The following is a 1,153,433-nucleotide window of genomic DNA, read 5'->3' on the forward strand; positions in this document are numbered from 1 at the left end:
AAAAATCCCGTTCATTTCATGCCTTATTGCAATTCAAAAAAAAAATATTTTTTTTGTCAAGGATACATTGGTTTTTCAAAATACTAGAAAAATACGTATTTTTGTGAAAATTTTCATGTAACTTTAATTGCTATGGATAGCTGACATCATCCCGATCCCAAAACACTTTAATTTTTCATAATTTGGATGATTTTTCATCGGATTATAGCCAATGTATCCCATATATACAAAATCCCATAAGCTCTGTGCTTCAGTTATGCATGCCTAGGTTTTGCATCCCCCATATGCGGTGCTAAACTGAGGCACAAAAATTATAACTTTAAATCTAGCAAAAAAATATCATCAAAATTTAAATAAAAAAAAAATATTGACGATGTTTTCATGAACTTTACCTTAAAAAATATATTTAAAAATATTACCCAAAACTTTAGAGTTATAGAAAATTATTTTTCAGATAATTGAAGTTTTGAATAATTATTTCATGAATTGCCATATAAATTATTTGTTGTTTTTTCATCATTTTTTTTAAGTGAGAAATACTACTGTTACAGTTCTTGCTTTCTTAAATTTCAATTATCTTTTTATTAGCTTGTCATAGAAAAAAGGAAAGGTTCTTTTATGCTCTTATTATTTTCGTTTTGATTAATTTTGCTTAAAATTATTTTTTTATGATTTTATGCAACTTTTTTGCTTTTTGTCAAGAAAAAACACATTATGATATTTTCTTTATCAATAAAAACTTTTGCATTTCCATGACAAACATCAAATTCTACAATCAAAATAAAATCTTAGAAATCTCCCTTCCTGATTTCATTAAAACCACCCCCAAAAGACCCAACCTCAAGCCCATTAACACAAACCACCCACTTTCATTATTCTGCGAGCAGCAAAAGAAGGCAAAAATTCAATAAAGGACCCGAAATGAGGATCCATTACTGCTGATAATTATCGTTATCATCCTCCCGACGACGACGACGACATTCGGCCACAAAAACGACGCGGCCAGATTTGGCCTGCCCCTTAATGTGTCCTGCTTCCAGGCCTAATGACCAGGTCGAACTCCCTCATGATGATGGCGAAAATGATGGTCCCTCTCTGATTGTAAATAAAGTCAAACTTGTCGCTGTTGTCCTTAACTGTTTTTGGTTTTGACTCTTTAGGAAAGTTGGGTTAAGAAGAGGAAGAAAAATCGCGTTGAAACGATGAAATGTTGAATAGTTTAGAGAGAAAGAGGTGAGAGAGAGAGAGAGTAACAAAAGAATAGCAAAAATTGTGAGAGAAATTAAAGAAACCGAAGAGAGTATATTTTTTCACAAATAAAAAAAACTAAGAAGTAAAATAAAGAGAAGAGAATGAATGTGCCGAGAGAGAGACTTGACAGCAAGAAAGTTAGTTGAATAGCAAAACGGAAAAGTAAAAATCGCTAGAATTGTAATTGTAAATGTAAAAAGTAAACAAGTAAGAGAACGGTGAGAAGAGAACATAATTTTGGTTACGATAAAGTAAAGTGACACTTACACGTACGACACGGAGAGAAATAAAAACAGTAAAAACACTCGACACACACACACATTGATATTTGCTAGATGATATTGTTAGGATTTTTTATGAAAGGGTCTGGCGTGGCCCATTGTGATCGTCATTGTTCTCGGTGATGCAGTAAAAAATGTACTTAAAAAACACCTTAAAAAAGAATGAAGAAACGCGAAGCATTTTTTCGGTTCAGTTTTTTCTTACCGTGCAAGTTTGAGTTTGTAAACAAAAGGTTTGCTTTTTGTGTCAGTAGCCAAGAGTATATTGCAAACAAGTGCTGAACAAAAACAAAGGGGGAAAAAGGGAAGGAATGTTAGTGATCCTGACACACGTAACTAGAATCTCACTTAGTATATTGGAATAAGTTAGAAATGGGAGGGAGAGAGACGCAAAGCAATTTGTTGTTTGAGCAAACTACTATTGTAAAACTTGAAAATATATTTATAAATTTGTGTTGTAAAACTTAGTCGCAATCAAATCTCCATGTAGCTTTCGGTGATGGGTTTTCGAAAATGAAGAGCAAATATTTACACGACCGTCACGCCTAAACATAGGCAAAATTTCCGAATCTATTTTCAACAAAAATCAAATTTTCCCCCAAACTGAGGCAATTTAGGCGCAAACGGCAAACAAACTACCAATAAAATCAACCACGCTGCAAAAAATACCGCCAATTTAAAAAATGGGAGCTCCTCCACCACTTCACATAAACTTAATTTTAAAGTCAATATAATTTTAACAGCGCCTAAATCGCACCGGGTGACCACCGCGACGCGTGTAAATATTTGCAACTCATTTAGTTTTATTGGCGCGAGCGCGCACCATTTTCGGTTAGTATTATTAAAACACGCGTTAAAACCGCCTATTCTATCCCCCCACCTCTCTCTAAAGAAGAACACAGTTTTTGGGTTTTGATTTTCGCGTGGCAGTGAATAAAGAGACAGAGAGAGACAGAAAGAAAGAAAGTGACAGAAAGAGAGAGAGCACCTCCCCCCGCAGGAAGCTCATCCTTATATTATATATATTTAGCGAAAAATGACATTTGTACTTAAGTTGAGAAATAAAGAAAAAGTACTCTATTTAAGAAAAATGGACCCCTCGAGGCGTTATTGGGTAATTCAATTAGAACGAAAGAAAGTGTCCCTTGAAGTGGGGAGGGGGACGGGGGGAAACCGTTTGCGTAAAAGTTTATGGCTGATGGTCAGAGTGGCAGTCACGGTGTTGATTTGAAAGTTGTATCTTTTTGTTTATGGACCGTTATCTGGAGCGAAATGGGACAGAGAACAACAAAACATATAGAATTCCAAATTTGAAGCTTCTTTCCCTATTCAGAGGGTAGCCCTGTGTGTTCCAATTTACGGTAGCGGAAATTCTTGTATGTTTGGCAGGTTAAGCACTCGCTCCTAACTCCATCCAATTTGCTGATTTTCACTATTTAAAAAACTAATTTTGCAAAAATCTTGATAGAATCTTGCTTGCTCACTTCTTATTAAGCTATTTATCGCAGGATCTCAGTTGGCAACGCTTTTCATGAGCTGTAATTGACACATTCCGCCGTGACGTTGCAACGCTTTGACTTTTCTTTTTTCAGTATTTCGGCTGTAACTCAAAAATTACATAGAAAAGGTACATATGTTAGTACAGATTCGGAAAGTACATTAAATTTTTTATAAGAAACAATGTTGAAACATTATTTTAAGCGAATATTCTTTTTTTGAGAGGGGAATATGTATCGTGACGTTGCAACGCGTGACTTTTTCTCAATCCTGACCCAATTCATGTTTCGCCATTAACTCTGCTCTGTTAAACGGCAAATTTGGAGTTCTTCTTCCATTTTTAGTGTAAAATTGGCCAACAAATCGAATGCAATCATTAGTTTTTCGAAAAAATTAAACCTCGATTTTTGAAGACCGCTTACATTTCGTGACGTTGCAACGCTTTGTTTTTGAAAACAGGGTTTTTCGTTGCGTTGCAACGTCACGAAATTATAGTTTCAAAATAAATCATAGTTTTTGTTAGGCTGAACAACTGTAGGTTAAGATTTGATTATAAGACATTAATAGACAGTACAAGGACATGTGAATTGATTGGCCTGCCCATGTTAGACCCCCCCCCCCTCCCCTATTCTGCTTTCACAGTTGCAGTACGATTTACGAAGTTTTCCAAAGGGTTCTCAAAATATTTTTTTTGTATATTCCATTATAACGAAGGAAACCCCCCCCCCCTCTCCCATCCTCTATCCATGTAACGGGACGTCTATGCATTACGTAACGGCGTAATATCAAGGGGGAGGGAGGAGGGTTCGAGGATTTATACAAAAAAAGTGTATCGGAAATGTATTTCCAGGGGGTGGAGGGGGTCTAAAAATATAAATGTTTTGTTACGTAATGCAAGAGCGCTCCCTTAATATTTTAATGGTTTTGTTGACGCCGGGAACCGTGGTGTAGGGGTAAGCGTAATTGCCTCTCACCCAGTCGGCCTGGGTTCGATCCCAGACGGTCCCGGTGGCATTTTTCGAGACGAGATTTGTCTGATCACGCCTTCCGTCGGACGGGAAGTAAATGTTGGCCCCGGACTAACCAAAAGGTTAGGTCGTTAGCTCAGTCCAGGTGTAGGAGTCGTCTCCCTGGGTCCTGCCTCGGTGGAGTCGCTGGTAGGCAGTTGGACTAACAATCCAAAGGTCGTCAGTTCGAATCCCGGGGTGGATGGAAGCTAAGGTGTAAAAAGAGGTTTGAATTGCCTCAACAATCAAGCCTTCGGACACTTAGTTTCGAGTAGGAATCTCGCAATCGAGAACGCCAAGGCAATGCTGTAGAGCGAATAATTTGATTTTTTTTTTGACTTTTGTGCTTTTTAAATTAAATTTGAGAATATAATATAACTGTTTAACTGCACAACATAACATTTTTAATTGTGAACAACAAAACGTTGCATACAACTTATTTAAGTAAGGGTTCGTCCAACAACAGAGTTACAAAAGTTTGTGAAAAAAAACAATCGAATCACGTGATTTTTATTGTTTAATGAATTTCACTGTAATTTGACATACATAAGGGTGTGGGATAAAAAAAATCATTGCGTTGTATTAGAATGAACCCTCACGTAAATCAGTTTATCATAAAGGGGCCAACCAGTAACCACGTGATTACTTTTTTGAAAGTTTTAGAATTTTCCCCCCTTGTGAACATCGGTCTTTTTTGATTTGTTCAACAAGTTTAATAAAATACTTTTTTTCGAGTAAATGACGGAATTTGTGAATGACCCATGTACAATTCTTCTGTAAATATGCTCGGAAACATTATATAACAAATATATAATATTAGTACCCTTTTATCTTCAACAACCAACTACGCATACACCTTTTTTGCCATGTGACCAATATGATTTAAAATTTCGTGACGTTGCAACGCAAACTTAAACCTGTTGTAACTTTGGATCTAGACAACCAATTAAGTCGCTCTAGATTGCATTTGAAAGCTCTTTCCAAGTACAAAGAGCATCTGAAGTATCAAAATGATTGAATGTTTAGTTTTTTGTTGACATAATGACATGATGACCTTTTTCGTGACGTTGCAACGCAATAAAATGGTAAACTTACACTAGTTTGAAAAAATACTTAACTTAAGATAAACTGCAAACCCATGACATTTCCGTTTAGTACAACTAAAAACCTACAAAATGCAATCAAAAGAATATTTTTTGGATTTTATTTCGCTGAAAACCAGGAGTTTTTAGAAAAATGTTTTAAAACGATGATTTTATCACGAATTGATGCATAACCTAACCAACTTGTACAACATGATATTCAAATGATCAATTAATGAAAACCATGATTTTTGAAGCTTCAAGTAGTCTAGAATCGAGGAAAAATATCCAAATAGCTCATACACGCTTTTCAAAATTTCATCCTAAGGTGTACATTGCCTGAGAATGTGTCAATTGAATGTTAAAGTGTTGATATGGCCACTAGTGCAAACAGCTACCATGTGATTGTAAAATTTGCACCATAACAGTTTTTTTTTCTTATTTGGAGGTTCAGAATACAGCTGAATAGTATCCTGATCACCATGAATGATAATTCTATGGTTCAAAAAGTAATAAAAAGTCATTTTTATAGGCGATGCTAGTCCACGTGGTAGCTGTTTGACATGTGGCGTCGCGGTGTTCATCAAGCATTCATAGCATGCTAAGGAAAATTTGATGCTTTTCAGGGGAAACCCGTTGGTTCCGAAAACCCCGGATGTATTGCCGTTGAACTCGATGGGGGTTGAACGAATCGACCTGGTCTCTTAGGGAAAGTTGTTCCCCAGACGATTCCGCCCATTTCTGACCATCCTAGAAGTTTCTACATGTTTTCCCCAGGCCTGTAGGAGCGAATGAACGAAAATTAAAAAATCTCATAGTAATTTCCATGTAAACTTGAACCCGCTCGAGACAAGCCACTTTTCAACCAGATGAGCTGATATTTGGCCTGAGAGTGCATACACTAGGGGTATGCACTACAAGGGGAACCACACCAGAACTTGATCTGAGAACTTTTAGAAATCCCACCCTAATGACCACATTAGGTGTACGCTGGAATTAGATGCTGTTCCTCAACTGTTTATTGTTACTTTGACGAAATATTTAAACCATAGTGGCCAATTTTTGCCTATATAGACATGTTATCCTAGGCCTATATACGCCATTTTTGTGTCATATACACATCCTTGGAAAGAAAAAGCGGTTTTAAAAATAAAAATGTTGAAAAAGGGTTTTTTGTGGTTTTTGGCAATTTCTCTAGGACAAACTTGGTTTTTCAGTCTCGTAAATATGTTTTCCGGAAAGCTCGTCCAATTTCCCATAGGTTTGTCTTTGACAGCTTTTTGATTAATATCGTTTTTATATTTACGTAAGATAATTTACTATCCTAGTTTCTACCACACTGAAAAAAATATTCTATTTTCAGTTATTAGCAATGCAATTAAGCTTATATCTGTAACCCCTTACATCCAATTGAAATGCTGTCAAAGGCAAACTTATGGGAAATTGGACGAGCTTTCCGGTAAAAATATTTACGAGACTGAAAAAATAAATCTGTCATATAGAAATTGCCAAAAATCACCAAAAAACCCGTTTTTTCAACTTTTTTATTTTTAAAACCGCTGTATCTTCCCAAGGATTGGACATAGGACAATGATCAATATGGAGTCTTTTATGTAAAATTGTCTAAAAAATCGATTCCCACCACTGGTTTTTAAAAATTTTGACGTTTAGACCACTTTTCAAAAAAACAGTTATAGTAAATGATTTTTGTATTTTTTTTTAGGGGAGACATACCATCCTGCATTTTTCGTCAGTCTTTTGGTAACATTTTAGGCTATTTCCTCAAAAATTTTAAACGAAAAAAAATCATGACATCACCTTTAAATTTAAATTTTAGACTTAAAAATCAAAAAATCTCATAGATGTGGCGTGTATTTTTGTTTCAGTGTATTTTTTTTTCAGAAAGCCCGTCCAATTTCCTACAAGTTTGTCTTTGACCACTTTTTGATACGATGCAACGGCTTCGAGATACGAACGAAGTTGACTTTATAGCTGTCGGCCACCATTGCTAGTACCAACCACTAGTGTCTTTCTTTTAACTACAAGGACTTCGCCGCCCTGGGCTCCTAAGTGTTTGAGTACGGCACGGAGCGACGGCGCCGGATACCCATCTTTACACTTAGAATTTTGAGAGCGCCCGCCGCGGGATTCGAACCAGCAACCTCTGGATTGTGAGTCCAGTGCGCGGTCCGATTGATCCACACGGGCGGGACTCGAGGGACTTCGAGATACAGTAATTTTTAAATTGCAAAATACAAAAAATATTTAAATACCTTACGCCCTTCTCAAATGTTATTTTCGAGTACTATTGGCTCCATATACACAAAAATGGCTTATAAAGGCCTAGGATAACATGTCTACAAAGTTTCATTGAAATCGGAGAGGGTCGGGTACAAAAGTACCAGAAAAAATCCTGATTTGAGCTGAAATTGCTCTGTTGCCTTCTTCGTCATATTGAGGAAAGGCTATAAAACACTCAAAAAGAGGTAATATTCATTTTAAGAAAGGTATTGAAAATACAATTTCTATGCGTCCAAAATACAGTCCAGACTCGATTACACCGACCAACAACACTTTGAATTTTTCAAAAATATTTAAACAAGATCGAATGGGTTTTCTCCAAAGCTTGTAATAGAGAATTAGTACTGATCGCTACTCTCACATTAGGGTGTAATATGGTTGTATGGAAAAAAAATAAAGTTGTCCAAATTTAGTAGGCACAGCACTTTTTAAGTTCCTTCTGGGGTCCTAAACAACTCCTCAAAGTTTGGGACCGATTGGTATAGTCCACACTTTGCGCAAAGCGATTAAATTTTCCATATAAATTTGTATGGAGAAACCCATTTTTTTGGATTTTGATATTTATTAAATCCACGTTTCATGATATATCAAAACCTATATTCTGATGCTGTGGAATGTGCTCTATAACTTTCCCCAAGAGAGTATGGTGCTGGCTTGCCCCTGAAAAAAGATACAGCGTGTTCAAAACTCGTCTAAAACATGTTTTTTACTGGATGACGCTACTCGCACATATTGCATGCAAATTTTTGCTTGTATGCAACAGCGACGAACCGCCCTAATTCTCCATACAAATTTCGGAGAAAAAACACTCGACCCTGTCTAAATATTTTTGAAAAATTCAAAGGGCACGTGTTTCTGGGGTCCCAAAGTTCATGCTTCCCCTCGAGCTGGGCCTGCGCAGTCATTTTTGTAAATTTTTGCAAGTCAGTGTTATCCAAAGGCTTTGGCAAAATTTCACTTCGGATAATCGAATCACGACTTTTTTCGTTTTCTTATTTTGATTGTTGAGCTTAAGGATGACCCCTAAACTACTCTAAAGTGATTTTGAATTTTAAAATCCAAGGTGGCGATCGAAATGGTGGCAGTAAAATATTGAAAATATGCATTTTTAATTTAAATGGCAATCAAACATTCAAATTTCGCTAAATGGGGTCACAGAATTCGCAAATCGATGCTTTGGATAATTGAGTATGAACTGTATATAAAATCTGACAACCCTATCTAATGCTATTGCCGCTTAAGTGTTCGTTATACACATTCTTGAATCCAGATCTTTTTTATGGAAATGATGTCTGGATAAAAAAACAATTTTGGAAAAATAAATAACATGTATGGAAATTCAGTATCTATTGAAGAGTTAATATTACTGTTGAAGAAGTTTCATTAATATTTTTTTCTAAATCATTATAACTTGGCAGATAAAAAAATTATTATTTTTTAGGAGAAGAAATCAAGATAAAAAAGTATCTTAACAAATAATAACGTTTTTTTACAAATTATTATAGCTTCTGAACAATTATTGAAAATGTGCATGTTGTAAAAAATGACAATAAAAAGATTTTTTTATTGAAATTGTATCATGTTTTATCTATTCATGCTTTCCAATCAAAGGTTAGAATACAGGCACTTCAATAATATTTGTATGAAATATAATTAAATCCAATAGTATATTGCTATGATTAAAATTTAGAAATTCCTTACATTTAAACTTTCTACGAACTTTATATCAAACGGGATAGACATTGATAGAAACCTCCTAAAAACTAAACTCATTTCTGAGCTCGACTAATTGCTTATTACCGTTTTTAATTAATGTTAGAAACACGGAACACTTTTGTTTTTAAAGGCATATTCCTTAAAAATAGTAACAAAAACTCGAGTCTACCGGGATTTTTCATTGAACCATGAATTTCCTCTTTACAGAAAAAAATCAATTCTCGTAATCGTGAGTTAAGTTACGAATGTGAGAACCACGAGATTATTAGATAAGAATGTGAGAACCACGAAGGAATTTATTCATGAGTATGGTGCATTTGCACTATAAACGTAAATATATTCCTACGTGGTTCTCGCATTCGTGAAAACCGATATTACTCGTAAAAGCAAACTTGAAATTTTAAACTTTTTTAAAAGTTTAACCTTTGGAAAAAAAACAGATTTAGTTCACCAAATTTTGGTTTATTTGAACCGGCTCTGTGGCTTAATGGTTACGGATTCTGCCTCATAAGCAGAAGGTTCAGGGATCAAATCCCGGCCGGTACCTTTGAAATTTGGAATCAGGAATTTGAACTTTGAATATGAACAAAAACGAAAATGAATCAGGTGGGATTCGAACTCACACCTCTGGATTGGTGGTCTGGGACGCTAAGCAGTCGGCCATCAGAAGGTTTACACTCTAGCAGTGAATTGATCCGTAGTGTTGAAAGATGTTATCTTCTCATATTAAATACGCGCTGATCCCTGATTTGCCTGACGGGATTGGAAGTCTAAATATAGATCGAGTTTCCTTCAGATGCTTGCTTCTATGTTTAGGCGGGGCCGAACAATGCGACCTCGGAATTGGACCGCAAGGAGCTCTGTCATTCTGAAACTGGTCGTTGGAAGCAGCGCGAGGGCTATCACCACCTAATACCCGGGACTGAGATAAGTTGTATCAGCATTCGGCAAATACAAAGCCTGATACAAACTATTCTTTCCCATAATATCGCTACCGGTTAGCGGGTATTGGATTGGACCACACACACACACACACCAAATTTTGGTTTATTTGATTTTTTTAAGAATGCGTTAGATATCTTGGAAACTGGTGTTTCTCCGCCAACTCACACAGCAGTTGCCCCGACCCCTCTTCGATTTGCGTGAAACTTTGTCCTAAGGGGTAACTTTTGTCACTGATCACGAATCCGAGGTCCGTTTTTTGATATCTCGTATCGGAGGGGCGGTACGACCCCTTTCATTTTTGAACATGCGAAAAAGGAGGTGATTTTCAATAATTCGCAGCCTGAAACGGTGATGAGATAGAAAATTGGTGTCAAAGGGACTTTTATGTAAAATTAGACGCCCGATTTGATGGCGTACTCAGAATTCCGAATAAACGTATTTTTCATCGAAAAAAACACTAAAAAAGTTTTAATAATTCTCCCATTTTCCGTTACTCGACTGTAAAAATTTTTGGAACATGTCATTTTATGGGAAATTTAATGTACTTTTCGAATCTACATTGTCCCAGAAGGGTCATTTTTTCATTTAGAACAAAATTTTTCATTTTAAAATTTCGTGTTTTTTCTAACTTTGCAGGATTCTTTTTTAGAGTGTAACAATGTTGTACAAAGTTGTAGAGCAGACAATTACAAAAATTTTGATATATAGACATAAGGGGTTTGCTTATAAACAGTTATCGCGATTTTACGAAAAAAAAGTTTTGAAAAAGTTGGTCGGATTCGTGATCAGGGACAAAAGTTACCCCTTAGGACAAAGTTTCACGCAAATCGAAGAGGAGTCGGGGCAACTTTTCCCGATTTCGTGTGAGTTGGTAGAGAATTACCCATATCTCAGGACAGAAATCGAAATTTGGGGATCTGTGAAGGTCAAAAGGTCGACGTCGTCGTGCCATTTGGACGTTCAGAGAAAAACGCGTTTTTATGTTTGACCATTAATAAAAAAAAAGCAAGCAATGTAAACAATAACAAACCCGTTTTGCCCAAGTTATAATTAGAAATTTTTACGGTAGTCTAACTTGCACGTGCGTCAAACGCATTCTGTCCTGAAATCCCTTTGGCCAGTTGTCACATTTACATCAATTTTCAGGGGGTGACCAAAATGCACGGAGTTTTTTCGGATTTCGTGGAATATCTCAGGACTGAAATCGAATTTTGGGGATCTGTGAAGGTCAAAAGGTGAGGCATTGTGAGCTGCACAAAATGGAGTTCTTAACACAATTTGGCCCAAAAATAATGCAAGTGCGAAAAAAAAAAGCACGACAACGACGATATTAGGTTCAATACACTCATGCAATTCAGCACGGTTTTGGAAGCAAAAAGTCAAATGTGTGTCTCCACAGCATTATGTAAATGACAACAATTTGGTGGAGACGCCTTGTAACGTAGCATGGAATGTTAGTTATTGCCTGAGCTCTGAATTCCAATTCTTCAAAACTCTTGCTTGTTTGAAACAATAATTCTATTCACACAACCGGTTATCCCCATGATCAAAGCGATCCAACTAAAACTGCTATTCATTCTTAACGTCTACATACTGCAAGCGGAGAAGACACCCACAGCTCCTTAACTTATCAAGTGACTATCCCCGATATCACTCGAGGATGAATCGCTCCGTACACGGTAGAGCTCTCATTAGGATTCGCTCCGCAGAGCTACAGTAGAGTACTTCATTATGGCGTGCCTATTGTGCTTGAGCTGTATATTCTTCTGCACGACGACGACGTTTGATGTCGGTTGATGGATACAATCGCCAGCTTGAGTTGTTTTCCCGGAACTCTCAATAGAGGAACAGTGGAAACCATGCGTGTGATTCGTTTCTAGTCTCGTACTTTTCCCAAGACCATTCGACGAGCGGAGCTTTGTTACACTGCGTTGCAATTTTCTTTTACTTTGGTCACATTTTTACAAGGTTTTTTTTAGACTTGTATTTATTATTATAGTAAGTTCAAGAACCATTTTATGTTAATGATTTATTTTATCAAAGATCTTTAAAATGTTATGCAACACACTGTAACACCTCAGATCACAAGATGGGTAAAGTACCGTGTATGAATGCGTTACGTTCTCCCTGAAGGCACGAAAACCAACAATCAAGTGTTTCAACAATACCCAGAAGAGTACAACTTCAGCTTTCTTGCAGTTTTCTGCCTGTAATGCGTGGCTGTAGATTGCTGCACTGCATTCCGGTGCAGCCCCACGTAAACAAGTATCATGCTGTTTTCGAGTGATTCCAATCGGAGTCGGACACAAAAAGTGCACTTTGTAACGTGTGTGAAGATGATGATGATGTGAGGAAATCGGGGAGGATTCTGCGAAAAAGGATCATTAAGCAGTTTTGTGCAGTTTTCGAGCGTTGGCGTGTTGGTTGCGTAATTTTCCAGCGAAATCGAGGAAAACAACATTATCAGTTTGGTCTAGCAGATTTAATGGGAATTGTTATTAAAATATACCAGGAAATTCAATCATTACCTTAATTATGTGATGTTTGAGGAAAGTCAAAAGGTTTAACATAATTTACAAGATAAGTAATACCTTAATTAACTTCAGAAAAGTAATAAATTGGGTGCTGAAAAATTCAACTTTTAATACTGTTTTCGGGTTTTTTGCAATTATTTGCAAAAAATTCTGCACAAATCTACCTTTTTAGAGGGAAAAAGGCAAAAAAACAACCGAGGAAAAACTTCGTCCAAGTATTAACGGAAATTATCGCTCGCAATCATAATTAGATGGGACGCCTTCGCCATTTTCATCAATTTCCTTCAATTTTGCTGGGATGATTTTTTCTTCCTTTCCACAACTCGGCCTACTTTGGCGATGGAGGGATGTTCGCTTCCATTCCCCAGTAATTTAATCAGAACTTTCGTCCCCTTTTATCTTTCGCTTCTGTGCTATTAATTTTCTTTTGCCGAGGTTGGCATTTTTTCTCCCATTTTCAATTTTCTATTTTTTTTTCCATTTTTAGATTTAAGGTGGTTTGTTTGAGGCCTTCCACTTTTCAAGTTTTAAAATGTTCAGTCCTTCCTCAACTCTCGCACCATTTGCAGGATGATTTTTTAATCTCAATCGGTCGCGAATAATTCTCAACGCCGTTTTCGCGCGCGTTTTGGGACCGACCGAGATTATCGGTCTCATGTGGACCATTTACCTGGCACTCTTCGAGGTAGAACCGGCATCAGTCGCTATCAGAACCGTGCCACATTACCATAATCGTTACGTTCCGGGGGATAATTTTCACTTTGTGTCGTGCTTGGCTTTAGTTGTTTTTGTTTTCCTGCGGAATTTGGGCCTTGTTTGCGTTCGTTTTTAACTTGTTGGCCTTTTTTCTGCTGTTTACCTTTACGATGTTTGTTTGTGCGTTGGAATTGCTTTATTTTTAGTGTTGAAGGTGGGAGGCATCCTTTCCAATCCTGTGAAACGAACAATAAAGATTGAATGTGATGATTGTTGTGAATTGCAGATTGGCGATAAGGATGTTTTCTAAAAGAGCGATACAGTAACGCAAGTGTTTAACTTTTGTAGTTAATAACTTTTTTTGCAACTCCGTACATGTACATATTTTTCCTATCCCCCTGGGGTAACGAAACTGCCTACTTTTTTCATAAAATTATTTATATTAGGTCCTTTTCGGTGCTGGGACCTGGTTAAGACCGAGTCGACTTTTATAATTATGTACCTTTATCTTAAAGCTAAGATTAATTACAGAGGATCTTGTGTGTAAATGTTAGTGAGAGGGGAGCCGAAACTGTCTACTTCATAGCGGCCAAAATAACGGTTCCGATTAATTTATCATGCAATCTCATGTGAGTTGCGAAAAGTTCACTTTTCACAACGTTACAGCAACGCTATTCTAATGCAAAAAAGTAATAAACCAGCTGCGTGTAAAAGGCCTGGATGTAAAATAGTTTTTGCATTATTTTATGAAATTCCATGTAATATTACACCCTGAAATATGTAGCCCATCAGTATGGGAAACCTACTTGACCGAAATGTCAACCTTATATATGCGTGGTTTTGCATGTGATTTTACTACCTATCGGATTTTTTGTTGTGCATTTGACACACAAATGAGTAGGCTTTGCGAACTTTCACGCTTAAAAATTGCAATTTTCACGAGAATTCCAGGGATCGTGAAAAATTTGAAAATAAAAAACCAGAACAGAAAATTGTTGAAATTACTAATGAGGGTAATTCTCTACCAACTCACACGAAATCGGGAAAAGTTCGATTTGCGTGAAACTATGTCCTAAGGGGTAACTTTTGTCCCTGATCACGAATCCAAGGTCCGTTTTTTGATATCTCGTGACGGAGGGGCGGTACGACTCCTTCCATTTTTGAACATGCGAAAAAGGGGTGTTTTCAATCATTTGCAGCCTGAAACGGAGATGAGATAGAAATTTGTTGTAAAAGGGACTTTTATGTAAAATTAGACGCCCGATTTGATGGCGTACTCAGAATTCCGAATAAACGTATTTTTCATCGAAAAAAACACTAAAAAAGTTTTAAAAATTCTCCCATTTTCCGTTACTTGACTGTAAAAAAATTTGGTACATGTCATTTTAAGGGAAATTTAATGTTCTTTTCGAATCTACATTGACCCAGAAGGGTAATTTTTTCATTTAGAACAAATGTTTTCATTTTAAAATTTCGTGTTTTTTCTAACTTTGCAGGGTTGTTTTTTAGAGTGTAACAATGTTCTACAAAGTTGTAGAGCAGACAATTAAAAACAATTTGATATAGAAACATAATGGGTTTGCTTGAAACCATCACGAGTTATCGCAATTTTACGAAAAAAAACGTTTTGTTAAGTTAAGTTGGACGCCCGATTTGATGGTGTACTCAGAATTCCAAAAAAACGTATTTTCCATAAAAAATCAAAAATAGTTTAAAAATTTCTGGCATTTTTCGCCATTTTTAGCCATTTTTGGGAGTGACATTGGATCTGGGCAGTGAAATTGGATCTAAGTGATTTTTTTTCAGGTTCTTTTCAATTAAACTAAATTCTATTGAAAGGGTTGTGCAGGGGACATCTTAAGATAACTTAGCTAAAAAAAATCTCGTTCCTAGAACAAATCCTGTCATTTTGGCAGCAGTCCAAAGTCAAGGTACTTTTTGACCAGAAATGACCTCTCGAATTCGAAAAGTACACAGTTAAAAAAACTCGGTTAAATTAAATTTTTTATGATAGAAAAAAATGTTTAATTTTACCTCTGAAAATGTGAGATTTTACCACTTTTCTGGTGTAATGTCAATTTTTCAGTCTAAATCATTAAAGAGGTAACATTCAACCTTCCAAATTTACATTTTTTTACTGTAAAAAGTGCAACTTCAATCGTTGTATTGTTTTGATTCTGAAAATGTGAGATTTTACCACTTTTCTGGTGTAATGTCAATTTTTCAGTCTAAAACATTAAAGAGGTAACATTCAACCTTCCAAATTTAATTTTTTTACTGTAAAAAGTGTAACTTCAATCGTTGTGTTGTTTTGTTTCGTTGCCAACTCGTTTTACTTCTCGTGCTGGCCCGTTCGATAGCGGAGGAGGGCACGGGCAATCAGCGAGTTGCTATCCGAAGCTCGCGCCTCGTGGCGAAAACTCGAGAGAGAGGAATGCTTCTCGCGAGAGCGCGAGAATTCCAACAATGGCTATAATGAACTGTTTGATTGCAAATTTCATTTTATATCTCATTTTTTTCTATATTTTTGATACAGTTACTTTTGTTTTGAACTTCACAAGTAGTCAGCTTTCAAAATTATTATTTTGTCAACATTTTTCAATAAAATCCATGTAGTGTTACACTTAAAGGTAATATAAGAGTACCTGTTCTTTAACTGGGCTGAGAACTTAGCCCAGTCACCGAATGCTGATCACTAACTGAGCTGAACGAAAAATTACAAGGGGACCACCACGCATAATATTTTTCTTATGTTGTTGTTGTTGTTAATTTATTTATTTCTGGCAGCTTTAACCTTCTTGGTCATTCGCTGCCCTTTTTTTTTTTTTTTTTTCTTATGATGTATCAAAATTAAAGTTAGTGAAAATTATTTACGATGCTTACTTTTCGTATTTCTTGAATGGTGACTTGAATTTAAATGAAAGTTGGACTTGATATTTGCTACCATTAACCCCTTGGTCATTTCGGTTTGTTTTGCTTTCTGACGTTTGTCTACGGCCCAATCATCGAGCGCCCAGTCAAAAAGCAGCAAAGTTAAACAACGCCCAGTTACCGAACAAGTAGGGGAGAGTGGGGAGACTTGATCCCCGGGGAGACTTGATCCCAAGCCTGTATCTCGTCAGCATGTGGGTAAAACATTTAGCTTTGTTCTAGAAAGATGTGCGAAATTAACTAAAACTCACTGTAGAAAACAAAGAAAAAAATAAAAAATGTTTAGATTGAGTTACACACATTTTTCTAAAACGAGCTGCAAAAAACTTCCAAGAGATCTTTTTTCTTTGTTTTGATATGTATAGAAAACACTCAAAAATTATTCAAAAAAATATTTTTTATACATGAATTGTTTGATAAACTTATCAACTCCAAAACCCTTACGCATTTGATGTTAAATTTATCGTCATACTATTTTTACAATCAATTGTTTAAAAAAGTGCGTTTAGGGAGACTTGATCACTGCATTTTTACAGTCACTGGAATCAGCCTCAAGATTAATTAATTGGGCTGGGTTTTCATACATAGTTTCCTTTAGTATAGTTGTACATAACATAACTGCAGTTTGAATCTTTTTTCAAAAGTTTTGTAAACAAAAATTTCCAGCTTTTGTAAACATGCTTAATTTTGGTCTAAAAAATAATATTTTAAGTTTTTAAATATTTTACACACTAAACTTGTTATATTTTAAACACAAAAGTACAGGTTTTATGTGAAATTGCTGTAATGATAGAATATTAAAAGTTTGAATGAATAAGAAACATTTTGCTTAAGATTTCTTCAAAATGTTAAAAGGGGGATCAAGTTACCCCTAACATTTTTAAAATGCCGGTTTAAAATATTTTTTTAAAACGCTTGGCATGATTCGAAGAGTTCATCTGATGAAATACCCTTATAAGCCAAACATAGATGAATGTTTAAGCTCTCAATTCATGCAAAAAGTTTATAGTTTTGTGAGAAATTTACAGAGTTATGTGCGATACAAAAAAGGGGATCAAGTCTCCCCACTCTCCCCTACTGTGTAAAGTTTACATTAAAAAAATGGAGGTTAAAAATTGAAGAGTTGAATTTTCCTTATTTTCGATCAAAATTTTTCTCAAATTATGTGGCAAAATTATTTTGCAAAACATTATTACATTTTTTTGCTGTCAAAAATATGTCAACACTCCAAGAAGCAATATTACCATTACTGTTTCCAAGTTCAAGTAACGAATGCAAATTATTTTATTGCAACAAATTATTACGCCCAGTTTTGAGATTGTGCAAATGATGCTTTATTGAAACGCATATCATTAAAAAACGTATTGTTGGAAATTCACCTTTGAATTATTTGAAAACAGTCATCAATATTTAACGTTCACAAATCTCGCCTCTGAAGTTTTTTACAAAAAACATTATGAATAATGTCTATCTTATTTTAAAAAAAAATGGTTAAAATGTTCCCCCTCCCCCTGTCAATTGTTTAGCACTAACCACTGCGAGATTCAAACCCAGCACGCTTGAAGAGAACTGCGCCTTAGCCGGCTTGTCTATCAGACCGTTGAATTCACAGTATAAAAATGTGTAAATTTTGATGGTTGAATACACAGCTAAAAAAGTAGTAATCCAGCGGCGTGTTAAAGGCCTGGGTGTAAAATAAATATTGCATTATTTTATGCAATTTTATGTAATTTTACACCCTTAAATATGTAGCCCATCAGTATGGGAAACCTACTTGACCGAAAAGTCAAGCCCATATATGCGGTTATCCTTTCAGCTTTACATCGGTCCGATGGCCGAGTAGGCCAAGGCGCCAGTCCTTACTGTTGGTGCTGCGTCGGTTGCAACTTTTTTTTTGTGTTTACAAAAATTGTACATGCAGTGTGTAATATTAAGTGTTTATTTTGACGAAGGTGATGTGCATGCTTTTGCATGCGATTTTACCATTGGATTTTTTGCTGTGTACTACCCCCTTTTATGTTTTAATTTGACATCAATTTTGACAGAACAAGTTACGTTACACCAGAATAGTGGTAAAATTACACATTTTCAAAATTGTACATTTTTCAGACATGAAAGGTGTACACATTCCCAGATGTAATATTAACATGTTTCAATATGATGCTTGTATGTACTCTTGTACCTACTGTGTGACATTAAAAATTCTTGTTAAATTTATTTATTCAAGTTTACTCTTAGAATCGAACCGAACTCAGGTAAACATTTCAGAGAAATCGATGACAAAGTGGCATTTTTAAACAAGATGGTGACAAAGCACAAAATTTTGATTACAAGTGTAACAAAATAGCGAATTACTACAATACATTTGGAAAGCTTGGCAGATTTTGTGGCATGAGAGGATATAAGATGTGTAAGGTTACAACTTTTATGTGTAATTCCTCATGATATAAAATTACATCGAAAAAGTTAAAGTTCTACTGCCAAATTTGAAAAAGAATTCAAATTTAAACTAAGTTTTACAGCGTAGTGAATTGGATTAAATTTTTTTGAATTTTTGGTTGGTGATTTATTTAGTTTATCCCGTTGAAGCCGGATTTGTGTTGTAGACGGTTAAACGTATTTTTACAATCTTTTTTGTGAAACTTGGTATGTAAAAAAAAAAATGCAAGTAGGAACAATAAGGGCTTTGAACAATACAAAAGCAAAACAATAATCTTCTGAAAAAAAATATTCTTAAATAAACAATTTAAAAAACTTTAAGTATTTAAATTGAATCAGTAATATCTCCTCTACTTGGAACACGAAGAAAATTATGCATCAACTTGACTTTCATCAACTCCATCTGACAACCAACGACAAAACTTCCAGCGAAACTACATCCCAAACTAATTTACATTAAGGTGGACAGTGTACATTATACAATCAGTGCTCAACACACAAAACTATTTGTTCTCCACTTCCATTAAGCAAATATTTTTAAATCTCCGCCCCCATTTCTTTCCCCTCCCCCCACCCGTCACAACTCGTGAATCGCCCGAAGATTAACAACTGGGTAATTATAATGATAATAGCTGCCATTCAACTTTCGCATTAAAATGGCGCGAATTTTTCCTTCACCCCGCATCGCTTGGACCCTTCGTTTTTTTTTTTTTTTGCTCACGGGGACAGTTTTTGCTCCCTTATCCGGAAGGATTTAGCGAGTAAGCTCGAGGAAGGGGGTGAAATCGAATTAAAATCCACTTTTTTTAATTCGTTTGACGAGGAGCAAGAGAGAAAATGTAGAGGAAAAAAAAGTCGGGTAGAAATGTCCAGCACAACAAGAAGGAAGCACTTTTGAGCGAAAGTTTTTCCATCTTGTCAACAGATTTTAAAAAGTCCAGCCTTTCCAACTGATGGGGAGGGGTTTTTTTGCAATTAATTTTATTTTTATTCTGCCAGGATAAAAGTGCTAAGACCAACTTTTCAAAGTCATCCGTTATCTGTCTTTAGCATAATCTGTATTCATTTCAACATTTCTTTTGTATATTTTTTATTTAATCTTCTGAAACTGTTGCTTCATTGAAATGAAAACCTTGATCAATCATTATTGATCAAATACCTCCACACTTTAATGCATGTTAACACATCATCATCAGTATTCATCACTTCAACCCCTTCATCAATCCGTCAGTCCAGCTCAGGAAGAGTGTGTCCACCGGGAACTGGAGCTGCAGATTTTTCCGGTGTGGGATTTGACGCCTCCGAGCGGTCCTTTTCTGCATGATGCCACTGCTTGTTCGGAAAATGTGATGAAATTTTCCTCTTTTCCCCATCCGGCGGTGGACTTTCCGGCACCGTCGAGGGTGGTTAATTTGAATGATTTACCTGCAAATAGGAGTCAGTTTCCAAACTTCAAACGTACACTGGATTAATCACCTAAAGGTATTCTATTATCTAAGGAATACAATTTTTCCTCCAAATAACGGTGCAAAACGTCTAGGGAGGAGCAGCATGAAAACTTATATGAATGCGAATATGTAAAATTGAATAGCAAGCTTCCGTCTCACTAATATCCATTCGGAATGATGCTACTCGTTTTCACTCTCCATATTTTCCAGCATTTTCCAAGGCTCTGTGGGCTATGCATGTGTGTGTGCAGCAATTTTCCACACCCAAGGGAAATTTCTACCCATCAGGGATAGGTTTTTCAATAGAGCGAGCTCTCGCTAGATCTGCACTGCAACCATCCCAGGATCTTATAGTGCATCCCCCTACTTAGGCATGAATAGATATTCATTTACGTCCCTAATGCTGATGAACACTTGTAGTTTCCGACTTTTGCCTGAGAAACGGTAATGGTTCTGCCTACCCAGGCTTGCGACGCAGGCTGTGTGAATGGAGTTCCGATGGGGAGAAAGCTGATTCAAGTTAAAGAGATCACCTTAGGGATATTCTGTCGATTGAAGTACTACAAATTATTAGAAAGCAGTTTGCAAACATAGAAGATTTTAAATAGTTCTTAAAATTATTATAAAAACATTATTATTATACAAACAAAATGTGTTTTATTGAAAAAAAGTTACTCACATTTTTGATTTGCTAACCTCATGACTTTTCAAAGAAAAGTTATTGCTATCTTTTTATTTTTTTTAAATAGAAAAAAACTTAAAGCATCATCAAATTTAACCAGTTTTGCAGACATCTAACAAAAAAAATCATTTCGCAGAATAAAGAAAATCTCGAAATTGTTTTTTCTCCGTAAGGATGTTTCGAGTTTAAGATAAGCTAAAACACAGTAAAAACATAGTTTATTACGATAAGTCAACTTCTATAGTTGAACAGAGTGCAAAATTTTCAATCGCAATTTTAAAAATCTCGTTTAAACATTTTTCACGATATGATCACTTTTGATAGAATGCAGAATGAAATTTGACTTAAAAATCTTTTTAACTTTTTGAACGTGTTTTTGAATAAAAAAAAATCCAAAGATTTAAAAAAAACTTTTCTGCCCCTGTTTGCAAGAATGTCCCATTTAAGCAATGCTTTACGAAATCTGCCGATGTTACGTATTATTCATTTTTTATTTTGGTTTGGTACATAAACAATAAAAAATCTAACGATTTGGTGTCTTCGGGCAAAGTTTTTTTTTTTACAAAATAAAATTTAAAAAAATATTTTTATTTTTTTTTTGATTTTTTTGGGGACAAAACAGGTTTAGAGAAAATTGGGCAAAAAATATGCTCCAAGTTAAGAGTTTTTGCAAAAATAAAAATCCTACTTACATTTTTTGATTCATCATTTCTGAAAATATCTTTTTTGAATGGTTTTTTTAAATGAAATGTAATTTTTCAGTTCGGCAAAACGTTTCATTGACCAATCGTCTCTAGAGCTTTAAAGTTACTTAGCCAATATTTGATTTTTTTTTGTTGTGGGATTCTTAAGAAAATCAAATAATGTGAAAAATTACAGAACCTTATAGGGACCATCCATAAACCACGTAGACACTTGGGGGGGGGGGGCGATTGTCCACGATCCATACGAAAAAGTGTTTTTTGTTTGGACAATTTTCCACGAGGGGAGGGGGGGTAACTGTCCACGCACTGGACACAAGTTTCGGCCGTCCCGGATCACTGACGGCCTGTGTCCCCTAACAATTCACTTCCCAGAACCTTCCTTTTCCTTGCACGAAACATCCTCACTCCTGCTGCATGTTCCTTCCACTCCTTTTCCTTAAATCCACTCTCCTTGCATGCCTCCTTTCCGTACTAATCACTCCCGCGCGTACTAACTAGTATTTCGGACGTTAGTTTTAAGTAAAACTTCGCATTTTACTCTTGAGCGAACTGAACTCCGCGACGGTTCGTTGTAGACTTAAGTTTTATTCAATTATGCTTTGTGTTTACATCTGTTATGCTGCGCCGAGATGACAGATCTCGCGTAGCAGTGGTGCTGGTTTTGGGGTTTGTGTATGTCTGTACAATTTGTGTCGTTTTGTCTGTAGGTATTTACATGTTTGGTGTAGGGTTCACAAGTTGGTATGTTGTGTGTTTGCATGTAATTTGTGTGTGTTTTACAGGTGTGTTAGGTAACTAGGGTAAGTACACTTATTCTTGTCTAGGGTTAGTTGTTTGGGTTGCAAAACATCAAATTTCATTATAAAACAGTCACTTTAACAGTAACAGATTCCCAAAAAAGTGTCCACGTGGTTTATGGATGGTCCCATAATTTAATGCACAATTATGTATTCCTTGTGAATTACTTGATTGAAAAAAATGCAAAAACACATCAAATCAGTTTTTTTAAACATTTTCGAAAAAAATATTTTTAAAAAATACTCAAAAAGATCTCTGATGAAGTGTTATTTGTATGTTTCAAGAATAAGCTATATTGAAATTCAAACTCTTCAAATAATAGAGCGTTTGAAAACAACAATTGGGATTATAATTTAAAAATTGTGATCAAAACAGTGTCAGACAAGGATTTTTCACACTTTTTTGTTGTTGTTCAAAAGTAGGGAAGAGTGGGGAGACTTGATCCCCGGGGACACTTGATCCCAAGCCTGTATCTCGTCAGCATGTGGGTAAAATAATTAGCTTTGCTCTAGAACATTTTTATAAAAAGTGCTGCAAAAAACTTCCAAGAGATCTTTTTTCTTTGTTTTGATAACTATTGAAAACACTCAAAAATTATTCAAAAAAATATTTTTTTACATGAATTGTTTGATTAACAAATCAACTCCAAAACCCTTACGCATTTGACGTTAAATTTATTGTCATACTATTTTTACAATCAATTGTTTAAAAAAGTGCGTTTAGGGAGACTTTATCCCTGCATTTTTACAGTCACTCGAATCAGCCTCAAGATTAAATAATTGGGCTGGGGTTTCGTACATAGTTTCCTTTAGTATAGTTGTACATAACTTACTGCAGTTTGAACCTTTTTTCAAAAGTTTTGTAAACAAAAATTACCAGCTTTTGTAAACATGCTCAATTTTGGTCTAAAAAAGAAAATTTTAAGTTTTTTAAATATTTTGCATGCTAAACTTGTTATACTTTGAACACAAACGTACAGGTTTAATGTGAAATTGCTGTAACTTAAAGAAAATTAAAAATTTGGATGAATATGAAACATTTTGCTTAAGATTTCTTCAAAATGTAGAAAGGGGGATCAAATTACCCCCAACATTTATAAAATGCCGGTTTAAATGTTTTTTTTAAACGCTTGGTATAGTACGAAGAGTTTATCTGATGAAATACCCTTATCAGCCAAACATAGTTGAATGTCTAAGCTTTCAATTCATGCAAAAAGTTCATAGTTTTGTGAGAAATTGACAGAATTATGTGCGATACAAAAAAGGGGATCAGGTCTCCCCACTCTCCCCTACACATTGTGCTGAACCAACCACATTTTCGACCTTCCAAAGTTCAACTTTTTTACTGTGCATTGGTTTTCTATCGCATCCTCAGTCCAACCCAAGGCCCCAGGAGTGAATTCCACACCGGTTGAGAATCACTGCCAAATCAAAGAATTGTCTCCAAGCAACTTTGGTTCACACCAAAATGGTATAAAAAGGTTCAAAATTATTTAAGGGAACTATACCCTTTCTCAGCCTATTTCTATTATCGGCCTATCAGCACTTTGATCATGAATAAAGTGTTTTTGACTGTTCCAAGGTAATAAATAGCTCAAATAAAAGTGAACAAGCAACTCTCCATTGTTAATACATCTGCAAATTTTGATTTGATAGCGGAAAACGGCAAAAGTGATGAGAATCGGTCGAATGGCTCTGAGTGATTAAAATGGGTATATTTCCCCATCGAGAATGTTTCGACATAGTTGTAGGAACTACATAGATCACCAAAAATGTTATTGTAATAAAAATTATTGAAATATTGAAGTACAAATAAATGTTTAGGTTAAGATTAGTATGAAGGAGAACAAAGCAATTTATATTTACGGAATAAAATATTTATAAAAAAAAGTTTCTCTCTCTCTCTCTCTCATTCTCTTTCTCCTTGCAAAAAAAAATAATTGAGAAAAAACAGTTCTAAGTGTCAATAAGCTTTCATCATTCAAGTAACGGGGGTCGAACGCACTTTCTTGGTTGACAGGGTGACCCTCTTTACACATAGCTCACACATACTATCAAACGTTTGGTTTGATAGTAAGTGTGAGTCCAATGTAAAAAGTGACAGTTCATTTTTCAAAATTTTAGCACCACGCCATCAAGCTGTCTTGTCGTATGTCGCTCTTTTTACGTTCTTAGAAAAACGCATTTTAATGTTTAACATTAGACAGTCAAAAAATAAAGCACGTAATGTAAACAATAACAAACATTGGCTGCAAGAGTGACAAAACGGTCACTGACTAAAAGTTCCCTTTGGCCAGTTGTCGCAGTTGTATGGTGTGTCAAAATAGCCTCGATCTGATAAGAAATACTTACTTATGAAGAGTGACAACATTTCACGGGGTTATACGGTTTTGCTTCTTCTTCAAAGGTGAGGCTTGAAAAATGGGCCACAAAATGGTATTCAAATCACAACAAATTAACAAGATCACAACAAATTCAAAGTTTCATTTAAGTCCTGCAAAAGGTACCGTACCTCGATTCTCACGCTGATTACTTATGAATAAATTCAAATCGACTTCAACTCAAAATGCCACATCGGCCGTCTAAGTGCAAGGGATGGATATCGCGTGATGTTCCGCCCACTTCAATGAAAAAAGCCCCACCATTTCAAAAGGACCTGCGAATGTGACGCCACGTGCCATCAGGGTGTATCGCTCCCCCCGTTGAATGTTGATGTTCATGGCAATGTTTCTGATCCTTGTGGGAAGTGGGCTCATCGTTTCTACCACCGATAATGATGTTGATGATGATAATGTCGGGGCGGGGGTGGGCTGGGTTAGTACACACTTAGGCTCGCTGGCTGGCTACATATATTATGCATTATTATAGATATAGAAAACCGAGCCAGCGAAAGATCAAAGAGGCAAAATTGCCCCTCTTCGACGCGAATGGGCGAGGTTATAAATTATGAATGCGGGATGAAAAATACCAATATAAAAATGGTAATGTGACTTGGAAGGGAGAAATGAGTACTATGCGTTGGTTGAGAATAAGAATTTTTAGCTTTACTTGAAATATGTTGGCTTAAATGAAAATAATCGAAAAAAATCTAAAAAAAACACAAACGATGCAGGAACACAAAAAAACAGCACGCATGTATCATTACATATCAATCACATTTGGCCAGCTGGTAATCCCAAACCAGACCAGACAGCTGGAGGCAAATACCCATTCCAGCAGAAGCAGTAGAATCATTCGTTGTCAGACGGACATCAAAAACAAACATGTAAACAAACGAGCTCTCGATTTCCCCCAGCGGCTTTGTTTTCACTGACACCCAATTGATAACACAGGGCCGGTCCGATTTGACTTTGTAGGTACAAGATGATGCAAAAAAAAGAATCAGTTGGAAATTTGGTTTGTACTTTATCATTTAAAAAAATATTAGGGCAAACTTAACCTTATAACCAAATAAGTAAACAAAGAGTTCACAGCTATCTCTGTACCAATTTGAAAAAAAAATACCTTAACACTTTTTTGCCAACTCTGATCTTTGAGGAACCTTAAAAAAGTCAACCCGTTCACCAAGTCGCCAAGTCGTACCTACGTATTCGCAGACACGGTTTTTTTTTACTGTCAAGAACAAAGCAGCGCACAAAGATTCGCGAATGCTTCAACCTGTTTCCCACCGTCTTGAACGCACTGTTGATCAACAATGTAAGCAAATCCACGACGGGACCGGCTATAACAAATTAATAACAATAACAAAGCTGATAAGAAAGCCCCTTGATCCGGCAGCCAACAATCACCGTTTACCGGCGGTGGTGGTGGTGGACTCCGCCGGACTCCTTCGACCGCTGTCTAGCTGTCAAAGTTGCTGCCAGAGAGGAGGTTGTTCAGGAAGATTCCTTTTCTGCGTTGCTTGGTCTGGATTTATTGTGATTTGTATTGGGCACGCTAGACTTGATTCCTCCCTCAACAAACACACACACATGGAAGAGGGGCGTCATTGTTTTTGTTTTGTGTTTGGAATAAATTTGATTATTTCCTCGAAGGAAAACAAACCATTCAGAGTTTAATATAAATATAGCAAGTGATTGCCAGCTCAGCTGCTAGATCTTGTCTGGTAGCCGAGCTGAGAATCGTCGTTGGCTGTAATTATTATTACCAACTGGCTGGGTGATTATCATTGTACTTCTTGTTACTAATAGTAAATATAGAGTGTGTGGTAGCCAAATGGAATTGCTCACGACCAGATTACGGGGTTTTGATTACCACATCGTTCTCGTGAAGTGTGGCGAAAACTAGTCAAGTTGGGATTCTACCGGGCATTCTGACAAAAGGAATGCAGGTTAATTAGCTTCTATAGAAGCTAGAAATTAAAAAGATTATAGTTTCAGACACTTGTAAACAAGTCGTGAGAATGGAACCTACAATTGGTAACACTAATCATTCATAGTAATTTCCAAATACTTGCTGCCAATTCATGCAACATTTTTTAAATTATTCCTACGCCAAACCTAATGTCTATTTGTTTTTAAAATTACCACCAAATCGACGCCATCGTGCTATTTTGTTGTATGTCGCTTTTTGACGTTCCGAGAAAAATGCGTTTTAATGTTTGACCTTGAATAAACAATAACAAACACTTCTTGTTTTGTTGACCATTTTTTGCATTGTCCCGAAGTTAGAAAGAATTTGTTTGCCGGAGTCCCGAGTTATAATTGAAAATGTTTACGATAGTCGAGCTTATACTTCTGTCAAACGTGCCCTGACCTGAAATCCCTTTGGCCGATTGTCGCACTTATATCAATTTTCAGGCTGGGTCAAGATAGCACGACAAGATTTAAACTTCTTTTATATGAAATGTGACAACAATGCACGGAGTTTTTTCGATTGTTATTGAGTAACTCAGGATTAAAATCAAATTTTAGGGATCTGTGAAGGTAAAAAAACGAGGCATTTTGAGCTGCACAAAATTGCATTCTTAACTCAATTTGGCCCAAAATTCAAGTGTGACAAGTTAGCACGACAGTGACGAAATGTAAATCACGATAAAAATATATTTATTGAGATCACAATAATTCAAATAATATGTGGGTTGAAGCTCAAACTTGATAGCTGAGTTCATGATCGAATCATGAGCACAACAAGATTTTTTGCCGAAAATAGTGCATGGACCTTGTGTGACCTACCCCAGAACATGTTTCAAAAATAATAAGCTTGTTTCAAAACCTACCTAGTTTCGAGTAGGAATCTCGCAGTCGAGAACGCCAAGGCAATGCTGTAGAGCGAATAATTTGATTTTGACAAAACCTACCTGTTGGAACATATTCCAAAAATCAATTGAAATCCTATCAATGTCACCCCCGTTCTAGTTTTTTGATTTTTCTTTTAAAATAGTTCCCATCTCTGAAAAAAAAATTCGAATGGTTCAGAAAAATCCCAAAAAATCCCAGGTGATAATATTTCAAAAGAACGAAATTTGAAAAATTTCACCCTGTTGACATTTAAATCTTAATTTCATCATTTTTTTTTTAACCATCATGAAGATTTCATTTTTTTCCCGAAAAACAATATTTTTTTCCGAAAACAATCATTTATTTGGTTTAGGCAAATAGGCAAATTTTGCGCTTAAGTTTGGATGATAAAAAACACTAATACAGGAACTTAAATTTATGGAAAAAATTATACCTTTTAACGGTGCACATCAACCAGAGCTTTTGCACTGTCCACAAAGCAATTTACAACAAAGTTTGACTAATATTACAATCCGGTTGTTGCAGGATTGGGTCCGTAAGTTTGACAATTTTGGAATAAGAAGACAACAACTTCCTTCGTTGCTGTACACCCTTAAGAAAATATCGAACATTATGACAAATTTATCAACTCATTTTTAGATACAAAAACAAATTTGCAATCGAAAATTACTTTATTTTGTTTTGATAATATTTGCCGTTTAATATGCATTTGTACACATTAAAAAAATCTGTGTAAAATCGCATGCAAAAGCATGCACAACACCTTTGTGAGCAAATGCATGTAATATTGCATGAATAAACGTGTACACAAAAGCATGTACGGATGAAAAAAAAATGATTTTGCACACCCCAAAAATATCATCAATCTGATGAGAGTCATATCCAGCTTACCAAGTCTGTGCCCCAATACTCTTGGCTAAATAACAAAGTAGGTATTTGTTTTTACCGAAAAATGCTTATGTTTTGGCTATTTCAAAATATTTCAAAAAATAAAATACAAAGAAAAACAAAATAATTTGAAAGTAAAATAAGAAGGATTGGTTTCAATATTTCAGAAGTAAAAGGTTTGTAAAATACATCAATCATAACATCGTCAGCTGTGTGCTATCTTGTGACATAGACCATTTTGGTCGAAAATGAGTTAATCATGACGTTTTTCTATACTTAACAAACACTACAAGAAGCTTTAACCCGATTTTGGAAACTCGCTTCCGTTTCCCGGATATCGCAATAGTGTAATAGTGACATAGACCAATTTGTTATCAAAATGATCGTGCACACTTGTGACACGTCAAACATGTTGTTGGAAAATGTGGAATTTTTTTCTTGTTTTTCACAAATTTATGTTGATACACATTTTCTGAAGGCAATGCAATCTTTTGTTTTTGAAAATATACTGATTAAGTCGGTTAAACTATTGATTTAAGTCTGTTTTAGTTTGTATGGAAATTCTGTGCACACTTGTGACACGTATACTTTCGAAACACACTTGTGATACGTGCTTTTCGGATTTTTGATTACATAATTTACTGTATCTTTTAACTGGTGTAACCAAATTAGTTGAAACTTTGAGTGTTTGTTAAGCGACAGTATACGGACCGATTGCTTCAACAAAGTTTGGCTCTACCTTTAGTTGTCAAGATTAAGCTTATCTTACAGAAATGTGATTAAGAATAGAAGAAAGAAAAAAATTTAAAATACAAAAAAAAAGTTTGTAATATACAAAAAAGCTCAAATAAGTATTTAAGTAAATTAGCACATAGAGGGGATAAAAGTTGAGATACGTTCAAAATTGTCCAAAATCTGCATAACTCAATTAAATTAACATCCCACCTAACCTCCACGGTGCTCAAGCTTTAATGACTGCTCCCAACTCAACAGCAGCCGCAGCAGCCAACAATGGCCCCGTCATCTAACTATTTCGACCTAGAAATCTAGTTCTGACTGCAGTAAAGTAAGCCAAGAAGACAAACAGAGATTACGCAACCTGAAAATGTACAAGTGGGATAGATTTGATGTTGGTCATGGTTAAGGGACGGTCTGGCGCCTTCTTTCGCAATACTTTAACGTTTTACATCAGTTTTTATTTTTTGAAAATTTTGTCTATGAATGTTTAAACATCATTTCAAATCGTTCAACTCTTCCCGAGAGCATCTCGTTTCGCAGATCAACTAAACAGTTGCAAATTTTCGCAAACAGCTCGCAAAACTCGCAAAAGAGCTCGCAAGATTTAATTACAGACCGTTTCGCGCGCGCACGCGGTGAAACGCAAAAACAAAACCGTTCACACCCGCACCCAGAGAGCGAGAAGCCTTCGAAAGCTCGAAATGTGCAAATCATCGTGCTAAATAATGATTACCTGGCAGTGGGTAGAGTGCCGGTGCAAGTGCGCAAACTGCGACGGTAAAATTTGGGCAAATTTTCGAGGGTTTAATTTTAATTTTAAATTTAAGATTTACTGTTATTTTAAATTACTTTTTTTAATTTCTAGAATTTGACAACATCCCTTTTGAACAAACTTTGGAACATTTACCCTAAAACCTAGACACTAAAACAAAAAAAGAATCCGCAAAGTCTCACCCAGTGCAGCCGCGGTTTCCTTTTGTGTTATAAAAATAGAACTCTGGCCCCCATGAGCATAAATCGACGAGCATATCCAATTCGCGAACCCTACTTAGACCCCAAAAGGGGCTAAAAATAACCAACCACCGTACCCTCATACTTGTTTGTGTTGTGGAGGGTCGTGGCGAGTGTTGAGTTTTTTTTTTTTTTTTTTTTTTTTTGTGGCAACGCCAAAGATTAGCCGACCCGACCAACCGGCCGGTCAATTATGACGAAGCTGCAAAAAAGTGACAGGAAAAGACGTAAACTAAACTGTTGGCGCAAAGATTTGCAATAGACCGAGCGCGGTGAAGGCCTTTAAGACTGGCGTGAAGATCTGCCGAAACGGGGTGGACTTCAGGGGAAACCACCCTGGAGGAGTTTGGATATTGGATGAAATAGATGCAAAATTTGGCTGGTTAATTTTTTATTTATAAAAAAATACAAGAATATACATAAACGTTAACTTCAAAATATTCAAAAAGAAGATCATATAATAACATTAAATACTTCAGTATACGGAGATTTCATATCAACCCGAGCAGACGGAAATAACTTGGGAATATCATTTTGTGATATTTCAAAACTTGGGTCCATATACACAAAAATGGCTTATATAGGCCTAGTATAACATGTCTACAAAGTTTCATTGAAATCGGAGAGAGTCGGATACAAAAGTACCAGAAAAATTCCTGATTTGAGCTAAAATTGCTCTAGTACAAAACATGTTTTTTACAGAAGCCTTTACAAATGTTTGAAACCAACAATACTCTTTGTTTCAAAATGTTGATATTATGTTGTGATTTTTGTCAAGACTTTATTACAAATAAGTGAAAGCTAAATAAGCAATGTCAACAATCTCCCACAAAGTAACATTTTGATAGCCGACCAATTAAACCTGGCCCCCAAAAGCGGCCTTTTCCCACAGTGCCTCCCAGTCAATTGGCGCTCTGCAAAGTCTTCGCCATTTTTTTATGATCTCCACAAAGAGCAATTCGTCACAGCCTCCAGGTTTCCTCGTCTACCAGAACCGTTGACCTTTTGCGGGGTTTGACGTACGTACTACCGATGCCGCCGCCGCCAATGGGGCCAAAGTTGCCGCAAAATCGATGCCAAAAACCTCCATCAACCCCAAACGGAGTTGCCGCCACCGCTGATTGACTGTCGGAGATTGGGCGACTCTCTCAATTTCCGCGCCAATTAGTCTAAATTGGCCGGGGCCAAAAATAGAGTTTTGGCGAGTTTGGCGGGTGCAGACGAACCTATTAATGGGTTAAAACAAAGCTTGGATGCCGCAACATACTTTGAGTTCAAATCTCAGGTAATAATTTAAGAGGTATTATTTTTTAATTTTAATAATCAATTACATCTTGTCCTTAAAAAGTATGTTAATTTACATGTTTTATGTCTAGTTCACTTTTTCAAAATGAGCGAAATAAGCAACATTAAAAAATCATCTTACCCCATTTCCAGATGTTACTCTCCAAATCCGTGCAAATTTGTGTTGACCGTTGCAAAGAGCACCAATTTCGTTGCAACTCTGCATTGCAAATCGCTTTCGACTGCATCTGAGCGGCTTGATCCAGTTTGGTCTAATCGACGATGACTAACGAAACATAACCTAGAAACATGCTGCGCCAACCCCCACAAATCTATCCAAGATTTGAGTTTGAGTTTCTGGGATTTTCCCAAAACCAACGCGAACCGGATTCTTCCGAAAAGGGCCACACATGTGTCCGAGAGCCCTTGAACGACGCATAAACAGCCCAAAAAAGTACTCGCTCGAGGTTGGTCGAATTTCCGCTGCGTTGCACAGTTGGTTGGTGTGCGCCTCAGAGTTGGATGAGTCACACGCGTTTGGAACTGCACTGTGATGAAATTTGAGGGGGCCCAAATCGAACGCTGGCGCAGTGGATTTGTTTTCGGGGGAATTCCGGATTTTGGTTTTTCTAGGAAAGGGATTGGAAAAAGTGAGGAGGTGATGCAATCGATGTAAAATGGCACGAGTTTACAATGTAACATGTTGGAACGTGAAATCATCATGATTCATCTGATGAAATTTGTGTTGTGCCGTTTGCCGTATTTCATAATTTGTTACTTATTCACTTGCACACAAAAGCTCGGTTTCAAATTTTGAAAGAAAAAAATATCGTAAAATGGTCAAGACATAATAACAGTAATGCATGAATAATATAATTAACAAATAGACATTAGACTAGCAATAAACTACACAGTAAAAAATTGGATCAATTTGACAGATATCAAATTTGAAGGTTTAATATTACTTCTGTTATGATAATATCACCTTAATTTAAACTGAAAATGTAAAATCACAATAGAAATGAGATATAATCAAACTTTTTTTTTAAATTAAAGATGTACTCGTTCCCAGATGAAATATCACCTTGTTTTTTTTTTGTACTGTGCAGTACGGACATTATTTTTCAAAATCATCTGAAACGAACTTTTTTAATCTTGATAAATCCGATGCAAATATTTTTCAACGTTTTTGTCCATCGGCTCTGGCCGGAGTCGAAGGGGGCGGGCAAAAAATATAATTATTTAAATAACAAGCCATGGTTTCAAAATTTGAATGGAAAAAGTGTTTCAAAATGCATTTTACACTAGTTCAGATGTTTTGTCATCATTAGTTTTCAAAAAATGTAAGATTTGACGAAAACAAAAATTTTAGCGAAGAAAAACATTTTCCGATAATAAACATCGAAAATATTCATAAATTCAAAAGATTTTTAAATGAACCCAAACATGCTAACAATGATTATAAACGCAGGGGAATGCATTTTAACTTGAGCTGATTGCACTTAAATTTCCATTAAAATTTTGAAGTTTTTTGAAAAAAAAAATGTTTTTGCCCTCTAATTTTTCGGACCAACTTTGAAGGGGAGGGACAAAACTTTAAATGAAATTTGTACTAACCTAATCAAGAATAAACAAGATTTTTTTGAAAATTTTGAAGAAAAACTGTCTTCCTCACTCCTAATCAAAAATGGATGGCATTAAATATCTGAAAAATATATTTTCATATTAATGATAAAAACCAAGTGCGTCTGAGGCCAGCTTCGTTCAATTAAGATCCGGCTTCAAAAAAGTACAAAAATAGGTATCACTTAAGTGTTGAGACAGAGTTGCCAGATCTTCAAAATTTTAAACTCGATTGAAAGGTCTTTCGATCACCTATCTAGCGATGGGTCGGATGTTAGTTCCGGACACAGTTTTCATACAGATAAGTGAGATCCGGCCTTAAAAAAGCCATCATCCGATTCTCAAAGTTCACACTTTTTTATACATAACTTTTGAACACCTTATCTGATCTTCAAGAAATTTAAAAGGGCAGCATGGTTCACCAGACCGAATCGAAGAAAAGAATTTTGAGCACCAAGGCGAACGCAAACGCTGGTCGAAAATAGACATTGACATTTGCCATCCCTTTTTGGCAACACGATTTTTTCAAACATTTCTTATTGCTAAAAAAACAACTTCAATTTTTAAATTGTTCATTATTGTGTGAAGTATAAAATAGGGATTTGATCAACAATTTCAAAGCAATGAAATTGTTGAAGCATTGATTCATTAATCAGTGATTTTTTGAGTCCGATTTTGAAAGGTCGAAGTAGCCCGAAAAACTAAATTTCACAAAAGTATTTATTGATTGTCAATTAAATTTTGCATCTAACATTGATGTTTAGATACTTTTACGAGGCCTATCGGTTTAGCTGTTTGTCATCTAATTCAGCGGGGGACCGCCAGAGCTCTAAATCATATAAAAAATCGGAAATCATTGAGTTCAAAAATATGAAAAAAATATTGTGGGAATTTGGAAAGAGTTTTTTTTTTTTGCTAAAATTAAAAAATACAGAAATTGAAAGAACAAGCCATAATCTCAACATTTGAATGAAAAAAGTGTTTTAAAATCATTACTTTTCAAAAATGTAAGATTTGAGGGAAACAAAAATTATATCTAAAAAACTAACTTTTTGTTGTATTGTACATTGATTTTTTTTTAATTCAAAGGATGTTTGAGAGAACCCAAACATGTTAAAAATAATTCTAAACGCAGGAAAATGCATTTTAAATTGATTTCAGATGATTGCATTTGAATTTCCATTGAAATTTAAAAGCTTTTTGAAAAAATATGTTTTGTCCCCTGATTTTTTAGGCCGATTTCGAAGGGGGGAGACATAAACTTTTAAAAATATTTCTAGAGTTTGTTTTGAAAGGTCCTATAAACTATCCAGGTTTTTAAGCGAAGATGGCGTTCGAATGTTTAACGTCCGAAATGTCAAAATCGCGCAGTAGCACCACGTTTTGCTTAAAAAGCTGGATTGAGTTTCATATGTTTTTAGTACCTAATAAATAAAAGTCTAGATTTGTACAAGCCTAAAACAAAAAAAAAATATGTTGCAATTTTATAACACGCAGAAAAATAAGGCATATTTGAATCAACAACACGTTTTGTTGATTTGAAAATCATGATTTTTGTTGAATCAACGCTAAACGTCAAAGTAGCTTTTTCAAAACAACAAAAGACTTTTGTGCACGCAAATTCCAGATAACACAGATCTGTGTAAAAAAATTACACAGATTGTAGAACATGTTCTAGCTGTCAAAACTGTGTAGTTTTATAACACAGATCTGTGTAAAGGCTCTGTGTACAAGGCTTTTAGGCAGATTCTGTGTATTCCAGGTTTTGAGCGATCTGTGTCAAATTTTACACAGATCTGTGTTATTTGGATTTTCGGTGTGGAATTGAGAAAATCAAGATTTGTTCATACGCAATTTTGTTGTTGATTATACTCAACAAGAAATTTGTTGATTCAAACCTCGTACAGGCTGATTCTACAAAAAAAAAATTTTGCGTGAAGAAGTCTGTGTTTTGATTTTAGAGTGTACAATTTTATTTTCTCAAATGAGCAAACCCCAAAGCAAACTAACTGCAGAGAGCTTTATCCATTTTTTTTCTCCCAAATTGAGAGAAATGCAACGTACTCTCCAGCGCTCTCTGGGAACCCCTTCGAACATATTTATCTTACGCTCTCGCTCTCTCACTTAGTCTGTGATCATATGTTTGCAACAGTGCAAAGATCACAGGGCCAACATTAATAAATGTATGCTGCCCTTTGCATCTCACTCAAATGCAGCAGTGTAAACATTATGAAATAGGAAAGAGAAAAAGAGACAAAATACTGTCCAAGCAAAATATTATAAAACAAAAACAAAACATAAAGGCGAAAATAAACAATCTTCACGCACATGATCACACCATCCCGCACACAAACACATGGTTAGTTTGAGTGTGGTGATGTATTGGTGCCACAGTCAGTGGTCAGGAAAGGCCGATGAGCTAAAAATAAATCAAACACAAACGCACACACCGAGGAAGACGGTTTGACGATAGGCACATGACGCGTGCGCTGGAGAATGGTCGAGTTATCACGTATTTTAGTCACTTGTGCTAAGAAGCTTCGCACCCTCTGTACTTGGTGGTCGACGGTCGACGTTGATGCGCACACGATCGTCGTCTACAGAGCAGAGGGGTTTTTATTTCCACTTCCCAAACTCCGAGTCTGACCGCGATAAGCCGAGTACCACATGTAGGCGAACTGTTTTGGTTTGAAAATAGATTAATTGTATTTTTAATAAAAATGTATTTCATATTATTTCCCGGACTCTGGGCGCTGGGAACAATGAGTCTGGCCCCGGGGCACGTGATTTGTGCGTGCGAGCGCTGATAACGAAGGCGATGTTTACCACTTGCCGGATTCTGGATTTCCAGTTCATCAGTGGAGTAGGTAGCGACGTATGTTACGACATTCCTGAGCACATTAACAAGTGTGATTCAATGTCATCTTTGGTGGTGTGATCGAATCCAGCATAATCATCGTAACTGTGGGGTGTTACTGAGACGTAATCCGGCGTAGATTAAGTCGTAAGGGACGGACTATAAACGTTGACCAGTTCGACTAGCGTTGTAACTAAGTGTTTTTCCCTAATCAAAACCTATTTCGGCAATGACTAGGCAGAATCGACATTACCCATGCGAGACCAGATAATCAGGATTGTGGGGAAGTCACAAGTTCAACTGAAAATATCGCTTTCTTGAACTTCTTGAACATAATAAAATAATAAACACTATCAGAAATTACAGACCAACAGGAAATGCAGAGAAAAAACAGACTTGAAGACTTTTGTCAATTTTGTCATTTTTTTGCAATTAAGTCAATCTTGTATTTTTTTTTTTCAATTTTGTCAATTTTGTCAATTTTGTCAATTTTGTCAATTTTGTCAATTTTGTCAATTTTGTCAATATTGTCAATTTTGTCAATTTTGTCAATTTTGTCAATTTTGTCAATTTTGTCAATTTTGTCAATTTTGTCAATTTTGTCAATTTTGTCAATTTTGTCAATTTTGTCAATTTTGTCAATTTTGTCAATTTTGTCAATTTTGTCAATTTTGACAATTTTGTCAATTTTGTCAATTTTGTCAATTTTGTCAATTTTGTCCATTTTGTCAATTTTGTCAATTTTGTCAATTTTGTCAATTTTATCAATTTTGTCAATTTTGTCAATTTTGTCAATTTTGTCAATTTTGTCAATTTTGTCAATTTTGTCAATTTTGTCAATTTTGTCAATTTTGTCAATTTTGTCAATTTTGACAATTTTGACAATTTTGTAAATTTTGTCAATTTTGTCAATTTTGTCAATTTTGTCAATTTTGTCAATTTTGTCAATTTTGTCAATTTTGTCAATTTTGTCCATTTTGTCAATTTTGTCAATTTTGTCAATTTTGTCAATTTTGTTAATTTTGTTAATTTTGTCAATTTTGTCAATTGTGTCAATTTTGTCAATTTTGTCAATTTTGTCAATTTTGTCAATTTTGTCAATTTTGTCAATTTTGTCAATTTTGTCAATTTTGTCAATTTTGTCAATTTTGTCAATTTTGTCAATTTTGTCAATTTTGTCAATTCTTGAAACTCTTTTTTTTAATTAATCTTGTAGAGTAATATTTTTTTCAAAAAAATCCTTTTCAATCAGATTTTGTAAAAATATTGCAACGATATACCGTGGAGCTCAATTTCGTTCATAAAAAAATGCAAAATATGATTTAAGATTTATTTATTTTTGTGTGTGATTTTACCTATTTAACGGAATTATTTTTTTTTTGATTTTTTTGGAAATTTTGAATTTTCTCAAATTATATAGCAAAAATCAGATCGTTTTCACGTCACCAAATCATATCACTATTAAATTAAAATCAAAGTTTTTTTATGAATTGTGGTAGTCACGCCGTGAGACGTAAAGCTCAAACATATATTTGTAAGTAATTTTTGTAATGATTAAAAAGGAAATTCAATTTCAAGTAAAAATTAATCTCGTGCATGCTGCATTGAACAGCAAAAGGTCAGTTATTTCAATAAATTTCATTTAGTTTCAGTCCAGACTAGATTTTCCCAAGCCTCGATTATCCGAAGGATTCTTAGGAACTTACGAGTATTTTTGTTATATTTTCTCATTTTTTAGCTTTAATTTTCCAAATGCATTTTCCCAATTTTTCTTACAATTTTTGATCGCCATCTTGAATTTCAAATTTCCAAATAACTTTGGAGCATTGTTGTGAGTCATATTTGTGCTTAACGACCCAAAACAAGATAGTGAAAAAAATATTGTAACTGGATTATCCGAGGACTACCGATAATCAAGTCATGAACTCATTGAAAAAAATTTCCATTTCCGATACTTTGAACAATTTTCATGAGCTGAAATTTACAAGTTTCATTATGTTTGAGTAGGATTTTTTTTATTTTTTTGGATATTTTTCAATTCTATATTTTTATTGAAAGTTTTTTAGAGGTTTGGATACATGACAAATTATGTTGATGTTTATTCTTGTTTCGAACCAACATGTTGGAAAAATCTTCAAAATTACTGGAAATTTGAGTCTGATCTTTACAAAACATTCAGAAAAAAAAACAAAAAGTATTCTTTGAAATTTTAAATTCGATAGTGAGTTTTTATTAATTATTTATATGCTCCTTATTAAAAATCAATCTGGCAAAATTTTTGAAACGTATTTAGACAAGATTTTTCGTGTTTTTTTTTAAGATTAATTTTTTTATTTTTTTAGAGCTGAAGAATATCTAAAGAAATTTGTCTCCTTTGTCAGGACTTAGTGAAATTTTAGATTTTTTTGCGATTTTTTATTATTTTTCAGTGTAATGGTGATTTTTTGTACCTTATTGATTTTTGGGAATAGGAAACATGACAAATTATTTATATTTTTATTTTTGTCTGGAACAAACATTCAAGACAAATCGTCGAAATTACAGAACATTTTTGTGCAAGCTTGACAGTTTGTTCCTGAAATGACGTTTATAACAAAGCGGCTTCATTAAAATTTGGATATTTGACAGTTGGTTTTTAATGATTATTGACATAAATACCCCCCATACAAAAAAAATATTCTGGCACTTAGAAAATTTGCAAGATCCGTGTCATAACAAGTTTTTTAGTTCATTTTATTACATTTGTTTGACTTAGCGAAATTTTGGCTCTCGGTCCGTTGAATAGTCTTTTACACTTTTTTGTTGGACTTTTTGAAATTTGAGAATATTTATTTGATATTTTGTATTTTGACTTAAGACTTACGATTTTTTCGTGATTTTGAAAATTATTTGGACATTTTGGCACTTCATTTTTTTACAATTTTGGCCGATGCAAATATTTTTTGAAGTTTATGTCCCTCGACTCAGGTTTTTCAGACGAGTTTCAATCCCCTGACTCTAGCCAAAGTCGAGGAGGGGGGCAATAAAATAAAAAAATACAAGCCTGGTATTGACATGTTAATGGAAAAAAATGTTTTAAAATGCATTTTACACCTGCCCAGTTGTTTTGCAATTTTTAGTTTTCAAAATATCAAAGTATCAAAAAAAATTTTTTTTTTCGTCGAAAACAAACTTCTTGCGGTGCTGTACATTGGAATTCCACAAAAAAATTAAATATTTTTTATCGATCCTAGACATACAAAATATGATTTTAAACGCAGAAAAATGCATTTCAAACTGGTTTCAGTATGTTACCTCTATTTTCATGAAAATTTTGAAATCGTTGGAATTTTTTTTCTGCTCTCTGATTTTTCGGACCGATTTTGAAGGGGAGGGGGGGGGAGTTCGATCTTCGCATAATCGAACTTTAAGTAATCGAAACTACGGATAGTAGAGTATATCATTTAAATTACTGAACTATTGTTATTTGTTATCTTGATTCACAACATGATTTAAAAAGTCAGTTAAAAGTTTGAGTGGTTCTGCAAAGGAAGCTACAAACCTGTTTCGTGAATTACTCAACCGTACTGTACTGCCAGCGGTTTTTTTTTCTTCCTTTCTTTCTTTCTGGGGCTTACCAGGTTTACCACCAGCCACAGCTTATCGTCAACTCCTCCTCGCACTTTCTTCGTAACAACCACCAACCAACACACGCACACTTCTCCGTGTGTATGTTTGCATACGGGGACCCTTGGCCACTTCCTTCACCTCTCCGCGATCAGCAGAAAGAGAGCATAACAGTATTGGTTCGCTCTCTCGGTCGCGATCCGAGGATCGTCGGCGGCGGCGGGACTATAAAACGACTAGGTTTAAAGCGCTAACACTTTCCAGCCGATCGAGCAGTTGCAGTTGTGATGTTGACGAGGTAGGAGCACCCGAAGACAGCTTCCCCACCACCACCACTCTCTCTTTCTGTGGACGACCAGGTCCAGAAGTGCCAGTGTCGCGGAGTGTCAACGAGCCAACCTGACCCGACCAACGGACAACGACAACAACTCGCTGGTTTTTTTGTGGACTCAGTGTTGATCTTTTGCGGAAGATCGACAAACCTGGAGAAGAAGTAGTGTGAAAATCGAGTGTGATCGAGATAAGGAAGAAACGGTGGAAAAAAAATAGTGGATCGTCAAGGACGGAGCAGATCAAGTCAAGTGCATCGGGGAAAATAGTAGTTACAGTCAGTGTCCTTTACCGACGGGGGGAGTTAATCAGTACGTTCCGAGCTCTACAATCAAGTGTCGTCCCTGGGAAAGTCCAAGTGTGAAGCAAGCAAAACAACAAACCAAACTGTGATCATAACAAGTAATTAATCGCCGAGGCTGTGAGGCTGAACCCTGCTAAAGAAGAACCCCCCAAAGAAGCGTATCACCGCACTGTTAGTAGTTTCCAGTAGTGTCTATCAACCGCTGCAGGGGTCATTGCCGCCAGGCTGGTGTCGTTTTGAATGTGTACTTTGGAACTCTACTGGATCGATTTCATCTTTATCTTCAACAAAAATTGCTCCAAATTAATCGTCCCCGTGTACTACTGGATCATTCTGCTCTGCTGTAGACTGATCACCGAGAACGGCAAGCCTAAAGGTGAGTTATTCCCTCAAATGACCTGATGAAACCTTACCAAAATCTTGACAAACCAAAAGTCGACGCTCAAAAAAGTCGCCAAGTCAAGACGCGATCGCGGCAACATTGTAGACAAGAGCCCAATCCCCGGAGTCGTCCAGATCTTTCCAGACGACGCCCGAGATCACCTAAACGACCAACGTGGCGCGTCCACAGCCCGGCCAATAAAGTAAACGATTCGCTAATTCAAGCGCCAAATTGATGCGAATTAAGAGTAATATTCCCATTTCGTCTACCGGCCGCCGTCGGTCCGAGGTCAAGCAATTTGCACACGGGGTGCTTAACGTTTTGCGAAATAGACTCCCCGCCAATTTCTGCACTAGACCAGAGCACGATATCTCGCAACCGGTTCGGCCCAATCTCTGCTCTTGCGAGACACTTCCTCCTTCTCTCGCGCGCTCGCGGTTCGTGGAGATCCCAATTGACTTCAATAAATAAATTAACACACACGGGTGGCTCCAAAACGGCCAACCGGCCCGGCGACGAACCGATCGTCATGAGCCGGTTCAAACACGAAAAAGTCTCCGCTACTGTTGGCTGGAGGGGGCTTGGACCACCTGAGAATGATTCCCAGAACGTCATTCTTGATAACGAGATCATTGTTCATGAAATCATGAGCTAGTGTTCATGAGCATATTCACGGCTCAATTTCACACAAAATCTAACTCAACCCAACATTACAGTTCTCGTGACTGCTGCAAACGTGATCACGGACTGATGCGCGGAGTTCAAAGTTCATGAGAAATGCACAATTGCCGGAGAGACCAAACGGATCGCTCGTTACCGTAATTGGACACCTCACCCTACCACCCCTCAGCTTATTTGACACGAATTGAGGCACCTGATTCGATTGCATATTCTAATTCTGAACGGCGGGACCGCTCAGCGCAAAACAGATTTGATGGAGATAAATGACGGCTTAAATTGAGTGCTCCTCTAAGTCTATGTGGCTTAATCTTGGTCACTGCTGCTGATGATGATTGCTAACCCACTCCTGAAAGCAGTACACGAGAGGTAATTTATATTTATGACCCTCGGTCGGCGTGAGTTGGTGGACCCATCTCTGAAACCCGGCATAAGTTATGGGCGCGCGTTATGGAGATGCGGCCATTCCCGGTAGCAACGTCGGTGACATCGGGAACGGGATAATTAGGGTGTGTTTGGTGGACAGCACTTCCAAGAAGCCAGAGTGCAGACTAATGCCAATTAAGGGCGGCGGCGGTCTGATTCATGCCGGACTGAGTCAACTTCTGTCAATTCGTGCGGCAATCAACCCTCGTTACATAAGCCAACCGAACTTATCGAGGAACGGGGGTGCTAAAAATAGCATTGAATTGTGATGGAAACTTTTGGAATTCCGTACGGAATCAAGAACTTGCTGAAAACCGTAATCTACAATGGTCAACACTTGAAAGTTCCCGGTTTAAGCTTTTCAGTTTTGACTGTTTAGATTAGAAATAAATCAGTCAAGTCAGTTGGTATTCGAATGATCTATAACCCCATAAACATCGCTGATCTTATCATACAACTTCATCAGTCGCCAAGTCAGGTCGCGATCGCTGAACCACTATGAACAAAAATGTCTCAAAACTTGTCTACTACTCGGGAAGACAAAGATTCTTGAGAACTACTTATAAAACATTCGTGCGTAGTTAAACTCCTATGATCTTATCGTACAACAGTTGTTACTTATCAATCATCAGTCGCCAAGTTAAGTCGCGATCGCTGAACCAGCAAATGAATAAGAATGTCTTAATCCTTGTCTACTACTCGGAAAGACAGAGCTATTCAAGAGCTACAATGATACAAGCTATGATCTTATCGTATTGTTACTTATCAATCATCAGTCGCCAAGTTAAGTCGCGATCGCTGAACCACCAAATGAATAAAAATGTCTTAATCCTTGTCTACTACTCGGAAAGACAGAGCTATTCAAGAGCTACATGCAAAATATTTGCACGATCGTTAAACATCGATGATTTTATCATGCAACTTCATCAGTCGCCAAGTCAAGTCGCGATCGCTGGCCATTAGGAAGAAGAGAAGATCTTGTCACGCCTCGAGCCGAAACGACGTTGTAGGTGGTCCTCAAGTCAATGACTGCGCTTTTAATGTTGCTAATTTTACGACGCGATCCTTTTCCTCAACTCCGCACCAAAGGTACCGCGACCACAACAATAACAAAACGTGCGCAGCATTTGGGGCCACGTTGATCGATCGCTCATCAGTCTTCTGACGTCGACTACCCGAGGCGCATTGTAATGAACCCTGCCTGGATCTCTGCTCATTTCGCAAATATAATTTATTGTGCATTTTTTGCCGTCCTGTTCCGAAGTCTGTACGCCGCAGTGTTATTATACTGGCCGACGTGAAGTGTCTTAATGGGCGATGTTTTTACGACCGATTTGTAGGGTGTAACGGCGCGATTTGTCTTCGCGTCTGGACGGACGGATCCTTTATCGGTTGTTGTTGTGTCTGCGGCGTGGAATTTTGAGCGCAAACGTGATTCTTTTTACGAGCAGATTTTCGTTTGGAGCCGACGTTGTTTACAACCGCGCTGGGAAGAGTCGGCCGAGGTCAAGGATCTGCGCAGATTGCGATGTATCAAGTCCGCTGTGCATGATGGGTTCCCACGCGAGGAGCGAGATCTTCTGTGGAAAGACCTCGCCGCCCATAAAATGTTGAGGAAGTCAAGGACCACTCGATCGGGTAAACAAAACGAGCCCGCGCATTTCGCATTGTTATGCATGCCGCGCGCGACATACAACCCATAAAAACCCAACTCATGGTCTTCCGACAACCTGCGTTCCAGCGACAAGAGCTGGTACCTACGTCAAGGAGCGCTGATCACTCGCTCGACGCGTGATCACCAGCTCGTTCGCAGATCGCAGCAGGCCAAGAGAGTGCATCGTCGTCGTCTCGCTCTCTGTTTACGTTGTTTACGATCGATGTGCAACGCCGACGACGAACGGGCGAGCAAAACAAAATATCGGAAAGTGAAAAAAAATACGTTAAGGCAAAACGGAAAACAAACACAACGCTCGATCAAGACCCGTCATGTGCGTTTGGCTGCGTTGAACAGTTGACGGGTACAATGTTGCAGCAAGCTGTGCGCGCATACACCAGGAGGTAGCGCTCCAGCTGAGCGCCTACTACGATCATCTGGCAAAGTGGAATAGCTCAAACTAGTTTGGGCACTTATTTTTTTTTTGTCCGCTTCCAACCTTTCCCCGGAATCCCACGCCATCGATATCGCCGTTTTCCAGTCTCCACAGTCCCGCATTTGATGCATGTTTTGACATTTTGTTTTTATCTTGTGTTTCGTGTTTCCTGCGCCAGGTAAAAACAAAAGTGTGTACAGTCACGCAAATCACAAACTCGAAAGCAAGGAAACAGTAATGTACAAACATCAAGTCTCATGGAAACAATCCATCGCTGCATCTAAATAAACGAGACAGCAACTACAACAACAACCAAGCAACCCAAGGAGAAGCAGTCGAGCAAAATAAAGAAAACGGGGATAATGATCGGTGCCGTGTCGGTGTAGATGTACAATGACCTAGATTTTCCCCGTCTACTTGTTTTTATCTGGATATTCTTGAAGGGCTCTCCGTCGTCGTCGTCACCGCCTGCTGTGTGCTCGCCGCCTACCTTGACGACGTTCTCCAGCGCGCGCGTACTAGATTATGCCATTTTTCAAATGTCGTCGATCGTTAAAACGGAGCTTGTACTCGCTGCCCACGGCTGTGTATCTGTGGTGCGTTGATAAACGACTCTATTTCTGGTGTGTATGTCTCCAATGGCAAATAAAACGGCTCTCTTAATGGACCCGCAGATCGTTGGCGTCGGGCTATTTATAGCATGCGCAGCTGTGTGTGGGTCTTGATGTGGGAACGATAGCTAGACGACGACGATCTCCAGCTGTGGGATTTGTGGGTATTGAAAAACGAGATTGGACACTTTGGGTTCCTCCTCTCTGTGCGCTTTCGTTGTAGTTGTAGTGTTCTTGCGCGCACCGCTCTCTCAAGGCAGCAGCTGATCATATGGTCGTTAGCAGGCTTAGCCGCGCTTAAGTTTATGTTGACGGTCGTTTCGCAGGCCGTGTGGACTTTGGACGGGGTTTCTCAACACGTCGCTTGGGGTGTGCGTTCTTGGTGCGCTACGCGTACTGTAGCTTTTTGGGATTGAAATCCGAACAAAAAGATGTAGCTTCTGTGTACAGAAAGCTGTTTAATATGACAGTTGACAGTTGTCAGACTGATCAATTCACTAGCATTTACCTAAATTGAATAATTTTTTTTGAGCTCAAAATACGAACAAAAACTGTAACATTTCTGTCCATATTGCAATTTAATCTAACAGATGACAGTTGACAGATTGACAAAATGACAGTTGACAGATTGACAGATTGACAGATTAATTATTCTACTAGCATGTACTTACCCTAAAACTATCCGATATTTTGCATTCAAACAATTCAACAACACTTGAAATTACTTTCAATACCTCAATGTTGAAGTCCGTAATAGAAATCATATTCTTAATTCATCAACGCCTACTTATCCAATTCAATTGACTACTTTAAGTTTAAGTACTTAATTGTAATTTAAGTTTAATAATTTCTATTTTCTACCCTTTCCAGATGCGATCAGCTTCGGTTAGCCTGTCCTGTGCCACGCTGGTGGTGCTGCTTCTGTCCCTCCTGGGCGACGACGCCGATGCGTCGCCCCTGCCGAACGGTGCCGGAGCCTCCGACGGGTCGGATCTGCTGATCCACCACATGACCCGGTCCCGCTACTGCGGCCGCAAGCTGACCGAAACGTTGGCCATGCTGTGCCAGGGCCGCTACCCGATGATGAGCCACCATCGATCAGGTTAGTCCCCACAATCGTCCTGCCACTATCCCATACTAACGGTCCCAGTGCGCCACAATGTCATTCCAGAGTACCTGTCCGACCAGCCGCAACAGCCCGTGGAAGTCGAGGTGGCCACCCTGCCGGACAGCGGTGTCACGTCCCGTGGCTACCCGCACTCGCGGTCCGCCCACCGGAGGGTGCGCCGGGAAGGCATCTACGACGAGTGCTGCAAGAAGAGCTGTTCCTACACCCAACTTAAGAGCTACTGCGAGTGAGGTGGGGACCCCTTGAACCCTGTTTCTGGGGTTTTTATATGGTGGCAGGCTGCCTGGGTATCTCAGACGCCACCGAGCCACCCGGCGAGGACAGCAGATCTGCGTGTGTTCGATTTTATTACAACTATTTTCCCCGGTAGGGGAAAAGAACCTAGAATAAGGTAGCCCTAGATCTGTAGACAATTTTTAGACAATTTTTTCACGACTCGACGGTAGAATTCGATTTTGGAAAAGACACTCACACGAAACATTGTGAGGTCACCGCAAATCTAAATTTACAAATCAAAACAGTAAAAATATCTTTGCGGCGACTCCAACATGATCCGTGTAGAACTAGCAAACTGTCAAAATTCACTAGGCAAACATAAACAACAAATATGACTGAAGTATTTTAAAGCTCGAAACGATTAGGAACGCAACAAAAGAAATTTAATCTTAAGGATCACTATGCATTTCTGTGGTAGGAAGCAGGGAAGGAAGGCAAGCTTAATTCTTTTTTTTTACACACACACAAACACAAAACACTAGGAAAAATACTACTTTTTAAGAGTTCCTCCCTTGCTTCCTGGTTAAAAACAACCGATCGTATTTATTAGATTTCTTTTACTCTAGGTTAAGCGCAAACCACAAACACACACGCACACCCCCCTCTAAGTTAGCAAACCACTATACACACGCGTGTGCGAACAATTCTAATGCAAGTAACCTCTAGTATGTATTTCATGTATGTTAATCTAACGCGCTATTTATTGTTGCTTAAACGTTACTTCTTTTTTGTTTTCTAGCGAACAAATTTTGCACATCTCAAATCGAGACTCCCCCCTGTTGTACGCATTTCATTGCTTGTATGATACTTCTCGATCAGTACTCATCTATCCTTAATCCTGTTAGCCTCTGTAGGCGGAGCTTCGTCTATTCACACATGTATACTATCAGCTAGCTAGTAAGGAAACATCTTTTCCACATAATGTGATTGTAGCGTTCATGAATTAAAAAATTAAAGATTTGTGAAACTAACTAAACCAAGGGATCAACTCTATCCGAAATACCTTCTACTTAGAGTTTAATTTTGACAGGTGACAGTTTGATAGATTGACAGCTCTACTTACCCCCTTTATTCACCAACTCACTTCAGCATTTCCAAAAATTCCACCCGAACCACCCTAAACTCTGAAGTCCGCAATAGTAATCACCCCAGCGCTTCGACCCACTTGTTCGCAACCTTTGAACAAGATCTATTTTTAGCCTATCGTTCGTAACATTGTAGGAAAATTCCTCCACGTTCGTGCTCTGGCGCGATGCAACTGCAGCGTCGCCACGCTGTCCTGAAACTCAATTAAGATAGCGATCGCGGCCAAGAACCGCAACGATCTGGTTCGGTTCCCACCGTCCGTCAAAAAACCGATGGGGTCGACGAAGGGATCGTATGTGATGGATGTGAGACAGGGTGGAAGAACTTGTTTCTTTACTCTTAACTAAACTTTTTATTACCTTTTAATTTCAGTTGAAAACGTTTTGAAAAATCATTAATAGAACACTCTTAAACGTGTTTAAATTCAAAACTACTTTTGAGTAGCCACCATTTCCACTAAATTAGCACACATTGCAGCGTTGCAAGTCTTCCTTGTCGTGCTATCTTGTCGCATGTGCATTTTGGGCCAAATTGAGTTCAGAACGCCATTTTGTGCAGCTCACAATGCTTCATCTTTTGACCATTACAGATCCTCAAAATTCGATTTCAATCCGGAAATATTCAATTAAAACGTTTAGAAAAAAGAACTCCGTGCATTGCTGTCACTCTTTGCACGAAAGAAGTTTCAATCTTGTCGTGTTATCTTGGCACACCCTGAAAATTGCTTTAGGTGTGACAACTAGCGAAACGCGTTTGACACACGTACATGCCCGACTACTGTAAGCATTTATAATTATAACTCGGAACTCCAGCAACCAAATTCAACCAAAATTCGGGACAATTCGCACAATGGTCAACCAAACAAAAAGTGGTTGTTATTGTTTACATTGCGTGCTCAATTTTTTTTGTTTATTCAAAACGCGTTTTTCTCGGAACGTCAAGAAGCGACGTGCGACAAGATAGCACGACAGCGTCGAAGTGCAAGTGTCACACAGGGGGCCAGGCCCTGGGACGCGTGCACAGAATTCAAACCTACCGGCATGGACTTTGGACCGCAGGCGATCGTCGTCGCGTCGCGTTCCCGATGTTCCAATTAAGAAGACGTCTCTTTTTTTATCAACCGCCCGCCATCTTTGCACAAATGTCGGTCGTGCAGCATGGGCCATGCGTGCGGTTATGCGGAACTCGTCGGGCCGGCGACCTTGTTCTACTCTACAGCGGAATTCTCTCAGGAAGAACGATTGATTCGTGTGTAAATAATCTTTATTTACTTCTTTGCTAGTTACAGTAACAGTTATATAAAACATCTTCTTTTTTTGTCATAGATTTTTTGTTGTATGAATTGTACTAACAGTCAAATAGAGTTATTTTTTAGATTCCCGTGTGAGACAAGTTCCCCCCTCAAAAGTTTAAATCTCTGTGTAAACTTATGCGATTGTTCTACTACCATTACTACTACTACTATTACCCCTAAAGTTAGGCACTCCCGACTGCAGTCCTCAGACATCTACCCGTTTAAGCATTCACCGTCTTGCAGTACTTCATCAGCTGGTTTATGCTGCACGACCGCAAACAGCACTCGTCGACGATTCCACTGTGCACGCTCTTCCGGAAGCGGGCCGGAATCAGGTCGTTCCGGTTTGAGGCGGCCCGAAATCCGTAGTTCTGCGGGTACATCATCGTCATCCAGACGGGCATCTTGGTCTGCTGCTGGGACGAGGGGTCCATCATCGAGTCCACCGAGTTGGTCGCCGAGGAGTCCATCATCGAGGCCATCCAGTCGTCCACCGGGTAGTCCACCATCCGGTCAAAGTCGATCGCTGGAAGGGGAGGATTTTTTTGTATGAGGAATGCGCCCATCAGTAGGCAACCGTGCACTACTCACTTGACTTCTTGACGCCGAAATGTAGATCGGGGAACTCGTCGCACAGCATGGCCAGGGCGTTGACCAAGTGTCTTCCACAGAGGCGCTGCTCCGCAGCGTGTACCATGGCGGTGGCCGCGAGGATAGTCAGCGCCAGGGCGAGCATCGAAGATCTGCTGGAACTCATTGTTGGCTGAAAGGCGAAAAGTTCTTGAATGTTACTATTGGCTGTATAAGTATAACGAACATTTAGAAGTAAAACTCCAAAAAGGTCATCAAGTTAGGCTGAAATCGACTTTATTTGGCACTTTTTTTCAACCGGAAATCTCACACGGGAATCTGTAATCTCAGAAACTTATTCCAAAAGCCTTAATCGGCACAGTACTGCTTGAGCGTTTTCATGGTGCAACTCTTGCGGCAGCATTCGTCCACGATCTGGCGCCGAACGCGGCGATGGGCGCCACGTGCTTCGTTCGCGTGAACCTGATAGGATCGTGGGTAGAACGGGTGGAATGGTTGGGGCGGTTTTTCGGCGAACATTTCCGGCGATAGCTGCTCCAGCTCGTCCAGGTCCTGCTTGATTTCGGCGAGCAACTGCTCGCGGTAGGTGCTTTCGGCGGAGGTTTCCTCGTCGGAGGAGGTGGACGAGGGTTCTGGAGGGGTAGAAAGAGACGAATATAGAAAAACTCTAAGTTGATCGGAATAAATAAGATTAGTTGAAAAAGGTCAGTATTTTTATTGAAAAGGAAACATGTACAAATACCAAATTGTAACCGTTATACACTCAAACCCCTGTGGTTGGTTACTATTTCGTTTGACACTTTTTTAGTTTGTACCCCGTTGGTTGATCAAAGTCAAACTAATAAGTGACGAACTGTAACTTTTTACACGGTGCTCACGCACACTATCAAAACAAACATTTGGTAGTGTGTGTGAACTCCGTGTAACTTTTACTGTCAAACTAAAAAGTGTCAAACCATTTGGGTTTGAGTGTAATGAAATCATCCAAAATGTGGAAGATAGAATAATGAATGAAATTCACAAAATCATGAAAAGTTTCACGAAATCATAAATCCAGTTATTCATGAACTCATAAATTGGATAAATTCATGATTTCATGACTGATAAATGAAAGAAGTTTAGGTCTCAAAACATGCAATTGAAAATATTTTTAAGGTGTTAATTTAAAATTTTTGTTACACTAACAAGAAAAATTTAGAGTCTTTTAGCTCGAGGCTCTTCCAAGTTGGAAAAATACGACGAGTGCTGAAAAAATCGAGTTTGTCAGCAAGTTGCCTACAACATTCGATAAAAGTGCTAAAAAGTTGAATTTTTCAGCATCAATGCGTAAATTTAAAGTTTTACTATATATGTTTTGTTTATTTTTGTTTGTAACAGAATTAAAAACTGAAGATGAAAGACTTAACCTCGAAACTCACCCATCGACTTCTTCCTCCACGGCGAAGGATAGCTGGTGCACACCATGGCCAACGCATCGGTCAGCACCTTGCCGCAGTAGCGGCGCCGATCCCGCGTGACCCGCCGGAACGACTCCGTCGAGTTTCGCTCGACGCGGCTGGTGGCCTCGACGGTGCCAGTGCTGCCAGTGGTGGCGGCCATCAGCAGCAGCAGCAGCCCGCAGCACAGTATGAACACCACGCTAAAGGTGGGGGCCATCGCTAGAAGCCGTTACTGAAATGACACACAGAAAAGGGATGAATTTTTGGGGGCCCTTCGGGGGAGGTCTTTACCATGTTTTATTCTTTCGTTAAGGGGGTCCAACTCCAACTGTTTAGATCAGCGATGGGAACATTTTTTGTTTTATTTTTAGAAAGCGATTAGAAGTCTACACAGAGATATTACGCCTAAGAGTGGTACAAAAAGTTTGCTTCTGTGCCAAACTATTTACAGTACTGTTGCATTTCTTTGAACGTGCATGACTTGTGACAGCATTCATCGACGACCCCTCTAGGCCCTCTCCTGGTCCTCAACATCACGCCCTGCTGGCCTCGATCGATAAAAAATGGCCACCAATCGGCGAATCCCATATCGTTAGCTTCATCTTCACCTAAAAATTGCAAAATTTAGCAAATTCAGATCTCTAAATTCAAATTTTCTGGAAAGTTTACATGGTAGGTATTTTCTTAATTTAAAATTGCTCTTATTACTCAAAGTTTCATTAAGAACTCATGAAGGTCGATCAAATTTTAAAGTACAAAAATACAACCAAATAGTAAATTTCCTAGAAAATTGTTCAAAGCTCAATTTACCGCTTATATCAAAAGTTTCCACCGCATTTTGATGACCATGGTGACGTTTCCGAAGTTCCTGCTGATCCTGCTGAGGACCATAGAATCCGTTAGGGCAAGCCACCTCCAGCGTACTAGTCAACGATTTTCCACAGGCCTGAATCCGTTGAGCATCACTGCCCTCGCCCATCATCCCAACGACCACCAGCAGTGCTGCCAGAAGCACACGAAAATTCCCCATTACAGATTCACAACCTAAAACCAAATGTAAGCATATTTAACCAAATTCTTTGACTCACTGAACAAATCTTATCTCACTAAGCTGAGAATGTCTCTCAAGAATTCCAAACATTTCTACTTACAAAACTGATTTTTGTTCTAAAATTTGGACTCACTTCAAACTTGCACCAATTTAAGACTCACCAAAAAGAAAACAAAAAAGCTAAATTTAACACTTGAAAGCATTCTTGACTGCGTATCGATTGCCCGATTTAAAACAGAACTTCCCACCAAATCTCAGAATTACCTTTAGGTTGTCCTTGAATTTGTTCTTTTCCACGTGCAAAGAGACTAAACTTCACCAAACTTTAAGCCGAACAACACCGTGTGTAGTGATGACACCCCGAAGGAAAACTGTGCCTATCTCGGGGCAATCCTTTCGTTTTTATACAAAAATTTATTGCTCCTCGCGAGTAATTTACAGTCACCCACGGGGCAGACACCTACAATTTAGAGCGGTTCGCGGAAAGCGCCGTGTCCTGTTCCACCTGAATGGAGGTCTGGTAGGTGGTGTTGTACCTTAAGAATTTTCCACTCATTATCATCACGCGTGGAGATCTCCCGGATGGAAGCATGAATATTCATCGTGCGTCTTGGAGGGAAAACAGTGCAAGGATGAATCGCTGTCGGCTTCGATTAGCGACGCATGAACAGTGCAGTTTGGCCCGAATATGGGCTACCAAGTGAGATTTTGCGCCTAAAAATAGGCTTTCTTCTGTGGTGAACTAAGACAGAAGTATCATGCGTCTCCATCACTAAGCAGGATGTCGATACTTTGGTGGAGCCGCTGCATTTGATCAAAATTCAAATTTCTGAATGCACGAAACACTAAAACCGCATTTCTAGATCAACACTAGATAAGGGCGGATAAGAATTTTGACAGTTTTAACTGGTTTGCTAATTCTCAAGCTCTAAGTTTTTTTCGAAGTTTCAAACAATAGCTGACCTCCACACCTACTTTTCAACACTGCAGGTTGTTTTTGAATTGGCAAATAAGCTAAACCAGTCAAAATACATATGCGCCCTTTTTAAATGTTGCCCAAGGTTTGCGGTTTTTGTAGCTTCTCAGGAGTGGATCTTCACAAGTCAAATATGAACCAATTTGGCAAGCTTCCAACACTGCTCTCATCTTGACACTTGTCTTTAAAAATGGCTAAATGGTAATTTGATTGACTCGTTTGTGAATGAAAACTTTATGCTTCCCCTCGAGTTGAGTCTGGGCAGAAATTTCGGTAGTCGGTGTTTTCCAAGCAAGATTTTGAAAAATTTCTAATCCTTCCATTTAACTTCACTATTTCCAAAAATTGGATTGATACTTAAACTTAAAAACAATACTTTGGTATTTATTGCAATTTTCAACGAATATACAATGCTGAAAATTGTTGAAATATTTACTACGTTTAATATAAGAAATTGTTAAATATATAAAAGTTATAACACATTTTTTTTTTAAATCAACTTCGTTTTCATTTTTCATGAATTTAAAGTTTATCATTGATTTTTAATCTACAGTGGACACTCTCGTGTCGATATTGAAGGGACCGTCGAGAGCAGGAGTTTTCAAATTATAGAACGAAAAATCAAAGCATGCTTCTTGAAAGGCCTGAAAAATTTATTGACGGATGGAGCAATATCGATATACAGAGAGTCGACAATTATTTGCCTTTTTTAACTTTCTAAATATTTTGAATAGCCCACAGATCGGAAAAAATAAGTTCAAATCTGCAATGGTTTGCATCAAAATTCTTTTTGAAACTGTTACAGCTATATTTTATGTTTTATGTTTTATGTTTTACAACGTACACCCTTACCAAAAATCATGATTTTTTGAGTTCCAAATCCCACTTTTCATACGAATTTTTCAGTTCAACCCATATAACCATTTTTATGGTTGTAGTACCTGAACTCAAAAAATCGTATGAAAAGTGGGATTTGGAACTCAAAAATCATGATTTTTGGTAAGGGTGTATGGAAATTTTAGTGCGCGCCTTTGCCCCGCCAATTTCTTTTTGAGAAAACAGATTATAACAAACAAGAATAAAAGGATTTTACGACTAAATTTCAGAAACTCATTTATTTTGTTTGCGTTTTGACTGAAACAGCCGAAATAAATAATCTGTCAAAAACTAAACCATGTAAAGTAGGGTAGATGTCCCTATTTGGGCCTAATGTTATGTTTCAGCCCAAAAACTGAATCATTTTTGCCCTTATTTTCGGTCTATTGCTCTGAAGATGCTACCTTCAATGTACCTATTCAAATTACCCAAAATTAAATCTTGTGTAACATCGAATTAGAATATGTGCTTTATTTTAAAGAATAATTTAGTGGACCAAAACGTAAATCATTTTCCTGAATGTCATCACGAACGTACGACCAATATAAGGGAGCAATACGCAGGGATTCAAGTAAATTAAAATAATACAACCCAAGTTTACAATCCACACGTCAGACCACATAAATACTATAAACGATGCATCGTACCAGACACCTTCAAAGATGCAATTTACGTGGGTGCATTTCTCGCGTGGTATAAAAGCTACCATTTCCAGCTTGTAACGGCTCATTGATTCTTGGAAGCTAACAGAGTCAAGAGCGTGTACCAAAAAAAAATCCATGTGTTTCCCTTTTTAAGTAAACTGATTCCAAAGCTCCACAATGACTCCAAAGCGCGACCTCAGCTACGGATTTCTGTATCTGTCGACAACTGTTTTCCTGTTTTTGATAATTTCGGTTCCGGAACCTACGGATGCCAAGAGAATCTGTGGCCGCGAGCTGGTCACCACGCTGTCGATGCTGTGCGAAACTTACCCAACGCTTTCCGCAACGGTTTACAACAAACGAACTAAAGGTAATTTAAATTCGGCATGCATGTGCTGTTTGAGGTTATGTCGCACTAACACGTGTTTTCTGCTTTAGTGAATGACGTTGATTTTGGCGATTTCGATGCAACGATGTTCAAAACTTGGCCTTTTAAAACCAACTATGACCGCGTGGTTGACGAGGTGAAGAATTACAAATCGAACGAGATGTTTCCGGAGAACTATCCGAAAAAGAATTTCTTCCTGTTGAAGGGAACCGCAGACGGCGGCGAAGTTCCGGAAACGAAGGAAGCCCGCCTTCGAATGGTCAAACGTGGCATCGTTGAAGAATGTTGCCACAATGCCTGCTCGTTCGAACAGATGAGAGCATATTGCCTCAGTTAAACTGGGAGAAATGTTAGGAAGGAGAAGAAAAAACTTAAAAATGTGAAGAAAGTTCTGCCTTGAGTTCCAGTGTTTGTAACATTCTAAACTATTCCACGCGACGTGAAAACATTCAGAGTGCAAAGGGTACAAATTGTAAATGTGTCGATGTAGCAAAGAATATAAAAAATGCAAAAAAAAAATCAATCGTGAAATCTTTGATGACCTCTCCCCTATGCTTTCAGATTGCGATCAAAAATTTTGAACTAAAAATAAAATACAAAAATTCAGAAATACATAAGAACAAAAATACATAAATACAAAAAATACAAAAAAAAGAAGCGCCCGATTTTGTGTCTCCATACAATTTTGGCAGCTGTCCATACAAAATTGTCAAGTCGAGGAAAAATTATAACGGAGAAAACTAAAACAAAACTCAACGATTTGTAGGACTTCTAAAGTGCGATTTATTTCTCTATTTCTCACCTAGTAAGACCTCAACAAACCAGCTAAATAAAGTTCTTAAAAGTTACATTAGTTTCCCTTCGAAATGCCGCCTCACATCCCTTGACCCTTCTGCAAAGTCTGGGCAAATCGTGTCGCGATGAACAGCGAAGTGTCGATGAAGCGATTTACGCAATTGTTCAAACAGGTCTCCGTCCGGGAATCCAGCTTGTTGCTCGGCTTATCCATGCACTTTTCCCAGCAAATATCGTTGAATTCGTGAATCTTAAACAGAAAAAAGTTTTGATGTTGATTTAAGCGATCCTTCCAAAAAAAACACCAACCTGGGCACTCAGCTGAGCCTTCTGTTTTTCGGCCATCAGAAAGTCCTGCAGCTCGGGATCTACGTTCTTGCCGGCGGAAGCAGCGTCAAAGTCGGCCATCGTGCTAGAACGGGCGTGGATTTCGTTGTTCCGGTGGGTTAATTCTCGAAATTTGAAGCCGGTTCTGGGACACAGAGAATGATGCGTGATGCAATACGACGATGTTTCAGCAGATTGACAACAGCACGCGCGTGTGAAATGAGTTCTCCGTTGCGTAACTGAACTGTCAAACCAATGTTATCGTTTTGCTGTCGTGCTGGGGATTTGCACGCATAATTGATTTGAATTATATTTTCAGTATTGTTCGGGTTCGGTCAGCCCTCTGTCACGACGGCCATGTTTATGAAACCTAAATGTTCGACGCGAACATATGACAACAAAGAAGATGAAGAACGCATTTGCTGTCAAAATTTGAAAATAAACAAACCGCGTGGTAAACAAAGGTATAATTTCATAAGAGACTATGGATAAATGCCCCGCGAAGTAGCGATGAAGACGGTTTTGCAAGTTTAAAGTTAAGATTTATTCGGACCACTTCGCGATGAACTTCTTGTGAGTCCACAAAAGGTCGGATACTACACAAGCACGCGATTCCTTCGATTCCCTGTGCGAGTCGACAGCGGGAGTGGGCCAGTCCTCGGAGAAGGTTATCGAAGGATGCTCGGAAAGACCAGCTCCGCCACATCACCGGAATCACGGATGTTTCTGCACTTGGTCGGTTACTCCCTGCCGGAGATTGCAGCGAGTTGTTCGGAAGGATCAACAGCGGGACTTGGCCAGTCCCCGGTCCAGTACTACCCAGTAAATCTTACCGGTCAATCGACACACAAAAAGTGATGTTTCTTGAAGATTTGGTGTAAACAAACAGACAACACCAATACTGCTACACTCACAGAGCCCACGCAGTAGTATTAGTGAAGAGCCCACGATAAACAACGTGGGCTCTTCACTAATACTACTACGTGGGCTCTTCGAGGTTTTGGTGACTGTCAAACGTTCTAGCTATTTACAGTGGTGCCAGAGGGTTGGGTTCGGTAACATGGAAATCAGGGGGATGCCAAAAGGCAGCTAAATTTAGATTTCTGCCATCTAAAGCAAAAAACTAGATTTTGTCACTAGTGGATAATAGCGGATAATAGCCTAGATAATAGTAGTTTGAAAACGCCAAAACACGCGCCTCCCAAAAGGTTATTGTAGATTTTGAAGATTAAATTGTGTTCTCTAATTTTAACATGAATTTTTAAATTAACATTTTAAGTTTTTTTTAATTTAGAATATTTTATTTTAAATTAAGAATTTAAATTTTGAATTTTAATGTTGAATGTAAATTTAGAATTTAAATATTGAACATAAATTTTGAATTTAAATTTTGAATTTGAATTTTGAATTTAAATTTTGAATTTAAATTTTGAATTTAAATTTTGAATTTAAATTTTGAATTTAAATTTAGAATTTAAATTCGGAATTTAAATTTCGATCTCAAATTTAGAATTTAAATATTGAGTTTCAATTTTTAATTTAAATTTTGAATTCAAATTTCATACTTGAATTTTGATTTTAAATTTTGTATTTAAGTTTTGAATTTCGAATTTGGATTTGAAATTTAAATGTTGATTTAAATTTTTATTAAAATTATTATTAAAATTATTATTTAAATTTGCAATTAAATTTTGAATTTAAATTTTAATTTGAAGATTGAAAATTATTGTAGATTATTGTTATCGTAGATTTTAAAAATTAAATTGTGTTCTCTAATTTTAACATGAATTTTTGAATTTTAAATTAAGAATTTAAATTTTGATTTTGAATTGAAATGTTGAATTTAAATTTTGGATTTAAATTTTAGATTTAAATTTTGAATTTATAATTTGAATTTAAATTTTGAATTTAAATTTTGAATTATAATTTTGAATTGAAAATTTGAATTGAAATTTCGAATTCAAATGTTGAATTTCAATTTTGTATCTAAATTTGGATTTAAAATTTATGTTGTTATTTAAATATTTATGTTAATTTTTATTTAAATTTTTATTAAAATTTTAATTTAAATTTTAATTTAAATTTTTTATTTTTATTTTAATTTTGATTTTAAATTTTTATTTTAAGATTAAAAATTTAATCTCAATCTAATCTAATCTAATCTAATCTAACCTTATCGCAGCCAGTCTTTCGAGGGCATCCTGGAGAATGCCTTAGGTTGATTAACGTCTAGCCTCTTCTTGTCATTATTAACATTTTCAGTGCCCCATTGCATTAAATTGCATTGAAACATCATAAACGTTAAAGCGGCCAGGCCAACTGCGTAAAGTTTACCGCAAAGATGATTCGTTGAATTGGATTGAATTTGAGCATAAATGATCAAACAACAATACAGTTCTGAATCTACAGGGGAGGAAGAAACGTGGGGATCTCCCGCTCACGTTCCTGTTTGTTTAGGCAATGAATCGTTGGGAGCACCATGCTAAGAAGTTTTGGTGCTCCGGGACCCTCATGGATGGGACATCGTATTTCCACGAATGCCCTGGACACTAAATGCCGTGGTTATAGCGCCACAACTCGCTCATCAAAATTTAATCTCAATATAAAAAAAATCAAATTAAAACTCTAAATGAAAATTCTAAAAATATATTTTTAAATCATAGTTCAAAATTGAAGTTTAAAATTTCATTGAAAATTTAAAAAAGAAAATTAAAGTTCAAAATTTAATTTCAGTTAACTCCAGTTCAGGTTCAATTGGGTCCTAAAATGAAATTAAAATTTGTGGTATTATTGCTCATAACGATAAAGCTTATTTTTCTGAGTAAATTGACCCTTGGAACGACCGCAAAGGATTTAAAATGGATTTTTAATTGAATTAAAAAAAAATATTTTCACGGTCCTTCTTGACAGAAAATTAACATTGGACTTTAGTACCCAATTAAAATTTAAATAAAAAATTAAGGTACTATGTTCAAACTCAATATTCAAAACCAAAATTTAAAATATGAGTTCTAGGTTTCAATTTGAATTTGTGTTCTGAAATACGTTTTTAATTTAATTTCTAATTATATATTTAACAGTTAAATCAAACTAAAAATAAAAATTTAAATTGGTATTCAGAATTGAGATATAAATTCGAAATTTAAATTTTACAATCCAACAGTAAATTACAAAATGTAACGTCAACAACTAAAATATAATAACAAAATTCTTAGTTATGATCTCGGTTATGATTCAAATTTCAAGTACAGTTGATTATCTAGATTATCCGAAGGCCTCGGAAAAATTTCCCTTCGGATAATCGAATCAAGAAAAAAAAATATTATACTTATTTTTTATTGTCGAGTCTACCCCTGAACTACACTCAAGTGATTAATTTTTTTTGGAATCCAAGATGGCGGCGAAATTCTTCTTCTAATTTATACACTCATACCCGATGGTTTGACACCAACTGTTGTCAAACGAACAGTGTCACTTTTTAGTTTGCACCCCTTTTACACGGAGTTCACACACACTACCAAAAGATTGTTTTGATAGTGTGCGTGAGCGCCATGTAAAAAGTGACAGTTCGTCACTTTTTAGTTTGACTTTGACCAACCAACGGGGTACAAACTAAAAAAGTGTCAAACGATAAAGTGACCAATCACCGGGGGTTGAGTGTATTCAATTTGAAAAATATCATTAAAACATTAGAAAATGTGGAAAATTTTCAAAAGGAGCGTAAAAAAAATTGATTACATTTTTTTAGGCGCGTCTAAAAAATGTATAAATCGTAAATAAAAAGCTAACACCATGAACATCCCTAATGCAAAAACGATATAATTTTATCGTTTTATTTTCCTTCACGACAGCACGCTCGGCTGTGTTTACTAACACAAGTCCTCCGTCGCTCGGAACGATCGCGCAATCCACCCTTCGGCCTTTAAATCGCCCAGAAAATGCCCTCCAGCCTGTAAAACGACAGCAGCTGTCCTGTTCGCCGTTCAGTGTGTTAAGTGTATGTAAATGCAAGTGTCCTCAGGTGAAATGGCTACCCGCGAGAACCGCCTACGGAAGCAACCCTGCTCGCTGTACAATTCGTGAGTTTTTTTTTCTTCACTTTCCCTTTACCTGATTAATGGCTTACGTGACTTTTCTCCTCTTGCGTAGGTGCGTGCGCTTTGTCGCACGCAACTTGAAAAGGTACAAGCACGCAGAATTTCTGGACCGGATTCCGCCTATGATCAAAAACTCGATCATACTGAACGTGACCCGTGCCCAAAAGGGCTTTCACGACGACGAGCTACTCGGAATGTTGCTGAACCGACAGCTGACGCGGATCAACCTGTCCAGCTCGACCATTACGGACGAAACGTTGCTGGCACTGGCTGGCCAGTGTCCGAACCTGAAAAGTTTGATTCTTACCCAGGGCGAGTACCGATTTACCGGAACGGGCCTTGCGACGGTCGTCCAAAGCTTTCCTCTGCTGGAACAGCTATCCGTCAAGGAGTGTGACCTCGTGGACGATGCGTTCGTGGCCGACCTGGCGCACAACTGTCCCCAGCTGGATCTGCTAGATCTGGAATCTTGTGCGCACGTAACGGACGCGTCCGCCGAGGCGATCAAGCCGCTTCAGTTGACCAAGCTGAATCTGTCGCGGACAAAGATCTCGGACGAGTTTCTGAGCGCGATTGCCCACGAACGGTGCGGCGGAACGCTGGAGGATCTGAATGTGGGCTACTGTAAGATCTCCGGTGCGGGGCTGGGGAAGCTGCCCTGGGAGACTATCAAGTACATTGGCTTCGAGGGCTGCGAGGTGGATGGTGAGTAGAAGGATTATATATTCTAGAAAATAATTTTGATTACGGACACGCTCCTTAATTTATTTTAACTGCACGATTCCATTATTACCAAAGTACTTTGTCGTTATTGAAGATAATTCGATGAGAACTCATTTAATAAATCAATTTATAAGGAATTTATTCAACAAAACCTTCTTAGGCCGTATCAAAACTTGTAGAAGATGTTATTGGTCCAACAGTGTTAAGGAGGCATTAGACTATGCCAAACAAAAAACAAACTCGCAATCAAAGCAAAATATATGCAGGCTGACGTTTCTGCAAATAAATAAAGCTGTCAAAAGTGCGAGTTTGTTTGCTTGTCATAATCTGATACCTTCTTAAGTATTCACAAATTTGCACAGCTTTTTTGAAAATACCTTTAATTTTAATAATTTGAAATATGAGCATCAAACGACGCGAAGAAACGGTCAAGGAAAGGGTAAGGAAAAAAATCAAATATAAAAATATTCAAAGCGAAAATTTAAAAATTCAATATTTGGAATAATATGAAATTTAGAAATTGAAAGATACAACTCACATAAAATTCATAAATTCACAAATGTAACAACTTAAAAAATGCAAAATAAAAATAGAACTGCTGACTATCAAAACAACGTAATTGGGCCAATGTCGAAATGTGAACAAAGAATCCATCCTGCTAGTTCCTAATGTAAATATCAAAAACGAATCTCGAGGTTTCAGTACTTTAGAATTTAAAAATTGGGACCATTCACTGTTAATATTAGAACTTAGGAAGTTTAAGAATTTAAAAGATTGTTTAAAATTTTCGGAATATGAGGAATTTTAATTATAAAATCTTTAAGAATTTTATTTTTTTAAGAATTTTATGAATTGTATTAAATTTTTGATTTTTAAGAATTTTAAGAATATTATTTTTTTAACAATTTTAAATGTTTGAAGAATTTTCAAAATTTCAAGAATTTTAAGGAGTTTCAAAGTTTTAAGAATTTTAAGAATTTTAAAATTTTTAAGAATTTTTAAATTTTTAAAAAAATTTATATTTTTGAAAATTTTAAGAATTTTTAGAATTTTAAGAATTTCAAAACAAAAAATAAGAATTTTAAGAATTTTTAGAATTTTAAGAATTTTAGAAACTTTAAGGATTTTAAGAATTTTAAGTGTTTTAAGAGTTTTAAGAATTTTAAGAGTTTTAAGAATTTTAAGAATTTTAAGAATTTTAAGAATTTTAAGAATTTTAAGAATTTTAAAAAATTTAAGAATTTTAAGAATTTTAAGAATTTTAAGAATTTTAAGAATTTTAAGAATTTTATGAATTTTAAGAATTTTAAGAATTTTAAGAATTTTAAGGATTTTAAAAATTTTAAGAATTTTAAGAATTTTAAGAATTTTAAGAATTTTAAGAATTTTAAGAATTTTAAGAATTATAAGAATTTTAAGAATTTCAAGAATTTTAAAAATTTTAAGAATTTTAAGAATTTTAAGAATTTTAAGAATTTTAAGAATTTTAAGAATATTAAGGATTTTAAAATCATAAGCATTTTAAGAATTGTAAAAACTTTAAGAATTTTGAGAATTTTACGAATTTTGAGAATTTCAAGAATTTTAAGAGTTTTAAGAATTTTAAGAATATTAAGAATTTTAAAATCATATGCATTTTAAGAATTTTAAAAACTTGAAGAATTTTTAGAATTTTGCGAATTTTGAGAATTTTACAAATATGACGAATTTTAATTTTTTTTAAAAGAATTTTAAGAATTTTAAGAATTTTAAGAATTTTAAGAATTTTAAGAATTTTAAGAAATTTAAGAATTTTAAGAATTTTAATAATTTTAAAAATTTTAAAAATTGTAAGAATTTTAAAAAAAATTAATAATTTTATTCTTTAAAGAATTTTAAGAATTTTAAGAATTTAAAGAATTTAAAGAATATTAAGAATTTTAAGAATTTTAAGAAATTTAAAAATTTTAAGAATTTTAATAATTTTAAAAATTTTAAAAATTGTAAGAATTTTAAAAAAAAATTAATAATTTTATTCTTTAAAGAATTTTAAGAATTTTAAGAATTTAAAGAATTTTAAGAATTTAAAGAATTTTAAGAATTTTAAGAATTTTAAGAATTTTAAGAAATTTAAGAATTTTAAGAATTTTAAGAAATTTAAGAATTTTAAGAATTTTAATAATTTTAAAAATTAAAAAATTGTAAGAATTATAAAAAAATTAAGAATTTTAAGAATTTTATTCTTTAAAGAATTTTAAGAATTTTAAGATTTTTAAGAATTTAAAGAATATTAAGAATTTTAAAATCATAAGCTTTTTAAGAATTTTAAGAGTTTTAAGAATATTAAGAATTTTAAAATCATATGCATTTTAAGAATTTCAAAAACTTAAAGAATTTTTAGAATTTTACGAATTTTGAGAATTCTACAAATATGACGAATTTTAAATTTTTTTTAAGAATTTTAAGAATTTTAAGAATTTTAAGAAATTTAAAAATTTTAAGAATTTTAATAATTTTAAAAATTTTAAAAATTGTAAAAATTTAAAAAAAAATAAGAATTTTAAGAATTTTATTCTTTAAAGAATTTTAAGAATTTTAAGAATTTTAAGAATTTTAAGAATTTTAAGAATTTTAAGAATTTTAAGAATTTTAAGAATTTTAAGAATTTTAAGAATTTTAAGAATTTTAAGAATTTTAAGAATTTTAAGAATTTTAAGAATTTTAAGAATTTTAAGAATTTTAAGAATTTTAAGAATTTTAAGAATTTTAAGAATTTTAAGAATTTTAAGAATTTTAGAAATTTTAAGAATTTTAAGAATTTTAAGAATTTTAAAAATTTTAAGAATTTTAAGAATTTTAAGAATTTTAAGAATTTTAAGAATTTTAGGAATTTTAAGAATTTTAAGAATTTTAAGAATTTTAAGAATTTTAAGAAATTTAAGAATTTTAAGAAATTTAAGAATTTTAAGAATTTTAATAATTTTAAAAATTAAAAAATTGTAAGAATTTTAAAAATTTTATTCTTTAAAGAATTTTAAGAATATTAAGAATTTTAAAATCATAAGCTTTTTAAGAATTTTAAGAGTTTTAAGAATTTTAAGAATATTAAGAATTTTAAAATCATATGCATTTTAAGAATTTTAAAAACTTAAAGAATTTTTAGAATTTTACGAATTTTGAGAATTTTACAAATATGACAAATTTTAATTTTTTTTTAAGAATTTTAAATGTTTTAAGAATTTTAAGGATTGAAATGTTTAAACATTTTGAGAATTTTTAGGAGTTTTAGTATTTTTTAATCTCTGCATTGATTTTTTTTTTTCAAAAAGAGTATCGAAACGACTCAAAGTTTTGCATTAAATTAGAGTTTTTTTTGTTATATTAATCAAACAACACGTTTAAAAAAATCCCCTCCCATCGCAGATCTCGAGTTCATCGGCATGAACAAGAACCTCAAGTACATCCAGTGGACGATAGCCAACTGATGGATATTCCGCCACGCCCAGTGGTCCTGCAATATTTAACCAACGAGCGCGTGATTCTTATAATAGATGACAAGAGAGAGAGTTTAATTTTTAATATTTTTAACTAACCCATAACGAACAAACCCCATACTAACTTACCTATATTTATATGCTGATCGTCTGAGACGATCCGACCCTTTGTTTAACAACTCCAGTGTGTTCCCATACTAACAACGTCGTGTTTCTATTCGTTTGTGCGTTCGTTTTATAGAGTTACTACTGCTATTACTACCAGTGTGATATGTGACACATACAAATCCCAGTTTTGAATGCACTTCGGATTCCCGATTTTAGGAACCTTACACCAAAATACGAAAACTATTTGAAAAACATGAAAATCTCAAAGCAATTACTATATATTTATCCTTATCTAAATATATATTATATACAAAACTAAATACAACTCACAGTATTCGTACTACTCTCACTTTAAATTTAATGCACTCCAAGCTAATAATGTGGACAAGCGTAATGAAGAAAAATCAAATAGGCACTCAAAAAGCACATATTTTAGTACTATTTATCGAGACTACAACAATCTAAATTCAATCATCGAAAGCTAAATAAAATTCTGAATCGATTCGAAAAAAAAAATGCCTACGAAACAAAAGAAATATATTTTAACAGCACAAGAAAAAAAAACCATTGATAGTGAAAAATTTTCGAGGACCAATCACTCTATTCACTCTTCTTCCTAACTATCTTTCTCCCTTTCAAATTTCATGAAAAATACACCAAGAAATACGGCTTGAAAATGTTCAACTTTTAATATTTTTTTAAAATGTAAATCAGTAATAAAAGTTGACCACTTTTTTCGCCACCGTTTTCTATTACAAAAGTAACAAAGGAACCCCTATTCAAATCACAAGTTGCCCAATTTTTAAAGATTTTATCAAAAACACAACAGAAAAAAAAATTCTACCAAAACCGAAATATGATAAATGAAATTCCGCTCTAAATTCTTTGAAGTAAAAAAGCAAACTAGAGGAAATTTGATACATTTGATGACCATCTGTCAAACGAATTCTGGAAAAAGCCTTAGAATAAGGCGGCCAGGCCAACCGTGTAAAATTAACCGCAGCGATGATTCGTTGAACCACGATAAAAGTGCGTCAAATGTGGCAAATTTTCGTCAAAACGTTTTGTTTTTTTTTCAGTGTTTGAATTTTCAACAACTTCTATGTAATACAAAAAAAACTATATTCAAGGACCAGTGGCTCGCAAGCAAACTAACTCTAGAACAATAGCACGCGCGAATAGGCTAAACTAAATACAACTATATTAAAACTTTTAAAAACCCTAGGCGTTAGCAAGCAAGTAAAAGTGATAATCGCAAGCATTTAGTACGGAGCAACTATTTGATCAAATCAAAAATATATACTACAAATAAAATTATAATCTTACAAAGTTTGACCTAAATTTATAGAGTGTGTATCGTAACAAATCTAAACTGTTGGGAATTTAATTAACTTACTTTTCAAAAGCAATTAGAGCATAATTCAAACACTATATATGCTAACCAATCGTCACACAAACACACTAACGCCCTTCTCCTATTGTTGTGAATGTTAAAACTTCTAACGTGCTGTCTCTCTGTTAGTTTAACAAAGATTAACTTTACCTAATTGTAACTGTTCGAGAAAGACGGAAGGAAACAAATAACACATTGAAATTATAACACCACAAAAACGAAACAAAACTAAAAACTAAAACGGAATTTTAGCGCCAGTAGTTTTGAAGAGGATCAAAAAGTAGTGAAAATTTTAGACGCGATAATCAAATGGATTTATACAAACAAACAAAGCAGCTAGCCGCACGTTCGAGCCCACCAACAGAAAGGCCGAAACGCTAATTGACCACAATTTTAGATACACTGCTGTTATTAAATATATTGAACAACTAAAAAGGTAAATTATCTAAGCACTAGTCCAGCAATCGAGCAACAACCACTCAAAAAAAAAACACATTCACACTTAAAATCAGCTGATCGTACTATCTAGTTCCACAAAGCTAATGAACTTAGGGAAGCAATAACATACACGCATACTTATGGAATCAAATAACATTAATACTAAATTTAAATACTAATACTATCGTTAAGCTGTAACTAATCGAAAAAATTAAGAGGCTATGTTTGAATTATAAGCAACAACAACAAAAATCACTTTAATGCAATATATTTACACCCCTAATTAGGCACCGCGTGTCGTTTGATCACTTAAATGGAGCCTAACATTTCAAAAGGGCATAAAACTTTTGTAAACAATAGTGTATCCCTTTCACTCGAATGACAGTTTACATTAGGTGTGAAAGCGACACACTCTTGTCTAAAAAAGTTATGTGCCCTAATGAAATGGCAAGCACGAAATAACGTTTGCAATAAAAGCACGTTCGAACCACATTCTTTTTATTTTCATCACTCTCGAATTGCAAAAAAAAGAAAATAATCGAATTATAAATGTTTGCATTTTTTGACACATTCGCATCGATTTAGACGTACATTTTGAAAAACAATAACCGTGTAAAACAAGTTTACATCAAACAAATGTCACAAAAACCTCTTTTTGGAATTTTTAAATTATAATCCAAATTATCGCAAAAAACCAAAACACCACATATTTTTGCAAATGTCCGAGCAAACAGGAATTAATAAACATAATAAAACCCATTCTGTGTGTGTGTGACGTCAGATTATACAAGTTAAAGTAATGTGTGGTATTTGTTCAGTGTTTTGCATTGCCGCGGGATCAGAGTTGGAATTGTTCAACGTTGCGAACAAAAATAAAGAAACGATCCGCATAAACAACCCACAGATCTTGATTTCTGCCTTTTCCATACCTGGATTCGAACTGATGACCTTTAGATTGCGAAATCGACCTAAATTTTTTTTAAATGTTAATATTAACTGTTTTAAAGATTTTGGAACTCCCGGATTAAATTTTTGAAAAAGTTTGCTACAATTTGAATCAGTAACGGTGAATATTTCTTACTACCCTTGAAATTTTCAGTATGAATGTTCAACGTGAAAAAAAGTTACTTGTGCAATTTTCTGTCTTAAAAAAACAAATACGTATTTTAAATGTTTTAAAATCAAGCCCAACTTTTTTAGTGAAGTCAACCACGACCTTAGACATTTTCAAATGTATGTTTTGAAAATATATCAACCAGTAAGAAAAATAAAGCTAAGGCTATTGCATTTTTTCCTGGCTTTTGTCTCCTTCAAATATTAACCAAAAAAAATCTAGTAAAAAACCTTGTCATCTGAGCAATTTTCTCCAAATACCGGAAAAATGGTTTTTATTACTATTTTCTGATTTCACAAAATCTGTATTTATAAATTAAATTTTTTATGTAATTTTTTCGGAAAAAAAAACAAAAATCCTGTTGGGCTTGTTGTTATTTGTGAAATTTTCTGATTTAAAAAAAAATTGAGAATTTTAAAATCAATCGCAGCATTTAAATAGGGCTTTGTTGTAGAACTACTGCTGATTAATGAATTTATTGCCCTAGATATAAGAATTGTTGGACCGTTCTAGATAATTTAGATTAATTTATTAATCATGAATTGTTGCGTAAGTCGCGTAAAGATTTGAAAAACTGTACCGTCAACTGGGGCGAATTGGGACAGCAGTTTCAGCCATGTTGGAGTATAATATTTCGATTTTTTTTTTTTGGTTTAAAACCCCGTCTTGGGAACAATGAAGCTCCTTTTTCGAGTGGTATGAATATGAATGACAGTTCTCCCATAAGGAAAACATTGTAGAAAAAAAAAAACAAAAACTGCTCAAATGGTAGTGGTCCTTTAATATTTTTTTCTGACAGTTGACCGAGCTCGTCGAAAACGACGTAGGTCCGTCTAACTGTGACACCTGCTCTCGCTCATACACATCCGAACAAATGAGCGCAACGCAAAGTCACTCAAATGACTACTCTCACCACCTGTCTCATTCGCGCAGAGCGCGTTCACTTGACCCATGACAGCGGTCAAATGACTGTTGTCACCACACTTACCCACACAAGCAAGAAAAAGATAGGAAAAGAGAGAAAGAGAGGGAGCATGTGTCGTCGTGTCGCCCGGCGAACATTCAATAATCGTGCCGATGACTCTTTCAACTCTTTCAAATACCAGACTGAGTGAGAGACAACAACGCTTACCCCTACACCACCGGTCTAGACTTTTGAGATTTTACGATTTTTAAGTTTAAAAGTGAAATTTATATGTGAGACTTAATTTTTCACATCACGTTACTGAAAACAGGTTTTTTTTTCATTGTAGTTCACTGCCGTTCTACGCATAATTGTCCCATGTTCAAAAAAGTGCAACTGAGAAAAACGCGATTGAAGTTTTTCGACCGATTTCTGTGTTTCTACGCATAATTGTCCCGTGGGTTCCTATTCGCCCTATGTGTCCCTAATCACCCCAGTTAGCAGTTTATCACCTTTGTTAGTGATTCTCTTGCTTTACAAATGGTAAACAAGACATAAGGTTTAGTAAAACTAATGATTCCGTGTAAGAAAATACTTGGTGGGACAATTATGCGTAGAAGTTTAACGATGGGACAAACAGACTTGGTGTTGTTTTTAATGAGTTTCCGAACAAAGTACCAGATTTTATGTGTTTTTCTTAAAGTACACATCAAACTAAACTTAAAAATGTCATAAAGTCAAAATCGACCAAAACTGACATGGGATACTAAATTAGCCATAGTCATTCAACAAATTAGGCACAGTTTACAAATTTTGAAAAATATAAAATGGCTATCAAGATTCCTACAATATTAGTTATTAAAAATACGTAAATAACATGATTGAAATTCAAATTAATGTTTTTTTTATGAAAAAGAGTTTTTAAGGCAGAGAGTTTTTAATGGCTGCTGTCCATACCAAAATGGTATGTAAATATTCAAACAGCTGTAACTTTTGAGTGAATTTTCTGATCAATTCGGTGTCTTCGGCAAAGTTGTAGGTATTGTTGAGGACTTTTGAGTAAAAAATAGGTACACGGAAAAAATTTGCAAACTTTTTTTTTCACTGAAACTCAATTTCCCAAAATACGTATTTTTTGATTTTCTACATTTTTTGATATGTTTTAGGGGACAAAAATCCGCAACTTTTGAGCCATAGAGAAACATGGTCAAAAAATCTGCCGCCGAGTTAGGGGAACAGCATCTAATTCCAGCGTGCCTCTAATGTTGGCAGGTCGGAACTTTGACATTCAATTAAAGCTAATTTAAAGCGTTTTCAATTGAAATCGAGTGATAAATAGCTCAATAAGAAGTGAGCAAGCAAGTTTCTATCAAAAGTTTTGCAAAATTAGTTGTTTGAATAGTGAAAATCAGCATATTGGATGGAATTAGGAGCGAGTCTTAACCTGCCAAACATACGAGAATTTCCCCTATGTATTTTTGAAAAAATAGTGATTTTCGGAAAAAATCAAAGTTTCATGCAAAAACAAATTTGACATTATTTTTTAATGCAAAATTTAATTTGCAATCGAAAAATACTTTACAGATTTTTTTGATAAAGGGCTCCGTTTTCAAGATATAGCCACCGAAAGTTTGATTTTAGCGAAATATTTGCAGTTTTTCAATTTTAAAAAATAGTGACCATGTTTCTAAAAATATTTTTTTTGAAAAGTTCAGAAAATTTGCTATAAAATTGTCTAAGAGACATTGAAGATTGGACCTCGGGTTGCTGAGATAGAACCGCTTTAAGAAAAAGAAACACGAAAATTGAAGTTGTATTAATCTCATTAAAATAACCCACCATTTTCTAATGACCATAACTCAGCAACTAATGGTCCGATTTTCAATTTTAATACATGAAAAATCCGTGAAATTTTCCGATCTGAACTTCTCAAAAAAATATTTTTAGAAATGGTCACTAATGGTGCAAGCCAAGGGTGCATGATACTGATGATACTCGTCGGTTGACACACCTAGGCGAGGAACATCCCGGAAGGAGCCCAACTACATCCGTAGTGCTGTTTGGACAAAACAGCATGGCTCTGGTTCCTTGCAAGTGTCCTATTTTCTTACCTCCACGTTGGCTTGGTTTAGTCATCATGATGACAAGGTGTAACCTAGCTGGTGGCCTGTGGAAACGACTCGTAAACCTTTGACCAGCGAGGGTCAGAGTAGAGACGGCTAGAAGAAAGGGGCGCGTCAATGTGGGAAAAGGAAGTAATTTGTGATTGTAGACGGTATTGTTTTGATTCGCAGTATGTTGAGTCAACTGCTGTGGATGTACCTGAGCATCGTTTACTATCCTCCATTTGATTTCGATTATGCTTATTCGATTCTCTTATTTCTCAATGCTTTTCCACTCTATTTTACCAATTAATGCTGCTGTAACAAACTGTCTGCTTTCCCTTAATTTGGCTGCGATGTCAATTTTGTTTATCATGTGCCTTTTCTTTATTTATCTATTTGAATAATTTCTCATCTTCCCTGTAAATTGCCCTCAATACAATCTAAGCTTGTTTGTTACCTCTATTTATTAACTATTGTTAATTTCTTTATCTACTTCATAAATTACTATCTTTCCTTTACTATTGATTCTTTACTGTCCATTGTTTTGAATCTTCACCTTTTACTTAAGCAAGTGAGGTTCGAGCCCTTACTCAATTTGTGAAATGATTAAAGGATTAACACAAATATTTTTATTGTACTTTTGAAAAACTTTTCTAAAATGCTTAGGACCAAAATATTGTAACAAAACACCGCGACAAAAGAAATAGCAACAGATAAACACGACTTAACGATAGGTAAGATTTCAGGAGAAAACAATACACAGTAAATAACAACTAGTTTTTGAATTCAAACTAAAAATAAAACAGTTTTTGCTTTAAAGAAAGTTGTTAGGCACACTTTAAATGGTTAGGCGCTAAGCGATACTTACATCAAACCCTACGTAATGTACCACCCCCGGCCGAGTTAAAATGCGTAACCGGAAAAGAAGGTGTGCATGCCTGGCACGAACACTCAAAGCGTATTCTAGCGTGCTGCTCGTACTGACTCAGAGCAAGGGTGAGATGTAGGTGTAAGGGCAGTGCGTGTTCGTCGGGAACCTCGTGCATAAGATCGGTCAAGGCCCGTTCATACACTGAAAATTGCGAATTTAGAAATGGTCACTAATGGTCACTATTTTGAAAAATTGAAAAACTGCAAATATTTCGCTAAAATCTTGAAAACGAAGCCCTTTATCAAAAAATCTGTAAAGTACTTTTCGATTGCAAATTCAATTTTGCATTACAAAATAATGTCAAACTTGTTTTTGCATGAAACTTCAATTTTTTTCCAAAAATCACAATTTTTTCAAAAATTCATAACTCGGCCATTTTTTGTTTGACTATGTTTCTCTATGGCTCAAAAGTTGCGGATTTTTGTCCCCTAAAACATATCAAAAAATCTCGAAAATCAAAAAATACGTATTTTGGGAAATTGAGTTTTAGTGAAAAAAAGTTGTTAAAAAGTCTGCTATTTTTGTCGTGTTTCTATTTTTTCTCAAAAGTCCTCAATACAATACCTACAACTTTGCCGAAGACACCAAATTGATCAGAAAATTCACTCAAAATTACAGCTGTTTGAATATTTACATACCATTTTGGTATGGACAGCAGCCAAAATTGTATGGAGACTTGTATGGGTGAACCAATGACGCAAAATAGCTTATTTGGTCATAGGAAAGGCCCCCAAGTCAAATTAAAAAATACAAAAAATAAAAATGGTCGGAATTAGAGAGCCTTTATGGAGAGGCGAAATGTCACTCTCAGGGTTCCAATCGAGCAACAAGGTCATATAAGAACAAGGTCGGAATCAATTTAAAATCATTTTGACAAAAAAACGAGACTTATAACAATCAAAAGTATTGTAAAACTGTTGTTGATAATAATCTGATAGTTTTTGTTATGTTTGTGCTTGTTCGGTACAAGAAAAGTGCCAGCACCAAAGAAAAACTACAAGTTTTTCAACCTTAAATTTGAATGACTTTGAGTGTTTGAAATTTCTCCCAGAACATTTCATTTCCCTATGTAGGTCCCTAGTCGGAATCGGCCGGTTTCGTAGAGAGTTGCTCAATGAGAAAAAAAAAAAAAAAAACACCAAAAATATAAGCCTCGATGTACCGCGTGATGACGAACGACTCAAACTCTGCCGCGTAGAAGACACCATCCTACACGATTTTGAAGTGTGATATTTTTTCAGTGCAAACATAACAAAAAGACACAAAACGACTGGATACTTTTTTCTCCTCAACATTATTTAGATTTATTCCGCACGCACACACACGTGCACGTGGCATTTTGTTATACACTTTTTGAATGCATTGTTTTGTAGGATTTCGATTAACGATACTTTTTTGTTTATCTTTTCTTCTTATTAGCACTATGATTTAGCGATTACGATAAATGTTAATGTGAGTGGGTTTCTACTTGAAACGTTTCCGGTTTTTTTTTTTCTCGTCTTTGTTTTCAAACATTCCTTACATCCAGTGGAAGAAACTTTGAAAAAATTTTAATGCGTCATCATTGGTGCAGTGTGGATGCACCCGGTCCAAATGATTGATGATGAGAGAATAGATGTGGAACGTATAAAACTAGCACATGAAGATTATATTAAGGAAATATGTATTCATATTAGCAAATTAGGGAAATCAAAGCAGAAACAAAAAAAAGTGAAACAAATAAAATAAAAACGACAAAAATAATAGGCAAAAAGGAATGATAACAGTTTGGAACGTCGATCCGCAAAGTGTCGCAAAAGATTTATCTACCTTTAAACTAATACTAATTTAGTGATTCATAGGAGCAATTTTTAAATTGAAGACGACGCGCGCGAGCAGCTCTGCGCGTATTTTAGCCCAGTATTTAATCGACTTGCGGAGAATCTTCAAAAAAACAACAACACAAAAAGCAAAAGGAAAACCCACAACTACAACTCTACTACGACGGTGTGTAATCAATAAAGTTTTCAAGTAGACGAAAGCAAATTTTTGTCGAGTGTTTGTGTTTTACTTGTTCAATTCTCACTATAAATCTGTATTATTCTGTAATATATTATTTATAATTCATCATTTTTGCCTATAGTGTGTAGTGTGTTTTTGTCTTCATCTGCCTCATCTTTCTTACACGATTCCTCCTCACTTCCATAACACTGAGACGGAATTCGACCCCCATCTTCTTCTTCCCTTCCCACATTAAACCTTCTTGCTGGTCGCGAGCGGGTTCTGCTTCAGCTGCAGGATGATCGAGCGCATCCGCGAGATGTCCTTGCTCGACTTGTTCGTCTTGGGGTTAAAGTCGCACAGCTTGGCGATGCGCTCCCACTCCGTGCCCGGCTCGATCTCGTCCGTCTCCGCCACGAACTGCTTCTCGGCGTTTCTGTTTGTTGCAATTGGACGATTTGAAGGAGTAAAGAGTAAGATTAGCAAATATTTAAGATTTTTTTTCCCTCGTGGGAACTCGCTTCCAGTATTCAACAACACGTAGCAGCAACACATTCAGGGTGCAGAAATTTTGGGTTTTTTTTTTTTTGTTTTATCGAGGGGGCGGAAACAAGGCGGAGGGAGAATCTACTACAAACTACGGAAAGCATATTTACAGCAAGATAGAAAGAGGGAGAGAGAATAGAGGTTTACTTGTTTGTGTAACACAATGTTCAAAATGCAAATGTACAATATTTACAACATGATTGTTTAAATTTGTCGAAAAACCAATTTCACAATCACACTTTTTTTTTTTTTTTGATCTTGCAAATGTTCAACAAGTAAATTTGTACAACCAGATTTATACCATTTTCACCCAGAAATGAGCATGAGCATGAGCATGGTTGACTGCCAATAAGCCGCTACTCCGTTATTGACAGATCAGCTGAAGTTAAACAATGAATCAAAAATGATCAATGGGAGCCAACCATCCGTTCACTGTTAAACCTCTGAAGATCCCTACTTCATTAGTCAATACCGGCGCCCTCCCAAGAAGCCTGCAGTTCAACGATAGTTGAAGTTGCAGACTCATCAAGCACATAGTTTTTCGCTATATTCTTGTTGATACCGCTTGAGACCGTTGAATCCACAGTATCTCCTTCAAGCATCACGTGATTAATATTTTTTGGGTTAGTAGGATAAGGTATTGGCTTTTCGATGCCTCCCGAGCTACGACGCTATGGGGAGGACTTTCTGGTTAACACACAAAATCACTCACACACAGTTATTTTGCTCCACTATTAACTTGACGATCCAAATTGTCAGTGCGTCTTTCGATCATTATATAGAAATGGCTTATTCACCGCAAAAAAAAAATAAAACCTTATTCGAAAAATTTAAGCACGATCCACCCGACGCCGTGCCTTCCGATCAACGATGATATAGGAAGGGCTTTGAAAATCACAAAAAAAAAACACTTTCCACTCCGAATATTTTTTACGACCACGCGCTCCCTTTGTCAATTAGGGTATATGACCCTATTTTGGACCTAGTACCTATTTTGGATCTATTTTTATTAATCGATGTAGTTCAGGCTTTTAAAGTACGAATTCACTGAATCCAACCAACAGAAAGTGTAGGCAGGATCGTTTTGTATCTTACCTCTTCTAAAAATGTTAACATTTTTTATTATTTCCGCTTTTTCAGCCACTTTTTCCAACGCCATTCGAACTTCCTTTCATTTTCCTAGCACATCGATTAGGTCCAAAAATTCCAGCCTCGTTGCTTATCAGATTTGGCTCGCGACACCTTGATGATTTTTTCTGTTTTGCACTGACACCAAGCAATTTCGTCCGGTTTCCGAGCAATGTAACTGTTGTTTATTTAATTCTTTCTTGTTTTCCGTCACTAAACCATTGAAATGACTATTCTATTATCGAAAAAAAACTCATTTCAAAATATTTTTTCAAATCAGCCACGTTGGATCAGTTTTTGGACCTACTTTGCCGTCGGTTCAAGGCTATCACCAACACATGCATTACAAGGTGTTTCCAGTTATGTTTATCAATTTATTTCGATATTTCATTGAAATTGATTGAAATTTTTTAATTTAATATTTTGAATTGAATTTCTTTACTGTAATTATGTGAATGAAATCTAAGCTTTAAAATGATTAACAGAAACAATGAGAAATGCAAATTGATGCTAGAGATTTAGATGATTGTATAGTATCCCAAAATTTAAACTGATGTTGATTTATTTTTGTCTTAACATCATTATCACCAATTTAGCCGCATATATTTTTAATTTTTGCTTCAAAAAATGCAAACTGGCTACCCTGTTGAAATTGAAGGGGAAACGATTGAAAACCTAAAGGGTCTAGTTCATTAAATCGTCAGCTGTCACCGTGACAGGAGCTGTCAGCATCGCTTACGAGTGGTTTTTGAAAAAGTCGTATGAATTAAATTTAAAAAAAATCTTGAGTTAGTTTTTTAAAAGATCCTAAGCGCTAGTTGTAAACAAATCAATTTTTCGGTTAGTTCTCGATCAATTTACGAATTATAAATGAAAAATGCTTTGAATTATCATCTGCACGTCTTTAAATGCTCTTTACTGGAAAACAAACAAAATTTGGTTTGGTTCAGAAAAAAATCAAATAAGTGTCGGCGATCGTGATGGCTTTTACGACGTATTGCTAACTAATCAGAGAAATATACATATGGAAAATATATTTTTTGTAAGTTTTAACTGATTTTTGCATATTTATCTATATAGAGCAAGCCTTACCCGGCAAACTTCGTTCTGCCTTTTTTCGTTTGTTGACGTTTTTTTTATTTTTTGCCTATTCAGCTTCCTGTGATCAAAATATGATTTTACGTAACTTTCTCCATACAATTTGCTGATGCTCCGGATTCGGTTCCAGAGTGGCCAAAGTGTCAATTAGTTAGCGTAAGAACCTTCTTTAGGCTTACACGAACCCAACGCAACAAAAAGCACCTCGATCCGACGCTCCGTATTGAACTGATTTGCGTTCGAACAAAACCGTCGAAATTTTTTATTTGTATAGATTTTTTAAAATACAGGTATAACGTATTTTTTCACAATTGGCAGCGTTGGTTTATAATAAATTACACTTTTAAATTTTACCGTGTCAATCATGTTAGAAACACAATTAAACCAGCAAGAAAAATAAAAATCTTCGAAAAAAAAATTAGCATGAGAGGTTAATGCGATGTTAACATTATGAATTTTATGATTTGAGACATATAGCTGGGGTGACTTTGATAGGTTTGATATTTTTCCGCAAAATGAAGAGTACAAATTGAATACGTACGAAATGGTATGGAATCATACTGACCGTGGTAGAGAAGTGCTCAAAGTACCTCATGAAGAATTTTTCATGAAATTTTGAAAAGTTAAAAAAGTTAGTTAACTATAACTAAGAAAATGTTGATAAATAGCTTTTTTTTTCATCTTCTCAACGTGTCATGATTTTTTCAATGAACATGATTTTGAATCGTAAAACGGAATGCATTTTCGGATTCTTCGGACAATCTTCTACTAGGAAAGGTAAAATAAGTTGTATAAATATTATTAAATATTATTTGTTTTTGAAACATAATTTAAAAAAAATCTCATAATTTAAAGGCATTTCCAGTAAAACAAATTTCATATAAAATGTGAAAACTTTTGATTCGTTCTTTAAATTCAGTTATACATGTAATATAAATCCATAATTTAATAAACAAAACTAGTTTCAACGAATTTCAGGCAAAGTTCTGAATTTTTAACAAAATTACCTAAAATTTATATGTATTATGTTAAAAAGATTATAAACATAGTTAACTAAGTATTGACATAAATGATTTTCTTAAAAATTATATCAGCAACCTGAGTGATGGTAAGTTCGAAGTAAAAATAATGTTTGAAGACCTCAAATCTGCTTTTAACAAGACAAACTATGACTATCAAAGGCACCCTGGTATTGAAACAATGATTTTTTTTTCAAATATTACATTGTTTTTAAAGTGCAACATGTAGTTAAACTTTTTGTCAAGCAACTGTAAAGTTTGGCATGACAGATGAAAAAGTTTCACACCAAGTTACAAGCTATAATCTCCCTTTAAAATTTCTTGATTGTTTAATATTATTTGAACATAAGCTCTGCGTAAAATTTAGAACCTTTTTTTATTGTAACTTGTTATGTATCTGTGTCTTTCATTTAATTTTCAGATAAGGTGTTTTTATTGCGACTAATAACGGGTTGTCTTTTATGTTCTAATGCTTGAACAATTAGGTCGTAAGAATACGCAAATTGCAAATAGGACAGAGACCTGCTAAAGATGCATGAGTTTCCATTCAATATTATTAAAACACGTTTTCAAATTCAAATCCATTGTTTCATCATAATTATTTGATTTCTGAAATAAATATTTTCCAAATTATAATCGTGGATAGGCCCTTTGGTTTATCAAACCGAGTTTTTGTAAGTGTGCGTGTTGCCGCCGCACGCCGCAATTCGAGTTGTCCAAATTTCAACCAATCAGAGTGTGGGTCCAAAATAGGTTCAGCGATGTCTCCAAAATACATTCAATAAGTCCAAAAAGCATCCAAAAAATGTTTTACTTGAAATGCTTATTACAATGGAATGGCTGAATTATTTCAAATTTTCAATAGTACACTTTGTTAAGCATAAATTAAGGCACAAAACAAAGAAACGAGCCAAATTAGTTAGACCGTTCCTGAGAACTATGCGAAATATGTTGACGCTTTGCATAGTAGGTCCAAAATAGGGCCATATACCCTATGCACTAATCACCATTTTTACCGAGAAATGACTCGGTAAAAAGTCGTAAAATTTTCCGTGATTTTTTTTTAAATTCGGGTTCAATATTGTATGGGGAAATCAAGCTAAACAACCTTTGTAGATTATTGATTTTATGTTAGGCCGTTGCAAATATTTTTCAAAGTTTATGTTGACATTGATTTATATGCGTTGAAAACATTTAAATTTAATTATAAATTCTGAAAAGCAAATTTCATGCTACAATTTGTTGGAAATTCAATCAATCATATTTTTACCGTAGACCCTACCCTAGACAAATTTTGAGCCCCTAATATATTTACCTTATTGTTTGACATTTCAACAATTTTTTTTGCACACATTTATGTTAACAAATTATACCCAAAAGCATGCTTTAAAAACAAAATAATTTGAATTGTTTTGCAATAAAAATATAGGTTCATAAGTCAACGATGCAGTTTACTTCGCAATCAATAAAATCACCTAAACTTCCCAGCTCGAGATATTATTTTATATTCTTTTTCTCGAGCTTGAGAGTCTAAATTATAATAAAAAAAAAATCAAAAATATTTACAAAAAACAACCATTCGATGAAACAGTCTTAAAACGAAGAAGAAAAAAAAAGAATTCTCGCAGGAAACAAGACCAAATTACAAGTGCAACGATTACAATACAAAACTCTCGCTAACTGGAAGGCGGCGCACACGTTCGACCAACCGATCAAACAAAATACAAAAACAAAATGGGGCGTTATTTAGTGAGATGCATGGTTGTGTATGTGGGTGTTCCGTGTAATCTGCCCATGTCCAACAACGCATTCCAGAATCTATTGGTTGGTCGTTGTGTAAGAAGAGAGAGAGAGAGAGTGTGAGACAAATGCACTACTACTTACTTGGCCGATTCCCTGCAAGCGAGTGGGCGCGCGCGCGATTTGTCATGATCATTTTTTTATTTATTTTTTTTTAGGATTTTTTTATTGTTTGCAAAAAATGGGGATATTTTTTAGCGCAGCGCGAGAGACGATATAAAGATATAAAAAACGGTTAGATAAGAGAGAAGTGAGGAAAGAGAGGAGACGGTACACAGTTAGAAATTTTGAAAAATAAAGGAATAAAAAGAAATGATTTGTTCACAAACATCACACAACAAAGTTACAGCGATTGCGTTGCGTTTGTTGGTTAGCGATATTGGGTGAATGATGGCGATGGAATTTTAAGGAATAAATTAACAAAACTAAAATAGTACAGAAAGAACTGCATAAAATACAGATGGTTTTAAACTCAAAAGCACAATATTCCATTAAAAGAAGACCGTTTTGTATCACAAAAAAAATACAGAAGAGTAGACGTAAAAAATACATTCCAACTGTTGTGACAAGACTAAAAATATTCACGACTTGACAAAGTTAAAAGAACAACTTCGTTTGAATTTAATAATTTTATAAATTTCAATTATATAAAATTTCAAGAATTTTAAGATTTTTGTTTTAAATTTTATATTTTTTTTTTTTTCAAAAAATATTAGGATTTTACAACATTTTACAATTTTGAATTGAATAACAATTTTTTTAAGGAGTTCAAACATTAGAAATGTTCATGAATTATAAAAATCTTTATCTTATTTTAAGCCATTTTTTAATTTTGAGAATCTTAAGAATTTTTAGAAATTTTATAATTTTTAGAATTTTAAGAATTCTAGGAACTTAAAGAATTTTAATATTTTTAGGAATTTTAATAATTTAGAAAAGTTTAATAATTTTAATAAGAATTTTAGAAAGTTTAAGAAGTTTATGAATTTTAAGAATTTGAAGAATTTTAAAAATGTTAAGAATGTTAAGAATTTTATGAATTTGAAGAATTTCAAGAATTTTAAAAATTTTAATAGTTTTAAAATGATTAAGAATTTTTAGAATTTTAAGAATTTATTTTTTTTTTAGAATTTTATGACTTTAAAGAATTTTAGGAGTTTTAAGAGTTTTAAGAATTTTAAAAGTTTTAAGAGATTTAAGAATTTTAAGAGTTTTAAAAGTTTTCAGAATTTTAAGAATTGTAGAATTTTACTATTTTAAAATTTAAGAATTTTAGAATTTTAGAATTTTATAATTTTATAATTTTATAATTTTATAATTTTATAATTTTATAATTTTATAATTTTATAATTTTATAATTTTATAATTTTATAATTTTATAATTTTATAATTTTATAATTTAATAATTTAATAATTTAATAATTTAATAATTTTATAATTTTATAATTTTATAATTTTATAATTTTATAATTTTATAATTTTATAATTTTATAATTTTATAATTTTATAATTTTATAATTTTATAATTTTATAATTTTATAATTTTATAATTTTATAATTTTATAATTTTATAATTTTATAATTTTATAATTTTATAATTTTATAATTTTATAATTTTATAATTTTATAATTTTATAATTTTATAATTTTATAATTTTATAATTTTATAATTTTATAATTTTATAATTTTATAATTTTATAATTTTATAATTTTATAATTTTATAATTTTATAATTTTATAATTTTATAATTTTATAATTTTATAATTTTATAATTTTATAATTTTATAATTTTATAATTTTATAATTTTATAATTTTATAATTTTATAATTTTATAATTTTATAATTTTATAATTTTATAATTTTATAATTTTATAATTTTATAATTTTATAATTTTATAATTTTATAATTTTATAATTTTAGATTTTAGAATTTTAGAATTTTAGAGTTTAAGAATTTTAGAACTTTAGGTTTTTCGAATTTTAGAATTTTTAGAATTTTTAAATTTTAGAATTTTAAAATTTTAGAATTTTAGAATTTTAGAATTTTAGAATTTTAAAATTTTAGAATTTTAGAATTGCAGAATTTTAGAATTTTAGAATTCTGGAATTTTAGAATTTTCAGGTTTTTAGAATTTTAGAATTTCAGGTTTTTAGAATTTGAGAATTTTAGAACTTTAGAATTTTAGAACTTTAGAATTTTAGAATTTTAGAATTTTAGAATTTTAGAATTTTAGAATTTTAGAATTTTAGAATTTTAAAATTTTAGAATTTTAGAATTTTAGAATTTTAGAATTTTAGAATTTTAAAATTTAAGAATTTCAGGATTTTAGAATTTTAAAATTTCAGGATTTTAGAATTTCAGAATTTTAGAATTTTAGAATATTAGAATTTTAGAATTGCAGAATTTTAGAATTTTAGAATTTTAGAATATTAGAATTTTAGAATTTTAGAATTTTAGAATTTTAGAATTTTAGAATTTTAGAATTTTAGAATTTTAGAATTTTAGAATTTTAGAATTTTAGAATTTTAGAATTTTAGAATTTCAGGATTTTAGAATTTTAGAATTTTAGAATTTTAGAATTTTAGAATTTTAGAATTTTAGAATTTTAGAATTTTAGAATTTTAGAATTTTAGAATTGCAGAATTTTAGAATTTTAGAATTCTAGAATTTTAGAATTTTCAGGTTTTTAGAATTTTAGAATTTCAGGTTTTTAGAATTTGAAAATTTTAGAATTTTAGAATTTTAGAATTTTAGAATTTTAAAATTTAAGAATTTTCAGGTTTTTAGAATTTTAAAATTTCAGGATTTTAGAATTTTAGAATTTTAGAATTTTAAAATTTTAGGATTTTTTTAATTTCAGAATTTTAGAAATTAGGAAATTTAAGTTCAAGAATTTTTGTGTTGAAGAATATTAAAATCTGAGATTTTTGTTTTCAAATCTGTAAACTGTTGGAGTGTGTTTTTTCGTCCAAAAAACCCTTAAAAGTAGAACTTATCGCAGATCCCTCAAAATCATAGCAATACTCAAGAAAAGAGGGGAAAATGTGTCATGAGCCCTAAACATAAACCTCCCCAACCGTCAACACCCACCTGTTTGCGGACTTGGTCTTCGAGATGGCCTCCTCGTGGTGCTTGTACCAATCCTCCAGCTCCTTGCGGGCCTGCTCCCGCAGTTCCTCCCGCTTGCGTTCCTCCTCGCGGTCCTTCTCCTCGAGGCGCGTCTTCTGGTCCTCGCGCCACTTGCGGATCTTTTCCGGCTCCTCCGTCACTTGCTTGGGCACTGGAAGACGGGTTTCCGGAAGGTATTAGATTTTTTTTTAAAGGGAGATTTATGGTTTGCTTTTTTTGAGAAATAGAAGTTCAAACGGGGATTGATTTCAAAGTATTTGAAAGAGAGGGAAGAGATTCCGAATTGTAGTAGCGTGTTCTTTTTTTTCTTTAATTTGAAATGTCGACGAGATCCGGAAACGTGAAGATATTATAATTAGAGCAAAAGTGAAGAGATAAAACATAGTGCGAGTGTAGAGTTAAAATTAAGAAAGAAAAATAAAACAAAATGTCTTACCTGTGTACCCTGAAAAATCATCATTACCATCGTCTAAAGGAATGTGAAAAGAATCATGTTTATACAATTTGTCAGAAACAAAGTTTTGTTAAAACTAACGCGAAAAGAAAATGCTTAAAAATAATGGTGGAAACAAAAGAAAAAGGGGGGGGGGGGGGAACACTGGACAGAACAAAAAAACGGAAAACATTCGAAAGAGTAAACAAAAGTTAATCAAACTCATCAGTTTTGCACGAAACAGTACGATTGTCAATACAAACCTTCTGAGCATTGTCGAAGGAGAGCCGACAGTTTCGGGTAAGTTTTTATTTACAATACTACTGCTTTAATGGGGGATAACTTTTGACAGGAAAATGTTACGGCCATATCAATTGTTAGTGAAGCATTCGTTTGGAAATTATAAAGTAAGTTTGAATGAAAATCTATCGCTTAAACCAGAGATTCAATCACATCTTTCTCATCGTGCAAGCGATAAAGCTCGCAAGATCTAGTTTGGTGCCAACAAGGAAGAAAAAACGTTACTTAACCCACCTTAAGGTGGTTGGTGCCTTCCTCGCATTCATGTTGTATTTCAGGTGGTATTTACAAATTAATTTAAGAGTTTTTTTTTAATTTTTTTTTCTTTTTTTTAAATTATTGATTTTACTTGAACAGCAATTTTCAATTCTTTTTTTTACCAACTCTTCAAAATAAAGGTGAAAAGTCTCATGAGTTATATATTTCATTAAAAAGTTCGTGTAAATTTTTGTCGAGACAAAATGATGCAGCAACATAATTAATACAGATTTTTTCCAGAAGAGATGCAGACACTGCTTAAGCGATGTGGCAACCGGGCGATACGCATGCAAGGGGGTGTGGCTGCCAATCCCCCGCGTGGTCAAAAAGTCAAAAAAGCAAAAAGACCCGGCCTTTGAGGTTATGCAAAAATCACCCTTTTTTGTAGCTACAAAAAAACTTTTTCTTGGCATAACTTTAAAAGTACTTCACTAAACAGAATAAAATTTAATAGGGTCTTAGGGGACCCTAAAACTAACAGAATAAGGCGGATCCGGCCAAAATCGGTTCAGCCAGTTCTGAGATAATCGTGTGGAAAAAAAATCATGTCTACACACATCCCCACAGACATTTGTTCAGAATTTGATTCTGAGTCGATAGGTATACGTGAAGGTATACCTAGGAGTCGTATTTAAGAAGTTCATTTTTCGAGTGATTTTATAGCCTTGCCTCAGTGAGGTGAGGAAGGCAAAAATCGCTGGAGTCGTGCCGACCAAAACTTTTTTTTTGTTTTGTCGAAGTTTTCATTTTTAGAGATCGATTGAGTTCCTGGTTTAAACTTTGAGGTTAAGAACATGCTTGTCATGCACTACAACACTTAGTTTGCTCTACGCTAAGAATTTCAACAAATCAAAATTAGTGTAAATTAAACCAGAAATGTATTCTTAAAACGAGTTAAGAGAGAGTAGTTCTGCAAGTGTTAGCACGCACAGTAGGAGAGATGTTCGATTTCTTGTTATGATGATAACAAAACAGAGTGAGAGGGGGGGGGGGGGGGGTTCACCATTTATCCAAGTTAAATTTTTTAAGGGGAAAATTAAGTGACGGACGGTTTTGGAAATGGGAAACGAACTTTCTTGAGCAAGGGGAATGAATGGGTGGGGGTGGTTAAATTACCTTCGTTGTTACTAGGATAACCGTCCGCGTCCAGATCGGCCGGGGCACCAAAATCCGGCAGACCGCTGGCCCCACCGTTGGCGGCCGAGTCGGCGGCATTGATCATTTCAAAGCTGCCCGTCTCTTCGAACTCTAGTCCCCCTAGTGCATCTGTGTTGTTTGTTTTTTGTTTTTCAAGTTGGTAATTTTGTTCAAGCAAAACGTCGTCCAATTGTCGTCAATTGTTTGTTGTTGTTAGTATATGTTTTGTTGTTGAGTTGGCAAAACAAAATCAAACCAAATACGGTGTAGTACACAGAATTAAAAAAATGGAAAGAAGCAAAATAGTATTCGGTTAAACATCGGTTCGGTTCACCATGCTAGAGAAATAAAGGGGGCGGGGAGGGTAAGCTCGACACTGTTAGCGGGGAAATTGTTAGTTGAAAAAGAAAGAAAATATAAACTTGAACGTGTTCTAGGAAGAAACAACGCTTGCTACAGCTTGAAAATATATTTTGCCTAAGATTATAACTGTTTCAATATCAGTCAGATTTCTTCATGTTATTTTGCAAATCTTGAACAAGGAGCAAATATCTTTCGATAATTCTTCGTTCGTATTTTGAGAGTTTTCTGTTATCCTGAATCTAAACCGCGTTACTTTTGCTCAGATTTACCGAATGCGTACTGACGATGAAGATGGCCGACCGTCTAAACGTGCTCTTCCTCACAGTACCATCGTGGGTCACTTCAATTCCAATGGCCGTTGCCGTACGAACTCCTTGCAGCTACGTTCAAACTTGTTTATGTTGGTTATCGTCTTTGCATTCTCTTGAAGCTGGTTGTAAAGTTTAAATCCTTTGTAAAACAGCGAGTTCTGTGTGAATGCTTCTTTCCAGTCATGCAATCTGGGATCGTCAGCTTTTCTAGTTTCATACTCATCTGGTACTCTCGGCATTTTTGGAGGATTTGGTCCATCGTCGATTTCCCCTCCACGAAACCGGCTTGGTACGTACCAACGAAATCCTTTGCTCGCTCCGACAGAAGATTATCTGAGACAGCACTTTGTACGGTAGTTCTCACATTCCAAATTGTCCCCGTTCTTGTAGACCGGGCATATAACTCCTTCTTTCCACTCCTCCGGTAGCTGTTCTGAGTTCCAGACCTTGACTATTAGCCGGTGCAGATAGGTCGCCAGCTTGTCCGGGCCTATCCTTAGTATTCCGCCTCTGGGCCGTTCAGGCGCTCGTCCTTATTCCGACACATCTCGGCTCGCGGCATGAAGCCGTTCCGGGATTTGCTGAGCTTCTTGTAGAACTTGCGCGTTTCATTAGAGCGATACAGCTGTTCCATGTCCTGGCACTCCAATTCTTCCAGGCGGCGCTTCTTATCCCGGAAGAGATGGGTTAGCTGTCTTCGCAACTGTTTGTACGTCTCCTTGTTCCCCAGAGGAGCTTTAGCGAGCTCAGCCTCGTCAGGCAACGCAGCTTCGAGTTCCCGCACGTACTGGGTAGCGACCTCGTGTTCCTTGAGTCGCTCCAAGTTATACCGCTGCGGGTGACGGTACCGGATCTTGTTGACCTTGGATAGGCGTTGGCGAAGCTTTGCCACCACCAGGTAGTGGTCCGAGTCGATGTTCGTGCCACGTTAGGTTCTGACGTCGATTATGTCCGAAAAGTGCCGACCATCGATGACAACATGTTCGATTTGCGTTGCTTAGGTTGCTTCGATGAACTTGCTCTTTCTATTATTTGTGTTCCATATGTTAACTGTTTGTAACCCCTCAGCAAACGGAAGAAAGAGATGTAAACTACTCAAAATCAAGCTTTTATCTACAGACGGAACAGTGAGTTGTTTCATTAAGGAAGAAATTATGCTACAATTTACAAGAGAAAGGCTTTTGTGTGGGGGCGTTTCAAACTGATAACAAGCTACTGAAAGGAAAAGAATGACAACAAGAGCAGCGGAAGCTCATTACATTACTCGAAAGCACACTAAGCTCACAAAAAGAAAAGGAAAGAGACCAAAATTATGTTAATTGAATTAATCGATAAATTAAATCTCCAGAAAGTGGCCAGAAGGAAAACTAATGAAGCAATTCTTTAATAGAAAGAGGGCTATTAACAAAAGAAAACGGAAATGATAACGACATAAACCAGCTCTAAAGTATTTAGACAAAACAAGAGATTAAACCAACAATCATCGCGAATGACTGAAGTTTGAGCTTTTTTTTATCCTTCAATGAGTGGTGGTGGCGCTGCGGATGATGATTGTACCTGATCTTGCTTGAGTCACGTCATCGCTTGCTGCGTCTCCATTTCCTGCGACGACCGGGGGAATTTCGTCCTCCAACCCAGCGAGGGCGTTCTGCTCGCGGGCCAGAAACTCCGCCGCCGGGTCGACCTCGGTCTGCTCGAAGTTTCCGTCACCGAAGGCGTCCATTGCGGGTGCGATTTCTGGGTGAAAATTCACGAAAAAACGGGCGGAGCAGCGTTAACGCGAAGAAATTTTTTTCGGTTCCTTCCAACAGTGACAAATTACTTGCAAGTGACAGTTCTCTGCGAGTGGAGGAGGATGAGAGCTGTCAAAAAATGAAGAATGTTGCGCGACATTGGCGCGTCGTCTGCAAATTACGTGACGCAACGCGGAGAAATATCTCAGCAACCCTTGAATGTCCAAGCGCACTTTTTCCAGTTGACATCTCGCGCGCGTTGAAAACTAGAAAAAATGGCCTCCGAGCAACCGGAAGTGGACCCGCCAAGGCGAACCCGCAGCCAGACGGCATTCTTCCGGCGATATTTGACGCTATGCAAGGCGAAAAATGTCCAGCCGTTGGGCGAGCTGATCGGAACTTGTGGTGATGGTGCCGCGGCCGCGATGTGCCGCAAGCGGCCACGGGATGGCACCCGGAAGTTGTACCCGTCGATTGAGTTTTACGGCGATCGGTTCAAGGAGGCGGACTGGCAGCTGGTGATCGGAGCGCTGGCCGAGGACACCACGCTGCAGATGGTGGCCATTCGGCTGAGGAAGGTTTTTGATGGGCGTAAGACGGTTTACTCAAATTGAAATCACCACTTTTTAATATCGATATTTCAACAGTCCTCGAAAACAGCGATTTTCGTCCGGATGTCCCCCTTATTGAGCAACCCGTCATCCTGACCAAGCGATTGTTCTCACGACTCATCGATTCGTTGACCCAATTCCTGATCCTTAACCAAAAAGTTCGCATTTTGACGCTCGAGGCACTCCCAATTCAAGGACCGCACATGAGTTCGCTGGTTGAAGTAGGTTTCAAAACCACATCTTTTCCAGAACAATTGCATAACCCCAACTATCTACCCACAGGGCCTCCAGCAGAACCTCTCCATCACCGAGCTGAGCCTGGCGCGGTCCGCCATCAAGGACGACGGCTGCAAGGCGGTCTGCCGTGCGATCATGAACCTACCGAAGATCGTTACGCTCAACCTGACCGCGTGCCACCTATCAATGGCGGGCTGCTGTGCGGTGGCCGAGTTGGTGCGCTTTCAGAAAATCCAACGCTTTGCCGAAAGCTGGGAGTGTTCGCTGCGGTACCGGGAAATCGACACCGGTAAGATGCAGGGACTGCGGCACATTTTACTCAACGGAAATCCCGCCATAGGGGATGGCGGGCTGTGCGAGCTTACCGAGCAGCTCAAAGACGACGAGTGGATCCGACAGATACAGTTTCGCAACTGCGGGCTGACTGATGAGGGAGCGAAATTTCTAGTCGATTGCCTTAACATTAACAAAACTATCAAGGAATTTGATATTCGTGGCAATGCTGGGATTTCTGTGCAAATGTGCAATGAGATTCTTACGAAACTGGGCGTTGACGTCGATTCTTCCGACAGTAGTTTGTCGATGACAAACAGAAGGCCGAAAGGACCGCCGAGAATGAAGCCTTCCGAGCAGATTAGATGCTTGCAGCAACAGCTGTCAGCCGAGCAGTATCGTTGCGCACAGCTGCAGGTGCTCGTTGAACAGCTACGTTCGCACCAAAACGAATACATGGTGCAGATGAACAAGTTGAAGCAAGATTTCAACCGTATTTCGGATGAGTAAGTTAAAATAACAAATCTCCAAAACTAAAGACTCAAATATCTCCACTTAAAGGCGCGAAGACCTGCAGAGACGAGTACAGCGTTTGGAAAGCAGCAGACCAGCTACCAGAAAGCTGAAGCTTCGCAAGAGCAAAAGTGAAAGCAATCCTGCGCTGCTTTTCACCCGGAATGATCCAACCCACGCTACGAACAGCGCGATAAAATCGGAAATGACGCTCCGTTGGCTCCAGGATCGGCACACGGCAAGACCTGGAAGTGCCCAGACCGTGCGAAGATCGCACGTGCTCGAGCGTACGATTGGGGATGGCGTGCCGAACGTCCCCGCACTGCAAGATATCGCTGAGGTTGACGAAGAGGTTGTTGTGATGCAGAAAAATTACATCGAAGGAGGATTCGGAGATGTGGGAATGGAACAGGTCAAACCAGTTATTAAGGTGGGGCCAGTTGGTGGTGATATCGGTGACGGAATCGATGTGGTCGATTTCTTCAACGACATTGGCGATGCTGCCGATCAGTGGCAACACGAAGACGACGAGATGTCGACGGACGATGAGGAGGACGAATTTGGTGATTTGACTAATTCAATTTCTGGCGCGGATCTGTTGAATTTGATGGCCAAGAAAAAATCCGTAGAAGGTTTGAGTGACGCGCAGTCGTGCGTGCAGTCCTTATTTCGAAACGTTTACAAGGATGAAGAGTGAAATTAGTTTATTTTGATACAACAATATTCAAGTAAATTTTGCGTCAGGAAAATCGGTGTTTCGGAACCAAAATAAAATATCAATAAATCAAACAAACACTTCTATTTAGCATTTACCTGCACAACCAACGAACACTCGTCACACCCGATGTAGCAACTCTCGTCCGGCCCAAGTCCGTCCGGCAGCACGTACAACCCTCCGCAGCGACACGTGTGATAGTAGTAGTCTTCCTCTTCCTCATGCCGAAACTCGGCCCTAGTGAGCGTCTCGTTAACAAAGTATTCCTCGCGGCACGTGCTCTGCATCAGCTCGGCATCGTACACTCGTCGGGCCTGGTCATCCCGCAGGACTTTCCACGCTTCGTCGATCCGGATGAAGCTGTCGTTGGAGTTCGGTTCCTCTGGAGCTGGGTGCGATAACCGTTTGTCTGGGTGGAAGCGGAGGGCTAACGCTTGGTAAGCTCGGCGAATTTCGTCAAAAGACGCGTTCTGCGCTACGTTTAGAACCTGAAGGTGCGAATAATGCCAAAAAAATAAAAATTTAATAAGATGCATTTTTTCAAATTTACTGTCCCGCTAACCCTTTTAAAAAATAATTGGTCATTTTTCTACTATCTTTATTTTTAAGCTAAAACATAATTGGAATAAATAAAATTGAAATACTGAAAATCAAAAAACTTCGTAAACAAAAAAAAATTCTCAAATAAAAAAAAATTCTCAATTCTAAAATTTCTGATCCAAAAAATCTGAAACTGAAAATTTGGTAATTTTCTTTTTTATGAAAAATAGTACCCGATTTGAACGGAAGTTTGACAGTTTGTTCAATAAGAAATTGGCTGAACCCCGGCAGCAATTGGGTCCTAAAATGAAGCTTAGATTGCTGATATTATTGTTTACAGCGATAAAGCTTGTTTTTCTGAGTACAATGACCCTTTGTACGACCACAAAGAGTTAAAAAAGGATTTTTAAATCAATTTTGAAAAATTAACCTCGCGGTCCTTCTTGACAGAAAAGCTCCTACATGACAGCTCGTTCCAAGGAGACCATAGTTGATCCAACGAAAAAATGTTGCCTTGTCAATTTTTTTTTTGCATTAAAATGAAAAAAAGTGATCAGAAATGGTTTTTAATCGTGTTTTTTACCGTCGAACATAAAAATTGGCATAGGGCTTTAGTACCCAATTGGGTACTAAAGTCCTATGCCATTTTTTATGTAAAACAATTTCTGATCACTTTTTTTTATTTTAATGCAAAAAATAAATTGAAAAGACAACTTTTTTTCGATGGATCAACTATGGTTCCCTTAATGTTTGATCGCTGTCAAGTAGAACCTTTTCTGTCAAGAAGAGCCGTGAAGTAAATTTTTAAAAATTAAATTAAAAATCCATTTTAAATCCTTTGCGGTCGTACGAAGGGTCATTGTACTTACTCAGAAAAATAAGCTTTATCGTTGTGAACAATAATATCACAAATTTAAGCTTAATTTTAGGACCGAATTGACAAAATTTCTAAATCTAAAAATTAATATTGCAAACGCCGTTTTTCCTGCCTCTATCTTATATTACAGAATATTAGATAACTTTGGAGCAATTTCATAGGCATATTTTTATTTTAGGTCAGAGACCAAAATTTTGAGAAAAATAAAAATTTGATTAAAAATTTTTAATGCGGTATGGAAATTTCTTGATATTTTGTTTTTGGATTCCTATTTATTTTTGAAAATTTGATTTTAATATCTTAGAAATTATGAGTTTAGAATTTTATTAAATATTTAAGAATAAATGAATTCCATTTTTTTATTTGGTTTTTAAATTTAAGAATTTTAAAGTGTCTGATCCTTGATCTGTTCTAAAATATCAGGATTTTTTTTGAATTTTGGTTTTTTTATAATTAACGTTTAAGGCTGGTATAAATATTTTTAAAAGTTTTTGTCACCCCCCCTTTTCAAAATTGGCCCGAAAAATCAGGGGGCAAAAAAAATATTTTTACAATAAACTTCAAAATTTCAATGAAAATTCAAGTGCAACCAGCTGAAATCAAATTGAAATACATTCTCCTGCGTTTAAAATCATTTTTAGCATGTTTGGGTTTATTAAAAAATCTTAAGATTTTTTGAAAATTTTCGATGCAAAATCTTTTTTTTCGATACAATTTTTGTTTTTGTCAGATCTTAGATTTTTTGAAAACTAATGATTGCAAAACAACTGAACTAGTGTAAAATGCATTTTAAAACAATTTTTTCATTTAAATGTGAAGATTATGGCTTGTTATTTAAATTTTAATATTTTTTTTTATTTTTTTGCCCCCCCCCCCCTTGACCTCGGCCAGGGCCGAGGGACAAAAACTTTTTTAAATATTTGCATCGGCCTTATGACTTTTGAATTAAAACTACTGAATTTTAAAATTCTTGAATTTGGATTTTTTTTAATTAAAATTCTTTGTTTTTTTATTAAAAATTTTGGAGTTAAAAAAAACGTTACTTAATCCACCCTTAGGTGGTTGTTGCCTTCCTCACATTTAGAGGGTAATGCTATCCAAAAAAGATACAAAAGGCGGACCTTTCAACGTTCTATCAACTTGATTCATTTTTCATACCATCAGATTGGGTAATCATATCGTCAAAATTCAGGGCACTTATGCGCTTATAACTTTTGATAGGGTTGTCAGATTTGCAATCTACTAAACTCGTTGGAAAGGTCTTTTGATCACCTATCCATCGACAGATCGCATGATAGATCCGGATAACGTTTTCATCAAATTATCTGAGATCCGTCCTCTAAAAAGTGCATAAATAACACTTGTCAGATCTTCAATTTTTTGAACTCGTTGGAAAGGTCTTTCAAATACCTTTCTAAAAATGTATAACATGACGGCGTTTCTCACAAAAACCACCCTTTTTACAATCTTCCGGACTTTTGCTAGAATCGTTTTTTTTAGCATAACTTTTGAAGTACTTTACTAAATTTTATAATTTTCAATAGCGACTTATGGGACCCCAAGACGGATCGAATAAGACCAATACGGTCCAAATCGGTTCAGCCAGTGCCGAGATAATCCAGTGCAAATTTTTTATCAACATCCCACCACACACACAGACATTTGCTCAGAATTTGATTCTGAGTCGATAGGTATACATGAAGGTGGGTCTAGGAGGTCAAATTAAGTATTTCGTTTTACGAGTGATTTTATAGCCTTTCCCGAGGCCTTTCCTCAGTAAGGTGAGGAAGGCAAAAATTACGTCGAACATTTCCCACAGTGCTTACTCACCTCGTAGTGCGACATCTCTGTGACGTGACAAGACTGCGTTGCATCGCCTCCTCCTTCACGATGCGACATCACTTGCCGTGTGTTGCACCGTCGTTCTCCACGGATTGAAAATTCTTTTTGAAGATTTTTCTCGGACAAATTTCGCAATTTCAGGTAACTTTGGGTGTTGATAAATGTTTGATTTTGCCTCACTTGCGTAACTTTCGAGCAGCTTTAAACTAACACTGTTTAATCGTTGTAGATCGTTGCGATTTAGCGGCAATTTTCGCGTTTTTCTCCCCCGCACACATGGTTGTTCTATTTACGTTCGGTCGCGGCTTGTTTATCGCGCACCGCTTTGACAGCGAGAAATGTCATCGGTTCGATCTCTTCGATTTGCGACCAAAACAAAACTTTCCAGAAGAAAAAAAACCTCTTCAATTGCTGCTCAGCACCGTCGTCGTCGTCCTTCTCCGTGCGACCTTCACCGCCGCCGCGCCCAGTTTTGACTCATCGTTGTTTTCGTAACTCTTCCAAAATAGGTTCCAGGATGAGCTCGTCGTCGCCGGAGGGTCAGGACATGCTGGATGCGCTGGCCTACAACTGCACCAAGCTGTCGAACGAGTTGTGGGAGGCTTCCGGGCTCGGCGAGAAGCGCAAGCTGGTGACGGAATATCTGCGTACGGCGGACCGGGACGGGAAGAGCGTGCGGGACTTTAAGGAGGATTTGGACTGGTTTAACGTGACGGAGCCGCTTTCGTTTGAGGGCGCGTTGAAGGGGAAGATTGTGGTGCTGGATTTCTTCACGTATTGCTGCATCAACTGTATGCACATTTTGCCGGATTTGAAGCGGTTGGAGCATTTGTACTCGGTCGAGGATGGGCTGGTCGTTGTGGGAGTGCATAGCGCCAAGTTTGAGAATGAGAAAGATTCGGCGAACATCGCGGCGGCTGTTCAGCGGTACGAGATTAGCCATCCGGTGGTGAATGATAATGTGGCCTCGATGTGGCGCGCGCTGCGTGTCCAGTGTTGGCCAACGTTGATGATTTTGGGTCCGCGAGCGAATCCTCTGTTTGTGATTATGGGAGAAGGCCACTTTGACGACTTGAAGCTGTACGTTAGCACGGCGATGAAGTTCTACAAGGACAAGGGCGCGATTTTGAACCACTCGCTGCCGATGAACCTGGCCAGCAGCCAGGTCGAGACGAGTCACCTGCAGTTCCCGGGGAAGATTGCTTGCTCGTACCGGGAAGGGATTTCCGACGGGAACGACAATCCTCTGTACGCGATTTCCGACTCGGGAAACCATCGAATCCTGGTGGTCAACAGCGAAGGAACCGTTCTGCATCGCGTTGGCGGTAAAAAGTCTGGCTTCGTTGACGGTGACTTCCGAAAGGCTCGTTTCAATGCACCTCAGGGCTTGGCCTTCCAGAACGATGACGTCATCTTTGTCGCCGACAATGAGAATCACGCCATCCGGAGAATCGACCTGAAATCCAAACAAGTGACAACCGTCGCTGGGTCTGGTCAGCAGGGCTGCGACCGAATTGGCGGTAAAATTGGCCGCGATCAGATCATCTCCTCGCCGTGGGACGTGGCCGTGTATCGCACGCGCAATTTGGACATGTCCTTCCACTCGGATGAATCCAAGGTCCCACTGCGGGACGTCATCTTTATAGCTATGGCTGGCATTCACCAAATTTGGGCAATCTTCGAGGAGGAAACAATCTGGTGGAAGTTCAAAAAGTACCCCGCTGGAAGCTGCCTGGCGGTGGCCGGCAATGGGCGCGAAGAAAACAGGAACAACTCGTACCCGAACAATGCGGCGTTCGCCCAGCCTTCGGGACTGGCGCTGAATCGGGACGCTAAGGAGCTGTACTTGGCGGATAGTGAGAGCTCGTCAATCCGGAAGATGTCGCTGGCCGATGGGAAGGTGCTGGCGGTGGCCGGAGGAGACCGGAATCCACTGGTAAGGCTTGCCCCAAAATCATGTTCCTGAAATCGTTACATATTATTCTCTCCTCGCAGGACCTCTTCTCGTTCGGCGACATCGACGGCAAGCTGTACGCCGCCAAGCTCCAGCATCCACTCGGAGTGGCGTACAACGCGCGCGACAATTGCATCTACGTAGCGGACACGTACAACCACAAGATCAAAAAGATCAACGCCTCGACGAACGTGGCCACGACGTGCACCTTCACCGACGAGGCCGGTTCCATCAAGCAGTTCAGCGAACCCGCCGGCCTCTGCCTGGACCCGTCCGGCCGCTACCTCTACATCGCCGACACCAACAACCACCAAATCGCCGTCGCCGACCTCACCGACAGCACCATCCGCCCGCTGAAGGTGCGCTTCGGAACGCAGCAGTCCGAATCCGACCAGCCGGACAACCCCGGCGACACGTACACCTACGAAAACACCTTCAAAGTCCCGCCCGAGGGCGGTAAGGTCCTCCTCAAACTAGAATTCGGCTACCTCGAATCGAACGTCAAGCTGACCGAGGGCGCCCCCCAAAAGTGGTCCCTGGCGCTCCCGTCGGACAAGTGGCGCTGCGACACCATGGCCGGCACCATCAGCTCGCTGAACGACGGCCTCAACCTGACGGTGGGCGTCCCGAAAGGCGTCGAGGCGTCCCGGCCCGAGCAGGCCCAGGTCAACTTTAAGCTGAACCTGTGCGCCAACGAGGGCGTCTGCTTCCCGAAGGAGTTTGCCGTGGGGCTGAACTTTGCCCACGACGTGACCGGGACGGCCATCGTGAAGGGCAGCTTGATGGTGCAGATTGGCCGGAAGAGCGTGGTCGTTTCGAAGGAGTAGACCCAGTGTGCATTTGAGAATTATTTGACTCATTTTACATTGTTTTTTTTTCTTTTCTTTTTTTTCTCTATTGTTTGATTATGGAACACAATCAAAAATTTACAATTAACGTCTAAGTACCTTAACACAAACAACAAACTCACACCAGACACAAGCATCGTTAGTTGGATAGGACAGATTACACAGAGTTTAGCAGCTTATGCAGCTTTTTATACAAATTTACCAGTTATTTTTGATGATTATAACAACGAACGTAAATAAATAAATAAACTAATATATGTGAGCACAAGATAATTGTGTGTTTTCTTTTTGTGTTTCTGTTAAGGTTTCCTTGCATAAGCGCGGGACCAAAAAAAATTTTTTAATCGGAAGAATCGAAGCATGCCATGAAGGCGAAGAACTACTAACTACTTGTGAACAAGCGTTCATGAATTTGGGAACCACGAACAAAGTGTTCAAATTTTATGGTACGTTTTTCAAAATCACTTTGTTCGAGGTTCTCATTTTCTCATTTTTCTTCGTGAACGAATAAAGTAAGTGTCTTTTATTATAACCATCGCGATGCAATTACGCCAACCACATCTTAATCAGCTCGAACACTCGCTCCTTGGCGGCCCTCATCTCGGGCGAATCCGCGGCACTGATCGAGCTCAGGTCGGCACAGTGGGAAGCCACTAGGAGAAATCAAAAATTGAAATTTAAAACTCAAAACAAGAATTTTGAAATAACTTACGCGGAATAACGACCGCCGGAGAGTGCTCGTTCAAGTCCTCCTGCAGTCCCATCGGACGCCACGGGTCCAGCTGACCCTGGGTGAAGAACACGTTCGTCACCTCCGGGTTCATGTGGCCGTAGATCGTGTTGGTGCGGGCCACGTTGACGTGCAGCAGCCGCTCGGGGAACTTGTAATCGTACAGGTCGGCGCACATCCGGATGTACAGCTCAACGGGGAAGCCCGAGCCGAAGATCTGATTTTCCGACCCGGAAGTCTGGTACCAGCCGTACTCGGCGCAGGTCTGGTAGAACCAGGGTCGCATCGCTCCCGTGTTGGCACCGTGAGTCCAATCGGTGCTGCGGTAGTAGCTGATCATGCTGTCGTACGAGGCGTCGTAACATCTGGTGGAACCGGACGTGAACCAACCGGCTAGGGCTTCCATGTCGGTTGTGTAGTTGGGGTCGTTGATGACCTCGCAAACTCCTTCGATATCTCCGGGCCAGTGGTACTGGACGACCCCGGCGAAGTAATCCGAAATGGAGCTGAGGAAGTTTTGCTTGTCTAGCGTTTTTGTAAGATCCGTACTGGCGCACAGGTTGAACTCTTGTGCGACTTCGTCGTAGGCGCCCTGTTCCAGCAGAGCCTCGACTTGGGCGTACGCACGCTGGATACGATCCGCACAGGCGTCTCCTCCGACCAAGCGAATCGACTCGGACACGACCTCCTTGTACTCGGTAAAGTCCAGCTTGGCCAGCAGCGGCGCACTCGAGGCCCACGCTCCGTTGATCAGGTGAGGGTACTTCTGGCGGAACCAAGCGACCATGGTCGCGGAATAGGAACCGCCGGCCATGATGACCTTGGCGTTCTCCGCTCCGGGAATGGTCCGCCGCATTTCCTCTACAAAGTGAGCGAGATCAGCCAGGGCCTGGTCAACGTTCAGGAAGCGCATCTGATCGGTTCGGGTGTTCGCAGTGGGGCGACTCAGTCCGTAGTACCGATGCTCGGTGTAGAAGATGTACGCTCCCAACTCGCGTGCCATGTCGTGGAAGTGACCCCGCACGAGACTGCCCTCGTTGATGGTCCATTCGCCGCCAACGTAGATGAACAACGGTCCACCTGGGTTGTAGTACTCACCGTTGTCCATGTAGCGCTACCGGAGTGAACACGGAATCAGTGAGGTCTCAACAAACCCTCGAAGCTACTCACCATGCTCCACGTGGACGGGTTCTGCGGGTCAAAGTTGTCGACCTTCTGCATGATCCATTTGGTGAGGACAGGGGCGCGAGGTCCGCTATCCTTCTTGGACGGGTCACCACGGATCGGAGGTTCGCGGTGGAGCCGTTCAAAGGCGGCCGGACCGGAGCTGGTGGCCTCGAGGAAGGTCACGAGGCCGACGGCGAGTACTATTGAAAAGAGCAGTTTCATTGTCTCTGAACTTGGACTGGAGTCCGGTCTGGGCGTTCAAGAGGTGTTATTTAAAGGTTTCACGATAATCTTATCGGCGGGTTGAAATCCCCATTTGATTTTTAGAGGATTGTAAATCTTAACAGAAGCATTTGTAAGTACAGCGCTCGCGCTTTATCGGTGCCCGATAGTTGCAGGTGTGAAGTCAAGGTGGATTCAGAAGATTTTTTTTACAGTTAATATTTTAAAGATAGAATAAGACTAGTTTAGAATGAAACCTGAGCCTATAATCCATTTCAACGAATCATCGTTGCAGTTAACTTTACGCAGTAGGGCTGGCCAATGAAAAGAACAATGCTAAGAGATGAAAATCGCGAGATCAAAATCTTTTCTCGCATCTTCCTTCAAATTGTTAAAACGAGAACATTAGTATATCCCTTGTTCATCCCTTGAACTTCAAATGGGGATTCCAACCCGCGATAAGAAACTATCGCGAAACCCTTAAATAGCACCTCTTGACTAGCGCATCAAACCTTGCATAGTTTCTCCAACGTTCAGACAATGAAGCTGCTCTTTTTGCTAGCGGGTTTCGCATTGGTGGCCCTCCTTGAGGCCACCACCACCACTCCCGGTCTGGGCGTATGGGAACGTCTGCATCGCGAACCTCCGGTCCGGGGAGACCCGGCCAAAAGGGTCACGCGAGCCCAGGTTTCCACCAAGTGGATCAAGCAGAAGTTGGACCACTTCGATCCCCAGAACCCGTCCACGTGGAGTATGGTGAGTAATCGATCAATTGATTTGAACAAAACGATCATTCTAATTGGTATTCCTAGCGCTACATGGAAAACGGTGAACACTACGTTCCCGGATCACCACTGTTCATCTTCGTGGGCGGCGAATGGACCATCAGCGCCGGAAGCATCCAGCAGGGTCACTTTTACGACATGGCCGCAGAACATCGGGCGTACCTCTTCTACACCGAGCATCGGTACTACGGACAGAGTCGCCCCACTGTGAACACACGAACCGACCAGATGCGCTTCCTGAACGTTGATCAGGCCCTGGCGGATCTCGCCCACTTTGTAGAGGAGATGCGGCGAACTATTCCCGGAGCGGAGAACTCCAAGGTCATTATGGTGGGAGGTTCCTACTCGGCGACCATGGTCGTTTGGTTCCGTCAGAAGTACCCTCACCTGGTCAACGGAGTGTGGGCCTCGAGTGCGCCGCTGCTGGCCAAGCTGGACTTTACCGAGTACAAGGAGGTCGTGTCCGAGTCGATTCGCTTGGTCGGAGGAGACGCCTGTGCGGATCGCGTTCAGCGAGGTGTCGCTGAAGTTGAAGATTTGATCAAGCAGGGCAGTTACGACCAGGTCGCACAAGCGTTCAACCTGTGCGCCGATACTGATCTTTCGAATAAGCGGGACAGACAAGGCTTTCTCAGCTCCATTTCGGATACCTTTGCCGGAGTTGTCCAGTACCACTGGTCTGGAGACATCGAAGGGGTTTGTAAGGTCATCAATGACCCCAACTACAACACGGACATGGAAGCTCTAGCCGGTTGGTTCACCTACGGTTCCACCAGATGTCTCGATGCGTCGTACGAAAGCATGATCAGCTACTACCGAAACACCGATTGGACTCACGGTGCCAACACGGGATCGATGCGTCCATGGCTGTATCAAACCTGTGCCGAGTACGGTTGGTACCAGACTTCCGGGTCGGAAAATCAGATCTTCGGCTCGGGCTTCCCCGTTGATCTGTACATCCAGTGGTGCGCCGACCTGTACGACAACAAATTCCCAGAATCTTCGATGCACGCTAACGTGGCCCGCACCAACACGATCTACGGCCACATGAACCCGGAGGTGACGAACGTGTTGTTCACCCAGGGTCAGTTGGACCCGTGGCGTCCGATGGGAGTGCAGCAGGACTTGAACGAGCGCTCCCCAGCTGTTGTAATTCCGCGTAGGTCACTCCAAAACCATGAAATGTTTCAGATTGTAACTTCGATTTTTCGTGTCATTCTAGTGGCATCGCACGTTGCCGACCTGAACTCAATCAGCGACTGGGACTCTACCGAGATGAGGGCCGCCAAGGAGAAGATCAGCGAACTGGTCCGGCTGTGGTTGGCGTAATTCGGTCGCGTTTTAACTTTTTGTAAACATGTTAAAAAATATTAAATCCGTGGAGATTTTCCCTTATCCCCTTAAAAAAAAGTGGAGCATCAACACTTCCCGTCTTACAAGTCCTTTTCGTTGTCCCTGGTGCTCGGCGGAGATGGGAGTGGCCGGCAATGGACGGCTGTCGTGGTGGTGAAAATCTGGTTCAGGTGGAATTGTTTTGTTCAAAATTATAAATTTCTAGGGAACTTGGGATTAGACAATCATCACTTTACATGGTGAAATCCAGTCTGCAATCCGCTAAAATCACCATCTCCTAGCGAAGCGAAACATGTTTACAAATATTAAAACATTATTAAGTTGACTATATGTATAGAGTTATCTACGTGCGCATGTATTGCGTGTACGTACACGAAAAAGATTGAGGTTAAATTTTGTACCAGCCAGCAAAACAAATGGCGTGCTAGTGTGCGTTAGAGCGGGCTTAGATAACTCTATTGGCCTCAATTCCTTCCAAGAATTCAAAGCCACCAAATTAACCAAATTTAGGCAATCGCAGTAACCTTTGACAAGTTGACATTTCGCAATAAAATCAGCAATTTTTGACAGCCAACACTAAATTTCAAATGAAGTCTCAAAATCCTCAAATTTCCCGACGCCCTCGGGCCCAAATCCGGACCCCCATCCGACGTCAACGACGTCCCAACCGCCACGTCCGAACCGCAATCCCCCGTTCCAACCGTTCCCAAGCCCTTCCCCACCAAAACCCAACCATGCTGCGCACGGTCCGCCCCAACTCCAGACTCGTTCAAGTGGCCGCCCGCAGGGCCCATCGCTGTCCCATCCAGCAGTACCAGGACATCCCGGCGGACCGGCGCCGGCCGGTGCTGTGTGACGGCGAAAGTCTGGCGTACGACGAGGTCAGCGGGAGGTTCGACGCGGCTCGCGTGGAGGCCGGCGTGCGGTGGTTCGAGGCTGCTGGACACCGGGCTGCGGCGGTTGTTCCGCGGGATTTATGGGGGAAGGTGGAGAATTCTTATGGGTTGGAGAACCTGCAGAACGAGGGGAAACTGGTGGTGGTGGACTGTTCCGGTGGAAGCGCGGAGGAGAACGAGCAGCTGGAGCGGGAGTTGCTGGAGAAGGCGGTGGGTGAGGAAGCGGTGGTCATTTCGGAGCGAGAGTTTCGGCAGGTTTACTGGAACTATGCTAATGTGAGGCCGGTTGTGGAGGGTCGGGTGGTTGGGTTTTGCTTTTTCAAGGGGGCTATTTTCATCCCGGTTGATCCGTATGGGAGGAATCGTCCGTTCTTGAGTTCGATTCTTTCGAAGTAAGGGCATTCTTTCAAGAACAAATTTTTGGGGTTGATTTGTACAAGTTTAAAAATTATTTGTATTTTTTTCATTTGGGATTACATCAAACACACTCGGTAAGAAAAATGCTGGCGGTTTTTGTCCTTCACTTAAACTTAAACAATTGAAATAGGTAAATCTTTTATCAGTACAATTGTAACAAATTGTAAACCATAACTCTCTGCCCGTAACACTCGACAGAAAATGGCGCAAAAAAAGAATGTAGGAAAGAAACACTTACACACTTACCTTCACTCGTCGTCGTCCTCCTCGTCGGACGAACCACTACTGCCCGTTTCCGTACTGCCCTCTTCCTCCTCCTCTTCCGCTTCCCGTGCCGCCGCCGCCGCCTTCATCTTGTTCACCTTCTGGATGTACACCCGGATCTGGTCCTTGGGCATCGACTTGAGGAACAGCTCAAACTCCTCGATGTAGGCCTTCTGGGCAAGCGCCATCTGTTCCTTGATGTCGCGCTTCTTGGCCGCCGACAGGCTCGCAAACGACTCCTTGTGCTTGCCCACCTTTCCCTTGTACACCCGCTGCCGGTAGAACTCCTCGAGCACGCTGTGAAAAGGGATGATTTTCCCCCGGAAGGAGAGGGGGAAGGATCGCGATCAGTTTTCAGGCAAGAAACAACAAACTTGTGCAATAGGGGTCAACAAGGTAACTTTTTTTTTATTAAACTAGTAAATCAACGTCGCTGTTTGGCTTCGGCCAGTAAAACAAAAATTAACAAAAACTTGTAGTTCACTTAAAGTCGGTTGTTCAAATACGCGGGTGCAAATGTCGTGTCGTTCAGTGTCAGGAGGTGCAAAACGTTCACGTTGAGAAACGTTCCTCGAAAATTTGCTTGGAAAAGAGCGTCTTCTTCTTCTTCTTTGGGACTTTGGGCACCGTCCACGGTGGAGACGTCCTGAAAGTAGAAGGGAAGCAATCGAGAACAGGCTGATAGGGGCGGGATTTTTCGTTTTTTGAAGAGTCGGGTCATGAACAACAGGGTGGCACCGTTGAGAGCCGAGTTTAAGCGGGCCATAAAATGCCCAATGGCTTCGGAATCGGGCGCCAAGTTCTCTGCCATTCTGAAAGAAGTATTCAACCCAGTCGCCATATTGGATGCCATTTTGAATACAGTTGACTCTCTGGTTGTCAATATCCAAGGAACCGTCGAGGAAGAGAATCATCAGTTTACAAAACGATGCAAAATGATGACTCGATTGAAAATATTTTTTTCTTGGTTCTTGGGAGAGAATCATGGCAACGTCCAGCAAACAAAAACAAACTAATGTCAAACACCCTTCAAAGCTTCGTTTTGCAAAGAAAAATGTCTATGCAAGCCATGAGATAGTGACAATATTGACAACCGGAAGAGATTTTTAAAGCAAACAGAATCCAAGGGACCGTCGAGGAAGAGATCCTTCAAGCAAGAGAAAATATCGAGGAATAAAGCCAATCGAAGTATGCAGTTTGAAGGGACTGAAGAATTCATCGATAGATGGAGCAATATTGATATCGAGAAGATCGACAGCCAGCGATTCGACTGTATCTCGGATTTAGCTTAGATCCATACAAAACTGACCTGTAACACGATTTGCTTCTAGTCATGAAAAAAACAACTTTTTTTATGTACATAGAGTTATCTACGTGCGCATGTATTGCGTGTACGTACACGAAAAAGATTGAGGTTAAATTTTGTACCGTCCAGCAAAACAAATGGCGTGCTAGTGTGCGTGAGATCGGGCTTAGATAACTCTATAGAGCTATCTAAGGCCGATCTCACACACACTAGCAAACCATTTGTTTTGCTGGATGGTACAACATTTAACCTCAATCTTTTTCGTGTACGTACACGCAATACATGCGCACGTAGATAACTCTATAGTGCCTTGACTATAAGAATGACAATAAGACCATTACCATCATTTCTCGGGTTAGTTTGCAAGATTTTTTTCGTTCAAATTTTGTTGTAAAATGTTATAAAAAGACTCACAAAAAATGCAAGTATGGTATGTACCTCCTAAAATTAAATTCAATTCAATTAAAAGGTTTATTAGTAAATAATCAATTTACAATTACACAATTACATTTACAAATAAAGAAAAAAAAAAAACCTTTGAAAGTCTCTCCTAAAAAAAATTTAAAAATCATTTATGATGGTCATATTGGTCATTTCGGTCATTTTGTTCATTTTGGTCATTTTGGTCATTTTGATCATTTTGGTCATTTTGGTCATATTGGTCTTTTTGGTCATTTTGGTCAGTTTGGTCATTTTGGTCATTTTGGTCAATTTGGTCATTTTGATCATTTTGGTCATTTTGTCATTTTGGTCATTTTGGTCATTTTGGTAATATTGGTCATATTGGTCATTTTGGTCCTTTTGGTCATTATGGTCATTTTGGTCATTTTGGTCATATTGGTCATTATGGTCATGTTGGTCATTTTGGTCATTTTGGTCATATTGGTCTTTTTGGTCATTTTGGTCATTTTGGTCATTTTGGTCATTTTGGTCATTTTGGTCAATTTGGTCATTTTGATCATTTTGGTCATTTTGTCATTTTGGTCATTTTGGTCATTTTGGTAATATTGGTCATATTGGTCATTTTGGTCCTTTTGGTCATTATGGTCATTTTGGTCATTTTGGTCATATTGGTCATTATGGTCATGTTGGTCATTTTGGTCATTTTGGTCATATTGGTCTTTTTGGTCATTTTGGTCATTTTGGTCATTTTGGTCATTTTGGTCATTTTTGTCATTTTGGTCATTTTGGTCATTTTGGTCAGTTTGGTCATTTTGGTCATTTTGGTCAATTTGGTCATTTTGATCATTTTGGTCATTTTGTCATTTTGGTCATTTTGGTCATTTTGGTCATTTTGGTCAATTTGGTCATTTTGATCATTTTGGTCATTTTGTCATTTTGGTCATTTTGGTCATTTTGGTCATTTTGGTCATTTTGGTCATTTTGATCATTTTGGTCATTTTGTTCATTTTGGTCATTTTGTTCATTTTGTTCATTTTGTTCATTTTGATCATTTGGTCATTTGGTCATTTTGATCATTTTGGTCATTTTGATCTGTTTGATCATTTTGGTCATTTGGTCATTTTGGTCATTTTGGTCATTTTGGCCATATTGGTCATATTGGTCATTTTGGTCATTTTGATCATTTTGATCATTTTGGTCATTTTGGTCATTTTGGTCATTTTGGTCATTTTTTAAGTGCTCTAAACGACAATATTTTTAAAAACCGAAGACGGGAATCGATTCTTCAGACAATTTTACATAAAAGTCTCTATTGACCACTGTCCTAAGTCCAATCCTTGTGATGTTACAGCAGCTTTAAAAAAAAATGTTGAAAAAATTGCTTTTTTGATGGTTTTTGATAATTTCTATATGACAGACTTGATATTTCAGTTTCGTAAAAATTTAACCGCAAAGCTCGTCCAATTTCCCATGGGGGAGTTGGTATTTTTTTCGAAAAAAAGCTCAAATTTTGAACATTTGCAATTAAGGCTGGTACAATTATTTTTAAAAGTTTTTGTAACCCCCCCCCCCCCCCCCTTCAAAATTGGCCCGAAAAATCAGGGGGCAAACAAAATATTTTTACAATAAACTTCAAAATTACAATGAAAATTCAAGTGCAACGCGCTGAAATCAAATTAAAATACCAAATACTTTTTCTTAAGTGTGCCTATCAACTTTCATTAAAGCAAAAACTGTTTTATTTTTAGTTTGCATTCAAAAACTAATTGTTATTTACTGTGTATTGTTTTCTTCTGAAATCTTTCCTAGTGTTGAGTCGTGTTTATATGTTGCTATTTCTTTTGTCGCGGTGTTTTGTAACAATATATTGGTCCTAAGCATTATAGAAAAGTTTTTCAAAAGTACAATAGTAATATTTGTGTTAATCCTTTAATCATTCCATAAATTGAGTAAGGGCTCGAACCTCACTTGCTTAAGAAAAAGGTGAAGTTTCAAAACAATGGACCGTGAAAGAAATATACTATGTAAGGAATCAATCAATAGTAAAAGAAAGATAGTAAATTATGAAGTATGTAGATAAAGAAATTAACAATAGATAAGAATATGGTTGAATTAAGTTGATTTTAGAAAGATTTTAATAATGAGTTATCGTTCATTATCGGCGATAAGATTATTGCCAAAATTCAAAAAAAATAAATTTCATAAAATAAAAACAAGAACTTTCAATTTAATTCGTTCTAATAGAAAACAATCAATTCACAATTCCGTATTTCTTATAACCTAATAAAGTTTTGGAGTGCCTTTCAACTATAATTTGTACTATGGTTTATTTTGATGTAATTGGATATTCTAACAATGGATTTGCCAAGAGAAGGAAAAATTACCGCTAAGGAAAACGATAGAAATAGAAAAGCAAAAAAAAAAACTAGCCCAAGTTTTAAAAAAATTAAATCAAATTTACGAAAAAAAAAAACATTTTTTTCGATTGTTAGGTATATCTTGAAATTCTCAAATTCATATGTCCCTAAATTTCTAAATTCTGAAATTCTCATGTTCTCAAATTCTGGAGTACAGTCCAGACTCGGTTATCCGAAGGCCTCGGAAAAACTTCACTTCGGATAATGGAAACTTCTATGTTTTTTTTTTGTTCGTGATTCGATTATCCGAAGTCTCATACAAACCTTCGGATAATCGTGTCTGGACTGTTTATATTTGTTTAATTTAGAAATTTTTTTTTTATTAAATAAAAAAAATAAATTTTATTGGAGGTTTTTTAAATTTTCATCTCTTCAATTTTTAGTTTTAAAATTTTAGAATGCTTGAATTTTTGAATGTGAGAGTTTTCGATTTTTTGTATTTTAGTTTTTCTTTTATTACCTATTTTTAAAACTTCTGAAACTATCAAATTGTAATTTCTAAATTTTTCGAAGTTTTGAATTTTAAAATTGTTGAATTTTTAAATCCTTCTTTAATTTAATTTTTTTTGAATGTTGATATTATAAAGGTTTGAATTTTTGTAGTTTTGAACTTCTACATTTCTATTTTTAAAATAGTTGAAATCCCCTTTTTTATTATTTCAATAGGGGAAGTATATCCATTTCCGGTAACCTCTATGAATTAGACCTATCTTCAACAATTTTTCAGTTTTCCGCTGTTCAATGTTGAATTTCTAAATTTCAGTTATTTTTATAAGGCTGATACAAATTTTATTTTACGTCAAACGCCACTTTCCGTTTCTGCTTCTTTACACAGCTGAACGCTATGCCAACCACTCATTTTGTACCACAACTGGCGCCTACAAACTTTTTAAAGCTATCCCGGGAGTTGCCCTTTTAAAATATCACGTTGGAAAGACTCTCGCGGGCAAGACAGCAAGCAAGAGAGCAAATCTCTCTCCCTTTAACCTGAAAAGTAAACTGGGCGAAGCAGAGCTAACGACACATTGACTTTGAAGTGTCTTTGTTTTTGAAAAGTGGTGTGAATTTTAGGGAGTAACTTTTTTCAGGGCTTATTTTTTTTTAGTTTTAAAGTAGGGGAACTATACCCTTTCTCAGCCTATTTCTATTATCGGCCTATCAGCACTTTGATCATGAATTACAGCTTAAATAAAGTGTTTTTGACTGCTCCAAAGCAATACATAGCTCAAATGAAAGTGAGCAAGCAACTAATCATTTTTGATACATCTGAAAATTTTGGTTTAATAGCGGAAAACGGCAAAAGTGATGAGAATTGGTCGAACGGCTTAGTGTGATTAAAATGGGTATATTTCCCCTACTTGAAGAACGTATCGAAGATCAATCTCAAGCATATTTGAAGTTTTTTGTGTGAATGAATCGAAATAAAATTTGTCTACAAAATGCTCTTGTGTCCTTTCGATAATTAACCCGAGAATTTTGCGGTCGATCTCAAAAGTCATATTAAAGTCTGGATGTTCCTCTCGGGGAAATCTTTCCAACAGCTTCGCACAGCTGACTGTAAAATACCTCCCTCTCCTGAAAAAAAAACACAAGAATCTACTTACGTCGGCGGTCGCTCCGGCTCCGGCATCGGCACCTTCGGCTTGTCCTCCTCCTTTTTGGCCTTCTTCTTTGACTTTTTGCCGCTCTCGGCCACAGCTACCTCCTGCTGTTGCTCCTCTTCCTCGACCTGCGCCTCGGCCTCCTTGTGGCGCTTCCGTCCGTTCCTCTGGCTCGCACTCGAATCATCGCCGGAAGACGCCTCGAAGCGCTGCTCCAGCTGCTTCTTTGCTTTGGTTTTTGCTTTCGGCTCGGGGACGACCGGGGTTGAGGCGACGGCGGTCTTTGAGGGGGAGCCTCGTGGCGGGGGTTCCATGCGGGACCTTTTGGTGGGCGATGGCATTGGGGGTCGCGTGACGGGTTCGTCGTCTTCGTCTTCGCTTTCCTCGACCGGGGGAGGGACGACGGCGGGCTTCTTCTTGGAGGGGTTTTGTTTCTTTTTTATGGTTGTAGACTCTGCTACCGGTGGGTCTTCGTCCGTAGATCCGGGGTAGTGGTCATCTTCCTTGGTCTTCTTGGTTGGTAGGGTTTTGTCCTTCTTGCCAGCGCTGCCGCTGGAGATGCTCTTCAGATACTCGATTTCGACCTTTTGCTTAGCTTCCGGGAGTTCTTTGATGTAATTTTGGTACGCGAGGACGTAGTTGTCTTTGGCCGCCAGAAACGCCACCTTGAGGTCCAGCTTTTGCCGCTCTGACATCTGCTTGTACTCGTTGTCCAGCTTTTGTTTGCGCTCCTTCGGTGCCAGGTCGTCGTACTTGGACCGGTTCTGGCGCTGGAAGTAATCGTACGCGGTCCGCCCGATGAATGCTGGCTTTCCGCAGGAAATGGCAAACAGTTCCTGCTCCTTTTTGTTGAGCAGTTTTGTGTCCTCGGCCGATTCGAACGACTTCCGGATGAAGGGGAGCTTGTCTTTGACGGCCAGTTCTTCCCACTCCTGGCGGCACTGCTGCAACGTGATGGCCGGAACCTCCTCCAGGCGGGACTCGTAAAACAGGTTGAACGGCGTTCGATTGCGGCCCCGTTTGAGCTGGGCTTTGCTGGTACTTCCAGCGCCTTTAGGACGCCCGACACTGCGGCTGGTTTTCTTGGCCTTTGGCACCGGGACCATGTCCGGGTGGTCCTCGCTGGAAGGGAAGATTAAAAGTTAATCTCCAGTAAGCATTACAAGATAAACAAAGCAACTTACTAGTACTTGGCCAGCTTTTCTTGATACTCCGCCTTTAGCTGCGTCGCAGCATCTTCGTACTTCTTCTTCTTTTTGGCCGACAGTTCCTGGAACGCCTTCGAGCCTGTCCGGAACGCGTCCTTGACGTTGCTGCACTGCGGAATGTACTCCCGCATAAACACGGAATACGCAGTGAGCGGTGCCTTTGGCTTGTCCGCGCTGAGGACCTTGTCCACCACCTCCGGCACGTCGTTCAGCATTTCGCCGAGCGTCCGGTACGTGCGCACCTTGGCCACCAGCGAGAGCGCCACGCGGCGCACCTCCTCCGTGCTGTGCTGCCGGATCTGAATTTCCTCCCAGTTTATGTGCTGCAGCGTAGACTTGGCTTTTTTGGTGTCCTTCTTGGGAAGGACGCCCCGGAGCTTCTCGACCAGCAGGTCATAGTCCGCCTTGGTCCATGCCTCGACGGTGCCCTCATCCTTGGCCTCCGTAATATCTTCCTCTTCCTCCTCGGAATCGGACTGACCCTCGACATCGGAAACAACTAAACAAAAAACAAAAATCAACAAAAACCTTCCCCTCAAAAATCAACCCAACAACTTACCACCCTCAAACTTCTTGGACAGCCGGTTGTCGTCCCGCGGCTGGTACACGGACATGGACCGTTGGCGCATCTTGGCTCCGCGCGCTAGACTTTTTTTAGCCAAATCCCGCCGAAAAAATGGAGGCCGATTTTGAGGTTAGGCTCGAAAAATCTCCCGCCGCGAAAAAAAATCACAAAAATTACAAACACCTTTTTTGTAACGAATACACAAGAAGGCGAGCGCGCGAACGTGCCGGAAGTGGGGCGAGCGAGGACACGAAAAGGAATCTCTACCGGGAGTGAAAATGGTTCCGACTTTGCCGCTTTTCTTCTGATGGAATCTTTTGTTTGATTTGATGCTTCACGCGGAGGCAGCTTTATCGACGAAAGTATCGACAGCACGGTGAATGGGGGACGAGTAGTTTTGGGTAAAATTGTAATGGTAATAGAGTTATTTACGTGCGCATGTATTGCATTACGTACACGAAAAAGATTAAGGGTAAATTTTGTCCGGCCAGCAAAATCAAATGGTGCGCTAGTGTGTGTACGCGAAACGTCATAAAGCTCTATAGAGTTATCTACGTGCGCATGTATTGCGTGTACGTACACAAAAAAAAGTGAGGTTAAATTTTGTACCGTCCAGCAAAACAAATGGCGTGCTAGTGTGCGTGAGAGCGGGCTTAGATAACTCTATAGAGTTATAACTCGAATGTGCCGGGCACGTCCGGCGGCAAGTGCTCCCCGAGCAGTAGTAGTAGTTTTGTAGTACACGCAGAAAAATAAGGCCTGTTTGAATCAACAAAACATTTTGTTGTTTTGACTTGTCGATTTTTTGTTGGAAAAAATCTAAAAACCAACTGAAACAACTCAAAATTTAGAGTTGAATTTACTATGTGTATTTTGTTGAACTCTTTTGGAAATAACAACAAAATTATTGCGTTGATTCTACTATGAACGGCCTTAAATCAACTTTACTGTGTGTTTTGATTCAAATGAAATTAATTGCTATTTACACGTGCCCGCTATACGTCAAAATGTTTAGTTCGTGTTTTTTGTTAACAAAATTCCAAGTGTAAAGTTTTAAATCGGGGCGATTTCGTCGCCACCAGCTGGGCCACCTCTGCAGAGGAAGCTGCCAGAAGTTCTTCTGCCTTGCCTTCTGCGTATTATCAGAACCAACCAACCATCGATGGAACATGTTTGGTAAGCGCTTTTGCATTTTACTACAAATGCTTTTTTTCAATGATTTTTACGCCCTTTCAGACCTCTGCGAAAAAAAACGTAACCGTGATTCACCGGAACGCCAATGGCAACATGGCCAATTGAACGCGGCCGACAACTGAACAATCTCGTCGTTTCGGCGGCGGTGGCACCGACACCAGGTGCGGTTCAAGGACAGCTAAGCAAGGAGCAACAATGAGCAAATTGAAAAATGTTTTACCGGATAAAATAAAATAAAAGGCAAATAAATACTACTACTAAATACTGACTACATTTATTTCAATTCAACATTGTCAATTCAATTAAAAGACTAACCTTATTTTGAAAAAATAATCGGGTTTGTTTCAACAAAAAATCGACGTTGTTTCAACAAAAATCTGATTTGAACGTACTTTCTGTCAAATTTTGATCAACAAAAAACTGCGTAGATACAGCCAATTACCCCGATTTGAATCAACAAAATCTGAGGGTTGATTCAATGCAAAAAATTTGTTGATTATATTCAACAAAATATTTTGTTGAATCAAACCTCGTACAGGCTGATTCTACAAAACATTTTTCTGCGTGTACTGCTGCTGCTGCTTACGGAGCAAAACGACCGGATGCGTACGGTTACTTCTACTCTTGATTCTACTACTTCATATTCTTGCCATCGAACGATACCGGAAGTCATATCGACGAGGGGGAGAGTTGTCATACTCTGGCAACACTGTGCGCCGGGAGTGTCACCACCAGTTTGACACCACCTTGACGGTGCGCTCCGCGACCGAGTTGCCGCGCTGACAAACGTCATTCTCACAACAACCACAAGCAGAGCAACAACGTGGAATTTACTCTTTATACTTAAACCTAGTTTAATAAATGTATTAATAGTTAGTTGCTTGTTAATCTTTGCTGCCATCCGTCCCGCCTTGCCTCCGCCACCCTCGGATACAATACTTAAATTCTTAAATTCTTAAATTCTTAAATTCTTAAATTCTTAACTTCTTAAATTCTTAAATTCTTAAATTCTTAAATTCTTAAATTCTTAAATTCTTAAATTCTTAAATTCTTAAATTCTTAAATTCTTAAATTCTTAAATTCTTAAATTCTTAAATTCTTAAATTCTTAAATTCTTAAATTCTTAAATTCTTAAATTCTTAAATTCTTAAATTCTTAAATTCTTAAATTCTTAAATTCTTAAATTCTTAAATTCTTAAATTCTTAAATTCTTATATTCTTAAATTCTTAAATTCTTAAATTCTTAAATTCTAAAATTCTAAAATTCTAAAATTCTAAAATTCTTAAATTCTTAAATTCTTAAATTCTAAAATTCTAAAATTCTAAAATTCTAAAATTCTAAAATTCTAAAATTCTAAAATTCTAAAATTCTAAAATTCTAAAATTCTAAAATTCTAAAATTCTTAAATTCTTAAATTCTAAAATTCTTAAATTCTTAAATTCTTAAATTCTTAAATTCTTAAATTCTTAAATTCTTAAATTCTTAAATTCTTAAATTCTTAAATTCTTAAATTCTTAAATTAAATCTTAAATTCTTAAATTCTTAAATTCTTAAATTCTTAAATTCTTAAATTCTTAAATTCTTAAATTCTTAAATTCTTAAATTCTTAAATTCTTAAATTCTTAAATTCTTAAATTCTTAAATTTTAAATTCTTAAATTTTAAATTCTTAAATTCTTAAATTCTTAAATTCTTAAATTCTTAAATTCTTAAATTCTTAAATCTTAAATTCTTAAATTCTTAAATTCTTAAATTCTTAAATTCTTAAATTCTTAAATTCTTAAATTCTTAAATTCTTAAATTCTTAAATTCTTAAATTCTTAAATTCTTAAATTCTTAAATTCTTAAATTTTAAATTCTTAAATTCTTAAATTCTTAAATTCTTAAATTTAAATTCTTAAATTCTTAAATTCTTAAATTCTTAAATTCTTAAATTCTTAAATTCTTAAATTCTTAAATTCTTAAATTCTTAAATTCTTAAATTCTTAAATTCTTAAATTCTTAAATTCTTAAATTCTTAAATTCTTAAATTCTTAAATTCTTAAATTCTTAAATTTTAAATTCTTAAATTCTTAAATTTAAATTCTTAAATTCTTAAATTTTAAATTCTTAAATTCTTAAATTCTTAAATTCTTAAATTTAAATTCTTAAATTCTTAAATTCTTAAATTCTTAAATTCTTAAATTCTTAAATTTTAAATTCTTAAATCTTAAATTCTTAAATTCTTAATTCTTAAATTCTTAAATTTTAAATTTAAATTCTTAAATTTTAAATTCTTAAATTCTTAAATTTAAATTCTTAAATTCTTAAATTCTTAAATTCTTAAATTCTTAAATTCTTAAATTCTTAAATTCTTAAATTCTTAAATTCTTAAATTCTTAAATTCTTAAATTTTAAATTCTTAAATTCTTAAATTCTTAAATTCTTAAATTCTTAAATTCTTAAATTCTTAAATTCTTAAATTCTTAAATTCTTAAATTCTTAAATTCTTAAATTCTTAAATTCTTAAATTCTTAAATTCTTAAATTCTTAAATTCTTAAATTCTTAAATTCTTAAATTCTTAAATTCTTAAATTCTTAAATTCTTAAATTTAAATTCTTAAATTCTTAAATTCTTAAATTCTTAAATTCTTAAATTCTTAAATTCTTAAATTCTTAAATTCTTAAATTCTTAAATTCTTAAATTCTTAAATTCTTAAATTCTTAAATTCTTAAATTCTTAAATTCTTAAATTCTTAAATTCTTAAATTCTTAAATTCTTAAATTCTTAAATTCTTAAATTCTTAAATTCTTAAATTCTTAAATTCTTAAATTCTTAAATTCTTAAATTCTTAAATTCTTAAATTCTTAAATTCTTAAATTCTTAAATTCTTAAATTCTTAAATTCTTAAATTCTTAAATTCTTAAATTCTTAAATTCTTAAATTCTTAAATTTTAAATTCTTAAATTCTTAAATTCTTAAATTCTTAAATTCTTAAATTTAAATTCTTAAATTCTTAAATTCTTAAATTCTTAAATTCTTAAATTCTTAAATTCTTAAATTCTTAAATTCTTAAATTTAAATTCTTAAATTCTTAAATTCTTAAATTCTTAAATTCTTAAATTCTTAAATTCTTAAATTCTTAAATCTTAAATTTTAAATTTAAATTCTTAAATTCTTAAATTCTTAAATTCTTAAATTCTTAAATTCTTAAATTCTTAAATTCTTAAATTCTTAAATTCTTAAATTCTTAAATTCTTAAATTCTTAAATTCTTAAATTTTAAATTCTTAAATTCTTAAATTCTTAAATTTTAAATTCTTAAATTCTTAAATTCTTAAATTCTTAAATTCTTAAATTCTTAAATTCTTAAATTCTTAAATTCTTAAATTCTTAAATTTAAATTCTTAAATTCTTAAATTTTAAATTCTTAAATTCTTAAATTCTTAAATTTAAATTCTTAAATTCTTAAATTCTTAAATTTTAAATTCTTAAATTCTTAAATTCTTAAATTCTTAAATTCTTAAATTCTTAAATTCTTAAATTTTAAATTCTTAAATTCTTAAATTCTTAAATTCTTAAATTTTAAATTTTAAATTCTTAAATTCTTAAATTCTTAAATTCTTAAATTCTTAAATCTTAAATTCTTAAATTCTTAAATTCTTAAATTTTAAATTCTTAAATTCTTAAATTCTTAAATTTTAAATTCTTAAATTCTTAAATTCTTAAATTCTTAAATTCTTAAATTCTTAAATTTTAAATTTTAAATTCTTAAATTCTTAAATTCTTAAATTCTTAAATTCTTAAATTTAAATTCTTAAATTCTTAAATTCTTAAATTCTTAAATTCTTAAATTCTTAAATTCTTAAATTCTTAAATTCTTAAATTTAAATTTTAAATTCTTAAATTTTAAATTCTTAAATTTTAAATTCTTAAATTTTAAATTCTTAAATTCTTAAATTCTTAAATTCTTAAATTTTAAATTCTTAAATTCTTAAATTCTTAAATTCTTAAATTCTTAAATTCTTAAATTCTTAAATTCTTAAATTCTTAAATCTTAAATTCTTAAATTCTTAAATTCTTAAATTCTTAAATTCTTAAATTTTAAATTCTTAAATTCTTAAATTCTTAAATTCTTAAATTCTTAAATTCTTAAATTCTTAAATTTTAAATTCTTAAATTCTTAAATTCTTAAATTCTTAAATTCTTAAATTCTTAAATTTTAAATTCTTAAATTCTTAAATTCTTAAATTCTTAAATTTTAAATTCTTAAATTCTTAAATTCTTAAATTTAAATTCTTAAATTCTTAAATTCTTAAATTTTAAATTCTTAAATTCTTAAATTCTTAAATTCTTAAATTCTTAAATTCTTAAATTCTTAAATTCTTAAATTCTTAAATTTAAATTTTAAATTCTTAAATTCTTAAATTCTTAAATTCTTAAATTTTAAATTCTTAAATTCTTAAATTCTTAAATTCTTAAATTCTTAAATTCTTAAATTCTTAAATTCTTAAATTCTTAAATTCTTAAATTCTTAAATTCTTAAATTCTTAAATTTTAAATTTTAAATTCTTAAATTCTTAAATCTTAAATTCTTAAATTCTTAAATTCTTAAATTCTTAAATTTTAAATTCTTAAATTTTAAATTCTTAAATTCTTAAATTCTTAAATTCTTAAATTCTTAAATTTAAATTCTTAAATTTAAATTCTTAAATTCTTAAATTCTTAAATTTTAAATTCTTAAATTCTTAAATTCTTAAATTCTTAAATTCTTAAATTTTAAATTTAAATTCTTAAATTCTTAAATTCTTAAATTCTTAAATTCTTAAATTCTTAAATTCTTAAATTCTTAAATTCTTAAATTCTTAAATTTTAAATTCTTAAATTCTTAAATTCTTAAATTCTTAAATTCTTAAATTCTTAAATTCTTAAATTCTTAAATTCTTAAATTCTTAAATTCTTAAATTCTTAAATTCTTAAATTCTTAAATTCTTAAATTCTTAAATTCTTAAATTCTTAAATTCTTAAATTCTTAAATTCTTAAATTCTTAAATTCTTAAATTCTTAAATTCTTAAATTCTTAAATTCTTAAATTCTTAAATTCTTAAATTCTTAAATTCTTAAATTCTTAAATTCTTAAATTCTTAAATTCTTAAATTCTTAAATTTTAAATTCTTAAATTCTTAAATTTTAAATTCTTAAATTCTTAAATTAAATTCTTAAATTCTTAAATTCTTAAATTCTTAAATTCTTAAATTCTTAAATTCTTAAATTCTTAAATTCTTAAATTCTTAAATTCTTAAATTTTAAATTCTTAAATTCTTAAATTTAAATTCTTAAATTCTTAAATTCTTAAATTCTTAAATTCTTAAATTCTTAAATTCTTAAATTCTTAAATTCTTAAATTCTTAAATTCTTAAATTCTTAAATTCTTAAATTTTAAATTCTTAAATTCTTAAATTCTTAAATTCTTAAATTCTTAAATTCTTAAATTCTTAAATTCTTAAATTCTTAAATTCTTAAATTCTTAAATTCTTAAATTCTTAAATTCTTAAATTCTTAAATTCTTAAATTCTTAAATTCTTAAATTCTTAAATTCTTAAATTCTTAAATTCTTAAATTCTTAAATTCTTAAATTCTTAAATTCTTAAATTCTTAAATTCTTAAATTCTTAAATTTTAAATTCTTAAATTCTTAAATTCTTAAATTCTTAAATTCTTAAATTCTTAAATTCTTAAATTCTTAAATTCTTAAATTCTTAAATTCTTAAATTCTTAAATTCTTAAATTCTTAAATTCTTAAATTCTTAAATTCTTAAATTCTTAAATTCTTAAATTCTTAAATTCTTAAATTTTAAATTCTTAAATTCTTAAATTCTTAAATTCTTAAATTCTTAAATTCTTAAATTCTTAAATTTAAATTCTTAAATTTTAAATCTTAAATTCTTAAATTCTTAAATTCTTAAATTTTAAATTCTTAAATTCTTAAATTCTTAAATTCTTAAATTTTAAATTTTAAATTCTTAAATTTAAATTCTTAAATTCTTAAATTTAAATTCTTAAATTCTTAAATTCTTAAATTTTAAATTCTTAAATTCTTAAATTCTTAAATTCTTAAATTCTTAAATTCTTAAATTCTTAAATTCTTAAATTCTTAAATTCTTAAATTTAAATTCTTAAATTCTTAAATTCTTAAATTCTTAAATTCTTAAATTCTTAAATTCTTAAATTCTTAAATTCTTAAATTTTAAATTCTTAAATTCTTAAATTCTTAAATTCTTAAATTCTTAAATTCTTAAATTCTTAAATTCTTAAATTCTTAAATTTTAAATTCTTAAATTCTTAAATTCTTAAATTCTTAAATTCTTAAATTCTTAAATTCTTAAATTCTTAAATTCTTAAATTCTTAAATTCTTAAATTCTTAAATTCTTAAATTCTTAAATTCTTAAATTCTTAAATTCTTAAATTCTTAAATTCTTAAATTCTTAAATTCTTAAATTCTTAAATTCTTAAATTCTTAAATTCTTAAATTCTTAAATTCTTAAATTCTTAAATTCTTAAATTCTTAAATTCTTAAATTCTTAAATTCTTAAATTCTTAAATTCTTAAATTCTTAAATTCTTAAATTCTTAAATTCTTAAATTCTTAAATTCTTAAATTCTTAAATTCTCAAATTCTTAAGTTTTTAAATTCACAAATTCTTAAATTCATACATTTTTGAAAGCCTGATTTTGAATTCAATTTTTGATAAAAATGGTGTTTTTGAATATTAGAATTTCGGGTTTTCGTAAATTTATATTTTGGAATTTCTTAATTTCAGATTTTGTAGCATTTGTTATTTCGACATGTCATTTCTGAATAAATTAAATACTTTCATATTAAAATTATTATTCAATTCTGCATACTTTTTATTTAGAATTTCCAAATTATTTTTTTTTTACTATTGAGTTTTTCAGTCAGTTAATAGATATTTGTATGATAACTTTTAAGTTTGTTTTCACTCTGGTTTACTTCATTTCGATCCGTGTGGATCAATTGGACAGCACACTGGACTCACAATCCAGAGGTTGCTGGTTGGTACTAGAAATAGTGGCCGACAGCTATAAAGACAACTTCTGTTTTTACTCATTTCGACCAAAAAACTATATCTGTCCATTTAATTTCAAAATTCTGCATGAGATTCGGCGGGGATTTTCAATATTATTATATCGAATACAATATTATTAAAACGTTTGTGAGTTTCAGTCGCATACAAAAAGGAAAATTCTTGAAATATATTTGAATTTTGATACATAATTCAAAAATGTTTAAATTTTCTGTGATGATTTGCTTCTATCAAATATAGGTGGTTGATTATTTTTTATTTATAAAATACTAAAAAATGGTAAATATCACAATTTTTCAATTTAATAAAGTCGTTTTGAACCAAATTACTGATTTCTTCAATATCCATTCAAATTTGATAATCAAAATAAATTCAACTTCAACCAAACAGAGACAAATAATTCTAAAATTTCTGAAAACATTAGCCACCGGCAGCTCGGGGACTTCTCGAGCACCTATCTTGGCTACTCGACGGATCCCCGATGAACTTTTTCTTCGCTGAATGAACTCGAAGGCTAATTTAGCTTTAGCTTTGCTACCCGTGGTGCGAAAGTTGGGGTGCAAATGGGTGCAAACATGTCGGGAGCAAATCGGATGAACTCTTTTAAAAATTTGAAAATGATATTTTATTGATGTACGCAACCAATTTGGACATATAATGCAATTAGAAGCATGTTCTATCATGCTAGAATGTAGTTTTATTGATTTCGATCAACAAAACGGCTAGAATTTGAAAATAAATAAATTAGATCCCCGCGGTGGGCTTGATTCGGTAGCCAAATTAGCTCCCAGCGGTGCGAAAACGTGTATTAGCTACGGAGCAAAGCTAAAAATGGGGATCCAACCGATAGGTTTGCCACGCAATTAGATCTCTGCGGTGGAGATGCCCTAATGCATACAAATCGAAAAGAGGCGAAAAGTCTAACTTATTCTCATTTACTCGAAATATATTTTTGCTGCCTGGCCTAGAAAAAGTCTGGAACATGCAAAATATTCTAAATATATTGTAAACAGTGCACCAAATTCTCCACCCTTGCAAATATTATCTGCACACCAAATATTTGCACACTTTAACTCCTCCCCCTTCTCCCCCCCCGCTCTACTATAGTGGTGCTTGTCTCGACTGATGCTTTCGAACACTTTTAAAACAGTTTCAAACTAGGGAGTGTGTAGTATGAGGTGTGCACTTTTGTATAGAGCTTTCCACAAGTTGCACAATTGGGTACTAAAGCCCTATGTCATTTTTTATGTACAACGATAAAAAACACGATCAAAAACCATTTCTGATCACTTTTTTTCATTTTAATGCAAAAAAAAAATGACAAGACAACATTTTTTTGATGGATCAACTGTGGTCCCCTTGGAACGAGCTGTCAAGTAGGAACTTTTCTGTCAAGAAGGACCGCGAGGTTAATTTTCCAAAATTGATTTAAAAATCCATTTTAAACTCTATGTGGTCGTACAAAGGGTCATTGTACTCAGAAAAATAAGCTTTATCGCTGTAAACAATAATATCAGGAATCTAAGCTTCATTTTAGAACCCAATTGTCTAAAAATCGCTGCAATCTACAATAAAAAAGAATTTCGAAAGCTTTATAGAATCACTGACGAACTGACGTGCCACCCCATACATATTTTTGAGAAATTCTGTCCGCAAATTCGTCAGTTCGTCAGTGATGGAAAGGTTGAACAAACCTTGGAACCTTGCTTGGAACAAACATTAAGAAAAAACCCAAACTTACAAAAAAAAACTATAAAAAAATACTACAAAAATATTTGTTTGATATCTGTAACAAAATATGATCCAAATATTAAAAAAATACAAAAAATAAACTGAGCAAAAAATATTTGAAAATAAAGAAAAATAAAGAGATTCAAAACATAAATAAAATTTAAGAAAGAATAAACAGAAATGGAAAGAAGCGTTTGAAGTTTCTTCACGCGTTACTTATTTGTTTTAATAAAACATTAAATAATTTGTTAATTTGAAATTACAAACGCTTAAATATTTTTGTATTCAATGTGACAAAATTGATAATCCAGTGCTGATTTTCAACACTGCTCGTTGAATAAATTTTGGTATGAACAATCAAAATTGAGTACACTCAAACCCCGATGGTTTGACACCAACTGTTGTCAAACGAACGGGGTCACTTTTTAGTTTGACACCCCTTTTACACGGAGTTCACACATATTACCAAACGTTTGTTTTGATAGTGTGCGTAAGCGCCGTGTAAAAAGTGACAGTTCGTCACTTTTTAATTTGACTTTGACCAACCAACGGGGTACAAACTAAAAAAGTGTCAAACGAAAAAGTGACCAACCACCGGGGGTTTAGTGTATCTTACCTTACCGTTGATTTATTTCTTTTGCTTTGTCAACATTTAGCGTGTACTTATCGACAAATTTTGTTTTGCTTTTGTTTAATCGAGCTGCCAAAAAGCTCTGATTTGTTTGTGTACATTTGGCGCGCCGGTTCATTTCGTTGAAATTTCAAATTGTGAGATTTAAATTAATTTCTACTTTTTATTTCAAACAAGGGCTCGCGATGAAGTTCCGCGCCGTCATCACGGACAGTGTCCACATGCGGGAGCTGCTGAACGTCGTGACGATCTTTTCCCGCATCAACAAAAACCTTATCATCAACATCCAACCGGCGAAGGTCATAATCCAGATCGAAACGGAAGTCGAGGCGAGCCAGTGCCTGTGGTGCGAGATAGACGCTGGCGAGCAAGGCCAGGGTTACTTCTCCGAGTACGTGATGGACGGCGTGGACAAGGACAACCACAACCAGATTTATTTGGCAGTGGTCGCTGCGCACATGGTACGGGCCCTTTCGTATCTCCGGAACAACGCGGTAGATTATCTAAAGTTCAAGCTAGTCAAGCAGGATCGGCCCTGTTTGGCGGTGGAGTTTAGCGGAACGTCGCACAACGACAGCGACATAATGTGTCCAAAGTTGCAGCACGACATTCCGGTCACGATCGCTCCGCGGAGCGAGTGGCGGAACTTTGAGCTGCCGTTTGACACGGTGTACGATCTGACGATGCTGCTGCCGACGGTTAAGTCGCTGCGGGGATTGCTGGACAAGAAGAAGAATATTTCTCCGTCGGTTACGATTTATGCCACGCTTGCGGGGGAACTTTCGCTGGTGGTTGAGACGGACATTGTGACGGTGGCTAGTCACTATCGGGGGTTAAAGTGCAGCCGGGCGCGGCCACCGGACGAGGAGGATAGCGAGGCGGAACCGCTGACGGAGGCGGCCTGCAAGGTGGACGCCAAGAAACTGGCCACGTTGTTTGAGAGTGTCAACTTTTGCGACATGAAGATGATTGCGAACATTAAGAACGATCATTTGTTTAACGTTAAGTTTGAGATTAAGAACAACGTATTTATTAATTTCATTTTGCCGGCGGTTGATTTTGAATGAAGCTCAATAAAATGTGTAATATTTGCTTACCTGGAACTTTTCCCTTGGATTAAAATTTGATTTAATCATCAAAAAGTTACAAAAAATGATTGTTTTTCGCATGCCGCAACAGCCCCTCGTTTTTCTAGTTTTCCATCAAAACAGCACAGCCCTATCGAAAGCTCGCCTCTCTCAAAATCATATGAAATGCTCTCTCTCACAGATTAAATGTGTGTGCGTGCAAGAATCGCAATCCAGGGTTGCCAGTGTTTGTCAAAATGTATCTTGAAGATTTTTGATGAAAAATTACCTAATTTTAGAAGAAAAAAATGATTATTTCCATATTTTCGAATTGTTTTCGGTAAAAATAAATATTTTTGAAAATGTAAATGAGAAATTACATGTTTAATCTTTTTCTGTAGTTTTCAAAACGCGTAGTAACTTCTCACACTCTCTCTCTCGCTCCCTCTCACTCTCTCATCCGACACACGAAACGCTCCGTCGGTCGGGGTTCTCCGCTTGTCACAAGACTTGTCACCTTGCACTTGTGTTTTTTCCTCTCGAGGTTGCGTGTCGTGTCGCTTGATTCATCCCGAAGTCGGCCCTCCGGTAGAAGGGTCAGAAAAACAACACAGCGCGGAAGATCGCAAACCATTTTTCGGTCGGTGTCGCGCGAGTGCTGTCGATCCGATCGCAGTTGGTCAAAAAGGTTTTGAAGGTACCTTCCCCGCCGGAGAAGGAGGAGCAGGCCGCGAACCGGAAAAGTCGAAAAATTTCTGGTTCTTGAGGAGGTGAAGAGCTGAAGAGTGTGCGTGTGTGTCGTGAAGGGGGTGGGTGAGGGGGGGGGGGGAGAGAGGGGAAAAAGCTGTGCCACAGAAAACACACGCACACATAGAGCGGGCTCTTTCACGGAGAGAAAAGTTACCGCAGAAGGAAAACAAAGTTTTTTGTTGTTGTGTTTTTTGTTATGTGCTAGCACAAATTTTGACAGCTGGAAGAGTTTGATTATAAAAAACATGGTTTTGTACAAAATATAGCTTTTTTTGTTGTGAAATTTAGTTTTCAAAGCTATTTTTGTTACATTTTTGTATCATGCTGTGTTGTGTTGTTTTGACGTTTCCGCGATTAATGGCTGCACTGCTACCAGCTAGCAGAACTGTCAAAAGCCGTGTTTGACTGTCAAAAGTATTAAAATAGCTGGAAAGACGAAGTGATGTGCGATTAGTGAGTAGTTTGATTTTTGGCATCAATGTTGAGTCAATTTTAAATGTTATTCAAAGAATTTAATTTAATTTAATATTCCCTTGAAATTTAATTTTGATTAATTTAATAATCGGTCAGTTCAGTATTCACAAGTTCTACAAAAATATATGTGATTTTTTTTTGGCTTTACAATCTGAACGTTGTCTGAAAAAAACATCTTTCAAGACTCAAAATTTCTCGCGACATAAAGCCCATTTGAGCGGATAGTGGTACCGGATTGAGCCGGAAGTGGCGGCACCGGGTCACCGGGTGGAACAGGTGGCAACCGGATTCGATTCGGAACCGGAACCGTTATCATTAGGAGACAGCAGACATCGTCGTCGTCACAGCTGAGCAGTAGACTTGAGATAGAGTCGCGTGTGGTCAACTTTATCTGAGCAAATTAAAATTTTAAGGTAAGTTTATCAACTTTTCAATCGGAAGCACTTTTTCTCTCAATAGATAACAGTAAAAATGAGTTACAAGTGAAAAAAAATGTTAGGGATGATTTGAAAATTTCAGAAATATCTGTATTAATTATTTTTTTAGAGTGTAATTATTTTTTTTCTGAAAAACTCTAAGCAATACCTACCAATACCAATACCAGTGATGAAAATCCGACGCCAAATCGCTTTAAACTCTTCGGCAAAGTTATTCCCTGGAAAACAAATAATAAGCTCATGAAAGTTCAAAAAATCGTGAAGGAACTCAAAAACTACCATTTGTAAATCCCAGACATACAAGGTTGTTAAAGAAAACACAGTATTTTGTAAAAAAATACCAATAATTCCGATTTGAAAAATCCATCCCTTCGTTTTATCATTCAAATATGAACTCGACTCCGACTCCTTAGTCCTAGAAAGTACCCGACTCCACAGCCCCGCTGTTTACAAACATGGGTCGTCTACAAAAAGTTACAATTGTCACGCAAGAGGGAAAATAGGTTTTGCACATGCCTGTGATCGAAATAGTTTTTCATACAATTTTCAAAAAATAATGAATTCTATTTTGAAAATAACTTTTCTTGATGTTCTATAGTAACGAATCAGTTTACTTATCACAAATAACAGTGCTTAAAATGACAAATTTCAAAGCACTTTTAGACAGCGATGAAAGAATCGTCATCAAAAGAAAATCAAGAGAAAAAATCGGAAGGGAACATAACTCTTCTCTTTCGCGCACAAAAGATCGGTAGCAGGAAAACTTAAAAAAAAATCATCATCTGGATTATTCGGCGGAACATCGATTTCACTACTACACTTACAGGTGTAACGTCACACGTTGAAAAATGACCTGTCACTGTCACTTTCCGTATATACACGTATGTAAACAAAATGAAATAAATATCGAAAAGTGGCGCTTACAGTGATATTCACAAAAAATCTTATACTGATTGATTTTCTTGAAAAAAAAATTGGGAGCGATTTTTTTGCGTGTTTTGCCTTTCGTGGGTGAAGAATGTTCTCAAGCGGAATGTTATCCCATCGCTGCTTTAGGATAAGTAATACTTTTCGACAATGTTTTGGTTTTTGAGTTGGCCATATCGGGAAAGTAAAAAAAAACTAAAAGTTCGCAAAAAACATGAAAAATCGGGATTTTATTTTTTATTGTTGGTCAAAAAGTCGGAAAAAAATCTGTAGGGGGTAGGCGTGGCTGAATGGTAACGCTGTTCGCTTTGTAAGCGGAAGGTTCTGGGTTCGATTCTCATCTGCTCCTATCGAGAAATTATGGAAGGAAGGAATTCTGAACACTTGAATATGAACGAAAAATTCATTAGCTCGCGGCGGGGTTCGATCCCCCGTCCTTTGGGTCAGCATACAAAATTGCTAACCACCAGACCATCGAGTCTTAGTTGACTAGAAGGATTAAGAATGCTATGAGAATCCAAGAAACCTGCAATATTGAATGCAAAGTTGAATTTAAGGACACTTACTGGTTGCATAATTGTTAGGCGAATATTGAACTTCCAACACGACCAGAATAGGGGCATGGCGTCGCTATTTTCAGACCACGTTTTCCACTTTTTCTCCATCGAAACCGACTACCTTATCGACTTCATTTTGCTGGGCGAGATAGAACGCCGTCTATTTTTAGACGATGACTCAGCACTTTTCCACTCTTGCACTAAAAAAAAAAACAGATGGCAGCACGATGTAAAGCCATGTCCTTATTCACCACAAAAAGCTTGGTTAACCGAATTGGAAAGCTGCCAAAATGAATCCAAGAACATACCTGGAGTTTTTTTTTGAAAAGGTCCTATAAACCCAATTTTCATTTTTTGCTTTTTGGGTGTTTTTGAATACCCCTGACTCAAATTGGTTCTAAAAACACCCAAAAAGCAAAAAATGAAAATTTGGTTTATAGGACCTTTTCAAAAAAAAAAAAAAAACTCCAGATACGAAGAATTAAGGACTAAAAATAGATTTGACCGGTCGTATCACTTATCACGGTGAATCCTGGCTTCACACTCATCTTACTAACACCCTCAAAACTCACGTGATAGTTTGTCGAAGACGCAGCCGATTTAGCGGTCTTCATCACTCAAGTATCTTCCCCGTGTCTTACCACTGGTCGTGGCCGGCGCTGTGATTGACTAGCATGATAGGGACATTTGAAAGTTGTGAAGTGGTGATGATTGGTTCCTACTGTTCATCTGTGGTCCACGGAGCAATTCTTGGAGGTCCTGGTCAATGCTATGCTATGCTAAAAAGTCGGGAAAAAGTCTGGAATCCCAAGCATATTTGTTTAAAAATCATGTTCTATCTTTTGAATAATTTTGTTCAATTTTTAATTTTATTAAAATCAATTAATTTTTTTCATTTAACCTTCAGATTTATTTTTCAGTTTATAGTTTGAAGATTGAAATAAAGTTACTTAAATTTTTTATAGAAACATTTTTTTTCACGTTTGGCCCGCCATTCAAAAACTTTGGGCATCCCTGTTTAAACTCTTTTTGAGTTTGGGTTAAAACGTGTTGATAAAGGTTGATTTTCATGAATACACCAAATTAAAATGGAGAACTGATAAAAAAATTATGTGTGAACTCTTCGATTGTTTGTTTGTTTGTTTGTTTTTTTTTTTTTTTTTTTTTTTTTTTTTGTAGTAAAGCTGTCCTCAGGCGTTTCTTAAACACCTAAGAGGTACGTAACGCGAAAAATCGGACTTTTAGACCCCCTCCCCCTCCCCTCGTAACAAAATTACCATACAAATTTTAAAAATTTTGTATGGAGCGTAACACGGCCTCCAACTCCCCCTACTGCGTTACGTAATAACAGAACGCTCCCTAAAGAAAATGACATCCCTCTACGCCAGGCCCGTAGCCAGGGGGATGGGCTTCGGGCTGAAGCCCCCCCTGAACTTTTTGGAAGACATATGGCAGAGAGGAAAGAAGAAGAAAAGAAGGAGAAAATTTCTTCTTCCAGCCCCCCGTACCAAAACACGGCTTTTTCGTGGCGATCAGACCCGGCCATTTGAGGTTATGTTGAAAATCACCCTTTTTTGTAGTCGTCTAAATAGCCTTTCTGTCATAACTTTTAAACGACTAAATGAAACTGTACAATTGGGTCCTAAAATGAAGCTTAGATTGCTGATATTATTGTTTACAGCGATAAAACTTATTTTTCTGAGTACAATGACCCTTTGTACGACCACAAAGAGTTTAAAATGGATTTTTAAATCAATTTTGAAAAATTAATCTCGCGGTCCTTCTTGACAGAAAAGCTCCTACTTGACAGCTCGTTCCAAGGGGACTATAGTTAATCCATCGAAAAAATGTTGTCTTGTCAAAAAAAAATTTTGCATTAAAATGAAAAAAAGTGATCAGAAATGGTTTTTAATCGTGTTTTTTAACGTTGTACATAAAAATTGACATAGGGCTTTAGTACCCAATTTTCAATTCCAAGCTGTAGGACCTGAAAGTGAACCGAGTGGATCACATCGGTACAAACTCGGTCAACCAAAGCCGCATATTCACAATCAAGTGCATATTTTTGATCAATCCCTACACACGTACAGACATTTGTTCAGAATTTGATTCTGAGTCAATAAGTATAAATCTGGAGTTTTTTCTAAAAGGTCCTATAAACCAAATTTTCAGTTTTTTTTTTGATTTTTGGGGTTTTTTGAATACCCCTGACTCAAGGTGGTTTCAAAACACCCAAAAAGCAAAAACTTGAAATTTGGTTTATTGGACATTTTCAAAAAAAAAAAAAAAAAAACTCCAGAAATGAAGGTGGGTCTAGGAGGTCAAATTAAGAAGTTCATTTTCCAAGTGATTTTATAGCCTTTCCTAAGTAAGAAAGACAAAAATGACCAACTTGTCAAAGCCTCGTTTGATAAATTCACAGCTCGAGTTTTCATAAATTAAATAAAAATTTTGTGAAACGTAACAAGAATATCATAACTGAGCAACCTAGCTTTTGCGAGCTTTATGCTCGGCTAGAGTACGGTCAACCAAGCTAAGCTAAGTAACAAGAACATCATAACTGAGCAACTCTCTACGAAATCGGCCGATTTCGACCATTTTTATTTTTTGTATTTTTTTATTTGGCTCAAACTTTGTGGGGGCCTTCCCTATGACCAAATAAATTATTTTGTGTGATTGGTTCATCCATACAAGTCTCCATACAATTATGGCTGCTGTCTATACAAAAATGGTATGTAAATATTCAAACAGCTGTAACTTTTGAGTGAATTTTCTGATCAATTTGGTGTCTTCGGCAAAGTTGTAGGTATTGTTGAGGACTATTGAGAAAAAATAGGTACATGGAAAAAAAATTGCAGAATTTTAAATCAACATTTTTTTCACAAAAACTAAATTTCCCAAAATAAGTATTTTTTGATTTTCAAGATTTTTTTATGTGTTCTAGGGGACAAAACCCGTAACTTTTGAGCCATAGTGAAACATGGTCAAAAAATCTGCCGCCGAGTTATGAATTTAAAAAAATAGTGATTTTTGGAAAAAAAATCGAAATTTCATGCAAAAACAAATTTGACCTCAATTTTTTAATATAAAATTGAATTTCCAATCGAAAAGTACTTTACAGACTTTTTGATAAAGGGCTCTGTTTTTAAGATATCGCCACCGAAAGTTTGATTTTAGCGAAATATTTGCAGTTTTTCGATTTTTAAATATAGTGACCGTAAGTGACCATTTCTAAAAATGTTTTTTTAAAGTTCAGAAAATTTGCTATAAAATTGTCTAAGAGACATTGAAGATTGGATCTAGGGTTGCTGAGATAGAGCCGCTTTAAGAAAAAGAAACACGAAAATTGAAGTTTTCTTAATCTCACCAAAATAACCCACCATTTTCTAATGACGATATCTCAGCAACTAATGGTCCGATTATCATGAAACATTCGTGAAATTTTCCGATCTTTTCGAAAAAAATATTTTGAAATTTTTTAAATCAAGACTAACATTTTAAAAGGGCCAAACATTGAATATTACGCCCATTTAAAATGCTAGTCTTGATTTAAAACATTTCAAAATATTTTTTTTCGAAAAGATCGGAAAATTTCACGAATGTTTCATGATAATCGGACCATTAGTTGCTGAGATATCGTCATTAGAAAATGGTGGGTTATTTTGGTGAGATTAAGAAAACATCAATTTTCGTGTTTCTTTTTCTTAAAGCGGCTCTATTTTATAAAAAAAAAATTATAGCAAATTTTCTGAACTTCTCAAAAAAAATATTTTTAGAAACGGTCACTCATGTTCACTATTTTTTAAAATTGAAAAGCTGCAAATATTTCGCTAAAATCAAACTTTCGGTGGCTATATCTTGAAAACAGAGCCCTTTATCAAAAAATCTGTGAAGTACTTTTCGATTGCAAATTTAATTTTGCATTAAAAAATAATGTCAAACTTGTTTTTGCATAAAAGTTCGATTTTTTTTTCCAAAAATCACTATTTTTTTCAAAAATCCAGGTGGCAGATTTTTTGACCATGTTTCTCTATGGCTCAAAAGTTGCGGATTTTTGTCCCCTAAAACATATCAAAAAATCTTGAAAATCAAAAAATACATATTTTGGGAAATTGAGTTTTTGTAAAAAAAATGTTGATTTAAAAATCTGCAATTTTTTTCCGTGTACCTATTTTTTTCTCAAAAGTCCTCAACAATACCTACAACTTTGCCGAAGACACCAAATTGATCAGAAAATTCACTCAAAAGTTACAGCTGTTTGAATATTTACATACCATTTTTGTATGGACAGCTGTCAAATTTGTATGGAGACTTGTATGGGTGAACCAATCACACAAAATAGTTTATTTGGTCATAGGAAAGGCCCCCACAAAGTTTGAGCCAAATCAAAAAATACAAATAAAATCCATTTCCGGTTTTGGTAGAGAATTGCTCAACTAAAAAATCTATAGCGTTCAATACAAATTTACCTGACTTACTTCATCTAGTGAATTCAAAATGCTTAAAAATTAATTCCAGTTTTTCTACCAAAAACACAGTTACGGTTTAATTATTTTCGTTGATCCCAGCATTAAAAGCATCCTCTTGTCTACACTTCGTCAGTTTATAAACGTTGCACTGACATTGTTAGACGGAACGTCGCGGAACATGCAGCAGATATGGGATATGGGATACGTCAGCTCCCCGACTAAAAGCAACACATCAAAATTTACATTAGCGAACCTCAATCTCTCTCTCTCTCTCTCCCTTTGATGCACGTGTCAAACCCAGCACGCCTGTCTGTGCAGGCTGATGACGAGAGCTTTCGGGGGGTTTTCAAGTTTGCAGAAATTTTGATGAAGCCAACAACAACAGCAAAAAAAAAACATCATCACTATAACTTCAGTGTGGTACACGACACTTGAATCATTAAAGTTTGCTCTTAAAGTTCCGTTTTTTTCACTTCAGAAACGAGACAGCATCTGGATCTGGTGCTGGTGCACGCCCAATAAAGCGCCATAAAGTGTTTTGTCTCTGGTCAATGTTACTGAAGCGACGACCCCCTTAAGGATCAAAGTTTATGCGAATAACGCTAAAACTTTGACGCGAGACCCTCTCTGTGTATAATATATTGCGCCAACTTATTTGCCCGTAAAACTTTTCCAAATGACATTCCCACCTCTGGATGTTTGTTAAAGTTCTTAGGATATAAGGAATATTTGCGTATATTTATTGCTGTCCTGAAGTTCTGCTCCTGCTGCTAGTAGGAATGACGATTTCCAACTTTTTATCCGTCTGATTTCAACGGAAAGTGTACGGAGCATAACTTTTAATTGACTTCGCCTGTATTTTAAAACATTACAGTGAATTTGAAAAATGTCCAATAAAATATCCACAGTTATTAATGTCGAATTATTATTAATCTCTTGAAAAATGTTCCAGCTCTGGGACATTTTTTACGACGCAAAACTCAAAAGATTAGAGTCCGATAAGCCGCGAGAAAGAGGTATTATCGGTTTCGTTTCCGGCTCGTGTACATAATTCTTACATATACATAATTCTTACAAGACTCAAAAATCAAAGTTTTTAAAACAAGCCTTTTAACTTTTTTATTTTTGTTATCTAAAAATGTATCTTTTAAAGCTTGCAAAAGTCATTAGTTCAGTTACACATATTTAAAATATTTTAAATTTGGCTCATGTTATCCATGAAAATTGTCTTAAGGTGAAAACTTAAAAAATCACAGAAGAATATGACAAAATTAGAAAAAAAAATCAGTAACGTTTATCAAAAGAATTTCCTACGACCGCCAGAACAGAATTTTTATTCCCCTGTTTGATGACCGATGGGTGTGCAATTTAAACCATCCAACCATCAATCGTGTTGGGGAAACCTATAAACTCACACACACACACGAGTTGTTTTATCACTGGTCGGTTGCCCTTTTACGATAGCGAAATTGCTGTTTAGAAGGCTGCGGAACTAAGAGGGAGCTGAAATCAAGAACACACTCTAGTGCACTGGAGCGGGTTTCCCTGCAAGAGTTTTAATCATTTGAATGATTTTAAATATTTTGATATTTGACCCTTTATTTGCGCCGCTGCTAATTTTTATAAATCACACTAAAGTAGTGTTTTGTACTTTTCCAGTTCTTTCTGAGATCTACTTTTCATGATGGCTGTTATTTTTTTACATTTTGTTGGGATTTGATAACGGGTTTTAAGTGGACACCCTGCTCGAAGTTTAAAATGCTTGCTATCATTACACATTTCAGGGTGGCCACTCAAGTTGGGAAGTTGGGAAATCGGTAAAAAGTCTAGAATTCGCCAAATCCGAAAATAAAATCGGGAAATAGTCTTGAAGCAATTCCCTACGAAATCATTTTTTTTTTAATTTTTGTTTTTTTTTAGTTTTGTTTTTTTTAATCCGGCTGGAACTTTTTTGGTGGCCTTCGGTATGCCCAGAGAATCCATTTTGCATCCATACAATTTTCCATACAAATTTGATAGCTGTCCATACAAAAATGATATAGGAGAATTCAAAAATCTGTATCTTGAGGGAATATTTTGATCGACTTGGTGTCTACGGCAAAGTTGTAGGCATGGATAAGGACTACACTAAAAAAAATTATATACGGTTAAAAAAAATGTTGGTGATTTTTTATTTAACTTTTTGTCACTAAAACTTGATTTGCAAAAAAAACACTATTTTAATTTTTTTTATTTTTTGATGTGTTAATATTTAATATTACGCCCTTTTGAAATGTTAGTTTTGATTTAAAAAATTTGAAACTATTGTTTTCGAAAAGATCGGAAAATTTCACGAATGTTTCATATTTTAGCATTGTAAATCGGACCATTAGTTGCTGAGATATCGACGTTAGAAAATGGTGGGTCGTTTGGGTGAGACTTAGAAAACATCAATTTTCCTATTTTTAAACACTTGCATGGCAATATCTCAGCAACTAAGGGTCGTATCAACAAAGTTCAAAACCGCAAAATATAGAGAATTTTCTCAGCTTTTCAAAAATATTTCTTTCAAAAGTGGGCAAACGTGGGCAAATAATGAAAAACTGCGACTATTTTCAAAAAAGTTACTTAAAAATGGATTTAACTTGAAAACGGTGCACTTAATCAAAATTTCACTAAAGTACTTTTTGATTGCAAATTTGATTTTACATCGAAAAAGGAAGTTGACTAATTTTTGCGACCGATATTTAAATTTTTTTTAAAAATCAGTATTGATTAAAAAATTCATAACTCGGTCAAAGATTTTATGCACAACCTGAAAATTTATGAAAAGTTGGCATTTTGTCCTCTAAAACATATAAAAATAAATAAAAAAATTAAAAATAGTGTTTTTTTTTGCATATCTAGTTTAAGTGACAAAAAGTTAAATAAAAAATCACCAAAAATGTTTTTACCGTGTATCATTTTTTTCAGTGTAGTCCATATCCATACCTACAACTTTGCCGAAGACACCAAATCGATCAAAAAATTTCTTTCAAAAGATTCAAATTTTTGAACTTTCATACATCGTTTTTGTATGGACAGCTGCCAAATTTGTATGGAAAATTATATGGGCAAACTAATGATGCAAAATGGCTTCTTTGGGCATACCGAAGCCACCAAAAAGGGTTCATTCGGATTAAAAAAATACAAAAATTTAAATTTAAGAAAAAAGACCGATTTCGTAGAGAATTGCTCTTTGACTGAGTTATGAATGTTTGAATCAATACTGGCAGCTGGCCATACAAAAATGATGCATGAAAATTCAAAAATCTGTATCTTTTGAAGGAATTTTTTGATCGATTTGGTGTCTTCGGCAAAGTTGTAGGTATGGATATGGACTACACTAAAAAAAATGATACACGGTAAAAAAAATTGGTGATTTTTATTGAACCTTTCGTCACTAAAACTTGATTTGCAAAAAAAAAAAAATTTAATTTTTTTTTATTTTTTGATATGTTTTAGAGGACATCAAATGCCAACTTTTCAGAAATTTCCAGGTTGTGCAAAAAATCTTTAAGCGTGTTATGATTTTTTGAATCAATACTGATTTAAAAAAAAAAAAATCGAAAAATTGGTCGCAAAAAATTTTCAACTTCATTTTTCGATGTAAAATCAAATTTGCAATCAAAAACTACTTTAGTCAAATTTTGATAAAGTGCACCGTTTTCAAGTTAAATCCATTTTTAGGTGACTTTTTTGAAAATAGTCGCTGTTTTTCATTTTTTTTTTAAATTAGTGCACATGTTTGCCCACTTTTGAAAAAAATATTGAATAAAGTATGATGTTTCCTAAGTCTCACCCAAACAACACACCATTTTCTTATGTTGATATCTCAGCAACTAATGGTTCGATTTTTAATGTTGAAATATGAAACATTCGTGAAATTTTCCGATCTTTTCAAAAAAAAAAAAAAAAAAATAATTCTCTACCAACTCACACGAAATCGGGAAAAGTTGCCCCGACCCCTCTTCGATTTGCGTGAAACTTTGTCCTAAGGGGTAACTTTTGTCCCTGATCACGAAACCGAGGTCCGTTTTTTGATATCTCGTGACGGAGGGGCGGTACGACCCCTTCCATTTTTGAACATGCGAAAAAAGAGGTGTTTTTCAACAATTTGCAGCCTGAAACGGTGATGAGATAGAAATTTGGTGTCAAAGGGACTTTTATGTAAAATTAGACGCCCGATTTGATGGCGTACTCAGAATTCCGAATAAACGTCTTTTTCATCGAAAAAAACACTAAAAAAGTTTTGAAAATTCTCCCATTTTCCGTTACTCGACTGTAAAAAAATTTGGAACATGTCATTTTATGGGAAATTTAATGTACTTTTCGAATCTATATTGACCCAGAAGGGTCGTTTTTCATTTAGAACAAAATTTTTCATTTTAAAATTTCGTGTTTTTTCTAACATTGCAGGGTTATCTTTTAGAGTGTAACAATGTTCCACAAAGTTGTAGAGCAGACAATTACAAAAATTTCGATATATAGACATAAGGAGTTTGCTCATAAACATCACGAGTTATCGCGATATTACGAAAAAAAGTTTTGAAAAAGTTACTTTTTGCGTTTCTCTTTGTTTCGTCGTCCGTGTCTGTCGCGGGTGACCATGAATGGCCATGATCGATGACGACCAACTTTTTCAAAACTTTTTTTTCGTAAAATCGCGATAACTCGTGATGTTTATAAGCAAACCCCTTATGTCTGTATATCAAAATTTTTGTAATTGTCTGCTCTACAACTTTGTAGAACATTGTTACACTCTAAAATATAACCCTGCAAAGTTAGAAAAAACACGAAATTTTAAAATGAAAAATTTTGTTCTAAATGAAAAAATTACCCTTCTGGGACAATGTAGATTCGAAAAGTACATTAAATTTCCCATAAAATGACATGTTCCAAAAAATTTTACAGTCAAGTAACGGAAAATGGGAGAATTTTTAAAACTTTTTTAGTGTTTTTTTCGATGAAAAATACGTTTATTCGGAATTCTGAGTAAGCCATCAAATCGGGCGTCTAATTTTACACAAAAGTCCCTTTGACACCAAATTTCTATTTCATCACCGTTTCAGGCTGCAAATTGTTGAAAAACACCTCTTTTTTCGCATGTTCAAAAATGGAAGGGGTCGTACCGCCCCTCCGTCACGAGATATCAAAAAACGGACCTCGGTTTCGTGATCAGGGACAAAAGTTACCCCTTAGGACAAAGTTTCACGCAAATCGAAGAGGGGTCGGGGCAACTGCTGTGTGAGTTGGCGGAGAATTACCCATTTAAAAAAATTTAAACCAAGACTAAAATTAAAAAATATAAAAATTAAAATTACAAGCCATGGTCTCAACATTTGAATGAAAAAAGGGTTTTAAAATGCATTTTACACCTGCCCAGTTGTTTTGCAATCATTAGTGTTAAAAATATGCAAGTATTAAAGAGTTTTTTTTCGCAAAAAAAAAAACTTTTTGCGGTGTTGTACATGGGATTTTCACAAAAAAAAAAAAAATTATCGATCCCAGACATGCTAAATATGATTTTGAATGCAGGAAAAGGCATTTCTAATTGTTTTCAGTTGATTAGACTTTGAAAAATATTTGCAACGGCCTAATTGTTTGAATGTTATAGATTAAAAAAAAACCTGGGCCTTGTAAAGTCAAGGGGCATGATTTGATCCTAGTGCATTAGTTAAAATTTGGGTATACATTCTTTTTTATAAGCACTATGGACACCACTTTATGCTACAAGAACTCGCTTTGCCGCAGCCCCAGGGCTTAAGCGTTGACCGATAAGCTGTCTTCTTGAACTAAGTAGTTCTCCGATAGTGAAAATATCACAATTGCACAAGACACCGCTGCTTCTGTGACTTTTTCACTATCACAATGTGGGATTTAGGTGGGACTTCAGGATAGTACAATTGATTTGTTTCTTAGCATTAGCATTTAAAGTAAATCTGTAAGCTTTCCAAATCTATTTGATGATAAATTTAGTTGCAATTGTTAAGTTAGAGTAATGCTGTCAATAAACTTTGATTGATGTAGAATACTAGGCATTCTTTTATGTCAAATTGTCCATAGAGTCTCGATCAATCAATAATGTAATGATATCGGACAAAATTCGTTGATCTGTTGAACTAACGGTTTTCGGATTATGGTTGTATTGACCATTGTTGCGAATCGATGAACTACGGATCTTTTGACGTAAATGATCATTTCTTTTTCAAATCGCGATTTCTATCTATTTGTATATCAGTTCACAAATTTTTATTGTTTTTTGATAGAAGTAGTACTACAACAGTTAAAGGAACTTTTAGTTTTGAACATTAAGTTTAGAGGATTTTAAATTAAAATTTAGATTTTCAATTCAAAGTAGTTAGCAAATGAATATTTGGACTTAAATGAATAATTGAATAAGTTGGACTTATGAATAACACACAACTGTGCATTTATTCTAGAGTCAGATCCATACAGCGTCAGTGTTTATATGGTCGAAGTGTACTAATTCATTGGCAGATCTGATTCTAGTTGTAATGTACGACAAGACTACTGACGGACGTGACAGGACGAGGGCCCAGTTTAGAGGTTTCAACATCAACGATGTGCGGCTGGACCACCCTCCCAAAAAAAATGTTATAGATTAAAAAAAATCGATGGTTAATATTAATGAGGTTTGGAAAAGTCAGAAATTCAAAATTGAGATTTAGCCGGCCACCCAGCAAATAGCACTCCACGGTCAACAGAGTCCCACAAGGACTCTTGGAACGCAATCCACGGAGGAAATCAAACCGGCAACATTCCATCAACTCCGATATTTCCATTTCGATAGACAATTCGTCGTATTTTTTTTTAATGAACTTCTCGTCTAAACTGGGGGTAACTCTTCATTTTTATTTCTTCTCAAACTGGAATCCAGCCGATGACGGAACGACTCCCCCGGTTGCGATAAATCATCCAAATATCGGCGTACAAACATCCTTTTTTTTTCCCGTCCAATTCGTCAATCTTCTTCCGGTACACTACTTGAAATGGATCCTTTTTCCGCCCCATTCTTCCACCCACCGTTGACGTACACATTTGTCATCGTGTAATGGTGAAAAAAAAAAAAGAATCGACATCGTATGCGTGTGTACTGTACACTCAACTTTAGAATCCACGTCGCGTGTGCCTACATCTTGGCGTCGGTCCCAAGTAAAAGTGATATCTATCTGGTAGAGACACATGTCATTTTTGAGTCAGTGAGTGAGTCTGTGTGCGATAATGGATAGATCTTTTTTGGTGCGATATTTTTCTGCTTGTTATGGTGCGAAACTTTTTTTTTGTTGCTTAGACGAGTTTCACTTTGAGTCAGTCGATAAAAAGGCACTTGAAGGCGCTTTCCGAAAGTTATAATTCCATAAAGAAAACTTTGGCGAAGCACTTTCGGATAACATCCCCAAACAGACTCAACACTTTCGCTTGAAAGGTCGTTGAAGATCGGTTAGCAAAACTCACTAATTGCAGTGCGGTCTTGTTTGAAGAAGTGTTTTCGTTATATGCAACTTGTAGAAAACCATCCAACTCCGTGCGAATCTTACTTTGGGATAACGTAGAGAATTTCCCATACCCTCTTAAAAAAATGAAACAGTTATCCTTGCCTCTTGTGCGAGCAAAACTCAACATTTGGCCACTTCTAGATATGTAAGCAACTAAATTGATTCACATAACTACCCCCTCAAATCATTTCAGGAATGTCTACATTAAATTCCCCAAATTTGCATGCACTTTCGAGCTAAATGATTCACGGGCAAGAACGTCAGCCGTAGATTCCTCTCGGCGGTGGCGATTCAATTATCTCTCGTACACACGGGCCAGATTGCGTGGCCACCGTCCGTGTGGGCACGGCGCGGTCATGAATATTCAAAACGGTACCAACCCAGATCACACCGGCTGACTGACTGACCAGTTCGATTCTAGCTCTGCAGCCAGGTTCAAGGTGTACAACCGTGTCTCACGGGACCGCGCGGTATGACCTACAATACGAGGAATTCAGCGAGTGTGAGTAGTTGATGAAATCTAGACCGCAGCCGCCGGTCGCCGATTCGCGCCCAGATATGGCAGGAGGGGGAATATATAAGTAATGAGGCATCGGAAAACAAACATACTTTCGGTTTCGTTTGATTCCCCTCGCCGCGTTTGGAAGGTGGGGTTATCCCTCTACTGTCGACGAGACTCAAAGGCTTGTTCACGGATAGAAATCCGGTCCGCAATACCGAAACCAAATTGTGTTGAAATCGATAACATCGTTTGTTTTCGATTTCGTTTCAAATGTTTTCAAAAACGACAACATTTTCATCACTTTCGAAACATTTTGTTTTCGAAAGCGCCCCTCGCTTTCCTCAATTTTTTTCGATCGTAACAACTGTCAAACGCAACCAAAACCGCAACCGAATTCCCAACCTGCGACAGTTTGTTTATGTTTTGTTTTTTTCGAGTGTTGGCCAAAATGAGGTGCGCTTTGGAACCGGTGGTGAAGGTACCTGCACTGCCCGGGCAATGTCGGTGCCGAAGCTAGCGGCGGATTTCCGCGGAGCCCGGCCCCTAGTAAGCTCACTCTTAAGGCAAAGTGGACACGGACTGCGGAATCAAAAGAGGACGGATTCGGACCTCGCACCACGAGGAGCGTCCAATACCGTTAAATCGTGTTTCCAAAAAGTGTGGTAAGTTTGAAAGATTCTAGCTTCCTAAAATCCCACAATTTAATCATCCTTTTCCCTCAATAGACAGCGACGCTGCCTTTTTCCAGATGCCTTTGACCACGAATCTGACCATTGACCCTTCTCCTCTTCCTCTTCCTCCTCCTCCTCCTCCTCCTCCTCTTCCTCCTCCTCCTCCTCCTCCTCCTCCTCCTCCTCCTCCTCCTCCCTCCTCCTCCTCCTCCTCCCTCCTCCTCCTCCTCCTCCTCCTCCTCCTCCTCCTCCTCCTCCTCCCTCCTCCTCCTCCCTCCTCCTCCTCCTCCTCCCTCCTCCTCCTCCTCCTCCTCCTCCTCCTCCTCCTCCTCCTCCTCCTCCTCCTCCTCCTCCTCCTCCTCCTCCTCTAAATTCTAAAATTCTAAAATTTAAAATTCTAAAATTCTAAAATTCTAAAATTCTAAAATTTTTCTAAAATTCTAAAATTTAAAATTCTAAAATTCTAAAATTCTAAAATTCTAAAATTTAAAATTTAAAATTCTAAAATTTAAAATTCTAAAATTCTAAAATTTAAAATTTAAAATTCTAAAATTCTAAAATTCTAAAATTCTAAAATTTAAAATTCTAAAATTCTAAAATTTAAAATTTAAAATTTAAAATTTAAAATTCTAAAATTCTAAAATTCTAAAATTCTAAAATTCTAAAATTTAAAATTCTAAAATTCTAAAATTCTAAAATTTAAAATTCTAAAATTCTAAAATTTAAAATTCTAAAATTCTAAAATTCTAAAATTTAAAATTCTAAAATTTAAAATTCTAAAATTTTAAAATTTAAAATTTAAAATTTAAAATTTAAAATTCTAAAATTCTAAAATTCTAAAATTCTAAAATTCTAAAATTTAAAATTTAAAATTCTAAAATTCTAAAATTTAAAATTTAAAATTCTAAAATTCTAAAATTCTAAAATTTAAAATTCTAAAATTTAAAATTCTAAAATTTAAAATTCTAAAATTCTAAAATTCTAAAATTCTAAAATTTAAAATTTAAAATTTAAAATTTAAAATTCTAAAATTCTAAAATTTAAAATTTAAAATTCTAAAATTTAAAATTTAAAATTCTAAAATTCTAAAATTTAAAATTCTAAAATTTAAAATTTAAAATTCTTTCTAAAATTTAAAATTTAAAATTCTAAAATTCTAAAATTTAAAATTCTAAAATTTTAAAATTCTAAAATTCTAAAATTCTAAAATTCTAAAATTTAAAATTCTAAAATTTAAAATTTAAAATTTAAAATTCTAAAATTTAAAATTCTAAAATTCTAAAAAAAAAATTCTAAAATTCTAAAATTCTAAAATTTAAAATTTAAAATTAAAATTCTAAAATTCTAAAATTCTAAAATTTAAAATTTAAAATTCTAAAATTTAAAATTTTAAAATTCTAAAATTCTAAAATTCTAAAATTTAAAATTCTAAAATTTAAAATTCTAAAATTTAAAATTCTAAAATTTTAAAATTCTAAAATTCTAAAATTCTAAAATTTAAAATTCTAAAATTCAAAATTCTAAAATTCTAAAATTCTAAAATTCTAAAATTAAAATTCTAAAATTCTAAAATTCTAAAATTCTAAAATTCTAAAATTCTAAAATTCTAAAATTTAAAATTCTAAAATTTAAAATTCTAAAATTTAAAATTCTAAAATTCTAAAATTCTAAAATTCTAAAATTCTAAAATTCTAAAATTCTAAAATTCTAAAATTCTAAAATTCTAAAATTTAAAATTTAAAATTTAAAATTCTAAAATTTAAAATTCTAAAATTCTAAAATTCTAAAATTTAAAATTCTAAAATTTAAAATTCTAAAATTTAAAATTCTAAAATTTAAAATTTAAAATTCTAAAATTCTAAAATTTAAAATTCTAAAATTTAAAATTCTAAAATTCTAAAATTCTAAAATTCTAAAATTTAAAATTCTAAAATTCTAAAATTTAAAATTTAAAATTCTAAAATTTAAAATTCTAAAATTCTAAAATTCTAAAATTTAAAATTCTAAAATTTAAAATTCTAAAATTCTAAAATTTAAAATTTAAAATTTAAAATTCTAAAATTCTAAAATTCTAAAATTTAAAATTTAAAATTCTAAAATTCTAAAATTTAAAATTCTAAAATTTAAAATTCTAAAATTCTAAAATTCTAAAATTTAAAATTTAAAATTCTAAAATTCTAAAATTTAAAATTCTAAAATTCTAAAATTTAAAATTCTAAAATTTAAAATTTAAAATTTAAAATTTAAAATTTAAAATTCTAAAATTCTAAAATTCTAAAATTCTAAAATTCTAAAATTCTAAAATTCTAAAATTCTAAAATTCTAAAATTCTAAAATTCTAAAATTCTAAAATTCAAAAATTCCAAAATTCCAAAATTCCAAAATTCCAAAATACCAAAATACCAAAATACCAAAATTCCAAAATTCCAAAATTCTAAAATTCCAAAATTCCAAAATTCCAAAATTCAAAAATTACAAAATTCCAAAATTCCAAAATTTCCAAAAATTCCAAAATTCCAAAATTTTAAAATTCCAAAATTTCAAAATTTCAAAATTCCAAAATTCTAAAATTTTAAAAAATTTTCCTACATTTTTAAATTCCTAAATTCCTTAGTTCCTAAATTTCTGAAATTACTTAATTTCTAAATTCCTAAATTCTTAAATTCCCGAATTCCCAAATTTACAAATTCACTTATTCACCAATTCCCAAATTCTTAAATTCCTAAGTTCCCAAATTCAAAAAATTCCCAAATTCACACATTCCCAAATTCCGTAATTCTCAAATTCCAAAATTCCCAAAATTCCAAAATCCCAAATTCCCAAATTCTTAAAATCTCAAATTCCCAAAGGGACCATCCATAAACCACGTGGACACTTTTTTGGGAATCTCGAACCCCCCCCCCCCCTTCGTGGACAATTGTCCATACAAAAAAAATCTTTTTTGTATGGAGCGTGGACAATCGCCATACCCTCCCCCCCCCCCTAAAGTGTCCACGTGGTTTATGGATGGTCCCAAATTAACAAATTCTTAAATTCCCAAATTAACAAATTCACTTATTCCCAAATTCTTAAATTCCCAAATTCACAAATTCTTAAATTCCGTAATTCTCAAATTCCAAAATTCCCAAAATCCCAAATTTCCAAATTCTTAAATTCTCAAATTAACAAATTCTTCAATTTTCAAATTCCAAAATTACCAAATTCTTCAATTCCCAAATTAACAAATTCACTAATTCCCAAATTCTCCAATTTACAAATTCCCAAATTCTTAAATTCCTAAATTCCTAAATTCCTAAATTCCCAAATCCCCAAATTCCCAAATTCACAAATTCTTATATTCCCAATTTTCTAAATTCTTAAATTCTCAAATTCCTAAATTCCTAAATTCCTATATTCTTAAATTCCTAAATTCCTAAATTCCTTTATTCCTAAATTCCTTTATTCCTAAATTCCTTTGTTCATAAATTCCTAAATTCCCAAGTTCCTAAATTCCCAAATTCTCAAATTCCCAATTTCCAAAATTCCCAAATTCCCAAATTCTTAAATTCCCTAATTCCCAAATTCCTTAATTCCCAAATTCCTGAATTCCCAAATTCATAAATTCCCAAGTTCTCAAATTCCCCAATTCCCAAATTCCCTAATTCTTCAATTCCCAAATTCCCAAATTATTAAATTCTCAAATCCCTAAATTCCTTAATTCCTAAATTCCCAAATTCCTAAATTCTCAAATTTCTAGATTCCCAAATTTCCAAATTCCCAAAATCCCAAATTCACAAATTCTTACATTCCCAAATTTCTAAATTCCTAAATTCTCAAATTCCTAAATTCCTAAATTCCTAAATTCCTGAATTCCTAAATTCCTAAATTCCTGAATTCCTAAATTCCTAAATTCCTAAATTCCTAAATTCCTAAATTCCAAAATTCCCAAGTTCCTAAATTCCCAAATTCTCAAATTCCCAGTTTACAAAATTCCCAAATTCCCAAATTCTTAAATTCCCAAATTCCTAAATTCCCAAATTCCCAAATTCCCAAATTCCCAAATTCCCGAATTCCCAAATTCCTAAATTCCCAAATTCTCAAATTCCCCAATTCCCAAATTCCCTAATTCTTTAATTTCCAAATTCCCAAATTCTTAAATTCTCAAATCCCTAAATTCCTTAATTCCTAAATTCCCAAATTCCTAAATTCTCAAATTTCTAGATTCCCAAATTTCCAAATTCCCAAAATCCCAAATTCACAAATTCTTACATTCCCAAATTTCTAAATTCCTAAATTCTCAAATTCCTAAATTCCTAAATTCCTAAATTCCTAAATTCCAAAATTCCTCAATTCCTAAATTCCTAAATTCCTGAATTCCTAAATTCCTAAATTTCTAAATTCCTGAATTCCTAAATTCCTAAATTCCCAAGTTCCTAAATTCCCAAATTCTCAAATTCCCAATTTTCAAAATTCACAAATTCCCAAATTCTTAAATTCCCAAATTCCCAAATTCCTAAATTCTCAAATTCCCAAATTCCCTAATTCTTCAATTCCCAAATTCCCAAATCCCCTAATTCTTCAATTCCCAAATTCCTAAATTCTTAAATTTTCAATTCCCTAAATTCCTAAATTCCTAAATTCTCAAATTCCTTAATTCCCAAATCCCCAAATTCACAAATTCTTAAATTCCCAAATTTCCAAATCCCCTAATTCTTCAATTCCCAAATTCCCAAATTCCTAAATTCTTAAATTCTCAAATCCTCAAATTCCTTAATTCCTAAATTCCCAAATTCCTAAATTCCTAAATTCTCAAATTCCTAAATTCCCAAATATCCGAATTCCCAAAATCCCAAATTCCCCAATTCACAAATTCACAAATTCCCAAATTCCCAAAATCCCAAATTCCCATATTCCCAAATTCCCAAATTTCCATATTCCCAAATTCCCAAAATCCCAAATTCCCAAATTCCTAAATTCCTAAATTCCCAAATTCCTAAATTCCTAAATTTCTTGTATTCCCATTCCCAAATTCCCAAATTTCCATATTCCCAAATTCTCAAATTCCCAAAATGCCAAATTCCCAAATTCCTAAATTCCCATATTCCCAAATTCCTAAATTTCTTGTATTCCCATATTCCAAATACACACACACACACACACACACACACACACACACACACACACACACACACACACACACACACACACACACACACACACACACACACACACAAATAGTAGTTTTTTAATTAATGATGTATTTTTTGCCTCAATAAATAAAAAAACGAATCAACTTTTTTACTGAACCAAAAGAAATATCCAACGGTCAATTCAAAAACCAAATCCAACGGTCAATTCAAAAACCGAATAAATCGTTCGGGATGGCTGCGTGCTTTCTGTTTTGCCAGGCGTCACCAACCGTGACGACTCAAAATCAACAACATTGTTCTCGATTTTGATGCAAATGTTACCGGACGACTGGTCGACAACATTCTGAAACGAATTTCAGAACGAATCGAGAACAATGTTGTCGATTTCCCGGACAGGATTTCTATCCGTGTTCAATTCAACTTCTTCTTCATGTTTTTTAGTTCATCTGCTTGAAAACCTAACAAATAAACTAGATTGAACAATTGAACCTAGTCCATCAAGGGTTAAGAGGACGCCAAGCCCCAGATCGAACACACCTGTTTTACTATCAACCGTCGTTCGACGAACTTGGCCGGCGTTGACCAGCTTGCAGGACTCCAAAAATGGTAGCTTGCAGTATGCTTTGGAAGTCCCGCTGTTTTAGGACTACGTAGCACAATTTTTAATTATAACTACACACGAAACACGGCGGCGCGCAGAGAAATTAATTTACAGCGAAAATACACAAACATCGTTTCGCTCTTCTTAAATTTAAGGCCGAGTAAACTCACCGTTTGTGAGGTGTGGCGTACGTACGTACCGCCCGCGCCGTGTGTAACGTTTACATTGGGTGGTTCGGTAAATTTGAATAAATTTGACTTTTGTTTTCGCTGCTAACGAGAAAGAGCGTGCTCGTGCGCGAAGCGAACTCTTGAGACGACCGGCCAACGTGGCTATGGAATCGAGGTGAGTGCTGGGAAGCGTAAGCTAATGTAGGTCAGAGTTCTGGTTGAGATTGTGGAAATTTGCAAATTATGGTTAACGCAATTTAGACCATAAAATATTTCAAATATATTTTGGTATATATAAAGCGAAAAAAGATTATGAATCATGTTGCGTGTAAAATCCCTAGTTGTAAAATAATTTTATAAAAAAACTGTATGTAATATTACACTCAACAATATGTAGCCCATCAGAGATACCAACTTGACCGAAATGTTAAGCCGATATAGCCTAAAAAACAGCCCACAATTTTCTAATGACGATATCTCAGCAACTAATGGTCCGATTTTCAATGTTAATACATGAAACATTCTTGAAATTTTCCGATCTTTTCGAAAAAAATATTTTGAATTTTTTTAAATCAAGACTAACATTTTAAAAGGGCCAATCATTGAATATTACGCCCATTTAAAATGCTAGTCTTGATTTAAAAATTTTCAAAATATTTTTTTTTCGAAGAGATCGAAAAATTTCACGAATGTTTCATGTATTAACATTGAAAATCGGACCATTAGTTGCTGAGATATCGTCATTAGAAAATGGTGATTTTGAAAACTTCAATTTTCGTGTTTCTTTTTCTTAAAGCGGCTCTATCTCAGCAACCCGAGGTCCAATCTTCAATGTCTCTTAGACAATTTTATAGCAAATTTTCTGAACATTTCAAAAAACATATTTTTAGAAATGGTCACTCATGGTCACTATTTTTAAAAATTGAAAAACTGCAAATATTTCGCTAAAATCAAACTTTTGGTGGCTATATCTTGAAAACGGAGCCCTTTATCAAAAAATCTGTAAAGTAGTTTTCGATTGCAAATTCAATTTTGCATTAAAAAATAATGTCAAACTTTTTTTTGCATAAAACTTTGATTTTTTTTCCAAAAATCACTATTTTTCGAAAATTCATAACTCGGAGGCAGATTTTTTGACCATGTTTCTCTATGGCTCAAAGGTTGCGGATTTTTGTCCCCTTAAACATATCATAAAATCTCGAAAATCAAAAAATACGTATTTTGGGAAATTGAGTTTTAGTGAAAAAAAAGTTGATAAAAAATATTTTTTTCTCAAAAGTCCTCAACAATACCTACAACTTTGCCGAAGACACCAAATTGATCAGAAAATTCACTCAAAAGTTACGGCTCTTTGAATATTTATATACCATTTTTGTATGGACAGCAGCCAAAATTGTATGGAGACTATGGGTGAACAAATGACGCAAAATAGCTTGTTTGGTCATAGGGAAGGCTCCCACAAAGTTTGAGTCAAATAAAAAAAATACAAAAAAGAAAAATGGTCGAAATCGACCGATTTCGTAGAGAGTTGCTCTTTTAGTTATTCTTCGAACATTTTTTTGTTATTTTAACAACTAATCCGATCATCCCAATAACAGTTGGAGATATTCTTTCATAACAACATCAATTATTCCAAAGTTGTTTTGGCTTTCAACCAATATCAGACCAATAACAAAGGAGAATGGGCAAATTTGTATGGGAGCTGGTCCAAGGATGTACACGAACGGGACAAACTTCATTCGAAAGATCTCGCCAAGACAAGAAAAAAAAGTCTTCTGGACGAACTCTCTAAACCCCGGGGTTCAAAAGTTACAAGTTGTTGAAGTTTGAGTATTTTGGGTTAAAATGTACAAAAAATCGTATTTTTGCTATTTCTAAAATTACTCATAAAATCCTTATTTTATTATGGATTTCGATCATCTTGACTTCATTCGACGCGTATCAGCAAAAACTATAGGTTCTGATATGTTTTAGCATGATTAAAACATGGCTTCTCTTGTTTTTATACGTTTGAACCGTTAGTGTAAGAGGCTTATTATAGAAACAAGTCGAAACTTGAAGATATTGAAAATGGATTCTACCCAGACTGCTTCAGTTCGTATGGAAGGCTACAGTGCATTGTTGTAACAACTTATTGAGATGTTCTGGGTCGTCCAAGAACTCCTTGGAGTTAAGACCGGGGGGTCTACTGCCGTAACAAGCAAGAGGTCAGTGATTTTTTACCACTGATTATAACCGCATAGCTTCAGTGAGTATGGTAGACTACTTTGTTAATGTTTTGAAATGTCATGGGTCATCCTAGGACTCCCTGGAGTTTAGATCTGTAGGTCTACCACCGTAACAAGCAAGAGGTCAATGATTTTTTACCCCTGATCATAACAGCATAGCTTCAGTGAGTATAATAGACTACTTTATTAATGTTTTGAAATATCCTGGGTCATCCTTGGACTCACTGAAGTTGACCAAGATCAGTGCTTCAGTCAGTATGGTTGACTGCTTTTTTAATGTGTTAGGATGTCTTGGGTCATTTTAGGACACACTGGAGGACACACTGAACAGCAACAGATCTTAACTTCAGTGAGTCCTAGGATGACCCAGGACATTTCAAAACATTAATAAAGTAGTCTATTATACTCACTGAAGCTATGCGGTTATGATCAGTGGTAACAAATAACTGACCTCTTGCTTCCTACGGCGGTAGACCCACCGGTCTTAACTCCAAGGAGTTCTTGGATGACCCAAAACATCTCAATAAGTTGTTACAACAATGCACTGTAGCCTTCCATACGAACTGAAGCAGTCTGGGTAGGACACGTTTTTAAAATCTTCAAGTTTCGACTTGTTTCTATAATAAGCCTCTTGCACAAACTATAAAGACAAGAGAAGCCATGTTTTAATCATTCTAAAACATATCAGAACTTATAGTTATTGCTGATACGCGTCGAATGAAGTCAAGATGATCGAAATCCATAATAAAATAAGGATTTTATGAGTGATTTTAGAAATAGCAAAAATACGATTTTTTGTACATTTTAATCCAAAATACTCAAACTTCCACAACTTGTAACTTTTGAACCCCGGGGATTAGAGAGTTCGTCCAGAAGAGTTTTTTTCATGTCTCGGCGAGATTTTTCGAATAAAGTTTGTCCCGTTCGTGTACATCGTTGGACCAAATCTGCCCATTCTCCTTTTAGTATGATATCATAAAATGTTATTAAACCCTTTTGCAAAAATGGATTTTTCAAGACACTTTCTGTTATTTTAACAGTATTTGTGATTGAAATGGCATGAATTTTGTTATTACCGTCTGCCCGGGAATTTATCAAGATTTTTTTTATTTTATCAAGTTCAGTAAGTTTTGAGCAACTTCTAGTTTGAAAATATATCTCTCTTGTTTAATGTTTTTCTTCATTTTTATTAGAATTCATACCCTTACAAAATTAAACCAGCTTGTCCTACTAGAAAATCCATAATGTGTCAAATTCTTCTTTTCATTGCTTTAAAAATTGGCTACAGTCTATGATTTCCTAGAACTTCGGATAATCTGATCATGAAGAAAATAAAAATAGTTTGGTATTTTGTATTTTCTCGCTTTTTACACTAATTTCGAGTTCTACAATGACATTCCAGTCAAATGTGTGTGGTTAATTGTCTGTTATTTCAGCAATTCCCCACGAAAACAGCATGATTCGAAAAAATAAGATCTCCGATCGGGCTCTAAATTTTTCTGTGAGTTCCTTGGCCGAAATAATTAGACCCGTATTTTTTTTTGTTTGGCCATTAGGTTGACCTACGCCGTGTTAGGGTGGTCCGAAAAATGACTATTTTCGTCGATTTTCGCAAAAAGCACTTTTTTCAAAAAAATCATACCTCCGCGCCATTTCATCCGATTTTAGCTGTCTAAGGCGCAAAAAAAGGTGATTAGTTTGGCTATTTGAGCCTATGTCTGAAAATATGTTTATCAGAATTCTCGGAAAGAAAAAAAAAATGGTTCGATTTCCCATCTGCTGCAACCTTCCATCGGATGAGGAAGTAAAATGTCGGTCCCGGCCTTGGTTGTTAGGCCGTTAAGTCATTCCAGGTGTAGGAGTTGTCTCCATGCCATAAGTACAAACAGCACACCAAACCAAGCCTACTCCGGTGGAATCGCTGGCGGCGGTTGGACTCTAAATCCAAAGGTCGTCAGTTCAAACACTGGGGTGGAAGGTTCCTTGGAGTAAAAAGAGGTTTGGGTGTTCTCCCCATTCAAGCCTTCGGACTCCTAGGTTCGAGCAGAAACTTGCAATAGAGACCACAAAAGACCCGGGGGTCGTTAATGTGGATGGTTTGATTTTTTTTTTGATCAAAAATTGGTGAAGTAATGTTTTCAATACTTTGAGATACGATTTTTTGAAAATAAAAACTGGGGTTTTCGGCGTGCCACGCGCAAAAATGAGAAAATGACTAAAACGGGAAAAAATCGACTTTTTTCACTAAAACTGCGATAACTTCAAAATTTCAGCGATGACCTATACATATTAGGGTAATTGAAATACGCAACTTTTGGTACCCTAACCTGTATAAGTCATCGCTAAAATTTTGAAGTTATCGCAGTTTTAGTAAAAAAGTCGATTTTTTCCCGTTTTCGTAATTTTTCCATTTTTGCGCGAAAAATCCAGGATTTATTTTCAAAAAATCTTATCTCAGAGTATTGAAAACATAACTTCACCATTTTTTATATGTTTTTGATAATTTTCCGAGGAATCTGATAAAAATATTTTTAGCCATAGGTTCTTTGGTCCCGAGACCTTCAAAAGCTAGATTTTTGAACTCCTAACTATTTTTCCAAATACCCAAAATAATCACCTTTCTTTTGCGCCTAAGACAGCTAAAGGCTGGTATGCTGATCGGAAGGAAAGGGGTCAAGAAACAGCTTTACGAACAGCAGAACAAAGGAGAGGGAATGATTTCTTGGGGCTTTTCTTCACCCTGTTTGGCTTGCTTTCGCTGCCGCTGCTGCCCATTTGAATTTTTTCTTGACCGGTTCCTTCCGAAGTGCGTATACCGCCTAAAATCTGATGAAATTGCGCGGAGATATGATTTTTTGAAACTAACAAATTTTGTTCTAAATTTAATAATGACCCTTCTGGGTCAATGTTGATTCGAAAAGAACATTAAATTTCCCTTAAATTGTCATGTTCCAAATTTTTTTACAGTCAAGTAACCGAAAATGGGAGAGTTTTTAAAACTTTTTTAGTGTTTTTTTTCGATGAATAAAACGTTTTTCCGAAATTCTGAGTACGCCATCAAATCGGGCGTCTAATTTTACATAAAAGTCCCTTTGACACCAAATTTCTATCTCAACACCGTTTCAGTCTGCAAATTATTGAAAAACACCTCTTTTTTCGCATGTTCAAAAATGGAAGGGGTCGTACAGCCCCTCCGTCACGAGATATAAAAAAAACGGACCTCAGATACCGTGATCAGGGACAAAGTTACCCCTTAGGATAAAGTTTCAAGCAAATCGAAGAGGGGTCGGGGCAACTTTTCCCGATTTCGTGTGAGTTGGTAGAAACACGAAATTTTAAAATAAATAATCTTGTTTCGAAGGATAAAATCCAGAGCAACATTTGAAAGGGGCGGTACGACATTGCTCTTACGGCCTTTCATTACACGCGTTTAAATGGGACGAAAGGCCGTAAGAGCAATGTCGTACCGCCCCTTTCAAATGTTGCTCCAGAAATGACCCTTTTGGGTTGTTGCAGATTCGGAAAGTACACAGTAAAAAATAATGTAAATTTGGAAGCTGTAATTTTGGATGGTTGAATATTACCTCTTTTATGATGTAATTTTACCTCAATTTAAACCTCAATTTAGACCAGAAAAGCGGTAAAAATACACATTTTCAGATGTAAAATTACACCGTTTTTTCTGACATAAAAGTGTACCCCTTCCCAGATGAAATATTACCATGATTTTTTTTCTGAATACATTACATTAAATTTCCCATTAAATGACAAGTCCCAAAAAATTTACAGTCGAGTAAAAAAAGAAATGCCAGTATTTTTGAAACTATATTTTTTTTTCTATGAAAAATACGTTTAATTTTGTTTGAATGTGCCATTTAGCAGAAGCTTTCTCTCTTATGAACAATTTTAATAAAAGTCTATGCAATCATTCTTTGAAAGCAATTTCACATCAAATTTTATGCAATCCCCAGACAACACCTTCACGCTTTCCTCATTAAAATCTGTTAATTATTTTCCACTTTCTCTACCCTTCCCCCTAATGAGTACCGAGAAGCGAGACACACACTATTTTGGGGTTGACACTTTTCAGCACTTTGTTTTCATCCCCAGGACGCGAGTAGGAACCTACCTCTCCCCGAACGACATTTCCAAGACGTCGCGGGGGTAACTCTTTCATGTCATAAAACGGGCAAACATGTGGAAAAGCGCCCCGGCGACAGCTGAATCCTTTGAAGCGAACGGTGTTGTGGTGAGGAAAATCCGGGCAAAAATTGTGTCGCGTTTTTTTTTCTTCTCCATCAGGATCAAGAAAAGGAAAGATGGGAGACGCGCATGCCAAAGGAAATTATTTTTGGCTTTTTATGGCAGCGGGTGGCTGGTGGCAGACAGCGAAAAGCGTTTTAATAGGACTTTTTTAATGGTTTCTTCGTAACGATGGCGGAGAAATTTGGCGACACAAGGTTGCAGAACTAAGAGTTTTAGCTAGAGAGTTGTTGAGTATTATTTAATGTTTTTGAAGATTTTAAAGAAAACAACAAAAATGAATCTAAAATTTGCAACCTAATCAGCATCGTCGTCGTCATCATTAAGTCACTTTAGTTTTTAAACACAAAAACACACATACACACCTCTTCCATTTCCGTGCACGTGTCACGGCCACGATTTTGATAAATATTTCCGCCTGGTTTGACGCGCATTTTGCCGGGATTTTCGCCACCGTCATCGCGCGTTGACGTCTGTGTGCATAGTTTCCTTCCCCTGGGGCTGCAGCAGTAGTCGTCGGACACAGCCACAGAGTGGCTGGCTGGCTGCAGTCGGGCTTTGGTTCCTGGAAGGAAGCGGCGCGTACAGACACGGCAGGAGACTTCATGAATGTGTAATTAGACATCGGCCCGGCGGACTCGGTTGAGATTGGCGACGGTGACCCCGCACAACCCAGGTGACCGATGGACGGTGAAAGAAATTTGTTCTGTATTTATGTTTATTTTGTATTTTGACAATTTTGACAATGTTTACAATTTTGCTAATTTTGACAATTTTGACATTTTTGACAATTTTGACAATTTTGACAATTTTGACAATTTTGACAATTTTGACAATTTTGACAATTTTGACAATTTTGACAATTTTGACAATTTTGACAATTTTGACAATTTTGACAATTTTGGCAATTTTGACAATTTTGACAATTTAGACAATTTTGGCAATTTTGACAATTTTGACAATTTTGACAATTTTGACAATTTTGGCAATTTTGACAATTTTGACAATTTTGACAATTTTGACAATTTTGACAATTTTGACAATTTTGACAATTTTGACAATTTTGACAATTTTGACAATTTTGACAATTTTGACAATTTTGACAATTTTGACAATTTTGACAATTTTGACAATTTTGACAATTTTGACAATTTTGACAATTTTGACAATTTTGACAATTTTGACAATTTTGACAATTTTGACAATTTTGACAATTTTGACAATTTTGACAATTTTGACAATTTTGACAATTTTGACAATATTGACAATTTTGACAATGTTTACAATTTTGCTAATTTTGACAATTTTGACAATTTTGACAATTTTGACAATTTTGACATTTTTGACAATTAAACAAACATTAGGAGCAAAACTTGACCATCATAATTGTAGGAAAATAGGGTAGAAGACCATGAAATCGCCCACTTTATTTTATAGTAGGAAATAGCCGAATTAGCATAGCACAGCATAGCATTACGAAATGTTTATGAAAATCAAAAACTATTTTCTGTTTTTCGGTTCAAACTGTTTTGAAACGTTGACAAATTATTTGATTTTTATTGTCAAAAATCAATATTCAAAAATTATTATTTTTCGCAATTTTGGTGACATTAGGGCAATAAAAAAAACGGATTTTTTTAGGTGATAATTTTTTTTCTTAGAATTATTAACATCAATTCCTACGATTTTTAAAAATTTAAACAGCCTACGAGTCATGGGTTTTCTATGCAAATAGAACCTTTGGAAAATTCATTCTAGAAATATACAAAATCGACCAGGAAAAAAAACTTATTGCAATTCCGCTGTGAAACTGTCAACTTTTCCTGTCCTTCTGGAAAAACGAAACGGTCTACTTTTCCCTTCCAAAAATACCAGAATGGAAAATAAATGCCTTTCAATACCAATACTGAAAAGTTGAAAGTAGTTCTTGTATCGAAAAGTAAGTTTTTTATTTTGAACGGTAAATTTACTAAACACTTCAATGTTTGACATCAAATTTCATTCTAGAAACGTTTTTCGAAATTGCAAAAAATGTTGTAAGCAACTCGTTGCAAAACTTGATTTTTTCAGCACTCGTCGTTTTTATCGAACTCGGTAAACCTCGTTGGATAAATGGACGGTTCGTGCAGAAAAAAACAAGTTTTGTAACCGTTTTTTGAATATTTTTTAATGGACAGCTACAAACATTGTATGTAGTTTTGTGTTGACGAACTTATGATGCAATTCGGATTTTTAGATCAAATCAGTAGTACCTACTACCTATGTTTTAGCCAAATAAAAAAATCGAAGAAATTGCTTTCAAAATTAACTTTGTAAGTTTAATTTAATTTGAAATTATTTTTTTTTCATTTCCTTAATTTGAAATTAGATAACTGGAGATTGGAAAAATTTCAATATTTTTGGATGTTTTGGTTTTGGATTGAAAACTGACGGCTTCATCTACAACTAGCGCCTGCGACCTTTGAAAACCATCTGAGAAATGAAAATATTGAACTAAATACATTTACCGAACCTAATTTAAATCTGATGGCCGTCCTGGATGATAGGCAAGAAACCTGTAACTAATCTACATTGTTTTTTGTAATGACATATCGACGTTGTCGTGCTATCTTGTCGTAAGTTTATTTTGGACCAAATTGAGTTACCCTGAAAACTGCAGTAAGTGCGACAACTGACCAAAACGATTTCCGATCAGAACGCGTTTGACACACGTATATGCTTGACTGCCGTAAACATGTTCAATTATTACCCGGGACTTCGACAAACAAATTCAAAAAACTTCGGGACAATGCACAGAATGACCATCCGAACGTTTTTTTTTCAATTTATTATTTTGTTTATCTGCGCAAAAAATATCATTTTCAGAAACTAACAAACTTTTCATCCAAAAATACTAAAAATTTGGTTTCTTTGGGAAAGTTGTTCTAAATTTAATGAAGATCCTACATCTGAGAATTGATAAAGATTGGGCGACATTTGCAGCGATTAGAGGGAGAGGTTCCCGTGGTCAGAATGAGCTCAAGTTTGGAATTTAGCCTAGTGATGGGTCAATCTTTGATTTTAGGGGGTATCCCTGAATAAAAAACCCGGATTTGGATCACCCTAGTAAACATTTAGAAGCCTTAGAAAAATGCCTATACCAACAATCGATGAGTTTAATTTGGTCCTAACCAACAATATGTTTAGATTAAGTAAAGGATGGGTTAATTCAACAACGAAAAATAGTAAGCTATGCTAAAATGTAAGCCGGTTGAGTAAGTTTTCAGCAAACTCAGCAAATATTTCATCTAGGACGAAAATAAACCCATCAATTGTTGGATTTGCCTTTAGCAGGCCAATTTTTGTTTTGAAATTTTGTATGATCCTTTGAAGTTTCCGTAACAATATTTACAATTTGATAATTTCAATTTGTCGCCCTCACCCTACTCATTTTTCGTATTTAGGTAATTGAAAAAATAACCTTTGAGCAATTCTCTACGAAATCAGTATTATTTTTAATTTTAATTTTAGATTTTTTTTAATCCGGCTGAAACTTTTTCGGTGCCTTTGCTATGCCCAAAGAAGCCATTTTGCATAATTAGTTTGTCCATATAATTTTCCATACAAATTTGGCAGCTGTCCATACAAAAATGTGTTTGAAAATTCAAAAATCTGTATCTTTTGTAGGAATTTTTTGATTGATTTGGAATCTTCGGCAAAGTTGTGGGTCTTTTCGTAAACAATAATTTCATTTTTTTTTAAATCAAGACTAACATTTCAAAATGGCGTAATATTGAATGTTTGGCTTTTTGAAATGTTAGTCTTGATTTAAAAAATTGTAAATATTGTTTTCGAAAACATCGGAAAATTTCACGAATGTTTTATATTTTAAGATTGAAAATTGGACCATTAGTTGCTGAGATTATTTTTTAATCAATACTAATAAAAAATTATAACTTAGTCGAAGATTTTTTGCCCATTCTGGAAATTTCTGAAAAGTTGGTATTTTATGTCCGCTAAAACATATCAGAAAATGGAAAAAATAGTGTTTTTTTGCAAACCAAGTTTTAGTGACAAAAAATGAAATTAAAAATCACCAAAACGTTTTTTACCATGTATCATTTTTTCAGTGTAGTCCTTATCCATACCTACAACTTTGCCGAAGACACCAAATCGATCAGAAAATTCCTTCAAAAGATACAGATTTTTGAATTTTTATTTATCACAGCTGTCAAATTTGTATGGAAAATTATATGGACAAACTAATGATTAAAAATACAAAATAATCGATTGATCGAAATCACAGAGAATTACTCCTTTGGCAAGCATCCTTCATATTATTTACTTTATGATTATTACGCACTCAACCCCCTTCCTAACATCATCAAATCGCATCATAATAATCGTTTTTGGTCTGCCTGTATGTGAGCAGTTCTCTAGGATTTCGGTCATTCGATTTTTTTTGTATTTTTTAATCCGACTGAAACTTTTTTGGTGCCTTCGGTATGCCCAAAGAAGCCATTTTGCATCATTAGTTTGTCCATATAATTTTCCATACAAATTCGGCAGCTGTCCATACTAAAATGATGTATGAAAATTCAAAAATCTGTATCTTTTGAAGGAATTTTTTGATCGATTTGGTGTCTTCGGCAAAGTTGTAGGTATGGATACGGACTATACTGGAAAAAAATAATACACGGTAAAAAAATTTGGTGATTTTTTATTTAACTTTTTATCACTAATACTTGATTTGCAAAAAAAACACTATTTTTAATTTTTTTATTTTTGATATGTTTTAGAAGGCATAAAATGCCAACTTTTCAGAAATTTCAGGTTGTGCAAAAATCACTGACCGAGTTATGAATTTTTAATCAATACTGATTTTTCAAAAATCGAAATTTTGGTCGTAAAATTTTCAACTTCATTTTCGATGTAAAATCAAATTTGCAATCAAAAGTACTTTACTGAAATTTTGATAAAGTGCACCGTTTTCAAGTTATAGCCATATTTAAGTGACTTTTTGAAAATAGTCGCAGTTTTCATTTTTAAATTAGTGCACATGTTTGCCCAGTTTTGAAAAAATATTTTTGAAAAGCTGAGAAAATTCTCTATATTTTGCTTATTTGGACTTTGTTGATACGACCTTTAGTTGCTGAGATATTGCAATGCAAAGGTTTAAAAACAGGAAAATTGATGTTTTCTAAGTTTCACCCAAACAACCCACCATTTTCTATCGTCAATATCTCAGCAACTAATGGTCCGATTTTCAATGTTAATATATGAAACATTTGTGAAATTTTCCGATCTCTTCGAAAAAAATATTTTTGGAATTTTCAAATCAAGACTAACATTTCACAAAGGCCAAACATTCAATATTACGCCCTTTTAAAATGTTTGTCTTGATTTAAAAATTCCAAAAATATTTTTTTCGAAAAGATCGGAAAATTTCACAATTGTTTCATATATTAACATTGAAAATCGGACCATTAGTTGCTGAGATATTGACGATAGAAAATGGTGGGTTGTTTGGGTGAAACTTAGAAAACATCAATTTTCCTGTTTTTAAACCTTTGCATTGCAATATCTCAGCAACTAAAGGTCGTATCAACATAGTCCGAATAAGCAAAATATAGAGAATTTTCTCAGCTTTTCAAAAATATTTTTTCAAAACTGGGCAAACATGTGCACTAATTTAAAAATGAAAAACTGCGACTATTTTCAAAAAGTCACTTAAATATGGCTATAACTTGAAAACGGTGCACTTTATCAAAATTTTAGTAAAGTACTTTTGATTGCAAATTTGATTTTACATCGAAAAATGAAGTTGAAAAATTTTACGACCAAAATTTCGATTTTTTGAAAAAATCAGTATTGATTAAAAAATTCATAACTCGGTCAGTGATTTTTTGCACAACCTGGAAATTTCTGAAAAGTTGGCATTTTATGGCTTCTAAAACATATCAAAAAATAAAAAAAAATAAAAATAGTGTTTTTTTGTAAATCAAGTTTTAGTGATAAAAAGTTAAATAAAAAAATTACCAAATTTTTTTTTACCGTGTATTATTTTTTCCAGTGTAGTCCGTATCCATACCTACAACTTTGCCGAAGACACCAAATCGATCAAAAAATTCCTTCAAAAGATACAGATTTTTGAATTTTCATACATCATTTTTGTATGGACAGCTGCCGAATTTGTATGGAAAATTATATGGACAAACTAATGATGCAAAATGGCTTCTTTGGGCATACCGAAGGCACCAAAAAAGTTTCAGCCGGATTAAAAAATACAAAAATTAAAATTGAAGAAAAAAGACCGATTTCGTAGAGAATTGCTCATGTGTGTGTGTGTGTGTGTGTGTTGCTGGGGTTTCGAATGCTTTTGACGGTTGGTCTCCGATATGATGATGAATGGTGTTAACATCCAATTTTGTTCGTCGTCCTGGGAAACTCACCGACCCTTGGCTTGTGATTTTTGTTGATTTTTATTGTAAATTTTATGGTTGTTTTTGAATTTTATTTATAATTCAATTCAAATATAAATGCAATAGTTTTTTTGTTAAGTTTATTTTTTGATATTAAGTTCTTCAAGACTAAGGGTTACTAACTCAATTGAAGCATAGGATGAATTTATCCATTGGAATGTAGCGTCAATAAGGCCAACTGCTATTTTATTGGTTTTCACTATTACGAGTATTGTTTCAGTTTACACTATTTACTATTTTTGTAAAAGAACTTAGACAGTTTGATTTGCAAAATCTAAATAACTTCAAAATTTTTAAACACTTTTTAAAAACTGTTTTGTCCAAATTTTACGCTCCACCCCTTAAACCCTTGCGTCGCGACGCCACCTCCATCCACTGCAAGAATCGATCGGTTTTTGGCGCGCTCGAATCGACGTCGCGACGCCCAGTCGCGGTCGGTGCGTGCCAATTTCGACGCTGCAAGCTAGTCGGAGCAGAGTTCCGACGAAATCGAGCTAGACGGATGGTGGTTCTTTCTTTCGTTTTTTTTGTTTTGTGCGATTTTCAGCGCTTCAGCAAAAAAAAGTTCGAGTCTAGTTGGATCGACCAAAAGCAGTGTGGTCCACCACGTTTGACCTTTCTGGAATAAGCTTTCCGTGGAAAACGAGAAATGATTTAGTACGGGGTTACGTGTGATGTGGTGTGGTGGCTTTCTTGGAACTATTTCCATCGAAACCACAGCAAATATTGGCTCTATCGATGGGGAATTTTTTTTTTCGGAGGTCTTTGAACTTTGGCAGAGGGTGGTTTTTGGAGGCTTGGCAATTTTGTTGAACTTTATTGATGGAATCTTGTGGAATGATACAATTTTAAACCCCCTTCTTAAAGAATTTGAACACCGGACACCACTTCAGACGCAACCCCTTTGCTCGGTACTTGGTTTTTACACCTCACCGAACCCTTGGCACACCATCAATCCGGAAGCTCCAGGTCCGAGCCACTGGAGCTTCGGATGACTTCATCCTCTGGCCCTTTTTGCAAGACTTCGTCTCTGCTCATCTCATAAGTTATTTATAGAGAGAAGTTCCCCCCTTACCCTGATGTACCTGACGGTGCTCAAAAACAACAGTCAAACGCACCTTCCCTCCATCGGAAAGTTCGCACGTTGGGGCAAAGTGATTTGCAGGGGGATGCCAAGTCCAAGGTGTGTGTACCAGGGCTTCAAGCCAGAGATTCGATAAAACTTTGATGTTATAAAGGAGCAGAAAAAAGTTCTTTATCTGATTGAATGGGTACGGTTGGATATTGAGGGGGAGGTTGGGGGATCATCATTACCGTCTTACACCACTCTCAATTTGTAGTGCAATAAGTAAGGAAAAACGAGAAGATATTATTTATTTAATAAGAGCTGCACTAACGTCGCTTGCCTTTTCGAAAAAGATAAAATTTGAACTCATAAGGGAGAAAAAAACTGTTTCGAACAAGATTCTTTGAGCTTGTCGTAAACAGTGCCAAAAATAGGTACATTTCCCAGAAGCTCCACAGTGAAAGGATAACCGTTTCCCACCGAAAGGTATCGATTTTTGATTATGATCGTTCTGAAAAATCGTAATCGTCTCCGGAGGACCATCAGCGACAGTAGTGATAAAAGTTGGTTGTTCTCTCTTGGCTTTTGGAGCGAACACAATTTCAGTCGGACTCCATTGAGCTACACTACGGCTATCGAAGCTGATGAAATGGCTGCAGTTGCTAAAAATAATTCGAATATCGTTATCCGATTCCCGGGTCATCGCAGCTCCAGCAGTTTGCTGCACTAATTGAACTTTGTTGATTCGCGGATAATTGCTGTTGGACTCTGTTTGCAGGAAATTTAATCCTTCTGCAGTTGACATTCCAAAATTGTATTTAGTTTTACAAGTTTTACTCGATGACCGGTAGCGAAATTATGGAAAATAGTCCAAATCTATCATACCTTGACGAAACTGAAGCGTTCACTGACATCAACTTAAAACATGTCGAGTTGAGTAATTAAATTCATATTGACTTCTTTTACATACATACATACATACATGTATTCAAAATATTAATGATATTTCTTTTTTAATTTTATTTCCAGGTATGTTTGCAGTCTGTTCACAGTTGTTTCCGTAAGTAAAATACATTATTGTATGCCGTGTACAATACCTGTTCAGTTTCAAATATTGATATCATTCCGTAAATTGGAATAAATTCCAATGGATTCAACCTTCTGAATGAAATGTTCCCCCACACCGTGCCACAGTCCCATTGACATCAATTGGACCACACTTGATCGGAACTTTTCTGATTCAATTCCTCGGATTGCAACCATTATACCCATTCATCATCACCAAACGCGGCACCACCAGCCATAGAGTGCCATTCATGGGCATATCATATTATACATGTTCCCACGGAGTACGTCTTGATACGTCAACAGTTTCCATACGAGACGACATTCCGCTGCAGTCGGAGGAGAGTCGCAGTCTAGCCAGAACTCGATATCGAGATTCTAAACAACTGCAGAACTCCAGCGAGTTGATACTTTTCGATGACGTCAATGATAGAAACAAGACGAGTCTGTTTCTCCGCAGCACCAAGAGCAACTTGTATCGGTCGTTAGTCGATATATGTCGGTGTAGAACTTGTGTGCACTGTTCAAGAGAGTGCCTGCTTACCGGTTTCGGGACCCAGATGTGACGACGGAGCGCGGTGGTGGTGGCGGCGGCAACTTGGCAAAGACCAAAGGCGAACAATAATTTCAATTATCGAGCGGCGTTCCACACGTACAATATACGTATAAGTCGGTAATGCTGTGTGATCATTTACCGTTCTAAGGTGTGCTTAGGGGAAAGCAGCTTATGACTTGACATGTGCTGTTTGTTCTTTTTTTCTTGGTGTAGTTTTCGTATGACGTATAACTTTGTCTTGGGAAAATCGTGATATTTTATGCTTTTCCTTATTATTTTTCTCTGAATTGACCAAAATGGATGGAATAAAATAACCAAAGCAGGTTGAATCAGGTTAAAAAGGCATATTTTAAAGATGTAACAATACCAGCGAATGAAGACCAAAATTGAGACTCACTTATCAAGAGAGAGCTGCACTATAGTAACATTTTAAGATTTAAAAAAAAACGATTAAAGCATATTTAGGCTAAATCGAGTTTATCAGAACCTTGATAAAACTGTGCCAGATCATCATTATTCTAAAATCGTTTGAAAGGTCTTTTGATATCCTGTCCAACGATCCAACTGTGAGTGAGATCTGGTTTCAAAAAAGTACATTAAACTTGGGGCAGTGTTGCCAGATCTTCATTCCTTTGGACTCGTTTGCATTCCTTTGGACCTTGTAAACGAGTCCAAAGGATTGAAGATCTGGCAACACTGTCCCATGTTATGACAATTTAAGTTGTATGTATTTATTATGATTATATTTTATAAGATTTCTGGCCATTTACCTAACATCCGGATTGAGGATGAGTTAGAACAAAATGAGTTTTTATTTTTAATAAATACAAATATCGTTTGATTTATTAACTTATTATTAGGGTTAGTGAATTTTCACGATTTCGCGGACTGCGTGAAATTCGTGAAATTTGAAGGTTTCCGCGAAATCCCGTGAAATTTATCATTTTTTTTTCAAACAAATTCTTTAAAATAATAATATAATCAAAATTTCATTCATAAAAAAGTTAAATTTTATTAGTTTTCAATTGAAAAATGTGATATGAATCATTTAAAAAATGTTAGCAAAACCAACATTAACATGAAATTGACACAACATTTACTAAGAAGTGAATGCTGCGAAAACTGAAACAATGTTAACAAAAATCAGTCAAGGAAAAAAAATTCACGCATTTTTTACGATTAAACAAGTGAATTGTGATATTTTTTTAAAGATTACACAGTTTTTTTTCTTTAAATTTTATTGATTTTTTTTAGAAATCAATTGAAAGCAAACAATTTTTTTTTTAAGTAGCATTCAGTGAAAGAAGTCGTCTTTCCCTTTTCCTCCGGTCAATGAGTAAACGGAGGAGCAAAAAAAATAGATAGAAAAATTCTAATTCATCAGAGCAAAGAAACATATTAAGAAAATAGATTGCTCTTTATTTGATACTCTAAAAAATATTTCATAAATTTTACTAAGGAAACTAAATTAATTTAGCAATATTTTCATTAATTTTAAAAGATTATAAAAGATTCATGCTTGGTTATTCAACATTAAATTCATATTTATTAGTTAGTTATTTTTTCTATTCAGTTTTTTTTATCTTTAAAGTCACCTTTAAGAAAATTTCACCTGTTTAATTTTCACGATATTTAAATATTTGGGTGGATGGCTCCCGTGGAAATTAAAAAAAAAATGTTTGTTTTCTGTTCGGATTTTGAATAAAATTTTGAAGATTTCGTTACAGATTAAATTACTTTTGCCTATCGATTTTAAATTTAGTTTTTGAAAAGTGCGATGAAAACTCTAAAAATATGTTTTAAATTCCTAAAAGTTTTTTTTAGTGCCACGTTGAACGTTAAGAATTTTTATGTTTATTGAAAACGATGTATAATTAAGCAAAAAAGTAGTTTCTGTATGTTTAACATAAGATTTTGATAGTTATTTTAACATTTTTCACGTTCCGCGAAATTTCCGTGAAATTTGGTGTTTTAAAATGAAGGTCCCCGTGAAATTTGCAATTTTTTAGCGTGAAAAATCACTAAGCCTACTTATTATGGTTTTAATTTAGGTTTTACAATGATAGATTGAACTTCTGAGAGAGAGAAAAAAAATGCAGCAGATTAATTTAAATTCTCTACGGTTTCGCAAATTGACTTTTTTTTTTGTATTTTTGATTCAAATGAAAGATTATCCATGAATTCTCTACATCAAAAAGGCCATTTTGCATCAAATTTTCCATACGAGTCTCCATAAAATTTTACGGTTGGTTATACAAAATAGGCATGTAATTATTTAAAAGTTTGTCTCGATTTTTTTGATTGATTTGGTGTCTTCGGCAAAATTGTAGGTTATGTTAAAACTTTTTAGAAAAAAGGGATTCGGAAAAAAAGTTTCTGGATTTTTTGTTTGACTTTTTCTAACTAAAAGTTAGTATTTTTTAATTTTTAAATAAAGAAAAAAAAGTTTAGGTGACTAAAAATTGCAATTTGTCAAACAAAATTAAAAAAATAGTTACAAAATTAAATTTACGATTTTGTAAAGAAATGCACAGTTTTAAAGTTGTAGGCACCTTTACAAATATTTTTTATATTGAAAATTTATAAATGTCATTCGATTTTTTTTGTATTTTTTAATCCAGCTGAAACTTTTTTGGTGCCTTCGGTATGCCCAAAGAAGCCAATTTGCATCATTAGTTTGTCCATATAATTTTCCATACAAATTTGGCAGCTGTCCATACAAAAATGATATGTGAAAATTCAAAAATCTGTATCTTTTGAAGGAATTTTTTGATCGAGTTGGTGTCTTCGACAAAGTTGTAGGTATGGATATGGACTACACTGAAAAAAAATGATACACGGTAAAAAAATTTTGGTGATTTTTTATTTAACTTTTTGTCACTAAAACTTGATTTGCAAAAACACAATTTTTATTTTTCTTTATTTTTAATATGTTTTAGAGGACATAAAATGCCAACTTTTCAGAAATTTCCAGAATGGGCAAAAATCTTTGACCGAGTTATGATTTTTGAATTAATACTGATTTTTCAAAAATCGAAATATCGGTCGCAAAAATTTTTCAACTTCATTTTCGATGTAAAATCGAATTTGCAATCAAAAGTACTTTAGTGATTTTTTGATAAAGTGCACCGTTTTCAAGTTATAGCCATTTTTAGGTAACTTTTTTGAAAATTGTCGCAGTTTTTCATTTTTTAAAATTAGTGCCCATGTTTGCCCACCTTTGAAAAAAATATTTTTGAAAAGCTGAGAAAATTCTCTATATTTTGCTTTATTGAACTTTGTTGATGCGACCCATAGTTGCTGAGATATTGCTATGCAAAGGCTAAAAACAGGAAAATTGATGTTTTCTAAGTCTCACCCAAACAACCCACCATTTTCTAATGTCGATATCTCAGCAACTATAGGTCCGATTTACAATGTTAAAACATGAAACATTCGTAAAATTTTCCGATCTTTTCGAAAAAAATATTTTCAAAAATTTAAAATCAAGACTAACATTTTAAACGGGCCAAACATTCAATATTACGCCCATTTGAAATGTTAGTCTTGATTTTAAATTTTTGAAAATATTTTTTTTCGAAAATTTCACGAATGTTTCATGTTTTAACATTGTAAATCGGACTTATAGTTGCTGAGATATCGACATTAGAAAATGTAGGGTTGTTTGGGTGAGACTTAGAAAACATCAATTTTCCTGTTTTTTAGCCTTTGCAATATCTCAGCAACTATGGGTCGCATCAACAAAGTTCAATAAATCAAAATATAGAGAATTTTCTCAGCTTTTCAAAAATATTTTTTTCAAAGGTGGGCAAACATGGGCACTAATTATAAAAAATGAAAAACTGCGACAATTTTCAAAAAAGTTACCTAAAAATGGCTATAACTTGAAAACGGTGCACTTTATCAAAAATTCACTTTAGTACTTTTTGATTGTGTAGTGCGGTGCCTGTGTGGACGCTCAGTCCTGTTTTTTCGTGTTATTTTCCGTCTCTTTTGTGTCGCTGTTCGAGTGCATGGGGTGATTGGTCATTATAATTAAATAATGGCATCAGTGGTGCGGTGCCTGTGTGGACGCGCAGTCCTGTTTTTTCGTGCTATTTTCCGTCTCTTTTGTGTCGCTGTTCGAGTGCATGGGGTGATTGGTCATTATAATTAAATAATGGCATCAGTGGTGCGGTGCCTGTGTGGACGCTCAGTCCTGTTTTTTTTTTCGTGTTATTTTCCGTCTCTTTTGTGTCGCTGTTCGAGTGCATGGGGTGATTGTTGTTGTTAATTACTTTATTTCCGGCAGCTTTAACCTTTCGGTCATTCGCTGCCCATGGGGTGATTGGTCATTATAATTAAATAATGGCATCAGTGGTGCGGTGCCTGTGTGGACGCGCATTTCTGTTTTTTCGTGCTATTTTCCGTCTCTTTTGTGTCGCTGTTCGAGTGCATGGGGTGATTGGTCATTATAATTAAATAATGGCATCAGTAGTGCGGTGCCTGTGTGGACGCTCAGTCCTGTTTTTTTTCGTGTTATTTTCCGTCTCTTTTGTGTCGCTGTTCGAGTGCATGGGGTGATTGGTCATTATAATTAAATAATGGCATCAGTGGTGCGGTGCCTGTGTGGACGCGCAGTCCTGTTTTTTCGTGTTATTTTCCGTCTCTTTTGTGTCGCTATTTGTGTACTTGGGGTGATTGGATTTCTTCTTCTTCTTTTTTCATTTATTTTTTGTTCGCGCGTTCGTTGGCCGATGAATTTTATTTTTGTTCTCTTTTTATAGTTTTCGATAGAAACGATCCGATTTTTGTTTTTTGAGACAAGCAAGTCGTATTGCTGGATTAAGTCCTTTCCATATCATCGAGGATCGGAAGGCACGTCGACGGATATGTTTTAAGGCTTATGATATAAAATAATTTTAATGAATGAAGCCCTTCCTACATCACCGTTGATCGGAAGGCACGCCGACGGAGAATTTCTGGAGAATCGCGGTCGAATTAATACTATATTTAAATCTCTAGATAGGTATCTTTCCGCAGCCGGCTGCCTAAGATTTTTAAAATTTCAACCGATAAACAAATTGCTCATGGTCGCATCACCTACCACAGTGAATCCTGACCTCATACCCATCTTACTAACCCTCAAAACTCATGTGATACTTTGTCGGAGACGCAGTCGATTTGGCGGTCCCATCACTCAAGTATCGGCTAACATTCCCATCCACTTCCCCGTGTCTTACCACTGGTCGTGGCCGGCGTCGGTATTGATCAGCACGATAGGGACCTTTGAAAATTGCGAAGGGGTGATGATTGGTTCCTACTTTTCATCTGTGGTCCACGGAGCAATGTTTGGGGGTCCTGGTCAATAACGAAGTAGCAGCTACGGGTAGACACCAATGCTATGCTATGCTAATTCACTTTAGTACTTTTTGATTGCAAATTCGATTTTATATCGAAAACTGAAGTTGACATTTTTTGCGGCCAAAAAAATCAGTATTGATTCAAAAATTCATAACCCGGTCAAAGATTTTTTGCACAACCTGGAAATTTCTAAAAAGATGGCATTTTATGTTCTCTTAAACATATCAAAAAATAAAAAAATTAAAAAAGTGGGTTTTTTTTTGCAAATCAAGTTTTAGTAACAAAAAGTCAATTAAAAAATCACCAATTTTTTTACCGTGTATCATTTTTTTCAGTGTACCATATCCATACCTACAACTTTGCCGAAGACACCAAATCGATCAAAAAAATCCTTCAAAAGGTACAGATTTTTGAATTTTCACAGATCATTTTTGTATGGATAGCTGCCAAATTTGTATGGAAAATTATATGGACAAACTAATGATGCAAAATGGCTTCTTTGGGCATACCGAAGGCATCAAAAAAGTTTCAGTCGGATTAAAAAATACAAAAACGAACGACCGAACTCTGAGAGAAGTGTTCAGAAGTATTAAGGGGTTACATACATGTAGAAAATCACATAATTTCATATTACAAAATATTCACTAAATTTACTAAAAACATGATTTTCAATCACTCCTGAAAGTTTCACGAAGATATTTCATGACTGAACTGAGTATGAGACGATTTAAGTTCACAATATTGCCATGCGCAAAGCAAAACTTTGTGAACGTTTTTCTCTACACAAGGAGTTGATTTACGGGTGCCACGATATCTCGAGATGGGATGGACCGAATTGGCTGAAATTTGGGGTGAAGACTCCCAAGGCATATCCCGTGTGCATGACGAAGCCCGATTTTTTGCTTTAAAAAAAAAATACAAAAATCAAAAACTGTCGTTTTTTTATATGAAAAACAGAAAAATAATTTAATCTTTTTTTTTAAATTAAGTTTTTGAAAATCGGCCTTCGTTATGCACACAGGACCGGTTCAACGAGTCTCCACCAAAATTTTAAGCTGTGTGGAATACGTTTTTTTGAAACTGCTAACTTAAAATAGCTATATCTCGCCAATGGTACATTCAAATGTCTTCATATTTATTTAAGTTGATAGATGAAAATGTACATTTAAATGTTCTGCAGAAAGATTATAAAAAAAATTAAATGTGTGCTCACACCAACTTCCGACATTTTTTGACGATTTACATGTATGCAACCCCTTAAAGATTTATCTAGAAAAAAATGCTAGCAAAATGCTATCATTACTAAAATGTAGGAATAGGCAATAGAGAATTCAAGGCTACATTTTTTTTAGTATTTTGCAAGCAGTAATTAATATTGAAAAGATCTCCATGGTTTGAATATTAGATTTCTTTCTTAACCCTCTACAGCTCAATTTTTTTTTCGATTTTTTTTATTTTTCCGGTTTAGAGGCGTAGTTTAGGACACTACAAAAATTACTGCATGCTTCTTGTTACTTGAAATATATAGGAAATGTTACTAAAAAAACACTGCCAAACCTACCTCTAAAAATGACATTGGCAAAGTCACATACTACAAAAAAAAAAACTTCAATCCCAAAACTTTCCAAAATTTTAAGAGTTCTTCTTTCAAATGTTTTTTAAAGCTCATTGAAAAATTGATTTTTGGCGATTTTTTAAATCGAAGCCTGTCTAGAGGCGGGGTTGGGTTGTAGAAAGTTAAATACAAATCTGTACATCTACGCTTTCAAACTATGACCATTAAAAATTATGAAGCGCCAACTAAGACACAATTACTACACCGAATTACAACTGCGTGACGGTATCCCCTCCCTTTTCGAGCATCTGTTCCGTCCGGTTTATTTGAACTATGATCCGCAACAACGAAAAACTTAAACGGCTTCTTCAAGCAAACTACCCTTCTTCGCCATCTTTCGATACAGTTTACAGTAAGATATCAAAGTGCACGTCGGTACACGTGTTTGCTTAGTGTCGTCGTAAACCATTTCTCTCTCCGCGTAAAAGTTTCCCCGCGTGTGCGAGAATCGCGTTCCCAGGGCCCGTGAAAAGATTCTGTAACTGCGCTCGTAAAACGTCTGTAATGAAGGTCGCGTGTGATGACGACTTTTTTTTTACTGTGTGTTCTATTAAATCCCTCTACTACGCTGACTAACGATGCCGCTCGCGCGTAAATCTCTTCCCATAACTTTGGGTGTACTATGGCTGCGCTATAAAGAGAGCGTCACACAAACACAAAGAGCCATTTAAGCATGTTCCAGCATGCATCACACAAGCCACGATCCATAGCCATGAGTCACGAAGAAGAATCCGGCGAATGTGCTCCGAGTGAGTGTGTGTGTGTGTTGTGCCAACCCGCCATAGTGGGTAATTAACCTCCATGACATCATGGAGAGGAACCCCGTCGGAACAACACAGACATACAGATGTGGACACACTCAGCGGCTAATTCTCACGAACTCCCTCTTTGATGGTGATGGGTACGAAACACGACAAGAGGGAGGACCCCGCAGTCGTTCAAAGTGTCATTCTCGGCAGAATGGCCTACTCATCGTGGTGGTGAAACAAATTCATACAAAACATTCTCATACGACAGACGTGCAGACGAGACCGGTTCTATTCGGGGAATTAGCTACAATCCGGGAGTTGTTGACGAATGATAGATGGCGTAACGCTTGGTGACCTTCCGGGACGGGATTCCTCAAGTTGAGGACGAGATTTTCCGATACAGTCAGTCTGTATCAATCTAATCCTATGATCGGATGTTCCGGACTTTAAGTCCAATTTGATAATTATCCGGAAATCCGAAGTCACTCGCTTGAGCCGATTGCCAATTGCCCGACCTCCAAGTTGATTGATGCGCGACTCGTGGACTGAAACGCCTGTTGATGTCACCCCGGAGAACCCAACCCCGACGGTCAAGTGGTACCCGGTATCGTATTACCAACCTAGTGGAGACATGTCTGCTCTGCCAAAGTTCAGCAGAAAAAAAACAACCGCCCTGGAGGAACGAAGGGAGCTCGCGCGCGGTGTAAACAACATTTCACAGACAATAATGATACCTTTCCCCCTTCCTCCCTCAGGGCTCATCCACATTAGGGTGCCCAGAATATGGGACTTTTCCTCAAAACCTCGCTCCGCAAGCTGAATATTGATTTTTGGGCTATTTTAAGACTCTGGGTCAAATATGAGCAAAATCGGTCAACATTTAGCCATTGATACTCGAAGGTGAAGTTAGTATGGGAAAAATCGAAAAAATGTATGGAAAACCCATTTTTCTTACAGTTTGGTCTGCACGGTGCGCTACATCCATCCAAATATTCACAAACGTGGGATTCTTATTGAAAATTTCATGCTCTACAACTTTGTAGAACACACCAAAGCCGTAAAACTCGATCCTGAAAAGTTATAAGCGATTTAAAAATGTAATTTTTGTATGAAAAACAGTTTTTTCACCAACTTTAGGCTCGGGTATCAATGGGTTAATCTTAACCAATTTCGCTCAAAATTTGCACAGATGCTTAAAATAACCCAAAAACCCAATTTTTGCTTGTGGAGCAGGGGGTCATTTTTTCTGGGCACCCTAATCCACATACACCGGCCAATATGCAGAACTGGGCCACTGGTTGTTTATATTCGTTCCAATTTATTTCACGTGGCTTGGTCTGGAAGGTTGGGGGTTTGTGAAGGTAGCCGTGGGGAAGACCCTGTTGCGCGCTACTGATTCGCTTCTCAATTACACACCCGCGGCGAGAACCATGAATCGGTTAAAGAGAGGGGTAATGGGACCATTTTTGGCCATTTATGTTAGCAGTAGGATCAAGTATTTTTTTAAATTTTAGAATTTTAGAATTTTAGAATTTTAGAATTTTAGAATTTTACACCCAAACGAAAAATATATCTCAAAATCTGCAACAGTGAATTTGCTGCAGAAAATGTTATATTTTATTACATTTTTTGCAGTAAGCCCATAGATCATTTTTGCCCGCGTGTAAACACGTCAGCGATCTGCAGTTCTCACCAACACATAGAATGCTGGCGCGTCCCCGAGCAACAATCTAGAGAGAACATTATGTTCGCGCTCTGTCCCTCACCATTCATCAAGCGTCCATGGCGCGGTGGTAGCGTGTCGGATCAGCAACCTAGAAGTTGAAGGTTCAATCCTCGTTCTGTTAAGGTTTTTTTTTTCTGCAATACAATCAATCTGCCGTCGGTAATGTCGATAATTGTCGGTAACGGGCAAAAATGTCATACCCCTATATCGCAAAAAATGCATGAGGACAGTTTTCATGCAGATTCTGATATACTTTCATGCTGCCATGCATTAAAATCATGCGACCGCCGGTTGGGTGTAGAATTTTAGAATTTTAGAATTTTAGAATTTTAGAATTTTAGAATTTTAGAATTTTAGAATTTTAGAATTTTAGAATTTTAGAATTTTAGAATTTTAGAATTTTAAAATTTTAAAATTTTAAAATTTTAGAATTTTAGAATTTCAGAATTTTAGAATTTTAGAATTTTAGAATTTTAGAATTTTAGAATTTTAGAATTTTAGAATTTTAGAATTTTAGAATTTTAGAATTTTAGAATTTTAGAATTTTAGAATTTTAGAATTTTAGAATTTTAGAATTTTAAATTTTAGAATTTTAGAATTTTAGAATTTTAGAATTTTAGAATTTTAGAATTTTAGAATTTTAGAATTTTAGAATTTTAGAATTTTAGAATTTTAGAATTTTAGAATTTTAGAATTTTAGAATTTTAGAATTTTAGAATTTTAGAATTTTAGAATTTTAGAATTTTAGAATTTTAGAATTTTAGAATTTTAGAATTTTAGAATTTTAGAATTTTAGAATTTTAGAATTTTAGAATTTTAGAATTTTAGAATTTTAGAATTTTAGAATTTTAGAATTTTAGAATTTTAGAATTTTAGAATTTTAGAATTTTAGAATTTTAGAATTTTAGAATTTTAGAATTTTAGAATTTTAGAATTTTAGAATTTTAGAATTTTAGAATTTTAGAATTTTAGAATTTTAAATTTTAGAATTTTAGAATTTTAGAATTTTAGAATTTTAGAATTTTAGAATTTTAGAATTTTAGAATTTTAGAATTTTAGAATTTTAAATTTTAGAATTTTAGAATTTTAGAATTTTAGAATTTTAGAATTTTAGAATTTTAGAATTTTAGAATTTTAGAATTTTAGAATTTTAGAATTTTAGAATTTTAGAATTTTAGAATTTTAGAATTTTAGAATTTTAGAATTTTAGAATTTTAGAATTTTAAATTTTAGAATTTTAAATTTTAAATTTTAGAATTTTAGAATTTTAGAATTTTAGAATTTTAGAATTTTAGAATTTTAGAATTTTAGAATTTTAGAATTTTAGAATTTTAAATTTTAGAATTTTAGAATTTTAGAATTTTAAATTTTAGAATTTTAGAATTTTAGAATTTTAGAATTTTAGAATTTTAGAATTTTAGAATTTTAGAATTTTAGAATTTTAAATTTTAGAATTTTAGAATTTTAGAATTTTAGAATTTTAGAATTTTAGAATTTTAGAATTTTAGAATTTTAGAATTTTAGAATTTTAGAATTTTAGAATTTTAGAATTTTAGAATTTTAGAATTTTAGAATTTTAGAATTTTAGAATTTTAGAATTTTAGAATTTTAGAATTTTAGAATTTTAGAATTTTAGAATTTTAGAATTTTAGAATTTTAGAATTTTAGAATTTTAGAATTTTAGAATTTTAGAATTTTAGAATTTTAGAATTTTAGAATTTTAGAATTTTAGAATTTTAGAATTTTAGAATTTTAGAATTTTAGAATTTTAGAATTTTAGAATTTTAGAATTTTAGAATTTTAGAATTTTAGAATTTTAGAATTTTAGAATTTTAGAATTTTAGAATTTTAGAATTTTAGAATTTTAGAATTTTAGAATTTTAGAATTTTAGAATTTTAGAATTTTAGAATTTTAGAATTTTAGAATTTTAGAATTTTAGAATTGAAGAACTGCAGAACTGAAGAACTGCAGAACTGCAGAATTACAGAATTGCAGAATTGCAAAAGTCCAAAAGCGTGCCAATGCCACCTCCCGATAAGCTCCGGATATTTTTAGCAAACCCCCGTCCCGGGTGTGGCCAGACTGAAGTCATCCAACGCGGCGCGGGCTTGTGCGGTCGCGGATATATCATACTTTGCCCCTGATAAGCTATCAATATTCGGCCGTGGATAATGATAGTGTATGGCACACAGATAACCGCGGTGCTTTTTTCCTCTCTTTTTATTATTATTTGCGGGGTTGATAAAGCGGTTATACGGGGATTGATAGAGCGTGTTGTACCGAAATTATTTTCGTTGAACACGATAATTTTGGGTGACGCGATGAGTCAGCTAAATTTAAATGTTTTAGGGAATTTGCTGCCTTATCAAAACAGTTTTACATAACATAACATAACAGATTCGTCATGATGAATTTTAAGCTCAGTTTGCTTTATAATTGGAAATAGAACCAGTTATTCATTGCTGATTGCTCTAGTTTTAAGTGGATAAGGGAAAATCTCCACGGCGTCCCAAAATTAGTAGCAGCGTGTGTTGTGACCATGATGAAACGTTTGAACAGGTATTTGATGTTCGGTTTGAGGTACCACCTGGGCACCGGTCCGAAGATCCTGAATCTTGGGGATTTGTCCCTTCAGGATTCCTGGAACATTCGGACCCCCAGGTCGGTGTAACCTTGCCGAAATGATGTAAATCACAACACACACCATTCTGACTGTCACACACACACAAGGTCTACAATTGTGGGAAGGTCCCAAGGTTATCACTGATTCCAAAAATCCCGGCCCAGCACGCTGTGGTCAACTGCTGCTCGCCGGAGCTGATTGATGTGATTAAGATTGACGTTGATTCGCCAGCGCAGCAACGCGTGCTCTGTACCGTCCAGAGTCCGGAGCAAATTAATTTACGGTGCTGCGAATTGCGCGCCCACGAACGGGTTTCAGTTCGGGAAGGTCTCCATTTCACCGCGGATGGAATTCCTGGCGGCGGCAAGGTGGAGCAGGTAGCGTGGACTACCTGACTCAAATCAATAAAAGTGTTTCTAAAAATAACGAAATTAATTCGTTTCGAATCAAATCACGCAATAGCTTTGCATAATCCCGGTTCTGAGTCGTTCTCGCGAAGCGTGTGAAATGTGGGTGCGTTTTGTTTACCCGAAACGAATTGGATGCAGCTCGGCCGGATTGTTTTATTTTACTCCAAACCTTCCCCAGTTGGAGAATTGCTGATGGGAAGGGTGTTTGGGGACGATAAATCTTGTCTTGGCCTCTTGCGGCTTCCTTTCGTGAGTTGGATGCGTAACCGAAGCTGGCAAGTCGGTGAAGGAAAGGAAGTCCAGTTCCGGTGTTTTTGTGGTTGCAAGGTTTTCAGGGGAGATATTTGATACAATGAGGTGCAACGTTTGCAGGTTTTGAGGTTTATTTTTTGCAAGAGAAAACCAGGTTTTTTTCTGTTATTTTGTGACTTTAAATTGAAATTATTTAAAATGTCGATCCTAATCTAAAAGTAATACTCGTAAAGGTTCAAAAAGAGCATATCATTATTCAACCTGCAAACGCAATTAATTTCCTGTTATTTTTGTATCCAACAGAAATCACTTATTCTGTGAACAAGACTAAGGCTGAAGGTTGAACTATATATTAAGGAAATGCTAAACATAGGTAGAAACTTTCTTCTAACTGAGTTAATGGTTTCCCAAAAGGCTAATTCTTCTGTCTTAACCTGAAAATAGCTACTTAGCAACGTCGCACAAGAATTTTGGCAGAACTTGGATCTCTGCCTTCAGCAAACAGCCTCTTCTTCGAACAACGCAGAGGAGGTAGGACACGTTCCATTAAGGATAATTTTGCACTGTTGCGTGTTTCGAGCTTTTCTAATGGTACACGTGCCAGTTGACTAAAAGTTTCCGCGCTCGGAACATTCTGAATGCTATTTAACGATGAGAAGGTTACATTTTCAACCGAAGCATCATTCTAAAGCGGAAGAGAAAATTAAATTTCATTTTAGAAAGGGGCAAGGTCACCGCAAACTGCCACGTGGGAGTCGAGTGGAGGTCGGGGTGGTGGTCACCAATGATTGACTTGTATTTAATTAACAACGTGCTTTTTCCGAGCCAATCACGACGGATGCAGAGGTGAATTGTGACCCCCTCCCACCTCATCAAGCAGGACCTCATCAATCAATTTGAATCAGTTATTGGTGGGTGGGCACAAAATGTGGAGTGTATAAAAACAACTAGTTGAATGAGCAAGAACGAGTGCCATCGGATTAATGATGTAAATTGAAAGCTGTCCATTGTGAACCCCGGGAGGTAATGATTGGTAATAAACTCAATTTTCTATATTATGATTTTGAATGCGTAATTAGGTTTAGTATGGATTGAAGGCTGACTAATTTACATATTGAATAAAATTAGTACAATATCGTTGACAGATGAAACTGGATTGATTGATTTCATATCATGAAAGCGCGAATAGTGTGGCCTTGACGTAATAAAAATACAAAAATGCAAAAATACAAAAATACAAAAAACACAAAAAACACAAAAAAACACAAAAAAAAAACACAAAAAACACAAAAAAAAAACACTAAAAGCACAAAAAACACAAAGAACACAAAAACACACAAAAAACACAAAAAATATAAAATCACAAAAAAAAACACAAAAAAAAAACATTAAAAACCCAAAATCACAAAAAATACAAAAAATACAAAAACATAAAAACACAAAAACTCGAAAAAAACACTAAAAACTAAAAAAACACAGTATACAAAATACACAAAAACACAAAAAACACAAAAACACAAAAAAAAAAACACAAAAACAACAAAAAAACAACAAAAACACAAAAACACCTAAAAACACAAAAAAAAAACACAAAAAATATAAAAACACAAAACGCACAAAAAACACAAAAAACACAAAAACATCAAAAAACATAAAAAAAACCCAAAAACACAAAAAATACAAAAAACACAACAAAACATAAAAAAAAACATTATACATAAAATACACAAAATACACAAAAAACACAAAAAAAAAACACAAAAAAACACAAAAAAACAAAAAAACACTGAATACACAAACAACCCATAAACACACAAAAACACCAAAAAAAAAAACATAAAAATCCCAAAAACACAAAAAACACAAAAAAAAACTCAAAAAACACAAAAAACACAAAAAAAAACACAAAAAACACAAAAAACACAAAACCCGATTTAATCCCACCTGGGGTGAGATAGAGCCTTTCTTACAAAAGGAAGTTAACGGCAGTTGATTTTTTTTTTCAAAGAAATAGCAATATATAGAATGGTCCATTCATAATACAATTCGAAACTCAACCATATTTTTTCATATAACTGGAAAGCGCTGGTTTTTGCCCCATTTGCCATGGCCGGTTGTAAACTGTGCACACAAGCATTTTCGATTTTTTAAATCAGAACACATTGTTTTTGAGACAGAGAATTAGCTCACAATTTGCGATGTTCGTAATGTTTTCTGCATATCGCTAAATTGTTCGTATTCTCTGAGTGTTTTTTTGCACTTTTCAAAATATTAAAAATTAACGAGAAAACAAAATAATTCCGTCTTGCTCCAATGCGTTAAAGTGGTTACAAAATAACTGGCAGAAAGTGTTTCAACACCCGAGAATTTGCCGTGTTGTAAACAACGATGTAACGGTAAAGCCGCATAAATGTTCTTGAAAGTTTTGAAACGCCTACTGTAATTCACTAAACTGTCATTTAGGCGTTAGGCAAAATTGTGAGCTTTCAATAAGCAAGCATTTAGGCGTTTTTGGGATTGGGAAGCATACAACGACTGAGCGCTCGGTGGGACTTCACTACGACAAACGCAAACGTACCGAATAAACCACCTTGGCGCGCTGGTACGATGAACAAAAATACTAATACACAAAAAGGCTAGTACCGAAGCTAGAAAACCAAACCCGCGATGTGCGTTGTCACTGGCACATGGGAAGCTTGAACGCTTCCCAGAAATTCGTTCGCTCAGAGTTCGATCAGAGAATGAGCAAAACAAAAAGAAAGGCAAAAGAATGAGCATGAGGCTTCAGAACAGATAGCTGCTTGCGTCTAGTTTGCGTTAACTGAAGCTTAGCATAGAAAATAATGATAGGCGATGTGTGATGAACGAGCAATCGATAAAGCAACTTGCACTAAAAGGGGGTAATCTAGTATCAAAGCTCTATACGCGCCAGCATCACGCGCCAGCATTGCTCGCGTCTGCATGTGAAGCTCAACTTGACAACTTGTCGGCGAAGCGACGAAAATCGATCGTCCATAATTTTTTGCAGATTTTTCGAATGAATATTTCTCGAGAAATGATTTGGTAACGAAGCTTGATTTGGCGTCGGAGCCAAAAGCAAACACTATACCTTTCTTTAGTAAGAAAGGCAAAAATGGAAATTTTCTTAAATCTGAACGGTAAATCCAAATGAGGTCAAATTTGTTTCAGAACATCGAGTATGGTCTAGATTATGATGTGGAGAAAAAAAATTAGATAAAATGCCAAAGGAATAGTTTTGGCATTTGGTGAAAATTGGCTTTTACCTTTTTAGGGGTTTTTCCCCCTCACAGTGAATTAGTCCACAAGCTGTAAATCAAAAACCACATTACCGACATGGATGAAAATTTGGGAGGATGTAGGGCTGGAAAAATGCAATTTTTTGGACAAATAAACGATTTTAATACTTCAATTTTCGACCGAATTTTCATTTGAAAACCGCCTGATTTGGTGAAAACACACTCCGAGTCCCCATAAAAAATGGATAAATTCAAATTTGGTATGGAACTGGTTCAGGTTCAGCACATCCCCTTTCAAATGCGCCCAAGAGAGCTTAAATCCATAATGTGGGCTCTGAGAAACCCCTACCACAAAATTGAGCACTTTTTACCACACACGGACGTCACGCGTGCTCTACAGTAAATTAAGCGCCAAAATTCGGATATTGGAGGCAGACGAATTCTGTCACTGTCAATCGATCGGGCGTCGAAAATCGATCGTCCATGATTTTTTGCAGATTTTTCGAATGAATATTTCTCGAGAAATGATTTGGTAACGAAGCTTGATTTGGCGTCGGAGCCAAAAGCAAACACTATACCTTTCTTTAGTAAGAAAGGCAAAAACACAAAAAACACAAAAAACACAAAAAACACAAAAAACACAAAAAACACAAAAAACACAAAAAACACAAAAAACACAAAAACACAAAAACACAAAAACACAAAAACACAAAAACACAAAAACACAAAAACACAAAAACACAAAAACACAAAAACACAAAAACACAAAAACACAAAAACACAAAAACACAAAAACACAAAAAACACAAAAAACACAAAAAACACAAAAAAACACAAAAAAAAACTAAAAACACAAAAAACTTAAAAGACACAAAAAGCACAAAAACACAAAAAAAAACTAAAAAAAAAACACTAAATACACAAACAACCCAAGAAACACAAAAAAACACAAAAATCACAAAAAAAACAAAAAAGAAAAACGCAAAAAAAAACAATAATCACAAAAAATGCAAAAATACACACAAAAAAAAACAAAAACAAAAAAACACAGCATACACAGAATACACAAAATACACAAAAAAACACACAAAAAAACAAAAAAAAAAACACACAAAAAAACAAAAAAAAAACACAAAAAAAACACACACAAAAAACACAAAAAAATACAAAAAAAAAACAAAAAAAAAACACAAAAAACATAAAAATTACAACAAAAAAAACACAAAAAAAACAAAAAAAAAACGCAAAAAAAAAACAAAATACACAAACAACACACAAAAAACACAAAAAAACACACAAAATAACACAAAAAACACAAAGAACACCAAAAACATAAAAACCACAAAAAATAATCAAAAAGGATGAAAAACACAAAAAAATAAAAAAAAATTCAAAAATACAAATAAACACAAAAATTCATAAAACACAACAAAACACACAAACTACGACAATAAAACTAGAGAGCAATGACCTCTCAAACTTTGCTTCCTTCGGGATCGTTTGTTTTCTTCAGGGATCCCCGGACTGTCAGTTTTTTTCCGACCAGAAAGCTCACGCGGTCGGTGGCGCAGCAAATCCGGCCAGATAAAGTTGAGTTCTTCTGCTTTCCGCACGTCCCACGGTCAGTTCAGTTCCAGCAAAACTCATTGGCAGCTCTAGCTCTAGTATCTGTCTATATACCTATATGTCTAAAGTGTAGCTTTGGCAGCTTCCCGTCTCCGACTGTAATTTATCGTTTGCTCGTAAATTATGCCGGGCGCGCGCGTTGCTATATGCACTATCCTTTTGTTCGGCTTCTGGAACCAGTCGTCGTCGGTGCGGCACCCTGGCAACACTGTAATTCATCTGTCTCAAAAGCTGTGGAAGGATCCGGATCGCTGCATGCTTAAATTATTCAATTCACAGTTGGTCGAAGCGAGTTCTCCACTGTCAAGTTGCAAACCATTTAAAGCAGTGTAATCCGTGGAATTCGTACATCTACTTCTACGACGTTTAGCCGAATTGAATTTAAGTCAATTAGCTTACATTTTATTCTGGGTACGAAACGAGATGGATTCCCAGGAGCTAATGACTACGGAAAAAGACGATTCGTCATACTACATGTTTGCTTAGTTGCTAGAATCCGATATGGTTGTATCAACCGAATGACGAAGCTACTCCAGAGCTAGAATTCCGCTGCATCATTTTGCAGGGGGCAAGTGTCACAGCGAGTCGGTTGCTGCGATTGGCATGACTGGAATCTTTCGCGTTCCTAATGTAATTCGTCGGAATCCAGCAAACTGGTTCCGACAGATCCTCTTTACCACCGTCGGCCATCGAAACCCAATTAAATTCCTCGGTTGGAGCGTGTAATTAACCAAACGGTGCAGCAGCTACACACATCTGGGTTAATTATCGGGGCTTGCAAACGCCATTTTCGATTACCGCGAGAGTCCATATTGCAAACCCGAAAACTTTCCGCGCACGACTAATGCGAAATGTTCATTTATCGAGTGGAGGTGGTCCCGCGTGTGCGCTTTTCCACAGCCTGCGATAAATACACAATCAAAATGCACAATTTTAATCCCCATCGGGAAGCTGGCTGGCTGCAAGTGACATGCAGTGTAAATTTTGCGATGTTCAGAATGCGACCGGAAGTAGGGGAGGGGTGGGCTATTAATTATGCAGATCAGGCCAGGGTCCGGCCAGGTGGCCTAGTTCCATGTTCCGGTGCAGTTGATGATCTGCGGGATGTTCACGGGAAGCATTGGCAGGATAGGATTTATGCAGTTGCTGATTTCTGAACCGGTACATAATTCATTTGGGGCAGAAAGTAGATATTTGGTGGTTCTGATTTGCTTGTTTTGGGTGGAACAATCAACGCTGATTTGGAGAACATTAGACTTGTTGCACTTGATTGCGGAAATTTCATTGGAATTGATAAAAATTCAACTCAAACTAAAACAAACACAATGAAGTTTATTCTTTCATCTCTCACTAATGAAATTCCCTCACTGATGAAAAAGAAATGTTTTGAATGAAAGACAACTTTGCCAAACTCTCGAAAGAAAACATTGAAAACTATGTGCAACAGCACATGTTTAGTTTGGAATTAGTTTTGTTTTTAAATTTCGTGAGAAAGCGAAAATAATTAAAATGTGAGCAGTTCTCAGAATTATGATTGGGATTTAATGAAAAAGTTGGCAAGTTTTTTTAACAAAATTATTTCCAACTTGAGTATTTCCAGGAAAAAAATACGTTTTTAGATTCATAAAAAAACTGCACCGTTGCACATTAACCAGAGCTTTTTGCACCCGGATTTTTGTTGCACACATTTTTGTTTCTTCAAAACTACGATAACAATCGGTATAGTTTTTTTATTTATCCCCTAAAGTACTGAGAGTTGTTCACATACACATAAGTTTGACAATTTTGGAAAAGCAGACAACAACTTCCTTGGTTGCTGTGCATCCTGATCATAAACCGTTTTCTATTTGTTTGTAAGTACTACACAGTAAAAAAGTAATCTTTTATGTAAGCGAAAAAAAAATTGAAAATGTGTAATTATACCACTCTTCTCGTGTAATGTCACTTTGAGGTAAAATTTCATCATAAAAGAGGTAATATTTTACCTTCCAAAATTTATAATTTATAATATTTTTTTTACTGTGTATTTAGATTATTTTTTGAAATTTTCCTGCCTGAATTACTGTTTAAGGGGTTACATACATGTAAATCGGCAAAAATGTCAGAGGTTGGTTTGAGCACAAACTTAAACTTTTTTTTAAATCTGTTTTCAGGACATTAAAATATACATTTTCAACTATTTACAAAATAAATTTGAAGACATTTGGTTGTATCATTGCCGAGATACAGCTATATGAAGTTAGCATTTTCAAAAAGCTGGTGCCACGATATCTCAACACTGCTCTGACCAAATCGGCCCAAAATTTTGGTGAAGACTCGTTAAACCGGTCCTGTGTGCATGACGAAGGCCGATTTTCAAAAAGTTTATTTTGAAAAAAGATAAAAATATTTTTATGTTTTCCATATAAAAAATCGAAAGTTTTCGATTTTTGTATTTTTTTAAAATGCTAAATTTCAAAATCGGGCTTCGTCATGCACACGAGATATGTCTTGCGAGTCTGCACCCCAAATTTCAGCCAATTTGGTCCATCTCATCTCGAGATATCGTGGCACCCGTAAATCAACTCTGTGTTCAGAGAAAAACGCTCGCGAAATTTGACAGTTCGCTTTGCGCATGGCAAAATGTTCAGCTTAAATCGTATGTAACTTACTTAACCCTTTCGAGCCTGATGGGTCATATATGACCCAAATATCAAAATTTTCAAAACTAGCCTATAATTTTCGTATGGTCATAAGAATCATTTTCCCATCATTAACTAAAAAAATATTTTTTTGAAAATTCAGGCCTGAAAGGGTTAAATCATAAAATATCTTCATGAAACTTTCAGGAGTGATTGAAAATCATCTTTTAAGTTGGTTTAATAAATTTTCTGAAATATGAAATTTTGTGATTTTCTACATGTATGTAACCCCTTAAAAAAACTGTGGAAATAAATCGGGTCAGTCATTCAAACAAAGACAGTTCTGAGTAGCACTTACAATGTCACATTTTTTTGTGATTCTGAAATTTTTATTTTTTGTTTTGGATGAAACTTTGTATATTCATTCCCTATGTCAAAATAAGCAACATTGCATCATTAATTTTTCCGACAAGTCTCCATACAATTTTGAGGGCTGATCATACAAAATGGGTATATAAATTTGAGATATTCTGTATCTTGGGAAGGAATTTTCTGATCGATTTGATATCTTCCGCAAAGTTGTAGGTTATGATAAGGTCTTTTTCGGAAGAAATACGAACTAGCAATCGAATTGTACTTTACAATATTTTGATAAAATGTACCGTTATCAAGTTACACCTAAAAAAAATTTGAAAGAAAAGCTCATCAGAAAAAAAAATGTTGAAAGCCTGCAATTTTCTCTCTGTGTTTTGCAAATCGATTATGATTTATTAAAAAATATATATTTTGGAAAAAATAGAAATTTTAGTTTTTTTCAACTTCAGTTTTAAATGTTTTGTAAGTAAGTTTGAAGTGAAATTGAAAGTTTGGCCCTTTTTAAATGTGTACAATTTTTTTTCCAAAAAGTTAATAAGATTTCACAAATGTTTATTATTTTAACATTAAAAGTTGGGCATTGAATTTCTTGTTTCTTTTTATTTTATTTGATATTTTTCAGCAACGCGAGGTCCAATCTTCAATGTTTCTTAGGTAATTTAATTGAAAAATTTCTGAACTTTTCGAAAAAAATATTTTCAGAAATGTACAATCATGGACATTATCTCAAAAAATCGAAAAATGGGATTTTTTTTTTATTTAAATTAAGGCTGGTACAAATATTTTTAAAAGTTTTTGTCAACCCCTCCCCCTTCAAAATTGGCCCGAAAAATCAGGGGGCAAAAAATAAATATATTTACAATAAACTTCAAAATTTCAATGAAAATTCAAGTGCAACCAGCTGAAATCAAATTACATTCTCCTGCGTTTAAAATCATTTTTAGCATGTTTGGGTTTATTAAAAAATCTTAAGGTTTTTTGAAAATTTTCGATGCAAAATTTTTTTTTTCGATACAATTTTTGATTTTGTCAGATCTTAGATTTTTTGAAAACTAATGATTGCAAAACAACTGATCTAGTGTAAAATGCATCTTAAAACACTTTTTTCATTTAAATGTGAAGACTATGGCTTGTTATTTAAATTTTTATATTTTATTATTTCCCCCTTGAGGAACAAAAACTTTTTTAAATATTTGCATCGGCCTAAACTTGAAGTGACCATATCTTGAAAATGGTGCACTTTATTTAAAAAATCAGTAGGGTACTTTTTGATTAAAAATTTAATTTTACATTAAAAACATAAAAAAATTTATTTTTTATCTGAAATTTATATTTATTTCATAAAATCATAGGTCGGTGGCAATTTTTTTGTCCATACTTCTCTATGGCTCAAAAGTTGTGGTTTTTGTCCCCTAAAACAAATCAAAAAGTTTCAAAAATAAAAAAAATATTTTGGGAAATTGAATGTTTGTAAGAAAAGATAAATAAAAAATAGGCATTTCTTTCCGTGTGCTTATTTTTTCAGAATAGTTTCATCCTTCAAAAATAAGAGATTTTCGAATATTTACGCACTATTTTTGTAAGAACAGCTTCCAAAATTGTATTGAGACTTGTATGGGTGAACCAACGGCAGAAAATGGCTTCTTTGGTCGTAGGAAAGTTTGGTAAAAAAATAAAAAAATCGAAATTTTCTGATATTTTCTATCAAATTATTTAAAAAATATATATAATTATATCTAAATCATGAAATTATTGGAATTATCTTTTTTTAGACCTTTTAAATTGTTTGTATGAGTTTTATATGTTTTTTTTTGGATATAACTTCTACTTCTTAACCATCTATTTTCCTTTTTTCCAGGTACACATTGCATAACAAACTATCGTGCAGAACTATCATCACTACGCCCCAATCGCTTGACATTCCCAGGTAAAGCTTCGCTCAAAACACTACTGACTATTACGAAACCTGCGCTTCCTGCCTGCCCGTGGGCAGTTGGTCACATTTTTCCAGAGATATTACATCAACCATCGATTCCCACGTAAAGTTTCGCCTCCCTTCCCCGTGGGGGAATCTTCCAACCATAATTAACTCTAATAGCTCCAGCGCGAATCACAGCCTTTTCCGCGCGAATCGTGAACCCAGTTCACGAACGGCACTTTGGTTGGCTGACTTTTTCATTACGAACAGCGAGGACGCAGTTCACGTAATCGAATCCGGTGGAGGGAAGTATCCTTTTTGTGGAGTGCATCGACCGGTCGCCGTCGTGGGAGATAAAGAGGGAAATGGCCCTCGAATACTAAACAGCTGAAGGAGGCCTTCTGCAGACTGTTGTTGTTGGTGGTGGCGTAATCGGAAACGGTTCGCCAGGGAAATATCCCTTAAGTAATGCCCTCGGACCTCGGAAGAGCGGAGAAGGTCCCGCCGGAGGATAGTAGCAATGAATTGCTTTGAACTCCCTCAGGGTTGCTTAAGTGTTTGATAAAGAGAAAGCCTTCGTCACCGACTTTTATCATTATTTAAAAAAAAAATGTGACAAAATAGAGCGATTCCAGCTCAAATCAGAAATTTTTGCAGTACTCTTGTACCCGGCCCTCTCCGATTTCATAGAAACTTTGTAGACATGTTATCCTAGGCTTATATAAGCAATTTTTGTGTATATGGAGCCAATTGCACTCGAAAATGACATTTGAGAAGAGCGCAAGTGTTTTAATATTTTTGTATTTCGTGATTTAAAAATTACTAAGAATCTCAAAGCCAGCATCGTATCAAAAAGCGGCAAAAGACAAACTTGTTGGAAATTGCCAAACTTTTAAGAATTAAGATTCTGCAAAAAATACACTGAATAAAAAAAACACGTCATTTCTATGAGATTTTTCTTTTTTGAGGCTTTAAATTTTAAACTTTAAATTTTATACTGTCACGATTTTTTTCGCTCAAAGTTTTTGAGAAAATAGCCTGAAATGTTACAAAATGACTCACGAAAAATTACAAAACAACCTCTAAAAAAATACAAAAAAAAAATCATTCACTAAAACTGCTTTTCAAAAGCCGTCTAAACGTCAAAAAAGCGAAAAAAAGCTTAAAATCGATTGTATACTATAGAATAGATTGTATAACGCTTTTATGCTTTTTAACACTTTTCAAAAGTTATTAATATTTCTTTTTTTTGTGGCAATGTGAAGTTTAACATCAATTTCGAAAGCATACTTTCTATTCAGCCCGGACTCTGCGAGATCTGTATCTACAAAGTTGTCTTTTCGTCCGTTTTGCTCGTTTTATGCTATCCAATTGCTGGTGGTTTCCTTGGAATTCGGTACAAGGACCAATGCACCAAAGGCAGTGTTTCACTACCTTTATCTCTTTTACCTTGAATCTGCTTCAATATTTTACACAATTTATGATGGAATTAATATGGTTTCGTTGAGCTTGAGCTAAACACACTCGAAAAAATATACTTGTAGTAATTTTATAGCATCGAATAAACAATAGTTTTAATTCAACTTTTCAAGAACTCATCTTCTCTTCTTTTGTTCAATGTTTTCCCCCTCTATTCCTCTGCCCCTAAGCAGCAGCAGTGTAGAAATTATTAAAACAGTGAGTTTCCTAACGAGGTTTGTTGGCGGGCGTCCAAGCGGTGCTCATTTGTCTAGGAAAAATATTTATCTGCCACGCTCAGGTGAGACGAAGAAGGAGAAGCTGGGTGGGATGAGGCCGGACGTGGCACATGGAAATGAAAACTGTGTTAAAACTGAGTTTCCCTGGTTTTGCTGGTGGGCTGTGTTTTCCTTTTAACACACTGGCAACGGCTCAATGGTAGATTGGACCACGGGAATCTGGTGGAGGCTGGGGGCTTGCAATGTCGCTTGTTTCAATAGCATAATTTAACCCTTGGAGGACCATTGTAGATTTTGTTTTATGAATATGTATCTGTCTATTTTGAAATTTTTATAGCTGTTAGCGGATTGCATATTGGATTTTGCCAAGTAATATGATGATTTACAAAACAGGTTGCCTATGAATTGATAATTGGGTACAATACCTGGATCAAATCCTCACCTCACCAGGGACGAGAAAAGGGATTTTTAAGATCAACTCTTTTTTGGTGCCTTCGGCATGCCCAAAGAAGCCATTTTGTATCATTAGTTTGTCAATTTAATTTCTCATACAAATTGGGCAGCTGTCCATACAAAAATGCTGTATGAAAAATCAAAAATCTGTATCTTTTGAATGAATTTTTTGAATTTTTTTGCCAACTTTTCTGAAATTTCCAGGTTGTTAAAAATATCTTTGACCGAGTTTTAAATTTTTGAATCAATACTGTTTTTTTCAAAAAATCGAAATATCGGTCGCAAAAATTTTTCAACTTCATTTTTCGATGTAAAATCTAATTTGCAATCAAAAAGTACTTTAGTGAATTTTTGATGAAGTGCGCCGTTTTCAAGTTATAGCCATTTTTAGGTAACTTTTTTGAAAATAGTCGCAGTTTTTCATTTTTTAAAATTGGTGTCCATGTTTGCCCACCTTTAAAAAAAATTTTTTTGAATAGCTGAGAAAATATCTCAGCAACGAATGGTCCGATTTACAATGTTAAAATATGAAACAGTCGAGAAATTTTGCGATCTTTTCGAAAAAAATATTTTCAAAATTTTCAAATCAAGATTAACATTTAAAAAGAGCGTAATATTGAATGTTTAACCCTTTTTAAATGTTAGTCTTAATTTAAAATTTTTGTAAATATTGTTTTTGAAAGAATCACAACATTTCACGAATGTTTCATATTTTAACATTGTAAATCAGACCATTATTTGCTGAGATATTGACAATAGAAAGGGTGGGATTTTTGGGTGAGACTTAGATAATTTTCCTGTTTTTAAACCTTTGCATGGCAATATCTCAGCAACTTAGGGTCGTATCAACAAAGTTAAAAAAAAGCAAAATATAGAGATTTTTCTCAGCTTTTCAAAAATGGCTCTAACTTGAAAACGGAACACTCTATAAATATTTTACTGGAGTACTTTTTGAATTTGATTATACATCGAAAAATGAAGTTGGCAAATTTTTGGGACCAATATTTCGATTTTTAGAAAAAATGTCCCTTTAAACATATCAAAAAAGGGTTTTTTTTTGCAAATCAAGTTTTAGTGACAAAAAATTAAATTAAAAATCACCAAAATTTTGTTTACCTTGCATCATTTTTTTTCAGTGTAGTCCTTTTCCATACCTACAACATTGTTGAAGACACCAAATCGATTAAAAAATTCCATCAAATGATACAGATTTTTTTATTTTTATGCATAATTTTTGTATGGACAGCTGCCGAATTTGCATGAAAAATTATATAGACAAACTAATGATGCAAAACTATTTTTTAATAGTTTAATCAATACCAACAACTATGCCGAAGACACAAAATCGGTCAGAAAATGTCTTCCCAAGATAGATATTTTCGAATACATGTTTACATATTATTTTTGTATGGATACCTGGATACTACCAGTAAAATTAAAACAAAATTCTACCTTGTTTGCATGTAGATGGTTTGGGAGCAGAAAATGTAATAAAAGACGTGAATTGATTTACTTTAAAAAATCATAATTTGATTTCAATCAAACACAATCCCCTTCAGGGTTAGCCCGGTAGCCTGGCTCTAATGATTTTAGTAACTTTTGATGCCGGTAAAAAGTGGGTGAGGAGGGGAAAACTCGCCGTAAAAAACGCTGGTGGTTTTCCACTTTCTCTCTCGCGGGGATAATTTTCCTCTCTCACACCAACAACAACAACATAATGCACAAAACACATTTGCTCTCTCTCTTGAAAAGCCCGTCCTGTCCCTCGTTGTTGGGGGTGTGTGTCCAGTCTGGTGCTGTTTTGCGCTCTCGTTCACACTCTCTCTCACACTCACTCACTTTTTAGTAACATTTTCCTGTGCTGCGACAGTGCGGGCGGGTCGCCCCGTACCGTGGGGAGGGTGGAAAAGCTCCAAACGGAAGGCAACCTGCTGGCGCAATTTGGAATTCCTGTCACAGATAAAGTCAGTCGCGTGCTCGATACGGTCGCAAACAGGTGCCAGGATCAAGTCTTCTTTTTTTTTGGCTGGTCGGGTTGTGGTTGTATGTCGCGTCGAGTGTTTTTAAGGGTGGATGGGAGGGTTGATTGGGAACACGTGGAATTTACGTATGGAAGCTTAGTGTTTTAGTGCTGGCTAAGGGGATTGTGAAAATTTCAATCTGCTGCTACCACAGAGGCAGAGGCTTTGTGAATTTTGGGCATGCCGTAAACGCAAACAAGGATAAATGCTCATCAACGCTTCAACCACCCCTCCGGGTTGGAAAATGTTTGTGTGGCGTTTGGTGTGTGCTGCCTACATTTAGGAGTTGTTGTAGCGTTCCTCGAGTAGAGAGTGCCACTTCTCTGTTGTACATGGTAAGTGATTGTAATGCGAGGGTAATCGGACCTATTTTGAACAAATTCTGAACTGAACGTTTAAAATTCTTGAATCGGTCGAAAATCGGCGTCTCCACCCTTAAAAATTGTTCGGTTACTCTCTGGAAGCTAGAAAATGTTGTCATGTGCACTGGGGGAAAACTGTTTTCTTGCATCGTTGACACACATTACTACTCGGCAAATAGGTCAACAGAGCGCATCTATCCCCAAAGCAGAGGGGGTGGGGTTTGTGTGGAATTTACCCTCCAGAAATAATGGTTTTCCACTACGGACGATGAAAACAACTTTTTATTCCGGTTTATTCCAGTGATTTGGAATGAGCCTGGAGTGTGCCGGTTTTTTTTTCTACTTCTTTCAGATAAAATCTGTGCAATGATGCTGAATGGGGTTTATCCCGGAAGTTTACATTTCAGTTCATCCGATTTAAATGGAATGTTTGTGGGAATTTTGTGTTTCGAAGTCGAATTTTTTTTGCAATATGATAACTACAAATAAATTTCAAAAGGAAAGGTATGAAACCATACTGATTTTGACAAAGATGTGATCAGTGCCTCAAAAAGTTCTTATCTCAAATTTTTGATAATAAATAAAACGGAGAAGGCAATTCAATTCTTTTTTCAAGTTTTTTTTTCTCTCCCCTTCAATTTTTACCGAATAAACCAGGGGCCAAACAACTATTATTGTAAATATTTTTTAAAGAAAAATACATGAAAGATTTAGAATACCGTAAACCGGAGTGACATTGATTTTTTTTTCAATTTATTTTTGTTTGTCTTAAAATTACTCTTTTTTAAACTTGTAAACATGTTAACAAAGCTTATAAGCTTTTTAACGAAATCGAAATTTTGCTAAAAATTCGATTAGTGCGCTGACCACGGGGACGCGCTGTCTTGTTTTTGCATGCTTATTTTCATTTTTTTTTGTGTCGCTGTTTGTGTGCATGGGGTGATATGTCATTATAATTGAATAATGACATCATAAGTGCAGTGCTTCAGGGAACGCGTAGTCCTGTTTTTTCGCGATAATTTTCGTCGTAAATGATCGTAAAAAAATATTCCAACTGGCAGTTTTAGTATTAACTCATCAAACTATCGATCTCATGAAGAGTAAAGCGTCAATTGTTTACTATTTTTGAAATTTGCTCGCGTTATCTAAATTGTAAAAACAGTAAAAATATACTGATAAGTCCAGCCCATAGCACTACTGCTCGGCTGGCACGCGTTCGATAAAAAAAAACTTTTTAAATAATCAATTATCTATCTTTCCGCAGCCGGCTGCCTAAGATTTAAAATTTTCAACCGATAAACAAAATGCTCATGGTCACATCATTGCCACTCGTGAATCCTGACCTCATACCCATCTACTAACCCCCTCAAAACTCATGTGATACTTTGTCGGAGATGCAGTCGATTGGGCGGTCTGTATCACTCAAGTATCGGACTAACATTCCCATCCACTTCCCTGTGACCCTACCACTGGTCGTGGCCGGCGCCGGTATTGATCAGCAAGATAGGGGCCTTTGAGAAGTTGCGAAGCGAGGAAAGATAGCTCCCACTTATCTTCCACGGCTCGTGGATGTAACTTCTGGAGGTCCTGGTCAATAACGGAGTAGCAACTGCGGGTGGGCACCTATGCTTATGCTTAAATCGAAATTTTGCTAAAAATTCGTTAAAACTAGTTTTGTTTATAAAATTGAATTATATTACACTCTAAACTGAAATCGAAGCAAGAATAAAAAGTTTTCACATTTTGTATGACATTTGTTCTACTGAAAAGGCCTATAATTTTTTTTTTTTTTTTTTTTTTTTTTTTTTTTAAATTTCTTTTCCATGTACATTCATTCAGTTAAAATATTATTGAGTGTCCAATCACAAACGATGACTTTTCACCTCAATTTTAAATACTAGCAACTTTCATTTATTCATGAAATATTGTAGCTTTCGCTATTCAGTGATTTCAAATGTAGGAGGTCCTACATGTACAAAAGGGAAAAGGGATACCTTAAAACTAACTTATAAACTATATAAAGAGCGGATCAATGCAGCTGAAGACTGCAATGATTTTTGTCGAAATGCATCAATTATCTTATTGGACATAACATCCAAAGTGTCCACTTCGGCTAATTGATGAAGTTCACTGGTGCTGAACCAGGGAGGAAGTTTCAGAATCATTTTCAGAATTTTGTTCTGAATCCTCTGAAGTTTTTTCTTCCTGGTTAAGCAACAGCTTGTCCAGATCGGCACAGCATAAAGCATGGCAGGTCTGAAAATTTGTTTATAAATTAACAGTTTATTCTTGAGACAAAGTCTAGAATTCCTGTTTATAAGTGGATACAAACATTTAATATATTTGTTACATTTAACCTGGATACTTTCAATGTGATCCTTGTAAGTAAGGTTTTGTCAAAAGCAAGTCCAAGATATTTCACTTTATCCTCCCACTTTAAATTTACCTCATTCATCTTTATAATGTGATGACTTTTTGGTTTAAGAAAATCAGCCCTTGGTTTGTGAGGGAAAATAATAAGTTGAGTTTTGCAGCATTTGGAGTAATTTTCCATTCTTTCAAATAAGAATTGAAAATATCCAAGCTTTTTTGTAATCTTCTTGTGATGACACGAAGGCTTCTGCCTTTGGCGGAGATGCTTGTGTCATCAGCAAAAAGTGATTTCTGACATCCTGGGGGCAAATCAGGCAAGTCAGAAGTAAAAATATTGTATAAAATTGGACCCAAAATGCTTCCTTGAGGGACGCCAGCACGTACAGGTAGTTGATCAGATTTGCTATTCTGATAACATACCTGCAGAGTACGATCCGTCAAATAATTTTGAATAATTTTCACGATATAAATCGGAAAATTAAACCTTTTCAATTTCGCAATCAAACCTTTATGCCAAACACTGTCAAATGCTTTTTCTATGTCTAGAAGAGCAGCGCCAGTAGAATAGCCCTCAGATTTGTTGCTTCGAATTAAATTTGAAACTCTCAACAACTGATGAGTAGTTGAATGCCCAAGGCGAAATCCAAACTGCTCATCAGCGAAAATTGAATTTTCATTAATGTGCGTCATCATTCTATTAAGAATTATTCTTTCGAATAATTTACTAATAGATGAAAGCAAACTAATGGGCCGATAGCTTGAGGCTTCAGCAGGATTTTTATCCGGTTTCAAAATCGGAATTACTTTGGCATTTTTCCAACTACTGGGAAAATATGCCAAATCAAAACATTTGTTGAAAATTTTGACCAAGCAACTTAAAGTTGCTTCTGGTAATTTTTAATTAAAATGTAAAAATGCCATCCTCACCAGGGGCTTTCATATTTTTAAATTTTTTGATAATAGATTTTATTTCATTCAGATCCGTATTAAAAACTTCATCTGATGAAAATTCTTGTTCAACAATATTCTGAAATTCTATTGAAATTTGATTTTCAATAGGACTCAAAACATTCAAGTTGAAATTATGAGCACTCTCAAACTGCTGAGCAAGTTTTTGAGCTTTTTCCCCATTAGTTAATAGAATATTATCACCATCTTTTAAAGAAGGGATTGGTTTTGAGGTTTCTTAAGAACCTTTGAAAGTTTCCAAAAAGGTTTGGAATAAGGTTTAATTTGTTCGACATCTCTTGCGAATTTTTCATTTCGCAGGAGAGTGAATCTGTGGTCAATAACCTTTTGCAAATCTTTTTGAATTCGCTTCAGTGCAGGATCACGAGAACGTTGATACTGTCTTCGGCGAACATTTTTTAGACGAATCAAAAGTTGAAGATCGTCATCAATAATGAGAGAATCAAATTTGACTTGGACCTTAGGAATAGCAATATTCCTAGCATCCAAAATTGCATTAGTTAAAGATTCCAAGGCTGAATCAATATCAGCTTTGGTTTCTAAAACAAAATCATGATTCAAATTATTCTCTATATGATGCTGATACCTGTCCCAATTAGCTTTGTGGTAATTAAACACAGAACTATTGGGTCTGGTAACTGCTTCATGAGAAAGTGAAAAAGTTACTGGAAGGTGATCAGAATCAAAATCAGCATGAGTCACTAAAGGACCACAATACTGACTTTGATTTGTCAAAACCAAATCAATTGTTGATGGATTTCTAACAGAAGAAAAGCAAGTTGGCCCATTCGGGTATAAAACCGAATAAAGACCAGAAGTGCAATCTCTGAATAGAATTTTACCATTGGAATTTACTTTTGAATTATTCCAAGATTGGTGTTTGGCATTAAAATCACCGATGATCAAAAATCGAGATCTATGCCGAGTAAGTTTATTCAAATCCCCTTTGAAATAATTTTTATTTTCCCCAGTGCACTGGAAAGGCAAATATGCAGCTGCAATCATAATTTTCCCAAAAGAAGTTTCAAGTTCAATGCCCAAACTTTCAATAACTTTTAACTTAAAGTCACGTAAAGTGCTATAAGTCATACTACGGTGGATAACTATTGCAACTCCACCGCCATTTCGATTCATTCGGTTATTAGTTATAACTTTATAATCTGGATCACTTTTCAAATAAATGCCAGTTTTTAAAAATGTTTCGGTTATAACAGCAACATGCACGTTATGAACTCGTAAAAAGTTGAAAAATTCATTTTCTTTCGCTTTTAAAGAGCGAGCATTAAAATTCATAATATTGATGGAATTACTTAGATCCATGATTAAACTTCAGGGTAAGAACAACATCATTCGCAAATTTTAATCCAATCTGGATTGCTTCCATCATGGATGTAGCATTACTCATTGTTTGAATCAAACCAAACAGTGAGTTTTGCAAAAAGTCATTTTTCAAACGTAACATCGCCGAGATCAGAAGATCCCAAAGCGTTGCCAGCAGAAAAATTTTCAAATGAAATTTGAGGTACCTGCCCAATTTGAAAATTGGTAGAGGATTTAAAATTCGTGGATGAACCCGAAACGACGTTAGCATAAGAAATGCCATTGTTGTTACCTAACTTTTCCACGGTAGGGGTATTTCTAGAATTGTTCGAGTGAGACAGCACGAACGTTTGATTTAAAGATGCAGGTACAACCTGACTTTGAGAAAATTTCGGTTTGGATTTCGGCTGATGCTTAGCACGAGAATCCAAAACCTTTTTTCTGATGGGGCAATCCCAGAAATTTGATTTGTGATTTCCACCACAATTTGCACATTTAAATTGGGTGACTTCTTTCACGGGACAATTGTCCTTGTCGTGAGAAGAATCACCGCAAACCATGCATTTTGGAACCATGGCGCAATGATCAGTACCGTGACCGAATGCCTGGCAACGCCGGCACTGGGTCAGATTCTGGCCATTACCGCCATGTTTCTTAAAATGCTCCCACTTTACCCGTACATGGAACAAAAACTGAACTTTGTCCAAAAGTTTCAAATTGTTGATTTCATTTCTGTTGAAATGAATCAGATAAAATTGTGAAGTCAAACCAAAGCGAGAAATATTCCCGTTTGATTTTTTCTTCATTGGTATTACTTGGGATGGGGCAAAGCCAAGCAACACCTTAAGTTCGTTTTTGATCTCATCCACCGACAAGTCGTTGGAGAGACCTTTCAAGACCGCCTTGAATGGCCGAGCATTCTTGGTCTCATACGTGTAGAAATTGTGTTTGTGGTTTTTCAAATAACCAACAAAAGTTTGGTGATCTTGTAAAGATTCCGTCAACAAGCGACATTCTCCTCTTCGACCAAGCTGGAACGAAACTTTCAAATTGCAAGTTTCTTTGCAATTCTTCAGTTGCGTTCGAAAGCTGGCCAAATCGGAGACGGAAGTCACTACAATTGGCGGAGCCTTTACTCGTTTCTCGACGGCAGAAGGCTCAGTACGAGGAGAAGGTTCCTTGTCTTCAGTTTCGGATAAAACATCGAAACTGTTTGTCAATGGAATTGGAGGATTGACCTCACATTCAGAATCAGAATCAGACCTCAGAAGAGGCTGTTTTCTTTTTCTGTTTCCGTTAGCCGGTTTAGCGTTCAAACGCTTCACCGACGTAACGACCAAATCTTCAGAAGATTTGCGTTTACCTTTGTTTTGACGCATTTTGCAAGCAAAGTTCTCTTAAAAAGATGGCTTCGTTTGTAAAATACAACAAAATTTCAGGTGGTGTTAGTCTTGAAAAGACTGTTTAGAATTTTGGAAAATAACTCAGGTAGTCTTTAAAAAGACTGTGAATTTTGTTTTGAAATAACTCTGAGCATAGGTAGTAAAAAATACCGCAGCTCTAGTGTCCGTTCACCACGAAGGTTCGCAAGACACTGCCTATAAATTTTGAGATTTTTTTGTATTTTGTTTCAAAAACACATAATATCAATTATTTACAAACTTATTTTACCGTCTCCTAGTGGAAAATTGTCCAAAGAATCCGAAAAATCATGCCACTTCGAGAACATTATAATAATACTATTTATCAACATTTTCTTAGTTATAGTTAACTCACTTTTGAAACCGTTCAATATTTTATGAAAACTTCTTCTAAGAGTACTTTGAACACTTCTCTACCACGGTCAGTATGATTCCATACCATTCCGTACGTATTTAATTTGTACTCTTCATTTTGCGAAAAAATCTCAAACCTATCAAAGTCACCCCGTTTTATGGTACATTGTATAATTGCTTATTTTTGAATTTTTAATCAAACTAAGCTCTTTGAGGCATTTAAACATTTTTTCCTGTTTTTATTTTTTCCGCGTAAATTTAGGTAAAATAACAGAAAAAAATGAGACAATTTTTAAACATTTTTTTTCTTTTGACATAGTTTTTTTCTGCTGTGCTTTTAATTGCATTTTTGTGTTTTTTTGTATTTGTTTCCTAGGACTTATTTTTTGTTGAGGAATTCAATTCATTTTTGTTCATCTTTAAACATGATTTCCCTTGATAAGTATTTTTTCACTGCTTTTAATAATTTAGCTTTATGTTTCTCCAAACTCTTTTAAACAGTTTTTTTTTCAAATAAATAATTTATTCATTTTTCATGTTTTTTGTTTGTTCTCAGTCTCATTTAGGCTAGGCAAATTTTATTTAAAAAAAAATCCCTAAGCTCTGATCAAGGTCAAGTGGAAAATAAACTAAATTTGAAATTTTAAGTCCTATTTTAGACATTTTCAAACAATCAGTATCGCAAAATGCTTAATACATCATTGGAGTTATGGTTCTTTGAAATATCGATGAATTTATGAAAATATTCTTTTTCTCAAACTTTTATGTTTTTCCCCGATCTTGGGCGAAACAAAGTTAAATGTTCAAAAAGTCTTCATTTGATAAAAAAAAATGCGTAAATAAGTGTTATACAATTCGGGATAGTTTACAATCGATTTTACAAAAGTTTTCTTCAACGAATATTTGTAGAGCTAACATAAACTTTTTATAAATCTTGCAATGGCCTTATCCTTCGAGCCGCAATTAATAGCTATCAATTGTAATTAGATGACTGAATAAAAAAAAAACAGTTTGAGACTTTTTTGATTTTAAAGTTAATTGACTTTTAACAAAACGTAGGCCAAGTCACATAAGACAAGTTAAATTGACATATTTTACAAATACCAACCTTAAATTTACTTCTCAACTTGCTCGCTACCCGGTTTATTGAATAATTTATTCAAAACAGGGGAACGACAAGCGTATTTTGGCCGCGTCATTGCCTACCGTCAAGCTCCCGAAAAAAAAACTGTTTTCAATTTCTAGCGACACTTGTTTCAACATCCACCGTAGAGCTGCGGCCCTCCTCCCCGCAGGGGTAATTCAATAAATTCAGTCGCATCGAGGAGAGCTCCCCAGCCAGCGTGGGATACATATTTGATGAAATTGATTTGATTTCGTTTAGAAAATTGTTGGAGCTTTTTTTTGGGGCGTTGTTGTAAATATTTATTTTTACCATATTTGCTTGGTTTTTTGAGAACAAACTATGCAAACATTAAATGTGAAGTAGAACAGTAAAAACTTTGTGAAATGGTGACTCCGATGCCAACACATATGAAATTTAAATGCAATCATGCAATTTAAAATTCTTTGGTTTGACTTTTCGACGCTTCTATTGAAAGCTATTTTTTGTGAAAATTTTCCCCCCTAATCACAGTAATTTTCGTTTGCCACACAGCAGTTTCAAGGGAAAACCACATTTCCACTCGATTTCATCGCTTTGCTTTGGTTAAGCTGGTTTTCTCCGATTCCTGGAATTGGTATTTCTACTGTAATTGCCTGACTTCATTCCGCATGATTTACACGTTAAAAACAAAAGTTGAAACTCCCAGCTCCAGTTGAGTTCTTGTTTGTTTTGCAAAACATGAGGAAACCCGCTTCCTCAAGAGCGGTCCCACTTGGTCCGGGGCGCCGCAGGTTGTCACCGTGATGCTTCAAAAGAGTGCGCCCTCTATGAAATCGTGAAATTTCATCACGACCCGCCGCTCACACTCCAAGTTATTGTATGGGATGAAAAGTTTGTGCCTGCCTCAAGAGAGAGCGAGGATGTTCTTGGGTGCCCCAGACGTGATATCTACTGCACTGTTGCAAGAGTGGGGGAGATTGGGCTTATGACGCTTTTTGTTGGACTTAAGCACAGAATCAAATTTTTTGTTTGTATTTGTGTTGAGAGAAATTTGGAAAAATATTTGCATCTTCATAATTTAAAAAAAAGTTTAAGTTTTATTTTCAAGTGGAATTTGTCAATTCGTGAAATTAAGACGAGATGGTGAAAAGTTTATGGGCGATAAATAATTATTTTTTCCGTTTCATGAAAACTTTTCAAAAATCTTTGCATTACTCTACATAGTAGAATAATTATCTACATTTACATTTGTGTTGTTTAATTGAATGAGCACTAAAAAAAAGAAAAAAAAAATACCTAATTCCTCAATTCTAGGATAAAAATGGAAAGGAGCCAAAATTCCTAGAATTCAGGAATTTGGTACTTTTTTTTATTTAAGTGAAGCTCTGACCATACTTTTCCATACAATTATCCATATAATTTAAAAATTTTCGAAATTTTTTGATATGTGTAAGGGGACCAGAAACTGCATTTTTTTTTAACTTGAGTTTAGGATGATGTCCAAAGAGGCATCCATCAACCACGTGGACACTAGGGTGACAATAGAAAAAAATGACATCAGAGATACCTTCTGACTCGATTCCTTAGCAAAAAATAGCAACAGTGCCAATTTTGAGCCAAACCGTTTAAGTTTCATGGAAAAACGTCTTCTTTGAATCGCTAATAACTCTTCAGGGTTACCTAGGATCATTTTACGATTATCGACAATGTTTTTTTTTCAAAAAATTTAAAATGAGAATCTCACACTTGACAATCATTGCGCACAATTGTATAGTGAACTTTCCGCGAGGGGGGAGGGGTAGAGGTGTTTGAGTTTACTGAAAAAGTGTTCACGGGGTTCATGTATGGTCCCCAGTACCGGGGTTATGATTTTTAGATAAATAATGACTTTTCGAAAATATTATATTACATTTTTTTAACTTTGTATTTTTAATTCGTCCATGCAAGGTAGCATACAACTTTGGCAGCTGTCAATATAAAAATATATCTTTAGGAGTTTTCTGATCAATTTGGTACCTTTGGCGAAGCTGTAGGGATTGATGAGATCCTGTTAAAAACTAAAACAAAAACCGGCATTTCAAATTCTTTTTTTTTCGAAATATCACACATATTTTTTTACATTAAAGTCAATCAAAATGATTGAGTAAGATTTCTTTTTTCCAAAACAAAAAAAAAATGGAAAAAAAATCATAACCCTGCACAATTATTTTGTCCGTTCTTCTCCATGGTCAAAAGTCACGGGGTTTTCCCTTAAATACAGATTATGCAAAATTGATTTTACGTGAGTAACATAAATTAAAAAATCTTTTAAATAATGTTTTTATGTGTACCTTAACGTGTTCCTTTTTTTTAAAAGAATAATCCTCAGTACTTATCATTTTGCCGAGGACACCTAATCGATCAGAAAAATCCTCGAAAAGATACAGGTTTTTGAATATTTACGTACCGTAAAACGGGGTGACTTTGATAGGTTTTAGATTTTTTCGCAAAATGAAGAGTACAAAAAAATACTTACGGAATTGTACGGAATCATATTGATCGGAGTAGAGAAAGGTTCAAGCTACTTCTAGAAAAAGTTTTCATTAAATTTTGAAAGTTTAAAAAGTTAGTAAACTATAATTGAGAAAACGTTGATTAATCCAACAATAGTGCGAGTTGCTTTCCTGTTTTATGTTTCCTTTACAACCAACTCTATTTGCATCCATTGTGATAAATGCCTTATACACAGCTGAAAGGATCCTCCAAAACTCTGTACTGCACTCACAAAACTACTGTTAGTCGATAAACTAAAGAAATAAACTGAATTGAATTGAAAAACGTTGATTAAAAGCATTATTTTGATAATCTCAAAGTGTCATGATTTTCTCAATGAACATGATTTAAAATCGTAAAACGGAATGCATTTTCTGATTCTTCGGACAATTATTCATTAGGAGAGGGTAAACGAAGTCAGTAAATAATAAAAGTTGTGTGTTTTTGAAGCATAATTAAATAAAACTTCCAAATTTGAAGGCATTTTCAGTAGAACATATTTCATACAAAATGTGAAATTTTTTGATTCGTTCTTCGAATTTAGTTTAAAATGCAATATGAATCAATAATTTTATAAACAAAACTATTTTTAATAAATTTCAGGCAAAATTCTGACTTACTAACAATTATACCTAAAATTTATAAGTATTTTGTTTAAAAGCTTATAAACTTAGTAAACTAAATAAAAACATTGATTTTTTTTTGTTAAAAACTATATCAGGAACCTTTGGTACATTCGACGTTAAAATAAAATTTGAACACCTTTAACCTGATTTCAACAACAAAAACTATGTTTATCAAAGTCACCGCGGTATTTAAAATAAGAATTTTCAACGCAACTATTTTTTTGAACACTATTGAAAAAACTTTTTTTTTTCAAAAATAGTGCACGGACCTTGTGTGGCCTACCCTAGTACATGTTTTAAAAATAATAGTCTTGAGAAAACCCTTACCAGTTGGGAAATGTACCAAAAATAAATTAAAATACTACCAACATCTCCCCGGTTTACAGTACCATTGTTTTTGCAAATTTTTCAAATTTTGTATGACCATTTGAACAATATTCCTTCAATAAAAATCCAGAGGCTCAATACAAATCTCAAACTCAATAACTCCGGTAGCATTTTTACATCCCCCTAATCTCTAGTACATTTGTTGACTTTTTTGTCCTCCAAATTAAGGCCGTTGCAAATATTTTTCAAAGTTTATATCGTCCCCCTTCAAAATTGGTCCGAAAAATCAGGGAGCAAAAAAAAAAATCAAAAAACTTTCAATGGAGATAAATGCCTAATCCACTGAAAATAATCTAAAATGCATTGTTCTGCACTAATAATCATATTTAGCATGTTTGGGTTCGTTTAAAAATATTTTGAATTTTCATGAAATTTCAATGTACAACATTGAAAGACTTTTTTTTCGCAATTTTTTTTGGCAATATCAACAATTTTTGGAAACTTATGATTGCAAAACAAGTGGACAACAACAAACAAAAAAATACTCTTGTAGACTTATTTAAGACAAATTTCGGTTTTTACTAAATTTGTGAAATAAATTTGAATCTTGGCTTCTAAATTTTTTTTATTAACATTTTTTTTGTAATTTTTATTATTATTATTTTGAGATTCAAATTATTCACACGGAAGTATTGAAAATGTAAATTCTTCAAAATTGTATGAAGGTGTTCTATTTTTTCCAGTTCTCCCTTACGCTTTTTTCCAGTTCCCGCGTTGTTCCCTTTAACTTTGACGTCTTCTTCGTGAACCATTTCTCTCTTTAATTGCCACCCAGCCAGCCGACACGGTGTAACACGTCTTCCTCCATGTGTGCCGGCCGGCAAAGTTCTGCTCGTCCCTCAGTCAACCACGTTTCTCGGCGGGGCAGCACGGTGGTAAACAATTATCCTTGAAGTATGTTGCATGCACGTCTAGTCTAGCAGCACAACCTCTCCATCCACTGACTGCTGGGCTGGAGGGGGTTGTGAAAAATGGCACCCGCCCTGCTGTCCTAACCGAGCCCCGCTCGAGGAAGTGACGAAAATAGGCTCGGCCCGGATCACGCCCACTTCGCTGGCAACGACCGGGCAGACTCCGAGGCAGGAGAAGGTCACACCCCCGTGACCGGGTTCAGGAAGTGAGGGGGTTGTTTATGAGTTTTTGAATGAAGTTTACTCACAAGAGTTGAGGAAATTATTTATAATTATTTGAACAATTGTCGATTGAAATTGAACTAAACACGACAAAATCACTGTGAATTAAATAACCATGCGTCTCCATGAAAATATTCCACCCAAAACTAAACCAAACTCCACTTAACTCAGTTACAATATTTTCTGTTTGCTCAACTCACAACAAAGTTAATTGAAAAGACTTTCTCGGTTATAAAGCAAGGCACTACTAAACGAAGAAAACTAGAGAAAAAAATAAATATAAAGTGCCCTCAAATCCTTCTTCCAGCGGGGTCGGTGATGGAAACACTTCCAGCAAAAGGAAAGCTTTCTACCCACTCTCCCTTCCCGCCACACTCATCACACAAAGCTCCTTTCACCTGTTGGTTAGTTGGTGTGTATCTGGCTGTGCTGCAGTTGGGATTTCTTCAATCGAAAGGATTAAGGAAAGTTTTGCCCGGGCTTGACCGTGGTGGTGTACTCTTGACAGACGCTTAATTAAATTTCACCTCCCCTTCTTTTTCGCTTCCTCGTGTTTTTCTTCGAACCCAAATCTCCTCACCCCCCGAAAAGCTCAGAAGAATCAAGTAAGCTAAATTGAATATTCTTTTCTTGGATGCTGGAGTTTAAGTGCCGGCAGGGGGAGGGGATCAAATCAGTTTGCCGGGTGGGAAAATCATCTGTCCATTGATTAATTTTCCGGTCGGTGGAAAATTTCCCCCCCCCCCTCAACTTGCAGGGGGTCAGCACTGCAAGGAAGATCGTGCTGAACATATTTGAAATCGATTAACAATCTGTCCGATCTGATTTGAGAAAAGAATTGAAACAGCAGTCACTTGAAATGTTCGTTTGTATACACAAAAAATCGATTTGGTGTCTTCGGCAAAATTGCAGGTTATGTTAAGGACTTTTCGTTAAAATAGTACATGGAAAAACCCAATTTTGAAGTACTCTATTTTTCTAGTTACCAAGACAAGTATTTTTCTATTTTTCTATTTATTTATATGTTTTAGGGTACACCTAAAGTTAAAGAACGAGGGGATAGTCCTCACGAAAAGAAACGTGAGGAAAGTGCTATTTTGCGAGAGTATAGTCCTCTCGCGTGTTCATTCGTTCATTGGAACAGTTCATCCTATTGTGGCTTATATGGACAAATGACCGTCACTTAGTCACCGAACCATGGTGGCCCATACGGCAAAGGCACGGTTCAATATGTCAAAGATCTTGGGTTCGAGTCTCGGTACCGGTACTTTTTTTATGGATGAACTTATCTTCTCCGTCCGCACACAGTACCATTGTACTACCGAATCGTGCTCTTTATCCTCTCGTATGCCGATGTCCAGTTCTGGGTGTACTGAAAACACATCTTTAAAGTTTGAGTATTGGATGGTATCGGAGCTGTGATATATTTAAATAAAAAAGAAAATTTAAATAGATTTTTTGACGCAAAATTCAATTTGCTACTGAAAATGACATGATTTTTTTTATTGGTAGAGCAGTTCTCTACGAAATGTTTTTTTTTAATTTTATTTTTTGTTTTTTTTTTTTTAATCCGGCTGAAACTTTTTTGGTGCCTACGGTATACCCAAAGAAGCCATTTTGCATCATGAGTTTGTCCATATAAACATCCATACAAATTTGGCAGCTGCCCATACAAAAATGATATATGAAAATTAAAAAATCTGTATTTATCTTTTGAAGGAATTTTTTGATCGATTTGGTGTCTCGGCAAAGTTGTAGGTATGGATAAGGACTATACTGAAAAAAAATGATACACGGTGAAAAATTTTTTGGTGATTTTTTATTAAACTTTTGCCACCAGAACTTGATTGGCAAAAAACACTATTTTTATTTTTTTATATGTTTTAGGGGACATGAAATGCCAATTTTTCAGAAATTTCCAGGTTGTGCAAAAAAAAATTTTGACCGAGCTATGAAATTTTTGAATCAATATTGATTTTTTTTCAAAAAATCGAAATATTGGTCGCAAAAAATTTTCAACTTCATTTTTCGAGGTAAAATCGATATCTCAGCAACTAATGGTCCGATTTTCAATGTTAAAGTATGAAACAGTCGTGAAATTTTTCGATCTTTTCGAAAACAATATTTTCAAAATTTTCAAATCAAGGCTAACATTTCAAAAGGGCCAAACTTTCAATATTACGCCATTTTGAAATGTTGGTCTTGATTTAGAAAACATATATTTTCTTGCTTTTTAAGCCTTTGCATGGCAATATCTCAGCAACTATGAACATATCAACAAAGTTCCTAAAAGTAAAATATAGAGAATTTTCTCAGATTTTCAAAAAACTATTTCAAAGGTTGGCAAACATGTGCACTAATTAAAAAAAAAATGGAAAACTGCGACTATTTTCAAAAAAGTTACCTAAAAATGGCTATAACTTGCCCTTTTTGAAAATATCACTAAAGTACGTTTTGATTGCAAATTTGATTTTACATCGAAAAATGAAATGGAATAATTTGATGCTACCAATATTTTGATTTTTTTTTAAATCAGTATTAAAAAATGTATAACTCGGTCAAATATTTTTTGCACAACCTGGAAATTTCTGAAAAGTTGGCATTTTATGTCCCCTAAAACACTTCCAAAACAAAAAAAAAATTAAAAATAGTGTTTTTTTTTGCAAATCAAGTTTTAATGACAAAAAGTGAAATTAAAAATCACCAAATTTTTTTTACCGTGTATCATTTTGTTCAGTGTAGTCCTTAACCATACCTACGACTTTGCCGAAGACACCGAATCGATCAATCATCAAATCGATCAAAAAAGGTGTAATTTTACATCAAAACTTTTCGTTTTACACATAAATTTAAGTGAAATTACAAGATAAGAGGTAATATTTAAGCGACTGAAAACCCCTGTAATGGATAAAAAACGTAATATTCAACCATCAAATTTCACCCTGCCTAAATTAATTTTTTTTTACAGTTTAAAATTATTCCAGCCAACAGTTCTGTAAGTTTTTTTTTACTCTTATTATCGGCCTTCTGTTGAATCTTAAACTGGGTTTGTTTCAAAGTCTAAGTCTTTTTATGTTAGTTTTGAATGACTTGAGAAAAAAATTGTCTGGAATAATTACAAGTAATTATGTATTATTCCACCTTTACAAAAACGTTGAATTTCTTTATTTGATCAACATTTATTGAAAATTACATCGCATTCTAGACTCAATTGAGTAAAACATTTTTTTTGCTATGGTAAATTACATTAGATTTATTGAAAATTTACACGATTTCACTACATTTTGATTGGAAACGTTTACAATGAAGATTATCTACATTTTTTTCTTTGTAGAAATGCCATGAGTTTTTAGTTTAAAAACGTACATTTGCGGCATGTTTTATGCTTCAAAATAATAATAATTTAAAAATGGCATTGCTTTGATTGATTTCTGCCTTTTGTCTAAAACTGATTTGAAATGAAAATAATCCAATTTGACGGTGCCTACGAAGCTAACAGTGAAATCCATGAAAAAATAATAATTAAATTATGATGTTTTTTTAAGATTAAAGATTGGCGAATAGTTTATTTCATTTAAAGTGAATTGTTTACCAGTTAAATTATTTTTCTCTCCATTTTTCCATCCCATCACTTACCAGCTTGGCCTCTCTCCCGTGCCAAGTCAAGTGGAATAATCGATTGGCACCCCGGGAACACCAACTCCCTGCTCACACCCTCAAATCCGCCCTGACCATCTTTATCTCCAATCTTGTTTCGTGGGACTTCCCCCCTCCCCCCCACACCTTGGAGCCGGAAATTGAAAGAGCAAAACAGTGTTCGTCGCGGCAAATGTCAAACAGCAAACTTTGATGTCTTCATTGGAATATCTCCTAGCAGCAAGTAACTCGATGTGCATCAATATTTACCATCTTGAACAACAACCCCCCCCCGCCCTTAATGGTGGGAAATTGTTGGGTGGGGTGTGGAACAAGGTGTGAGGTGGTTTTTCGCGCGACTTGTTATCCTTGGTGGAAATCTTGTTCACAGTAGCGGAAAACAGCAACAGCCGCGCGGGCTTCGTAGAGTACGGTTGGTTTTTTCGCCGGTGTAATGTTTGGAAACCTTAAATCTTGGGATTCCCAGAAGATCGCTCAAGTCTTACCAAGTCAGTGTTTTAATGGGATTTTTTGTTCAACAGACCGGGATTTTCTCCGTGCGCAAGAGAATAATAAGCCGCAAAACTGCTTCAAATGGCGGGTCCCAGAGTGGTTTTGGTTGTTCAGAATAGAATCCGGGCAGGGAGGTATGAAGTTGATAGAATTCAGTTCTTGCCGGTTCTCATGAACCCGCGGGTGATGACGGTAAGAGGATTATGGAAAGTGGACTCGAGATGTAATTCAAGTTGCGCTCGATATCGGTTTAAATTAAGGCGAAGCAGTGCAGAAAAGGATTTCCCTGTTGTTCTGGTAGAAGATAATTTTCCCGGGAAGTTCTCAGTTGGTATGATGATGTGCCACAAGCAATTATAAGCCTGAGGAAATTCTATCAATCTGATTCGTAGAAATTGCCTCCACTTTCTCAAAGGATAATGATAGATCGAACGATTACTCAATCAACTCGAAGATTGGCCTCAATTAGCAGACAGGTCAATCGTAAAATTGGCAAAGCAAAAAAAAAAAAAAAACAGATTCGAACTCGATAATAACCATCATTAACTTCGTGCAAAGTTACACCGTAACGGGCGCTCCGTTGTAAACATTCCGCGTTGGATTTCTACGAAGAATCTTTCGATGGCCCTTTAATACGCAATTTATTGCGCCACTTTTCCACAAAGCCTGTAAGCCGTTAACTTTTGCGTCATTAATGTCAAATTAGCAGCGTGTAATTAATTTTGAATTCAAATGTGCGTTTGCCCGAAGAACAAACGCCTCGAAATTGAATTTCGGTAAGGTGCTGTTAGAATCATTAGCGAGTTTGGTCCTTGTCTTTGGCAGTTTTGGAGCTGCGGTAAAGTAGGCAATTAAACAAGAAGAAGGGGAGAGTGACTGATTCATGATCAGTGAACAACCTTTTTCCATCATAATTTTCAAAGCAGTTTAATTTATCTAGCTTTATCAGTATAAAGAAGAGTTAAATCACCAATTTTATTCTTTTTAAGAGTCAAAAGTCGAAGTCCTTGTCAAAATTTCACGCAGGATTATCGAATCTTAAAATTTCCTTTTTTTGATTGGGTTTTCAGATTTATTTTTTCAACTATGCGAATTTAAGATTTAAGATTTTAACTAGCATACCAGTCAAAAACAAACCCATTAATTAAGAATTTAAAAATTTGGTGTAAGATTTAAAAATTCAGTTCAGAATTTAATTTAAGGTTTTTATTTTTAAATGAATTTAATTTAGTTATTTCATTGAAGAATTTAATTTAAGAATTAAATTGAAGATTTTAATTGAAGAATTTATTTTAAGAATTAAATTGAAGATTTTAATTTAAAAATTTAATTTAGTTATTTAGTGTAAGAATTTAATTTAAGAATTCAATTTAAGAATTTAATTTAAGAATTTAATTTCAGTTTTTAATTAAAAAATAATAATTTGAGAATTTTATTTAAGAATTTTATTAAATAATTTAATTTAAGAGTTTAATTTAAGAATTTAAGTTAAGAATTTAGTTTAATAATTTATTTTAAGAATTTAATTTATGAATTTAATGTTAGAATTTATTTCAAGAATTTAATTTAAGAATTCATTTTTTGAATTTAATTCAAGAATTTAATTTAAGAATTTAATTTAAGAATCTGTTCAAAAATTTAATTGATGAATTTTATTTAGGAATTAAATTTAAAAATTTATTTAAAGAATTCAATTTAAAAATTTAATTTTAGAATTTTGTTTAAGAATTTAATAAGAAAGCCTGTGTCGATTTAAAATTCCAGATTTTTTTTGAATGAATTCATTAGATTTTTTGAAATTTTTATTTTATAATTTCTGAAATTTTAGAATTGAAATTTTATTTTAGTACACTTTCAGTATAAACCAGTGTTTTTTCTTGAAATTTTTAAATGTTTATTTTTTGTTGATATTTTTAAATTTTTTTTAAATTTTATCTCTTTGTTTATTTTTAATCTGTAATTTAATTGAAGAATTTATTTTAATAATTTAATTTAAGAATTTAATGAAAGAATTTAACTTAAGAATTTAATTTATAAATTTAATTTATAAATTTATTTTAAGAATTTAATTTAAGAATTTGATTTAAGAATTTAATTTAAGAACTTAATTTAAGAATTCAATTTAAGAATTTAATTTAAGAATTATTTAAGAATTTAAATTAAAAAAATATTTGAAAATTTAATTTGACAGTTTAATTTAAGAATTTTATTCATAAATTTGATTTAAGAATTTAATTTAGGAATTTATTTCAATAATTTAATTCAAGAATTTACCTAAAGAATTTAATTTTTGAATTTTATTTAAGAATTTAATTTAAAAATTTAATTTAAGAATTTAATTTATGAACTTAATTTAAGAATTCAATTTAAGAATTTAGTTAAAGTATTTATTAAAAAAATAATTTGAGAATTTTATTTAAGAATTTAATCTGAGAATTTTATTTAAGAATTTAATTATTGAATTTAATGTTAGAATTTATTTCAAGAATTTAATTTAAGAATTCATTTTTAAAATTTAATTTAAGAATTTAGTTTAAGAATTTGTTCAACAATTTAATTGATGAATTTTATTTAGGAATTAAATTTAAAAATTTATTTAAAGAATTTAATTTTAGAATTTTGTTTAAGAATTTAATAAGAAACCCTGTGTCGATTTAAAATTCCAGATTTTTTTTAATGAATTCATTAGATTTTTTGAAATTTTTATTTTATAATTTCTGAAATTTTAGAATTGAAATTTTATTTTAGTACATTTTCAGTATAAACCAGTGTTTTTTCTCGAAATTTTTAAATGTTTATTTTTTGTTGATATTCTTAATTTTTTTTTAAATTTTAGCTCTTTGTTTATTTTTAATCTGTAATTTAATTGAAGAATTTATTTTATGAATTTAATTCAGTAATTTAATTTAAGAATTTAAGTGTAAGAATTTAATTTAAGAATTTAATTTAAGAACTTAATTTAAGAATTCAATTTAAGAATTTAATTTAAGAATTAATTTAAGAATTTAATTTAAAAAATAATTTGAGAATTTAATTTGACAGTTTAATTTAACAATTTAATTCATAAATTTGATTTAAGAATTTAATTTAGGAATTTATTTTAATAATTTAATTTAAGAATTTAACTTGAGAATTTAACTTAAGAATTTTATTTTTGAATTTTATTTAAGAATCTAATCTAAGAATTTAATTAAAGAATTATATTTAAAAATTTAATTTAAGAATTTAATTAAACAAACTTAATTAAGGAATTCAATTTAAGAATTTAATTTATGAATTTAATTTAAGTATTTATTTTAAAAATATAATTTGAGAATTTTATTTAAGAATTTAATTTATGAATTTAATGTTAGAATTTATTTCAAGTCTTAATTTTAGAATAAATTTTTAGAAAAAAAAATTAATTTAAGAATTTAATTTAAGAATTTGTTCAAAAATTTAAATGATGAATTTTATTTAGGAATTTAATTAAAAAATTTAATTTAAGAATTTAATATTTAATTTAAAAAGTTACTTTTAGAATTTTGTTTAAGAATTTAATTAAGAAGCCTGTGTCGATTTAACATTCGAGATTTTTTTTGAATGAACTCATTAGATTTTTTTCAAATTTTTATTTTATAATTTCTGAAATATTAAATTTTAATTTTGTACATTTTCATTATAAAACATTGTTTTTTCTTGAAATTTTTAAATGTTTATTTTTTATTAATGTTCTTAATTTTTTTTCAAATTTTAACCCTTTATTTATTTTTAATCTGTTGCATTAAAAAAGTTAAATCTAAATTTTTTGTTACTTTTCTTGACCGCGTTCCTTTTGAGCAAGCTTTAAAATGGAACTTTTTTAATATTGTATTTTTTCGCATCCATCATTCAAAATTATGAAACATCAATCCTGTACTGCCCAAATTTTTATTTTTTCCGTGTTTAGGAAATCATTTCGAGCACAAAATCTACAATCTACAAAAAATAACTTTTCTGGTTTTATATTGTTTAATTTTTAGTATTATAATTTGCAATTTTTTTTTGTTTGTTTCTGATAGTATTTGGCTTACTCTATCACCTCCTATCGTCACCTTTTGCCTATCTAGTTTTTCATGTTTTTATTGTCACTTTTTAAATTTTTTGGTTGTTTTTCACATTTTGTACAATAGAATACGATTATCATTTAAATTGTAAAAAAAAAACAAGTTACTCTTCCAACCATAGAATTTTCTTTCCTTGATTTTTAAAAAGAATTTTAAGATCGATTTTGTGCGTCTTTTTTTACAGGTGCAATTTTTTATATTTTTTCTGTTTTCTTCTGATTTATAATTTGTAAAACTTTTTGTTTTATTTTACTAGTTATTTATGTGTATTTCATTACCTGGTTGGATGATTATCGACAATGCTAAGTTAATCAAGACAGAATTACTATCATCAGTGACGCATATCCTCTCAAAAATGATCCATTTCTCTTTGTTGCATAACCTTCGAAGAAATCCTTCCAAGTTCTTCCACCGTCAAACTGACGGAGGAAAAGAAATCCAAGAAGAATTAGATCTGCATCAAGTACCATCAAGTCCCCGCCGGGGAACACAGAATGCGAATCCATGCCAATAAAAAATTCATCCAACTCGAAAACCCAAGTGGGGGACCCTTTTTTCGCCCCTCATCCGATCATCATGGTACGTTCATCTAATAAAGCCAAAGACGGGCCTAATTAAACCAGCCCTTATCACCGAACTGAGCAAATGAAAATGGGATGGGATTTTTTTTATACTGACCAGACCATTATTATGGCGAGTTTGGATCCTTGTCCCGAAATTGCGTGTCCTAGACAAAGTTTGGTGGTTTCACTTCGTAAATCCCAAGCAAGTTTTGACAGTTAAACATGAGAGTCATTATTCGGACACAGGGGTCAGTTGACAGTTTCGGCGTTCGGCAGTACAAGCTACACCCAAGTGGTGTAAAATGCAATGAAATGGAACGCAATTTTCATTCCTTTTCATTAGGCTGATTAGGGCCTAATGAGTCTGTTTGGGATTCTCGTCGTCTGGATATCGTTATTGTGAACTAGGTCGGAGGGTTTGGTGCTTGAATAAGTTAGACTATTCTTTGAATGATCTCTGGGATATCAAATCAAGACCCAAATCAAGTGAAACACAGATTAAACTTATGCAAAAACATATTTTCTTTTGTCGACCACGTTTCTTCGTGTAATCCTGGCAGACACAGCACACGTGCCGTCGAGCTTTCTCAAATCACAAAAAAAAGCTTTTCACCCTCTTCAACCCGCCATGAGACATGTTTCCAGCGAAAGAAATGTGCGTGCGTGCGTACGCTCGTAAAAGTGTCTCGTTACTTTGAGAGAACGGAAAGAGGATCTTTGTTGGCGACCAACATAATCTGGTCTTAATTTCATTCTTGAGTTGATGTTTCTTTGTTGTTGTTGTTATGTTTCACGGCCATCTTGAAAGTCGTTGCAGTAAAAGTTGGAAACAGCTCATTGGTTATTGTTAGGTCCTGACGTCAATGACCTTTTACACGTTTTTGCGTAACTTTCCGACATGTGATGGTGGTAATGATGATGGGGTGTAATTATTGAATCCTTGGTAACAAGCTTGATGCTAGCGAAAGTGTGAAGGACTTTTGACGATATCTTGCACATTGAATTGGAATAGTGTGTAATTTGATGGCCTAAATTAATCACTTTTTCTTGTAATTTTCATTTTTTACCTTTTTAACTTCCAACAATAAATGTGAGAATCACTTATTTTCATTTTTTATTTCAACAGAACTAGCTTCACTTTCGTCCGATGCCTCCCGAGCTCCGATGATATAAGAAGGTCGTTTTGGTCAGAACAAAAACACCACAACCACTTATACCACTTATAATACTTCGGCGTGCCTTCCGACCATCAATGACAAAGGAAGGACTTCTTTTATCGCAAAAAGAAGCTCTTTACACTCTCGTTCGTAAACCACGCAAAAATAAAATTTTCTCTTATTTTTTTTTTATTTTGTTGCATACGATTACTTGTAGTGTACACCTTTTATCAAGTCAGGATTTAAATAAATCTTGAAGTTTATCCGCAGATAGTACAGTCATCCCACATATTCGGAACGGGTTCCAGATTGGCCAATGTTCAAAAAATCATAGCAAATCGATAATTAAACTTAATGATTCACTTTTACCTTCATTTGAAAGCTTTTCTTGCGATCTTTCGAATGCTGTATCGAACATCTGCAGATTTTAACTTTTACATGAAGTTTTTGAAGAATTACTTTGACCCTTGAAATCCACAAATTCGCAACACTTCTTTTTTACGAATGTAAACAAACTTTGGATCTCTCCAGGAGTACATATTTATTACCAAATAATGACTTCTCACACTGAAACCAATGCAACTCAAGCTTAGTGATGTTTTATACATAGTTTGATAACTTTTTTTGTGTGAAAATATCAGTTAAATTCAGGTGTTCCACAATAGTGGGAGGCACAATAACATCCCACAATTATGAAACAGGCCATTTGGAGGCAGTGTTTTGCTGCTCTGGACAAAATAGTCTTGGAATGAAGTTTTTTGTTCTAAAAGTACTACTTTTACTAGTGAAATAGCAAGATAATGTCCAAATGAAGGTTCTAAAAATAGTAAGGTCGACAGAAAAGCTACTTTTGGCATTCTATTGACAAATTATCATAAAAGTGTTCCGAATTTGTGGGTGTTCCGAATATGTGGGATGACTGTACTTGTAAGAATTCCGTTCAATAGAAAACTTAATACAGATTAAAGCCACAAAAAAAAAATAAAGGATTAAAGCCACAGCAAAGTTTAAATTTTCCCTCCACTCTTGAAGCTGCTCCCCGTTCCCAGCCGAGAGCAGCGTTGAAGCAAAACAGGAAAAGTCCAATTCCGTTCGCTGCGAAAACCGTTTCCCCCGGCAACTTCCGGCAAAACAGCGGAAACGCAGATAAAGTCCCACACAAACAACTTACGATTGAGGGTGGAAGTAGTAGCAAGAAAGTCCCTTCTGTGTAGTAAGTTTTTTCCTTATCCTTTTGAGATGCAGCTATGATTAAATCATGGCGATGCTGTGCAGAAGAAAAGGAAAACTAATCTCAGCAGGAACTTTAAAGGAGTTAAAAGTAGAGTAGACTGGGAAAAATTCTCCAGCTCCACGCACATTCCAGTGCAAATTTCGCCGGATTGAAAAAGGCTTTGGGCACATAAAATTGATTTATAAACATGAGCCGGCAATTCATAAGCCATTTCCCAGCGCAAAACGACGACGACGGCATCATGTTTCACCGCACTAATGGGAAACCAGATTGGCAACACTGCTGCTGCCGCCAACTGCTTGGTGGTATAAATCATCAAATTACGACCACATGTTTGCGTTGAATTTTGCGGCCTTGCGGGATCAGCAAATAGCTTGACAGCTTTTCGGCTTTCTTGGAAAATGGATTAAGGAAGCCTTTGCCCCGGAAGCTCTCCATCCCCCCTTTGGATGGAAATCAGCTCAACCTTCGACCCAGCACGGATCACTTTCCAATCCCAGCACACACGATGGATTAGGATTATCCAACTTCCGGGTGATTGATGAAGCACCGTGGGCAACGGTAATTTTGCACACCTGGACACAACTACTCGCACACATTACACAATTTCTGTTATTCACGCTGGGAAATCGATTTTCCGGTGTCCTGCGCCCGTTTCCGGGAAACCAGACTCTGCGGAGGATGGGACGACAGCGTCGTCGTCGGGTTGGAATCACACGAATCAATTTGCATTATTCAAATCCAATCTTGCTAGTCAGGGCGGAAGCTCACGGTCCTGCTGAATAGTGCGTTGGATTTAAACCGGGATCGAAGGTTTCTGGAATTGCTAGAGTAGATTGTGACATTGCCATGAAATTGAATTGTTGCACTATTGATTTTTTTTCGGACAGTTTTAAGCCGTCTGAAAGATTCTTGTATAAGCTTAAAGGCTGACGGAATATAGCAGCAAACTTAGAGTAAAACATCAGACTGAATTCGAAAAAAAATCGAATATCCTAAAATTCTAAAACCGTACAATTCCAAAATCTTCAAATTCTCCCAAAATGCTAAAATCCTGAAATTCAAAATCAAATATTATGTTTTAAAAATTCTAAAATGAAAAAAAAAATAACAAAAAAACACATTTCTTTCATTTTGATTTTTATCAAGATAAAAATTCTAAAATCATACAAATTTTAAAAACTAAAATTCTAAAATCCTTAAATTCGAAAATTCGAAAACCCTAAATACCGTCATCAGGGATGACATTGGGTCTGGGGGGTGAGATTGGGTCATACAAAAGGGCTGAAATTTGTATGACCCAATCTCACCCCTCAGACCCAATGTCACTCCTGATGACGGTATCTAAAATCCTGAATATCTAATATAGGATTTTAGATATTCAGGATCTTAAATCCTAAAATTCTAAAATCCCAAATATCTAAAATCCTTACATCCTTATATTCTAAAACCCTAAAATTCTACAATTTTAAAAGTCTTAAACTCCTAATTCTAAAATCCTAAAATCTTTAAATTTTTAAATTGTTAAGGCCGATGCAAATATTTAAAAAAGTTTTTGTCCCTCGGCCCTGGCCGAGGTCAAGGGGGGGGGCAAAAAAATAAAAAAATATAAAAATTTAAATAACAAGCCATAGTCTTCACATTTAAATGAAAAAAGTGTTTTAAAATGCATTTTACACTAGTTCAGTTGTTTTGCAATCATTAGTTTTCAAAAAATCTAAGATCTGACAAAAACAAAAAATGTATCGAAAAAAAAGATTTTGCATCGAAAGTTTTCAAAAAATCTTAAGATTTTTTAATACACCCAAACATGCTAAAAATGATTTTAAACGCAAAAGAATGTATTTTAATTTGATTTCAGTTGGTTGCACTTGAATTTTCATTAAAATTTTGAAGTTTATTGTAAAAATATTTTTTTTGCCCCCTGATTTTTCGGACCAATTTAGAAGGGGGTGACAAAACTTTTAAAAATATTTGTACCAGCCTAAGAAAAATTTAAAATCCTAGTATTCAAAATTTTAAAAAATCTAATATTATGTTTCAAAAGTTCTAAAATAATAAAAGTAAACAAAAACGCATTTCTTTCATTGTAATTTTCAAGGTAAACAAACCTTAAATTATATAAATCTTAAAAAATTTCTTAAAAAGATTTGATTTTTAAGTTTAAAAGTGAAATTTTAAGGTGATGTCACTATTTTTTTTCGTTTAATTTTTTTGAGGAAAAAGCCTAAAATGTTACAAAAAGACTCACAAAACGCAGGAAAGTATGTCTCTCTTAAAAAAATACAAAAATCATTTACTAAAACTGTTTTTTGGAAAAGTGGTCTAAACGTCAACATTATTGAAAACCAATAATGGGAATCGATTTCCCAGACAATTTTACATAAGAGTCTCCATATTGACCATTGTCCTATGTCCAATCCTTGTAAAGATACAGCGGTTTCAAAAATAAAAATGTTGAAAAAATAGGTGTTTTGGTGGTTTTTGGCAATTTCTATATAACAGACTTGATTTTTCAGTCTCGTAAATATTTTTACCGTAAAGCTCGTCCAATTTCCCTTTGACAGCTTTTGATTTATACCGTTTTTATATTTACGTATGCAAATTTACTGTCCAGGTTTCTGCCACACTGAAAAAAATATTCTATTTTCAGATATAAGCAATGTGATTAAGCTTATATCTGTAAGCCCATACATCCAATTGAAATGCTGTCAAAAGCAAACTTATGAGAAATTGGACGAGCGTTCCGGTAAAAATATTTACGAGACTGAATCAAGTCATTGCCAAAAACCACCAAAAAACCTATTTTTTCAACCTTTTTATTTTAAAACCGCTGTATCTTTACAAGGATTGGACATAGGACAATGGTCAATATGGAGACTCTTATGTAAAATTGTCTAGGAAATCGATTCCTATTATTGACGTTTAGGCCACTTTTCCAAAAAACGGTTTTAGTAAATCATTTTTGTATTTTTTAAAGAGATACATACTATCCTGCATTTTTCGTGAGTCTTTTGTAATATTTTAGGCTATTTCCTCAAAAAATTTGAACGAAAAAAAATCGTGACATCACCTAAAAATTTCACTTTTAAACTTAAAAATCAAAAAATCTCATGGAAGGGGCGTGTATTTTTATTTCAGTGTTTTTTTTTCAGAAAACCCGTCCAATTTCCTACAAGTTTGTCTTTGACCACTTTTTGATACGATGCAACGGCTTTGAGATACAGTAATTTTTGAATTACAAAACACAAAAATATTTAAATAACGTACGCCTTTCTCAAATGTTATTTTCGGGTACAATTGGCTCCAGATACACAAAAATGGCTTATATAGGCCTAGAATGACATGTCTACAAAGTTTCGTTGAAATCGGAGAGGGTCGGGTACAAAAGTACCAGCAAAATTCTCGATTTGAGCTGGAATTGCTCTATGTTGAAATTCTAAATCTTAAATATTTAAAAACAATTTTTGGTTCAATTTTATTATTATAAATATTTTAAGATTCAAAAATCGAATTATTAGAAATAAATTGACTACCACAATTTAAAATTTAAAATGAAATTAAAATCAAATGAAATAAGTAACCAAAAATTTCAAAAGTTAAAAGCTAAAAATATATCTTCAAATTAAAAAAAAAGGCCATCGCAAATATAATTTAAAGTTTTTGTCTCTACTCTCTGCAACCCATCCCCTTGAATATTTAAGAGGAAAAAATAATAGAATAAAATAATAGAATTGATAGAAATTAAATTTTTCATTGAAAAACTTGGAAAATCAATTGTAACCATCTTATAACGTTTATTTATTCATTTCAAACCAAATAAAATGTTTTATCTTTTAAACACATTTTGAATTATGGGACCACAGATCGTTATAGTTAAACTTTAGTGAAAACAAATATTTGAAAGAATTCTTTATGGATTATTTAACATTTTGGAATTTTTTGATAGAAGCACAACTGAAATGATATATAAAGAATTTCATGATACTTTTTGTTTCCAAATTTCGAAAATCATGATTGATTTTTTTTTATTATTTCTTTAACATACTTGAAGTATTTAAAATGACACGCAAAATGTAAATGTGCTGGAGGTAAATTTGTGATTTACAAAATTGTTGCCACGAAAAAAAAAATTCCGTCAAGAGCAGTTTTTCAGAATCTTAGTCGAAAATATCAATCTCCTCATACTTTAAACCACCTCACTCAACCTCCTGAGCTGCTCAAATGACACACATGGTGATGTCAAATTTTATCCTTGTAACAACTTTCGAAAGCTGAAAAAGATCAACGGAAACAGCGAAAAAAGTGGTGTATAAAGATCGCGAAAAGCTCCATCTTAACTTGGCCTCGCTAAAAATAAAGCTGTCTGCTCCAATTTCCAACCCTGTCACTTGTCACAGTCACATACATTGCTCTACAAAACACACACACATTCACAGAAAGAAGTCTTTTTGGTCGTCGTCGCCGCCGCCGTCGTGGCGAGAGGCAGCAAAGTTGAGCTGTCAAGCAATAACCCTTCAGTTATCATGTTATGAAACGTGCTGGAACTTTTTTTTTTAATTTTCATCAAAAGCTGACTTGATTTTTACAATCCATCGTCAATATTTCAATTGAACCCAATCTCGAATAAATTTCCAAGAACCAAGCTCATAACTTTGAAGCTTTTGGCCCAATTTGTACTCCCTTTCTTCAAGCCAGCATTATTTGGTCCTGGAATCCCTCAGGAGCGCGTTGGAGCACGTCTGCTCCAACTTAAGTAGGGGAGAATCTGGATCAACGACTCCACGGGGAGAGAGAGTCGGTAGGACAAGCATGCTCGGGAAAATATGGAACAAAGTTGTTACATCCAGCAAGTGACGATGTCGTAATAACATCCCAGAATCGCACATTTTAGCACGCGGGATGGCGGGAAAGTAGCACAAGGTTTTTTCTCACGCGCTGCTCTCAACGTGGAAGGAAAAGTGCATTTCCTTCCCAGAGACCAGGAATGCGCCAGCGAAAAAGCTCTGAAAAATTCCCCCTTCCCAAAAGCATTCTTGGGAAAAGTGTGTAAAAATGTGATGTTTTCTCCCCTCGGTGAGCGCGTCACGGGAAGCAGCAAAAATTGTTACTTTGCATTCCAAATATATTACACTGCGTTACAGAAGAGGTGAGAGAGAGACAGCGAAGGAGTCACTTGACAAACTTCGTCCCGTGAAAAAGTTATGAAGAGGGCAATTTGGATCGTCGTGTAATGGAATATGGTGTAAAGCTGGGGCACTTTGGCTTAAAAGTTTTGAGCTGTGTTGGATAAACTTTGTCACAATTTCAAGTGAATTGTAAACTGTTGAGTTTGCTTGATTTTTTCTCATTATCTCACTTTGTTAAATTTATGAAAGTGAATAGATTTCGTTTATGATTTACATTTGTTTTATTTTGTATTCAATTATTTGTATTTCATTACTTAACAAAAGTTTACAATAACTACTCTTTAAAATTGGCCCAAAATTTCAGTGGGGAGTTTTTTTTTCACATTTTTAAAGCACTTTCTTGCACTATTAATTAAAATTCCAATCAAAAATATTTTTTTCAGAAACCTGATTTATAATATTGTCTGCATTCGATTTCCTAAGGATTGTGTGCTTCTTCGGATACTCAAATCAAGAAAAGAATCGCTTATTTTTTTTATTTCCTTCTTTTTAACATCAAATTTAAGCTCTGCGACCCCATTTAAGTCGAATTTCAAATTTATTTTTTGAAATTTTTCAATTTGCATGTTTGCATTTTTGTTATACACTTTGTTCGTCAAATAAAAAATCTAAAATACTAAAAAGGGTATATTTTACACTTGAGTGGTGCAAAATCAAATTTGCAATCAAACATGATCAATTCGCTGAGATTTTGATCATTCGTTTTTTATATTTTTCAATCCGGCTGAAACTTTTTTGGTGCTTTCGGTATGCCCTAAGAAGCCATTTTGCATCATCAGTTTGTCCATATAATTTTCCATACAAATTTGGCAGCTGTCCATACAAAAATGATATGTGAAAATTCAAAAATCTGTATCTTTTGAAGGATTTTTTTGATCGATTTGGTGTCTTCGGCAAAGTTAGGTATGGATATGGACTACACTGGAAAAAAATGATACACGGTAAAACAATTTGGTGATTTTAAATTTCACTTTTTGTCACTAAAACTTGATTTTCAAAAAAAAACACTATTTTTATTTTTTTATTTTGTGATATGTTTTGGAGAACATCAAATGCCAACATTTCAGAAATTTCCAAAATTGTCAAAAAACTTTTGACCGAGTTATAATTTTTGAATCAATAAAGATTTTTTCAAAAAATCGAAATATTCATATTTCGATGTAAAATCAAATTTCCAATCAATAAGTATTTACCTAAGTGAAATTTTAATAAAGTGCACCGTTTTCAAGTTAAAGCCATTTTTAGGTATTTTTTTTGAAAATAGTCACAGTTTTTAATTTTTTTTTAATTCAGTGCACATGTTTGCCCACTTTTGAAAAAAATATTTTTGAGAAAATTCTCTATATTTTGCTTTTTTGAACTTTGTTAATACGACCCTTAGTTGCTGAGATATTGTCATGCAAAGGTTTAAAAACATGAAAATTAACGTTTTCCAAGTCTCACCCAAACAACCCACCATTTTCTAACGTCGATATCTCAGCAAATAAAGCTTCGATTTACAATGTTAAAATTTGAAACATTCGTGAAATTTTCCGATCTTTTCGATAACAATGTTTTCAAATTTTTTAAATCAAGACTCACTTTTCAAATGGGCCAAACATTCAATATTACGCCCGTGATGCAAATTGGCTTCTTTGGACATACTGAAGGCACCAAAAAAGTTTCAGCCGGATTAAAAAATACGAAAATTTAAATTGAAGAAAAAATACCGATTTCGTAGAGAATTGTTCAATTGTAGGATTTTATAATTTTAGGATTTTAGAATTTTAATCTAAAAATATTTATATTCATACAATTTAAAAAAAATGGATTTTCAATGTTTAAAGGTTTAAAATTTTAATATAATAAAATCAAGAATGTCGCTGTTAAGAATTTTCAAATTTATGAATTTTGGTCTTTAAGATTAATGCAATTTTAGAATAGTTAATTTTGTTAAAAATATACTCTTTTTGCTTGTTTAATTTGTATTCTTTTTGATTTTAGAATTTCAGATACAGTACAGTAGAGTAATTCTCAGTATTTTTATTCTCAAATTTTAGAATTTTAAAATTGTTGGATTTAAGAGTTGCTAAATTTATTAATATAATAATGTGAGAATTTTAGGATTTTATTATTTTAGGGTTTTTGGATTTAAGGATTTTAGAATCTTGGGAATTTAAGACTTTTAGGATTGTAGAATTTTATGATTTTAGGACATTAGAATTTTAGAATTTTAGGATTGTGGAATTTTTGGATTTTAGAATTTCAGGATAATAGAATATTAAGATTTTAGAATTGTAAATGCTTAGGATTATATAATTTTAGGATTTTAGAATTTCAGGATTTTTGAATTTAAGATTGTAGAATTTAAGGATTGTATAATTTTTTGATTGTAGAATTTTAGGGTTTCAGGATTCTAGAATTATAAGATTTTTGAACTTTAAATTTTTGGATTTTAAAATTAAGGATTGTATAATTTTAGGATTTCAAATATAAATAAAAAATTTGTTAACAATGTTTTATTTTGAGTATCAGAATTTTAAAACTTGCGGAATTAAAAATTTTAAAATTGAAGATATGAATGTCTCAATATTATAGAATTTCAGTGAAACCGTTTGACGGATTTTTTTATGTTTCTTATCACAAAACTTGACGGACATTTGTGTTTCGGCTATTTTGTATTTTTTGTAAAACAGCTTTTTTATCAATGTTTTGGAAAATGATCGATTTTTTTTTATGTTAAAATAAATTTGCGATCGTTTTTTTCTATTTTCATATGATGCATCATTTTTCAATTATATCTTTCATCTATTATTTTTTTAATTTTTTTTGTCAGGAATTTTAAGTTTTGTTAAATTTTCTCTCTATGGTGAATATTTTCAGAGTTATTCAATCAAGACTAACATTTCAAAAGAGCCAAACTAAATGTTTTAGGCCAGTTATGATAAAGTCTCCAAATTTTGCACTAGAGCATTTCTCTGAGACTTCGTTTTTTTGCTGCTTTTCTGATTTTAAGACCATTTAAATCATTAGTTCGTACATATAAATATTCCAGTTTTAGTAATAGTCCACACTTTTACCAAAAAAAAAAAAAATCAGTTTCTTAAGAACGGGGTTTCTGGTCGACATCAAGTCTTTGGAAATGTTGAAAAAAGAAATATAATGTTAACATTCTTCAGGAAATGAAATGGAAACCACATGTTTAGGTAAAAATACTCAAATGGAGGTAGTATTCTACCAAAAAATTTCAACCTTCCAAAATTCATTTTTTTTTTCTTTGGAATAATTAGAAAAAGTAAAAAAAACATTACAATCTAAATCAAAAGAACGAACAAAACTAATCTCATCTTTTGTGCAAAAACACAAGATCATCAAAATTAAATTGACCGTATTTGCTCCAAGGTTAAAGCTGAAGCAAAAGTTGTTAGAAATGTTTTCCTTGAGACACGAATGCCACTGCAGTGGTAAAATGTCTTTCATGAAACCGATAAGGCTGGTACACATTTTATTTAATAATCAGTTTTGAGTTTTTGATGAATTGTTCATATTTTTCATGGTATTATTATTTTTTAAATGTAGTTGCATGTAAAATCAATTGAACAAAAGATTCTTTAAATCTTCAGTCTTATTAAAAAAAAGACGACCATTGAACTCGTCCACCGTGTTTTCTTTCTTCTGACCGATGGCTCTGTGATTAATGAGCGATCCAACCTGCGGCCGCAACCATCTTCGGAACATCATCGGGCGCGCACGCCTAAAAGCTCGTTCCCTCCCCGCACTCTTATTGGGGGAAACCACCAATAACTCTGTTCGACGCGGGAGACGACTTACAGGCAGTTATAGGCCCGTTTACCGCACAAACAAACGATCATTAAAAATACATTAATTTTGCGCTAAAATTCAAGCCCGCTGCCAAACACGGCAGAAGACACCCACGAAGAGTTGACGCGGTGGAATATTTATTAATTGTAAATCACGGACTAATTTATTCAAAGAAAGAGTTTTTTGGCGTGGCCCCAATCGAGCCCCTTTCTTGGGGGTGGAAATTTATGATTAATTTATTGTCAGAACCTTACTCATTTCAAGCGAGTCCGTACCTGAAACTGTCAAACATTTCGCTAACAGATGTCATTTTTCTCCCATTTCTTACAGAATTCCGTGGAAGCTTCGACGTACCTGGCCAGGCAGCGGCTGCAAAGTTAATTACGCCAGCGATATTCGCGGAATTTCGCTGAGAAATTCCAACCCCGCTGGATCCAACCAGTCTGCGGCAGCTCAGCTGTGACGGAACGATGTTTGTGTTTTCTCGAATTATCCCGAAGAAAACAGCTGTAATCAGTGTGACGAGAATCGATAAGGATATATACAAAGTGGAGACAGACATTTCGAGGAACCGAGATTCGGAGGCCAAAAAGACGACGTCGACGACGACGGAGGGCATGAATTATTCAACGACATCAGCGAGTCATTTAGGGCACGTGTTTACGGAACGAAGAAAGGGGAGATGGTCGGCCTCTCCCCCACTCCTTAATGTGTTTATGGGAGGGCTGCTTGTAGTGCGCTAAAATTGTCGATTGGAGGGGCGTGGTTGTTGAAATTTGCCCATGAATGTTTTAAGCCTGTGACTACGCGGATTGACTTTGTGACGTTCGGGGACCCGCGGAAGGATAATGTTTGAGCTTATTTAAATTTGCATGAAAAACTTTCCGGTCACTCGAGTTAAGTGCGGCATTAACTAGGAGTTGTGGGGTGGGCGAATCTGTGGAAAGCAATGTTTTTCAAGTGTCTTATCGCGCTCGTTTTGGACGCAAACATTGATTGAGAAAGATACCGAGAAGAAATCAAAGCTTTTCCGATTAGGCACCAAATTCGACAGGTGGCGATGAAGCGTGGGAATGGAAGTTCGAAGGATTCGGTATCAATGACAACGTCAACGAACAAGGACGAAAACAAAATTTGTTTTAAAAGAGTGGTCAATCGATTTGATCATTCTTATCAATTTTTAAATGTTTAGATAATCACGTACCGTAATCTGGGGTGAATCGAGACTACAGTCTGAATAGGAACAGCAGTTTTTAGAGCACTTAAAGCTTTTAAATTTGGAAATGGATGTACACATTTTGTTGGCCTGAGTCTGTTCTAACCGAAACCAACCAGAAAAATCAAAATTTTGTGCTCCAACATGGTTGAAACTGCTGTCCCAATTCGCCCCATGTGTCCCGATTGACCTCAGTTTACGGTAATTTTATTTAAAAAACGAAAATATGTTTAAATATGGCAGATCGAAATTGAAACGAAATGAAATGAAATCACATGAAACTATATGAAAATTTCTTAATTTTCTGATGTTTTTCAGAGCCTGAGTAAAATTACGAGGTGGCGAGCCCTTTTCTTTTTAATATAACTTTATAATACCTAACCTCGCCTATAGACGAGCTTCGATAAAACGTTTAATAAAATTCCGCCATAGAGTTATCTACGTGCGCATGTATTGCGTGTACGTACACGAAGGATTTCTAGGTTAAAATTTGTACCCGCCAGCAAAAACAAATGGTAAGCTAGTGTGCGTGACATCGGGCTTAGAAAGCTCTATTATTGAATCTTTGCTTATGTAGAAAAGTTTGCGTTTGTTGGTTTTACTTGTTTCAGTGACTTTGACAACACAGAAAAAAAGTAGTAATTCAACTGCGTGTAAAATGCTTGATTGTAATATAAATGTTGCATTATTTAACAAATTTCATTTAATATTACACCCACAAATATGTAGCCCATCAATTAAGAAACTTATTGACCGAAATGTCAAGCTCATGATAGCCGAGCAGGCTAAGGCGCTTGTCCTCTTCGTGCGTGTTGGCTTTGAATCCCGTTGGTTGCAGTTTTTTGTGGTTAGAAAAATATGACATGCAGTGTGAAACATTCAATGCCTTTTCTCACAAAGGTGATGAGCTTGATTTTGCATCTGATTTTACATCGCATTTTTTTTTGCTGTGAATGTTTTGATTTTTTGTATTTATGCTAATTTATGGGCTTGTTTTCAACTAATGCCACTAAATTAAAAGTGACCATAAACCAAATTGGCAAAAGGTAATGATAGTAGGTTGTAGAGCAGATCTAATACGACCAATGAAAATCAAATTGAAAAAATGCACATGACAAAAAAAAGTAAGCTTGGAGGGTTAAATGATGACAATACCATAAATAAACGTTTTCATTAATAAATCTAGCACAATTTATTGTTAACAATTTATAATACATTGTATAACGTTTATTTTCGTATTTTCTATCAAATTTTGAATATTTGAAACACAGATCGGAAAAAAACACTTATTTTTATTTCGAAGAACATGTAAGCAAGCATGAAATTTGGCATCATGAAAGAAGGGCTATTTCGCTACATTAAACGACATAAAAAAATAAATAAAAAATATCGAAGTATTAGCGAAATATTTTTTTTTGAAAAAAAAAAAAACTTTTTGCGGAATTTCACAAAAAAAATAAAATATTGTTGATCGATCTCAAATATGCTAAATCTGTTTTTAAACGTAGTAAAATGCATTTCAATTTATTGTCAGTTCATTAGACTTCTTTTTCCATTAAAATTTTAAAGGTTTTTGAAAAAAATTGTCCCCTTATTTTTTGGACTGATATTGAAGGGGGAAAAGCCTCACCCACGAAATAAACTTCAAAAAATGTTTGCAACGGCCTTATTAGGTACTCAATAGGCTCCCAAAATTTTTGTTTCATTTTTTTTACCCATCTGATTCTTTGTAATAAGATAATCAGTAAAAAAATCATGATGGTATTGCATCTGGGAATGAGTACATCTTTTATGTTATGATAAAATGTTGGTCATTCTCATACAAATTAGGGCCATAACTTTTTTAGATAATAAAATGTTTTAGTCTCCTGAAAAAATGTTTTTCAAAAACAAACTTACACAGTAAAACAAACATGGAAATATTACAGCTGAGAATGGGCAGACCACAGTTACCACAAAAATTATCATTTCATCTCTACGAATGTGTAAATTTACTACATTTCCGTGGTTGTGCTGAAAAAGTGGAATCTTTACTAAGGTAAAATTACATCATATCAGAAATTAAAAAAATACCTTTTTAAGTAATTTCACCACAACATATCTCAGTTGTAAATTTCGGCTTGCTGTTGTAAATTCGCATAGAAATACAGATTTTTACCTGTTAAAATATTTTTCTTTTTGTATTCGTTAAATTTTAACTTTTTTACTGTCATACATGAAAAAATGTAAAGTGGAGTTACACTGACAAAATGTAAAATTTACATAATTTTCAGGGTAACGTAATTTTTTAAACTGGTGCAAAGATGTACTAATTTTCAAATGTTATAAAGTTTTTTTACTGTGTAAATTTATCAATTGATTTATTTACGTGCAAAGTATAATAAAATGTGTAGCTTCACCCTCAAAACTGGTTTTTATCATTTTTCAGGTGAAAATTTAATTAAAAAAAACCTTTGGAAAAAGATGAAAACTAATCTGCAGATTTATTTTTGTTAATGGTCCAATAAACAAAATGTAAATTAACTGACCACCCTAGCTTTCCTTCGTCTTCACCGTCCCAAATAACTCAAGTGTCAGCTGAGAAATTTGTGCGTAAACAACCTTAACCATCGAAATTACTTGCTGAAAATGAAAAAAAGTTTTGCTATTGCCTTAACCAAATGGCGTGACGTTGTTACGTAGTTCATCACAACATATTGCGATTATAAATGTATCATGAAAAAAAAATCTGTGATTGTGTGTTATTTGAGAACGGTTTCGGCGCAGCATTCGTGGATCGTGGAAAGATAAACAATTTGCCGCAAGCCGCGGGCACAGTGTTCGACGAAGAGTGTTTATCTTTTCGTATAAAGTTACACGTTTTTCGGCGGTGCAATGTGAGACTTGGGGGTAGTGAAAAACAACCGGTTGAAACCGGGATGGGAAACAACAGCGCATTTTTGGAAATTGGAGAACCGGTGAAAGTAAAAGTTTGTTTTTGATTCTTAATTATTTTTTCCAGCAGAGTGAATCACCATCGTCGCCAGCATGAATTGTGTATTAGGTCAAAGTTGTTCTAATATGTTTGAATGATACGTTTGGGAAGCGGAATTCCGGGCAAAGTGCAAGTGCTACCAAGGATTAATCAAAATCCCGAGTCAATTTAGATTAGTGTATATAGTGAAAAAAAGGAAAGTAACGTAGAAAAAGCTCCTGCACCAAGGGGAAAATCGAAAGTTATTGGCAGCGCTGAAGACATCAAGCACCGTGACCGAGCTGGATTTGGAAGGTGGCAGAACTAGTAGCGGTCGGTAGATAGAGCTAGTGTGAGTGTGTGTGTGTGCGAGCCAAACCATGAACCACCTGCCAGGATCGTCCCCGCGGTCACCGGCGCCCTCGCCGGATCCGGACGTGGACGATGGGAGCTCCAAAAAGCAGGCTACCAGGTGAGTGCTTTTTTCGAGCTCTTTAAGCTAAAAAGATTCGCATTTTCCACGAAGTCCACTCTGAGGAGAAAATGCTTTCATCAGATTCCCAAATCGAAGGAAGTTCAATCTAGTTGGGTTCTTCCGGAGCTCCATCTGGCCCCACAATCCTAAGTCAATATTGTTAAACCATTTTGCCACCGAAAAAAACCTTTTCGACGTCCTGCCGTATAAAAACGGCTTAATATACATATCGGCCGGCGGAGGACAGCTTGCGAGCTTTCATGGAAGCTCCCTACCCCAACTCTCCAAAAAAAAAAAAAAGAAAGCTTCGCAAATGATAGATGAGAAAGGATAAAAGCCGTGTTATCGGATGTTCGTGGGAATAAGCCATCAACGGGCTCTCAGACAACCGTCGACGGAATAAAAAAAAGTTGGGCAACTTGGGCCGGTGAAACTTTGGGCAGGATATTTTCCCCTCATGGAAACTGTGACTATATAGTGGCGAAGGTGTGTGTATGTGAGCGAAGTTAAGATATTGAACGAATCGGGTCTCCGTGCGTGACATATCAATGAAGCAGGGGTGGGATTTGCACGGTGGGGTTGAAAGCTAGTTGTATTTTCTTATGTTATTTTTTAGCTAAACAAAAGAGGAAAATTTTGCGCTACATTTTAAGATGGTGCTGGGTTTAAAAATTAATAAAATAAAAAAAATAGGTAGAAATATATAAAAAAAAACAGTCAAACAATTGTTTAAAAAATTATATTGAGATGTAACATTTAATTTAAAAATGACTTTACATATTTTTCGATTAAGTGAACAATTTACTTGTTATAAACATATCAAGGAAAACTATCACAAATGTTTAGAGAAAATTTCCCACAATTTTCAATTTTTCAATTTTGAAAGCGGATTGCGCTTTCCTAAGTTATAACCTATAAACAATTTTGTGAAATTGAGTTTTTTTTTCAGTGTTTCTCATATTATAAGCAAATTATAAGTTCTCTTTTTTAACTAGCGGTTTCTTGGAAATTGTTCAAAAGTGAAACCTTCGTGAAATTGTCTGCTTTTTTCAATATAAATAATTTTGATATTTTATAATCAATAATTACTTTTTGTCTTTTTGTGATATTTTGATCGAACTTATTTTTTTTAGAATTTATTTTTTTTCGAATGTCTTGTTTTTTTTTTTGTTTTATTTGTTCCGTGTGACTCTGTGTCTATTTTAGAATATTTGTTTTGGGTCGTCTTTGGTCGTTTTTTAGCTAATATCCCCTACTTTTTGTCTAAATTCATTTTGCTAAAGTTTTTGTCATGTCACAGATTATGTTTTTAAACAAATTTTTTGTGACTTAAAAAAATATTATTTTTTTATATATATATATAAAGTTAAACATGCTGAACAAATCGGAGAGTGACTAAAAGACGTTGCAAAATATACTTAAGATAATGGTTGCAAGATACCTGCACATCAAAATACTAAAAATGATGGAAGAAACAAGTGTTTTGCTCAATAAAAAACTTCTCCAAAAAATCAGATTGCCCTCCAAATTTGGATTGGACCAAAAAAAAAAATCATTAAAAAAACTTGTAAAAGTTTAAAAACAGCTTATTTAAACATTTTAAATCAAATAATTTAAGTTTTTGTCTCTTCCCTTTTCAAAATTTCATCAGGAAATCCGGGGTGAAATAATTTTTAGCTAAAATTGTTTTTTTTTATACACAAATACCTACTTGTAAAATCGATTGTAAACTATTCAAAATTGTGTGTATAATGCTTTGATAAGCACTTTCAAAAAAAAAAAACTTTTAAACAGGTATTTCAAAAAAAAAAAACAATATTGTGACCACAAACCAGTAAATAACTTAAAAGTTTTGGAAGCAAATATTTTTATGAATTCATTGATATTTTAGTTAATTTTTAATGGTAGCATGTAATGATGTTAAATTCGAACTATTTTTTAAACTGGAGCTGAGTGATACATACCTTAACTAAAATTTATATCAGTTTAAAGATTTTTTTTAAACCTCAACAAATCACTGCACACAAGATTAATATTTTTTTTAAATGCTGAATTCAATTTTCAAAAACAAAGAGAATTGTTAATCATTTTTAGTTTATTGGAATTTAAAAATAAAGTTTTAGTTTTAAGAAAACCTAAAAATATTAGGCTGGATTTGACTAGATTTTTAAATACTGACAATTGAAAAAATAACAGCTCAGCATTCGATTTTTTTGTATTTTTTTAATCCGACTGAAACTTTTTTGGTGCCTTCGGTATGCACAAAGAAGCCATTATGCATCACTAGTTTGTCCATATAATTTTCCATACAAATTTGGCAGCTGTCCATACAAAAATGTTGTATGAAAATTCAAAAATCTGTATCTTTTGAAGGAATTTTTTGATCGATTTGGTCTTTGGCACAGTTGTAGGTATAGGTACGGACTACACTGGAAAAACTATAAACGGTGAAAAAAAAATTGGTGATTTTTTATTTAACTTTTTGTCACTAAAACTTGATTTGCAAAAAAAACACAATTTTTATTTTTATTTTTTGGTATGTTTAAGTGCCAACTTTTCAGAAATTTCCGGGTTGTGCAAAAAAACTTTGACTGAGTTATGAATTTTTGAATCAATACTAATTTTTTGAAAAAATTGAAATATCGGTCGCAAACATTTTTCAACTTCATTTTTCGATGTAAAATAAACTTTTCAATCAAAAAGTATTGAAGTTAAATTTTGATAAAGTGCATCGTTTTCAAGTTAAATCCATTTTTAGGTGACTTATTTGAAAATAGTCGCAGTTTTTAATTTTTGAAAATTAGTGCACATATTTGCCCACTTTTGAAAAAAATATTTTTGAAAAGCTGATGTTTTATTAGTCTCACCCAAACAACCCACCATTTTATAACTTCGATATCTCAGCAACTAATGGTCCGATTTACAATGTTAAAATCTGAAACATTCGTGAAATTTTACGATCTTTTTGAAAAAAAATATTTTCCGAATTTTTAAACCAAGACTAACATTTAAAAGGGCCTAATATTGAAAGTCTTGATTTAAAAATTTGAAAATATTGTTTGCGAAAAGATAGGAAAATTTCACGAATGTTTCATATTTTAACATTGTAAATCGAACCATTAATTGCTGAGATATCGAAGTTAGAAAACGGTGGGTTGTTTGGATGAGAGTTATAAAACATCAAATTTCCTGTTTTTAAACCTTTGCATGGCAATATCTCAGCAACTAAGGATCGTATCAACAAAGTTCAAAAAAGCTAAATATAGAGAATTTTCTCAGCTTTTCAATTATTTTTTTTCAAAAGTGGGCAAACATGTGCACTAATTTAAAAAAAAAATGAAAAGCTTCGACTATTTTCAAATAAGTCACCTAAAAATGGATTTAACTTGAAATACTTTTTGATTGAAAATTTTATTTTACATCGAAAAATGAACCTGAAAAATTTTTGCGACCAATATTTAAATTTTTTTCAAAAAAATCAGAATTGATTCAAAAATTCATAACTCAGTCAAAGATTTTTTGCACAACCTGGAAATTTCTGAAAAGTTGATGTCCTTTAAAACATACAAAAAATAAAAAAAAATAGTGTTTTTTGCAAATTAATTTTAAGTGTCAAAAAGTTAAATAAAAAATCACAATTTTTTTTTACCGTGTATCATTTTTTCCAGTGTAGTCCGTATCTTTACCTACAACTTTGCCGAAGACTTCAAATCGATCAAAAAATTCCTTCAAAAGATACAGATTTTTAAATTTTCATACATCATTTTTGTATGGACAGCTGCCAAATTTGTATGAAAAATTATATGGACAAACTAATGATGCAAAATGGCTTATTTGGGCATACCGGAGGTAGGGGAACAGCATCTAATTCCAGCGTGCCTCTAATGTTGGCAGGTCAGAACTTTGACATTCAATTAAAGCTAATTAAAAGCGTTTTCAACTGAAATCGGGTGATAAATAGCTGAATAAGAAGTGAGCAAGAAGTTTCAATCATAAGTTTTGCAAAATTATTTGTTTAAATAGTGAAAATCAGCAAATTGGATGGAGTTAGGAGCGAGAGCTTAACCTGCCAAAGATACGAGAATTTCCCCTACCAAAAAAGTTTTAGCCGGATTGAAAAATACAAAAATTTAAATTGAAGAAAAAAGACCGATTTCGTAGAGAACTGCTCAGCTTATGAAAACCTTAGGTTTTCAATTTTAATTAATTTGTAAGGTTTATTAAATTTTATTATGAATAATTTACTTTTCAAAAGCTAACAGTTAGTCTGTCATAAATGTAACAAGTTTTTTCTAATGACGTACGTAACGTATTGTTCAATAAACCCCACCGTGCACCTCCCAAATACCAGAACCAAGACCAGTACCTTCCCCAAAAACAGCCCAAAACTATATATGTTTATGGTGATGTCGTATAATGGGTTCGCTACACTAGCATGAAATATTGGTTCGATGATGTTGGGCAATCCCCCTTTTCCCACCCACCCACCTCAATCAACGGCGAGGGTGCCAATGTTGGGCAATATATCACTCTGGGCTGTGGTGCTGCTACTTTATGATGCGCAGCCCGTCGCTGATATCGGCGCGATTTGGAAGTTTATGAGGGAAATTACGAGCTTCTACCAGTTCCTCCTGGGTAATAGATCACGATTTGAGCAACTGTTGGTTTGGCTGCGATTTATCGGCTTCGAGCAGTTCAATATGGAAATTCGGCTGAAAATGAATAAAACTCGATTTGTTTTTATTCCAAATCTCGCAGATGGTGCAAAGCTTTCGTTCTTAAAGCGAAGCTTTTTCAAGGGAGGTGGAAAGAGCAAAAAATTAGGGATCTCTTTTCATCGCTTTTTGGGATAAGTAAATTGGGTTCGTTTATGCTTCCGAAGTTTTTTTTTTTCGAGGGCAATGTGGGTTTTTCTTTGTTTTTGAAGCGTGCTACCAAAAGTGGATTTTTTCAATGCATGAAATTTAACTTTTTCCGGTTGGCCTGCGGCTGATCAACTTTGAAAAGCCATCTTATTTTATTTTCTGGAATCTTGTAAGAGATACACGTACAAAGTTTGTCGGATTGCTCGTCCTTTCAAGCATGGCTTGATCATAATAAATGCAAATAATTTAATAAACATTCAAACAGCAAGAGATTGACACACAAACTAACTTCTTCATTTATTGTTATCTCTCGATAACTTGTGCCAACATTGCTCCCCGAAGCAAAACTATCCCCATCTCCATGAACCACGACAGACGACACAGTTGCAATCCCCGGACATAAACGAGCTTCCTATCGCCCTCCATCGGGCAGTGAATCCTTACGACTTTAGTTGAGTTTAGTTGGTAGACCATGCAAGGCAAGTGTTAACCATACACTGACCAGACCCCATATATGTCCTCGCTGGCTTCACTGGAGCTAGTCAGAATGGAGTTGGCCAGATCCACTATCAAATCATTTGCATTGCGTTATCGAGCAGCCAAATGGACAATGACATTATGGTGACCAAGAGAAAGGAGGAGGACGACTCCTGCGAGGGTTTTGTGTCACATTGCTAGGGTGTCAACTACTGGGAAAAGAGTTTTGCAAAGAAAACATAATTTCAAATTTCAAGACAAATTTTCAAAATTATTAGGCAGAAAAAAATTACAACGTGTGTTTAACATTATTGCAGTTATGCTGTAAATATCAATGAATTTCCGAAAATTTTGAGCGTTTTTTAGATATCTGGTCATAAAATTAAAAATTTGAAAAATGGTTTAAAAGCTTTTATTTAATTTAAAAGTGCATAAATAAACGTAAAGTAATATATTCTAGTTTACAAACGATTTTGGATGTTTCTTCTAATGACAATTTCAATTTTGAAATTAAACTTACATTGGCCTTATTCAAATCGAACAAATATGAAGAATGTTGAATATGTTTAGTACAAATTTCGTTCATCTCTATTTCTGTTTTTGTCGATCGAGTAAATTCGGATTTTTTTTTCAAGTATCATATTTGTATCCATTTTGTGGGCAGAATACCAAAAAAATCAAAATTATAAAAATTAAAACTGTTTCAAATGAAAAAAATAAAAAAATAAATGATCGATACAAAATATATATTATTAGGTTAACAATTGAATGCATATTACTTTTAAAAGCTGTTTTGCTCCCTGATTTGCTTCTAATGGCTTTATTTTGGATTTAAAAAAACATTAAATAAACAACGTGAAAAAATAATTGTCAAAAAGACAGGATCTTTCAAAATGTTCAGCTAGTTTTTTGGTATTAAAACTATCCTTCTTATGAACCCAACTTATAACCTTAAATTTATTTTTTATTTATTTAAAAAACAAATTTTTCATGTTTTGAAATTCGAATTTGGGAACCATCTTCACATTGACCAAATTTAAAAAAATACTTGTCTAATTAGTTGCGCCAAGAATCATCGTGACCAATTCGGCTCCATTTTAGAATTACGAGTTTCAGCAAATTATCATAAACAAATGGTAAATGTTCAAAAATGGAAAGGGTCGTACCGCCCTTAATTCTCAAGATTTCGAAAAATGGACTTAGGTTCCGTGATCAGGATTCTTTGGAAATTAATTGATTATTGATTAACAAACTTTTTTTTGTTTTTCATTCTCTAAACATTACCAGTTCTTTGGAAAATTTAAAAGATGTTTTTATTAATTTCTGAAAGTTTTTGCATTATTTTCAAAGATATCAGTTTTTTTAAATAATTTTAATAATAAAAAATACTGCTGGTTTTTGTATTCTTTTCAAACTTGATCAGTTCTTTAAAAATGAATTGGTTAATAAAATATCTGTATTTTTAAGAGATCAGTTGTTTAGACAACTTATTTTCAAAATGATTTTATTTATTTCTGGCGGTTTTTGCCTTCTTCTTTGAAACATGACCGAACTGGTAAATTGGTTTCTCAACAAAACATAATTTCTGCAGTTTTCAAACATTACTAGTTCTTTGGCCTATTTAAAACGTGATTTAATTAATTACTGGGACTGCTTGCATTATTTGCAACATTACCAGTTCTTTGAAAATGAATTGCTTTCTTAAAAGAAACATATTTTTGGTAGTTTTTGCATTCTTTCAAAAATGCCCATTTTTTTGGACAATTAAAAACATGAATTTATTCATTTGTGGGAGTTTTTGCATTTTTTTATCATACCTATAGGTAATTCTTTGAAAATTTATAGGCTTTCAGAAAAAAATCTGTATAGTTATTTGGACGATCAATGAGACTATTAGTTACTAATTTCTGGGAGTTTTTGCATTCCTTTCAATATGACCAGTTCTTTGAAAATGAATAAGTTCAATCATTTCTGTACTTTTTGCATTCTTTTAAACATGCCAATTCTTAACAAAAAAGAATAGCTTAGATATTTCTATGAGCTATTTTCAAATAAATTGGTTTTCCAAAACTTTTTTCTGTCTTTTTTTTAAGTACAATAAGGACGAGGTGCAGCTTAAATATTTTGCAAACAAAAAGAGGTTTTGATGTTATACGCATCCAAAATAAATTCCAGCAGGTCCGATTTTCAATGTTAAAATATGAAACAATTCTGTTTTAAATCAAGACTAACATTTCAAAAGGGCCAAACGTTTAATATTACCCTTTTGAAATGTCAGTCTTAATTCAAAATATTCTAAATATTTTTTTAGAAAGGATCAGAAAATTTAAAGAATGTTTCATATTTTGACATTGAAAATCGGACCATTAGTTGCTGAGATATCGAGATTAGAAAATATTGGGTTGTTTGGGTGAGACTTAAAAAACATAAATTTTCCTGTTTTTAAATCTTTGCATGGCAATATCTTAATATCTTAGCGACTAAGGGTCATATCAACAAAGTTCAAAAAAGCAAAATATAGAGAATTTTCTCAGCTTTTTGAAAATATTTTTTTAAAGAGTGGGCAAACATGTGCACTAATTTTTAAAAATTAAAAACTTCGACGATTTTTAAAAAAGTCACCTAAAAATGGCTTTAACTTGAAAACGGTGCACCTTATCAAAATTTCACTAATGTACTTTTTGATTGCAAATTCGATTTTACATCGAAAAATTTAGTTGAAAATTTTTAGCGACCGGTAATTCGATTTTTTGGAAAATCAGTATTAAAAAAATCATAACTCTGTTGAAGATTTTTTGCCCATTCTGGAAATTTCTGAAAAGATGGCATTTGATGTTCCCTAAAACAAATCAGAAAATGAAACAAATTCAAAATAGTGTTTTTTTTGCGAATGAAGTTTTAGTGATAAATAGTGAAATTGAAAATCACCATTTTTTTTTACCGTGTAGTCCTTTCCATACCTACAACTTTACCGAAGACACCAAATCGATCAAAAATTCCTTCAAATGATACAGATTTTTGAATTTTCATACATCATTTTTATATGGACAGCTGCTAAATTTGTATGGAAAATTAAATGGACAAACTAATGATGTAAAATGGCATATTTGGGCATACCGAAGGCACCAAAAAAGTTTCAGCCGGAGAAAGAAAAAAAAAAGACCGATTTTGTAGAGTATTGCTCATATATAAAGAATTGTTAATTTCAAGGAAGAAGTTGAAAATATTAAAAAACTGCTTTATAATGAAAAATTATTAAATACTAGCAAGCTTAGCAAAATTGTTAAAATAAGAAAAGATAATTTTAATGACACATGATTTGACGTAGAAAACAGTGTTTTTGAAGTTGCGAATATGTTCAAGAAAATGAGACAAACATATTTGATTAAAATTAAATGTAGCCATCAGTCACCATGGGGAAATTTCATTCGTCCTTGCGCTTCTCAGATCCTAGTGAAGCTCCTCTACTAGAAAGCATTCAGCAGCAGCAGCAAGTAAGCAGACGACTCTAATTATCCCCTCAATTATACCAAATTGCTGCTGCTACTGCTTGTTATCCTTGGGACGACCGCAACACTCCTCGGGAGCCTTGTGACGTTACGTTACGACGGCGACAGTTTGCCCATGTCCGGGGACCTCGAAAATCCTCGCAGGCAAAACCACAACTGCTGCGGGAATGCGAATCTAATTACACTTGCTCAAATCTGCTGCCTGCTTTTTGTTGATCTAACTAATGAAGATTTTCGTGTCTGCACCTTTTTCCACAGGGTTTTCAAAAAGAGCTCCTCCAACGGCAAAATAACAGTCTACCTGGGCAAACGGGACTTCGTGGACCACATTTCGCATGTAGACCCCATAGGTAAGCTTCGGGAATCAATTTGTTTACAATTAGATTAATAACTGCATCGTTACAAACATGCCCCCAATGATTTACAGCTGTAATTAATCTTGTTTACTTTTACCTCGTTTCCCACGCCCTCCTCCTCCCCCTTCGTTTGAAACGTATTTTTAGACGGCGTCGTACTGATAGATCCCGACTACGTGAAGGATCGCAAGGTGTTTGGACACGTGCTGGCCGCGTTCCGATACGGGCGTGAAGATCTGGACGTGCTCGGGCTGACGTTCCGGAAAGACCTGTACCTCGCCTCCGAACAGGTAAGTCGCCGGAACTTTTAGCTCAACTTTAATCGCCAGTTTGAGAGAAAGTTCTTCGCCAGCTTGAAATGATTCCCGGCAAGTTTCAAGAACCACGTGAATGCCATCGTAAAAACGAACAATTCGCCACTCAGTCACACTAACATTGTGCACACATACAGTAAACCACACACTTGCATAGTCTGTCCTTATTTACGCTGACTGTTCCATATTTCGTCCAGGAAATTCCTCGTACTCTCTCGCTACTATGGTGTATTGTATTTCCCGGACCATATCCCTTTACGCGGGAATTTTCCCCTCTCCCTTCGCAAGCTTTTGCTAAGCTTGCCACTTTATGAGAAAACTATGATGAAAATTTATGTATTTACTTGCCACGTGGTAGGTGGGTGGCACTCAAAAATATTAAATTGAAAAATTGTAAATTTATGACAATTACAAAAATAAGAAGCTTCAAATTAAATGTCCCGCACCGCAACTTTACAAATTTAAAGTTGCACGAAATTTTCGACGAATTAATTTTTCATTGTGCCCACACTTGGATGTTGGATGCTCTCCACGCTGTGTTTTCCATTAAGTGATACAACAGCAGTTTCCCCCCGTAATTTTTCCATCCCTGTTTGCGAAATTCCGGAAGAGAGAAATGCGCTGTGGAGTGCTTTATTGCTGCTGCTTCCAGAGGGATGATGAAACTACTTGACGGGTGGAAGAGAGGGAGGGGAAAAAAGGGAAAAACCACAGGAAAATTATGGGACCACCCATGCAAAAGTGAGACTGAGGGCTTGCATACCCCGTCATCAGTTGATTGCAAATTGATATTATTTTTATGACGATGCAAGGGCTTGGGGAAGGAGGAGACGTTTCGATGGGGGAATTTTGCTCTTGAAGCTTTATTGTGTGCTGTAGTTTTAGTTTTGTGCATTGTGAAGCTTGTCGTGGATTTTAGAGAACGTTTGAATTCAGAACTATGTTAGTAAATTAAAAAGTGTTTAATTGAGTATAATACCAAATCCTTCAACCCACATCAATCATACAAACATATCTGGAAAACAAATAAAACTAAAGATTTCAAGTTTTATTTGTTTTGATTAAAAAATTCATGGAAATCATAAAAGAAATGCATAACAAAACTTGCAAAAATGACTGCCCAAAAACAACACTATATTGAGCACCATAAAAAATACAAATCATGGAATAAAAGCAAATTTTTAATCTTAATTTAAATTTTGTAATGGGTAATTCTCTACCAACTCACACGAAATCGGGAAAAGTTGCCCCGACCCCTCTTCGATTTGCGTGAAACTTTGTCCTAAGGGGTAACTTTTGTCCTTGATTACGAATCCGAGGTCCGTTTTTTGATATCTCGTGACGGAGGGGCGGTACGACCCCTTCCATTTTTGAACATGCGAAAAAAGAGGTGTTTTTCAATAATTTGCAGCCAGAAACGGTGATGAGATAGAAATTTGGTGTCAAAGGGACTTTTATGTAAAATTAGACGCCCGATTCCGAAAAAACGTATTTTTCATCGGAAAAAAACACTGAAAAAGTTTAAAAAAACTCTGCCATTTTCCGTTATTCGACTGTAAACAATTGTGGAACATCTCATTTTAAGGGAAATTTAATGTGCTTTTCAAATCTTTATTAACCCAGAAGAGTCATTTTTTCGTTTAGAACAAAAATTTTCATTTTAAAATTTCGTGTTATTTCTATTTTTGCAGAGTTATTTTTTAGAGTGTAACAATGTTCCACAAAGTTGTAGAGCAGACAATTACATCACGAGTTATCGCGATTTAACGAAAAAAAGTTTTGAAAATGTTGGTTGTCGTTGATCATGGCCGTTCAGACCCGGATGACGAAACTAAGAGAAACGCAAAAAGTAACTTTTTCAATACTTTTTTTTTCGTAAAATCGCGATATCTCGTGATGTTTATTAGAAAACCCCTTATGTCTATATATCAAATTTTTTGTAATTGTCTGCTCTTCAACTTTGTAGAACATTGTTACACTCTAAAAAATAACCCTGCAAAGTAAGAAAAAATATGAAATTTCAAAATGAAAAATTTTGTTCCAAATGAAAAAATGACCCTTCTGGGTCAATGTAGATTCGAAAAGTACATTGAAATTCGCATAAAATGACATGTTCCAAAAATTTTTACAGTCGAATAACGGAAAATGGAAGAATTTTTAAAAATTTTTTAGTGTTTTTTTTTTCGATGAAAAATACGTTTTTTCGGAATTCTGAGTACGCCATCATATCGGGCGTCTAATTTTACATAAAAGTCCCTTTGACACCAAATTTCTATCTCATCACCGTTTCAGGCTGCAAATTATTGAAAAACACCTATTTTTTCGCATGTTCAAAAATGGAAGGGGTCGTACCGCTCCTCCGTCACGAGATATCAAAAAATGGACCTCGGATTCATGATCAGGGACAAAATCGAAGAAGGGTCCGGGCAACTGCTGTGTGAGTTGGCGGAGAATTATTATTATATGATTGCATATAATATATATTTTATTTTTTAGACAGATTTGTTTGTTTGTTATAATTTTGAATGTTTATTTATGGTACTCAAATCAATTTAGCAAATTTCACCAGTGTACTCCTCTAAGGGCTCGTTCATGACGACGTAGCCTTTTTTAAGGAGGAGGTTTACTTGAACAATTTTACTGCAATTATGATCAAAAGTTTGGAAGAGTTTTATAGTTTGATTTGGTTCTTTTTAAGTACCTATAAGTTGTGATTTTCTGGATGATTTTTTTTTTAATTCAAGGAGCGTTTAATAAATACGTTAAAAACATTAAAATCAGGGCTGCGGAGTCGGGTCATATTGCAAGCGACTCTGACTCCGGCTTTCTGAGTTAAGCCGACTCCGACTCCGACTCCGGCTCTGGCTTTCCACAAATTGTTGACTCCGGCTCCGACTCCGACTCCAGCCTACCAACTCTAAAAAAATTTGATATTATTTTTTTTAAGTTTATAAGCTTGCTACACTAATTTTCAATTGTTTTTTTTCAGCAAGTTTTCATTTATTGAAAATTTCCGTAGTGCAGATTTCAGTAAATTTAGTCCTGCTTTTTAAATAAACAATTTTCAAAGTAACTCTTTTTTAAAGCTTTTTTGAACTCATTTGAGAAGACGTACATGGACATTGTGTGATCCAGCCCAGTACACACTTTAAACATACAAATTATGAGAAAATTCTAATATTTGAAAAATAAATTAAAATATATCAATTGAGGCATTTAAAAAAAATTAGACTTGTTCAACAATATTATTTAAGGATCAACACTCTAAGAGTTTTGTATAGAAATTGTAAACATTGGGGTAATCGACATATCTAATAAATTCAATGACTCGTATATGAGCAGTTCCTTCAGATTTCGGTCATTCGATTGTTTTTTGTATTTTTTAATCCGACTGAAACTTTTCTGGTGCTTTCGGTATGCCCAAAGAAGCCATTTTGCATCATTACTTTGTCAATATAATTTTCCATACAAATTTGGCAGCTGAATTTTTTGATCGATTTTGTGTCTTCGGCAAAGTTGTAGGTATGGATATGGACTACACTGAAAAAAATGGTACACGGTAAAAAAAATTCGGTGATTTTTTTATTTAACTTTTTATCACTAAAACATGATTTGCAAAAAAACACTATTTTTTTATATGTTTTAGAGGACATCAAATGCCAACTTTTCAGAAATTTCCAGGTTGTGCAAAAAATCTTTGAGCGAGTTATGAACTTTTGAATCAATACTGATTTTTTTTCAAAAAATCCGAAAATTTTTCGCAAACATTTTTCAACTTCATTTTTCGATGTAAAATCAAATTTGCAATCAAAAAGTACTTCAGTGAAATTTTGATAAAGTGCACCGTTTTCAAGTTAAAGTTTTTCGAAGTTTTTCATTTTTTTAAATTAGTGCACATGTTTGCCCACTTTTGAAAAAAATACTTTTGAAAAGCTGAGAAAATTCTCTATATTTTGCTTATTCGTACTTTGTTGATACGACCTTTAGTTGCTGAGATATTGCAGGACAAATTGATGTTTTCCAAGTCTCACCCAAACAGCCCATCATTTTTCAATGTCGATATCTCAGCAACTAATGAAATGATTCCCGGCAAGTTTCAATGTTAAAATATGAAATATTTGTGAAATTTTCCGATCTTTTCGAAAACAATATTCTCAAATCAAGACTAACATTTCAAAAGGGCCAAACATTCAATATTACGCCCTTTTAAAATGTTAGTCTTGATTTGAAATTTTTGTTTTTTGTGTTGAAAAGTGAAATAAAAATATTTTTTTTTTGCCGATATATGTCCTTAATACTCGTGATGCCAAATTGTTCAAACACTTCTCTCATGAGACAGATTTTAACTTTGACTGATAAAAAGTTAAATAAAATATTGAGATCTTTTTGTGTACAATGAGTAACATCTGGAAATAAAACCTCCTAAAATATCAAATCGAGCAGATTGATTTGTTTCGATTCCCATTTTCCATTCTCATTTAATGGATACTTATATGAAAAAGCGTGCTGGCTTCTTTAGGAGTACACTTAAAATTTAAAAAGCTTAAAATTAAGATCTAGACAACTAGTGAAATGTCATCGATTTTTAAAACTTTTTTTACTGTTCAATCTGCAATTTTAAAAAATTGCCTTTTTTGGATAATTTTCGACGGAATGTCAATCTCCGAAAATTTCACCGATACGTTTAAATGCATCGCTGAAAGATCCTTCTAAAAAAGAGATTCAGTTAGGACTCATCGAGAGCTAAATTCTAAAGCTACTCATTTTTGCGATGTAGAGGTAAAACAGAAACCGCTAACTGTTCTATTGTTTTCTTATTTTGGGCAATGTGCAAACAAGGAAAATAACAAAAAATATATATATATATCTAGAGTTTTTTTTAAGGTCCTCTAAGCTATTGTGTTTCATATGTATATAGGACCTTATAAAAAAAACTCTAGATATGAATTTTATTCATTGATGTGCTCATGAATGTTTTTGAGAGATATTTTTTGCGTTCAGCTGATCTTCGTCTTGCTTACGTTGGTGGGAAAAATCTCTCGCGAAGAACGATTATTCTAAAAAGCTACAAAATCATAAAAAAAACTGGAAATTCTTGTAGAACTTTCAAATACACATAATTTAATTAGACTCATAACAATTTTTTAACCAAGCTTAACAAAATCATCATTAAGATGACGAATTCAGCTGTATATTTTTCCACTTTCTCACCAGCACATAAATATCAGTATTCCAGCAGGTCACCGAAAGCAATAAATTCCAGTCTCCTTAATGGTTACTTTTTTTTCTACTGAAAGAAAACATTCCAGCTGCTGGCTTTTTTCCTCGAAAAAGGAAAAACATAGCTCATATATTCCAACGAGCATTGTCACGAAATTGTCTGTTTCTGGTGCTGTTCTTTCCGTTGCGGCTGACCAGTAGTCGTTCATTCTCGGCTGGTCCGGGGGAGGTAGTCATGGTCGACCCCCTGCTGTCGACAAGGAAAATTGCAATTTTCTCTGCTGTTGTGTTTGGCTTGGGGGGTTGGTACCATGGTTTCAGTATCCTTTCAGCGGGTGTTTAGTGGTCAGTGGTTTTCCGAACCAGAACTGTTTTGGGATGCATGTTGTGGAATGTTTGGTTGGGTTTGTGAAGAGCGTGATAGGATTTTTTCTGTTTTCTGTGTTTCATGAACTTTTTCAAGCATTCAATACATTAAATTTTATCAAAGAATAACATCATTAATGTTTGACAACCCCTGACTGCCCACCACAGAAAAACAGTGAACTCTTCTCAGCATGCACAAAACGTCGGAATGAATTCATGAAGCGGAGAACAAGTTTTGATGAGTTTTTTTTTTTTGGCTGCTACCATTTAGATCCTAAACCTCATGCGGTCTTCTAATAAATCTCTCTGCCTCGTCCCAACAGATCTTCCCCCCGCTGGAAACGGACCGACCCCTGACGCGCCTCCAGGAGCGGTTGATCCGCAAGCTCGGCCCCAATGCGTACCCCTTTTACTTCGAGGTGCCGCCGCACTGCCCGGCGTCGGTGTCGCTCCAGCCGGCCCCCGGGGACACCGGCAAACCGTGCGGCGTCGACTACGAGCTGAAGGCCTTCGTGGGGGAAACGCCCGAGGACAAGCCCCACAAGCGCAACTCGGTCCGGCTCGCCATCCGGAAGATCATGTACGCGCCCTCGAAGCTTGGCGAGCAGCCCTCGATCGAGGTCAGCAAGGAGTACATACTGAAACCAAATAAGATCCACCTGGAGGCCAGTTTGGACAAGGAGGTAAGAATGTTAATTTTAAAAGATACATAAAATATAATAATTTTATTGTGGATTTCCAGAAAATGAGCAATCCTCTGAGATTTCGGTCATTCGATTTTTTTTTTTTGTATTTTTTAATTCGGCTGAAACTTTTTTGGTGCATTTGGTATGCCCAAAGAAGCCATTTTGCATCATTAGTTTGTCCATATAATTTTCCATACAAATTTGGCAGCAGTCCATACAAAAATGATAAATGAATATGAAAAGTCTGTATCTGTATGAAGGAATTATTTGATCAATTTGGTGTCGTCGGCATTTGTAAGTTGTAGGTATGGATAAGGTCTACACTGAAAAAAATTTTACACGGTAAATTTTTTTTGGTGATTTTTAATTTTACTTTTTGTCACTAAAACTTGATTTGCAAAAAAAACACTATTTTTTCATTTTCTGATATGTTTTAGGGGACATTAAATGCCATAATTTTCAGAAATTTCCAGAACGGGCAAAAATCTTCGACCTAGTTATGATTTTTTGAATCAATACTGATTTTTTTCAAAAACCGAAATACTGGTCGCAAAAAAATTCAATTTAATTTTTCGATGTAAAATCAAATTTGCAATCAAAAAGTACTTCAGTGAAATTTTGATAAAGGGCAACGCTTTCAAGTTAAAGCCATTTTTAGGTGACTTTTCTGAAAATAGTCGCAGTTATTCATTTTTAAAAATTAGTGCCCATGTTTGCGCACTTTTGAAAAAAAATATTTTTGAAAATCTGAGAAAATTTTCTATATTTTGGTTTCTTGAACTTTTTTGATACGACCCTTAGTTGCTGAGATATTGCCATACAAATATTTAAAAACAGGACAATTGATGTTTTCTTAGTCTCACTCAAAGAACCCACCATTTTCTAATGTCGATATCTCAGCAACTAATGGTCCGGTTTTCAATGTTAAAATGTGAAACATTCGTGAAATTTTCCGATCTTTTCGACAACAATATTTAAAAAATTAAATCAAGACTAACATTTTTAAAAAGGCCAAACATTCAATTTATTATTTTTTGCGACCAGTATTTCGATTTTTTGAAAAAATCAGTATTGATTCAAAAATTCATAACTCGGTCAAAGATTTTTTGCCCATTCTGGAAATTTCTGAAAAGTTGTCATTTTATGTACCCTAAAACATATCAGAAAATGAAAAAATAGCGTTTTTTGCAAATCAAGTTTTAGTAACAAATAGTGAAATTATAAATCACCAAAAATTTTTTACCTTGTATCATTTTTTCAGTGTAGTTTTAATCCATACCTACAACTTTGCCGAAGACACCAAATCGATCAAAAAATTCCTTCAAAAGATACAGATTTTTGAATTTTCATACATCATTTTGTATGGATAGCTGCCAAATTTGTATGGAAAATTATATGGACAAACTAATGATGCAAAATGGCTTCTTTGGGCATACCAAAGGCACCAAAAAAGTTCCAGCCGAATTAAAAAATATAAAAATTATAATTAAAGAAAAAATACCGATTTCGTAGAGAATTGATCATATTTATTTGAAAATTTTAAAATGTAGAATTTGATTTTTAATTTACAAAAAATGGCAGATAATTTCCCAAGCGATTCAAGGGCCAAACGTTGAAAATTACGCCCATTTAAAATGCTAGTCTTGATTTAAAAATTTTCAAAATATTTTTTTCGAAAAGATCGGAAAATTTTACGAATATTTCATGTTTCATCATTGAAAATCGGACCATTAATTGCTGAGATATCGTCACTAGAAAATGGTGGGTTGTTTTGATGAGACTTAGAAAACTTCAATTTTCGTGCTTCTTATTCTTAAAGCGGCTCTATCTCAGCAACCCGAGGTCCAATCTTCAATGTCTCTTAGACAATTTTGTAGCAAATTTTCTGAACTTTTCAAAAAAAATATTTCTAGAAATGGTCACTCATGGTCCTATTTTTAAAAATTGAAAAACTTCAAATATTTCGCTAAAATCAAAATTTCGGTGGCTTTATCTTGAAAACGGAGCCCTTTATCAAAAAATCTGTAAAGTACTTTTCGATTGCAAATTCAATTTTGCATTAAAAAATAATGTCAAACTAGTTTTTGCATGAAACTTTGATTTTTTCCAAAAATCACTATTTTTTCAAAAATTCATAACTCGGCGGCAGATTTTTTGACCATGTTTCTCTATGGCTCAAAAGTTGCGGATTTTTGTCCCCTAAAACATATCAAAAAATCTCGAAAATCAAAAAATACGTATTTTGGGAAATTGAGTTTTAGTGAAAAAAAAGTTGATAAAAAAATCTGCATTTTTTTTTCCGTGTACCTATTTTGTTCTCAAAAGTCCTCAACAATACCTACAACTTTGCCGAAGACACCAAATTGATCAGAAAATTCACTCAAAAGTTACAGCTGTTTGAATATTTACATACCATTTTTGTATGGACAGCAGCCAAAATTGTATGGAGACTTGTATGGGTGAACCAATGACCAATGAAGGCCCCCACAAAGTTTGAGCCAAATAAAAAATTACAAATAAAATCCATTTCCGGTTTTGGTAGAGAATTGCTCAGTGATGAAAAATGGCTGTCTGGAATGAACATAGGGAATGCATGGACAAAGTTTCATCGAAATAAAGAAATGCAAAATTAATGAAAATCTTTAAAAAAAAATGCAATATGATTGAGATCTACTTATCACGTTAATTTTTTTTTCGTGGTTATCAATGTTATGATCTTTTAGACATTTTTTTAACTTTTATCCCTGATCACGAATCCATGTTAATTTTTTTTATATCTCGTGACGAAGGGGCGGTACGGCTCCTTCTATTTTTGAACATGCGAAAAAAATTGGAAATTTGATTTCAATGAGACATTTATATAAAATTGGATTCTCAATTTGTGATTTTTATTTTAATATTTTTGCAACTTTGCAGGGTTATTTCTTGAATGTAAATTCAAAATAAAAAAATGTAAAGCAGACAATTATAAAATTTTGAAGCAAAAAAGAAATTGTTTACTTTAAACCATCAAATTTACGAAAAAAAGTTTTGAAATATTTTTTTAAATACCGTCATTAGGGGTGACATTGAGTCTGGGGGTAGGAGGTAGGTAGGTAAGAGATAAACAAAAAAAATTGTTTCTCATAGAAATGACACTGTTTTCCCTATATAATGAAAAGGAATAATTTTACTCAAGAACGCCATTTATACTTGAAATAAATCTTTAGCTTTATAAACCCAACGCGTTTTTCCTTCAAAATAACCCGTTTCCACTTCAAAGCTTGCTATTCATTTTCTCTAATGATGTGTTTTTCCTTCCATTTTCCCCTTTCCTTTTTTTCTACTTGCAGCTTTACCACCACGGCGAGAGCCTCTCGGTGAATGTACATATAGCGAACAACTCGAGCAAAACGGTGAAGAAAATCAAAGTGTCCGTGCGGCAGTTCGCCGACATCTGCCTCTTCTCGACGGCGCAGTACAAGTGCACCGTGGCGGAGGTCGAGTCAGAGTAAGTACTCCTCTCTAAACCCAGCGATGGAGTCGTCGCGTTGCTTTTGAGCCGTTTAGGGGGGGGGGATGATCCTCCCCGGGTGGAACGGATAACGAACGTCACGGTCTTTTAATTGGCCCGGGGGGCGTTGGGGGGAAGATGCGATGCCCGCGTGCTACCGGGAATTACCGACCACGGCATCTCTACCAAGGGGTGGATTAAAGCTACACAAAAAAGCACTCAGATATTTGCAACTAACAAAAAAAAAAGCTTGGGAGGTTCAGGAAATTGGAACCGTCTCGCCTGGAGGAGTCTCATTCAGGTTCAAAAGGACTACCTTGCGGCGATTCTCTGTGAAATTTCTGTGAATTTGGAAGAGGGGAAGTGTTGATGCTGCACTTTTTTGATGGGATAAGGGAAATTCTCCATGGTATTCCCAAGTACACAGCAAAAATCCGATGGTAAAATCGCATGCAAAAGCATGCACATCATCTTCGTCAATATAAACACTTAACACACTGCATGTACAATTTTTGCAAACACAAAAAAAAAAGTTGCAACCGACGGGATTCAAACCCAGCACCAACAGTAAGGACTGGCGTCTTAACCCACTCGGCCATCAGACCGATGAAATGTTGTAAGGATAAACGCATATATGAGCTTGATATTTCGGACAAGTAGGTTTCCCATGCTGATGGGCTACATATTTCAGAGTGTAAAATTACATAAAATTACATAAAATAATGCAAAATTTATTTAACACCCAGGCATTTTACACGCAGCTACTACTTTATTAGCTGTGTAAGTTTCGCTTGTATAGTTGGGTGTTTTTTGGGAATGTGAATGGTCTAAGGAGCCACATTCGTGGAAACAGAGGAGTTGCGACCGGTTGAATTGTTGTACAAATTTTGGTGGGTTCATTTTCGCAGCGATTAATCCTGCTTACTCTAACCTGCCCATGATTGCAGCACTGGGCCAAAGCATCATCTTTGAAGAGTCCTACTCCCGGTCTTTTTAACAATCAACAGGCCTTGCAGCAGTCACGAGGCACGGGGTGACTGTTTTGCTTTTCCTTCGATGTTGCATAAGGAAAATCCAGCCTATCGAAAGGGGCGAAGTGGAGCAGTTCAAGCCCTCGTTAAAAATGGGAAGAAAAGCGAACTCAAGAGTTTTGTCTAGTCTGGTCGAGGTTCCACTTGTGGGGTAGAAAAGTGAGGGAGAGGAGGGCATGATTGACATTTACCGGGAAGTAATTGCAATTTACCTTCACACAATAGCTGAAATGCAGCAAATGGGGGGGAGGAAAACCGCAGCCAAAGGTTCAAGTTCAACGGTGCTCGGGGTGAATGAGTTGAAGCGCTTTTACTTAATTTCTACTTTGGAAGGGTTGAATAATTCATTGAATTTTAAACAATGTTCAATTGGAAAACTTTTTCTTATAGTGAAGATTGATGGCAAACGAAAAGGATCAGAGTTAATTGAAGCAATAAATCAATCTCCATCATTTCACCAGTGTGTTCGGGTTAAAATATTAGCAAACATAACAACCCTAATAAAAGTGAATTCACTTGAATCATTTTTCTTTCTGCCAGCAAAAAAAAAAAAATGCCCAAAAATTTACCAAAGAAACCCTCAGCTTAGGCGCATAATAATGTCATTTATTATCTCCCGGGGAAAACCCATCCGCCAAGTGCTCCACCAAAATTTCACTTAACTTTGGAACCCACCCACTCCGCTTGTATTCCCCAAAGTCTAGCGAAACGGTCCCACCAGCTGAGTCCCGCCGCCGCTGAGCCGCGTGGGAGTTTTGTCTAACGAAGAAAAACGGGAAGGAAAAAAAATGCAATTTATTTGGCTTGTAAGCTCATTGCGGTGTGTACGTCGATCATTTATGTACTGTCGGAGTCATTTTTCGTCCTGGTTTGGGGGATTTCTTTTTTCTCTTTTTTTTGTTGTTTTCTTTTTTTTTGTACTAGCGATGTTTCAACAAAGGACATCATTGGTGTTTTTAAAGAGATAGTAAGGTCAATATTTTGTTTATGCTTTGTAAACAACATAAATGTAAGATCTTCTACATTCGTAATATCCCGCAATTTGTCGCAAATAATCTTCCAGGAAAGCTCCTTTGAACGTCCTTGTTAAATTGTGAATGTGCAACATTCCATTCCGGTCCATAACTACACAGTAAAAATAATCTAAATTTATGTAGAGTTTTTAAATGTAGTTTCACCTCAATTAATGTGGAATGTGTGAAATTTCACGTAAAGGATGTAAATTTACACATTTTAGCAGTATTTTTTTTTACTTGCGCAAAATTTGCTAACCTTCCATGATTATTTTTACTGTGTAGCAGTACTGATATTTGAATGGGTTGTGTGTAGGCTTTTGCAGCTTTTCGACATTTTTGACAAGGTTGGTGTTCGGTGTTTTTCACTCTGTTCCGATTCGTTAATTTCTACGATCAACGAGGAAATATCAAAACGAGTGCGCAAGCAAACCAATCATTTGCCTGTGGTGGGTTGTGCCTTTTTCCCGGAAGAAACATCTGTGTAGATTTTAAGGAATTTTACAAAATAATATAGGCAATATGCAATTCGTGCCTTTAATGTCGACACGGAAAAAATGAATCACATGTAAACTTAGTTGTTGTAAACTTGAGATACGACGTAAACGGTTGAATCACACGTAAAATCATGTTTTAACGTCTAATTTGCTGCAAATTTACAACATATTGCATTTAAATTTATATGTTTTTTTTTTTTGCTATTTATATGCAATTTATAAGCGGATCATTCTGGGTTCGATTCCAATCTGCTCCAACCTTCTATCGGATGATGAAGTAAAACGTCGGTCCCGGCCTTGGTTGTTGTTAGGCCGTTAAGTCATTCCAGATGTAGGAGTCGTCTCCGTGCCATAAGTACAAACAACACACCAAACCAAGCCTACTCCGGTGGAATCGCTGGCGGCGGTTGGACTCGCAATCCAAAGGTCGTCAGTTCAAACACTGGGGTGGAAGGTTCCTTGGAGTATAAAGAGGTTTGGGTGCTCTCCCCATTCAAGCCTTCGGACTCCTTGGTTCGAGCAGAAACTTGCAATAGAGACCACGAGAGAACCGGGGGGTCGTTAATGTGGATGGTTTGATTTTTTTTTGATGCAATTTATATGACGTGCAAAAGTGTTACATCATAAATGATGTAACATTCGGAAATATTTGTTTGTGTGTACCCGGGCAGACGGTAATAACAAAATGCATGCCATTTCAATAACAAATATTGTTGAAATAACAAAAAGTGTTATGGAATCTTCTTGAAAAATCCATTTTTGCATAAGAGTTTAACAACAGTTTATGTTATCATAACAAAATTTGTTATAGGTCTGATATTGGTTGACAGCCTAAACAACTTTGGAATAACATTTTTTGTTATGGAAGAATACCTGCAACTGGGATGATTGGATTAGTTGTTAACAAAAAATAATAGCAGAGATTTGTTCGAAGAATAACTAAAAATGTTATAAGTCGCTTATTACAATAACAATCCAATAACAAAATAATCATAACGACGAATAACAAATCTAACAAGTATTTTCAAATATCAAAAAATGTTATTCCCACGTTTTTTCCGTCTGCTCGGGTACAGCTCATTGAAAGCATTTTGAACTGAAATCAATGTAAATAGGTCAATAGGAAATGAACTGGCAAGTTTCTATCAACAGTTTTACAAAATGAGGAAGTTGTTGTCTTCTCATTCTAAAATCGTCAAACTTTCGAACCCAATCCTGCAACAATCTAATTGTAAAAATGGACAAATTTTGTTGTAGATTGTTTTGTACACCCAACTGGCAGTCGCATGATTGTGATGCATGGCGGCATGAAAGTATATCAGAATCTGCATGAAATCTGTCCTCATGCATTTTTTGCGATATAGGAGTATGACATTTTTGCCCGGTACCGACAATTATCGACATTACCGACGGCTTTTTGGTTGTATTTCACAAAAAAAAAACAATTAGCAGAACGAGGATTGAACCACCAACTTCTTGGTTATTGATCCGACACGCTACCACCGCGCCATGGACGCTTGATGAAATGAGAGTGAAAGAGCACCAACATATTAATCTCTTTGGAGTGTTGCTCGGGGACGAGCCAGCATTATATGTGTTGGTGAGAACTGCAGATCGCTGAAATTTTTACACGCGGGCAAAAATGATCTACGGGCTTGCTGCAAAAAATGTTATAAAATATGACATTTTCTGCAGCAACTCCAATGTTGCAGATTTTGAGATATATTTTCCTTTTGGGTGTAGATAGTACTTTAACCCTTTCGAGCCTGATGGGTCATATATGACCCAAATATCAAAATTTCCAAAACTAGCCTATAATTTTCGTATGGTCGTAAGAATCATTTTCCCATCACAAACTAAACAAATATTTTTTTGAAAATTCAGGCCTGAAAGGGTTAAGGGACGAATAAAAAATCATATCGATAGCTCCCGTAGTTTTGAAAATACTAAAATATCTGAAACACAAATCTTGGTGCAAAAGCTCTAGTTGATGTGCACCGTTAATTAGTGAAGGTCAACAAATTGGATGGAGTTAGGAGCGAGTGCTTTGACATCCTGCCAAACATACGAGAATTTTCCTATGTTGAAATATATTTTGAAATGAGAAAAGAGCAAGTAGTCTGACATTGAAAGCCCAGGGGGATGTTTTCAATCGAATTCTGATGATATGTTATGCGATGCGTTTACTCGGATGACAGAATCCATTTGTCGGTCCTTCAATCATTTCGTCTTTCTCGATCAACTTGATGTTTCGAATCTTGGAGGGGAAACTCGACTTCAGCTGCAGAACAATGATAAAATAATGTTGTCCACCTTTGGCTTGCCTACAAAAAATTATATGTAAATATTCGATAATCTTTATTTTGAGAAGGAATTTTCGGAAACAAATAGTTACAGTCCAAAAAATCAAATTCACTATGCAAATTATTTTTTTTTACTAAACAATGAATTCCCAGCAATTTATTTTTCAAGCCAAATGAATTCAAAAAATTGATAACATTTCAAAAAGGCAAAATATGGAATGTTGTGCCCTTTTAAAATGTAAGTCTTGATTCCAAAATTTTCAAAATATTTTTTCGAAATAATCTGAAAATTTAAAAAAAATTAATGCATTAATTTTTCTTACATTAGAAAATAAGACACAAAAACAGCAACCGATGGTCCAATATTCAATGTTCTCAGACAAAATTTTAAGTCTGAACTATTCGAGAAAAAATGTTCAGAAATGGGCACTTTTAAAAAAATGGAAATACTGCTATATTATAGATAACACTACACTTTCATTGGCCTCAAAAGCGGTACACTTCATCAATTTTTTTTAAAATACTGCTGTTTTTTCTTCTATTTACCTACAATTTCTGAACATGTAGTCATTATCACAACTTTCAACTTTGCTAAAGACACCAACTCGATCAGAAAATTCATTTAAAAGATACAGATTTTTTAATATTTACCAATGAACCAATTACATTAAATGGCACCAAATAGTACACAGAAAGAAAATCATGGTAATATTACATCCGAGCCACGTAACCCAGTTTAAACGCTTCCGCCTCGTAAGCGATAGATCGGGGTTCAAATCCCGGCTCGGACCAACACAACTGGTGATCTTTTCCCTTCTGGATTCGATTGCTTACACAGAAAAAAAAATCATGGTAATATTACATCTGGGAAGGGATACATCTTTTATGTCAGAAAAAATGTGTAATTTTACCTCTGAAAATGTGTAATTTTTCTGGTTTCTGGGTTAATGTCACATTTTCAGTCCAAATTACATCAATTACATCATGATTGAAGTAATATTAAACCTACCAAAATTACACCTTCCAAATTTTCACAATTTTTTGCTGTGCAATAGAGAAGGCCTCCACAAAGTTTGAGCCAAATAAAACCAAATCAGAAAATAAAAATGCCTTTTGGCCATTTTAAATTAAATTAAATTGAATTTGCAAAAATATGTTTTTTTCTAATATTTCTGTTTTTTTACAGGCATAGGGAAAGTATGGTCAAAAATAAGGCGGATCTCAGAAAATAACAAAGTTTTATAGTAAAATCGAACAAACCATATCAATTTTCATCAAATCTTTCAACAATATATACTTAAGAGGCAGTATTTGTAAATATTGCTCGGTTTGTTCTAGAGGTCGTATCGAGGTGCTCCGATTTGGATGAAACTTTCAGCGTTTGTTTGTCTATACATGAGATGAACTCATGCTAAATATGAGCCCTCTACGACAAAGGGAAATGGGGTTAAACGGTCTTTGAAGTTTGAGGTCGAAAAAACATTAAAAATCTTAAAATTGCTCGCACAACTCCAATACTTCTAACATACGTGAAATTGTCCGAGGATTCCAAATATGACAAAATTGAGACCAATATGTGCCGCTATGACGGCCTACAGGGCAAAAACTAACGTTGTAAAATGTTTGCTATAGAAAAATCGAAAAACTATGAGAAAACTGCGATTGGCCAAGAAATTATTTCCGAAGGCTTATAGTCCATAAAATTACATATCTTTTGACCTATGGGAGTATGGGTGTTGGAGGCTGTTGGAAAAAGATATTAAGGTTTTAAAAAATATCAATTTTTAACAGTAATTTGCAAAAGCTATGAGAAAAAATCAAACCAATCCTGGATGTCTATGGCACATTTTGAAGTTCTTAAAAAGACCTTTCGAATGCATCTAAGTAGTGCGTCCATCCCGGGAATTCCCGGGACAAAATTCCCGGGATTTTTCCAAAACCGGGAATTCCCGAATCCCGGGATTTTTTGTATTTTGTCCCGGGAATTCCCGAAATCGGGAAAAATATAAAAAAAATCTCTGGAAATTTAGGTTTTGTTGTTGAAATAGATGAACAACGATAAAAAAATATATATTAAGCATATATCCTGGGTTTTTTTAAAGGTCCTACAAACTTTTACGTTTTCATATGTTTATAGGACCTATCCAAACAAGGTATCAGCATTAATTTGATTTATGAAGCAAACTTGTAAAACAAAATACCGATCCGTAAATTGCCTAGCGATCTAAATATTTTTTATCAAATTTAATATATTTTTGGAAAGACTAGTTATAATTATGATTTAAAATTTAATAAATAATATCATTTTAAATTATTTTTCATGAAGCATTTTTGGCAACTCAAGACAAATGTATCGAATTAAGACAGCTGTTTTAGTCATTGTTTTTGCATAATGTTTCAATTATTTTGATTGATTTTGGTTAAAACAGGAACAGAGCAAAACAATTAGTACACCGATCTCCAAATGAACTGCTCTAAAATCTCCTGTACCTAATTAGACTGTAGTCCCGATTTTCCCCTAGTTGGCGGTAATGACTTTAAGACAACTTGATTAATAGTTTTTATATACAACATGCATGTCTAAACTTATTCAAAATTTAACTGTTATAATTTTATTTGTTGTCTTTTTATTTGTTATTTTAGACATTTAAAAGAGGCTTTTCTAGTCATGACAAGTAAAAAATATATTTATAAGAGACTTATTAAATTTGAATCAGATTGGATAAGATACAAAATAACAAACCAAAGCTCAACAAAGAACAAAAATAATCTTTCAAGCTATCTAAAAACTGCTATCCTTTTTTAGGTTGAAGTGTAGATTACCACCAATGAATAGTATTGAGCTAATTCTATGAATTTAAGCTTGAAAAACATGCACATATAATGAAAACATAGATTTTAATACTGTTTTAAAAATTTCCCGGGATCCCGGGAATTCCCGGGATTTCGAAAATATTTTTCCCGTTTCCCGGGAAATTCAAAACCCGGGAAAATTGGACGCCCTACATCTAAGAGAGTGCGAGCAATTTTAAGATTTTTAATATTTTTTTGACCTCAAACTTCAAAGCCCGTTTTACCCCACTTCCCTTTGTCGTAGAGGGCACATATTTGGCATGAGTTCATCTCATGTATAGACAAACAAACGCTGAAAGTTTCATCCAAATCGGAGCACCTCGATACGACCTGTTACACATTGGTGAAAAACTCGCTCTTAAAAAAATATGTAAAATTGGAAGGTATATTTTTGAAAAGTTTAATATTACCTCTTTTATGATTTAATTTTACCTCCATTCAGACTGAAAAAATGACATTACACTAGAAAAATGTAAAATCACATATTTTTAGAGGTAGAATTACACTTTTATTTTTTTTACTGTGTTTGTGAAATGTATCGCTTAACGACAAAAAAAATTATTAAATTTATTAAATACCGAAAGTGGCTATCTTTGAGCTATATTGTAAGGCAAACGAATTGTACTTTAAATGAAAAATTAGTGCTGTTCGCTACTCCCACATATTGCATGCAATTTTTTTCTTGTATGCAACAGTGACGAACCACCCTTATTCTCCATACAAATTTTGGGTAAAAACCATTCAGCCCTGTCTAAATATTTTTGAAAAATACAAAGTACACGTTGTTCTGGGAACCCTAAACCCCTCGAGTTGAAACTGCGCAGTTATTTTTGTCATTTTTTGTAGGTCAGTGTTATGTCAGTGTAATTCATTCCATTTTCCCAAAAGTTTATTTAAAAAAAGAAAACGGTGTTAACATAAGCACCCTTCTTGCATCGCACAAATTTTACATTTCACCAAAGTTTTCGATGAACCCCCCATCCCTTCACCTCGTAGCCGTCACTCCAAGTAATTGCCATAACGCTATTTTCATTTCCCAAAATGGACACATTAAAAAAGGGTTATTAAATTAGTCCATTGCATGCAATTTTCCCCGTTCTTCTTTGGCAAAGAATCATCCTTCATTACCTTCTTCCCCAAGGTGCTGTTCGTGCATCGTGGATGACTCCTTCTCGGCCAGGAGTCGAAAATTAAATTTTCGCCTGCCAAAGTTCCAACCTTGCATTAAGAGAGGAGGGAAGTCTGTCTGCTGCTGACTTCGACAGTTTTTCAACAACCAACCGAACACCCGACTCGTTCCGATAAGACCACCATCTCATCCCCTCCAGACTAGAGATGGGCTTATTTGAGCGAACCGTTCTTATGAACCGGCTCAAGCTAAAGAACGAATGAGCGACCGCTCAGAAAAAATGAGCGGCGGTTCATTTTGTGATCCGGTTCTTTTCAAAGAACCGTCAAATCAAAGAGCGAGTCGAAGAACGAACCGAACGAGAGCGAATGAGCGAGAGCGAATGAACGGAAAGAACGAACGGAGCGCTTGATTAGCGTCGCTCGCGCTGTCGTCGACGTCGTCGAACGGCGTCGTTTTCGCTCACTCTTTCGTTATTTTGCTCTCGCTCATTCGCTCTCGTTCGGTTCGTTCTTCTACGCGCTGGTGGTGACGGCGCTGTTGAGAAAAGAGGGGAAACTAGGTTCTCACCGGTAAGAATTGTTCCAACATTATGGCGCACTTTATGCTTGTTGCTAGCCTGTGTCGGGGCGCCTGTGATTTTGAATCAGCTGACTGTCGCCAGATGTTGCATGATCTCATTATGTTAATATCGATAGATTTCTCAAATGTTATGTACATGTAGTTGTTACACGCATTCGAACATAGCTTGTATGCTAGTTTGCGGTTTTAATCCATGTATTGGACCGTTTGTGATTTAAAATGTAATTTACCACAGCACATCACACAAACTTGGTACTCTTTTGTGGTAATTGTTCAATAGTTTTCTTAAGGCATCTTAAGGTTCAGATCTTCTTTTTTGACGCTTGTTTTGATCAGTTGAATAAAAGTTATTCTTATTAAACAAAAAACTGCATTTCAAGACTATTTTATCAAGTGCAGCAAAACGCTACTTCAAATATGCCTGTTACGTTACTGAACACCAAATAAAATCTATTGTTTCACAAAATAATGGGAAGATAATTATCAACACGATAATTCATCTTACTTTTCATTACTTTTAACGATTGAAAGCAATTATTTGGTTGAAAATATTCTCTTCTGAAGAAAATTCAAGTTTGTTTACCTCTCTATGAAAAAAGTTTTCGATATTTGTGGATTTCAGAGATCAATGTTTTTCTCTTTTTCCATATAAAACGTTTATATTTGAAATGCTTTCCAAAAAAGGATAAAGCAAATCGCCGATTTTCTATGTTTTATGGACGATCTCCAATCTGTTCAGAATAATTACGGTGAAAACATATATTTTTGAATTATCAATCAACAAAAATCATACGAAGTGTGACACTCATGGACACTCCATTGGTCGTTTAAAAAATCTAAATATCTTGAGCAGATGCTTCAGTTCATTCCAGTCTAATTTCTGACTTTGAGCGGAATGAGCGGATGAGCCGTTCAAAAGAGCCGCTCATTTAAATGAGCGAACGAAAATGAGCGGCTCACAAAAATGAGCGGTTTTGCCCACCACTACTCCAGACACACACACACACAGGAAAACAAGTAACGAAATGTAACGAAAAAAAAAGTTTAGTGAAACAAAAAAAAAACCGTCAGACATCGCGCCGACCAGGTCGGATATCACGTGAAGCTTTTCCCTCTCGTGGCCGGGTGTTCCGGGAAGCACTCCTGGCTGGCTGGCACGGAGTTTTCCATCCAGTTGCATGTCGACAGGCAATAACTTTAGCCGGGCTCATATTTTCACGTTTCAGGAGAGCCCTTATCTACGAGAGGCGATCCCGGGTAGGGCTTGGTTTGATTAGAACACAGCTTGTTAATTTGACGAACTATTTTTCTGATCAGTTTAAAAATCTTCTTTTTGTGGAAACATAGAAAAGTTTTAAACAAATTAAAATTTATCACACCTAAGACGAACCAATCAAAATTTCTTCAAAAAATAACAAACTTTGTTCTAAAATGACATGGTAACTTTACTCGGGTACTGATTCCAGTATTTAGTAGGTGTGAGGGGAGTGTTTCGTGCTTTACACGGTCTGCTGCCACTGCACTACTAATTTGACTCTAATAGCGTTAATCACAGGTTCGTGACGTGGAATCGATTTTGACTGGAAAACTTACTTTCACGGCGGAGCGTTTTTTCGGTGTGATTTCAATAAGGTGGGATATCGTGTTGATATTTGGGGACTTTTTGGTTAGGATTTTTTTTAACTTTTGAGCTACATGGTATGGGGGCGTTCTGTTTTTCACCAAGTAATTTATTTACAAAGAAACGTGATTTTTGTAAATTCTCCCGAGAAAAAAAATTAAGAATTATTTTTAGATGTATTTGCTTTTGTAATTTAAAAACACTTTTGTGTGTGTCCATTTTTTCCATCTCTGAATATTTTCATTTTAGAACATTGTTGATCCGACCTCTGGCCTGGCAAAGAATAAAAATTACGAAAAATGAGTTCTAGTAAGTGCTACACTGCCCATAATTGAAGATTCGGCTATTATGCCAAATCCAGTATTCCGATCAAAACGCGTTTTTGTGTTTCTCACCAAATCTTCGCCACGGCAATTTGGCAATTTCAATGGGGCAGTCAGAACTAAACGATATTTAAATGAAATTGAAGTATCAGAAGATGCGTTGGAACAACCTCTACCTCCAGAAGCAAAAATCTCGATTTTGCCAAAAGTGGATAATAGCCGTTTTTTTAATGATGGGCAGTACACATTCAATCATTAATTTTCAATCGATGATACTTTAGAAACTAATTGTCCGATATTTATTGTTAAAAAGTGAAACTCATGTTAAATTTTCTAATTTTTTGAATTTTTTTAAATTGAATTATTTTTTAAAAAATAAATTTTTCATCTAAAAATGATTTTTGTAAGCTTTTTTGGGATTGTGAGTTAATTTCGATACTTTCCAAAATTCACTATTTAAAATTCATTTCTCGACAAAAAACTATATAATAAATTTAAAAAAGTTTTGTCAAAATCGAGCGTTTGTGATAAAAAGTTAATTAAAAATTGGGTAATGTTTTTTCCGTGAACATATTTTTTTCGAATATTTCTAATCATAATCTACAACTTTGCCGAAGACACCAAATCGATCAGAAAATCTTTTCTTTATAAAGAAACTAATTATGCAAAATGGCTTTCTTGAAATCGTCAAAAATGTCGACATTTAAACTTTTTTTTAAAATCTTTTTGCAGGACATTAAAATAAACATTTTCATCTATTAACAAAACAAATTTGAAGACATTTGGTTGATTTAGTTTATTTGAAGTCAGCAGTTTCAAAAAAACGGGTGCTACGATATCTCAACAATGCTTTGACCAAATCGGCTGAAAATTATAGTGAAGACTACTTAAACTAGTTCTGTGTGCATGACAGGCCGATTTTGAATAAGTTTCTGGTAAACAAAGATAAAAATATGTTTGTGTTTTTTATGTAAAGAATCGTCAGTTTTCGAATTTTGTATTTAAAAAAAAAACAAAATTTCAAAATCGGGCTTCGTCATTCACACGGGATATTTCTTCACTCCAAATTTCAGTCAATTTGGCCCAACCCATCTCGAGATATCGTGGCACCCGTAAATCAACTCGGTGTCTAGTTCACAAAGTTTTACAACTCGCTTTGCGCATGGCCAAATTGTGAACTTAAATCGTCTCTTACTCAGTTTAATCATGAATTATCTTCATGAAACTTTCAGGAGTGATTAAAGTCATATTTTTAGTGGAGTTAGTGAATTTTCTGTAGTATGTAATTTTGTGATTTTCTACATGTATGTAACCCCTTAAGTAATGGATAGACAAGGTTTCTTCTAAATGTTATTAATTAAAAACAGATTTTTTTATTTTTATTTTTGAAATTCCAGTCGACTGCTCATAACTTAAGAAGATTCTTCAAATGAGCTTTCAATGGTTATCGGTTTTTATTATTCGATAACAAAAATGATTCTCCTGTCTTTATCTTCCCGACGATGCTGATACTTCAAATTTCCATAAATAAATCTTTTTTTCACTATTTAACCCTTTCAGGCATGAACAATTTTTTTTTCTAAAGTAGCCTATAATTTTCGTATGGTCCTCGGGATCATTATCCCATCTTTAAATTAAAAAATATTGTTTTGAAAATTCAGGCCTGAAAGGGTTGAACAAACTGTCAAAAGTTTTGAAAAATAGATAAAAATAAACTTAAATTACACTTATAAATTTACACTTATCAATTTACATAATTTTTGAGGTAGAAAAATATGCTAATGGGTTTACGTGTAATATTATTATTTTTATTACTGTTCTCTTTGCTGTCCAAAATTTCTTTATTCAATCTTTTATAAATAACGTATGATGATTTTGTGTTCGGATTTTTTTTATATTTTTTTCGTTTAAAAGAATAACATGTTTTTTACACTTAAGAAAGTGTTAGAATTTGTTATTTAATTTATATTACCAAGTTTGTTGACAGAATGCTTTATCATGAGAAAGTATGATAAATAAAATAAAAAAAAAAACGCCTGCAGTATCCTGATAAAAGAAAATAATTAATTTCCAACCGGTAGTCTCGACTTTCCGGATATAAAACGGGAAACAAAAACTCCACAAAAAAGCGATCACATAAGTGAGCACAAAGTGTTTACCCAAGACCGTCAGTTTTCCTTTTGCAGGTATCTCCCGGGCAAAAAAATAAAATAAAGCCAACATTTCCGCCAGAAGTTGATGAAACATCAGCAGACTCCTCTAAAAGCTCAAAAGCAACGACGACGATGGAATGGTGCGCCACCTTCAGAAACCAGTCCATAACGCGCGTTTTAAATTCGATTAAGCCATCGTAAATTAAATCATTTCATAAATTGTGCTTTCTTTTCTCTCTCTCTCGTTTTTTCCCCCAAACCACAACAAATAACAACAACAACAACAACTGTGTCAACAACAACAACAGGGACGGATGTCAAGTGGCGCCCGGCTTTACACTGTCCAAAGTGTTTACGCTGACGCCGCTGCTGGCCAACAACAAGGACAAATGGGGCCTGGCACTGGACGGCCAGCTCAAGCACGAGGACACCAATCTGGCCTCCAGCACGTTGTGAGTATTTGCTTTTTGGCTTGTGTTTTTTTCTTTTCTCTTTTTTCTAATTGCTTCAAGCTTAATTTGCAGTTTACTTTAAAGGAATTGTCACCATTTGTGACAACTGCTGGTACGGTTACCCTACAATCAGGGAGTCACAATTGAAAAGAGCGTAATTTTTTGTTCTGTCGCAAATAATAATTAAAAAAAGTAAATAAACGAGTTACACCCTTTCAAAATGTGACGCCCCACCATTCAAAGCTGATGTTTTTTTTGCCTCTTTCTCTGCCCAGAAGGTGTTATTATCCTTTCTGCATAATTTTCCTCTTCCAGTTTCAAACTCAGAGTGTGTGCACAAAAGCGCTGCTCGCATTTCCTTCTGGCGCGCGCCCGGCAACTCTTTCGTTTCGCTAGGTGGGAAAAGTTATCCTACGGATGGTTATCCTAGGAATAATTTATAGCGCTATGGCGGCCATCTTTATGGCATGCGGGATAACTTGTCATGGTTATCCCAGGAACAATTTTTAAGAGAGATTCCAAAAAATAAAAAAAAAACGAACAATTAACATTACCTGGACATGTTTCTTGGCAAAACTTAATGCCCTACATTCCTGGAGTATGAAAATTTGGATGTGAATGAAAAAAAATCCAGAAATATTTGAACTTCAAATATTTTAATTCAAATATTCAATAAATTTGAAAATCCTTCTAGGATGGGACTCTGGGTCATTTCCTGGACATGTATTTAGGCAAAACTTGTTGCCCTACATTCCTTGAGCATAAAAATGCAACTTGGCATGAGGCCATGTGGAGGAAAAAAATTCCAGAAATATTTGAACTTCAAATATTTTAATTCAAATATTCAATAAATTTGAAAATTCTTCTAGGATGGGACTCTGGGTCATTTCCTGGACATGTATTTAGGCAAAACTTGTTGCCCTACATTCCTCGAGCATAAAAATGCAACTTGGCATGAGGCCATGTGGAGGAAAAAAATTCCAGAAATATTTAAACTTCAAATATTTTAATTCAAATATTCAATAAATTTGAAAATCCTTCTAGGATGGGACTCTGGGTCATTTCCTGGACATGTATTTAGGCAAAACTTGTTGCCCTACATTCCTTGAGCATAAAAATGCAACTTGGCATGAGGCCATGTGGAGGAAAAAAATTCCAGAAATATTTGAACTTCAAATATTTTAATTCAAATATTCAATAAATTTGAAAATTCTTCTAGGATGGGACTCTGGCACATTTCCTGGACATGTATTTAGGCAAAACTTGTTGCCCTACATTCCTTGAGCATAAAAATGCAACTTGGCATGAGGCCATGTGGAGGAAAATTCCAGAAATATTTGAACTTCAAATATTTTAATTCAAATATTCAATAAATTTGAAAATTCTTCTAGGATGGGACTCTGGGTCATTTCCTGGACATGTATTTAGGCAAAACTTGTTGCCCTACATTCCTTGAGCATAAAAATGCAACTTGGCATGAGGCCATGTGGAGGAAAAAAATTCCAGAAATATTTGAACTTCAAATATTTTAATTCAAATATTCAATAAATTTGAAAATTCTTCTAGGATGGGACTCTGGGTCATTTCCTGGACATGTATTTAGGCAAAACTTGTTGCCCTACATTCCTTGAGCATAAAATGCAACTTGGCATGAGGCCATGTGGAGGAAAAAAATTCCAGAAATATTTGAACTTCAAATATTTTAATTCAAATATTCAATAAATTTGAAAATCCTTCTAGGATGGGACTCTGGGTCATTTCCTGGACATGTATTTAGGCAAAACTTGTTGCCCTACATTCCTTGAGCATAAAAATGCAACTTGGCATGAGGCCATGTGGAGGAAAAAAATTCCAGAAATATTTGAACTTCAAATATTTTAATTCAAATATTCAATAAATTTGAAAATTCTTCTAGGATGGGACTCTGGGTCATTTCCTGGACATGTATTTAGGCAAAACTTGTTGCCCTACATTCCTCGAGCATAAAAATGCAACTTGGCATGAGGCCATGTGGAGGAAAAAAATTCCAGAAATATTTAAACTTCAAATATTTTAATTCAAATATTCAATAAATTTGAAAATCCTTCTAGGATGGGACTCTGGGTCATTTCCTGGACATGTATTTAGGCAAAACTTGTTGCCCTACATTCCTTGAGCATAAAAATGCAACTTGGCATGAGGCCATGTGGAGGAAAAAAATTCCAGAAATATTTGAACTTCAAATATTTTAATTCAAATATTCAATAAATTTGAAAATTCTTCTAGGATGGGACTCTGGCACATTTCCTGGACATGTATTTAGGCAAAACTTGTTGCCCTACATTCCTTGAGCATAAAAATGCAACTTGGCATGAGGCCATGTGGAGGAAAAAAATTCCAGAAATATTTGAACTTCAAATATTTTAATTCAAATATTCAATAAATTTGAAAATTCTTCTAGGATGGGACTCTGGGTCATTTCCTGGACATGTATTTAGGCAAAACTTGTTGCCCTACATTCCTTGAGCATAAAAATGCAACTTGGCATGAGGCCATGTGGAGGAAAAAAATTCCAGAAATATTTGAACTTCAAATATTTTAATTCAAATATTCAATAAATTTGAAAATTCTTCTAGGATGGGACTCTGGGTCATTTCCTGGACATGTATTTAGGCAAAACTTGTTGCCCTACATTCCTTGAGCATAAAAATGCAACTTGGCATGAGGCCATGTGGAGGAAAAAAATTCCAGAAATATTTGAACTTCAAATATTTTAATTCAAATATTCAATAAATTTGAAAATTCTTCTAGGATGGGACTCTGGGTCATTTCCTGGACATGTATTTAGGCAAAACTTGTTGCCCTACATTCCTTGAGCATAAAAATGCAACTTGGCATGAGGCCATGTGGAGGAAAAAAATTCCAGAAATATTTGAACTTCAAATATTTTAATTCAAATATTCAATAAATTTGAAAATTCTTCTAGGATGGGACTCTGGGTCATTTCCTGGACATGTATTTAGGCAAAACTTGTTGCCCTACATTCCTTGAGCATAAAAATGCAACTTGGCATGAGGCCATGTGGAGGAAAAAAATTCCAGAAATATTTGAACTTCAAATATTCAATAAATTTGAAAATTCTTCTAGGATGGGACTCTGGCACATTTCCTGGACATGTATTTAGGCAAAACTTGTTGCCCTACATTGAGCATAAAAATGCAACTTGGCATGAGGCCATGTGGAGGAAAATTCCAGAAATATTTGAACTTCAAATATTTTAATTCAAATATTCAATAAATTTGAAAATTCTTCTAGGATGGGACTCTGGCACATTTCCTGGACATGTATTTTGGTAAAACTTGTTCCTACATTACTTGGCATGAGGCCATGTGGAAAAATTCCAGAAATATTTGAACTTCAAATATTTTAATTCAAATATTCAATAAATTTGAAAATCCTTCTAGGATGGGACTCTGTCATTTCCTGGACATGTATTTGCAAAACTTGTTGCCCTACATTCCTTGAGCATAAAAATGCAACTTGGCATGAGGCCATGTGGAGGAAAATTCCAGAAATATTTGAACTTCAAATATTTTAATTCAAATATTCTGCTGAAAACTCTGGGCCATTTCCTGGACATGTATTTAGGCAAAACTTGTTGCCTACATTCCTCGAGCATGCAACTTGAGGCCATGTGGAGGAAATTCCAGAAATATTTGAACTTCAAATATTTTAATTCAAATATTCAATAAATTTGAAAATTCTTCTAGGATGGGACTCTGGCTCATTTCCTGGACATGTATTTAGGCAAAACTTGTTGCCCTACATTCCTTGAGCATAAAAATATAACTTGGCATGGCGCCATGTGGAGGAAAAAAATTCCAGATATATTTGAACTTCGAATATTTTAATTCAAATATTCAATAAATTTGAAAATATATAAAATATATCTGAAATTTTTTTCCTCCACATGGCCTCATACCAAGTTTTATTTTTATGCTCAAGGAATGTAGGGCAACAAGTTTTGCCTAAATACATGTCCAGGAAATGACCCAGAGTCCCATCCTAGAAGGATTTTTAAATTTATTGAATTTTTGAATTAAAATATTCGAAGTTCAAATATTTCTGGAATTTTTTTCCTCCACATGGCCTCATGCCAAGTTGCATTTTTATGCTCAAGGAATGTAGGGCAACAAGTTTTGCCTAAATACATGTCCAGGAAATGAGCCAGAGTCCCATCCTAGAAGGATTTTCAAATTTATTGAATATTTGAATTAAAATATTTGAAGTTCAAATATTTCTGGAATTTTTTTTCTCCACATGGCCTCATTCCAAGTTTTATGTTTATGCTCCAGGAATGTAGGGCAACAAGTTTTGCCTAAATACATGTCCAGGAAATGACCCAGAGTCCCATCCTAGAAGGATTTTTAAATTTATTGAATTTTTGAATTAAAATATTCGAAGTTCAAATATTTCTGGAATTTTTTTCCTCCACATGGCCTCATGCCAAGTTGCATTTTTATGCTCAAGGAATGTAGGGCAACAAGTTTTGCCTAAATACATGTCCAGGAAATGACCCAGAGTCCCATCCTAGAAGGATTTTCAAATTTATTGAATATTTGAATTAAAATATTTGAAGTTCAAATATTTCTGGAATTTTTTTCCTCCACATGGCCTCATGCCAAGTTGCATTTTTATGCTCAAGGAATGTAGGGCAACAAGTTTTGCCTAAATACATGTCCAGGAAATGAGCCAGAGTCCCATCCTAGAAGGATTTTCAAATTTATTGAATATTTGAATTAAAATATTTGAAGTTCAAATATTTCTGGAATTTTTTTCCTCCACATGGCCTCATGGGGTGGGTCTCGTGGCGCAGGGGTAGCGGCTTCGGCTGCCGATCCCGATGATGCTATGAGACGCGGGTTCGATTCTCGCCTTATCCACTGAGCTTCTATCGGATGGTGAAGTAAAACGTCGGTCCCGGTTTCTCCTGTCTCGTCAGAGGCGCTGGAGCAGAAATCCCACGTTAGAGGAAGGCCATGCCCCGGGGGGCGTAGTGCCAATAGTTTCGTTTTTCGTTTTTCGTTTCGGTCTCATGCCAAGTTGCATTTTTATGCTCAAGGAATGTAGGGTAACAAGTTTTGCCTAAATACATGTCCAGGAAATGACCCAGAGTCCCATCCTAGAAGGATTTTCAAATTTATTGAATATTTGAATTAAAATATTTGAAGTTCAAATATTTCTGGAATTTTTTTCCTCCACATGGCCTCATGCCAAGTTGCATTTTTATGCTCAAGGAATGTAGGGCAACAAGTTTTGCCTAAATACATGTCCAGGAAATGAGCCAGAGTCCCATCCTAGAAGGATTTTCAAATTTATTGAATATTTGAATTAAAATATTTGAAGTTCAAATATTTCTGAATTTTTTCCTCCACATGGCCTCATGCCAAGTTGCATTTTTATGCTCAAGGAATGTAGGGCAACAAGTTTTGCCTAAATACATGTCCAGGAAATGACCCAGAGTCCCATCCTAGAAGAATTTTCAAATTTATTGAATATTTGAATTAAAATATTTGAAGTTCAAATATTTCTGGAATTTTTTTCCTCCACATGGCCTCATGCCAAGTTGCATTTCTATGCTCAAGGAATGTAGGGCAACAAGTTTTACCTAAATACATGTCCAGGAAATGGCCCAGAGTCCCATCCTAGAAGGATTTTCAAATTTATTGAATATTTGAATTAAAATATTTGAAGTTCAAATATTTCTGGATTTTTTTTTCCTACACATGGCCTCATGCCAAGTTGCATTTTTATGCTCAAGGAATGTAGGGCAACAAGTTTTGCCTAAATACATGTCCAGGAAATGACCCAGAGTCCCATCCTAGAAGGATTTTCAAATTTATTGAATATTTGAATTAAAATATTTGAAGTTCAAATATTTCTGGATTTTTTTTTCATTCACATCCAAATTTTCATACTCCAGGAATGTAGGGCATTAAGTTTTGCCAAAAAACATGTCCAGGTGATGTTAATTGTTCGTTTTTTTTTGATTTTTTGGAATCTCTCTTAAAAATTGTTCCTGGGATAACCATGACAAGTTATCCCGCATGCCATAAAGATGGCCGCCATAGCGCTATAAATTATTCCTAGGATAACCATCCGTAGGATAACTTTTCCCACCTCGTTTCGCTCACTTTTATTTGAGTTTGTGTGTGTGTAAATTTCCCCCCAGTGGAACAGAAAGCAGAACCGCAGCAGCTTAAAAACGCTCTTCAATTTGAATTTTTACTGCTGCTACGGTACCGTCTGATCTCGGTTTAAGAGAGTTGTGGACTTTTTCAATGAAAAACTTTTTTTTTTCTACTCCAGCTTCAGTCGTAATTTTGAAAGTTTGCGTTCTAAATATTGTGTTATCTGCGCAACAGAGTTCTCGGAGTGCTTTCTCGTTGTTGTCGGTTGTGCTGTTATTGTTCGGTTGAGTAGGTTTTGTTCAAGTTTTTTTTTCAGAGCTTTTCATGCTTTCCGGAGTGGTGTTTAGTTTGAGTTTGATGGAAAGGGTGTGCCGAGTATTTTGCAGAATTTCGTTTGGCAGCAGTTTTGTGTGATGAAATGAACACCAGTAGGTGTTGATTCGATGAAAACATATCCCAAATATAATAAACATTTGTTGAAAGAGTAAACTGAATGGAAAATTAAATTTTCAGAAGAATCAGCATCAATTGAATGCAAGGAAATTAATTTCCATAAGGCGTCATCCATAAAGTATGTCACGCTCTACACAGAAAAAAAATGATGGTGACAGATATTGTGGCAAAAAAAAGGATTAATTTTACCCCAGAAAATGATGAATATTCATCAGTTTTTGATGAATATTCATCAGGTTTACATTTTTACACATTTTTTATGTAATATTACTCAAAAAAGAGGTAATATTCAACCTACCAAATTTTCAACATTCCAAAATTCAACTTTTTTTTCTGTGTAGGGGGGGGAGGTCTGAGAAAGTGTGACATTGCGTGTTATAATTACTTTATGGATGAAGCCTAAATGGTTCTCTTCGATTTCAACTTTTCTTTGTATTTTTTTAATTTTATTTTTTTATATGTTTTTGTGGACAAAAAAGGCCAGAGCCAGAGAAATCTTGTTTAGGAGCCTACATAGAAAAAAAAATGATGGTAATATTCATCAGGAAATCGACGTCGTCATGCTATCTTGTCGCACCCGCCATTTCGACGTTTCGAGAAAAACGCGTTTCAATGTTTGACCGTGAATAAAAAAAAAACGAAAGCACACAATGTAAACAATAACAAACACGTTTTGTTTGGCTGACCATTAAGTGCATTGTCCCGAAGTTTGGTTGAAGTTGGTTGCTGGAGTCCCGAGTTATAATTACAAATGTTTACGGTAGTCTAACTTGTACGTGCGGCAAACGCGTTCTGACCTGAAATCCCTTTGGCCAGTTGTCGCACTTACATCAATTTTCAGGGAGTGACAAGGTAGCAAGTGACAAAAATGCACGAAATTTCGGATTTCGTTGAATATCTCAGGATTGAAATCGAATTTTGGGGATCTGTGAGGGTCAAAAGGTCACGTACGACAAGTTAGATTTTGTGTCAAAAAATGTGTAATGTTTTCATTAGGTAGGTGCACATTGTAACGCATTTTTTCGGTGAAATTACTCAAAAATGAGGAAATATTCAATCAACAAAATTTTCAACCTTCCAAAATTCTACCTTTTTTTGCTGTTTATTATGTAAAAATATAGAAAACCTGGACAAATAAATTTTTAAAATCATTTTTTAACGCAAAACATAATTTGTTATCGAAAAGTACTCTACTCATTTTTATATATAAAATGCAATGTTTTTAAGTTAAAGCTCCTTGGGTATAATTTTCGACTTCTTTTGTTTTTTTTTTGCATTTTTAAAATGGGTGAAACTTTGCTCCAAGGTCAGAATCAGACAGTGAAAAAAATATATAATGAGCGACAGTAATTGGTTTGTTTTTCTTATTTTGGAAAAATCCCCACGTACAAGCAGTACACGAGACATAACAATCGTCCAAAATGTCATTCTTATCTTAAATTGGCTGAATTTTTCGAACAAAATACTTTCAAAAGCACACGATTGAGTTTTAGGGGTTGAAAATTCGAAAGACTGGTCAAAACTTGTTAAAATCAATAACGTCATGATTTGAATTCCCGGACGCTTCGAAACCCGGACACTTCATCTTGTTTTATCATTTTTTAGGATATAAGTTCGCATTATGAATGTCAAAACTGTTTTATTTGATGAATTCCAACATGAACTTTCATTTAAAGTTTGTTTGAACGCTGTAGTTAATGCCAAAACAATTTTATACAATAAAATTATAAGTTTACCAAAAATGCGAAACATTTCACTTGAAATATTTCATAGGCGTCCGAAGCACCGGGAAGGCAAAGCAGAAATTTATGGTTTCGATTTCCTTAAATTCAAGCAAATTTCTATATAAACTATCGATTGTTTTGATGTTAACAGCTTATTGGAGACCTAAAGAATGCCATTCACTAACATTTCAGTCCAAATTTGTGCGAATCATAAGTAAAATCGAGTGTCCGGAATTCAAAGCAAAAGTGTCCGGATTTCGAATCAGCTTTTATCAGTGTCCGGGATTCGAAGCACATCAAGTCATTTTAATTTTAAAATTCTGATAAAAAATTGTTATAAAAGACACATTTTGCATGCATTTTCTTGAAACTGACTGTTTATACTACATGCTGATGATATTTTTACATTTCCAACCTATTACATGATGTTTTGCCAGTTATAACAAAAATGATATGTTACTAAGTGTCCGGATTTCGAATCATGACGTTATTTAAAAAAAAACTTTTTTGTAAAATTCTGGTAACCTGTGAAAAATACTTACAAACACCTAATGTTTATATATCAAAATTTTTGTTTTTGTCTAATTTACAACGTTGTAGATCATTGTTACACTCTAAAAAATAACCCTGCTAAGTTACAAATAACACGAAATTTTAAAATGAAGTTATGTAACGGAAAATGGCAGCGATTTCAAAACTATATAGTTTTTTTTGATGAAAAAAATATTTTTTTTTCCGAATTTTTAGTATGCCATCAAATCGGGCGTTCAATTTTACACAAAAGTCCTTTTAACACCAAATTTCTATCTCTTCACGGTTTTGTGCAACAAATCACTGAGAAACGTGTCTTAGTAAAAATCCAGAAAAATTAGATGGGTCGTACGTTATTTCATAATTTTTAAATCAAACAAATCAAAATTTGATTTTGAATAGGTCTACAAATATGATGTTTTCCCAATTTCATAGATTAGATCAAGTTTTAAGATTTTATAAGAATTTTTATTTTTGCTAAAAGAAGAGTAAATTGTAGGAAATTTGTATTGAAAAAAATTGTTGTAAATTCCATTTTGATTTCATAAAAAAATTTTAATATTTTTTTGTCCAGTTTTTTTATATTTTCAAAAAATACGATTTTTATTATTACAAAATCATATCTCCTAAACCAGACTTTGCACCATCATGCACTTAAGCCCAGACGATGTCTTTTTTAGCGCTCTAAAACATATCAAAAATATTTCAAAATTTTAAAATATGTTTTAGAAATTTGATTTTTAGTGATAAAAAGTTAGATACAAAAATCTGAAATTGTTTTTCCATGATACTTATTTGTCTTTAGAAGAGTCCTAATCATAACCTACAATAGATCAAAAATCCCAAAAAAAGAATCACTCTGCTTTGGCATTTAATCAAAATTTAATGCTAACGCTGTATGGACAAACCTCAGTTCGTAGATCCGTAGAAATTAAAGCGTCCAATTTTCCGTCCCTGGAAAAAAATCCCGGGAATTCCCGGGATTTCCCGAAAAAAATATTTCCTGTTTCCCGGGAAATTTTTCAATTTCCCGGGAATTCCCGAAATTCAAGCAGAAGTACAACACATTTCAAACATTTTCCTTTCTTTTTTGTCCCAATTTTTGAAAATTCACAAAAATATAAAGAGAGAACCCTACTTGATTTTATTCATTTCAATCTACTGCTCATATTGAACTAATAAGAAAAAATCAGGTCCATTTCAGGTTTATTTCAGATAATATTTATCGTAAACCGTGATGACAATGAAGGATTTCATTCTTTTTTTATATTTTTTTCCAATTGGTACGGTTTGTCACAAGATTATTATTTTTAAAACATGTACTGTGGTAGGCTACAGAAGGTCCATGCACTATTGTTGGAAAAAAATGTTTTTCAACAGTATTTAAAAGTAGTGTTGTTGAAAATTTTATTTAGAATTCTGGGGTGACATTGATAGACAAAATATTTGTTGTTAAAATCAGATTAAAGGTGTTCAAATTTTATTTTTACGTCAAATTTACAATTACTAAGGTCGCTGATATGTTTTTAAGAAAAAAAAATCATGTGTAGATTCAGTCTATAAGTTTATAAGTTTTTTTTTTACAAAATACATATAAATTTATGGAGAAATTATTACATAGTCAAAATTGTGCCTTAAATTCATTAAAATTAGTTTTGTTGATAAGATTACGGTCTAGAACAAGTTATTTGCCATGAAAAACATAATTTCTGCATGATATTATTTTGTTTTACTTTATGAGTCAATATTATTCTTAAACATATTCCCTTGAAATGGTAACAGAGACAAATTCAAAAGCATTTTTATGGTTGAGAAGCATAGATTTTACTCACTGATTCAAAATTTAATTAAAAAAATAACACTTTTCAACAAAAAATTCAATTGATATTTTTTGATTTGGTACGATTTGAAAAACAGCATATAAAATTAGAAAATTTAAATATTTCTATAAAGTTGTATGTTTTTTAAAAGCGGTCAAGCCATTAATTGACCTCCACACTCATTTTGAACATTAAAGTTTATGTTCTATACAATTTTGTTGCAAGATATAAATCAGAAGCACGATCTGAATAATTTTCGATAAATTTAAAATTTCCCGGGAATTCCCGGGATTTCCCGGGAAATTTGTTGAATATTTCCCGTTTCCCGGGAATTGTGTAACCCCGGGAAATTGGACGCTCTAGTGGAAATCAATTCATTTCGTAGTTCGTTTTTATGAAAGAATCTCATGAAATTGTCCGGATTTCCTCTCTATTTTTAAATTCGTTAACATTTGTTCGCGTTACTCCGTTCTTATTTTTTTCCATGTAAATTCTACTTACAAGCCCATAAGATTCAATCAGTTAATTCTCGAGATTGTTTTTGTAAAATTATGATAAAAGAATAATCTGAGCAATTCTCTACGAAATCATTCTTTTTTTTTTATTTTAATTTTTGTATTTTTCAATTCGGCTGAAACTTTTGTGGTGCTTTCGGTATGCCCAAAGAAACCATTTTGCATCATTAGTTTGTCCATATAATTTTCCATACACATTTGGCAGCTGTCTATACACAAATGATGTATGAAAATTCAAAAATCTGTATCTTTTTAAGGAAATTTGATCGATTTGGTGTCTTCGGCAAAGTTGAACGTATGGATAAGGACTACACTGAAAAAAATTATACACGGTAAAAAATTTTGGTGATTTTTTATTTAACTGTTTGTCACTTAAACTTGACTTGCAAAAAATACAGTTTTTCATTTTTTTAAATTGGTGCACATGTTTGCCCACCTCTGAAAAAAATATTTTTGAATAACTGCAATTAAAACAAGACTAACATTTCAAAAGGGTCAAACATTCAATGTTACGCCCTTTTAAACTTTGGTCAGAGTCAAGGGACATTAACTTCAAAAAATATTTGCAGCGACCTTGTTGTAAATATTGAATTCAATTTGTGGTCTAAATTGTGTTTTAATCAATTTAAAAAATAAGTTAATTTTGGATATTTCGTTAATAAAAATTATGCTTTGGCAGAAGAAATGGCACAACATTTACGATAACTTAAACTTACGCTCAATCGCTACGACAAAAGCTATCCCAACAGCTTTGCCGACACAATTTGCCAAAGTATCATCATTTTCGCATCCAAGTTGATAGAAAAAACGCGACAAAGGGACGACCCACATTCTGCTGACCTGGCACGAACACCGCAAAGCCAATTCCAAACACACTCTTTTTCCGTTGTGCCTTCATCTTGGAAAAATCGAATTCAGAAAGGAAAAAAAAACAACCTCCGGAAGCAGCTACCCTTTTCCCGGTGGGCTGAATATAGGGTGCCATTCACATTTATTTGCGGGCCAAATTTTGACTTTGTCAACTTAAAAGCAACCTAATTAAGTCAGTCGTTGGCTAATTGTGTTTGCTTCGCAATCAAACGTTTTATTTTTGGTCCAAATTGGAACCACCCTAACTTGGGGGGGTGAAAATCCACATCACTAGCAGTGGGCAAATCAACACCACACGAACACACAAGAAAGCTTTCACTTATGGTGGTTGATTTGTTTTTTTTTTCTCCTGCCACCCTGCTCTCTTTTGCACAATTTGCACAAATGCAGTCCTGGTTTGAAGTGCTCTCCTTTTTCCGGCTCTGACCGGTTATCCACTTGGTATCGTGTGCTTTTGACGTTTGGTTTTTTTGTGTGCGATTTTCATGATGTGCAAGTTTGAACCCAATCGAAAAATGTTTTATAAGACTGAATTTTTGATATTTTCTGTCTGTTTGAAATGACAAAATACGCACACTTGAAAAATCAAGCTTCAACTTTGTACCCGTTGAAGATTGACAGTGATCGATAACCCTCTTGCACACTCCCATACAATGAAGAACACTTGAAAATATCGTTTTGATATGTAGAAACCAGACGAAAAAAAAACACATACACACCTCAGGCTGCGCGTTCGTATTGCGGGGAAATTCCATTTGTTGAATGCAGCTGAAGTTCTTCAACCATGTCAATGCAATTTCAATAATTCAAATAGGAAATAAATTCGTATCCGTTGGCATGCTGGGTTCGTTCAACCATTTTATTGAAATATCATGTCGAAAATTCGCATACTGGAAAACAATCTTATCTTCAAAAATATTATTTTTTTTCATCAAAATATTTTCATCTGGTAAGCCAAGGGGAAGCCAAAACGATTGAAGCGTATCGTACTATCACCGATGGCAACTATCGTGGAATAATTGGAATACGCAAATTAGCTTGAAATTGTGCTTTCTCGAAAAGTGGAACGAATGTCAAGCCAAGCAGTTTTTGCATTTTTATAGGAAAACGATACTTGACCGTAAGAAAAGGTGCCTTTTTATTTTATTCGTCTGGCATACAATCCTGAAATCGCATGCATTATTAAATCTAGCAAAAAAAAAAAAAGAGATTTTTAATTTTGTAATTTTTGTTTTAATCAAACATTGTCGATGCTTTTCTTTGTCAAAGGAAGCCATCAGTAGTTTTTCTCCCATACAAGGCTCCATAAAGTTTGGGGGCTTAACAATTTATTTTTTTTTTGTATTTTTTTAATTCAAGCTGGAACTTTTTTGGTGCTTTCGGTATGCCCATAGAAGCCATTTTGCATCATTAGTTTGTCCATATAATTTTCAACAAAGTTCAAAAAAGCTAAAAATACAGAATTTTCTCAACTTTTCAAAAATATTTTTTTAAAGGTAAGCACTTTATCAAAATTTCACTAAAGTACTTTTTGATTGCAAATTTGATTTTACATCGAAAAATGAAGTTGAAAAACTTTTGCGACCAATATTTCGATTTTTTGAAAAAAAAATCAGTATTGATTCAAAAATTCATAACTAGGTCAAAGATTTTTTGCACATTCTGGAAATTTCTGAAAAGTTGGTAATTGATGTTCTCTAAAACATATCGGATTTTTTTTTGCAAATCAAGTTTTAGTGACAAAAAGTGAAATTCAAAATTCACTGAATGGCAGACCTTCAAAGTTGAAAATGGAAAGAAAAAGCTTTTTTTTCCACAAAAAAATGATTAATTTTCATAGTTGTACTGTGTAGCTGTTTATGTATTTTGTCCTGCATCATTATATATAAAGGTTTAAAGTAAATTAGAAACTATAACATAGCATGAACCGCCATTCCGTGCATCAAATAGACAGAGCTAGAATATTAAAATTCACCACTTTAATGCATCTGGGCTCAAATATTTGAAAAAAAAATCGAAAATTAAACTTTTTTAAATAATATCAATTTTCATCAAAAAATATTTTTGGCCGCTCACTTCTACGGAAATACCCCATAGTGCACTGATGGCATTATAAAAGTTTCAGCTGGATTAAAAAAATACAAAAATAAAAAAAACGATTTCGTAGAGAATTGCTTAGTAGTTAACTTACTTCCACTAACAGTTTAATAACCGAAAATCGCATCTTTTGCGCTATGGTTTGTGATGGTGCAAAATCTGGTAATGGTAATGGAGTAATATTTTTTTAGATAAAGATTTTTGATAAAAAAAAATCGTCAAACTTATTTTTCAAAAAGATTTTTAGAAGCAAAATCATAATTACAATCGAAAATAACTTTACAAAATGTACTTATTTAAATAAAATGTTTTTTTTTAAATGTTCATATTTTTCCTATTTATAAAATTAAAAATGGGGTTTATTAAGTTGTTACCTAACAAACCCTAAATTTCTGCTCTTTTTGGTCACATATTTTCGAAATTTTAAATCATGATCAACAGTGTAAAATTAAGTCCATTCCAAAAGTTTCTCTTGATTCGAAAAGTTTGAAATTATTTGATTAAAATTATCATAAAATTTCACAGAAATTTTATTTTTTTGCATTAAAAATCGAATCAAAAACTGCCGAGATACCTTGAGTTGAAAAATGAGGGTTATTTATATGACGCTAAGATAACCTCATTTTTCACAACATTTTAACTTTGAGAGGCTGTATCACATCAACCAGCAGTTCGATCAAAAATGTCAATAAAAAATGAAAATTTAACAGCAAAAAGTGTTGTGGTGCATTTCCTTCATGAAATATTTTTGAATTGCAAAAATCTGAAAAAAATCAGATAAATACCTGATAATGAATATAACCTGAAATAAAAAACTTTATCCAAACAAATGTAAAGTTATTTTCGATTGCAATTTTGTTTTTGCATCTAAAAATCATGTTAGAAATTTTGCTTGACAACTTCTTTTTTTCTAAAAATCACCACTCAAAAAAATATTATATCGGTACCAGATTTTCTAAAAAATTGAAAACAATCGATTTTTCGAAATAAGACAGTTAGTGGAAGTAAGTTAACTAAAAAAGTTGGAAAAATATACAACTTTGTTGATGACCCCAAAACAAATCATCATATTTTCTGTTTCTGTTACTTGTTTACATAAACTTTCAACCGAATAAAAAAAAAAATAAAAATTTAACAATCGGTTAAATAAATAACGAAATTCTAGTCTTTTTATGTAGAAATTGTTGAAACGGTTCATAACTCAAACTGTTAATCAATTATCAAATATTCAACTATATGTGAAAAATGTTTTAATTGATTTCATTTGACTTTACAGTGAGTTGAATCGGTAAAAGGATGAAATTGAAACATGCAGGCTCAATGTGGTTAACAATCAATCTGTTCCTGGAAAAAACGCGTCCAATTAATTTGCACATTTTAATTGGAAACACACGTTCCATTCTGGTTGAATAAATATGAAAATTTAGAGAACATGATGATGATTCAACTGAGCAGTTCTCTCAGATTTCGGTCATTCGATTTTTTTTTGTATTTTTTAATCCGGCTGAAACTTTTTTGGTGCCTTCGGTATGCCCAATGAAGCCATTTTGCATCATTAGTTTGTTCATATAATTTTCCATACAAATTTGGCAGCTGTCCATACAAAAATGATTTATGAAAATTCAAAAATCTGTATCTTTTGAAAGAATTTTTTGATCGATTTGGTGTCTTCGGCAAAGTTGTAGGTATGGATAGGGACTACACTGAAAAAAAAATGATACACGGTAAAAAATTTTTGATGATTTTTTATTTAACTTTTTATCACTAAAACTTGATTTGCAAAAAAACACTATTTTTATTTTTTTTATTTTTTGATATGTTTCGCAGAAAGGACATAAAATGCAAACTTTTCAAAAATTTCCAGGTTGTGCAAAAAATCTTTGAGCGAGTTATGAATTTTTTAATCAATACTGATTTTTTCAAAAAAATCGAAAAATTGGTCGCAAAAATTTTTTAACTTCATTTTTTGATGTAAAATCAAATTTGCATTCAAAAAGTACTTTAGTCAAATTTTGACAAAGTGCACCGTTTTCAAGTTAAATCCATTTTTATGTGACTCTTTTGAAAATAGTCGCAGTTTTTAATTTTTTTAAATAAGTGCACATGTTTGCCCACTTTTGAAAAAAATATTTTTGAAAAGCTGAGAAAATTCTCTATATTTTGCTTTTTTGAAGTTTGTTGATACGACCCTTAGTTGCTGAGATATTGCCATGTAAATGTTTAAAGACAGGAAAGTTGATGTTTTCTAAGTCTCACCCAAAAAATCCATCATTTTCTAATGTCGATATCAGCTAATGGCCGATTTACCATGTTAAAATATGAAATATAGGGTAGAGTAGTCATCAATGAGACACGGGGAACAATGATAAAATGGCTCTCATAAGTCGTAGTTTCAACCAATCAGGCTCATATTTGGGGGAAAGGTGTGTCTACTGGATACACGTCTGCCATATAAGTGGCTTTGGTTATGAACGCTCTCTTGAAAAGTAATTCATAAATGTTTGATTCTGGGGTGTAAAAGTAAATCATGGACAAAAATACTTTTTCGCTTGTAGGCTGCCATTTACACCAAAACTAATATTTCTTCAAATGTCTTTCGACGTTCCATAGGGATTAAGTTGGGCTACAATGTCCTTTCATTAGATTTGCCCAAAATTTAGAATACAACCACAATCCAGGACTGTCTCATTGTTCCCCACTCATTTCAGCCCATGGGTAACAATGAGACACTTTGATTTTTCTTCAATAAACTTTTCAAAATCGATGGAAATCTTTCAAAACATGAATTAAAAGTGATTTTTGGCATATTTATAGAGTTTAAACTTCATTTAACCATAAATACAAAGTTATTTGGTATAAATATATGGATTTTACAAAATTTAAATACTTTTTAGTACAACTTTTGTTAAGTAAAGTTTCATGTTGGCAAAATTGCTCTAAAATGTTCAAGGCAAGTCACCTGCAAAGGAACAATATAAAAACATGATGTTTTACTAGAAAAATCTTGATTTTCGTAGTGTGTCTCATTGTTCCCCAGCTGTCTCATTGTTCCTGCCAAGTGCGTCTACAATGAGACAGTTGAATAACTCTGGCTGTAGATGTTGGATCGATCTCATATTTTGGTCAATGTTAGAACACATTAAAAGAAAGAAAATGTAACAAAAAGCTCATTAAAACATGCTGATGAAAAAATTAGAAAAATCGTTGAAAGTTGAAAACCAAAAGTGTCTCATTGATGACTACCCTACCCTATGTGAAATTTTCCGATCTTTTCGAAAAAAATATTTTCAAAATTTTTAAACCAAGACTTACATTTTAAATGGGCGTAATATTGAATGTTTGGCCCTTTTGAAATGTTAGTCTTGACTTGAAAATTTTGAAAATATTGTTTTCGAAAAGATCGGAAAATTTCCCGAATGTTTTATATTTTAATATTGAAAATCGGACCATTAGTTGCTGAGATATCGACATTAGAAAATGATGGATTTTTTGGGTGAGACTTAGAAAACATTAATTTTCCTGTTTTTAAACATTTGCATGGCAGTATCTCAGTAACTAAGGGTCGTATCAACAAACTTCAATAAAGCAAAATATAGAGAATTTTCTCAGCTATTCAAAAATATTTTTTTCAAAGGTGGGCAAATATGTGCACTCTTTTAAAAAAAATAAAAATTTCGACTATTTTCAAAAAAGTCACTTAAAAATGGATTTAATTTGAAAACGGTGCACTTTATCAAAATTTCACTAAAGTACTTTTTGATTGCAAATTTGATTTTACATCAAAAAATGGAGTTGAAAAATGTTTTCGACCAATTTATCGATTTTTTAAAAAAAATAGTATTGATTAAAAAATTCATAATTCGCTCAAAGATTTTTTGCACAACCTGGAAATTTCTGAAAAGTTGGCATTTTATGTCCTCTGAAACATATCAAAAAATAAAAAAAAAATCAAAAATAGTGTTTTTTTTTTTTGCAAATTAAGTTTTAGTGATAAAAAGTTAAATAAAAAATCACCAAAAAATTTTTTACCGTGTATCATTTTTTTTCCGGTGTAGTCCCTATCCATACCTACAACTTTGCCGAAGACACCAAATCGATCAAAAAATTTCTTCGAAAGATACAGATTTTTGAATTTTCATACATCATTTTTGTATGGACAGCTGCCAAATTTGTATGGAAAATTATATGGACAAACTTATGATGCAAAATTGCTTCATTGGGCATACCGAAGGCACCAAAAAGGTTTCAGCCGGATTAAATAATACAAAAATTAAAATTGAAGAAAAAAAGACCGATTTCGTAGAGAGTTGCTCAACTGTATCTGTAAGGAAATATCAATACAAGTTATTTCATGGGAAATAGAGTGAAGTTAGTAATAAATTCAGTTACTGAATTTACTGAAATTCTCCTGATCATTCCATTCATCAAATTTGGTACTTTTCTAAATTCTTTTTTTTTCTGCGGAAAACATATTTTTTGAACTGCTCCTTTGTCAAATCGCCCCCCTATAACTGTCACTCACCAAACCGTTTTTCTCAGAAGCGATAACCTGGTAAACTTTTCCAAAAATAAATGGTGTCTCTGAAATTCTGACAAGGTCCGCGAAATGTTCACCCCGCAGACCTCATTTCAATTCTTTTATTAATTTTCTTTTATCGGTCGCAGAAAAATAAAACCTAGAGCTTTTCACAGATTGACGCCTGCTGCTGCTTCTTCTTCTTCTTCTTCTTCTTCGTGTTTTCGTCGTGTGCTTGGTATTTTCTCTATCTCTCTGTTTTCTTTTTCTTTCCTCAAAATCAGGTCTCGCAACATGGTCGATGGAAAGTATAGGTACAACAAAATTACTACTGAAATTTTTAAATTTAATTTTTGCAAATGTTTCACCCCACCTTTCAATTCGGTTCACATCATTGCTCGTACCCTCGAAACACCTACCATCGCCATCTGTCATAAATTGTTTTTAAGCTTTTGTTGTTGTTGTTGTGGGTGTAAACACATTTCCCTCCGTGCAGTGTCCGGTGTTGCCAGTCGAGCAAATAAGCTTACAGCTTCCGCAACAAATCAAGCTCGCACCGACGTACTTTATCAACACAGTTCCGTTGTACTTAAGTCAACAATGCCCTCTTCTCTTCGGTGTTTGTATTTGCTTCCCATTGTTTCCCACTTGTAAACATTTGAACTTTTCGACACCTCCCGGCTTTATTTTTCTTTTGTGAGATATTTTCTTTCTCTCTTTCAGAGTTCAACATTTTATTGCATTGAATCGATCCGGATTTGACCTCAAAGTCCCCCCCCCCCTCTCCTCACCTGTCCACACGACTTTTGTTCAGTTCAATTATTTTTTCCTGTTTTTTTTTCTCGTTTGTGTTCTCTCCTTGGTGTGAAAAACTTAATTGCTTTTATGCGTAACGGAAGGCAATGTTATTGATGTATGTTCGCCAGAGTGTCAATAAAAAAAAGTATCAGAGAAAAATAAATACGAAACGAGTATGAATTTGTATGCTTTCCAATATGGACACGTTTGACGTTGTGTTTGTGTATATGTGGTGTCATTTATGTTGAATAAATGTGTATTTTTATTTATTTATCACTGACGTAAAATGTTTCCAACCTGGGTTATTTGGAATTGGGAAGCCAATGGAAATGTGCTCTTCGAATGTGTTCTTTTGACGTGTATATTTCAATAGTTTTAATATATAAACAAAATTTAAAAATCATCTAAAATTGCTTGATTTTTATATTTTTTTTCTTTCAAATCATGAAACCTTACCTTTAATTTCCCTACAATTTTATGATACCCCTCCGAGTGTCACATCACCAAAGGGAATTAAATCATCATATTCAAAATGATGCCATACTCTGGAGAGTGCACTTTTGCTGCCAGCAAACAGCGAGCTGGGGAAACCCTGAACCATTTTCCCGGGAACCCTCGTGTACGACAAACCGCACACACCCACGCAAGCACGTGTCCGGGATTATTGAATTTGAGCCACTCGGCGGATGTCGTCGATGACAACGACGGCAATCACAAACTGATGGATGGAGCTTTTCAGCGGAGATTGATTTTTTTTTTCACATTTTTGTCATTTATTGCAGGACTTTATTTTGTCGAAAATCATATTAGATGATTTTTTTTTGTAAACTGAGGGAATTTGCACGAATTTAAATAAAAATCAGATAACATTATATTTTTACCAAATGTTAGCATTTCATTTCAAATTGAAAATTGAAAGTTCAGTTTGCGCTGAAAGCTCACAGCTCGACTGGGAGATGGCAGGGAAAAGCCACAAGTTTAACCTAAATATTTTAGTAGCAGTTTATGAAGCTACCACAACCGGCAGATAGTAACCCGAAAACCACCAAACCTCGGCACAGCCACCAACCGCATCACCACGTGTAAAGTGGATTTCGAGGGTGGTGCTAGATTTTTTCCCAAAAAAATTTCAGATGTTATAAACGTGAAATTATAAGATTTGAGACAAAAAGTTAAAAGATATGAGATTGAAAGGACAAATGGTCAAAAGTGAGAAAATGAGAAAAAGTCTCAATTTATAATTTATTGTTTATTTTTTAACAAATTTTAAGTTTTTTTTTGTATCATTATAGTTTTTTTTATCATTTTAGTTTTTGCCTTCCTCCTGAGGTAGGGCTATAAAAACACTCGAAAAATAAACTTCGTTATTTGACCTCGTAGGCCCACCTTCACGTATACATATCGACTCGGAATAAAATTCTGAGCAAATGTTTGTGCGTGTGTCTGTAAGTCTGTGCTCCTAAAAAAATGCACTTGATTATCTCTGGACTGGCTGAACCGATTTGGTTCGTTCTGGTCTCAGTCGATCTGTCTTGAGGTCCCACAAGACCCTAGTTAATATTATGAAGTTTTGTCAAGTATTTCAAAAGTAATGCTTAAAAAATCGATTATAACAAAAGTACGGAAGATTGTAAAAAAGGCGTTGTGCTATAAATTTTTAGAGAGTTATTTAAAAGACCTTTCCTATCAAAAGTTATTAGCACTTAAGTGTCATTTATACACTTTTTTGAGGCCTTGCACTCACTTTATTAACATTAGGAAGGCACCAACCACCTTAAGATGAATTAAGTAACGTTTTTATGTATCATTTGTTTTTTTTTTTAATTCAAAAAGAGCATTTCTTACACAAGTTTTTGGAGATATATTTTTTTTAAATTTAGTAATATTAATGTTAGTCTACTAGTTCAAACATAAAAGGTTCTTAAAAGAGTTGTATGGAAAATGAGCATGAGCATGAGCATGAGAGACCACCCATGGTTGTCCTTCTCCGTTGCTGAACAGGACCGTAATATCCTATCAATACAACCGACCATACGCTTAAACGATCTAATGGTGTTTCCCTTATCAACAGCATGTATGAATGCGCTGAAAAGATAAAACATCAAGATCATTAAAACTAGATCTGGAGCAAATAGGTAACAGTCGTTGGCCACCAACGGCGCCCGCCATGTCAGTTTGTAGATCTCGGGGGATTGGGACGGGAATGTTAGTTAGCACAGGTTGCTACAAAGGGTGGGTTCTATACGATATCCACACCCCCACGTGTGCCGGAAAACTACTTCTACTTGGGATTTTGTTAGTGGGTAAGGGTAATGGCCAGGATTCAACATAGAGGATGATGATGCGACCCAATAATCAATAAATTTTGTTTAATGGTGTGATGTATTATGCATTCTCAAGGCAAACAGTCGGAGTATGCGGATGAGACTATTCCCGGTTATTTGATGTTGAGTTTAGCATAAATGATTCAATCTTAGACAGCCGGCTGTGGAAAGATCAAACCAAATAAAATGCGAAAACGCGAAACCGCCCGGACCGAAAAACACACACAATCGGAGGGACAACAAAGACGGAAACGGCATCGAAAATCCTGCGAGATGACCGCGACGCGCACCGTTCAAATTCTCCAGGGCAACTGTCAAACTTCACGAAATCGCCCGGACCGAAATACACGCACAATCGGAGGGACAAGAAAGACGGAAACGGCATCGAAAATCCTGCGAGATGACCGCGACGCGCACCGTTCAAATTCTCTTAAAGAGGGAAAATTTATTAATATAAACATCAAACCGAAAAACTATTTAATATGTTAGAAAGAGCTAATTTAGCCGACGGTAATGCAAAAAAACTCACGTCCCCGAGAGATATCGCGCTCCGCGGTGAAAATCATTCGAATATACGATAAAACGCGACTTTTCGTGGGGGTATTCCGTACCGTGATTTTTCGTGCGCTTCCTTAAAAATGCTGCAAAAAATGTTTTATCATATTCACACCTTAACAACATTTTTTTTATTCTCACACACATGCCATTTGATGAGCCGGATCAATAAATATATTCCTATCATAGAACATTCATGAAAATAAAATGTTAAGAATGTGCAATTGTTGTTCACAATTAATTACAATAAAATAATAAAAGAAAAATTCTTTTTGGGCAGAAAATCAAACTTTACGTCAAGAATTTTTTATATATTATGAATTATCGATAAATTTGAAAAATTTTAATGTTTGGCATCACTGCACGGAGAAAAAAGTGTTCCGAAAATCGTGAACAAGCGTTCATGAAAATGGGAACCACGAACAAAGTGTTCAAATTCCATGGTACGTTTTTCGAAAACGTACCATGAGATTTGAACACTTTGTTCGTGGTTCCCTATTTCATGAACGCTTGTTCAGGATTTTCGGAACTCTTTTTTCTCTGTGTGATCAGTTGATCCGGATCCGACACACACTCACACTCACACATAAAATATTCCTATTGGAATTTTCTCACCGGATTTAAGCACTTGATGATGATTCATCTCAGAAGATCGGCGTCACCCGAATACCAACACCTGGAGCCAGCTGCCAATCCTGCGTCCTAATGTTCGGCAACTGCAACACGAAGCTCGGCGCTCTTCCTCATACCGCCGCACAAAGAGGCCCCGTCTTACGTCTACCCCACGGATGGTTGGAGTCATCGACTGGCCAACACCATTACACTTACAATCTGTCTGTGCTTGTCTCTTAGCACGACTACACACACTCTCTCTTTTAGACAGGCAGAGACTGCACACAAACGCATATTCGCTCCTTCTGCTCTCCTCTTCAACAACACACACTCACACCTCTGTTCCAGAATGCCTTCCACCACGATTGGTTTCTTCTCTTTTCCTCCAATTACACGAATACCACTGAGAACCAACAGCACCAATACTATTTGGCTCACTTCCCCTCCTTTCACTGAATGAACTCGCGGTTTGGCCGAAAAAAACATGGCCGTCAAGCAAAAATTGCCTCTTCCACAAATTAAAACACAGAATTATCGGATAATATTCGCAAAATTCGCGAAAACTCCTTCACGACGGCACGAACCAATGATTCACGCAGCACTTAACAGAGTACCCGAAGTGGTACTTTGCGTTTTTCACGCGTAAAATCGATTTAAAAAACGAGCAAATAACAAACGTGACCGAGCCGCGCAACACTCTCCAAACTCTCTCAGTAATATTAATGTTAGTCTACTAGTTCAAACATAAACGGTTCTTAAAAGAGTTGTATGGAAAATGAGTATGAACTCAAACATGTTTTTACTAATTTTATATTCTAACAAAATAATGTATTATATTTCTGTAGTATATTTGGGATATTTTTATTCTTTCAATTATGAAAAAATTAAACAGCATTTTTTTATTTTGAATATACCTATATTGAAATTCTGTCATAAATATTTATTCTTGTTTCATCATTTTTGTAAGTTATTAATAGTCAGGACCCGGTGCCTGCGATTCCCGTTACAGTTTATATGGAATTCCAATAAGAATGTAACAGAAAAAACAGGCATCGGGTCCAGACTGTTAAGTTGTTTCAAAACTGAGCAGAACTGAAAAATAGTTGCATGATAAATAAGCTGAAATTGAAAATTTTTCAAAGATTTTAATGTTGTTTAAAAATAGTAGTTTATGCTACAAGTTGCAAAAAGAGGATTTTTTCAGCACGAGTCGTACATTCCAAAAAAAAAAAAAATGATAGTACGGCAGATTCAGTGTCGCAAAATATGTGTAACTTCACATACCCTTTTTTTATTTATTGATTTTGTTTCCAATAAGACTTAAAAAAGTCCACGAATTTACAGCAAAAATGTTTCAAAAGTAATGTAAAATTTTATTTCTTCAACAACAATTTTTTCCTATGTCCAGTTTCCTAGGATGGGATAAATCCCAAACCTTTCAAAAAAGATTAAAACATCTTTTTTTTAATAGTTAAATTCGATATTTAGACATCAAAAGCATAAAAGATACCTAAACTCATGTTAAAGAAAACTTGAGAAAGATCGTAGCAAGTTTTGGTGATATTTTCATATCAAGTTTTAACACTTAGTTAAAAAAAACTTGGATTTATCTAAATTTATATAAAAGCACCTTGTTTTATTATCATTGTCTGGAGCGTTTGGTACGGTATGTCCACGCATCCTTCCTCCCCTGTAGATTCTGTGAAATGTGATCCGTTCTCAGAATCCTCTCTGCGGTAAACACAACGCAGTAGGGCTGGCCGCTTTAATTTTTGTATTACATTTCCGGGTTTTCTCGGATGTACTGCAATTATTAATATTGACAAGAAAAGTGCTTGGGGCGTCATCTAATCACAAGACTTTCCAGCATGCTTTCATCGGACTGGCTGCGTTTGTGTTAGATTAGATTAGATCAGATTAGAAGCACCTTGTTTTATTATCATTGATTCCATGTTAAAAACACAATCATTGACCATCAATTTATCTTTACATACTTGAAATACAATCGTATCTCTCTCCAATTAAATTCAATCCAGGTTCATGTAATGACGAAAAACAATATTCATTCCCCCACCAAAACTCTCCCATAACCGTTTAGGGCTGCCAAGCACCACCCGAAATTGGCTTCATTAAATCATACTTCGTTTGTGTGACCTTTTTTCGCTTCCTCCACGTCCCTCCTGCTCCTCGCGTTTTTCACCGATTTCACTTTCCTCTTCTCCTTATGTGTGTCAGTCCCCCGATAACAGGTCGCGTTTTTCCTCCCACCCCCGCCCCAAAATGGCAAAATTAGAAATGACGCTAATTTGACTTTTATATTTTCTCTTTCTGTTTCTCTCTCTCTCTCTCGGCACCGATTTGCCTGCTACCTGTTCACCATCGTCATCAACCAGAATTGCCGATCCGTCCCAGCGGGAAAACCTCGGCATCATCGTGCAGTACAAAGTGAAGGTTAAGCTGTGCATTACACCACTCGGCGGGTAAGTGTGGAGCGACGTCGGCGACGACGACGACGAATTTGATTAGTTGAAGTGATTTGCTGAAGTTGTTTGGTTTTTGGTGGAGGCGCTTGGTGGTTTCGTGGGGCTGACGAAGTTTGATGAACTACCAGGCGTCTCCATCGAAATAATACTGAATACACCTGGTGTTTTTTTGTAGGCCGCGGGTAATCGGCTCCCCTCCCACTAACATTTACACACAAGAACCTCTGTAATTACCAGGGCTGCGGAGTCGGGTCAAATTTCAAACGACTCCGACTCCAGCTCCGACTCCGGCTTTCTGAGATTAGTAGACTCCGACTCCGACTCCGGCTCCGGCTTTCAGTTCCAACCGACTCCGACTCCAACTCCGACTCCGGCTTTCTGAGATTAGCCGACTCCGACTCCAGCTTTCAACAAATGGTTGGATCCGGCTCCGACTCCGATTCTACATATTTTTAAATGTTTTAAAAGTTAGTTAACTATTATTTTGAAAACATTGATAAATAGGATTATTTAAATAATCTCTGAGTGAAAAAAAAAAACGAAAAAGTTGTATACTTAATTGAAACAGATATAAAAATATATCTTTAGTTCTGAAGGCATTTTCAGAAAAATAGTTTTGTTAGTAAATGTGGGTTAATTTACTCAACCTGAAATTTGCATTAAATTTATTAAAAGTTAATAAATTAAAACATTGAATTGTAATTTTTTATGAATCATTAAAAGAAAGCTGGCCTTAATAATAGATTTAACTTATTCACTTTTAGGCTGACACTTATAAGAAGCACAGTTTGATATTCACTGTGCTTCTTATAAGTCACCTTTTTTTAAATAACAATTTTAAACGAAAATATGTTTAAAGCTCCATTGATTTTTTAAAGACGTACATGGACATCACGCCATGGCTGTTGGAGATTATTATTGCAAATCAATGTACCGAAAAAAATCTTCGTGGAAAGGACGCTTACCTTTTTACTTAGGATTTTTTTGATTTATTTTAATTTATAAATTTTCAAGATATTTAAAAGAAGGCGCGTGATACTTCTTGAATCTTTACCTTAAACGAAGCTTCAGGAATGATCGTGCGTCTCCATCGAAATATATGAACTTTAAATTAGAAGAAAAACAAAAATCCACAGGTCAAATATTTTCTAGGTCACGGATATTTCAAAAGGACCTTGCTAAGAAGAATTTGTTTAGGTACATTGAGTTGCAATGGTAATCAAAATAATATGGGAATACAAAGGAAAAATATGTATCGAAATCTGCAACAGTGGATTAGCTGCAGAAAATGTTACATTTTATAACATTTTATGCAGCAAGTCCGTAGATAATTTTTGCCCATGTGTAAAAATGTCAGGGATCTGCAGTTCTCACCAACACATATAATGCTGGCGCGTTCCCGAGCAACACTTCAGAGAAAAGAATATGTTGGTGATCTATCCCTCGCAATTCATTATTCGTCCATGGCGCGGTGGTAGCGTTTCAGATCAGCAATCAAGAAGTTGATGGTTCAATCCTCGTGCGGTTAAGATTTTTTTTTCACAATACCAGCAAACAGCAGTCGGTAATGTCGATAATTGTCGGTAACGGGCAAAAATGTCACACCTATGTAACGCAAAGAATGCATGAGAACAGTTTTCATGCAAAATCTGATATACTTTCATGTCGCCATGCATCACAATCATGCGACCGCCGGTTGGGTGTATCGGATAAATTTAAAAAAATGGAAGAAATGGCAACGCAGCGCAAGCGACTTGAAAAACAATTTAAAAATAAAAGAAGTTGCGTTAAGTAAGCTGTTTTATAGCAAATACTGAACAATACAAAACATATTTTTTGTTGAATTATAGTTAACTCCGACTCCGACTCCGGGTTATCAGAAATTTTTGGCTCCGACTCCGACTCCGACTCCAGCTCATAAAATTTAGCCGACTCCGGCTCCGACTCCGACTCCAGAGTTTTGATGACTCCGACTCCGACTCCAGCTCCCCAAAAAGACCCAACTCCACCGACTCCGGCTCCGACTCCGACTCCGACTCCACAGCACTGGTAATTACTATTACCTTTAAGTAAAATGTAATTGCAAAAGCCGACTCGGTCCTAACCAGGTCCCAGCACCGAAAAGGACCTAATAAAAATGATTTTATGAAAAAAAACACCTATTTTTTGGGTTTGTTGAAACACCAAAAGCAAAACAAATTAAATTTTGTTTGTTGGACCTTATATAAAAAAAAACGGTAGAAATTATCATTTGTGATTTTTTTCTTTGAAGGTATTTATTTAAATATTTTCAACGCAGTTTCAATCTGACTGATGCCTACCAATAAAAAATGAATTTTTCATCCTTCCAAAACATAACTGTTACTGTGTACACTGACACCCCGATGGTTTGATACCAATTTTTTAGTTTGACATCCTCTTTACACGGAGCTCACACACACTACCAAACGTTTGGTTTGACAGTAAGTGTGAGTGTCGTGTAAAAAGTGACAGTTCGTCACTCGGCGGGTAACTCTGTCCTATGAATTAAAATTCGAAATAAGTACACCATGTACTTCCGAGTGCTGCGTAAAATCAGACTTTTTCAGTAAAATCGCTGTATCTTGCCAATAGTTCATTTTAGTTTGAGGTCTACATTGATTATTATGTAAAGTTGTCCGGAGAACACGATGGTGATAAAATAAAACAAATAAAATTATAAGAAATTGGTCAAAACGGAATTTCAATACTCAAAACGGTAAAATATTTTATTAGTGGGCATTTAAGGGTTGACATTTTATTTTTGTCGAATACCTTGGACAATTTTCTATAAAATGCAACCTGTAGAAAGTCTTTTGCTTAAGTATTTGCAAAGTTATGATTAACATTCCAACGCCCAAGGCTCCAAAAAAGTTGGAACGGTAACTTCAACTCAATGGTTCTCGGGCATAACTCAACCAATCAAGATAATTCTTCTTTCCAGTGATTTGTTAGGATGTCTAGATGATTCTGAACTTTGCAAAACTTAATTTGATCAAATCTGTAATTTTTGCGATCAAAAACATTGTTCCAACCTTTTTTTTCGCGTGTAAAAAAAAAATCGCCTAAAATGCCGCGGAGGCAGTCGTTTAAAAAAGGTGGAACGATGTTTTCGGTCGCAGAAATTACAGATTTGTTCAAATCAAGTTCTGCAATATTGTAGGATCATCTAAACATTCTTACAAATCACTGGAAACAAGAATCGTCCCGATTGGGTGAGTAATGCCCGAGAACCAGCGAGTTGAAGTTACCGTTCCACCTTTTTTGGGAGGCTTGGACGTCCGTGTAAGTTGGACATGCGTTGGGCGTTCCAGTGTTAAAAGAAAAATAAGTTTTTTAGAAAATCGTCAAAAAAGTGGGCGGTGCCAAAAATAGAGGGATGGTCCAATCAGCACCAAACTTGGGATTTCTGTTAACTATCGATAGATGAACGTTCTCTCCAAGTTTGGTTCAAATCGGTAAAGGTTGAGTCCAGAAGTGTACTCAGTGGACCTGGAATGACCCATATATCAAAAAAGAATATCTTAAAATTGTGACTAATGACACAGATTTTAATTTTAAGTTTTAAAAATATGGTTCAAAATGTGTGTCTTCAAATAAAACATTTTTTTTATTGACAGTGACCTCGTCGCGGAGCTGCCGTTCATCCTGATGCACCCGAAGCCGGACGACGACGAGCCGGTGATAGGGGACCGATCGCCCGGCCGGACGACCAACAGTGCCGCCGTCGGTGGCGAGGGCAAGCAAAACGCGGGCGGTGCCGGCGGCGGTGACGGCCTGACCAAGAACAGCAACAACCACAGTGGCGGCCCCAGCGGCGGCACCAAAGAGGACGGACCGAACCTGATTCAGCTGGATGGGTGAGTTTTTTTTTTCGGGGGAATTAGTTTTTACTTCGTATGATCTTGAACTAATGTGAACTAAATGGAGCTCAACCGAGTTGAGCTGATTGGATTCCACCCCCGGGTGAAAGTCATTTTGCCTGATTGGCCGCGCAAATCACAATCTGTTCCGATTGTGACCCGATTCCCGGCGTGTCTCCGTCGCTCTCCAAACAAAGATGTTGAACGCGGTCGCTCCGTTTCAGAACTGCCGTTCACACACTCGATTGAGCAAATCCTTCCTTTCCATGACCTCAATCGCCGTCGAACGTAATCCTTTTTTCCGCTTTTCTTCCCCCCAACCAACCTTGTGGCCACCCAGTTCCAGGAGGGCAACGGCAACGGTGATCAACACGGAAACGACCAAATTGTAACACACTGACCTGACCTCGTTTTCCTGCGGGAAAACATCCGGCATCAGGGAGTTTTACCGTGCCAGGGATTGCGTATTGAAAGGGGCCACGCTACATGTTGCACCATTGCACCACCGTCAATAATCCGTATCAGCGCACACACGAACACCCAATTTCCACGTAAATCGTACCCAGCAGAAGAGAGTTGCGTTCGGTTGCGGTCTTGTCAGAATCTGTCACGGAGTTTGCGAGAGCGAGAGAGTGGTTGCTGCGCGTTTTCGGAACGAACATAACCTCAAACATGCAGTTCCGTACACAAACAACAGAACAACAAAGTTGGCGTTGCTGTTGTTTTGGCGGCCACAACAGGTTTCCCACCCCGTTTCTTCCGGGTCGTTGAGTCACTGAGTAGTGGGTGGGAGTTGGGTGGCGTTTGTTCAACACCTTTTGACGTGACACCGTGTGGAGTCAGATATTGCACCTAGTCATGCGCTTAGTCATTCGATGCAGTCAGAGTAGTTGGTAGGCTGCAGCACAAGAAAGGAATTGTGGTTTCACTTTTGCTCGCTGTTTAGGAGGGGGAGAGACGGGTTTAGAGCTTAGATTCGATAGACGTGTTAGTAGTTGCTGCTCAGTTGTCCTTGTTTGGAAAGTATTGGTCAATTCTCGGGAAGGATGTTATCGATTTCAGTGTAAAGTGTTGCAAGTAGATTGGTCGTTGTAGGATCTGTATCTGAGCGTTGTGTTGGTAGAGTAAAGTAATTCAAATCTTTAGAACATAAATATTTCAAAACTCCACAATCAATCCTTTTAAATAAAAAGCTGGATTTTGAAAACTATTTCATTGAAAAATTGAAAAATCACAAACACACTGACATGGTTGCCGAGATATCGTCAGTTGGAAAATACTTTTTGATATCAAATTTAATATTTAAAAATATATATTTTTTAAAGAATTTTTAATATTTTTTTTTAAATCTTTAATTGATGAAAATCATATCTCCGTGAATACTTTTCCGAAGCTCAAAATTTGCCTTTTGTCACTCAAAAACGGAAAATGGATTTTTTTTTTGTGGAAAAGTTAATCAAAAAATTTGTATTTTTTGAGAATAAACATTGATCTCTTATCATAACATGAAATTTTGCTGAAGACACCAAATTGATTTGGAAATTGGTCATACATTGGAAGCCCCTAAAAAAGTTTCTGTCATCTCAAAATGTACAGAATTGCTCCAGTATTTCGGATTTCTTGCTTTTTTATTTTTTTGTAATTTTTGAAGGAATTTTTGATCGATTTGGTGTTTTCAGCAAAGTTTTTGAGTATTCATGAGAACAATTCAGAAAAATACGTATATGCTAAACAAGTTGGTGAATTCGTATTTTTGAATTTTTGTATTTTTTTTTCATATGTTTCCCCTGGCAAAAACATCGATTTTAGTGCCGCCAAATTGTTTTGCCGGGGTGTACCCCATTTGGCATAATGGACATTTGGCATAACGGGTTTTCAAGATGGACGTTTGGCATAATGGACGTTTGGCATAATTGGTCCAAGACATCAGGGACGTTTGGCATAATGGACATTTGGCATAATGGACGTTTGGCATAATTCGTTCAAAACCCATCAAGGACGTTTGGCATAATTTTTGTTAGCTTTTTTTTGTTCTTATTTTTGTATTTATTTTTTGTAAAGAATAATAATTTATAGTTTTTTTTTCTTTTTTCTAAGCAGATAACTTTACTTTAAAAATGATTTTTGTTTTCAAGAAATCTAGTATCTTTGTCATTTTCTCCCAATAGATGTATTTTTTTTCCTTTTTTTTCTTAATAAATCTTTAAAATGCAATTTTTCATAAATATAAAATGCATTTTTTCATATATATATAATATTGAGATTTGTCTTCATTTGAAATATTTTGCAGCTAATTTTTGTATTCAATTATTCCTTCTTTTATTTTAAATTCAACCTAACAAAGTGATGTAAGTTTTGCCAGTCTTTGAAATTTAGCAATAAAAATTTATACTATTTACCCTTTCCCCTCCTTTTTCAAATTCAACCTAAAGAATGTATGTACATTTTGCTCTTATTTAACGAAATGCATTTAAATTTTTAAAGCAATTTGCTCTTCTTTTATTTTAAAGCTAAAATGAGGTAAAATCTCTCAAAAAATGTGCAGTTTGTTTTTTTTTCAAAATTTTGCAATCATTGTTTTTATGCATTTTTTTCTTCTTTAATATTCATCCTTAATAAGGGATGTACATTTTTTCTTTCTTTAAATATTTGACAAATGAGTTGTGAAATTTTCCCTTCTTTTATTTTAAATTCAACTTTTAGAAGGGAAAATCTCTAAAAACAATACTTTTCGAATATTTGACAATAAACTTCGATTATGAATTTTTTTATAAAATTTATATTTATTTATATAAAATTCAACTTATGGAAGGAAAAGTAAATTTAAAGATTCACATTTTGACACTCTTTAAATGTTTGACTATCGCAATATTTTTATGTTTTTCACCTACCTCTCTTAAAAATAACATTTAATCAGCATTTTTTTTAGGCAGTTGTCCCTTCTTTAAGATAAGTATTGAATAAATAAAAGAAGGGAAAATTCCATAAACAACTTTATTGCAAAAATTAAACCAACAGAGAAAAAATGTGCAGAAATTATATAAATGTTTAAAGATAACATCTATAAGAGAATTTCCCTTCTTCAAGTTAAATATAAAAAATTATGGGAAAATTGAATAAAAAAACTTAATTGCAAAATATTTAAAGAAAAGCAACATCGACATCCATTCACCCAAAATACAGGATCGAGAGTATAATTCCATCAAAATTTATAGAGAGCACAATGCTAAACTCGATAGAATAATGGTACCAACTCACACCTGCAAAACAATTAATTTAATTAATTAATTGAAACAGTAAATCTGCAACAAGAGTCATACATCGAAATCTGACTACTCTTGTGTCATCAAGCTGCTGTGGCCAAGGCAGTTTAGTCATTGAGTTAGTCTATTATTAGTCTCTGGTTCAGTTCCCGTAGAGAACACTTTTCGTTTTGAAGGATGAACTTTTTCTTGAAAATGGACTCGAGGGCATAATTCTCTCGGTCATGTAGAACTGTGTTCTCTGTGTCAGTGAATCTTTCCGCTAGTCTCGTGTCGGATGAGTGCTGTCCAGTTCTGGGGTTTCTTTAGATTAAATTCGAAAAAGAAGGGAAAAATGTGAATATATTTAGAAATTTCCTTCTTCAAGTAAAATTTTGATCAATAGAAGGGAAAATTGCATTATAAAAGCTCAATTGTCGAAGATTTGAAGAGGTTTTTCTCATCATGAATTTCATATAAAAGAAGGGAAAATTTCATTTGAAAAATTACTCCTAATTACATTGAAAAGGGGAAAAATCTTAAGCTAACAAGAGATATGTTAATTATTTAATAAAAATATCAAAATTTCATTGAAAAGATTTATTGTGAATTATTCAAAATGAAAAGAATTTACTATTAGGAAAAAATATAGAGATACCTAATTTTTTATAGAAAAAAATGATAATCTCTTTAAGTAATATAAAAAAGGTAAAAAATATACATTTTCATTCGTGAAAATGACAAATAATTAACTAAAAAAAAACAAGCTAGTAATAATCATGCGAAACGTCAATTATGCCAAACGTCCATTATGCCAAACGTCCTTGATGGTTTTTGAACGAATTATGCCAAACGTCCATTATGCCAAATGTCCATTATGCCAAACGTCCCTGATGTCTTGGACCAATTATGCCAAACGTCCATTATGCCAAACGTCCATCTTGAAAACCCGTTATGCCAAATGTCCATTATGCCAAATGGGGTACACCCGTTTTGCCGGTACAAAAATTCGCATCTTTTGTGCCATAAATAAGTACGAACAAAAAAATGGCTCACAACCCAAGCAACACACTTTGTCAGATAAACGTATTTCCTAACTGGTTGTATAACCGAACGGCCTCGTTACCACAACTTGTTCTACAACTCCTGTGCATTGGAAAAAGCGCACTTTTTTTTGTTGTATAACTTGCCAGAATAAGATGCAAGTTATCAGAGTAAGTTGTACAAATGTATCTGACAACACTGTGCTAGCTAACAAGAGATTCAACAAAAAAGGGGGCGTGGTTAACAGTCTAGACCCGAAGCTTGATTTTTCTGTTACAATCTTATTGGAATTCCATATAAACTGTAACGGGGATTGCAAGCACCGGGTCCTGACTATTAACGGCTGTGCTGTCAAATCAAAGCGCACACTGAAAAGGAAAGATAGATTGAAAACAGTTGTCTAACCGTTACCCAACTTACATGTAAACAAACAGTTCTTATCAGAATTTCAATCAACGACGAAGCCAATATGAATAGTATCTCTGACTATTTTGGTACGCTGGTTTCTGCCCGATTTATTTAGAAAAAAATTGAAATTGTATGAAAAAAAATAAAATAATATTTTCGCGCTCTCTAACTGTGATTCTTGTGAAACCCTCTTCATGGCGAACTTTTAGATTTTCATTTTTTGATGAACTTCGTCTTTCCCAAGATTCGATCCGATGACTTCGACGACTTGTTGTTATCTCCAGGCAGGTCCAGGCGCGCTTCCACATCTCTCCACGAGGCTTCATAGTAAACGAGCTGGCCTTAACGTCAATAAGAAGGCTGCTGTCAGCTTTGTTATACTGCAGTGAGCTATACAACTTAACTCCAGAAAGGCTGTCATTGGAAATAAAGTTATATAAGCTTGTTTCAAGTCAGTTTTTATAACTCCATTATGTAACTTTGTTATAACAAACCGTTTCAACTGTCATTTCGATTACCGTACCACGGAGTAACATTGAAAATTGGTGTGATTTTAATTTGTTGTTTTTTCTATCATGAATTCTGTTAGCTGATATTTTTTGTAGCTTTTACCCGCGATATTTTTATAAATAATCGGTCAACAATTAAAATTATTGCAATCTTCGATAAATAAACATTATTGAAACTCTAAATATCTCACGTACAAATTTACACCACCTAACAACACGCAATGTCAAGTTGAATATGTTTGTTGAATATCAGTTATATAACCTATTCTCCGATAACATTTGTGTAACAATGCGAGAAAACCTAAGGTTATTTATAGAATGGTTGGCCACGCCCATTTTTCAAAAGATGCCGTCACATGACAATGTTAGATAAGCAGTGAAACAAACAGTGCAATATTATTCTCATTCAACAAACTGTTTTCGAGAAAAACAATGCAGATGAGGGAACAGCATCATGGCATATCAGGATTTTGACGTTTAATTACAGCTCATAAAAAGCGTTTTCAACTGAAATCAAGTGATAAATACCTCAAACGGAAGTGAGCAAGCAAGTTTCTATCGAAAGTGTTCCAAAATAAGTTGTTTAAACAGTGTAAATCAGCATATTGAATGGAACCCTCCAAATAGGTGAGAATTTTTCCTATATTGTGTTTTGTTGGAAAAGAGTGAAGTTGACTGTGTTTTAACACTTTTGTGGCACAAAACACGATAGTTACATGAGTCAGTTATACAAGCAGTGAAACAAACTGTTATTTAAGTTATGTTCAGATTTTTTCTCGTATGTTTATCAAAAACAATTGTCTAACTATTATTCAACAGTCGACAAGTTATGAGTGCTACTTGGGAAGTTATGTTTTTTCAAGTGGCGGTGATTTTTTTTTGTAAAATTGAAAAATATTTGTTTGTGAGTTCTTGCTGTCTTTCAAACATTTAAAATTCCACGGGAATATGGTCTTCAAATGGTAAATCTGTTGGTTTTTCAGTTCTTAAAAACTATGCTTCCGATCGTGAGAAGTTTTTGAAAAAATATATATAATATATATATGTGTAAATTTCTGTGAGTTTTTGTATTCTTTCAAACATAAGCAGCAAAGTTGTTAATCGATAAAATTACCGTCGACAATATTATCGTCTAACGATAACGATAATATAAGAACCAAACGAAGCGATTTTTTTTGCATTTCACTTCATTAGAGTTTTTTTTTTTTGTAAAATGATAAATTTTGTAAAAATACTGTATTTTGTTCAAGAATACTTTCAAAATTTGTAGTTCGGGTATCAAACGAAGGGAATTTTTGTATGCTTTTTCACTTTACTAGAGTTTTTATCAAATACTAAAACTTAAAAAAAATACCGTATTTTTCAAAAATACTCAAATTTTTGAAATATGCAATTAAACAATGCGAAAATTTGCCTGCTTTATGCATACATTTAAATTTTGTATGCTTTATAAAAATAAACAATTTCAGTACTATCAAAAAATATGGTATCTTGTGAAAATTTGAAAATTTTAAACAAAATAATAAAGCATAAATGTATTCAAAATTAAGCTTCGTTTGATACCCATATTGTAAACTATTAAAATTTAAAATAAAAAAAAAACGTTTTTTTTGTGAAAATTTAAGTGTTAAAGATTCTTAAAATGTGAAAATGCATAACAAATTTTGCTTCGTTTGATACCCATCTTCATATTTTGAAAATTTGAGTATTTTCGAAAAAATAAGGTATTTTGGGAAAACTTTAGTATTTAAAAAAAAACTTTAAGAATGTGAAAAAGCATACTAAATTTCGTTTAGTTTGATCTCGATGAAAACGATAGAACTACCGTTATCGTTATCAAGTCCTGATAATTTTATCGTTTACAACTTTGATGAGCAGTTATTTTTGATAGTATAAAGAAATTAATATTTTTTTTTTTCGTTTAAACATCAGCTGTTCTTTGTTGATTTATGTAGAAAAAAAAATGTATTTTTTGTATGTATTATTTGCACTCGTCAAACAAAACTTGTATTTTTTGAGATTTTGGTTTTATTGTTTGGTTTTTAATAAATAATTTTGCAGGTTTTTGCAATCCTTAAAAAATATCAACTCTCAATTCAGTGTATATATATTTTTTGCATCTTAAAAAACTCTGAATTCTTAAATAAATGGTTTTTGTAAAGCTTAAAATATTTTTTAAATATTATTTTAAGACTTATTTTGTGAGGTTTCTTTTGTTTCCAAATGCAGATTTTGAAATAAAATATCAGGAAAGATATTTCTTTTTTTTATCTTTTGACGGCAATCCTTTTGCAAAACAAAAACATAAATCGGATATGTGAGTTTTTGCTTCTTCATAAATCTCTTAAAAATTTTTAAATAAATATTTTTCAAGTTTTTCAATCTTTGTACAAGATCATTTAACAAAAAAAAAAAAACATTGGGTCCTTTTTATTAGTTTTTGCTTTGTTTTATTTTTTAAGTTCAAACACAAATGTTCAATCTTTATGGTACGTTTTTTAAAAATGTGAGTGTTCAACGTGGTCTTCATTTTCATGAACGCTTGTTCACGATTTTGAGAACTAATTTTTCTCCGTGTTGTACAGTCAAATCAAACAAAACAAAGTAAATTGACCTAAAACGGAAACAGGGCATCTTGCTTTATATAAATATTAACTATGATGGACTGGCCTTTGGCCCATTTGCTTTTTTTAATTTGTATACATAATAAATGTTAATCTAAAAAGTACGTCAGTTTTTTTAAACAGCGTATTCACTCAATATTACTTTTCCGAAAGATCCATTTGAAAAATGCTCCAAAATCCTAAAACCGGGGAAAGGATTTTAGAAAAGATTTTTCCAAATATTTCTTTCAAATTCTAAACAATTAGCAGAGTATTTCGTGTTAATTTCTGTATAACAATCTTAAATAAATGTTGAACACCGTATCTGTGTCCGTCTAGTAGCTAGTATTCTTACATGTATTTTTCTGTGTTGTTCTTTCTCTTTCTCTCCCACATGTATACATACTTCCACCAATACACCCAAACAACAGCGACGAAAACTGTCCGGATGACGACATCATCTTCGAGGACTTTGCACGGTTACGCTTGAAAGGGGCCGAAACGGAAGCCTAATGCACGAAGAAGACGGCACCGCCGGCGGCGGGCCGTGCCTGTGTGGGAGAAAGAAAAAAAGCGCGTTAGTGTGGGTGTGTAGCAGCAGCAGTAGCGTAGTATTTGTACGTACTACCACGTATCACCACCACACCACCACAACCACAACCCTCCCAGTATCCAGTGTGGCATTTTTTTTTTTTTTTGGAGAGTGAGAGAGAAAAATTTCCCATCGTTTTGCCAAAAAGAGAAAGCGAAAGAGTTTAGAGCAAAAAACAATAACAAGACAAAGCCGCACACAGATGTAAAGTAGTGTGAGTGTGTAGAGAGCGCGCAACTAGGCACAAAGTATCATTCAATTACTACTACAGTGAAACCACGACCACAACCACCATCGCACAGTTTAGTGTATTACCAAACAGAATAAAATGAGAAAGCATGGTTCAAACACGAGTAGTTTTGTGTGTATTAGTGTGGGTGAGAACGGGTGAGCGTGATTAAGGTGAAACGGGAACGCCTGCGCGAGGACTTTTTTAACTTTACCAAAATGGAAACTTTAAAATGGCGGCCGGATTGTGGAAACTGGGAAAAGGCGCAAAGCTTTAGTATCTTAGCGTGAGCTATAAAATAGTTGATGACAGGAAAACGGGAGATCTTCGTAGGAAACCCACACACACACATAAAATTATTAGCAAACCCAAGATTGAAAGGAAGGCGCGTCGTCGTGTAAACAATACAATGTTTTTAAACGGAATTACACATTTAGGCAAACAAAAAAAAAACAAACAAAAATAATAATCAACGTGGAAGCATTTACGAAGCGTTCGTCTTCGCTCATGTAGTTAAAAAAAGTCGCCTCTGTCGCCTAGCAGGACAGACGACAGTATCTTTATATGATATATATTTTTGCTATTATACAACTATTAAATTTTCCTACGTTTCGGCGAGCGAAGTTTATTAACACACCTCCTTATTTATTAACGTTAATTTGTCTGTTTGCAACGCATTATAAATACCAACTGTTTCAGTTTAGCTTTTATTTATTTTTCCATACGTAAGCAAAGAAAGCAAGAGCAGATTTCTAATATATTACTCCTTTTAGGTTATGTATCGCTTTAGGTAAGAGCTCCAACCAGCTTTCTTTCAAATTAGTTTTAAACTTTACACACCCAAACAGAAACAGAAACAAAATCAATCAAACGAGCAAGCTCCGCGCTTGCCTTGCTACAGTATTTCTTGAAATAAAAATTCTAAATTTGCTGCTTCTGGCAAAGCATTCCATGAAAGCTTCTTTCCAAACACTCTGGTAGTGGTGTTGCTAGGCAACGGAATTCACACACACACACACTTACACACGCGTACACAGCGCCTAGAAACGTTTTAGTGAGCCACACAAACACTGACAAAAGCAAAAGGTTTAGTAGAATTTCGCACAATAAAAGGACTTCAATCTTTCGAAAATAAAAAAGGAGCGCATTTAAGTAGCTTTCGATGGGACTTTTTATGTTTTCAGCACCAAGCACAGATTGCTTCGATAATTTTTAAACGTGCACGCGCTTCAACTGAGTAACATTTTTAAGTGTGTGCTTCCGGTGGGGCATTTGAAGCGATTAGACAAATATTGGCGACGAGAAACCCTGTAATTTTGGGAGCGGGTTTTCGGATATTTACACTGAAATAAATCGATGTTTATTAAACCTGTTGGCTACTGATAAATGTTTACGCGCCACCTAAGTTTATCGTAAAGGCCCTCGTTACCTTTTACCGTGCAACATTTGAATGTCTAAATGTTACCGTTACGAGCGTAAATGCGAACTATTTTTGTACACTCTGCAAATAAACACTGATAAAAATTACATGTTGGAATTGTTACGATTGATGTAACATTTTTTTCAGTTTTTTGGTTTTATTTAAATTTGCACTTAAATGTGCGAAACAAAGCTTTTTTACGGAAACGTGTATTGAATTGTTCTCCTCCAACATAAACATTCGGCAAGTTGAAATTTGAAGGTCAAGTTCACATATTTGACGCAAATTTACATACATGAATGTGTAAAAACGAAATTACATGGAGATGCAAATTCCAGCTTCCGTATGTAATTTTACCGCGTTTCTGATGTAAAGTTACACGTTCGAGTAATAAAATATGTAAATTTACATCAAAAACTAGGTTACATTACATTAGCGAGGTTTTATATGTAATTTAATTGTTACACATTGATTTACGTGAAATTACATAAAAACAGGTCGACTTACACCTTCAAACTTTTAACTCGCCGTTTTCAACGTTTTTTTAACTGTCCAGAACAAAACCAAACACTGATAATAATAGAAACTCGTATGTCTTGCACTAGCAGCAGCGCACATTTTTTGTACGAAGGCGCATATTTTACACACACTGAAACACAACCACAAAAATTGCAACGCAGTCCATTGGGCAGAGCGCGAGAAAGCGAGCGTAATTGGGGACACACACACACTAGAGACAAAGTAAACAAAAGAAAATGTACACAATTAGAGCCATCGAATTTATTTGTAGAAACATTTGAAAAAACAAAAGAAGAGTAAACAAAACAGCACTAGTTAAAAAATGGAAATAGAGAAGAAATAACTTGAAAATTTTATCTGTCCTCTCCTTTATACAGAAAAAAAAACTAAAACTAATCACAAATAGTTTGAACACAATAAAAAAAAAAACAAAAAAGTCTTGCAAAGAATCATGTTAACATGTAAACAAAGTGTAGTTAAACTATTCAAAGTAAGTTGATCATCATACTCCTCCCACAACAGTCACAAAAAATCTGTACAGAACGAATAGAATGAAACAAACAGGAAGTAACAAAAATCACAAGATTCTTAAAAGTCACCTTCTCTAACACACAAACTAGCAACAAAGCCGAACCTTCAATGGAGATTTTACATGTTACATACACAGACACACGCAAACAGAGATAGGAAGGCGCCACGCTGAAGCGAAAAGAAACCCCCTCTTAATATATTTGATAAGCAAACAAAATCATACACACAAACACACACACTAGGTAAAATCTATCGTAATCGACAGACAAACACAAACAATATACACTCACACACCGTAGCGAAGTAAAACAAGTGGAAAAAGAAAGTCACAACAATAAAGCGGTTAAGCTAGGAAAGGAGAACAAAACAAAAACAGAAAAAAACACGAAACCGAAAACACACACACACATAGAGAAAGCATAAATGTATTAACTGACTGTAAGATGTATATTAGTTAAAGCAAAAAAACAAAAAAGAAACAAAACAAATAAAGGAAAGAAAGAAAAAGAAGATGATGCAGAAGATTTGGGGAGCTTTTTGTTCAGGTATTGAAGACTTTTCGAAAGGTGTAGGCTGCCGGAAGAGGAGTAGGGAAAAAAAGAGGAAGAGGTTGGACAATTATTTTGCAAAGTAGAATGGGGAATAGAAAGTGAATGCACAGAGTTTGAAAATTGGAAGAAGTGAAAGGTTGAGGAGAAGAAAAAAAAGAGAGAGGGAGGCAAACAACAATGAACATAAGTTATTGTACTATTATTATTAAGTAATTGCTATATGAAAATGATTTTTTATGATTATAATGATGAATGAAAACAATGGATATAGAAAACTGGAAAATGGAAACATGAAAAACAGAGGAGAGTAACAATTTAACAAAATATAATTTGGTGTAAAAAGTGTTTGTGTGCTCATTCCGTCTGAAACTATTCGAAATATCTACTTATTTTCACTTGTTTCATTTTATGTTCGTTACTTTTTGCTGTTTTGTTTTTATTCCTTTTATTTATGTTGATTAGGCTCATACAAATATTTCAAAAAGTTGTGTTCGCATCCCGGGGTGGATGGAAGCTACGGTATAAAAGAGGTTTGCAATTGCCTCAACAATCAAACCTTTGGACACCTTGTTTTGAATAGGAATCTTTCAATCTGATTTTTTGATTTGATTTTTTGATTGGATTATTGACAATAGGGGTATCAAAGGGTCGGGATTTTTCACACATTTCATAAGTAGTAATTCTTTTTGTTAAATACAAAAAAGTACAAAACTACGTATCTTCGATTTCAATGTGGATTTCAAATGGTCGTAAATTTTCCATACGTTTTGAAAGCTAATATAACACATTTTTTTAATTGGCAAAATTTTCACAAAACAACGTATTTTCGAAAAAAAATACTGAAAATTTAAGTTTTTACAATATTCACCAAAATTTATCAAAATATTCATATTCACCAAAATAACGAAATTTTTCACACCTTTCGTAAATATTTTTTTTTTATTTCTGATGCCCAAAATGTTAAAATATGGTTCTTTTATCAACATGTTTTAGTACTTTCAAAAAAGGATGTTTACTTCGAAATGTATTAAAAACTCCCTATTTTTTCAGTCCCATTTTGAAAAAAAAACAACAATTTGGAATATTTTATACAAAACTGAGAAGTTTTGTGAAAATTTTGAGTATTTCAACTCCTGAGCATTTGATACTCATCGAAAAACAATAAAATTTTGGTACTTTTTTGAAAATACGTTGATTGTGATTTTTTTTCTAAGTATTTTCAAAAAAGTATTATTACTTTCGATTTTTTTTGCCAAATTTCCGATCATTTGATACCCATTTATTACAAAACAAAAATTTGGAGTATTTTTTTGAAGTATACGTAGCTTTGTGAAAATTTAAAGTACCGTAATCTGGGGTGAATCGGGACTACAGTCTGAATAGGGACAGCAGTTTTTAGACCACTTAAAGCTTTTAAATTTGGAAATGGATGTACACATTTTGTTGGCCTGAGTCTGTTCTATCCGAAACCAACCAGAAAAATCAAAATATTGTGCTCCAACATGGTTAAAACTGCTGTCCCAATTCGCCCCATGTGTCCCGATTGACCCCAGTTTACGGTAGTTCCAAAAAAATTAAATGCATGAAAAATTCCCGTTTGTTAGATATTCATATTCCAAAACAAAAAATTTTAATATTTTTTGGAAGTAGGTTTGTGAAAATGTTGAGTATACTCAAAAAAAGCATTATTACTTTCGAAATGTATGATAAATTCATGATCATTTCATACCCATGCTGCAAAAAACTATAACTCGGAGTATTTGTTCGAAAAAAAAAATACATTCTAAAAATATGTACATAATAAAATAAAGTTCGGGTTGATGCATAAAAATGCTTTTTGAAGTTTTTTAATTCGGTTGCGTATTGTTGCTGTCAAAACTTTTCAAAAAATCAGTGAATTAATAAAAAAAAAATACAAAAATGATTTTCACGTCATTGCGATTCCATATTTGATTATAAATGCACAAATATGTGATACAATACACGTTGTACAATGATTTAAAATCATCAAGTGACACAATAAAAAGAAATTGATTCGAGTTTTGATTATAAGTTATAGACAAAACATATTTTAAAATTTTACATAAAAACAACAACGTTTCATGTCGTTTACACAGTAAAAAATAGCGTGAATTTGGAAGGTGTAATTTTGGAAGTTTAAATATTACCTCTTTAATGTTGTCATTTTACCTCAATTACACCGAAAAAGTGATACAATACACATTTTCAGAGATAAAATTACACAGCTTTTCTGACATAAAAGATATGCCCCTTCCCAGATGTAATATTATCATGTTTTTTTTAACTGTGTATGAGAACATGAGTATTTTTTTAAAATACGGTATTATTTGAAAAAATATTGCTTTTTAACTGTAGTGCTGGATTTTTTTTTTTACAAATTTGAGCAATGACAATAAGATAAGTATTCTAAACACGCTATCAATAAAAAAATATTTAAGGTAGTTGTTCAAAAATTTGCAAACAACACTTCTTTTGAGCATTTCTTGCTCTCCAAAAATAATTTGTTTATTTTGATGAAAGAGACCTTTCACGGTCTCGCCAGTATCAACATGTGGCTATGAGACTTTGAGAGCGGGAGCGTACCTTATCTGGTACGCGTTATCTATCGACGCACGCTGATAAGCATGAAGTAGTGGAAGATACCAACCTGTTCATGAATATCCACAGTCTTTCGTGATAGTCTTAACCTGTAGGATCGATTCAAGAAGTTTTTATTAAGAAAATTTAACAGTAAATATTTCTAATGATTTGGTAAAGATCTTGTCATTTGTTCGATTATTTCAACAGTATAATGTTTCTAAAGCTGAAAACGACAAAACGAATCTTTTAGTGATGAAATCAGCATGAATCACCTAGTTCACACCTTATCGAATACATGCAATATCTTATGCGACCCGTTTTATCAAGTGTGCCTTCCGTACATGATTTCTAATCGATGAATAAACAAGTGAATATCTTTACATAGTTTCGAGAAGTAACCCTAGCCTGAAGAACTCGAGCTCATTAGTGTACTAATTTATAAACCCTTCAGTAGCCGGACACACACGATGGGACTCCACCTTAAAAAGGCCATATCATGGGGCCTCGTACTGCTTCCGCTTCTCCTCGGTTAGCCACTTTTCCGTTTCAAGCATAGTCGCACCATGACTCGTCACAATTCCTTCCACAGTCGAAGCTTACAACATTCCACCGGAGTTGATTCACTGCTACCGCGGAAACATGACCCTTCCGTCGGTGGGCTTCAACCAGCAGCTCCTGCTGGAGCTGATCCGGAAGGTCGAACGACTCAACCCAACCACACTGGACATGCGGATGTTGAGCGTCGAGTTGATGCATCGGTAAATGAAACCACTTCTTAAATGAATTGCCTCAATAGCTATGATTCACCGTAGTCTCCGTATCGACGGCATCGAAAAGGCCCCGGGGCTGCAGGAAACCGAACTGCTGACTCCGTACAGCACCCGCGGAATCATGGTCCCCAAGTACAAGCTGCTGCTTCAGTTTGTGTCCAACATTCCCGGGTCGGTGGAGTTCGAGCGCTTTCTCAGTCCGCTGGAGATCTGCTTGCTGCACCGGCTGCTGAGCAGTTCCGTCGAGCCGTATCAGCGCGGTGACGAGCGGATCGTTTGTCCGGGAACGCTAGCGGAAGTCAGGAATCCGCAGGCGCCGTGGGTGACGAAGAACAAGTGAGTTGAGCGGGTTTGAGGTTAGATCTTTAAAGGCAGCATGGTTTTTCGGTAGGAGTCAACGTAACCAAACGAGCAGTACGACGTTCGACAGACCCATCTCGAGGTGTCCGTTGGAGCTTGGAACGTATCGCAGTGATCGGTATGGTTCCATTGCGCCAGGAGTCCTGGTGACCTCGATCGCTGCAGGTTTGCAGCCGCAGAACGTGCGGATCAGCGACTTTATCTCCGCGTACAAAAAGAAGAATCCGTACGAGAATCTGGAAACAATGGAGCGTGTTGATACCAAACGTCAGCTGGAGAAGCTGTTCAGCTCGATGGAAGCGATCGACAACACGTACGTTGCCGGGTTGGCGGGTGATCTTGCGGAAGTATGCCTGTATCAGGGTCCTTACTTGGGAACGGATCTACGCGTTGGACTAGCTGGGCAGTGGAATGATACGTTCTTCCCTAGAGCTCGTCACCTTGCGGCAGGTCACGAAGGACGCTGGGAGATGACGGATAGTGAGATCTTGTCCGGGATCGATGGATACTTTCTGGCGCAGAAGGTACCAGATTTTGTGAGTAAAGTTAGACGGTTGCGGCTTTCTCAGGTATTGGATATGTACTACAGCGGGCGAGGGATTCCCATTGTCGCAATTGAGAATGTACGGGATCGGAAGCTGCACAACAGTCCGCTGAAGGCAAAGAGTCCGAAGAATACGGAACTTCAGGAGGACTCGTTGAACGAGCTGTTTAATGCTGCGGGTAAGACGAATTTCCGAAAGATCTTCGGTGAAGAACGGGATCATGGTCCGGCGGTTGGGATTGCAGAGCAATCCATGCCGGAAGACGCCAATCGAGCTTGCTTTCGAAGTCGGATTCTGCAGTCGATTGACAAGGATCGATTGAAGCAGGAAACGTTCAATTTTGTGCAAGTTCTGCAGTACACGACCGGTAGCGTCGTGGTGGAGGACTCTCTGATGAGAAGGAACTGTGATGCGGCTGTTGATCGGTTCTTCAGCTACGCGACAACGTTGGTTGGTGCGCTGTCCGATTGTAGTACGATCGGTAATTCCGATACGAAACCGAACGTTGACTTGATACTGGTGATTGATGGTTCTAGGAGCGTGTACGAGAATCAGCGAATGATCTTGTAGGTATCAATGGTGTTGAAGATCGTCTTGTTTTCTGATAGTTTCATGGTTTTAGTCACGTCGCTGAATTGATTGACATTTCGATCTACGGATCGCACATTTCCGTTGTCAACGGACAAACGGGACAGATTATGGTCAACCGAACCAACAGCATTGCCAACGTCTTCGAGCAGCTAATGTATTACGAAGGATCATGTAAGAACCCGCGATCTCTGGATCCCTTTCCCCAGATACCAATTTGTCATTTTCATAGATCCCTCAACCCTATCGCTGTCCGCGAGCTTCAGCTCGATCGTCGCACACCTGTCCGCCCAGCTGGACCATGAGCGGTCGTACCGAACGGTGGGAGCCAGCTCCCCGGTGATCATGGTCATCTCGCAGAACCAACGCGTTGCGCAGAACGACTTTGAGAGTGCCCGCCGGATGCTGACGACTTCGTTCGAGCAGTTTCCGGATCTGTATTTTGTCTTTCTCACCAACGACGTCGCTACGTTTAGTCAGCTAACGGACTTTGTAGGTTTCTTACTAAAATTGCGGATTTGCAGGGTATCTAACTGATGATCATTCGCAGACTTCGGTGGACCACAGCCGCTTCCCGTTGGAGGAGCACTACAAAATCATAGAGTCCAGCTCGGTTGATCCGCAGCCGTTTACGGATCTGCTTTCATCCACGCTGAAAGCGATTCCCCAGCGGCTGGTGGCTCCGTTCTGTCGAAGTGCCGCCAATCGGGACACGTGGCGAAACGTCAACATCCGGGAGGACTACGAGCAGTACCTGAGTCCGAACGTGGAGTTGCGGTACCGGATCAATCATCGGTTCCTGTGGAACACCGGGGATGTGGGGATTCAGTTTCAGAACGCGAACTACGGAGAGTTTACGGTTTGTGGTACGATGAACCATCAGTTTACGGATTTGGCTTGTCACAAGACTAGCTCGGACGTTGATACCGTGTGGTTTAATTTTACCGGGTTGTGTTCTGGGGAGGCGGGATCCGAGTGTAGGTCGTTGTACTTCCTGGTGCAGATGGACGTGTCTAACATGAGGTGTTTGGAGGACGATTGTCGCTATCCGGATCAGGTGCGGATCAACATAAAGCATCAGGGATTGCGGTGTCCTACGGATAGGAATGGTGTTGGAAGGGTGGTGGTTGGTTGGTCTTTTTGGGTTGTTGTAGGATTTTTTGTTTTCAAGATTCTTGGAAATAATTAAAAGTATATTATAAGTTTAGGAAGTAGCTGTATCCTGACCTTTATTGGTATTTTAATGCATAAACAATCTCAAAGTATTGTTATTGTTGTTGTTCAATAGAAAAATATCACATCCAAAATTCTACATGCGCCCCTTTCAAATGTTGCTCAAGATTTTTCATGACGAAATCCAGTCTGCTCGAACAACCGTACCTAAACAAAGCGATTCTGGTAGCTCTGCTAGCACTTTTCGTGACTGGGTGTACTAGGCCACCTGGTGGCGAGTAGCCGCAACAATTTTCACAACTGTCTCGCCCCTCGATTCGCCCGCAAGTTCTGCCATCGATCGGTAAAGTAGGCTGGCCCGTATCAGCTGAGTTGTGCAAAACAAACAAAAACAAACGAGTTCCATCTCGCTCCCTCCCACGCAAAACACGCAATCTGTCAACGTTCCCAGAGTGCATCATCGCCTACTAGGCTGTGTTAAGCCGTGTGCAACTTCCAAACTGTTTTTGCGTTGTGTGTTAACGTTGTTCGAGGTTTTATCATTGCGGTTTATGCTTCCATTATCAATTCGTTTCTTCTGATAAGCCCATTCTCGGCTGTAGTGAAGAGTTGTTCGAGTAATTGAAGTGCTATTCCCAGTTTGACGTTCGATCGGTGCTAGTCGTGCCAAAAAGTGCGTAAGTGCAAGTGAATAATTGGTGGGTCAAGTAGGTCAGTGTCCTTGCAGAGAGAAGCTACTTCATCGGTGAGTCACTTAGGCTTATCTAAACTTAATTGAAACTCAAAACTTTTAAACAAAACTAAATTTATTCACTCGGAATCGCCGTGTGTATCCGCAACCCGTGCATATCCTTAATTTCACTCTTCAACGTTTCGGTGATCAGCCGGTGTTGCTTCACCGTGGTCAGCCCCTTGAACTCGGTGGTTTCAACGAAAATTTCGTACATCGATCCGCAGCCGCCGGAGATGTCACTGACCACGACGTTCTTCGCCTGTAACCAAGCCAGAGAACAACAATATTTCATAACTGGGTTAATCTGCTCGATTGTCTCTACCCATTATCAGCAAACAACACTGATAAGAGCGCGACCACTTGGGGTGAATTTTCGCCTTCGACATACCTGCGGGAATTTGCCCTGAAGTGTTTTCCTCAAGGATTCCTCGGAGTACTTTGCCGCTCCAGCGGAGCCCGACCAAACGCGGCTGAGAATCTGAAAGTTCAAGGTTGTTCAATTTTCAAGTTTTAAACAAGAGTAAACATAACCTCCCAGAAGGATCCATCTTTCGTAACCCTCGAAACTCACCGAAATGTATCGCTTGCCAGCGATTCGTATGAGATTTGAACTCATGTTGTGTGAAAATTTGAACCTCTCAACTTCCTAAGCTGCCTCCGACTGATCCTACCACTAGAACTTACAGACTAAAAACTGGTTCAGTAATTTTTTCTCGGTGAAAGGAACCAAATCGAAAAAATATTTCGGCACCAGTGATTTTGTGCTTCTCGACTCTCTTGGCTCTGCCGGATTTGTTATGAAATCAAGCATTGCCTGCTTTGCTTCGCTCATGGAAAATGTGTTCTCACGCGGAGACAGCAATTTGGGGCGAAAAGCTCACGAGTTTGATAAGCTCGTGGTGGATGGACAGTGGGTATATTTGCATTATACAGCAAGGTCCTGAAAATTAAAAGAAATATGCGAATTTATCTTACGTTTACGTTTATTGTATGTTAAAAACGTGTTTACCTACACAGAAAAAAAATGATGGTAATATTCATCAGGAAATGGTGACAGATTTTGTGGCAAAATAAATTATAAATTTTACCCCAGAAAATGATGAATTTTCATCAGTTTTTGATGAATATTCATCAGGTTCACATTTTTACACATTTTTTATGTAATATTACACAAATAAAGAGGTAATATTCAACCTACCAAATTTTCAACATTCCAAAATTCAACTTTTTTTTCTGTGTAATATAAGTATTCAATGATTCAAAAAAAATTTCTGATTTCCTTTCATTTTTCTTGTCAAAACATAAAAAAATACAAATCTTAATTAGAAGGTGACAAAATTTTTTATAAAAATTTAACTGTTTCACCGAAAAAAAAAAACATTTCATAAAAATATACACTAAATCTAGGTTCATGCAGAGCGGATTTGATAATTCGAATTTCGTTACTTTGAATGTCCGCTAATTCGAATGCCCGCTAATTCGAACGTATTCGAATTAAAAAGCACTCAACCGTCAAAACCAGTTGTCAAACTGATGTTGACGTTTCAACACCATTGTTCGACGATTTCCGAAAACGTGGTTTCAAGCTTTTGACAGCTGTCAGTCGTTTCAATAAGCGGATTGCAGGGTGGCCACTCAAGTCGGGAAATCGGGGAAGTCGGGAAAAAGTCGGGAATTCGCCAAAATCCGCAAAAAATCGGGAAAAAGTCGGGAATTTATGATTTTTTGTCAAAAAGTCGGGAAAAGTCGGGAATTCTGAGCATACTTGTTTGAAAATTAGTTTTTAACTCTTGAATAATTTTGTAATATTTTGTACAATTTTCAAATTGAATTCACTCATTTCTGCTCTAGTAACATACTTTAAATTTAAGGTTTTTTTCACTATTTCAATATATTTGAGTATGGAAAAGCTGTTTAAGACATTCAAAATCTTTATGAATATTGGAGTCTTTTTTATGAATCAAATGATTGCTATTAATTTTTGTTCATAAAACAAGAGGTAAAGTTAATGAAAAACTAATATCAAAATAGAGCCTAATGACCAGCTTAGAATAATGATTCTATTTCATTTTGTCACATAATTGAATATTTAAACTTGAGTTTGGCAATGTTTTTTTTTCTTGTAAATATTTGTAATTGTTGAAGTAAATTCATTAAGTAATTTTAAATATGTTTTTTTTTTCAAATATTGCACTTGAATTTTTTTTTTGTGAGTATGGGTAAATTACCTACCATAGATAATGCTTGATTTTCAATTTGCGGAAAACTTAAATATCGAATAAAATCCACAATTGAAAAACTTTTTTACGTTTTGAAAACATAAAGAAAATATTGAAATTGCAAAAAAAATAATCCAAGAAATTTTGAGTTATTGCTAAATTGTTTAAAAACTGTCTCTTCAAACATTTCGCTTAAAATAAGTGTGAAAACATAAAATCATATCAAACTGAATTTTCATTGAAAAAAAAAACAAAACAGTTAAATACTGCATACCATACCGATAAATTGACATTGATTAAAACAATCAATATCAAAAATTACAAAATTAAAAAGGGTCTTGGCAAAAACATTTTCTTTTATGAATACCTTGAATTTTTTCTAAATCCTTTTAATGTATAATAACAGCAATTATGTTTTAATCATTCTTTGATTTAAAATGATGATGAATTTAAACAAAATTATCAAAAACTATACGTTTGCCAATTTAAAAAATACCATGGAAGTTATAAGTATTGTTGAACTATTGATTATTTTTTCAATGACTAATTGTTTGTGTTTCTACTCTGAATCATAATAATGAAATTACATTTTTGAAGTATTCTTTATTTGTTGTTACCTGTTCTATACCTACATTTTTTTCGGTGGTTAATATTGACTTTTCTTATAGAAAGTTTTTTGTTTGAAATCATTCTTTAAATAAGAAATGCCTATTTTTTTAGCATTCTGGAAAAGTCTGGAAAAAAGTCGGGAAAAAGTCGGGAATTTGAAAATGCAATTAGAGTGGTCACCCTGGGATTGGGATTTGCTCATTCGAATGCAGTTCTATTCGAATTAGCGAATCCGCTCTGTATAGTTATCTTATTTTATTTGGTTTTATCATGGTTGTGAAATTTGTTTGATTCTAATAAGTTTCTCTTGTTAAGCAAAAATAGACTCCGCTTTCAAATTTTGTAAAATTATCCGCTTTTGTGAAGTTTTGAGAAATACTGTTATGCCTGTTTTTTGCTTCAGTTACAGCGACGATCTGCTGATTGTATAATTTCCCAATTGACTGGTTTAAATGCAGTTTCACTCGAATTAGCGAATCTGTTTTGAATTACGATAAGATATTTTTTTTTTATTTTAAAATTGGTCTCTAATTTCAAACTCTTTTATATTTTTTGCTTCAATTAAAACTTAAAAATACAATACAAACATTATAAATCCGACACACATCTCAATCTGGGTGCACATTGGACTTGTTGTGCTTGAAAGCTTTGTTTTTGCTTCTTGCGCTAGCGGTTTGCAGATGGAGTCTTGGTCCGGCAGTGGTGCCAGTTTGTTGTTGTAGCCTGTTTGTATTTAAAATCGCTTTGAAAAGTATAGCTGAAAAAATATTCCGTCAATTTCCAGAATAAAAACTACATAAATAAACAATTAGATAAAATAACAAGTTATGAAAATTAAAAAAAAAAGCTAAAATTAAGGCTTATTTTGCTTTTACTGCAATTTTCGTAAATACATTTTCAATTTGGAAAATCAAATAATTTAAAGCCTAAACTAATTTATTTTAAGTTTTGTCCCTTGTACCTAAGCGAGGCCACAAAGGGCTAAACAAATGTCTAGTTCGATTTCTAAAATTTTACAGCAAAAAGTATTACCAAATGCTTTGGGCATTATCACATTTATGCTTTTGTCTCAAATTTGATTGCGCAATTTTTCACAAGGGAGATTTCAATTGTTAGTTTTTAATTAATTTTTGATTCCTGACATTTTTGTGAAAAATTATCTAGGATAAAAAAGACAACAACTTCAAAATTTATGTATTAAATGGCTTAGATAAAATGATTTTTTTTACTACAGTTCAGACTCGTTTATCCGATGTTCTCGGACGAAAATCACTTCGGATATGCGATCCATTGTCTGATTTCGTTTGCGTTGAGCTCAAAAATGACAACAAAAATTCCATAAAGCGTTTTGAAAATTTGAAATCCAAGAAGGCGGCCAAAAGGAAGTCGACGAAATATTGAGAAAATTCAATACGGTCATATAGCAGACAATCAACCACTCAAATTTAATTAAATTGGACCGCAGAACTTGAATTTGATATCAAAAGTAAAAAAAAAAATATAGAAAATGTCCATAATTTGTTTATTCAATATTTCTAACAAACCTTCAGACAATCGAACTTCAGATATTCGAACCTTGGATAATCGAGTCTGGTCTATTTTTGAAATGATATTTTTTTTCATTAAAAATAAGTCATTATTTAATAATTGCATAAGCTTTTTCAAATGTTTTAAATTTAAAATTCTTCTAATACAATTCAACGAAACTTTCCATTACTGTTTGGAACAATGCAATGCATGAAAATTACACTTGTATGCAACACTAAACTCCCGTTACAAACTTGTGTGATCAATCAAACCAACCGATTCTGAAAGTCATCATCACATCTCCCAACCACCCAGTGCACCCCAAAATCCAGAATCTCGCGGCTCGTGACCACGAAGTGGCCTCATCAGCATCCATCTTAGTCTTAAACGACACACGCGTTGGCCCACCATCACCGCGATATCTTCGGGAACGGTCGTAAATTTCCCGCGCACTAAAAAAGCCCGACTGCACAGCACAAATTCCAAGAACTGACCGGAGAGTCGTCGATGATCATCAGCTTCGGTGGAGAGCAGGGGAAAAAAGCATTTATCTGTGATGGTCCAGAAGGTGCGACTTGGCGGCTTGAACGCGTCTGATGTTTATTCGAAACGATCGAGGACGTTTCGACCCTGAATTTGAACAGTTTGGTGAAAGGTTTCAAACCGCCGAATAGATAAGTTTTGATGGTTAAAGATCTGGCAACTCTGATCACGATTATGATTACTTTTGGGGGAAATTTCAGTTTAGTGTTTGGTACCTTTCTAAACAAGTCATATTGGTAAACAGTACAAAACTTTCAAACTTTCTGTAACTAGGTTGTTTTTCCTGCAAACTGCCGTGGCAATTTCTGCGCCAACATCGAGCGTTGCATATTTCATGTGTTTATGTACAACTCAAGCCGGTGTTGTTGTTATTGTTGTGTACGGCCACCACTGCTTCTTCTGTTTCTACTTCAAACCCAAGGTTTGTTTACTTCTTTTCCCCGAAGGCCCCTGCGCTTTGTTGTTGTTTTTCTCCGTCTGCGCTTTACATCCTCGTTCCAGTTTGGTTTGTTTTCCTTTTACCCTGCCTGTATCATCTGCCTCAAGACAAGACTTCACGTCTTGCTGGGGCTACGATGATCGTCATCATCACGATCATGCACTTCTTCGTGATGATCAGCGAATGGAAGGAATCATCCGAGTGCGAAAGATCGTCGACTTGTAACTCCCATGATCATGATGAACTTCCAGGTCTCTTCTCCTCGAGCATCGTGTTCCCTGGTCTTGTTTTGCTTGCCCAACCTCCTGCTACCTCTTGATACTTCTCGATCTACGGTTTCGGTCGGGCAGCCAAAGTTGAACATCTTCCCACAGGCAAGACTCGCCCGAGAACACGGCCATAAAAAGGTGCCTCCAGAACAATAACCCCCTTCTGTCTCTGACTAACGATATAATCAGGCAAAAACCGGGATTGACTCCGGAATGTGTTGGATTTTATTAGCACTTAAAGCGCCACACGGGAATGAACCGGTTTTGGGGGAGAGCGTGGTGTAAACATCCGTCACCGCGTCCCGTCGTCCGTGTGTTTGGGTGACAAACGAGGACGCCACGACGTGCGCAGTTTCGTGTGGTATTCAGCGCAAAGATCTTGCTCTGAAAAGTGTGGTGAGAGCTTGCGTGAGTTTACTGAAGCACTTTGAACGTTTGTCGTCTCGTGTTAACGCGTCAACCATGGCTAAGTGGGCTTCTTATAGTTTGAACGAGCGCGCGTGGTTAGTTAGCGGAGTGGAGTTAACTAGCGGCGGCTTGAAATGGGAATGCGATGTTACGCTAGTTGTGTCGGATGAAAGCATGGTGATCGAAAGCAGAACATCATTATACGAGGATCACCGGATGTATCTGATGATGATTTTATCTTAGGAATCTAAAGATCGAGAAGATTTTAAGTTTAGGTGTATTACAGCCTGTAATTTACAGGTTGTTGGTAGCTTTCTCAGTCAAGTAACTGAGTTCGGAGTCTTTGAGAAGAACTGTGTTTTTAATAACCTTTTCGATTTTTTGCCTTTAGCCTTTATTTAAGTCAATAGTCCAAAAAAAATTTCGTTTATTTTTTTCAAATTTTAATAACGCCATTCCTCAAATTTACGTTAAAAAAATCGTGATTTGATTATCTGAAGTGATTTTTTTGAGGCCTTCGGAAAATCGTGTCTGGACTGCAATAGGTTCCGTTTAAAAATGAGCGCTAATTAACGGTGCACATCAACCAGAGCTTTTGCACCAAGATTTTTGTTACAGATATTTTATTATCTTCAAAACAACGGGAACTATATACATGATTTTTAATTCATCCCCAAAATTACTGTCTTCTAAGCGATTCACAACAAAATTTGTCTATTTTTACATAAGATTGTTGCAGGATTGGGTTCATAAGTTTGTCCATTTTGGAATAAGAAGAAGACAACTTCCTTGGTTGCTGTGCACCCTTAAGTGACACCGATATATAGGGGATGGTGGGGCAAGACGACCATATGGGGCAAGAGGAACAAACGCTCGTAAGGTCGTAATTTTTACAATTTTGATTATTTCCAGTATGAGGAATTGTTGCTGGCAATGCAATTAGCTGATTCTACTACCACCCGACGACGACCTACCCAAACGACGTAAACGCCACGAGGAATAGGATTCAATTAAATTTTTCAAGACCTTTGTTTTCTTATAATATTTGGATAGTACAAAATAAGGCTTAGGGTTCGTTTTAAGGCTCATTTTATCAAAATGCAATTTTTCCTAGATCAGTAGTGTCCCTACCAATGACTTGCACGTATTATAAAGTATGATTTATGTTTTGGTTATTTTTGTAGAGAGCTTTTAAAAAATCTTGTTTAGGTGGGCAAGTGTACCATATGGATTTTTAGTATGGAAAAAATTACGAATTGCTGCAACAACATATTTTATTGTGAAATAAATACATGAAAGTACTTAAAAACTGATAAACAATTGTTTAAAAAAATGTCCATACTAAATGTAGTGATATTATGAAAATTTACTATATATCATCTAAGTAATATTTTTTTTTCGTAAAAACGATAATTTTTTTAGTAAAATATTATTATTTAATCTAAATATGGAAGAAACCTTACAAATACATTCTAATCTGATGTATCTAAGTGATAACAGTTCAATTGTTAGCAAATTAACATGTTTTTTCATGCATTGTTCTTCTTGCCCCAACGGGTTGTTCGTCTTGCCCCACTAGTTGAGTAGAACGTACTGAAAATCAAAAATTTTATTTTTTTTTTTTTACATTGAAAAACTGGATTTTTTAAAAACTTGTTCTAACAAAGTCTATGTCAAGATGATTATAATAAAATCCGACAGATTTTTTAACTTTTTAATGGGTTGTAACGAGCATTTCCTTAGCTTGTTACACTTGCCTCACTTTCCCCTACTATTTTTTCACAACAGTAGTCCGATCAACAAAGTCCAAAAAAGATTTTTTTTGTTTTTTTTTCATTACTCCTGTTTTCATAAAAATATATTAAACCAAAGTTTCGCCTGCGTGATCATTTTATAAGATCATGTTAAGTGGCCTTTGTGAACCTTTATATTTTTGATAGCGTTATGAGAGATGACATCGGGTTCGGGGATGAGATTGGGTGATACAAATTTCAGAATTTTTGTGTGACCCAATCTCACCCTCGAGACACAATGTCACCCCTGATGACGGTAATATTAAAAGTCGACACAAATATTTTTGGTGAAGATCCACCTTATTGAAAGTTTTTATCAAACATTTCTGAAAACTTAAAAACTTGATTAAAGTAGAAAACTTTAAAAATAGCAAAAACATAGGTATTCAAATTTTATTAAAATTGGAGGAATAATTGTTGAAAATATCAAAAAACTGCAAAATTTCAATGGAACTAGACGTGCAATCGATTGAAAACTATTTAAAATGCATTTTCCTGTGATGCTAATAATTTTTATCATAATTGAACTAGTTGAAAAATATTTTGAATTTTTGTTAAATTTCAATGTACAGTTACCTTTTTGCAAAAAAAAAAAAAAAATATATTTTTCCATCAACACTAGGTTTTTTCTGGACTTTAGATTGAAAATTAAGTGCACTGGTATTATGATTTTACAACCTTTTTTCATGGACATGCTGATATCGTGGCTATTTAATTTTTTAATTTAAAAATAAGCCATTTTGAGAATGTCATGTTTCGTTCTCTAATATTTTAATGATGAAATTGTAAAAAATACATGCAATTAAAAACAATCATCTAAATTTTCTATTGTTATAACGTAATTTATTCGTTTAAAATAAAAGCATTTATATTTTTTTCACATATAGCCCGCAAGCTCAAGTTAGCTTAAAATGTTGGCCGCTGTTCAAAAACTTTAAGCCCCCTGTATTAAATCGAAAAAAATCACGTTTTAAAATGTTTATTTGTATAAAAAATTGTTTATGCTTCCGATTGTAATCTCAAATTTGAATCTCAAACTTTATTTTAAAAAAAATCATTATTTTTAATATTCTCCAAAAAGTATTGTTTTAAAAAAAACAGAAGGTCATTGAAATTTGTTTTTGTTTCCTTTCTTTTCAAAACTTTTCTGGGGTGACAAATTATTTTTGCTAGTTTTTTTTTTATTGAAAAATCCATCAATTGCATTTTTTTTCAGAATACATTTCAAATTTCAAGCCCAACTTTCAATTTTTTTAGCAAAACCGTATCACAAAATGTTTTGTATACAGTTATACATCTACAAAAAAAATGGTAAAATATCAATGAATATATCAAAATATTTGTTTTCCTTAAGTTTTTTTTTATCGGAACAAGAAGATCTGTTTTTCCAAACTTCACAGTTTGTGAGAAACCTGAAAAGCCCAATTTGATAAAAAAAAGATACAAAAATAAACGTTGTACCGTAATCTGGGGTAAATCGGAACTACAGTCTGAATATAGGGACAGCAGTTTTAAGAGCACTTAAAGCTTTTAAATTTGGAAACGGCTGTACACATTTTGTTGGTCTGAATCTGTTCTAACCGAAATCAACCAGAAAAATCAAAATATTGTGCTGCATCATGGTTAAAAACTGCTGTCCCAATTCGCCTAATGTATCCCGATTGACCCTAGTTTACGGTACGATGAATTTTGAAAAGTTTACATCCAAGAGACCTTCCATAAACAACGTGGTCACCTTAGGGGGGGGGGGGAATTAATTAATAAATATAATAAAATAGATATAATTAAATATAATTTGCAATTGCCTTACGATTGCACAACAATTCGACTGGTGTCAAATGCATTTTAGTCACTTTTCTCATTCAAATGTTAACCCTTGGCTAGCTATTATTTTTTTAATTTTCTTTTTTTATTCGTACATTTATTTTTGCTTACACAGCAAAAAATTCGATGGTAAAGCCGCATGCAAAAGCATGCACATCACCGTCGTCATGAAATACACTTAATATTACACACTGCATGTACAATTTTTGCAAACACAAAAAAAGTAGCAACCGACGGGATTCAAACCCAGCACCAACAGTAAGGACTGGCGCCTTAGCCTGCTCGGCCATCAGACCGATGTAAAATCGAAAGGATTAACGCATATATCAGCTTGAAATTTCGGTCCTATAGGTTTCCCATATTGATGGGCTACATATTTCAGGGTGTAATATTACATAGAATTTCATTAAAATATTGCAAAATTTATTTTAAATCCAAGCCTTTTACACGCTGCTGGATAACTACTTTTTTGCTGCTAACTTCAAGTAAATTACAACGAATAAAAAATAATAAGACTCTTGAAAACTAAAGAGATTTTAAAATAGGAAATTAATCTTTGATTTTAAAATACCTTCCAGAAATCATTCAAATCTTAATTTGGGACCGATTTAAACCTGATTTAAGCCAAGTGTTCGGAATCCCCCCACACAGCTAAAAAAGTAGTAATCCAGCTGCCTGTAAAGGCCTCGGTGTAAAATAAATGTTGCATTATTTTATGCAATTTTATGTGATTTTACATCCTAAAATATGTAACCCATCAGTATGGGAAACCTACTTGACCGAAATGTCAAGGTCATATATGCTTTTATCCTCACAGCTTTACATCGGTCTGATGGCCGAGTGGGCTAAGGCGCCAGTCCTTATTGTTGGTGCTGGGTTTGAATCCCGTCGGTGGCAACTTTTTTTTGTGTTTGCAAAAATTGTACATGCAGTGTGTAACATTAAGTGTTTATTTTGACGAAGGTGATGTGCATACTTTTGCATGCGATTTTACCATCGGATTTTTTGCTGTGCAACAAAATCCTCTTTCTACAATACAGATCCACTTCCTCAAGCTTGATGATAGCTGGTTCACATTTTCACATACTAGAAACAAAAAAAAAACAATAAATTAGATCACCTACCGTCACAACTGCCTGCTGATGCCGGTGTTAACACCCATTCTTCACGTGGAACAGCACGCACCTGCTGCATGAGTTTCATCGTCTTCATCGAACAAAAAAACAGCAGCAGAAAAATACAGTCAAAACCTAACCATATGCTAATGTGCTTAAGCTAAAGCAATTTTCGGGAAACCGAAATTGAGGAGCTCCATATTTCACTTTAAGGTCGAACATGCTTCAAACAAATTGGTGCTTGTTTTTTTTTATTTAATGTGGTTTTCAATGTAGCAAAATAACGTACAACTGATTTTGGCGATCGAACATTTTAAAAAATTCTTTACTTTTGGAAACAAGTATTTTAAATAAATTAGAATTACAAAAAAGCTGATTTTTTAAAAATTTATTTGCTTTTTTTACCCCTAGTGTACACTTTGCTCATAAAAAGCGCTTGTTTTCACCTAATTGCCCCATAGCCGCACACAAAAAGCTGGCATAAACCGACTTGTACGCGCGGCATAAAGTCTCGGAATCCAATATGGATGGTTCCGGGAATTGAACAAGAAAAGAAAAACAGGTCCCCTTTCCCCCGTGAATTAGCAGCGCCAAGTGTGTTTATGCTAATGTTACACACGCGCGTGTACGGTTGTTTATGAAAGAGAGGTTGATTATATTGTAGAAGAATAAATTTGGGTTGAATAAAATTTTTGAATTTAAGAAAACGGAGAACGGATCACATTCCACAGAAGCTACAGGAGGAGGAAGGATGCGTGGACATACCGTACCAAACGCTTTTATTTTTATTTTATTTTTTGTATTATATTGCAATTCAAGCAAAGTATGCATTTAACATTTACAAAACAAAACTTATCTCCACGGCACATGCCCACATGTCTGCGTTGAAACCAGGCCACCATCGAGGAATCCTCTCATGTTTACATTCAGTCCCGCAAAACTGCAATCCGATATGCGGCGTTCCTCGTGGAGTCCTCGAGGCCGCCACGAGCCTTCCCATAAAGTAATAAAGTTTCTGCTAAACATTCAGCTTCTCCGTCGTTGTGGAGAAGACGCAAATTCCGGCGAGGCATGTGGCCACTGGCCACCACACACGCTAATCCCTGTGGTCGTAAACAAGAACCCCCTCCTTAGCTAAGGCATCGCTGCTTTCACCAACCTGCCAACTTCCTACTCTCAAGCCTCTCCTCTACACTATCTTCCTGTAACCTTGAATATTTCTAAGTTCAAAAACCCATTCATAAAACTATAAACAACATTTTTGAGATTGTATGTGTGTATATAATGCGCCGCAGTGTGTCAGTGTAAGTGCGCGAGAGGGGGGGGACCGGGGTTCATCGTCGTTTCCCGGGGAATACAAAAATCAACGTTTAGTGACTGGAAAAATGTACACAGAAAGAGGAGATTTCCGGGCAAGGGGGATGAGGAGACTGGTTTTTGGAAAGGGGTGGCGTGCGTGGCCACTTGAATGCTAGATTTCTGGGGTAGGCAGGAAAGGGTTGATGGAGGAAAGTGGGGAGGTGATAGCAAAGTGGAATGTATACAAACAACCGGGAAGGCAGGGTTGCCAAAATATTTAATCACAAATTTCTGAAATTTCCTGAAATATTTTTAAATTTTGCAGTATAATTTGCTGAATATTTTACTGAATTTATTTTTTATTTTTTACTCGGACTTGAGTTCTTTACAAGAAACCTTTTTTTTTTATTCGGCACCTCTGACCATCCGACTGAATCCATAGTAACGTTCCTCTAGCCAACGATCTTCGCTAATGGAACACACGAGCAAACAGCAACCCATAAAGAAGGGGAGCTCACTCCTCTTCTATAGAGAAGAAGAGGAATCATCCGCATCAAAACACATCACCCTGGTGGAGAGCTAGGCTGGTCAGATGATGTATAGAAAATGGAGAGAGAAGTATGTACAGCAACAAAACAAAAAAAAAACTCGTTTTATAAAAGAGTGCGTGCCTGGGTCTGGGTGTATACAAAACAAAATTCCTCCAATTTCCGCGCGCGCCTGGTCTATGCCGAGTTTGTTTTTGTACATAAACTTACCAACGAAACGGCTTGCTGGTTTTTTCCGTTGTTTACTGGACGATGGCGAGAAGTTTCAAGAAGAAACCTGCTCAATTTCGCATCTTCCCGGAGATCGTATATCAATCGGCTGAACCTTTTGGTAAAACTTATTAAAGTCTTATACTGCCCATGTTCGCATAAATGTCCCATATGCAAAAACAGCAAGCTGAGAATAACGCATTTGAAGTTTGTCCCACACCTAAGGTTACGTTTTAAGTTTTCACGAAAAAACTTGACTTCCTCCTGATTTCTAGAACAAAGTATTGGATGTTATAGGCTTTTCTGAAAGATCTCGCGATTCTGAACAAAACTGCATCACTAACTCAAAACCGATGAAAATGCATATAGGACATATATGCGATCAGGGGCAGTATATTTCCTTATACAGTGCTGATTCGAAAAATTTCACTGTGGTAATCGAATCAAGAAACAAATATGACCCCAACCAGACATGCATCGGCACTAAGAGCTCTTCTTAACGGCACTCAGCTTGTTCAACATGGCATTTTCGTTTAAAGTAATCCTATGCTTGTTGCTAGCCAAAAACCTCTTGTTTTTGGCATGAATAATGTGTAGAAAACATTGGTTCGTTCGGAAAAAAACAATTTAGCGATATTTTCATGGTAATGTTCTCTTTAGCTCTTTAAAATAACTTCTTAAAAGCTCTTTGAGTGCGCTTAAAGGTTCTTACGCTATATCTCACTTGGCTTTCAAAATCAATTCTCAGGGTCTTCGGGAGCCTTAAAGATTAGCGTAATTAGTGTACTCTAATCACTGGCACAACATGCTTGGCATCATCTACGCGAAATGCCAAACAAGTTCTTCTAAAAGAGGAGTTAGAGCGGATGCAAGTCTGACCCCAACACTACTCTTAAATTATCTAAAACTTTTAAAAATCCAATAATTGACATTAACAGTAATTGAATTGGATACATGGGCATACAGATACAAGCCTAAATACATTGCTCATAACTGAAAATAGTACATTTTTTTCAGTGTGGTGGAAACCTGGATAGTAAATCAACTTACGACAATATTACAACGAGTCAAATTAAAAAGCTGTCAAAGGCAAACTTATGGGAAATTGGACGAGTTTCCCGGTAACTACATTTTCGAGACTGAAAATTTAAGTCTGTCATATAGAAATTGCCAAAAACCACAAAAAAAACTATTTTTTCGACATCTTAATATTTAAGCCACTGCAGTGCACTGTATCTTCCCACGGATTGAACATAAGATAATGGTCAATATGGAGACTTATATGTAAAATTGTCTGGGGAATCGATTCCCACTGTCGGTTTTCAAAAATTTTATCGTTTAGATCACTTTTCAAAAAAACAGTTTTTGTAAATGATTTTTGTATTTTTTTAGGAGAACCAAACCATGCTGCATTTTTCGTGAGTCTTTTTGTATCATCTTAGGCTATTTCCTCAAAAATTTTGAACGAAAAGAGAATCGAGACATCACCTTTCAATTTAAATTTTAAGCTTAAAAATTAAAAAATCTCGTGAAAGAGGTATGTATTTTTCTTTCAGTGTATTTTTTTCAGAAAGCTCGTCCAATTTCCTACAAGTTTGTCTTTGATCACTTTTTGATACGATGAAACGGCTTCGAGATACAGTAATTTATAAATTATAAAATACAGAAATATTTAAATAACTAACGCCCTTCTCAAATTTCATAATCGAGTTCAGCTGGCTTCATATACCCAAAAATTGCTTATATAGGCCTAGAATAACATGTCTAAAAAGCTTCATTGAAATCGGAGAGGTTCAGGTGCAAAAGTACCAGAAAAATTGTCGATTTCAGCTGGAATTGCTCCAAATCGACTCAGAATCCAATTCTGAGCAAATGTCGGCGTGTGTGGTGGGATGTTGATCAAAATGATCTCGGCACTGGCTCAACCGATTTTGTCTTTTTTAATTTCATTCGATCCGCCTTGGGGTCCCATAAGTCGCTATTGAAAATTATAAAGTTTAGTTAAGTACTTCAAAAGTTATGCTAAAAAACGATTTTAACAAAAGTGCGGAAGATTGTAAAAAGGGTCCCGGATTGTTAAACATTTTTAGAAAGGTATTCATAAGAATTTTTGGAGCCCGGGTCTTAGATATTTTAATGAAAACGTTGTCCGAATATATCATGTGACTTCTCGTTGAATAGGTAATCAAAAGACCTTTCTAACGAGTTCAAAAAATTGAAGTTCTGACAACCCTACCATAAGTTGTAAGCAAATAATTACTCTGAATTATGATGATCTGACTACCCAATCTGATGGTTTGAATAATGAAATTGATTGAACTCTGAAAGGTCCGCTCTTTTGTGTCTATTTCGGAAAGCATTACCCGCTAAATGTGAGGAAGGCACCAACCACCTAAAGGTGAATTGAGTAACGTTTTTCCTTTTAAATTTTAAAAAATAAAGGGTTTGAAGTGGGAATGGGTTATGCAGATTTTGCAAATGTCTTTGATCTACACAGAAAAAAATAATGTAAATTTGGAAGCTGTAATTTTTGATGGTTGAATATTACCTCTTTTATGATGTAATTTTACCTCAATTTAGACTGAAAAAGTGACATTACACCAGAAAAGTGGTAAAATTACACATTTCCAGAGGTAAAATTACACCTTTTTCTGACATAAAAGATGTACCCCTTCCCAGATGTAATATTACCATGATTTTTTTTTCTGTGTAATCTCGAAATTTGAAATCATCTTTAACCTCGGAAATGTGTTTAATTAAGTATATTTTAATGCGTTTAAAGAATAATGTTTTTTTTTTCTATAAAATTGAGTTCGAACCGGAAAATTAACTGAATGTTCTTTGGATAATTTCGAATTATAGTTCGGACTCGACTCATTTTTTTATGTTGTCTTGTTTTTGTTTTTCCTCAAGCATGTTTTTTAGGTCCATGAGTATATTTTTTTTTCAAAAATATCTAGAAAATCCGATAAAGTAAAGTACAAAAAGCTGAAAGTGCACAAAAGGTAGAATGGACAAATCGTCGAAAGAACAAAATGTCAATTGCGAAAAAAGCAAAACAAAATTTCTAATTACCGTTTTTGTTAACTTTCTTACAAAGATTGATATAATTAGGAAATAGTTTTGCTCCTAAAATATTTTTGAAAAATATATTTTCTGGGGAACAGTCATTTTTTTCTGTGAGATTTTCAATTCTTTCAGAAATGAGTTTTTTTTAAAGTCTGACTTCTACAATATTCTGTATATTTTTCTATTCTTCAAAAGTAAATATGTTGTAATATGTTTGTTTTCCTTTAGCTGAAAAAAAAAACATATTTTCAATTGATTTTGTTAGTTATTTCATTTTTTCAAACATAAGCAGCTTAAAAAAAAGTTTTGTATTTGTTTTTCTCTAAACATAATATTCCTTTTTTTTGTAATAATGTTATAAGAAATTTCTAAATGAACAGATCGTAATTTTCCCACTCTTTCCATCAAAAGCAGCTTCAAAAAAGAGAAAAGTCTGGATTTCAAATATATTTCAAAGTTTTTCATCCTTGACGTACAAAGTAGTTGTTTGAAAAAACGAAATTCTAAAATATTTTATTTTTTATTGAATAAAGTTTGTGTCTTAAAAATCTAGGGATGATTTTTTTTTTCTCAAATAACTCATAAATTTAAATTAAAGCAGCAGTGAAATTAAGTGACATAAAGTTCAAACCTTTCAAAATACCTTTTCAAAGCTGTTTTCAATATTTTAACGGTCAGGTTCATTTGATTTTTTTTGTAGAGATACTTTTTATTCTTTCGACGTTTTGTGCATTCGACCTTTTGTTTACTTTCGATATTTTTTTTGCATTAGATCTTTTGTTCATTCGACTTTTTGTCTTTCGAACTTTTGTCAAACATTCCAATCATTAAAATAATATCTTATCTTCTTAACATAAACAGTAATTTAATTACTTTATTTTACACGAAATTTTACCACCAATGAAAAACCTTTCTTTGGAAAATCTCATTATTCACATGAAAATAACAATTGTTGATTGTTTTCATTGAAAATATAAATCAAATGAGTTGGCAAATAAACAAAATAGACGTTTTTATTTAATATTGTTTAAATGTATTTTTAATTTCATGCAATGATTCGTCTATGTACATGAATTTAGACACTTTAACTTTAGACTTATTTAATATTAAAAAGGAAAAAATATGTAAAATAATCCCATTTGGTTATTAAAAAGGAACCAAATATTTATTTTTTATTTTATAACGTTATCCGTTTCCGACATATTAATTATTTTTAGTATGTGTTACAAAATATTCAATATATTTTTCTAAGCAAATAATAATTCAATACGATATAAGAAATATGTAACTAAACTGTGTCAGCATTTGCTTCGTTAATTTTATTTGAGAGTTTATTTCGAAATCTTCAGAATTTGATGAATAATAAGTTTAAACGTTACAATAACATCTTCCTGAATTCTTTTTAATTTTCCGGTATTCAGCTAATTTTAAAATTGTCGAAAAAAAGTTTTGTGTGTTATTCAGCGGGCCTTCTTTCTGTTTTTTTAAGCTAATGATTTTAATATACAGATAATGTATTCTTCAAGCCAGTTTTGAGTTTTTGGACTGATTTATAAGAGCTAAAGAACCAAATGTAAACATTCAGTGTATCCAGCTCAGCTTAAAGGATGTTAGCATAACGTGAGCACGACACACACGACACAATGTTTACATTAAGTTTTAAGTTCAGCTAATTAAATTTTGACTTTTAACAGTCATATCGAGTTCTCCACAATCGACAAGCCTCCATCCACTTTATTTGCATTAGCCTAAAATATTCAAACATGCTACACAATCAACCTCATTATCTTCAGGCCCTCCTAGTATTTTGAATCTTACATCAACGTGGCTAATCACAACCCAAATCGCGCTTCCAAATCCTGCGACGCATATCTATTTCAACCTTGAGAAAGGGTAAACACACCCTAAAACGCGCCAAATTTACGACTTGAACCCGTTTCACCTTTTTTAGACAATCGCTCAATTCCAAAATAGAGCCCAAATCACGCTCCCCCCTCTCAAGTTTTGCGTAACTTTTAAGCTGTGCCATCGACCTCTTGGCCAAAAAGTTGAACAATTCTTTAACGCGCTCACGCGCGCAAGTGCTCCACGCTTTACTTTAGAACGTTTTTGAGGCACTGTGAAAAGTTTGACAGGTTTGTTTTGTGTTTGTTTTATCACCCTTGTTTTGTTTTGTTGTAATGCTTAATTACCTTTTTTATATACTCTAGTACTTTTATACAATTTTCTAAGTGCCTAAACTCTTTCCCTCTTTATCGGAAACTTCGTTGACCAGGCCAGAACTCCTAACCTTGAATTGGGTTGTTAAACCCTTTTGCCGAGTTCTTCTTTAACAAATTTTCGCACATCGCCGCCACGCCACTTTACCCGGCTCACACACTGGTGTCTGTGTGTCAGACTGTGTTGTGCTATGTTGTTATGTTATTTTATTGCTTGTTCTTGTTTGAGCCGGACCACTTCGATAGAACCCATAACCAGAAGAAGAAGGAGAACTGTGAAAAGTTTCCAGTGCCGGCATCGATCGGTTCGCAGACATGCAAAAAAAACAAAAAAGAAGTGGTTTAGAGCGTCTGTATGGGTCGCCGTTTCCTGCTTCTTGTGTACGAAAAAGTTTGCGTGTTTACTGGTTACTGACACGCGGTGGTTCAATCTTGAATGTGGAGGGAAAAAAAAGTTTAGAAAAAAAGTTGTCGACGACCAGACTTGAACTCGGGTCGGCGGTGTGACTGCTTGGAACGCTACGACAGTGCTGTGCTCGCTTCCCAGAGAAAAGCTTCTAAGAGGCGTGGACAATGACGTTTGAAGGTTAAGTTTAATCATTTTTTTTTTCAAAATATTTAAAATTTAGACATCGCTATCACACCACGTAGTACGTGCAGATCGAGCCCCCAACGAAGAGCAACCGGCAAAAAACCTGCGAGACGCTGATGTCTTGCAGATATATCCCAAGGCTCTTTGTTGGACGGGAGTCGAACAAAAAACCAGAAGACAGAAGGCCGCGTTTGGGCGCGCAACCGTGGCGTGTCGGCGAGGTTTTGCTGAGCAGGGAGATAGAGAGGATTTTCTGTAGCGTGGCGGTAGTTCGCCACGTACTCGCCTGACCTCCGCGCCGGTTCTTCTTCTTGGGAGAGCAAGTTGATGAATCTCCGGAACACGATGGTATCGGGAAGTTTGTTTTATTGGCTGGCAAGATTTATGGATGTTAGCTGGTTGTTCTGAGGGGGAAAACACGTTTGGTAAAATTAAAGGGAATATATCGCTATTTTTCAACAACTTTCTAAATCGAATTCAGCGTTGAAATTAGCACAAAATCTCATTATGATATTTTCATGAATTTCTCTGGCATCACTCAATTTTGACGTTCAATCTTCGAAAGCAAAACAAAATGTCTGTAAATTTATTTTTAAATAAAGCAACACAATAATAAAATCAAACAGACATATAAAAGTCAAAGATTCTTATCTGAAATCAAGTTCAAAAACACCATAAAATTTCATAACAAACAACAAAGAGACAACGCTCGGACAATCAAAACTCCGCGGAAGCCGGCCGGCTTTAGCGTGTTCCCCCCCTTTTTTAGAACCTTAGTCACGTTCTCATTGCCTTGTAGATTAAATTTTGCCAGTATATAATGATAGAGAAAAAAATTGAATGAAATTAACACACCAACCGCGTAGTCGTCGTCGTCGGTCAAAAATGTGAACCCACCCCGACGACGACACTGACACGATGTCTGTCCGGATTGGTCAGACACATAACGCGCTCGCTTAGTCACTCTAAGTTTGTCCATGGACTTAATGTACGCTGACTTGGTGTGTTGCTGGTTTGGAAAGGGACGGGGGAGCTGCTCGTCGACTAGTCTAGAACAATTATTGTGAATAATGGCTGAATGGTTGAAAAAGGGAGCGTAATGGTTGATGGTTTTTGTCATTTATCGTTGAAATGGTGTTTTTCTGTTAACATATTTTATGATGCAGTTGAAACCCCCATTTTTGCAATGTTTTTTTAAATATAAAAATGTCAACTGCTTTCAATTAATATTTTAGGGCTAGTGATTTTTCACGGCAAAAAAAAACGAGGTATGTCAAAACATGGCAATTTCACGGCGATTTCGCAGTTCTCTACAATCAACTGGAAATTAACGCAAAGGAGGAGTTAGTTAGTTAAGGAATAATTCAGTTCAGAAAAGTCACTGAAAGAGTTAGCTGTTGTTTTAGATACAAAATATAAGAATCATGACAAAAAACCAAGACAAAAAATATCAGCTCAATTTTGTGAAATTTTGTAGAATTTTCAAAAGCAATTTTTTTGATTCAGTTTACTTGTTTTTAGCGAGATTTTAGAATTATAATTTGTTTCGTTATCTTTAAAACAAAGCACATTCTAATAAACAACTTCAGTAAATGTAGAATCAGTAAAATAAAAGAAATTGTGTTTGCTTCCATGGTTTTTAGCAACAGAGAAATTGGAGTATTTAAAAAAGTTCAGGCAAAATTCTATTTATAACAGCTTTATCAAAATTTGTTATTCATAATATCATAAAATTTAAACAGATAGCAAAGTGCTTAAAGAATATTTTACAATATATATTGTATTTTAAACCATATTGAATGAAATGTCCAAAATATACATTGCTTTTATATAATTATTTCATTGTTATTTAATAAATTTAAAAAAATGCTCAAACTGTTCTATGCTTTGTTGCATTGAAGTATCAAATGACGTTCTTTCACATTATTGGTTTATGTTCGTGTATACCTAATAGAGACAAATTCTTCTTGTGTTATAGCATGCTTCAAACTACATATTGTTTAATCCATGGCATGTTAAATACAAAGCTTATTATGCAGGAGATTTTTAATCAATAATTTGCATTTTATTAAACATTTTAATAAACAATAACTCCAAAAATGAGTTGAAAAATGACTGTTAAAAATCTTGTGAATTGAATGAATGAAAAAACAGTGTTAAATACACAAATTTGAAAATAAAATATTTAGAATTTCGCAGGATTCAGCGGTATTTACAAAATTTCAATATTTTTAGAAATGGTCACTCATGGTCACTATTTTTAAAAATTGAAAAACTGCAAATATTTCGCTAAAATCAAACTTTTGGTGGCTATATCTTGAAAACGGAGCCCTTTATCAAAAAATCTGTAAAGTACTTTTCGATTGCTGATTCAATTTTGCATTAAAAAATAATGTCAAACTTGTTTTTGCATGAAACTTCGTTTTTTCCAAAAATCACTATTTTTTCAAAAAATCATAACTCGGCTGCTGTTTTTTTGACCATGTTCCTCTATGGCTCAAAAGTTGTGCATAGTGTTTGTCCCCTGAAACATATCAAAAAATCTCGAAGGGAGCGGCCGTGGCAGACTGGTTACGGTGTTCGCTTTGTAAGCGAATGATTCTGGGTTTGATTCCCATCTGCTCCCTACGAGAAAGTTAAGAACACATGAATTTGAAATGATGAATATGAACGAAAAATCAAAGTCACTCGAGGCGGGGTTCGATCCTCCGTCCTTTGGATTGGTGAGCAAAAATGCTAACCACTAGGCCATGACGACTTGGTGAACTTGGACTGGAATTAGGAATATTATTACAGAGAGCGAGTTGTGGCGCTATAACCACGGCAAATAGTGTCCAGGGCATTCGTAGAAATACAATGTCCCATCCCAGAGGGTCCCGGAGTACCAAATCTTCTTAGCATGTTGCTCCCAACGAATACAACCAAAATCTCGGAGCGTATGGTGGTGTGTCCCCACGCTTCTTCCTCCCCTGTCGATTCAGAATTGTGTTGTTGTTCGAACACTCAGTGCTCAAACTCAACCCAATTACGAGTCTTCTCTGCGATACGGCTTTACGCAGTAGGCCTGGCCGCTTTAACGCTTGTGATGTTTCAATGCATTTTCGATGCAATGGCGCACTACAAATGTTAATAAATGACAAGAAGAGTGCTAGGCGTCATCTAACCTAAGGCACTCTCCAGGATCCCTTCGAAAGATTGGCTGCGCTAGGGTCTTATTAGATATTAGATTAGATTAGAAACATATAAAAAAATCTCGATAATCAAAAAATACGTATTTTGGGAAATTGAGTTTTAGTGAAAAAAAAGTTGATTAAAAAATCTGCAATTTTTTTCCGTGTACCTATTTTTTTCTCAAAAGTCCTCAACAATACCTACAACTTTGCCGAAGACACCAAATTGATCAGAAAATTCACTCAAAAGTTACAGCTGTTTGAATATTTACATACCATTTTTGTATGGACAGCAGCCAAAATTGTATGGAGACTTGTATGGGTGAACCAATGACGCAAAATAGCTTTTTTGGGCATAGGGAAGGCCCCCACAAAGTTTGAGCCAAATCAAAAAATACAAAAAATAAAATTGATCGAAATCGACCGATTTCGTAGAGAGTTGCTCAACTATTTTCCAAAACTCATAGTGTTAAATGGTAGCTGGGGAGGTCAGCTATTGTTTCCCATTACGAGTTTTGAAAAAAAGTTACCTGAAGCTTGAAAAACAGCAAAATAGTTCAAAGTGTCAAAATGCTTTTCCGCCCTTTTCACATGTTGCTCCAGATTTCTTCACTTTTTACTATACGTTATTCTCGAACTACATAAGTATTTAATTTAAATGATCAAAGTTATAAAAAATGTGCTGTCTAAACCTACTCATTATATCAACTCCACATGGATCAAACCACGCTTCATGCAATCCAGACGCCTCTTCAAAAAGAAGGCTGACACATAAAAATCATTAACACAATCCAGACCTCGTTCCAGACTCCGTCGTCGATTCAAAATTCTGGGAAAATCTCATGCAATCCCACAGCGTACCTGAAACCAACCAGCAGATCCCACATTCCCAAACAGTAAACACACGCTGCTCTCGTTTCGGTTCGCTCAACCTGAAGAAAAAAGGTGAAAATGGTAGAAATTCCCAGTCTCCCAGCTTCCCAAAAAGAAGGAAGAGAAAAAAGTCGTAAAATATGTTACCTGCCGAATAAAATCTTTCCTTCGCTCGAAACGAGACGAAACTGTAAACAAAATTTACGCGGGAAAATACTAAAGTGACGCGCTCCTCACCCTTAACAAAAAAGTCATACGACGACGACAGCAGAAGTGGATGAAAACGGCAATGGAAAGACCCCAAGCCATGAAGAGGGAAGAAACGACGACCACGAAAACGCTCAATGAATAGTAGTAAGACGACGACGTGGCGGGAAAGAAGAACAAAAAAAAACAACACTCGGAAAGACTTGGTTGGTGGTGTTGGTGGCTCATTTGGGGCGCGTTCCGTTTCGAAGAACATGGCCAACGAAACAACCACAACATCGAGCCGTGTAGAGAAACTGTATGTAAAAACAAAACTGGAAGAAAAATAATAATAAAGCGCTGACGATGACGGTGATGACGATCGTCACTGGCTGGCACCATTAGTCGAAGCACGTAGAGAGTGCGGTGAAGATCGTGGTACTGATGATCATGATCATGACGATGAAATACCAGGTCGAGCACCCTTTCATCGCTGACGGCACGAAGATCTGGAGGCGTAGACGACTGATCCGCGGAGGAGGTAGTGGAGGTAGCGACCGACCACACACTCTTCGAAGGGGAACGATCTACCACCACCAGGAGGAGTAGGAAGATAAAGAAGTTTTGAAAGATCGCCGACAACTGCGCTTCTCCGCGCTCGTTTCTCCTTCTTCCAGCTGCCAGGTCACCTCGTTTCACCTGTTCTTCGTTCTGCGCCGGATGAGCATGATGATCGCTGGGAGAAGTGTTTCTTCAAGCTGGATCGTTACAGCTGCATTAGAAGCTGTGCGATTTGGATTTGAGCTCTAGATCGTAGCTAATAACTCTGTTAGATCAGCTCGATTGAGTAGAAATTCGAAATTATAACTATTGCAAAGAATCATTTCAAGAAATGTTAAAGTTTAAAAAATCATAGCATCTCTTCGTCATTACCATTTCCGTGTAAATCTTGAAGATTTACATATCTTGACATCGTGTAATATCAGAGCTGTAGAGCAAGTTCCAAATCCACTAAACCAAATCCTTCCAATCGAGCAAAGCGCAGTTCAATCGCATAACGCGTTCAAACACGTCGTATCTTGAGTCATGCCTTTCTTTCGAGGTTCGTCGAGCTCGTGGTCGTCGTCGGAATGGGAACAATCGTGACCGCGGATTTCTCAGAAGACCAACGACCAACTGCTGCTGCTGCAACAGCAACAAAAAAAAAACATGAGCAGAAAAGTCAGCCAAAGTGAACAAATAAAAGCCAACTCACCCCACAGTCGGCCAAAACATTCCTGAGCAATGAAATTCGTCCGGCCGCGGTCCACTCGTGTGTTGGTTGTTGGTAAACATTTCGTGGCCTGGCCGGGTTGGTCGGCTTGAGGGAAAGAAAGAATCGGCACGGAAAGGAGAAAACTACAGAAAACTACAGAAAACTACAGAAAACTACAGAAAACTACAGAAAACTACAGAAAACTACAGAAAACTACAGAAAACTACAGAAAACTACAGAAAACTACAGAAAACTACAGAAAACTACAGAAAAATAGAAAAATACAAAAATACAAAAATACAAAAATACAAAAATACAAAAATACAAAAATACAAAAATACAAAAATACAAAAATACAAAAATACAAAAATACAAAAATACAAAAATACAAAAATACAAAAATACAAAAATACAAAAATACAAAAATACAAAAATACAAAAATACAAAAATACAAAAATACAAAAATACAAAAATACAAAAATACATTTTAAAAGGGCCAAACATTGAATATTACGCCCATTTAAAATGCTAGTCTTGATTTAAAAATTTTCATAATATTTTTTTCGAAAAGATCGGAAAATTTCACGAATGTTTCAAATATTAACATTGAAAATCGGACCATTAGTTGTTGAGATATCGTCATTAGAAAATGGTGGGCTGTTTGGGTGAGACTTAGCAAACTTCAATTTTCGTGTTTCTTTTTCTTTAAGCCGCTGTATCTCAGCAACCAAAGGTCTAATCTTCAATGTCTCTTAGAACTTTTTTAGCAAATTTTCTGAACTTTTCAAAAAATATATTTTTAGAAATGGTCACTCATGTTCACTATTTTTAAAAATTGAAAAATATACTGCATATACTGCAAATATTTCGCTAAAATCAAACTTTCGGTGGCTTTATCTAGAAAACGGAGCCCTTTATCAAAAAATATGTAAAGTACTTTTCGATTGTAAATTCAATTTTGCATTAAAAAGTAATGTCAAACTTGTTTTTTGCATAAAACTTCGATTTTTTCCAAAAATCACTATTTTTTCAAAAATTCATAACTCGGCGGCAGATTTTTTGACCATGTTTCTCTATGCCTCAAAAGTTGCGGATTTTTGTTCCCTAAAACATATCAAAAAATCTCGAAAATCAAAAAATATGTATTTTGGGAAATTGAGTTTTAGTGAAAAAAAAGTTGATAAAAAATTCCTCAATTTTTTTTTTCCGTGTACCTATTTTTTTCTCAATAGTCCTCAATAATACCTACAACTTTGCCCAAGACACCAAATTGATCAGAAAATTCACTCAAAAGATACAGCTGTTTGAATATTTACATCCCATTTTTGTAAATTGTATGGAGACTTGTATGGGTGAACCAATGACACAAAATAGCATATTTGGTCATAGGGAAGACCCTCACAAAGTTTGAGTCAAATCAAAAAATACTAAAAATAAAAATGGTCGAAATCGGCCGATTTCGTAGAGAGTTGCTCATTTCCGGTTTTGGTAGAGAATTGCTCAAATACAACAATACAAAAATACAAAAATACGAAAAATACGAAAAATACGAAAAATACGAAAAATACGAAAAATATGAAAAATACGAAAAATACGAAAAATATCAAAAATACGAAAAATACCAAAAATACCAAAATACGAAAAAAAAACCAAAAATACGAAAAGTACGAAAAATACCGAAAATACCAAATTTAAAGTAATTTTTCAATTCTCATCAAGCTGATTGGAATTGGTAATTTTTCTCCTCTCAGTGTAACTTTTTGCTACCTTTTCGAACCAAGAAGATGGGAGGCTTTTTGAAATTCTGAAAACACACACACCGACTCCGTGGGGTGTGGTGACCTCAGAGTTGGTCAATTCGGAGGAAAAAAAATCATAAGAGAGCGCGGAAAAAAATTACCACACAGAATATCCAGGGTAACGACTTCTTGTTATGGTTTGCCCACACGTTTTTACGTCGTAGAGTCCGTGACGTTCCCGGTTTTCTTCGTTGAATGAACTCCTGGCGAATTTGGGCAATTTTTTTTCGCTGGATTTGAGTTGTGGCAAAGAACGTTGACCGTTCCCGACGAGTACCAGTTCTGGTTGCGCGGTTGTTTTTTGTTGTGGGAACGTTGATCGTGATGTTGATGGGGGATTGAGATGGCCACGTTTGGGGAATTTCGCATCGTTGTTTGCTTTGGTCTGCCGGGGTTCTTGACCGATGGGGGATAATTTAAAGCGCAATGTGTTGTGAAGAAGCAGCTATTAATCTTAACAGAGTTATCTAAATTGATCATCAATTGGTGGACGTGATGACCGGCTTCGACCCTTCGACATTATTCATTAGCCCACAATGTGTCCCAGTTATCAGCCGTTGATCCCTTCGCTCCCAAACTTGGCTCATTACGGACCATTTACAGCTGCTGAATTATGCATTCCAAAAGGTAGCCTCAAACATCTGCCTTGTGGGTCTTTTGGCTGGTCACAAAACCCCTTGATTAAAACTGCGTGCGTTTGTTTCCAATATTTTCTCCTCTTTCTCTCTGCCCTGGAGGCGAGCAGTGTTTTGGCCAGCCAGTCTGGCTCACTTCCGGGGGTCTTGAAGAATAAAATGAACAAAAAAGGTCGCCCAAAGACGTTGACGAAGGAAGGCAATGCGTTGCGCCTTAAACTTATAGCACACACATCAACGACTTCAAACTATACGAAAGAAACTGCGAAATTTGTCAAGACATCAGGCTGGTTTAAGGGTGTGGAAAAAAGAAGGGCAGGAAGTTTGTTCAAGACGACCAAACGAAGCTGTTTGGTAAACAGCTGTTCGGCCACGTTGTCCTTGTTTATGGGAAAATGTGTTTGGAAGATGGTGAGTTTGTGGAGCAAACAAAAAATCTTTTTTGAAGTCATCTTTAATTAATTCAAATAATTAAAAAGTTGCTTTAAAAATGTACAACCACAAATTGTACTTTTTAAATTTGTAAGCTACCTTTCGACAATCAATTTTGACGATGATGTGATTACGGTATGTCCACGTATCCTTCCTCCTCTGTAGATTCTGTGCATTTGGTATGCCTTCATCCAATCTATCACTAAAATTTTATTAAAGTGAGGTCGCAGAACTCGAATTTGATGTTAAAAACAAGAAAAAAATACAATCTAATGTTTAACGGAATTATATCCGTCCAAGTCTCCAACCCGCTTGAATTGGATCAATCGACGGAAACAGACTGTCGACGGATCTAACTGTCTAATCTAAGCGGCTTTCTTCGCGTGCTGACAAACGGTCTGAAGAACTAACGAACCGCAACTACAACCATCCGTCAGCCATCGCCACCAGCATCCAAAACAATCCCAGAAGAACAAAAAGCGGGGCGAAGGAGAAGAAAGAGTTGGTGGAGAAATTACGGCCGCCGCTCTTTGTTCTGCATCATTTCGGACAATAAACCGTTGGAATCATCCGCGGCCAAGCCCCGATCGACAGTGTTTTCATGATGACGATGACGCCGATGATGGTGTTTTTCATCTGAACGCGCGCTGAATGGTTGTTCATGAATTATGAATAACTGCGACGTTGTTTTTGTTTTCGTGCCGCGCCGGCCTGCTGGGAAGAGAAAAGTTTTCGAATGGGAAAATCGGAAAGTTTATCTAACCTAGAAAGCTTGAACTAGAAACAATCCAAATTAGTCGAAAGCATTGTTGGTATTGTCAGTTTGCTGACTTTGCTACTCAAATCAAATTTGAGTCAAAATGGCTGCGCCATAAATTCCAATCTTCCGATTGACGCAGCTTGTCACTAAAAAAGTCACGACTTGGTCGTTTTAACCCAAGCAAACTTGTTTTTGACGACTTCTTTTTCGGTTTTCGCGACTTTCTGCGTTAGAAATGTGATCTCTGTAGCAGTTTTCTACGACAATCGCAATATTGTTTATAAATCAATTCAATTTCATACCAACTAGTAGGCTACTTATTCTTGTTTTGATACTGATTCAACAATGCACACTCTGTTTACTACAAAAGAATGCAATCGTGTTCTGTATCTCTCCCCTCTGTCTCTCCCAGTCGTCGTAGTATTTACAACTGTCAGAAACACATTCCGCCATTTATTGCGCGTTTCGCGTGGCCAAAGTCTGTTCCGTCGTCGGAAGGCAATTGAGGTCTCCTTGGATGATGTTTTTTTTTTATTGCCACTGTCCGTGTCCCCGTGTTCGTCTTTCACTCGACACCACCTTCCCTCGTGTTTCTGTTTACAGTTTTATTTTTACTATTTTTTCCCGAACTGCCTGTCTCTCGTTTTTTGCTGCATCCGTTGAGATGTTTTGTTTTTCTTGCGGGTTCGCGATGCACTCGTTTGGCGTTCATTGACTGGACTTGAGTGGGCATATTGCTTTAAAAAATGCATTCAAACTGAAATTTTTAACTTCTTTTCTTCTTTTTTAAGGCTTATTGGTCACGAAACATAACATTTTAGAAGGGCGTAATATTGAATTAAAGTATCGTTTTCGAAAAGATCGAAAAATGTTACGAATGTTTCATATTTTAACATTTAGAATCGGAACATTAGTTGCTGAGATATCAACACTAGAAAATGGATGGTTGTTTTGGTGAGGCTTTGAAAACTTTAATTTCACTATATATTTTTCTTTCAGCAGCTGTATCTCAGCAAGTAGAGGTCCAATCTTCAATGTCTCTTAGTAAATTTTGTATAAAATTTTCTGAACTTTAAAAAAATAGAGATGGTCACTCATGGTCACATTTTAAAAAGTAAAAAAAACGGAATTTATCGGACAAAATTCAACTTTGAATTGCTGTATTCTGAAAACGGTGCACTTAATCAAAAAAAAAATGTTGAGTATTTTTCGATTGCAAATTCAATTTTACACAGAAAATAAAAAAAAATCGATTTTTTCAAAAAATAATTTTATTAAAAAAAATCATAACCCGGCAGCACAATTTTTTACCATAATTCTCTATGTATCAAAAGTTGCGGGTTTTGTCCCCTAAAACATATCAAAACATTTCGAAAATAAAAAAAAAAGTTTTTTGGGAAATTGAATTTCTGTGAAAAAAAGTAACTAAAAAATCGCATTTTTTCCGTGCACCTGCTTTTTCTGAATATTACTTAACAATACCTACAACTTTGCCGAATGTACCAAATTGATCAGGAAATTGATTCAAAAGTTACAGATTTTCGAATATTTACGTTCCATTTTTGTATGGACAGCTGCCAAAATTATATGGTGACTTGTATGGGTGAACCAATGACACAAAATGGCTTTTTTGGCCATAGGGAAGGCCCACACAAAGTTTGAGCCAAATAAAAAATACAAAATAAAAAATGGTCGAAACCGGACGATTTCGCAGAGAATTGCTCATTTGAGTTGGAAAAAAAATGAATAAATTGCCCAGCAAAAATAATTTTCAGCAAGCTCCGTTTTCAAAATTTCAATTTCGAAGAAAAATTTGAATACCAGCCTAATCATTTTTTTTCTTCCTTGTAAAATTTGCAACATGAAACATTTTTTTTCAAAGTTATTACGTTTTTTCCGATCCATGATCTCTATTTGTTATTTTTGAAAATGATTGTAATCGTCTAATTTAAAAATAATAACAAAATAATCATTTTAAACTAACCTTATTTAAATAGGTAACGACTCATTGCACATGTTTTTCTTAATGAATAGTTATGTTTTGGAGTTTTGTTAACTGTCCTCTGTTTCTGGGATATTTTAAAATAGGACAAAAAAAAACATTGAATAAAATTAGTTTTGACTTTTTTTTTTAAATAGTGCTATTTACTAAGCAGAATTATTTTAATACTTTTTTTCAATAGCAATAAATACAAATGAAAAACTAATGGCTGCGTCTTCGGACTCATAAGACAAAAAAAATCACATGAAGAAGATGCAAAAAGCTTTTAAATAAGATGTTTAGTAGTTATTAATTGGTGAAATAACTCAGTTAAACTGTGATTTTTGAAAATTACATTTAAATGGCATATTTAGTGGTGGTAGATCATCACATTTAACAAATACTTTTTTTTAATGCGCCAACCTAGCTATTGCGAGCTTTATGCTCGGCTAGAGTACGGTCAACCAAGCTAAGCTAAGCTAATATGATTTACATGCTTAGTTGAGGTCCATTCGGCTGAAATACATTAATTGCACGCTCCTATTGTATATGTTTCATTAAACGTTGTGACAGTTTTTCTATTGATTTAAATTGATATTTTTTTAAAAAAATGTTGAGGTCGAGTTAAGTGTAAGTTGTGTTGCATTCTGGTTTTGTTTTGTTTGATTTTGTTTAGTGCCGTGCTATAAAAAGTCTAGCCAATTCATAACACACTTGTACAATTCAGTTGTTTTTCAACTATCAATTTTCAAAAATTCAAAGATATAAGATAGAGAAACTATTTGCGAATTTGTAGCAATCTTCAAAATATTTTTAAACCCGCTCAATTGGGTCCTTAAGTTGAGTTTAGATTGGGTAATCGACTACACACAATGATTATATTTATTTTTCTGAGCACACTTACATTTAAAAATTAAATTTGTGGCCTAATTCATCGTAAAATGTTGTCTTGTCAATTTAAAAAAAATGCGTTAAAATGAAAAAAGGATAATAAATTATTGATTTTTCGTTCCGATGTTAAAAGAGGAGACGACATAACCTCAGAAAAATAGTTGCAACTATAATTTAAAATTTATTACAGTTTTCAGATTGAAAAAATCAGCAAATTACGCTTGATACTTCCGAAAATCCTTGTTTTTATTTTTTTTAGCTTTATTAATTAATTAACTTTTTTTTCGATATTTTTCATTTTTCGACGCTCAATGGCGCCTCATTCTCAGCGCATTTACTTACCGACTCGTGAGTAGCTTATTTTTCGTTATATTCACCACGAGGTTCTCGGCTCGTTTGGCGTTTTATTTGCGTCACGAAAATGCAATTTCTGCATTCGTTCTACAGCATTATTTTTTTTTGTACCCGTACTATAGCGAGAGAGAGAGGTTACGGTTAGTAAATAAACATCGCTTGGTGTGTTTATGGGTTGCACGCTATTTGAATATGTCTGTACGGAGTTTACGTGCATTCACGGCGACGAGGGCAAATGTGAGGTTTCGTGTCGGTGGCCGAGTTTTGTTTTTTTCTTTTTCTTTGCTTCTCTCGAGGGTTGTTTACAGTTGCAAAGTGCATTAAATGCACTACCGCCAGCGACGAGACTTTGCAACCATTTGCTGGTTGTTTGTAGGTTATGTTGATATACTTTTCGCAAACAATGGTCGTCGACGATGTTGCTTCTTCGCCGCGGAAGACATTCGTTTGGACTAGTCAAAACTCCAGCCAGAAGGGGTTTGCTGGTTGGTTGTGATGAGAGCAAGAAAGTGTTAAAATCCGACCAAATTAGCATGTTTGAAATGCATTGCATGGTCGTTTGCATTGCTGGATTGGATATTGAACGCCAGCTAGCTATTGTATTGTTTTAACGCTTTACTGGCTGCTGAATCCATTAGTCAATGTGTTTCAGTGTACACAAAATGTTCGGAAATTGTTTACGATTTCCAGTTTCCGTCTTGTTGGCTCTTTTGAAAGTGTTACTTGGAACACGTTAACCTCATTTGCAACTCTCAGAGATATTTCTAAACAAATAAGACTGTTGAAATTCTTTAAAAACCAGAACCAAGAAACAAGAAATTTGAAAATAGTTTTAAAACTAATGTGTAACTGTTACCATCGACTTTCTGTTTGTTGAATTTTCCTAATAGTTTCGTTTATTTATTTCCAGATCTGAAATTCCCCTTTTCCAGTTCTCTATGTAAGTATCAATATTTACATTCGCTAATTTATTTCTCCAGAAAACACTATTCGCCATCAGTCCAAACACGTGTTCAATATTTACAAACAACGTCAGCCGCGTCATCGTTTTTCCCCAGAACACCTGTGCGGTATTGGCTCCACGATTCCTATACATTAGTCAATATAGTGTCGAGTTCGACCACAACTGGTTTGCGAGATTTTTATTTAGTCTGCAAAATTTCCGCTCCCACGCCACGACCCAAACTTGTTTACGATTGTGACGGGTGAGTCAGCCGACTTGGATGACTGGCTGAAGTCATGTTTTTGTCACATGACAGTTGTGGACCGAAACAACGTAAAAACGCGCTTGAGATTTCACAATTGTTGATGATTTTACAAAATTTGATTAGTTTTTTTTTGCGTTTTTCAGTTTTAATTGTTGAATTTAATTTGGTTTGTGTAATTCTCCTTAAAATAAATATTATCATTTATTCAAAATTATTCAGCTATACACAAAAAAGCTTTTCTAGAAATCATTAATTTTGATTCATGAATAATTTGCATCGCGTTTTCGTGAAAAGATTTCATGAGCTGAATTGTTATGGTTTTTCTTGAATTTATGACGATTATTCATCAGTTTATGAATAAAATTCATGATTTTGTGAGGAAAATTCATGGTTTTATGATTTATGCATGAATATTCATGAAACATTCATGATTTCAATATTGAGATGCATGACTAAAAAATCATTCTTAAATTTAGAAAATTATATTGCCCGTTTCTCTCAAAAGAACATGCCGCGCGGCATTTCAGAATTTGCCGTAGACATTGTTGCCAGCGATTTTCTGCACTTTTGGTGCAATAAAAAGCATACCTGGCATCAATGCCAGGCGATTCGAAGAAGAAGATCAACAAAAACAAAATGAGCAGTATGCGATTTGACAGCGCGCATTTGCCGAAAGTGCGGCGCGTCGTTTCGAGGCTGATATGCCGCATGTCTTTTTCGGGAATACGCGCAATAAATGCTTTGATAAAGTAGAGTTCGGTTTGCGAAAATCAAAATATTTTTCAAGTGGTCTTTTTAAACCCTACAAACAACTACCCAAAAATAAACCTTACTCAAGGGTACAATCACCCAGTTTGAGTTTATGCCAAAAAAAGTGTGCTGCATGACTTGGCATTTCATTCACCGAGTCGTGGCCCCGCCGTGATGATTCCGCTGACTGACGATGACGGCCGCCACCGCCATGACAGTTGTGATGACGTGTTTGCATGAATGCAGTTTTATTTCGCTTGCAAGTAACGATGCCGACCAAAAAAAAAAACTCAGGAATTTACGAGAGCGCCGCAGTGTAAAGCGCGAAAACGAAGAAGAAGAAGAAAAAGCAAAAATAATGATGAAAAAATACTGTGAATCATGAAAATAACAACAAACACCGTTTGAAGTGTGTGCAACCTGCAAAAAAAGTGCACCCGCGAGAGTATATAACGAACTAAAAAAAGAAGAAGATATAAAAACAAACAACAACAAACGAATGGAACTGACTCAAAAGTGAGTGAAACAGAGAGAGATAGCGTGAGGTCTACCGTTTTTATGACGGCGCGCATTATTTTGGTTGTTGTTTGTTTTGCTATTGTTGACGGTTGATTTACTCATTCGTTTGCCATTGTGTGGCAGAAAGTGGAACAAGAGCAACGTAAGAAGAAGCGTTGCGGATGCACATCACAGTGAAGAGTTTCTCTCTTGATAATAGAAATCTTAACTATGTTTTAAAAATGACAACTTGTCATTTTTTCGAAGAAAAGTTAAAAAAAATAACAATAATGATGATTAGAGCAATAAAGATGATCGACAACATGAAAAAAATAAAACAATAAATTAAAACGCAAATAAGAACAAACATTCATTACACCTTTTAAAAAATTTACCACAACAAAAACATTCACAAACAAGTAAGGCAACAGAAACAAAAGGTGCATTCGTTTGCGCTGTAAAGTGGAACACACAAACGTGGAAGGTTTCTCTCTCTCTCTCTCTCTCTCGCTCGATCTAGTTTGTTATTCATTGATGAAGGGCGGTGCCTCCCACTGTGGTGGAGGAAACATTTTTTTCAGGGTGGGGAAGAGGGTGTTGTTGAATCCGGCGGTGTGCAGGGGTGCTCGACTCGTGAGCTCGCCAACTGTCTGGGTGGGATTGAGGAGATTGAGAACAAAGGCGAAGTCTGGGGAAGGTGAGGCTTGAGGGGAAGGTTGTTGTTTTGATTTTAGTGCACATGTGTCCCGGTGCTACACGCTCTCCAATCGGGGTTGATACGGCGTTACAATGTTGTTGTTTTGGTTTTTTTTTGCGTTTCACTATCGGTGGCGTTAGAGTTTGATGAATTTTGTTAAGGCCTTTGCAAATATTTTCAAATTTAATGGCGCCCAAAATTCAAAGTTGGTCCAAAAAATCAGAAAGTTTTTTTTAATTTAAAAACTTTCAATGAAAATAGAATCTTATCAACTAAAAACAATCTAAAAAGGATTTTCAGCATAAATAATCATATTTAGCATGTTTGAGCTTGTTTAACAATATTTTGATTTTTTATAAAATACAGCAACCCAATTTTTCCCCGCAAAAAAATGTTTCCTCAATATTCAATATTATGATATTTTGGGAACTTCTGATTGCAAAACAACTGAACACTTTTTTCAGTCAAATGTTAAAACTGTGGCTTGTAGTTTGATTTTTTTCCTTTTTTTAATTCAAAGTCGAGGGAACTTGAAAAAATATTTGTAACGGCCTTACTCTGAAAAAAATCGTATTAAAAATATACGAAATCAACCGATTGTATATATTTTACCTTTTTTTTTTTGGCTCCAACTATGTAGGGGCCTCCCCTATGACCAAAGAAGCCATTTTGTGTCATTTTGACAGCTGTCCACACAAAAATGTTTCGTAAATATTGAAATATCTGTGTCTTCTGGAGAATTATTCTGATCGATATGGTGTCTTCAGCAAAGTATGTACCGGCAAAGAAGGCACACGGAGAAAAATGCGGAATTTTTTGATATTTTTTTTTCGATTTTTTTCGACGAAATATATTTTGCATAATTCGGACACAAAAGTCGCCGTCTAGCCATTGCAAATTTGATTTCAAGCTTTCGTTAAAATTGGCTAAGACAAAAACTAGTTAAATGGTTTTAAAGATGTCGCGAACCTGAAGTTTTGTAAGACTTTCTTTGTAAACATCAAATATCAAGAAGTTAATTTTTGAACTTGATTTTTGCATTTTTTTTTATTGATTCTAAAATTAGCTGAAACCCTGAAACACGAAATTTTTGTTGCCACGTTCAAATTTTTTCATTTTTTTATAATTGGTTGGCGTTTCTGGAAAAATAGAAATTTACTCAATTTTTCGAAATCAGTAATTTAAATTTTTATGCGATTTCATGTCAAAAAAATTTCAAAAAAAAAATCTTACGTGACAACACGAATTTACTTGTGATTCAGACAATTATATTCAGTCCTGAGTTTCCATCAACCGATTTGACATATGATTCATAATTTCCGTGTCGAGTAAATTTACTCTTTTTTTTATTAAATAAATCTTTTAATGAAATCAAATCCAATAAGCTTATATGGTGATATATTTTTCTTCCAAATGTTTTGTTTTTTTTTTTGTTTGAGATTATTTCAAACATTTTTTTGTTTCTGATTGTTATCATTTTTTTTTGGGTTTTCAAATGGTCGTTTAAGCCACACGAGATCCAGCACCTGTTGTTGCTTATTTTTTCTTCAAAAAACTGAATATCTATTGTTTTTGAGTTCAGAATATTGAAAGATGAAAGATTTTTTTATTCGTTGTATGATCGAAAAACTTTTTTTTTTACAAATGGCGCTTAGGACCTATTGCAAACTATATCCATTTTACAGTATACAAAAAATTGGCATGCATCACACCATCCACCTCGAAAATTCGTGCCAAAATTAGGTCATCGCACGGCCATCTTCCCCCTTTTTTACATAGATGGCGTGACGCATGCAGTTTTACCCACATTACCAGTGCCAGTGTATGTAAAACATGTACTTAAAAAAAAGAAACATTTCCCCAAACCACCTTCGTCCAACTGTCGGTGGTGAACTGGTTAAAACCACCTTTTGTGTGTAAAGTACCTTTTACCTGGTGGCGGCGGCCCCAAATGAGGCTGTGTGTAGACATGCACACGACCCGCGCGGACTTTACCTTTCGTGTATAGTACACCCCACTAGCGCACACGGAGGTACATAAAAGAGTTTCACCTTTCGATTTGGCGCGACACGCGGCCAAAGGTGCAACCTGCGTTGGCAGCGGCCGCGCAAAAATGGAACGAAAACAAAACCGAACAAAAATAAACAACATTGCGGTTGGTGAGCGGCACACTGTAAAAAAATGTTAGGAAGTGGTGGGATTTGAACCTGCGTCTGCTGCGTGCGCGCACCGTCCGCGTACCTACTAGGCTACGGACGCTCTTCTGCCAAATTATTCTTTTCTCAATTTTTCAAAGGAAATATTTTTTTCAACATATTTTTCTACTGTGCAAAATTGAAACCAACCCGATATGGTGCGATTGTGACCAATAATGGGCATGACAGTTTTTTTTCCATGACAAAATCACAAAACATACACCGTAGGAGGGTGTGTGGGTAGTGCTGTGCAGGGGTACAACCCCCGTCTATGGGACCGACTGCAGCGGACCTTGTCCGCGTGTGTGTGTGTTTGTGTCACTTGATTATGCAACGTGGCGTGAGTGGCGAGTTTTTTCCCCTCTCGCGCCAAGTGGCGTGGACTTGCGGTACTTTGGTCGTCATCGTTGCAATTGACCGGCATTAAACGAATGAATGATTTGACACTTTGGGGGCTACAACGAAGTCGTCGCCGTGTACTACACCGTACTCGCAATTGGCCAGTCGGCCGGCGGATGTAGTGGATAAAACCGGATTAAGCCGAGTTGAGTACGGCTGGATGTCACGGGGCATGACATGAGTTGGAAGTGGCGGCGACGACGACGACGGTAGAACTTGGTGGGGTATTTCAAACCGGGGAATTACTGTGGGGAAGCCGTACCGCTAATCATCTAATTGAAACTTGAGAAATGTTGTAGGAATTTAGTCGATAATTGGAAGAATACTGAAGGAATGGGCTGATTTCATGGGCAATTTTCTCAAATATTTGTTTTCATTTCAATTGTTGATGTCACTTTTTTAACATACATACATTACTTAAGGGCGTATTACCAAAAATACGATTAAAACTGTTTTTTTAGTTTTGTTTCTTTATCAATTAAGAGAAATAAAATTAACACCTTAACTCACAAGCATCAAACAGTTCCAGTACTTGTTGAACTGCATTTGTACAAAAATTTACTTTTTGTTAATTCAAAAGGAAAACATTAGCTTACTAAATTAGATGTAAAAGGTTCAAATTGAAAATTACGAAAAAACAATGGAAATTAATCTCATTTATGATCCAAAGTATTTCGTTCCGAAACTCAATTATATATAAGTGCAACAATTGAATTTTTGAATTATCAATGTTAATTATTTGCACTATTTTGAACTGTAAGTACGAAAGCAACATTGTATAGGGGTTTTAAAACTTTGTTGAAGAAAGGTACAAAAATCATAACAAAATTTAAATTAAAAAAAACTCAAAACTTTTTCTAACTTAGGGACAATCTATAAACCACGTGGACACTTTTTTCGGAATCTGTTACCCCCCCTCCCTTAAGTGCCATACCCCCCCCCTTAAGTGTCCACGTGGTTTATGGATGGTCCCTTAACATAAATATAAATAAAAAAAATACAAACAAACAGAAAAAAATTAAGTTGAACTTTTCACACACAAAAAATTACTGTGAAAAATTACAATTTTTAAAGCAACAAAATTTTTTTTGGCAGCGTTGGGAATTTTTCGAAAAATCGTGATTTTTGAAAAAAAAAAGCGTTAAAAAACATGTATACATGTTTTGTATGTTTGGTTTTTCAATCAAAACAATTGGACCGTTGAAAATTTTGTTTTTGATTTTTCAATCAGATTTGAGTACTTTTGTAATATTTTAAAATGTCTGAAATATGCCTTAGCTATTTATGTTTTTAAAAATAGTTCTGCCTTTCTTACTTAAGAAAAGTATTTTTTGGCATTTGTTAACAGCTAAATGCCTTTCATATAATGTTCAAAACTTAGATTTTTTTTCACCTGCAAAAAGGTGACTTTCAATAGAATAAAGGTGGATTCAACATCAACACAAAATTATAGTTTATGCAACCAATTTAAAAGAGAAGATTTTTAAGTATAGGAAAAGCGTGATGAAGTGGGTGGAGAGGGGGGTAAATTTTGGCTGATTTTAGCGTGACGTACTTTATGGATGATGCCATACAACATTTTTTGTAATCCCAGAAAACACCCCAAATGTTCTTGTAATTTGTCAATAAACCGTTTAAATCATTTTTTTTTGAAAAATATAACATTTCGAAACATGTGCTGAAAAGTTCAGCTTTTCAGCATCCATTTCAGTGCTGAAAAGTAGGACTTATCAGCATTTATTTTGAAAAGTGTTACTATTGAGGTTTTGCAGCGCGCCTGTGTTTCAAATGTAGGTGGCGCCAAAATGAGGTTACTTGCCAAAAATCGTATTCCTTTCTGCTGGATTGAAGAACAAAATCGCTTATTTCTCATGATTCCCTGCATCAATCTTAATGAAACTGGTTGCAAAAGACGAGAAAATTTTTTTGCTTTAAAATAATGAACACCAATTTTTGGGCGTGCAAAAATTTGTGACCTTTTTCTTTAAAAATCATGTTTTGGAACACGAAAAAATGAGTTTCCCCGTATATATCAATGAAATAAACAGTTATATAGTTGTTAACAGATGTGTTAACGTATATTCAACAATTTTTATTAATTTTTGACAGATTTTCTCGCCAAATAGTCCAAATTACTATCTTTTCCTAAATTTACAGTTTTCTCATAGAAAAATCAAACAAATATTGGAAAGTCACACACCAAATTGTTGGAAATATTTTTTCTCATCCGAATCCGGCATAAGTTTTATAAAAATGTTAATTATGAAGGAAAAAACACATTTTTTTCAAAAAATCATAGGTTTACGCTATTTGTTCATAGGTGACGGCACGTGTCTTTTAGCTTTGCTGCAAATTCTCTATTCGATTCTGTTATTTTTGGTTCAGAAAAGTAGGCTTTTTCATTGTTACAAATGTGCTTTTTTAATCAAATAGAAAATAATACAGTCGAATCTCTGGCTGTCGATCTTTTCAATATCAATATTGCTCTAGCTGTCAATAAATTTGTCAGTCCCTTCAAGAAGCATGCTTTGATTTTTCTTTCGGTAATTTGATATGTACCTCCCGCTCTTGACGTCCCTTAAATATCGACAACGAGAGAGTCCACCGTACAAAAAAATCTAAGATTTGTGTAAATTCTAGGAAGAACTCTGTTTATTTTACATTTATTATTTATGATATTAAATTGATGATATGTAATTTCCTGCATTCCAGTAATAATTTATGTAATAATCTCGATACTGGGAAAAAACCGGGATATTGAAAATCTAAATCTTGTAGTCACCTTGGTAGAAGGCATGACAATGCTTGAACATTTCTGAAATAAGAAAATAAAAAAATGGCTTCAAATACATTTTAGTAAGGATCAATGGTTGCTGAGATTCAGCCTCTGAAGGAAATGAAATAGGAAAAGGATTTTCTCAAAATCACCAAAAAGTGTCAATTCGAGAATTTTTGAAAGCTAATTTGTGTACCTAAATGTAAAAAAAAGAAAGTAGCGTAAAAATGCCCGATCTTTTGAATAAAAATATTTTCAAAATTTTCGAATCAGCCTTTACATTTTCAAAGACCTTAAAATACTTATGTTTGACCACATCAAGTGTTAGACATGATTTATTTTTTTTAAATCTTTTTATTCGAAAAATCTAAAAAAAAATTACAATAATTACATTTTTGACATTGAAAATCGTTTGCTAAGTTTTCATTTTTTCGACATTTTTCAACGTGTTAAAAAAAACATGATTTTTTCGAAAAATCACTGCCAATTGCGGTGTAGGAATCGCTGTTTTACAAGTTTTAAACAAATTATTTGTTAACACTTATGGAAACTTGCTTATGCTCACCTTCTACTAAGTTAATTTTTACTCGATTTCAGTAGAAAAAGTCTTGTAGAAGCCCATAGTACTAGGGAATGTATGGTGCATGCTGGAATTAAATGTTTTAATTTCCACTATAACTTTTTCAAGAGCACAAAATCAAACAGAAATATTTTTTGACGAAAAATTGTTGCATTTTTGCTTGTGTGTGTTTATTGATTAAATCCTGCGCTTTGATTTATTTTTTACTCCAAGATTTATATTTATTTGGAGTTCAAATATTTCTTTCAAAAAACTGAAATGAAATTAATGTAGATGAATCTTCAAGGAATGTGCCCATCAACGCTTCTCAAATAGCGCATTGTTTTTAAGTGCACCACGACCTTACGACCCGTGAGTGAGTAAGCTGTTGTTTACCAACAAACCCACACCCATAACCATTCACCAACCATAGATCGTTTGCGGTTGTGCGCTATTTTTGCCCCACTCGTCGTGTTGCCCTTGGCGTGTCAAATTGACCCGCCAAAAAGTGGCAGCGTATTTTTTCCTCACCTTTCTCAGAGAGCTGGTTTACTCATGGCCGCATGGCGAACATGCAAAACCCGTTGATGAAGTCATGTTTTCGTACTCCATGTGCGAGAAACAGCAACACCCTCCCACCAAAAATTGTTTACTGCAACATTACAGTAATGATTTGATAGTTTGAATACTTTGAATCAGCATAAAAGAAGGTTTATTTTGATGTTTGTGCAAACTGTATCAAAATTGACAGCTCATCACAACTGTGACTATCAAACAAATGGGGCTCTACTGTAACTGCAACAGCTGCCGCCGCTGCAATGGCGGCAAAACAAACAATAAATTGCAGCATGTCGAATCGCAAGAAACCTCTCTCCTCTGACCGATGGAAATTGTTCGATTCTCGAGTGCGCGTGATTCTCGTGCGATTGACTCATTCACGATACTCGGCTCGAGGTTGACCCAAATAAACATTCGCGATCGCGCTTGAGGCAGGGCCTTTCGTGGGAACACTCGCGCCAATGACGCCACAGCGACTTTAAATACAAACGATCCGTTCCAAGTGTGGGGAGCTTTGTTGACACACACACACGTGCTCACAGATTGTTTGCCACTTTTGCGAATCGATCTGATGACGATGCTGGAAAAGGTCACTTTCTGCCCCAAGAGTTCTGTGAAAGTCACAAACAAACCGCAACCGTCCATCTTGAACCTAACCTCACTTGCGGTTGTCGGAGGTTATTGGTTGCTGTTTGCACAACAGACAGATCGACCGTCCGTGTATGTCGTTTGCGACACATTGTTCGTTAACGTGACCCAAGTCACAACGGAGACAGCATCCAGCAGAGTTCACGTTTTCTCAACATTTCTCCCTGGAGGCCGGCATCACGGCGGCCTCGTCGGTTCCGCAACACACACACTTCACCAAATGGCATTTGTTTGGCAAATAAAATTCCAGCTCCAATGTACAGTAAAACCCCGGTAAAACGACTGCTTTGACTTTTCTCAGCATCCTGTTAAACCAACAATGTTGTACTGTACAACATTTAAGGTGAAATTGGGTCGCGTTGGCAAACAGTTCTCTCCAGCTTAGCTCGTGACTATATATTAGTGTTTTTGGACCGGTCTAGATTGAGGCAGGCTGGCAAGCTGACGAGCTGGAATTTCAAACGTAAACATTCACTGACCGGGATGACCGGGACGACCTGTAAACTGTTCCGTCAGGCGATGATAGAAAAGTTAGAGATGAAGTCGAACGGAATAGAAACGAAACATAAACAACGCGATCAAAGGGTTTTGTATTTTGAAGCATTTTTTCCTCATGAATTCAATATTTTCTGAGATTTAGGTCACTCGATTTTTTTTTTAATTCGGCTAAAACTTTTTTGGAGCCTTCGGTATGCCCAAAGAAGCCATTTTGCATCAATAGTTTGTCCATATAATTTCCATACAAATTTGACAGCTGTCCAGTGTCCATACTAAAATGATATATGAAAATTCAAAAAATCTGTATCTTATGAAGATTTTTTTTATCGATTTGGTGTCTTCGGCATAGTTGTAGGTATGAATAAGGATTACACTGGAAAAAAATGATACATGCTAAAAAAATTGTGATTTTGTATTTCACTTTTTGTCACTAAAACATGGTTTGCAAAAAAAAACACTATTTTTATTTTTTGATTTATTTTAGGGGACTAATGGTTCAATTTTCAATGTTAAAATATAAAACATTCGTGAAATTTTTCGATCCTTCCGAAAACATTTTTTTATTTTTTTAAATCAAGACTAACATTTCAAAAGAGCCAAACCATCAATAATACGTCTTTTGAAATGTTAGTCTTGATTAAAAAAAAAGTATTGTTTTTTGATAAGATCGGAAAATTTCACGATTGTTTCATATTTTAAAATTGAAAATCGGACTATTAGTTGCTGAGATGTAGACATTAAAAAATAGTGGGTTGTCAATATTCCTCTTTGCATAGCAATATCTCAGCAACTAAGGGCGAATCAACAAAGTTCTAAAGAGCAAAATATAGAAAAACTGAAAAGTTTTTTGCAATTTTATTTTATTTTGGTGAAACTTTGGGTGTTTGGTTTCTACAAGTCTCAATATAATTTTGGCAACCATCCATTAATAAAAAGCTTTTAAATTATTCAAAAATTTGTATCTGATTTTCTTATAACGGTGTCTTGGTGTCTTTGGAAAAGTTGAAGATATCAGAAAAAAATAGATACTCTAAAAAAATGTCGTTCGTTTTTTCATTCGACTTTTCACCCAAAATATTGAATTGCGCAAAAGAATTATTTTTGAAAATTCTCTTTTTAGATGACGAAAATGGTATCTTTTGAGCAAACACTCAAATTGATCAAAGTTCATTTGTCATTGTTGCAAATTTTTGAAAAGTGATGATAATTTTTCAAGAAACTTTGAAAAAAGTCGAAATCAAAATTTTGGCTTCACTTTTAAGATGTAAAATTATAGTTGCCATTGCAAAATACTTTCAAGTTACTGTCCAAATAACATTATTTTTTATGGTTTTGAAAACATGTTGTATTCTTTACAAAGCTTAATCACTTCAGAAAAAAAAAATCAGAAAGCTCAGAAAATTTATTTTATTGACATTAACATTGAAGAATGGACCAATAATTGCTGAAATAATTGCTGAAAAATAGTTTTGAAATAATTGCTGAAAAACAGTTTTTGAGAAGTTCAGAAAATTTGCTATAAAATTGTCTAAGAGACATTGAAGATTGGACCTCGGGTTGCTGAGATAGAGCCGCTTTAAGAAAAAGAAACACGAATATTGAAGTTTTCTTAATCTCACCAAAATAACCCACCATTTTTTAATGACGATATCTCCGCAACTAATGGTCCGATTATCAATGTTAACTCATGAAACATTCGTGAAATTTTCCGATCTTCTCAAAAAAAAATTTTTTTATCAAACATTGAATAATACGCCCATTTAAAATGCTAGTCCTGATATAAAAAATTTCAAAATATTTTTTTCGAAGAGATCGGAAAATTTCACGAATTTTTCATGTACCGTCAGTGGGGGTGACATTGGGTCTGGGGGGTGAGATTGGGTCAAAGTGATTTTTTACGGATTTTACCATTTCTCAGATTCTTTTCAATGAAACTGAATTCTGTTAAAAGGGTTGTGTAGGGGACATCTTAAGATGACTTCGCTGAAAAAAATCTGGTTCCTAGACCATATCCTGTTATTTTGGCAGATGTCTAAAGTTGGGGTACGTTTTTGGCCAAAATGACCTCTCGAAAAATCATTTTTCTAATATTTTTGTTAGAATTGCTCGAAAACTACCCAAGTGTTTGAAAATCTCCACTTCAAACATTGTAGCGTGTCAATACGATTCCCTCGAACAAGAAACGCTGTTGGATGACTTGTTTTTACCATATCTTTGTATTTCAGCATCATTTTAGTTTCATTTGACCCAATGTCACCCCCTCTAAGGGGTGAGATTGGGTCAATTTTCAAACAATTGGCATTTAAGGTAGTGTTCATCAAAATCGACCATATTTTGGGAAAATGTTAGTAAACTATCTAAGAACAAATCTACGTTAAAAGATTTTCGATGTTATTTAAATTGTTTTTGTTATTAAGAAATTTCGAGAGGCGTTTCGTTTTTTGACCCATAGTCACCCCCACTGACGGTATTAAAATTGAAAATCTGACCATTTTTTGCTGAGATATGGTCATTAGAAAATGGTGGGTTGTTTTGGTGAGATTAAGAAAACTTTAATTTTCGTGTTTCTTTTTCTTAAAGCGGCTCTATCTCAGCAACCCGAGGTCCAATCTTCAATGTCTCTTAGACAATTTTATAGCAAATTTTCTGAACTTTTCAAAAAAAAATATTTTTAGAAATGGTCACTCAAGGTCACTATTTTTAAAAATTGAAAAACTGCAAATATTTCGCTAAAATCAAACTTTCGGTGGCTATTTCTTGAAAACGGAGCCTTTTATCAAAAAATCTGTCAGGTACTTTTCGATTGCAAATTCAATTTAGCATTAAAAAATAATGTCAAACTTGTTTTTGCATGAAACTTTGATTTTTTCCAAAAATCATTATTTTTCAAAAATTTATAACTCGGCGGCAGATTTTTTGACCATGTTTCACTATGGCTCAAAAGTTTCGGATTTTTGTCTCCTAAAACATATCAAAAAATCTCGAAAATCAAAAAATACGTATTTTGGGAAATTGAGTTTTAGTGAAAAAAGTTGATTTAAAAATGTGCAGATTTTTTTTTCCGTGTGCCTATTTTTTCTCAAAAGTCCTCAACAATACCTACAACTTTGCCGAAGACACCAAATTGATCAGAAAATTCACTCAAAAGTTACACGCAAATCGAATATTTGATTTGTGAATATTTTAGTTGTTTTTTTGTATGGACTTCTGTTCAAATTGTATGGAGAATTGCATGCTTGTTGTTTTCGATCAGTTTTAGTCAAACTAAATGGATGAAATGAAATTGCAGAGTGAATGGAAACCATTAAATTTACCCAAACTCTACAAATTCAGCAAAGCTACTACGTTGAAGGTTCCTTTGATGCGTTCAAATGAGCTCCATTTCATCTCGCCCCATTGATGGTTCGTTGTTCCTTTGGAAAGCTTATCTCCATGGCAACAGCATCCCAAATGTTGGAGCATTTTGTTTCGTTCATATTTTATGGTTTTGTGGGTTATCAACCCCCCGCCTCCGTAACCCAAGTTAAACCCTCGGTCCTATAGAAATGATATCAAATTCCGGCAGCATCAATCCCCTTCGGCCAGGGAAGAACCACATAAAGCCATTACATAAAAGAGCAACCCCGGCAAGGAAAACAAAAAATACCGGAGGATAGAATCATCCCCGGGAGCCCATTAAAGCATCCTAAATAAAACAACAACAACTTGGCCTAATTTCTACAAACAACCACACACACGCACACACCTTCCGGCAGAAAAATCATGGCCGTGGAAAAGCTCGTCGGCGGAAAAGCACAAGCTCGTGTTCGAGTGTTGCTTTTCGCTTCTTCTTTTTTTTTGTATTACGTGTACAAACACACGCGAAAACACGTCGAAAACACTCTCGACGCCCTGAAGGTCAAAAAGGATATCGAAAGGACTCCAACCGGGGGTTTTTTGTCTGTATTTGTGCGCCGTTTTGTTGGTGTCAGGGGGGTTTTCACGGGTTCCCCCCTTAAAATGCGTGACACGACGCGGGAGTGAGGTTATGTTTTCTGAATGATTAATTGCGCGTGTGGCAGGCGTGGAAGGATCGGTGAAAATCTGCTCTCTTTCGTTTTTCGAGGAAAATGGAAATGAATGGAAGACTTGTTGTGAAGTTGTCTCTCACTTGTATCTCGTCCGATATTGGGCGGCTCAGTTGGACTAAGATAAGGTGATTGATGACTTGTTTTCGATACAGTTTGAACCGTGACAATTTTCTTTGTCCAGAAATATAACATCACAACATTAGGATCATTTTCGGGAGAGTCTTTTCGGCAAAAAAGTACATTTGTTTAATTATAAAAAGTTAGTATAACACATTATGCAAGTATTTCCAAAAATCTCTAGATGATTTTTGGTTGCCAGATCAAATTTTTGGAATGATTTCTCAAATACGTTTCTGAATACGTATGATATTTTAAGTTTTGTTACAAAAACAAAATATAAACAAAACTGTTAGAAATCCGAATCGTTTCTTCTGTTATTATAAGATTTTGTTACAGTTATATTCAGTTAACCCTCCCAATTAAATGTTACGCAAATCTGCAAAGGTCAATTTCGCTTTCAATTCCATTTTGTCAAACTTTGTTGACATTTGAAAGTTGGCAACATTCGTCATCGCGCGCTGGTTCACTTTTTCGCGTGATTGCGCAGTTCTATTTTTTTCGCTGTCAGCAAGCTTCTTTCACTATAGTTCACTCTTCATTGTCTGCGATACTTTTACTATAAACACCACCTTTCTTCCACTTTCCAGGCCTTGCTGCGCAAGTAGAGGAAGTTTCAATAAAAAAAAGTGTTCCCTTTTCCGCGAGTCGTCTCGATTTTTTTTGTTGCTTTTTTGCGCACGACGAATAACAAAAAGAAAGGTCTTTGCGAAACTCAGTTTGGCAACACTGCTCTCCTTCGTTTCTCTTTACACCTTCCGGTGCGCGCCAAATTCAATTCATCTTCCAGCCCGAGGCAGAGAGTGTCATCGTCGTTTTCGTGGTTGTCTCTCGTGTTGCACTTAGCCTCAATTTAGTGGCTGTCTTTTTCACCAATTTTGCTGTTTTTTTTTGCTGGTTACACTTTACCGCGCGCGAAAGTGGCATTTTTTTAATTTCACTGCGGGTGGTTTCGGGCGTGAAGATGGTTGCAAATTTGGGTACTGGAGTTGCGCTACGTTTTTGCACAGTTTAGCGGGGTCTCGGCGCGAGGGAAAAGTTTGGAGAAATTTGCGAATTTAGGTTCGACTTGACGTCATACCGGAGAAGATGATGGGTTGATGAAAGTGACAGAAAGTAGGTAAAACTGGGTTTAGTAGCAGTGGAATGCAGTTTTTTTCTTGTTAAAATCACTGAAAACAGTTTTCAAATGTTTCTTTAATTGTAAAAATACTTTATGAGTAATTTGATAAATAAACTGGTTCATTACCTAAGCAATACCAGGACCTATATTAAAAAAAATATTTCTTATGGTATGTTTTTGTGATTAATTCCATATCGTCAAAATTTATCTTCCTTAACCTTAATTTCCTAACCGTCTATTTCTAATTTTTCCGAATCCTAATTTTAAAGGAGATTCGAGCAATATATGTTTTACGAAAACCACAATGGCTCTCGTTCCGTTGATCTTGTTTGGTTTTGAATATTTTTAATCGTTATTTATCTTTTTATGTTTGCATAATTTTTACAATTTTGATATTGTTAATTATAATCTATTCAATTCAATTCAATTCGATTTTATTGGTTAATAATCAAGATACATGAGTTATTTTGAAGTGCATACCAGAGTTTTGGAGTTCCTTTCAGCTGTGTGTTGTATCATAATCCATTTTGGATCAATTATTTCTTTAACTAAGGCTCTAGCAAGAGTAAGACTTTTGTTTTAAACTTACAGAAAATTATAATTTATCTTTTCATTTTTTTAATGTTTGGATTCTCCTCTTTTTTTCCTCTTTTTTTCCTTTTTCATGCTTCTTGTTTTTTTGTCGCCTTTTCTTTCTACTGCGGACAAAATTCTCTGTAACAAGCCTCTAATATTCCGAAACCCGATACTCTTCTTTTTCTTATTTTATTTTTTCTTATCTTATTTTTCAAATCTTATTTTTTTAATTTTGTCCAGCATTTCCTAAATTGAAAAAAACTTGTTAATTTTAAGATTTTTTGCAATTTTGGTGTTTTTAATCATAATTTATCTTTTTATGTTTTTAAAATGGATCGTCCTGCTTTTTACCTTTTTATTCTTCAGTCACCATTATAATCTTTTTGTTCTCTGATCTTTTTGTTAATTATAAATCGTTTTTAAATCTTATTCAAACTGCTTTCAGCATAAGATTTTCATTTTTTTTTTTTAATAGATTAACAATTTAATACCCTCTATACAATATTCATTAGGATGACAAGTAAAAATGAAAAATTTGAAAAATCTTAAGAGATACCCCCTGGTTCAACTCTTTAGGTAAAAATAAGTACCTGTGCAAATTTTGAGCCAAATCGGTTTAGGTTTAAGAGTTTTTTTTATCGTTGAAGTTTGCATGGGAAAAAATCGCAAAAATTTATGTAGAAAAGCAAAGAATTCAAAATTCCGCCAAAAGGAGGCGATTAACGTGTTGGATCATTTCCAAGTGTGAAATTCTCTAGTAAAATTGTATAACAAACAACTTTGTCGAAGACCGCAAAACGATCCGAGTTAACCAAGAAGAGTTATTAGCGATTTAAAGAAGACGTTTTTGAATTGAAAGAATTTTTTCACCAACTTTAACGATTTATGCCCTTAAATCTTAACCGATGTCGCTCAAAATTTTCACAGTAACTTATTTTTACCCAAGGATATGAATCAAGGGGTATCCCTGAGGTCATTTTTTGACACCCTAATATTAATGTTTTTTGGATACTATAGTCCGGCTGAAAATTAACAAAAAATGGTACAATCGATTGCAAACATTTCACATTACATTTAAAACTGTTTTCACTATGAAACAGTTAAATCATTTTCATTTTTGGAACCAAAGTTCCCAAAATGACTGAGAACTTAAGCAGAAATAATATTCATAAATTCATAAATATTTTGCATTTTTTGGTTGTTACGTTTTTAGCAATTTTTTAATGTTATTATACGTGAACTTAAAATGAAGAGCAATTCCATGTCAAATAGGGAATCGGTTGTACCCGACCCTCACCGATTTCAATGAAACTTTGTAGACATGTTATCCTACGCTTATATAAGCCATTTTTGTGTATATGGAGCCAGTTTCACTCAATAATGACATTTGAGAAGGGCGTAAGTGTTTTAAATATTTTTATATTTCGTAATTTAAATATTGCTGTATCTAGAAGCCTTTGCATCGTATCAAAATTTGGTCAAAGACAAACTTGTAGGAAATTTGACGGGCTTTCCAAAAAAATACACTGAAAGAAAAAAACATTCCACTTTCATAAGATTTTTTGATTTTTAGGTTTAAAAGTCAAATTTGAAGGCGAGCCCTCAATTTTTTTTCGTTCAAAATTTTTGTGAGAATAGCCTGAGATGTTTCAAAAAGACTCACGAAAAATGCAGGATGGAGCAACTCACCCAAAAAAAATAAAAAAAATCATTTACTGAAACTGTTTTTTTTTTTTTTTTCAAAAGTGCTCTAAACATCAAAATTTGCAAAAACCGAACAGGAGTGTCGATTTACCAGACAATTTCACATAAAAGTCTCCATATTGACCATTGTCCTAAGTCCAATCCTTGTGAAGTGACAGCGGTTTTAGAAATAAAAATGTTGAAAAAATAGTTTTTTTTTGTTTTTGGCAATTTCTATATGACAGACTTGATTTTTCAGTGTCGAGTGTCGAGTTTTCAAAGTTTTGTTTCGCTCCCACCTTTCTTTTTAAATCGACTTAAAAAATCGAGGACAGACAATACTTTTTTTTTACAAATTTTTAAATTTTTAATTGAAAATTATATTTTTTGATTTAATTTTGAAGATCATTTGAAAAAAATCTGAAATTATAAAATAACACATTAAACGATTTTATACTTTTCGTTGATAACGAGAGAATTATTCTCTCGGGACACTCATGTTGATAGCTTTTTCATCTTTATTTGAAATAATTACCTCTGGGTCCAAATCAAAAGATTTTTTTTCTTTTTAGGTGAAGTAAAATATGACCTTATCATATCACTTAACGCAAGTATATCCAGAAAAAATTTTTTCACCTAACAAAAATAATAATTTTTACCATGTATAGAACCTTACTTCATAAAACTGCCACACCTTGCACCCTTCGCCTCATTATTCCGTGGGAAATCGAAATCTGAGATCCTCCTGCCCGTTTTCTCCCACACGTCATGGCCGGTCGCGCTGGTCCTCCAATTAATGTGTGGGAACACCACCACCACACAGTTTCGCCATCCAGTCCAGCAACCGCAACCGAAGAATGTCCCACAACCTCGCGCTGACTGTCCTGATGAGAAGTATAGTGTTCACGACCGAGGGTTTGCTCGTACCTGTGTACGAAGCGAGGAAGGGAGGGAAAAAACTGGCCAAACCGGGAGTCGTTTTCCCGGTAAAGTGGTTTCCACACTGCAGCAAAGTTGGGTTGAAGAGTCTTTTCTACAGGTTTCGCTGAAGCAGATCGGCAAAGGCCATCGGCTGCAGCTTCGTGGCATGGCGGTTTTTTTTTTGCAAAAAGGTTTCTCTCCTTGGTGCAGTCGACTCTCTCGGGATCGAGTTGATGCTGTGAAAGAATCTTGAAAGTGGTTCTTCTTGAATGCCTTGTTTCGACGCAATGATGAATGCTTCGAGTTGACGAGGGGTACGAACGTGTTGCGAGCTTGTTTTAGGTCTGGTTGTGGGCTCGAAAAGTTGATGTAAAAACGGGTTGGGTATCTTTTCCAGCATTCCGACTTCCACTTTTGAAGATTTAGTGACTTCGACCCAAAGTCCGGCTTCAACTTCAATTCGAGATCTTCGAAATGACTCGACTTTACTGACAATGACTCCAACAAGGTTCAAAACCTCGAAAACGAAAACGAGCTTTTCAAAAATATCTGACTTCATCGACTCCAACTTTAACAACAGCTCCAATACAAATTTGTTGAAATTAGTCTACTCTGACTCTGACATTGATTCCGATTCCAATTTCAGATTCGAAAAATCTAGTACTCTGGTTTTGTATCTGACTCAGACTCAGACTCTGACAACAACTCTGACTCTGACTTTAACACCCACCAACTCCAACTGCAGATTCTGAAGACTCTGGCTCTGACTTTGACGCTGATTCTTGGCCCGACTCTGACAACAATTCTGACTCTGAACTCGGATTCTGAATCTGACTCTGATTCACACTTAGAATCTGAACTCAGACTCAGATTCTGACTCTGACCCTGACTCTGACCCTGATTCTGAGACTGACTTCGACTCTGGTTCTGACTCTGACTCTGACTTCGACTCTGTTTCTGACTCTATCTCTGAACCTGCATCTGGTTCCGACTCTGACTCGGATTCTGAATCTGACTCTGATTCACACTCAGAATTTTAACTCAGACTCAGAATCTGACTCTGATTCTGAGACTGACTTCGACTCTGGTTCTGACTCTGATTTTGACTCTGTTTCTGACTCTATCTCTAAATCTGCAAATCTGATTCTGACTCTATCTCTGAATCTGCAACTGGTTCCGACTCCGATTCCACATTCTGAAGATTTAGTGACTCTGGCTCTGACTCTGAATCTGACTCCAACTCTGACTCTGACTCTTATTCTGAATCTGTCTACAATTCTAAATCTGACTCACACTCAGACTTCGACAATGGATCTGACTCTGACTCTGAATCTGGCCTCAGATTCTGACTTCGACAATGGTTTTGACTCTGAATCAGAACTCAGACTATGACTCTGACTATAACTCTTACTCTGACTATGACTCTTACTCTGACTCTGTCTCTGTTTTTGACTCTGACTCTGACTCTTACTCTGAATTCGTTTCTGGTTCTGACGCTGACTCTGAATCTGACTCTGACTTCGATTCCAACTTCTGAAGATTTAGTGACTCTTGCTCTGGCTCTGACTCTGAATTTGACTCCGGCTCTGACATCAACTCTGACTCTGATTCCGACTTTGACTTTCTGAAGATGTAGCAACTTCGGCTTTCCAAACTTTTCGACTCTGACTCTGGCTCCAAAACCCTGTTATCGTGATTTCGTCAACCATGGTTCCATTGAAGACCAAGTACTGAGTTGAACTCGGTCAAAGTGCTGTCAGTAGAAAGTGCTACGTGACTCCATCAGTTACGCTCGCGGTCGAAAACAAACATGTGTAAAAAACTTTCAAATTACACCCTTATCCAGAGAACCACTACTTCTTTGTTTACGTTCGACGCTGATGGCGCTTCACCCTCTCTGTCTCACTCACTGTCCTTGTCTCCCGCGAAACCCAAATAACGTCCACGCCGCTGAGGGCCCGTCATATAATTTATCGACCTTTCTGTCTGTCCCGCGCGCGTAACCCTTTTGCGGAGGAGTCGTCGTCGTCGTCGTCGCTGGCAATGCTTCAAAATCTAATTTTCTACTCTCCAACTCGCACACCCCGACATGTGTGATGGTGGCGGCCATAATAGTACGCCACCACCATCATCATCGTCATCAAACCGTCATCGCGCGATCATCGGAGAATGGCCGCGTCAAAACAAAAACAACACATTAGTGTGTGGCGATGTGTTGGTGCGCGCGATCAAAGTTGGCCTCGGCGAAGCCGTGGGGAGCTGCTCTCCCCGCCGTGGCCTCCTTCGACCACCATTGAAGAGAACAGACCGACGAGACGGCCGGGCAAAATATGTCGGCCGAGGTGAATGAGTTTGCGCTCGGGTTTTTGTGGGGTTCGGGTTTTGAGAGCGGGAGAGGGATATTCAGAGGGAGATTGCGTGCGTGCGAGCGAGAAGAAAGAATAATATTTGTGTTTTTGTTGTGGCGCTTATACAATCGGGTGTGAGGAGCTTGGGGTTACCCGATCGTTGGCTGGGCGTTCGGTTCGTGATGTAACGGACTGGTGTCGGGTAGGTGGTCGGTTTTGGGACGAATCTGTCAAAGAGGTAGGCAATTTCGAATCATAATCTTTATGACACTACCGCAAGGGGTGGAAACTCAAGGTAAAGCCTACTTTGATCCACCATTTTGTTGCTCCGTTCAGCGTGCCCTTTACCCGATGCCTGTGAGAGCTAGCCCGGGCAGCCGTTCGGGCCGGGCTGCGTTCGGGTGCGCTAAAAACGTACGACCCGAGCCCGTCGACGCTCAGTCGGCTGTAGACGTTCGAGACAATAGCATCGGGTCGTCGCTGTTCGCTCTGTGCTCTCCCTGTACATAAAGCAAAGTAACTAGTGCGCAGAAGGCATACATAACATACAAAAAAAGTTCAACTGTACATAAAGCAAAGAGTTTCACACACATTCTACCTGCCGCCGTCTGCCGTTCGTGGAGAGCAAAACACAAACACACAAGTATATAAGCAGAAGCAGCAGCCGGAGCAGTGGATACAAGGCAAAGCAAAGGGGGAAATACAGAAAAAAAATAACAAGAGCGAACGGGTTTCGTTCAGAAGTGATATCGTAATCTGTGAAGTTATACTACTAAGTGGAGAATCAGAAGAGTTAGCCGATACCCTGCGTTTTGGCTACTTCATTGGGAGATTGTCGCCAAAAATCTACACAACCGAAGAAGCGTTAGCGCAACGCCTACTGCAGATCAGAAGCAAAGTGGTTGCAAGAAGTGTCGTCGCCCACGCCGAGGAGAGTCCTGCTCAAAACAAAACACACAACTTGGAGCAGACGCCCACGACGAAGTCGTGTGTAGGAGTTGCGAAAGCGAAGAGAAGCGTGAAGAGTTAGCGAGGCTAATCGATACGGAAGTTCACCTTTCACCAGCGACTGGTGGATCAATCCGGGGGAAGAAGAAGAAGCGAAGCAGCACCCGTTAGACCGTCGATCTCGCGCGAGTGTGATTGTGGTGAATCGTGCCGTAACGGTACACAGCGCAGCTTGAACCGCCGTTACGCGCAGAGTTTGGAAAGTTTCGGTTGAAGTGATTGTGGTTAGTTCCGGAAGCCCGAGTACGCGTCAACGTTGCAATAATTGAACACAACGAGCAGCTCGTACAACCTCCGGTGGTGGTTGCCGAAATTCGTGGTAGCAGCAGCGGAAGCAGAAGCCCAACGATGCCGAGCAAGCAGGCCAACGACGTGCTAGCGGTCGAAGAGCTGGTCCATGAAATCCGCGAAAACCTCCGCCTGAAAGCCAAACCCGCCCACCAGCCAACGCGAAGCTCGCGGCCCTCGCCGTACCACATACCGTGCCGGTCCTGGTCGGAACCGGCGGTATGCGGCGGCCAGGGCGAGAAGCGCTCCTTCCACAAGTCCTGCAAGAAGCAAGAGGAGGAAGCGATAGAGGACCCGTACGAGTTCCTGCAGACGCTGCTGAAGAACAACAACCTGGTGAAGGAGGCCGTGCGGAGGTTACAGCATGGGCTGTCGCCCAAGCAGCGGTACTTCTACGAGAGTGACGGCGAGGAGTCCCGGTCACCGATCGTGGTGATGTGTCAGCTAGAGTCCTAAGTTATCCTATACACAAATCTGTAATTTTATTCTTACCGATAAGTTAAACACTACTACTACTACCGTGTAGAGTTGAGAATGAATGCTAGCTGAGAGTGCGGTGCGTTGGATTCGGCAAAACGAAACTTCAGCCCCCGGGGGTGTGTGGAAATCGTACGGCACAGCCCTCTCAAGAAACGCTGAGCGTACGAGCGTGCAAACGTGGATGAGTTTTCTGTATAAAAAAGTAATTTATTTATTGTAGATCAACCAATTCAGAATCGCCGAAGAAATTTATTATAAAGGGAAGTTTAGCTTTTTTCGTTATCCTCGCGAGTGAAAGTGTCGATCAATGTGAGCAATTTTCCCCTCGAGAAACAAACCCCCCACCCATCACGTAGTCCGCGATTTATTTATAAAATCGTCCGATCCAAGGAGCCCGTGTTTAGGGGGGCCAACTCTACAAAATCGATAACGTCAGACACGCACACCACCACAGCGGGTGGTCCGGGGTGTTGTCCTGGGGTTTTTCATTCTTTCACCTCGCGGACTAGTATTGGTGCGCTAGTACAGCCGAACCCCATTCAAATATGTCTGCTGACCTTTGAGCGCGCGTACGCGCGACGAGACATGTCAGTGTGTGTGTGCGTTCGGGCGAAAAAAAGATGATGCAATACTAGAGCGTCCGGTAATCGCGAATTCTTGACACTAATTGGATAACGTGACCGCGATAACGATCGAGAAACAGAACGAGTTGAACTCGGCGTTATCGACGGGGGGAGTTCGAGATTTCTCGAAATTCGCTGACGCGATCCAAGTAGGCGCGTTTGCATGTGTTCGTGAGCAAAATAGTAGTACTCGCCGTCGTCGTCGTCGCCTGCTGCGAGTGTATTGCGCGCATTCACAAAACACAGAGTCGCGCTCAAAACATTCAAAATGGCCGCCGTTTATTTACGTTTATAAATACGAAATGAAAACATGTCGAGAGGAATCGCTGAAGAGGATGGGAAATTGCTCATCTGTGATCGTGTCGAGGCAAGAAAGTGTAAGGAAAAAAGCTAAACGGTTCGGGTTTGTTTTGCGAACGTTTTTCTTTTCAGTTGCAATTTTTATCACACAAACACACACAGTCGTAGAATGGCGCAAAGTAAAAGTCGTTGCGGCCCAGTTTAAATTTTTTTAACGAACGTTCTAGAAGAAGTTTTAAGCTTGGTTTGACGCCCCCTTTAGATTAAGGATAATACATTTTAGGAGTAGCATTTCGTTTCACCTCGTCGTAGATAAAGTTTGACGTTTGTCACTGGATTAAAAAAGCATCCATCATAAGGACTTCGAAATTGTTCGTTGCTTTCGTTTTTAATTTATTTATTCGAGCAGAATGTTATTCACTATATTTTAATGGTTAAAATACTACAAACAAAACAAACAAAAAACTACATAAATCGTACAGGAGGTAATACAAACCTGTGGCTGTGCTTTCTCCTTTTTCAAAAGACTGATAATAAGCTTATAGAGATGCCCTGTTTTCGTTTCGTTTTCGTCTGTTCCTTCGCGGCAAAACGATCTGTTTCAATTTGAAAAATATTGCGAGTTTCGAAAAAATCTTGCACTTTTATTCCAATTGGAACTGCGCCAAGCAGCGGACGAAAATATTTGAGTTAGGGACAGAAAAGGGAAAACAATCAAGCTTAAAACTTTGGCCAACCCCCAATCAGTTCGCAAAACATTCACCGAATGGAATTAACAACATCATTTCCCCACCCTTGAACAAAACTGAAAAAAAATCACACGCGAAAATAGACTACAAAACTCATCGAAATGTGTGCTTGTAAATTTTTGCACGAGTTGTTTAGATAGGCTTCTAATAGAATATTACAATTTCAAAATTTTCTCTACCGTGTATTGAAAGTTTTTACTCTAACTCTCACACAAACACACACACACACATACCTGTAAACACGTTTATAAACATATAGTTGTTTCTCTGTCCAAAGGCAAAAATTTCGAATTCCCCTTTTCGTCTCAAAACTAAACGAAGCAAAAAAAAATCAATAAACAAAAACGACACTCTACCCAATTAGACTGTTTAGGAATATGAAACAACCTTTAACAAGTATGTAAAAACTAGAAATCTGTAAATTAAACGTGTATCTCACTATTTTCCTGCTAAAAAATGTTAAACCCAACTAACTAAACTTTCTTTTCCTTCTGATTTATCGATCGTTTTATTTGATAGATTCAATTTAACACACAATTACATACATATATACCAAGTATACTGGCAATTTGTTTTGCGTTTTCTTCTGTTATTCTATTTTTAAACTTATTATTTTTCTCAAAAAGCCTTTGCTCAGTTTTTTCTTATCGTAGAGGAAATGAAGCACAGAGGAAAATTGCAAGCAAACATCCAACTGAGACACAACACATTACAATCCGTTTTAGGATTTTCCCCCCGAAGGTTAGAAAGTTTATTAAACCAAACACCCGATTTTTCCAAATTATTTCTGTCCACATTTCAACACACGCTTAACAAGAAAACCCTACAAAATGTGTTTTTTACGTTATTTTTTGGTCGATGTGTTCTTAAGCCGCTTAAGATTATTTGTATTTCTTTTCTGTTGAAAAGTAGCGCAGCGTAAAATACTCTTCGGAATTGTAGGGCAGCAAAAAATCCCACACGCACGAAATTATCGTTTTGCAAAAAAAAAACAAAATACACGCAAAAAGAAAATTAAACAAATCCAACACCACATTTCGTCTCCGGAGATCCATTCTCAACCCCCCGAGTCCCGCAAATAGAGTCCTAAAATATGCTAACGTACGCTTACTCCAATCATTTTGTCGATTGTGTGTTTTCCGTTTGTTTTTCTTTTTTTCCGTGTAGAGTTTTGCTTTTCCGTGGTAGCGAACGCGACAACACACAACTCGATTCAAGTATGAGAAAATCAGAAGAAGAATAAATCCTTTGAAAGAATGATTTAGAATAGATCTTTTAATCTCTGTGTGTAGTTGTAAACGAATTAATAACAGTGAAGGAGGAGGAAGAAGAAAAAAACGATGAAAAATCCCAAAAAGCCATTTATGCAGTTTTCAAACTTTAAAACAAAACAAATCTAGATGTGAAAGCATGCAAAACAAAACAACAGATTAAGAAAGGAGAGAAGGTGAAGAAAACAAGTTATAACACAACTCAAATTCCGTTCCGTCAAAAAAGCAAAACACACAAGATTTATCGTGTAAGATGTTCGCAGATAAACAGCAGAGAGAAAAAAACATCATAAACATTAAAACCCGTTATAAAGTAGAGCAAAAAACAGCAACAACAAAACAGTGTATAGTTCAACCGTTAGTCTCTTTCTACTCAAGAAAAAACAACAACAAGTAAGAAGATAAAAAGAAGCTAGATAACAGCTCCCGAATGGTGGTAAATAGTGGTAAACATGTAGGCTAGTTTGGTATTTATCGAAAGCAAAAGTAATAAAAAATATAGATAACTTTTGAAAAGTTATTCAAAACAATGCATTTAATTACCATCTTTGACAGCGCAGTAGGCATGGAAGTAAAACGAAAATGTCCATCAATGGAACGCAAAGACACTCTTACACACAAACACCCACACGCCACACATCCTTACACCAACACTGGAAAAAAAAATCACACAAACATTTATTTTTCGGGCAAAACGAGTATGAGCGGCTAGAACGGCGCTGAGCAAAACAAAAAGAAGAAAAAAAACTGTTTCTGTTTTTTAACAATTTTACAACAGCAACAATAACAATGTTCCTTGGTACCTAATTAATTAATATCATATAAAAGTAAACTTAACAACTATTGCAAAACAAATTTAAGATTATTAGTAACGAAATAAGCGCAGCAAAAAAAAACACAACAATTATGCGTGCATGTGTAAAAAAATCAACTTAAAATGCAAGTTACATTTAAAACATCCATTAGCAAAAACAGGGTAGTTCTGTGACAGACACACCTACACCGACACTGACATTTGAAACATTTGGGACGACACGGCGAACAGATCCGGCATCTGTTTGCAGTGAATTTCGCTCTGTTTTCTTTTGTAAATAGTCGCAGCTTTAAGGGACATGAAAAAAACAAACACAAATCAAACAAATATTAGGCAAATCAATTTCTGACTCCGATTCGGAAATTTAAAACTTAAAAAATAGACAAACAAAAACAATACTTCAAAAACACGAAAACAAGAAAAAACAACGGTTGCATTAACAACAAAAAAAGTAATGTAGAAGAAATTTGGTCGTGGCAAGACTCGAAAGGCTATTTTAGAAGGAAATGCAAAAGAATAATAACAATTAACGAGACATGTTTCGTTACAAACGTCACACTGGAGTGTAAACAAACACAATTTCGACATTATGAGAGAAAGTGTGTACGTGTTGTTTTCTACCCCCTCCTCATTTACCTATTAGGAATTGGATTTTGAGTGACTTTTATCCGAATATTTTGCAACTTTTGAACACACTGAACAAAAAACCCAACACAAAAAACACACACACATCCTCATCCAAACCCGAGTTGTGTAGGACGAATTGTAAAGTAGTTGAAAATGACCGATGGGCAAAAAAAGAAATAAAAAGAAAAAATCTGTAAAATCCAAAAAATAAACTGTAATAACATTTAAGGAACTCCCTGTTGTAAAGGAAATAAAATATGAAAAATGAAACAAACAAAAAAACACTGAAATAAAAATTAGTGCATAACTAATGATGAAAAATAAGCTCGCTCACGATGTGTCACTCTGTTGTTTATTGTTCCGAAATCCCCTCTGTCAAACTGTCTTCCCCGGTGCGTGCGTGTGGCAGCCATTTTGTTTGTGATTTATATGCTCCCCTATTCGTTTTTTGCTCCACTTACCCGTCTTAAGACTCGTGAAATTAATGCGTCAGATGATTTTGTTGGATCAACCCTCGTCGTCGCTTTTTCTTGGTTTTTTCCGTCTTGCCTTTCTCTCTCTGTGTTCCGTTGCCAAGGGGGTTTGTTTTTGTTGTTGTTTTGGTACGCACCGGACGGACGGATGCGATGGCCTACGTGCGATATGTTGTTGTTGTAGTTGTGTTTTCCAGTTTCCGTCGAGTCTAGCAAGGGGTGTAAAACGAGTTTTGCAAACGAAATGAGGTTTCTCGTATCATCGGCTTCGACGTGGTGTGGTTGTTGGCAACCTGTACTAGTTGAGCTGACGTAGATTGTTGAGGAAAGTTAAATAGTTTTGTAATTGGCTTGAATTGGAGCAAGTAGAGAAACTTTGAATTGTTTTATTGAAATTTTCATGTTGATTGATGATATTCTTTCATTTTATTGCTTAAAACAGATCATTATTTTTTTTGTTTTCATTTCTTTTTATTTAATTCGTTGTTTATGCATTACTTGTGTGAAATTAATATTGTAAGCTGAGATGTAGACTACCTTTCAACAGCAGATTAATTCAAAGTTGGGAACAGAGTTTGCAGGAAAAAAGAGTCCCTTGAAGGCACGAAAAACTATATCGGTTTTGATGTATGCGTACAATCTATACTCGATTATCCGAAGCGAAATTTTTCCAAGTCCTTCAGATAATGGAGTCCGGACTGTATTAAAGATCTCATGATCTAGTTTTGTTTTGTTTTTTCTTAAAGTGAGATAAACCTATGAACTTTGTTCATTTGGTTTTAGCTTTTTTTCTATTGTATATGTTTTTTTCTAATCGACATTATTGCTGGATATTTTTGATATCAAAATAGACAAAATGTGATGAAATCTGGAATTAATTTTTTTTTTAATTTCGTGCTTATTCAACGAAATAGTTTACGAAAGTTTGATTTTATTTGAAATTTGGTTATTTAGTTATAGCAAATGGTTAACTAAATTTAAGAAATTGCTAAAATTAAAAAATCAGCAATATTTATCCACATCAGTCAAATATTGAAAAAAGTATCAAATTTGATACTAAAAAATATGTTGATTTGTGTTTCACTTTGCATAAATTAATTAATAACAAGATTGTTCATCTATTTGCTAGAATTTTGCAAATTTTCTCAAGATTGTTTATTTTGTACCGTCAGTAAGGGTGACTATGGGTCAAAAAACGATAAACCTCTCGTAATTTCTTAGTAACAAAAACAATTTAAATAACATCGAAAATCTTTCAACGTAGATTTGTTCTTAGATAGTTTACTAACATTTTCCCAAAATATGGTGGATTTTGATGAACACTACCTTAAATGCCAATAGTTTGAAAATTGACCCAATCTCACCCCTTAGAAGGGGTGACATTGGGTCAAATGAAACTAAAATGATACTCAAATACGTCGATATGGTAAAAACAAGTCATCCAACAGTGTTTCTTGTTCTAGGGAATCGTATTGACATGCTACAATGTTTGAAGCGGAGATTTTCAAACATTTGGGCAGTTTTCGAGCAATTTCAACAAAAATATTGAAAAAGGATTTTTCGAGAGGTCATTTTTGGCCAAAAACGTACCTCAACTTTAGACAGCTGCTAAAATGACAGGATTTGTTCTAGGAACGATTTTTTCAGCGAAGTGATCTTAAGATGTCCCTTACACAACCCCTTTAACAGAATTCAGTTTCATTGAGAATAACCTGAAAAATGGTAAAATCCGTAAAAAATCACTTTGACCCAATCTCACCCCCCAGACCCAATGTCACCCCCACTGACGGTAGTGTATGTCATAAGAAGCCATTTTGCATCATCAGTTTTTTTTCCTCACCGTTTCATACAGTTTTGATGGCTGATAGATACACGGAAAGAAATGCCCGATCCCTCGAAATCCTTAAAGCCTTTTTCAGTTATAGATTTTTTATTTATTTTAAGGGACTCAAAAGGCATTTTTGGCTAGAAAGGTGCAAAATCTTGTATCAGAGTTAAACATTTTGTACAAAAATACCAAAATGAATATTTTTAGAGTGTATTTCAAAAAATATTAAGAAAACATTTAAAAAAAATTAAGAGAATTTTCATGAATTTTATATAATATTACACAAATTTTGAAAAATATTAGCGATTTTTAAAGAATTTTGAAAAAATGTATGGAATTTCATAGAATTTTGAAAAATTTATGAGATTTTTTCAAAATTTTAGAAAATTTTGAAAAAATAGAGAATTTTAAAATTTTGTAATATTATGTTGATTTTTTTTAATTAAACGAATATTCGAAATTATTGGAAATTTTCAGAGAATTTTTGGAAAATTTTAAAAAAAATTGGAGAATTTCCAATTTTTTTGAGTTTTTTGGTAAAGTTTCAGAAAATTTTCAAGACTTTGGAAAATTTAAGAGAACTTTTGAAAATTTTAGAGAATTTTTGAAAATTTTGATGAATTTAATAACATTTTGAAAAAATTAAGAGAATATATTTTTTTTTTTAATTTTAGATAATTTTGGAAAACTTGAAGGATTTTTGGTAATTTTTTGAATGTTTAAAACATTTCGGAATTTCGGAAAAAAAAAATTTGTTTTAATTTTTGAGAATTTTGGAAAATTTTAAAGAATTTAAAGAATTTAATAGAATTTTGAAGATTTTTATAGAATTTTGAAAAATTCAAGAAAATCATAAAAAATTCAATGATTTTTTTTTTAATTCTACGGAATTTAGAATATTTTAAAGATTTTTCAAAATTTTGGGAGAATTTTGAAGAATTGGACAATTTTAGATAATTTTGAAAAATTTTATAGATTTTTAGAGAAATTTGGAAAAAAAATTAGAGAATTTTAATGAATTTTAAAAATTTAATGGAATTTTATAAAATTTTGAAAAATTTATGAAATTTTTGAGAATTTTTATTTTTTTAAATTTTACAAAAAATTGAATATTAGCATTAGCATTAGCATTAGCATTTGGAGGACGTCCCACCACCGGAAGGCTCCACAACGCTTATCCCACTGTTTGGTGTGGTTGTGTTAGACTCATCCGGAACAATAATCCAACACGGGAGATACCATGTCTTCATCTTTTGATGAGTGTGTAATACAACCCAGGGCATAAGGGGGTCCTGGCCGGGTCCAAGCTATCCTCAGGGATGGGAAGGATCGTTAGTAAACACCTAACTAAAGTGCGCAAGGACCCCCTACGTCACCTTAGTGGTATAGATGTTTGTAGGGAGGTTTTGGACTCAATGTTAGTAGGAGAGGTAGAACCCTAGGATACACCTCGAAAGGCATTGCGGGTTGGTTGTAACAGTATTCCAAATTCCAATCTTTGCTCACCAAGTCGTCATGGCCTAGTGGTTAGCATTTTTGCTTACCAATCCAAAGGACGGGGGGATCGAACCCCGCCTCGGGTGACTTTGGTTTTTCGTTCATATTCATCATTTCAAATTTCTGTGTTCTTAACTTTCTCGTTGGGAGCAGATGGGAATTGAACCCAGAACCATTCGCTTACAAAGCAAACACCGTAACCAGTCAGCCACGGCCGCTCCAATTTTACAAAAATTTGAATATTTTAAAGAATTTTGGAAAATTTTGGGTAATTTCAAAGAATTTTTAAGTATTTTAAACAATTTTAGAGAATTTTGGAAAAAAATTAGAGAACTTTAAAGAATTTAAAAGAATTTCATAGAATTTTGGAAATGTTTAGAAAATTTCAGAGATTTTTTGAAAATTTAAGAGAATTTTATAAAACATTAGAGAGTTTTGAAATAAATAGAGAATTTTAGACAATTTTTCTAAATTTCAATTTTAAAAAATTAAGCGAGTATTTGAGATTTTTGGAAAATTTTAAAGAATTTCGCAGAATTTCTAACAATTGAGCGATGTTTGTAAAATTTCAGAAAATTTTCAAGATTTTTGGAAAATTTAAAAAAAAATGGAAAAATATGGAGTTTTGAAAAATTTAAGAGAATTTCCATGAATTTTATAGAATTTTAGAGACTTTTGAAAAATTCAAGAGAATTTAAGAGAATATCGGGTTTTTTTCTTGAATTTTAGAGAATTTTGGAAAACTTGAATGATTTTTGGATTTTTTTAGAATTTAAAGAAAAATTGGAAAATTTTAGATTTTTTGTTAGAATTTTAGAGAATTTTTGGAAATTTTAAAGAATCTTGAAGAATTTTATTGAATTTTGAATAACTTAAAAGAATTTTTCATAAAGAATTTTTTAGAATATTTTAAAATTTTACAGAATTGAAAATATTTTAATGATTTTTGAGATTTTTTTGAGATATTTAAAGAATTTTGGATAATTTTAGAGAATTTAAAAAAATTAAGTATTATTAATTACATTTTGATAGATTAGAGGAAAAAAAAAAGAAAAATAAGTCAAGAACAACACAAGGCATGAAATTTTTAAATTAATCAATTATGTGTGTGCAATATTTATTTTGCAATTTTTTAATCCTGAATTGAAAAAATCAGCTTTTATAAATAAAGTAAACTGCAGAAAACGCGATCGATTTGGCACTTTTTACGTTCATAAAGTTAGTAAAAACAGATCAAGATTATTTTGTATTTCTAATTTTTGTGTATTTCCTAAATTTTGCAAGATGTAAAAAAAATGAAAATCATATATATTGACCTAATAAATGCAAAAAATCGTTGATTTCACATTGTAACTTTAATTTGTAGAAATATCAGCTTTTAGAACTGGAATCCGATTTTCTCAGAACTTATAAAAATGCAAATTGCAATTACATATCAAATCAGTCCATCACACCACAAACGAACAAACAAAAAAACCTATTTCCAGCAAGGTTCCACTCTACAAAGCCAAACCTCCTCCAATCAAACCTTCATGATTCATTCACCAGCTCGAGCAGCAGCAGTCGGTTCAGTACCGTATCGTACACCCTTGGGCATTCGGGTGGTGATAACAAACCATCCACTTCTCTCTATATATGCTGAGCGAACCCATTTTCCCGTTCGATACTCAACGGTGAAAATCACACGCCGGATACGGACCGACCATGTACACACCATCTGTTGTGGCGTGCCATGCCCGGATGACGACGACCCACGGTCGGTTGGTGGCATTTTTCCCAATCGGCTGTTTGTTTTGGTTTAGTTCCCTCTTTCTATCTTGCTTTCGACGGATTTCCCTCGAACTATGTCGATCAGTTATGTTTCTGTTAGTTTGGTTCATTGTCTTGAATTGATTTGGAAAGGTTTTTAAATGAAAAAGAACTTTTTTTTATTGTTTCAAGCTTGGAAAAAACTTTTCAAGCTTTTAACAAATTTCAGATAATTGACCACAATTCTGATAGGTAGATACATCGCCCTACATCATCCAAATATGGTCCTATCCCTGGTTGGATTGACCAGTTGGTTTGGTACAGACCGTGCCGGATTTTCCCTCCGGTTTTTTGTTCCCACTCATCGACGACCAGCAGCCGGTTGTGGTCGAACTATGTTCCGATCTCGACAGCTCGACCTAAAAGCGACGATCTAAAAAGTGAGAAAAGCAGCATTTCACATATTTCTCAGCTCCGGATGTCAACGCGATGTTCATCGTTTCAAGCTTCAGTTTTGTTTCCAGCGACGGAAATAGGAGCATCTGTGCCTATTTTGGACCTAAACGTAGTTTCTTCGAATTTGAGAGCAAGCTCCAAGATTTCCTCGAACTTTTTTGTGCAATTTTGAATCTTAGAGTTTCCAAAATAACAAAGATGGGAACAACTTCCACCCCCTCCATCCGAGGTGGAAGGAAAAGCCAAACGCGCTAAATTGTGTTCGCTCGACAGGATGGAAAATTCGATTAGGGCCACGACACGACACTACAGGCTTTCTGTTGCTTTCCAGCGAGAAGAAGCGTCCGTTGTAAATAAGGCTCGACGTTTTCTTTATGTGTGAATTAGATACATATATTTCAGGGCGCTCCCGGAGATCTCCTATATCGGGACGGAACTGCGGTGAATGGGCGCGAAAAAGGGAAAAGAGCAGACGACCTTGAAAGAAATTTCGAAGCCGTTTTTGAGGGGTCTTTTGCTGAATTAGGGGATGAAATTCTTTTTCTTTTTTTTCGACGTGATTCAAAGAACTTTTGGGAGCGCTTTCTCATTGAAATGGAATAGCGTTGGCAGAAATTTATTTCAATTCAGGTAAAGCGATTGGGAAATGTAATGTTTGCTTGGGAGAATGAAAAGTTTCCTTCAGAGGATTCGCGAATCGACAGCAGCTTGATGAATAATATAATTTTTCCCTTTTTTGTGCGTTTTGCTTCTTGGAAGCCGTTTTGGATATGACAACAATAAATCAACAATTTAAGACAACAATTCTTTTTGATCATAAGCATATTTGCTCAAATTGTTTTAAATGTTCTTTGTCCTAAATAACTAAACAAGCCTTAGCATGTTTGTTTTGCAAGAATGATCAAAAAATACGGTACTTTTTCATAAGAAAACATTTTTACTCTCTACAGCTCATTTTAGTAACAGTGTTTTACTAATAATTTTCCAAAAATTTAAATTTATCGAAAAATTTTAAGTAATTTTACTATTTCTTCTTGGCATGTTTAATTACACCAATTAAAATTTCATCCGGCTCCCAATTCAGTAATACATGACAAGAAAAAAGCGAAAAATTATCTGGGCAGCAAGGTATGGATTTATGTGTTCCGAGTAACGTTTATTAGAGACAAATTGAAATATTGATATTTTTTTGAGTAGAACTAATTTTGACTAGTTTAACAAATTCATAAAAAAACGTAATATTGAATGTATGAAAAATTGTATGAACAAACTAATGATGCAAAATGGCTTTTGGGCATACCGAAGGCACCAAAAAGTTTCAGCCGGATTAAAAATACAAAAAAATGAATGAGCGAAATCTCAGAGAATTGCTCATAATTTTTCAGGATGTTTTACACAATACAACTAAAAATGAAAAGGATTCTGAGATATGATTTAAAAAAAATAAAAACCATGATATCAAGCTCAAAAAATAAATAAATAAAAATTTGCTCATTAAAAAATTGCCTTCTGTAAAAGACGCCGTAATTTTACGATAGTGTTTAATCTTCAACTCTTTTCCTCATTTAAAAAAAGGTTCTGCAAGGAAAAAAGGAAATTTAATTCTAGCGAAATCAATAATTGTTGAAAATTTAGCACAATTGCGAAATAAACTATCAAAAAACATAACTTTATCGAACTCAAAATAGTTGTTTATGCAACAAGTTGCGAAAACAAGATTTTTCAGCACGAGTCGTACATTTATCTAACGAATTTTACCGAGTTGGATAAATACGACGAGTGCTGAAAAAATCATGTTTTGCAGCGAGTTGTTCACAACTTTTTTTTTTTTGCAATTGCGACAAACGCTTTTTGAAAGGAATTTTATGTCAATCATTCATATGTTGAGTAAATTCACTGCTCAAAATAAAACAATATTGAAAAATGTTACTTTTCGATACAAGTGTTGAAAAGTTCAACTTTTCAACACCCATTTCAGTGCAGTAGGACTTTTCAGCACTGGTATTAAAAGGTATTGATTTTCAAATATGTTATTTTTAGTAGATAAAGGTAGGCCGTTTCGTTTCTCCAGAAGGACAGGAAAAGTTGACAATTTCACAGCGGAATTGCAAAAGTATTGAGCAATTCCAAGTCGAATAGGAGTCGGTTGTACCCGACCCTCTCTGATTTCAATGAAACTTTGTAGACATGTCTGGATTTTTTTTTTTTTTTTGAAAAGGTCCAATAAACCAAATTTTCCAGTTTTTGCTTTTGGTGTTTTTGAAACCGCCTTGAGTCAGGGATATTTAAGAACACCCAAAAGCAAAAACTGAAAATTTGGTTTATTGAACCTTTTCAAAAAAACTCCAGATGTTATCCTACGCTTATATAAGCCATTTTTATGTATATGGAGCCAGTTACACTCTAGAATGACATTTGAGAAAAGCGTAAGTGTTTTAAATATTTTTGTGTTTCGTAATTTAAATATTTCTGATCTTGAAGCCGTAGCATCGTATAAAAAAGTTATCTAAGACAAACTTGTAGGAAATTCAACGGGATTTCCGAAAAAAATACACTGAAAGAAAAAAACACGCCACTTTCATGAGATTTTTTGATGTTTAAGTTTAAAAGTCAAATTCGAAGGTGAGTCCACAATTTTTTTTTTTTGTTCAAAATTTGTGTGAAAATAACCTAAGATGTTTCAAAAAGACTCACGAAAAATGCAGGATGGAGCAACTCACCTAAAAAAATACAAAAATCATTAACTGAAACTGTTTTTTTTTCAATAGTGCTCTAAATATCAAAATTTTCAAAATCGAACACGAGAGTCGATTTCCCGGACCATTTTACTTAAAAGTCTTCATATTGACCTTAGTCCTAAGTCCAATCCTTGTGAAGTGACAGCTGTTTTGAAAATAAAAATGTTGAAAAAATAGGTTTTCCCGGGCAGACGGTAATAACAAAATTAATGCCATTTCAATAACAAATATTGTTAAAATAACAGAAAGTGTCATGGAATCTTCTTGAAAAATCCATTTTTGCATAAGGGTTTCATAACAGTTTATGTTATCATAACAAAATTTGTTATTGGTCTGATATTGGTTGAAAGCTAAAACAACTTTGAAATAACATTTTTTTGTTATGGAAGAATACCGGAAACTGTTATTGGGATGATCGGATTAGTTGTTAAAATAACAAAAAATAATAACAAAGATTTGTTCGAAAATAACTAAAAATTTTATTAGTCTGTTATTACAATAACAATCCAATAAAAAAAATCATAACGTCGAATAACAAATCTTGTTATAAATAACATAAAATGATATTGGCCTAGTACTTTTAAATATCAAAAAATGTTATTCTCAAGTTATTTCCGTCTGCTCGGGTTTTGATGGTTTTTGGCAATTTCTATATGACAGACTTGATTTTTCATCCTCGAAAATATTTTTACCGAAAAGCTCGTCCAATTTCCCATAAGTTTGTCTTTAACCACATTTCAATTGGATGTATGGGCTTACAGATATAAGCTAATTACATTGCTCATAACTGAAAAAATAATATTTTTTCAGTGTAGTATAGTAACAGTTCTAGTAAATGATTTTTGTTTTTTAGGTGAGTTGCTCCATCCTGCATTTTTCGTAAGTCTTTTTGTAACATCTTAGGCTATTTTCACAAAAATTTTGAACGAAAAAAAATCATGGGCTCACCTTCAAATTTGACTTTCAAACATAAAAATCTAAAAATCTCATGAAAGTGGCATGTTTTTTTCTTCAGTGTATTTTTTTTTTTGAAAGCCCCGTCAAATTTCCTACAAGTTTGTCTTAGGCGCCGATAAGGAAAATAAATGCGTCAGGAATGTGCCGAATGACACATTACCATTCATTTGTCCTTTTGGTCGACTCCTCACGATCAACGGGGGAATTGGGGGAGGGATGTGATGATTGGATACCCTATAGAGATGCCTTAGAACTAAGACGACCTCCAAGATATCCGGATTGGGAAGGGGAAAGGGATTGATGGGATACTTTACCGACGAATGAAGTAGTGGGCAAAGGCATGTATTTTGTCAATAAATCGTTCAAATAAAAAAAAACTGAAATGCATTACTTTTAGAAACAAATGCTGAAAAGTTCAACTTTTAAGCATTTGTTTTGAAAAGGGTTATTATTCGATTTTGTTATTTTTGGTAGGAAAAGTAAGAAGTTTCACGACGGAATTGCAACATTTTAGACCTTCCACTGTTTATCGCTCAAAAGTCCTTGTCTTTATCATTAATCCCTTCCAACAAATTCTCTTGCATTTGCACAAGCTTTTCCTTTTCATTCCACTTCAGCTGAACATAACCTCGGCATACATAAAACAGTGGTGTGTAAGGATAGGTGCGAGGAGGGGGAGATCACACAATTGGATACATCAATCACGATGAACACCAGGTGATGTTGCGTTGGTGTGTACGTACTTCTCGTGGCGTGGGTGGACCACACAGTCACACACCCATACTATTACGTACTGAGAATCCTTGCACAGCATCAGAAGAGATTGAAATAAGGGGGGAGGGAGGGTTGAACCACCCTCCTCCGCCTCCGCACAAACACTCTCAAACAAAGTGTGAAAGAGTCGCATAGTACATTCAGAATCCAGATCATCCGTGGAGCACAAGGCTGTGAAACTAAGGTTAGAGCAGCTTGCAAACAACAATGTCGAACCTAAACTTCCACAGTCTTTGATTGTGGGGGTGTGTAACTTTGTCTGTGTGCACGGAGTAATGCCAGGCCGCCACTCCAAATATGGAAACACGAGCCGGAGCTCGTATATTTTCAGAGCTCTCCCGGTTCGAGAAACTTCCATTCAGCTTTCGTTGTCCTTCTGGGCTGGGATTTGCAGAACGGGGGTGGTGGAGGTTGTTGAGTTACAAACGAGGGGAAGGAAACTGGAGCAAGCTCCACTTGCAGTCTCGTTGTCCCACGGCAGCAGCAGTGATGGAAGCTTGAGTAAACCACCCACGGTTGGAGAAACTGAACTTTGAACTTTTTTTTGCTGCAACTCGTTTGCTCTTGCTTTTTTCTCTGTTTTAACAATCCATAAAACATTTGCTGGGCCCGAGCGAAAGGGGAGCAGGTGAGTGGTAACACAGTTTGCTAAATTTGTGAAACATGCTTTGTTATTTGTTTTTCGATTCTTCGAAATGACTTCATTTTGCAATTGCTAAATTTGAAGATTTTTTTTTAATCTTTGTTAAAAATACATTTGTCAAATTTGTGTTTTTGGTTAGTGAAAACAATATTTTTAATAACAAATTTTGTTTTTGATGAAAAGTTAAATTCATGTAATAACATTTTTATGCTCTTAGTTGATATTATTTCTTGTATGTTACTATTGCACTATTGAGCATGTAAGTTAGTTTTATCAAACAATGTTCTTAAAACTTATCAAGTTTTTTTCTTAAGACACTTACTTAGCAGTTTAAGTAGATTTTCTACCGGCATAAATGCACTTCGCTACACTTTGCCCTGCTCCATCGTTCTTGCTGTCTAATGGTGCAAATAATACCGGAGAAAATCTGTCCTCTCTTAAGATGGGGGGAAAAGAGAAAAGCTATAGAACGCTACAAAATTAGTTTTCCTTGGCACGGAAGGCAGCCAGGTGATGTTTATCGACCTTTCCAGGCTGGCAGGTTGGCATTTACTTTTCTTGTGCTGCTGTACATTTTCCATTTTCCATTTTTTCCATAAACAAGCGGGTGGCAGGAGGGGGCAGTAACGGTAACAGCACTTACCAACAGGTACTTCATTAAATATTAATTTATGCGTTTTAATTTCCCTACTTTTTTATTGAACTTGAGGCCAAGAGGGGAGATATTGTGGTTATGTTGGTGGAAATCAGGGCTTCCAGGTGGTATGTTTGAGGGCAAAGTTTCCCCGCAGATCAATAACATTGTTGTGTTGCTTTAAAAAAAATCGTGTTATTTTGCGACAAAATCATTAAACTCAACAGTACAACTGCATCTAAAATTAGAGGAAGCTATGAGGACGGTCAAGTAACGAGCAAAACAAAACACAACAATACGGATGTCTGACAGTGTTGTTGTTGTTAAGGTTGGGTGCATATGAAATGAAAACGACTGACTTGAGCGTACGTGCGCCCGGGTTGTTTGAAGTGCTCTTCTTTGGCTTAAGGGGCAGCATCTCCCCCAGCACCCTCCACTCGTATGTCAATGAACATGAAACAAATGAGACTTCACCAACGGACGGATGTTTGCTCCATTGGAGAGATAATACGCAAAACTAGGACGCACCGTAAGGATGCTTGGAAGGAGATGACAGTGTTGCAGTTCTTGGAAGTTGTATTGTGCTGTTGAGAAGCTATTGTGGATCCTTTGTTTAGTTTGCATTGCCATGTACTAGAAGGTTATTTGTTGATCATTCTCAAAAAAGATAAATAGTAATGAATTACTCAACTCTATTTTGATTCTTGAAAGCTCAGTCTGGTATATTTTCCGAAATTTCATTGAACAGAACGTGATTTATGAATGTCCCACTTAAAGTTAATTAAATTCGATAATTTGATATTAATCCTATGGTATAGCTGCATATAAAATTGTGCGAAATGTTTTTAAAAAACTTAAGACCTTAAGAACAAAATTAAAATAAAGTTAAAAGAGAGAAATTTCTTTCAAAGTCAATCCACCAGCAAGGTACGAAAACAGTACAACATTTGAAAACTTTTATAAAAACCTAAATTAAAATATTGCTGATTTTTTCTTTTAAAATACTCCCAATAAATACTTTGAAAGTGAAAAAAGAAGCGCCAAAATAATACGTCAAATAATACGTCCTTGAACGTGCAAAAATCCGGAAACTACTGTTGTAATTTATAATTGAATTCAATAGAAGTTATATTTATAGCGCTCTATGATTACGTCCTAGAGCTTCGGTGTCTTAAGCAGAGTTTCTCACAAAAATCAGGCTACATTTTAGTACTTAAATGTAGTTACATTTTTTCAGATTTGGTGGTGCTGAAATCTAACTCTTTTCAATTAAACTAATCTACTAAGTTATAGTTGAATTTTAATTGATAAATTTTAATTTTTGAAAATAGAAGTTAAAGCCGGCGTGCACTTCATCAAAATATCAAATTTTCTTGTTAAGTTCAAATTTTATTTTACATTTAAAAAACAAGAAAAAAAACAATCTTTTGACATAATTTAAATTTTTACAAATCATAACTCGGTCAAAAATTGTTTGCTGAGCTATATTTTGAAGATGGAATATTTGTCTGATAAACATTTTAAAATAATCTGAATGTGTTTTTGATTAATTAACTTTTTTTGTGATAAAGTGCAAATAAAAAAATAATATCATTTGCTCTAGAATAGGTTGGGGCAAAATCTGGTACCGTAGATGTGTTTTTTTTTGGAAAAAAATGTCGAAAATATTGTCAAACCAAACATAAAAAATAATTTGGTAGATGCAAAATTTGATTTGCAAACGAAAATGACAAACAAAACAATTGTGGTTTGGTTGAGCGTTTTAGCACAATGCATTACTGTGAATATTAAGAGACGAGTTGTTCCTTTTAATGCCGCTATATATTTTTAATATCTTGACAGATACGTATTTCGTCTACTACTTGCAGACTTCATCAGTGTTTTGTTGTCGAGAACAGAACACTGATGAAGTCTGCAAGTAGTAGACGAAATACGTATCTGTCAAGATATTAAAATATATAGCGGAATTAAAAGGAACAACTCGTCTCTTTGTATTCACAACAAACAAAACAAGGTAAAATTTTTCGAAAAATGTTCAGTTTATGGTGGTTTGGAGATTTTTGAAAGGCTGAAAAAATGTCTTACTATATTCTCTGTTAGTCTATTTTAATCGCATGGTTGCTGAGATAAAGCTTCTTAAAATATAAATTCCACCAATGTTTCATGTCTTAAAATAAAAAAATGAATCTTTATCTGTATCTGGCTGATTTTCAGAAATATCAGCAGTACGATCAAAAAATCAAAAGAAATAAATGTAGAAAACTGTTTAGGCTTTTCGAAAATATATATTTTATTTGTATGTTTTTCTTTTCTGAAATACTTTTAAATTATAAAAAACTGAACCTTTTTTAAAATCACCTTAAAATGCTCACAACATGAAAACGATGTTCTTTATAAATAAAATGCGGCAAATGACATCGAAAATCTTTTATCGAAGAATTGTTCTTAGATAGTTTATTACCATTTTCCCAAAATATGGTGTAATTGGTGTAAAATATGGTGTAACTTGATGAACTCTACCCTAACTGCCAATCGTTTGATAATAGACCAAATGGGTCAAATGAAACTAAAATTAAGCTCAAATACAACGATATGGTATAACCAAGCCTTCCAACAGTGTTTTTTTTTTTTTTTGAGGGAATCGTATTGACATGTTGAAAATGTTTGAAAAGAGATTTTCTAACATTTAGGTGCTGTTCGAGTAATTCTAAAAAATATTAAAAATGATTTTTCGAGGGGATGTTTTTGGCCAATAACGTACCTCAAATTTAGACATTTGTTGCATGAACGAAATTTTTCAGCTAAGTTAAGATGTCCCCTACACAACCCTTTTACCAGAATTTAGTTTTATTGAGAAGAACTTGAGAAACTGTAAAATTTGTAAAAAAAAATCATTATGACTCAATCTCACCCCCTCCACACCCAACGTCACCCTAATTGAAGGTAAAAGTAATTTGCGATTGCAAATTGGATTTTGCATCTAAACACTTTTTTTAATTTTTTTTGAACAGGGGTAATTCTTCGTCAACTCACACAGCAAATGCCCCGACCCCTCTTCAATTTGCGTGAAACTTTGTCCTAAGGGGTAACTTTTGTTCCTGATCACGAATCCGAGGTCCGTTTTTTGATATCTCGTGACGGAGGGGTGGTACGACCCCTTACATTTTTGAAAATGCGAAAAAAGAGGGTTTTTTCAATAATTTGCAGCCTGAAACGGTGATGAGATAGACATTTGGTGTCAAAGGGACTTTTATGTAAAATTAGACGCCCGATTGGATGGCGTACTCAGAATTCCGAAAAAAAACGTATTTCTCATCGAAAAAAAACATTTAAAAAGTTTCAAAACTTCTGCCATTTTCCGTTATTTAACTGTAAAAAATTATGGAACATGTCATTTTAAGGGACATTTAATGTGCTTTTCAAATCATTATTGACACAGAAGGGTCATTTTTTCATTCAGAACAAAATTGTTCATTTTAAAATTTCGTGTTTTCTCTAACTTTGCAGGGTTATTTTTTAGAGTGTAACAATGTTCTACAAAGTTGTAGAGCAGACAATTACAAAAAAAATAATATATATTAGGGGTTTGCTTATAAACATCACGAGTTATCCCGATTTTACGAAAAAAAGTTTTGAAAAAGTTACTTTTTGCGTTTCTCTTTGTCGCGGGTGACCATGAACGGCCATGATCAACGACGACCAACATTTTCAAAACTTTTTTTTCGTAAAATCGCGATAACTCTTGATGTTTTAAAGCAAACCCCTTATGTCTATATATTAAATTTGTTGTAATTGTCTGCTCTACAACTTTGTACAACATTGTTACACCCTAAAAAATAACCCTGCAAAGTTAGAAAAAACACGATATTTTAAAATGAAAAAAAAAATTCTAAATGAAAAAAATACCCTTCTGGGTCAATGTAAATTCAAAAAGAACATTAAATTTCCCATAAAATGACATGTTCCAAAATTTTCTACAGTCAAGTAACGGAAAATGGAATAATTTTTAAAACTTTTTTAAGTGTTTCTTTCGATGAAAAATACGTTTTTCGGAATTCTGAGTACTTCATCAAATCGGGCGTCTAATTTTACATAAAAGTCCCTTAGACACCAAATTTCTATCTCATCACTGTTTCAGGCTGCAAATTATTGAAAAACACCTCTTTTTTCGCATGTTCAAAAATGGAAGGATTTGTACAGCCTTTCCGTCACGAGATATCATAAAACGGACCTCGGATTCGTGATTAGGGACCAAAGTTACCCCTTAGAACAAAGTTTCACGCAAATCGAAGAGGGGTCGGGGCAGCTGCTGTGTGAGTTGGCGGAGAATTACCCATGGACAAAGCTTCACTCAAAAAAAAAATTATATAAAATTGAATTTTATCGAAAAAAATGAAATTCTACAGAACTAGTCGTTACAAATTTCAAGGTTATAACTCTCATCCTAACATGGACGCCTTCATCGACCATATCACCTTGTAGAAATCTAATTGATACCCTAAAGGTATTCCAATTTCGCCCAACCCCGCATCCCAGAACCATACAAAACATGTCGAACATATAGATTGCTTGTTTATAAATTGAACGACTCCGCCGTAACTTTTCATCATTGAAGCCCCGGTTCCTGCCACGATATCCCGCCGGGGCTTCCAATAAAAATTCGCCAAAACACTGTTGCGGCATCACTTACCCAATCAATTTGTATATTGATATGAAATTAATCTTCCATAATATAAAAATAAACCCCTCGCCCCCGCCACCTGCCTAACCCACACCTTCTTCACGGAGTCCATTATCCGGGCCATGTTCCACGACGAAAACAACGCTCCCGCTCGTGTGTGTATGTGTGAAGTATATAAGCTCTTCCTGACCTCTTCTCCAGCCTCCAGCAGGGGGCAGAGGGTGGTGCTGGTGGAAAATCCCGATACAAACTTGGAGTCAACAGTCGGGTGTAAAAACAAACGAACCTCCTCGCCAAACAGTGTTCAGGGAGGGTAGTGTGAGGTCAAAACACGCCGAGAAGTTACTCACACAAACCGAAGAGAGTGAGCTTTTCACTAATACCAACGTACTTTACGGGGAAAACAGGACGAGACTCCTCGTAAAAGGAAACTTTATGTAACTTTGATTTTTTTTCAACATTATTTTACGATTTCAAATTCATTTTAAATGCCTAAATAGCACTTTTTGAAGAATTATAATTTTTTTTGTTGGTCAAAGTCACCCCACATCGCAACAACCCAACTGCAGAGACCGCTCTCGCTGTGCGCATGTGCCAACGTTGTTGCTGATTCTGCGGCATTGAGGACCCCCCGCCAGCCCACTTTTGGCCCCAAAGAGTGGCTGCCGCAGCCTCCGTGAAAATTGGGTGGCGTGGGTGTGGAAGATCAGAGGAACGTGGAAAAGGCGGCGGTGACGTGGCCAAAACAGAGCAACAGTATACTACACAACTTGAAAAAGAAAGAGCAGGAAGAGGAGGGATCTGCTGAGATTTGAAAGTTTTGCAGCAAAATGTATTTTAATGAGCTGGATGCGTTTGGGGGATGAATATTTAATTGAATGAGCGCGCTGTTGTGCTGCGGTGTTTTTCATTGATGAATCGCGCCGTGGGAGAGGGATGAGCGGTGATTATCGTTTATTGACGAAGTTTTTCGATTTTAAGCATCATTGGCGTTATTTTTGAAATTGTGCTGATTAAGACGTGATAGCAACATAATACTTTTTTTTGCTTATTAAAGTTTCATATAAAAGAGCTCTAAATGTTTTTAATAAAGCTTGTAACAAGTACCGCAAACCGGAGTGACTTTGATAGGATTTCTTATAATTTTTCAAATGATGTTCAACCGGTAAGACTTTATTCATGATTTATATTTTTAAAACATGTACTGGGATTGATTACACAATGCATTTTTTTTCAAAAAAGTTTTTTTTAATAATGCTACAAAAAACAGCTTCATTAATTTGTTTTATTTATAAAGCTTTGATAGTCACTGTGATTCTTACAAATTTCCACCTAAAAGTTAGGTAATTGAATTGATACTGCAAATTGATCCTTAGTGAAGTTTATTTTAATGTTTCGTTTGAAATATTGATAATATAATATTTGCTGAATCAAGTTTATTAACTTTGAAGAAAATTTATATGAATTAAAATAAATAAAAATTGAAAAAAAAAATAAATAAAAATCTTCAACCCTTCAATGTCATCCCGGTTTAAGGTCCTAAATCATCAAACAAAATAAACGCAAAAATACATTTGGAAAACAGGTCAATTCCAGCATTTTTTTATACATTTCATAATCAAATTTATTATTAACCACGGTTTAGCCATTTTAGATATTATAAAGTTTAAATCAGGTTATTATTTTTGTTCACATTTTTGGTTTAATTCATGAGACTATATTCGTTGTTCGTTTGTTGACTGTTAGCAAAATATAACAAATCTTGGTTTGCAATCAATCCTAGCAGGTTTGCAATACAACAAAATCACTTTTCGATCTACTTACGAATAAAAAAAAATCAAATATTGTTTTCAATTATCTACCTCGTTCAACATTTAAATTGAATTAAAAATAATAAAATTCTGTTTTTAAAAGAAAAATGCAAATTAGTAGGAACGGTTGAATGAATTTTTTAGTAGTTGTTTTTTAATAAACAATTACTGTTTTTTTAGTGCGATAAACTGATTTTGCCTGTTTTGCATTTTTTTTGTAAAACTTCCTTGGCCAATCTTTAAGGAATTTTGAAATAAAAAAACTATTAGCTGTGATACTTTTCCAAATTGAAAAAAAAAACAGTGTCGATTAACCTCGTACAGTCATCCCACATATTCGGAACAACCACAAATTCGGAACACTTTTGTAATAACTTGTCAATAGCATGCCAAATGCATCTTTTCTGGCGACCCTTCTATTTTTAGGACATTTATTTGGACATTCTCTTGCTATTTCACTAGTAAATGTAGTTCTTTTTGAACAAAAAACTACATTTCGAGACTATTTTATTCAGAGCAGCAAAACACTGCCTCCAAATTGCCTGTTCCATAATTGTGGGATGTTATTGTGCCTCCCACAATTGTGGAACACCTGAATTTAAGTGATATTTTCACAAAAAAAGTTATCAAACAATGTATAAAACATCGCTAAGCTTGAGTTTCATTGATTTCAGTGTGTGAAGTCATTATTTGGTAACAAATATGTACTCCTGGAAAGATCCAAAGTTTGTTTACATTCGTAAGAAAAAAGTGTTCCGAATTTGTGGATTTCAAGGTCAAAGTAATTCTTCAAAAACTTCATATAAAAGTTAAAATTTGCAGATGTTCGATACAGCATTCGAAAGATCGCAAGACAAGCTTTCAAATGAAGGTAAAAGCGAATCATTAAGTTCAATTATCGATTGCTATGATTTTTTGAACATTGGCCGATCTGGAAACCGTTCCGAATATGTGGGATGACTGTATCATCATAAACATCTCAGAAAAAATATAAAAAAATTCAAATCGCAATTTCATTTTTTAAATAAAAAAGAGTAAAAATCTGAATTTATGAAAATATTTTTTCTTCCTAATGTTTTATTTCTCAACGTTTCAATGTTTCAAATTCAAAATTTTCGGAGAGTCCAAACGTGAAGTATCAAAACATTTCTTTTAACTTTATGAAATCGATAAACAATGTAATAGTTTGTCAATGAAAAAATTTTTTTTTAAATGTTTTAATAAATTTTTTTTTGCCTTAATATTTCCGGAATTGGGAATAGCCCTAGTATTAAAAAAATACTTATCCAAAATTACTATTTTTTGTAATTTCAATTTCTTGTTTGACCATTTTTGAGCTATATTCTAGGCCGTTTTAAATATAATTAGAGTTATTTTTAAAGGTTCTATAAATTTTTGTGTTCAATATGTTTATAGGACTTTTTCAAAAACTTTAAATATGCCCTCGGCTCGTTAAGCCAAAGAAGTAATTTCAGTAATGATGTAAAGGCAAGAAATTACTTTTTAAATTGTTTTCAGATAATTGCACTTCAAGTTATGTAGAAATTTTTGAGTTTTTTAAACATTAGATTTCTTCGATTTTTTTGGGTAAATATTTTAGGGAGATGACATAAATTTGAAAATATTTGGTATGGCCTTAGCAAAAACAAGAAAAACTTCTGAAAAAATACATGTTTTGAAAATTTCAATAAATGTCAAAAATTCGAAAAGATTTGCAAATTACGCCCATTTTATTTGTTTTTTCAACATTAAAAATCATCTGATTCCTTTTCATTCCCAATTATAAATATTTCTTTTGCAAGTTAAAGACAATTTTCTGAACTTTTCGAAAAATGACTCGATAGCTGTGGATGTGTAGTATCTAAAAATTGCTGATTGTTAACAAAAGTCAAAGATCTATCTAGAAAATTGAAGAAAAAACGTAGTTTTCGATGTTGCATATAAAACATGATTTGGATAAATACGCAAGTACTGGAAAAATCAAGTTTATAAACGAGTTGCTTACAACGTTTCTGGTATTCCGAAAAATACCATTTGAATGGAATTCGAAGTCAAATGTCCATGTGTGAAATGAAATCACCGTTTTTTCGGTTTAAAAAAATAGTTTATTTACCCATTGTTCGTGTTACAAACTACCATAACCTGCACTTAACAAATGTATGCTCTCTTATTTTCTTTTTCAAAACAAATAATGACGGTTCTGATACTCTCAAATTGTAACTGATTGTTTTTACTTCAAGCCATAAAACTGCCTTTTCTGATACCGTTCAAATTAAAATAATATTGAACAGTAACAGCAATAAGTTCTGAGCTGAAAAGTTCAATTTTTCAGAACTTATTTCAGTGCGGAAAAGTGTAACTTTTTTGTGAATATTCGCTCAACAACTGTAAAAAGAATCCATTAAATTCAATCAAATTGACCAACACAAAACAATAATTGCACTAAAAATATTATCCTTCAAGATCACAGTTCGAAAGGTGAAAAGGCCGCACAATGTGTCCAGGAATTAATCCTTGCGGGAAATATGAGCAAACTGCAGCTCGCAACAAAGTCCGGAAAATGCTGCATTTTATGGTTCCACTTGATTACATCCCGTAAATCCCCGCGTTCGCCGTCCTGCAGATTCCATTTATAGCTGAGCACTTTAAACCAGCCAGGTCCAGGTATGTTCCGGGAATCCTTTTTTCAACCTGTGCCCCTCATTAGAATGGCGTGGATAAAGGGAAAAGTGGCAATGTTTACGGCCACGAAACTGAGAGTCAGCTTTTCACGCTGATGTTCTGTTTTAATGACGATATTAAAGAGTAGAAACACATCAGTTGAATGTGACATATTTTAACGCGATGATCACGCATCTGGATTTATGTGGAAATGGAAAATTAAGCTGCCACAAATAATGTTGGGGTTAATTTTAACGCGAATCAAGTTAAACATTTCAAAGTGTTTATTAAATAAAATTAAATTTTAAGTTTAAAGATCTTTTCAAAATCACAATTTTACTACCTACCTACAACATACAACTTTTATTACGTCAGCCATTTTCACCTGTTTGTCAAACATTAAAGCCCCAACCAGCAGTCCCAAATGAGAACGCGCGTAATCCGAGAAGCTTTCCAGACGACTCAGCATCGACCGCATTTCAGCTCTCTGTCCAAAACATGCCACCTGTCGACCACCGCCCGCCGGGGTGGAGGTGTTTTTGTTTTGATCCGTTTGGTTATTTATTTTTTTATTTGCCCCCCTCACCGCTCTCCCACTAGAATGTTTATTGACCTTCTGTGTAAATATTTTACAGCCAGTGAGTGCCGCGCGGTAACCATGCAAGCTCCGTAATTTTGCTAAACAGTTCTTGTTTAGGGGGAATTTTCAATACCCATTTGGGTTTTTTATGTTTCGTTTATTAGTTCTCTAAAAATAGTAAACTGATGGCATACCATTGGTTGATAGTTCGAATCATGCAGAGTTTCAATCGGTTCTTCACCTCTTGGAAGTCATTCTTTTTTGGTTTGACTGTTGAGGAAAGTTTGAAGTTGAATTTTGAACATAATTTGGCAAGTGTTTTCTGTTCTTTTAATTATTCATTCAAGCATCATTAAATATTAAATTTTGGCTTTTTTCTTTCTTTTGTCTTCAAATATGTTTTTCCTTAATAATGTATAAACTTAGCTGAATCAAGCTAAAATCATATACCCAATGTTTCACGTTAAATTGGCATTAATTAAGGATATATTTTTGGTTATACAGAAAGTTTCAAATTTAAATACAAAAATAAATGCAATAAAAAAGTTTTAATTTTCATAATGCTCAACATAACCTTTATTAGTGTTTTGTTTGAAAATATTAAAATATTCTTGAAATACCGTATTTTTTCAATTATGTATTTTTTAATAAAAAAAACGATATTTTTAAATTAAATGGTAAATTGTACAAATGATAGTTTTCTACTAAAAAAAAACTCTAATACAGTGAAAATAAACATAAAATTTAGCTTTCTTTGATACCCATATAACCAATTATAAAAATTTGAGTACATTAAAAAGACACGATATTTTGTAAAAAAAATGATATGATTTGATTTCTTAAAAAAAAACAGAATCTTAAAAATGTGGAAAAGCTTACAAAATTTCGCTTCGTGTGATACCCATATTGCAAATTATAAAAAATTGGTATTTTCGAAAAATACGGTATCTTGTGAAAATTTTAGTTTAATAAAGGTGGAAAATCATACCAAACTTCGCTTCGTTTGATACTCATATTGAAAATTTGAGTAATTTGAAAATGTATGGTATTTTGTAAAAAAAAACCTAAATTATTCTCAGTGTTTCTTAAACAGCACTCAATTCGGAAATGCCGATATATCAGAAATTAATGGTTCGATTTATAATTTAAAAAAAATAACATTCCGTAAAAGCTTTAGATATTCTCTAAAAAAAATAAAACTTAAAAAACTTGACTAATATTTGAAGAAGTCGAAAATTGCACTACAGTTAACAAAAACTTAAGCGAGAAAATTAAAATTGACTTTGCCAAAAAATCTTTTTTTTTTTTCAAAAATATCATTTTCTTTGAAAAATAATTAAGATTAAAAAAAAAGCCCATAAAGTCCAGACTCGATTATCCGGAGGCATAGGAAAAAATTCACTTCGAACCACGATGTTTTTCCGTTCTCTTATTTTTTATTGTAAAGATTAAGTATGGCCCATAAACTATTCTAAAATGATTTGGAGTTTTTGAATCCATGATGGCGACAAAAATGGCAGTGATAACGTATAAAAAATGCAATTTTTAATTTAAAAGGCAGCAAAAAACGTCAGGATTCGAAATCCGGACACTTAGTAGCATATAATTTTTGTTTTAGCTGGCAAAAAATCAATTAATAAGTTGGAAATTTATAAATATCATCGGGATGTTGTATGAACAGTCCATTTTAAGAAAATGTATGCAAAATATATCTTTTCTAACCATTTTTCATCAGAATTTTAAAATTAAAATGACTTATTTTTCACGAATCTCAGACACTGATACAAGCTGATTCGAAATCCAGACACTTTTGTTTTGAATTCCGGACACTGGTTTTTGCTTATGATTCGCACAAATTTGGACTGAAATTTTAGTGAATGGCATTCTTTAGGTCTTAAATAAGCTGTTAACATTAAAACATTCGATATTTTGCATAAAATTTTGCTAGAATTTAAAAAAATCAGAACCACAATTTTTTGCTTTGCCTTCCCGGTGCTTCGGACGCCTATGAAATATTTCAGTGAAATGATTCACTTTGCTGGTAAATTCATATTTTTATTTCATTTAATTATTTTGGCATTGAATACAGCGACCAAACAAATTTGAAATTAAATTTTATGCTAAAATTCAGCAAATAACACAGTTTTAACAGTTATTTTCCTATCTTATATCCAAATAATTGATAAAACAAGATGAGGTGTGGTGAGGTTTCGAAGCACCCAGGAATTCGAAGCATGACGTTATTCAAATTTAACTTAAATTGGGTCGTAGTACTCGAATTTAATGTTAAAAGCAAGGAAATGAAAAAAATGCGAAAAAAATGTTTTGTCATGATTTGATTATCCGAAGTCCCATACAAACCATCGGTTAATCGAACTTAGGTTAATAGAAACTTCGGATTATCGAGTCTGGACTGTGCTTCTCTATGACTCAATATTTAACTTTTTGGTTCTCTAAAACAAATAAAAAATCTTTAAAAAAACCGATAATTTTGATGTATTTTATTGTTCATAACAACTTAATAATTTATTTTTTTTTACCGTGTATGTTTTCTATGTACATAAATATATGATTAAAATATTGATACAAATTTATACATTAGCAATTGTTTCCATCTTCTTCTTTTTTCCGTGCGCAACTACCAGCAACGAATTGATCCCGTGAGGTCCTTTTTAGAATTTCAAATGTTTCAATTCCTTGCTCGCCGCGTAACCTCGAGCAGCGAACTCGAAATCAGTATCGAAAAAAACTGCCCTCATTCATAAATAATACGAGCAGAGAGAAGAGAAAAAACAAATATCGAGCCAAACTAAACAAGAGCAAACATTTGAATTTAGAAGACGAAAACATTAAATTTGCCATCGTCAGCGTCTGGTGTGCTTCCGATGTCAGCAATGTTATTGCTGGCTGGCTCAAGTTGCTTAAAATGTTGAAAACATCAACAAAAATAAACACTGGATAGTGTGCTTAAATGCTGATTGCTGCAAAGCTTGCAAAAATGTAAAACCAAACTGTCTCGATGAAATTTAAATCCAGCTGGTTTATTCTATCATCAAACTTTACTTAACAATTTCTAACAAGTCATGACAGAAGAACCGTTCTTCGGGGCTCTATCTGAACGTGTTATCACATGGCCAACCAAGCCAATCCGAGAAAAAAGAAGGCACGTTACGCCGTTGGTCATCCAACTGAATGATGATGAGAGTCTAACTTCTTCTCCTCTTCGAAAGGGGGGCTGATGTCTCTTCAACTGTATCGTAGATGAGGTCTTGTAGGATGACACTTTGAAGAGTTAGAACATGCCTCTCTAACCTTCTACTGTCAACTTCTTAATTTATCTTGCTAAGTTTTACATTGGAGAAGCTGACTAATTCTAGTTTTTTTGTGGGGTTAAAGTCCAAAGATTGTCACTAGAAGGTTTAATCGTGTACTACTCGTCGCAGTTCCACGAGCCAAGATATGAATGACTGCTCGCCTCTGAACGGCCGGATCCAGCGTGTTCTGATTAGGTTGGCACGTTGCTCCAGGTATTCTCCACTCACTGCTTCACTGCTGATTGTAGCAATAATGGGAGCAGCACCTAATTGCTCATTCGCCTCGACTTCCAACCATATCGTTTAGCAGAACCCACAAGAACCTGCCTTCTACTGCTTTTTCTACATGTATTGTGGAAGTCAATGGTCTCCGGAGGAAGTTCAAGCCAGGTATAATCATAATCGAGCCTTCTCCCCCCTTTGCTTCCATCAAACTACAGCCAATCTGAACTTATCGCCTCCATTAATTCTTAGTTACGATGGTTTATATAGAATCGTACGTGAAACTCGAGCGAAGAACTTGGAATGACTCACCGGAGCTCATCGACAGAGTGTGTTTGTATAGTAGAATCATACGCGAAAGAAAGTTAACCCAACCGGAAACGGATGCTAATTATGAAGACCATTGCACTCGCTGATGATGGTGCTTCTGGAAGAAGCTACCTTGCTTTGGTTGGCTCGTGCCGTATTTGTTAGAACTTCTCTGCTTCGCAAGGGGGAAGTCTCTGTTACAGATTACTGAAGGTCAATGGTCTTTTAAAACATTAGAGTCCAATTCACTTTAGTTATCTTTAACGTTTCGATCCGTTGTAACGCCTACTGCGCTGGATACTCAATTCGACTAAAATGACAAAATTTTCCAAATCGCCCAGATTCTGCGGCCGATAATTTTCACACCTTCCCTTCGCGCTTCAAAAAGAAGTCATCCTACAATGTTGTTGTTATTCTTCGCGCTATCTTATGTAAACAAACACCTCATCACATTATCTAGCGCGGGCACACGAGGTGTGACGATAAGCCCTCCTTCAAGCGCAGGCAGGTATTCATTTCTAAACGTTACGACAACAAACCTTCAAAACCCTCCAAAGCCTGCTGCTGCTGCTGCTATTGCAGAAGAATGACAATCTGACACATGTCGCACCGGCGTTGTTGTTGTTTACTCACCTCGATCCAGTTTGTGTTGATGTCGGATTGTAGGGCGCGCTACGGCAATTATCGTGTTTTGTATCTGTCAGTGGAAAGCTTATCTTGCAGCAGGGTATCAAATATCAAAGATAACTGGAACTATTAGGATGCTCGTGTGTGCGAGGTGGTGTTTGTTTACTACTCAAAAGACACAACAACACACACGCTGCAGACTGCAGAAGTAGGTGCTAATCGTAGACAACTGTAGACTTGAGGCGCCGCCGTAGTAGACTGAAATTAGGATCAAAGTGAGTTCCTCAAATCTTTGTGTCAAAGTGTCAAACGTCAAAAACAGCGTAAGATGTCAAATAATAACGATTTTGACTTTCTAGACCCAAACCAAAAACTTCTGACGTTCAATGCCATTCTCAAATCATGCCACAATTTGACAGTTGTTATGTCATCAATGCATCAGCTATAAGCAACTGAGAGAAGCATGTTCTATTCTCATCCCTGCGAAGGTGTCGACTTCTGACATTCGATGTCAGATAACTGTCAATCTAGTGAAATTTGATTTCTCTCGTTTGAGGGAACTCATGAAAACGTGAACAACATTTTTCATATCTCGTGATTATTATTCATGATGTCATGAACAAAAATCATGAATTCATGAAAAAAATCAATTGCCACATATATTTCAACGTGAAGTTTTTTTGACAAATTTTCCCAATACCTTTTCCGTGTTTCTTGAAAATACCTTAACAAATTCACAATCAATCACTAGCAATTTGAAATGAAAATTTGACCAATAAATTCGTTCCCGCCCCTGGAAATCTGCAACACAAATTAGGCTAAGCGTCCGCAAACAATACGCGGAGCTCTCAGCTGGAACTGCTCATGGCTATTTTCCACTCCGGCAGAGCAGCGCCGGAGGTCGGAATCAAGACGTCGGCGTTATTCCCGGCAGGAATGGTAAATATTTGGCTTACCTTGCAGCACACTCAACGTAACGCGGCGTGTGCGGCCTCGGCTCACGAAACGTAAACATCGACGACTTGGTACAGTCAAATCGCGCTCGTTTGACAGTGGTCGTTTATTTCGACGTTTTAAATTAACCGTGTCAAACTAACGACACTGCACTGTACTAAATGTGTTGCTTCTCTCAGCTCGATTTTGATATGATAAAACATGTACACAACAGTCGGGACTCACGTCAGCGAAATCTCGAGCAGATATTCTCGCGGCGGGATCGCGAGCTTTGCTGGATTTGCTGGGGCCGCCTGGCAAGTTTCTTGGAATTGAATAAACATTTTTCGGGCCGGGGACCTTGATGGGTAGAACCCAACAGAGAGGTAATTTATAAATATTTATCGCCAAACGTTCGGTCGTAATAAGAGGTATCGATTTAGGAAACAACCTACGCGGTTGAGCATTTAAGGACGCCGTTGTTGAAAAGTTCGTCTTGATTTTGGTTATGGAAGATCCGCTTTTTGAAGCTGGAAGTTACATAATTTAAATTAACAATAAGCATATTTTTGGCTGATATTTAAAAATACATATTTTTTTAACATTATTTAAATCATTTCTGCAACCCGTCCTGAAACTACATTTTTTTCCTGTCATTCTCGAACGACGATACGGCCTAGATTTCTCTACCAAAAATAACTGAATCGGATTGTTATACTTTTCGATTCTAAGGCTGCAAAGTTCTATTTTCGACCACTGAGATGGGTGCTGAAAAGTGGAACTTTTTTGCACTTGTATTGATTTTTTTATCAATATTGTTTTGATTTCAACGGTTTCCATTGAAAGTTTTTTTCTAAGTTGTGAAAAATGCTGTGTGGAACTCGTCTTGCGACGCGTAATTTAGAATACATTTTTCACAACAAATTTTACAAAATTCTATACAATTTCAAAATTACTAAGAACCGGCGCGAATTTTTGAAACGATTTACATAACGTTAGTGTTTTTGGTGTAAAATACAAAAAAAATCAAACAAATTTTTAACCCTTATTACCTTATTATTTTCCGGAAAGCAGTGAAAAGGTGTCATTTTCTATGGATTTTAAAACATGTTTCTTTTTTTTTTTGAGAACAAAATATTTCTTTTACCTGAACCCTATCTTTTAAACTTCCTCAAATCATCGAATTGTGCAATTTTGCTACTCACTGACGAAACATTTTGAATGAATGTTCTCAGTTTGTGGTATCAAAGCGATTTTTTCTAAATTTCAAAATACTTTTTAAACTTAATTCGCATAATGGATGCCAAATGGCGTAAAATGTCGAAAAAAATTTACAAGGTTGTTTATATTTTTTTTTGTTTTATTGGTGCCAAGTCAAGGATTTTATAAGAACGAAAATAAAATCTTAATTAATACTGAAATTAAAAATGATTTTTTGTTGAACATGCAAAAAAACGACGCAGGTTTTATTAGAATTTATGTTAAAATTTGAAAACTACACTTTTCTATAAAATTAGTTTTTTTAACTTGCAAACCAGCGTGACATTTTAACTGATTTTCACGAAAAAAAAATAGTTTTGAACACACAAAATTAAAAAAAAATACTGTCATGTTTAAAATTAAATTCTTATTTTCACAATTTGAACATTGGCGTCAAACGGCGTTTCAAATTTTTTTCAAAGTTTATGTCGCCCTCATCCCTTCAAAGTCGGTCTGAATAATCAGGGGGCCAAAAAATAATTTCGAAAAACTTCAAAATTTTAATGAAAATTATAGTTTAATCAAATGAAAATCAAAAAAGGCATTTTCCTGCGTTTATAATCATATTTAGCATGTTTGAACTCCTTTGAAAACATTTTAATTTTTCATGAAATATCAATGTACAGTTTTTTTTCGCAAACAAAAAAAATAATTCCGTCGATACCTCGATATTTTGAAAACTAATGATTGGAAAGCAACTGGGCGCGTGCAAAATGCATTTTAAAACACGTTTTTCATCAAAATGTTGAAACCTAGGCTTGTAATTTAAATTTTGGTCAGTGCCGAGGGACAAACATCAAATTGGAGTTCTGCGACCCAATTTTAGTCAAGTTTTTTTTTCTTTTTCTGGTTTTAAACATCAAAATCGAATTCAGCGACCCCATTTTAGTTAATTTTTAATACGATGATCGCCTATAAAATAATATAATGCATTTTTTACAATATTTCATCACCGCCATAATGGCCGCCATTTTGAATTTAAAAATTTTAATCATTTTTTAAGCTTGGCAATAAAAAATAAGAGAAAAAAAAATAGTACGAATATCAAAAGATTTTTCCAAGACCGGATAATCAAGTCTGGACTAAAACAAAAACTTTTTACTGTGTTCACAATTTTGTTTTCGAAAACATTAAAATTACCTTTTTTTAATTTTCAAATTTTCATTATTCTACTGATGGAATCAATCGAAATCAAGCTTTGATTTTAATTTATGTTTTCTAAAAGAATAATCAAACGAAGGCTTCTTTAGAATGGTTCTCAAAAACAATCATTTAAAGCCGAATTAGCTTCAAACAAAAAAAACTGCTTCGCAAACATACCCAGAACTACACCAGAAACCGCAAACGAACCAATTTTGCGCGAGGTCTTTAAATCGTGTGAAATAACAGTTCGGATTCAAAACAAAGAACTAAAAACAACGCAAAACAAAAGGAAGCAAACAGCGACTTGTTGCAAAATTTTCACCTTGGTCGGCAATTTCGGCTCGTCTGTGTGCCATTTTTTAACCTTCAGTCGGTCTCGGTGGTGTCGATTTTTTGTTTGTTTGTGATTTGATGTGCATAAATTTGTAACTTGCGATTTTTGGTTTAATTTAGGTTTTATTTTTTTTTTATTTCTAAAAACTTATTTAAAAATGTCATTTGTTTAATTTGTGTTCTAATTCTTATTGCAACTTTATTTTTTGAATTTCAATCAGAAAATTCACAAAATTGTTTCACTTTAGGTTTTTAATACATTTTAGACCGTGCCTTAAAATGGTTCCCTCATGATTAATTCAATGAGACAGTATTGGCGGCATTTTCCATATAAATAGCACCATTGCTACACGGTGGTGTCACGTTGCTGGTAATCTGAGGATCAGCAGTTTATGTTACATGAGTGTAAAGCAAAATTTTGCAAAGTGGTATTTAAATTTATGTGGTAGTGAAAAGTGATATTGAAAATGCACCAATATATCGATGACATTTATTTCTTGTTTTATCTATATCAAGACCGCGGTTATGAAACTTGTTAAGGCCTAAGGGAAGGCTTGAAGCTTATTCGGCAAAATAGATTTATCTTGAAAACAATTCATATTTTTCGAAAAACTGACCTGACACCTTGTATTCATCATTCATGAATATCTACTGTCAAATTGTGAGCTTGATTGGTTTATTCTAGCTTCAGATTTTATCCTTCTACTGAAACAGCTTAATACTCACTAAATTGTTTAAACTAATTAATTATTCGAAGTGACTTTCCTGTTTGAGTACAATTGATGTCTTCATTATTTATGCTCCAATTTTCCTAATTTATTATCCCAAGAAAAAAGACATCCACTTTCAACCGGCTGAATCCACTTCAAAACCACCCCCTCCTCCTCTTCACTTCTGTCACAAAACCGCGCGCCAATTCCTATTTTTACCTTCCCGTACAGTACAAAAAACCCGCCCAACACAATCCGATGCCGTCGCGCCGGCCGTTCCATTCCGGTCCACTACCTTTGAAAGGCGCGAGACACGGAGATTCGTCTGGGACATGTCTTTCTGTCTGTCTGACCATTAACCAACGTCAACCACCGCCCCTAACCTCAAAGTTCCACTTTTCCTAACCGAGGAGGAGGAAAAACTATTTTCAGCATACCTTTCGGTTTTTGTAGTCCCCGCAGTTGACAAACGTCGTCGAGAGTTGAACTCATTTCCCGCACTTTTCTCGACGAGTATGTCAGGCGACTTCAAGATTATCGGAGAAAAGGTTGACACCATTTTTGTTTTTGTTTTGCGAATGTTTTTTTTTACTTTCAGTATTGTCTTTTTTGAGATTTCTGAGATTTCATCTGTTTTGTATGAGAAAATGACGTCTAGAATACCGAAAAGCAGATGTTTCCAACCTTTTAAAATCTACCTACCTTGGCACGACTAAAACTCTTAGTTTTCCTTGAATAACCGTGTTTACAAGCCCACTGAACGGGTGCGTGGCCACACCGTCCTGGTTTCAAATCTAGCGAGAAATGGTCTTCGTCAAGACTTCGTCAAAGCGAATGTTTATTTTGGTTTGCGTCCGAAACCGCTCGCCGGTTGACGATTTGTTTTGATCTAGATTCTGCAATCCCCAGTCGAACTGACGAAATTTCCGAGCGGTCAGCCTCTCAAATCCGTTTGATTGATCGGAGCACTGACCACAGCTGGACATTGGACCACTATCAGTCGTCGTCGTCGTCGTTGATGACCAACAATACAATCAGTCCTGGATTTGGGAGCTCGAACAATGCGACAATTATCGATTTTGAGAGGTCCATTCCAGTTGCGACATTTCTCGAGGGTAGTTCAACTCTCCCAAAACCAGCTTGGTTAACTGTAAGATTCATTTGCCAAAATTCCGCTAATTTCTTGAGCAAAATGCGAAATACGCAAGCAACGCTAACGCGTATTAATTATCTTTCGAGCTTATCACCCCCTTGGCAACCGAACGCTGCTTTACCGACAATGACCTCAAACTTCTTGTTCCTTCCAGATCGCCACCAATCTAAAGTGATCACGTCAAGATGGCCTGCTACCAGATGGGACCCAACACGCACTCCATTCCGATGACGCTGTTCCGGGAGAATCGGGACCGCGTGATGGCGGAACTGCGCAAGGTTCCGGCCCTGGAGGGCAAGCAGGCGCTGGTGGTTCTGCAGGGGGGTGACAACATCAGCCTCTACGATACCGACGTTGATTACGTGTTTCGACAGGTAAGAACAATTCAACTTATAATGTTACCATTTAAGCAACGGTTATTCTACAGTAATGAATCTTATCAACATTCCCGGTCGCACAAAGTCAGTCACAACAATGTCGCGGTCGGAACTTTGCTTCGGTGATTTTGACGGATTATCAAAACGGTCATCATGTGATAGAGTGCACGTACAAAATAAAATAGGTACTAATAGTAATAGTAAACCCAACTAAGTAGCACTGTGGTCGTGAGTGTAACTATTATCAGTTTCCTCTCAGCCGTGTTAGCGACCATATCGCTGGAACTATAATTATCACCAGTCAGTTGGTGACGACGACACTTATACACACACTCACACACTCGTCAATGACTGTTATTGTTGATGGCTGCGGGTAGAGTGGCAGTTTTGTTTTGATTGCGACTGACCGTTCTCTCGCACACTCGCACGCTATGATGCCATATCATTTCACGGAAATGACTGGTGCAGTTGTACATAAAACGTTCAAGCTGGTGGTCGAGGGTCAGCATCACCACTTGGGCATTTTTCAGCGGAAAGTGACGGTGGAAAACCCGTTGACATCGCGTTGACATACTTCCCGTTAAATGTTGGTGGTATTTTGGTGGGCTAAAAATAAATCAGTTGATTTGATAAAAGTAATTGCTTGAACTTGCTTTTCAATAGAATTGTATTCTAGGAAACATTCTGTTTTTTTCTGAACAATCAAACCAAATGATAATCTAAAAAACCTACAGAAAATACAAACCTAAATCAATTTTCTTATTATTTTGCTAATCATTTTTCATAAATGATTTTTTTTTTCAACGAGTCCTTGAAAATAAAAAAACAACAGTCCAGACTCGATTATCCGAAGGCCTTGGCAAAATTTCACTTCGGATAATCGAATCACGATTTTTCTTTCTCTCTCTCTGTCCTATTTTTGATTGTTGAACTTTATTATGACCTCTTAACTACACTCAACCCCCGGTGGTTGGTCACTTTTTCGTTTGACACTTTTTAGTTTGTACCCCGTTGGTTGGTCAAAGTCAAACTAAAAAGTGACGAACTGTCACTTTTTACACGGCGCTCACGCACACTATCAAAACAAACGTTTAGTAGTGTGTGTGAACTCCGTGTAAGAAGGGTGTCAAACTAAAAAGTGACCCCGTTCGTTTGACAACAGTTGGTGTCAAACCAACGGGGTTTGAGTGTACTCTTAAGTGATTTAGAATTTTTGAATCTAAGATGGCGGTCAAAATGGTGGTGGTGGAATAATGAAAAAATGCATTTTTCAATTTAATACACACCCAACAAATCTTCGGATAATCGAACTTCGGATAATCGAGGCTTCGGATAATCGAGTCTGGACTAGTTTAGAAAACGCACTTGAGCAATTCTCTACAAAAACAGTCTTCTTTCTTCAATTTTAATTTTTGTATGTTTTAATCCGGCTGAAACATTTTTACACGGTAAAATAATTTTGGTGATTTTTTATTTAACTTTTTGTCACTAAAACTTGATTTGCAAAAAAAACACTAATTTTTATATATTTTAGAGGACATCAATTGCCAAATTTTCACAAATTTCCAGGTCGTTCTAAAAATTTTTGACCGAGTTATGAATTATTGAATCATTACTGATTTTTTCAAAAAATCGAAATATTGGTCGCAACATTTTTTCCACTTCATTTTTCGATGTAATATCAAATTTGCAATCAAAAAGTACTTTAGTGAAATTTTGATAAAGTGCACCGTTTTCAAGTGAAATACATTTTTAGGTGACTTTTTTTAAAATAGTCGCAGTTTTTCATTGTTTTACATTAGTGCACATGTTTGCCCACTTTTGAAAAAATATTTTTAAAAAGCTGAGAAAATTCTCTTTACCTTGCTTTTTTGAACTTTCGTATCAGCAACTATCAGCTTACTTGCCGAGATATTGCCATGAAAAGGTTTAAAAACATGAAAATTTATGTTTTCTAAGTCTTAACCAAACAACCCACCCTTTTCTAATGTCCGATATCTCAGCAACTAATGGTCCGATTTTCAATGTTTAAATATGAAACATTCGTGAAATTTTACGATCTTTTCGAAAAAAAAATTCAAAAATTTTAAACCAAGACTAACATTTTAAAAGGGCGTAATATTGAATGTTTGGCCCTTTGGAATGTTAGTCTTGATTTAATTTTTTTTTAAATACTACTTTGCCGAAAACACCAAATCGACCAAAAAATTCTCACTAAATCGGTCTCGAAGAAATTATGTAAATTTACAATATTCGAATGTTTTAAGTATTTTCTTGATTCAAAAATAGTTTGTTCAAGGATGTTCCAAAAAATAAAAGAATTTTCGAAGAATTAAAAAAATACCAAGAATATTGAAATATTGAAAATCTGCAAAAATCGAGGTTCTCGAAAAATGTAAAAAGTTTGTAATGTTAACTGTCTTTTTGAATTTAGTTTTTAGACAAGAACATATTAAAACTCCGTTATACCGAGATTTGTTTAAGAATTTCGATAAATTTGATTATGATCTGATGTAAAGTTAAATTTTAATTATTTTTATATGTGCTGAGAAATTTGCAATATTTTGATAAAAATTGCTTTCACACTAACCGAGTTTTATTGATAGAAAGAAATATTAATTTATGGATTAGACAACAAAACCTATTTAAAAAAAAAACTTAGATTATTATTATCATTTTTATTTTTTGTCTGAAAATGCAGTTTAAAAAAAACCAAAGAAACAATGAAAGATATTTTTTTAAATATATAATTTCAGACACTAACAAAAAAATAAACTGAAAAAAAGAACATAAAAACTACCTTATATAAAAAAGGTCCAATAAAACAAATTTGTTTGTTTTTTTTTTTTTTTTGAGTGTGCTTGAATACCCCTGACTCAAGGGGGTTTGAAAAAAACCTAAAAAGCGCAAAATCAATTTTTTATTGAACCTTTAAAAAAGGCAAGAAATATGCCGATCATTTAGAAAAATGTTATTTTGTAATTTTTAAATCCATTACTAACATTTAAAAAAATGTTTATTTTTTTATTATTTATAGCATTTTGAGAATCTTTTTTGTTTTAAATTATAAGTTGGTGACAACATTTTTAGAAGTATTTTTCAGCTTCCTAAAATATTTTTTGAATTACAGATTTTGAGAATTCCGTTTTTTGTGATAAAAGGTTGCAAAAGAGTGTGTCTACTTTAGTCGTAGGATTGGTAAATTTTCATGATTTTTCGAAACGCGTTAAATCCTTAAAATCTTGTTGTCTCCGTGAAATTCGTTCTTTTAGAAATACGAAAAAAAATTTAATCAAATGCACTCTATTCGTTACACTTTTTCGATTGCATTTTGTTTTTAGTAAAATTTTCGTGGAATTTGGAGTAACCTCATAAATGCTTTGCAAAAATTAAAGTGGCTTGCCTTAACCAAAGTGACAGATTCTGTGAACGGACCACGTTTCACAGAATCAGCAGTAGAGGAAGAATGCGTGGACATACCGTTCCAATCGCTCCGAATCAGTTAGGCGTGGTGTGTTAGTGTAAATTCGACAAATAATTACTGTAGGGGGAAGTGAAATTGGGATAATTTAGATTAAGGAATGGAAAAGTGAGAAAGGGAAAAGCATTATTTAATTTATAATATTGTAATATAAGGTGACATAATCATCTAGCAAACCATTAAACAGAAGAAATCTTCAAAAGACACAGCCGAATAATGTTCCGGTCGTTGGCTCCAGGGTTCTTGCATGAATTAATCATATGCACTTCAAACCATCAAAATCGCTAGATGACTTTTTTTCTATTCTAAGCTAAACATAAAAAAAATCTAATGAAACTGACCGATTACGAAAAGCATTGCTCCTATAAAAATATAAAAATGAACCAGCTGGAATTAAAAAAATATTAATAAAAAGTTTAATTTTTAACAAATGTTATTGATATAAAATTCTTTTTCCAAAAAAATAACACACAAAATTTATGTAAATCTACGATTTAAAAAGAATCAAGTTAAGCTCAACTGAAAATATATTCAGTTAAATTCATGACAAACATTTAGGAAGCTTCGACAAAAATTGTACAAATAAATACAACAGTTCAATAAAGAACCTGTTAATTGAACATTTCAAACGATTACTAAAATTTGCAAACGCTTCATTCCACCGTTCCAGGAGTCCTACTTCACGTACCTGTTCGGCGTCACCGAGCCGGGCTGCTACGGCACCGTGGACGTGACATCCGGCCGGGCCACCCTCTACGTGCCCCGTCTACCGGCGGAGTACGCCGTGTGGATGGGTCCGCTGCTCACGCCGGACGACTTCAAGACGAAGTACGAGGTCGACGCGGTGCACTACGCCGATGAGGTAAGTTCCGTTTTTCTTTCTTTTGCGATTTTTCGCGGATTTTTGCGAGAAAGTAGTAACGGTTTGATGTTTTGGCCCAAAATGTACCGTGTGTATCGTTAAAATGAAAAAAGCAAAACAGAAACAAACTGAAGAAGCAGAGCAAAAAACATCAAAAGTTGGAAAAGTTGCAAAAGTAAATAAACGGTATACGGGCGGCGCCAAACGTAAACACAGCAACGCGATGGTCGGACGAAAAAGCATCGTGTGTTTTCATATCAATCAGTGAAAGCGCAAAATGTTAGGTGAATTTTATTTCCTCTAAACTGAACACGGTGGAAAAAAGTTGAATGAGAGCGATGACTCTCAGTGATTGACTGCACAGAAAATATAAAATATCCCCTTTATTTTTTTTATGTCTTCGGTTCAAAATAAATTCCAAAACTTAATATTTTTACAAAAAACACTTGAAATATTTAATAAATGATTTGAATGTAGGATAATTGATTATTGTGTTATTTTTATGAACACCTATACCAAAATAGAAACTGTAATTTATATTTAATAAACAATGTCAATCAGAAAAATCGTGAAATAAATTTAAATTACATGGTGAAAACCCTTTATTTTTGCTTCACTCACTGATTGATATTTTTCGTTGTTTTTGATTGATTGTTTGATTTGAATTTTCGTTTCTTCTGAAAGTTTACAATACATTTAGAATTTTTTTTTGATAATTTTCTCTTTTTTCTTAATTTTAACATTTAAATTTAAAGGTGCAATCTCAACGACCTGTCAAAATTCACAGCACGGCACTGCAATTTTGGGGCCACGCCGCACGAAGATGTTTTCGATTCGCGTAATCCGCCAGACTCAACAACAGTAATTTGGTGAAAGATAGAGAGGATAAAAATAAAACAGTTAAAAACAAAAGATGCACCACACAAAGCACCTCAATCACGTACACCTCCGCGGCGCATCAGCTATGTATGTGGGGTAATCGCAACAACAACAACATCGAACGCGAATTACAAATAGAAAACAAAAGAAAGAAAACAACAGAAAGATGGAAGAAAAGAAGAGAGAAAAGTAAAAAGTGTGGCGCTCAATAAAAGCAGGTGAAAATGGTCGAACGGAACCGCGATGATTGGCCAAGAGCCCAAAATCGGAACAAAAACAACAACGACAGAAGAAGTAACCTGCGTGGGGCGTGCATAGATGTAAACAATAACAAATCTCCATTTCACCGTGGCAGTCACGCTCCGGTGGATTTGTTTGGCTATTTTTGTTACGAACTTTGGACGGTCGAGTCGGAACTGTTTTTCTTCACCGTCAATTTGATGTAATCGTTGACTTTTTCTTTATTGCAACGACGACGAAATTGGTAGCGGGTTCAGCGTGCGGTTTGTTATGGACTGTGATTGGACTTGGATGACCCCCGTGCGGACTTTCGTGTGGTACCGGTTGGTGAAACCGTTTTTCAGCGATTGTTTTTCGTTTCTTTTTAATAAAGTTGTTAATAGAAAAGGCGCTTGTTTACGACGTGATGGAAAGGCCGTTACACGTTGTGCAACTTAATCAAGGTGTAGGTGGTGTCGCTGAAAATGTCTAATTTGTTGATAACCTGTTTTGAAACACAGTTTCACAAGCCGTTACAATGTTGTTTTCTCCTTCTACCAATGCAACGCAAAAAAGCCGTTTTTTTTTGTAATACTTCTGTGTTTTATTATTTATCTTTAAATATTTTTTGGAACATAATATTTTTGGTAATCTTCAGAGCCGTACCTAGGGTCCACGGCGCCCTTGGCGAAGCATCAATTTGGCGCCCCTCCAAATTTTTCATCATTTTGATATGTTTACTTAAATTTTCAGCGATTGCTTCAAAGAGTTTTAATAATATAATGTTAATTGATTGAATAAATAAAACAGCTAAAAAATCCAACCACAATTTAATTCTTTGAAGAATATTCATATTAATGTTTACTTTTAAACCATTTCAATCGATTTATATCTTTCCAATATAGATAGTAGGGTGGGTACGTTTTTCAAAAAGTTCTCCGATCAAGTTTTAGTATGGTTCCCCTTGTAGGGCATGCCTATAGGAACTTTCATGTCAAATATCAGCTCATTTGGTTGTAAACTGGCTGCGCGCATCAGGGTTAAAGTTTACATGGAAATTACTATGGGAAATTGAAATTTTTTGTTCAAACGCTCCTACAGGTCTGGGAAAATCACGCGCCAACTTCTGGTATAGTCAGGCCTAAGGGGAATGGTCTGGAGAACACTTTTCCCGAAGAGAGCATATGGTTTCGTTGTCCCTAGACCTGGCGCATCGGTAAACAATCCGATGTCTCCGGAATCAACGAGTTTCCCTGAAAAAGCATCAAATTTTCCTTAGCATGCTATGAAAGTTCGATGCACACTACGACGCCATATGTCAGGTAGCTACCACGTGGGTTAGAAATTGCTGGAATATTCAATTCCAAATTTTCTTTTTACTAGAAAATGAACATTTCGAGCAATCCTGATATTATTTAGTTGAATTCAGAATCTTTGCATAGCAAATTTGTGTTTTATTGCTAATATTTCAACCACGTGGTAGCTGTCTGACATATGGCGTCGCGGTGTTCATCAAACTTTCATAGCATGCTAAGGAAAATTTGATGCTTTTTGGGGAAAACCGTTGATTCCGGAGACATCGGATTGTTTGCCGATGCGCCAGCTCTAGGTAAAACGAATCCATATGCTCTCTTCGGGAAAAGTGTTCTCCAGACCATTCCCATAGGCCTGACTATACCAGAAGTTGGCGCGTGATTTTCCCAGACCTGTAAGAGCGTTTGAACAAAAGTTCTAATTTCCCATAGTAATTCCATGTAAACTTTAACCCTGATGCGCGCAGCCAGTTTACAACCAAATGAGCTGATATTTGGCATGAAAGTCCCTATAGGCATGCCCTACAAGGGGAACCATACTAAAACTTGATCGGAGAACTTTTTGAAAAACGTACCCACCCTATAGATAGGTTGTAGCGAAAAGGTGCTTTAGGATTAATGTTGACTGAAAATAGCAGAGTGTTGTTTTATCGTTTTAAACAGAATTTGATCTGACCTAGCTTAAATTTCATTGTATCAGCATTTTCCTGCATTCCTGAAAAAATAGTTTAACTGATTAGAAAATGGACTCCTTTTCAAACTTGTTTTTGGATGGATTCCTTTTGAAACTATTTTTTTCAATTTATTTTGAAAACAATATTTCTGAAAATTCATAGCTTCAAACAAAGGCAATTAGATTTTACCTTTTTAACACATTGAAATTTTTGTGTTTATTTTTCGACATCTAACGAGCGGGAATTCCCGGAAAATCGACCATTTTTGGACCTCTCGATTCCCGGGAAATTTGGTCGAAGCAAAATTATATAAACAAATAAAAAAAAATATAAAAATTAGAAATTGTTCAGAACATTGCGTGTTCAGTGTAAGATGTTCAAGTTCGAATGAACCAATGCTTCTCTTATCTTCTAATTCAGAAAGTGTAAATTTTAACTTATTAAAAATTCCAATAACTTTAATTGAAAAACTTAAAATAATGTGGACCCCAAAATTAACCTTCAAGCATACTTAGCAGTTAGCCACAAGAAGAAATTCTAATTTTTTTATATTTTTGTTTATTATTTCTAAGAGTATAATTTTCATATCCATAGCAATAGCAATTCTTATAATCCATTTTTTTATTCTTATTATTTTAATTTCGCTGTATCCAGGTAATTTCCTTTTTTGATGTCATGGAGTAATTTTGTGTTTCGCTTAAACCTCAATATTAAATTATATCTTAGAAAAAAAAACTCTGGAAATCTTTGTAAAGTCCGCCAGATGTGAACATTCGGGTTTTCCAGATCACTATTTCTTCAATGCATGTTTCCAGTTTTAAAAAAGAAAAAAAAATATTAAAATTGTTGTTTTGAGTCGCTATTTATTATATTGTAAAAATCCCGATACTGGGAAATTATATATTAGCTATTTTGTTATTTCACAAAAATCTAATAACAAGTTCATACAACAAGTTGTATTGCAGATTCAGAAAAAAATCAAGAAGTAGATCATAGTTCCCAAAAATAATGAGGCTACTAATTAACGTTTCATTAAATATGCATGAATAAATCGTAACTGAATTCATTGAAAAGAAACACATTTATAACTTTTCATTATACATTACTGGCACTATTGGCATAGTTATAAACACTACCAGGTCCAGGAATTCCCTGAAATTTCCAAATTCAATTCTCGATTCCCGGAAATTGAAAATCTCGAGAATAGTCACCCTCTACACACAAAGCTTTTAGAACCGTTTGTGTAAATGTGAAAATTTAGGCGAAATTACAATGGATAGCCCAACACATGGAATCCATGAAATAAAAAAAATGTATGTGAAAGATAAGCAACTTTATCCATTCCATTAAAACATAACAAAACAAAAATTTTCAAGGAAAATGTTACTAATATTCTTCAAATTATTGACCCTAGAAGCAAAATTAAGTGGAACTTTGTGTTTTCACAAAAAATATTGCTGTTTTTGGAGTTGGAATTTTGCTTTGGTTTAAAATCTAATGGGTCCGCGATAATGGTGTTTCTGCAAATCAAAATTATACAAGAAATTGTAAAATATTTTACTTTTACGACTAAAAAGTTGGTGGGCATGCCAATCTATGCAACTTTGTCGAAGACACCCAAATTTTACTTTTTCACTCTTGCTACAAGCAAATGAATACAAGCAGCAGAATATAATATATTTAGAGCAATTTATGTGCTCTTAAAAAACCAACATTTTTATGTTGAAAAAAAAATATTTTGCTAGAAATTTAACAAAAGTCAAAGCATTTTTTGTGTTAGAAATATTCAATTTAAACACTTCAGTATTTCGAAAACGTAGCTCAATCTCAACGCAACGTTTGCATTTAAAACGATAAAATTATCTCAAATACCATTTTCTCTAAACTTGAAATATCTTATTCTTTTTATTTAAGATTTTCAATAGAAATGTGTAAATTTCAATTAAATAGCTGATAATATAAAAAAAATACTTCAAAACATAAAAAAGCTTGATGGTTCCTGATGCTGGAAAAATGGTGAAACTTAAATTGAATTTTATATACTGTAGTTGAAATATAAAATCTTTAGCTATTTCAAAGAATTGTTATAAAACCCTGAAATTTTTGCCACTTGAGCGCCCCCTTTGATAAATGAATTGAAAGAATTTAATTTTAAATTTAATTCTGGTACAATTATTGAAATAGTTGATTTTGGTGCCCCAAGTGTTATAAGTTATATTTGTAATATGAAAAAAAACGGAATCGACGTAACACCTTATAATGTGGCCCTCTTAAACCTTTCGGTTTCGTCAACGGATCCACAGGTGTGTATCGTTCTTTTTGCGACAAGACTCCGCCTCCCGGGTCTCCTAAGTGTGAAGGTATGGGCACGGGGAGAGGGCACCGAATACCTATATTTACACTTAGAATTTTTTGCGTCCGCCCCGGGATTCGAACCGGCGACCTCTGGATTGTGAGTCCAGTGCGCGGTCCGATTGATCCACACAGGCAGACAACATTTGTAATATTCCGACCAAGATTATCGAGTTATTTTGTAGTCCTACTTTGGCGCCCCTTTTGTTCTGAATACCTTTCTAAGATTTTATAATAACATGACAAATTTGTACAATCATCGTTTTCGGCGCCCCCCAAGGGCTGGCGCCCTTGGCGGTCGCCAACTGCGCCAACCCCTAGGTACGGCGCTGGTAATCTTCTTCTATATATATAAAAAATTTCGATGGTTTTGTTCGAACGCGAATCAGTTGAACACGGAACATCGGATCGAGGTGCTCTTTGTTGCGTTGGGTTCGTATAAGTCCAAGGAAGGTTCTTACGCTAACTAATTGACACTTTGGCCACTCTGGAATTGATTCTGGTGCATCAGCAAATTGTATGGAGAAAGTTACGTAAAATCAAATTTTGATCACAGGAGGCTGAATTAGCAAAAAGCTCAAAACGTCAAAATACAAAAAAGGAGACAAGACGAAGTTTGTCGGGTAAGGCTTGTTTCTATATACTGAGCAATTCCCTGATACTTCGATTAATTCTTTATTCGCTGGCTTTTTATTTGCCTTTATTTACATTAAAAAGCAATTTCAGCAAATCATCCATACAAGTTTCCATACAAATTTGAGGATCGGTCATAAAATAACCTGTATCTTGAGAAGCAATTTTCTGATCGATTATAAAGAAATTCCCCACGAAAACAACATGATTCGAAAAAAAGTTCTCCGATTTGACCAAAATAATTAGACCCGTATTTTTTTTGCCATTAGGGTGACCTACACCACGTTAGGGTGGTCCGAAAAATGCCATTTTCGTCGATTTTTGCAAAAGCACATTTTTCAAAAAATCATAAATCAGCCGATTTTAGCGCGTGACACGTCGAAACCCCCAGTTTTTATTTTCAAAAAATCATCTAGAAATATTGAAAACATAACTTCACCATTTTTTGATATGTTATGTAAAATTCCGAGGAATCAGGTAAAAATATTTTCAGACATAGGCTCTTAGGTCCCGAGACCTTCAAAACAGCATTTTAAGTTTTCATACGACCTTTTTAAAAGTTTTTATCTAGATTTTTGAAACTTCTTACTATTTTTCTCTAACTAATCACCTTTCTTTCGCGTCTAAGACAGCTAAAATCGGATGAAATGACGCGGAGATATGATTTTTTGAAAAAAGTGGTTTTTGAGATAAATGACGAAAATTGCCATTTTTGAACCACTCTAGCACGATGTAGGTCACCCTAATAGCCTAACAAAAAAATACGGGTCTAATTATTTTGGCCAAGCAATCCCCAGACAAATTTTAAGCTCGATCGGAGAACTTTTTTTCGAATCATGCTGTTTTCGTGTGGAATTGCTGTATATGTCTTCGCAAAGTAAGGTAAGGGAATTCAAGAAAAAATGGTTTACATTCTAAAAAAACCCACTATTTTTTTCGCTTTTTATCACAAAAAAACGGATTGCTCAAAAATACAATGAAAATATTGGATTTTTTTTATATATTTAGATTACTAACAATGAGCTATAGAACAAAGTGGTCAACATTTATTTTGCTCTAGATAGAACTTTTTTAAATGTTGATTTTTTTTTAATTTCAATATGATGGTCAAAAAATATTTTTGACTTCATTTTTTGATTTGAAATCGAATTTGCAATTTAAATTTGTCAAGCAGTTTTATGATAAAGTGCACCATTTACAAGTTATGTCCACCTAAAAGTGATTTTTTGTTGTTGTAAAAAGTCTTAAGCAACTTTATTTTGACCTTTTAAAAAGTTACTTTATTCAATAAATTTGAAAATATTTTATTCGGAAAAAATCAGAAAATAGTTGCCAACAGTCTCTGAGATATTGTTACCTAGCTCTCTTTTGCTAACAGCAACAATAAGTAACATGTTGAATATTTTTCAGGTTAATTTATTAGAAATATTTTCAAAGGCGATCAAGCATAATGGTAATGATTTCTACATGTGAGCAGTTCTCTAAAATGTCTCAAAAATATCTATTTTCAATTTCAGTATTTTTGATTATGATGAAACTTTGCTCTTCGATTCTTCAGCTCCAAATAAGCAATTTTGCTTTTTTTTTCTAGATAAAAGCCTCTAATTTGACATTTGTCCATTGAAAAGTGCTTTGCAAATATTCGAAAATCTGTAACTTAAAAAAAGGACTTTCTGATCAATTCGGTATCTTGAGCAAAGTTGAAAGTCATGATTAAAATTGTTCGAAATAATGGGTACACGGAAAAAAATTCCCATTTGAATAATTTACTTTGTATCACAAAAACTCGACTTTGACCAACCCTTTTGCCAGCTTTTGGGCTATAGATTATTGGAATTTATCAAAAATTCAAGCGAAAAATCCTCCAAAAATAATTTTTGGGTGTAAAATAAAATTCGAAATCGAAAAGTACTTTTGTAAAATTAAAAAAACAATTTTAAGGTTTAAATTGTAAAGAAAAAAAATGTGGGCCTTGGAAATTTTATTCCAGAAGAAATAGTGCCAAAAATGTATTTGAAAAGCAGAGGAAATAATCTTAAAGTTTCTTTTTTGGACACTGTCACCGGACTCTAGACAAATACTACTAAATCTGAGGTAATTTTTCAAAAGGACGTAACCTTGCTTCAAACGCCCAAGATCACGTCCTATTGTAAATTTACCTTGAAAATTCACTTGAAAAAGGCCTAAAGAGAATTTTTATCCTGCCAAGGTGTCTTCTCAGAGAATGTAGCTCCTGAAAAAATAAGTTCTCAATTGTCACGTTAATTATTAAATTTAATCAAAATTGAAAGTTAAAATAAAATAACATCTTCTGCAACCTTCCATCCAAAATTCAATCGTTTTGCGCGCATTAGGGACTGAATTGAGTGATCCCAAATTTTGAATTTACAAAAAAAAATCTGATTTTATGTGATAGTAATGTGAGTTTTCAATATTCTTTCAAATATTGCCTTTTTTGAAATTTTGCATTTATCAACCATTAGGAGTGAAACGAACCAGATTCAGATGTAATATAATTCCTCTAAATTGAAAATTTGATGAAAAGGCTTTCTCGGAAATTTCAGGCTGAAGTAGTATTTCTCGGAACAATAAGATTATTACAATACAAAAACAAGGATAAAAACAAATAAAGAAAAAATATTTGCAATATGGAAAAATTAATTGTGTTGTGCTAACCGCTTGCATGATATGATATTACTGCAATTTCAACTGGCAGAGAGACATTACTCCGAAAAGGTAGTAAATTTATGTATTTTTAGTGGTTAACAAAATTTAACATCTTTTTCTGACATAAAAGAGTAACTGTTCCCAGATGTCAGATAAAATTAAAGTTTGTACAAAAAAACGTTCTAAGCGATTTCGAATATTTTGGAAAACATGATTTATTCCATTTGTTCTATACAAGAGACGTTCAATTCTAAAAGTTACGCACCATTTCTCTGATGATGTCACCCTGATCGATTCGAAAGCTTTCCCCACTAATTACACCCCTAAACAAACAGGAAAGCAAACATGTCCTACCGAATTGTCATTGCCATAGAATCACGCACTCATACTCATACAAATACGAGCAAATACACCTTGAAACTGCCCGCCCAACTCGTTCTCCTAATATTCACAACTAATTAGGCCCTGGTGAAACCGATATCGTTAGTGGTTGTGGCAATTTCCTGGCGGCCTCTGCCTCAATGTACACACTCAAAATTATTATAACAACTCGACCCACAAAATCTACGCCATTACGTGTGCGTGTGTTTGTGCGTCTGTGTTTACATTTTGTATAAATATCCGATATGTTTTGTTTACCAAACACACCGAATTTGCTGCTGCCTCGACGATTGCGTCCTGATGCTAACAAAACCCCTTACCTTCCATGTATTATATGTATAATATCGCATTATTATGGATTCTAGTAGGAATGTGAACCTTTATCAAAGAAAACTTATCGAGCTAGATAAATACGATGGAGTGCTGCTAAAATCGAGCTTTGCAACTCATTTTTTACAACACTTGTAATTTTTGTGATGAAAATTACTGTAAAACATCCCTAACCACGCAGTCAGGTGAACCCATCTGTATGTTCTTGAGCAATATTTAGTTTGTACATTTCGTAACTTTCCAATACCTCCCCGGTAGTCCAGGTAGGTCAACGGGAAGGGGACGGCAAAGGGCCTGCAAGGGGGGGGGCGTATGTTTTGTGTAAACAGAGCTGAAGCCGCGTCGGAAAGGAATTAGGCCACATTGATACGAGGTGGCCGTCATCGCTCGCTGGAGGTGCGTTAAAAATAACCACACCAGGTAGTCCGGCTTGCGCGATTGCATAACACTAATATATGTAAGGTTTCCCACCTACAGCGGTGCATTAAAGAAACTTTTGGCGCCAAGGACTCTATTTTGGCACCACAAAATTCGTCAAAAGACGCGGACTGCTTTTCGCGCCAAATGTTTATTTCGCCAGGAATTGTCGGGGAAAATTGGCATTCCCAGACCCGGAGGTCACTGCCCAAAATAAATCCCAGTGTAATTCTGACGGGAGGTGGCGCTATACAGTCATCAATCCGCAACCCGTACTCACTGAGTTCGGTACAACAGATTTAAGTGTACACCGCATAAACAAACAGAAAATTTGTGGCGAGCGGGCACTGTGGCTGACGGTTGAGCAGAAATGTTGGCACTGACCACTGGGACTGAGTCGAAATTCCTGATCCGCTGCGGCAGGCAACTGCACTCTGCTGACGGATTGATGTTCGGTGCTATGGTTCTCGGGTACTGTTGCTAGTTGAATTTGCGTTTGACAAAGACATCGGGACAATACAATTCTCGGATTAGTTTTCAAAAAGCCGTAAGAGCCATTGGTAAACAAAGTCCTTTTTACATCGGTATTCGACCTACTTATGAAAAATTAATATCAAAAACGTTCGAGATTGTTCATCTACACGTCCTTCAAGTGCCCCAAACTAAAAATAAATGAAATTTTGTCTCATTTTCGCGAAAAACGAAAATTAGTGTAAGAGGTCACGGTGGCTTTTACGGCTTTTTGAAAACTCACCGAGAATTTAACTACGTTTATTCGAATATTTACGACCAGGCCATAACTAAATAAAAAATAATTTCATTTTACTCCACATCCATTCAAATTTGATTATTTTAATTATGTTATTATTTTATTTAATAATATTAAATAAGAAACTTGTTTGGCAAACTACAAAAATAAAAAAATATAGAGCAATTCTCTACGAAATCGGTCTTTTTTCTTCAATTTTAATTTTTGTATTTTTTAATCCGGCTGAAACTTTTTTGGTGCCTTCGGTATGCCCAAAGAAGCCATTTTGCATCATTAGTTTGTCCATATAATTTTCCATACAAATTCGGCAGCTGTCCATACAAAAATGATGTATGAAAATTCAAAAATCTGTATCTTTTGAAGGAATTTTTGATCGATTTGGTGTCTTCGGCAAAGTTGTAGGTATGGATACGGACTACACTGGAAAAATAATACACGGTAAAAAAATTTGGTGATTTTTTATTTAACTTTTATCACTAAAACTTGATTTACAAAAACACTATTTTTAATTTTTTTATTTTTGATATGTTTTAGAAGACATAAAATGCCAACTTTTCAGAAATTTCCAGGTTGTGCAAAAATCACTGACCGAGTTATGAATTTTTAATCAATACTGATTTTTCAAAAATCGAAATTTTGGTCGTAAAATTTTTCAACTTCATTTTTCGATGTAAAATCAAATTTGCAATCAAAAGTACTTTGCTGAAATTTTGATAAAGTGCACCGTTTTCAAGTTATAGCCATATTTAAGTGTCTTTTTGAAAATAGTCGCAGTTTTCATTTTTAAATTAGTGCACATGTTTGCCCAGTTTTGAAAAAATATTTTTGAAAAGCTGAGAAAATTCTCTATATTTTGCTTATTCGGACTATGTTGATACGACCTTTAGTTGCTGAGATATTGCAATGCAAAGGTTTAAAAACAGGAAAATTGATGTTTTCTAAGTTTCACCCAAACAACCCACCATTTTCTATCGTCAATATCTCAGCAACTAATGGTCCGATTTTCAATGTTAATATATGAAACAATTGTGAAATTTTCCGATCTTTTCGAAAAAATATTTTTGGAATTTTCAAATCAAGACAAACATTTTAAAAGGGCGTAATATTGAATGTTTGGCCTTTGTGAAATGTTAGTCTTGATTTGAAAATTCCAAAATATTTTTTCGAAGAGATCGGAAAATTTCACAAATGTTTCATATATTAACATTGAAAATCGGACCATTAGTTGCTGAGATATTGACGATAGAAAATGGTGGGTTGTTTGGGTGAAACTTAGAAAACATCAATTTTCCTGTTTTTAAACCTTTGCATTGCAATATCTCAGCAACTAAAGGTCGTATCAACAAAGTCCAAATAAGCAAAATATAGAGAATTTTCTCAGCTTTTCAAAAATATTTTTTCAAAACTGGGCAAACATGTGCACTAATTCAAAAATGAAAACTGCGACTATTTTCAAAAAGTCACTTAAATATGGCTATAACTTGAAAACGGTGCACTTTATCAAAATTTCAGTAAAGTACTTTTGATTGCAAATTTGATTTTACATCGAAAATGAAGTTGAAAAATTTTACGACCAAAATTTCGATTTTTGAAAAATCAGTATTGATTAAAAATTCATAACTCGGTCAGTGATTTTTGCACAACCTGAAATTTCTGAAAAGTTGGCATTTTATGCCTTCTAAAACATATCAAAAATAAAAAAATTAAAAATAGTGTTTTTTGTAAATCAAGTTTTAGTGATAAAAGTTAAATAAAAAATCACCAAATTTTTTTACCGTGTATTATTTTTTCCAGTGTAGTCCGTATCCATACCTACAACTTTGCCGAAGACACCAAATCGATCAAAAATTCCTTCAAAAGATACAGATTTTTGAATTTTCATACATCATTTTTGTATGGACAGCTGCCGAATTTGTATGGAAAATTATATGGACAAACTAATGATGCAAAATGGCTTCTTTGGGCATACCGAAGGCACCAAAAAAGTTTCAGTCGGATTAAAAAATACAAAAAAAATCGAATGACCGAAATCCTAGAGAACTGCTCTATACATATTTTACGTATTTTTCATAAGTGAAATTTGAGATTTTTTTTGCCTTTTGCTGAAATAATGCTTTTTTTGAAATTCGATTATCCAAACCGTTTTTTCCGAAGATTTCAGATAGTATATTCTGAACCTTATTTAGTTTTATATAATGAAGTATCGTTTGCTCCATACAAAAACAGAGAATGACAATAGTTTGAAAGCTAGCCTGGACTTTTTTTAAACTAACACTGGAAAACCCAACGCAGCTGTCTATTAAAACATATTTTGTAAATATACAAAAAGAAGCTGGAGGTTCTGTATTGCTTAGCTAATCAATACCGGTATGCTCTTTTGTACTAAGCTTGCTGGAATTCCAAAAAATATTTTGTGTTAGAGCACATGAAATTTGAAGAAGTTCTCCTGTAATAAAAATCTTTCGCTTGATCGTTTTAGCTTTAAAGCTTTTTAGGAAACACGTTATTCCTGACCCCGTTTTTTGCATCAATACAATTTGAGACACTCACTTATTATCGTTACGAAATTAAAAAAAAAAATCTTCTAATTTCATGGCCTACTGTGCTCTAACACAATAAATTGTAGAAAATGGATGGATTAGTAAAACATTTGCTAAGCGATACAGGACTTTCCAACTTAAAAACATGATATCTCAAGAAATACTTAGTGCTCGTCCAAAGGATTTAAAAATGCATTTTTTTTTAATTTATGCGCAAAATTGTCATATCTGGCAGCACTGTGCAGTGGTCCTGATCGCAAAATTAAGTGGAAATGGATTTTCCAAAAACTGGTGTAGTTTTGGAGCTTTGGTGTCTTCAAAAGAGTTGTTGCAAATGTGAAAAGGAAACTTTTGATTTGGTTGAAAATAAGGTTGGTTCACGATTAGGATGATTTTGAAAATCTAACTTTTCAGGTATATTTTTGGTTTTTTTTGTTTTCCAGAAAGTTGCTGGGCTTGCCAATTTAAGGAGCTTTGTCGAAGAAACCAATATTTTATCTCGCAATCAACGCCTTCTACGACCAAATTTAGAGAAAGCATCTGAGCAAACTTCAAAATTCAGTTTTATTTTAACATAGCAATTCATGGTTCAGTTTTTGAGAAAAGTGAGAGCCCTAAAAAACGAAATAACTTTTTTTACAGGTCAATTTGGACTTCAATTTGGTCAATAGTTACATGTAATTTAAAGGTTGTTTACCGGAATTTAAAAAAAAATATACTCTCTCGTTGTCAATATTGAAGGGACCGTCAAGAGCGGGAGTTATCAAGTAATAGAACGAAAAATAAAGGCAATATATTTGAAGGGACCGAAAAATTTATTGACAGTTGGAGCAATATTGATATCGAGAAGATCGACAGACAGAGAGTCCACTGTATTAACGAAGTGTTGATAAAATCTAATTTTTTACAGATTTTTGCATAAACTACTATTCTAAATAGCCGATAAACATTATTTTTCAAATGGCAAAGTTCGGTCCGAATTTTTCTTTTCAAGATTTTCGTTTATAATGTTCCAATCCTTCGAAAAAAAAATCAGGAGATTTTTTCGAAAAGATCTAATAAACTTTTTTTTTTTTTTTGCTTTTAGGGTGTTTTAATTAAAGCGACATCCAAAAAGCAAAAAAAAATTAAATTTTGTTTGCTGGATCTTTTGTTAAAAAAAGTCAAGATTTTCAAAATTTCCAAATGAAGCCTAATATTTCAAAATAGTCAAAATATACAATTTTGAAAAAATATTGCTCCGCTGCATTTTCATAACTTAAAAATTTGAAATAAATTTTATGCTTTTTCGTTCAATTCACTTTTAGGATTAAGAGCATAAAAAACAAATATTACAGTTTTAATGATAAACATCATTCAAATTATAAATAATTCATTAAATAATCAAAATATTCAAAAGTGCCTAATTTAAAATAAGTAGACTAAAATTTTGTCAACACTTTTTTTAAATTGCTTTCAACTCATTGCAAATTTCTCTTTAAATTTGTTTTGAAGGTTTTTTTAACCTTGATTTCGATTATTTTAAATCTAGGATTCGAAACTTCTCCATTTATCAATGACTCGATGATCTGGCCAACACCCCCCATTGTTGTTTGAAAATAGTTGATCCGTCGGACTCTGCACGACGGGCGGGCGTCCGTCCCCCGTCGGTAGCTCACCCTGCGTGACTTTTGTTTGCCAAATTCCCCAGCGATGCAGTAATTCTGCATGGACGTGCTGAGAGGATTTTTGCGATAACATTTGCTGAGGGGTTTTACAGTTGCAAGAAGAAATAAAGTTTTCGAATATTTGGTGAAGTTTACAAACATAAAAAAATTAGAAAACAATTTTGAACAAATATCAAGAGATAAACTAAAATTAAAAGAAAGGTTCGTGTGCCAATGCTGATTTGATAATTTTGCAAATTTTCGGATAGCTCAGTCATGTGCAGTGTTTTTACGGTGAATAATAACCCAGACTTAGATGATCAGTTTCTGTCTAAGCTAAACATAGAAAATTGAATGTTTAATCTCAATTAAAAATGCTCATAATTCCAAACCACTTCCTCAACTTTTCCCTTGACACCAAGATCAAGAATCTGCTTGCTGAAATTCTTCCACTCTCTTTCGCCACCGGCAGTGTTGTTAGACAACACACCCTGCGCGCGACTTTTACACAACTTGTCAAACCTTTCGGTTTCTGTTCCCATCCGGACAGACGTTGGCGTCAGGGCATCGCGCCACTATAGAACACTTGTCTTCCTTTCTGCTGGCGGTTTGCCGCTAGACAACCCCAAGTGTCCAAAAATAGCTGGCCAAAAATTCGTCTACTCTTCCTGAATTCCTCGTCACCACCGCCACTACCGCAATTTGTCACCGAATGGACAAGTTCTGAATGATTTTTTTTTATTCCGTACTAAACCAAATATTTTGGAATTTTCACATTTTTTGCAAAATTATTACAAATCTTCAAAAAACGTCCGCAGCTCAGCAGAAATTGGACGCTATCATTCAACCAGAAGAAAATTTGGCTTTCTGGCACGCGCGTGTCCGCCCACATTCGTTCAGTGTTTATACTTTGTCACTTGAAAGTCACGCAGCATATATTCTGGCATCATATACGAGAGGGCAGGAATTGGACATGGTTTCAGAATTTCTATATGAGAGCATCGACCCACACGTCTCAGACATTCAAATTCGGTAAATTTTAACTGTCTCCACATTTTGGAAAGAATTCGTTAAAGTTGTCCAAATTTATGGAATGATTCGTCTTTTGTTTCTAAAAATTAACAATTTCAACATGAAAACTTCCAAAAGTGACGTTTAGACAATTTAACTTAATCCCTTTTCGAATGACACTCTTCAAATTGTCCCCAATTGCCGCCGAAATGGATCCCGAAATCGTGCAACGTTCGACGACACTTTTGTCAGCCGCGAAATGGTGGTAGCGTGAGACTTGCGATTCGTTAATCGACCGGAATTTGAGTAATTTGAATGAATACCGCGAACGAGCGAGTTAAACGGCTTAAACGTGGCGTTTAAAATGGGGGGAAAATTTTTCTGTTTTTTTTTTTTTTTTGCTTGCAAATTGAGCTGCCCACAGTTTTTCGGTGGCGTTAAGTAGGACACATTTTGCGAATAGCGGAGAGTTTCATGTAATTTTGTAATTCAACGATTTTTTTTTAATTGCTTTCAGATTGATGTCAAGATTGGCGAAGAGAACCCTTCCGTGCTGTTGACCCTGGTAAGTGAATTGTACAATAATCACAAAAAAAAAAATCTAAATAATCAAGATACATTAAAATTGAATGACGCGCTTCGGTCCCGAGCAGGGATGGAATAATCGCAAAAAATATAATCACTTGCGAACTTTCTTCACCCGCAAAAGAGAGTGGAGGCAGATAACGCAAACGAAAATCGCTCCCGAACTTCTCCAAGAAAATCAATCCGCTGGTGATTTTTTGTGAATTTCCTTGTTAGCACCGCTTAAGGGGTTATATACATGTAAATCGGCAAACATGTCAAGGGTTGCACAGTGGGCGAAATGGTACCCAAAATCGGACTTAATTGAACGCGGCTGGTTCCCTGGTATGAAAAATAGTGTTTCTTATGTAAAAAAAATCCGGGGAATCGATTGGTGATGGTTTCATCCACCGCACGAAACGGCAAAGGGTCCATTTTGCCCCAATTCCCCATTTTTTAACATTTTTTCTTGAAAATCGGTCTGTATTTAGAGCGAAGGCTTTATGCGGCCATCCAAAATGCACTTAACTTATGTGAAAATGTCCCAGGAATCCAGTGAAAATAACCACTTGCACCGCAAATACCATCTAGGGTCCATTTAACCCCAATTCCGCTATAAAAGCATTTTTGGCCATTTTCAAATGTTAGGTCAGATTTTACAAATCTGAAAAAATTTTTATCGTAAAGATCAGACAATTTTACATAAGAATGACGATTTGCACTTGATTGTTTGACACATTTATGTTGATATAGAAATTAAACTAAATAAAAAGATTGAAGAATCAGTTTTGGGCCAATTTTCCCAAACGCAGAATAAACTGCATTTTACATAATTTTTATTTTTATCAACATAAATGTGTCAAACAATCAAGTGCAAATCGTCATTCTTATGTAAAATTGTCTGATCTTTACGATAAAATATTTTCAGATTTGTAAAATCTGATCTAACATTTGAAAATGGCCAAAAATGCTTTTATAGCGGAATTGGGGTTAAATGGACCCTAGATGGTATTTGCGGTGCAAGTGGTTATTTTTACTGGATTCCTGGGACATTTTCACATAAGTTAAGTGCATTTTGGAAGGCCGCATAAAGCCTCCGCTCTAAATACAGACCGATTTTCAAGAAAAAAATGTTAAAAAATGGGGAATTGGGGCAAAATGGACCCTTTGCCGTTTCGTGCGGTGGATGAAACCATCACCAATCGATTCCCCGGATTTTTTTACATAAGAAACACTATTTTTCATACCAGGGAACCAGCCGCGTTCAATTAAGTCCGATTTTGGGTACCATTTCGCCCACTGTGGGTTGGTATTGGCACACACGCAAACTTTTTTCAAATTTGTTTTCAGGACTTTAACATAAACATTTTTAACTATTATCAACATAAATTTGAAGACATTTGGTTGCATCATTGCCAAGATATAGCTATTTGAAGTTAGCAGTTTCAAAAAACGGGTGCCACGATATCTCAACACTGCTTCGACCAAATCGGCTCAAAATTTTTGTGAAGACTAATTAAACCGGTTCCGTGTGCATGACGAAGGTCGATTTTCAAAAAGTTTATTTTAAAAAAAGATAAAAATATTTTTGTGTTTTTCATTCGTGCACACAAGATATGTCTTGAGAGTCTTCACCCCAAATTTCAGCCAATTTGGTCCATCCAATCTCGAGATATCGTGGCACCCGTAAATCAACTCGGTGTTCCGAGAAAAACGTTCACAAAGTTTGACAGTCCGCTTTGCGCATGGCAGAACTTTAAACATAAATCGTCTTCTACTCACTTAAAACATTACATACCTTCATGAAACTTTCAGGAGTGATAGGAATTAATTTTTTTAAAGGATTTAATAAATAATCGGAAATATGAAAAATTTAGATTTTCTACATGTATGTTACCCCTTAATGTTATTTATTCCGTTTTGTTTACACACATTGCCCATCTACAAAAGTGACAGATCATTTTTCGACTTATGACTTTACACTTGCATGTGTAGTAGTGAAAAGATGTTTCGCCGACTAATCAAGATAATGATTTTCTTAGATTCCTCTTACCGATCTTTCGTGCACTTACTCCCTTCGGATTTTTTTTCTTGATGAACGTCCAAAGAGTTTCTTTTGATGTTGATTATTCCATCGCTGGTCCCGAGACAGAATTATTAGTTTTCATACGTCTTTTCCAAATATGGGGCTGGATTTTGAAGCTCCAAACTATGTTTCTCTTAAAGCGGAGTTTAAATATTTTTTAATATGTTTCAACGAAAATCTACAAAATTTTTAATTTCGGACCATTCTAACTGGGCGTAGGTCACCCTGATAGCCAACAAATTTTACGTTGAATTGTTGTTATCAATAATCAATAAATATCAATAAATAATATTGTTGAGTACTTTTTTCTAATAATCCTTTGGCCATAAGTTTCCTACCTTGATAAAACATTTTAAAAAGTGAGCGAGGTTTACAAAAAAAAAAACTTATTTTCTGAAGGTAAACAGATTTTATCCTGTTGATGAATCTGAGCCGAAAAAACTTTAAATATAAATTTTCACAGCATTCAAATGAAGTTATAATACATTTTTTTTAAAGGTCAAATAAACCAAATTTTAAGTTTTTGCTTTTTGGGTGTTTTTTAATAGCCCTGACTCAAGGCGGTTTCAAAACACAAAAAGCAGAGACTGGAAATTTGGTTTATTGAACCTTTGCAAAAAAAATCCAGATATTATTTCCATTTTGCAACCTTTTTTCAAAACTTTAATAACATTTTGAGGCAAATAACTGAGGTTGATATTGGCTAAACTTAAAAAAAACAGATGACATTTTTCCTTTCTGTTACCATAATTAAAACAAAATGAACTTCATAGCTTTTTTGGCCAAGAGTCAAGTTTTTTAGTAATATTCTAATTTTTCAGCAAAAAAAAAACATTAAAAATATACTTTTTAATAAAAAAAAGTCTGATTTTTTATGCACAAATGAAGCCTCTAAAATTTTCAGAAGGCATGTTTTATTCTGATGTGCGACGAAAGGTCGAAGGACATAAGGTCGAAAAACATAAGGTCGAAAGGACAAAAAGTGTAAAGTGGGCAAAAAGTCGAAAGGACAAAAGGTCGAAAGGCAAAAGGTCGAATGGACAAAGGGCCGAATGTGAAAAAAATGAACCAAAAAACAAAAATAATTTTATTTTATTTAAACATGTGCAGAAATAGTCGGACTACCAATTAATTTTTGAAAAAATGTATGTTTTACTCGGATTTGCGACAAAAGGTCGAAGAACATAAGGTCGAATGGACAAAAGGTTGAAAGTGAGCAAAAAGTCGAAATGACAAAAGGTCGAAAGGCATAAGGTAGAATGGACAAAAGCCCGAATGGACAAAAAGTCGAATGTGGAAAAAAATAACCAAAAAACAAAAAAAAATCTATTTGAATATGTGCAGAAATAGTCGGACTACCAATTAATTTTTGAAAAAGAAAAAACATTTTCTTTTTACAAATCCGTAATTTTTTTCTGTAAGTTTATCCAATGATCAGTTCGTTTAAATAAATAGAGAATCTTCCAAAAAAGTCTTTTTTTATATTTTTCCAATCCTTTTTTGTGATTATATTGTATCATCACATTCTTTCAAACTTGAGCAGTTCTTTGAAATAAAAATTTTCTGACGCCTAAAAACATTTTAAGAGATTTTTCATTCTTTTTAAACCAACTTTTCTCGATGGTTATTTGTTGATTTTAACCATTTTTTCAAACATGAGCTTTTCTTTCAAAAAATGTCCGACTTTGAATGAATTTTGTTTTTTTTTCTAATTTCAAACACAACTTATTCTTGATTATCGTAACATTTCGGTTCCAAAATTTCTAATGTTCTAGAAACGCTTCCCAGTCACGTCACCCCTCAACAAGTCCGGGGGGCCGCCATTACGCCCCGGCTAGACGGTGCGTAGACACACAGCCTTTGCCAAAAAATAAAACTTAGCACACTACAATAATAAATATTCGGGTGGCCTTGTTCCGTGAGCGACGTCGTTCAAGGTGTGCGTACACGGAGGGAAGTTTTGTTTATAAATTGGATATAATTAATTCGATTTTTAGTTTTAAAATATAATCAAAGTTTGAAAATCTGATGAAAATTTTATCATTTTTTTTCTGTCAGTATTTAAATTAAACAAAATTGCTCAAAACTAGTCAAACAAAAAAAATTATACAACATTTTTCTGAGTGTTCTTACGTTGAGTCAACATTCCGGTAAACCTCCGAAATTGCACCAAAAAACCGGCAACTACAAGATGTAGGTATGTCGATGGCAGTCAAACGCGTCGTCGACGGCAGCGGCAATAAAGTGGTTTGATCGATTTGTCTTTATTACTGAAATCGGAGTTCAGCTCCTCAGTTCGGAGGTAGAATTAAAATGGCTGGCAAACTGGCCACATAAAATTATGACCTTGCTTTTAAAGATTTAAGTTTTTATATAAGGTTTCTTAACACTTAAGAAATTTTAATTTTAAATATTTGCAACATTTGTTTGTTTTGTCACGATGACTTCCACGGAGCCTTTTATCAGCGATTACATTGAATTGTTCTCTCAACTTTGTAAACATCACATATTTTTGATAAGACCTTATCACTGCTTTAAATGGTCTTTTGCCCAAACTTGGCGTAGTATGATGACTAAGTGTCGTTTTATTGTGCCGTAATTTCCACTGAACTTGTTGTCAATGAATCGGTTTTGTTATTGTTTGAACAGTTGGCAAATCGACACCCGTAAATCAACTCGGTGTTCCGAGAAAAACGTTCACAAAGTTTGACAGTCCGCTTTGCGCATGGCAGAACTTTAAACATAAATCGTCTTCTACTCACTTAAAACATTACATACCTTCATGAAACTTTCAGGAGTGATAGGAATTAATTTTTTTAAAGGATTTAATAAATAATCGGAAATATGAAAAATTTAGATTTTCTACATGTATGTTACCCCTTAATGTTATTTATTCCGTTTTGTTTACACACATTGCCCATCTACAAAAGTGACAGATCATTTTTCGACTTATGACTTTACACTTGCATGTGTAGTAGTGAAAAAGATGTTTCGCCGACTAATCAAGATAATGATTTTCTTAGATTCCTCTTACCGATCTTTCGTGCACTTACTCCCTTCGGATTTTTTTTCTTGATGAACGTCCAAAGAGTTTCTTTTGATGTTGATTATTCCATCGCTGGTCCCGAGACAGAATTATTAGTTTTCATACGTCTTTTCCAAATATGGGGCTGGATTTTGAAGCTCCAAACTATGTTTCTCTTAAAGCGGAGTTTAAATATTTTTTAATATGTTTCAACGAAAATCTACAAAAATTTTTAATTTCGGACCATTCTAACTGGGCGTAGGTCACCCTGATAGCCAACAAATTTTACGTTGAATTGTTGTTATCAATAATCAATAAATATCAATAAATAATATTGTTGAGTACTTTTTTCTAATAATCCTTTGGCCATAAGTTTCCTACCTTGATAAAACATTTTAAAAAGTGAGCGAGGTTTACAAAAAAAAAAACTTATTTTCTGAAGGTAAACAGATTTTATCCTGTTGATGAATCTGAGCCGAAAAACTTTAAATATAAATTTTCACAGCATTCAAATGAAGTTATAATACATTTTTTTAAAGGTCAAATAAACCAAATTTTAAGTTTTTGCTTTTGGGTGTTTTTAATAGCCCTGACTCAAGGCGGTTTCAAAACACAAAAAGCAGAGACTGGAAATTTGGTTTATTGAACCTTGCAAAAAATCCAGATATTATTTCCATTTTGCAACCTTTTTCAAAACTTTAATAACATTTTGAGGCAAATAACTGAGGTTGATATTGGCTAAACTTAAAAAAACAGATGACATTTTTCCTTTCTGTTACCATAATTAAAACAAAATGAACTTCATAGCTTTTTGGCCAAGAGTCAAGTTTTTAGTAATATTCTAATTTTTCAGCAAAAAAACATTAAAAATATACTTTTTAATAAAAAAAAGTCTGATTTTTTATGCACAAATGAAGCCTCTAAAATTTTCAGAAGGCATGTTTTATTCTGATGTGCGACGAAAGGTCGAAGGACATAAGGTCGAAAAACATAAGGTCGAAAGGACAAAAAGTGTAAAGTGGGCAAAAAGTCGAAAGGACAAAAGGTCGAAAGGCAAAAGGTCGAATGGACAAAGGGCCGAATGTGAAAAAAATGAACCAAAAAACAAAAATAATTTTATTTTATTTAAACATGTGCAGAAATAGTCGGACTACCAATTAATTTTTGAAAAAATGTATGTTTTACTCGGATTTGCGACAAAAGGTCGAAGAACATAAGGTCGAATGGACAAAAGGTTGAAAGTGAGCAAAAAGTCGAAATGACAAAAGGTCGAAAGGCATAAGGTAGAATGGACAAAAGCCCGAATGGACAAAAAGTCGAATGTGGAAAAAAATAACCAAAAAACAAAAAAAAATCTATTTGAATATGTGCAGAAATAGTCGGACTACCAATTAATTTTTGAAAAAGAAAAAACATTTTCTTTTTACAAATCCGTAATTTTTTTCTGTAAGTTTATCCAATGATCAGTTCGTTTAAATAAATAGAGAATCTTCCAAAAAAGTCTTTTTTTATATTTTTCCAATCCTTTTTTGTGATTATATTGTATCATCACATTCTTTCAAACTTGAGCAGTTCTTTGAAATAAAAATTTTCTGACGCCTAAAAACATTTTAAGAGATTTTTCATTCTTTTTAAACCAACTTTTCTCGATGGTTATTTGTTGATTTTAACCATTTTTTCAAACATGAGCTTTTCTTTCAAAAAATGTCCGACTTTGAATGAATTTTGTTTTTTCTAATTTCAAACACAACTTATTCTTGATTATCGTAACATTTCGGTTCCAAAATTTCTAATGTTCTAGAAACGCTTCCCAGTCACGTCACCCTCAACAAGTCCGGGGCCGCCATTACGCCCCGGCTAGACGGTGCGTAGACACACAGCCTTTGCCAAAAAATAAAACTTAGCACACTACAATAATAAATATTCGGGTGGCCTTGTTCCGTGAGCGACGTCGTTCAAGGTGTGCGTACACGGAGGGAAGTTTTGTTTATAAATTGGATATAATTAATTCGATTTTTAGTTTTAAAATATAATCAAAGTTTGAAAATCTGATGAAAATTTTATCATTTTTTTTCTGTCAGTATTTAAATTAAACAAAATTGCTCAAAACTAGTCAAACAAAAAAAATTATACAACATTTTTCTGAGTGTTCTTACGTTGAGTCAACATTCCGGTAAACCTCCGAAATTGCACCAAAAAACCGGCAACTACAAGATGTAGGTATGTCGATGGCAGTCAAACGCGTCGTCGACGGCAGCGGCAATAAAGTGGTTTGATCGATTTGTCTTTATTACTGAAATCGGAGTTCAGCTCCTCAGTTCGGAGGTAGAATTAAAATGGCTGGCAAACTGGCCACATAAAATTATGACCTTGCTTTTAAAGATTTAAGTTTTTATATAAGGTTTCTTAACACTTAAGAAATTTTAATTTTAAATATTTGCAACATTTGTTTGTTTTGTCACGATGACTTCCACGGAGCCTTTTTATCAGCGATTACATTGAATTGTTCTCTCAACTTTGTAAACATCACATATTTTTGATAAGACCTTATCACTGCTTTAAATGGTCTTTTGCCCAAACTTGGCGTAGTATGATGACTAAGTGTCGTTTTATTGTGCCGTAATTTCCACTGAACTTGTTGTCAATGAATCGGTTTTGTTATTGTTTGAACAGTTGGCAAATCGACAACAATATTTATCTATATCGGCGCAACGTCGAAATTTCACATGACATTTGTAATCGCATTTCCTGCGAAATCTGAAATCAACAAAAAAGCGTTGCTCAGTCATCACTTTGACTGGTGGTCGAGGTTACAGTTCGGTAGCAGGTTCGAAAATTGCAAACCGGCATTTGGTCTTGAAAAATTGTTCCTAATTTCCTTGAATTTTGCGCACGACAGGTTGAGCGTGCGGTTTGGTTCCGAAAAAAAAAATCAGCACAGACAGAAGTGACCACCTTGGGCTCAATTCATTGCTTCCTGCCAATCACCAGCAGCCGTAGATCAGACCAGACCACAGACAACTGAATCGGTGATGGGGCGAGAAGCTGTCAACTTTGGAACTCTTAAATGGAGTAGATTTTTTTGTTGACATTTAAGGCTGGTACAAATATTTTTAAAAGTTTTTGTCACCCCCCTTTAAAATTGGCCCGAAAAATCAGGGGGCAAAAAAAATATTTTTACAATAAACTTCAAAATTTCAATGAAAATTCAAGTGCAACCAGCTGAAATCAAATTAAAATACATTCTCCTGCGTTTAAAATCATTTTTAGCATTTTTGGGTTTATTAAAAAATCTTAAGATTTTTTTGAAAATTTTCGATGCAATTTTTTTTTTCATTACAATTTTTGTTTTTGTCAGATCTTAGATTTTGAAAACTAATGATTGCAAAACAACTGAAATAGCGTAAAATGCTTTTAAAACACTTTTTTCATTTAAATGTGAAGACTATGGCTTGTTATTTAAATTTTTATATTTTTATTTTTGCCCCCTTGACCTCGGCCAGGGCCGAGGACAAAAACTTTTTAAATATTTGCATCGGCCTAATTGAATATTTATAATTGGTTTATTAATTTGTCAAATGATATGTTTAAAACACATGAAAATAATTTTTATATGTTAAGATAAAAATAAAACACAAAATCGGTATGCAAAAAATCAGAGATTTAAATTGAATAGAAATTCAACATTACGCCGTTTTGAAATGTTAGTCTTGATTTAAGAAAATAATATTGTTTTCGAAAATTTCACGATTTTTTTCACGTTTTAGCTTTGAAAATTTTCAACTTCATTTTTTGATGTAAAATCAAATTTAGTGAAATTTTGATTAAGTGCACCGTTTTCAAGTTAAGGCCAGTTTTTGGTAACTTTTTTGAAAATAGTCGCAGTTTTTCATTTTCAAAATTTAGTGCACATGTTAGCCTACCTTTGAAAAAAATATTTTTGAAAATCTGAGAAAAAAATATTATTTTCGAAGAGATCGGAAAATTTCACGAATGTTTCATATTTTTACATTGTAAATAGGACCATTATTTGCTGAGATATCGACGTCAGAAAACGGTGGGTTGTTTGGGTGTGACTTAGAAAACTTCAATTTTCCTTTTTCAAACACTTGCATGGCAATATCTCAGCAACTAAGGGTCGTATCAGCAAAGTTCAAAAGAAAAATATAGAGAATTTTCTCAGCTTTTCAAAATATTTTTTCAAAGGTGCGCAAACATGTGCACTAATTTAAAAAATTGAAAAACTGCGACTATTTTCAAAAAAGTTACCTAAAAATGGCCTTAACTTGAAAACGATGCGCTTTATCAAAATTTCACTGAAGTACTTTTTGATTGCAAATTTGATTTCACATCGAAAAATGAAGTTGAAAAATTTGTGCGACCAATATTTCGATTTTTTGAAAAAAAAACAGTATTGATTCAAAAATGCATAACTCGGTCAAAGATTTTTTGCACAACCTGGAAATTTCTGAAAAATTGGCATTTGATGTCCTCTAAAACATATCAAAAAATGAAAAAAAATAAAAAAAATATTCTTTTGAAAATCAAGTTTAAGTGACAAAAAATTAAATAAAAAAAATCACCAAAAATGTTTTACCGTGTATCATTTTTTTTTTCAGTGTAGTCCATATCCATACCTACAACTTTGTCCAAGACACCAAATCGATCAAAAAATTCCTTCAAAATATACAGATTTTTGAATTTTCAAACATCATTTTTGTATGGACAGCTGCCAAATTTGTATGGAAAATTATATGGAAAAACTAATGATGCAAAATGGCTTCTTTGGGCATACCGAAGGCACCAAAAAAATTTAAGTCGGATTAAAAAATAAAAAAAAAATCGATTTACTGAAATCTGAGAGAAATCGACCGATTTCGTAGAGAATTGCTCTTATAGAAATGTTTTTTCAGCCAAATCATTTTTAATGATCTGGTCATGTTAGAAAAGTGCTTAAGAACCAAAAAATAAGCTAATTATTTTCTAATAACTAGTCATGACGAAAAGAATGCCAAAACTCCCAGAAATTTCTAAAAATCCCTTCTTTTAAATTTTTTAGTGAACAGCATTTTAGCATTTTTTTTAACACACGCAAATTTTTTTTAATGATGTTAACTACAGTTCGATTCTCTACAATTTGTTTTCCATTCGTTGAAAATCCCGCACCCAAAACCCAAAATCTATTTTTGTTAATCCTTGATACAGTCAATCTTAAAAGTTATCCAAATTAACATAAAAACGGAAAAATTTAAGTTGGTAAAGTGATCCAAAATCGAAATCGTGAAAAAAGGTTAAACAAAAACTTTTAATAAGAGTGTAAAACCTTTTTTTTTTTTGATAGTCCTAATCTGTACCAACAAATTTGCAGAAGATGCCAAGTCAATCAGAAAATACTGAAAATACCGTCTTAAGTTATAGAAGTTCGACGAAATGTGGAAGGTGTAAAATTTATAGGTATCATATTACCACTTTTATGATGTAATGGTTAATTTTACTTCAGAACAAAACCATTAAGGAATTGACTGTTTAATTTGAAATGAGTACCAAAAAATCTAAATTTGAATAAATAGTTTGTATTCATTGCTATATTTTTCATGTTAACTTTAAAATTATTTGATAAATTTTGAGCTTGGAAATAGGTTTTCTTGCAAATTTCAGACAGTCAATGGCAAAATCAACATTGCTATTGTCGGTTACATTACACACAAACACTTTTGTACACAACACGAATTGTTAGGCTAGGCCGGTGCGCGCATATGTGTATATGACGGCCAAGATCGCAACGAAAAAAAAAACCGTTCGCAATGAGTACATAAACGCGAATTGCGAAAACAAAACAAAAACACAACGATAGAAAGAAGAAGCTTTGCAAAATATTTTCATTGCCTAAATTCGCGCTCAGCAGCGAAAAAAGCAACATTAACAAAAACAAGTAAAAGCAACCGCGAGTATGATGGGTGTATTGAAGAAGAAGTGTGGCAAAAAGAAAATGAAGTAACAAGAAAAAAGGCTGATGAAATAAGGTGGAAGTTTTTCGTGAAGGTGAGCAATTTCACAATGCGCAGCGCGCGATGTGTAGAAAATAAATAATCAAAATAGAAAGAGGAGCAAAATAGAAAACCAAAACAACGCACTTTTTCCCGCAACAGTTCGTGGGGGAGAGTGCGAGCTGCTTCGATCGAGTAACGGTCTTTGTGGGGGGCGCTAATTTTGGATCTTTTTTGGTGGAAAATTTTGAAGAGAAATTTTTTTCGATTACCTTGCTTTTATCGAGTTAATGAATGTAATCAGGCGTGTGAGCTTTCCCGTTTCGGTATAACCTTCAAAAAACGATCAAAATGGTTAAGTTATGAGAAAATTCATTTATTTATAAGATTTTGACAAAAAAAAAACTCCCAAGACGAGCTCCTTGACTTTGGAACGCAAAGCCAACCCCAGCAAACTGGTCGCGGCTGAAAATCAGGCCACGGCGAGGCCAAATTGGACAATAAAGTCAAGGGTTGCCTGGTTGGCGGTTTGTTATTGAAGGCGCAGCAGCTGCTGGTTGGAAACGGAGCGCGAGCGTGCTTAAAAACTTTAACGACATCCATCATAACAAACCAATTGGCATGTACACTTGGCACAAACGGAAAGAAGAAGAAAACAAGACTAAGTTGACGGCGCGAGAGGAACGAAATAAAACATAAACAAAAGCATAAACCTCTGTTTGAGCGGTTTTACTTTTATTTTAGAGGTTGAACATGAGATTTGTTTCGACTTTGTAACTGCATAAACCTACAATGAATTTGACTTTAAAAAATAGTAGACGATAAAATTATATGATGCGATTAGAGGGTGACGATTCTCGAGATTTTCAATTTCCCGGGAATCGAGAGTTGAATTTTGTAATTTCCCGGGAATTCCCGGGACCCGGGAGTTTTTTTAAACTATGCCAATAGTGCCAATCATTTATAAAGAAAAGTAATTAATGTGTTTCTTTTCAATGAATTTAGATACAATTAATTTATACTTTTTCAATAAAACGTTACTTACTAGCCTCGTTATTATCGGGAACTGTCTACCTTTAATTTTTTTCTGAATCTGCAAATACAAGATCGCTTCTTGATTTTTTTTGGACTCATAATTGTAGTTTAAAATGTTTACGAATCTTAATTCGTACTTAGTGATTTTTCAAAAGTTGCACAAACTTGTTAATAGATTTTTGTGATGTAAAAACAAGCTAATATATAATTTCCCAGTATCGGGATTTTTGCAATATGATAAATAACGACTCAAAACAACAATTTAAAATTATTTTTTTTCCTTTTTAATGTCAACTGTAAATATTAATTGACGAAATAGTTATTAGGAAAATCCATATGTTCAAATGTGGCGGATCTTATCTTTATAAAGATTGCCAGAGTTTTTTTATTAAAATGAGGTTGATGCGAAACACAAAACAACTTATTGACATCGAAAAAGAAAAAAACCTTACCATTACCAAAAACTAGATTCAGAGGATTGCTATGCTCGAGAGAGGATATGTAAATTATACTTATCTTGAAAAGGATTTTCCTCTTTGAAATAATAATTAGAAACAATAACTGCTAAGTATGCTTAAGTTAAAATTTAAACTTTCTGAATAAGAAGAATAGAGATGCATTGGTTTATTCAAACTTGAACACCGAATATTAAATTTAACATCCAATGACAAAAACAATTTCGAATTAGTTGATTAGCTTATTAGTTTATATAATTTTGCTTCGATATTCATAAGCTTAAAATTTCCCGGGAGTCTCGACCAAATTTCCCGGGAATCGAGAGGTCCAAAAATGGTCGATTTCCCGGGAAATTTTTCCCGGGAATTCCCGCTCGTCACCCTCTAGATGCGATTAAACTTAAAATCTTAAAATCATTTATTCTTAAAATCTTCAAATCATCAAATGCTTAAATCTTCAAATTTTCAAATTTTTAAATCCTCAAATCCTCAAATCTTGAAATCTTCAAATTTACAAATCCTCCAATCTTCAAATCTTCAAATCTTCAAATCTTCAAATCTTCAAATCTTCAAATCTTCAAATCTTCAAATCTTCAAATCTTCAAATCTTCAAATCTTCAAATCTTCAAATCTTCAAATCTTCAAATCTACAAATCTTCAAATCTTCAAATCTTCAAATCTTCAAATCTTCAAATCTTTAAATCTTCAAATCTTCAAATCTTCAAATCTTCAAATCTTCAAATCTTCAAATCTTCAAATCTTCAAACCTTCAAATATTCAAATCTTCAAATCTTCAAATCTTCAAATATTCAAATCTTCAAATCTTCAAATCTTCAAATCTTCAAATCTTTAAATCTTCAAATCTTCAAATCTTCAAATCTTCAAATCTTCAAATCTTCAAATCTTCAAATCTTCAAATCTTCAAATCTTCAAATCTTCAAATCTTCAAATCTTCAAATCTTCAAATCTTCAAATCTGCAAATCTTCCAATCTTCAAATCTTCAAATCATCAAATGCTTAAATCATCAAATGCTTAAATCTTCAAATCATCAAATGCTTAAATCTTCAAATTTTCAATTTTTTTATATCCTTAAATCTTCAAATCTTCAAATCTTCAAATCTTGAAATCTTCAAATTTTCAAATCCTCAAATCCTCAAATCTTCAAATCTTCAAATCTTCAAATCATCAAATCTTCAAATCTTCAAATCTTCAAATCTTCAAATCTTCAAATCTGCAAATCTTCCAATCTTCAAATCTTCAAATCTTCCAATCTTCAAATCTTCAAATCATCAAATGCTTAAATCTTCAAATCATCAAATGCTTAAATCTTCAAATTTTCAATTTTTTTTTTAAATCCTCAAATCTTCAAATCATCAAATGCTTAAATCTTTAAATATTCAAATCTTCAAATCATCAAATCTGCAAATCTTAAAATCTTCAGACCATAAACTCATAAAATATTTAAATCCTTAAATTTTCAAAATTTGAAATCTTCGAATCTGGAAATTTCCAAATCCTAAAATCTTCAAAGCTGTAAATTTGATAATGTCCACATCTCGTTATTTTAAAAAGTCAAATTTTCAAATCTTTTTATTTTTATAAATAGTCGAATCATTAAATCTTCAATCTCCATATTTTTCAATCTTCAAAATTTCAAATCATCAAATCTTTGAATTTTCAAATCTCCAAATATTTAAATCCTCAAATCATAAAATTTCCAAATCTCCTAATCATCAATTTTAAAAATTTTTTGAAAAATTTACCTTTCTTTTACTAAATTCAAAGTAAAACAACAACAATAAACATTTCTGGAAAATAGTTCATTCTAGGGAACGGTTTATTCTGGGGTATGAAATAGTAAAATTCTTTTCAAATCATAAAATTGTAATTGTCATTAAAAATGTTTTTTTTTTACATTTTGCAAAAAATTGTTAACAATGAATTTGTTGAAGTACTCATGATTTTAAAAAATACTCTCGGGAAAAGTTGGGATAGTGAAAGACACAACCTCAATAAAAATTTATGGCCCATTTTAAATTTAAAAAAAAAATAGGACCATGCCAAAATTATAGGCTAGTTAAGTAAATTTTGATTCTGGGGTCAATATGCCAATCAGGCCTGAAAGGAATAAAGGAATCAAAACACTTCCCTTATTTTTTAATGACAAAAATTACCAATTAATTGTTCGTTAAAAATATTGCAAAACAACAGTTTTGGTTCCAGTTTTATTTTGCAAATTGATTTTTTTTTGTAAAATTTTTGTAGTGACATTTTACATAATTTTACCTTTAAAAAAAACAGTTTGTCAGATTTCCAAATCTTTATATTGATAAACAATTAAAAGTTATTTTCATCATAATGTACCTAAAATTAAAAATAAAAGATTTGAAAATATTTTTTTTATTTCATTTATTATGAAAATTTTGATCATTTTTTTAAATTGGAACTAATGATCGTATATATTAATGAAATGTAGTTTATGATATTTTCTTCTCAAAACTGTCAATAAAGTGGTCATATTACACCGGACGCCAAAACTGTCATCTTCCGGTGTCTCTCGTATTTGCAGAATGAATGAACGAATGAAAAGAGGCGAACATTCTCGTCCAGATAGTGTCCAACATCACTTGCCTATCAATTACGTCAACGACATTCTTCCTCTCCCATTCTGGCGAGAGATTTGCGAAGTCGCGGGTACACGTTAACCCTGTATACAAAAACAAATCAAATTAAATTCTTCGAAATGCATTGGAGGAGAAATTTCAAGTTATAATAATTTCATTTTAAATTAATACAAAAAAATTAAAACATTAAAATTTAAAAAAAATGTTTTTTTAGACCCGATTGTCACATTATCTTTGAACAGTTGAATCCAGACAATAAAACATCTTTGTTATGTTTGAAGATTAAATTTTTGCTTAGCGAACCACAATTAGCCAAATTCGTCTAGTAATCCGGTCATAATATTCACCTTTTTTGACAGAAGTGGCGGTGTGGCTTTGCCGTGGGCAAATGGATGGATACACCGCTGATAATGTCAAAAATGGTAGACATTATGATCGGATTACTAGACGAATTCGAGTAAATAAAAAAAATCACGAACCATGACTTCTTGTTAAATTACCAAATGAATATTCTCAATACTCTTCCAACGCCATATTGATCGCGACTTTGGATTCCAACACAAGTATTTTTATGTTTTATGTATATTAAACAAAATTTTCAGTTTTTGCTTTTAGACATTTTTTTTAATACCGCTGACTCAAGGCGATTTTTTTGTTTATTGAACCTTTAAAAAAATCCAGATTTCAACATTTTCTAAACACTGGAAATAAAAGTAAAAATCTCAATTATAAATAAGCAGTAAAGGATTAAGATTAAAATTGAGACACTCAATAATAACAAACATCGCCGACCGATCGCTCGAGGCCTGTTTTCTTGACGTCAACGCGTTGCAATGCTTCGTTTCTTAATGGGTGCTGTTTATTATTATTGTTATTATAATTATTAGTACGATTATTACCTCGCAACGGAAGTGTACACCATGATGAGTCAAAAGGTGTGACTTGGCGACACGGCGAATGTCATTTGTAAGACGCTCCTCTTACGGTATCAAGGTGCTGTTGTCATTAAAAGTGATGATTAAATTAAACACAACAGTAGCACTGAGATCGGATGATGTTTGGGTGTTCCGGACTTCTAGACAAAATCTGATAAAAGCTAAATTTCATTTTGTGTATATTTAGCAATTTAAAATATTTCTCGCATCAGAATATCTCAATGCAGTGGAGGAGCATGGTATTTCACCATTTTTAACTACCTTGCGTCTCCCTTGAATCATTAAAATTATTAAAATTACTCCAGATGAGCATCACTTTCACCCAAAACAGCCCACATCTGTTTCCAACTTAGGCACTAGAAGGGACAACAGCAACTTCATCGTCAACCGCTCCCTGGGCGTGGTTTTACGGGGCCAACGGCACCCATAAAACATCAACAAACTGTGTCCCGGTCACGTTGCAACTATTCCGAATGGTCCCGGTCTTCGCCGCTCGGCACATAAAATACAATGTTGTTATTGGCTGTGACCGGCCACTTTTGTTGACATAATTTATCGTTACCTTCTCGCCGCGATAGCGCTCAACAACCATCAACAGCTTTGCGAAGGGTAAACATTCGAAGTGTTTCGAAAACGTTCGAACGTTGTTTGTGTGTATTTTTATTTTTGGATTTCATTTAAATATTACAAGTATAATTTTGTAATTTTTGTCCTTTATCACGAATGCGAGCTCCGTTCTTTGATATCTCGTGACGGAGGGGCGGTACATGAGCAATTCTCTACGAAATCGGTATTTGTTTAGAATTTTAATTTTTGTATTTTTTAATCCGACTGAAACTTTTTGGTGCCATTTGGCAGCTGTCCATACAAAAATGATGTATGAAAATTCAAAAATCTGTATCTTTTGAAGGAATTTTATGATCGATTTGGTGTCTTCGGCAAAGTTGTAGATATCAATATGAAAAAAAATGCTACACGGTAAAAAAAATTTGGTGATTTTTATTTACCTTTTGTCACTAAAACATGATTTGCAAAAACACTATTTTTATTTTTTTATTTTTGATATGTTTTAGAGGACATCAAATGCCAACTTTTCAGAAATTTCCAGAATGGGCAAAAAATCTTTGACCGAGTTATGATTTTTTGAATCAATACTGATTTTTTAAAAAAATCGAAATATCGGTCGCAAAAATTTTTAAACTTCATTTTTCGATGTAAAATCGAATTTGCAATCAAAAAGTACTTTAGTGAATTTTTGATAAAGTGCACCGTTTTCAAGTTATAGCCATTTTTAGGTAACTTTTTTGAAAATTGTCGCAGTTTTTCATTTTTTATAATTAGTGCCCATGTTTGCCCACCTTTGAAAAAAATATTTTTGAAAAGCTGAGAAAATTCTCTATATTTTGCTTTATTGAACTTTGTTGATGCGACCCATAGTTGCTGAGATATTGATATGCAAAGGCTAAAAAACAGGACAAAATACGGCGTTGGTTTGGTTACCTTTTTGCACACGGCCGGTAGACGAACTTCGCGGGGTTTTCGAGGCCGCACTCGAACTGCCACGGCCACGGCCGGCCTTTGGCAGGCTGCAGGAGCAAACTCGCGGCTAATCACGGTAAACTACGGCTAAAATAATCAAAAAAACGATGGAGCATTGAGCACTTAACTGCTGCTTGCTCTCGTGCGTACACGGAGGGTGTTTTACATATTAAAATTAAGTCCAAATAATGTTTTTTCAACTTTTTCAAAATCGTGATTTTTCGAAAAATTGGCAACACTGCCAAATGAATTTTGACCAACTAGCATGAAAGATGGTATTTTTTGTTATTTAAAACATCTGGTTTGCAACACTTTTTTTTGTGTGCGAAAAGTCGAATTTAATAAATATATAATTTTTTACGAGTATAACTGTTTTTTTCTGAGAAGAGCAAGATTTTTATACGAAATCGGTCGATTTCGACCATTTGAAACTTTTTGGGGCCTTCCTATGACCAAATAAGCTATTTTGCGTCATTGGTTCACCCAAAATAGTGACCATGAGTGACCATTTCTAAAAATATTTTTTTAAGTTCAGAAAATTTGCTATAAAATTGTCTAAGAGACATTGAAGATTGGACCTCGGGTTGCTGAAATAGAACCGCTTTAAGAAAAAGAAACAAAGAAATTGAAGTTTTCTAAATCTCTAAAAAACAACCCACCATTTTCTAATGACGATATCTCAGCAACTAATGGTCCGATTTTCAATGTTAAAACATGAAACATTCGTAAAATTTTCCGATCCTTTCAAAAATATATTTTGAAAATTTTTAAATCAAGACTGGCATTTTAAATGGGCGTAATATTCAATGTTTGGCCTCTGGCGTAGTTTTAGTAAAAAAAAGTTGCAATTTTTTTTCCGTGTAGCTTTTTTTCTCAATAGTCCTTAACAATACCTACAACTTTGCCGAAGACACCAATATGATCAGAAAATTCAGGCAAAAGTTACAGCTGTTTGAATATTTACATACCATTTTTGTATGGACAGCAGCCAAAATTGTATGGGTAAACCAATGACGCAAAATAGCTTATTTGGTCATAGGGAAGGTCCCCAAAAAGTTTGAGCCAAATCAAAAAATACAAATAAAATCAATTTCCGGTTTTGGTTGAGAATTGCTCAGAAGTCCTCTGGCTAAAAACTGTGCATTTGATTGCTTTTTGATTCTGAATATCTTTTAAGGTTTTTTATCTGTATTTTTAGTAAATTCTCGTTTTTTTTCAAAAGAAATCCATGGCTCATTGATTGTTTTGAAAAATTAAACTAGAATTATTCATTTAAACACCCGGCAGCTAAAAAACCGGGAAAAAACTTAAAACTTAACTTAACTTTTAGACTACTTTTCAAAACCACAAAAAAAAACATTTAAAACTTTAGTGAAAAATGTCAATAAAACGTTTGAAAGAGTCCAGAATCAAGCATAATATACGGAAGTGTCCGGATCGAGTTTTTATTCTTATCTTTAAAAAAAATATTTAAGCAAATAAATGTTAATGGTCCAATGTAGAAGTGTAGACAAAAAGTCATTCTAGTTGATTTTTACATCAGGAACGATTTTTTTTTTGGCCAAACCAAATCTATCCTGACTAAATCAATTGATGTTTACATAAAGAACGTATTTGGCCTAATTGTTTTTTTTTTTAATATTTTTGCTCTTTAAAATGTTTCTTTTTATCAATTTTATTCTTCTTTTTCTGTGAGTCTTGAAAATCATTTTTTTTTGCTTACTTTCTAGTTAATCTCTTGCAACAAAACGTAAATATTTACAATGTAACGCCCCGGTCGACCCAAAAAAACCGTGTCACGGTTGTCACTGGTTGACGCTCAGCCAACAGCTGTACTGAATTGGTGGCGTCGAGTAAATCCACTAATTTTAGCCACAAACATAAACCAACTAATTAGCGTGTGCTCATTCATTTGGAGGGAGGGAGAGCATTTTTCCCAGAATCAATGAACTGAATGGACCCCGTTTTTTGGCGTGGGTTTGACGGGGTTTTCCACCCACGCCGTCGTCACAGGAAATCTCTCCGTTTGGTCTGGTCAACAACAAAGTACGAAGTTCTGAGTTGGAAAACAAGGAAAGAATTTATTCATAATGGGGTTCGTTTTGATGTCGTCTTCTGGGAAGGATAAATTGGGATTAAACGTGATGAGAGATTTGGAGAGGCAATTAGTCTAAATTCTTTTAAGGAGAAAGATGTTGGTAATAAATACTGGTGGTTTTCTTAACAATTTAAGGAAGACTATGAAATAAACTATTGAGCAATGAATGTTTTATTAAATTTATGCAAAAAATCAATATAAAATTCCTGTCACTTTTGTCCAAGTTAAATTTTCATTTTTATTGCGTCTACGGCGCGGTAGCTTCTTTCAGCCAAAAATTCTCGAATACAAAATGATAACAAATCGTAAATCTACGCGGCAAACATTCCGTCTTTATTATTTCTTCACATCAACGAATTGTGGCGACAGGCGTGACAAAAAAAAATGAAGTAAATTTGCCAAAATTGATAGCACGGATGTGAGCCGTCACAAATTGCACGTTTTCAAGGCTATCAGACTCGACAATTTTTTTTGCGTCTTGGCACGAGTGGAAATTTTTCGACAGTTTTTTTTTAAACAATTTTTGTTTTTAATTTTTTTTTGTAAATCAATATAAACTCAAATTTTTAAAGCATATCTTGATTTTACTAATCACTAATCGATATTAAAAAAAATACAAATTAATCATCACAAAAACAATCAGTTCCAACCTTGAGCATTGCAGCTAATCAAACATCGCAGTGACGATAGCAAAATTTGTTTTTGTTTACCTTATTCGGTTTCTCTCAAGCAAAAACAACAATTTCGACAGATGATACAAAACAAAGATTAGAATTAAATCGGATGCGCGCGGGGTGTGGCACGTAGTCGCGCTTTGACGACTTCCTAATTTTAAACTTCTTTCGCCGGAGTAAACAAAATAAACAAATTTACGCTTTCTTTTTGCCTCCCAAGGACTCTGTCCGCAGAATGTTCAATCACCTTTCTAATCGACGACGTAATACGCCGGCTGCGACTAGGAAGAGGATGTGTGTTGGCAAAATATTTTGGTGTTTTATGTTTGATTTTTTGTGTCTGCGGTTTGGGAAGATTAGGGTAAAATAAGCACTTTGATGAATTCCATAAACAAAATGTTATGCAAAAAAAACATCCTAAAAATTCACGAACACAATTCAGAATTTTTCAACATTGATTTTGGGAAATATTATTTTGGTTAAGACTTGGATTTAAACATTTAAACTACCGCGTAGAAAAAAAAATAAATATTATTTTTAAACCCATTTCATAATTCTTTTTTAATTAGAGCTGAGTTTTATTTTATTTTTTTGTTTCATCTTATTTATTTATATAAAAAATTTAAACAAACGGAAAAACAATTATTTTTAACCTTTAAAAGAGTTTTGAGAAGGCTTGATAGCGTAAAAATGCGATTCATCTTGTAAAAAAAGTGTGTACACAGGAAAAGCATATAATTATTGAACTTAATATTCTTTTCATTTTAATATGTCATGCATTAAATTTAATGCAAAAAATTAAATATTTCTAGAGATTGTTTTTGTTTCCGCTTTGTATTATTCTTGTTTGTATATTTGTTAATAAGAACAACATTTAGCATCATAGTTTTTTTATATGCTGATACTCAAATAAATTTTAAATATTTATTTAAGATTCGAGACAATTTCTTTTTTTCTAAATGAACTACTGTTTTTCTAAAAATATAAAACTTTTCGTTGATAAGAAATTCATCTGTGTTTAATAAAATATAAATACTACTATCACACTAATTTGCAAAATATCCATCAATTTAAAAAAAAAACCGTAAGTTTCACTCCTTTTTCATTATGTGGTCTCAAAATTAAAAATAAGTAAAAATATAAAAAAAACTTTATATTAATTTAAAAAACGGATAAAAAACGTTTTGTGGTCTAAATTGTTTACATTAGATTTGACTAGTTTGTTTAATAAAACTTCAATTTTTTTTGGCAGTTATTATGTTTTTGCCTCCTGACTTTTTGTAGAAATTTTGAAGAGGGCAGGGAATGAAAATTTAAAAAAAAAGCATTTCAGTGTTTCTCAACCTTTTGCGTTCCATTTCCCACCTTGGCTGATTTTTAAGAATTTCATCCCCCCCCCCCCCCCTCCTCCTATTCGCACCTTTATTTTGAAGTTATTGGTTACAATGCCCAGATTTTATATGTTTACAGAAAGATGGCAATTTTCATAACGAATTAGAGTGTAAACTTCGAAATAAGCTAAAGTACAGACTTCGCAGGTTAGATTAAAAAAAACGCTGTGATATTAGATAAAGATATCTAAAGATTAGACCATTTTGAACACTTACATTTTTTTGGAATTTATTTAAATGAATTAAAAGTCACAGAAATTTTTATTTTTAATATTTTGTCTTAAACTGTTCATATTTGATTAAATAAATCTCACAAAAAATATCTCATGACAGTTTTATTTAATTCGTTTCTGTTTATTTTCACTAAACTGTTCATGTTTAATATGTAATTCAGTGTTCTGCTTATATTCTGATCCATTAAAAAATTGATATATGAAAAAAAGCTTTAAATGTAGAAGGACGAAAACTCAAGGTTGCAAAAATTTACAGCAATTTTTAATAAATAGTATTCCCAAAAAATTTAAAAAAAAATCGAAGACTATAAAATAATATTTGAAATCCAAACTTTTCCGAGCGAAACCAGCGTGTATGGCTAAAAAGCTCGTTTATAAAGACAACTAACTAAACTAAACCCAACTTTTTCTGGAGAACTGTCCAATTATTGCTCGTGTCCAAAAAAAATACAAATGGCTGAGAAATATTGTTTCAATAAACGTTAAACTTCACATAAATGTCAAACCTTAAAAAATAAATTTTTGGAAAAAAACTAATGTCGTCCTTACTTATCAAAGAAACTGAAAGTTGCATAGATTTGTCAACTAATAATTTATGTATTGAATCCTCATTCTCCCCCTAAAACGGCCAAATTCCCCCCAGGGGGGAATTCCTCACCGGTTGAGAAACACTGGTCTATAACATATCAAATTTGTGAATGATTTTTAGTTTTTTCCCTTTCTTACTAACCTTCGGGAAGTCGCGTGTTTTCGCCTTTCTTACAAGTGCCCTTACAAACTGTGTACAAAGTACACGTACGCAAACTCCGGTGGGCTAAAGAAAGTTATAGGTTTTACCTTATGGCTGGACATCATTTTCATCTTTTTTTTTTGTTACTAACATTTTATCCACATTTAAATACATTTTTATTAAAAATAATGCGAAACCAACATTTATTCCAATTATTGTCCCCTATCCCCTAAAAAAACGAAAAAAACAGGGGGCATATAAAATTATTGATAAAACTAATTCATCGAAAAACTCGTAAAATTGAACGAAAAAAATAAATCGATCGATTTTGATTTTTTCATAAATTTAGATTTTTAAGACCGGAAAAGACTTTAGGAGAAAAAAGTTTGTATGTGAATTCATTGAAATTTAATATTTTTTTTCAGAAACATACTTACTTACATCGACATTTTGAAATGATACAAGGCTTGAAATTTTATATGAAGTTTTTTATTATTATTTTTCACATTTTGAATAAATTTTTGATGAGCCAAAAAAATATCAACTTTATTTTTCAATTGATCGTTATCAAAATACAAATTTGAAATTATTTATTGCTATTACTTTTCCATACAAGTGATGAAAATTTAACTTTTTTTTTTCTTTGGTGCATCCATTTTTGGTGATGAAAAAAAAAATTAGATGTTGTTTTTTTTTATGTTTAAGAACAGAAAAGTGTCATTTTTTTTTTGCAGTATTCAAGATACAAAATGAACCCCCCTGCCACGAATTATTTATTTTAATATTAGTTCCATTAGATTAAGCTTAGAAAATGTTGTAGGATCTCGGTCAATTGAAATTTAAGCTTCAGTTATGTTGTTTTATTGAGAATTTAGAAATTAAATTTGGTAAAATATCTCCAAAACGAAGCTCATTCTAATAGCCATATTAATCGAAAGTAGATTCTGTTAAATAAGTATCATCAAATTTTATTATTTCAGCAATAGGTTAATTTGAGGATGATAGGCAAAACTTCATTAACAGCAGATTTTTTTTACATTTACATTGCAAAATATATAGTGAATTTGATTTCATTATATATTGTATTTTAAATCAATTTAAACAAACATAAATTTATAATCAATATATTCAAAAAAAATATCTTTTCTGGATTTTTTTTTAATAAATTTTGTAAAGATTTACAAATAAAAAAAAGTTTAACATTTTTTCGTTTTCTTTTATTCTAGTTTTGAATAATGCTCTATTACAATCTTTTTGGAATTTTGTGGAATATAGAAACTTTGCTGTAAATGTACAGCCATGTATCTGTATTTCTTAGAATATCACAATAAACAATATCTTTAGAAATAGTTCTTAGTCTGACATGCCATTTTTTTATTTGGAAGCTGCTTCCAAGATGCATTTTAAAAATCTTGTGAAGAATTGAAATTAAATTTTAATTATTAAATTAAATTGAAATATTCAATTAATTTTAACTTGTTTTTCTTCTATATGCATTATTGAAAATAATAATTTTATAGTGGAGGTGGAATATATTCGATCTTAAATATATGATACTTTATTTAAAATGCAAGATAAATTAATTTTAAAATGTTGTTAGGATTAAAATACACCCCAAAAAAGTCCATTTAATCCCATTACTCCCTCAGGAACCATCATGCGTTAAAATTCTTTCCGCAATCTCCAAGGTCGACACATCGCCAGCGAAAAAAAAGGTGCGGTAATTTAAAATATCTCGATTGAAACAAGAAAATAAAAAGAAGAAAAAATCCGCCAATTCACGCAATCACGAACATGGTGCTGATAGTGGTCCGATGCAGTGTCGAGTTTTATCAGCCTCGGTGTTTTGTTGTATTGTAATTTTCCGCGCGAAACGATCCGCAAACACGTGATGAAGCGTGGCCACCGTTATCGCTCTAGGAAATAGGGTGCGTTTTTGCTGGTGAGCAGTGACTTTTATCTTTGAGCATTTAAATGTTATTTTCATTTTTTGTTCTGTCGTTGTTGATGGTTTTTAATCAAACAGTACCTAATACATCTCAGATAAATTATCGTCAACGTCTATCAGCGTCTTAAATCAACTTCTGAAGGCTCAATCAAACAATGGCGATTAGTCCCTCAGCACCATTTATCGTCAAACATCTCAATCGACACCGCTGACAAGGCAACTGTTGGCGACCCAACATCAACATACAATGCTCGATTAGCTCAAATTACGCTGAATACACCTCATGATTGACGACTGTCGTCGTGTCGCAGTGACGTACGTCCTCCACGCCACTTTAGCCACTAGTCGTAGAGTCGAACTCGACGGCAACAAGGTGTGTCCATTGCATCATCACCAATCTGACCGCAGCCGGTGAGGTGTATATAAGGGTTCGTCACGTTACGAAACCACGATGAAAACGTAAACACAACGTTATCAAACAGTAAACAGAGTAAGCAGTGGCTCCATCTATCCCTTGGCGCTTGAAACCTACCACTAGCAACACTGCCACAGCTGTCAAACTTATCACCACTGCTGTTTCTTTCGAAAAATCAATCATGACCATTCGGAAACCTTAAAATGACCAAAATTTTACACGATTAGCCAACTTGATTTGATAAGGCGCGACGCCTTTGCGCCATATAAGTAATACACAAAACAAACACACGTGGTGCGGTGGTTGGCCATGGTTAAATGAAATATCAACATCAACTTTATTGCGTGACTTGCAGAAATGTTTCCAGGGTGGATTGACCGTATTGACGAAATGTTACTAGAAAACAAAAAAAATCATGCATCATCGTTCATAAATTAATGCGGCGTTTTCTTTTCAGTGCGGGCCCAACTCGGACAGTGGTCTTCAGGCGAAGCCGGCCAACTTTAAGGGAATTGAAAAGTAAGTTAAGCTTAATGAAGATATACTCTCAGCTTTGTAATTAGTTGTTTCATTCGGTGTTAACTGTCGTTACTTTTTTATAGATTCGTCGTCGATTCAGACATTCTTTTCCCAGTGATCGCTGAATGGTATGTATTTGTTTTACACAATATTTTACAAAGTGCTAATATGGGAATGATGACTGTGATCATTAGGGTGCCCAGAAAAAATTACCCCCTGCTCCACAAGCAGAAAACAGTTTTTCGGGTTATTTTGAGCGAAATTGGTTAAGAAGCCTTAAGTTGGTGAAAAAAAAAATGTTTTTCATACAAAAATTACTTTTTTAAATCGCTAATAACTTTTCAGGGTCAAGTTTTATAGCTTTGGTATGTTCTACACCCTTACCAAAAATCATGACTTTTTGAGTTCCAAATCCCACTTTTCACCTCCGTGTACGCACGAGTGCAAGCAGCAGTCAAGTGCTCAGTGCTCCATCGTTTTTTCGAAAATTTTCGCCGTAATTTACCGTGATTAGCCGCGAGTTTGCTCCAACAGCATGCCAAGGGCCGGCCGTGGCCGTGGCAGTTCGAGTGCGGCCTCGAAAAACCCGCGAAGTTCGTCTACCGGCCGTGTGCAAAAAGGTAAACAAACCAACGCCGCGTCGACCGCCATCGCGCCGGGGAGTGTGAGCGCCAAAGGATTCGACCCCAAGTTACTACACGCTAATTACCGCATCCAGGATCGCAGCCCTCTTAGGCTCCGTTCAGCTACTTCCGGCAATCCGTCGACCGATGGCGCTTCAACATCCGCCAACATTCCCACCAGTAACAAGTTCGCGAGGCTGAGTGACGAGGAAAGCAGCTACAACAACACCGACGGTAGCACTACCGACGACGACGACGACGATGGTCGTGCACGGAAAAAAGTGCCGACGCCAAAAAAGTAATTACTCCAAAGGAACGACGACCACCACCAATTTTTGTTTTGGACACGTTGGCGGACGATGTTGACGAGCAGCTGGAAGGCCTCGTGTACTGCCTCAAAATAGGTAAAGCGTCAGTGCAAGTGTTCACATTTGACCAAAAGAACTTCGACCTGGTTGTGGAGAAACTTAAGCGTAAAAACTTCAAATTCTACACATTTGACCCCGCGCAGAAGACCGCTGTAAAGATTGTCTTGCAGGGGTACCAAGACCGCCCGACCTCCGTCCTCAAGGAGCACCTCTCGGGTGCCGGAATAACGCCGCGAGACATAAAAGTCCTCTCGCGGAAGACAACAGTCACAGGTACACACACACTGTACCTGTTGTACTTCGACCGCGGCACCGTCAAGATTCAAGACCTGCGGCGGACTAAGGCGTTGGACGGTTTTTGGGTAAACTGGCGGTTTTACTCCAAAATCCGACGGACACAGCGCAATGTCACCGTTGCCAGAAATTCGGCCACGGCTCGCGGAACTGCAACCTCCAGCCCCGCTGCGTGAAGTGCGGTGAGTCACACCTCTCGGAGGTGTGCGCACTGCCACGAAAGGCGGACTTGGGGGAAAACGCAGAACAAACCAAGCCGCGCGTAAAGTGCGCGAACTGCGGCGGTAACCATACCGGTAATTACCGCGGATGCGTCGCGCGCAAGTCCTACCTCGAGGAGCAGGAAAAGAAGAAGAAGAAAGCAGCAGCGTCCCACCCTCTTCAACGAAGTACGAGTGCAGCCGTTCCTGCAGCTGGTCAGCGTACGGTTCCAGCGGACAACCCAGCGATCCCTCCTGGCTGGGGGCGATCGTTTGCCAGCGTGGTCGCGGCCGGTAGCGGCAATGCGGCCCAGCAAGAAGTCACCGGGGAAAATCTCTTTACCCTGCCGGAGTTCTTTGCTCTCGCGGGGGAGATGATGACGCGGTTTCGGAGCTGCCGTAACAAGGCGGAGCAATTTCTAGCCCTCGGGGAATTAATGATTAAGCACATCTATAAAGGATAAAAAACTGTGATCTAATTTTAAGCTTTCTCTATTTCTATCCCCTTTTCTTAGCAAGTTGAGTAAGTTTTTTTTTAATTTTTCTTACTCTTGGTAACACCTTTATTTACAAGCAATAACTGTTCCAAAATGGATTATGATGTAACACACAGCTGAAAGGAACTCCAAAACTCTGTTTTGTACCTCAAAAGAACTTATTGTATCTTGATTATTCACCAATAAAACCGAATTTGAATTTGAAAAATCCCACTTTTCCATAAAAATGGTTATATGGGTTGAACTGAAAAAATCGTATGAAAAGTGGGATTTGGAGCTCAAAAAGTCATGATTTTTGGTAAGGGTGTACAAAGTTGTAGAGCATTAAATTTCCAATAAGAATCTCACTTGATGGACTAAGCGCTTCGTGCAGACCAAACCGTATTAAAATTGGGTTTCCCATACATTTTTTCGATTTTTCCCATACAAACTTCACCTCCTATCAATTTTCGATTCATTCCGAAACCTCGACCGGAATAACAGGATCGTCATTTAAAAAAAAAATCAGAAAATTTTAGATTGAAAACTTCAAAAAACTACAAAATTTAAAAATACAATACATAATTCCAAAACTCAATAATTTAAAAATTAAAATTTCAAAATATTTTTTTTTTGAATTTAAATATTTTAATTCCATTTGAATTTAGAAATTTATTTTGTTAAATTTCCAAGTCACATTTTCTTACTTTCTTTTTTTTTTCAAATATTTTTAAAATCAAATTTTAAAAAAATCTAAAATTCAATAAGGCCGTAAGTTTTTTGTAAAACATAGTTAAGTTTTATTTATTTTTTCTGCGAAAAAAAAACATTTTGTTGTACTATCTATACATTGAAAAACTTTTTCAATCATGCTTAAAAAGGTTATCAACGCAGGAGAATGTTTTTTGTTTTCAGTTGATAACATTTTTTTCCATTGAAATTTTGAAGTTTTTTGAATAAAAAATATCATAGTTTTTCGGACTCATTGAAGGGGGGAAACATAAACTTCAAAATATATTTGCAATAGACTTAATCCAAAAATCTAAAATGCTGCAATTCTAAACTTTTACACTTCTAACATAAAAAAAATTCAAGAATTTTTTAATTCAAAAATTCTCAGCTTCAAAACAATGTAATGAATTAAAATTGAAAGATTCATTTTTTTATTTTGTTTATATTTTCGAAATATGGCCGTCGTTCCGAAAAATCAGGGGGCAATTTTTTTTGTTAAACAGCAAAGTTTTAAAGGAAATAGAAGTGTAACCAACTGAAAAAATTTAAATGCATTTTAAATCATATCTAGCATGTCTGGGATCGATCAAAACTATTTTAAACTTTTGTGGAATTCCGAGCAACCACCTCCCCCTACTTCAAAAATTCAGTAAACAAATAGAAATATGATAAAATTTTCGTTTAAAAGCTTGTTCAATTTACTTTAAACTTTTTGAAACACACTGTTTCATTGGTGTTTTTTTTTTGTTATCAAATAGGTGCCCTAGATTTTTTTGAATTTTGAGACCACGAATCAGAACAAAACAAACAACTCTAGGAAAAAGAATATTTTCATAAATTCATTGATATTTTGCAAATTTTCGGTAGAAGCATAAACAATAAAAGACCAGAGAGCAACTCTCTACGAAATCGGTCGATTTCGACCATTTTTATTTTTGTATTTTTTTATTTGACTCAAATTTTGTGGGGGCCTTTCCTATGACCAAGCTATTTTGTGTCATTGGTTCACCCATACAAGTCTCCATACAATTTTGGCAGCTGTCCAAACAAAAATGGTGCGTAAATATTTGAATATCTGTAACTTTTGAATGAATTTTCTGATCAAATTCTGATGATCGGCAAAGTTGTTGAGAAAAAAATAGGTACACCGGAAAAAAATTGCCGATTTTTTTATTAACATTTTTCACAAAAACTCAATTTCCCAAAATATGTATTTTTTGATTTTCGAGATTTTTTGATATGTTTTAGGGGACAAAAACCCGCAACTTATGAGCCATAGAGAAACATGGTCAAAAAGTTTGCCTCCGAGTTATGAATTTTTGAAAAAAAAAATAGTGATTTTTGGAAAAAATTGAAGTTTCATGCAAAAACAAGTTTGACATTACTTTTTAATGCAAAATTGAATTTGCAATCGAAAAGTACTTTACAGATATAGCCACCGAAAGTGTGATTTTAGCGAAATATTTGCAGTTTTTCAATTTTTAAAAATAGTGACCATGAGTGACCATTTCTAAAAATATTTTTTTTGAAAAGTTCAGAAAATTTGCTATAAAATTGTCTAAGAGACATTGAAGATTGGACCTCTGGTTGCTGAGATACAGCGGCTTAAACAAAAAGAAACACGAAAATTGAAGTTTTCTAAATCTCACCCAAACATCCCACTATTTTCTAATGTCGATATCTCAGCAACTATTGGTTCGATTTTCAATGTTCCAACATGAAACTTTCGTGAAATTTTGTGATATTTTCGAAAAAAAATGTTAAAAAAAATTAAATCAAGAGAACAACATTTAACATTTTAAATGAGCGTTATATTCAATGTTTGGCCCTTTTAAAATGTTTGTCATGATTTAAAAAAAAATCAAAATACTTTTTTCGAAAAGATCAGAAAATTTTACGAAAGTTTCATGTTTTAACATTGTAAATCGTACCAATAGTTGCTGAAATATCGACATTAGAAAATGGTGGGCTGTTTGGGTGAGACTTAGAAAACTTCAATTTTCGTGTTTCTTTTTGTTTAAGCCGCTGTATCTCAGCAACCAGAGGTCCAATCTTCAATGTCTCTTAGACAATTTTATAGCAAATTTTCTGAACTTTTCAAAAAAAATATTTTTGGAAATGGTCACTCATGGTCACTTTTTTTAAAAATCGAAAAACTGCAAATATTTCACTAAAATCAAACTTTCGGTGGCCATATCTTGAAAACAGAGACTTTTATCAAAAAATCTGTAAAGTACTTTTCGATTGGAAATTCAATTTTACATTTAAAAAATTACGTCAAATTTGTTTTTGCATTAAATTTCGATTTTTCCCAAAAATCACATTTTTTTCAAAAAATCATAACTCGGCGGCAGATTTTTTGACCATGTTTCTCTATGGCTCAAAAGTTGCGGATTTTTGTCCCCTAAAACATATCAAAAAACCTCAAAAATAAAAAAATACGTATTTTGGGAAATTGAGTTTTTTAGAAAAAAATGTTAATAAAAAAATCGGCAATTTTTTTCCGTGTACCTATTTTTTTCTAAATAGTCCTCAACAATACCTACAACTTTGCCCAAGACACCAAATTGATCAGAAAATTCATTCAAAAGTTACAGATATTCGAATATTTACGTACCATTTATGTATAGACAGCTGCCAAAATTGTATGGAGACTTGTATGGGTGAACCAATGACACAAAATAGCTTCTTTGGTCATAGGGAAGGCTCCCATAAAGTTTGAGCCAAATCAAAAAATACTAATAAAATCCATTTCCGGTTTTGGTAGAGAATTGCTCAAGAGATTTCGAAAGCAACAAACACAACAACATGTCGTCTAAACAAGCTTCTGATTTATTTCACAATAATGTCGTCAACCGTTTCCAACTCTTAAAAACTATTCATACGATATTCTAGTAAGTCCAGCCAATAACTTCTAACCAGTCAAAATTGTACGTGCACCTATCACAAAACACAACCCGCCGCAGCGCCTCTACTGCTCAGTCTGTGGCCCAGCTTCCTTCGTCGACGCCGCAGCCGCCGCTGCCGTACCTTTAGCCACCGGAAGCGCTTCCAGCGCCTGCTTCAACCGCTCCACCAGATACTTTCGCAACTCGGCCGGATGCACCTTCAGCTTGTACAGCACGTCAAACTTGAGCGTGACCACTTTGAGGCCAAGCCGGCGCAGATGGCGGATTCGCATGGCCTGCGGCCCAATCAGGTGTTCCCCGCTGGCGTTGTAATACTCGGGCAGGTGGATCAGGACGGCCACGTTGATGTTGCGCTCTTTGGCGGTGTTGAGCGAAAAGATGCTGCCCATTCCGGGCGGGTGAAAGATTACGTCCACGAGGTAGAGCTCGTTGACGGGGAGGTGCTGGAGGATGGCGAACTTGGTCATGTTGTTGGGGCCTCCGGCCAGTTCTTCCAGCTCGGGGATGATGTAGTTGACGATGCGTTTGATGCGACCGTCGTGAAAGACCGCCTTGGCGGAGTGATCTCGCGGGAGGAGGGGACCGTCATAGTCTGGACATTCCAGGGTGAGGCTGGTGTCGAACACCTTGAGCAGACTGCGTACTCGGTCGAGGCGTTCCGGGCGGGTTCGGGCGTGCAGCACGTCGAGGAAGTACGGGTTGAAGATCCGGTTGACGAAGGGCAGCGGGTAGCGTTCGAGGCAAACGTAGCAGAACATGATGTGGATGATGTCGTTCGGGTGGATTTTGGTAAAGTTGAGATCCAGATACATGTCCAACGTTTCGAAGAATTTGTTGCTGTTCAGCGGGTGAAAGTCGAGATAGCCGTACGGGCAGAGGAATGCCTTCAGGTAGCCCGGGTCCAGGTTTTGGTGGTTCGCGATGAAAAACTCGCTGCAGCCGTTCAGGATGTGAGAATTGCGCAGGCGGAAGGTCTGAAATTGAAGCGAACCAATTAGAACTTACTTCGTGTGGACTTAATAAACGTGACTCACCTGGCAGTGCTTCAAAATCGACACGATCAGGCTCTGCGACACCACCTTAATGCCTTTGGCCTTCACGTACCGCTCGATCGATCTTTCTATTTGGTTGTCGGAGAAACCCAAATTCGTGAACGATTCCAGCACCGCCTCCAGCTGAGCCTCGCTGACGGCGTGGATGTTGGTGTTCAACCAACGGGCAAGTGTTTGGGTAATTCTAAAGGGCGACATTTTACATGTCTCCAACGACTGCAACACATCAATCGTACAGCCCGTGGACATTTGCCACCAGACGGATGGAATTCGACGCTCCAGGATGTTCAGCACAGCCCGGCGACTGATCTTCAGATAGGGCAGGATCGAAAACACTAGATGGATGTTCTTATCGGTGATCTGCTTCTCCTGATCCGCGATTCCGCTCCAGAACTTCTCCACCATCTCAAACCGCCGGCACTGGGTCAAGCTTTCAATCGCTTCGCAGCACTGCTCCACGCTCAGCTTATTCTCCGAACACCGATAAACCAGCTCATTCCCCAGCATGTCAATCGTCTTCGCCAACTCCAAGTAGTTCCGCAATCCGTCCATCACATCCAGCACCGTTTCGTTCCGTCCTCTGTACACAATACAATTGATAATCTTCTCAAAACTCGGCTTATCCTCCCAGTTCTTCAACTCCAACAAACTCTCCAACTTCAAAATCCTTTCCAACGCCCGCACAGCCACATCCGGCGAAAACGACTCCTCCCCAATCCCGTCCGTCACCAGACAAACGCCCTGCACCGTGTGGCATGCCTCCAACGTCTTGACCATCTCATCCAACTCCGTATCCTTCTGCGCAGCAGCAGGTTGACAGTCAATGATCTTGTTCGAAATCAACGCCACAAACTCATCCTCCGCCACCTTCCTCACCACCACCGGAAGTTCCTGAATGTCGCAGCCCTGCTGAACCAGAATCGTCGTGTTGCGGACAAAGCTCTTGTTGTTGTTGCCGTTGCCATTGCTTCCACCTCCCGAAGACGATGACGAGGAGGAATCCGATGAAAACAAGCAAGCTCGTGCCAGGTTAGGCAAATAGTGCTGCAGCCCGGAACTGGTCCGGTACAGGCGCAGCGGACTCAGCATGCAGCGGGACATGTTGAGGTTGGTTGTCGAGATCACGATTTCACTTGAAGCACATTGTTATCACACACTTATTTCGCGATTAAATTGCGCGAACAAGCAGCAGCAGCTGTAGCAAAACCAGCTGATTTTCGTGGGGTGGTGCAATCGATTTTGCGAAACGGGTGAAAAGCAACAAAAACAAGAAACAAGAGAACTGTCATGATGAGGCAGCCAAACAAAACAGGGTGCTTCGTCAGGAGAAAACAAAATATGTTTGAGGTAGATAGAAAAAGGTGGGAATCGAAAAGTTTGTAAAGAAAATTTCTTTAGTTTAATTCTGGAGCAGCTTTTGAATGGGGTGGTCAATGTGTTTAAACAGGAATCAACGCGATCAAGAAAAGTTCTCGAATTTTTTTTGAAAAGGTCCAATAAACCAAATTTCCAGTTTTTGCTTTTTGGGTGTTTTTCAAACCGTCTTGAGTCAGGGGTATCAAAAAACACCCAAAAAGCAAAAACTGAAAATTTGGTTTATTGGACCTTTTCAAAAAAAACTCCAGAGTTGTCCCCTCCACCCCAGAAAATAGACAGTTGAGTTTGAGCGGGTGTGATCGAGGGTGTGATGGTGTGTGCGCTTGAGTATCTAGGGGAAAAAATAAAAAGATTAAAAAAAACCTTGCTTAATCCACCCTTAGGTGGTTGGCGCCTTCCTCACATTAAAAGGGTGCTATCCAAAATGCAAAAAGTGCATAAATAACACTTAAGTGCTTATAACTTTTGATAGGGTTGTCAGATCTTAAATATTTTGGACGCGTTAGAAAGGTCTTTTGAATACTCATCCTACGATAGGTCGCATGAGAGATCCGGACAATGTTTCCATCAAAATATCTGAGATCCGGCTTCCAAACAGTTCATAAATAACATTGAAGTGCTTATAACTTTTGATAGGGTTGTCAGATCTTCAATGTTTTAGCCGCGTTGGAAAGGTCTTTTGAATACCTATCCAATGATAGGTCGCATGAGAGATCCGGACAACGTTTTCATCAACATATCTGAGATCCGGCCTCCGAAAAGCGTATAATTTTTAATAGCGACTTATGGGACCCCAAGACGGATCGAATGACGTCAAAACGGACAAAATCGGTTCAGCCAATGTCGAGATAATCGAGTGACAATTTTTTGATCAACATCCCACCACACACACAGACATTTGTTCAGAATTTGATTCTGAGTCGATAGGTATACATGAAGGTGGGTCTAGGTTTATAGCCTTTCCTCAGTAAAATGAGGAAGGCAAAACTAGATAGAGTTCAAATTCAAAAATAAATAAATAAAGAATGCATATGCAAAAAATTTGAAGCAAAAAAAAATTCATTCAAAAATCAGCAATTCAAAGTGTTACAATTTTAAAATTTAAGAATTCAAAAACAAAAAACATTAGAATTGCAAATAATTTTAAAATTCTGAAATTCTTGAAATCCTTAATTTTGCAATTCCAAAAATTCTGATATTCTAAAATTATTAAATTATAAAATTTTGAAATTCCAGAAATATTTTTTTCTTAAATATAAAATTTTATATTTCTTTAATTCTTTAATTCTTTAATTCTTTAATTCTTTAATTATTTAATTATTTAATTCTTTAATTATTTATTTCTTTATTTCTTTAATTCTTTAATTCTTTAATTCTTTAATTCTTTAATTCTTTAATTCTTTAATTCTTTAATTCTTTAATTCTTTAATTCTTTAATTCTTTAATTCTTTGATTCTTTAATTCTTTAATTCTTTAATTCTTTAATTCTTTAATTCTTTAATTCTTTAATTCTTTAATTCTTTAATTCTTTAATTCTTTAATTCTTTAATTCTTTAATTCTTTAATTCTTTAATTCTTTAATTCTTTAATTCTTTAATTCTTTAATTCTTTAATTCTTTAATTCTTTAATTCTTTAATTCTTTGATTCTTTAATTCTTTAATTCTTTAATTCTTTAATTATTTAATTCTTTAATTCTTTAATTCTTTAATTCTTTAATTCTTTAATTCTTTAATTCTTTAATTCTTTAATTCTTTAATTCTTTAATTCTTTAATTCTTTAATTCTTTAATTATTTAATTCTTTAATTATTTATTTCTTTATTTCTTTAATTCTTTAATTCTTTAATTCTTTAATTCTTTAATTCTTTAATTCTTTAATTCTTTAATTCTTTAATTCTTTAATTCTTTAATTCTTTAATTCTTTAATTCTTTAATTCTTTAATTCTTTAATTCTTTGATTCTTTAATTCTTTAATTCTTTAATTCTTTAATTATTTAATTCTTTAATTCTTTAATTCTTTAATTCTTTAATTCTTTAATTCTTTAATTCTTTAATTCTTTAATTCTTTAATTCTTTAATTATTTAATTCTTTAATTATTTATTTCTTTATTTCTTTAATTCTTTAATTCTTTAATTCTTTAATTCTTTAATTCTTTAATTCTTTAATTCTTTAATTCTTTAATTCTTTAATTCTTTAATTCTTTAATTCTTTAATTCTTTAATTCTTTAATTTTTAATTCTTTAATTCTTTGATTCTTTAATTCTTTAATTCTTTAATTCTTTAATTCTTTAATTCTTTAATTCTTTAATTCTTTAATTCTTTAATTCTTTAATTCTTTAATTCTTTAATTCTTTAATTCTTTAATTCTTTAATTCTTTAATTCTTTAATTCTTTAATTCTTTAATTCTTTAATTCTTTAATTCTTTAATTCTTTAATTCTTTAATTCTTTAATTCTTTAATTCTTTAATTCTTTAATTCTTTAATTCTTTAATTCTTTAATTCTTTGATTCTTTAATTCTTTAATTCTTTAATTCTTAAATTATTTAATTCTTTAATTCTTTAATTCTTTAATTCTTTAATTCTTTAATTCTTTAATTCTTTAATTCTTTAATTCTTTAATTCTTTAATTCTTTAATTCTTTAATTCTTTAATTCTTTAATTCTTTAATTCTTTAATTCTTTAATTCTTTAATTCTTTAATTCTTTAATTCTTTAATTCTTTAATTCTTTAATTCTTTAATTCTTTAATTCTTTAATTCTTTAATTCTTTAATTCTTTAATTCTTTAATTCTTTAATTCTTTAATTCTTTAATTCTTTAATTCTTTAATTCTTTAATACTCAAATTTTAAAATTCCAAATTCTTTAATTCTTTAATTCTTTAATTCTTTAATTCTTTAATTCTTTAATTCTTTGATTCTTTAATTCTTTAATTCTTTAATTCTTTAATTCTTTAATTCTTTAATTCTTTAATTCTTTGATTCTTTAATTCTTTAATTCTTTAATTCTTTGATTCTTTAATTCTTTGATTCTTTAATTCTTTAATTCTTTAATTCTTTAATTCTTTAATACTCAAATTTTAAAATTCCAAATTCTTAGATTCTAAATTTTTTTAAATCCAAAATTCTAATTTTCTCATATTCCAAAATTCCTAAATTCCAATATTCTTACATTCTTGATTTTTTAAATTCCTGAATTTTTGAGTTATCAGCTTTTCTAATTCTCCATTTCTTAAATACCAAAATTTTTAAATTCTTAAAAATTCTTAAAGTCCACATTTTGAAAATTGTTGAATTCTTAGATACCAGAATTCCTTAATTCTTAAATTCTTGAATTTTCAAATTCTTTAATTCGTGAATTTTCTAATTCTTTATTTCTTAGATTATTGGATTCTTAATTCTGAATGTCTGAATTTTGAAAAAAAAAAAGTTTTCCGCCATTTTTGCCGCCTTAAGCATTTTAGCTTACAGAAATTTTGAAAAATAATTTTTAAATTTATAAAAAATATAAACGTTATTTTAATTGCAATTTTGGATTTTTAAATTTTTAAATTTAATTTTTTTTTATTTTGTTGTTTTTTTATTCTGAAATTTTTATTATTTTAACTTAAAATTTAGTTTAGTTTTTACTTCGAGATTTCTTAATCATTAGTTTCTATTTTTTGTAAAAATATTATTGATTTTCCCTCTGGTTTACTTCATTTTAGGAAAAAAAATCGTTCTTTCAGGCGTTTCAAAATTCTGCGTTTTGAGATTCGGCCGTTTGAATTTTCTGTCGCATTTAAGAATTCTGAAAACTGGTAAATTTAAAAACTTATAATATATTTTTTCATATAATTAAAAAAAATCAAATAATTATTTTAAAAAATAGAAAAAGAAATAATTTTGTTAACTGTTCCGATCCAATTCGAATTATAATTGGATTTTTTTGATTTTCAGACAAGATCAAATTTATTCACCACAATATAAAGTTATTGGAAAAAACATTCTTATCCTTATTCGATGAAATTACTAAAACATTTTTTTTTATTTTCAGCCGCGTCATCAAGTCCCCGGCGGAGATCGAGGTGCTGCGGTACGTGGCGCGCGTCTCGTCCGACGCCCACAAGCAGGTCATGAAGAAGATCCGCCCGGGCTGGCACGAGTACCAGGGCGAGTCGGAGTTCCTGCACCATTCGTACGCGGTGGGCGGCTGTCGGCACGTGTCGTACACTTGCATTTGCGGCGCCGGCTCGAACTCGGCCATTTTGCACTACGGCCACGCTGGTTCGCCAAACGACCGGCTGATCGAGGACGGCGACATGTGCCTGTTCGATATGGGCGCGAATTACGGCGGGTACACGTCGGACATTACGTGCAGCTTTCCGGTGAACGGGAAGTTTAGCGCCGATCAGAAGCTGATTTATGAGGCGGTGTTGGCTGCTCGGGATGCCGTTTGCGGAAGTGCCAAGGAGGGGGCTTGCTGGGTTGAAATGCATCGGTTGGCCAATCGGGTTATGTTGGAGGCTTTGAAGGCGGGAGGATTGCTGCAGGGAGAGGTCGAGGACATGATGGCCGCTGGGTTGAATGCTATCTTCCAGCCGCATGGATTGGGACACTTTTTGGGGCTGGACGTGCACGACGTGGGCGGTTATCTGGCACACTGCCCGGAACGTCCGGCGGAGCCGGGAGTGTGCCGTCTGCGGACGGCTCGTACCCTGAAGGCGGGGATGTATCTGACGATTGAGCCCGGTTGTTACTTTATTGCTCCGCTGCTGGAGAAGGCGTTTGCTGATGAAAATTTGGCCAAGTTTTTGGTGCGCGACCAGATTGAACGCTTCCGTAACTTTGGCGGGGTGCGCATCGAGGACGATGTGCTGATTACGAAGACGGGCATCGAGAACTTTACGCTGGTGCCGAGAACGTGAGTTGGGTTTGAGGCTGAAGAAAGATGTTGAGGAATAACTTTCTTTTCTTTTATTTGCAGCGTTGACGAGATCGAGGCCTGGATGGCACGTTAGAGAGAAGCGATATTTAGCAGAAGCTTCAATTTTGTTTACATCCATCGTTCAATATATGTATTTGTATTCCTTCTTGAATGAACCAATAAAAAATAATTTTATATAATCTTAGCAAACATTGCCGCATTTTTTAGGCAAAAGGGAGGTAACTGATTTCTCATTTTTAAATTTCCAACTTTTCCCAGTAGCTCCAGAACTTTAGATAACAAGTATTACTTACCAAAGGATTATTGCAAATCGCTTACAATTGTTTTTTTTTATGATCTGTTTTCTATGCATTTTTGAAAAATGGAGACTCGTTAAAAAATTATTAGTGTGCGAAAAATAATGAATCAGTTTTTTTTTTATAAAATGTAAAAGGTTGTTTGAGTGAAAAAATCAAATGATTTGAATTTGCTTATTTTAATACGATAACAAACGATACATAATTTTTAAATTTATGAATTGCCTCTTAATGCCGAATTTTAAACACAAAATCTTAGAATTATTAAAATGACGATTTTTTTTAACTCGAAGTATAATCCAAAGGGAAAAGCCCAAAAATAATCATTAAATCTGGGGGTTCCTTGGCCAAAATAATTAGACCCGTATTTTTTTGTTTGGTCATTAGGGTGACCTACATCTTGCTAGGTTGGTTCGAAAAATGGCAATTTTCGTCATTTTTCGCAAAAAACACTTTTGACATAGGACTATGTCTTTACTTACTATATTGGGGGGCCAGTTCAGAAATTCGATCCAAAGCGTCACTTTTAAGCGTTAAAAAAGGGGACATTTTGAACGCTTATATCTTTTTTCCCTGTGAATCAATCCAGATGGTTGGACCACCAATCGAAAGAGGAAGACTTCAGCTATTGTTTAACTACATAGATAGTCTGACTAAACATAGTTAAAGCACTTAAAACATGCAATCAAAATGAGTAATTTTTCAGTACAAATCGGACAAATGACCAATCAGAGCGAGCGTATGCATTCGAGACCGCGCCCCTTTTGTGCCGTTCTCCGGCTATGCCGCTATTTAAGCAGAAAATTTCGCAAAAGCAAGTCAGTTTGGAACGAGCACTCGAACTGTGCACGTCGGGCCGGCGCGGAGCAGCAGCAGCAGCGGCCAATAGAAGAAGAGGACCAGCAACCAGAAGGAAGAACCACCGGCAGCAGAAGGAGGAAATTCGAGCGAAGCGGACGGCGTGGAAGTCGCTATGATGCGGCGGTTCTCATGAAAAATGGCCAATTCGACAGTGGTGGCCAAAACCAGGAGTGGCTGGTGGCCTCAAAGAAGGTTCCCCCGGGGCCTGGGGGGACATTTACAGAAACATACGAGTTGTGGCAATATGGGTATCAAAATTCATGGTTTTTGATACTGAACATAATAATGGCCATTTTGACAGTAGTGGCCACAACCTGGAGTTGCCGGTGCCCTCAAAGAAGGTTCCCCCGGGGCCTGGGGGGACATTTACAGAAACATACGAGTTGTGGCAATATGGGTATCAAAATTCATGGTTTTTGATACTGAACATAATAATGGCCATTTTGACAGTAGTGGCCACAACCTGGAGTTGCCGGTGCCCTCAAAGAAGGTTCCCCCGGGGCCTGGGGGATATTTACAGAAACATACGAGTTGTGGCAATATGGGTATCAAAATTCATGGTTTTTGATACTGAACATAATAATGGCCATTTCGACAGTAGTGGCCACAACCTGGAGTGGCCGGTGCCCTCAAAGAAGGTTCCTCCGGGGCCTGGGGGGACATTTACAGAAACATACGAGTTGTGGCATTATGGGTATCAAAATTCATGGTTTTTGATACTGAGCATAATGGCCATTTCGACAGTAGTGGCCACAACCTGGAGTGGCCGGTGCCCTTAAAGCAGGTTCCCCCGGGGCCCGGAGGACTTTTTACAGAACCATACGAGTTGTGGCATATTGGTATCAAAATTCATGGTTTTTGATACTGTACATGAAAATTGACATTCCGACAGTAGTGGCCACAACCTTGAGTGACCGGTGATCTCAAAGCAGGTTTCCCGGGGCCCGGAGGGTCTTTAACAGAACCATACGAGTTGTGGTAATATGGATATCAAAATTCATGGTTTTGATACTGAACATGAAAATTGACATTTCGACCGTAGTGGCCACAACCTGGAGTTGCCGGGGCCCTCATAGAAGGTTCACCTTGGGAGAACATTTATGACAATTTTGCCGACAAATCTATGAAACAAAATAAAATAATCTTATTTCAGATTTCACTAGCAATCCAAAAACACATTCAAATTGTTTGGTCCTATGTCTTTCGGTTATGTCTCTGACATACCATCTTGAACTTTTTTTTTCAAAAAATCATACCTCCGCGCCATTTCATCCGATTTTAGCTGTCTTAGACGCAAAAGAAAGGTGATTAGTTTGGCTATTTGAAAAAAATAGCAAGAAGTTTCAAAAATGTAGCTTAAAATTTGAAAAAGTCGTATGAAAACTTAAAAATGGCGTTTTGACCGTGTCGTCGAAAAACTCACGTTTTTATATGTTTTGTGAAATTTTCCGAGGAATCCGATAAAAATATTTTCAGACGCGGTCAAAACGCCATTTTAAGTTTTCATACAACTTTTTCAAATGTTAAGCTAGATTTTTGAAACTTCTTACTATTTTTCTCAAATAGCCAAACTAATCACCTTTCTTTTGCGTCTAAGACAGCTAAATTCGGATGAAATGACGCGGAGATATGATTATTTGAAAAAAGTGGTTTTGCGAAAAATGAAGAAAATTGACATTTTTCGAACCACCCTAGCAAGATGTAGGTCACCCTAATGGCCAAACAAAAAAAAAATACGGGTCTAATTATTTTGGCCAAGGAACCCCCAGAAAAATTTTGAGTCCGATCGGAGAACTTTTTTTCGGTTTAGGCTCAACTGGAATTGCTGTATATGCTTATAGGGCCTTTTAAAAAACTCTAGAAATATTTATGCAAAAACAATAAAAAAAAATCAAATAACAAAACTAGATTTGATTAAAAAAACCAAAAAGTTAAAAAAAATTAAAATCAAGAAATTTGAAGAATTTAAGAATATCGACATTTAAAGTTTTAAGAATTTAAGGATTTAAAATTTTAAGAATTTGAAATATTAATAATTTCAGAAGTCAAGACGATTTTTTTTTAAATTTAATTTCAAAGTTGAGAAATAAAAAAAAGATACTAATATTAATCTTTTTTTTAATTTCTCTATTTTGAAGTTTAATTTGAATTTAAAATACAAGTACAAAAAATAATAATAAAAACCATGCAACAAAAATTTAAACTACATACTGGAACAGAACAGCTAAATTCTAATAAAAACTCAAAATGAAAATTTAAATTGGATTTCAAAATTGAGAAATTAAAAAAGATTAAATCTAAATTAAAATTCAAAAATTTCAACCTCAAAACTAAGAAATGAAAAAAAAAATAAGAATTCAAGAAGATTTTTTTTTATTTTAAAATGTGAAATTTAGAAATTTTAGAATAAAAATATGTAAAAAAATGAAAGGGCAAAATTTCTAAAAATAAAATTCGGAAATCTAAGAATCTAAAATTTTAAAAATTTAATATTCAAATTTAAGAATTAAAGATTTAATAATTTTTTAATTCTAGTTTTTCTGAATTTAAAGGATTATGAATTTAGAAATTATTTTTATTTTTACTTCAACTGTTTGTTTTTCGGATTATTTGTATTTTTAGTTTTTTGTTCAGCTTACAATTTTTAAATCTGTGTTTTTTTTTTAATTTTTATTTTTTTTCTCCCAAGAATCTCAGGCCACGCGCACCGTCCAACAAGCTTGTTACAACCCATTAAATGTAGTTGATACTTTTTAAGAGAATACCCTCAAAAATCCCGGATTTCCGATTTAAGTGGCCACCGCTGAAACAAGGACTTTCGGATGTGTGCGCAAAACATAAATCAACAGAAAGTTTCACTGTTAACAAATACCTTACTATTTTATTGTTTTCTATCATTCTTCAAAAAATGAATTTCATCTCTCGCGTCCATGCATTGTATGTGTGTGTGTGTTGGGCTTATCGTTTTATATGTAAGGATTTTTTTGTCGTTTCTTTTCGATTACTTTTCTTTTAGCACAATCTTGGTTTTGTTTTATTTATATTACTTAATTCTCGTGTTCACCCACTCACCGAAGATCAATCATCTCTCAAGGTAAGTTTGTGTTGTTTTGTTGGTTTTATAAAATATATCTGTATAAATCAATTCAATCAAAAATAATGTAAATTATGTTTTATTTTTTCGCAAGAATTTTACTTCTGCACTTGCTACTTTTTTTTTTTAAAGGAAATCACAACAACTATACGTCATTTTCTTACTCTTTCGTTTTTTTAAATATCTGCTCTTTTCGGCAATCTAACCGGAAACTCTGGATTTTATTTCATTTAGGAATTCTAGAAAAAGGGGGGAAAAGCCGCAGACTGAGGTACGTTGCACAAATTTTACAGCTCACCACACGACAGGGGGGAAAAAGAAGTACCAAAACACGTGAGATTTGTAAAAGTTATGAAATCGACATTTAAAAAGTAAACCGCGTGGAAATTAAATTTCCCTACTCATCGACACAGCTGACATGTAGCAGAACGGGTGGTGAAAACAGAACTTAAAATGTGCTTAGTGTTTTTTGTATGTAAATTTTTTTTCGCACGGAAAGTTGACTCTATTTTTTGCGTTAGCTAACGTGGGACAAAATCTGACGAACGAGCAACCAAAGAAACAACCAAACCTTTACACTTCTATTCATTATGTTTTATTCATAATCGCGTACATGTTCTGTAATTGATTTCTGCTTAACCGAGTTCACTAAACTGAAAAAGGAAAAGTAATAAAAGGCTTGGAAAACTACGTAACCTGTCTTAAAACTGTGCTTGCTCGCTAATCTTTCTCAAACTGGTAGTAAAATGTGTGGGTGTGTATGTGTGTTCCGCTTAAAACTGGTTAATGGTGAAATATTGTTTTGTTTTTCTTTACATGCGATCTCCAATGAACCGTTTCTGCATGAGTAGTTTCTGAAATAATCATTTTTAAATCTGCTTACGGGCTAGGTTTCTCTCTGCTTTTATGGGGTTTCGCATCTAGTGTTTTCTTCTTATTTTTCTTACTAAATTATATTAGTTATACACACGTACGTTGTTGCACTCAAGTAACAATCACTCGATCCCGATCGACAACTTAGTTTTTAATAATATATTTATATTAATATATATATATATATTGTGTGTTTTTAAATCCCTTAGTTCTACTGTTTTGCTAGAGTTTCTAAGCCTTAAACTAGAATCGCTTGTTTCAATCCTTAATTTTTTGCATTCTTTTTACACAATTCATTGTTTGTCGTCGTCATTGTTTACTTCCCGCCTTTTTATACACAACACCCTCATCTCCTTCTCAATGGGGCGAAACGATCATGGAGCCGCTGCTGGTTTTCGCCCGCTTGTTGGCCGCCGTGCCCGACGGAGACTTGTCGCTGAGCCGCTTTACAGCTGCCGATGGGGAGGAGCCACCGGTCGTGGCGCCCGTGCTGCCCGTGGCTGGGGCTGGGGTGCCCTTGGCCGATTGGGGATCTGCGAAATTGGAAATGGGAGGTGGAATTAAGTTGACGCATAAAAACTGAACTGAACTGAAAAAAACAAACTGAAATGTATTTTAAAACACTTTTTGTTCAGATTTTGAGACTTGGTATTTGTCGATAGAATATTGAGAAGGGCAGCGAATGATCAAGAAGGTTAAAAATTGCCAGAAATAAATGAATTAAAAACTTCAACAACATTGAGATCATTCGACTGTAATTTCTCGATCTACCATCGACAAATTCTCGAATATGGTTTCGAAGCTCGTTTTTAAAACTTAAAAAAATCCATGATTTTCAAAAAATGCATCATTTTCAAAAATTACAAAAAATATAACAAAATTGAAAAAAAAAAACAAAATCAGCATTGCCTTGGCGTTTTTACCACAATGTATTCCACAAATTTAAAGAATTCCAATTTATTTATAAATTAAAAAAAAGAAAATTATTTTTTTTAAACTGCATCTAAAAATAAATTTACTTTAAAGTTTATCTTTAAAAATACAAGAAACTTATTTTTTTAATTTAAAAATTTCAATTTCAAAAATTTGAAATATTTAAAATTCTCTGAACTTTAAAATTTTTTTACTACACTGCATTTTCACAATTTTTAAACATTTACAATTCTTTTATAAATTTAAAAAACCAATTTTATTCTTTTGAAACTGAATCTAAAAAAAATATGAAAATATTTTTTTCAACTTTAAAGAGTAGGAAAAATATAAGAAACTTATTTTTTATCTTAAAAATATCTAAGAAAATCTAAATAAAATTGAATAAAAAAAAGCTAGTAGCTCTAAAAAATCGAGAACAAAATAACAAAAATATTAAATTTAAAAAATCCAGACAATTAGAAAATACAAATTAATATATTCAACTAAGAAAAAATATGAAAAAAGGTTAAAATGGTTAAAGTACAAATAATTCCACTCTCCAACCCTCTTATAGTTTTGTTACAGCAATTTTTTTATTTTTGCAATTCCGTCGTGAAACTATTTACTTTTCCTGTCATTCTTGAACGACGAAATAGCCTACTTTTCTGTACCAGAAATAACAGAATCGAATAGCAAACGAAAACGAAGTTGACTTTATAGCTGTCGGCCACCATTGCTAGTACCAACCACTAGTGTCTTCCTTTTATCTACAAGGACTTCGCCGCCCTGGGCTCCTAAGTGTATGAAAGTATGGCACGGAGCGACGGCGCCGAATACCCATATATACACAAAGAATTTTAAAGCGCCCGCCGCGGGGTTCGAACCGGCGACCTCTGGATTGTGAGTCCAGTGCGCGGTCCGATTGATCCACACGGGCGGGACGAATCGAATCGAATAGCAACACTTTTCAAAATAAATGCTGAAAAGTTCTACTTTTAAGCACTGAAATGGGTGCTGAAAAGTTGAACTGTTCAGCACTTGTTTCGAAAAGTAACACTTTTCAACATTTTTTTGATTTAAACGATTTATTGACAAAAAAATGAAAATTTGACATAAAATTTCACTCAGCGTGTGTTTTTTGGAATTGCAAAAAATGTTGTATGGAACTCGTTGCAAAACTTGATTTTTTCAGCACTCTTCGTATTTTTCCAACTCGGTGAACCTCGTTGGATAAATGTACGACTCGTGCTGAAAAAATCCTCTTTTTGCAACTTGTTGCATAAACTACTATTTTAGTTTTATGTTTCTTCTGCTATTGTTTCTTAAACGCCCTCTTTCTTCTTATGTGTACATATTTGAAATAAAAAAAAAAACAAATTTTACAAAAAATGATATTAAAAAAAAAAATTTTTTTGGGAATTTTGATTTTTTTTCGAAATTTCAAAAATCTTCTTAATTTTTTTTTACATTTTGAAATTTTTAAAAAAATTGAACTTGAAATTCCTTTTAAATAGAAAATATTGAAAAATGGTTAAATTTTTGTAATGTAAAAAATAACAAAATTAAAAAAATCTAAACGAATTTCTTTTTAATTCCAAGCAATTTCAAACAATTTTGAACATTTAAAAAATTTCAAAATTTGAAATTTAAAAAAAAAAATTTAAATTTAAATTTTTTTAAAAATTTTAATTTTTTGAAAATTAAAAAAAAAATAAAAAAATTAATAATTTAAAAAATTTCAAAATTTTAAATTTTTAAAAAATTTCAAAAATTAAAAAAATATAGAAAATACAATCGTTATTTGTATTACCACTTTTTTTGAAAAAAAAAATATTAAAGTTTCCAATAATTTAAAAAAAAAAAATTTCAAATAATTTCCACAAATTTCATGTTGAAAAAATTTCAAACATTTCAAAAATTAAATAAAAGTCTTTAAAATCTTTAAAAAAATTTAATTCTTAAAATTTTTTGAAATTGCAAACATTTTTTAGAAATTTTTGAAATTAAAATTCCGTTTCAATAAAAAAAATATTCAAAAAATGGTATTACAAATTACGATCGTAATTGCTCGATCCACGATCGAGATTTCTCAACAATAAAATTACTACCGTAATTTGTCGATGGTAGATCGAGATTTTTCGATGGTAAGTCGCAATCTTACTATCAAGAAATCTCGATCGCGAGTCGAGAAATTACGACCGAAATATTACGATCGAGTTCAATAATCATCACGATTTTTTTTATCATAAATGCAATTTTAGGAGAATTTAAATTTTGAAATTCGAAATCGGACCTTAGTCATTTTGATTTCTTACCTTTTTTCTTTTGCATTTGATTGCTTTTTAACTAGAATAAAATTACAGACAAATACAAAATAAATAAATAAAATTAAATCGAATCGATCTGAAAAATTGCCAAATATCTATTTTTCAACCGGTATTTAATCTTCAAAGAGTATTGGAAAAAAGAACTCTTAAAATTTAAGAAAATTTTAGGGTTGGAAGTTTTACTTTCTAATGTGACTTTGCCAATGTTTTTAAAAATGATTTTTTTTTCAGGGGTCAACTTTGGCTATGTTTTTCACTAACATTTCCGATATTTTAAGTAAAAAGAAGTATGCAGTAGTTTTTGAAAGGTCCCAGACTATGCCTCTACGCATTTTTTTTTGCAATTTATACAATAATAGTGCCATTCTATAGAAAAAAAATATGTGAGAACAAGCAAAAAATTAAAAAGTGACTGTAAAAGCATGAACAAATAAGAAAGGCAAAATGTAATGATAGGAGGTGGTAGAATAGGCCAAATACATACTACCAAAAACAAACATAAACTAAACAAGATACATAAATGCAAATTAAAATACTTGAAATGAAACAAGAAAAACATAAAACAAGAAAAGTAATGTTTTTCGTAGAACAAAAGTTGCTCAAAATGACACGAGAAAAATTAAAATTCAGGAAAAAAAATTAGACAGCATTTGCTATAGGATTGAAAAGTTTTTTAAACTGTTAGCATTTCTAGGCATGAATCATTAAGAGCGAGTTTTTCACCAATGTGTAACAGGTCGTATCGAGGTGCTCCGATTTGGATGAAACTTTCAGCGTTTGTTTGTCTATACATGAGATGAACTCATGCCAAATATGAGCCCTCTACGACAAAGGGAAGTGGGGTAAAACGGGCTTTGAAGTTTGAGGTCGAAAAAACATTAAAAATCTTAAAATTGCTCGCATTTCCGTAAAACTTCTTCAATTCCAACTCTCTTAGATGCATTCGAAAGGTCTTTTGAAGCACTTCAAAAAGTGCCATAGACATCCAGGATCGGTTTGACTTTTTCTCATAGCTTTTGCAAATTACTGTTCAAAATAGATTTTTTTGAAACCTTAATATCTTTTTCCAACAGCCTCCAACACCCATACTCCCATAGGTCAAAAGATAGGTAATTTCATGCACTATAAGCCTACGGTAATAACTTTTTGGCCAATCGCATTTTTTCTCATAGTTTTTCAATTTTTCTAGAACAAACATTTCACAACGTTAGTTTTTGCCCTGTAGGCCGCCATAGCGGCACTTTTTGGTCTCAATTTTGTCATATTCGGAATCCTCGGACAATTTCACGTAAGTTAGAAGTATTGGAGTTGTAATTTAGATTTAAAAAATAATTAAATAAAATATTTTTGAAAAAAGAAATAGATCTTACTTATCCTATGATCAATACGTCAAATGCTGTATCAAGTAGGCGAAAACCTGTTTTACCCCTAATCCAACAAATTGTTAAAAAATATTTTAATTCATTCTAAATGGCAATTTTTCCAATCTAAATTACAACTCCAATACTTCTAACTTACGTGAAATTGTCCGAGGATTCCGAATATGACAAAATTGAGACCAAAAAGTGCCGCTATGGCGGCCTACAGGGCAAAAACTAACATTGTGAAATGTTTGTTCTAGAAAAATTGAAAAACTATGAGAAAAAATGCGATTGGCCAAAAAGTTATTACCGTAGGCTTATAGTGCATGAAATTACCTATCTTTTGACCTATGGGAGTATGGGTGTTGGAGGCTGTTGGAAAAAGATATCAAGGTTTTAAAAAAATCCATTTTTAACAGTAATTTGCAAAAGCTATGAGAAAAAGTCAAACCAATCCTGGATGTCTATGGCACATTTTGAAGTGCTTCAAAAGACCTTTCGAATGCACCTAAGAGAGTTGGAATTGATGAAATTTAACGGAAATGCGAGCAATTTTAAGATTTTTCATGTTTTTTCGACCTCAAACTTCGAAGCCCGTTTTACCTCACTTCCCTTTGTCGTAGAGGGCTCATATTTGGCATGAGTTCATCTCATGTATAGACAAACAAACGCTGAAAGTTTCAACCAAATCGGAGCACCTCGATACGACCTCTAGAACAAACCGAGCAATATTTACAAATACTGCCTCTTAATTGCTGATCCGTCGTGGAGCCGGCCATATGAATACCGGGATCAAATTTTCCATAGGAAAGAGACGCCGAATAAGATATTATGAGCAATTATATTGAATTTATAAATTAGGCCAATGCAAATATTTCCTACTTCAAGTTTTTAAATACATATTTTTTGTATCGTGTAATTATTTTTCTTATGGTAGTTTTTCGAGTTTCGGAAAGCTGGTTTCATGATTTTTTAGATAGGTTCGGGAAATTTGAGAGATGTTAGTTAACATTCTACATCAACACTAACAAAGTTGGACCAGTTCCGGAAAATTTCAGTTAAAAAAAGTTAGAGCTCAGTAGTCGTCACCTGTAGTCACCATAGGCGGGAGAAGGTTAATGTTCTAACATTGTCCCATTTGTTTTCAGTTGCGGGAAAAAAGTTTTAAAAACAGTTTATAAAATTTACATAGTTTTATTTGTCTTAATTAGTTTAAGTCCATAATTAATGTATCCACATTCACCCCAAAACAAACAGCAAAACAAAAAAAAAACAACTTCACCCACCTTGCAGCCACCTGACTTGCGTGGCCGGTCCGTAGCCCTTGTCGTTGCGCGCCGCGATGCGGAAGATGATGGCCGGCTTCGAGGTGTAGTCGACGTGGGCCGTCTGCAGCGACTGGTTCGGCACGGTGCACTGGTTGTTCGGTCCACAGTACACGCGCACAAACGCCAGCTGGGCCGCCGCCGACGCACTGCTCTTGTCCTTGGCGTTCTGCGACTTGACCGCCAGGTAAACGGAGTACTCCAGGATGTCGCCGGTGGTCGACGGGGGCGGTTCCCACGAGAGGTGCGCTCCTTCGGGAGATTTCGAGATTTTGATGGCGGACGGGGCGCCGGGGAAGCCGGGCAGACAGGTCTTGAACGGGGCCACGTCGCTCCACTCGCCCCGGCCGCAGCTGTTGATGGCGGCGACGCGGAACCGGTACGCGCAGCCTGGTTCCAGGTTCAGGCGCTTGAACTTGGTTATGTCGGGGAGGTTGTCGGCGGAGAGGGACTCGCCGTCGTACAGGCAGTTCCACTCGTCAAAGTCTAGGAAGTTGGACACGGTGTGCGAGAGGCCCTTGAAGATGCCGACCGTGGACCACTTGTCCTCGTCCTTGATCTTAACGAGCTTGATCTGTGGGGAGGGGAGATTTTCGATTAGTTTAGGTGGGGATTGCTGGGTCACTCGCTTCCGACTTACATCTTCCTTTTCTTCCTTGGCCTTTCCCCGCCCGACCTTGGCAACGGTGGTTACCTTGGCCTGTGTCGTGGTCGTTCCCTGAATCGTGGTGACGATCGTGGGTGCGACCGTCGGCGCGGCCACGTTTCCATTACTGTTGGCCAAGATATTCGCCGGTGGAACACCAACCGGAGACTGCAGCAGTGGCGAAGACAGCGTAAACTGCCTCGAGTTGGCGTCAAAGTACTTGACCGTGGTCGTAACGGGTTGTTGGCGCTGCTGGGGTGAAACGGCCGCCACCGGAATGGCCGCGCCGGATGGCGATGAAGATACGGTTGAGGTGGCGGAGAGCGAAGACGCGGTCGACGCCGTCGAAGTCATCAGATCTGACAGTACGGATGTTGCGGACGCCGCAGCTTCCGCCAGCGCGTCCAGATGGCTTCCGGTCGTGACGGAGGTGGTGCTGCTCGCCGCGGACGTGGTGCTTTCCGCTGGCGGCATCTGACTGATAAACTGGGGCATCGCGACATCGGCAGAAGATAGATCCGCCGAGGTCGTCTTGAACGTAATGGTCTGGCTATCATTCGACAGCAAACCCGCGTTCAGCTGACTGAAAAGGCAAGCAAAACCAAACGTTTAACTTCCCACAAAACCTCCTTAAAGCAAAACAGTGTCGAACCAACAAACTCACATAATATTGTCCGAACCGGACGCGGCCAACAGGTCGGCGTTCTGCAGCGACAGCAACTCGCCACTCTTAATCGTGGTCAAAATGTTCGCCGCTTCCGTCTCCGAAGCCGTCGGAGCACTGTTGACGCTGACCACCATGGGAGCTTGCGCTTGGGACGATGGTTCCGCCGCTGTCGCGCTGGTCATGACAGAATCGGCCTCGTCGGAAGTGAGCATTGCGGTGGCATCGGCCTCGGCGGCAGCAACTGCTGCACTTTCATCGGTGGAATCGATGCCGGTAGTTGTTGCTGCTCCGGTTGCTTCGGCCAGTTCGGCTTCCAGCTGGGCAGCTTCGGCGGCAGTGGCCTCAGCAATAGCACTGCTGTCCGGTTGGTCCTCGAGGGGCATCTGGGGATAAGGATGATTTGGGTATTTAGAAAAGTTCGCTTATTTGCAGCTTTTATTTAGAATTGGTTATTTTTTGAACATTTTTTTGGTTTATTTGTGTTAGTTTTTTTAGTTTTGCAGTTTTTGGCAGTTGCAAATATTATAGAAAGGTTATGTTTTGACCAATGCTTGAAAAATAATCTGTCTCTGAATGGGACTGTTCGACTTAAAAAAAAAACTATCTGACAGCGATCATTTCAGAGAAAGAAGTTTGATCGCTCTCAAACAGCGCCTATCCTGATCGTCATTGCCTGGCGACGGTCGTTGAATGTAAACACAAAGACGAAACGAACGAAAAATGAGCACCACTCAAGCAGCCGCCCGAACGAGACAACATGTTTGTCTCTTTCTCTCGTTTTCGTCTCTCTCTCTTTCTTGTGTTTGCTACGTAGTGACAGAAGTCATTTGAATGCGATCGTGGGTAGAGTTGATTGGAATTTCGGTAGAATGTCGTACGACCGTTCTCCGAGCGAATGTATTTCTAGAGGGTAGTAATTAACTGTGCCAGTGACATATTCGTTTGAGTTTGAAACGAACGAAAGCAGAATGTCAAAATCAAGTTGTCGTGAGTCGAAATTTCGTAACCACTGGTTTTGACAATAATCAAGGAACAATATAAGGTTTTAAAAAAAATATGGTATCGACCCTTTTTCTTAATTTTTGTGCTCTTTCATATTTTTATTTTAAATTTTTTTTTTGTATTTTTATAGTTTTTAATTTTCTGTTATCCATGTTTGATTTATTTTTTGTTATTTTTTCACTTTTTAGTTGCATTTTTAGTGTATTCGTTTTTTTTTCAAATGTGTTAACGATTTTTTTTATTTATTATTTAGTTTTTGAATTTGCAATTTATTATATTGTTGAGTTTTTGTGATTTAAATTTTTGTCTTTTAGTGTGTTTTTTCTAGTTATGATATATTACTGCGGGCGTTAATAATTAGAGTTCACGCGCGGTGATACGACCGCAAGATAATGGTCGCATGACAGCCGCATGACAATCGCAGAACAAATTTTTGGTTGTTATCAAAGGTTGCCTTGAGTTTTCAGCTGACTTTTCAGAAAATATTCAAAACAAACCAAGTTGACAGCCAAGTCAACGCAGAATTTCAGTTCAATTAGCTGATTTTTACACTGCGGAAGTTAGGCGGCAATAATCTCCTGTCACTCACAGCCAAGGAGAAACGTGATTTTATCTCGCAATAAGCAATAAAAAAAAAAAATAAAAAAAATTATAATTTAGTTTGCTATATTCTAAAGTGCTTACATTTTTATTTGCATGTTTTTTTCTATTCTTGTATTTTTTCTTTGATTTTTGTAAAAAAAATCTTTTGCGGAATAATTTTTATTGCATTATTCGATAATAAATAATTGATATTGAATTGATGTATATGATATTTTTATTAGTCAGTTAAACTAATTTATTTTCATTTTCTTGACATTTTTAATTTCATGGTTGTATTTTTTTTTGTGTATTTTATGATTTTGTTTTTTCGTTTTTTTATATTTTTTTTCTTTTTCACATTTTTTTTTAATTTTTACTATTGATGTATTTCTATATTCAGTTATTACTGTTTGAATTAAGGTTATGTTAAAATTGAAATCAATGCAAGATTTTTTTAATATTTAATAATAATGTTCTAATTTTTAATTGTTGATTGTTGGTATTTCTTGATTTTTTTATAGTTATTAAATTTTTAAATGATATTTGGTCAGTTGTTGAATTCTGGTTATTTTTTTTGTATTTTAGTAGTTCTGCATTTTTGTTTTCAATATTTCAATATTTTATATTTTTGTATTTTTCAAATTATGTGTTTTTTAATCTCGAATTTAGCTAAAATAAATGTAATTTAAATGTTTGACTTATGTACTTGTAGTTTGTATTTTTTTTTTGTATTTTGATACATGTAGTTGAATTTCATCAAAAAGTACCCGATTCTACAGAACTTTTTTATAAAGAGCATTCGTCCCGTTTCACCTTTAAGGCTATTATGCAGATCGGAAGGAAAGGGGTCAAGAAACAGCTTTACGAACAGCAGAACAAAGAAGAGGGAGTGATTTCTTGGGGCTTTTCTTCACCCTCTCTGACTTGCTTGCGCTGCCGCTGCTGCCCATTTGATTTTTCTTGACCGGTTTCTTCCGAAGTGCGTATACCGCTTTAATGTCTTGATTTATATTTTAAATATTTTTACAATTGGCCATTTTTGTACATTTTATTTCTGGAGTGTTTAGATAAAGTTCGATGAACCAATTGTTGAGTTTTCGTTTTTCGCTGATTTTAGTAAAGTAAAGATTATCCCAAACAATCAATTATTTATTAGCTGAATTAAGTTTCATTTGTGTCTTCCATTTCATTAGGGCACATACCTTTTGTAATAGGTAGTGTGTATCCTTCTCACACCTTATATAAACTGTCATATAAGTGAAAGGGTTACACTCTTGTTTTAAAAATTTATGTGCCCTTTTGAAATGTTAGGCTCCAATTGGGTCTTAAAATTAAGCTGAAATTTGTGATAAATAAATAAAATATAATAAAATAATATATAAACAATAATAAATACATCGTAAAAGCTTGTTTTCTGAGTGAAATGACCGCGATGGATTAAAAATTGACTTTAAAATAAATTTAAAAAAATTAACTTCGCAGTCATTCTTGACAGAACAGGCTCTACTTGACAGCTCGTTCCAAGGGGACCATAGTTGATCTATCTAATATTGTTATCAGAATCAGATATCAGAAATGGTTTTGAATCATGTTTTTTTACCGCTGTACATAAAAACTTACATAGGGCTTTAGGACCCTATTAAAAAATCACAAAAATGCGAAAATCAGGAAAAAAATGGGCATGAAAAAAAAATTAAACGAACATTAGTGAAAAAAAAATTGTAAAAAAAAACAAAAAAAGTAAAGTTCCCAGAAGTTTCCAGCACCAAATGTATGACTTACTTGAGAGATATTTTCAGAAGATGGGAATCCGAGTTTTGGAAATATCTTACTGAACTTGTTCAGGAAAACAGAAATGGGGATTTGATGGTGGAAGACGTTAGTGTATTTGGTGCCAACCATACAAGTTCGATCTGATGTGTTGACAAATTTCATTCTAATTTTACAATTGTCCTTTTTTCACAGTTGGTAATGAAAATATACAATAAAATACTGTATGATAAAGTAAAAATAAATAATAAAGTCACCTGCTGAAAACCATTCCAAATATGTTCTAATCTAATCTAAAAAACAAGAACGCTACAAATAAAAACAAAGTCAAAATCTAACTCACATTCTCTGGCGCATCTGCCGCGACCTCCCCCTTCTCCTGCTGATCCTGCTCCATCTCTTCGGGAACAGCCTCGGAAGCCACAAACGAACCCTCCTCCGCAGCCGGTTCCGCCATTTCTTCACCCCCTTCCATCGCCACCTGCTGCTGCTGCTGCTGCTGTAGCAACTCATCCTCTCCTGTCACGTCATTCGTCGGCTCTCCCTCCGCACCTTCCGCGACGTCATTCGTCGCCTCTCCCTCCGCACCTTCCGCGACTTCACCGGTCGCCTCTCCCTCACCCTCCGCCACGGCCAACAACTGCTGCAACTGATCCTGCTGCTCGTCAATTCCAGGTTCCGCATTCTCCGCGCCCACATCGGCATCCTCCATCGCTTGATCGCCACCGTCTCCCGCCACCTCTTGCTGCGGGTCCTGCTCCGCTGCGGCGAGCAGGTCACCTGCACCCGTGGCGTCCCCTTCCGGGTTTTGACTCTCGATCGCGGCCGCCCCTCCAAACAGTCCTAACCGGACGTAGCGGGGGGTGATCGGGGTTTGTTCTTCCCGCATTTCCGTGTCCTCGTCGTCGTCGGAGGAGGGGAAGTCGTGGCATCCGTCGAGTTGCTCGAACGTGGGCCAGGTTGGGGCGGATCTGCTGGGCGTCGTCGTGGCGGGGAGTTCTTCGATGCGAGCAGGTTCGAACATTTCGTCGTCTTCGTCCGGTTGGGGGAAGAGGTCGTAGCAGCCGTCCATCTGTTCGATCTGGTCGCCGTCGTTTTCGATGAGGCCGGCTTCGGCGGCGAGCGCAGCGAAGGCCGCGTCCGTTGAGACCTGTTCTTGCTGCTGTTGTTGTTGTTGTTGCTGCTGTTGCTGGGCGAGTTGAGCTTGCTGTTGTTGGAGTTGGATCTGCTGGTATTGCTGCTGGGTTACGATCCGGGTGGTGGTTTTGGATGGCAACATGACGATTTTTTGTTGGCCGGGGATGCCGCCACTGCCGGTTGCGCCGGATGAGGGGACGATGGTGACGGTTTTTTGGCCACCTCCGGCGGAGGGTGCGAGCTGAACGGTGACGGCTTTGCCACCGATCGTGAGGGCTTTTTGGGGCATGTTGATGATTTGGGTTCCGGCGATTTTTTGGCCACCGGCGCCTTGGAGGCCGCCCACGGGGACGGTGAAGGTGATGGGTTTGCCTCCCTGTACGGCACGGAGCTTGATGGCCTGTCCGCCGATGTTGGCGGTGGTTGTGCCGGCGGTGCCGGCCTGTAGTACGGTGGTTGCACCGCCGATTCCGGTCACAGTTCTGCTGGTTGAGATCGTGTTGATCATTTGAGAGGTCGACAGGCTGACAAAGTTGTTTGCGGATGAGGTTACGGTTCCGCTGACGGTTCGGATGCCTTGCGGCGTGGTGACCACGATGACCTGCTGGTTCGATCGGATCTGCTGGCCAGCCTTGTTTGTGATGACCAGCGTTGGCTTACCGGCCACGTTCGTTCCGACCTTGCCAACCTGCACAATGTTCGGGTTCTTCATTAGGATCTGCTTGCCACCGATCGTTCCGGTTGAGGACATCAGCTTGACAACGTTGCCTCCAATGACCGCCGTCTTCTGACCTCCAACCGTTGCTTGCTGAATCGTTCCGGCGCTCGCTCCCTGAAGGATATTGGAAGTCACAATCTGCTGCTGCGTCTGAAGACCACCCGCTCCCTTCTGAAGCATGTTGACCTTGGGCAACGTTTGCACGGTCATGCCTTGGCTCGTCTTGACCAGCGTTACAATCTGCGGCTGGTTCATCGCCGATCCCGTGCCCTGTCCACCAGCTCCGCCCACGATCGTCAACGGCTTCTGCAGAATGATCTGCTTGCCTCCGATCGTGGCCGTCGTGGTCGTCGATCCGGACGCACTGACAATGCGCTGCTGCTGCAGCTGAGCTCCGACAATGTTCTGACCGCCAGCCGCGCGCAGCACCGTTGCCGCTTGCTGGCCCGTAATCTGCTGAACGACGTTCCCTGCGCTACTAACGCTAACCATCGGTTGTTGCGTAGCAATCCTAACCGGTTGCCCCGTAGACGACAGCACACGAATCGGCGTTCCACCGGTCGTAATCTGCTGGGCGTTCGAAACCGACGTCCCACTCACAACCCGAATCGTCTGCGGCTGAGCCTGTTGAATGATCTGCGTCGGTTGTTGCTGCAAAATCGGCGAAGTCGGCGTCAATATCTGCTTCTGCACTTGCTGCTGCTGAAGCGGCTTGGCCTGGACCTTGGTCACGATGCGCTGCATCTGCTGAGGTTGCTGTTGCTGGTGTTGCGGCGAAGTCACGCTGTGCACCGGCGACGATGGCACCGCTGCCATCGGATTTGGACTCTGCAGCCCGGGAGGATTGTGCACCGGACTGCTGATCTGCTGAATGTTTGGACTCGCGACGGACATCAACGGCGACACAGCTTGAACCTGATGCGATGGGGACACCGCCATTGGCGACGCAGTCGCCCGACCCTGAAGAGTTTTGATAACTGCAAAAGAGAAAAAACACAAATTACCAACCAAACTCACCCCCAAAACCCAAACTCATCATACTAGGCTGCTGCAGCAGCGGCTCCCCGCTGGTCAACCCCGCCGCGATCCCCGCATTCGTCAGCGGTGACATGGAACCGGCGGCAGCCGCCGGCGACGACATGGTTGGAATGGGCGAACCCAACGTCGGCATAGGTGCTGGCGGGGCAATCGCCGGCGGAACCGGTGCCGGCGTGGGAGTTGGCGGCGCGGGCGTGACCGTCGGCGGAGGTTGCGGGATCTTCTGCACCTCCAGGATGTAGTACGCGGCCGATGGGACCGAGGGCCAGCACAGCTCGAGCGAGTGCGTGGAAGCGCGGACCAGCTGGACGCGGGATGCGGCGGCCGGGCGTTCCACCTCCAGGTACCAGAGGTCTTTGCAGCAAACCTGTGTAAAATTACAGCGGGGAGCGAAACACACGTTAGAATGGAAGCAGCTGGAGCGAGGGCTTGGGGGAAAAAGTGGGAGCAAAATAAACAAACTCAAGAGAAGAAACGTTGGCAGAAACTGCAAAAAGTTGGGCAAATTTGAAGGGACAACTGATAAGAAAAATAAAAATTAAAAGAAGAAACAAAAAAGAAAACATAAAAACAAACACGCATAAAATGAAAAAGAGCTCTCAACTAAATTAAGAATCAGTGTGAATTCTGAAGAAGTCGGAGAAGACTCCGGCCGGAAGCTCTCCGGATTGGTGGAACGAAGCAGACAATCAAAACCTAGTAGATTACAACAACAAGCAGAAGAATAAAGATTTTAGGGGGGTGCACTGTGGGAGAAATGTGAGAGTGGGACGAAATGTTGAATTTACACTGAAGTTTTTATGCAATTCTAATTTTTCTTTAGTATTATTTTGCAACTTAAAGTATTTTTAGATAAAATGAAATGAAAACAAATGTATGAAGCAAATTTCATTGATTATGGTCTTTTCGGTTATGTCATGACATACCTACTTTGACTTAATTTTTAATAGGAAGGAACCATAATATCTAGTTAATTTTTTTTTTAATTTTGGCAGGGACTGTTCATGGTTTACATGAACATTTAAAGAATCTCAAAATAAAAATTCAAATCCGCATGAATTTCCATAACTATCTTTTCAAAATTTAAGGTAAAAGTCACGTGAATTAAATAATCAGCAACTTTTAAAAATTTTGGAGTACCTACTTTTTAAGTTGTAATAAAAATTTTTGTCATCCGCTGATTTTTTTTTATGAATTTCCTCCCTCGTGTTCTTTTATTACGATTTTCGGAGAAAACAAAAGAGTCTTCGGCGAGTGTTCGTGAACAACAAAAAGAGAAGAAGTGACAGAAAGAGAATGCTCTTGCTGCCAAGCACGTGATAGAAGAAGAGAACTCACAAGCTATAGCGACGGTCGTTATATTTTCTGATATTTTAGTGCAAGAATCATCAAAAATGATAGTTTTTTCCATCACTTATTTAAGGAGGTATTAGACTATTACAAACAAACTCGCACTCGACTTTTTGACAGCTGTCAACAGATTAGTCTCAACCATTTTTAATCCAGATAACCGAATCATCGGATTGTCGAATCAGGATTTTTTTTTATGTCTTATTTTTGGTATTTGGGCTCTATTATAAGAACCTAAAGACCTTCTATCGGATGAGGAAGTAAAACGGAGAGGTAATTCACCACACATAACACAGGGTCGTTAAAGTGGATTGCTTTGCTTTTTTTTACCTCAATTATCCGAAAGTTTTTTTAGGAACATCGGGTAATCGAATTTTCATTATCTTAAGTTTTTATATAGGTTATTCTTATTTTTCTATGATATTGTATTGTATTTTTTACTAATATTTTTAGTTTAATTAAAATGAAAACCTTTAAATAGCCTTGAAATTTGTTTTCTGTTAAATTGGAATTTACTTAAAAATATAAAATTTGAATCCACTTAAGTGTTTTTTACCTTCAATTTACAAATTTCAACAAAAAAAATGCAAATTATAAAAAGGTTTTCAAAGAAAAAAATGTTTAGTATTATTTTTTTCCTTTTTTTCAATTTTTAAGTATCAAAAATTTTAATTGCTTTAACTTTTTTTTTGTTTTGATAGTGCCCGGTAAAACAAAATATCAGATCGACGACCCAAACATCACGACATAAACTTTGAAAAATATTTGCAACGGCCTAATTTTTAAAGTATAAATCTGGAGTTTTTTTATTGTTGAAAAGGTCCAATAAACCAAATTTTCAGTTTTTTGCTTTTTGGGTGTTTTTTAATATCTCTGACTCAAGGCGGTTTCAAAAACAACCAAAAAGCAAAAAACTGGAAATTTGGCTTATTGGACCTTTAAAAAAAAAAACTCCAGAAATACTCAAAAACGTTCTCAAAATACCGTATTTATTCGAAAGAACTAAAATTTTCATAACCTACAATATGGAAATCAAACGAAGCGAAATTATATATGCTTTTTCATATAATTAGAGTTTTTTTTTGAAAATATTAAAATTTTCACAAAATACTTTTTTTCGAAAAGATTCAAATTTTCAATAGCGAAGCGAAATTTATTGTGCATTTTCACATAATTAGAGTTTGTTTGGGAAAATACTATTTTTTTACAAAATACCGTAATTTTTCGAAAGTACTCAATTTTTTACGATTTGCAATGTAAAAAACACGAAGCAAAATTTGATACGCAATTTCAGTTAATGATTTTTGCTGTAGTTGAAGAACTAAATTTTTGATCGTTAGCGTTAGACGATAATGTTATCGACGATAATTTTATCGATGAACAACCTAGAAAATAATGCTCATTTTATGGGACTCCCTTGTTAGTCTCTTTGTGCAACATTTATACACAGTCAAATTAAAAATCCGCGTTAAAAAAATACAACAGCTGCGCAGTGTCCCTCCTAGCCAAGAAGAAAACCGAAAAAACAGCAACAACAAAACAACCAGACAAAAATAACAAACAATTCGCTCTCGCAGCAAAGTCATCGTTCGTTTCACACCGATAACTTAATTGTAGTAAAACAGAGCTCACCCTGACCTGGTTGTTCCAGGCCTTCCGGTAGCCGTCCCGTCCGGACCAGATGTACAGCCGGGTGTGAATTCCGACCGCGCAGTGGCCGGCCCGAGCCCGCGGCATGTTCTCCTCTTCCGTGTCCAGATCGAGCTCCTCCCAGGTCATGGTTTCTGTTGGAGAGACATCCGAAACGGTTAGTTAGGGAATGAATTTGGTTTTAGGAATTGTTGCCTCACCGAGATTCAGACAGGCCAGCGTGTTGGTGCACTTCCATTCCTTCTCATGCTTCTCCACCTTGACGACGTCCTCCATGACCAGCGGGACCCAGCCGCCAAACACGTACATCCGGTTGCCGATCAGCGTCGAGCTGTGCAGTGACCGGGGCAGCGGCAGCGGACCACTCGTGCGGGGTCTCGTCCACGACATCGTGTCCGTATCGAGCAGCCACAGGTCCCCTAACCGGCAGCCGGACATTCCGCCGTAGATTACGAGCCAGTACTTTTTGTTCTTCTTGTCGTACCAAGAGACGGCCGTGTGGGACTCGCGCGGCGGCGGACTCTCGCCGAACGTCGTCGGCATCTCCCACTGCAGCTGGTTGTTCTTGATCTCCAGGATGTACAGATCGTTCAGATACTTGGGTATGTTGTTCTTCGGGTCGTCACTCTCGTTGGCGAGTCCACCGAACAGGTAGATCCGGTCGCCGACGAGGGTGAAGCTGTGCCCGAGACGACGACACGGCGGCAGTCCCGACTCTGGCGGCTTCGGTCGCAGCTTCTTCCACTCCCACTTGGTTGCCTGCAGTTCGTACAGCTCGTTCGAGTACTTGCCGTACTCGACCATGCCGCCAAACACCAGAATGCGGGTGCCGTCCACGACGAACCCGTACGCGGCACAACCGGGCGGGACGTCGCCCTTGGTGGCCGGAACGTACCATTGGTTGGTAGCTGGAAATTAAGATGGACATTGATGAACTCTTCTGCCTTTGTAGGGGTAGCTGAGGTTTTGCTTGAAGAACGGGGTTCAGAAACGGTTTCGCTCTCGTTTAAGGTTTCAATGCATGGCACTCGAGGACCTCGTTAGACCTGTTGAGGTCTACGGCAGTCCGAATGTTAATAAAAGGCTGAGAAATTTCATCATTATCGCGAGATTTTGAATTCGTAAGATCTAACCGTAACTAAAGGTAACACTCTCTCGGCAGCTTTTCTCTAATTATCTTAACTTAAACAAAACACTAAAAAATATCTTTAAATACGCAAATAGTTTTAATAAGTCATCGTACTCAATACAGCATGAATAATTCAAAATTATGTAAATTAAGGCAAAACACTAAACTAAATCATTCTAATTAGATTCATGTTGAACGAATTGCGCAAGTCCATTCATGTGCGCTCAAGTTTTTCAACCAAGAAACACCTCTGCTTCGTTGATGTTGGACTCCATCGCTCTTGTTTTGCTCCTTCACTTTCGTGCCATCCGTCTCACCATTATTTGCATTGCCTATCTCGTTTGCACACACGCTCCATGTCGCTATTTCGCTTTCGTTCTTTTTGGATGTTTCCAGAACGTCTCTCTTGCTCGTTTCGAACACTGGCCTTCTGTCGTCTTACTCTAGCTCACAGTGAGCGATTTTCAAACAGGGTGGACAAAGTGGTTCTCATTTCCATTCACAGACGTAGTAGTCAAGTATCTCTTTTATCTGGATCAATTAAACAGCATTGCGTTTCCCAATCACAGACGTGATTGTCAAGTATCTCTCTCTGGATCAGTTGAACAGCATTGCGTTTCCCAATCACAGACGTAATTGTCAAGTATCTCTTTTTGGATCAGATGAACAGCATTGCGTTTCCCAATCACAGACGTGATTGTCAAGTATCTCTCTCTGGATCAGTTGAACAGCATTGCGTTTCCCAATCACAGACGTAATTGTCAAATATCTCTTTCTAAATCAGTTGAACAGCATTGCATTTTCCAATCACAGACGTAATTGTCAAGTATCTCTTTCTGGATCAGATGAACAGCATTGCGTTTCCCGATCACAGACGTGATTGTCAAGTATCTCTCTCTGGATCAGTTGAACAGCATTGCGTTTCCCAATCACAGACGTAATTGTCAAGTACCTCTTTCTGGATCAGATGAACAGCATTGCGTTTCCCAATCACAGACGTAATTGTCAAGTATCTCTTTCTGGATCAGATGAACAGCATTGCCTTTACCAATCACAGACGTGATTGTCAAGTATCTCTCTCTGGATCAGTTGAACAGCATTGCGTTTTCCAATCACAGACGTAATTGTCAAGTACCTCTTTCTGGATCAGATGAACAGCATTGCGTTTCCCAATCACAGACGTGATTGTCAAGTATCTCTCTCTGGATCAGTTGAAAAGCATTGCGTTTCCCAATCACAGACGTAATATTCAAGTATCTCTTTCTGGATCAGATGAACAGCATTGCGTTTCCCAATCACAGACGTGATTGTCAAGTATCTCTCTCTGGATCAGTTGAACAGCATTGCGTTTCCCAATCACAGACGTGATTGTCAAGTATCTCTTTCTGGATCAGATGAACAGCATTGCGTTTCCCAATCACAGACGTGATTGTCAAGTATCTCTCTCTGGATCAGTTGAAAAGCATTGCGTTTCCCAATCAAAGACGTAATTGTCAAGTATCTCTCTCTGGATCAGTTGAAAAGCATTGCGTTTCCCAATCACAGACGTAATTGTCAAGTATCTCTTTCTGGATCAGATGAACAGCATTGCGTTTCCCAATCACAGACGTGATTGTCAAGTATCTCTCTCTGGATCAGTTGAACAGCATTGCGTTTTCCAATCACAGACGTAATTGTCAAGTACCTCTTTCTGGATCAGATGAACAGCATTGCGTTTCCCAATCACAGACGTGATTGTCAAGTATCTCTCTCTGGATCAGTTGAAAAGCATTGCGTTTCCCAATCACAGACGTAATATTCAAGTATCTCTTTCTGGATCAGATGAACAGCATTGCGTTTCCCAATCACAGACGTGATTGTCAAGTATCTCTCTCTGGATCAGTTGAACAGCATTGCGTTTCCCAATCAAAGACGTGATTGTCAAGTATCTCTTTCTGGATCAGTTGAACAAGCATTGGATAAGGACAACTTGTCCTGTTGGTGGTCCAAATAAGAATGATTTATTTCTCTCCGACAGCTGCCTTTTATACTCAATCTCCTTCACTGCTGCGTTGAACTGATGAATACTCCTTCATTCCTGGTAATGATTGTAACTCACTCGACGATTCCACAGTTTTGACCATCACTTGTCTCCATCTCGTCCACCATGCTCGCCTAACTGGCTATCCGCGACGGCACGACCAACCCCTAGCAAGCCGTCTCTTTCGCACCACCGCCGTACTGCGCAGCCGCCGCGCCACCGTTTCGCGAAGCGGCGCACAACTGCCCGTCGCCTGGCTGTCACAGCAGAAGATGGGGCCAGCAGCGTACGAAAATCCAACATGGCGCCCATACTGGCCACCATGGGCGATGTTCCTTTCCTACTCTATGCCGCCACCGCCGAGAGAGAGTGTGTTACTTTCTTGTGTTGTGATTTTGTTAATGGCGTTCTGTTTGAAAACATTGGCCTTACCCGTGTTGTACACATGAAGCTCGTCGACGATTCCTTCGTTGCCCCCGCCAAAGACCACCATCAGCTCCTTGATGTTGACGGCCCGGTGGCCGTGGCGGGGCCTCGGCTGCGGTCCACTCGGGTTCGTGACCCGTTTCCACCGCAGGATGGCATTGTTCTTGGTGGCCTCCTTGTCGGTTCCGGTCGTTGCCGGAACCAGCAGGTCGGCCGACTCCGTGTTGGCCGTCATGCCACGGCTATTTCGCTACCCCTTTCCCTTCTAGTAGCAGCACTTTTCACCTCTTCACAGTGTGTTCGTCCTACCCCGGTCCCCCCTTATTCTTCACCGGCCTTCAAAATCTTACGCACTTTACAGCCTGGCACTACCGAGGACAGTTTTTCCATTGAAAAGCAATCGCAACACCTTCACTGTTCCGACAGTTTTCCGAAATCCTACGGGGCCCCAACCCAACCGCGGAAGTGTCCGCGCGTCAGCCCGTGTGGCGTTTTTTCACTGAATGACTTTGAAGCCGAAGCTAATGTTGTTTTTTTTTTCTCCTGCCACCGACAGTGCAAGTCTTCCCTCACTTTCTGACGCGCACTACCGACACACACCAATGTTTGTTGTTGTTTTCTTCTCTCGCGCGAACCTGCCGGGAAGAACGAAAGAGGAAAGAGAGGTAAGTTAGTGTAAGATTATGAAATAGATGTATACAAGGGAAGGAACATCGTGAAAAAGTTGAATGTATCGTTGAGACTAACTTAACAAATGTTAGACTTATTGGGAAATTAAAAGTAACAGAAATTCATCACATTACATTACATTAAACTAAAAATTTCTGTATAATTCATATTTTTAGACCTTCCTAATTGTTACTTGCAAATGTTTACAATATACGCTTTAAAGTATGGAGTGCCAAGCGAGATGGTAAATCAAACCAAACCTGAGCAGTCTGTCTCGTGCGTAACCGCGGAAAACGAGACCGCGCTATTATTCTGTCTCGTTCACGGAAAAGACGAGCACCACTTATGCAAAGTATGTTTTTCGATTTTTATCAATTAAATTAATGTTTTGACTTTTGGGCGATTGAAACAACATAAACTCACGCACACAAACCTATTTGTAGGTTTTTCGATTTTTATCAATGGTAGTTGGTCAAACTTTGGCAGCTAAATTGGAAAAAGTTAAGGTTCCAAAAAGGAGTGAGAAAGAAGGAATAATCGGTGAATTCACTTCATTCAATGCAAATTGTAGCAAAGGTGCGTTCAACGCTCTGAAAGGTCAACACGTAGAAGAAGCGTGCAGCGGTTTATGTTCAAAGTTAGGACATTGTATTAACATTAACTGAGTTGCAGTGGTAATGTAACAGACATGACCAAGATGACGAAGATCGATGAGATTTTATTAAAACGAGGCAAGCAAGGCGTATGGGAGCAGAGCTTCTTCGGTCAAATAAAATTTTGTTTTAAGTTGTCTGTACAGTCCAGGAATTTAACATTAGAAGAGATTCAGCACACTGCTTTTCAAACTTAGAAGTAATAATGGGCAACATGAACTGGGAATTTAAGGTGTTTCTATTCTACAGCGCGCAATTTAGATTGATGATCATTTAAATTTTTAGAATATCCTACCTAACTAAAGTGAAGCACATGATCCCACACACTCTCAATCATCCAAACACACTCACTCAAGGGTACACTCCGCGGATTGACCCGCGTTCCGAGACCAAAGCCCTATCTCGGTGCTTTAAGATCAGAGAAGCTAGCCTAGCGTCAACAGATTCGAGATTTGCAAGCCGGTGGAGGTTAGAGAAACTTGTGTCCAAGGGCTGGTTCAGGATCAGTCGTAGGAACTTGTTCTGGATCACCTGCAGCTTCTTCTGGTGGGTCATGGCACATCCATGCCAGACTGCAGCATCGGAGCCACTACCTTTTTGTGAATTGCCAACTTGTTCTTGAGCAATGCTTTCGACCGACGATTGATGATCGGGTACAGCTTTTTGAGCAACGTGATGCCCAGGGTGATCCTGTTCTCGATGTGATAGCGGTGCAAGAGCTAGAAGTCGAGTTGTAGATCGAGGTACCGCATGACCGTTGATCAATCCCCCTCCGAACCCAGGACCTGAAAATTCCACGTAGGGTTTCAGCCTCTCGGTGTCGCGATGTGGAAAGACGATGGCTTGGGGTTTCACCGCGTTCATACAGATCTTTAAAACAGCTATTTTGTGTAAACGTCCAGACCATTTTGGAGCTTGACGGCGAGATGTCAGATGTTTCGTCTATCCAGGTAGTCGGAGAGCATCTGCACTAGGTAGATGGGAACGTTGAAGTGCATCAGCTTGTGCAGCAGTCCGCCTTGAAAATGACCAGTTGGACACCGAAAAAGCGCTTCTCTAACACGGATGAGAACTTTAAGTACCTAGAATGAATACAATATTAAAGGAAATCTAGCGCCTACTAACCCCATCAGTGGATTTCCATGACCTTTTGATGAACTAAACTCAAGACTTTATTGTATATATCATAGGTACTTGCGATCTTGGTTTGCATTAGTGTGAGTTCACCATTTAAAATTTTATTACCAGGTATTTTTAATTGTTCAGGTTTTTTTGCTTTTTACGTGTTTTTGTATTCCCTTTGACTCAGAGCTGTTTTAAAAACAAATACATCCGAAATTTCTCAAAAGTTAAAACATATTTTTTTTCATTCCAATAAACCCACCTTGAGAGCAATAACAAAAAATACCATCACAGAAGCTCATTCAAATTTCTGGAGTTAAGGGAGGAAAAAAAGGTAAATAAATACACAATCAAGCTTGCTCTCTCATTCTTTCAATCCTTCCCTCTCTTTCAGCCACCCAACGCAATCTGTCACTTTCTAACCGAAGCCCATCTCTTTCACACCTAAGCGGTTTCATATACCAAACTCTCCTGTCACGCTATCTCACTCACACCCTCTTCGGACGCTCTCACTCACACCAGTACAATTTTCCTGCTCGCCTCTCGCTCTAACAGCCGCAATCAAACGCAAAATTTTCAAATTCCTCGGTCCGCTTTCGGACGGAGTTCTGCCTTTTTGAGGACCCCCACCGAAACAGCCCAAACATCCCAAAGAAGCGAAAAGAGCACAGAAAATCCCACAAATCTTGCACCTACCTCTTTCTCTCGCGCTCTCCTTCCTACGGGCCAAGCAAAAACCGACCGACCAAGCCAAGCCCCGTCGCCGCCGCACAGCAAATTTCACACACACAATTTCCCACAATCTGTCACTTTTCCAGCTTCCTGCTGTGTGCGTTTCACAATGGCCAGGCAAAACGCGATCTACGAACGCCCGCAAATTTCGAGAGCGAAAAAAAAAGTTCCGATTTTGACACAATCGCGAAAGCCGCGGCCGCTGGCTTCAGTTCGAGGCTCCTACGACTACAGAATGATGAAAACCGTAATGGCGGCCGAAAAATCTCTAGAAGCCGGCAGAGCTGCCAGAGAAGCGGGGCGAAATTTCGGGTGTCGCATCGGGCAACACCAGTCGGGAATGTCTGCAGACAATTTCATTTTAAATAAATATTGTCGTGTTGAAAGTCATTTCATTAAGTCTGTGATTGTTAAATATAAAAAAATGTTACAAATCACAAATTGGGTACTAAAGCCCTATGTATTTTTTTATGTACAACGGTAAAAAACACGATTAAAAACCATTTCTGATCACTTTTTTTCATTTTAACGCAAAAAATTTTTTGTCAAGACAACATTTTTTCGATGGATCAACTATGGTCCCCTTGGAAAGAGCTGTCAAGTAGGAGCTTTTCTGTCAAGAAGGACCGTGGGGTTAATTTTTCAAAATTGATTGAAAAATCCATTTTTAACTCTTTGTGGTCGTGCAATGGGTCATTGTACTCAGAAAAATAAGCTTTATCGCTGTAAACAATAATATCAGCAATCTAAGCTTCATTTTAGGACCCAATTGGGTACTAAAGTCCTATGTCAATTTTTATGTACAACGGTAAAAAACACGATTAAAAACCATTTCTAATCACTTTTTTTAATTTTAATGCAAAATTTTTTTTGACAAGACAACATTTTTTCGATGGGTCAACTATGGTCCCCTTGGAACGAGCTGTCAAGTAGGAGCTTTTCTGTCAAGAAGGACCGCGAGGTTAATTTTTCAAAATTGATTTAAAAATCCATTTTAAACTCTTTGTGCTCGTACAAAGGGTCATTGTACTCAGAAAAATAAGCTTTATCGCTGTAAACAATAATATCAGCCATCTTCATTGTTATCCGAGCATTCGTTGGTGAAGGTTGTCTGAATCAACATGACTCGTCGCGTCCCGGCGCAAAACGCCGGCAATATTGCCCTACCTGCGGCTCAAGCAGGCAAAAAAGTGGGAATTTCCAAAAGGAAGGTTGAGGCCTCAACTGATGGCCAAAAACCGGGAAATTCCAAAAGGAAGGTGCTTTTGGAAGTGACATCGAACAGCAAAAAGACGAAAAAGAGCGACGGTACTGTACCTATAGATGAGGAGGAGGAGAACTCTTCATCACACGAGGAGCAGCTATTGAAGAACAACAAGTTTGCTGGACTGCCTGACGAGGACCAGGTAGCGGAAGCAAAGGAGAATGAAGTGAAACAGCGAAAGGAGAAACTGCCTCCTTTTATGTGAGGCAATCAGCAGCAACGATCGACTTTCGTGCGGGGCTGGTTGAACTCATCAAGTCTGGGAAAGTCCAAGGCAACATTCGTCTGTGTCAGGACGGATTTAAGGTGCTGGTGCAATCCAGGCAGCACTATCAACTGGTCAAGGATTACTTGACCGAAAACGAGGCGGAGTACTTTACCCATGATGTCGCCATGGATAAGCCGTACAAAATCGTCGTCAGAGGTCTGTACGACATGCCAGTGGAGGAATTAGCTGCCGAGCTAAAAGTTTTGAAACTGGATGTGTTGGCCGTGCACAAAATGAGCCGACGCAACAAAGACATCAAGTACCGTGACCAGCTCTACCTGCTGCATTTGGCTAAGGGATCGACGACGCTTCCTGAGCTGAAGGCAATCCGAGCGGTTTTCAACATTATCGTGTCGTGGGAGCGATACCGACCAGTGCATCGTGACGTCACACAATGCTTCAACTGCCTGGGTTTCGGGCACGGAGGTAAGAACTGCCACCTAAAGCGTCGTTGCGCCAAATGTGGTACCGATGCGCACATCACATCCCAGTGCATCCAAGATTCGCTGGTGAAGTGCCTCAACTGCAACGGTGAGCACTCGTCAACCGACCGAAAGTGCCCCAAGAGAGCTGAGTTCGTGAAAATTCGGCAGCAAGCATCGACGAAGAATCAGCCTCAGCGTCGTAGAACTCCTCCAGCCCTGGTGGAGCAAAATTTTCCACCTCTTCAACCGCGACGCCAGGTCCCGAACTTGGCACCGTTGCCGTTGGATCCCAGGAAGAGAGCTGAGATGAATCATCCACGGCCGGGTTCCAGCCAGGAGCCGAGACCGCCACCACCGGGCTTCAGCCAGGAGCCAAGACCAACCCAAGAACCAGCAGTTGAGGAAAATGGTAATGATCTTTACACCTCAACCGAACTCCTCAATATTTTCAAACAGATGTCCGCTGCACTGCGTGGATGCAAAACCAAGACCCAGCAGATTGAAGTGCTGACCTCGTTCGTCATCCAGTATGGATCGTAGGTCCCTCAAGCTGCTGAATTGGAACGCTTGCTCCATTAGGAGGAAGAATTTAGAGCTGGTGGATTTTCTTCGCGAGAAGGAGATCGACGTAGCTGCCATCACGGAAACTCATCTGAAGCCCGGTGAAAAAGTTTATCTGCAAAACTACAAGATTGCGACGCAGCTCGACAGGACCACGTCTGGAGGAGGAGGTGTGTTTGTCGCTGTTCATCGTGATCTCAAGCCACGCCGGCTGCCACACTTCAAGCTGGACATCATCGAGGCCGTTGGGGTGGAAATTCCCACTTCGGTTGGCCCAGTACTCTTCATTGCTGCATACTGCCCACGTCAGGTGAATTCCAGAGATGGTTCAGCAGCAAAACTGAAGAGCGATATCCAGAAGCTGACACGGCGGAGCGCAAAGTACATCATCGCTGGTGACCTCAACGCGAAGCATGAAGTTTGGGGCAACAGCAGGAGGAATCGGAACGGAGTGATTCTGCACAACGATCTGCAAAACGGATACTACAACGTTGTGAGTCCGGATCGTCCAACGAGGGTGGCTCGGTCTGGGAATCACTCAATCATCGACTTCTTCATTACCAATATGGCTGAGAACGTGGCTCATCCTGAGGTGTTTGAAGAGTTGAGTTCTGATCACTATCCGGTGGTTGTGGAGGTTGGAGCTTCCGTTACTCCGCAGCGGCAACCAACCCGGAAAGATTACCACAACGTTGACTGGCAGCAGTTTCAGCAAGTGGTAGACAGCAACATCGACTATGATCAACACCCGGAAACTTCTGCTGATATTGATCGTTCGCTGGAGGTGATCCAGCAGGCTATCAACCAAGCAGAGGCTGCCAACGTTCGGGAGGTTCCTGTTAATTTTAAGGTAACTGATATTGACGTAGATACTAAACACTTGATTAGACTTAGGAATGTTTATAGGAGACAATATCAACGGACTGGGGACTATGACAAAAGATTTCAGTGAACAATTTGAACAAAATCATACAAGACCGACTTGACAATATCAGAAATCAAGAATTTTCAAAACATGTAAGCCAGCTTGGGAATTATTCAAAACCATTTTGGAAACTTTCAAAAGTTCTTAAAAACAAACCAAAGCCTATTCCTCCTCTTATTGTTGAGGATTCTCCTTTGATTACATCCGAGGAAAAGGCAAATGCACTTGGGCTTCATTTTGTTAGTTCACATAATCTTGGCGCTTCCATGACCAGCCGTAAAGAAACATCAGTTGCCAATAGTATTTCAACAATCAATGACTCTACCTTTGAATTTCCTGCAGATTCCCATGTTTCTGGTGAGGAAGTCAAAGTTGCAGTTAAACAAATGAAAAATATGAAAGCTCCAGGCTTTGATAACATTTTAATCTAGTGTTGAAAAAACAGAGTGATCAGTTCTTTCAACATCTAGCCAATATTTTCAATAAATGTTTGCAACTTGGTTACTTCCCCACCAATTGGAAACTGGGCAAAGTCATACCAATTTTGAAGCCTCAAAAAGATCCAACATCGCCAACAAGTTATCGTCCCATTAGTCTTTTAAGTAGTCTGTCCAAACTCTTTGAGAAGGTCATCTATTCAAGGCTTTTGGATTTTACCAACGATAATAATATAATTTTGAACGAGCAGTTTGGCTTCCGAAAGGGACATAATACTGCTCATCAGCTTACGAGAGTAACTAAAATCATCAAACAGAACAAGCTTGAGTCTAAATCAACTGCTATGGCTTTGTTGGATGTTGAGAAGGCTTTTGACAATGTTTGGCATGATGGTTTGATACATAAACTGTATTTATACGGTTTTCCAATGTATCTTATCAAAATTATCCAGCACTATCTTTCGGAGAGATCGTTCAGGGTTTTTCTGAATGGGATTGCTTCTGGATTATTCAACATTGATGCTGGGGTTCCCCAAGGAAGTATTCTTGGCCCACTTCTGTACAATATTTTTACATCTGATTTGCCTACTCTTCCTGGTAATGGTGTGTTGTCACTTTTTGCTGATGACACTGCCGTTATTTATAAGGGTAAAATAACCAGATATTTAGTTGGCCGTCTTCAGAAGGGTCTTGACGTTCTTTCCGAATACTTTGGCGACTGGAAAATTCGCATAAATGCAGCCAAAACTCAAACCATCATTTTTCCACTTTCCAAATCGGCCCGATTTGTCCCAAAGGATGATGTTTTGATTAAAATGAATGATGTTTCAATACCCTGGTCAAAGGAAGTTGTCTATTTAGGTCTCATACTTGACTCGAAACTATTGTTTCGGCAGCATGTAGATAAAATATTGAACAAGTGCAGCATTCTCATCAGGTGTTTGTATCCTTTAATTAACAGAAAATCAAAGCTATCTTTGAAAAATAAGCTAGCAGTTTACAAACAAATAATTTACCCCGTTATTGAGTATGCAGTACCTGTTTGGGAGTGTTGCGCTAGAACTCATAAATTGAAGCTCCAGCGTGTCCAAAACAAGGTACTCAAAATGGTTTTGAATGTTCCTGGCTGGACAAGATCAAGTGAGGTTCATGAATTAGCAGAAGTAAAAATGTTGGATCAGAAGATTCAAGAAAAATGTTTGAAATTCAGGGAAAAATGTGCTTTATCTGAATACCCCTTGATTCAAGGATTGGTTTAGTTTATTGTAAGTTTAAGTTAGTTTTAGGTTAGGTTATGTTTTCTTAACATTTTTTTTTCCTCATTGTACCTAGTGTTACAAAAATGATAAATCATATACTTTTAAAGTTAAGAAAATGAACAGTGTTTAAATCACGAAAAGCAAACTAAAGCTGAAGAGCTACAGCTGACCACTTATTATGTAAACTAAATGTAATTATTATAAGAAAGATTCAATAAAGTATATTTAATTCAAAAAAAAAAAAAAAAAAAAAAAAATATCAGCCATCTAAGCTTCATTTTAGGACCCAATTCTGTATGAAAATAGATAACTTAAACTTGTTACCTGTGTAAATTTTTCTTTACAACGGTAAAAAACACGATTAAAAATCCTTTGTGATCACTTTTTTTCATTTTAATCCATACAAATTACATATTTGAAAAGACAACGTTTTTCGATGGATCAACTATATGGTCCCCTTGGAACAAACTGTCAAGTAGGATATTTTCCGTCAAGAAGGGTCGCGAAGTTATTTTTTTAAAATTGATTTAAAAATCCAGAAATTCTGAATCCAGTACTCAAAAAAAAGCTTTATCGTTGTTAAAATTAACACCATAAATTAAAGCTTAATCTAGAGCTTAATTTAAGGACCCAATATTGGGCAATCAAGAGATCTTTCCAAAGAGCCCAAAAGATTTAAAATCTGACAATCCTATCAAAAATTATAAGTACTTTAGTGTTTTTAAAACACTTTTTTGAGGCTGGGCTCAGAAATTTTGGTAAAATTAAGTATTATTTATACATGTTTTTGAGGCTGTGTAGTGTATTCATTTTATGAATGTGAGAAAGGCACCAACCACCTATAAGTGGATTAAGTAACGTTTTAAAAATTGATTTAAAAATCCACTTTACATCCTTTGAGGTCGCACAAAGGGTCATTGTACTCAGAAAAATAAGCTTTATCACTGTAAACAATAATGCCATCAATTTAAGCTTAATTTTAGGACTCAATAGATCACTTCTATTATAATCTCTATTCTGATTCTATATTTTCAAAATTTTTCAATCGAGTATTTTTAAGGGGATACGGGAAGCTCCACCATATTGATTCTACGCCTCGAGTTTTCAAAAGCAGTTTTTAAGAAAATGTCGTAACGTAAAAGTGTTCTGTTTGTTGCAGACAATCTAATTTATTGACTACGAAAAAAATGCGTAAAATGTCATAATTGCTTTTAAATTATTACACTTATTATTACAGTTATGCTAACATCAAAAAATTTACTAAATATCGATAAATCCATGAAAAAAAATCTAATAAGCAGACGCGCAAAAACTGCAGCCCAAAATTCAAAATTTTTTAAAATTATTAAACAGTCTTTGTTTCATTAAGAATACATAAATAGGCATAATGCGATGTATTTTAAATGGGTTACGATCGATTTAAAAAGTGTTTTACAATGAAAATGTATTTTTTGAAAGTAATTATTGTGCTTGCCTTCTAATTTTTTATAGAAGTATGCGGAATTCAACAGTTCAATTTTGATAATTCGTTTTGTGATAGAATGGTGTAGATAAGGTACCTATGTGAAACATGAAAATTCTTCAAAAGTGTAGTGATCAGCAGCAGCGTGAGTAAAAAAAAATTGTAGTTTGCTGCAGAAATCCATGGTGAAAAAATAAATAAATTGGGTTTGAATTTAGTGTACGAAATAATGTACGAAAATATTGGTTTATAACAATTCTCAAATTGGATGCTAAATGAATACCACAAAAAAAATTGAAAAAATTCTGGAGTTTTTTTTTTTTTTTGAAATGGTCCAATAAACCAAATTTTCAGTTTTGCTTTTTACACGCAGAAAAATAAGGCATATTTGAATCAACAAAACGTTTTGTTGATTTGAAAATCATTTTTTTTGTTGAATCAACGCTAAACGTCAAAGCAGCTTTTTCAAAACAACAAAAGACTTTTGTGGAATCGAAAAAATCAAGATTTGTTTCAACGCCAAATCGGCGTTGATTATATTCAACAAAAATTTTGTTGATTCAAACCTCGTACAGGCTGATTCTACAAAACTTTTTTCTGCGTGTAGGTGTTTTTAATACCCCTGACTCAAGGCGGGTTCAAAAACACACAAAAAGCAAAAACTGGAAATTTTGAATATTGAACATTTTCAAAAAAAAAACTCCATAACGAGGGGATGACTGTATATGAACTTTAATCGAAGAGGGCATTACCAAAAAATATAATGGATCTTGCAAAAAAAATTCTGCACAGTATACCAATAAAATCTGCAAACATGTAGATAAGTTGGTGAGACTGGCAACCGGCGAGCGAAATTAGGATTGCCCGATCAATGCGAGAACGGGCGAGTTTTGTACACTCTGAATGAAAGTTTGGCAGGTTGATGGGTTAAATGAATCAAAATCAAGCCAAAACCAAAGACAATCGGACAGGGAACTCCATTAGCTTATCGCTGTTCACAATTTTAAATCAATCAATCAAACGCCAAAATTCAGCTGCTGTCATTCGAATTACAAAATTTAGATCAGGACAATCCACAAACCACGTGGACACATTTATGGAGATCTCGACCATCTCGAGCGTGCGACAATCGCCTAACCTCCCCCCCCCATTGGTTCACGTGGTTTATGGATAGTCCCATCAGATAATTCGAATGCAGATCCATTTCAATTAGGTTCAAAAACCTTGAAAGAAAATAAGCTTTTGGGTTATTTTTATTTATATTTTATTCAAGAAATCACGACAACCCACAAACATCTAAGAATTTTATGGATTTTTCAAACTCCTTCAAATACGACTTGCTGTATTGTTGTTCATTTCGGAACACAACAAATTGTTGTGTTCGTCTAGCAATTGCTCCACATCGTGTTGCAGAACTGAATAATCGCACTCCTAGAATTCATAAAGGTTAACTTTAAATACCCCAAACTAATAATTTACACACCTTCTGAAGTTGCTCCACAACATCCTGCATTGATTTATTTTCCTTGATCAAATCGACCAGCTTATCCTCCAGGTGCGAAATTTGCCGATACGTCTCATTGCTCTTCAAGTTGATCTTGATCTCTTGGTTGCGCTTCTTCGCCTCGTCGACCACGTTTTCCGTGACGCGCTTCTTGTCCTCCAGCTCCTGCAGCGTTCCCGTTAGTTCACTCATCTTGACGATCGCCTCCGATCTGGGTGCTTCCAAGTTGCTGAACTTCTGGATGTTTCCGAGGGCTTCCGTTTCCTCTTGACGCAACTCCGACAGCTGACCGATGGTTCGTTTCTCCAGTATTTGCAGCTGTTTGAGCTGGATGCCCAGCTTTTTGTACTCCTTGATGAGACCGGAGTGCGAATTGAGATCGTTCTTGGCGGTAAAGCCTGCACTTTCTAGTCTATCGGAACCGAGTGTTTTCATGTTGATTCCTTGAAGAGTTATCTGCTCGATGGCGAATGTTATTTGATTTTTCAATGATTCAACGTCTAAAATGTTAAGATAAATGTAATTTTGTTGTTTGTTGATTGTTTAAAACTTAAAATTACTCTGCTTCTCAGTGGCCATGCTCTGCTGAAATGTGTCCATAAAAGCGGACATCACTTCGTCACGCTTCTTGAGCTCCTTGTACTTGATGTGACGTTCAGAGTTGCCTTCCTCAAGGTCTTGATCGATCTGCTGCAACATTTCTTTCTTTTCATTCAATTGATCCTCGATAATCTTGAGTTGCTTGCCAATGCTTGCCAGCGCTTGGTTGTTCGAACGAACTTCGTTGATCAGCTTCTCACGCTCCTGTGCTGGCGACAGTCGATTGTTCTCTTCGTCACGCATCTGGTTGCGCTTGGCAATCAGTTCCTTCAGCTTTGACTTCAACCGATGCGCTTCCGTGCGCGTCTGCGAGTTCATAATGATCGTGTTCAGACGCTCCTTTTGCTTCTCCAGCTCGCTGATTTGGTTGTGAAAGATCGTGTTCTGCTGCTTCAAGCTTTCCGACAACGTCTGGAACTCTCGGTACTTCTTCTGGTCGCTCTCGGAAAGCGAGTAGATCATTTCGTTGATCTTGTTCTTCTCTCTTTCCGTTTCGACCTCGAGTTCACGGTTTTCAGTGTCCTTGATCTGGCGTTGCTTGAACACAATCTCCAGCTGTTCCTGGATGCGTTCGTTACGCTCACGTAGAGCAACCGTTTCGTTCTGAAGCTGCTGGCGGCTCATTCCCGAGCTGCAATTGTCAAGTGCTATGTTCATTGAGGTTAGGGTTGACTGCAGCTGGGTTAACTCCTTGGCAGCGTCCTTCACCTTCTTTTCGTAAAGTTTGCGGGCGGATTTTTCTCGATCCAGAAATTTCTTTTCTTTAAGAAGTTTGTCAGTTTCTTGGGTAATTTCTTGAATTTTACTTTGCAGAACAGCTTGCCAGTAGCGTTTGTCTTTGATTTGACGGTTTCCGCTGGCGGTACCAATTCGACCGTAGGAGGTCGATAACCCGCTGATACCATGTTGGGTTATTGGCCGATCGGTCATTCGCTTAAATTTTATTTATTTTCAAATTAAAAAAAAAAGCTTATAAATATGACAGATAACAATCAAAACTAAATCTAAACTAACTAAATCGAGCATATACTTTAACATTGTGTTAAAAAGTGTTCAAACCAAAGGTAAGATAATGTCAAATTACTTACATTTCCAGCATTTCCCAGTGCCGTTCCGATTCTCTGAGCCGAAGCCGAAGAGTTTGTCGAGTGGACACTGTTGGCCACCAGCCGGCTTGCGGTTCCCCCGCGAACAACCGATGGAGCTCTGAAATTATTTCATTTTTTTTAAATATATTTTATTAGAATTACTTTATCCCCTCACTTCATGGCCGTTCCCGGTCTCAGAATTCCAATTGGACTCGGCGAGGAAGAGTCGTTGTACGCGTTGAACATGCCAGTTTCTCTCATTCCTCCGCCGCGACGAGACGTTGGTCGTTCTGAGGACGACCGGGACGAAGAGTTATTGTTGTAATCTTCCATTGTTTAATTGCTTTTTGAGAAATTACGGATTTGCAATCTAAAGAACGCCTGTTCCAGTGAAAAACTCGACGAAAAGTGTTTAGTTTTGGTTCGTTTCGTTTGCATGGTAACGGAGCCATTTGTAAACAGTGCTGCAAGCTTTTGCACCGGTTCTGTTTTGTTTTGATAGAACATTTGCGGTTATGTTTGTGTTGGTGAATGCCGGTACGTAAACAAACAGGAAAAATGTCAGCACAGAAATCAGTTTTCAAACGTATTTGACAAGTGATACTGTAATAAATTGTAAACATAAGAAGTAAAGTGACATACCCCTATGTTTGGATTATCAAAATTATTCACAATAGAAAATTAGTTTAAAAATATCGCATTTAATGATAAATATTATGAAATTGACAAGCAATTCAAATGATAAAATAAGTTTTAAAATATTCAAAAAAATCCCCTTAAAAAAATATTCAAGGGGGATGACACATTAGCAAAAACTAAAATAAAAACAAAAAAACATTTTTCTTTACTAAATTCGCAGTAGTGTTAGTGAATCTAACGAAGAAACATTCTGTTGCCTTTCTGTGTTCATCTTCATCGTCGACCGGCAGTTCTGTAGTGGTTGTACATGAGGACAGACGTGAATATTTAGGCTGGTGATATTTGAGTGAAAATTCATCATTAGGAATCGGCAATATTTAGGTATGTTTAAGAAAATGAGATATGTTAGGTTTTATCCGTCTAGGTTTTAAATATCTGTTTAAATCATTTGATTTTAAAATTTGCAAAGGGGGCTCAATACATTTTTATTTGTCTGGCTTTCTTTCCGCCAGACAGCGTTTTGTGTTCAAATGCCAAAAATCATATAAAAATAGAGTGCGCGCGCAACACATGTTCCGTTTTTTTGGGGATGCATTTCGCTTTCCTGAGCTTTGGTGGCAATGAAAGTGTCATGCTTTGATGTCTGCCTTCATTGTCTGTTTTATTTTTATTTTGTAAACAAACTGTTTTCAGGGGGAGTGATGCTTTTTAAATAGAAACATAAATAAAATAAACAAACATGTTTTGGTGTTCGTACAAATGTGATTACGTTACTGCAATTTTAAGTTAAAATTTAAAAAGTGGGCATTTTTTTGAATATCTGACGGACTTAACCGATTACTGTCAATGGTTTTTATTACGGATTTATATGTTAAAAAATACGAGATTTTTCAAAAATATTGTAAAAGCCACCTTTTTTAATAATCATTTTTAAAAATCAAATTATTCGCATCTACAGCATTGCCTTGGCGTTCTCGATTACGAGATTCCTACTCGAAACTAAGTGTCCGAAGGCTTGATTGTTGAGGCAATTGCAAACCTCTTTTTACACCTTAGCTTCCATCCACCCCGGGATTCGAACTGACGACCTTTGGATTATTAGTCCAACTGCCTACCAGCGACTCCACCGAGGCAGGACCCAGGGAGACGACTCCTACACCTGGACTGAGCTAACGACCTAACCTTTTTTTTAGGTTAGTCCGGGGCCAACATTTACTTCCCCGTCCGACGGAAGGCGTGATCAGACAAATCTCGTCTCGAAAAATGCCACCGGGACCGTCTGGGATCGAACCCAGGCCGACTGGGTGAGAGGCAATCACGCTTACCCCTACACCACGGTCCCGGCATAATCATTTTTAAAAGTGACATACAAATTCAATCGAGAGGCAACTTATTTTTTTTATTAAATGCTCTGTTTTCGAGTTAGAGCCATTTGAGGGTTAATTTCAGGAAACGAATGCATAAACATAAACATAAATTCATTTTAAATTCTTATAAACGATGTCCATGTATAGTCCAGCCTCGATTATCCGATGTTTCGATTATCCGAAGTTTGAGTATCCGAAGGCTTATATGGAACTTCAAATAAGCAAATCAGGCCTTCGGACAATCGAGTCTGGACTGTATGTATGGACAGCTGCCAAAATTCATGGAGACTTTATCAAGATTTTTAAGCGAAGATGGCGTTACGAATGGTGCACACCCGAAATGTCAAAATCACGCAGTGGTGCCAACATTACAAATAAGTGTGGTATGGCATGACAGCCACACTTTTTTTCAGTTTCAGTAGAATCAAAATACAAAAACAAATGAAATTCACTCTGGTTTTATCAAGAATTGCCCTTTTTCAATGCAAATAGTTTTAATTTTTTTTAAATATTTCTTTGAATTGAAGATTTTGATTTTATCAATTAAATGTGTTTTTTTAGGTGGCTGTACCCTAGGAACGAAATGACCAATCCTGAATGTTTCTTAGACTAATTTATATATTTTTTCAGCCTTATTAAATATAGTTTAAGGTGCTATTTACGAAAAATATAAAATGAAGATTTCTTTTTAATTTTTTTAAATTTTATTTTACACTGACAATTACGTCGGAATATTTTTTTTAATGTCCGTATATCACTAATGCAAAAAAAAAATACTCATTACTTGCCGGCTGATTTGTTGCCAGGATTTTTTGTCAAGAAGAATACGAAAATATACAGAATCACTCAAATGCAAAATGGCTGTAAAATAATAGAAAATGTTTTCGGGAAAAACTGAATCGCAAAATAAACACAACATATTTAAGTCGACCTCAGTTGTTACCTTTTCTGAGGTCAAAATTAAGCCGCATTTGAAATGCAAAAGAGGCAGATGGTCCTCTCGGGTGTGGATCATGTTGCATGTTGCACTATGTTTTTTTGACTTCCTTTGCCTCTTGGTTTCTTTCATTCATTTATACTCAAATGCGAAACATCGAGCGGATTAACATATCTATAGAGGAGAATGGCTTGATTCGAGCAATTTGAGTGAATTTTGGAACATATTTTCTTCAAATCTCTGAAGCAAACTATCACTTGCGCTATCTACATTCAAGTTGTCGAAGTAGCATCGCACGATTATGCATGATTTCTCAAAATGTATTATGCAATAATTAATTAAAGCATTTAGCATTAGTATGGTGCTATAAACAGTTTTTTGGCAATATGTTTGTCTTTATTATTCTATGTAATTTATCATGGATACTTAAATTGCCGAAAAATTGATAGAAATTGAATTTTTAATATAATTTCATACGACCATTTCGGAAAGTGCCCATTAATTTGCATCATCAGCTGGCTTTGTTTACGTTTTAAACCACGTGGCTCGAAGATTTTGACATAAGCGATCTCGCTTGCGCAGGTTTTCGAAGAAGTAGATTTAACCAAGTACGTAACGTATTTTAACCAGTAGTGGACCCCCTAGTAGAGCCGACGCGCATTTTTCACAATTTTTCAATATTTAAGCACTTTTTCATAACCCTTTGTACAAAACAATGAAATCTGAAGTCTTTTGAACAATTTTGACTATTTGTTTCATCAGTAATTTGTTTTTGAGCAGAAAAATAGCCATTTGAAAAAAAAGTTTTGTTGCCTGTTATGGACCCCCTTTTCCTATAGTGGACCCGGGTCCATAATCCGATTGTGGACCCGGGTCCACTATAGGAAAACTATTATTTTTATACCAAATTTAACCGATATTTGGTGTTTTGATGCATGGTGAAGAACTTATGATAGATATAATGAATAAAAGATGGATTTTCCATCATAAACAAATATGTTTTGTTAACAAATTTGGCTTAAAACAACAAAAAACCTAACAGACATTTAAACAAATTTATTTCCGAAAAAGGTCAAAGAAAACGTATCAAAATCAACTGTAAACATTAAAATGATAAAAAAAAGTAATTTTGATGCACATTTTTCCATATAAATTACATAAATAGTTGACCGAAACAAAACAATAGATTTGTTTACAGCTGCTGATAAAACTACGCATGTTAATTTTCAAAAAATGTTTTGTTATTGATTTATTATTATAAAATATCATTTCAAGTTTTGATTATGATGCTTCAGTTAAGAACAATCAACTATAGTTTTTTATTAATAATAAATTCTTACGGCTTCAGCATTTTTGATACTTTGAACATGAAAACAGCTATATTTATACTCATAATTGAAAATATATGCAATAAGGTTGATAACAACATGCATTTATTGCATGTTTAAGAGAAACTTTTGCTTAAATACACAGTTTTCTTCATTTTTGAAGGTTAAATTAACAGGGGTCCACTTTTGGAAAAGTTAGGATTTTCGTTGTCCTATATTGGACCCCCCTAATTTTTGCTTGAAAATGAGCAGTTCTTCGCTTTATTTAAGTATAGTTAATTAAACTTAAATTATTTCGACTTACTGAAAGTAAATAACCAGTCAAAAAAATGATTGGATAGTTAATTCAATCATAAAATTTAAATGCTGTTTTGTTGTGAAAATGCTAGTGGCCATGGCTGATTTCAGAAGTCGAACTCAAAACACTTATTTTGGCAAAAAGGACAATTCAATGTCAGTCAACGTTGTTTTAAATGATGCTGGACATGCCAAATAAAAGATTTGCAGACAAAAACACGTTTGAAATAGGGATTTTATTGAGTTTTTCATCAAAAACCCTTCAGAGGGTCCACTATAGGAAAAGGGTCCACTAATGGATAATTTCTGAAGCAAACTATCACTTGCGCCATCTACATTCAAGTTGTCGAAGTAGCATCGCGCGATTTTGCATGATTTCTCAAAATGTATTATGCAATAATTCATTAAAACATTTAGCATTAGTATGGTGCTATAAACAGTTTTTTGGAATTAATTTTGTCTTTATTATTCTATGTAATTTATCATGGATACTAAAATTGCCGAAAAATTGATAGAAATTGAATTTGTAATTTAATTTCATACGATCATTTCAAAAAGTGCCCATGAATTTGCATCAAACCACGTGGCGGGAAGATTTTGACATAAGCGATCTCGCTTGCGCAGGTTTCGCCAATAAGAAGTAAAAGAAAACCTGCTTCACTTTTTGAAATCCCGTGTCCGTTCGTCCGTGCTTACTGAGAAGATTTATCATTATCAACCGAGTTCTCAACATACCTCATCGCGCCTTAACCACAAATGCATTGCACCCAATGCACCTTTTCTTGTCGTGTGTTTTTGAGATTTTTTTTTTTTTTTTTTTTGAATTAAATATACTTTATTGAATCTTTCTTATAATAATTACATTTGGTTTACATAATAAGTGGTCAGCTGTGGCTCTTCAGCTTTAGTTTGCTTTTCGTGATTTAAACACTGTTCATTTTTATAACTTTAAAAGTATATGATTTATCATTTTTGTAACACTAGGTACAATGAGGGAAAAAAAATGTTAAGAAAACATAACCTAACCTAAAACTAACTTAATCTTACCATAAACTAAACCAATCCTTGAATCAAGGGGTATTCAGATATAGCACATTTTTCCCTGAATTTCAAACATTTTTCTTGAATCTTCTGATCCAACATTTTAACTTCTGCTAATTCATGAACCTCACTTGATCTTGTCCAGCCAGGAACATTCAAAACCATTTTGAGTACCTTGTTTTGGACACGCTGGAGCTTCAATTTATGAGTTCTAGCGCAACACTCCCAAACAGGTACTGCATACTCAATAACGGGGTAAATTATTTGTTTGTAAACTGCTAACTTATTTTTCAAAGATAGCTTTGATTTTCTGTTAATTAAAGGATACAAACACCTGATGAGAATGCTGCACTTGTTCAATATTTTATCTACATGCTGCCGAAACAAAAGTTTCGAGTCAAGTATGAGACCTAAATAGACAACTTCCTTTGACCAGGGTATCGAAACATCATTCATTTTAATCAAAACATCATCCTTTGGGACAAATCTGGCCGATTTGGAAAGTGGAAAAATGATGGTTTGAGTTTTGGCTGCATTTATGCGAATTTTCCAGTCGCCAAAGTATTCGGAAAGAACGTCAAGACCCTTCTGAAGACGGCCAACTAAATATCTGGTTATTTTACCCTTATAAATAACGGCAGTGTCATCAGCAAAAAGTGACAACACACCATTACCAGGAAGAGTAGGCAAATCAGATGTAAAAATATTGTACAGAAGTGGGCCAAGAATACTTCCTTGGGGAACCCCAGCATCAATGTTGAATAATCCAGAAGCAATCCCATTCAGAAAAACCTGAACGATCTCTCCGAAAGATAGTGCTGGATAATTTTGATAAGATACATTGGAAAACCGTATAAATACAGTTTATGTATCAAACCATCATGCCAAACATTGTCAAAAGCCTTCTCAACATCCAACAAAGCCATAGCAGTTGATTTAGACTCAAGCTTGTTCTGCTTGATGATTTTAGTTACTCTCGTAAGCTGATGAGCAGTATTATGTCCCTTTCGGAAGCCAAACTGCTCGTTCAAAATTATATTATTATCGTTGGTAAAATCCAAAAGCCTTGAATAGATGACCTTCTCAAAGAGTTTGGACAGACTACTCAAAAGACTAATGGGACGATAACTTGTTGGCGATGTTGGATCTTTTGAGGCTTCAAAATTGGTATGACTTTGCCCAGCTTCCAATTGGTGGGGAAGTAACCAAGTTGCAAACATTTATTGAAAATATTGGCTAGATGTTGAAAGAACTGATCACTCTGTTTTTCAACACCAGATTAAAATGTTATCAAAGCCTGGAGCTTTCATATTTTTCATTTGTTTAACTGCAACTTTGACTTCCTCACCAGAAACATGGGAATCTGCAGGAAATTCAAAGGTAGAGTCATTGATTGTTGAAATACTATTGGCAACTGATGTTTCTTTACGGCTGGTCATGGAAGCGCCAAGATTATGTGAACTAACAAAATGAAGCCCAAGTGCATTTGCCTTTTCCTCGGATGTAATCAAAGGAGAATCCTCAACAATAAGAGGAGGAATAGGCTTTGGTTTGTTTTTAAGAACTTTTGAAAGTTTCCAAAATGGTTTTGAATAATTCCCAAGCTGGCTTACATGTTTTGAAAATTCTTGATTTCTGATATTGTCAAGTCGGTCTTGTATGATTTTGTTCAAATTGTTCACTGAAATCTTTTGTCATAGTCCCCAGTCCGTTGATATTGTCTCCTATAAACATTCCTAAGTCTAATCAAGTGTTTAGTATCTACGTCAATATCAGTTACCTTAAAATTAACAGGAACCTCTCGAACGTTGGCAGCCTCTGCTTGGTTGATAGCCTGCTGGATCACCTCCAGCGAACGATCAATATCGGCAGAAGTTTCCGGGTGTTGATCATAGTCGATGTTGCTGTCGACCACTTGCTGAAACTGCTGCCAGTCAACGTTGTGGTAATCTTTCCGGGTTGGTTGCCGCTGCGGAGTAACGGAAGCTCCAACCTCCACAACCACCGGATAGTGATCAGAACTCAACTCTTCAAACACCTCAGGATGAGCCACGTTCTCAGCCATATTGGTAATGAAGAAGTCGATGATTGAGTGATTCCCAGACCGAGCCACCCTCGTTGGACGATCCGGACTCACAACGTTGTAGTATCCGTTTTGCAGATCGTTGTGCAGAATCACTCCGTTCCGATTCCTCCTGCTGTTGCCCCAAACTTCATGCTTCGCGTTGAGGTCACCAGCGATGATGTACTTTGCGCTCCGCCGTGTCAGCTTCTGGATATCGCTCTTCAGTTTTGCTGCTGAACCATCTCTGGCATTCACCTGACGTGGACAGTATGCAGCAATGAAGAGTACTGGGCCAACCGAAGTGGGAATTTCCACTCCAACGGCCTCGATGATGTCCAGCTTAAAGTGTGGCAGCCGGCGTGGCTTGAGATCACGATGAACAGCGACAAGCACACCTCCTCCTCCAGAGGTGGTCCTATCGAGCTGCGTCGCGATCTTGTAGTTTTGCAGATAAACTTTTTCACCGGGCTTCAGATGAGTTTCCGTGATGGCAGCTACGTCGATCTCCTTCTCGCGAAGAAAATCCACCAGCTCTAAATTCTTCCTCCTAATGGAGCAAGCGTTCCAATTCAGCAGCTTGAGGGACCTACGATCCATACTGGATGACGAACGAGGTCAGCACTTCAATCTGCTGGGTCTTGGTTTTGCATCCACGCAGTGCAGCGGACATCTGTTTGAAAATATTGAGGAGTTCGGTTGAGGTGTAAAGATCATTACCATTTTCCTCAACTGCTGGTTCTTGGGTTGGTCTTGGCTCCTGGCTGAAGCCCGGTGGTGGCGGTCTCGGCTCCTGGCTGGAACCCGGCCGTGGATGATTCATCTCAGCTCTCTTCCTGGGATCCAACGGCAACGGTGCCAAGTTTGGGACCTGGCGTCGCGGTTGAAGAGGTGGAAAATTTTCCTCCACCAGGGCTGGAGGAGTTCTACGACGCTGAGGCTGATTCTTCGTCGATGCTTGCTGCCGAATTTTCACGAACTCAGCTCTCTTGGGGCACTTTCGGTCGGTTGACGAGTGCTCACCGTTGCAGTTGAGGCACTTCACCAGCGAATCTTGGATGCACTGGGATGTGATGTGCGCATCGGTACCACATTTGGCGCAACGACGCTTCAGGTGGCAGTTCTTACCTCCGTGCCCGAAACCCAGGCAGTTGAAGCATTGTGTGACGTCACGATGCACTGGTCGGTATCGCTCCCACGACACGATAATGTTGAAAACCGCTCGAATTGCCTTCAGCTCAGGAAGCGTCGTCGATCCCTTAGCCAAATGCAGCAGGTAGAGCTGGTCACGGTACTTGATGTCTTTGTTGCGTCGGCTCATTTTGTGCACGGCCAACACATCCAGTTTCAAAACTTTTAGCTCGGCAGCTAATTCCTCCACTGGCATGTCGTACAGACCTCTGACGACGATTTTGTACGGCTTATCCATGGCGACATCATGGGTAAAGTACTCCGCCTCGTTTTCGGTCAAGTAATCCTTGACCAGTTGATAGTGCTGCCTGGATTGCACCAGCACCTTAAATCCGTCCTGACACAGACGAATGTTGCCTAGGACTTTCCCAGACTTGATGAGTTCAACCAGCCCCGCTCGAAAGTCGATCGTTGCTGCTGATTGCCGCACATAAAAGGAGGCAGTTTCTCCTTTCGCTGTTTCACTTCATTCTCCTTTGCTTCCGCTACCTGGTCCTCGTCAGGCAGTCCAGCGAACTTGTTGTTCTTCAATAGCTGCTCCTCGTGCGACGAAGAGTTCTCCTCCTCCTCATCCATCGGTACAGTACCGTCGCTCTTTTTCGTCTTTTTGCTGTTCGATGTCACTTCCAAAAGCACCTTCCTTTTGGAAATCCCCGGTTTTTGGCCATCAGTTGAGGCCTCAACCTTCCTTTTGGAAATTCCCACTTTTTTGCCTGCTTGAGCCGCAGGTAGGGCAATATTGCCGGCGTTTTGCGCCGGGACGCGACGAGTCATGTTGATTCAGACAACCTTCACCAACGAATGCTCGGATAACAATGATGTGTTTTTGAGATGTTTTCGGCCTCTCTTCATGTTTTGTTTGCCAACAAAAAAATTATCTTGAAATCGCGAACATCTTACCATGAACACGTCACAAGTTTTGCTTATGAATCCTTGAAAAACATTGATAAAATTCATGAACAGTTCCGAATTTATAAAAACAATGGTTTTTGTCATGATTTCTTGAAAAATTGTGAAACAGAAATTCACGAATTCATGAATAGCAATTCACGAACCCTAGAACACCTTTTTCCGCGTGAACTTCCTGCGGCCAACGGTCGGTTGTTCGCTCACCGCTCAGGCTCAGGTCAGTTGCTTTTCGGTGATCGGTCGTGCGTGATCGTGCCCCGTCGTCGCGTCGTGGTCTTGCAATGTGTGTGTGCGTGTCGTCGTGCCGACACCCATTTCGTCTGAGTGTCCGTTTGTTTAATTGATGCGTCCATTGTGGGTGATTTGCGTAAGTGGTCAGCGTGTGAATTTCTGTGCCTGATAATTATGATTTTTTTTTCTTTCACCACTTTTCAAAAATGGACAAAACTGCGCTCAGTTTGTAATTGCGAGTTGGGAATTTTAGCTACTCTAGTATTGGTTTGAGTTCGTGTTAGTTTGGCGGCAGTACAAACGCGTCTAATAACCGTCTAAATATGCTAAATAGTAATTTATTATCGTGCCGTTTTTTGCAGGCGGGATTTTCTCGCGCGGCTAAAAATATCTTTCCCTACTAGTAAGTGTGTGTGTGTTTTCTTTCTTGTGTTTCTGTTTAGTTTAGTGGGTACTTGCGAGAGTGGTGCAAAATAAGTATGAAAAGGAAGCAGAAGCAGAAAAGAGCGTTGAGGCGCGTTGGTGTGTTCTGTAAATATTAAAAGGCAAAGATCACAACGACGACTAACGTGCGAAAGAAGGAAAAACAAGTGTGTGTTTTTATGAGGGACCGAAGTTACTGTAAACAACAAGATCATGCAGGGGGAAGGTCGTTTTAACGAAAGCCTGAGGAGGAGATGTTTTCGATTTTTCCTTATTAGGGTGTTGCAATATTGGCTTGAATTTATAATTCGGCGTGATCGTGCTATCTTGTCGCACGACGTTCCGAGAATAACGTGTTATGATGTTTGACCCTGAATAAACATAATCAAGAGCTCGTAATGTTAAACAATAACAAACACAATTTGTTTGGTTGCCGAAGTCCCGAGTTATAATTTAAAATGCTTACGGTAGTTGGGCATGTACGTGTGACAAAACGTGCTCTGCTTCCTTTGGCAAGTTGTCGCACTTGCAGCAAGTTTCATTGAGTGTCAAGATACAGTTGAACCTCACATAGTACGCAGGCGTTACGCTTTGTATTTCTTCGATTACTCTGAAACGACACATTTTTTTGCAATTTTTTAAAGCTAATTGTAGAAACCCAGGACCGTGGTGTAGGGGTAAGCGTGGTTGCCTCTCACCCAGTCGGCTTGGGTTCGATCCCAGACGGTCCCGGTGGCATTTTTCGAGACGAGATTTGTCTGACCACGCCTTCCGTCGGACGGGGAAGTAAATGTTGGCCCCGGTCTAACCTAGAGGGTTAGGTCGTTAGCTCAGTCCAGGTGTAGGAGTCGTCTCCCTGGGTCCTGTCTCGGTGGAGTCACTGATAGGCCGTTAGACTAACAATTCAAAGGTCGTCACTATGCGAGGTTTAACTGTAACACGATTGCACGGAGTTTTTCCGGTTTTTGTTGAATATCTCAGGACTGAAATCGAATTTTGGGGATCTTTGAAGGTCAAAATGCGAACCCTTGATATCTGTACAAAATGGCGAGCTTAACTAAATTTTAACCAAAATCTTTGAAAGCATTTTTCCGTTTTGTGCATATCTACAAGCCCCCAATCAAAGATTGGTACAAAAGAAATCAACAAAAAAAAACGTAACGCCTTCGCGTAGAAACGTTTTTTCTGTAGGGGAGAGTGGGGAGACTTGATCCCCTGTTTTTGTATCGCAAATAACTCTGTCGATTTCTCACAAAACTATAAACTTTTTGCATGAATTGAAAGCTTAAACATTCATCTATGTTTGGCTAATAAGGGTATTTCATCAGATGAACTCTTCGAGTCATGCCAAGCGTTTTTAAAAAATATTTTAAACCGGCATTTTAAAAATGTTAGGGGTAACTTGGTCCCCCTTTCAACATTTTGAAGAAATCTTAAGCAAAATGTTTCTTATTCATCCAAACTTCTAATTTTCTATAAGTTACAGCAATTTCACATAAAACCTGTACGTTTGTGTTCAAAATATAACAAGTTTAGTATGTAAAATATTTAAAAACCTAAAATATTATTTTTTAGACCAAAATTAAGCATGTTTACAAAAGCTGGAAATTTTTGTTTACAAAACTTTTGAAAAAAGGTTCAAACTGCAGTAAGTTATGTACAACTATACTAAGAAAACTATGTATGAAAACCGAGCCCAATTAATTAATCTTGAGGCTGATTCAAGTGACTGTAAAAATGCAGGGATCAAGTCTCCCAAAACGCACTTTTTTAAACAATTGAGTACGACGATAAATTGAACATCAAATGCGTAAGGGTTTTTGAGTTGATAAGTTTATCAAACAATTCATAAATAAAAAATATTTTTTGAATAACTTTTAAGTGTTTTCTATGCATATCAAAAAAAGAAACAAAGATCTCTTTTAAGTTTTTTGCAGCACGTTTTAGAAAAATGTGTGTAACTCAATCTAAACATTTTTTAATTTTTTTCTTTGTTTTCTACAATGAGTTTTAGTTAATTTCGCACCAATTTCTATAACAAAGCTAATTGTTTTACCCACATGCTGACGAGATACAGGCTTGGGATCAAGTGTCCCCGGGGATCATGTCTCCCCACTCTCCCCTACCTGTGAAAGTGTAACAATGTAACTCTTTTTAGGCGGAGGCGTTACCCTTTTTATTTCGTCGATCTTTGTTACACCATGCAATATTTTTGCAAGCTTCAAAATGCGTTTTGTAGATCTGAACAAAACCTACAAATAGCTTTAAAAAGATTGCAAAAATGTTGCGTCGTTCCAGAGAAACCGGAATATTAGAAAAACGTAACGCATCACGTAAAAAGAGGTTTCTCTATGTCAGCCAAATCAGTTAATGTTAGAGGTTCAATGTAGAACATGATTTTATATAAAAAAAACATACTTACTTAAATTTTTGAAAATGTTCAACTGTTTTAGAGATACAGAAAATCTTTTTTTACGTGAAGGCGTTACGTTTTGTAACTTGTTTATTTCTCAGAAATGACGCATCATTTTTCAAATCATTATGATGCAACTCGTGCATCTTGTGTAGATCAACAAATTACTTTTTATTCGTGCAAAAATGTGTTTTGGTCTCAGAAAAATCAACGAAATAGAAAAAAAGGTTGGAGGCGTTACACGTCAAAGAAGTTTTCTCTGTTCGGGGTTTGTTGTAGAATAAACATTATTAAAATTGACAAAAGATTCTAATTTTCCATCAATCCCACCGCAAGCAATGACCTAAACACAGATTAACCTAGAAACCCGCAAACGCCATGCAAATTAGAAACCGCAGAAGACTACTCTAACCCAACTCCTTTTATTACGGCGCACATGCAAACGAATTTTGAGGTCGACCTTAAAAGAAAGACCGCCACCAAAGACCTGTCGCAGCCAGACCAACCCGGCGACAAGAAACAAAAGCCCTTTGTGTTGTTGGGGCATAACTTTTTTCCTCACCAACTCAATCGTCGGCGTCCTGTCCCGGTTGATTCTCCGCAATTTGTGGGCTACATTTATGGAGGTGCAAAAGCAAGTGTCATAAACAAGAACAAAAGTTATTCGGGAAAGTCAAACGAAACAATGGACCACCTCTACCTTAAACCATTATTTGGGGGAAGATTGGTGGACCCGAAAAAAACTCACAAATCCAATCAATTGGGAAGAATGGACGCTCCAAGCTCCAAATCTGGCCACACTGGCAAGCTGTCAATTGAGCTCGTGCATCGCCAGAGGAACAGGTTTTACGTCCGTTTGTTCGTATTCGGGCGGCGCGTGTGAAGAATTTCCTGTATTTCTCGTGACGATTCTTGTGGTTTCAACAGAAGAAACGTGTGGAAGAGGTCGCCGTTTATTGCATCCGGAATGTGTGACGGCAACGATTTGAACTCATGCTGTAAAACGAACGAGTCCGTACTTTATGACGGTTGCGGTTTCTTCCCACAATTTGGGCGCCATTTTCTGATTTGGTCAGGGTTTTATACCACCACCGGTTCCCTGGCACCCAATTAACTTTCTGGGGGTGACTTTCATCACTCTAGACGCGAAAAACGCATCGCAGACTTGGCATTTTTTGTTCGCACCCCGCCTGCGAACATAATTGAATCATCTGTTTTACATTTTTCATCGCGATATTGCGCGTTCGGCAATGTCTGGCGGGCTGTCATTCATGATTCAACCTTCACCAGACTGACGGGGGTCTGTTCTGGCCTGCTGGCCTTGGTCAACTCCGGGATGAAACTATATTCTTGGCATTTGCGCGAGGGTTTGCACTGTTGTTGTGGCGAACGTTTAAAAGGAAGGAGTGTTTTTGCACCAGTGTTTACATGAAAGTTATTGAAAAACAAGTCCCAAAAAACTTTTCGATAGAGCGTAACCTTGGGCAAAAACCAGCAAGATTGTGCACTATTGAAAAGTGTTTACGGAAATCAAAGATACAGTAACTCGTTTTTTTTACGAAAATGCGTTACGCTTTGTATTTCATAGATTTCTCTAGGAAACATTTTGGCCAACCTTTTAAAGCCATTTGTTCGTATTGTGCCAATCTACAAATTGCTTTGCCAATTTTGCAAATATGTTTATTGCTTACATAAACATCGAAGAAATAAAAAGCGTAACGCCTTCGCTGAGCGCTGCAAAAGCTTATCCAGATTCTAAGAACGGATTGCCCATCTAAAATGTCACAATCGCGTGGTGACATCAACATTACAAACAATGTGACATGAAATGACAGTCTCTTTTTTCTGTTGCTGGAAACATCGAGCGATTTTGAAATTTGAGGCGTTACGCTTTGTATTTCGTCGATTTCTCGGTAACGACATGACATTTTTGCAATCTTTTTGAAGCGATTTTTTCTTCTTGTGCAGATCTACAAATCGCTTTTTGAAGCTTGCAAAAATGTTGTTTGGTGTCGGAGAAATCGTCGAAATAAAAAGCGTAACGCCTCCACGTAAAAAGAGGTTTCTCTATAGAGAAGTGACGTATGTTTTCCTTTTTTTCCTGTGGGTTGTCTACCCAATCCCTTCACTTAAATTAATTAAAGGGATAGGTTATTTTGCGCGCGGATTATCTCGACAGGTCGATTCGATAACCGGCCCATCACACGACCGCCGTATCGCCAGTACCACATTACCGGCCATCGCCGGTAGCTGCCTGGAGAAGGCGTCATTCGCGGGACACTCCCCGGTCGTTTGTCGTGCACGACCCAACTCACGCGTCATTAAGCCGATAACGATCCCCGAACGAGTTTGGCCGCGCTCCATCTACGTCGCAGTTTCAGTTCCTCTTCTTTTTTTGCGCCCGATAGATGGCGCTCATAAGGCACAACATGCGGTTCTTCTCCGGGAACAACGGCTTGAGGTGATCGAACGAGATGCCGGGAGAAAGAAGAGACCGTGGCGATGAAGAACTTGGCGACAACACGCCGGTGAAACCGGTTCTTCTAACCTCTTGAGAGTGCGACAACGGCCAGAATGCAACGTTACCGGATGATGGTCGGGCACAAGACGTTGTATCGAAGGTTAGATCTTAGGTTAGGTTTGCTGGAACGCGTCAACCTTAGCTCAACAGTCTTGGTTCTACTTCTTGCGAGTTATTAATATTCCGCGCACTCCGACGCGCGCGTATGGTTCTTCAACGATTCTAGCTAGCTTTCCAGCGAATGGCGCTTGCGGAGAGCTACTCTTCCTTCGTAGGAGGTGAAACCAACAACGACGAGAATAATCGATTGCAAGTGCCATGGAAAACACTTCGCGTTGACCACGTGCGCGTGGGCGGACCATAGCGTGTTCAGCTTGAAGAATTGCTACTGGAGTTATTCTCTGGACATCAAAAATGTGCAACGTAAGTCGGGTTGAACGACTGAAGGGTTGTGGAATTCTACAGCAGCAGGTCAAACAGCGACTGCAGTTTTTTGCGACCTTCGACGAACTGAGCAGTGCAGCTTTCTAAGCCGCTTAGACGCAGCGTGTAAAGTTGACAGTTGTGCAATAAAGCCTGGATTACTGTCGGCGCGATCGGTGGTAACCTGAAAATGGGAGCAGTTTATGGCCGTAACCGTGATCTGGATTTACGACTTCATGACGGTGAAGCTTAAAACGTAAACAAACTGGCGTTAGACTGCTGAAATTGTCGATGGGGCGTTACGTTTGAAACGTCAAATGTTTGCTTTTCGATCCAGATTGAAAACATGACCTGTAGGCTGCGGTCTCGTAATAGTTTTCCATTTGAGCGAGCAATCAGCTTGAGAGGGAGTTATCTAAATTTGCTCGAGTTCGCGTTAGAGACTTTGTTTTTTTTTTGCAATCGACGGGCAGTCTCTTGGCACAGTTATTTGCTTACGGTTGCAATGTCGATTGAACCTGTTTTCAAAGGGTATGGATTGGCGTTCCGTTTGTTGGGTAATGCTGCACACTACGGAATTCAGGTCAGTTCTTAAGCGTAACTTCAACGTAACTTCATCTGATGGAAATTAATGCGATTTCCAGGTTTTTAAGAATGGATAACGTTATAAATGGTAACGTATGGTAGCTGCACACCTTTAATGTCAAAATCGCGTGATGAAATGACAGTTTCCTGAAAAAGGAACAGACAATATCGAAATTGTAACGTCCCTTTTGAAAATCATAGCTAAAAATATCAACCACACTAAAAAAAATCTAAGATAGTTGATTTTCAGTTCAACCAACTTGACCTGAATAAAAATCGATTCATCTCGCTCCATGTGTATTTTCCAGTTGAAATAATAATAGCCTCAAGATAAACAAACAACGTCCAAAAACTGAAACAACACCAAACATTCTCACACACTCTCACAAAAATAATGACCACTTTTCACTCGTTCTGGGAACGATATTGCCCTTGGAAAGCAAAAGTGCTAATCACCCCCTCCCTTTTCTGACTGTTTCCCTTGATCGAACGGTGCCGATCGATTTCAATGAAATCGAGAACTTCGATTATCATCACTTTTTTAAAAAAAAAGAGGCGTTATGCTTTGTACTTATTTTTTTCTCGGGAACCAAAAACAAATTTTGTGGTTTTATATTTATACACTGAAAAGTTTGCAAAAATGTTGCTCAGTTTCACAGAAAATGGTGATTACAAAACGTAACATTTTTTTTGCAATCTTTTGAAAGCAATTTGTAGGTTTTGTTCAGATCTACAAAACGCTTTTTGAAGCATGCAGATATGTTGTATGGTTTAAGAGAAATCGACGAAATAAAAAGCGTAACGCCACCGCGTAAAAAGAGGTTTTTTCTGTACTACTTATTCGCTTATTCGACAGGTCAAAACACAAGCCTTCTGTGTTTTCTCCCATCCAACCGGTAGTTTAGTGTAGGTTGCAAGTTGTTTTACCTGAAACGTCCCTTCTCGTGGGTTGAAGCTTATTTTTGCACTCTCCTTTTCCTGCACCCGGACTCTGTAGCCAATTTCGTTCGGATTAAAAATAAACTTTCCTGTATGATGAATTTGTTTGATAAAACTGTACACTGTAGGTTTTGTTGAGATCTACAAAACGGTTTTTAAAGCTTGCAAAAATATCGTATGGTTTAAGAGAAATCTACGAAACAAAAAGCGTAACGCCACCGCGTAAAAAGAGGTTTCTCTGTATCGTGAATGCGTAGAGGCGTTACGTTTGGTATGTCATCGATTACATCATAGTATTTTTGCTTACATTTAGAAGCATAAATAATGCGTGAAATTGGAGAAATCGACTAAATTTAAAGCGTAACGCCTGCACAGTGTTTTGCTGTATTTCTCTAGAACTTTTAATTTCACTATCTCATTACATTTTTTTTTTAAATTATGCTTGAATCATGGTAAACTGAACATCTAATTTCCATTTAACATGCAGGCGTTACGCTTTGTAATTCGCCAGTTTTGTCTAAAAGTGAAATAATTCCGCCAGTTTTTTTTAACTTTGATAAAAAAAATTGCAAAAGTATTTTCCTGCTCTTGATAAATTGTTGAAAATCAAAACGTAACGCCTGCGCGTAAAATGAGATTTATTTGTAAAGAAAATCATCTCTTACGCGGAGGCGTTACGTTTTATAATTTGTCGATTTCTCTGGAATGACGCAACATTTTAGCAACCTTTTTGGAGCAATGTGTAAGTCATGTGCAAACCTACAAATTGCTGTTTGAAGCTAACAAAAAAGTGTAACACCTACGCTTAAAATAAGAATTTAAGTAAACTCAGAGATCCTGCAGATCAAACGGCAAACACGCTTATTGCAGCTTCCGCTAAATGCAATAAAAAAAAACTCAACAAAGTGTTCCTATTCTTGTGTAACACATCCAGTACCCAGTGTTGCCAGCCGCAAAACAGGATGCTACAGAAAGCACTACATAATTTAATTAGCACGCGCTGTTTGTCGTGCCTGGCCAGCTGGAGTCCAAGCCACAAGTTGCTTCAACTAGGGTAAATGTCCCAATATTTTGTTCATTCAAAGATGAGGTAGTTTTTTCTTTTCAAAAAGTACCAAAAATTTGCAGATTCCGCTGTAGATTATCCCATCCTGTCAAAATCTGCCCAAATACGCCCAAAATAGGACCACGCATCCAATCTAGCGTGAGTTGTTACTTAAAGGTTCCTGTTGCCTTCTGGCCGCCGGGGGTCCTTGATGAGACGGTCCAGCTGCTCCAGAGACCTCGTGTGACAGTGCCTGTGGAACTTACCCGGTGATTAAATTTGTGATTTCCGCCCCAGCCAGAGCGGACTCTTTCGTCTTGCTTAGCGCAAATCTTCATTGTCGTCGGTCGACAATAAATTGTGATTTGCGATAATGACGGGTTCGTTGGCAGCAATCTTTGCGGTTCGGGATGATTTTTTGTGAATGTTTTGGACGGAGATTCTGATAAATGAGTGGATTTGCTCGCAAATTTTGACGGAAATTACTCTCTTGTTTTTTTTTTGGTATTTTCTTCTTGTCTCCAACTTAATATTACGGGGCCTTGGTACTCGTCACCGAAGTCATGCATGACAAATGACTCGCGGTTTTGGAGGTTTAAGACGCGTAAAAAGAGGTTCTACTGTATCCTTCTGGAATTGAAATTCGTTGCCTTTGAAGTTCCAATATTTTTTTTATTGGGGATGATTGATTAAGATTTATGGTTTCAAGTTTCAAATGATGTTTCAAAAGATATAAATTGATTTTCATTCTTACCAAGCCAGAACAGTCACCAAAAATAAATCTCGCTTAAAAAATTCACAAGAAAGACAACGACAGAAAAACCGCGCTCAAAACAGGTCAACTGAGGCGAAACGTGACTTGCTCGCTCCAGAGCTGTATGCCATTCGATATTTGGCTCCTAATATTTCACCCCAGATTCGATGGCGCATGGTTTCGGTTTCGCCGCCAGGTTCTTTTCTTGGCTTTTTTGTTTTTGCTTCTTCACTACAAAAATAGAACCTGCTTGCTCATTTTTGCCTGGCACCAAGGGGCAGGTCCACGACGCTCCAATTTGGAGCTGGCTGCTTTTGCTTCACAGCTTATTTAACGTCTCCAACAGCTTCAGCATGAGTGCCTTGAGGGCTGACAAGCTACAAATTAAAGATCTTAAAAGTTAGTAGAATTCTTGAAAAACATGCGACATCCTTTTACATCAAAAATTGGATCCAATTTTATATCATCAGAAGAGGATTTTTTAAAGTACAAGAAAATAACAAAAAAGTTGCAGAAAAAAAATTAATAAACTGGTTTAAAACTTTTGCAAAAAGAAAATAAAGAAAAAAGTTGAATAAAAAACAGTTCAAAACTGCTAAAAGTACAAAAATATGTGACAAAAGTAACAACTTAAACAAAACTAAAAAAGCATTCTACCAAACACAGAGCAAAACTTCTCAGACCGGCAAGGCAATGACTCAGGGGGCAGTAACATCTTTTTCTATGGACCTAAATCCAGTGTCTTGCGAACCTTCGTGGTGAACGGACACTAGAGCTGCGGTATTTTTTACTACCTAAGCTCAGAGTTATTTCAAAACAAAATTCACAGTCTTTTTAAAGACTACCTGAGTTATTTTCCAAAATTCTAAACAGTCTTTTCAAGACTAACCCCACCTGAAATTTTGTTGTATTTTACAAACGAAGCCATCTTTTAAGAGAACTTTGCTTGCAAAATGCGTCAAAACAAAGGTAAACGCAAATCTTCTGAAGATTTGGTCGTTACGTCGGTGAAGCGTTTGAACGCTAAACCGGCTATCGGCAACAGAAAACGAAAACAGCCTCTTCTGAGGTCTGATTCTGATTCTGAATGTGAGGTCAATCCTCCAATTCCATTGACAAACAGTTTCGGTGTTTTATCCGAAACTGAAGACGGGTCATTCCATCTCAACTGTGCACGAAAAAGTGCAAATTTGAAAATTACCCTCTCCGATCCTGCTCAAATTTGGCAGAGCTGTTGATACTATCAAAACATGTAAGAATCCCGAATTTCATCCAAATCGGACCACCCCCTCCATTTTTGTACCTCCCCAAAAAATCGACTTTTTGGCGATTTTTGACCAAACCTCCTAGTTTCAAACGGCGATAGCTCAGGAACCACAAATCTTAGAGGGTCAGTCTTAGACTCAATTTTGCAGGAAATTGGACGTAGAATCCATTTCCGTGATCAAAATTTAGATTAATTTATTTTTTCTACCTGTATTGCGCAATTGAAAACTTTAAACGGCCGTATCTCAAAACACCCCAACTTATTTTTTTTATTTGACCTCACCATCGTGTTCCCCGGCCAATTTTACATAAGAATCACTTATCGACAGAAATGAATATGTTTTGTTCCAGAGATATCGAATTTTAAAGTTTTGTGTTTTCGAGATTACCTACATTAGCTTCATTTGCCGCATCTGCTAGAAGCACACAGGCGGGCTGATCAATAACTGCTACCTGGTGTTATGAGAGATAGTTAATTTAATTTATCTTTTTATAATTTTACGCAAATATTTATTCAAATGGCTAATAGGGGAAATTCTCTTATGTTTGGCAGGTTAAGTCAAAAAGCCGTAATTGCCAATGGTAAACAAAGCCTATTTTGCATCGGTATCCGACCTACTTACGAAAAAACAAATTTCAAAAATGCTTATGATTGTTCATCAACTCGTCTCTCAAGTGCCCCAAACTAAAAAAAATGAAATTTTGTTACAATTGGGAGAAAAACAAATATTGGTGTTGGAGGTCACGGTGGCTCTTACGGCTTTTTGAAAACTCACCTGAGATTTTCACTATTTAAACAACAAATTTTGCGAAACTTTTGATAGAAACTTGCTTGTTCACTTCTTTCTTATTGAGCTATTTATCACTCGATAATTGAATGCCAAAGCGCTGATATGGCAACATTAGAAGAACGCTGGAATTAGATGCTGTTCCCCTACCTTGATCAATCTATTTTTGTGAAAAAAATATTTATTGGGTTATTTTGAATGCACCGTTTATTTACGTGTTGCTAACCGTTTTAGAGAACCTCCGAGGCCATGACTAGGGCCTTTATCATGGGCGGTAGCAAAATAGTACCATTCAGCAAAACCCCAAAACCTGCTTTATTATTATTATTATTATAGTTTATTATTGACACTTTACCATAATTTGGCAAATCTCATTTATGGGTTAAAAGATTGATCATATTAAATCAATTTTTATATTGTGAGCCAGCTCCATTTGATTAAAAGATGATTTTGGTCAAGGTACATTTTATTTAAAAAATCCTTTATACGTGAGGACAGCAGCCGTATTGTGTTCCAAGAATCCAAGAATGACAGAAGAAAAAAACACTGTTGTTCGGACGATGTCGAAATCATCGCAACAAAATTTGGGGAATTAGCCGCTTTGCAGCAGATCAAACTTTGTGATTTTCTTACATTTTTCAGTTTTATACTTTACAGAAATCCTTTTCCTACTCCTTGTGATCGTCCTTCACTAGAGTACAACAAATCAACAAATTTTATTCATTTTAATTCATATTTTTAACTCAATAATGTATCGTGCACTTATTGTTCAGTGTTACTAACAAGATTAATTGCATTTTGCATCGGAATCCAATTCTGCCCTTTACTGTGTGTCGTTATTGCTCTGTCCTGTGGGTTAGCACAGAAATTCACTTCATTCATTCGTTTTAACAGATAAACATTCGCGATTAAACTCCAGTTTCCTACAGTGTTATACAGTTAATTTTTGCCCAATTTGATAAAGATTATTTATGATGAAATATTATTTCAATAAATGACCAGGTAGCAGTTATTGTTCAGCCCGCCTGTGTGCTTCTAGCAGATGCGGCGAATGAAGCTAATGTAGGTAATCTCGAAAACACAAAACTTTAAAATTCGATATCTCTGGAACAAAACATATTCATTTCTGTCGATAAGTGATTCTTATGTAAAATTGGCCGGGGAACACGATGGTGAGGTCAAATAAAAAAAATAAGTTGGGGTGTTTTGAGATACGGCCGTTTAAAGTTTTCAATTGCGCAATGCAGGTAGAAAAAATAAATTAATTTAAATTTTGATCACGGAAATGGATTCTACGTCCAATTTCCTTCAAAATTGAGTCTAAGACCGACCCTCTAAGATTTGTGGTTCCTGAGTTATCGTCGTTTGAAACTAGGAGGTTTGGTCAAAAATCGTCAAAAAGTCGATTTTTTGGGGAGGTACAAAAATTGAGGGGGTGGTCCGATTTGGATGAAATTCGGGATTCTTGCATGTTTTGATAGTATCAACAGCCCTGCCAAATTTGAGCAGGATCGGAGAGGGTAATTTTCAAATGCTGTTCCGCTTCAGATGGAATGACCCAGACATGGAACCTTCTCCTCGTACTGAGCCTTCTGCCGTCGAGAAACGAGTAAAGGCTCCGCCAATTGTAGTGACTTCCGTCTCCGATTTGGCCAGCTTTCGAACGCAACTGAAGAATTGCAAGGAAACTTGCAATTTGAAGGTTTCGTTCCAGCTTGGTCGAAGAGGAGAATGTCGCTTGTTGACGGAATCTTTACAAGATCACCAAACTTTTGTTGGTTATTTGAAAACCACAAACACAATTTCTACACGTATGAGACCAAGAATGCTCGGCCATTCAAGGCGGTCTTGAAAGGTCTCTCCAACGACTTGTCGGTGGATGAGATCAAAAACGAACTTAAGGTGTTGCTTGGCTTTGCCCCATCCCAAGTAATACCAATGAAGAAAAAATCAAACGGGAATATTTCTCGCTTTGGTTTGACTTCACAATTTTATCTGATTCATTTCAACAGAAATGAAATCAACAATTTGAAACTTTTGGACAAAGTTCAGTTTTTGTTCCATGTACGGGTAAAGTGGGAGCATTTTAAGAAACATGGCGGTAATGGCCAGAATCTGACCCAGTGCCGGCGTTGCCAGGCATTCGGTCACGGTACTGATCATTGCGCCATGGTTCCAAAATGCATGGTTTGCGGGGATTCTTCTCACGACAAGGACAATTGTCCCGTGAAAGAAGTCACCCAATTTAAATGTGCAAATTGTGGTGAAAATCACAAATCAAATTTTTGGGATTGCCCCATCAGAAAAAAGGTTTTGGATTCTCGTGCTAAGCATCAGCCGAAATCCAAACCGAAATTTTCTCAAAGTCAGGTTGTACCTGCATCTTTAAATCAAACGTTCGTGCTGTCTCACTCGAACAATTCTAGAAATACCCCTACCGTGGAAAAGTTAGGTAACAACAATGGCATTTCTTATGCTAACGTCGTTTCGGGTTCGGGTTCATCCACGAATTTTATATCCTCTACCAATCTTTCTGAAATTGGGCAGGTACCTCAAATCTCATTTGAAAATTTTTCTGCTGGCAACGCTTTGGGATCTTCTGATCTCGGCGATTTTAAGTTTGAAAAAATGACTTTTTTGCAAAACTCACTGTTTGGTTTGATTCAAACAATGAGTAATGCTACATCCATGATGGAAGCAATCCAGATTGGATTAAAATTTGCGAATGATGTTGTTCTTATCCTGAAGTTTAATCATGGATCTAAGTAATTCCATCAATATTATGAATTTTAATGCTCGCTCTTTAAAAGCGAAAGAAAATGAATTTTTCAACTTTTTACGAGTTCATAACGTGCATGTTGCTGTTATAACCGAAACATTTTTAAAAACTGGCACTTATTTGAAAAGTGATCCAGATTATAAAGTTATAACTAATAACCGAATGAATCGAAATGGCGGTGGAGTTGCAATAGTTATCCACCGTAGTATGACTTACAGAACTTTACGTGACTTTAAGTTAAAAGTTATTGAAAGTTTGGGCATTGAACTTGAAACTTCTTTTGGGAAAATTATGATTGCAGCGGCATATATGCCTTTCCAATGCACTGGGGAAAATAAAAATTATTTCAAAGGGGATTTGAATAAACTTACTCGGCATAGATCTCGATTTTTGGTTATCGGTGATTTTAATGCCAAACACCAATCTTGGAATAATTCAAAAGTAAATTCCAATGGTAAAATTCTATTCAGAGATTGCACTTCTGGTCTTTATTCGGTTTTATACCCGAATGGGCCAACTTGTTTTTCTTCTGTTAGAAATCCATCTACTATTGATTTGGTTTTGACAAATCAAAGTCAGTATTGTGGTCCTTTAGTGACTCATGCTGATTTTGATTCTGATCACCTTCCAGTAACTTTTTCACTTTCCCATGAAGCAGTTACCAGACCCAATAGTTCTGTGTTTAATTACCACAAAGCTAATTGGGACAGGTATCAGCATCATATTGAGAATAATTTTAATCATGATTTTGTTTTAGAAACCAAAGCTGATATTGATTCAGCCTTGGAATCTTTAACTAATGCAATTTTGGATGCTAGGAATATTGCTATTCCTAAAGTCCAAGTCAAATTTGATTCTCCCATTATTGATGACGATCTTCAGCTTCTGATTCGTCTGAAAAATGTTCGCCGAAGACAGTATCAACGTTCTCGTGATCCTGCACTGAAGCGAATTCAAAAGATTTGCAAAAGGTTATTGACCACAGATTCACCCTCCTGCGAAATGAAAAGTTCGCAAGAGATGTCGAACAAATTAAACCTTATTCCAAACCTTTTGGAAACTTTCAAAGGTTCTTAAGAAACCTCAAAACCCATCCCTTCTTTAAAAGATGGTGATAATATTCTATTAACTAATGGGGAAAAAGCTCAAAACTTGCTCAGCAGTTTGAGAGTGCTCATAATTTCAACTTGAATGTTTTGAGTCCTATTGAAAATCAAATTTCAATAGAATTTCAGAATATTGTTGAACAAGAATTTTCATCAGATGAAGTTTTTAATACGGATCTGAATGAAATAAAATCTATTATCAAAAATTTAAAAATATGAAAGCCCCTGGTGAGGATGGCATTTTTACATTTTAATTAAAAATACCAGAAGCAACTTTAAGTAGCTTGGTCAAAATTTTCAACAAATGTTTTGATTTGGCATATTTTCCCAGTAGTTGGAAAAATGCCAAAGTAATTCCGATTTTGAAACCGGATAAAATCCTGCTGAAGCCTCAAGCTATCGGCCCATTAGTTTGCTTTCATCTATTAGTAAATTATTCGAAAGAATAATTCTTAATAGAATGATGACGCACATTAATGAAAATTCAATTTTCGCTGATGAGCAGTTTGGATTTCGCCTTGGGCATTCAACTACTCATCAGTTGTTGAGAGTTTCAAATTTAATTCGAAGCAACAAATATGAGGGCTATTCTACTGGCGCTGCTCTTCTAGACATAGAAAAAGCATTTGACACTGTTTGGCATAAAGGTTTGATTGCGAAATTGAAAAGGTTTAATTTTCCGATTTATATCGTGAAAATTATTCAAAATTATTTGACGGATCGTACTCTGCAGGTATGTTATCAGATTAGCAAATCTGATCAACTACCTGTACGTGCTGGCGTCCCTCAAGGAAGCATTTTGGGTCCAATTTTATACAATATTTTTACTTCTGACTTGCCTGATTTGCCCCCAGGATGTCAGAAATCACTTTTTGCTGATGACACAAGCATCTCCGCCAAAGGCAGAAGCCTTCGTGTCATCACAAGAAGATTACAAAAAGCTTGGATATTTTCAATTCTTATTTGAAAGAATGGAAAATTACTCCAAATGCTGCAAAACTCAACTTTTATTTTCCCTCACAAACCAAGGGCTGATTTTCTTAAACCAAAAGTCATCACATTATAATGATGAATGAGGTAAATTTAAAGTGGGAGGATCAAGTGAAATATCTTGGACTTGGTTTTGACAAAACCTTACTTACAAGGATCACATTGAAAGTATCCAGGTTAAATGTAACAAATATATTAAATGTTTGTATCCACTTATAAACAGGAATTCTAGACTTTGTCTCAAGAATAAACTGTTAATTTATAAACAAATTTTAGACCTGCCATGCTTTATGCTGTGCCGATCTGGACAAGCTGTTGCTTAACCAGGAAGAAAAAACTTCAGAGGATTCAGAACAAAATTCTGAAAATGATTCTGAAACTTCCTCCTGGTTCAGCACCAGTGAACTTCATCAATTAGCCGAAGTTGACACTTTGGATGTTATGTCCAATAAGATAATTGATGCATTTCGACAAAAATCATTGCAGTCTTCAGCTGCATTGATCCGCTCTTTATATAGTTTATAAGTTAGTTTTAAGGTATCCCTTTTCCCTTTTGTACATGTAGGACCTCCTACATTTGAAATCACTGAATAGCGAAAGCTACAATATTTCATGAATAAATGAAAGTTGCTAGTATTTAAAATTGAGGTGAAAAGTCATCGTTTGTGATTGGACACTCAATAATATTTTAACTGAATGAATGTACATGGAAAAGAAATTTGAATAAATATAAATTAAAAAAAAAAAAATGGACCTAAATTGCAGCCGGAGTCTGTAGAATACCGTCTGGACAAGTTGATCCTTTTGCATTTTTTTCTTTTTTCGTGTTGCAAGCAGCTTTAGCTAGGCTGTAGCGATTAAAGAGAGGGGGAGGCATCTGTGCTGTGTATGATTCAACTTTTTATTTTATTTTATGGCACTGAAACAGAGTAGTTTGCTTGTCAGTTAGTTATTGACGAGTAACAGACGTTGAGATGTAGTTAAATTGTATCCTTTTCAATATTCTCTTAAGAACTTTTAATTTACCACATCAATTTTTCGTGACAAAGGACGTGAAATGAGCGAATAGTTGACCTGTTTAGATTCTTACAAATTAACGATTTTAGGCGTCATCCATAAAGTATGTCACGCTCTAGGGGGGGAGGGGGGGGGGGTCTGAGCAAGTGTGACATTGCGTGTTGTAAGTATGGGAGATCGTGACAAAGGGGGGTAAATTTTGGCTGATTTTAGCGTGACGTACTTTATGGATGAAGCCTTAGACAATTGTCAACAACACTATTTAGAATTTTGGAATTACATATCGACAAAAACCGTTAATTTTTTTTTAAATATGGCTTGAAATTATGTTTTTTTGCCCGTGAATTTTGACCCAATTCTGTGAAAAAAAAAAAATCAAAAAAAATGTAGCAGCCTTACTAAACAGGGAAAAAAATAAAACAAGCTGCCCATTTAAACAGAAAATCATTGTAAAATAGAAACAATCAATGGCATTTTTGAATATAAAATTTTTTTTTGAATATGACAAAAAAAGCTATTCTTTCTTTTAAAACAAAGTGGTTAAAATCTAATTATCACTGCGACCATTTTTTTGGAAAATTGAAAAGTTTAGAGAATGGAGTTGAATAAAATACTACAATTTAAGATGCGCATTGAGTAAAAGAAAAAGAAACTTTTTGAGTACAGCCACTTAAGTGACATATTATTTTTTTTTGAATTGAGCAGATACATTATTCTAAATTTGTATAATAATTTGGAAAATTGAACTTATAACTTGCAAAATAACTACCGCTGAAAAATGAGTTGATAAATCATAAATCTGTTTTCAATGATGATATCGGAACTATTGGACCAGTTTTCAATGGTAATTATTATAAAACTATCATTTTTATTTCTCAGTGAATTTTTTTTCCAATTTTTTATCAAATAACTCAAGCTTAAGACATTTTTCTATAAAATTACACATTTTCCGCAATGTACTGAAAAGTTATGCCATTTTTCATTTTAAGCTTATTGAAAATATGGTTTGCCAAACTCCATATTAAACATTTTTTTGAATTTTCAAAAAACTTTGGAAAGCAGAACTCTTGAAGTTTTAGAAAATCTAGGGCTTGATGATTATTTTTTTTTTATTTCAAGTAGGTATTTTGCCGATGTTTTGGAAAAAAGAAGAATGAATACAGTGAAACCTCTTTTTACGCGGTGCATTACGTTTTGCTAATTTGTCGATTTCTCTGAAAGGACGCAACATTTTTGCAATCTTTTAAAAACAACTTGTAGGTATTGTTCAGATCTACAAAACGCTTTTTGAAGCTCGAAAAAATATTGTATGGTTTTAGAGAAATCGACGAAATCGAAAGCGTAACGCCACCGCGTAAAAAGAGATTTCCCTGTATTAATAATAATAATAATATTTAATAATAACAATAATAATAATCAAGAAACACATAAAACAAGAAAAGTCAAGTTTTTTGTTCAACAAAAGTTGTTGTTTTTTATTTATATTTTATATTTTTTTCATTGTATATTCATTCAGTTAAATATATTATTGAGTGTCCAATCACATGCGGTGACTTTTCACCTCAATAAAACAAAAGTTGTTCGAAATCACCTCCTTCATACGAGAAAAAAATTCTCCAAACAATATTTGGACAATAGAGGGTTAAACTGGTCGTTGAATTTCACTAGTTTTTGTCATAATATATATATATATATATATTAGCAACTGTCCATAGAATGAGTATGTTTTGCTATGTTTTTTTTCGACTGAAACTTCGTGGATTAAGTTATGCATAAGTAGTTAATCTTTTATTAAAAAAAATCTAAATTTTACATTTTGATATAAAGGATAAATCATCGATTAAATTTTGTAAGTATTACTGATACTATCGAAATTATCAATCTGCACATTTTATTTTTCCAGAAAATGAAAGTCAAAAGGTCAGTTTTAAATATATTCAGGCCAAAACAGGGGACAAAAAAGGATTACTTTAACCACAAATTCCCAAGGAAAGCATAATTATACAAACGATTGTATACCATTCGGAATACATTGTATAACATTTATTTATGCATTTATAATCAAACGGGGCCCTTAAAGGATTTTTTTTTCAAAATTTGATTTTTGAGATCACAGATCGAAAAAGACGTGCAACTTTAGCAAGAAAAAAATGTTCATGAATTTGAAGAAATTTTGATTTTTTTTTTTTATAGAAGCAAAAAAAATGTTTTGAAAAAAAAATACAGTCATCCCACATATTCGGAACACCCACAAATTCGGAACACTTTTGTGATAATTTGTCAATAGCATGCCAAATGCATCTTTTCTGGCGACGCTTCTATTTTTAGGACCTTTATTTGGACATTCTCTTGCTATTTCACTAGTAAAAGTAGTTCTTTTTGAACAAAAACTGCATTTCGAGACTATTTTATTCAGAGCAGCAAAACACTGCCTGCCTTGAGGGATGTTATTGTGCCTCCCACAATTGTGGAACACCTGAATTTAACTGATATTTTCACAAAAAAAAGTTATCAAACAATGTATAAAACATCACTAAGCTTGAGTTTCATTGGTTTCAGTATGTGAATTTATTATTTGGTAATAAATATGTACTCCTGGAGAGATCCAAAGTTTGTTTACATTCGTAAGAAAAAAGGGTTCCGAATTTGTGGATTTCAAGGGTCAAAGTAATTCTTCAAATACTTCATATAAAAGTTAAAATTTGCAGATGTTCGATACAGCATTCGAAAGATCGCAAGAAAGCTTTCAAATGAAGGTAAAAGCGATTTGCTATGATTTTTTGAACATTGGCTGATCTGGAAACCGTTCCGAATATGTGGGATGACTGTACTAGGCTTTAAGAAATAAAATTTAAATTATCAATGAAATCGCAACAAATCATCAAATTTTTTTCGCGTTTTAGGTCGTTGATTGAAAATGTGACTACAAAAATGTTAGTGAATTAGGCGAAGTTTTTATCCCTCGGCTCTGGCCGGGGTCGAGCGGGGTAGGGCAAAATTATAAAAAAAAACTTTAAATTAAATGTGTCCCAGCATTGGTCAAAAATGATAGAAATGACTATGCACAATGATTTTCACACATTTTTAGTTGGTAATACCTTTTCAGGATCAAGTTGTTCAGCTATGATCTGTTCGACAATCACCACCTACTGATAAAATCGTAGAATAATTAGTATCTCTATATATTTTTGCGATTTTTGCCATACCAGTTTGCCTCGGGTAAATTTTGAACAAATTAGCTTATTTTTGGCTCATTTTTGGGGGAATGAGTGTCAATGATGGTTCTGATTTCAGGGTTCAGAAATAGTAAATTGAAATGAAAAAATAACCACGATACGTAAAATGCTTCTACAAACAACACAAAGAATCCCATTTTTTGATTGATGCATTCTGAATCAAGATTTTAATGTTTTTCTAAAACAAACATGGCCGCCAATTGGCCGATCTGGAATGATGCCTTGCAGAGTCTTAAAGTAACCAGGTTCCAAAGCTTGTGGAGCGAGCTTTTCAACAAAATTTCCATATTTTGGACACCTGTTTACTCCAGAGAATGTGTAACACAAGATGGTGGCCAATATGAAGGCGGAATATTTTTTTGGTATTAAAATAGGCAATTAACTATTCAAACTTGACAAATTTGGTGACATTCAATTTGTTTTAAAATTTAAAATAACCTAATAAAAATGTAAACATATTTTACCCTACTACAGTCTAGACTTGATTATCCGAAGTCCTCGCAAAAAAAAAAAAAAAAATCAGTTCGGATAATCGATTCACCTTTAAATGATTTTTGCTGTGTCTTTTTGCCGTCAAATTTGAATCAAATAAACTCCAAAAAAGCTCTAAGATGTTAGGCAAATTAGAGATTGTCAAAAGACCCTTGACAATCTTAAATATAAATATGATTTGAAAATACGACGGCGATTGACTATTGACAATATAATATTAATTTACTTTTCATAGTAAATATACATTTTCAAGATCACAATGTGTTCTTATCCTCCCTTAGGTGCAGCTTAGCTTCCAAAATACCGTGCACATTTCGTGACTTGCACCCATACGTTCTATTCCGGACACCTGGACGGGACGCTTCTTACACCCAGAACTGGGCATCGGCATACGAGAGAATAAAGAGCACGATTCGGTAGTAAAATGGTACTGTGTGTGGACGGAGAGGATAAATCCCGAAATTAACGAGAGTACTTTACTCATGGTTCATTTTCCAAAAAAGTTCATCTATCAAAAAAAAAAGTACCGGTACCGAGACTCGAACCCAAGACCTTCGGCATATTGAACCGTGCCTTTGCCGTATGGGCCACCATGATTCGATGACTAAGTGGCGGTCGTTTGTCCATATAAGCCACTCATAGGATGAACTGATCCAATGAACGAATGAACACGCGAGAGGACTATACTCTCGCAATATAGCACTTTCCTCACGTTTCTTTTCGTGAGGACTATCCCCTCGTTCTTTAACTTTGGGTGTATCGCTGCTCAGCTCGCAACCTATCAATGAACCCATTGTGTCATCACCAACAACACCGGTGCCATCACACCCGGTACGGTAGTTCCTCGTGCGTTCCTTTTCCTGACACACCACACACCTGAAACCGAACCACGCACACAAACGCCTATACGTCTAATTGCATAATTTACGGCCACATTCTTAATCACCTTCCGCCAAACCAGTCCTCAACAAGCCCCGCGAGGTGTTCTAATTTCGTACACAACTAATAGCCGACGAGTCGCAGCTCCGCACACGTTCTAACAACGACGCGTTCTTCTCTCGTTCCAGACTTGGTGCGACAACTGTAGCAACAACGCCCTACACAGAACCTGGATGTTTGCCGTTCCACGGCACGACCCGGCATTCCGCCGATAGATAGGACAAAATAACAGCAAAAACCCGCGCTATCGTGACTTGAACCGGTAGAACGTCGTCGGCACTAATAGAATTATACGCGCGGGCAACAACTCTACCAACAACAACAAGAACTCCAACAACAAAGTTGTCTGTCTACTGCTGCTGCTGACCCGGTTCGGGAGAGAGAAGAACCTTCTTCTCTCCTGCTGCTGCTGCTGCTGCTGAGGCGAGACCAAGTCGACCTCCTCACCAACTCACTAGTTTGCCGACCGTTGAGCTGTTTGGACGCGCGCGTGCTGAACCGCCTTACTACTGTTTTTGAGGGGGAGTTCTGTGAACCGTAACGCCCGGTGTCGTCCGCGTAGATTCGTAACTTGTGCGTGGGTGTGAAGACGAGGTTGGCCGGCCTATAGATCTAGACCTTTGGACGGCGCTGTGTAACGTTACGTCACCGGTGAGACCACCTCCTTTTTGGACATCGATACCTCGGGGCACAGCTAAACTAGACAAAACGGTTGAAGTCATCGCGACGACCTGCCGCTTCGACAACGCGTCGAGGGAGAGAGGTTTATTCAACTCGTAGCGCAGCTGTAACTCCTGCCGTGTTTTTGCCGAGCCGTGCCGTGTGTGAATCTATATCTGTGAATTCGAAATGTCATGTCCTACGTAACACACTTAGCTTAGGCCGTTGCCGATGTGTGTACGTACGGCTTGTGTGCATTTGGCTAAGCGCGAGGTTTTTATATTTTTTATTGATGGCGTATAATTTCTCGTTTCTGTTGTCGTCGTCGTCTTTAGTTCAGAGCGCCTGAAGAAGTGAAGAAGAAGCTGCTGCTGCTGCTGGAGGCACAGTTTCGAAGATGATCGAGATCGGTCTGGAAGCCAGATGAGTGCCTAGTGCTACATCTCCAAAAGAAGAGTTGGAAGAAAGAAGTGTTGAAATTGTGTGTCTTTTCCAAACACCCAAATCCCACGATTATTCCCTTTGATATATTGTGTGTGTGCTCTCGTCGTCACTTGTGAGTGTTTAGAAGGGGGAAAACGGCGTAAAAATATTTGGCCAACCAACCACCAGCAGTGATGCCAACAACAAAAGAGTAACGGCTGGATCATGCAAAGCAGAGAAAAAGATCTAAAGTAGAGTGCACTTGAATATCTCCCCCCACCCAGTGAAGTGTTGGAAGTGCAAACCGATAGTTAGTGCATATATTGGGGAATAGTTCAGAATTCAAAGTGATTGTTCGGAGAAGAAGAAAACGTCAACAATGAACGGCGTCACGATGATGGACGAGAACGATGTGGACATCAAGAGTCCGATCCGGCGGCTCGGGTCGACCCGCAAGCTGAACCTTTTCAACAGTGAGTAGTGTCATTTGTTTACTTTGAATCTAGTCAATTAGATGGGGTTTTTGGGGGAATGCTATGCCTTTGTTTTGATTTTTTTTTATTATTACTTTAAACAAAATTACATAATTCACCTGTTGGAAGATGGATCTTCCCTCACATTTATATTGACTATGTTTCATGGCAGGGCTGCTAGTTTGACAAATTTAACATCATACAAATGTTTCTTACATTTCACTTAACTCTAGGCAGCGTTGCTAAAATAAAAAAAATGATCAAAAAATAATTTTAAACACTTGCACATTGCCAGCAAGGCCGAATGGTTTTCTGTTTATTCTTTTTTTCGTTGTTCCGTTTTTCTGTTTCCCGTTTATCCTTTTATCCGTGTTTCTATTTATCCGTTTATTATTTTTTCTGTTTTTCTATTTTTTCTGTTTTTCTGTTTTCCGTTTATCTGTTCATCTGTTTATAATCAGAAAAAAACAGAAAAACGAAGCACCAAAGTTTTTCTGTTTATCCGTTAATCCGTTTATTCTTTTATCCATTTTTTCGTTTTTCCGATTATCCGTTATTCTGGTTTTCTGTTTATTTTAGTTTTCCTGTTTTTCTGTTTTTCTTTGTTTCCCGTTTATCCTTTTATCCGTGTTTCTATTTATATTTTTTTCTGTTTTTTCTATTTTTTCCTGTTTTTTAGTTTTTTTTCTGTTTTACTGTTTTCCGTTTATCCGTGTTTCTGTTTATCTGTCTATCCGTTTTTCTGTTTTTCTTTTTTCTGTTTATCCGTTTATCTGTTTATTCGTTTAACCGTTTTTCGGGATTGGATTTTTGGATTTTTGTGTTTTTTGTGTTCCGTTGTTCTGTTTATCCGTTTATCCACTTTTTCGTTTTTTCGTTTATCCGTTATCATGTTTTTCTATTTATTTATGTTTTCCTGTTTTTCTGTTTTTTTTTTTTCTGTTTCCGGTTTATCCTTTTATCCGTGTTTCTGTTAATCCATTTATCCGTTTATCCATTTTTTCGGTTTATCTATTTTTTCCTGTTTTTTGTTTTCCTGTTTTTCGTTTATTCGCGTTTCCGTTTATATGTTTTTTTTCCGTTTTTCTTTTATCTTTTTATCCGTTTATCTGTTTATTCGTTTATCCGTTTTTCTATTTTTCTATTGTTCTGTTTTTCTGTGTTTCTGTTTTCTTGTTTTTAAGTTTTTCTGTTTTTCTGTTTTGCTGTTTTTATGTTTTGATGTTTTGATGTTTTTCTTTTTTTCTGTTTTTCTCCTTTCTGTTTTTCTGTTTTTCTTTTTTTTTCTGATTTCTGTTTTTAGGTTTTCCTTTTTTTGTTCTGTTTTTCTGTTTTCTGTTTATCCGTTTATCTATTTTTTTCGTTTTTCCGTTCCGTTATCCTATTTTTCTGTTGATTTTTGTTTTCCTGTTTTTTCTGTTTCTTGTTTTTCCTTTTATCATTTTATTCGTGTTTCTATTCATCCATTTATCCGTTTATTTATTTTTTCTGTTTTTCTATTTTTTCCTGTTTCTTTTATTTTTTTGTTTTTTGTTTTCCTGATTTTTTAGTTTTCAGTTTTCCGTTTATCCGTGTTTCCGTTTATCTGTTTATCCGTTTTTCTGTTTTTCTGTTTATTCTTTTTTTGTGTTCCGTTTTTCTGTTTATCCGTTTATCCGTTTATCAATTTTTTCGTTTTCCGTTTATCCGTTATCCTGTTTTCCTGTTTATTTTTGTTTTCCTCTTTTTCTTTTTTATGTTTTCCGTTTATCCTTTTTATCCGTGTTTCTATTTATCCATTTATCCGTTTATCAATTTTTCTGTTTTTAAATTTTTTGCCTGTTTTTTTTGATTTCCTGTTTTTTTCTGTTTTTCGTTTATCCGTGTTTCCGTTTCTCTGTTTATCCGTTTTTCTGTTTATTCGTTTATCCGGTTTTTTGGTTTTCTGTTTTGCTGTTTTTCCGTTTATCCATTTATCGGTTTGTCTATTTTTGTTTTATTTGTTTCTGTTTTCCTATTTTTTCTGTTTTTCCGTTTATGCGTTTATTCGTTTATCCTTTTTTCCGTATCCTCTTTTATTTGTTTTTCGTTCGACTTTTCTTCAATTCATGTAGGCGAACATGAATTGAAGTAATGTTTCTTTTTAAAATGGGTAATATTCAACTACAACACTCTTAATATTCCTAAATTACACTTTTTTACTGTCTATCATAAGTTTTTTAATACAAGTTTTCTAACAGTTTCGGAAGCTTTCAGAATTCAGAATGAGCATGTGATTATTTGAATCAAAAGTTTTATTCCCAAAAAAAGTTTTTTTTAATTTCCTCATCCCTTCAAAAGTTTACCGAAAAACCAGCGGGCAAAAAATAATTATTGCAAAACATTGAAATGTACATTGAAAAAAATAATAATTGAATAACGATTAATTTGTTTAATCAAATAGAGCATTTGAAAGCTTTTCATAAATTTTGAATTTTTGGACCACAGATCGAAAAAGATGAGAAACACATCATTTTGTGATACCTTTTACCTTATTTTTTTAATTGGGCTTGAAATTTGTTTTTTTATTCAACTTAAAAAATATTTGCAACGGCCTAAAGATACGCAAAAATATTTAAAAAGATTAATTGAAAATAAGAATAAAACTCATGTTAAGAGAATTTAGCTTTCAGTGAGCAAAAGAGAATAAAACGAATAATTAAATAAAAATATTCTAAATTAAACGATGATTTAAATATCCAAATTGAAACTCAATGAAACTAATATAATGGCAAAAACCCGATTTAATCCCACCTGGGGTGAGATAGAGCCTTTCTTACTAAAGAATATTACAATGATAGAACTTCTTTCAATTCATAACATCGACTTTGTTTATTTATAACGTCAGCACAAAAGAATATGACGCAAGCAAAGTATTATAAATGATATGTTTTCCAAAAGAAATAAAAAACGCAATTTTCACCAAAAGAATATGTTTAACCGTACATATAAAGATTGTGACATTTTCAGAAAACGTTTTTTGAGTTGTCTCCTACAAAACCCTTTAAACAGGATTAAGTTTCATTGAAAAGACTGAGGAATTGTAAAGTCCAGAAAAATTATTTTGAACTTATTTCACCCCTACTGAAGGTTAATTTTTAATGATTTGGCAATAAATAGCCACTCCAGCCGCAATAAATTTAATTATCGCAGCGAACAAAAATATTTACTTCTAACTCAGACCGGACCCTGATAAACCATTACACCGGTCATTGTATGCTAGCGATGCATAAAACGAACAGCGACCCAGCAACGTAGCAACATCTAGAAAGAGGAAACAATCATCAAAACGGAACACGTTATAGAGCAATGCAATGTTTCTCTTGGGCCCTGTTGAGGGCGCCAAATTGCACCCTGTTCAATTAACTTATGAAATCACGAAAAAATGGATTCTACTTTTAGGCGATTTTAGGAGCAAACGGGAAACAAATTGATTGTAGCCGGATGAATGTCCTATGTCACAAAAGTTTTAGCATAAACATTGGACAGATATGCAAAACGGACAGGGCAAAAAAAACCGAAAAGCTACGATATCTTTCATGTTGAAGGAAACATCGGTAGACAAGCTACTACAAACGAGTATAAGTCGAGCCAAAACATATATGCGCCAGCATCCTCGCGCCAGTATTCGAAGCTCAACTTGGCGACTTGGCGACGAAGCGTCGAAAATCAATGCAGTGTGAATTTTTGGTGATTTTTCCGATTAAAATTCATGCTGAATCGTCTTTTTTACGAAGATGGAAATGACGTCCAGCCATAAAGTTAAACCTATACCTTTCTTTAGTAAGAAAGGCAAAAAGTAAATCGTACTAAAAATTGATCCGGATTGCCGATAGATGTCAAATTTGTTTCAGATGCTCACTCATGGTCTGTACTATGAATGTAGAAAGAAATTTCGGATAAAATTAGAAACGAAAAATGTTGGCAAAGGTCACCAGGTGGGCTTTTACCTTTTTTAGGGATTTTTTTGTTTATGGTAGGTTAATCAAACGGCTCTAACTCGAGAACCAAATTATGAATCGGGATGAAAATTTGGGAGGTTGTAGAGCTCGAAAAATGCATTTTTTGAGATAAATAAAAGGTATGAAAATTAAAAATTTTGACCATATTTTCATTTGAAAACTGTGTATTTTCTGGAAAAGTCTGGCCACATCCGAGAACAGATGGATATTTCGAAATTTGCGTGGCAACTCGCCCAGGTTCAGCACACTAGCTTTCATCTGCATTTAAAAGAATCGTAATCGGATTTATGGGAGCTGAGAACGGCACAAAACGACACAAAATTTTGCAAAATTTACGAACACATACGAACATTACTCGACCTCCACGGAATTTATTTTCTCAAAATTCGAGGGTTTGAGATAGACGAGTTCTGTCAAGGTGAATCGATAGAGCGTCGAAAATCGATGCAGTGTGAATTTTTGGCGATTTTTCCGATTAAAATTCATGCTGAATCGTCTTTTTTACGAAGATGGAAATGACGTCCAGCCATAAAGTAAAACCTATATCTTTCTTTAGTAAGAAAGGCAAAAATAAATAAATTTGAATTGTATACAGCAACTAAGGATGCTGAAGTCTTCTTATTCCAAAATTGTCAAACTTACGGACCCAATCCAGCAACAATCTGTAACAAAAGTAAAAATAGTAAAATTTTGTTGTAAATTATTTGGTGGACAGTATTTTAGAAGATTGTGTAGACATTTAGAGTATGAATAAAAAAATATATCGATAGTTCCCGTAGATTTGAAGATACTAAAATGTCTGTAACAAAAATCTTGGTGCAAAAGCTTTGGTTGATGTGCACCGTTAAAACTTTGACATAGTTCAAATTGAATCCAAAATAACAGAAACCAGACATGCATCGGCACTAAGAGCTCTTTTTAACGGCACTCAGCTCGTTCTAGATGGCATATTCGTTTAAAGCAATGTAATGCTTGTTGCCAGGTAAAAACCTCTTGTTTTTGATCTGAATAATGTGTAGAAAACATTGGTTCATTGAAAAAAAAAAAAAACGATTTTAGCTATATTTTCATGTAAATGTTCTCTTAAGCTCTTAACGTGAAGACTTCCATCATTGTCATGCTTTCGTTCAAAGATATAAATTTTGCGTCGCTTTCAATATTTTGACAAAATTTTTTCAACAAGTTGTTTAGAATAGTGCCCTACACATGCTGTTTCCTTTTGGTTACGATTGTCCCATTCCTTGTAAAGCTATGGAAATCGTCATTAATCAATGATTGCCAACTAGAACGTCAATGATTGTAACACAAAATTATATATATTTTGAAGCACAATTGATTTAGATCAAAAATTCCTTCAGTGGCTTCAAGATGGCAACAACCGGGACATGCTGATACCTTTTGGTGCTGAAATTCGTTAAATTGAATTTAAAACAGAATATTTTATAGTGATGATCAAATTTCTTCGAAAATGATCACCGGCTTCACCTTAAGAAGAACTTCTTAAAAGCTCTTTGAGTGCATTTAAGGGTTCTTAACCTATATCTCAGTTGGGTTTCAAAATATTCTTCAGGGTCTTCGGGAGCCTTAAAGACAAGCGTAATTTGCATATTCTAATCACTGGCACATCATGCTGGGTATCATCTTCATGAAATGCCAAACAAGTTCTTCTAAAAGAGGAGTTAGAGCGGATGCATGTCTGACAGAAATTAAACCAAACTAAATGATAGAGTAATTTTGGTCTTTTGGATCTTGAGCTCAACTGTTAATTATTGACAAACGGTCTTCGGCAATAAAAAATCCTTCAATAAATTCCCCAGAAAATTCAGTCATATCAAAATTACAACGTAAACATTCAAAACATAACCACAACTTCTGTATCATGGAAAATACACCCATGTTAACAAACTCAAATCATCTGATTGGTCCAACCCACTAACCGGTGCTACTCGCAAAACCGCAACCAATTTATCCCGCAACATTAACATTTGACCCCATTCGTGTACAATGTGCACTTGCCAATTCTCTTATCTGGACGCAACGCAGGCCGCGATGACCAAGCCCGGCACTACCAACTGGACCAAGTGCGTAGTACTTCCAGCGAGTAGAATAAATATTTTCCATATTTTTAAATAGATATGACGTGAATTACAGGATTGTGGAGAGAATGCACAAGTGAAATGGCGTTTGAAGCTCGTGGTTTAGGTCCAAAATAGGGCCCCCAACCCTGACAGTCCGCACCATATGCAAAACCATATCGCAATTGCGTCGAGACCCTTAATATAGCGACCAATCGACATCTGGGAAGACAACGATGCCGCAGTTAACCACTCTAATAATAACACCAAGACGAAGTCCGGCAAAGACGACAACGACGTCTCTTTGTCGCGCGCCGTGCCAAATGATACGGTGATATACGAGCCTTGTCTCGTGTGTTCAACTTATTTTTGCGACTTCTTTTTTTTCTGCTGCTACTCTGATGGTCATCAAAAAAAGTTAGGGACACGAATATTACCCACTTAGGGTCTCGCCGGACCGTTACAAGAACGAATGATGATTAAAAATTTTACGACCCACTCGATTTCTGTCACTGCCGCCCGGCTCGAGATGCTTGAGATGTGTGCGTTTTCTCTCGTGGACTGTTGGTTTGAAATTCAGTACAATAACTCCAGATGAGTTTTTAAATGGTTGATGTCGGGGTAGATACCGCAGACTACGGCGAGAAGCTTGCAGTTGTGATGATTTATTCCGACAAGTTTTACGATATTTGGAATGAAACTAGCACATATCAATCCGATAGTCCCAGGTCGCAATTGTTTTGGGAAGATATCATTCGCCCATCGAAAAATTTGACATTTTGTAGTACCGACCCTGAACGCGCAATACCTAAGATATTCACCACGAATCGAATGACACACAAGGATCTCACCCCGTACGGACAAGGTTGAACCGCTTGCGGCATATGAGCCTGTATGTTTTCAATGACATAGTCCAGGATGGGATTAACTCCTGGTTTTCGGTCATCGTCAGATGAGTTTGCCGGCAAGGAACGCTGGACTGAGATGGATAGTAGAAGGATTTCGTAGAGTAGTGTGTTCATGACCGGTAGGTTGGTATGGTTGGTGGTATTAAAGCGTCATACCAAGCAGAACGAGATATCAACTCTGATGGCTGAACTAAGAAATCGTCACAAATACCCCAACTTCCTGAACTTTCGGACTATAGTGTGAATCAATAAATGTGTTTTATTACAAATAAAATTGGTGGGATTATGACAGATTCATCTTTATATCTTGATCTGAAATCACCAATCCAGCATGGACAACGAGGCGATTCCCTTGGAGCGAGCCGCCATGTAGCACTGAACGTGGAGCATGGTAACGTTGTCCTTATCCGTAACATGCAGATCGATCCGGTAGTCCCCGGCTGGTATTGTGTTGGGCAGATACTTTTCATCCAGTGAGAAGTCCGAAAAGTTGTAGTAACGACCCTGAAAGTGTATTTCTTGATCAGAAACCCAACTCTGACTACATCCAACGATCTTACCCCGTAGGGACAAGCATGAACCGCTTGCGGAACGTGAGCTCGGATCGTGTTTAGCACGTAGTCCGCCGCGGGATTGAGCCCCGGTTTTTGGTTCAACGTGGCGCAGAGTTCCACCGAGAGGTCAATCAGCAGAGGCCGGTAGGAGTGGTTAATCCGATAGTTCACGTTGAAGGTCACGAACATCTGGTCCAGCACGGTTGGCATGTCAAACTCCAGGAAGATGCGTGTTGGTTCGTTCCGGATCAGCTTGACGCTGCAAGTTTTCAGGGTTATCAGCTTGTACGGAGTGTCCAGGCACTTCAAGCGTAGCACGCGAATGTGGAAAGGTCGGACATCGTCGGTTCCGAAGTTGGGCGGTTTTGCTTGGAAGGAATGCTGGACGGACACTGTGATTATTAGGATTTTGTAGATCAAAGTATTCATGGCTGTTGTTGGTTGGAAACTGAAGCATCAAATTTGTAATAAGTGCGTAGGGGACGTTTTAGTCAGTCTTCTCATGCAGAACCAGATATCACCACCAATTTGATACTTTCCGCGTGACTGCAGTCACGAATCCCTCAATGTTATACCTCCCCCATGTGTTTATTATCTCGAGATCCAATCCCTTCCCAGATCAACAAACGCAAAGCAATTAACCGATCACCAGTTTTCCACGAAACCCTTCCCAGATGTGTGTGTTTTTCGTTACGTTAGTCAGAGCTTTTAAAATAAAGTCCGTCAATCTGCCTTGATCTTGAACAAGCAAACATCGAACAGATCTCCTTCCAACCATGTGAGACATTGTTTCAACAAGTCCGACCCTCAACCGACCAGATCGAATTGTTTATTATTGCCGTTGCGCGGTACATCTCGAGGGAAACCTCCTTCTGTTTATACGACCGAAACGTGATCATGAAAAAGTCACACTTTCAATGTCAATGCTGGTCAAAACAGTAGGGTCTCCAGCGGTTGAAAGAGTGACGAAAGGTCAACCGAGAATGGAATGTGGCATGTCAAATGAAGTTTTATCGTTTCTGCCCTAAACGAAGAACTTGTATGGGGGATCACGCGAAGATATTCCCTTAATAGATTCTTTGTATGGAGTTGATTATGTTGTCTCGGGGTGCACCCGTTTCTTAATTGCTTTGGGGCAACATTTTAATCAAAGTTCATTGAAATGCTTGGCCGACTTTTGATCTAGCAGCAGCTTTTGGACACTCTGGAATGTCTGTTGGAAGAGGATGGTGATACCAAAACTCTTGATATTTTTTTTATTTTTCGCGCAAATATTTCTATATTTGGAAAGTAGTTGATTCTGTTTGATCTTCATATCAACATTTGCAGAGCTGTGGAGTCGGTGACTCCGACATCAACTAGAAGTCTGGTCCGAGTCATATCTGGTCAATCTCGTTCTGCATGAAATCACAAACTAGTTGTTTTCAAACATGCTACTTACGCATTTTTTACGTAAAATCAAAATTTGGTTCAGTCTACCCCAGTAACCACCATGAACGCATCATTCTATGCACTCCTTCTAACCTACCTCATCCGGCAGTCCTTCCAAGCCAAACCGTCCGGCTATGGAATCGACAACGTGCGACCGTTCACCATTCGCGTAACACGTCTCGAATGCATTAAAACGCCGTAAAGCCTGATAACCCTGAAAGCGTGCACCGTCAAGTTGCAACACGAGCCGATCCAGATCATCCTGGAGTTCGATATGCCAACCGTGCTGGACAAGTTGAACCAGATAAACCAGATGAACTACAAGCTCAAAACGTACCAACCTCTCCTGGTCGACGTCATGAAGGAGGTCTATTCGACGTTTAACCCAGAAGCCCGGGATAAAATAGATGGCGGACTACGTGCTGGACACGATCCGGGAGCATGCGCGAAAAGTTTATACCGAATACCTTGCCAGCCGGGGACTATCGGATCGGAACGCGCAAGGATATCTGGCGGTCCACTCGAAGGGACTCGCCGCGTTGTCCATGCTGGATTTGTGATTCCGTACCGAAAAGTTGAGAGTAAACGCTCGTGCCTACAAGGTATCAATTGAATCTGTTGATATCACATCTGACCTCGCAAACCACAGTCCCTATAAGTGATATTTGGTTAGTAACTCAATCCATGATACCGTAACAACAACAGCGTCGTACATCAACTCTGCATAGACGTTTGAATCAGAAAATCGATGCGTTTTCCCGCCACAGTCCGCACCCCTACTCCAGTGTGGTCCCCTTCCATTAATCATATTTTAATTGGACCGAATCCCTTCCCATGCATCTCTCCTCTGCGAGAAGCCACCTTTCGGAGTGAAAATGACAGAAATCGAACACCGATTGATGGTGGGACAACCGCACTCGTCGGTGTCGGACGACGAGTTGGAATGCTGACAGAATGAATAGGTTTGCGGTCGTAAAGTAATCAATTTGTATGACGACAAAACCGGAATCGGTTCCCGCGCGGTCGGATCAATCGTTTCAAAGCGTACTCCGTACCAATCAGAGAAGGAAAAACTAAATTTAGGGCAGGTCCGATGACCGGAAAGCGGAGATCTGCGCCTTCAGCCAATCAAAAATCCCGTCGACCTTCACACGCCCTCGAATCACACGAATCTCCTCGGCTGGGGACGGCCGGACAGGACAGGGATGCACTTATCCAATTAAGCGTCTCGCCCAGCTCCAATGAAGGCGGTGACGGGCCTGGTCGAGACTTAATCAAAATAAATTGCATTGTTTCAACGCCCGAGGGCGCGCGCTCGCGCCCGCTTGGAGATGAGCTGAACGATGATGATTTGATGTTGATTCCGGAATGAGGTCAACTTTGTGTTGGGAGTCACTTTGGCGGGATGACGCAGTTGATATGATATGGGGATCAGCCTTGAAATCTTGTAGATCTTGGTGATCTTCATGATTAGAATAGGTAAAATTTGATTTATTTGCTACCAAAGCCAAAATTTTCAAAAGTTTCCCGTAATTGAATACCACCTTAACCAGATTCATAGGATACCTAAAGAACGCTGAAATACAATCTTACCAACTACCAATCCAGCAACGATATCGGAGTGATTCCCTTTGATCGGATCGTAGCGAACAACTGAAAGTTTATCAGCGTTACGTTGTCCTTGTTGGAGACCCTTGCATCCAAGCGGTAATCTCCTGCGGGCATAGAAACCGGAACATACCTTTCATCCAGTATCCAGTTCGATAAGTTGTAGTACCGTTTCTACAATAGAACCGCTTACTTAACATACCTTCTAACTTCCGAATCTTTGTAAACCTACCCCATACGGACAGGGATGCACAATCTCCGGGACGTAAACCTTCAACCCAGCGTTGATGTAGTCCACCACGGGTTCCGTCCCCTTGGGTAGCCGGTAATAGTTGCATACTTCGGTCGTAAATTGCATCATCATGGGCTGGTACGTTGCGAGCTTGTAGTTCATCTTAAACTCGAGGAACACCTTGTTCAGCAAGACCGGGACGTCCATTTCAATCGTGATCAGCGTGGGTTGGTTCCGGCGAAGCCGGACTTTGCAGGCGTGCAGAGTTGTGAGCTTGTACGGTTGTTCCAGGCATACGAGTTTCGTAACGTGGATTTTGTACTTTTGGTTCTGGTGAGTTCCCGGATTGGTGAGGTTGGCGGCGCTGGAGATCTGCATGATACCCAGCAGAACTGCTAGGTAGACGGTGACCTGCATGGTGAGATGTTCGTAGAATACTGACGGATGATCACTGCGGACTCGTCGTTCTAATAATTGTCACGCATAGCAACGCTTCGTGTTCAGACCAATTTGTAGATCTCCCATTATCTCCGGTGTCGTGTTCAAACTCTCCGCTCGCCAACCCCCGTTTGATCGATACTTAATCACCGCGAAGTTCGCACCTGGCAGAGCAGGTTTCACAACTGTCTTGACACCCCATATTTTTTTCAAAAGCCACGCGTGCAACATCGAATTAATTCAGTCCACCCTCAAACCGCGGAAAAAAAAGAACAGTGCACGTGAGTCATTAATTACAGCTGCTTGAACGACCTCCCCCGGACTGAACTCGCGTTCGTAACAAAAACAGGGAAATCCTCATCAGCGACCCAATGAAGAGCGTATTGCGTCTACCACCTGGGGGTCGTCGGTTCATAACCTCAACTATCTCCCATTCTTTAGGTTTTAATTTCGCTGCGCTTTTGGCCTCTTGGAATGATTCACTTTCTGGCGAGGCCCAGCTGGTCCTCGCCGAGATGTTATCTGTGATATTTTTGTTATGGTTTTTACTTTTCTTTTAGTAGAATGGTGTTTTATTTGCGAGTATCGATAGTCCGTTTAATTGTTATCTTAAACCCAAACTACAGTAATGCAGTCTCCCCTACAATTCTACCAATCCATCAATGACAGGCATCGAAACCGGAACATACCGTTCGTCGAATCTGTAAAACGACCCTGTTAAAATTAGCCGCCATCACATGATTTCTTTGTTATTTTGCATTTGTTTGACAGAAGCTTAACTTCAAAAATTTTATTATATTGTACGATCAGTACCTTGCTGGACTCGGTCGTTGGAAACGACCGTCGGCTCAACGACCGACGAAATAGGCGGCGGGCCAGATGCGGGCATAAAAATGTCAAAACCTCTCTCCCCTTCACTTCGTCTCACCATCCAGCTGCAGCTTTGTTGACAAACAAACGGAGCATGCGGTCGCATGATGGCGGCATCGAGTCAGAATTAGGGTTGATCATGTGGTTAAAAATGAAACTTTTTTCAAGAAAAATTATATTTTTCCGACTGAATAAAAAATTTGCGAGCATGTTCATACACAATTATTCCTGATGTCGGAGAAGTGATTAAAAATCAAAATTTTAATCCATAATTTTTCCATAAATTGAAATTTTTCACTCCGATTGGGAACCCCAAGGTCTATCCACGACCAATGGCCGTGAAAAGATGCCAGAAAATTCAGCTATCAGCTAAATCCACAATACATTGCGCATAAAATATTGTACGATCAGTTCCTTTCTGGATTCGGTCGTTGGAAACGACCGTCGAAATAGGCGGCGGGATTACAAATGTCAAAATCTCTCCCCCCCTCACTTCGTCTCACCAGCATTGTTTACAAATAAACGGAGCACGTGGTAGCATGATTTCGAACCAGTATTAGGGGTGATCTCGTTGGTGTAAATTAAACTTTTTTTTTAAAGAAATATAATACTTTTTCAACTAGAAAAAATGCAGGAATGTTCAAACAATAATTCCTGATGTTGGAGAAGTGATTGAAGATCTACACCCAAAGGAAAAATTTATCTCAAAATCTGCAACATTGGATTTGCTGCAGAAAATGTCATATTTTATAACATTTTTTGCAGCAAGCCCGTACACACAACGTACACAGAAAAAAATAATGTAAATTTGGAAGCTTTAATTTTCGAAGGTTGAATATTACCTCTTTTATGATGTAATTTTACCTCAATTTAGACTGAAAAAGTGACATTATTCCAGAAAAGTGGTAAAATTACACATTTCCAGAAGTAAAATTACACCTTTTTTCTGACATAAAAGATGTACCCCTTCCCAGATGTAATATTACCATCATTTTTTTTCTGTGTAGATCATTTTTGCCCGCGTGTAAAAATTTCAGCGATCTGCAGTTCTCACTAACACATATAGGGGAGCTGGGGGTAAGACGGCCAGGCGGGGTAAGACGGCCACCCCACTGTTTTACTAAGTATACTAATGAATATTACTAAAATGTTAAGCAATACTGTTCCTCATGCTAAATAATGCATATGGAGTCACCTTTGCCAAACCTATTGTTTGAAATAGTATAAAAATAGCTCAAAATAAACAAATATTTTTCTACTTGAAACTGGATGTAATTTTGATGATTTACAACTTAAGCATTTTAATTAGGTAACTTTATGTAATACTTTCTTTAAATATTTTTCATGTTAAATTAAAGTTTTCCCAAGATTATGTCCCTCGAAAAAGTTTAAAAATGCGTTGAGGTATTTGCAAAAAATATTTTATAAAATTAGTAATTTGCGGGCAAGACGGCCACCTCCACGGGGGGTAAGACGGCCACCCGTTATTTGTAAATTTGGTTTGATAAAGGTTGCATTTTTGAAGGATTTTAGACTGTTAAGGCATATTTAAGACATATTTGACATACTTTCGATAAAACTATCAATTTTTTATCAAAATGCTGTTAACTGCCGGTTCGTCAATATTCCTTACTTTGATATAGCAAAATTCATTGAATAGTATGAAATCCATTCAAACTTTTAATAAAAGTCGCTAATTCAATATTGTTTACATAATTTTGATTTACTAATTCTAATTGAAATACACAAACCAGTTAATTTGCATTAAATTGGGTATATTTTCGTGTAAAAAATCATAGTTTTTCATGAAATGTGATCGCAATAACATGAAATTCACATAGCCAAAATATAAAATTTGTTGAATAACATTTTTCTTCACATTTGCAAACTTGTTTTTTCAACCAAAATAGTCATGATTTTCAGAGAAGTCTGTTCAACCAATCATGTAGGTATTTGGGTGGATTTAGCAAAGTTATCAAGTTAGTTTATAGCACTGACCGTCTTACCCCACATGGGTGGCCGTCTTACCCCGCGTGTTTCATATATATACGATTTCAATTATTTTTTTAAAATTGCTGAAAAGTATTGAAAATTGGTTTTTAGACCAACTAATTTATGTCATTTCTGTAATGGACTATTAGTAGAACAATATGTACCTGATTTGAGATCAAAATAATCTGTAGTGTTAATTTTATAAGACTTCTCCCTTAGGGTGGCCGTCTTACCCCCATCTCCCCTAATGCTGGCCCGTCCCCGAGCAACACTCCAAAGAGCAGCATATGTTGGTGCTCTTTCACTCACTTTTCATCAAGCGTCCATGGCGCGGTGGTAGCGTGTCGGCTCAACAACCAAGAAGTTGGTGGTTCAATCCTCGTTCTGCTAAATGTTTTTTTTTGTGAAATACAACTACAGTCGACTCTCTGGTTGTCAATATCCAAGGGACCGTCGAGGAAGAGAATCATCAGTTTACAGAACGATGCAAAATGAAAACTCGATTGAAATTTGTTTTTTCTTGCTGACCAGCTATAGGAAAAAATCATGGCAACGTCCAGCAAACAAAAACAAATAAATGTCAAACACCCTTCAAAGCTTCGTTTCTCAAAGAAAAATGTCTATGCAAGCCATGAGAAAGTAAAATTATTGACAACCGGAATAGATATTTAAAGCAAGTAGAATTCAAGGGACCGTCGAGGAAAAGATCCTTCAAGCAAGAGAAAATATCGAGGAATAAAGACAATCGAAGTATGCAGTTTGAAGGGACTGAAGAATTCATCGGTACATGGAGCATTATTGATATCGAGAAGATCGACAGCCAGAGAGTCGACTGTAAAAAGCCGTCGGTAATGTCGATAATTGTCGGTAACGGGCAAAAATGTCATACTCCTATATCGCAAAAAATGCATGAGGACAGATTTCATGCAGATTCTGATATACTTTCATGCCGCCATGCATCACAATCATGTGACTGCCAGTTGGGTGTATAATTTCACACCAATTGGGCACCCTTTGGACTATCCACGATCGTTTCCAACGACCGCGAGAAGATGCTAGAAAATCCAGTTATCAGCTAAACTCAAAAGAGGAAAAATTAAAACATTGTTAAAAAAAAAAAAATAGCGGTTTTCAATTTGGAGTTCGCCTTCTCAAGTCTTCGGTGGTTGACGTGTTTTTTATCTGCTCTTGGCCAAAAGATCCAGATTCCAATTGTTCAGCAGTGCTTTGTTTTGTGTGGCCTTGAGTGATCACACACAATGGACTCATCCAGTGTACACACAAACTGCATCAAATTGCAGTTCACAGTAACTTCCAAGATGCCAACGGACAGCGAAATCTTCGGCTTCTTCCAGAAGCGTGGATGGCACGCAGAATCTTTAGTGGCCATGTTCCGGGCAACCCGCGAGCACTGTGTCTATGTGAAATTCAAAACAGAGGAGCTCTTGACGGCTGCATTACTAGAATGTCCATCCAGCGAGACGTTTCTGTATGACAGTGGTGAAACGGTTCAAGTCTCATTTTCAACGGGCCGAGGGAACTTCCGGTATGTTCGGTTATTCGGACTGCCAGTCGAGGTGGAGAATAAGCACGTGGTCAGCGTGTTGGAAAAATACGGGAAGATTCATCAGACAGTGCGGGAGCGGTACGGTCCAGACACGGGATACCCAATCCTGAACGGTGTGCGTGGGGTGCACATGGAGATCTCGAAAGAGATTCCATGCCAGCTCCACGTACAGCACTTCCAGCTGAAGGTGGTTTACGACGGAGTAACGAACAAGTGCTACTCATGTGGCAGTACCGAGCATATCAAGGTTCATTGCCCAAAAACGGAAAATAGCAGGCGGACGACCTAGTACATACGCAGAAGCGATACAAATCTCGGACAAAAATCAATTCCCAGCCATCCAACAAAATCAGACAGCCGTCAAACCCGCCTCAGCCTTAGTCCCAGCGCTTGAGAAAGACCTCGGGTGTGCGAAGGTTGTCGAAGAGTTCACAATCGAGGACGGAGGTTCATTAGAGGAGCTGCCCTTCAGCTCAAGTCCCGAAATTCCTGATGCACCGGTCCCCAAAGAAATCGATGACTCTCTGGATTTAACAGATCAGGGAAGGTCGATTTCCAAAAAACGTCTTCGGTCCATGTTTAAAAATACTAAGAAACCAGAAGAGAAAAGTTCGGATTCATCTCCAGAGAAGTTGAAGGTTCCACGGTCTGCGCGAGTCACTGAAGAACAAGCAAAGTTGCAGAAGAAAAAGTGAATAGTGAAAGGCGTTCATTGTATCTTTATTTATTTTGTGACCCAAAATTTAGTTAATAAAGCTTAAGAAAAAAAAAAGAAAAAAAAAGAAAAAAAAAAAAAAGTTTCGCAAGCAAGACTAGCCATCACTCTTAGGTGGGTTAAGCCATGTCCCACCAGACGACCAGACCCACTTGGAACCTGAGAAGAACAAAGATGGTGGTCGATGACAATTTCTTGCTTTCTTCCCTTCCCTGTTTTCATACATTCTCTAAAGTATTTTTTAAAGCAGCAAGACAGGACTCGAGAAGATAACGAGGGTCTTCTTGCGACGAGTCAGCGTGAACGCAAAGTGTGTTGAAAAAAAGTTGATGGAAAGGTCACGTGGACAAAACACAGTCCAAAACAGATGTTTTTTGTTGTTGTTGTTGTGATGTTGGTTTATGTGCTTTCAGGAAAAAGGTTCTTTGTGAGCGCGCTATGGTTTGGTCTGTTTTGGACTTGCGGAGAAATGATGATAAATGATTGTCTCTGCGCTGGTGAACTACCATAATGAGCGTTGGAAATGAATTCCGGAGATTAGAGATCTTTGTTGTTTAGCTTGATGCAAATTGATTAGTCCAGACTGGTCATGTTTTTGGACCGCTTTAAGATGTTATAAACGCGATTCTTTAAAACCGAAACCACAACTCTCCCTTGAATTTTAATCAAACGAGATGAAATAATATGACGTCATAAACGCACATTTAAGCTGCTTGAAAAAGCGAGTGAGAGAATTTGAAGTGGCCTGTGACAGCGAATGGCACCAAAAAAGAGAGAGAAAAATTGCAAACTACGCGGAAAGAAATAAGGTTTTCTCAGTTCTAAAATTGTCTGAGCAAACGCCGGAAATCGCCCTTCCTACCAGCTGTAAACTTTTTAGCACCGACATAAACCAGATTTGCATTGCTACGTTCCAAAAGGCACCGACTTCACCAGACCCGAGAGTGCGAGCCTGACTTTATAACTTCCTGGTCTCACACCTCACAACTCCCCGACTTAGCTTAACATTTAGTCAGATCGATGTCCGCGATCTCGCTTTGATGGAGCAGAATTGCATTTGGAATTCATCACCCGCCCGAAAGGGTGCACCCCTTTCGAACGGAGAAAAACGAAGGAAAAATTTGCAATTCGAACAACATGCAAATCTTTAACTGTCTGTCACGGGAGGAAAGTATGGGGTAGATGACTCTATTTTTGATTAAAATATAAAAAAATCAATTTCAAAATTTTGTCATTACTCAAATCGCCTCGCAAATTGCCGAGATTTTGCCGTCAAGTCCGCATAAGAAATTAAAATAATTGTAAAGATTAAAATCATGCAAAAATGTTTTAAGACATTATTTTAAGTTAAAATTTTTGGTGATTTCAACCAAAATATAAAATAAAAGACAATGAATCAAAAAATAGAGTCGTCCACCCTGCCGTCTGTGTCTTACGAGCCGCTCAATTTCAAACAAGAAGAAAGTCTAAATTTAAACTGTTGGTTCGCAGCAGACCTCCGGCAAAACCTCGCGGCCCGGAAGGAGGAAAGGTTTGTCTGAGGTAAATTAGCGTGAAAGGTGTGTTTTATACCGTTTCGCACACACACACCAAAGGCATTTGCATTTGCGATTATTTTGCTTTTTTCAATTTCAAGTGGTGCGCGGCGGTTTGTTTACATTTTGTGGCCCAAGCAACCGTCGAAATAGTAGTCGCGTTGTCTCACACACGCAATCACGGTGGCGTGAGAAGTGAGTGGTGAGACAAAGTAAACTGTGGTAATCGCGAGAACGGTACTCTCGCGAATTTTCTCTCTCTCTCGCTCTTGCTCTCTGGGGTTTGTTTTGTCTAGAAGGGAAAATGTCTCACCAATACAGCGGTTAGATTGCGTGAGCATTGAATAATAGAATATATTCATTCAGAAAATTACCGCACACACCAATACTGATAAAAGGAAAGGGAGATGTGAGGAGCGTCGACGTTACAGTGAGACGCGAGTTGTAAAAGTAGTGAGGGAAAGGTAAAATAAAAACAAATACGATTATAAATGTGTAAAGAGATCTGTCTTCAAAACAATATTATTTTATTTACTAAAATTTTTTTCTTCTCTTTTTCTCATTCTAGGTAAGTGTCATGACTTTTCTCTAAATCTAACTAAACCAAGGGTACGTATAGAATTATTACGGATGTTTTCAAATTGGTATGATCGTTGAAAAATGTTCTCAGAAAAAAAATATCACGGTGAGTTTCATAAAACAAACTCAAGGGTGCACGTCAACCAAAGTCTAGTGCACCCTTTTTCAATTGACTGTCAAACAGAGCTCACACTTATTACCAATCGTTTGATTTGATAGTAAGTATGAGTCCCGTGTAAAAAGTGACAGTTCGTCACTTTTTAGATTGATTTTGACCAACCAACGGGATACAAACTGAAAAGCTTTTCTTGGAAATTTCATGCTGAACAATTTTGTTCTTTGAATAATTAGTTTTTCTAACTTCATTACAAAAATACAGCTGTTTTAGTCAAATGAAGATGGTAAATGTTTATGTTTATGTTACCAAACCTTTTGCATTGTTTTTATCATAGCAATCGACATTCAAAATTCATAATTTTCATTGATTTGACTAACAAGATTTGACGTAAAAAGAACGCATTTTTAAATTACCATACTTGGTATATCAAAATCACAGATTTTTTTCAATTTATCAGCATATTTATGTAAGTTTCTGCTCATTTCTAGGCATCCGAAGGTTATGTGTGATGAGTCACCCAAAACCTCTTTTACGCAAATGGGCCGACGTTTTACTTCCACATCCGATAGAAGGCCAGGAGGATAAGGCGGGAATCGAACATGCGCCCCATAGCATCTTAGGGATCGGCAGCCGAAGTCGCTAACCACCGCGCCACGAGGCCCTTTTTTGACAAATGCTTTAAGTAAAATTTGTATGGTTTAAATATTCTATTGATTTGTACTTCATGCATTTTTTTTCTTTTTTTTTATGTCTTTTATCTTGGGCGGAGTTTGATATCTAAAGGCGATCCCAGAAATAAATTAATCGACAGTATCGTTAATGTTTCGCGATTTTTTTGTTTTTGGTCGGTACATAAATATTTTGGAAACTAATGAACTGTATATTCATTTATACTTTTTGCCATAAATCTTGAAATGAATTCAGTTGTTATTTTAATTTTCAATTTCAGTCAATATTTTTCCCTTCATTGAATTTTCAATTTTCACATTTTTTACCATCAACAAGGCAGTTCTAGAAAAACCATCTCCAATAAGAACTCTCAGAGAACGCGTTTTTCTCTCTCATCTCTCCCACTTTCCTCGCTTTTACTCTCCCTCTCTCCCCTCCTTACAAGTATTCGTGCACCACCACAAAAACAACATCACACACGGGTGTGCGTGCTTTGTTTTGTTCTGCCCGCTGAAAAAGACTATTACTCCGTTACTCTACGCCGAGACGACCGATCGGGTGTCTTCTTCCCACAGCTGGACCCTCTTTCTTTCTTTCTTCGGGAAACAGGGATGCTGGGATGCCAAATTGCGCATGTATGCAACAGAGGGAGCGCTCTCTCAAGGATGCTGAGAAGAGCGAAGTTCTCTGAAACTGAAGGGATGCTCTGGATTGCACTCTGCCAAGTTCAACATGAATGAAAGTCACACCACGTCCAGATGATGTTGGTGCTTTCGGCAAAGTTGTTTATGTTGTGCGAGGGTGGTTGTATATGTTGGGTACATGTTGCGATGTTGAATTAATGTAGTGAGAGAGGGAGCAGAGAGTTGATTTTGAGTGGAGAGAGCGCGTGAGTTTGGTTAGGATTGTGTACAGTAAGGTCCCGGCAGTTCGACGATCTGAACTGAACGCACAGAAATCAAAATCAAATATGGCGATGCCGAGTGCGGTCGGGTTCTGTGACGGTCGTTCGGATCTTGGTTTAATTTGTGTGATGTGAATGTGTTTTTGGTTTGTATACCACGTAGATAACCGTAGATATTCGAGGAATCGTTTGGCGTAGAAGTCGGAAGCGTCCCGCGGTGTTTTCATCCATGATTTATAGGAGAACCTAGCCCCGACCCTCTATGTTTCCCGTTGTTTTTGTTGCACTGTTGTGTGTACTTGCTCTCGGTTCGCTTCCTTGTATGTGTACGTGTACGGGAACCCGTTGTGTGTTGTGTATCCCGGAGAAAATCTCTTCTGGATTGCGGGCGTGACTGTGAACTGTGTAGCTGTGCAGACAATAGGGAAGTGAAAATTTTCCTCCAGTAGTCCCAGCCCGAGAGTGGTCCAGGAAGTGTTCCCGACTCCTGACATCCGTGTCCGCGTAGGTTTTGGTGGAAGTTTTGTGCAAAATTTAAAGTGCTGGTTTGCTGAACAAGTGCAGACGCTGATCCCGAACCCGTAAGTGTTGCTTCTAACGAGTCGTAACGACTCCTTTGAGCCGGATACAGGTGGAAGACAGAAAACCTGTTTCGATCGAACCATCGAAAAAACCCTTTGCAGAATGGTCTCTTTTTTCTTCTCTAACTCTGTCGATATCGTTTTTTGCGGTTTGGTCTTGCCTTAACCTCTTCGCTCTATGTATGTGTGTCGAATCCCGCAGACGCGATCCCCCAGACGATCGGTAGATGTCCGAAAAAAAGCCGTGAAACTTGATCTTTCAATCTCCTAACCTTCCCCGAAGCTGTTTCTTGCGGGTTCCAGCAAACCGCAAAAGTCAGAGGGGACGTGGAAATCAATTTGTGACCATTTTTCCTCCTCGAGCATCCGATCCCAGGACAAGTTCCCCCAAACGGATGCTGTTCGCAATCCTAAACGCTCTAGGAATGTGCTTCCACGGGATCAATTGCGATGTCGTCGTTCTCGAGAAATTCGCAAAAGTGACGGTGCGTCTTCTCGTGACGTCGGACAGTCTTCCGTAAAGCGAACGCGTTGTTGTTTTAGTTCTTGTCCGGAATTCGCTCGGGGTCTTCGGCGGTATCTGGGGCTTCTTATGCACTCTCTCTCTCTTTCGCTGGCGTTTTTTTTTCGGCCAATCTTCAATTACGTCTTTGGCCTGGTCGCGTATTTGTTCTTTGTGGTTTGCGTGTTTTTTTTTCTTTTTTGGCAACCGCATTTGCACAATATGTAGAGTACGCGTGTGTGTGTCTGTGTGAGTGCGTGTGTGTATGAGTCTGATGGCGAATACATCGCATCTTGAAAGTACTCTTTAAGTTTTGTTGTTTTTGTTGCATTCGTTTTGGAGATTCTTCGGGAAGGGTCTGTCTTGACGGAGGAAATGGACTTTATTGATTAGGGAGATTTGGTGCTCTTTTGCTTGACGTAGATGCCCTCTGGTGAGAAGAAGGGCTGGCAAAGAGTAGTATAATTGAAGCAATTTGTTTGAGCATTGATGGTTTTTTTTCTATGGAGTATTTCTTTGCGATAGAAACTTAAAACATAACCTAGATCATTATTTGCTCTAACAAGCAAAAAAAAAAAAACAAATCAAGGATTGTCAAAGTTTAAAAAAATAACGTGCTTATGCTTTATATTTTGGAAGTTAACATAATTTTTTTTTAAAGAAAAGTGAACTAATCCTGTGAATGATTATTTTTACCAAGTTTTTGCCATCTTTGACCCAGATCAAGAAGATAATAATTATTAATAAATTATTGAAATGCCATAAAAAAGGGTAATTAGTGGATTTATCCCGCTGGATTCGAATCCGTGTCTAGATTTGCTCAAAAAGTTAACAATTTAGGGTTCTAAGCCTGTCAATTTACAGCCAAATATTGAAACATGTCGAATATATTAAATTTTTTGTTGTAATTTTCTATCACCTTTCCATAAATGAATGAATTCAAATATTTGATAGAAAATTCATATTTCAAAGGAACTTGCCTCAAGATTGTGACCAACTAGAGCAAATTTCAAGAAGGGATGCAAGGAAAAAAAGTCAAAAGACATATGGTTGAAAGAATAAAGGTCGAATGTGAGCTAGTGAGGAGAGACCAAATTTTACATATTGAAAAATAATAGTTTTTACTTCTTCTGTAACATTTTAAATTAGTTTTCTGAAATAAAAGTTTTTTTTTTAAATAGAATTTCAAGTCTTTCAAATTGAATTGTTCCCCCCCCCCCCCAACCCTATTTTTTCATACATAAGGCCGATGCAAATATTTAAAAAAGTTTTTGTCCCTCGGCCCTGGCCGTGGTCAAAGGGGGGGGGGGGAGCAAAAAAAAATTAAATAACAAGCCATAGTCTTTACATTTAAATGTAAAAAGTGTTTTAAAATGCATTTTACACTAGTTCAGTTGTTTTGCAATCATTAGTTTTAAAAAAATCTATGATCTGACAAAAACAAAAATTGTATCGAAAAAAAAAGATTTTGTACCGAAAATTTTCAAAAAATCTTAAGATTTTTTAATAAACCCAAACATGCTAAAAATGATACTAAACGCAGAAAATGTATTTTAATTTGATTTCAGCTGGTTGCACTTGAATTTTCATTGAAATTTTGAAGTTTATTGTAAAAATATTTTATTGCCCTCTGATTTTTCGGGCCAATTTTGGGGGTAAGGGGGGAGTGGGGGGGGGGGGGGGGTTTGGTTTGACAAAAACTTTTAAAAATATTTGTAGCAGCCTAAATGAGAAAAGAGATGAATTTGAACTTATTTTTTTGCAATTCCGTCGTGAAACTACTTACTTTTCCTGTCATTCTTGAACGACGAAATAGCCTACTTTTCTGTACCAAAAATAACAGAATCGAATAGCAACACTTTTCAAATGGTTGCTGAAAAGTTGAACTTTTCAGCACTTGTTTCGAAAAGTAAAACTTTTCAACATTTTTTTTATTTAAACGATTTATTTACAAAATACATGAAAATTTGACATAAAATTTCACTCAGTGTGTGTTATTTGGAATTGCAAAAAATTTTGTATGGAACTCGTTGCAAAACTTGATTTTTTCAGCACTTTTCGTATTTATCCAACTCGGTGAACCTCGTTGGATAAATGTACGACTCGTGCTGAAAAAATCCTCTTTTTGCAACTTGTTGCATAAACTACTGGGTAATTCTCCGCCAACTCACACAGCAGTTGCCCCGACCCCTCTTCGATTTGCGTGAAACTTTGTCCTAAGGGGTAACTTTTGTCCCTGATCACGAATCCGAGGTCCATTTTTTGATATCTCGTGACGGAGGGGCGGTACGACCCCTTCCATTTTGCACATGCGAAAAAGAGGTGTTTTTCAATAATTTGCAGCCTGAAACGGTGATGAGATAGAAATTTGGTGTCAAAGGGACTTTTATGTAAAATTAGACGCCCGATTTGATGGCGTACTCAGAATTCGAAAAACGTATTTTCATCGAAAAAACACTAAAAGTGTTAAAAATTCTCCCATTTTCCGTTACTCGACTGTAAAAATTTTGGAACATGTCATTTTATGGGAAATTTAATGTACTTTTCGAATCTACATTGTCCCAGAAGGGTCATTTTTCATTTAGAACAAAATTTTTCATTTTAAAATTTCGTGTTTTTTCTAACTTTGCAGGGTTATTTTTTAGAGTGTAACAGTGTTCTACAAAGTTGTAGAGCAGACAATTACAAAAATTTTGATATATAGACATAAGGGGTTTGCTTATAAACATCACAAGTTATCACTATTTTACGAAAAAAAGTTTTAAAAAAGTTGGTCGTCATCGATCATGGCCGTTCATGGTCACCCGCGACAGACACGGACGACGAAACAAAGAGAAACGCAAAAAGTAACTTTTTCAAAACTTTTTTTCGTAAAATCGCGATAACTTGTGATGTTTATAAGCAAACCCCTTATGTCTATATATCAAAATTTTTGTAATTGTCTGTTCTACAACTTTGTAGAACATTGTTACACTCTAAAAATAACCCTGCAAAGTTAGAAAAACACGAAATTTTAAAATGAAAAATTTTGTTCTAAATGAAAAATGACCCTTCTGGGACAATGTAGATTCGAAAAGTACATTAAATTTCCCATAAAATGACATGTTCCAAAATTTTTACAGTCGAGTAACGGAAAATGGGAGAATTTTTAAAACTTTTTAGTGTTTTTTCGATGAAAATACGTTTTTCGGAATTCTGAGTACGCCATCAAATCGGGCGTCTAATTTTACATAAAAGTCCCTTTGACACCAAATTTCTATCTCATCACCGTTTCAGGCTGCAAATTATTGAAAAACACCTCTTTTTTCGCATGTTCAAAAATGGAAGGGGTCGTACCGCCCCTCCGTCACGAGATATCAAAAAACGGACCTCGGATTCGTGATCAGGGACAAAAGTTACCCCTTAGGACAAAGTTTCACGCAAATCGAAGAGGGGTCGGGGCAACTTTTCCCGATTTCGTGTGAGTTGGTAGAGAATTACCCACTATTATACAATTTTAAATTCATTCAAACAATGTTTACTTGTTTTTTCTTCTAAATTTTCTGTCAGACTTTAGTTCTTAAAAACTCAGTTTTTTATTAGTTTTTAAATTATTTAAATTAATGCTTCAAAAATAATGTGATTTGAACTTTTTTTAAAGAATTTTACATTCTGTCAAAATATTTTTTTCTGTTATTTTTTCACCCTATCCCAACAATTTATTCTTGTCTCAGCAAAATTTTTGTTCAGATTTCCATTTTTGTAAATAGTTAAGCAGTTCTGTAAAAGCATTATTAGATTTATTAAAATTCAAGCATACATTTATATTATTTCAATTTTTTTTTCATTTCAGTCATAAGAGCAGATAACAACTTTGAATGGGTTTTTTGGGCTTTTATGTTTTATTTCTGATATTTGTTAAAGTTTTTAGAAATTTTTGACTTAAAAAAAGCCTGGAAATATTGTTTATTTTTAAATTTCAGCCTTATCTTTGAATTCAGCAATTCCATGTAAAAGTAATAATCAAAATTTGAAAAAATCTTAAAATTGGTCCAAATTATAAGATACGTATTTTTTTGATGTGACCATTTAGGTTGTCTCAGTCACTTTTTTTCCTAAAATTTACTTTACGTTTCAAGTGGTTTAAGCTCTTTGTTTGCAGATGAAAAGTTATTAGTTGGTCTTATGAATGTAAAAAAAATCGTAAAAAACTCATAGAAACTCGAAATATGATCAAAAATCGATATTTTGACACTTTGGCTCAATTATGAGGGCAGATTCAGTTTTAGCGGAACAAATTACATGGACAAATATTTTCAAATTCCGTGAGGGTGGTCTCACACACTTTTCATTTGGAAATTATACATTTTCGAACTTAGATATCTCGAGTTTGAAGAAAAATAATAATATTATGCGCTCTTTTCAGCGGTTGTAGTGCTTCACTTGTGCAACCAGGCGCTTTTTCGAAATATAAATTGAAAATGTATTTTTCTTACCTTAAAAAAGCAGTTACTTTTAAACGCCATTTTTTTCAAATAGGAAAATGTTTGTTATAAGAGCTCTAAAAGTGCTTAAAATATTTTTTCTTAAACTTTAACCTAAATTCGACGTTAAAAAATAATGATTTTTAAGGGTTCTGATGCTATTAATAAATTCAGTCTTAGAAGGCGTAAATTGCCAGAAAAAATGTTGGTGCCTTAGATAAAGTTGCTTTGATTGACTGCCCAACAATTTTCTTCAAGAGAAAAAGAAATAAAAAAATATTCCTGGAATGTTAAATTTTATAAAACACTCAAATTGTAAACCACTCTAATTTTCAAACTAACTCTTAAAAAAAAAACCATTGAAATTCCCATTTTTTCCTGAAAATCTATTTTTCACTTAATTTGGCATTTGAGAAAAAGAAATAAAAAATATTCCTGGAATGTTAAATTTTATAAAACACTCAAATTGTAAACCACTCTAATTTTCAAACTAACTCTTCAAAAAAAAAAAAAAAACCCTTAAAATTCCAATTTTTTTCTGAAAATCTATTTTTCACTTAATTTTGCCATCTGGACCACTGTGCAGTGTCTGTAAATATTTGAACCTGATTCCTTGGAAAATTTTGCATAAAAAAATGAAGTTGAAAAGTCATTGTAGAAAAAGCGATTTAACTCGTTTCGATTATTTGCTCTTCGTTTTAAATTAATAATTTTAATGTTGTTATATTTATTTTTTAAAGATATTTGATTTCTTTAGAACCTAATCCAATTTTAAAAATTAACAATAATATTAAGTTTCATTACCGCAAAACTAAATGAATGTGAAAAATCAATCTGCTCCAATGAGAGCAAAAGCAAAACTCCTTTCCCTTTCTCCTGGGCATTACATTTAATCACGGTGCAGTTCGTTCCAGTGCACCATGTTCAACCAACTTCCAACATAAGTAAAAGCACATATATAACATATCGGCATTTTGCTCGCAGTTTTCAATTTCGCGCCCGCGACCTCCCGTGACAAGAAGTCGTCTCGGCTCCACGATTTGCACCGTTTTCGAAAACGGAAAATTTCTGCATTTTCAATTAGTCACTTCTCCGCCACTCCGGACAACGGTAGCCAATCGGTGGTACAGACTCCGATGGATTTTCTTTCCGACTGCCAATCGCCATGAATCACAACACAGGATTTAAAGGCCCGATGATGCTGCGATTTTGACGCGAGATCGCGATCGCGCAAAACTTTCCTCCTCCTCGTTCATTAGCCGATATCGCTGTCGTCGTCGTCGCCTGAATGATGAAATATATTGTATTTTTTTTTTCTATATGGGGATATAAATTGTCCGTAAATAGTGACATGGATAATGGAGAGTTGGGGAAGACAACTGGTGGCGACGACGACAATTCCGGGCACCCTACAAGGAAGGTATTGCATTATTCAGCGGATTTTCCGTACAAGGAAGTCTTCCGAGGGTCGACACTGGGTTAAATTTACAGTTGAAAATTTGAACAATATTTATGTGTAAAGCATAGAAGTCTTTTTAAAGTTTATTGTAAAGCTTCAGAATGCTTAAAATAAAAAAAAAAACTTTTTTTGTTCGTGAAGAATGACATAAAAAACAGGCAACGATTTTTCACAGTGCATCGCACCTTTTCCACCTTTTCAAGAGTGATAGCACGCGAACGGTACTGATGTCAATTGTGAGTGCCGCAGTCAACAATAGTCCAACTGCCACTCTCACTGTCAGTGTCAAGTGGTTAAAGCTCTCGAGCTGCCCTCCTTAAGGCGCACCCCTTTTGATTTTGGCTTAAGGATTTCAGGACGTTGAGGACAGCATCAAATATTTAAACTTCATTTTAGCACTGTTAAGTGCAGGTTGACAGGGATGACACCATAGAAAAATCATAAATAAGAATTTTGACCAGATTTTAAATTAAAAAAAAACATGTTGCATAACTCAAAATTGTGCAACATGTTCAACTTGTCAGTTACAAACTTGTTGCACACTTGTAGTATTTGGTTGCATGACGCACTAAAAAGTTGCAAATTACTTTTTCGAGAGTCAAAGTGCAGTACAATAAAAGACAAAAACATAAAAAACGCGCTGATAATTTCGCTCGGCAAATAAAACAAACATAAAAAGACAACTGCCGACGACCGACTTGCACTGATAACAAGTCGCGGTAGTTACGATTTGTTTACCTTTCCTTCTGTGGCGGCTGGGGAAATAAAACAAGTTTATTCCACTTGGGAGTGATATCATCGTTCGCCGGAGATTCCCGCGAAAATTAATCTTAACTGGCTGTGAACTGTCAACAGCTTGTTGCTGCTTTTTTTAAAGATATTTTTTTTATCATGGGAAAATAGCATTTTTTATAATTTTTCATTAATTTCTTACTGTTAGATGAATTGATTGCAAAAGATGTTCATTAAGATTACTTCACTCACTGTAGTAAACTCTTGCTTTCTGTTGTCATATCAACAATAAACACGTAATGAGTATAAACAAGATGACAGCGAGGCTTTATTAAGTCATCGCTCTTACTGTACACACAAACATTTTTAACGTATCGTTTTATTTTTATTTTATTATTTTTTCTATAAATACTTTACTTCAACTATTTCAACTTGACTAAAATCCACAACCCATTTACTTCCTCTTCATGGCTCAATACCTCTCTCCTCCAATTTAATGTGTGTTTCAAGAGCTTTAATTGAGTTAAACACTTGATTTAGAAACGTCCGACCCGCGCCCACAATAACAATGGCGCCAAGCGCAAAAATTGGCGGATAATTTTGGCCGATTTAATTTTCCGCCGGATTGAAAATTGAAAAATTATCGCCTCCCAATTTGCGCGCCGCGTAATGAGCTTGGCGGCGGCGGCGCCGCGAGCGGTAAAAAGTTTGTAAACAAAGGCCAATACCGACGACCGGTTTCGCGGATTTACGTAAGATTTACGCGATGTCCACGTTGCCGGGAGTTTAAGCATCGTCTGCATGCAAATTACTCTTCTTTTAGCTGGGGTTTGCAAAGTTTGGCGAAAGGATGCTGGTGACGTTTTGAGGTTATGGACGTGACGCGCGTTTTGATGACGTCCGATGTGACGCGTCTAGACCAGATTTGTCTTGTTTGTTTTTTGGGTAAAACAAGATATACTTAAATTAAAGGTAACTATTGAAAATGACGTAGTTCTGAATGTTTACAAACGGAAACTGTCAATAAATTGGCTGTCAGGACCGTGTGATACGGTATGTCCACGCATCCTTCCTCATCTGTAGATTCTGTGAAATGTAATCCGTCAAAAGTATCCTCTTTGCAGTAAATGCAACGCAGTAGGGCTGGCCATTGATTTGACAAACTGATTGTTTAAACTTCGCAATTGACTATTTAAAATTGTTTTGTTTGAATTATTTGAGGCAGGTTTTATGATAAAGATCTAGAGTTTAAATCTTGACGCTGCACCTCCGAATACCTGCGCAGCCCGCGACCAACAGGAAGTTCCGCGATTATGGATTCCGCACGGGACTCCGCGCACAAGCACGTCAATCAACCCGGAGACATGCCAGCCACTTGGCGGCTGGTTTCCATCCTGTCCACACCAGGTTTTAGTGTTGACGGTGGTGATGATCCGCGAAACTTTTTTAAAATTGTTAACACCACCTTCGATGACGTGATGGCTATCGCAAATCGATTAGTTGCGCCGATTTATTTGCGAAAATGGTTAAGCGCTCCTATTTTGGACCCAAGTGTACCTTTTTTCGACCTAGTCGTTTTCTGCGGTTGAACATCGGTGCGGATCCCCTGGAATTGATTTCGATGATTGTTGTTTGGATGGTTTGTTTACCGGTGGATTTATGTGGCCTAATCGAATCGCTTTTTATGACGGGGTTCGTGTGAACACAAACGGTGATGATGATAGGTAGCCTCCTCTCTTAGCTGGATTTCCGGTGTGAGAGTGTCTCGCTTTATGGTTTGTTGTTATGATGCCAGTAGTGCCACTAGAACTAGACACTGGATTGCAATAGAGCTGCTGATAGCGATTTGTTTATGGAAGCTAATGGAGGGGGGGTTAAAGATCGCAATTTGTTCGTGTATTATTGCGTTCGAAATGGGTAAACATTGGAAGCTTATCAGTTTGAATAAATATTGCAAGATTTTGCAATATTTGCTTTCAATTAATTTTAATTCAAATTGATCGAACCAATCTGTTAACAGGAAATTTGTTTTCAATTACGTAGTGATTACCCTTAACAACTACATCTCACTTTCATTAAAACTTAATCAAACAACTATTCATCACCTCGTTGACAACATCCCCCAAGATAGCATAACAATTATCGGCCAGCGCCCCTACATTCCTCGGAAAAACGGCCAGAGCTAATGAGCAAATAGAATCACATAGCGAAACATGACTTCCAGGTCATCGAACCAACCGCAACTATCGCGGCCTATGAAATCAATCACCAGGCCGCGCTACGCGCTACCTCCCATTCCTTCCAACTGTAATTATTTCGATATACACCACGCACTACCACGTCGCGGATACCTTTTCTGCGGTCACGGCACACACCCCTCCAGAACTGGTCACCGTCATTGCTCAAATCAACATTTTCCACCGCGAGGGCAATTTTCCTCTAATTAAATCTATCGATTTTGCGCTTTTTCCCCTCAGTTTTTTGCTCCCTTTGAGCTTAGGGTCGATTTAATTTCCTCAATTTATTGCGCTAATCTTGAGCGCGGTACGGTAGTGTGGCCCTTGTCACCCCCTACACCTCCTACCTCTTGGCAAGGGAAAGTGTAGTAAACAAATAAATATAGCGTGGAAAATGAACGTGTTTCCTTCCCATCTACCAGCTTTGTGGAACCCTCGTTCTGAATGATGGTAATGCGATTTTCAAGTTTTCCAGCAATAATGGAATTGGAACTGGGCACACAAAAAAGTTTGATTCGAAAAAAATATTCTGCGGGATTTGAACCTGCACTTGCTGATAATGGCTGCAGGATCGAACCAACTGAACTACTGACAACCTTCGGATATTTCGTTTTTAACAATATTTCTAACGATTTACCATTTCAATAGGATCAAAATTTATGTTCTCAGCCCTTTTGAAGTTACAGGATTGATTTTAAGAATATGTATTTTTATTGAGAAGATGAAAAATTTGTCAAAGATTTAATTTTTTACATTGAAAATCGGACCAATAGTTGCCGAGATATCTTCAGTTTGAAAAATCAAAGCTGATTGCAAAATACTAAGAAAATATTAATCATTTAAATTTTTATTTTTTTTTGCAATGCCTTATTTGAAAAACTTTTTGACTGATTTTCAAAGTGGTCGTCGTTGATCATGGCCGTTCATGGTCACCCGCGACAGACACGGACGACGAAACAAAGAGAAACGCAAAAAGTAAATAACTTTTTCAAAACTTTTTTTCGTAAAATCGCGATAACTTGTGATGTTTATAAGCAAACCCCTTATGTCTTTATATTAAATTTTTATAATTGTCTGCTCTACAACTTTGTAGAACATTGTTACACTCTAAAAAATAACCCTGCAAAGTTAGAAAAAACACGAAATTTAAAATGAAAAATTTTGTTCTAAATGAAAACTGACCCTTCTGGATTAATGTAAATTCGAAAAGTACATTAAATTTCCCATAAAATGACATGTTCCAAATATTTTTACAGTCAAGTAACGGAAAATGGGAGAATTTTTAAAACTTTTTTAGTGTTTTTTTCGAAAGTACGTTTTTTTCGGAATTCTGAGTACGCCTGAGCGACTTGTGGCGCTATAACCACGGCAAATAGTGTCCAGGGCATTCGTGGAAATACAATGTACCATCCCAGAGGGTCCCGGAGTACCAAACCTTCTTAGCATGGTGCTCCCAACGAATACAACCAAAATCTCGGAGCGTATGGTGGTGTGTCCCCACGCTTCTTCCTCCCCTGTCGATTCAGAATTGTGTTGTTGTTCGAACACTCAGTGCTCAAACTCAACCCAATTACGAGTCATCTCTGCGATACGGCTTTACGCAGTAGGCCTGGCCGCTTTAACGCTTGTGATGTTTCAATGCATTTCTAATGCAATGGCGCACTACAAACGTTAATAAATGACAAGAAGAGTGCTAGGCGTCATCTAACCTGAGGCACTCTCCAGGATCCCTTCGAAAGAGGGTCTGATTAGATTAGATTAGATTTTTCGGAATTCTGACTACGCCATCAAATCGGGCGTCTAATTTTACATAAAAGTCCCTTTGACACCAAATTTCTATCTCATCACCGTTTCAGTCTGCAAATTATTGAAAAACACCTCTTTTTTCGCATGTTCAAAAATAAAAGGGGTCATACCGCCCCTCCGTCACGAGATATCAAAAAACGGACCTCGGATTCGTGATCAGGGACAAAAGTTACCCCTTAGGACAAAGTTTCACGCAAATCGAAGAGGGGTCGGGGCAACTTTTCCCGATTTCGTGTGAGTTGGTAGAGAATTACCCAAGTATAAAAAGAAAAATTGAAGCTATTTGAAAAAATATATTTTCAGAGATCAACATCCACAGAAAAAAATAATCGAAAAAAAGCAGCAGCATAAAAATAAACTATAAAAAAAAAATTTGGTTTCAATAATTTTCAATATAATTGGATTTTTTGATTTTATTCGTAAAACAAAATTTAGAAAAAAATGTGTGGTTTTGAAAACATGAATTTATAATGTAAAATAAACATAAACTTTGTAAATTTAAATCCTCAAATATTATTTTTTTAATTTTTTTTTATTTTTGATATTTTTGATGTTTATAAATATTTTTTTTTATTTAAAGAAAGTTTTTTTTTTAATTTTCGATTTTTGTTCAAATCAAATCAAAATCAAATTATTCGCTCTACAGCATTGCCTTGGCGTTCCCGATTTCGGGATTCCTACTCGAAACTAGGTGTCCGAAGGCTTGATTGTTGAGGCAATTGCAAACCTCTTTTTACACCTAAGCTTCCATCCACCCCGGGATTCAAACTGACGACCTTTGGATTGTGAGTCCAACTGCCTGCCAGCGACTCCACCGGGACAGGACCCAGGGAGACGACTCCTACACCTGGACTGAGCTATCGACCTAACCTCTAGGTTAGACCGGGGCCAACATTTACTTCCCCATCCGACGGAAGGCGTGATCAGACAAATCTCGTCTCAAAATTTGCCACCGGGACCTTCTGGGATCGAACCCAGGCCGACTGGGTGAGAGGCAATCACGCTTACCCCTACACCACGGTCCCGGCTATCGATTTTTGTTATTTATTTGAAATTTAAGAAATTTCTGTAACTTTTGAAAAAAGATGATTTGAATTTTATTATTTTTTTTTCATTTTATATTTTTTTATCTACGGCAAAAATTTCTATTTGAAATATGTATTACTGACTTTTGCTAAAATTTTGAAATTTGTGGAATTTCTAGAACCTCAAAAAAAACCTGTTCAAACTTTTACAATTCTTTGAAAATATAAAATTGTTTTTTTTTGCTTTTCCTGTCATTCTTGAACGACGAAATAGCCTACTTTTCTGTACCAAAAATAACAGAATCGAATAGCAACACTTTTCAAAATAAATGCTGAAAAGTTCTACTTTTCAGCACTGAAATGGGTGCTGAAAAGTTGAACTTTTCAGCACTTGTTTCGAAAAGTAACACTTTTCCATATTTTCTGATTTAAACGATTTATTAACATAATTCATGAAAATTTGACATAAAATTTCACTTAGTGGGTGTTTTTCGGAAATGTAAAAAATGTTGTATGGTACTCGTTGCAAAACTTGATTTTTTCAGCACTTTTCGTATTTATCCAACTCGGTGAACCTCGTTGGATAAATGTACGACTCGTGCTGAAAAAATCCTCTTTTTGCAACTTGTTGCATAAACTATTATTTTTCATCTTTTTTTTTAAATTTCTGGAATGTTTTAAATTTAAAAACAATTTGAGATTATTTTTTTTGAAAAATGTTATTTTTTTTATTTTGAAATCTTGATTATTTTTTCTATTTAAAATATTCATTTTTATATTTTGTGACAAATTTTAATTTTATATAAAATTTTGTAATTTATGATTTTTGAATTGTTTTATTTTGTTTTGAGAATTCTTTCTTATACCATGTGAACACTTTCGGGTTATAATGATGAGGGAAAATGTGTATTAAAAAAGGTGTCTTTTTTAAGCAGGCATGGATTTTTTAAAATCATGAATCTTTCAAAAAAATAATCTCCGTTTAAAAAAAAATGTTTATGCTCATATTTTGCCATTTATGTTTTAATTTCACTTTTGATTTAAAAAATATAAAAAGAGCTTAAAAAATATTATTAAATAACTTACCAATTTTCCGAAGACTTATTAATATGGCCAGAAAAATCTGTTACCAATTTACAGATTTTCGAATATCACATTACTATTTCTATGCGCAGCTGCCAAAATTGTATGGAGACTTGTATGGAAGAACGAATTATGTCAAGTGCCTTCTTTGGTCAAAATTAAGTTCAACAAAAAGTAAAAAGATCTTAAAATATAAAAAAAATCAAATTTTATGAAATTAGAAGATTTGGTAGAGAAATTGAAACGGGCATTTTAAAGGTTTTTGAATAAAAAGGTATCAATTTATTTAATCCCGCAATTTGACTGATTCCCTCAATTTTGAGTGCAAACCCCTCTGCTAAAAATCGACACAAACCATCCCCAGGCCCGGCTGTGACCTGTTAGTTTGAGCGAACGAATCAATTTGACCTCGCATCGTCGGGCTTAGCAAAAAAAAAAAAAAACAGTCACAGTTTATGGAGAATATTCATGAGCGAAGCGAATAAATTTAGTTCCCCCCTCGCGGACTTTCGTTGTCTCACCGAGCTCAACCAGAACTGTGGAAAACAGAGAAAAGTTTTTAATTTGACGTTTCCCAACTCTCCCTCGCCAAAAAGTAGGTTACGTTACGAAATCGTTCACTTTTAGAAGTGTGAGAGAATGATGTTCTTTAGAAGAAGAAAAAATGTCACCAATGAGCGGAAATTAGCTCCACTTTGTGCGCCCGGTATCAGGTTCGGAGAGTTGGATATTATTCATCCGAGTGTGTCAGATATCCCACGCCGCCGCGGACAATGCCAACCGGAGATGTAAAGTTGACAGGGCGGCGGCCCAAATCGTTGTAATTGCCGCCAAGTCTCGCCCGGAGTCGATGATTTACATCCGCCCTCTGTTCTGGCCGAACTTCGGATGCGAGCAATTGAGAAGTGCAGTTGACTTCTTTGGAGGTGGGGTGAGTTGGCGGATGTTTTACAGTTGTTGGAGGTTGCATGTTTCAAAATGTTGCAAGTTTCGAAATGTTGCAAGTTTTAAAATGATGCAAGTTTCAAAAAGGTTGCATGTTTCAATATGTTGCAAGTTCCAAACTGTTGCAAGTTTCAAAATGTTGCAACTTTAAAAATGTTGCATGTTTCAATATGTTGCAAGTTCCAAACTGTTGCAAGTTTCAAAATGTTGCGACTTTAAAAATGTTTCAGGTTTCAAAATGTTGCAAGTTTCATAATGAGGCAAGTTTCAAAATGTTCCATGTTTCAAAATGATGCAACTTTAAAAATGTTGCATGTTGAATAAAGTGAAACGTTTCGAGTTAAATTGGTCCAAAAATCAACAAATCACCCTGAATTTACTGCAATAGGGTCCACTTTTTCGGCCACACCAGCTCCCAGCATCCCACTTCGGAGGAGTTTCAAGCATTAAATTTGTTCGCCTCCAGAAGGGAAGTGCCTAATGAGACTATTATGGAGATTGAAGTGGAATAGATAAAAAAAAGAATGCTAAGTAGACTCTTCGAGAGCGAGAAAAAATAACGTAATGGAAGAGGGAATCATGTAAAGTTCATTAGATAATTGAAGGCACGATTCGACGCTCCTAATGGCGTGAAATATGTTCCGAAATCTCGAAAACGAGCCCGAACCCAAAACATTGTGAAACTGACGAAAACTGAAAGTGGCTGTGGTCACAGTTGGGCGATAATTACACTCCCGAGAACGTCAAAATGAATCGATCGTAATTCTTGAACCCTCAATTTTAATCGCTCGAAAGTGGTTCATTTAATTCTCAAGGGTTTTAATCGAGTTGTTTTCGTTTCACGCTCCGTTGCGCTTTGGGGAAAGAACGATAAAAGTGCATTTCCTTCAACTTTGTACAAAAGAGTTTGCATTAATTGGATGGGCATACATAATGGGAACTGCACGATGGTATCGTGTGAGCAATGTTGCAATTTTCCCAAGAGAGGAACTTTGTGGAAGGAAGAGTGTTTTACAACCTTGAATTTATTGCGTTTTTGTTGATTGTTAATTTAAACTGTTTTTTTTTGTTGTAAAAATTACGTTTATTCAACATTCAAGCATTTCGAATTCCTTTAAGAAGGATCAAAAAGTTGACAAAGACAAAATTAGAAAGACATGTAAATTTAAGCATGCTGATGTAATTTTACATATATTTATAGGTAAAATTTTACACTTTTTTTAGACATGAAAAAAAAAGATTCAGAAAAAGAGTAAATTTACGTTAAAAGTTATGTTGAATAGTTTGTAAGCAGGGTTCGAAAAATATGTAAATTTTAGCTCGTTGGTGTTTTTTCGGAATGATTGATCTAGGAAAACGTGTAAATTTACGTATTCTTTTAACTGTTTGTAAGCAGGGTTAGAAAAACATGTAAATTTTGGTTTGTTGGTGTAATTTTACATATTTTTTGGGGTAAAATTACACATTTCTGACACGAATCTGTCGGAATTTATAACTTAAATGTACGTTATAAATTGTATAAAATTACATGAAAAAAAAACTAAAACTAAACCCTTTTACATGGAATTGTGTTTTACTTTGCATTAGTAAATTTACATCATTACTACTTACATATTTTTTACAAAAGGCATTAAATATATCAAAGTTATCAGTTTTTTACAAAAATCTTTTCCAATGCCCAGCCAATTTAATGTTGTAATCCTAAAACTTTAAAAAGAAATTAAGGATGCTCAGTTATCGATTGCTCCATGTGCCTAGATTGTCTTTGAAATTGACTAACTTTAAGAAAGTTTCAATCTTTTGAAGCGCGCACTCCTATCAACCATCAGTCCAATTTAGGTCAACCTTAATGACCTTTCCACAGATTGACTGCGGGCTGTCAAGCGATAACCACATCACTTCGAAAAAAAAAAACGAAAAATCACATCAATGTCACGGCGATTACCCTTTACCCAAAAAAAAACCCAACTCTCCTCAAATCTATCAGCCCTCAAAAATCTCCAACCCAGCACTTCGAGGGTGGTGTGACTAATCTGTAATTCCGAACCGTTCATCAACATCACATGGTTTTGCTGTAGCATTTTCCGAGAAAGCCACATGGTTGCGTTGACTAACTCTCTTCGACCGCGTGTGGAAACTGGAGCAACCGAAAAGGGCATGAATCCCGGGCGCGCGATGATTGCACCAGATTATGCTCTGGCGCTGCACTGCACTGCAATTGCCTGGAGTTCGTGGAAGTGCTGGCCCTACATCTGCATAAACTGTGCGAGTTTGGTCTCCAGAAGAGAGATGATTTATGAGGCGTGATTTTTTGCTTATCTCGGACGATTTCGGTTCGCGTTCGCGATGTATGTGAAATTTGTAACCCTCGGATATGGTAGACACGATTTTCTGCAGAGTTGCCAGCTTGGTCTCCGCAAGGGTTGAGTTCAAAAGTCACGGGAGAGAAAGGCAAAAAAAACTTTGTAATTCGATCCATAAATAACAAGTTTTGGGAGCAACGAAGTGGAACTCAGTACTGGTTTGGGGAAATCTTCGAGGTTGCTGCTGAAGCATTTCTGGTTTAAATCCAATTAAAGTAATAGAAACATTATTAAAACAAGGGCGTCTATGCAGTAGTTAAAAAACGTAATTTTAACGAAAATAAAAGGGCCTGAATAACTATAGGATTTTGCCACCTCTAAATTAAAATTAACCAATTAAGTGACCCTCTCCAAGCAAGGTCAACCCAATTTGTGACCAATTTTCGAAACCACACCGTTTAGCACCGTGTAAATAGCGAAACCCCAACTAATTTATTTGATTCTCATCGCATATTTTCTCACCCCCTGAATAGCGACACTAATTTGAGTGTAACAAAGCAATTCAATTAAACTTAAAAAGAGGCAACAACTTCCCAAAACCACGAAGACATCACTGCGAACTTCAAGATGTCCCAAGCAGATATTGCAAGGTCGAAATACCCCGAAATGCGTTTGGCCCTCATCAAATCACGCGAGAAATGGCGTAATTTTCCTTTCACCTTGAAAGCGCCTAGTAGTAGTGGCGTGCCGGTAATTATCTTATTAGCGGAATGCAGCTCACTACTGTACAGCTCTAGACACGTGTGTGAGCGTTTGTACTCGGATTCGTGGGAGAGAGATCTACTTGAAACCGCGTCCAAGATATGGTAACTGCGCAAAACGAAACATCTGTTAACTGTAATCTGTCGGATCTGAATCTGCGTGATTAGTTGGGTTGCATTGCGAGATGATGTCATTTTTTAAATCTAATTAAGATAAATAGGAAGTCTGAAATAACAACTAAACCGAATTAAAACAAGGGCGTCTATGCAATATTTGAAAAACGTCTACTTAACGAAAATCTTTGTGTAAATTAATCATCGTTATAATCTGAACTTGAAAACAAGCTTGTTCATAACAGAAATCCATTTGAATTGATTTCCAAAAGTAAACAAGGGCGTCTACATCCTCTGCTGATCAGTTCCTGAAATTGTATAATCATGCGATAACGCAATATATTTGCAACGATGACGTTACATCTGCTGAAAATTTCCCGTAATTGGTTACAACAACAATCATTACACAATCCTGTCGCACACGTGTGGCTCACCACCACATCAGCAAACCACACCTTTCCTACCTCCAGCCCTCTCTCGTGACCTGCGCTCATAATCGGCACCAAATTATACCTCGTAAAATTCACTTTTACTCTCGGAGGCACCCAACCTAAGCTCGTGTGTTGATGCACCCCGAAAATTGCACCAACCTTGCCTTTTTTTTCAACGGTCTCGAATCGTGTTCAAACATTTATCGCCGGACCTTTTATGCGCACTGGTGCACACTCCGGCTTGTTGTTTTTTTCTTTCGAGTGAAAATCATTATCACATTTCGACACTCCCCCCTCTACAGGGACATAACCTCAAAATTTGTGGGGAACGAGAAGTGATGAGAACGATTGGGATAAAATGTTCGATACTTTGGGTGCGGAAATCGAGCCGATCCCAGACGAATGTGTTATCCTCTGTTTGTAAGTAAATAGGGTTCCAAAAAAACTTAATTTTTGTTTTCATAAAAATCACAAATTTCGATATATTTCACCCAAAAGTTTCCGAAAAAATAAAAAAATAAAACAGAACCACCCTAACAAAACGGGGTAGTGCGTTCGTTATCTGCATCGCCAGACCAGAGCCGTTGGGTTTTGGTAAATGTTCTTCTGTCTGCGATAATGATTGTTCCAGCTGTTGCCCGGAAAAAGCGGATTGGATGATGGTCTGTGTTTGCGCGTTGCATTTTGCGGGAATAAACTCTGGTGCTGCTGCTGTTGATTTTTGTCGTTTCTTTTAAAAATGTTTTTTGGAGCTTGGTTGTGAAATTTGGCAGGACTTTTTTCTTATATAAATGTTTACTGTCTTATTTTTTCTACTGAATTTTTCTGTTTTTATTTTTGTCTACTTTTTTGATTTCTGCACAGAAAAAAAAGTTGAATTTCGGAAGGTTGAAAATTTGGTTGGTTAAATATTTCCTCTTTTTTGTGTAATATTACTTAAAATACATAAACAACACAATTTTTTTTCTGTGTACTTGAATATGTTTGGATATATGTTCAGCTTATTTTTCTCAATTTAATTATATTCGGTATTTTTGGTAATGAATCAATTGACAATAAGTCCATAACATAACAGAGCATTAGAGTTCATTTTAGCGGTGTTTTATAACCAGTATGTGAGCAATCATTGTGTTATTTTTTTATTGTTTTGTTTTTTAGTATTTTTTCTTTTTGTTTTGCTCTTTCTTTTTTATTAAAAATTCAAGTATTTCATTTTTTTAGAATTTAGTGTTTTTTTGTTTTTGTTTATAGTTTTCACTCTGGAATCCAATTTCTTTTTCTGTTATTGTTTTCCTCCATGATTTTACTGTGTTTGTTATAAGTTTAAAACTATTAACATTTGTTCTTTTTATTCTTTTGTATCGTTTCTTATTTTTGATTTTTTTCTAATTTTATTTTCAATTTTGGTTTAGTTTAGTTTTTAACAATTCTTGATTTGTTGAGAATTCAACCAAATTCACGACAAACCTGAACCAAACTCACGTTAAACCTTTTTCTTCTAAATTTCCGACTTCTTTGAACTGCACTAAAAATAATTTTTCTTAATCGAATAATAAAACCAAGAATATTTTCAAATAATTTTGAAAATGTGTTAATCCATGTATTAAATTTTATAAAAAAGGTATACGCTGCATATTTTTGCAATTCAATTAGGAACTTTATATGTTTGCTCAAAAAAGTCATTTTATAGAAAAATCATAGCACAATTTTGGAGATTTAAAAAAAATGTTTCTTAGGCAAGGAGAATTCAACAACACCTCAAAAAGCAAAAAAGTTACAAATAACGTTAATCTGAGCATTTTTAATAACAAATTGCACATCAAGGCAAGGGTTTTGCAGCATCATATCAGACTGGTTTCTTATCCGGAATTACTCAGCAATCATAATGTGATAAATCAAAATCAGGCATAACTAATCTAATCTAATCTAAATCTAATCAGACCCTAGCGCAGCCAATCTTTCGAAGGGATCCTGGAGAGTGCCTTAGGTTAGATGACGCCTAGCACTCTTCTTGTCATTTATTAACGTTTGTAGTGCGCCATTGCATTAGAAATGCATTGAAACATCACAAGCGTTAAAGCGGCCAGGCCTACTGCGTAAAGCCGTATCGCAGAGATGACTCGTAATTGGGTTGAGTTTGAACACTGAGTGTTCGAACAACAACACAATTCTGAATCGACAGGGGAGGAAGAAGCGTGGGGACACACCACCATACGCTCCGAGATTTTGGTTGTATTCGTTGGGAGCACCATGCTAAGAATGTTTGGTACTCCGGGACCCTCTGGGATGGGACATTGTATTTCCACGAATGCCCTGGACACTATTTGCCGTGGTTATAGCGCCACAACTCGCTCTCTGTAACAGTATTCCTAGTTCCAGTTCTAGCTTACCAAGTCGTCATGGCGAAGTGGTTAGCATTTTTGCTTACCAATCCAAAGGACGGGGGATCGAACCGCACCTCGAGCGACTTTGATGTTTCGTTCATATTCATCATTTCAGATTTCTATGTTCTTAACTTTCTCGTTGGGAGCAGATGGGCATCGAACCCAGAACCATTCGCTTATAAAGCGAACACCGTAACCAGTCAGCCACGGCCGCTCCTTGATAAATCAAAATCAGGCATAACATTTAAAAAGAGTCTAAATTTGTATTTGAAATTATTTTCATCTGAAAGATAGGAAAGTTTCACAAAGATGTAATTTATTCAAAATTATATTTTTAACCAATTGCTGCTGAGCTACTGTCTAAATTCCAAATTTCAAGCTTAACTTTAGAAAAATATGAAAAAAGTTTCAACAAATGTTCTCTAATTTTTTGTAGCAACGCTGCTATAAAAAATGGTTTCAAAATAAAATTTCAAACGTTAATTTGCTCTATTTCATTGAAAATGTAAGAAAAGTTTTACAGCGTAATCTTAATAGTTTATAATGGATCGTACAAGGTTTCTCAATCAAAATCTAATTTTGCATTAAATATTTTTTTGCCCCTGGATATTTTGAAATAAAATTCGCATTGGCTTTAGGCCGACGGAAATATTTTTAAAAGGATTTTTTTTCCCAATGGTCACAGTCAATCGAGGCCTAAATAAAAATAAAATAAAATTATGATTATATGCCATAGTTTTAACAACAGTATTGTTTGCATATCTCAGTAACTATCTATAAAAATTTCAATGCATAAAAATATTAGTGATAGAGATTTTTCAGTTGTTTTCAATGTTTTCGACAGGCAGACTCTATTTTTTAATCAAAAATTATTGGTTTTTCCCTTAAATTTTTTACTCTTTTTTTATTTAAAATGTGCATTGTTGAGCTCATTTTCAATATTAGAGATAACATTTTTTTTCCAAAAATCTTTTCCCTTGGATTTTTAAATAAATATTTTCATTAGCTAAAAAGCTGCCTGCTTAGTTTCTGAGGCATAAAAAAATGGGTTTTGAGGGTTATTTTATTGAAAAACAATATATTAAAATCGTTATAACGATTAACAGTTACTGTAGTAAATTTTTAAAGGTTACAACTATTTTTGTCGGAACTGTCTTCATAAAACCTTCAACTTTGACGAAGACACCAAATCGATCAGAAAATATTGTACCGCGGTATAGATTTTTGAACAATAACTTGCCATTTTTGTATGGACAGCTACCAAAATGGTATGAAGATTTGTATCGAAGCAATGATGTAAAATAATCCTTTTGGCCATATAATGTTTTTGTCCACATACAAACTTGACAATTGGTTTTTGTGGAAAATTGCTCAATAAAATTTGCATATCCTTGAAAATGTATTATTTTGTTTTACCAAAAAAAAAAAAAAAACTTGAAAGTATTCTTGTTTTGAAACCATTTTGAAACTACGTTTTTTTTTATCTTTGAATAAAATTACGTTTTGTTTATTTCAACATACCGTTCGATTGTTTTCGTTTCGATCATAAAGTATCTCAATTATCAACTCTGGAAGATTTTTCCCAACTCCATATTATTTAAATTATTGGTGGCCACGCCCATTCCTCTCCTTATTTTTCTCTTTTGCTACCTCTACCCCGGAAATAAAAGAGTATCATTAAGCGCTCATTTCCCGCCGTTTTCCGGTGACACCTTCCTTTTTTTGTTTTTGTTTGTGATTTTTTTTAGCCTTGGTTTTATCAGTTATTTGCCCAGCTTTTGTGTGTTGTTTCTCTTTGTTCCAAACGGAGATCCCCACAAAAGTATCACACCATTGAGGAAAATCAATCCACAACAAATTAAATTGCTGATTGTCCCTTCTCTCTTTTCTAGATGTGGTTTTCTCAACACAGACAATCGGATCAAAATTTGGGGCATTTTTGTCTGACTTAATTTTAGTTCTAGAACTAATGAAAAAATGTTCGTCTGCTTGTCTATGCTCCCAACATCAATTTCCCTTCCAACTTTGATGTTTTTCCAACTGAGTGCCAAACCAATAACGCCAAACGCGATCAATTGCAGTTCGTATGCTGTCTGCACTCACATGTTGTTCCCATGTGGGGGCGTTATGCCCGAAGTGGATTCGAACTCCCTCACCACGTGACTCACAAAAGAAGGTCTTACCTTGCGCCCATTAGTCATGTTTCGTGCCAATGTGCGTTTGAGGATTTTGAAATTTGCTCTGCTTTTGACAGGCCGGCGAGACTCGAGGAAAATTAGAATAAAATTTATAACGCGTTGACGGGGTTGGGTTGGCAGAATTGAAGATTTATGGCGTTTTTGGATTCGCGCGCGCAACGATTCGTTAAGGTGGTGGCGCCCCCTCCTAAGAAAGAAAAATGGCCGACACGATGTTTGTCTAGGCCGGTGCATGTCGTGATCTTGATATATTCTTCATCGCAGAAAGGATGATTTGTAGAGTTTGCTTTTAATTGACTTTCTCTCTAAGCTTGATGGATGTTGTTAGAAGCTAGTGTCTTGAACTAAAAGAAATTGAAGAAAAAAGTTAAATCCTGGCGTTGTTGCTGTACAAACAGGTCATCAACCCCTTGACGACCGCGTATACTCTGAAGACTTCAACGTTGTGACAACAACAAGATCTCCGCACAGCTGCTGAATCCCGCAGCTATCCCACGATATCGCTCAATTAGCATCCAACGAATTCGCAAAGTGACAATTAATTGCTTTTGCACCTCGGAACGCACCGTCGTAGCTGCTGCACAACCTGTACCTACCTGATCATTCAATAACGCGGTGGTCAATGAGTATGCAAGACCCGGCGGTCGCCGTCGTTTATATGTCAAGTTAAGTAATGCCTCTCGATGTCGGCGGCCTGGGAGCTCTCTTATTTTACGACCATGGCGAAAGTGAAACACACACGACTTCGTCGTCGGATGTGTTACATCATGGGCAGCAGGTAGCCTTCTGCTGCTGGAGACCTTATAACTCTGTGCAGATTTCTCTCCGTTCAAGCAGAATAATTAAGGTCAACAGTGCAGCCGCAGCTGCAGTCACGCTGTCTGCCAGGGTTGCTTTGATTGTTGTGACAAAAATAAGAGTGATCATCAACCAGCCGTCTTCGGTTCGAATCTCACCAAAAAAAAACTGTTTTCCTTCAAAATTTCACCATCCTAACCCACAGTGCTCAACTCGCCAAACCTCTCATCGCGCATAATTACAGCCGTGTGAGATCGGATCGAGGGATCCCGGTAACCCATTGAAGAGACCAGTCTTCAGCAGGTCGTGAAACAAGTTTGGGCCAGCCTTTCATCGACGTGGTCGGTGCGCCGCCTTAAACTTATTTAATATCGCTCAACAGGCCATCGATTGGCCCCCGGGCGATGGGTCGTCGTCGGTGCCCACCGCTGCTACCGTTGTCTCGATTATTAAACGTTTCCTCGTCGTACGAGCTCTTTCAAGGCGCACCTTGAAAACTAGGTCTCGCGGACCACCTCCTCCTCCTCCTCAAAAAAGCTCGAAGCCTGGGAAAAAATAGGAAGCGGAATAATCGGAATTAATTAAGTTTCGTGAAAGGCTTAATGAAGCTGTTGTCAGGGGCTCAGGCTTCTTGGTGCAGCGTTTCGTAGAACTGTACCGATTGTACCCCCGTTTGGCACTCGATGCTGTCCCGGGTATTAATGACGACCAAAACGAACGACTTCCGGTTTGGAAATCGAGCCGCATCGATTTGGTTCTGTTGCAGCGGCTCCCCCCGCTGGTGGGTCTCTCGAGCAGAATGACTTGAGGCGCAGCGTGGATTGGGGGGCAACTCAGAATCAGAATTTTTAATTCAATTTGTTGAGTGGAATGGAATATGCAAATGAGGCTGCTTGTTTTGTTTCTTGCCTTTGGGCTATGTGGTGGTTCTGGTTAAATTAATGTTCTCGATAAGAAATTGTGGCTGTTCAACGTCAGCTTTATGTGTAAACTTTTGGAATAATTAAAAAATCTTGAATTAAAATACAATCTTCAATGTATCTTAGGCGAAATCCTAGAAACCAAATTTTATTTAAAAATATTATTTTTTACTTTAAATCAAACTTCAAGTACCGTAATCTGGGGTGAATCGGGACTACAGTCTGAATAGGGACAGCAGTTTTTAATGCACTCAAAGCTTTTAAATTTGGAAATGGATATACACATTTTGTTGGCCTGAGTCTGTTCTAACCGAAACCAACCAGAAAAATCAAATTATTGTGCTGCAACATGGTTTAAACTGCTGTCCCAATTCGCCCCATGTGTCCCGATTGACCCCAGTTTACGGTAACAAAGTCTCCAGATTTTTATTTTATTCCAAAAAACACAATTATTTCAAAAAATTAAAACTCGGTGTCAACAATTATTGCGGTACTTTTCTATGGCTGAAAAATTTGGATTTTTTGTCCCCCAAACCTTTTAATAATGAATTATAAGAAAATATAGATTTCATCAAATATATTTTTTTGCAAAAAAAAAAAAATATTTAAAAAAAATCCGTGTACCTATTTTTTCTGAAAGGTCAATACCTAAAACTTTGCCGAAGACACCAAGTCGATCGTTTCATTCCTTCAATATACAAAATATGGACAGCTGCCAAAATTTTATGAAGACTTGTATGGGTGGACCAATGTACAGTGGGCCAGATCGCAAAATTAAAGTAAAATATTTTGACAATTTGGGTCAATTCTGAGGGCAGATTCGGATTCAACGGGCGAAATTACATAAATAATATAGTTGGACAATTTTCGAATTTCTTTAGTGTGGTCCATACACTTTTCCCTTGAAAATTAGACATTTTCAAATTAAGATGTTTCGAGTTTAAAGGAAAAATATTCCTTAGGGAAAATTTGGCCGCTTTTTCGAGATATTTTCGTTGTAAAATTGGTTATTTTTTACCTTAAAATGGCTGTAACTTTTTACTCTTAAGTTGGACTTATCACAAAATAAAAAAAATGTGTTTTTAGGGCTTTAAAAGAGCCTCGATCATCATTTTCTCTAAAACTTTACCCTGAATTGCTTCGTTAAAAATTATGGTTTGCGAAGTTTCGCTCAGATGCTTTCTCTAAATTTGGTCGTAGAATGCGTAGATTAGGAGATAAAATGTTGGTGTCTTCGACAAAGTAGCTGGATTGGCAAGTCCAACAACTTTCTAGAAGACAAAAAAATCCCAAAAATATTCCTGAATAGTTAGATTAGGAAAATCGCCCTAATCGTGAACCACTCAAATTTTCAACCAAATCAAAAGTCACTGTGCAATGACACAAACTGGCTTCTTTGGTCAAAGGGAAGGCCTCCACAAAGTTTGATCCAAATAAAAAATTCAATAAAATCAATTTCCGGAATTCAGAGAGAATTGCTCATATCTAAAAATATTTTTGTCAAATTCCTCATATATTTCACTATTCACATTCATTCACATATTTCACTAAAATTGCCATAATTTAAAAATTAAAGTGATAACATTTATAGGCGCCAAATTCGTTTTCAAGGCGAAAATATTGGTAAAGCCTATAAATGAAGAATAAAAAAACATATTTTTGGTGTTCTTTTTTTGAAAATTTTAAATTTTTGAGCCACTCTAACTGTCTTGAGACTTCTGTTATAATAAAACAAATACGTGTTTTAATATTTGGGCCTAGGAACCGCCTGACCAATTTTAGCCTGTTTGAACTTTTTTTTGCTTTTATCTTTTGAGAAAAAAATAAAATTAAAAAAAAATATTCAAAGTTTTCTTTAACATTTTATATCAAAATAAGCTTTCTGAATATAAAAAAAATAAAAAAAATTAGGCCTTTTTCCAATATTTTTTTACGTTCAAATGTAAGGAAAACGTTAGTTTCGATCATATGAGTTTATTTTCATTTATTCCATAACTTTTTCATATCTAAGCGGTCTTTTTGAGCCATTATAAGTATGATTGTTTTTTACAGAGACACGACCTAAAAAAATGATTTTTATAAAAGTATTTTTTTTCTGTAAGTATTTTTAAAGAAATCAAATTGATTTTTTTGAATCATACAAATGTTTCTGAAATTATTTTTTAGAAATTATAATGAAATTGCTCTTCAAATTTATCTAGCCTAACGATTTTAAAGTTATTAAATATTTATTTTATTATAATATAACTTTTGATCCAAAACTTTTTTAAAGCTTAATCCAGCGTATTATTCAAATGTTCGCAATTCTTTTTTAAATATCAGTCCAGATTTAACATTCTTTAAAAAAAAACAACTCTAATTTGAAAAAATATCATCGGAATCAAAATTATTTTTGGAAGGTTTTAAGGATGGAAGGTTTAATCTTTTTCATCAGAAATTCAGATTTAAGCTTCAACGAAAACTGTTATCTGTTTTTCATATGCTAATTAAGCGCAAAATAGGGGCATTACTTTTCGGAAATGAGATTAATGAATTGAAAATTAACATAAATTAAAGAAAAAATCACCATCTACATACTTTTCTAGTAAACCCACCACATCAATCAGTTCATTGCCCTAAACCATTACTCTCTTCCACTAGGGGTTAATTGCTACAACTAACACACACAGCAACAACCCGGCTGCACTTGCATTAACCTTCACTTCCACAGAAAAAAAAACGCATAATCGTGCCACGTGTGCGGCGTGTTTTTTTAATTTCCGCGGAAAAAATAAAGTGCCCCGATGATTTATTACCGAAGCCAGCGTTGCATTTAAGGTGAAATTGACGCCTGGCTTAGCGGAGCTGGTGGCGGAATGACATTTATCACTTTGGCAGCAGCCGCCATGACAGATGATGCAAATGTGTGTGCGTGAGTTTGTGTCGGCTTAAGAAAAATTGCACTTTTCAATTAAATGGCCAAGCCGAAAGGCAGAAGCCCCGCGCGGGTGTGTGATTTGTCTTCGCAGAGGTCGGAAGAAGTCGGTGTTTTCTTATGTGTGAGTTTTTGAGAAAAGCTGGCAACACTTTTCAAAATGTGTGAATGTTCTTGTTTGTCTTTGAATGAAAATAAGCCAGTGTTTGAAAATTAATCCTAAGTTCGGAATGTCAGCATCTTTCTGTGTGACACAGAGAGAAAAAACAGACACATGTCAGACGTTTTGACCTTGTTGTTTGCTTTTCTTGACGGGTTGCATTTTTTTTGCTACTTGCGCCGACGACTGTCGGTTCGGCCCGTTTTCCGTCTAGACTAATTAGTTTTCGGTGGTTTCCGGTCGCAGAATTTTTCACACTGCAAATTCTAGAAATTAATGTTATATATTTTCTTCAGGGCTTCGGAAACAGAGTCCAGAGTCAGAGTCAGAGTCAGGGTCAGAATAAAAGTCAGATTCAAAGACAAAGTCAGGGTCAGATTTGGTGTCGGAGTCAGAGTCAGGTTCGGTAGCGGAGTCAGAGTCAGAATTGGTGACGAAATCAGAGTAAAAGTCAGATTTTGATTCAAAGTCAGAGTCACATTTAGATTCAAAGAGTCAGAGTCAGCGTTAGAGGTGACTTTGAATTTCTAAATCGCTCTATTCAACAAGTAGAAACTCGACCTAATTTCTACAAAGTCGTAAACCTAATCGTGAACCCCAGACAGATCGGCGTAACGATTCTGCCGAAATTAGATAACTTTGCAACGCAATGCCTGCGCAAATCAATTCCCACAGTCGTCATACCGATATCGATACAAATCACCCCCAAATTCGCCACTTAAATCCAGTCTAACCTATCGTCCACAATCTACCGCGCTAATCCCACACTACAAACCGACCGACTAAGCGCGCGGTCAATTCGATTACACAAGTAATCGGCTGCAACTTTCGTTCGTTCCCCACAACAAATGTCACTGACCTGTCCACTGTGTGACAACTCCGCTCAAAGCGTTCCGACAGCGACCCAAACACACAGGAAATCCCGGTGCTTTGACTGTTGAAAATTGCACAATCGCCAGCGATCCAAAGCGACCCAAAGTCTCGACTTTGAACGGCTGACCGTATGACATTAGGATCAGGTCTTTGGATGTCTTTCTTTCTCCGTAAGTTTGTTGTCTTTTGCCGCCGCGGCCTTTCTGTGTTGTTGCTGTTTTTCTTCGAATCGACCTTTTTGTAATGGTTGCGCGCCCGTTGAGATATGGATTCCGAAGCCATAATGGGGACGCGGTTCAGGCCTAAATCAGTGAGATTTGTTGATGAAACAGCATGAGGGAGTGAACGCAAATGTCGTTACTCTCTGGAATTGAACTGGTAACGTGTGATTACGGAGGGTGCGCCCTTACCAACTTGGCTACTGACGAACCTAGCAAAATCTCGTAATTAGATCACGCCGCCACGTAGTTCGCGCATGACCCCCACCGTTTTTCCACGAATCAATCGACTCACGATTCATATTGGCCATTCCGCGAACTTTGCCGCAATAAAAACTAATTCCTAATCAGGATTGCCAACATAATGGCCATAATCAGCGCAAAAGTTGGTGCCAGGTTTACATGTAGGCAGCGGCAGAGATTGAGAAGGTGCCGTAATGGAACCCTAAACCACCTCCTCCACCCTGGTATGATGCCCGTGCACTCGTCACCACGGCGGAGTCGTCTCTTCTGCGCGGCGTCGTCGTCGACCAACGGAAAGTGAAAGTCTCCAGGGTAGCGCTCTCTTCTAAGCCGATGACGAAGAAGTAAATAGAAATAAAATTGTTTATAAGATTTCTGCACTCTCCTACTGCCTCACCGTACACCATCCTACCCAGCTCGGGGAGATGAAGTTACGGGTTGTGTGAAGTTGCATCAGGTGCGATAAGCCTGTCTGACAGCTTCAACTCCACCGTGCTGGAAGTCCGGAAAAAGAGCGGAATCTGCTCTACAACAACTGCTCTTGGTTCGGCGCTTAAAACAATAAGAAAAAGGTAATTTCAATCTTAATGAGTTTCCCCACCGCAGTCTAACTACCGGTTTGGGTTAGGTTAGGTCAGGGTGGTGAAGACTTGGAGCAAACGAGGAAGTCGTGCCGACTCGAGGCTGGTGTTTGCTTTTCGGGTTTACCGACGGTATCATCGTTTGTCACTTGTTACTCCGAAGACAACTGACCCCAACGAAATGGCCATAAAGTTGGGTGCATTTGGCAGAAGTTCCCATCTCCTTCGGAAGAAACGCCACACTAGTGTGCTGGAACGGAAGGTTGCGACAGCAACAACAAGTGGCTGAATTTAATTAGTGGTTTGCCATTTTGGGCTCACACACACCAGAAACAAGAGCAGCCATGAAGGATGAGGGCTTGCTGCAGGCAATAAACGTCAGGGAGGTTGAAAGTGAGCTATAGACTAACTGTTGAGGACTGCAATTTATCATTTATCCATTATAATTAGTGGTAACTTGACGTCTCGAGTAGTGACTCATAGATTTTAATTTTCGTAAAATCCAAAGTTTTGCTACACCCAAACGAAGTTCCGCTGACATGCACTGATAACCAAGCTACTGACATCCGTTGTCAACTCTTCCACCAACAAATCACAAGATCATCCCCGCAGTTGGGCAACTCGCGTGCTCGAGGTTGCGTTTTGTTTGTCCGTTACCAACAAGATCTCGTGGCTCAGAGGTAAAGCGCTAGACTCTTGTCCAAAGAGCTCCGGTTCAAATCTCGATAGAAAAAACTTGTTTTTTGTGTACAAGAAGTGTTTTTTCATATTTTTTTTTATTATGTCCTTTTCGGTGCTGGGACCTGGTTAGGACCGAGTCGGCTTTTGTAATTACATTTTTCTTTAAGCTAAGTGTAATTACAGAGGATATTGTGTACAATAAGTGTTATGAACAGCTATTCGATATCAAAACTGGATAAAACTTTCCAACCCTCTTCTTGCTGAGAAACAATCGCCCCTCGGAACGACTCCCAGTTTGCCCTTTAACATGAATTTCATGAATTGATGTGCATTTTACCATTTTACTTATGCTGCTACCATCATCCATTAACAACAGTAGCAGCAGCAGAAACAGCAGTTTCTGACACATCCAGTGACCGTTCCCAGCTCAATGAATGGTCCAGCAAAGTCCGGGCCGGTTTCCTGGAGGTGACCAACAAAAGAACCACAACTATTCCAGCGTCCATCTATGGTGTAGGGTGACGGACGCTTGTTTTGGATTTACCTGTCTTCAAGTATGATGAAAAAAGAATAGATCCAACTCAGGGACAGTTCCAATTTTCCCACAATTTTCCTTCTCCATGTGCAGGAAATTGCTTCCAGAACGATGGGCACACTGCCATTGTTTGTTTATGGTACCGCCGAGACAGGGAAAATCCATTTGGAGCATCGCCCGGGGAGTTGCAGTGCTGCCAGAACACCAACTTTCTCAACCAGTGTGAACGAAACCATAAAAAAAAAACAATTTTGCCCGAAAGCTATCCACAAACAATGCACACTTTCGTTTGAAGGCACCTCCACGAATTGTGGACATTTAGTGTGGCCAGCGGAGCTTGGCCGGCAGCGCTGCCATTCCATGATGAGAAAAATGCATCTTGCGCTGCATACCACATGTGGCCACTGTTGCATGCCAGGGCTATTGTTTCGCTGCAGCGCAGTGAGGGTTAATGATTAACCGGCTCACACATGCAGACAATATGGCGGCGAATGTGCGGAGTGGTTTCGCTTTTGTTTGCTGGTTACGCCCCGGTTGACCGAAGATTTGCCGCTGAAAGGAAAGGGTTTAAATTGTTTGAACTGAGAGAAATCTTGACTATTTTATTGTTTGCTAGCTATTGAATAGTTTCTACAAAACTCATTTGACTAATTTGAATTATTTGTATTAGACCTGTGGAGGTCAAGAGACTCTGACTCTTACTCTGACTCTGACTCTGACTCTGACTCTGACTCTAATTATGACTCTGACTCTGACTCTGACTCTGACTCTGACTCTGACTCTGACTCTGACTCTGACTCTGACTCTGACTCTGACTCTGACTCTGAACAATATTTTTTAGAGCAAAACCTAGTCCTACTTCAAGCAACATTCATCATCTCCAACATTCGCTCGCCAACTTTATTCCGTTCAATTTATCAACACAAACTCGTTCTCTCGCAAATCCCCGTGATTTAATCTCGTCCCCAGTGCAAAATCCCGACCGCAAGCTCTCCACAATCAGGACACACTCACAGAAATTCCTTCCCTTTGCGGAACAATAATCCGCGTCCACAGTAACGGACGTTTTTTGCACGCTCCTTCCTCAACTCGAGCGGATTAGTTTGATAAACTGCTTCCCCCTTTTTTTGGCAGTTCTAGAAGGGGTTGTCCCCACAAGCAGCCCCGCCACCAACTTTGAAATCCCGGGGACAAACACACCACACAACACATATATTAAAAAGTTTGTGTTGTTACTTTGTCCGGGCCAGTTGGGATTAACCCTCAATTTACATTTTTTGAATAAAAAAAGTTCTTTTTTGTCAAATTATGTATTTTGGGTGCACGGAAAACGTGTTTCTTTAATGATTTCCCAAAATATTCCATCAAAATTCATGAATTCATGAACTCTATTCATGACAATAAAACAAACGTTCATGAATTTTCAATCATGTACAATATTATTCTTGATTTTTTCAAGGTTTCCTCATAGATTTATACAAAAACAAAAATCATAAATTCTTGAAGTTGCTCATGCTTGTAAGAATTAAATTCATGAAGTCGTGAAATCTATTCATGAGCTTATGAATATTGTCAATTTTCACACTTTTTACTAGACTTTAAAGCTTTATTTTATTTATTTTTTTGAAACTGGTAAATAATCTGGTTTAAGTTTTACCTTAAGAAAGTCAGACAAGAAATTGCCCAAAAAATGTTAAGATCGGCAAGGGTTAAGAACCGCGTTCTATACCCGAGGCAAACCTCGACGCGATAGCATCGCGTGATAGTTTAAACACGAATGTCTGCAATTTTTGCGACGAGGAGTTTGGGACCAGTACTACATAAGTTCATCAATCCCCCGAGGATACCGTCGCCGTGGCGGCTCGGAGCTGTCAGAATGAAGACGATAATAACGAGTTTGGATTCTTCTCTAGAGTTTTATTTCTAAAGATCGATGATCTTTTCGATTGCAGCAACGAGCGTGTCTCGATTTGGCAACTTTTTGAACAATCGACTGTTGTTTAAAATGGAAAATCTCGTTGAATATCTTCGACCTGATATTTTTTTTTCAAATTTTCAATCATAAACATAACCCTTTTCGTGCAAAGAACGACAAATTGGTTAGACTGGAATCGTTCAATCATGCAAGGCTCGTTCTGTCTACTTTCTTGTAAGTGGTGGGAAGTCTCATTTTTTCGATCAGAAAGTAAAAAAGAACTAGAAAATGTTTGGCTATATGTAATATAAAAAATCCAGACTGAATGCCTTCTCAACAAAAAAAAAATCATAAAACAAAACATAATCGAGAGCAAATTAAAATTATTTTTCACTCTTACAGTTGCAGACTTGACTCAATGTATTTTTATTGAAACCAAACTTTGTCAACCATTTGAAAAAAATACACTTTCTCATGCAACCCAACATCTTCATCCTCAACTTTGGTTTCACAAACAAAATCGTTTAAAAATTAACAAATACTTCAACCGTTCTTTTGTTCGCTCCCAAAACAACTTTATCAGACTTGACAAACTCGCAAACCTCACAAGCCCATTTGTCTTGGACTGAGGTTTGAACCCTATAGGGAGCGTTCTTTTATTACGTAACGCAGTAGGGGGGGAGGGGGGGTCGGAGGCCGTGTTACGCTCCATACAAAATTTTTAAAATTTGTATGGAAATTTTGTTACGAGGGGGGGGGGAGGGGGTCTAAAAGTCCGATTTTTCGCGTTACGTAATAAAAGAACGCTCCCATAGAACAAACAAAAATAACACATATTCAGACAACAGGAAATCAATCGTGGTGCGGTCGTGAGTTCCAAACATTGCTCTTTTTTTCGGTCTTTGTGTGTGCCATTTCGTTTTGCTTCTGGCATTGTTGTTATTATTTCTTGGTGGGTTTGTTTTTTCGTCTGTTACACACACTTTGTTTTGGGTTTTGGTTTAGCCGAAAAGTCGACGCGATGGCTTACTCTATTTTGAGTTGGTTGGTTCTTTTTCTTTCTTTTTTTTTTTCGTTGAGGATGTCGTGGTCGACGGTCGTATTTATTTGTTTTATGTTTTATTGTTTCTACAAAATTTGGCTGGGTGGCATACACATTTGCGTACAACTCCAACTGTGCGTGTAGGTATGGCTCCTCACTGACTAGAAAAATTGCTGTGAGGTTGTTTTAGTGCACTGAAAGATACTGTCCAAGTGTTGTTTTGAAAGTTTTTGGAGCTTTTTCAAAAATTGACGAAAAATGGATTAAAACAAGTAGAAATTTTACTTTTTTTTTAACTTAATTTAACATTTCCGGATCAGTTTTAAGCTAAAAATATACGAAAAAGCTCAAATCATATTGACAATTATGAAACAACAAAAAATATTTACAAACTGTTAAGAATTCGTAATTCTGCTTTTGTTTCCTTGGTTTTACTGAAATTTACATTCTTTAATTATTATGACTTTTTTTCTGAAAGGTTCATTGGTTTTGATTTATTTTTTTCTAAGGATTATTTCAATAAAAAAAAGCAACATTAAATAATTTTCTCTTCTCCTTTTTTTATTTTTTGGAAAAAAGTAATTATTCAAAATTCAATATTTTTTTTAAAATCATCTCAAAAAAGTGTAGCAATGTTACCTTTTATAAATTATTTATATTTGCAAATCAAGCCAAAAATGCCCTTTGACCTTATCGTTATCTTCGTTCTCGTTGTTGACGTTGCTCTTAATTTAATTGAAACACACAATAAAAAAAATAGCTTCCAAACACATTCAAAAATAAGAAATGAAAAAAGGGGAGGTAGAAATAATTTTAAGTTGAAACTTTTAATTTAAAAAAAAAACAACCGGAAAAAGTATTGGTACCCAAAGAATGTTTTTCATAAATTCATTGATATTTTTCAAATTTTTGACGCTAAATAACGTTTTTTTGTTTTCCTTCTCGTTTTGTCTTTACCAGGGCCGGATGACAAAAACTTTAAGTTAAAATTGTACAAGCCTTGTTTAAACTGAACCATCCCGGGAATTTCCGAGATAAAATTCTCGGGATTTTTCCGTAACCGGGAATTCTCGAATCCCGATATTTTTTTATATTTTGTCCCGGGAATTCTCGAAATTGAAAAAAAAAAATCAAATTTTGGGTTGGTAGTGGATAAAGATGGGTATCAAATTTTTTTTCTGGGGTATCCTTGGTCGAAATAATCAGACCCATATTTTTTGTTTGGCCATTAGGGTGACCTACGCCGTGTTAGGGTGGTCCAAAAAATGACCATTTTCGCCGATTTTCGCAAAAACCACATTATTCAAAAAATCATAACTCCGCACCATTTCAACCGATTTGAACTGTCTTGAGCGCAAACGAAAGGGTATTAGATGGGCTTTTAAGAAAAAATAGTTTAAAGTTTCAAATATCTAGTCTAACATTTCAGAAGGTCAGATGAAAACTTGAAATGTTCTTTTGAGGGTCTCGGGACCAAAGAGCCTATGTCTGAAAATATATTTATCGGATTCCTCGGATAATTTTACATAACATATCAAAAAATAGTAAAGTTATGTTTTCAATATTCTGAGATACGATTTTTTGAAAATAAAAACTAGCGCAGAAATGGAAAAATGACGAAATCGGCAAAAATCGACTTTTTTCACTAAAACTGTGATAAATTTAAAATTTCAGCTATGACCTATTGCACCTAAGAAAGCTAAAATCGGTTGAAAAGGTGCAGAGTTATGATTTTTCAAAAAATGTGGTTGTAGCGAAAATTGCCATTTTTTGGACCATTCTAACACGGCGTAGGTCACCCTAATGGCCAAACAAAAAAATACGGGTCTAATTATTTTGGCCAAGGAATCCCCAGAAAAAAATTGAGCTTAGTCGGAGAACTTTTTTTCGAATCATGCTGTTTTCGTGGGGAATTGCTGCATATTCAGAGATTTTTGATTATGTTTCATAAATGTTTATAAAACATGTCTAAACTGATCTAAAATTTCACATACACTGGTATAATTTAATTTGCTGCTTTTTTTTGTTTTTGAGAAATTTTAAAAGCTTTTTTTTCAAGCTTCTCTAGTCACATCACATTAAAAAAAATCAATATTTATAAGAAATTAAAAATTCAAAGCACAACAAAGAACAAAAAACATAGCAACTTAAATTATCTAAAAACCGCTATCCACACAGTAAAAAATAATGTAAATTTGGAAGCTGTAATTTTGGAAGGTTGAATATTACCTCTTTTATGATGTGATTTTACCTCAATTTAGACTGAAAAAGTGACATTACACCAGAAAAGTGGTAAAATTACACATTTCCAGAGGTAAAATTACACCGTTTTTCTGACATAAAAAATGTACCCCTGCCCAGATGTAATATTACCATGATTTTTTTTTCTGTGCAGTATTGAGTATATAAGTATTTTATTTTATGATTTTGTGCTCCAAAAACTGAACACATATAATGAACAAATATAATTGAATCCTGATTCAAAAAATATATTTCCCGTTTCCCGGGAAATTCAAAACCCGGGAAAATTGGACGCCCTACTGAAAGTACTAAAATTTTTAAAACTTGCAATATGGATGTCCAACAACACAAATTTGGCAAAGAATGACAATGCATTTGATTTTTGCGGCAAAAAAAACTAAATTTTTCCCAAATTCACTGTTTTGAGGTGTACTAAAAATGTTAAATCATTGACTAAACAAAAAAAAATAATAAAAAGTATTTGAAATTGAGAAAGTTATTTGAAAAAACACACACAATAGCCTCTATTTTATGAAATACAGCAAATAAAATACAAAAAAGGCAAACAAAAATGTTTGAAAGTTACATCCAAACAATCTCTTATTTTCAGTACCCATATCTCAGAAACTAATGGTCCTTTTCTCAATATGAAAAGCAAAACATTCGTAAAATTTTCAAATCACAAAAAAAAAAATTTAAAATTTTGGGAACAAGACAAAAATTTAAAAATGCTCGAAATTGGCCGATTTCGTAGAGAATTTCTCTAGTATAAGTTATTAGAACTTTAAAAAATATACGTACAAATTAAAAAAAATGGATAGCCCTCATCATTATTTCATCACAATAACAAAAAAAAAAAAAAAATTAAAAATATTTAATATATTTTTTTACAGTATTGAGTTAGTAAAGTGTGAAAAATTGTTGAACTCGTTGTAAATTCCGTGTGTCCAAAAACCCGATCCTCTACCTAACATTATTGTTATTATTATTAGTTAGTACAACCATCGACACACACACACTCACTCCCAGTTTTGTTGGATGCCGCTGCGCTCTATGCCGTAATCGTACATCGCTTTTCGCTCCTCACGTTCGTCATTGCGTTCACAGAACTCATCGCCATAGTAAAGTTGAGTAAAGTTAAGGAACGCGCAAGCACACGGGTGGGTGGGGTGTTTAGGGACAGGAAGTGGTGGTGCCGCCGCCACGACTTTACTCACACACGGCGAGATTTTCATTCAACAACAGTCGGGCCGCGCTTGGTTGTCTATGTCCTCCCTTCCTCGCCGGTCTGGTCTACGGCACAGAGAGACTTCGAAGCGTGGAGTTGGCGCGGAGAGTTGGAGAGTTGTGGCCTCAGTCTTCTCCGGACGGTACCGGCTTTCGGTCGTGTTGTTGTCGGTTCTCTGGTTGGTTTCGTGCGGCCGCCAATTCTGCGGGTCTCTGAGAGCTGGGAGGGAATTCTTGGTGTGTTTAAGATTGGAATTTTGTGTGTTTTGGAAAAGGCAGTGATGGGAAACTTTCTTATGAGTGTAATTAGTGATTGTTCAAAATTCATCTAAACGATTCTGGAAAAGAAAAACTTTCATGGAAAAAAATCATACAAAGAATTTCATTTGAGAATATCGTTAGTGATTGTTCAATGAACATCACTCACTGATGTGTTTCCCATCCCTGAGTGCGATCAGTCTCAAGCGAAGAACCCGCTGAAAGGTGGCCAATTTCAGATAACCCATAACTTTATGGCCCAGCAGGTCGTAACTTGGCTTTCAACAGTCCAAGCGCATTAGAGGAAGACAGTGCCGCCCGTAAATATCCGCTCGAAATCCGACCAAAACTGGATCAAGGTTCTGCTCAAGAGGTGGCCCGGGTGGATCTTCGTGGAAATTATCGTTCACACCCTCCCCCGCGCTTTTCTTCGTCACCGACTTCTTGGTCGCAGAACTTCGCCCATAAAGCATGGTAGCGAGTTTATCCGCGGCAACGTCAGCGAAATCCGACTGCGAGAGAAAAAAAGAGACCTTCTGCCAGGGAAGCGCCCCCTGGGAGAAGATTTATTAAAGGTTCATTATTCTTCTTTTCCTCCCCCCTTTCTTAAAACAGCTTCCAGTTGGTGTATTCAGCACAAAAGTTGAGTCCATTGAGAAAATCGCACGCGCAGTGTTTTGGAATAACCATCGTGTTTTAAAGGCGGCTGATAACGCAGACGACGACGTTCATGAATGAATTAAAGTGCTCGCGTGTGATAACCTCTTGGAAGTTTTGTTCAAAATGTCAGCCGTAAGGAGCAGCAGTGAGATCATCGACGAGCGACCAAAGCGATAAGGAGGCTCAAAAGTTCGTCTAGAATCGCTCAAGAATCTCGCCCGTTTGGTGTTTTGTGTACAAGGCGTGAGAAAACAAGCATTCTCCGCGCCAAAGCAAAGTAAAAATAATCTATTAATAATAGTGGAGTAAAAAGTGTAAGCACGAAAATATTCAAGTGATAACGAAATTGTTTTGAAACAAGTGAATTGAAAGTAAGTAAGCTCAAATTAAGAGGAAAAAGTGCTCAACAAAATAATAAGCGAATAAAAAGAAGGCGAGGAAGAGTATCGATTTGAAAATGTTTCAGTGCATTATTCAGCAACGAAATGGCTGGATTCACCAGCCGAGTCCCGAGTTTCGAGATGTGTTTCCAGGTTTGTTCGAAAAATTAGTATTTCAGCAAATAAATGTTCAATTTTGTGGGATGATACGAATTTGTTAGTATAAGTGGTTTAAAATACATTTGTTTTTATTGGTTTATTTAAATTTTTTCTAATTTTTTTTATTTATTATATATTTGAAATTATTGTATTAAATTGTACACCCAAAATTCAGAATCGAGATAATCGTTCTCTCAAAATTTATTGAGGGCTCAGTGCCAAAATCGATAGAATAATGGTACCAACTCACACCATCATAACAAATGAGTTCATTCGTTAGTTGAATCAATAAATCTCCAACAAGTGTCATACATCGACTTCTGACTTCTCCTTGGTCACCAAGCTGTGGTGGCCGAGGCAGCTTAGTCATTGGATTGGTTTGTCAAAGGTCTCTGGTTCGATTCCCGTTGTCGACACTTTTGGTTTTTTGTTTGACGGATGAACTTTTTTTGCAAATGAACCTCGAGAGAATAGTTCTATCGCCCATCTCGAGCTGTGTTCTCTGCGTCCGTGAATGGTACCACTATTCTCTCGACTCGAGACCATCATTCTCTCGGACTAGCGCTGCCAGTTTTGGGTGTATTGTAATTCAAACATGAAAAAATCACATAAATTATCTAAGAAAAGTAGAAACGTTTATTTTTTTGTTTAATCAAATATTTATTTCAATATACTTTAGTACACGCCATTACTTTTTAAATCATTTTTTTTACCAATCACCATATTAGATTTAACTTATCTTTCTCAACACGATTCTTATGTTGGTATTTTCTTTAAAATATTTTGATTCTGGAATCTTTTGGATATGATTTTTATTTTATTATCACAAACGTAGATACAGAGTTTGGCAATCTGAATTTTCGTAGAAATTTCTACATGAATGTAAGATTTAAATAAACTATAAAAAAATATAATAAATAAATCATCTTAACACAATTTATGAGGTTTACTTGATAATATTTATAGAAAGCAATATTCATGTTTTGCGTCGTCTGTTATTTAGTCCCAAACTTGATTTAAAAAAAATGTGAGTGAACTCATACCGTCACTAAATAAAATTACCGATTTACTTGTTTGTAACCCTTTTACTGTTAAATATATTATTTTGTAATAATTAATTAAAAATACTGATTGGATCGCGTAAATCAACTTAAGCAAAACAGTTACATAAAAACATTCAAAATAGCTAATTAATCATTTAATCATGTAATTTTTGAATATTCAAATAAATATTTTCTAGAAATTGTTTTTTTTTCAACCCAACATTTTTTTTGTAATAATCAGGAAACAAAAAGTATTGTTTGAATATTATCTTGCAAAGACAAAACTTGAGTAATCGTTGAAAGTTTTCAGTTTTGATTTATTTTTAAAACGTATTTTTTTTAAATATTTAAATGCATTTTTTAAATTTATTTTTTCCAGAAAATGTTTTTTTTTAACCGCAAAGCAAATATCGACGTCGTCGTGCTATCTTGTCGCACCCGCCATTATGACGTTCCGAGAAAAACGCGTTTTAATGTTTGACCTTGAATATACAAAAACGAGAGCACGCAATGTAAACAATAACAAACACGTTTGGTTTGGCTGACCATTCTGTGCATTGTCCCAAAGTTTGGTTCAAGTTGGTTGCTGGAGTCCCGAGTTATATTTACAAATGTTTACGGTAGTCTAGCTTGTACGTGCGACAAACGCATCCTGACTTTCCTGGCCTGAAATCCCTTTGGCCTTTTGTCGCACTTACATCAATTTTCATGGAGTGACAAGATAGCACGACAAGATTGAAACTACTTTCATATGTAAAGTGACAAAAATGCACGGAGTTTTTCGGTTTTTGTTGAATATCTCAGGATTGAAATCGAATTTTGGGGATCTGTGAAGGTCAAAAGGTGAGGCATTGTGAGCTGCACAAAATGGCGTTCTTAACTCAATTTGGCCCAAAATGCACGTACGACAAGTTAGCACGATGGCGACGATATGATAGTAAATTTTTGAAATATTTAAAAAACAATTTCGAAGTGTAAACAAAGAATCGTTTCTAAAGAAAACATCAACTGACGTGATCATGACCACTAGCGTGCTCAGGGTGGGGCAACATGGGGCAACTGCCCCACCATCCTCAGAAGTTTGTTCTAAATTTGGTCAGGGGGTGTCCATAAACGACGTAATATTCAAAACGTCCATATTATTGCCCCACCTTCCTCAAGGAGCTGGACACGCTACTGATCAAGACAGACTCTTTGCTTACACTTTTTACCATTGCTTTGCTTGAAATACGCTAAAAATACTGACATTTTACTGTAAATATGCTTGAAACTATTATAAAAACAACAAGAACAGCTTATAAAATACTGAAAATTAAATATAAACTACACAGTTAAAAAAAGTTGGATTTTGGGAAGTTGTAAATTTGATTGTTAATTTTTTGTGTGAAAAAAATGATTACTTTTAAAAAGACGTAATTTTACATATTTTTCGAAGGAATTTCACATATTTTTTCTGACTCAAATTTTGTTTACATTCAGAAATGTGATATTTTCATATAAATTTTATGTATTTTAAATATAATCGAAAAAATGAAAAAAAAAATCTAGTGAGGTGATTGTATAAAATATCTTTAATTCAAAAAATTATTCGTGCTTCGGTAAATACTATAACGTGCTTTTTTGCAGTTAAATATATTTGTATATGCATTTTTGTTTATTTTTTAACTAGGACTTTATATTTACTGTTGTGATGCATAAATGTAAAAATCTCGGTACAATTTTGGTGAAACAAATTTTCTTCCGAATTCATTTGATTGTGAAGCAAAAAAATTAAATCATCTAAATTTCATGTATTTTTATCATTGTTCTCCTTTTTTTCGATAATCCTTCTCAAAAACATCATTTAGGTACGCAGTAACAAAAGTTTGATTTTGGAAGATTTAACCCTCTCACGTCCATGGTTACTCCAGAGCACCACTATTTTTTGTCTTTATCATTAAATTTCTCTGCAACCATGCATTTTTTCAAACTGGTTCAACCTGCATTAGTTTTTATAGGATGTTAACTTATCCCCATGAAAATTTCATCCACTTTGGTCTATCCAGTTACGAGTAATGAAGAAAAACGTAAAAAAAACTAGCTTTTGCTCTGGGCGGGAAGGGGTTAAAGAAAGTTTTAAATTACTTCGTTTCATGTGTAATATGTGAAATTACACATAAAAATATGTAAATTTACACATTTCTAGAGGTAACATTACTATTTTTTTAAACATAAAATTTGTCAAAATTATGTTTAAAATTGTAGCGTGTATTTTTGGTTTATTTTTATGGTTAATAAAAAGAAGAACTTATTCGTCCAGATATATAAAAACCTCTGTTTTTTAATTCAAATTTGTAGCCAGGTAAAAAAATTCTATTTGTTCATAGCACTACAGACGTGAAAATCTGTTTTTTTTTCTTTATTTATTTTATATCCCAAAAAAATATTTCAGAGCAATATTAAATTTTGTATTTGGGCATCAATTCGAAAATTCTTTTTGATTTAATCAACACTTTCTTTCGTTTTAGTTATGAAATACCAAATTCATTGTTTATTTACAATTTATCCCAAATTGTTGCTACTTTAAAACTTAAGATTAACCATAACAAATTTGATGAATTTTCAGATATTTAAATTTAATTAAAACTCAAAACAAGCTTAAAAATACTGGTAGCCAATCAAAATGAACTTTTTGATAAAGTAGTTGATTGTCATGAGCAGTTGAATTTCAACATATTGTTTTTTTTCTTCTAAAAACTGATTTCTTTTTATTTCTATCAATCAACAAAAAATTACGTCAGTTAAACAATACCGTTTGAAATTTTAAATAATTTGATCAGAATTTTTAATTACTCAATTCTAGTACTATCCAACTAAGATTTGCGACATAAATTTTGCACACTTCTCCGTTCAAACTCGACAATCATCAGCAAACCAGGCTATTATTGCTCTTAATTAACTCTTTATTGAAACCGACAGCATCCATCACTACCCGCGACTAACAGTCATCAAACATTCTTGACCGAAGTTGCAATCCTTCAGCTGTTTGCCGCCTGGTCAGTTCAAACCAGTTAATAGCCGTTTCAGTTTTCGCATTTAGATCGTTAGTGATGCTGATTCTTGTATTTCTTTTAAATAAATTGAAATTTTAATGATAATTTTGAAGCGTATTCTTCCCAACATGTTTTCAGCAATAACTACCATGTAATTAATTAGATATTAAAAGCTTAACCTAATAGTCATCATAGATGTCGTAGTAGCACTCCCTAGCCGCTTGCTTCTGCGCCCGCTGAAACCACTCGAGCGCCTTTTTGAACTTCTCATCACACTCCTCCGAGTCACACTTTTTCGCCAAGTACTTGTCCATCGCCTTGTAGTACTGCACCACTTCGTCACAGTCGACGCTCTCCTCCATTTCTGGTTAAAAAAAAAACAAGAATTAATTGAACATTTTTCACGATCAACCGTTCAACTCTATACCTCCCAACGTCGATGTCACGCCAATCATCAGAACAAGCACGATGCTCCAAATTGTGACAAACCTGCGCGAGTTCTTCAAAAGGCAATATCCAGCCATGTCACGGTTTTCGATTCAAGCTAGATCTGAGCGTGTGGGTTCCAAACTCCTCCGAACAGGTCCACCTTCTACACTACAAGCACACTTGTCGCCGCGTGACGACTTGTTCAGGGGGTTGTGCAATTGGCGCACCACACTTGATTGGAATAAATCGCTTTGTTTATGGGCTCCTAAACGAGCTGGAACAGAGCTTTTGGAAGAAACAATCAGCTGAATAATGGGTTTCCTGACGAGCTGGACAGCACTGGTTGGAGGTTGATACGACAACTCATTAAATCGTCTCATTCGTTAAGCTTAGCTGGTAGATCAGTTGACAAACCGATGTATCGTCAACCAGTAGGTATGAGTTCAAATCTTGTTCAAAATTAGCTTTTTTTCAATGTCTGATCCATAAAGAACACGGATTTTAGGTTAAATCTGGTATTAAGCATGTAAAAATGTAACATTTGTGACAACAACAGGTTCGAGTCTCGGCTAGTTTGACAGTTACCTGTCAAATAAAATACAAAAAATACTCTTCAAACTTCTTTATTTCATCAAAAAACCCGCCTACTTGCTATCCATGTACTCATAAGCATCGTAGTAGCAGTTCCTACCAAGCTGTTTGTACGCCTTGCCGAACCACTTGACGGCCGTCTTCAGCTTGTCCGGACAGTTCTTGCCCTGGGAGTCGCACTGTCCGCCAAAGTGCTTCTGCAGCTGGCGCATGTACACCGTCATCTCGTCGCAGTCGATCTCCGCACCGTCGTCCGGAAGTTCCGCCGGGTAGCGATCGGCCGGTTCCAGGAAGCACTGCTTGTTCGCCTGCATGATGTCAATCAGCAGCTTGTTCAGCATCGACATCCAGTCCGTGCACGCGGACAGCGCCGCGTTACGGTCCTTCTCCAGCGCCGACGTTAGCTTGGCCAGCTTGCTCAGAACCTGCACCGGAACTTCGATGGCCTTCTCCTCGGCGGCGGCGGCAGGTGCTGCGGCGGAAACCGCAGCAGGTGCGTCACGCTTCAGCCGACGAAGAGCTGCAGGCGCTTCTGCTGGAGGAGCTTCAGCGGGAGGAGCAGCGTCACCTGCAGCAGGAGCAGCGTCGGCTTTAGCCGGATCGGCTGCAGTAGCTGGTGCCGCTGGTGTACCAGCTGGTGCGCCAGCTGCTGCTGCTGCATCACCGCCAGCGCAATCGCCCTTCATCGCGGCCGGATGCAGATCGTAGTGGTGGAACTTGTTAAAGTCCTTCGCGATCGCGTTCGTTATGTCCTCCGGGCAGTCGTACACGTAGCACAGGATCAGCGTGCGCAGCAGGTTCGCCTTGATGGTGGAGAACGTGCCCGGGATGCAGCTGGACTCGGCGTCGATCTCGGCGAGAGTTGGGCGAAGGGTCAGGAAGACCGCGACTACCGAGAGGAGTGTCAGGTGTAGACGGATCATTTTGACCGGTAGATTGGTACTAGGAGTTTGAGGTGTCAAATCGCTGCGATTTATACGAGTTGGATACGTAGTTGAGTGCTTTTGAGTACCAGCTGTTTCTGAAGATCTGTTTTGAACTATGTTGATTAGGGGCTATTCAAAACAGGCTTGCTTCAAATATATCGATGATCTACCGCCGTAACAAGCAAGAGGTCGTTTGGTTTTGCCTCCGGATCATACCCGTATTGCCTCAGAGAGTATGGTAGGCTGCTTTTTTTGTAACAATGGAATGTTCTAGGACATCCAAGGGGCTCTCTAAAGTTAAGACCTGTTGATCTACCGTCATAACAAGCAAGATGTCGTCGGATTTTGCCCCCGGATCATACCCATATTGCCCCAAAGAGTATGGTAGACTACCTTACAGATTCAATGGGCTGTTCTAGGTTGTCCGAAGACTCCCTGGAGTTAACACCTGTTGGTCTATCGCCATAACAAGCGAAAGGTCGTCGGATTTTGCCCCCGGATCATATCCGTAGACTACTGTGCTGATACAATGGGATGTTCTAGGTCATCATAGGACGCTCTGAAGAAATGTCCTGTTGATCTACCGCCATAACAAGCCAGAGGTCGTTTCATTTTGCCTCCGGATCATACCCGTATATGGTAGACTACTTTATTGGTACAATGGGATGTTCTAGGTCATCCACGGACTCCCTAGAGTTAAGATCTGTTGGTCCACTGCCATAAAAAGTAAAAGGTCGTTGGTTTTAGATCTCTGAGCATACCCGTATTGCCTCAGGGAGTATGGTAGACTACTTTACTGATAAAATTGGGTGTCGTAGGTCATCCCAGGACTCCCTGGAATTAAGATCTGTTGATCTACCGCTATAACAAGCAAAAGGTCGTCGGATTTTGCCCCCGGATCATATCCGTATTGCCTCAGAGAGATTGGTAGACTACTTTACAGATAAAATTGGGTGTCGTAGGTCATCCGAAGACTCCCTGGAGTTAAGACCTATTGGTCTACCGCCATAACAAGTAGAAGGTCATCGTTTTAGATCCCTGAGCATACCCGTATCGCCTCAGAGAGTGTCATAGACTACTTTACTGATAAAAGTGGGTGTCCTAGGTCATCCGAAGACTCTCTGGAGTTAAGACCTATTGGTCGACCACCATAACAAGTGGAAGGTCATTAGTTTTAGATCCCTGAGCATACCCGTATCGCCTCAGAGAGTGTCATATACTACTTTACTGATAAAAGTGGGTGTCCTAGGTCATCCGAAGACTCTCTGGAGTTAAGACCTATTGGTCGACCACCATAACAAGTGGAAGGTCATTAGTTTTAGATCTCTGAGCATACTTGTATTGCCTCAGAGAGTATGGTAGACTACTTTACTGATAGAATGAGATATTTTAGGGTCATCCAAAGACTCCCTGGAGTTAAGACCTGCCATAACAAGATAGAAGTCGTTGGCTTTAAGGAATTATCTTTGTTAGTATCTTCTTTATTGAATACAATGTTTTGCGAATCCTTGTTATTTGTGGTCAATCCTATCTGAAATCCTGGCTTCTCTACAATGATTTACTTTTAGTTGGACCTGGAGAGGCTATTTCTGGCTTATACGTTGGATAGTCTGCAAAAAAAAGAAACATTCATTTGATATCCAATGAGCTAGTATTCGTTGATCTTACATGGATCCGGATCGTAATCTACCTCTGCCAAGATATCTGAAACAAAAACAATGTTATAGATATACAAAAGCTTAACAAACCATTCCTTACCCGGAAACCGACTATCGTAGTCCTTCTCGTGCGCCGCCGATAACGCAGCTTAAAAAAACATCAACATCTTAGCAAAACCCAACGCCCCCAAATCACACCACAAACCTCACAGCATACCATTGCTCCGCTTCGAGTCACACTGAATAGCCAAATCCGTCCCGACCGTGGCGAACCACGTGATCGCGTACTGCAGCTCCTGGGGACACTCCTGCCTCATGCGGACGCACCGCCGCTCGTAGAACCGGTTCAGCGCCAGGATGTACCCGGTCATCTCTTCGCAGCTGACGACGATCGAACCGGCCGCGCCGTACGATCGCGGCGTCGGCAGCATGGCCGTGGCTAGGACCGGTCCGCGCGAGTAGCACTTGCGAAAGCCGGAGATCGAGTTGGAGCCGGGGTCACAGCCGGCGGAACCGGCTGGGGCAGCCTGCAGGCCTTCGGCGATCAGGAGGATCGAGAGGATCAACGCGGTGATCATGGTTGGTGGAAGAGAACGAGATGTTTGGAGGCCGGAGAAGCGTTTTATACCGGTTAGAACAATGGGTTTGGACCATCTGTGCGTGATATTGATCGATCCGTTAGGGTCATTTCAAGATAATCAAGCGTTTATTGATCAATTCTCGGCGCTACCACTCTCTTTGTCGCACTTTTGCGCCATATCGCGGGACACTCGGCCGAACCAAGACACGGCGTACCGGTACTCTGGGGGACACCTATCCGCCAGGTTGGCGCACCGTCGGCTGTACGTTCGATGCAGGGCCATGATGTACCCGGTGACCTCTTCGCAGCTAATCGGACCGGTGTCGACCTGGACGGCGTTGCGCTTCGCTGGTAGGAGCAGATCCTTGGAAAGCAGTGGTCCCTTGGCGTAACACTTGAGCGTTTTGCCCAAGGATCCGGATGATTGTCCGCAAGGTTGGTTTGTCGCTATCTCATTTAAAGTTGGGTCTCGATCATGATCGCGATCTGGATAGTCCGGGAGAGGGATATTCCATTCTTTTGGTTACTTGTAGTATTCGCTAGGAGAGATATTTCTTCATACTACCTTCATCGGTCACAGGCTTTCCAACAACTTGAATCACCACCACTCCAAGTAGTATCCAGCACACCTTGGACACCATGTCGAATCAGCTTTGGGACTGCAATTTTCCGGTTGAGACTCGCTACCTTTTATACGATCGCCCTAATCAGCCAATCCCAAACATAAACCGTGTAATGACCACTTAACAAATTATCCATGAATAACAAACTTCTTTATTGAGTGCTTAATTTAACCGATCCGGCAATGCAACCGCAAGCCCCGTCCAGCATGTTACTGGCCTGCTCGAACCACTGGATCGCGTACGGGTAGTTCCCGGGACAGCGCTTGCCCATCCTGTTGCACTTGCGGTCGTAGAACCGATGCAGTCCCTTCAGGTAGCCGACGATCTCCCAGCATTCCAGCGGGTCGGAGGATGCCGGCTGGAGTTCCGTGGATTGGTTATCTACGGGAAGATTCTTGGGTGATTTGGAAGATTCTCGGATTTGGAGGCTTACTTGGTAGAGGAAGCTGCCCGGATGCTAGCAGAGCTAGGGAATACAGAACTAGCAACTTCAACGTGAACATCTTGGTCTATGGAAGATTACATGGAATCAATGTAAATTTAAGGACTAGGTAGAAGGTCAACTTCAAACAAAGTTGCTGAACACTGTGAAATTGTTTGGAAAGTGATTCTTTCCGGATTTAGTTGAAGAAACGCTTCCGTTGTTGTAGAAAATGTTTAAGATCTGTAACCTCCATGAAATTGGTTATTTCTGAGATCTCAAACAACAGTTTCACAGTTATTCTCTGAACTGCTCATAGAACTTGAAGGTAGTCCAACTTTTAACTCCAAGATCTCGCAAGTTTCCCAACCAGCTAACTCAACTTGACAAAGCGAGATCCAACGATTGATGACCCGCCGTAGATAACCCGTTACACAAAGTCAGTCACCTCTCGCACGTCAAACGTCTGCCTTTTGGTGTCAAAAGATTTGACTTCAACTCACATGCTGAGAACGCAGTTTACCCGGGGTCAGTACGGTTGGCCATTGTGCCATAAACGCCGTTGGTGGAGCGCTGCTAACGGTCCCGGGGTCTTTTCACTCGGGATAATTGGCTCATAACTCAGGGCTCTGTGTCCTCTCTCGCGTACAGGTAGTAAATCACCAATTAGTCGTCGCGTTTCGACGGGAAATTTATCATCTTTATGCTCTCGCGCGCGTGAAAGGGAGAAAGACTGTCTTTGAAATAAAAAAATAATGATCACACCCAAATTCGGTTGAGGTCCGCTGTACTTCTCCTTGTTCAACCTGAACGGGAAATTGGTGTGTGTTTGGTTAGTTCGGATCGGATTTACATTTCACTTAGCCAACCGAAGTCAGTGCGGCGCGCGGTGATTAACATATAAATTAGCCGCGGAGATTTGCAAGCGAATCTGCAACCTGTGAAGCGTCGAGGGCATCGGACTTGAATATTCATGATACGGTTTACGTGAACGCGGATTGGGCGCCGAATTGCCGGGGACGGATGTTGGGTTGCAATCCCTCTGCATATGTGCAGCAGGGAATTTATAATCCGCAATTTGAGGACGCAATTTGAGGCTGAGTGAAAGTTTAGTGAACACCCTTTAAGATTTATTGGGTCAATTGAAGGGTTGGGATTCCCGAAATTCCAGTCATCTCCGAAAGAATCGACTGAATTTTATTTGAGAATTGTGCTACAATCTGATAATTTAGGAATGTTCACATTCTTACAGTGAATGATTTGATAAGAAAGTGATTCATATGCTCGAATGTTTAGAATAGTCATCCAGAAATTGTGTTTGAGATAACTGAAAAGCTACCAAGAAACAAATCTGATACATTTCGCCGATTCACGAAAAACAATTTTGTTCATGATTTCTTGAATAATGAATAATTTTAAACATTGAATACAAAAACACCAAGGTTGATAGTTGATAAAATTATCGTCGATAATATTATCGTTATTTATATAGTTATCGCCGATAATGGCCGATAACTTATTTTTAAAATCTTTCTAAAATCGATAAATTCAACGATATCATGTTAAATTTTCAATGCATTCACTAAGAATGTATTTTTCGAAAGTGTAGTAAGTTTCAAAGTATAAATCCAGAGGTTTTTTTGAAAAGGTACTATATGCTATTGTCTTTCATATTTTTATAGGAACTAATAAAAAAAAGTCGAAAAATATGTACTTAAAATTGAACACAAAATATCATATTTTTCGAAAGTACTCAAATTTTCATAATTTACAATATGGGTTGATATGAAGCAACATTTGGAATGTTTTTTTTCACTTTTTTAAAGTATTTTGGTAAAATATTAAAATTTTCACAAAAAAACGTATTTTTTCTAAAACACTAAAATTTTAAAAAAATTTCGATATCAGTATCAAATGGATTGAAATTTTGTATGCTCTTTAATTTTTTTTAAAGTGCTAAAAAATTTCACAATTTACCGTATTTTTTGAAAATATAAAATTTTTCAAAATATGCAATTAGGGTATCAAACGAAGCGAAAATTTGTGTTTTTTTTTACCTTTTCAGTTTTTTTTTTGAAAACACTAAAATTTTCACAAATTACCGTATTTTTTCGAAAATACTAAAATTTTCACAAATTACCGTATTTTATCGAAAATACTAAAATTTTCTAAAAATGCAACATGGGTATCAAACGCAGTGAAATTTTGTATGTTTTATTTTTAATTTTTTATAGTTTTTTTGGGAAGTACTAAAATATTCACAAAATACTGTATTTTTTCGAAAATACTAAAAAATTTAAAATATGCATTATGGGCATCAATTTCAAGCTATGGAATATTGTATTTTACAAAAAAAAACCCTTACACTATTTGGCATTGTGATTTCGCTTCGTTTGATACCAATATTGCATATTTTGAAAATTTGAGTATTTTCGAAAAAATACGGTAAGTTGTGAAAATTTCAGTATTTTCCAAAAGAAAACTTTATTTGAGTGGAAAAAGCATACAAAATTTCGCTTCGTTTGATACCCATGTTGCAAATTATGAAAATTTTAGTACTTTCGAATAAATACGGTATTTTGTGGAAATTTGAGTATTTTCAAAAAAAAACTCTTTTAATGTTAATAAGCAAACCAAATTTAACTTCGTTTGATACCCACAACGCAAATTTTGAAAATTTTGGTATTTTTAGAAAAAAATACGGTATTTTGTGAAAATTTTAGTTTTCAGCAGAAAAAACTCTAGTAAAATTAAAACGCATATAAAATTTCACTTCATTTGATACCCATATTGCAAATTATGGAAACTTTGAGTACTTACGAAAAAATGCAGCATTTTGTGATTAATTTTGAGTATGTACTTTACTTGGAAACATACTAGATTTTCAAAAAAATATTCTTAGTCTAAAAAATCTAAAAAATACAAATAAAAAACAAAAATACAATATGGGTTATTCCAGGTCAACTGAGTACACTTTTGGACTCGACATTCACCGATTTGGACCAAACTTGGAGGGAACGTTCATCTATTGATAGTTAACAGAAATCCCAAGTTTGGTGCTGATTGGACCATCCTTCTAGTTTTGGCACCTCCTTCTTTTTTGACGATTTTCTAGAATACTTTTTTCTTTCTTTTAATCATGACTTTGCAACTATTTGAGCAAAAGACTTTTTACAGCATTTTATAGAAAATTGTTCAAGGAATTTGATAAAAATAAAATGTTAACCCTTGAACGCTCACTAACATTATATTTTAACGTTTTAAGTATTAAAATTCAGTGTTGACCAATTCCTTATATTTTTATTTGTTTTATTTTATCACCATCGTGTTCTCCGGACAATTTTACATAATAATCAATGTAGACCTCAAACTAAAATGAACTATTGGCGAGATAAAGCGATTTTACTGAAAAAAATAAATGATTTTGCCCCGGGATCGGAATGTGTAAAATCAAACTTTTTTCAAAGTTATGATATTTTCAAAGTTATGATTAAAAAATAGGTTTTTTTAGAAAATCGTCATAAAAGAGAGCGGTGCCAAAAATAGAGGGATGGTCAGATCAGCACCAAACTTAGTATTTCTGTTAACTATCGATAGATGAACGTTCCCTCCAAGTTTGGTCCAAATCGGTGAAGGTAGAGTCCAAAAGTGTACTCAGTTGAGATGGAATGACCCATATTCGGTATAATACCGAAATACCGGCCCTTGCTAATATGCCTTCGTACTTATTTTCGACCATATCAAATGTTAATATTAACTTGAAAATAAAAATAAATAAAAAAATGTCCATTCTTGGTTAATAATTTTCTTGTATGCATTCTGAAACATAAAATACATAAATATTAAACGTTGATAGAAATAGTAGATTTATTGTGTTTCTTGAGATTCCAATTCAAATTTGTTTATTTCTCACATATTTATCTAAAATTTCTTTACAAAAACCTTCTGCAAATCCACCTAATCAATCTGCAACTCCTGGCACACCTTATCGATCTGTTTGGCAACCCGGCTGTACCACTTCCTCGCGCGGATTACCCTCCAGGGGCATCCATCCGGCAACTTGGTGCACTCCTCGTCCAGGAACTCCTTCAGCTTGATCATGTAGCCGGAGATCTCCGAGCAGGCCACCACCGGACCGCGGTACATGTCGGCTGAAAGACGGAAATAAATGAAGGTGGCGCATTCGTTTGAAGAACTCCATCAATCTGATCTTACCGTATCGATCCGTTTGCGCCTGACAGTAGGCAACGAGCACTGTTATCACCAGCACCGAGATCATCGCTGACCCTGCCATTGTTCTGTTCTACCCCTCAAAGACTGAACCCGATCTCTCGTCGGACTCCTTTATACTAATCAGCTGAGCCGACCCCGGCGATATCGTAAATCGCTAATGAAAGTTATAACTTTGAGCAGAACCATTTGTCCGAGGTGGCGATAAAAGTCTCGTTAAAGCCAGCCCCCGCCGAAATCCGTCACGGGTAATAGAATACGTCTTCTTACGGATCTCAAGTCTCGCTCACATCACATGACATCCGGTCGCGAGCCAGTTTGGACGTTCGACGCGTTCTGAAAATAGAGGAACACAACAATAATGGTGTATTTTTGGGCGGGGTAAACGAAAACGTGTGTTTCTACTCAGAGTTTTTGTTGGAGATTTGGTGTGAACGTCGAGGAGGAAATTAATCTTGACAGATGATTTCTAAACAAAGTTCGGTGGGGATCGTTTACGTTTGGACGATCTTGGGAGAAATGATCTTGTTTGTTTTCATCGACTTCGGAAAGGGGATCAATGGGCAATACCGGTTATTGTCGATGGGAGAGTGCTTTTTTATTAGGTGATAATGTTTGCTTTTAAAAGGTATGAATGAAAATCTTATTTTATAGTTTTGAAAGAGTTTGGAGATTGCTTCTATGCGATACAGAAAGCAAAATGTTACGATTTAAAGATCGACCTCAAACCCTGAAATACTGCAAAAAAGAAGGCATTTGTCAGAAATCGCTCACGAAACTCAAGCCTCCACCGAACCCTTAATCAACATAACAAAACCTCAGACAACTTCAAGCCCAACCAACCGTTACGAGCCTCTTCTCTCGACATGTAATTAAGTCCCACCGCCAATACCTTGAAGTTGAACATCTGCATGCGTGCCGTTGCCTGCTGCTGTTCATTGTTCACGGATGATCTGCCTTCCTCTCATACATCTCAAGTTACGATTATGAACGCCACTTTTCAGACGTCAAGTCGACTTTCGCTGAAATTTCAGACCAACCTCGGGGTGGCGGATTCTGAAAACAATAGTGTTACACCTTGGCTTCCAACTCCATAACTTCAACCGGCTGCGAAGGTAGCCGGAAAACATGTCCATCCCGAGATCCAGCCCTCGCACGCAAGTATAAATATGGCCAAACAGAAAAAAATCTTTCCTTCATGACTAAATATGACGACGACGGCTGCAATGCTGCAAAATCAACAACCTCTCGTATAGTTTGTTGGTTCATTAGTGGAATGAAGATATGAGTACATCGTGCATACCTTCGTTTTTGCTGTAACCACTCTTTTTGCAAAAAGTCACAGACCTGTTTCTCCTACAACGAAGAGATGCGGAAAGAGGAGTGTCGCCGCATCGGGTCTTCCCGACTTGGCAAACTTGGCATACGGTTGATGTGGTAGTTGTCTAGCATGGCTTTGGCCGCCCCGTGGGGACCTTTCGGGGGGCTTGGCGAAGGGGGGGCACTGTTGAAAAAGATGTTGGAACTTAGTATGAAGTTGAATTTTTTAACGACGAGATAGACGAAATAAACGTCGTTGAAAAAAATCTCAGTACTTCGGGATCTTTTGATTACGTTTTAATACAAAAATTGAACTACAATCAGAGACTAAGATATCTTGGTTGTTACCTGGTTTCACTTTGAGATCGTATTTTAATTCGAGATTTAAACTCGTTCCTGACGTGTTCCTGACAAAATGCTTTATAAGTTTTCCAATTTTGATTTGAGTTTTTCGCGAGGAATTAAATTTTGAATGTGAAAAGTTTAAAAATTATACATAAGATTTTGTGTTTAAGTTGGCTGTCGATTTTGCCGAAACGTAAATAAAGTTATTTTATTTTAATGTTACATGTTACATGTAAGTAGTCGAAAAATACAAAATATAACGTGTTTTTATGAAACTCAGGTTTTTGTTATTTCGTAATATAAGTATCAAACGACGCAAACTTTTGGCTAGATTTTCACCATATTTTCAATTTTTAGTCTCAAATTTTACAAAATACTGTATACGTAATATTTTCACTACAATTGTCTTAACGTTTCCATATGATTTTCAACCTAACTGTACTGCATTTTACACACAAGTTTAAAAAAAAATTTACGATGCTATAGTTTTTGGAAATACTAAAGTTTCTAGAGTGCACAATATAGATATTGGGCGACGTAAAATTTGAAGAGATTTCAACAACATTACAGTCTTTTTTGTAAAATATTAAAATATTCACACAAAAAACGATTTTCAAGAGATGACAAATTTCATTGAAAATTGGAGGAGCGGCCGTGGCTGACTGGTTACGGTGTTCGCTTTGTAAGCGAATGGTCCTGGGTTCGATTCCCATCTGCTCCCAACGAGAAAGTATAGGAAATATAAATCATGAAAATTCTGAACATGAACGAAAAATCAAAGTCGCCCGAGTCAGGGCTCGATCCCCCGTCCTTTGGATTGGTAAGCAAAAATGCTAACCACTAGGCCATCGTGACTTAGTGAGCTATGATTGGAATTAGGAATACTGTTACTATCAACTATATACGCGCTGGGTCCTTGTCCATTTTGACAAGGGTTCGGAAGTTCTAAATAACGTTTGAATCCGATTGGTGCAAACGTTCTTCAGGGCGGGGCTTGTCGATAAAGCTGAAGTACCTCGCGCTCGGCTAGCCAGCGTAGAAATGGGTCACTGAAGCTCGGCAGAGCTAACACCTTCCAGATGCCTATGCGAGTTATTTGCATGTATAGAATGTAGATCTAAAAATACATGGAAACAACTCAATTTGTAAGAAGCGACCGCGTGGTCCCGTTTGGTTGGTTGCACACACACACACACACATGACAAATTTCATTGAAAATTACCAAATTAAATATCTGAACATTTTAAGGGGTTACATACATGTAGAAAATCACAAAACTTTATATTACAGAATTATATTAAATCCACTCAAAACATTCACGAAGATATTTCATCATTAAACTGAGTAAGAGACGACTTAAACTCAAAATTTTGCCATGCACAAAGCGGGCTGTCAAACTTTGTTTTTCTCTAAACCCCAAGTTGATTTACGGGTGCCACGATATCTCGAGATGAGATGGACCAAATTGGCTGAAATTTGAGGTGAAGACTTTCGATGAAGCCCAATTTTAAAAATTTGATTTTTAAAAATATACAAAAATCAAAAACTGACGGTTTTTTATATGAAAAATATTGTTTTATATCTTTTTATAATAAAGTTTTTGAAAAGAGGGCTTCGTCATGCACACGGAATCAGGTTTAGCGAGTCTTCACCAAAATTTTGAGCCGATTTGGTCAAGACAGTGTTGAGATATTGTGGCACCCGTTTTTTGAAACTGCTAACTTGAAATTGCTTTATCTCGGCAATGATGCAACCAAATATCTTCAAATTTATTTTGTTAGTAGGTGAAAATGTATCTTTAATGCCCTAAAACCAGAATTTAAAAAGTTAAAGTGTGTGCTCAAACTAACCTCTGACTTTTTTGTCGATATATATGTAACCCTTTAACCAAAACAGTATTTCGTAAACTATTTTCAATTTCAAAATTCTTATCAGTGAAAATAAAAACAGAATTTCAAGTGGGTTTCTATAATTTTTTTAGAATCAAGATCAAGATCAAGAATTTAGAAAATTTTGTAAAATTTTGAATATTTTGCATACATGTTAGTATTTTGTATAATTTTAAGTGTTTTGTAAAATGTTGTGTACTCTGTAAAATTTTGAAAAATTTGTGAAATTTTAAGATTTATGAAATATTTGAGGTTTTTGTAAAATTTTGATTTTTTTGTTAAATTTGCGTATTTTGTAAAATTTTTAGTCCGGTGTCATCCTGTTTTTGACAATACTCGACGTTGATAAAAAAAATTAAAAATCTTTTTTGTTCATAACGTGATGTATGAATATTCTCTTAGTTTTTTTTTCTTGAAAATACACTACCGTCAGTGGGGGTGACATTGGGTCTGGGGGGTTAGATTGGGTCAAAGTGATTTTTTACGGATTTCACAATTTCTCAGATTCTTCTCAATTAAACTGAATTCTGTTAAAAGGGTTGTATAGGGGATATCTTAAGATGACTTCGCTGAAAAAATCTCGTTCCTAGAGCAAATCCTGTTATTTTGACAGCTGTCTAAAGTTGAGGTACGTTTTTGGCCAAAAATGACCTCTTGAAAAATCATTTTTCTAAAAATTTTGTTGGGATTGCTCAAAAACTACTCAAATGTTTGAAAATCTCCACTTCAAACATTGTAGCATGTCAATACAATTCCCTGGAACAAGAAACACTGTTGGATGACTTGTTTTTACCATATCGTTGTATTTGAGCATCATTTTAGTTTCATTTGACCCAATGTCACCCCCTCTAAGGGGTGAGATTGGGTCAATTTTCAAACTATTGGCATTTAAGGTAGTGTTCATCATAATCCATCACATTTTGGGAAAATGTTAGTAAACTATCTAAGAACAAATCTACGTTGGAAGATTTTCGATGTTATTTAAATTGTTTTTGTTATTAAGTAATTACGAGAGGTGTATCGTTTTTTGATCCATAGTCACCCCCACTGACGGTATTTAAGATTTCCCGATTTTGACAACATCCCTGTTTTGGCAACATAAACATCACGGCTTGTTGCTAAAACATAGGTGTCACTGTATTTTGTAAAATTTGAAGAATTTTGTAAAATTTTGAGTATGTTGTAAAATTTTTACAATAAACTTCAAAATTTCAATGAAAATTCAAGTGCAACCAACTGAAATCAAATTAAAATACATTCTCCTGCGTTTAAAATCATTTTTAGCATGTTTGGGTTTATTAAAAAATCTTAAAATTTTTTGAAAATTTTCGATGCAAAATCTTTTTTTTCGATACAATTTTTGTTTTTGTCAGATCTTAGATTTTTTGAAAACTAATGATTGCAAAACAACTGAACTAGTGTAAAATGCATTTTAAAACACTTTTTTCATTTAAATGTGAAGACTATGGCTTGTTATTTAAATTTTTATATTTTTTTACTTTTTTGCCCCCTCCCCCTTGACCTCAGCCAGGGCCGAGGGACAAAAACTATTTTAAATATTTGCATCGGCCTAATGGTTACAAAAGTACTGAACTAGTATAAAATTCATTTTTAAACACTTGTTCCATGCAAATGTTGAAAGTATGGTTTGTTATTTCAATATTTATATTTTTTAACACGATTTTATTTAAAAAATATTATTTTGCATTGAAAGTTTATAAACAGTGAAAATCTGTATGAAATATTGCAATTTATACAAATTAGAGTATATTACTAAAACATGATTTTTTGGGATGTTTTTGACAACAGTCCAGAATCGATTATACTAAATAGCCACTATGTTGGTAGTCATCTTGGATTACATTTTTCCAGATCATTTTAGGGCATTTTTGGGATCACTCAAACGATTCAAAGCAACACAACTGAGCAATTCTCTGAAACTTCGAACAATTTTTTGTTTGAATTTGTGATTTGGATTAAACACAGTTTGTACTTTTTATTGCAAAGACAAGTAATTGTTCAACATTAGTTCGTCCATACAGGTTTTCATAAAATTTTGGCAGCTGTCTATACAAAATGGCTATAAAAAATTTTAAAATATCTGTATCTTGATAACGATCAGTTTTGGAGTCTTCGACAAAATAGTAGGTATTGCATCTAAGACATCTAAGAAATTAAATCAATACTCTTAAAAAATTACACATTATTTTAATATGAATAACAAAAAAAATGGAAAAATCTTTTTGTTATATTTTTTATGTGACAAAAATGCCATTGTTGCCAATTTTTCGCAAAATTATGAAAAAATGGAAAAAAAAACTTATCAACAAAAAAACATTTCATAAACGATATCTTTGATTCCAAATTAATTGTGTTTCCAAAATAAAACATTAATATTTTTTTCCGTTTTTCCACATTTTTCAAAAGCCATTTCCTGACAAAAACTGAATTAAGACATAACTTATTTAAAACTAGAATTTCCATGCAGCTCAAGTCAGATTCTATTGCAAAAAAAAAAGAAAATCGTTAAGTTTTGAATCATTTTGGTGAGTTTAAAAATTAAAACTCGCGCTACACCCGACTTCAAATGTTAGCAAAACTATAGTTCAAGACTAAATATTTACAGTAAACTTATCATTTTTTTCTACAGTGCCATCTCACTTTTCACCTGGCTCAGCCGGCGGGGCCACCGTCAACCATATGGCAAAACCATTACATTATTGCACTGCGTTAATCATGACAATGAGTGAATAAGTAATGAAATTCACGTTCCCTTCTTCACCCACCATCACCAGCAACTTCAACTCATCCGATGATGATCATATCTCGTATAGTTACCTAGCGATGCTGGCTGAGGCTGCGGCTGCAATTTTGCAAGGCGGTTTCACACATTATTATGAACCTTTTATGATTTTTTTTTAGCGTTCGTTTCGTTTCGTTTGTTCGTCTCTTGTTATTCTTGCGTGCCTGTGTTGGTTATTATACTACTTTTTTTTTAAAGGTGAGTGCCTGCACGCCGCCTTTGTGAAGGCTTAACCCGCTGCTGGTTGGTTGGTTGGCTGGCGTGGAAAATTGCTACTAAGTGGTCAAACTTATTTAACAGGATGCGGGGCATTACTTAAATGCGTGGTTTAAATTTTCCTTAATTGAGGAAAAACTTATCCAACGATGTGCACGAGTCGTCGTTGTTGGCAAAACACGATCTTGTTTCGTTTGATGTACACATTACAGTACCAACACGTGTGATTTATTACATGATAATTTATGCTGTAGAGAGTGTTACTAAATGGTTTCTTTTTCCCCTTTTTCTTCTCTTTGCAGGTGAGTGTCAAGACTAATATATCATCGGCGAGACTTTAACAACTCCGCAGCAGACAAGGGTGACATGTGTGTGTGTTAGTGAGTTTAAGTGGCGTTAATTGTCGACATGAAATAGTGGAAACGAAACTGAAAGCACCAGTTTCCGTGCAAATGGTATCATCTCACGTTTCGGAACTAATTGGAAGAGCAAATGAATTTATATGCTCGCGAGCGAAGGGGAGTTTGAGTTTGGGCTGCTTTCGGTTTCGTAATGTTGGGTTTTCGTGATGTCGATACTTTGTGCAAACATTGTACTAGTTATTTGTCAAAAGATCTAACGTAATGTTGATGAAACGAAGCTTTACTGCACAGAAAAAAAAAATCATGGTAATATTACATCTGGGAAGGGGTACATCTTTTATGTCAGAAAAAAGGTGTAATTTTACCTCTGGAAATGTGTTATTTTACCACTTTTCTGGTGTAATGTCTTTTTTTCAGTCTAAATTGAGGTAAAATTACATCATAAAAGAGGTAATATTCAACCTTCCAAAATTACAGCTTCCAAATTTACATGATTTTTTTCTGTGTGCTCAAAATTTAAATTTGGTAAAATTTGATCAATTAACATGATTTTGCTTCTTCTTTAAGCAAACATTTTCCAAAGGTCTTTCTGTCCAACATTCCAAACTTGTATTGAGATGTTTCCGTTCCGAAATTCCCATCACAAAACATAACAATTTATCACTGCAACTGCTATACAGAACTCACAACAATAAGTACAACCAATCCAGACCTCAAGGCACGTTCACAACAACCAGCCGGGGGAGGTTTCGATTTCCATGTTCAATATTTTCTACAAACCGTAACTAACAAGCGCCGAGCGTCCCATATGGCCAATATTTATTCCGAGACCATTCGCTCTCCCCCTCACAAACCATCTCCAATGTAAGGAAGAGGAAGCAATCGTTCCCAAATTTCTCCAGGGGATGCGTGTGTTTGTGTTGTGTGCTCCGAGGCCATAATCTACATTCTATTACAACGCTGCGCTGACAGAACGTCTACTTGGAACACTTCCGGACTGCATGAGTCATCGCTCAACATGGTTTTGGGTGGAACCCCTCCCTGGACAACCTCCGGATGGGTGGAGAATTTATTAATCCATCACATCCATCTGATTGTTGTTATGTGTAGAGGGGAAATGTTCTACGACCCTGCGTTGAGTTGTTGAAGTTGTTCTGGAGGACTCTCCTCGAGAGTGTGGCGAGAAATGCTGACTAACATCATGTATCGAGAACTTTCTTGTTCTGTCATGTTGAGGATCCAGCGCGCAGCTGGGATGTAAATTCCAGCTGGGTTGATTCAATTTTCCAGCCATTACACGTCCCTATTTGTGATCTCCAAGGGATTGTAATCAACCCGTGACACACATTTCCGGTTTTGCCAAAGGATATTTTTAAACCACTCCCAGTGGGCTAATAAAAAAAGTGTTCTGCAAAACATCATAATTGAATCAGAACTGCAATCTAGCTGGGTAAACAACCCAAGAGCTTCTTCGCCTCATTCCCAGGAGATGCACGCTTTTCGATGCACTTTGCTCCAGAGCAGCGCACCTCTAGGGAGTGATGGATCGATGTGTACTTTTCCCTTCAAAGCTACCGCGACTCTAGAGAGGCAAAGTGGTTTACATAGTTATGTGTGCTCAAAGCTGTTGCATCGCCGTGCCTCAGAGTGTAAAGTAGCAAAACCGATCACCGATGGGATGCATTTTTAATCAAATTACTACCCTTTGGAGAGTGCGGCGCAATCTACACAGCGCAAATCAAGATGTTAATCTGGGCTAGCGATGGGGAGCAGTGTCGAGTCGAAGATTTTAAACTAGAGAATCGAAATATTGTTTGCAAACTAGAAGTCACCACAAACTTGTTGGAAACCTGGAAACTGACTAAGTGTCTACCGTGGAGATTTTCCCTTTTCCTCTTAAAAAAGTGGAGCATCAACACTTCCCTTCTTTCAAAACCCAATACTAGTTCCTAGAGCGCTGTGATGAGAGATGGCTGAGCAGGGTGGCCACTCAAGTCGGGCTTCATCCATAAAGTACGTCACGCTAAAATCAGCCAAAATTTACCCCCCCCCTCCCTCCCCCCCTTTGTCACGCTTTCCCTATACTTATAACACGCAATGTCACACTTTCTCAGACCCCCCCTCTCCCCCTAGAGCGTGACATACTTTATGAATGACGTCTCGGGAAAAAGTCGGGAATTCGCCAAAATCCGCTAAAAATCGGGAAATTTTTTGAATTTTTTTTCTAAATTCTTTAAAAATTGTAATACAGTCGACTCTCTGGTTGTCAATATCCAAGGGACCGTCGAGGAAGAGAATCATCAGTGTACAGAACCATGCAAAATGAAGACTCGATTGAATTTTTTTTTCTTGACACCCTGCTATGGAAGAGAATCATAGCAACGTCCATCAAACAAAAACAAACTAATGTCAAACGCCCTTCAAAGCTTCGTTTCGCCAAGAAAAATGTCTATGCAAGCCATGAGAAAGTAAATTAATGACAACCGGAAGAGATTTTTAAAGCAAACAGAATCCAAGGGACCGTCGAGGAAGAGATCCTTCAAGCAAGGGAAAATATAGCGGAATGAAGATAATTGAAGTATGCAGATTGAAGGGACTGAAGAATTCATCGATAGATGGAGAATTATTGATATCGAGAAGATCGACAGCCAGAGATTCAACTGTATTTTGAATAATTTTCAAATTAAATGCACTCAATCTTCTTTAGTAACATTTTTTTAATTAAAATTTCCTTTCACTATTTTAATCTATTTGAGAATTAAAGGGGTTTCAGACATTTAAAATACTCTGGATGTATTTGATACAGAACTTAATAATAATTTTTATGAATCAAAAGTTTTTTATTAATTTATTTTTGTTAATCAAACTTCTTTTTCTTACTCTAACTTAAAACAACAACAAAGTAAATGGATTGTTTTAAAAAAATCGAGCCTAATTTTAACGATTATGGCTAACGCAAACGTGTGCTTTTGTTTTATTTTATCACATTGATTGAATATTTGATAAAAGATTCCAACTTGAGTTTGGCAATGTTATTTTTGGCAAATATTTATTTGTTGAACTCACGGATGGAATAATCGCGAAAAAATCAATTTCGCTTGCGAACTTTTCTCACCCGCGAATGAGAGAGGAGGCAAATCACGCAAAAGAAATTCGCTCCCGAAATTCTCCCAGAAAATCAATCTGCTGATGATTTTTTGTGAATTTCCTTGTCAGTACCACTCAAAATTATTTTTTTTACTTTGTTTACACACATTGCCCATCTACAAAATGTTACAGGCCAATTTCCTACGTATAACGTTACACTTGCAATTGTAGTAGTGAAGGAGATGTTCCGCCGAATAATCAAGATGATGATTTTTTTAGATTCTTTTTACCGATCTTTCGTGCGCGAGAGAGGAGAGCATGCTCCCTTTGGATTTTTTCTCTTGATGAACATCCAATGGTTTTCTATTGATGTTGATTATTCCATCGCTGGTTGAACTTAATTCATTACTCATTTAAAAAAATCCAAGATTCCTTAATTTTTTTGTGAGTATGGGTAAATTACTTGAGATAATTTAGTTATCTTTAGTTATCGAAAAATTTAAGTATCGAAAAACCCATTCAATGTTCGTTCTGAATGAAAAAATAGTAGTTTATGCAACAAGTTGCAAAAAGAGGATTTTTTCAGCACGAGTCGTACATTTATCTAACGAGGTTCACCGAGTTAGATAAATACGACTAGTGATGAAAAATCAAGTTTTGCAACGAGTTCCAAACAACGTTTTTTGCAATTTTGAAAAACACCTTTTGGACAGAATTATAGGACAAATGTTCATGCATTGAGTCAATGAATCGTTCAAATCAAAAAAAATGTTGTAACTATTCGATTCTGTTATTTTTGGTACAGAAAAGTAGGCTGTTTCGTCGTTCAAGAATGACAGGAAAAGTAAGTAGTTTCACGACGGGATTGCAAAAAAAGTATTTCAATTTTTCCTTTCAGAACGAACATCGATAAAATTTGTACCAGCCTAACAAAATTTACAAAATTCAAAAGGTTAGTAAAAACATTTTTTAAACGATTTTGTAAATATTTTCAAAATTATTTGAAAGAATATTAACAGAAACCATATTATGAATTTAAGAATAAAATTTTAATTTTTGTAATCTTTAACTTTTTGTCATTTCCAGTTGAAACGAAGTAGGGGAAATATACCCATTTTAATCACACTAAGCCGTTCGACCAATTCTCATCACTTTTGCCGTTTTCCGCTATTAAATCAACATTTTCAGATGTATCAACAATGAAAAGTTGCTTGCTCACTTTTGTTTGATCTATTTATTACTTTGAACCCGTCAAAACACTTTATTTAAGCTGTAATTCATGATCAAAGTGCTGATAGGCCGATAATAGAAATAGGCTGAGAAAGGGTATAGTTCCCCTATCAAACTTTTGACAATTTTAGAAATAAACATTGAATTAACAAATATTACTAAGCTTTCGGTTATTTATCAAAGAATAATTGTTTATGTTTCTAATCGGAATCAAAATAATGAGTGCTTCAATTTCTAAAGGTTTTGCCTTCCTCATCTCAATGAGGAAAGGCTATAAAATCTCTCAAAAAACGAACATCTTTATTTGATCTCGTAGACCCACCTTCACGTATACCTATGGACTCAAAATCAAATTCTGAACAAATGTCTGTGCGTGTGTATGTCTGTAAGTCCGTGCACCGAAAAATATGCACACGATTATCTCCGGACTGGCTGAACCAATTGGACCGTTTTGGTCCAAATCGATTCGATCCGTCTTGAGGTCCCACAAGACCCTAGTCAATATCATGAAGTTTAGAAAAGTACTTCAAAAGTTATGCTAAAAAATCGACTTGGCTAGAGTATGAAATATTGTAAAAAAGGGTGGTTTTTGTAAGAAAACCCGTTATACTACATATTGTTAGAAAGGTATTTGAAAGACCTTTCCAACGCGTTCAAAAGATCTGACAAGCCCTTCAAAAGTTATGAGCACTTAAGTGTTTTTTATACACTTTTTGAGGCCAGATCTCAAATATTTTGATCAAAAAGTTGTCTATCATGCGACCCATCGTTGGATAGGTAATCAAAAGATCTTTTGAACAAGCCCAAAGTATTGAAGATCTGACAACCCTATCAAAAGTTATAAGTACTTTAGTGTTTTAAATGATTTTTTTTTGAGGTCGGATCTCAGTTATTTTGATAAAAATATGCGAGGAAGACACCAACTACCTAAAGGTGGATTAAGTAACGTTTTTTAAGGATTTTTTGGTAAAATTTCTGTTTTACAAAAATTTTCAATAGTTTTATTTGCTTTAAATTCATTTAGATTTGTTTTTGATAGTTTTTATGACTTTTTATAAAGAGTTTTTTGTTCAAAATCATTATTTATGTAAGAAATGCATATTATTTGAGATTCTGGAAAAGTCGGGAAAAAGTCGGGAATTTCAAAATGGGATTTGAGTGGTCACCCTGGCTGGCAATGGACAGCTGTCATCTGGTTCAGGCGGGATTGGTTCTATTCCCAATTATAAATTCATAGGCAACTTGGGTTAACATGACGAACTCCAGTCTGCAATCCGCTTAAATCACCGTCTCCAAGCAAACTTGGAAGACTAGTTTAACATCACAGTTTCCCGCAATGGAATACCTCCTTGAATGTCAGATGAACAGTATAACAGAACAGCTAAGATTTCCAATGAGCTCCAAAGACTTCCAACCGGCACTGTACCCTTAACGGCGGTACCCTAGAACCCGCCACTTATCAAGTTTGATTAACTTTTCAAACCGCGAGACGTCGCAAAGAACGCGGGATGAAAAATTATCGCGCCAAGAGTTCTTCCGAGAGATCCGCCCCCTGTCAGTAGTTCCGCCAAAGCCAAAGCAGCTAGACGCGGTAGATAATGACGATAATTTATGCATTATCGATAAAACAAATTGGTGTCTTGATGCCGTCGCCTGAGCTCGCTCACTACCTGCCAATTGACGGGAATCGCTCTTTTAGGGCATCGACGATTTTATCGTTTCAAGTCCCGCGCGCGAGCCCGGGATTAATGGCGTCGATGACAGGCTAGAATTTCTCGGAAATTGAAGCTTCCGTTGAGTCGGGCTCAACAGGGGTGATGGCTATGTTTGCATGTTGACTGATTTGATCAGCGGGAATTTGCATGATCTTCGCATCACTCAATGTAGTTTTATTTTATTGGAGTAAATAATGTCGTTAAATTTCAAAAATGCTTTTCTTGTTACGATGAAAAAGACGGCGCAATAACTTCAAAGGACTAAGGGTCACATACGACATCACAGTATATTTCATTCTTAATTTCTAAAGTGCATTCATGCGTTCAATACTCAAAAGTCGGCAACGGCTGCGAGTTATTTTTAGCGACCTTTGTGTTAAGTCACGCAAGATTTCCTCGTTGATTTTGTCGTCAAACAGAAGCGCACCGTCTCAAAAGCTGCAAAATTCCTGCTCTCAGTTTCAGGAAACGAAGGAAGTGAGCCATGTCCACAAAAGTGATTTTCCACCCAGCAGCGCTACTCCACTTGCACGGTTGTTGGTGCGATAACAACAAGAACGGCAGCAGCTGATTTGTTCAAGTAGTTTTCCCCCTTCTCACTTTTATGACTTGAAGAATGGATTAACCCTTAACAGACAAGTCTGACCTGACATTAGGCAAAACTCATTTTTAAATCTAATGATTTTTTAACTCCCTACTACTTTCAGATTTAATTACAAATAGACCCAAAAACATTCAATGAATTTGGCTAAAGTAGCGATACATCTCAACAAGGTTGCCAGATCATCAAAAATATCATGTGCAATGAAATGAAATATGAATACATTTTAAAAAAAATCGATAAACACTTATTGCAATTATTATTAAAATAATATATAAATTTACTAAGTACTCATATCTTTTGGCAGTGTTGCCAGATTAAAATCCGAATTACGGAAATCTCCTCAAATTAATGTCTTGAACTCGTAAAAAACGTTGAATTTTGAACAGCAAAGGGTTAACCCGGGGACATCAAGAATTGCCGGCTGCTGCTGCTGCTGCTGAAAAGGTGTGTTTTCCGTGCTTGTTGACGTTTTCCTTGTTGAGCGTAAACAAAACTTCACGTCGACAGGCAGCGACTCACATTGCACAGTGGGGGAGGATAAGGTCGTTGATGGCAGGCCAGCGTGGGTGAGCTCGTAAAAGATGCATTAAATGTACTGTGAATTGAAGTGAGGGAGCTGGAGTTGAAAGGAAGAAGCAGCGGACCCCTTTTTTGGGATTATCGAAAACTGAGGGGAGGAAATCGGCTGTCAAACGTGGTTGGGGAACTTGAGTCAAACGATGTTCTTTTTGGTAGTAAAGGGGAGAAAACATGGGGGAGAACTTTTAGGTAATTCAATCTTTATCTAATGGGCAACGAAAGGTCTATTAGGTGGAGGGATATTGGTTAACCTTACAAGCTCCATTATTAACCCCATTCGTTACAATTAGGTGTAGAATTGTAATTAATATTCTCAGGATTACAAGGGCTTTCACTCTTGAGCAATTCTCAGGGATTTCGGTCATTCGATTTATTTTTGTAATTTTAATCCGGCTGAAACTTTTTTGGTGCTTTCGATATGCCCAAAAAAGCCATTTTGCCTCATTAGTTTGTCTATATAATTTTCCATACAAATTTGGCAGCTGTCCATACAAAAATGATTTATGAAAATTCAAAAATCTGTATCTTTTGAAGGAATTTTTTGATCGTTGGTGTCTTCAACAAAGTTGTAGGTAATGACAACACTGAAAAAAATAAACACGGTTAAAGAAATTTGTTAATTTTCATTTCACTTTTTGTCACTAAAACTTGATTTGCAAAAATAAAAGCTATTTTTATTTTTTTTATTTTCTGATATGTGCCAACTTTTCAGAAATTTCCAGAACGGGCAAAAAATCATTGAGATTTATTGAATAAATACTGATTTTTTTCAAAAAATCAAAAAATTGGTCGCAAATATTTTTCAACTTCATTTTTCGATGAAAAATCGAATTTGCAATCAAATAGTACTTTAGTAAAATTTTAACAAAGTGCACCGTTTTCATGTTGTAACCATTTCAGGTAACTTTACTTTATTTTTTTTTTTAATTAGTGCCTATGTGAAAAGCTAAAGAAACTCTCTTTATTTTGCTTTTTTGAACTTTGTTGATACAAATCTTAGATGCTGAGATATTGCCATGCAAAGATTTAAAAACAGGAAAGTTGATGTTTTTAAGTCTCACCCACCATTTTCTAATGTCGATATCTCAGCAACTAATGATCTGGTTTTCAATGTTAAAATTTGAAACATTCGTGAAATTTTCCGATCTTTTCGAAATAAATGGGCCAAAGCCGAAGAGTAAACAAATAGTCGGCCCTGCTCGTTCCTAACGTAAACATCTACTGACGTAAGCAGGATAGACTGTTTGTTTATACTTTAGATTTGGCTCATTTACATTGTTTTGCTTGAAGTATTTTCCAAATTTTGAAATCTAGAGTAACATTTCAAAAGGGCTTAATCATCGATTAATTATTTAATTATTTTAAACTTAAATCAAACTTTCAATAAAAAAAAGTATTTTACGCAAGTTTGATGGCGTTCCTCACTTTCATGTTATTGCCACCTAAAATTAAAAACGTGACTTTTTTCATCTATAGAAGTATTTACCAGTCTTGAGCACCCACAAAAAAATTTTTTTTCCAGAAATTCTGAAAATTTTCTTATTAGGCATTAAAGATTAGACCAACTCAGCGAATATGCGTCCAATTTTCAATGTCAAAAAATGAAACTATCATAAAATCTGTAAAAAAGAATACTGGAGTTTTTTTTGAAAAGGTCCAATAAACCAAATTTTCAGTTTTTGATTTTAGGGTGTTTTAATGATCCTGTCTCAAGGCGATTTCAAAACACCCAAAAAGCAACAACTGGTAATTTGGTTTATTGGACCTTTAAAAAAAAACTTCAGAATATTTTTTTAATAAGTGTAAAGAGCAGGGTGTCAAATAAATCTGGGACTGCCAGATTTTTCAGGTGTCAGCCAGAAAAAAGATTCTTCCTTCTCAGTGCCAGATGTTTCACTTTATGCTAATTTTGAACAATTTTTTGATTAAAATTAATGAATTCAATTGAAAATAAAAAAAGAATGTGTTTCTCTTGGAGAAAATGTAAATTCAACATTTGCAATCTAAATTGAAAATTAGTAATACGCATTTTCAGGTTATTTTTTTAAACTTTTTTAAATACTTTGTAAAGAAAATATATTAATATTTCACAAAAAAATGTTTTGTAAAATGGGTAATTCTCTACCAACTCACACAGCAGTTGCCCCGACCCCTCTTCGATTTGCGTGAAACTTTGTCTTAAGGGGTAACTTGTATCCCTGATCACGAATCCGAGGTCCGTTTTTTGATATCTCGTGACGGAGGGGTGGTACGACCCCTTCCATTTTTGAACATGCGAAAAAAGAGGTGTTTTTCAATAATTTGCAGCCTGAAACGGTGATGAGATAGAAATTTGGTGTTAAAGGGACTTATATGTAAAATTAGACGCCCGATTTGATGGCGTATTCAGAATTCCGAAAAAACATATTTTTCATCGAAAAAAAACAATAAAAAAGTTTTAAAAATTCTCCCATTTTCCGTTACTCGACTGTAAAAATTTTTGGAACATGTCATTTTATGGGAAATTTAATGTACTTTTCGAATCTACATTGACCCAGAAGGGTCATTTTTCATTTAGAACAAAATTTTTCATTTTAGGATTTCGTGTTTTTTTTTAACTTTGCAGGGTTATTTTTTAGAGTGTAATAATGTTCTACAAAGACAATTACGAAAAAAAGTTTTGAAAAAGTTGGTCGTCGTTGATCATGGCCGTTCATGGTCACCCGCGACAGACACGGACGACGAAACAAAGAGAAACGCAAAAAAATACTTTTAATTTTTATGCTTTTTGGCCGTTCTTGAATACCCCTGACTCAAGGCGTTTCTAAAAACACCAAAAAAGCAAACATTAAAATTTTTGTTTATAGCACGTTTAAAAAAACTCTAAATCTCTAAATATCTCAGAAACTATTGGTTCCATTTTCAATGTTAACCTTTCTTTACTTTTCAATAAGAATAATATTGAAATTCAATAATCCAATCCATTTGACAACGTCCAAAATAAGTGTTTTTAGTCTTTTCAAAAAACCAGGTTTGATCCTAAAGCATTTTTTTCCAAATACAAATTTATATGTGTTAGAAGCATCAAGGACATCTGCTAAAATTTTACGAAGATTTGATAAAAAAAAATAAGATGAGGTATCATTTTTCCTTCAGGTGTACCAAATTTCCCTACCCATATCGATTGCCACACATGTCGTGCGGGTCTTTCGCAAAACTAACATCAAAAAGTAATTAAAATAATTAGCTAAACATATACAAGTGTGTCTGTGTGCTTGCCACCGGGCTGGCACAAACCACCCGGGTCACGCCTTCCCTAATGGTCATTTGATACCTCCACCCAAACCAAACAACACAACGGCAGAAAACCCCGATGTCACGCAATCCACTTTCCACGCCGGTAGCAGGTCCATAAGTGGTTAGTCAATCTAGCAAAAGAGAGCAGCCCTTTCCCTTTCCGTCAAACGATGTCGCCGATAAACAACGCTCCAATCCATCGTGACACAAATCAAGCAACATAAAACTGCAACGTAAACAAAAGTCTGTAATGGCCACGGTATCAGACTCCACTTTATCTGACCAGACCAGCCCCCCTTGTTTTGTTTTGGTGGGAGGTCGCCCGACGTCGTGCCGCGTGTGTCTGGCCAAATTATACGGGCACGTCAACCTTTTCATATGAAAACACACACAAACACGCGACCGACTTTTCGGCTCACCCGCGTGACTGATGTGTATCATTCCATTATGATCTGAATTATGTAACGCGCACGCTACTGTATCGACGACCCTTGAACAGCTGCCAATGGGCCCGCATAATTGATCGCGCCCTGACACCCCGAGAAGATTTCGACTAAACGTCAACCTGAATTCGACCCTGCGATGATCACCTTGGGTAACCTGATCGTCGCGTTAGTAACGCACGACAGCGCGTTTGTCACGGGCCCGCGAACAGCGAACGCGCAAGTTGACAGCGAACCGCTGAAGCGTTACGGGTGCAAGGCGTTACATCCGCGCGGCAGTCAAAGCAATCAATGTCAAACAAGTTGTTTGTTTTGATGGTTTTGATGCCGGCTGACCGGCTGACCGACATGCTTCCAAATAATAAAAAAGTGGTATCAACCAGCTGAAAATTGTAACGCATCGTTGGAAAGTGCCGCGAACAAGGCCAAATCTTTCTATCGTTTGTTTTGAAGATTATTGTGGCTCGAGGTTTATAGCGCCAACATCTTTTTAGGAAAAGGTTGGAAAAAGTTGAGCTATTTATGATTTGTTTTCATTTTGAAGTTAAAAAGATAAGTAATTGACAGTTTCTTTAAAATCATAAAAATGTCGAAACTGTTCCAACCTATGTTTGTATTATCTTGGTTCAATCGGCCTCGTGGAGTCGCAGCCGCCAATGAAGTTTCAGCTGAGCGCATCCAGCTGCATTGTAATTAAAACGCAACATTTCGAAAGACCTTCAAAAAATAACATGGGGGCACGATTTTTGTGATATTCATCAGCAACAGACCAAAAAGGTGTGAATGGAGAGTTGGAGCTGAATAAATTTATGTTGGATTGCAACACAACAGACATGATTCGGGGGTTTTGATGAGATTTGCTGATAAGTGAGCATGATCTGAATTTTAAGTTGTAAGCGTGAAATAATTAAAAAATATATCATTGATGATATAAAGGTATGATTTTGGCTCATTAGACCAAATCTGTGGTTATGAATCTTTTAAGTACATGGTTTTAAATTCATAATATGAGCTGATGCAAATATTTTTTTTAAGTTAATGTCCGTTGATCCTGGCCTAATTTGATACAAAAAAAAAAGAAAATTGAAAATACTAGCCATGTTTTAAACTTTTCGACTGATTTGTTGTTTGTAAAACGCAAAAAGTTTGAAAAATGTTTGCAACGATCTTATTGTTTTTTTTTTTTTAATTTTAAAGTGATGTTGTTTTGAGAATAATTCGATCTGTAATACATTTAGCCGAAAGATATTTGGGTAATTCTCCGCCAACTCACACAGCAGTTGCCCCGACCCCTCTTCGATTTGCGTGAAACTTTGTCCTAAGGGGTAACTTTTGTCCCTGATCACGAATCCAAGGTCCGTTTTTTGATATCTCGTGACGGAGGGGCGGTACGACCCCTTCCATTTTTGAACATGCGAAAAAAGAGGTGTTTTTCAATAATTTGCAGCCTGAAACGGTGATGCGATAGAATTTTGGTGTCAAAGGGACTTTTATGTAAAATTAGACGCCCGATTTGATGGCGTACTCAGAATTCCGAAAAACGTATTTTCATCGAAAAAACACTAAAAAGTTTTAAAAATTCTCCCATTTTCCGTTACTCGACTGTAAAAATTTTGGAACATGTCATTTTATGGGAAATTTAATGTACTTTTCGAATCTACATTGACCCAGAAGGGTCATTTTTCATTTAGAACATAAATTTTCATTTTAAAATTTCGTGTTTTTCTAACTTTGCAGGGTTATTTTTTAGAGTGTAATAATGTTCTACAAAGTTGTAGAGCAGACAATTACAAAAATTTTGATATATAGACATAAGGGGTTTGCTTATAAACATCACGAGTTATCGCGATTTTACGAAAAAAAGTTTTGAAAAAGTTGGTCGTCATCGATCATGGCCGTTCATGGTCACCCGCGACAGACACGGACGACGAAATAAAGAGAAACGCAAAAAGTAACTTTTTCAAAACTTTTTTTCGTAAAATCACGATAACTCGTGATGTTTATAAGCAAACCCCTTATGTCTATATATCAAAATTTTTGTAATTGTCTGCTCTACAACTTTGTAGAACATTATTACACTCTAAAAAATAACCCTGCAAAGTTAGAAAAAACACGAAATTTTAAAATGAAAATTTATGTTCTAAATGAAAAAATGACCCTTCTGGGTCAATGTAGATTCGAAAAGTACATTAAATTTCCCATAAAATGACATGTTCCAAAATTTTACAGTCGAGTAACGGAAAATGGGAGAATTTTTAAAACTTTTTAGTGTTTTTCGATGAAAATACGTTTTTTCGGAATTCTGAGTACGCCATCAAATCGGGCGTCTAATTTTACATAAAAGTCCCTTTGACACCAAATTTCTATCTCATCACCGTTTCAGGCTGCAAATTATTGAAAAACACCTCTTTTTTCGCATGTTCAAAAATGGAAGGGGTCGTACTGCCCCTCCGTCACGAGATATCAAAAAACGGACCTCGGATTCGTGATCAGGGACAAAAGTTACCCCTTAGGACAAAGTTTCACGCAAATCGAAGAGGGGTCGGGGCAACTTTTCCCGATTTCGTGTGAGTTGGTAGAGAATTACCCATTTTGTAAACAGCAAATTTCGCCATGTTTCTTTTGAGCGATTTAAAAAAATCTTTGTAGTTTTTATTAATGCAAGCCAAACTAGACTATCCGAGAGTTCCGGAAGTAAAATTTTCGGATAATTGAAACATTGGATAATTAAGGTTTGGATAATCGCGTCTGGACTGTAGTTCATGCAAAAAGTTGCAAAATGCTGGTTTTTTCAGCACGAGTCGTTTCAAGTTTGCTCCAAAACGAAAATTGTGTCGAAAAGTATTACTTTTTCTAACTAAATGAGTGCTTTTCAGCACTGTCAATCGAACTGTTTTTTTTGTCGAGATATTTTTTTCAAATTTTTTAAAGCATTTTTCATGCTAAAAATAAAAAAAACTCCAATTTTTTTCTCACTTTTTTATTTTAACAAATGTTTTGAAATTAATGAAAAACTTACCGTAATTATTTTCGGTAAACCCAACTAACAGAATTTCTTTAAATTAATTTCATCGAAAAAAATGACTTTTGTTACAAAATGTTGCTCTTTAAAAAAAAATCAATAAATTAATACACTCAAACCCCGATGGTTTGACACCAACTGTTGTCAAACGAACGGGGTCACTTTTTAGTTTGACACCCCTTTTACACGGAGTTCACACATACTACCAACCGTTTGTTTTGATAGTGTACGTGAGCGCCGTGTAAAAAAGTGACAGTTCGTCACTTTTTAGTTTGACTTTGACCAACCAACGGGGTACAAACTAAAAAAGTGTCAAACGAAAAAGTGACCAACCACCGGGGGTTGAGTGTAAAAACTAGTTGCGCTGTATTTCATGAAACAATTTTAAAAATGTTCATGTTTTTAAAGAATGAAAAAACCCACTAAAAATGTATATTTGAAAGAATTTATAAACTAACATAATTTGTTTGAAGTATGTAATAGGAATCCTTAATTTTTTTTTTCGTTTTAGAGCAACTCTTCGAAAAAACATAAATAATTTTTTTAAATTGATTTTTTTATGTTTAGGTGGTCTGATCCAGTAAAAAAAATCTTTACATTTCCTATGTTGGACTAGAATTGTTCATGTACATCAGGGGTGCCCAACCTTTTGGCCCTGCGGGCCAGATCTGGTTTTTCTGAAGCAGTGGCGGGCCGGAATTAATATTTGATAAAAGCTGAAAAAGTAAACGCATTTTTTTTAATTTTGTCATGATTGGGTAAGAACCCAAAAAGCAAATACATAAAAGAAATAGTGTTGCAAATATGATTCATAAATCTTGATTTTAAAAATGAAAAATAAAGATTAAATCAAAAAATGTGTTTATTTAGCTTATTTTTGCTTGTTTGAAATTGAAAAGATATAGTTTTTGACGATTGCATTTAAATACTTTGATTTTCAAAATTTCAATGATCGTTGTATTTTTCAATATTTTAAAAATATTTCCAGCGATCTTTTTTCAGTATGAATAATTTGATATTTAAGCTTTTTATAAAAAAAACTTGAAAAAATAACATTTAGTCTCCTTTTGTAAATTTTAAGACAACTATCCAAGATTTTTCAAAAATTTCACAATTTTACGAAATGGATTATTTCGTTTTCCTGCACAATTTTCTGTTAAAAATATCAATATAAAAATTATAAGAACTTAATTCAAACATGAAGAATGTTCTTATAATATGTTGAAATTTGGTTAAGCCGTTGATCATTTTAGAAGAAAATTGAGCATCACTATAAAATATTCTGTATTAAATTCAATTTAACGAATTTCTGCACCAAAATGAATCAGCACGTGCCGGCTGTTGCCTTCTTGAAGCCACTGAATTAATTTTTGACCTAAAGCAATTGTGTTTCAAAATTTATATAATTTTGTGGTACAATCATTGATTAATGACGATTTCCATAACTTTACAAGGAATGGGATAATCGTTACCAAAAGAAATCAGCATGTGTAGGGCACTATTCAAAACAACTTGTTGAAGGAATGTTGTCAAAATATTGAAAGCGACGCAAAATTTATATCTTTGAACGAAAAATCATGACAATGATGGAAGTCTTCACGTTAAGGGCTGGTCATAGAAATATTTTAAAAAGCCGTCGCGGGCCGGATGAAATGGCTTCACAACACAAAATGTAAAAAATTATAAATGTTGGTATGTAGCGTTTCGAAATATTTTATTTTTATAAGGCACGCTCAACTTTTTTCGACCACAACCTCCATTTTTTATATAACTCGTTCAATTATTCAACGTTTCCAAATATAACATTAAACTGTATTTTTGATCTGGAAGAAACTACGTGTATATGAAAATTTCTTATGTCAATACAGTTTACTTTACAAAAAATGTTCAGCTTTAGGTTTAAAAAATAATTGAAAGACATGAATGCTTTTTTCTAAAATGTTCTATACTTCCGTTTAAAAATTGGATTATAAGTTGCTCTGATGAATTCCAAAAGCTTTACAACCATTTTTCTATAGTGTTTGTATGGATAATTTGATTGCGTCAAATCAATCGAAATCAATTTAATTCAATTAATGGTTGACCTTTTAAGCTTTTGGCGATTCAGCAGGTCAACGCGACAAAGCGTAATGCCACCGCGTAAAAAAAAGGTTTCACTGTACAAGCTTTACGTCTTCCATTTGTTTACATTGTGATGCCATCGCAAATGCAGGCCAAGGATTGATACCTAAGAGCATGCAAAGGCACTGACCTTGTTGCGTGCTCTTCGGTTGACGTCCACGTAAGGAACATCCTGGAAGGAGCGTAACTAACTACATCCGTAGTTCTGTTAGATCATCCGAATTATCTTGATCAGAACAGTATAGCTCTGGTTCCTTGCGAGTGTCCTATTTTCTTACCTCCACGTTGGCTTGGTTTTCATGATGACCTAGCTGGTGGCCTGTGGAAACGGATCGTAAACCTTTGACCACCGCGGGTCAGAGTCGAGACGGCTAAAAGAAAGGGGCGCGACAATGTGGGAAAGGGAAGTAATTTGTGATTGTAGATGGTATTGTTTTGATTCGCAGTATGTTGAGTCAACTGCTGTGGATGCACCTGAGCATCGCAGAACGGGGTTTCTCTTCTTTCCATTTCAGCTAACAGCTATCTTCTGTTTATTATGTTTCACTGATTTTCTAAAACGGCGTCTGTTTACTATCCTTCATTTGATTTCGATTTTACTTATTTGATTCTCTTATTTCTCAACGCTTTTCCACTCTATTTTACCAATTGATGCTGCTGTAACAAACTGTCTGCTTTCCCTTAATATGGCAGCGATGTCAATTTTGTTTATCATGTGCCATTTCTTTATTTATCTATTTGAATAATTTCTAATTTCTACTATCTTTCTTTTACTATTGATTCTTTACATAGTATATTTCCTTCACTTTCTATTGTTTTGAAACTTCACCTTTTTCTTAAGCAAGTGAGGTTCGAGCCCTTAATCAATTTATGGAATGATTAAAGGATTAACAAAAATATTACTATTGTACTTTTGAAAAACATTTCTAAAATGCTTAGGACCAAAATATTGTAACAAAACACCGCGACAAAAGAAATAGCAACAGATAAACACGATTCAACATTAGGGAAGATTTCAGGAGAAAACAATATACAGTAAATAACAATTTGTTTTTGAATTCAAACTAAAAATAAAACAGTACTTGCTTTAATGAAAATTGATAGGCACACTATAAATGGTTAGGCGCTTATACTTACATCAAACCCTACGTAATGTACCACCCCCGGCCGAGTTAAAATGCGTAACCGGAAAAGAAGGTGTGCATGCCTGGCACGAACACTCAAAGCGTGTTCTAGCGTGTTGCTCGTACTGACTCAGAGCAAGGGTGAGATGTAGGTGTAAGAGCAGTGCGTGTTCGTCGGGAACCTGGTGCATAAGATCGGTCAAGGCCCGTTCTTACACTAAAAATTGCGAATTGCGAATTGTGATGCCATCGCAAATTACGATCATTTTCATCGCAAAAAAAAAAAATAAATTGTCAGAAGTAGCTGCATCAAAATGCAATCTTTCCTGAGAAATCAAACATTTCTTCATTTCTCCCACCAAATGATGACGAAAACAAAAAACATTCCAAACAAAGGCATTTCCCCTTTTCCCAAGAAGGCTAATAAGCCATTCAAATTAGCTAACAAATCGGAGACTTTCATTCCCAGTTAGTAGCCTCAACTAGGAGGAGAGAGAAAGAAAGAAGCTAATGATATGTTGATCAAGAATCACGTCCCTGGCGGTGCAACGGAAGTGGGTGCAGCAGTTCCAACCATCTTCTGCCCATGAAGAAGCCATTCTAACCAACCAACCATTACCATTTTCGAGCAGGCAAGAAGGTGCTATCTTGCGTTCAATATCTGCTCCTATTGACTGCTCTATAAAAAACAGCCATTGAGAGAAAAACCGTCAATTGAATGCATCCGTCGTCGTCTTCTTCTTGGTTGTTTGAAGAGGGTGAATAAAATGAATCAAGTTTATGTAAATTAATACCCTTGGTTAAGGCATGTTTTTGCTTCTACTCGAGTTACAAACTAGTCTTAACTCAATTCTTGCGTCAACGGAGTGCACACTCACCAGAAAGTGTAACAAGATCTTGATTGTTGACAACGGTGTACTGACGATGGGAAAAAGGTTACATTTGTTTACATTAACCATCTCATGTTTAATTGTTTAGTCATTTTTGTAAAATTAATATTATGTGAATACTTCATAATTATTTTCTATTGAATTATTTACTTTCTTCATTTTTTAATGATTTTAATAAAATAAAATTTCAAGCTTTGGCTGTTAAGGGTCCAGACTAACATTCGAAACCACATATCTACATGTCACATGTGTCAGCTGTCAACTGTTTCTTATCAAATAGGAGATAGCAAATTGTCCCTCGTTACTATCATATTATGCAACATAGTATTAAAATACTTGCAACATTGTTGCAACCGCAATTCCTGTCCTGACTCATCTCATTAAAATCATCCCTTTTCTTCTTTTTTTTCCCAGACATTCGACAGCAGCTGAACGAGCAGCTCAAGTTTCTCGATGTGCGCGTCGAGTCGCAGATCTCGCTCATCCAGGAGCTGCAGGACTTTTTCCGGCGGCGCGGCGAGGTCGAGCTGGACTACAGCAAAAGCCTGGACAAACTGGCCAAATCGCTGCAGCTGCGGCACAAGGAGCAGCGACAAAAGTGAGTTTTTTTTTTGTTTTGTTGGGTAGTTTTTGTAATATGTTTAAAATAATCGGACAAATGATGATTTTTGGATTCATATATACCTTTTTTGGTAGATTAAAAGGGGATCGAAGATTCATGTTAATTTAAAATTAAAAAGTATTTTTGTTTAGAAAGCTACTTATGGATTGATTACAATATACAAAATGCCTGTTTCTGCCTTTAATTTTTTTGCAAATATAATCTCGCAAAATATCTGTTATTTTATTTTGGATTTGCTATAACATCAACGACAAAATCCAGGAAAAAGCTCTCAGACCAAAACGACCAGACCAGGAGTTTTGAAGCTTAATAAAGAAAATGAATTCGCTCATAAAAAAATAAATTAAGAAATAAATTGAATGCATTGTTTAACCCCTTCCCGCCTAGAGCAAAATTGAGATTTTTTTACATTTTTCTACATTAGTCGTTACTGGATCGACCAAATTGGATGTAACAACTCAACTCTTAACCATGGGCGTTAGAGGGTTAATTTTGAATAGAATGCTACACATTGCATTGTGTAATTTCACACCAGAAACTGGTGTTTTTTTTTCTTTTCTATTACAACAAAAATCTATGTGATCGATTTAAAAATATTTCATAATATATTAAAAATCAATAGCACTCAATAAGATACATCTACATGAAAAATTGAAATTGAAAGGTTGAAAATGTGATGTCCTAACAATCCCTCTTTTATGTGTTATTTTAACATTAATAATGTGTAATAGTGAAACTCAACAGACTCTGATGAAAATTTCACCAGTTCTTGATTTAAAATGTCACTTTATTTTTAACAAAAATCTTTTATAAAAGGTTTCCGATTTCTGAAATTTCAAAGCGTAATTTTACACCAGAACTGGTAAATTTTCATCAGTTTCTGAGCAATTCTCTACGAAATCGGTCTTTTTTCTTAAATTTTAAGTTTTGTATTTTTTAATCCGACTGAAAATTTTTTGGTGCCTTCGGTATGCCCAAAGAAGCCATTTTGCATCATTAGTTTGTCCATATAATTTTCCATACAAATTTGGCAGCTGGCCATACAAAAATGATGTATGAAAATTCAAAAATCTGTATCTTTTGAAGAAATTTTTTGATCGATTTGGTGTTTTCGACAAAGTTGTAGGTATGAATATGGACTACACTGAAAAAAAATGATACACGGTAAAAATTTTTTTGGTGATTTTTTATTTAACTTTTTGTTACTAAAACTTGATTTGCAAAAAAAAAACTATTTTTAATTTTTTTATTTTTTGATATGTTTTAGAGGACAAATGCCAACTTTTCAGAAATTTCCAGGTTGTGCAAAAAATCTTTGAGCGAGTTATGTATTTTTGAATCAATACTGATTTTTTCAAAAAAATCGAAAAATTGGACGCAAAACTTTTTCAACTTCATTTTTCGATGTAAAATCAAATTTGCAATCACAAAGTACTTTTGTGAAATTTTGATAAAGTGCACCGTTTTCAAGTTCAATCCATTTTTAGGTGACTTTTTTAAAAATAGTCGCAGTTTTTCATTTTTTTAAATTAGTGCACATGTTTGCCCACCTTTGAAAAACATATATTTGAAAAGCTGAGAAAATTTTCTATATTTTGCATTTTTAAACTTTGTTGATACGACCCTTCGTTGCTCAGATATTGCCATGCAAAGGTTTAAAAACAGGAAAATTGATGTTTTCCAAGTCCCACCCAAACAACACACCATTTTCTAATGTCGATATCTCAGCAACTAAGGGTCCGATTTTCAATGTTAAAATATTGAATGTATGGCCCTTTTGAAATGTTAGTCTTCGTTTAAAAAAATTGAAAATATTTTTTTCGAAAAGATCAGAAAATTTCACGAATGTTTCATATTTTAACATTGAAAATCGGACCATTTGTTGCTGAGATATAGACATTAGAAAATGGTGTGTTGTTTGGGTGGGACTTAGAAAACATCAATTTTCCTGTTTTTAAACCTTTGCATGGCAATATCTCAGCAACTAAGGGTCGTATTCAATCAAATCAAACCATCCACATTAACGACCCCCGGGTCTTTTGTAGTCTCTATTGCAAGTTTCTGCTCGAACCTAGGGGTCCGAAGGCTTGAATGGAGAGAGCACCCAAACCTCTTTCTACTCCAAGGAACCTTCCACCCCAGTGTTTGAACTGACGACCTTTGGATTGCGAGTCCAACCGCCGCCAGCGATTCCACCGGAGTAGGCTTAGTTTGGTGTGTTGTTTGTACTTATGGCATGGAGACGACTCCTACAACTGGAATGACTTAACGGCCTAACAACCAAGGCCGGGACCGACATTTTACTTCCTCATCCGATGGAAGGTTGCAGCAGATGGGAATCGAACCCAGAATCATCCGCTTACAAAGCGGAAAGCGTGACCATTCGGCCATGCACTGCCACAAGGGTCGTATTAACGTAGAGAATTTTCTCAGATTTTCAAAAATATTTTTTTCAAAGGTGGGCAAACATGTGCACTAATTTAAAAAAATGAAAAACTGCGACTATTTTCAAAAAAGTCACCTAAAAATTAATTTAACTTGAAAACGGTGCACTTTATTAAAATTTCACTAAAGTACTTTTTGATTGCAAATTTGATTTTACATCGAAAAATGAAGTTGAAAAATTTTTGCGACCAATTTTTCGTTTTTTTTTTTAAATCAGTATTGATTCCAAAATTCATAACTCGCTCAAAGATTTTTTGCACAACCTGGAAATTTCTGAAAAGTGGCATTTGATGTCCTCTAAAACATATCAAAAAATAAAAAAAATAAAAATAGTGTTTTTTTGCAAATCAAGTTTTAGTGACAAAAAGTTAAATTAAAAATCACCAAAAAATTTTTTACCTTGTATCATTTTTTTTTCAGTGTAGTCCATATCCATACCTACAACTTTGCCGAAGACACCAAATCGATTAAAAAAATCCTTCAAAAGATACAGATTTTCGAATTTTCATACATCATTTTTGTATGGTCAGCTGCCAAATTTGTATGGAAAATTATATGGTCAAACTAATGATGCAAAATGGCTTCTTTGGGCATACCGAAGGCACCAAAAAAGTTTCAGTCGGATTAAAAAATACAAAACTTAAAATTTAAGAAAAAAGACCGATTTCGTAGAGAACTGCTAACATACAAGAGTGTTTTTTTTGTAAAAATATAATGGTAATTTTACATCTGGAAATGTTGGCAGATTTTGTTTCATTAAAAAAGTGTCATATGTTTACCTTTGTTTCTTTTGTGTGAACACATTAAATAAATGATGGTATTACATCTGGGACTGGTGACAGATTTTGTGTAAAAAAAGAGTAATTTAACATCAGGAACTGGTGGAATTCTTTTCAGTTTCTGTTTAATTTCACTTTTTTACATATTATTTTAGTAATATTTTAAAGAAAATATCTTAAATTCAACATTTTTGACTGTGTAATTCAACTTAGGCCGATGCAATTATTAATGTTTTTGTCGCTTGACTTCGCTCAGAGGCAAAAGACGTGAACTTTAAAAAATCGGCATTATTCCATACAAATTCATATAAAATTGAATGAGAGGTATTATACAACCCTTAAATTTTAAATTTTCCAAAATCATAATTTGTTTTACTGGGTTTAATTACAAAAAATATTGAAACAAAATATTGTAATATTCTTAAACTGTATTGAATTCATAATCAAATTTAGTTTATGTATAATTTGTAAACAGTCTCCATTTTTGAATTCTATAGATATATTACGTGACGCAAAAAATTGATTTTTGAACCCTCTCACCACCCTCGTAACAACATTTCCATACAAATTCAAATAAAAATAATTATGGAGCGTAACACGGCCTTCGTCCTCCCCTCTGCGTCAGGGTTTATGGTCGTTATAATATGATTATAAACATTGACTTTGTGACATTTTTTTCCATACAAAGTAAAAAAAGTATTTTTTCGAAGGTTGTAAAGTTTGATGGTTGAATATTAAATTTTTTTTCGATGTAATTTTACCTTTATTTGGAATATGTTAAACTACACATTAAATTATCAAAATTTACACATTTTCAGAGGTTATAATAAACAGTATTTCTGACACAAAATCTGTCAACATCAGATTCAATAATACCATGATTTTTACTGTGTGAATCAAATAAAATTGTATGTAAAATAAAATCAAAAATCTTTCTTTTTTTTTGAAAATATTCTTGTAGTTAACCCACTACAACCCAACCCAGTCTCTAGGCGGGCTTTGATCTAAAAATTCGTCAAAAATTCATTTTTCAACCAATTTTGCCTTCCTCACTGAGGTAAGGCTATAATCCTGCTCTAAAATTGAACTTTTTATTTAAAGCTCGAAAACCCACCATGATGTATACATATCGACTCAGAATCGAAAACTGAACAAATGTCTGTGTGTATGTGTGTGTGTATGTGTGTGTGTATGTGTGTGTGTATGTGTGTGTGTATGTGTGTGTGTATGTGTGTGTGTATGTGTGTGTGTATGTGTGTGTGTATGTGTGTGTGTATGTGTGTGTGTATGTGTGTGTGTATGTGACCAATAATGTCACGCAGTTTTCTCAGCACTGGCTGAACCGATTTTGACCAAACCAGTTGCATTCGACTTGGTTTAGGGTCCCATACGGTGCTATTGAATTGTTTGAAGTTTCGATAAGTAGTTCAAAAGTTATGTATAAAAATGTGTTTTCGCATATTTTTGGAAGTTGAATAAATGGCAGTAAACTGAACCAAACATCATCATTATATACATCGTTGAATAGGTAATTGAAAGACCTTTTCAACGAGTCCAAAACATTGAAGATCTGGCAACCCTGTCTCGAGTTCTGACCACTTTAGTGATATTTATGTACTTTTTTGTAGCCGGATCTCACTTAAATGTATGTAAACAATGTCCGGATCCATCATCCAACCCATCGTTGGTTAGGTAATCGAAAGACCTTTCCAACGAGTCTAAAACATTGAAGATCTGGCAACCCTGTCTCGAGTTCTGACCACTTTAGTGATATTTATGTACTTTTTGTAGCCGGATCTCACTTAAATGTATGTAAAAAATGTCCGGATCCATCATCCGACCCATCGTTGGTTAGGTAATCAAAAGACCTTTCCAACGAGTCTAAAACATTGAAGATCTGGCAACCCTGTCTCGAGTTCTGACCACTTTAGTGATATTTATGTACTTTTTTGTAGCCGGATCTCACTTAAATGTATGTAAACAACGTCCGGATCCATCATCCGACCCATCGTTGGTTAGGTAATCGAAAGACCTTCCCAACGAGTCTAAAACATTGAAGATCTGGCAACCCTGTCTCGAGTTCTGACCACTTTAGTGATATTTATGTACTTTTTTGTAGCCGGATCTCACTTAAATGTATGTAAACAATGTCCGGATCCATCATCCAACCCATCGTTGGTTAGGTAATCAAAAGACCTTTCCAACGAGTCTAAAACATTGAAGATCTGGCAACCCTGTCTCGAGTTCTGACCACTTTAGTGATATTTATGTACTTTTTTGTAGCCGGATCTCACTTAAATGTATGTAAACAATGTCCGGATCCATCATCCGACCCAGCGTTGGTTAGGTAATCGAAAGACCTTTCCAACGAGTCTAAAACATTGAAGATCTGGCAACCCTGTCTCGAGTTCTGACCACTTTAGTGATATTTATGTACTTTTTTGTAGCCGGATCTCACTTAAATGTATGTAAACAATGTCCGGATCCATCATCCAACCCATCGTTGGTTAGGAAATTGAAAGACCTTTCCAACGAGTCCACAACATTGAAGATCTGGCAACCCTGTCTCGAGTTCTGACCACTTTAGTGATATTTATGTACTTTTTTGTAGCCGGATCTCACTTAAATGTATGTAAACAATGTCCGGATCCATCATCCGACCCAGCGTTGGTTAGGTAATCGAAAGACCTTCCCAACGAGTCTAAAACATTGAAGATCTGGCAACCCTGTCTCGAGTTCTGACCACTTTAGTGATATTTATGTACTTTTTTGTAGCCGGATCTCACTTAAATGTATGTAAACAATGTCCGGATCCATCATCCGACCCAGCGTTGGTTAGGTAATCGAAAGACCTTTCCAACGAGTCTAAAACATTGAAGATCTGGCAACCCTGTCTCGAGTTCTGACCACTTTAGTGATATTTATGTACTTTTTTGTAGCCGGATCTCACTTAAATGTATGTAAACAATGTCCGGATCCATCATCCGACCCATCGTTGGTTAGGTAATCGAAAGACCTCACCAACGAGTCTAAAATATTGAAGATCAGGTAACCCTGCCTCAAGCTATGACCACCTAAGATGCCACTTATGAGCCCTTGAGTAATATGTGTGTTTTTTGTATTCCGAAACTTAACGAAATTAGACGAAATTTGTGTCCAAACCCATTTTTGGAAAAAAGTGAGGAAGGCACCAACCACATAGGTGGATTAAGTTAGTTTTTGATCTTTAAAAAGCATTGGAAAGAAGAACTCTTTAAATTAAAGAAAATTCTTAGGTTGGAAATTTGACTTGTTTTATGAGACTTTGCCAATGTTTCCAAAAATGCATTTTTTCTTTGGTAATTTTTGGCTGTGTTTCTTACTAACATTTCTTATATTTGAAGTAAAAGTAATTATGCAGTAATTTTTGTAGTCTCCCAGACTATGCCTCTACGCATTTCTTACAATTTGAATGTAAATGGTATCGTTTTATAGTAGAAAATACGAAAACAAGCAAATACATAAAACCGTGACTTTAAAAACATGAAAAAACAGTTAGGCAAAAGGTAATGTAAGAAGGTGGTAGAGTAAGCCAAATAATATCAAAAACAAACATAAGCTAAACAAGATAAATGCAAATTAAAACAAAAAAAATATAACAAGAAAAATATAAATCAACAAAAGTTAAAGTTTTCGGGAAAAATTCAAATTTTTGAAATAAATTGGCCAGTACTAAGTTAATAAAGCATAGATTTTTTTAAATTATAAATTATAAATAAGGGCATTGGAAATAGGAAATGTTAACTTACACCTCAGTTCCGAATTCCAAATGCAGTAATAAAATATCAGAATATTTATTTGAAAACGCAAATCCGCCCAAAAACAATTTGAAATGCATTAATTTGATAAATTTGCGTTTCAAATTGTAATATAAATTTCAGAAAATTTATTCTGAGTTTTGTGTATAAGTATAATTTTGAAGATTTCTAATGTAATGCACAGAATTTGAAGTTCCACTTTTTTTACTTCTTTTAAAAAATATTTTGTTTTGTTTTTAATTTTGAAAAATAAAAAAAGTTTGCTTAAACAAATTCGTCACCAGAAAAGACTTTGAACATACCTAATTCAGGATTAAATTTTCCGATTTCAAATCCATATGCACTGTTTATAATTTATTAACTTGTTTTCCGTTTTATATCTAAACAGTGAATAAATCAAATTACAAAATAAATCATCATTTTTTAATCAACTTATGGATCGCTAAGATTTTTTTTGTTTATTTCAAAATTTGTTCTATAATTTAAGATTTTATGGTAATATTATCGATTGTTTCCTGACCGAAAATTGTTTTTTTAGATAATTAAATTATCAGAATTGTAAAAATCAAACTAACCGTCCATTTTGTATCCCCTTCCTTCCAGACGCGAACAGTGGCCCCTCTTCTCCTCGTACTCGTGCTGGCAGCAGCTCGTCAACCAGACCAAGTCCCTCTCGCGGGATCACGCCGCCCTGTCCGAGATCTACTCCGTGCACCTGGTCGCGCGCCTCCAGTCCGTGTGGGACGACGTGCAGCGCATCTATCGCAAATGTCGCGAAATCGGCTTCGAAACCCACGTCGAAATCCTGCGCATCTTGCAGGAACTGCACACCAACATGAAGACCTACCACACGTACCAAACCGAGGCCAAGGAGGCGGAGAAGAAGCTGCGAGCGGCGGAGAATCAACGCATGAAGCTGCAGCAGAGCGTTCCGAAGGAGAAGCTGGAACGGAGCAAAAAGTACCGGCTGATCGAGAAGGAGGTGCTGAAGCGCAAGAACAAGTACACGGACGCGCGGTTGAAGGCGCTGAAGGCAAAGAATGAGTACCAGCTGTGCTTGGAGGCATCGAATACGACCATTCACAAGTACTTTGTTGAGGATCTGAGCGATCTGATTGATTGCATGGATCTTGGGTTCCATTCGGTGGTATCACGAGCCCTGTTGATGCACGTGTCCGCCGACCAGGGCCGGTGTCGAGCGGTGCTGAATAACACCGAAACGCTGTCGCACATCGTCAACTCGATGGACAGCCGGGCCGACAAGCAAAAGTTCCTGGAGCAGCACAGCGGTGCGTTCATGATTCCGAAACGGCTCGAGTTCCAGGGCCAGGACGAGGACATTGAGCCGGAGCTGCAGAAGGCGCTGCACCAGGAGATGGAGTCGAGGCTGGTGCAGCTGGAGCAGAGGGTTAACAATCTGCGCATGGAGTCGGAGGAGATCTGGAAGACGCTGGAGACGGCGGAGATCAACCTGCTAGAGATACTGAACACGAAGGACTACGACGTGACGACTGCGTTCGGGGATGGGGGCGTTAGTTTGGGGAAGCCGGAGAACACGTCGCTGAAGCTGAGGTCCGACAAGAACGAGATTGAGGAGTTTTACATCACGGTAAGCTGAACTATTTCTATGTTTTGAGTATCAATTTCAACTTTTTTCAATTTCGACAGAAAATCCGCGAGTACATCCTCGCCACATCACGAATAGCGCGGCTCGACTCGAAGGCCGAGTTTCTGCGGAACGCCCTCACGAAGGACTCGGCACTCAAGACGGACACGCTCACCAAGTCGAACGTCCCCAAGCGGAAGCGCATCGGCCGGATGAACAAGTCGGGCCGGCCCAAGCTGTTTGGCGGCTCGCTGGAGGAGTACCTGGAGGCCACGGGCGAGGAGATTCCACTAATTCTAAGGAGCTGCATTCGGGTTATCAATCTGTACGGTGAGTTGGGATTCACTTGAGTTATACAGAAGCTCTTCAATATCTAATGATTTCGATTGTTTCAACAGGACTTCACCACCAGGGTATCTTCCGCGTGTCCGGATCTCAAGTAGAAATAAGTAACTTTAAGGAGGGCTTCGAGCGCGGGGACGACCCGCTGTCGGACACGACGGACGCCTCGGACATCAACTCGGTGGCCGGAGTCCTGAAGCTGTATCTGCGCGAACTGCGAGAGCCGCTCTTCCCGCTGATCTACTTCGACCACTTTGTAACGTTGGCACGTAAGTTTTTCCACAAGACTTCGAATTCCAAAAAATCTTCAATTGTCTTCCTTTTCAGAACTCGAGTCCAAGCACGAGATCGTGCTGGGCATCCGCAAGTTCTTCCAGACTCTGCCCAAGTCCGTCATAATCGTGATCAGATATCTGTTTGCATTTTTGAACCAGTAAGTTCTTGCACCCTCGAGTATTCTCGAAGTTATATCAAACTCTTCACCAACAGCTTGTCGGAGTACTCGGACGAGAACATGATGGATGCGTACAACCTGGCGATCTGCTTCGGCCCGACGCTGATGCCCGCCCCCGAGGACAAGGACCAGGTCCAGTACCAGAACCAGGTGAACGAGCTGATCAAAAACATCATCGTGTACCACGCGGAGCTGTTCCCGAAGGACCTGGTCGGCATGCAGTACGAGAAGTTCATCTCGTCGGAACCGTTCGAGGACATGTAGGTCGCACCCCCGTATTGTTCGTTTCTCTCAAATCTAATTCTGACCATTTTTTTTCCAAAGTGACGTGGGTGATTCGCCCACCGAGCAGGTCTCCGAAGACCCGGACTCGGAGGTGTACCCCTCGGAGGACGAGTCGGACACGTTCGAAGCGATCGTGCAGTTTGACTTCCTGGCGCGGTCCGAGCGGGAGCTGTCCCTGCGGAAGGGCGACACTGTGATACTGTACAATCAGGTGGGTGGTCAATATCCGCAAAGAAGAAGGTTGAGCGAAAATAACTTGCTTTTTTTTGTTTTGCTTTAGGTTTCCAACGATTGGTGGCGCGGAGCCGTCGGCGGTAAAACCGGATTGATTCCAGACAAGTACATTTCGCTGAAGATCAAGTAAGTTTTGGGACAGTTGCGGTTTTATAAAAGGTTTTTTTTTAATTCGAATAAGATTTGTCATAGAAGGTGGTAATAACATAATTATCCGAAATTGTTGAGAAGCTAAGCTTCAATTTCAAAATAACAGAGACAAAACTTGTTTTCATTAATAAGACAAGAGGTGTGGTCCCCTAGCTTAGCTTTGCATGCGGCCTTTGAAAAATATCAGCGAGTGCCGCTGTAAACAAATTGTGAAAATGACAGCTTAAAACATTCTATCTAAAATCTTTTAAAAGTACCTAAGTAAAAAATATATCGCTTTGAAAAAACAAACAATATTTTTAAAATATCCGTAGAAACAGTTCAATAGATCGAATCTGCGTTTGTAAACAAGCACTCCATCCCCTTTTTACTTGACGTGTCACTAGAGCAAAACTACGGATGCTACGGATAAAGGTGTACACTAGGGTGCCCAGAATATGGGACTTTTTCTCAAAACCTCGCTCCACAAGCTGAATATTGTTCCTTGACCTATTCTAGGACTCTGGACCAAATATGAGCAAAATCGGTCATCATTTACCCATTCATACTCGGAGGTGAAGTTTGTATGGGAAAACTCGAAAAAATGTATGGAAAATCCAAGTTTCTTATGGTTTGGTCTGCACGGTGCGCTACTTCCATCCGAATATTCCCAAAAGTGAGATTCTTAATGAAAATTTAATGCTCTACAACTTTGTAGAACATACCAAAGCTGTAAAACTCGATCCTGAAAAGTTATTAGCGATTAAAAAAAGACATTTTTGTATGAAAAACATTTTTTACACCAACTTTAGGCTCGGGTATCAATGGGTTAATCTCATCCAATATCGCTCAAAATTTACACAGATACTTAAAATAACCCAAAAAACCGTTTTCCGCTTGTGGAGTAGGGGGTCATTTTTTCTGGGCACCCTAGTGTACACTCTACCCCCGGTGGTTGGTCACATTCGTTTGACACTTTTTAGTTTGTACCCCGTTGGTCAAACTAAAAAGTGACGAACTGTCACTTTTTATACGGCGCTATCGAAACAAACGTTTGGTGGTGTATGTGAACTCCATGTATAAGGGGTGTCAAACTAAAAAGTGACCTCGTTTGTTTGACAACAGTTGGTGTTAAACCATCGGGGGTTGAGTGTATTCAAACTTAGCCGCAAAAGCAGCCACAGCCGCATCCGCACAAAATTTGACAGTACGGACGCACAGTGCGGAAGCGATTCCTCCAATACATTTCAAATGTTCCCATTCACACTGTTTTGCATCCGTATACAAATCCGTACTGCTAAGTTTGAATACACCTTAAATCAAAGTAATTTAATAGAGAAAAAGTTCAAAAACATGGTATTTATCATTTTGGGACACTGAAAGTAATGATTAAAAAAACATTAAAAATTATAAACAAGGCGTCATCCATAAAGTATGTCACGCAAAAATCGGCCAAAATTAACCCCCCCTCCCCCCTATGTCACACTTCGTCACACAAGGTTGAACCCCCCCTCAAAAAATACGTCACATTTAAAAAGACCCCCCCCCCTTGTTTTTGATGGGGTTTTTTATAGTTTTGATATCTTTAAACTCTCATAATTTTGGTATTTTTGGCAATATTTATATGAAAAAATAAGTTAAATTATTCTAATTATTCATTTTTTAGAATAATCATTGCGATATACAAAAAGCAGTTTTGTATCTTATAAAAATAAGAAGACCTGGTATATTCAAGTATTAAAAAATCATGAAAACAGTTTTTCACAGCTTTGTATCTAATAAGTTCACCATTTATAGCAGTTTTCTTATGAAGACCCTACTTTCAAAGCATTTATTTTTATCAAGCAAGAATTTGCAAAATATTGGAGTTCCAGCTGAAAAAAAAATTTGACTATATAATAAATTATAATGTGATACCGTCATCCGGGGTGAAATTGGGTCTGGGGGTGAGTTTGGGTCTTACAAAAATGCAAAAAATTAGAAGACTCAATATCACCCCTGATGACGGTACTTCTAATAATAGTAAGCAAACAATTTTAGAAAAGAGGATTTAATTTAATTGTGTACATTTATGTAATGCAATATTATGCAATCATAAAAAAAACCTAGCGTGACGTCACAATCTCGCAAACCCCCTCCCCCTTCGTCTCATCTTGTCACACCTTCGGTAACCCCCCCTCCCCCCCTAGGAGCGTACGTACTTTATGGATGACGCCCAACGAAATTTCATTCATTTTTGGTTTCTGTAGCCAATTTAATGTTTTCTATATACTTAAAGTGCTAAATCTCAACAGTATTTTTAACAGAACTTAATTAATAAACTTTCCCATATTTCAACTACTTAAAATTGCATAATTGCCATGCAAAAATAAAAAATTTCGGTGTCAACAAGGTCAAATGAAGAAAACTGTAGGAAATTTTGTTAGCTTGTAAAAAAATACTGGAAATTAAATGGGCACACTTATCTAAATGTTATAAAATAATTTTCGGTTGAAATATTTGTACACCTTTAAATGGTTTTTGTTATTATGTTTGACTATATTTTCGATCTGTTCCCAATCACAATATTTTCAAAAAATCGTATGTTCGGTACCAGTTTTTTTTTTTGAATTTTTCTCTGGTGTTGATGTATCTGAATATTATATTGTTTGAATAGCGGCAAACTGCAAAAGTTACGAGAACATGTCGAAAAACTTAGTGTGACGAAAAAGGGTGTATTTTCCTTTATATTAAAACGGATTAGGGACCATCCATAAATAATACCCCTGACTCAAGGCGGTTTCAAAAACACCCAAAAAGCAAAAACATGAAATTTGGTTTATTGGACCTTCTTTTAAAAAAACTCCAGATATTTTGGTGAATTCTTTCCTATTTATGCTCAGTGCCCAGCGATAGAAGAATCATCATCAAAAGAAAATCTTGAACATTCATTCAGCAAAAAAAATTGAAAGGAACAAGGCTCTCTTCTCTCGCGCACGAAAGATCGGTAAAAAGAATCGCAACATCTTATTCGTGACTACACTTGCAAGTGTAACGTCACACGTCGAAAGATGATCTGTCACTTTTCGTAGATGGACAATGTGTGTAAACAAAGCGAAATAAATAATTTTGAGGGGTGTTAACAAGGAAATTCACAAAAAAAATCGTCTACAGAATGATTTTCTTGAAGAAGTTCGGGAGCGATTTTCTTTTGCGTGATTTGCCTCTTCTCTCTTTCGCGAATGAAGAAAGCTCGCAAACGAAAATGTTTTTTTTTGCAATTATTCCATCCCTGTCAGTGCCTAAAATTCCCAATCAAATCGTTTTCCGCTTGACGGGTTCATTCCGCTTCGAATTCCGCTTCGAAAATTGGTTCGAAATATTCTAAACAGATTGTCTGATTGGGTTCCGTTTCGATTCCGTTTGAGCATTTTTTGCACAAGGGCGACACCTGCTGGTGTACGGCGGAACCTCGATGACATTTCGCCGCGTTTCGCCGAAGCGGTTTTTCTTTTAGTGTGTGAGTGTTGCCTGCTGAAGCAAATGTCAAACTTGCTCAATCAGGTTTTTTTTCGAGTGCCGACGCTTTTTGACAAGCTTGCCACCAGTCTGGTGCCGACAAAGTGTGCGCCAGCAAGTCTCGTGATGGACGCAGCAGTCGAAGCCCCCGCGGAGGAAATCGCGCCAAGTAAATACTTTGTTCGCGTTTTAAAAAATTTGCTGGCCCAGGCCCCCTTTGGATTAATTTGGATTGATCTGGAGATTTCTTTCATTTTTTTCGCAGCATGTGGTGAACTTCCGCCGGAGTGCTGCGGTCTGGGATCATCAGGCCATCAAGTACGCCGGCATTACGGTGTTGGTGGCCCTCGGCGATGGTCTGTCGCGGCTTGCTCAGCGCGCCATCATCGACGGTGTGGCCGCGGTTTAGGGGAAGATGGCAAGAGTGGGAAGTGTCGATCGGTGGCGCAGTACCACATTCCGGATTGTTGGTTGCGATGGGCGTCTTGTTGTGCCGTCTAGCGCCGGGGTTGCGATCAGATTCTTCCGATTGATGTCAAGGCCTCGACATCGCTGAATGATGCGATATAATAAGGACGGGTAAGAATTGTATTAGTTTGATAATTGGACTAGAAAAGTAATATATTTATCTCTTTTAGGGCTCGTGAATAAGCCGGTTAAGGAAGAAGAGAAGGCGCTGGAATAGCTACGAGAGCCTAGAAAACCATCGAGATCATAGATGACCCCATTCTGCGCCACTTTTACGACAAGCGCATAGGTGTGGAAGTCGGTGCCGATCATCTGGGCGATGACTGGAAGTTATACGTCTTCAAGATTGCCGATGGCAACGACAAGCAGAGCGTGCTGACCAACCCCCGTGTCCGTCTGCTGCTGAAGAAGGGCCACTTTTGCTGTCGGCCGCGTTGTGCCTTCCGATACGATCGTGCCGCGTCGTCTTGAATCGAAGCGAGCAACCAACATCCGCAAACTGTGCATCCTGACCAAAGATGACGACGTCCGCCAGTTTGCGGTGAAGCGCCCACTGCCAGAGATGGACGGCAAGAAGACCAAGTTGAAGGCGCCCAAGATCCAGCATCTCATCGCGCCGGTGGTGCAGGAGCGCAAGAGACGTCGTCTCGACGTCAAGAAGCTTCGCGCAAGGAGGTTCTGGCCCTGTGCCGTCGCCAGCAGCATATTTGTCGCCGGTCCCGACTGTCGTCGATACGTGACTCGCGCAGGTTGGTCGGTTCCGGAGGAGGACAATCAAGGCTGCCAAGAAGGTCGCAAAGAAGGAGGCCTAGAAAGTGACCGAAGCCGCCAAGAAGCGCGACGAGGTCAATACTGCCAAGAAGTCCGAAGAAGACGATAAGAAGACCGACACCTCAGAGGTGCTGTCTAGACCTTTAAGTGTATTAATATATTGTGAAACTTACAAATTTATGTAATTAAAAACCTAGGGATTCATGGTGGGGAGTGTTTTCTTGTTTAATTTTTAAATACTAATAAAAATTGCCTAAATAGGCCAAAACAGTTAAATCAGTGTTAAATTTCGATCTAATTTCAACAAAAAGAAAATAAAAAAGAAAGAAAAACAAGAAGAAGAAGCAGCTGTCAAATCTTATCCGTCCATTCGGATTCGATTCCGTTTGAATTCCGCTTAAACCGATTTGCGGCGAAAACTCAAACGGAACCGGTTGTTGCGTTTGAAACGGAATGCGGTTTAGAATCTAAAACGAACACTGTTTAGAATTCGAATCGAACTTTTTTCGCTCAAGCGGAATTCTAAACGGAATTCAAACGGAACGCTCTGAGTGGGTTCTACGTAACTTTACTGTAAACCAGTGATGCAAGAATCTTTATCAAAAGAAAAAAAAATGACGCTCATCAAAAGATAAAAAGATCGAATGGAAACATGGCTCTCCTCTCTCGCATACGAAAGATCGATAATGAGAAACTCATAAAATCATCATATGACTTTTTCAGCGGAACACGTATTTGACACGTCACATGTCGAAAAATGATTTTCACTTCTCGTAGATAAACAATGTTTGTAAACAAAACAAAATAAATGATTTAAAAATAACAACACCAATGAGATTTTCAAAAAATCTTCGGTCGATTGATTTTCTTTGAAAAGATCAGGAGCGATTTTCTTTTGAGTGTTTCGCCTCTGAGTAATTTTCTGAGATTTTGTTTGTTGTATTTTTTAATCCGGCTGAAACCTTTTTGGTGTGCCCAAAGAAGCCATTTTGCATCATTAGTTTGTTCATATAATTTTCCATACAAATTCGGCAGCTGTCCTTACAAAAATGATATTTGAAAATTCAAAAATCTGTGCCTTTTGTAGGAAATTTTTAAACGATTTGGTGTCTTCGGCAAAGTTGCATGTATGGATAAGGCCTACACTGAAAAAATGATACAATTTTGTTTGTGATTTAAACTTCACTTTTTGTCACTAAAACTTGATTTGTTTTAGGGGGCAATGCCAACTTTTAAGAAATTGCCAGAATGAGCAACAAATCTTTTAAGAATTTTTTAATCAATACTATTTTTTTGAAAAATCAAGATATTGGTCGCAAAAGTTTTTCAACTTCATTTTTCGATGTAAGTCAAAATGCAATCTAAAAGTATTTTAGCGAAATTTTGATAAAGTGCACCGTTTTCAAGTTATAGCCATTTTAATGTAACTTTTTTAAAAATAGTCGGAGTAATTCATTTTTTATTCAATTTTTAAATGTTTGCCCAAAAAAATTATTTTTGAAAAGCTGATAAAATTCTATATATTTTGCTTTTCTGAACTTTATTGATACGACCCTAAGTTGCTGAGATTTTGCTTTGCAAAGGTTTAAAAATAGAAAAAATGATGTTTTCGAAGTCTCACCCAAACAACCCACCATTTTCTAATATCTCAGCAACTAATGTTTTTTACGTCAAGACTAACATTTCAAATGGACATAATATTGAATGTTTTGCCCTTTTGAAGTGTTAGTCTTGTTATAAAAAAAATAAAAATAGTGTTTTTTGCAAATCCAGTTTTAGTGACAAAAAGTGAAACTAAAAAACACAAAAAAAATTACCGTGTATAATTTTTCCATACCTACAAATTTGCCGAAGACACCAAATCGATCAAAAAATATCTTCAAAAGATACAGATTTTTGTATTTTCATACATCATTTTTGTATGGACAGCTGCCAAATTTTAATGGAAAATTTTATGGACAAACTAATGATGCAAAATGGCTTCTTCTGGGCATACCGAAGGCACGAAAAAAGTTTCTGCCGGACTAAAAAATAAAAATGATAAAAAAAGATCTATTTCGTAAAGAATTTCTCTTCTTTTTTGTTGGTAAATAAATATAGCAAACGAAAAGCGAAACTAAAATAATCTTTTCTAAATTAAAACTTCCATTTGCAGAGACGAAGACCGCGACAAGAGCGAACACCTCAAGTCGTCCAGCTCGGAGGAATCGGTCCGGAAGCGCCGCCCCAGCGGCAACATCTCGCTCAACAGCCAGCTGTCGATCTGCACCCAGAACTCGAACACGCTCTCTAACATCACGTGCGGCAGCGACTACACGGGCTCAACCGGCTCGACCGCGACTCCCGGCAGTGGTCCAACGGGCGGCGGCGCAGGTTCAACGCCTGGCGGGTTGATCCAGTCTTCGGCATCGCCCGGCCATCCCCAGTATCAGACGATTCAGCAGTCGCAGCAGCAGCCGACGCAGCCTCAACCTCCGTTGAACCAGCAGGTGACGCACCAACCGCCACTTCCGACGGCCCACCCGCTGATCGGGGAGAAACTGGCCGCGGACCTGAAGGATCCGGACTACATCCACTACGACACGGTGGACCTGAAGGCGTCCACGTACAGCTACCACGACGAGCCGCACTCGTTCGAAACGTCGGCCGAGTTCCTGGAGGACATGAACCACTTCACATTCGAGGTACTGGAGACCACGGTTTGAGACTCGCGAACCTTTTGTTTTGTCTTGTTTGTTCCGCTTCTTCATAAACTTCCGTGTTTTTGTTCCGAAATTGCCGTTCAAACTATTCAAATTGTGTATGAAACTGTAAAGAGTGTGGTGTTTTTATTTTTTTTTTCACGTAGAAGGACTCTAGAAATAGATTGTGTATTGTTTCTTGACCTTTTTGGAAGGTTTGTGCATAGACTAACTCCTGTTAGTCTATGGTTTGTGTCTGAGATGAAGGCCTTTCAGTGGCGAGACACTGAAATTATTTACAATTTCTCTTTGGAGATATTCTGCAATGATGGTAAAAGTTAATCAATCTATCAAATTAAAAAAAGCTAAAATTGATAAGAAGTTGACGTTAGATGGCGCTGTATTAGAATTTAGTTCTTGTTTCAAAATACAGATGGTGTAACGTTCACCATCATTGCAGAATACCTCCACTAAATTAAGTAATAGATTTTAGAACTGAACGACTGCATGCGCGTTGAATGTGGCCTCTAGCTCAGTGCTTGTACCTCTTTTGTTATTTTTGCGTGTATTTTTTTCCTCACTTTTAAATATCCAAACTCTTCGGTTGGCTCGAGTCTTTAGACGTTGTGTAAAGTAAAACAAAAAAAAAACTAAAATTAACAAACTTCTCCCTACTTCAAATTTAGTATGATTTTGTTTTGTAAGAACTTCGGAGAGCTCGAGGGAATACTAACAAACAGACTTTCGGTTTTTCCTTCGAGTTTGGAATTGCTCAAGGACTGGGCTGGGTCACTCCTTCCAAGTCTACGTACCCTTCTTCAACCTCTCTTTTCCACCCGTAATAAAACATGAATCACACCTTATCAGTTATTACTACATTGAGGTAGCCATCTCCTGTGAAGCGTTAGGCATTAAGGTCCGTCGTCATATTAAATATGACCTCTTTAATTACATCATCCTTAACTGTTAAGCAAGCTTATACATAAAATTATAATTTTGCGCAGAAAAAAAAACAATAAAGAACTTTATCAATCTTCAAAACAAAAATCTTAAAATTCGCTGTTTCAAAGTAACCCAAATTGGCATCAAAACGCTAACAAATCAAAAAACAAACTTCGAGAAAGTCATGTGCTGCCGCTGCCGAGTTTCGCTCCGCCCTTTTGTTGTGTTTTCGTTTCGTTTCGTTTCGTTCTTCGTGTTGCGTTTGTTTTGTTCGTTACTCTTCTCTTCAATGATTCGGATTCCGTCCCCCCCAACCAGAAACACTGCCCGAGGTGAGACTTTTTTGCGTTTTATTCTTCACACTTGTTTGTTTCTATGTTTTGTTCTCTTCTTTGTTATTCTAATTCTTTAACCTCTTTAACGTGATTCTTTATTCGTTTGGTACTTTTCTTGTTTCCGGTATTTTCTTTGGTTGTTTTCGTCTGTGTCTTTGTTAACAGTTGTGCCCTTTTTGCTTGCTTGCCTAATATTGAAATGCTTTTGTGTTTGTCCTCTTGAATAACATTGCCATATAACTAACTTAACCACGTAAATGTTGCGAGCTTTAACGTAGATCTGGTTTACGGAAACTGTAGTAGGCGTAGAACAAGATAAGGTTGGTTATTGTGTAGTTTGATGTGTTTGTGTTTTATCGTAAGAATATTAAAAAGAGTATTTTTTTTGTGTTTTAGGTTTTTATTTAAATGTTTAGTCTATTACCAGCAAAATTGATACAATCTACTAAATCACAAAAAAACATGGTTAGATTTGTCTATTCACTTGCACATAATAATTCATAATTGGATCCAAATTGGATTCATCACTTTACCATACGTGCCTTACTTATTTATACGCACGAAAATCAGAACTCAAATTACAATCCTCTACTGAAAAAAAAACTTCTAACGATTCCATTTTTTATTTCATAAATTGACAAAAATTGTTAGTTCAGGCGCAAATGATTCATAAAAAGGTGAAAGAAAAACTTTATTAAAAAGCTCATCGCTTAAAAATTTTACTTTTTCCCAATAAAAAAAAAAATGTGCACATCCTCGTCCATCTCTGAAATAATATTTTAAAAAGCTGATAAAATTGTCTAAAATTTCCTTTATCAAATTGTTGTTCCGACCTTTCAATGATGTAAATTCCATGGTCTCTGTGAAATTTTCTCATCTCATTGAAAAAAAAACATTTCCAAAATTAAAAAAAATATGGCAGCCTTTTTACCAGGGCTGCGGAGTCGGGTCATATTTCAAACGACTCCGACTCCGGCTTTCTCAGATTAGCCGACTCCGACTCCGACTCCGGCTCCGGTTTTCAACAAATGGTTGGCTCCGACTCCGACTCCGACTCCGGCAAACCAACTCTAGCCGACTCCGACTCCGACTCCAGCTTTCAACAAATAGTTGGCTCCGACTCCGACTCCGACTCCACATATTTTTAAATGTTCAAAAGTTAGTTAACTATTATCAGTTAATTATTTTTAAATCATTGATAAATAGGATTATTTAAATACTCTCTAAGCGCCATGTTTTCTCAAGAAAAATAAGTTAAGTAAAAGTGAAGTAAAGTAAATAAACGGAAAAAAAAGTTTCTACGTTACAAATTTTATACGTTATGGAAACAGAAATCTAAAAATATCTTCAGTTTTAGAGGCATTTTGAGAAAAACAGTTTTGTAAGTAAATTTAGATTTATTGCTTAACCTCAAATTTGAAAATATTTTTTTCAAAGCTAATAAATTTAAATATTAAATTGTTATTTTTGAATGAATAACTAAAAGAAACTTGGCCTAGATCACAATAAAATTCAATTTGCTCACTTTCAGGCTGATATTTGTAAGAAGCACAGTGACAGGCACCTTGTTTTTTTAATGACAATTTTAAATGAATTTTTTTTTTGTTTTTTTAAGACGTACATGGACATCACGCCATGGCTGAAGGAGATTATTATTGCAAATCAATGTATCTAAACAATTTCTTCGTGGAAAGGACGCTTAAGATGTCCTTTTCAAATATCTGTAACATGGGAAATATTTTACCCTGGAAATTTTTAATTTATTTTAATTTTAAAATTTTATATGCTTTAAAAAAGAGGTTCACGGTACTTCGTGAAACCTAAAACGAAGCTTTATAAATGATCTTGCGCCTCCATCAAAATATATAAAAAAAACTTAAAATATAATAAAAAACAAATATCCACAAGTAAAATATTTTCTAGGTCACAAATATTTTATTTTGTTAAGGTACATTGATTTGCAATGATTATCACCTTTCGTCATAATGGCGTGGGACATTCAGTATGAGAAAATTTGTACCAGTTGATAATATTTTGATTCTGTTTTTTTATTTATAATATTTGAAAAATAAATTAAAATCCTATATTTTGTTCAATACATTTTATTAGTTTATTTTTGTACTGAATTCTTGAGATTTGTTCAACAATAATTTGCAACGATATCAAAATAGATTACCTAAAATCAACATCAACAATCAATGATTATTTCAAAATTTGTTGCAACTTCTTTTGATATTTTTTGATAGTTTCAATTATTTTAAATGCAACACTTTGATTTTCTTGTACTCATGGTGTAATAACACAATTAGAGCTTTTCAATCACAATAAAAAGCTTCAATAACATAATGGCATCTGATAAATCAATTAAAAATAAAAGATTTTTTTAAAATTAAACTGTTCTATAGGAAATACTGAACAATAAAAAAACTTATTTTTTGTTGAATTTAAGATAACTCCGGCTCCGACTCCGACTCCAGCTGTTCGAGTTTTGACGACTCCGACTCCGACTCCGACTCCAGGTCCCCAAAAAGACCCGACTCCACCGACTCCGACTCCACAGCCCTGCTTTTTACAGTGTTAGAAGTGATTTCAAAATTCTGTAAATATTTTTCAAAGATGAGGATTCAAAAGTTCAATTTTTGCAATGAAAATTAGAATGCTAGTTTCGTCGAATCAAACAGACGGGCTTTTTGAGTAGAACAGGAACAATAATTTTAAAAATAAAATTGTACAAAATTTACTCTTCTATTTAAAATTTTGTGTTTGGACAAAATGGACAAGATTTGGCACTTTTTTATACAATTTGAAAAAAGATATTTGTTTCGAAAAAGTCAACTTAAAATAGTTGAGTAATTCTCTACCAAAACCGGAAATGGATTTTATTTGTATTTTTTTATTTGATTTAAACTTTGTGGGGGCCTTCCCTATGACCAAACAAGCTATTATGCGTCATTGGTTCACCCATACAAGTCTCCATACAATTTTGGCTGCTGTCCATACAAAAATGGTATGTAAATATTCAAACAGCTGTAACTTTTGAGTGAATTTTCTGATCAATTTGGTGTCTTCGACAAAGTTGTAGGTATTGTTGAGGACTTTTGAGAAAAAAATAGGTACACGAAAAAAAAAATTGCATATTTTTTAGTCAATTTTTTTTTTACAAAAACTCAATTTCCCAAAATACGTATTTTTTGATTTTCGAGATTTTTTTATATGTTTTAGGGGACCAAAATCCGCAACTTTTGAGCCATAGAGAAACATGGTCAAAAAATCTGCCGTCGAGTTATGAATTTTTGAAAAAATAATGATTTTTGGAAAAAATCGAAGTTTCATGCAAAAACAAGTTTGACATTATTTTTTAATGCAAAATTGAATTTGCAATCGAAAAGTACCATACAGATTTTTTGATAAAGGGCTCCGTTTTCAAAATATAGCCACCGAAAGTTTGATTTTAGCGAAATATTTGCAGTTTTTCAATTTTTAAAAATAGTGACCATGAGTGACCATTTCTAAAAATATTGTTTTTTAAAGTTCAGAAAATTTGCTATAAAATTGTCTTAGAGACATTGAAGATTGGACCTCGGGTTGCTGAGATAGAGCCGCTTTAAGAAAAAGAAACACGAAAGTTGACATTTTCTTAATCTCACAAAAATAACCCACCTTTTTCTAATGACCATATCTCAGCAATTAATGGTCCGATTTTCATGGTTAACACATGAAAAATTCGTGAAATTTTCCGATCTTTTCGAAAAAAATATTTTGATTTTTTTTAAATGGGCGTAATATTCAATGTTTGGTATGGAATCATGCTGTGCTTGGTAGAGAAGTGTTCAAAGTACCTTAGGAAGCAGTCCTCAACAAATTTTGAAAAGGTTCAAAAGTTTGTTTAGTACAATCATGATAAATATGATTTTAAAAATACTTTAAAAGTCTCATGTTTTTCTCATTCAAAATGAGTTCGAATCAGAAAGCGAACTGCATTATACGATTCTGTGGAAAATTTTACACTCAAAATAGTTAAACTAAGTTTATAGGTTTAAAGTTTTTAGCATTATTATTACAACAGAAATAAAAAAAATAGATTTTTAGGCATTTTCATCAGCACAATTTTTAAAGTAGGTTTTTTGAGAAAATGTATTTTTGTATAAAATTAGTTGTAATGGCAACCAAAATTTGTATTTTTATATTTTTTTTTTATCAAGTTAACCTTAACTTTGCATAGATTTCATAAAAAGTTCATAAACTTAGTCAAACGGAAAATCACAAAATTCATATTACAGAAAATTCACTGAATCCACTAAAAAGATGATTTCCAGTCACTCCTGAAAGTTTCATGAAGACATTACTTTATTAAACTGAGTTAGAGACGATTTTGAGCTCAACGTTTTGCCGGTTTTGTCGAAACACCGATTTGATATACGGGTGACATGATATCTTGAGATGGAATGGACCAAATTGGCTGAAATTTAGGGTGAAGACTCTCAAGATGTATCCCGTGTGCATGACGAAGCCCAATTGTAAAATTTTGCTAAAAAAAAAACAAAAATCAAAAGCTGATGATTCTTTATATGAAAAACACATAAATATTTTTATCTTTTTTGAAAATGAGATTTTTGAAAATCGGCCTTCGTCATGCACACGGAACCGGTTTAACGAGTCTTCACCAAAATTTTGAGCCGATTTGGTCAAGGCATTGTTTAGATATCGTGGCACCCGTTTTTTAAAACTGCTAACTTCAAATAGCTATATCTCGGCAATGATACAACCAAATGTCTTCAAATTTGTTGTGATAGTAGATGAAAATGTATATTTTAATGCTCTAAAAACAGATTTTAAATAAAATTAAGTGTGTGTTCACACCAACCTCTGACTTTTTTTGTCGATTTACATGTATGTAACCCCTTAAACAACAATTTAAACGTATGTTTTTTTTTCCATTTGGTATGGACAACTCCCAAGTTTTTATGGAGAAACCAATGTTGCAAAATGGCTTATACGGACATAATCAATGATGGATACAGTTTCATCCAAATTTAAAAAAAAAATACAACATTGAAAATGTCGAAAAATTTTGCGATTCTCGACAGAATTACTTATTAACGAAAATCGGCTGATTCTACAAGTGTTTGATTTTCTATTTTTTTGTTTTTACAACTTAACATTGAGTCAATAAAAATATATATCTGATTAATGTTTCCGCTAACTTTCATAATTTCAAAAATGTAAAAAAAAATTTGTCACGAACAATTTATTTTACGCTAATTTATCTATTTTTATGAAATGAGACATTTTACAGCATTTTCAAGAACTGTGGCACAACTGTTAGTTTGTGTAGTTCCTTGTTAAGTTTATCAAAAAAAAAAAAAAAAAACGCAAACAAAAAACAATTGATTGTGCTAAGTTTTGAAATTTATATTCAATTTATGGGTCATTCTATGTCAACAGAAATCCCAAGTTTGGTGCCGATTGGACCATCCCTCTTTCTTTGGCACCGCCCTCTTTTTTTAACGATTTTCTAAACAAACTTTTAATTCTTTTACTCGTAACTTTCAAACTATTTGACCAAAAGACTTTCTTCTGATTGCATTTTTAGGAAATTCATTAAATAAATAAAATATTAACTCTCAAGTGATTTCCAACATTGTTTCTTTGAGGATCATCTCAGAATTGAAATCGAATTGAGGGGATCTGTAAAAGTCAAATGGTGAAAGCTGCACAAGATGGCGTTATTAACTAACCCTACCCTGGCCTAAAATCAACGTTCGACAAAATATCACAATCGCGACAAAATTAGTTCAAAACTGCTACTGCTTCTAAAAAATTTCCACTGAAATGTGCACAATATTTTGTTTTATTTTGTATTGAGACACGTCTAAAATCACTTACTTCTAGTTTTAGGTTTGAAAAAAAAAACAAAAACAAAAACCTTTAAAAGCTTTCATTTTCTTCTATTGTGCTGACTCAACTAATTTTCACTTCTTCGGAATCCAAAGAGTACTCAAAAAATACTAAAGCCCATCCCTTCCTTCCAGCCGCAAAAACCGTCGGAACCAATCTACGCCGAACCCACGAAGATAACCGTCAACCGGGACAAATCCCCCGCTCCGGACGGTGGCGGAAGCAGCGGCAACAGTGGCGGAACCGCCAGCAACGACGAACTCCCGGACGACTGCGTCGAGTTCCGGTCCAAGCCGCTGCTCGGCGGCATGGGTGACCCTCCGGAGCACACCAAGAGTTCGCTGGTCCTGAACCGTCGCAGTGACACTCTTCCACCGGGCAAGGACGACAAGTGCCACCGGCTGTCGGATTCGTCAAACGGGGAGAATGGGGAGGGGAAACCGATGCGGAAGTACCACTCGAAGAGCTTTAGCCTGTCGGAGAACAAGCTGAGCCTGGCGGTGGCCGGAAGTGGGGGCGGATCGTTGAACGTGTTCCAGGCGAACCGGGACCTGTGGCAGAAGCGGGCCACGCAGAGCTCGTACCAGAATTTGACGACGTCGCGGATTTTGAGTCGGAATAGGATTGCGCCGGATTTGGTGATGGATTTGCCGCCGGCGGCGATCGGGAAGGATGGGGTTGGGAGTGCTTCCAGGTTGGTAGTTCAAGTGTTTTGAATTCGTATAATCATTTAATTTTGTTATATTTGTAGAACTCTTAGTATTTTTTTAAATTTTTGAAATTTTTCGAATTTTTAGATCTTTTTGAGTTTTTGGATTTTTTTCATCTTTGGAATTTTTAGAATTCAGTGCCATCCCGTTTTTGGCAACACGATTTATACAAACATTTTTTTTAGGCATTCTGGACTATTTTAGAATTTAAGAAATTCGAGGAATTTGATTTTTTTAGAAATTTAAGAATTTTGTCAATTTTGAAATTTTTAGGAATTTAAGGAATTTTAAAAAAATTAGGAATTTTACATTTTTTAAGAATTTTCAGATTTTAAGAAATTTTAGGAATTTTAGTAGGGGCAGGGGTGGCAGAATGGCCCGCCTAAGTAAAATGTACCGAAAATAGAAAAAAGAATTTCACTGCGCTCGAAGTAAGTCCGTGCGATATGTAATTTCGTCAATTTTTAGGTACCGATGCAGTTTAGTTCGAAATCATGTGAACTATCAGAAAACCAATGAAATGTAGTACTTTTTTTCAGGAAACCGTAAAAAAACATTTTTTCGCGACTTTCTAACACGTAGCCTTTTTGGCGGGACAAATTTGACTTGCGTTTTTCTCGGCTTGCTTTTTTTTTAGATATTTAGATTTTTTGAAATATTAGTAATTTTAGTTACTTTTGAAATTTACAAAAATTTATTTTAAAAATTTATAGAGTTTTAGGAGTTTTTCAGACTTTTAGGATATTTTGAAATTTTAGAAATTTTAGATACAGTCATCCCACAAATTCGGAACACCCACAAATTCGGAACACTTTTATGATAATTTGTCAATAGCATGCCAAAAGTAGCTTTTGTGTACACCCTACTATTTTTAGAACCTTCATTTGGACATTATCTTGCTATTTCACTAGTAAAAGTAATTCTTTTTGAACAATAAACTAAATTCCAAGACCATGTATAAAACATCACTAAGCTTGAGTTTCATTGGTTTCAGTGTGTGAAGTCATTATTTGGTAATAAATATGTACTCCTGGAGAGATCCAAAGTTTGTTTACATTCGTAAGAAAAAAGTGTTCCGAATTTGTGGATTTCAAGGGTCATAGTAATTCTTCAAAAACTTCATATAAAAGTTAAAATTTGCAGATGTTCGATACAGCATTCGAAAGCTCGCAAGAAAAGCTTTCAAATGAAGGTAAAAGCGAATTCAATCATCGATTTGCTATGATTTTTTGAACATTTGCCGATCTGGAAACCGTTCCGAATATGTGGGATGACTGTATTTAATAAACTTAAGTAAGAACTTTGAACAATTTTAAAACCATAAGAAATTCTGCATTTTTTTTATTTTAGGATTTGAGGAATTATAAGAGTTAGTGTTTAAAATTTTTGAAGTTTAAGATATTTTAGGAATTAGGAATTTTAAAAAATAGTATTTAAAAAATATGAATTTATTTGAATCTATGTTTTTTTTTAAATTTCAGAAATTTAAAGAATTCAAAAAAAATGGAATTTGAAGAATTTTTAAAACTTTAAGAATTGTAGGAATTTTGCATTTTCTAGAATTTGAAGAATTACAGAAATTTAATGAGATCAGCATTTTTTTAAACTTTGTTTTTTTTTATCTTCAGAAATTTTTAAAAAAATCGGAATTTTGCATATTTTTTAAAAAATTGTGGAATTTTAGAATTTAGGAAATTTTTAATTTTTTAGAGTTTTTGGATATTTTGGAAAATTCAGAAATTTAGGATATTGTTGAAATTGAAAAACCTTAAACAATTTCATTTTTTTTTAGAAATTTTGTATTTTTATTTTTTTTTTTGAATTTTAGCAGTTTTAAGTGTTTTAGATTTTTTGGAAATTCGGGAGTTAAGAAATTGTAGCAATTTAAAGAATTTTTAAAATTTTCCTTTTTTTGGAACTGTAGCAATTTTAGTAATTTTAGGAATTTTGAAAATTTTAGGATATTTTGCAGTTTTTTGAATTTTTATTAATATAAAACTTTTAAGAAATTTAGAACTTTTAATATTTTGGAAAATTTAGGAATTTTAGATAATTTGGCAATTGTAGCAATTCAAGAAATTTGAAGAATTTTGCCTTTTTTAATTTTTAGAAATTTTAGGAATTTAAGGCATTTTAAAATTTTAGAAATGAAAGAAAATTTGGATTTTGTTTGTTAATTATTGGATATGGATATAAATTTTAGAAATTTGTGCAAGTTTTTAGAATTTTTTGAATTTTTCAGTTTGAAGAATTTTATAAATTTAAATTGTTATTGAAGATCGTCCGCTCGTTCCTGCAAAACCGATCGTACCACGTTGTGGTAAACGGACATGTGTCGGACCGGCACGAAGTTCTCTTCGGCGTCCCGCAAGGTGCCGTCCTTAGTCCCACGCTCTACAACATATTCACGGCGGACTTGGCAATGATCAATGGCGTCAGCTACTTCCTTTTTGCCGACGACACGGGATTCCTCGCGTCAGACTCCGACCCAACCATCGTCGTGACCAAGCTGCAAGCCGCCCAAAACGCCATCGAACGCTACCAGAAGAAGTGGAAGATAACGACAAATGCCGAGAAGTCGCAAGCGATCTTCTTCACACGCAAGCGAAGCCCACGCTACCTTCCCGCAGGGAGGTTTCAGTGTGGGGTAGCCATGTGCCATGGTCGGAGGACGTCAATTACCTGGGGCCGCCCTGGACAAGAAACTGACGTTCGCGAAGCACATCAAGAACGCCACGACCAAGTGCGACAAGATCACCAGGATGCTCTACCCGCTTGTGAAACGACGTTCCTACTTGGACCGCAACTCGAAACTGCTGCTCTACAAGACGGTGCTCAAACCGGCGATGACGTATGCATACCCGGCGTGGCACGATTGCGCTGCTTCACATCGGAAGAAACTGCAAGTGAAGCAGAACCGGCTGCTGAAGATGGTGTTAAACCTGGATCCCTTCCACCCGACTGACGACGTCCACAGGATGGCGAAGATGGAGCTGATTGACGATTGGCTTCTACGAGTGCTTCCAAAGTTTTGGATAAGGTGTGCCACATCAGCTAACCCTCTGCTGCAGCGGATGTCCCCTTGATGTGATATTAGAATAAGAAATACTTCCTTTCCTCTAACTATCCCCTATCTATTAGCAATTTCGAAGGTTATTTTGTAATTTTTTTCCTTCCCCTGCTCAATTTTTCTCCCGTGTACCAGTAAACTCTAAACACTGTTTGAATTAGTCAGCTGTTGAAAGGTACCCCATATCTCAGCTTAGGATAATTACTGCACTGATGTTTTTGCCAAAACAATCCAATAAATGAAATGAAATGAAATGAAATTGTTTTTGAATTTTTGTTTTTTTTATTTGGCTTTTCATAGAATTTTCGGATTATTAGGAATTTTACAAATTTTAACAACATTGAAATTAAAAAAAAATAGGAATTGAAAAAAACATTGGAATTTTTAGAATTTTCATATTTTTTGGAATTTAAGGAGTATTAGGAGTTTTAGAAACTTTATACATTTTAGGAATTTTAAGAATTTTGATTTTGTCTGGAATTTTAGGAGTTTTATGAATTTTGGGAATTTGAGCAATTCTAAGAATTTGAGGAATTAATTTTATTATTCTTTGAAATTTTGGGAATTTTATTATTTAATGAAATTTAGAAACCTTAATAAATTTCAAAAATCACATTTAAAAAAAAATTGGATTTTTGTCATTTTTTGGAATTTTTGAGAATTTCAGGACCAATAGGAATATTGTAAAATTTTAGTAGTATTTTGAATATTTGCAATTTGATAAATTGCAAAAAAAATATTGGAGTTTAATTAATTTTAGGATTTTTAATTTATTTTTTGGAATTTGGCCACATTTGATTAAATTTGGCCAAATCAAACAATTTTAAACGTTTAACCGGTCTTTCCCCTCTTCCAGGGAATCTCTTGACAGCGAGCTTGAGGACATGACATCGGCGGAGCGGTTCGCCGCCCAGAATCAGTGCACACTAAAGAAGAACGAGCGATTTTCCACAGAACCAGTGGTTTACGAAAACACCGCCATCACCAGCAGCACCGTCGTAACAACCACCAGCACCACAAACAACGGCACCATCGGCAAGAAGGAGGTCAAACTGGACGTCAAAGGCATCGCGGACAAACCCAAAGCCGAGGTCAAGCCCCAGGAGAGCACGCTGAAGACGCCGACGGCGACGGTCGTGACGGAGCTCGTGGAGGAAGTCGCGGTGGAAAAGTGTGGCTTGGAAGTGACCAAGATACCGCTGTCGGACGAGGTACTGCACATTGAGGAACCCGTTGGTGGGGACGCTCCGAAGGAGCTTGCCAAGAGTCCGATTCCGGTGCGAAACACGCAAAAGTTCGTGTCGCAGTTCGCCGACCTGCACCTGACCGGCGGTTGTCTGGTCAAGTCGAACGAATCAACCTCGTCGGCGGCGGCCACTTCACTGGCCCAGGAACAACAAGCCAAGAGCCTGAGCTCGTTCAAGCCCCAGGTCAAGGTCAAGCCGCACATTCTGAAGAAGCCGTCGCAGGTTCTGCCACCCCACACGCCCGAAATGAGCCGACGGGGGGCGGCGGCACCTTCGACTCAGGGGCCAGACTAGAACCGACGGATGGGCCTCGGCGCGAGGTCCAAAACACTCAACCTGTGAAGCGTGAATGTGATTTTAGGCGGAACGAACGCGAGGATCGTGAGGAATTGAGCGGAAGATTAGAAGGGTTATTTTAGTTTCGGGACAAAACAGGGTCGGTTCCCGCCCCGTCAAAGGTGGGTTGAACGGATCAGATTCATACACACTCTCACCACCACCATCCACCATCAAATCAAGTTGAACAAAACACAAAATAAAAATCATGGAATTTTTCGAGATGGATTTTGAGCGAAGTCGCAACTTTTTAAAGTGGGATTTGAGCGCGATTGGCCAGTGCAAAACACCAATATTTGAATGTAACAATAAATCTATTAATTTTTAAGACTGGATTGGTACAATATACAAAAAAACTAAACAAAAGGAAAGGAGAAGTACTAAAATCAACTACAAACAAAGCAAGCAAGGAATTAGAGAGCGAGCGAGTAAGTTAGTCCAAGTAGGCGCTCTCAAATCAAAGAAATCGAATTTCTAAGTCAGTAGCATTACAGTTTAGTAAGTGTATGAAACTATAAAGTAGGCCTCGAAGCAAGAAATGTAATTGTAACATCACAGAATTTAGCCAGTAGGGTGAGCGGGAGCGAGGGAAATGATGAGCGAAGTAGGCCGTTTTGCCAACTAGAAGCAGCAGTGATTGTGGGGTGCGAAATCTCTTTTTATGATATTAGTGTTAGTTCAGGTCGTATTCCTTACAAGTAACCTTATAATTTTAGAAACTATTACGAGCATCGAATTTTTATGTATAAGTCCCAGTTTTTATCGAATCAGAATTTTACCTTAACATTTTGACTAATTAATCTGTAATATTCTATCGCAAAAACGCAACATTTTACTTTACTTTTAATCCTCGTAAATACCCGCCGATATTACCCCTTGGTTCAAATGTAAACTTTTAACCAAATTGTGTTGCCGAGCTCGAACTAACCAGCGAAATCAGAATTGTACCGCGAGGAAGCTTCAAAATCAACCAGAAATTATAATAATAACAAGAAATACAAAATAATCAATACAGAAATACAAAAACTAACAAAATCAGCCAAAAATTTATTTGTTGTCCACTAAGTATACAAATAACGAACAAAAAAGCAAGCAAACCAGCATACTCAAAGTATAAAATACAAAGCAAAAATAGTATTCGAGTGCAAATAAAAAAAACAAGAAAAACGGTTGCTAACGATCACCTAAAACAAACTCACACACAAACTAAACGAACTAATAAATTATACGAAACAACCAGTGCTGTCTAGATATCACCCCTATCAAAAATGAACAACATAACAAACAACGCATAAAACTAATTTCCCTTAACTCTGTATTAGCGCAAAACAAACAAAGCAAACGTAACAACACCCTAGTATCCGTATCCACATAAACGCAAAATTTGATCGAATTGAAACGGAATAAATTTGAATCCAAACTTGAAACTCGTAGTAGCCATAACCATTACCCACACAAACAAACACTAATCCACTCACATCACATTATCCATTACCCATCTACAACAATAACAAAAATGTTCCAAAATAAAGTAAAAAAGTAAATACGAAATATTATACTATATAAACAATGATGTTTTAATTTACTGAAATTGAATGAAAAGAAAAATCACTATCTTTATAAATATAAACTAAGTTACATTGGGTTGTCACCACAGCTAGTCAAGCAAGACTCAATATAACGCCCTTCTGAAATGTTGGTCTTGATTAAAAAAAAATGAAAATACTGTTTTCGAAAATATCGAAAAATTTCACGAATGTTTCATTTTTTAACATTGAAAATCGGACCTATTTCTTTTTTTTTTCAAGTTACTTTATCTCAGCAACCAGAGGTCCAATCTTCAATGTCTCTATGACAATTTTATACCAAATTTTCTGAACCTATAAAAAATATTTTCAGAAATGGTCACTCATGGCCACTATTTTTTAAATCGAAAAACTGCAAATATATCACTGAAGTCAAACTTTCGTTGGCTATATCTTGAAAACGAGGCACTTAATCAAAAAATCCGTGAAGTACTTTTCGATTGCAATTTCAAATTTACTTAAACAATCAGGTCAAAATATTTTATGCATGATATTTCAATATTCAAAAATGAGCAATTCTCAACCAAAATCGGAATCGGATTTTATTTGTATTTTTTGATTTGGCTAAAAATTGAAAAACTGCAAATATTTCGCTAAAATCAAACTTTCGATGGCTATAATCTTGAAGCCCTTTATAAAAAAATCTGTAAAGTACTTTTCGATTGCAAATTAAATTTTGCCTTAAAAATAATGTCAAACTTATTTTTGCATGAAACTTCGATTTAAAAAAAAAATCACTGTTTTTTTCAAAAATTCATAACTCGGAGACAGATTTTTTGACCATATTTCTCTATGGCTCAAAAGTTGTGGATTTTTGTCCCCTAACACATATCAAAAAATCTCGAAAATAAAAATCTATGTAGGGGAAGGTGGGGCAAGACGACCATATGGGGCAAGAGGAACAACCGCTCGTACGGCCGTAATTTTTACAATTTTTATTATTTCCAGTATGAGGAATTGTTGCTAGCAGTGCAATTAGTCGATTCTACTACCACATAACCGCCAAAATAACGTAAACGCCACGGGGCATAAGATTTAATGAAGTTTTTTTAAAAACTTTTGTTTTCTTATAATATTTGGAAAGTACAAAATAAGGGTTAGGGTTCGTTTTAAGGCTAATTTTATCAAAATGCAATTTTTCCTAGATCAGTAGTGTTCCAACCAATGATTTGCACCTATTAGAAAGTATGATTTGACTTTTGGTAATTTTTGTTGAGAGCTTTTAAAAATTTTTATTCAGGTGGGGCAAGTGTACCATATGGATTTTTAGTATGGAAAAAAATACGAATTGCTGCAACAACATATTTTATTGGGAAATAAATAAAAAAAAAGTTCTTAAAAACTGATAAACAATTGTTAAAAAAAATTCCACACAAAATTAAGTGATACTATGAAAATTTACTATTTATCATCTAAGTAATTATTTTTTTCGTAAAAATGATCAAATTTTTAATAAAATATTATTATTTAACCTAAAAATAAAAGAAACGTTTCAAATACATTCTAATCTGGTGTTTCAAAGTGATAGCAGTTCACTTGTTAGCAAATTAACATGTTTTTTCATGCATTGTTCCTCTTGCCCCAACGGGTTGTTCGTCTTGCCCCACTAGTTGAGTAGAACGGACGGAAAATCAAAAATTTTAAATTCAATTTTTAACATTGAAAAACAGGATTTTTTCAAAATTTGTTCTATCAAAGTCTTAGTCAAGACCTGAAATAAGATGATTATGAAAAAATCCGACAGATGTTTTAACGTTTTAATGGGTTTTAACGAGCATTTCCTTAGCTTGTTACACTTGCCCCACTTTCCCCTATTTTGGGATATTGAGTTTTAGTGAAAAAAAAGTTGATAAAAAAATCTGCAATTTTTTTCCGTGTACCTATTTTTTCTCAAAAGTCCTCAACAATACCTACAACTTTGCCGAAGACACCAAACTGATCAAAAAATTCACTCAAAAGTTACAGCTGCTTGAATATTTACATACCATTTTTGTATGGACAGCAGCCAAAATTGTATGGAGACTTGTATGGATGAACCAATCACACAAAATAGTTTATTTGTTCATAGGGAAGGCCTCCACAAAGTTTGAGCCAAATCAAAAAATACAAAAAATAAAAATGGTCGAAATCGGCCGATTTCGTAGAGAGTTGCTCAAATCACTCTTTTTAAAACATCATAACATGGCGGCGTAATTTTTGATCATGCTTTGTAATGGCTTAAAAGATGCGGGTTTTGGTCCCCTAAAACATATCGAAATTGTGGGAAATTGCGAAATTGCGAAAAGAAAGTTAAGTTAAAAATCGGCACGATTTTTTATTCGCGTAATTTTTTTTCTGAACAGTCCTCATCAATTCCTATAACTTTGCCGAAGACAGAAAATGTATTCAAAATTTATGGATTTTCGAATATTTACGTACCATTCTTGTATGGACAGTTGCCAAAATTGTATGGAGACTTGACGTTTCATGCAATACTGAAACTGCGGGCTCGTTTCGAAATTATTATGGATTGCAGCCCACTTAAGAGTCCTAGACAAATTATGAAAAAGTAAAAAAATGATTTTTTGCAGTAAGAATCCATGTGATCCGGAAAATTCAACCATTTGATTAGAGTTGATGAATTTTGTGTATTTACTTGAAATTGGAGTTTAGTAAGAATGTAATATGGATTTATTAATTTCTGAACAATCAAAATTTTAATCTTGTTTAAGAATAATGCACTAATATTTCTAAACACAACATAAACTTTACTTTAAGAATAAACAAAAACACATTTTGAAATAATTGAACATATTTGTGCTTGAATATGATCATATTCTGATCGTTTCAAAATTCATTCAAATTATAAAAAAATCATATCGTAGCAAATATAACTATAATTATAGTTAAATCTCAACAAAAAATCTCAAAATGTTTGTAAACACAAACAAACAAAACAAACTGTTCGCTCTAGAATAGCACCTTGGCGTTATCTATTGCGAGATTCCCACTCTGCTACTCCGCGTCCGAAAGTTTGAAACGATGAGACAATCCAAACCTCGTTTTATACACCTAAGTTCACAAGCACTACGGAACTCGAACTGACGACATTTGGATTGTGGGTTCAAATCCAAACAAGCGACTCTACCTAGACAGGACCCAGGGAGACGACTCCTACACCTCGACTGAGCTAACGACCAAACCTCTAGGTTAGACCGGGGCAAACATTTACTCAACCGTCCGATGGAAGGCGAGATTAGACTAATCTCGCCTCGAAAAATGCCACCCGGGCCGACTGGGATCGAACCCAGGCCAACTAAAAAAAATAAAAATGAGTAAGTCAAATGAAAATATGTTCCGAAAAGAAAGTTGTTCAAAATTAAACGATAAAACTGTTCAGTATTCAGAATCAGTAATTTTTATTTGTGTTTCACATTCGGCCCACGATACTACAACAAATTGTCTAAATGACTCGCGGGTATTAGCTAGCTGAGGACCACTGCTCTAGACTTAAGACTAAAAAAAGAATCGCAAAAAATCATTTATTAAATAATTTTAAATCTTGGAAAAGCCTTGCAAAGCAGAACTAGTAAATTTTAGAAAATCTTGATGGTTAAACTTGTTTCACGTGATTTTGCCAATGTTTCGAATAAGAATGTATTTCAAGTTGGTCACTTATATCGCTTTTATTATATTTTTGATGTTGTTTTAATTTTGCTACGATTTGAAGCAAATGTTTTAAGTTGATATAAAAAAAAAAAACAAATCACTAAACAAATCGAAACAGTTAATGAAAAATTATTGAAAACAGCAAATAGGGTATTCGTCCATATTTTGGGCCTACTAAGCCGAGCGCACTTTTTATTTGATGTATTCTCAAAGGCTGCAGAAAGAGGCAAGAGAAAAAAAAATGGAAAAATGAGCCGTTAGATATGATTGCACGAATTTAAACTGAAGAACTGAAAAAAAAGCGATTTCGGAATTTCGGATAAAGGTCAAGAATTTTACACAACTCACTTCATATAAATATATTTCAAAATGACGAAGATTATTGCACTGAACTTTGTCCAACATCACTCTCTTTAATATCTATAATAATTTATACTCCCATTGCCAGGTATCACAACCGATTCCGGTATCTTACGAGTCGCTCTCTTCACTTTCGCTGCCTTCGTACTTTCTTCAACAGCTTCCGTCGTTGTCGTCGTCGTGTTTAACGGAACAACTCCAATCTCACCGCCACTCTCGGTTTCTTCCGGCAGCGCCGTAGTACTATTTTTCAAATCTCCATAATCGTCGTCGTCCTTCTCGTTCGACTCCGACGCGCTGAAGATCGTCGTCCAAATGGTGGCGAAGAAGCCTTGCTCCTCGGCGGGATGGGCCAACGGGATGGCTTCCACCTCGTAGAATAAGGCCCCGGAAGCGGCCAGGGCCAGCACGAGCAGTGCCATCGTTGGAACACCTCTTGGAAACATGGCCGCTGGAATGCAACTGAAACCGATTTGCTAGGGGTTGGGGAAGTTATATTTGATGGGAGATTGTTTGTTGAATCAATTTACGGAGACTTTTAGCAAGCCGTCAGCGTCACATGGATCAAAAGACTCTAATTTGAGCTGGATTGATAAACAGATGATGCAGTCTTAACCCTCTACTACGCAATTGTTTTTTTTTGGTACGATGTGTTTCTCTATCATGATGAGTAGATGTTATGGTGCAGATTTTTTTTGCGCATTAGAATTTCCAAATTTCAAGCGTCTCTTAAACTTTCTTAAAAAACATTCATTTGCATGGATAGTTTTGATAACAAACAATTTTTTTAGAAATTTTTATTATTTTTTTGTGTTTGTATGATTTGTCTAAGTCTGAAAGTTAGAGCTCTAAACTAGTCGGCACGGGGATAAGCAAACAATAGTTTATGTAAAGAAAGTTATGTTGTTTGTGTTGCTGATTAGAAGTTCCTAACGATATCTTTTTAAATTTCTCAACGAGATTTCGCACTTTAATAATAGCAGTGTAAATATTTATGAGCAAATCTTCTGAGCTAATGAAAATCATATAAACCAAAAATGGTAATAGTTTTGATAATGTCTTTTTTTATTTGAATATTAACAAATCTTTGTTTTTTTTTGTAATTACTAATATTCGATAACTATTAAGTATACAACAGAGCAATGAAACGAGAGAGCACAACAGTGTCAAAATTCTGTGACTTCCACAAACCGTGAAAAAATCACAGATAAAGATGCAACAATCTTTTGAAATATATATCTGGGAGACAAGTTCAGCTAAGGTTGATTTTTTAAAGTGTCATTAATTTTACAACAACTTAAGTATTTTTCATGTTTTTGTCAAACCAAATTACTCCGTTCGACGAAACGAATTTTGTTTTACCTGAAACGCTTTTCAAAATCAAATTATTCGCTCTACAGCATTGCCTTGGCGTTCTCGATTACGAGATTCCTACTCGAAACTAGGTGTCCGAACGCTTGATTGTTGAGGCAATTGCAAACCTCTTTTTACACCTTAGCTTCCATCCACCCCGAGATTCGAACAGACGACCTTTGGATTGTGAGTCCAACTGCCTACCAGCGACTCCACCGAGGCAGGACCCAGGGAGACGACTCCTACACCTGGACTGAGCTATCGACCTAACCCTTTAGGTTGGACCGGGGCCAACATTTAATTCTGTCTCCCTCTCTTCTAAATTTTGCTAAGAAATCTGGGGGCAAAAAATGATTATGGATGAAATTTAAATTTTAGCTGAACAAAAATTTTACAGTCGATTCTGAACTAATTTGAATACAATGTAGAACGATTAATTTCAGAAAAAATAGGTTTGGCACTCGACTGCGACCAGAACCTGAGGTAAAAACTTAAACTAAAAGAAAAAAAATGTTTTGTTAAACTTGATAAGGCCATTGCCATTGATCCTCCCCCCCTTCAAAGTTTCCCCAAAAATGAGGGGCAAATAAAATAATTATTGACTTTCATTGAAATTTTCATTGAAAATACTTGTTAAACTAATTGTATAATACACCCAAACCCCTTTAAAAAAAATAAAAAAAAACCTAATCGGATTTGAAATTTAGTTTTATTTATTTGATTGTTTTAAAATTCAGTCAACAGACAACTAAACAGACATTGTCTTTTGCAAGCAGAACATAACCAAACATTTCGGTTTCCTCAGCAAACGTCAAATCAGTACAAATTGCTGCCGAATCTATTTCCGGATCTCTCCCGGAAAAGATCCAGCAGCAATTTTGTCACCCCAAATTTTTTTTACTGAAATTCAATAAAGTTTTACTGAATGTTCATCTACTGAAATTTTAGTAAACGATTCAGTAATTAAGATTTTACTGAAATCTCAGTTAACTGATATTTGTCACTTTGGCAGATGATTTACTGAAATTTCAGTAAAATGGTTGTCAAAACAACTGAAATTTCAGCAATAGAAACGCCAAATTATTTTGCTGATGATTCAGTAATTTTCTTGTGGCAGTTTGACAGATCATTTGCTGAAGATTCAGCAATAAAGTAAATCTTTCCCAGTTCCTGAGGGGAACACCCTTGAAGAGTATCGGGGCCGGCATTTACAAAGCGGATTCAGTGGCTGTTTCATTCTCAACTTAATGTTAACCTGGGTGATGAATAGAGAGAATGCGTAACGTGATTTTCGACTTTGTTTACATCTTCAAAGTAGGAGGCTGTTCAAGCACAAACTTGACTTTTTTCTTATAAGTAAATGAGCTGCTTTATAATCAGTAGTATGTGTTTTATTTCGTCTAGTTTTTGACAGTTTATACTGGAAAATGGTCGCGTTTCGATTGATTAGTTCTTTTTTACAGGTGACGAAGATCTGCGGCGAGAGTTTCATTCTGCGATGTCGCAGATAAATTTACGGGCTGATTTAGGAATCCTGCAGCTATTCTTGGCCCAGCGAAAAAAAATCGCTAATTCTTGCGAAGCTGATCCTATAAGCAGATTTTTTTTCACAAAACCAGGTTTTCAAACAAAATCAAACAATAAAGACAGCTTCTGGATGGATACAACCGAATCGACTCTATATACAACTTCCTTTCATAACTTTAAAAATTATAAAAAATACGATCTTGCCATCAACTTTCTTAAGATTTCTTGACTTCAACTCCAGGTCCTCAAAAGCTACAAATTTTTCATTCTTGCAAAAAAGAAAAAAAAACAATTTTTAATGATCAATAACAATACTCTCAACTTTTGGCGAACAGTAAATTGGTTCCACTTTGACAGTTCAAAATTGAGACCGTTTTGCGAACCACTGTTCAGCACCCAGATGTTAACATGTTAAGGTTAATGTTAACATTCCATAGGTCGCCTCCCTAAGGTGTCGTGATAAGGTCCAGTTTGTGACCTTCCCTTTACTAAGCAATCGATTCCAGAAGGGAAAAGATCACCAGTTGTGTTGGTCCGAGCCGGGATTTGAACCCCGATCTTGCGCTTACGAGGCGGAAGCGTTACCACTAGGCTACGTGGCTCGGACACCAAGATTCAGCAATCGTTACTGGTATTTCAGTTATCAAAATTTGATTTTGCTTGTCATTGAAAATGCTTACAGTACTGTAATTTATACATTTATTTCATCAATTGTCCAAACCTAAAAAAACAGGTGGTTAGCATCGAGGCATTTGTTATTAACATTTTTCTTACCTTGGTTTCTAAAGATTACAATACAAAATAAAATAACACAACATGTTTGGTTTGAAAGAGGATTTTCTCTCGGTAGCATCCAAACAATAATTCATAAGTGACATTTCAGTTTGACAGATATGCAGTTACTGATTTTTCAGCAATGTTTTTGTTCATTACCGAATTTCAGCAAAAGTGATAATTACTGAATCGCATTCAGTTAGGGGGACAGGGGGTAATATGCACCCCCTAAGGGAAAACTGTGATTTCTCAACCATAACAGCATTTCTTTGATAGAATTTCGTTAGATGTTCATAAATAACTATTATTCAAAGTCATCCAAGTGAAAAAAGTCTTTAAAAATCTCAAAATTGTTTAAAAATAACAGATTTCTAAAAATATTTTTGATTCATTTCAAACAACAATGCGGGGCAATATGCACCGCAACATTGGGGCAAAATGTACTACAACAACGGGGCAAAATTCACCACAACATGGGGCAAAATGCACCGGCTAAAAGCAGTTTTCACTAGTCACCACTAAATGACACCGCCTCGGACACCGCTGTTTTTACAAAGGAGCTTCACAGCTGCCCCGACCACGCTTTTTGCAGAAAATTTAATTAAAAATGCATTTTTTGATGTTTTTGGACTCATCTATCTACACAATAATGAAGATTATGGCAAAAACTATATACCTCAACACTTACAATAACAATGAATGCTTTTTATACTGTCCAAAAATCAAAATGAAAGTTCAATGAAAATTAGATGAAAACACAACATTTTAAAGTTTTGCAAATAACTTAAGCTGTTTTTATACCACGATGCTCAAATTTTTCCAGCATGGTTTTGCAGTGTTACTAATTTCTATGATTTTTCACCCGAAAAATTCTTTCAAATACCGAGAAAAGCAGGGGGTGCATTTTGTCCCGGGGGTGCATATTACCCCCTCTCCCCCTAATTATTTTACTGAAATGGCAATCCAAAATGTGCTGTTTGACGTTTGCGGAGGGTACCAAAAAAGGTAAACAAATCACTTCGTGCATCGGGCAGTAAAAGATCAATGGAATATTTTGCAAAAAAATGGCAGTACATACGCATTTTGTAGCGGTATTTGCCTAAATTTATTGTATTGTTGTCTGGACACTGTTTTTTTTCCTCCGGCGATCCTGTCCAAAAACATCGTTTGTTTTAAACTTTTTGTTTTTTGTAAGAAAGTTTGTAATTAATTTTCATAAGTTTACCTAAAGAATTTAAACAACAAGAATGTGTTTGAGATACAAAAAAGCATTGTTTAATGTTGCCATTTTATGCATAATATGACTAAAATTCAGAAATAAAAGTTTACCGGAAAAACAAAAAGATTATTTTAAGTATGAGTTTAAAATTCAACGATTTCTGAGTGATTCGTGTTGACGACATTGGATTGCTCGTTAGACTGATTGATTGAGTGACCACAGTCAATGTCGGTTAAATTTCTGATCTCTTTCATGTCACTCGAGTGTTTGCCGGTTCACTTATCAGCAGCATCGAAATACGCACCCCGTTCTTCCACTTTCCGAAAATGACCCCATTCTATAAAGCAGGTTACACCCCAACTCCACGATCAGTATCGTTCAACATCCCATCGTAATCAAACCATGCGTGCAACGTTGATCTTTTTCGTAGCAGCCACCCTGGTCCTCGCGACCACCTGGGCCCGCAGCTTGGACGAAACCCTGGTCAACGGTCAACACTCACTACCACCCGGAACCAACATCCCGGTCGAGGTCATCGAAGGCTCGCAGCAACCGAAGCTAATTGGATCACCCCGGTCGCTGGACACCACCGAGGAAGCTCCAGCCCGTAACAAACGGCAGATCCTGTACGGCCAGTACTACACCACAGAGGACAGCGACCTTGAGGACCAGGGAAAGGGCAAGGAGTTCCAAAATTAAACTAGTTCCCCCGGAAACAGTTGGAATTTGCGTGAAATATTTTGCGAGTTGTGGAAGTTTTTAAATAGTTGACGGAACGGTGTTAATTTTCTTAAACATGTCATATGGATTGGTATCCAGTTTAAGTCAGTTGGGAACCAGTTAACTGAATGATTGGAGTGGTGAAATAAAGTTGTATGAGATCACGTTTATATATTTGTGAATTTACTTCATTTTCAGGTTGTGAACATCTGACTGAATCTTATTGGGAGTGAGAGTGTATTGGGCTGTAGAAATTGTTTGAAAATATATTTAAAATCTGCAGAAAAAAAGTAGAATTTTTGAAGGTCGAAAATTTGGTTAGTTGATTATTACCTCTTTTTTGAGTAATTTCTACCAAAAAAATGTAAAAATGTGAACTGATGAAAATTCACCAGTTCCTGGTGTAATATTACACTTTTTTGACACAAAATCTGTTACCATTCCCTCTGATGAATATTACCTCCTTTTTTTCTGTGCACTTTGACATCGTAAATCGGTCGAATATTTGCTGAGCTGAGATATTATCATCTCTGATTTTTTTTTAAAGTGCTATTATTTCTTGTGTTTCATATGTTTATAGGACCTTTAAAAACATTCTAAATTTACTACATTTTTAATTTATTGGAAGCTTTTTTCTAATATTCAGAAAACCTATTTTCCTGCGTGTTACCAATTCATTTACTATGATTTAGACTTATTTATTGCGATCATTTAGTTTTTTTTTATAGCAAATTCCTTGGATTCCATAATTCCACTACTCCTAACTTTAAAATGATTTATTTAAATAATCTTTAACAATTTATGTGCAATGTTCTACTCTTTATTTTACATAAAATTTAGTCGAATTAAAATAATGTGTTTATTTATACCGAGATACCTCTCTTGACCGCAAGGCGTTACGTTTTTCTATTCTTTTGGAAACAACGCAATATTTTTGCAATCTTTTAAAAGCAGTTTGTACGTTTTTTTGCAGATTTTCAAAACGTTTTTTGAAGCTGGCAAAAATGTACGTCATGGTAAAATGCGATGTAAGGAGTTAAAAAACTAGTGCGTCCATCCCGGGAAATCCCGGGACAAAAATCCCGGGATTTTTCCAAAACCGGGAATTCCCAAATCCCGGGAATTTTTTATAATTTGTCCCGGGAATTCCCGAAAATGAAAAATCAAATTTGGTAGATATACGTTAATAGCTGAATACAAAGTAATAGATAAGAATTTAAATGCATTAAAATTTGTATTTGGCATATGTCAGCATTAATTTGACTTATTTGGGAAAATTGTTGAAATTTGAGTTAACAGATTCACAAAATGCCTACTGTTTAAATATTTACTATTTAATTCTCTATATTTCTAAAAGACTGGTTATCACATTTACGAATATCAATAATTCTAAAAATTGGTAAAAATATATTCAGGCTGTAGTCCCGGTTTTCCCCAGTTGGGAAAAGCAGAATAAAAATAAAAAAAATATCTTTTTAATTTCTATTAAGGGGTTACATCGTGGGTTACATACTTGTAAAAAAGCATAAAATCTTATTACTGAAAATTTATTAAATCCACTTGAAAGATGATCACTCCTGAAAGTTTTATGAAGATATTGTATAAGTAAACTGAGTAAGAGACGATTTATGCAAAAAAAATTGCCATGCCCAAAGCAAACTGTCAAACCTTGTGAATATTTTTTTCCTAAGATAGGATGGACAAAATTGGCTGCAATTTGGGGAGAGGACTCACAAGACCTCCCGTGTGCCTGACGATGTCTGATTTTTAAACTTTGCATATTGAAAAATGCAATAATCAAAAGCTTTCTTGCTTTTATAAGAAAAAAAAAAAGAATATTTTTATTTTATTTTTAAATAAACTTTTATGAAAATCAGCCTTCGTCAGGCAGACAGAACCAGTTTAACTAGTGTTCACCAAAATTATGAGCCAATTTGGTCAAAGCTGTGTTGAGATATCGTGGCACCCGTTTTTTGAATGTGTCAACTTCAAATTGTTATATCTCGGCAATGGTATAACCAAAAGTTATCAAATTTGTTTAGTTGATAGATGAAAATATATATTTTAATGTCTTGAAAATAGATTTAAAAAAAAAGAAATGTATTCTCATACCAATCTCTGACATTTATGCAACCCCTTAATCTATTTAAAAGCTGTCGTTTATGTTTAGATTGATGTGTAGATAATCACATATTAATAAAATTGAGCCAGTTTTATGATTTTAAGCTTGAAAACATAACAAATATAATGAAAATATAGATTTTATGATTCTTTGAAAAAAAAAACCCGGATCCCGGGAATTCCCGGGATTTCAAAAATATTTTTCCCGTTTCCCGGAAAATTCAAAACCCGGGAAAATTGGACACCCTATAAACCATTATCAAAATCTTTACATGTATTCAAAAAACTGAAACGAATGCTTGTTATCTGATTTAAATGTGTTTTTAGTGTTTAATTTATTTTGCAGTCAAATTGCAATTTTGGAATCTCAAAAAAAAAAAAAATATTATGTATTTTGAAAATTCATAGATATGCTCCCAATTTCCAGAAACATAACAGTTATGTTTTTAAAAGTATCTTTTGACATTCGATCTTTATTTCTTTGCAAATCAGGCTTAAAATATGTTATATAATAATAATATTTGACAATTGTGACAAGTATATTGTATTCACAAAACTCTAGATATTCTTAAAGGTTCTATAATGCATGAGGGTTTCTTTTTGAAATTGGTAGAAAAATAAAATTTTACGGATTTTCAGTGCAATTCAAGAGTTAAAAAAAACATTTTTTTCCTTTTTTTTACCGGCGGTTTGAAAAACACCCAAAAAGCAAAATAAAAAAAAATTATTGGACCAAGATACCATATCCAGTTTAAAATTCGTCCTCTAGCTACAAATTTTCAATATTCTAATTTATATTGACTTCCCAATTTTGAATAGCTGTTTGATTTAAATGAACAATAAATTGAAAATATATAAGAAAAAAAATGTGTGTTTTTTTTAAAATGAAATGAAAACTCCACATTTTTGAGGCCATAAAATCAGTTAAACCATCACGAAAAGAAATGGCTGGTCATTTCTATGTTGGGAAATCAATTATCTTTTCAAATATGTAATAACATTGAAGGATTTCTTCTTTAATTGTGCCACTACAGCCAAAACGCTTAAAATAACTTGAGAATTTTTTGAAAAGGAGCCGAAGAATCGGTCTATTATATCTGAAACTGTTCAAAAATATCGAAATATTGTACAGCTGTCCTAATTCGCCAAAGATGGGTTACCAAAATTGTATGAAGGTTTGAACAAAACAAAAAGCTGAACAAAAACAAAAAAAAACCTTTTTTTAATATGCTACACTTAAACGAATAACTGTCCTACGTAAAATCTGGTCTTTTAAAGTGCTTATAAAAATGTCGTATCTTAAAATTTGATGTGTTAAATTCTTTTATGGCTCTAGAATAAATGTTTTCTTGAAATTATTTTAATACTTTTACATTTTGGATCCCGAGCCATTCCAAATCGTCATTTTGCATTCTTTCCTACGCTAATCTGTTAATTAAATTTCCCAGGTCCAGATTTTTCTCACTCGCCAAAACAAAAGGGGCGTTGAAAAAACAAGAGACACGTTTTTAGCCACCCGTTGCCAATCGCGCGGCCACGCGGTGTTAATCTTAGCCCCTGGAAAAATCTCTCCTGTCCGGTTGATCGGCACTTAACAGCAACGGACCGGCTGTCTCCGAACGTCGCACGCCAAGCTCGCTTCGCCACTATATAATCCAGCGGCTTATTTTTAACGTCCAACAGTCGTCTGCGCTCGCTCGCCGGCTCAACAGCTCAGCTCAAGATCACCAAATCACAAATTCGAAAGATGCTGTTTCAAGAGTTTTTAATATTAATTCCGCTGACGACACTGACGTCGCTTAACGGTAGTGATTCCTCGACGATGACGACGACGTCTAGTGGGATAAGCGATTCCGAGGATCCCGACCCGGACGGATTGGTACCGCCGTTGGCTTACGCACCGAACGTCACAAGCAGTGGGAACTGCACGACCACGTTGGATCCGACCACGCAGACGCGGATTACGTGGTGCAACGATGCAGCGGACACCGTCGACAGCTCGGCAGTGCTGGGAAACTTCACCGTTGACGATCTCGAGGAGGAGCTGGAGGAACGTCACAACGTAAGCAAGAGGTTGATCAAGTTGGAGGACTCGGTTGTGTTTGAGGGGCCAACGTTGTACGACGAGGAGGAGTTCTTCGAGGAGGAAGAGCCACAAGACTGAAACTGCCGGAACTTACAGGGATTTTAGGTTAGGTCGTCATCATTTAGAGCTATGCAAAAAGTCACACTCAGTAATATATACATCAGTCACGAAAACGGCTTCGCCTTTATTCGTCTCGCGATAATATCAATCCTCCCAGAACGCGTGCGCTCGCAAAACATCCCACTTAACACCCCCCGCAAAGTGACACTTGGACGACATTAGCCGCTAATTTCCGTCGTGTAGTAGGTTTCACCTTCGAAAACGTCCCCATCGTCGTCCGACTCCTCCTCGCCATCGTCATCTTCATCGGCATCCTCGTCCAAGCCTCCGGCGACCGTTCCCCAGCTGGACTGTCGCCTGGGGCGGAGCTTACCGGTCGTCGTTTCGTACTCGGCAGATTCCGCACAAGAAATCACCTTCGTGTTGCTACCCGGCAGGTACGTCGTGTTGCAGAGGACTCCGTTGACGATGCTGCTGCTGCTAGCTGCTAATGGGCTGGCAAGAGTCGACGAAGCGTTACCAACAGTTGTTGACGCGCTCTTGGTAGCTTCACTACTGGATGCTAATGAAGTGGTTGTCTCAACCTTGCCGGTTGAGCTGCTGGAGCTGTTGAACGTCTCCGTTGTCGCCTCGACCTTTCCAGCAGAACTGCTGGAGTTCTGGGTGGCTTCCGTGGTAGCAGCTGTTGATGAGCTAACGGACACCGATTCGGTAGAGTTCGATGCCTCCGCCGTGGAGTTAGGCGCTACCGATGACGTTTCGACAGTCGTTGCCTCCGTTGTAGTGGTGGTAGTGTTTGGATGGAACAGATGGAATATCACTGTAGTCGTGTTCAGCTCCTCGGTGGTGCTCGACACCAGGAGTGTAGTCTCATCCACCAGCTCAGTCGTAGTCTCCTCGATCTCCGTGGTAGTCACTTCAACATCACTTTTAACAGCCTCTTCAGTGGATTTCGTATTGTTTGAAGTAACATTCACTGGCAGCAGCTTGGTAACGCTCGCTTCAGTTGAACTAGCTTTGCCAGCCTCCGTCGTGGTAGCATTTTCCTGCTTGCTAACGCTCACTTCAGAGGACGTGGCAACGCTCGCTTCCGTTGTCGTGGTAGCACTTTCTGTACTGCTCAGCAGCTTAGTAGCACTCGATTCGGTCGTGCTGGTAGCGTTTTCTAGGGCAACCAGCTTGGTAACGCTGGATTCCGAGCTCGTTACACTTGCTTCAGTCGTGGTAGCATTCGCTGTGCTGTTCTCTAGTGACTTTGTCGTACTAACCCCAGTCGGAACAGCCGTTGTCGTCGTCGTCGTTTCATTCTGATGGGTGGCAGTCTCATTCTGCGTGGCTCCACTAGGCTTGAACACTTCAAAGATCTTCTCGAAAAAGTCTCCAATATCTGCGGAGGCTTCGCCTCCTGATGCCAGCAGCACCAGCAGCGTTAGTACCAAAAACTTCATTCTTTCGCGAGAGTTACGACCGCTCGTTTCAACCAACTAACCTCAACTAATCGCATTGGATAAGCGAAGGATCCAGGGTAGCTGCTCCCGTGGCAAGGTCGCGAATCTTGTGACAAGCCAGTTAGTCATCGTTTAGCACTTGAGCGTTAAAAGCGATGATACTCTGCGCTTTGTGATTGTGGGATCGGGGAAGTCCGAGTCATCGCCGAAATATGTCTTTTTCAAATAGTGATCTGGAGTAGCTGCAATGGCCGTGTTACAAATATCCAATGAACCCAAGTTTATTACATCAAATCATTATTTTGCTGAATTTTAGAACTTCGCCCTAGGAAGACAACGCCTCGTCCAAGTTAGCACAAATTAAAAGGTGCTAATCGATGTGAAGCCATTGGAAACTCTTGGAGTTGTTGCAAGCCAGCTTCAGCTTCGTAGTTTTGGCCAAACCTGCGAATCGTTAGCATGGCTCGCATGGTTGCATTTCTTCGCTTTTGATCACAAGATGCAAAATCTTCTCTATAAATTCAGCTTCTGATATCACCACCCGGTTAGTTCCACTGGTAATGTGTCCAAAAATGCTGTCCAAAATTATCCTCCTTTTAACAATTTTAGCTGTAGTGGCCGCAGATTCAGAAAACGTTAACACTACTAGTCCTGCTTCAGCAAACATCACAACAACAACCGTCCCTCAGAATGTAACGGAAACCACCCCGTTGTCAACAACTTCCACGGTGACCAGCTCAACCGCGTCAGCTGGAACAACGACTTCAGGAGGTACCACAACTACGGTAGCACCGATGACTACAACCACCAGTCGACCTGTTGATTCCACGTGGTTCGTCAATGGGTACCTGTGCAAGCTGACACTGCTCAAGGAGATCAACATCAGACACACGTTGTGTTCGGATAAAAAGTCAAACGACACCGCGGTGGCGGCAGGAAAAAGCGGAAATTGACTTGTCAGTGGAAATTGTTAGAATAGGATTTTAATAAAAATCACATTGTTATGAATAAAACTCATTTTAATTTTTAAACACAATATATCATAACATATCGTCGCCATCGTGCTAACTTGTCGTACGTGCATTTTGGGCCAAATTGAGTTAAGAACGCCATTTTGTGCAGCTCGCAATGCCTCACCTTTTGACTTTCACAGATCCCCAAAATTCGATTTCAATCCTGAGGTATTCAACAAAAACCGAAAAAACTCCGTGAATTTTTGTCACTTTACATATGAAAGTAGTTTCAATCTTGTCGTGCTATCTTGTCACTCCATGAAAATTGATGTAAGTGCGACAAAAGGCAAAAGGGATTTCAGGCCAGGAAAGTCAGGATGCGTTTGTCGCACGTACAAGCTAGACTACCGTAAACATTTGTAATTATAACTCGGGACTCCAGCAACCAACTTCAACCAAACTTTGGGACAATGCACAGAATGGTGAGCCAAGCAAAACGTGTTTGTTATTGTTTACATTGCGTGCTCTCGTTTTTTAATATTCAAGGTCAAACATTAAAACGCGTTTTTCTCGGAACGTCAAAATGGCGGGTGCGACAAGATAGCACGACGACGTCGATATCTTCAACTGGAATCTTAAGTTTATTTACAAAATAAGAAAACGAAAACCAGAAACAGTTTAAACAGTTTAAGTACGCGCGTCCCCTAATCTGGTGGATGATCAACTGATTGAGGAAGTACGGTTTAGAAACTTCACATTATTAAAAGAATTTTGTGGAAGGCTAATGAGCTTTTGATTGTCACTAATGATAAAAGTGTTCAAATCCTGGGTAATTTTAAAGTGAAACGATGAAAATAAAAAAAAGTCGTTACATGATCCAAACTGTTGGGAGAGCGTCCCTATTCTACGCGGCGACTCATCTCTTGACAACCGTCTTGTCAAGGTGACAGACGTCGGCCGCGCCAGAACCACGAAGTGGAGAAGATTGTTATTGTTCGTCATTCGTTTATTGCTTGTTCGTTAGTTAAGTTCATTTATACTTTAAATAAATGTTTTAATCTGTTTGTTACGATATGTTCCTCGTCTTTTCATATCGTAACACAAACCATTGCACAGTGGTCCAGATCGCAAAATTAAGTGGAAAATTGATTTTCCGAAAAATGGTAAAGTTTTTGAGCTTTGGTGTCTTCAGAAGAGTTGTTGCAAATGGAAAGGGGCAATTTTTGGTTTGGTTGAAAATTAGGGTGGATCACTATTAGGGTGATTTTGAAAATCTAACTTTTCAGGAATATTTTTGGAATTTTGTTGTCTTCTAAAAAGTTGTTGGGCTTGCCAATCCAAGCAACTTTGTTCAAGACACCAAAATTTTATCTCAGAATCTACGCCTTCTACGACCAAATTTAGAGAAAGCATCTGAGCAAACCTAAAAAAAACGGATTTTTGAAGGTTTGCTCAGATGCTTTGTCTAAATGTGGTCGTAGAATGCGTAGATTTCGAGATAAAATTTTGGTCTTTTCGACAAAGTTGCTAAAATTGGCAAGCCAAACAACTTTTTAGAAGACAAAAAAAATCCCAAAAATATTCCTGAAAAGTTAGATTTTCAAAATCACCCCAATAGTGATCCACCCTAATTTTCAACCAAACCAAAAGTTGCCCCTTTCCATTTGCAACAACTCTTCTGAAGACACCAAAGCTCAAAAACTTTACCATTTTTCGGAAAATCCATTTTCCACTTAATTTTGCGATCTGGACCACTGTGCATTGTGCTCTTAATATTGAACAAAAATAGATTACACTTTCTACTGAATAAAATTGATAAAAAAATATAAGCATAGCATTGGTGTCTACCCGTAGCTGCTTCTTCGTTATTGACCAGGGCCCCCAAACATTGCTCCGTGGACCACAGATGAAAAGTAGGAACCAATAATCACCCCTTCGCAATTTTCAAAGGTCCCTATCGTGCTGATCAATACCGACGCCGGCCACGACCAGAGGTAAGACACGGGGAAGTGCATGGGAATGTTAGCCGATACTTAAGTGATGGGACCGCTAAATCAGCTGCGTCTCCGACAAAGTATCACATGAGTTTTGAGGGGTTAGTAAGATGGGTATGAGGTCAGGATTCATTGTGGTAGGTGATGCGACCATAAGCAATTTTTTTATCGGTTCAAATTTTTAAAATCTACCCTAATTTTCAACCAATCTACGGATTTAAATATAGTATTTATTCGACCGCGATTCTCCAGAAATTCTTCGTCGGTGTGCTTTCCGATCAACGGTGATATAGGAAGGGCTTTATTCATTAAAATTATTTTATATCATGAGCCTTAAAACATATTCGTCGACGTGCCTTCCGATCCTCGATGATATGGAGAGCACTTAATCCAGCAATACGTCTTGCTTGTCTGAAAAAAACAAAAATCGGATCGTTTCTATCGAAAACTATATAAAGAGAACAAAAAAAAACTCATCGGCCAACGAACGCGCGAACTAAAAAAAATGAAAAAAGAAGAAGAAGAAAACCAATCACCCCATGTACACAAATAGCGACACAAAAGAGACGAAAATAACACGAAAAAGCAGGACTGCGCGTCCCCACAGACACCGCACTACTCAAAATTGATAAAAAAATATAATCATGAAAATTTAAATCCTTTGGTTGATTTTGACGAAGTGTTGTCATTTTTTAAAATACAAGACAGTCAGTTGACGTTGAAATAAAATCTTGTCCACTAAAAAGTGAATTTAATAGCATTTAATTAAGAAAAAACGTTACTTAATCCACCATTAGGTGGTTGGTGCCTTCCTCACATTTCGAGTGTAATGAGATCCGGCCTTCACAAAGTTCATAATTAACACTTAAGTGCATATAACTTTTGATAGGGTTGTCAGATTTTCAATCTACTGAACTCGTTGCAAAGGTCTTTTGATTACCTATCCAACGACAGGTCGCATCATAAATCCGGACAACGTTTTCATCGAAATATATGAGATCCGGCCTCTAAAAAGTTCATAAATAACACTTAAGTGCTTATAATTTTTGATAGGGTTGTCAGATCTTAAATCTTTTGAGCTCGTTGAAAAGGAGCAATTCCAGCTCAAATCAGGATTTTCTCTGGTACTTTTGTACCCGACCCTCTCCATTTTCAATGAAACATTGTAGACATGTTATCCTAGGCCTATATAAGCCATTTTGGTGTATATGAAGCCAATAGTACTCAAAAATAATATTTGAGAAGGGCGTAAGTCATTTAAATATTTTTGTATTTTGCAATTTAAAAAATACTGTATCTCGAAGCCGTTGCGTCGTATCAAAAAGTGGCTAAAGACAAACTTGTACACTCAAACAAAAATGCACGTCACTTATATGAGATTTTTTTATTTTTAAGTCTAAAACTTAAATTTAAAGGTGATGTCACGATTTTTTTTCGTTCAAAATTTTTGTGGAAATAGCCTAAGATGTTACCAAAAGACTGATGAAAAATGCAGGATGTCTCTCCTAAAAAAAATACAAAAATCATTTACTAAAACTCTTTTTTTTAATGTGGTCTAAACGTCAAAATTTTCAAAAACCGGTAGAGGGAATCAATTTTCCAGACAATTTTCATAAAAGTCTCCATATTGACCATTGTCCTATGTCCAATTCTTGGGAAGATACAGCAGTTTTAAAAATTAAAATGTGGAAAAAACGGGTTTTTTGGTGGTTTTTGGCTATTTCTATATGTCAGACTTGGTTTTTTAGTCTCGTAAATATTTTTACCGGAAAGCTCCAATTTTCCATAAGTTTGCTTTACCAGAAAATCATATAAAAATTGGAAAACATAATTAAAACTTTTCAGACAATAGTTTGTTTAAATTAAAACAAATTAGGTCAAATGTTTCGCTGATCGAAGAATAGGTTTATTTGATTTTTCATAAAATTCTCCACTTAAAAATTCACAAAAGATTAATTTGCATTAGAAATCAAACCGATCTGAGATGAAAAATGAGCAGCATGTTATGTTAATAATGTTACACTGAAAAAAAAAAACAAAATTAACAAAGCAGCAACCAGCAATATTTTCTTTCTCTGAAATATTTTTCAATTTATAAAAAGGACAATTTTGAAAAAATATCATTGAAATTATGTCTTTTTTTATTTTTCATCTGAAAATGAACTACAGATAAGTATGACCAAATTTCTCATAATTTATAACAATTTTTTTTTTCAATAAAAATATAGCGATAATTCTCTACCAACTCACACGAAATCGGAAAAAGTTGCCCCGACCCCTATTCGATTTGCGTGAAACTTTGTCCTAAGGAGTAACTTTCGTCCCTGATAACGAATCCGAGGTCCGTTTTTTGATATCTCATGACGGAGGGGCGGTACGACCCCTTCCATTTTTGAACATGCGAAAAAAGAGGTGTTTTTCAATAATTTGCAGCCTGAAACGGTGATGAGATTGAAATTTGGTGTCAAAGGGACTTTTATGTAAAATTAGACGCCCGATTTGATGGCGTATTCAGAATTCCGAAAAAACGTATTTTTTATCGAAAAAAACACTAAAAACCTTTTTAAAAATTCTCCCATTTTCCGTTACTCGACTGTAAAAAATTTTGGAACATGTCATTTTATGGGAAATTTAAAGTGTTTTTTTCTAATTTTGCAGAGTTATTTTTTAGAGTGTAACAATGTTTTACAAAGTTGTAGAGCAGACAATTACAAAAATTTTGATATATAGACATAAGGGGTTTGCTTATAAACATCACGAGTTATCGCGATTTTACGAAAAAAAGTTTTGAAAAAGTTACTTTTTGCGTTTCTCTTTGTTTCGTTGTCCGTGTCTGTCGCGGGTGACCATGAACGGCCATGATCGATGACGACCAACTTTTTCAAAACTTAGAGGCACGCTGGAATTAGATGCTGTTCCCCTACGCCATCAAATCGGGCGTCTAATTTTACATAAAAGTCCCTTTGACACCAAATTTCTACCGCCCCTCCGTCACGAGATATCAAAAAACGGACCTCGGATTCATAATCAGGGACAAAAGTTTCACGCAAATCGAAGAGGGGTCGGGGCAACTGCTGTGTGGGTTGGCGGAGAATTACCCATAGCTTGAGTTACAAATTATTAGTTATTAAAAATCCACAGCATAATTGAAAATTGAATGAACGTAAGAAAATCCAAATATTAATTCCTTTCCATTTTCTATTTTTTCCCCTTTTCGACAAAAAAAAATCGATCAGAAAATCTTTTCCAAGGTACAGATTATCTGAGTTGTGCATGCCCATTTTGTATGACCACCTAGTCTAATTTTTTGGATACTTCTAATAATGATTTTTTTTCTGGAGTAAATTTTTATTCAATATTAATATCATAAATAAGATTCCCACAATTTTTTTTTCTTGTAATTAGGGCCTTCCCCACTTCCTTCAAAAATAAATAAATCTTTCTGGTTTTGGCAAGCAGTCTAGTCGACAAAAAAACAAAATGGCTACATTTGCACATAAAAGCTTCTACAACCACATTGACCAACACAACTAACTAAATTTTTTTTTTAATATTAAAATTTCAGTTCAATTCAAAGGGACTAAAAAACAAATGAACATAATTTGTTATGCATGGTTTGAGTATATTTGGTGCATTTTGTAGTATCCTTTAATTTTGATGGGTAGCAGATTATTTTAACAATAAACAAAAGCAAAATACGAATCAAATGCTTAATGGAATAAATTGAATTTTTTCGGGTTTTTTTTAGATTTGTGTTTTTTTGATTAACAGTGCAGTATTAATAGTTTAATTGCTTAAGTTTTTGCCTTCCTCACCTCACTGAGGCAAGGCTATAAAATCACTCGAAAAATGAACTTCTTAAATACACCTCCTAGATATACCTTCACGTATACCTATCGACTCAGAATCAAATTCTGAACAAATGTCTGTGGGGATGTGTGTAGACATGATTTTTTTCCACACGATTATCTCAGAACTGGCAGAACCGATTTTGGCCGGATTAGCCTTATTTTTTTCGTTTTGGGGTCCCCTAAGATTCTATTAAATTTTATTCTGTTTAGTAAATTATTTAAAAAGTTATGTCAAGAAAAACATTTTTGAAGATACAAAAAAGGGTGATTCTTTGCATAACCTCAAAAGACCGGGTCTTTTTGTTTACGTGCGAGAGTCGCGCCAGATGCGAAACGCCCGGTTGCCACATTGCTTCAAATGAGAGTCTGCATGTTTTCTGGAAAAGTCTGTATCAGTTATGTATTTTTTTCATAAACTTATTTTCATTATTACTTTCTTAATGTGAGGTAGGCACCACCCACCTAATGGTGGATTAAGAAACGTTTTTTAAAACTTCCTGCATTATTGTGACTTCATATGAAAGAAGTTTCTATCTTGTCGTGCTATCTTGACACACACCGAATTTTTTTTTTAATACTTTATATATAAGTATTTTAAATTCATCGAGTCGTTGTTCCTGTAAAAGTAGCTCTAAAATCCTACATTTACTTAATATTTTATTTTGCAACATTTTACTGGTATCATCAGAAAACATAAGTACAATTGATATTTTCTATTCCAAAATAATTGAAACCACAAGCGGTAAATTTAATTATATAAAGCAACTTTCAATTATGATTATTTAACTAAACAAATAAAACTTAAAGAATAACATTTCAAACTTCTAAAAAATAATAAAACCTACCAAGCCTTTATTTCCGTGCAGTCAAACGTGGTTTACAACTTCACAACCAGGGCGGCGCCACTAGCGGTTAATCAAAGCTTTTTCCCACAGAAAAGCTTTCTCGTTAACACGGAAAGATTTGCCTTTTTAAGTTTTGATGAATTTTCTTTTAGTTTCTTTACAAAAAAAACAAACACAGTTTTTTATATATTTTTTTCATTTTATTTTTAGTGTTTCACTTTTTCATTTATTACACAATTTATGGATTTTTTTTTCATTTCTTCACTATTGGAATTTTTCCTCTTGCATGCTTCGGGTCAGTTTTTTTTACTTTTCTTCAGTATGAGTTTTGTTGTTGTTTTAGTTTTACTTCCGTCAGCCTGTGAATGTGTGGGTGTGAGTTGCAGTGTCTGTCTGTTTCTTTTTTGTTTTGTTTTGCCTGTCGCTTGCTTGTGTATACAAAAATGTAATGATAAAAATAGGTTTTGTTTTTTTTTCTTGCCTTTTTGCCTTTTTCTTAGTACACCTATATTGTATGCTGTGTGTGTTTGTTTGAGTGTGTGTATTTTCCATTGTTGTTTTGCTCCTTCATTCTGTTTTGAATTCTTTCCGTCAAAATCACTGCCGGCTAAACTCGCCGACAGAAATGATTTCGCTCCTTTCACTCGCATCCGTTCACTCTCGCTCGCTCTCGCACTCTCACTTCAATGATCATCAATGGTTGATTTTTGTTTGCCTTTGTTTGCAGCAGAACTAGATATCGTTTTCCCCAGTGTTTTGTTTTCCTCTTTCTTGTTTAATTATTTTACTACCCTTTCTTTTTTAGTTTAGTTGAATTTTTCTTCACGGCAACGAATGTATTTGAGTTAGTTTCCTTTTTTTCGCGTTTTACTTTTCATTTTGCTCAAATCTCATCGTTTTTTTTTTCACTTGCTTTGGAGAAAGAATAGTGGTAGCTTAAGTTTAGCGATAAATTTATATATTTTACAAAAAAACAGAACGGAAAAAATAGTTTTTTTGGGGGAACGTAAAATAGTTTTGGCTGATTATGTGTATTTTTTTGCTTGTTTTTGTGGTATAAAATCTGTCGCTGCGAAACGTGCCGCGGAGACGGAGTTAAAAGAGTTAGATTATCTAAACTTACATAACAACTAGACACGTGTACGTGTGTGTGGGTGTGTGTTATCGCGTTCGCTGTTTGCATGCACATTTTTTTTTTCTTCAAAAAACAACGTATTTTTCGCATTAACCTAAGAAAAAATCGAAACAGAAAAGAACAAACGAACAAAAAAGAGCTTTGAACCAATCGGTTGGCGGTGGCGCAAAAACGAACTGATTCTGACTAAATTGGAAAACCAATTGGTTTCCGTTTTCTTGTTTTGTTTTCTTTGCTAAAATATACCCTAAACAGCGCACGTTTGTTTGTTTCCCTTCCTTTCTCAAATCTCGCTCTCTTTCTATTTCTCTCTCGCTCTTTCGCTCACTTATCGCACTAATCGTTTTCGTGTTTTACATACAGACAGAGAGTGAGTTTACTTCAGACACTTTTACTTACTTTTTGCTTGCTGGCTTTCTTTATTGTACACCTCTAAAAATTTGTCTCCGCTCGTTTCTCTCACAATCACGTTTAGAACCCTACCAATTTGATGAGGGAGCCCCTTCGGTGTGTCTGTGTGTGTGTAAAGTTAAATTTACCATTAATTATTATCATTACATTTAATATGTATATAAGTTCCATTTTTTTTGAGTTTTTTCTTTCCTTTGCTGGCTTTCACAAAACTGCGCTCATTCAAAAGTTTTTTTTTCTTCACTTCTTCACTTTCGTTTTAATTCCTACCCACAATTTTTGATCGTCTCACAGATTTGCAGTTTTGCCCTCTCTCGCGCACGTTCTCTCTCGATTTAATTTACCTTTAATAATTAATATATGTATAGGGTTTTTTTTCTTGCTGTTTTTCTTTATTTACTTTACCTTTTTTTAGCATTTTTCTTTTCTTTCTTTACTTTACTTTACGAATTAGGGGGTAAACCAATAGTTAAAATTACGCGCCTAGTGCCACTTCTATAACAATGTACAACAGCAGTAGCTCTTCTTCTGGCGCTTCTCGGAGGTCATGTTCATTTCCCGCACGACCGTGGCGAACACCTCGTTCACGTTGATGCGGTCCTTGGCGGAGGCTTCGATGAACGGGCAGTCCCACAGCTCGGCGAGGGCGCTTCCTGCAAAAGAAGCAAGGGTGTGACGTCAGAAAAATGTCGATATGTTTTTAACTAATTATTAGATCCATAGCATTTGATTTTTTTGGGTCCAAGTGAAATTTTTAAGCCTTAGAGTTTTCTGTTTTACTAATCCTCTGATTTGAAACTGTACTCATAAATTTCAAATATAGGATCATTTCTAGTTCAACTTAAAGTTTTTGTCTGCCCATTTAAAAATCAACGTGCATAAAAATATAGCCTAACATATTTTTTTCTTCAAAAAGGTACTGCCCATGTTCGCATAAATGTCCCATACGAAAAAACAGAAAGCTGAAAGCATTTGAAGTTTGTCCCACACATAAGGCTACGTGTTAGGTTTTTTGCGAAATAACTGGATTTCCTCTTGATTTCTAGAACAAAGTACCGCATGCTGTAAGTTTTCCTGAAAGAACACACGATTTTGAACCAAACTGCATCAATAACTCAAAATGATGAAACATTTTGGAAGTCTTTTTAAATAACTGTTGGTTTTTCAAGTATTTATTTATCTTAACAGTGTTAAAAAACACGCATTTCAGTTGATGGATTGGACTCATTCAAAAATTCCAGATAAATGGATAAAATAATTTAAAAATAAATAAAAATTGTTACAAATTGTTTTTTTTTGTGCGTTTAACATTGAAGAATAATTATTAACAAAATTACTATGAGTTTGTGCTTGTTCAACTTTTCTTCATTGTTTTGGAAATAAATCACACAGTTTCTTTTTCATATATAACAGCTAACAATTTAATAAATACGTTTCAAAAATTAAAACGAACAATCTCAGTTTTGCAGCCCCGTGTAGACTTTAGACTTAATCTTATTTTCTTGTAATTCAAGAAATTAAAAACAAAAAAGCTTAAAAATGTGTTAGTGCTTGAAAAATTACCCTAAAAATGTGCTTATGTGTTATTTTGCTACCAAGTTCATGGAAATTTATTTTTTTAATTTTTTTTTTTCAAAAAATTGCGTACATCATTTTTATTATATGTCTGCGTACAACTTTGTAGAACATTGTAATAATGTTCATATATACAAATAACACGACCTTTTAAAATGAAAAAATAATAATAGGTTTGAAAACAATCTTTAATTTTTTTTAAATACCTTATTTTCCAGAATTTGACCACGTCATCAATACGGTAGTTCATTATTTTCATCTAATTATTGAAAATTGTTTTTTTAGAATGTATAAAAAAGGAAGGGGTCGTACCACCCATCCGCCAAGAGATGTCGAAAATGGACCTCGGATTCGTGATCAGGAACCAACATTACATTTTAGAAAAAAGTTTCACGCAAATTAAAGAGAGATTGGGGCAAACTTTTTCGATATTGTGTAAGTTGGCAGTGAATGTTCCAATTATAAAAATAGAAAAAAAAGATAAAGCCAAAACACAAAAATTGGTCTACTAATCTAGGAGAAATATATGTTCTTTTATTTAAAAACGGTATGGAAATTGAACCTACACTGAAAAAAAAGTGTGAATTTACTCGAAATGGAAAAGATGAATCACATGTAAACTCAGTTGATGTAAACTTGTGATTCGACGTAAACGGTTGAATCAAACGTAAAATTATGTTTTAACGTTTAGTTTTTTGCTAATTTACATCACATTGCATTTTAATTTAAATGTTCAATGACGTGCAAAAGTGCTACATCATAAAGGAAGTAAGTTTCGGATTTATTTTGTTGTTGTTAATGGTAAATCATTAAGTGTTTATTCTCTCCAATAACGTCATGATTCGAAATCCGGACACTTAGTAGCATATCATTTTTATATTGAAAATATGTCTTTTGCAACAATTTTTCATCAGAATTTAGAAATTAAAATGACTTGATGTGCTTCGAATCCCGGACACTGCAAGAAGCTGATTCGAAATCCGGACACTTTTGCTTCGAATTCCAGACACTCGTTTTTTCTTAAAAATCGCACGAATTTGGATTGAAATTGTATTGAATGGCATTCTTTAGGTCTCAAATAAGCTGTTAACATCAATACAATCAATACAATTACTAGAATTTAAAGAAATCAGAACCGTTATTTTCTGCTTTGCCTTCCCAGTACTTCGCACGCCTCTGAAATATTTCAGTGAAATGTTTCTCATTTTTGGAAAACTCGTATTTTTATTTTATTTAATTGTGTTGGCTTTGACTACAGGGTCCAAACCAATTTGAAATGAAAGTTGAGGTTAGAATTAATCAAATAACACCGTTTTGACAATTTTATGCCAACTTATATTCGAATAATTGATACAACAAGATGAGGTATCCGCGTTTCGAAGCGTCCGGGAATTCGAATCATGACGTTATTATCTTTTAAATTTGTATTATCAATATTTTATAACCATTAAAAAACACTCAACCCCCGGTGGTTGGTCACTTATTCGTTCGACAATTTTTTAGTTTGTACCCCGTTGGTTGGTCAAAGTCAAACTAAAAAGTGACGAACAAAGTTTTTTCCGTGTCAATCAGCGATAGTTCCCGTTTCCACAACTAGGGTAGCGTTTCTTCAATGAGAAAGCTTTCTCGCAAAGCGCTTCCAAATCAAAGCTCACTTTTTAAGATTCTTTTCAATATTATTTTAGGGTTTGTTTTTTTTTCAATAAATTTCTGAGGAAGACATATTAAACAAAAAAAAAATAATGATATTATGTCTAATTATTTTGTAATACATTTTTTTTTTCTATTTTTGTTGTGAGCAGTTCTTTCAAATTTCGGTCATTCGTTTTTTTTTTGTATTTTTAATCCGACTGAAACTTTTTTTTGTGCCTTTGGTATGCCCAAAGAAGCCATTTTGCATCATTAGTTTGTCCATAAAATTTTCCATAATGATGTATGAAAATTCAAAAATCTGTATCTTTTGAAGGAATTTTTTGATCGATTTGGTGTCTTGGGCAAAGTTGTAGGTGTGGATATGGACTACACTGTAAAAAATGATACACGGTAAAAAAAATTTGGTGATTTTTTATTTAACTTTTTTTCACTAAAACTTGATTTGCAAAAAAACACTTGTTTTCATTTTTTAATATGTTTTAGAGGAAATCAAATGCCAATTTTTCAGAAATTTCTAGGTTGTGCAAAAAATCTTTGAGCGAGTTATGAATTTTTGAATCAATACTGATTTTTTTCAAAAAATCGAAATATTGGTCGCACAAATTTTTCAACTTCATTTTTTATATGTAAAATCAAATTTGCAATCATAAAGTACTCCTGTGAAATTTTGATAAAGTGCACCGTTTTCAAGTTTAATCTATTTTTAGGTGACTTTTTTGAAAAAAGTCGAAGTTTTTCATTTTTTAAATTAGTGCACATGTTTGCCCACTTTTGAAAAAAATATTTTTGAAAAGCTGAGAAAATGCTCTATGTTTTGCACTTTTGAACTTTGTTGATACGACCCTTAGTTGCTGAGATATTGCCATGCAAAGGTTTAAAAACAGAAAAATTGATATTTTCTAAGTCCCAACCAAACAACACACCATTTCTAATGGCGATATCTCAGCAACTAATGGTCCGATTTTCAATGTTAAAATATGAAACATTCGTGAAATTTTCCGATCTTTTCAAAAAAAAAAATTTAAATGGGGCCAAGCATTCAATATTACGCCCATTTGAAATGTTAGTCTTGATTTAAAAAAATTCAAAATATTTCTTTTGAAAAGATTGGAAAATTTCACAAATGTTTCATATTTTAACATTGAAAATCGGACCATTAGTTGCTGAGATATCAGCACTAGACAATGGTGTGTTGTTTAGGTAAGACTTTGAAAACATCAATTTTTCTGTTTTTAAACCTTTGCATGGCAATATCTCAGCAACTAAGGGTCGTATCAACAAAGTTCAAAAGTGCAAAATATAGAGAATTTTCTCAGCTTTTCAAAAAAAAAAATGAAAGGTGGGCAAACATGTGCACTAATTTAAAAAATGAAAAACTGGGACTATTTTCAAAAAAGTCACCTAAAAATGGATTTAACATGAAAACGGTGCACTTTATCAAAATTTCACTACGGTACTTTTTGATTGCAAATTTGATTTTACATCGAAAAATGAAGTTGAAAAATTTTTGCGACCAATTTTTCGATATTTTGAAAAAATCAGTATTGATTCAAAAATTAATAACTCTAAACATATCAAAAAATAAAAAAATTAAAAATAGTGTTTTTTTTGCAAATCAGGTTTTAGTGACAAAAAGTTTAATTAAAAATCACCAATTTTTTTTTACCGTGTATCATTTTTTTTCAGTGTAGTCCATATCCATACCAACAATTTTGCCGAAGACACCAAAGCGATCAAAAAAATCCTTCAAAAGATACAGTTTTTTGAATTTTCATACACCATTTTTGTATGACCAGCTGCCAAATTTGTATGTAAAATTTTATGGACAAACTAATGATGCAAAATGGCTTCTTTGGGCATACCGAAGGCACCAAAAAAGTTTCAGTCAGATTAAAAAATTCAAAAAAAAAAATCGAATGACCGAAAGCTGGGAGAATTGCTTTTTTTACTGTGAAGACTTATTTAAGACAAATTTGACATACTTTCGATAAAACTATCAATGTTTTATCAAAATTCTGTTAACTGCCGGTTCGTCAATATTCCTTACTGTGATATAGCAATATTAATTGAATAGTATGAAATCCATTCAAACTTTTTATTAAAGTCGCTAATTTAATATTGTTTACATAATTTTGATTTACTAGTTCTAATCGAAATACACAAACCTGTTAATTTGCATTAAATTGTGTATATTTTCGTTTGTCATGAAATGTGGTCGCAATAATATGAAATTCACATAGCCAAAATATAAAATTTGTTGAACAACATTTTTCTTCACATTTGAAACTTGTCTTTTTTCAACCAAAATAGTCATGATTTTCAGAAAAGTCTGTTGAACCAATCATGTAGGTATTTGGGAGGATTAAGCAAAGTTATCAAGTTAATTTAAAGTATTGAAAATTGGTTTTTAGACCAACTAATTTATGTCATTTCTATAATGGACTATTAGTAGAACAATATGTACCTGATTTGAGTTAAAAATAATCTGTAGTATTAATTTTATCAGACTTCTCCCTTAAGGTGGCCGTCTTACCCCCATCTCCCCTAACGACTAGAACTTCTTCAGTTGAGATAAAAAAAAACATTTCTTAGTTCACGGAGAAAAAAGAGTTCCCAAAATCATGAACAAGCGTTCATGAAAATGGGAACTTCGAACAAAGTGTTCAAATCCCATGGTACGATTTTGAAAAACGTACCATGAAATTTGAACACTTTGTTCGTGGTTCCCATTTTCATGAAAGCTTGTTCACGATTTTAGGAACTCTTTTTTCTCCGTGTAATTTTAAAACGATTTCTTCCTCAATTTAAGCAATATAATGTCATTTAACGACAGAACATAATGGAGAAATTATTCCGCAGTATGTTTCAATTTTGACTGTGCCCTTGTATGTGAGTACGAGTTCGTTTCGCTAACTAATGAATTTGGCATGCCATAATGCTCTCTAAATGGAAAATAAGAACCAACAACAGCCAGCACCAAAGCTTCTTTTCTCTCTGTCTGATTCGGGCGTCTTTTTGGGGGGGTAATGTCTGTTTCCGCATCAGCCAGCAGCAGAACGTAGAACGAAACACACCAACTGCCAAGACAGAAGAGACATTTCCGGAAGGAACCGACATTCCTTTGTACGTACGATTGGATGCAATCAGTTGTTTTTTTTGGGTTGATTTTGTTTTAGGGCAATTTGTTATTTTTTAGTTTTTTTTGCATAGCTAATTTGTTTGATTTGTTTGCTTTTGAAAATTGTTAAAAAATTAATCATTCATTGTATTAAGTCTAAAGATAAAATTACCCTCCCAATTTACTTCAGCTTCCTTTCTCAAGCCCATTAAAGCCTTCTTTCCATTTTAAAACAGGAAACAGACGTTGCATTCCGTGGCAGATTTTTAAGTCCGTCCCAAGAGAGAAAAGAAAACGTAAGAAAGTGATTTCCCCTTTTTCGCTTGGCATCCATTTTCCATGCGGTCTTTATTACCCTCACAGGTAAGCTTTTTCTCCTCCGAAGGAAAAGCGACACAGCGGAAAAAGACATTTCCCCCCAAAATACATGTATCTTTGGGAATCAACAAACAGACAGGCGGACAGACAGCAAGAGCTTGGGACTTCCTTTGTGTTTGTGTACTTCTTTTGTAACCAGTAGGAGACATTGTTTTTGAAGTTGGGAGATGTTTTTCAAGGTTTCTTAAAGATTTGGAATAGAAATTGAAAAAGGACGTCGTTTTCCAAAAATATCTGGAAAATATAACTCAATACGGTATTGTTCAACTTTTGAGCACGGCCAGATCGCACCCACACGCGAAATCGTCCAACCATACTAACCAGATGATGGCAAAACAAAAAAAAAGTGAAAAACATTCAAACAGAGAGAGGCCAAGGTCGAACAGAGTCGAGTGTGTTTTGCTTCAAGAAGGAGTATGGGACGATGATGCTCTTTTCCTCCTGTTTTGTTTTTCTCGCACGTTCAATGCAAATTTGAGTTCGGACACTGTGAAAATTATATTTTTTTTTCCGGTTGAACAGATTAGTTTTTGCAACAGTGATAAACTTGAATATTGATTTAAGATTGATTTGAGAAAATCTCTAAATTTTAACAGTCCAATCATCATAATAAAGACTCCTCGCCAGCGTTTTTCAACGTGTCGAAATTAAGACTGGAGGCTTTATTTTGGCCGATTTCATCGTCGTCGTCGTCGGTTGGTCTGTTTTTCTATTATTCAGTGCGCAATATGAGCCGTGAAGTCGAAGCTGGGTTATTTTTGGAATCTGATCCCAAAATTGGAGTGTAATGAAATCGCTTTTGCTTCGTATCCAAAAAAATATCTGGGCAACTCTCTACGAAATCGGCCGATTTCGACCATTTTTATTTTTTGCATTTTTTGATTTGGCTCGTACTTTGTAGGGGCCTTCCCTATGACCAAATAAGCTATTTTGCGTCATTGGTTCACCCATACAAGTCTCCATACAATTTTGGCTGCTGTCCATACAAAAATGGTATGTAAATGTTCAAACAGCTGTAACTTTTGAGTGAATTTTTTTTATCAAGTCACCGGCAAAGTTGTAGGTATTGTTGAGGACTTTTGAGAAAAAAATAAGTATACAGAAAAAAATTGCTGATTTTTTAATCAACTTTTTTTCGATAAAACTCAATTTCCCAAAATACGTATTTTTTTACGTTTGAGATTTTTTGATATGTTTAAGGGGACAAAAATCCGTAACTTTTGAGCCATAGAGAAACATGGTCAAAAAATCTGTCGCCGAGTTATGAACTTTTGAAAAAAATAGTGATTTTTGGAAAAAAACGTTACTTAATCCACCCTTAGGTGGTTGGCGCCTTCCTCACATTTAAAGAGTGCTATCCAAAAGTGCGTAAAAAACACTTAAAAAATTATGACTTTTGATAGGGTTGTCAGATCTTCAATGTTTTGGACGCGTTAGAAAGGTCTTTTGTATACCTATCCGACGATAGGTCGCATGAGAGATCCGGACAGCATTTTCATCAAAATATCAGAGATCCGGCCTCGAAAAAGTGCGTAAATAACACTTAAGTGTTTATAACTTTTGATAGGGTTGTCAGATCTTCAATGTCTTGAACGCGTTGAAAAGGTCTTTTAAATACCTTTCTGAAAATATATAGCATGACAGGTTTTCTTACAAAAACCACCCTTTTTACAATCTTCCGGACTTTTGTAAAAAATGTTTTTTTAGCATAACTTTTGAAATACTTAACTAAACTGCATAATTTTTAATAGCGACTTTTGGGACCCCAAGACGGATCGAATGAGGCCAAAACAGACAAAATCGGTTCAGCCAATGTCGAGATAATCGAGTGACAATTTTTTGATCAACATCCCACCACACACACAGACATTTGCTCAGAATTTGATTCTGAGTCGATAGGTATACATGAAGGTGGGTCTAGGAGGACTAATTGAGAAGTTCATTTTTCGAGTGATTTTATAGCCTTTCCTCAGTAAAGTGAGGAAGGCAAAAACGTTACTTAACACTCCTCCGTCCAAGGCATATTTCACTTACACGGACGACCAAGCCTCCGAAACCGTTGCTTCGCTAATTTCAACTCGCTCGCATTTGGCCCCATTTCAACCAATCTTGATCGTTCTTGCAGCATTCGAACCGGTAGGATTTCAAGATTCATCTAAAACAAGAACGAACCTGATCCGACTTACCTGCTAGTAACACCGACTAAATTCGTCGAAGCAACTCTTTTAGGCGCTCGTTTTAGGAACACACCATGGCCAAATCAACAAGAAAGCATTAAAATTTGAAATCAACCATTCAAATTTAACTAATTTGGGGTCGCTGAACAAGAATATGACACTTAGAAAATCCCAAAGTATTCAGAAATCCAGAAATCCAAGATGGCGGCCAATATGGCGCCTGTAGTATATTGGAAATATTTTTTTGAGGTTGTAATAGCCATTCAACCACTCAAATCTAACTAATTTGGGGTCGCTGAACACGAATATGACACTAAGAATATCCCAAAGTATTCAGAAATCCAGAAATCCAAGATGGTTGCCAATATGGCGCCTGTAGTATATTGGGAGTATTTATTTGAGGTTGTAAAGCCATTCAACCACTCAAATGTAACTAATTTGGGGTCGCTGAACACGAATATGACACTTTGTATATTCCAAAGTGTTCAGAAATTCAGAAATCCAAGATGGCGGCCAATATGGCGCCAGTAGTATATTGGGAATATTTATATGAGGGTGTAATAGCCATTCAACCACTCAAATCCAACTAATTTGAGGTCGCTGAACAAGAATATGACACTTAGAAAATCCCAAAGTATTCAGAAATCCAGAAATCCAAGATGGCGGCCAATATGACGCCTGTAGTATATTGGGAACATATATTTGAGGGTGTAATAGTGATTCAACCACTCAAATCTAACTAATTTGAGGTCGCTGAACACGAATATGACACTTAGAAAATCCCAAAGTATTCAGAAATCCATAAATCCAAGATGGCGGCCAATATGACGCCTGTAGTATATTGGGAATATTTATATGAGGGTGTAATAGTGATTCAACAACTCAAATCTAACTAATTTGAGGTCGCTTAACACGAATATGACACTTAGAAAATCCCAAAGTATTCAGAAATTCAGAAATCCAAGATGGCGGCCAATATGGCGCTTGTAGTATATTGGGAATATTTATATGAGGGTGTAATAGCCATTCAACCACTCAAATCCAACTAATTTGAGGTCGCTGAACACGAATATGACACTTAGAAAATCCCAAAGTATTCAGAAATCCAGAAATCCAAGATGGCGGCCAATATGACGCCTGTAGTATATTGGGAACATATATTTGAGGGTGTAATAGTGATTCAACCACTCGAATCTAACTAATTTGAGGTCGCTGAACAAGAATATGACACTTAGAAAATCCCAAAGTATTCAGAAATCCAGAAATCCAAGATGGTTGCCAATATGGCGCCTGTAGTATATTGGGAGTATTTATTTGAGGTTGTAAAAGCCATTCAACCACTCAAATCCAACTGATTTGGGGTCGCTGAACACGAATATGGCACTTTGTATATTCCAAAGTATTCAGAAATTCAGAAATCCAAGATGGCGGCCAATATGGCGCCTGTAGTATATTGGGAACATATATTTGAGGGTGTAATAGTGATTCAACCACTCGAATCTAACTAATTTGAGGTCGCTGAACACGAATATGACACTAAGAATATCCCAAAGTATTCCGATGTCAAGAATTTCAATATGGCGGCCAATATGGCGCCTGTAGTATATTGGGAATATTTATTTGAGGTTGTAATAGTGATTCAACCATTCAAATCTAACTGATTTGAGGTTGCTGAACATGAATATGATACTTGGTATAATCCAGTATTCAGAAATCCAGAAATCCAAGATGGCGGCCAATATGGCGCCTGTAGAATTTTGGGAATATTTATTTGAGGGTGTAATAGCCATTCAACCACTCAAATCTAACTAATTTGGGGTCGCTGAACGCGAATATGACACTTGGTATATTCCAAAGTATTATGAAATTCAGAAATCCAAGATGGCGGCCAATATGACGCCTGTAGTATATTGGGAACATATATTTGAGGGTGTAATAGTGATTCAACCACTCGAATCTAACTAATTTGAGGTCGCTGAACAAGAATATGACACTTAGAAAATCCCAAAGTATTCAGAAATCCAGAAATCCAAGATGGTTGCCAATATGGCGCCTGTAGTATATTGGGAGTATTTATTTGAGGTTGTAATAGCCATTCAACCACTCAAATCTAACTAATTTGGGGTCGCTGAACACGAATATGGCACTTTGTATATTCCAAAGTATTCAGAAATTCAGAAATCCAAGATGGCGGCCAATATGGCGCCTGTAGTATATTGGGAACATATATTTGAGGGTGTAATAGTGATTCAACCACTCGAATCTAACTAATTTGAGGTCGCTGAACACGAATATGACACTAAGAATATCCCAAAGTATTCCGATGTCAAGAATTTCAATATGGCGGCCAATATGGCGCCTGTAGTATATTGGGAATATTTATTTGAGGTTGTAATAGTGATTCAACCACTCAAATCTAACTGATTTGGGGTCGCTGAACACGTATATGACACTTAGAATATCCCAAAGTATTACGATATCAAGAATTTCAATATGGCGGCCAATATGGCGCCTGTAGAATATCAGGAAAATTTATTTGAGAGTGTAAATTCAACCACTCAAATCTTACTTATTTGGGGTCGCTCAACATGAATATGACACTTGGTATATTCCAAAGTATTCTGAAATTTAGAAATGCTAGATGGCGGCCAATATGGCGCCTGTAGTATATTGAAATATTGATTTGAGGTTGTAATAGTAATTCAACATCTTAAATCTAAATAATTTGAAGTCACTGAACACGAATATGACACTTCGAATATCCCAAAGTATTCAGAAATTCAGAAATCTAAGATGGCTGCCAAAATGGCGCCTGTAGTATGTTGGGAATAATTTTTATTTTTTTTTCTGGATTTCTGAATACTTTGGGATATTTTTAGTGTCATATTCGTGTTCAGCGACACCAAATTAGTTACATTTGAGTGGTTGAATCTTTATTACAACCTCAAATTAATATTCCCAATATACTACAGGCGCCATATTGGCCGCCATCTTCGATTTCTGAATTTCAGAATACTTTGGAAAATACCAAGTGTCATATTCATGTTCAGCGATCCCAAATAAGAAAGATTTGAGTGGTTGAATGGCTTTAACACTCATATAAATATTCCCAATATACTACAGGCGCCATATTGGCCGCCATATTGGATTTCTGGATTTCTGAATACTTTGGGAATTTCTAAGTGTCATATTCTTGTTCAGCGACCTCAAATTAGTTAGATTTGAGTGGTTGAATCACTATTACACCCTCAAATAAATATTCCCAATATTCTACAGGCGCCTTATTGGCCGCCATCTTGGATTTCTGAATTTCATAATACTTTGGAATATACCAAGTGTCATATTCGTGTTCAGCGACCCTAAATTAGTTAGATTTGAGTGGTTGAATGGCTATTACACCCTCAAATATATATTCAAAAATCCTACAGGCGCCATATTGGCCGCCATCTTGGATTTCTGGATTTCTGAATACTTTGGATTATACCAAGTGTCATATTCATGTTCAGCAACCTCAAATCAGTTAGATGTGAGTGGTTGAATCACTATTACAACCTCAAATAAATATTCCCAATATACTACAGGCGTCATATTGGCCGCCATCTTGGATTTCTGAATTTCTGAATACTTTGGGATTTTCTAAGTGTCATATTCTTGTTCAGCGACCTCAAATTAGTTAGATTTGAGTGGTTGAATCACTATTACACCCTCAAATATATGTTCCCAATATACTACAGGCGCCATATTGGCCGCCATCTTGGATTTCTGGATTTCTGAATACTTTGGAATATTCGAAGTGTCATATTCGTGTTCAGCGACCCCAAATTAGTTAGATTTGAGTGGTTGAATCACTATTACAACCTCAAATAAATATTCCCAATATACTACAGGCGTCATATTGGCCGCCATCTTGGATTTCTGAATTTCTGAATACTTTGGGATTTTCTAAGTGTCATATTCGTGTTCAGCGACCCCAAATCAGTTAGATGAGTGGTTGAATCACTATTACAACCTCAAAAAATATTCCCAATATACTACAGGCGCCATATTGGCCGCCATCTTGGATTTCTGGATTTCTGAATACTTTGGATTATACCAAGTGTCATATTCATGTTCAGCAACCTCAAATCAGTTAGATGTGAGTGGTTGAATCACTATTAAAACCTCAAAAAAATATTCCCAATATACTACAGGCGCCATATTGGCCGCCATCTTGGATTTCTGGATTTCTGAATACTTTGGAATATTCGAAGTGTCATATTCGTGTTCAGCGACCTCAATTAGTTAGATTTGAGTGGTTGAATCACTATTACACCCTCAAATATATGTTCCCAATATACTACAGGCGCCATATTGGCCGCCATCTTGGATTTCTGGATTTCTGAATACTTTGGGATTTTCTAAGTGTCATATTCGTGTTCAGCGACCCCAAATCAGTTAGATGTGAGTGGTTGAATCACTATTACAACCTCAAAAAAATATTCCCAATATACTACAGGCGCCATATTGGCCGCCATCTTGGATTTCTGGATTTCTGAATACTTTGGAATATTCGAAGTGTCATATTCGTGTTCAGCGACCCAAATTAGTTAGATTTGAGTGGTTGAATCACTATTACACCCTCAAATATATGTTCCCAATATACTACAGGCGCCATATTGGCCGCCATCTTGGATTTCTGGATTTCTGAATACTTTGGAATATTCGAAGTGTCATATTCGTGTTCAGCGACCCCAAATTAGTTAGATTTGAGTGGTTGAATCACTATTACAACCTCAAAAAATATTTCCAATATACTACAGGCGCCATATTGGCCGCCATCTTGGATTTCTGGATTTCTGAATACTTTGGGATTTTCTAAGTGTCATATTCGTGTTCAGCGACCCCAAATTAGTTAAATTTGAATGGTTGATTTCAAATTTTAATGCTTTCTTGTTGATTTGGCCATGGTGTGTTCCTAAAACGAGCGCCTAAAAAGAGTTGCTTCGACGAATTTAGTCGGTGTTACTAGCAGGTAAGTCGGATCAGGTTCGTTCTTGTTTTAGATGAATCTTGAAATCCTACCGGTTCGAATGCTGCAAGAACGATTAAGATTGGTTGAAATGGGGCCAAATGCGAGCGAGTTGAAATTAGCGAAGCAACGGTTTCGGAGGCTTGGACGGAGGAGTGTTAATCCACCCTTAGGTGGTTGGCACCTTCCTCACATTTAAAGAGTGCTATTCAAAATGCAAAAAGTGCGTAAATAACACTTAAGTGCTTATAACTTTTGATAGGGTTGTCAGTTCTTCAATGTTTTGGACGCGTTAGAAAGGTCTTTTGAATACCTATCCAATCGCATGAGAGATCCGGACAATGTTTTCATCAACATATCTGAGATCCGGCATCCAAAAAGCGTATAACTAACACTTAAGTGGTTATAACTTATGATAGATTAGTCAGATCTTCAATGTCTTGGACGCGTTGGAATGGTCTTTTAAATACCTTTCTGAAAATGTATAGCATGACGGGTTTTCTTACAAAAACCACCCTTTTTACAATCTTCCGGACTTTTGTTAAAATCATATTTTTAGCATAACTTTTGAAGTACTTAACTAAACTGCATAATTTTTAATTGCGACTTGTGGGACTCCAAGACGGATCGAATGAGGCCAAAACGGACAAAATCGGTTCAGCCAATGTCGAGATAATCGAGTGACAATTTTTTGATCAACATCGCACCACACACACAGACATTTGATCAGAATTTGATTCTGAGTCGATAGGTATACATGAAGGTGGGTCTAGGAGGACTAATTGAGAAGTTCATTTTTCGAGTGATTTTATAGCCTTTCCTCAGTAAAGTGAGGAAGGCAAAAATCGAAGTTTCATGCAAAAACATATTTGACATTATTTTTTAATGCAAAATTGAATTTGCAATCGAAAAGTACTTTACAGATTTTTTGATAAAGGACTCCATGTTCAAGATATAGCCACCGAAAGTTTGATTTTAGCGAAATATTTGCAGTTTTTCGTTTTTTAAAAATAGTGACCATGAGTGACCATTTCTAAAAATATTTTTTTTGAAAAGTTCAGAAAATTCGCTATAAAATTGACTAAGAGACATTGAAGATTGGACCTCGGTTTGATGAGATACAGCGGCTTAAAGAAAAAGAAACATGAAAATTGAAATTTTCTAAGTCTCACCAAAACAACCCACCATTTTCTAATGACGATATCTCAGTAACTCATGGTTCGATTTTCAATGTTAATTCATGAAACATTCGTAAAATTTTCCGATCTTTTTGAAAAAAATATTTTATTTTTTTTAATCAAGACTAACATGTAAAAAAGGGCCAAACATTGAATATTACGCCCATTTAAAATAAAAGTCTTGATTTAAAAATTTTCAAAATATTTTTTTTTCGGAAAGATAGGAAAATTTTACGAATGTTTCATGTATTTACATTGAAAATCGGACCATTAGTTGCTGAGATATCATCATTAGAAATTTTCGTGTTTCTTTTTCTTAAAGCGGCTCTATCTCAGCAACCCGAGGTCCAATCTTCAATGTCTCTTAGACAATTTTATAGCAAATTTTCTAAACTTTTCAAAAAAAATATTTTTAGAAATGGTCACTTACGGTCACTATTTTTAAAAATCGAAAAACTGCAAATATTTCGCTAAAATCAAACTTTTGGTGGCTATATCTTGAACATGGAGTCCTTTATCAAAAAATCTGTAAAGTACTTTTGGATTGCAAATTCAATTTTGCATTAAAAAATAATGTCAAATATGTTTTTGCATGAAACTTTGATTTTTTCCAAAAATCACTATTTTTTCAAAAAATCATAACTCGGCGGCAGATTTTTTGACCATGTTTCTCTATGGCTCAAAAGTTGCGGATTTTTGTCTCCTTAAACATATCAAAAAATCTCGAAAATCAAAAAATACGTATTTTGGGAAATTGAGTTTAAGTGAAAAAAAAGTTGATAAAAAATCCTGCAATTTTTTTTCCGTGTACCTATTTTTTTCTCAAAAGTCCTCAACAATACCTTTGCCCAAGACACCAAATTGATCAGAAAATTCACTCAAAAGTTACAGCTGTTTGAATGTTTACATACCATTTTTGTATGGACAGCAGCCAAAATTGTATGGAGACTTGTATGGGTGAACCAATGACGCAAAATAGCTTATTTGGTCATAGAGAAGGCCCCCACAAAGTTTAAGTCAAATAAAAAATACAGAAAAATAGTCGAAATCGGCCGATTTCGTAGAGAGTTGCTCCGTAGAGAATTGTTCAGCTCTGACAGCAGTCCATTCAACAATATGTTAATATTCGAAAATCTGTGTGTTTTGAAGACATTTTCTGGACGATTTGGTGTTTTCGGCAAAGTTGTAAGTACCGTAATCTGGGGCGAATCGGGACTACAGTCTGAATAGGGACAGCAGTTTTTAGAGCACTTAAAGCTTTTAAATTTGGATATGGATGTACCCATTTCGTTGGTCTGAGTCTGTTCTAACCGAAACCAATCAGAACAATCAAAATATTGTGCTCCAACATGGTTAAAACTGCTGTCCCAATTCGCTCATGTGTCCCGATCGATCCCAGTTTACGGTAATAATATTGCCTGTTCATAAAACTTTTTTCACATCAAAACATTTTCGGATTATAAAATTTACTTCATTTTTTCCAAAACAACAAATTTTCCAAAACTATTTTTTTTAAATACTTCATTGGTGACAAAATCCGCAACTTTTGAGCCATAGAGAAATACATTTGCAAAAATTGTGACCAAATTATGACTTTTGAAAACACTGCGATTTTTTAAAAAAATAAAACTTAAGTTAATAAAGCTAACTTAATAAAAAATCCAAATTGAAATCAAAAAGTATCTTTATTTTTTTAAGTCAAATTTTTGGTGAAAATAGAATAATAATACAGAATATAGTGTAAATCTTTGTCCATTTCTGAAAATTTTTCATTACAGCTGGATTTTAAAATAAATACAGGAAATAAAAATAAGAATTGCCTGACTCAACATTAAAAGTGTAATGCATAATTTTAACTTACACTCTGAAATTTACGGAACAAACCTTCTTAATGTTCACAAGAACTTCACCAATTCGGAAAACTCATTCCGTAAGCATCACAATTTCCTCGGAAAATGCACATTTTCCTCTCATCTCCCATGCTCATCTCTCCCCCGATAAAGCCAACTCAACCCGACGTCCTACTCAAATCTCAAGAAAAAGGATGCGCTTTTCCCCTCGCACTGAAGATGTAAATTTCCCGCCATTTTTCCCCCGCTGGCTGCAACTTTTTCTCCCGCTCTCCAAAGTGGAATTCAATTCGCCATCGGCAGCTGCTGCTCGAGGATAGGAAAATTGGAAACATCAATTCCGTGCACTCGAACGCGCGCGCTCGAATCAAGAAATCGACGGATGCAAAACGAAGCCAATAAACAGCTGCCGCCGCTGCCCCGGCTAGGACCGACGTGAAAGCTACTTTGGACAATTTTCCCATTTTCAAGAAGGTGAAGTTGGGGGAGGGAGCGAGGAAAAAATCGAATTCACAACTCTCGGTAAAGAAGGAAAATACTCGAAAATTGTTCTGTCAAGCAGTTGGAGCCGTACGGTGGTGTGAGTTTGTGAAGTTGTGTTTACTTTGCCAAAAGGATCGAATTCACCCCACGTTACAGTTTAGAATTTATTTCCGTTGCAATGGGATTCTTGGTCCATGTTGTAAATCGGGGAAAATTGGGGCGAAAAGTACGGGAAGCCATTGGCAATTGGCTTGGCCCCCGATGATGATGATGATGATTGGGAACCGTTTTGGGATCGTTCCCTGGGATTATTCTTGGAATAAGGAACCGATGGCGTAGCAATGTTGGATGCATTTGGCATGCATTACATGAAAAAGTGGAAGCTTGTTTTAAGTAGAGCTTGTTCCCTGATAACTATTTGCGTTCGATTTGTTTTGTCTGCCATATCGATCATTAGTGTGAAATAGCAATTTTATGGATAGGATATTAATTTCTTATCAAAATCATTAAATTGTAGTAAAAAAGTTATGCAAGCAGAACTGATCAGTTTGATTCAGTTTTCTAATACAGAAACATGATGCGATTTCTAATAGTTTATAACATGTTATGAGAATTTTAAATAAAAAAAGACAATGAACGTCCTATATAAATTAATATTAAAATACTTGCCTTATTTTCCAAAATATTAAGCAAAACGTATCAAAGTATTATTTATACATTCATACAGTTATCCATCTGACAAAAAAATGTAAAATATTAAAGAACTATTTAAAAAAATCTGCATGATTTCTCTATTTTTAGTTCTTTGTTCCTAAATGAGCAGTTCTCTAGGATTTCGGTCATTCGATTTTTTTTGTATTTTTTAATCCGACTGAAACTTTTTTGGTGCCTTCGGTATGCCCAAAGAAGCCATTTTGCATCATTAGTTTGTCCATATAATTTTCCATACAAATTCGGCAGCTGTCCATTAGCGTGGTTCACGTTTCTATGAAAAAGACAAAAGTTGTTATTTTGTCTTGCATCAACCGGAATTTCGTTCTTTTATGTCTCCAGAAGCACTCCTGAAAATTTGAGCCCATTTGGTAAGGTCTAGGAGCTCCAGTTTTAATTTGAAATTTATATGGGATTTTGATTTATTTTCCATGGGAAACTATCTTTTTACATTGTATTAGGATTTTTTATAAATCGATGAAATGACTTGATTCTTATAGTAGGAGATAGGTTTTGAACTGGGGAACAACTTTGTAGAACATACCAACAAGCTAGGAAGTGACCCTTTAAAGATACAGATACTTTTAGATGGTGGCTTTTGAAGGGGCTTTACTGTGTGGGGTGAAACGTATTTGTATCTGTATCTTTAAAGGGTCACTTCCTAGCATGTTGGTATGTTCTACAAAATTGTTCCCCAGTTCAAAACCTATCTCCTACTATAGGAATCAAGTCATTTCATCGATTTATAAAAAAAAATTCCTAATACAATTTAAAAAAAGATAGTTTCCCATGGAAAATAAATCAAAATCCCATATAAATTTCAAATTAAAACTGGAGCTCCTAGACCTTACCAAATGGGCTCAAATTTTCAGGAGTGCTTCTGGAGACATAAAAGAACGAAATTCCGGTTGATGCAAGACAAAATAACAACTTTTGTCTTTTTCATAGAAACGTGAACCACGCTACTGTCCATACAAAAATGATGTATGAAAATTCAAAAATCTGTATCTTTTGAAGGAATTTTTTGATCGATTTGGTGTCTTCGGCAAAGTTGTAGGTATGGATACGGACTACACTGGAAAAAATAATACACGGTAAAAAAAATTTGGTGATTTTTTTATTTAACTTTTTATCACTAAAACTTGATTTACAAAAAAACACTATTTTTAATTTTTTTTATTTTTTGATATGTTTTAGAAGGCATAAAATGCCAACTTTTCAGAAATTTCCAGGTTGTGCAAAAAATTACTGACCGAGTTATGAATTTTTTAATCAATACTGATTTTTTCAAAAAATCGAAATTTTGGTCGTAAAAATTTTTCAACTTCATTTTTCGATGTAAAATCAAATTTGCAATCAAAAAGTACTTTACTGAAATTTTGATAAAGTGCACCGTTTTCAAGTTATAGCCATATTTAAGTGACTTTTTTGAAAATAGTCGCAGTTTTTCATTTTTTTAAATTAGTGCACATGTTTGCCCAGTTTTGAAAAAAATATTTTTGAAAAGCTGAGAAAATTCTCTATATTTTGCTTATTTGGACTTTGTTGATACGACCTTTAGTTGCTGAGATATTGCAATGCAATGGTTTAAAAACAGGAAAATTGATGTTTTCTAAGTTTCACCCAAACAACCCACCATTTTCTATCGTCAATATCTCAGCAACTAATGGTCCGATTTTCAATGTTAATATATGAAACATTTGTGAAATTTTCCGATCTCTTCGAAAAAAATATTTTTGGAATTTTCAAATCAAGACTAACATTTCACAAAGGCCAAACATTCAATATTACGCCCTTTTAAAATGTTTGTCTTGATTTGAAAATTCCAAAAATATTAAATAAAAATACCGTGTATTATTTTTTCCAGTGTAGTCCGTATCCATACCTACAACTTTGCCGAAGACACCAAATCGATCAAAAAATTCCTTCAAAAGATACAGATTTTTGAATTTTCATACATCATTTTTGTATGGACAGCTGCCGAATTTGTATGGAAAATTATATGGACAAACTAATGATGCAAAATGGCTTCTTTGGGCATACCGAAGGCACCAAAAAAGTTTCAGCCGGATTAAAAAATACAAAAATTAAAATTGAAGAAAAAAGACCGATTTCGTAGAGAATTGCTCAAATAGGCTAAGTGATTTTTCACGCTCAAAAATGGCATTTTTCACGGGAACCAGATTTCCAAAACTTCCAATTTTACGGAAGTATCAAGGAACGTAAAAAAGTTTAAATAAGCAGAAAAATCTCATGTTAAAATAGCAGAAAAATCTTTTTGCAATTCCGTCGTGAAACTACTTACTTTTTTTGTCATTCTTGAACGATGAAAAAGCCTACTTTTCTGTACCAAAAATAACAGAATCGAATAGTAACACTTTTCAAAATAAATGCTGAAAAGTTGTACTTTTCAGCACTGAAATGGATGCTGAAAAGTTGAACTTTTCAGAATTTGTTTCGAAAAGTAATACTTTTCAACATTATTTTGTTTTAAACGGTTAATTGACAAAATACATGAGCATTTGACTTATAATTCCACTCAAAGGGTGTTTTTAGGAATTGCAAAAATTGATTTTTCAGCACTTGTCATATTTACCCAACTCGGTGAACCTCGTTGGATAAATGTATGACTCGTGCTGAAAAAGTCTTCTTTTTGCAACTTGTTGCATAAACTACTATTTCTACATTATTTAGTTTATGTTCATATTTTTTGTTAATTGTTTTTTGCAACATATTTGATTTATATAGCAAAAAAGTTTTCTGATGTGTTTCTTTATTACTTATTATTAATTTTGAGACTTTATTGTCTTGTCTAGTGAAATGATTAAATTAAATTTGGAAACTCAATTTTAACAACTTGAAAGAATATTAAAGCCCAAAAAAATATTTTTAAAAGTGTTCATCTCCCCCTTCAATAATTTCATTTAAAAAAAAATCAAAAATATAATCGGTAACGAAATCGATAAATTTAAAATAACACTTTAAAATTTTAAATTTACGCGGGTACAATTTAAACAAATTATCAAATTTCGGGAAAATTTCACTGGACTCAGATTTTTTTGAGTATATTAACCAGCCCGGGAGCATGCTGACAGCTCCCATACAAACTGAGCGTACCCCGTTTTGTGGGCCCAGTGGGCCTAAGATGGTGGCTTTCGATATTATCTAGCTAAACATTTGAAAATGGTAAATAATTAAAATTAATGTAGTGTTTGCCTTGTTTCGGTTTAAAACGACAAAATAAGCATTCTGGAATCATTTTCTTGAAAAACTTGTTGAGAGATACGCCAAGTTAAAATATTAGTCTTGAACAGTTGAAGGGAGTGTGCCGCGAAAGCCGTCACGAAAAAAAAGTTTCCCATGCAAATTTTGAGTTGCGTATTTAATGGGCGGACTCCGAAGCGGCCCACTTGTCATCTGTCGGTGGATATGCGCAACTCACGTCATATTAGGGGACGGCTGATATTAAGGCCTTATTTCTTAGATCAAAAATAGTATCATGCAGCAAAATTAAAAATAAAATGTGTCTTAATTTAATTATAATTCATGGTTTCATGGTTTGTGGGTCTCGTGGCGCAGGGGTAGCGGCTTCGGCTGCCGATCCCGATGATGCTATGAGACGCGGGTTCGATTCCCGCCTTATCCACTGAGCTTCTATCGGATGGTGAAGTAAAACGTCGGTCCCGTTTTCTCCTGTCTCGTCAGAGGCGCTGGAGCAGAAATCCCACGTTAGAGGAAGGCCATGCCCCGGGGGGCGTAGTGCCAATAGTTTCGTTTCGGTTTCAAAAATTTAAGCTACCATTTTTCAAAAAACTTTAAAAAATAATTAATGTATTGATGAAAGTTTCAATTATACGAAATTTGATTATTCGTATGGGACTTCGAATAATCAAATCATTAGGGTTAGTGAATTTTCACGATCTCGCGGACCGCATAAAATCCGTGAAATTTAAAAAATTTCGTGAAAGCCCGTGAAATTTAACATTTTTTTAAATCAATAGTTAAAAGAAAAGAAGATAAAAACTTGGTTTATTCAAGATTAAAATTATTTAACTTCATGATACTATTTTTGATCTAAGGCCTTAAAATATTGAAAAAAAAAATCTGAATCCAGTGAAGTTTTCCCGAAATTTGATAATTAAAAAATTGTAAATTTTAAAGTGTTTTTTTTTTATTTTAATCGACTTCGTAACCGATTTTTGATTTTTTTAAAATGAAATTATTGAAGGGGGAGATGAACACTTTTGATAATATTTGTTGGCTTTAATATTCTTTCAAGTTGTCAATGAAAAATCAATTAAATTAATCATTTGACTAAACAAGACTATGAAGTCTTAAAATTAATGACAAATAATATAGAAACATATAAGGAAAAAAAATCTTTTTAGCTTTATAAATCCAATACGTTGCAAAAACAATCAAAACAAAATATGAACTTAAATTAAAAAATATAGAACTAGGTATAAAAAGTATTTTCTGTTATTTAAAAAAATTACGTTCCGTGAAACTTCCGTGAAATTGGATTTTTTTGAAATCTGTTTCCCGTGAAATTTGATAATTTTCGTGGAAGCCCGTGAAATTTTTCATTTTTTTTAATTAATAATTAAAAGAAAAGAATATAAAAACTTGGTTTATTCAAGATTAAAATTAGTTTGCTTCATGATACCATTTTTGATCTAAAAAGTAATGCCTTAAAATATTGAAAAAAAAAAATCTGAATCGAGTGAAGTTTTCCCGAAATAAATTAAATTTTTGAGCGTGAAAAATTACTAGGCCTACGAATCACGTACAAACATTTTTTCTAAAAAAAATCGAGTTCTGTAATCTAAATTTACTAAAATTTTACTATTGATTGCATTTTTTTAATTATTTTATCACCGCCATTTTGGCCGCCATCTTGGATTTAAAAATTCTAAATCACTTTAGGGATCATACTCGACAGGCAAAAATAAGGCAATGAGAAAAACGTAAGCAACACGAATTTAAACAAGTTTTTGGTCTTCTTAAATAAAGGTATTGATGGTTTTGCCTTTCTTAAAAAAGAAAGGATAAAGGTTTGCTTTTGGAAAATACGCTTTTCTCAGAAATCTTAAAAATTCGTGCACGGCGGAGAACGTCCCAGGAAGTAATCCTATTACTAATTTGAAGGTTTTGATGCGCTCTTTCGATTGAATTTTGGCCCGAAACCCGGAACTCAAAGCCTGATTTTGAGAGCTTTTTTTCTGAAATACTTGTGCGATTAAAAATTAGTGTCTTCCATCATTGGAAAACCTTTCGAAAAATCCAAAAATTTTAATATTTCAGATTTATAGTGGTGGGGTCGGAGACAAACATTCTATTTTTCAATTCACCATTTGGACTATTTCACAGATAACACTATCAAATTAAAAGAATTCAGTTTCAAACAAAAAGCCATTAGAAAACATGCGCCATAAACTGCTTGGGCCCGACATTTGAAGCTTTTCCAAAATTTATTTCCTGAGATATAGCAATATTAGTGTTTTACGTCTTATTTTTCCTGAATTTTGTTCGATGGAAAAGTAGTGTTGGCGTGTTTAGGATTATTAAATTTTGCATGATTTGTGAAATTTTAAAACGATCATAGTCGATGAAAGTCACCACAAAGCATCGTTTAAATTTCCATTATCGCTTCCAATCAAAATGAAAAATATTCAAATTACAATGTAAATTGCGGACCTCTCACACCCGTTCCCATGAATTCCCCAACCACATCAAAGCTTTTCTGATTGACCTCAGCAGAAAAACCGCATAAATTTAGGCGCGCACCGGTGTTTCCGGTAATTCAATAAAACTCCCCTTCATCCACGCCACACACTGCCCCTAGCAGCAGCACTAATGGCCGATAATCCAATACACTTTTTTTTCCCGCACCACCACCATCACCACCGGGTGTTTGACAGAGCCGGGCTGATCCCCGACCTAAAACGCCACACATTTTGTCACATTTACACACTATTTTCGTGCTGTCCCCATTACCGAGGGGGGTTTTCGTTTAGCGCAAAAGTTGTTGGTTTTAGGTGTGACAACAACTCTTTTTTTTTCTTTTTCGCTCTCAAGCAAAAGGATAAAGCTTTTCCCCAAAACGAGCTGTCAAAAGGGGCAAAAGCTTGTGGGGTGGCACGGTAAAAAGAAATCTTGTAAAGTTACATGAGATTTGATGTAAAACTTTTGGCACCGTTTTTCGAGAGAATTTTAGGCAATGACTCAAAACAAAACTTTTGAGCTTGAAAAATAAATTTAATTTATGTTTAATGTCACGATACAATTTACATACAATTGCATGTATTTTTTTACTGTTTTTGCTGTGCAACACATAGTGTTGGCAAAGTATGTAAAAGAGAACAGCAAAATAGTAAACTTTATGGTAATTGGATTTCGTTCAGACCGGATTCAGGTTGTATATATGTGATTACAGATACAAGAATAGTGATTGCAGAGTTGTGAAAAACTCAGTTTTTTTTTACATAAACGCAGTGTAAATTTCCTTCGACAGAATTAACTCTCGCTGAAAGTTTATCGAGTAAAATGAAAAAATAAAATCGGATGCAGAAAATAAACACACCTCCCCCGAGTGAAAGTTATAACGAGTTTATTTCTGAATGGTATTCCACCAGAAGGACCCAGCGTTGCGAGTGTTGGGAAACTAAAAATAATAACCGGATGTGTTGGTTGGATGTGCTGCACAACTTACCTTCCGCTGTCGAGACTTCTCTTTGGCAATCTAAATCTAGTTTGTTGGCGACTAGGAGGATTGGTGCTGGCTGACTACCTTTCACACGACTGATCACATTTCGCATACTGGAGATGTCCTGTGGAAGAGAGGAGAGGAAAAGAGTTGGTTAGACACGTGGAGCAGTTTTAGCACTCAATTTATTTAGTATAACTTTTTCGTCTGATTATAGGATTCGCAAATAACTTGGTAGTCAATTAAGTGCTTTCTTTGAGTTTGCAGTGAAACTGTATTTTCTGTATGATTTTAATTATTTTTTACCCAATGATTTTTTTTTGTATTTGCTATGTTTTTGTTAATGTTTCAACAACATTCCCCGCAGAAAACGATATATTACGTCAAAACGTTGGAATAAGTTGGAAAAACTGCAAGTTTTTACATTTTCTTTGACTGCTGAGCTGATAGACTACCCAATAACAAATGTATATTTTTTATCTTTTTCAAACTGTGTCCATCCATTTCTTACGCCCAACGAAGCTAATTTTGCGTCATTGACAAGTCTTGATTTATCTTCGTTGATGAAAGAAAGCTGTAAAGTGCCAATGTATTAGGTTAAGAATAGAACATTCTGAAAAAATGAATAAATAAATTTCTGATTTTGACAAATAAAAATGGAAATTTATAAATATGGTCAGATTTTCCCTTTATTTGAATTTATGAATAGTTTATTTTTGGAAGACGTCAACTTTTAAGCATTCTTTTCTAAGAAGAAAAAGTTATTTTGCTGGTTTAAAGTTTCACCATTTTCATGTAAAAATACATATTTTTGACTCAGACACTGTCACCATTTCCAGATGTTATTTTACCATTTTTACTGTGCGCTTGTTTTTATGAGGAAAATTGTGAAGGAGGAGGGAGGGGGAGACAAACCTTGAACTAGAGTTTGCAATAACCTTATAAGAAATTAAAAAAAAAAACAAAATTTAAAAGATTTTTTTTTTTTAATTTTTGGTCGATACCAAGGTTGTTAATCCATAGAATGATCGTCGATAATATTATCGTCTAACGATAACGATAATCTATCTTTATCGTTATCGTAATTCCGATAGTTCCATCGGCGATAATTTTATCGACAATAACGGACGATAATTTATATTTAATAAATTTCTAAAATTGACTAAAACCAATCAAATCATGTTTAAGTATCCAGCTTCCTCTTAATAAATATTTGTTTGATAATACGGTAAGGCCGTTACAAATATTTTGCAAAGTTTACAACGCCCCCCCCCTCCTCTTCAAATTTCAATATTTGCAGCGGCCTCATTTTCGAAGCATAAATACTAAAAAAAATCACAAAATATCATACATTTTTGAAAATATAAAAAGTTTTATAATTCACAATATGGGTAACAAACGATTCGAAATTTTGGATGTATTATTTTAACTGTTTTAGAATTTTTTGCATGAAATATTCAAATTTTCACAAAATACCGTATTTTCTCGAAAATCTCAGATTTTTATAATTCGCAATAAGGGTAACATACAGTTCGAAATTTTGAATGTATTTCAACTGTTTTAGAGTTTTTTGAATGAAATACTCAAATTTTCACTAAATACCGTATTTTCTCGAAAATACTCAAATTTTCATAATTCACAATATGGGTAACAAACAGTTCCAAAATTTGAATGTTTTTCAACTGTTTTAGAGTTTTTTGAATGAAATACTAAAATTTTCACAAAATACCGCATTTTCTCGAAAATACAAAAAAAATCGAAATATGGGTAACAAACGAATCGAAATTTCGAATGCATTTCAACTGTTTGAGAATTTTTTTTTGAATAAAATACTCAAATTTTCACAAAATAACGTATTTTTTCGAAAAATTTTATGATTCGCAAAATGGATAACAAACGATTCCAAATTTTGGATGTATTATTTTAACTGTTTTAGAGTTTTTTGCATGAAATACTCAAATTTTCACATTATACCGTAACATACGGTTCGAAATTTTGAATGTACTTCAACTGTTTTAGAATTTTTTGAATGAAATACTCAAATTTTCAATAAATACCGTATTTTCTCGAAAATATTCAAATTTTCATAATTCACAATATGGGTAACAAACGGTGCCAAATTTGAATGTATTTCAACTGTTTTAGAGTTTTTTGAATGAAATACTCAAATTTTCACAAAATACGGTATTTTCTCGAAAATACAAAAAAAAAAATATAGTTCGCATTATGGGTAACAAATGATTCAAAATTTTGAATGCATTTCAACTGTTTTAGAGTTTTTTTTTTGAATAAAATACTCAAATTTTCACAAAATATTGTATTTTCTCGAGAACACTTATTTTTTATATATTCGCAATATGGGTAACAAACGATGCCAAATTTGAATGTATTTCAACTGTTTTAGAGTTTTTTGAATAAAATACTCGAATTTTATTAAAATACCGTATTTTTCGAAAATCTCAAATTTTTATAATTCGCAATTTTTCCATAGTTTAGAATCTAACAAAATTTAAATTTCAACAAAGTCCAAAGGAAACTGAAAAACGGTTTTCTGGTTCAATAAAAAATTGAGTTTATTTTATAAAATAATCAACAAAAGAACGTCATTCGAGGAGTTGCAAACGCCGTCGTTAAATTCTTCAGTTGTCGCCAACGAGAGAGTCAGACAGTCAGCAAAGTAGCAGGTCCCTCCCGGTGTGGTCGTCATCGCCACCGCCGACGTCCGGCCGGAAATGGCTCATTTGAAAATGAAGGAGAAGAGAGGGAAAAAAGAGAACCAAACACAAAGTGGCACACGCAAGTTGCATAAAATTGGTGATGATTAACCGCGCCTTGCGTCGAGGACTGGATGTGTTAAACCAGAGGCAACGAAAGAGCTGAGGGATTTGCGGATTATGCAACAGACTGGGGTTGGGACAGCGGCTTGTTGCACATCGTGGACATCGCCGCGGCTTATCTCGGCAGTTTCTGAATGACGATGAAAGTAGACGCGTTGATAGGTTGTGGGGAGGCTGTAAAGTTGGCTAGTTTTTATGACGGTCTTCTACAAGGTTTTTTGATATAACCACAATTAGCAGTAGTGTACCGAAGAGTCTCGTAAAGGTGGTCCCTTTTACTGGCTTTGAGGTTTCAAATTGAAATGTTGGAACGACTGTTTGTGCAGGTTTATTGCATTTTTTACTGTCTTGGGATGACATTGGTTAAATAAGATTAGCATTTTTAGACAAAATGCATAGGCCGCTTTAATGTAAAAAAATATTCCCAGGTCACTTTGGAAAAGGCAAAGAATTATTTAAAACTTAAAAGTTCTGGATGATGCAAACAATATATTCATCCTTACAATTAAAATAACCAAAAAAAAAAAGATTAGGCACCACTGCTTCGAATTATGAGCACTGAAGAACAAATGACGTAGTCGTATTTGATCAGGTCTTGTAATTTTAGATGGAAATTACTTCCATAAACTTTGATGGGCTGGCAACACTAGCAGTGGTTATCAATACTTAAAGGGAATTGGTTGAACTATTTAAGGCTAGATGTTTAAAATATGAATGAAAATGACTTTCTGCACGGATAGAAATCCTGTCCGGGAAATCGACAACATTGTTCTCGATTCGTTCTGAAAATCGTTTCAGAATGTTGTCGACCAGTCGTCCGGTAACATTTGCATCAAAATCGAGAACAATGTTGTTGATTTTGAGTTGTCACGGTTGGTGACGCCTGGCAAAACAAAAAGCACGCAGCCATCCCGACGGTTTAATCGGTTTTTGAATTGACCGTTGGTTTTGGTTTTTGAATTGACCGTTGGATATTTCTTTTGGTTCAGTAAAACAGTTGATTCGTTTTTTTTTATTTATTGAGGCAAAAAATACATCATTAATTTAAAAACTAATCTTTGTGTGAGTGTGTGTGGGTATGGGTGTGTGTTTGTTTGGAATATGGGAATACAAGAAATTAGTGTTTTGGCAATCAGGAAATATGGGAATCTGGGGATTAAATAATGTGGAGTTTTTGGGAATTTGGGATTTTCTGAATCTGGGAATCCCGAATCCAAATTAGGGAATTTAGGAATTTGGGCATTTTGAAATTTGGGAATTTGGGAATTTAGGAATTTGGGAATTCAGGAATTCGGGAATTAAGGAATTTAGGAATTTGGGAAATTGGGAATTTGGAAATTTTGGAATTTTGGAATTTAGGAATTTAGGAATTTAGGAATTCAGGAATTTAGGAATATAGGAATTTGGGAATTTAGGAATTAAGGAATTTAGGAATTTAGGAATTTAGGAATTTAGGAATTTAAGAATTTAGGAATTTAGGAATTTAGGTATTTAGGAAATTGGGACTTTGGGAATTAAGGAATTTGGGAATTCAGGAATTTAGGAATTTGGGAATTTTGAAATTTGGGACTTTGGGAATTTGGGAAGTTAGGAATTTAGGAATTTAGAAATTTAAGAATTTGGGAATTTGGGAATTTAGGAATTTGGGAATTTAAGAATTTGGGAATTAAGGAATTTAGAATTGGGAACATAGGAATTTGGGAACCTAGGAACCCAGGAATTTAGAACCTGGGAACCTGGGAACCTGGGGAACTGGGAATTTGGGAATTTGGAACCTGGGGAATTGGGAACTGGGAATTAAGGAATTTAGGAATTTGGGAATTTGGGAACTGGGAATTTGGGAATTTGGGAATTTGGGAATTTGGGAATTTGGGAAATTGGGAATCTGGGAATTTGGGAATTTGAGAATTTAGGAATTTAGGAATTTAGGAATTTAGGAATTTAGGAATTTGGGAATTTAGGAATTTAGGAATTTGGGAATTTGGGAAATTGGGAAATTGGGAATCTGGGAATTTGGGAATTTGGGAATTTGGGAATTTAGGAATTTAGGAATTTAGGAATTTAGAAATTTAAGAATTTGGAAATTTGAGAATTTGGGAATTTGGGAATCTGGGAATTTGAGAATTTGGGAATTTTGAAATTTGGGAATTTGGGAATTAAGGAATTTAGGAATTTGGGAATATAGGAATTTGGGAATTTAGGAATTTAGGAATTTGGGAATTTGGGAATTTAGGAATTTAGGAATTTGGGAATTTGGGAATTTGAACTTGGGAAACTGGGAACTGGGAACTGAACCTGAGAATTTAGGAATTTAGAATTTAGAATTTAGAACCCAGGAACCCAGGAATCCAGGAACCCAGGAACCCAGGAACCCAGAACCCAGGAACCCAGGAACCCAGGAACCCAGAAACCCAAGAACCTGGGAATTTCGGAATGGGAACAGGAACCTGGGAACCTGGGAATTTGGGAACCTGGGAATTTTAGAATTTTAGAATTTGGGAATTTTAGAATTTTAGAACTCAGAATTTTAGAATTTTAGAACCCAGAATTGGGAACCTTAAATTTTAGAACCTTAGAATTTTAAATTTTAGAATCTTGTGAATTTAGAACTTTAGAACCTTAGAATTTTAGAATTTTAGAACTCCAGAACCTTAGAATTTTAGAATTTTAGAATTTTAGAATTTTAGAATTTTAGAATTTTAGAATTTTAGAATTTTAGAATTTTAGAATTTTAGAATTTTAGAATTTTAGAATTTTAGAATTTTAAATTTTAATTTTAGAATTTTAGAATTTTAGAATTTTAGAATTTCAGAATTTTAGAATTTTAGAATTTTAGAATTTTAGAATTTTAGAAATTTTAAATTTTAGAATTTTAGAATTTTAGAATTTTAGAATTTAGAATTTTAGAATTTTAAATTTTAGAATTTTAGAATTTTAAATTTTAGAATTTTAGAATTTTAGAATTTTAAATTTTAGAATTTTAAATTTTAGAATTTTAGAATTTTAGAATTTTAGAATTTTAGAATTTAGAATTTTAGAATTTTAGAATTTTAGAATTTTAGAATTTTAGAATTTTAACCTTAGAATTTTAGAATTTTAAATTTTAGAATTTTAGAATTTTAGAATTTTAGAATTTTAGAATTTTAGAATTTTAGAATTTTAGAATTTTAAATTTTAAATTTTAGAATTTAGAATTTTAGAATTTTAAATTTAGAATTTTAGAATTTTAGAATTTTAGAATTTTAGAATTTTAGAATTTTAAATTTTAGAATTTTAGAATTTTAGAATTTTAGAATTTTAGAATTTTAAATTTTAGAATTTTAGAATTTAAGAATTTTAGATTTCAGAATTTCAGAATTTTAGAATTTTAGAATTTTAGAATTTTAATTTTAGAATTTTAGAATTTCAGAATTTTAGAATTTTAATTTTAGAATTTTAGAATTTTAGAATTTTAGAATTTTAGAATTTTAGAATTTTAGAATTTTAGAATTTTAGAATTTTAGAATTTTAGAATTTTAGAATTTTAGAATTTTAGAATTTTAGAATTTTAGAATTTTAGAATTTTAGAATTTTAGAATTTTAGAATTTTAGACTTTTAGACTTTTAGAATTTACGAATTTTAGAATTTTAGAAGTTTTGAATTTTAGAATTTTAGAATTTTAGAATTTGAGAATTTGAGAATTTTAGAATTTTAGAATTTTAGAATTTTAAAATTTTAAAATTTTAGAATTTTAGAATTTTAGAATTTTAGAATTTTAGAATTTTAGAATTTTAGAATTTTAGAATTTTAGAATTTTAGAATTTTAGAATTTTAGAATTTTAGAATTTTAGAATTTTAGAATTTTAGAATTTTAGAATTTTAGAACCTTAGAATTTTAGAATTTTAGAATTTTAGAATTTTAGAATTTTGAATTTTAGAATTTTAGAATTTTAGAATTTTAGAATTTTAGAATTTTAGAACTTAGAACCTTAGAATTTTAGAATTTTAGAATTTTAGAATTTTAGAATTTTAGAATTTTAGAATTTTAGAATTTTAGAATTTTAGAATTTTAGAATTTTAGAATTTTAGAATTTTAGAATTTTAGAATTTTAGAATTTTAGAATTTTAGAATTTTAGAATTTTAGAATGTTAGAATTTTAGAATTTTAGAATGTTAGAATGCTAGAATTTTAGAATTTTAGAATTTTAGAATTTTAGAATTTTAGAATTTTAAAATTTTAGAATTTTAGAATTTTAGAATTTTAGAATTTTAAAATTTTAGAATTTTAGAATTTTAGAATTTTATAATTTTAGAATTTTAGAATTTTAGAATTGTAGAATTTTAGAATTTTAGAATTAGAAGTTTAGAATTTTAGAATTTTAGATTTTAGAATTTTAAATTTTAGAATTTTAGAATTTTAGAATTTTAGAATTTTAGAATTTTAGAATTTTAGAATTTTAGAATTTTAGAATTTTAGAATTTTAAATTAGAAATTTTAAATCCTTAGAATTTTGAATTTTAGAATTTTAGAATTTTAGAATTTTAGAATTTTAGAATTTTAGAATTTTAGAATTTTAGAATTTTAGAATTTTAGAATTTTAGAATTTTAGAATTTTAGAATTTTAGAATTTTAGAATTTTAGAATTTTAGAATTTTAGAATCTCGGAATTTTAGAATTTTAGAATTTTAGAATCTTGGAATTTTAGAATTTTGGAATCTTAGATTCTTAAAATTTAATTGTTTTAGGATTGTTGAATTTTGCAATTTCAAAATATTGAATGTTGGATGTCAGATTTTTTTATAACTGTCTTTATTTATTTAGGCTTTATGTTTAGAATTGTTAAAATAAAATATTTCTGAATTTAAAATTTGAGAATGGTTATCTGGGAATCTCAGAAATAAAAAAAAATAAAGTTATAGTATTGTTAAATTTTGGAATTTAATTGTTGTTTAATTGGTGAATTATGAATGTCAGAATTTCCAAAATTTACATTACGGGGTTTAAGAATTTTAGAGTTTGAGAAATGTTAATTTTTAAAACTTTGAAATTTTTACTTCAAATTTTTGAATTATTTATGGCAGAATTTTCAATCATTTTAATTTATTGTAGAATTTAAGAATATATTTTTTTTTAAATTTTCAATTCAAAATGGTTGGAATTTTTAATTGAAATTGAAATTTAAAATTGTGTTATTTAAGGATTTCAGAGTTGTAAAATTGCTAAGACCTCAAATTTTTGTTTTTAGGATTTAAGAATTGATGTAATTGCTTTTTTAGAATTTAGAATTTTTAGCTTTGAATTTAAGAATTTTAAATTCTTCAGAATTTTTATATTATAAAATTGTAGAACTTATGGATTTTATAATGGTTATTTTTTAAACTTTGAACTTTGAATGTTGGAAATTGAGAGTTATAGAACCCTGAATTTTCAAGCTTGATTTTTGAAATTTAAAATTAAACTTTGAATTTTGAATTATGTAACTTTTGAATTTAGTTTTAGAACTTTGCATTGTGATTTTTTTGGAATCAGGGAGGTGTGGAGTATTAGAACTAAGGAATATTGGATTAAAATGAGCGTGTGTGAGGATAAATACAGACTTGGGTTGATTTTTGTTTTGCTTGGTTTAGTGTGAGAGTGTGTTGGTGTTAACGATCTGCTTCAACTAGACCGGGATCGCCTCCCAGTGGAACGTGGAACGACTCCCTTCGTGATAAAGTCGGCCGGAGGGTCGGCGTGGTTCGGTGTTTGCAGAGCTGCACAATCTGGTGGAAGAGGGCAACGTCGCGGTCTATTGAGGGAAAAGGTCGATTAGATTGTGAGATTTTGGGAGGTTTATATAGCTCAAACTTACCACACTTCTTGACCGCTCCTCATGGTGCTTCTGCTCCCACCAGGTACGCAGAATTGTACTCGAACAACGAAGCAGTGATCATTCTCCGTCCACTCCGGCTTACCGGGGCTGGGATCCGCGGCCAAATCCACCACGGAACTCAACAATGCCAGCTCCGGCACCGAAATCGCCTTTCTTGAACGGTCCTCGCCGGGGCCTCTCTTGCGAAAATCGCGATCGCCGCGGGGTCCTCCGGGACCGCCAGCACCACGGGCGCGATGCGGCTCCGAACGGGCCGTCCTCTTCAGCATCGACGAAACAATCTCCGGGAGCAGGTGCAGGTACGAGCGTCAAAACCAGAATTGGTGAAACTGCTCCTTGACAAAGTTCTACAACTTTAGCGACTGCATCATCTTGATGGCGTGCCGGTTCGGAATCTGCTCCAGCTCCGAGTGCTTCGGGGCGTAGAAATCCTTCTGCGCAACCAACACGCCTCCTTGGAGAGGTACTCGTAGGTGGCGACGCGATGAGCTTTTGGCACACACATCTTGGCAGCAGAAATGTATTACAACATTCCGTTTGCCGGAAAGAGCAACAACTTGTCTCCGCCTTTGGGCTGGGACTCCACCGGTTCCAACTCTTCCTTCGCCTTACCGCCACTTCCACTTCACAAAACACAAAATTTGATCCTCGCGCCTCGTTTTTGGCCACAAAACAAAACATAAACAAACTGTCGCATTCGTCCGTGTGGTTGCGGTTTTGGTTGCGTTTGACAGTTGTTACGCTTCAGAAAATTTGAGAAATGCGGGGGGCGTTTTCGAAACAAAATGTTTTCGAATGCGATGAAAATGTTGTCGTTTTTGAAAACATTGCAAACGAAATCGAAAACAAGCGATGTTCTCGATTTCAACGCAATTTGGTTTCGGTATTGCGGACCGGATTTCTATCCGTGTGTTTAAACTAGAGCGTCCAATTTCCCGGGGTTACAAAATTCCCGGAAAACGGGAAATTTTCAACAAATTTTCCGGAAAATCCCGGGAATTCCCGGGAAATTTGAAATTTAACGAAAATTATTCTAATCCTGTTTCTGATTAATCTTTTGCAACGAAGTTGTATAGAACAGCAAATTTAATGGTCAAAATGAGTGTGAGGATCAATTAATGGCTTGACTGCTTGTAAAAAATCATGCAACTTTGAGAAAATATATAATCTTTCTAATTTTGAAATCATTCAAATCGTTCCAAATGAAAGAAAATATTATTAATATTTTTGTTGAGAAGGATTTTTTTAAATTAAAGTGTTTGGACAGTGAAAATCTTTGTCTCAGTGACCATAAAGTTAAAATAAAAAAAAAAAACAAAAAATTCAACTTGTGAATAAATAAATAATCATTGAATTTAACTTAAAAAAATAATTCTTTTTTTTTACTTGAAACACTATTTTTAACTTGAAAATTTGATAAGAAGTTGTTTTTAATGGTTTTCATGGTTTTATGATATGACTTTACTGCCCCTGATCGCATAAATGTCCCATATGCATTTTCATCGATTTCGAGTTTTTGATGCAGTTTGGTTCAAAATCGTGTGCTCTTTCAAAAGAGCCTATAACATTCAGTACATTGTTCTAGAAATTTGGAGGAAATCCAGTTTTTTCTTGAAAACTTAACACGTAGCCTTATGTATGGGACAAACTTTAAATGCGTTTTTCTCAGTTTGCTGTTTTAGCATATGGGACATTTATGCGAACATGGGCAGTTTAGTTATATGGTATTCAGCCTAATAAATCAATTAGATTGAGCATTTAAAAGTGGTTAAAATTCAACAATATTTTTTCATATATAACCCTCTTACGCCCTTGATAGCTCACGTGCTTCATAAATTTATAACTTCAATCTATAATTTCTCGAATACTTAGAAACAAACTCTTCTTACACAAACCTTTTTTAAAAATTTAATTATGTAATTCAATTTCCATCCAACATGTTCAAGATAAAAACAGTCAAACGAATCTCAATATTGACCTTGGCCGGAAGATGTAAATATCTTATTTTCAAATGATATTACAAAAAAAAAACATTAAAAAAGGTTGTCAAAAATAAAATAGTTTATATTCATTCCATAACAGCGTAAGTTTTGTTGTCCAACATATAAGCAAACAATATTTCTAGTGGTGAATGCTTCAGAAATAAATATTATCTGAATTAAACCTTGACATGAAATTTACAGACAAGCTGATTAGTTAATATGAATAGTAGATGGAAACAAAAAAAATCAAATCTCCAATTATTATTTTTTGTATAATTTCAAAACATTGGTGCCAAAAAAGTAGGCAAATGTATTCTTCTGCTTGTATTTCGGAAACGGGAAATATTTTTTTCCGGGAAATCCCGGGAAATTTTTTTTTTCGACGCTCTAGCTTTAAACCTTATGTAATATAAATAAATAAAATATCTTTGAAAAAATCGATTCCAGCAAATTTAAAAATAGCTAGAAACTTGTTTTTTTTATGTACAGGAACAGAAAAAAACGTTTTCAAAATACAAATGAAAATAGAAGTGCAATCATGTGAAAACAAATGCATTTTTCACTTTTAGAGCGAACGGCCTGATTCGAAATTACTTTAAATTTAAGCGAATTTTCCATGTACTGTTCGTAAAAACTCGGATTTTTGAAAACGAATCATAGTGTTCGATGTGCTAGACAAATTCCGTGCAAAATTAATTTTATTTCAAAGATAAAATTTCAAAATTTAATTTATGACTTAAACTTGGATTAATCTAAATTGAATGACCGGGGCTAAGTAATATTTTTAAAATCGAAAAATTCAGCAATTTTCTGGAATATTATATTATAATAATGTGTACAATACCTTTCCCGATGTTTAACATAAGATTTAGCATTTTTCACGACCCGTAAAGTTTATTATTTTCGAATAGTGGTCCTCGTGAAAAATGCGTTATTTTACCGTGAAAAATCATTGAGCTTACTGATCAGAATTTCGGTTCTCAAGCTACAGAATTTCGAATAATAAGATACTATGTTTGTATGAATTCGCAAAATGGCTTTTTCGGTCAAACAGAAAACCTCAACAAATTTTAAACAAAAAGTAGTTTGCCAAAATATGGCATTTTTTTGGTTAGATTTTTAATGTTAAAAAACGAAACTTAAGTGATTTTTTTATTCTTTTTTATGTATTCAAAATTTTAAAAACCTGATATTTGAAAATGCAAAAAAGAATTAAAACTTAATCAAAAGGCTATTTTTGTTCTTAAAAATCCGAAATTATTTTTATAGAATAGATAGCAAAATTTCAAAATAGTTTCCTTTTTAACATTGGAAATTGAAAAAAATATTAAAATGGGATTTAGTTAGATTACACTGAGAAAAACTATTTTTTCACAAATTGTAAACTTTAAGAGGCTGTATCTCAGTAACCAGCAGTCCGACTAACAAATTTAAAAAAAATGTTCGAAATGATATCAACGTTTCGGAAATTATTTCCAAAAATAATAATTTTTTTTTTTCAAAATTCAATATCTCCGGTACCAAATTCGCACCATCATAAAATCCATCATAAAATCTAGCAAAAATAATGCCTTTTTTAGTACCCCAAAAAAATATTTAATTTAATAGATACGTTAAAGGAAATTCAACTGTAAAAAACTTGAAAAAGAGGAATTTGTTTTGTGCATCAGTTTTTCTGAAACCTACAACTTTGCCGAAGAGCTTTCGAATATTCACAAGAGCAGTCCGCAAAATTGTATGGAACAGCTTCTTTTGACATAGGCCATGGACATTAGAAAAGAATTACTCAAAGTAAAAGAAAGGAATCTTAAAATGCTTGTTTCTGCACAGATAAAAAAAGAGTTCCCAAAATCGTGAACAAGCGTTCATGAAAATGGGAACCTCGAACAATGTGTTTAAATCCCATGGTACGATTTTGAAAAACGTACCATGAAATTTGAACACTTTGTTCGTGGTTCCCATTTTCATGAACGCTTGTTCACGATTTTAGGAAATCTTTTTTCTCCGTGTGAAAAGGGCCTGTACTTTACGTTAATTTTATGTAAAATTACACCCAGAAATATGTAGCCTATCAATATGTGAAACCTAATGGACCGAGATGTCGAGCTCTTTTTGACATTTATCCTTCTCACTCTTCAACAGTCTGAGGCCGTGCGGGCTAGTCATCACGGTGTGTTCTGGATTCGAATCTGATTCTGAGTGTAATATTAAATTACTTTTCTTCTGAAGGTAACGTGCATGATTTTTTATGCGATTTTACCGTTGATTTTCAGCTGTGTAAAATCACGAGCAAATTTTTGTACTTCTTTTTGAGAAATTTTTCTTCAAAATTTGCAATGCAATTCATGGTTTTTTAATGAAAATTATTTCGTTGTTTTTTTTTTCTAAAAATGATGATTTTGAAGAAATTGCGCGTACAATACTCATAAAAACAAAACTTGTTTATCAAATTTGACGTTCTAACTTACCTGAAATGTCTGGTGATTCGTTAACGAGTACATGACGATGAAGCCGTGCCCGTTCTTAATGTACAGATCCCGCATCGACGCAAACTGTTCCGTTCCGGCAGTGTCCAGGATTTCTAGCACGCAGGGCGAGTTGTCCACCTAGAGAGGGAGAGGAAAGAGAGAGAGAAAAAAAGATGAATTAGTTCTCGAGTAATTCATAAAGCCATGTTCAAGATATACAGCACAAAAGAAAAAAACAATTCAAAACTATCCACTATCTTGTCCGAGCAAGTGTTTCTTGCGCTCAAGTTCAAGTCAGTCTCTGAAATTATTCCGAACCAACGCCGGCGGCGAAATAAATCATAAAAGTTCTTCCCGTTTTTCCGTTGGCCAGCGGGCTCAAGCGCCCTCTGACTTCCGACTTGCTCCTCCGGCCAAAAGTGTGATAAGCGCGCCGCACACGCGAATGTTAATCAAACAAGTTTATTTATGGCTTTCGGCACGGTTTTTCCTTTCACCCACCCTCGACGGAGGGCTCCGTTAAATCTTAGGGTGACCTAACGGATAAACATTGTATTAAAGTATACATTTAGGCGTTTGTTGTCTACTTTTAGGCGCTTTTTTGTTAAAATTTTCGAAGATGTTTTTTTTTTCGTATCGCCCTAACAAAATTAGTTTTGCGTGCAAAAAAACGTCTCAAAATTAAGCTTTTGTTCGTCGCGTTCCCTTTCAATTCACACCAACCGCAAAATCGTCCATTGAAAGAAGACAAAAAAAGCTCACAAAAAAAACAACTAAAACAACACTTAACCTCAAACCCGTTCGCCGTTCACTTCCGGTCCGGTCACGTGGCATAAATTTGTCCACCGTGGGCCGGAATACTCGGGGAAAAGTTTTAATACCTTCGCCAAGGCCCTTGTCGCCTTGGTGGAAAATCTGGCCCGGACTGACAATGGAGCTTTCAAGGTGTCTGGCTTAAGTTTAGCACCAGCTTTTGGCGTGCTATTGTAATCTATAATTAGTTTTTTTGGGAAAAGATGGTGGTGGAAAACTTGTCAAGTGTTCCCTTTGTGAGGGAAATCTTTTTGGAAAGGGTTTTTAAAAGGTGATTTAATAGTTTGAAAAGAAATTCAAGAAAATCGCCGGGAATAGCTTATTAAGCGAATGTTGAATGTTACCTGGAACTGATAGACATTCTTCACTTTGCCGATTTATTTTTAAATTTCGTTGATTTAAGAAAATTTCTCACTTGATTTTTAATGGTAGTTCTTTGAAATTTCGGCGAGATCCGGAAAAATGCACGGTTATTATCATGCAAATTGAATCTTAAAAATTGGTCTTCTTACTTTTCGAGCCAATGACTTTTAAGGAAATCGTAGGAACGTTTTGCGAATTTTATGTATTGACTGAGTTTGACTGAACAAAATAATAATAATTTTTCAACATTTAATGTAAATTTTGGAAATATTCGACAGCTGCACGGAAAAAAACCCGATTTAATCCCACCTGGGGTGAGATAGAGCCTTTCTTACAAAAGGAAGTTAACGGCAGTTGATTTTTTTTTTTTTTCAAAGAAATAGCAAAATAAAGAATGAATGGTCCATTCATAATACAATTCTAAACTCAACCTTATTTTTTCACATAACTTATAAAGCGCTGGTTTTTGCCCCATTTGCCATGGCCGGTTGTAAGCTGTGCTCGCACACAAGCATTTTCGATTTTTAAAATCAGAACAAATTATTTTTGAGGCAGAGAATTAGCTCACAATTTGCGATGTTCGTAATGTTTTCTGCATATCGCTAAATTGTTCGTATTCTCTGAGTGTTTTTTTGCACTTTTCAAAATATTTAAAATTAACGAGAAAACAAAATAATTCTTGCTCCAATGCGTTAAAGTGGTTACAAAATGACTGGCAGAAAGTGTTTCAACACCCGAGAATTTGCCGTGTTGTAAACAACGATGTAACGGTAAAGCCGCATAAATGTTCTTGAAAGCTTTGAAACGCCTACTGTAATTCACTAAACTGTCATTTAGGCGTTAGGCAAAATTGTGAGCTTTCAATAAGCAAGCATTTAGGCGTTTTTGGGACTGGGAAGCATACAACGACTGAGCGCTCGGTGGGACTTCACTACGACAAACGCAAACGTACCGAATAAACCACCTTGGTGCGCTGGTACGATGAACAAAAATACTAATACACAAAAAGGCTAGTACCGAAGCTAGAAAACCAAACACGCGATGTGCGTTGTCACTGGCACATGGGAAGCTTAGACGTTTCCCAGAAATTCGTTCGCTCAGAGTTCGATCAGAGAATGAGCAAAACAAAAAAGAAAGGCAAAAGAATGAGCATGAGGCTTCAGAACAGATAGCTGCTTGCGTCAAGTTTGCGTTCACTGAAGCTTAGCATAGAAAATAATGATAGGCGATGTGTGATGAACGAGCAATCGATAAAGCAACTTGCACTAAAAGGGGGTAATCTAGTATCAAAACTCTATACGCGCCAGCATCACGCGCCAGCATTGCTCGCGTCTGCATGTGAAGCTCAACTTGACAACTTGTCGACGAGGCGACGAGGCGACGAAGATCGATCGTCCATGATTTTTTGCAGATTTTTCGAATGAATATTTCTCGAGAAATGATTTGGGAACGAAGCTTGAATTGGCGTCGGAGCCAAAAGCAAACCCTATACCTTTCTTTAGTAAGAAAGGCAAAAATGGAAATTTTCTAAAATCTGAACGGTAAATCCGAATGAGGTCAAATTTGTTTCAGAACATCGAGTATGGTCTAGATTATGATGTGGAGAAAAAAAATTAGATAAAATGCCAAAGGAATAGTTTTGGCATTTGGTGAAAATTGGTTTTTACCTTTTTTAGGGGTTTTTCCCCCTCACAGTGAATTAGTCCACAAGCTGTAAATCAAGAACCACATTACCGACATGGATGAAAATTTGGGAGGATGTAGGGCTGGGAAAATGCAATTTTTTTGACAAATAAACGATTTCAATACTTTAATTTTCGACCGAATTTTCATTTGAAAACCGCCTGATTTGGTGAAAACACACTCCGAGTCCCCATAAAAAATGGATAAATTCAAATTTGGTATGGAACTGGTTCAGGTTCAGCACATCCCCTTTCAAATGCGCCCAAGAGAGCTCAAATCCATAATGTGGGCTCTGAGAAACCCCCTACCACAAAATTGAGCACTTTTTTACCACACACGGACGTCACGCGTGCTCTACAGTAAATCAAGCGCCAAAATTCGGATATTGGAGGTAGACCAATTATGTCATTGTCAATCGATCGGGCGTCGAAAATCGACCGTCCATGATTTTTTGCAGATTTTTCGAATGAATATTTCTCGAGAAATGATTTGGGAACGAAGCTTGAATTGGCGTCGGAGTCAAAAGCAAACCCTATACCTTTCTTTAGTAAGAAAGGCAAAAATGGAAATTTTCTAAAATCTGAACGGTAAATCCGAATGAGGTCAAATTTGTTTCAGAACATCGAGTATGGTCTAGATTATGATGTGGAGAAAAAATTAGATAAAATGCCAAAGGAATAGTTTTGGCATTTGGTGAAAATTGGTTTTACCTTTTTAGGGTTTTCCCCTCACAGTGAATTAGTCCACAAGCTGTAAATCAAGAACCACATTACCGACATGGATGAAAATTTGGGAGGATGTAGGGCTGGGAAAATGCAATTTTTTTGACAAATAAACGATTTCAATACTTTAATTTTCGACCGAATTTTCATTTGAAAACCGCCTGATTTGGTGAAAACACACTCCGAGTCCCCATAAAAAATGGATAAATTCAAATTTGGTATGGAACTGGTTCAGGTTCAGCACATCCCCTTTCAAATGCGCCCAAGAGAGCTCAAATCCATAATGTGGGCTCTGAGAAACCCCCTACCACAAAATTGAGCACTTTTTTACCACACACGGACGTCACGCGTGCTCTACAGTAAATCAAGCGCCAAAATTCGGATATTGGAGGTAGACCAATTATGTCATTGTCAATCGATCGGGCGTCGAAAATCGACCGTCCATGATTTTTTGCAGATTTTTCGAATGAATATTTCTCGAGAAATGATTTGGGAACGAAGCTTGAATTGGCGTCGGAGTCAAAAGCAAACCCTATACCTTTCTTTAGTAAGAAAGGCAAAAATGGAAATTTTCTAAAATCTGAACGGTAAATCCGAATGAGGTCAAATTTGTTTCAGAACATCGAGTATGGTCTAGATTATGATGTGGAGAAAAAAAATTAGATAAAATGCCAAAGGAATAGTTTTGGCATTTGGTGAAAATTGGTTTTTACCTTTTTTAGGGGTTTTTCCCCCTCACAGTGAATTAGTCCACAAGCTGTAAATCAAGAACCACATTACCGACATGGATGAAAATTTGGGAGGATGTAGGGCTGGGAAAATGCAATTTTTTTGACAAATAAACGATTTCAATACTTTAATTTTCGACCGAATTTTCATTTGAAAACCGCCTGATTTGGTGAAAACACACTCCGAGTCCCCATAAAAAATGGATAAATTCAAATTTGGTATGGAACTGGTTCAGGTTCAGCACATCCCCTTTCAAATGCGCCCAAGAGAGCTCAAATCCATAATGTGGGCTCTGAGAAACCCCTACCACAAAATTGAGCACTTTTTACCACACACGGACGTCACGCGTGCTCTACAGTAAATCAAGCGCCAAAATTCGGATATTGGAGGTAGACCAATTATGTCATTGTCAATCGATCGGGCGTCGAAAATCGATCGTCCATGATTTTTTGCAGATTTTTCGAATGAATATTTCTCGAGAAATGATTTGGGAACGAAGCTTGAATTGGCGTCGGAGCCAAAAGCAAACCCTATACCTTTCTTTAGTAAGAAAGGCAAAAAGAGTTCCCAAAATCGTGAACAAGTGTTCATGAAAATGGGAACAACGAACAAAGTGTTCAAATCCCATGGTACGATTTTGAATAACGTACCATGGCATTTGAACACTTCGTTCGTGGTTCCCATTTTCTTGAACGCTTGTTCACGATTTTTGGAACTCTTTTTTCTCCGTGTGTGATTAAAAATATTTAATTTATGTATTAAATTTATTGCAACAGAAGATTTTCACCGCTTTTAAGATCTGAGAAATTTAAAAAAGATTCTTTTTTATGGCAAAAATTCAAAAAATCACATAAACTAAAAACAAAACCATGAAAAAATTTTTATCTATTTTTTTTTGGCAAAAAGCTTACTATTTACAGCACAACTCAGCCTTTTAATGGATTACAATCTTGGATTACAATCTATAAACACTGTAAATACCAAAAACAAAAACAGTTCTTTACATTTCATATTTATATTTCAGCGAACTAAACAAGACTAAATATTTTGTAACCACTTCCTAAAAAATGTTATAAAAAATGGCCCTGCTCAGTAAAAATTTGGAAAGAAAATTGAAGGTGTAAAATCTGAAGGTAAAATATTAGCACTTTTATGATGTAATATTACCTCAATTTAGACTGAAAAAGTGACAAAACTCATAGATCTAGGGTTTTTTTTGGAACTTTATTTTCTCTTAAAAAGCACCCAGCTAACAAAGCATGAATTGTTTTCAGTTGATTGTAAATGTAACATCCTGGAACAGAACTGCTAAACTCTACTGAAATACTAATTGAATTGAAAACAGTGACAAAACACTGAAAAAGTGGTTAATGAACAGTTTTTATAGAAATAAAATTATACATTTTTTCTGACATAAAAGATGTACCCATTTCCAGATGTAGCATTACCATGATAATTTTTACGGTGTGAGAAAAGTCTGAAAATTTGAAAATGTGGAAATATTTGAAAAATTCAGATAAATTTTATAATGTTACCCCGGTATACGATGCTTTTACTGTCAGTTAGAGCGTCCAATTTCCCGGGGTTACAAAATTTCCGGGAAACGGGAAATTTTCAACAAATTTCCCGGGAAATTTGAAATTTAACGAAATTATTCTAATCCTGTTTCTGATTAATTTTTTGCAACGAAATTGTATAGCACAGCAACTTTAATGGTCAAAATGAGTATGAGGATCAATTAATGGCTTGACTGCTTGTAAAAAATCATGCAACTTTGAGAAAATATATAAACTTACTAATTTTTAAATCTTTCAAATCGTCCCTGATAAATTTTTTAAATCAAAGTGTTTGGATAGCGGAAATCGTTGCTCCACAATCATTAAATTGCTTTTAAATTTGTCTCCATAAAGTTAAAATAAAAAATCAAAAAATTAAACTTGTGAATAAATAAATAATCATTGAATTTACCTTAAAAATCTAATTTCTAGCGCTTTTTAACTTGAGACACTATTTCATGAAATCACAACTCAAATTTTTCAAATATTTGGAGCGAGTTTTTGAAATATAGTTGCATTCTTTGGGTAAATTTCATGTGATATGAAGTTGTTTTTTAATGGGTTTTCGTGGTTTTATGATATAATTTTAGTTATATGGTGTTCAGCCTAATGAATTGTTTAGATTAAAATAGTTTTGAGTATTTAAAAGTGATTGAAATTCAACGATATTTTATCATATATAACCCTCTTACGCCCTTGGTAGCTCACGTGCTTCATGAATTTATAACTTCAATCTGTAATTTCTAGAATACTTTGAAACAAATTCTTCTCACACAAACCTTTTTTTAAAAAATTAATTATATCAGTTCAATTTCCATCCAACATGTTCAAGATAAGAAAAGTCAAACAAATCTCAATGTTGATCTTAGCCGGAAGATGTAAATATCTTATTTTCAAATGATATTACAAAAAACCATTTAAGAAGGTTGTCAAAAATAAAATAGTTTATATTTATTCCGTAACAGCGTAAGTTTTGTGGTCCAACATATAAGCAAACAATACTCCTAGTGGTGAATGATTCAGAAATAAATATTATCTGAATAAAACCTTGACATTAAATTCACAGACAAGCTGATTACTTCAATATGAACAGAAGATGAAAATAAATAAAATCAAATCAGGTTCTCCAATTATTATTTTTTGTATAATTTCAAAACATTGGTGCCAAAAAGGTAGGAAAATGTATACTTCTGCTTGAATTTCGGGAATTCCCGGGAAATTCACAAATTTCCCGGGAAACGGGAAATATTTTTTTCCGGGAATTGCCGGGAATTTTTTTCCCGGGACGGAAAATTGGACGCTCTACTATCAGTATTCTTTTAATAACATTTGGTTTTGCAGTAATTTTTCACTAATTTTTCTCTTGATTTTGCTCTAAATCTCTATCAACTCTGTACTTTCTAGAACTGTGATTTCCTGTAAAATATTAAATTAATTCACACCGTAAAAACTTGTGCAAATTTGGAACGTGTAAAATTTGAAGCTTTATTATTACGCCTTTTATGATGTAATATTTCCTTAATTCAGACTGAATAAGTGGCATTTAACAAAAAAGTGGTAAATTATAAATTTTTAGAGGGATTTTTTTTTGCGACATAAAATATGTCCTTATTCCCAGATTTAATATTACCAATTTTTTTTAATAATTTGCCGAAAGGAACTTGAACCTTTCGACAGTCGAGCTAGTGTAAACATTGTGTACCATTTGTAAGATGTTTGTAATGGAGGCTAAAAACGGAAATCTGAAAGGTTAAATAAACTATTTCGTTGTGTATTTTATATCGTCCATTTGCTTCAATTTTTCTGATAAAATTCAATGATTTTTGTATTATTTGATCATTTCGAAAAAAAAATCATTGCACAAAAATACAATATTGTCAACTGAAGCCCCCATCACATCTAGGTGCGAAAATTCCTCCCCAACAAGTTAGGGCACCATCACAGGAATCTCCCTGGACGTAACATTACCTCCCCGGGGGCTATTTGACAGGACGCGCGCGACACTGACTTCGACATCCATTTCCAGGCAGGCAGGCAGGCCTTGACTTGCGCCCCACCAAAAAGCAATCATCGCAGCAACCTTGCTCTGGATTTGCAACAGTGGCAGCAGCAGTCCAGATGGGGAGAAGGTTATTGAAGCCCTTGGGGATATTAGTTTAGTGAGGAGCACTAGATTGCCTCCTGGAACACGTGTGGCCCCACTGTTGGATCGTGACTGGGGCACGTGGTCGCTGAGTTGGGAATAGTTAAAAATAGAAGTTAATTGATGGCAACAAGTCTGACCACTGTGGTAATTTTATTTATGTACTGTTTTTCTTTTTTTTTAATGAAAAATAAATTGTCTGCAATTTTCAAGTTTTTTTTTCAAAATGAACTTTCTATTTTCCAATGCACAAATTCCTGTGTCGATATTTTGATCCAATTGCAATCACTCTCTGTTAGTTCAGCCCAGTCCCAACTATCGACTCGATGTTTGCGATTCGAGTAAACAACAATTACCTTCCTGAATGCTACTAACTAACGCCGGTCTTCGTTGTAGAGTTTAGTGTATCAAGGCTAGATTGCCCATAAAAAAACGAGTTAACTGCTGCATGTTTACTTGGAGTTTTCCGTGGACACGTGTGAGTTCGGAAGTATTTTTCCCTTAATTCGAGCAAGGGGAAAAAAACACACGGAAAATTGACGACGATGGGTTTTACCGTTTTTACGGCACCAGTAGAGCGTCATTAAATGCCTCTTCCAGCACCCACCCAAAAGATGGACGACCGATTCCGTGTTCTGGGGGCATATATTTTCCACCTCTACAGGCGGTAGAGAGTAATAACTGGAACCAAATGGGCGCACTTTTTTGCCCAGGTGTATTTATGTGGTCGTAACGTAATGAATGGAGATGTTGGTTTTCTTTTCTACTAGTTTGTGTGTGTGTGTTGGTTGGAAAACAACATTAAATGCACGTTTGATGTGATCAATTAATTGGTAATTGGCGTAGAAAATCAAGAAGTTTTTTACTTTTTCTATTCCTAACTTAAGTAAAGAAACTTGAATTTAAAAATTTTGAAAATTGTGCTTGCTTTTTTTCTACAAAATTCCTCATATACTATTGGAAAATATAAGTGTAAGTGATTATTTTTTAATCATCTTAATATTTTTTAAATTTCCCATTGTTTGAGCATTTTCAAAAAACAGTATTTCTTTTGAAAAATTTATTCATGAGGTTTTCAGAGTATTAGCAATATTGAATCTAATTTTCAAATGACGAAATCTCAAAAACTATTGGCCTGATTTTCATTGTCGAATTTCCTAAACATTAGATGTACTATAAAGTGTAAGAAAAGATCAAAAATTTGCTGATTTTTTTAAATGAAATTTTAGATTCACTTTTATCCTAAATAAGATTTAATAGCCAATTGTTATAGACATCATTATAAAAAAAACATCATAAAATCCTGATTGTATCCTGTAAACCCTGCTGAGCAACTCTCTGAGATTTAGGTCATTCGTTTTTTTTTGTATTTTTTAATCCGGCTGAAAATTTTTCGGTGCCTTCTGTATGCCCAAAAAAGCCATTTTGCATCATTAGTTCATTCATATAATTTTCCATACAAATTTGACAGCTGTCCATACTGAAATAATATGTGAAAATTCAAAAATCTGTATCTTTTGAAGGAATTTTTTGATCGATTTGTTGTCTTCGGCAAAATTGTAGGTATGGATATGGACTACACTGAAAAAAATGATGCACGTTAGAAAAAAAAATGTGATTTTTAATTACACTTTTTGTCACTTAAACTTGATTTGCAAAAAGACACAATTTTTATTTTTTTAATTTCTAAAATTTTTTGGGGACATAAAATGCCAACTTTTCAGAAATTTCCAGGTTGTGCAAAAAATCTTTGACCGAGTTATGAATTTATGAATCAATACTAATTTTTTCAAAAAATCGAAAAATTGGTCGCAAAAATTTTTCAACTTCAATCGAATTTGCAATAAAAAAGTACTTTAGAGAAATTTTGATAAAGTGCCCCGTTTTCAAGTTATAGCCATTTTAAGGTAACTTTTTTCATTGTAATCGCAGTTATTCATTTTTTTAAAATTAGTGCCTATGTTTGCCCACCTTTGAAAAAAATATTTTTGAAAAGCTGAGAAAATTATCTATATTTTGCACTTTTGAACTTTGTTGATACGACCCTTAGTTGCTGAGATATTGCCATGCAAAGGAAATTGATGTTTTCTAAGTCTCACCCAAAAACCCACCATTTTCTAATGTCGATGTCTCAGCAACTAATGGTCTGATTTACAATGTTAAAATATGAAACATTCGTGAAATTTCGCGATCTATTCGAAAACAATATTTTCAAAAAATTTAAGTCAAGACTAACATTTCAAAAGGGTTAAACATTCATTATAACGCCTTTTAAAATGTAAGTCTTGATTTTAAAATAAAAAAAATGTTTTGGAATAGATCGGAAAATTTCACGAATGTTTCATATTTTAAAATTGTAAATCGGACCATTAATTGCTGAGATATCGACATTAGAAAATGGTGGGTTGTTTGGGTGAGACTTAGAAAACATCAATTTTCCTGTTTTCAAACCTTTGCATGGCAATATCTCAGCAACTAAGGGTCGTATCAACAAAGTTCAAAATTGAAAAATATAGAGAATTTTCTCAGCTTTTCAAGAATATTTTTTTGAAAAGTGGGCAAACATGTGCACTAATTTAAAAAAATGAAAAACTGCGACTATTTTCAAAAAAGTCACCTAAAAATGGTTTTTACTTGAAAACGGTGCACTTTATCAAAATTTCACTACAGTACTTTTTGATTGCAAATTTGATTTTACATCGAGAAATTATGTTGAAAAATTTTTGCGACCGATTTTTCGAATTTTTGAAAAAATCAGTATTGATTCAAAAATTCATAACTCGCTCAAAGATTTTGGAAATTTCTGAAAAGTTGGCGTTTTTTGGAAATCAAGTTTCAGTGACAAAAAGTGAAATAAAAAATCACCAAATTTTGTTTTACTGTGTATCATTTTTTTCAGTGTAGTCCTTATCCATACCTACAACTTTGCCAAAGACACCAAATCGGTCAAAAAATTCCTTCAAAAGATACAGATTTTTTATTTTTCACATATCATTTTTGTAAGGACAGCTGCCAAATCTGTATGGAAAATTATATGAACGAACTAATGATACAAAATGGCTTTTTTGGGCATACCGAAGGCACCAAAAAAGTTTCAGTCGAATTAAAAAATACAAAAATTAAAATTAAAGCTCAACTTTTCCAAAAATAACAATTGGTAAAAAATACTACTCAGTAAATAATGTGTAAATTTGGAAGGTGTAATTTTGGAAGTTTGAAAATTACCTTTTTTTTGATGTAATATTATCTCAATTAAGACTGAAAAAGTGACATTACACCAGAAAATAGGTGAAATTACACAGTTTCAGAGGTGATCTGACAAAAAAGATGCACCCCTTTCTTGATGAAATATTACCATGACTTTTTTTAGTGTGTACATTTTCATTATGTTTAACTCAAAGAGGATTTAATTCTCAAAAAAAAAATGATCAAAAAATTCTAGATTTGTAGTTCATTATTTTATTGATCTTGTTTATTTCGACGACTCTGTGTTCTCTTGTACTAAGCTTGCTGGGGTTACTACTATAAAATTAGGATTCGAGAGCACAGAGGCATCGATTTGTTAGTCCATGTGATTCTTGTGAAGCAAAAATCTATTTTGGTCAGCCTGTTATTACTGAAAGCATTTGTTTTCCAGAATAACTTTCCCCAGCTTAATCCCACCGAATTAAAACGTTCTACTCTAAACGTATTCATAGCACCACCGCCGTTAAAGTATTCCAATTTGAATAATTCCAAAGTTAACAACCTTTCAAGCTCCACTAGCAAAGCCATCCGGAAAAACTTTGCAAAAGCATAGCACAAAAAGGACCAACTTAAAATCGAACAATGTTATTTTTTGTCCGATTACGTAAATACACACACACCAACAACAAAAAGCCAAAATAAAAAAAAAAGTTGTTTGCATTTTAACCAGCCGAAAGTCTGGGTGCATGTCATGTGCCGGAAGTTGGGCAGGTAAGTTGCGAAAAAGCTTATGCTGCTGGCTCGAAACCGGTCAGACTTGAGTGGGAAAAGGGAAAAGTTTTTCATTTCCTCCTCCCCTTCTCGTTGGTTTGGGAAATTTATTAATATACATTGAAACGAACAGAAAAGAGTGGAGCCCAGTTGTCGGAGTTGAAAGTTTTCAATTAGCAGTATTTGTTCGGGACTTGGGAGGCTGAGTGGGAAAGTTTTGAGGAAAAGTTTATGAAAATTGACAGTTTGCTTTGTCACTGATCGATGGTGTGATGTATCGGCAGTAGTTGAAATGCGTCAATTGACATTTCAATTTTTAAATAAAAAAAATGCTGTCGAATCATATTTTAATAAAAAAAATTAGATGATTTCCTTCTTTGAATTTCTTTTGAAGAGTTTTGAACTTTATTAAGAGGCTTTAGCTAATAAAGTCGGGAAAAACCAACAAAAAGCAAATGATATCACGTTAAAAGTATCAAAAACTATAAAGGCCAAGACAGCTCCTCAATGTTCACACCTAATAGACTGAAATCCTGCTACTCCAAGGATATCAAGAACTTTATATCATTCCCCCTTACAACGCTCTTTTCCATTGGTGTTGTCTCAGACAACAAAGACATTCCCCGGGAAGGAAAACACCACTTTATTGGCTCCAGGACCAGCAGTTGGATCCCTCTTGACGTTTACACACACACACACACACTCACGTCACCGTCATTTTGAAGGAATGCAACTCCCGGTGTCCTTCACGCTGCACCGGAACCAGACAGTTTCCTCCGGGCAGACACCGAAACCGATCTCTCACTTCCCGTGTCTTCCGGTTCAGTGCCAATAAAAGAAACTATGGAGAAAAATCACTCCCATTTCCTCCCTTCCTTTTCCTGTGTGCAGTGGAAAAGTTATAAAATTCACCTTCGACGATACTACCAAGAAGGACGAATTCTTGTTCCACTTTTTTTCCGGTGTCGAAAACGCAATAAAATAACAATCAGAACTGCAGCAGCTTCGAGCAGGTTTCCAGTTGTCAGAAGGAAAGTTTTTCAGCTATCAATTTTTGGGTCCCAGCAATATGAAGGAAACTTTGCTCGTCGATCATTTATTCCGCCTTCAAGGAGAAGGGACTTCTTTGTCGTTTACCCCTCCAGAATGCACTTTTCCGTGGAAGAAAGGACCTCTGTTGATAACGATTTGCCTAGTGATTGAAATTTTCAGCATATGAATCTCAATTTTTGAAAATTTTTAAAAAAAATCTTAAAAAAAGGTTAATTGAATTTTGTTCAAAATTTTCCTGAAAAAGCGACAAAAAACATCTCAAAATGATCCTTACTTGATTCATTTGAATGTTCAGTCCAACCTATAAATGCTGTTTATTTAGCTCAGACTGTAGGGTCGCAGGTTTCGACAACGTAAAGCGTGAGTTCGAGTCCCTAAACCACTAGATTTTTTTTTGCTCTAGCTTGACTTTTCCCAACACTGCTCTGTTCCAACTTACCACTAATGTTACAAAAGCTCCGCGCTGGAACGAAGCAGGTGACCTGGAAAACGCGCTTTTCCCAGATCTCTGACACGCCGGGGCAAAATACCGAGGAATTAATCCAATTACGTTTTGTTGATTTTTGTGATTGAGGAAATTTTTGCGAGAGTGCAAACGGGACTCGGGCGACCTAGAGAAGCGAGAGTTTGCCTCTACACTCGTCTTGTTCTGAGAGTTGGAGATGCACTTTTGCAAGGAGGCGCGTTTTGTTGGCGTTTGGCATTTGAGTAAAATTCTCTTCGGGCAAATATTGACGGTTTGCTTCAATTGCGAAATGTGCATTAGCAATTGGGGAGGGAGTGCCTTCTCTGGTGTTATGCAATATTTGCGACGTTCTCGAGATATTATTTAGCTTAAATTATGATATTGGAAATAGGATGCCATTTTCACCGAACGTCGTAGTACACAAAAATGCTCTCCAAGTTTGGCCAAGCAGAAAAATGCATAACAGGAATAGGTCGCATTACCATACCACTTTCGGGTGAAATTTTGAACAAGTACTGGGATACTGGATTTTTGTGTTTTTTTGGATTGTGTAAAAAATATCCAAAACAAACGAATACAATTTTAAAAATATTTAAGAGACATTTTTTTATATCAATAATATGAAATTGTAACAATATCAAAATGTAGTGTGTCCGTGCATAATAAAAAATCTATAAAATTTTAAACAATTTTTAAATAATATTTTTGCAATTCCGTCGTGAAACTACTTACTTTTCCTGTCATTCTTGAACGACGAAAAAGCCTACTTTTCTGTACCAAAAATAACAGAATCGAATAGCAACACTTTTCACAATAAATGATGAAAAGTTCTACTTTTCAGCACTGAAATGGGTGCTGAAAAGTTGAACTTTTCAGCACTTGTTTCGAAAAGTTATACTTTTCAACTTTTTTTAGTTTTAAACGATTTATTGACAAAATACATGAAAATTTTACTTAAAATTTCACTCAATGGGTGTTTTTCGGAATTTCCAGAAATGTTCTATGGAACTCGTTGCAAAACTTAATTTTTTCAGCACTCTTCGTATTTATCCAACTCGGTGAACCTCGTGCTGAAAAAATCCTCTTTTTGCAACTTGTTGCATAAACTACTATTGCAATGGCCTTAATGGCGAAAAACACTAAACTAGAAAAAAATGACAAAAGGCTGGTTTTTTTTAACCAATTTTTTAAAGGATTTTAAGAGACAGACAAATATTTTAAATTTGCCTTTATTTAAATTTTTTGTTGTCAATTCGCTAAATCCATTCAAATGTATTTGAAAGGAAACTTTTGGAATTGGCTGCTTTTATCATTATTACAATTAGGCTGGTACAAATATGATTTAAAATTTTTGCATCTTCCCCCTCCTAAAACAGGGAGCAACAGAATTTTTTTCAAAAAACTTCAAAATTTCAATGGAAATTTAAGCACAATCAGATGAAATCAACTTAAAATGCACTCACCTGTTTTTAGAATCATGTTTATCATGTTTGGGTTGATTTAAAAATCTTTTAAAATTTAAAATTCTTCGATGAAAAAAATGTTTTCGTCAATTCTTACATTTATTGAAAACTAATAAGGCCGTTGCAAATATTTTTCAAAGTTTATGAGAAGGGTGTAAGGTATTTAAGGTATTTTTGTATTGTGCAATTTAAAAATTACTGTATCTCGAGACAGTTGCGTCGTATCAAAAAGTGGTCAAAGACAAATTTGTAGGAAATTGGACGAGTTTTCTGAAAAAAATACACTGAAACAAAAATACAGGCCAATTATATGAGATTTTTTGATTTTTATGTTTCAAAGTTGAATTTCAAGGTGATGCCACGCTTTTTATCGCTCAAAATTTTTGAGGAAATAGCCTAAAATGTTACAAAAAGACTCACGAAAAATGCAGGATGGTATGTCTCTCCTAAAAAAATACAAAAACCATTTACTAAAACTGTTTTTTTTTGAAAAGTGCTCTAAACGTCAAAATTTTCAAAAACCGATAGTGATAATCGATTTCCCAGACAATTTTACATGAAAGTCTTCATATTGATCATTGTCCTTAGTCCAATCCTTGGGAAGATACAGCGGTTTTAGAAATAAAAATGATGAAATAACTGATTTTTTTTTAGTTTTTGGCAATTTCTATATGACAGAATTGGTTTTTAAGTCTCGTAAATATTTTGCCCGGAAAGCTCGTCCAATTTCCCATAAGTTTGTCTTTGACAGCATTTCAATTTAACTCGTTTTATTATTTATGTAAGCTAATTTACTATCCAGGTTTCTACCACACTGAAAAAAATATTCTATTTACAGTTATTAGCAATGAAATTAAGCTTGTATCTGTAAGCCCTTACATCCAATTGAAATGCTGTCAAAGACAAACTTTTGGGAAATCGGACGAGCTTTCTGGTAAAAATATTTACCAGACTGAAAAACCAAGTCTGTCATATAGAAATTGCCAAAAACCACAAAAAAAAAACAGTTTTTTCAACATTTTTATTTTTAAAACCGCTGTATCTTCCCAAGAATTGGACATAGGACAATGGTCAATATGGAACCTTTTATGTAAAATTGTCTGGGGAATCGATTCCCACTACCGGTTTTTGAAAATTTCGACGTTTTGACCACTTTTCAAAAAAACAGTTTTTAGTAAATGATTTTTGTATTTTTTTAGGAGAGACATACCATCCTGCATTTTTCGTCAGTCTTTTGGTAACATTTTAGGCTATTTTCTCAAAAAAAATTTAATCGTGACATCACCTTTAAATTTAAGTTTTAGACTTAAAAATCAAAAAATCTCATATAAGTGGCGTGTGTTTTTGTTTCAGTGTATTTTTTCAGAAAGCTCGTCCAATTTCCTACAAGTTTGTTTTTGACCACTTTTTGATACGACGCAACTGCTTCGAGATACAGTAATTTTTAAATTGCACAATACAAAAATATTTAAATACCTTACACCCTCCTCAAATGTTGTTTTCGAGTACTATTGGCTCCATATACACAAAAATTGCTTATATAGGTCTAGGATAACATGTCTACAAAGTTTCATTGAAATCGGAGAGGGTCGGGTAAATAAACATAAACAGAAAATTAAACTAAAAAAAGGCAAGTAGAATTACTTACTGATTAAAAGTTTAGTATTTTGAAAGAAATATTTCAATGATTTGATGGTTTATTTGTAGTTCTCGAAAATTTGTTTAATTTCTAAGTTAAATATTATACAAAAAAGTGAATGTGTAGAAAAATGATGGGACCTTTGAGAAGTAGCTGAATTGATTGTTTTTTTTTAACGGAGCTTTTTGGTCAAATTTTGACCACCTCTCTTTCGAATTCTAACCGTCTGGTTCTACCGCACAAGCACGGAAAACCCTCACCTCAGACCATACAAAACTTAACCATGCAAACGCACACCCATCATTCCTTCCAGTTTCCCGGGTTGAAACCCAAATTGAGTCACTCGTCTCGTGTAAGTGTGAGTGTGCAAATGCAAGTCGAGTGTTGCTTTCGTGAAGGAAATAGGGGGAAAGATTTCTGTACCTTTTTCCCTTTAAAAAGCAGCGAAGAAGAAGTGGGGGGTAAGTTTTGCCTTAACGAGTTTCCTTCCACACGAAAGACGTCGTCTGCTTAAGGTTTGTTGTTGTTGTTTGTTGGCAGACTGAAAAAGGATCAACCCTCTTTTAGCACACACACTCACACACACAAAAACGTGGAGGAAAATTTTCAAGGGCCCATGTAACCTCAGAGGTTCGCTTATTTACGGGCCAATTAAATTAACTTTTTTCCGAGGAGGAGGGGAAAATTCAATGAAAGTGCAACCACCGAAAAGCATGAGGAACGTCGGCGCCAAAAACATGCAAGGTTGTGCTTTTAACCCTCGATTGTTGGTTTTGTGAATTTTAACATGGTATCACTTTGTTCTGTTTGGTTTTCAATTTTCTTTGTTTTACTCAAGGTTTTTGAACTTATTCAAAATTTGTTTGTCATTATAAGTTTAATTTTTTTCTGTTCTTGAATGTTCTGGCCTTCAAAGGGTTAACCAGGTTGCATGCCCGACGATTCCGTTGAAATATTGGTCTAGCCGCGTCCGTTCAGGAAGACCTGCAAGCCCTTTCACCACCCCCCAAACTGACCTGTTCCAAACTCATTACAAACTAATTACGGTATCCGCCGTGGCCTCCGGTTCGCCAACCAGGAAGCATCCTTTCTACACACACACACGGGAAGTACAAAAAGGATGTTTGCTGCCTGCAAATGTGCAGCACATACCTTCGCTTGATGTGGCTTCGATCGGCGGTTGGTTTGGCCAGAAAATTGCTTTCTGGCATGTGGAACGAAGTTAACTTGAATTCACCAGGGCTTCATAGAGGTGATTGATTATAAAAAATGACAAGAACTTTCTCTTTCGACAATTCAATCATTTTCAAACAAATTCTCCACCGACGAATTCAATTCTGTCAAAAATAGATTATTCCGCTCATCCATAGCATTTCCTTTGATTATTTTCCCAAAAATGAAACCAAAATTCCACCGAAAACTCCCAACCCCTTAGGGCCCAGCGGGAGGTCAATAAACTTCACCTTTCCGAAATATCACACCTTTTGTGACATGTCCGGCGAAAAAAAACACCCTCTCCCCTTTAACCCAAACCTGACGGATTGTCAACGGGCCAGAAAGGAAAAAATAGGGGGACCAATTTGGTCGCGTGTGGTTCTGGAGGCTTGCAGTGGTTCTCAACAAAAACCTAACCTACAATTACACATCAACTCAAATTTCACCGATTTGGACCAATCTTGGAAGGAACGATCATCAGTCGGTAGTACAAACTCAAAGGTTTTAAAATTATACACTTTAAGATTTCTTTAAAAAAAAATCAAATGATTTCATTCAAAAAACATCAATGATTATTTAACAAAGCAAATTAATTACAAATTTAAAATTATACTTTCTCATAATTGCGCTGCCGGCCACACACGAGAATCTCAGAAATTCGATGGAATATTTTGGAACTCTGTGTCAAAAGCACTATTTTTTTTGTAATTTTGAAACAAACTTTACCTGCTCTTTCACTTTCTCAAAATTTCGCTGCCGGCAAACACGCAAAAGTTCACGAATTTGAAAATATTTTTGAAGCCTGTTTCAATCATTCTTACAACTTTTACTTAATTTTTCAGATTCGAAATCATTTTCAATAAAAATACACTTTTGAAGTTTTTTGAAGTGTTGTTTAAAAAACTTTAAAAAATACGATTTAAAGTTTGTCAAAATCGAGATTTTGTGATGAAAAGCGAAATGGAAAAAATGAACATATTTCTCATTGTATACTGAATACTAAATCGATCAGAAAATTCTTTCTCAAGATACGGATTATTAGACTTGTATATGAGCAATTCTCTACCAAAACCGGAAATGGATTTTATTTGTATTTTTTGATTTGGCTCAAACTTTGTGGCGGCCTTCCCTATGACCAAATAAGCTATTTTGTGTGATTGATTCACCCATACAAGTCTCCATGCAATTTTGGCTGCTGTCCATACAAAAATGGTATGTAAATATTCAAACAGCTGTAACTTTTGAATGAATTTTCTAATCAATTTGGTATCTTCGGCAAAGCTGTAGGTATTGTTGAGGCCTTTTGAGAAAAAAAACACAGGTACACGGAAAAAATATTTGCAGATTTTTTAATCAACTTTTTTTTTACTAAAACTCAATTTCCCAAAATACGTATTTTTTAATTTTCGAGATATTTTGATATGTTTTAGGGGGAAAAAATCCGCAACTTTTGAGCCATAGAGAAACATGGTCAAAAAATCTGCCGCCGAGTTTTGAATTTTTGAAAAAATAGTGATTTTTGGATAAATTCGAAGTTTCATGCAAAAACAAGTTTGACATTATTTTTTAATGCAAAATTGAATTTGCAGATTTTTTGATAAAGGGCTCCGTTTTCAAGATATAGCCACTGAAATTTTGATTTTAGCGAAATATTTGCAGTTTTTCAATTTTTAAAAATAGTGATCATGAGTGACCGTTTCTAAAGATTTTTTTTTTTTTTGAAAAGTTCAGAAAATTTGGACCTCGGGATGCTGAGATAGAGCTGCTTTAAGAAAAAGAAACACGAAAATTGAAGTTTTCTAAATCTCACCAAAACAACCCACCATTTTCTAATGACCATATTTCAGCAAATAATGGTCCGATTTTCAATTTTAATGCATGATAAATTCGTAAAATTTTCGATCTTTTCGAAAAAAATATTTGATTTTTTTAAAATCAAGACTAGCATTTGAAATGGGCGTAATATTCAATGTTTGGCCCTTTTAAAATGCCAGTCTTGATTTAAAAAATTTCAAAATATTTTTTAGAAAAGATCGGATAATTTCACGAATGTTTCATGTATTAACATTGATAATCGGACCATTATTTGCTGAGATATCGTCATTAGAAAATGGTGGGTTATTTTGATGAGATTAAGAAAACTTCAATTTTCGTGTTTCTTTTTCTTAAGGCGACTCTATCTCAGCAACCCGAGGTCCAATCTTCAATGTTTCTTTGACAATTTTATAGCAAATTTTCTAAACTTTTCAAAAAAAATATTTTTAGAAACGGTCACTCATGGTCACTATTTTTAAAAATTTAAAAACTGCAAATATTTCGCTAAAATCAAACTTTCGGTGGCTATACCTTAAAAACGGAGCCCTTTATCAAAAAATCTGTAAAGCACTTTTCGATTGCAAATTCAATTTTGCATTAAAAAATAATGTTAAACTTGTTTTTGCATGAAATTCGATTTTTTCCAAAAATCACTGTTTTTTTCAAAAATTCATAACTTGGCGGCAGATGTTTGAACATATTTCTCTATGGCTCAAAAGTTGCGGATTTTTGTCCCCTAAAACATATCAAAATATCTCGAAAATCAAAAAATACGTATTTTGGGAAATTGAGTTTTAGTGAAAAAAAAGTTGATAAAAAAATCTGCAAATTTTTTTTCCGTGTACCTATTTTTTCTCAAAAGTCCTCAACAATACCTACAACTTTGCCGAAGATACCAAATTGATCAGAAAATTCACTCAAAAGTTACAGCTGTTTGAATATTTACATACCATTTTTGTATGGACAGCTGCCAAAATTGTATGGAGACTTGTATGGGTGAACCAATGACACAAAATAGCATATTTGGTCATAGGGAAGGCCCCCACAAAGTTTGAGCCAAATCAAAAAATACAAATAAAATCCATTTTCGGTTTTGGTAGAGAATTACTCAGCTACAACTTGAAAACGGTGCACTTTATCAAAATTTCACTAAAGTACTTTTTGATTGCAAATTCAATTTTACATCGAAAAATAAAGTTGAAAATTTTTTGCGACCAAAATTTCGATCTTTTGAAAAAATCAGTATTGATTAAAAAAATCATAACTCGGTCAAAGGTTTTTTGCACAACCTGGAAATTTTTGAAAAGTTGGCATTTTATGTTTTCTAAAACATATCAAAAAAAAAATAATAAAAATAGTGTTTTTTTTTGCAAATCAAGTTCAAGTGATAAAAAGTTAAATTAAAAAATCACCAATGTTTTTTACCGTGCATCATTTCTTTCCAGTGTAGTCCGTATCCATACCTACAACTTTGCCGAAGACACCAAATCGATCAAAAAATTCCTTTAAAAGATACAGATTTTTGAATTTTCATACATCATTTTTGTATGGACAGCTGCCAAATTTGTATGGAAAATTATATGGACAAACTAATGATGCAAAATGGCTTCTTTGGGCATACCGAAGGCACTAAAAAAGTTTCAGTCGGATAAAAAAATACAAAAATTAAAATTGAAGAAAAAATACCGATTTCGTAGAGAATGGCTCATATAGAAACCAACGATGGAAAATGTCTTATTTGGACATAAGAATCGATGAACAAAGTTTTAAAAAATTTTAAAGGAAAAATTGAATTTTTTATTCTATGCTTAAACATTTCAAATATTTGCTCTGTTTTCACAATCCAATATATTTTTTGACCACTCCTGCATCATAAACAATCCGTTTTTCCGTCCGAGCAGGCAGGCCCAATGAATTCCTGTTATTATTGTGGAAGCCTCCCTTGTCACTGCAACCCCAGCCCCAGAACGGATTGGCAGGGGAATTCCCGAAATAAACAATTCCCCCACGAAGAATTTCCTCTCAGCTCCACCTTCGCAGGACAATTTTCACTCAATTTTTCGGGGGGAATTCAAACGACTGTGTTCGTTTGTTTTTATCTTGAATATTGTAGAGATTTGGGAAGTTACTTCAAGAAAGTCCCATTAGTACTTCTAGGCGAATTCGTGTTTTTTTAGAAACCCTAAAACGACAAGGCCACAAAAAAGGAAGAATTTATAGCCACAGGAGCGCACTCTGTCAGTCTTCACGGCTAATGGAACGAAATTTGTCAAATAAAGAGGTACCAGACAGCATTGAGCCTGATGAAAATCGATACAATTTGCTTTTATTTCGCTCAAAATGAGTCAGGAGGATCTTTATCATGGGGGGGGGGGAGGGGGCTTGGCAAAGACAGTTGAGGCTAATTCAACATTGATTGTTTTATTGTTCAATTTTCATCACGTGGCAGAGGAAATCGTTAGGGCAAATGAGCCAATTTGAGGATTTTTTGGGTACTGGAATACAGTTTTTTACTACCACTTTTCGCATTGCTTATACGGATTGATTACATTCTATATCAAATCCATCTATTAATATCTCATGCAGAAAAGACCAAGAGAGCAAAAAAAAAATCTATGATTTGGAAAATTTCGTGTTGTCTTCCTGGTTTAATGCTCGAAGAGCATATTGCATAAAATCCATAAATCAATAAGGAAGACCTCATATTTACTTACACTAATCCCTCCCCCTTAACCCACGAATCACACGGTCCGGTGCCCAGCCAAAATCCATCAAACTTGTCATCATTCAGAGGAGGATTCCCTTCGTTGCAATCCCTAACGCACGAATGTCTCCCCCACCTCCACATCACATTGCGTTGTAGACAAGGGGGAAACTCGGCAGACAAATCGATACCCCTAACAGGATCAGCGCGGATCTACTTAACAAAACCCTTGAGGGACCACCCGGCGAAATCCAGCAAGGTGTGGTTAATGAAATGTGGAGGAAGGGAATGGGGGAAGCCCTTTGGCAGCCATTTGCCATAAATCATCCATCGTGCGTGCGTGTGTGGACTTTCCACGTGTCTGAGCACACCTGGCGGGGGGCTGGATGCTGTGGTACACGTGATAACGTTACTTGGGATTGCAGGGAACCGTGACACCGTGGGAGGTGCACTGTTGGAAGAAAGTGTGTAAATTTACGTGGTTTGTAATGTAATTTTTATTTGAGATGATAAATAAATTATTTCTTACGAGAGTAGTGTCACTTGTAAAAACAATTAAAAACAAATTTTTAGATCCTAGATATATATTTTTTCTTGAAATTTCCATGTTATTAAAGAAAATGTAACTTTACACGCATTATAACGTAGCTTTTAATTAAAACAAAACCAATATTTTTTCTCGTGATATTAGAGTCGCTATCATAAAAATAATACAAACTGCATTTTTTTAAATTCTGCAATTTGCGTGTTTGCTGAAAAAAGTTAGGAGAAGGTTTGTAGTTTTATTATATAACATTTATTCGAAATTATTTAACAACAACATGCTTGCAGTTTTTTTAATTTGATTAAAATAAAATCTCGTAATGGAAAGAAGTTAAATAATAATTGTGAGCCTACATGCATTGTTTGAAAGTATATATTATTCATGCCAGTCCCAAATGTAACACAGTTATTGCAAAAAAAATGAGTATATTAATTATATCTAAAAAGTCCATGGAATTGAAAAATGTTGGACGAAAACGTGTAATTTTACATGCATTAATATGTATCACCAGAATGACAGAGGAAAAACATGCAATTAATGATTAATGAGAGACTGGTTTACAAATTTTGAAAAAGATTTAAATTTTGCAAATAATTTTAAAAAAATTGCCAGTGAGCAATTCTCTTCGAAATCGACCGATTTCGACCATTTTTATTTTTTGATTTATCTTAACCTTTGTGGGGGTCTTACCTATGACCAAAGCAGCCATTTTCTGTCATTCGTTCATTCTTGTATAGGTCTCCATACAATTTTGGCAGCTGTCCATACAAAAATGGTACGTAAATATTTGAAAATTTGTAACTTTTAAAAGAATTTTTTGATCAGACACTAAGCCTTTGGCAAAGTTGAAGGTATAAAATAGGTAAATAGGTAAAATTTGTCGCTTTTTTAATTACCTCAATATCCAAAAATCCTTATTTTTTTGATTTTCGAGATTTTTTATATGTTTCAGGGAACCATAACCATTGCCGCCGAGTTATGAATTTTCGAAACAATACAGATTTTTGAGAAAAAGAAAAATCGAAATTTAATTTATATCATTTTTTCAACCTCATTTTTTTATGTTAATTTGAATTTTTAATCAAGAAGTATTTTACACATTTTTTGATAATGTGCCTCGTTTTCAAGATATATCAACCGATTTTTTTAAAGTTTGAAAATTTGGGGCAGGTTTGGGTTTGGGTTTGGGTTTGGGTTTGGGTTTGGGTTTGGGTTTGGGTTTGGGTTTGGGTTTGGGTTTGGGTTTGGGTTTGGGTTTGGGTTTGGGTTTGGGTTTGGGTTTGGGTTTGGGTTTGGGTTTGGGTTTGGGTTTGGGTTTGGGTTTGGGTTTGGGTTTGGGTTTGGGTTTGGGTTTGGGTTTGGGTTTGGGTTTGGGTTTGGGTTTGGGTTTGGGTTTGGGTTTGGGTTTGGGTTTGGGTTTGGGTTTGGGTTTGGGTTTGGGTTTGGGTTTGGGTTTGGGTTTGGGTTTGGGTTTGGGTTTGGGTTTGGGTTTGGGTTTGGGTTTGGGTTTGGGTTTGGGTTTGGGTTTGGGTTTGGGTTTGGGTTTGGGTTTGGGTTTGGGTTTGGGTTTGGGTTTGGGTTTGGGTTTGGGTTTGGGTTTGGGTTTGGGTTTGGGTTTGGGTTTGGGTTTGGGTTTGGGTTTGGGTTTGGGTTTGGGTTTGGGTTTGGGTTTGGGTTTGGGTTTGGGTTTGGGTTTGGGTTTGGGTTTGGGTTTGGGTTTGGGTTTGGGTTTGGGTTTGGGTTTGGGTTTGGGTTTGGGTTTGGGTTTGGGTTTGGGTTTGGGTTTGGGTTTGGGTTTGGGTTTGGGTTTGGGTTTGGGTTTGGGTTTGGGTTTGGGTTTGGGTTTGGGTTTGGGTTTGGGTTTGGGTTTGGGTTTGGGTTTGGGTTTGGGTTTGGGTTTGGGTTTGTTTTTGTTTTTGTTTTTGTTTTTGTTTTTGTTTTTGTTTTTGTTTTTGTTTTTGTTTTTGTTTTTGTTTTTGTTTTTGTTTTTGTTTTTGTTTTTGTTTTTGTTTTTGTTTTTGTTTTTGTTTTTGTTTTTGTTTTTGTTTTTGTTTTTGTTTTTGTTTTTGTTTTTGTTTTTGTTTTTGTTTTTGTTTTTGTTTTTGTTTTTGTTTTTGTTTTTGTTTTTGTTTTTGTTTTTGTTTTTGTTTTTGTTTGGACAAAACCATTGCTGGATTTTTATCAACTCATTTTATCTTTAATATAAATTACATTTAATTTTACACAGTGCAAAATTACACCACACAACCGGTATAGAAGCCTCAACCCTCAGAGAAGAATAATGTGTGTGCCCTCCTGTAGGATTCCTGTTGAGAAAATGTTTTCGTACCATGCGGCGAGAGGACACACACACACACGCACGTGAACTTGCACGTGGGAGTAAAATTGAAAAGGTTCCTTGTAATTGCCGTTCAAGAGCCAAACGACTTGCGACACCTAGTGTTGAGTAGCAGAACAGAGCGAAGAATGTCGATTGAAATTTCCGCCCTTTGAGGTTATGTATGCGAATTCTGTTTTGTTAAATTCCAGCGTTCAAAACAACTTTTGAGCAAAAATTTGAGCTGATACTTTGTTAACTTTTGATGCTCTATCATTTTAAACAATATCATTTTTTCAAAATTATTTTTTTTCAAATTTTTTTTTATTGCGTTAATTTATAGAGGGCAAAGAGTTAACAATCGTACTACTTGATTTTTTTCTCAAAAGTTGTTCTATGAGCTGTAAATTCAATTTTAAGTTTGCATTCCTATGTAACCGAACAGCGAAAATCTGAATCGTCATTCTTCGATGCTTTGCGCCATCTGTCGGAATTTTTGAGCTTTTGATCGCGAATTGGTTTTGATGGGAATCCACACGGGCAGAATTTGCTAGGTCTGTGGTTTAGGAGCTGCGGAGCAGTCTGCAACTTTGAATTATGTGAGAAATATGCTATATTTTTGTAAATATTTCAACAATTTTGTAAATTTTGGAATTATTTTTACAAATTAAAAAAACGCATTTTTTAAGAAAAGCTTGCATGCAAGGCATTGATGTCACAACAACGACATCTGTGCGTGAGTAGCGAATGCTTTTTAAGGCAAGCCTAATTTGATATAAAAATAACTAAATTAAAGAAAGAGAAAATGTCTGTGGTTTCAAATCGAGTCATATTGTTTACGAGACGTCCCCTCAAGTTGTTTACCAGTCAACACTCAAACTAGCATCATTGTGTGCAGAATTGCATTCCACCGTCTAATGGCAATTCCAAGTCCAGGAGCAAGCAGAGAAAAGCTCCCAGCAATTACCCAAGTCTCAACCTAGAGAGAGTTGATCCCCCACCCCTTTCTAGACTGCAAGCCTTTCCATCGAGCGGTCGAAGGACGATAACAACAAGCTTGTTTGTGTCGTGATTTTTCTTTGTCTAGCTGGATTACCATACTCTTGGCTCGTCTGGAACGGGGAGGGAAATTGTTGCTAATAGAACATCGTGCTGCAACTCGGTTGGTGATAGCAGCAGCAATCAACGATTCTCTTCAAGAGAAGAGCTGCAGTTCGGGGTGTAAACACTTGAAGTAGTTGAAAAAAAGTGATTCTGATGGGATTTGAACTCAGGCCTATTGAGTGATAGTCAGTCACGCTACCCTAATGCCACCGTTGTTGGTTCGCTAACAATGTTTTAAAAATTGCATTTTTAATTGACTTTCCTACATTCTTGCAGTCTACAAGCCTTCCCAGGACTGTGTCAGTAGCGACAGTGTTGTCCACCGTCGTTTTAAGCCGAGTAACCTTAAACCTATGGCCAGTCAAACCATTTGCTTGGTGGCACCCCCCGAAGGGGCCTGACCCCAATTCCTCCGGCCAAAGTCCGGCCACGCCGTGTTACACATGATGTTCTAACCTTAATTCCTGGCTTTTCATCGACCAACCCTTTTTATGGGTGCGCCTGGCCTCGTTTTTGTTTCTCTCGCCATATCGCATTGCAAATTTGCAAACTTTTAATGAGATTACCACTGGACGATGTCGTCGAGGACGACAACGCCACCGTCTGGTCATAAGAAGATAACGCAGACCTTTTTGCCAACACTCAATTTAGGGGGTAGTTTAATCTAGCGATTTAGCGCTCCTTCACGGTCGTAAATGAACTCCCTCTCTATTGCGCTATCGGAGCGCTATAAAAACCGCAGAAAACCATCCACCACTTTTTCCCAGCCAATCAAACGCCAATTGAAGCCGGGCTCGAATCCCGTCATGTGACGCGCTGCGGGAATCTTAGTCCTGAATCCTGAAGTCCCCCAGGAAGAGCTGCTCCTTGGCAGCCAATAAAACGCGCTCTCAACTTTTTTTACGACCGAATCGTAAAACTTACTGGGAGCCATTGTTTGCATGATTTCCGCGCGTTTTTCACGGGAAGGGAAGCAGGGGCTTTTCTTTTGCCAATTCGGCTATTTTATTGGCCCATATCCTGAGGGGTTGTAAAGGCTGTAATCGATATTGATTGTTGGAGCACACACACGCACTGTGAGAAGATGTCGTAAATGGGAATAAGTTTATAAATGGTTATTTGATTTTTTCGTAATTTGCTGCAAACTGATTGTTGTCTATGCAAAGTCAAGGAGTTGAGGAGAAAACTTGAAAATAATCTAAAAATCACTCTCTGAACAAAACCATGATAATATTTTTTTTTTTCACTACCGAATAATGCAAATTTTGTGTTACGAAAAATTAACAGTTTTCTTTTATATTTTTTTTCTACAAAATTTTATAAAAAAAAAAAACAAAATCTATCAGGCTTATTTGCATTATTCTTGAGATTTTATGACATATTTTTTTGTTTGCTTTTGTCTGCTCTTCATAAAAGTAACAATTACTGAAAAAATAGCCAAAATAAAAATAAATAAATTATGATTTCCAAAATCGATTGATTTATAAAAAAACTGAGTTCCCAAAAATGGGGACTGTTAAAAATAATAAATAAGGCCGTTGCAAATATTTTTCAAAGTTAACGTCCCCCCCCCACCATCAAAATCGGTACGAAAAATGAGGGGGCAAAAAACATGATTTGAAAAAAACTTAAAAATTTTAGAAGGAATTGAAGTCTAACCAACTGAAAACAACAAGAAAAGCGATTTCCTGCGCTTAAAATCATATTTATCATGCCTAGAATCGATAAAAAATATTTTTAATTTTTTTTGCATAAAACAACCCCCCTCCCCTCGACCACGACTAGAGTCGGAGACATAAACTCCAAAACATATTTGCAACGGCCTAACTTTTCATTTAAAAATTTTAAAACATAACGATTGAACCAAAATTCGTTGTCTGATACACACATTTCAAACGATGCAAATTTCAATATTTACGAAAATAAAGTATTTTGTAAAATTATGAGTACTTCACACCTAAAAAAATAATTCCATGAAAATGAATATGTCCATTCATTTTCATGGAATTATTCTTTTTTGGTTAATTTTACAAATTCCATATTTTCGTAAATATTGAAAGGTCACTGCAAATTTTATTTTCAATTTTTGACTCCTTTTTTAAAATTTCCCAAAAAAACCAAAATGCTTTAAATTTACTTTTTTATTTGAAAAAACTTGTACAATCGATTGTAAATTAAACATTTTTGAGCAAGCAGGGCTGTTTGAAATTCAAACTTTGAATTGTTGAATTTTTGATTACTAATCGGAAAAAATACTTGAACCTTTAGGGGAAAAAAAGCTTTGCAAATTGTGAAAATGTATGTTTTTTTTTTTCAATTTTGAAAAAAAAAATTATTATTTACACTAGAAGTCATTAAAAAAGTACAAATCTATTTAAACAATGTAACTTAGTTAAATTTTTGAATTTTATTTCAAACATAAAAAAATTAAGATATTTTCATAAAAATACGGAATCCTTAAAAAAAAAGTTTTTTACTCTAGAAATTTTTATACAGCAAGAATTTATTCAAATTCCGTATCATTTTTTATCTAGATTACCAAGTAAGGAAAAAATCGTGTGCACCTAAAATTTCTAAAACAGTTAAATTCATTCAAAATTTTGCGTCAAAAAGTCCTTAAAAATAAGGGGACACAAAATATAAAACAAAAAGTTATTTAAATTGAATAAAACGTCAATGATTGATTGTTTACTACTTAAGATACATTGAATAACATATATTTCAGCTTTTTTGCATTTTACACACTTTATCCACAAATCGTAAAAGACATGAATTTAGGAAAAAAAAAATAATTCATTGAAATACTGCCCATTTATTACAGAAACAGAAATGTAATGATGTGTTAAACATTTTGTGATAATTCCTGCAGATTTTTTTTAATTTGCATGATGGACAAAAACTTTTAGTAAAACTTGCACGAGCCATATTGCCAACTATACTATTTTTTTATTTTTTTTTGATGATTTTTAAGATACCTTTCTTTTAAACACACTACATTACCAAAAAGAAATTATTTATTTGAATAAATAAATTATGATAAGATTTTGTTCTAGAAAGTTCATTTTGATAAATTAATTAATGATTCTGCGGTTTAAAAAAAATCGTTTTTTAGATAACGGTAAAGCGATATAACAATGAAATTCCCTGCGATAGCTTATATTTAAAAAAAAATCACCTTTTTATAATTTTTCAAATTGGTTTTTAAAAATCAGTTAATTCTTGTATATTCAAGATGCAAAAGAAAACATTTGAGAAGTATCAATATTTAATTAACAAATTTAAAGATTTGTGCTTAAAAAAGGCGTAATTTTACGAAAAATAGAATAACAAAGTTCGAATCTAGAATTTACAAACACACAAAATGTCGACCATCGAAATTCAAAAATATAACATTTTGAAATGCCCCCTTTTTAAAGAATACATAAACACTTGGATTATATTATTATAGTTTAAATAAATGATCTGCATAGTCCACATACTAGAATATATTTCTAGAATTTAAGTGAGTGATTAGAAAACAGATGTTTTTTTTTAAAACTCTTTTTCTAATTTACAAATTCTGTTATTAAAAATAAAATCACAGTTAAATTAAGCTAAAGTTTGAATGACTAAAAATATTTTAAAAAATTGAGCTAATACTTTTAAGAACCTTGAAAAATATAAAAGAATCGAGATTTTTTTTAGAAATGCTCTCTTATTGAATAAAGACACAAGAACGCAATAACCTTTCATGTGGAACAGAAATGTTTGTCTAAAGTTGTTAAATTTTCGTTATAAGAGAAAACATTCCTGGAGTTTTTCTTTTAATAAGGTCCAATGAACAAAACATTTTTGTTTGCTTTTGGGTGTTTTTGAAACTGCCTTGAGTGGGTGGAAATTTGGTTTATTGGATCTTTTTTTAGGGATTGTATTAATTTGTGTTTAAGGTCTTTTCAAAAACAAAACTCATCAAATTTTAAAAATTATATGAAATAAGAAAACAAATTGCTTACACATAACATTTCAATAATATTTAATTTAATACCTCTTTACAAATTAATATATCAATTTTTGAAAAATGAATAATGTTTGAGTTCACAAACATCTTAAAACATTAAATCGTCATCACTGTGCCCCACCTTTTCCACATTAAAAACTTATTTCCTCATTTTTCCACCCCAAACGAACAGTCCTTAAAAAACGACTTCTTTGTTGCAGCTTCCGTATGCTCCGTCGAGTATTGAAACTGTTTTTATCCCCTTCATTGTCCAAGAAGGAAATCAATATTGCGAATTATTTTCGAGGCGGAAAAAGTAGGTAGCAGTCCACACACAGGAAAGATTTCTTTTTGACTGGTTGCCTCGCCAAGAGAAAAAAAAAAAGTTTGTCCTTTCTGCTGATGGCAGCACTGCCCGAAAAAGTGGGGAAGTTTTTTGGGGTTTGCTTTTTTGATTATTATTTTTTCGCGTATTGTAATAGTTGAAGCACAACTTAACTTGTGATTGCGAGCGCATGGAAAAAGAGGGAAAGTTTTTGCTGCAATTTTCCACCATATTTTCCGGCTTTTTCAATTGGAAAACTTTTTTTTTATTCACATAATTTACAGTTCAACTTTTGCTACATTTGGAGTGAGGATTGAAGAAAGTTAAATTACTCATGTTTTGATGTAATTTTACATACTTATTTTGGAAAAGATTGAAATTCAAATCAAACGTTGTAAATTTACACATTCTTAGGTGTAATATTACAATTCTTTTTTTGTTCTGTATGTTTCTTATTTAAAACAAATATATTTTTTAAACCTGGCAACACTGCCACCTGTCTAGCGTAGAACACAACAAAGAACGAGAGGATATCCAATGTCACCACACACGCGTGTTTACCTTTGCGGTCGGCGCGAGATCTTCCCTCCAACCGGACCGGATCGGGTTTCATGGCCACGCGAAAGGCATCGAGTTCATTAGTTTGGCCACCCTTCCCCCTTTTGCTTGGGTTCTCCCACACAAATGTTCATTAACACTTGATTTAGCTCTCTCGCTCTCCTTTTGTGATGATTTGAGAATTTTGGGCTTAATTTGTTTGGCGTAATCTCGGAAAGAAGTGGACAGTTTTACGGTGATTAATCCACCTAAGGAACAGGCAACACTTTTTTTTAGTTTTTCATAACTTATTTTAACACATTTTTGATAACTTTTCATTAGACATAAAGAACAACTGCCATGCCAAAGCTGTCAAAACATCACGCAAGTGGTCCACATTTACGGCCCACAATGTTTGCCGTTCTGCTGCGTGATCCGGCCCGTTTTTTGGCACCTTGCCACCCTCTCCTCGGACAAGGCAAAAGCAGAACCAATGGACGTGACCTTCCAATCCGTTGCTAATCCCGATCCGTTCGCACCCAGAAGCAGCTGTGATTTCTTTGCGTTACTAGTCGAGGGGGGATCGTCCATAAATTAAGTGACTTTTTTCAATTTTCGTCTTAATTTTCTAGGGGTCGTCCATAAATCATGTAGCTTTTTCAGATATTTAAATGTACGAAGAAAATCAGCAAAATCTGAGTTTTGAGGGTCGTTCATGAACTACGTAGCTGTTTCCAGTACAAATTCTCCTCTTCAAAAGAAAGTCCCAAAATTCCCTCAACGGCCATTAAAGCCCGAACCACACACAGCACCTTGACACTGCTTGCTTTTTTTTGGAGGTTATGTTTTTGTGGGGGTATTCCTGCCCGCTCCGGAAGTTCGTTGCACCACGAAATCAATTACCGCCGGGTTCCGGAGTCCAAATCCGGCAGTAAATTTTGACCGGTCATAAACTGTTTGGCTTTACTGCCCACAGACACGGGTGCTTTTCAAGTGGGGAGGGGAAAACAAGAAAGGAGAAGAAGATGAAGAAGGATTAAAAGGTCACGAAACGAAAAGTGTTTTACGCGCGAGCCCGTTATCGGCGTTGTCGCACATGTTCTTGGAGTTTGGGTTTTGGGAAGGGATTTTGAGGAAGAGTGGAGATCGTTAAGTTTGGGAAGTTAAATTTGAGACTGTTATACCAGAAGAGTTGAATTCAATATGATTCCTACAAATTTAGGCATCATGTTCAAAGATGTGTGCGAAAAAAAATGTTTTTTTTTTTTCATATTATTATTATTATTTGCGGTACCAGTCAACGTTATGTTTCAATAGATTATCAAAAACATTATTGTTTTTAGTGGAAAATATATGAATTTTCTAACACAACAAGTTCATTGTAAATACTCAAGAAATCAAAATTTCTACATCATCGGAAAAAGTTTGATTGGAATTCCACATCATAGAGTTTTTAGAGCAAATTCATTGAAAAAAAATACAGAATGCCTTAAATCATAGATCATAGTTATCCAAAGATATTCATAATTTGCGATTTAAAATTTTGATTGCATTTTTGAAATTATAATAGTTTTTTATATTTGTCAAAGTGTATATAATTTGTTGCAAAAATAGCCAAATTATGAGCTGTTGCGTTTAATTTTATTTTTTATATTTTTTGCAATATACAAAATTTTCTTAAATCCTCAAATTTTCATATCTTGCAATTTTTATCCAAACGAGAACATATTTTGAATGAATTTTACACTTGAATTTTCACAACACGGTTGAAATTTACTTTATTGGATTGATAGTCATTAGGTCGAATGGACAAGAGCTCGAAAAACAGAAGGAGGTCGTTTAAGTCTCAATTTCACAAAATTCTTTTTTTCAACACTCCATTTTTCAGACCTTCAATAGATCGGCTGAAATTTAATATTATTGGAATGATTGACAAAAGGTCGAAAGACCTAAGGTCGATTGGACAACAGTTCGAAAAACAAGAGGTCGTTTAATTTCAATGTTAACAAAATACTTTTTTAAAATGCTCAATTTTTCAGAAATAGATTTTGATTGGTATGCTTGTCAAATGGTCGAAAGACAAAATATTGAAAAAACAAAAGTTCGAAAAACAAAAGGTCTTTAAATCCTTAACTTAACAAAATACAAATAGAGAAGGTCGTTTAATGCTCAATTTTTACAAAATACATTTTTATAAAGCCAAATTGTAAGACTTTCAATAGATCAGCTGAAATTTAATTTGATTGGATTGCTTAATAAAAGGTCGAAAGACATAACGTCGAATGAACAAAAGTTCGAAAAACGGAAGATCGTTTAACTCTCTATTTTAACAAAACAATTTTTTACGTACCCAGATTTTCAGACCTTCATGAGATCCGCTGAAATTTAATTTGATCGAAATGCTTAACAAAAGGTCGAAAGACATAAGGTCGAAAGATATAAGATCGAAAGACACAAGGTCTAAAGGACAAAAGCTCGTTTAGTTTTCAATTACATATTTTCAGACCTTCAATAGCTCGGCCAAAATTTAATTTGACAAAAGGTCGAAAGACATAAGGTCGAATGGACAAAAGTTCGAAAAACAAAAGGTCGAATGGACAAAAGTTCGAAAAACAAAAGGTCGTAAAATTAATAATTTTATAGAATACTTTTTTAAAATACTCATTTTTTCAAAACCTTCAATAGCTCGACTGAAATTAGATTTGATTCGAATGCTTGACAAAAGGTCGAAAGACATTAGATCGAACGGAAAAAAGTTCGAAAAACAAAAGGTCGTTAAATTCTCAATTTTACAAAATACTTTTTTTAAGTACCCAAATTTTCAGACCACCAATAGTTCCGCTGAAATAAAATTTGATTGGAATGATTGACAAAAGGTCGAAAATATTGAAAGTTGATTTGAATTCTTCAAAATATTATTGTAATCAAACATTTTTTTTAAACTTCTCATAGTTCAAAGAATGTAAAAACCAAGGAAAAAACTCACCAAAATTTGATTGAAACTAAGAATAATTATATAGAATTAATGAAAACAATGAACAGGCAGTAACAAACTTTATTGAAAGAAAAACAATATTTTTAAATACTTTCGAATCAAGACAATTTGTCAATAAAAGAGTTGAATATAATAATTTGAAATCAAGACATTTTGTTACGTAACTGTTTAAAGAACTGCTAATATTTGATACATGGAAACACTCAGAAAAATATTATTTAAACATTTTTTTTGAGGGAATGAAAAAAAATTAACAAAAATAATGAAACTTTGAAATAAATTATTTTAAAAGATTAAGATGCAAAAATGTTAGACAAACAACTATACATAAAAAAAATATTTTAAAATATTTCTATCTAGCTTTTTCACTTTTGACCTTTTGTCCTCTTTCGACCTTATAGATTTTGACATTTTCTTCATTCGACCATATCGCCCCAATGAGCTTTCATGACAAAAAACTCAAATGTTTAAATCATCTTTTTAAACGTTTTTTTTTTTTTTTTTTGTAATTGCAATATGAGTATCAAACGACTTCAAACATGAAAAAACCCTTGAAAAGTACTGATATTTTCAAAAAAAAAAAATGAATTTCCTTAAGTTTTGAGTATTTCACGAAAATAATAATGTTGTGACTATCCATCCACTCATTGTTTCAATTAAAAAATGGTGAACCGTACGGTTAACAAAACTTGAAAAGATGAATTTAAAGTAAGCAAAAATCATACAAAGGACACAGGTTCAGCAGATCATAATCCAGCATCGAATTAAGCTCAACACTAATGGCTGTCTAAACCTTTATATTCAACTCGATAGAACAAACACGGCCCATCCCATCAGCCTCGTCCAAAAAAAAAAGAAGCCTCTTAACCAGAAAGTAAATGCACCACAGAGAGCGAGATCATTTCAGAAGATTTAGCAGTGAATAAATTATGCAAACTTTTTTTTCCTTCTTCCTCTCATTTTCATGCTTTCTGTTTTCAAATTTTCGCCAACACTTGGCTTTCATTTCCAAGCCCTTCTTTCTGACAGACAGCTTGGCGTTTGGGGGGAGCGTCCCCCGAAACTCTTTCGCGCGGGATAAAGTTACGCGGTCGCCGAGCTTGTTTGTAAATATTGAAATAATAAAAATACATTACGTTTTTTCCCCTGATTCCCTGGTGCTGGGGGTGAGAGTCGACGTCGACATTCATCAACCGGGACTCACTGAGGGGGGATGGTCAGTGGCGTAGTTGGAATGTTCAAATTGTTTAAAATGTTTGAATTCAGCTTGAAAAATGCTTTTGTGAAGAATTTTACAAAAATGATAACAGATGGCAGCACAATCGTTCCTCAAACTTGCATTGAACTTTTCATGCAAGTTCGAAACTTGAACGCCACTGACCAATCCTATCGCGTCCCGTTCAAAAGCTGACGCTACTCGGTCGTCGTCAACCAAATGAATTTAATTCTATGGTTGCTTTTTCTCATTTTTTTCCCTCCGTGCCAGCGTCCCAGGCGCTGTCGTAAATGTGTTTTATTTGTACAAATAATCATTTTAATGAATGAAATCGGGCTGGCCCCGGGAATCTGTGCCGTCTGCGGTGCGGCAGAGCAAATCTAGGCGCAGTCAGTCAGACGAGTTGTCTGATTTCAATGTTGAAGAGTTTATATGCAAAATGGTTTTGGCAGGTCTGGACGAACTTACCATTATCCAACCAATTTGTCACAGGCCAAGCTATCGCTCATCGTAATTACTTTTCCGTTCTGCCAACCAGAAACTATCATCTGGTTCATAACTTTGCCCGAGCGCGTCCTCACCAAGTGGATCCGGATATCGTTGGCCGATTTCCTTCTCTCCTCAGAATGCGAAACCTGTCCCGCTCTCTCCGCACATCAAACAGATTAATGTTCTTCGAAGGCAGAGGTTCAAAAAGAAGCGAAACTACACAGAGTGGAATTAAAATCCTAGACAAATTTATCTTCCAGGGGGCGCACAGATTTCAAGCCGGAGAAGCCATCTTTCATTTCTTTTGACCCGAACCTCCCGAGAAGAGGGATCCATCTTCTTTCGTCCGCGCAGCAGTACAATTTAGTTCACCCGAAGATGTTATCCTCCCCCCCCGGGGGACGATGCATTCATCAAGAGGGATTCCGCGCCCGCTGGAAGACAATTTAGCTTAGTTGGAAAGCTTCTGCTTGATGCAGTTTCCGAGTCATTTCGGTTGGAAATCTGCTTCATTTTTCAAATCTTGTTGGAGATATTCAGCGAACGAAGAGGATTTGAGGTTGAAGGCGCTACTCAATAACAGATGGCAGCAGTGATGGTTGAAGAGATTGCGTGCAGTAATTGCACGCAAGTTGACTAGAACTATTCAACAACAGGTGGCAGCACTGAAGATTTTTTAAATATATGCCGTGGAAGGCAAAGAAAGCTTTCGAAAGAATGTAGTTCTAGATCAGGAACAGTATCCAGGTCGCACTAGTTATAAATCTGCTTAATTTTCCAAATCTAGTTTAAAAGAAATATGGTTGCGGATTGAAGGCACTGCTCACTAACAGATGGCAGCACTGACGATTCACGGGATTGCAGGAAGTGTTTTTTTTTGCAAGTTGTCTAGGACTAGTCAGCATGATGTGGCCTCATTTTCTAAACTTAGTTTGAGATATTAGGAGAGAGAAAGCGGATTTAGGATTGAAGTCGCTATTCCCAAACAGATGACAGCACTGACGATTTAAAGCAATTATTACTAGCAAGATGTCTAGGACTAGTCAGCAACAGGTGGCTCATTTTTCAAAATTAGTTTGAGATATTACGAGAGTGACTAACTGTCACACCAACAGTGACTAACAGATGGCAGCACTGACGGTTCCAGAGATTGCTTGCAAGCTTACTAGAACTAGTCAACAACAGGTGGCAGCACTAAAGTGTTCAAACCTACACGACCTCCCGTAATATTTCAAGCTGCTAAGCTGATGTTCTTAGAACTTTTCCAGCCTAAATTCACTCATATGAGCACATACGCACACGTACACTCGAAGATGGAAGAGATTTGTTCCGTGCAGATTTCCTGCAAAACCAAGAAACGTCCTTCCTTTGGGGTGATTTGCAACCCCTCCTAAAAGTATGCAACCTTTCAAGAGAAGTTGTGCAACAACCGCCAAACCACCCCAGCTCGTCACGTTCTGCAAATGCAGGGGAGCTTCCCGGGAAGAGGATTCGTGCCCGGATTATAACCCTAAATCTTGTCTGCAAGAACCGTTCCCCCAACTTTTTCAAGGTTGATTATGAATGGGGGATATCATCATCTTCTCCCCGAAGGGATTTGCGCTCAATCTTGCTAATATTTCCTCTGGCGGTGAGGTTGAGAACGATGGCGAAAGGATTAAAGATCCCTCGATTGAATCCCATTTCAGGGATGTGGTCGTTAGGGGTTGTCACTCTGGGCAAACAAATTTACATGCACCGTGCAGGAAAAGAGGGAAACTTTTTGATTAATTATTGTTCGTTGAAACCAACCGATGGAGTTTACCACTAATTAATGCGATAATTCGAGGTACAGCGACGATGTGATTGAATCAACAAGTGCGACTTGCATGCAAGTATCGAACGCAAGTTTAACACGTCACGGTGCTGCCATCTATGATTGAGTACCGAAATTTGACCACTTCGCTGATAAATTGGTTTCAAAATCAGGTCATTTAAGTGAAATCTCAACACCCCAAAAAATCACAGATATTCCTCGGTGCACCGCAATATATTCCGACTGTTGCCACTCAAAATGATGAAAGCGGAGGCTTCCCCCCTCCCCCCCGTAAAATAGTCCCGATAATGATCAATTTTAATTGGATCGCCAACGGGGGTTAACCCCTTTCCGACGAGTGTAATTAATTCGCAACGTGATACCGGCTGATTCCGGCTAGGGAAAAATTAACGACCCAGGTGTGATGGGTTCGCAATATATTTTCCAGCTTCGGAGTCAGCAGCAGCAGCGCGCGTCTGGAAAATGAAACTGATTAAAAATTCCACTTGGCACTTGGTGACATTTGTTGCACTCGTCGTCGGCGCTGCTTGCTTGAGGAAGCCAGCGATGTTCCCTCGGGCATGATGATTCCTGGGGCAACTTTGTGTCACACTGATAAAGTGGGCGAGCACTTGTAACAAGTTTGCACTGGAGGAACAAAAAAAACAGAACTGCTCCGGATAGAGCTAAAAGTGAACAATTTCTTTGTCTTCAGGGATGTGCGCCGCCGTTGGGAATTAAGTATTTTCTTGAGAGGAAGCGTGAGTTTGAAGTTCTTGGGAAACTTCAAAAGTTAGTTTTCATCTCAGTATCTGCTAATTTTCAACGGAAATGTCAGCAATTTAGTCAAAAAATCAAATTATTCGCTCTACAGCATTGCCTTGGCGTTCTCGATTGCGAGATTCCTACTCGACACTAAGTGTCCGAAGGCTTGATTGTTGAGGCAATTGTAAACCTCTTTTTACACCTATGCTTCCATCCACCCCGGGATTCAAACTGACAACCTTTGGATTGTGAGCCCAACTGCCTACCAGCGACTCCACCGAGACAGGACCCAGGGAGACGACTCCTACACCTGGACTGAGCTATCGACCTAACCCTTTAGGTTAGACCGGGGCCAACATTTACTTCCCCGTCCGACGGAAGGCGTGGTCAGACAAATCTCGTCTCGAAAAATGCCACCGGGACCGTGTCTGGGATCGAACCCAAGCCGACTGGGTGGGAGGCAACCACGCTTACCCCTACACCACGGTCCCGGATTTAGCAATTTAGTGTATTAATTAAAATTTAATTCACTTAACTGGTAGATACATGGAATTAAAGGCATTTTTTTTCAGGCAAGCAAAATACAAACATTGAGAAAATATTTACACCGGCCCGAAGCCTCAAGTGGACGATAATTTTAGCTTTTGAGCTACACAGTAAAAAAAATATAGTAATATTGCTTCTGGGAATTAGTGCATCTTTTATGCCACAAAACATGTGTAATTTTAGCATTTTTCGATGTTGAAAATTTTTTGAGACCAAGATTTCGATTTTTTTTAAATCAGTTTTGATTTAAAAAATCATAACTCGATCGAAGATTTTTTGCCCATTCTGGAAATTTCTGAAAAGTTTGATTTCTGAAAAGTTTGATGAATCAGAAACAATAGTGTTTATTACAAATCAAGTTTTAGTGACAAAAAGTGAAATTAAAAATTACCTTTTTTCTACCGTGTATAATTTTTTTCAGTGTAGTCCAAATCCATACCAACAACTTTGCCGAAGACTCCAAATCGATCAAAAAGTTCCTTCAAAAAATGCAGATTAATAAATTTTGAGACGTCTTTTTTGTACGGACAGCTGCCAAATTTGAATGGAAAATTATATGGACAAGCTAATGATGCAAAATGGCTTCTTTGGGAATACCGAAAGCACCAAAAGAGTTTCAGCCGGATTAAAAAATGTTAAAATTAAAATTACAGAAAAAATACTGATTTCGTCGAGAATTGCTCAAATACGGAAAATTATCCATATATTTTTCTATCGGAAAAGTCGTGATGCTGTAAAAACAATTAAAAATAAAATTTAAAAAATAGTTTCAAAACTTACTGTTCATTGAAAAGAAAAAAAAAAACTGAAAACAGTTTTTTTAAGTTAAAAATTCACAAAAGTTTCATTTGTGATGGACAATCTTAAGGATGTACAGCAACGAAGGAAGCTGTTGTCTTCTTATTCCAAAATTGTCAAACTTACAGAACCAATCCTAAAACAACGGGATTGTAAAATTACTCAAACTTTTTTGTAAATTACTTTGTTGACAGTACTTTAGGGGATGAATAAAAAATATTTCAATAGTACCCGTAGTTTTGAAAATACTAAAATGTCTCTCATAAAAATCTGGGTGCAAAAGCTCTGGTTGATGTGCACCGTTAAAAAGAAAAACTTTCCTGATTTCAGTCTGATAAATTGTTAAAAACACAACTCAAGTTAATGCAATGAAAAATAACGCAAACAACATAAAATTACAAAAAATAAAACAAATAACATGCTTATCGATCAAAAAAAAATAATGAAGGCAGAATTTTAATCAACTTAAGATAATTTGACATACACTTTTTTGCCCTGATTTTTAACATGTTTGGGCTCGGTGTTTTTTTTGTATGAAATTGTTTTGCAGTACCACAGAAAAATTCGTCGAAACAACTAATTTTAAAATGAATTATTGCAAAACAACTGGTCTGGTGTAGAATGCTCTTTAAAACGCTTTTTTATTTAATTGTTGAAACCATGGCTTATAATTTAAATTTTAATACTTTTATTATTATTTTGCCCTCGGACTTTGGTCAAATTTCCCAAATTATCGTTTTCATGAAAATACTATACAATGCGAAACTTTGTATGCATTTTAACTGTTGTTGGAAGCAAATGCTCAATTTTTATAAATGGGTAATTCTCCGCCAACTCACACAGCAGTTGCCCCGACCCCTCTTCGATTTGCGTGAAACTTTGTCCTAAGGGGTAACTTTTGTCCCTGATCACGAATCCGAGGTCCGTTTTTTGATATCTCGTGACGGAGGGGCGGTACGACCTTCCATTTTGAACATGCGAAAAAGAGGTGTTTTTCAATAATTTGCAGCCTGAAACGGTGATGATATAGAAATTTGGTGTCAAAGGGACTTTTATGTAAAATTAGACGCCCGATTTGATGGCGTACTCAGAATTCGAAAAACGTATTTTCATCGAAAAACACTAAAAAGTTCTAAAAATTCTCCCATTTTCCGTTACTCGACTGTAAAAAATTTTGAAACATGTCATTTAATGGGAAATTAAATGTACTTTTCGAATCTACATTGTCCCAGAAGGGTCATTTTTTCATTTAGAACAAAATTTTTCATTTTAAAATTTCGTGTTTTTTCTAACTTTGCAGGGTTATTTTTTAGAGAATAACAATGTTCTACAAAGTTGTAGAGCAGACAATTACAAAAATTTTGATATATAGACATAAGGGGTTTGCTTATAAACATCACGAGTTATCGCGATTTCACGAAAAAAAGTTTTGAAAAAGTTGGTCGTCATCGATCATGGCCGTTCATGGTCACCCGCGACAGACACGGACGACGAAACAAAGAGAAACGCAAAAAGTAACTTTTTCAAAACTTTTTTCGTAAAATCGCGATAACTTGTGATGTTTATAAGCAAACCCTTATGTCTATATATCAAAATTTTTGTAATTGTCTGCTCTACAACTTTGTAGAACATTGTTACACTCTAAAAAATAACCCTGCAAAGTTAGAAAAAACACGAAATTTTAAAATGAAAAATTTTGTTCTAAATGAAAAAATGACCCTTCTGGGACAATGTAGATTCGAAAAGTACATAAAATTTCCCATTAAATGACATGTTCCAAAATTTTTACAGTCGAGTAACGGAAAATGGGAGGATTTTAAAACTTTTTAGTGTTTTTTCGATGAAATACGTTTTTCGGAATTCTGAGTACGCCATCAAATCGGGCGTCTAATTTACATAAAAGTCCCTTTGACACCAAATTTCTATCTCATCACCGTTTCAGGCTGCAAATTATTGAAAATACCTCTTTTTCGCATGTTCAAAATGGAAGGGATCGTACCGCCCTCCGTCACGAGATATCAAAAAACGGACCTCGGATTCGTGATCAGGGACAAAAGTTACCCCTTAGGACAAAGTTTCACGCAAATCGAAGAGGGGTCGGGGCAACTTTTCCCGATTTCGTGTGAGTTGGTAGAGAATTACCCAAATTTTAATATGGTTATCAAGCGATGTGAAATTATGTATGGATTTTCACTTTATTGGTGTTTTTGTATTCTTTTTTTCATGAACTGCAATATTTTTAGAAAATTTTTGTTTTTAATTTAAAAATATCACAAACATTATGCATTGTCAAATTTTTAGTTTGTTTAGGTTGAATTATGAAAATTACGGTATTTTGTGAAAAATAGATTATTTACAAAAAAACTCTGACAATGTTAAAATGCATACAAATCATCGCACCGTTTAGAATTCATTTTGGAAATAAAAAAAATAGTTTTTCAAGAATAAAAACGGAATTTTGTTTAAAAAAACATCGAGTACTCATACTTTGGAGCTCACTACATTATCAAAAAAATCATCTTAGTGAATGCTTCAAATGTTTAACAGGATTTGGTTTCAATAAGCAAAAAATAGTAAAATGGTTTAAATAAGTTATCGTTGATCATCGGAAAAAAAATAAAAAGTTTGCAAATTATTCAAATAAAATTTTATTTTATTGTTTATCTTAAATGAATAATGCTTTCATCGCTGAGCAGTTCTCTAGGATTTCGGTCATTCGATTTTTTTTTGTATTTTTTAATCCGGCTGAAACATTTTTGGTGCCTTCGGTATGCCCAAAGAAGCCATTTTGTATCATTAGTTTGTCCATATAATTTTCCATACAAATTTGGCAGCTGTCCATACAAAAATGATATGTGAAAATTCTAAAATCTGTATCTTTTGAAGGAATTTTTTGATCGATTTGGTGTCTTGGGCAAAGTTGTAGGTATTGATATGGACTACACTGGAAAAAAATGATACACGGTGAAAAAAATTTGGTGATTTTTTTATTTAACTTTTTATCACTAAAACTTGATTTGCAAAAAAACACTATTTTTATTTTTTTTTATTTTTTGATATGTTTTAGAGGACATAAAATGCCAACTTTTCAGAAATTTCCAGGTTGTGCAAAAATCATTGAGCGAGTTATGAATTTTTGAATCAATATTGATTTTTTCAAAAAATCGAAATATTGGTCGCAAAAATTTTTCAACTTCATTTTTCGATGTAAAATCAAATTTGCAATCAAAAAGTATTTTAGTGAAATTTTGATAAAGTGCACCGTTTTCATGTTAAATCCATTTTTAGGTGACTTTTTTGAAAATAGTCGCAGTTTTTCATTTTTTAAAATTAGTGCACATGTTTGCCCACTTTGCAAAAAAATATTTTTGAAAAGCTGAGAAAATTCTCTATATTTTGCTTCTTCGGACTTTGTTGATACGACCTTTAGTTGCTGAGATATTGCAATGCAAAGGTTTAAAAACAGGAAAATTGATGTTTTCTAAGTCTCATCCAAACAGCCCACAATTTTTTACTGTCGATATCTCAGCAACTAATGGTCCGATTTTCAATGTTAATATATGAAACATTTGTAAAATTTTCCGATCTTTTTGAAAACAATATTTTCAAAATTTTCAAATCAAGACTAACAATTCAAAAGGGCCAAACATTCAATATTACGCCCTTTTAAAATGTTAGTCTTCATTTGAAAATTTTGAAAATATTGTTTTCAAAAAGATCGGAAAATTTTACAAATTTTTCATAGATTAATATTGAAAATCGGACCATTAGTTGCTGAGATATCGACATTGAAAAATGGTGGGCTGTTTGGGTTAGACTTAGAAAACATCAATTTTCCTGTTTTTAAACCTTTGCATTGCAATATCTCAGCAACTAAAGGTCGTATCAACAAAGTCCGAAGAAGCAAAATATAGAGAATTTTCTCAGCTTTTCAAAAATATATGTGCACTAATTTTAAAAAATGAAAAACTGCGACTATTTTCAAAAAAGTCACCTAAAAATGGATTTAACATGAAAACGGTGCACTTTATCAAAATTTCACTAAAATACTTTTTGATTGCAAATTTGATTTTACATCGAAAAATGAAGTTGAAAAATTTTTGCGACCAATATTTCGAATTTTTGAAAAAAATCAGTATTGATTCAAAAATTCATAACTCGCTCAATGATTTTTTGCACAACCTGAAATTTCTGAAAAGTTGGCATTTTATGTCCTCTAAAACACATCAAAAAATTAAAAATAGTGTTTTTTGCAAATCAAGTTTTAGTGATAAAAAGTTAAATAAAAAAATCACCAATTTTTTTTACCGTGTATCATTTTTTTCCAGTGTAGTCCATATCCATACCTACAACTTTGCCGAAGACACCAAATCGATCAAAAAATTCCTTCAAAAGATACAGATTTTAGAATTTTCACATATCATTTTTGTAAGGACAGCTGCCAAATTTGTATGGAAAATTATATGGACAAACTAATGATGCAAAATGGCTTCTTTGGGCATACCGAAGGCACCAAAAAAGTTTCAGCCGGATTAAAAAATACAAAAATTAAAATTGAAGAAAAAAGACCGATTTCGTAGAGAATTGCTCCGCTTTGAGACCAATGTATGTGATCTAAGGGGAATTTTCCGCTGTTAAAGTTTGCTCCAGTTTTTTTTCAATGTCTGGCCCTTCAGATAACGGCCATTTTTCGAAAATATTCCAAAATATTAAATTCTTTAAAGACATTTCATCTCAATTTCTGAAATGACCAATCATGTTCGATATTGATGCTTGCATACAAAACTTGCATGCAAGATGCTTTTGAAAATAACAATCTTCCGTAAATCGGCTGAATAGAAATGAATATATCTTTGTTTTTTTTTAAGATGGTAATATTAAATTTTTGAGAGATGAGAAACATATTTGACATTTTAAAATGTTTTTTTTTTTTTGATATTTTATAAAATTTTGAATTTTGAAATTTTTTAAAAACATCAAACTGTTTGTAACAATATTTTAATACAGCGTTGATAAAAAAAATACTTGCAGCAAATGTTGACGCCGATTTAGTAAGTCGAATTTAGCCTAAAAATCATCCCGAGCAGACGGTAATTACTTTGGAATAACATTTTTTGTCATTTAAAATACTAAGCCAATAACATTTTATGTTATTTATAACAAGATTTGTTATTCATCGTTTTGATTTTTTTGTTATTGGATTGTTATTGTTATTATTTTTTGTTATTTTAACAACTAATCCGATCATCACAATAACAGATGGAGGTATTCTTCCATAGCATAAAATGTTATTCCAAAATTGGTTTTGGTTTCAATCAATATCAGACCAATAACAAATTTTGTTATGACAACATTAGCTGTTATTAAGCTCTTTAGCAAAAATGGATTCTGCAAGAATATTCCATAACACTTTTTATTATTTTAACAGTATTTGTTATTGAAATGGTATGAATTTTGTTATTACCGACTGCCCGGGTTGTAAGATTATCTACTTTAGTCTCAGAGATCTATTTTTCACGGTACACATCTCTTGAAAACTTGAAACAGTTTCTTTCATAAATTCATAAATTTCACAAATTCAGAAGGCTCGAAAAAATAAGTTTTGTTTACAAATGTTAACAAATCAGTTAACAACTGATGCCAATATTTTTTAATTTAAAAAATATTTCTTTGAAGATCATAAATCTATCTGTAACATATCTAAAATTGTATTTTAAAACCCCTTTCCCTTTTGTACTTACGATACACAACTTTGATCCCATTTCAGTCATCTTTTTTGTCCCCAGAAGAAAAGCCAGCCGAAACTCACCTGAAAATAGAAAAGGAAGAAAAAAACGATAAGAAATCAATTAACACCCCCGGGCCTCGAGAACTAAATGTTCGAACAAAGAGAACCAGAGCGCGCTCGCTAATGAAAATATTTAAATTCAAAACCGGGAAAGCGAGCTGGAACAACGGTGGAAATCAATTTCCGCCCCACAGGACATAGATTCGCCGCTAGGAGAGACGGGGTGCAATGTCGGGATGAAATCGGTCTGTTTTTCCAACTAAAAGGCGATTTAGGAATTGGGCACAGTTAAGTTTTATCTTTTTGTAAAATTAAAAAAAAAATTTTTCGCTAAGAAATAATTTTTAGGTAAGCTGTAAGAATGCGAATTCTATCAATTTTATCAGATCAAACAGATTTTCTCATAGTTCAAAACCCTTGGTTCCAAGGTTAGAGACCGAAAATTGAAAATTCATGACCTGGTGAACTTTTTCGTTCTCATTACGCCCTCCACTTTTCCGAGACATAGTCTCATCGCTCCAAAAATAGTGGATGGTGGCGGCGAAAAACTCATTTTCTACCCTGCCAACAGAGCACACACACACACAGAGCCATATCACTCTCCCACAGGAGAACGACAATCACACACACACACACACACACACACACACACACACACACACACACAGTTAGACAATGGAAGGATCCAGCGACACAAAGAGTTCAACAATGAGCAGATTGGATGCTTTTTTTTCGCCGTCTCTTTTGACGAAATGGCGCAAGGACCTTTTTGAGCGGGGACAAGTGGGGTGAAATGGAAGAATTTGGATTGATTAAAAAAATTATCTTCGACTAGATTCGAACCCAGACTCACCGATTGTGGTTCCGAAATCGTTACCTCGGTGCCATCTCGGTGCTCCTTTTTTTTAAATCAATTTGGTCCGTTTCACCCCGCGTTCGGGACCTACCCCACCAACCTCGAATCGATTTCGACGTCCTTTGTAGTCCAAAGTGTCAGCGACACACGCCTTGGCCCCGAAAACTGCATTATCCCGAGAGAGGACTTTTCCGAGGGAGGGCGGCTTCGGGGGTGAAATGCACATTATTATTAATTTCTTTCGGTGACGCTGATGGTTGGCGCCGAAAATCGCTTCTATAGTTTTGAGGAGGGGGAAAATGTTCAGCGGAGGAGGAGGGAATGTCAGTCAGTCTTTGTTACTGGAAAGGGGTTTTACATTGGAGAGTTTTATAGAGTGAGCATATACTGAGAAAAGCAAATTAATTTTAACTTTGCGATAAAATGGAATTTCATGAACAGTGACTTATGACTGACCTAGTTTCACTCAGATCGTAGCAATGATGTTATGGGTTGTAGAAGAATTTTAATTTGAAGAATTTCACTGATAAAATCAGAAAAAAAACTAAAACTTAACAAGAAAATTTTAATAACAATATAAAAAAAAGAAGAAAAATTCAGGTTTTTTTTCTTAGAATAAAAGTTGCACTAAAAGTTCTCCAAAACATGGAATTATTTTAAAATATTCTAAAACACATGCCAGTTAAAGGATTTATTACTACTTTGATAAAGGTGCACAAAGTGACAACTGATTTATCAAATCTTCAATCAAAAAATAAAAATCACATTTTTCACATTCCCACCAATATAAATAACGTGATTAATCCCCCTACCAGACCTTCCTCCCCTTCTTTAAACCAAGTGAAAGTCAAACAAATCCACCGCGCCAAACTCCACATATCAATCACCATTTGCGTGAACAAATTGAAATAACATTCCTTCTCCTGGTCTGGCAAAAAGGTCATAAATCAAACCGATAAACATGGTCCATATTTTTCGAGTAACGACGGCGGCGGCCGCTTAAATATATATTTGTTTGTCTGCCCGATTTCCAGCAAACGGAGGGGGGTTTAAAATTCAATTTGTTGTTTATAGTACAAAAAGGCAGCCAAAATAAACGCGACCTCTAATCTAGAGATTGAAAATTTGTGCATCAACGGGTTTTTTTTTCTCTTGGAAACTGTATGAAAACACAAACAAATATTTTTCCCGGGCAAACGACTTTTTTTTTTGCTTGGTACTTCATCTACAGTTATTCAACTGACTGAGTCATAAAAAATGCCCGGATGTCCTTCCGCGTTGGTTGCGATTTCCGGAGCGTGTACTGCCCCCTGCTGTGCTGGTCCCAGGTCAAAAGTCAATTAAAAACAAATAAATAACACGATACGCACAACAGTACAAAGCGACAGCGCTGGACGAGCGGGGTGAAAAAAAAAGATGCAACTTTGGTTGAAAGTTACGCAAGCAGAGGAGCTTCACTATGAGGAAGTCATTTAGAATGAAGTTTGTTGTTTAGAATTTAAAAAAATATTACAGGCCATGGTTTCAACATTTCAATGAAAAAAGTGTTTTAAAATGCCTTATACACCTGTCCAGTTGTTTTGCAATCATAAGTTTCCAATATTTTTAAGTAGTGACAAACATTTTATTATTGTGAGAAAAAAATGTTTTTGCGGTGCTGAATATTGTACAAAAGTTCAAAATATGTTTAAACGAGCCCAAACAAGCTAAATTATCAATGCAGAAAAATGCATTTTAGATTGTTTTGAGTTGATTAGACTTCAATTTCCATTGACATTTTCCAGCTAAAAAAATTATCCTCCGGATTTTGAACCTTTGAAGGAGGGGGTATGACATAGGCTTTGAAAAATATTTGCAACTGTCTTATCAAATCAAAAAAGTTAATTAAAATAAAAAAAATAGTTTTGATTGATCGGGTTAACAACATAACAGAAGTAACAAAAAAGATTTCAAAAAGTAGATGACTAATTGTTAAATTTTGATATTGCTCATAAATTTCTGGTAATAAAAATTGTTAAGATTTGTTTGAAATTTTAATTGAAACTTGTCTATGGAGGAAAATTGAGGGATACTTGAAACTTGATTGAAACATTACATTCTGATTGCAACACAAAAAATCATCGGATATTATTTATGTTCTATTGTTTTAACCCTCAATTTTTTAGATTTTGTTTTGGTCGTTTTGAGCAACTTTTGAGCAACTAATCTAATTTAATCAGACCCTGTTTTGAGCAACTTTTGCCCTACGAAAAAAATATATATATTTCTAAGAGTATTTGGCTTATTCAACTGCCTCCTGCCATAACATTTTGCATTTTATTTGTTTGCCTGTTTATTTAATTGTTTTTTTTTCATCGAATGATACCATTTTTCAATTGGAAGTGGCTTTGCTTGAAAAAAAAAATAATGCATACAACCACCGAAGAGTTTTCTTAAAATTTAAGAGTTTTTCTTTTCAAAGATACAAAATGGATAGAAATTTGGATTGTTGGCAATTTCAGGATGACCACTCAAATTCCATTTTCAAATTTCCGACGAAAAAAGAAAAACTTTTCATAAAAAAGTCATTATTAACCAGCGAAAAAAAAACTAAATCTTATCACAAATTGCTTAAAAAAATAATTCAAAAAAGAGGAAGCGATCATTATTTGATTCAAAGTAGAAACATAAACAATAAGTATATGAAAAAATAACCAGAAACCTAACAATTCTTACCATTTTAATGCTTATTTTTTAAAACGTATAGTTTTCTATACTTCGTTTCAACTGGAAAAGGCAAAATGTGAAAGAAAACTGAATTTAAAATTCGTTTCTCAATTCAATTTTATTTTACACAGAAAAAAATGATGGTAATATTCATCAGGAAATGGTGACAGATTTTGTGGCAAAAAAAATGATTAATTTAACCCCAAAAAATTATGAATTTTCATCAGATTTTGATGAATATTCATCAGGTTCACATTTTTACACATTTTTTGTGTAACATTACTCAAAAAAGAGGTTATATTCAACCTACCAAATTTTCAACATTCCAAAATTCAACTTTTTTTACTGTGTACTTTTAAATGAAAGAACGTTTGATACACGGTTGGTGATATTATTCTTTCAAAGAACCAAGCAATCAGATTTTAAAATAAATAATCAAATTTCCTTGCATTTGCAGTAGCTTTGATTCCTTAGATTAAAAAAAAGTGTGATTTTCTATACTTTCCAAAAAACATCTTTGAAAAACATATTTTTCATGTTTAGGAAATTCCGAAATACAACGCCAGAAAAACATTTATTTAGCAAAAATAAGTTTCCTAAATCAATTGATATTTTGCAGATTATTTATGATACTTTTTGTTTTAACATATTGAAAGTTATGATGGACAAAGTTTCATACAAATGAAAAAAAAAAATCGGTGAAAATTCGATTAGTAAAATTCTAGAGAAATGCTCTTGAATAGAACACTTCTTGAATGTTTTATTTTATTATAAGATAACACCATAGATAATTTCGTGATAAAAATAAAAAACTAACTTAATCCACCTATGTGGTTAATGCCTTCCTCATTTTTAATATAAGTGGTTTGCTAGCTATTTTTTAGATCCAGAAAAATAAGTACACAGATATAACTTAAGTGGTCATAACTCGAGACAGTGTTGCCAGATCATCAATGTTGTAGATTCGTTGGAAAGGGTTTTCAATTACCTAAACCAACGATATGTCGGAAGATGGATCCAATCATCGTTTACATACATTTAAGTGAGATCCGGCTTCGAAAATGTATATAATTATCACTTAATTGATCATAACTCGAGACAGGGATGCCAGATCTTCAATGTTGTGGACTTGTTGAAAAGGTCTCTCGATTATCTAACCAACGATGGGTCGGTTGATGGATCCGGACATCGTTTACATGCATATAAATGAGATCCGGATATATGTGAAAACACATTTTTATACATAACTTTTGAACTAGTTATCGAAACTTCAAACAATTCAATAGCGATGTATGGGACCCTAAACCAAGTCGAATGCAACTGGTTTGGTCAAAATCGATTCAGCCAGTGCTGAGAAAACTCAGTGAGAATTTTGGTCACATACATACATACACACACACATACACACACACATACACACACACATACACACACACAGACATTTGTTCAGTTTTCGATTCTGAGTCGATATGTATACATGAAGGTGGGTCTTCGAGCTTTTAATAAAAAGTTCATTTTTAGAGCAGGATTATAGCCTTACCTCAGTGAGGAAGGCAAAAAAAACGGAAAAAACTTTAATAATGCTTGTATTCAATCCTTCATTAATTCTTTCATTCTTTCTTCTTCATATTCTCTGCATATAAAATTTGATATAAAAAAAAATTAACATATTATGTTTGTTAAAAGTTAGAAAAAGAACAATTAAAAAACGGCTAAATTTTAATATCTTGATGAGACTAGCCACGACATAATTCGATTGGTCTATTCATATCCTGACTTATGATTTGTCAAAATTATTCGAAATAGGAGCTGATTCTACTGAAATGTTAGAAAGCTCTGCATGAAAAATAGTTTACTTAATAATTCAGTTAAGATGTAAAGATATTTTCCAAATTTATTTTATTATAAAACAAAGTATTAAAAAGCTTCAAATTAACTTATAAACAAACGATATTCAAATAAATCACCGCCAATTTAGACATTATATGATTTTTTTTTTTTTTCAAAACATGAAATACCAATATCTCATTAGCAAGGCCTCACTGTACTCCCTGATGTATGCACTGTTTACTTTGTTTTTGTGTTCGAAAGTGGTTGTTTCTCATATTTACGTCCAGTTTTTTTTTTGTTATGTCCAATCCACGCAAAACTTTGTCCCGGTTGTCCCGGCTACACTCTATTTGGTGCCACGAGAGAGCTCATCATAAATACAACCCTAACTGACTGTGTGCAGAGGGCACTTGCTCGTGAGTGTGACCACTGAATATGTAGCATGCCAACATATCATCATGATCGTCATCAACACGTTGCCAAATTTTGACATAGGTGATCAGGTTTGTTGAATAGAATGTTGTTTTAAATTTACTTGAATAAAACTTAAAAAATAATAATGTTTGTTTTTAAATTTGAATTAAATTTTTTTTTTTTTTTAGTACAAAGCAAACAAAAATGCATCGCCATGACAACCATCTGCCGTTCCGACTTCCATAAAGGGCAAAATTTATGGAATCATTTTCGTGATGATTCCCGGCAAAGTGCTCCCTTGTCTGGTTCCGACTCCGGATGCGATGTTGTCGCAGCAGCAGCAGCAGCAGCACAAACACAACAAACACGATGCATGCTGCTTCTGTCAGAGGGATGCTGTTTTGATGGCTGGGTTTTTTGAGGTTAGGACACGGAGGGAAATTTGCGTCGGTAATTTTTTGAAGTTTTTTTTGTGTGATAATTGCTTTGTCAAGTGCAGGAAAGTGTTTGGGAATTGAATTCTGCAGAAAACTAGTCACAAAACATCAAACAAGTCCAGAGGGCATAATTCATCCCGGTGTGTGTGTAACATTCTTTTCCGGATCATCGGATTAAACTTCCGCATTCGGCAAGCACAGGAAGCAGACGAACAAGTGGTTTCAGGGCACATGAAGGGTCGTCCAGGGCCATGTTACAGCAGAACTATAGAACGACCAGACTCACACACACACAGTGAAATGTGTACTAGAGCTGATGACACGTCACTTGGACAATTGCTTTCTCATGGGTGTTGATTAGAGGGGTTGTGGGGGTAAAATGGACCTTTTGAAAATTTGGCTGACATTTCCAAAAAGTTTGTTTAAAGTTGGTTCAAGTAACTTGGTTTTCAGGATTTCTGTCGGGCTATCAAACCTCATGCTTCCCAGAATTGAAGTGGACACAACTTGACCAATTTGGTACTGGTGCTGCTGCTCCGGATGTTCTTCGTGTACTGCTGAGTACTGAGTGGAGAATTTCTCCCCATAATGACCATCCATTTTGTAGAAACGGATCCGGACTCGGTAATCAACCACAGACAATTAGTGCGCCGACTTGTGAAGTAAAATTTCATGCTGCTTGGCCCAAAACCATGTTTTACCACTAAATTTAACAATCTTGCACAATATCTTGTGTTGAGCAAATAACCGTTGGGGGTCGACAATTTTTTTTAGGGGGAAACCATATTTTTCCCAGCACGACTACGACTGGAACGTAAACAGTTGGGGAAAATATGCAGCGCGGAGAAACGTGCTGAAATAAAGATGTCATAACGAAACATTCTAATAAACACATTCCAACAGCTCATAGCAGAAGGTACGCGAACTCAGCGTCTGACCTAGAAAAAGGTTTTTTTTTTTTTGGGAGGGTGGGCACGGTGTGTTCAAAATAATGATAATTTTGTTCTCAAAAAACTTGCCAAACAAATTTTACTTGAATGTTGGCTTGAACTTGACCTGAACTTGACTTGAACTTGATTTGAACTTGGCTTGAACTTGGCTTGAATTTGACTTGAACTTGACTTGAACTTGACTTGAACTTGATTTGAACTTGGCTTGAACTTGGCTTGAATTTGACTTGAACTTGACTTGAACTTGACTTGAACTTGACTTGAACTTGACTTGAACTTGACTTGAACTTGACTTGAACTTGACTTGAACTTGACTTGAACTTGACTGGAACTTGACTTGACCTTGACTTGAACTTGACTTGAACTTGACTTGAACTTGACTTGAACTTGACTTGAACTTGACTTGAACTTGACTTGAACTTGACTTGAACTTGACTTCAACTTTACTTTGGATTCCATTTTTGCATTGAAATTAAACTTGAATTTGGATTTGGACTTTAACTTTAAATTGAACATGGACTTGAAATTGAACTTGGACTTGGATTTTATTTGGACTGAGCTTAGACTTGAATTTTGTCGGATTTAGATTTTACTTGGACTTGGACTTTGACTTGAAATTGGACATCGATTTTATTTGGGCTTGAACTTGAAATTAGAATTGGACTTGAACTTGAAATCGGACTTAAAATTGGACTTGGACTTAAACTTAAATTGGACTTGGACTTAAATTTTACTTGGAATAGGACTTTGACTTGAAATTGGACATGGATTTTATTTAGACTTGAACAAGAAATTGAACATGTTGAACGATTTTTTTTGGACTTGAATTTGAAATTGGCTTGGCTTGAACTTTGACTTGAAATTGGACATTACATTTGTTTTAATTAAATTTGTCTTTATTGAACTTTCTTTTAATCAACAGATTTTTTTTACTTGAACTTGAAATTGATCTTGGACTTGGCTTAAAATCTATTTGGACTTGGACTTGAAATTTGAATTGGACTTGAATTTGGTCTTGGGCTTTGACTCAAAATTGGACATGGATTTTATTCGAACATGAACTTCAAAAAGAAATTTGACTTGGCTTAGACTTTATTTACACTTGGTCTTGGAATTGGAATTGAAATTGGACTTGGACTTGAAATTGGAACTGGGATTTGGAAAACAGCCCACTGTGCAAATTTTCCTCTGTGCAAAAGTGCAAAAAATCGTTAGTTCTTTGTGTTTCTCACACCGTAGTTTGACCTCTCTCGTAGTTGCGGACAACCAACCCTAACCTAACCTCCGAAAATCAGGAGAAGAAGAGGAAAAAGCATTGTGAGGGAGGAGACCGGGTCCACGTTCATTCACACTCCCATATTTTGGCCCAGACGACGAGACTGGGACGACGACCATGACGACGCGGTTTCAGGGCTCGCGAAGTTTTGTTTGGAGTGTGGGAAGAAGAGGAAGAGTTGACCACCAGCATCAGACAAAACCACCGGAGCAAGTTTGGTTCATGCCTGGTTTGGATATATGTAATAATAGATATAAATGTTCAGCTTTTTTTTGTTTTAAGTCTTTTTTAACGTTTTTTAAAACGAGAGAAATTTACAAAATTCTGAATTGAAACATGAATGAAAAATAATGTCTTCATCAAATAACACTTTAAGGGAAAAAACATTATTGTTAAATAAAGAATAACACTTATTAGGCTATTACTTACTAAACATATTACCAATTTCCAGTACCCTTCACCCAGCATCTGACAAATGGCTTTTCCATTTCCGCACCGTTTATCCCAGGTCAAGAGATGAGATTTGCATTTGGCACACTGAAGCCTCAGCCCAGCTCACGCTCCAACAATTCCAGCAAACCCAAGTAAAGTTTTCCCATTTCCCGACGCTTCTCGCACAAAAATTTTCCTACATCCTGACGGGGAGGAAAATTTATGTTTGCACTTTATCTTGTGCCACTTCCGGCAGCGACGACGAAGCTTCGACAACCTGCCTCTAGAACTAAGAGAAGCTGTTGCACGTCGAAGCTGCCTCGGCTGAACAATGAAATCTACACACAAGAATGACGACGCCTTGGTTAAATATTATTTCTTGGGAGGTTTTTAGTCGGGGAAAAGTGCAGGAGAAAAGCCAGGAAACAATCAAAACAAACTTTCTGTAGGAGGAGATTTCCTTGAAGGGTGAGGGGCGAAGCGGAGTGCAACCCGGAGACTATCGAATCTAATTATCGTCCTGCTGAAGAGGTTTGCACTTTGTGCTGGAAAGTTGGAAAGTTTTTCTTCCTTTGCCGGGAGTGCGAAAGGAAAATTAAAAGTTTACAGTTTAAATAAAAATGCAGGGGTTGTGCGACAACAACCAGAGAAAAGCTCTTCCATCCATTTATTTTGTTTACGAAATTACAAAAAAAATTTCTTTTGAATGAAAAACTCTTATAAATTTACCGCACTTTTTCCATCCCTTTCCATAAAATCTTCTTAGCTTTTGGAGTTAAAAGAAAATAAAAAAAATATCGAAAATCTGATGTTAATTTAAAAGTAGAGAAGAATTTCGCAAATCTCTTTGAAATTTGGGAATTTTATATTCTTTTTTTTTATTTGGATGAAAATTTGTTCATAAACTCCTTATGTCGATAAAGGCTGTTTCAGTAACATAATCCCTTCACTATTAGTCCGAAAAATCAGAGGGCAAATAAATTGGTTTCAAAAAACTTCATATTTTTAATGCAAATAGAATTAAAATCAACTGAAAGAAACTGAAATGCATTTTCTTTCCTAACTAACCTTTCTTCATAACGATTTTTAACCTGATTGGAACCTTTTAAATGTATTTTGGATTTTTGAGAAATTTTGGTCTAAATTACAGCAAAAAGTTTTTTTTTTCTCAAAATTATTTTATGACAACTGTTCTGATGCATTTTCAACACTTTTTTTAAATTAAAATTGCTTGTCACTTGAGCTTTTTCGCCCAAAAGCTTTCAACAATATTTGCATAGAGCTTGTTTACGGAGCTTATTTAGTCCAAAAATTTGTAAGCTTTAAATAAAGATCAGAAGTGCGGTGCTTCGGTGGACGCGCAGTCCTGTTTTTTCGTGATAATTTTTGTCTCTTTTGTGTCGCTCTTTGTGTGCATGAGGTGATTGGGCATAATAATTGAATAATGCCATCAGAAGTGCGGTGCTTCGGTGGACGCGCAGTCCTGTTTTTTCGTGATAATTTTCGTTTCTTTTGTGTCGCTCTTTGTGTGCATGAGGTGATTGGGCATAATAATTGAATAATGCCATCAGAAGTGCGGTGCTTCGGTGGACGCGCAGTCCTGTTTTTTCGTGATAATTTTTGTCTCTTTTGTGTCGCTCTTTGTGTGCATGAGGTGATTGGGCATAATAATTGAATAATGCCATCAGAAGTGCGGTGCTTCGGTGGACGCGCAGTCCTGTTTTTTCGTGATAATTTTCGTCTCTTTTGTGTCGCTCTTTGTGTGCATGGGGTGATTGGTTTTATGTGAGTAGGTTTTATGTGATTAGGTTTTATTTTTTATGTTATTTTCTTTCTCTCCATTTCCTCAGTTTGATTTGCGATGCCTTTCCGTCGGGTCGTGTTTTTTTTTCGCGTTCGTCGTCGGTGTGTTTTTTGTTTTTTTTTCGTGTGCGTGTATGTGTATAAAAGTGCGGCTGGTTCTGGTTGTCATCGATGACAATTGAGCCAGTCTTATTTGCGATGCCTTTCGGTCGGGTCGCAGGGTTTTTTCGCGTTCGTCGTCGGTGTGCAATAACAACAAAACCTTATCATACCATTTCAGCTCGATAAACATCGTAACTCGTCGTTCGCTTCGTTAATCAGTACCCCACTAAACATGAATCATGTAAAACTCGTAAAAACATCTCAATTAAAAAGTCAGACTGTTAAATTCTTCATCATTTAATTACAAATAATTTTGGTTCTATCTTTCCACAGCCGGCTGTCTAAGATAAATCCATTTCAATTAAAAGTTAACAGCCGATAAACGGGAAATGACTCATCCGCAGCATCCGATTGCTTGCCTTGAGATTAAAACATAATACCTTTCAACAAACACTATGATTTTGGGTCGCATCATCATCTTCTATGGTGAATCCTGACCAAACACCCTATCCTACTAACAAATTTTCAGGTTCCTGGCGCTTGTGGGGTGTAAGCACAGAGTAAATCAGCTGCCCTAGTAGCAACCTGCGCTAACTAACATTCCCGTCCCTTAAAATCGAGATCTACAAACTGACATGGCGGGCGCCGTTGGTGGCCAATGACTGTTACCTATTCGCAACTGATCTAGCTTTAACAATCATGGTGTTTTATCTTTTCAGCGCATTCATACATGCTGTTGATAAGGGAAACACCACTAGATCGTCGAAGCATATAATCAGTAGTGCTGAAAGGATATTACGGTTCTGTTCAGCAACGGAGGGGCAACCATGGGTGATCTCTCATGCTCATGCTCATGCTCAAATTTGTAAGCTTTAAATAAAAACATATCCATAACAAAAAATGTTATACCAAAGTTGTTTTGGCTTACAACCAATATCACACCAATAACAAATTTTGTTATGATAACATAAACTGTTATTAAATCCTTATTCAAAAATTGATTTTTCAAGAAGATTCCATAACAATTTCTGTTATTTTAACAATATTTGTTATTAAAATGGCATGAATTTTGTTATTACCGTCTGCACAGGTAGCGGTTAAAAACTTACAAAGCAATGTTTCGTGAAACCATTATATTTTTTTTAATTTTAAATATGGGTATCAAACGACGCTAAATTTTGCATTGCTTTCTTTGTTTTACTTTTTTTGTGTAAAATACTGAAATTATCACAAAACACCGTGTTATTTCAAATACTCCAATTTTCAAATTGAAATATGTGTCTCAAATGAAGCAAAATTTGCATCATAGATTTTAGAGGTAAATCCTAAAATTTCCACAAAGTATCGTATTTTGTGTGAAAATATTTGAAACATTATAATTTGAATAACAGGTTAAAATGATATAAAATTTCTTATTGATTTTCACCTTTCACAATTTTGGATGTAAAATACACAAATCTTAACAAAATACCGATTAAAAAACTCTTTTGACGTCTTAAAAAATATACGTTTAAAAACAAAAAAAAACTTCGCGAAAATTTGTTTAAAAAGTAAAAACAGCGAAAATCAACACAAAATATCTCTTTTTCCGTCTTTTCCTAATGATATTGAAAATTAAAACTATCTGATAATTTAATAAAAAGAAATAATTTAAAAAAAATAGTGAAGCAGTGAAATCTGTACACAAATTCGCATCGTATGATACCCAGAATGAGAGTTAAGAAAATCAAAAAATAGTTCAGAAATTATTATCACCATTATTATTTATCTTTATTAATTAGTTCAGAAAAGTTTATTTCAAGAAATGACTTTTTGAGAAAATTTAAATTCTTAACTAAAAAGCTAAACAATGCGCAGTGGGCATAAACGGGTGAAAAAACGGATCTTTTGATGCCGTCAATATCTGCCTCTCAAAAGTAGCCGATTTGTGATGCTTTTTTTGCGGCAAATGACAGAAAGTTGGCCATTTTACCCCATTTAGCCTTTTTTGGGGTGTTTCTTTAATATCTTGAATTGGTGTAGTTTCCTATAGTTTAATAGTATGTTATTATATGTAGAAAATCACCAGGAACATAAAAAGGGATAAATGGGGCAAAATGGGGCCTTGCCGTCATTTGCCACCATTGAGAGAGTCACCAATCGATTTTTAATTTTTTTTACATGAGATAAGATACTTTAGAAGTGCGGCAAACAACGGCAGTTGAAGAAATTCGAGAAAAACACTCTAAAAAAGGCTACATGGGGTAAAATGGCCAACTTTCCGTCATTTGCCACTAGAAAAATTATTACAAATCAATTCCTCTTCATTTTTTACATGAAAAATGATACTTTTGAGAGGCAGAAACTGACGGAATCGAAAGATCCATTTTTTCACCCGTTTATGCCCACTGTAAGTGAATCAAAATTAGGGGCAGGGGGGCAGAATGGCCCGTCTAAGTAAAATGCAACAACAACCATAGAAAAACATACAAATTAATGATTTCAGTGTAGTAGGCTTATGCTTTGGGATGTTCCCTTCAATGTTGTATTCTTGGTTGATGAAAATTTTTAGCTTTAAACTATTTTTGAGCAACTTAAAAAAAAGTTGTTTTTCGGCTACTTTTCATGAGTGCGGGGCAGAATGGGCCACCCTGCGGGGCAGAATGGGCCACCTTAGAAAACAAGCCATTTTGTCTTATAAAACGTTGAAGGGAGATAATAAATGATTAAAGGGACCTTTCTAACATAGTTTCCGTGAAGTTTGACCACTTTTATGAAAATAGTCACTTACCAAAACAAACATTTTTGAAAATACTTTTAAAATGTTGAAATAAGACACTATTTTTACAAATAATCATCAAAACAACTAAAAAATCTACTAATGTTGCATTAAACGTGATTTGTGGACCTACCAGGAGCGACATAATCCATTTAACCAAAATTTCATAACTTTTGATTGTTTTTATAAGGCAGGAAAAGGGTGGTCCATTCTGCCCCCAAGTGGCTTTTAATTTAACACTTCCACCACCAAGCCTCTAAATGATTTGAAGGTTCCGTTGTGGTTTGATTACCTTCGCAAAAGCTCCTGGTAACATTATAAACATTGAACAAACTTTTTCAAACAATCTAACCTTTGAGAAAGCTTATTTAAGAACCTGGAAATAAACAACATTTGCGTGGTTTTGTCAATAAATTTACATTTTTGTTCACAATTCAAAAAATACAATGAGTTCAAACGTCGTTTTCGGTGTGGTGATGTTATTTGACGTCCTTTATAAGACCCTTGCCTTACAGTTGATCTAAATCCATTCTAAAGCCCAAAACCAACGGTGGCCCATTCTGCCCCCCTTGCCCTTATATACATATCAATTGAAGCTCACATATTTAAAATGATGATAAATTGATTTTTTCTAAATAACTGATTTTTGGAGAAATTTAGGACAAAAATTTGCAATCGGATTATGGCAAAACAAATTTTAAGATTTTTTTTTTTCATTTGCAAAAAAAAACAAATTTAACTCAAGAACAAAAAAACATACATATATTATTTTAGGCAATTAGCACAATTCTCGCCATCACTGGCCAAAAACACAAAGAAAAAAATTAAAAAAAATCGCGTGGAATAAAAACACGATGATCATGTTTTTTTTTTCAATTTTAAAACTCACGTAGTTATCCTCTCTAATTTATTGATTTCATGGCTTACCTGAAAATAAAAAGAAAGAAGTAGTTGATTAGAATAAGGTTTCAATTTCGTTTTTAAAATAAGAGTTACAAATGCCGAGCTAAAAAAAAACCTTGGTAATATTACATCTAGGAAGATGTCATAAAAAACGTGTAATTTTCCCTAAAAAATGTGTAAATAAACAATTTTTGCCTACCTCACCTTACTGAGGAAAGGCTATAAAATCACTCAGAAAATGAACTTTTTATTTAGACCTCCTAGACCTACCTTCATTTGTACACATCGACTCAGAATCACCAGCTGAGTAAATGTCTGTGTGTTTGGCTGTATGTAGACATGTGTACCAAATCAATGTCACTGGAATGTCTCGGCACAGGCTCAACCGATTTTGGCCGGAATGGTTTTAATCGATCCGTCTTAACGTCCCCTTAGTTGCTATTTAAATTCATGCAGTTTTATCGTGTATTTCAAAAGTTATGTTAAAAAAACTGTTTCATATTAAATTAAAATTATGGTAAAAAGGGTGGTTTTTTCATGAAACCCTCACATGTTATATATTTTTAGAAAGCATATGAGAAGACCTTTTAGGAGGAGTAAGAATTTTCAAGATCTGACTTACCTATCTTAAATTACAATCAGTTTAAAAAATGGTCTGAATTCACATAACCTCAAGTGGTCGCCACGAAAAAGCCGTGTAGAGGGATGCCATTTTCCTCAAAGGCTGTGTCTGTATAATCTTGACAAAAAGTCTGTAGGTAGTCTGTTATTTTTATTAGGACCTCTTAGGTGCTGCGATCACGTTAGGGGAGATATATAAACCATGTGGACACTTTAGGTGGGTTGGAATCACTCTATAAATGAGAGGAAGGCACCAACCACCTAAAGGTGGATTATGTAACGTTTTCTTTGTAATGCCATTTTTTCTGCCATTATTGAGATAATATCACATCATAAAAGAAGTGATATTAATTCTTTCGATTTTAATTTTCCAAATTCACTCAACTTTTTACTGTGCAGTTCATACTAAACAGAAAAATAATGTTAGCACCCCTGCCAAAACCTAACGAAAGGTCAGCACAAAGTTCCACGCAATATCTTCCGCAACAACTGTGCGTCATTTCGTCGACTGTGAAAAGTTTTTCTATCCCGGCTCGGACCTTTTCCCGGGCGCCAAGAAAGTCTGCGAGCAAATAGTGTTAATGAAGGGGATAAACTTTTCTCCGGCGGCATTTGTACGGTTTGCAACAAAGTTACCCCGCCGACACAAGTGGCAACAATTTTTAAGTTAACAAAGTTGTAAAAGTGCGACGAAACTAACCGTTGTGGGCGTGATCTGCGCCAAGAAGATGGTCCTCACCTGATAAGGGACCATTAATCAGACCGCACAAACACACAGAGAACTTCAGATATATACACACAAGGTGGCAGACAATTGTGGCAGACACGACGTAGCTTAATTGTATTGATCCCAGGAGGGCTTTTAGGGACACACGAAAAGGACGTCGAACGAGGAGCAAGTGTCGGTACCTCAGGAAATTAAACGTTTTATCACTTCCACTTTATCATCCTGGGGGAGGGGGTCAAAATGGTGGGAAAAGTTCTTGGATGTACGAAAAAGTGTATTTGGAAGATTTATTCAGTGATTCTGGCAACACTTCTAACAATTTAAAATATTTTGAAGGTATTTCCAAATTTATTAATTTCGCAAAATTGAATGACCACCCTAAAATTGTCCAATCTTCTTCGACATCAGCAAAAACGTCTGACCCAAAACGACGTCCAACGTTCCAAAAAGGAGAGTGCTTATCTTTTCAGAAGAAGAGTGTTTCTCTGCCAGGACGATAGTCGACGACACAGAGACGATAGACTCTCCACAGGTGTGCAACTCTGATGTCGTCCGAGCTTCCCCGAAATCAAATTTTCATCACACTTGATGCCCCCCCCCAAAACCGACCTTCTGTTTGGGCGGTTTAAACTACAAAGTCGGAACCAGCTTGACCGGGTCAGCGATGACCATTTCTTCCCATTTCTCCACCGATTCAAACCGGCAAACCATCCCTTCCCTGAGTTGTGAGCCCTCATCGCCAAGTTCCATCACGTTCGCCGTGTTCTACAAAGCAGTCCGCTGAACGATAGCAAAGTTGCATTCTGGTGCGTTCGTTTGGTCCCGGAGATAGCAGAACATCATGCTGCTGCGAGCATTCACGTACCTCGTGTAGTGACGACCTCCCTTTAACGTGGGTGAGCAGCGTGAACAAACTTTCCAGACGGTCACGAACTGTAACGGATTTGGCTAGGACTAGGACACGCGAACTTGGGGCTGCAGGTCAAAAACGGTGCAATTTGTAGTCTGGTGGCGATGCGATGGGAATGCGATAGCAGCGATGTTGAAGAATTTGGCTGTCAGAGCAACGTTTCAGTTCAAGTCAACTTGAATTTGAACAAAATTTGTTAAGTCAAATTAAATTGTTCAAATTTTGTTCAGAAGAATTCAAGTCAAGTTCAAGTCAAGTTCAAGTCAAGTTCAAGTCAAGTTCAAGTCAAGTTCAAGTCAAGTTCAAGTCAAGTTCAAGTCAAGTTCAAGTCAAGTTCAAGTCAAGTTCAAGTCAAGTTCAAGTCAAGTTCAAGTCAAGTTCAAGTCAAGTTCAAGTCAAGTTCAAGTCAAGTTCAAGTCAAGTTCAAGTCAAGTTCAAGTCAAGTTCAAGTCAAGTTCAAGTCAAGTTCAAGTCAAGTTCAAGTCAAGTTCAAGTCAAGTTCAAGTCAAGTTCAAGTCAAGTTCAAGTCAAGTTCAAGTCAAGTTCAAGTCAAGTTTCATGTTAAGTTCAAGTCAAGTTCAAGTCAAGTTCAAGTCAAGTTCAAGTCAAGTTCAAGTCAAGTTCAAGTCAAGTTCAAGTCAAGTTCAAGTCAAGTTCAAGTCAAGTTCAAGTCAAGTTCAAGTCAAGTTCAAGTCAAGTTCAAGTCAAGTGCAAGTCAAGTGCAAGTAAAGTTCAAGTCAAGTTCAAGTCAAGTGCAAGTCAAGTGCAAGTCAAGTTCAAGTCAAGTTCAAGTCAAGTTCAAGTCAAGTTCAAGTCAAGTTCAAGTCAAGTTCAAGTCAAGTTCAAGTCAAGTCCAAGTCAAGTTCAAGTCAAGTTCAGGTCAAGTTCAAGTCAAGTTCAAGTCAAGTTCAGGTCAAGTTCAAGTCAAGTTCAAGTCAAGTTCAAGTCAAGTTCAAGTCAAGTTCAAATCAAGTTCAAGTCAAGTTAATGTCTAGTTTTGTGAAATTCGTCAAATTCTTTTCAGGTGCTTGTAAACCACGCTAATTTATGCAGAATTCGCAAGAATAATTCCCAACGCAATTTATGTTGCACACCTGGGTAACGAGAACGTCGTAATTCCTCAGAATCCATTCATTATGCAACTTTAACACTCCCCTAACCAACCCCTCGCTAACTTCATTTGTGGTCGCCGCCACCCCCAACGGTAATATGCAAAATTTATGTTTTCGCGCTCGGTGCGTTCTTGCGGCGGCTGTTGTCGATTGCAATTGGGTGTGCAATGAGGCAGTTTTTCCTTGCTGCTACTGGATGCTGGGGGCGCCACGCAATGTTTGAGCACTGTGCAGCACTTGAGAGATGGAAACCCGCAAAGATGAGGATTACAAAAAAAGGAAAAAAATCGCGATGAGGGTGGTGTTTGCATGATGCACTTTGTTTCCATGGAGAGGAAAATGGGCACAGCGAGAAAAATAAGGTAAGGTAAGGTAATTTCCAGACAAATTTCGAACTACGATTATTCTTAGAAGCTTATTTGGAGATTCTGTGGAGAATTTCCCTTATCCTCTTAAATGTAAAGCTGTCAAATGCCTGGATATGGAATAAATTTCAAATGTGAGAAAATAATGGAAACAAATAGGAATTTGTAGCTAATTTGATAACTGAACAAATTTTAAGCTTGTTAGAAAAACTGCGGAGAATTTCCCTTATCCTCTTAAAAATATGTCTGATAAATGGAAAGATTCCTAAATTAGTATATTTTAAAAGTTACTAATATTCGCATGCTCAAACTAAAATAAATCAATTTCAACAGTGCAAAACCCGGCGTAACCTTGCCCCTCGAAAAACAGAGAGAGAGAGAAAAACCTCATGAAAACGCAAAATGCACTCAAGTGCTGCTCCCCGTTTGCTGCAGCTGGTGCACTGCATGCGACTGCACTTTGGGGTTTAACCACTGTCGGGCAAAAAAAAAAAGTTGCGCAATGGCAGTGGTTTTCGGTGTTTGATCTCCCCCACCCGGTGCCAAAAGCATCACATATTCGGCGGAAGCTCCACTTTGGTTGGCCCCGGGATGGCAGTTATTATCCTTGCTTTTTCTCTCAGTGGGATGAAGGGAGCATTTAAATTGAACGAAAATTAACAGAAAAACTTGTTTTGTCAAAATTATTCTTGCTTTCCAAAAAGTTATATCCAAACTTCAAATATTTTAATTTTTTAACTGAAATCAAAATATAAACTAATTTAAACATCAGATCTGGCAACCCTGTTTGCAACTATGAGTACCGTAAACCGGGGTGACTTTGATAGGATTTCATTTTGTTTTTAGAATATTTTCCAACAGGTACGGTTTATCTCAAGATTATTATTTTTAAAACATGTACTGGGGTAGACTACACAAAGTCCATGCACTATTTCGGAAAATAGTTTTTTCAATAATGTTTAGAAAAATAGTTACGTTTAAAATTCTTAGTTTTAATTCCGGGGTGACTTTGAAAGTCATAGTTTTTCCTTGATAAAATCATATTTAAGATGTTCAAACTTTATTTGTACGCTAAATGTACCATCACTAAAGTAGCTGATATAGTTTTTAAGAAAAAATCTATGTTTATATTTAGTTAACTTAGTGTTAAATCTTTTTAGCAAAATACATATAAATTTAAGGTAAAATTGTTAAAAGTCGGAATTTTGCCTAAAATTGGTTAAAACTAGTTTTATTTATAAAATTATCGATTTATATTGCATTCTATACTGAATTCAAAGCACGAATCACAAGTTTTACATGAAATTTGTTCAACTGAAATTGCCTATAAATTTGGAGATTTTTTTTATATTGTGTTTTAAAAACACATATGAGCAACCCTCTACGAAATCGTCCGATTTCGACCATTTTTATTTTTTGTATTTTTTTATTTGACTCAAACTTTGTGGGGGCCTTCCCTATGACCAAATAAGCTATTTTGCGTCATTGGTTCACCCATACAAGTCTCCATACAATTTTGGCTTTTGAGTGAATTTTCTGGTCAATTTGGTGTCTTCGGCAAAGTTGTAGGTATTGTTGAGGACTTTTGAGAAAAAAAGGTACACGGAAAAAAAAATTTGCAGATTTTTTAATCAACATTTTTATACTAAAACTCAATTTCCCAAAATACGTATTTTTTGATTTTCGAGATTTTTTGACATGTTTTAGGGGACAAAAATCCGCAACTTTTGAGCCATAGAGAAACATGGTCAAAAAATCTGCCGCCGAGTTATGAATTTTTGAAAAAATAGTGATTTTTGGAAAAAATTGAAGTTTCATGCAAAAACAAGTTTGACATTACTTTTTAATGCAAAATTGAATTTGCAATCGAAAAGTACTTTACAGATTTTTTAAAAAACGCTCCGTTTTCAAGATATAGCCACCGAAAGTTTGATTTTAGCGAAATATTTGCAGTTTTTCAATTTTTAAAAATAGTGACCATGTATTTTTTTTTTGAAAAATTCAGAAAATTTGCTATAAAATTGTCTCAGAGACATTGATGATTGGACCTCGGGTTGCTGAGATAAAGCCGCTTTAAGAAAAAGAAACACGAAAATTGAAGTTTTCAAAATCTCACCAAAACAACCCACCTTTTTCTAATGACGATATCTCAGCAATTAATGGTCCGATTTTCAATGTTAATATATGAAACATTCGTGAAATTTTCCGATCTTTTTGAAAAAAATATTTCCGATTAAAAATCATGTTCATTGTGAAAATCATGACACTTTGAGAAGTTTAAAATAATGACTTTCATCAACATTTTCTTAACTATAGTTAACTAACTTTTTAAACTTGTCAAAATTTTATGAAAAGTTCTGCTTAAGGTAGTTTGAACACTTCTCTACCACGGTCAGTATGTTTCTAAACCATTTCTTACGTATTTTAATTGTACTCTTCATTTTGTGGAAAAATCGCAAACCTATCAAAGTCACCCCGGCTATCAAAGTCACCCCGTTTTACGGTACTTGAGTAAAATTTATTTTTTCAAGAAAATTGTAACAAAATTTTGAACAAAAATTTTTGGGCAAATTAAGAAATAAAAGTTTAAAATTCCTTTGCAGAACTGGCAACGCTGTCATGAGATATCGCTATTTGAACCTGGTTTAACAAACTTTTAATATGAATTAAAAGAAATTCATTAATATTTTAATGACCTGTTTTTTTTAAATAAACTTTCAGAACCAAATAATTTATACCAGGTCTTTCAAAAAACGTAAGAAAACTGGCAACTCTGTCAAGAAACATTTTTTCTTAGAGCAAATTTATCCAAGTTTTTATGTAGACGAGGTGAAATTAATGTTATCTTAAAAAAGAAAGTAGAATGAATGATTCACTTCGCATAACATTTGATCATTATACAATCAGCTTTATTAGGCAGTATATGGCAACCCTGTCATAAAATATCATTTCTAAGATGAAGTTTATCAATCTTTTGACTTAATTAAAGTGAAATTTGAAAACAAAAATTAAAAATGAAAATTGACAAAGGATTTAAAAAATTTATGAAATATTATCCAGAACCTATTGAAGATTTGATGTTCTGGTACATTTCACCGAATGTCGTTTCGCCGACGGTCATTTCGCCGAATGTACGTTTCGCCGAAAGTCATTTGGCCGAATGGACGTTTCGCCGAATTGAATAAAAAACTTTTTTTTGTATGATTTCGCTATAATTTCGCCATCTTGTAATTCACTCATGCAAACTTGAGAAGGAGTGGCAAGATAATAATATAATAAATTAAAAACTAACTTAATCCACCTATGTGGTTGATGCCTTCCTCATTTTTAATATAAGTGGTTTGCCAGCTACTTTTTTTAGATCCAGAAAAATAAGTACACAGATATAACTTAAGTGGTCATAACTCGAGACAGGGTTGCCAGATCTTCAATGATGTGGACTCGTTGAAAAGGGTTTTTGATTACCTAACCAACGATGTGTCGGATGCTGGATCCGGACATTGTTTACATACATTTAATTGAGATCCGGCTTCAAAAATGTATATAAATATCACTTAATTGATCATAACTCGAGACAGGGTTGCCAGATCTTCAATGTTGTGGACTCGTTGGAAAGGTCTCTCGATCACCTAACCAACGATTGGTCGGATGATGGATCCGGACATCGTTTACATACATTTAATTGAGATCCGGCTTCAAAAATGTATATAAATATTACTTAAATGATCATAACTCGAGACAGGGTTGCCAGATCTTCAATGTTGTGGACTCGTTGGAAAGGTCTCTCGATTACCTAATCAACGATGAATTGGATGATGGATCCGGACATCGTTAACATACATTTAAGTGAGATCCGGCTTCAAAAAAGTACATAAATATCACTTAAGTGGTCATAACTCGAGACAGGGTTGCCAGATCTTCAATTTTGTGGACTCGTTGGAAAGGTCTCTTGATCACCTAACCAACGATTGGTCGGATGATGGATCCGGACATCGTTTACATACATTTAATTGAGATCCGGCTTCAAAAATGTATATAAATATTACTTAAATGATCATAACTCGAGACAGGGTTGCCAGATCTTCAATGTTGAAGACTCGTTGGAAAGGTCTCTCGATTACCTAATCAACGATGAATTGGATGATGGATCCGGACATCGTTAACATACATTTAAGTGAGATCCGGCTTCAAAAAAGTACATAAATATCACTTAAGTGGTCATAACTCGAAACAGGGTTGCCAGATCTTCAATGTTGTGGACTCGTTGGAAAGTTCTCTTGATTACCTAACCAACGATGGGTCGGATGATGGATCCGGACATCGTTTACATGCATATTAATGAGATCCGGATATATGTGAAAACACATTTTTATACATAACTTTTGAACTAGTTATCGAAACTTCAAACAATTCAATAGCGATGTATGGGACCATGAACCAAGTCAAATGCAACCGGTTTGATCAAAATCGGTTCAGCCAGTGCTGAGAAAACTCAGTGAGAATTTTGGTCACATACATACATACACACACACATACACACACACATACACACACACACACACACACACACACACACACACACACACACACACACACACACACACACACACACACACACACACACACACACACACACACACACACACACACACACACACACACACACACACACACACACACACACACACACACACACACACACACACACACACACACACACACACACACACACACACACACACACACACACACACACACACACACATTTGTTCAGTTTTCGATTCTGAGTCGATATGTATACATGAAGGTGGGTTTTTGAGCTTTTAATAAAAAGTTCATGTTTAGAGCAGGATTATAGCCTTACCTCAGTGAGGAAGGCAAAAGTAAAGAACGTCTCATGTTTCAAAGAATGCAAAAACTCACAGAAATAATACAAATAATTTGCTTAAAAAATGAAGAATGCAAAAGCTATCAGAAATTTTTCTAAATGCTATGCTAAAAATCAAAAGAACTGCTCATGAATGCAAAAACTCACAAAAATTATAGAAATAATATGCTTAAAAAACTAATAATGCATAAACTCATCGAAATATTTGAAAAGTATGCCAAAAATATAGAATGCAAAAACTAACAGCAATTTTGCAAAATGTTGTGCTGAAAACCAAAAGAACTGCTCATGTTTGAAAGAATTCGAAAACTCCCAAAAATTACATAAATAATTTGCTTGAAAAACAAAGAATGCAAAAACTAACAAAAAATTTTAAAAGTGTAATTCTAAAAATCAAAAGAACTGCTCATGTTTGAAAGAATTCAAAAACTCACAAAAATTATACAAATAATTTGCTTAAAAAACAAAGAATGCAAAAACAAACAGAAATAATCAAAATTATAAGCAAAAATAAAAAAAAACTGTTCATGTTTGAAAGAATGCAAAAACTCTCAGAAAAAATTTAAAAAATATGCTCAGTAAACAAAGAATGCATTTTTTTTCAAAATGTTATACTGAAAATCAAAAGAACTCCTTATGTTGGAAAGAATACAAAAAACTTACAAAAAATATACAAAAATATGCTTAAAAAACAAAGAATGCAAAAACTAACAGAAATTTATCAAAATCATAAGCATAAAATTAAAAGAACTGCTCATGGTTAACAGAATGCAAAAACTTACAACAATTATTTAAATGATATATTAAAACAAGAATGCAAAAACTCACAGAAATTATTTAAAATTGTTTGCTGTTATTAAATAACTGCTTATATTTGAAAGAATGCAAAAACTCGCACCAAGATTATTTTTAAGCGATTGTTTATGCATGTTATAATGCATAAACTTATAAAAATAATATACTAAGAAACAAATTTTTTTTCAAAAGATGCAAAATCACCTTTTAGGGACATTATACTTTTTTCAAAATATTTTAATACAATTTGTGTCCATTTTATATATTTATTTTACGATTATTTGTCAATTCGGCGAAACGTCCCATTCGGCGAAACGTCCCATGCGGCGAAACGACATTCGGCGAAATGACCTTCCGCTCCCAAGATTTGGCAATGGAAAATCGATTAGGCCGATGCAAATATTTTTCAAAGTTTTTGTCCCTCGGCTCTGGCTGTGGTTGAAAATTGAAATAAAAAGCCATTGTCTCAACATTTGAATGCAAAAAGTGTTTTAAAATGCATTTTACACTAGTTCAGTTGTTTTGCAACCATTAGTTTTCAAGAAAAAGTGAGATTTGATGAAAACAAAAATTTCAAAATCTGGCAACCCTGTCATGAGAAAAATATTTCTTAAAATGTTGATGTACGTGAAGTGGAACAAATGTCAAGCATTAATTGACGATTGAGGGACAGTTGGAGATTGGCTACCCTGTTATGAAATATCACTTCTTAAATGAAATTTGTTCAAATTTTGAATAACATTTTAAAGATATTTAAAAGAATTCCACTGCAGAACATTGATGAGGTACTTATGAATTTTTGGATCAGATATTTATTTTGCAGATCTGGCAACACTGTTATAAGATATCGCTCCTTGTGCGAGATTTATGGAATGAATTTTGTTTCCAGACTTTACTGCGACCAACATCTTCTGTTTAACTGGGAACACTGTAAAAATAAATGGATTTTTTTTCCGAAAAAAATATAAAAAATGATGATAGCAATAACTACCAAAAGAAATATCCAAAATTGTTATTCGTTTAAATTAGACAAAATTAAAATTTATTTTTAACGTCGTTAGGCAACAGATGTCTGAAAAATGTACTTTCCTTCAAAATTGAAAAATTAGGACTTAAGCTAAACAAACCCAAACTCGTTTCCAACTTCAAACAAATTCTATCGTTCAAAGTTTTCCTTCAAGGAATTTCAATGAAATCCCAAATTGCCTCTTCCTCTACCGGTGGAATTTCCTCCCTCTCACTCTTCAATGTCCCGCACATTCGTGTACCCATTTGCATTCCATCGCTTCCGAGAAGTGAGAAGAAGCAAAAATACGGCCCCCGGTCCCTAATGGCAATCATAATTCCGTAATCTAGTGCAAATAACAACAGCAACACAAAACCCCGTACAACGGTAGTGTTGTGCCGGAACCAGAAGCTCTTCTTGCTGCCAGCCACCAGAAACAGGCCTCTCTCGTTAAACATTTCTATTTCGTTTGCTGGGCTGGCTAGTTTAAGGAGGAATGTCGCCACGTGCAGGCCACCAACTCGGCAGAGGGCAGGCAGGCTTCTCTGCCGGGGCGGAAAGGACAATCCCAGGTTGGGATCTTCTGCTGCGGGAAAGGTTGAGCTGACACGGAAAAAGTACTGCTAAAGTTGAAAGTTGAAAGTTTGAAAGCTTTACGTGCTTATAATTATAAGAAATTCACAATATTTTTTTTAAATCCTTTGGGTTTTCTAAATTCATTTCAAATACTCAACCAAAATACAGGTGAAGGAATCTGTAATTTACTCACATTATTTGACCTTAAAAACTTCAAAAGTATCTTACAGCAGGGTTGCCAGATTTTAAAAATTTATCAATCATTATTGATATGGATTTCCATAAAATTTCTCAATGGAGTAAGGTACAAGTGCTTCAAAAGTCAACAACAACAAAACCGACCATGCAGTTACTTAGCTCACTTAAGTGGCGGTATGTCATGGCAAGGTTGCCAATTTTTTGATATTTTTATTTTAGGTAACAACTTTTAATTACCTTTTGAAATTATTTCAAGTAAGTTTTTTTCTAAAATGCGCAAATATCGGTTCATATGAATATCATGTGAATATCATTTAAGTGGTCATAAATTTAGGCAGAGTTTCCAGATCTATTAGGAGTATGACTGATCGATATTTGTTTTTTTCTAAACCTACTGAAAAAGATAAACAAATAATATTCATAATAATAAAAAATGAAATAAAAATCTTTAATACTTTAAAAAAAACTCCACCTAAGAACTAATAGCTTTTAGCAAGGTTGTCATATTTGCTTTGTTAATTATTCAACAAAATGTCTTACCAAAACCATTAAAAAAAATTTCATTCCCACTAAAACATACACATTGTCTTAAAGCCATGTCAGTTACAAATAGGCGGTTATAAATTCAACCCTCTACTGCCCAATTTTTTTTCGAAATTTGTTATTTTTTTGGTCATTTTGAGCAACTTTTGTTTCACGAAAAACTTTACTTCTCTTGTTTTATGTTTTTCTTGTTTCATTTTTAGTATTTTAATTTGCATTTGTCTTGTTTAGTTTATGTTTGTTTTTAGTGGTATTTGGCCTACTCTACCACCTCCTATCATTACATTTTGCCTATCTAATTTTTTCATGTTTTTACAGTAACTTTTTCAATTTTTTGCATGTTTTTCCAATTTCTGCTATAAAATGGAACCATTATCATTTAAATCGTAAATAAATGCGTGAGGCATAGTCTGAGGCACTAGAAAAATTAATGCATACTTCTTTTTAATTTTTTTTTTTAATATAGGAAATGTTAGTAAAAAACACAGCCAAAGTTGACCCCTAAAAAAATTACATTTTTAAAAACATTAGCAAAGTCACAAAAAACAAGTCAAACTTCCAAGCCTAAAATTTTCCAAAATTTTAACAGTTCTTCTTTTCAATGCTTTTTGAAGATCAAAAATTGGTTGAAAAATTGATTTTTGGCGATTTTTTAAATCGAAGCCCGTCTAGAGGCGGGGTTGGGTTGTAGAGGGTTAAGCAAGGATGTCAAATTTCAATGCTTGAAACTCCTTAATGTTAAAACATCCTACTAATATTTTATGATTTTTCTCATAAATACGTCATAATTTTACCGCAATGCTCAAACTTCTTTTTTTCGCAAAAAAAAACTCCTTAATTTTTTTTCCAAACCAACACAACAATGTTTAAAAAAACAATTTGATTGTAATCATTTTCATGAAGGATTACTAAAGTGAGAAAACACCAGACTGGGTTGCCAGATATTTTAAATATTTACAAATTTCTTTCAATAAAATACAATAAACAAATTTTCTTAAATTTCTGAAATATTAAGCCAAATAAACAGTGTAATTTTTTTAAAATCATAACTTTCGGCAGGGTTGCCAGATCTTTAAAGTTAGCTTATGCAATCTATGTTATTTAACCCTATCCAATAAAAAAAATAAAACATTTTGTCCTTTAAAGCTACGTAAAGTTCATGTTCGCCTAGCAGAGTTGCCATACCTTCTAACGACATTGCTGCCAATAAAAAAGTTACTTAAAAAAAAATTAAAAAAAACGTTCTTCTTCGAAACATTTATGAAAATTTACCCTTTTTCATTTAAAAAAATTATATCTTTTAAGAAGATACGTAAACTTCACTTAAGAGCTCAAAGTTTCATTTAGGGTGGCCAGATCTTAACTGTTTATGGCTCATCGGAAATTTCCAGAGCAATCGTACCCAGAAAAATTGCTTGAAACTTTGGTTAGGGTTCCCAGCTCTTCAATGAAGTTGACATATTGGAAATGTTGTTTTTCAAACCCTTGTTCAATTATGTAGAGCAGATAATTTTCAAAAAATACATTTCATTTTATTTAGAGAACAAATGTAAATTTCATTCGACTTCTCCTAACATTAGTCAGGGTTGCCAGATTTTCAAAGTTTGAGATTCATTCAAAATGTTTTATCAAAATTCATGAAATCTGGTTCAAAAAAGCAGGGATGCCAGATTTCCATAGGCCTTTAGTGAAAAACATTTTAAGATTAAGGTTTAAAAAACTTCAAGTAAGTAAAAAAATGCAAATTCACTCGATTTTTTCCGTGCTGCACCGATGATGGACAGACGGAAAAGTGGGTGATTTTGTTATCGGAAGTGTTTGCTTTTCAAATTCCAACATCAAACAGTGCAGGACGTGCTGGAATGCGATTTGGCACAAGGCTGAAGGTGGACTTCAAGCAAAGATCTTGAGAAATCTTATCACAGTTTTAGTGATTGATGAGTTTCCTCCCAGTAAGTAAGACGAACCAGTTTCTTTCGAGAACGACAAACAAACTGGCCCCATTGTAGTTCTTCATCAAGGATTAATATCCTGAACTCAATCGCATCGATCCAATGGGCCGACTCGTGCTGCTAGTCCTGATGAGTTGCGACTCCTGGGAGCAAGACAAATATTTGCAAACCCAGTTTTGTTTGCCGATATACACAATATTCCATATCGTCGCACTTCTTGCGACCCCCTTTGACTTGGATAAACAAAGAGAGCTCGGTCAAACATCAAAGATGAAACAATCTTCTGGGCTTGGAGAACTGCCTGTTGTCCAAGAAACTAACCTCATGAAGATGAACGGAAAACCGCAATCATGCTCTCTGCGCCCTGCTTTGCAACTCAATATCATATTCACTGTAGGGGGAGGTCCCTCCCATCGAGTGCCAAACGAAAAGTGGACCTCTGGAGATCTGTGGAGAATAAACTTGCCGAAGATGATACAGGAAGGCATGGGCGTTCTGGAGTTCAATTTCAATTACAAATTTGAAGAAATTTGGCTTTCCAAAGCCGTTTTCATAGCATTACAGCTCGGTAGGCACGGCGACATGTACAATTTTGACTTTTTCAGGTCCACTTCTTAGCACAGCAGCTTAGAAGGCACAACAACTTGAATTTTTAGACAAAGTTTTTCATTTCCTTTTCATAGCATCGCAGCTCAGAAGGCATTACTAACAAATGTTGCGTTTTCATGACAGTTCTACGCCCTTGCACTCTCTAATAACCACAACAATGTCTCGCAAGCGTCCCTGGACTTCGCTTGGCGATGCGGCCAAACCAAGTCATCCGGAAGACTTCCACAAGGGGACTCTGCAGCAGCAATATGCCAAATGGTATTAAACGTTTTACGACCTCCTAGGACGGTTCGAAGACCACACTGTTTGCACTCACTTCTCCAGATCAGGACCCATGTGGTCTTGGCGGTGGGGGCGACTGGAATTGAAACATTGTACGACTGGGTACCAACCGGAGCGGAAGAAGTCGATGTTGGAGATCTATTTGAATTTATGCCTTGGTGAGTTCAATTTGCAGGGCGAATTGGGTTGAGTCTGAAACTGAATCTCCAATTTTCCGAACGTGATGACAGGAGGGGTTTTCCTGGTCAGGGATGCAGTGTCGTCTTCGAAAAGGGTTGAAAAAAAGTTTTGACCTCCATTTGAACATGACCCTTACGAGTCTCGAACTCAGACCTTCAGCGTGGTGACCTCACGCCAGCACACTGGACCATTGGCGACCCCTTAACTAAGTAATCATTAAGGTTCAAATTTGCTCAGAAATGTTCCTCTTGATGTTTCGTAGCTCGACAAAAATAAAAACTAAAAACAAAACGATTAACTTGGGCGCGTGGGTGCAAGGTTCACCACCGGCTTCGTGACAACCCCCGCAGTCAAGTTGAAAGGTTTTTTCTAGTTTTACTTTGAAGATGCCTCCAAGGTGGACCACGGGGCCACACATTAACTAATGATGGCGATTAAGGGTGCAAGGGGGGCGAGTCCAAGTATTAATTTTCACTACGAAGCAGACAAATTCTTGAAGGTTCGAAAACAAAGGGATTTTGTAAAAACCCCTAACTGGTTAAGAAGCAAGCTTCCTTTTTTGGACTCAGTGAATCGGCTTACAAATGGCTGAATGTAAGGCAGGCGGTGACACACAAGGTAAATTATACCCCGGTTTGGATTCTTTAATCGATTCCGTGTCTAATTGGGACCGACAGGCCTAGAATTGATCGGACGTAATTTGTTGTCTGCGAGTGAGCGAGAGTACTGCACGTAGAAGCCACCGAGGATTGATGGGTGGAACGGAGAAACGGTTTGTTTGCCCGATCTGGATGGCAACACGGAAATGGTTGATGGTGTGACGGTTCCTGACTTACGGTTATGGTATTTGGAAGTTGAACTTTTTGCTTACCTGTAAATTAAAGAAAATATAGATTGAGTTAGATTCTATTGAAAGGATTTAAAAAGCTCTAACGAGATCTTTTTTTTTTGGTCAAGAAATTGAAACATTTGATCCACATCTGTCCCACGTTAAAATTTGTTAAAGCGAGAAAAAACATGTTATTGCCTTTTCGCATGAGACACTTTTGCGATTTAGACCATCCTCAAAATTCATTTTGATATTGTAACCAAGAATCAATATTTTATCTTGCATATTAAAAAAACCCGCAAAATAACATAATATGCACATGGGACACCTAAGCATTTATGAGTTGTTAAAAATTTCACCCAGCAAAGTCTTCTTTCCCGAGCAGACGGAAATAACTTGAGAATAATTTATTTTGATATTTGAAAATACGAGAGCAATAACATTTTATGTTATTTATAACAAGAATTGTTATTCGTCGTTATTATTTTTTTGTTATTGGATTGTTATTGTAATAACAGACTAATAAAATTTTTACTAAAAATGTAAAAAAAAATGTAGAAAAAAGGCAAAATAATTGTTAAAATAACAAAAAAAACCAAAATTTTTTTGTTAGTCTTCGAACAAAACTTTGTTATTATTTTTTTTGTTATTTTAACAACTATTTTGCCTTTCCGATCATCCCAATAACAATTTCAGATATTCTTCCATAACAAAAAATGTTATTCCAAAGTTGTTTTGGCTTACAACCAATAACAGGCCAATAACTAATTTTGTTATGATAACATAAACTGTTTTTAAACCCTTATGCAAAAATGGATTTTTCAAGAGCTGTTTCACTTTCTGTTTTTTAACAATATTTGTTATTGAAATGGCATGAATTTTGTTATTACCGTCTGCCCGGGTTATATTCAAATTTCAAACTACTTTTGATTTGTTCTGTTTTTTTATTTTTTTTATATTTTCAAAGATTTCTCTTTAAATAGTTCTCTAGTTTGGAAAGTTTTACAGTCCATAAATGTATAATTATATATTGGGAAATTCCGACTTGTTCAGGTATTCAAATAGCTACTTTTATTTAGAATCAAGAGTAACCGTTTGAAAACTTTGATTTTTTCATTTTCAAGTATTGAGTTTGATTTTAAAAATTTGAAACTATTTTGATAGAGAAGAGCAGAAAATTTCCCAACATTTATTTTTTTTAATTGAACGTTGATTTTTTTTCGATTTGAAAAATGAAGACACTGAGAAAAACCAAGTCATAAACAAAAAAATTAAAGACTTGCTATCAAAACAGAAACCCGATCAATAAAAGGTCGGAAATAAAAAAAATTTAGAATATTTTTTGCAGAAATTCTTTTTAAAAAATTACATTTTTCGAAAAATTACCTATGAATTCTTATAACTTGAAACCTGTTAACTTTAACAAAAAAATTTAACGCCAATTAAGTTTAACGCAAATATTGCCTTTTTTATTTTCCTATAACATGCAAAAATTCGAAAATAGAAAAAAAAAACTGTTTTTTTGTGATGAAAAGTCAAATAAAAAAAGCGACTATTTTCGTGTATACTTTTTTGCTGAAAGTCCTAATCATAAGCTAAATTTTGCCCAAGGCACAATATCGATCAGAATATCATTTTTCAAGATACAGATGTTCAAATATTCACATCCCCAGCCCGCAAAATTGCAAGGAGCCTTTTATGGAAAAACTGATAATGTGAAAAGGTTTATATAGACATAGAGAATGCATAGAAAAGGTTTCATCCAAATAAAAAAAAAAAACAAATTTAAAAAAATTTAAATTCTGGAAAAATACTCTTTTTATGCATTTCTTATTGGCTATTTGGACATTTCATAAATTAATCGGTGAATGTGAAAAAAGTTTGAGTAAAAAAAGTAAAAATAAATGTAACATGAAAAGAGGTAAAATCCTTCCAAAATAACTAATTTTCTGAGAAGAAAATTTGATTTATACAATTATAAAATAAATACAATTATAAAATAAATGTTTATAATTTTCCCGTTTATTTTCTCAGTTAGAAAAGAACGCCAATAACTCAATCAAAAAAGGCAAAAATTGAGGTAGTATTACAACTTTATATAACTTATTATTTGCCATCCAATTGTATCTGATAAATTTCACCGATAGTCGTGCACCAAATGAACTTTTTTTCCTTTTAAAATATTTGAAAACTTTTGAATTTATATTTGATAGAATTGGCTGAATAAAACAAAAATCCATTTTAACACTGTTTTTAGCAAATATTTATTTTTAAAGAAATAGGCAAATTTTGTTTTAAATTTTTGTCTCCTATAGCATAAAAATAAGAAAAAGAGAATTTGTTTCAAAGCCTTAAACAACTCTAAAAACAATAGAATTGGTTATAAAGCTCAAATATTATGTTTATTTTGTTACAGAAAAATGTGTAATGTTCCCTCTGAAATTGTGTACAGTACTTGTTCGGTAACTGGACTGAGAACGTAGCCCAGTCACCGAATGCTGCTCGTTAACTGGGCTGAGCAAAAAATAACGAGGAAACCACCGATGCATAATATTTCCCACAAGAAATATAAAAATAAAAGTTACTCAAATTCATTTACAATGCTTACTTTTCACATTTCTTTAATTACGACTTGAAATCAAAAAAATGTTTGAAAAAAGTTGTTTTACTCGTTGAATATTATTGTTGCATCCATTAAACCCTCAGTCATTTCGGTTTGTTTTGGTTTTTTGACGTTTGTCTGCTTTTTAATTGGACTACGGCCCAGTTATCGAGCGCCTGGTTAAAAAGCAGCCCAGTTAATTAACGCCAAGTTACCGAACAACTACTTTTTATATTAACTCGATTTTACATGTGATTTTTCCAAATAATAAAAAAAAAAGGTTAAATCCCATAAATAAATAATAATATTCAACTTTCAATTTTTTCAGCTCTAGAAACAAAAATTACTTTTGCATTTCTATGAATTTAGAGCTGTTTGCAAATTTTAATTTTGGACCACAAATCTGGCAAAACTTAATAAACCTTTGGATTTTTTATTTATAAATTCATTTGTAAATTTAGTGATTTTTTTCAACTTTTTGTCACTTTTTGCTTCACATTTCAAGTCTTATATTCTAGTAAAAAGTTTATTGAAAACACAATCAGTTTTTATAGAACTGCTGATGTTTAAAAAAAAGTTAATAAAAATCATAGGACTTTTATTGCTTTCAAATGAGCCATGTTTAAACACCAATTTTTAGATAAAATTGTCAATGTACAAACATTAATAAAAACTTTCAGTAATTCGATTTTCAGCGAAATGTCCCGTACCCTGAAAGCATTTAATTCTTTTTTCGAAAAAAAACTATTTTAAACAAAAACAATTAAAACAAATGCAATTCAATAAAATTCATACTATGCGATTTCAATGCAAATTGCACATGTTTGAGTCAGCTGAAGAATATTTGTTATCTTGGTTGAAATTTTAACTCTCGGCTTTTACATAAAACTACAGACAAAATTCTATACTTTTTTCGAATAGGAATCATCATAACTTCTCCTTCACCTAATATTTGAAATTATCAATTTTCAAGCAAATGAAATTCCAACATTAGAAGTCAAAACCCCACATTATGCAACACCTCGTTACGACGGCCCCTTTCCCAAACCCATCATCGACAACCTGTTCCCATCATTTTTAACGACGATTACTTAAAGGAATCTCCCCCGTTTCAAACAAAAGAGCGCGGGCCACCCCCTGCGGCCAGACACATCCACCCATCATCCCGTCATCTTCCCGCGGACAAATCAAGCAGTCACGACCGCAAGTGCCAATATCGCCAACCCGTAGCCCCGTACTCGTCTTCATTTACACCAATCAACCTCCCAGCAAGGGTTTGTACGTACACGTGCATTCCATCAACTCTCGGCAGATACTGTGCTGTGTGGCAATCGATTGGCGCACTTGGTACTCCGTCTCGAATGGAAGTTGTAAATAAAACCAGTAGCGCGCGCTGAGCAAATCTTCAAGCAGAAGATACCTTCTACCGGGGAACGTCCAATCGGTCACGGCTCGTAACTGTGCTTCCTTTTGTCCGAGCGCTGACGTTTATGGAAGGCGCAAGACGCACTTGACTTTGCGTGGAGTTCCCTCGCCGAGCACCGGTACGTGCGCGCGGAGATTTCTAATTAAATTTGCGTCATGCTAATCTGGATAAATTGATCCGCGAGGGACTGGACCACGGCGGAAGCCGTTAAATAGGTCTGCAGGTCTCCAGGGATAGTGGCTCATAGCTGTATGAGCGATGAGCTAGGATGGTCTACATATTTGCGCTCCCGCTATCGGAGGCCTGTGGAAAATTGAACCGGTTCGGCTGGAAGGAAGACGAGTTTGATGATTGGTCGTGGGAAATGTGTTATGCGTTGGAAGATGTGCGAGCAGAGTTGATATTCATGGGGGAAAACTGGTACAAATCGAAGTTTACAGATTTACTGATAATATAACCAAGATTTTGATGATCAAAACCAGACCAACCTATGATTTTTGATTCAATGTTCACATTTATGTACGCAAAAATAACAATTCTCAATACATGCTTGATTTCATTTATGATGTTGACAATATTAAAGTTTCAAATAAAGCGACCTGCCGAATAGTTTAGCAAACTTTTGAAAATGTTATGAGGTGGATGGTGCCTTCATTCATTCATCGAATTATTTGTGATCCAGCCTCAAAAAAGTTGGTAAATAACACTAAATTGTATATAACTTTTGATAGATTTGTCATATCTTCAATGTTTTGAACTTGTTAGAAAGGTCTTTCAAATACCTTTCTGACAATGTATAATATGACATCTTACAAAAACCACTCTTTTAACAATCTTCCGGACTTTTGCTAAAATCGTTTTTTTTTTAACATCGAATGCGACCAAAACAGACAAAATCGGTTTAGCCATTGCCGAGATAATCGAGTGACAATTGTTTGATCAAAATCCCACCACACACACAGACATTTGCTCAGAATTTGATTCTAAGTCGATATGCATTCGTGAAGGTGGGTCTACGAGGACAAATTACGAAGTTCATTTTCGAGTGGTTGTGTAGCCTTTCCTCATTAATCGATTTATTGACAAAATACATGAACATTTGATTTATAATTTTATTCATAACATGATTTTAGAAATTGCAAAAAAAAAATGTATGGAACTCATTGCAAAACAATATTTTTCAGCAAACGTCGTATTTATCCAACTCAGTGAACCTCGTGCTGAAAAAATCTTTCTTTTAGCAACTTGTTGAATCAACTAATATTTTGCTTTGTATTGATTTTAAAGTTTCGAAATCATGGTAATATTACATCCGGAAAGGGGTACATCTTTTATGTCCGAAAAGAGGTGCAATTTTACCTCTGGAAATGTGTAATTTTACTTCTTTTCTGGTGTTAATGACGGATGCTGGCCGATGCATTGAAACATGCAGGATAACGAAAACACAAGACTTTATTCGTCACAAAAATACAAACAAATATCACTGCACCAAGTCCAGTCTGTGGACGAGGGTGCGAGGAGTGCGAAGTGATCGCAACGACGGTCTAACTGTTCTGATTCTGCTGCTGTACAATACCAGCTGATCGATGTGAATTAGCGTAGAAAGGCTCGGACAGGCAAACTATTGTCTTTGCCTAATCCGACGACGATCAGCTGGTTGAGTCCAGCAGCAGAAATCCAGACACTGCACTATGGGTGCAGGTCAGGCATTTGGTGGACAAAATGGTGAGAAGCAGTTCAATGAGTTTTGAACATCTGGTGTAATGTCACTATTTCTGTCTAAATTGAGGTAAAATTACAACATAAAAGAGGTTATATTCAAAATCCAAAATTACAGCTTCCAAATTTACATTATTATTTACTGTGCAGTAAAATTGAATAAGGTAATAATATTAACAAACAAACCATTTCAAAAAAACATGCCAAATTTTGTAATACAGTGGACTCTCTCGTTGTCGATATTGAAGGGACCGTAGAGAGCGGGAGTTATCAAATTATAGAACGAAAAATCACAGCAATCTATTTGAAGGGACTGAAAAAAATATTGACGGTTCGAGCAATATTGATATCGAGGCTATCGACAGATAGAGAGTCCACTGTATTACAGAATGCTTAAAGCGTAATTAAGGTTAATTATAGTTCTGGTTTCAAAATCCTTTTTTTAACTTTCTAACCAGAAAACATGTAATAATAAAAGTTATCAAAAATATTTTAATCCATCTGCAATCAAATGATACAAGTTTTTATAGATAAAAATGAACATAAATTATTATTTATTTTTTGTCTCAAGATTTTGTGCCAATGGAGAGTGATGTAAATAAATAATAAGACGAAACTAAGTGATAAACAATTAACTGTCTGTAACAAGAATTTGAAAATTTGATCAACATTTTGTTCACGTTCTATTCATAATTTAAACTTTATGAAAAGTATTATTTATAACAGAAACGTAATTGAAAGGTATTTTTAAATGTCTGAATCTCAAACAATTATAATTCCTTGCTGTTTTAACCAATTTTGGCTCTCCTAGATGAAAATTAAAAAGTTATTAATAGAGCTTTTAAGGAAAAAAAATAGGTTGAGATTCCAAAGACTAGGGCGTCCAATTTACCCGGGTTTTGAATTTTCCGGGAAACGGGAAAAATATTTTTCGAATCCCGGGAATTCCCGGGATCCCGGGAAATTTTTTGAACAGTCATAAAATCTATGTTTTCATTAAATTTGTTATGTTTTTAAAGCAAACAAATTTAATGAAAACATAGATTTTATGACTGTTCAAAAATTTCCCTGGAGGATCCCGGAAATTTCCGGGATTTGAAAAATATTTTTCCCGTTTCCCGGAAAATTCAAAACCCGGGAAAATCATAGAATTAGTTCAATACTGTTAATTGGTGATAATCTTTACTTCAATCTGAACAAGAACAGCAGTTTTAAGGTAGTTTGAAAAATATTAAAAAAGTTTGTTTATTGTTCTTTGTTATGCTTTGGATTTTTAATTAATCATAATTTTTTTATCCAATGTGATTCAAATTATTTCATATTAATAATCACAAAATTCTTATTAACATATTTCTTTATTTTTTTATATGAAATGGCTACAAAAGCTAAACAAATTTCATTGAAACTGTAAAAAACAAGAAACGATAACAAATAAAATGAATCCATCCAATGTAAAATTTTAGAGATGTTTAGAATTTCATGTATTATAGAAAACATAATTTACAAACTATCTTTAAGTCACTACCGCCAACTGGGGGAAATCGAGACTGCAGTCTGAATAGGTACAGGATTTTTTAGAGCAATAAATTTGAAAATTTGTGCACTAATTGTTATGTTAAATAAAAAAATACCAGAACATTATGCTGTCTTTATTTGTTATATCTCTTTCCCAGTTCCTGAGGGGAACACCCTTGAAGAGTATCGGGGCCGGCATTTACAAAGCGGATTCAGTGGCAGTTCATTCTCAACTTAATGTTAACATGTTAAGGTTAATGTTAACATTCCATAGGTCGCCTCCCTAAGGTGTCGTGATAAGGTCCATTTTGTGACGATACACTACCTTCCCTTTACTAAGCAATCGATTCCAGAAGGGAAATGATCACCAGTTTGTGTTGGTCCGAGCCGGGATTTGAACCCCGATCTACCGCTTACGAGGCGGAAGCGTTACCACTGGGCTACGTGGCTCGGTCTCTTAATTTGTTACTATTGTGTTAAATTGCTCCAGATGCCAATGTTTGATGTAAAATAATAAAATATGATTTTTTTCAAGTTTAAAATCATCATTTAACGTAAATATTGAAAAAATAAATAAAATTCATTTTGTGGATCCGTAAACTAAAATTTTAAGAGCGAGTCCACGAGCAAAGCATACCCATCTCGCATCGACCTCACCAATCTGCCTGAAATTTTCAGGGGTTGTTTGTACATATAAAACTAGCATCTGGTCAAAATATGAGCACTCTAGGTCAACGAGAAGTGGGGCAAATCGGGACACAAAGTTTTAAGGTTCAAAAACGTAAAAAATCTTAAAAAGGCTATAACTTAGGCAAAATTCAATTTAATTTCAAAATTCAAAATGCATCTTGAAGGGCTTCAAAAATGCAACAAAATGCAGGGTAGAGCATCCCAATTGGTTAATTCTAAAGTGAGTTATTGGCATTTTAGTGAAAAAATAGCATAATTTTCAAACTGAAACAAAAAAATGTTCCATCCAGATATCAACTCGAATCGACCTGCAGCTTGTAGGGGACATCTGGGACTACCATCTGAGACTGAGACCGCTTTGGGTAAGGCAGTTTAACATATTGGATAGACACTTTTACTTTTAGTGAATTTTTTGGCAGTAAATTTTTGCTCGGAGGACCTCTTAGATCCCATTTTATGGTGATAATTTTATCATAATCGTGTTCCTGAGACAATTTCACATTAGAAACATGCATAAAAATGTTTGTTTCCATCCATTTTAGCCCTTTAAAAAATGAAAGTTAAAAAAAAACTTTGATTCACATTTATTGAAAATCAGGTTCGTTTCCAAGGATACTAGATGACATCAGAAAAAAGCAGCTTCTTATTTTTTTTATCTTTCATTTTTTAAAGGGTTAAAATGGATGATAATATACATTTTTATGTAAGTTTCTATTGTGAAATTGTCTCAGGAACACGAATATGATAAAATTATCACCATAAAATGGGATCTAAGAGGTCCTCCGAGCAAAAATTTACTGCCAAAAAATTCACTAAAAGTAAAAGTGTCTATCCAGTATGTTAAACTGCCTTACCCAAAGCGGTCTCAGTCTCAGATGGTAGTCCCAGATGTCCCCTACAAGCTGCAGGTCGATTCGAGTTGATATCTGGATGGAACACTTTTATTTCAGTTTGAAAATTATGCTATTTTTCACTAAAATGCCAATAACTCACTTTAGAATTAACCAATTGGGATGCTCTACCCTGCATTTTGTTGCATTTTGAAGCCCTTCAAGATGCATTTTGAATTTTGAAATTAAATTGAATTTTGCCTAAGTTATAGCCTTTTAAGATTTTTACGTTTTGAACCTTAAAACTTTGTGTGATTTGCCCCACTTCCCGTTGACCTAGAGTGCTCATATTTTGACCAGATGCTAGTTTTATATGTACAAACAACCCCTGAAAATTTCAGGCAGATTGGTGAGGTCCAAACGACGTCCCATACAAAGGGGTATGCCCTGTTCGTGGACTCGCTAATTTTCCCTTATAAGCCAAATAAATGTTGATATATGTCGAATACAAATTTGCTAATGCTTTAAAAATATTATCGATTACTAAGTATTCAACTGCTCATCTATTTCCATAACCAAATCTGAGTTTCCTGACCAAAAAAATGATTTTTTTTCAATTTCGGGAATTCCCGGGACAAAACATCAAAAATCCCGGGATTCGGGAACTCCAGGTTTGGGGAAAATCCCGGGATTTTTGTCCCGGGAATTCCCGGGATGGATGCACTACAAAAAACTCATGAAACTTTTTAAATACATACTGTATTGACCCTATCTAGACAAAAAAAATACGTCTGAAAATATTTTTATCGGATTTCCCGGAAAAAATCACATAACATACTCAAAAAAGGGAATAGTTTATACCACGATTCTGAGATACAGCTTTTTACAAATAAAAGGGAGCACAAACATATTTTTTTTTTCAGTAACAAGTAAGGCCGTTGCAAATATTTTTCAAAGTTTATGTCGCCCCCCTTGATAATTGGTCTGAAAAATCAGGGGGCAAAACAATATTTTTCCAAAAACCTTCAAAATTTCCATGAAAATAGAATTCTAATCATTGGAAAACAATCTAAAATGCTTTTTTCTGCATTGATAATCATATTTAGCATGTTTGGGCTTGTTTGAAAATGTTTTGGATTTTTACGAAATTAAAATGTACAACACCGCAAAAAATAATTTTTTTGTCAATGCTTAGATATTTTGGAATCTAATGATGGCAAAACAACTGAACAGATGTATAATGCATTTTAAAACATTTTTTTTTTCATAAAAATGTTGAAACCATGGCTCGTGATTTTAATTTTTAAACTTTTTTATTTTTGCAAAATGGCTTATTTGGACTCAAAGGATCGATAGACAAAGTTTCATCCTAATAAAAAATATGGTAATAAATTATGATTCCCTAAAACGTAGAGAACCTGACGCTGGAAATAGGCTTATGTAGATGAACAAGGGAAGTTATGTTTGATCGCTATCCTAAAAAAAAAAACAAATTTCCAAATTTCCCAGTGCCATCAATTTAGTAAATCCCATAATGCTAAAATAAGCTAAATTGAGTTGCACTTCACACCGTTCGAAGCTTTCTCCCTCAAACCACCCCCTGCTTCAATTCGGCTTAATACAGTGCAGCGCAGCAAATCCGGTAATGATCGGTAATCACCGTGGTCCCCTGCGCTCGGTAAATCGGATCTTTGATCTTCCCACGGTAACCCTCGCGTCGCGACGAGGACTTTATAATTATTTTAATTTTAATTAAATCCATTGTGTGCGCTAATACCGAACCCCCCAAACACCTAGGCAAATTGCAAATCGCTACTGGATGATGCCGGTTTGGAAGCAGCAGCAGCAGCAGGTTCTGCAGAACAATCAATCTGTGCAGTTAAGCGCTGCGCTCCAATGTAAGGCTCCCCGAGCTGACAAGCATCGACGATGGAGTGCCGGCTAATTAAAATTCTTTATGCAACTTTGCCATCGACGTCGACGTTGACTTCCACTGGTCTGGCGGTGAACTCCGACGTTGACGTTGACTCCACGCTACAAAGCGACACATTTTCGATTGAATTAATAAGCTCTTCCTGTGGACGGTCTACTCTCCGGGTGTGGTGTGTGTGTGTGTGTGGCTTATTGGTTGGTTGGTGAATGCACCCGGACCACCGCAGCTATTTTTAGAAGCTCTTCTCCGAACAAAGCTGCTAGTACTAGGTGCCGTTGTAGGACAGCAGGACAGCGAAAAAAACTGCAATGTTGGTCACCGACGTTGGTCATCAATGTTCTGAAGAGTTGGGAACCTGCTGCGAGTTGTCAGAAAGTCCTAGTTTTTATTCTGGAAAAGCTTCCAACAAAGGACTGCGTGTTGGAATTTTGCTGATACCTTTTGGTTTGTGAACAGGCACTGCGTCCCACCAAATTCGCAAACCTTCTCTCAAAAATCACACTGCTAGCTGGATTCAGTCAATTCCCGCATTGTTGTCCCATGTGTTACACCACACAGCATTCCTGAGAGCGCCCAGCCTCTGATCTTGCTACTTACAAAAGCAATATTGGCACAACAGAGGCACTCAACTTCAGAGCAGCAGCCGATTTGCGTACATCGGTCCGAGGTCTTTCAAAGAGGAGTTTGTGGAAAATGCTGTTTTCCAGAAACGAAACAAAAAATCTGAGACTGGAAACAAACAAAAAACTACACTATCGATGAACGGAAAAAAGTGCTAGTGTTGGCAGGAATCTTTGTGTGGGTGGTCTGGAAAATTGCATAAACAAAAGCTTTTCCCCCCACTTTGTGGGTAGTCGGAGCCACAGGACCCACTTTATCGGAAAGTGGTTGTGTTGATAGGAAAGGTTTGTTTGTGTAGAGGTGATAGCGTTTTTGAATATTTGAATAAACATGTTTCTAAATTTAATTTGAAAACACATTTCAATCGAAATTTTATGTACATTGGATTGAACAGAAATTCATTTAAAAATAATAAATTCTCTGAGATTTCGATCATTCGATTTTATTTTTTGCATTTTTCAATCCGGCTGAAACTTATGCCCAAAAAAGCCATTTTGCATCATTAGTTTGTCCATAAACTTTTCCATACAAATTTGGCAGCTGTCCATACAAAAATGATATATGAAAACTCAAAAATCGGTATCTTTTGAAGGAATTTTCTGATCTATTTGGTGTCTTCGGCAAAATTGTAGGTATGGATATGGACTACACTGAAAAAAAAATGATACACGGTAAACTATTTTTATTTTTTTATACGTTTAAAGGACATCAAATGCCAACTTTTCAGAAATTTCCAGAATGGGCAAAAAATTTTTGATCTTATGATTTTTTGAATCAATAAAGTTTATTTCAAAAAATCGAAATATTGGTCGCAAAACTTTTTCAGCTTCAGTTGTTGATGTAAAATCGAATTTGCAATCAAAAAGTACTTCAGAGAAGTTTTGATAAAGTGCACCGTTTTCAAGTTACAGCCGTTTTAGGTAGCTTTTTTGAAAATGTGCGCAGTTATTTATTTATTTAAATTAGTGCCCATGTTTGCCAACTTCTGAAAACATTTTTTTTTAAAGCTGAGAAAATTCTCAATAATTTTCTTTTTGAACCTAGTTGATACGACCCTTAGTTGCTGAGATATTGCCATGCAATGATTTAAAAATAGTAAAATTGATGTTTTCTAAGTCTCACCCAAACAACCCACCATTTTCAAATGTCGACATCTCAGCAATGGTCCGATTTTCAATGTTAAATTATGAAACATTCGTAAAATTTTATGATCTCTTCGAAATTTTTTTTTTTAATTTTTTAGAATTAATACTGACGTTTTAAAAGGGCCAAAAATTAAAAATTACGCCCTTTTGATATGTTAAATTCAATTTTCTTTTCGAAAAAATCCGAAAATGTCACGGATGTTTCATATTTTAACATTGAAAATCGGACCATTTGTTGCTGAGATATCGACATTAGAAAATGGTGGGTTGTTTGGGTGAGACTTGGAAAACATCAATTTTCCTATTTTTAAATCATTGCATGGTAATATCTTTGCAACTAAGGGTCGTATCAACAAATTTTAATTAAGAAATGTGTGAAATTTTCTGATATTTTCGAAAAAGTATTAAATAAAAGATTTTTTAAGTGACAATAAATTACTTTTTGCCATGGATCTAACAAATATTTTGCAATTTGTATCAAATTAAAAAATGATTTTGTGTAATTCATTATTTCAAGATAAAATATAACTAAATTCAAAATTCCAACATCATCATTGAGTAATTTTTAAAAAGAAAGTGTATAAATTTTGAAAAGAATCCACTTACAACATTATCACATATTAAAAAATAATGTCTTTCCAAATCTGTAGTCCAAATTAAAAATTTGTGAATAGCTTCAAAACGCGCAATTGGATCCAAAATAAATGTTATGCAATGTTTTTGATATCCTCAGTAATAAAAAAATTCGTTTTGAATTTTGAAAGTTTGTTACTTGAATATTACCTCTCTTTCGCTGTAATTTAACCTCATTGTTTGTGGATTGAGTTAAACTACACATAAAATAGTGCAAATTTACATAATTTTAGATGTACCATTACAAAAAAATAAATAAATATTTAATCTAAGATTGGGTATATCTTTTCTGACATGAAGGTTCTGGAAATATGTGTGTAATATTACAAGGCAAAAAATTAAAAAAAAAAGTAAAAAAAAAAATTACAGGCCACGGTTTTAACACTTGAATTACAAAATAAAAACCTGTCCAGTTATTTTGCACTCATAAGTTTGCATAATTTCTGTGCCACGACAAAAAATTTATTTTTACGAGAAAAAATAGTCTTGCGGTGCTGTTTATTGCAATTTTATAGTAGTTCAAAATATGTTTAAACTTGCCCAATCATGCTTATTATGATTTGCAAAGCAGAAAATCCGTTTTAGATTATTTTCAGTTAATTAGACTTTTTTTGCCCCCTGATTCTTCGGACCAAACTTTGAAAAATATTTGCAGCGGCCTTATTTGAGAGGTGAAAATTTGTAAGGTGAAATATGACAACTTGTATTATGTGATATTACCTGAATAATGATGTAAAAAAAGAAAAATAATATTGCACAATTTTTGATATAAAATCACACCTATATCCATGTAAAATGTATCCATAACTTTTCTTAACTTTTGTGGCAGATGTAATTATATCTCATAAAAAGTGTAATAATACACATTTTTCACTATATTCGCGTCATAAAATGTGTATTTTTTCCACTGTAACAAGGTAACTCTAAATCTTCCACATTTACACATTTGTTTTACTGTGTATCTATGCATAAAAAAATTAACTAATAGTCTAAAATTATCAAAAAATCAGAAGTGAACTTGACGATAATAATAGTAAAACAAATCTAGCAATATAATTTTCCGAAAATTTTCAAATCCGTAAAATGATGAAAACACATAGATATAATTATAAAAATTAACTTCAACTAATTTTTTTTTCAATATGTCATTTCAAAAAGGCATCAGAAATATTCCACAGTTTTTCAGAAAAACTGGGCAAAATCTGAAAATTTCTTTAATATATTTTATTCAGAATAAAATGGAAACTTTACAAAAAAAAAACATTTGTAAAGGCAAAGTCATAATTTTCGCAACACTTAGCAAACAACCTACAAATTTTCAGTTTAAACGTAAAATTAACAATCAATATCCGTTGTTACATAATTCCGTTTAATTCAAACGAAAAATAAACAACTCTACATTTTTGCAACACTGTCTAAGTAAGAGCTCGATAAATATTTATTTCGAATCATTACAAAAAATCCAACATTTAAAAAGCAAAGCAATCCATTTTAACGGCCTCCAGGTCTTTTGTGGACTCTGTTGCAAGTCTTGTGTAATAGCTTTGTAAATGCATTTTTAGTCATACGTGAAAAAATGAATTGAAGGTGGGTTAATTTGATCTAGAGTTCAACATTTTTTTCCTGAATTCTACTCATCAATACCTAAAACTTTGTCGAAGATACCAAGACCATGTTAAAAATGACAAAGTTTTAGCCAAACAAAAAAAAAGTATTTAAGGAATCTTTTTTTTTTTTGAAGATTTCTCTAAATTTCTATTCTAATTTTCAAATCAATTTTCAAAGCAAGAATTAATTTGGTTTATTTAAATATGTTGTATTTTTTTAGTTGCGCGTTTTTTTTATTGTTGACACAAATGATAAGTATTTTTACCTATTTTTTGTTATAAATACTTTCAACTGTGATGAAAATTATTAATTGTACTGAATTATTGTTCACACTATTTAGATTTTCGAATATTTAATCAGTGTTCATACAAAACGGCTACATTAATAATAGAGAAAGCCTCCGCAAAGCATAAAACAAATATAAATAATAGGGTGGGTACGGATTTTAAAAAGTTCTCAGATCAAGTTATAATAAATAATCCCAAAATAGCAGATATAACAGAGAAATTTCAGAAACTTCTAAGTTTAGGTATTCGGAGCATCTCAACTTCCAACAAACCTACCAACAAATACCGACAGTATTTTCCCTTGTCTAGAACACCCACAACACAATAACAAAACGTCCCCACACCATGGTCCACGTGGTCTACCAACGACGACCAAACATTCCTGCCTTCTCCGGTCACTCCTTTACGAGGTTCCTCCCCCGTGCACTTGCATTGTTGTGTGTGTGTGTGTGTGTCGATTTATGAAATATGATGATGCTGATGATAGTACAATTATTGACTTTTTTTTTGTGTGTGCTGTTTCGCCATCGTGTTCCTTGCTCAAACCGCCGTATATCGAGCAAGAAGTGCCCAGGTCCTATCCATGCGGTTTGCGGTGGCCAACCGCTTATGGTCGGGGGCAAAACCGCACCCAGACCTGCATTTCGCCACACCGACACAGAGTTTCTTATCGGTGCACCCTGCAAAAATGGGCCAGCGGAATGGAATCGCCGGGAAGGATGATTTATTGAAATCGATTTTTAAGGAAATTATTTCCGCTTTTTTGGGATCGCTTTGCGACCGGCTTTTAACCAATTTCCGGATGCTTTTGTGGTGGGAACGTTAGACTAGTTCGAGGTTTATGTATCAAGCAACTTTTTCTGGGTGAGATCGAATCAGTTTGCAGTCTTCAACACAGTTGTTCTGCAAATCTTCAAGATTTTATCGCTTAGGTAACAAGAAGCTACACTTTGAACCAACCTAGTGAAGGGTGTGTGCGTCGTCATAAACCCCTTTATAAATTGCCTCGGAAGGACGACTCAAGTTCAAACGCTATGCCCAGTTAGTTTAGCGGGCAACCGGCGAGATAGTCGTCGAAGCCAGTCGGCAGTTAAAGTTCACAGCTGAGTGAGTTTGTTAATACGCCGTCGTGGTTCATTCGGAAGCGTTCATAATGTGAACCCGGGCTCAGAACGTCAGTTAGCTGGCGGTTGGCGGCATCACTTTGTGGAGTTGGAAGTATCCGGCAGAAAATAGTTGGAATAATGACCGCTAGAGGTCGTGTTAATTCTAACTTCCGAGAAATACAACTTCTTGAAGATTTACGAAGCATTTTTATCGAAGAATGCAAAGAGATAGGATTACACCAAAAACTTTGTTAACTTTCTTCAGTGTAACCCAATCGCTTTGCCGACTTCAACAAAGTTGGTCAGGACACCTTTTCCAAATCCGAGTAGGCCCTACCGGGCAATAAAATGTAACCCCCCCAAGAAACGCCACATAATCTCGCACACTTCGATTGGCCAATCGGAAACGACCACCTTTTTGATGGGCTGTCAACTTAGCGAGGACACACACACACGTATCAAATTCTACGCCGAAGGTGATCGCGATTTTATTTGTTTTGACATATTTATTGCTGGTGAGGCCTCCAGCGGGGTGAAGTAATTGATGGCCAACCCCCCGAGGGGGTCGTTGGACGTTCTGTAAGAAGCTTTGGCAGTGATGATGACGGTGACGACAATGTCAGGTTATGTCAAGTGTGTCGTGTCGCGAAGTTAGCCAAAAATGCCCCTAATTAAGTTTTATGGCCGGACAAATCACATTCGATTAGGGGGAAATGGCTTGTTGGACGAGAATCGGTTGGAGATTGGGATTGTTGCATCAGCTGGGTTATGTGACAGGGACGCGTCTTCCGATTGAGTTGGTCGCACTCGATAATGTAAACAAAGGTGTAGATTTTAGATTTCAGCAAGCCAGTTGAGAGAAAAGAGCTCTCTAACTGGGAGCAAAAAGTGACAGTTAATGGAGCGAGAAAAAAGGACTTTTTACTTTCAAGGTCATTCAAACGCAAAAAAAGAGACAAAAGAAGTTGACAATTTCCCTGGGTCATTGTCATCCTTAACAACACCTAAACCCAATGAACCCAATTTATGTGCGTTGTAAAGTGAATCAACAAGCCTGTTGTTATGAATTGCTCATCTCACTTGCATTTACCAGTGTAAACAAACAAGGGCTTCGCACAGTTGTTATCAGCGGCAGTGCAGTTGCAAGTTGTGCAAATACCTCGCTCGCTCTCTCTCACCTTCCACCAAACTCTCAAGTGTCACCCGCTTTGTTATTCACCGGTACAGAGTCAATCCACGCGGTGCAGCGCAGGGCCGGAGTGCAGTTTGACAGATAAGAAAGCCAAACAACACGTGCCACCGAGAGTGGCGTTCCCCTCGGCTTTAGGACGATATCAAAACAATAACAAGTTGATTGATGCACGGAGAGAAATTATTTTGGCAAATGTTAAATTTTGTCCAATTTTTTCGGGCTGTAAGTCCGAGTTGAAGTTGGAGTCGGTAGAGTTGGACCTTTTCGAATCGACAAAATTTTGAAAGCTAAAGTTAGTGTCGGAGTCAAAATTTCTTCCCGTGCAGTAGCTTCAAAGCAGACTTAAGAAATGACACCTGGTCGCCTCAAACTCCGTCAGATGTTCCTGCGAAGATTGTCGATGCTCCACATCCGAAGACCGCAATCATTAATAATATGGTTCGCATTTCGTGGCCGCCCCAACCAGCTTGCTCCTTAATGAGTTAATGCCTCGACGGAAAGTTCCTCCAGGCGGGTTGGTATAGAGTCCCATCGTGTGTTGTACACCGGATGTAATGACGATGCAAAGTTGGCTCCCTTAATAGCCGACTCCTGCCGGAGAGCCTGGTGCAACTAAGTGCTACCTACTAGGCTTACGCGCTTTAGACTAAAGTGGAGGAAGAAGGGAGAAGCGGGACTATGATTATAAAGATAATTAAATGCTCTCATTATGACTATCTCTTATGTGTTTCGGGAAGCTGAAGAGGGACTTGCAGTGCCGGGGATTGCGTCTGGCCAGATTTACAAGACTAGTGGAGTGGATAATTTCGGCTTTGAAAGCACAGTTTAATTGGTGCTGAAAAGGTGAGGGGAAGATGAAGGATTGTGTGATTTGAGAACACAGAAAAAATCATGCCATGAAATTTGAACACTTTGCTCGTGATTCCAAACTTCGTGAACGATTGTTCACGATTTTGTCAACTGATTATTTTTCCGTGCATCAAACTTCACTAACATTCAGTGATAACCAAGCTACTGACGTCCGTTGACAGCAAGACTGTCAACAAGCAATCGTGAACAAGCGTTCATGAAATTGTGAACAAGCTTTCATGAAATCGTGAACAAGGTTATTTTCATGACCTAAAAAGCAACGAGCATCTCACTGTAACGATTCGCTCCACTTGTCATAATTATTCAAGCTGTTCATCTCGCGTTACACAAATCACGCCAATTAGTGCTCGCGGCGATTGCGACATTAATCAAGTGCAACCTAACCCATCATCATCGCCGTCACTCCGTCGTCGCTGTCTTATCAGCAGGCCTCTAAGTGGAACGAATCGATCCCTCTTCCGCGCCGGAACGCCACGCCTTCTTCCGCGGTCATCTAGTTGGACTCAAAACGGTGATTACAACTCGTAACGGAATCATCGAACACGACACAACTTATTTTGAGCACTTTATTGTAATCAGATCTCTACACATCGCTGACCTCCTTGATCCAGTCGCGGACCGAAGCAACCCGCGAGTAGACGCCCGGATATCCGGCAACGGCGCAGCCGTATCCCCAGGACACAACTCCAACAAGCTTTCCCCCGGACACCAGCGGACCACCGGAGTCACCCTGGCAGGCGTCCTTGCCTCCCTCCTGGTACCCAGCGCAGATCATCCGCGGCGTAACACCGCCAAAGTCCGAGTACGCCTCCGAACACTTGTCCTGGTTCACCGACGGCACGTCGGTGGCCCTCAGGAACTTGTTCGACTGTGCCGAACTCTGCGTATTGCCCCACCCGGACACTCGGCAGATAGCCCCATCCGTAACGGGCTCGTCCTGCTCGGGCAGCGCGATCGTGGTGTGACTGTCGTCCAGCTCCAGCTCCTCGGCGAGTTCCAGCAGCGAGAAGTCGTAGTCGATGATGCTTCCGTCGTACTGCGGGTGCTGCACGATCCGCTTCAGCTTCAGGATCTGTCCGCCGGAGCCCTTCTCCGAGGATCCGACCCGAATGGTTTCCTTTGGCCTGTCCGCACTGGAGGCACAGTGCGCCGCCGTCAAGATCCAGCGCTTGCTGATGATGGAACCGCCGCAGATGTGACTTCCGAACGAGCGCAGCGACACCTGGTACGGGACGTCCTTGATGTCCACTTCGAATCCGCCCACGATGCGCCCTTCGGTAGCTTCCAACGAGTTCCACCAGGGGCGGGGTCGCTGCGGAGTTCCCGGGTAGGCTGCGGGAGTCGTTGGTTAGAACTGTTCGAATTGGATCTTGGAATTTCTTACCCGTTGCGGCCACGGCGCAGGTTGCCAGCAGAAGGAACAGCTTCATCGTTGGTTGTTGTCACACTTGGAGGAGCTGCCAAACTATACCTTCGAAAGGGATTGATCCAACTATTTATACCAGTTCTTCGACCGTCTCAGTTATCGTACATCCGGATCAAGTGTCCGGTATCGGAGTAGGTTAGTTCCGATAAGACACTGCTACTGACCGATAGCCGATCGGTGCAACCTTCCCGGATAACCTTCCGCGCATCGATTAGCACCTTCCAATCGCCCCGGCGTACGATTTATACGCGATAAGTCCGGGATTTCCCAGGGCCATGCTTCTCGGAACACTGACCCGTGCAACTATTCCCGATAAGTACCACAACGACGCTGATAAGCTTCCCGCGCGCCATAACTTGAACTATTTTTAGTTGTTCACTTGAACTCGGTAGTTCCAGAAGTGATTCCGTACATCGTTCAGGTAAGCACGAACCCCGTTACGTCACGCTGATCTCGCCGATGGCGGCGCGTCGAAGGTATTAAAACAAATGAATTTGCATAATTTTGGAGTCCCGTCCCGATTACGGCGAGCGCGCCGTGGATCAACGGAACTCGTGTGCCTTGAGGCGAAGAACGCAAGACGGGATGCGGTGGCGCGGCGTGGAGTTCCCCCCAGTGATTGATTGCCGCAATCTAGCCAGAACGATGTGTTAACACAGCAGCGGTAGAGTGTGCGCGGCGCAAGTGGAGTCGCGCGCACGAGACGTTTGCGTGGTACGCGGAGAGTGGTCACGGGAAAAGTGGGATTTCTTGAAGTTGGGTCTGAGTTCTTTAGAATATTAGTTAAGATCATGCAGGAGTTAAATCACCTAAGTTTAAAGAATTAGGATAAATGCAATAGTTGATCAATCTTATATATAATCTTGGTTCCAGAAATTTGTAAATAATGAATAAACCTTTAAAAAAATATTGATTGATAATAAATATCAAAATGAATATCAATTCACAGTTGAATGACAGTTTAGTCAATATTTAGAAAACTTCCAAAGTTTTTGAAATTTTATCACATGGGTAATTCTCCACCAACTCACACGAAATCGGAAAAAGTTGCCCCGACCCCTCATCGATTTTTGCGAAACTTTGTTCTAAGGGTAGCTCGCAACCGTGAAGAGATAGAAATTTGGTGTCAAAGGGACTTTTGTGTAAAACTAGACGCCCAATTTGATGGCGTACTCAAAATTCCAAAAAAACGTATTTTTCATCAAAAAAAGTTAAAAAATAGTTTTAAAAACGCTGCCATTTCCTGTAACTCAACTGTCAAAAATCGTGAGACATGTCATTTTATGGGAAATTTAATGTACTTTTAAAATCTGAAATAACCCAGACGGGTAATTTTTTCATTCAGAACAAAATTTTTCCTTTTAAAATTACGTGTTTTTATGTTATTATTTTGACCGTTTTTGACCAGTTTTTCGAATTTTTAACCACAAAAACGCAATCGTGTGCTTTTGAAAATACTTTTTTCGGAAAGTTCAGCTAATTTTGCATAAGAATGACCTCTTGGACGACTGTTGTAAACAGCGATGGAATAATCATCATCAAAAGAATATCATTGCACGTTCATCAAGAGAAAAAATCCGAAGGGAGTATGGCTCTTCTCTCTCGCACACGAAAGATCAGTAAAAAGAATCTAAAAAAATCATCATCTTGATTATTCGGCGGAATATCTTTTTCACTACTACACTAACAAGTGTAACGTCACACGTCGAAATATGACCTGTCACATTTTGTAGATGGGCAATGTGTGTAAACAAAGCGAAATAAATATTTTTAAGTTGCGCAGACAAGAAAATTCACAAAAAATCATCAGCACATTGATTTTTTTGGAGAAGTTCGGGAGCGATTTTCTTCTCCGTGATTTGCCTCCTCTCTCTTTCGCGGGTGAAGAAAGTTCGCAAGCGAAATTGATTTTTTAGCGATTATTCCATCCCTGGTTGTGACTCGTGCATTGCGAGAATCAATTTTTTTTTTTCAAAAAAAAATATTTTTGTGATGAGTGAATGTATCCGGTTTGTTTTTTTTTTTAATTTCGAAAAATCCCCACATACAAGCAGTACACAAGCCACAACAATCGTCCAAGGGGTCATTCCTATGCAAAATTAGCTGAACTTTCCGAAAAAAATACTTTCAAAAGCACACGATTGATTTTTTGGGGTTAAAAATTCCAAAAACTGGTCAAAAATGGTCAAAATCATCACTTTTCAAAAAAAAAAAAAAAATTGTATAATTCTGATAACTCGTGAAGAATACATGCAAACCCCTTATGTTAACATATCAATTTTTTTTTTGTCTGATCTACAACTTTGTAGAACATTGTTACACTCAAAAATGTAACCCTGCAAAGTTAAAAAACACGTAATTTTAAAATTAAAAATGTTGTTTTAAATGACAAAATGACCCTTCTGGGATATTTCAGATTCGAAAAGTATATTAAATTTCCCATAAAATGACATGTCTCACGATTTTTGACAGTTGAGTAACGGGAAATGGCAGCGATTTTAAAACTATTTTTTTAACTTTTTTTTGATGAAAAATACGTTTTTTTTTCGGAATTTTGAGTACGTCATCAAATCGGGCGTCTAATTTTACACAAAAGTCCCTTTGACACCAAATTTCTATCTCTTCACGGTTGCGAGCCACAAATCACTGAAAAATGTGTCTTAGTAAAAAACTAGAAAAATGAAAGGGGTCGTACCGCCCTACCGTCACGAGACATCGAAAAATGGACCTTAGAGAAAAGTTTTGCGAAAATCGATGAGGGGTCGGGGCAACTTTTTCCGATTTCGTGTGAGTTGGTGGAGAATTACCCTCAAATAAAAGTCATTCGCAAGATTGCAAAATTTTCAGAGATTTTGCTTTTAACATGGTTTCCGAACTATTGTCGACTAAAACAATCAGGAACTTTCACACAAGTTGAAAAAAATATCAAAATATACTTATTTTCATTGCTCGAAAACGGGTAATTACCCGTGTAAAAATGTAAATATTTTCAATTTCAAGTTAAGCTATTCTTTGAAAAATGATTCCTAAAACTGGTTTTGGAATATCATTTGAAGTTCAAGTTTTCTGGTGATTTTGAGTGTTTTAAATACCTCTTACTAAGGTTAATTCAAGAACAACAAAAAGATAAAATATAAAAAGTGGTTTTTGGCCTATTTAGGGGCAAAAAAAAATGGATTTACGAGCCACGGTTTTAACATTTGAATGAAAAAAGCGTTTAAAAATGCATTAAATACCTTTCCACTTGTTTAGCAATCATTAGTTTCAAAAATATAAAGTGTTTTTGACTGTTCCAAAGTAATAAATAGCTCAAATAAAAGTGAGCAAGCAACTCTCCATTGTTGAAACATCTGAAAATGTTGATTTAATCGCAGAAACGGCAAAAGTGATGAGAATTGGTCGAACGGCTTAGTGTGATTAAAATGGGTATATTTCCCCTATTGACGAAAATTTATTGTTTTGCTAGAACTAAAGTTTTTGCGGTGCTGTACATTGGAATTTCATAAAAATTCAAAATATTTTAAATCTAGCCCAAACATGCTAATTTTGATTATCAAAGCAGAAAAAAGCGTTTAAGATTGTTTTCAGTTGATTTGATTTTGATTTTCATAAAAATTCATAAATTTTCATTTAAAATTTGTTTTTGAAAAAAAATTTGCCCCCCTGATTTTTTGGACCAATTTTTTAGAGGGAGGGGGGGGCGACATAAACTTTGAAAAATATTTGCAACGGCCCTGCAACTTCTAATTTCTACAAAAAAAAAACAATCTCTTTGGCGAAAAATCTGTCCATTTTTTTCTATGGCCTAAAAGATGCCATTTTATTTACCAAAAACATTAAATTGAAATGCGATTTCCGAAAATTTTAGTGAAGAAAAATAGGTAAATGAATCTTTTTGATATCGAATATCCTTAATTTCCATTTCGATCAGACACTTCAATTCCTTGGTTCGAATTTTGTAATATTTCAATACAATTTTTGTATGTTCAATTTTTTTAATATTATTTAGAATTATATGGCCCAACTACTGATGAAAATTATCTACTTTGCCGCGAAAAAGCAACATTTCGTGGAATCATTTATGAAACCATTGCAAAATAAAAATGGATAAAAATAATGATAAAAAATAATGATAAAAATCTATCATTTTCTTCATCATTTCTAATCGTTTAAAAACAAAGTAAAATTGTAAAAATGAAAAGAATTTATTATTGATTTTCTGTTTGATGAAAATATATTGATCTTAGGTATATTGTTACAAAGAAATACAGAGATTTGTTTATAATTCATTTGTTTTGTTTTTATTTTCTTCTCCAGAAAAAAGCTAAAATTTAATTGAATACACAATAACAGTCAGTGCGTTTTCTTAACATTTGCAATTAAGTTTGACTAAATTCGTTTTTTCTTCTTCGATTTACGTTCACAAATCTTGACAAATATAGTTGCAAAGTACATTCCAGAACTTGAATTTTTTTTCATACTTTGATCAATTACTCATCAATGTTTTGAAGGTTCAACTAATCATGTTATTCAACTATTCCAACTTATTTTCAAAAAAATTAAAAATCATAAGAATTTTGACCTTTACTACCCATTTTCTCTAATATCTCGCATCAACATATTTTTTTTACTAAATTGTAAGAAACTAGTTTTCTCATGCTATCCATGCATTAATTTAACAAAGTTTGAAAGTTTAAATGTCAAAAAAAAAAAATAAATTACTGGAATTGAAAGTCAAAAAAAAAGTTTGCGTAATTCAATGACAGCTTTGCTACAGCCTAAAGTTTGAAAAATCAAAACAAAAGTTAAAAATTGGAATTAAAAAACTGTGAGTTTAATAATGAGACGTTTTTTTTGTAATAATTTGTATCGTTCAGGTTGAAAAAAAAATCAACGTGAGTAATTTATATAAGCACGAAATTAGTATGAGGTTAGCCAAGCTAATGACGATTTAAAAAAATATAAACAAATAGAAATAAATAAATATTAATTCTTATTTTTTTTCATTCTCACTTTTCCCGTGCCCACCCTACCCAAAATCTTCACCACCTTCCAGACAGCACACATAACCTGTAGCAATTGCCCGCCAACCGCCAAGCCGACTGACCACCAACTCCAACTTCAACAGCTTCAGCCTCATACAAGCAGCCCCAAAGTAACGCTACGGGGGGGAACCCTATGGTGGTGGCAAAGCCGCGCCGCAATTATGCTAATGTTAGTACCCCCCACCAGTTCCTCCCACCACCAAGAAGTCTTCTTCTTCGACTTCTTGACCAGAACTGTTGTTGGCTTTCCACGGCGCGGTCATCAGCTTTTTGGCCGCGGCGAAATAACCCTTGATTGGATGGTTAGAAAATTGATTTGAAAATTACAAAACAATTTTTATTTTGAGCAAAAAAATTAAACAAAAATTAAGACTTTTCTGTGAAAAAAATGGTTTTTGAAAAAAAAATCAGCCAAGGGTTAACAACCATTGGCAAATTGCTGATGACGAGTTGGTTGCTCGAGCCATGCGAATTATGGACTTCAGGTGCTGGTCGTCGTCACCATCGAAGTCAACCGTTTTTTGACCGCGAGCCGCGAATGAGTGGCCATTTGTGGCGGCGCCTACTGGGGTAATGTTCTACTCTGCTGAAGGAGCTTACCCCCGCCGTTAATGGTTTTGGGGTTGGAGCAACTAATTTTTATGGGGACTGAACCGGTGAAGATTTGCATGGTGGGATGGCGTTGGATTCTTGGTGCCCAAAGCTTGTGCCCCGGCAGTGGTCAACAAGTTGTTAACGGTGTTTTGGTGAAGCGGCTTTGAAGTTGAGACCGACTTGACACAAATTGACTAATTAGGGAGTCGGGTGATGACAGGTAGAACATTGCAGTTTCAAGAAGTGATAGATTGCTTGAGTGTTGAGTTTTACTTCAAAATTTTCAAGTGATTAAAAAAAGTAAATAAACTTTTTATGAGTTCGATTCGAACTCCTTTTTCCACGCCATTCAAAGACGATTAACGCACCCTGTGCAACATCATTTTTCATCTTCGTTGGGTTTGTTTGTGTGGCTTTCTGAACTAATATCTGTGCCATTAGACGACTCCACCAGACTCAGCTCGTCAACGTCTTCTTCCAGATCTTGTGCAGCTTTTCGCTGCAGTTTAGCACGATGCCACAGACGGTTTGACTCTGAGTTGTCGGAAAATGATGATAAACAGTTCTAGAGAGTGACAATTTAAAAGGGCTAAGAATAAGTAAAGTAGACTTAGCAGTTAACATTTTCACTCAAGCCCTTTCTATGTTGTTACTCTCAAAATCGTTCTCCATACGGAGGTCATCGATCGTGAGACGTTCAAGCTGTTCCAGCTGCGTTCAGGTTCGACAAACTGCACGTCAAACTTTGCACGCAAAATCAACCTCCTCGCAAAGATTTCCATCTAAATTGATCTCGATTGTTAGCCCCCTCATCTTTGCCGAGCTACCGGTGTTCATCACTCGATAAGGGTCTAATCTTTCATCGTTTCGACAGGAGGAGTCTTGTGCGCTGTGCAGAAGCCGGGAAGTCATTAGTGCATCTCGAAGTCGTGCCAACAAGTGGCTGAAATCTATGCTGCTACCTCCCCCTAAAACCGACAGGAATGCAAACTTCCCCCACCTACCTCCAAATTTCGATCGGATCGGATCAAACAAATTTACATAATTAATTGGCACTCGAAGTGGAATCAATTAGCGGGGCTTTTGAGATGAAGTAGACGAGACTGGACGGGGGTAGCCGGAGAGGATATTTCCGAGTCTGCAGTTTGGCTTTTGGGGGTGGTCGTTGACGTTTGATCCTTGAGGAATGCGGGAACACGTGGCAGGGTGAACACATGTGGTTTGAGTTTAAATAAATTGTTTTGTTTGCGTTGACCGCCTTTTTCAAGAGAGGTAACGGTAGGTTATACGATTGATTTATTGATTTTATAGAATTATATGTGTTGTGGTAAAGGGTCGGAAATTAGGCTCAAAACTCAAAAACTGACAATTTCTAACCACCAAACCATGAATACCAAAGGTCAAACATGCACATCACTTCCGGTCTGGTCCGTCTTGCTCAAACTTCTACCAGTCACAAACCCCCCATGGAGAAAAGAGGGTCTCCCCAAAACAGAATACAAAACAACAACAAAAAAATACTCGAAGAATGATTAAAGAATGTTCCCCCAGACAGCTAAACCACTTTCTTCTTCATACTTTGAGGTTACGTTTTGTTCGTTTCCTTAAATTTGTTTATTTCTCCGTTCACAGAAGCCATACCTCTGCGAAACGAACAAAAAAGAACGCGACGACAACACTTTGTGACCCCCCCACTCCAAAAATGACTCAGATCTCGCTGACGTTCCGCGTAACTCAAAACCTTCAAGCGTCGCAACGTGTTATCTTTTCGGCCTCTTCCAAATAATCCTCTCGAGCACAAAGGGCCAAACCAAAATCTGAATTGCAAAAAGCACTTGATTAACGCGGCACGATCCCCGGTCAGATCGTCCATAAAACCAGGCTGAACAAACAGCACAAGATCCGATCCCGGTCGGTGGTGGTGATGGTGTAATGTATACAAAACCCACCAGTAACCAACCACCAAGAGAGATCCCGCATCTTCTTCAACGTCCCTCGTCTCGTGTGGACAGGAAGTGGGCAATAAAGATTGTAACGAGACTTGGCAGGTCGTGTCCCAAATTGGACGGAAAATGGTCGTCTTGAGGGCGGAATCTCTTCGGGGGGAAGGTTCCGTTCTTGAGATTTTCCACTGTTGCCACTAGATCGTTAACAAAACGTCATTGCTGCATGACGTACGGTGCAGATTGATAACGCCTCTAGCTATACCTCCCTGCAGCTACTCTTACATTCCAGTTGACTAACTGATTACAGCGCAACAAAAAGACGCGGAAGATGCACCGCCGCAGAAGCTTCGCATCAAAGCTCATCACGTCAAGGTATCAAAACAAATCATAAATTAATTGGACCGAAGTCGGACTTGCTACTCGTCTACGATTAAAAGGAAATGTTTCAACTTAAGGCCCCCGTCTCGTGACTCGCGCGCGCGTGGTTTATCATTTTTCATATTTGTTATATTATCGTTTTTAAAAATCCAAACACATCACGATTTAGAGAATTTTCTCAGCTTTCTAACTACGGGTTCATTTTTCAAAAAAAGTGAGTTTTTCTTCTCCATCGGTGCTTTTTAGTAAAATAGTTTTTCAAAATTCTGGGGTATTTCAAAATTTATCGCGATGACCTATACTTTTTTATACACCAAAATGTTCGTTGGGATGTGGGCAACATATGTCTAGAACATTGTTATAATTTTTGACCAAAATATATTGCCGTTTTTTATTAAAAACTATAGCGCGCCATCAATAATTTTGAAAATATTGGAAAAGCTGGTTTTTACCTTGGAAGGCAAAAATCTCGAAATTCAAAGCGATGTCCTATACTTTTAATCGAAAGAGAATGTTCAGAAATATCCTAGAATCAATTTGTAGTACTTTGAAAAATATTTTAGTACATAAAAATATTTATTTTGGGCAAAATATTGAGAAAAATCTATTTTTTTCAAAGAAACTCAAATATATTCCAAGTATTTCGCCAATATCTCGAAATTCAAAGCGATGACCTATACTTTTTATGGATGGAAAATGTTCAGAAATATTCTAAAATCAATTTGTAGTACTTTGAAAAATATTTTAGTACATAAAAATATTTATTTTGGGCAAAATATTGAGAAAAATCTATTTTTTTCAAAGAAACTCAAATATATTCCAAGTATTTCGCCAATATCTCGAAATTCAAAGCGATGACCTATACTTTTTATGGATGGAAAATGTTCAGAAATATTCTAAAATCAATTTGTAGTACTTTGAAAAATATTTTAGTACATAAAAATATTTATTTTGGGCAAAATATTGAGAAAAATCTATTTTTTTCAAAGAAACTCAAATATATTCCAAGTATTTCGCCAATATCTCGAAATTCAAAGCGATGACCTATACTTTTTATGGATGGAAAATGTTCAGAAATATTCTGAAATCAATTTGTAGTACTTTGAAAAATATTTTAGTACATAAAAATATTTATTTTGGGCAAAATATTAAGAAAAATCTATTTTTTTCAAAGAAACTCAAATATATTCCAAGTATTTCGCCAATATCTCGAAATTCAAAGCGATGACCTATACTTTTTATGGATGGAAAATGTTCAGAAATATTCTAAAATCAATTTGTAGTACCTTGAAAAATATTTTAGTACATAAAAATATTTATTTTGGGCTAAATATTGAGAAAAATCTATTTTTTTCAAAGAAACTCAAATATATTCCAAGTATTTCGCCAATATCTCGAAACTCAAAGCGATGACCTATACTTTTTATGGATAGAAAATGTTCAGAAATATTCTAGAATCAATTTGTAGTACTTTGAAAAATATTTTAGTACATAAAAATATTTATTTTGGGCAAAATATTGAGAAAAATCTATTTTTTTCAAAGAAACTCAAATATATTCCAAGTATTTCGCCAATATCTCGAAATTCAAAGCGATGACCTATACTTTTATGGATGGAAAATGTTCAGAAATATTCTAAAATCAATTTGTAGTACTTTGAAAAATATTTTAGTACATAAAAATATTTATTTTGGGCAAAATATTGAGAAAAATCTATTTTTTTCAAAGAAACTCAAATATATTCCAAGTATTTCGCCAATATCTCGAAATTCAAAGCGATGACCTATACTTTTTATGGATAGAAAATGTTCAGAAATATTCTAAAATCAATTTGTAGTACTTTGAAAAATATTTTAGTACATAAAAATATTTATTTTGGGCTAAATATTGAGAAAAATCTATTTTTTTCAAAGAAACTCAAATATATTCCAAGTATTTCGCCAATATCTCGAAATTCAAAGCGATGACCTATACTTTTTTATGGATGGAAAATGTTCAGAAATATTCTGAAATCAATTTGTAGTACTTTGAAAAATATTTTAGTACATAAACATATTTATTTTGGGCAAAATATTGAGAAAAATCTATTTTTTTCAAAGAAACTCAAATATATTCCAAGTATTTCGCCAATATCTCGAAACTCAAAGCGATGACCTATACTTTTTATGGATAGAAAATGTTCAGAAATATTCTAAAATCAATTTGTAGTACTTTGAAAAATATTTTAGTACATAAAAATATTTATTTTGGGCTAAATATTGAGAAAAATCTATTTTTTTCAAAGAAACTCAAATATATTCCAAGTATTTCGCCAATATCTCGAAATTCAAAGCGATGACCTATACTTTTTATGGATGGAAAATGTTCAGAAATATTCTAAAATCAATTTGTAGTACCTTGAAAAATATTTTAGTACATAAAAATATTTATTTTGGGCTAAATATTGAGAAAAATCTATTTTTTTCAAAGAAACTCAAATATATTCCAAGTATTTCGCCAATATCTCGAAACTCAAAGCGATGACCTATACTTTTTATGGATAGAAAATGTTCAGAAATATTCTAGAATCAATTTGTAGTACTTTGAAAAATATTTTAGTACATAAAAATATTTATTTTGGGCAAAATATTGAGAAAAATCTATTTTTTTCAAAGAAACTCAAATATATTCCAAGTATTTCGCCAATATCTCGAAATTCAAAGCGATGACCTATACTTTTTATGGATGGAAAATGTTCAGAAATATTCTAAAATCAATTTGTAGTACTTTGAAAAATATTTTAGTACATAAAAATATTTATTTTGGGCAAAATATTGAGAAAAATCTATTTTTTTCAAAGAAACTCAAATATATTCCAAGTATTTCGCCAATATCTCGAAATTCAAAGCGATGACCTATACTTTTTATGGATAGAAAATGTTCAGAAATATTCTAAAATCAATTTGTAGTACTTTGAAAAATATTTTAGTACATAAAAATATTTATTTTGGGCTAAATATTGAGAAAAATCTATTTTTTTCAAAGAAACTCAAATATATTCCAAGTATTTCGCCAATATCTCGAAATTCAAAGCGATGACCTATACTTTTTATGGATGGAAAATGTTCAAAAATATTCTAGAATCAATTTGTAGTACTTTGAGAAATATTTTAGTACATAAAAATATTTATTTTGGGCAAAATATTGAGAAAAATCTATTTTTTTCAAAGAAACTCAAATATATTCCAAGTATTTAGCCAATATCTCGAAATTCAAAGCGATGACCTATACTTTTTATGGATGGAAAATGTTCAAAAATATTCTAGAATCAATTTGTAGTACTTTGAAAAATATTTTAGTACATAATAATATTTATTTTGGGCAAAATATTGAGAAAAATCTATTTTTTTCAAAGAAACTCAAATATATTCCAAGTATTTCGCCAATATCTCGAAATTCAAAGCGATGACCTATACTTTTTATGGATGGAAAATGTTCAGAAATATTCTGAAATCAATTAGTAGTACTTTGAAAAATATTTTATTACATAAAAATATTTATTTTGGGCAAAATATTGAGAAAAATCTATTTTTTTCAAAGAAACTCAAATATATTCCAAGTATTTCGGCAATATCTCGAAATTCAAAGCGATGATCTATACTTTTTATGGATGGAAAATGTTCAGAAATATTCTAGAATCAATTTGTAGTACTTTGAAAAATATTTTAGTACATAAAAATATTTATTTTGGGCAAAATATTGAGAAAAATCTATTTTTTTCAAAGAAACTCAAATATATTCCAAGTATTTCGCCAATATCTCGAAATTCAAAGCGATGACCTATACTTTTATGGATGGAAAATGTTCAGAAATATTCTAGAATCAATTTGTAGTACTTTGAAAAATATTTTAGTACATAAAAATATTTATTTTGGGCAAAAAATATTTTAGTACATACAAATATTTATTTTGGGCTAAATATTGAGAAAAATCTATTTTTTCAAAGAAACTCAAATATATTCCAAGTATTTCGCCAATATCTCAAAATTCAAAGCGATGACCTATAACGTCATGATTCGAAATCCGGACACTTAGTACCATATTATTTTTGTTATAGCTGGCAAAAAATCATGTAATAAGTTGGAAATGTAAAAATATCATCAGGATGTAGTATAAACAGTCAGTTTTAAGAGAATGCATGCAAAATATGTCTTTTCTAACAATTTTTCATCAGAATTTGAAAATTAAAATGACTTGTTGTGCTTCGAATCCCGGACACTGTTAAAAGCTGTTTCGAAATCCGGACACTTTTGCTTCGAATTCCGGACACTCGATTTTGCTTATGAATCGAACAAATTTGGATTGAAATGTTAGTGAAAGGCATCATTTAGGTCTCAAATAAGCTGTTAACATCAAAATAATCGATAGTTTATATCAAAAATGGCTAGAATTTAAGAAAATCAAAAACATAAAATTCTGCTTTGCCTTCCCGGTGCTTCGGACGCCTATGAAATATTTCTGTTGAAATGTTTCGCATTTTTGGTAAACTTATAATATTATATTATTTAATTGTTTTGGCATTAACTACAGCGATCAAACAAACTTTAAATGAAAGTTGATGTTAGAATCCATCATGTAACACAGTTTTGACATTCATAATGTGAACTTATATCCAAATAATTGATAAAACAAGTTGAAGTGTCCGGGTTTCGAAGCGTCCGGGAATTCGAATCATGACGTTACTTTTCATGGATGGAAAATGTTCAGAAATATTCTAGAATCAATTTGTAGTACTTTATCTCAATATTACAAAAAACTTAGCAGAAATTCAACAGAAGTTTGATTTTTTTAGAAATAGATGAAAATGGCCTGTAATGTTTCAATTTCATAACAATTACTGAGATTTAGAAAAGGTTGCCAAAATTGCACAGAATTTTACATCTCAAAATTACTTTTGATTTTTTTTCAAGTGCATTTGCGTTACCTTGCCAAAACATTTTTTTTTTTTCAAAAAATGTGTTGCTCAAGCAATATATATTTGTCTCATAAAAATATATTTGAACATTATGCTTACATGCACTTTTCAAATAGAATTGCTATATAACATTTTTTTCCTATAATCTTACACTTTTTATTGACTGAAAAACCAATTATGCAAAATTGTATGTGTGGACAAATAAATTTTTTGAGGAATGAGTTTCCCCAAACGTTGAAATTTTCATGATGAATGTATACAATTATATGCCATGTTTTTTTGCGGTATATTTATGCTACAAATGAAATCATTAATTAATCCTAACAGAGATAAATAATATATTTTATAGTAAATAATCTTCCAGCCAGAAAAAAATATAGTTTTGAATAGAAAATAATAATTTCAAAAATCGTGAACTGCTTACACGAATTTGAAAATTTACACAGAAAAAAAAGTTGAATTTTGGAATGTTGAAAATTTGGTAGGTTGAATATTACCTTTTTTTGAGTAATATTACATAAAAAATGTGTAAAAATGTGAACCTGATGAATATTCATCAAAAACTGATGCAAATTCATGATTTTCTGGGGTAAAATTAATCATTTTTTTCACAAAATCTGTCACCATTTCCTGATGAATATTACCATCATTTTTTTCAGTGTACGAAGAAACCTTTAGCTCGAATGTTGCAATTTCTGCATACTAATGAAAATTTTTCTTAGCAAATTTAAAAGTTTTGCGAGGTATCTTGTCAAACTTCACAGCAACTGGATAGAAACATGTTGCTGATTTGACGAGCTCTAGCTCGTTCAAGTACAATTATGGTCCAAATTCGCTCATCCTTTGTTCCTAATCATTCTTATGAAAATATTTCCAAATTATAGAACTCGAACTATACTCTCAAAATATATCTATATATTTCAATGAACAATTTAGATATATATATTGTCCAAAGCTAATATTTTTGTATCGAAATACTTTTGTGAAAAAAGGTCAGTGATTTAAATTTTGAGTCAGGCCGTTGCAAATATTTTGAAATTGAAAGCCATGGTATAAACATTTAAAAAAAAAAAGTTTTTTAAAATGCATCTTCAACTTGCCCAGTTGTTTTGCAATCATTAGTTTTCAAAATATCAAATTTGTTCGGGCCTGGCCGACATGGGAAGCGGTCGACTGTATGGTTGTTAGTTGCGGGGGACGGAAAACACCGGAGATTACGTTTTCTACTTTTATTTCTCCCACTTTCCCTTCTTCCTTCTGCTACTACTCCAAAAAACTGTGCTTCGTCCTTCTTGGTCGGAGGTTGGATGCGGACTTACTTGGCGCGCTGCCCGCGCGCTCTTGGTGTGTTGCAAATGACGTTTCTCCCTCGTCGTCGGCAACGCAGATGGTCGTCACGGTGGGGTTTCTGGCTTCGTTCGTACCGAACATACTCCCCCCGTTGAGGTCCCTCAACTCTTTGGTTCGGCCCACACAACGCTTCCGGTGGATGGCTGCGGACTGGTCCGCCGGTTCTCGTCGCTCGCCGACGTCTTCGATGGCCGGTAAAACGGCGTGAAACTCTCGGAGGTTGCTCCTGCGCTTGCAGGGTTGAGCTGACTCGGGATCGCGTGACTTGTCCGGTGGGATTGTCGAATGCCAGCTCTTGCGCCGGCGATAGACCGTTCGCTGGAAACGACTGAGTTGATCTCGTACTTGGAACGGTTCATCTTGGCTGGGCGGTTCATGAAAGCTACCTTGGGGGCCAATCATTGAGATCACGAGATTCAACGCGACTGGTTGACTCTGCACTTGAGCGATCAGAAACCAGATGGTGCACCACCTCTGGCGGTTTGTGATCTGGATGCTGGGCACACGACGGCTCGTGTGTACGTTGGCGAACTTGTACGGGGTTAGGTTGGACAGATTACTTACTGACTTGTGGCGTTTTCTCGACTGGTTGACCACGTGCATTTCTGACGATGCAGGCTCGGAGTGGGATCGGGATTGGGTTGATCGGCTACACTTCAACTCGGGTTCTCCGGCGAGAACCAAGTCGTCGGGAGGACGCCCTTCTTCGACGTGGACTACGCTTTTGTCCAGATGTACGCGGCTTGGTAAGGGAAGTCTACGCTTGTCTGGTGCCTTGGCCGCTGGCTGCGGCAGCGGTTTGTACACTGGGACGGTCATCACCATCGCAAAGTCCATGTTGTAACTGCCGTTCTGATGGAAGCAGTTCGGCTTTTGCTCGGATTCTGGTACGTCCATCTTCTGTAGACCGCTGTCGCTGTGGACACGGCGTTGTTCTGGCTCGCCGTGGTGGATGGAATTTTGAACCACTTTCGGTTGTAGTGGCTCAGTCTTCACGGTCGCTTCTGGTTTAAGGTCGCTGTTGTGTGGGGGAACTTGTTTGGACGGGAACACTGCTGGCAGCTCGTTGTCGAGTTCAGCTTCGGTGGTGACGTCCTTTAAGTGTCCGGTTGGATGCGTCGGCTCACTGCTACTCTCATCGGGGAAGTCGGACTTGGTGTCCATACTCGGGTTCGTGGTGACTTTCTCACTTAGTCGGGAGGCGACTGAATTCGGTTGTTCCGCGTTCTGGCTTGGCCGGGAATCGCTGCCAAGCTTGTAGGTGGATTCGATGGCCACCGGCTCCGCAGTTGCCGTCTGCTGCTCGTGGAGGGGTTTGGGAGGTGGTAATCCGGTCTTGCACTGATCGAGGGGCGCTAGTTTTGGCGGATTCCTTGTTGGCTTGTTGACTGCGATCTTGTCCGGAGTTACGTGGCTTGAAAAGGGAACTTCACACTTGTCTGGTGCCCTAGCCGCGGCCTGCATAAGCGGTTGGTTCTCCGGGACGGTCATCAGAGTCGTCAAGTTCGGGATAGATCCGATCCGGAGGCGGCAAATCTGGATTTGGCTGTGATTGTGGATTTGGACCCCACGTTGGAGGCCACTATCGCTGCAGACATGGCGCTGGTCAGCTTCGTCGTCGGAACATCGCACCATTGCTGGCTGCACTCGGCCTGACTCCGATTCGGCGGTGACGACCTTAGACTCACAACTGGTTGCCTCGAGCAAGTCAGACCTGGCGTTCGCATTCGGGTTCGCGTTGATATCCCTCGCTGATCGGGAATCGGCTGCACTCGGCTGGTCCGAGCTCTGGATTGTCAGGGATTTGTCGCCAAGTCCGCTGGCAGAATCGATGACGATCGGCCTCGTGGGAGCAGTCTGTTGGTTCTGGAGGAGTTTGTGGCTCGGTGCAGGCTTTGGAACGTCCACTTGGTTGGCCTCCCAGGCCTTATGCATCTGTTTCAGCCATACTTTTGCTTGCAAGTGCTGCTGGCGTTGCGCGATCAGGGTTGATGTTGGCTTTCTCTCTGCTTCGATCTGCATTTCTGCCACCGCAGTGGCAACATTGTAGAAACTCGCATCGTTCCTCTCGAATTCAGCCTCCTGCTGAGCGAGGTCCTCTATTGGGATGAGTTCGAGGACCGTGAGGTGGTGCTGGCTGTACTCTCGGAACGCTGCACACAAGAAGTCGTACAGGGTTGTCAGCTGTGGTAGCGTGGGTTGGTACAAACCCAGAAGAAGATCCTCTACAAACACCACCTTCTGTTCCGCCAGATGTCGCTGCTGTAACGCATATGTCAACTTCTTCTTCATTGTTTGATCCATGGCCGCTTCCCGCTAGCTGGGAAGCCCACGTCGAGGATTTGGTTTGTGCTGCTGGGTCGCTTCGTCTGGAAAAGTTCGTCCCCTCGGATGGCCGACGACACTTCTCGTTGCGTCACTTTTTTGATCGGTGACACACACACGCGCGCAAACGCATTTGCTCGCGAGTTCGGCTCGGAACGGGTTGGATCGGGAACGCTTGAACTGGGACTACTCGCCGGCTTTGTTCATCCGCGCGAGAGCAATTCGTCGGGTGAACTGCTTGGACGAAGTTCCTAGGATGGACAGCAGGGGGAACTTGGGTAGGAATGACTCGCCGGCTTTGTGCATCCGCGCGAGTTACCTTCCGGATATCCGACTCCCGATGACTTCCACGGCTGGACAGTCGCTCGGAAATGGTCGATGGGGCAGCGAGGTGGGGAACTTAGACAGGAGCTCTCGCCGGCACTTTCCGGTCGCTTCCGGAACGCGGGTATGGAGCGAACGGGAAAACTTGGGCAGGAACGACTCGCCGGCTTTGTGCATCCGCGCGAGTTCAGTTCGACGGTTCAACTGCAGAAAGGAAGTTCCTAGGGTGGACACTTCCGGGAATCCGACTTCCGATGACCTCCACGGCTGGACAGTCTCTCGGAAACGGTCGAACTGCGATTGGACGCAGGGGGAACTTGGGCAGTAGCGCTTCTTGGTACTCTCCGGTTGCTTTCGGAGCGGCTGGGCTAGTCCCGGTTGGAACCGACGACTTCAATCCTGGAGGCTTGAGCTGGTTTCAAATCCGGTTCGATGTGACCATGTTCGGGCCTGGCCGACATGGGAAGCGGTCGACTGTATGGTTGTTAGTTGCGGGGGACGGAAAACACCGGAGATTACGTTTTCTACTTTTATTTCTCCCACTTTCCCTTCTTCCTTCTGCTACTACTCCAAAAAACTGTGCTTCGTCCTTCTTGGTCGGAGGTTGGATGCGGACTTACTTGGCGCGCTGCCCGCGCGCTCTTGGTGTGTTGCAAATGACGTTTCTCCCTCGTCGTCGGCAACGCAGATGGTCGTCACGGTGGGGTTTCTGGCTTCGTTCGTACCGAACAAAATTTTTGAGGAAAAAAACCGCAAAAAAAAACTTGTTGCGGTACTGTTCGTCAAAAGTTGATTGATTCAAATAAATTTTAAAAAAATTTCATCGAAAAACAAGTATAGGTCATCGCTTTGAATTTTGAGATATTGGAGAAATACTTGGAATATATTTGAGTTTCTTTGAAAAAATAGGTTTTTCTCAATATTTTGCCCAAAATAATTATTTTCTTGTACTAAAATATTTTCAAAGTACCTCCAATTCAATCTAGAATATTTCTGAACATTCTCCATCAGTTATAAGTATAGGTCATCGCTTTGAATTTTGGGATATTGGAGAAATACTTGGAAAATATTTTAGTTTCTTTGAAAAAATAGATTTTTCTCAATATTTTGCCCAAAATAAATATTTTTATGTAATAAAATATTTTTCAAAGTACTACAAATTGATTTTAGAATATTTCTGAACATTTTCCATCCATAAAAAGTATAGGTCATCGCTTTAATTTCGAGATATTGGCGAAATACTTGGAATATATTTGAGTTTCTTTGAAAAAAATAGATTTTTCTCAATATTTTGCCCAAAATAAATATTTTTATGTACTAAAATATTTTTCAAAGTACTACAAATTGATTTTAGAATATTTCTGAACATTTTCCATCCATAAAAAGTATAGGTCATCGCTTTGAATTTCGAGATATTGGCGAAATACTTGGAATATATTTGAGTTTCTTTGAAAAAAATAGATTTTTCTCAATATTTTTCCCAAAATAAATATTTTTATGTACTAAAATATTTTTCAAAGTACTACAAATTGATTCTAGAATATTTCTGAACATTTTCCATCCATAAAAAGTATAGGTCATCGCTTTGAATTTCGAGATATTGGCGAAATCCTTGGAATATATTTGAGTTTCTTTGAAAAAAATAGATTTTTCTCAATATTTTGCCCAAAATAAATATTTTTATGTACTAAAATATTTTTCAAAGTACTACAAATTGATTTCAGAATATTTCTGAACATTTTCCATCCATAAAAAGTATAGGTCATCGCTTTGAATTTCGAGATATTGGCGAAATACTTGGAATATATTTGAGTTTCTTTGAAAAAAATAGATTTTTCTCAATATTTTGCCCAAAATAAATATTTTTATGTACTAAAATATTTTTCAAAGTACTACAAATTGATTCTAGGATGTTTCTGAACATTCTCTTTCGATTAAAAGTATAGGTCATCGCTTTGAATTTCGAGATTTTTGCCTTCCAAGGTAAAAACCAGCTTTTTCAATATTTTCAAAATTATTGATGGCGCGCTATAGTTTTTACTAAAAAACGGCAATATATTTTGGTCAAAAATTATAACAATGTTCTAGACATATGTTGCCCACATCCCAACGAACATTTTGGTGTATAAAAAAGTATAGGTCATCGCGATAAATTTTGAAATACCCCAGAATTTTGAAAAACTATTTTACTAAAAAGCACCGATGGAGAAGAAAAACTCACTTTTTTGAAAAATGAACCCGTAGTTAGAAAGCTGAGAAAATTCTCTAAATCGTGATGTGTTTGGATTTTTAGAAACGATAATATAACAAATATGAAAAATGATAAACCACGCGCGCGCGAGTCACGAGACGGGGGCCTTAAAAGACAGGAAACATTTGATTATTCAAAAAAGTTTAGAAGAAACAAAAAAAATCTCTTTTGTTTGGAGCGTGGACAATCGCCATACTTCCCAAACACCCCTAAAGTGTCCACGTAGTTTATGGATGGTCCCCTGATGAGCCCGGGAAATGAAAATGATAGAATATATAGAAATTTGCAGGTAATTTATTTCTCGGAGTACGAATAATAAATGGTACAAAGTCTATACCGGCCGTCAGCGTCTGTCCTTGGTCTGGCTAACAAGCGAAACTAAAGGAAGAACTCTTAGCAACAGAAATATTCTATTTTCAATTTTTCTGTCACCTCAAAAGAACGGTCAGTGTTTACCGAGCCAAAACTGGTTCACGATTAGGGTGATACTGAAAATCTAACTTTTCAGGAATGTTTTCGGAATTTTTTTGATGTCTTCTGGAAACGTTGTTAGGCTTGCCAATCCATGCAACTTTGTCGAAGACACCAAAATTTTACCTCGCAATCTACGCTTTCTACGAGCAAATTTAGACAAAGTTTCGAAAATTAGTTTTTTGCAATTCCGTCGTGAAACTATTTACTTTTCCTGTCATTCTTGAACGACGAAATAGCCTACTTTTCTGTACCAAAAATAACAGAATCGAATAGCAACACTTTTCAAAATAAATGCTGAAAAGTTCTACTTTTCAGCACTCAAATGGGTGCTGAAAAGTTGAACTTTTCAGCACTTGTTTTGAAAAGTAACACTTTTCAACATTTTTTTTTATTTAAACGATTCATTGACAAAATACATGAAAATTCACTCAATGGGTGTTTTTCAAAATTGCAAAAAATGTTGTATGGAACTCGTTGCAAAACTTGATTTTTTCAGCACTCTTCGTATTTATCCAACTCGGTGAACCTCGTTGAATAAATGTACGACTCGTGCTGAAAAAATCTTCTTTTTGCAACTTGTTGCATAAACTACTATTTTAAATGTGGAAATTCATGATTGAGTTTAAGCGAAAAGTGATGAGCTCTGAAAAATAAACGTTTTTTTTTTGACATGTCAATTTGGACTTAAAGATAGAGCGTTCAATTTCCCGTCCCGGGATTTCCCGGAAAAAAATATTCCTCGCTTCACGGGAAATTTTTAAATTTCCCCGGAATTCCCGAAAAATAAGAGGAAGTTTACATTTTTAGCACCAATGTTTTGAAATTATACAAAAATAATTGTATGAGAACCTGATTTGATTTTATACATTTCAATGTACTGTTAATATTGAACTAATCAGCTTGTCTGTTAATTTCATGTCAAGGTTTAGCATTCACAACTGCTTATAGTTATGTTGGGCAACAAAAATTACGCTTGTATGGAATGTATATCAACTTTTTCATTTTCAATTTTAACTATTTTTGTTGTTATATCATTTGAAAATAAGATAACACCCTCTTCCGACCAAGATCAAAATTGAGATTTGTTAACATATTTTTTTACCTTGACAAAATTGGATGGAAATTAAAATGATATAATTAAATTTTTCAAAAAGGATTGTTCGAGAAGAATTTGTTTAACAGTATTTGAGAAATTGTTGGATGAAAGTTATTTGATAGATTTAGATTCACCGCAGAAATTTACACGTAATGCAAGGGAATGGTTGAATGAAGGGAAGGCAGTTGTTGCCAATCATAATTTAAATACTGTAAAATTGATGTATAATTATTTTGTTTCACTTAATAGTGAATCACCAGCTATTGAAGGGAAATTGAGTTTAAAGTGGACTTTAATTTGGAAAAATTGTAGTGAAAGCTTCCTCGAAATGAAAGATCGTGCAAAAATGTTTGGTTTCGTAAATGATTTGTTACCTAACAAAGAAAAATTATTAAGTTACAATATTGGAAATTTGACGTCAGCTGTATGTGACAAATGTGGTGGAATTGATTCTAATTCACACAGAATAAAAGAGTGCCCAAGAGCAAAGGAAGTGTGGGAATGGAGTAGTCGTATTGTCCAAAATCGATATAAAATGAATGTAGTTGATTTAGAGGATATTCTTCAATTAGATCTCGATGAGAAAAGCGAATCAGAAAAGGCAGCTTTATGGCTTGCAGTAAAAACAATCAGTTACAATTTGAGAGTATCAGAACCGTCATTATTTGTTTTGAAAAAGGAAATAAGAGAGCATAGATGGAATGAGCGAAAAAACATAAGGATTATTTTTGGAAATAGTTTGAACATTTGTTAAGAGCAGGTTATGATAGTTTGTAACACGAACAATGGGTAAATAAACTATTTTTAAAAACCGAAAAAAAAGTAATAAATTTATGAAGCACTTGAGCTACAAAGGGCGTAAGAGGGTTAAATAAGAAAAAAATATCGTTTAATTTCAACCACTTTTACACTTATTTTAATCTAATTAATTTATCAGGCCATATAATTAAAATCAAACCATGAAAAATCATTTCTAAAACAACTTCGTATCATATGAAATTTACCCAAAGAATGCAAACATGTCTAAAAACTCGTTTAAAATATTTTAAAGCTTTAAGTTGTTAATTCATAAAATAATGTTTGAAGCTAAAAAAAAGCGCTAGAAATTAGATTTTACCATTTTACATTTAATTTTTATGAACAAATTTGAAAGCAATTTTATTGTTGTGGAGCATAGATTTTCACTGTTCAAACACTTAGATTGAAAAAAATACTTCTCAACAAAAAATACCAATAATATTTTTTTTTTTGATTTGGTACGATTTGACAGCTTAATTTTTTTCAAAGTTTCATGATTTGTTAGAAGAAGTCAATTTATTATTTGATCTTCGCACTCATTTGGACCATTAAAGTTGCTGTTCTGTAAAATTCTGTTGCAAAATATTAATCAGAAACTGAAACAGAATAATTTTCGCTAAATTTAAAATTTCCCGCGAAATTTATTGAAAATTTCCCTCTTCCCGGGAATTTTGTAACCCCGGGAAATTGGACGCTCTACTTAAGGATCAAAAGTTACAGCCATTTTAAGGTAAAAAAGGGGCAAATTTAAAACTCGAATTTCTCGAAAAAGCGCAGGCCAAAGGCATTCGATAGGGGAGATCTAGCACTATAAACGCTGAAAAAACACCAGGAGTATTTTGTAACTCTTTATTTGAAAATGTTTAATTTTCAAGGGAAAGGTGTATGGGACCACCCTAATGAAATTCGTAAATTGTCCAACTATATGGTTTTCCATGTAAGTTTGCCCGCTGAATCTGAATCTGCCCTCAAAATTGAGCCAAAGCGTTAAAAATGGATTTTTGGTCATATTTTTAGTTTTTATGATAATTTTACATGGAAACACAAAATATAACCAAAAATCATTTTTCTGAAACTTTGGCTCAGGGGTCAAAAAAAAATAGAAAAGTTCAAATTTTTAATGGAAATTTAAGTGCAACCAATCAAATCATTTTTAGCACGTTTGTGCTAGTTATTTTTTCATATTTTTTGTGAATTTTCGATGTACAGTACCGCAAAAACTTTTTATTTCGCTGAAAGTTTTGTTCAAATCGTATATATTTTTAAAATTAATGATTGTTTAAAAACTGAACTAGTAAACAATGCATTTAAAAACACGTTTTTGTTTTGCAACTTCTGAGTAAAAGTTTTTCGTTTAGGCTGGTACAATTATTTCTAAAAGTTTTGGACACCCCGAAACATCAGGGGCAATTATTTTCAGATTGAAGTCTTTCTTTAAATGGAAATTTAAGTGCAATCAGCTGAAACCTATTTAAAATGCATTCCTGTGTGTTGAGAATAATTTTTATCATAGATCTAGGGTTTTTTCTCAAAAAATATTTTCCCTAAAAGAACACCCAGTTAGCAAAATCTAAACGTAGAAATATGTATCCTCCCTGCAAAGGCTTATGAATTGATCTCAGTTGAAAGGTTCTCCAAATCTCTGAATTGCAAATGTAACATCCTGGAGCAGAACAGTTAAATTCTAATAAAAACACTATTGAATAATTTTTAACATGTTTGGGTTCATTTAAAAATCTGTTGAATTTATAAAAAAAGCGCAAAAAAAAAAAACAAAAAAATCGGAAATAGGTTTTGTTTTCATCAAATCATGCATTTTTTGAGAACTTATGATTGCAAAACAACACAACTAGTATAAAATGCATTAGCACTTTTTCAGTAAAATGTTGAAAATATGGCTTGATATTCCAATTTTGATATTTTTTTATTTTTTTTTTGGCAAGAATTTTTTTAAATTTTAATTTGATATACCTCTCTAAGTGACACTATTTATGAAAATTCTTCTTTCGCTCATCTTCTTAAAATACCATCGATCGAATCATCGATACAAAATCAGGCTTCTTACACATGCGCCCGATGATTAGGCATAGCATTATTCACGCAAAATAAAAATAAAAAAAATATATATAAAATGTTATGAAAATTTCCAGTATCTATAAAATGTTATGAAAATTTCCAGTTTCACGGGACCAGCAAGTTTAGTGAAAATTTTACGGGTTTAACAAAAAACTAAAATATTTCAGAAAATGGTTGTTTTTTTAGATTAAAATAATATTATAAACGGCAAAATAAAAATTCTTTACTGAACTGTGCATCGAATTTTCACTGATATTCAAAATAATTTTGAATCATCGAAATCGTAGTTATAGTGATGATAATTGCATCTACACGATATTTTTTTCAATTGGTTGTCCTTTTTTTAGATACGAGAAACTATATTTGAATTGAATTTATTTTAATTGAAGCAAAAATTATAACTAAATGTTTTCTATACTTTTCAAGTAACATACTACACTGAAAAAATACAAAATATCAATAAAGTTTTCTAAATAAATCCTGGATTAAGTAAACGCACTTTTTGTCAAATTAACATTTAAAACCTTTGTGGATAAAATATTTGTTTTTTTATGTTTGGCAATGATTTCATAAAACCCTAGAATTTTACGGGATTTCGCGGAAATTGTGGAATTTCACTAGATTCACGCTGTCTGCGAAATCGTGAAAATTCACAACCCTACAGATGATGATCGGTTGGAAACAGTAGCCGCCGAACGAGGTGAGGAAAACAAACTTTCCTCGGCTCCTTCTACATCATTTTCTGTTTACATTTTACTTCACCTGAGACTTTTTTTTAGATGAGCACACAGGTGAGATGCCGCCTGGGGGGCGGAAACGGGAAGGTGCGTAAATTTACACCTCCAAGTCTACCGAGTCTCAAACGAATACCGCCTCTACACTTCAACTTCAAACTACCTCGCAAGTGGGGTTCGAATCGAAATTGGATTGGCGCTTAATGAGATAATCGGTGCGCGCACTTTTTGATTGAGTTTTCATCGGGTGAGTTTTCTTTTTCTCTCTTTTTAGGCGATCTTTATTGATGATCGCGATGGTCCACTTTTTTTTTGGGGAATTTGATAATTTGGTGGAAAAAATCGCGTCACCACAAAAAAACTAACTTACAGCTCGAAAGTATCATTAATCCTTTGCTTACCTGTAAATAAAGAAAGGAAGAGAGAGAAAAAACATTAATTAGCTACCACTTGCAACCACAAAGTGCACATCTAAAACAAAAAGGATTATTGAGGCACGACCACTCAAGGCAAAGCTCACGAAAAGCTTCTTTTCCGCTCAGCGCACACTTAATCCTCTCAAAGGTAACACCACCCAACAGAAAATGAAATGAATGAAATAAGTATGAATGAAACAAAAAAAAGTCTGCCAAATCAGCTGGCAACACCCCCCAATTTACACACCAATTTGCATTTCCGGCACGAAATTTTCGCGCATCGCAACCAAATAATGAGAGCTTTTCTCTTTAAATAACGAAAAAAAAGTAAAAATGAAACAAGAAGGAGCAACCAAAAAATGAACGATGGAATCTTTTTTCGTTTTCAGTTTCAGTTGAATGGTTGAAGGTGTGCAAAATAAAAGCAAAAAAAAAAATGTTTCGAAATAATAACCATGTTCAATGCGCCGCTCTTTTCCTGTGGTCGTGTTCTGGCAAGCCAGGCTTTTTCCGTCGATTTTATATTTTTGCACCATAAAAGCAAAAGTTGCTACCCGTCATTAAACATTGGGGTAATTCTCTACCAACTCACACGAAATCGGGAAAAGTTGCCCCGACCTCTCTTCGATTTGCGTGAAACTTTGTCCTAAGGGGTAACTTTTGTCCCTGATCACGAATCCGAGGTCCGTTTTTGATATCTCGTGACGGAGGGCGGTACGACCCCTTCCATTTTGAACATGCGAAAAAGAGGTGTTTTTCAATAATTTGCAGCCTGAAACGGTGATGAGATAGAAATTTGGTGTCAAAGGGACTTTTATGTAAAATTAGACGCCCGATTTGATGGCGTACTCAGAATTCCGAAAAACTTTTTTCATCGAAAAAACACTAAAAAGTTTTAAAAATTCTCCCATTTTCCGTTACTCGACTGTAAAAATTTTTGGAACATGTCATTTTATGGGAAATTTAATGTACTTTTCGAATCTACATTGTCCCAGAAGGGTCATTTTTTCATTTAGAACAAAATTTTTCATTTTAAAATTTCGTGTTTTTTCTAACTTTGCAGGGTAATTTTTTTAGAGTGTAACAATGTTCTACAAAGTTGTAGAGCAGACAATTACAAAAATTTTGATATATAGTTATAAGGGGTTTGCTTATAAACATCACAAGTTATCGCGATTTTACGAAAAAAAGTTTTGAAAAAGTTACTTTTTGCGTTTCTCTTTGTTTCGTCGTCCGTGTCTGTCGCGGGTGACCATGAACGGCCATGATCGATGACGACCAACTTTTTCAAAACTTTTTTTCGTAAAATCGCGATAACTCGTGATGTTTATAAGCAAACCCCTTATGTCTATACATCAAAATTTTTGTAATTGTCTGCTCTACAACTTTATAGAACATTGTTACACTCTAAAAAATAACCCTGCAAAGTTAGAAAAAACACGAAAATTTAAAATGAAAAATTTTGTTCTAAATGAAAAAATGACCCTCCTGGGACAATGTAGATTCGAAAAGTACATTAAATTTCCCATAAAATGACATGTTCCAAAAATTTTTACAGTCGAGTAACGGAAAATGGGAGAATTTTTAAAACTTTTTTAGTGTTTTTTTCGATGAAAAATAAGTTTTTTCGGAATTCTGAGTACGCCATCAAATCGGGCGTCTAATTTTACATAAAAGTCCCTTTGACACCAAATTTCTGTCTCATCACCGTTTCAGGCTGCAAATTATTGAAAAACACCTCTTTTTTCGCATGTTCAAAAATGGAAGGGGTCGTACCGCCCCTCCGTCACGAGATATCAAAAAACGGACCTCGGATTCATGATCAGGGACAAAAGTTACCCCTTAGGACAAAGTTTCACGCAAATCGAAGAGGGGTCGGGGCAACTGCTGTGTGAGTTGGCAGAGAATTACCCATTGGTGATGTTTCATTTGAGAGGGGTTTGATCGGTGTGGTCATTTTGGAATGTGTTTGGATATTTCGAGTTTTTTCTTGTTCAATTTGCATTAATATTTATTCCAATTCTTAATGATCATTTTTGTTTAATTTTTGAGATCTCAATTATTCGTTATAGGTACATTTCATGCCTTATATTAAAAATAAATATTCTCTATGCAGAATGCTCAACGTAGTGTTACAAATCGCTTTTTTATTTAAGTTCATTTTAGACTTTGGTTTTCTTATTTTAACAACTTTTGAAAATAATTTTCTTAAATTATTTGGCATCGAATCTACTTTTGAAAGCTCCTTAAATTTTTTACTATTTTTCTCATTATGCACGATTTTTCTTATGTTTTGGTTTTTTTTTTAAATGTATCTGTTGGCAGTGCGTGGCCGAATGGTTACGCTGTCCGCTTTGTAAGCAGATGATTCTGGGTTCGATTCCCATCTGCTGCAACCTTCCATCGGATGAGGAAGTGAAATGTTGTCGGTCCCGGCCTTGGTTGTTAGGCCGTTAAGTCATTCCAGGTGTAGGAGTCGTCTCCATGCCATAAGTACAAACAACACACCAAACCAAGCCTACTCCGGTGGAATCGCTGGCGGCGGTTGGACTCGCAATCCGAAGGTCGTCAGTTCAAACACTGGGGTGGAAGGTTCCTTGGAGTAGAAAGAGGTTTGGGTGCTCTCCCCATTCAAGCCTTCGGACTCCTAGGTTCGAGCAGAAACTTGCAATAGAGATCACAAAAGACCCGGGGGTCGTTAATGTGGATGGTTTGATTTTTTTGATCTATTTTTTTAAGTGAACATGTTTTTTTTTCAATTTTCAAGCATTTTTTTATAGCTTTTTTAATGGAGATAGAAGTCTTATCAACTTAAAACAATTTGAAATGCACTTTTCAGCATTGATTATCTTATTTAGCATGATCGGGCACTTTCAAAAATATTTTAAAATATTATAAAAATGTTTTGAATAATTCATAATTTAGACTTCGATCAGAGTCCAGGGACATAAACTTAACAAAATATTAGCAACTTTTTTAATTCACAATTTCAACCATAATTTTTAATTTTCTTAAACAAAAAATCAATGAATTAAAGAACTTATTTCCCCAAACTGTTACATTTAAGTATTCGGATTTTTGGCCCAAAATTCAAAATTTATAAAAAGTCCAAAAGTGCAAAACTTTATTGAAAACGAAAAAAAAAGTTAAACAATGTTTTTCACATTGACATATTCTTAAAGATTTTTGAATAGAAAAGCAATTTATCGACCCCTTTTGATCAATTTTTCAAATTGAAATAAATTCAGAACTTTCAATTTTTTTCAATATATTTTCATTACATACGGCTGGTACAAATTTTATTTAAAGTTTTTTTGTCTCTGTTTCTGCACTGTAATTTTTTGACACCTTCGTTTTATATCTTTTTAAATTGTATTTATACTTTTTTCAATTGAATTTTAAGCCGACGACTGGTTCAACTGATCAGATCTATTGACATTAATTGTTCTCAAAGCATTTTTTTAATTTGTTTAGAATGTTTAATTAAAATTTGAATTTTAATCGAACATCATAAAAAAAACATGTTCATGAATCTGGATTTATTGCTTTAAATAAAAAAAAGTAAGTAATATTTATAGAAATATTCAACCTTTAAATATGAGAATAAAATTGAGTTTGAACATTACCTTTTTTTACAATCAGGATCAGTGTTCCCACTAGCCTAAGCCATCGGCTAGGCTAGGTTCATTTTTCTGGTTCAGGTTCACTCCACACGTCGGCAAGCATCGTCGGCTCAGGCTCAACGAGCGCCGTGAGCCATGGTTCATTTGGTTCAAACCAGGCGAGGCTAGCCAAAATGAACCATTGGCTTGAACCAGGCTTGAACCTGATCAAAGAATGTTAGGCTAAACGGCGAGCTCTGTTACACCATGATACTGTTCAACCCTAAATCTACTACTGCGTAACAGTGTTACACCGTAACAGTGTTACACCGTAACAGTGTTACACCGTAACAGTGTTACACCGTAACAGTGTTACACCGTAACAGTGTTACACCGTAACAGTGTTACACCGTAACAGTGTTACACCGTAACAGTGTCACACCGTAACAGTGTTACACCGTAACAGTGTCACACCGTAACAGTGTTACACCGTAACAGTGTCACACCGTAACAGTGTTACACCGTAACAGTGTCACACCGTAACAGTGTTACACCGTAACAGTGTTACACCGTAACAGTGTTACACCGTAACAGTGTCACACCGTAACAGTGTCACACCGTAACAGTGTTACACCGTAACAGTGCTACACCGTAACAGTGCTACACCGTAACAGTGCTACACCGTAACAGTGTTACACCGTAACAGTGTTACACCGTAACTTTGTTACACCGTAACAGTGGTACACCGTAACAGTGTTACACCGTAACAGTGTTACACCGTAACAGTGTTACACCGTAACATTTTTACACCGTAACATTGTTACACCGTAACAGTGTTACACCGTAACAGTGTTGCAACGAATGTTGTGGTGTAACAATGTTACGGTGTACGAATGTTACGGTGTAATGAATGTTACGGTGTAACAAATATGACGTTGTAACAATGTTACAGCGTAACAATGTTACGGTGTAACAATGTTACGGTGTAACAATGTTACGGTGTAACAATGTTACATCATTATATTTGTTACACGGTAGCATTGTTGTACCGTAACACTTATGCATAGTCATGGTTTTCATTAGCCGGGTTAGCCTGGCTTAAGCCATGGTTCATGGTTCACTGAACCAGGATTGAACCACAAAAGGAGGCTTAAGCCGAACCAATTTTATTGGTGAACCTAGCCTAACCGGTTCATTTGGGAACTCTGATCAGGATTTTTAACTGTACAAAGAGGAACAATAAAAGTCAATCATATTTACATTTTTCATATTTGAAAAGGTTGAACAATAAAGAAAACTTCTTAAGAAAGTTTCAAACTTTACTTTTACTGTAAATGCAGGAAAAAATGAATTAAAAGCTTTTTTTAAATCTTAAATTTTAATTTCACTTTTCATGTTTAGTTGTGCTTATTAAAATCAAAAGTTCAAGTAAAATATAACGATTTTAGTCGTTTCAAAATGATCCTTTATGATTTATTCTATGGTTTTTTTTCTCAGTCATATATTAATTTTGAAATATTATTTTGATGATTAAATTTGGAGATATCAAATTCTCCAGAAAAGACCACTCTCCAGAAATATTTACTGTTGTTGTGTTCCAAAGATAAGAAAATTTTTATGAATTATGAAATTCAGATAGATCTACCTTTTTTATGGTTTCTTCAAATCATAAAAAAACGGTAAATTAAATTCATATATCTCGAAAAAATTACCTTATTCTTTTTCTTAAAACAACAACACTAAACATTTCTGCAAATGTTTTAAGCTGGGGAGTTAGTTACTCTGAGAAATGGTGCATGGATTTCTAGAAAATGGAATTTTGGAGAATGCAATACTGGGGAATGGAACAGAATTTTCAATTTGATTGAATAATGTATTAACCCTTTACGGCCTGAATTTTCAAAAAAAAAAATTAATGATGTAGAAATTATCCTGAGGACCAAACAAAAATTATAGGCAATTTTAGAAAATATTGATTTTTGGGTCACATATGACCCATCAGGCCTGAAAGGCCTAAACAAAAAGAAATGGAATGTTTGTTGTTTTACTTCAATGATTACGTTGAAGAAACTGTATTATAAAATGCTTAAAAATTCATTACGTTGTCAAAAGTTTGAAAAATATGCAAAAAAGTAGTGAAAAAAGTAGCGGAAGCAATGATTTGATCAAGTTTCATTGTTCTGACCAGGGTTAACAGTTAAATATTTGGCAGACGAAAATCTAACAATTCTGAATGGTGATGGCAAGAAGGAATAGGAATTAATTCAAAAGTTTGTAGAATTCAGATGATTTAACTGTTTTTATGGTCTCACTTTTTTTTTAATTTGTACACTCTTTAAGAAAACTTATTCTATCTTTTTTAATTTCAATTAAATTCATGTATTTCTATCTAAGTGTTTCAAAATGTTCATAAAGTAAATAATCTGGCAAAATCTGTTAATATCTGGCACAGAGAAGGATGAATCTTAATTCTGACCTGTAGCAAAACATTTTCTGAAATGGCAAAAAATGAATGAATTTGATTGAGGAAATAAATAATAGCAAATAATGATAGAAAAACATAATTTAAACTGATGTTTAAAAGTATATAAAAAACAATGAAAAAAAAAATGCATTTTTAAGGTTTGAAATGTTGGAAGTTTTCCTAATGTTTCATTTCATAATTGCATGGCCCTGTCGAATATTTTCAAATCCTTAAAAATTTGCTCTTTTTTAGCTTTTGATATTTTTTGAACCTTTAAGAATTCAAGCTATTTTATTATTAATTGAACAGTTTTTTTAAGTTAATCAAATCTCGTAAAATAAGTTTTTGTTGCTGGTTTTTTATTATTTTTTTTTTTCAACTTAATACGGTTTCCTAATCCTAATTTATATCTGAAGCCTATTTTTTATGCCACTACAGCTCGAACTTAACAAATTTTCGCGTTGTTTTCTCGATTCACCGAAAAGCCCGAACTAAGCCCTCCAAATCAGCACGAAAACAACATTTGAAGTTCAACTCCAATCATCGCTCGGTCCGATAGAGCTTCACGATAAAGCACAACGAGGTGCCATCGAACAAAATTGCCAAATGTGACACTTTTTTCCACCCTTTTGTCACCGCGTTTTTTTTGGAGGGGGTGGTCGAAGTTGGGGTTGCCAAATTTATTATTTAAATTTTTATTTAAATTAAATTTATTCCAAATAAAAATATTTATCATTACTCTTTTTTTTTTAAAAAAGAGTTCAAAAAATATAAGATAAATTTTAAATTTAAATAAACCTGACGTTCAGCCCTTTTCAAGTCCTCCTCCAATTCTGGGCCGTGGTGGTCCTTCAGGGAGACCGGTTTCGATTTTCTCCAATCTCCGTTACATTATTCATAAGTGATCCGAGATCGTCACCACCACCTCCGTCCTCACGGAGAAAAAAGAGTTCCCAAAATCGTGAACAAGCGTTCATGAAAATGGGAACCTCGAACAAAGTGTTCAAATTTCATGGTACGTTTTTCAAAATCGTACCATGGAATTTGAACACTTTGTTCGAGGTTCCCATTTTCATGAACGCTTGTTCACGATTTTGGGAACTCTTTTTTCTCCGTGCTGTCAACCACCCCCAGAAGAAGAGGTCCACAAAGCTCCTTTTATGGTGCTTCTGCGTGTCCTCCGGTAGTCTAGTGCGGCGAAAAAAATAAAAAGCAAAAAAAAACAGCTTCGCAAAAATATACGTGATACGTGGGTGGACCTGGGTCTCGCCGTGAAAACACCTGAGCGGTGAGGAAAGTTGGGGTGTTGGAGAAAAGTTGGTGTCACGTGGTTTGGTAGTGATCAGATCCTTGAAAGGTAGCACACGCAAAATGATGGAAAATTACATTATTTTTAAGGTGTACATGCATTGCATGTAAATTTACATGAAAGTTGCAGATTTTTTACAATTATTTGTTTATTAATTAATTAAACAACCCCCAACAAAATCCAGAAAATTCTTCAAGGTGTTCACCAAAATCGTCATCTTTTCACCACCGTCATCGTCGATTGACCCCGTTAATTCCGTTTCGGTGGACATTGGCCGTCGTCGTCGCCGTCTAGCAGTCTGGCTCGGTGAAGTGGTGCAAATATGATCTCTATGGTAATTGGCAGATTGGCTTGGGGGTTGCAGAAAAAAAAGGAGTGAGAAAATTTCAAAAGCTGTGGTCACCGTGGTCAATGACGCTGCCGTGAAGGGGAAAAGGTGTTTCAAATGGAGTAGAAAACAAGCTGAGAAGTGCGAAGGTGGCACAGGGGTAAACTTCAACTCGACATTAAAAAAACTCAAAAAAAAACAAGTAAAAAGATCTAAAAATCAGTTCAAAATAATTTAAAATTGCATTATGTTTGGAATTTATTAACATCTTTGTTTTGCTAATAACAATATTTGAAAATAATATTTTTCTATCTTTTTAACTTCAACCCAGCTTCCTCTGTACTCGTCCACCTTTCGGAACTGTCATTGTTGATTGTTGCGGCCTTGATGTCTATCTCCGAGTAGCGCACAAGTATTTGTGAGTGTGTCTCACCTACTCGCGAGATGGTTGGCACACTATCGATAATTAGAAAATCGCATCAACACATCTCTGCTCCACTCTCCTCCCCAAACCAACTTCCAGATCTCCGTGCTCTGAACGGCCGATCGATTTCCTTCTCGATGATACGATACACACACACACACACATACACCCGACGAAGTGTTTTGCTCCTTTGTGTGGCTGCATTGTGTGGGTATGTATTTTCAGAGGCTAAAATATGCACAACAATAACAGCGATGACGACAATGGACTAGGGTGAATGCAGTTATTGTTGAAATTTAACTCAACTCAAAAAAATACTAAATGTGAAGTAGTTGAAGTTACTCATCGGAGGAAGCAAACTGACGTCCAGATTTTCTCTAAATGGTGACAATTTTAAGCTGCAATATTACACACAAAGAAAAATGACAGTAATATTCAGGTTGCCAGATAAATCTTGGAATGCAAGATTTTTCAAGTGACAGCCCGTATAAAGATATTAAGATATTGACAGATTTTGCCAGATTTTTCACTTCATGTCCATTTTAAACAACTTTTTGGTTCAAATGAACGAATTTTATTGAAAATTTAAAAACTAGAATGTGTTTTTTCTTAAAGCAAATGTAAATTCAACATTTTGAGGCCATAAAATCAGATAAACCACCTGAATTTTACCAACTTTTGAATTAATTCATATTCTACCTCCCCTTCACCATTCAGAAATTTTAAATTATCGTCTGCCGGATTTTTCCAGTTTTTTTTATCGATATTTTGCATGATTTTTCAAATTTTGACCTGGTATCATGGTAATATTACACCTTCATTTTCAATAAAAAAAATTATATGTTTTTTTTACTGCGCACTTGAAACACATTAGCAAAATTAGCACAGTAAACATTGTGTACATTGGAAGGTAAAAAACGACAAAAATGTGTTATACTATAAATTTTCAGAAACAAAGTTACATATCTGGGAATCCATACATTTATCTCAAGAAATGTGTAATATTACACAGTTTTTGTAAATGTTTACCTCTTTCTATGTGTAATTTAAATATATTTTAAATATTCATCATCAAATTAACATTATATGGCCTTAAAAATACTATTTTACTTAAATTGGCAACTTCCAGGTGAATAGTATTGCAGAGATAGGTAAATTTCATAAAAGTGGCGATATTTCAGGACAAGGATTGTCAGTTCTTAATAGTGACGATTTTGCAAAAAAAAGTCTTCCATTCCAACCTTATAATTTTCTTGAACAATTCAATGTTCATCAAATTTCACGGCAAGCAGGCTTGAAAAAAAACAAGTAAGTTTGAAATTAACTTTGACTGGGTTTGTAGATCTTGAAATATCTACTCTTTAAAAGTTCAAAACAACACTTTGTTTTTAAAAGTATTTAGTTCTTCAATGTCAGTGATTTTTATTTATTTTCATTTTTTTATGTTGGAAATGTACAAATAAGCAACAAAAAATGTTTCCAATTTTTGACGAAAATAATTCTATTTTGAACACCAAATCTGTCCACATATTTGGAAGCAATAATTATATTTTCACTCTATTCGTTTATCTTTTTCAAGCATTCCGAACTGAAGTCAAAGAAATCATACTGCACCAATTTTTTCTTATTTTCTATAAGGCTGGTAACTTTTTTATCTTAAGTTAATGTCCTACGGCTATGGCCAAAGTCGAGGGAGAGGTAAAAAATTGTATCAAAAAGTTTCGCAAAATGCAACACCCGGGCAGACGGTAATAACAAAATTCATGCCTTTTCAATAACAAATATTGTTAAAATAACAAAAAGTGTTATGGAATCTTCATGAAAAATCAATTTTTGAATAAGGGTTTAATAACAGATTTTGTTATCATAACAAAATTTGTTATTGGTCTGATATTGGTTGAAAGCCAAAACAACTTTGGAATAACATTTTTTGTTATGGAAGAATAACTCCAACTGTTATTGCGATGATCGGATTAGTTGTTAAAATAACAAAAAATAATAACAAAAATTTGTTCGAAAAATAACTCAAAATGTGATTGGTCTGTAATTACAAAAACAGTCCAATAACAAAAAAATCATAACAGCGAATAACAAAACTTGTTATAAATAACATAAAATGTTATTGGCCTAGTATTTTCAAATATCAAAAAATGTTATTCCCACGTTATTTCCGTCTGCTCGGGCATAGATGAATTTTATAAATTTATGAAAATACAGTTTTACCTACAAAATATACAAAAAGTAAATTTAAGAATACAAAAATAAACGTTACACGATAAATTGTATAGTTTACAATCAATTGTAAAGCTTTTTTCAATGTTTTTTTATTTATTTAAATTGTTTTGCCCCGTGATTTTTTTTTAATTTAAAAATTAAAATACATTTTGACCTTTAGATCTCAACAAAGGTATGAGCAATTTTTTATGTTTTCACCAATCTTCCTTTAAGCTGTGTGAACATATTTTTCAAAGATGGAAAAAGTTGTGTGTCAAAACTAGAAATCATATTTTTTTCCAAAACAAATCCCTGGAAATTATTTTTACTCGAGGCAGCGCACATTAAAAAAAATCGTTGAAATACTTTTTGATTTCAAATTTAATTTGGCATCCAAAAATTAGGGACAAAAATTTAGGACTTATTTCAAAAATTCATTGCTCAGCCAAAATAAAAAGTTTCGTCAGTTTGGGTTTACTGAAACATAAAAAAATAGCAGAAAAAGTTTGGTCTTCCCCTTTAAAAAAACTGCAAAAAATCCGGGGACAAAACAGATATTATTTCAAAATCAGGGAATAATCAGATTATAATATTTTTAGGCAATTTATGATTAAATGGCACTTCCGATCACAACTTATATATATAGCACTGCTAGAATAGTAAAGAAAAGTCAGTCTTTTGTCAATATTTTTATATTTTTTTGTAAATCTTGCCTTTAAAGCATAATGTGGAACAATACGCCTATTTTTTCATTTTTAACAGATTATTTGAATTAAATTTTATTTATTTTATTTATAAAAACAGAGATTAAGAATGTCTGTTAATATCCAAAATAAGTGCCCTTACTCTCCGCTCGAGCAAGACAATTTAAAGTGCCATGCAATATGAACCCAAAGTTTGCCGGAGAGAAACTAGCAAAATGAAGACAGGAGAGCGGATCGTGTCCAACGATTCGATTCGATTTGGATCATCTTCCTCTCCTGAGAGCAGCTGCTTTCCGTTTCGAACATTGAAGAAGGGCGATTTTGCGACCAAGTGTGTGAGTGTGTCGTGGACAAGCAACAATAATGCTGATGATAATAGGTGTCATCGTGTGTGTGTGAGTGTGTGTGTAGTTATGGGTTTCGATTGGCAACCCGACGATGGTGGGCAAAACGATAACGACAATTTGCAGAAATGATAATTGACCGTTCGGGGATCGTTTGGGTTTGGGCTGACAGCTGAAGAGTGTCACTTTCCAAATTAACCCCCAAACAACCGCAACAGCAGCAACAACTCTCCACCGATTAATTCGGTGTGATAATCCGTCACCATATTTCGAGACTGGGGTGCCTTCACTGTCATGGAACCATAAAATTTGCTCAAGCGTCAAGATTTGCGATGACTCTTATCAAAACATTTCGGACGTGGCAAGTGGACGAAATAAAACAAATGGACAGAACAAGACAAGAACGAAAACCACTAGAAAAGTCAGCAAAAGTCGCAGACACTTAAAACGGTTGACTCACACGACAAACGCGCGCCCTCTCGAGAGTGAGTGAGAAAAAAGTAGAGAGAGAACGTGGTGACCAGTTGGCAAAAGTCAAGAGTCTCTGGCTCGTGGAGTTTGAACAAAACAAAGCGAAAAAAAAAATCCAGAGGCAATGAATGATAAAACAGAACCGACCAAACGGAGCAAACAAAAAAAAAAGGAAACAGAAAGAAAGAGATCCGAAGGCCGACAAGTAGTTGTTTCGTTTTGATTCGGTTAGCTGGCGGCTCGCTGGGGACTTTTCGCTCTTTTCTTTATCTTTTATTTTTATTTTTTGCACAGCACAATTCAATTCCGACTCAGTGGACAAATTTCGTGTCCGATCGGCGGAATTGGAGTGAATTATAAAAAAAAACGTGGTCACAGACAATTGAACATAAAACTACACAAATAATCTCAAAATAAGCGAGGAAATTTCAGTAATAAAGAAAAACAGAACGGAGAATTAAAAAAAAAATAAAAACTTTTGAAAGCAAATTAAATACCTAATTGTTAAGAGTAATATAAACAATCAATTAAGAAACCAAAAAGAAATCCGTTCAATTTCATGGTTGTTTTTGTTAATTAATTTATTTTTGGCAGCTGAAACCTTCTCGATCATTCACTGCCCTAATTTCATGGTATATTTAATTAAAATTGTACTGTGAAATTGATCGGATATTTTCTTGGGTCTCAATTGAAGAAAAGTTTAAGATTTTTATTCATATTAAAAACAATTCTGACTACAAAAATTGATGACCATGATTCACAAAAAAACCTTGAGAAATAGAAGTTCAAAAAGAAAATATATTTCCAATACATACATGATTACAAATGTAACCTTTTCTGTTACGAGTGTTTTAAAAGAATGAATTTTAGAAAAAAAAATCGAGCTTCAGTCTAAATATTTTAATTTTAATTTCATGTGGCCATGGCTATCTGCCACTCAAAAATATTAAAACAACACAATTTAAATTTTGAAGTGTCACCAAATACTACCTAATTTTTAAATGCTCCAGAAGAAAAAGAATATTCAATGTTAAAAAATGAATCATTTGTGTGATTAGTTCGAAAAAAATACCTATTTAGAAAATTGAAAATGCAAGACTAACATTTGAAAATGGCACAATATTGATTTTGTGGCTCATTTCAAATATTAGTCTTGATTTTAAGCAAAATTGATGACTCTTTTTCTCATAATTGAGCTTTTGGTGGGGCTAAGTCAAAAACGGTGCGTTTTCGATTTTAATTTTTTTTAAATCTATTTAAAATTAGTTCTGCATCATTTCAGTTTTTTTATTTTAACAAAAATCAGCGACATGAAATACGGATTTTGAAATGAAAACTTTTGTGGTAGAAACTTTAACCTAAACCAAACAGTAAAGTTTTCTAAAGCTTTGATATTCAGTCTAAATCAATCCTTTTTAACATTGCGGAAGACACCAAATCGATCAAACTCCTTTCCGAAGTATAAATTTTCGAATAATTAGATTCCCAAATGTATGAGACAAATATGGGCAAACCAATCATGCAAAATGGCTTCAATGTTCACAGGGAAACATTCTAGAATGTTTCAGCCAATAATAATACAAATTAAATCTTTTTACAGTTTCTATAGAAAACACACTTTGTTTTTGAAATCACTATATCAGTTTTTATAAAACATAAAATTTTCACGAAACCATTGATCTCCGAAATTCTTTTTTTAATCCAGTTAATTTTTCATTTACTCGAATTACACAAAAAAAATGTATAAAAATTGAAAATTGAAAATTCACCAAAAACTGATGAAAATTCACTAGTTCTTATTGCAATATTACGCTTTTTTTGACACAAAATCTGTTATCATTTACTGATGAATATTACCATTCTTTTTCCGTGAAACCCGAAACACTCTGAACTTCTTTACTTAAAAATATGTTTGTCAATTGCGGTTAGAGAACAAAAAATAATAATTTCAAAAGTCAGTTTTGATTTTTTCGAAAGCAATGTAAAAAATTTACTTTTAAATGTAACAACAAGTGCAATTTTTGTTTAAAATCTGTAGTTGTAAAATGTCATTAGAAACGCTAATTTTTATATTTCTAAAACTGCGATGCTCATTTTTTATCAATTTTAATTGTTGATCAAATATTACAAGTTGATGTCAGTAAACACTTCAGTTTCGTCAAGGTATGGTAGATTTGGGTTCACTGAACATGAACACCCTCACATCGACAGAATTAAATTTAAGTGAATTCCTTGAAAAACAGTAACGTTTTAAATTTTGGGTACAAAGGATATGACGCCATGCTTAGAAGCCAGGCGTCTCCATGGTTTCATTCTGAGAAAGAGAAATTCAATGGCTTGGTTCCTAGGAATAATTTCACAGAATTTATACTCGAAGTTTACAACTTTATTCTTCCAAAGGAGGTTTACTAGAATTCAATTCTGTCGATTGGAGCGTGTTTAGGGAGCTCAAATCTGTCATACCTTGACCAAACTGAAGTGTTTACTGACATCAACTTTTAAAATGTCGAGTTGTGTTGTTATGTAACAACCTTTTCATTGTTTTTTTTTCAGTTATATTGGATGGTTGCGATTTTTCAAAAAAAAAATTTTTTTCTTCGAATTTTCAAATGAATAAGGATTATGCGGTCACCCGATAAATATGGAAATGCCAGGTTTTTCAACAATCCGACAAAATAAATATAATTAAAGATACTCGTTCCAGATTTTGAAATATTTATTATTTTCAGTCGTTTCTGCATAAAAATATCTAACAAAATTAACGTGCCAATTATAACATTATGCTATTAAAGCCGCCGGGTCGGTGGTTTAGTGGTTAGCGTGGTAGCCTCTGAATCCCAGTATGGCCTGGGTTCAATCCCAGACGGACCCGGTGGCATTTTTCGAGACGAGATTTGCCTGACCACGCCTTCTATCAGATGGGGAAGTAAAACGTCGGTCCATTTGCGTAAAAGAGTTTTCGAGTGACACCACACCACACATAACCTTCGGACGCCTAGAAATGAGCAGAAACTTGCAACAGAGACCACAAAAGACCCGGGGGTCGTTAAAGTGGATAACTTTGCTTTTTTTTGCTATTAAAGTAAAGTTTTTATGAGTTTAATATTTTTAAAGTAAAGTTTGAGCCATTTTAATGAAAAGAAATTGATAATTCTCCGCCAACTCACGCAGTTGCCCCGACCACTCTTCGATTTGCGTGAAACTTTGTCCTAAGGGGTAACTTTTGTCCCTGTTCACGAATCCGAGGTCCATTTTTTGATAACTCGTGACGGAGGGGCGGTACGACCCCTTCAATTTTTAAGCATGCGAAAAAATAGGTGTTTTTCAAAAATTTGCAGCCTGAAACGGCGATGAAATAGAAATTTGGTGTCAAAGGGACTTCTATGTAAAATTAGACGCCCGATTGGATGGCGTACTCAGAATTCCGAAAAAACGTATTTTTCATCGAAAAAAACACTTTAAAAGTTTTAAAAATCCTCCCATTTTCCGTTACTCGACTTTAACAATTTTTGGAACATGTCATTTTATGGGAAATTAAATGTACTTTTCGAATCTACATTGACCCGGAAGGGTCATTTTTGCATTTAGAACAAAATTTTTCATTTTAAAATTTTGTGTTTTTTCTAACTTTGCAGGGTTATTTTTTAGAGTGCAACAATGTACTACAAAGTTGTAGAGCAGACAATTACAAATTTAGATTTATAGACGTAAGGGGTTTGCTTATAAACATCACGAGTTATCGCGATTTTACGAAAAAAAGTTTTGAAAAAGTTGGTCTTCATCGATCATGGCCGTTCATGGTCACTCGCGAGAGACACGGACGACGAAACAAAGAGAAACGCAAAATGTAACTTTATCAAAACTTTCTTTTCGTAAAATCGCGATAACTCGTGATGTTTATAAGCAAACCCCTTATGTCTATATATCAAAATTTTTGTAATTGTCTGCTCTACAAAATAACCCTGCAAAGTTAGAAAAAACACAAAATTTTAAAATGAAAAATTTTGTTCTAACTGCAAAAATGACCCTTCTGGGTCAATGTAGATTCGAAAAGTACATTAAATTTCCCATAAAATGACATGTTCCGAAAATTTTTAAAGTCGAGTAACGGAAAATGGGAGAATTTTCAAAACTTTTTTAGTGTTTTTCTCGATGAAAAATAGGTTTTTTTTCGGAATTCTGAGTACGCCATCAAATCGAGCGTCTAATTTTACATGAAAGTCCCTTTGACATCAAATTTTTATCTCATCACCGTTTCAGGCTGCAAATTATTGAAAAACACCTATTTTTTCGCATGTTCAAAAATGGAAGGGGTCGTACCGCCCCTCCGTCACGAGATATAAAAAAACGGACCTCGGATTCGTGATCAGGGAAAAAAGTTACCCCTAAGGACAAAGTTTCACGCAAATCGAAGTGGGGTCGGGGCAACTTTTCCCGATTTCGTGTGAGTTGGTAGAGAATTACCCAAATAGATTTAAATGTCCACATTAATTTAATAAATGATAAATATTTGTCAAAACTTTTACCTTTTTTTCGCTTTTTACTTTGCCTGCCATTTTTATTTTGAATTTCGGCCTGGAAATCTTGCATTGAAGACCATATGTTTAAGGAATTGGAAATTTGTAATCTATTTCAGAGTGTTTGTCTTCCTCGCCTCACTGAGGAAAGGCTATAAAATCACTCGAAAAATGAAATTTTTAAATTGACCTCCTAGACCCACCTTCACATATACATATCGACTCAGAACCAAATGTCTGTGATCAAAAAATTTGCACTGGATTATCTCGGCACTGACTCTTCCGATTTTGTCCGTTTTGGTCTCATTAGATCCGTATTGGGGTCTTATAAGTCACTAATGAGAATTTTGAAGTTTAGTTAAGTACTTCAAAACTAATGCTAAAAAAACGATTTTGACTAAAGTACGGAAGATTGTAAAAATAATGGTTTATGTAAGAAAGCCCGTCATGTTATACATTTTTAGAAAGGTATTTAGGCCGCCTTTCTAACGAGTCCAAAACATTGAAGATCTGAAAATCCTATTAAAGTTTATAAGCACTCAAGTGTTATTTATAAACTTTTTGGAGGCCGGATCTCAGATGTTTCGATGAAAATGATGTTTGGGTCCATCATGCGACTTGTCGTCAATAAGATAATTAAGTAACATTATCTAATTCTCTTTGAATTTCAAAGAAATAAGTTTATTTTTTTTATTTGAGGATTTGACATCCAACTGTCTGTGACCAATTGCGGTTGAATTAGTCATCACAACTCGTAGTGGTCCAGCAGCAGCAGTAGCCAAGTGGACCAAGACATTCCTGACTTTTAAGTTGAAAGAGTGTCGCGGTCCAGTCATGGGTCCGGTTGTTGTTGTTTTATTCGAGCTAGAATTGAGATTGTGCAATTAAAAGTGGCTGGATAGAGATGGAAAGGCGTTAGAAGAGCCAAGAGTGTGGCGTTTGATAACAGCTTTTTAATATTTTGTTTTTTTTTTTTTATTAATCGATTTCTGGGAACAGATGACCACTGGTTGGAGATGACGCGATATGCTGGTTGAGTGAGTCAACGTAGAAATTGTGTGGTGCATTTTTTAGATTTGGTGACATTGGATACCAAAGGAATGTTTCCAAATGCCAAGTACCGTGTTCTTCACGAGAAGAAAAATGTATTGTATTGTTAATTTTTCAAGTTTTTAAAAAACTTTGGTTCGTATCTTAATTTGTTAAATTGCAGAATTGTTTTAAATTGAAAAATCATAATTTTGTATTAGTTTGGAATGCCTACAATTTTTTATAGTCGGATATGGATGCAGACTGCTTGATTCATGCTCAAGGGTTGTTATAACGACTTATAGTTAGTCTACGTAGCAGTCTTTCTTACTTTATGGGAAAATTTGGGCTAGGATGAGATCTTTGCAATTTGATTTATAAATTGAGAACCAGTCTAACAACTTCAAAATTATTATTTTTCGCCAAATTCAGTTCAAATTGTCCATTTGACCCCAACTCAGCATCCCTATTTAAGTGCCACGCGGCGTCAGAATGATTAATGGCCCGTTTTCAGTGTCCGGTAGTTGTGGCGTTATTAGCTCGGGAGGGTACTCCCAGTTGGCCTGCTGCCTGTGCGATTCCCTCGGGGATTATAAAACGTGTGCGCTCCGGGGCAGCCAGTGGTCTTCCCTGGACTTAAACTTGAATCCTGTCTGCAAAGTTAGTGGCAGACAGTGATTGATTCTAGCATCTGGTGCAACAAACCGGGGTGCAGTTTTGCGCAAAGTTTGTGAGGGAGTTTGGATATTTTTTCTTCTTTCCGGTAGAAATGTGAGTAGTTGCACCAAATAATATGAACTCAAGTCGGCCTTCTTCATCAATTCACCAAACAACTCAACCATAGGACGGTGAAAGTGAAGGCAACCCCCGGAGGCGTCCCCAACTCCGCGCTACTGCTGACAGGGTCAACCCCGAGGTTTAAGTTCTCATTGTCCCTCAAGGAGCAGCAGATCAAACGCGGGTCAATTGTCCGATGGCCGACATTTTAGGTCAAACCTCGCAAGAAGTGGTGGTATGCAAATTTTTCGCGCAGAAACTTGGCGGGGTCAATACCGGCTTTCAGGGTGAACTGCTACTGCGCGCGGACTTTGGGGCGGCAACCCGGCAACCTACTTCTTCGGAGAACCGGTCACGGCGGGAACTCCTACGCGACGAATTGCCGGTTTCGTTGGCGAGTCCACACACACAAACACAGAGTGCAAGTGGATTTGAGGAGTGCATTTTTTTGTGTTGCCTTCTGCAAGAGATGGCCAAACTTCTGCGAAGGTTGCCCCACGTCCTACGTCGATTCTCGGAAGATCCGGTTTTGCTGAACTGGGTCGCAGACAGTCGTGTGGAGTTTGGTATAATTTAATTAATATCACGAGTGATACGCAACCCTTCAACCATTAATTCCTAAAAAATCCAGAACAGCAAAGTAGACACTGCCAAGATTTGAATTTCAAGTAATACCAACCTATTTGTTCATAGCCCAGAAACAGTTACATGAAGCCCGCATGACACTAATGCTTGCCATAATTAATATCCTCCCGCGCTCGGTCCTCTTCCACACCATAATTTCCAGTGCAACAAAAAGTGCATCCCCCAGATGATGTCAGAGAACTTGCTCCGGAGAATGGCCATATGTTGTGACTCCCCGAGAAAGACGATGATGATGATGAGCCCGAATGCAGAAAACAAATAATATGCAAATGTGACCAACGGCAACAGTGTGCAGTGGCACGCGCGTTCCGTCGGCAAGTATCTGCCATAATGGCGGCGGCGACGGCGGTGAAGTTGATGGAAGCGTGGATTAAGTTGTACAAGAGTTGGAGGGCACCGCTGACGCCGCAAAATGGTTGCACCCCCAGGTTTGTGGACTACTGTGAGGGAGCGGGGTATCCCTTGATGTCTCAGGACTGGTGTCATAATTGTAGAAAAAAAAGCCTGATCGCTGATCAAAATTGTTTCAAAATTTAAAAACATAATTTAGTCTCTCGAACGTTTGATTTGGCTCAGTGTTTTTTTATACCAAATTAAAATTTACATCTGAGTATTTTTCAAAAAAACCTGAATTGAACTCTTAAATTTTCTGAAAAAAAAAAACATAAATCATGGGAATTTACTAAAATGGGCTGCCAAATCAAAAGCCAATTTGAAAGTGCACTTTCAATGACGTCCACGTCATGTCGGTGTGCCTTCCGAGCAGCGCGCTAAAGGACTGTTTCCAAACAGTGTCTAAATGTTTATGTTAAGCCTGTTGAGCATAGTTTTCTTTTTATATAGAAGGGAAAACACTAACTACAGTACTATACTGCACGAGTCACGACACGAAAATAAATACATAAAACTACCACGCAGCCCCACTCAACTTCTTTTCACTGATAAATTCACGGGTCCCCCACAGACCGTTATTATAAATAAAAAATTTCCACCCAAACCAATGATTGGACATGGTTCCTGGGACCATTCTGCACCTCTGGGCCGAGTTTCAAAATATTTGCCGGCAGAAATTTCGAATACGGTCAGTTTTAGTGTTTCGAGTAGAAATTAAGGGGAAATCACATGTAAAATGCGTAGGAAAAGATCAAAGTTTCAATGTTTTAACTCCAAAACATTACTGGTCATGGTTTTAAATTGTATTAACATGTAGCAGAATGATATAAAAACGATTTACAGCACTGACTTAGCCGGATTAAGCCTAAGTTAAGTGACTTAAGTATATTATTTACAAGTTTACACCTTAATATTAAAAAAAAGTCCTACATCAAGAAATTTTAAGACAAGGAATACTAGATAGCACAGAAATAACTTAAAATGGGGTGACTTTGACCTACGGGGTGACATTGTACCAATAAATGCATTAAGATTGCTTTGATTAGCTTGTGCTTGTTTTGCGTAAAAATACAAATATTTCAGTTTAAAAATGCAAGAATTTGATAATTTGCTCAAGATGTTGCTGAAACTTTTCATATTTTGGAAAATCTTAACATTGCACTTAAATCTGTTTACATTTTATACCAAATATGCTAAGCTTAACCAATAGCGATGTAATCAGTTCTAAGTAACAAAAGTTTCAAAAGAATTACAAGAATTTCCACTTATTGGATGTAAGGCAAAAAGTACAGCTTAGTCCTTTAGGTGAAAATTTTAAATTTCGAAGATGCTCTTCAGGCTTTCATGTCGCTAATTTTCAAAAAATAAAATAAATAAATCAGAAAAATAAAAATTTCATGTTTCACTGGTGAATTAAAAAGTAACAAAAATATAATTCCGCATTCCTAATATTGCCATGGTGTTCCTTTCAGCTGAGCAATTCTCAACGTTTTCACAAATCGACTTTTTATTGTTTTTTTTTTTTTTTATTTTGATAATACTTTGCCTTTCTATTTCTTAGGTCCAAATAAGCCATATTGCAATGGTTTCTCCATACAAATTTCAAAAACCTGTATCTTGAAAAGAGATTTTCAGAACCATTTGGTGATTTTTTTTTGCGGTTAGCATGAAATTCGTGAAATTTGTTCATTTTCATGAATTCCCGAAAAAAAATATCAATTTTCTTAAAACGATGTTTTACAAAAACAAACTTAACTTAATGTGGCATTCAAAATGCCATTTTATGAAAATTATATTAGTTTTCAATTGAAAAATGTGATATGATAAATTTGGAGAATTGAGAGGAAAATATTTATAAAACAAAATTTACTTGGAAATTAGGGAATTACTAATAATAATAAAACGAAATAAATAATAATCAATCATATAAAAAAAGAAAAAAAAGTCAATCAAATCAGTTTTTTAAAAATGACTAAATAATGTTGTGGTGAGATTGAAAAAATGCCAAGTTATTTTTAACTGATTTATATACTTTAATCTTCGAATAATGGCAAATTCTTTTAAAACTAAAATGCAGTAGATACAGTCGACTTTCTCTGAGTCGATATAACAGGGACCTTGGTTGGAGGAAGCAATCAGGATAGGTATAATTGTATATTCATGGTGAAATTACAAGAGAAAATAGTAGATATAGTACACCCCGAGTTTTGCCCGTTTTATAATTTTGGATTATAAAATAAGGCCTTTTTAAAATATTTAAGATTTTATCTGAATCCTGTATAATTTTCACGAAATTTGGCGATTTGGTTCGATGATTCCCCTGGAAATTTGAAATTTTAATGCTTATTTTATGTTATAGATTATGTTATAAATTACATGGCCCTATGGCTAGTTACGAAACCTTAGAAATTCTAATATTAATCAAAGAAATGATGTAAAACTTCTTGAACAAAAAAAAAAAAAAAAGATAAATCAAAAAAGTTTACCCGCAATTTTTTTTTGTCAAAATTGAAAGAGACGAAAACTTTTATGATGATTTTATTTGGGATTTAATAGTAGTTTATGCAACAAGTTGCAAAAAGAGAATTTTTTCAGCACGAGTCGTACATTTATCCAACGAGGTTCACCGAGTTGGATAAATACGAAGAGTGCTGAAAAAATCATGTTTTGCAACGAGTTCCATACGACATTTTTTTTGCAATTCCAAAAAACACACACTGAGTGAAATTTTAAGTCAAATTTTCATGTATTTTGTCAATAAATTGTTTAAATCAAAAAATTGTTGAAAAGTGTTACTTTTCGAAACAAGTGCTGAAAAGTTCAACTTTTCAGCACCCATTTCAGTGCTGAAAAGTAGAACTTTTCAACATTTATTTTGAAAAGTGTTGCTATTCGATTCTGTTATTTTTGGTACAGAAAAGTAGGCTATTTCGTCGTTCAAGAATGACAGGAAAAGTAAGTAGTTTCACGACGGAATTGCAAAAAAATCTTTAAAAATGTTGACAAAAATGTTATTTAAATTTTTTTGACTAGAAATGACCTTGTTTTGATTTGACATTCAATAAAATGTGAAAAAAAAATAAATAAAGGCGAATCAGCGAAAAATTTTAAGCTTTATAAATCGAATATATTTATGAAGAAAAGAAAACAAAAAAATAACTTGGTTATCTCAATCATTTATATGAAATATAAATTAAGATAAGTGTTTTATTATAACTAAACAAGATCAAACATGATTTGCAAAGCCTATTAAAAGTATTAAGAGTGATACATAAAATCTTTACTTTAGGAGATATTGCTTGCTGAAATTTTAACATGAGATTTCCAGCATTATTTAAATATTTGAACTGTTTAATTGTCGCAAACATCCACTGACAGTTCTGTTCTGATTTTTTTTTAATTAACAAAACAATTAGTACACCAATTTTCAAATTTATTGCTCTAAAATATTCTGTACCTATTCAGACTGCAGTCACGATTTCCCCCAGTTGGCGGTAGTGACTTAAAGATAGTTTGTAAAATATGTTTTACATAAAACATATAATTCTATAATTTAGCATTGGATGATTTCATTTTATTTGTTTACGTTTCTTGTTTTTTACAGTTTCAATGTTTTTTTAAGCTTTTGTAGTCATTTCATATTAAAAAATTAAAAAATATATATTAATAAGAATTTTATGATTTTTAATAAGAAATAATTTGAATCACATTGGATTTTTAATCCATTTATGATTCATTTAAAATCCAAAGCATAACAAAGAGCAAAAAAAACTTTTTTTTATATTTTTTAAACTAACTAAAAACTGCTATTCTTGTTCAGATTGAAGTATAGATTATCACCAATTAACCGTATTGAACTAATTCTATGAACAAATTTAATAAAAACATAGATTTTATGAAAAATCCCGGGATCCCGGGAATTCCCGGGATTAAGAAAATATTTTTCCCGTTTCCCGGGAAAATCAAAACCCGGGAAAATTGGACGCCCAACTCAAATATACTTTTCTGAAAATACATGAAAACTAAATAGATTAAAATCCGTGCAGTAATGACCCTATGGCTAGCTACGAAACCTTAGAAATTCGAATATTTATCAGAAAAATGTTGTGAAACTTCTGGAGTAAAAAAGAAACATCAGATTTTTTTACCATGAGAATATCGTCCTGAAAAATCAAGGGACAGTAAAAATATTTTTTCAAAAAAACTTCTAAATATTTATCGAAATAGACGTTCAATCAGCTGTAACATTTTCAAACGCATTTTTAGCTTTTCTTAAGTATTTTTTTCCGGGAAAAACAATCATTTCGTCAATTTACAGATATTTTTACAACTAATAATTACTAATCATTTTTGAACACTTCTCTCATTAAATTGTTTAAACCATAGCTAGTTACTTCATTTTCCACAGAATTTAATTATAAATTATTATATTTTGTATTTTCCGGCATTTTACAAACAACAATAAGGCAGTTGCAAATATTATTCCAAGTTTATGTCACCCTCCCTTCAAAATTAGACGGAAAAATCAGAGGGGAAAAAATATTTTTTTAAAAATTTTGCAAAAAAAATCAAATCAACCATTCATTAAGCAACAACATTCTAGTAAAAATTTAAATCATTATGAAAAAGAAACATAACAATGATTGAAAAGCAAAGGGTACCCTTTTCGTTGACTTGGACGTCCTGCGTCGATCAGGATTACACAACGCGTTGCAATTTTTCATACTTTCAACTCGTTTGGTCAGCGCACGCTACGCAATCACGGTTGATCGATCAACTATCGAATCACCCGCGAACGTGACTCATAATCTTCATCAGGCCAAAAACCTGAAGAGTGTTTGTTGAAGGAAAAAAAACCAAGTGATTGTACTCTTGACAAACATAAAACTTGAATTTTGAAGAAGACCACCAAAATGACTCACACCGCAAAGTGGTCTTTAACACAATTGTGGGTGAGCAAGAATTGCTTCCCTTTTTAACAGATCTCCAGTTTTTTTTTAGTCGTCTGGTCAGTTGTAAAAGGTACCACCAACAATACCGCGGAATCTGCATAATTTATTCATTCATGCAACCCCTTTCCAGTGTGACGGAGGACGCGGACGAATGTCAAGAGGAACGGCCGCAGAGAGAGCAAGGTAGAAGGTTTGAACACCTTGTGGATCATCAGGTCGCGAGCTCGTGGGAATGGGTGACGCGATGTTCGTTTTTTTTGGTTTTATTTGTCTCATTTAGAGAAGAGCACACTATTGTGGCGGGAACAGTTTGTGGTCATCTTGAAGTGAAAGGAAAAAACATTACTTGGGGCAGGTGCTAAACTGTTTTAGCAAGAATTTATGAGCAGTTTAATGACGGAAATGAACTGAAATAAAGTTGAGAGAACAATGAGAGATGTAAACTGCGCTAAACTGTCTAATTTACTGGAAACAAGAATAATTTCAACTGAAGTTCAGTACGATTTCTACGACTTCATGGACGTTCGAGTTCATCTAAAAACTTCAAATTTAGTGAGAAAAGCTTGCGCTCCCGTTTTCCCTTCGGGAAAAAACCCGTCAAATCCTTTTTCAACATGTCAGCTCGACAAAAAAAATGTCAATAAAAAGTATAAAAATATCAGCTCGCAAGCATATTTCCTCCTTCAGGTTGCTCCTGTCAGCCAAAGTTCAAAAGTTCGCAAACGTGTTTCTCGAAGCAACTCGTTTTTTTTTTTGCTCACCTGTCGAACTCGTGTCGAACCGAGCGCAAATAGATATCTGTCCAGAACAAGCCAGCGCCGGCAGTTATAGAATGTTATAAAATCGAGAGAATAAAAATACACACAAACGATGGAAAAAGGTTGGGAGCATCGATAAATTCAATTTCAATATTTCACACACGATTGTCTCCGGAAGCGTGGTGGGTGCTGGCTGGCTGACTGACTGTGGTGACATGGAGCAAAACTTTGAAAGGGGAGGGAGGAAAAAGAACTTCATTTTTATAGACGAGTCAAACTTGCATGGCTGAATGCTTCCAAAAAATGTTCAACAAAAAAAAATCGTTAGAATTAAAAAAAACTTTTTCTTTTACTTTTTTCAAGATTTTTAAATGTTTTAACTTCAAAAAATTTAATTAAATTTCAAATATTTTCTCAGTGCATCACCCCCAAAGGCAAATACGAAATTGAAATATTGGAATGTTCGCCGTATGAATGTTTGAATTCACAAAAAAAAATTGTCAATAGACGGAAATGGAGAGAAAAAGTAAAAAGTTGCAGAACGACTCAGCCCTGCACCACCCCGATACATTATTCAAGCGGTTCTAAACAGAGTGGACGACGGTGCTGGCTATCACCCTTGGTTGGGATAGGTAACGATCCGAATTCCGGAATAGTTTCTATTGTCGGGGGTTCTCCTTTGTTGGGCGAGGATTCCACTTGATATGGAATCAATAATCGATTTGGTTTACTTACGATGTGATGAAAAATATTCAAAATTGTCTTACCTGTAAAAGAAAAAAGAAAAAGAATATAATTAGAATGATTAAGCAGGAAAAACAACTGGATTTAAATTAAAAAAAATGGATCAGACTATTCTAGGAATAATTTTGGAAAAACACAGGAACTTTATTTCAAACTAGAGGTGGGCAGAAAAAGAGCGAGCCGCTTAAAGAGCCGGTTCATTGAAAAGAGCCGCGGCTGGAAGAACCACTTCAAGATTAAAAGATTTTATAAACTTGTGTATTTTTATAGTTAAAAAATATTTATTGAATTTCCAACAAATTGAACTATTTCATCTGTTTTTGAGGACTGAAAATGTAATTTTAATGTTCATAAATTAATGCTAAATTTGTCAAAATTGTCCCATGGTGTTTTTTAAAGTAATTTAGGATAAAAAATGCAAGTCAAAGAATCATTTTTTTAAAGCTGAATCGACATATTTCTTTCTCATTAATTAACATTGAAAAACTCTCAATACCACTTTTGCCACCACATAAATGTTTTCAAATCCATAATTTAAATTTTTCAACAAAATAAAAAAAATTCTATAACTTTTCATGTGAATGTTCTCGTTTTTAATATTTTTATTTTGTCAAATAAGGCCGATGCAAATATTTAAAAAAGTTTTTGTCCCTCGGCCTTGGCCAAGGCCAAGGGGGGGCAAAAAAATAAAAAAAAATAAAAATTTAAATAACAAGCCATAATCTTCACATTTAAATGAAAAAAGTGTTTTAAAATGCATTTTACACTAGTTCAGTTGTTTTGCAATCTTTAGTTTTCAAAAAATCTAAGATCTGACAAAAACAAAAATTGTATCGAAAAAAAAGATTTTGCATCGAAAATTTTCAAAAAATTTAAAGATTTTTTAATAAACCCAAACATGCTAAACATGATTTTAAACGCAGGAGAATGTATTTTATTTTGATTTCAGCTGGTTGCACTTGAATTTTCATTGAAATTTTGAAGTTTATTGTAAAAATTTTTTTTTTGTCCCCTGATTTTTCGGGCCAATTTAAAAGGGGGGGGGGGGTGACAAAAACTTTCAAAAATATTTGTACCAGCCTAATTTATTAAAATCAAACAATAAAGCATAGAAACACAACATTCTTTAAAGGCCTTATCATCAAAATTTTGAAAAAGAGCGTTCAAAAGAGCCGCTCATTTTAATGAGCGAGCGAAAAAGAGCGGCTCCGAAAAAAGAGCGGTTTTGCCCACCTCTATTTCAAACTTAAAAATATCAAAGAAAAAAACACAGCGTAATTCTTGATTCAAACATTTAGAACGAAATAAAAAACTAAAAATAGTAAAAATTGCAACTGGAAAACAATCCAATATTCAATCAATGTAAAAAATGCAAACAAGATAAAAAGTAAGCAAGACATGAAAAGAAAAAAAATAAACAAACAAAAAACGAAACGAACAAAAAACAAAAACGATTGAAACCAAGAAAAAATAAGTAATAATCACTTTGAAAATTTAAAATGAACTAATTCAACTAATAAATATCACAAAACAAAATCCAGAGTTTTTTTTTGAAACGGTCCAATAAACCAAATTTTAATTTTTGCTTTTTGGATGTTTTTGAATACCCCTGACTCAAGGCGATTCTAAAAAACACCCAAAAAGCAAAAATTCAAAATTTGGCTTTTAAAAAAAACTCTAGAAATAGAAAACAAGTGGACAAACAAGAAAACCAAAGTAACAACATTTATTTTTATTGGAGATATTATAGAGAACAAAACGTTGATCAAGAGAAAATTTCAATTAATAAATTAAGTCTTAATTAAAGACAACTTTAGAAGTTAAAAATGTGTTTTGCTTGCAAAATAAATTTAATTAAAACAACGTAACCAAATATGAAAAAAACTGACAAAATAAAAAAAGATAAGAGTGATTGAGCAATCAAAATGCAAATGCAAGAAAAAAAAACAATAACAATTAAAAAAAATAACACATTGATTGAACAAACCAAAACAGTTCAATTTATTGCTATGTAATTCTAATTGCAATTCAAAGTGTAAATAAAATTGCAATTCAAAGTATAAATAAAATTAAAGCCTTTAACCAAGTGAAAACAAATAGAATAAATAAGGAAAATAGAAAAATCTCCAAAAAAGGTTAAATAACAACAACAGAAAAATTAAAACAATTAAGCTAAGAAAAATATAATCACTCAAAAAAAGTTAACAAAACTCATAAAACAAGTAAAAAATGAAGGTAAAGCGGAAAAATTAAACATTTAAAATTTAACAACAACAATTCTTTTTTTCCAATTTGAGAATTAACAGTGAAAAACTATAAAATTTCAAACAAAAGTATAAAATCAACTCACAAGTCCAGATTCAAGACGACAAAAAAAAGTAATTATTTGAAGCTTTAAGTATAAATGCTTATGAAAATAAAAACAATAAAAAACAAGTATAGCCAATTTCAAAATAAATACAAAATAAATAAACAATATAGATAAACGCAAAAAAAACATTGCAACATTCATAAAGTGACAAGCAAAATAGAACAAATAAGAAAAGGCATGTGTAAAGTAATACAGGCATTTTTTTTAAAATTCATTACGCAAATTGTAATAAAAGTTGAAAAAACTTAACGTTGACCAATCAAAATTATTTAAGGAAATTGAGCAACAATTTTCAGTTAACAAAAAAAAAAAACAAAAAATATCAAACAGAAGTTTGTCAAAAATAATACTAATTTAAAAATAAGATTCAACATGAAAAATTAATGCTACAATAATAAATTGACAGAGAAAAAACAATGAGAAAAGCACTGATTGAACAATAAAAAAAAATCTGATTATTTTAGTGTCGTAAATTTCAATTCTGTTCTATTTATATCTAAGTATTAAACCAATTAAAAACAAAATTAATAAAGAATAAAATAAAAAATTAATGAACAAAAAGTATTTTGGAACAAGAAATTGCGTTGAATGAACAATAATGAATCAAAGTTCAATTGATTAACCAAAGAAGACATGACAACCCTTAAAAAGGTTGGAAAAACAAAAAAAATAACTTTAAAAACATTAAAAATTTAAATAAAAACAAAAAAAAAAGAAAAAAAAACTTTGGTGACTTTGATAGGTTTTTCAAATGCCCGTCAAATTAATATTTAAACATTTTTGAGAATTTTGAGTATGTAAGCATTAAGGGAAAGCTTATAATCGAACATATATGCAAAAATGTGACTGTTACATTGGATGTATCAAAAATAGTGGCCAAATCAAATTTCTATCAATGTCACCCCGGGCTATCAAAGTCACCCCAGTTTACGGTATCAATCTTTACTGAACAAAAATAAAAACAAACACAGCGCAAAACTAATTAAAAACAAAAATCAAACGCGTCGAAATAAAATAAAGCAGGATGAACAAAAACAAAAAAGTGGTTATACTAAACAAAACCAGCTAATACAACAATGACAGATTTTAAAATTTAAGAATTCAAAGTGAATTAAAAAATATTGTGGACTCTCTCGCTGTTTCGTTCGAAGGGACCGTCGAGAGCGAGAGGTATCGAACTATAGAACGTTTTATTTAATCTAAACAATGAAAATAATAGAAATGAAGACAACAAAATTACACAATTTAATCAGTTACAATAAGGCTGGTACAAATTTTATTTAAAGTTTTTGTCCCCCCCCCCCCCCCCTTCAAAGTTGGCCCGAAAAATCAGGGGGCAAAAAATATTTTTTCAAAAAACTTCAATTCTGCAAGTAGTAGACGAAATACGTATCTGTCAAGATATTAAAAATATATAGCGGAATTAAAAGGAACAACTCGTCTCTTTGTATTCACAGTAATGCATTCTGCTAAAACGCTCAACCAAACCACAAAAACTTCAATATTGTAATGAAAATTTAAGTGCAATTAGTTAAAATCAATTTAAAATGAATTCCCCTGCGTTTAGAATCATTTTTAGCATGTTTTGGTTGATTTAAAAATCTTTTGAATTTTTGAAAATTTTCGATGTCTACTATCGCTAAAGTTTTTTTTTTCGTTAAAAGTTTTGTTTTCGTCAAATTTTACATTTTTTGAAAACTTTTATTGCTAAACAACTGAACTAGTGTAAAATACATTTTAAAACACTTTTTCCATGCAAATGTTGAAACTATGGCATGTTATTTTAATATATATATTTTTTTATTTTTTTGCCCCCCCCCTTCGACTCCGGCCAGGGCCGAGGGACAAAAACTTTTAAAAATATTTGCATCGGCCTAAGAAAAGTGATGAAACTAACGAGATAGTGCCTCAAAATATAATTCTAAATCCAAATAAAAATCTAAGAAGACTACAAAATTAATAACATTGAAAAACAAGAATTCATCACATTATTTGAATACAACAAAAGAGTGCTTAACAATTCAGAAAAAAGTTTGATGACAAAAGAAAAATCTAACGAGGAAAAACGACATAAAATCATCATACAACAAAAAAACATCAAAAGAAAAAAAATCTTAGTGAAACAAGCAATAAAGTACAAAATAGTAATAATAATGAAAAAAGCAATTTTAAATAAGCAAAATGACTGTATGACAAATTTGAACATTTGACATGATTGAACTACTAGTTTCTAGTTTCAATCAAAAATGCAGATCGAATCCCAAGTTCAAACCCTCAACTTCACATCGCAATAAAAGTCCAATTACTTGCCCAAACAGAGAAAAAACTTTCCCCCACTAACCAAAAAAAATAAAGGTAACTCAATGCACGTGAAAACGCAGAACGCCCAAAAACACCTCAGCCGAAACGCCAACAAATCCCATTCAATTAGCTTCGTCTGTCAATTTGCGCCAGGTAAAGGAGGAAAAAATCGAAAAACCACCTCCCAAAAACTGGAACTTTACCGACCAGCAGACGACCACCAACCACACAGCGCGCACTAATTGACTTGTGAACATAACCTGGCCAATTTTCCCTGTTCAATCTCTTTTTCGTTCAGGTGAGTTTGATGGAGGTTTACCAAATTCATAGTTGGTCAAAATGTCAAAATGAATTTCTGACTTTATTTTAAATATTTGTTCAATGTCATGAATAACTGATTTTTTTTTGTTTATTTTTTTTCTTTTGTTTTGGTTGAAATTTTGTATTTTTTTGGCTTTTGAACTTGACCACTGTGCGATTTTTCCAACGGACACAAGCTATCCATTTGCGGCCATGTAAATTCCCATTTGGCCTGCCTCTTGTAAATTTCCTGTCTGATGGATTTAACCCTTTTGAGCAAAAAACAAAACCCTTTTTGAAAAGCCAAAAACCGCGACTCGGAAGGGACCACCAAACTCCTGGAACGTCAATGTTTACATTCCTAGTCGTGATTCGTGAAAGCGATTTAGGGAGAGAACATCACAAAAAAAATAAAACTTCTCAATTTACACACAAATTTAACCGGCGAATTCGACGACTAGTGTGTGTCAATAAAGGCTAGTTTCCATTGACTGACAGACGAATTTTCCCAACCCCCACACCACACCGCACAAAAACGGTTGCAAGTTTGAGTTGGAAAATGGCGCCAAACAATCAAACTCCCCCTTTGAAAGGAGCAGTTCTCTAGGATTTCGGTCATTCGATTTTTTTTTGTATTTTTTAATCCGACTGAAACTTTTTTGGTGCCTTCGGTATGCCCAAAGAAGCCATTTTGCATCATTAGTTTGTCCATATAATTTTCCATACAAATTCGGCAGCTGTCCATACAAAAATGATGTATGAAAATTCAAAAATCTGTATCTTTTGAAGGAATTTTTGATCGATTTGGTGTCTTCGGCAAAGTTGTAGGTATGGATACGGACTACACTGGAAAAAATAATACACGGTAAAAAAATTTGGTAATTTTTTATTTAACTTTATCACTAAAACTTGATTTACAAAAAAACACTATTTTTAATTTTTTTATTTTTGATATGTTTTAGAAGGCATAAAATGCCAACTTTTCAGAAATTTCAGGTTGTGCAAAAATCACTGACCGAGTTATGAATTTTTAATCAATACTGATTTTTCAAAAATCGAAATTTTGGTCGTAAAATTTTCAACTTCATTTTCGATGTAAAATCAAATTTGCAATCAAAAAGTACTTTACTGAAATTTTGATAAAGTGCACCGTTTTCAAGTTATAGCCATATTTAAGTGACTTTTTGAAAATAGTCGCAGTTTTCATTTTTAAATTAGTGCACATGTTTGCCCAGTTTTGAAAAAATATTTTTGAAAAGCTGAGAAAATTCTCTATATTTTGCTTATTTGGACTTTGTTGATACGACCTTTAGTTGCTGAGATATTGCAATGCAAAGGTTTAAAAACAGGAAAATTGATGTTTTCTAAGTTTCACCCAAACAACCCACCATTTTCTATCGTCAATATCTCAGCAACTAATGGTCCGATTTTCAATGTTAATATATGAAACATTTGTGAAATTTTCCGATCTCTTCGAAAAAAATATTTTTGGAATTTTCAAATCAAGACTAACATTTCACAAAGGCCAAACATTCAATATTACGCCCTTTTTAAAATGTTTGTCTTGATTTGAAAATTCCAAAAATATTTTTTTCGAAGAGATCGGAAAATTTCACAAATGTTTCATATATTAACATTGAAAATCGGACCATTAGTTGCTGAGATATTGACGATAGAAAATGGTGGGTTGTTTGGGTGAAACTTAGAAAACATCAATTTTCCTGTTTTTAAACCTTTGCATTGCAATATCTCAGCAACTAAAGGTCGTATCAACATAGTCCGAATAAGCAAAATATAGAGAATTTTCTCAGCTTTTCAAAATATTTTTTCAAAACTGGGCAAACATGTGCACTAATTTAAAAATGAAAAACTGCGACTATTTTCAAAAAGTCACTTAAATATGGCTATAACTTGAAAACGGTGCACTTTATCAAAATTTTAGTAAAGTACTTTTTGATTGCAAATTTGATTTTACATCGAAAAATGAAGTTGAAAAATTTTACGACCAAAATTTCGATTTTTGAAAAATCAGTATTGATTAAAAATTCATAACTCGGTCAGTGATTTTTGCACAACCTGAAATTTCTGAAAAGTTGGCATTTTATGTCTTCTAAAACATATCAAAAATAAAAAAATTAAAAATAGTGTTTTTTGTAAATCAAGTTTTAGTGATAAAAGTTAAATAAAAAATCACCAAATTTTTTTACCGTGTATTATTTTTCCAGTGTAGTCCGTATCCATACCTACAACTTTGCCGAAGACACCAAATCGATCAAAAATTCCTTCAAAAGATACAGATTTTTGAATTTTCATACATCATTTTTGTATGGACAGCTGCCGAATTTGTATGGAAAATTATATGGACAAACTAATGATGCAAAATGGCTTCTTTGGGCATACCGAAGGCACCAAAAAAGTTTCAGCCGGATTAAAAAATACAAAAATTAAAATTGAAGAAAAAAGACCGATTTCGTAGAGAATTGCTCAAAGGGGTTTGTATCGTCCGATTGTGGTGCAGATTTGAAGGAACACATTGTGGAAAATTTACACTGTAAAAACTTTTTTTTTTAATTCTTGTGTGCACATGAAAGGTGTTTGCCCTCCTCCACGTTCACATTTCCCAGCAGTTTATCAGCACTTTTCGCAAAGGCATAAAAAAACCCCATCGATATAGTCGATTGGGTAATCGCTTCGATATATTGCAGACCTGTCGGTCGATCGGGCAGCTAGCCCATACTAAATGGTGTTCCGCTGACAGGGCACCACCACCGCACCAGCAATCAGCCAGGTTGTCGGATGACGGATCGCGTGTAATGTTACACACACACAATAAGGTGGCGTTGGAGCTATTGAACGGGAACCCGATGAAGAGAAGGTAACAAAATGGCAAAAACTTAAGAATTTATAAAAAAAATAGGTTCTTTTGAATTTTAAAATTGTAAAAAAAAAGAATTTTTATTAAAACGTATTCTAAAGGTATTTCTTATTTTCAACTTTTCTCACATTTCAGAGTTCGTTGTCTGGAGTTTTCTTCATTGATCGCTTCTTGCGGTGTTCCTTACTCAGTCTACTGGCTGGCAGGCCAAGAAGCCAACAACCAACGCAAAATCAGCCAAATGATGAACGATTATGCTGTCAAACGGCTTTTTTGTGTAAATACACACACACTACTGCACTTACGTTTGTCAGCAGGGCTGGGAAAAGCCAGAAGCCTATCATTTTTTTTTATTTCTTCGGTTTTCTGAGACAAAAAAAAATATCTTGAAAACGGATTCGATTAGGTGTCTTCAGTCAAAGTTTCAGGCTTAAAACTTCTCAGAAAATGATAGTTCTAAACACTCTAAAACATAAATTCTCATCTTTTTTTATTCGTCTTTTCACACAAAAAAATATTGCACTAAAGAGATTTTGTTTGTAAACCTAAAAAAATTACAAAATAAATGTATAGTCGAAAATAAATGTTTTTGGGCCTTCCCAAATGTAAGGGTTGTTTCAAAAAGTTTGAAAAAAAGTTAACTCAACATATCGGAAAATTCCACGATTCTTTAAATTTTGAATTTTTGGGAGCATGTTTTCCACTATCCCCACCATAAAATTCAATGAATTATTGGTGATAGAGCAAACACAGAGTAAATCTGTGGAGAAAACCTCGTTTTACTTGTTCTCTAAACCTCGTTTTACTATCTCTAGATTGGATGGACCAAATTGGCTGAAATTTGGGGTGAAGACTCTCAAAACATATCCCGTATACATGACGAAGCCCGATTTTAAAATTTTGCTTTTTAAAAAAATAAAAAAATAAAAAACGGACGATTTTTAATTGAATAACACAAAAATAATTTTATCTTTTTTAAAAATAAACTTTTAAAAAATCGGCCTTCACCATGCACACGGGACCGGATTAATGAGTCTTCACAAAAATTTGGAGCCGATTTGGTCGAAGCAGTGTTGAGATATCGTGGCACCCATTTTTTTAAACTGCTAACTTCAAATAGCTATATCTCGGCAATGATGCAACCAAATGTTTTCAAATTTATGTTGTTAGTTAAAAATGTTTATGTAAATGTCCTGAAAACTAATTAAAAAAAAGTTTGAGTGTATGCCAATACCAACCCTTGACATGTTTGCCGATTTACATGTATGTAACCCCTTAAGCAAATTTATCGGAAATTTTCTTATCTCCTTAAAACAAAATCAGATATGGTCGAGCTTGATCATGACTTATACAGGAAGAACAATCACGTTATCATAGAATTCAATATTAAGTGGAACTCGAAAACGGTGCACGATATTGAAATCTAGTAAAGTACTTTTCGATAAAAAATTGTTTTGACCTTTAAAAATATAAAAAGAAACAACATATTTTTTTCGCATTTTTTTAAATCCAAACTTTTCAGAAAAAATGGCAAGACTGCAGAATGAACTTTGACCAACTTATGCCAAAGTTCTAAGATGGAATTTTTTGTCATTTGAAACAAACAAACACGAATTCAATTAAATTTCATGATGAATTGAAACAGTTATGCAGACAATTTTCGTACGGTTTAAAAATGAAAATTAGGCCACCATTTTGGCTTATGACATGCACGTTTAAAAGTATTCATAAAATAAACCTCGAAATAAACCCGGATTTGAACCAAATATTATGTTCTTCAATTTTTTTTTGTTAAACTTTTAAAAGTTTACGAAATGACAAGTTTGCTATTACGAATAATATCGTTCTTAGTAGAGGTGGGCAAAACCGCTCTTTTTTAGGAGCCGCTCATTTTTGTTCGCTCTTTAAAAAGAGCCGCTCTTTTGAACGGCTCTTTCGCTCTTTTTTCAAAATTTGAATGAATATGGTTTTTTCAAGAATCGTGTGATTTTATAAGTTATTCCACATTGGACTTTTATAAATATGGCCATACCAAATATTTTTTGAAGTTTATGTCCCTCAACTCTGGCCAAAGTCGGAAAAAAATAATAGCAAGACATTTTTATGAAAAAGAGTTTTCAAATGCATTTTACACATCCCCAGTTGTTTTGCAATCATTAGTTTTCAAAATATCGAAGTATCGATGAACTTTTTTTAAATCGAAAAAAAACATTCACTTTAGGTAAGAACTGTACAACCAAAAATCCAAATATTTTTGATCGACCCCAAATGCTTTTAAATTTGTTTTTTTTTTGTTGTTCATTTCATTTTGTTTAGAATATCATTTACTTTTGGGATTAATTTTTAAAAGCACTGAAATTTTTGAAAATGCATTTTAATTTCTCAAAAACAAATTACCTAAATACTATATTTTTTTGAAAATTCAATAAATTATATTTATAACAAAAATCATGCCATATCGAAACGTTTCTTTCAAAAGACCGAAGTTTAAAAAAGAACAACGGTTCTTTTTTTGTGAGCCACGGTTCGGTCGCTCTTTTCAGTGAATCGGCTCTTTGAGCGGTTCGCTCTTTTTTTGCCCACCTCTAGTTCTTAGTGTTTTCACGAACACTTTTCCAGAGTTTTTTTTTTTATTATTGAAAAGGTCCTATAACATGTAAAACACAACAGTTTATAGGACCTTTAAATAAACTCTAGATTTGTTAATTCAAATGTTCAAATGTTTTGACAAGTTTTAGAAAGCCTTTGAAAATGGATAAATATATTTAGTAAGAAATTTTTAAAAGAACAATTCTAGAATTTTTTTTAAAAGGTCATATCAGCATATGAAAGACAATAGTTCAAAAACTCAAGAATTATTGATAATCATGTTTGAATTGAGGAAATCCCGGAAATATCTCCCTTCTTAAGTCAAACTCACAGAAAAATACAAATTTCTAGTTAACAAAAGCTTCGACCAAATCACAAAAGCAATTCAATGATTAAAAAGTTGTTAAAATTCCGTACAAATCCGTTTATGCGTAAAATTCCCTACACAAATTTCGGCCTTTTCAAAATCCGCGAAGAGGTTCGAAAATCCGTATGATAAGGAAAAAATCCGTACAGTTGGTGTCCTTAGGCAAGGCTATAATCCTGCTCGAAAAATGAACTTTTGAAAAAAAGCTCGTAGACCTATATTCATGTATACCTACCGACTCAGAATCGAAAACTGAAAAAATGTCTGTGTGTGTGTGTGTGTGTGTATGTGTGGTGCTTAAAATTCTTGCAAAGTTTTCTCGGCACTGGCTGATCCGATTTGAGTCAAAAAAGTTGCATTCGATCCGGTTTGGTGCCCCATACTGTGCTATTGAATTGTTTGAAGATCCGATAAGTAGTTCAAAAGTTACGTATAAAAAAGTGTCAGAGTTGCGAACCGGGTGATGCCGGATGTCACTTATCTGTATGAAACTGAATCATAATTTGGCTGACGCAAATTCTGCATAAATTCATTTTTTTTTTTTGAAAATAAATAATATGTGTGAGGTATCATGAACTACTGATAAATTTTTAAGACACTTTTCTGTACATAATAATGCTTAAACAAAGTATATTTATGTTCATTTTAAACAAATTTTAGAATGCCGTGAAATTGCCGTGATATCCGTGGTTTCAAAAAAAAATCACTAGCTCAAAGGGACTCTTATGTAAAATTGGACGCCCGATTTGATGGTTTAATTCCGAAATAACGTCTTTTTCATCAAAAAAAAAAAACAAAAAAGCTTTTAAAAACTCTGCCATTTTCCGTTACTCAACTGTCATATTTTTTTTTGAACTTGGGAAATTTAATGTACTTTTCGAATCTACATTAACCCTGAAGCGTAATTTTTTCATTTAGAACCATATTTTCATTTTAAAATTTCTAGTTTTTTTTTTCTAATTTTGCAGGGTCATTTTTAAGAGTGTAAAAATGTTCTGCTAAGTTGTAAACCAGATAATTACAAAAAAGTTATCGCATTTTTATGAAAAGGAAAGTTTTTAAAAAGTTGGTCGTCGTTGATCATGGCCGTTCATGATCACACGAGACAGACACTGACGCGGAGAAAAAAACCAAAAGGGAATTTTTCAAAAAAAAAAATTTCGTAAAATCGCGATAAGTCGTGATGGTACAAGCAGAATAAAATTTGTGTACGCATAAGTGGCTTAAAATTACCTCCTAATAAAGGGTAAAATAAACATTCTGGAAAAAATTGAAAAGAATATAATATTTAATTAAGGCACCGGCATTTTTGAAGAAAAGATCTAGCTCTCAATTAACTATTTGAAAAATCAAAGCATGAATGAAAACTTACAAGCAAACTTTTAGTCTACTAAAATATATAATAATTCAAGTTTTAAATTTTTGATCTCTTAATTTAAATCATTTTTAAAATTTGTATACAAGTTAAAATCATCGTGCAACTAGCGTCCCTGCCCTCTGTCGATTTATTGCCCAAAAGTGGGTGTGATTTTTCCTTTCGCTTGTTATTCCTTCCCATTCCCTTCACTGTTTACCCCCCAAAAACCATAATCGTGTACCCGAGGTTTGTGAGTTTGTGTACTTTTTGTATTGTTAGTTTATCAAACAGCAATTTGCAACCACAAACATCGAAACACACACCCGGTTGAGGTCTGTGTGTAAATGTACCATATTTGGCAACGCGCTTTCTCTGGCAACACTTCACCATCACAATCCTTTTGTTGTTCGCGGCATTGCTGCAATATTGACTATTAATTTATTGCACCTGCCCTAGGGGCCATCCATAAACCACGTGGACACTTCAGGGTGGGGGTATGGCGATTGTCCACGATCCATACAAAAAGATTTTTTTGTATGGACAGTTGTCCACGAAGGGGGTAACAGATTCCCAAAAAAGTGTCCACGTGGTTTATGGATGGTCCCCTACCAGATTTCGATACTGAACGGACGGGCTGTGTTTGGTCAGGTGTTACCTACACACAGAGCGAAAATTGCCAATTCTCAGGTGTGACATTAATCGATTGGCAAATTGACATTAAATTTGCTCTCGCGCGCCATAACCAGAAGGTGCAGTTGACAGGGCGCACTAGTTCTAGCCAATTGGTGCGCCCCTCTGGGGAGGAATAAATTTGCAAGCAGAAATTGATTTTTTTCCAACACACAAATCACCGTCGACTTCGGAGCTTCAAATTAGAGCCAAATTAATCCCTCACCTGGTCACGCGATTGCCACCTGAGGTTTGCCGGAGCCAGTTTCTGTTTTTGGGATTGTTGGCTTGAGTTTATGGAATTGCAGCTTGACTAAAATGAAATCGTAGTTTTGCAAATTAAAAATGGATTTTTTTTATTCAATTTTAAATACTCATAAAAATAAGTACACATAAAAATTGATTGAAAAACTAATAAAATTTATTAAATATTTAAAAAGCCAATCAATCAGCATAAATATTTGCTCTTTTGATTGATATTTTCCCAGGAAAAAAAATCTGATTTTATTGAAAAAGCCAGTTCGCCAACTGATCAACTCTCTTCAAACCAGACAAAGCAGAGCTCGTAAATAAAAAAAACAGTCCATCACAAATCAATTAACCGGTGTTCACCTGTTCTCCCACGGATAAAATGTGCATTTCCCCCACTAGAATGATGGAAAAGCCATTGATTGATTTATTATTGAATGGGGGCTTCACTATTTGCATAATCATTTTTTTCCTCTCTCTCTACTGCAACATAATCACAAACTCAGTAATCAACTATTGATTACGCGGGGATTGCAACAAAGAAAGCCTGAATGAATGAAACAGGCAGGAGGGTCATAATTAGCGATGAGTGGGAGGAACATCCACCCACCTCCCTTTGTTAGGGGCGGAATTGAACAATAAGAGAGAAAAAAAATGCATCCAGTGAAATGCGAGTGAATTATGAGTGGGCAACCCCAGTGACGAACTGGCAGCAGCTGGGTTGATGGGAAAAGAGTTTAAAGTTTTTGTTTATTTTTTTCCATTTTATATCAACCCACGTGATGAGTTCTGCTGATATGAACTTTTGTCTTTATTGTTGTTCCATCATGTAGTGTGGTGAATAATTTAAAGGAACAAATTAGGGTACATTGTTTTTTTTCCGATTTATGTACAAATATAGAAATGTAAAACAATAATTTAGAAAAAGTTGAATATTGAGGAAAATAAACCGTGAATTTTTAAAGGACTTGCTAAACAATCCAACAATCCCTTCTTATGATCTGGGTTTTTGAATTTTTAAACATTTATTTCTCTAGTTTGATAAAACTCAAAATAAGTCAGTTTTCTATTCTCAATCTTTGACAGGCTTTTTACATCTTGATACTTAAAGTTAAACAATAATCTGAAAGGTTTTTTAAGCAAAAAAACATTTTTTTATTTATTCTTTGGGTGTTAACAGTAACCGTATTCAACAACATCCAACAATCTAAAATGAAAATTTGGTTAATTCGTAGTTGTAATAATTTTTGCAATCAAAATGACCATATCGACAAAAAATACCAAAACGATTAATAAAACAGAATTACCAACATAGAAAAAACAATTAGACCAAATTTACAAAAAATATCAAAATTATCAAAATTATCCAAATTATCAAAATTATCAAATTATCAAAATTATCAAAATTATCAAAATCATCAAAATTATCCAAAATATCAAAATTATCAAAGTTATCAAAATTATCAAAGTTATCAAAATTATCAAACTTATCAAAATTATCAAAATTATCAAAATTATCAAAATTATCAAAATTATCAAAATTATCAAAATTATCAAAATTATCAAAATTATCAAAATTATCAAAATTATCAAAATTATCAAAATTATCAAAATTACCAAAATTATCAAAATTATCAAAATTATCAAAATCATCAAAATTATCAAAATTATCAAAATAATCAAAATTATCAAAATTATCAAAATTATCAAAATTATCAAAATTATCAAAATTATCAAAATTATCAAAATTATCAAAATTATCAAAATTATCAAAATTATCAAAATTATCAAAATTATCAAAATTATCAAAATTATCAAAATTATCAAAATTATCAAAATTATCAAAATTATCAAAATTATCAAAATTATCAAAATTATCAAAATTATCAAAATTATCAAAATTATCAAAATTATCAAAATTATCAAAATTATCAAAATTATCAAAATTATCAAAATTATCAAAATTATCAAAATTATCAAAATTATCAAAATTATCAAAATTATCAAAATTATCAAAATTATCAAAATTATCAAAATCATCAAAATTATCAAAATTATCAAAATTATCAAAATTATCAAAATTATCAAAATTATCAAAATTATCAAAATTATCAAAATCATCAAAATTATCAAAATTATCAAAATTATCAAAATTATCAAAATTATCAAAATTATCAAAATTATCAAAATTATCAAAATTATCAAAATTATCAAAATTATCAAAATTATCAAAATTATCAAAATTATCAAAATTATCAAAATTATCAAAATTATCAAAATTATCAAAATTATCAAAATTATCAAAATTATCAAAATTATCAAAATTATCAAAATTATCAAAATTATCAAAATTATCAAAATTATCAAAATTATCAAAATTATCAAAATTATCAAAATTATCAAAATTATCAAAATTATCAAAATTATCAAAATTATCAAAATTATCAAAATTATCAAAATTATCAAAATTATCAAAATTATCAAAATTATCAAAATTATCAAAATTATCAAAATTATCAAAATTATCAAAATTATCAAAATTATCAAAATCATGACAAAATTATCAAAATTATGACAAAAACGACAAAAATGACAAAAATAACAAAAATGACAAAATTGACAAAAATGACAAAAATGACAAAAATGACAAAAATGACAAAAATGACAAAAATGACAAAAATGACAAAAATGACAAAAATGACAAAAATTACAAAAATTACAAAAATTACAAAAATGACAAAAATGACAAAAATGACAAAAATGACAAAAATGACAGAAATGACAAAAATGACAGAAATGACAAAAATGACAAAAATGAAAAAAATGACAAAAATGACAAAAATGACAAAAATGAAAAAAATGACAAAAATTACATAAATGACAAAAATGACAAAAATGACAAAAATGACAAAAATGACAATGACAAAAACATTTGACAAAAATGACAAAAATGACTAAAATGGCCAAATCGGCCAGAACAACCAAAAAAGCCCAAATGACCAATATGACTAAATTGACCAAAATTACCGAAATGATCATTACAATCAAATCGACTCGAATTACCACTTTAAATCGACCAAAATTACCACTTTAAAAATCACACCAAGCAAGAATTTCTAGACTTTTATTTGAATATAATATTATATATTTTGAGGAAAACTTGTCGCCGTTTTTCATTTTTTTTTTTCAAAAGTTAGCAGTAGTTATATGATACAGCAGTGATACTTTTATCAGTGAAAAATGTAATTGAAAGCAAAAAATTTGAACAATTTTGTGTCTTATTATTTTGAATGACTTTATTCAATGCTAAACAAAAAACAAGAGATAAGCAAATCCCAATTCAAAAATTGATTAAATCCACGAAATGTAACCCATGGCAAGTTTCCAGCTGCGTCTGACCTAATTTACACCATTTATCAACCCATGTGGCAACTGCAAATGTTTCACAGAAATTTCCCACCCCAGGTCGTCCCAGAGGTCAGCCCATCATTATGCATGCAAATACAGAGTGAGAGAGGAGTCCGCCATGACGCCACCACCGCCCCCTACAGTGAACCGATGTCACGACCTCGACGTTGGACTTTGCGTAGGGGGTCAGCAAATCACAATCCAAGCCTTCCTAAATTAAAAAAAGAAGTGCCAGGATAATTCCACCCGTGGGAGAGAGATTTATTTCCAAACTGGATTCGCTGGGAGCGAGCACGAAATGAGGTTATGTTGATCCTTTTGTTGTCCGGATTTCGTCCACTTCAATCGCGAATTACGCGATGATCCCGAATCTCCATCTCGGCCGTGTTTCACCACTCTGGAAAATCCCATTGCACGTATAGTTTGTCGTGGCAACCGGCCAACGTATTGTTTATTTAGCAATCAAAACTGCGGTCCAGGCGCCCTGCTGTTTCACACGTGGGGGGGGCAGGGGGTGGGCGGTTGTGACCACCGATGACACGTGGTGGTGGGAAAACCTTTCGCTGGTGCATGTGGGATGAGCCCGAGGCGAAAACTGGACGAAATTGAGAATATTTGGTTGAATTACCGTAGGGAAAAAGTAGAATGTACGGTTATTCTATGGTACCTTCAATCCTCTACAACCTAACCCCACCTCTAGACAGGATTCGATCTGAAAATTCGCCAAAAATCCATTTTCAACCAATTTTTGCTCTTAAAAAGCATTGGAAAGAAGAACTCATAAAATTTTAGAAATTTTTTAGGTTGGAGGTTGGAGATTAGAGACTTGTTTTAAGTGATTTTGCCAATATTTTTAGAAATGTCATTTTTAGGGGACAGCTTTGGCAGTATTTTTACTAATATTTCCTATATTTCAGTAAAAAGAAGATACATGTAATTTTTGTTTTGTCCCAGACTATGGCTCTACGCATTTTTTTATACAATTTAAATGATAATGGAGCCACTCTATAGCAAAAAATGTGACAACAAGCAAACAATTGAAAAAGTGACTGTCAAAACGTGAAAAAATAAGAAAGGATGTGGTAGAACTACCTTAAACAAATATAAACTATACAAGATAAATGCAAATTAAAATGCTCAAAATATAACAAGACAAACATATAACAAGAGAAGTAAAGTTTTTCGTAGAACAAAAATTGATCAAAATGACCTCCAAAACACGGGAAAAAACCTTCGAAAAAAAATATCCGAGGGTTAAAAACTGATTCTGAATATGAGGATTTATTGAATCAAAATTGGATGCTGATTTTAATAAGGATTTAAGTGAATTGTTCCAGACACAAGGCGAAATTCAACAACCATACAAAATAAAGTTATCTCAAAACATTTCTAATCGGGTCAGAAGCCAGAAAAAACCGTTTTCGTTGAACTGTAGTTGGATGATCCCGAGTAAAAAAAGCAGTGAAATTTATGACATTTTGTCATTATTGTATGGCTTATTGTTTATTTACCATAGCAACAATAAAACTTTTATGGTCATTTTATGGTATTCAACAAAAAAAAAGCTGATTTGTTTAGGCAATTATGCTAGTTCTTCCAACAGGTGGCTTTTTCTCCTGGTAAATGATTTAACAAATAACTATAGAATGTAAAGTTCACTTTGAAAACCTTTCTGCTCGGGATACCAAACTCCAAAAAGCAGCCCATTTCATCGGTTGTGTCATTTTGTGCACTCTTTTGCAGTAGTGTCCCACAAAACAGATGAGATTCATGATGATGCACCGTTTGGAACATACCTTGACCAAGAGTTCCACCACGATAATGGGACGAACCAGGTGTGTGATGGTGATTTTCGGGGCGGGAAAATTGCCTCTTTGTTCAGGTGGAATGCACACGACGGTGAAAAGTGGCTCCATTATCCCATGGCAATGGACGCGAACAAGGGAGGGAAAATTAAATTTTAATAGGTTCAAATGTTTAGTTTTATTCCATTATGGCTGTGCATTAATTGGGACGAGGACGAGCTGCTTTGTGGCTACATATCGTGATTAAAAATGAAAAGAGAACAAGGACGAAAGCAGTCTTGGTCTCGATTTTGTTTGACTTCAATTTCCCAATGGAAAAGCTTTAATCTATAATATCTTGAAAAATAGTTTATTTTAAAATTAAATTAATATTCAGAAATTTAAATTTTTGATTTCTCAGAACACTTGCTTGCCTCTTTTCTTCCAACTATACAACCATAACTTCAACCCCCAAAAATCGCCGCGGTTCATTACCAAACGGATTACGCCTCGGCAGTTCAATGTCAAAATTGCGTCGTCGTCGTCGCACGTTGCGTCAAGGCTTCAAACACTTCAAATTTGGTGCGTTTGGCCAGCAGACAAGTTGTCTTCTCCACACCGAGTTGACCATTTCGGGGCAAACTTACGCAAAAGTTGTGTGGCCCCGAGGGGGCGGAAATAGAACCACACGCAGCGGCGCGACCTTAAAAATAGAGTCCTTCTCTCGATTTGCATACCTGAAAAAAGAATAAGAAGAAAAATCAAGTGTTAAATTCTGCTTCAACTTTTATGGCGAGAGCTATTAACAGCTCTACGATTGGACCAAATGGAAAAAGGGCAGATCTATTTCTAATTTGTTTTATTTTTGGGCTGGGGGGGGGGGTGGTGGGAATCTCCGTCACCACCACCAGCCGGAGCATATTTCACGATAGTAAATATTTACAGCCAAATGGCACGGTGCACTAAAACTAAAAATAGCCACGCGTTTCTAGAGATTTTCGGGGGCCAGATGAAATATGTATACAACGACGCTTTTGGGTGAGGGAAAAGGGCCAACGGGATGCACTTAAAGCGCTGGTGATCAGCCGGAAAATTTCGCAAACAACAAAAAAAAACAGCGCGTTGTTAAATAAATCTTGCAAGGGATGGGAGAAATCTGTGTTAGGGAAACAATTAGAAATGATTCATCGACTAGATTATGAGCTAAAGTATAAGGATCAATTATTTAGGATTAGAATTTACAAAAAAACAGATAAATGTAGACAAAACTCGAAGAATAAAAATACGATTTGAGAAACATAAAAAACCACTGAGGCATAATTTAACACAAAATGTAATTTTTTAAAGTGATTTCGTTAACGTTTCTGTAGGTATGAACTATTTGTCCATTACTTCAATTGCTCTTAATGTCTAGCTACTTCAGGGTCTTTTCGTTTCTTTTAAAATTTTCTTCTGTTTGATCGAATTGTATTTCTTTCTGTTTTCTTCTTCTTGAGTTTTGTTTTGTTTTCTTTTTCATTTGTTCGTCTGAATAAATTTTGTATATCGTGATTATTCTAACACTGAATTAAAAAAAGTATCAAATTCCTAAATTCCAGGAATTTTGCCTCTATTTTTTATTAAGTAACCCAAAAAACCCAATTACTAAATAGGGAAAGGAGGCAAAATTCATAGAATTTAGGAATTTGGTACTTTTTTTATTTCAGTGTACTTGATTTGTTCTTTCTTTTAACATGCATGTTTGATTTTGTTGTCTTTGTATTAAACAGTGAGTCATTTTAAGTTTGTTTTTTATATCGTCATCTGATATTTATCTTTTTTTTTGTTTTATAACTTTAATTTTTCTTTTACTTTTTGCTTCTGTATTACTGATACATTCTTATTCGCTATAGTAAATCATTGTACTTCGTATTTTGTTTGGTTTTCTTGTGTTTGTGTGATTTATCATTTTCCAGTTTCTACTTGGGTTTTTCTTGTATTAAATTGCGTCTTCTGAGTCTTCGATTTCTTTCTGTTTTTTTTTTCTCTTTTTTCAGGACCTCGTATTGTAAATTTCGCTATTTTTTGTCTCCTTTTAATCTTGTTTTCTTATGTTTTATTGTTTTTTCTTACACAATTATTTGTAACTAGCTATTTCGACTTCTTTCATATAAATGAAATATTTCTAGGTTCTTCTTGGATGTACTCATTTCTTCTTTTGTTTAATTTTGTATTCTAGTTTGTGATAACTATTGGGGTTTTCATTACTCTTGTTATCTATTTCTATTTTATTTGTTAGATTTGTTCAATTTGATATACGGTGTTTGAAAACGATAAATTTTTAAGTCTTTGAGGAATTGTTATTTATTAACTTTAAATTTTTGTTTGTTTTAGTCTTCTTGTGTTCTGTTATGTAAATTTTCTATCTCTTTGTATCGTTTCGTTTGTTTTTTAGTTTTTTTGTGTCATTTCTTGGATATTTCCATCTTGATTCGTTATTTTTGTTGTATGCTAACAAATCCGCGCATATTTTTCTTTCTTCTTTCAAAATTTTCTTTAAAAAGTTCTATTCAAAAATCTTGTAAAAACTATTGTAAATCGTAAAAATATTTTTTGTTGAAATAAGCTTGTAAATTAAAAAAAAATTTTGTCTCTCGGCTCTGTTCGAGGTTGATAGAGGCCAATAAATGATAATTCCAAGCGTTATTTAGTTTTTTTTTAAATAGCAATTCCATGTCAAATAGGGAATCGGTTGTACCCAACCCTCTCCGATTTCAATGAAACTTTGTAGACATGTTATCCTAGGCATATATAAGCCATTTTTGTGTATATTACACTATAAGCCAGTTACACTCGATAATAACATTTGAGAAGGGCGTAAGTGTTTTAAATATTTTTGTATTTCGTAATTTAAATATTGCTGTATCTCGAAGCCGCAGCTTCGTATCAAAAAGTGGTCAAAGAAAAACTTGTAGGAAATTTGACGGGCTTTCCGAAAAAAATACACTGAAAGAAAAAAACACTCCACATTTATGAGATTTTTGGATTTTTGAGTTTAAAAGTCAAATTTGATAGTGAGCCCACGATTTTTTTCATTCAATTTTTTTGTGAAAATAGCCTAAGATGTTACAAAAAGACTCACGAAAAATGCAGGATGGAGCAACTCACCTAAAAAAATACAAAAAATCATTTACTGAAACTGTTTTTTTTTTTTTCAAAGGTGCTCTAAACATCAAAATTTTCAAGAACCGAATACAGGAATTGATTCTCCAGACAATTTTACATAAAAGTCTCCATATTGACCATTGTCCTAAGTCCAATCCATGTGAAGTTACAGCGGTTTTAAAAATAAAAATGTTGAAAAAATAGGTTTTTTGGTGGTTTTTGGCAATTTTTATATGACCGACTCGATTTTTCAGTCTCGAAAATATTTTTACCAGAAAGCTCGTCCAATTTCCCATAAGTTTGTCTCTGACCATATTTCAATTGGATGCATTGGATGTTTAGAGCACTTTTCAAAAAAACAGTTTCAGTAAATGATTTTTGTATTTTTTAAGATGAGTTGCTTCATCCTGCATTTTTCGTGAGTCTTTTTGTAACATCTTAGGCTATTTTCACAAAAATTTTGAACGAACAAAAATCGTGGGCTCACCCTTAAATTTGACTTTTAAACTTAAAAATCCAAAAATCTCATAAATGTGGAGTGTTTTTTTCTTTCAGTGTATTTTTTTCGGAAAGCCCGTCAAATTTCCTACAAGTTTGTCTTTGACCACTTTTTGATACGATGCTGCGGCTTCGAGATACAGCAATATTTAAATTACGAAATACAAAAATATTTAAAACACTTACGCCCTTCTCAAATGTTATTATCGAGTGTAACGGGCTCATTCCCCAAGTACCTAAAAAATCCTGTTTTGGGCAGGAATTGCTCAAAAACAAGTAATTTAAAATGATAAATACATTGTAACAGATCTGCTGCTGCCAAAAAGAATCAAAATATCAGTAAATTCACGAAAACATTGTCAAAGCACTGCGCCTTTTTTTATGTGTGATCCCGAAATTCAAAAATTTAGACAGCCCTCAAGTGCTAAACTTGATTAAAAACATAAAAGTTTTTTTATTCAATTTTTTTCTCAATACTTAAAAAATTTATTGTACAATTTGCAATGGCCTTATTTTTGTATTCAAAAACAACTCGGACTTCTTACAGATTTTGAAATCTGAAACCAGAAATTATATGAAAAACCATATTTTCATAAATTCATTAATATTGTGATTATTTTGACAGAAGCAAAACTGTAGTAGTGTGCAAAGATAAGAAGCTGGTTCATTATGTTTCAAAATTTGGAAATTTGTCCTGAAATTTAAAATTGAGTAAATAAAACTTTTAATAAAAAAAAATTGCTAAATCTAGAGAAACCATTTCAAAAGGCTTAAATCTTAAATTTCCGACATTTTAAAAAGTTGTGATTGATTTTGAAATGAAATTATTCTTTTTTATGAAAAAGGAAAAAAATTACAAAAGTTACCTATTTATCATTCGAAATCAAACAAATAGTATCCGAGATATCATGAGTTGAAAAAATGAGATGATAAAACTGGTACAAATTTTATTTAAAGTTTTTGTCTCCCCCCCCCCCCCCCCTCGAAGTTGGCCCGAAAAATCAGGAGGCAAAAAAAAATATTTTTTTCTAAAAACTTCTAAATTTTAATGGAAGCTAACAATCATCTGAATTTTCCTGTTTTTAAACCTTTGCATTCATATTTCCCTGCGTTTAGAATCATTTTTAGCATGTTCAGATTGATTTAAAAATCTTTTGAATTTTAGAAAATTTTCGATGTTTATTTTTTTTTCACTTAAATTTTTGTTTTTGCCAAATCATTAATTTTTCGAAAATAAAATGCTTTTTAAAACACTTTTTCCATGCAAGTGTTGAAATTATGGCTAGTTATTTCAATTTTTTGCCTCCCCCCCCTCCTCACTCCACGAACCCGGCCAAAACCGAGGGACAAAAACTTTGAAAAATCAAGAGGCTGTTTCTTAGCAACTCGCAGCTCGATCAACAAAGTCAAAATGGGCCTTTTTTGCCTTTACTTTTAGAATGAAAAAAAAACACATTCCAAAAAAATATCTTAAAATTCCATTAGCTGTACACAATCTTAAAATTCCATTAGCTGTACACTGTGAACATGATCAAAAATATGTGAAGTAATTTTAAATTGCAAATTTGATTTTGCATCTTAAAATGATTTTTGAAATTTCGCTAGACAATATTTTCCCTTTTTTTCAAAAGCTCATATCACTGATATCGGATTTTACACCATCTTATACTCTGGCACAAAAAAAAACAGTTTTTAGTACTTTGAATCCCATAGTGAGCAATTCTCTACCAAAACCGGAAATGGATTTTATTTATATTTTTTGATTTGGCTCAAAATTTGTAAGGGCCTTCCCTATGACCAAATAAGCTATTTTGCGTCATTGCTTCACCCATACAAGTCTCCATACAATTTTGGCTGCTGTCCATACAAAAATGGTATGTAAATATTCAAACAGCTGTAACTTTTAAGTGAATTTTCAGATCAATTTGGCGTCTTGGGCAAAGTTGTAGGTATTGTTGAGGACTTTTGAGAAATAAATAGGTACACGGAAAAAAATTGCAGATTTTTTAATCAACTTTTTTTTTACTAAAACTCAATTTCCCAAAATACGTAGTTTTTGATTTTCGAGATTTTTTGATATGTTTTAGGGGACAAAAATCCGCAACTTTTGAGCCATCCCGAGCAGACGGAAATAACTTGGGAATAACATTTTTTGATATTTTAAAATACTATGCCAATAACATTTTATGTTATTTATATCAAGATTTCTTATTTACCGTTATGATTTTTTTGTTATTGGATTGTTATTGTAATAACAGACTAATAACATTTTGAGTTATTCTTCGAACAAATCTTTGTTATTATTTTTTGTTATTTTAACAACTAATCCGATCATCCCAATATCATTTGGAGTTATTCTTCCATAACAAAAAATGTTATTCCAAAGTTGTTTTGGCTTTCAATCAATATCTGACCGATAACAAATTTTGTTATGATAACATAAACTGTTATTGAACTCTTATGCAAAAATGGATTTTGCAAGAATATTCCATAACACTTTCTGTTATTTTAACAGTATTTGTTATTGAAATGGCATGAATTTAGTTATTACCGTCTGTTCGGGACCCGAGCAGACGGTAATAACTTGAGAATAACATTTTTGATATTTGAAAATACTAATCTAATAACATATTATGTTATTTATAACAAGATTTGTTATTCGTCTTTATGTATTTTTTGTTATTGGATCGTTATTGTAATAACATAATGATAACATTTTCAGTTATTTTTCGAACAAATCTTTGTTATTATTTTTTGTTATTTTAACAACTAATCCGATCATCCCAATAACAGTTGGCGGTATTCTTCCATAACAATAAATGTTATTCCCAAGTTGTTTTGGCTTTCAATTAATATCAGACCAATAACAAATTTTGTTATGATAACATAAACTGTTATTCGAATCTTATGCAAAAATGGATTTTCCAAGAAGATTCCATAACACTTTTTGTTATTTTAACTGTATTTGTTTTTGAAATGACATGAATTCAGTTATTACCGTCTGATCGGGAATAGAGAAACAATAGTGATTTTTGGAAAAATCCAAGTTTTATGCAAAAACAAGTTTGACGTTATTTTTTAATGCAAAATTGAATTTGCAATCGAAATGTACTTTACAGATTTTTTGGTAAAGGGCTCCGTTTTCAAGATATAGCCACCGAAAGTTTGATTTTAGCGAAATATTTGCAGTTTTTCAATTTTTAAAAATAGTGACCATGGGTGACCATTTCTAAAAATATTTTTTTTTTTAAAGTTCAGAAAATTTTCTATAAAATTGTCTAAGAGACATTGAAGATTGGACCTCGGGTTGCTGAGATAGAGCCGCTTTAAGAAAAAGAAACACGATAATTGAAGTTTTCTTAATCTCACCAAAATAACTTACCATTTTCTAATGACGATATCTCAGCAACTAATGGTCCGATTATCAATGTTAATACATGAAACATTCGTGAAATTTTCCGATCTTTTCGAAAAAAATATTTTGAAATTTTTTAAATCAAGACTAGCATTTTAAATGGGCGTAATACTAAAAAAAAAGTCAAATAAAAAAAATTGCAAGATTTCAGAAAATTGCTCAGTTAACACCGAAACACTAACAAATGCCATTAATTTCCTGACTTAGTCTACCGATTTGACGTTGAAAGACCTTGAAAGCAGGACCCGACACCGCACAAAGGCGCCAATTCATCACCCAAAAGTGTTTAATCTGCTTTGCTCATCTATTCTATCCCCTTCAAGTTTGGCCCCTGCCCCAAAAGCAGTCCAACCCAACTCCGTAATCCTTAAACATTTTTGGATACAGAATCCTTCGACTTTCCCTCTCTTTGCTTCCTTAAAAAAGGGGGTTTTCCCCTCCACACAACAAAGGCATTCTTCTTCTTGAATTCTTTTTATTCACGCTCACAATTCTTCCACAGTAACAACAACAACAATGGCAAGGACAAAAAAAAACCAAAACCGAGAGAGACCCATTTTCCTTGGAAATCATCTGCCACTGACATATGGTTTTCTGTCCTTTTGCCGTCAGTCCTTCCCTCCCTCTCTTCTCAAGCCTTCAACCCAAAATTTCGTGTCCCAATTCCTTATCAGAAGGGCGACGACGCTCTTCCGTCAAGTGCTGGAAAAGATCTTTGCTTTTTCGGGGTGAACATTTTGGGTGCATGAGGTGAAATTTTTGACAGAGTGAATCTATTCAGGCATGATCTTTTTGGAAATGAGAAACGCAACGGGAAAGTTAATTGAAACACTGAAAGTTGTAATTTTTTAAAGAATGTTTTGTGTGTTTTGTCTCAAAATAGATGGAAAGAGATATTAAACAATTTGAAGTTTCATGTATTTTTGAAAATTATTCAAATTCTTCTAAAACAAATTAAACTGCGGTTAAATTTTATCTTAACTAGTATTTTTAACATTGAAATATTCACAAACTTTAAGTCAATGTTCTAACATTTCCGTGCCCTAACACGTGCCTCGAAAGCTCGCTCCTTCGGCGGATGCTGACGAGTGTGTTATTTTTAGATTTAATACATGCCGAATAATATCCTTCTCCTCACCCAACTGTTCCCCTCTCCAAAGCATTCCCTCATTTTCCAAACCTCTTCCCCGTCGGAATTCACGACGTGACACATTGCATATTTTCTCGCAAAGAGCAGCAAAAAAAGTAAAATGATGAAATTTCCTCTGGCTATGAGATTTTTTCCTTGAGTGAGTGAGTGAAAGTAACATTTTTAAAAGCTCCATTTTGTAACCTTCAAAGTGGGCGGCCACCACTTGTGGGGACAAATTTAGGCAGGTTTTCTTTTTGTATTTTGGAGGGGGAAGTTTGAGTTAGTGTGTGCGTGTGTGTCATTACACGGTTCATTATTTTTTGTGAAATTTTCAAGTTAAGGGGAGACAGGATGAAGGAATTGAGCACTTCAAGAGCATATTTTGGGAAATTTGTAATGATGGTAACAGCTGTGCGAGAAAAAGTGCTTAAATTTCAGAGTTAAGAGAAAAAACACCACACATTACAATTTGAAAACCATTAAAGAGATACAGAGATATAAAAAAATACTTGACAAAAATATGTAGCCCACCTTCAACAAACATTTAAATCTAGACAAAAAATAACTGCTAAAATACAGTATAAACAAAGCCACTCAAATCAAAATAAATCATGCTGTTTAAGCCAAAGCGCAAAAATATTAACAAAATCATTCAAAATATTAATAAAATAGGTTAAAGTCACGTTAATAAAATAAACAACAACATTCAAAATATTGAAAAAAGGTATCAGAAAAAATCGTAAATTGAATAAGCAAATCCAACAAATATATACTTTTAATTTTATCATTCAGTTTAGTTAAAAAATGCAAAGATATAACTTTTAAAATTATTTAGAAATAAATTAAACAAGAAAAACAAAAAAAAACATTTGAAAAATAAATATGTAAATGTAAAATTTAGAAAAAAAAGTGGAAAATTCAGTTGAAAAAAGCAGCAAAATACATATTTTAAATAGAAAAAAAGGAACAATGCAAAACAGAATAAAACTTTAATTAAATTCACACAAAAGGCAATTTATTAACAAAAAACAAAAAACAAATTACTAGCTGAACAATATAAAAACAAAAAATTACAGGCCACTCAAAATTAAAACTAAAACATGTTTTTTAAAACCGAAGCACTGCACAACAAAACAATACAATAAAAATATGGAGAAATGTATCACCAGGAAAAAACATCATGCTTTAAAAATCTACACCTAATCGGTTTATACAAATGGAAAAAGAATATTGCAAAAAAGTATTTTAAATTAAATAACAAAGAAAGAAAACACATTTTATTTAATAAAATAATAATTAATTTTCACAAATGTAAACGAGACTTTTACCAATTGTAAACAAAAAATTTTAAAATTGAAAGAACAAATCAATAAAATTAAAAACAATGCACAAACAATCCTTAGAAAAGAAAAAGAAAAACGAAACAAAACCTATGAATAGCATAAATGAAAATTATACAAAGATCCATTTGAAGCTGCAAAAACAGTTGACTGGCTTGACATATTTTTATGAAAGATTAAAAAGGCAATCAAAATATAAAAAAATCCAAATAAACAGGAATCTAGAACTAAAATATTTGGAGCAATAGTGATATTGATTTAGAAAATTTTCAAAAAAATTTAAATAAAACATTTAAAATTTGTAATTAAAATTATTGATTTAGAAAATTTGAAGAAAAAAATAAAAAACACAAAAATAAATCATAAAAAAAAACAGATAATCAAATCATTGACCAAAAAAATTTGAAAATTTGATCAAAAGAAAGTAAAAGTAAAGTAAAATTAAAAAAAAAAAAAACACTTTTTAAATAATTCAAACCAGCATCTTTACATGCAGCAAAATGCAAAGAATCATTTTTTTTTTTAAGTCAGCGATTAATTTTTTTGAAACACATGATCAAAAAAGATAAAATTATATGAAAAAGAAATGACTTGAAAAAAATAGATCTATAATAAAATGGTATTTTGCGAGTATACACAGTTTTTAAGACATTTTAAATTTCAAAAGTGAGTCATAAAGCTAGGAAACAGGTAATACATAATTTTTTCAACATTGCAAACTTTAATTTAAATCAATGCCAGAATTTTTCTTTTTTTTAAGGACGAGTCGTCCTTGAAGATCCTTGAAGTCCTTGATCCTTGAAGAGATTTTTAAAGAGAATAAAAAAAATAAATAAGACCCCACGTTCGAAATAGTTTTTTTTTTCTATGAAATAAAGAATCTCAACTAGCACACAAACAAAAAACGAATTATAAATAGACACAAATCGAGAGAACGAAAAATACAAATCAGCTAAATTACTTATTTTAAACACAATAAAATAGGCAAATACTACAAAAAAAACAAAAATAAACGAAACAAGATAAATGCAAATTAAAATAATAATAAAAAAAAAACAAGAAAAACATAAAACAAGAAAAGTAAAGTTTTTCGTGGAAAAAAAACTTGCTCAAAATGACCTCCTGAACACAGGAAAAATAAAATATTTTCCAAAAAAAAATTGGGCAGTAGAGGGTTAAACAAAATGTTGCAATGACATTTAACGTTTAAAAACTAAAGTTTTAACAATTTTAAATTTTGATTTTATATATCGAAGCAAGGAAAAAACACAATAAACCAACTTAAAAAGCAAAACACAATACAAAATTGGTAACGTTTAAAAAGGAAGCAAAGCAGGATAAAAAAAATCTTTTATAGCTGACAAATCAAGCAGCAAATTCCCCCCAAAGAAAAAAAAGAAAACCTTAAACAATATACAGCAAATTTGTATGATAATATCTCACCATTAAAAACCACTACAGAGAACAAAATCTAGATCAAAGCAGGAAAAAAAAGCAAAAATTAATAACCAAGGAAAAAATCCAAACTTGGAGGGGGAAGGAACCACATTCCGTAAGAACTTTGCCCCCCCCCCCCTGACTCATGCCTTTTTTGAAGTTCATCTCAGCGAAAATCAAAGCAAATGCAAAAATTATTCAAATAAAAATCCGAGGGGGGAAGCCGCTCCAAGTCAGAAATCATTAAACGTCTTCTTGCGAGAACGTTTGTTAAGGGGAAGTTAGGTTGCAGTGCCCCCTCGGTCAACGAGATTTTCTTCAACTTTAAGGGGAGACACAATACTGTATGCCTAATTTATCAGAAAAAAAAATAAAATATTCAAATCTAATGAGAAGCTGAGAATGAAACTGTCCACACAAGCAAGATTTATGCTAAATAAAGCAATAATCAATCGTGCGGGCTCGACCCCTCCGAAACCTCAAAAAAATTAAGAAATTTTTACTGTTTGATGTTAATCTCTGGACGGGAAAAGGGGGAAAATGGTTTCAAGTTCACGAAATTAATGCAGAGGGGGAAACAAAACAGTGTTGATATTTTCACTCTCCAAACGTAAAAAGGGTAGATCGAAGAGATAGCATCGCGCTGCTCGTTGCCGACACGTAATTAGCATCAAATTTAAAGTGAATTAGCTCGTTGGTTAGGGTTGAGATGAAGCAGCAATTATGTGTGGAAAATTTGTAACTTTATTTTGAGTTATTTTGTAAAAAGCAAATATTTGTTCGATTTCAAAATTGAAATTATGATAGTTATTTATATTTTTGGATTCAAATTAAAGGAAAACAAAAAAAAAAATATAATTTTCACAATTTGCTCAAATTTGCCAGTCAATATTTCACTCACCATCGATGATGGTTTGCGTAAATAACCGTGCCAAAGTTCGCCATTCATTCCGTCTAAATAAATTACACTTTTTGACAAATTACACGCCGTCAGACCCCAGTTCAAACACATGTCATCACCACCGTGTATGCCTTGGTGGCCATAATGATGCTCCGTTCCGAGGTCGCACATCGTTTTCTGTCATTCTGGTCTCTTCTTTTGCGTGCCTCAAATTATTCCATTGGCTGCTCTTGGTTTTGTGTATCAGGAAGTTGTAATCTGGTGCACTCTTGTTCTTAATTTTTCAGAAAAGAGAATTTCGCTGGCTTCAGAGTAATCCTTGTTTGAAGATCAACAATTTGAAAAAAAAATCAAAAGATCTGTTCACAGCAAAAAATTGATGTTAAAATCGCTCGCAAAAGCAAGCACATCACCTTTGTGAAAAAAACACTTAATATTACAAATAGTTGCTACCGACGAGATTTAAACCCAGCACCAAAAGTGAGGACTGGCGCCCTAGCCCGTTCGGCCATCAGACCGATGAAGAATGGAAAGAATAAACGTGTATATGAGCTTGACATTTCGGTCAAGTTGGTTTTCCACACTGATGGGCTACATATTTTAGGGCATAATATTACATAAAATATTGTAAAATTTAGCCCTTTAAAACGCAGCTGGATTACCGTTTTTTGCTGTGTTGAAATTATCAAGAAATACCATCCTTTCTATAAACTGTTTTTTAAAGTGATTCTTTTCCGGAAGCTTTTAAATCTGGTCTAACTTATACTGTTTTTACGCATGTAAACGTCATGTCCGGACAAGTAAAGGCTCACTTGAAGTGCACGCAAAAACTATTTGCAGCACGTTTATCGATTAACTTTACAGAAAAAAGACATGATTTTTTTTTCTTCAGGCAAAATCCCTTTTCCTTTCCGGCCAAATTCCGGAGGTCTCACATTAACACCGCGGCACATTCCATCGAATTGAGTTGCATCGCTAAAAGGGGATTTGAAATAAACTTGTTGAAACATGACTACACTAGACGGAACTAGTCGGCGAGGCACACAAAAACAAGCAAATTGAACGCGGTTTTTCACAGAGGTAATTGAGAAGGAAATTTTCACCTCGCTTGACTAGAGAAGGCAAAAACAACAAAATGAAAGAGAGTCCGGTCGGGTCGAAAAAACTAAAAACAAAACACAATCGTGGAAAATAAAGTTTTCAAACTTTGAGAAAAAAAGGGAAAAGAAAAGAGAAAGAGAGGAAAGATGAGGGGAAAAAAACTGACGTCGATAGAGGGAGGAAAAACATAAACGGAAAATTAACAAAACAACGAGCTAACCCTTGATGGAGCAAAATCAAAATAATTACTTCTTTTTTTTACTTCTTATTTCTTACTTCTTACTTCTTACTTCTTACTTCTTACTTCTTACTTCTTCTTACTTCTTACTTCTTACTTCTTACTTCTTACTTCTTACTTCTTACTTCTTACTTCCTACTGCTTTCGCTGACTTCTGCTGCGCTAAGGGTTAACCGAAGAAAAAACCGCCCATTTCAAAAGAAAGTGAAGTTTTGCGGGGGATCTTTTCCAAGCCCGCGTTTTTTCCGAGAAGTACTGGTCCATTGTCGAGGGACTGGACCGTGGCCACACGGTCGAGCCGCGGTGGCGTTATTGTAAACTGAAAATCGGTCCAAACACATGCGCACTTTTAGCGCAACGGAGAAAAAAAGTGAGTTTTTCTTCGTTCTTTTTTCGGTTTTGCTGCGTTTTTTTTTTTTTTTTGTGGAACGGAGTTGAAAATAAACATTTTCTTCGCCATAAAGCGGGCACACGCACATGCAAAGCTCAATCAGTCGACCGGCAAAAAAAGAAGAAATAAATAACAAAAGAGTAACGAGAGTTTCAACGAATAATAAACAAAATATAACAACAACAGTAAACAAAACGTAAATAAACAGCATCACTGGCAGCGGCATTCAACTCTTAACAAAAGTTCACATAAACACTCAAACGAAAATACACACATACAGACTGCGGCATTTTGAATGACTTTTATGCTGCTGCTGCGGCAGAGATCTTGGCAAAGGTTTTCTGCCGCGGCTGGCCGTTTCGGGGAAATGAAATTGCTTGAGGAGGCATTCCTTCTACTCGTCATAATTTTTGCGTTTTTTTTTTTTTTTTGCTTGCTTTTTGTTTTGTTTCATCTCAGATGGCGGATTCTTCGGGGCCCAGATGTTGGCCGCGATGTCGTTAACCCTCGATTGTTTGATTGTCTTAATTGGTTTGGTTTTTTGCAATATGTTTTATCTTTCCTTTAACAGTTTTGAGCATTGCATTGTTATTATTGGAATTTTTACTATTTTTATCCCTTAGTACAATATTACTCGTCTAACCCTTAACTAAACATTTCAAGTTGAGTTTTCACTTGCCTAGATCATTGTGCTTCTAACAATAAAGATTTCAATTTATTTTTTAAACCTATTATTAGTTTATAGCGTCCTTTTATTGCCTCAAAATTTTAAAGCGTTTTGAGATTTGTTTGTTTCCTATCTAAATATTTTGAATTCAATTTAGGCCTTTGTAAAAATTGAAAGAAACGATTCGTACCAATAGTGTAGAAAAAAGTGGATCTAATGTGATTGGGCTCGTTTAAAATTATTTTTTGCAATTCCGTCGTGAAACTACTCATTCTTGAACGACGAAATAGCCTACTTTTCTGTACCAAAAATAACAGAATCGAATAGCAACACTTTTCAAAATAAATGCTGAAAAGTTCTACTATTCAGCACTCAAATGGGTGCTGAAAAGTTGAACTTTTCAGCACTTGTTTCGAAAAGTAACACTTTGAAACATTTTTTTGATTTAAACGATTTATTGACAAAATACATGAAAATTTTACAAAAAAAAATCACTCAGTGTGTGTTTTTTGGAATTGCAAAAAATGTTGTATGGAACTCGTTGCAAAACTTGATTTTTTCAGCACTCTTCGTATTTATCCAACTCGGTGAACCTCGTACGACTCGTGCTGAAAAATTCTCTTTTTGCAACTTGTTGCATAAACTACTATTAAACCTATTATTAGTATAAAGCGTCCTTTTATGCCTCCCAATTAAAAGGCGTTTTGAGAATGGTTCGTTTCCTGTCTAAATAATTTAAAATTCAACTTATTTGGGCTCATTCAAAATTTTTGCAACTCGTTCGTCAAACTACTTACTTAACCTGTCATTCTCTAACGACAAAAATCCAACTTTTCTGTAACCAAAAAAACAGAATCGAATAGTAACACTTTTCAAAATAAAAACTGAAAAGTTCTACTTTTCAGCACTGAAATGGATGCTGAAAAGTTGAACTTTTCAGTATTTGTTAAGAAAAGTATTACTTTTAAACATTACTAAACGATTTATTGGTAAAATACATGAACATTTTACTTATAATTTCATTCAAAGGGTATTTTTCGGAATTGCAAAAAATTAGAGGTGGGCAAAAATGATATTTTTTAGGAGCCGCTCTTTTTGCTGGCTCATTAAAAAGAGCTACTCTTTTGAACGGCTCTTTCGCTCTTTTTTAAGATTTTGATGAAAAGGTAATAGTATTTGATGCCATTTTTATTTGATTTTCTTTTTATAAAGCAGGCCGTTGCAAATATTTCTCTCCCTCAAAATTGGTCCGAACAATAAAGGGCAATTTTTTTAAGCTTCAGAATTTGATTGAAAATAGAAGGCTAATGAATTGAAAACAATTTAAAATGCATTTTCCTGCTCTTAAAATAATATTTAGCATGTCATGGATCGATCAAAACTATTTTGAATTTTTGTGAAATTCCATTGTACAGTACTGCAAATAGCTTGTTTTCGCGTAAACAAAAAATCGTCAATACTTCGATATTATGAAAACTAATGATTGCAAAACAACTGGGCAGGTGCATTTTCAAACACTTTTTCATTAAAATATTAATATCATAGCGTTTCATTTCAATTTAATAGATTCAGTTTTTTGCCTTTTTATCCTAAATTACCGTAAACCGGGGTGACTTTGATAGGATTTCAATTTGTTTTTGGAATAATTTCCAACATGTGAGGTTTTTCTCAAGATTATTATTTTTAAAACATGTACTGGGATAGGCAACACAAAGTCCGTGTACTGTTTTGGAAAAAAAGTTTGTTCAATGATGTTTTGAAAAATGGTTACATTAAAATTTCTTTGTTTAAATTCCGGGGTGACGTTCATTGTCATAGTTTTTCTTGTTAAAATCATATTTGAGATGTTCAAACTTTATTTGTACGTTAAATGTACCATCACTAAAGTAGCTGATATAGTTTTTAAGAAAAAAAAAATCAAGGTTTATATTTAGTTCACTAAGTTTATAAGCTTTTTAACTAAATACATATAAAAGTTAGTTAGTCTTAATCTCACCAAAATAACCCACCATTTTCTAATGACCATATCTCAGCAAATAATTGTCCGATTTTCAATTTTAATACATGAAAAATATTTTGAAAATTTTTAAATCAAGACTGGCATTTTAAATGGGCGTAATATTCAATGTTTGGCCCTTTTGGAATGTTAGTCTTGATTTAAAAAAAATCAAAATATTTTTTTCGATAAGATTGAAAAAATTCACGAATGTTTCATGATTAAACATTGAAAATCGGACCATTAGTTGCTGAGATATCGTTATTAGAAAATGGTGGGTTGTTTTGGTGCGATTTAGAAAACTTCAATTTTCGTGTTTCTCTTTCTTAAAGCGGCTCTATCTCAGCAACCCGAGGTCCAATCTTCTATGTCTCTGAGACAATTTTATAGCGAATTTTCTGAACTTTTCAAAACAAATATTTTTAGAAATGGTCACTCATGGTCACTATTTTTAAAAATTGAAAAACTGCAAATATTTCGCTAAAATCAAACTTTCGGTGGCTATATCTTGAAAACGGAGCCCTTTATCAAAAAATCTGTAAAGTACTTTTCGATTGCAAATTCAATTTTGCATTAAAAAATAATGTCAGACTTGTTTTTGCATGAAACTTCGTTTTTTTTCCAAAAATCACTATTTTTTCAAAAATTCGTTACTCGGCGGCAGATTTTTTGACCATGTTTCTCTTTGGCTCAAAAGTTGCGGATTTTTGTTCCCTAAAACAAATAAAAAAATCTCGAAAAAAATACGTACCGTAAACCGGGGTGACTTTGATAGGATTTCAATTTGTTTTTGGAATATTTTGCAACAGGTGAGGTTTTTCTCAAGATTATAATTTTTAAAACATGTACTGGGGTAGGCCACACAAAGTCCATGAACTATTTTGGAAAAAAAGTTTTTTCAATAGTGTTTAGAAAAATAGTTACGTTAAAAATTCTTAGTTTTAATTCCGGGGTGACTTTGATAGTCATAGATTTTTTTGTCAAAATCATATTTAAGTTGATCAAACCTTATTTGTACGTTGAACATACCATCACTGAAGTAGATGATATAGAGCAATTCTCTACGAAATCGGTCTTTTTTCTTCAATTTTAATTTTTGTATTTTTTAATCCGGCTGAAACTTTTTTGGTGCCTTCGGTATGCCCAAAGAAGCCATTTTGCATCATTAGTTTGTCCATATAATTTTCCATACAAATTCGGCAGCTGTCCATACAAAAATGATGTATGAAAATTCAAAAATCTGTATCTTTTGAAGGAATTTTTGATCGATTTGGTGTCTTCGGCAAAGTTGTAGGTATGGATACGGACTACACTGGAAAAAAATAATACACGGTAAAAAAAATTTGGTGATTTTTTTATTTAACTTTTTATCACTAAAACTTGATTTACAAAAAAACACTATTTTTAATTTTTTTTATTTTTTGATATGTTTTAGAAGACATAAAATGCCAACTTTTCAGAAATTTCCAGGTTGTGCAAAAAATCACTGACCGAGTTATGAATTTTTTAATCAATACTGATTTTTTCAAAAAATCGAAATTTTGGTCGTAAAATTTTTCAACTTCATTTTTCGATGTAAAATCAAATTTGCAATCAAAAAGTACTTTACTGAAATTTTGATAAAGTGCACCGTTTTCAAGTTATAGCCATATTTAAGTGACTTTTTTGAAAATAGTCGCAGTTTTTCATTTTTTTAAATTAGTGCACATGTTTGCCCAGTTTTGAAAAAAATATTTTTGAAAAGCTGAGAAAATTCTCTATATTTTGCTTATTTGGACTTTGTTGATACGACCTTTAGTTGCTGAGATATTGCAATGCAAAGGTTTAAAAACAGGAAAATTGATGTTTTCTAAGTTTCACCCAAACAACCCACCATTTTCTATCGTCAATATCTCAGCAACTAATGGTCCGATTTTCAATGTTAATATATGAAACAATTGTGAAATTTTCCGATCTTTTCGAAAAAAATATTTTTGGAATTTTCAAATCAAGACAAACATTTTAAAAGGGCGTATGTATTGAATGTTTTTCTAAAACATATCAAAAAATAAAAAAAATTAAAAATAGTGTTTTTTTGTAAATCAAGTTTTAGTGATAAAAAGTTAAATAAAAAAATCACCAAATTTTTTTTACCGTGTATTATTTTTTTCCATGTAGTCCGTATCCATACCTACAACTTTGCCGAAGACACCAAATCGATCAAAAAATTCCTTCAAAAGATACAGATTTTTGAATTTTCATACATCATTTTTGTATGGACAGCTGCCGAATTTGTATGGAAAATTATATGGACAAACTAATGATGCAAAATGGCTTCTTTGGGCATACCGAAGGCACCAAAAAAGTTTCAGTCGGATTAAAAAATACAAAAAAAATCGAATGACCGAAATCCTAGAGAACTGCTCTATAGTTTTTAAGAAAAAAATCAATGTTTATAATTAGTTAACTAAATTTATAAGCTTTTTTAACAAAATACATATAAACTTTAGGTAAAATTGTAAAAAAGTCAGAATTTTGCCTACAATTTGTTTAACTAAATTTGTTTATAAAATTATCGATAAATAAATGCATTTTATACTGAATTCGAAGCACGAATCACAATTTTTCACATTTGACATGAAATTTGTTCATTTGAAATTGCCTTTAAATTTGGAGTTTTTTTTAAATTGTGTTTTTAAAACACATATTATTTATTATTTACAAACTTATTTGACCTTCTCCTAGTGGAAAATTGTCCAAAGAATCCGAAAATGCATTTCGTTTTCCGATTTAAAATAATTTTCACTGAGAAAATCATGACAATTTGAGAAGATTAAAATAATGACTTTCATCAACCTTTTTTTAACTATAGTTAACTAACTTTTTAAACTTTTCAAAATTTTATGAAAGGTTCTTTTTGAGGTACTTTGAACACTTCTCTACCACGGTCAGTATGATTCTAAACATTTCCGTACGTATTTTAATTGTACTCTTCATTTTACGGAAAAATCGCAAACCTATCAAAGTCACCCCGGCTATCAAAGTCACCCCGTTTTACGGTATTTTGGGAAATTGAGTTTAGTGAAAAAAAAGTTGATTAAAAAAAAATTTCCGTGTACCTATTTTTTTTTTCTCAAAAGTTCTCAACAATACCTACAACTTTGCCAAAGACACCAAATTGATCAGAAAATTCACTCAAAAGTTACAGCTGTTTGAATATTTACATACCATTTTTGTATGGACAGCAGCCAATATTGTGTAAAGACTTGTATGGGTGAACCAATGACACAAAATAGCTTATTTGGTCATAGGGAAGGCCCCCACAAAGTTTGAGCCAAATAAAAAAAATACAAATAAAATCCATTTCCGGTAGAGAAATGCTCATATTCTTTATTTCGAAACAAAAACATTAAAATCAACTTGTTAAGTGCAATCGATTAATTTGATATTGCACCTAAACTGTTGTATGGAACACGAGAGGGGAGCGGAAGGGGGGTTCAGATTGTTTTATGTTTTGCTCGTTCAAGTTTTAGTACTTTAATTTACATTAATCTTGTTTGTGTTTGTTTCTGATAAAGATAAAAATACGTCAGCCTGTGATTTTAATTTTTTTTTTAATTACAAATTATTTTCGAGACTGAAAAATCAAGTATTACATATAGAAATGGCCAAAACCCATCAAAAAGTGGTCAAAATCCCTGAAAACTGAACGTAGTATTGAATTTTATGTAACTAGTTCTAGTACGCTAAACTTCTTGATTGACTTCAAGGGCCGGAAAAAATCGCACAGTTCTAACTAACCGCCCAGCCAATTTGACCGCTTGCACCCCCTGTCAAACTCGAAGTCAGCACTTGAACAGTATACCCATTAAAAAAACGCAGCTTCAGCGTTGATTGTAGCACAATGATAGGCGTTTGAATATGTACAGTTCATGAGGGACTTGCTTCAGCGATGCGGGTTTCGTGCCTCATTAGGGTGACCAAGGTCGGTCCCTCGATTGGGCGACAATGGAACCGTATGGGAATTTTCAGGTAGAGCACTGTCGACGAGCCATTGCCGGAAAACAGAACGTACACATACTGGCTAATTACTTAACACATGGCGGTCGGTCTACCTGCGGGGTAGACTCAGCTGTTGGCGGCGATGAAATCGAAAACGGAGAAAAAGTACTTCAGGGTGACTACTCAGCGCTGTTTTAGGCAAAAAATCAGTTTTTTTTAAATTGGCACAACTTCAGTGACAATCCAATTTTAGAAATTTCTCTTTTCAAGTCGCCACCCTCATGGCGTAAAGAAGAAAGTGGCCCGACGATTCCGCCGCCGGGAGGTTGGAGTCTTGGAGCGGAAAATTTTGTACCAATTTGTGCACGGTGCGCGCCCAGTCACCAGCACCGCGATTATGGTACGCAGGCCTGAAGCTCCCATTTCCAGCCCATTTCAGCAGCCCCCAAGACGTCGGTGGCGGTGAAAACACTGCCAGCCAGCCAGCCAGCGCGCCGGGGAACGAGGTGAAGAATTTAGTTCACCGTTACACACTTGGGTGGCGCTGAGGCAGAGTGATTGAGGGAAAATGGCAACACTCTGTGTTTGGGCGGTAGTTGGTAATTGGTGGTGATTTGATGGGACTGTGTGTGTGCTGTTGATCGAAAGTTTGAGGGAGTTAAGGCGAAATTGAGTTGATAATTTAGAAAATTTATTATAAAAAATAATTTTCTGTTATTTTCCAGTTTGTTGAACAACTATTGGTCGGATTTTTTATATTAAAAAATGATTCTTGTGAAATCTTATAAAATGAACATCTTTCAAAATCAAGCATCACATTTCAAAATGTCCCAAAATTTGTATATGAAATTTTCATAAATCTAACGATAGAAAATGCAGATAAATTCCAAGTTGATTAACTCCCACTAGCAAATGGGAAGTTGTTTATCAAGCATAATTTGTTCGCATGGTAATTTGTTCTCAAAATTAATGAGCGTAATCTTTTGTTTTGATCTTAACCGCACACTAATCACTAGTTTTAAAGGTTCGTGCCCACAAACAAACACCCATAATTTGTTCCCCGTTCGTGCCCGGCACCGTACTCATGTGAGACTTTATCTAGCGCACAAATTTCCTCCTAATTTTCCCACCCCCAAAAACTATGTATTACTATTCAGCACCAAATTCGCCAGTCTCACTTTTGGGAACTTTAGTTCAGTAAACAGCAACCTCTTGCCTTCCTTCCCCCTTCCCCTTTCTGAAATCCAATCGCTCGCATAATTCGCAGGTAATTCATGTTTATAGCCACCACCTCACCCATTCAACATTAATTCCCACTTTCCCCCCAAACCCACTTCTTCCCAATCTGATTACCTCACTTTTAATTCGCCCAAGCTCCCCCTCCTGCCAATTTGGTAGCCTGCTAAAAACTTTTACACTTGCCCCACCCACCATCACAGCCACGAAATCCACCCACGCGAAAGCGGAGCTCGCGATTTTCCATTTCACCTGTAGGGCTTAATTTTCCGCCCAAATTAGTATGCTGCCGTCGAAGTTTTCTGGCTCTGGGAATTTCAGCGAACAAAATCACCACTTTTTTTTGGCATGTTTTTTCAGAAAAAGTTAAAATTCTTAGGTGGATCGACTAAGCTACCTTTTTTATTCAATTTTTTTTTTCGATTTCGCAAGGTTTCGTTTGTATCTATTGTGGTGAAGCATTTTTTTCTGCTTCTTCTCTTTCTTCATCCCCTACGAAACGAGCGGCAACACAGCACTCACAAATCGTAATAACGGTGTTTAATATATATATTATTTAATTACTCCGACTTATCATGTCCATTTCATCATCGCTGCTCAGCTGAGCTGAGCTGTGGAGCTCGGGACAAACTTGCCATGGAAACGTACCTACTTCTGTTTTTTTGTATCGTTTGCTTGCTGGAAGCAGGGTGGAAAGGTGTACTTCCGGTTAAGCTTTAAGAAATTTGATGGATTTCTTCTTTTTTTTTCAAAATTCAGAATAAAGAAAAAAAATAACGAAATTGTTGTAACCATAAATGGTCCACAAAAACGATCCTGTTTTCATTTTAATTTGAATTATTAACAAGTTGAATACAAGGAACTTAAATATCAAGGGTCAAACATTCAATATTACGCCCTTTTAAAATGTTAATCTTGGTTTAAAAATTTTGAAAATATTTTATTCGAAAAGATCGGAAAATTTCACGAATGTTTCATAGTTTAACATTGAAAATCGGACCATTAGTTGCTGACATATCGACATTAGAAAACATCAATTTTCCTGTTTTTAAACATTTGCATGGCAATATCTCAGCAACGAAGGGTCGTATCCACAAAGTTTAAAAATGCAAAATATAGAAAATTTTCTCAGCTTTTCAAAAATATTTTTTTCAAAGGTGCGCAAACATGTGCACTTATTTAAAAAAATGAAAAACTGTGACTATTTTCAAAAAAGTCACCTAAAAATGGATTTAATTTGAAAACAGTGCACTTTATCAAAATTTCACTTAAGTACTTTTTGGTTGCAAATTTGATTTTACATCGAAAAATTTTTGCGACCAATTTTTCGATTTTTTGAAAAAATCAGTATTGATTCAAAAATTCATAACTCGCTCAAAGATTTTTTGCACAACCTGGAAATTTCTGAAAAGTTGGCATTTAATGTCCTCTAAAACAAATCAAAAAATTAAAAAAAAAATAAAAATAGTGTTTTTTTGCAAATCAAGTTTTAGTGACAAAAAGTGAAATAGAAGATCACCAAAATTGTTTTTACCGTGTATCATTTTTTTCCGAAACGAAACTATTGGCACTACGCCCCCCGGGGCATGGCCTTCCTCTAACGTGGGATTTCTGCTCCAGCGCCTCTGACGAGACAGGAGAAACCGGGACCGACGTTTTACTTCATTTTTTTTCCAGTGTAGTCCATATCCATACCTACAACTTTGCCCAAGACACCAAATTGATCAAAAATTTCCTTCAAAAGATACAAATTTTTGAATTTTCATACATCATTTTTGTATGGCCAGCTGCCAAATTTGTATGGAAAATTATATGGACAAACAAATGATGCAAAATGGCTTCTTTGGGCATACCGAAGGCACCAAAAAAGTTTCAGTCGGATTAAAAAATACAAAAATAAAAATTTTAGAAAAAAGACCGATTTCGTAGAGAACTGCTCTCATAGCTTTAGAAAGGGTTGCCAGATCTTCAATATTCAAGACATAATGGAAACACATAAATTTATTTAATGATAGCTCAGATGATTGATACGAATATTGTTTGTATACAGATATTTGAGATCCGGTTACAAATAAGTGTTCCTTACTTGATACAGGGTTGCCAGATCATAACATTTTTGATTTAAACTCATTAGAAAGGTATTTAAATATACTTTTCCTCAACAATAAAATTGGCAAACATCTTGTTAATCTGTTTTAGAATCTGAACCGATATTTATACATAAAGGGCAGACCTACTAGCTTTATAAAAGGAAAAAAAATGCTGATGATTAAAACTTTAGTAAAATCCTTCAAAATGATGACAAATTCCAAGTTTTTAAATAAATTTAAAATTATCACACTAGTTGTATATTATATATGAGTTTGTGTGTATTTGTGCAAGTAAGACCCAATCCAACACCCGCTGACCGGTAGCGAAATTATTTCTATCAGACTTATTTTGATATTATCAGCATAATTCCACCAAAAATCACAAATCGTTTTTTCAATCAGTCTTCATGAAATTTAAAAAAAAAATCTATCAAAACTATGTAGAGACTTACGCTTTGATTACAATTAAAAACATAAAAAAATGTTGCTGTATGACAGCTCTATCTTTAAAACTTTTGCCTAATTCTTTTTTCTTTCAAAAAGGGATATGTTTTAGGAAAAGTTAGACAAAAAAATCAATTTTGTAAATATATTATAAGTTTCGACATTTGAATGAAAAAGTGCTTTAAAATGCATTTTACACTAGTTCAGTTGTTTTGCAATCATTAATTTAAAAAAAATGTAAAATTTGACAAAAAAAAATTACGAAAAAACATTTTTGCGGTGTGAAAATTTTTAAAAATTCAAGAGATGTTTTTATTAATCCAAACATTCTAAAAATAATTCTAAACGCAGCGGAATGCATTTAAAATTTATTTCAGGTGATTGAACTTATATTTCCATTGACATTTTTAAGTTTTTTGAAAAAAAAATCTGCCCCCTGATTTTTCGGCCCGACTTTGAAAAGAGGGTGACAATAATTTTAACTTAAAATTTGTACCAGCCTCTTTTAGAATTATATAAACAAACATTCTATTTGAAAGAAAAAACTATTTTTTTTTAATTGCCCAAAATTGGTCAAGATGTTGCTCTCCCAAGCAATTCGAAACGTTATTTTTAAATTGGCCAAGTTGATGTGGTCGCAATTTTTGTTTTAAATGGCGTTTTGACCGTGTTTGAAAAAGCCTATATCTGACAAAAAATTATCGGATTAGTAACATACTCATATGTTGAAGAAGTTCTTAAGCAGGATTCAGAGAAAAAGCTTTTTAAATAACTTTAAAATTAAAGCGATAACCTGTTGCTTGCTTCAAAAGTTTTTAAATATCTCTAGGAATCAATGTTGGTTGCATTTTGATACCGATATTTTTTTTTAAGTTCAAGCCAATTTGCTCGAAAAAGTATTTGTTCACATTATATCAAAAAATTTTATCATTTGCGTCCAAAAAAGATAAATCGGTTAGAAGTTATGATTTTTTTGAATTTTTTTTTTCGTTTTTCAAACATTTCAAATTTAATAACCACCCTGGACATCATCATTTCATTTTAAAATGATTTGATTATTTTGATTCGAAGATTTGAAGATTTGAAGATTTGAAAATTTGAAAATTTGAAAATTTGAAGATTTGAAGATTTGAAGTTTTGAAGTTTTGAAGATTTGAAGATTTGAAGATTTGAAAGTTTGAAGTTTTGAAGAATTGAAGAATTGAAGAATTGAAGAATTGAAGAATTGAAGAATTGAAGCATTGAAGAATTGAAGAATCGAAGAATTGAAGAATTGAAGAATTGAAGAATTGAAGAATTGAAGAATTGAAGAATTGAAGAATTGAAGAATTGAAGAATTGAAGAATTGAAGAATTGAAGAATTGAAGAATTGAAGATTAGAAGATTAGAAGATTTGAAGATTTGAAGATTTGAAGATTTGAAGATTTGAAGATTTGAAGATTTGAAGATTTGAAGATAAGAAGATTTGAAGATTTGAAGAATTGAAGAATTGAAGAATTGAAGATTTGCAAAAAATCATCATCATTTTGAGATTTGAGGACTTTTTTCAAGAATTAAAGAATTGAAAACTTGAAGAATTGCAAAAAATCAGATTTGAATATTTGAAGAATTGAATATTTTAGAATTTAAAATTTTAACATTTGAAGATATTAAAAAGAAGAGTGAATCTCTTTTGATTTTTTTTACAAGAGGTATCACTTCATTCCTTTTGGTAAAACATCCACAATAAACAAATCTTTTCTAAAAAATGGCTGGGAAATGGAATCCTAGAGAATGAGGTAGAACCAACGAAACGTTTAAAGAAATAAGTATGTGAATAGAGAAAAAAGGCATATATCTTGATTTCAATTAAAAACAAAAAAAAACATTTAAAACTTATTTAAAAAAAATATTAAATATATATTAGGGTGTTTCATCCAAACAAAAAAGTTCTCAGAATCAGGCAAACCGAGGTTCCCCTTGTAGAGGATACCTATAGGGACTCTCATGCCAAATATCAGCCCATTTGGTTGAGAATTGGCCTGTCCCCAGCGGTTTAAAGTTTACATGTAAATTACTATGGGTTTTTTATGCTTTTCGTTCAATCGTTCCTACAGGTCTGGGGACAACATGGATTCACTCGGAATAAAGACAGGTGTGTAGGGGATGGTCCAATGAACAAATTTCAGAAGGAATTAGGGTTGTCCATTCTGTCCCCAAGGTGCGCATTGGATCGACGTCCGGTGTCTCCAGAATCAACGATTCACCCTTCAAATGTACGCATTGTCCTTAGTATGCTATGACGGCTAGGTGAAAATTACGACGCCCCATGTCAGACGTTAAACACGTGGAGAAGCATCGATTGCATTATTATTACAAAATCATCATGTTACATTATTTAGAATAGTTCAAATTGTTACAGGAACATCAATAATTGTAATTTTATTACTTTAAAGAATGTTTCTGAGCCAAAACTTGAGTGTATGCTCTGCCACGTGTTCAACGTCTGACATGGGGCGTCGTAATTTTCAGCTAGCCGTCATAGCATACTAAGGACAATGCGTACATTTGAAGGGTGAATCGTTGATTCTGGAGACACCGGACGTCGATCCAATGCGCACCTTGGGGACAGAATGGACAACCCTAATTCCTTCTGAAATTTGTTCATTGGACCATCCCTTACACACCTGTCTTTATTCCGAGTGATTCCATGTTGTCCCCAGACCTGTAGGAACGATTGAACGAAAAGCACAAAAATCCCATCCCATACATGTAAACTTTGAACCGCTGGGGACAGGCCAATTCTCAACCAAATGGGCTGATATTTGGCATGAGAGTCCCTATGGGCATCTTCTACAAGGGGAACCTCGGTTTGCCTGATTCTGAGAACTTTTTTGTTTGGATGAAACACCCTAATATATATCACCAAAAATGTAACAAATTAATTGTTTTTTGACTGACACCCTATTGATTTTTAAATGCATTAAAAAATTACTTAACGTGATTTTTTCCATCCGTTTCTCTTTTATTTATTTTCGTTTGTTGCAGTTTTTGAAATCCTCAAAATCATTATTCTTTAAACATAATTAATTCATTGATTTTGGCTCCTTTTGCTGACAGTTATGCTTCATTTACTCACAGTCTAAGGACATCATTTGTTATACTGATGCTTACCTGCAAATGAAAAAGAAAGAGAAAAGATTAGATAAAAATAAAAATGTTTAGATAAATAACCAATATAATATCAAATAAATATGAAAAGGTACTATTATTTTTTTGAAAAAGTCAATTGATGTGAAAAGAAACAGCGAAAGTTATTTTATTTTAAATACAAAACTAAATGATTAAAATCATTTCAAAGCCTCAAAATCATTGTTAATTGTGAGACAGAGAATACCTATTAAATATTTACTTTATTTTGCTTTTTCGGCATTGCTCAATGATACAAAAGTCTTATGTATTTTTATCAACATTGTAAAATGTACAATTTGATAGAACTATAACTATCACTAAAATATGTCTTGCCTAAATTAACAGAAGAAACCAAAAACAAAAACAAAACCTCACAGAACCATAACAAACTTCCGTGCCAAAATTACCCTCCCTAACCTCAAAATAAAAAAAACTTTCCCTTGCGTTCGCAACTTTTTCATCCGCGCTCAATTTTCCTCTCTTCTGGCGCGCACCCCAGACAAGTTGGTCCACGAGAGTCCGCTGGGATCTGCTGGAAGATTGCGCTCTCCGCACGAGTGTTGGCAGACTGCGACTACGTGACTGTGATTTTCAACGCCAGACCCGCGGAGATTATCTATCTCATCGGAATCACGTGTTGAGGGGTTTGTTTTGCTTCTTGAAGCGAAGCTCGACCGAAGGTTGGTTTGTTTTGGTTGCTGATTTGACCTGAATAGATTTGAGTTTTGAAGGGGAACAAGCTGGAGAGTTGTTCGATGAAGTGTTCAGAGGAAGGTGATCGATATGCGACGAGTTGTAACTTTGTCAAAGAGTTGATGGTTGTAGATATCGAGATTGACTACTTCACTTGAACTTCAACTAGATGTTCATGACTTGAAAGACCTTCCAGTAACTTGCAGTACTTCCCGGTCTACCACCTGCTATGCAAATTCCGTCATCAGGTGTCCGGAACAACAACTCCCAACATGTCCCCAATAAACAACAAGCCACTCCATCTTTCACCCCAAAACTGTCGTCGCGCAATGGTGTGTTGCATCACCCACCTGGTTTGTGCCCAAAAAAGTGCACTCAAGGTGCATCAATCTCCCGAAAACCACGCGAACACGGCCAAACCAGCGCAAAACGGTGTCATGCGACCTACTTACTCCAACCCAGAACGTCGAGGTATTGGTATGAAAGGTTGGAAGTGACGAGAAATTTGAGGTTAGGTCTTTGACTTCTTGATGAAATCTTAAAATCAATCATTTCTATTAGAATTTTTGAGATTCTTGGCGCTCGAAACTCGAATTCAACAGTTTTTCAAAACGATGCCAACCTTACACCGAACCTCGGTGCAGAGTCTCGAGCGCGCACGCGGTCTTGGCCCCGGTCTCCCAAGTCCCCTCCTGCCCTGCGGGAGTCTCGTTCAACATCAGCACATGAATCAACTTAACCGCGACTGAACGACGAATGTTCGCGATTGTTATAAAGTTTGTTCCCAACTCCCCAACTGTACAGCGAGCGTACGGAGAGGCCCCGAATATCCACTTGATGATAATAATTACCATCAGCTGTTGTCTCTATACTCCGGGTAGGTTTTTCGGCGCGCGGCTATACCGACATAACAATTCAGACCTTCATTCACGACACAGTCATCTGCATGCTGGCAGTGGGTACTTGTTCAGCCGTTGTCGTCGTCGGGGATGGTAATTGTTATTGTTGTTGTGCCAATTCTCTCACACATTAGCTACACACACGGTGCTGCGCGGAGGTTTGGGGCCGCGTGCGATGTGACTTCATTTTTTGTGTAAGGTTGGACGCTGCTGCAGATCGTTTCTTGGACGCTCGGGTTGCGTTGGTGGAAGTGGGGTGAAAAATTGGTCAAAACTTGTACCTATGAGTTTGCTACCTTTCCTGAAAACAATCTTTTCATTTTTTGGGTTTCTATTCGAGATCATTTGGAAATTTGGATATTTGTGTATTTTGTGTATTTTGTGTATTTTGTGTATTTTGTGTATTTTGTGTATTTTGTGTATTTTGTGTATTTTGTGTATTTTGTGTATTTTGTGTATTTTGTGTATTTTGTGTATTTTGTGTATTTTGTGTATTTTGTGTATTTTGTGCATTTTGTGTATCTTGTGCATTTTGTGCATTTTGTGCATTCTTGTGCATCTTGTGCATTGTGCATCTTGTGCATCTTGTGCATCTGTGCATCTTGTGCATTTGTGCATTTTGTGCATTTTGTGCATTCTTGTGCATTTTGTGCATCTTGTGCATTTTGTGCATCTTGTGCATTTGTGCATTTGTGCATTTTGTGCATTTGTGCATTTTGTGCATCTTGTGCATTCTTGTGCATCTTGTGCATCTTGTGCATTTTGTGCATTGTGCATCTTGTGCATCTTGTGCATCTTGTGCATTCTACATTTTGTGCATTTTGTGCATCTGTGTGCATTTTGTGCATCTTGTGCATCTTGTGCATTTTGTGCATTTGTGCATTTTGTGCATTTTGTGCATTTTGTGCATTTTGTGCATTTTGCATGTATTGTGCATTTTGTGCATTTTGTGCATTTTGTGTATTTTGTGCATTTGTGCATTTTGTGCATTTTGTGTATTTTGTGTATTTTGTGTATTTTGTGTATTTTTGTATTTTGTATTTTGTGTTTTTGTATTTTGTATTTTTGTATTTTTGTATTTTGTATTTTGTATTTTGTATTTTTGTATTTTGTATTTTTGTATTTTTGTATTTTGTATTTTTGTATTTTGTATTTTTGTATTTTTGTATTTTGTATATTTTGTATTTTTGTATTTTTTTTGTATTTTGTATTTTGTATTTTGTATTTTTGTATTTTTGTATTTTTGTATTTTGTATTTTTGTATTTTGTATTTTTGTATTTTTGTATTTTTGTATTTTTGTATTTTTGTATTTTGTATTTTTGTATTTTTGTATTTTTGTATTTTTGTATTTTTGTATTTTTGTATTTTTGTATTTTTGTATTTTTGTATTTTTGTATTTTTGTATTTTTGTATTTTTGTATTTTTGTATTTTTGAATTTTTGTATTTTTGTATTTTTGTATTTTTGTATTTTTGCATTGAAAAGTTATTTTGGATTTTCCAGCCAATTTCACAACACTTTTCCCGCATATTTCCTTCGCCGGAATCTGTCATAACCTCTTTCGACATCGCCGTAAATTGAGAGGTAACAAGTCCCAGGCCTCGATGTATGACAACGTCACAACGCGCACGCAAAAACACGTAATATATGCGGACACGAGAAACAAACCAAACATTCGCTCTCTGGGGAGAGCTTGTCAAACGTCATATTGAGAACGCCGAACACGAGCGCGTCATCGCCGAACAGCCACCAACCAAGACTAACCAACCAATAAACCATACATCGATCAGTATGCAACACTTCCAACCAGCCATTATTTATGAGAATGAAGAAAGAATACACTGACTGGTGTTGCTTTACAGAGTTGTGTCATACATACTTTGCCAGAGAGTTTCTTCTAATATGAGCTTCCGGAATGACATTTTGAAAGGGTCTATTATTTCATTCAGTTTGACAACTGGATATTAGCGTGTTAGTTCTTTCTAGCAAAACTAACACATGAAAAGTTGAAATTTCCACTTTAGATGCATCTCAAATAATAACAAATAAAGCCAACTCTTCATTACGCCCATTTCCATTGTTACCACATTCAAACTTGCAGCCAACGATCTCACACATTCTAAGCAGGCACCCCGACTGACGCTAATGCGTGTGATGTCATGATGTTAATAATAAACACCGAAACTGCCTTATCTTGTTCGTTTTTTCGCGTGTTGCATCGTTCATGCACACACACAGCCACGTGTGGACGTGCGTCCACCACGGCCGTGCGTGCGTGCGATTCGTGCATGAATTTTCCAACTATTTCCGATCCAGTGTCTTGCGAACCTTCGTGGTGAACGGACACTAGAGCTGCGGTATTTTTTACTACCTAAGCTCAGAGTTATTTCAAAACAAAATTCACAGTCTTTTTAAAGACTACCTGAGTTATTTCCCAAAATTCTAAACAGTCTTTTCAAGACTAACCCCGCCTGAAATTTTGTTGTATTTTACAAACGAAGCCATCTTTTTAAGAGAACTTTGCTTGCAAAATGCGTCAAAACAAAGGTAAACCCAAATCTTCTGAAGATTTGGTCGTTACGTCGGTGAAGCGTTTGAACGCTAAACCGGCTAACGGAAACAGAAAAAGAAAACAGCCTCTTCTGAGGTCTGATTCTGATTCTGAATGTGAGGTCAATCCTCCAATTCCATTGACAAACAGTTTCGGTGTTTTATCCGAAACTGATGACAAGGAACCTTCTCCTCGTACTGAGCCTTCTGCCGTCGAGAAACGAGTAAAGGCTCCGCCAATTGTTGTGACTTCCGTCTCCGATTTGGCCAGCTTTCGAACGCAACTGAAGAATTGCAAGGAAACTTGCAATTTGAAGGTTTCGTTCCAGCTTGGTCGAAGAGGAGAATGTCGCTTGTTGACGGAATCTTTACAAGATCACCAAACTTTTGTTGGTTATTTGAAAAACCACAAACACAATTTCTACACGTATGAGACCAAGAATGCTCGGCCATTCAAGGCGGTCTTGAAAGGTCTCTCCAACGACTTGTCGGTGGATGAGATCAAAAACGAACTTAAGGTGTTGCTTGGCTTTGCCCCATCCCAAGTAATACCAATGAAGAAAAAATCAAACGGGAATATTTCTTGCTTTGGTTTGACTTCACAATTTTATCTCATTCATTTCAACAGAAATGAAATCAACAATTTGAAACTTTTGGACAAAGTTCAGTTTTTGTTCCATGTACGGGTAAAGTGGGAGCATTTTAAGAAACATGGCGGTAATGGCCAGAATCTGACCCAGTGCCGGCGTTGCCAGGCATTCGGTCACGGTACTGATCATTGCGCCATGGTTCCAAAATGCATGGTTTGCGGGGATTCTTCTCACGACAAGGACAATTGTCCCGTGAAAGAAGTCACCCATTTTAAATGTGCAAATTGTGGTGGAAATCACAAATCAAATTTCTGGGATTGCCCCATCAGAAAAAAGGTTTTGGATTCTCGTGCTAAGCATCAGCCGAAATCCAAACCGAAATTTTCTCAAAGTCAGGTTGTACCTGCATCTTTAAATCAAACGTTCGTGCTGTCTCACTCGAACAATTCTAGAAATACCCCTACCGTGGAAAAGTTAGGTAACAACAATGGCATTTCTTATGCTAACGTCGTTTCGGGTTCATCCACGAATTTTAAATCCTCTACCAATCTTTCTGAAATTGGGCAGGTACCTCAAATCCCATTTGAAAATTTTTCTGCTGGCAACGCTTTGGGATCTTCTGATCTCGGCGATGTTACGTTTGAAAAAATGACTTTTTTGCAAAACTCACTGTTTGGTTTGATTCAAACAATGAGTAATGCTACATCCATGATGGAAGCAATCCAGATTGGATTAAAATTTGCGAATGATGTTGTTCTTACCCTGAAGTTTAATCATGGATCTAAGTAATTCCATCAATATTATGAATTTTAATGCTCGCTCTTTAAAAGCGAAAGAAAATGAATTTTTCAACTTTTTACGAGTTCATAACGTGCATGTTGCTGTTATAACCGAAACATTTTTAAAAACTGGCACTTATTTGAAAAGTGATCCAGATTATAAAGTTATAACTAATAACCGAATGAATCGAAATGGCGGTGGAGTTGCAATAGTTATCCACCGTAGTATGACTTATAGCACTTTACGTGACTTTAAGTTAAAAGTTATTGAAAGTTTGGGCATTGAACTTGAAACTTCTTTTGGGAAAATTATGATTGCAGCTGCATATTTGCCGTTCCAATGCACTGGGGAAAATAAAAATTATTTCAAAGGGGATTTGAATAAACTTACTCGGCATAGATCTCGATTTTTGATCATCGGTGATTTTAATGCCAAACACCAATCTTGGAATAATTCAAAAGTAAATTCCAATGGTAAAATTCTGTTCAGAGATTGCACTTCTGGTCTTTATTCGGTTTTATACCCGAATGGGCCAACTTGCTTTTCTTCTGTTAGAAATCCATCAACAATTGATTTGGTTTTGACAAATCAAAGTCAGTATTGTGGTCCTTTAGTGACTCATGCTGATTTTGATTCTGATCACCTTCCAGTAACTTTTTCACTTTCTCATGAAGCAGTTACCAGACCCAATAGTTCTGTGTTTAATTACCACAAAGCTAATTGGGACAGGTATCAGCATCATATTGAGAATAATTTAAATCATGATTTTGTTTTAGAAACCAAAGCTGATATTGATTCAGCCTTGGAATCTTTAACTAATGCAATTTTGGATGCTAGGAATATTGCTATTCCTAAAGTCCAAGTCAAATTTGATTCTCCCATTATTGATGACGATCTTCAGCTTCTGATTCGTCTGAAAATGTTCGCCGAAGACAGTATCAACGTTCTCGTGATCCTGCACTGAAGCGAATTCAAAAGATTTGCAAAAGGTTATTGACCACAGATTCACCCTCCTGCGAAATGAAAAGTTCGCAAGAGATGTCGAACAAATTAAACCTTATTCCAAACCTTTTGAAACTTTCAAAGGTTCTTAAGAAACCTCAAAACCCATCCCTTCTTTAAAAGATGGTGATAATATTCTATTAACTAATGGGGAAAAAGCTCAAAAACTTGCTCAGCAGTTTGAGAGTGCTCATAATTTCAACTTGAATGTTTTGAGTCCTATTGAAAATCAAATTTCAATAGAATTTCAGAATATTGTTGAACAAGAATTTTCATCAGATGAAGTTTTTAATACGGATCTGAATGAAATAAAATCTATTATCAAAAAATTTAAAAATATGAAAGCCCCTGGTGAGGATGGCATTTTTACATTTTAATTAAAAATTACCAGAAGCAACTTTAAGTTGCTTGGTCAAAATTTTCAACAAATGTTTTGATTTGGCATATTTTCCCAGTAGTTGGAAAAATGCCAAAGTAATTCCGATTTTGAAACCGGATAAAAATCCTGCTGAAGCCTCAAGCTATCGGCCCATTAGTTTGCTTTCATCTATTAGTAAATTATTCGAAAGAATAATTCTTAATAGAATGATGACGCACATTAATGAAAATTCAATTTTCGCTGATGAGCAGTTTGGATTTCGCCTTGGGCATTCAACTACTCATCAGTTGTTGAGAGTTTCAAATTTAATTCGAAGCAACAAATCTGAGGGCTATTCTACTGGCGCTGCTCTTCTAGACATAGAAAAAGCATTTGACAGTGTTTGGCATAAAGGTTTGATTGCGAAATTGAAAAGGTTTAATTTTCCGATTTATATCGTGAAAATTATTCAAAATTATTTGACGGATCGTACTCTGCAGGTATGTTATCAGAATAGCAAATCTGATCAACTACCTGTACGTGCTGGCGTCCCTCAAGGAAGCATTTTGGGTCCAATTTTATACAATATTTTTACTTCTGACTTGCCTGATTTGCCCCCAGGATGTCAGAAATCACTTTTTGCTGATGACACAAGCATCTCCGCCAAAGGCAGAAGCCTTCGTGTCATCACAAGAAGATTAAAAAGCTTGGATATTTTCAATTCTTATTTGAAAGAATGGAAAATTACTCCAAATGCTGCAAAAACTCAACTTATTATTTTCCCTCACAAACCAAGGGCTGATTTTCTTAAACCAAAAAGTCATCACATTATAAAGATGAATGAGGTAAATTTAAAGTGGGAGGATCAAGTGAAATATCTTGGACTTGGTTTTGACAAAAACCTTACTTACAAGGATCACATTGAAAGTATCCAGGTTAAATGTAACAAATATATTAAATGTTTGTATCCACTTATAAACAGGAATTCTAGACTTTGTCTCAAGAATAAACTGTTAATTTATAAACAAATTTTCAGACCTGCCATGCTTTATGCTGTGCCGATCTGGACAAGCTGTTGCTTAACCAGGAAGAAAAACTTCAGAGGATTCAGAACAAAATTCTGAAAATGATTCTGAAACTTCCTCCCTGGTTCAGCACCAGTGAACTTCATCAATTAGCCGAAGTTGACACTTTGGATGTTATGTCCAATAAGATAATTGATGCATTTCGACAAAAATCATTGCAGTCTTCAGCTGCATTGATCCGCTCTTTATATAGTTTATAAGTTAGTTTTAAGGTATCCCTTTTCCTTTTGTACATGTAGGACCTCCTACATTTGAAATCACTGAATAGCGAAAGCTACAATATTTCATGAATAAATGAAAGTTGCTAGTATTTAAAATTGAGGTGAAAAGTCATCGTTTGTGATTGGACACTCAATAATATTTTAACTGAATGAATGTACATGGAAAAGAAATTTGAATAAATATAAATTAAAAAAAAAAAAAAAAAAAAACTATTTCCGATCGGGCTGGGTTTTGAGGCGCTGCTACAGTGCAGGTCGAAATTGTAACTTTTGGTCACTTTTTAATTTTGTGCAAGCTTTTTTACAGTTGTACGGATAATTCTTTAATTTGTGCAATCTTTTGTTCAGTTGTATGGATCTTTCGTAAATTTGTGCAAGCTTTTGCTCAGTTGTACGAGTCTTTTGTCAATTTGTGCAAGCTTTTGTTCAGTTGTGCGGATCTTTCGTCAATTTGTGCAAGCTTTTGCTCAGTTGTACGGATCTTCCGTCAATTTATGCAAGCTTTTGTTCAGTTGTACGGATCTTTCGTCAATTTGTGCAAGCTTTTGTTCAGTTGTTCGGATCTTTCGTCAATTTGTGCAAGCTTTTGTTCAGTGGTACGGATCATTCGTCAATTTGTGCAAGCTTTTGTTGAGTTGTACGGATCTTTCGTCTATTTGTGCAAGCTTTTGTTCAGTGGTACGGATCATTCGTCAATTTGTGCAAGCTTTTGTTGAGTTGTACGGATTTTTCGTCTATTTGTGCAAGCTTTTGTTCAGTTGTACGGATCTTTCGTCAATTTGTGCAAGCTTTTGTTCAGTTGTTCGGATCTTTCGTCAATTTGTGCAAGCTTTTGTTCAATGGTACGGATCATTCGTCAATTTGTGCAAGCTTTTGTTGAGTTGTACGGATCTTTCGTCAATTTGTGCAAGCTTTTGTTCAGTTGTACGGATCTTTCGTCAATTTGTGCAGGCTTACGGATCATTAGTCAATTTGTACAAGCTTTTGTTCAGTTGTACGAATCTTTCGTCAATTTGTGCAAGCTTTTGCTCAGTGGTACGGATCTTTTGTCAATTTGTGCAAGCTTACGGATCATTCGTCAATTTTTACAAGGTTTTGTTCAGTTGTACAAATCATTCGTCGATTTGTGCAAGCTTTTGTTCAGTTGTACGGACCTTTCGTCAATTTGTGCATGATTTGTTCAGTTCTACAAATCTTTCGTTAATTTGTGCAAGCATTTATTAAGTTGTACGGATCTTTTGTCAAGTTGTGCAAGATTTTATTCAGTTGTACAGATCTTTCGTCAATTTGTGCAAGCTTTTGTTCAGTTGTACAAATCGTCCGTTAATTTGTGCAAGCATTTGTTCAATTGTACAAATTTTATGTGATAATTTTGTTCAGTTATGCTTATTCTAACGACCTCTACTGTACATGTCGCAACTTCCAAACAGGCCTGCACCAGTTCCCCGATGTTTCGTCGAATTTTCTCCGAAGTAGCTGCCAGTTCTCAGCTGTCAACTTCAATCCCACTTCAGTAATCTCTCACACACACACGCTTGCTCAAAAAAAGTCGCAGAACCGGCGGCGAGGAGTTGCCCCGGAAAGTGGAACGCAACGACGACGACTTCTAGTTCAAGTCGGCAGTCAGGTGTAGGTCGTTTTTGAAATTTGTAGAAACATGCACCCGAGAGCGCACACAGCTCGCAAGTTCTGACAGGTTCGCCTACCCGCCTGAGTTACGACTCAACGGCCTAATCCAGGGCGTGGGATGATTAGCTGATCTGACCAAACAAACATGACGCGACGAACTGGAGCAGTCGTCGCCGCGCAGAGTTGATGGACACCCCCCACCAACCTCATTAAGATCGGTATCGTTTGTCAAACATTGCGCGTTGGGTTGGGTAACCCTTTTCGAAAAGGTAGTCTAATTCGACGAAGAGTACGGTAACCTTTCGAGGGGGTTCCGTCGGGGCTCTTCCAGGTAGTCCCGGGGAGTTGAGCAAACGTTTAAACAGGTACAAATGTAAACACATAACTATGCAAGTTCATTTATGCTTCCCGTTTCGCAGACCGACCGAACTCTTAAATGGGTGTTCGCCAGATGTTACAGGGGGCCAAGCTAACAGGGGGACGCCCTGGACGCTTAAGGGGGTTTCGAGGTATCACCCCGGTCCAGGTTCGCGCTCGAGTAATAAACGGATAAATAAAATTCTCATTAAAATTCCCGCTGCTTGCCAATTCAACGCCCCGGGTCTTCTCCCTCCGGCCCAAGAAATTTCCCTGCCTTGAAGGTGAAGGTGTCGTCTTGGACGAGCCAACTCCTCAAGTCTGGAGCGGGGTTGATGAATCACCGCTCTGGAAGGAAGGAGAGGAAAGTTTATCGAACCCGACGAACACGTAAAACGCTGAATAGTTTCGAGGAGGTTGGGGTAGGATTGATGGAACGTGGCGTACGGATTGGGAATGCATCCAATTAGGGGGGAAGGTGCGTCGTGATGGGTTTGGATTTTGAGTTTACCGCTCTTCGAGCGGGTTTATGAAGACATATAAACGTGGCGTGAAGTAGGTCGCGGGGTGTTTTGAAAAAGGGAGTCCTGTTTTGGCACACTCTAACGCGTGTTTGTTTTGGGGGGTAGAATTCACAACAACTAAAATCGATAGCGGGAATCGATCCCGAAACCTTCGACTTGACTTACCCAATCAACAGCCATCAAAGGCCTGCTTTGACGTAAAGGCGCCATAAAAAACAACACTCTCCGCATCTCAGTCTTTGATGCCTTCAGATTACGGCTCATTACGTCCCTGTGGGCAAACCTAGTTCTGTCTACCACCATTGAGCATACTGATTTGAGTGTTATGACGATGATGATGGGCCGTGTTTAGAGCTACTAATCAGGCCTGTTAGTTTATATGTTTATACTTTTTTTTAAAGATAGAAGAATGCGTCGTTAAACCGGTAAATAAGTTTGAGCGGTTGTTATCAGTAATTTTCAGTGTTTCTTGTACATTGAACACACTGGTTGCATGCGACTGTGAAGGAAATGTTTGAATTGAACTACATTTGTTGTTTGTACACAAACATTTTTTTACTGGTTACCTTCCTTTTTCAATTGGGATATACGAAAGAATATTTTACAACATTTATTTAAACCCACGATTTCGTGGTAGTGTTTATAGTGAAATAACAGGAACTCCAAGTAATAATAAGTATTTAATTCACAAACAATTCGAATCGCTGAAAATTATTGTTTTAATTGTCACTTAATGAACCTGTAATTTTCAACTGACGATACCTCGGAAGCTATGTTCCATTTTTCAATGTTAAAAAAATGAAATTATTCGAAATTAGCTTATCTTTCCAATTAAAATAACTTTCAAAAAAATTAAGCCGAGCTTCAAAAATCTTAAAAATTTTAATGAAAATAGAAGTCAAATCATCTAAAAACTATCTAAAACGCATTTTTCTGCATTTATAATCATATTTAGCATGTTAGGGCTGGATTAAAAGTATTTAGATTTTTTATGAAATTCCAATGTACAGCACCGCAAAAACTTTTTTTTTTGCAAAAAAATAATTTTTCGTCAATAGGGGAAATAAACCCTTTTTAAGCCTAATAAGCGGTCGTGTTTTAATTATGCTGGATAATCTGGAGTGTTCATTGAAATTTACTAAAACCAAGTACACCAACGAGTAGAGCAACTTTTTGTGGACATTTCTATTTATTTTCACTTCTATTAAAAGTTATGCTATTTCTTTTACAAGCATTGAAAAAAAAATATTTCAAAAATGCATTCTAATCAGTCGAGTGCATTGGGCCACGCCCATTTTTCTATTTTCAGCTTAGTTCTTTTTTTCTTCCAGCGCTCTTTTGGGTCTCCTTAGTGCTGCCAAAATTGATAAAATTTGACGCGAACACTCACGAAAAGTAGCATTTATAGAAAAAAATTTCCTGGCAACACTGGCTCACTCCAACAGGCGGCTGCGGTGGTGTTGGTAGCCACCCTTTGTTCTTTATTTGCCTTCGCTTTTTGCTCGGTTTTCTGCAGCCTTCGATTGGAATGGGTCGTCAAAATTGAAACGTCAAAAGACGAAAGTTGGGTGCAGTTTTGTATCGAAAACGCCGTGAAAAAGTAAGCGAAAGCGAAAAGTTGATTTTGGCGATATTCATTAAGCGTTTGAGGGTTTCTCGCGTGTGTCACTGTGTGTGCCAACAAAATGATGAGAAATGGTCTCGCAAAATAGAAATTATGATCAAAAGTGCATTAAATTTGATCTTTTTGGCCAGTAAGTGGCATACATTTGCGTGCTTACTCGAGGCGGTGCTGCTGCTGGTAAGTTTATAGCCTAAATAGTATTTTTGAGCTTTAATCGAGCATCAAACTCTGAGTAGTGTGGTGCTTTTCGGGACGCGCAGTTCTGTTTTTCACCTTCTTTTTTTTTCATTGTTTTTTTTCCACTCGCGTTCGTTGGCCTATGAGTTTTTTTGTGTTGTTCTCTATTTATAGTTTTCTATAAAAACGTACCTATTTTTTTTTTTTTTTTTTTGAGACTAGCAAGTCGTATTGCTGGATTAAGCCCTTTCTATATCATTTCAATAATCATTTCAATAAATGAAGCCCTTCCTACATCACCGTTGATCGGAAGGCACGCAGACGGAGAATTTCTGGAGAATCGCGGTCGAATTAATACTATATTTAAATCCCTAGATAGCTATCTTTCCGCAGCCGGCTGCCTAAGATTTTTAAAATTTCAACCGATAAACAAATTTCTTATGGTCGCATCACCTACCACAGTAAATCCTGACCTCATACCCTTCTTACTAACCCCTCAAAACTCATGTGATACTTTGTCGGAGACGCAGTCGATTTGGCGGTCTCTATCACTCCAGTATCGGACTAACATTCCCATCCACTTCCCCGTGTCTTACTTCTGGTCGTGGCCGGCGTCGGTATTGATCAGCATGATAGGGACCTTTGAAAATTTCGAAGGGGTGATGATTGGTTCCTACTTTTCATCTGTGGTCCACGGAGCAATGTTTGGGGGTCCTGGTCAATAACGAAGTAGCAGCTACGGGTAGACACCAATGCTATGCTATGCTATGCTTTAATCGAGCATCAAACTCTCCATATGACGAAGATATGTGTTTGGTTGGAAAGGGTATATTTCCCCTTCATAGGTATTTTGGAAACTAATGACTGCAAGACAATTGAACTTTGGTCAGAGTCGAGGGGCATAAACTTCAAAAAATATTTGCAACGGCTTATTTTTTTTTTCTAAGTATTTTTGTTGAAAATTTCAAAAAAGTTTCATTTTCCAAGATAATGTCAGTTGAAATTCACCCAAATAAAAACATAAATTATTAACAAATCGCAAAATCGTGAAAAAAAACTCAAGAATCACATTCAATTGAAAAAATATTAACTTTTCCGAATTCTTCAAAGAATCACCCCGCATAAGTTTGCAATGCATAACGAAACAATTGTGTAACCTGTTAGAAGATGATCAATTCTCTACGAAATCGGTATTTTATTTGCAATTTTAATTGTTGTAGTTTTTGATCCGGCTGAAACTTTGTTGGTGCCTTTGGTATGCCCAGAGAAGGGACCATCCATAAACCACGTGGACACTTTTTTGGGAATCTTTTACCCCCCCCACCCCCCTTCGTGGACAATTGTCCATACAAAAAAACTTTTTGTATGGATCGTGGACAATCGCCATACCCCCTCAAGTGTCCACGTGGTTTATGGATGGTCCCGAAGCCATTTTGCATCATTAGTTTGCCCATATAATTTTCCATACAAATTAGGCAGCTGTCCATATAAAAATGATACATGAAAATTCAAAAAATTGTATCTTTTGAAGGAGAAAACAATATTATCATTTTTTTTTAATCAAGGATAACAATTCAAAGGGGCCAAACATTCAATATTACCCCCTCTTAAAATGTTAGTCTTGATTTAAAAAATAAAATATTGTTTTCGAAAAGATCTGAAATTATCACGAGAGTTTTGTAATTTAACATTGAAATCTGACTATTAGTTGCTGAGATATTTGAAAATAGTGAGTGAGACTTAGGAAACATAAATTTTCCTGTTTTTAAATCTTTGCATGGCAATATCTCAGCAACCAAGGGTCGTATCAACAAAGTTAAAATAGCAATATTTAGAGAATTTTCACAGCTTTTCAAAAATATTTTTTTCAGAGGTGGGCAAACAAGTTCACTAATTTCAAAAAATGAATTACTGCGACTATTTCTATAAAAGTTACCAAAGCATGGCTATAAATTGAAAACGGTACACTTTATCAAAATTAAACTAAAGTACGTTTTGACTGCAAATTCGATTTTACATCGAAAAATGAAGTTAAAAAATGTTTGCGACCAATATTTCGATATTTTGAAAAAATCAGTATTGATTCAAAAATTCATAACATTGAAAAAAAAATTTCTCAGCCTGGAAATTTCTGAAAAGTTGGTGTTTGATGTCCCCTAAAACATCTAAAAAAAGATGTTTTTTACAAATTAAGTTTTAGTTAAAAATAAAAATTAAAAATTAAAATTAAAAATTAAAATTAAAAATTAAAAATTAAAATTAAAAATTAAAAATTAAAAATTAAAAATTAAAAATTAAAATTAAAAATTAAAATTAAAAATTAAAATTAAAATTAAAAATTAAAATTAAAAATTAAAATTAAAAATTAAAATTAAAAATTAAAATTAAAATTGAAATTAAAATTAAAAATTAAAATCAAAAATTAAAATTAAAAATTAAATTAAAAATCACCCGTTTTTTTACCGTGTATCATTTTTTTCAGTGTAGTTCTTATCCATACCTACAACTTTGCCGAAGACACCAAATCGATCAAAAAATTCCTTCAAAAGATACAGATTGTTGAATTTTCGTATATCATTTTTGTATGGACAGCTGTCAAATTTGTATGGAAAAGTATATGTACAAACAAATGATGCAAACTGGCTTCTTTGGGCATACCGAAGGCACCAAGAAAGTTCCAGCCGGATTAAAAAATACAAAAAAAAATCGAATGACCGAAATCTTAGGAAATTGCTCTTTTGACGTTGGGAATGCATAAACAAAGTTTCATCCAAATCAAAAAGTAAAACTTGAAAAATCTCGAAAAAAAATGCGAAATCCTAGAGAAATACTCAAGAATAAAATTCAATTTAAAAAATGTTATCTTTTCCGAATCCTTCAAAAAATCCACCCTCAATAAGTTTGCACAACCTGTCAAAAGATAACAAAATGAAACACTTTTCCCAACTGTACCAAGTGCTGCACCCCATTCACGACGACGCACTCACACGTGCCATTGATTCTACAATTTATTCATGACCGGGCCCAGTGTCTGGTGTCCGGTCTGGTCAGTCCGTCTGGGCCAGCTCAATCGAATGGCCATAAGAAGACGAGACGAGGCTACCGGTTCTAGAACTTCTAGAGTAGTGACGTTCTATGTGTGAATAAGTGATAAGCTTCAAATTTGTCACGTTCGTCACAGAGTGGGACAGTTTGGTGGGACAGACGTGGGACAAAATTTGATAAAATACTTAAATGCTTGAGACCTTCAACTTTGTTGCTTATGACAGAACTTGAGACAAACTTGACCAGTTGGACATTTTGCGTTTGATGAACTTTCAGTAAAGTATGAGACAAAACATGTCACTTTGAGACAACGTTGACCATTTCGTTGACACATGGTTTGTCCCAACCTGTTCTTTTCCAACCTTCCTTCATACTATTCAGAACCAGACCCCTGCAGACTCGCGCACTTTTCGTATGCACAAAGTCTACCTTGTACCAGGCGCGGTGGGACATTGGCGGGCAACCTTGGCACGGCCACATTCTGTTTTTTTCTCTTCCACTGTTTCTTTCTGTGTGCAATTGCACAAATTCAATGTGCAAAACTATGCACTTTTGTGTGCTCTACCACAACCACCACAACCTCGCGCACCGCACACTTTGCTCTGCGAAATAATGGCCATGGCGGCGGGACGACGACGACCAGCGCGGCTAGAACCCATTAGCCGCCGCGCCGTCCCGCCATCAACGGGTGTTTGTGTATGCATAGCTGAATGAATGTGGTCGTCGTCGCGGACTTGTTCGATAGCGGGTTCGAGCGTATGAGTCACGGAGAGTCATTAGCTTGATGTCTTGGCCACTTGCAATGTGCATACATGGGGCCCAGATTCGACGTAACGGTTTTGTCGACAAAGTTCTCGATCGAACGGGGAAGTCCCTGCGTCGAAGGGTTGTGGTTGCAATTACGCAAAGTTATGTCCGATCAGATATTGAGCTGTTTGTGTGGAGAGTAAACAAACTTGAAGTCATATTGTATCAAATTATGGCGAAATGCCCAAGTGGTCTGAGTTGTCTCATTTTCTTAAGCTGAAACATCTTTAGATGTCCAAGTGGCATGTTTTGTCTCATTACAATTCTTTACTTTTCTTGGAAGATTTCTAATAAGTTAAGAATATTTACAAATCAGTTTACAGTAGCTAATCTACTAACTTTATGTGTCGTAGTGCCCAAATGGTATACTTTGTCTCATTGAATCGTTTCGTCCAAATGGTCAATGTTGTCTCAAGTCCACAACTCAAGAATTGTTCTACCAACTCGTCTAGTAATAAATGCTTACAATGTAACAGACCTTCAATAATATGAAGAACACCAAAGACATAAGCCGTCGCAAGGTTTTCAGAGTTGTCCATGTGTCAAATTTGTCTCATGTTTGTTTTTCTTATATTATTCCTCAATTTTAGCAACAGTTCATCAATCTTTTGCAGTGGCAAATTTTACATAACTCGCCCTGTTTCAAAAACACTTTACACTACATAACTTGAAACAGATCACACTAAATCAACTGGTTGATTAATGGTTCCAACTGTGGCCGCCTCTCGAGCGCGAAGAAACGAACCCCTTTGTAGATATTTCCGTTAACAAAGACCAGAGAAAAAAAACATAACAAACATAATCCACTTCACACACTTTCAATCAAGTGACAAAACAAAGCGAAAAACAAATCAAAGCGAATCAAAAGAAGACAAAAACAAAAGATACACCCAAGTTTTCCGTTACATCACCGGTGTCCCACCACGTGGTCTCTCGGAGTCAGTGCAAACAGAGTTTCACACCTTCCAATTTTCCTGAAAAAAAACTTGTCAACTACACTGACTGGGGGACTGGGCTGCCAACTTCAAACAACGATATCGATTTCCGAGAGAGACCCAATAAAAATTCCTTTCTCCTTAGAGTGAACTTTTTTGTTTCTTCTCTTGTGCTGGTTTTTTTTCGAGTTTTGTTTGTTTCTTGGAGATTTTTTTTTACTTTGGTGTCAGGGTTTGGGTTGACGAAGAAATGGCACATGAAAAATTCTTTTATCTTTGTGCAAAATATGCAAATATTTGATGGACTCATTTAAAACAATCGAATTACTCATGGATCGACCATGTAAAATAACACTGCAGTGAAATTACACATGTTGCATCAGCTAAAATTTACATACTTTTATATGTAATTTGGTTTTGCCTATAAATGTAGGTAACACAATATTTAATTACTCACAAACAAAGTTTTTTTTAAGGTTGAGAAATATGTTGATAGAATATTGCATCTTTTTAAAGTAATTTTATTTCAATTTGAGTGAACCTATTAAAATTACACAATAAAATATGCGAACGAAAAATTTTTCAAATAAACTTTTTTTCTGACGACAAATTTGTCACTGCCTTCGATGTTATTTGAGCATGGTTGTATGAACATCTTTTACATTTACTTTTTAGTAAAGTGTGATTTACCTGTTAAAAGATGTAAATTTACAATTTCTGCAATTCAAAAATTGAAGTGATTGTAAATTTACATGTTTTCAAATGTAAATTTAGCTAGTTTTTTTGTGTAGAAAAAAATACTCCCAGGTAAAATAACTCTTTTTTTTAAACTCTGTCTGAATAATTATTGTTTAATTGACATCGTCGAGTTGTTGTATACAAAATATACAATTAAACTTATTTTACACATCAATTCATGAAAAATTGCAAAACAAAAGTTTCTATTACTGTGTACGATTTTAATGATTTTTGCTTAATTTTTTTTTGTCACTCCTGTTAGCAGCGTAAATTCCTACATTTTCGGTTAATCAACGTCATTACCTGGTGCCGGAATCGAGCGCTTGGGTGCGCTTAAATGTCACAACCATAATGGGAAGGCTCTTTTTTTTTTGCTCTCTCTCCTGCTCATAAAAAGAAAAGAAGTGTGAACATAAAATAAGCGACACCATGTTTGGTTGCTGGTTTTGGGGGAGTTTTATTGACTTTTGTATCGTAAACGCTGTTTGAAGACGACGATGATTTATGTTTTTGTTTTGTATTAAAGAAGTTTTAACAGAGTTGATAATTGGGAATGGAGTAAAAATGCCCTGAATATATTTTTTATTATAAAGAAATTCTAAAAAATTGTCAAAATTCCATTTAATCCATTTTATACTAATTAAAAATCAAAGTCAAACGACTAATCAAAATCCTCTTTTTTTTTTGTTCAATTCCAAAATCGTCCTCACCATTTCCCCTGCCAGCTTACGTCGATTATTCTTTCGTCTCGCCGGGAACAAAAAAGTAGGTAACAGGGAAAAATCAAAGTCGTCCCTCAATCCGAAAAGTCCATTAGCCCCCATCAGTCGACCATCGGGGCAAAAGGACAATTTTCCTCCGCTCTTTGCCGCCCCGTCTGGAATGTTCTCCTTCAATCATCTTTTTTCCCCGACGTTGCTTCAGCTGAGAGGGAAATGGCGATCTGCCCGGAAGCTAAAAATCCCATAATTTTATATGACACACTGTCAATCATAATGAAGTTATTGCATGAAGCCGACTTTTGTTGGCGAAAAGGGAGGGAAAGTCGGGCTCGATTTTCGTTAGACAGGGTCTAGAAGTTTGTAATGTTTGAAAAACACATAACATTACAACTTTACAGTTAAAAGTATACAAGCCATAGCTGTAAAATTTGAACATGTAAATTTACATGTAACATTGAAATTACATCAAGCTCATGTATGTAGATTTACAATTAATGTGGTAACATTTTTTGTGAATCAAAAATATTTGGGACGGATGTGAAAACATGTAATTTCACCTCGTAAACAGTGTAAATTCACATGAGATAGAGTTTCAAGCTTTTTTAAGAGTAAAATTACAGGAAATAAGAGGTAACATTTTTGAAACACCCTACCTCCATCCCACAATTCGCAAAGCTTCATCAAACTCTCCCCTGATCCGATAAACCGATGCAGATCGATATTGCTTCTCGCTTCCGCCGGCTGGCTGGCTGAGCTGCTGTGTGAAAAAGTGAAGGACCTCTTCCCGGTCGGCCAAGTCGAGCAATCAATCGATTCTTGCGGTATGGCGGGGTGGCACTCTTCATGCATGCCAAGCCAGCCAGTCAGCCGTTCCAGACTCGGCGCTCTGCCTCTGTCAAGAGTCGAGTACGGTTCACTACTATGACTAAGCTATTCATAGTTGGAGCGAAATCAGCAGAAATTGTTAGTCGCACGGAAAAAAGTGATGACGGATGCCGGACGGAGTGCTCAACTCAACAAGTTGGGGAGTGATAGTGGTGGACACATAGAATTTTTTTAAACACTTTTTGAAATTGAAAATAAATAAAAAGGTTAAGGTTTTAATTTTAAAAAAATAAAAATTAAACATCCCAACACAAAAATCCCCAACAACCATTGGTCATTTGGAGCCTAACATTTCAAAAGGGCACATAACTTTTGTAAACAATTGTGTATCCCTTTCCCTCAAATGACAGTTTACATAAGGTGTGAAAGGGACACACTCTTGTTCACAAAAGTTATGTGCCCTAATGAAATGGCAAGCACGATTTTATTAGCATTTATACTAACGCACACACGAACAATTTAGTACTAGTTTTTGTTTTTATCGCTCATACATACAAATTACCCACTTCAAAGCATGAAAGAGCACCCTTCTGGTGGATCCTGCTGGAAGTGCACAACTCCCAACTTTGCATCCCGAGGGATTGATGGGTCATGAACCGTCAGCATTACCATCATCATCATCTGAAGCAGCAATTCAACAGATGAATAGATGAATGGAATTACAAACAGATAATAAAAGTTGTCGAGCTTTTCTCCTGATTTTATTATTGTTTGTTGAAATCTGTTGAAAATATTAGTTATCACGACGGAAAATCGAAAGATTTTTTTTAGATGTCCTATAAACATATAAAACACAATAGCTTATAAGAACCTTTAAAAAAAAAACTCTGGAAATCAAGTTGAAAATTAACAGTCATTCTAATAATTTTCAAAAAAAAACTCTAGATTTTAATGTAAATTTGATTTTTCTTTTAGCGATGTAAAGAATGGTCGTCCCGGAAGTCATTATCATTAAAATTGGAAGAATCCGTTCTTGAAAAGTTTTTCAATTTCACCTATGGAGACGTCATATCAGGACAGTGTTGCCAGATCTTACAATTTTATAACTCACCAAAAGATTCTTGATTCTTGATAACCATTTCAAAAAGTTTCCGAAGTTATTTTAGGATACATATGAACTTTGGAAAATGTCTATAAATTTCTCGAGAGTAATTATAATCATTAACCGTGTTGCCAAATGTATAATATTTGCTCCTTATTACGCATGACATATGTCATTAGGGTGTAATATCAAAATCGATTTTCCAGCACAGCACTTTTTCAGTTCCTTTTGGGGTCCTAAACAACTCCCCAAAGTTTGGGACCGATTGGTTTAGTCCTCACTTTGCGCAAAGCGATTCAATTTTCCATATAAATTTGTATGGGGAAAACCATTTTTTTGGATTTTTATCAGAGGCGACTCGTGCCCGAATGTAGTACCTGTTCAATGTTATTTTTTTAAATTCTTTATTATAGAGTTTTTCAGCCGGAGGCTGGTTCAACTCTTTTGGATGATTTGACTTCGTGCTTGAAGTCGACCCGGTTACAATGTTGTTTTAATAAATATTGATTATAATAATAGATCGTAGTAAATTTTTGAATCTCAATGTTAAAAAATGTTTTTGAAGCTTTTTTCTTTCCAATGGCTTCTATTTTTATGTTTTATTATTTTTATGCTATTATAATTTTCTGTTTATGCAAATAATTAATAACACTTATGATTAAGACTTTTTTATCTCGTTAAAATGTATTTTTAAGACTCAATCATTAGCGTGGCGAATGTGGAAAAATAGAGCAATCGCTCTGCCATCCTTATCGAAATTCAAGGAAAGTTATTGAACATTGTACTAAAATTCAAAACTCTTCATCAGGATGTTCAGAAAAAAATACCACATCCTTCACAAAGGAAAACTGTTTGTTGGGCTTTTTAAGGCCCAACTAATATTGAGCTAACTTGGTTACTATTTAAAAATTCAATTGACATTTTACTTTATACTTTTTAGAACCAGGTCGTATCGCTTTTGATCCTTTGTCAAATTTTTAGAGAATTGAATTTACTCACTGTTATGTCCTCATGGTTTTGGAATTTAATTTCTGAATAAAAAGAAGAGCTTCTTCTGATGTTAAGAACAAAACTATATTGACATGAATCCGAAATAATGAAAATATTTGTTTTTAGCATCAGTGAAAAAAAAGTTTTCAGAACAAATTCATGCTACAATATATGATAATAATATATTCAACTAGAGTGAACCGGACCAACAGTCTGAATAAACACAGTCGTTTTTGGAGCATTTAATGGCATCAAATCTTGCACTTTTTAGGACTGCATCCGCTTTAAATACAATTATCCTGAAAATAAAATAACGATCATGGTTGAATCTACGATCATAATTCTTCTCATGTGTCCCGAGTCTGGAAAAAACACAGTACTTTTTTGTTTCAATTGTTTCAATTCAATCTATCAATCACACTATCTAAACTTAACATTGCATCACTTTCCAGTAGAGCAAGAATCCACTAGTTACCAAGAAGATCGAAGAGGTTCAACGCGCGCAGTTGAACATTCCAGTTTTAAAACAAGCCATCACTAGTCTGCGCAAAACAGCCTGATGCCTAAAAGTGCGCCAAATATAGAGAAATATCTGTGGTGCTCTCGTGCTCTCTCATTTATTCATGCTCTCAACGTGCTGTCAACGCGCTGGCTTGTTTACCTTTTGCAAGCAGCTCCCTGCAGAGCTGAGCGAGCTAAGTCAGCTGGGGCCTGGGGGTGGCATTTCGCTCTCTCCCAAAAATGCTGTCAGTTCACGCTCTCAGATTGAACCAGATTTACCAACACATTGATAATGCCGCTGCGTATGAATAGGATGCTCTTTACATGTGTTGAATTTTTTCCGTATGGAGATTTTTTTCCCCGACGTTCAGAGGGTCGGTTTGAACGCGACGAGCATTTGCGCGTGGCCCGTCAGGCTGGCTCGCTTTAGTATTGGTGGGTTGTAAAGAGAGGTAAAGAGTAAAGGGTGGCGGACCAATGCTTTTTTGGTGCATGCAGCGCTGCTGAACATAGGACGTCGATTTTGTTAACGTATATTCAAACAAAAATTGTAATTGTATGTTGCTGGTTGAAAAAGCACCGCGGTACTTAAATAAAAAAATATCCGCATGAAATCGGCTACCTGTTCAATGAACAGGTTGAACAGGTGGACGAGTCGCCTCTGATTTTTATATTTAACAATTCGACGTTTCATGCCATATCAAAATCGGACTCATATTTGGATGCTCTGGAAGGTGCTCTACAACTTTGCCGAAGAGAGTATGGTGCTAACTTGCTCCTGAAAGAAGATATAGCGCCCTCAAAACTCGTCTAAAACGTGATTTTCGAGCAAAAAACACGTTTTAGACGAGTTTTGAACACGCTGTATCTTTTTTAAGGGACAAGCTAGCACCATACTCTCTTCTGGAAAGTTGTAGAGCAGATTCCAGAGCATTCGAATATGAGTCCGGTTTTGATATAGCATGAAACGTGGATTTAATAAATATCAAAATCCAAAAAAATGGTTTTCCCCATACAAATTTATATAGAAAATTGAATCGCTTTGCGCAAAGTGAGGACTAAACCAATCGGTCCCAAACTTTGGAGAGTTGTTGAGGAACCCAATAGGAACTGAAAAAGTGCTGTGCTCACCAAATTTGGACAACTTTATTTTTTTCCATACAACCATATTACACCCTAATATGTCATACGTCGGTTTTTGACGTTCCGTGGAAAACGCGTTTCAATGTTTGACCTTGAATAAACAGATTTCTTTGGATTTAATCCATGCCGAAAACTTTTGTGGAGTTCTAGGAGGATCAAAAAAAAAATCTGAAAGTGATTTTGTTTCCCTCATGCAACTAACTGTTTGAATTATTTGAAAAGAAAGATGTTTTTGAATTTTATTCGATTATTTTTATAACAGGCAAAAAGGGACAAAGAATAACACTGAATTTAGAGTAAATTGATAAATCTTTCAAAATTTATTTAATTCAACGCATTTTAAATTGATTACAGCTGATTGAACTCTAGTTTCCATTCAAATTATGAATTATTGTCAAAAACTATGAGTTTTTCAAATAAAAAAAAAACATAAAATTCTCTTAATTTGCAATATGGGTATCAAATTACGCATGATTTTGCATAGATTTTCACTACATTAAAGATTTTGAGTGTAGCATTTTTTAGAGTTCTTTTTTTTTTTTTGAATAGGTCCTATAAACATTTAAAACACAACCTTTTCAAAAAAACTCTACATTTTAATTTTTTTAGTGCACAATTTGTTTTATTTGCTTTAAAGATTTCAAAGAACGCAACATTTGGTATAGATATTCACTACGTGAATTAATTTATGATTTTCTGAAAAAAAAAAAAACACTTTATTTCATGAAAATACACAAATTTTAGAATTTAATAGATTCTGACTAGAATTTTCAATGTTTATTAGTAAAACCCTGCTTGATTTTTTTTTAGTTTGTTCAATTGGTATCAAACGACACAAAATTTTGTATAGATTGAAACTACGTCCAAGTTTTCAATAAAATTGCTTTCTTTTTTTTTTTAAATACAGTTTATTTGTTAATACTAAATTTTTCGCAAATTGCAATATAGGTATCAAACGATGCAATATTTTGAATAGATTTTCACTACATTAGAGTTTTTAGTATAAAATACAAAAACCAATCATAAAGTATTGTAATTTTGAAATACTAAAATTTTTACTCGTTTAACATGGGTGTTTATCTAATCAAGTGAAAATTTACACAAAATAAAACAGTGTTTGTTGCCCATCTAGTGATTTTTTTTTTTAATTTAAGTATTTAAGAACATATTTTTTTTATTTTTTGAGAAAATTGGAGTGTTTATATTCAAAAGTCTAATAAAAACGTTGTTTGTGTTTTTTAAATACGACATTTTGTGAAAAAAAAAGTTTTGGGTAAAAACTTCAATCTAGTGAATTTTTTTTCATGATTTGCTGTCGTTTGATAGTCTTGTTTTAAATAAATAAAAAATGTATTTCCGAAAAAAATATCAAAATGTTTGTGTTTTATATTGAAAACATCTTGGTATAGTCCACTTATAACTAAGCCAGATTTGTACAGATTATTTGCAATATTCATTTATGTTGTTCCCCACACCAAAATGTGCAAGCATAGAAAATTAATTTAAAATTTGTACACAGCTAAAAAAGTAGTAATCCAGCTGCAATGAAAGGCCGGTTCTTAAATAAAATTAACATTAAAAATTTCACTACTCATAATTCGTAAAATTGGGGTTTTTTTTTGTCTTTTTTGTTCAAACGTATCTTGGTGGAGGGTAATTTATAAACCACGTGGACAATTTTTTTAAATTCGACTTTTCACAAAAAAAAGATAAGTGCGCAAATAACCATTTCTGAAAAATCTCATTTTTTATGTGTTTAGATGACCGATATGGCCATATTTTGAATATGACATAAGTTGGTCAAAATTCATTTGGCAGTGTTGACAATCATCAAAAAAAATTTCTAAGAGCCTGGAAAAATATATAAATATTTTGCGTTTATTTGTAAATGTCACATCAAATTTGCAATCAAAAAGTGTGTTACATAAAAATTGATATTGGACTGCTTCGAATTATATCCACTAAAAACACATATTTTGTTGATAATGTAACACTACCTGTTAAAGGCATGACCGAGATTGAACATCTTTGAAAATATTGTTTAGAATAATTAAAAAAAAAACATATAAAATCGCATTAGGAAAACGAGGTTTTCTCTATATCATAATACTACTTGGAATTTGTAAGTCTTGGTCTCTTGGTCTTATTTTTATTTTCAAATGAACCCAACATTTGAAAAAGCCCAAAAACATTTATTCTCGACTTTTGATTTTTTTCATGTTATTTAAAAAAATGACTAGTTTAAAAAAATGGCAACACTGCAAAATTAATTATGACCACCTTGTGCCATGGCTTAAAATATGGCCTTTATTAGGATCCAAAACAAATCCAATAATAAGATTTTTTTAAATGGAACTTCGAGTAAACCATTTTTTGTTTGAAAATCGAATTAAAAAAACTTTTTTTTTATGACCCGAGCAGATGGAAATAACTTGAGAATAACATATTTTAATATTTGAAAATACTAGGGCATTTTATGTTATTTACAACAAGATTTGTGATTCGACGTTATGATTTTTTTGTTATTGGATTGTTATTGTAATAACAGACTATAACATTTTCAGTTAGTCTTCGAACAAAACTTTGTTATTATTTTTTGTTATTTTAACAACTAATCCGATCATCCCAATAACAGTTTCAGGTATTCTTCCATAACAAAAAATGTTATTCCAAAGTTGTTTTGGCTTACAACCAATATCAGGCCAATAGCTAATTTTGTTATGATAACATAAACTGTTTTTAAACCCTTATGCAAAAATGGATTTTTCAAGAAGATTCCATAACACTTTCTGTTATTTTAACCATATTTGTTATTGAAATGGCATGAATTTTGTTATTACCGTCTGCCCGGGGAGTGCATTTTTTATCTCAGAAATCCTAAATGTATGGCAAAGTTTACAGTCCTGATAGTTTTTTTATGCATTGCAAATTTAAAGGTTGTCTTCTTTTCTATTCAATCGTTTTGCTACCCTTCACAGTCAATTAATCACGCTTTCGACATCAGCTGACTTCCGAACACCATTTCGTTCAATTTGTCGTCCAACACCCCTAAAAACCAACTCCCCTCTCCCCAATACCCGCCTTCCTCACAAGCTCACGTTTTCGCGTGTCCACCGCCAATAACCATTCGACAACTTCTGTAAACAACCAACTCTACTTGTGCCTCACCTCAATCTCCTTCCGGTAGAAATCCTCGATCGTGGGGTCGTACTTTTCGATGAAGCAACCGGACACGAACTGCACGGTGAGGGCCGACTTGCCCACCCCGCCGGAGCCCAGTACAACGACCTTGAATTCGCGCATTGTTGCTGCTGCTCGACGACTCGACTGCTCGACTGCCGAGATGATCTGCTTGAGTGGCTGCTCCTCAGCTGAGCGCTGACGGTTGTGGGCGGTGCACCAAAACACAGAAAAAACTTGGTGAAATTTTCACGCTTTTGCGATTTTTTGAAGACACTAACACACACGGACTTTTGATACCACTTTGGGACACCAATACACAATAGACGCCTCTTCGGGTCGATCTTCTTGGACACGATCGCTCGACCACTTCACTTCTTCGTGATTCACCGTGTTATCTTCGCGTTACGTGCTTCTTCTCGGGGTAGACTCCGTCGTTTTCTTGGAATCTCACGATTACTAATCTACGGCTGTTGTTGTTGCTGAACACTGGAGTAGCGCTACTTCGGCTATAGACACCAATACGAAGGACCTGTAGACACTAAGATCTGCGCTGATCAACGCCGACTTACACTGATAAAAATACACACACGTGATATTTACGATTGGAAACCACACACGAACACACTCTAAGCTGAAACAATGATCACTACAACAACCAACACAGACAATCGAGTCGGGTTTATCGCCGAGGGGGTCGTCGAGATAACGCGACCCGTACCACACCACACAACACTATAACGGGGCCAGCGCACTTGCTGGTAGTGGTTGCGACTAATTACTGCGCTAAGCTTGTGATGTTGTTGTTTTATTGCAGCAACCCGGAACCGTCCGGAAGACAACAACGACAGTCATTGGACGCGGGACCAGCTCCTCATCGTGGTCGTCGATCGGCGAAGGTCGACCTGCGAAAAGAAGAGATAAAGATGGAGCGTTAGTTTGCAAACTGTCAAAACAGTGGCGCCGCCAAGCGGCGCAATTTGGAACTACGAAGTCGTCAACAATGGCGGTCCTGTTATCAAAGTCTTGAACGTCGAACAATGCAGTGCAGTTATCGCTCGAGCTTCAACTGTTTCCCTTGTATTTGTGTAAATTTGTTAGTGTGATGCAATTCTTGTAGGTATAGCTGCTACGACTATCAGAATCGAACGATTTCAGTGCGATGCGGTTCAATTGATGGCCTGGATGTGGCAATGCAATCGAGAGAGAAAAAACGGAACAAGTGCACACAATGCGATGGAGAGTTTGAACATTTTCGGTTGAAATTCAATTGAATCATTTGAAGTGGAACTGGCTTTTTTTGCCAGTACTTCTTCAGCGTTGCAGCGCGGTTTGAAAGGTTTATCTTGGCCACAGGAAGTACGGTGAGCTTGATTTGATAAGGCAGGAATTATTGATGAATGGTAATTGAGTTACTTTGTTCAATTTTAGCTTGATCGAATTGATGTTTGAGTTTGATTTTGGATCTTATTTTATAAACAAAACTTCAATTGGGTCCTAAAATGAAGCTTAAATTTGTGATATTATTGTTCTCAACGATAAAGCTTATTTTTCTTAGTACAACGAACCTTTGAACGACCGCAAAGGATTTAAAATGGATTTTTAATTCAATTTTGAAAAAATTACTTCTCGGCCCTTTTTGCCAGAAAAGGTCCCACTTGACAGCTCGTTCCAAGGGGTCCATAGTTGATCCATCGAAAAAATGTTGTCTCAGCAATATTTTTTGTTGCATTAACGTGGAGACTTCCATCATTGTCATGATTTTTCGTTCAAAGATATAAATTTTGCGTCGCTTTCAATATTTTGACAAAATACCTTCAACAAGTTGTTTAGAATAGTGTCCTACACATGCTGATTCCTTTTGGTAACGATTATCCCATTCCTTGAAAAGTTATGGAAATCGTCATTAATCAATGATTGCCAACTAGGGCGTCAATGACTGTACCACAAAATTATAAAAATTTGAAGCACAATTGATTAAGATTAAAAATTCCTTCAGTGGCTTCAAGAAGGCAACAACCGGCACATGCTGATTCCTTTTGGTGCTGAAATTCGTTAAATTGAATTTAATACAGAATATTTTATAGTGATGATCAATTTTCTTCGAAAATGATCAACGGTTTCACCTTAAAATGAAAAAAATGATCAGAAATGGTTTTTAATCGTGTTGTTTACCGTTGTACACAAAAATTTTACCTGAATTCAATAGCAAGACAATTCGACATAATTCCTACGGCATATTTGAAAAACGCATCAAAATTATGTAAAACATTTTGTTTGAAGGTTTGATCTAAATTATATTTTAGAGTCAAATCTAACACATAGTTTCTGATCATTCAGATTAATGAGAATTTTACAAGAGATTTATGTCTGTTTTTCTGTGGTCAAAGATGCCATTCACATCTTTCTCCTTTTACTGAGCAATATGCTCCTTAAGCTCTAGGTATTTTTTTTATGAAAAACGGTAAAAAAAACACAATTAAAAATCATTTCTGACCATTTTTTTTTCATTTTCATGCAAAATATTACAAGACAACATTTTTTCGATGGATCGACTACGGTCCTTGGAACGAGCTGTCAAGTAGAACCTTTTCTGTCATTTTTAATTCTTTGCGGTCGTACTTAAAAAGGTCTATCGTTGTAAGCAATAATATCACAAATTTATTTTTAATTTTAGCACCCAGTTCTTTAACTTTTTACAATTTTTCTCGTTTTTACTTTTGTTCAAACTTTTTCCAACAAGTTTATATGTTCAAATAAGCCATCTGTCATCAGTGGATTCTTCATACAAACTTCGGGGCTGTCCATACAAAAGTGTTATGAAAACTTTCGAACTTTATCTTGAGAAGGGATTCTCTGATTGATTTGTTATCTTCGGCAAAGTTGTAGTTTATGATTAGGACATTTCAGAAAAAAAACTTATTTTTAACCCTCAATTGTCCAAAATTATTTTTTTCGTGTTCTTGAGGCCATTTTGAGCAACTTTTGTTCTACGAAAATCTTCTTTTTGTTTAATTTTTAGTATTTATATTTGCATTTATCTTGTTTACATTATGTTTCACTATCATGTGGCTGTTACTACCACCTCCTATCACAATCTTTTGTTGTTCAGTTTTTTCATGTTTTTACAGCCTCTTTTTATTTTTTTGCATGTTTTTCATGTTTTCACTCTAGAATGAAACTATGATCATTTAAATTGTTTAAAAATGCGTAGAGGCATAGTGGGACAATACAAACATTACTGCATACTTATTTTTATATAAAATAAAGAAAGTATTTGCGAAAAATGCAGCCAAAGTTGACCCCAGAAAAAAATACATTTTTTAAATATTGGCAAAGTCACATAAAACAAGTCACATTTCCAACCCTAAAATTTTCAAAAATTTTATGAGTTGCTTTTTTATGCTTTAAAAAAAATAGTTGAAAAATTGATTTTAGCGTTTTTTTTTTAAATTAATAAAAAAATTGTTCATTGTCATTTATCTCAGAATAAATATTTTAAAATAGCTGAGAAAATTTTCCATCGAAAAAAAAGGGAAAAAAATATATTTCTATTTAAGTATCTAAATATCAGCTCTCAGCAACTACAATTATCCCGCCTGAATATTCATGCCTCAAATACAACTGCTGTTCTCTCCGTATTGAAACTCTCAGCGCCGAACATAGCCGAACACGTTTTCTTGTTTACACACTCGCGATTGACACTTTCCTTTTCTCTCTCAATCCCGCTTCCACGATCATCCTACCGCAACAGCGTTTAACCACAAAAGCCGCCACAAAACCAATTTCGCAAACGCAGTTTAACGGGACGTCATGCGTGGTCGGCTCCTAATCGCCGTCCCGCGCGCTTTCATTGCAGTTTTCGGAGGGATTGAGAGACTCAGCGGTGAGAGCGCAGAGTCGAGGAAAAGGGGAGGACTGATGGAGAGAGAGAATGCCATCGCTGGGAATTGCGAAACACAAGAAGAGATCTCACAAGCTATAGTGACGGCCGCTATTCTCTCGGATGTTTTTGGTGCAGAGATTATCAATTGATAGCTTTTTCGCATTCAAAAAGATTACAACAATAAAACTGTGATAAATCAAACAAAGTTTCTCCACAGAATTTTTCAATTGCAAATTAAACTTTAAATCCAGAAATGACTTTTGAAAAAAAAATTCTAGTGTTTTTCAAAAATAAAACTAAGAAATGTGTTGTTATCTTTGGTCAGGTTTGTACATGAATTGACAAATAACTGAAAACAGATTTCCCAAAATTACGTGTCCATTTATCAACCGGGAACTATAAGGTTTTGAATAATTTTTTTGACTTCATGAAATTCTCAAATATTTTATGTTAAAACTTCAAAATCGGTCAAGATTTTGAAGTAATTTTCGACAAAAATGGCCAATCCAATCCAAACTTTTTAATTGTTCCAATAACAAACTTTTTTAATTCAATATAAAGTGCTTTATCTGAAATTGATGAATTTTAAATTATTTCTTGCTCTCTTGTACTAAGCTTGCTGGGGTTCCTGCCCAGTTAGCATAAGAGAGCAGAAAGGCACCGAAATGCTTAAAACATGTTAGACTCGAAAACAGACCATCCTCTACGGGAATTCGGAATAGCTGTTTAAGCTATGTTTTTGCACAGTATTTTAAAAACGTAAAAAATATGCCAAAAATTACAAAAGCTTTAATAAAAGTTTATAATTAACAAAATTCTTTCAATTAATTAACCTTCAAATTCAAACGCTGTTTGATAAAATTTTATGGGAAAAATGCCTAATTTTTTTTTAAATTATCAAATTAGGCCAAACATAAAGTTTAATTTTTTTTTGTAATGGTTATCATGTTTAATTTAAATGAGTCGAACTGAAAACCACTGGCTCCAACAATAAACCAACTAGAAAATTTTAACTCCAAATAGACCTTTTCAATCACTGCCACGCATGAAACTGATACTGTCCATATCAATGACAAAACGCAGAGGTGACAATGGGTTTAAAATTTATTAATAATCGTCAACCCACTCCCACAGAGATGGCCGTTGCTATTTACCCACGGATCTCCCCCACCTTCATTACTGCCCACTCATGCCCACCATTCTTCAGAAAAAAAACGCAATCCGTGGGCAAGCAAATATTGACCCTTGTTATCAGGTTTCCTTGGGAATTGAACGCGGCGGCGACTTCCCGCTTTCCTATACAGTCGACAATAGCGCTCGGTGAGCTGTGATGAAAAACACCTTATAAATCAATTGCTGACTTGAGTTTGAGTAGAGGTTGGGAGTTGTTTTTTTTTTAAACCTTTTTCAAATGGGTCATAGACTTATCAGACGAGTCTATAAAATGCTGTGATTTGTTGAATAAACATAAATTTACAGTGCTGCCAGTTTTTCAAAACAAAATCTCAAAAATGTTTTGCAACAAAATGCCCAATGTTTGCGAAGTTTTCAAAAGAAAAAGTTTTGCCCAGTAACGAACGAAGGAAGAAGCGTTCAGCCAGATATGATAAGACGAGCAACTTTCGGTCGATTCCAGTCGGTCCAAAACGCAAAAGTGCTGATAACAGCTGAATTTGTAACACGGCGGCGCCGTCATCTTTGCCACCCCCCGAAGAATCAGCTCGAAAATTGATGGCGAAAAGAAGAAAAATCTGTCGACACCACCCCATTCGAATTAGATTTAATTGAGTTTTATTGATTTATTGCACTGTAATACCCGCCACCGCGCATTTAAATTGATAACACCAATCACGGAAAAGTGGCATTATTTGGGTACGCAAAACGACCACCTGCGGCGCTGTCGCGCCGAGCTGTCACGACCGCGCTTGACAGCTGTTCACGAAACCCAATTTGAAAAATGAAAAAAAGAAAAACTTATCTTTCCGTCCGATGGCATTCATTTGAAGTTCAGTGGACCATCATCATCATCGTTCGATGTGGTTGGCTGTTTGAAGAGAGCGGTGAAGAGGCTTCGTCGGGCAGAAACAAAAGTAAAAACATCTCATTTATTCCATTTCACCGCGTGCTGTTTCACTTCTCCGTGCACGGTACAAAATTCCACCCCAAAAGTCCCTGTCAAGTCGAGCAGAGATGGAATGAGCTGTACTGTGGAGTACCCAGTACAGCTGTCACTTTGACAAAACAAAAGCACAGACATACAGGCGTAAATCTCTTTAAAATTCCATCGCAAATAGAGCGGCAGAACAGAACTTGGGGAGCGTTCTTTTATTACGTAACGCGAAAAATCGGACTTTTAGACCCCCTCCCTCCCCCCTCGTAACAAAATTTCCATACAAATTTTAAAAATTTTGTATGGAGCGTAACACGGCCTCCGACCCCCCCTCCCCCCCTACTGCGTTACGTAATAAAAGAACGCTCCCTTGGAAATAGCGATCTGGCGCAAAATTCTGCGCCGCTGATGTGTAAAACTCTTCAGAGTGTATTGATGTAAAGCAAGCAAAACATAGTAATAGAGTTATCTACGTGCGCATGTATTGCGTGTACGTACACGAAAAAAAGCGAGGTTAAATTTTGTACCAGCCAGCAAAACAAATGGTGTGCTAGTGTGTGTGAGATCGGGCTTAGATAGCTCTATAGGGCCAAATCCGAAGTGTAAACAAAGAGTCTAGACTCTTCACGTCAGATTAGAGCGTCCAATTTCCCAGGGTTACAAATTTCCCGGGAAACGGGAAATTTTAAATTTATTGAAAATTGTTCCGATCTTGATTCTGATTAATATTTTGCAGGAAAATTGTATAGGACAGCGACTTTAATCGTTAAAAAATGTATGAAGATCAATTAACAGCCTGGCTGCATGTAAAAAATCATACACTTCAAGAAAATGTTTTTTTTTTATAATTTTAAAGACTCAATCGTAATAACAATAAATTAAAAAATATATCTGAGGTATTTTTTGACGAGTAGTATTTATTTTATCAAAGTGTTTGAACAGTGAGTAAAATGAATCTAAACTCCACAATCATAAAATTTCTTTTAAACTGGCCTCTGTGACCAGTTTGAGAGAGTGTCACATAAAGTTGAAATGATAAAAGAAGAAAAAACTTGTAAAAAATATATTTTTCATGACAAATTACTTTTCTTAAAGAAATCGTACTGGATTTTTCCATAAAAACCTTTTTTTTATAAATATTTGAAGCATAAAATTGCATTTTGTACATCTCAATACAAAGTAGTTTTTCAATTATTTTTTTATGGTTATATTATGCCACAGATTTTCAGGTAAGTAATTAGCTTCGGTTAAAGGATTTTTCATAGCACAAATACATGATTTTTAAGTTTAAGTGATTCTTCTTGCACAAACCTATTTGAAATATTTAACGCTACCAATTCGATTTTCATCCCATTTGATCATCGTAGTTAAAAACGGTAAAAAATACAATTTTACTTTGGTGGTAAGGAATTTAAACATTTTTAAAATGAAATAACGCCAATTATAATGTAATAAGGCTTTCTCGTCAAAAATTTACAAATTTACGTTGTTGTTTGCATCAGATTTGTTATCTCTTAGCAATATATTTTGTCATGCGTTTTCTAGCTAGTTTTTTTATTGACCATCCTATATTTCAGTCAACATATTTCGCGGGACTGAACAACTCGAGCTCAATCATTTTTTGCATCAGGACACTGCGACGAGGAGTACGTCATTTTTGGATTAAATTATATGGTTTCTCACTGGGCCTAGAAAGCCTTATATCTTATTTTGAGCAAGATCTATTTCCATTTGCTTTAGAAAACAATATTTTCGGAAATTAATCTTGATAACAAAATTTCTGACTTATTGTAAATGAACTAAACATTTAATTTAACTGAACAAAATCATTTTGAGTTTCATTCATTATTATTTTCAGACCATTTAAAAAAAAATGCTTCCAAAAAGTTAACAAAGTTAAGAAAAATGTCTTTCGCTCAAATTTCTGGAATTCCCGGGAAATTTAAAAAAATTACCGGGAAACGGGATTTTTTTTTTCGGAAATCCCGGGAAATCCCGGCCCTATTACAATGAAATAGAGATTTTTGCCCAAGCTGTCACTTTCCAAAAGCTCCCAGTAATATTGATAAGTAATGTAAGATTTTTTGACGTTTTGAGACCAAACAAACGAATCGTTGATTTCTGGGGTTTTTTAAAAGGCCCAATAAACCAAATTTTCAGTTTTTGCTTTTTGGGTGTTTTTTAATACCCCTGACTAAAGGCGGTTTCAAAAACACCCAAAAAGCAAAAACTGGAAATTTGGTTTATTGGACCTTTTCAAAAAAAAAAAAACTCCAGATTTTATCTTTGAAACGAGAAAAAGACACGCTAATCGATGCCTGTGTGCTCTCTTATGCTAACTAGATAGGAAACCCAGCAAGCTTAGTACAAGAGAGCACAGAGACATCATAATTTCGAAATGTAAACAAAGAGTCTATCCTGCTCTTGTCAGTTGATGTTTAAACGAATCGAGCTGTCAAATCTGCAACATGGAGTTAAACTATCTGTAAAGTTTTCCATGGCACTTCGACAAGTTTTACTCCATGTTGCACGCACACACTCTCGCTTCATGGTGTCGATCCAAATCCCAAAATAAAATTCCCTGACTTTTCCCTGACCTCTCCAGACCACCAATTTTTCTTTTATTTTCTATTTTTTACTAACATATTGTTTGGAGCGTTTTTATGGTTTCATGCATTTTTCTTTTTGAATATTGGAAATTCATGATTCAGAGCGAGTTGAGCCACGGGCGAGAGAAGACGTCTTTACAGAATCGGTCTCGGGGCTGCGTGTTTTTTTTTAAATGTTTTTTTCGGGTTTCGACTTTGCTGTGGCTGTTGGAAGAAATAACTTGTGCTTCGACGAAAAAGATGAGTTTTGTAGTGAAAGTGTCATTTGTGCGTGAATTTGCCGTTTTTTTTTGGGAAAAGGTGGAGGCGTCGTAGAGCACAGGTCCACGACAATTATTCGGCCGTAGCCGGATTTTAGCGGTGTTTCTTGAGCTGTTTCAGATCTGGCTGGAAGGAAGGGACTGTGAAGTGTGGGGAAATTAATGTGCTTAGTGGTGATAACGTAGAATGGATGCTAGATTTGTAATTTTGTGAAATTCATTCAAAAATCCAAGATGGCAGCCTTCATAGGAAAAAAGTCGAACGGCCAGAAGAAACGAAGAGCGTGAGAGCAAGAGCATTCAAAGAGAGGGAGATCCGTATTAATGTGGGCGAGAAATTAAAAAGAGCGGGAGAGCGTTGAAGACGCAAGTATTTTGTGAGGTTTGAGAAAAAAGAGCGGGAAAGCACTAAAAGAGAGGGAGAGTTTTGGTGACTCGGGGTTCGATCTGTAGGCTGAGTGGTGTGAGAGTGTAAAATGCTCGCAGAAGAGAAAATAAGAGAAGCGAAAAAGGAGAGAGAGGCTGAGAAATCTTTGGCGAAGAGGAACAAAAAACGGAGAGCAAAAGAGAAATCGAGAGCGGATTTGGAATGGTTGGCAAGGGGGCAAGATGAAAGCCAGCCATTCAGCATTTGGTTAAGTGTGATTGAGATGACACAGACAATCGGAAGTAGTTTTGGTCTCGATACATTGAATATTGTACAATTTAAGGCCGGTTTGGTTTGTTCATGTGATTTGAGTGGAAAACATGTGGATCTTGCGCGTGTGGATTTTCGAAGGCGGCTGAGTTTATTTGAAGAAATGTTAAGTTTTCTGCTTTTAAAGCACCGACACAGGGTTGAAGTGCCCCACGAAAGTCGACGTCGCTGTCATCTTCATCGCTGCAACTTGGTGAGTTCGTTTCATGCTTTTGTCTTTTTGTAATTTTTCATTTCATTTTCGTTGTATCGCTGTTTAGATTCGATTGTGAGAAGTGGGACCTCGCGGTTACTTTGCATCGTGTCATTCGGAGCCTTTTATTTGATATTTTATTTTTCAGTCCTTCTTTTATCATCGTTGATCGGAAGGCACGTCGCCGGTTTAGTTCGTTTAAGTTATTGTTTTAATTTCATCACAATCGTTTACGCGGTGTCCTGTTTTCTTTTTGTTTAAATTCGTTGATCGTAATAATTTGAGTTGGAAAAGAGTCGCACGATTGAAAAGTTTTTTTGTCGGTTTCGTTTCGGGCGCGTTTTTAGAGGTGAAATGGGATAATTGCGGGAGAGGAAGAATCCCGAATGTTCATGCTGACATTTAGGATACACCTTTAGCGCGCGTTTTTGATTTTTTTGATTCGATTACCTCGCGGTTACTCTGCAACGTATTTTTTCGGAGCTTTTGTTTTTTTGATTTTTTGTCATAAGTCCTTCTTTTATCATCGTTGATTTGAAGGCACGCCGCCTTTTTAGTTCGTTTAAGTTATTGTTTTAATTTCATAACAAACGGTTACGTGGTGTCCTGTTTTCTTTTCTATCGATTTGATGAAGAGTAGCGTCATTTATTACTATTTTTTGAAATTTGCTCGCGTTATCTAAATTGTACAAACAGTAAAAATATACTAATAAGTCCAGCCCATAGCACTACTGCTCGGTTGGCACGCGTTCGATTAAAAACTTTTAAATAATCAATTATTTATCTTTCCGCAGCCGGCTGCCTAAGATTTAAAATTTTCAACCGATAAACAAAATACTCATGGTCACATCACTGCCACTCGTGAATCCTGACCTCATACCCATCTACTAACCCCTCAAAACTCATGTGATACTTTGTCGGAGAAGCAGTCGATTGGGCGGTCTCTATCACTCAAGTATCGGACTAACATTCCCATCCACTTCCCCGTGACCCTACCACTGGTCGTGGCCGGCGCCGGTATTGATCAGCATGATAGGGGCCTTTGAGAAGTTGCGAAGCGAGGAAAGATAGCACCCACTTATCTTCCACGGCTCGTGGATGTAACTTCTGGAGGTCCTGGTCAATAACGGAGTAGCAACTGCGGGTGGGCACCTATGCTTATGCTTATGCTTATGCTTATGCTTATTGGAAATTCATGATATTTAAAAACTTCAATGACTATTTTATTTTATTTTTTTGCTAACGATGGATTCTGCAAAAACTTAAAAACTTTTTTTTTAATTTTGTCAATTATTTTTTTCTTATCGAACATCCAAAATGAGAAACCATAAAAAATTCCTATGTTTTATTATTTGGTGATGTCATTTTAAATGTTGCCCTTTACCAAAAATCTAGAGTTTTTTTAATAGGTCTTATAAAAATAGAAAACACAATAGCTTATAGGACCTTTTTAAAAAACAACTCTAGAAATAATTAATAATTAAAATTGTTGCAAATTTCAAATTGCGATTAGTTGATTTCACTTCATTTCCCAAAGGAAATTTAGAGTTAAAAAAAAATCAATTGAAAATTTTAATTAAAGTAAGAAGTTATGTTTAATTTTAAAATTGTTGCCTTTTGCCGAATTTTTAAACGAATTAGGCCGATGCTATTTTTGATTGTGTTTCTATTTAAAAAAACTAATGGTTTTGGAGACAAAAACTTGAAATAAATATGTAATTTTGCAGAACCTTATGAAAGATTAAAAAAACTGAAAAACAAGTTCATGTTTACGGTTTAAAAAAAAAGATCTAGGTCTTTTTCAACAATGTTTGTATTTGAAGTAAACGGTTTTCTGGTTATTTGAAGATAACATCTTCTTAGATAATTATACAAAATAATATTTTTGCTATAAAATTAAAAAAAAAAGTTTTCTGCCTTGACCAGAGCCTACAGACGATCATTCACAAGATCAATACATTTTATAAAAATAAAAACAAATAAAAGCTCGAGCTTTTCAAAAAGTCATTATTTATCAAACATAGACATTTGGGTGTTTTGGAATAGATTACAAATTTAAGCTCGATCTGACCACGGGAACTCCTTCTTGTAAGCCCTTGAATGTTGTTTAGGAAAAATATGTAAAATGTAGTTGTTCAATCCCTATGAAATCTCAGATGCTGGATCTTAATTAAAGTTGAAACAACTTTCCGAAGAGACCATAATTTATAAATTCTTGAACTCTCAAATTCCTCCATTCAGGGTTGTTACGGAGAAGCGAAAAAAAATCCGCGCCACCCCAATCCGTGCAAAACCCGCGTCATTTTAAGAAAAATAATTTTGCGAAAAACATACAAAAGAGTTTCATAATAAATTCAATTTTGTAATCTCAGAAGGCAGAATCAAGAAACGCTGAAAATACCAAAATATAACTAGAGGGAAAGGCAAAACAAACATTTGGGCAAAAAACAAAATAAAAAATTTCAACATTAAGAAATTAAGATCTAAAAACTGAATCAAATCTAAATAAAGAAAAATAATAAAATTTTAAAATTGTAATAAATCCTCGATCTTGAGATTTTAAATTTAAGATAAAGTTCATACTCGATGATCTTACCAAAGCGTCACTTAGAGAAATCGAAGCAAATTTTCCTACATCTTCTTCTCAAAATTTCTCTAACCGAAAAAATAACTCCAAAAATACTTCAAATTTTATCAAGTTTTCTAAGATGGTAACAAGAATGGCAGCATTCAAGAACCTAAGAATTTGAGAATTTAAGAATTTAAGAATTTAAGAATTTAAGAATTTAAGAATTTAAGAATTTAAGAATTTAAGAATTTAAGAATTTAAGAATTTAAGAATTTAAGAATTTAAGAATTTAAGAATTTAAGAATTTAAGAATTTAAGAATTTAAGAATTTAAGAATTTAAGAATTTAAGAATTCAAGAATTTAAGAATTTAAGAATTTAAGAATTTAAGAATTTAAGAATTTAAGAATTTAGGAATTTAAGAATTTAAGAATTTAAGAATTTAAGAATTTAAGAATTTAAGAATTTAAGAATTTAAGAATTTAAGAATTTAAGAATTTAAGAATTTAAGAATTTAGGAATTTAAGAATTTGAAAAAATAAGAAATCAACAACTCCAAAATATCAGAAATGCAGAATTTTCAAAATTTAGAATCTTTATTAGAGTTTAACAAAAATGACTTTTTGACGGGCATTCAGGGGTTTGTTCCGGTGGGCATACTGAGCCCAAATCCCAAATATGAGCTTGATTGGACGTAACAGGAGCTGGCGCTCCGCCCTTCAATTTTAAATGGGATTTAACCCATAAAACAAGATTTTTTTCAAATATGTCTCTTTTTGAGGCATTTTGACCACTAAAGTGTTTATTTTCAACATCACTGGCGTGTAGGCCAGATCCTTGCGCATCTTTTGGTATATGTAACATTGAAGTTTGGAGCATCCTGGAGCTCGGTACAGACCTTCAAAGTTAACCTTTTTTTCGAAAAATTGGTCCCAGCAAAATCAAATGGCGTCTCGGGCGTCGCGAGGTGCGACGCGAATCTTTTTCGCCGGGGACGATTTTTCGAAAAATTATCAAACTTTGAAGGTCTGTACCGAGCTCCACGATGCTCCAAACTTCAATGTTACATATACCAAAAGATGCGCAAGGATCTGGCCTACACACAATGTGGCAAAGTTTGGCCGGGAATACATTCAAATACATCATCAAGGGCGAATTTTCAAAAAGAAATGAAATTTTGTAGTAATCTTTTTAAGATCATCGAAATTCCCTGACCCAGCTTAAAATTCCCTGACTTTCCCTGACTTTTCCAGGTCAAATAAAATTCCCTGACAATTCCAGGTTTTCCCTGACTTTTCCAGAAATCGACACCATGCGCTTTTAATTTCTCGATAGGATAGACTCTTTGTTTACGTTTCGACATTGACTTATTTACATTGTTTTCAGCAGATTTTGGACTAAAATTTAATGAATATAGAAGTCTAATCAACATAAAATAATTTAAAATGTATTTTTCCTGCGTCAAGCAGCACATGTTTGAGCTCATAGACTCATTTGCTTTAAATGGTGCCCAGAATGTGAATGTCAGCCGTCAGAAAAGCTTGTTTTAGGAAAATTCACAAAAAATACCCGAAAATAATCTTATTTGAAATCAAGTTATGTGAAACAGTTTGACGTAGGACTAAATTATAACTTGACGTAGGATCACTACTTTTTTACATTTAAATAACATGTTTGTAAACCGTCAGCAAACAAAACATATTTGCATTGTATTGAACCGATATGTTTTTCTACAGCTTCGCATAACTTTTCTCTCCACCAGCAGCAGTGTTGGCGAACCCTAAAATGACAGCAACGATCGCACACGTCAACGAAGTTTGCCCGTGCGAGGGTGGCAAACCTTACCAAAACAACAACAACAACAAAAGAAACAACAACAGCAAATTGTGTTGCTTTTCTTTTGATGAACTTCTTCGCTTCTGGCTGCCTGGCCTACCTCGACCACCAATACCAGAGCCAAAGCCTCAAACCAACACACGCTCACAAATCACGACGCATGTATTGTGGTTTTGCTTTTTTTTATTGAAAGATGATTTACCAGGCGATTTACCGGGCCTGCTGCACTCGCACTTTCTGGATGATTGCCCAAGCGCGCGAGCAGGGTGAGGTGTGGAAATTGGTCTCCGATTTTCGCCCGGTCTATTCCCGAGATTTGGGTTGCGAAATTGATTTTCACTTTCGTGGAAGAAAAGCCCACTCTGTGTGGGCTGTGTGTCTTGGGTTTGCTTTCTTTTCTTTTTTGTGTGGGGAGGTTTCTTCTTTTTTGTTCGCGGTAAATTGAGCAGTGGAAACGCGCTGATAGGCTTTAAACGAGACTTTCCTGGCGAGTTTGCAGACTGGGTTAAATTGGTTAATTTGGCCGGGCATTAACCGGACTTTTTAGGTGGTAATTTGATCGTTGTAAGGGTTAATTGGTGACCTAGAAACTACGATCACAAAATGGTGTACGTAGCTTAGGAATTTAAATTCAAGGAAAGATACCTGATTTTCTACAACGGAACAGTACTAGATGTAAGATTCGAAATATTTGACAATCTACACTAAGTTAACGGACCGCGCGACAGTCGCATTAATTCGCTGTGTGGTTTTCACCACAGTTGACGCACTTGACGTGCACTTTATGCTGATGGACAATGGTTCTCAACGCACATTCCGCACCGGGTAGGAGATTGCAGTTTCTGGAACCGTAACCGATTTTTTGACAGTTTGGCATTGGGCTGCGTCGATCGGATTCTTCATGTAGAATCGCCACGTCACAAAGAATCCGTCCAGTGCATTTATCCGCCGAAGGGTCTGGATTTTGACGGACTCGTGATCGAAGTACAGGAGGTACAACGTGTAGGTACCCGTCAGTGTAGTCAATCTCGAAAGTATCTTTATTTGACGTCTGCCAGATGCCTCTTCAGGTTGGAGATCGGACAGTCTTGATATCCCGGGGACTACTAGGACCTCTGCAGGAGCAAATGTGAAGAATCTGAAGTTTAGCACAAGTTTAGCAACTTCAACTCCTTCACTACCTTGTCGAAATTCAGTTTGTTCTGAGTAATCACTACCACTGATGTTTTGCTAATTTTCAGACAACATTCGAAACGTCAATACCCATCATCAACCTTGAATAATAACACTCAAAATTCCCCCATTGACAGACGACCTCGCGTCGATCCCGTTGGCCGCCCCGGGGTCACGCAACCGTCTTGATTTGTCAGCGCCCAAACCCTCATCCGTCAATCACAAATATTGTTGCGGGCCCCGATGCGTTTTGTTGTTGTTTTTTCCGCTTATTCTCTATGACGACCGACGACGACGTTCCAAGCTCGAGTTTCCTTTCTTTCAACCCAGAGTCCGTCAGTGTGTTGTTTTTCTTGTTGCTTGCGGCTTTTGGCCACCAATACCAGCGCACACAAGTGCTGCAGCAGTAATGGTATGGCGGCGACGGCGATGGGAGCAACCCCGGGTTTTGGGAGTGTGCGTGAAGGGACACGCAGTGTTTTGTTACATCGCGGCTGCTTGGATGTGTGTTGGTGAGTTGATTAATCGTCGTCGTCGACGACGACTACGATTCCAATCATCCAAGAAGTCGTCGATACAATCGCGTTCGCTGCGATTTTCCCCATGAATTGGCGATAACAAGTTGCTCTAGCGATGGCTAAGTTTGACGTTTGGTCTTGTCTTGGTCTCAGATTGTCCGTTCCACGCGAAAAGGGAGCCAGAGGGAGAAAGCAACAGCTGGACATATTTGGGAAAAGCCCTCTCGCATAACGACGATGACGATGATTAGCAAAGAACACTTACTTCTGGATGGAGCAGGACGCACAGTGTCTCGCTGTCTCGCTTTCGCTCGTTAGCACCAACACACGCACACAGTGTCGCGCAAAAACCGATGTAATCTCGGTTATAAAGTGTTGATTGTGTGTAAGGATTCCCTTGTTTCGGTGTTTCCAGGAACAGTGTGTCTTACGGCCAGCGATACGCCTTTTTTGCGATTAGCAGACTTTGTTCAGCGCCTACTGCTGATGAACTAAGCCAAATTCCTTCCTTTTCCTCAGCAAATCTTCCGAAATTCGAGCCTTCGCTACTTCTCCCTAATTCAAAAGTGAGAAAACAATACTCTTCACTCGCTCACGTACTCACTCACTATCGTTTCCACTCCCTCCGCACACACTCGGGGGCAGTAACAAGGGGCCTTTACACTGTGTGATATGTGTCTCACCACCCACGCACTCGCCCAAAATTGCACACACAACTAGCCTATTGTTCCAAACACCCCGAAAAATAACACAATACCAACGAATCACACCCTCACTCACGCGGCGATCGCGCAAAAACAAAAAAAAACGAAAAACGCTCACGGTGTTGCTATTGTGTGTCGGGCCAGAACCCAGGCAGACATCGGACAGACACGGCGAACTGGCGACAGGCAGCGGACCAGAGACAAACAGCACCGACGACGGCAAAACTCGCACTAACGTCGGCCGCGCTCTGACTTCGGGCGCTCGGAAATCTCGCCTGTACCATGGCGGATGGCACCAATACGAAGACACTGGAAGTTGAATGAATACGCGCGGGTTGTGAATGGTGTTTGTGTGATGTTGTTCTGTGGGTGGTGGGTGGTTGTGGTGTGTGTGAGACATCTATGATGGCTGGCTGCGTGCTGATGGGAGGCGTTAGCGTTAGTGTTCCCGGTGATGGAAATTCGTCAAGATGGTGGTGTGGAGGTTGTTTGAGGATTTACTGCTATTCTTTATATTTACAGATTTGGAGAAATTGGTTTCAACCGACGTTGGAACAAGAGAATCTCAAAAGGCAAATTAGCAATAAAAATATGTATTTAAAATTGCAAATGCTAATATTATGCTTTATCTCACATACAAATATTTTGAATTTTTGAAAAGCTAAAAATATTTTTAAAAAATTATATGAAAAAGTGGAATAACGAACTAATGAGATTTTTGTTTGATTGATTGGGTAAAGATGTAGGTATATGCTCAGTTACGACGTTCTAGCAGGATACTAGTAGAATTCTTGAAGAGCTTTATATTTTAGAATTCTAAAAAAAAATGTTCCACCGTTCTAGCAGTATTCTGGCAGAACCAGCTTTGCTAGGATATTTCGTGACTAAGCGGATGAGGACTACACGCAAGAAAATGATACACGGAAAAAAAAATAGTTCAAAATTCACCTTTTTGTCACCGAAATTGGTTTTCAAAAAAAAAATAAGTTGTGATAAAAAAAACTCAAAAGGGGAAACAAAATTGACTAATATAAAATTAAAATAACAATCGAAAATTTTAAATAAAATTTTGATAAAGTTGACCGATTTTAAGTCATAAGGCTGGTACAAATATTTTTAAAAGTTTTTGTCACCCCCCCCCCCCCCACCCTTCAAAATTGGCCCGAAAAATCAGGGGGCAAAAAAAAATATTTTTACAATAAACTTCAAAATTTCAATGAAAATTCATGTGCAGCCAGCTGAAATCAAATTAAAATACATTCTTCTGCGTTTAAAATCATTTTTAGCATGTTTGGGTTTATTAAAAAATCTTAAGATTTTTTGAAAATTTTCGATGCAAAATCTTTTTTTTTCGATACAATTTTTGTTTTTGTCAGATCTTAGATTTTTTGAAAACTAATGATTGCAAAACAACTGAACTAGTGTAAAATGCATTTTAAAACACTTTTTTCATTTAAATGTGAAGACTATGGCATGTTATTTAAATTTTTATATTTTTTTATTTTTTTGCCCCCCCCCCCCCTTGACCACGGCCAGGGCCGAGGGACAAAAACTTTTTTAAATATTTGCATCGGCCTAACCATGTTTAGGTAACTTTTTGGAAAAATCTGCCTTTATCTTTGAACAAAACAATTTAGAAAAAATGCAATTATTCCCTACATTTTGCTTTTTTAGGCTTTGTTATAAAGTCCTTTGGATGATGAGATCTGACCATAAATACCATGGATGGATGGATGGATGGACCATGGATAAAAAAACAGGAAAACTTAGATTGAGCTTGTCAAGCATGAGCATGATCATGAGCATAAGAGACCACCCATGGTTGTCCTTCTCCATTGCTCAACAGGACCGTAATATCCTTTCAGCACAACCGGTCATACGCTTCAACGATCAAATGATATTTCCCAATTAACTAATAATCCCATTGTCAATGTAAAAAAAACTAAAATTTTGTGAAATTTATAATAAATAATTTAATATTTAATAATCAAGACTATCTTTGAGAAAGGGCAAAACAATTTTAGCAAGACGTTTAAAGTTTTTTTGCATTGAAAAACACTCTCTGTTTCCAATAAAAAAGGAAGAGAAGCATCAGTTCACAGAATAATGCAAAATGAAATCTCGACCTCAAATGAAAATACTTCACATATTTTAAATATTTTATTTATTAATTTATTTATATGATTATCGAGTGGTTTGTGTTTTACACATAGAAAAATTTGTGAGAGAATTACAATGCACTAATGATGATGAATTAATAATAACTTTTAAGGGGGTAAAAGGTGTCCTTCATTCTTGGGGCAATGACTGTCAATGATGGTTCTGAATTCAAGGTTCAGAAATGATAAATTGAAATGTAAAAATATTCACGATATGTAAAATGCCTCTACAAACAACACAAAGAAAACCATTTTTTGATTGATAAATTCTGAATCAAGATTTGAATGTTTAGAAATATGGCCACCAAATGGCCGATCTGGAATGATGCCTTCCAGAGCCTTGAATAATATAAGTTGGCATAAACAAATTCATATTCATTGCAATAAATGTTATCAGCATTTTTCTGGAGGCACTGAAGGAAGTTTTGCTCTGAAAGAAAAAAAATCAGTTTTGGGGAAATCGGGACTTGGTAATATTTTGGCACCGTGGATATTTCCCAAAAATTAGATTGTCGATTTTATTACACATAAATTTCAGAAATTATTATAAAGCATTTTTTTAATTGTAAACATATATACAGCAATTCCATTTGAAAAGAGCCTAAACCAAAAAAAAAGTTCTCCGATCGGGCTCAAAATTTTTCTGGGGGTTCCTTGGCCAAAATAATTAGACCCGTATTTTTTTGTTTGGCCATTAGGGTGGCCTACCGTGCTAGGTGGTTCAAAAATGGCAATTTTCGTCATTTTTCAAAAACCACTTTTTCTAAAATCATATCTCCGCGCCATTTCATCCGATTTTAGCTGTCTTAGACGCAAAGAAAGGTGATGAGTTTGGCTATTTGGGAAAAATAGTAAAGTTCCAAAATCTAGCTTAACTATTGAAAAGTCGTATGAAAACTTAAAATGGCGTTTTGACCGTGTCTGGACCAAAGAGCCTATGTCTGAAAATATTTTATCGGATTCCTCGGAAAATTTCACATAACATATCAAAATTGGCGATGTCGAACCGTACGTTTTGGAGATACGATTTTTGAAAAAAAACTGCGTTTTCGACGCGCCACGCGCAAAAACGGAAAATGACGAAATCGGCAAAAATCAACTTTTTCACTAAAACTGCGATAACTTTAAAATTTCAGCGATGACCTATACATGGCTGGGTACCAAAATTTTCGTAATTGAGAGACGCAACTTTTGGTACCATAACATCTATAGGTCATCGCTGAAATTTTAAAGTTATCGCAGTTTTAGTGAAAAAAGTTGATTTTTTGCCGATTTCGTCATTTTCCCGTTTTTGCGCGTGGCGCGTCGAAAAACGCAGTTTTTATTTTCAAAAAATCGTATCTCCAAAACGTACGGTTCGACATCGCCAATTTTTTGATATGTTATGTGAAATTTTCCGAGGAATCCGATAAAAATATTTTCAGACATAGGCTCTTTGGTCCAGACACGGTCAAAACGCCATTTTAAGTTTTCATACGACTTTTTCAATAGTTAAGCTAGATTTTGGAACTTTTACTATTTTTCCCAAATAGCCAAACTCATCACCTTTCTTTGCGTCTAAGACAGCTAAAATCGGATGAAATGGCGCGGAGATATGATTTTAGAAAAAGTGGTTTTTGCGAAAATGACGAAAATTGCCATTTTTTGAACCACCCTAGCACGATGTAGGCCACCCTAATGGCCAAACAAAAAAATACGGGTCTAATTATTTTGGCCAAGGAACCCCCAGAAAAATTTTGAGCCCGATCGGAGAACTTTTTTTTTGGTTTAGGCTCTTTTCAAATGGAATTGCTGTATATCTTGGTTATTTTCGAGAAAAACAAAATACAGCGAAGCCTCAATTATCCCATATTCCGACCATAGAAAGGTTCCTTTTATCATTTATATTTTATTTCTGAAACAATAAAATAATAAATATTTACTCACTTTTTACGTCAAATTCGAGTTTTAGTAAAATTTGAGTTGCTGGTTGCCTGTCACATTTCCAAACGCATTTTCTCATTATTTATTCACCGCCATTTTGGCCGTCATCTTTGTCTTAATGTTTGCTCAACGACCCGAAAAAAGACAACAACAAAATATGTTATTCGTGATTCGATTATCCAAAACTAGAATTATCTTTAATAATATTTTATGTTTTTTTCTGAGTTAAACCAAATTTTAATTTTTTGCTTTCTGGGAGATATTAAATAAGTATAAAACACTTTTAGCTATAACATATTTATTTCATTTATAGGACCTATAAAAAAACTCCAGAATTTTAATCAAGTCTGGACTGTAAAAGTAAACATTGCAATCATTAACAGCCCCATTGCTCACGCTCGCAATTGGAAACGAACCTCGTGCTAACGCTTCCTAAACGACTGTTTTCAGCAGCGGGCAGCTGGTAAACAAACGCGTTCTTTGACAGCTTCTTTCAAATTCATTCAAAAACACACCAGCCGCGCTTCGTGAAACACGTGTAGTGAAGGTGCTCTCGGAAAATTTATCAATAAAGTTGAATTTGTAACAGAATTATCGGTGATAAGCATGGATTCCGACCAGGAAGACGAGGTCCCCAACGTTAACTTCGTTCCGAGCTTGCTGTTTATCAAACGAGGTGTGGCCAAAGCCAACCCGGACAAAGTGCGTAAACTTCTTTTGCTTTATGTCTCTGCAATGTTTAATTCATCAGTTGATGGGTGTCTCTTCAGCAAACAATTTGAACTTTCTGAAATTGAATTTAACATTTTACAATTTTCTTTAGGTTACTTTGACTCCAGCGGAACTGGCAAGAATCATCAACGAAACCCGTGATGACCTGGAAGAGTAAGTTGTGTTCAAACCGGTTGTTGCGTTTGAAACGGAATTCGAGAATTTGAATTGAACTGATTGAGTATCAGTTTAAAAAAAATTCATAAATTTCACTTTTGAAACACGAAAATTTGAAAGAGAAAAATCATTGCTGATAACTTTCTTGTAGGGACGGCGCCAACGGTATTGACAGCTCCGAGGATGAGGAAAATGAAGATTCCGCCGCTCGGTTGGCTAGCCGGGCCCAGGACCAGGCTGGAACCTCCGGAAATCGCTCCGCGGGGGATGAATTTGGGTTTGAGAATTATGAGCAAGAGTGTATGTCTAGAAATTGTTTGGTTGTAAAAGACTTAGCATGATTTTCAAATTATCTTTTAGCTGGCGAACCCGTGGTCCGATTGGCCTCGGTGGCCGTGGTTGACCCGGCGGAAAACATCCAGGACGAGGACGATTCCGAGGCGGAGGATGAAATCATCAAGCCAACCGATAATCTGATTTTGGTTGGACACGTGCAAAATGACAGCGCTTCGATGGAGGTTTACGGTAGGTTTAGATGTAAATTTAACATTTTTTGACAAAGAACTTTGTTCTAAGGGCTCTATCTGCGGTGTCAATCCAAAATTTTTAAAAGATGGCGTGTTATCGTGTGCTCTGAGGGTGAATTTGGGTCTTAAAAATTTTCTGCTAATTTGTGCAAATTATTAAAAAAAAAAACCTATTTAGTAAAACTGTTGATAGCAACTTGCTAGCTCACTTCCTATTGAGCTATTTATCACTCGATTTCAGTTGAAAACGCTTTTTATGAGCTGCAATTGAACGTCAAAGTGCTGATATGGCAACATTAGAGGCATGATGCTGTTCCTTTAGTTGCGCAAACTTTTTGCTAATTTTCAGTTAAGTTAAAGGAATATTTAAAATTTTCGGATTTAAAGTTGTAAGCTAATTCTGGATCCGTGCATGCAGATGGCTAGATTAGACTGAAATTTATCTTTATTAAAATTCAATCTGCGCTCGGTCCTCTGGTCATGCAAAAAAAGATTAAAAAGTAAATAAAAACAGGAAATATCCAACTGGCTGATAAAATGATTTTTTCTTTTAGTTTCTTGTTCTTTTGTTTTCCGGGCTTTAACTGGAATCAAAGACCGCCGCCAAATCTCCAGTTGCTTAGTTGTCGTCATTAGTAGAGCCTGGTTCACGTTTCTTCGCTCTTCTGCCAGAAATGCAAAACGCAGCAGCGTTTCACGCATGGTGGAGAGCTTCTGCAGGTTATTTAACGGCTCCGACCTAGGTGAATCGATCAAATAAAGCGATGTTTCATTTCTTGTTTTCACCTTAATTCCAGTTGACAAATACTAGAAACGGTTAGAAAAATCACTTCACCACTTGTCAGAAAGATCATAGTGACCGTTTAGATAAGAAGACTATGCCTCAATCCTAAGTTTAGACCTTGGAAAACCCCTTAACTTAAACCACTTATAACTAAGGGAAATATACCCTTTCTAATCAAACACCTATCTTCGTCATATGGAGAGTTTGATGCTCGATTAAAGCTCCAAAAATACTATTTAGGTTATAAACTTACCAGCAACAGCACCGTCTCAAGTAAGCACGCAAATTTATGCCACTTACTGGCCAAATAGATCAAATTTAATGCACTTTTGATCATAATTTATATTTTGCGAGACCATTTCTCATCATTTTGGTGGCACACACATCCACACGCAAGATGAGAGGTTAACTGCTTAACGAATGTCGCCATCAATATCTTTTAACTTGCGCTAACGATTTCAAAGCGCTTAAGATATAAAATTGCTTCCAACTACCGGCAACATGTTCTTTTGCACATTAGTTAGTCACTCACTTGAAAAATAATCCCGAAACATGTAAATAATTAGCAAGCACCATCAAAAAAACAAACGCGCCAAGTTGTTTGACGTTTCAATTTTGAATATCCATTCCAATCGAAGGCTGAACAAAACCGAGCGAGGAGCGAAGGCAAATAAAGAACAAAGGGTGGCCACCAACACCACCAACATGCTGGTGCAACGCCTGTTAGAGTGAGCAAGTGCTGCCAGGAAACTTTCGCTATAAATGCTACTTTTGTGAGTGTTCGCTTAAAATTTCATCAATTTTGGCAGCACTAAGCAGACCCTAAAGAGCGCTGGAAGAAAAAATGAACTAAGCTGAAAATAGAAAAATGGGCGTGGCCCAATGCACTCGACTGATTAGAATGCATTTTTGAAATATTTTTTTTAAATGCTTGTTAATGGAATAGCATAACTTTTAATAAAAGTGAAAATAAACAGAAATGTTCACAAAAAGTTGCTCTACTCGTTGTTGGTATCACTAATCCAAGGAACAATCCAGATTATCCAGCATCATTCAAACACGCCCGCTTATTAGGCTTAAAATGGGCATATTTCCCCTATGTCAGATCTACAAAGTTGCTCTTGATCCACTCTTCCACAGTGTTCAACGACGACGAGGGCAGCCTGTACGTGCACCACGACTTCCTGCTCCCATCGCCGCCCCTCTGCATCGAGTGGCTCAGCTTCGACCCGGGCAGTGACAAACCGGGCAACATCTGCGCCATCGGCTGCATGGACCCCGTAATCACGCTGTGGGATCTGGACATCCAGGACTCGCTCGAGCCGGTCTGCAAGTTGGGCTCGAAGGGCAGCACCAAGAAGAACAAACCCAAGGTCGGCCACTCGGACGCCGTGCTGGATCTGTCGTGGAACAAGCATTTGGAGTAAGGGTTGACTGAGATGTCGAAGTGTTGAGATACTGACGAACTTATTCACTTTCAGTCACATCCTAGCCAGTGGTTCCGTCGATCAGTCCGTCATCCTGTGGGACATGGAGGACGGCACGCCACACACGATCATCAAGGAGTTTGGGGAAAAGGTTCAAACGTTGGCGTTCCACCCAACTCGAGCGGAGGGGCTGCTGGTGGGAAGTTGCGACGGCATGGTGAAGGTGTTCGACTGTCGAACCACGACGAACGATTCGGCGAGTTTCCTGTCGTGGGCGGTGGGTGGTGAGGTGGAGCGGGTCTGCTGGAACCATCACAGCGAGTTCCACTTTGTGGCCAGCACGAACGAGGGACGGATTCACTACTGCGACGTGCGACGACCGGGCGAGACGCTTTGGTCGAAGGAGGTTCACGAGAAGGAGATCACCGGACTGGTGCTGAGTTCGAAGGTTCGTGGAATGCTGGCGACGGCTTCCGCCGATGGAACGCTCAAGTTGTGGGACATTGACGAGGAGGACGCCAAGCTGGTGTACAAGAAGAACCCCAAGATGGGCGTGATCCAGTGCTTGGACGAGTGCCCGGAGAATCCGTTCATGCTGGCCATGGGAGGGGATCTGAAGACGAAGAACTTTAGCGTGGTGAACGTGCTCGATAATGATGTTGGTGAGTTTGAAGAATTCTTATTTTTAAATGAAAAAAGTCTGTCAATAATTTGTTATTGCTTTTATTACAGTTACGAACGTGTTCAAGGCTCGGTTTGATCCCAGCTACGTGCCCGTAGCCTCGGGGGAACGGATGAACATTGAACCTCCCACGGAAGCGATGGAGGAGGCATCGATCAGCGATGACGATGACAGTGATGAGGATGACAATTGAAATAAAATGTGGAATATTATTCTTTATCTATGAAACAATAGATATGTAAACTAAACGTGGGGTTTGAATCATTAGAAAGAAAAGTCCGATAACTAGAGTTTTTAAGACAAAATAGTTACGGAACTGTCCCGCCGGTAAACTAAAAAACACGAACCGCAAAATAACACGATGGAAAATTCGAAACGAGGCGAGACCAAAAAACGCAGAGTTAAAATTCGAGTCAACTGATCTCAACCAAGGATTGCTGCGATCAGGGATGCCAGGTACACAGATTTGTCTGTGTTTCACAGACTTTTGAAGTTTTGTCCGTTGTGTCTAGACATTTTGTGATGGACAGACAAACACAGACCATTTAAATTTGACACACACTAATCTAATCTAATCTAATCAGACCCTAGCGCAGCCAATCTTTCGAAGGGATCCTGGAGAGTGCCTTAGGTTAGATGACGCCTAGCACTCTTCTGGTCATTTATTAACATTTGTAGTGCGCCATTGCATCAGAATGCATTGAAACATCACAAGCGTTAAAGCGGCCAGGCCTACTGCGTAAAGCCGTATCGCAGAGATAACTAGTAATTGGGTTGAGTTTGAGCACTGAGTGTTCGAATAACAACACAATTTTGAATCGACAGGGGAGAAAGAAGCGTGGGGACACACCACCATACGCTCCGAGATTTGGTTGTATTCGTTGGGAGCACCATGCTAAGGTTTGGTACTCCGGGACCCTCTGGGATGGGACATTGTATTTCCACGAATGCCCTGGACACTATTTGCCGTGGTTATAGCGCCACAACTCGCTCTCTGTAACAGTATTCCTAATTCCAGTCCACGCTCACCAAGTCGTCATGGCCTAGTGGCTAGCATTTTTGCTTACCAATCCAAATGACGGAGGATCGAACCCCGCCTCGAGTTACCTACCGGTGGCCATTTGGGGACACTTCAAAATTTGCAAGGAACCAGAATTTCTTGAATTTCTTGAATTTTTGAATTTCTTGAATTTCTTAAATTTCTTGAATTTCTTGAATATTTTCAATTTCTTGAATTTCTTGAATTTCTTGAATTTCTTAAATTTCTTGAATTTCTTGAATTTCTTAAATTTCTTAAATTTCTTAAATTTCTTAAATTTCTTAAATTTCTTGAATTTCTTGAATTTCTTGAATTTCTTGAATTTCTTGAATTTCTTGAATTTCTTGAATTTCTTGAATTTCTTGAATTTCTTGAATTTCTTGAATTTCTTGAATTTCTTGAATTTCTTGAATTTCTTGAATTTCTTGAATTTCTTGAATTTCTTGAATTTCTTGAATTTCTTGAATTTCTTGAATTTCTTGAAATTCTAGAATTTCTTGAATTCCTTGAATTTCTTCAATTTCTTCAATTTCTTCAATTTCTTCAATTTCTTCAATTTCTTGAATTTCTGGAATTTCTGGAATTTCTGGAATTTCTTGAATTTCTGGAATTTCTTGAATTTCTTAAACTTCTTGAAATTCTTAAATTTCTTGAATTTCTTGAATTTCTTGAATTTCTTGAATTTCTTGAATTTTTGGAATTTCTTGAATTTCTTGAATTTCTTGAATTTCTGGAATTTCTTGAATTTCTTGAATTTCTTGAATTTCTTGGATTTCTTGAATTTCTTGAATTTCTTGAATTTCTTGAATTTCTTGAATTTCTTGAATTTCTTGAATTTCTTGAATTTCTTCAATTTCTTGAAATTCTAGAATTTCTTGAATTCCTTGAATTTCTTGAATTTCTTCAACTTCTTGAATTTCTTGAAATTCTTGAATTTCTTGAATTTCTTCAATGTCTTGAATTTCTTGAATTTCTTGAATTTCTTGAATTTCTTAAATTTCTTGAATTTCTTGAATTTCTTGAATTTCTTGAATTTCTTGAATTTCTTGAATTTCTTGAATTTCTTAAACTTCTTGAATTTCTTGAATTTCTTGAACTTCTTGAATTTCTTCAATTTCTTCAATTTCTTCAATTTCTTCAATTTCTTCAATTTCTTGAATTTCTTAAATTTTTTGAATTTCTTGAATTTCTTGAAATTCTTAAATTTCTTGAATTTCTTAAGAATTTCTTGAATTTCTTGAATTTTTTTGAATTTCTTGAATAACTTGAACATCTTGGAATGTACTTAAATTTATCGAAACGCTTCAATTGTTTCAAATACCCTTCCAATCCAACCCCCCTACCCCTTCCATGTGTTGCTCTTTTCTTGAATTTTATCCCTCCTCTCCCCAAAAAAAACTCGTGGTTTATGCATGAGCCCTTGTGGGCAATAACCCCTTACAAAACTTACCAGAACCACCCGCCCCAAGTAGCCGAACGGTCGAAACTCCACTCACAAAACTATAACATTTATTTGTAAATCAAACTTCTTCAATAATCTCTTTGAAAAAAATACACAAGCCAATTCTACCGATCAGCTGGTCAGAACGTCAAAACTTGTCTGTTTTGTTTCCAAGCGTTACGGGTCGACTTTGAAAAAGTAACGCAACTTATCGTCTTCAAACAGGGATCACAGCGTCGTAAACTAGTTCATAACTTTATGAAGTGCATATCATGATTTCATGATTTTTGTACCTTGATTTCATGAATTTGTTCACGTTTCCATGAACACGTTTGTTTGCTAAATTCGTGATTTTTTGTTCATGACTACGGGAACGCTTTTTTTTGCGTGCAGGATGGTTTTGACAAAACTCCCACCCCCCCTCCCCCTCCCCGCTCATCATGTTTTTAGAGACGATTGTTGATGGTCGAGTTTAGATCAAAGTATGTGCACAGACATGCACAGACTTTTTTAACGCAGTAGTCCAGACTTTTCAAATTCTGACCAGGCGTCCCTGCTTCCAATTATATTTTTTAAGGAAGATAAAAAAGGCATTTTTTAAAAATATTTTGGTATAATTAGTCATTTTCATTTCAAGTTTAAAGCCTGATCTTCAATGTTACAGACAAATTCCGTTTCAAACGCAACTACCGGTTTCGTGTTCGAACCAGTTGTTGCGTTTGAAATGGAATTTGTATACGATTCTAATTAGATTCCGTTTCAGAATTCGGATTGATTTGACTGGGAGATGGTCGACACTCGAGGGTCAACTTGATGATTGTTTTCACTAGAGTTTGCGTAAGTTTGATTGTAGATGAGGCTTAAGCATACCTGTTACTTTATTTGGCTTTCAGGATATTTTTCGCATTTGCTTCCTTCGGGATGGTACCGACGGCCTTCATCAGGTCACTAACCTTACAGCAATAAGTATAACCAATCGCAAGGTTCGCAAATTCCGCCTTGTACCATCCGCTAGCCTGGCAAATGTCCGTACAAATCGTCTCCTTTGCGGTCCGGAACGGATTATTGCTGGTCACGAACGCGATGGCTTCGTCCATCGCGCCATCTTTGACGATTTTCCAGGTCCACTTTGGCACCTGGATGCCCTTAGCTTCCAAAGTTATGGGCACGTTATCCAGGGTCAAGATATCGTGCGCACCGGTGTAGATCGTAAGATCGCGACCCAAGGCTTCCGCCTTATCCTGAACTGCGGCCTCCACCCGCACCCAGTTGCCGTTGTTGACGGTCTGAAAACGTTGTCTTGTTAGCTCTCTTCATGGAACGAAAGTAGTCAGTACACATTTGCTCACCTGCCACTGTGGAACGACGTTCATGTAGAAGAACGTAGCCCTACGCCACGCTGGAAATATTCCGTCACTGTTCGGACTCAGGTGACCACGTGCCAGGTAGTCTTTACTGGTGTATTGTGCTGCCTTTTTCTTTCCCAAAAGATCAATCAGTCGCGCTTGTGACGATTCTTTCAGTAATGCAACCGCTGGTTCTACGCCATCCGGAATACCATCTTGCCGGAATGCAATCCGTCCGCCAGGTGGGGCTTCTACGGTGAAATGTGTGTGATTTTTAAACGATCTAGATTTGGTAACGTAACTTACTTCCGATACTTCCTCCACGCAGGATGTGCATGGCATAGATTGGCGAGTAAGCGGCCTCGTCGTAACACACACTGATGAGAGGCACGAGAGGTTTAAGGCCAAGACCGGCAGGACCCTTAAAACCAAACTGGTATATTGTACCTTTATTGTTGGCACATTTTTCACCCTTTTGGAAGCTTCCTGAAGGTTGTGGCGAGCAAACTAAATCTTTGACATCTTCTCTAGGTAATTTCCTTATGTCAGGAATTCCGAGAATGCTGAAGGTTTCTTTTGTGGAGCACGTCATGCTTGCCTTATTTTTATCAGCTGAAATTAACTTTATCACTGTTTTGTCCAAATGTGTTAAACATTTTTTTACTTACTGCCCCTAAAAGTGGAGTCGTCACATGAAATGGTTATTCTTTCACCCTTGTCCCACTTTAAGTATCCCAGAGCGTTGGGAACCATATACTCTTTATCTCTAAAAAGCACAGGGCCTTTCGATGAGAAATAGCTTATAGGCACAGTACATTCTGTAAAAGTAAATAAATAAAATCGAAAATGTTTAAAAATTTCTGCGAGAGCCAACTTACGTCCCCACACCACGTGGCCAACTGAAATCGCTAGAACGGCTAACCGCATTAAAAGTGCCATCCTTGCTGAACCGTTTCACCGAACTTAATCCACGCAGCGAATTTCCCAGTCATTATATACAGCGCTTCCATGTTTGAACAGGTGGGTTATTGGAATGGATTTTATAAGTTGTTGTTTCTTTAAAAAAAGAGAAACTCTTGACGTAATTCTGGCTAAATTTGTTCAAGCAACGTGTTTTAGAAAAGTTTGTGTTGCAATCTAAAGAGGAAATTTCGTGTAGGAGCACGGGGGGGCAGAATGGCCCACCTACCCGAACAGGAGGAAATATTGCTTGAATACTAAAACTTGGTATTGCCATAGTTAGGGGAAAGTGGGGCAAGTGTAACAAGCTAAGGAAATGCTCGTTATAACCCATTAAAAAGTTAAAAAATCTGTCGGATTTTATTATAATCATCTTATTCTAGGTCTTGGTTAAGTCTTTGTTAAAACAAGTTTTTAAAAATCCTGTTTTTTAATGTAAAAAAATGATTACAAATTTTTTGATTTTCCGTACGTTCTACTCAACTAGTGGGGCAAGACGAACAACCCATTGGGGCAAGAGGAACAATGCATGAAAAAACATGTTAATTTGCTAACAATTGAACTGTTATCACTTAGATACAACAGATTAGAATTTATTTGAAAGGTTTCTTCCATTTTTAGATTAAATAAAAATATTTTACTAAAAATTTTATCGTTTTTACAAAAAAAAAATTACTTGAAGATAAATAGTAAATTTTCATAATATCACTATATTTTGTTTGAACATTTTTTTTAACAATTGTTTATCAGTTTGTAAGTAATTTCATGTATTTATTTCCCAATAAAATATGTTGTTGCAGCAATTTGTAATTTTTTCCATACTAAAAATCCATATGGTACACTTGCCCCACCTGAACAAGATTTTTTAAAAGCTCTCAACAAAAATAACCAAAAGTTAAATCATACTTTGTAATAGGTGCATCTCATTAGTAGGGACACTACTGATCTAGGAAAAATAGCATTTTGATAAAATGAGTCTTAAAACGAACCCTAAGCCTTATTCGGTACATTCCAAATATTATAAGAAAACAAAGGTTTTGAAAAAAACTTCATTAAATCGTATGCCCCGTGGCGTTTACGTCGTTTTGGCGGTTATGTGGTAGTAGAATCAGCTAATTGCATTGCCAGCAACAATTCCTCATACTGGAAATAATCAAAATTGTAAAAATTACGGCCGTACGAGCGATTGTTCCTCTTGCCCCACCTTCCCCTATATTGTTTGCTATTCCCACGGTTTTGGTATTAATGTGGTCTTCCACATACATTATTTTGTTATGACAACCAAGGGCACATTTAATTTGCTAAAGCAACACCCAAATTTGCTATTTTCATGCAACTGCTGCGTTAAAAAATTTCAAGAAAATAGTAAATTTGGGTATTACATTGTATTCAGATTGAAAAATAAATGTTATTTAAAATGAAACTGGATTCCAGTCACCAAAAAATCGATAAAACGACGGCTTTTCAAAAATCTTCGGTGACTGTCCCTTTAGATACCAAAAAAAATTGAGTGTCTTAATAAAAGCTTGAAATGAAATTTTCACATTTTATTTCGAAAATTATTAGAAAGGCAGAAAACAAAATAATCTTTTTCGTAAAACAACACAACACGCCTCTACAGCATTGCCTTGGCGTTCTCGATTGCGAGATTCTTACTCGAAACTAAGTGTCCGAAGGTTTGATTGTTGAGGCACTTGCAAACCTCTTTTAACACCTTAGCTTCCATCCACCCCGGGATTCGAACTGACGACCTTTGGATTGTGCGTCCAACTGCCTACCAGCGACTCCATCGAGACAGGACCTCTACGTTAGACCGGGGCCAACATTTACTTCCCCGTCCGACGGAAGGCGTGGTCAGACAAATCTCGTCTCGAAAAATGCCACCGGGACCGTCTGGGATCGAATCCAGGCCGACTGGGTGGGAGGCAAACACGCTTACCCCTACACCACGGTTCCCGGCATTTTGGAAAAGTTTGATTAGTTTCAGATAATTAAGGCAACAAATGCTTTATTTTTTTTCAAAACAATCTTAAAATAAAGATTCCTCCATATGCATGGTTTGGTTAGGAAACTGTCTAAACAAAAATATATTTCCTGCGTTGCTCAGTTCCCAAAAGTTTCCAAAAATCTCTTCTAATTTATCCCTAACATTTTCATCGCCATCCAGTTGTTCCATCGTCTCGCGTAGCACAATCGTGGTAAATCTCTTCAGCAAATCATGACTTCGACTCGTGACGGTGGTCATAGAACCGTCCTTGTTGGTCCAACTCACGACTCGATAGGTGGGCAAGAACAGAGCCATAAGATACTTCCGGCCAAAGAAGGTCTTTGCTTGGTCCAACGCGTCCAAAGTAGCATCCTCAAAGTCGTGCAGATCATCCGGGGTCAAGTGTATCGAGATGGAAATTTCCTTCGTGACGTACTGGAACGTTTCATTCCGCAGCATCCGTTCGTCTGCTATCCGCTGATCGATGAAGAATCCGTTGCGGACTCGAGTGTCCCAGGTCCAGATGTCACCAAGCGATTCGGGAAGTTCGATGTACACCGCCGGCCAAAACTTTGCCATTTGTTTCATTATGACGTCCAGCTGGATGATGGCGAAGTGCTTCAGCAAAGGATGGCTTGAGTTGGAGATTTCGATTGCTGAAGCGTTACCGATGTCCCAGGCTAGCTTGTATCCGTCGTCCTCCAGGATTGCTTCCAGCTCCGTACGGTTGAAGAAGGTCGTCAGGTTGTTTAGCATGCCCTCGTTGATGGAGAGTGCTCGATCGAATTTGGCAAACGTTTTGATTTCATTGCATTCTCCGCTGAAAGAGCTTCGAATTACCACCAGGAGCAATAAGAACTGAATACCCAGGTTTACTGCCCTAAACGAAGGACGTTCAAGCACATCCATGATTTCTTGTAGTCGACACTACCAATAATGATCTGAAAATCGAGTTTAGACATTTTTATTTATACTGCAACGAAGTTGGTTTCACTAAGATATTTTCACATTACAATGATCGACACACTGTCAAATGTACTGGTTATTCCTTTATTAATCGGAAGCATCATTATTTTTGAAGCCTTATCAGCGCACGATCATCGTCTAATTCTAAGGTATGAGTGATTCATTGAATTATAAGGAAATCATTTGAGCATTTCAATTTGCCTGGCAGTGCCTTTCGTGTGAAATGGAGTAAAATCAAAGTCTTCTTTTTTATGAAAGTGCTGTCTGTCTTCGTCTATATTGCAGGACTGAGTTGTGTGAGTGAACACAGAAAAAAATGATATAAAAAAAAATATGATAAATGATATTCATCAGGAAATGGTGGCAGATTTTGTGGAAAAAGTGATTAATTTTAACCCCAGAAAATCATGAATTTTCATCAGTTTTTGATGAATATTCATCAGGTTCACATTTTTACACATTTTTTATGTAATATTACTCAAAAAAAGAGATGATTTTTAAACACTACACCCAAAGTTAAAGAACGAGGAAATAGTCCTCACAAAAAGAAACGTGAGGAAAGTGCTATATTGCGAGAGTATAGCCCTCTCGCGTGTTCATTCGTTCATTGGAACAGTTCATCCTATGAGTGGCTTATATGGACAAACGACCGCCTCTTAGTCACCGAACCATGGTGGCCCATACGGCAAAGGTATGGTTCAATATGCCGAAGGTCTTGGGTTCGAGTCTCGGTACCGGTACTTTTTTTTTGATAGATGAACTTTTTTGGAAAATGAATCATGAATAAAGTACTCTCGGTAATTTCGGGGTTTATCCTCTCAGTCCGCACACAGTACCATTTTACTACCGAATCGTACTCTTTATCCTCTCGTATGCCGATGCCCAGTTCTGGGTGTATAGTTTTCAGGATAGGTATCGGGAGTTATAAGATGACACTGAGAAAAACTTTTTTTTACAAAATTTAATGGCTTGTAGGCTGTCAAAATTGTCGAAATTGACAAAATTGACAAAATTGACAAAATTGACCAAATTGACAAAATTGACCAAATTGACCACATTGACCAAATTGACCAAATTGACCAAATTGATCAAATTGTCAAAATTGTCAAAATTGTCAAAATTGTCAAAATTGTCAAAATTGTCAAAATTGTCAAAATTGTCAAAATTGTCAAAATTGTCAAAATTGTCAAAATTGTCAAAATTGTCAAAATTGACAAAATTGACAAAATTGTCAAAATTGTCAAAATTGTCAAAATTGTCAAAATTGTCAAAATTGTCAAAATTGTCAAAATTGTCAAAATTGTCAAAATTGTCAAAATTGACAAAATTGACAAAATTGACAAAATTGACAAAATTGACAAAATTGTCAAAATTGTCAAAATTGTCAAAATTGTCAAAATTGTCAAAATTGTCAAAATTGTCAAAATTGTCAAAATTGTCAAAATTGCCAAAATTGTCAAAATTGTCAAAATTGTCAAAATTGTCAAAATTGACCAATTTGACCACATTGACCAAATTGACCAAATTGACCAAATTGTCAAAATTTTCAAAATTGTCAAAATTGTCAAAATTGTCAAAATTGTCAAAATTGTCAAAATTGTCAAAATTGTCAAAATTGTCAAAATTGTCAAAATTGTCAAAATTGCCAAAATTGTCAAAATTGTCAAAATTGTCAAAATTGTCAAAATTGTCAAAATTGTCAAAATTGTCAAAATTGTCAAAATTGTCAAAATTGACAAAATTGTCAAAATTGTCAAAATTGTCAAAATTGTCAAAATTGTCAAAATTGTCAAAATTGTCAAAATTGTCAAAATTGTCAAAATTGTCAAAATTGTCAAAATTGTCAAAATTGTCAAAATTGTCAAAATTGTCAAAATTGTCAAAATTGTCAAAATTGTCAAAATTGTCAAAATTGTCAAAATTGTCAAAATTGTCAAAATTGTCAAAATTGTCAAAATTGTCAAAATTTTCAAAATTGTCAAAATTGTCAAAATTGTCAAAATTGTCAAAATTGTCAAAATTGTCAAAATTGTCAAAATTGTCAAAATTGTCAAAATTGTCAAAATTGTCAAAATTGTCAAAATTGTCAAAATTGTCAAAATTGTCAAAATTGTCAAAATTGTCAAAATTGTCAAAATTGTCAAAATTGTCAAAATTGTCAAAATTGTCAAAATTGTCAAAATTGTCAAAATTGTCAAAATTGTCGAAATTGTCAAAATTGTCAAAATTGTCAAAATTGTCAAAATTGTCAAAATTGTCAAAATTGTCAAAATTGTCAAAATTGTCAAAATTGTCAAAATTGTCAAAATTGTCAAAATTGTCAAAATTGTCAAAATTGTCAAAATTGTCAAAATTGTCAAAATTGTCAAAATTGTCAAAATTGTCAAAATTGTCAAAATTGTCAAAATTGTCAAAATTGTCAAAATTGTCAAAATTGTCAAAATTGTCAAAATTGTCAAAATTGTCAAAATTGTCAAAATTGTCATAATTGTCAAAATTGTCATAATTGTCAAAATTGTCATAATTGTCAAAATTGTCAAAATTGTCAAAATTTTCAAAATTGTCAAAATTGTCAAAATTGTCAAAATTGTCAAAATTGTCAAAATTGTCAAAATTGTCAAAATTGTCAAAATTGTCAAAATTGTCAAAATTGTCAAAATTGTCAAAATTGTCAAAATTGTCAAAATTGTCAAAATTGTCAAAATTGTCAAAATTGTCAAAATTGTCAAAATTGTCAAAATTGTCAAAATTGTCAAAATTGTCAAAATTGTCAAAATTGTCAAAATTGTCAAAATTGCCAAAATTGTCAAAATTGTCAAAATTGTCAAAATTGTCAAAATTGTCAAAATTGTCCAAATTGTCAAAATTGTCAAAATTGTCAAAATTGTCAAAATTGTCAAAATTGTCAAAACTGTCAAAATTGTCAAAATTGTCAAAATTGTCAAAATTGTCAACATTGTCAAAATTGTCAAAATTGTTAAAATTGTTAAAAAAAATTGGAAATGGTCAAAATTGACAAAATTGTCAAAAAATGCCAAAATTGTCAAATCATTTTTTTTAATAAACGTCACAAATGAAAGTGATCAATAGTGTGTCGAGACCGGGATAATGTCTAGGGACTCGGATTTTTTCGCACCCTTCGACGAAAGTATAGAGAAAATAAATTCCCTTTTCTCTATATTTACATTTACGACACTTTTCCCATACAAACAGTATCCCTTAAATCTTAACTGATTTGGATCAAAATTGGCACAGATGCTTATTTTTGCCCAATGAGTCGAGCCAGAAGGTGTTTTTTTTCCAGAAATTTCTATTTCTCTTGTCACCCTATGGATGCTACAATTGGCAAACCAACTTTGAATAACTGGATTATGGATAAAACAGACCTTTCGATTACTATATCAACATGAACATACCTAAACATCTACACAGGAAATTCTTCATTTACAACTCTAAATGCTTACAAAATGATAGCAACTGGCACGTTTTTTGTTTACCTTGCAGCAAAGCTCAACGTCCTGAAGCATCCTTCTATCAGTTCAAATCGATCATTTGCCTCTCACACATCATCTAATCAATCACACACTTCATGAACAACCAACCAGTCTCAACAATAGCCTGTTGATGGGCGACTGTCACGGTCATCAGCGCGCGCTTTCCAAGATCCGATCCTTGGACCAGTACGATCTGGAGGGTGGCCAGCTGAACCAGTCCCGCTGGGCTTGCTCCAAGTTGGTCCTGGGAGCGGTGCTGCTGGTCTTGCTGATGCTCGGGTCAGCTTTTGCGTCAATTTGGTTCCAGCGGTACTACTGGGAGGAGGAGCAGCGGCACGTGACTGAGAAAGCCGTTCAGGATATTTCTACGAGTACAGTTTTGGTGGAATCAAGCAGTAGCGGGGATAATGGTGAAGTTGACGTTCAGGAAGTTGCGTTTTTCGAGGTCAACCTGGACGAGCACGGGCTGTCGGTCAACGTGAACCAGGACAACGGAACACTGCTCTCGATCACGGAAGCTTCGAGTGATTTGCTTAAGGAGTTTGCGGGATTAGTTCTGGTCGAAGCTTTTGCCGCTGTTCGTGGCCTGCAGGAGGCAAACAATGCAAAGCACGTGGAGATTCCGGAGCTACCCTCGGTGGAAGCCAGCACAGAGGAGATCTGGAGCTGGAGTACGCACGAAGGTCACGACGGGTTCCGGATTCGGTTCGACAACGGGGAGTGGAAGTTTGAGGCCGTTAGTCGGGAGGAGAGTGAAGATTCATCGGGGACGGTTGAGCAGCTGAGTTCGAGCCCCATCGAGTCTGGCCAGGACGCGTCGGAAGGAGTGAAGGAGGAGCAGCAACAAACGACGGAAGCAAGCACGGAAGAAGTCTGGAGCTGGAGTTCTCAGGGCTTCAGCGGGTTCCGGATTCATTTCACCAACGGCAAGTGGTCATTTGAAGCTGTTAGTCGTGAGAGTGAGGAAGTGAGCGGTGGTGATAACAGTGAATAACTTTTAATAAAAGCTGAATTGAGTGACTAACAGTAGTACAGGAAAAGCTTTGCTTAAAGAAATCGTTACAATTAAAAATTGTATAAAATTTGATTTTTAAACAAATAACTAACTTTATTTCACCCTTAAATAAATTCTAATCGATTTTTGGCTGGTCACCCTCCACTACTAGTTGCGCTGAACGTTGCATTCCCTCCGGTCGAGTTGCTCGATCCAGCCTGCAGAGGGCCAATGGCATGGCGGTGGATGAAAAACCCAATCAGCAGTATCACGAACAAAATCACCAGAATTTTCAGCACCAGCCATACTGTCGTCAACAGGCAGCAATCCTTGACTTTCCAAGCTTGGTATAGCCTTCCTCCATTACGATTGAGTCCATGCTTTGATGGAATATAATTTTTCGAAACTCTTGACCACTTTCACTGTGCTCTTCTAATAACTCTGCTCTCATTACATCTGCGTCGGACGGCAACCAGTGCAAGACTATTGCTTTGTAAATCCAATATGAACTGAACAAAGTACGGAATAATTTTATGCAGTTTTAGCTAGAAGTTAGATAAAAAAGAAATCACTACTACATCATTCCCTGTTGGATATAATTAGCTTTCTTATCAGCAGAATGAGTTGCTTGTTTGGGCTTCCCCCATAATGTCAACATTGTAGAAAACTAGAAAAAATATAGTTGAAGGGTAGAAACAAAAAAATATATATATTAAAAGTTATAACTAACACTCCAAATTAATAAGAAGCACTTAAGGGGTTACAGACATGCAAATCGACAAAAAAATCAGAGGTTGGTGTGAGCACACACTTAATTTTATTTAAAATAAGTTTTCAAGGAATTAAATTATACATTTTCATATATAATCAAAACAAATTTGAAGACATTTGGTTGTATCTTTGCCGAGATATAGCTATTTGAAGTTTGCAGTTTCAAAAAACCGGTGCCACGATATCTTAACACTGCCTTGACCAAATCGACTAAAAATTTTGGTGAAGACTCGTTAAACCGGTCCTGTGTGCATGACGAAGGCCGATTTTCAAAAAACATATTTGAAAAAACAGATATATATTTTTTTTGGGTTTTTTCAAATAAAAAATCGTCAGTTTTTGATTTTTGTATTTTTTTAAAAAGCAAATTTTCAAAATCGGGCTTCGTCATGCACACGGGATATGTCTTGAGAGTCTTCACCCCAATAGCCAATTTGGTCCATCCCATCTCGAGATACCGTGGCACCCGTAAATCAACTCGGTGTTTCGAGAAAAACGCTAAGAAGGTTTGACAGTCCGCTTTGCGCATCGCAAAATGTTGCCTTAAAATCGTCTCTAACTCAGTTTAATCATGTAATTTCTTTATGAAACATTCAGGAGTGATTAAAAATCATCTTTTTAGTGGATTTAATAAATTTTCTGAAATATGAAATTTTGTGATTTTTTGCATGTATGTAACCCCAAAAAGTAAAAAACGGCCCAGAAATGAAATTATGGTAATATTCACAGGAAATGGTGACAGATTTTGTGTCAAAAATGTGTAAAAATACATCAGAAAATTATGAGTTTTCATCAGTTTCTGGTGAATATTCATCAGGTTCACATTTTTCATGTAATATTACTCGAAAAAGAGGTAATATACAACCTACCAAATTTTCAACTTTCCAAAATTCATTTTTTTTTTGCTGTGTGTAAGTCATCATCTAAATATTTCTATACAAATTAAGTTTCTGAATATTCATGGATTGCTGTACATATCTGTCAAATTTCTTTTGAATATGCCTTAAGAGACTCTTGATTACATATTCACTAATATCTCACCTAATAAAAAGTTGCCGAAGTCAAATTTATCACATTTCTAGCCAGGGTTGCGAATGAGCGAGCGAGCCAGAATCCGTGCTCGCTCATTCATGAGCATGAGGACTTAACAGGTAGCTCGTGCTCGCTCATGCTCAACGCACGCGCTCGCGCTCAATGAGCGCTCATCAGCAAATCAGGTAGATTTTTAGTATTGTTTACGAATCTGAAACAGGCCAATTGGATTGCCACATTTGAAGATAATTTCATCGCGAAAAAGGGACATGAACTCATCAAAGTTGCATTGGTAATTTAATTTTGGTTAACCGCGGTAAATTCATCAAATTATTCGTTGGCGTCGAACTGTCAAAAATTGAACGCGGGGGATACTTTTCTACCCCAGTTTTTTTGTGTGATCAATGTGGTAATGGTAAATTTATGAAACTTTAATGTTGTCAGCCTATATATTTTTTTCAGAGTTTGATAATTTAGAAAACTAGTTTTGATTAATTTCACGATAAATGAAAAATGGCTGACACGCAAGTAAAGTGTCTTAATTTGCTAAGAATCCCAGACACTCTTTTTAGCTTATTTCCTTTTCAAATTTAGAGTAAACTGTCAAGGAACGGAATTTTTAGGTCTTAAATAAGCTGTAAATAGGATGGTAATCGATTTTTTTTTATATTAAAAAATGTTTTTCCTTGTGAGCACGCCCATTTCTCATTTATTTATTTGGATCGACTCCAGCATATAAATAAGATAATTGATGTGAAAATTATCTAAGACAAAAATTATTTACAAATAATTGACTAAACAAGATGAGGTGCCCAGGAATTAAAACATAACTAAACGTATTACCAAGAAAACATATTTGTATTCCTTAAAAGATAATTTTCAGCTTTATTAAATAGTTCACTTTCACGTGTCACTCTATTATCCACTTTTTTTATTAATCGAATTATTTCTACACAGTAAAAAAGTGTACATTTGGAAGTTGTAATTTTGTAAGGTTGAATGTTACCTCTTGAATGTTATAATTTTACCTCGATTTAGACTGAAAAAGTTGCATTACACCAGAAAAGTGGCAAAATTACACATTTTCAGAAGTAAAAGTACGCTTTTTTTCTAACATAAAAGACCAGATGAAATATTTCTATGTTTTTTTTTACTGTGTACAGATCTTAATGTAACACCTTAAGCCCTTAACTCTGACTCCAAAACAAGTTTCAAAACAAAAAAATATGACAAATAACTTCATCCAATATTATTAAGATTAGCCTATTCAAGCCTCCATAAAAAACAACCTCGAAGCTCTGCTGAAAAAAAAGTTATTATCGTTTACCGCTCATTTTGCTCAATGAGCAAAAATGAGCGCGAGCGCGAGCAATGAGCATTTTCGCTCATAAAATAAATGAGCTAACACGAGCACGAGCAAACGTGAGCTAGCTCGCGTCACGCTCCTCCTCACGAATGAGCGAAAAATGCTCGCTCATGAGCGGATGAGCGCTCAAAATCTCAACACTGTTTCTAGCTTTCTTTGAAATAACCCCAAAACAAAGCTAGAAGAACCGAGACAACCGAATAAAAATACATATTTCCTTTATGGGTAATACTCCGCAAACTCACACGAAATAGGAAAAAGGTACCCGACCCCTCTTCAACTTTAGCCCAAGGGGTAATTTTTATCCCTGATCACGATTCCGAGCTCCCTTTTTCGATATCTCGTTACTTAAGGGACCCCTTCCATTTTTGAACATGCGAACAAAGACGAGTTTTTCAAAAAATTGAAGCCGGAAATTGTCTGCTCTACAACTTTGCAGAACATTCCTACACTCGAAAAAGTAACCCTGCGTGTAAGAATGAAATTTTAAAATGAAAAAATGTTCTAAATGCAAAAAATTACCATTCTGTAGATTTCAAAAGTAAATTAAATTTCCCATAAAATGATATGTGGCAAATATTTAACAGTACATTTTTTTTCAATAGGGTACTAAAGTTAAGCTTATATTTTCGATAATATTGTTCACAACGATAATGCTTAATTTCCTGGGTACAATGACCCTTTGTACGAACGCAAAGGATTTAAAATGGATTTTTAATTATTTTTTTTAAATATTAACAGCGCGATCTTTCTCGACAGAAAAGGTCCAACTTGACAACTCGTTCCAAGGGGACCATAGTTGATCCATTGAAAAAATGTTGTGTTGTTAATTTATTTTTTGCATTAAAATGAAAAAAAGTGATCAGAAATGGTTCGTGTTTTTTACCGTTGTTCATAAAAAATTATATAGGGCTTTACTGCCCACCATTGAAAAAAACGGCTAATATCCACTTTTGGCAAAAACGAGATATTAGCACCAGGTGGTAGAGGATGTTCCAACGCATCTTTTGGAGCTTGAATTTCACTGAAATAGTGTTTAGACTTGGCTGCCGATGTGAAAAACCAGACGGCTAATATGCCACTCTAATGGGAAATTGCCTTGACGGAGATTTTTTGACAAACACTAAAACGCGTTTTTCTCGGAATACTTGATTTGGCATAATAGCCGAATTTTCAAATATGGGCAGTTTAGGACCCTATTCAATTATTTTTATTAGTAGATAATCAGTTCACAATTTCGTATTGCTTATAACCTAATAGAGTTTTGGAGTTCCTTTCAACTATGGTTTACACTATAATTCATGTGGATATAATTGGATATTCTAATAATGGGATTGTCTAGAGAATGAAAACTACTCAAAAAAACCTTCAAAATTTGCTAAGGAAATGGATAGAAATAGAAAAGCTCAAAACTAGACAGTTTGTTGTTGTCTTTTGACGTCGAAATACTTCGTTGCACAAGTCAACTTATCCGTTGTAGATGTACTTCACCATAAGCTCACTCAGAGCTTGGAATTGTTCTGCCTTATTCCGGCAGGCACGAAAACGCGTGTGCATCTCTTCAGCAAGAGAGAAAAACTCCGGAAGCGTGAAGAAATCATCACCGGTAACATCAGCTTGTCCCGGTAGAGTACCGTTCCCAGAAGCGGCCAACCTCCCCAGCCGGGAGGGAACGGCAGCAGTCTTCGGAGGTTGGTGGAAAGCTGGCGCTTTCTTCTTCTTGTCCTGCTGTTCGAGGTACTTTTTCCGCGCGGCACAGCTACGGAAATTCGCCGTGTGGTTTCCACCACAGTTCGCACACCTGACGCGCGCTTTGTGCTGCTGTGCGTTTTTCTCTAGCTGGTCTTTCCGCAGAATTCTGCAACTTTCAGTGAGTCTGACCGCACTTTACGCACCGGGGTGGAAGATCGCAGTTTCTGGAACCGTGTCCGAACGATGGCATTGGGCTGCGTCGGCCGGATTCTTCGTGCAGAAACGCCAAGTGACAAAATTTGAAGTCAAAGCACCAGATCGTGTCGAAACCAATCAAGCTCATATTTGGGATTTGGACTCAGTACACCTAGGGGATCATGCCCTAAAATGCCCGCAAAGTTGACCCGTTTTGTTACACAGTATTTATTAATATAATATATAAAAAAAAATCTTAAACGTTTACCTATCTAAAATTTCAAACTTATTCCTTTCAAATCTCTACCTTGGCCAGCATCTGCCCTGCAGCATTTGCACAATTTAGCCACCGTGCACCGAGACAGCCAACCATAAAGTTAGAACATAAAATCAGATAGAAAAAAAAATAACATTCTTCTATCCAAAAGCCGTAAAAAGTCGTAAAAAAAATCTCATTTCATCTGCTGCCCTGCTTGTTACGTAGGAGATTGTGCAGCGTCCACAGCATTCGAAACAATCGGGCAGCTCTTTTTTTTTTTGTTGTTGCTCCTTCTTTTCCATAAAAATTTGGAAAATGCCATTTCCTCCCAGGGCGAGAGTGTCGTCGATGCGGGGGTGCTCGCTGGCGATCCGAAATTCCACCATTAAAAGTGCCTCCTCCAAGGACACTCCGGGACAAGATAGGATGATACAAATAAAAAATCTAGAGCATCTTGCGCCATATCTCTTACGAGAAGGAACCGGTGAAAAACCAATTTCGGTCAGGCAAAAGTCCTTGGAATGGGGAGAGATTTTTATGGCCTCGTGTTCGGGTTAGGATGTTTTTTTTGCGGCTGAAATTCTTGGAACTTGTATGCTTTTTTTTATTTATGCCAGATACGCTAGAACAAAAAATTAGAAATCCTTTTTATTGTTCTAGATTTATGGGCCTCTTTGGTAAGAAAAAGTCTTATTGTGAAATGTTTCCTAGTTGTGAGAACGGACACATCAGTGTTGTTGTTAACAATTTTTCCACAAGCGTTATTTTAAAGAAATTAAAATTATTTCATAGCTAGAACAACACAGATTTACTAATTTTTTTTTTAATTCATGGCTTCACGATATATTATAATATTATCAAGCAATTTTAGCAAAAAAATCTCGGTTGAAAACCAGGATAGAATTATTTACGAATTTCCAAGTTAGTATTAAATTAATAAAAGGGGCTTTTGCATAACTAACTAACAAACTCAAAACATACAGAACAGTGTTTGCAAGGAAATAGATTTTAAAAATATAAAGACTATCTTATATTGGGATGTCATTTTAGTATGGACAACTGCCTTATAGCTTGAAACTAGATTTAGCTAGCTTCGGTGTTTTAGAATAATTATTTTTTCTCAAAGACTGACAATGAATATACACAAAAAATCAAAAAATACTCTCATGTTGAAAATAAGTATAATTTAATAATTTGAACTAGATTTTTGTTTTCAAATGGAAAAATAAACGTTTATTTCACATCTAAATTTTACAACTAAGGAATCAATAGGGTTTTCCCAATTGAGTGAGTCACATTCGGAAATAATTGCAATATTATCGAGATTGTTTGCCTTTTTACTTCATCATCACGCTTTCAATAAACTTTCTAAAGATTTTTTTTGTTTATGTTTTTTTAAATCGATTTTTGAACAAACCCAATAATGAAGCCGCGTAATCCGTGAAATCCACCCATGTCCGTAAAATTTGGAAAATACCGTGAATGCCACGAAATTTGAAATAATCAATTGATAAATCGCTAATCAGTGCAAGCTTTTTTTTTTCAATTTAAACATTTTAAAAGATTTTTAACAAGTATTTTGAAATCAGTTTACAAATAAAAAAGTATTTCATATCAAAACTATAACTATTTTTTGAAAATATTGATCATTAGCATATTTAACAGAATGCAGATAGTTTCTTTATTCCACAAAATTCCATAATGATTCTAAATAAACATTAATCAACACTTCTTTGAAAGAAAACGCAAAAAATAGCTTTTTCATGTTTTGTTAAATTTTATTTTGATTGATGAACTATATAAAACACCGATGATCAAATTGTATTAAATATTGTGGATTTGAATTATGAGTTTTAATTCAATTGATTAGTAAGCAAATCATATTTGCTAACCATTTTGCAATGTATTATAGTTTTTCTTGAACGATATCAATGAAAAACTGCTTCTGATGAAGTTTTGCCAGAACATTATTAAAATACTAAAATTTTCATATTGATAAAATCAAGGAAAGCAAAAAAAGAATCTTTATTGCCCTTATTTCAATTATTCAAATTTGATGAATTAGAGGTTCAGGACGTGCTTCGTTTTGGAGGTGTTTAAGCAAATTAATTTTATAAAAACTAAATAAAATTTATTCAGCTGAATCATAAATTCACGACTTTTTTTAGGTTCACATCTAATTTCATTTCATTTATTTCACCGCCTTCATCCAAAAATATTTCGGGATACACTCAATGTATACAATTGTTTGTAAGACCTAATAAAAAAATCTAGAATTCAACTCTTGATTCAACTGACGTATTTTTTTTTTAAATTTCCCAAGATTAATCCAATACTCCTTTTTTCAAATAAATAATTTTTGTCAGGGGGATTTATTTTGTATCTAGAACTACAGCTTACTTTTGAGACACTTTTCTGTTAATAATTTTGCTAAAAGAATACATTTTTATGTTTATTTTGTGTAGTTTTTAGAGTGTCGTGAAATTGCCGGTTAATTTCAATCTTTTGTAATTAGCATGCCGCGTAATTTCAATTTTTTTGCCTTGAAAAATCACTAGCCCTATAGATAATCACACTCTTATCATGACATGAAGGACTACAATCATTAATTTTAACGATTAGTCTAATCGATATAATTCTTTAACCCCTTTGTGTAATGTCACACAGTTATTCCATGCTCGAATAACTCTTAATGTTAGCACGGCAGCCATTATTTGCAAGATCCCAGCTATTCTTTCCGGGCTTTCGAACGTCTCCGAACAAATCATTAAAACACACTTTGCGCAGATAAGCCGCGTCCCATCGTCATCAGGACGACGACTCGGCGTGGCGTTTACTTCCTTAATTAAACCTACGGCGCATAAAATAAATACACATTTCTTCCTTACTTACAGAACATTGCACAAAACGTTACATTCTTATCACTTCCACACATAATCGTGTTAGACGGCGCTCATCCGAAGAACCTCCAGCTGTTCAAGCCGCACGTGACTTGCTCATTCTCGCCCCTCGCCAGAACCGTCACCGGAACCATCACCACTAGCCAAACTATCATCTTTATAATCATCGCTCGTGACGCCATAACCACTGCTGACCCGCTCACCCTCTTCCTCGGAAGTGGTCCGATCTTCCGAACTGCTACTCTCAACCGATTCCTCCTGGCTGTCGATGAAGATGTGCTCTTCTTGCTCGCCGTCCGTCGTACTATCGATGAAGATCACCTCCGTGGTTGTCGTCGACGATGACGATCGCGGCTCTTCCGGATACGGGTCGACCAGGTCGGGCACCCTGGAGGTCGTTCCGACCACCTCCCTTACTTCCGGCAACGGCCCGTGCCCATTGCTCTCCGCCGGAAGCCAGCCGAGCAGGTGTTCGTAGAACAGAATTGTGCCGGCTCCGATCGCCACCAGTACCACAACCGCCAGCGTCACCACGGTCCAGCAGCGCTTCCGAGGTTGGGGTCGCTTCGAGCCGGATTTCTCGAACGTCGTTCCGTTGACGTACTCGTCCGGTGGGGGAGCCGAAGGGGCAGGATACTTTTCCTTAACCACCGACAGCTCGATGCTGTCGTTACGTGGGGTGACCATTTCGGGGGTTTTTTTTTCTGGTGTAAACCTCGACGGAGGATCGGCTTCGACTGAGCTGTAATACGGCGAGGTTTCGCGTTTAGCTGATAATCCTGACCGCAGACTGCGAGTGAGCGAGAGTCATGAATGGTGATTACAAGTCGCGAATAAATGATGCGTAATCTACAGGGCTGAGCGGAATGAGGCATTTGCTAATAGTATGGAGACTGGACACAACGAAAAAAGAAGAAGTGGCCCTTGAAACGAGACTTTATAAACATCACTTAATGAAATTGAAAGTAAAAAAAAGTTTTCTAAATGATTTTTCAAATGACTTTTGAATGATGCGAGAAAAAAAAACTGGATATTCTTGTCCTTATTAAAATTGTAAAACGAAACATTTCAACAAATTAAAGCAATTTGATAAACATTTTTTCTATGTTATCAACATCGACAAAAATTATTATTTATAAAAAATATTCGGTTTAGCCAGCCCCAAGATAATCAGATGCAATTAGGTATTTTGATCAGTATCCCACCACACAAACAGACATTTCCTCTGAACTTAATTCTGAGTCTATATGTATACGTGTATCCACCTTCTACACCCAAAATACCAATACGAGAGAATCTCTCCCTCAAACTTTATTGAGAGCTCAGCGCCAACATCGAGAGAATAATGCTACCAACTCATACCACCATAGAAAATGAGTTAGTCCAGTGCTGTACAGTTAAGTCACTGGTTTAGTACGTCAAAGGTTTCTGGTTCGATTCCCGTAGTCGACACTTTTGTTTTTTTTTGTTTTAACGGATGAACGAGCTGTGTTCTCTGTTTCCGTAAATGATACCACTATTCTCTCGTCTCGAGGCCATTATGCTCTCGTACTAACGCTGCCCAGTTTTGGGTGTAGTAGGTCGAATTAGGAAGTTTATTTTTCGAGTGATTGTATTGCCTTTCATTATTGAGGTGAGGAAGACAAAATCGAAAACCAAATAATGTTTTGATTGAAAATGTTTTTTTCTAAAGCTTGTCTTATCAAAAGTTATTGTTCATGAATACACTTTCGAACGTTTATATAAACTAATTTTATTTTATTTTTGTATTCTTATTTGTTTAATAAAAGTAAAAAAAAATTAACTGTTTGATAAAGAAAGTTGCATATATTTTATTTTTCAAAAATCAAATTATTCGCTCTACAGCATTGCCTTGGCGTTCTCGATTACGAGATTCCTACTCGAAACTAGGTGTCCGAAGACTTGATTGTTGAGGCAATTGCAAACCTCTTTTTACCCCTAAGCTTCCATCCACCCCAGGATTCGAACTGACGACCTTTGGATTGTTAGTCCAACTGCCTACCAGCGACTCCACCGGGACAGGACCCAGGGAGACGACTCCTACACCTGGACTGAGCTAACGAACTAAACTTTTTAGGTTAGTCCGGTGCCAACATTTACTTCCCGTCCGACGGAAGGCATGGTCAGACAAATCTCGTCTCAAAATTTGCCACTGGGACCTTCTGGGATCAAACCCAGGACGACTGAGTGAGAGGCAACCACGCTTACCCCTACACCATGGTCCCGGCATATTTTATTTTAAGAAGGGAATAAACCTTCAAAAGTTAGTTCATTTGATTTATTTTAATACCGTGATTTATTTTAATACCGTCATCAGGGGTGATATTGGGCCTGGAGGTGAGATTGGGTCATACAAATTTCAGCATTTTTGTATGACTCAATCTCACCCCCCAGACCCAATGTCACCCCTGAAGACGGTAGCTAATTGAATTAACAATCTGATAATTGCCAGAATAAAACCTGTTAAATTTAAATTTAAAAAATAATAATAAATAGGTAGTTGCAAATATTTTATAGTTTATGTTCGTCGACTTCGGTCAAGGTAAAAAAATATAGTTTAATCCCATTTTTGACAACACGATTTTTCGATACATTTTCTTTCGCTTAAAATGTCACACTTACGAGAATAACTTATTTTTTCTTCTTAAATGTTGTTTAAAACATAACACAAAAAATCAACAGTTTAATAACTGACTTTTGTGCAAGCAAAATTACTTGAAAAAGTTCTAATAAAAAAAAACAAATATAAATATTGAAATAACAATCCAAAGTTTCAGCATTTTCATGCAAAAAGTGTTTAAAAATGCATTTTACACTAGTTCAGTTGTTTTGCAATCATAAATTTTCAAAAAATGAAAGGTTTGACGAAAACAAATATTTAGCGAAAAAAAAACTTAAACATCCAAAATTTTTCAAAAATTCAAAAGATCAACTCAAACATGTCAAAAGTGATTCTAAACACAGGGAAACACTTTTTAAAATTGATTTCAGCTGATCCCGAGCAGACGGAAATAACTTGGGAATAACATTTTTTGATATTTCAAAATACTAGGCCAATAAAATTTTCTGTTATTTATAACAAGATTTGTTATTCGTAGTTATGATTTTTTTTTGTTATTGGATTGTTATTGTAATATTGGACTAATAACAGTTTAAGTTATTCTTCGAACAAAACTTTGTTTTTAGTTTTTGTTATTTTAACAACTAATCCGATCATGTTGGGATATTCTTCCATAACATAAAATGTAATTCCCAAGTGTTTTTGGCTTTCAACCAATATCAGACCAATAACAAATTTTAGTATGATAACATAATGACATGAATTTTGTTAAAAAATCAAAGCATGTTACATGAAGAGACTGGAAAATTTATTGACAGCAATATTGATATCGAGATGATCGCCAGCCAGAGAGTCGACTGTACGTTGTTTGTTTTTCAGGATAGTGTTTTTTTTGCTTTTTTTTAGCTCAAAACGAATGGTTTAAATCGATCGAATTACAGTCGACTCTCTGGTTGTCAATATCCAAGGGACCGTCGAGAAAGAGAATCATCAGTTTACAGAACGATGCAAAATGAAGACTCGATTGAAAATATTTTTTTCTTGATACCCAGCTATGGAAGAGAATCATGGCAACGTCCATCAAACAAAAACAAACTAATGTCAAACACCCTTCAAGGCTTTGTTTCGCCAAGAAAAATGTCTATGCAAGCCATGAGAAAGTGAAATTATTGTCAACCGGAAGAAATTTTTAAAGCAAACAGAATCCAAAGGACCGTCGAGGAAGAGATCCTTCAAGCAATGGAAAATATCGAGGAATAAAGACAATCGAAGTATGCAGTTTGAAGGGACTGAAGAATTTATCGGTACATGGAGCATTATTGATATCGAGAAGATCGACAGCCAGAGAGTCGATTGTAGTTTATTTCCTTTAAATATTCAAATAATGAAATCAAAAATCAAAAAAAAATATATTTAGTTTGCATTTTTGATTATTTTAATTTAAATTAAAAATTTGCAACCATCACTTAAGTGCAACGCACCGTCATCGAAACCTTATCGTCACATTTCATTGCCAAATTAAACCAAAACAAACTCTATAGGCTGGGTAAAACTGAATCGAGGCAAATTTCGCCTTCGATGAATGCCGATGCTGACTCAGTGATAAGAAAGTAAACGCCGAGAGCGAGCCAAGATGATGTGTTCTGGCAAAGGCACTTGAAGAAATAAATACAAAACTGAATCGAGAAACGATGCAATAATTTTTAATGCAGTAGAAATCGGGTCAATTGCACTGTGTACTCTATGGTGCGCACTGATTCACTATTATCAGGAAACGAGGTGATGTCATTGCAGTGAGGTTTCAAACAGGTTTAAACGTGAACAGAACAGCATCAATCTGTAGTTAAAATTTGTTTTTTATTGGCAAATTTCCAAAAGCCAAGAATATTCTCTTCTAGAAATTCCTTAAAATATACAAACAAGGATGCTGCAACCCCAAAAAGCGTCAACTTTTTCCCAACTCCCTCAAAAACACTTTTCTTCCCTATTTGTTACCCACATTTTAAAGTAGGTGGAGCCATGGCAACGGCCCAGAAAGCGCATGCCATGATTGCCATGTGTGCAGAAGAGCCCATCGAAGCATGCACTGAAGGGGAAGCCACCAAAACAGAAAGAGAGAGGGAGAGAAGCATCGGCGACGGCGCAGCAGCAGTAAAGAGAGAGGGAGAGTGCACCCGCAAGGAGAGAAGTCACCATGGTTACGCTCCTTTCTCTTGTGGCTGGCGGGGTTTTTCCCGGGGTGAAAGAGAATGTGGTGCAAGGAGATAACCAGGTTTAGGGGATGAAACACATGCAAAGGGAGATAGCAGGCAACAGTGAGGAGTGTTTGTGTGCGTGTGTAAGTTAAGGATGAGACATCTGCTGTCGTGAGGGTTGTTTGAAGAAAGATGAGAAAAAAAGCATCGTAAAAATGTCTTCTTCTTGGATGAAAGACGCTGAGGGATGAAGAAATGCTTCGTTCGAATTGGATTTTTTTTGGGACTTTTAAAACGAAATGTTGCTCTGCGGGGTAGCAAAAGGCGCATGTTATACAATTTTTCAGAACACTGTGCCCAAAATTTTATTTTTTCAAGCGAAAACTTTTTTTTAGATTTCAAAATTATGTAGTCTTTTATGTGTTTTCAAATAATAAAGTTTATTTTACTCTTCGCTTGCGTATGAGTGGTATAAACTTCTTATTTGTGTCCAAGGTACAAAATTTCTTTAGTGGGGAATGCGATATTTTTGTTTTGATTTGAATGGTTTCAATTTTGATTTAATTTCAAGTTTATTTATCCTTTTTTCTATTTTGTTACATTATTTGACAGAGAAAAAAAATAGTTTTGGAAATCTCACCCTGATATCCCAATTTTTATCTCGATTTTCTTTGTGCGATTTGAATAAAAATCAAATTATTAAAAAACTCCAAATAGATTTTATGGATTCCTGTTGAACATGTTCTCAACCGTTGTTTAGTTAAAGTTAAATTTTGTTTAGTTTGCTCTGCTACCAAAAAAAGTTAGTATAAATATGCAAAATTGCATCCATTATAATGTTTTTATTGTTTTTTGTTTCTTTGCCTCCTTTAATATGTTCCTAGAAAATCAGAGAATAAACAAAGTAATTCTAAACATAGCATTTTGATTAAACAGACTTTAACCATTGATGGTAAGCTTTTCAAAACAAATTCATGTTGTTTTTACAGTAATACAAAAATTAATATCAAAAAATTGAAAAAACATAATCTGGAAAAAAAGTTCTCCGATCGGGCCTAATTTTTAAGGGTGGTCCGAAAAAACTGCAATTTTTGCAATTTTCGCAAAAAATCACATTTTTCAAAAAATAACTTCGCGCCATTTCAAACGATTTCAGCTGTTTGATACGCAACAGAAAGGTGATTTGTTGGCCTGTTAAGGATTTAAGGACAAAAAAGTCAAACATGAATGATGAAGTTGTTTAAAAAAATAATATCGAAGACGAAATAATATCCGTGCACGGCGTGTTTTCTGGGCAACCTTAAGGAGAAAAAATAGTCATCACTAGAGCGTCCAATTTCCCGGGGTTACAAATTTCCCGGGAAACGGGAAATTTTCAGCCAATTTCCCGGGAAATCCCGGGAATTTCCGGGAAATTTTAAATTTATTGAAAATTGTTATGGTCTTGGTTTTAATAAATATTAATCAACAAAATTGTATAGGAAATCAACATTAATGGTTTAAATAAGTGTGAAGATCAATTAACAGCTTGACTGCATGTAAAAAATCATTCAACTACATGAAAATGTATGTTGGTATTTTTTGATGAGAAATTTTAACCATGCCTCTGTGACCAGTTTATTGAAATGAGAAAAAAAAAACAAGCAGAAATTATGTTTTTCATGACAAATACTGGTTCCAGCTCTTGAACAAATGGTAAAGCTTTTTAGTGTTGGTTTTACTTCAAACAACCCAATGTTTTCAAATATTTGAACAAGCTTTGAATATATTCTTGCATTTTTTTAGAACAAGCAATAGAAGGTAATTTATCAATATTTTTTGTATTATCATGTTGCATGATTTAAATTACACGATAAACTATCATCAATCCACAAAAAGTCTTCTATTTTTCACATTTAACCCTCTAACACCTGTAGTTGCATCAGTGCTTCATAATTCTTTTACTTCAAATTGTAATTTCTTTAGTACTAGGTATTCAACCAATTGAATTAATTCTTTTTGCACAAATTCGATTTTCATCTCATTTGATCATGGTAAACAAAAACGTATAAAAATCTCAATTTTAATTTGGAGGTAAGGAGTTAATATTGTTTTGATTAAATTACATCAATCTGTTGAAAGCTTACCAAATTGTAATAATTTAATACTCATTAAACAAGATCTATTCCCAGTTGCCTTAAAAATTAATATTATCAGAAATTATTCTGATGTCATAATTTCTGATAATCTGATAAGTTATATATAAACCAAACAATACATTTAATTGAACAAAATCATTTATTATTTTTTCAGAGCATTTTAAAAAAAAGTTCAGAACATTCCGCTTGAATTTCGGGAATTCCCGGGAAATTTACAAATTTCCCGGGAAACGGGAAATATTTTTTTTCGGGAAATCCCGGGAATTCCCGGGAAATTTTTTCCCGGGACGGGAAATTGGACGCTCTAGTCATCACTACTTTCAAAAATGTCTTATCGGAAATTTTCTCAGCTTTCCAATGCTTCTAAAAGCGAAATGTTTCATCGGGAAATTTCTGAGATATCTCTATTTTAAGTTTTTTCTTTTAAAATCCTTGATCATTTATTGGAAACTTTTAAATAACAGTCCTGGAAACTTGTCAAATGATGTGTTTTATGTATATTTTACTGACCAAAATATGCAAAATAAGACAAGAAACAACTTTGTAGAAGGTTGCAAACCGCTAAACATTTTGAAAATTAAGTTTAAACCGAATTTTTGAATATGTGGGATTTATTCATATAATAAAATAATAAATCCGTATTGAAATATTATTTTTACAAGAACAAAAAGATTATTACATAATTGTTGTGTACAAATAACACTGGTCTGCTCTGATTCAGCTTGGAATTAGCTGATACAACCAAAATTTTCTACAGGTTTGAGATTGATAGGGTATTACAAGAAAAAATATCATATTTCTTTAATCAAACACTAACTTGTTGCATGGATACAAAACATGTTTTATACTCGAAATTATACTGCAAATTACTGTTGCTAGCTTTAGGAGAAATACTTTTCATTAGTATGAAATGATTGTTTCAGTTTTTTTTTGTATTAAATGATCAAGGAATTAGCAATATTTTAGAAGTTTATAAGACTCTCATCTTCAATTTCATCATAAAAAAATATATATATGTCTTGATTTTTGTTCAAATAGTTTGGAAAGAATGTTTCTGTTAGATTTTTTTTATTAAAATACTATTTAATTTTTGTTCAAACAAAAATAAATGTTTGTGACGGTGTTTTTTCCATTAACAATCACAAACCTTCCAAAGTTTCGGTTGAACAAGCTAAATCAGAGTAGACACGTGATATTTGTACACAAAAAATATGTAATTATCAAATAATACTTGTAAAAATACATTTTTACACTGTTTCATGATTTTAATTTCTGAATAAATCCCATATATTCAAAAACTAAGACAAAAAAAAATCAAAATGTTCAGTGGTTTGCAACCTTCTACGAAGTTGTTTCTTGTCTTACTCATCAAAATGTGCAAACATTTTGATGAGTAAATGACTAATGAAACACATCATTTGATAAGTTTTCTGAACTGTTAGTATAAAGTTTCCAATAAATAATAAAGGAATTTAAAACCAATAAACTTAAAATAGAGATATCTTCGAAATTTTCCGATGAAACATTTCGCTTTTAGAAGCATTGGAAAGCTGAGAAAATTTCCTTTAAGACACATTTGAAAGTGTCGATGACTATTTTTTCCTGATAAGGTTGTTCTAGAAAACACGCCGTGCGTGACAATTTTGGTTCGTAACTACCCAATGAAAACCTTTTTTTCATGATGGGTGTTTTTTTCATCGTAATGAAATAATTGTCATGGACAATTTATGACATCGGTTTTGAAATTTAGTTTTGAAGTCATAAAATTAAATGTCGTAAAATTTAAGAAAAGGCACGAGTTTCAGTCTTAAAGTTTGCCCTGCCTTTTCCAAAGCCTCATTTTCAAATCTGAAAGTTTAAAAATGTCAAAACAAAATTCTTTTAAGAAAATAGGCTAAAAATGAAGTTTGGTACATCAGATTTGAGTAAAATAAAATGACAGATCGCTATTCCCGGAGACTTTCACAAATCAATATACTCTAAAAGTTCCTGAAAATATTTATCTAAATTTGGAAGTTTCCTGATCAATATGATGTGGCAATAAAAAATATCCATTTTTGCTATTCCGTCGTGAAACTACTTACTTTTCTTGTCATTCTTGAACGACGAAACAGCCTACTTTTCTTTACCAAAAATAACAGAATCGGATAGTAACCTTTTTCAAAACAAACGCTGAAAAGTTGAACTTTTCAGCACATGTTAGGAAAAGTTATACTTTTCAACATTTTTTGATTTGAACGATTCATTGACTCAATGCATGGGCATTTGTCTTATAATTCTGTTCAAAGGGTGTTTTTCGGAATTGCAAAAAACGTTGTATGGAACTCGTTGCAAAACTTGATTTTTCATCACTCGTCGTATTTATCTAACTCGGTGATCCTCGTTAGATAATCGTACGACTCGGGCTGAAAAAATCCTGTTTTTGCAACTTGTTGCATAAACTACTATTTTGAAAAGATACATGTTTTGAAAGAACAAATCGACCATTTGAATGAATGTTTTTTTCAATCAAACCAGCATTTGTAAATTTGAATACAAAAGTTTGAAGTCACTCCAACTATCAAGTTTTCAAATTTGGGTATTTCTCCACCATCTTACAAGAAATTGAAAAAAGTTGCCTCGACTCCTCTTCGATTTTCGTGATACTTTGCTCTATGGGGTAATTTTGATCCCTGATCAATTTTTAGTAACCTCGTGACGGTGGGGCGAAACGACAACAATCGTCCAAGGGGTCATTCTTATGCAAAATTAGCTGAACCTTTCGAAACTAAATATACTACACGATTCAGTTTTAGAGGTAAAAATTCTAAAATCTGGTTACAAATGGTCAAAATCATAACTATTTCCAAAAACTTTTTTTGTAAAATTTTGATCAGGGACCATCCATAAACCATGTGGATTTTTTTGGAAATCTTTTTTATATTTGTCCAGTATTGTAAGTAGGAGTTACATTTGGTCTGACAACGAGATTGGTTCAAGTGATTTATCACAGCATTTGCAATTTCCCAATTTGTTATAAAAAAGGTGCAGGTGGTTATGTTACACATGACCAGTACGACAAAGAACTTAGCAGAAAAGCTTTCAAAATTAAGCTATTTTGTTGAAAATGGTAGTTAAATCAAAACATAATTGGATTTATATATTCGTTAAATTTTTCTTTATGCTCCGTATCAAAAACCATGATATCTGTATGGTTCGATGTTTGTCCCCCAATCAGAACAATCGTGAGGTAGCGGCCTCTCAAGATTGTGGCCACCTTTTTCGAAATGGCCAGTATTGAAAACCATGAGTTGTGATGCCCATATTGCTAAAACTCGTTGGTTCAGTAAATGTCCACCCGGGAAAACTTTCTTTTAGGGCACCGGAGTGGCAGGTTGTGGCCACAATTTTTTTTCAAAATTATTATTTTTATTACCAATATCAAAAACCATGAATATTAATACCCATATTGCAAAAATCGTATGGTTCGGTAAATGTCCTTCCGGGAGAACCTCCCTGAGAGCACCGGCCACTCCAGGCTCTGGCCAATACTGTCAAAATGGCCATTTTCATTACCAGTATCAAAATCCAAGAAGTTTGATACCCATGTTGTCCAGTCTCGTATGGCCTTTCATCGGAACACCCCGGAGGAATCTGGCCACTCCGGGTCTTGAGGCCAGAATATTCCGGTGGCTCTCAATAATTCCGGCTGACCTGCCTCCGTTTGGGCTGCTCCTAGCTCCAGGCCAGCTGCTTTTCGGCCAACTGCTTCCAGGTCCAGGTTGTTGTTTACTCCTCGGCGTCCAACAATAGATTGATTTCCCTGGGCTGATCGAGCGGGGTTATATTGGCTCAGAATGGTGACGGATGCACCGCCCCTTTGTGCCGGTTATCCCAAACCTCATCATTCGCTTTTTGTTGCAACTGTGTTGAAAATTCCACGCAACAGTGCCTTGTTGCGTTGCAGACCCCTTTTCAAGTACCAAGCATGCAACAGTTTCGTAACGCGCGACATTTTTCGTTTTCTGGATTGACACCTCACCAGAATAGAGCCCTTAGGACAAAGTTCTTTGTCAAAAAACATAAATCTTTGCAACCCTTCATCTAAATGAAGGAGACTTTGCTTAAATAAAGCACGTTCCAGGAAGAAATCCTGTCATTTTTAAAAAAATTTAACCATTTTTTAAATATTTTTTGCATCTGCTCGAAAACTACTTAAATATTAAAAAAAACAATTTCATGATATTGTAGTATGGCAATACACTTTCCTCGAGTATGATGCACAGGTTGAAGACTTGTTTTGAAGCCTATGCTTTGTATTTGGGACAGGTTTCATCATACTTCGCCAAATTTAGAACAAAATGAGTTCCCAAAATCGTGAACAAGCGTTCATGAAAATGGGAACCACGAACAAAGTGTTCAAATCCCATGGTACGTTTTTGGAAATCATACCATGGCCATGCGCATGGGATTTGAACACTTTGTTCGTGGTTCCCATTTTCATGAACGCTTGTTCACGATTTTGGGAACTATTTTTTCTCCGTGTAGGAAGTTCTTTGACACCATTAAATTTGTTTATTTTTATTATTATGCACAAAGTCACACCCACTGACGATATCATAACTACAAGTAATGTTGTCTAAAATGTGTATTTTCAAAAATTGACAAATTTCACTAAAATTGGTGTTTCTATCACTTATGAAAGTTTCTTTTATATATTTCATGATTTCAATTTCAATATATTTCATGATTTCGATTTAAGAAAGACATATTCAAATTCAAAATCGTATGAAGAATTGTAATGCATAATGTCTTGATCATGTCAAAAGCTATTTTAATTGCTCAAATGAATAAAATATTCTTCAAAAAACAATCATCCGTCCCACTGCGGCCTGCCTCCAGAATACTTGCAGAATTCCATTTTGGATGGATTACGCATCACTCGCCTCACGACTGTTAATCACCATAGCGCTGCGCGCACACCAGACAGGATTATCAGCTAAAATGCGAATTTTCGGCACAACCTCGCTCAGTCGACGCCGATCCTCCGTCGAGGTTCGCGGTGTTAATTTGCGAAAAACAAAAAAAAACTAAAAAGGTGCGATGGTCACCACACGTAACGACAGCATCGAGCTGACGGCCTCCACTGCGCCACCACCGCCTGAGGAACGGTACCTCAACGGATCGAAAACGTCGGAGAAGTCCAGCAGATCGAAGCGATCCCGGAAGCGGTGCTGTACCCTGGTGGTTTTGGTCCTGGTGGCGGTTGGAGCTGGATCGATGTTGCTGTACGAATACCTGCATGGTTGGCATCCGGCGGAAGGTAACGGCGGTCTCCAGCCGGAAGTGGCTCGGTCCTCGTTCAGGTTGCCCGGGCTGGGCGGTCGTGACCCGAAGATGATCGATCCGAACGCGGAAGTTTCGTCGTCGTCGTCGACAACGGAGGGGATCACCGCGAGCAGTACAAAAGGGGTGATCTTTATCGATAGTACAACGGAGGGCAAACCCCGGATCAACGTTTCAACGGAGAAGGAGCCAGATTACGCGAGTAGTGATGAGGACGACACGGAGCGAAAAGGTAGTGGCGACGGAAGGGGTGACGATGAAGGCAACGGATCCGGCGATGGTTCTGTTAATTGACGAGAATGAGCAAGTCACGTGCAGCTTGGGCAGCAACCTGCATGGGGGATGTTTTTTTTGACGATCGATCGGTTTGAGTGACGGTTGAGCGAGTGCGAACATGAGTGAGAATGAGAATAAAGCATGGTTTTGTGCAATGTTTTGACAAAAAATAATACTATGAATAGATTCTAGTTCGTCGTGGTTGCGCTTTGTAGACGCAAGTCGAGTTTGAGTCAAATTTGGGTGGCTTGCTATGCTTTTGAAGATCTTCAAAAATCAGTTTCAATAATTCGTTTTTTTGGTATGTGTCATCAAAGCTTAACCGTGACGGATTGCTGTATTTATTTTATGTGACGAAGATTTGATTAAACAAAAAAGGCCAACAAGTCGTAGTCCTGATGACGACAGTGCAGCTTATCACCACCATTAACTTTCAAAGCGACGTAAGTGCCAAACTGAGATAACAAAATGTGTCAGCATACTCAATTGTCAAATGTCGCATACGTCACTCTGTACCAGAACAACAAGTGTTTTTAATGATTGTTCGCCATAAGTGCCATAAAAGTAACCATCGACGGCATTAGGAGCCGCCGTGCTGGAGCATGCAAAAAGTGCAGGAATTCCAATCACGTTATCAAGTGCCCAGAGTTTGGTACAATGGCCGTGACGGGGGTCAAACAATTTTGTTTTTGAGGACAATCGAAACATTCCGACATCCGGGACAAGAGCTTTGTTTCTGTTTGTGTTTAGTTTCGAGTGTGGCGTTGCAACGCAGTTGCAGTACTGAGGGTGGTTGAATTTTGCTAAAGAACGACTTTCATTTCATCATTTCTTAAACATCATTTGTGTGCTATCTTGTGACACGTCCTGTCTAATCTAATCTAATCTAATCTAATCGAACACAAGCGCAGCCAGTCCGAAGAAAGCATCCGGGAAGAACTTATGGTTAGATTACGCCTCAAGTTCTTTCTTGTCATTATTAATGATTGCAGTACTTTCGAGAACCCCCGAAATGTATTACACTCACTAAAGCGGCCCGGCCTACTGCGTTGCATTAACCGCAAGAGACAGATTCTATGAACGGAACCCACATTTCATGGAATCATCAGGGGAAGAAGAAGAAGTGAGGACATACCGTACCGACCACTTGGAGTTATTTATAGAATATGGTGTGTAGTGTGTGTAGGGGAATTGTTGGGGAAGGGATTGTTGTATTATATAGTAAATGACCTTGTGACATTATTTCACCACTACGGATTAATTCACTCAAGGGGTGTCAACCCCTCGGTGGTCGAGTGGTTAGAGCATCTGACTACCAATCCAAAGGTGTGAGTTCGAATCCCACCTGATTCCATGCGTTTTTTGTTCATATTCAAAGTTCAATTACAGTCGAATAATTTCAAGGAGACCGGTCGGGAATCGAACCCGGAACCTTCCGCTTATGAGGCGGGAGCCGTAGCCATTAAGCCACGGGCCGGTCTGTGTTATCTTGTGACACGTCCTGTATAAAAATATTAAGCGCTTAGAGGAGGTTGGGTCAAAATAAATTTATTTGAGCAATTCCAGCTCAAATCAGGATTTTTTCTGGTACTTTTGTACCCGATCCTCTCCGATTCCAATGAAACTGAGTAGACATGTTATCCTAGGCCTATATAAGCCATTTTTGTGTATATGCAGTCAATAGTACTCGAAAATAACATTTGAGAAGGGCGTAAGTTATTTAAATATTTTTGTATTTTGTAATTTAAAAATTACTGTATCTCGAAGCCGTTGCGTCGTATCAAAAAGTGGTCAAAGACAAACTTGTAGGAAATTGGACGGGCTTTTTGATAAAAATACACTGAAACAAAAATACACGCCACATCTATGATATTTTAAGATTTTTAAGTATAAAACTAAAATTTAAAGGTGATGTCACGATTTTTTTTTGTTCATTTTTTTTCAGGAAATAGCCTAAAATATAACCAAAAGACTGACGAAAAATGCAGGATGGTATGTCTCTTCTAAAAAAATTCACTTACTAAAAAAAATCACTTACTAAAACTGTTTTTTTAAGTGGTCTAAACGTCAAATTTTTTGAAAACCGGTAGTGGGAATCGATTCTCCAGATAATTTTACATAAAAGTCTCCATATTGACCATTGTCCTATGTGCAAGTCTTGGGGAGATTTTTGGTGGTTTTTGGCAATTTTTATATGACAGACTTGCTGTTTCAGTCTCGTAAATATTTTTACCGGAAAGCTCGTCAAATTTCCCATAAGTTTGCCTCTGCCCGTTTTTTCCACATTTTTTTATTTTTAAAACCGCTGTATCTTCCCCAAGATTGGACATAGGACAATGGACAATATGGAGACTATTATGTAAAATTGTCTGGAGAATTGATTCGCACTACAGGTTTACAGAAATTTTGACGTTTTGAACACTTTTCAAAAAAACAGTTTAGTAAATAATTTTGGTATTTTTTAGAAGAGACATGCTATCCTGCATTTTTCGTCAGTGCTTTGGTTATATTTTAGGCCATTTCCTCAAAAATTTTGAACGAAAAAAAATCGTGACATCACCTTTAAATTTAAGTTTTAGACTTAAAAATCAAAAAATCTCATAGATGTGGCGTGTATTTTTGTTTCAGTGAATTTTTTTTCAGAATGCCCGTCCAATTTCCTTGTCTTAGACCACTTTTTGAAACGGTTTAATTGCTTAGAGATACAGCAATATTCAAATTACAAAATACAAAAATATTTAAAACCCTTACGCCCTTCTCAAATGTCATTATCACGCGCAACCTGCTCCATATACACAAAAATGGCTTATATAGGCCTAGGATAACATGTCTACAAAGTTTCATTGAAATCGGAGAGGGTCGGGTACAAAAGTACCAGAAAAATTCCTGATTTGAGCTGGAATTGCTCATTTGTAGAAAATCAGTTATTCAGCGATTCCACGTCCAACAGGAAGTCTCAGAGTTCTGGATTCTGCATATTTTTAAAGCAGCAACTTTGACCAGGACTTTAAAGCAAATTTGAATGGCTAAAATTTAAAAGAAAATCAGAAAAAAATCGAAACTGCATTTTTGAATATTTTATAAATTTCGTTTTTCCTTAGAAAATTAGCAATATTGGCTGATTCATAACATGATTACTTCCCGGGCAGACGGTAATAACAAAATTAATAATATTTCAATAACAAATCCTGTTAAAATAACAAAAAGTGTTATTATTTTATCCTGAAGTTCAACTTTAAGAAGAAAAAATAATAACAGTTTCTGATAAAATAACAAAATTTGGTATTGAAGTGATATTATATTGAAAATGTTAACACGCTAATAAGAGGAAATGTTATACATTTCAAAAACTCTCCTAATAAAAAAATTTGTTATTCGTTCGGTATACTGACTTAGAAATAAAATTACCATAAATCGCACAAATGGAAAAGTTTCTAAGTGTCCATAACACAATCTGTTATTATTTTTTCTTTTGTTAAATATGTTTAGATCTTTGGGATAATTTTGTCTAATTTCGTCGGGGTCATTATTTTGGTCATGAAATGGGGTCCTTAAGCAAAAATTATTTTAAAAAGTTGAAATTTTGGAAGTTGATTTTTTTTTATTATTTGATATACCCCCTAAAGGACTTTGTTTAAAATGGTTAGAACTATGGGATAATTTTGAACAATTTCGTCAGGGTTATTATTTTGGCATGAAATGGGGTCCTTAAGCTAAAATTATTCTAAAAAGTTGAAATTTTGAAAAATGATTTTTTTAATTATTTGATATACCCCCTAAGGGATTTTACTAAAATTGGCTAGAACTATGAAATAATTTTGACCAATTTCATCGGGGTCATTTATTTCACCATGAAATGGGGTTTCAAGCTAAAATTAATCCGATAAAGTTAACTTTTGAGAGTTATTTTTTTTTAAATTTTGTTATATTCCCTAACGGAATTGATTTATTTATTGAGAATTTTTGAAATGTGAATAACAAAAACTGTTATTATTTTCACAGAGCCAGGAAGTCGGAGCTGACGTTGAAGTTCGAGCTGGAGTGAGACCTCGGAGACTGCATCGGATTCATCTAATTTTCAGCAACTTTTACTTGGAGTCGGAATCTGTGAAGTCGGGTATTTTTAGAGAGCTGAAGTCGGCGTTGTCGTCATATCCTGCATCCAGAGTCGGAGTTGTCTTCAAAGTATGGATTTAAAGTCGCTTGGAGGTACCCGACTCTGCAGCCCTGACTAGTACAGAGGAGTTATGGCAACTGCAGGTTTATTTGCAAATTACAAATAAACCAAAACAATAACTTTTTTTGTTATGGAGACATACCAGTTCAATAACATTTTTGTTATTATGCTGCTCCACCTCTCCGCACAAAATAACAAATCTTGTTCCTTCTGTGTTATTGGTTTGTTATTGCAATAACAACATAATAACAGTTTAAGTTATTCTTCGAACAAATCTTTGTTATTGATTTTTGTTATTTTAACAACTAATCCGATCATCCCAATAACATATTTCGATCTTCTCACAATATCAAAAACTGACCTTCCCAAGTTATTTCCGTCTGCTCGGGTTTTCAGAAATTCTGAAAGAATTACATAAATGTGTTTTCTTATCCAAAATGAACTCAAAATGGATTATTTACATTATCGTTTAATATACCTATTAATTTTGAAAGCTCGAAAGAAAGTTTGTTTTGATTTTTTTTTTAATTTTGAAGAAATGTTTATAATTATTTTTGGATTTATAGGCATTTTTACAAAATGTTAACGTGATAAAAATTGATTTATTTCAAGTTGTTGTCCTGAATTGATAAAAAAGATTATGTTTAAATTAACAACTCAATTTTTTTTTCTTTCGGCCCTGGTGGAAATGAAAGTGAGAGAGCTGATAAACTTAACAAAAATTTTAGTGTGGTACTACAGTTCATTATTGTTCATAAGATATTCGACAAAATTGTTGTTGTTTGTTTTGACACATAGTCCAACAATCTTCAACGATCAACGAACTGACTTTTTGACACGGGATTCAATAATCCAGCTCGAGTTTTGAAATTAAAAAAAAAAATGCTCGTGATTTTTGTTTTTTTTTTTCAATTTAAAATGATTAACTGATCGATCGATACCCCGTAACCCTATAGTTTGCCGAAAGCTCTCTCTCTCTCGCGCTGTCAAAAGCTTCAGTAGCTCCAACGGAAAGCTCCGCTTTCGCGCGCAAACGGCAAAGCTCGCTCGAATGGAGCAGCGCGATATGGCATAGCTTGAAAGTGGTTTAACCACTTCTGCGCAGCTTTGCTCTGCTCGAATGTATGTTTGCTTTCCGTTATCTTGCAGAGCAACTGAACGGTGTTTAGTTGTGTGTTGATATAGTTTGGGGTCACGTGGGGTAAAATGGGTTAGAGTTGGATTTTTCGGAGTCTTATGGAAATTTTATGAGTTGCCAAAATGTTTCATGTAGCGAAAAAACAATTCAAAATAATTGTAAGGTCTATTTAACCCCACTTAGTCGATGATTTAAACTAGTTGGGGCCATGAAGGCAAAGCGGAATCAAAAGTGGGTCAAACACTACAACTATCAGGCGTCATGCGGCCGTGACTATCGTGAGCAGCTAGACCAACTGGTAGAAAGGTCTTAGCGCGGAAGAGTGTGAGAGATGCGAAGTCTCGCACACACATTGCCGTTATGGTCCGCGGCAGTGATTAGGCAAGGGTTCGTAGAAAAGGTTGGAGCTATTTGGTCTTCAAAATAATGTTGACAAATTTGTTATTTCCGAACAAAACTTTTACATTTTTCAGTCAAAATTAACTTCCAACCTTATCACTCACCACCTTGCCAAACTCCACTATCAGCGAGCTCATGAATGATGCTTCAGATCTTTCTCTGTGTGTGCATCCGTATGCTGGTGGGCGCATGTATGAGAAAGCATTGATGTGGCCCCCCCTCCTCAAGTTTTATGTGGAGGTGTGTACTACACCCATTACTATACATGTGACTAGGGGAAAAAAGCAAGAAATAAGCGGCTTGTCTAGCCTAGGCCAGGCGCAGAGCTTGGCGCTGGATTAGAAAGACCTCCGGCCGATCATGGGACCCTGGTCGAACCTAGTACTATGCAGAAAAGGGAAAAGGAAAAAGGAAAAGCTCTGGCTACGGGTTTGGAGATGGGGTGGTGGTTGCAATTGTCACGGAAATATAAATAATCTTAAAAGAAGAAAAAAATCTCCGTGAAATTAACTTTTATTTTTGCAATTCAGTTGTGAAATTACTTTTTTTTGTAATTTTCAAAAAACGAAATACTCTATTTTCAATCGCCAAATACAGTTCTGAAGAGTACTTTTCAGCACCCATCTGAGTGTTGTAAAGTACTGTTTACGAGCACTTGTATCACAAAGTAATATCAAGCGGCAAACAACATTCAAGCGAAAAAGTTTTAATTTGCAAACCTCTTTTTACAACTAAGCTTGCATCCACCCCGGGATTCGAACTGACGACCTTTGAATTGTGAGTCCAACTGCCTACCAGCGACTTCAACGAGGCAGGACCCAGGGAGACGACTCCTACACCTGGATTGAGGTAACGACCTAATCCTTTAGGTTAGACCGGGGCCAACATTTACTTCCCCATCCGACGGAAGGCGTGGTCAGACAAATCTCGTCTCGAAAAATGCCACCGCGGCCGTCTGGAATCGAACTCAAGCCGACAGGGTGAGAGGCAACCACGCTTACCCCTACACCACGGTCCCCATTTTTTCAATACTCGTCGTATTTATCCAACTTGATAAACCTCATTGAAAATCCTTTTTTTAAGCTATAAAAACTATTATTTTTGTAAAATGAAGCACAAAATTTTGTCACACGATTTCTTGGAATTTTACTCTCTACATATTTTTCAATAACTGCATTTTTACTAATAAAAACCATTATTCTTCAAACAGTGGAAGTCCGTGTTCCTTTTTATTAATCCATTTAACAACCCATTTAAGTAATTTTTGACGTGAAATCTATGTATTTTCCTTTGGGAACAATTTCCTTCAAATATTTTATTGTTTATTTTTGTATGCCTGATGGAGACATTTTGAATCAATAATTCGTCCATACAGGTCTCCATACAATGTTGGCTACTGTCCATACAAAATGGCTATTAAAATATTGAAAAATCTGAATCTTGAGAAAGGATTTTTTGATTACTATGGTGGCTTGGCCAACATTGTTAATATTGTTTAGGATTTGGGAAAAATAGCCTTACTCTAAAAAAATACCAGAGTTTTATTCGAAAAATAGGGCAAACGATTTGGATGATAAACATTGGGAAGCACGATTTGGCCAAAATATATTTGGCATCGTCTCCAATATTTTTTTTAAAAACGTGGAAAAAAGTCTAGAAACCATTTAAATTGTATTTTTAGATGTTTAAAACGAATTTGCTTTCATAAAGTACTTTGCATAAAATTTCATATTTGTCACAGTCACCGCTTTCAAGTCATAGCCAGTTGTAATTGTTTTTTTTTTGTTAGAAACGTGATTTTTCTTACCTGTAGCAGCGGGCAGCAGGCTTGGCCGAATGGGTTAGCTGTTCGCTAAACAAGCGGAAGATCATGGTTTCGATTCCCATCTGCTCCAACCTTCCATCGGAACACTTTTTTTCATTAATCATTTTTTTCTTCAATAAGTTCAAAAAATTTCCATCACATTTGCTTTAAAGACTTTGACGGTTGAAAAATGGATGCAAGTTTGATTTAACTTTTGAAAATAAATTCAAAAAGTTATTCTCCACGTTTATCTTAAATTACGATTTTTTTTTTGAAAAAATGGGCAGCACTGCCAAAGAAATATGACCAACTTATGCTTAGCTCAAAATATACGGCAAATCTAAAACATATCCAAAAATTAGAATTTTCAGAATGGATTTTTTATTTGTGTGATTAAGCGAACTACAAAAGCTGGTTATTATGTTAATAGTATGACTATTTTATTAACTTTGCTGAAGACAAAACAGAAAATTTGTTCTCAAGCAACAGATGTTTCAATAGTATTTTGTAAGGACAGCTGTCAACATTGCATGGAGACCTATTCGGACAAACTAATTACGTTAAATGTATTCTTTCGACAAAGTTTCATATAAAAATAAATCAGAAAAATAATAACTGAAATTTACTTTGCTCATAAATCTTATTGAGATAAAGTAAAACTTTATTTCACCAGCATTATTTATTTATATTTTTTCGTTTGAAAAAGATCATAATAAAATATTTTTAATGAAAAATTCAAATATTTTTGTGATAAGAATAAAATTAAGCAAAAGAATTTAAACCAAAATAAAACAAAAGCTGTTAAACAATGTTTAAAATATATTTTCAACACTATTGACAAATTTCACTCAAATTATTATTAAATGAAATGTATGATCATTCAATATTCAGAGCTCAAGGATGAACATTGTGTGATGAATTGTTTTAAAAATTATTTGATTTTTTTTATGTTTGTCCTTATTGACTCCTTGTGCAAAACTAAGCATTAAACCTGTTGAAATCATCAAGGCCAATAAACTAGAAAAAACTGAGACAAAACATTGATGTTCGGATTTCGCTTATAAATTTAATTTTTATTCTGAAAAACAAAACAAAACTGTCAACTTTTTTTTTCAGCTGAAGAAAGCTAATGAATTTACAATTTAATTGGTAAAGATTGTATTTTCTAAAAAAAAAATCATCGACTTTTTAAAACGTTTACAAATAAGTCTATACAAGCTTGTTCAGGTCCACCCTAGCATCGGTCCGTGCACTACTAAAAGCTCACTTCGTGAGTGACTCATGTGAAGCTTCAATCGTGCACCGATCTCGAAGGGGCGATGAAAAAGCTTGCCAGACGGAGCTTTCACACGAGATATTGCTGCTGAAGGGTTTGCATCTTTTAGGGAATCATTGTTGAAACAACATTTAAGACAAATGAAGTCTTATAGATTAATCTTTATTTCAACGATTTTCTTTTGAAAAGGGTGAGATATTTTTAAGGTTGTTTGGTTTGAGTTACCAAAATTGTAAATTCTAGTATCCCCGACGAAGCCGTCGGGAAAATCGAAGTTCACGTCGAACTTGAACTGTTTTCCCTCTGATTTTTCCTTAGATTTCTCCCTCGCTCAAAGCCACTGTCTCTTTTCATTTCGGAACCAATTATTATGCAATATCGGCTCAGCTGGGGGCTGACGCTGCAAAGTTATTTATTTCATGATTTCCTCTCTTTCTAATGTTTAAGGGTTGTTTTTATGCTGCCCTGCCCGTTTGGTAGGCTTGGAATAAATTGGTATTGGTTTTCTTCAGGGTATTTTTTATTTCCGTTGCTGATTGTGAGCTGGAAATTTTGTAAGTGGATTCCTAGCACAGTCAGATTTGATTTTTAAAAAAATTGTTTGGAATGGAACTGTTTTTACCAAAATAGTAGTTTATGCAACAAGTTGCAAAAAGAGGATTTTTTCAGCACGAGTCGTACATTTATCCAATGAGGTTCACCGAGTTGGATAAATACGACGTGTTCTGAAAAAATCATGTTTTGCAACGAGTTCCATACAATATTTTTTGCAATTTCGAAAAACACCCATTGAGTGAAATTTTAAGTCGAATTTTCATGTATTTTGTCAATAAATCGTTTAAATCAATAAAATGTTGAAAAGTGTTACTTTTCAAAACAAGTGCTGAAAAGTTCAACTTTTCAGCACCCATTTCATTTTGAAAAGTGTAGCTATTCGATTCTGTTATTTTTGGTACAGAAAAGTAGGCTATTTCGTCGTTCAAGAATGACAGGAAAAGTAAGTAGTTTCACGACGGAATTGCGAAAAGAAAATTTAGCGATTTTTTTCATATTTTTGAAAACATTATCACACCTGACCATAACTTAACTTCAACTTCAACCAGGTTAGTCACCCACCGACGGCTGAGGTTCCTTCCCTGCGCAAAACTGGTCAACACTTAGAACCACTTTCACTTTCTAGTTTCTTTCTAGAGTCGTACCAGTTCTCTTTTCCTTCAAGTAGTTGTAGTGTAGAATATGCAAAAATAAAAATAAAATACCAGCCTTAAGTAACTCGCGTAATGACTTGCGAAATGAGCCCGTTCCTTGAGATTTGCAAACTGTGCCCGACGAGGTAATTAATATTCATGCTTCACGCTCCTCGACCTCTGACCGTCATGACGAATTGTGGCATTTAAATTGAAAGTGTGCACTCACATAATTTTAAACGATTGTACTAGTTGAGGAAACGAACCATAAATGGTTTTAATGATTAAGTTTTACTTTTAAATGGCATATGTAAAACTAATTTACCAAAATAGTAAACTCTCCAAATAATTCTTAATATCCCAAACCCCCCAAGAACAACCCCCTCACACCTTTAGCAATAATTGTCACCTTGAGAAAAAAAAGGTAGACCAACAGCGGTGGTGTCAAGCGGAACTCAATCTATGGAGCAGATATCATGTTCTTTACTGCATGAACGCGGGAACAACATTTATGACTGGTGCCTTTCACCAACTGGATCTGACCCCGTCGCCGGCTGTTGCCATTTGCATCCCATCTTGTCCGAGAGCTTGTTCTGTCACAGACTTGTCCCCTTCGAGCGGCTACACGACTAGTTTGTAGCTGGCAGGATTCTAGGAGAGCAAGCTTTCACAACTTTTTTGAACTAATTAAGGTGCAAGGTACTTCGATTTTTTTTACTTTGTAATTTAGAAGAAAAAAACTCTTTAAAAGATAATTTTATCTGAAAATTATAAAAAAATTCTCACTAACTTTTATCTGACATAATTTTCTAAATAACTTTTACAGAACACCGTAGTGACGGTACCCCTTAACCCAAGCACATCAGGTACAAAGATCTAGCCGAAGGTGTCGCGTGGCACACATGGGAGAGAGGCCGCCTGTAGTCCAGGCACAGGGAGAGTCCCCCGAGGGCTTCCCCAGTCCAGCCTCGAACTCGATCAAAAACAGGTAATTCGCAACCTAGAATAACTCAGAAGTCAGAATCCGAGTGTGTGGGGGTTGAAACGTCCATAAAAATTGTTTTTATGAGCCAGTTTTTCTTTTACTTTTGGTGAGCTCCGGTTGGAGAGCTTGCCTGAGAGCTCCCATTTTGAAATCATGCCAAATTCGCACCTTTTCTGGAAATTGTGGCGGGAAGGTGACTTTTGAAGTTAACTAGCTAGGATCAAGGATCGAGTGAAAAGTAATAAATTGGCAGGTAATAGTGAAAATTTAATCTCAATCTGGAGGCATTATTTGTCATTTGTTTGCAAACATCAACATTATTTTGAATATTCTTAATTTTGGATAGGCATCAAGGAAATCTAAAATAAGTCACTTGAAAAAATAATATTATAAGCATATATTGAAAAACAAAAAAAAAATGCCGAATGGCACTTGACAGCTAAAACACCCTTGGTCTTAAAACTTTCATAAAACCTTATTGAAAGCCATTTAGCTTTTATTGTCACAAGGTTTAATGTCCGAGGCTTACAACCCTGTAAGAATCTACTGATTAACTCTTGCTAATTGGTTGCGATGAATGCCCAAATAAAACAATCAAGATGCTACCATAAAACCTTGATGAAACTAGGTGGTGGCTAGTTGGTTTAGAAATGTTAAAAAATGCAACGGCCTAATTGAAACAGCAAAAATAAAAACACATTTTGGAAAATACATTTTCTTTTGAGCATGAGCATGAGCATGAGCATGAGCATGGTTGACTGCCAATGAGCTGCTACTCCGTTATTGACGGATCAGCTGAAGTTACACAATGAACCAACAGATGAGTAGTGGGAGCTAATCATCCTCACTGTATAACCCCTGAAGATCTCTGCTTTAAGTCAATACCGGCGCCCCCCCAAGGAGATGCAGTTCAACAAAGGTAGGAATGTTAGTCCGATAGTTGAAGTTGCAGACTCATCAGACACAGAGTTTGTCGCTCTATACCTGTTGACACCGCATGAGACCGTTGAATCCACAGCATCTCCTTCAAGCATCACGGGAAGTGGGGGAATTGTGTTAGTAGGGGAAGGAAAGGGAAGGTCAGGATTCATCTTGGTAGATGATATGACCAGAATGTGAACCATAATCGTTGCCTTCTGAGCTACGACGCTATGAGAAGGACTTATCATTCGCGTATTTTTTTTATTTTTTTTTACTTCTTACCGCCGGCATGCCATCCGAGCAACGATGCTTTGGGATGGGCTTTCAAAACGAATTGAAATTTGAATTAACGCATTCGGTGACGAAAAATTTAGGATAGATCAAGATTTATTATTGGAAGATGATATGACCAGGAAGTAAAGTATTATCTTTGCCTTTCGAGTTACAACGCTTTGGGAAGAACTTATCAATTCCTCAATCGCGTATTTTTTTTAATTCTTACCGCCGGCGTGCCATCCGAGCAACGTTGCTATGGGATGGGCTTTCAGAATGAAATGTAAATATAATACGACGACGGCGCAAATTTCTATTTCAATGATTTCCCGAAGCTTCCACTACTTCTCGCGAGTTCTCGCGCGCCGATTCACACTCCGATCGATCCAACGAACACCATACAAACTTCTCTGGCCACACCGCGACCCCTTTTTCAATGATTTCGAGAACTCTCTACCACTTTCTCGCGGGTTCTCGCGCGCCGAATTTCACTCCGAACGAACCAACGAACACCACACGACTGATGGCCAACTTTTCTGGCCACGCCGCGACCCCTTTTTCAATGATTTCGAGAACTTTCTACCACTCTCTCGCGGGATCTCGCGCGCCGAATTTCACTCCGAACGATCCAACGAACACCACACGACTCATTTTGGAAAATACATTTTCTTTTTTTCATTAACTCATGAATATTTTCTAAATTTGTTTGATTAGAAAAACTGTAACTAGGCATTTTGTGGCTTGTTATTTTGGGGTTTTGTAAATTTTACTGAAAATGTATTTTTTTAAGTGTTTTTGTTTGCGTGCGTGTATATTGTAAGAGACTGATCCTCGGAATCCTGTTCATAAACATTCTTGACCAGAAAATTTTGAGCGGTTCCGATAAAAATATTTTTTAAAACATTTTTTAAATTAATTTTTACTACACGGTCAAAATGGCATTTAAAAGTTCTTTACGACTTTTTCAAATGTTAGAGGCTAGTTGTTTTTAAAAGTCATCAAATAAGTTTCTCTTAAAACCCAACTAAAAAACTTTAAATTGTGTCCAACATAGTTTAAATCGGTTGAGATGACGAGGAGTTGTGATTATAGCGTCCAGTTTCCCGTCCCGGGAAACAAATATTGCTCGTTCAAAAATCTTATATTTTATAGTATACATTTTCCTACTTTTTGGCACCAATGTTTTGAAATTATACAAAAAATAATAATTGGATAACCTGATTAGATTTTATTCATTTCAATCTGGGTGCAGAATAGTGGTTCGCAAAGCGGCTTCAATTTAGAACTGTCAAAGCGGAACCAATTTACTGTTCGCAAAATGATAACAAGAAGTGGCAAGTATTGTAATCGCTCTATAATTTATTTTTTCGGTGGCGTCAAGCTTTTGAGGTATTCGAAGCAAAGAAATCTTAAAAAGAGGGTAGAAATCGATATTGGGTAAATTCGTCGCTAGCATTACAATAAGTCCTATGTTTCACTCAAAACCTACATTTATGAAGCTTTTTGAAATGTTAGTGACGAATTATGAATAACTATGAATAGCACATGCCAAATGTTATTGAATAATCTTACTCCGACATTATCACTGCGTTTCAAAGATCCACAATCTCGGAACTTCGATTCGGTTGTTCTTCTGATGTACAAAATTCCACCCATTTCTGACGCAATATTTCGTCACGTGGAAAACAAAAAAGGCATCTTTTGGCCGCCCATTGATAAGTCTACGAGCAAAAAAAAAACGCGAAGCCCTTAATTTTTCAACGAAAATTTAAACATCAACAGACTCAAAATAAAAATCAAAACATGTCATTTCAGCAGCAAAAAATATGTCACGCTTGAGGTTGAACATAGCCTTCCACTTTGTTTATGATTACAGCTGTAGTGCAGATGTATTAGTGAGGAGCAGTGGAGAGCATTCGAAAATCACGTTACGTATTTTGTCTTTTCAAAAAGGGTTATTCGAAAAGAATTTGTTTTACAGTATTCGAGAAATCACTGTTTGAAGTTATACATTTATGAAGCAAGAGGGCAGGGCGTAAGAGGCTTAAATATGAAAAAAATGTCGTTAAATTTCAACCACATTACACTATGAACAATATTTTCATCTGAATAATTTATTAGGTCATTTAACCATATAATAACAATCATACTAAAAATGAAACCATGAAAAATCATAAAAATAACAATTTCGTGTCATATGAAATTTACCCAAAGAATGCAACCATATTTCAAAAACTCTCTTCATATACACATTTTTAAACATTAAGTTGTGATTTCATGAAATAGTTCAGGTTAAATAGCGCTGGAAATTAGATTCTTAAGGCAAATTCAATGATGATCTATTTATTCACAAGTTGAAAATACTTGTTCTGGAATAAGTTATTTGCCATGAAAAACATTATTTCTGCATATTTTTTTCCATTTTAACTTTATGGTTACTGAGACAAATTTGTATGTTTCCTCAAAGTTGCATGATTTTTTACAATCAGTCAAGCCATTAATTGATCCTCACACTAATTTTCATCATTAACATTGCTGTTATACACAATTCTGTTGCAAAATATTAATTAGAAACAGTATCAGAATAATTTTCGGTGAATTTTTAATTTCCCGGTAATTCCCGGGATTTCCCAGGAAATTGGATGAAAAATTCTCGTTTCCCGGGAATTTTGTATCCCTGGGAAATTGGACACTCTAGTTGTGATTTTGGGGGAAAAAATTTTGGAACAACCCTGACTCGACTAGGATGGTCAAAGAAAATATCTTGGGCCTTTTTTCACATGGAATTTCCGTAAATGGGTTTTTTTATATGTGATCTTAAATAAAAAAAAACATGGATATTTTTTTTGTTAATGGTACACATCAACCAGAGCTTTTAAACCAAGATTTTTGTTACAGAATTTGTAGTATCTTCAAAACTAAGGAAATCATCCCCTAAAGTACTGTCTTCAAAGTTATTTACAACAAAGTTTAACTATTTTTACAATCAGATTGTTGCAATTTTGGAACAAGAAGACAACAAGTTCCTTTGTTGCTATGCACCCTTAATGATATTTCAATTCAAATAAGAATTGGATATGTTTCAAATAACAAATAATAAAATTTTTATAATTTCCACAATCAACCACATACAATTTACGAAAATTGGGTAGCTGAACTCTTGTTCGATGTTTATAATAAGAAAATAACAACATTCAAAATATGTGATTTAATTATCCTTAATTCCTAAGCCACTTTGAATAATAGACACATTCTCCGGCAATGTACACCTTAGGATGAAATTTTGAAAAGCGTGTATGAGCTATTTGGATATTTTTCCTCGATTCTAGACTACTTGAAGCTTCAAAAATCAAGGTTTTCATTAATTGAACTTTTGAATATCATTATGTACAAGTTGATTAAGTTATGCAACAATTTGTGATAAAATCAGCGTTTTAAAACATTTTTCTAAAAACTCCTGGTTTTCAGCGAAATAAAATCCAAAAATTATTCTTTTGATTGCATTTTGTAGGTTTTTAGATGTGCTAAACGGAAATGTCATGGATTTACATTTTATCTTAAGTTAAGTATTTTTCAAACCAGTGTAAGTTTAGCATTTTATTGCGTTGCAACGTCACGAAAAAGGGACAGTTGTTTATGTCAACAGAAAACTAAACATTCAATCATTTTGATATTTCGGATGCTCTTTGTACTTGGAAAGAGCTTTCTAATGCAACCTAGAGCGACTAAATTGGTTGTCTAGATCCAAAGTTACAACAGGTTTAAGTTTGCGTTGCAACGTCACGAAATTTTAAATCATATTGGTCACATGGCAAAAAAGGTGTATGCGTAGTTGATTGTTGGAGATCAAAGGATAATAAATATTATATATGTTTTATATAATGTTTCCGAGCCTATTTACAGAAAAATTGTACATGGGTCATTCACAAATTCCGTCACTTAAGTTTGTATGCAACTCGAAAAAACTAGGTATTTTATAAAACTTGTTGAATAAATCAAAATAGACCGATGTTCACAAGGGGGAAAAAATTCTAAAACTTTCAAAAAAATAATCACGTGGTTACTGGATGGCCCCTTTATGATAAACTGATTTATGTGAGGGTTCATTCTAACACAACGCAATGAATTTTTTTATCGCACACCCTTATGAAGGACAATTTACGGTGAAATTAAATAATAATCACGTGATTCGTTTTTTTACAAGCTTTTGTCACTTTGTTGTTGGACGAACCCTTACCTAAATAAGTTGTATGCAATGTTTAGTTGTTCGCAATTAAAAATGAAATGTTGCGCAGGTATACAGTTTTATTATTTCCTCAAATTTAATTTAAAAAGCACAAAAGTCAACAAAATAAGTTACGTTGTTTGCAGATCACCCCTTAGGGGCCATCAACAAACGATATGGGCACTTTAGTTATAAATTTCTGCCCTCCTGAAAACTTGAAGCTCCATACCTCCCTTCTAAAACTTTCACGTGTTTTGTAAATTTCCCAAAACGATTAAAATATTAAGGGAGCGTTCTTGCATTACGTAACAAAACATTTATATTTTTAGACCCCCTCCACCCCCTGGTAATACATTTTCGATACATTTTTTTTGTATAAATCCTCGAACCCCGCCCCTCCCCCTTGATATTACGCCGTTACGTAATGCATGGACGTCCCGTTACATGGATAGAGGACGAGAGAGGGGGGGGGGGTTCATTCGTGCTAATGGAATAATACAAAAAAAATATTGTGAAAACTGAAAACCTTTGCAAAACTTCGTAAATCGTACTGCAACTGTGAAAGCAGAATAGGGAGAGGGGGTCTAACATGGGCAGGCCAATCAATTCACATGTCCTTGTACTGTCTATTAATGTCTTATAATCAAATCTTAACCTACAGTTGTTCAGCCTATCAAAAACTATGATTTATTTTGAAACTATAATTTCGTGACGTTGCAACGCAACGAAAAACCCTGTTTTCAAAAACAGAGCGTTGCAACGTCACGAAATGTAAGCGGTCTTTAAAAATCGAGGTTTAATTTTTTCGAAAAACTAATTATTGCATTCGATTTGTTGACCAATTTTACACTAAAAATGGAAGAAGAACTCCAAATTTGCCATTTAACAGAGCAGAGTTAATGGCGAAACATGAATTGGGTCAGGATTGAGAAAAAGTCACGCGTTGCAACGTCACGCTACATATTCCCCTCTCAAAAATAGAATATTCGCTTAAAATAATGTTTCAACATTGTTTCTTATAGGAAATTTAATGTACTTTCCGAATCTGTAATAACATAAGTACCTTTTCAATGTATTTTTTTAAGTTACAGCCGAAATACTGAAAAAAGAAAAGTCAAAGCGTTGCAACGTCACGGCGGAATGTGTCAATAGAACTTCGGATAATAAAGTCTGGACGGAATGTGTTTTTTTTTATGTTTTTTTTACTCTGTTCAGTAAAAGATAAATAATTTATTAAAAGGTAAAACTCTGAGATTTTTGTGAGTTTTCTTTTAAATTTTACTCAACAGTCGCTACAAAAAATAAAATGTAAAGTCGTTGGACATATTTCACAGAAAAAAAACCTCTGTAACTCTGCGTTTGACCCACTCCCTTGATGAACCGATGAACGCACCCCTTGCTGCAGCCAATTTCAAGCTCAAAACCACGTTATTCAATTTGCAATCAAAACCAACCAAACACTCCTTCTTTCCTCCAGCAGCTTTCAACAACCTCTCTCTCTCTGTATCTGTACACTAAGAACCAACAGCATAGTTCTACACAAGATCATAAGCCCATAAAACCCCTTCGTGGCAAACCACTGGCAAAGCCTTAACCGCACGCGCAATGATATGATCTTGGGATATGCTGCTGGCTACCCAGGCCAAGACCAAGACCAGACCCCAAGAAAACCGCCAGTTTGGAATGCTTTTGGTCGACGACGGCTTGTAAGCAGCTGTTTTAAAGAGACCCCGTATCAAGGTGGTCGTCGGCGACCAACCATAGTGCACTTCTCGCTATTCTAGTAGGTAGTACACGTACTACTAGTCGGTGAAGCTCAAGCTAAAGCATAAGTCTGGTATATTTTTATTTTATTTTTTTTTTTTGCATTTTAAGTTGTAGTACTCTGCTCTACCCGTTGAGGAGAAGGAGGAAAAAAAGAGAAAGGCAGAATTAATATGACTAATAATAATAACGATAATTTGAAAGTATAAATTTTATTGCGCCAGATGGAAAAGGTCAGCCAGGAAAGAAGGCCTAATTAATTATTCTTTTTGGGTTGGTTGGGACTGAGATTCAGCAGCACGTGCCGTCGGCTATTTGAGTGAGAAGTTACTTGGTTTTTCGAATTGTTGAAAATAATGAACATTTATTTGAACTCCAATTATTTATTTTTTTTACATATTATTGTATTTTGAAATTTTCGTCTTTTTATAAATGTTTAGACAATATCAAACTAAACTAAATTATTTTATAAACTTCAATACTACTCCTCAAGAAGCAAACAAAAAATGCCCCCAGAAAATCATCGCAGCATATCTCCTTGGCGGCAGAGCCGCCGGATGACGGCAGTGATTTGTGGTGAATATCGGTGTAAATTGTTTGTCGTCGTCACACCCGAACAGACGGTAATAACTAAATTCATGCCATTTCAATAACAAATACTGTTAAAATAACAAAAAGTGTTATGAAATATTCTTGCAAAATCAATTTTTGCATAAGAGTTCAATAACAGTTTATGTTATCATAACAAAATTTGATATCGGTCTGATATTGATTGAAAGCCAGAACAACTTGAGAATAACATTTTTTGTTATGGAAGAATACCTCAAACTGTTATTGGGATGATTGGATTAGTTGTTAAAATAACAAAAAATAATAACAAAGATTTGTTCGAAAAATAACTAAAAATGTTATTAGTCTGTTATTACAATAACAATCCAATAACAAAAAAATCATAACGGCGAATAACAAATCTTGTTATAAATAACAAAAAATGTTATAAGTCTGGTATTTTCAAATAACAAAAAATGTTATTCCCGCGTTATTTCCGTCTGCTCGGGCAGTCGTCGACCAGGTGGCTCCACTACTGGGTTGAAATGTGGAAAATTAAATAAGTGAAGGGGAAATGAGATACGATGGCATCACTGGCCGCCGAGAATACGGACATTGGATAATTGTGTTTGTGTTGTGCTAGGGATGAGTAATGTTATAGAATTTGTGAAATGTGTTTATTATAAGCCCGATCAGACGGTAATAACTAAATTCATGCCATTTCAATAACAAATACTGTTAAAATATTAGAAAATGTTATGGAATATTCTTGCAAAATCCATTTTTGCATAAGATTTCAATAACAGTTTATGTTATCATAACAAAATTTGTTATCGCTCTGATATTGATTGAAAGCCAGAACAACTTGAGAATAATATTTTTTGTTATGGAAGAATACCTTAAACTGTTATTGGGATGATCGGATTAGTTGTTAAAATAACAAATAATAACAACAAAGATTTGTTCGAAGAATTACTTAAAATATAACAAATAATAACAAACAAAAAATCATAAAGGCAAATAACAAATCTTGTTATAAATAACATAAAATGTTATTGGCCTAGTATTTTCAAATATCAAAAAATGTTATTCCCAAGTTATTTCCGTCTGCTCGGGAGTTTATAAAATTAATCATACGCGAAAAAAAGTTGTGGTACACCATATTCTTACTTTACATGACAAAATGGGGAATTTTTATTTTAAAGAAAGACCATAATTTGAATTGAGAATATGACTTATATAAAGAATCGTCCACGGATAGAAATCCTGCAAGCATATCCGGCAGCTCTTTGTTATCGAATTTGTAAACATTGAAATGCTTAAAAAAATGTCGACATGTTTTCGATTTCGCTGCGATTTTTTTTCAAAGTGTAGTTCAAAATCGAAAAAAAATATTTTGAAAACATGTTAACCGTCATCTGGGGCAAATTGGGACACATGGGGCGAATTGGGACAGCAGTTTTAACCAAGTTAGAGCATAATATTTAAATAAATATTTTGATTTTTCTGGTTGGTTTCGGAAATAACAGACTCAGACCAACAAAATGTGTTCATCCATTTCCAAATTTAAAGCCTGAGCAATTCTCTGAGATTTCATACAAAAATGATATGTGAAAATTCTAAAATCTGTATCTTTTGAAGAAATTTTTTGATCGATTTGGTATCTTCGGCAAAGTTGTAGGTATGGATAAGGACTACACTGAAAAATGATACACGGTAAAAAAATTGGTGATTTTTAATTTAACTTTTTGTCACTAAAACTTGATTTGCAAAAAAACACTATTTTTATTTGTTTTATTTTTTGATAACATATCAGACATAAATTGCTAACCTTTCAGAAATTTCCAGGTTGTGCAAAAAATCTATGACCGAGTTATGAATTTTCGAATCAACACAATTTAAAAAAAAAAATAGAAATATTGGTCGCAAAATTATTCAAATTTATTTTTGATGTAAAATCAAATTTGCTATCAAAAAGTATTTGATTGAAATTTTCATAAAGTGCACCGTTTTTAAGTTATAGCCATTTTTAGGTAACTTTTTTGAAAATAGTCGCTGTTTTCCATTTTTTTTAAATTAGTGCACATGTTTGTCCACTTTTGAAAAAATATTTTTGAAAAGCTGAGAAAATTCTCTATATTTTGCTTCTTCGGACTTTGTTGATACGACCTTTAGTTGCTGAGATATTGCAATGCAAAGGTTTAAAAACAGGAAATTGATGTTTTCTAAGTCTAACCCAAACAGCCCACCATTTTTCAATGTCGATATCTCAGCAACTAATTGTCCGATTTTCAATCTTAAAATATGAATATGCGTAATATTGAATGTTTCACCTTTTAGAAATGTTATTCTTGATTTGAAAATTTTGAATGAATTGTTTTCGGAAAGATCGGAAAATTTCACGAATGTTTCATATTGTAAGATTGAAAATCGGACCATTAGTTGCTGAGATATCGACGTTAGAAAATGGTGGGTTGTTTGGGTGAGACTTAGAAAACATCAATTTTCCTGCTTTTTAAACCTTTGCTTGGCAATATCTCAGCAACTATAGGTCGTATCAACAAAGTTCAAAAAAGCAAAATAGAGAATTTTCTCAGTTTTTCAAAAATATTTTTTTCAAAAGTGAGCAAACATGTGCACTAATTAAAAAAAATTGAAAACTGCGACTATTTAAAAAAAATCCTTAAAATGGCTATATCTTAAAAACGGTGCACTTTATGAAAATTTCACTATAGTACTTTTGATTGCAAATTTGATTTTACAAAAAAATATATATATATATGGCGTCATCCATAAAGTACGTCACGCTCTAGAGGGGGAGGGGGGATGTCGCAAGTGTGACAAAGTGTGACAAGGGGGAGAGGGGGGGTACGTGAAACTGTGACGTCACGCTAGACAATTTCTTGAATACTAAAAATTCAGTCTTAAAAAATTGTTATAAAAAAACTTTAATGTTTGATAAACTTTACTCATAAATAAAACACGATTCAAGGCATTAAGAAACAGAGTTTTTGATAATAGATTTAATATGCTTAAATCATAAGATTTCAAAAAAAAAACTATTGATAATGATTTCTACAACATTCAAAAAAAAATCCAAATACACCTGTAAAAATTCAAAACTTTCTCGATTGAACCTCGAATTTGAAAATAATCCAAATAATCATGCTAAAATTGTACAAAAATCAAGATGGTAAGGAGGGGGGGGGGTCCGACAAAGCGTGACATACTTTTCGAGGGGGGGTCGGAGCAAGTGTGACAAAGTGTGACATAGGGGGGAGGGGGGGTTAATTTTGGCCGATTTTAACGTGACATACTTTATGGATGACGCCTATATAAATTTAAAAATAAAATCCGATATCGGACGATAAATATTTTTTTTAAATTTTTAAAAAATGTAAAAACCATTACAAACCATGTAACATAAAAACTTAAAATAAATCACAAAATGCCGTATTTATTTTCGAAAACATTCAAATTTTCATTTGCAATATGGTTATGAAACGAAACGAAATGTGGTGTGGTTTTTTTCACTTTCATATGAGTTTTTTTGTTAAATTCCTAAATTTTCAAACGCTACATTTTTTTTTTGAAAATACTCATTTCAAATCAAACAAAGCGAAATGTGGTGTGCTTTTTATTTTTTTTTGAAAATTCTTAAATTAAAAAAAATATTTTTTTTTGGAAAATACTTAATTTTTTATAATTTGCTATAAATGTATCAGCGGCTTCGGCTGCCGATCCCAAAGTTGCTGTGGGGCGCGGGTTCGATTCCCGCATTATCATCCTGGCCTTCTATCGGATGGGGAAGTAAAACTTCGGTCCATTTGCGCAAAAGAGGTTTTGGGTGACTCGCTACACATAACCTTCGGATGCCTAGAAATGAGCAGAAACTTGCAACAGAGACCACAAAAGACCCGGGGGTCGTTAAAGTGGATTGCTTTTTTTGTAGCAAAATTTGCTATATTTTTTTCACTGAGCTGAGGTTGGGTTTTTTTGCAAAAATACTTCAATTTTGACAAAATACCGTTCTTTTTCTAAATTTCAAATTTGCATAATTTGTTATGAAGTTTAACTGCTTTAAAGATTGTTTTGTGATTTGTGTGTGAATTTTGTGAAAATTCTTGTATTTCATCCAAAAAACTTAAAAATAGTGCAAATGCACTCAATGTTTGGTATCGTTTGATACCCATATTACAAATTATATAAGTTTTAGTGTTTATAAAACAATAATTTATGAAAATGTTATTATCTTATTGAAAATAAAACTCCTCAACAGTAAAATTGCATGCACAATTTAAAATTGCCTGATATCCATATTGCAAATCTTGAAAATTTTAGTATTTTTGAAAAATACGATATTTTGTGAAAATGTTCATATTTTACAATAAAAACACTTATAAAAGTGAAAAAGCATACACGATTTTGCCTTGTTTGAAACCCATAATGTAAACTGTTTCAATCATGCTTAAGGTAATTGTCAACGCAGGAAAATACATTTAAAGTTGTCTTCACTTTAACTTCATTAAAATTTAGAAAATTTTTGAAAACATATTTTTTGCCCCCCGATTGAGTCAATATTGAAGGGACATAAACTTTGAAAAATATTTGCAACGGCCCAAATAAGCAGTGTACAATCGATTGTGGATAGTCACAAGTTTTTTTTTGCAAAGATCATTTGAATGTTTGTAATTTTTTTCCTCTTAATTTTTAGAAATAAACTTGATAAAAATTTGCAATTACTTTAAAATATAGAAAAATTATATTTTCTCAAATCAAAAACAATATTTTACCACGGACGAATGGACATGACACGGGGTTTCAAAAAGTGAAGCAAGTTTTCTTTTACCTCTTCTTGGCGAAAACCTGCGCAAGCGATATCGCTTGTATAAAAATCTAAACAAAGAAAGCTGATGATGCAAACTCATGGGCACTTTTTGAAATGGTCATATGAATTTATATTAAAATTACCTTCTCTATCAATTTTTCGGCAATTTTAGTATCCATGATAAATTACATAGACTCATTAAGACAAACTCAATGCCAAAAAACTGTTTCTAGCACCATACTAATGCTAAATGTTTTAATTAATTATTGCATAAGACATTTTGAGAAATCTTGCGTAATCGCTAGACGCTACTTCGCTGTTATGCTTTCTTGTCACACGTCGCTATTTGAGCTTGAATAAACACAAAATATACCACGCAATGTAAACAATAACAAACACATTTTGTTTGGCTGACCATTATGTGCATTGTTTCGAAGTTTGGTTGAAGTTGGTTGCTGGAGTCTCGAGTTATAATAACAAATGTATACGGTAGTCGAAAATGTACTTGTGTTAAACGTGTTCTGACCTGAAATCCTTTTGGCTAGTTGTCGCATTTACATCAATTTTCATGGTATGTCAAGATAGCACGACAAGATTGAAACTTCTTTCATATGAAAAGTGACAAAAATGCACGAAGTGTTTTCGATTTTTATTGAACATCTCAGGATTGAAATCGAATTTTGGTGATCTGTGAAAGTCAAAAGGTGAGGAATTCTGAGCTGACCAAAACGGTGTTCTTAACGCAATTTGGCCCAAAATGCACGTGCGACAAGATAGCATGACAGCGACGAATTTCGTATTTAAATAATCGTAATGTGTCATGAAAATAACTCTTTCTCCCAAATTGGTTCACAAAACAAAAAGTATGAGAAACGAACCAACCGTCACTTCTCGGCCGTCATATTTCGCTCTCTTTTAACAACCAAGCGGACGGACGGATGTCCTTGAGGGTTAATTCGGTTAGGTCTAGGAAAGGATCGTTTTGTTCGGCTTCAAATGAGCCGACGGCCGTCGGCCGGAAACTTTTAAAGATTTGAATATCTTTCCAATGGGCTCGCTGCTAAACGAATCAACTGCTGACAGTAGAGCAGCACAGAAAAAAAACAAAACTTGAAGAATTGAAGAATAGAAAAGAGGTGACCTTTCTTTGTCCGGTGGACGGCGGCCGTTGGCGTGCGGCGACCTTGAAGGTTAGGTTTAAATTGGGTTAAGTCTCTTGTTGCGATAGCTCGTTTATTTTTTTTTATGATTCGGATGATGAGTACTTTACCGGTGGGCTCGTTTCTGCGAAAGTGGATGTGCGAACAGTCGTTTGGATGGGGTTTCTATTTTTTTTGCTCATTAAAGAAAGGATGTTGCGCTTGGGAGGTTTGAGATTTTTTTTTTTGCTAGTTTGATGTAAATTTCAATGTTGACCTTGAACAAATGCTTGGTGGTGCAACTGTCGATTTTCGTAAGGGTCGTGTTCTTGAAAAAACATTTTTCTCAATTAAGGCATACATTTTCTATCAGTCATGAAAATGAACGAATCTTGCGATTATTTTATAGTAAAAAAGGAAAAAAACTCCACTCCATTTAACATAATCACAAACATTGAGGTAACACTGTATCAAAAAGAAATAATATTATACAAATTTAAATATTTTTTCACTGTGAGCAATTATTTAAATGACATTTAGAAAACGAAATAACATTTTGTTCCGAAATTTAACATTGAAGTCCACTGAGTCCATCAAAAAAAATTGAGAAAAAATACTTTACAAAAACACTGAAATTCTACAGAGTCGCCACATCTCACCAAAGAAGAGAAAATCGGCAGCATAATGCTCGATGATTCAACCGGAGCAAGGACACTGGCAATAAAAAAGGGGTAAACCGTAACACAAGTTTATGACTTTCTCTAGCCTTCCTCGGACATCAGCTGGGTGAAAGGGGACAGAAGAAGGACCTTGAGGCCGCCGCCGAGATGCCATTTGCCAGCAGAGATCTAGATCTCCTTCGTCAATAGAGCTGAAGGTCACTTCTCCGTCTGCGATGTTTCGGCCGGCACTAATTTGGAAGAGTTGCTCTAGATTCCAACGAACGCACACACGGCAGCTCGCAACATAAATGAGCAACATAAATCCCGCTTTTATGCGTTTATGATGGGGGCCTTCGAGCCGTGAGTTCGTTGTAGGTATAGATTGTAAACAAATAAACAAGCCAACAAGAGGACTCTGGGTGATCTCCGAGGATTTTCAACCCTTTTTTATGGCAGGCCTCGAGCTTGTTGGGCTGTGCTTCCGAGGCTCATCAAACATTCAAAACTAAATTTTCGACGTTGTAATCCTGAAATATTTTCGAAGGACTTTACGACGTGTGGCCCGCGTGGACTTTTATGGCAAGTTGCAAATCCGACACCCTCTCTCTCTCTCTCCGCTGGCTGGTTGCCGACCGTCGGGGGCTGAGGTTTATTGGACTTGGAACCCGAAAAGCACGAAAATACAACACATTGTTCAGAGAGATTCGGGTTTCGGCTACCTTACTGGGTCGGTATTTTCGGTGTTTTATAAGTTTATTTGGGGTGCTATTTGGAGCAGATAACTGTGCAACATTGTGTGCTGAGGGACGAAGAAAGGGTTGATTTGGGATGTTTGCATAACAGAACATTCACTGTTAGCAGAGACTTTTTTAGTATCTAATTGCCTCACATTTTTTTCTGAAATAGATTCGGCAAATATGTCAGATAAATTTTATACGTACACACTTATATTTTTTTACCAAATTTGGTAAAATTTTACCGATTTTTCACATCCACAATTATGATTTTTGGTAGAATGAAACAGTGTTTATACTAGATTACTGAATTTCGGAAGTATGTGAAGTGAGGAGGTTATGAAACAACTTTTTTAGTGGCATTTTATGCTGGGTTTAAAATATTTTTTATAAGAAAAACAAAGAAAATCAATCAGACAAAAAAAATGGAAAAAATAAATACTGCAAATGATGGCAATTGACTCAAACATATGCCCTAATATGACTTTCAACAGTATAGAGCCGTTGGGCATCCTACAAAGCCATCGACATTGTTTTTAAGTTATTAATTTATTTTGACCGAATTACTCCACAGATATCGACATTGGAAAATGGTGGGAAGTTTGGGTGAGACTTGTTTCTTTTTCTTTAAGCCTCTGTATCTCAGAAACCAGAGAAATTTTATGTTTGCGTGAAACTGTAACGATTTTTCTCATAATGATTTATCTAACTCAAATAGGAATAAACGTAATCTTATGAACTACTGTAGAATTAAGTGCGTGAATACCCTTTTTCAATTACAAAATTAGGGTTAGTGATTTTTTGACGATTTCGTGGACACGCCGTCAATTTTCTCAAATCATGTTTGTTTTTCAAAATAACAACATAATAAATATTTCATCCATACAGACTATTTAAGTAAATTTTATTAGTTTTCAATTGAAAAGCTTGATATGAAACATTTGAAACATTTGAAGTATTTTTAGAAACTTACTAAGTGTAGTAATATGTTCATTCGCAGTAATAACAATTTTACTGTTTTTTATTTGGAAGGTATAGTTCAAAAGAAATTAAAAGATTCATGATTTGTTTTATTAAAAACAAAATGAATGCTTTGAAATCAATTTTTGGAAATTTGACAGATTTTTTCTGAGCCCTGTTTTGTTTTAACGATGTTTGATTATTTGGGTGGACAATTCCCGTGAAAGTTAAAAAAATATTTTGCTGAAATGAAACTTTTGGTGGCTATATCGGCAATTTTTTTCCGTGTACCTATTTTTTTCTCTGTAGTCCTCAACAATACCTACAACTTTACCGAACACACCAAATTGATCAGAAAATTCACTCAAAAGTTACAGATTTATCAATATTTACGTACCATTTTTGTATGGACAGCTACCAAAACTGTATGGAGACTTGTATGGGTAAACCAATGACATAAAATAGCTTCTTTGGTCATAGGGAAGCCCCCACATAGTTTGATCCAAATAATAAAATATAACTAAATTTATTTCCGGTTTTTATAAAAAAATTGTTAATGTAATTAAGGTAAATTTTGTACATCCATTATCGTAGCTCGCCTGTATCCAATTTTGGTGAACTGCAGAAATCTGTCATGAAAATATCTTCACAAAACATACCAAGCTAACAACAATGTAATTTAAAAAAATAGTTTGTTAAATACATTTCATTTTTGTCGCATTTTTTGTATGGGCCATACTGTAAGTTTAGCAATATTTTATTAAAATTAAAGTTTTCCGATAAAATCGATTGTTTTAAGGATTTTTCAAATCGATTTGCATCATGTTTGATGAAGATGGGACAAATTATTAAAAAAAAATAATTAAAAAATATATGTATTTCTAAGTGTTATCCAATTAGCCCCTTTTTTAATCGTTGATAACTTTAAAATTTCAGCGATTACCTATACATGTTTGGGTACCAAAAGTTGCGTATTTTAATTATGAAAATTTTGATACCTAAACATGTATAGGTCATCACTGAAATCTTGAAGTTATCGCAGTTTTAGTACAAAAAGTTGTTTTTTTGCCGATTTTGTCATTTCTTATTTCCGCGCGCGGCGCGTCGAAAAATCTTGCTTTTATATTCATGAACTCATCCCATATTTTAGTATGTAACGCAACATTGTCCGAGGAATCCGATAAACATTTTTCCAAACATAGACTCTTTGGTCCAGACACCGTCAAAATGGCATTTTAAAGTTGCATACGACGTTTTCATATGTTAGACTAGCTTTTTGAAACTTCTTACTATTTTTCTTTGAAAGGCCAACTTATCACCTTTCATTTGCGTATAAGACTGTTAAAATCGGAAATGGCGGGGTGTTATGATGTTTTAGAAAGAGTGTTTTTAGCAAAAATCGTCGAAAATGGCAATTTTTCGGACCACCCCGGCGTAGGACACCCTACTGGCCAAACAAAAAATAGAGGTTTAATTATTTCGGCAAGGGAAGCCACAGAAATTTTTTGAGCCCGATCCGAGCACTTTTGTTTTTTCCTTGCTGTTTTCACGGGGAATTTCTGTATACAAAAAAAATATGCTCAAAGTTGTATAGAAACAAAAATGTATCGAAAAATTGTTTTTTTTTTTTTGAAAATGTAGAGAATTGTATTTTTATTACCAAAAGATGTTAAAAATTGTCCACTTAACAAGTGAAAGTGATTTTTTAAAAATAAGCAGTAAAAGGTTCATACTAAATTTTGACTAAAGATGCAAAACACAAGTGAAAGCTCCCAAGTCGTCCCAGTCAAGCTTCAATGAGCTTCAAATTAAGGTCCCCTCCCCCAAATCAAAGCTAAAAGTGAGAGTCAGTTTGATCATCCACAAACGGTGAGGAGAATGGAAAATACACCAAACTTTCATAATCACAGCCCGACGCCCCTACGCCATTTTTTGCTTATTTTTTCACGGGAGACCTCTCCTCTTGCCGGGACTCTCGAGGAGGCCAGCGTGTCTATGATCTATAATTTTCGGCCTCCCCCCCTGCGCAATGCGATGGCCTCTTTTCTGCCATCCATTCACCCTCAGCTGGTTTAAGATTTGCGCGAGGGTCTTCTAAATCTGGGTGATGCACTCGGTCGGATTAACGCGGTTGCGTCACCCCCTCGCGATTGGATAAGCCGAAAATGGGGTCGCGGTTGGACCCACCGCAATTGTTGCCTTTTTGGAGAAGGTATTTGAAAGTTTGGAGATGGTCTTGTTTTGAAAGAAGGTTTTCAAGATGGGGGACAATGCAGTGAAAGTTCCCAAAATTGCGTCATTTCTGGCACAGATTTCGTTTGAAAGATTGATAATGGCAGCTGGTTTGTACGCACAGTGAAGATATTCTACTTCGTTTCAATCTAATTCGAAAATCTTTCAATCTATATTTAATTTATGTTCCAGCATCTGTAACAATGTTCCAATTTTGCTGCGTCCAGAACTAATCCCTCGAGCCCAAGAACCTTCAATTCGTAGGCCAGAAGCCAGCAAAACAATTACATTCCCACATCGTTTCCAAAAATGCGCCAGACGACGCCCGGAAAGCCATCAAACTGTCAACTGCCATTGGTGGTCCCGTTCTGTTCCGGGAAGATTTACGGCCAATAACGCAAGTTGGGACGCATCCTTCGAACTCCAACTCCAGTATCGCTGTTATCGAAAATCAGATGAAAAAGTGCAGATGCTGGCGGCGGCGGCCTCTTTCTTTCCCTCGAAAAATGTTCAAAAATGCCATCAATTGCAGCAAAGGAGCAGGGAAAATGGCTGCCTTGGAAATTTTCTCTACCCTCTCGCCATTAAAAGTGCACATAAAAAAAAGTTCTGACAGGCTAAAAAAGGGAAAACAGAAAAAGGGAGAGAGGGAGAAAATGCCAAAAATAAACCCAGAAAAGAGAAATGTGAAACCATGACGCAACCATGCTTCCTCTGCAAGCATTTAACGAGCATCCCTCTTCTTTTGAATTGTTATGGTTCAGTGTTTCTTGCAACATTTTACGACTTTTTTTGTTTTCGTCTTTCTCCCTTCTTACAAAGTTTTTCCCCGCTAGAGGGTGAATTTGTGATGCGTTTGCTGGATTTATCTGTACGCTAGTTGTGTGTGTATGTGTGCGTTTTTAAAAGCAATACTTAAAGGCAAAGTTTTTTCTCGTTATTACTTGAGGGGTTTGAGAAATGTTGGAACGCATGCACGGTGCATTAAAATTGTAATAGATATTAAATTTTGTTGGCAGCAGTGTGACGTTGAAGTGAGAACAAAGTCAGGGTGATTTTAAATTTCTGTTTTTGTCACTAAAACATGATTTGCAAAAAACACTATTTTTTTTATTTTCTGATAATTTTTAGGCGACATAAAATGCCAACTTTTCAGAGATATTTTTTTCAGTGTACCTACAACTTTGCCGAAGACACCAAGTCGATCAAAAAAATCCTTCAAAAGATACAGATTTTTGAACTTCCATACATCATTTTTGTATGGACAGCTGCCAAATTTGTACGGAAAAAGAAAGGCACAAAAAAAATCAGCCGGTTTAAAAAAATACAAAAAATAAAATTTATAAAAAAGACCGATTTCGTAGAGAACTGTGTTTGCATATGAGCAGTTCTCTAGGATTTCGGTCATTCGATTTTTTTGTATTTTTTAATCCGGCTGAAACTTTTTTGGTGCCTTCGGTATGCCCAAAGAAGCCATTTTGCATCATTAGTTTGTCCATATAATTTTCCATACAAATTTGGCAGCTGTCCATACAAAAATGATGTATGAAAATTCAAAAATCTATATCTTTTGAAGGAATTTTTTGATCGATTTGGTGTCTTTGGCAAAGTTGTAGGTATGGATATGGACTACACTTGGAAAAAAATGATACACGGTAAAAAAAATTTGGTGATTTTTTTATTTAACTTTTTATCACTAAAACTTGATTTGCAAAAAAAATACTATTTTTATTTTTTTTAATTTTTTGATATGTTTTAGAGGACATCAAATGCCAACTTTTCAGAAATTTCCAGGTTGTGCAAAAAATCATTGGGCGAGTTATGAATTTTTGAATCAATACCGATTTTTTCAAAAAATCGAAATATTGGTCGCAAAAATTTTTCAACTTCATTTTTCGATGTAAAATCAAATTTGCAATCAAAAAGTACTTTAGTGAAATTTTGATAAAGTGCACCGTTTTCATGTTAAATCAATTTTTAGGTGACTTTTTTTAAAATAGTCGCAGTTTTTAATTTTTTTAAATTAGTGCACATGTTTGCCCACTTTTGAAAAAAATATTTTTGAAAAGCTGAGAAAATTCTCAATATTTAACTTCTTGAGCCTTTGTTGATACGACCTTTAGTTGCTGAGATATTGCAATGCAAAGGTTTAAAAACAGGAAAATTGATATTTTCTAAGTCTCATCCAAACAGTCCACAATTTTTTACTGTCGATATCTCAGCAACTAATGGTCCGATTTTCAATGATAATATATGAAAAATTTGTAAAATTTTCCGATCATTTTGAAAACAATATTTTCAAAATTTTCAAATCAAGACTAACATTTCAAAAGGGCCAAACATTCAATATTACGCCCTTTTAAAATGTTAGTCTTGATTTGAAAATTTTGAAAATATTGTTTTCGGAAAGATCGGAAAATTTTACAAATTTTTCATGCATTAACATTGAAAATCGGACCATTAGCTGCTGAGATATCGACATTGAAAAATGGTGGGCTGTTTGGGTTAGACTTAGAAAACATCAATTTTCCTGTTTTTAAACCTTTGCATTGCAATATCTCAGCAACTAAAGGTCGTATCAACAAAGTCCGAAGAAGCAAAATATAGAGAATTTTCTCAGCTTTTCAAAAATATTTTTTTCAAAAGTGGGCAAACATGTGCACTAATTTAAAAAAAAGAAAAACTGCGACTATTTCCAAAAAAGTCACCTAAAAATGGATTTAACATGAAAACGGTGCACTTTATCAAAATTTCACTTATGTACTTTTTGATTGCAAATTTGATTTTACATCGAAAAATGAAGTTGAAAAATTTATGCGACCAATATTTCGATTTTTTGAAAAAATCAGTATTGATTCCAAAATTCATAACTCGCTCAATGATTTTTTGCACAACCTGGAAATTTCTGAAAAGTTGGAATTTTATGTCCTCTAAAACATATCAAAAAATTAAAAAAAAAAAATAAAAATAGTGTTTTTTTGTATAATACCGTGTATAATTTTTTCTAGTGTAGTCCATATCCATACCTACAACTTTGCCGAAGTCACCAAATCGATCAAAAAATTCCTTCAAAAGATACAGATTTTAGAATTTTCACACATCATTTTTGTATGGACAGCTGCCAAATTTGTATGGAAAATTATATGGACAAACTAATGATGCAAAATGGATTCTTTGGGCATACCGAAGGCACCAAAAAAGTTTCAGCCGGATTAAAAAATACAAAAAAAATCGAATGACTGAAATCCTAGAGAACTGCTTATTTGAAGATTTGATTTGTAAACTTGTGTTCAAAAACTAACCTGAAATGGATTATTATGACAAAATCGTTCTTATTTCTCACCAAATGACAATTCCCACACACACACACACTCGCTCTTCTGAAGTGTCAAAAAGTCGTGAGAAAGTAAGCGAGCAGAAAAGTGCTGCACCAATCTGCGCTGCTCTTTTCTTCTCATTGGACCTGACAACTTACGGGTTCATTACGCCACAATTGGCTCGTAAATGTCAGCATTTTGCAGCAATTTGGCACCGTCTAAAGAGGTAAAGTTATGGCTTTTTGTCTTACTCTTGCAAATTTTATGTGTCTTGCAAAATAAAATTTATGAATAACATTTAGAAAATTTACCAAACGAATATCAATATAAGTTTCCTCCATTAAATATCGAATTAGATTCTATCCAGGCCATAAAGTAAAAAGCAATTTCAGCATTTTATGTCCCCCAAGACAATGTTTAATTACTTTCTGGTACCATCCTGCTGCCAGCTTCTGAAACAGCAACATTAACATCTTCCCAATCCTCTGTAAGAAGCTTACTTAATTTTCTCCATCAGCCATCAATTTCCATTGAAGCGTGTGGAACACGTGCGCGCGCAAAACTCCCACCCTTGGCATGTGCGTGGGTGGGATCTGGGAATTCATCTTCCTGTTCAATTTTGCACCCCCTCCCCCCAATCCATCAAACCAACCAACCCGAAAGCTTTTCCCAACACAGAGAGAACCGTAAAACTCGCAGGACCCAAATCTCGTTAAAAAGAATTCCTTATTTTCTTTTACGACGCCGCGCTCGCTCGCCCAAAGTTTAATGACGCGCGTCGTTTCGCAGCCGGCAAGGAAAAATCGAGAGAGGAAAATCCAGCGAACCGAAAAATGGAAGCCCAGGAGAAGCAGCGGCAGCAAGATTGGATCGTATAAAAATTTGTGCTCGTAAAAGTTCAACTTGCCCCAGCTGAGGAAAACCAAGTTCTTTTATTTTTCTTTTTCTGACGTTATACGACAAAGGACGTTAAAATTTTGCTTTTTCTTGGCGTGGGAAAGGAGGGGGGAAAGGAGCTTGAGAGTTTTTTCTTTAGAACAACGTGAGCTCACAGACGCCATGAAAATGCAGAACAAGAAAAACTTGGTCTTGGGCTATTAGAATTGTTATTTGCAGAACACTGAAATGGTCACATAGATTCTTTTAAAAACATTTGTGACTTGAATAAAAACTTGGTTTAGATCTGATTAGGATATATTTCAATTTATATTATTAAAATTGAGATTTTTTATTTATGCTGTTATACACAAAAAATGCTAGTCTCATTGATTAAGGTTTCTTTAAACGATAGACAAAATAAACTAACGTCACAAAATATCAATAGCTTAAAAAAACAAATTTCGGCCGTTGAAAATATTGTTCACAGTTCATGTCACCTTAACTTTCTTGCGTATCATTTAATTAACAATCTATATCAGTACAATGTTAGGACTCAGTTCAAATGATAATTTCTGACTATCCCTATTACAGATAAACAAAACGGTACGCAAACAAACTATTCAAAAAACTAAGCTTGAACCATCATGATTGATCACGACCTACTTTTTAAAATCTAGTATCTCACAATGTTATTTGTTTTGCAGTTCATGTCTACAACTACTTTTCTTGATTCAATGAACTTTAATAAAAAATATTGAATTGGATTTTGTAAATATTCAAATTTTTATCATTTGCAATAGGTTCCAAGCGACGTTAAATTTTGCATACATTTTCACAGCATTAAGGCTTATTGAAATTATTTTGAAAATGATAAAATTCCATAACTTGCAATAAGGTTTGGGGCGCTCCTTACATTTTCTTTTGTATAGAAAAGCGGGCGCCCAGAATATGGGACTTTTTTCAAAACCTCGCTCCCCAAGCTGATTGTTATTCCTTGAGCTATTTTAGGACTCTGGGTCAAATTTGAGCAAAATCGGTCAACATTTACCCATTGATACTCGAGGGCGAATTTTTTATGAGAAAAATCGGAAAATGTATGTAAAACCCTATTTTCATCCAAACATTCTCAAAAGTGAGATTCTCATTGGATTTGTTTTGTTCAACATAAAATGTAATTTTTGTAGGAAAAACTTTTTTTTCACCTACTTTTGGGCCAATTTTCGCTCAAAATTTATCCAGATGCTTCAAATAACCAAAAAAACTGTTTTCCGCTTGTGGAGTAGGGTGTATTTTTTCTGGGCACCCTAATGGACAATTTTTAAAAGGGAGGAAGGGGGGTTTATGCAAATAATAAAAAAGTCCATGTGGTTTTTGGATGATCCTTTTCACTAAATAGAGTTTCAGGGTAAAATGCTAAATTTGTAAATAAATAAAACTTTGTTTCAAAATTATATTTACTATTTAATCTATTTTTCAAATTTAAGTATTTTACAACAAATAGTCGAACAAAAATGCGATTTTGCGTCATTGGTCCATTAGGGTGCCCAGAAAAAATGACCCCTTCCGAAAAACGTTTTTTATGGGTTATTTTAGGCCACCGTGAGAAATTTTTAGCGAAAATGATTAAGATTAACCCATTGATACCCGCGCCTGAAGTTGGCGAAAAAAATGTGTTTCATACAAAAATAACAGCGAGGTTTTTGTAAAAAAAAAAAATTCTCATCTACTGGGCACCCTACTGTCCATACCAATATGGTGCGTAATTAATTTAAAACCTGAATGTTTTGGAGAGAATTTCCAATCGATTTGTTGTCTTCGAAAGTGTTGTAGGTATTGATGGGGTCTAATTAGAGAAATTTGTACACGGATAAATATTTTATGTCAAACTTTAATTATTTCTTTTCAAATCCATTCAATTCGGTTTTATTGGTGAATAATCAAGATACAATGAGTTATTTTGAAGTGCATAACAGATTTTTGGAGTTCCTTTCAGCTGTGTGTTGCATCATAATCCATTTTGGAACAATGATTTCTTTAACTAAGGCACTAGCAATAGTAAGAAAAAAATAAAAAAATAAACTTACAGAAATTGCTTAATTATTTCTTAGGTCGTAGCAAAATCAAAGATTATATTTTCTTTAATTTCAAAATATTAGTGAAAAATGAAGCCCTAGGCTGGTAAAATTTTTATTTAAAATATTTGTTTCCCCCTTCAAAGTTGGGCCGAAAAATCAGGAGGCAAAAATATATTTTTTTATAAAAATTTCGATATATCAATGCGTTTAGAATCATTTTTAAGCATGTTTGTGCTGATCTGAAAATTTTTAATTTTTTGAAAATTTCCGATGTTTATTAACGCAAAATAGTTTTTTTTTTTTCGATAAACTTTTTGTTTTCGTCAAATTTTACATTTTTTGAAAACTAATGATTGCAAAACAACTGAATATTTGAAAGCATTTTTTCATGCGAATGTTGAAACTTGACCTCCCCCCCCTCCCTCGACTCCGTCCAGAGACGGGAGACAAAAACTTTGAAAAGTATTTGCATCGGCTTTATAAACTAAAAACAATTTTAGCAAGTTTGGGCTCCTTTAAAAATATTTAGATTTTTAGATATTTTTATATACAAAATTGGTTGAAAATTCATAAATATACATAAAATGGCTATATCTTTTGATTGATGCACTGTTACTATTTTACAAAATTTGATTTTAAATTTATAACTTACAGTATTTAAAAAAAGTATCTTCACCCCTTGGGCACTATGCACATTTTGTGATGAAACATGTAAACAATTTCATATTTAACAAAAACCTAGTACTACGTTTTGTTCAGAAACTCACGCCAAACATTTTGTTATGAAAAGCTCATGAAAGATGATTTATATAAAAAGTTATATAACAAATACTATTACAATAATAAAAAAAGGTGCAAAAAAAAGTGTGTACACCTTTCGAAAAATTAACATAAATAAAGTTATTTGTTGACAATTCACCATAAATCCAGTCTCCCAACTCCAAATAGGCATCCTTGACTGTTTAAAAAAATAATTGGGATTTAATATAAAGTTTACTAACTACTGAGTATAAAAGTTTTATATAACTCTAGAAATTCTATTTAAAACCTATCTAACAAATTTTTCAAACTTTTAATTCAACTAAATGTCAATATTTTACCAAAAAATTGATAAATAAACATTTTGGAGTGGGTATTACACCGTTTTGAGGATTTTGCAACACTAGAAAAGGTTTTTCGTTGGAATTTCGTACCAAACCGGAATTGCGTCGTCGGAAAATCCGCCGGCATCCGAACCAGTCCACGATTCACAAGTCAACCTATGTGGCATCAGAAAGGGCATAAAATTTCCGAACTTTTGATACCCAGACATCTAGGTTTTCTATAAAACCCACGTTTTCAACTAGGTAAAAACGTTGTTATGGTTTCGTTTGAGCAACCTGCCAAAAATATATGGACTTTCGTTATTTTGGTTCTCGTGGATCAAACTTACTTTTTGCCCAGGTATTTAAAAACGTGGGTTATAAGTAAATTTTATATTCAATCCCAATTATTTTTTTCATTAGTCAAGGATGCCTATTTGGAGTTGAGAGACTGGATTTATGGTGATTTGTCAACAAATAACTTTATTTAAGTTAATTTTTCGAAAAGTGTACAATGTTTTTTGCACCTTTTTTGATTTCTGTAAAAGTATTTGTAACTTAAATTTCATATAAATTATCTTCTAAGCAAAACGTAGGAGTAGTGCGGTGCCTGTGTGGACGCGCAGTCCTGTTTTTTCGTGTTATTTTCCGTCTCTTTTGTGTCGCTGTTCGAGTGCATGGGGTGATTGGTCAGTATAATTAAATAATGGCATCAGTAGTGCGGTGCCTGTGTGGACGCGCAGTCCTGTTTTTTTTTCGTTGTATTTTCCGTCTCTTTTGTGTCGCTATTTGTGTACATGGGGTGATTGGATTTCTTCTTCTTCTTTTTTCATTTATTTTTTGTTCGCGCGTTCGTTGGCCGATGAATTTTATCTTTGTTCTCTTTATATAGTTTTCGATAGAAACGATCCGATTTTTGTTTTTTGAGACAAACAAGTCGTATTGCTGGATTAAGTCCTTTCCATATCATCAAGGATCGGAAGGCACGTCGACGGATATGTTTTAAGGCTTATGATATAAAATAATTTTAATGAATGAAGCCCTTCCTACATCACCGTTGATCGGAAGGCACGCCGACGGAGAATTTCTGGAGAATCGCGGTCGAATTAATACTATATTTAAATCCCTAGATAGGTATCTTTCCGCAGCCGGCTGCCTAAGATTTTTAAAATTTCAACCGATAAACAAATTGTTCATGGTCGCATCACCTACCACAGTGAATCCTGACCTCATACCCATCTTACTAACCCCTCAAAACTCATGTGATACTTTGTCGGAGACGCAGTCGATTTGGCGGTCCCATCACTCAAGTATCGGCTAACATTCCCATCCACTTCCCCGTGTCTTACCACTGGTCGTGGCCGGCGTCGGTATTGATCAGCACGATAGGGACCTTTGAAAATTGCGAAGGGGTGATGATTGGTTCCTACTTTTCATCTGTGGTCCACGGAGCAATGTTTGGGGGTTCTGGTCAATAACGAAGTAGCAGCTACGGGTAAACAGCAATGCTATGCTATGCTATGCTATTATCTTCGAAGCAAAACGTAGTACTAGGTTTCTGTAAATTTGAAATTGTTTACATGTTTCATAAAAAAATGTGCATAGTGCCCAAGGGGTGAGCAAACCAAAAATAACTTAGTAGTCTTAATAAATATCTTCAACTTTGCTGAAGTCACAAAATTAATCAGAAAATTCCTTCTCAATATGCAGGTTTTCGAATATTCACGTGCCATTTTGTCTGGATAGGTGCCAAAATAGTATGGAACTTGTTTAAGAAACAAATCTGGAGTTTTTTTAAAGGTCCTATAAACCATATTTCCAGTTTTTGCTTTTTGTGTGCTTTTGAAACCACTTTGAGTCAGGGGTATTGAAAAATACCCAAAAAGCAAATACTGAAAATTTGGTTTATTGGACCTTTTCAAATAAAACTCCAGAGATGCCTTTTTTGGTAAAAGGGAAGGCCTTCACGATGTTTTCGACACGACGATAACGTTAAATTTATCATTAGCACCAAATGATAAATTTATCGTTTATTAACATTTTTTAAAATTTTATTGCTTCAACTTCATTTCGCATTTCAAAACTTATGCTGCCACATAATTGTCCCATGTTCAAAAAAGTGCAACTGAGAAAAACGCGATTGAAATAATTCTTCCGATTTCTGTATTTCTCACTCTTAATAGTATTTCTCTTGTTAACCAATAGGTACACAAGCCACTATCCAGGTTAATAAGCGAAGATGGCGTTCGAATTGTAAACGCCCGAAATGTCAAAATCGCGCAGTAGCACCAACATTAGAAAAAAAACATTACTTAATCCACCCTTAGGTGGTTGGCGCCTTCCTCGAATTTAAAGGGTGCTATCCAAAATGCAAAAAGTGCGTAAATAACACTTAAGTGCTTATAACTTTTGATAGGGTTGTCAGATCTTCAATGTTTTGGACGCGTTAGAAAGGTCTTTTGAATACCCATCCTACGATAAGTCGCATGAGAGTTCCAGACAACGTTTCCATCAAAATATCTGTGATTTGGCCTCCAAAAAGTACATAAATAACTCTGAAGTGCTTATAACTTTCGATAGGGTTGTCAGATCTTCAATGTTTTGGACGCGTTGGAACAGTCTTTTAAATACCTATCCAACGATAGGTCGCATGAGAGATCCGGACAGCATTTTCATCAAAATATCTGAGATCCGGCCTCGAAAAAGTGCTTAAATAACACTTAAGTACTTATAACTTTTGATAGGATGGTCAGATCTTCAATGTCATGGACGCGTTGGAAAGGTCTTTTAAATACCTTTCTGAAAATGTATAGCATGACGGGTTTTCTTACAAAAACCACCCTTTTTAACAAACTTGCAGACTTTTGCTAAAATTGTTTTTTCAGCATAACTTTTGAAGTACTTAACTAAACTGCATAATTTTTAATAGCGACTTATGAGACCTCAAGACGGATCGAATGATGCCGAAACGGACAAAATCGGTTCAGCCAATTTCGTGATAATCGAGTGACAATTTTTTGATCAACATCCCACCACACACACAGACATTTGCTCAGAATTTGATTCTGAATCGATAGGTATACATGAAGGTGGGTCTAGGAGGTCTAATTGAGAAGTTCATTTTTCGAGTGATTTTATAGCCTTTCCTCAGTAACGTGAGGAAGGCAAAAAGTATGGCTGTCATGCCACGGCACACTTTGTTCGTAATGTTGGTACCACTGCGTGATTTTGACATTTCGGGTGTTCACCATTCAAACGCCATTTTCGCTTAAAAATCTGGATAGATTTCATGAGAAAAAAACACTATGCATCGTAAAACTAATGTTTCCTTGAAAGAAAATACTTGGAGGGACAATTATGCGTAGAAGGACAACGACAAACAGACTTTGTGTTGTTGTCAATGAGTTTTCGAACAAAGTACTAGATTTATTTATTTATGTGGTTTTCTAAAAGTATACGTCAAACTTCATTTAAAAATGACGAAAAGTCAAAATCGTCCCAAAATTACATGGGACAATTATGCGTAGAACGGCAATATGATGGCAAAAAATCCAAATGCAGTGGTTTTGAGTTTAATACTTGAAATTTTTAAAAATCTTTTTCAGTGTTTTCTCTCGAAAAATCGCATCCTTGAACGAACCAAGATTTCTTCCGTCCCATCAACTTGGCTTGCGCGTGCTCCTTTTACGACGCACCACCACAGTGCCAGTGGAGCTTGTCGTAAAATAACATTTCTTTTACGATACCGCCATTTTTTCCATCTCCTTAAATAATAGGGGAGAGTGGGGTCGGCCAAAGGTCGTTAAAACGAAAGAACGACGCAGCACCCTCAGCAGCTTCGAGGGATGATTTTCCATCAACCAATTCCTTCTAGAATATGTGGGAGCGGGAAAATCTTATTTCCTCCGATTTTCCCAAAGCCCGGGTCGTAAAAACACCATCTCCGGGCATCTTTCCCGAAAACCAACCCGCCTCCTGCGCCTGCTTCTGGTATTAAGAGATTTTCGTTCGAGCGTAACAGAAGAAGTAGTCGGAGCAGGTCGTTAAAAGTTCCCAGAAGCGATCCTCGAAAGCCGAAAAAGGTAATAAAATTTCTAATCTCATCAAAAGTTATTTTTTTTCTGGGGGGGAACACCCAAATGTGCGGAAGTTTTTACGAGCCGGGAGGATAACGGAACCGGCAGCGGGAAAATGGGCCATAAACATCGTGGTGGAGGCTGAAATTGCTTCGTTCTGCTCTAGTTGGTTCTTATCAGAGAGGCGATTTTGGGGTTTTTTGCGTGGGCTTCTTGTAATTTTGGGGCGGTTCCTTGTGCAAAACCAGATGCTCACTTGGTTGCACTAGAACGAAAATTATTGTTTTTGGAAACATTTAGTTTCAATGTCATGACTGTCTTTTTTGAATTCATATTTATTTATGTTTTCTTTTCTTTTTTCAATAATTCCCAACATTCAACCAAAACCTCCCAGCTGCATAAACGCTAAGAACCCTTTCTCAACAGAACACAGCGATTGCAACATAGAACGCGAACCCGTTCTAGCGCAAGAAACGATGACTAAGCCCCCGCAGCGTGTGTGTGTGTGTGTGTGTCGAAAAGTCAAGCCCTCCCTTTCAGAACAGAAATTAGAAACTGGAAACCTCAGCCAACAAGGTGAAGGGAGAGTAGGTACCCTTACAGTATACTAACCAACGTCAGAACCGTGGCACGAAACCAGTAAAAGCTCGACGACCGAAGAAAATCGGTGTTTCAGCAACCCGGCGTCGAAAAGAGCAAATCGAAACGGCAAGTCGGCTCGGCTCAAGGACTAGTAAAAGTCTATAGATTTAGTACCGGGGGGCCTTAGTGAAACTAACTAACTGTGTCGAGACGAGCTCGCGAGAATGACTAACTGAAGTGGTTGGTACAGGAGAGTTTGAAATTTTCGATGTTTCAATAATTCATCAAAACATTTTATTTTCCAACATTTCTGATATTTTTTTTATTTTAATAAAATAAAATAATAGTTCAAAAAACCAAGTCCACCCTGTACCAAGTATTGCACTTTTGCCGTGGATTCGAGCAGCTCAGAGCCGATAGACTTAGAGAAGGTGGAAATAGTATAGAAATCAGAAGGTACCTACCCTGGGCCTGAAAATGGCCGGAGGCCGGTCGGAGTCGGAGTGGTACAACAAGTTTCGTTTAGATTTGTGCCCTCGACACGCGACGATGGCACCTCGCACACAACGATGGACGCAAACACTTGGGAGGTTACTGGGCAGTCTAATGATATGGACTGCTTGTTGTAACGAATTAACGAGTAAACAAATGGGTACAAAAAGGAGCTTCAAGGGTTGTTTCGGAAGATGTTAGTGATTATTCTTTAATTTTTAAAATATTCGAGAAAATGGTATTAAGTTGCGTCATTTAATAACGAAACATTTGGTACACGAACATGTATAGGTCATCGCTGTAATTTTAAAGCTAGCGCAGTTTTAGTGAAAAAAGACGATTTTTCTTGTTTTCGTAATTTTCTTGATTTCGCGCGTCGAGTCGAAAAACACGGATTTTATTTTCAAAAAATCATTTCTCAGAATTCTGTTACTGAACACCTTCAGTTTTTGAGTATGTTACGTAAAACTTTCCGAGGAATCCGAAAAAAATATTTTCAGACGTAGAGTCTTTGGTCCAGACTAGAGCGTCCAATTTCCCGGGGTTACAAAATTCCCGGGAAACGGGAAATTTTCAACCAATTTCCCGGGAAATCCCGGGAATTTCCGGGAAATTTAAATTTATTGAAAATTGTTTTGATCTTGGTTCTGCTGCAACTAAGTTGTTTAGAACAGCGACTGAAAGGCTAAAACAAGTGTGAAGATCAATTAACAGCTTAACTGCATACACAGAAAAAATCAATTCCCGTAATCGTGAATTAAGTTCACGAATGTGAGATCCACGAAGGAATTTATTCATGAGTATGGTGCATTTGCACCATAAACGTGAATATATTCCTTCGTGGTTCTCATAATCGTGAACTGACTTCACGGTTTCGAGAATTGATTTTTTTCTGTGTATAAAAAAATCATAAAACTGCAAAAAAAAATGTTATTTTTTTTCTTATTTTATAAACTGCAATAGTACAATAAATCAAAAAATAATGTCATTTTTTTATTAGCAAGGAAATTAGACAGTGAGTAGTGGAACAGCATCTAATTCCGTCGTCTTATGTTGGCAGGTCAGCACTGTGCTGACAAAATGAATCCATACTCCACAATCATACAAATTATTTTCTTGCCTCTGTGACCAGTAAAAGAGCGTGGTTTGATACAAAAATAAAAAAAACATGCAGAAATTATGTTTTTCATGACAAATAACTTCACTAAAAAAAGTCATAATGGTTTAAGTTCATGAACAAAATGGCAAAGCAAAAATCAAACGTCTCTTGTTTGTTTACTTCAAACAAGTCAATGTTTTCAAACATTTGAAATAAACATCATGTCACAATCAGTCTTACATGTTTTAATATTTAACCTTCTAACACCCATTGTTACACCAATGCTCCATTTTTCTTTTACTACTTATTGTAATTTCTTGTATACCAAGTATTTAACGAATTGAAATAATTCTTCTTTCACAGAAATATTTAAAAAAATAAGGATACAAATTTGATTTTCAACTCATTAGATCATGGTAAACAAAAACTAAAAAAATCTCAATTTAATATATTGTTTATGAAGTAACTCCAAATATTCTTGAAAAAGCTTACTTAGTTTACGGGAAAACTAAGTAAGCTTAAAAAAATAATATTATCCTATATCAAAATGTCTGATAATCTGATTAATTGTATATGAGCTATAAATTAAATGTAATTGAACAAAATCATCTTCATTTATTTTTCTCTGAGCATCTGAAAAAATGGTTCCGACAAGTATAGAAAATGTGTACTTTTGCTTAAATTTCGGGAATTCCCGGGAAATTTACAAATTTCCCGGGAAACGGGAAATATATTGTTTCGGGAAATCCCGGGAATTCCCGGGAAATTTTTTCCCGGGACGGGAAAATGTTTTCATACGACTTTTTCAAATGTTTGTCTAGTTTTTTCGTTTCTCAAATTATTAGAGCGTCCAATTTCCCGTCCCGGGAAAAAAATCCCGGGAATTCCCGGAAAAAAATATTTCCCGTTTCCCGGGAAATTTGTAAATTTCCCGGAAATTCCCGAATTACAAGCAGAAGTATACATTTTCCTACCTTTTTGGCACCAATGTTTTGAAATTATACAAAAAATAATAATAGGAGATTTGATTTTTTTATTTCCATCTACTGTTCATATTAACTAACCAGCTTGTCTGTAAATTCCATGTCAAGGTTTAATTCAGATAATATTTATTTCTGATGCATTCACCACTAGGAATATTGTTTGCTTATATGTAGGACACCAAAACTTACGCTGTTATGGAATGAATAAAAACTATTTTATTTTTGACAACCTTTTTAAATGGTTTTTTGTAATATCATTTGAAAATAAGATATTTACATCTTCCGGCCAAGATCAACATTGAGATTTGGTTGACTTTTTTTACCTTGAACGTGTTGGATGGAAATTGAACTGATATAATCAAATTTTTAAAAAAGGTTTGTATAAGAAGAATTTGTTTCTAAGTATTCGAGAAATTACAGATTGAAGATATAAATTTATGAAGCACGTGAGCTAACAAGGGCGTAAGAGGGTTATATATGAAAAAATATTGTTGAATTTCAACCACTTTTAAATGTTCAAAATAATTTTAATCTAATTGATTTATTAGGCTGAATACCATATACCATATATAACTAAACCATATACCATATAAAACCATATAAAACCATATAACATATATAACTTAAGTCCATGAAAAACCATTAAAAACAACTTCGTATCAAATTTTCAAGTCAAAAAATAGTGTTTCAAGTTAAAAAGCGCTAGAAATTAGATTTTGAAGGTAAATTTAATGATTATTTATTTATTCACAAATTGTTTTTTTTTGTTTTTTTTTTATTTTAACTTTACGGTCACTGAGACAAATTTAAAAGCAATTTTATGGTTGTGGAGTATAGATTTTCACTGTCCAAACACTTTGATTTTAAAAAAATCCTTCTCAACAAAAATACTAATAATATTTTCATTCATTTGGGACGATTTGAAAGATTTCAAAATTAGAAAGTTTATATATTTTCTCAAAGTTGCATGATTTTTTACAAGCAGTCAAGCCATTAATTGATCCTCACACTTATTTTGACCATTAAAGTTGCTGTTCTATACAATTTCGTTGCAAAAGATTAATCTGGAACAGGATTAGAATAATTTTCGTTAAATTTCAAATTTCCCGGGAATTCCCGGGATTTCCCGGGAAATTTGTTGAAAATATCCCGTTTCCCGGGAATTTTGTAACCCCGGGAAATTGGACGCTCTACAAATTATTCATCCTTGAAAGACCACCTTTCATTTGCATCTAAAACAATTAAAATCGATTGAAATGGAGCGAAGATATGTTTTTTATTCAAGGTGGTTTTTTGCGAAAAATTAACGAAAATTGTCATTTTTGGTACCACCTTAGGTGACCAACCAAAAAATACGGGTCTAATTATTTCGGCCACAGAACCTCCACAAAAATTTTGAGCCCTATCGGAAAACTTTTTTTCGGTTTGTGTGCTTTTCAAATGAAATTGCTGTACTAGGCAATCATAAAAAAATATAGCTTAAACTTAGCCTCACGTATTTTTTTTTTATTTTCCTCATTGTGCATGATTTTCTTAAAAGAGAATATAGCTGAAAAACAAAACAAATAGCTGAAGGATTATAGCTGAAAAACAAAACAAAACAATCATCGTAAGTCTCCTCCGACTTACAACCTTTTGTGAAACCTTCGTATCCGCAATGAAAACAATATCTGTTTTTTTTTTAATTTGATCTAAACTATGAAATAAGCCATATTGTCTGTTGAAAAGTAATGCCAGATTTAAAAAAAAAACGAAATTATTTCTAATGAAAACATCCGAAAATTCGGCAAAAGTATCAATTGAAAATCGGATCAATAGTTTCCTAAATATCGTCAGTAGCTCGATGCCTCTGTGCTTTTTTGTACTATTTTCGATATTCAAAAAAAATAGCAATATTTTCAATAAAAAAATGTTTTTTTAGTCCTCTTTTATTTCAAAACCAAATTAATTTTGGGAATTTCAATTTAAATGATCAAAAGTTAAATAAAAATATCGAATGTTTCCGTAAGTCTATTTATTCCACAAGGTCCTCATGATAACCAATAACTTTGCCGAAGACACCAAATTGATCAGAAAATTCCTTCTCAATATACAATTTTTTTCCGTAAAAAATAGGCTGTAACTATTGCCAAACTTGATAGTTTAAGAAACCAATTGCATTGGAAAAAGACATTTGAGAAGGGCGTAAGTTATTTAAACAGTTTTGTTTGTTGTCTGAGGAATCGATTGCTTCTATCGGTTTTCGAAAATTCTGACGTTTAGACCTGGGTATTCAAAACATGTTTAGAGAGAATGCGTAACGTGATTTTCGAATGATCCCACTTTGTTTACATTTACAAAGTTGGAGGCTGTTCTAGCACAAGCATGACTTTTTCATTATTGGTAATTGTGCTGTTTTATAATCAGTACTTTTTGTTTTATTTTGCCTAGTTTTTGACTTTTTTCTTCTGGAAAATCGTGTATGTTTTCAAGTTTCGATTGGTTAGAAGAGGTTTTTCTTTTTTTACGGGTGACGAAGAACTGCTGAGCAGTTCTCTAGGATTTCGGTCATTCGATTTTTTTTTGTATTTTTTAATCCGACTGAAACTTTTTTGGTACCTTCGGTATGCCCAAAGAAGCCATTTTGCATCATTAGTTTGTCCATATAATTTTCCATACAAATTTGGCAGCTGTCCATACAAAAATGATGTATGAAAATTCAAAAATCTGTATCTTTTGAAGGAATTTTTTGATCGATTTGGTGTCTTTGGCAAAGTTGTAGGTATGGATACGGACTACACTGGAAAAAATGGTACACGGTAAAAAAATTTAGTGATTTTTTATTTAACTTTTATCACTAAAATTTGATTTGCAAAAACACTATTTTTATTTTTTTTTTAATTTTTTGATATGTTTTAGAGGACATAAAATGCCAACTTTTCAGAAATTTCCAGGTTGTGCAAAAAATCATTGTCCGAGTTATGAATTTTTTAATCAATACTGATTTTTTCAAAAAATCGAAATATTGGTCGCAAAATTTTTTCAACTTCATTTTTCGATGTAAAATCAAATTTGCAATCAAAAAGTACTTTAGTAAATTTTTGATAAAGTGCACCGTTTCCAAGTTAAATCCATATTTAGGTGACTTTTTTGAAAATTGTGGCAGTTTTTCATTTTTTTAAATTAGTGCACATGTTTGCACACTTTTGGAAAAAATATTTTTGAAAAGCTGAGAAAATTCTCTATATTTTGCTTCTTCGGACTTTGTTGATACGACCTTTAGTTGCTGAGATATTGCAATGCAAAGGTTTAAAAACAGGAAAATTGATGTTTTTTAAGTCTCACCCAAACAGCCCACCATTTTTTAATGTCGATATCTCAGCAACTAATGGTCCGATTTTCAATGTTAATATATGAAACATTTGTGAAATTTTTCGTTCTTTTCGAAAACATTATTTTCAAAATTTTCAAATCAATACTAACATTTCAAAAGGGCCAAACATTCAATATTACGCCCTTTTAAAATGTTAGTCTTGATTTGAAAATTTTGAAAATAATGTTTTCGAAAAGATCGGAAAATTTCACAAATGTTTCATACATTATTATTGAAAATCGGACCATTAGTTGCTGAGATATCGACATTAAAAAATGGTGGGCTGTTTGGGTGAGACTTAAAAAACATCAATTTTCCTGTTTTTAAACCTTTGCATTGCAATATCTCAGCGGATCTGGTACGTTTCGCCGAATGTCGTTTCGCCGACGGTCATTTCGCCGAATGTCGTTTCGCTGAATGGTACGTTTCGCCGAAAGTCATTTCGCCGAATGGACGTTTCGCCGAATTGAATGAAAATTAACTTTTTTGTATAATTTATGCTATTTGTTCGCTGCAGTGCCATCTTGTAATTCACTCATGCAAACTTGAGAAGGAGTGGCAAGATAAAAATATAATAATTTTAAAAAGTAAAGAACGTCTCATGTTTGAAAGAATGCATAAACTCACAGAAATAATATAAATAATTTGCTTAAAAAATTAAGAATGCAAAAACTAACAGGAATATTTCTAAATTAAAAGCAGCCAATTAAAAGAACTGCTCATGTTTGAAAGAATGCCAAAACTCACAGAAATAATTAAAAAAATATGCTCAAATACAAAGAATGCGAGAACTAACAAAAAAATTCCAAAATGTTATGCTAAAAATCATGTTTGAAAGAATGCAAAAACTCATAAAAATTATTCAAACAATTTTCTTAAAAAACAAAGAATGCAAAAATTTACTGAAATTTTTCAAAATGTTATGCTAAAAATCAAAAGAACTGCTCATGTTTGAAAGAATGCGAAAACTCCCAAAAATTATAAAAATTTTTTTTTTAGAAAAACAAAAAATGCAAAAACAAACAGAAATAATCTAAATTATAAGCAGCCAATTAAAAGAACTGCTCATGTTTGAAAGAATGCAAAAACTCACAAAAATTATGAAAATAATTTGCTCAAAACACAAAGAATACAAAAACAAACAGAAATATTCAAAATTATAAGCAGAAAATAAAAAAACTGTTCATGTCTGAAAGAATGCAAAAACTATCATAAATAATTTAAAAAAAAATGCTCAGTAAACAAAGAATGCAAAAATCGGCATTTTTTCAAAATGTTATGCTGGAAATCAAAATGTTATACTGAAAATCAAAAGAACTGCTCATGTTGGAAAGAATACAAAAACTTACAAAAATTATACAAATAATATGCTTGAAAAACAAAGAATGCAAAAACTAATAGAAATTTATCAAAATTATAAACAGAAAATTTAAAGAACTGCTCATGGTTAACAGAACGCAAAAACTCACAGAAATATTTCAAATGATATATGGGTAATTCTCCACCAACTCACACAGCAGTTGCCCCGACCCCTCTTCGATTTGCGTGAAACTTTGTCCTAAGGGGTAACTTTTGTCTCTGATCACGAATCCGTGGTCCATTTTTTGATATCTTGTGACGGAGGGGCGGTACGACCCCTTTCATTTTTGAACATGCGAAAAAAGAGGTGTTTTTCAATAATTTGCAGCCTGAAACGGTGATGAGATAGAAATTTGGTGTCAAAGGGACTTTTATGTAAAATTAGACGCCCGATTTGATGGCGTACTCAGAATTCCGAAAAAACGTATTTTTCATCGAAAAAAACACTAAAATAGTTTTAAAAATTCTCCCATTTTCCGTTACTCGACTGTAAAAAATTTTGGAACATGTCATTTTATGGGAAATTAAAGTACTTTTCGAATCTTCATTGACCCAGGGTCATTTTTTCGTTTAGAACAAAACTTTTCATTTTGTGTTTTTTTCTAACTTTTAGGATTATTTTTTAGAGTGTTACAATGTTCTACAAAGTTGTAGAGCAGACAATTACAAACATTTTGATTTACAGACATAAGAGGTTTGCTTATAAACATCACGAGTTATCGCGATTTTACGAAATTTTTTTTTGAAAAAGTTGATCGTTTTCGATCATGGCCGTTCAAGGTCACCCGCGACAGACACGGACGACGAAACAAAGAGAAACGCAAAAAGTAACTTTTTCAAAACTTTTTTTTCGTAAAATCACGATAATTTGTTATGTTTATAAGCAAACCCCTTATGTCTATACATCAAAATTTTTTGTAATTGTCTGCTCTACAACTTTGTAGAACATTGTGACACTCTAAAAAATAACCTTGCAAAGTTAGAAAAAACACGAAATTTTAAAATGAAAATTTTTGTTCTAAATGAAAATCTGGATCATGTAGATTCGAAAAGTACATTAAATTTCCCATAAAATGACATGTTCCAAAAATGTTTACAGTCGAGTAACGAAAAATGGGAGAATTTTTAAAAACTTTTAAGTGTTTTTTTTTTCGATGAAAAATACGTTTTTTTCGGAATTCTGAGTACGCCATCAAATCGGGCGTCTAATTTTACATAAAAGTCTCTTTGACACCAAATTTCTATCTCATCACCGTTTCAGGCTGCAAATTATTGAAAAATACCTCTTTTTTCACATGTTCGAAAATGGAAGGGGTCGTACCGCCCCTCCGTCACGAGATATCAAAAAACGGACCTCAGATTCGTAATCAGGGACAAAAGTTACCCCTTAGGACAAAGTTTCACGCAAATCGAAGAGGGGTCGGGGCAACTTTTCCCGATTTCGTGTGAGTTGGTAGAGAATTACCAATATTAAAACAAGATTGCAAAAAACTAACAGAAATTAATGCAAAAACTCACAGAAATTATATGCTGAAATTAAATAACTGCTTGCAATTGTTTATGCATATAATAATGCATAAACTTATGAAAATAACATACTAAGAAACGAAAAAAAAAATTAAAAAAAGATTGCAAAATCACCTTTTAGGAACATTATACTTTTTCAAAATATTTTAAATCAATTTGTGTCTATTTTATATATTTATTATACGATTATTTGTCATTTCGGCGAAACGTCCCATTTGGCGAAAGGTCCCATGCGGCGAAACGACATTCGGCGAAATGACCTTCGGCGAAATGACCGTCGGCGAAACAACATTCGGCGAAATGTCCCGCACCCATCTCAGCAACTAAAGGTCGTATCAACAAAGTCCGAAGAAGCAAAATATAGAGAATTTTCTCAGCTTTTCAAAAATATTTTTTCCAAAAGTGTGCAAACATGTGCACTAATTTAAAAAAATGAAAAACTGCCACAATTTCCAAAAAAGTCACTTAAATATGGATTTAACTTGAAAACGGTGCACTTTATCAAAATTTTACTAAAGTACTTTTTGATTGCAAATTTGATTTTACATCGAAAAATGAAGTTGAAAAAATTTTGCGACCAATATTTCGATTTTTTGAAAAAATCAGTATTGATTCAAAAATTCAAAACTCGGACAATGATTTTTTGCACAACCTGGAAATTTCTGAAAAGTTGGCATTTTATGTCCTCTAAAACATATCAAAAAATAAAAAAAATTAAAAATATTATTTTTTTGCAAATCAAATTTTAGTGATAAAAAGTTAAATAAAAAAATCACCAAATTTTTTTTACCGTGTATCATTTTTTTCCAGTGTAGTCCGTATCCATACCTACAACTTTGCCGAAGACACCAAATCGATCAAACAATTCCTTCAAAAGATACAGATTTTTGAATTTTATACATCATTTTTGTATTCTTTGGGCATACCGAAGGCACCAAAAAAGTTTCAGTCGGATGAAAAAATACAAAAATGAAAATTGAAGAAAAAAGACCGATTTCGTAGAGAATTGCTCTGCTACGAGAGTGTCATTCTACGATGTCGCAGATAAATTCACTGGCTGATTTTGGAATCCTGCAGCTTTTCCTGGTTAAGCAAAAAAAAAAAACATTGCTAATTCTAGCGAAGCTGATCCAACAAACAGAGAAATTTTTCACTAAACCAGTAGGTTTTCAAACGGAATCAAACAATCAAGACAACTTCTAGTTGAATAAAATCGCCTGGACTCGTTAAACAACTTCCATTCATAATTATTAAAAAAATAAAGATCTTGCCTTCAACTCTCATAAAATTTCTTAACTTCAACTCCAGGTCCTCAAAAGCCACAAATTTTTGATTCTTAAAAAAAAAACAAAAAAATTGATGATCGATACCAATACTCTTTACTTTTGGCGAACAGTAAATTGGTTCCACATTGACAGTTCAAAATTGAGGCCGTTTTGCGAATCACCCAGGTTTAGACCTTTTTTTTATTGATTTCTGCCTCACATGTATAAAGTTATTTATTTCAATTTTTATAGCTGACTCGATCCAAACCAGATTCCAGCACCGAAAAGGACCTAATAACAATAAGTTTATGAATAAAAAAAATATCCCAGGTACAGACATTTCCAGAAAACATGCAGACTCTCATTTTAAGGAATGTGGCAACCGCATCTGGCGTGCCTCTCGCGTTTGACCAAAATTTTCTTACCGTGTATCATTTTTTTTCAGTGTAGTCCATATCCATACCTACAACTTTGCCGAAGACACCAAATCGATCAAAAAAATCCTTCAAAAGATACAGATTTTTGAATTTTCATGTATTATTTTTGTATGGACAGCTGCCAAATTTGTATGGAAAATTATATGGACAAACTAATGATGCAAAATGGCTACTTTGGGCATACCGAATGCAACAAAAAAAGTTTCAGCCGGATTATAAAATACAAAAATTAAAATTATGAAAATAAAATCGATTTCGTAGAAAACTACTCTCCAGCATTTTTCGTGATTCTTTTTGTTACATCTTCAGCTATTTCCTAACAAAAATTTTGAACGAAAAAAAATCGTGTCATCTTTGAAAGTCTTCCAAAACTGGTGTGTCTTTTCTTTCTTTTTCAGCTGCCTTTTTACTCTGCCACACCTTAGCTTGCAAACGAGGTAGCTGCGTTCTGAAGCTTGTTTCTCAAACCAACAAATGAAATAATAATCTTATTCAATAAAAAATCTAATTATTTTATTCATGAAGGTAGATGTTTATTCTACCACAATACAATACGGCTTATTTTTTATCGATACGTCACTAAATTCAACTCCACGGAGCTTTAACGGTCCAATTGCCATCAAACGAACTGACGGCGCCGCAGGTCCATGAAACCGGGACTAGACCCTCCAGTGACCACCGCCCCACACTATCCACAACCCCCAAACAATTCCTCCTGGCGTAGTACTCCAAACTGTACAAACTAATCTCAACGCCATTTGTAAACGCAAGCGACGCCAGGAAAAACACGTTCCCAAGATTGACGTTGGCCGTCAGCAGTCCCATTACCACAAACTGTCCCAGCATGATCGGGTAGAAGAACCGGAAGGCCACTGCCAGCAACAGTTCGTGGACCAGCCCAGACACGGCGAACGCCACGATGGATGCTGCTCTTCTGTTACGCAGCACATGGTCGTAAAAGTCCTTGTACACGTAGGTGTACAGGAAGTTGTGCACGACAACGTTTTGACTGCGCACAAACCCGGCAAACGAAGTTACGTTCCACCAGTCGCGGTAGAAGAGGCGGTCCGCAAATCTGAGAACTTCTGCCCAGGCGTTGAGCCAGGAGTGCATCAGGGCGTAGAGGCCGCACAGGAAGAAGACACTGGTTGGCAGACTGCTCAGGAACTCGTTGTGGAGCACGGTTCCGGTTGATATTGGGACGACTCCGAATTGGTTGAACAGAGCTGAGGTTCCGCTGAAGATGTAGCACATGTACAGCAGGATGGTCACTTCCAGGGCATGGTTGAGGACGACTCGCCAACGGATGGTTGCGGTTCTTGGGTACTCGTTGCGGTAGATCAGCGTGGGAGCAAAGAGGAAGTATACGAATTGATGGAACGTTGGTCTCGTAGAGTTGTCCTTCAAAACTTCTGATGAACTACTCCGAACAAACGCGTGGATCTTCATCACGAAGCGTGTCATTTCCATCAGGATGCACATTGAAGATACTGGTGACAAGTCGAGAAGTAGTACAACTTCGATGGTCACTGCTACGAAGGTCACCTGGTAGATCACCAATCCACAAAAGCAGCAAATGTCCAGCCATTTCTTCGTGGCACAGCCCAATCTTCTTCGGCCATAGATCCAACCAATGAAGCAAAAATACACACACAACGTACAGATCTGCAAGCAACTCCACACTAGCAAGTTCACTGATAATCCACGTAATCCACTTAAAACTTCCCACAATTTCAAATCAATCCGACACCTTTCGACGAACGTGGTCAGGACTTCATCAGCAAAGACCAAAATCAGTGCCGCAGCAAACACGTTGTAGATCAGCTTGTTATCTTCAAATATATCCGTAAGTGGTGAATTTCTTGCCACGAATGTCTTTTCCGGAAGATCTCGCGAGCCATCCCTATTGGGAGACTTCTTCCTCGCCAAATCGTCGGCGACGACCGAGTTTAAGTTGCTATCTAGATTTGACATGGTTGTAAGCCATTCGAGTGTCTCCGGTAAACTAACTATTTCGAAGTTTGAAAATTCTAACGGACCACCGAAATTGAATCGAAACTGATGTAAAAAAAAGTCAACCAAATTTAAATCAAGTTTAATAACATTCCACGATGCGTATCAGCAGGTCCTTGCTGTTTTCAACCATGATTTGGTTGAATAAATGAAAAGATTTATCAACAAAAAGCAGACTGTTTTTATATTTTTGTTTTCAATCATGCATTTTTTCCTTTTTTTCATCGCTTGATCGTGTCTAAAAATAACCTCTGTTTTAATGAAGTAAATGGGGACAGCTTATCTAGTCACATTCAATCAAATTGATCTATAAATCAGAAAAGACTGAAAGCAAAAAAAAAACAAGGCTGCCCATATGCTTCACCTGTATTAGGTCAGTTTAAAGTTTGTTAGAAAGAAAACGATAAAAAAGATCCGGGCCATTCAAAAAACTCATTTTGCAAAATGCTTAACGATTATGTTGAGCAATGCTTCCAAGAATGTGATTCTTTGGAAATGTAGATTCACGAACAGGGTGAAATATTTGGGAATTTTCTGTATGAGCAAGTTTGTCAAGAATGATCGGTATTTTTTTTTGCAAATTTAATTTACATGCTTATTGATTTTGGTGGAACCTTTATCTAAAAGTATAGACGTCATTTTGTATCATAAGTTTGTCCATTGTATTCTCCATAAAATTTTGGCAATATTCAAAAATCTGTATTTTATAAACAAATCTTTTGATCAATTTAGTGTCTTCGTAAACGTCATGGTACAAGCGGGTAAGACTTGATTTCGCAGTGCTGCCAATTTTTCGAAAAATCGTTTTTTTGTGAATCGTGAAAAAAAAGTCTGATTTTTTTAACTTAATTAATCCATTCTAGAAATTTTTGACATCATGCACAGTTTTCAAGTTACAGCCATTTAAAGTTTATTTTTGTTAAAAACAAGACTATTTTACCTGTGGAAGTCATGATCAAGCTTGAACATCTCTGAAAATATTATTTTGCGAAATGATCAAGATTGCACCAATTAGTGCATACACCAGTGGCATTGCACCACTATACCAGAGTAATTTTTTTTATTGACGGTAAATTAGCAAATATGCGTTCGTTTTTATCAATATTAAAAAAGAAACTATCATAACATTTTCCGTTTCCTCGAAATTTTATTTTTAATTTTTAAATTAATCCAAACATTTAATAATGCCCCTTAATACTTCTTTAACCATTTTAACAAGGTGGTTAATTGATAGAATTATCGTCTAACGATAACGATAATAATTATCGTTATTCCGACGAAAATTTATATTTTATCGACGAAAACGGACGATAACTAATATTTAATTTATTTCTAAAATTGACTAAAACCAACCAAATTATGTTGTTTTTTTAATCTACCTTATAGTTATTTTTTTGAAAATATGGTAAATTTCAAAGTATAGATACTTTAAAAAAAATTACAAAATACAGTATTTTTGGAAAAATACTCAAATTTTTATAATTTGAAATATGGGTATCAAACGATTCGAAATGTTGCATAAATTTTCACTGTTTTAGAGTTTTTTGAAAGAAATACTAAAATTCTCACAGAATACCGTTTTTGAAAGTACTCAAATTTTCATGATTGCAAAATATGGGTATTATACGAAGCGAAAATTTATCTGCTATTTCAATCAAAAAACTCTAAAACAGTTAAAATACACAAAATAATACAAAATTTCTAAAAGTTTAATCCCCATGTTGCTAATTTTAAAAATTTGAGTAATTTCGAGAAAATACGGTATTTTGTGAAAATTTGAATATTCGATTCAAAAAACTCTTAAATTGTGAAAATGCATGCAAAATTTTGAATCGTTTGATACCCATATTGCAAATTATAAAAAAATCAGTGATTTTGAGGAAATACGATATTTTGTCAAAATTTGAGTATTTCATTCAAAAAACTTTAAAATATTTAAAATACATCCAAAATTTAAAATCGTTTAATCCCCACATTGCGAATTATAAAAATTTGAGTAATTGCGAGAAAATACGTTTTTTTGTGAAAATTTTAGCATTTGATTCAAAAAAACTCTTAAACTGTGAAAATGCATGCCAAATTTTGAATCGTTTGATACCAGTATTGCAAATTACAAAAATTTGAGTACTTTAAAAAATACGGTATTTTTTGATTTTTTTCAAATTTATACCTTGAAACTTACAATATTATCAAAAAAATATGTACTGAAAGAAAGCTTTTAAAATTCAACATAATTTAATTGGTCAATTTTAGAAATATCTTAAATATAAGTTATCGTCAGTTATCGTTATCGTTAAAAGAATTAATTTTGCTGCATTAGTTTTTCAATACAATTTTGCGGCGGGCTATTTTGAGATGGAATTTTCTGATTGATTTGGTGTTTTTGGTAAAGTTGTAGATTATAATTAAGACTATTCAGAAATTAAACATTTTATTAAACTTTTTTCGCTAGAAATATTTGAAAAAGTTGGACTCTACTTTTTTTAATTTTCCCTTTTTTAATGTTTAAAATATATTTTCAGCCTTAGTGCATTATGGCTCAAATCTGGTTCAGAGATATGAATACATGAAAAAAAGATTTTTGAAAAATATAGGATATAATGAGGTAAAAACAATTTCAAAACATTTTTTCGATAGCTCAATTAAATTTGTTATCAAAAAGTACTTTACCAAATTTCTGATAAAGTGCACCGTTTTGGAATTTTAGTCACTCGTTTGATAATAATTTTCGGAAATTTTATCATTTTTTCGGATAGCCGAAAATCGTGACCATCCGTCTGAAGCGTTTTGAATGGAAGCAGATCCAAATACTTAACCCTCTACAACCCAAGCCGACGGGCTTCGATTTAAAAATTCGACAAAAATCAATTTTTCAACCAATTTTTGATCTTTTAAATCATTGAAAAGAATTACTTTTTTAAATTTTAGACAATTCATGGGTTGGAGGTTTTACTTGTTTTATGTGACTTTGCCAATGTTTTGAAAAATGTATTTTTTAGGGGTCAAATTTGGCTGTGTTTTACTAACATTTCCTATATTTTAAGTAAAAAGAAGTATGCAGCAATTTTTCTAGTGTCCCAGACTATACCTCTACGAATTTTTATACAATTTGAATGATAATGGTGCAATTTTATAGCAGAAAATGTGAAAAACTAGCATACAATTGAAAAACATTAAAAAATAAGATAGGCAAAATGTAATGATAGGAGGAGATAGAACAGACCAAAAACTACCAAAAATAAACAAAAACTAAACAAGATAAATGCAAATTTATATACTTAAAATGAAACTAGAAAAAAAACATAAAACAAGAGAATTAAAGTTTTTCGTAGCACAAAAGTTGCTCAAAATGACCTCCTAAACACGAGAAAATTTAAAAAAAAAAAATCAATAGAAAAAATTGGGCAGTAGAGGGTAAACCTGAAATAAAGGTCCGTTTCCCCCTACCTTTCGTTACATCTAAATTTCAATGATCTTAGCCTTTTGGTAACTAAACAAATTATAAAGCAATTTTAGGGGGTATTTAATCTATTTTAATTTAGTTCAAAATATTTCTTGAAATCTAACCCAAATTTGCAACCAGTTTTTTTTATTTCTCAAAACTCCAAAGTTATTTGTTTCTTTTTTTTCCCTCAACTCCGGCTTGACCTAGAAATCTAAACAGCAAATTTTCTTCCATTTCAACCGGTCACGGAACGGTTAGCTTTTCCACCCCAGTTGGAACTGATTTCTACGAAATTTCAAAAGCCTGAAGGCTAGGCGCAGACAGTAAAAAATCGGAAGTTGGCTCGTTAAAAGTTAGTTCGCAGGAGAAACTATGCTCAACAAACAGAAAGATAATTTACTTTCAAAAACTTTTGTTAGGATGAGCTTGATTGAAATCTAGTTTTGTAACTCAACAAGATAGAACATTTCTTCAACTGGAAACAACAAGAAAAAAAATTAAAACGTCGGAAGTAACACTCAACACCATTTCATCGCAACCTAACCTGCAATAAAGCGAAAGGCCTGCCTCGAAGCAGCGTTGCCACATGTACAGATTTATCTGTCATGGTACAGATTTTCAGCAAAGATCTGAGTACAGAATCTGTACGTACAGATGACAGATATTTGGGTCACCGTACTGATTTGTACAGATTTTCAGATAAAACAGATTCTTACTCAAAATGATATTATTGAATAGTTAAGTTATTGCAATTATCTCAACATTTAAGAACTTTTCATTGATTAAATCTAGTTTAACTTTTGAAACGTTAAGTAATTGATCATGCTTATATTTTTTAACGATCTTAGATCCATTAATGCTAGAATATTTTGAACTAGGAGTCTCTCTTAATACTAACCCCCATTACGCCGCGGGTAATTGGCTCCCTCCCACTAACGTTTACACGCAAGATCCTCTGTAGTTTTAGGTTTTTCTTAGGTTTAAGAAAACTGCATTTACAATAGAGCAATTCCATGCCAAATAGGGAATCGGTTGTACCCGACCCTCTCCTATTTCGATGAAACTTTGTAGACATGTTATCCTACGCTTATATAAGCCATTTTTGTGTATATGGAGCCAGTTCCACACGATAATGACATTTGAGAAGGGCGTAAGTGTTTTAAATATTTTTGTAATTCGGAATTTAAATATTTCTGTATCTCGAAGCCAATGCATCGTATCAAAAAGTGGTCAAAGACAAACTTGTAGGAAATTTGACGGGCTTTTCGATGAAAATACACTGAAAGAAAACAACAACTGAGATTTTGAGATTTTTATGTTTAAAAGTCAAATTTGAGGAGCCCACGATTTTTTTCGTTCAAAATTTTTGTGAAAATAGCCTAAGATGTTACAAAGACTCACGAAAATGCAGGATGAAGCAACTCACCTAAAAATACAAAATCATTTACTGAAACTGTTTTTTGAAAAGTGCTCTAAACGTCAACATTTTCAAAACCGAATACGGGAATCGATTCTCCAGACAATTTTACATAAAGTCTCCTATAAGTCCATCCTTGTGAAGTTACAGCGGTTTTAAAATAAAAATGTTGAAAATATAGGTTTTTTGATGGTTTTTGGCAATTTCTATATGACAGACTTGATTTTTCAGTCTCGAAAATATTTTTACCGGAAAGCTCGTCCAATTTCCCATAAGTTTGTCTTTGACCACATTTCAATTTGATGTATGGGCTTACAGATATAAGCTAATTACATTGCTCATAACTGAAAACATAATATTTTTTCAGTGCAGTATAGTAACCTGGATAGTAAATTAGCTTATATCTGTAAGCCCATACATCAAATTGAAATGTGGTCAAAGATAAACTTATGGGAAATTGGACGAGCTTTCCGGTAAAAATATTTTCGAGACTGAAAAATCAAGTCTGTCATATAGAAATTGCCAAAAACCATCAAAAAACCTATATTTTCAACATTTTTATTTTTAAAACCGCTGTAACTTCACAAGGATTGGACTTAGGACAGTAGTCAATATGGAGACTTTTATGTAAAATTGTCTGGAGAATCGATTCCCGTATTCGGTTTTTGAAAATGTTGACGTTTAGAGCACTTTTCAAAAAAACAGGTTCAGTAAATAATTTTTGTATTTTTTTAGGTGAGTTGCTCCATCCTGCATTTTTCGTGAGTCTTTTTGTAACATCTTAGGCTATTTTCACACAAAAATTTTGAACGAAAAAAAATCGTGGGCTCCCCCCCTCAAATTTGACTTTTAAACATAAAAATCAAAAAATCTCATAAAAGTTGGGTGTTTTTTTCTTTCAGTGTATTTTTATCGAAAAGCCCGTCAAATTTCCTACAAGTTTGTCTTTGACCACTTTTTGATACGATGCATTGGCTTCGAGATACAGAAATATTTAAATTCCGAATTACAAAAATATTTAAAACACTTACGCCCTTCTCAAATGTCATTATCGTGTGGAACTGGCTCCATATACACAAAAATGGCTTATATAAGCGTAGGATAACATGTCTACAAAGTTTTATTGAAATCGGAGAGGGTCGAGAAAAAAGTAACTGAAAAATTCCTGTTTTGGGCTGGAATTGCTCAATAGCAGACTCATTGCTAACCAGGTTTCAGTACCGACAAGGACCTAATAAAAATAATTTATAGTAAAAAGCAAAGTAATCCACTTTAACGACCCCCGGGTCTTTTGTGGTCTCTGTTGCAAGTTTCTGCTCATTTCTAGGCGTCCGAAGGTTATGTGTGGTGAGTCACTCAAAACCTCTTTTACGCTAATGGACCGACGTTTTACTTCCCCATCCGATAGAAGGCGTGGTCAGGCAAATCTCGTCTCGAAAAATGCCACCGGGTCCGTCTGGGATTGAACCCAGGCCATACTGGGGTTTAGAGGCTACCACGCTAACCACTGAACCACCGGACCCGGCTATATAGCATTTCGTTCTAATAAAGTTATAACATAATTTCCAGAATTTCCCATTCTTCTCAAAAATTATTTTGAAATGAAGGAGAACACAGGTAAAATAAAATCTAAAATACTTAAAAAATTTAATAAAAGTTGTACTGAATCATACAGAAAATAATGAGTCATAAAGTTTATTGTATTTTTTATTAATTTGAATATATTTTTAAATTATATTAACGCCTTGTAGTTGCCTGAATATTAAACAAATTAATCCTCGTTTTTCAAAACATTATTATTTGTTTCTTGAAAGGGAACGCCATCATGTCACATTAAACTATTTAATAAATGGAATCTGGTCAAAGTAAATTTTATTGATAGTTTTCTATAAATTATGTTTTGTACCGTCAACTGGGTCAATCGGGACTGCAGTCTGTATGAATATGGATTACAGTCTAACTTAAATTATTAAATTCCTAAATTCTGAAATTCTGAAGTTCTTAAATTCTTAAATTCTTAAATTCTGAAATTCTGAAGTTCTTAAATTCTGAAGTTCTTAAATTCCTAAATTCTTAAATTCCTAAATTCTTAAATTCTTAAATTCTTAAATTCTTAAATTCTTAAATTCTTAAATTCTTAAATTCTTAAATTCTTAAATTCTTAAATTCTTAAATTCTTAAATTCTTAAATTCTTAAATTCTTAAATTCTTAAATTTTAAATTTTAAATTCTTAAATTCTTAAATCTTAAATTCTTAAATTCTTAAATTCTTAAATTCTTAAATTTAAATTCTTAAATTTAAATTTAAATTCTTAAATTCTTAAATTCTTAAATTTTAAATTTAAATTTTAAATTTAAATTCTTAAATTCTTAAATTTAAATTTTAAATTCTTAAATTCTTAAATTCTTAAATTTTAAATTTTAAATTTTAAATTTTAAATTCTTAAATTCTTAAATTCTTAAATTTTAAATCTTAAATTCTTAAATTCTTAAATTTAAATTCTTAAATTCTTAAATTTAAATTCTTAAATTCTTAAATTCTTAAATTTTAAATTTAAATTTTAAATTCTTAAATTCTTAAATTCTTAAATTTTAAATTCTTAAATTTTAAATTCTTAAATTCTTAAATTTTAAATTCTTAATTTTTAATTTTAAATTTAAATTCTTAAATTCTTAAATTCTTAAATTTTAAATTTTAATTTAAATTCTTAATTTAAATTTTAAATTCTTAAATTCTTAAATTTAAATTCTTAAATCTTAAATTCTTAAATTCTTAAATTCTTAAATTTTTAAATTCTTAAATTTAAATTCTTAAAATTTAAATTCTTAAATTTAAATTCTTAAATTCTTAAATTTAAATTTTAAATTCTTAAATTCTTAAATTCTTAAATTCTTAAATTTAAATTTTAAATTTTAAATTTAAATTTAAATTCTTAAATTTAAATTTAAATTCTTAAATTCTTAAATTCTTAATTTAAATTCTTAAATTCTTAAATTTAAATTCTTAAATTCTTAAATTTAAATTTAAATTCTTAAATTCTTAAATTTAAATCTTAAATTCTTAAATTTAAATTCTTAAATTCTTAAATTTAAATTTAAATTCTTAAATTCTTAAATTTAAATTCTTAAATTCTTAAATTCTTAAATTTAAATTCTTAAATTCTTAAATTCTTAAATTTTTAAATTTAAATTCTTAAATTTAAATTTTAAATTCTTAAATTTAAATTCTTAAATTTAAATTCTTAATTCTTAAATTTAAATTTTAAATTTTAAATCTTAAATTCTTAAATTCTTAAATTCTTAAATCTTAAATTTAATTCTTAATTCTTAAATTTAAATTCTTAAATTTTAATTTAATTTTAAATTCTTAAATTTTAAATTCTTAAATTTAAATTCTTAAATTTAAATTCTTAAATTCTTAAATTTTAAATTCTTAAATTTTAACTTTAATTCTTAAATTTAAATTTAAATTTAAATTCTTAATTTTAAATTTTAAATTTAAATTCTTAAATTCTAAATTTAAATTCTTAATTTAAATTTAAATTCTTAAATTTTAAATTTAAATTTAAATTCTTAAATTTAATCTTAAATTCTTAAATTTAAATTCTTAAATTTAAATTCTTAATTCTTAAATTTAAATTCTTAAATTTAAATTCTTAAATTTAAATTCTTAATTCTTAAATTTAAATTTAAATTTTAAATTCTTAAATTCTTAAATTTAAATTTCTTAAATTTAAATTTAATTCTTAAATTTAAATTCTTAAATTTAAATCTTAATTCTTAATTTAATTCTTAATTTTAAATTTTTAAATTTAAATTCTTAAATTCTTAAATTCTTAAATTTAAATTCTTAAATTCTTAAATTTTAAATTTAAATTCTTAAATTCTTAAATTCTTAAATCTTAAATTCTTAAATTTAAATTTAAATTTTAAATTCTTAAATTCTTAAATTCTTAAATTCTTAAATTTAAATTTAATTTAAATTTAAATTCTTAATTTTAATTTAAATTTAAATTTAACTTAAATTTTAAATTCTTAAATTTAAATTCTTAAATTCTTAAATTTTAAATTTTTTAATTCTTAAATTTTAATTCTAAATTTAAATTTAAATTCTTAAATTAAATCTTAATTCTAAATTTAATTTCTTTAATTCTTAATTTTAATCTTAATTTAAATTTTAATTTTAATTTAATTCTTAAATTCTTAATTCTTAATTCTTAATCTTAATCTTAAATTCTTAAATTTAACTTAAACTTAAATTTAATTCTTAAATCTTAATTTTAAATTAAATTTAATCTTAAATTCTTAAATTTAAATTTAAATTTAAATTTTTAAATTTAAATTCTTAAATTTAAATTTAAATTTAAATTCTTAAATTTAAATTTAAATTCTTAATTTAAATTTAAATTCTTAAATTCTTAAATTCCAATTTAATTTAAATTCTTAAATTCTTAAATTCTTAAATTTAATTTTAAATTTCTTAATTCTTAAATTCTTAAATTCTTAAATTTAAATTTAAATTTAAAATTCTTAAATTTAAATTCTAATTTTAATTTTAAATTTAAATTCTTAAATTCTTAAATTTAAATTTAAATTTTTAAATTCTTAAATTCTTAATTCTTAAATTCTAAATTTAATTTTAAATTTAAATTCTTAAATTTAAATTTTAAATTCTTAAATTCTTAAATTCTTAAATTCTTAAATTTAATTTTAATTTAAATTTAAATTCTAAATTCTTAAATTCTTAAATTTAAATTTAAATTCTTAAATTTTAATTTCTTAATTTAAATCTTAAATTTAAATTTAATCTTAATTTAAATTCTTAATTTTAAATTTTTAAATTTAAATTCTTAAATTTAAATTTAAATTTAAATTCTTAAATTCTTAAATTTAATTTAAATTCTTAAATCTTAAATTCTTAAATTTAATTTCTTAATTCTTAAATTTTAAATTCTTAAATTCTTAAATTCTTAATTCTAAATTCTTAAATTTAAATTTAAATTCTTAAATTCTTAAATTTTATCTTAAATTCTTAAATTCTTAAATTTAAATCTTAAATTCTTAAATTTAAATTTAAATTTAAATTCTTAAATTTAAATTCTTAATTCTTAAATTTAAATTTAAATTCTTAAATTTTAAATTTAAATTTTCTTAAATTCTTAAATTCTTAAATTTAAATTCTTAAATTTAAATTTAAATTTAAATTCTTAAATTCTTAAATTTAAATTTTAAATTCTTAAATTCTTAAATTCTTAAATTCTTAAATTCTTAAATTCTTAAATTCTTAAATTTTAAATCTTAAATTTAAATTTAAATTCTAAATTTAAATTTAAATCTTAAATTTAAATTTAAATTTAAATTTAAATTCTTAAATTCTTAAATTTAATCTTAAATTTAAATTGAATTCTTAAATTCTTAAATTCTTAAATCTTAATTTAATTTAATTTAATTCTTAACTTAAATTTAATTTTAAATTTAAATTTTAAATTTAAATTCTTAAATTTAAATTTAAATTTTAAATTCTTAAATTCTTAAATCTTAAATTCTTAAATTTAAATTCTTAAATTTAAATTCTTAATTCTTAAATTTTAAATTCTTAAATTTTAATTTAAATTTTAAATCTTAAATTCTTAAATTCTTAAATTTTAAATTCTTAAATTTTAAATTTAAATTCTTAATTTCTTAATTTTAAATTTAAATTTAAATTCTAAAATTTAAATTCTTAAATTTAATTAAATTCTTAATTCTTAAATTCTTAAATTTAAATTTTAAATTTAAATTTTAAATTTTAAATTTAAATTCTTAAATTTTAAATTCTTAAATTCTTAATTTTAAATTCTTAATTTAAATTCTTAAATTCTTAAATTCTTAAATTCTTAAATTCTTAAATTTTAAATTCTTAAATTCTTAAATTCTTCTTAAATTTAAATTTTAAATTCTTAAATTCTTAAATTTTAAATTCTTAAATTCTTAAATTCTTAAATTCTTAAATTCTTAAATTTAAATCTTAAATTCTTAAATTCTTAAATTTAAATTCTTAAATTTTAAATTTTAATTCTTAAATTCTTAAATTCTTAAATTCTTAAATTCTTAAATTCTTAAATTCTTAAATTCTTAAATTCTTAAATTCTTAATTTACTAAATTCTTTGATATTTTTAAAATTTTAAATCTGGGTATGATTTTAAATTCTAGATTTTTAATTAGAATTTTAAATTTTTTGGATTATAATTTTTTATTTGAAGGATTTTGAATATATGAATTATTAAATTATATTATTTTAATTTTATTAATTTTTAATTATAAGAATTTTTAAACTTTGAATTTGTTATTTTTTATGTTTTTGTTTACATATTTCTTTTTATTTTTTTGATCTTAGATTTTTTTATTTTTAATATTTGTATTTTTAAATCTGTGTGTTTATGGATTTTCCCTTTGGTTTACTTCTTTTCAAGCAAAATACAAAATCCTTCCTTTTAATTTCAAGATTCTGCTTTTTGAGATTCGGCATCATAAGGCAATTCGGAATTTTCAATATTATAATATCGATTACAAAGTTATTGATACATTTATAACTTTCAGTTGCAATAAAATAAACAAATTCTTAGTATTTAAGTTTTTTCACTAGAACATTTTGCAAACAAACATCGCGCGAAGGAACGTCACGCGAAGAAACGTCTTTCCTTGGCCGTTTTTTGGGTGTTTTTTATATGTTCCTTCCGAGCTGCATATCAGCATTTAGTGTTGTCATAAGATTGTTCAAAATGCATGTTAAAAAAAAGTTTTTTACAAAATATATACCGTACAGATAATGGTACAGATATTCGCCATGCTTGGTGCAGATAAGACAGATTTTTGGACCCTCTGATACAGACGAGCATGTGGTAACACTGCCTCGAAGTCAAAGTGCAACATTGTTGAATTCGAACACAATTCCAACAAACAGTTTGTTCTACTATCTCTACACCAATATCTACAACCCCACCAGAAATACGACACTAGAAAACGGACGTTTGTTTTCTTTCGCTTGCAGAAAGACAGCAAAAAGGCAGCATTTTCCCCTCCTGTGTCACCTTGAACGCCACTCTACACCATTAAGTTACTAGCTTAAGCTATCGAATAGACTAAGCGAGAGCTGGTCGAGCTTTAGTATACTGCCATTAGTTAGTTGGTTCTCGTGGGCACGGCACGATGAAGGTAGAAATTAGTGTGGTAATTTTCTTTTCCATTTTAATACTTATTTTCCGTTTTTCTCTTTTTGTGCTGTAAGGCCAACACCGCTGAAGGCTAGGTTAACCCTCTACTGGGAATTTTTTTTTCGAAAATTTTTATTTCTCCGGTGTTTTTCTTGCTCTATTTTAAGTATTTTAATTTGTTTAGTTTATGTTTGTTTTCTGTAGTTTTTGGTCTATATTCTTCCACCAAATATAATTACATTTTGCCTATCTAATTATTTCACGTTTTTACAGTCACTTTTTCATTTATTTATTTTTTGCTTATTTTTCACATTTTCTCCTATAGAATGGCACCATCATCATTAAAATTGAAAAAAAAAATGCGTAGATACATAGTCTGGGACACTACAAAAATTACTGCATACTTCTTTTACTGAAAATTTAAAAAATGTTTGTAAAAAACACAACCAAAGTTGACCCCTAAAAATTACATTTAAAAAAACATTGGCAAAGTCACATAAAACAAGTTAAACTTCCAACCCTAAAATTTTGTAAAAGTTGTAAGAGTACTTCTTTCCAATGCTTTTTTAAAAATCAAAAAATGGTTGAAGAATGAATTTTTGGCGATTTTTTAGATCAAAACCCGTCTAAAGGCGGGGACAGGTTTTAGAGGGTTAAGATAGTTTTAGGGTGTCCTTGTCTAAAAAAAAAAACGTTTTGTTGACATTTTGAAACCATACTCAACCAATATGGTTGTTTAGGGATTCCTCAAATTCATACTACAATTATGATTTTTGGAATATCATTTTGCTTTCTAAAATGACATTAGAATCTTTTCGAAGAAGAAAACAATTTTTAAGTTAAATTTGTATATTTAAAACAATACTTCATAAATGCTGAAAATAATCATGGTGAACATTTCCAAATAATTGGCTTAAAATTCACAGGTTAACTTTTTTCTTATTGAAAATCAAACGAATAGTTTCAAAGAAAACTTCCTTGGAAAATGAGTCTAATTAAGTGTAGAACAACTAGCTGCCCTATCAACAAAATCTGAAAAGGAAAATTGCGGAAAATTTACCCAGCTCTACTTTTTTTGCAGAGACATCATTTTTCGAACGTATAAACCTTTCGGTGTACTTTATAGAAAATATATAGAGTAATTTTAAATTGCAAGTTTATTTAGGCAATACACGTTTAGTGGTAAAATAGGAAATAATAATTACACATTTTTCCATGTACCTTTTTAAAATAAAAACAAATTAAGTTTTTCTTAAGTTTCTAAAACTTTTAGACTGACATTGTCCCATTTGATTAAAAATGCAATTATAAACAATTTACATAGGGGAAATTCTCGTATGTTTGGCAGGTTAAGCACTCGCTCCTAACTCCACCCAATTTGCTGATTTTCATTATTTAAACAACTAATTTTGCAAAACTTTTGATAAAAACTTGCTTGCTTACTTCTCATTAAGCTATTTATCACTCGATTTCAGTTGAAAACGCTCTTAATTAGGTTTAATTGAATGTCAAAGTTCTGACCTGCCAACATTAGAGGCATGCTGGAATTAGATGCTGTTCCCCTAGTAATCTTATTTGGAAACAATCTAATGTACGAGTAAATTCAAGATTTTTTTTTATTGTTGGCGTACTTTTTTTCTTCATAACATTAAGGAGAAATGTCGAAGAAGGTGGGGAGCAATACATTATTTCTGCAAATAATAATGAAAGAGTATCAGCAATATCAGTAACGATTATGAGATGTATCGCCTTTCCGTGTGTTAAAATAATAATTTTCACTCATGCTAGCCTTATGAATATTTTTGATAACTAAATTATAAAGACATATTATATTTGAAAAGGCTGATTCAGTTTGGAGATTCGGCATAGTTTGTAAGAAAAATCTATCTTTTAGAGAATTATATTGTTTTTCCTCAATATAGAAAATTATTAAGCTTTTAAATCCAATCAAATTAGTTTTAAACGTGAAAACTTTACAATTTTTCAATTGCATTAGAGCAAATTTTAAATAACGGTTTCTATGACATTGTTATTCAGATTTATATATAAAATAAAAAAATATTGGCTTTTGATGCAATTTTGATTTCGTTTTGAAATTTCACTAATTAATCAAAATAAAAATCAATTTTAATGTAAAATTTATAATTTGAAAAGCAAATATTTCAAAATTTCGACAATTTATATATTCTTGGCTGTTTTAAAAGGGAGAAAACTGTAAAAATATATATCCCAAGAATTGAAATAAAAATGACAAATTAAAAAAATAAGTTTATATTGAGTTGTTCTCCAAACATTTAGATTTTTTAACCAAATTCTGTAAATTTTACCGAATTTTCCTCTGCTGAACAGTTCAGTAAACTGAAAATCACCAAATAAGGTTGAGAACTCGGTAATGAAGTTTATTATAGTTCATCGTACAACCGAAATTTGGTAAATTTTGTTGATATTGACAAATGGTTTACTGATCTAAACTGTACCGATTTTTCAACTAACGAATTTTGTAAAAAAAAAAGTCCGATTTTGTTCGTTTTCGCCAATAATAATTTTTTTCTGTATTTTTTTAATTTCATTGAACCTTTTTTTCCATTTTCAATGATATGCAACTTAAGAAAGATTGTTTAATCGATATCGGAACCTACCTACTTTTAGTGGACAAAATAGTCAACTTTTGAGCTATTGCATGGCGGAGATTTTTTAAATTTTGGTCAAGCTATGAATTTTTGAAATTTCCACTATTTTTCCCAACAATTATTTTTAGATCGATAATCACATCGCTAAGGTTGAATCTACGAAGTCATACGCGTAAATATAAAAGAAATTGTAGAAAATTTTCTCAGTTATTCAAATACATGTTTTTTTCAAGGATGTACAAGATTAGCATTATTTTTTAGAAAAACAAAATAATTTAAGCTGACTATGAAATTTTTTTAAGTCTTGAGAATGCCGTTTTACATTTGAAGATGATTTTTAATTTTTTTTTTGTGAAAATTTCAGTTCATTTTAAAAATCACTATTTTTTCAAAAAGCATAACCTTTGCAAAAAAAAAAAAATTGCCGTAGTTTTTTTATTGTTCACTAAAACATATAAGATAATTTGGGCTAGTGATTTTTCGCGATTTCACAGATGCCGCATAATCCGTGAAATTAGCCCCTGGCCATGAAATTTAGGAGATACCGTGAAATGCCACAAAATTTACAATATTCAATTGATAAATCGCTAATTGGTGTATTTAAGTTTTATTTTTTTATTCAATAATTTTAAAAGAATTTAAACAAGCATTTTAAAAGCAGTTTACTAATAAAAAAGTATTTCATATCAGATCTACAACTCGACAGTTAAAAAAAACGGTCCAATAAGCTATTGTTATTCATATGTTTATAGGACCTATTCAAAAAACTCTAATAATAAAAAAACATAAAAATTAAAATTACGAGCCATGGTTTCAGCATTTTATTGAAAAAGGTGGTTTAAAATGCATTATACACCTGTCCAATTGTTTTGCCATCATTAGTTTCCAAAATATCTAAGTATTGACGAAAATTTAATTTTTTTTTTGCAAAAAATAAAATTTTTGCTGTGCTGCACATTGGAATTTCATAAAATTCAAAACATTTTTAAACAAGCCCAAACATGCAAAATATGATTAGCAATACAGAAAAATGTATTTTAGATTGTTTTTTTTTGCCCCCTGGTTTTTCAGCCCAATTTTGAAGGGGGGGGCAACATAAACTTTGAAAAATATTTGCAACGGCCCTATCAATAAATGTAAATTCGGCTTTTAATGAAGTTTGCCTGAACTATATCAAAATACCAAAATTTTCCTATTGCTGAAATTAGGGAATGCAAAAAAATCTTTATCGCACTTATTATAATGATTATAGTTTTGATAAATTAGAAGTTCAGGACGTGCAACGTTTAGGAGGTATACGGGCAAATAATTTTATAAAATCTCAATGAAATTAAAACAGTTGAGTCATTATTTCTTGACTTTTATTATAAGGTCCTATAAGCAAATGTTAACAATGAGTGTGTCCCTTTTACACCTTATGTCAATGTTCATTGAAGTAAGCGGGATACACTTAACATTTACATTTGATTGTATACAATCAAATCCTAATAAAAAAAATCTTGAATTTACCTGACAGTAGTTCTTTCTGGGTCTTCTGGGTCTCGTGGCGCAGGGGTAGCGGCTTCGGCTGCCGATCCCGATGATGCTATGAGACGCGGGTTCGATTCCCGCCTTATCCACTGAGCTTCTATCGGATGGTGAAGTAAAACGTCGGTCCCGGTTTCTCCTGTCTCGTCAGAGGCGCTGGAGCAGAAATCCCACGTTAGAGGAAGGCCATGCCCCGGGGGGCGTAGTGCCAATAGTTTCGTTTTCGTTCTTTAAAACTTCCCTAGAATAAACCAATGCTCCTTTTTTCAAATAAATAATTTGTGTCAGGGGGTTTTATTTTGTATCTAGAACTACTGCTAACTTTTAAGACACTTTTGTTAATAATTTTGCAAAAATAATACAAAAAAATCACTAGACCTGTAGAAAATATGAAAAAATCGAATGAGGTAAAGTTTTTCACATTCGGCTATTTAAGAGAAAAAGTGAATTTGAAAATGGGATTTTTTTTAAATGCATCCTATTTTTTCCAACAACTATGCAGAAGATAAAAAATCTATTAAAACGTTCCTTCTTAAATTACTGATTTCTGAAAATGTATCTTGCATTATTGTATGGAGACTTGCATGAACAAACTGATGACACCAAATGGCCTTTTTGGACCCAAGGAATGTATGAAAAAAGTTTCAATGGAAAGTTGATTTGCGAGAACGTACAGATTTGTTTAATGGCATCATTAAATTGTTGGATTTTTGCATCACTGTTCTGAAGCTTTGATTTTGGCAATATAATAATTTGAGAAAAAAGTATTAATTTTTCGATTTCTGGTCATTCTATCTCCTTCCTCACCTACTAATCCAAAACCATTCTCAATTCGACACTTGGCTCTGCCTAATACAAACAGCCCAACCAAATCTAAGCTGTACCGTACTAAACCATAAACTCAAGTCTGGTGCCCAAAAGTTAGTAACAACCGAACAAAAAATAGAGAGAGACAGAAAAAACGTGTGAATTGATCAACAAACTTTTCGCGGTGAAGGGCAACCCCGCTCGAAAGGCGTCGAAATCTGTTTGCCAAGACACCAAACATTATAGGGTTTTGCGCAGACGGGGTAACGTCTCGAAGGGTTGACCTTATTTGGGGATTCGTTTCGTTGTTGTTATTTTCTTAGCACCAAACGGCGCAAGGGGGGGTTGCTTTCGTTGATTGGTTGGTTATGACACGTGTGGGACAGGTTAGTGAGAGGTTAGTTTAAAGTTTTTATTTTTTTTTCGGGGGGTTTTGGGGCGTATTAGTAGTAAATCTAATTAGGGTTTTGTGTTTTTTTCGAGGATTGGACCCTCGTTAAAACTCGAGTTGCAATGTTTTTGGATTTGGCTGTCAAGGCGGTGAGAAAATTGGTGTTTGGTGCAGGACAGTCACGTTGGAACCTTTGTTGACTGCTTTGATTAATAGTGATGGCTGCGTTAAAACTTTATAAAGTTTTATTAAACATTTAAGCATTTAAATATATTTTCGATTTGGCAAAAGAAAAAGAAGGCTACTTCGTCTCTAACCAATAACAATATGAAAGACCTCCAACTTATAGAAAGGCAATACATAACAATACCAAACCTAATCATATAGATTCAAACCTGGAATGTGTGCTTCAAATTAGTATAATCAATTCAATTAGGTTCAAGTTCGCTCCTCGTTCAGATTGCTATCATTTGCCCATCAAAAGTACGCACCTTTGTGAACCCCTTTGCGAAGGTGCATTCAAATTAAATAAATATTAGTTTCACATAACAAAAAAAAACCCACCTACAAGTCCGTTTCTAACCTTAGTCTTAAGCCACAAACCACCCTTTCGAAACTTTCAGCAGCCCCTGAAGTTATTCCTTTGTTTCCAGCCCGCTTGAAGGCAAAACGCACACATTTTGAGAGATAACCTTCCAGCTAGTCGCAGTGTCTGAGTCTAGAGATTTGACCATGGCATAATGATCCATCTCAAATCCATGCCATGCCGTCTGAGGTTTGAGACTCTCCGCTCATAACCCATTTCAAGTCCGGTGGCGGACGAATTGGCGTTTTTTTTTACTATTTTACAACCCAGCATTGGGGAGGTTTGTTTTAGGGTAGGTTCGCATTTTCTAGGGTTGTCTGGGGAAGAAAGGCATTGAGTTTTGAAAACCTCCAGCAAACTTTTCATTTTAAATACTCTCAGCTATTGCATGGTAGCGTTTTTTTCCGATATTTAAACTTACGGATTTATGTTATAATTATTTATATTCAGTTATTACAGCTAAAAGGAGGCCTATTGGAATAACATTATTTTTTTCTAGTTCTTGCTTGATCTTTTACATGTATGTTAAAAAATCAAGCAAGAACTATACACATTTTTCGTCATGCATTTATCCATTTAAAGTTTCCGAACAACTTTTGGTATTGTAAAAACGCTCTATTTATGTTTTAAATAAATATGTTGTTTTCAAGTATTTGATAACAACTCTGGAAAAAATGGCAAACATTTCAAAAAATGAATATCAATGCAAAACTCAATAACTCTCTGTTGAAACTAAACTAAGGAAAAATTATGTTGCTTTACAAACTTTAAGCCTTCTTTGACTCTAAAATCTGCATCTGTCAAATAATTAAAAATTAGCAATAATTGAAGATAATTATTTCCTAAGATTCTCTATTATCTGCAATCAAAAAAACTACTTGTGATACACAGAATTAAAATAAATGGTATCATGATTCGATTGTTCAATGTTTTAAAAGAATCAGTTCTCTTGAATATCGCTTTTTTTCGTCGCTTTTGTGCTATCTTGTGACAACTCGTATCTTTTTATAGCAGATGTTTCACAAGATAGCACACAAACGACTTTTTTTTTATTGGGGGAAAAAAGCTGAACTTTAAAAATTTGATAATTTGGTTTGTTGAATATGACCTCTTGTTAGTGATAATTTCCCTAAAAAATTGTAAAAATGTGAAATTCAAAAGAATTTGATTAACATTTTAACAATTCTTAGAAAAAAAAGATTCTGGAAAACATTGGACATATGATAAAAACAAAATCTTGAATTATTTTTAGATGCAAAATTTAAATTGCAATCAAACACTTGTTTAAATTAAAGCCCTGATTTCAAATTATAAGCATTTGTTAGAATTAAAAATAAACATGATTTTTACACTTGATTTTTTTAATCAAGCAAAATTATTCCCACAAAAAAATATTTTCGCAAAACGAAGAAAATTTTATACACTTTTCCATGAAAGATTTTGTTGAGCTAAAAATAAATAATTTTAAGAATAAATTTTGTGAAAATTGTGTGTTCGTATCATCTATAAAGCCAAAATATTAAAATTACTGATATTTCGATGTTAAACAAGGAAATTATTGAGAATGTTTGTGTTCTTATAAAAAAAAATGTTTATTTTATTCAAGACTTGAACTCTTATTTAGGAAAATAAGTCCATGTTCAAAACGTAGGAACCTTTTAAGCAATTCGCTACCAAAGCCGAAAATGGATTTTATTTGTATTTTTTTCATTTGGCTCAAACTTTGTGAGAGCCTTTCCTATGACCAAAGAAGCTTTTTTGTGTCATTGGTTCACCCATACAAGTCTCCCTACAATTTTGGCAGCTGTAGATATAAAAATGATACTTAAATATTCAATCAGCTGTAACTTTTGAGTGAATTTTCTGATCAATTTGGTGTCTTGGGTAAAGTTGTAGGTATTGTTGAGGACCATTGAGTAAAAAATAGGCACAGCAAAAAAAATTGCAGATTTTTCATTCATTTAAAAACAAACTTAATTTCCAAAAATAAGTATTTTTTTTATTTTCGAAATTTTTGATGTGTTCTAGGGGACAAAAACCCACAACTTTTGAGCCATAGACAACTGTGGTGCAAAATGTGCCGCCAATTTATCAACTCTTGAAAAAAAAATAGTAATTTTTGGAAAAAATCGAAATTTCATAAAAAATAATCCTAATTTTTACGTACGTTACGATCCGTTTTCAAGATATAACAACAAAAAGTTTGATTTTAGCTTAGATTTTGAAAAATAGTGACCTTTTCTAATGTTATCTAACACAAACGCAGCCAGTCCGATAAAAACATGCTGGAAAGTCTTGTGATTAGATTACGCCCTGAGCTCTTTTCTTGTCAATATCAATAATTGCAGTACATCCGAGAACACCCGAAAATGTAAAACAAAAATTAAAGTGGCCAGCCCTACTGCATTGTGTTTACCGCAGGGAGGATTCTGAGAACGGATCATATTTCACAGAATCGACAGGGGAGGAAGGATGCGTGGACATACCGTACCAAACGCTCCGGTTATTGATTGCATAGGTATTGTGTAGAGTGTAGTAATAGTAATTTTATAAAATTTCGCTGTATCATATATCATGTTTGTTTTTTATAAATTACCCAGGTGAAAAGCTATAAGAGATTTTTTTAATTGAGACATAGCAAATAGTTAGTTAGAACAGTTAAGACGTGAAAGACCTTTTTAAAAAAATAAACATATTAAAACAACGGTAAGGCTTTATAGAGCGAAAAACTTAGTTGAAATTTCGAATGAAAATTTCGCAAGATACTCTAGTAGAAGCAGTTAAAACTGAATGAGATAAATAAAGCTAAGAAAAAAAGACAGTGAAATATTTAAGAAAGAAACATCACAAATTCTCTGCAAAGCGATATTGGGGTGAGCTCTGCTCAGCTGGTTTGTGACGCTTCTTGCAACGGTCTTTCACTTCCAACTGCTGATGTATCTCCATCGGTAACTCTTCTTTCAAGAGCGGTTAGCTTACTGATGTAATCGACTATTTGAGACCAATTCCAATTTTTTTTAAGGTTCAGAAAATTTACTATAAAATTAAAGAGCGAGTCTACGAGCAAAGCATACCCGTCTCGCATCGACCTCAGCAATTTGCCTGAAATTTTCAGGGGTTGTTTGTACATATAAAACTAGCATCTGGCCAAAATATGGGCAATCTAGTTCAACGGGAAGTGAGGCAAATCAGGACACAAAGCTTGAAGGTTCAAAAACGTCAAAAATCTTAAAAAGGCTATAACGTAGGCAAAATTCAATTTAATTTCAAAATCATTTAATGGGATCATGCTATAAAATGCCCGCAAATTGACTCGTTTTGTTACATCCTAGCAAATATTCTTAAAATTCAAAATGCAAACCATGAAATAAAATGTGTAACGATGTCAAATTGTATAAACAATAATTAAAAGTCATTAATATTAATTTCCAACAATATTATTTTTGCAAAAACCCATCAAATAAACGAGCTCAAGAAACAGTCACACTTTTAGGTGACTCTATTTCTAATTTTTAAACAGATTTGTTCGTTTTCTAAAGCCTTAAAATCTCCAAAGTGCATTCATTTCCAAACAACCAAACGGAATAGATCACACAGGGAAAAAAACGCGTTTTATTGTTTGATTGTTTCCCTTCTCTCTGGCTCTCTCTCTCTCACCGTCCAAAGAGTTTCACGAACAAAACGAACGTCCGTTTTTTTTTCAGCACGCATCTTCCGCCAAGGACGAATGCGTAATAATTCTCCTCTTTCCGCACCGGACGACGGACGCACAGCTCTTAAAGAGAGAGAATAGGAGCGAAAGCTTGGAGCGTTCGTGAAACGCGCTTTTTTGTCGACGGTTTCTCTTCGGGGCACAGGAAAACCTTCACTTTTATTGTGCGTGTGGTAAATTGGTTTGACGAAAACGCACACGCTTAAATTTACAAGTTTGGACGGTGTTGGTTTTAAGACATTTTTGGCTTTGTTCTCTGTTTGATCAACGTGCGTTCACGAAAAATTTAATGTTTCAGGTTCAATAGTTCTTGTTTTAAGAGCAAAATTGCAAACGTTTTTGATTCAAAGTTTGAATTATTAAAAATATAAAGCCTAAAGTAACTAGATACGTTTCAAATGATGCAATCGAGATCTCATTGCACGTCATCTCGTGAGCTTCTCAACTTTTCAGGAAATACACCCCAACAACTCAGTCATTGTTCTGTGTTCTCAAAAGAGCCAATTATTTTCGACTTTTTAAAGATCTCCATGCTAAACTACCCACGGCTCAAAGCAACGAACTCCGTGGTTGACTGAACCTGGAGGGTCTTCACATGCATCTCCACTGACACAATGCACAGACTCTGCATCACGATCATCATAGTCTTCTTAATTCAGTACTTCCAAAAATGAACTTCCACAAATGTTCGACAAAGACAACAACCTGCCACTCGGAAATTTTATGATTAAAGTAGCTTCATTTTGAAACAAACTCCTTTACCATGAACCGTCGCCGTCGTCGTCCTTCAACCAATTTGTACGCACTTTTATTCGCAAACATTCGTGAGTGAGCCACCAGCTTTTAAGCATGGCCACAGCAGGTCAAGACCAATGTCACCTGTTTGCCGCCAGTGGGTACGACCGACCAAGTTTCCTACTGACGTGAGTGAGAGTGGTTTGGCCTGTGAAGAGTTGGTAGTACACACTACAGACGAAAACTTGACGACCACCATTTGACCGTTTTTTGACAATGACAAATTGAGCACTGCTCCACGAGGGTCACACGCAGTGGTATGGGTCAAGTGCTGGTTTAGGATTACGCCTAAGATAGCTGTTGTGAAACTTAGTTTAAATTTAATAATTTTTTTTAAGTTTTTCGAATTTTGAAAAATATACAGCGGAAGTTTTGTATTTTTGTATTTTTGTATTTTTGTATTTTTGTATTTTTGTATTTTTGTATTTTTGTATTTTTGTATTTTTGTATTTTTGTATTTTTGTATTTTTGTATTTTTGTATTTTTGTATTTTTGTATTTTTGTATTTTTGTATTTTTGTATTTTTGTATTTTTGTATTTTTGTATTTTTGTAATTTTGTAATTTTGTATGTTTGCATTTTTGAATTTTGTATTTTTGTATTTTGTATTTTTGTATTTTGTATTTTTGTATTTTTGTATTTTGTATTTTTGTATTTTTGTATTTTTGTATTTTTGTATTTTTGTATTTTTGTATTTTGTATTTTTGTATTTTTGTATTTTTGTATTTTTGTATTTTTGTATTTTGTATTTTTGTATTTTGTATTTTGTATTTTGTATTTTGTATTTTTGTATTTTTGTATTTTTGTATTTTTGTATTTTTGTATTTTTGTATTTTTGTATTTTTGTATTTTTGTATTTTTGTAATTTTGTAATTTTGTATGTTTGCATTTTTGAATTTTTGTATTTTTGTATTTTTGTATTTTTGTATTTTTGTATTTTTGTATTTTTGTATTTTTGTATTTTTGTATTTTTGTATTTTTGTATTTTTGTATTTTTGTATTTTTGTATTTTTGTATTTTTGTATTTTTGTATTTTTGTATTTTTGTATTTTTGTATTTTGTATTTTTGTATTTTTGTATTTTTGTATTTTTGTATTTTTGTATTTTTGTATTTTTGTATTTTTGTATTTTGTATTTTTGTATTTTGTATTTTTGTATTTTTGTATTTTTGTATTTTTGTATTTTTGTATTTTTGTATTTTTGTATTTTTGTATTTTTGTATTTTTGTATTTTTGTATTTTTGTATTTTTGTATTTTTGTATTTTTGTATTTTTGTATTTTTGTATTTTTGTATTTTTGTATTTTTGTATTTTTGTATTTTTGTATTTTGTATTTTTGTATTTTTGTATTTTTGTATTTTTGTATTTTTGTATTTTTGTATTTTGTATTTTTGTATTTTTGTATTTTTGTATTTTGTATTTTTGTATTTTTGTATTTTTGTATTTTTGTATTTTGTATTTTTGTATTTTTGTATTTTTGTATTTTTGTATTTTTGTATTTTTGTATTTTTGTATTTTTGTATTTTTGTATTTTTGTATTTTTGTATTTTTGTATTTTTGTATTTTTGTATTTTTGTATTTTTGTATTTTTGTATTTTTGTATTTTTGTATTTTTGTATTTTTGTATTTTTGTAATTTTGTAATTTTGTATGTTTGTATTTTTGAATTTTTGTATTTTTGTATTTTTGTATTTTTGTATTTTGTATTTTTGTATTTTTGTATTTTTGTATTTTTGTATTTTTGTATTTTTGTATTTTTGTATTTTTGTATTTTTGTATTTTTGTATTTTTGTATTTTTGTATTTTTGTATTTTTGTATTTTTGTATTTTTGTATTTTTGTATTTTTGTATTTTTGTATTTTGTATTTTTGTATTTTTGTATTTTTGTATTTTTGTATTTTGTATTTTGTATTTTTGTATTTTTGTATTTTTGTATTTTTGTATTTTGTATTTTTGTATTTTGTATTTTGTATTTTTGTATTTTTGTATTTTTGTATTTTGTATTTTGTATTTTTGTATTTTGTATTTTTGTATTTTTGTATTTTTGTATTTTTGTATTTTTGTATTTTTGTATTTTTGTATTTTTGTATTTTTGTATTTTGTATTTTGTATTTTGTATTTTTGTATTTTTGTATTTTTGTATTTTGTATTTTTGTATTTTTGTATTTTGTATTTTGTATTTTTGTATTTTGTATTTTTTGTATTTTTTTTGTATTTTTGTATTTTTGTATTTTGTATTTTTGTATTTTTGTATTTTTGTATTTTGTATTTTGTATTTTTGTATTTTTGTATTTTTGTATTTTTGTATTTTGTATTTTTGTATTTTGTATTTTTGTATTTTTGTATTTTTGTATTTTTGTATTTTGTATTTTTGTATTTTTGTATTTTTGTATTTTGTATTTTTGTATTTTTGTATTTTTGTATTTTTGTATTTTTGTATTTTTGTATTTTGTATTTTTGTATTTTTGTATTTTTGTATTTTTGTATTTTTGTATTTTTGTATTTTTGTATTTTTGTATTTTTGTATTTTTGTATTTTTGTATTTTTGTATTTTTGTATTTTTGTATTTTTGTATTTTTGTATTTTTGTATTTTTGTATTTTTGTATTTTTGTATTTTTGTATTTCAAACTGGAATAATCCTCAGATACTTGCTTGAAATGTCCTATTTTTGGCGCTCCCTTTTCAACTAGGAAGTATTTCCTTTTATAGATTTTTTTCTACCCAACCAAATTATCACCTCCTTAAAGGGATTAAATTTATTACCCCAACAATCTCTTCGTCGTCGTCGTGTGCCAGCCAAAAGAAATCCATTCACTCTCCCAGCCAAACATCATCATCACCTTCACTGGCAGCATCAAGTCCAGCGACAAGCAGGTTGACATTTCCCTTTCAACTTGTCAAGGTGACAGAACTTGGGCACTGCCCGACCGGATATGAATAAATGATAGTTTTTCGGAGTGCAAGGCAAGTCAATTATTTATTATTATTTTTTAATATTTTGAAGAATTTTTTGTGTTTGATTATAAAGTGTTTGCAAAACTGGCAACACTGAACAATCTGTGTTGCCTAGAAAAGTGAACGTTTTTTCTTTATCTTTGAATTCAGCAACTATTCACCTTTTTCCAACATAATGACAGCTCAATCAATAATTTTGTCTTTTTTCACACTCACTATTGAAATCGTAAGAGCCATTCACACCAAACTTGATTTTTCAATGTCACGGTTTCATTGAGGCGAAACTGAGATCTTTTTACTGAGAGATTTAGTGCACATCAAATATTTCCTTTATTTTACAGAGGTATTTTTTATCTTGAACCGACTTGTTGTAGTCTAGACATTAAAATTTCATATAAAAAAATCATACTTTACCATAGTAGCAAAAATGCGAACCAGAAGAAAAGAGAAAAAGACATTTGGCTTCTCTACTTGAAAGGAACAAAAAAGTGGCTAACCTTGCCTAAAAATAAGAATAAGTAAAAAAATGGTCTCGTAAAACTAGTTCCTGGACTGAAGTATCAATGTTATTGTTATGTTGTAGTAAAATTGTGTACATGAGCATGTGAAATGTCTCAGGATTATTAAAAGTGTGTGTCTGTTGTTGTCTTTCGGCAAACTGGTATGACCAAACTAAGACCGTTTTGGCAGTGACCTTAACTAGCTTTTACAAGATCATGGTTTATTATGAAATGTGTGTTGGTACCACTAATTACTTAATTTAATAATTATTTTTATACTAACTTGTCAACACTAAACCGAAACGCATTAATTTTCTTCCCCAAATGACATCCATTAGCACCCCGTCAAAAACAAAAAAAAACTTCAACATGGCGCCCATATTTCAACACTCGATTCCCAGCGGTAACATTACGGCACATTCACTGGAACAGCATGCTGCAGCCAGCAGCAGCATAATGAATTCCATTATATCATAAATTATCCCAAATATGTTGCCTGCCGCCGCGACTAGCAACAGCTGGTGTTGCATTAGAGCTGAGAGTACCTGAAGGGGGAAAAGTCACACCTTCTTCTCCCATTGGCTCTTGGACGGGTCATAAATGTTCATACCGAAAGATTAGTTTAGTGTGACCCAGTAGTTTTTACCACAACCAGGTATCCTCTCTCGTACGTCTAGTGGACCAGGCCACTATTTGGATAATTCTCTGTCAACTTAATTTTTAAATTTTGGCAAAGTTTGTGATTGTTGTTAGTTAAACATAAATCTGAAATAGTACGAGAAGACGTGAGATGTTAGTTGGGAACATTTTCAATGATACTTTGTCAGATTTTAAAATTTTAATTATGGATTTTTAACTAACCTGAACAGATTTGTAGAGCAATTTATAACCTTCAACACGATTTTTTGAATGCTAATGAAAATATGTTTAATATTTAGAACAACTTTTCGGTAGTTTGCAATGATGACACACGGTCTAAAAAAAATTGATTCTTTTGTTATCACCAAAAGGCAAATCATTGAATAGTTGTTTTAAACACTGAATATCTTTTCATAAACAAAAAAGATCTAGAAAAATTAAATGGCTTCCCGGGCAGACGATAATAACAAAATAGATACCATTTCAATAACAAATCCTGTTAGAATAACAGAAAGTGTTATGGAATATTCTTGAGAAATCAATTTTCGCATAACGGTTTAATAACAGTTTATGTTATAATAACAAGAATACCTCCAACTGTTATTGGGATGATCGGATCAGTTGTTAAAATAACAAAAAATAATAACAACTTACTAAAATTGCAAGGGAAAGGGGATAGAAATAGAGACCCGGGCAGAAAGTCGCATCATGGGACGAACAAAAAAATAACTTGAGTTGTTTTTGATATCATGGCATGTTTGATATTTGTTCCAAAAACTCTTACCCGGCCCGGGCAGAAAGTCGCCCGGCCCGGGCAGAAAGTCGCATCATGGGACGAACAAAAAAATAACTTGAGTTGTTTTTGATATCATGGCATGTTTGATATTTGTTCCAAAAACTCTTAAAATGCGCGCCGAAATCTATGTTCCTTTCTATGTTTGTAGACTTTTTATCATTAGTTGATAAATTTTCATTTTCTCATGATATTACCGGACTTAGAAAAAAATCGAAAGCCGAATTATTTTGGGACTTAGAAAAAAAATTTACCTCTTTATCATGAGATGATATAATTTTGTTTTATCATGTTTTTGCTGGACTTAGAAAAATTTCGAAAGCCAAATTATTTTGGGACTTAGAAAAAATTTCGAAATCTTTATCATGGGATGATATTATTTTGTTTTATCTTGATTTTGCTGGACTTAGCAGAATTTCGAAAGCCAAATTATTTTGGGACTTAGAAAAAATTTCGACTTCTTTATCATGAGATGATATTTTCTAGTTTTATCTTGTTTTTGTTGGACTTAGCAAAATTTTCACTCCTCGACAAAATTTCACTTTTCCGACACTTAGAATATTTTTGAAAACCCTGGATTATGAGATGATTTATAAAATTAATTTTTTTTCAGGCGGGACTTACCTAAAATGGCAGTTTTGTTAATGGACATTTTTATTGAGTTTTTTTTACTTTAATTTACTTTAAATACACTAGGTAAACTAATCACATTGAAAAGTATTTTACCGCATATAAAATTTCATCGCAAAGCGCAAAAATGAGCCCACGCGCTCGCTCACTGTCTCTTTTCTCTCTTCTTTCGTTCACTGCTCGCACGCAACGCGCGCGACCTGTCTTGACAGGAATCGGCAATCGGCAGACAGACAGCTTTTGCGTTCGTGGCGGGCTGGTTTGTTTACGTTTTCGCGCAGTAGTTTTCCGCGGATGAATTATAGTCCGCGAATCGCCGCGGGTTGTGAGTACGTTCTGTGGCCGAGGTAGTGTGTGTTCGTTCGTTCCGTGGTGTTCGAGACCGTGATATGTTGTGGTTAAGTGATTGTTTGTGTTTTTGTGGCTGGGGGGCGAAGAAAAAGTTTCGCTCCGTGTTGACGGGTGCAAGGAATGTTTCGGCCAAGCCGCTGCCCCAGAAAAGTAATCCTCTTGCTCAAGATGCTGCTGTGGATTAACGAGGAAAGGATTTTGGCGGATTCGCCAGGACAAGGACAAGGGTTTGTTTACGTTTTTGGTGCAGAAGTTTTCCACTGATTAACAACAGCCTGCGAATCGCCGCGGGTTGTAAGTGCGTATTTTGGCCGTGGGAATGTGCGTTCGTTGGTGTCGTTTTATGTGAGAGTTGCGAAATGTTGTTATTTATGTGAAAGTTGATGTTTTTGCGGCTCTGTGGAAAAAAAATTACGTTAGCGAAATCCTCCTGCCTACATGCCGCTTTCCATCGTTCCTCCTCCTCCTCCTGCCGGTGATGTTAAGACGTGGATCAACGCCGGAATGATTTTGGCGATTTTGACAGTTTTCGGTGGAGGAAAACAGCAGTGTCGATTTGTTTTGGTTTTTGTCGTCGCGTCATCAGAATCGCGATTTGTGGGGAAACCGTATTTGATCCGTGTGTTTTCGAGAGTGTGCGTGTGATTGTTTACGTTTCTGCATCATGGTGGTGATTGGGGACTGGACGTGACACTGTGACATAGTTTCGTTTTGGAGTGTCAGCGACAGAAGGATGAACCTTCCTCTTGTGATTCCGGAGGAGGTGATTCAATTGAGTGGCTCGAAAGCAGTTTCACGGAGGAGGATGAGTCCACCTGAAGCGGCTACAGATGTTGTTTCTACTAGTCAAGCCGACAAATATTTTTCGACGATTTTTAAAACTCAGATAAGTATTGCTTGTTTTCTTTTTCTTTGTTTACTATTGAATTTTTAATTATTCCATAAATTTTGTTTGAGAATTGATGCTTTGTGTTTTATTTTCTCTTACAGATCTACTAACGGGCATTTTCTGGACATTCGGCTTCTAGAGTTTTGTTTACTTTGACCAATCAGCTGCAAAAATGAATTGTGCTGCAATCATATGCTCTCTGGATGGATTGGATGAGGATTAACAAGGTATGTACGAGAATTATTATTTCAAAGTGAACCTATCACTTCAGTTTAGAAATTCTTTCAAACATTTCAATGTTTGTTTAGCAAAGTTCAGTTTTTCATTCTGTTATTTATGCTGATTTTGAATACACATTATTGACTTTTGACAGATTGATATAAAATTCTGAAAATAAATTATTTATTGATAAGGATTGCATATATTTTTTTGATTCTTTCCTTTAAAGACCATATTTTTGTTTATTTTTTTTTTGTTCGGGAATTTTATAAATTTAAATGTTTGTATAAGACCGAGCCACGTTGCCCAATTGTAACGCTTCCGCCTTGACAATATTTACAAATTTCTACACTTTCAAAAGGTTTGCTAGAATTTCAGGAAAATTTTCAGCGGCCAATGCAAATAAATTAGTGCATTATTGATTTGTTTAGTTCAATTGTACAGATTTTCGAAGCTTTTTCTTTGACTTGGCTTTACAAAAGTTTGATTTGTTTTAATATTGTTAGTTGTATGCAATTTTGGATGTAATTTTTGCTGCCCCTGATTTTTCGGGCAAATTTCGAAGGAGAAGTGACAAAAACTTTAAATAAAATTTGTACCAGCCTTACTTATTCACACTAAACTTTGAATTAATTCGAATTATACGGCAAATGATACAGTCATCCCACATATTCGGAACACCCACAAATTCGGAACACTTTTGTGATAATTTGTCAAAAGCATGCCAAATGCATCTTTTCTGTGTACCCTACTATTTTTAGGACCTTTATTTGGACATTCCTTTGCTATTTCATTAATATAAGTAGAACTTTTAAACAAAAAACTGCATTTCGAGACCATTTTATTCAGAGCAGCAAAACGCTGCTTCCAAATTGCCTGTTCCATAATTGTGGGATGTTATTGTGCCTCCCACAATTGTGGAACACCTGAATTTAACTGATATTTTCACAAAAAAAGTTAGCAGACCATTCATAAAACATTACTAAGCATGAGTTTTATTGGTTTCAGAATGTGAAGTCACTTTTTTTTAAAATATGTACCCCAGGAGCGATAAAAAAGATTGTTTACATCGTAAGAAAAAAGTGTTCCGAATTTTTGGATTTCAAGGGTCAAAGTTTTTCTTCAAAAACTTGATATAAAATGTTAAAATTTGCAGTTGTTCAATACAGCATTCGAAAGATCGCAAAAACAGCTTTCAAATGAAGGTAAAAGCGAATCATTATGTTCAATTATCGATTTTCTATGATTTTTTGAACATTGGCCGATCTGTAAACTGTTCCGAATATGAGGGATGACTGTATACAAATATTTAAAAAAATTTAGATAGTCATTATGTTTAGTCTTCCAGCAGTTTGTTTGCTAGAGTTTTTAATTTTAGGCTTATTCAATAAAAATAAATTTTACTTGAAAATCACATTATATCATTAAATTAATTTGTTTTATTAAAATACAATTGAAAAACAGTCTATATGAAACTTATATTTTATGTATTACGCTTTCTAAAGCCACCAAATTATTACAGAAAAAAAATATCTGGAAACATCACAACTTGTTATGAAACTTTTATGTTTTTGTATGATATTTTTCGCCCCATATTTTTCCAGGAAAAAAAATGAACTGGTCGGGATAATTTTATGTTTATGGATGATATTTTTCCGCACCATAGCATGATAATTTGAAGTTTCCAACACGAACTTAAGTTGATAATTTTTTGATATGCGTAGAGTAAATTATGTTCGCGTTTATGTTTGTGTTTTTGCGTTTATGTTTGATGTTTGTGTTTTTGCGGGGCCCGGGCAGAAAATCGCATCTTAGGACGAACTTAAAAATATCATGGACTGTTTTTGTGAACATGGCATGATTTTTGTTTGTTCCAAAAACTAAAAAATTGGCCGCCGAAATTCATGATACTTTTTATGTTCCTAAACAGTGTATCATCAAATGTTTTATTTTCATTTCTATTTGATATTTTTGGACTTAGCAGAATTTCGAAAATCAATTTATTTGGGACTTTGAAAAAATTTCAACCCGTTTATCATGAGATGATATTTTGATGTTTGATCAAGTTTTCGCTGGACTTAGGAAAATTTCGAAAGCCAATTTATTTTGGGACTTGGAAAAAAATCGAAAACTCCATCATGAGATGATAATTTCTAGTTTTTTTCTTGTTTTCGCTGGACTTAGCAAAATTTCGAATGCCCAATTATTTTGGGACTTAGAAAAAAAACCGACCTGTCAATTATGAGATGATACAATTATTTTTCATTATGTTTTCGATGGACTTAGCAAAATTTTCACTCCTCCGCAAACTGCCAGTTTTATTAATGGAAATTTTTATTGATTTTTTTTTCACTTTAATTTACTTTAAATACACTAGTTAAACTATTCACATTAAAAAGTATTTTACCGCAAATAAAATTTCATCGCAAAGCGCAAAAATGAGCCCACGCGCTCGCTCTCTCTCTCTTCTCTCTTCTTTCGTTCACTGCTCGAGTGCTCGCACGCAACGCGTGAGACATGTCGTGACAGGAATCGGCAATCGGCAGACAGACAGCTTTTGCGTTCGTGGCGGGCTGGTTTGTTTACGTTTTCGCGCAGTAGTTTTCCGCGGATAAATTGTAGTCCGCGAATCGCCGCGGGTTGTGAGTACGTTCTGTGGCCGAGGGAGTGTGTGTTCGTCCGTTCCGTGGCGTTCGGGAGCCGTGATATGTTGTGTTTAAGTGATTGTTTGTGTTTTGTGGCTGGGGGGCGAAGAAAAAGTTTCGCTCAGTGTTGGCGGATGCAAGGAAGCAAGCAGCTGTCCCCAGAAGAGGAATCCTCTTGCCCTCAATGTCACTTGGCCTCCTTCCTCGTCCTTCTCCTGCAGGTGCTGTCTTGACACGGATCAACGCCGGAACTATTTCGGTGAATTTGACAGAACACGGGAGTTCTCCGTGAAGGAAAACACAGCTGGTTAAGTTTGTTTTGATTTTGTGTCGCGTGATTGGAATCCTAATTTGTGGGGGAACATTGTTTTCGCGAATGCGCGATTGTGTGCGTGTGTGTTTGTTTACGTTTGACGTATTCTTGGTGAACGAGTGATTACAACTGGATGAAACTTTCTTGGTGTTTCCGGAGGGGGTGAGCGAGAAAAAAACTGACAAATTCGCGTTGGTGCTGGCTGCGGCCTGTGATTGTTCATGTGACTGTGCTTTGGGGTTTGTTTACGTTTTTAATTGATTATTGTGAGTGTGTGGCAGGGGCAAAGACGTGACAATGTGACATTGCTTCTATCCTTTAGGGGTGTCTGTAACAGAAGGAAGAACCTTTCTCTGGTTATTTCCGAGGAGGTAATCTATTGGGCGACTCGCGAGCAGTTTCCCGGTGAAGGTGGAAAGTGGAGTCCATCTGAATCGATGGTACAAGCTGGTTCGAAATTCTTAGTAGGAAGAAGTATTTCAACAATTTTTTGACTCAGATAAGTATTATTTGCTTTCCTTTCCTATTTTTTTATTGTATCATATTGGATTATTTGATAACAAAAACCCTGGAAATTATGTTTGAAAATTGATACTTTGTTTTGTTTTCTTTAACAGGACCACAACCTGGGCATGTTTCGGGACATTCAGCATCTGGTATTTTGTTTAATACGACAAATTAGCTGCGATGCAATGGTGCTTTGGTTGGATGGATTTGAAGAGGATTAACCAGGTATGTACGAAAAATATTATTTTAAAGTGAACCTATCACTGTTCAAACTTCATTTTGTTACTTTTGCGAATATATATTTTTTTTTTTTCAAACCAAATCAATGTAGTCATAAATTTTATATTAATATAAAATACTAGAATATTTTGTGCGAATTATTGTTTCAATATTTTTAAAATACGTTCTCGTAAAGAGATTTTTTTTAAATTTCACGTTGTTGCAGTATTATATTGGTATAGTAATTGTCCTAAACTGAGATGAGGAATACTTTTAGAAACTGTTTAATTCAAAGAAAGATTTTGGTTTTGAGCAAATAATTCAACTGAAGAAAGGACATCACCTTTCTTCAATATTTGATTTGCTTTTTTTATTTCAGTGTTTTAAAGAATTGGGACATGAATCCTTTTTATGTTTATAAATAGATTTTTTTAGAAGTAGCTTATGTTAAAGTCAATGTAACTTTTGCCAACAAAAAGTTGTTTATATTCCATTGAAAAACTGATGATCTATGTAACTTGCAATATCAAATAAAGTGAAATTTTATTTAAATATTTAATAAATCTCTTCAAATATTTTTTACATTTAAAAATATTGTTGACTTTCAGTACACAGAAAAAAATGATGGAAAAAAAAATGTGACAGATTTTGTGGCAAAATAAATGATTAGTTTTACCACAGAAAATGATGAATTTTCATCAGTTTTTGATGAATATTCATCAGGTTCACATTTTTAAACATTTTTTATGTAATAAAATTCAAAAAAAAGAGGTTTTTTTCAATATAAAAAATTTTCAACGTTACAAAATTCAACTTTTTTTCTGTGTACATCATTTTAATAACTGATTGATTGAAAGTTATTAACAAAACTTTTAAAAAATAGATAAGACTGGTGTCCCTTAAAAAATACACATTGTAACTGAGTTTTGTGGAATTAATAAAAAATGAATATTAATGGGAAAAACTCAATATATAAATCGATTCAATTTAAATATCAATGTTGATAATTAATTCAATTTATACGATACGATTTCATACGATTTTTTTGAGTTCAAAAAATCGTATGAAAAGTGAGATATTGAACTCAGAAAATCATGTTTTTTGGTAAGGGTGTACTCAGTTCAGATAGTGCGATGGACTTTTGCTTAAAAAATAAGCACTTTTAAGTTTTCTGTCCAAAGATACCATCTGAAAATAAAAATGTATCATAGGAAGTTGCAAAATATGGATTTGTAAGATTTCTTCACAAATCACAACTTTTCATGATACATTGATTGTGGTTTGGTTGAGCGTTTTAGCAGAATGCATTACTGTGAATACAAAGAGACGAGTTGTTCCTTTTAATTCCGCTATATATTAATGTTTCTGGAAGATATTTTTACGAACAGTTTTTTTCAGGCAAAAACCTGAACCTGGTTTGATTTTTTATGTTTCTGGATGATATTTTTTCGCACCCTTTTTTCAGGAAAAAGCAGAATTGGCCATGATTATTTCATGTTCCTGGATGATATTTTTCGGTACCATGACATGATATTTTTAAGTTCAAAATGACAACTTGGTTTGATATTTTTTTGATGTTTCGTAGAGTAACTCATGTTACATTTTATGTTTCTACATCTCTTAAGTCAAGCGTTCTGGAAACATGCCATCTTCATGTTTTTGGCAACATGACAAGTTTACCGTAAGATGTAATTTTCTGATCGGGGGGCAGAAAGTTACATCTTCCTGAAAACTTGTCATGTTCGCAAAAACGCAAACATGTCAAGTACCTGTTAACTTCCAGTTAAGAGTTAATCAAACATAAACGCGAACATAATTTACTCTACGCATATCAAAAAATTATCAACTTAAGTTCGTGTTGGAAACTTCAAATTATCATGCTATGGTGCGGAAAAATATCATCCATAAACATAAAATTATCCCGACCAGTTCATTTTTTTCCTGGAAAAATATGGGGCGAAAAATATCATACAAAAACATAAAAGTTTCATAACAAGTTGTGATGTTTCCAGATATTTTTTTTTCTGTAATAATTTGGTTGCTTTAGAAAGCGTAATACACAGTAAGAAAATATAAGTTTCATATAGACTGTTTTTCAATTGTATTTAAATAAAACAAATTAATTTAATGATATAATGTGATTTTCTAGTAAATTTTTTTTATTGAATAAGCCTAAAATTAAAAACTCTAGCAAACAAACTGCTGGAAGACTCAACATAATGACAATCTAATTTTTTTTTAATATTTGTATACAGTCATCCCTCATATTCGGAACAGTTTACAGATCGGCCAATGTTCAAAAAATCATAGAAAATCGATAATTGAACATAATGATTCGCTTCTACCTTCATTTGAAAGCTGTTTTTGCGATCTTTCGAATGCTGTATTGAACAACTGAAAATTTTAACATTTTATATCAAGTTTTTGAAGAAAATCTTTGACCCTTGAAATCCACAAATTCGGAACACTTTTTTCTTACGATGTAAACAATCTTTTTTATCGCTCCTGGGGTACATATTGAAAAAAAAAGTGACTTCACATTCTGAAACCAATAAAACTCATGCTTAGTAATGTTTTATGAATGGTCTGCTAACTTTTTTTGTGAAAATATCACACAATTATGGAACAGGCAATTTGGAAGCAGCGTTTTGCTGCTCTGAATAAAATGGTCTCGAAATGCAGTTTTTTTGTTTAAAATTTCTACTTATATTAATGAAATAGCAAAAGAATGTCCAAATAAAGGTACACAGAAAAGATGCATTTGGCATGCTTTTGACAAATTATCACAAAAGTGTTCCGAATTTGTGGGTGTTCCGAATATGTGGGATGACTGTATCATTTGCCGTATAATTCGAATTAATTCAAAGTTTAGTGTGAATAAGTAAGGCTGGTACAAATTTTATTTAAAGTTTTTGTCACTTCTCCTTCGAAGTTTGCCCGAAAAATCAGGGGGCAGCAAAAAATTACATCCAATATTGCATACTACTAACAATATTAAAACAAATCAAACTTTTTGTAAAGCCAAGTCAAAGAAAAAGCTTCGAAAATCTGTACAATTGAACTAAACAAATCAATAATGCACTAATTTATTTGCATTAGCCGCTGAAAATTTTCCTGAAATTCTAGCAAACCTATTTGAAAGTGTAGAAATTTGTAAATATTGTCAAGGCGAAAGCGTTACAACTGGGCAACGTGGCTCGGTCTTATACAAACATTTAAATTTATAAAATTCCCAAACAAAAAAATAAACAAAAATATGGTCTTTAAAGGAAAGAATAAAAAAATATATGCAATCCTTATCAATAAATAATTTATTTTCAGAATTTTATATCAATCTGTCAAAAGTCAATAATGTGTATTCAAAATCAGCATAAATAACAGAATGAAAAACTGAACTTTGCTAAACAAACATTGAAATGTTTGAAAGAATTTCTAAACTGAAGTGATAGGTTCACTTTGAAATAATAATTCTCGTACATACCTTGTAAATCCTCATCTAATCCATCCAGAGAGCATATGATTGCAGCACAATTCATTTTTGCAGCTGATTGGTCAAACTAAACAAAATTCTAGAAGCCGAATGTCCAGAAAATGCCCGTTAGTAGATCTGTAAAAGAAAATAAAACACAAAGCATCAATTCTCAAACAAAATTTATGGAATAATTAAAAATTCAATAGTAAACAAAGAAAAAGAAAACAAGCAATACTTATCTGAGTTTTAAAAATCGTCGAAAAATATTTGTCGGCTTGACTAGTAGAAACAACATCTGTAGCCGCTTTAGGTGGACTTATCCTCCTCCGTGAAACTGCTTTCGAGCCACTCAATTGAATCACCTCCTCCGGAATCACAAGAGGAAGGTTCATCCTTCTGTCGCTGACACTCCAAAACGATAGAAACAATGTCACAGTGTCACGTCCAGTCCCCAATCACCACCATGATGCAGAAACGTAAACAATCACACACACTCTCGAAAACACACGGATCAAATACGGTTTCCCCACAAATCGCGATTCTGATGACGCGACGACAAAAACCAAAACAAATCGACACTGCTGTTTTCCTCCACCGAAAACTGTCAAAATCGCCAAAATCATTCCGGCGTTGATCCACGTCTTAACATCACCGGCAGGAGGAGGAGGAGGAACGATGAAAAGCGGCATGTAGGCAGGAGGATTTCGCTAACGTAATTTTTTTCCACAAACATTTCGCAACTCACATAAAACGACACCAACGAACGCACATTCCCACGGCCAAAATACGCACTTACAACCCGCGGCGATTCGCAGGCTGTTGTTAATCAGTGGAAAACTACTGCACCAAAAACGTAAACAAACCCTTGTCCTTGTCCTGGCGAATCCGCCAAAATCCTTTTCTCGTTAATCCACAGCAGCATCTTGAGCAAGAGGATTACTTTTCTGGGGCAGCGGCTTGGCCGAAACTTTCCTTGCACCCGTCAACACGGAGCGAAACTTTTTCTTCGCCCCCCAGCCACAAAAACACAAACAATCACTTAACCACAACATATCACGGTCTCGAACACCACGGAACGAACGAACACACACTACCTCGGCCACAGAACGTACTCACAACCCGCGGCGATTCGCGGACTATAATTCATCCGCGGAAAACTACTGCGCGAAAACGTAAACAAACCAGCCCGCCACGAACGCAAAAGCTGTCTGTCTGCCGATTGCCGATTCCTGTCAAGACAGGTGGCGCGCGTTGCGTGCGAGCAGTGAACGAAAGAAGAGAGAAGTGAGAGAGAGAGAGCGAGCGCGTGGGCTCATTTTTGCACTTTTCGATGAAATTTTATGTGCGGTAAAATACTGTTTAATGTGATGAGTTTAACTAGTGTATTTGAAGTAAATTAAAGTGAAAAAAAATTCAATAAAAATGTCCATTAACAAAACTGCCATTTTAGGTAAGTCCCGCTTGAAAAAAATTTAATTTTATAAATCATCTCATAATCCAGGGTTTTCAAAAATATTCTAAGTGTCGGAAAAGTGAAATTTTGTCGAGGAGTGAAAATTTTGCTAAGTCCAACAAAAACAAGATAAAACTAGAAAATATCATCTCATGATAAAGAGGTCGAAATTTTTTCTAAGTCCCAAAATAATTTGGCTTTCGAAATTCTGCTAAGTCCAGCAAAATCAAGATAAAACAAAATAATATCATCGCATGATAAAGATTTCGAATTTTTTTCTAAGTCCCAAAATAATTTGGCTTTCGAAATTTTTCTAAGTCCAGCAAAAACATGATAAAACAAAATTATATCATCTCATTATAAAGAGGTCAATTTTTTTCTAAGTCCCAAAATAATTCGGCTTTCGATTTTTTTCTAAGTCCGGTAATATCATGAGAAAATGAAAATTTATCAACTGATGATAAAAGGTCTACAAACATAGAAAGGAACATAGATTTCGGCGCGCATTTTAAGAGTTTTTGAAACAAATATCAAACATGCCATGATATCAAAAACAACTCAAGTTATTTTTTTGTTCGTCCCATGATGCGACTTTCTGCCCGGGCCGGGGAAAACTTAAAACTAGAAAACCAATATTAAAACATTACATAATCCACCTTTAGGTGGTTTGTGCCTTCCTCACATTTAGTACCTCAAAACCTCTCAAAACTACAGATTTTCAAGGCAAACAAATTGGCTAATGTTTGACAGATCCAAAAGCGCTGGACACCAACCGCCCTCTACGCCCAGCAAAACTGGCAGTGTTGTAAGCGCAAAACATACGTTGCCAGTGCCAATTTATTTTGCATTGACCAATCTGTCTCCCTTGACAATCTGTACTCAAAACTAGGGCAACTCTTGATAAAATTTTACAAAAAAGTCTGCAGATTTTTTTCAATCAGAGTCTGTAAAAGCCAATTGGACCCTTACACAATATTACCCTTCATTTTTTCTTAACTGTCAAACAACAACAACAGAATCCACCTCCTTCAATTTCATCATCCGCCTTCGTCTTCTCCGGAGCAGATTCACCAGCAGCAGCGGACGGTTGGTGCTTTTTGCGGAACTTTGTTGGCCAGTGGCTTGGATCGGTGGTTACCGAGTTCCAGGCGCACATTGGGAAAACGTTTCTGGTTATTTTTTGCGTGAACTTGCTGTTGATTGGGTTTTACTGGCGGAAAGTATCATGACCGATCGCTTCATCCGGCCGAGTGAGTATTGATTATCTTTTTGTTCGTAAATTAAAAAGGTCAAGGACTAATTACGACGTGATTCAACAGGTACCGCCAAGGAAATGGAAGAGCTAAAGTTGTCAGTGGCACGTCCTCGATTGCCGAAGGAGCGAGGATGTGTGCGTTCCACCGATGCGAAAGGAACTGTCCAGTGAGGCGGAAGCCGCTGCTAACGCTGCACTAGCCCGGATTGAAGGCCGGAACAAAAAGGAGTTGAACACTTCCCTGGTTAACACCAGAAGTTTTACACTTCCCTGGCGGCTATCCAAGCGCTGGTGAAACGCGAACTTGAAGTCGAGTGAAAAAGGGACACGGAACAGCCGCGACTGGGAACAGCACGAGCGGTTTGTCGGAAAATGAGCGCAAAGACTTGGCCGTGCAGGGAGTTTATTTCCGGTGTCCGCGAGAAGGTGCTGAAAATTACGAATAAAAAATAAGATGCTGAGAAAAAAAAATCAACGAAAGTCTTGAAATAAAGTTGAAAATTCCAAAAACTTTTTTACTGTATGGCTTATCGGCGTATGACTAATGAGTTTCATTTGAAAGATCTTTCAATTATCCGACTAACTGTTGGTCGTACGATGGATCCGGACATCATTTTCATCAAAATATCAGAGAATTGGCCTCAAAAAAGTGTATACACAATACTAAAGTACTCATAACTTTTGATAGGGTTATAAGATCTTTGATGTTTTAGGCTCATTTGAAAGGCCATTCAGTTATCTAACTAATGATGATGATCGCATGATGAACCTGGACACTTTTTTCATCGTAATATCTGAGATCCGGCCTCCAAAAAGTGTCTTAATAACACTTAAGTGCTTATAACTTTTGAACTGGTCGTCAGATCTTTGATGTTTTAGGCTCATTTGGAAGGTTTTTCAATTATCTAACTAATGATGGGTCACATGCCAAACCCGGAAAGCGTTATCATCAAAATATTTGAGATCCGGCCTCCGAAAAGTGCATAAATAACACTTAAGTTCTAATAACTTTTGATATGGTTATCAGATCTTCAATGTTTTAGGCTCATTTCAAAGGTCTTTCAAATACCTTTCTAAAAATATATAGCATGACCAGTTTTCTTACAAAAACCACCCTTTTTACAATCTTCTGAACTTTAACTAAAATTGTTTTTTTTAGCATAACTTTTGAAGTACTTAACTAAACTTAATCATATTCAAAAAAGACTCAGGGGACCTGAAGACAGATCTAACGACACAGATCCGGACAAAATCGGTCAATCCAGTTCCGAGAAAAGTGAGTGAGAAAAAAAATTCTACGTCCATCCACACGCACAGACATTTGCTCAGCTGGTGATTCTGAGTCGATATGTATACGTGAAGGTGGGTCTACGAGGCCTATTTAAGAAGTTCGTTTTTCGAGTGATTTTATAGCCTTTCCTCAGTGAGGTGAGGAAGGCAAAAACATTAAAAGTGATACAAACCATTACACATATTTTAATGTCTAAAGCTCTTTAAAGAATTCAACTTTAATTTAGTATAAATTTAAAACATGCCCATGTTTCAAAAAATGTAAAATACTTGCAAAAATTAATTGAATATTATTTTTAAACATTATTTTTAACGTAAAAATGACTAAATATAAATCGTTAAAGGAGTATATATTGTTTTGGAGACCTTCATGATTGAATAAATATTAAAACTTGTTTTTATTCCTTCAATTTGTGTTTTTCATAATTCGACGAAACTTCCTATTTTTTTTCAAAGAACCTTAATATTTTTAGCTTTTGACACAATCTAAGATAAAATTTAAGAAAAATTGCTGTTTTTAATTATTTTTAAGAAATTTACAATATCATATTTCACAAGAAATTCCTAAATTTTGCAAGATTTATTTTTATTATTTTTATTATTATTTTATTATTTATTATTTTTTTTTTTTTAATTTTTTCTCACCCTCTTAATATATTTTGTGAATATGTTGATAAACCATTTCTACATATTGAATTATAGGAAACCGAACAGCATATTAATAGTAACTATGTAGTTTATTTAAATACTTCACAAAAGATGTTTTTATGGAATTAAAAAAAATGATAATGAGCAACTCTCTACGAAATCGGCCGATTTCGACCATTTTTATTTTTTGTACTTTTTGATTTGACCTAAACTTTGTTGGGGCCTTCCATATGACCAAATAAGCTATTTTGCGTCATTGAATCATCCATACAAGTCTCCATACAATTTTGGCTGCTGTTCATACAAAAATGGTTTGTAAATATTCAAACAGCTGTAACTTTTGAGTGAAATTTCTGATCAATTTGGTGTCTTGGGCAAAGTTGTAGGTATTGTTGAGGACTTTTAAGAAAAAATAGGTACAAGGATAAACAAAATTGCAGATTTTTTATCAACTTTTTTTTTCACTAAAACTCAATTTCCCAAAATACGTATTTTTTGATTTTCGAGATTTTTTGATATGTTTTAGGGGAGAAAAATCCGCAACTTTTGAGCCATAGAGAAACATGGTCGAAAAATCTGCGCCGAGTTTTGAATTTTTGAAAAAAACAGTGATTTTTGGAACAAATCGAAGTTTTATGCAAAAACAAGTTTGACATTATTTTTAAATGCAAAATTGAATTTGCAATCGAAAAGTACTTTAAAGATTTTTTGATAAAGGGCTCCGTTTTGCCTTCCTCACTGAGGTAAGGCTATAATCCTGCTCTAAAAATGAACTTTCTATTAAAAGCTCCTAGACCCACCTTCATGTATACATATCTACTCAGAATTGAAAACTGAACAAATGTCTGTGTGTGTGTATGTGTGTGTGTATGTGTGTGTGTATGTATGTATGTGACCGAAATTCTCACTGAGTTTTCTCAGCACTGGCTGAACCGATTTTGATCGAACCAGTTGCATTCGACTTGGTTTAGGGTCCCATACATCGCTATTGAATTGTTTGAAGTTTCGATAAGTAGTTCAAAAGTTATGCATAAAAATGTGTTTTCACAAATACCCGGATCTCAATTATACACATGTAAACGATGTCCGGATCCATCATCCGACCCATCGTTGGTAAGGTAATTGAAAGGCCTTTCTAATGAGTACAAAACATTGAAGATCTGGCAACCCTGTCTCGAGTTATGACCACATAAGTTATATATTGTGTTCTTTTTTTCTGGATCTAAAAAAATGATGAAACCACTCATATACCCTTTTTTGGTAAAAAGTGAGGAAGGCATCAACCACATAGGTGGATTAAGTTAGTTTTTAAGATATAGCTACCGAAAGTTTGATTTTAGCGAAATATTTGCAGTTTTTCAATTTTAAAAATAGTGACCATAAGTGACCATTTCTAAAAATTTTTTTTTTTTGAGAAGTTCAGAAAATTTGCTATAAAATTGTCTAAGAGACATTGAAGACTGGACCTCGGGTTGCTGAGATAGAGCCGTTAAAGAAAAAGAAACACGAAAATTGAAGTTTTCTTAATCTCACCAAAATAACCCACCATTTTCTAATGACGATATCTCAGCAACTAATGGTCCGATTATCAGTGTTAATACATGGGTAATTCTCTACCAACTCACACGAAATCGGGAAAAGTTGCCCCGACCCCTCTTCGATTTGCGTGAAACTTTGTCCTAAGGGGTAACTTTTGTCCCTGATCACGAATCCGAGGTCCGTTTTTTGATATCTCGTGACGGAGGGGCGGTACGACCCCTTCCATTTTTGAACATGCGAAAAAAGAGGTGTTTTTCAATAATTTGCAGCCAGAAACGGTAATGAGATAGAAATTTGGTGTCCAAGGGACTTTTATGTAAAATTAGACGCCCGATTTGATGGCGTACTCAGAATTCCGAAAAAACGTATTTTTCATCGAAAAAAACACTAAAAAAGTTTTAAAAATTCTCCCATTTTCCGTTACTTAACTGTAAAAATTTTTGGAATATGTCATTTTATGGGAAATTTAATGTACTTTTCAAATCTACATTGTCCCAGAAGGGTCATTTTTTCATTTAGAACAAAAATTTTCATTTTAAAATTTCGTGTTTTTTCTAACTTTGCAGGGTTATTTTTTAGAGTGTAATAATGTTCTACAAAGTTGTAGAGCAGACAATAACAAAAATTTTGATATGTAGACTTAAGGGGTTTGCTTATAAACATCACGAGTTATCGCGATTTTACGAAAAAAAGTTTTGAAAAAGTTGGTCGTCATCGATCATGGCCATTCATGGTCACCCGCGACAGACACGGACGACGAAACAAAGAGAAACGCAAAAAGTAACTTTTTCATAACTTTTTTCCGTAAAATCGCGATAACTCGTGATGTATATAAGCAAACCCCTTATGTCTATATATCAAATTTTTTGTAATTGTCTGCTTTACAACTTTGTAGAACATTGTTACACTCTAAAAAATAACCCTGCAAAGTTAGAAAAAACACGAAATTTTAAAATGAAAATTTTTGTTCTAAATGAAAAAATGACCCTTCTGGGACAATGTAGATTTGAAAAGTACATTAAATTTCCCATAAAATGACATATTCCAAAAAAATTTACAGTCGAGTAACGGAAAATGGGAGCATTTTTAAAACTTTTTTAGTGTTTTTTTTTCGATGAAAAATACGTTTTTTCGGAATTCTGAGTACGCCATCAAATCGGGCGTCTAATTTTACATAAAAGTCCCTTGACACCAAATTTCTATCTCATCACCGTTTCTGGCTGCAAATTATTGAAAAACACCTCTTTTTCGCATGTTCAAAATGGAAGGGGTCGTACCGCCCTCCGTCACGAGATATCAAAAAACGGACCTCGGATTCGTGATCAGGGACAAAAGTTACCCCTTAGGACAAAGTTTCACGCAAATCGAAGAGGGGTCGGGGCAACTGCTGTGTGAGTTGGCGGAGAATTACCCACATAAAACATGCGTGAAATATTTTGAAAACTTTTAAATCAAGACTAACATTTTAAAAGGGCCAAACATTGAATATTACGCCCATTTAAAATGCTAGTCTTGATTTAAAAAATTTCAAAACATTTTTTTTCGAAAAGATCGGAAAATTTCACGAATTTTTCATGCATTAACATTGAAAATCGGACCATTAATTGCTGAGATATGGTCGTTAGAAAATGGTGGGTTGTTTTGGTGAGATAAAGAAAACTTCAATTTTCGTGTTTCTTTTTCTTAAAGCGGCTCTATCTCAGCAACCCGAGGTCCAATCTTCAATGTCTCTTAGACAATTTTATAGCAAATTTTCTGAACTTTTCAAAAAAAAAAAAATGTTTAGAAGTGTTCACTTATGGTCACTATTTTTAAAAATTGAAAAATTGCAAATATTTCGCTAAAATCAAACTTTCAATGGCTATATCTTGAAAACGGAGCCCTTTATCAAAAAATCTGTAAAGTACTTTTCGATTGCAAATTCAATTTTGCATTAAAAAATAATGTCAAACTTGTTTTTGCATAAAACTTCGATTTTTTTTCCAAAAATCACTATTGTTTCAAAAATTCATAACTAGGCAGCAAATTTTTTTAACCAGGTTTCTCTATGGCTTAAAAGTTGCCGATTTTTGTCCCCTAAAAAATATCAAAAAATACGTATTTTGGGAAATTGAGTTTTAGTGAAAAAAAGTTGATTAAAAAATCTGCCATATTTTTTTCCGTGTTCCTATTTTTTTCTCAAAAGTCCTCAACAATACCTACAACTTTGCCGAAGACACCAAATTGATCAGAAAATTCACTCAAAAGTTACAGCTGTTTGAATATTTACATACCATTTTTGTATGGACAGCAGCCAAAATTGTTTGGAGACTTGTATGGGTTAACCAATGACGCAAAATAGCTTATTTGGTCATAGGGAAGACCTCCACAAAGTTTGAGCCAAATAAAAAATACAAATAAAATCCATTTCCGGTTTTGGTAGAGAATTGCTCTTATTGCAAATGTGAATCTTATGGCATTGTTTTGATTTCACTCTTTCCATTGAAAGTTTCCCGAAAAAATCAAGGAGTCTTTTGTTGTCGAGCCTAACGTGATGCAGAATTTTCAAATCCGAGATGGCGAACAAAATGGCGGCGATGAGATATGGAAAAGTAGTTTAATAGGCAATCATCTATTCAAGTTGGACAAAATTAAGGTCGCCAAACTCAAATTTGGTGTTAAAAGCAAGAAAATAAAAAAAAACGGGAAAATGTGTTCCTGATTCGATTTTTCGAAGTCTCATACAAACTTTGGAAAATCGAGTCTGGACTGTTGAACTTTTTTTATGTTTACAGCAATTTGTAGCACACATTGTGTAAACATTTTAAATTTGGTTATTATTTATTCTTCCGGCTGATGCTTTAAAAGATGTCAATTTCATAGAGATCTTCTCATCATCACCGCAAACCTTCATCGGAGCCTTCTTTCACGCAAGTTACTTAGAGATGTCGCGCTGAAAACTGTCCTCCTCCTCCCCGAACGTGAGTCTTGCGATATTTCGGCACTGGCAACCCCCTCCGAAGACAAATGCGTGACCAACCAAGGCGTGCAAAAGTCGGACAGTTCCCATAGCCTCCGTGGACACTTTTGGTAGCCCGAGTCGAGTCGGTGGTAATAACTAACATTAGTCAAAGGTATTTCTTTTTTGTTGGGTGATTTCGCGAGGCTGCGGGAGTACAAACAGGTAGCCTTCTTCGGCGACGCGTTGATCGATGGGAAAGGTGCCAGCTGAGGTGAGGCTCGTGTGTCCAGCCTGGAGAGTCCATCGGAGAGACTCGACGGCGTGTGTGATCGATTAGTGGCAGCATTCTTGGTGGTGGCGGCGCAGCTGTTGATTTTGGCCGGGATGTGTGTTGATTAGTGGTTTCATCAAGGTTTTCAGGGTTGGTTCTAATGGACAGGCGATTGTTAAATGCCCGGAGTACATTCCAGTGGCAGAAGGTTGGTGCGTGTGAACGCCACAAATTCCTTGTTCAGGGACATCCTTTGAAATTGTTGAAACATATTAATTGTACAAAAATTGCATAAAAATCACCTAAATATACTTTCAAAAGCAACAATCCATGAAAAATAATCTGAGTAAAACATTCTTAACATCTGTCCCTCCCCCTTGATCGTAAGTTCAAAGTACCGTTGCAATCACTGAGCAGCATTAACCCATCCTTTAGTATACCCATCACCAACTTCACCTGATCATGTACCCCACGATGCACCCAATTAGCGTGTTTAACCACAGCCGTACGCCATTTGCATTCAAATTACACACTCAAAAGGCAGCCGTTTATGATGCCAGCTGATAAGTTGTGATCTCTTCTCCCGGTGTAGAAAAATCGAAAGAGTCAACCGGCTCCAGCAGTGCATCAAGAGCCATACGGATCGAACCAGCTGCTTGCAATATCCATGTGCAATGTGCAATGCAATCTCTCGGGAGGCCGTACAAACGTGACAAGATACTGACTGGCTGCGAAGACCCGCGATGCCAAAGCCGGTTGTAAGAAGGGGGGGATTGCTTAATATGCAGTTTAGTTGAGGCAGCATCTCATCTCCGCTAGTCTTTCACCCTTTTTGCTTTATGTTGTTTTGATAGGGGAAGGAGGGTAGTTTTAAGATTTTTGAATGATTTATGTTTGATATTTATAAGGCAAAAGATTTTTTTGATTAAAATAATTTTAAATAGTTCTTATTGAATCAAAATGTATTTATTTGTCCTTGTAAATAGATCATTTTTATCTGAATTACTGAATTAATTCTACAAAAGGATTGTTCCAATTGCTACAGTTACCAAAAATACCAAACTATCTTTTTCCAACGATATTTGTACACGAAATTATTTAGAATTCTTTGAAAGTTTTTAAGAAACAACAGTACCTAATGCAGGGATGGAATAATCGCAAAACAATCAAATACGCTTGCGAACTTTTTTCACCCGCGAAAGAGAGAGGAGGCAAATCACTCAAAAGAAAATCGCTCCCGAAATTCTCTCAGAAAATCAATCTGCTGATGATTTTTTATGAATTTCCTTGTCAGCACCACATAAAATTATTTTTTTCACTTTGTTTACACACATTGCTCATCTACAAAATGTGACAGGTCAATTTCCAACGTGTAACGTTACACTTGCAAGTGTAGTAGTGAAAAAGATGTTCCGCCGAATAATCAAGATGATGATTTTTTATGTTCTTTTTACCGATCTTTCGTGCGCGAAAGAGGTGAGCATACTCCCTTTGGATTTTTTCTCTTGATGAACATCCAATGATTTTCTTTTGATGATGATTATTCCATCGCTGACCTAATGTAATAAAACCGTATATCTTGCTCACGCTTTATGTATACTTTTGATTATTAGGTTCTGTAAATAAAAAGTTCACAACATTTTTTAAATAATAAATTTCAACGATATGTTCAAGAAATTGAACCAAAAATTCAAAATTTAATTTAATTAATATTCATATACTCATAAAAATATTCGCTGAAAGAAAATAACAAAAAAAATTCATGAATAATATTTTTTTAACAAAAACAATTTAGAATATAATCATTCTTTAAGTTATACAGACCAGCCTCGATTATCCGAAGGCCTCGAAAAAAATTAACAACGAATAATCGAATAATGAAAAAAAAAATATTTTTGTTATTTTATTTGTGACCCCTAAACTACTTGATTGAAATTGTTAAATCCAAGATGGCGGCCGAAATGGCGGTGCCAATATATTGAATAAATGCATTTAAGCAATTCTCTACCAAAACCGGAAATGGATTTTATTTGTATTTTTTTATTTTGCTCAAACTTTGTGGTGCCTTCCTATGACCAAAGAAGCTATTTTGTGTAAATGGTTCACCCATACAAGTCTCCATACAAATTTGGCTGCTGTCCATACAAAAATGGTTTGTACATATTCTAACAGCTGTAACTTTTGAGTTAATTTTCTGATCAATCGGCAAAGTTGTAGGTATTGTTGAGGACTATTGAGAAAAAATAGGTACACGGAAAAAAAATTACAGATTTTTTAATCAACTTTTTTACCACAAAAACTCACTTCCCCAAAATACATATTTTTTTGATTTTCGAGATTTTTTTATATGTTTTAGGAGACAAAACCCCGCAACTTTTGAGCCATAGAGAAAATGGGCAAAAAATCTGCCGCCGAGTTGTAAATTTTTGGAAAAATAGTTAAATTAGACATTATTTTTTAATGTAAAATTGAATTTTCAATCGAAAAGTACTTTCAAATTTTTTTGATAAAGGGCTCTGTTTTTTTTAAATATAGCCATCGAAAGTTTGATTTTAGCGTAATATGTGCTGTTTTTCGATTTTTAAAAATGGTGACTAGGCTTCATCCATAAAAATGGTGGGCTGTTTGGGTGAGACTTAGAAAACTTCACTTTTCCTGTTTCTTTTTCTTTAAGCCGCTGTATCTTAGCAACAAGAGGTCCAATCTTCAATGTCTCTTATACAATTTTATAGAAAAATTCCAGAAATAACCTTTTGAAATTTAACATCAAATTGGAATTTGAAATTTTGTGCCAGATTTTCAATTCTCGAAATAAATTTCTAAGAAAAGTGCTTTATATTACACAAAAGTTACATTTTTTTCTAACCAATAGTTTCTGGAATATCACTAGTTAAAAAAATAGTGCCTATCAAATGACACTAAGAAACCAAGGTTGTTAAAGATAAAATTTTCAAGGTTCGATAACGATAACAATAGTTCTTCTATTTATTATATTCATAAAATTTACTGAATCCAACCAAATTTTGTTGAATTTTCAAGCTTCCTCTTAAATTATTTTTTTTGTTAATATGGTAAGTTTCAAGGTATAAATACTATAAAAATCACAAAATACGAAATTACTTATTTTTTTTTAAATTCTCAAATGATAGAAATTTGAGTATTTTTGAGAAAATACGGTATTTTGTAAAAAAATAAGTATTTCATTCAAAAATCTCTAGAACAGTGAAGATGCATGCAAAATTTCGAATCATTTGATACCCATATTGCGAATTGTTAAAATTTGACTATTTTCGAGAAAACACGGTATTTTGTGAAAATTTTAGTATTTCATTCAAAAAACTCTAAAACAATGAGAATGCAGGTAAAATTTCACTTCGTTTTATACCCATATTGCAAATTATGAAAATTATGATTATCGCCGACAGAATTATCGGAATAACGAAAACGATAACGATAGATTATCGTTATCGTTAGACGATAATATTATCGACGATAATTTTGTCGATTAACTAGAAATTATTTTTTACATAAATAAAAATTGAGAGGCAACCAGCAGTCCGTTTAACAATGTTATGAAAAGAAACATGTAGGAAATTTTCACAGTTTTTTGAAAATATGTGTTATTGAAATATTTTTCTTTCATATAGTTTTATTGAATCATAAAATATCAAACATTTTTTCAACATTTTCACTTTGGCACTTTTTGGATTTAAATTCTGCTGGTTTGACATGGAATCGCTGTAATTTTCAGAAGAAACTTTTTAGTAAATCATATTTTTGATTTTTTTTTTAATTTTTTTTTACAACAACACAAATTTTACAATAACACAAATTTACAGTGCGCATCTGTTGCATTTTTAATCAAATTTTTAACAAATTTTGTTGGTCCTTTTTAATTTCAAAATAAACAACTGTTGTCACCAACTACAAAAACAAACGCTCACCCCTATGGGCTAACTCTAAAGCCCCATGAGACACGTTTTCCACTCCTTCCTCTTCTCCCCTATAATTGTCGAGAAAGGGGGAAAACTACCCCTTCTGGGCAAGAGGAGAAGAGCCCACATCGTCGTCATCGTAGTAGATCCATACCTACTCTGGGGAGACCATATGTTTGGATTGACCCAATTTTAGGTCGCCGCGGTCGGCGTCATCGTCGTTTTCATCGTCGTCGTAGTCGTAGTTTTGTAACATTATGCAACAGTGACGGCCACGACCACGAATGTGCCCCCCGGGTGGTCAGCGGGGCGGTAGTGGAGTTTGTTAGAGAGGAACCCCACACAAATGTATTGGGCCCTGTTGGTGTACTAGCTACAGCTGAGATTGGGTTGGGAAAAGGGTTAGGGTTTCGGGGTGGAAGTGGAATGATCACTTTCGATTTCATGCCAGCATCTCGCGATGGGGTCTTTCTTTGATGGTTTTTTTTTCTTCGTAGATTTGTGTGAAAGGGGTTTTTGGAGGCTTGGCTACGATAACACAGACTAAAAGATTTGAATTTATGAAGAATCGAAGATTTGAAGATTTGAAGATTTGAATATTTGTTACTTTTTACCTAAGCATAAATCCAATTACAAAAAATATTTCCAAATAGAATTATGGTTTCTCAATTTTACGCAACCTCTATCACAAATCTTAATTTTGCGTAACTCACATAACTACTTTTTTGCTGCATAAACCGTCCATTTTGCCATCCAAACAACAATTACAATTTTTCCCAAAGATAAACCATCCGCCTAAGTGCGCCGGCGATGGGCAAATCTAATTCATTACCCTAGTTCGTATTGCATTACGGCTCCACTAACTGACTGACTCCGAGTCTTACTTACGCGCCCTGCATCATTTGCATCTCTCACATTTGCTCTGATTTAAAGTGACGCATTGTGGTCTCTCTAGTCAGTTGTATTAAATACAACAGAAGCTGCCCGGCTGTCGCAATCGCGGCTTGGTTCGAATGAGGAAGGGTAAATGAGCCTATTTCTGAGTTTTTTTTTCTGAAAACCTAATTAATTTCAATATGTTTATTTTCCAATAAATTTGAAGTTCAACTTTAGATAAGTTTTATTTTGACCAAGTTTTGACAAATCGAAAAATAAATATGTTAGGCAAAAGTAGAGTACCTCACCCTAGAGTGACTAACGAAACAATTCATCCCTTTTGCTGCCCGCTGCCGGGTGGGATTGCCTCATTCATCGCAGTTCTCACTCTTTCACTTACACTCTCTGCCTTGGTTGGCGGCTGGGGTCTCTCCCGAGCTTTCGGAGCTTTTTTGAGCAATGATGCATTTTACCATTCACAGCAAGAGGAGGAAAAAAAAACAGAAGCTTAGCCGCACAAACTGAGATTGCATAAGTTTGCTGCTGCAGCTCGAGAAAAATGCTGCGGCTGTGAGTTGAAAAGGTGGATGAGGAAAAAAAGAGCTGCTGCAAAAGAGATTGAAATCCACTCCCACACTCTCCATTATATTAAACTCTCCACTCGACAACGAGGTTGGTAGTGGGTGCGAGTGTGGCGGCAGTTTTGTCTTTGCGGTGAGCTCGAAGCAGCACTGAAAGAAAGTAACAATTTTTTTTCTAAATTACTATTAACGAAAACGAAAAATTTTTTTCGGGAGATTTTCCTTTCTTAAAAATTTACTATTGTTAAAAATTGTAATATTGTTTGAGCATTCAAAAAAATGGGAACTCCGTATTTTTTTCTAATTAAATACAACTTATTCTAGATTGCCGTAATATTTTTGTGACTTTTTCCATTCTTTTAGACATGACCAATTCTTCTAGAAGCGACATACTTCTAAAATATTTGTAATGTTTTTATTATTTATCAATGGAAAAAGGATGTTTGGAATGGCAAACATAAAAAGTTCAAAAAAAAGAGTCAAAGTCTTGCTTCTTAATTTTTCTAGTTTTCTACCATTTTTAAATTTATCCTTTATGGTCATATTAGTTCCTTAAAAAATCTGACTTCAAAATATTTTTAAAAATTAAACTATCTTTTTTAAGAGAAGTATCCAAAGTTCGGGTAATTTTTTTTCTCAGAGCGTTTTAAATTTTAATGGTGAAGTTAATGAAACCCGTACAAAATCAATACAAATCATTTTTACTTTTTAAATTTCGACCTTTTCTCCATTCAACCTCAATTCATTTGACCTTATTTCTTTTCACCTTTTGTCATACATACCCCTTCCCTTCCCTCCCCTTAAATGTTCACTTGATTTCTTGATGGCCATCAAAAAAATACTTTTTTTTGTGGCACAAAAATCGAAGTTTGTTTTGAACTTTGACCCAGCAAGGACAAATTATGTTTAGCAGTGCTGGCATTTTTTTATGTTTTATTTAGAAAACATAGCCAAATAGATTTTGGCATTAGCTGCACCGTTTTGAGATAATTCCACCAAAACATCAATTGTTGCGGATTTTGTTTTGGGGCTGATTTTGAATTATGAATTTATCTAAACAACTTTGAGTGTTGAACCCTTCGTCGCTTTTACACAGCATAAAAATAGAAAAAAGTTCCTTATTTTCCACTCAGTGGGAATCGATTTCCCAGAAAATTTTTCATAAAAATCTCCATATTGGCCATTGTCCTATTACAATTCCTTGTAAAGATACAGCGGTTTTAAAAATAAAATTGTTGAAAAAATAGGTTTTTTAGTGGTTTTTGGCAATTTCTATGTGACAGACTTGATTTTTCAGTCTCGTAAATATTTTTACCGGAAAGCTCGTCCAATTTCCCTTAAGTATGTCTTTACCATCCTGCATTTTTCGTGAGTCTTTTTGTCACATTTTAGGTTATTTCCTCAAAAAATTTGAACGAAAAAAAATCGTGACAACAGTTTTAAATTTAAGTTTTAGACTTAAAAATGAAAAAATCTCTTAAAACTGGCGTGTATTTTTCTTTCAGTGTATTTTTTTTCAGAAAGCCCTCCAATTTCCTACAAGTTTGTCTGTGACCACTTTTTGATACGACGCAATGGCTTCAAGGTACAGTAATTTTTAAATTGCAAAATAAGGGCGTACCTTCTCAAATGTCATTTTTAAGTACAATTGGCTCCATATACACAAAAATGGCTTATATATGCCCAGGATAACATGCCTAAAAAGTTTCATTGAAATCGGAGAGGGTCGGGTACAAAAGTGCCAGAAAAATGCCTGATTTGAGGTGGAATTACTCGTAATTCGTTTTTCAGTCTTGTAATTCGTAATTCTTTTTCAGTCTTGAGTATTAAGTTCAAGGAACAACGAACATTAGAAAAAAAGGAAGATTTCTCAGTGATTTTTATCAATCTTTTTATTTTTTGCCTTTTGTGTCGTTTATCAAATTTTTACTGAATTAGGAAAATAACGAAAGTGGAATGAAATTCTTTAAATTCATACTCATTGTTTTGCAATGTTGGTTGCTTAGTTAAAGATATCTTTTATGTAAAACGTTTTTATATCAAAATAACACCATTATATTTAATGAATGTTTCACATGATAGACTAAATTTCAATTTATCAAAATGTTTTTTTTTTTTTTGAAAAATATCTGGAAAATGTCAATGGATGGTATTGAAATAACTTTGCTTTCAAAAGGAGTAACATAATAAAATAAAAACATATAAAAATATACACCGACAAAAGAAATTTCAAACTTTCCGTGCATTTAAAATCGCTTCACCCGCGCAAACCAATCTCTGCTCCGACAACTTTACCAGTTGCAAGCCCCAACCAACGTAATTCGTACAGGCAGCAACAAAAAAATGCAATCTCCGGGGTGCACACTCTCTTTCTCTTTCGCTCTCTTTTCCCCCCACACGCTTGAAGTTTAGTATTTTCGTGCCATCTCGCTCTCGTGCACTCTCGCACACACCTGGATTTTGAGCGCTCAAGAAATAATGCACATTTGGCCGAAAGGCGTCCACAATCTCCGTGAAAAGACCAGCGCACCACACTATTAAGGGGGTGCTGCAATAGGTCACCAACCAGCGTGAAATATGAAATATTCTCATGGAACGCTGCATTGCATTCATTGGCTTGGTGTTGTTTTAAGACTGTTGTTTGAGATGGGGGAAAGGGGTTTTCGTGGTAGAACGATACTTCGTGTGGTGAATGTACCTGGGGGGGAATGCTGTTATGTGCGGGGGAGTCACCCTTTGAAACGCCCACGTGTGCGAGATGGACTTTATGTGGGGGCTGGGGGTCAATTGTGATGAAATTGTCGCAACCTCTTTCATTGCTATAACATTTTATTTTCATACCCTGATTAAATGTTTGTAAAGGAAAATTGGATGAATACAAATAATTTAATAAAAAAAAATATTAAAAATAAAAAATGTATTAAATGTATCAAGCAAAGCGTGCATCTTGCTCACACCAAATATTTAGTTATGCAAATTTTGCTCTAATAATTTTTAACGTAACAAAATAAAAAATGAAAATAAAAATGAAAAACGTCAATTTTTTTTTCAAATTCATTCAAACAGCTCGATCAAATCAGTCAATTAGTCAGATATTTTAACAATTTCCCCAACATATGGCGTGAAACCCAAAAAGCTCGCCCGTTCACCATGATCCGTGTCTGACATTTCTCTGGCTGTGCAACCCTAAGGTGAAAGAGGAGTGAAATGCACGAGTGAAGGCAAAAAAATAATAAAACACTTTCACCGACACCTTGGCGTAGCGTCACCTCACACAAAGTTGTATAATCGGGATCCCGGGAGACCCTGGTGAACCTGCTGCGTGGGGCTACCTCAAATCGTTATGGTTGTTACGAAAGCTGTCACCCAGGGTAATCACCGTTCGTCTAAATTGGAGATAATGATATGGTCGGATGACGTCATGTTTTAGGTATTTTTGGATTATTTTATTATTTGGCTTTATGTTTATAAACTTTTTTATCATGTATAATTTTGTAACTTTTTGAAATATACTTTCAAAATAAGGTCAAACTAGTTTCCATGGCAATTTTTACTTTTTCCAAGCTGCTTTAGTCACTTGTACTGACACACCTGGACTGAACCTTAGTTGCTCGTATCGTGTATGCCGTTATTGCCAACGCCAAACTCTTCAATTTCTCGATGGCCAATTTTCGTTGCACGTGGCCGTCGTGCCTTCACACTGCTGTTGCTAAGGTCCACGCGAGTATAAAGTTCACGCCGGTCGACCCCATCATCATTGGGTGAAGAAATGGACCTCAACTTGGGGCAGCAAAAAAAGGCTACAACAGAAGAAAAAAACTTCGACCAAGGAGAAATGGAAAGGAGGCCTTCTGCTGGCGGTAAAAGACCAACACAGCAAAAAAAACCGGCGTGGCTGCGATTACGTCATAATTTTTCAAAAATAAAAAGCGAAAAAGAAAAACGGAGAAAATTGGGTGCCCTCTTACCAGACCCCACCCCCTCTAAGACAGACTGTCTGGTGCGAGCGAAGAAAGAGCCCCCCAAAAGAAAGAGGAGAAAGATTACGCGATCCACTTTCGCTTTCGACGACGGAGCTTTTGCGCCTTTCTTCTTTCACCTTTTTGAGCATATTTTTAGACACTCTTGTCTGGGCTTGTCTGGTTTGGCTGGTTTATGGTTTGGTTTGGGGGGCCTTTTGGACGGCGTGGTGTTCCAGTTTTCTTTCCACGTTTTAAAGCCTTTCTTTCGTTTGTCTTTCTTTCTCTGCTGCTTTCCGAGCTGTGTTCCATCATCGTTTATTGCAAACTATCGCCGGTATTACCTCATCGCGGGCTGAATGAATGGCCGCGGCAACACGTGTTTGATGAGCGTTTAGTTGATTGTTGGTTATAAATTTTAACTAAATTTAGATTACATTTTTGATACAGTTACATTTGTAATCATTTCTCATTTCCATTTTCTTTTTTCAATTTATTTTCATTGTTTATGCTTCCCTTCCAAATCAGCCCAAAAAGGGCAAATTAAATTATTCGCTCTACAGCATTGCCTTGGCGTTCTCGATTTCAAGATTCCTACATTAAGGTAGGTAGTACTATCTACTTTTCCTTTTTCAGATTCGATTACTTGTAATACACACAAAAATAAAATATGCAGCAATTCTATTTGAAAAGGGTACAAACCGAAAAAAAAAGTTCTCCGATCGGGTTAACAATGTTTGTGGGGGTTCCTTGGCCAAAATAATTAGACCCGTATTAATTTGTTTGGCCATTAGGGTGACCTCAGGGTTGCGAATGAGCGAGCGCTCACGGAAGGCGTGCTCGCTCCAGCTGGAGCGTGAGTTTTTAACAGGTAGCTAGTGCTCGCTCACGCTCACCGGAACGTTTTGCGTTCACGAGAGCTGGTGAGCCAAAGTAGGTAGTTGTTTTCCCTGTTGAAGCATTTGCCTGTTTGAAACGAAGTTTCTAGAACTATCACAGCATAGGCAGCAAAAACAAACAAGAAAGTGGTCAAACAAACAAAAGTAAGTAATGAAATGGATTTGGTCAATGAACCGAAATTTACGATCTATTTAAAATCTAGACATCTTGTTTACAAATCAAATCCATAGTGGACCAATTACACTGTATTGCCTGTCACGTACAAAAAAATTACCTATTATTCAAAAACATGGTTGATGAAATAAACTATTCCAATTCATATATCATAAAATTTGTTCACAAAGTGATATTTCCACAGCCCTGCTGCGCCTTAAGCCAAAAATCCATCTAGAATTGAAGAAAAAACCCGTTAAATGATTTGCGATACGTCCAAAATCAGCGCTCCGTGAGCGCAAAATGAGCGCGAGCGTGGAGCAAACGTGAGCTGAAAAAATCGGAGCAAACGTGAGCTCACGGCGTGTTTTCTAGAACAAACATTTCAAGAAAAAATAGTCATCGTTACTGTCAATTGTGTCTTATAGGAAATTTTCTCAGCTTTCCAATGCTTCTAAGAGCGAAATGTTTCATCGGGAAATTGCTGAGATATCTATTTTTCAAGTTTTTTTGTTTGGAGAAGGTTGCAAATCCCTAAATATTTTTTAAAATTATGTTTAACCAAGTTTTTGAATATATGAGATTTATTCAAAAATGAAAATCATAAAACCGTATTAAAAAATATTTTTTACAATGATTTCAAGATAATAACATAATTTTTGTTTACGAATATCACGTTTATGCTCGGATTTAGCTTGAATTAAGCTGATAAAACCGATTTTTTTTGTTGCAAGTTTGAGATTAGTTAGAATATCACAAGATCTTTATGAAAAAAAATCATATATCCTCAACCAAACATTAATCAATTGCATGGAAACAAAACATGTTATATCCTCAAAATTGAACTATTAATTACTGTGGTGAGCTTCAGGAGAAAAACTTTTCATGAGTATAAAATGATTTTTATAATTTTTATTTTGTATGAAATGATGAAGGAATCAGCAATATTATAGAAGTCTTATCTTATCTTTTTAAACGTTTAAAAAATACTTTGATTTTTGTTTCAATAGTTTAGAATGGAAGCCTCTAATTGATTTTTTCTGTTAAATAATATTTTATTTTTGTTTAAACCAAAAAATGTATGTGGCAGTGTTTTTAACATTCAGAGTTAAACACACAAATTTTACTCCTACATTTAAATGCATTTTCAACAGTAAAACTTTTTTTTCGTTATTTCATACACATGAGAATATGACTTTTGAACCTTGCAACAGTAATTGGTAGTACATTTTCGATTTTAATTCATCTTTTGGATCCATGTTCCCGGTTCATGCATGCTTTAAGAAGTATCATATTTATTCATAAAAATCCATTAATAAACTTAACAATCTCAAACCAGCAAAAAATCGATTGTATCAGTTCAATATGTCTGCCTGTGTGGATCAATCGGACCGCGCACTGGACTCACAATCCAGAGGTCGCCGGTTCGAATCCCGGGGCGGACGCAAAAAATTCTAAGTGTAAATATAGGTATTCGGTGCCCTCTCCCCGTGCCCATACCTTCACACTTAGGAGACCCGGGAGGCGGAGTCTTGTCGCAAAAAGAACGATACACGCCTGTGGATCCGTTGACGAAACCGCAAGGTTTAAGAGGGCCACATTATAAGGTGTTACGTCGATTCCATCAGTTCAATAAGAGCAGACACGTGATATTTTTACACAAAAATTGTGTAATTATCTTTTAATTCTTGTAAATAATATTTTTAAGAAGGTTTTATGATTTTCAGTTTTGAATAAATCCCATATAAACTTAATTTCAAAAATGTTTAGCGATTTGCAACCTTCTCCAAAGTTGTTTCTTGCCTTATTTTGCACATTTTGATGAGTAAATGATAAGTTTCCAGAATAGTTATTATAAAGTTTACAATAAATAATAAAGGAATTTAGAACAAAAAACTTAAAAAATAGATCTCTCAGAAATTTCCCGATGAAACATTTCGCTCTTAGAAGCATTGGAAAGCTGAGAAAATTTCCTATAAGACACATTTGACAGTAGCGATGACTATTTTTTCTCCTTAAGGTTGCCCAGAAAACACGCCGTGAGCTAGCTCACGCAGCGCTCCTCCTCACGAATGAATAAAAAGTGAGCGCTCACGAGCGCGTTAGCGCGTGGGGAACGCAACACAGGGTGGCCCCAAAAGGGGCCATTTTGGTCAATTTTCGAAAAATCAAATTTAAAAAAAAAAGTTACTTAATCCACCTTTAGGTGGTTGTTGCCTTCCTCATATTCATAAAGTCAATACATTCAGTAAAAATAGCATCATTCCCTCTTAACATGTCTAACAAAAACTCATTTCTTTTGATAGGGTTCGCAGACCTTCAATATTTCTGGCTCATCAGCAAGGTCTGATAAAAAATCTTTCCAACGAAAGTTCACATGGAAGATTCAGACAATATTTCTATCACAATATCTGAAAACCGACCTCCAAAAAGTGTATAAATAACACTTAAGTGCTGATAACTTTTGATAGGGCTGTCAGATCCTCGACTTTTTAGGCTCATTTGAAAGGTCTTTCGATTATCTAACTAACGACAGGTCGCATGATGGACCCGGACATCATTTTCATTGAAATATGTGAGATCCGGCCTCCAAAAAGTGTATAAATAACACTTAAGTGCTAATAACTTTCGATAGGGTTGTCAGATCTTTAATGTTTTGGACTCATTGGAAAGGTCTTTTCAATACCTTTCTGAAAATGTATAACATGATAGGTTTTCTTGCAAAAACCACCCTTTTGACAATCTTCCGGACATACGCCAAAATCGTTTTTTTAGCATAACTTTTGAAGTACTTTGCTAAACTTGCTGATTTTAAATATAGACCTATGGGATCCCAAGACGGATCGAATGAGACTAATACGGTCAAAATCCGTTTATTCAGTCCAGAGATAATCGAGTGACAATTTTTTGTCCACCCACCTACACACATCCACACAGACATTTGCTCAGAACATGATTCTGAGTCGATATGTATACGTGAAGGTGGGTCTACGAGGCCAAATTAATAAGTTCATTTTTCGAGTGATTTTATAGCCTTTTCTCAGTAATGTAAGGAAGGCAAAAATCATAACTACGCTCCATTTCAACCGATTCAACCGATTTAGCTGTCAAAGATGCAAATGAAAGGTGATTAGTTGGTCTTTATAGGAAAAATAATTTGAGGATCGAAAAAACTAACCAAATATTTCAAAAAGTCATATGAATACTTTAAATGGCGTTTTGACCGTGTCTGGACCAAAGAGCCTATGCCTGAAAATATGTTTCTAAAATTATTCTAAAATTAGTATTCCTTGAAAGGCCAACTAGGCACCTTTCATTTGCGTCTAAGACAACTGAAATCGGTTGAAATGGTTCGGAATTATGATTTGAGAAATGTGGTTTTTGCGAAAATTGACGAAAATTGCCACTTTTTGGACCACTTTAGCACGGTACAGACGGAACCCCCACAAAAATTTTGAGCCCGATCGGAAAACTTTTTTTCGGTTTAGGCCTTTTTCAAATGGAATTGCTGATGAGTATGTTTAAGTGTTGCCATTTTTCTGCGCCAACTTTGCTGAAGTTACCAAATTGATCAGAAAATTTCCCATAATTCCTTCAAATCATTCTAGCAAACAAAACAACCTAATCTAGTGAGTAAGGCAGATTCCAACCCCCCTACTCGTGAAAGATCACATTAGCCGCAACTACTAAACCGTTGTCGCCACCGTCTACTGTCTTCCGATGACAGCCAAGACGGCCAACGTTTAAATTAATGATGCGTTTTTCCTTGGACCCCCATCATCAGCCGCAGCAGCAGCCTAAGTGGCTCTGAACAACATCCAACCTTACTTTCCCATTTCAAGAATCCGCCAACGGACGTTGTTTTTGGGCTTTGTGAAAAGTACCTCGTTGAGGGTGAACTACTCAACTAGTTAGTGGCTTTCCTTTCTGCTTGGCGAACGAGAACTCTATCTCTAGACAGTTTAAATGCCCCCCAGCGGCGATTTTATATTTAATTTCTTGAATCTTGGCAGAAGCCGTTTCCAAAGTTGGAGTTTTTGGTGAAGCACGGAAAGTAATATTTCTTTTTGAATTAAGCAATTTTTTAAATGAAATAACTTTACCTATTTCCATTTTTTTTTTTGTAAAATAAAAAAATATCCAATAAAATATCACACAGATTTTCCGTGCCAATAAGCCCGTTGAAAGTCTTTTTCCCTTCACTGACTTTTGATATCCTCTCTTGATGCTTTTTTTACTTATAGAATCTCCCCTAGAAAGAGAGCTACCTTGTCGCAGTGATCTTGAGATTTTAAAGAACGTAACCAGTTTCCTTTCGCAGGAGATAGAATGAAAAGTTCACGTCCTTCACGTCTTGTTTTTTTGTGAAATTTATATGAAATAATTAAGAAAAACGTGACTTTCAAAAGAAATGTCGATCTTTAAAGTAATTCGTATCCAAAATATTCAACAGTAAGATGTTAACAACATTTTAAGCAGCACTAACAACCCATGGTCATCAACCACTCAAAACCTTGCCCCGAGGGCTGTTTCGATCGATTTTGTCAACCAAAGATGGCACACCATGGCAGCTGGTCCATTAGCCGGTAATGGCGCTCCAAAGTACTTCTCATCTCCGAAAAATAGGTTCCACCGCTGATGGTAGTAATCAGGTCATGTGGCGGCGTGAACATAATCACGGGTCATGGGCACGAGCATGTTGGAGCATTTGGCCGAAGGCGATCCCACGCACAAGAGGGTCACGACAACGAGGCTTTAAGGTCTGCAATCATATCAGTGAAGGTACGAGATTAATTGGTTGCATAATTTTAAAATTGGAAATTTAATGCCCTAAAACTTTGTAGAGCGGTTTTTTTTTTTAGATAAGAATCTTATTTACTGCTGAAAAAAAATGTTTAAGTGCAATATCAAATTTGCAATTGAAAATAACTTTACACAATTTTTGATAAAGTGCACCGTTTTCAAGTTATAAGTTATTTACAAGCGATTTTGGTTTAGAAAATTGCAGTTTAAAAATTGAAATCACCCCTGAGCAGTTCTCTGCGAAATCGGTCTTTTTTCTTTATGTAAATTTTTGTATTTTTTAATCTTGCTGAAACTTTTTTGGTGCCTTCAGTATGCCCAAAGAAGCCATTTTGCATCATTAGTTTGTCCATATAATTTCCTGATTAAAAAATACAAAAAATCGAATGACCAAAATATCAGAGAATTGCTCCTCTGCAAAAATTTTTTTGCTTGGCTGAGGCTTTTTTTGAATCAGTCCAAACACTTCAAATAGACACTTGAAAGGTTGCGTTTGATTTCCAAATTTCTAAATTATTTTTATCAAAAAGAACGTGAATTTCATAGTAAAGTAAAACTGCTTAAAACTCACTGTTCAAAAAAATACATTAATATTCATAATTCATATAAAAAATTTTTTTACAAAAAATGGCTGAAAAATCCTTTTTCTTAAAAATTGTGCTAATATCACAAATTTAAAGAATTATTTTGTATTTCATTTTTTGATTATGAACCTAGACATTTTTTTTGAAACTTTTATTTTATTTTTTTGAGAAACTGACATTTTTCCAAAAATTCCAGATTTAGACAGTTCTAATCTGTGTACCATCTTTAACTCTAACGCTAAAAAGCCTTTGTTTGTCTCTTAAAACAAAACAACAAATTTCGAAAATTTTAAAACCGAACGCACCAAATCGACCAGAAAATTTCACCTTTTCTCATAGTAATTTCTTGAACAAAGTTTCAACCAATAACAATACAAAATATAAAATCTTTCAAAAATGTCAAAATCACGATAAACTAAAGTCCCAAAAACAAATCTATGCTTTTTTTTAGAAAGTGTTACGAGCTTTTGATTTTTTTTTTTTACTTTATAATTGTTTTTATTTTATATAGAGCAATTCCATGTCAAATAGGAAATCAGGTGTACATCCAATTGATATGTGGTCAAAGACAAACTTATGGGAGATTGGACGAGCTCTCCGATAAAAATATTTTCGAGAGTGAAAAATCAAGTCTATCACATAGAAATTGCCAAAAACCACCAAAAAACTTATTTTTTAACAATTTTAATTTTAAAACCGCTGTAACTTCGCAAGGATTGGACTTAGGACAATGGTCAATATGGAGACTTTTATGTTAAATTGACTGAAGAATCGACTCTCGTGCCGGGTTTTTGAAAATTTTGATGTTTAGAGCACTTTTGAAAAAAAAACACTTTCAGTAAATGATTTATTTTTTTAGGTGAGTTGCTCCATCCTGCATTTTTCGTGAGTCTTTTTGTTACATCTTAGGCTATTTTCACAAAAATTTTGAACGAAAATAAATCGTGGGCTCACCTTCAAACTTCACTTTTAAACTTAAAAATCAAAAAATCTGATAAAAGTGACGTGTTTTTGCGTTCTGTGTATTTTTTTTTCGGAAAGCCCGTAAAATTTCCTACAAGTTTGTCTTTGCCCACGTTTTGATACGATGCAACGGCTTCAAGGTCTAGCTATATTTAAATTACGAAATACAAAAATATTTAAAACACTTACGCCCTTCTCAAATGTCATTATCGAGTGTAACTGGCTCCATATACACAAAAATGGCTTATATAAGCGTAGGATAACATGTCTACAAAGTTTCATTGAAATCGGAGAGGGTCGAGAAAAAAGTACCTAAAAAATTCCTGATTTAGGCCAGAATTGCTCTATAGAGCGTCCGATTTCCCGGGTTTACAAAATTCCCGCGAAGCGGGAAATTTTCAACAAATTTCCCGGAAAATCCCAGGAATTCCAGGGAAATTTGAAATTTATCAAAAATTGTTCTGACCCTGCTTCTGATTAAAATTTGGCAACAAAATTGTATGGAATAGCATCTTGAATGGTCAAAATAAGTGTGAGGCTCAATGCCTTGACTGCTTGTAAAGAAACATACAATTTTCAGAAAATAGGGGGAGAGGGGGTAATATGCACCCCCTAAGGGAAAACTGTCATTTCTCAACCCTTACAGCATTACTGTGGAAGACTTTTGTTCGATGTTCTAAAACAAATATTATTCTTCGTCATCCATGTGAAAAAAGTCTTAAAAACCTCAAAATTGTTCAAAAATATCAAATTTCTAAAAACATTTTTGATTCATTTCAAACAACCATGCGGGGCAATATGCACCGCAACATTGGGGCAAAATGCACTACAATAACGGGGCAAAATGCACCACAACATGGGGCAAAATGCACCGGGTAAAAGCAGTTTTCACTAGTCACCACTAGATGACACCGCTGTTTTTACAAAGGAGCTTCACAGCGGTGCATTTTGCCCCGACCACGCTTTTTGCAGAAAATTTAAATAAAAATGCATTTTTTGATGTTTTTGGACTCATCTATCTACAGAATAATGAAGATTTTGGCAAAAACTATATACCTCAACACTTACAATATAAATAAATGCTTTTTAAATTGTCCAAAACTCATAATGAAAGTTCAATGAAAATTAGATGAAAACACAACATTTTAAAGTTTTGCAAATAACTTAAGCTGTTTTTATGCTACGATGCTCAAATTTTTCCAGCATGGTTTAGCTATGTTAAGCTTCCAATTTCTATGATATTTTTCCGGAAAATTCTTCCAAATACCGAGAAAAGCAGGGGGTGCATTTTGCCCCGGGGGTGCATATTATCCCCTCTCCCCCTATGTGAATTTTCTAAATGTAAAAGCTGTCTTTAAATTCGTTCAAAATATCAAAAAAATAATGATAAGAATTTTTTGTTCGGAGGTAGGTATTATAAAAATGTGCAGTAAATATTTTTTTCAAAGCATAAAATTTAAATGAAAAAAAAACGCAGAAAATCTGTTTTTCATTGCAAATATTTTTTCCAAATCAAATTATACTGGCTTGAGCTTTCCTCAAAAATCTGCTTTTTACTTGAAATACTATTTTTATGCAATTACAGCTCAAAGTTTAAAAAAAATTGAAGCGAGTTATTTTTAAATATGTTTGCCTTTTTCGGGTACCGTAAAACGGGGTGATTTGATAGGTTAGATTTTTCCGCAAAATGAGGAGTACAATTAAAATACGTACGGAATTGTTTAGAATCATACTGACCGTGGTAGAGAAGTGTTCAAAGTACCTCAAAAAGAACTTTTCATAAAATTTTGAAAAGTTTGAAAAATTACACGGAGAAAAAAGAGTTCCCAAAATCGTGAACACCTGTTCAAATCCCATGGTACATTTTTGGAAATCGTAGTTTTTAGGGCCTCTAAATGTTAAATGTAAGGATTTATTTTAATTTTAAGAAATTTAATTAAAATATTCATCAAGCTCAAAATATTTCCAAAAAATGTTTCATATTAGTCAATTCAGTAATTGACTTGAACCTTTCAATGCCTCCAACAATGATAGTTCCTATTCCGTCACAAAAACAAAACTTTGAAGGTCAATAACATTCATCTCGCCAAAGGCAGGAACTGACCCCTAGCCCAAGTGCACCGAGCTGCATAGTTTAAGCACTTGACACTTTATGGCGATTAATTAAAATAAAAAGTTCCCATTCTGGGCTAAGCTAGATCTCCGTTTTGCTGAACACTACGTACTACTGCCAACTAATTATTTATTTGTGCTGTTTGTGCCAGCCAGCCAAGTGCTTCAGAAAACTGCAATTAATGCGAATGTTGACGACGACTGTTCGTCCACTTTGGCCTTAATAGTGTATAGTGTTGCTCTTGGTTGAAGGTCTCCAAGGGGCTCTCGGAACTCGAAACTTAAGGGGAGAGGATTTTTCAAAGGGAAGGTTGAGGGGAGGTGAGAGGGAGGAAATCAGGCAAGTGCAATTCGCACAGGTGACAAGATAATAAAACATAAAAATTGTCAAGTTGACTGTTGATGGGCTTTTGTTGTTCTTGTTGTTGTTGACGTGGTCATTGTTGTTATGACTATTCTGGCGATGATGAACTTGGATGATGACTTCTGGGTTTAGAAAGGAATGTTGTCAACTCTTACAAAGGATTGAATAAAACAACGTTTGATATCTTTTTAAAATAATATGGATTTTAACAGCTTGATGTTTTTATGTTTTTTTACAAATTTAATAATAAATTAGGAAATTTGTATTGGTTGAATAAACGTTTTTACTTTAGAATTTTTTTTTCTCATTTTTGAAATGTAACAATTAACCACATTCACTAGAGCAACCTGACACCACGAAACCGACCAAATATAAACCATCGAGCAGCGATGATCTGACCCTGTCCAAGGTGGTGGCGCATGCACCGATTCTTTGTGGGACCATAAGTGCCGACAGCTCACGACCGGCGCTGTCAGTTACACACCACTGCGAATAGGACAGACGACGACATTACAGAACCTCGGCGAATGTCCATGTAAAGTTGCAATTTTTACGACCTAGGCAATTAATTAAATGATTAATTGAGCTCATTTTTTTGCTGCTTGCAGGATTTGTCACGTTACTTTTGTTTGCTAAGGAATTTTAAGTTGAAGTGCATTCCTTAACCCTTGGCTTGATTTTTTTTGTAATTATCAAATTTGAATTATGTATATCAATTTCTAAAAAAAAATCTTTACTTGACAAGTATTTACCAAAAATTCATACCTAACGATGAAACTTTACTTAAAAAGCATAAATATGTAATTTTGTTTTAATAAAAAATCAATCTTCAAAAAAATACATTCTGAACATGGGCATAACTTGAACATTAAAATATGAACGATTAAGGGTCCAAACAAGAAGTGAACAGTACCATGAAAGAGCTACCTGTCTTATTCTGGCCTTAATACATTAAACGATGATGATGATGACTTTGATCACAGCAGTGATGGACCGAATGTCAGGTTAATCAAGGTGGAACATTCACTTATATGTACCTAGGAATCAGCGCTTGGTGTTTACAAATAATTACTTTATTAGTGCAACCAGCCTAGAACAAAGTCGTTAAATATTTATGCCCTGTTTATCATAGCTTGTTGTTGGTAGATTAAAAAGATGTTTTTTTTCTCATTGTATACTATGAGTTTTTTGTGAAAATCTCTAATTTTTTTCAATGGAATAAGATTGTGAATTTTGATTATCCTCAACTTTTTTTCAATTTTTAAAGATCATACATTTTTTGTAACAAAATATATTTTCCGGTAAAGATTTGTTATGCGAATCAAAATATATTCAAGTTATTAATCATGTTTTCAACAATTCAGAGTTTTTTTTGAAAAGGTTTTATGTTTTATATGTTTATATTGTTTGTAACAATAAAATTATCGAAACTTGAAAACGATAACGATAGTTCTATCGTCATCGTTTGGACGTATCGTTTTAAAAAATTTAGTGAGTTTCAAAGCAAAATATATACTCAAAATTGTTCACAAAATATCGTATTTATACGAAAATACTCAAATTTTCATAAATAGCAACCCAAGCAACACACTTTGTCAGATAAACGTATTTCCTAACTGGTTGTATAACCGAACGGCCTCGTTACCACAACTTGTTCTACAACTCCTGTGCATTGGAAAAAGCGCACTTTTTTCTGTTGTATAACTTGCCAGAATAAAATGCAAGTTATCAGAGTAAGTTGTACAAATGTATCTGACAACACTGTGCTAGCTAACAAGAGATTCAACGAAAAAAAGGGGGCGTGGTTAACGGCTAGGCTGTCAAATCAAAGCGCACACTGAAAAGGAAAGATAGATTGAAAACAGTTGTCTAACCGTTACCCAACTTACATGCAAACAAACAGTTCTTATCAGAATTTCAATCAACGACGAAGCCAATATGAATAGTATCTCTGACTATTTTGGTACGCTTGTTTCTGCCCGATTTATTTAGAAAAAAATTGAAATTGCATGAAAAAAAATAAAATAATATTTTCGCGCTCTCTAACTGTGATTCATGTGAAACCCTCTTCATGGCGAACTTTTAGATTTTCATTTTTTTGATGAACTTCGTCTTTCCCAAGATTCGATCCGATGACTTCGACGACTTGTTGTTATCTCCAGGCAGGTCCAGGCGCGCTTCCACATCTCTCCACGAGGCTCCATAGTAAACAAGCTGGCCTAAACGTCAATAAGAAGGCTGCTGTCAGCTTTGTTATACTGCAGTGAGCTATACAACTTAACTCCAGAAAATGCTGTCATTGTAAATAAAGTTATATAAGTTTGTTTCAAGTCAGTTTTTATAACTCCATTATGTAACTTTGTTATAACAAACCGTTTCAACTGTCATTTCGATTACCGTACCACGGGGTAACATTGAAAATTGGTGTGATTTTAATTTGTTTTTTTCTCTATCATGAATTCCGTAAGCTGATATTTTTTGTAGCTTTTACCGGCGATATTTTTATAAATAATCGGTCCACAATTAAAATTATTGCAATTTTCGATAAATAAACATTATTGAAACTCTAAATACCTCACGTACAAATTTACACCACCTAACAACACGCAATGTCAAGTTGAATATCAGTTTTATAACCTGTTCTCAGATAACATTTGTGTAACAAAGCGAGAAAACCTAAGGTCATTTATGGGTCATTCCATCTGAAGCGGAACAGCATTTGAAAATTACCCTCTCCGATCCTGCTCAAATTTGGCAGGGCTGTTGATACTATCAAAACATGCAAGAATCCCGAATTTCATCCAAATCGGACCACCTCCTCCATTTTTGTACCCTCCCAAAATATCGACTTTTTGCCGATTTTTGAGCAAAACCCCTATCTTCAAACGGCGATAACTCAGGAACCACAAATCATAGAGGGTCGGTCTTAGACTCAATTTTGAAGGAAATTGGACGTAGAGTCCATTTCCGTGATCGAAATTTAGATTTATTTATTTTTTCTACCTGTATTGCGCAATTGAAAACTTTAAACGGCCGTATCTCAAAACACCCCAACTTATTTTTTTTATTTGACCTCACCATCGTGTTCCCCGGCCAATTTTACACAAGAATCACTTATCGACAGAAATGAATATGTTTCGTTCCAAAGATATCGAATTTTAAAGTTTTGTGTTTTCGAGATTACCTTCATCAGCTTCATTCGCCGCATCTGCTAGAAGCACACAGGCGGGCTGATCAATAACTGCTACCTGGTCATTTATAGAAATAATATTTCATCATAAATAATCTTTATCAAATTGGGCAAAAAATAACTGTATAACACTGTAGGAAACTGGAGTTTAATCGCGAATGTTTATTTGCTCTACGACGAAGCGAGCAGGAAAATGCAATTAATCTTGTTAGTAACACTGAACAATAAGTGCACGATACATTATTGAGTAAAAAATATGAATTGAAATGAATAAAATTTGTTGATACGTTGTACTCTAGTGAAGGACGATCACAAGGAGTAGGAAAAGGATTTCTGGAAATTATAAAATTGAAAATGTAAGAAAATCACAAAGTTTGATCTGCTGCAAAGCGGCAAATTCCCCAAATTTAGTTGCGATGATTTTGACACCGTCCGAACAACATTTTTTTTTTCTTCTTTCATTCTTGGATTCTTGGAACACAATACGGCTGCTGTCCTCACGTGTAAGGATTTTTTTTAAATTGAATGTACCTTGACCAAAATCATCTTTTAATCAAATGAAGCTGGCTCATAATATAAAAATTGATTTAATATGATCAATCTTTAAATCCATAAATCAGGTTTGCCAAATTATGGTAAAGTGTCAATAATAAACATTAATAATAAAAATAATAATAATAAAGCAGGTTTTGGGGTTTTTGCTGAATGGCACTATTTTGCTACCGCTTATGATAAAGGCCCTAGTCATGGCCTCGGAGGTACTCTAAAACGGTTAGCAACATGTAAAAAACGGTGCATTCAAAATAACCCAATAAATATTCCTTTCACAAAAATAGATTGATCAAGGTAGAACAGCATCTAATTCCAGCGTTCCTCTAATGTTGCCATATCAGCACTTTGGCATTCAATTACAGCTGATTAAAAGCGTTTTCGACTGAAATCGAGAGATAAATAGCTCAATAAGAAGTGAACAAGCAAGTTTCTATCAAAAATTTTGTTGTTTGAATAGTGAAAATGAGCAAATTGGACGAAACTAGGAGCGTGGACTTAATCTGCCAAACATACGAGAATTTCCCTTTTTAGCCATTTGAATAAATATTTGCGTAAAATTCTAAAAATATAAATTAAATCAATCATCTCCCGAAACACCAGGTAGAAGTTATTGATCAGCCCGCCTGTGATGCGGCGAATGAAGCTGATGTAGGTAATCTCGAAAACACTAAACTTTAAAATTCGATATCTCTGGAACGAAACATATTCATTTCTGTCGATAAGTGATTCTTATGTAAAATTGGCCGGGGAACACGATGGTGAGGTCAAATCAAAAAAATAAGTTGGGGTGTTTTGAGATACGGCCGTTTAAAGTTTTCAATTGCGCAACACAGGTAGACAAAATAAATCAATCAACATTTTGATCACGGAAATGGACTCTACGTCCAATTTCCTTCAAAATTGAGTCTAAGACCGACCCTCTAAGATTTGTGGTTCCTGAGTTATCGCCGTTTGAAGATAGGGGTTTTGCTCAAAAATCGGCAAAAAGTCGATTTTTTGGGAGGGTACAAAAATGGAGGGGGTGGTCCGATTTGGATGAAATTCGGGATTCTTGCATGTTTTGATAGTATCAACAGCCCTGCCAAATTTGAGCAGAATCGGAGAGGGTAATTTTCAAATTTGCACTTTTTCGTGCACAGTTGAGATGGAATGACCCTTATAGAATGGTTGGCCACGCCCATTTTTCAGAAGATGCCGTCACATGACAATGTTAGATAAGTAGTGAAACAAACAGTGCAATATTATTCTTATTCAACAAACTGTTTTCGAGGAAAAAAATGCAGATGAGGGAACAGCATCATGGCATATCAGGATTTTGACGTTACAGCTCATAAAAAGCGTTTTCGACTGAAATCAAGTGATAAATACCTCAAACGGAAGTGAGCAAGCAAGTTTCTATCGAAAGTGTTCCAAAATAAGTTGGTAAAACAGTGTAAATCAGCAAATTCGATGGAACCCTCCAAAAAGGTGAGAATTTTTCCTATGTTGTGTTTTGTTGGAAAAGAGTGAAGTTGACTGTGTTTTAACACTTTTGTGGCACAAAACACGATAGTTACACAAGTCAGTTATACACTAGCGTGGTTCACGTTTCTATGAAAAAGACAAAAGTTGTTATTTTGTCTTGCATCAACCGGAATTTCGTTCTTTTATGTCCCCAGAAGCACTCCTGAAAATTTGAGCCCATTTGGTAAGGTCTAGAAGCTCCAGTTTTAATTTGAAATTTATATGGGATTTTGATTTATTTTCCATGGGGAACTATCTTTTTTTACATTGTATTAGGAATTTTTTTTTATAAATCGATGAAATGACTTGATTCTTATAGTAGGAGATAGGTTTTGAACTGGGGAACAACTTTGTAGAACATACCAACATGCTAGGAAGTGACCCTTTAAAGATACAGATACTTTTAGATGGTGGCTTTTGAAGTAAAGCCCCTTTTTTTTACATTTTTGAATATTAATAATTTTAAAAATTGCAAAAAATATATTGAACTATTCAGACTTTAGTCCCGGTTTTCCCCAGTTGGCCAAAGCAGAATAAAAAACAAAGAATATATATTTTTAAATTCTTTTAAGGGGTTACATACATAAAGAAAATGCAAAAAAACTTTTTACAGAAAATTTATTAAATTCACTTGAAAGATGATCACTCCTGAAAGTTTCATGAAGATATTTCATTATTAAACTGAGTAAGAGACGATTTAAGCACAAAATTTTGCCATGCGCAAAGCAAACTGTCAAACTTTGTGAACATTTTTTTCTCAAGATAGGATGGGCCTAATTGGCAAAAATTGGGTAGAAAACTCACAAGACCTACCGTGTGCATGATGCTGCCCGACTTTTTAATTTTGCATATTTGAAAAATGCAAGAATCAAAAGCTCTCTATCTTTTATATGAAAAACATAAAAATATTTTTATCTTATTTAAAAATAAACTTTTTTGAATATCGGCCTTCGTCAGGCACACGGAACCAGTTTAAAGGGTGTTCACCAAAATTATGAGCCGATTTGGTCAAAGCTGTGTTGAGATATCGTGGCACCCATTTTTTGAAACTGCCAACTTCAAATTGTTATATCTCGGCAATGGTACAACCAAAAGTTTTCAAATTTATTTTGTTGATAGATGAAAATATATATTTTAATTGCATGAAAATAGATTTGAAAAAGTTTAAATGTGATCTCATACCAACCTCTGACATTTATGCCAATTTACATTTATGTAACCCCTTAAGCTATTTAAAAGCTGTCGTCTATGTTTAGATTGAGTGTAAATTATCACCAATTAATATAATTGAGCTGATTCTATGATTTTATGTTTGAAAACATAACAAATATAATGAAAATATAGATTTTATGACTGTTTAAAAAAAATCCCGGGATCCCGGGATTTCAAAAATATTTTTCCCGTATCCCGGGAAATTCAAAACCCAGGAAAATTGGACGCCCTACAAACAAGTTTCAATACAATTTTGGCTGCTGTCCATACAAAAATGGTAAACAGCTGTAACTTTTGAGTGAATTTTCTGATTAATTTGGTGTCTTCGGCAAAGTTGTAGGTATTGTTGAGGACTTTTGAGAAAAAAATAGGTACAGTGAAGAAAAAATTTGCAGATTTTTTAATCAACTTTTTTTTCACTGAAACTCAATTTCCCAAAATATGTATCTTTTGATTTTCGAGATTTTTTTTATATGTTTTCGATTTTTTTCAAAAATTACTGTTTTTTTTCAAAAATTCATAACTCGGTGGCAGATTTTTTGACCAAATTTCTCTATGGCTCAAAAGTTGCGGATTTTTGTCCCCATATCAAAAAATCTCGAAATCAAAAAATACGTTTTTCGAAATTACCCAAAAACAAATTGCAGTATGGGTATCAAACGACGCAAAATTAAGTATGAAGCATACACAATTTCGCTACGTTTGCATATTTTGAAAATTTAAGTTTTTTACACTCTCAAAAATAACCCTGCAAAGAAAGAAAAAACATGAAATTTGAAAATGAAAAATTTTGTTCCATATGAAAAGTTGACCCTTCCGGGTCAATGTAGATTTGAAAAGTACATTAAATTTCTCATAAAATAACATGTTCCAAAAAAATTTACAGACCAGTAACGGAAAGTGGGAGAGTTTTTAAAACTTTTTAAATGTTTTTTCGATGAAAAATACGCTTTTTTTGGAATTTCGAGTACGCCATCAAATCGGGCGTACAATTTTACAAAAAAAAGTCCCTTTGACACCAAATTTCTATCTCATCACCGCTTCAGGCTGCAAATTATTGAAAATTACCTTTTTCACATGTTCAAAAAATGAAGGGGTTCGGGGCAACTTTTCTCGATTTCCTGTGAGTTGGTGGAGAATTACCCTATTATTAATTTGCTCATTTTGTTCTTATTTTTCCAAGTGCATTCTATCGCTGTCTCTTTCTTCGTCCAAAAACTTGACTGCACTTTTTTGCTCCCATAAAAAGAAACTCAGCTCGTTGATGAATTGGGTTTCGATCTGATGGTGGTGGCGTACTTAAACCAACAAAAAAAAGGAACCCGTCTGGCACCACAAACTTCATCCGCCGAGAGAAGGGGCATGACGGAAGAAAAATCAAGTGTTGCTGGCGTGGCCTTGAACACCGGCTTCGAGAGGCGGTTGTTTGATGCATTTTTCGGTTGCTTGCAGACGTTTGACGAATGGATTTTTGTTGTAGGATATTCACTCACACTCTTCATCGGGACTCATCAGGTTTGGGTGATTTTTAGTGTGGTTGCTGCTGATGTTGAAGGTTTCTGTCAAGTTTAGGATAGAGTAGCGAGACGGACTGTTGACTTTTTTGCTTAGCTCGAGAAATGTTTTAATGCTGATGGAAGAGTATCATAAAGCTGTTAAGGTGTTTTGTATGAAGCAGAATTGAATGCAACAGGTTTTACCTGGCCGGGAGGGATTGCATCATAAAATTGTAATGCATTTTGCGAATTATTGCCGAAACGTGTTCTAGCTGGCGGGAGATCTCAATCAGGTGAAATTAAATTCTATTTAAATGTTAAATATAGCAAATGTACTTTGATTTTTTTCTTGAATTGTGTTTCAATCATGCAAATAAGAAGAAACCTTTCTAATGTTGAACTATATTCGAAAATCGAAAAACATAGAAATGAAGCAAATATTTACTACATGCACTTAAAGTATTTTTTGTAGACATGTAGATGATTTTTTGGCCAAGTTTAACCAAATATTTACTATCTTATACTTAAGAAAACTCAACCCGATCTGGAAATTTTTGTAACATGAACAATAAACATAGAACATAAACATGTAACATAGATCAAATTTGGGCAAAAATTATTCAAACATATAAATATATGTAGCCGGGACCTTGGTGTAGAGGTAAGCGTGGTTGCCTCTCACCCAGTCGGCCTGGGTTTGATCCCAGACGGTCCCGGTGGCATTTTTCGAGACGAGATTTGTCTGACCACGCCTTCCGTCGGACGGGGAAGTAAATGTTGGCCCCGGACTAACCTAAAAAGGTAAGGTCGTTAGCTCAGTCCAGGTGTAGGAGTCGTCTCTCTGGGTCCTGCCTCGGTGGAGTCGCTGTAAGGCAGTTGGACTAATAATCCAAAGGTCGTCAGTTCGAATCCTGGGGTGGATGGAAGCTTAGGTGTAAAAAAATGTTTGCAATTGCCTCAACAATCAAGCCTTCGGACAACTAGTTTCGAGTAGGAATCTCGCAATCGAGAACGCCAAGACAATGCTGTAGAGCGAATAATTTGATTTGATACTGCGGATATCATAAACAGTTGAAAAAAAATTACAATTTAAAACATTTAATCAAATTGAGATATTTCGTGGAAAAATCAGCATTAGTGTTTTCCGTTCTTTGGCATAAAAATATATTCAGAAAAGCGAATTTACTAGTTTTACTGTGCCTTCATTTCTCTATTTTCAATTAATTTCCAATTGTTTTAAAAGCTTAAACAATATTTCTAATTTTTAGCATTTCCCAACATGATCATTTTTTTATAGACATACATATATCTTTTCAATGAGATTTTTGCATTCTTTTTATCATGGACAATTGCTTTCAAAATCTGTTATTCCTTTTTTTTTTGTTCCCTTGTTCCTGCAAGATTAATTTCTCAGTTTTTTTTTCACGAAAATAAAAAGCGATGAGCAAGTCTAAAAAATCTAAATTTCAAATTTAAAGCCTGATTTTAAAAATGTCCCGAAAACAGTATTATACAATGCTGAGCAATTCTCTGAGATATCGGTAATTCGTTTTTTTTTGTATTTTTTAATCCGGCTGAAACTTTTTTGGTGCCATCGGTATGCCCAAAGAAGCCATTTTGCATCATTAGTTTGTCCATATAATTTTCCATGCAAATTTGGCAGCTGTCCATACAAAAATGATATGTGAAAATTCAAAAATCGGTATCTTTTGAAGGAATTTTTTGATCGATTTGGTGTCTTCGGCAAAGTTGTAGGTATGGATATGGACTACACTGAAAAAAATGATACACGGTAAAAAAAATTTATGATTTTTAATTCAACTTTTTGTCATATAAACTTGCAAAAAAACACTATTTTTATTTTTATTTTATTTTTTTTTTTTTTATATGTTTTAAAGGACATAAAATGCAAACTTTTCAAAAATTTCCAGAATGGGCAAAAAATCTTTGACCGAGTTATGATTTTTTTTCAATCAATACAGATTTTTTCAAAAAAATCGAATATAGGTCGTTAAAATTTTTCAACCTCATTTTTCGATGTAAAATCGAATTTGCAATCAAAAAGTACTCTAGTAAATTTTTGATAAAGTGCACCGTTTTCAAGTTATAACCATTTTTAGGTAACTTTTTTGAAAATAGTCGCAGTTTTTAATTTTTTTTAAATTAGTGTTCATTTTTGTCCACCTTTGAAAAAAATAATTTTGAAAAGCTGAGAAAATTTTCTATATTCTGCTTAATTGAACTTTGTTGATACGACCCATAGTTGCTGAGATATTGCCATGCAAAGGTTTAAAAACAGGAAAATTGATGTTTTCTAAGTCTCACCCCAACAACCCACCATTTTCTAATGTCGATATCTCAGCAACTATAAATCCGATTTACAATGTTAAAACATGAAACATTCGTAAAATTTTCCGATCTTCTCGAAAAAAATATTTTCAAGATTTTTAAACCAAGACTAACATTTCAAAAGGCGAAACATTCAATATTACGCCCTTTTAAAATGTTAGTCTTGGTTTATAAATTTTGAAAATATTTTTTTCGATAAGTTGCTGAGACATCGACATTAGAAAATAATGTGTTGTTTGGGTGAGACTTAGAAAACATCAATTTTCCTGTTATTGAACCTTTGCATGGCAATATCTCAGCAACTAAAGGTCGTATGAACAAAGTTCAAAAATGCAAAATAAAGAGAATTTTCTCAGCTTTTCAAAAATATTTTTTTCAATAGTGGGCAACTATGTGCACTTATTTAAAAAAAATGAAAAACTAAGATTATTTCAAAAAAGTCACCTAAAAATGGATTTAACTTGAAAACGGTGCACTTTATCAAAATTTCACTCAAGTACTTTTTGATTGCAAATTTGATTTTACATCGAAAAATGAAGTCTAAAAATATTTGCGACCAATTTTTCGATTTTTTGAAAAAATCAGTATGATTCAAAAATTCATAACTCGCTCAAAGATTTTTTGCACAACCTGGAAATTTCTGAAAAGTTGGCATTTGATGTCCTTTAAAACATATCAAAAATAAAAAAAAAATAAAAATAGTGTTGTTTTACAAATCAAGTTTTAGTGACAAAAAATTGAATAAAAAATCACCAAAAATGTTTTACCGTGTATCATTTTTTTTTTCAGTGTAGTCCTTATCCATACCTACAACTTTGCCGAAGACACCAAATCGATCAAAAAATTCCTTCCAAAGGTAAGGATTTTTGAATTTTCATGCATCATTTTTGTATGCCCAGCTGCCAAATTTTGTATGGAAAATTATATGGACAAACTAATGATGCAAAATGGCTTCTTTGGGCATACCGAAGGCACCAAAAAAGTTTCAGTCGGATTAAAAATTACAAAAAAAAATCTAATGACCGAAATCTGGGAGAACTGCTCTACCGAATTCGGTAAAAAAATCAAAGTGGGTATGATATGGATAAGCTTTATAAAATGAATTTTGAATGATTTACAATCAATTTTTATTACATGTTAATGCTCAATTTTCAAGTGATTTTGAAGCAAAATGGTGATCATTTTTGCTTTCGTTATTAAATTTTTTTAACTTTTTTTGTTCATACTCAACATGCTTTTAGTGAAATTATTTTATTATTCTACCTTTTTGCACCCTCAATCCGACGCACATTCGAACTTTTGTAATATAAAGAACAAATTTAGCATATTACTTTGGCAGTCATCATTGCATTCTATTTGAAAACCCGTGATCAATAATTCTGATTTTTATTTTTTGTTTATTACTGAGATAAAACCTCATAAAGTTTAATTTTGGCCCCCATTTTTCAACTCGTGATGACTCGAAACTATTGGTTTGATTTTCAATGTTAAAATTTCAACTGCAACGAAATTTTCACACGAATAATTTTGAACTTTTATCTTGAAAAAATGTATTTAATCTCCTATTATCTCTTAAAATCTGCTTAAAAATCTAAATTACAGTGATTTTTATTTGTGTCTGAAAGAGCTTTGTTTGAAAAAATTCAGCATAATTGAAAAAAACCTTAATTGTTTAGTTCTTTAAAATTGGTAAAAAATCATACTAAAACGTCTTCTTTAAATCGCCAGTAACTCATCTGGTCTAGCTCGGATAGTTTTGCGGTCTTCGACATCTTTGACTTTACAACAATTGCTGAGCTTCCGTGGCCGTGAGGTTACGGGTTTCGCCTTGTAAGCGGAAGGTGGCTCGGTAAAGTCAGATCCCTTCAAAGAGTAAATCTGCTCACTGGGAATACTGACCGGTAGGGGATGGGTTTCGACTAACGGCGTGCTGAATTTCCGATCCAGAGGTCGTGAGTTCGATTCTCGTACCGAGATGATGCAGTTTATTTATTAAAAAAAAAAACAATTTGGTTTGATTTTTTAATAGTTTTTTTCTTAATTTGATTTTTTAATATTTTTTTCCTAATATGAATTTAAATCTAAATTACACTAAAAAATATATCTCCATGTGATACTTTGTCAGAGATGCAGCCGATTTAGCGGTCCCATCATTCAAGTATCGAACTAACATTCCCATCCACTTCCCCGTGTCTTACCACTGGTCGTGGCCGGCGTCGGTATTGATCAGCATGATAGGGACATTTGAAAATTGCGAAAGGGTGATGATTGGTTCCTATTTTTCATCTGTGGTCCACGGAGCAATTTTTGGAGGTCCTGGTCAATAACGAAGTAGCAGCTACGGGTAGACACCGATGCTATGCTATGCTATGCTAATTTTAAGTCGCTATTTCATTGCAAATATTTCCAATGCGTTAGTCAATTTTGAAATGAACTTATGTCTTTCCATGACACTAATGCTATGCGCCAATGCTATGCTATGCTAAATTAAACTAAAAAATATATCTTTTTTTCAAACAGGACAATTTTGCTAAAATTTATTTCGAATTTTAACGAAATTCACCAAATATTGTGACATTTCACCTTCATTCTTCTCTACCTGTCTAGCAAAAGTCTGCTCGTTTCCACTAAATTTAAATCTGCGTCACCAAAAAAAAAGCTGAATCGATTAATTGGCTATCGTTTCATAAAAAAAAACTAGACAGATCGGCCACATTCACGTCATTCCGATGCAAAATTTTCATTCACAAAAATCTAGACAGTTTGGTCTCGCAGTCGTCGGCGACCTCAACCCAATTTCCGTTCGTCGAACGCATTATGCGACACACGAAGTCGCACAGAAGTCTTGTGCATATTTTTAATAATTATCCGCAAAGGAAAGAAAGTTTATTTATAATCTTCGCACAAAAAGTGTGTGTTTGTGTTTCGGTCGAAATTCATTCATAAATCTGGTTCGAGCGCGGAATGTCGTAATTGATTGTTGGATCAGCTCCAGAATTGTGGTTGGTTGGCGCGGAGAAGACGACAGACTTTCAAGGTGATTGTCAATTTTAATAAGAGTGGAATTGATTTTCAATTTGAAGTTTTGGATATTTATTCAAACAAATTATTTTTACGATTTCAGTTTAACGATTAACACTGTTTAAAAAATGTTTTCAAATGTTCAGATAAGCCAAAGATAAATCGATGTGACCTAACCTTAACCTAAAATAAAAATAAGCTGCAGACAAGCACCTTGAGCCGCACTAAACTTTTACCTCCTAATACCTCTGCCCGGGGTAGGAACCAGTTGATTGATTGACGAACTTCAACAATTTCTTCCCATTCATCAAGCGTCCGTCAAGAACCGAGAGAACCTTACCTGTTGATTGAAGTCTCTTCCGAGCTAGCCTGGGCCAGGTCCAGGCCGGGGGTGGCTGATTAATTGCGACTCATTAGTCAGGATTCGTTTTGCATTCAATTTTTGGGTCTTTTTCAGGACCTCCTTTTTTGTTCAGCGATTATCGACACAGGGTATTGTTTGGGAGGTCTTGAGCTGCAAGTGTTGTCAAATATTTTCTGTTCAACACAATGTGGGCTGATTAATTGGGGGAGAAGGTGAGGTTCTGTTGACGAAAAGTTCTCAAATTAATCAAGGTTTAATCTGCTGAAGTCAAGTCGCATCACTCTTGTAGATTTACCTGTTGAACACAATTTCTCCCGAAATTTAGGGAAGCCCATCAGACATGACAATTATGTAACGTACTTTTTGATCATTTTCGAGAAAAAAAAACATGAGAATGCTCTTTTGCACCCACAAATTCAGAGCTGTGAAGAATTCAACCCAAAAAATAACATAACACAATCAAGGAAATTCACGTCTTTCTCCCAATCAACCTAAAACTGCTGACTAACTAATTCCTTTCTCCGGCGGGGCCTTAATTTTGGGTTACGTTTGCCAGGAAAGTGAAGGTGAAATTTAATTTCGATTTCGTTTTTCCTTTATTTCTGCGTGGAGAAATTCTTCTGGCACCTGACTTTTTTTTGCTTTTTTTGAAGGCTCCTTTTGTTGGCAGCCATGACTAAACAGTTTTGTTTCTACTGTTGAAGTCGCAAGGAGATCCATTTGAGTTTGAAGTTCATTTTTGTAACGGTTTCTATTTCTGCTGCTACTTCAGATTTTTTTTAGGTTTTGATGTTAGAATTTTAAATTTAGGTCGTATCAAATATTTTGAAATTTTATCACCTTCTGAATCTTGCCAAAGCAGTGAAAAAATAAAAAAAAACATTTCAATGAATTTCATTTTTGTAAAGTGCATTATAAAACAGTACTGATGTTTTGTAATCATCAGTTTTCAAAAAATGTATGTTCTTACATAATCGCAAAAAAAAAAACATTGTTGGCGATACTGTTCACTGAAATTGTACAAATAGTCTAAATATGATTAAACCATTGATTATTTTCATTGATTTTTTTTGTCCCCCGATTTTTCGAACCAATTTTGAAGAAGGTACCGTTGAAGGTTGATTACCGACGGTAGTTCATTTAATTTAACTTATTAAAATGACTTTCTATGAAGAAAATCCTCCCAGAGTTTAAGACATGCAAATATGAACATATCAAGGGTCCTGATTTTCGGTTCCTAGATCAGAAATCACGCACTCATCGCCGAACGAATCTTTACCGACTGGAGCGCGCAGCCATTCGAGAGCGAACACGACACGCTAGCTGCCAGCGCCTTGGCCAATCGCTTCACACAGCGAAACAAATAGTTACTTTGTGAATTTCTTTGCCTACTCCGTTCGTCGAGCCGAGTCACAAACGAATTTGCTCAGAGCGGATAGAGCCTAAAAAAACCAACGCGGAGTTTGTTGGCCTGTAGTACTAGAGTTCGCCGTAAATTTGTATTTGGCATGGTGAAAATTGCTGTCAAATGTATCAATTAAAATTGTGTTATCAAAAAAAAATGCAAAATATTTTCAATGATTTCAACCAATTTAATAAATCATCAAAACAAAGCCGATCGCATTGTATTTTGAATCAGCTTTGAGCGACACAGCGCCATCGGTCTCTTTTAGTTATTCGCCGTACTATCCGATTGGAGTGAGAGGGAGATCGAAAGAGAGAGTACTCTGTAGAGATTGGTGTGGAAGAGACAAACGTCAAGAATGGATCAGAGCAGTTTGGCCTCGCGTTCGATTTGCGCTCACTGTTTTGTGCAGTCTAGACCCTTGAATATTTATGTTTTTTTTCGATCAGAACATTTTTGAAATATTTAAATCGCAGTAATTTTGAGTTTTGACCCAGAAAGAGGTAAACGTATAAATTAGAGCATTGATTTTTCGCGATTTCGCGGAAGCCGTGAAATGACAGGAAAATGAAATAATATGAAATTTTTAAACATGCAAAATAAAGTTGAACAATTTTTTCAACCAATTTTTTTACCGATTTTTTTAAATCAGTATTGATTCAAAAATTCATAACTCGCTCAAAGATTTTTTGTACATCCTGGAAATTTGTGAAAAGTTGGCATTTGATGTCCTCTAAAACATATCAAAAAATAAATTAAAAATAGTGTTTTTTTGCAAATCAAGTTTTAGTGCAAATCAAGTTCACCAAAATGTATTTTACCGTGTATCATTTTTTTTTTCAGTGTAGTCCGTGTCTATGCCTATAACTTTGCCGAAGACACCAAATCGATCAAAAAATTCCTTCAAAAGATACAGATTATTGAATTTTCATACATCATTTACGTAAGAACAGCTGCCAAATTTGTACGGAAAATTATATGGACAAACTAATGATGCAAAATGGTTTCTTTGAGCATACCGAAGGCACCAAAAAAGTTTCAGCCAGATTAAAAAATAACAAAATTAAAATTGAAGAAAAAATACCGATTTCGTAGAGAATTGCTCTGTTTTCTAAGTCTCACCCAAACAACCCACCATTTTCTAACGTCGATATCTCAGCAACTAAAGGTTCGATTAACAATGTTAAAATATGAAACATTCGTGAAATTTTCCGATCTTTTCGAAAAAAATATTTTCAAAATTTTTAAATCAAGACTAACATTTCAAAAGGGCTGTTAGTCTTGATTTAACATTTTTTTGAATATTTTTTTCGAAAAGATCGGAAAATATTACGAATGTTTCATATTTAAACATTGAAAATAAGACCATTAATTGCTGAGATATCGGCGTTAGAAAATCGTGGGTTGTTTGGGTAAGACTTAGAAAACATCAATTTTCATGTTTTTAAACCTTCTCAACAACTAAGGGTCGTATCAACAATGTTCAAATAAACAAAAAGAGAGAATTTTCTCAGCTTTTCAAAAATATTTTTTTCAAAGCTGAGCAAACATGTGCACTAATTTAAAAAAAATGAAAAACTGCGACTATTTTCAAAAACGTCACCTAAAAATTGATTTAACTTGAAAACGGTGCACTTTATCAAAATTTCACTCAAGTACTTTTTGATTGCAAATTTGATTTTACATCGAAAAATGAAGTTGAATGATTTTTTCGACCAATATTTCGACTATTTGAAAAAATCAGTAGGGTAGAGTGGGGAGACTTGATCCCCGGGGACACTTGATCCCAAGCCTGTATCTCTTCAGCATGTGGGAAAAACAATTAGCTTTGTTCTAGAAAGTTGTGCGAAATTAACTAAAACTCATTGTAGAAAACAAAGAAAAAAAATTAAAAAATGTTTAGATTGAGCTACACACATTTTTCTAAAAAGTGCTGCAAAAAACTTCCAAGAGATCTTTTTTCTTTGTTTTGATAAGTATAGAAAACTATCAAAAATTATTCAAAAAAATATTGTTTATACGCATTTGATGTTAAATTTATCGTCATACTAATTTTACAACGGGTGTACCCCATTTGGCATAATGGACATTTGGCATAACGGGTTTTTAAGAAGGACGTTTGGCATAATGGACATTTGGCATAGTTATTTCTAGATTTTTTTGTTTTATTTTATGAGTATACCTCATTTTTTCGAATGAAAATGTATTGTTTATTAACCTTTCTATATAGTTTTAAGAGATTATTATTATTTTTTCGAAAAATTAGGTAACTTTATATTTTTTCCCCAATAGTATTTTTACCGTTTTGATTAATTTACAATATTTTTTTTATTGAAATTTCGATATTTTTTATTGAAAATTTAGTTTAAAGAAGGAAATACCTCTTGTTAGCTTTACATTTTCCCCTTTCAATATAATCAGCAATAATATGTTTTAAATTAAATTTTCCCTCCTTTTATATGAAATTCAACTTAAAGATTAAAGAAGAAGGGACAATTGTTTAAAAAAAGAAATTAGTGCTAATTAAATTGATATTTTGAATAGAGGTAGGTGAAAAACATAAAAATAATGCGATTATCAAACATTTAAAGAGTAGCAAAATGGGAATCTTCAAAGAGACTTTTTCTTCTATAAGTTGAATTTTATATAAAAGAAGGGAACATTTCATAAACAAACTCAATTGTAGAATATTCAAAAGTATTTTGATAGAGATTTACCCTTCTAAAAGTTGAATTTAAAATAAAAGAATGGAAAATTTCATAACTAATCATTTGTCAGATATTTAAAGTAAGAAAAAATGTACATCCCTTATTTCGGTTGAATATTAAAGAAAGGAAAATTGCATAAAACAAATAATTGCAAAATATTGAAGGAAAAAAAAACAAACTGCACATCTTTTGAGAGATTTTGCCTTCTTTTAGTTTTGAAATTAAAGAAGAGAAAAAAATCTTAATTGCATTTTTTTGTGGAAGAGCAAAATATAAATATATTCTTCACAAAGAAAAAAATCAATTCTCGAAACCGTGAAGTCAGTTCACGATTATGAGTACCACGAAGGAATATATTCACGTTTATGGTGCAAATGCACCATACTCATGAATAAATTCCTTCGTGGATCTCACATTCGTGAACTTAATTCACGATTACGGGAATTGATTTTTTTCTGTGCTGGTTGAATTCAAAAAGGAGGGAAAGGGAAAATAGTATTAAATATTGATGGCAAAACTTACATCTCTTTGTTAGTTGAATTTTAAATAAAAGAAGGAAAAATTTCATACCAAAAATTAGCTGCAAAGTTTTTCAAAAGGAGAAAAATCTTAAAATTATTTAGACTTCCTCTAAAAAAAATTAAATAAATTTTTGGAAAAATGCAATTTAAAGCTTTATTTATTATCTGTTTAGAAAATATAAAAAAAGCTATAAATTATTGTACTTTACAGAAAATATATACTAATTTATTAAAACTTAAAAAAATAGTTTTGGTTTTTGAACGAGTTATGCCAAACGTCCATTATGCCAAATGTCCATTATGCCAAACGTCCCTGATGTTTTGGACCAATTATGCTAAACGTCCATTATGCCAAACGTCCGTCTTGAAAACCCGTTATGCCAAATGTCCATTATGCCAAATGGGGTACACCCTTTTAGAACCAATTGTTCAAAAAAGTGCGTTTAGGGAGACTTGATCCCTGCATTTTTACAGTCACTGGAATCAGCCTCAAGATTAATTAATTGGGCTGGGTTTTTATACATAGTTTCCTTTAGTATAGTTGTACATAACTTACTGCAGTTTGAACGTTTTTTTTCAAAAGTTTTGTAAGCAAAAATTTCCAGCTTTTGTAAACATGCTTAATTTTGGTCTAAAAAATAATAAGTTTTTAAATATTTTACATACTAAACTTGTTATATTTTGAACACAAACGTACAGGTTTTATGTGAAATTGCTGTAACTTATAGAAAATTAAAAGTTTGGATGAATAAGAAACATTCTGCTTAAGATTTCTTCATAATGTTGAAAGAGGGACAAGTTACCCCTAACATTTTTAAAATGCCGGTTTAAAATATTTTTTTTAAACGCTTGGCATGATTCGAAGAGTTCATCTGATGAAATACCAAACATTATTAGCCAAACATAGATGAATGTTTTAGCTTTCAATTCATGCAAAAAGTTTATAGTTTTGTGAGAAATTGACAGAGTTATGTTATGTGCGATACAAAAAAAGGGGATCAAATCTCCCCACTCTCCCCTATTGATCAAAAAAGTCCTGACTCGGTCAAAGAGTTTTTGCACAACCTGGAAATTTCTGAAAAGTTGGCATTTTATGTCTCCTAAAACACATAAAAAATTGTGTTTTTTTTTTGCAAATCAAGTTTTAAGCATAAGCATCCCTAGTAACATTTTTAAACTTACAGGTTTTATCATGGTTCTGGAAACTCTCATACGGCCTAAGTAGGCTTTTATGGCCTACTTAAAACCTAAAATGTTAATAGGGATAAGTGCCCACCCGCAGTTGCAAGCATGCAAAAACAAGACAGCGCGTTCTCGTGGTCAGCGCACTCTTTTTTTTTTTGCAAATCAAGTTTTAGTGACAAAAAGTTAAATAAAAAATCACATTTTTTTCAGTGTAGTCCATATCTATACCTACAACTTTGCCGAAGTCACCAAATCGATCAAAAAATTCCTTTAAAAGATACAGATTTTTGAATTTTCATACATCATTTTTGTATGGACAGCTGCCAAATTATATGAACAAACAAATCATGCAAAATGGCTTCTTTGGGCATACAGAAGGCACCAACAATGTTTCAGCTGGATTGAAAAATAAAAAAAATTAAATTGAAGAAAAAAGACCGTTTTCGTAGAGAATTGCTCAGTAGTGAAGCTGTGAAGTTCACTTTGTTGAACTTTTTTTTAAATGCTTTGAAAATATGGTATAGTAATTTTTATTTCAAATTAAATATTGTTTGATAATATTTTGATTGAATACGTTATTTTGTTATATTTACGAAAAATTATTTGGCTTAAAAAAACAAAAATCCCAAATCAGTGAGAATTTTTTTTTCAACATAGTTTGTGCTCAAAACTGTCATTTTAATTATTGTTAAAATATATCAACAATTACATTTTTGTTTTTTTTTTTTTTTTTGTCTATTGGCCTCATCAAAACCTCCAACTTGGGAAATAATTGTATGATCATTTCATATTTTTGAAATTCTAATTATTTGTGTTGGAATTAAATTAATGTTTAAAAACATTTAAATTCTTTCAGTGGAGGCCCCACCTCCCTTACCAACTGGCATGCGAGTTTTTTTTATGCCAGAAAACATTTGTTTTGAGTGCTCGTCGAAGCATAATGTCCAATGCCAGTGCAGCTGCCAACTAATGTCAGAGCTTGGATAACCTCTAGAGTGTAGGTGGCTTGGTAAGAATGCATTCTAAGCGGTCACATTTCCCCTTTTATTTTTCCAAGCTTTCAGGGCAATGGAATTGCCGCGCATGTGTGCAGTACATTACTTGCAGTTAGCTCGGATTAGGAGCAGCAGAGATTTAAATGGTGCCTTTAGACGTTTAGACTGAACCACACACGTGGAGAATTCAGCATACCGGGGTTGTTCTCAACCGAGATATTGCAGTTTTGGTTTCATTCTTGCCACATGGTTAAAACAGTTGCCAAAACTTGAGATTGTCAGCTGGTAGGTTGAAATACCGTTGAAAGAACGTTCTTAAGTTGGAGGAATTGCACAAAAAAGTGTAGGTACAAGTTTTAGTAGAATATCTTAACATCTTCGGAGTTTCCCGTCCAAAATGAATGACATCAACTTCAATTTTACGATCTACCTTCACCTCAACATCCACAGCAGTACACTCTCCGGTGGTGATCGTCACCACATCGCGTATTGTCGTTGTCGCTGAACACTTCATGAAGATCTGGGCCCCAGTACTCCACGCCGCCGTGTGGCTGCAAAAGACCTTGAAGAATTCTCCCACGATTCTCTTAGAAACGTGACTATTATGAAACCGCTCGAATCTCTACTAGCCGCAGCTCAGTTCAGATTCATATGGAGGGAAAAGACAACCTCTCACCGGGCACGGGTTCGTTCGTTCCAAATCGAGCGTCGGCTGAATGATGATGTTTGAAGAACCGTTCTGCTGTTATTGCTTAGAGCGGACCAGCTGTTGAGTTAGGTTAGGCTGTAGATCGCGCTGAAGAGGAAGTCGGCGTTGCTTTCGGATTCTCATCTCGGTGGAGTTTAAGTTCGTCGTAGGTGTGCTGCACACGTATGTGAAGGTCCAATTGAGGCATGTTGCCGCCGCCAGGGTTAGATTTGATCAAGCGAATCAATTTGAACGTTCACTTGGGAGCTTCCAGCTGTAAGATGGCGGTAATAGACGGAAGCTTTTCCTGTTGAAATTACACAGTTTTTTTTTTAAACCAAATTTGTATCAAATTAGGTAAATTTGTTACAATTGTAATTTGTCTCTAGACTAAAGACGACCAAACATTGGTTTTTTTCTGAAACTGGAAATCACTCAAACACTTCCGATTACAGCAATCTTTGTTCAATCCCTCCAAACTCATGGCGGTTAGCTTATGACACTTTCAAATCCCGCATGACATCGTCGTCATCGTCGTCTCGCCATAAGACCTCAGCACGATGTTGGAGGTTATGTTTACCAAGCTCAAGACCCCCCCTTCGACCACCACCATGAGAAGCGAATCGTTTCTTTGATCAAACAAACAACGATCTGATTGATTCTGGTGGGTACCCCTTAACTTTTCGAGGTAAGCTACGGTCCCCCGAGAGTCATCGTCGTCGCAGTCACCGTCTGTTCAAAAGGTCATCACAAAATTTATCTTTGCACCCCTCGCGACTTGTGAATACCTCTCACTCTACGGGTACAAGCCAAGATTACCTTCCCAGGTCCGAGTCTAAGGGTCTAACGACGAGTTTTGTCGTTCGGGGCACAGCAATTCTTGAACTCCGTGACGGCTACGCCGAGACCGACTTACCTTCGGGGGCCCCGAGGGAGCCACCACCGTCGGAGAGTTTTCATCATTTGTCAATCCTCCTCCGTCGGAGATTGAGGAAATTTGTGCGCTGAATTACACAATCGATCGAAGCGATGGTTGAGTCGAACGAGGCGATCGATTGGTGAATGGAAAACGGAAATCATTGCAGCAGAGGCATCGGCTGCTTCGTCAGCCTTGTGACTTATGAAACTCACCAGGGAGATGACACTTTGAGGATGGAAAGTGAAAGTCATCTTTGAGGATGACAATTGTTTGTGTGAGAGGGGGTGCGTCGTTGACAAATGGCGGTAAATTGTGTAGGAAAAGTTTTTCGTTCCAGGATAGTTTTCTTAGGTAAAATTTTAAAGTATGATCCTTTCTAAAAATGATAGGAGCGGCCGTGGCTGACTGGTTACGGTATTCGCTTTGTAAGCGAATGGTCCTAGGTTCGATTCCCATCTGCTCCCAACGAGAAAGTATAGGAAATATAAATCTTGAAAACTCTGAACATGAACGGAAAAATCAAAGTCGCTCGAGTCGGGATTCGATCCCTCGTCCTTTGGATCGGTAAGCAAAAATGCTAACCACTAGGGCAGCTATTCTCAACCTTCTTCTACGCCGGTACCCCCTGCCATGTAAATCAAGTAGGCTCGGTACCCCCGTTGAGAATCGCTGCACTAGGCCATCGCGACTTGATGACTGGAATTAGGAATACTGTTACTACCAACTATATACGCGCTGGATCCTTGTCCATTTGACAAGGGTTCGGAAGTTCTAAATAACGTTTGAATCCGATTGATGCAAACGTTCTTCAGGGCGGGACTTGTCGATAAAGCTGAAGTACCTCGCGCTCGGCTAGCCAGCTTAGAAATGGGTCACCGAAACTCGGCAGAGCTAACACCTTCCAAATGCCTATGCGAGTTATTTGCATGTATAGAATGTAAATCTAAAAATACATGGAAACAACTCAATTTGTAAGAAGCGCCCGCGTGGTCTCGTTTGGTTGGTTGCACACACACACACACATGATCCTTTCTAAAAATGAGCATACGAAACATGCAAATATTTCCCAATTAAATTGAATAAATAAGCTCAATTGATAGATTTTTCGGCTGTTTTTCTAAAAATCGTTTATTCAATGTTAGATGGTAGAATTTAATAGAAACTCATGAAAATTTGAACAGTTCGTGGTGTAAGATTACGCATTTTTCACAAAACCTTTCATGAAAGAATAACAAAATAACACTTTTTTAATTCTTTCAAATGTTATTGGGTGAGATTACAAAAAAAAATATGTGTAAGCTTAAAGGGTTTGCTAGTCAAAATCACGAGTTATTGTGATTTAAAAAAAAATAAGGCAACGGACACAAACGACGAAACAAAAATAAAGGCAAAAAGAAAGCTTTTCATTTTTTTATTTTTTTTTTTCAATCACAGTAAATTGTAAGGTTACAAGCAAACAACTAATATTTTATTATCATTTAATTGTAATTGTCTGCTCTACAACTTTTTAGAACATTTCACAGTGGTCCAAATCGCAAAATTAAGTGGAAAATTGATTTTCCGAAAAATGGTGACGTTTTGGAGCTTTGGTGTCTTGAGAAGAGTTGTTGCAAATGGAAAGGGGCAACTTTTGGTTTGGTTCAAAATTAGGGTGGTTCACGATTAGAGTGATTTTGAAAATCTAACTTTTCAGGAATATTTTTTGGAATTTTTATGTCTTCTAAAAAGTTGTTGGGCTGGCCAATTCAAGCAACTTTGTCGAAGACACCAAAATTTTATCTCGTAATCTACGCCTTCTATGACCAAATTTATAGAAAGCATCTGAGCAAACCTTCAAAAATCAGTTTTTTGAACGTGGCAATTCAGGGTTAACTTTTAGAGAAAAGTGATATTGGGAGCACTTTTAGAACTCTACAAAACGAACATTTTCATTTTTTGACATGTCAATTTGGACTTAAGGGTCAAAAGCTACAGCCATTTTAAGGTAAAAAAGATGCAAATTTAAAACTTAGATATCTCGAAATGGCGCAAGCCAAATTTTAAGCACTAGGTTGCATTTGAAAGAGGAGATCTAGCACTACAAACGCTGAAAAAATCTCAGGGGTTTTTTTCTTTAGACTTGAGATATCAGAAAATCAAATTTATTCGCTCTACAGCATTGCCTTGGCGTTCCCGATTACGAGATTCCTACTCGAAACTTGATGTCCGAAGGCTTGATTGTTGAGGCAATTGCAAACCTCTTTTTACACCTAAGCTTCCATCCACCTCGGGATTCGAACTGACGACCTTTAGATTTTGAGTCCAACTGCCTACCAGCGACTCAACCGAGGCAGGACCCAGGGAGACGACTCCTACACCTGGACTGAGCTATCGACCTAAACCTCTAGGTTAGACCGGGGCCAACATTTACTTCCCCATCCGACGGAAGGCGTGATCAGACAAATCTCAGAATTTGCCACCGGGACCTTCTGGGATCGAACCCAGGCCGACTGGGTGAGAGGCAATCACGCTTACCCCTACACCACGGTCCCGGCTCGACTTGAGATATCTTCATTTTAAAAAGTATAATTTTAAAGGGAAAACCATACCAAATTAGACTTTTTCAAATGAAGATATCTCAAGTTTAAAGAAAAACACCCCTGAGATTTTTTCAGCGTTTGTAGTGCTAGATCTCCTCTTTCAAATGCAACCTAGTGCTTAAAATTTGGCTTGCGCCATTTCGAGATATCTAAGTTTTAAATTTGCATCTTTGTTACCTTAAAATGGCTGTAGCCTTTGACCCTTAAGTCCAAATTGACATGTCAAAAAATGAAAATGTTCGTTTTGTAGAGCTCTAAAAGTGCTCGCAATATCACTTTTCTCTAAAAGTTAACCCTGAATTGCCACGTTCAAAAAACTGATTTTTGAAGGTTTGCTCAGATGCTTTCTATAAATTTGGTCATAGAAGGCGTAGATTACGAGATAAAATTTTGGTGTCTTCGACAAAGTTGCTTGAATTGGCCAGCCCAACAACTTTTTAGAAGACATAAAATTCCAAAAATATTCCTGAAAAGTTAGATTTTCAAAATCACCCTAATCGTGAACCACCCTAATTTTGAACCAAACCAAAAGTTGCCCCTTTCCATTTGCAACAACTCTTCTCAAGACACCAAAGCTCCAAAACGTCACCATTTTTCGGAAAATCCATTTTCCACTTAATTTTGCGATCTGGACCACTGTGCATTGTTACACTCCAAGAAAAAAACCGTGCAGTAAAAAAAATATGGAGTTTTAAAATAAAATATTTTGGCCTAAATGAAAAAAAAACCTCCGCAATTTCCTCTCTCTTTCGTGGGTGAAGAAAATTCGCAAGCGTTAAAGATTTTTTGCGGTAATTCCATCCTTGATTAAGAATTTAAACTGTTTTTGTTTTTGATTTCGATGAAAGAAAAAACGTATTTCTAAAAAAATATCACAATAAATTAAAAAAACAAAATCACATTTCATATTTCAAACGGGTTTAATTCGTATTATTTGGCCCTATTAAAATGCCATGATTTCATAAATCTAAAAACATTTATTTATCCAAAAAAATTGAAAATTTTACACAAGTTTCACTTTTTAACATTACAAATCTGATCAATGGTTTCCATGAAACCATCGATTGCTAATTGAGGGTCAATTGAGTAAAGTAAAAAAAACTATTTTATGGTCATTTTCATATATTAGCAACCAGAGGTCGGACCAACAATATCCAAAAATTTCAATTTCAAAAGTACTTTTCGATCCAGAATTCATTTTTTCTTCAAAATATGTTGTTTGATCATTTTGTGTAAGCGTTTTCGACCCATACCCTATAATCTAATCTAATCTAATGTAATCGAACACAAGCGCAGCCAGTCCGAAGAAAGCATCCTGGAAGAACTTGGGGTTAGATTACGCCCCAAGTTCTTTTTTTGTCAATATTAATTATTGCAGTACACTTGAGTGACCCCGAAGATGTATTGCATAAATTAAAGCGTCCAGGCCTACTGCGTTGCATTAACCGCAGAGACAGATTCTGTGAACGGAGCACATTTCACAGAATCTACAGGGGAGGAAGGATGCGTGGACATACCGTACCAAACGCTCCTGTTTACAGTTTCATATGTGTTTTGTATAATGTGTTAAGTGTAAAATATAGTGTGGTTATATAATCAACTAAATATAATAATGCAATATAATGATCATTTAATAAAATCCCTTCACCTATATATAATAACCACGCACCCAAGCACACAAACCGAGCCGAGCTCCTGTGGTCTAATGGTTACAGGTTTCGCTTTACGAGCGGAAGATCGTGGTTTCAAACCCACATGGCTTGGCACATCCTTTCCCCTGTACTCTTCACATGTATAAGGACCAACTGTTCTCTGTATAATTGCCCTACAGAGCTCCACGGCCCGATCGCAAAAAGTGCTTTGAAGGGACGAGTTTTCCAGAAACCAGAACTTAAGGGCTAGCTGGGTATAAGTAAACGTAAAATGTGCACTTCGGTTCTAGCGATACATTTGGACAGTACAGAGTGGAAAGGCAGAGCCAAAGAGGATTGAAAAACATTCAAACCTCTTCGGCGGCGAAGTTACGGCAGTGGATCGCTCGACACAGTCGCTCAACAATAGCGTGTGTGCGTGTCCCATCTGCCTAATAACAGAAGAAGCCTTTGTGATTCTATAAATAGAATTGCAAGTCCGCAATAGATCTAATTCCTGGTCGCAGTGGATAGTGGCATCAAACAAAAAAAGAAAAAAGAAGCACACAAACAGCGACACAAAAGAAATGAAAATGAGCATACAAAAACAAGACAGCGCGTCCCCGTGGTCAGCGCACTAATCTAAGCGTTTTCGACCCATACTTTATAGCCAAAAAATAGCCACTTTTTGTCTACTAAAACATATAAAATCAAAGTGACCTTCAAAAACTTCAAAATGTATATAAATATCACTTAAGTGGTCATAACTCGAGACAGGGTTGCCAGATCTTCAATGTTGTAAGCTTGTGGGAAAGGTCTTTCAATTACCTAACCAACTATGGGTCGGGTGATGATAATGTTTCTCTATGGCTCAAATGTTGCGGGTTTTTGTCCTCTAAAACATGTCAAAAATCTCTAAAATAAAAAATACGTGTTTTGTGAAAAAAATGTTAGTTAAAAAATCGGCAAATTTTTTTTCCGTGTACCTATTTTTTTCTCAATAGTCCTCAACACAACCTACAACTTTGCCGAAGACACCAAATTGATCAGAAAATTCATTCAAATGTTACAGATATTCGAATATTTACGTACCATTTTTGTATGGACAGCTGCCAAAATTGTATGGAGACTTGTATGGGTGAACCAATGACACAAAATAGCTTCTTTGGTCATAGGAAAGGCCCCCACAAAGTTTGAGCCAAATAAAAAAAAAAGTTGAAATCGGCCGATTTCGTAGAGAGTTGCTCATGTCTGTTTTTATTATTCGAATTCCGGGCATCTAAGGGTATAACAAGATTTTCCGTCGATTTTTAAATTTGTTCACGACCTGGCAGTCCAAAATTTTACAGAAGTTGATTTGCTCGATGGTCGTTAAATGTTAAATTACGCAAAGTTATGGGTCCTACAGTACGTTTGACGGATAATCCTGCTTGACCATTTAGTTATGGATTGTGTATTTTTTTACTGAGTTCTTTTATGATCTAGTATGAAATCTGTAAGTTTTCTTGATAAATTTTATCTCAAATTGGTAATTGGCCGTTTTACATTCATAGTGAACAAAAAAAAAGCAACATAGTTTACCAAAACAACCATATGAAATTCGGAAGGCTCCACCAGTGACTTCAATGCCACTAACGACAAGTCTCATTTTAACCAGTTTACCAACCACGTCCGTCCCCATTTCCATCCCCTCTACACTCTCAAGTAGAAACGACTCATTTCGCTCCGCTCGTTTTACCTACACACCAAAACTAAGCGCGTGTGTTTGCTAGGCGGTATGTGCGATTTTTTGTCGATTTGACATTGAAATGATTTTCAGCGGCGGCGTGCGATGTTATTGTTATTGCTTTTGCTGTGCGGCATTGCTCTGTCAGTCTGGCCGAATGTCTCGAACTAACTTGAAGAAAGAGAGACTGCGCAAGAGGAAGAATAAGGAAAACAAGAGTCAAACGACAGCAAAAAAAAGAGACCACCCCTCGCAGGTACTAACTTGTTGACTTTTTTGTGTGCTTATTTGCTTCAAAGTCAAACTCACGGTAGACTCTTTCTCCCTCTCTCTCGCTCACTCGTGTGCCCCACCGTTCTCACCATTCATCATAAAAATGTTTGCAGACGGCTTAGCCAAAGTCGGACCCGGCTTAGGCTTAACCCTGGCGAGGCCGAGCTGTCAAAATTGCACGCTTAGAATTAGTTGCTTAAATTATTGACAAATTTGACAACTGTTACGCTTGTAAATAAGTTGAGTTAAATAAATGTAAAAATAACACCAACATATGTTTTTATGGCAACCCGCCATTATGGCAAATTTTGACAGCGGCGTCAATCAAAGGGCCACCACGTTCTGTTCCTTCGCACCGTCACGAAGGAGAAGTGGATATGCGCTGAGGTAAACAAATAACCTTTCCTTGAGGGGAGTGCTTGACGGATCAAAGCTCTAAGTTGGTGGTTCGCGGTCGAAAGCATCGCGCCGAGAGAAGCTTTTTTCGGGGGGTTGTTTTTATTATCGCTGTACGCTTCCATCAACCAGCCAGGTCCGTGATATTATTGTTATTCTTTGAAGAGAGGGGTTTCGCTCGAGGGGAGCGTTCCGCACGAAATCTCGCTACCATCGGAGACCGGTTCTTGCACGGGGTAAATTAGGGGGTTGCTACCGGTTCTGGGTTTTGGGCAGGAGGAAGGTGAGATGATGACGGTAGTAATTTGTAGAGTAACAGGAGACGTAGAAAGAGGGGTTTCTTTGGTCTAGGAATTTGGTGTGAGCTTTCTGCGTAGTTGTTATTGTGTTTACATCTTTTTTTTTTGTAGGCAAAATGAATCATCTAAGCACTGGTGTCAAATTATAATATTTTCGCCGAAAATATTGAACGATAATAGTCAGGGGTTTTTTTTCATGCCCGAAATCAAATCTCTCAATTTTCATTCCCTTTCTTTCCGTCGCGAAGATATCAGCAAAAATCCCATTCATCCCCCTCAACAGATCGCAACCAGAACAGCCGTCACAAAACAAACTTTGCCAACGCAGGTTAACGGAACGTAATGCGTGGTCGGTTCCCAGTCCCCCTTTCGCCTTCTTTCATTAGAGATTTCTGAGAAAACAAAAGAATCTTCGGCGAGTATGCGTCAACGAGGAAAAGAGAAGGAGTGATAGAAAGAGAATGCTCACTCACGAGAAAAAACAAAAGGGAACTCACAAGCAAGGATGCCAGATGCACAGATTTGTCTGTGTTTCACAAACGTTTGAGCATGTTAAAATACATTTTTGAGGTGCACAGACTTTAAAAAATCTTCATTACACTAATATTTTGGAGAAATATCAACCGAAACTTATTTCGTTAGTCTTCAAAAGCTTAAAAACGCAATTTCTGATGGATTTCCATGTCTCTAAATTGATACATTTGATTATAAGACAAATACACAGACATACACATACTTTTTTACAGACATTAAAAAAAACACGGCATCCCTGCTCACAAGCTATAGCGACGGTCGCTATACCCTCAGATATTTTGGTGGAGGAATTATCAAATCGTCGCCATCGTGCTAACTTGTTGTACGTGCATTTTGGGCCAAATTGAGTTAAGAACGCCATTTTGTGCAGCTCACAATGCCTCATCTTTTGACCTTCACAGATCCCCAAAATTCGATTTCAATCCTGAGATATTCAATGAAAACCAAAAAAGCTCCGAAAATTTTTGTCACTCTACATATAAAAGAAGTTTCAATCAATAATCGTTTACAACGATAAAGCTTATTTTTCAACGAAAAATTACACTTTGTACGACCACAATAGGTTTAGTATGGATTTTTAACCAATTATTTTACTTTACAGCTCTTTCTATCGTTGATCCATTGTAAAATGTTGTCTTTTTTGCATTACAATAAAATAGTGATCATTTTTTTATGCCATTGTACTTCAAACATTTTTTAGGACTGAGGGACCCTATTATAAGCATAAATACAGATTAATCAAGAACAACATACTCGATTTGCATGTTTCAAGATTGTGACTTTAGCAGGGATGGAGTAATCGCAAAACAATCAATTTCGCTTGCGAACTTTTTCACCCGCTCTCGAATTTCTCTCAGAAAATCCATCTGCTGCTGATTTTTTATGAATTTCTTTGTCAGCACCACATAAAATTATTTTTTTCGCTTTGTTTACACACATTGCCCATCTACAAAATGTGACATGTCAATTTCCGACGTGTAACGTTACACTTGCAAGTTTAGTTGTGAATAAGATTTTCCGCCGAATAATCAAGATGATGATTTTTTATTAGATTCTTTTTTCTCCCTTTGGATTTTTTTCTCTTGATGAACATCCAATGATTTTCTTTCGATGATGATTATTCCATCGCTGGACTTTAGCAAAAACAGATATTTTAATTATTTTCTGTTTTTTAATTAGTAATTTCCTACGTTAAAAAGTTAGCTTTTCTTAGTATTATTATATCAGAACGATAATTTATCCGTGCATTTACTATGTCAAAAGAAACCATTTTGCATCACAAGTTTTTTTTATACAATTTTGGACTGTTCATACAAAACGGACATTTAATCGAAAAATTATACCTTGGAATGGGATTTTTTTTATCGATTTAGTAAAAAAAAGGCAAAAGATGTTTTTGCCTTCCTCACTGAGGAAAGGCTATAAAATAACTCGAAAAATGAACTTCTAAAATACACCTCCAAGATATACCTTCACGTATACCTATCGACTCAGAATCAAATTCTGAACAAATGTCTGTGGGGATGTGTGTAGACATGATTTTTTTCCTCACGATTTTCTCATAACTGGCTGAACCGATTTTGGCCGGATCTGCCTTATTCTGTTCGTTTTGGGGTCCCCTAAGACCCTATTAAATTTTATTCTGTTTAGTAAAGTACTTTTAAAGTTATGCCATGAAAACGTCCGGTTGCCACATTGCTTCAAATAATAGTCTGCATGATTTCTGGAAAAGTCTGTATAAAATTTTTTTTTACTCATAAAGTTGTTTTCATCAAGTTTTTTTCGGTGCTGGAACTTGATTTGGAAACAATGCAAACTTCGAAGTTGAATTAAATTGTTAATGTGAGGAAGGCACCAACCACCTAATGGTAGATTAATAAACGTTTTTTTCATATGAAATTTTTATCACTGAACGTATTTTTAAATCTTCGATTTAAAAAACTAAAATAATTATTAGTTTAAAAGACATATTTTGCGCAAGAGTTTAAGATGGAGCATAATCTGGTACCGGAGATAAGAATTCTAAAATATTGTCAAAAGAAATAAAAAACATTTTTAAGATGTAAAATCCAATTTGAAACCGAATTGACTTAACGGATTTGAATGTTTGTGTAACGTTCATGTTTTTGTAGATTAAAAAAACTTCATGAAGGAAAAGCACATACAGTCATCCCACATATTCGGAACGGATTCCAGATCGGCCAATGTTCAAAAAATCATAGCAAATCGATAATTGAACTTAATGATTCGCTTTTACCTTCATTTGAAAGCTTTTCTTACGATCTTTCGAATGCTGTATCGAACATCTGCAAATTTTAACTTTTATATGAAGTTTTTGAAGAATTACCCTTGAAATCCACAAATTCGGAACACTTATTTTCTTACGAATGTAAACAAACTTTGGATCTCTCCAGGAGTACATATTTATTACCAAATAATGACTTCACACACTGAAACCAATGAAACTCAAGCTCAGTGATGTTTTATACATGAGCAATTCTCTACGAAATCGGTCTTTTTTCTTCAATTTTAATTTTTGTATTTTTTAATCCGGCTGAAACTTTTTTGGTGCCTTCGGTATGCCCAAAGAAGCCATTTTGCATCATTAGTTTGTCCATATAATTTTCCATACAAATTCGGCAGCTGTCCATACAAAAATGATGTATGAAAATTCAAAAATCTGTATCTTTTGAAGGAATTTTTTGATCGATTTGGTGTCTTCGGCAAAGTTGTAGGTATGGATACGGACTACACTGGAAAAATAATACACGGTAAAAAAATTTGGTGATTTTTTATTTAACTTTTATCACTAAAACTTGATTTACAAAAACACTATTTTTAATTTTTTTATTTTTGATATGTTTTAGAAGACATAAAATGCCAACTTTTCAGAAATTTCAGGTTGTGCAAAAATCACTGACCGAGTTATGAATTTTTAATCAATACTGATTTTTCAAAAATCGAAATTTTGGTCGTAAAATTTTTCAACTTCATTTTCGATGTAAAATCAAATTTGCAATCAAAAAGTACTTTACTAAAATTTTGATAAAGTGCACCGTTTTCAAGTTATAGCCATATTTAATAGTTGAAAATAGTCGCATTTTTAAATTAGTGCACATGTTTGCCCAGTTTTGAAAAAATATTTTGAAAAGCTGAGAAAATTCTCTATATTTTGCTTATTCGGACTATGTTGATACGACCTTTAGTTGCTGAGATATTGCAATGCAAAGGTTTAAAAACAGGAAAATTGATGTTTTCTAAGTTTCACCCAAACAACCCACCATTTTCTATCGTCAATATCTCAGCAACTAATGGTCCGATTTTCAATGTTAATATATGAAACAATTGTGAAATTTTCCGATCTTTTCGAAAAATATTTTTGGAATTTTCAAATCAAGACAAACATTTTAAAAGGGCGTAATATTGAATGTTTGGCCTTTGTGAAATGTTAGTCTTGATTTGAAAATTCCAAAAATATTTTTTCGAAGAGATCGGAAAATTTCACAAATGTTTCATATATTAACATTGAAAATCGGACCATTAGTTGCTGAGATATTGACGATAGAAAATGGTGGGTTGTTTGGGTGAAACTTAGAAAACATCAATTTTCCTGTTTTTAAACCTTTGCATTGCAATATCTCAGCAACTAAAGGTCGTATCAACAAAGTCCAAATAAGCAAAATATAGAGAATTTTCTCAGCTTTTCAAAATATTTTTTCAAAACTGGGCAAACATGTGCACTAATTTAAAAATGAAAACTGCGACTATTTTCAAAAAGTCACTTAAATATGGCTATAACTTGAAAACGGTGCACTTTATCAAAATTTCAGTAAAGTACTTTTTGATTGCAAATTTGATTTTACATCGAAAAATGAAGTTGAAAATTTTACGACCAAAATTTCGATTTTTGAAAAATCAGTATTGATTAAAAATTCATAACTCGGTCAGTGATTTTTGCACAACCTGAAATTTCTGAAAAGTTGGCATTTTATGCCTTCTAAAACATATCAAAAATAAAAAAATTAAAAATAGTGTTTTTTTGTAAATCAAGTTTTAGTGATAAAAAGTTAAATAAAAAAATCACCAATTTTTTTACCGTGTATTATTTTTTTCCAGTGTAGTCCGTATCCATACCTACAACTTTGCCGAAGACACCAAATCGATCAAAAAATTCCTTCAAAAGATACAGATTTTTGAATTTTCATACATCATTTTTGTATGGACAGCTGCCGAATTTGTATGGAAAATTATATGGACAAACTAATGATGCAAAATGGCTTCTTTGGGCATATCGAAGGCACCAAAAAAGTTTCAGTCGGATTAAAAAATACAAAAAAAATCGAATGACCGAAATCCTAGAGAACTGCTCACATGGTTTCATAACTTTTTTTGTGAAAATATCAGTTAAATTCAGGTGTTCCACAATTGTGGGAGGCACAATAACATCCCACAATTATGGAACATGCCATTTGGAGACAGTGTTTTGCTGCTCTGGATAAAATAGTCTTGGAATGAAGTTTTTTGTTCAAAAGTACTACTTTTACTAGTGAAATAGCAAGATAATGTCCAAATGAAGGTTCTAAAAATAGTAAGGTCGACAGGAAAGCTACTTTTGGCATGCTATTGACAAATTATCATAAAAGTGTTCCGAATTTGTGGGTGTTCTGAATATGTGGGATGACTGTACGCGAAAAATATTTTCGAAAAGCTGAGAAATTGTCCTACTATATTCTCATTTAGACATTGTTGAGACATTATATGTTTAAAAATATTGGCCAGTTAGGTAACACTGGAAAAAAATCATTTATCACCCAATTTTAACTTAAATAGGCAATCCAATCAACAAATACAAAAAGAAAAAATATTTCTCAGCTATTCGAAATTATTTTGAATAGCGGTGCATTTCCTTTAAAAAATATTTGTAAATTGCAAAAAACTGAACACTTTTTCGAAAAATTTCTTTCGAAAATTCATGTTGAAATTAATTTTGAAATTTAGCTTGAAAGTCTTTGGATATTTAACAAAAATGTTTAATTTTCAAAAAAAAATATCTTTTGTATCATATTTTGCTTCACCTGAAACTCTAGCTAAAAAGATGCCTTTTTAAGTCCCCTATAACATATAAAAATTCAAAGATATTATTTTGGGAATTCTACGCATAGTCGAATAAAAAATCGGATTTTTTTTGTGTATAAACTTTTTTCCAGAAAAGTATACCAAACCCTTCTCGAGATACAGATTTTTTTATTCACATGATCATTTTGTATGTCAGGTCCTCAAAATTGTATGGAGCCTGGCACGATAAAAACTAATTATGCAAAATGCTTATTTTGACATAGAGATTGCATGGACAAAGATTCATACAAATAACAAAATACAAATTTTCGAATTGCCAAAACGTAGAGAATTAATCTCCTTTTTTGCCTTCCTCACTGAGGTAAGGCTATAATCCTGCTCTAAAAATGAACTTCGTATAACAACGTCGTAGACCCACCTTCATGTATACATATCGACTCAGAATCGAAAACTGAACAAATGTCTGTGTGTATGTGTGTGTGTATGTGTGTGTGTATGTATGTATGTGACCAACAAACTAGCTCATGTTTCTCGGCACTGGCTGAACCGATTTGACCCGAACTTGTTGCATTCGACTTGGTTTAGGGTCCCATAGATCGAGTTTTATACAGATTGAAGTTTCGATAAGTAGTTTAAAACTTATGTATAAAAATGTGTTTTCACATATATTTGAATCTCACTTAACTGTATGTAAACTATGTCCGGGTCCATCATCCGACCCATCGTTGGTTAGGTTATCAAAAGACCTTTCCAACGAGCCTACAACATTGAAGATCTGGCAACCCTGTCTCGAGATATGGCCCCTTAAGTGATATTGATGTACTTTTTTGAAGCCGGATCTCACTTAAACGTATGTAAACTATGTCCGGATCCACTATCCGACCTATTGTTGGTTAGGTTATCAAAATACCTTTCCAAAGAGTCCAAAACATTGAAGATCTGGCAACCCTGCCTCGAGATATGGCCTCTTAAGTGATATTGATGTACTTTTTTGAAGCCGGATCTCACTTAAATGTATGTAAACTATGTCCGGATCCACCATCCGACCCATTGTTGGTTAGGTTATCAAAATACCTTTCCAACGAGTCTAAAACATTGAAGGTCTGGCAACCCTGTCTCGAGATATGGCCACTTAAGTGATATCGATGTACCTTTTGGAAGCCGGATCTAAAAAATAGATGAAACTTGTGTACAGCCATTGTTGTGAGGAAGGCTCCAACCACATAGGTAGATTAAGTTAGTTTTTATTTTGTATTTTTTCCTCTAAAATGTTTTGTTTTCAAAAAGTTCAACTCCAATAGTATAATAAAAGAATGTAGCAAAAAGTAGTCTTTCAAAAATTAACTCAACTTTTTCTCAATAACTTAGGCCAAGCAACCTCTTTTTAAAAATTCTAAAAATCTATAAACCAGCAAGTTAGTCAAGTCACGCCCCTTCGGTTGAAAAAAAAAGTCAAAAAGTTAACCTCTACCCTCAAATTAACCCCGCTTTTGCTGAGCACATAAATCAAGGGGTTGTTGGTTTTCCTAATAGAATTATGGCCCTTTCGTTTTGAATAACAAATAATACCTTCCTCCACCACTCCGATTCCAGGTAATAAAAGGTGAAAAGTAGGAAATCGTTTAATCGGCGCTGTTTATCACGAAACAAAACCACACAAACTGAACGTGGGTACCACTTTTACAATTTAGGCAATTATCCAATGGGTTTTTTTTTCGAGACTGCTATGGTAATGGGTTTTAAGAGGGTGGCCACCCCCGTCACACGCAACAACGGTTTATGATACCGATCTAAAACACCTCCTGCCTGCTCGAAACGGTGCGCCCGATGATTGTGCATTTAGTCGGAAAAATTGCGTGGCGGGAAAATGTTGGGGGTGGGATGAAAATCGTGAGAAGCGTGAATTTCGGTCAAAATGAAAAAAAAATATTACAGTTTCATGCATATTAACACCAAAATCAAAAATATCTAAAAAATTAAAAGACAATCAAAAAAAAAATGTTTTGCGCCAGAAAAATATCCAATTGCTTATTTTGAAACACTAACAAAACTGTAAACCAATTTTTGCAGTTTATTGTTTTACAGTTTTTCTCACAACTCAACCAAAAAACGCCACTTCCAGCATAACGAAAATGAAAGGAAAATCACCTCCCCCTCACAATTCAACGTTGCGAGAGGGTGAGCGAGTATTGGTGAAAAGTTCAACCATAGTTAAGCCGCCGGAGACTTTGCTCGGCAGAAGGCCAGCTTTGATTAAGTAATTTCCTCTTTTCACGTCGACCAAAGCTCGTTCAGCTTCAGTTGCCCCTTTTGTGGTGTACTATTTTTAAAACAAAGTCTTCAAAAGGCTTTTGCACGCGTAGACCATTTTACCTTCGGAATCAAGAGTAGAAAAAAAAAACAATGAAAATTTATCACCCGTGAATTTGACGGGGGTGGTTTTTGCTGGGAAACACAATACCTTTTGAGTTAACCCTTAATCACAATATCACTCAAACTTATATAACATCAAGAATATTTTAATCTAATTGTGGAATTCATAAATATATGAAACAAAAACATTCTAAATTAACCAATTAAAAGTTTTTTTTTTTTTTTTGAATATCTACAAAAATAAACAAAAAAAAATAAGCTAAGGGTCAACTGTGCCTTGGTAAAAATGTCGGAAAAAGGCGCTCGGAAAAATTATGAAAACAACAACAATAAGACAAAATCAAGCCAACAAAACTAGCAAACACTTTCGGTTTCGTTTCGATTGCGAGGCCATTGTTTTTTTTTTTTTCATTCGTCTGTCGGTTCAGTCTGTGTGAAGAGATCCGATTAGATGTTCAGCGGCGGAATTCGACGGTGAAGGCTTTCGGAAGTGCGTGGGTGGCGCGTGAGCTTTCAATGGTTGGGCCTCAAAGAAGAGACTTGATTGATGAGGCTTTGCGTAACCTTTGGAAAGGTGCTGCCGTCGTGGTTGTGTTTCATAAATGTTTTTTTTTTTTTAATTTTTGGTATAAAACAATTTTCAAAATTGAAAAAAAAACACATTATTATATTGTAAGCTTAAACGAAATTTTAAAACTAGGCATCAAATCTTTAAAAAATTGTAACAGTTTTTCATGTTTTCAAAAAAATATAATTTTTTTAAACAAAAAATGGCTACACTGCCGAATAAATTATGACCAACAATATGCCAATTTTTGAAGTCCAAAACATATCCAAAAATTTGGTTCTTCAATAATGGTTTTTTGCGCAATTCATTATTTTGTATGAAAAATTGAATAAAAAATGAGTGATTTTTTAGAGTGTTACTATTTTTCACTAAGGAGTCCTAAGCAATATCTATTTTTCAACCAATAATTAATCTTTTTTTTTAATTTATATTTATTCAAATTTCTTTTCCATGTACATTCATTCAGTTAAAATATTATTGAGTGTCCAATCACAAACGATGACTTTTCACCTCAATTTTAAATACTAGCAACTTTCATTTATTCATGAAATATTGTAGCTTTCGCTATTGAGTGATTTCAAATGTAGGAGGTCCTACATGTACAAAAGGGAAAAGGGATACCTTAAAACTAACTTATAAACTATATAAAGAGCGGATCAATGCAGCAGAAGACTGCAATGATTTTTGTCGAAATGCATCAATTATCTTATTGGACATAACATCCAAAATGTCAACTTCGGCTAATTGATGAAGTTCACTGGTGCTGAACCAGGGAGGAAGTTTCAGAATCATTTTCAGAATTTTGTTCTGAATCCTCTGAAGTTTTTTCTTCCTGGTTAAGCAACAGCTTGTCCAGATCGGCACAGCATAAAGCATGGCAGGTCTGAAAATTTGTTTATAAATTAACAGTTTATTCATGAGACAAAGTCTCGAATTCCTGTTTATTAGGGGATACAAACATTTAATATATTTGTTACATTTAACCTGGATACTTTCAATGTGATCCTTGTAAGTAAGGTTTTTGTCAAAAGCAAGTCCAAGATATTTCACTTGATCCTCCCACTTTAAATTTACCTCATTCATCTTTATAATGTGATGACTTTTGGTTTAAGAAAATCAGCCCTTGGTTTGTGAGGGAAAATAATAAGTTGAGTTTTGCAGCATTTGGAGTAATTTTCCATTCTTTCAAATAAGAATTGAAAATATCCAAGCTTTTTTGTAATCTTCTTGTGATGACACGAAGGCTTCTGCCTTTGGCGGAGATGCTTGTGTCATCAGCAAAAAGTGATTTCTGACATCCTGGGGGCAAATCAGGCAAGTCAGAAGTAAAAATATTGTATAAAATTGGACCCAAAATGCTTCCTTGAGGGACGCCAGCACGTACAGGTAGTTGATCAGATTTGCTATTCTGATAACATACCTGCAGAGTACGATCCGTCAAATAATTTTGAATAATTTTCACGATATAAATCGGAAAATTAAACCTTTTCTATTTCGCAATCAAACCTTTATGCCAAACACTGTCAAATGCTTTTTCTATGTCTAGAAGAGCAGCGCCAGTAGAATAGCCCTCATATTTGTTGCTTCGAATTAAATTTGAAACTCTCAACAACTGATGAGTAGTTGAATGCCCAAGGCGAAATCCAAACTGCTCATCAGCGAAAACTGAATTTTCATTAATGTGCGTCATCATTCTATTAAGAATTATTCTTTCGAATAATTTACTAATAGATGAAAGCAAACAAATGGGCCGATAGCTTGAGGCTTCAGCAGGATTTTTATCCGGTTTCAAAATCGGAATTACTTTGGCATTTTTCCAACTACTGGGAAAATATGCCAAATCAAAACATTTGTTGAAAATTTTGACCAAGCTACTTAAAGTTGCTTCTGGTAATTTTTAATTAAAATGTAAAAAATGCCATCCTCACCAGGGGCTTTCATATTTTTAAATTTTTTGATAATAGATTTTATTTCATTCAGATCCGTATTAAAAACTTCATCTGATGAAAATTCTTGTTCAACAATATTCTGAAATTCTGTTGAAATTTGATTTTCAATAGGACTCAAAACATTCAAGTTGAAATTATGAGCACTCTCAAACTGCTGAGCAAGTTTTTGAGCTTTTTCCCCATTAGTTAATAGAATATTATCACCATCTTTTAAAGAAGGGATGGTTTTTGAGGTTTCTTAAGAACCTTTGAAAGTTTCCAAAAAGGTTTGGAATAAGGTTTAATTTGTTCGACATCTCTTGCGAACTTTTCATTTCGCAGGAGAGTGAATCTGTGGTCAATAACCTTTTGCAAATCTTTTTGAATTCGCTTCAGTGCAGGATCACGAGAACGTTGATACTGTCTTCGGCGAACATTTTTTAGACGAATCAAAAGCTGAAGATCGTCATCAATAATGGGAGATTCAAATTTGACTTGAACTTTAGGAATAGCAATATTCCTAGCATCCAAAATTGCATTAGTTAAAGATTCCAAGGCTGAATCAATATCAGCTTTGGTTTCTAAAACAAAATCATGATAATTATTAATCTTCAAAAAGCTTTAGAAAGAAGAACTTTTAAAATTATTGAAAATATTTGGGATGGAAGTTTCATTTGATTTTGCCAATGTTTATAAAAGAAATATTTTTATTGGGTCAAATTTGGCTTTATTTTCACTAACATCTCGTACATTTTATGTAAAAATAAGCATGCAATTTTATTTTTTTTAATTTCCTTGAGTTTGTTTCTACGCATTATTCTACAGTTTTTTTATTCATTTAATATTTATGGTATCATTCTGTTGCCGAAAATGTTAAAAAATACAAGCAAAAAACTAAAGGGTAGAATAAGCAAAATACTTTCAGAAAAAAAGTATTATAAAAAGTATAGCCATTTGATTGTGAAATAAAGCCTAGATTTATTTGTGTTATAAGACGGATGCAAATATTTCCAAAGTTTATTCCTCGGCTCTGACCAAGGTTGAGAAGGGTAAAAAAAAATGATAAATATTAAAATAAAAAGCAAAGATTTAAACACTTCAATGTAAAAGGCATGACAAATACATTACACAGCAGTACAGTCGGTTTGCAATCATTAATTTCCTAAAAATCTCATTTTTGACGGAAGAGCAATTCCAGCCCAAAACAGGAATGTTTTAGGTACCGTAAAACGGGGTGACTTTGATAGCCTGGGTGACTTTGATAAGTTCGCGATTTTTCCGCAAAATGAAGAGTACAATTAAAATACGTACGGAATGGTTTAGAATCATACTGACCGTGGTAGAGAAGTGTTCAAAGTACCTCAAGAAGATCTTTTCATAAAATTTTGAAAAGTTTAAAAAGTTAGTTAACTATAGTTAAGAAAATGTTGATGAAAGTCATTATTTTAAACTTCGCAAAGTGTCATGATTTTCTCAATGAACCCGATCAGACGGTAATAACTAAATTCATGCCATTTCAATAACAAATACTGTTAAAATAACAGAGATTGTTATGGATTCTTCTTGAACAATCCATTTTTGCATAAGGGTTAAATAACAGATTATGTTATCATAACAAAATTTGTTATTGGTCTGATGTTGGTTGAAAGCCAAAACAACTTTGGAATAACATATTTTGTTATGGAAGAATACCGCCAACTGTTATTGGGATGATTGGATTAGTTGTTAAAATAACAAAAAATAATAACAAAGATTTGTTCGAAGAATAACTTAAAATGTTATTAGTCTGTTATTACAATAACAATCCAATAACAAAAAAATCATAACGACGAATAACAAATCTTGTTATTAATAACATAAAATGTTATTGACTTAGTATTTTTAAATATCAAAAAATGTTATTCCCAAGTTATTTCCGTCTGCTCGGGAACATGATTTTGAATCGGTAAACGGAATGCATTTTCGGATTCATTGAACAATTTTCCACCAGGAGAAGGTTAAATAAGTTTATAAATAAAAAAATTAATGTGTTTTTGAAACACAATTCAAAAAAATCTCCAAATTTATAGGGAATTTTAGTTGAACAAATTTCATGTAAAATGTGAAAACTTGTGATTCGTGCTTCGAATTCAGTATAAAATGCGATATAAATCGATAATTATATAAACAAAACGAGTTTTAAAAAATGTCAGGTAAAATTCCGACTTTTGAACAATTTTACCTAAAATTAAAATGTATTTTGTTAAAATGCTTATAAACTAAGTTAACTAAATATAAACCTTGATTTTTTTCTTAAAAACTATATCAGCTACTTAAGTGATGGTACATTTAACGTACAAATAAAGTTTGAACATCTTAAATATGATTTTAACAAGAAAAACTATGACTATCATCAAAGTCACCCTGGAATTTAAACTTAAATTTTTTAACGTAACTATTTTTCGAAACACAATTAATAAAACTTTTTTTTCCAAAATAGTGCATGGATTTTGTGTGGCCTACCCCAGTACATGTTTTAAAAATAGTAATCTTGAGAAAAACCTTACTTGTTAGAGAATATTCCAAAAACAAATTGAAATCCTACCAAAGTCACCCCAGTTTACGGTACTTTTTTCTCGACCCTCTCCGGTTTCAATGAAATAAATATTGCTGTATCTCAAAGCCGTTGCGTCGTATCAAAAAGTGGTAAAAGACAAACTTGTAAGAAATTTGACGGGCTTTCCGAAAAAAAACACTGAAAGAAAAAAACACGCCACTTGTATAAGGTTTTTTGATTTTTAAGTTTAAAAGTGGAATTTAAAGGTGACCCCAAGATTTTTTTGTCGTTCATTTTTTGTGTGAAAATAGCCTAAGGATGCTACAAAAAGACTCACGAAAAATGCAGGATGGAGAAACTCACCTAAAAAACTACAAAATACAAAAATCATTTACTGTAACAGTTTTTTTTTATTTTTGAAAAGTGCTCTAAACTTAAAAGTTTTCAAAAACCTAATACAGTAATAAATTCTCCAGACAATTATTATATTTTGGGGGAAAAATCTTTTTATTTGTCCTTTATATTGAAAATTCACTTCACCCAATATTTTTAAATTAGTTTAAACATGATAAACATTAGTAAAAACGCAGAGAAATGCATTTTAAGTTGATTTCAGCTAAGTTACATTAAATACATTAAAATTTTAAAGTCTTTTTTTCTCTTTGATTTTTGAACCGATTTCAACAAAAACTTTGAAAATATTTGCAACAGCTATACTGCTCATGTTCGCATAAATGTCCCATATGCAAAAACAGCAAGCTGAGAAAAACGCATTTGAAGTTTGTCCCATACATAAGGCTACGTGTAAAGTTTTCGCGAAAAAACTGGATTTCCTCTTGATTTCTAGAACAAAGTACTGGATGTTATAGGCTCTTTTGAAAGTGCACACGATTTTGAACCAAACTGCATCAATAACTCGAAATCGATGAAAATGCATATGGGACATTTATACGAAC

The 1,153,433-nt window shown here is 35.0% G+C and overlaps 32 protein-coding genes and 2 pseudogenes across 57 annotated transcripts; 16 read left to right on the plus strand and 18 right to left on the minus strand.

Moving 5' to 3' along the window:
- Positions 1-39,800: 39,800 nt before the first annotated feature.
- LOC6051914 (LIRP) lies at positions 39,801-46,760 on the plus strand. 2 transcript variants are annotated; one of them, XM_038256152.1, is made up of 3 exons: positions 39,801-40,568; positions 45,250-45,481; positions 45,530-46,760. In XM_038256152.1, exons 2-3 carry the CDS (start codon positions 45,250-45,252, stop codon positions 45,736-45,738), a joined length of 441 nt encoding a protein of 146 aa, XP_038112080.1. In that variant the 5' UTR covers positions 39,801-40,568; the 3' UTR covers positions 45,739-46,760. The 2 variants fall into 2 exon arrangements, with proteins under 2 accessions (XP_038112080.1, XP_038112081.1); XM_038256153.1 differs by having other exon boundaries at positions 39,804-40,568; positions 45,551-46,760.
- A 1,355-nt stretch (positions 46,761-48,115) lies between these two features.
- On the minus strand, positions 48,116-52,032 carry LOC6051901 (probable insulin-like peptide 2). 2 transcript variants are annotated; one of them, XM_001868223.2, is made up of 3 exons: positions 51,510-51,661; positions 48,756-48,927; positions 48,116-48,690 (listed from the first exon to the last, which is right to left on the minus strand). In XM_001868223.2, exons 2-3 carry the CDS (start codon positions 48,919-48,921, stop codon positions 48,386-48,388), a joined length of 471 nt encoding a protein of 156 aa, XP_001868258.2. In that variant the 5' UTR covers positions 48,922-48,927; positions 51,510-51,661; the 3' UTR covers positions 48,116-48,385. The 2 variants fall into 2 exon arrangements, with proteins under 2 accessions (XP_001868258.2, XP_038113564.1); XM_038257636.1 differs by lacking the exons at positions 48,116-48,690; positions 48,756-48,927 and adding exons at positions 49,007-49,387; positions 50,174-50,426 and having other exon boundaries at positions 51,510-52,032.
- A 1,782-nt stretch (positions 52,033-53,814) lies between these two features.
- On the plus strand, positions 53,815-54,648 carry LOC6051902 (probable insulin-like peptide 2). Its single transcript, XM_001868225.2, has 2 exons — positions 53,815-54,111; positions 54,180-54,648. Exons 1-2 carry the CDS (start codon positions 53,919-53,921, stop codon positions 54,464-54,466), a joined length of 480 nt encoding a protein of 159 aa, XP_001868260.2. The 5' UTR covers positions 53,815-53,918; the 3' UTR covers positions 54,467-54,648.
- A 240-nt stretch (positions 54,649-54,888) lies between these two features.
- Positions 54,889-55,487, minus strand: LOC6051904 (mitochondrial import inner membrane translocase subunit Tim8). Its single transcript, XM_001868227.2, has 2 exons — positions 55,234-55,487; positions 54,889-55,174 (listed from the first exon to the last, which is right to left on the minus strand). The coding sequence occupies exons 1-2, from the start codon at positions 55,330-55,332 to the stop codon at positions 55,004-55,006; spliced, it is 270 nt and encodes an 89-aa protein (XP_001868262.1). The 5' UTR covers positions 55,333-55,487; the 3' UTR covers positions 54,889-55,003.
- A 3,622-nt stretch (positions 55,488-59,109) lies between these two features.
- Positions 59,110-65,377, plus strand: LOC6051905 (F-box/LRR-repeat protein 2). The gene is made up of 3 exons (XM_001868228.2): positions 59,110-59,330; positions 59,401-60,053; positions 63,474-65,377. Exons 1-3 carry the CDS (start codon positions 59,257-59,259, stop codon positions 63,533-63,535), a joined length of 789 nt encoding a protein of 262 aa, XP_001868263.2. The 5' UTR covers positions 59,110-59,256; the 3' UTR covers positions 63,536-65,377.
- A 6,435-nt stretch (positions 65,378-71,812) lies between these two features.
- Positions 71,813-85,881, minus strand: LOC6051907 (clathrin light chain). Of its 4 annotated transcripts, XM_038251468.1 has the most exons (6): positions 85,601-85,879; positions 83,349-83,498; positions 81,678-81,710; positions 81,203-81,392; positions 78,193-78,204; positions 71,813-72,953 (listed from the first exon to the last, which is right to left on the minus strand). In XM_038251468.1, the coding sequence occupies exons 1-6, from the start codon at positions 85,764-85,766 to the stop codon at positions 72,770-72,772; spliced, it is 735 nt and encodes a 244-aa protein (XP_038107396.1). In that variant the 5' UTR covers positions 85,767-85,879; the 3' UTR covers positions 71,813-72,769. The 4 variants fall into 4 exon arrangements, with proteins under 4 accessions (XP_038107396.1, XP_038107399.1, XP_038107398.1 ...); XM_038251471.1 differs by lacking the exon at positions 83,349-83,498 and having other exon boundaries at positions 85,601-85,881; XM_038251470.1 differs by lacking the exon at positions 81,678-81,710 and having other exon boundaries at positions 85,601-85,880.
- Positions 85,882-85,958: 77 nt separating this feature from the next.
- On the plus strand, positions 85,959-87,293 carry LOC6051908 (protein Cep78 homolog; the record flags this gene model as incomplete). Its single annotated transcript, XM_001868230.2, has 3 exons — positions 85,959-86,367; positions 86,424-86,608; positions 86,670-87,293. Coding segments are annotated over exons 1-3 (1,125 nt in total), but the record flags the coding sequence as incomplete, so codon positions are not given.
- Positions 87,294-87,351: 58 nt separating this feature from the next.
- Positions 87,352-88,194, plus strand: LOC119766595. The gene is made up of 2 exons (XM_038251472.1): positions 87,352-87,403; positions 87,459-88,194. Exons 1-2 carry the CDS (start codon positions 87,354-87,356, stop codon positions 88,105-88,107), a joined length of 699 nt encoding a protein of 232 aa, XP_038107400.1. The 5' UTR covers positions 87,352-87,353; the 3' UTR covers positions 88,108-88,194.
- Positions 88,194-91,503, minus strand: LOC6051909 (dnaJ homolog subfamily C member 24). Its single transcript, XM_001868231.2, has 2 exons — positions 91,373-91,503; positions 88,194-88,613 (listed from the first exon to the last, which is right to left on the minus strand). Exons 1-2 carry the CDS (start codon positions 91,439-91,441, stop codon positions 88,209-88,211), a joined length of 474 nt encoding a protein of 157 aa, XP_001868266.2. The 5' UTR covers positions 91,442-91,503; the 3' UTR covers positions 88,194-88,208.
- On the plus strand, positions 91,467-94,459 carry LOC6051910 (NHL repeat-containing protein 2). 2 transcript variants are annotated; one of them, XM_038251467.1, is made up of 3 exons: positions 91,467-91,525; positions 91,894-93,320; positions 93,380-94,459. In XM_038251467.1, the coding sequence occupies exons 2-3, from the start codon at positions 91,902-91,904 to the stop codon at positions 94,163-94,165; spliced, it is 2,205 nt and encodes a 734-aa protein (XP_038107395.1). In that variant the 5' UTR covers positions 91,467-91,525; positions 91,894-91,901; the 3' UTR covers positions 94,166-94,459. The 2 variants fall into 2 exon arrangements, with proteins under 2 accessions (XP_038107395.1, XP_001868267.2); XM_001868232.2 differs by lacking the exon at positions 91,467-91,525 and having other exon boundaries at positions 91,728-93,320.
- A 229-nt stretch (positions 94,460-94,688) lies between these two features.
- LOC6051911 (thymus-specific serine protease) lies at positions 94,689-96,344 on the minus strand. The gene is made up of 3 exons (XM_001868233.2): positions 96,087-96,344; positions 94,899-96,030; positions 94,689-94,839 (listed from the first exon to the last, which is right to left on the minus strand). Exons 1-3 carry the CDS (start codon positions 96,303-96,305, stop codon positions 94,733-94,735), a joined length of 1,458 nt encoding a protein of 485 aa, XP_001868268.2. The 5' UTR covers positions 96,306-96,344; the 3' UTR covers positions 94,689-94,732.
- A 486-nt stretch (positions 96,345-96,830) lies between these two features.
- Positions 96,831-98,562, plus strand: LOC6051912 (putative serine protease K12H4.7). The gene is made up of 3 exons (XM_001868234.2): positions 96,831-97,061; positions 97,118-98,249; positions 98,313-98,562. Exons 1-3 carry the CDS (start codon positions 96,846-96,848, stop codon positions 98,417-98,419), a joined length of 1,455 nt encoding a protein of 484 aa, XP_001868269.2. The 5' UTR covers positions 96,831-96,845; the 3' UTR covers positions 98,420-98,562.
- Positions 98,563-99,177: 615 nt separating this feature from the next.
- Positions 99,178-99,735, plus strand: LOC119765925. The gene has a single exon (XM_038250192.1). It carries the CDS (start codon positions 99,178-99,180, stop codon positions 99,733-99,735), a length of 558 nt encoding a protein of 185 aa, XP_038106120.1.
- A 34-nt stretch (positions 99,736-99,769) lies between these two features.
- LOC6051913 (nucleolar transcription factor 1) lies at positions 99,770-107,855 on the minus strand. 2 transcript variants are annotated; one of them, XM_038255299.1, is made up of 4 exons: positions 107,514-107,855; positions 106,931-107,453; positions 105,750-106,868; positions 99,770-100,317 (listed from the first exon to the last, which is right to left on the minus strand). In XM_038255299.1, exons 1-4 carry the CDS (start codon positions 107,581-107,583, stop codon positions 100,005-100,007), a joined length of 2,025 nt encoding a protein of 674 aa, XP_038111227.1. In that variant the 5' UTR covers positions 107,584-107,855; the 3' UTR covers positions 99,770-100,004. The 2 variants fall into 2 exon arrangements, with proteins under 2 accessions (XP_038111227.1, XP_038111229.1); XM_038255301.1 differs by lacking the exon at positions 99,770-100,317 and adding an exon at positions 100,537-100,666.
- Positions 107,856-118,245: 10,390 nt separating this feature from the next.
- Positions 118,246-119,257, plus strand: LOC6054061 (checkpoint protein HUS1). The gene has a single exon (XM_001870004.2). It carries the CDS (start codon positions 118,345-118,347, stop codon positions 119,224-119,226), a length of 882 nt encoding a protein of 293 aa, XP_001870039.2. The 5' UTR covers positions 118,246-118,344; the 3' UTR covers positions 119,227-119,257.
- A 478-nt stretch (positions 119,258-119,735) lies between these two features.
- Positions 119,736-295,763, plus strand: LOC6050741 (beta-arrestin-1). Of its 8 annotated transcripts, XM_038250151.1 has the most exons (12): positions 179,552-179,615; positions 216,868-217,009; positions 220,758-221,178; positions 230,291-230,382; positions 230,536-230,678; positions 236,612-236,971; positions 240,307-240,464; positions 254,281-254,424; positions 273,405-273,434; positions 279,803-279,889; positions 283,531-283,770; positions 292,011-295,763. In XM_038250151.1, exons 3-12 carry the CDS (start codon positions 221,087-221,089, stop codon positions 292,090-292,092), a joined length of 1,428 nt encoding a protein of 475 aa, XP_038106079.1. In that variant the 5' UTR covers positions 179,552-179,615; positions 216,868-217,009; positions 220,758-221,086; the 3' UTR covers positions 292,093-295,763. The 8 variants fall into 8 exon arrangements, with proteins under 8 accessions (XP_038106075.1, XP_038106077.1, XP_038106074.1 ...); XM_038250147.1 differs by lacking the exons at positions 179,552-179,615; positions 216,868-217,009 and adding an exon at positions 119,736-120,013 and having other exon boundaries at positions 220,755-221,178; XM_038250149.1 differs by lacking the exons at positions 179,552-179,615; positions 216,868-217,009 and adding an exon at positions 119,736-120,013.
- A 2,330-nt stretch (positions 295,764-298,093) lies between these two features.
- LOC6051218 lies at positions 298,094-301,517 on the plus strand. Of its 3 annotated transcripts, none has more exons than XM_038256669.1 (8): positions 298,094-298,416; positions 298,474-298,550; positions 298,612-298,780; positions 298,835-299,128; positions 299,184-300,263; positions 300,320-300,459; positions 300,518-300,777; positions 300,836-301,517. In XM_038256669.1, exons 2-8 carry the CDS (start codon positions 298,490-298,492, stop codon positions 301,472-301,474), a joined length of 2,643 nt encoding a protein of 880 aa, XP_038112597.1. In that variant the 5' UTR covers positions 298,094-298,416; positions 298,474-298,489; the 3' UTR covers positions 301,475-301,517. The 3 variants fall into 3 exon arrangements, with proteins under 3 accessions (XP_038112597.1, XP_038112599.1, XP_038112600.1); XM_038256671.1 differs by having other exon boundaries at positions 298,477-298,550; XM_038256672.1 differs by having other exon boundaries at positions 298,094-298,389.
- Positions 301,518-301,865: 348 nt separating this feature from the next.
- LOC6048552 (xaa-Pro dipeptidase) lies at positions 301,866-452,429 on the plus strand. 2 transcript variants are annotated; one of them, XM_038256925.1, is made up of 9 exons: positions 301,866-302,203; positions 334,122-334,151; positions 392,636-392,855; positions 397,010-397,201; positions 413,550-413,597; positions 439,230-439,291; positions 439,375-439,419; positions 451,356-452,222; positions 452,286-452,429. In XM_038256925.1, exons 3-9 carry the CDS (start codon positions 392,667-392,669, stop codon positions 452,317-452,319), a joined length of 1,437 nt encoding a protein of 478 aa, XP_038112853.1. In that variant the 5' UTR covers positions 301,866-302,203; positions 334,122-334,151; positions 392,636-392,666; the 3' UTR covers positions 452,320-452,429. The 2 variants fall into 2 exon arrangements, with proteins under 2 accessions (XP_038112853.1, XP_038112854.1); XM_038256926.1 differs by lacking the exons at positions 301,866-302,203; positions 334,122-334,151 and adding an exon at positions 392,397-392,478.
- LOC6051220 (bolA-like protein 3) lies at positions 302,247-303,007 on the minus strand. The gene is made up of 3 exons (XM_001867658.2): positions 302,763-303,007; positions 302,580-302,669; positions 302,247-302,450 (listed from the first exon to the last, which is right to left on the minus strand). Exons 1-3 carry the CDS (start codon positions 302,805-302,807, stop codon positions 302,265-302,267), a joined length of 321 nt encoding a protein of 106 aa, XP_001867693.2. The 5' UTR covers positions 302,808-303,007; the 3' UTR covers positions 302,247-302,264.
- LOC119767697 lies at positions 355,252-361,277 on the plus strand. Its single transcript, XM_038256927.1, has one exon. The coding sequence runs from the start codon at positions 356,192-356,194 to the stop codon at positions 356,585-356,587; it is 396 nt and encodes a 131-aa protein (XP_038112855.1). The 5' UTR covers positions 355,252-356,191; the 3' UTR covers positions 356,588-361,277.
- LOC6047644 (FAST kinase domain-containing protein 3, mitochondrial) lies at positions 444,796-447,229 on the minus strand. Its single transcript, XM_001864639.2, has 2 exons — positions 445,928-447,229; positions 444,796-445,867 (listed from the first exon to the last, which is right to left on the minus strand). Exons 1-2 carry the CDS (start codon positions 447,044-447,046, stop codon positions 444,956-444,958), a joined length of 2,031 nt encoding a protein of 676 aa, XP_001864674.2. The 5' UTR covers positions 447,047-447,229; the 3' UTR covers positions 444,796-444,955.
- Positions 452,430-456,256: 3,827 nt separating the features above from the next.
- Positions 456,257-480,863, minus strand: LOC6047645 (host cell factor). 2 transcript variants are annotated; one of them, XM_038250456.1, is made up of 10 exons: positions 480,571-480,863; positions 477,437-478,065; positions 474,056-474,763; positions 473,844-473,989; positions 470,859-471,222; positions 468,306-470,794; positions 464,606-464,991; positions 463,936-464,524; positions 463,257-463,869; positions 456,257-457,903 (listed from the first exon to the last, which is right to left on the minus strand). In XM_038250456.1, the coding sequence occupies exons 2-10, from the start codon at positions 477,663-477,665 to the stop codon at positions 457,728-457,730; spliced, it is 5,700 nt and encodes a 1,899-aa protein (XP_038106384.1). In that variant the 5' UTR covers positions 477,666-478,065; positions 480,571-480,863; the 3' UTR covers positions 456,257-457,727. The 2 variants fall into 2 exon arrangements, with proteins under 2 accessions (XP_038106384.1, XP_038106383.1); XM_038250455.1 differs by having other exon boundaries at positions 473,838-473,989.
- A 7,591-nt stretch (positions 480,864-488,454) lies between these two features.
- On the minus strand, positions 488,455-490,999 carry LOC6048550 (intraflagellar transport protein 74 homolog). Its single transcript, XM_001865421.2, has 5 exons — positions 490,575-490,999; positions 490,400-490,517; positions 489,272-490,244; positions 488,691-489,211; positions 488,455-488,638 (listed from the first exon to the last, which is right to left on the minus strand). Exons 1-5 carry the CDS (start codon positions 490,730-490,732, stop codon positions 488,534-488,536), a joined length of 1,875 nt encoding a protein of 624 aa, XP_001865456.2. The 5' UTR covers positions 490,733-490,999; the 3' UTR covers positions 488,455-488,533.
- A 332-nt stretch (positions 491,000-491,331) lies between these two features.
- On the plus strand, positions 491,332-653,154 carry LOC6048560 (SLIT-ROBO Rho GTPase-activating protein 1). Of its 4 annotated transcripts, XM_038257718.1 has the most exons (14): positions 491,332-491,419; positions 522,246-522,768; positions 523,113-523,673; positions 621,651-621,834; positions 629,483-630,488; positions 630,548-630,815; positions 630,884-631,096; positions 631,155-631,260; positions 631,317-631,541; positions 631,606-631,777; positions 631,847-631,926; positions 638,822-639,350; positions 646,657-647,216; positions 651,159-653,154. In XM_038257718.1, the coding sequence occupies exons 3-14, from the start codon at positions 523,580-523,582 to the stop codon at positions 651,841-651,843; spliced, it is 4,122 nt and encodes a 1,373-aa protein (XP_038113646.1). In that variant the 5' UTR covers positions 491,332-491,419; positions 522,246-522,768; positions 523,113-523,579; the 3' UTR covers positions 651,844-653,154. The 4 variants fall into 4 exon arrangements, with proteins under 4 accessions (XP_038113646.1, XP_038113645.1, XP_038113647.1 ...); XM_038257717.1 differs by lacking the exon at positions 491,332-491,419 and adding an exon at positions 500,422-500,537 and having other exon boundaries at positions 522,246-523,673; XM_038257719.1 differs by lacking the exons at positions 491,332-491,419; positions 522,246-522,768; positions 523,113-523,673 and adding exons at positions 543,873-544,429; positions 582,094-582,671.
- LOC119767886 lies at positions 587,809-588,709 on the minus strand. Its single transcript, XM_038257722.1, has one exon. It carries the CDS (start codon positions 588,693-588,695, stop codon positions 587,826-587,828), a length of 870 nt encoding a protein of 289 aa, XP_038113650.1. The 5' UTR covers positions 588,696-588,709; the 3' UTR covers positions 587,809-587,825.
- LOC6047646 lies at positions 591,044-591,614 on the minus strand. Of its 2 annotated transcripts, none has more exons than XM_038257723.1 (2): positions 591,502-591,614; positions 591,044-591,452 (listed from the first exon to the last, which is right to left on the minus strand). In XM_038257723.1, the coding sequence occupies exons 1-2, from the start codon at positions 591,575-591,577 to the stop codon at positions 591,070-591,072; spliced, it is 459 nt and encodes a 152-aa protein (XP_038113651.1). In that variant the 5' UTR covers positions 591,578-591,614; the 3' UTR covers positions 591,044-591,069. The 2 variants fall into 2 exon arrangements, with proteins under 2 accessions (XP_038113651.1, XP_001864680.2); XM_001864645.2 differs by having other exon boundaries at positions 591,047-591,422; positions 591,502-591,601.
- Positions 636,118-636,851, plus strand: LOC119766733 (annotated as a pseudogene).
- Positions 653,155-667,557: 14,403 nt separating the features above from the next.
- Positions 667,558-668,787, minus strand: LOC6047651 (uncharacterized protein DDB_G0271670). The gene has a single exon (XM_038250193.1). It carries the CDS (start codon positions 668,785-668,787, stop codon positions 667,558-667,560), a length of 1,230 nt encoding a protein of 409 aa, XP_038106121.1.
- An 8,050-nt stretch (positions 668,788-676,837) lies between these two features.
- Positions 676,838-950,292, minus strand: LOC6047652 (ras-related protein Rap-2a). 4 transcript variants are annotated; one of them, XM_038250214.1, is made up of 5 exons: positions 950,170-950,292; positions 933,486-934,038; positions 715,954-716,091; positions 702,820-702,937; positions 676,838-678,629 (listed from the first exon to the last, which is right to left on the minus strand). In XM_038250214.1, the coding sequence occupies exons 2-5, from the start codon at positions 933,618-933,620 to the stop codon at positions 678,472-678,474; spliced, it is 549 nt and encodes a 182-aa protein (XP_038106142.1). In that variant the 5' UTR covers positions 933,621-934,038; positions 950,170-950,292; the 3' UTR covers positions 676,838-678,471. The 4 variants fall into 4 exon arrangements, with proteins under 4 accessions (XP_038106142.1, XP_038106139.1, XP_038106141.1 ...); XM_038250211.1 differs by having other exon boundaries at positions 933,486-934,402; positions 949,613-950,292; XM_038250213.1 differs by having other exon boundaries at positions 933,486-934,070; positions 950,170-950,291.
- LOC6040203 lies at positions 711,279-712,028 on the minus strand (annotated as a pseudogene).
- Positions 810,259-811,849, minus strand: LOC6054140 (trypsin-1). The gene is made up of 2 exons (XM_038250210.1): positions 811,091-811,849; positions 810,259-811,038 (listed from the first exon to the last, which is right to left on the minus strand). The coding sequence occupies exons 1-2, from the start codon at positions 811,134-811,136 to the stop codon at positions 810,290-810,292; spliced, it is 795 nt and encodes a 264-aa protein (XP_038106138.1). The 5' UTR covers positions 811,137-811,849; the 3' UTR covers positions 810,259-810,289.
- A 4,355-nt stretch (positions 950,293-954,647) lies between the features above and the next one.
- On the plus strand, positions 954,648-958,689 carry LOC6051842 (periodic tryptophan protein 1 homolog). Its single transcript, XM_038257068.1, has 7 exons — positions 954,648-954,835; positions 954,957-955,018; positions 955,173-955,321; positions 955,382-955,546; positions 957,473-957,755; positions 957,814-958,421; positions 958,492-958,689. Exons 1-7 carry the CDS (start codon positions 954,740-954,742, stop codon positions 958,632-958,634), a joined length of 1,506 nt encoding a protein of 501 aa, XP_038112996.1. The 5' UTR covers positions 954,648-954,739; the 3' UTR covers positions 958,635-958,689.
- Positions 958,690-961,751: 3,062 nt separating this feature from the next.
- LOC119767166 lies at positions 961,752-963,292 on the minus strand. The gene is made up of 5 exons (XM_038255051.1): positions 963,146-963,292; positions 962,936-963,085; positions 962,574-962,879; positions 962,271-962,518; positions 961,752-962,207 (listed from the first exon to the last, which is right to left on the minus strand). The coding sequence occupies exons 1-5, from the start codon at positions 963,204-963,206 to the stop codon at positions 961,800-961,802; spliced, it is 1,173 nt and encodes a 390-aa protein (XP_038110979.1). The 5' UTR covers positions 963,207-963,292; the 3' UTR covers positions 961,752-961,799.
- An 80,469-nt stretch (positions 963,293-1,043,761) lies between these two features.
- LOC6054215 (sterol O-acyltransferase 1) lies at positions 1,043,762-1,044,640 on the minus strand. The gene has a single exon (XM_001870134.2). It carries the CDS (start codon positions 1,044,638-1,044,640, stop codon positions 1,043,762-1,043,764), a length of 879 nt encoding a protein of 292 aa, XP_001870169.2.
- Between the last annotated feature and the right edge of the window lie 108,793 nt (positions 1,044,641-1,153,433).

The sequence above is a fragment of the Culex quinquefasciatus genome, chromosome 2 (genome assembly GCF_015732765.1).
Source record: "Culex quinquefasciatus strain JHB chromosome 2, VPISU_Cqui_1.0_pri_paternal, whole genome shotgun sequence".
NCBI classification, from domain to species: domain Eukaryota; kingdom Metazoa; phylum Arthropoda; class Insecta; order Diptera; family Culicidae; genus Culex; species Culex quinquefasciatus.

What these genes read in the sequence shown, in the direction of transcription:
- LOC6051914 (XM_038256152.1), top strand. Translation starts at nt 45,250, where the DNA reads ATGCGATCAGCTTCGGTTAGCCTGTCCTGTGCCACGCTGGTGGTGCTG. An exon ending in GATGAGCCACCATCGATCAG is followed by an intron (nt 45,482 to 45,529) that starts GTTAGTCCCCAC and finishes TAACGGTCCCAG; the next exon opens with TGCGCCACAATGTCATTCCA.
- LOC6051901 (XM_038257636.1), bottom strand. Translation starts at nt 50,411, where the DNA reads ATGGCCCCCACCTTTAGCGTGGTGTTCATACTGTGCTGCGGGCTGCTG. An exon ending in GTGGAGGAAGAAGTCGATGG is followed by an intron (nt 49,388 to 50,173) that starts GTGAGTTTCGAG and finishes CTACCCCTCCAG; the next exon opens with AACCCTCGTCCACCTCCTCC.
- LOC6051902 (XM_001868225.2), top strand. Translation starts at nt 53,919, where the DNA reads ATGACTCCAAAGCGCGACCTCAGCTACGGATTTCTGTATCTGTCGACA. An exon ending in TTACAACAAACGAACTAAAG is followed by an intron (nt 54,112 to 54,179) that starts GTAATTTAAATT and finishes TTTCTGCTTTAG; the next exon opens with TGAATGACGTTGATTTTGGC.
- LOC6051904 (XM_001868227.2), bottom strand. Translation starts at nt 55,332, where the DNA reads ATGGCCGACTTTGACGCTGCTTCCGCCGGCAAGAACGTAGATCCCGAG. An exon ending in AGGCTCAGCTGAGTGCCCAG is followed by an intron (nt 55,175 to 55,233) that starts GTTGGTGTTTTT and finishes TTTCTGTTTAAG; the next exon opens with ATTCACGAATTCAACGATAT.
- LOC6051905 (XM_001868228.2), top strand. Translation starts at nt 59,257, where the DNA reads ATGCAAGTGTCCTCAGGTGAAATGGCTACCCGCGAGAACCGCCTACGG. An exon ending in CCCTGCTCGCTGTACAATTC is followed by an intron (nt 59,331 to 59,400) that starts GTGAGTTTTTTT and finishes CCTCTTGCGTAG; the next exon opens with GTGCGTGCGCTTTGTCGCAC. An exon ending in CGAGGGCTGCGAGGTGGATG is followed by an intron (nt 60,054 to 63,473) that starts GTGAGTAGAAGG and finishes CTCCCATCGCAG; the next exon opens with ATCTCGAGTTCATCGGCATG.
- LOC6051907 (XM_038251468.1), bottom strand. Translation starts at nt 85,766, where the DNA reads ATGGACGCCTTCGGTGACGGAAACTTCGAGCAGACCGAGGTCGACCCG. An exon ending in CGTGACTCAAGCAAGATCAG is followed by an intron (nt 83,499 to 85,600) that starts GTACAATCATCA and finishes CAAACAACACAG; the next exon opens with ATGCACTAGGGGGACTAGAG. An exon ending in TTATCCTAGTAACAACGAAG is followed by an intron (nt 81,711 to 83,348) that starts GTAATTTAACCA and finishes ACATTCCTTTAG; the next exon opens with ACGATGGTAATGATGATTTT.
- LOC119766595 (XM_038251472.1), top strand. Translation starts at nt 87,354, where the DNA reads ATGGTGCAGATGAACAAGTTGAAGCAAGATTTCAACCGTATTTCGGAT. An exon ending in TTCAACCGTATTTCGGATGA is followed by an intron (nt 87,404 to 87,458) that starts GTAAGTTAAAAT and finishes CTCCACTTAAAG; the next exon opens with GCGCGAAGACCTGCAGAGAC.
- LOC6051909 (XM_001868231.2), bottom strand. Translation starts at nt 91,441, where the DNA reads ATGTCGCATCGTGAAGGAGGAGGCGATGCAACGCAGTCTTGTCACGTC. An exon ending in CAGAGATGTCGCACTACGAG is followed by an intron (nt 88,614 to 91,372) that starts GTGAGTAAGCAC and finishes TCGCACCTTCAG; the next exon opens with GTTCTAAACGTAGCGCAGAA.
- LOC6051910 (XM_038251467.1), top strand. Translation starts at nt 91,902, where the DNA reads ATGAGCTCGTCGTCGCCGGAGGGTCAGGACATGCTGGATGCGCTGGCC. An exon ending in GAGGAGACCGGAATCCACTG is followed by an intron (nt 93,321 to 93,379) that starts GTAAGGCTTGCC and finishes CTCTCCTCGCAG; the next exon opens with GACCTCTTCTCGTTCGGCGA.
- LOC6051911 (XM_001868233.2), bottom strand. Translation starts at nt 96,305, where the DNA reads ATGAAACTGCTCTTTTCAATAGTACTCGCCGTCGGCCTCGTGACCTTC. An exon ending in ACCCGTCCACGTGGAGCATG is followed by an intron (nt 96,031 to 96,086) that starts GTGAGTAGCTTC and finishes TCACTCCGGTAG; the next exon opens with CGCTACATGGACAACGGTGA. An exon ending in TCCGGCGGTCGTTATTCCGC is followed by an intron (nt 94,840 to 94,898) that starts GTAAGTTATTTC and finishes GATTTCTCCTAG; the next exon opens with TGGCTTCCCACTGTGCCGAC.
- LOC6051912 (XM_001868234.2), top strand. Translation starts at nt 96,846, where the DNA reads ATGAAGCTGCTCTTTTTGCTAGCGGGTTTCGCATTGGTGGCCCTCCTT. An exon ending in ACCCGTCCACGTGGAGTATG is followed by an intron (nt 97,062 to 97,117) that starts GTGAGTAATCGA and finishes TGGTATTCCTAG; the next exon opens with CGCTACATGGAAAACGGTGA. An exon ending in CCCAGCTGTTGTAATTCCGC is followed by an intron (nt 98,250 to 98,312) that starts GTAGGTCACTCC and finishes GTGTCATTCTAG; the next exon opens with TGGCATCGCACGTTGCCGAC.
- LOC119765925 (XM_038250192.1), top strand. Translation starts at nt 99,178, where the DNA reads ATGCTGCGCACGGTCCGCCCCAACTCCAGACTCGTTCAAGTGGCCGCC.
- LOC6051913 (XM_038255299.1), bottom strand. Translation starts at nt 107,583, where the DNA reads ATGCGCCAACGGTCCATGTCCGTGTACCAGCCGCGGGACGACAACCGG. An exon ending in GAAAAGCTGGCCAAGTACTA is followed by an intron (nt 106,869 to 106,930) that starts GTAAGTTGCTTT and finishes CTTCCCTTCCAG; the next exon opens with CGAGGACCACCCGGACATGG. An exon ending in GAGCCGGAGCGACCGCCGAC is followed by an intron (nt 100,318 to 105,749) that starts GTAAGTAGATTC and finishes CCCTTTTCACAG; the next exon opens with CGTGCTCGAGGAGTTCTACC.
- LOC6054061 (XM_001870004.2), top strand. Translation starts at nt 118,345, where the DNA reads ATGAAGTTCCGCGCCGTCATCACGGACAGTGTCCACATGCGGGAGCTG.
- LOC6050741 (XM_038250147.1), top strand. Translation starts at nt 221,087, where the DNA reads ATGAACCACCTGCCAGGATCGTCCCCGCGGTCACCGGCGCCCTCGCCG. An exon ending in AGGCCAGTTTGGACAAGGAG is followed by an intron (nt 236,972 to 240,306) that starts GTAAGAATGTTA and finishes TTCTACTTGCAG; the next exon opens with CTTTACCACCACGGCGAGAG. An exon ending in AACCTGATTCAGCTGGATGG is followed by an intron (nt 283,771 to 292,010) that starts GTGAGTTTTTTT and finishes CCCAAACAACAG; the next exon opens with CGACGAAAACTGTCCGGATG.
- LOC6051218 (XM_038256669.1), top strand. Translation starts at nt 298,490, where the DNA reads ATGGGACTCCACCTTAAAAAGGCCATATCATGGGGCCTCGTACTGCTT. An exon ending in ACTGCTTCCGCTTCTCCTCG is followed by an intron (nt 298,551 to 298,611) that starts GTTAGCCACTTT and finishes TTCCTTCCACAG; the next exon opens with TCGAAGCTTACAACATTCCA. An exon ending in TTAGTCAGCTAACGGACTTT is followed by an intron (nt 300,778 to 300,835) that starts GTAGGTTTCTTA and finishes GATCATTCGCAG; the next exon opens with ACTTCGGTGGACCACAGCCG.
- LOC6051220 (XM_001867658.2), bottom strand. Translation starts at nt 302,807, where the DNA reads ATGAGTTCAAATCTCATACGAATCGCTGGCAAGCGATACATTTCG. An exon ending in CTGGCAAGCGATACATTTCG is followed by an intron (nt 302,670 to 302,762) that starts GTGAGTTTCGAG and finishes TTGAACTTTCAG; the next exon opens with ATTCTCAGCCGCGTTTGGTC. An exon ending in TTCAGGGCAAATTCCCGCAG is followed by an intron (nt 302,451 to 302,579) that starts GTATGTCGAAGG and finishes GCTTGGTTACAG; the next exon opens with GCGAAGAACGTCGTGGTCAG.
- LOC119767697 (XM_038256927.1), top strand. Translation starts at nt 356,192, where the DNA reads ATGCCGAGCAAGCAGGCCAACGACGTGCTAGCGGTCGAAGAGCTGGTC.
- LOC6048552 (XM_038256925.1), top strand. Translation starts at nt 392,667, where the DNA reads ATGGCCTGCTACCAGATGGGACCCAACACGCACTCCATTCCGATGACG. An exon ending in AACTTTAAGGGAATTGAAAA is followed by an intron (nt 439,292 to 439,374) that starts GTAAGTTAAGCT and finishes ACTTTTTTATAG; the next exon opens with ATTCGTCGTCGATTCAGACA. An exon ending in TTCCCAGTGATCGCTGAATG is followed by an intron (nt 439,420 to 451,355) that starts GTATGTATTTGT and finishes TTTTATTTTCAG; the next exon opens with CCGCGTCATCAAGTCCCCGG.
- LOC6047644 (XM_001864639.2), bottom strand. Translation starts at nt 447,046, where the DNA reads ATGTCCCGCTGCATGCTGAGTCCGCTGCGCCTGTACCGGACCAGTTCC. An exon ending in CGATTTTGAAGCACTGCCAG is followed by an intron (nt 445,868 to 445,927) that starts GTGAGTCACGTT and finishes CTTCAATTTCAG; the next exon opens with ACCTTCCGCCTGCGCAATTC.
- LOC6047645 (XM_038250455.1), bottom strand. Translation starts at nt 477,665, where the DNA reads ATGACGGCCAACACGGAGTCGGCCGACCTGCTGGTTCCGGCAACGACC. An exon ending in CCTGGAACAACCAGGTCAGG is followed by an intron (nt 471,223 to 473,837) that starts GTGAGCTCTGTT and finishes AATTTTACACAG; the next exon opens with GTTTGCTGCAAAGACCTCTG. An exon ending in CCAAGGAAGAAAAGGAAGAT is followed by an intron (nt 463,870 to 463,935) that starts GTAAGTCGGAAG and finishes CCCTCCCCACAG; the next exon opens with ATCAAGCTCGTTAAGATCAA.
- LOC6048550 (XM_001865421.2), bottom strand. Translation starts at nt 490,732, where the DNA reads ATGGAAGATTACAACAATAACTCTTCGTCCCGGTCGTCCTCAGAACGA. An exon ending in CACTGGGAAATGCTGGAAAT is followed by an intron (nt 490,245 to 490,399) that starts GTAAGTAATTTG and finishes ATAAAATTTAAG; the next exon opens with CGAATGACCGATCGGCCAAT. An exon ending in TTGTGGAGCAACTTCAGAAG is followed by an intron (nt 488,639 to 488,690) that starts GTGTGTAAATTA and finishes TATGAATTCTAG; the next exon opens with GAGTGCGATTATTCAGTTCT.
- LOC6048560 (XM_038257718.1), top strand. Translation starts at nt 523,580, where the DNA reads ATGAACGGCGTCACGATGATGGACGAGAACGATGTGGACATCAAGAGT. An exon ending in TTGAGGAGTTTTACATCACG is followed by an intron (nt 630,489 to 630,547) that starts GTAAGCTGAACT and finishes CAATTTCGACAG; the next exon opens with AAAATCCGCGAGTACATCCT. An exon ending in CTGTGATACTGTACAATCAG is followed by an intron (nt 631,778 to 631,846) that starts GTGGGTGGTCAA and finishes GTTTTGCTTTAG; the next exon opens with GTTTCCAACGATTGGTGGCG.
- LOC119767886 (XM_038257722.1), bottom strand. Translation starts at nt 588,695, where the DNA reads ATGATCCGTCTACACCTGACACTCCTCTCGGTAGTCGCGGTCTTCCTG.
- LOC6047646 (XM_038257723.1), bottom strand. Translation starts at nt 591,577, where the DNA reads ATGGTGTCCAAGGTGTGCTGGATACTACTTGGAGTGGTGGTGATTCAA. An exon ending in AAAGCCTGTGACCGATGAAG is followed by an intron (nt 591,453 to 591,501) that starts GTAGTATGAAGA and finishes AGTAACCAAAAG; the next exon opens with AATGGAATATCCCTCTCCCG.
- LOC6047651 (XM_038250193.1), bottom strand. Translation starts at nt 668,787, where the DNA reads ATGAAGTTTTTGGTACTAACGCTGCTGGTGCTGCTGGCATCAGGAGGC.
- LOC6054140 (XM_038250210.1), bottom strand. Translation starts at nt 811,136, where the DNA reads ATGAAGCTGTTCCTTCTGCTGGCAACCTGCGCCGTGGCCGCAACGG. An exon ending in CTGCGCCGTGGCCGCAACGG is followed by an intron (nt 811,039 to 811,090) that starts GTAAGAAATTCC and finishes CGACTCCCGCAG; the next exon opens with CCTACCCGGGAACTCCGCAG.
- LOC6047652 (XM_038250214.1), bottom strand. Translation starts at nt 933,620, where the DNA reads ATGCGCGAATTCAAGGTCGTTGTACTGGGCTCCGGCGGGGTGGGCAAG. An exon ending in TCTACCGGAAGGAGATTGAG is followed by an intron (nt 716,092 to 933,485) that starts GTGAGGCACAAG and finishes CTCCCTCTCTAG; the next exon opens with GTGGACAACTCGCCCTGCGT. An exon ending in AGAAGTCTCGACAGCGGAAG is followed by an intron (nt 678,630 to 702,819) that starts GTAAGTTGTGCA and finishes CTTCTTTTGCAG; the next exon opens with GAAGCGCCCTCGCCGAGCTG.
- LOC6051842 (XM_038257068.1), top strand. Translation starts at nt 954,740, where the DNA reads ATGGATTCCGACCAGGAAGACGAGGTCCCCAACGTTAACTTCGTTCCG. An exon ending in TCGTGGAACAAGCATTTGGA is followed by an intron (nt 957,756 to 957,813) that starts GTAAGGGTTGAC and finishes ATTCACTTTCAG; the next exon opens with TCACATCCTAGCCAGTGGTT. An exon ending in CGTGCTCGATAATGATGTTG is followed by an intron (nt 958,422 to 958,491) that starts GTGAGTTTGAAG and finishes CTTTTATTACAG; the next exon opens with TTACGAACGTGTTCAAGGCT.
- LOC119767166 (XM_038255051.1), bottom strand. Translation starts at nt 963,206, where the DNA reads ATGGCACTTTTAATGCGGTTAGCCGTTCTAGCGATTTCAGTTGGCCAC. An exon ending in TGGCCACGTGGTGTGGGGAC is followed by an intron (nt 963,086 to 963,145) that starts GTAAGTTGGCTC and finishes TTACTTTTACAG; the next exon opens with AATGTACTGTGCCTATAAGC. An exon ending in CGACTCCACTTTTAGGGGCA is followed by an intron (nt 962,880 to 962,935) that starts GTAAGTAAAAAA and finishes AGTTAATTTCAG; the next exon opens with CTGATAAAAATAAGGCAAGC.
- LOC6054215 (XM_001870134.2), bottom strand. Translation starts at nt 1,044,640, where the DNA reads ATGACACGCTTCGTGATGAAGATCCACGCGTTTGTTCGGAGTAGTTCA.